Raw genomic sequence first — 886,634 nt, 5'->3', positions numbered from 1 at the left:
AATGTTATATTATAAATTTTGTATATGTTTTATATTCCACAATAAAAACAATTACTGTTTGAATGTTTTCTTTGTGAAACGTGATCTTCAACAGGCACACTTCTATTATTCATGATCACAAACACAAAGAACTTGTGCAGCCCTGATATCAGCCCTAATATATGAGTGTGTTTGCCCAAAGATTGAAACAGCATCAACATGACAGCTGTAAGAAATCTTCTCTCAGCCTTGTTTGGCAGAAGATCCCTGCAACAAAGATTGTAGCTGAAAGATGACGTGTGGAAAGTTTGCTCTTTGGGAGGGTTGAGGCTGTTTTTAGACCTTTGATAGTTTCCAATCCAGTTCTGAAAGACAGAAATAAAAACAACATCATTAAGATCAGATCATGGAGCTGTTTTCTGCCTTGTTTCTATCTTCACATTACAAGACTTTACTACAATAAAGATGCTAACATGTATCTGTAGCAACAACATCATTGAATCTAGAACAACTGGAGCCAAACCAGTGGCTCTGCTGGGATCACTGGTGAGCCAACACTTCCTTGTTGGATGCAGATTTCAGGGCTTCCTTTTGCTCCTCCGTTATAACTGTTCTCTCTTCTCAACAAATGATGACACAAAGGAATCAGCAGTGACAAAGATGATGCTGAAGAGAAGCACACATTTCACACATATAACAGACCAGTCCAGTTACACACACCTCTGCTTGACATTAGGCCTCAAACAAAGACACAAAACACTAACTTGACTCTAAATAGAAGAAACGAGCAGCTTTTTCTGTTCTGTGCTTATTTATATTTGACACACATGCTTCTCTTTGTGCAAACACACATTGCACTATAAGGGTAACCTAGCACACAATGATTGGACAGCACAGTGATGATGCTGGGAGATCCTATACGAAGCAACACAGAAACACTGAGAACAAAACTTTAAACATTGATTATATTGAGATAAGCAGCCGACCCAGTCTAGATAAAGGCGAGCAGCTGGGACCGCTGCTGCACCAAAAACAGGTTTCAGTGTTTCCATGTGTGTGTGTGATGTCTTTACTTATACTGGTCAATAGACTTTAGTCAACACATTATTGAAAGGTGTTACACATGAAATAAAAAACAGTGTTTCATCTTTATTCCTCTGCATTATAACCAATCTGCTCCTTTGTGGCCATTTAAAACAGCCTTAAATAACTGTTGTTATATTTGTTGCAGTTTCTGCTCCTCTTGGACAAACGACTCTTGAAAAGACATTTTTGAATTTCAACTTTTAACTGGATAAATATCGGATATATAAACGTCTGCAACAAACTGATTCCAGCTTCTACCTCATGATAGGAATGTTTTTGTGGCTCAAGATGACCTGATATCTTTCATGATGGATACATTTGACACATGTTTCACATATTATAGACCAAGAAGTTATTCATAGCAGTTTAAATACGGGGAGTCACTTTTGGGCCCAGCAGATAAAACAGAGCCAATATTTCCTTCTTTATTTAAGTGACGTGTGTCACAGATGTGACCTAGTAAAGTGTAGCTGAACATTAGCAACGTTATTAACACTCTCAGCTCGTCCTTGTTCCAGACCTGAAGATCCTCTTCTTTCATTCAGCAGCAGCTTCAGGTCTCTGATGGTCCAGGGCTTGTTGTTGGGAAACAGCCCTGCTGGGATGATGTGTCCTCACAGAAACAGTCAGTGATGCTGTTGATCTCCATCACAGAGCATGTCCCAGTCTGCAGTCTCAGTCCTGCAGGGCCTCGCTGGCTTCCTGACTCCACCCCAGTCAACAACAGGAAGTGTTTGAAGTGCAGGAACAAACTGAGGCTGTGGTCAAACAGGAGTTTTGATCTCCTCGCTCTGACTCTCACTGCGGCCCCCGCTGCTGTGTCAACATGTGTGCCATAACCCATTTGTGCTAAACAATGATGGAAAGTGTTATAAATGACTTGTTGGCCTCTGATCTGTCACAAACAGCTGAAACGTGTCTCTCATGAGTCACATGAAGGTTTTTGACAGAAAGGACAAAAAGTAGCTGCAGTCAGTTTGTGTCATTTTTATATTTATTCATCTGGGAGAAAAATCTGAGGGACATTAAAATGTGTTTTTCAACAGAGACAAGAACATAAATATAACAGAACAGGTAAATGAACATATTTCAAGTAAACAGCTGGACTGATCAGGTCCAAACACACAGTGATAAACTTGTCAAACAGCTGTCATATCTTTATATATAAGCTCTTTATAAATCCTGTTCACTGCAGTCTGTTTACTAATAATGTCAAACTGTTAGAAACACAGAAACATCAGAATCGTCTTTGTTCACATAAACCTGTCTGGGATCCTTTGTTGTTCTTTTGATGCAGAGTTACATTATAAATATAAAGAGTTATTTCAGAGTCTCATCAGTTTTCCTACATGTCTTTATTGAACACATCAGCAGGGCTGAAGCTCTCATGTTAAACACACACTGATCTATGGACACGTTCATGTGTTTCTAACAGAACCAGGCTGTTATCAGCCCTGCACTAACATTATGTCACACACACTGAATGTAACAGTGACAGTTTACATCATCACACAATCAGCTGTGATTGTTTCACTGTCATCAAACTAGTCAACAGGAAGTAGAATCAATAGAAACCAATCATTTACTGACAGCATGTCTGATGGAAATAAGTGCAGATTATGTATGAAGTATAACTGCACACAGTAACTGTATTACAATAAGGACTTAACAGCGCCCTCTGCTGGAGTGTTTCAGTACTGCGTTAACTAGAATACACCACCTCCTCCTCCTCCTCACACCACCTGCTACAGCTCTACTCTTCTATGACTACAGTCATCCACAGCACTGATGTGAGGTCACATGGTTCATATGTAAGGAGCACAGAGACGTCCTAGCAGCTGACCTCAGGTCAGTTTAATGACTGTGAGCAGCAGCTGTGTCATTGTCACTGTGACAGGGAGACACTCTCAGACACAGCGCGCATGTCAGCTTGTTCTCATGCAGGAGGATCAGGAGCTCCATGTTTGTCTTTCTGTTTGAATCATGATGTGTTTGTGCCATCAGAGTCTGTCATGAGTACTCAGGGTTTCACAGCAGCTCTTCTGAATGCTGACGAGGACTCCAACCTCATGTTTCACCTCTCTGAGCTTCTGATGTCTGTGAACACTCGTGTTTCTTCTCTGGGCTCATCTGGACAAAAACACCTTTCTGTGTTTGGCTCCAGCCTCATTCTGACTGACAGGAAGTGTGTTATCCATGAGCTGCACTTCTGTGAGAAAGTTTCCTGCTGTGTTTCCTGTCTGTGGACAAACACGAGTGTTTCAGCTGAGGACTTGGTTCCTTCCACCTGTCCATACAGGACATCACGCTGTCTTTGTTTGATTTCTCTGACTCGTGTATTATGAACTAAATGTATCCTGATACACACAGAGATGGATGAGCAGAGGTCACATGATGAAAGAACAAACATGGAGTCTTTGATTTATTTAGATATTTATTGATGAATGCAAACAAACCCTGACACTGAACCATCGTCCAGCTTTCACAGAACAAACCTGATCACATGACCTGCTGACCCAAACAGTGAAAAGCTCCATGGCAACAACAACAAACAGCCTCACATATGTTAACAGAGGCTGTTAGAAGCACAGAGTCTTTACAGTCTTTCTCCTGTTTGTACACAGATCTCTGCACATCTTCATCACAGTTACTCACAGACGTGCAGAGTGTGTGGATATCAAAGCTAAGTTTCCACCATGTTTGTAGTCTGTACTGGGACTCATGGAGCATCTCTCTATGAGCACTCAGTGCTTTAACCAGTGAGTCCCAGTTTAACCAGCAGCCTTCACACCACACATCACACAGACATGGAAACTTCAAACCCTCAGACTGAAGACACCATCAGAAATAAATAGATTGTGATGAAGATGAAGAACTGGAACAGTTTGCTGTGGTTTCTTCTGTTCCTGTCAGAAATAAGAGTCTGGCAGCACTTTGCTCTCCTTCCACATGTTTAAGGAGGAAGTGAAGAAGAGCGAGTGAGTCGTCTTCCTCTGTGGGCCCAACATCAGGCAGCAGCCACGTATTTTTAAAAACCCAGCACACTGCTTCAGAAACACTGAGTCCAGGTGACCAGAGTCATGTGATCAGTGAGGTCTTCACTCAGGACGTCACAGCTTCAGGACCTGATTCAGAGGTTTATAAGGACGTGGATCATTGGTGCTGATGTTGTGTGAGAGCTGGTGAACCATGGGGAACATAAATAACAACCAGGCCATCAGCAACTCTACCCCCAGCTCTAAAACCTACATAATACACTATACATATAGTTATATAGGTTATAGTATGTTATATATAAACGTAGCTGAAGCAGTTTAATTTGTAGCTTCACGCTGCACTTCATATGTTTGTCCACCAGATGGCAGCACAGAGGCCTGTGTTGGAAAGCTTTGAGTAATGAAGCGTTTTCAATCCAAGCTTCAGAAAGCTTCATGTGGTCATTGTTGGGTTCAATATTGAGGAGGGTTAGAGGAGGTAATCAACTTTCAAAATAACAACACTGATCCGGCCAGGTGGAGTCAAACGATGATTTAATGCACGCGTGGGGGGACCACCGCCGTACGCAGACAGCGCCGATCCCCGACTTACAGAGCATAAGCAGATGCTTTATATACCATCAGGGCTTAAATTTAATACGCCCCTTCAACGTCAATCAGATACAGGTCATACATAGGTTTCAAAACCACAAAGACTTTTAACACAGTTTAAAATAACATTGTCTCCGTCTCCACAGCAGATGCTTCCTGTCAGCCTTCTGACTTTCACTTCTCGTCTGGAACACCAGACCCACACCCTGCAAGAAACTGTTCCTCTTTTTGCAGAGACAATTTTGCAGTTGCAAGCAAACATGACTAACCTCTCACCTATAAATGAGTCTATGTACTGTGTGTGTGTGTGTGTGTGTGTGTGTGTGTGTGTGTGGCTCGACCTCACACGAACTTTGTCTTATGAGAAGAGAGGCCAATTCTCATGTGCATAATAACCTAACTGAAACTATATCTGTAATATGTTGAATAAAGGTTTTAATCAAATGAGTGCCCCTACTTCAAAGCTTAATAAAAAGATATAAATGACTAAAAGATAACAATGAATAACCTGGTTATTCAAATAGCATCCTCCCAACAGCTCCTCAAAGTACCTTTCACAAGCACGCTCTGCAAAAGCCTGCACTTCCTGTCTACTTTGGCACAGAGTGTACTCAGAGTTAGGCCTTTCAGAATCAGCACATACACATTTAAGATTATAACAAGCATTCAAAAGCATTTAAGATCATTGATTTAACTCAACAGTTTAACGTGGTTATAACTGCACCTGTAATAAAGGCTAATTGGGTACCGATATGTTTAAACATCTGAATGCAATATCAATGCTGTAGATTATGTTATTAATGTTAGTACTGCAATGGTAATGATGATGATTATTAACAATAGCAGTAAAATAGTTTCCCTAATCCCCACATCATCAAGGAAGCAACCAGGAAATATCTGCTGTGTGTAAAAACAGCAACACAAGAATCCAGAATGAAGACAAGAAACTCAAAGCTCACACACAAAACAGGTGGAGCTAATTTTGTGACGTGTTTCTGTAAAAACACCACAGAAGTGCATCATCAAAGTTTCCATGTGAGCTGATGATGCTGCTGCAGAGTTTCTGTGAACCTCCTGTGACCCCGCCTCCTCATACAGAGACATCTTATTGCTCTTCAAACTGCATCACGTGGACACATGTGATTGTGTATTGTAGTATTGATCCCAATGCTGGTATTAGTACTGGATCAATAACACTGGATGGATGCGTTCAGCATGAGCTGTGTTACAGACAAACATGGAAACTGACAGGTCTGTGTCATTCACAGTCTGTAACACTTCTAAACAACAGAGGCTGACCCAAGTGCCTCAGAGCCAGGCACGCTCACATCACAGCTCTCTAAATAAGCCAGTTTCAAAATAAGAGCTGAAAGCTGTGTTTGCTTGTGTTAGCTTATTATTGTGGAGACTAACATTCAGTGATCATGTGTTCAGACTCATAATGATTACTCTCAGAAATCCTGATCTTTGTATTTACTGTGTGTTGGATCAATAACTGAGATTCATCGTATCACACAGCTGTGCTGCTGCTGCTGGTGATGTCAGCACATCTGGAACAATACGAGGTATCTGCTACCAGACTGAGCAGGACGTGAGACCTGTGGACTGTTTAAAGCTGTCCCTCCACAGCTCACTCAGACCTGATCCACACCTCAGTGATATTCTCTGACTTCCTCAGTAGAGACAGAAACCATTCAGATCTGGGACGATCAGCTGACTGATGATGTCACACAGACTGTGTTTTTCAGGAACAGTGATTCTGATGTGAGCCTGCTAGCTGACAGCAGACCTGATGAAACCACATGTTCACATCTGTGAGGACAGACTGGACTCTTTGACTGCACCTTGGTTCTCCTCAGAGGTCTGTACAGGAGCATGTCCACCCCCACTGAAGATCTCAGTCACTGTGAAACATAGAAAGCTGCTTGTGTAGCCTCTGCCTCACATGTAGATACAGCTACAGGTTTCTCTGTCAGTCAGACTGAAACAGTGTCCTGATGCTGCATCATTCAGCTCTGTGCCCCAGTCAGCATCACTGTGAGCTACCAGTGTCAGTGTTTCTGCCCTTTTCCTGTAACACTACACTCAGCACAGGCTCAGCTGCTATCCAGTGTTGGACTTTGGCTTCAGCTGCTGTGATAGATCCTCTAACATAGATCAGCTCTGCTACATGTTGTTAGATAAGTGCAGCTGCCTGTCATGTCCTGATGTTTCTCTGGGTCAGCAGCTTCTCCATCAGAGGTTCACATGGAGCTGATCCAGTATCTCCAGTAACTGTGTTCTGTGCCTCACTGGTTCATCCTTCTGTGTGACGTCAGTCAGATGTTGAAGTTAAACTCTGTAATCTTCACTGTGTCACAGAGTTCAGTGAGTCCCGTTATTCACAGTATCAATCAGATCATCAGAGAACAGCTGATCAGCAATCAGTGGTGCCAACAGCACCTCCTGTGGTGAGAGGATGCAATAATGCAATGTAGCATTTTTACACTCAACACTTCCAGTCATGGAAACTGTCTGTTGGATCTGTTTGACGTTGCTTTCTTGTGTTGCTTTCTTGGTTAGAGTTCCTCACAAATGTCCAGATTATTCTTCTAATGAGGCGTCGACCATGTTTTCAGTTCTTTGGAAGAAAACATCGCCCTTTGCCATCCTTACTTTTCTTTGACTTCTTCAAATGCAGCTGAACTCCAGCTGGTATTTTATTGGACTTTGCAGCTGTTTCTGGTCATCAGTTCATTCCTGCAAACCTCTGAACCTGAACAACAATGATGCTGCATTGCTGGCTGATCCCAAAAGGTTGATTCTGTTCATCTGGACGTTTTCAGAAACGTTTGCTCACTGATCAGGTGACTTCTTCAGTCTCAGCTGACTGCAGCTTTACAACCTTACAAACAGCACATTTGCACAATGACTGAAAGCAGCAGCAGCAGCACCTGATATATATGATACTAATATAATACATATACATATATAATCCATACTAATGATGAAGGAACTGAGCTCACAGTCCATTGTTCATTCAGTGAACTACTCAGTTTATTTTGGGCCTCAGAAATGCTCACTCTGTTTGTACATCACTGTCAGCAATAGACTCATTCTGCTGTGTGGACAGGAACACATGTGACATCACTTCCTGTTTGTTTGTGACTGAAGAGGAAGAAGTTTACAAGGAATCATTTAGAAGAGTTTCAAACATCAACTGATTGAATCCATGAATCTGAAAACGTGTTTGTGAGTGAAAGAGACAGACATGTACAGACTGAACTATCTGTTCAACAGTCAGAGTGTTTCTGTAACAGGAGACACTCTTTACACCCCACTCAGCACAGGGACACTGAGGAACCAGAAGACCAGAACTCAAACCCAGGATAAAGAGTTTGAGTGAATGTGGTGTTGAAGGTGTGGAGGTGGATCAGAGAGTCAGAGGAGACTCTGTAGAAGGACAGAGTGCCAGCAGGACAGTCCACATACACTGCTGCTCTGTTAGAGACAGAGGAGGAGGAGGAGGAGGAGGAGGAGATGTATGTTTGTATGTTATTGTGCCTGACAGAATCAGGACCATTATAATCACAGAACAGACTCCAGGACTGATCATTGTATCCAAAGTCACAGTCATAACTGCGTCCTTTCCTTCTGATGCTTCTGTAACTCACTGATATATAAACGTTTCCTCTCCACTCGACCTCCCAGTAACAGCGACCAGTCAGACCATCTCTACACAGCAGCTGATAAAAACCAAATCTGTCTGGATGATCAGGATATGACTGAACCTCCTTCACACGTGTCACCTTCCTGTTGTTGTCAGACAGTTGGAGCCATTTGTTCACTGTGTTTGTGTCGATTGTGAGTTGACAGGAATCTGATGGAGAGAACAAACACAATCCAGCTGCAGTTATTGATCATCATCTGTTCATTGATTGACACTTTGATGATGACTCCTGACATGATGAAGATGGTTGAATGTGTGCTGCTTTGTTTTCATGAATCCCATTAAAAACACACTTACACTTCCTCAGACCTGGTCTCAACCATCGGACTCCAGCAGGCTCCACCCTGAAAGGAGGAGGGGGGTCAGAGCAGCACAGTCAGCATGCACACATGGACATTACATGGCTCTCATACACACACTGTTACACACTGAGCTCAAAGCTCGGCTCCACTGTTTTATTCAAAGAAATCTACATTTATTTATCAGCACATTTAAAAACAGCTTGAGCCAAAGTGCTGCACAGAGTAGAGAGAAAATAGGAAACATACACAGTAATTACTATAAAGACTCGTCAGAATTGAAAGCTACAGAGTACAAATGTGTTTCCAACCGGGTTTTAAAAATGTCGAGTGTTGGTGACGACCTGATGTGAAGGGCGACTGTTCCAGAGTTTGGCTGCAGCGATCGATAAAGCTCACCTCTGTTTTTACGTCTAGTTCTGGTCAGAAGCTACTTATCTGCAGACCTGAGGGCTCGACTTGGATTATTTTGTTAAAGAGAGATAAGATGGAGCCAATCCATTCAGAGATTTAAAGACAAACAACCAGATCTGGAAGTGGATTCTACCACGTACTGGTAACCAGTGGAAAAAGCTGGAAAAAGCTGGTGATGGGTCGTCTAGCACAGACCCACCGCTAAAACCAGACAATTGATGAGGGAGAGAACTGTGACAGCGCCGTTCCTTCACTTGACCTCAGTCGCTCTCGTCTGCTCCCTCGTAACACTGCTCTTTATTGAGGTTACATGAATATGCATAAGTTCATTAACATATGACGTCTTACACAGGTATGAACAAAGAGTACCAGTCTGTGCATAGTGTAGGTGTGTGTGTGTGTGTGTGTGTGTGTGTGTGTGTGTGTTCCAGATGTGACCCTGTGACCCCAAAGCTGGTGCTAAGAGTCCAGTGGTCCCCCTAACAAAGGGCTCTTATACTTAACCAGACACAGAGTAGGTGTCCTCCTACACCAGGGGTCTCAAACTCGCGGCCCGCGGGCCAATTGCGGCCCGCAGGACGATAGTTTTTGGCCCCCACCTTAATATGAAAATTTAATGTTAGTTTGATAATGTATGACACTTTACAGTGTTGTGTGCGGAGCTGAATTAACCCACCAATCAGGGTGGGATCTGGATCTCAGGGGACACCAGCCGGGCTTGATGCAAGCAGGGAAACATTTCTCAATGAGTAAAAGTTACAGCAGCGTTGCCCTGGAGTGTTTCTTTCTTTTCTGTGCCTGGCTGGCTTCCTCCTTTCTATTGGGCAAACGCGGACATTCGCCCCAGCGCGCTGCATTCACAACACTTCAAAAAAAGTTGTTTTTTTGAAGTTGCTGCCCAGCGGGACATTATACGTATATAGATTTATACACACGTCAGTGGGAGTTTTAGTTATTTTTTCACAGAGAGAGATCTCATATTAACTCTCAAAGTGACGCGTAGGCGGCGGGATAAAATAAAAGTAATGAACTCAATGCAGCCCAATTTAGTCTGCAGTCACATAGCGACACCTGTTCATCGGCAAGAACAGTCCCCGGTAACCCGGATGAATTATAGGGTCGCAACCAAAGAGAATAATGCAGCAGTCGAAGCCACGTGGTTAGTGAGATGATTGCTAAAGCAGGGAAGCCATTCACAGAAGGTGAATTTGTCTAAAAGTGCATATTGCAGGCTGCAAATATAGTCTGTCCGGGAACGAAAGGTCAGTTTAGCAACATCAGCCTTTCTGCCAACACCGCAGCAGATCGCATTTCTGACCTGTCAAGTGACATTTATGACCAACTGTGTGAGAAAGCCAAATGTTTCAGTGTATACTCAGTCGCTCTTGATGAGACCACAGACATCACCGACACTGCCCAGCTCCCAATGTATGTCCGTGGTGTTGATGACAGTTTTGAAGTGATGGAGGAGCTGCTCACAGTAATTCCAATGCATGGCCAGACCACTGCTCAGCAGATATTTACAAGCTGTGTGATGCCATTGAGAATGTTGGTTTGCCATGGAAGAGGTTTGTTGGAATAACAACAGATGGAGCGCCATCAATGACAGGGAGGAAAAATGGACTGGTGGCACTTGTTCAAAAAAAACTGGAAGAGGAAGGCGTGGAGGAGGACATTGCTCTGCACTGCATTATCCATCAGCAGGTTCTTGCAGCAAATGCCTGAAGTTTGACAATGTGATGTCTATTGTTGTGAAATGCATCAACCAAATCAGATCCAGGGGCTTAAAGCACCGAAGGTTCTGTGCTTTTTTAGAGGAAATGGAGTCAGAATATGGGGATGTGCTCGACTTCACTGAGGTACGTTGGCTCAGCAGGGGAAATGTATTAAAGAGACTTTTTGAGTTGAGAGCAGAAGTGAAGCCTTCATGGAGAAGGATGGAGTTAGTGTTCCTGTGCTAACTGATCCCAAATGGCTCATGGACTTAGCTTTTCTTGTTGATATAACACATGAGCTTAATGTACTGAACAAGACGTTACAAGGCCAGGGGCAACTTGTCAGTGCTGCCTATGACAACGTGAGAGCATTCTCCACAAAACTTGCGCTCTGGAAAGCTCAGCTCTCTCAGACAAACCTTTGCCATTTCCCAGCATGCAAGGCACTCGTGGATGCAGGCACACCATTCAGTGCTGACAAGTATGTTGATGTCATTTTGAGGCTACAGGAGGAATTTGATCACAGATTTGCTGACTTCAAGACACACAGAGCCACCTTTCAAATTTTTGCGGACCCCTTCTCCTTTGATGTGCAAGATGCCCCTTCTGTGCTTCAAATGGAGCTCATTGAGCTGCAGTGCAGCTCTGAACTCAAAGCAAAGTTCAGGGAGGTGAGTGGAAAAGCAGACAAGCTTGGACAATTTTTGAGAGAATTGAGCCCTAGTTTCCCTCGGCTTTCCCGAATGTTCAAGCGGACCATGTGCCTTTTTGGTAGCTCATACTTGTGGGAAAAGCTCTTCTCCACTTTGAACTTCAATAAGTCCAAGTACAGGTCCAGACTTACGGATGATCATCTTCAAGACATACTGAGGGTCGCAACTGCTTCCTCCCTCAGGCCAAATCTGGCTCGGCTATGCAAGAGGAAATGCTGCCAGGTCTCTAGCAGCAAGGAGTAGGCAAGAGAAGCCATGTTCAGAAGAACAGTTCATTTTCTACAGTGTTCCACTCATGTTCAGAAGAAGGTTATAGAACTGTTAATACAGACATTTCAATCTAAATACAGCAGATACATAAGACTGAAAAAAACACATAAGTTCACTGATTAAAAATATCTTATTATTATTTTATTTATGTATTACAGATTGATTTATTTTCTTATTAATTCTTCATTTGTTTATTTATTTTTCATATTTTGTGTTAAAAAATAAAAATAAAGAGATTTGAGAAGATTGGAATTTTTTAACCATGCCTTTCTTGTGGAAAACCTAATGCGGCCCAGCCTCACCCAGACTCTGCCTGCAGCGGCCCCCAGCTAAATTGAGTTTGAGACCCCTGTCCTACACCATAAATCAGTAAGAGAGGGTACGACCTCTCTCATGGCCCCAAGTGGTGTGTGCATGCCAGAGCACTCTGGAAGGCACACAAAGTCTTTACAGACTATTAAGGATCAAACCTCTATCATTATGCAATCGATTATACAACTCTAAGCATATATGAGTAAATATTTCTAAGCATAAATGACAATCAACAATATAAACCTTACAGATGGTTTTAATAACAGAATTCATTTGTTTCTCAGATGAGAAAGAGCTATCGAGAAACACTCCTAAATCTTTAGTTCTTAACTTTTCCAGTGGGCCAAGGTCAACATTATCTGCTAATGCTAAATAGGATGCCGCTATTAACTAATGCTAATTTGATGTGAATTAGCATTATGCACTAATGCTAACATTGACTTTTTAACAATGTGAGTAGCTAATGCTAACACTCTTTTACCTAGCATTGCAACATCTGAGCTGCTAATGCTAAGTAGACCGCCATTAGCAACTACGTCTAATTTAAGGCAAATACGCATTAGAACCTAATGTTCATATCGTTTTCCTTTGCTTTATAACAATGTGAGCAGCTACTTCTAAATAGCATTAGCTAATAACAGGAGTCTAATTTAATGTAAGTTAGCATTAATTCCTCACATCGTTATAATGCAAATGAGGCTAAGTATGCTGCCATTAGCGACTAATTCTAATTAGGGGTGAATAATTATTACCAGCTAATGCTAATATCGTTTTCTCTTCCCTTTTAACAATGTGAGCAGCTAGTGCTAGATAGGCTGATGCTAGTAGCTAATGCTAAAGCTAAAGCTAATTTGATGTGAATTAGCATTACATTAGTGAGGAGTTAATGCTAAGTAGACTGCCATTAGCAGGTAATGCTAATTTTAGGTGAATAGAAATTGGCAGCTAATGCTAATACCATATTTTCTTGCTTTATAACAATGTGACCAGCTAATGCTAAGTAGGTTGCCGTAACAATGTGAGCAGCTAATGCTAAGAAGGCTGCTGTTATTAGCTAATGCTAATTTGATGCGAGTTTAGCATTATCGGGTAATGCTACCACTTTTCCCTTCCCTTTTAACAGTGTTTGTAGCTAGTGCTAGGTAGGCTGTTGTTAGCAGCTAATGCTAATTTGATGTAAATTAGCATTATATTAGTGAGGAGTTAATACTAAGTAGACTGCCATTAGCGGCTAATGCTAATTTTAGATGAATAGGAATTGGCAGCTAATGCTAATACCATATTTTCTTGCTTCATAACAATGTGACCAGCTAATACTTAGTAGGTTGCCGTTATTAGCTAATACTAATTTGAGGTGAATTAGCATTATCCGCGTATGCTAACAAAGTTTTTTCTTACTTTTTAACAATACGAGTAGCTAATGAGAACACTTTTTTTATTCAATTTTAACTTTTCCCCTGCGATGTGAAGAGTTAATGCTAAATAGGACGCCATTAGTGGCTAATTCTAATTTTAGATGAAAAAGCATTAAAAGCCAATGCTAATACCATATTTTCTTGCTTTATATCAATATCAGTAGCTAATGCTAGGTATGTAGCCATCATTAGCTAATGCTAATTTAGGTGAATTAGCATTAGCCACTAATGCTAACAATGTTTTTGCCAACTCTTTTCCCTTGCATTATAACAATATGAGCAGCTAATGCTAAGAAGGATGCCATTGTTAGGTAATGCTAATTATTATGTGTGTCAGCATTATCCGCTGCTGCTAGCAATGTTTTATGTTACCTTTTAACAATATCAGCAGCTATAGCTAACATTACTTTCATTTCAGTTAAGCCTATTTAGCATTAATTAACTTCATTTAGCATTAAGAAGTTTGTGCTAAATAGGCTACCATTAGTGGCTAATGCTAATTTTAGGTGACTAAGCATTGGCAACTAATGCTTATACCATATTCTCTTGATTTCTAACAATGTGAGCAGCTAATGCCAAGTAGGTTGCCGTTATTAGCTAATGCTAATATATCTAAAAATGCTAACAATGTTTTTTCTTATATTTTAACAATGTGATGTGTGTTACCGTTAATAACTATTACTAACTTGATGTGAATTAGCATTGTATTAGTGAGGAGTTAATGTTAAGTAGATTGCCATTAGTCGCTAATGCTAATTTTAGGTAAATAGAAATTGGCAGCTAATGCTAATACCATATTTTCTTGTCTTATAACAATGTGACCAGCTAATGCTAAGCAGGTGTTGTTATTAGCTAACACTAATTTGAGGTGAATTAGCATTATCCACTTATGCTAACAATGTTTTTTCTTACTTTTTAACAATACGCCATTAGTGGCTAATTCAAATTTTAGATGAAAAAGCATTAACAGCTAATGCTCATACTGTTTGCTTTGTAAGAATGACAGCAGCTAATAATACGAAGTCTACCGTTATTAGCTAATACTAATTTGAGGTGAATTAGCATTATCCGCGTATGCTAACAAAGTTTTTTCTTACTTTTTAACAATACGAGTAGCTAATGAGAACACTTTTTTTATTCAATTTTAACTTTTCCCCTGCGATGTGAAGAGTTAATGCTAAATAGGACGCCATTAGTGGCTAATTCTAATTTTAGATGAAAAAGCATTAAAAGCCAATGCTAATACCATATTTTCTTGCTTTATATCAATATCAGTAGCTAATGCTAGGTATGTAGCCATCATTAGCTAATGCTAATTTAGGTGAATTAGCATTAGCCACTAATGCTAACAATGTTTTTGCCAACTCTTTTCCCTTGCATTATAACAATATGAGCAGCTAATGCTAAGAAGGATGCCATTGTTAGGTAATGCTAATTATTATGTGTGTCAGCATTATCCGCTGCTGCTAGCAATGTTTTATGTTACCTTTTAACAATATCAGCAGCTATAGCTAACATTACTTTCATTTCAGTTAAGCCTATTTAGCATTAATTAACTTCATTTAGCATTAAGAAGTTTGTGCTAAATAGGCTACCATTAGTGGCTAATGCTAATTTTAGGTGACTAAGCATTGGCAACTAATGCTTATACCATATTCTCTTGATTTCTAACAATGTGAGCAGCTAATGCCAAGTAGGTTGCCGTTATTAGCTAATGCTAATATATCTAAAAATGCTAACAATGTTTTTTCTTATATTTTAACAATGTGATGTGTGTTACCGTTAATAACTATTACTAACTTGATGTGAATTAGCATTGTATTAGTGAGGAGTTAATGTTAAGTAGATTGCCATTAGTCGCTAATGCTAATTTTAGGTAAATAGAAATTGGCAGCTAATGCTAATACCATATTTTCTTGTCTTATAACAATGTGACCAGCTAATGCTAAGCAGGTGTTGTTATTAGCTAACACTAATTTGAGGTGAATTAGCATTATCCACTTATGCTAACAATGTTTTTTCTTACTTTTTAACAATACGCCATTAGTGGCTAATTCAAATTTTAGATGAAAAAGCATTAACAGCTAATGCTCATACTGTTTGCTTTGTAAGAATGACAGCAGCTAATAATACGAAGTCTACCGTTATTAACTAATGCTAATTTGATGTGAATTAGCATTATCCGATAATGGTAACTCTTTTCCCCTGCATTACAACGACGTCAGGAGTTAATGCTAAGTAGGCTGCCATTAGGGCTTAACTGTAATTAGGGGTGAATAATTATTAGCAGCTAATGCTAATACCATTTTCTCTTTCCTTATAACAACTTGATCAGCTAATGCTAATTTGATGTAAATTAGCATTATATTAGGGAGCAGTTAATGCTAAGTAGGCTGCCCTTATTAACCCTTTAAAACCGGTAGGAGCGGGCACGCTCTGTTTTGCGTAACTATTTTTAAATCCCGGTAGCTCTGCAACCACGTGAGCTAGCGCAATATTTTTTTTTGCATATGAAACCTGAGGAGTTGTACTTACATCTTATGCTATCAGCTTGTCCTAAGTCACAGTTTCCTTCCACATATAGCTTTGCAAAAACTGCATAAAAAGCGCTTGCAGCAACAAAAACATAATATTCCAGAAACACGCTTTGCCGATCCGATCAGCTGTTTGTAACACTTCCTACATTGGATTAGACGCGCGAACTATCGCATGTCCGCCATGACCTGCCCGAAACCGGAAGTGACGTCATTTTTGCGGAAATGTAGTTTTTTACGGTCCGGGCCTCAATGAGCCTATACTGGTGTTTTTAAAAGTTATGTTTGACTTTATGACTTTCTGTATCGTTTCTGGGATGCTTAGGACTCATATTGCACTGCTGGAAATAGTTTATTTTGATGCATATGCTGCTTTTTTGCAAATTTGCACTATAATATTTATTTTCGTTTTTCCTGCAGTGTATAAAAATTGGTGTATTTCAAAAATAAAACTATGAAGACACTCAAAATAAATTTCCTGTGGTGGGAAACTATTTTGTGCAACTTTTTTGTATTTACAGTTTTGAGGGATAAGCCTCTTAAATTTCTCTAACTAGAAATATATGTTAAAAAAACAAAAACGATTTTCAATTTTTTTGTAGTTTATTGCACTTTTTTGCAATTTATGTAATCACTATGCACTTAATTCCTACATATTATTAAAATCTAGGCTGTAATGGTTGTATTGATGTATAGCAACTTGAAATGCTCCCAAAAATGGCACTACAGCATGTAAAAATATAATATAAGCTCTGGCGGACTTGGTTCTATGGTAGGTCTTAAAGGGTTAACTAATACTACGTTGACGTGAATTAGCATTATGCACTACTGCTAATACTGTTTTCCCTTACTTTTTAACAATGGTCGTGTCCAAATTCATGGGCTGCATCCTCCTGAGGCCGCATTTGTAGACCGATTACGTCACAGCGACGCGCTGAAGGCTGTCCAAATTCGTAGACTCCTCCGAATGCAGCTGACAAATGCGTCCTCCTTTTCCCCAAATTTGAAGGATGGGTCGGGTGTGTCCTTCGTGGCCCACCATATCCCAGAATTCATAGCGCGGCCCAGCCAAACTCCAGTTTCCAACAATGGCGGCAGGTACTAAGTTTTAAAATTACTCATACTAATCCTTCTGGGTCACAAAATAAACTTTTAACATATTTTCAGGCGAGAAAGTAGCTGCGTAAACATCAAATATCTGCACGGTTTATCAAGATATTGCATATTTGCAAAAGTGCTTCGACGTTTTCGGAGACGTCTGTTACCCACCAGCTCGATAGCTAGCCGAGAGCTCGAGGGTCACTGAAGCCGCCGAGAACGGCACAACTCCCGGCATATCATTTTCAGATCACCGCGGACTTTTGTTACTCGGGTTAAACGTAATATATAAGTCACTTAGACAACCTAAAAATGTCATTGTTGGGTTTTTTTCAGTGTTTTGTTTGTTCGCGAGTAAATCGGTTTGGCTGAGATTAAAGTTATTAGATTAGATTAGATAAAATAAAACTTTATTAATCCCCCGGGTGGGTTCCTCCTTGGTTTTTACACAGCTGACTAAACGTCAAACAGAAAACTAATTAAACAGAAGTATGAGACGGTCGAGAATTTACGCCAGTGTCCTGATATATTTTAGATAGCAAGGAGCAGACGGCCGAGTTTATTAAACTCCACCGAGACAGCGATGACGCTAATCAGAAGGCTAGACCGTCAAATTTCCCCAGCCGTTTACTTGCGGCCTATCCGAACTTCCGAGGACCCGGCCCACGTAGAACGCAAAGGCCGGGTCCTCAGGAGGATCCATGAATTTGGACACAACCAATGTGAGTGGCGAATTCTAAGTACGCTGTTGTAAATAGCTAATGCTAATTTAATGTGAGTTAGCATTATCCAATAATGCTAACACTGTTTTCTCTTACTTATTAAAAATGATAGTAGCTAATACTAATACTCTTTTCCGTTGGGTAACAACAAAGTGAGGAGTTAATGTTAAGTAGGCTGCTTTTAGCGGCTTATTCTAATTAGGGGTGAATAATTATTAGCAGCTAAAGCTAATACCGTTTTCTCTTTTCTTAAAACAATATGAGCAGCTAATGCTAATTTGATGTAAATTAGCATTATATTAGTGAGGAGTTAATGCTAAGTAGGCTGCCATGAGTGACTCTTTTCCCTTGCATTATAACGATGTGAAGGGTTTATGCTAAGTAGGCTCCCATTAGCAGCTAAAGCTAATTTGAGGTGAATAAGCATTAGTAGCTAACACTAATACCCTTTTCTCTTGTGTTATAATGATGTGAGACGTTAATATTGTTCTCAAACAACAGAATGAGAATGAAATATTGATTCTAACAGGGCCCATAAACAGCATTATCTTAGCAGCATTAGCTTATCAGAGTTTCCATCATGGTCACACAAATCCTTAGCAGAGCAAAGTGGCCTACTTAGCAATAGCTGCTCAAGTTGTAGAAAGCAAGGGAAAACAGTATTAGCATTAGCTAAATGTGCACTTGAGAACAAATTTATTGTGAATTCAGCCGTGAATGTAGAGTTTGTCATTATTTAAGCTTCCATTTCCAAATGTTAGCTGCTCCTGTCTGCCTCTTTATCACACACAAAGACTGAAATGATTCACAGTTTCATCCTTCTGTCACTATCACTGTGGACATACAGCATGGGAAACATACACATGGCTGACACTTTATTAGGTACACTGGCATCTATCTCAGGTACACCTGTGACCTAAATGTTCCTGCAAACAGACTCCTTGGAGACCCCCTACATAAATATCCATGTACTATCCAGTTAGTGTGTCTGTCCCTGAAAATATTCCTGCATGTGTGATTGTTCATGTCTCATCTGCAGCAAACAAACAGGAAGTGAGTGAAGGACACAGGAAATGTTTCCAGCTCTTCCTCCTATATCAGACATTCTCTCCATACCTGAGAGTGTCCAGTCTCCAGCCTGGTTTCTTCAGTCCAGCCGACAGCAGCTTCAGTCCTGAGTCACCTGGATGATTGTAGCTCAGGTCCAGCTCTCTCAGATGGGAGGGGTTGGAGGTCAGAGCTGAGGCCAGGGAAGTACAGCCTTCCTCTGTGATCAGACAGCCTGACAGACTGCAGACACACAAAACAACAATCCGTCTGTTATCCATCTCTATGGCAGCATAACTAAGGGATGGTTCAGGGTCACCTGATCCAGCTCAGTGTCTGCCATCATCACAATTTTACCTAAAGAAGGTAAGAACAAAGAGTATTGCAAGAACTATAGACCCATTTCCCTTCTTAATAACGATTACAAACTGTACGCCTCGATTATTAGCAAAAGACTTCAAAACTTTGTACCAGATTTGATAGAAGTGGACCAAACCGGATTCATTAAGGGACGTCAGGCACAGGATAATATAAGGAGAGTCCTTCACATTATCGACAATGCAGAAAAGACCAATATCAGTACTGTGTTAATAAGTTTAGATCAAGAAAAGGCATTTGATAGTGTTAGTTGGCTCTTCCTATTTGAAGTATTGAAAAAATTTGGGTTTAAGGACAGTTCAATACAATGTATAAGGACAATTTATAATCAACCTACAGCCAGAATCAAGGTGAATGGTAGCCTGACGGACAGAATTCGGCTACATAGAGGTACAAGACAGGGCTGTGTCTTGTCACCAATTCTTTTTGCTTTATATGCCGAGCCACTAGCGCAAGCAGTGCGGCAGCATCCAAATCTGGAGGGGGTAACTCTTGCCGGACAAAAACATCTTATTGGATTATTTGCTGACGATGTCATTGCTTTCTTACGAGATCCTGACAAGTGCTTTCCAACTTTGATGCAACTATTCCATACCTTTGAACACTTGTCGGGCTACAAAATTAATGTACGCAAAACACAAATTTTATCATTCAGTTATACACCTTCTCAAAAGATTAGAGATGAATATAAATTAAATTGGCACTTGAATACCATGAAATATTTGGGCGTAACCTTGACAAAATCATTATCTGCTATGTTGGACACAAACTACAATCAGGTGGAGGGTAACATAAAAAAAGACCTAGAACGGTGGTCAACAACACCTACAAACTTTTACTCTAGAATTCAAATAATAAAGATGAACGTTCTCCCAAGATTGCTATACATGTTTCAATCACTCCCACTTCCTATACCTCAAAGAAAATTTAAAGTATGGGACAAGATGATCTCAAGGTTTATATGGGATGGGAAGAAGCCCAGAACAAGGCTAACAACATTGCAACTCCCGAAGTGTAAGGGAGGGATGGCTTTGCCTAACCTAAGGGAATACTTTTACGCAGCCCAACTTAGACCTCTTGTTGGTTGGTGTAGACCAGAATATGAGGCACGGTGGAAGGAAGTTGAAATTGAAATTGAAATGAAAGGAAAGGAAATTGAGAAAGAAATTGAGGGAAACAAAATTCAAATTTGTATCTCTGACAAACAATTAATGACCTCTTACAAAAGTAGAATGAATCAAATTGTGAAATTTACATTAGACATATGGCACACAGTAATAGAAAAACATCAGTTAAAAGAACAATTATTTTTGCTGAGATGGTTTAGACATGATAAAAAATTTAAGCCGGGACAATTGGACCAAACATTCAAACGGTGGGAGTTAAAAGGGATTACAGCAGTTTGTACTCTAATGAAAAATGGAAGACTAATGAGTTTCCAACAATTAAAAATAAATACAAATTGGAAAATAGAGATTTTTTTAGATATCTGCAAGTTAGGGACTATTGCGTAAAGCAAATAAAGTCTGACTGGCTTGAAAAATCATTGGGTATTGTTGGAATAGTAAAAAATTGCTATGAACATAAACAATTTAAAGCCATTTCCACTTTCTATAGATCATTAGAAGAAGATAGACAGGACACAACCTTTTACCTTAAAAAGAAATGGGAAGCTGAACTGGCCATAACTATAACAGAGAAGGAATGGGTCAGTATGTGTGAAATACAACACAGCACAACAAATTCGCCGTTGTGGAGGGAATTTTGCTGGAAAAATTTGACACGTTTTTTCATTACACCCAAAATTAAAAGCAAACAGACCTCAAGTCCACAGAAATGTTGGAGACTGTGTGGAGAAACAGAAGCAGATCATTCACATGTATTCTGGAAGTGCATAAAAATTAAAAAGAAGACCTTAAAATGACCATGGATAATATTCTGGGTTATGCACTTCCAAACACCTGCCAAGTGATGTATCTAGGAAACATAAAAGAACAGATACAAAAGGAGGACTATATCTAGTTAAAATAATTCTAGCCGCAAATCAAAAAAGCAATCACAAAGAAGTGGTTACACCCAGACCCTCCCACTCAGCAAGATTGGATTAGTATTGTAGATCTCAGAGATGGAAAAAATAACATTCAATATTAGACTGATGGGATGTAAATACGATAGACAATGGAGGAAGTGGAAAGCATTCCGAGTAAAGTAGAGAGGGTGTCTGTCTCCTGAACTCAAACTGGGAGCTGCTTCCACACCCAGTCCAACATAGCCAGGCTTTCTTTGCTGCTTTGACAAAACCTCAAATCCCAGTCAGAGATGATGAGCATCATCACAGTGATGATCATTTCTCTGTAACCCAGGCTTTCTGCTTCAGGATCTGTGCACGCTCACAGAACAAGGAGACCTTTAAACATCATTTCACTAAATGGATGGACTGAGCTGGGCCTACAGATGAACTGGTGCCAGAGATCATAAAGAACATCAAACAGTCAAATTCAACACTTTTAATGGAAATATGAGATTAATGCTGCAGACAATCATGAACCTGCTGAATTCATGAACATCAAGAATGCAGCGAGTGGTAAAATAAAGATTTGACCTCAGTGTGCTCAGTGTTCCTGTCTATTCCTAACATATTCCTAACATGATAGCTGCACGTTAGAGCTCTAAAACTGGAACTGACACATAAAAATACTGAGAACACAGACTAGCAGCCACTGCATGGCCTCGAGTACCTATGTGGTGCGTTAAAAGAGCATCAGCACAGACATGGTGGGTTCAATAATATAGGACATAACAATTTCTACGGCGAAAATACTATCAATGAATGAGCCATAACATTTTAGCCATGTAAACATGTTATCAGTGGGCTTTCCAACAATTTACATTGATCATTAAAAGATAAAATACGTGAGTCGAGGTCACTACGAGCCATGTGAGGGTCAAACATGGCAGAGAACCTTCCAGCAGCATCGTGGTTTATAATCCGCCTTTGGGTCATCAGTTTAGGAGATGAAGGATCCAAGTAAAATAACAAGTTAAACTAGAAAGCGAAAATTTCAGAAGAAAATTTAAGTGTGCCTATGCCGCTGCAAATCAGTGTCGTTTGCCATTCATCATTCAGATCTGCAGACGCTGTGCACAGAGGTTCATGAGCAGAAGTCCCATTGTACCACGGCAGACCCGACAATGTTTGCATGAACACGCTTTGTAGCATTACTTTATTGACCACTTTTCACCATTGCTGGGTAAGTTACTTTAAAATAGTAACTTAGTTACATTACTAGTTACTTCTATTAAAAGTAACTTAGTTACTTCAAGTTACTCGTTACTTTCAAAGTAACTAGTTACTAGGGAAAATAACTTTGGTTTTACTCAGAATTCTCTTGTTAATGTGTTGCTTCCATAACTTTGCCAGTCTTCTAGCTTGTTTACTTGCCACAAGTGCACTGTGCCACCTACCAATAGAAAGGAAAAGATAATGTGCATATTTCCACGAGAGAAATCCCACGCCTGGACCGTCATTGACCGCTGCCATGATTCTAGCCCAGCGTCATGTGCGCCTTTTACATCCATCCATCCATCCATCTTCATCCGCTTTATCCGGGGCCGGGTCGCGGGGGCAGCAGCCTAAGCAAAGAGGCCCAGACCTCCCTCTCCCCAGCCACCTCCTCCAGCTCATCCGGGGGAACACCAAGGCGTTCCCAGGCCAGCCGAGAGATATAATCTCTCCAGCGTGTCCTGGGTCTGCCCCGGGGCCTCCTCCCGGTGGGACATGCCTGGAACACCTCACCCAGGAGGCGCCCAGGGGGCATCCTTGTCAGATGCCCAAACCACCTCAGCTGGCTCCTTTCAACGTGGAGCAGCAGCGGCTCTACTTTGAGCCCCTCCCGGATGGCCGAACTTCTCACCCTATCTCTAAGGGAGATGCCAGCCACCCTTCGGAGGAAGCTCATTTCCGCCGCTTGTATCCGCGATCTCGTCCTTTCGGTCACTACCCACAGCTCGTGGCCATAGGTGAGGGTAGGGACGTAGATCGACCGGTAAATTGAGAGCTTCGCTTTTACACTCAGCTCCCTCTTCACCACGACGGACCGGTGCAGCGTCTGCATTACTGCAGCTGCAGCCCCAATCCCCTCTGCCCCTCTGCAACCCCAGAGATGAGATCCTGAGGCCACCAAAGCGAAAGCCCTCCGCCACTTGGCTGCGCCTAGAAATCCTGTCCATAAAAATTATGAACAGAACCGGTGACAAAGGGCAGCCCTGGCGGAGCCCATCACCCACCGGGAACGAGTCCGACTTATTGCCGGCAATGCAAACCAAGCTCTTGCAACGGTTGTATAGGGATCGAATGGCCCGTAGCAATGGGCCAGACACCCCATACTCCCGCAACACCTCCCACAGGACACCCCGAGGGACACGGTCGAATGCCTTCTCCAAGTCCACAAAACACATGTAGACTGGTTGGGCAAACTCCCATGCACCCTCAAGTATCCTCGAGAGGATGAAGAGCTGGTCCAGTGTTCCGCGACCAGGACGAAAACCGCATTGTTCCTCCTGCATCAGAGGTTCGACTAGCGGACGAACTCTCCTTTCCAGCACCCTGGCATAGACTTTCCCGGGGAGGCTGAGGAGTGTGATCCCCCTGTAGTTGGAACACACCCTCCGGTCCCCCTTCTTAAAGATGGGGACCACCACCCCGGTCTGCCAATCCACGGGTACTGCCCCTGATCTCCACGCAACATTGCAGAGGCGTGTCAACCAGGACAGCCCTACAACGTCCAGAGCCTTCAGGAACTCGGGGCGGACCTCATCAACACCAGGGGCTCTGCCACCAAGGAGTTGTTTAACTGCCTCAGTGACCTCGCCCCTGGAAATTGGCGGGTCATTCCCCTCATCCCCAGACTCTGCTTCCTCCTCGGAAGACGCGTCAGTGGGATTAAGGAGGTCCTCGAAGTATTCCTTCCACCACCTGACAATTTTCTCAGTCGACGTCAGCAGCGCTCCGCCAGCACTATACACAGTGCAGGTAGAGCACCGCTTTCCCCTCCTGAGACGCCTGACGGTTTGCCAGAACCTCTTCGAGGCAGTCCGAAAGTCTTTTTCCATGGCCTCTCCGAACTCCTCCCACACCCGAGTTTTTGCTTCAGCCACTGCCCGAGCCGCATTCCGCTTGGCCTGTCGATACCTGTCGGCTGCCTCCGGAGTCCCACAGGCTAACCAAGCCCGATAGGACTCCTTCTTCAGCCTGGTGGCTCCCTTCACCTCTGGTGTCCACCATTTGGTTCGGGGATTACCACCACGGCAGGCACCAACCACCTTGCGGCCGCAGCTCAATGCAGCAGCTTCGGCAATGGAGGTGCTGAACATGGTCCATTCGGACTCAATGTCCCCCGCCTCCCTCGGAATGCTGTTGAAGCTCTGCCGGAGGTGTGCGTTGAAGATCTCGCGGACTGGGGCCTCTGCTAGTCGTTCCCAGCACACCCTCACTACGCGTTTAGGTGCACCAGGTCTGTCCAGCGTCCTCCCCCGCCACCTGATCCAACTCACCACCAGGTGGTGATCAGTTGACAGCTCAGCCCCTCTCTTTACCCGAGTGTCCAGAACATATGGTCGCAGGTCTGGTGATACGATTACAAAATCGATCATCGACCTACGGCCTAGAGCGTCCTGGTGCCACGTGCACTTATGGACACTCTTATGTTCGAACAAGGTGTTCGTTATGGCCAAACTGTGATTAGCACAGAAGTCCAATAACAAAGCACCGCTCGGGTTCCGATCAGGGAGGCCGTTCCTCCCAATCACGCCCCTCCAGGTCTCTCTGTCGTTACCCACGTGAGCATTGAAGTCTCCCAGCAGGACAACAGAGTCTCCAGGTGGAGCACCTTCCAGCACCCCCCCCCCAGGGACTCTAAGAAGGCTGGGTATTCCGAACTGCCACTCGGCGCATAAGCGCAGATGACAGTCAGGTCCCGTTCCCCGACCCTAAGGCGCAGGGAACAAACCCTCTCGTCCACCGGGAAAAACCCCAACGTACCGGCAGCAAGCCGAGGGGATATTAGAATACCCACCCCAGCCCGCCGCCTCTCACCAGGGGCAACTCCAGACTGAAACAGAGTCCAGCCCCTCTCCAGGAGACTGGTTCCAGAGCCCAAGCCGTGCGTAGAGGTGAGCTCGACTATATCTAGCCGGTACCTCTCAACCTCACGCACTAACTCAGGCTCCTTCCCCACCAGAGAGGTGACATTCCATGTCCCTATTGCCAGTCTTGGCAGCCGGGGGTCAGTCCGCCAGGGCCTCCGCTCCTGGCCGCCACCCGGCACACAATGCACCCGACCCCTATGGCGCCTCCTGCGGGTGGTGGGCCTGCGGGAGGATGGGCCCATGTCTCCTCTTCGGGCTGTGCCCGGCCGGGCCCCATGGACTAAGGCCCGGCCACCAGACGCTCGCCCTCGGGCACCCTCCCCGGGCCTGGCTCCAGGGCGGGGCCCCGGTAACCCTATCCCGGGCAGGATAAACTGTTCCCTCTGTGTTTTTTTCATAAGGGTCTTTTACATCCAACACAAAAACTGCAGTCGTGGTGCTTTGATTGTACTCAGAACTCAGAAATTCTGCCTTCTGAATAGGAAGATGTAGGTAACACCAGACTGCAGATGAGCTGCATACAGGGCTGGGCTGGGACAAAAAATTGGCCCGGGCGTTTTGACTAGAGACCGGCCCACCATTATAGGAAAAATCATAAAGCCTTTGAATGAAAACAAACACTGTTGTGACAGTGATGTTGACTGTTTTGATGGTATATATGCACCAATCTATCAATCGTTTGTTGTAAGATTCAGATAATTATTTTTTAAAAGTGAGACATTTTAAATGAGAATAAGAAAGAAAAGTATTTCTTTGTGCCCCCCTCTCCCTGTTAATGCCCTACCTGGCCCCCGTGGCAAAACTTTGCTAGATCCGCACCTGCACAGTTACCAGCTGTCAGCTACCTAAAAAAGGATCCTGGGGTTATTTGTCTCTCAGAAACAGTTCATAACTTCAACTCATCCATGTCACCTAAAAGGTAAACCTGTTTCTCCATCACCTGTTCAGCTCTGATGATTCAGTAAGGACATCTCCTGGTTTCATCTTCATGTTTCCCTCTCACCAGATAACCAAACCGACATCATGACCAGCAGCTTTACAGCTGTGGCTCCAGCAAACATCAGCTGATACTAGAAATTAATATTAAATAAATTCTAACAACAGCTGATCAAGCTTAAACGTGCTGCTGTTGTTTAACGCGACATCGGCTGGTTTCTTCTTTCTGGCGCAAAGTGGGCGATAAACAAACAAGAGAGCCGATCAGCTGATCATTGATCAGTTTTCATGATTGAAGTAGAAACGGGAGAGGGAGGGGGGAGAATGAAAGAAGAAGAGTCAGCTGTGCAGCAAAGACACAGAATAACTCCAGCTTTGTGCCTTTTTCAATGTAGCCGAATTACGGGACAAACTGTTCGTTTTCACCTCAATAAGAAATGCGTAATATTTTCTCTGAATACCAGACGGGACGGTTGGCAACTCTAATAACTTATGAACAAAATAAAGTTCAACATCATTAACTTCATAGCACCCACCCAGCTGTATAGAAACTCCGTCATGCTAGCTAGTACGCAGTACGGAAAAAGTCAGCACAACGAAAATAAACTCCACCTAAACTTGGTTTATATCTGACCCAGATAGACTGCAGGTCATAACTTCTTACCTGAAGTTCAGTTCACACTTGGACCGGCGGCCGCCTCGGGTCTCTTTTCCTTCTGCGTCCCCTTTCCCTCATCCACCTGCTGCCTCCACCACTTGCTAATGTTACAGAATCTGTGGAAGGTCCGCGATAGCCACCACACGAAGTAACGAGTAACGACCCTATCTAAATCCCAGTAACGACTAACGCGTTCCTGATTTTGGCATAATAACTAGTTACCGTGCTCGTTACCACAATAATAACGTAGTTACTGTAACGCGTTACTTAATAAAAACTTGGACCAGCCCTTTTTTTCAGCTGTGGCTCCAGCAAACATCAGCTGATACTAGAAATTAAAATCAAAGGAATTCTAACAACAGCTGATCAACCTTAAACGTGCTGCTGTTGTTTAGCGCGATAAACAAACAAGAGAGAAAAGCCGATCATTGATCAGTTTCATGACTGAAGTTTCAACAAGCGAGAGAATGACAGGAGAGGCTGTCATAAAGTTCAACATCAGTAACTTAGCGCGCACACAGCTGTATAGAAACTCCGTCGTGCTACAAATAAACTACACCTAAACTGGTTTATATCTGACCCAAATAGAGTGCAGCTCATAACTTCTTACCTGAAATTCAGTTCACCTCACGCTCCTGCCTTCGGTTTCCCTTATCCACGATTGAGCTCCGCGTCAGCCACCACCGGTCGATCGGCGGCCGCCTCGCCGCCTCGTATGTCTCTTTTCCCGCATGTCCTTTCTGTCAGGGCTAGCTGCCCTTTGTTGGAGCTCCGCGTTAGCCACCACCAAACAACTCAGTTATTTTTCCCACATCGACCAGCATCTGGACAACCACCTTTCACTGTTTATACCGTTACTAAAATTAATAAATGAATTAATAAGTCCAGCTAAGAAACAGTCTCTTGGCGAGCGATCGGGTGGTGAAACGAGTGTCAGCCGCCTCACTGTAAGCCAAGCCCGGGTGCTTTTTAGCGAAGAGACGCTAGCCGCGCTAGCTACTTAGCCGCGCTAGCTACTTAGCCGCGCTAGCAGCAACATCATAAGTTGCTAATATGGGATGTTTTGACAAAACGAGCAGATATTTGACGTTTACACACCTACATTCTCGCCTGAAAATATCTTAAAAGTTTATTTTGTGACCTAGAAACAGTAATAAAAGCAATATATTAAACAAAGTGGTGGCAGCCATTGTTTGAGTCGGTAGAGGCGTGCTATGAATTGTGGGATATGGAGTTTTCCACCAAGCATACACCCTTGCGGTTACATAACTATTCAATGGCACACTTAATAAATGGTTTTTAGAGAACTGACCATCATCTGTGACTCAAATGCAGAAAAGGAGTCCGAGGTCATCAGACTGCATGTGAATCTGTCCTGGTGAACAACAGCGAGTCCTCCACCACGTCCTAAAAGATGTGGAGTTCAGATGACGGAGCAGCCAGTCGGGCAGATTTCATTCAAGTGGACATAATCAATATTCCCTCTAAGCTGTGCGTGTGCGCAATCCGCTGACACGCTCTCTGCACACAGAAAATCTGCATTGCGCACAAAAAGATATCTAACCTGAATTGAAATTAAAATAAATACGTTAATAATTCTGTTTTGCAGTGTTAGTCAGTGACTGGCTGCTCCCGTATGGGATTAGAACGATGTCGCCTTATCCCATAGTCCAGCCAATGATTCACATTCGTGTATATACGCAGCTAATCAACGTGGTTGACAGGCTATGACAGTGTCCTTATGTGCCGACACCGGTGTTTTGGTTGATGTGGAATGAAGCCATGTTAATGACAACGTGATCCAGTGATCCAAGGGACCGCTCAGGGAGTTTGTGTGTTCGCTCAGACACATGAAACATTAGAGGGAACATTGGACATAATCCTTATTTTGCTGCCACGTCTCAGTCAGACACATAAAATCTAGAGACTCTTTGATAAAGAGATCGCTTAGAATAAATGATTTGTTTGTTATGGAGCGAACGTTAAGCAGGGCCAACCGAGTTGATGACGGTCGATCTGCAAAATCAACAGCTGACTGCAGCGGCACTTGAAATAAAAACCAATGCACCCCTGTGGACCTGCTGGGCAGGGCGGCAACTCCAGAGCTGGGAGAAGCAATGATCGATGAGCAGACATAGCTGTTATCAATAAAAACAGTGAACGTTTGACGGACACACCGTGAGAAACTGCTTTTGAGCCACAGAGCCCAGGACCGGCGTAACATATTAACTAAATGTCAGGAGAGGAAGTGGCCGCAGGCACCAGGATTCTCCCCACAGCCAAGATGCTAGCCTCTGGTACCTTCTCAGTTTCACCTGGACATCGGCCCTCGTTCCCCTTTTCCATCTCTTGAGGGTGGAAGTCCTGCGGGTTGTGAAGAGTAGCACACCAGGGGAGGAAGAGTTTTTCTGTTCAGCTGTTACAGTAGCTCTCCACTGAATCTTTGATGTTAAACCCTTTAAGACCTACCATAGAACCAAGTCCGCCAGAGCTTATCTTTAGATAAGCTCACAGAAACGCAAAGAAGGAGATGAAGCATCGCTGAATATGTTTCCAAACCAACTTCATTCTAAACCAAAGACTAGAAAATATGATGAAGCAAATCTTCCCTTTGGCTTCACCTGCACAAGTGCCGAGGTAGGTCTCCCTGCAGATTAGTTTTCCCTGCGTCGGGAGCAGCGCTGGGCTGTTTAAATCACGGACAAACAGGATCCCACATTCTTGATTTTTAGTTCACAAACACTTGTTGTAATGACTAACTACTCCTGACATGTTGGAGATGTTTGCGCTTTATACAGTAAAGTTACAGCAGGATACAAATAACATAAGAACGCCACGATTATTTCCCCCGGTTCAAATCACAGACAAACAGGATCCCACAGCTGTTTATGTTTTTGAACCAATTTCCACAGAGAGGCATTTTTTGAAAATGTATTGATAGCAATATTGATTATTATTACAGAAGAAAAAACAACTACCTGTGACGCCTTTGTAAATGGAGGGACAGTAACTGCGTGTAAAACCTGCAGATACTCAGATTAACAGTATTTTGTCTCTATTTGCCATTCTGCACTTCATATCATGTAAACAACAACGTGGCGCACAGCGTGACGTGAAAAAAGGCACATACCTTTGACGTTGCCAGATGAACTCTGTATTCCTCGTCCGCAAAAAAGGAGTTTTAAAAAATCTCAGTTTTTGGAGATTTGAAACGCTGTTTGGATGAAACAGCTGCGTTTTCAAAAATACCCGTGTAGGTGTGGACGTAGCGTAAAAGAGTTAGTAGTTTATTTTCTTACTACCTGTAATTTATTGCAGGTTACTTGTATTTGCGTAATTGTTTACTAAATGTTTGAAGTGTGAAATAAACCGCAATGGAGCAAAATATGGGAGTGTGTGGTTGGAGGATGTGTTAGTGCGTGTGCATGCTGTTCACACGTGGGGGGGCGTGAACGTTTTTCGTGTAAAACAAAGGGGGGACCAGCATAAAAAAAGTTTGGGAACCACTGCTGTAGTGCCATTTTGGGGAGCAGTTCAAGTTGCTATACATCAATACAACCGTTATAGCCCAAATTTTAATAATATGTATGCATTCAGTCCATAGTAACTACATATACAGCAAAAAGTGCAATAAACTAGAAAAAAATGAAAATTGTTTTGTATTTTTACATATATTTGTAGTTAGAGAAATTTAAGAGGTTTATCCCTCAAAACTGAAGAACTAAAAAAGTTGCACAAAATAGTTTCCAACCACAGGAAATGTAATTTGAGTGTATCCATAGTTGTGTTTTTGAGATACACCAGATTGTATATACTGCATGAAAAACTAAAATAAATATTATAATGCAAATTTGCAAGAAAAACTGCAGTGCATCAAAATAAACTATTTCCAACTGTGTAATTTGAGTTCTAAGCATCCAGAAACTATACAGAAAAGCATCAACTCAAACATGACTTTTGAAAACACCAGTGTAGTGTGTTATAAGGCCTTGAAGGTAAAAAAAACAAACAACTAGAATTTAAGCAAAAATGACGTCACTTCAGGTTTCGGGCAGGTAATGGCGGACATATGATAGTTCGGACTGACATCTATTCCAACGTACGAAGTGCTATGAACAGCTGATCGGATTGGCAAAGTGTGTTTCTGGAATATTACTTTTTTGTTGCTGCAAGTGGTTTTCATGCAACTTTTGCAAAGCTATGTGTGGAAGGAAACGGTGACCTAGGATAAGCTGGATGCATAAGATGTAAGTACAACTCCGGTTTCACATGCTTTCACTAGCTTATGTGGTTGCCGATCTACAGGCATTTAAAAGTAGTTATGCAAAACTGAGCGTTCCCGCTCTGACCGGCCTTAAAGGGTTAACAGTATCTCCCAATCATAATTTAAAGCAGCAGAAATTAAGTCAGAACTCAAAAGAGCAAAAATGACATTACAAAAAATGATTGACGACAGTGAAAAACTACATTGTTGCCTCCAGCGAGCTGCAGCGGCGGAAAAGCCAAACACAGGCGCCATCTTGTTTGACAGAAGATATTAGCACACAGCAGCTACAAGCATAGAATGCACCACTATTGTTCAAATGGAAGAAATAGAAAACACTCAATAAAACCTTCGACAGCTGAAACTAATGTAGACAATCAGGGGAGGAAGTCAAACTGAACTTATGACACCAAGCACAATAACTACCAAAATAATGCAGGAAAAGTAAACTAAGAAACCCTAAAGCAACTAAACAGAGCAGCTAACAATAAACAAGAAGTGTAAACTATAAAAACACAGAAGCTAACATGGCTAACACTAGCATCACTGTATGTAGCCCAACTCTTCTCACAGCAACATACAACTGTCATGGCTAGACGTCTCACTGATTGGCTCATGTTAGCTTGTGAAAATATAAAGTCCCAGCAGTACTAGCTGTTTTATATACTGTTTAAAATAAGCTAAATGTGCTTATAATGTGTAAATAAAGGCTGAAGCAGCTAGCACTGTTAGCATCAGCACCAAGCCCTGTTACATTTGTACACTGTTAGAGCAATGGCTCCAATCTACAGCCTTTAAAATCATGATTAAAATGCTGTGATTGCAGCCATTCCCCAACTCTCTGTGAATGGTTCTCATGGCCATTGATCAGTGGGCTTTGATCAGTGGGCCTTGATCAGTTGTTGTTGATCAGTGGGCCTTGATCAGTTGTTGTTGATCAATGGTCATGAGAATTTGCATAATTATGATTAAGGAACTGAGCTCCCAGCCCATTGTTCCTTCAGTGGGCTGGTTTCAGTCATTATGCAAATGTACTGTTTATAAGATTGAAACCTGCAGTCAGCCGAGATTGAAGAAGTCACCTGGATGATGATGAAACGTTTCTCCCACAAAATGCTACGTCCAGATGAACAGAACCAACTTTTGGAGATTTACTTACCTGGATGATTATTGGTTATTGTTAACTATATTGTCCCTAACGGGAAATTGATTTGCAGTATTTCCGTACAAACAATCAAACAGACAACCAACACATCACATACTCACTCCAAAATAATATAATATAATATAAGCCTGAGAAAACAACCTAGATTTTTCATTAAAAAAGTACAATGTGCAATGGCAACAACAGTAGGTACAAAAGACAATCTATGTCTCTTTGTCTTCACTGCAGGCACTTTATAACGACGACCTGATGGAAGCAGTTGAAAATCATTAAAGAGAGGATGATCTGAGCACAACAGGACAGAGGTCGCCTTCCTCAGCACCTGCCTGTTATAAAAGTCCACAAGCTGGACCTGAGACCTCTTACCAGCCACTTTAACCAGGTTGTTAAGTCTGGTCTTATTATTCAGGGACATATTACCGTACCAAGCAATGATACAGAAAGTTAAAACAGATTCAATGAAACTTTTGTAAAAAAGAGTCATCATTTCAGATGAAACATTGAAACCTCTCAACCTCATTAAAAAGTCTTTGTACAACCTTTTTCACTGTAGCAGCAAGATGTGACTCAAAGGACAGAGTCTTATCAAGAACAACCCCCAAATACTTATAACTGTCCACTAGTTCAATGGCTGCACATTTACCACTGTTAGTGCAGGATGGGGGGATGACTTCCTGAAGTCAATAACCATGTCCTGGTTTTCAAGGTGTTGATCATTAAGAAGGACTGATCACACCACGAAACAAACTCATCCCCAACAGGCCCATGGGAATCCTCTTCACCATGAAGGAGGCTTACAATGACTGTGTCATCTGCATATTTAATGAAATGCCTGTTGGCCTGTGTACTGCGACAGTCATTAGTGTACAAAATATACAGTAGAGGAGAGAGACAACAACCTTGTGGTGAGCCAGCAGAAGAGTTCAGCTGTTTGGAAAAACAACCGTTTACTCTCACACACTGAGATCTGTCAGTTAAAAAGTCTAAAATCCAACCAACAAGATTAAGATCAAGTTTAAACTGGTTAAGAAGTTTATCAACTAAAAGATGTGGCTGGATAGAATTAAAAGCTGAAGAAAAATCAATAAATAAGAGCCGAGCATGAGCTTTGGCGCCATCAAGATGCCGATAAAGGAAGTTCAACAGAGTGACCACTGCATCATCAACACCTCTACGAGGCCTGTATGCAAATTGTAGTGGGTCTATAAACTTCTCTACTTGCTGCAGGATCTCCTTCCTCACAAGGTTTTCAAAGGACTTCATCACTAAGGATTTTAAAGCGACAGGCCTAAAATCATGTAATGATGTAGGTTTTGTGGTCTTAGCAACTGGAGAAATAATTGATTTTTTCCTCTGGAACCTTCTGTTGCTGAAGAGATAAAAGAAAGATGTAATAAAAAATACTGCATAATTGCTCAGCACATGTTCTAAGCACCTGGCCACATATATTATCAGGACCTGGACTTTTGTTACTCTTACTCATTTTAAAAAGATTTCTCACCCTTCTTTCATCAAAGAACAAAGCTGGGGGGCTCTGGTGCTCTCTATTAAGGAATCAAGCGTATTCCTTGAATTATTATTATCATTAAATCTCAAATAAAATCTATTCAGCTCATTGGCTAACTGAGAGTCTGAACTAAAACCAGGGAGACTTATCTTATTACAGTCACTGTAACAGTGGCCAGTCATGTGTTTCATGCCTGCCCAGGCAAACCTTAAGTCATCGCTACCCATCTCCGCCTCTACCTTATCCTTGTATTTTATTTTGGCTTTTTTAATTTCTGATCTGATCTCCTTCCTAATTTCTCTGACTTTCAAGACATTCCCTTCAATAAAAGCTTTTTTCCTTTCATGAATCAGCCTCATAAGAGCTTTTGAAGACCATGGTTTGTTATTAGGGAAAAAATGCACAACCTTTGAAGGAATAATCATGTCTCTGCAAAAGGAGATATAGCTGCAGACAACGTCAGTGAGTTCATTAATGTCTCTACATGATTCTGTAAACACCGACCAGTCTGTACAGTCAAAGCAGCCCTGCAGGGCTAAAGAGGCGTCGTCACTCCAAACCTTTGTGCACTGTTTCCTCACTTTCTCTCTTCTCAGTACAGTCTTGTAAACTGGCAGAAAATGCACCGTGTTGTGATCCGAGGGCGGGGCCAGCCACAGATGTATACACACATTTTATGGAACCGTAACATAGATCCAGAGTCTTATTGAAGCGTGTGGGACAGTTCACATACTGATAAAAACTGCTCGGTGTTTCCTTCAAGTCGCAGCGATTAAAGTCCCCAAGAACAATATCAGGAGACTCAGGAGAGAGAGATTGTAGTGAGTGGATGACGTTAGAGATGGTGTCAGTCGCATTCTTAGGATTCGCTTTAGGATGGATGTAAACGACGATGACGTTGATCTGTGGGAATTCCCTCGGCAGATAAAATGCCCTCAAAGACACAGAGAGGAGCTCAATGTCAGGCAGACACACTTGTCTATGAACGGTCACGTTTTTACACCATTTCTGATTTATATACAAACACACCCCTCCTCCTTGAGATTTCTGGGTAGCTCTGGGGTCTCGATCCAAACGTATGGGAAACCCGAAGCCATTTAGTTCCAGAGAACAATCAGGGTCAGAGTCCTTGAGCCAAGTCTCTGTGAATGCCATTAGACATGTATCCCTGTAGTCACGCAAATGTGCGACATTCAAATGCAGTTCATCCAATTTACTCCTCAGAGACTGCACATTAGCCAGGATTATTGATGGTAAAGAAATACGATTGTATCATATTTACAATCGCTGACATAGGCCTCCCTTCTTACCCCGCTTCCTTGCTTTGACTCTGTTAAAGACAAAAGTGCCCCTGTCGTTACTGGATAATATATAGCTGGGAAACACTGGAGGGTGAGAAGAGTCCAGAGACGGGCCTTTCCACCGAAGATCCAGAAGAAACTCCCGTGAGTAGCAATGACTCCAAACAACCGTCAGGATTGCCAATAAAACCATGTGAAATAAAAAACCCTTACTCTTTGTTAAAAGAAGTTCCACAAAGCACAAGCCGATGCTATAGGATTTCCTCAGGCAAAAAAAATATATATAAAGAAATAAAAGAATGAAATAAAATAAGTTAAAACACTGACAGAGAGAGACAACCTGCTGGTTGCCGCAAGAGCAGTGCCCCTCTTTCTAGTCTAGATTGAGAATGCATCAAGACCACTCACTCACCCTTCCCTCCCGCCTCTCAGCTGCTGAAACTCACAGTTTGTTACCATGGAAGAGTCACTCCTTCATCTGAGATGAAGCCTGATAGTCTGACTGATGCAACATAACATTCAGTCTACACTTTGTTTTTGTGCAAAGATGATAAGTAGACTAAAGGAAAAATATATGAACTCAGTTCCACCACTGTTAAAAAAACAGTGTCTGACTCGCAATTTGCTGCTGCAGTAATGTAAGTAAAATAATCTGAAAGTCACTATTTGACTAAATTATTTAGATGAGAAAATATATATTTAACACATTTGAGGAAATACTAATAAAATAAACAAAATAAATGTCCAATTTAGAAATCTTATTCTTTTCTGCTCTATAAAATAGTTGTTTTTATTTTTCAATCACTCATCGTAGCAGTAGGATTTACATGAAAATAAAAACAAATTAAGTTTGAGTGAAAAAGTACATTTTTGGCACTCTCTGGGCAACTGACTCATTGACTCAAATGACTTAAAAAACCTGGTTCATTTTGGCGAGTGACTCATTTAAACTTGATTCGGTAAAAATATTCAAATTTACCATCACTAATACAAATCCCTTTGGAGAAAACAGCTTTAAAACATGTATTGTTAAATTCCAGATGTTTCTTTGCAAGGAAAACTCAAACACTGAAACAATACCACCAGTAACCTCCTACACATGGAAATGTGGTGTCATTAAAGACATAATAATTTCATTGATACCCAATATCCAGCAAAATATGTAATTTGTACAGTTTGTTCCTAACGAAATCAAATGTATATATTGTGGAAAATTAGCCAAATTTATGTAAAATGGCAAGTACATGAATTTTGTTTAAAAATAAACAAACATATGACTGTGACAAATTTTACACAGTAATTCAGAGTCTAATAATCCACTCAAATATAAATATAAGTTCAGCTAAAAGCTCTATACATAAGTCAATCAATAATATAATTCACATTTTAAATGATCATATGTGTTAAAGTTTGAATCCTGACCTGAGAGTTTCCACTGCACACTGTGAACTCTTTAGTCCACCAGACAGAAGCTTCACTCCTGAATCCTGCAGGTCACAGTTACTCAGGTCCAGCTCTCTCAGACTGGAGGACTGGGCACTAAGGACTGAGCACAGAGCTTCACAGCTTCTCTCTGACAGGTTACAGCCACCTAGTCTGAAAAATAAAAGATAATCTATAATACTTATGTAAAGTTTGTTATTATATTACATGCCATCTTTTTATTTTTGATGAAACCTTAACATACTAAGATACAACATCATGTGGATGAACTTGAATAAAATGGGTTTTTTTTTAATATATCTTTATTTGGACTGGACAGGAAAAAACCATCTGCATAGCAGTATATGAATAACATGGGAACAAAGTTCTCCCAGGTTTTAGATTAAGTCCAGGAGAGCAAATGATAAACAAAGTGATCAGCGGGTGCATATTAACCTCCACTAGCTATTACTAGGAGAGTTGCTCGCATGCTCTGCCGAAGGAGATATATAGAACACATTACATGGAACTATAAACACAAACTGGGGGGTTGCCCATGCTGCAATCATGGTGAACAAATAAGTAAATAAACAAGCAATCATAATAGAAGTAAATGTAAAAAACCAAAGAAACCAAAAAAACAACAACCAAGTAATAGTGAGATCAAGTGAAAAGATTTAGTAGGGATCATGGTTGTGGCATTTTTCAGGATGAGGAAAAAATGTGACTAAGCATCATTGAACTCGGACAGTTTGCATTCATGATCAATATATGATCCCAGCTGTAAGTATCTATGAAAGTTGTATTTTGTCAGGTTGTGATTGTCCCATAAGGTCTCAAATCTGAGCACAATATTTCTATTGGATCTTTTTCCTCTTTAAGTGCACTTAAATGCTAAATGGCCTGTATTTGTATAGCGCTTTTACTAGTCCCGCCTAGGGACCCCAAAGCGCTTTACACACCCAGTCATCCACCCATTCACACACACACATTCACACACTGGTGGAGGCAAACTAGAGTTGTAGCCACAGCTGCCCTGGGGCAGACTGACAGAAGCGAGGCTGCCATATCGCGTCATCGGCCCTTCTGGCCAACACCAGTAGGCAGTAGGTGAAGTGTCTTGCGCAAGGACACAACGACCGAGACTGTCCGAACCGGCAACCTTCCGATTACAAAGCAAACTCCCAACTCTTGAGCCACGATCGCCCCTTAATACACTTAGTGTATTAATTTACTTGGGGCAGTTTTAATAAGTTTTGGTCGAGAGCTCTCTTACTAGGTTGCCCTCCCCACGAGCGCCGGAACTGGAAGCCTTGAATAAAATGTTTAATTGGTTCAGTTTAAAAAACAAATGTCAATTGATCTGACCTCAGAGTATTTAGTTTACAGTTTAAACTTTGTAGTCCAGCAGACAGAAACTTCACTCCTGAATCCTGCACATTTTTGATACTCAGGTCCAGCTCTGTCAGAGTAGAGGACTGAGAGCTGAGCATTGAGGACACAGCTTCACAGTTTTCCGCTAAAAGTTCACAGACGTTGAGTCTGAAAATGAAAACATGAACAAAGACTGATGTTAAAGTGTAATCAGGGTGCAATAACTAATCTTATATTTTAAGAATCCTTGTTGTTTTATGCTGAGCAGATGTGGTACGAAACAACAGTAAATTGATCAAGTTAACCTTTACTGTTTAAATTGCTGGATTTATTTTCTCAGTTAAAAACAAACAAACAAACAAACAAACAAACAAAAGAAAAAGAAGAATACAAATCGGTCAGACCTCAGAATATTCAGTTTGGCTGACAGAAGCTTTACTGCTGAATCATTCAGGCTCTTGGTGCTCAGGTCCAGCTCTCTCAGACTACAGGACTGGGAGTTGACCACTGACAACAAATCTGTACAGCCTCTCTCTGACAGGTTACAGCTGCTCAGCCTGGAAAAAATAACAAGAATAAACAAAACAATAATATTTATTATCAAATAAAATCTCTTTATATGTTGAACCTAAGTAATCAAATGTGTACAAATGAGTACACTACAATGCACAATTAAATAAAAAAAGTTCAAGAATTTAAGTGTAACAGAAGAAAAATATTTCAAATTAAACAATTATTCCAATGTATGTAAATGGAAACCAGTGAAGAGCAGCTTAATTTAGTGACAGTAGTTCAGTGTGTGCTGGCACAGGCCTGTGAGTACTGCAGTATTACAGTTACTACAGTACTGCTGGTCACTTTATTAATTCTAATATGTGTTTTACTGTAAATGTAGTTATAAATAATGTATCACATCCTGGACTTGGTGCAGACTCTCGTTTCATTTTCTGTCTAAAAGCTGCTTTGGCTCATTCCCCTTTAAAGCCCCTCTCTCCCTAAAGGCCAACTTTATTTTGATTGGATGATTTCATAAAGCACGCTGAAGGGCAGTAGCCAGTTATCATGAGCTCCATCTCCTCCACCTTCTGGTTTAGAAATTATAAGAAACTGTAAACCTCATAAAAACTCGTCTTGATGCATGCTCAATCATCCAGGTTAGTAAATCCCAAAAGTTGATTCTGTTCATCTGGACGTAGCGCTTTCAGTGGGAGAAAAGTTTCGTCACTCATCCAGGTGACTTCTTCAGTCTCAGCTGACTGCAGGTTTCCAACCATATAAAAAGAACATTTGCATTATGACTGAAACCAGGCCACTGAAGGAACAATAGGCTGGGAGGTCAGTTCCTTGGTCATTAGGTTTCAGTCATTATGTAGATGTACTTTTTATAAGATTGGGGAAAGCTGCAGTCAGCTGAGCCTGAAGAAGTCACCTTGATGAGTGACAAAACGTTTCTCCCGCTGAGAACGCTACGTCCAGATGAACAGAATCAAACTGTGGGGGCTCATAAAATCATGATTAGAAATCTTCTCAGATGTATTTTTACATTTTAGATCCACAGCAACAAAGTTCACAGCAGGACATCTCTGTTCAGTAATTATTATGCCCATTACCTGCAAACTGTGAGGTACGCAGGTAATGTCAGGTAAACACTAGCTGTCTGAAACTGTTCCTGTTAAATGTGTGTATAAAGGAAATAAGCTGAAATACAGAGACTGGATGGATCTGTGCTTTGACTTTGACACCAAACATTTCTTCCTGTTAAAAGGGAGTTTTTCCTTTCCCACTGTCGCCAAAGTTCTTGCTCATAGGGGGTCATATGATTGTTGGATTTTTCTCTGTATGTACTGTATTACTGTACGATCTACTGTACAATATAAAGTGCATTGAGGCGACTGTTGTTGTGATTTGGCGCTATATAAATAAAATTGATTTGAATTACATCCCATTTCAGGTACCTGGAACCTGAACCTTCTCTGGAAACCTGGGACGCTGGCGGGTTTCTCTTGCTTACCTATCTGCTCATCCTCTTTCTTTCTGCTCGCATGATGATTTCCTGGTTGAGTTTGTAAAGACTTTTGCTCAGGACCTTCTTGCTGTGCGGCAACAGTGCTAACCACCGTCCGCTGTATTTTTTTCAGTCATTAAATCAAACCATGAAAGATCAGCTTGCTTCTCGCGATGAACCTGTCTGTTTTCGATTCCACACCAGGGTCTGCCCACTGGTAAGTTTGGCAATAAGGGTGGAGGATACTCACACAAACAAAAAAAAACCCAGATTGCAACTCCAAGTCTCTGTGCTAGTTAACCAGACCTTTCAGGCTCTTGTTCAATCAGAACCTCATGGAGTCTGAGTTAGCGAGACATTAGCAAGCGTTAAACAACCCTCTATGCGCCCTTAATCCGCCAACTCCCACTAAGTCATTAACTAACCGAGTGTCCCCTGACATAACTCACCGCACAGAGCCTGTCACCCCTGGCAATCACAAGAAAACACTTACCTTTTTTGCTTTTCATGCACCTCACAAACCACTCATACTCGGGTTTCCTAGAATTACATAACCCACACTTAGACTGGTCAGGTCAGAGGGTAATCAGTTAGAGTCTGTTCTGTCGTTCAAATTGCCTTGTTTCCGCCCGTCCACCGGAACCTGTGGAACCATCAACCAACACTGAGACTGTTTTAGATCTCTCCTCTGTGCCCACCAAATGTCATGATCTTCAGGAAGTATTTAGCAAAAGTAAAGCGCTTTCACTGCCACCTCACAGACCACATGACTGCACCATAGAACTACTCTCTGGCTCCACCCGGCCTTCTAGCTGGCTGTATAACCTGTCTAGACCTGAGTGTGCGGCTATGGAAAAGTACATTAAGGAATCCCTCGGTGCAGGCATAATGCAACGATTGTCATCTCAAGTTGGAACTTATTTTTTGTGGGGAAAAAGGATGGCTCTCTCTGGCCATGCATTTACTTCAGGGGCCTCAGTGATATTACCATCAAGAATAAGTACCTATTACCTCATTAGCTCTGCTTTCAGGCCATTTCACAGCGCCACAGGGTTTACAAAACCCCACCTCCTCAACGCTTACCACTTTTTCCAGATCAATCAGGGAGACAAGTGGAACACCGTTTTAAACATGCCATTGGGGACTACGAGTATTTGGTCATGCCGCCTGGGTTAACTAATGCTCCCGCAATGTTTCAAGATTAATTAATGATGTCCTCCGGGACTTCCTTGACAGGTTCGTATTGGTGTATCTGGATGATATTCTCATTTTTCCCAAAACCTGCGAGGAACATCAGTCTCATGTCCATGCTATTTTTCCAACGTTTGCTGGAGAATAAACCTTATGTCAAAGCAGAAAAGGGTGAATTCCATTCCTCATCAATAACTTTTTTCAGTTACATTTTGGCATGGGGGCAGGTGAAGACGGATCTGGCAAAAGTGAAAGCTTTCACAGAGTGACCTACCCCTTGTACCCATTGTAGATCCCAGAAGCATCTCCAATGGGTTTTGGGAATAGCAAATTTTTATAGACGGTTCATTTGCAACTATAGTCAGGTAGCTGCACCACTCAAGTCTCAGCATGCATCTGGTCCCCCAAAGCTGAAACTGCATTCACCAAACTGAAGTATCTGTTCACCACGGCACCTTTTTGGTTCACCCTGATCACAGTTATCATTGTAAAGGTGGACACATCCGAAATTGGAGAAGGGGGAGGTAAATGATGCCAAGTGGAAGAGAATGCTTTGGGGGGGGGGGGGGGGGCTGTCATGCTGCTGTCATGGTCTGTGTGAGCGGCTGTGGTTTCCCACTAGACTCTGGTTTCTGCCTTTGGGTGTAGCCAGGTGTATAAATAAAGCCTTCACGTCTAGTAATATTCAGTTCCTTCACCTTTGTCTGTATTTTGGGTTCACCATGTTGTTCTGGCCACACCAAGATAACAGATTTATATTTGAAAAACAGAGAGACATTGGGGATTGCAATAAAGATGAGACACAAACCAGACCTTAAAATAAGAACATCTGAAAAAGATGTAGGTGCAGTCTGGTAGCTCAAGTATTTCCTTTAAAAAAAACAGAGTTAAACTCCTGGTTGTTGGAGACAAGTGAACAACTTGAGGATAATAAACCTGTCAGAGGGGCTGAAGGATCAGAGCTCATGTTCTTATTGGCTGGATCTGGATTGTGCTTTGATTCGAGTTAAAGACAAAAATATTTCAGAAATGCTGACATGTCCTGCTGGAGTGAAATATTTAAAGTATCATATTTGACTAAGTGACTATTTTTGAAATTTTCTTAAAAAGGCAGTGATCTTTGAACTGAGCACCTCTGATTTTTTTGCCATGATTTTAAGAATGAAGCGATGAGTTCATGTTTACTCACAGAGCTTTGTTGGAGGCTTTGACCACTGGCAGCAGCCTCAGAAGAGCCTCCTCTGAAGCAGAGTATTTCTTCAGGTCAAACACATCCAGATCTTTTTCTGATGACAGTAAGATGAAGACCAGAGCTGACCACTGAGCAGGAGACAGTTCATCTGTGGAGAGACGTCCTGATCTCAGGGACTGTTGGATCTCCTCCACTAGAGAACGATCATTCAGTTCATTCAGACAGTGGATCAGATTGATGCTTTTCTCTGCAGACAGATTCTTACTGAGCTTCTCCTTGATATACTTGACTGTTTCCTGATTGGTGTGTGAGCTACTTCCTGTCTGTGTCAGCAGACCTCGTAGGAGACTCTGATTGGTCTGCAGGGAAAGACCCAGGAGGAAGCGGAGGAACAAGTCCAGGTGTCCATTTGGACTCTGTAAGGCCTTGTCCACAGCACTCTGGTGGAGAGATTGTAGGTTTGGTTTGTTAAATAATTTAGACCACTTGGATGTTGTTTTTTGTTCTTCCAGCAGATTGAGTCCAGAGTTGATGAAGGTCAGATGGACATGAAGAGCAGCCAGAAACTCCTGAACACTCAGATGGATGAAGCAGAACACCTTGTCCTGGTACAGTCCTCTCTCCTCTTTAAAGATCTGTGTGAACACTCCTGAGTACACTGAGGCTGCTCTGATATCGATGCCACACTCTGTCAGGTCTGATTCATAGAAGATCAGGTTTCCTTTCTGCAGCTGATCAAAAGCCAGTTTTCCCAGAGACTCCATCATCTTCCTGCTCTCTGGACTCCAGTGTGGATCTGTCTCAGCTCCTCCATCATACTTGACCTTCTTCACTTTGGCCTGAACCACCAGGAAGTGGATGTACATCTCAGTCAGGGTGTTGGGCAGCTGTCCTCCCTCTCTGGTTTCCAGCACATCCTCCAGAACTGTAGCAGTGATCCAGCAGAAGACTGGGATGTGGCACATGATGTGGAGGCTTCGTGATGTCTTGATGTGGGAGATGATCCTGCTGGCCTGCTCCTCATCTCTGAATCTCTTCCTGAAGTACTCCTCCTTCTGTGGGTCAGTGAACCCTCTGACCTCTGTCACCATGCCAAGACAGTCAGGAGGGATCTGATTGGCTGCTGCAGGTCGTGTGGTTATCCAGAGGCGAGCAGAGGGAAGCAGTTTCCCCCTGATGAGGTTTATCAGCAGCACATCCACTGAGGTGGACTTTCTAGGGTCAGTTAGGATTGTAGTTTTGTGGAAGTCCAGAGGAAGTCGACACTCATCCAGACCATCAAAGATGAACACAACCTGGAAGTCTTCAAAGCTGCAGATTCCTGCTTCTTTGGTTTCAGTAAAGAAGTGATGAACAAGTTCCACCAAGCTGAACTTTTCCTCTTTCAGCACATTCAGCTCTCTGAAAGTGAATGGAAACATGAACTGGATGTCCTGGTTGGCTTTGTCTTCAGCCCAGTCGAGGGTGTATTTCTGTGTTAAGACTGTTTTCCCAATGCCAGCCACTCCCTTTGTCAGCACTGTTCTGATTGGTTCGTCTTTTCCAGGTGAGGCTTTAAAGATGTCTTCTTGTCTGATTGTTGTTTCTGGTCTGTGTGGTTTCCTGGATGCTGTTTCAATCTGTCTGACCTCATGTTCATCATTGACCTCTGCAGTCCCTCCCTCTGTCATGTAGAGCTCTGTGTAGATCTGATTCAGAAGGGTTGGGTTTCCTGCTTTAGCGATCCCCTCAAACACACAGTGGAACTTCTTCTTCAGAGCAGATTTAAGGTTACGATGACAAACAGCAGCTTGAACTTCTGAATGAGAAGAAAAATAAACACTCAATTCCAAAAAGAACTAATCTTTAAAACATGTTGCTCCATCTTCCATCTCTGGAAAATGTTCATTTATCCAAAACTTTAAATCTTTACAGAAATCTTCTTACTGCTCTGCAGACGGTCAGCCAGCTCCTCCAGCTTCATTCTCCTCAGGAAGTGCACTGTGATCTTCACAAATGCCTCTCTGCTGCTGCTTCTCTTACTCTCTAAGCATTCTGTGTAACCTGGACTCAGAATCTTCTGGATCTTCTTCAGCTCGTTCTTCACAAAAGTGATGATGTTGTCCTCCAGCAGCTGGAACAGAATATTTATGAATGAGCCAATCAGACTGAAATCATGGAGCCAAACATCAGATCCATGTTGGACACACTGACAATCCACTGGTCTACAAAGAGCAGCATGGAGATGACTGTGAACAGAACAGATGTAACAGTAGTTGTTGTACATGTACAGACCTTAAATATGGAGTCCAGCTGTGTTTGATGCTGCTGGGCAGACTGACCACTAGGAACCTCTGAGCTCTGCTGCTCCACTCTGTGGAGGAACCATGAAGAATTAGATCAACACAGGATAAAGATCCAGGAGTTTCTGCTCAAATAACTTCATCTGAATCAGGTTTGCCAAGTTTTAAACTCTCAGACTGTGAAAATATGGGTCATTTTTACTAAGTTTATGAACGTCCTTTCAGTGGTGATGTCAGGGATGATTTTGAAGAAGCTCATTAAACTGAACCATCAGCAGATCACTGCTCCAAAACCAGAACATGATCCGAGGTCTCCCTCCACCACCAGAACACCAGCTTTATTAACGTGGTAGATCAGTGTAGTACAGATCAATAACTGATGAGTCATTTGATCAAAATCACCGAGTGCTTCACATCTGAGCCTCTGATGTTTCTGTAGACATTTTGCATATTTAATGAATGTCTGACAGTTTTACATTCATTCTATGAATACAGTGGAAATGTTGTGTTATAGTCTCCATGTTTTTTCCAGCATCATAAATTCTTAAGTTCAGAAAATTAGATTCTTTTTTCACAGCTGAAAAACAACAACATTTATTCTTTATTGAAATCTGCATCGTCCACTCCAAAGGTCACAATCTGAAGGTAACATCTGGTTTGTTCCCTGTGATTAAATCTGAGCATCAGTATGGTGGGATTTATCCACTACATCCACACCACTGTGGTTCAGTGTTGTCCTGATGGAGTCTCATTAACAGCAGCCAGTATGATCCAGGCTTTAGCTGCTGGGTCTCTGTGTGACCTCTCAGACTGTTTAACAGATCAGACACAAAGAGAATCAGAGCAGCTCTGTTCTTTAAAGACAAACATGAACCCACTCAGGTCACACTTTCCCCACAGATATGAGCATCACTGTCCTCAAACAGCAAATGACCAAGTCTAACATTTGGATCTTTTCTCTTTCATTGTTTTCTTTTTAATGAATCTTTGTAACAATCTGAGGATGTTTCAGGTCATATTTATCCAAGAAACACAAACATGTAAAGGAGTCATCACAGCTCTCTGACCTCGTTGGTCCAGGTTCACCACTGAAGTTTGGAACGTCGCCTTTGGACCAGTCACTCCTCACAGACGGACAGCTGGACCCTGCAGACTGTGACCTCTGACCTCTGCAGACACAAACATGATTGAAGCAGCTGTGATCACACAGACTGCAGATAATGCAGCTGTTTCCTGTCAGTAACAGTCCTCTTAGATTAGAGTTCAGCTTTTTACAGGAAAACTGGACAAAACTGAGTTTTGTTACAAACTCATTTTCATTTTCCTCTCAGCTCACAAACACAGTCAGACAATCAACCAGAATCAACACTGATTATAATGTCAGTGTAGAATTATTTCTGTTACTCAGTGGGTTCAGCTCTCTGACCTCGTTGGTCCAGGTTCAGCACTGAAGTCTGGTTGTTGACCTTTGGACCGGTCACTCCTCACAGACGGACAGCTGGACCCTGCAGACTCTGCTCTGTCCTCCTCTTCCTCCATCATCATCTTCAGTCAGTCTGAGAGGTAAACCACAAACACTCAGTGAGTTCACATTAACAGGAGTAACTGAGTTACAGTCGCTGACCTCTGACCTGTCATGTAACCTAGAAACCAGGTCAATATGTCTGTAGGTTCAGTCATCCAGGTCATGTGATCTAAGGAGCTTGGAGAGAAAAGAGACGTCTTTAAGTTTCTGGAAGACGTTTCATCCAAGAAGCTTCTTCAGCTCTAAAACCAAACGGTGGAGAGTCCCAGATATTTAAACCTGAGACAGAAAGAGACGCTCAACATTGATCATGTGATGAGTCACATGATCAATAGTGGGTCAACAATATAACAACAATATAAACACTTATTTCAAGGAGGAAACTGAGAGCCTGTTCACCAGGAGCAAAGACATGTGGAGCACAGACACCTGGAGCACAAACATCTGGAGCACAGACACCTGGAGCAAAGACATGTGGAGCACAGACATCTGGAGCACAGACATCTGGAGCACAGACACCTGGAGCACAGACACCTGGAGCACAGACATCTGGAGCACAGACACCTGGAGCACAAACATCTGGAGTACAGACACCTGGAGCACAGACACCTGGAGCACAGACACCTGGAGCACAGACACCTGGAGCACAGACACCTGGAGCACAGACACCAGGAGCACAGACACCTGGAGCACAGACACCTGGAGCACAGACACCTGGAGCACAGACACCTGGAGCACAGACATCTGGAGCACAGACACCTGGAGCACAGACATCTGGAGCACAGACACCTGGAGCACAGACATCTGGAGCACAGACATCTGGAGCACAGACACCTGGAGCACAGACATCTGGAGCACAGACATCTGGAGCACAGACATCTGGAGCACAGACACCTGGAGCACAGACACCTGGAGCACAGACACCTGGAGCACAGACATCTGGAGCACAGACACCTGGAGCACAGACACCTGGAGCACAGACATCTGGAGCACAGACATCTGGAGCACAGACATCTGGAGCACAGACACCTGGAGCACAGACACCTGGAGCACAGACACCTGGAGCACAGACACCTGGAGCACAGACACCTGGAGCACAGACATCTGGAGCACAGACACCTGGAGGACAAACACCTGGAGCACAGACACCTGGAGCACAGACACCTGGAGCACAGACACCTGGAGCACAGACACCAGGAACACCAACATCTGGAGCACAGACACCTGGGGCACAAACATCTGGAGCACAAACATCTGGAGCAGCATGTCGATGCTGTTGGTTGAGATCCTAAAGACTGAAGTCCAGGCAGCTCCAGCAATGATCCACTGATGTGTTTTTATTCTATGTATGAATGTTTTTATTGACAGAGATGAAGTTTGTGTGTCAGTGATGCAGTGACTGTTGTTGTTACCTGTACAGGCTGGTTAGACTCTATGAAACAGATCATACAGATCTCTGCATGTTAGAAGAGACTATTAAAGGTCATGAATGAGACAAAGGCAGGGAGGCGTCCTTTACAGCTAAACAGCAGACTGAGAGAACAGCCAGCACCTCTACATTTATCACATTATACAGCACATGTATGATACTGACAGGGATGATAAGAATTTAGTGATTCTGATTCCATCATTGATATTACTTATTGATTCTCAGTAGCTCTGCTTTGACAGTCACCACCATCACTGAGCAGCATATCAAAGACATTTGTGCACATTAACTGCATGTTGTGGGTCAAATGTTTGTGCATGTTGGAGGCATTTCCTCTTTGTTGTGATCAGTGTTGGTCATTACTCAAAAAAGTTATTATCACACATATTACACAGAACAATTATTAAAAGTAATGGAGTACGTTACTTCATTACTCCTCATAACATTACTTTCATGTTACTGTGTAAAATGAACAAATGAGCATGTAACAATCTAAAGCTGAGGTACAGCCCCACACACCAACACAGATCCTGATGAGGTCACGTGATCTTTCTCTGAGTGTTTATGAACACAAATCAAAGATGAAACAGCACAAAGACACTTATGGAAGAAATATAGTATCATCAGAATTCAACTATTTTTAGACATTGAATTTATAACACAAAATTTTTATCCTCCAAATTTCCCTGCAAAAATTTCACCTGCAAAAATTCAACTGCAAAAGTGATGAACTTGAATGACCCAAGCCAGAGCAATCAGCACTAGATCGAGTCGAGCGGCTCTCAGCCAATTAAATTACTCTGTTTGATCACATGACACCATTAGCCAATAGTGTCTCCCCTAAAAGAGAGCTGTTTAAAGGTGAGTGATTAAGTTTTTCTCCTAAATAGGGATCATTACAGAACGCCTAGTCCTACTTAAAATCCCATTTATTTTTATTTTATTTTATCATCTACTCAAACTAAGGAAAACGTTTGACTAACTCAAAGACAATTTCCACGCCTCCCCTGCCTGTCTGCAGAGGCAGTTTTGAAAACAAGGCAAACATTAGAAATATTAAAATGGAAATATAGGATTAATATAAAATACAATTAGGGAAAATGTAAGGAACACAATGTAAATGATATTGTAAAGTCATAAAAACAGCATACTCCGATTAAAAGAAACATGTAATTGGGTAGGATGATAATAATAATAATAATAATAATAATAATATTAAAAAAACATGTACAAGATGGGCATGTATACGTGTACCCAGAATTAAACTACTATAAAGTTGTAGCATGCCAGACCATCTTGACTGAATGTCACTGCGCTTTTATGGTAGACGTACTCAAATTGGTATCTAATAAATGATTAATTCTTAGATTTTATCAAATGTTAATTTATAAATTGTTTCTGTCTTTATGTGTTTGTTTCAGATTATGCAAGATGAAATTATTCAGTGAGCAAGACACTTGCTGTAGTCTTTCTAAAGTAAACCTTGTATTCTGATTCATCACAGCAGCAGTTCGGTTGGATGATGTCAGCAACTGCAGCTGAGAGCCGCTCAACTCGATCTGCTGATTGCTTGGGTCATTCAAGTTCATCACTTTTGCAGGTGAATATTTTTGCAGGGAAATTTGGAGGATAAAAATTCAGTGTTATAAATTCAATGTCTAAAAACAGTTGAATTCTGATGATACTATATTTCTTCCATAGACACTTCAAAGTGATTCTACTGTAGAAACATGAACAGGTAGAAACCTGCAGCCTGACTGCTCATCACTTTGTTACCTGTTCAGGTTCAGCAGCAGCAGCTCACTTTATCACGGTGCTGGTCTGGGGTCAGTGTTTACTCAGCTTTAACATTACTCTGGGTTCTTGGCTAGCTTAGCGTTAGCTTAGTGTTAGCTTAGCGTTAGCTTAGTGTTAGCTTAGCGTTAGCTTAGTGTTAGCATGCTGTGTGGCTAGCTTAGCGTCAGAGCTCTGCAGGTGTCTCGTGTGTAAATATTAATCACAGTGACAGTAAAGGAGGTAAAGGGCTGTGACGTCATCACGTACGCTGCGTCCTCTGTGGGCTCTGAGTGAACTCACAAAGTACAAACTACAAGTACACAAACACGAACGTAGCTCAGAGTGGCGGACACACTCGGCCTCGTTGGTCCAGCTGTGAGTCCGTTACCGTGAACTATGGAGCGGCAGATTTGTGCTGAACTAAGCTGCACACAGCTGATGTTAGCCAGGAGAACATTACACACTGACTTTAATGGAGAGACCGGAAATACAAACACACACAGTTTGTTGTGTGAAGAAATCAAACATGAGCTGAACAAACAGTAAAGTTCCTAAAGACAAACTGTTAAAGGAGGAAACAAAGCAAACTTACAGTTTCTTCACACACCAACAACAAGCTCCACTCCACACCTGGACACTAAACACGGACACACAGGTGAGCTGCTTCCTGGAAGGAGGCGGGGCTCCACCTGAAACTCAGCACAGGTGGGAGGGGCTCAGCTCTGTGTGTGCTGATGTGTTAACTTTAAAAATCTGCGTCTGACTGCTCAGACTGAGTCAGAGTAAAGTTCACATGCTGACGTGTGGAGACATGAAACCTTGTTGTAGCTGCAGGTGTGAACACACTGATCCCAGATCAGCTCTGCTGTATTTGTAACATGAACATTTCTGCTGCAAAGCTTCAAATGTTCAGCATGTTTCTCTGTTTCCAGTCTATAGATCCAGTCACACTTTCTACCTTCACCTGTGCAGGAAAGACTGAGAGCAGAGCTGAAACCAAGCGTCCAATCAGTGAGCAGCATCAACACCTGAGCTTCATTCAGACTCTGTTATGTTATCATTGAAGATGTTGTGTGAATGAAATGATGTAAATATCCAAACAACTTCTTGTATGAAGCAGTCACTGATACACTACTGTGTCGCTGACACACACTGTGCGAGGTCACTTCCTGTGTTTGCTCTTAGAAACATGGCTGTACAGTGTTGTATGTGAGCAGCACACAGCCATACGTCAGCACATCTTCTACATTTCCACAGTCAGGCTGTATTAGCAGAACAAAGAAACGCTGTGGATGCTCCTCATTTGAACAAATGTCACTCTGATCCAAAACAAACAGGAAAATGCATCAATACAGAAGATGACAGAGCCAATCAGAAATGTGCATATTACTGCTCAGAGCTGCAGCTTCACTCAACAACTTGTCATATCCAGATTGTTGACACGAGTGATGAAAGGTGTGCTTGTGTTCTCAGAGCTCTGCTTTTTAAACTGGAGCTTGTTCCTTCTTCTGATTGGTCGATCTGTGAGCGACTTCCACAACAATGAAATACAGTCAGACTGAGATCCACCACAACTCACAGCTCATCTTTACTACAATCATGTTTTTCAGTCCCATCAGGAAAAGTTTGGGATCCAATAAGATCCACTTAGAGTGGATGTTTCCACTCAGTGTTCCCACATCTTCCAAAGCCGTGGAATTTCCCGACACTGCCACAGACAATGAAATAATGTTCCTTTATCTTGTGAACACTTTCCACAGTTCTCAGGTATATTTGATTCTATGTATTGATCCCAGTGCTGTCACATAAATCCTCATTAACCATCTGTGCTGGATTCATCTGAGATGTGCATAAATGTAGTGCGAGCACTTTTCCAATCACTTTCTGATGTTTCACTTTCACAATCTTCCTTCTCGTCCCTCGACTGTTCTGATGAGAACAGCGTCAGTGTGTGATCAAACTTTGAGACGATACCTTTACTGAAACCATGTGAGTTTAGTGTTTCTTCCAGAGCAGAAAGGAGGTTTGGAAAGATCACATATTCTGGTTCACAGACATAAAACTTCTGAGCTCAGCAAGTTCTTCATTCAGGATCTGGTTTCTAAACTCCAGGATCATCCAGAGCAGCAGTTTAGTTTGCAGGTTCACTTTATCTCCTGTATATTTAACTTCAGCTGTGCTCTCAGACCGACCGTGGACCCAGCAGAACTGGGTTCAGATCTCTGGGGCCACTTACATCACCTTCATGTCCCGGGTCCATGAGAGCTCTTCAACACCACCTGGTGTTGAACTCTACAGGACCAGTGACTGTAGTACAGAACCATCACTGTGTGAGGACACAAACCAGTATGTTCGATGGTGAGGACCCAGTAAACGATCTAAATACTGCAGATTTAAGATAAGATAAGATGACCTTTATTAGTCCCACAGGTGGGAAATTTGTTCAAAAAGATAAGAAAGAAACTCAGAATGAGCAGAGCTGCTGTAACAGGCTGCCGCACACGCCGCAAGTAAAGAGGCTGATGCTAAATGATGAGGTCACTAAACAGGAAGTACAGAAAGATTTAACTGTGTGTCACATGATGATGTCACAGTCTCTCTGTCTACCCTGTGGGAGGGGCCTAAAGTAGGCATGAGCATTACAGCCATTTCCTCCAGACTGAGAAAACAAAGCTGAAGCAGAGAAACTAGAGACAGAGCAGCAGCAGCCACACAGACAGGAGGCGTCTGCATCAGTGACTCTTTGACATTATGTCCACATCAAAGCAGACACACACTGGGACAACACACAGGAAGATGATGGACGAGGTGGGAGGCGGAGCTAGTCTCCAGTTTCACCAATCACAATCCATCAGGACTGTTCATCAAATGAAACGCTCGCGTCGTAACGAGACGTCGACACGACCAAACGCCATCACAGACACGTCTCTGCTCGCTGTCAGAAGACGAGGACGATGAAACAGGAAGGATTGAACTCTTCTGTGACATCAACGCCAGCAGAGGCTGAAACACATCCTGACCTTGAACATCACAGATCCCCACGGGCACACTCCCATCTCACACATCACATCCTGTAAGAGGAGGAGAGCGCCGGGGTCGTGCTCAGGAGATATGAAGTTCAGTTAGAGCAAAGAGCATAAAGCAGCATGTAAACAAAGTGCACAGGGTTCATTCATGTTTGCAGGGCGCCCATCACTGCGCCGCCACAGCTGGAAGTGTGTGCGAGTGTTCAGTCACCCTGCAGGGATCTGTGATTACTCTCAGAGAAAACCAATCATGATACAGACACTTTTCTTTCTCCCTGCTGGAGGTTGGCTGGACTTCTTTACTGTCCAACAGCTGAGCTGGACAGAAACAATCCCAGGTTTCCCTGACTGAAGGTCACCATGCTCACCTCAGCGTGGGAGGAGTTTCAGGCCTTCAGACAGACGGCTGCAGGTCAGTGCTGCACCGACGTTGTTGGGTCCTGAGTCATGGGGACAGCAAACGACTTGTCAAAGCATCTGCAGGAGAAGAAAGCTGAACTTTATTAAGCAGCAAAAGGACATCAAAGCACTAGATGTGAGTAAAGAGCTGCTCCTCGGCCCCATCATCGTGTGCTCGCTGCAGCTTCTACATCAGGTTCTAGTGGACAACCATGAACCTGAACTCAACACCTGAAACTGTCCAGCAGCTCTTTGTGTCTCCACGTCTCTGCTGGATGGACTCACCCACTGAAGCCAGGACTCAGTGTGGAGCTGGGTGTGGAAAACGTCCTGTATCACCATCACATGACACAGAGGGTCCACAGAGGGTGTCACGGGTAAGCTCACGGTCACTGGGAGGCTGAGTGTGGAGTCAGTGTTGCTGTGGTTTGTGTGTGTGTGGAGATGAAACACACCAGTGTGTCCTGTCACATCTGTTTGACCTCTGTCACAGTGAGCTGACCTCTGCTCCTCCTGCGTCTCTCACTGGACTAACTTTGTTAGCTGGACAACCATCGTGTCCACAAAATGTTTCCTTACAAGGTGAACGACGTTTCATTTAAACTGAATCTTGGATTTTATTGTGAAAAACCTCCTTCAAACATGTCCGAGCGTTACAGAGTCTGTGGATTTTCCCACAGACGTTGCTCCTGTGCTTCCACAGCTGTCACACAGACACATTACCGACTTCATGTCCAACGAAAGCTGCCAGATTTGTACTTTTCCACATCCTTAAATGTGTTTTCAAATTAAAAGCAGCACTTCCTGTTTCCATGGAGGAAATGTAAACCACGTGGGAGCTTTAAACATTAATGTGTTTTCAAATTAAAAGCAGCACTTCCTGTTTCCATGGAGGAAATGTAAACCACGTGGGAGCTTTAAACATTAATGTGTTTTCAAATTAAAAGCAGCACTTCCTGTTTCCATGGAGGAAATGTAAACCACGTGGAAGCTTTAAACATTAATGTGTTTTCAAATTAAAAGCAGCACTTCCTGTTTCCATGGAGGAAATGTAAACCACGTGGGAGCTTTAAACATTAATGTGATGCTGTTGACGTCTCATTTTCAGACAAATAGAAGAAAGGAAGTGTGAGGTCTGAGGTCTGGTCCTTTTAATAAAGATGCATTTCCTCCAGTATAGCCATGAACTCGTGGGGCTGAATGATCACATGTTATCACAGTGATCATGAGGCTCAAAGTAAAAAGTTCAAATAGACTGAAACACTGTAGATAAAGGTCAGAGGTCACGTTGATGCCTTCATGTTTGACCACAGAACGGTCAGTCTGAGTAACAGACTCTGTGATCAGTGATCAGTGCTGTGGGTCCAGGTCAGATGTTGGATCTCTGATTCTTTCACGTCCATGTTAAACAGCTGCTGCGATGAACTGTGACTGTTAGCAGTAATTAAATATGTCTGCACACTGTGAGAGAGCCGTCCTCCATCAGTGAGGCTGACAAACGCTCACACTGGGAACAGGAAGCAGATTTCTGTCTGACTGTCCTGATGGACAAAGGATGAAATCCTCTGTGACACAGTCAGCCTGTTACAGCCCATAATAACAATGAACACTTATTAAAATATGAAAGGATCACGTTAGATAAAACTGTTTTTAATAACATATGTAAACAGATCCAACAACATTGACACAGTTAAGATCAAATCATTAGTTCCAGCTCACATGGACTGGAGTGAGGACACCAGTGACTGAAAGAACCAGTGTTTCCATCAGACTCATGAACATCATCATGTGTTATGTTAGTGTCTCATTCAGCACAGACACATTATTTCTGTTAGGTCCTGTCAGCTGTCAGCACTCTGTACAAGCACGACTGTGAACAACAGACTTCTTTTAAATGTGTCACATAAACATTCAGTGTGGATTTGATCCAGATGTTTCTCCGTATGTAAGTTACTCAGGCATCAAATAGATTTGAAGTCTTTATGATCCTGAGCTGACTTCAAACAAGGAGCTTCTCAGACTAACAGCACGAGCACAAAACTGAAAGGATGAGAAACAAAAGTTTGATTTTAATGCTTCACAGAAAATCTATTTGAATACGCTGGAGACTCATTTAGGTCACTGCTGTTGTTTCACTCAGTGCAGCGTTTCTGAAATGTCTTTGTATTATAGTGAATTTTGAGCTTTGCAGGATACAAAGAAGAAGAAATCAAAGATTACAGCAGGTAGTTGTACAGAGGACGTCAGCTGATGGAGCAGAGGGAGGCCGACTGTGGATGAATGAGGAGGTGAAGGCCTGCAGGCGGGTGGAGACAGAGGAGGTGATGTCACTAATGACTTCAGAGCAGCTTTCTCTTATTAACATAGTTGTTTGGTCACGTTGTGTTGTAATGAGACACGTACAGTTTGTGGACCCGGGGCTTTGTGTGTTTGTGATCAGTCTTGGTGTTGAGGATTTCTCATGTTCAGCTCCAACAAAGTTGGAGCTAAAACTCTTCCTGTAGCCACGTGTGCTTTGCATTCTGCAGCAAAGTTCTACAGATGTGCAAAGATCTGGGCGAGCAATGAGCTGTGACATCAACATGAACTTTCTGTTTCCTCCAAAAGTCCACAGCACTTCCTGTTGTTGCTCAGACGTGACTGAGAACTCTTTGAAATGACTTAGCGTTAGCTGTATGCTAGCTACACTCTGACTTTCAGCTCAACGTCTTTTGCCACCAGGATGTTTCCCTCAAAGATGCTCGTAGGTGGATCTGACTGTGGCCAATCACCACCTGCGCCGCCCTGATCAGATACCCAGCTGGGATAATGAGCTCGCCAAAGGAGAAGACTGAAAGCACTGACACGAGGAAGGAACGAGTCAGAGGACCAGTGAGTGTCAGCAGAACCACTGTTCAGGACGAGACCACAGACATAAGCCACGACTGACCGTGTACTTAGTGAAAACCTCAGACAGCAGAAAGCAGAGAAAGAGGAGGAGCAAGGAGAGCAGCCATGATGGAAGGACAGGTATGTACCAGCAGCAGATAGAGGAAGTGGCTCTGGAGATATTTATAGTCAGTCCTCATGCATGTGCTGTGCATATAGTAAGTGTCTGTCATGAAGCTGTCATGTGTGCATATCTGTGGTCAGTAAAGCTGATTGTGATTAATAGCTACACCACAGAGTGCCCAAAGAGTTGTTGCATTGTTAGCCTTGTTTAGGGAGGGCTGGGGTTTCTTTGGAGCCCCAATTCATTAAAGTTAGTTCAGCACCGAGTGAAAAGAATCCCTGAAGACTCAGCACAGAAAGTGTGGGACACAAGTTTGCTTTGGAGACATGGACTGAGTTAGAAAACTAGCCAACATGATTTATAACGGACAGTCATCATTAATGATGGAGAACTGAAAGGACATGAAGGCTGCGCTGTTACACTTTTTGATAGCTGGAAACTTTAACTGTCATCAGAAAACATCAAATATTCTGGATCCTCTCTGCAGTGTCTCGTCTTTCCTCTGTGACTTCCGTGGATTTTAGCTCAAAAATGTTTTTAAATGGTTTGTCAGCAAACTGACCTCTGACCTCTACAGTACTGACCTGTACAAAGAGCTGTCAGTCTCAGCTCTTCTCTCCCAGCACTGGTGGAGCAGGTGTAGTCGCTGCTGACAGCCATTGTTGGTTTTCTCAGAGACAGGCGGAGGTCTGCAGTGTTGAGAGCATCAGCTCTCATCGATGTGCGCCGCTGTAACGCTGCTTTTGTCCTCTGAGATCACCAGGTATGAAATCCGAGTACTGACAGGGCAGCAGGACAGATCTTTCCCCCTCATTCACTTCCATGAGCACAGCCAAGGCATGCTGGGAAACTGAGGACACACCAACAGATGTAGAAATGACCTGCATGCTGTGGGTTTGTGTCCTCACAGGTGACCAATTAGCTGCAGAAACCCAAGCCAGGTGTGTGAATACTGACACATGGACTCTTCTTTATAATAACTACACAATAGTGAGCATTAGTATGTAGTTTATTAATGGAACCAAACTGTTCCTGTTATAGCTGACTTTCAGGACCTCCAAGTCTGCACTTATGTTTATTATCAGTTGGAGCCCCTCCTCATTCTTCTTCTTCTTTGGTGCAACCCTGTAAATTTTGGGGTACCCCTTTGGCCCCTCCCCTTTGCTACAATTCCCCTGTGGGAGAGGTCGGTGTCATTTCTTTCCCAACACTGTACAACACACATATAATGTATATTTAGCCACCCTGATGTTTCTGATTGTGTTTTTAGGTCAATTATTGTCATCATTGTGTCTTTGCTAGATGCTGTGAATGTGTAGTACGTGTGTGCCACAAATGTGTCACAGGCACAGTCTATGCTAGCATGAATAGATCTTGCTAGCTTGGAAGTTGTGGTGGGTGGAGCTAACCCTCGTCCCTCCTGTTTGCATTTGGTTGTAGGAGCTGGAGCGAGCAAGTTAATGACTTGGAGCTCTTTGTTTCTTTGACCTTTCATTGTCAGACACAACGTAGGAACACGCCGGTTACATTAAGACAGATTTAAAAGATCTGGATCAATAAGTTCAGAACATCATCAGTGACAGCAGTTTTATATGTCTAAAGTATGACACACAGACAGACCAGTTATTTAGGAGCTGTTATGGTTGTAAATTATAGGTTTATTACTCAGAAAATGATTAATGAAGTATTTAGATAATAATGATGTTTCAGATGATTAACATACAGGATAATTCTGGTTCTATAAATGTTATGAAGTTTGATTTCTCTGAGGTTTCATAAATACTCATCTCTGACTGTAATTTCTGGTAACTGAGACACTTACTAGTTGTTATTGTTAGTTAGTGCTTTTGTCTGATCTCAACGAAGGTGACGATTATTCAGACTTTCAGGAGGTTTTAGATGAACCTGAAAGGCCCACAGAACCAAACACGTCTCAGCTGTGATCACAGCAGAAACAGAAAAACACAAAGTGATCAAACACATACCAAAGCCTACACTGCCATCTAGTGACAGAAACTAGTACTGCTAGACAACCAGGCTGCTTTAAAGCAGGTGATATTTAGGTTGAAAAATAAAAAATAAGTTGATAATAAACATTTGACAAAATCTTTTGGCAGCTAACATCTGGAAGTGAGCTGTTCTTTGGTGGTAATTAACAGTTTATTCTTGTTGGTAATTATGTAATGAAGGGTAGCAGTAAAAGTCACACACACACAGAAATGTTCCTCCATGGCTGACAACAACAACTACAGACACGTCTGTGACTGCGATGAACACCTGAGTGTAAGACGAGGACTGAATATGATACAGTAACAGTCAAATATGAATGTGTGTAACAGCATGATTATGTATTATACATATATCAGAAATATGTGACATTTTACAGCATGTCAAATCTATCTGAACATGAAACCAGTGTTAAAACCATTTCAGTCTCAGTCAGTGTTACTGAAACATTCATCTCCAACAGCATCACTGACAGACAGTTGGAGCAGCTACAGTCAAATCATTGATCAGTGTTTTTACAACATTAGCTGCTGTTGCTGCACTAGTGCTGCTGCTCTCTTTCTCTTATTGTAGGTCTTTAGCTAACAACATCAAGTGTCTTCATGTGACTGTTGTCTAATGTTCAAATGTAGATAGCACCACCTGCACCACCCTGTTCCACAGCACAGCCCTCTCATGTAGGCTTGGCTGCAGCACATATTAGCAGCTGCAGTGACATCAGCTTTCTGTGCAGCACTAGACAGGAGATCCCGCTCCATAGTGTCATCACATCTACAGACGGTTACATGTTCTCACCTGGTAATAAGAAGCTCCAAGATTAACAGACTGAAGGAAATACAAATGAAAGTTACAGTAAACTGAAATCTTGGAAACACAACATGAAACAGCGTGGGAAATATGTTCATGTTGCATAAAACATGTGTTGCATTACAGATATTTAGATATTTAAGGTGGGATGGGCTCATCCACCCACTCTCACACCATCATATCACCATCCTGGGTTAGTGTCTTGGTCTCAGCTCACAACATCAGCACAGTCTCGGCTTGGCTGAGGTAGTTGAGTGGTTCTTGTTGTCCCTGACAGCTGCAGGGACAGTGCCATCAGCCATGCAGCAGCACAATGACTGCTCAAAGTCAGTGTGGCTCAGTCTACTGTAAACATTGTCCTAAAGTGGTGGCAAAGTGGCTGCAAGCTGCCTGTACATGCACTCCCAGTACGTGCACCTGCAGATGATATCCACAAAGCTCTGAGTGTCACAGAGTGGGCCTGTGCTCAGGTCACTCTGCCCCATTGAATTCTACTGACAGAGTTTTACAAGTGTGAGGAAAGTTATATATACAAGTTGGTGGCTGATAAGTTCTTGTAGTGACACCTCACCCCCTTGGTTCTTATTGGTTAATAGTAGCTTAGAGCATCTGCACCAATCATAAAAGCACCAAGTTTGGAGCTCGTGGGTCTCTGCAAGTAAGTCCCTGTAATGTTGGCCAAGCCTGATATACTAGAAACATCTGTCATTACCAGCAGATGAAGCTGCCCTTAAAGCAGGATCTCACTTTAAACCTGACTAAAGAATTTGCTATTAGCATACTATGGTTATATGTCTCTCTCTCCTGTCTCTCACCTGTCTGCCTGGGCGGAGCTCAGCTGGGCCCCGCCCTTGGCCCACGCACCTGCCGTGAATCTACCTGATGACCTGGACTCGTCGTGTGATTACTCTGTTTATGCTCACCGCAGTTCTCTTGTGCTCAGGTTCTCGGACTCGTCCGTGACCCCGATCTGTTTCCCTGGTGGCGTGGAGTGGAGTGAGAGTGAGTGAGCTGAAAACAAATACGAGAGGAGCGAGTGAGCAGAGCGTGTGTTGGACTTTGTCCCTTTTCCCCTGGACCATTGCACATCCTGCCCTGTACACGTGGGGGTTTGTAAATAAATGTACGACTGCTGTTCTATGTCTGTGAAGGTTCTCAGTCATCCAGGTCATCGTAGTCAAAGGAGCTTGCAAAGAAAAGCGTCTGGACTTCTTTAAGTTACTTGAAGACGTTTCACCTTCATCCGAGAAGCTTCTTCAGTTCAAAGGTCAAATGGTGGGGAGTCCCAGATATAAACCTGGTGGGAGTTTCCCCCACAGAGGGACAAAAGGACCCCCTGATGATCCTCTAATCGCCTGAGCCAAGGTGTGAAACTGGGTGTGGGTCCCAATCAGCCAGAGTTTCAGGTGAGCTCATTGTGAAACCTGGCCCCACCTTATCATGTGATTTCCTGAGGTCAGATGGCCCAGGGTGTGAGTGGGCGTTAAGGCGTCTGGGGAGGGATCTCAAAACTGGATTATAGATGGCAGAGAGTTGGTGTCGTAAACCACCGCCTCTGTTCAAAGATGGTCGCTCACAGTGGACATAGATGCTTCTTTCACTCCTCTTTCAAACCATCTGTCCTCTCTGTCCAAAATGTGAACACTGGCATCCTCAAAGAGTGACCTTTGACCTTTAGATGCAGATGGACAGCTGAGTCTTGTCCTGTGGAGGTGGCTCTTCTGTGTTGTGCCATGCGCTTGTGAAGTGGCTGTTTGGTCTCTCCGATGTAGAGGTCTGGGCATTCCTCGCTGCTGTCCAGCAAACACCACATTGTTAAGTCTGTGTTTTGGAGTTTTGTCTTTCAGGTGAACCAGTTTGTGTCTGAGTGTGTTGCTGGGTCTGAAGTACACCGGGATGTCATGCTTGGAGAAAACCCTCCTGAGTTTCTCTGATACACCGGCTACATAGGGGATCACAATGTTGTTGCGTCTGTCCTTCTTATCCTCCCTCGCTGGTGTCTGATCTTCTTTTCTGTGCCTCTTTGCTGACTTTATAAACGCCCAGTTAGGATAACTAGGGTGACCATCTCCCTGACTGCTCCTGCTGCCCTCCAACATCTCCAGCTTCAACGGACTTTAGGATTATTTTCCAACTGTTAATTATCCGAGCCATTTCCTGTCATGTTTGATATATTACACTGACATGTTTTTCACCTTATTTAGCCTCATTTTCAAACTTGCGAGATAAATAAAGCATTTCTTATGTTAAGTAATGATTAATTATGACGTCACAAAGGAATCATCCTATTATCACATCCTGATGAGTTTGATCCTGAAGCAGCTTTTATGTCAAACTTGCTGCCTGTTTGACACCCGTCAGAGTCTCTGCAGAGGTTTTAGTTGCAGGCTGACGCTGCGGTGATGTGCTGCCACCTGCTGGCAGCTTCCTGTAACTACACAGTCTGTGTGAACAGCTCCACAGGCGTTCAGTCCCTGTAGTGTCTACTCCACAGTGGGAGCTTGTGCACTCTGTGTGCTGGTGTGAACACTGAGCTGAGAGCATCAGCGACCATAACCATCCATTTCTTAAACACAGAGGTCTCTGCTGTGGTTCCTCTCACTCACCACCAGGTGAGGATTTCCTGTCATTGACACTCACTGGACCCAAACAGGTAATTATAGTGTAAAAAGCTGTTTGTCTACGAGCTTGTCTCTCACACTATCATGTGATTTCCTGAGGTCAGATGGCCCAGGATGTGAGTGGGAAGGGATCTTAGGGGGACACTCCAACAGGGTTAAATCTGGGACTCTTCACCATTTGAAGATTTAAGCCCTAGAATTGAAGAAGCTTCTCAGATGAAGGTGAAACGTCTTCAAGCAGCTTAAAGAAGTCCAGACGCTTTTCTTTCCAAGCTCCTTCGACTACGATGACCTGGATGAACCTTCATGGACATACTGACATAAACTGATCTGTAGAAGAAAATGTAGAAAAATGACTTATATGATAAAACATGTTTATGATAGTTTAAGATATATTTCATACATCACACTGACTCCACTCTGACATCACTGATCAATAATCAAACAGATCAAACTGATTGATCAGCCATCAGAGGAGTGGGATCAATGGAGCTGCTTCTGTTCCTGATGTTTGATCCTGGAGCTGCAGAGGAGACACGACAGCTTCACACAGAAACACAATAAAAGAATAAGTGAAAGCAGAGAGAACCAAGTGAAAGTGAACAAACACCTGTAACTGTGAGCAGCACGACTCTCCATCGATGATGTTTCCCTGGCTCCAGGCCACACAGCTGTCTCTCTCTGTGGGGCGTTTAAGGGTCAGGCTGAACCGTCCGCTTTTCACACGCTCGTCTTTCTTTCACTCGGTCTATGTTGCAATCTGGACTGCAGAAACTGAGCCCTTTGAAAACAATGATGCATTTTAGTCATATGATGCAGTCATGTGACCAATTAAACTGAGTGGGTGGACGGCATTATACAGCAGTTCTTTTGTTTGCTCTCAGTTTTGACAGCCCTGTTAAAGATTAATATCAGTTTATACATGCTGCAGATAGCTCCACATAAAACTTTTCCTCCACATTTGGCAGCGAAGCTTCAAAGAGCCGGAAAGTAAATAAACAGCACATGGAGATGACTTCCTGTGTGAGGCTTCAGTGTTAGTGGAGCCGCTAAAAGTGGTGGATCTAAATCTGCACCTCAAAGTGCGTTTGCATACAAGTAGAAGGGGAGTGAGTGGGTCAGCGCTCAGGGCTCAGACACTAAGTTGGCCTTAAACACACCATTTATTTCCATGGAAACAGACACAACCAGAGTTACAGGTTAAAATCCCCTATACAATAAAAAGAGTCTCAACACGCTAAAAACCAGCCGCAGAAATAACTCTACACTGTCAACACAAAGGCTAAACTAATGTTTCCATAGGCTAAAATTCCCATAATGCCACAGTCCAGCCACACGCGGGCAGATGTTCCTGATCTGAAACAGGAGAGGAATTTCTCTTCCGGGATGGAAACCACGCCGGCCAGAAGAACAAGGGGGAGGGGCTCCTGTCGCAGACCTGTCTCCTCCTGACAGCGCGTCACAGTCCCGCCCCACTCCACACCTGAACACGGCCTCCGTCGTAGCCAGATGCAGGCAGAGGGACACCTGCTGTGGATTGCATCGCCTCCCACTATGCTGGCTTGTGCGCGTTTCTTTTCCTCCTGCTCGCCTTTCGTGCGTCGCCTTCCCATCTCTGCCTCACTATCCCCTTTGACAGGTCAGCCTGGCAGCTGATAGGCCGCCTCGGGGAACGCCCACACCTCCACAGGTGCTACTATTGTGCGCTTAGTCCACAGTGGATTAAAAGAATATTGTGCAACAACACTAACACACAATATCAGGATAAAACCTGATATTTAAATAAACAAACATATAAATATGACAATAAAATGATGGAAGTAAAACCAACACTATGTACCAATGCACAGTCTGATCAAACTGTGTGACATCAGCATGTTTCACACAGCTGTGACATTAAAGATCAAACTAATAATGAATCACTTTGTTTGTGCAGCAGCGTCAGGAAATGTTCAGGAGCTCGTCTCTTCCTTCCAGCTGCTCTGATGGATCAATAAACCTGTGATAATGTTGTAAAGTGAGTTTGTTTCTGCACTGTGTGAACTCGACACACACACTGAGTCAGTTTCTGGAGCATCCAGCACACAGTCTGACTGCAGCTCTGCTGGACCTGAGCGATCCCTCTGATCTTCTTCTTTCTAATCCTGTCCATCCTGCTCACCTCCAACCAAACTCTCAGCATCTTCAGCTCTGCCACCTGCAGCTCCTCCTGTCTGTGTGCCACCGTCTCCATCACAGCAGGTCTCACTGCATCTCCTCCTCTTCACTCTTACTGCTCTCCTCCTGTCATAGATCAATCAGCCCTGACCTCCTCCTCATCTCTCTTTGTTTGTACTTTCTCTTCTCTGCAGACTCTCCTCCTCACTCTCACTGCAGATCATAACTTTGTCTGCAAACATCAGAGTGTTCATCAGCACTGCAAACGATAAAGGGCTCAGAGCCACCTCTTTGTGACCCCCACTGCCTGAGCCTGTGAGTATTTAGAAAGTAGAAGGACAGAAACTCCAGGTGTGGACGAGGCTCGTTGCATCATCCCCAAAAACAGCTGCTGCTGTGATTCCTGCTGAAGTGTCTGAATATCAGGAAATGTTAAAGAAACAATCGTAAAGTTGTGTTTCCAGTTTGTCGTTATTAGAAACATTATCAGCCACAGGCTGAATGGATTAAATGGAGTAAACTGATACTGGTCCCACCATGACCTCTGACCTCTGACCTGCATCTACAGCACTGAGCCCTGACAGTGAGCAGCACTTGTTTCTTCAGCAGGATGTTTCCCTCCCTGCTGCAGACGGTGCAGGTGGAGGTGTTTGTGTCTCCATCTGTGGGTATTTCAGGGTCAGACTGAGGTCTCCAGGTTACAGCAGCTTTCTCTTCATCTTCGTTGGGTCTCTGTAAAACTTGTGTGTCTCAGTTTGTTCCTGATGTGTTCCTGACTCGTTCTTTGGTAACTAGTCTGCAGCGTCCTGTAAAGTGCTGCAGACATGTTGGATGAAGAGCAGAAGAACAGACAGACTGAGCCTCCACAGTCGGCCGTGTCTCACACGCTTCGTTTCTTTGGGCCTCAGCATCAGCAACGTGTCTGCGGAGGATGTAGGTTTGAGTGACCACAACTGCGTCTTTGTTGACCTTCACTTGAGGACATGCCATTGGATAAAAGAGTCGATTTGAAACTTTAGACACAAAACTCAGATCAGAAAATGGGAGAAATTCCAAAGTTTTGTTTGACACAATCAGCTGTTGCGTCTCGAGCTGCCTCACCTATAAATGTGCGCTCTACAGCAGACAGCAACAAAAGTCTGATTTTCTGTAGATAAGATCAAAGAAATCGATGACAAACCCCCCCAGAGCGTTCTTGTTGTGGCAGCTCACTGCTGCTCTACTTTTACACCTGTGACATTTGATGATAATTAGCCGTCTTCAGCTCCCTCAGATATTCTCCCCACAAAGCTTTTTGCCTTGTAAACCGTTTTAACGCTTTTCTTCAGACTGGAGTGTTCCAGCTTTTTCAAACATGCTGTTGTGGAAGCAAAGCTCAGCAAACCCAGCTTAGATCCAACATTATAGATCAGTTTCTCCTTCAGGTCAAAGCTTGTTGAGAAGCCGCTTGCTGCCCACCTCACAGCCTGCTTGAAGAAACACGACATCTATGACCGTTTCCACTCTGGTTTTGGTCAAATGCATCCACTGACACTGCACTACTAACAGGAACCAGTTATACTGTGATGTCAGCAGATGGTGGAAAATACACAGTCCTGGTCTTGTTGGAGCTCTCCTGCTCTGAACATCTGAAGCTCTCCACCACATGACTGAGCACAACTCAGGGAGGAACATTTACTGAAGCTGCTGCAACATTTCCTGTCAGCACATGATTGTGTGACAGTCAAGGAGCCACCAGAGGACACCTGCTAACAGGGCTGGGTATCCTCACTGATTTCTACAATCCATTCACTTTTAATCGCTGAAGTTTGCCTCAGACAGTCAGAAATATTATCATTCATTTCCATAGTTTTATATCTATAAAAAGAAAGCTGACACTGTGAGACTTCATCAGAGGTGTGAGCATCACAGCAGATGTGTCAAAGTAACTGAGGATAAAACAGAAATTGAATCATTGAATCTAGAACAACTGGAGCCAAACCAGTGGCCTCTGCTGGGATCACTGGTGAGCCAACACTTCCTTGTTGGATGCAGATTTCAGGGCTTCCTTTTGCTCCTCCGTTATAACTGTTCTCTCTTCTCAACAAATGATGACACAAAGGAATCAGCAGTGACAAAGATGATGCTGAAGAGAAGCACACATTTCACACATATAACACACCAGTCCAGTTACACACACCTCTGCTTGACATTAGGCCTCAAACAAAGACACAAAACACTAACTTGACTCTAAATAGAAGAAACGAGCAGCTTTTTCTGTTCTGTGCTTATTTATATTTGACACACATGCTTCTCTTTGTGCAAACACACATTGCACTATAAGGGTAACCTAGCACACAATGATTGGACAGCACAGTGATGATGCTGGGAGATCCTATACGAAGCAACACAGAAACACTGAGAACAAAACTTTAAACATTGATTATATTGAGATAAGCAGCCGACCCAGTCTAGATAAAGGCGAGCAGCTGGGACCGCTGCTGCACCAAAAACAGGTTTCAGTGTTTCCATGTGTGTGTGTGATGTCTTTACTTATACTGGTCAATAGACTTTAGTCAACACATTATTGAAAGGTGTTACACATGAAATAAAAACAGTGTTTCATCTTTATTCCTCTGAAGCAGCTGCATTATAACCAATCTGCTCCTTTGTGGCCATTTAAAACAGCCTTAAATAACTGTTGTTATATTTGTTGCAGTTTCTGCTCCTCTTGGACAGACGACTCTTGAAAAGACATTTTTGAATTTCAACTTTTAACTGGATAAATATCGGATATATAAACGTCTGCAACAAACTGATTCCAGCTTCTACCTCATGATAGGAATGTTTTTGTGGCTCAAGATGACCTGATATCTTTCATGATGGAGACATTTGACACGTTTCACATATTATAGACCAACAAGTTATTCATAGCAGTTTAAATACGGGGAGTCACTTTTGGGCCCAGCAGATAAAACAGAGCCAATATTTCCTTCTTTATTTAAGTGACGTGTGTCACAGATGTTACCTAGTAAAGTGTAGCTGAACATTAGTAACGTTATTAACACTCTCAGCTCGTCCTTGTTCCAGACCTGAAGATCCTCTTCTTTCATTCAGCAGCAGCTTCAGGTCTCTGATGGTCCAGGGCTTGTTGTTGGGAAACAGCCCTGCTGGGATGATGGTGTCCTCACAGAAACAGTCAGTGATGCTGTTGATCTCCATCACAGAGCACGTCCCAGTCTGCAGTCTCAGTCCTGCAGGGCCTCGCTGGCTTCCTGACTCCACCCAGTCAACAACAGGAAGTGTTTGAAGTGCAGGAACAAACTGAGGCTGTGGTCAAACAGGAGTTTTTATCTCCTCGCTCTGACTCTCACTGCGGCCCCGCTGCTGTGTCAACATGTGTTTGTGCTAAACAAAGATGGAAAGTGTTATAAATGACTTGTTGGCCTCTGATCTGTCACAAACAGCTGAAACGTGTCTCTCATGAGCCACATGAAGGTTTTTGACAGAAAGGACAAAAAGTAGCTGCAGTCAGTTTGTGTCATTTTTATATTTATTCATCTGGGAGAAAAATCTGAGGGACATTAAAATGTGTTTTTCAACAGAGACAAGAAGATAAATATAACAGAACAGGTAAATGAACATATTTCAAGTAAACAGCTGGACTGATCAGGTCCAAACACACAGTGATAAACTTGTCAAACAGCTGTCATATCTTGATATATAAGCTCTTTATAAATCCTGTTCACTGCAGTCTGTTTACTAATAATGTCAAACTGTTAGAAACGCAGAAACATCAGAATCGTCTTTGTTCACATAAACCTGTCTGGGATCCTTTGTTGTTCTTTTGATGCAGAGTTACATTATAAATATAAAGAGTTATTTCAGAGTCTCATCAGTTTTCCTACATGTCTTTATTGAACACATCAGCAGGGCTGAAGCTCTCATGTCAAACACGCACTGATCTATGGACACGTTCATGTGTTTCTAACAGAACCAGGCTGTTATCAGCCCTGCACTAACATTATGTCACACACACTGAATGTAACAGTGACAGTTTACATCATCACACAATCAGCTGTGATTGTTTCACTGTCATCAAACTAGTCAACAGGAAGTAGAATCAATAGAAACCAATCATTTACTGACAGCATGTCTGATGGAAATAAGTGCAGATTATGTATGAAGTATAACTGCACACAGTAACTGTATTACAATAAGGACTTAACAGCGCCCTCTGCTGGAGTGTTTCAGTACTGCGTTAACTAGAATACACCACCTCCTCCTCCTCCTCACACCACCTGCTACAGCTCTACTCTTCTATGACTACAGCCATCCACAGCACTGATGTGAGGTCACATGGTTCATATGTAAGGAGCACAGAGACGTCCTAGCAGCTGACCTCAGGTCAGTTTAATGACTGTGAGCAGCAGCTGTGTTATTGTCACTGTGACAGGGAGACACTCTCAGACACAGCGCTCATGTCAGCTTGTTCTCATGCAGGAGGATCAGGAGCTCCATGTTTGTCTTTCTGTTTGAATCATGATGTGTTTGTGCCATCAGAGTCTGTCATGAGTACTCAGGGTTTCACAGCAGCTCTTCTGAATGCTGACGAGGACTCCAACCTCATGTTTCACCTCTCTGAGCTTCTGATGTCTGTGAACACTCGTGTTTCTTCTCTGGGCTCATCTGGACAAAAGCACCTTTCTGTGTTTGGCTCCAGCCTCATTCTGACTGACAGGAAGTGTTTTATCCATGAGCTGCACTTCTGTGAGGAAGTTTCCTGCTGTGTTTCCTGTCTGTGGACAAACACGAGTGTTTCAGCTGAGGACTTGGTTCCTTCCACCTGTCCATAAAGGACATCACGCTGTCTTTTCTTTGATTTCTCTGACTCGTGTTTTATGAACTAAATGTATCCTGATACACACAGAGATGGATGAGCAGAGGTCACATGATGAAAGAACAAACATGGAGTCTTTGATTTATTTAGATATTTATTGATGAATGCAAACAAACCCTGACACTGAACCATCGTCCAGCTTTCACAGAACAAACCTGATCACATGACCTGCTGACCCAAACAGTGAAAAGCTCCATGGCAACAACAACAAACAGCCTCACATATGTTAACAGAGGCTGTTAGAAGCACAGAGTCTTTACAGTCTTTCTCCTGTTTGTACACAGATCTCTGCACATCTTCATCACAGTTACTCACAGACGTGCAGAGTGTGTGGATATCAAAGCTAAGTTTCCACCATGTTTGTAGTCTGTACTGGGACTCATGGAGCATCTCTCTATGAGCACTCAGTGCTTTAAACAGTGAGTCCCAGTTTAACCAGCAGCCTTCACACCACACATCACACAGACATGGAAACTTCAAACCCTCAGACTGAAGACACCATCAGAAATAAATAGATTGTGATGAAGATGAAGAACTGGAACAGTTTGCTGTGGTTTCTTCTGTTCCTGTCAGAAATAAGAGTCTGGCAGCACTTTGCTCTCCTTCCACATGTTTAAGGAGGAAGTGAAGAAGAGCGAGTGAGTCGTCTTCCTCTGTGGGCCCAACATCAGGCAGCAGCCACGTATTTTTAAAAACCCAGAACACTGCTTCAGAAACACTGAGTCCAGGTGACCAGAGTCATGTGATCAGTGAGGTCTTCACTCAGGACGTCACAGCTTCAGGACCTGATTCAGAGGTTTATAAGGACGTGGATCATTGGTGCTGATGTTGTGTGAGAGCTGGTGAACCATGGGGAACAGAAATAACAACCAGGCCATCAGCAATTCTACCCCCAGCTCTAAAACCTACATAATACACTATACATATAGTTATATAGGTTATAGTATGTTATATATAAACGTAGCTGAAGCAGTTTCATTTGTAGCTTCACGCTGCACTTCATATGTTTGTCCACCAGATGGCAGCACAGAGGCCTGTGTTGGAAAGCTTTGAGTAATGAAGCGTTTTCAATCCAAGCTTCAGAAAGCTTCATGTGGTCATTGTTGGGTTCAATATTGAGGAGGGTTAGATGAGGTAATCAACTTTCAAAATAACAACACTGATCCGGCCAGGTGGAGTCAAACGATGATTTAATGCACGCGTGGGGGGACCACCGCCGTACGCAGACAGCGCCGATCCCCGACTTACAGAGCATAAGCAGATGCTTTATATACCATCAGGGCTTAAATTTAATACGCCCCTTCAACGTCAATCAGATACAGGTCATACATAGCTTTCAAAACCACAAAGACTTTTAACACAGTTTAAAAATAACATTGTCTCCGTCTCCACAGCAGATGCTTCCTGTCAGCCTTCTGACTTTCACTTCTCGTCTGGAACACCAGACCCACACCCTGCAAGAAACTGTTCCTCTTTTTGCAGAGACAATTTTGCAGTTGCAAGCAAACATGACTAACCTCTCACCTATAAATGAGTCTATCTACTGTGTGTGTGTGTGTGTGTGTGTGTGTGTGTGGCTCGACCTCACACGAACTTTGTCTTATGAGAAGAGAGGCCAATTCTCATGTGCATAATAACCTAACTGAAACTATATCTGTAATATGTTGAATAAATGTTTTAATCAAATGAGTGCCCCTACTTCAAAGCTTAATAAAAAGATATAAATGACTAAAAGATAACAATGAATAACCTGGTTATTCAAATAGCATCCTCCCAACAGCTCCTCAAAGTACCTTTCACAAGCATGCTCTGCAAAAGCCTGCACTTCCTGTCTACTTTGGCACAGAGTGTACTCAGAGTTAGGCCTTTCAGAATCAGCACATACACATTTAAGATTATAACAAGCATTCAAAAGCATTTAAGATCATTGATTTAACTCAACAGTTTAACGTGGTTATAACTGCACCTGTAATAAAGGCTAATTGGGTACCAATATGTTTAAACATCTGAATGCAATATCAATGCTGTAGATTATGTTATTAATGTTAGTACTGCAATGGTAATGATGATGATTATTAACAATAGCAGTAAAATAGTTTCCCTAATCCCCACATCATCAAGGAAGCAACCAGGAAATATCTGCTGTGTGTAAAAACAGCAACACAAGAATCCAGAATGAAGACAAGAAACTCAAAGCTCACACACAAAACAGGTGGAGCTAATTTTGTGACGTGTTTCTGTAAAAACACCACAGAAGTGAATCATCAAAGTTTCCATGTGAGCTGATGATGCTGCTGCAGAGTTTCTGTGAACCTCCTGTGACCCCGCCTCCTCATACAGAGACATCTTATTGCTCTTCAAACTGCATCACGTGGACACATGTGATTGTGTATTGTAGTATTGATCCCAATGCTGGTATTAGTACTGGATCAATAACACTGGATGGATGCGTTCAGCATGGAGCCCCTGAGCTGTGTTACAGACAAACATGAAAACTGACAGGTCTGTGTCATTCACAGTCTGTAACACTTCTAAACAACAGAGGCTGACCCAAGTGCCTCAGAGCCAGGCACGCTCACATCACAGCTCTCTAAATAAGCCAGTTTCAAAATAAGAGCTGAAAGCTGTGTTTGCTTGTGTTAGCTTATTATTGTGGAGACTAACATTCAGTGATCATGTGTTCAGACTCAAAATGATTACTCTCAGAAATCCTGATCTTTGTATTTACTGTGTGTTGGATCAATAACTGAGATTCATCGTATCACACAGCTGTGCTGCTGCTGCTGGTGATGTCAGCACATCTGGAACAATACGAGGTATCTGCTACCAGACTGAGCAGGACGTGAGACCTGTGGACTGTTTAAAGCTGTCCCTCCACAGGTCACTCAGACCTGATCCACACCTCAGTGATATTCTCTGACTTCCTCAGTAGAGACAGAAACCATTCAGATCTGGGACGATCAGCTGACTGATGATGTCACACAGACTGTGTTTTTCAGGAACAGTGATTCTGATGTGAGCCTGCTAGCTGACAGCAGACCTGATGAAACCACATGTTCACATCTGTGAGGACAGACTGGACTCTTTGACTGCACCTTGGTTCTCCTCAGAGGTCTGTACAGGAGCATGTCCACCCCCACTGAAGATCTCAGTCACTGTGAAACATAGAAAGCTGCTTGTGTAGCCTCTGCCTCACATGTAGATACAGCTACAGGTTTCTCTGTCAGTCAGACTGAAACAGTGTCCTGATGCTGCATCATTCAGCTCTGTGCCCCAGTCAGCATCACTGTGAGCTACCAGTGTCAGTGTTTCTGCCCTTTTCCTGTAACACTACACTCAGCACAGGCTCAGCTGCTATCCAGTGTTGGACTTTGGCTTCAGCTGCTGTGATAGATCCTCTAACATAGATCAGCTCTGCTACATGTTGTTAGATAAGTGCAGCTGCCTGTCATGTCCTGATGTTTCTCTGGCTCAGCAGCTTCTCCATCAGAGGTTCACATGGAGCTGATCCAGTATCTCCAGTAACTGTGTTCTGTGCCTCACTGGTTCATCCTTCTGTCTGTGTGACGTCAGTCAGATGTTGAAGTTAAACTCTGTAATCTTCACTGTGTCACAGAGTTCAGTGAGTCCCGTTATTCACAGTATCAATCAGATCATCAGAGAACAGCTGATCAGCAATCAGTGGTGCCAACAGCACCTCCTGTGGTGAGAGGATGCAATAATGCAATGTAGCATTTTTACACTCAACACTTCCAGTCATGGAAACTGTCTGTTGGATCTGTTTGACGTTGCTTTCTTGTGTTGCTTTCTTGGTTAGAGTTCCTCACAAATGTCCAGATTATTCTTCTAATGAGGCGTCGACCATGTTTTCAGTTCTTTGGAAGAAAACATCGCCCTTTGCCATCCTTACTTTTCTTTGACTTCTTCAAATGCAGCTGAACTCCAGCTGGTATTTTATTGGACTTTGCAGCTGTTTCTGGTCATCAGTTCATTCCTGCAAACCTCTGAACCTGAACAACAATGATGCTGCATTGCTGGCTGATCCCAAAAGGTTGATTCTGTTCATCTGGACGTTTTCACAAACGTTTGCTCACTGATCAGGTGACTTCTTCAGTCTCAGCTGACTGCAGCTTTACAACCTTACAAACAGCACATTTGCACAATGACTGAAACCAGCAGCAGCAGCACCTGATATATATGATACTAATATAATACATATACATATATAATCCATACTAATGATGAAGGAACTGAGCTCACAGTCCATTGTTCATTCAGTGAACTACTCAGTTTATTTTGGGCCTCAGAAATGCTCACTCTGTTTGTACATCACTGTCAGCAATAGACTCATTCTGCTGTGTGGACAGGAACACATGTGACATCACTTCCTGTTTGTTTGTGACTGAAGAGGAAGAAGTTTACAAGGAATCATTTAGAAGAGTTTCAAACATCAACTGATTGAATCCATGAATCTGAAAACGTGTTTGTGAGTGAAAGAGACAGACATGTACAGACTGAACTATCTGTTCAACAGTCAGAGTGTTTCTCTAACAGGAGACACTCTTTACACCCCACTCAGCACAGGGACACTGAGGCACCAAGATGATGATAAAATACACCAAACCCAGGATAAAGAGTTTGAGTGAATGTGGTGTTGAAGGTGTGGAGGTGGATCAGAGTGTCAGAGGAGACTCTGTAGAAGGACAGAGTGCCAGCAGGACAGTCCACATACACTGCTGCTCTGTTAGAGACAGAGGAGGAGGAGGAGGAGGAGGAGGAGATGGATGTTCGTCTCTTATTGTGCCTGACATAACGAGGACCATCATCAGAGCAGTACAGACTCCAGGACTGATCATTGTTTCCAAACACACAGTCTCTGTCTCCTTTCCTTCTGATGCTTCTGTAACTCACTGATATAAAAACTTTTCCTCTCCACTCGACCTCCCAGTAACAGCGACCAGTCAGACCATTTCTGCACAGCAGCTGATGATAATCATCAAATATGTCTGGATGATCAGGATATAACAGAACCTCCTCCACAAATGTCACCTTCCTGTTGTTGTCAGACAGTTGGAGGTTTCTGTTCACTGTGTTTGTGTCGATTGTGAGTTGACAGGAATCTGATGGAGAGAACAAACACAATCCAGCTGCAGTTATTGATCCATCATCTGTTCATTGATTGACACTTTGATGATGACTCCTGACATGATGAAGATGGTTGAATGTGTGCTGCTTTGTTTTCATGAATCCCATTAAAAACACACTTACACTTCCTCAGACCTGGTCTCAACCATCGGACTCCAGCAGGCTCCACCCTGAAAGGAGGAGGGGGGTCAGAGCAGCACAGTCAGCATGCACGCATGGACATTACATGGCTCTCATACACACACTGTTACACACTGAGCTCAAAGCTCGGCTCCACTGTTTTATTCAAAGAAATCTACATTTATTTATCAGCACATTTAAAAACAGCTTGAGCCAAAGTGCTGCACAGAGTAGAGAGAAAATAGGAAACATACACAGTAATTACTATAAAGACTCGTCAGAATTGAAAGCTACAGAGTACAAATGTGTTTCCAACCGGGTTTTAAAAATGTCGAGTGTTGGTGACGACCTGATGTGAAGGGCGACTGTTCCAGAGTTTGGCTGCAGCGATCGATAAAGCTCACCTCTGTTTTTACGTCTAGTTCTGGTCAGAAGCTACTTATCTGCAGACCTGAGGGCTCGACTTGGATTATTTTGTTAAAGAGAGATAAGATGGAGCCAATCCATTCAGAGATTTAAAGACAAACAACCAGATCTGGAAGTGGATTCTACCACGTACTGGTAACCAGTGGAAAAAGCTGGAAAAAGCTGGTGATGGGTCGTCTAGCACAGACCCACCGCTGGAACCAGACAATTCATGAGGGAGAGAACTGTGACAGCGCCGTTCCTTCACTTGACCTCAGTCGCTCTCGTCTACTCCCTCGTAACACTGCTCTTTATTGAGGTTACATGAATATGCATAAGTTCATTAACATATGACGTCTTACACAGGTATGAACAAAGAGTACCAGTCTGTGCATAGTGTAGGTGTGTGTGTGTGTGTGTGTGTGTGTGTGTGTGTGTGTGTGTGTGTGTGTGTGTGTGTGTGTGTGTTCCAGATGTGACCCTGTGACCCCAAAGCTGCTGCTAAGAGTCCAGTGGTCCCCCTAACAAAGGGCTCTTATACTTAACCAGACACAGAGTAGGTGTCCTCCTACACCAGGGGTCTCAAACTCGCGGCCCGTGGGTCAATTGCGGCCCGCAGGACGATAGTTTTTGGCCCCCACCTTAATATGAAAATTTAATGTTAGTTTGATAATGTATGACACTTTACAGTGTTGTGTGCGGAGCTGAATTAACCCACCAATCAGGGTGGGATATGGATCTCAGCGGACACCAGCCGGGCTTGATGCAAGCAGGGAAACATTTCTCAATGAGTAAAAGTTACAGCAGCGTTGCCCTGGAGTGTTTCTTTCTTTACTGTGCCTGGCTGGCTTCCTCCTTTCTATTGGGCAAACACAGACATTCGCGCCAGCGCGCTGCGTTTACAACACTTCAAAAAAAGTTGTTTTTTTTAAGTTGCTGCCCAGCGGGACATTATACGTATATAGATTTATACACACGTCAGTGGGAGTTTTAGTTATTTTTTCACAGAGAGAGATCTCATATTAACTCTCAAAGTGATGCGTAGGAAGGTTGCTGAGGTCGATGCAAAATACCAGGGAGACGAGAGAGCGAACCGGGTTTCCAGTCTTAAAACAGATCTACTGAGGCAGCAAGAATTCTTCAAGAAAGCAACCAAAGAGAATAATGCAGCAGTCGAAGCCACGTGGTTAGTGAGATGATTGCTAAAGCAGGGAAGCCATTCACAGAAGGTGAATTTGTCTAAAAGTGCATATTGCAGTATTCAAATATAGTCTGTCCGGGAAAGAAAGGTCAGTTTAGCAACATCAGCCTTTCTGCCAGTTGAGTTGAGAGCAGAAGTGAAGCCTTCATGGAGAAGGATGGAGTTAGTGTTCCTGTGCTAACTGATCCCAAATGGCTCATGGACTTAGCTTTTCTTGTTGATATAACACATGAGCTTAATGTACTGAACAAGACGTTACAAGGCCAGGGGCAACTTGTCAGTGCTGCCTATGACAACGTGAGAGCATTCTCCACAAAACTTGCGCTCTGGAAAGCTCAGCTCTCTCAGACAAACCTTTGCCATTTCCCAGCATGCAAGGCACTCGTGGATGCAGGCACACCATTCAGTGCTGACAAGTATGTTGATGTCATTTTGAGGCTACAGGAGGAATTTGATCACAGATTTGCTGACTTCAAGACACACAGAGCCACCTTTCAAATTTTTGCGGACCCCTTCTCCTTTGATGTGCAAGATGCCCCTTCTGTGCTTCAAATGGAGCTCATTGAGCTGCAGTGCAACTCTGAACTCAAAGCAAAGTTCAGGGAGGTGAGTGGAAAAGCAGACAAGCTTGGACAATTTTTGAGAGAATTGAGCCCTAGTTTCCCTCGGCTTTCCCCAATGTTCAAGCGGACCATGTGCCTTTGTGGTAGCACATACTTGTGCGAAAAGCTCTTCTCCACTTTGAACTTCAATAAGTCCAAGTACAGGTCCAGACTTACAGATGATCATCTTCAAGACATACTGAGGGTCGCAACTGCTTCCTCCCTCAGGCCAAATCTGGCTCGGCTATGCGAGAGGAAACGCTGCCAGGTCTCTAGCAGCAAGGAGTAGGCAAGAGAAGCCATGTTCAGAAGAACAGTTCATTTTCTACAGTGTTCAATTCATGTTCAGAAGAAGGTTATAGAACTGTTAATACAGACATTTCAATCTAAATACAGCAGATATAGAAGACTGAAAAAAACACAAGTTCACTGACTAAAAATAACTTATTATTATTTTATTTATGTATTACAGATTGATTTATTTTCTTATTAATTCTTCATTTGTTTATTTATTTTTCATATTTTGTGTTAAAAAATAAAAATAAAGAGATTTGAGAAGATTGGAATTTTTTAACCATGCCTTTCTTGTGGAAAACCTAATGCGGCCCAGCCTCACCCAGACTCTGCCTGCAGCGGCCCCCAGCTAAATTGAGTTTGAGACCCCTGTCCTACACCATAAATCAGTAAGAGAGGGTACGACCTCTCTCATGGCCCCAAGTGGTGTGTGCATGCCAGAGCACTCTGGAAGGCACACAAAGTCTTTACAGACTACTAAGGATCAAACCTCTATCATCATGCAATCGATTATACAACTCTAAGCATATATGAGTAAATATTTCTAAACATAAATGACAATCAACAATATAAACCTTACAGCTGGTTTTAATAACAGAATTTATTTGTTTCTCAAATGAGAAAGAGCTATTGAGCTACACTCCTAAATCTTTTTTCTTACTTTTTAACAATACGAGTAGCTAATTTGAAAACGTTTTTTTATTCAATTTTAACTTTTCCTCTGCGATGTGAAGAGTTAATGCTAAATAGGACGCCATTAGTGGCTAATTCTAATTTTAGATGAAAAAGCATTAAAAGCTAATGCTAATACCATATTTTCTTGCTTTATATCAATATCAGTAGCTAAGTGACGGTAGGGTAAGCGATTCATGTTGTAACTGACGTCAGACGCCGGAGATTTTGGCGGAAAATTAAAGCAAATGGTAGTTTAGATTTGAACAAATTTCTTTAAGCTTCAGTATTACCAAATACACTTATCAATTGTCTCATAACTAACAATATTTGTCTAAATAATCTCCAACACCCTGGAGAACAACAGGGAGAGTTTAGAGGCTCTCCAAGATTATATTGATCAGTGCTTTCAGGATCTCGTGATGAAGAAGGCCCAGAGTGCAGCTTCCCCGGCCAAATCTGAGACGCCGTCGTCGAAAAGACAACGCCCGGCAGATTCCCCCGGCACAACATCGCCAGCTGGCAAAGATATTGCCGACATACTGGAGTCAATCGACAAGCGATTGTCCAGTTTCGACGCAAGGCTGTCCCTGGTGGAGATTCTTCACCGGGAATTTAAATGCTTGCGAGAATCCCTGGAGTTCAGCCAGCAGCAAGTGGAAACGCTCGCTGCTGAAAATGCCACGCTAAGGGAGTCGGTGAAATCTCTCATAGAAAATGTTACTCAGCTCAATAGAGAAAATAAAAAAATAAAAGAAACGGTTATTGATCTACAAGCTCGTAGCATGCGTGATAATCTAGTATTTTCTGGTATTCCAGAAGCCGCTGGAGAGGACGCGGAGACCACGGTAAAAAGCTTCATCCAAACCCACCTGAAGCTGCCGGAGGACACGGTGAAGAACATCGTTTTCGATAGGGTGCATCGCCTGGGCCCCATTCGGGCTACGGCCGGGAGACCACGTCCTATCGTGGCCAAATTCGGCCACTTCAAACAAAAGCAACATGTGAAAAGCCGCGGCAGGAAATTAAAAGGAACGGACTTCAGCGTGAACGATCAGTTCCCCAAAGAGATCCTGGAACGACGCAGGGTCCTCTTCCCAATTCGACGCGGCTTCATCCAGAAAGGCTCCCGCGCTGTCATCGCTGTGGACCGGCTGTACGTGGACGGACAGCTCCACCGCGACCCCAACATCACTCCGTGGCTGTATTAACTTCAGACCAGATAAGAATCCGCTACACCCTTTCCCTATCCACTCACACTAACTTGCATTAACATCTGTTTAACTTACCGGTATCAAATCGCATCTTAAGTGTGATTTCATAGCAGTATTAACACCGTCACTCTCCGTCAGTGATTTAATTGGAATGTTTACGTTTTCTTTTCACTCTTCTCGTTTTTTTTTTGTTTTGTTTTTTTTTTCTTCTCTCTTTTCCCCCTCTTGTTTTTATGCTGCTCACCCTCGTCCTTGGTTTCTTTCTTTATTTCTTTCACTGCTTCGATCACCTACTTCCACACTCATCCACAAACAACATCATTTATTTCGACACTTACTCACTGCACGATCACGCACAGTCATGCGCTCAACGGCAGCACATTTACATCAGTCAGACAGCGCACACAGACCTACAGGATACACACACTTAAGCCAAGCATACTCATATTAGTAAATATGCAAACACATAGTCAGACTCAGGGAGCATCTCGCCACACATTTTTTCTCTCTCTCCCTCTCCTTATTTATGAACAAGTGATGTATTCTCTCCACCTGTCTAAGCGACACACACAGAGTACACCCCTAGTTATGTACAGACATCTATGGGTGCACTAAGATTCGTTACATGGAATGTAAATGGAGCTGGCTCCAGAGAAAAGAGGTTAAAAATATTTAACCAACTCAAAAAACTACAGGCAGATGTTGTCCTTTTACAAGAGACCCACAGACCTCTTAGAGGTTCGAATGAACTTAAAACACCTGAGTTTCCTAATGTGTTCTCAGCTTGTTATAATTCAAGACAAAGGGGAGTAGCAATTTTAATCCATAAAAAAATTAATTTCACAGTACTCGATACAGTTATAGATCCAGAGGGCAGATTCTTAATCATTAAACTATCTATACTTGATAAAAAGCTATGTATTGTAAGTGTATATGGTCCAAATGTTGATGATCCCTCATTCTTTCACGGTTTTTTCAGTGCACTCTCTGAACACTTAGATGGCACACTTGTGCTTGGAGGCGACCTCAACCTTGGACTGAATGAAGAAAGGGATAGGCTCAATACAGCAGGAACTCAGCGTAATTGGCAGTCCACAAATATAATCAAACAGTATATGAGCGACTTTGGTCTTTGCGATGCATGGCGCTCCCTTCACCCCACCAGTAAGGAATATACTTTTTTTTCACATGTTCATCACTCCTACTCTCGTCTAGATTATTTTTTGGTCAGCAGCTCACTGCTGAGTGACATTTCAGACACTGAGATTCACCCTATAGCTGTCAGCGATCATGCTCCTGTATCTTTAACACTAATGCACAAGAATAATACTATGCCAAGTAAAAACTGGAGATTTAATACATCACTGCTTAAAGATGAAGACTTTATTAAATATTTTAAAAAAGAGTGGACTTCATATTTAGACTTTAATGACACTCCCGGAACATCAGCTTCTGTTTTATGGGAAGCAGGGAAAGCTGTGATGAGAGGTAAAATAATTTCTTTCTCATCACATAAAAAGAAAAAAGAAAACAAAAATATTCAGGAATTGGAAAAAAACATCAAATCACGAGAAGAAGCCTACGCGTCCCACCAAGATCAGGAAACATTGAACAAAATACGCAAAACAAAACTAGAATTAAATGAGATAATTGATAGAAAAACAAAATTCTTAGTACAAAGACTACGCTTACAAAATTATGAACATAGTAATAAATCCGGTCAATTTCTAGCAAACCAGCTAAAAATAAATAAAGAAAAAACAACTATATGTGCTGTTCAAGATTCATCTGGGAACACAATATATGAACCGAAACAAATAAACAACATTTTCAGGGATTTCTATAAAACGTTGTATTCACCACAAATAAACCCATCTAAAAAGGAAATTGATCAATTTTTAGACAACATAACTCTCCCAAAATTATTAGAAGCTCAAGCAATGGCACTGGATTCGCCACTGACATCAGGTGAACTCCAGGAAGCCCTGATAAGTATGTCCAATAATAAGGCTCCAGGTCCAGACGGCTTTCCTGCAGAATTCTACAAAGAATTCTGGACGATTCTAGCACCAGTTTTTTACAGAACGTTGTTAGAAATCAAAGAAAAGGGCAGACTTCCATCAAATATGAATTCTGCAAACATTAATCTCCTGCTAAAACCAGGCAAAGACCCTGTATATCCCTCAAGCTATCGTCCAATATCCCTTATTAATGTAGACCTCAAAATAATCTGCAAAGCTCTCTCGAAGAGACTAGAGAAAATAACCCCCCTCTTAATTCATCCTGACCAAACTGGTTTCATAAAAGGTAGGCACTCATCAACAAATACACGTAGATTACTTAATTTGATAGACTACTCATACAGTAAAAACCTTGAAACTACAATATTTTCCTTAGATGCAGAAAAAGCGTTTGACAGAGTTAACTGGAAATTTCTATTTGCAACTTTACACAAATTTGGTTTTGGATCTTCTTTCATCAACTGGTTAAAAATATTATATAATTCCCCAACAGCTTGTGTCAGAACAAATGACCAGACATCCTCCAGCTTATGTCTCCTGAGGGGCACCAGGCAGGGATGCCCACTCTCCCCTTCACTGTTTGCAATTTTTATCGAACCACTAGCAGCAGCAATTAGACAGAATTCAGCAATTAAGGGCATAAAATGCAAGAACGTGGAACATAAAATCAGCCTTTATGCTGATGATGTGTTACTTTTTCTCCAAAATTCACAAACCAATATCTCTGGGGTGATTGAATTGATAAACTCTTTTGCAAGAATATCAGATTACTCAATTAACTGGTCAAAATCTACAGTCCTTCCTATTAATTGCTGCTTCCATAATTCCTCTTCTACTCCACTGCAATCGGGAAATATAAAATATTTAGGTATTAATATTTCTCCCAAGCTTGCAGATCTAACTAAATTAAACCATACCCCACTTTTAAAGAAAGTAGAAGGTGATCTGGCTAGATGGAAATGTCTACCCATATCACTCATGGGAAGGGTTGCTGCTATAAAAATGATGGTATTACCAAAAATAAATTATTTATTCTCAATGATCCCAACTAAACCGCCGCAAGATTGGTTCAGATCTCTAGATTCATATATGTCCAAATTCCTTTGGAAAAATAAGCCCCCACGTTTAAGCTTAAAAACACTACAAAAGACCAAGGATAAAGGAGGATTAGAACTACCTAACTTTCAGCACTACTTCTTAGCCAACAGGCTTCAGTTTATCTCAGGATGGCTAAAACATACCCTTTTAGATGAACCTTGGCTAGATGTAGAACAAGCACTTTGCAATAATCTAGAGATTTCAGATCTACCATTTATCAGCTCAAACATCCAACGACATGAATGCTTCAAAAGCATCAACATCAGCTCTTCTCTGACAGCATGGTGGGAGTTTCTGAAGTTGACAGAGTCTTCATTAATCCCATGCAAACGTACACCTATCTGGAACAACCCTGACATATTACAAAACAATAATATGATAAACTTTTCAGATTGGAATGGTAAAGGAATCAAATATGTAGAACATATACTAGAAGGAACAGAATTTATTTCATTTGACAGACTAGTTACACAATATGGGATCAACAAGAAAAGATTTTTAGAATATCAACAAATTAAATCCATAATAAAAAAGAAATTTAAACCAGGTCAAGTTGAACTACAAACACCACCAAGTGTGGTTCAATTTTTTACTCTTAAAACCCCCAAATTACTATCCAAAATATACAGAATGCTTTCTAAAATAGATGAATCAATATCACTTCCTATTGCAAAATGGGAAGCAGATTTATCAGTAAACTTAGACCAAAACTTCTGGTCTCAGATTTGCTTAAAAACCTTTCATCTAATCAAAAATCCCAGTCTTCAATTAATTCAATACAAAATACTACATAGAGTGCACTATACAGGTCATCGGATGTTCAAGATGGGCTTTGCATCTACCAACAACTGCTCACACTGCCAAACCAATTCACCGGACAATTATATCCATGCTCTTTGGTTCTGTCCACCAGTTCAGAAGTTTTGGCGCGAGATATGTGAAGACTTATCAAAGTGTCTGAAATGTAACATTCCAACTTCCCCCTTAGTGTGTTTGTTGGGCAGCTTAGATAATGTCACTTCAGAAAAGAATATAGCCCATATGGTTTTCACTGCCCTATGCATAGCCAAGAAAACAGTCCTCATGAACTGGAAAAATAAAAACAATCTTAATTCTAACCAATATAGAAATTATCTATTAGATTACATTAGTCTTGATACAGCCTCTGCCACCACATCAGATCAATCGCTCTGGGCTCCTCTGATCAGCTCCATCACCTAGTGGGGGTGGGGGGTCATATTTTGGTCTCACCTTCACTGTTGTGATTGGTGTGGGGGTAGGGTCAGGCTTAGGGCGTCGGGGGGTTCCTCGGGAGCATCTTCCTTGGGGGGCTCAACCCGGGGTAGCGGTCATGGCCAATTAGGGGCTCTGTTGGCTCTTAGGTGACGGTTTCCTCGTAGCTACGTGCAGCGGGGCTAGGGGAGGGTCTGTGCTGACGGACGGGGGTTACTGACCTGGTAGCCTGGCTGCCCCTGGGTGGGTCCGGGACGGGCGTGAGGTTCTGGGGGCGCTCCGGCTCTGGCCTGGGGCCCTGGCCGGGCCTCGGGGGCCTGGGTCCTGGTTGGTGTGTTGCCGGGGTTGTGGGCCGGTGGGTATATGGGGGCCCACCACTGGCGCGGGGTGCCGCCGGTGCGCCGAGCCACCTGGGGGGCTCTTCAACTGGTGGGGGGGGGGTTGTCGCATCTTGCAGGAGCTTTCCTCTCTCAGGAACTCTCTCTGCAAGAGGGGGAGATACAGGAGAGGTGGAGGAAGATCTCAGCCTGGGCGTCTATTGTCTTATGTAGTCTGGAAGATGAGTGGATGATGGGGTGGGTGCAGTTTTCTCTGTGGTGGGGTTGGGTGGACTGCCCCGGGCTCTGTGGGGCCGGGCGGCGCCGCTGCACTGGGCCCCGGTTCGGATGGGCCTGGGCCCCCCTTCCCTGGCGGGTCGCGGAGTATGGGGGTGCCTACTGGGGTCAGCGGGGGAGCTGGCCCCAGGGAGGGGTCACTTGCCCCTCCCTTCCTTCCCTCCCCATCTCCAGCTGCCTCCCTCTTCCCGCTCCACCACAACCACCCACACATGCAGGGCCTTGGAGTAGGGGTGTGTCACCAGGGTGCAGAGGAGGTAACCCCCCCCTCTGTCCCCTTCTGGCTGCCTCTGCCTCAATTTTATCCCGCAACTTAGACATTCACATTACTCACACTCTCATTACACATACATATAGGATCTTGGGGGTGGGCACGCTACACGGAATCTCAATTACCATCAGGGTGTACACCTCACCCCTGGCGTCGTTGCCCACCTCTCAATTTTAAATACACGTAGACATTGAGGGCTAGCAGGAGGGACTATGCGCTTACCTGCTGCTCTCTGGCAGGTAGCTCCATGCCCTCCTGGGTTTTAAATGCACCTTAGAACACACATACATCAACACTACAATGAGCGGGTGGAGGGAGGTTAGGAGTCTTCTCTCACCCTCGTTCTCTGCGGTCTGCTGGAGCAGGGGGGCTAGGAGGAGGAGTTGGCCGTCCGACTGGGGTCCGGAATGTGGGGCCTCCCTGCTGCTGCGGAGTCGGGGCGGTCTGCTTCTCCCCACCGCAGGGAAAAAGGGTAACACAACCTGGGTCTGGGTGCAGTTCCCCCCTCCAGGGGCAAGGGTACCTAGACCCGGTTTGTAGAGTACGCTTGGGGAGTGTGATTGTGTGTACAGCCTCTCTTTATGTCTGTCTCCACGTTGGTTAAGTGTGAAGTAAGTGCATATGAGAGCATGAGGGTGGGAATGGATGTTTGTATCTGTGTGTGCCTGTATGTCTGTGTCCATATGTCAGGTTGGGTATCAGACGCCACCTCTCTGAGGACAGCTCAGGCCCTCCAAGGTTTGGAGGCCTATCTCCCCCCACCACTTCCCCTGCCGGGGGCGGACTCCCTCAGACATCGGTGCGTTGGTGGTTCTTTGTGTCCGGGGGTGGGCGTCCGGGTGCACACCGGCTCACTCCTTGGCGGCTGCTTATCGGGGCCTGGAGCCTGGGGCTCGCTTGGGCCACTTCGGAGGTGGGGTGCCCCCGGCCTCTCGGCCTGGGGCTCGGTCACTCAGGCACAGCTGGCTGCCGGCGGAGCTCACGGGCACGTCGCTGCAACCCCCCCTGGCTTCTGCTCCGTGGCTGCTGGGTGACCCCTCATCTGGGACTCTCCTCAGCTCTTTCTGGGACAGTGGCACGGCTGCCCCTCTGGATGTCTGGAGTTTTGATCTCCTCCATACCTGCTTCATGCCCTGGAGGACGGGGCAGTGGCCCCCCACACCCTCTAGCAGATCATTACATGAGGGAACCTTTTAAGAAAACAAGCGCGTCCATGCTCACAGGTGTACACACGGGTGATCACACACACAAACTACACCCTTTTTGGCTCCTACCTCAATGCACACTGTGCTGTCAATCTTACGTGCTGCACAATAATGTTTAATATTTAGTATTTACTGTCATATTCCCATATATCATTGTGATGTTGTTTATTGTATTACTCTCGTTTTCTTCTGCTTGTTTTCTTTTTTCTTTCTCAACAGGTGATCCAGGTGATCGATACATGTATTTTTTTTCTTTTCTTTTTTTTTTTGCTTATTCTGTTTTTTGTTTTTTGCCCTTCTCCCCCGTCCCTCTTCTCAACTGTTTTTCTTTCCCTCTTTCTTTCTCCCTTTTCTTTCCCCCAGTCAAGTCTGTCCCGTATTCAGCAAGTGAAAATAAATTAAAGAATAAAAGGTGAATCAAATGGACCATTACGGCAAAGCTGGGATGGTCAATTTGGTAAAGAAAATCCGTTGGGCATCTTTCTTCGCCTTTACACAATAATTCTGATGGCAAAAGAGCCAAACGGGACAGGCAAAAAAAAAAAAAAAAAAAAAAAAAAAAAAAAATATCAGTAGCTAATGCTAGGTATGTAGCCATCATTAGCTAATGCTAATTAAGCCACTAATGCTAACAATGTTTTTGCCAACTCTTTTCCCTTGCATTATAACAATATGACCAGCTAATGCTAAGAAGGCTCCCATTATTAGGTAATGCTAATTATTATGTGTGTCAGCATTATCCGCTGCTGCTAGCAATGTTTTATCTTACCTTTTAACAATATCAGCAGCTATAGCTAACATTACTTTCATTTCACTTAAGCCTATTTAGCATTAATTAACTTCATTTAGCATTAAGAAGTTTATGCTAAATAGGCTACCATTAGTGGCTAATGCTAATTTTAGGTGACTAAGCATTGGCAACTAATGCTTATACCATATTCTGTTGATTTCTAACAATATGAGCAGCTAATGCTAAGTAGGTTGCCGTTATTAGCTAATGCTAATTTATCCGCTAATGCTAACAATGTTTTTTCTTACATTTTAACAATACGCCATTAGTGGCTAATTCTAATTTTAGATGAAAAAGCATTAACAGCTAAGGCTCATACTGTTTGCTTTGTAAGCATGACAGCAGCTAATGATACGAAGTCTACCGTTATTAACTAATGCTAATTTGATGTGAATTAGCATTATCCGATAATGGTAACTCTTTTCCCCTGCATTACAACGACGTCAGGAGTTAATGCTAAGTAAGCTGCCATTAGGGGCTAACTCTAATTAGGGGTGAATAATTATTAGCAGCTAATGCTAATACCGTTTTCTCTTTCCTTATAACAACTTGAGCAGCTAATGCTAATTTGACGTGAATTAGCATTATATTAGGAAGCAGTTAATGCTAAGTAGGCTGCCCTTATTAACTAATACTACGTTGACGTGAATTAGCATTATGCACTACTGCTAATACTGTTTTCCCTTACTTTTTAACAATGCCAAATTCATGGGCTGCATCCTCCTGAGGCCGCATTTGTAGACCGATTACGTCACAGCGACGCGCTGAAGGCTGTACAAATTCGTAGACTCCTCCGAATGCAGCTGACAAATGCGTCCTCCTTTTCCCCAAATTTGAAGGAGGGGTCGGGTGTGTCCTTCGTGGCCCACCATATCCCAGAATTCATAGCGCGGCCCAGCCAAACTCCAGTTTCCAACAATGGCGGCAGCTACTAAGTTTTAGGCGAGAAAGTAGCTGTGTAAACATCAAATATCTGCTCGGTTTATCAAGATATTGCATATTTGCAAAAGTGCTTCGATGTTTTTGGAGACGTCTGTTACCCACCAGCTCGATAGCTAGCCGAGAGCTCGAGGGTCACTGAAGCCGCAGAGAACGGCACAACTCCCGGCACATCATTTTCAGATCACCGCGGACTTTTGTTACTCGGGTTAAACGTAATATATAAGTCACTTAGACAACCTAAAAATGTTATTGTTGGGCTTTTTTCAGTGTTTTCTTTGTTCGCGAGTAAATCGGTTTGGCTGAGATTAAAGTTATTACATTAGATTAGATAAAATAAAACTTTATTAATCCCCCAGGTGGATTCCTCCTTGGTTTTTACACAGCTGACTAAACGTCAAACAGAAAACTAATTAAACAGAAGTGTGAGACGGTCGAGAATTTACGCCAGTGTCCTGTTATATTTTAGATAGCAAGGAGCAGACGGCCGAGTTTATTAAACTCCACTGAGACAGCGGTGACGCTAATCAGAAGGCTAGACCGTCCAATTTTCCCAGCCGTTTACTTCCGGCCTATCCGACCTTCTGAGGACCCGGCCCACGTTGAACGCGAAGGCGTCCTCCTCAGGAGGATCCATGAATTTGGACATGACCAATGTGAGCGGCTAATTCTAAGTACGCTGTTGTAAATAGCTAATACTAATTTAATGTGAGTTAGCATTATCCAATAATGCTAACACTGTTTTCTCTTACTTATTAAAAATGATAGTAGCTAATACTAATACTCTTTTCCGTTGGGTAACAACGAAGTGAGGAGTTAATGCTAAGTAGGCAGCTTTTAGCGGCTAATTCTAATTAGGGGTGAATAATTATTAGCAGCTAATGCTAATACCGTTTTCTCTTTTCTTATAACAATATGAGCAGCTAATGCTAATTTGATGTAAATTAGCATTATATTAGTGAGGAGTTAATGACTAATATAAAGTATAAATATAAATTATAAATTAGCATTATATTAGTGAGGAGTTAATGACTAATATAAATTATAAATATAAATGATAAATTAGCATTATATTAGTGAGGAGTTAATGCTAAGTAGGCTGAACATGAGTGACTCTTTTCCCTTGCATTATAACGATGTGAAGGGTTTATGCTAAGTAGGCTCCCATTATCAGCTAAAGCTAATTTGAGGTGAATAAGCATTAGTAGCTAGCGCTAATACCCTTTTCTCTTGTGTTATAATGATGTGAGACGTTAATATTGTTCTCAAACAACAGAATGAGAATGAAATATTGATTCTAACAGGGCCCATAAACAGCATTAGCTTAGCAGCATTAGCTTATCAGAGTTTCCATCATGGTCACACAAATCGTTAGCAGAGCAAAGTGGCCTACTTAGCAATAGCTGCTCAAGTTGTAGAAAGCAAAGGGAAAACAGTATTAGCATTAGCTAAATGTGCACTTGAGAACAAATCTATTGTGAATTCAGCCGTGAATGTAGAGTTTGTCATTATTTAAGCTTCCATTTCCAAATGTTAGCTGCTCCTGTCTGCCTCTTTATCACACACAAAGACTGAAATGATTCACAGCCTTGTTTCATCCTTCTGTCACTATCACTGTGGACATACAGCATGGGAAACATACACATGGCTGACACTTTATTAGGTACACTGGCATCTATCTCAGGTACACCTGTGACCTAAATGTTCCTGCAAACAGACTCCTTGGAGACCCCTACATAAATATCCATGTACTATCCAGCTAGACTAGTGTGTCTGTCCCTGAAAATATTCCTGCATGTGTGATTGTTCATGTCTCATCTGCAGCAAACAAACAGGAAGTGAGTGAAGGACACAGGAAATGTTTCCAGCTCTTCCTCCTCTATCAGACATTCTCTCCATACCTGAGAGTGTCCAGTCTCCAGCCTGGATCCTTCAGTCCAGCCGACAGCAGCTTCAGTCCTGAATCACCTGGATGATTGTAGCTCAGGTCCAGCTCTCTCAGATGGGAGGGGTTGGAGGTCAGAGCGGAGGCCAGGGAAGTACAGCCTTCCTTTGTGATCAGACAGCCTGACAGACTGCAGACACACAAAACAACAATCCGTCTGTTATCCATCTCTCTGGCAGCATAACTAAGGGATGGTTCAGGGTCACCTGATCCAGCTCTAACTATAAGCTTTATCAAAAAGGAAAGTTTGCAGCTGATCTTCAAAGTAGAGAGGGTGTCTGCCATCATCACAATTTTACCTAAAGAAGGTAAGAACAAAGAGTATTGCAAGAACTATAGACCCATTTCCCTTCTTAATAACGATTACAAACTGTACGCCTCGATTATTAGCAAAAGACTTCAAAACTTTGTACCAGATTTGATAGAAGTGCACCAAACCGGATTCATTAAGGGACGTCAGGCACAGGATAATATAAGGAGAGTCCTTCACATTATCGACAATGCAGAAAAGACCAATATCAGTACTGTGTTAATAAGTTTAGATCAAGAAAAGGCATTTGATAGTGTTAGTTGGCTCTTCCTATTTGAAGTATTGAAAACATTTGGGTTTAAGGACAGTTCAATACAATGTATAAGGACAATTTATAATCAACCTACAGCCAGAATCAAGGTGAATGGTAGCCTGACGGACAGAATTCGGCTACATAGAGGTACAAAACAGGGCTTTGTCTTGTCACCAATTCTTTTTGCTTTATATGCTGAGCCACTAGCGCAAGCAGTGCGGCAGCATCCAAATCTGGAGGGGGTAACTCTTGCCGGACAAAAACATCTTATTGGATTATTTGCTGACGATGTCATTGCTTTCTTACGAGATCCTGACAAGTGCTTTCCAACTTTGATGCAACTATTCCATACCTTCGAACACTTGTCGGGCTACAAAATTAATGTACCCAAAACACAAATTTTATCATTCAGGTATACACCTTCTCAAAAGATTAGAGATGAATATAAATTAAATTGGCACTTGAATACCATGAAATATTTGGGCGTAACCTTGACAAAATCCTTATCTGCTATGTTGGACACAAACTACAATCAGGTGCAGGGTAACATAAAAAAAGACCTAGAACGGTGGTCAACAACACCTACAAACTTTTACTCTAGAATTCAAATAATAAAGATGAATGTTCTCCCAAGATTGCTATACATGTTTCAATCACTCCCACTTCCTATACCTCAAAGAAAATTTAAAGTATGGGACAAGATGATCTCAAGGTTTATATGTGATGGGAAGAAGCCCAGAACAAGGCTAACAACATTGCAACTCCCGAAGTGTAAGGGAGGGATGGCTTTGCCTAACCTAAGGGAATACTTTTACGCAGCCCAACTTAGACCTCTTGTTGGTTGGTGTAGACCAGAATATGAGGCACGGTTGAAGGAAGTTGAAATTGAAATTGAGGGAAACAAAATTCAAGTGTATCTCTGACAAACAATTAATGACCTCTTACAAAAGTAGAATGAATCAAATTGTGAAATTTACATTAGACATATGGCACACAGTAATAGAAAAACATCAGTTAAAAGAACAATTATTTTTGCTGAGATGGTTTAGACATGATAAAAAATTTAAGCCGGGACAATTGGACCAAACATTCAAACGGTGGGAGTTAAAAGGGATTACAGCAGTTTGTACTCTAATGAAAAATGGAAGACTAATGAGTTTCCAACAATTAAAAATAAATACAAATTGGAAAATAGAGATTTTTTTAGATATCTGCAACTTAGGGATTATTGCGTAAAGCAAATAAAGTCTGACTGGCTTGAAAAATCATTGGGTATTGTTGTAATAGTAAAAAATTGCTATGAACATAAACAATTTAAAGCCATTTCCACTTTCTATAGATCATTAGAAGAAGATAGACAGGACACAACCTTTTACCTTAAAAAGAAATGGGAAGCTGAACTGGCCATAACTATAACAGAGAAGGAATGGGTCAGTATGTGTGAAATACAACACAGCACAACGAATTCGCCATTGTGGAGGGAATTTTGCTGGAAAAATTTGACACGTTTTTTTCATTACACCCAAAATTAAAAGCAAACAGACCTCAAGTCCACAGAAATGTTGGAGACTGTGTGGAGAAACAGAAGCAGATCATTCACATGTATTCTGGAAGTGCATAAAAATTAAAAAGAAGACCTTAAAATGACCATGGATAATATTCTGGGTTATGCACTTCCAAACACCTGCCAAGTGATGTATCTAGGAAACATAAAAGAACAGATACAAAAGGAGGACTACATCTAGTTAAAATAATTCTAGCCGCAACCAAAAAAGCAATCACAAAGAAGTGGTTACACCCAGACCCTCCCACTCAGCGAGATTGGATTAGTATTGTAGAGGGTATCTCAGAGATGGAAAAAATAACATTCAATATTAGACTGATGGGATGTAAATACGATAGACAATGGAGGAAGTGGAAAGCATTCCGAGTAAAGTAGAGAGGGTGTCTGTCTCCTGAACTCAAACTGGGAGCTGCTGCCACACCCAGTCCAACATAGCCAGGCTTTCTTTGCTGCTTTGACAAAACCTCAAATCCCACCAGAGATGATGAGCATCATCACAGTGATGATCATTTCTCTGTAACCCAGGCTTTCTGCTTCAGGATCTGTGCACGCTCACAGAACAAGGAGACCTTTAAACATCATTTCACTAAATGGATGGACTGAGCTCAGCCTACAGATGAACTGGTGCCAGAGATCATAAAGAACATCAAACAGTCAAATTCAACACTTTTAATGGAAATATGAGATTATTGCTGCAGACAATCATGAACCTGCTGAATTCATGAACATCAAGAATGCAGCGAGTGGTAAAATAAAGATTTGACCTCAGAGTGCTCAGTGTTCCTGTCTATTCCTAACATATTCCTAACATGATAGCTGCACTTTAGAGCTCTAAAACTGGAACTGACACATAAAAATACTGAGAACACAGACTAGCAGCCACTGCATGGCCTCGAGTACCTACAGTGGGGCAAAAAAGTATTTAGTCAGCCACCGATTGTGCAAGTTCTCCCACTTAAAATGATGACAGAGGTCAGTAATTTGCACCAGAGGTACACTTCAACTGTGAGAGACAGAATGTGAAAAAAAAATCCATGAATTCACATGGTAGGATTTGTAAAGAATTTATTCGTAAATCAGGGTGGAAAATAAGTATTTGGTCACCTCAAACAAGGAAAATCCCTGGCTCTCACAGACCTGTAACGTCTTCTGCAAGAAGCTTTTCTGTCCCCCACTCGTTACCTGTATGAATGGCACCTGTTTGACCTCATCATCTGTATAAAAGACACCTGTCCACAGCCTCAACCAGTCAGACTCCAAACTCCGCCATGGCCAAGACCAAAGAGCTTTCGAAGGACACCAGGAAAAGAATTGTAGACCTGCACCAGACTGGGAAGAGTGAATCTACAATAGGCAAGCAGCTTGGTGTGAAAAAATCAACTGTGGGAGCAATCATCAGAAAATGGAAGACATACAAGACCACTGATAATCTCCCTCGATCTGGGGCTCCACGCAAGATCTCATCCCGTGGGGTCAAAATGATCATGAGAACGGTGAGCAAAGATCCCAGAACCACACGGGGGGACCTGGTGAATGACCTGCAGAGAGCTGGGACCAAAGTAACAAAGGTCACCATCAGTAACACACTACAACGGCAGGGAATCAAATCCCGCAGTGCCAGACGTGTTCCGCTGCTGAAGCCAGTGCATGTCCAGGCCCGTCTGAAGTTTGCCAGAGAGCACATGGATGATACAGCAGAGGATTGTTAGAATGTCATGTGGTCAGATGAAACCAAAGTAGAACTTTTTGGTATAAACTCAACTCGTCGTGTTTGGAGGAAGAAGAATACTGAGTTGCATCCCAAGAACACCATACCTACTGTGAAGCATGGGGGTGGAAACATCATGCTATGGGGCTGTTTTTCTGCCAAGGGGACAGGACGACTGATCCGTGTTAAGGACAGAATGAATGGGGCCAAGTATCGTGAGATTTTGAGCCAAAACCTCCTTCCATCAGTGAGAACTTTGAAGATGAAACGAGGCTGGGTCTTCCAACATGACAATGATCCAAAACACACCGCCCGGGCAACAAAGGAGTGGCTCCGTAAGAAGCATTTGAAAGTCCTGGAGTGGCCTAGCCAGTCTCCAGACCTCAACCCCATAGAAAATCTGTGGCGGGAGTTGAAAGTCCGTGTTGCTCGGCGACAGCCCCAAAACATCACTGCTCTTGAGAAGATCTGCATGGAGGAATGGGCCAAAATACCAGCTACTGTGTGTGCAAACCTGGTAAAGACCTATAGTAAACGTTTGACCTCTGTTATTGCCAACAAAGGTTATGTTACAAAGTATTGAGTTGTATTTTTGTTATTGACCAAATACTTATTTTCCACCCTGATTTACAAATAAATTCTTTACAAATCCTACCATGTGAATTCATGGATTTTTTTTTTCACATTCTTTCTTTCACAGTTGAAGTGTACCTCTGGTGCAAATTACTGACCTCTGTCATCATTTTAAGTGGGGGAACTTGCACAATCGGTGGCTGACTAAATACTTTTTTGCCCCACTGTATGTGGTGCGTTCAAAGAGCATCAGCATAGACATGGTGGGTTCAATAATATAGGACATAACAATTTCTACGGCGAAAATACTATCAATGAATGAGCCATAACATTTTAGCCATGTAAACATGTTATCAGTGGGCTTTCCAACAATTTACATTGATCATTAAAAGATAAAATACGTGAGTCGAGGTCACTACGAGCCATGTGAGGGTCAAACATGGCAGAGAACCTTCCAGCAGCATCTTGGTTTATAATCCGCCTTTGGGTCATCAGTTTAGGAGATGAAGGATCCAAGTAAAATAACAAGTTAAACTAGAAAGCGAAAATTTCAGAAGAAATTTTAAGTGTGCCTATGCCGCTGCAAATCAGTGTCGTTTGCCATTCATCATTCAGCCCCGATCTGCAGACGCTGTGCACAGAGGTTCATGAGCAGAAGTCCCATTGTACCATGGCAGACCCGACAATGTTTGCATGAACACGCTTTGTAGCATTACTTTATTGACCACTTTTCACACATGGTTGCTGTACCCACACAGCTGGCTGTAGCTTTTCATCTCACAGCCCGACACATACAATAAAAACCACCCGAGAGAGCACAGACTTTACGCCTGAGAGGCGTGATTGCAGATGCCGCTCAGGTGGGTCCACCTCCCCTGCAGCGGCACTGCAGACCACGCCCCGCCACACACATCAAACACGTAAAATAAATATTTGTGCACTTTTGCATTCACTTTTTGTTATTTTTACAGAGTGTTCTGAATGATTAACAATGGTCTACAGCCAATCTTGTGTATTATTATACAAACTTTGGTTGTAAGATTCAGATAACTATTTAATAAAAGCTAAATATTTTATATGAGAGTAAGAAAGAAAAGTATTTCTTTGTGCCCCCCTTTCCCTGTTAATGCCCTACCTGGCCCCCTGGCAAAAGCTTTGCTAGATCCGCCCCTGCACAGTTACCAGCTGTCAGCTACTTAGAAAAGGATCCTGGTGTTATTTGTCTCTCAGAAACAGTTCATAACTTCAACTCATTCATGTCACCTAAAAGGTAAACCTGTTTCTCCATCACCAGTTCAGCTCTGATGATTCAGTAACGACATCTCCTGGTTTGGACCAGCCATTTTTTTCAGCTGTGTCTCCAGCAAACATCAGCTGATACTAGAAATTAAAATCAAAGGAATTCTAACAACAGCTGATCAACCTTAAACGTGCTGCTGTTGTTTAGCGCGATAAACAAACAAGAGAGAAAAGCCGATCATTGATCAGTTTCATGACTGAAGTTTCAACAAGCGAGAGAATGACAGGAGAGGCTGTCATAAAGTTCAACATCAGTAACTTAGCACGCACACAGCTGTATAGAAACTCTGTCGTGCTACAAATAAACTACACCTAAACTCGGTTTATATCTGACCCAAATAGAGTGCAGCTCATAACTTCTTACCTGAAATTCAGTTCACCTCACGCTCCTGCCTTCGGTTTCCCTTATCCACGATTGAGCTCCGCGTTAGCCACCACCGGTCGATCGGCGGCCGCCTCGCCGCCTCGTATGTCTCTTTCCCGCATGTCCTTTCTGTCAGGGCTAGCTGCCCTTTGTTGGAGCTCCGCGTTAGCCACCACCAAACAACTCAGTTATTTTTCCCAATTCGACCAGCATCTGGACAACCACCTTTCACTGTTTATACCGTTACTAAAATTAATAAATGAATTAATAAGTCCAGCTAAGAAACAGTCTCTTGGCGAGCGATCGGGTGGTGAAACGAGTGTCAGCCGCCTCACTGTAAGCCAAGCCCGGGTGCTTTTTAGCGAAGAGACGCTAGCCGCGCTAGCTACTTAGCCGCGCTAGCTACTTAGCCGCGCTAGCTACTTAGCCGCGCTAGCTACTTAGCCGCGCTAGCAGCAACATCGTAAGTTGCTAATATGGGATGTTTTGACAAAACGAGCAGATATTTGACGTTTACACACCTACATTCTCGCCTGAAAATATCTTAAAAGTTTATTTTCTGACCTAGAAACAGTAATAAAAGCAATATATTAAACAAAGTGGTGGCCGCCATTGTTTGAGTCGGTAGAGGCGTGCTATGAATTGTGGGATATGGAGTTTTCCACCAAGCATACACCCTTGCGGTTACCGTAACTATTCAATGGCACACTTAATAAATGGTTTTTAGAGAAGTGACCATCATCTGTGACTCAAATGCAGAAAAGGAGTCCGAGGTCATCAGACTGCATGTGAATCTGTCCTGGTGAACAACAGCGAGTCCTCCACCACGTCCTAAAAGACGTGGAGTTCAGATGACGAAGCAGCCAGTCGGGCAGATTTCATTCAAGTGGACATAATCAATATTCCCTCTAAGCTGTGCGTGTGCGCAATCTGCTGACACGCTCTCTGCACACAGAAAATCTGCATTGCGCACAAAAAGATATCTAACCTGAATTGAAATTAAAATAAATACGTTAATAATTCTGTTTTGCAGTGTTAGTCAGTGACTGGCTGCTCCCGTATGGGATTAGAACGATGTCGCCTTATCCCATAGTCCAGCCAATGATTCACATTCGTATATACGCAGCTAATCAACGTGGTTGACAGGCTATGACAGTGTCCTTATGTGCCGACACCGGTGTTTTGGTTGATGTGGAATGAAGCCATGTTAATGACAACGTGATCCAGTGATCCAAGGGACCGCTCAGGGAGTTTGTGTGTTCGCTCAGACACATGAAACATTAGAGGGAACACTGGACATAATCCTTATTTTGCTGCCACGTCTCAGTCAGACACATCAAATCTAGAGACTCTTTAATAAAGAGATCGCTTAGAATAAATGATTTGTTTGTTATGGAGCGAACGTTAAGCAGGGCCAACCGAGTTGATGACGGTTGATCTGCAAAATCAACAGCTGACTGCAGCGGCACTTGAAATAAAAACCAATGCACCCCTGTGGACCTGCTGGGCAGGGCGGCAACTCCAGAACTGGGAGAAGCAATGATCGATGAGCAGACATAGCTGTTATCAATAAAAACAGTGAACGTTTGACGGACACACCGTGAGAAACTGCTTTTGAGCCACAGAGCCCAGGACCGGCGTAACATATTAACTAAATGTCAGGAGAGGAAGTGGCCGCAGGCACCAGGATTCTCCCCACAGCCAAGATGCTAGCCTCTGGTACCTTCTCAGTTTCACCTGGACGTCGGCCCTCGTTCCCCTTTTCTGTCTCTTGAGGGTGGAAGTCCTGCGGGTTGTGAAGAGTAGCACACCAGGGGAGGAAGAGTTTTTCTGTTCAGCTGTTACAGTAGCTCTCCACTGGATCTTTGATGTTAAACCCTTTAAGACCTACCATAGAACCAAGTCCGCCAGAGCTTATCTTTAGATAAGCTCACAGAAACGCAAAGCAGGAGATGAAGCATCGCTGAATATGTTTCCAAACCAACTTCATTCTAAACCAAAGACTAGAAAATATGGTGAAGTAAATCTTCCCTTTGGCTTCACCTGCAAAAGTGCTGAGGTAGGTCTCCCTGCAGGGTTGGTTTTCCCTGCGTTGGGAGCAGCGCTGGGCTCTTCACGGACAAACAGGATCCCACATTCTTGATTTTTAGTTCACAAACACTTGTTGTAATGACTAACTACTCCTGACATGTTGGAGATGTTTGCTCTTTATACAGTAAAGTTACAGCGGGACACAAATAACATCGGGCTGATCCTGCCACAATTTGTTCCCGGGTTCAAATCACAGACAAACAGGATCCCACAGTTGTTTATGTTTTTGAACCAATTTCCACAGAGAGGCAATTTTTGAAAATGTATTGATAGCAATGTTGATTATTATTACAGAAGAAACAACTACCCGTGACGCCTTTGTAAATGGAGGGACAGTAACTGCGTGTAAAACCTGCAGACAGTCAGATTAACAGTATTTTGTCTCTATCTGCCATTCTGCACTTCATCTCATGTAAACAATAACGTGGCGCGTGACGTGAAAAAAGGCGCAACCTTTGACGTTGCCAGATGAACTCTGTATTCCTCGTCTGCAAAAAAGGAGTTTTAAAAAATCTCAGTTTTTGGTGATTTGAAACGCTGTTTGGATGAAAGAGCTGCGTTTTCAAAAATACCTGTGTAGGTGTGGACGTAGCGTCAAAGAGTTAGTAGTTTATTTTCTTACTACCTGTAATTTATTGCAGGTTACTTGTATTTGCGTAATTGTTTACTAAATGTTTGAGCTGTGAAATAAACCGCAATGGAGCAAAATATGGGAGTGTGTGGTTGGAGGATGTGTTAGTGCGTGTGCATGCTGTTCACACGTGGGGGGGCGTGAACGTTTTTCGTGTAAAACAAAGAGGGGACCAGCAAAAAAAAAAGTTTGGGAACCACTGCTGTAGTGCCATTTTGGGGAGCAGTTCAAGTTGCTATACATCAATACAACCGTTATAGCCCAAATTTTAATAATATGTATGCATTCAGTCCATAGTAACTACATATACAGCAAAAAGTGCAATAAACTAGAAAAAATTTAAAATAGTTTTGGTTTGTATTTTTACATATATTTGTAGTTAGAGAAATTTAAGAGGCTTATCCCTCAAAACTGAAGAACCAAAAAAAAGTTGAACAAAATAGTTTCCAACCACAGGAAATGTAATTTGAGTGTATCCATAGTTTTATTTTTGAGATACGCCAGATTGTATATACTGCATGAAAAACTAAAATAAATATTATAATGCGAATTTGCAAGAAAAACTGCAGTGCATCAAAATAAACTATTTCCAACTGTGTAATTTGAGTTCTAAGCATCCAGAAACTATACAGAAAAGCATAAACTCAAACATGACTTTTAAAAACACCAGTGTAGGCTTATAAGGCCTTGAAGGTAAAAAAAACAAACAACTAGAATTTCCGCAAAAATGACGTCACTTCGGGTTTCGGGCAGGTAATGGCGGACATACGATAGTTCTGGCTGACGTCTATTCCAACGTAGGAAGTGCTATGAACAGCTGATCGGATTGGCAAAGCGTGTTTCTGGAATATTACTTTTTTGTTGCTGCAAGTGGTTTTCATGCAACTTTTGCAAAGCTATGTGTGGAAGGAAACGGTGACCTAGGATAAGCTGGATGCATAAGATATAAGTACAACTCCGGTTTCACATGCTTTCACTAGCTTATGTGGTTGCAGATCTACAGGCATTTAAAAATAGTTATGCAAAACTGAGCATTCCCGCTCTGACTGGCCTTAAAGGGTTAACAGTATCTCCCAATCATAATTTAAAGCAGCAGAAATTAATTCAGAACTCAAAAGAACAAAAATGACTTTACAAAAAATGATTGACGACAGTGAAAAACTACATTGTTGCCTCCAGCGAGCTGCAGCGGCGGAAAAGCCAAACACAGGCGCCATCTTGTTTGACAGAAGATCTTAGCACACAGCAGCTACAAGCATAGAGTGCACCACTATTGTCCAAATGGAAGAAATAGAAAACACTCAATAAAACCTTCGACAGCTGAAACTAATGTAGACAATCAGGGGAAGAAGTCAAACTGAACTTATGACACCAAGCACGATAACTACCAAAATAAAGCAGGAAAAGTAAACTAAGAAACCCTAAAGCAACTAAACAGAGCAGCTAACAATAAACAAGAAGTCGAAACTATAAAAACACAGAAGCTAAATGCTAACATGGCTAACACTAGCATCACTGTATGTAGCCCAACTCTTCTCACAGCAACATACAACTGTCATGGCTAGACGTCTCACTGATTGGCTCATGTTAGCTTGTGAAAATATAAAGTCCCAGCAGTACTACCTGTTTTATATACTGTTTAAAATAAGCTAAATGTGCTTATAATGTGTAAATAAAGGCTGAAGCAGCTAGCACTGTTAGCATCAGCACCAAGCCCTGTTACATTTGTACACTGTTAGAGCAATGGCTCCAATCTACAGCCTTTAAAATCATGATTAAAATGCTGTGATTTCAGCCATTCCCCAACTCTCTGTGAATGGTTCCCATGGACATTGATCAGTGGGCTTTGATCAGTGGGCCTTGATCAGTTGTTGTTGATCAATAGTCATGAGAATTTGCATAATTATGATTAAGGAACTGACCTCCCAGCCCATTGTTCCTTCAGTGGGCTGGTTTCAGTCATTATGCAAATGTACTGTTTATAAGATTGAAACCTGCAGTCAGCCGAGATTGAAGAAGTCACTTGGATGAGGATGAAACATTTCTCCCACAAAATGCTACGTCCAGATGAACAGAAGCAACTTTTGGAGATTTACTTACCTGGATGATTATTAGTAATTGGTAACTATATTGATTGGAAATTGATTTGCAGTATTTCCGTACAAACAAACAAACAGACAACCAACACATCACATACACACTCCAAAATAATATAATATAATATAAGCTTGAGAAAACAACCTAGATTTTACATTAAAAAAGTACAATGTGCAATGGCAACAACACTTATAGTTTAGTGTTATTAACCATGATAATAGCACTAGGTACAAAAGACAGTCTATGTCTCTTTGTCTTCACTGCAGGCACTTTATAACGACGACCTGATGGAAGCAGTTGAAAATCATTAAAGAGAGGATGATCTGAGCACAACAGGACAGAGGTCGCCTTCCTCAGCACCTGCCTGTTATAAAAGTCCACAAGCTGGACCTGAGACCTCCCTGAAATCTGACCAGCCACTTTAACCAGGTTGTTAAGTCTGGTCTTATTATTCAGGGACATATTACCATACCAAGCAATGATACAGAAAGTTAAAACAGATTCAATAAAACTTTTATAAAAAAGAGTCATCATTTCAGATGAAACATTGAGACCTCTCAACCTCATTAAAAAGTCTTTGTTGAACCTTTTTCACTGTAGCAGCAAGATGTGACTCAAAGGACAGAGTCTTATCAAGAACAACCCCCAAATACTTATAACTGTCCACCAGTTCAATGGCAGCACATTTACCACTGTTAGTGCAGGATGGGGGGATGACTTCCTGAAGTCAGTTACCATGTCCTTGGTTTCCAGTGTGTTGATCTTTAAGAATGACTTATCACAACACGAAACAAACTCATCCACAACAGGCCCATGGGAATCCTCTTCACCATGAAGGAGGCTTACAATGACTGTGTCATCTGCATATTTAATGAAATGCCTGTTGGCCTGTGTACTGCAACAGTCATTAGTGTACAAAATATACAGTAGAGGAGAGAGACAACAACCTTGTGGTGAGCCAGTAGAAGAGTTCAGCTGTTTGGAAAAACAACCGTTTACTCTCACACACTGAGATCTGTCAGTTAAAAAGTCTAAAATCCAGCCAACACGATTAAGATCAAGTTTAAACTGGTTAAGAAGCTTATCAACTAAAAGATGTGGCTGGATAGAATTAACAGCTGAAGAAAAATCAATAAATAAGAGCCGAGCATGAGCTTTGGCACGATCAAGATGGCGATAAAGGAAGTTCAACAGAGTGACCACTGCATCATCAACACCTCTACGAGGCCTGTATGCAAATTGTAGTGGGTCTATAAACTTCTCTACTTGCTGCAGGATCTCCTTCCTGACAAGTTTTTCAAAGGACTTCATCACTAAGGATGTTAAAGCAACAGGCCTAAAATCATTTAATGATGTAGGTTTTGTGATCTTAGCAACTGGAGAAATAATTGATTTTTTCCTCTGGAACCTTCTGTTGCTGAAGAGATAAAAGAAAGATGTAATAAAAAATACTCATTTTAAAGAGATTTCCCACCCTTCTTTCATCAAAGAACAAAGCTGGGGGGGCTCTGGTGCTCTCTATTAAGAAATCAAGCATATTCCTTGAATTATTATTATCATTAAATCTCAAATAAAATCTATTCAGCTCATTGGCTAACTGAGAGTCTGAGCTAAAACCAGGGAGACTTATCTTATTACAGTCACTGTAACAGTGGCCAGTCATGTGTTTCATGCCTGCCCAGGCAACCCTTAAGTTACAGTGGGGCAAAAAAGTATTTAGTCAGCCACCGATTGTGCAAGTTCCCCCACTTAAAATGATGACAGAGGTCAGTAATTTGCACCAGAGGTACACTTCAACTGTGAGAGACAGAATGTGAAAAAAAAATCCATGAATTCACATGGTAGGATTTGTAAAGAATTTATTCGTAAATCAGGGTGGAAAATAAGTATTTGGTCAATAACAAAAATACAACTCAATACTTTGTAACATAACCTTTGTTGGCAATAACAGAGGTCAAACGTTTACTATAGGTCTTTACCAGGTTTGCACACACAGTAGCTGGTATTTTGGCCCATTCCTCCATGCAGATCTTCTCAAGAGCAGTGATGTTTTGGGGCTGTCGCCGAGCAACACGGATTTTCAACTCCCGCCACAGATTTTCTATGGGGTTGAGGTCTGGAGACTGGCTAGGCCACTCCAGGACTTTCAAATGCTTCTTACGGAGCCACTCCTTTGTTGCCCGGGCGGTGTGTTTTGGATCATTGTCATGTTGGAAGACCCAGCCTCGTTTCATCTTCAAAGTTCTCACTGATGGAAGGAGGTTTTGGCTCAAAATCTCACGATACTTGGCCTCATTCATTCTGTCCTTAACACGGATCAGTCGTCCTGTCCCCTTGGCAGAAAAACAGCCCCATAGCATGATGTTTCCACCCCCATGCTTCACAGTAGGTATGGTGTTCTTGGGATGCAACTCAGTATTCTTCTTCCTCCAAACACGACGAGTTGAGTTTATACCAAAAAGTTCTACTTTGGTTTCATCTGACCACATGACATTCTCCCAATCCTCTGCTGTATCATCCATGTGCTCTCTGGCAAACTTCAGACGGGCCTGGACATGCACTGGCTTCAGCAGCGGAACACGTCTGGCACTGCGGGATTTGATTCCCTGCCGTTGTAGTGTGTTACTGATGGTGACCTTTGTTACTTTGGTCCCAGCTCTCTGCAGGTCATTCACCAGGTCCCCCCGTGTGGTTCTGGGATCTTTGCTCACCGTTCTCATGATCATTTTGACCCCACGGGATGAGATCTTGCGTGGAGCCCCAGATCGAGGGAGATTATCAGTGGTCTTGTATGTCTTCCATTTTCTGATGATTGCTCCCACAGTTGATTTTTTCACACCAAGCTGCTTGCCTATTGTAGATTCACTCTTCCCAGTCTGGTGCAGGTCTACAATTCTTTTCCTGGTGTCCTTCGAAAGCTCTTTGGTCTTGGCCATGGCGGAGTTTGGAGTCTGACTGGTTGAGGCTGTGGACAGGTGTCTTTTATACAGATGATGAGGTCAAACAGGTGCCATTCATACAGGTAACGAGTGGGGGACAGAAAAGCTTCTTACAGAAGACGTTACAGGTCTGTGAGAGCCAGGGATTTTCCTTGTTTGAGGTGACCAAATACTTATTTTCCACCCTGATTTACGAATAAATTCTTTACAAATCCTACCATGTGAATTCATGGATTTTTTTTTCACATTCTGTCTCTCACAGTTGAAGTGTACCTCTGGTGCAAATTACTGACCTCTGTCATCATTTTAAGTGGGGGAACTTGCACAATCGGTGGCTGACTAAATACTTTTTTGCCCCACTGTATTGCTACCCATCTCCGCCTCTACCTTATCCTTGTATTATATTTTGGCTTTTTTAATTTCTAATCTGATCTCCTTCCTAATTTCTCTGACTTTCAAGATATTCCCTTCAATAAAAGTTTTTTTTCCTTTCATGAATCAGCCTCATAAGAGCTTTTGAAGACCATGGTTTGTTATTAGGGAAAACATGCACAACCTTTGAAGGGATAATCATGCCTCTGCAAAATGAGATATAGCTGCAGACAACGTCAGTGAGTTCATTAATGTCTCTACATGATTCTGTAAACACCGACCAGTCTGTACAGTCAAAGCAGCCCTGCTGGGCTAAAGAGGCGTCGTCACTCCAAACCTTTATGTGGTGTTTCCTCACTTTCTCTCTTCTCAGTACAGTCTTGTAAACTGGCAGAAGATGCACCGTGTTGTGATCCGAGGGCGGGGCCAGCCACAGATGTATATGCACCTTTTATGAAACCGTAACATAGATCCAGAGTCTTATTGAAGCATGTGGGACAGTTCACATAATGATAAAAACTGCTCAGTGTTTCCTTCAAGTCGCAGCGATTAAAGTCCCCAAGAACAATATTAGGAGCCTCAGGAGAGAGAGATTGTAGTGAGTTGATGACATTGAAGATGGTGTCAGTCGCATTCTTAGGATTCGCTTTAGGGTGGACGTAAACGACGGTGACGTTGATCTGTGGGAATTCCCTCGGCAGATAAAATGCCCTCAAAGACACAGAGAGGAGCTCAATGTCAGGCAGACACACTTGTCTACGAACGGTCACGTTTTTACACCCTTTCTGATTTATATACAAACACACCCCTCCTCCTTGAGATTTCTGGGTAGCTCCGGGGTCTCGATCCAAATGTATGGGAAACCCGAAGCCATTTAGTTCCAGAGAACAATCAGGGTCACAGTCTTTGAGCCCAGTCTCTGTGAATGCCATTAGACATGTATCCCTGTAGTCACGTAAGTGTGCGACATTCAAATGCAGTTCATCCAATTTACTCCTCAGAGACTGCAAATTAGCCAGGATTATTGATGGTAAAGGAATACGATTGTATCATATTTACAATCACTGACGTAGGCCTCCCTTCTTACCCCGCTTCCTTGATTTGACTCTGTTAAAAACAAAAGTGCCCCTGTCGTTACTGGATAATCCATAGCTGGGAAACACTGGAGGGTGAGAAGAGTCCAGAGACGGGCCTTTCCACCGAAGATCCAGAAGAATGAATGTAATTGTTTGAGAGTAGCAATGACTCCAAACAACCGTCAGGATTGCCAATAAAACCATGCGAAATAAAAAACCCTTACTCTTCGTTAAAAGAAGTTCCACAAAGCACAAGCCGATGCTATAGGATTTCCTCAGGCAAAATATATATATATATATATATATATATATATTAGGGGTGCAACGATACTCGTATCGATATTGAACCGTTCGATACAGTGCTTTCGGTTCGGTATGCATATGTATCGAACAATACAACATTTTTAATTTATTTTATCAACTTTCCTTCTGACGGTGCTGTCTGTGTTGAGCGCTCAGTGGATCTGCGCTCGACAGTGCAGCCTAGGCGGAGTAGTCGAACACAGATTCACTGAGCGCAGGGCAAGCTAGCTAGACAGAAGTTAAGCTCGCTGCAACATGGCAAATTGAACCTCCCCCACCCTCATTCAGATCTGGCGTCTGGAACTATTTTGGTCTTCATGTGACGTATGACCCTGAAGGTAAGCGAGTCATGGACTAAAGTAAAACAGTATGTCAGATGTGCCAAGCAATGCTCAATTACATGAGTGGGAACTAGTGTGTTAGCGCAGTTAGCTCGTTAATGTGTTGACGCTGTCCAGCCCCACACACACGGGGCAATCCGCGGTAGCTCGTTAACGGAGATTTGCCGTGTTGTGGCGTTAACCTCATTTCAGATTAAGGCTGACAGCACTAGTGGGAACACAACGAATATGACTGCACATTTACCCAATAGCATCCTAGTGCAAAGACAAGTGGAAGCAGACAAAAACAACAAGCACGCATACACACTTTACCGAGTCATTTAGACAGCCGTTAGCACATGATTCTCCTTATGGGGACCTGATATGTTTAATATGCTGCTGAGAATATAGCCCAGAAGAAGCGTATAGTATAGCTTTTATTTTGGAAAGAGATATTTCTCTGTAATAAACTCTCTTTTCCAAAGATGAGTGATTCCTCAATCAGATACAGGGCTCGCAAAATCGCTAGCGATTTTTCCAGTCGGGCTGCCCTGCTCTGCTCGTCGGCCTATCGTAGGAAGGAAAAATATATGTCAATGCTTTTGCATTCTTTCGGAAATGTAGCTGGGTAATTACAGTGGGGCAAAAAAGTATTTAGTCAGCCACCGATTGTGCAAGTTCCCCCACTTAAAATGATGACAGAGGTCAGTAATTTGCACCAGAGGTACACTTCAACTGTGAGAGACAGAATGTGAAAAAAAAATCCATGAATTCACATGGTAGGATTTGTAAAGAATTTATTCGTAAATCAGGGTGGAAAATAAGTATTTGGTCACCTCAAACAAGGAAAATCCCTGGCTCTCACAGACCTGTAACGTCTTCTGTAAGAAGCTTTTCTGTCCCCCACTCGTTACCTGTATGAATGGCACCTGTTTGACCTCATCATCTGTATAAAAGACACCTGTCCACAGCCTCAACCAGTCAGACTCCAAACTCCGCCATGGCCAAGACCAAAGAGCTTTCGAAGGACACCAGGAAAAGAATTGTAGACCTGCACCAGACTGGGAAGAGTGAATCTACAATAGGCAAGCAGCTTGGTGTGAAAAAATCAACTGTGGGAGCAATCATCAGAAAATGGAAGACATACAAGACCACTGATAATCTCCCTCGATCTGGGGCTCCACGCAAGATCTCATCCCGTGGGGTCAAAATGATCATGAGAACGGTGAGCAAAGATCCCAGAACCACACGGGGGACCTGGTGAATGACCTGCAGAGAGCTGGGACCAAAGTAACAAAGGTCACCATCAGTAACACACTACAACGGCAGGGAATCAAATCCCGCAGTGCCAGACGTGTTCCGCTGCTGAAGCCAGTGCATGTCCAGGCCCGTCTGAAGTTTGCCAGAGAGCACATGGATGATACAGCAGAGGATTGGGAGAATGTCATGTGGTCAGATGAAACCAAAGTAGAACTTTTTGGTATAAACTCAACTCGTCGTGTTTGAAGGAAGAAGAATACTGAGTTGCATCCCAAGAACACCATACCTACTGTGAAGCATGGGGGTGGAAACATCATGCTATGGGGCTGTTTTTCTGCCAAGGGGACAGGACGACTGATCCGTGTTAAGGACAGAATGAATGGGGCCAAGTATCGTGAGATTTTGAGCCAAAACCTCCTTCCATCAGTGAGAACTTTGAAGATGAAACGAGGCTGGGTCTTCCAACATGACAATGATCCAAAACACACCGCCCGGGCAACAAAGGAGTGGCTCCGTAAGAAGCATTTGAAAGTCCTGGAGTGGCCTAGCCAGTCTCCAGACCTCAACCCCATAGAAAATCTGTGGCGGGAGTTGAAAGTCCGTGTTGCTCGGCAACAGCCCCAAAACATCACTGCTCTTGAGAAGATCTGCATGGAGGAATGGGCCAAAATACCAGCTACTGTGTGTGCAAACCTGGTAAAGACCTATAGTAAACGTTTGACCTCTGTTATTGCCAACAAAGGTTATGTTACAAAGTATTGAGTTGTATTTTTGTTATTGACCAAATACTTATTTTCCACCCTGATTTACGAATAAATTCTTTACAAATCCTACCATGTGAATTCATGGATTTTTTTTCACATTCTGTCTCTCACAGTTGAAGTGTACCTCTGGTGCAAATTACTGACCTCTGTCATCATTTTAAGTGGGGGAACTTGCACAATCGGTGGCTGACTAAATACTTTTTTGCCCCACTGTATGTCATTGGCATCGGTGAGCCACTGTCAATATGTGACATATTGAAATCGCGTTTGAATTTGCGCTTGTTTTTTGCTTTCACTTTGCAATCGCGCGAACTGTGTATAGAGAGCGACAGCACTGATTGGTGAGTGATGATAATTTGCGCACCAATTCCTCTGGCATCGTCTTATCAATCGTTAGCTTACTATGCAAACATGACAAGTGAAATCTCCTGCAGCAAGCTTAAACATGTGAGAGGTTGATCGCGCAGAGAATCGCTGAGCGTTATGTGAGTGCGTGTGTAAAAGCTGCAGGATATATATTTTAGTTCTGCTGAGCCAAATAAGACAGGTCAGGGTGAAGAAGTGACAGCCAAAGAAAAGCTTACCACAAAACGGAAAAGTTATGACAAATCAGACTATAAGGCAAAAAGAAAGTGCAGCTTTATGGTTTCATGGACAAAAGAATTTCTGTGGCTGCAATATGACGAGCTAAATAACCAGGTCTACACATAAGTGGTCCGCAGGTGCGCATTCGCTGTCAAAATAAAAAACGCGCACAAGATAAGAAGTTGCAATGCGTGTTTGCATACATAAGATTTTCAGGAGGAGGACAGACATTTGTTTAGAACTCATAAAGATGTCGAAGAAGCTCCTTTAAGCAATTACTTTGGTGTTCCTCCACCTCCAAAGAAATGTCAGGAGTCTGAACCACAAAAGAAGCGCGTATTCTCGGAAAAGTGGTTGCAGGAGGTGAGCTGGCTTCAAACAAATGATGAACGCACAGAGAGGTGGTGCAGAATGTGCCGTGAAAATTTAATAAATGACAAATTAATAAAAAGGCATGAACATTTTTTTTGTATCGAAAAAATATCGAACCGTGACACCAAAGTATCGAACCGAACCGAACCGTGAATTTTGTGTATCGTTGCACCCCTAATATATATATATATAAATAAAGGAATAAAAGAATGAAATAAAATAAGTTAAAACACTGACAGAGAGAGACAACCTGCTGGTTGCCGCAAGAGCAGCGCCCCTCTTTCTAGTCTAGTCTAGATTGAGAATGCATCAAGACCACTCACTCACCCTTCCCTCCCGCCTCTCAGCTGCTGAAACTCAGTTTGTTACCATGGAAGAGTCACTCCTTCATCTGAGATGAAGCCTGATAGTCTGAATGATGCAACATAACATTCAGTCTACACTTTCGTTTTTGTGCAAAGATGATAAGCAGACTAAAGGAAAAATATATGAACTCAGTTCCACCACTGTTAAAAAAACAGTGTCTGACTCGCAATTTGCTGCTGCAGTAATGTAAGTAAAATAATCTGAAAGTCACTATTTGACTAAATTATTTAGATGAGAAAATATATATTTAACAAATTTGAGGAAATACTAATAAAATAAACAAAATAAATGTCCAATTTAGAAATCTTATTCTTTTTTGCTCTATAAAATAATTGTTTTTATTTTTCAATCACTCATCGTAGCAGTAGGATTTACATGAAAATAAAAACAAATTAGGTTTGAGTAAAAAAGTACATTTTTGGCACTCTCTGGGCAACTGACTCAGTGACTCAAATGACTTAAAAAACCCGATTAATTTTGGTGAGTGACTCATTTAAACTCGATTCGGTAAAAATAATCAAATTTACCATCACTAATACAAATCCCTTTGGAGAAAACAGCTTTAAAACATGTATTGTTAAATTCCAGATGTTTCTTTGCAAGGAAAACTCAAACACTGAAACAATACCACCAGTAACCTCCTACAAATGGAAATGTGGTGTCATTAAAGACATAATAATTTCATTAATACCCAATATCCAGCAAAATATGTAATTTGTATATTTTGTTCCTAACGAAATCAAATGTATATATTGTGGAAGATTAGCCAAATTTATGTAAAATGGCCAGTACATGAATTTAAAAAAATAAAATAAACAAACGTATGACTGTGACAAATTTTACACAGTAATTCAGAGTAATCCACTCAAATATAAATATAAGTTCAGCTAAAAGCTCTATAGATAAGTCAATCAATAATATAATTCACATTTTAAATGATCGTATGTGTTAAAGTTTGAATCCTGACCTGAGAGTTTCCACTGCACATTGTGAACTCTTTAGTCCAGCAGACAGAAGCTTCACTCCTGAGTCCTGCAGGTCACAGTTACTCAGGTCCAGCTCTCTCAGACTGGAGGACTGGGCACTAAGGACTGAGCACAGGGCTTCACAGCTTCTCTCTGACAGGTTACAGCCACCCAGTCTGAAAAATAAAAGATAATCTATAATACTTATGTGAAGTTTGTTATTATATTACATGCCATCTTTTTATTTTTGATGAAACCTTAACATACTACGATACAACATCATATAGATGAACTTGAATAAAATGTTTTTTTTAATTATATCTTTATTTGGATTGGACAAGAAAAAAACATCTGCATAGCAGTATATGAATGACATGGGAACAAAGTCCTTCCAGGTTTTAGATTAAGTCCAGGAGAGCAAATGATAAACAAAGTGATCAGCGGGTGCATATTAACCTCCACTAGCTATTACTAGGAGAGTTGCTCGCATGCTCTCCCGAAGGAGATATGTAGAACACATTACATGGAACTATAAACACAAACTGGGGGGTTGCCCATGCTGCAATCATGGTGAATAAATAAGTAAATAAACAAGCAATAGTAATAGAAGTAAATGTAAAAAAAAAAAACCCAAAAAACAACCAAGTAATAGTGAGATCAAGTGAAGTCAGCCCTCGTGGGGGTAATGAATTGGACCCAATTGTTCCAAATTTGGTAGAATTTGGCTTTTTGATTTCTTAACAGATATGTAAGTTTTTCCATCCTAAATATCTTTAAAATGATCCCAAACCAGTCATCTAGGGTACGCTGGGCTGGGCTTAAACATCTTCTAGTAATTGTTTTTTACTTGCCACCAAGAGTAATTGCGCCAACTTAATCTCACTCCTACGTTCCAGAAAGGGGACCAAACCCATGTATAAAACCTTAAAATCTAAAGGTATTTGAACGTTAAAGACTGCACTTAAGGAGACCTGAACATTTTTTAACTTGGGACAGTCCCAAAAGACATGAAAATGGTTAGCAACAGTCGAGCCGCATTGTCTCCAGCATTGCATATAAGCACCTTTGTATCTCTCCTGATATGGAGTCTTGAAGTACCTAATAATATTCTTCCAGCCATGTTCCTTCCAGCTCATAGAACTGGACGTGGACCACTGGCAGTACCAAACATTTTCCCACTCCCCCACAGAAATAGCGATCCCTGATTCCCTTTCCCATTTATCCTTAGTGTATAAAGTGTTATCCTTGCTGGCACTAGAGAGAGCTTTGTATAGTTTAGAAATAGATTTAGTAGGGGTCATGGTTGTGGCATTTTTCAGGATGAGGAAAAAATGCGACTCAACATCATTGAAGTCGGACAGGTAGCATTCATGATCAATATATGATCTCAGCTGTAAGTATCTATGAAAGTTGTATTTTGTCAGGTTGTGATTGTCCCGTAAGGCCTCAAATCTGAGCACCATATTTCTATGAGTAAGAGAGAGGAATGTTGTAAGGCCATAGGATATCCATGCTTTAAAGTTAGAGTCGTGTCTGTTTGGAATAAAATCCGAGTCGAATGCAAACCACCTGAAAATTTTTAGCATTTTGTGTATCCCACAGATGTTGATTACCTTCTGCCAAACTTGGAGGGTGTCGGTTAACCAGGGGTTCCACAGATTTTCCAGCCGGCACATTAGACCCTTATCTGCCATTACAGCTTGTAGAGGGAATCGGTCCAACAGGTTGGACTCCAGTTCCTTCCACCTAGCCGTGTATGTTTCGTTGCACCAATATAAGAGGGGGGTTATTTGAGCGGCATAATAGTAATTCCTGAGGCAGGGGAGACCCAATCCTCCCTTTTCCTTGGGGAACTGGGGGGCATATTTAATCCTTGGCTTTCGGACCTGCCAGATAAATCTGGAGATCCATTTGTCCCACTCAATAAATTGGTAATCGCTCACTTCTATTGGCAAGTTTCTAAAAAGATAAAGCAGTCTGGGGAGCATGTTCATCTTGATTGCGGTTACCCGGGAGCTGAGACTCATAAAGGGGACCAGATTCCATCTTTGCAAATCAGCTTTTATACTTGCAGATATCGGCTCATAGTTTGCCTGAAAGAGCCCCGAGAGGTCTGCAGTCAGATATATTCCCAGGTATTTAATTTCCTCATTATCCCAATTTACTTTAAATTTCCTATGTAACGCTACAGAGGCTGTATAATTTAAAGTCATCACCTGTGTTTTTGAAATATTGACCTTATAACCAGATAACTTCCCAAAATCACTTAAAGACCTCTCTGGCTCCCCCAGGCAGACCAGTACATCATCGGCGAACATTACCACTTTATGTTCAACTCCTGACAGCGCAACACCCCTAATGTTATGATTTTGTCTAATCGCTTGGCCTAATGTTTCTATGAATAAATCAAAGAGAAGTGGCGAGATTGCACAACCCTGGCTACAGCCACGTTCCAGAATAAAGGGCTTAGACAAATCATCATTTACCTTATTACAGGCTGAGGGTCGAGCATACAGACCTTGGATTACTCTAATAAACTTGTCTTGAAAGCCAAACTTCCCCAGAACCTTATACAGAAATACCCATCTGACAGAGTCGAAGGCTTTCTCAGCGTCCAAGCTTCCTATTATTGATTGAGTTTTGTTCTTTTGTATTTGAGTAGGGATGTGTAATATTCTCCTAATATTGTCAGTTGTTTGTCTATAGTGAATGAAACCAGTCTGATCTAAATCCATGAGGTCAGGTAGCAACTTCTCCAGTCTACGAGCAAGAATAGAAGTAAATAGTTTGTAATCCAAGTTAAGGACACTGATTGGTCGATAGTTTCCACATTATCGTTTATCTTTCCCCTCTTTTGGGATAACTGGAGTAGTTGCCTCCCTCTAGGAGGGTGGGATTTCTCCCTCCTGTAGGATGTAGTTAAATGACTTCAGCAATGTGGGGACTAGATCTGCCCTCAGGGTGCGATACCACTGAGAACTGAACCCGTCCGGCCCAACTGCCTTACCTGGTTTTAATCTGGAAAGAGCTGCAATAATTTCTTCCACTAAAATTGGGATGTGTTAGAAACTCATTTTGAGAGACGGGGAGTGAAGGTAATTCTAGAGAGCTAAGAAAGGCATCTATACAATTCTCCTCCGTAGCATTGGGCTGTGAGTACAGCTCCCTAAAGAAGGTCTCAAAACATTTCTGAATGTCTTCTAATTTTGTTTCCAGAATATTAGTCTTGGGGTCCTTGATTTGGTATATCGTACTTTCCTTTAGTTGTTTGTGTAATTTATGTGCCAGATATTTTGCAGATTTCCCTCCTGTCTCATAGTATTTCTGCCTCAAAAAAATTAAGTTATTTTGGGCCTCCTGGGTGTAAATATCATTAATTTCACCCTGTATTTTCCTGATATCCTTCTTTACAGTAGGATTTGCGGTGTTTATGTCTTCCTGTTCTTTCAACTTTAAATTTACCTGTAGATCTGCTAATTTTTGCCCTTTAATTCTCTTTAAGTGGGAGGCAATAGAAATTAATTTACCTCTCATTACCGCTTTGAGCGTATCCCAAATAATAGTTGGAGATACCTCCCCTGTGTCATTAACATCTAGAAATTCTTTAATGTCTATCTTTAATTTGGAAACTATGGCAGGATCATTAAGGTGCGAGTTAAATTTCCACAGTGTGGTACGTTTTTTCCTAGCCACCTGCAAAGATAGAGAGATAGGACTGTGGTCAGATAGATCTCTTGTTAATATGTCACAGTTCCTGACCCTAAACCTATCAACTTTAAACATGAAAAAGTAGTCCAGCCTTGCATACACTTTAAATGAACCAGAGTAATGAGTGAAATCTCTGGTAGATGCGTAGCAGTCCCTCCATACATCTATTATCCCCATCTCTACCATGAATTGAATTTTCTATTAAGTGCTGTTACCTGGTTGGTCGGGGTGGAGGAGTCTAGTTTAGGGTCAAGTCTAAAGTTAACCCCCCACAGACAACTATCCCCTGAGAATCCACCATTAAATCAAACATATTCCTATAGAATAGCCAATCTCTCCCGGGGGGAGCATAAACATTTAATATTGTGATTTCAGACCCCTCTATCCTTTCTGTTATTCTAACAAATCTGCCTTCCTCGACACAGAGTTCTGAGATATGTTCATAGTTAAGAGTACCAGAGATAAGTGTAGCCACACCCCTCTTGTGTTTGGACTTAACGGAAGAGGAGAATACATATTTAAAACCCTTTCTTTTCAATCTCAAGTGATCTACTTGGTTCATGTGTGTCTCCTGAAGTAATGCAATCTGGGCCTTCTCCTTCCTGAGTTTGGACGGTATCTTATTCATCTTAATCACGTTCAGAACCCCGTTAACATTAAAAGAGATTACTTTCACTGACTCACTTCCCATAAAGATATATTAAATTACCACAGCGCATAAACTCAATAGCACTGTTTTAAGAGGGGGTTGCCTCCCTCTTAAAACAGTAACAAGTGAAAAAAGTCAGGAATGAACTGAAAACATTTGAATATAACTGGAGCTTGAAAGCTCCTAGGCTGGCTTCTGACAGTGGAGCACTTCCACTGACACCCTCACAACTTGAAGGGAAACCCCTTATTACTCCCTGAGTTAGGGGGCCTTCCACTGCGACGGCACTCACAGCACGAGAAGCCCCACCTATTTTAGCACAACAGTAACCATAATTCACCATGTTGTCCATAGCTAATACATAACATTAAATTAGTTCTCTTGATGTCTGTATACTTGCAGCTTCTCTCTATATCCCGCAGCTCCTCGGATCTGACGCGGACGCCGACCCCCAACTCCCCGCCACATCGGGTATCTTTGTAGTTTTTCTCTGGGGGTGGCTGGTGGTGTAATCACCTTTACCGGCAGGCCCCGACTCGCCAGGTCAGCTGTTGCCTCCTCCACCGTGTTGTAGGTTTTCGGTCCTTCTTTGAAAAAAACCTTAAGGCGCGCTGAGTAGAGGGTCTTAAACCGCACATTCTTCTCTTTTAGGACCCTTCGTGCCTCTGCATACTCCTTCCTCAAAGCCATGATCTCAGGAGGGAAATCGTGGTCGAGGTTGATCTTGCTGGAATTCAGCATAAAACCTTTCTTTTGCCAAGCGAGCCTCAGCACTTCTTCTTTAACCGTGAAGCACAGGAATTTTACCAGGATCGATCTGGGTTGGGAGCCGTTTGGAGGGAGTAACGATAACGCTCTGTGTGCTCTCTGAATTTGTAACGGTGTTGATGGTGGGATGGCGAGATTCTCCCAGAGTAGCTTCTCCACAAAGTGGGCCATAGATGGAGCTCCCGGTTCTGCTCCCTCCGGCACCCCGTACAGTCTGAGTGACTCCCTCCTCGAGTAAGCCTCCAGTGATGTTAGTTCTGTTTGAAACTTTTCGTGCATGCTTTCTTCCATTTGCGCAACATCTCTAAAATTAAAAATATCCTGTCTCAGAATGACGCTGAAAAACTAGTTCATGCATTTATTACTTCCAGGCTGGACTATTGTAATTCATTATTATAAGCAGGATGTCCAAAAAACTCACTTAAAAGCCTTCAGCTAATCCAAAATGCTGCAGCAAGAGTACTGACAGGGACTAGAAAGAGAGAGCAGATTTCTCCTGTTTTGGCTTCCCTTCATTGGCTTCCTGTTAAATCCAGAATCCAAAATCCTGCTCCTCACATACAAGGTCTTAAATAATCAGGCCCCATCTTATCTTAATGACCTTGTAGTACCATATCACCCTATTAGAGCACTTCGCTCTCACACTGCAGGCCTACTTGTTGTTCCTAGAGTATTTAAAAGTAGAATGGGAGGCAGAGCCTTCAGTTTTCAGGCCCCTCTTCTGTGGAACCAGCTTCCAGTTTGGATTCAGGAGACAGACACTATCTCTACTTTTAAGATTAGGCTTCAAACTTTCCTTTTTGCTAAAGCATATAGTTAGGGCTGGACCAGGTGACCCTGAATCCTCCCTTAGTTATGCTGCAATAGACGTAGGCTGCCGGGGGATTCCCATGATGCACTGAGTTTTTCCTTTCCAGTCACCTTTCTCACTCACTATGTATTAATAGACCTCTCTGCACTGAATCATATCTGTTATTAACCTCTGTCTCTCTTCCACAGCATGTCTTTATCCTGTCTTCCTTCTCTCACCCCAACCAATCACAGTAGATGGCCCCGCCCCTCCCTGAGCCTGGTTCTGCTGGAGGTTTCTTCCTGAGTTTTTCCTTCCCACTGTCGCCAAAGTGCTTGCTCATAGGGGGTCATATGATTGTTGGGTTTTTCTCTGTATCTATGAAGCGCCTTGAGGTGACATTTGTTGTGATTTGGCGCTATATAAATAAAATTGAATTGCATTGTTAGTATCTCAGACAAAATCTCGTCTGTGTTCTGGAGCTTATCTTCGTGTTCAGCAACCCTGGTTTCCACATCGTTAAGCCGCGCATTGGCTTTATCCAACTCACCCCTTATTTCCAGCAGTTGCGCTTTCGTGTCTTTTCGAAATTCTTTCACCTCTCTCCCAATGCCTCTCAGTTTTTTCAGGAGGTGGGAGAGTGGCCTCGGCTAGCCCCATAGGGGCTAACGTTAGCCTCTTCTGTTAGCTGCACGTTGTCATCTTCCACGTTTTTGAACGTTAACTTCTTAGCTTTTTTGTTCTTTCTGGACGTAATTTAGGCCCCTTTTTCCTCTTTATGTGCACTTAGATAGTATATTAATTTACTTGGGGCAGTTTTAATAAGTTTCAGTCGAGAGCTCTCTTACTAGGTTGCCATCCCCACGAGCGCCGGAACCGGAAGCCTTGAATAAAATGTTTAATTGGTTCATTTTAAAAAAACAAAATGTCAATTGATCTGACCTCAGAGTATTTAGTTTACACTTTAAACTTTGTAGTCCAGCAGACAGAAACGTCACTCCTGAATCTTGCACATTTTTGATACTCAGGTCCAGCTCTGTCAGAGTAGAGGACTGAGAGCTGAGCATTGAGGACACAGCTTCACAGTTTTCCGCTAAAAGTTCACAGATGTTGAGTCTGAAAATGAAAACATGAACAAAGACTGATGTTAAAGTGTAATCAGGGTGCAATAACTAATCTTATATTTTAAGAATCCTTGTTGTTTTATGCTGAGCACATGTGGTACGAAACAACAGTAAATTGATCAAGTTTACCTTTACTGTTTAAATTGCTGGATTTATTTTCTCAGTTAAAAACAAAACAAACAAAAGAAAAAAGAATACAAATCGGTCAGACCTCAGAACATTCAGTTTGGCGTGTGGACTCTCCACTGCAGCAGACAGAAGCTTTACTGCTGAATCATTCAGGGTGTTGGTGCTCAGGTCCAGCTCTCTCAGACTAAAGGACTGGGACCTGACAACTGACAACAAATCTGTACAGCCTTTCTCTGACAGGTTACAGCTGCTCAGCCTGAAAAAATAACAAGAACAACAAAACAATAATATTTATTATCAAATAAAATCTCTTTATATGTTGAACCTAAGTAATCAAATGTGTACAAATGAGTACACTACAAAGCACAATTAAATAAAAAAATGTTCAAGAATTTAAGTGTAACAGAAGAAAAATATTTCAAATTAAACACAATTATTCCAATGTATGTAAATGGAAACCAGTGAAGAGCAGGTTAATTTAGTGACAGTAGTTCAGTGTCTGCTGGCACAGGCCTGTGAGTACTGCAGTATTACAGTTACTACAGTACTGCTGGTCACTTTATTAATTCTAATATGTGTGATTACTGTAAATGTACTTATAAATAATGTATCACATCCTGGACTTGGTGCAGACTCTCGTTTCATTTTCTGTCTAAAAGCTGCTTTGGCTCATTCCCCTTTAAAGCCCCGCTCTCCCTAAGGGCCAACTTTATTTTGAATGGATGATTTCATAAAGCACGGTGATAAAATCATGATTAGAAATCTTCTCAGATGTATTTTTACATTTTAGATCCACAGCAACAAAGTTCACAGCAGGACGTCTCTGTTCAGTAATTATTATGCCCATTACCTGCAAACTGTGAGGTACGCAGGTAATGCCAGGTAAACACTAGCTGTCTGAATCTGTTCCTGTTAAATGTGTGTATAAAGAAAATAAGCTGAAATACAGAGACTGGATGGATCTGTGCTTTGACACCAAACATTTCTTCCTGTTAAAAGGGAGTTTTTCCTTCCCACTGTCGCCAAAGTGCTTGTTCATAGGGGGTCATATGATTGTTGGGTTTTTCTCTGTATCTATTACTGTACGATCTACTGTACAATATAAAGCGCATTGAGGTGACTGTTGTTGTGATTTGGCACTATATAAATAAAATTGAATTGAATTGAATTACATCCCATTTCAGGTACCTGGAACCTTCTCTGGAAACCTGGGACGCTGGCGGGTTTCTCTTGCTTACCTATCTGCTCATCCTCTTTCTTTCTGCTCGCATGATGATTTCCTGATTGAGTTTGTAAAGACTTTTGCTCAGGACCTTCTTGCTGTGCGGCAACAGTGCTAACCACCGTCCGCTGTATTTTTTTCAGTCATTAAATCAAACCATGAAAGATCAGCTTGCTTCTCACGATGAACCTGTATGTTTTCGATTCCACACCAGGGTGTGCCCACTGGTAAGTTCGGGGATAAGGGTGGAGGATACTCACACAAACAAAGAAAACCCAGATTGCAAATCCAAGTCTCTGTGCTAGTTAACCAGGCCTTTCAGGCTCTTGTTCAATCAGAACCTTATGGAGTCTGAGTTAGCGAGACAGTTAAACATCCCACTAAGTCATTAAATAACCGAGTGTCCCCTCACATAACTCACCGCACAGAGCCTGTCACCCCTGGCAATCACAAGAAAACACCTTTTTTGCTTTTCATGCACCTCACAAACCACTCATACCCGGGTTTCCTTGGCTAGAATTACATAACCCACACTTAGACTGGTCAGGTCAGAGGGTGGAACCGTCAACCAACACTGAGACTGTTTTAGCTCTCTCCTCTGTGCCCACCAAATGTCATGATCTTCAGGAAGTATTTAGCAAAAGTAAAGCGTTTTCACTGCCACCTCACAGACCACATGACTGTACCATAGAACTACTCTCTGGCTCCACCCGGCCTTCTAGCTGGCTGTATAACCTGTCTAGACCTGAGTGTGCGGCTATGGAAAAGTACATTAAGGAATCCCTCGGCGCAGGCATAATCCAACAATTGTCATCTCAAGTTGGAACTTCTTTTTAGAGGGGGAAAATGATGGCTCTCTCTGGCCATGCATTTACTTCAGGGGCCTCAGTGATATTACCATCAAGAATAAGTACCTATTACCTCATTAGCTCTGCTTTCAGGCCATTTCACAGCGCCACCTCCGCAACGCTTACCACTTTTTCCAGATCAATCAGGCAGACAAGTGGAAGACCGTTTTAAACATGCCATTGGGGGACTACGAGTATTTGGTCATGCCGCCTGGGTTAACTAATGCTCCCGCAATTTTTCAAGACTAGTTAACGATGTCCTCCGGGACTTCCTTGACAGGTTCATATTGGTGTAAATTAAAAGTGTCAAGTTACTGTGTGTAAATAAAGCCTTCACGTCTAGTAATATTCAGTTCCCTCACCTTTGCCTGTATTTTGGGTTAACCATGTTGTTCTGGCCACACCGAGATAACAGATTTATATTTGAAAAAAGAAAAGAGACATTGGGGATAGGGCTGGACCATATTATACCGTTCAGGATAATACCGGTAGAAAGCTAGGCAACGATAAGAAAATGACATATCGCGATAGAATATGGGTAAAACACACATGCGCAGTGCCGAAAAAGCATGGAGAATGCACGGTAACGGAGAATGTGAATGGGGAAAGTAGATTGTTGAGTGAAAAGGATGAGCCAGAATTGTTTTGTAAAAATGGTGCCGCTTAACTGGTTTGGTGTTTGTCCGTCAGATACACAAAAGAGCACTTTTTTTTGTAGAACATGCAAGCGGGCCGTCGTTATTGCCGTATTTGTCAGACTAAGGTGCTTGTAAATCTGGGAGGAATCTGGGTCCTAAACTCCATCCTTTAAAGTCCCAAAGTCAAACGAACATCACTGAGAGTTTAAAACTGTCTAAATTCTTTCACCTTTAATGAAATGATCAGGATTGCTACTTTACCAGGTGTAACTATTTAGTTTAACGTCCAGGCATCCATGAAAAAAGAATTCATTACATTTAACGGAGTTAGAAGTTAGCAGGAAGTTAGCGGAAGTTAGCTCGCTAGTTTTGCTAGTTACCTAAACATGATGTAGCATGTTCTGACTGAGAGATTTCTGAAAAAATTCAAACGTAAAGCTCTGCTATCACTTCCAACATAAATGGAGACAGGAAAATAAACAGCAGTGACGTTTGTAGGGTTACTGAAGTTGGGCTAGCTGGTATGTAATGATGTGCTACGTGATCGCTAGATACACAGCTGTGTTAGCATAACATAAACAGTGAAGCTGGAGGATGAATGCTAACACTTTTCCACTCGATAAAAGTTAACATGAAGGTTCCTGATGGTTAGAGACAAATGCAATCGCATGGCAGGATGCTGTAAACGGACCAAACTTCAGTCAGGAGAACAACTGAGATAATCCATCCACAATACGAGGTTAGTCATTAATATACTGCAACAACATGGGAATAGAGCCGCTGTGATAGAATACAGCATTAATGAATCAATGGTACAGAAGTGGAGGAAGCAAGAACAATGAATTGAATAAAGTTTGATTTATCTGACTGCTTTGTTTCGCTTAATGTGTCTTATAATCCCGTGCAGCTTATGGTCCAAAAAATACGTATTTGACTTTGATTTTTATTTGGCACACTGCAGTTTAATGTTGCAAAGCACCTCTTTTTAACTTCAGTGGATATTATATATGGTTATGCTCAGGATATGTCAGCCCATTTCAGTGTTGGGAAGGTTACTTTTAAAATGTATTCCATTACAGATTACAGAATACATACCCCAAAATGTATTCTGTAACGTATTCCGTTACGTTACTCAATGAGAGTAACGTATTCTGAATACTTTGGATTACTTAATATATTATCATGCTGTTTACAACTACGTGAATGTACTATTGCTGTGATTTATTACTGTTACTGAAGGTCCGCGGCTCCGAACCGTAGTAAAGGGACCTCTGGCTAATACGGTGGGTTCGTGTCGGGCTCGTAGCCGAAAAATAGCTTTACTTTGTTGTCTGGGTCAACTTTGCTAGCAGAGACAGAGAGAGGCGTTGAAAGGCTGCTCCAACAGAACTTATTGTTTTGGAGGAAAACACGAACACGGTGTACAGTCGAGTCGTAATAGCTTACTTACAACTGGGCTCGTCAGGCACTCTTCTTGGCTGCAGTGGTTATTATTATATTTACATGCTTCCAGCTCCCGTTTTTGCTCGATGACAGCTCGTACTTTTCCTTTTTCTCCCTCGCTCACAGACACATAACGTGTATGGCAGTCCATTCTCCCTGCAGCACGGACTACACTGCCCATGATGCTACATTCTTTAGAGCTATACCTGTAGCATTCTGCCTATTAGCTTAGCACAACAACAACAAAAAGGCCTCTCTCACCCAGGAAACACGCAGAGAGAGAGCGTCACCCTGTAACCATGGCAACCGTAATGCTGCCGCCTGGAACAACAGAACGTAGCTGTCAAACAAAACCCAAACATTCCTGACCCGCGACAATATGAAACAGGAAGGTACCGCCATGTAATCCATTTACTTCAACAAAGTAACTGTATTCTAAATATCACCTTTTTAAACGGTAACTGTAACGGAATACAGTTACTCATATTTTGTATTTGAAATAGGTAATGGCGGTACATGTATTCCGTTACTCCCCCAACACTGGCCCATTTCTACTGGAAATGCCTTTTGGTTAAACTTTCAGCAAGGAATTTGCATTGCACTGTTAAATGTTTATATAGCTTTAATGCCTATAAAAACAGCTACTTGTTTAAGTAAAATGAATGGATCTGGGTTTTTTGCGCTAGTAAAGTTGTGGAGTTGTATTTTGTCTCGCAGAAATTATATCGCCAGTTATATCGTTAATATATATCGTGATATAGATTTTTGGCCATATCGCCCTGCCCTAATTGGGGATTGCAATAAAGGTGAGACACAAACCAGACCTTAAAATAAGAACATCTGAAAAAGATGAAGATGCAGTCTGGTAGCTCAAGTATTTGCTTTAGAAAAAACAGAGCTAAAGTCCTGGTTGTTGGAGACAAGTGAACAACTGTCAGAGGGGCTGAAGCAGGGCTGGACTGGGACAAAAAATCGGCCCGGGCATTTTGACTAGAGACTGGCCCACCAGGTATTATAGAAAAAACAAATGCTGCTGTCACAGTGATATACAGTGTCCTGTTGGTATATATGTATCAATCTAATAAACTACACCATCCTCCCTATTCTGGTATTCTAAACAGTACTTAAACCCAAAGACTGCTTGGTCGAGTTAACCTCCTGAACTATCTACAAAACATGGTGGAAACCTGAAATTAAGACAGAGAAGACTAGAGGTGAGACATGATCATTACTCAATATTAAAAAAAATAAATGACAGATTTATATATATTTTCATAAACTATTCATTTGCCACATCAATAGACAGCATGGCAGGGCAATATATTTTTTTCCAACATGGCAACCTTTGAAAAGTGAAAGGAAACAGAAAGACAGGTGAGAAAGAATAAAACTTAATTGACTTTTTGATGGCATTCTACACACAGTACTGGTACAGAATCTAGAAAATGTGGGAAAATACTGACATCATATACAGTATTTATTATTAACCCTTTAAAGCCGGTCGGAGTGGACACGCTCCATTTTGCGTAACTATTTTTAAATCCCGGTAGCTCTGCAACCACGTGAGCTAGCGCAATAATTTTTTTTGCATATGAAACCGGTGGAGTTGTACTTACATCTTATGCCATCAGCTTGTCCTCGGTCACAGTTTCCTTCCACATATAGCTTTGCAAAAACTGCATAAAAAGCGCTTGCAGCAACAAAAACATAATATTCCACAAACACGCTTTGCCGATCCGATCAGCTGTTTGTAACACTTCCTACGTCCATCAGCGTGAACTATCGCATGTCCGAAACCGAAAGTGACGTCATTTTGCGGAAATGTAGTTTTTTATGTTATGTTAAGTTATGTTTGACTTTATGACTTTCTGTGTTGTTTCTGGGATGCTTAGGACTCATATTGCACTGCTGGAAATAGTTTATTTTGATGCATATGCTGCTTTATTGCAAATTTGCATCATAATATTTATTTTCATTTTTCCTGCAGTATATAAAAAAATGGTGTATGGTGTATGTATGTGAACTATGAAGACACGTAAAATAAATTTCCTGTGGTGGGAAACTATTTTGTGCAACTTTTTTGTATTTACAGTTTTGAGGGATAAGCCTATTAAATTTCTCTAACTAGAAATATATGTTTAAAAAAACAAAAATGATTTTCAATTTTTTTGTAGTTTATTGCACTTTTTTGCAATTTATGTAATTACTATGTACTTAATGCAGACATATTATTAAAATTTAGGCTGTAATGGTTGTATTGATGTATAGCAACTTGAAATGCTCCCAAAAATGGCTCCACAGCATGTAAAAATATAATATAAGCTCTGGCGGACTTGGTTCTATGGTAGGTCTTAAAGGGTTAATTTCTGAAGAAATTAAGATGGGACTCTGAAAAAAATGACTATGTACAATAATGATTTCTATACATTTTACAGCAGATGAAAAGGTTTGGTATAAGACTCGGATAATTATTTATTAAAAGCGAGACATTTTAAATGAGAATAACATAGAAAAGTATTTCTTTGTGCCCCCCTCTCCCTGTTAATCCCCTACCTGGCCCCCTGGCAAAACTTTGCTAGACCCGCCCCTGCACAGTTACCAGCTGTCAGCTACTTAGAAAAGGATCCTGGTGTTATTTGTCTCTCAGAAACAGTTCATAACTTCAACTCATTCATGTCACCTAAAAGGTAAACCTGTTTCTCCATCACCAGTTCAGCTCTGATGATTCAGTAAGGACATCTCCTGGTTTAATCTTCATGTTTCCCTCTCACCACATATCCAAACTGACATCATGACCAGCAGCTTTACAGCTGTGGCTCCAGCAAACATCAGCTGATACTAGAAATTAATATTAAATTCTAACAATAGCTGATCAAGCTTAAACGTGCTGCCGTTGTTTAACCTCCGCTGGTTTCTTCTTTCTGGCGCAAAGTGAGCGATAAACAAACAAGAGAGAAAAGCCGATCAGCTGATCGTTGATCAGTTTCATGATTGAAATAACAACAGGGGAAAGAGGGAGAGAGAATGAGAGAAGAAGAAACAGCTGCAGCATAAAGACGCAGAATAACTCCAGCTTTGTGTCTTTTTCATTCGAAGTTATTGTAACTGACTGTAAAAAGTCAGCATAACAAAATAAACTTCACCTAAACTTGGTTTATATCTGACCCTGATAGACTGCAGGTCACCTGAAGTTCAGTTCCCCTGACACTCGGACCGACACCGGCGGCCGCCTCGGGTCTCTCCTCCTCCTGCCTCACCTTTCCGTCATCCACCTGCCAGCGTGTTGCACCTGCTGGCCTCCACCACTTGCTAATGTTACTCAATCTGTGAAAGTTCCGCAATAGCCACCACGAAAAAGTTGAGTTATTTTTATACATCTGCCAGCATCTGGCCAATACACCACCTTTCAGTGTTTATACCGTTACGAAAAAAAACCCCCATCTGCCCCTAAAAATGAAAAAAATCCTCCAGCTATGGGCTGAAGGATCAGAGCTCACGTTCTTATAGGCTGGATCTGGATTGTGCTTTGATTCGAGTTAAAGACAAAAATATTTCAGAAATGCTGACATGTCCTGCTGGAGTGAAATATTTAAAGTATCATATTTAACTAAGTGACTATTTTTTAATTTTTCTTAAAAGGCAGTGTTCTTTGAACTGAGCACCTCTGATTTATTTCCCATGATTTTAAGAATGAAGCGATGAGTTCATGTTTACTCACAGAGCTTTGTTGGAGGCTTTGACCACTGGCAGCAGCCTCAGAAGAGCCTCCTCTGAAGCAGAGTATTTCTTCAGGTCAAACACATCCAGATCTTTTTCTGATGACAGTAAGATGAAGACCAGAGCTGACCACTGAGCAGGAGACAGTTCATCTGTGGAGAGACTTCCTGATCTCAGGGACTGTTGGATCTCCTCCACTAGAGAACGATCATTCAGTTCATTCAGACAGTGGATCAGATTGATGCTTTTCTCTGCAGAGAGATTCTCACTGAGCTTCTCCTTGATATCCTTGACTGTTTCCTGATTGGTCTGTGAACTACTTCCTGTCTGTGTCAGCAGACCTCGTAGGAGACTCTGATTGGTCTGCAGTGAAAGACCCAGGAGGAAGCGGAGGAACAAGTCCAGGTGTCCATTTGGACTCTGTAAGGCCTTGTTCACAGCAGTCTGATGGAAAGATAGTTTAAACATCTTGGAGGTTGTTTGTTGTTGTTCCAGCAGATTTTTTCCAGAGTTGATGAAGGTCAGATGGACATGAAGAGCAGCCAGAAACTCCTGAACACTCAGATGGATGAAGCAGAACACCTTGTCCTGGTACAGTCCTCTCTCCTCTTTAAAGATCTGTGTGAACACTCCTGAGTACATTGAGGCTGCTCTGATATCGATGCCACACTCTGTCAGGTCTGATTCATAGAAGATCAGGTTTCCTTTCTGCAGCTGATCAAAACCCAGTTTTCCCAGAGACTCCATCATCTTCCTGCTCTCTGGACTCCAGTGTGGATCTGTCTCAGCTCCTCCATCATACTTGACCTTCTTCACTTTGGCCTGAACCACCAGGAAGTGGATGTACATCTCAGTCAGGGTCTTGGGCAGCTGTCCTCCCTCTCTGGTTTCCAGCACATCCTCCAGAACTGTAGCAGTGATCCAGCAGAAGACTGGGATGTGGCACATGATGTGGAGGCTTCGTGATGTCTTGATGTGGGAGATGATCCTGCTGGCCTGCTCCTCATCTATGAATCTCTTCCTGAAGTACTCCTCCTTCTGTGGGTCAGTGAACCCTCTGACCTCTGTCACCATGCCAACAAACCCAGGAGGGATCTGATTGGCTGCTGCAGGTCGTGTGGTTATCCAGAAGCGAGCAGAGGGAAGCAGTTTCCCCCTGATGAGGTTTATCAGCAGCACATCCACTGATGTGGACTTTCTAGGGTCAGTTAGGATTGTAGTTTTGTGGAAGTCCAGAGGAAGTCGACACTCATCCAGACCATCAAAGATGAACACAACCTGGAAGTCTTCAAAGCTGCAGATTCCTGCTTCTTTGGTTTCAGTAAAGAAGTGATGAACAAGTCCCACCAAGCTGAACTTTTCCTCTTTCAGCACATTCAGCTCTCTGAAAGTGAATGGAAACATGAACTGGATGTCCTGGTTGGCTTTGTCTTCAGCCCAGTCCAGGGTGTATTTCTGTGTTAAGACTGTTTTCCCAATGCCAGCCACTCCCTTTGTCAGCACTGTTCTGATTGGTTCATCTCTTCCAGGTGAGGCTTTAAAGATGTCTTCTTGTCTGATTGTTGTTTCTGGTCTGTGTGGTTTCCTGGATGCTGTTTCAATCTGTCTGACCTCATGTTCATCATTGACCTCTGCAGTCCCTCCCTCTGTGATGTAGAGCTCTGTGTAGATCTGATTCAGAGGGGTTGGGTTTCCTGCTTTAGCGATCCCCTCAAACACACACTGGAACTTCTTCTTCAGAGCAGATTTAAGGTTACGGTGACAAACTGCACCTTGAAGTTCTGAATGAGAAGAAAAATAAACACTCAATTCCAAAAAGAACTAATCTTTAAAACATGTTGCTCCATCTTCCATCTCTGGAAAATCTTCATTTATCCAGCAGCTTAAATCTTTAGATAAATCCTCTTACGTCTCTGCAGACGGTCAGCCAGCTCCTCCTGCTTCATTCTCCTCAGGAAGTCCACTGTGATCTTCACAAATGCCTCTCTGCTGCTGCTTCTCTGACTCTCTAAGCATTCTGGGTAATCTGGACTCAGAACCTTCTGGATCTTCTTCAGCTCGTTCTTCACAAAAGTGATGATGTTGTCCTCCAGCAGCTGGAACAGAATATTTATGAATGAGCCAATCAGACTGAAATCATGGAGCCAAACATCAGATCCATGTTGGACACACTGACAATCCACCGGTCTACAAAGAGCAGCATGGAGATGACTGTGAACAGAACAGATGTAACAGTAGTTGTTGTACATGTACAGACCATAAATATGGAGTCCAGCTGTGTTTGATGCTGCTGGGCAGACTGACCACTGGGAACCTCTGAGCTCTGCTGCTCCACTCTGTGGAGGAACCATGAAGGATTAGATCAACACAGGATAAAGATCCAGGAGTTTCTGCTCAAATAACTTCATCTGAATCAAGTCTGTCAAGTTTTAAACTCTCAGATCCTGAAGATATATTTTCTGTTTTCTATGAACTTTCTTTCATCAGTGATGGAAGTGATGATGTTGCAGAAGCTCAGAGGAAACTTTGAGACTTCATCAAACTGATAAATTCACTCACTGGAAGGTAAAACTGTGATGAACCATCAACTAATGTTCTCAGGAGGCCAAAGGTCCCTGAATGTAACTGTGCAGTAGATTCATCGAGTGTTTGAAACCTGACGACTTCCATATGTTTTCATTCTAACACAAGAAGTCCTTTTCTCATTGGTTTGATTTGAGTTTTCATTTGAGTTTTCTGAGTCTCGTATTTGGAGTAGAGTCTAATCAATGATCTGACAGAAGAACATTAATTACTATTTATTATAAATTATTATATATTATTATATATTAGTGCATACTTACCTTTTAGTATATATGTTTGTTACAAAGTTGTATTTACAGGAGAGAAGCTGAGTTAAAGACTGAAGAAAACTATTCAAAGTCTCTTTGAATTGAAGCGTTTAACATTCTTTGTGTTTATTCTGCATTTACTTCATTATATGGTGTAAACGTCTGTAATCCTCATGTAACAATAGGACAGACACACAATCATTTATCTCTTTGTCTCAAACACACACACGTGTATTCAAAGCCTCGATTTGTTCATATTTCATTTGTTGTGTTTTTATCTTCAGCGTTTTCAGTGTTGGTGCATTTACACCAAAAATGTTTCCATTGATGAATCAGATTGATTGAATGTGTTTCACACACATCCATACAAATCCCTCCCTGGTGGTCACATGACTCTATAACATAACAGGAGTCATGTGACAAGAGTTTCATGCTTTAAAATGTCAAAATGGTTGAATGTGGTGGAGTAAAAATGTGAGATATCAACTACTTTTCTTCAATATGAAATGTTTGCAGGGCCTGAAAGGGAGTGGACGCTCTGATCACTTCCTGTTTGCTGAAGTGGGTTTTCAGTTGTTTAAAAACCAAAGGCTTGTTTTAAAAGACAGTTTAAATGGGACTGAGGGAACGACGTGTTTGTACTGCAGTTTATATCCAACAACATCAAGCAGTTTAATCAAAGAGTTCATGTTACTAACAGCTCACCTCTCTGCAGCAGACACAGGCTGGACTTTAAAATTAATGAAGCGATCTTTAGACCGGTCACTCTGTAAGGACACAGAGCTGGGTGGAGGTCCAGGCTGGTTCCTGTGAAAAACCATCATGGACATGTTAACAAGCAGCATCACGTGGCACAAACACTTTGTGTTCCTGTCATCTGCAAGCAACAGGAAGTTAATTAATAAAAGCGGGATGGAGACGTGACTGTGATGGTCCAAATGTGTCTTAAACCAGATGAAATGACAGCTGAGCCTGTGTGTCCTTTGAGACACTGCTCTCCTACAGAGATGCATTTTAGAAACCAGGAAACATCAAATCATTTAAATCAGAGAGTTCATGTTACAAACAGCTCACCTCTCTGCAGCAGACACAGGCTGGGATTTAAAATTAATGGGGTGATGTTTAGACCGGTCACTCTTTAAGGACACAGAGCTGGGTGGAGGTCCAGGTTTGAGTCTCTGATGGATCCTGAAAAAGTTATAAATCTTCAGTAAAATTCTCATCACATATCATATTATTGGTGTTAGCTTACCTTTTCTCAGCTGACTGTCTTTGCTCAAATCTCTTAATGACATCTTTGACTGAGTTACTTTCATAGGACCCAGAGCTGGGTGGAGGTCCAGGCTGGTTCCTGTGAATAATGATGGAGCAGTGATGTGAGTGCTGAGCTGTGACATGGAGAAGAGTCATGGACAGTTAGAGATGGTCATCTCACCTCTGAGCTTTGGTCTGGCTCTCATGTTCCCCACACAGAGTGCTTTTAGAGGGAGGGACTCCCTCCTCTCTGTCCTCACACTGATCCATGCTGCTCAATTCACATCAGCTCACACACACTTTCTACCTTCACCTGCAGAGGAAACACAAATCATTCATGTGCACATCAGCTGAAATCCTCTATAACAAGGCGAACTGAACCTTGTGCTACATTAATATAATAATAAAATAATGTTAGCACTTGGGAATAGAAACTTTGTTACAGTCTAAATTTTAATTCTAATCAATACTCAGCTTGACCATTGTTGTGTACGTCACAAGCAGAGAAACATAAAGGTAAGAAAAGCTGTATTTTGTTGCCTAAATTGTAGAGGGTGACCTTGCCTCTGCACCTAAACAGAAAAATGAGAACAGTCAGACATAAAGTGGAATTCAGCAGGTGGAAGAAGCCTAAGATGTAACCTGACTCTGACCATGAACACTACAGTCACTGTACTGCACTCCAGCACAGTAAATCCACAGCACCGCAACCTGACCTGTAGAGTGTTTGAATAACACAAAGGTCATTTACCTCAGTTTGTTCTGTGGGACATTTCACAATAAAACAAAATCATCAAATACAAATATCTGATTCAACAATGATCAGATAGAAATTACATGTAAAGTCTATTAATGTCTATAAAACTTGTCCTTCACTCTCTTCTAATATGCCTACATGCTTATATAGGGTTAAACCTGTGGTTGCATTGTGCATTTAGTTGCAACTCATAACTTCAGCATCTGTATTAGAAATAACAGACGGCTTTTTTTGTTGTTTCGGCTTTTTTGTTGTTTGGGGTTTTTTGGGGGCTTTTTTTGTTGTTTGGGGTTTTTTGGGGGCTTTTTTTTGGGGGGGGGGCTTTGTTGTGAAAAATATATCTGTAATCACTTTGATTTTTCTTTTGAAGTTTAAAATAGATCAGTGCTAAAATCATGACAATATGAAACACATTTAATGTTTATTAATGGATACAAGACTTAAATGAACATATCACTAGAACCCCGTGTAATAACCTCCACGTTTTACAAAAACCTGCCTATTTATGCAGTTTGTTAACAAACGTTTTATCAACATTAACCTTTATATTGAACTTAAACCTGTCTTCAGTTGGATTTGTGATTATTTTCAAGTTTCAGCATTTTTAAATGATCAGCATCCAAAATCGCATCATCATATTCACTTCTGTTTACGCAGGCATTTTAACATCCACAGAATTTGTAGATCAAGTTTGTTTGTTAAACTCCTGCATGCTTTTGTTTTGTTCCTGGTACTTTTAAAGGTCTTTCTTATTGTCAGTGCTGCACATGTGGATTTCATTCATCGCACTTGTTTTGACTTCTGAGTGTAGAGTCTATAAAAACTAATTTAAAGCTTTTTTCCCTCCAGCTTCTCTGTTATTGTCATCAGTCGGCCACGCTCACACAAATCCACCTAATATGAAGTTAATTAAATAATAAAAGGACTATGAATTATTGACATTTTAGTCCCTGTTGTTTTTAAACCTGTATTACTGCGCTATAAATTAATCATTATACTGTTTTGTTATAAGCTCAGTGATTCCAGCAGCTTCTCTGGGTTATTTCCATCAATTTAGACTCAATTTAGACAGTCAGCTATTACATTTGTTTAGATATTCCACTTTCTGTACTCCAGATTCATCAGTTTCTGTGTTTATCAAAATCTTTAACCAAACTAAAGATATCTGTGAAATGGACGGTATATTCAGTTCATGTAAATATATCTGCATTTACTCCAGGTGACATCACTCCAGTTGTTTTGATGGTGGCTCCTAATATTTAACCTACTCTTTCACAGAAGAGCTGCCTAATCGCTGAGTAACTTTGTTTCTTTTTTGATTCAGGTTTACTTGAGTGCACATGTATTTTGGGTTTAGTCAGTGAAGTAACTTTATGTAATTCAAAGTTCAATTAATTTTTATTTTATTCCAGTTCATCTGTTAATCCCCCCCCTCTCTTTAAATCAGTTTGCTTCTGATTGCTCCTCTGTTACTTCTACAAACAGTATCTGCTGCTTAGGGCCACCACTTCCTCCACGTGTCGCTGCGGAGATTCAGAAAATGAATCTGAACCTGAAAAACAGATTTTCTATGTGTTTTATTGGAAATCTTTGTTTCTTATATTTTCTCCCCTGACATGTAGATCTGTACTGTATTAGAGTTCATAGCGGGAACAAAGATCCCAGCATGATTTCTCTGTTTGGGAAATCTTCCAGTTATTTCCTTGAACCTGGTTAGTGAACTGAGTCAGTGCTAGACTGTATAAATGCTGTTTCACTGGATGCTACCACATAAAACACATTTAGCAGCTCACCATTCTCTAAGGCTACGTTCACTCTGCAGGTCTTGATGCTCAATTCAGATTTTTTGATCAAATCCGATTGTTTTGTCTGCTTGTTCACACTACAAATAAAATGTGACAGCAAACGCGCTCTAGTGTGAACGCTCAAAGCAGCCGCATGCACAAAAGAAGACGCCACACACAACGCGCTCTGTTTAGACCCAGAGCAACAGTATTGTTTGACTGATGGCCCTTAATATAAAGACTTCGGACTTCACGTTTCCCACTTTTGCTTTAAGTTATAAAGTTATTTTGTTATCTACATTTGGCCTAATAATGATCCTTATTGCTGTTTTAGAGGAGCGCTGCTTCAAAGGATAGTTGCAGATTTCTGTCAGAATCTGCAGATTATACAGAACAAATAAAATGTTCACGTTTCTCCAACGTTGTCTCGTGTCAGTGACGTAAAAGACGGATTTAAAGTGACATGACCATCAAACAGCAGCTTTCTAAAACATCAGATATGTATCAGATTCAGGACCACATATGAAAGTGACCCAGATCAGATTTGAAAATATCAGATTTGTGCCGTTCACACTGTCACCATGATGGATTTGGGTCACATAGGGTCAAAAAAGTCAGATTTGATGCGCTTTCGCCTGCAGTGTGAACGTAGCCTAATATGGAGAACACCAGATCTGCAGCAGGGTTTGGATTTTTGTCGTTTTATCTTGATGGCATGTGAACAAGGTTTTTGTTTGATTGTTTGTTTGTTTTAAATCAGCTAACTTGTGGAGAAACTAGAAAGAAAAACTTCTAAAGATCCTCAAACACAGTCCGATCAGAAGAAGTGGGTCCTGAGCATTAAAGTCAGCATTAGCTCTCTGCTCTGTCTTACATCATTTTCATGAAAAGATATTTTAATGATTTTGGTGTTTTCAGCCAAGGAAACCATGTCCATGAACATTTATAGCACCAAAATAGAAAAACTAGTAGCTGCATGCAGCATAGTTTCAGTTTTCAGAACACCTGATCTCAGTGATGCACCAATGGTAACAACACTCATTTAACAGAGCTGTATAAAGGCTAAGAGACATCAGGGGTTTGATTTAGATCATACATTTGATTTATTTTATGTCATGACATAAAATAAATTTGTTTTATGTCAAGTAAATTAAAATATCTCACTTCCTGTTCTGTTCTATCAACTCCATCAGTTTCTGTGATGCCTCAGTGATCAGCCATCAGCAGAAGAATGTTTAACTTCCTCATGTTTAAGTGCGTCACACTATGCCTGTGTTTGAACATTAAACATGTTATTACATGTAACTTTACTGTGCGCTGTTTCTTCTGTTTTTGAATCAAGTCTTCTGTTTTTCATGAATAAACGAGTCCTTGTTAAAGATGTTAAAGGAAAGCATCAGCAGTCAGGAACAGATGGCTTCGAGCCCTCTGCTGACCAGGAGCAGCACAAGGTCTTAGACAGACTCAGACCTGATCTTCTGGACACAACCGTCTGATTCTTGTTAAAAAAGTTCAGATCTTTCTATCTGAACATTTCCCACACAGGTAAGAATTCACAAAGGACCAAACAACTAATTACTTTTGTCCCTTGAACAGTTCATTTGTGTTTAATTTGAAACAGATCAAACACTAGTATCAGGCTTGCGTTCTGCACTTTATATCTTACACATCTTCAGTTATGGAGTGAGAGGTTTAAATGCGTTTGAGGCTGTGAGACTTTGCTCTTACATTAAAGTCATGATTTACTGAGAATTCATCACAACAAACAGAATCGTAACATGCATCAGTTCAACTATTTAACTCATCTAAATGTACCATTAAGTGACTGGATAAATGTATTTAATACAAGAGTAACCTGGTTCGTTGGCAAAGGTTTGTAGCTAAATTCAGGGCAACAAACTTAAATACAATCAAGTGACTCTTCATTCAGACTGAAAATAGTTCAAAAAGGACAAAGTTCAAAGTGTTCAACAAAAAATTGCAAAGACTTCAATGGGATGGCAACACACAGACACAAGAGACACACTGTGACCAACTAACAGTGATTAAAATCTTCAAACACTAAAAGAAGTCAGACTCAGGTCCCTGATTAAAACACAATAAACACAAAACCCTCAGAGTGTGACAGCAGCAATCAATGTGTTCATCACAATAGAAAGACACAGAAAAGCAGAAGAGTCCAAATCTATTTTTAAACTTGTGTATTTTAAACTTGCAAACTCCATATGCAGATATTATCAGCACACACAGCATTTAAAACATGAATCTTATGTCTGATTGACTTTGCAGTGACCCTGAACTAAACTGAGCTGCTTTGTTTTGTGTTTTTTCACTTCAGTAAAACCTGAATGCCAACTTCTTAACAACAAACTGATTTGATCTCTTTGTCCTTGTTTAAAGGGAAACACAATGTTACATGACGATACTGATTAGTGTCAGTTGGGTCTAAAGTTACACACAGAACCATTTAAACTGTTGATCACAGTAACAAATGTTTAAGTGCAGAGTAACTGACTGATAATCAGTGTGGATTCCAATCAATCAATAATCTATAATCATGTGTCTTCAAACACAAGCGATCCAAAGTGTGTCCTGAAATAAGAGCTGAACATCTGGTCCAAACATCACAGAGCAGAAACAAACAAACTGTTAAAGGAGGAAACAACACAAACGTACAGTTTCTTCAAACACCAACAACAAGCTCCACAGCTGGACACCAAACACAGAAACCCAGGTGAGCTGCTTCCTGGAAGGAGGCGGGACTCCACCTGAAGTAGGACAGCAGTCAGATTTTCACATTAAGAGCATGCTATTCTCTAGTTAATTTAAGATTTGGCTCATTCCTTCTCATTGCCACTTCAAGGTACTAACACTTATTTCATGTGGGAAAGCGCCCTTAACCCCTTCAAAGTTTATACGTCACAGTTCTTTAATACGTCGGCTCAACTGTCAACAACGTTGAGTCCAGATGTGTGGACAGCTTTGTGCTTCCTCAAACCTTTGTTCAAGTTCAATACAGTGCTCCCTCATTATAACGCGGTTGTACAAAAGCCAGTTGGCAGAACTGACGAACAGAGCCACATCTGCCGAGTAAATATATCAGTATACAGCTGCCAAATAGCCAATGAGCGGGAAGGCAACCCATCCTCTTCACCAATCAGAAGACACAATTCTACCTCATCGTTACGCTTCGACGCAGAGAGTTCGGTCAGAGCTGCAGGTGGGGAGAGTCAGCAGAGGTGTGCGTCCATGAGACTGTAAGTTTCTGTGTTTTATCCTGTTTGTTCTTTGCTGCGGCCATTATCCTCCTTTGTTTAAATCCTTGGCGCACACTTAGTTTACCGAATGTTACTGTCATTTACTGCGAAGCAGCCTCTGCCAGGCGCTCATTATGGGACCGTCACTAATTTCTCATGTTGGCACTTGTGTAAAGTGCCTAGTTAGGATTTATGTAAATAGTTGTGACGGAGTTACACCGTCCTGGGCCGCAGACAGCTGATCTGGGCGCATACACGCACCACCACCATTAGTTTCTACAATTACTGTGAATGACGTGTTTGTACTGCCATTTATATCCAACAACATCAAGCAGTTAAATCAGAGAGTTCATGTTACTAACAGCTCAGCTCTCTGCAGCAGACAGAGGCTGGACTTTAAAATCAATGAAGATCTTTAGACGCGTCACTCTTTAAGGACACACAGCTGGGTTCAGGTCCAGCAGGTCTCCCATAGATCCTGTTAGAGAAGAAAATGTGTTTTTCATTTGCAGGCACAGAAGCTATTGAAGACTAAGCACACCTTCATTATCCTAAAGAGAAACTGGTTTGCAGGCTAAACATAAGCAGTGTAAGTCTCTGCAATGTAAGAACAGAGATAAACACTGTCATTTACACTGTTCAGGATTATGGTCGTACTGTGAGCAGCTGGAGTTTAAATGTATTGTATTATATGTATGTAAGAATTCCTCTGGGTTATTCAAAGAAAAGGCTGAGGATGAGTTGGTTAGAGCACAGAGTTTAAATACATGGACTGAACCATGTGACCTTTACAGACAGCTGGGACCAGAGTCTAGCTTTGCATGAACAGTTTCTAACTGGAAGCTGTAAAATAACAGATCAAAGACCAGTGAGGGTTTGAACTGTTGAAATAGAGACAGAAATAGAAACAACATTTCCAGCGCACATTAATTTATGCATCACAATCCCAGGATATACAAAAAAAAGCAAAGAGAAATCTCTCTTCCTGTCCAGTTCAGGTTTGGCTTTAATCCGGATCTGCGTCAGCAACATGTATGGCTGGATTATTTTCCTTTAGGGTTAACTTAGATTTTTAAGTTGATCAGTTCTAATATCTTAATGTAACTAGGTGCAGTTCAGATTAATGCAACCCTTTCACTCACTGGACCTACAGAGTGATCATTTAGGAACGTTCAGTGACACCTAAATGAGTTACCGGTCCAATGCCAACAAAGTGATTGGAATTAGTGCTAGAGGCACAAAATCAAGTTTCCATAAAACTCAGAGAGAAACTATTCAAACTGACAATTTGTAATCAGGTCTTGCGATAAGCCCTCAGAGATTATGGTCCTATTAAAATCTTTCTTTCTTAAATGGGAGGTGATCCAGCGTTAACAAAGAGGGTGGAAGCTGTGCTAGGGCTGTCTCGAGACAGTCGAGGATTTTCAATGAGAAGATCTCTAATTGGTATAAAAACCTGGCTTGTCGGCAAAATGACGCAAAATACACTCTCTAGTTTTTACCTATCAGTGCTTCAACAGCAGATTTGGTAAAGAAAACAAGGGAACAAGGTGCTAAATGACAGTATAGAAAAAAAACTTTGACTCAGGTCTAAATAAAAACCCAAACAAATCAGATTTTAGCTACAAGGACTAAAGTTTACGTCATTACTCTCTTATTCTTTTCCCTTGTCCAGCTTTCTCTTGCTTGCTCTCTTCTACTGCTTTTCCCCTCCCACTAGTGAGTGGGACTCTGGTTACAGGATGGATGGGAAGCTTGAAACAGACATGTTGACACTGTGCCAAGCTTCCCAAGCGCAGATGTTTCGAAACACTGAACCACACAGTGTTTTGAACCACACTGCTCAGAAGTTTGGTGTAAAACAACCAGGTGGCCTGACCCTGACTACACAAGGCTTTAGTGCCCCAGTTTCAACAAGTTGCATAGCTGCTGCTTCTCGTCATTGCCGGGCACAAGGATTCCTATTCTTTAATAACCAGACTCTATTGTAATTACTGACATAATGTTTTTGATACTATCACTTCTATTTATTACAGAGAGAAAGTGAGAGACAGAGACTAATGACTGAGAACCATTAACTCATATTAGCAGAGAGAGAGTGGCACACTGAGCTCTATAATAATTAAAATATCTCAATAAAAACGGCGTCTGCTTGTGGACGCACAGGTAAGACTTGCTTGTAAAAAGCTCACCAGTCTGATCACCTGAGTTTATTCCAAATAATCATTGCACTAACAGAGAAATGCTTCTCATCCTTGTTCTAAGCAAAGGTTTTGGGATAACCAGCAGAGCCTCTGCTGGGGACCTCAGATTATAATTAGGTTATGAATATTATGAATGGATTATGAATAATATGTGACAAGATCTGATTCCAGAGCATGATGATGGGTTACAAAAATCTAACCTAGAGAAAATCTAACATGTATATCACCATCTTTAATGTCTTTTGGATAGACCGTGCTGATGTAACTGAGTCTTCTACACGGCATAAAACAAGACTGATTCCAGATCAGGCGGTTGTCAAATGTGAAGTGGGGACGTTTAGAAAATTGGTTCATCTTCAGGGACAAAGCACTCAAGTGTTGAATATGGGTTAGCTGCAATAGGGCAGGAATAATGACAACGGTTTGATCTGTATTTAGCTACAAGATGTTTTGTGCCATCTAGGATTTAATATTATGGATGTGGTCATTCAATGTGCTGAGTTAGGGTCACAAATCATTCATGTGCACATCAGCTGAAATCCTCCTTTCCATCATGTGTGCTGTCCAAATATCAGCTGCTTCTTTCCTGCTTCATCTCAGTGTCAGCTGAGAGAATGACAAACCCACTACGTGTCAACATTTGATGGATGATGACACAGAAATATAAAATGATATTGACCTAAATCTGTCCTGATGATAATGAGAAGCTTTGATGAGTTGTGACTGTCTGAGGTGTTACTAGGATGTAGAAACACTGGAGCTCAGCCCTGAAATCTTTGCTGTTTTCACTTGATAACAGCAGCTGTTTAAAGTTACTGAGTGTGTTTGACAGTAAAGTGAATGTAAATGTGAGACACTGTGTGCTCACAGCTAAAGGCTGCAGTCAGCTGTGTTAGAGCCTCTTTCACACAATGATCCTTTAATAAACACTCAGAGCTCCATGTTGATGAAGCAGTCATGTGTGAGCTTGTGTGCTGACATGTTGACAGTTTGACTTCAGCTTTTACTGAAGAAAATCCACAGAAGGCTGAAAGTGAAGCATCACTTCCTGTTTGAGGAGAGCCGACAGTCTGTTTACACGTCATGTCTGAGTTACAGCTGGAATAAATGATCATTTGCAAAGTCTGCTGCTCTTTCTGTAACCATCTGACCATCAACTAACTCTGTGCTGCTGCTGCTGCTCTCATTCACAAAGTGCTCAATTACATTTTTAACTCGTGTCTTTAAGAGCTCTTAGTGTTAGCTTAGCGTTAGCTTAGTGTTAGCTTAGTGTTAGCTTAGCGTTAGCATGCTGTGTGGCTAGCTTAGCATCAGAGCTCTGCAGGTGTCTCGTGTGTAAATATTAATCACAGTGACAGTAAAGGAGGTAAAGGGCTGTGACGTCATCACGTACGCTGCGTCCTCTGTGGGCTCTGAGTGAACTCACAAAGTACAAACTACAAGTACACAAACACGAACGTGCAGCTGATGTTAGCCAGGAAAACATTACACACTGACTTTAATGGAGAGACCGGAAATACAAACACACACAGTTTGTTGTGTGAAGAAATCAAACATGAGCTGAACAAACAGTAAAGTTCCTAAAGACAAACTGTTAAAGGAGGAAACAAAGCAAACTTACAGCTTCTTCACACACCAACAACAAGCTCCACTCCACACCTGGACACTAAACACGGACACACAGGTGAGCTGCTTCCTGGAAGGAGGCGGGGCTCCACCTGAAACTCAGCACAGGTGGGAGGGGCTCAGCTCTGTGTGTGCTGATGTGTTAACTTTAAAAATATGTCGTCTGACTGCTCAGACTGAGTCAGAGTAAAGTTCACATGCTGACGTGTGGAGACATGAAACCTTGTTGTAGCTGCAGGTGTGAACACACTGATCCCAGATCTACGGTGGCTGGGAAGTGCAAAGCGCAACAAATTAAAAAACTGCAACAAATTAAAAATCCACAACAAATTAAAAATCCGCAACAAATTAAAAATCCGCAACAAATTAAAAATCCGCAACAAATTAAAAAACCGCAACAAATTAAAAATCCACAACAAATTAAAAAACCGCAACAAATTAAAAATCCACAACAAATTAAAAATCCACAACAAATTAAAAAACCACAACAAATTAAAAAACCACAACAAATTAAAAAACCGCAACAAATTAAAAATCCACAACAAATTAAAAAACCGCAACAAATTAAAAATCCACAACAAATTAAAAATCCACAACAAATTAAAAAACCACAACAAATTAAAAAACCACAACAAATTAAAAAACCGCAACAAATTAAAAATCCACAACAAATTAAAAAACCGCAACAAATTAAAAATCCACAACAAATTAAAAATCCACAACAAATTAAAAAACCACAACAAATTAAAAAACCACAACAAATTAAAAAACCGCAACAAATTAAAAATCCACAACAAATTAAAAAACCGCAACAAATTAAAAATCCACAACAAATTAAAAATCCACAACAAATTAAAAAACCACAACAAATTAAAAAACCTAATAGGGCTTTTGGAGACTGATGTCACGAGAGGGGCGTGGCCAGGATTTTTGGTTGAGGCGCCATGTTTCTGGGCCGAACAAAGCGCTAGCGAAAGAGGAGCGAAAGTACACGGATAACACCAGCTGTGGTTCGTACTTGCTGTGCGGTCGGTTGTGAAGTTAGATCGCACGACCGGCAAGGGAATAAGGTTGAAATGGTTTATCTTTTCATTATTTCCCCACCTGGAAGCAACATGAGGTAGCTCATGTATCGGATGTTACCAAAAGAAGGCGTCTAGTCTGGATAGCAGCTGTGAGACGAGCTGATATCTCTTCTTTTCCATCTCCAAATATCTGTTGGTGCTCCAGACATTTTCATTCCGGTAAGTTATAGATATGTTCATATCACTCTTTATCTGGTCTTTTAAGTCACGATCACTGTGGCATCACTGAGTGTTGAAAAACTAAAGTCTTTCATCTGTAATAAAATGATCAGCGTTCTGCTCTACCATGTGTAATAATTGAGTTTATCATCCAGGCATCCATGAAAACGAAATTAGCAGGAAGTTAGCTCGCTAGATTCCATCTAAATACAATATAGCATGTCCTAACTGAGGGGTTTTGGAAACAAATTCAAACGTACAGCTCTGCTATCACTTCCAACATAAATGAAGACAGAAAACTAAACAGCAGTGACGTTTGTAGGGTACTGTGAGTAAAATGCGTTTGATTTTCCCCCGAACATTCAAATTAGTGCAATCATAAATTCATTCACGAGGGACAAATTGCAGGGAGAGCGTGTGGAGGCTCTGGCTATGTTCACACTGCACGCGAAAGCGCATCAAATCGGACTTTTTTGACCGTATGCGACCCATATCCAATCATGGTATGACAGTGTAAAAACAGCACAAATCCGATATTTTCAAATCCGATCTGGGTCACTTTCGTATGTGGTACTGAATCCGATACATATCTGATGTTTTAGAAAGCAACTGCTGATTGAATGGTCATGTCGCATTGAATCCGTCTTTTATGTCACTGACACGAAACATATGCCAATTATCAGCGCTGGAGAAGCGTCCGAGAAGACACTGAGAACACATGAGCGCTTCGTGTCCATCCCGTGTAGATGTTAGTGAAACTGTTGGGAAGACAACATGAACATTTTATTTATACTGTATAATCTGCAGATTCTGACAGAAATCTGCAACTATCCTTTGAAGCACCGCTCCTCTCTAAAACGGCAATAAGGATAATTATTGGGCCATATGTAAATAACAAAATAACTTAAAGCAAAGTCTGAAACAAGTCTTTATATTAAGGGCCATCAGTCAAACAATACTGTTTGGTCTGGGTCTAAACAGAGCGTGTCGCGTGTGACATCAGCTTTTGCATATGCGGGCCACTTTGAGGGTTCACAAAGGAGCGCGTTTGCTGTCACATTTTATTTGTAGTGTGAACAAGCAGACAAAAAATCGGAATTGAGCATTAAGACCTGCAGTGTGAACATAGCCATAGTGAGTTCAGTGCATTGATGTGCCATTGTCCTGAAGGATTTAGTTATTCTCAGTGGTTAAAGAAATTGCAATTATTTATTCATATTTATTAGAAATAATCCTAATTACATATCTTGCTTCCATGTTTGTGTCCTGTGTCACAAAAAATACATTTTTTACTATAATACATTGATTAATGACCTACAGAATCTCCTTATCATATTACGTGTCCATGATTGTCACCTAAAGTCAAACTTTATGCTTTCTCCATCTTGAAAGTGATGACATACTTTAGTTTCATTTTCTGAAGGCAGGTTTCTGAGAGAGAACAGGCAGATTTGGAATATAACATGCAGGGTTCTATAGATGGATACATAAAAAAATGAAAAATTAAATGTATGTGCTAACTTTCTAAACACTTTCCAATCCATTTATCATAAATGTAACAAAGTAGATAAAAACACATTTATGTCGGCCTTGGCTCATTAGAGTCTTTGTCTTTAAATTAACTTTGTGTGTTTCAGGTCCTGCACTCTCAAAGACTGAATGAACCAGCATTACAGCCATGGGTCATTGTGAGCATGACAGGGAAGGTTGAAGCCGCCCACTGCACCTGTATGGCCGGAGTCGTGGAGACCTGCAGCCATGTCGCTGTTCTTCTTTTTAAAGTAGAAGCAACAGTACGGATCTGTGGCACAAGGGCTGTTACAGATAAACCTGCATACTGGGTTTTGCTGGGTAATATGACCAAGATACAGCCAGAGGTTGGCCATAAGATAGACTTCTCCTCTTCAGCTGCCCAAAAACGGCTCTGGATCAAAACATAAACAGACCATCCATATTGAAAGGTAAAAGGAGCCGTCCTCAAAATAGAAAAATCCCACCTGCTACTGTGGAGGAGTTGTCACTGCTATAATGCCATAATGTTTTATCTAGGGGTCTAGATTTATGCCTGTAGTGCACTGCCATGTAAATAATTTGCATTTACTGAATATGTACTGACTGAGTACCACTGTTCAAAAGTTCAATAAAGAAACAAACTAATTTTTGCCTCTTTTTTATTATAGAACATCACATCAGTTACAATGTAGAATCCATGTCATTTATAGTTTATAAAAGACAAAATGTTTACACAAAATCATGACAGCATTTACACGATATCACCCACTATTATACTACTTAATTTACTATCAATTACTTCAATTTATCTTCTGAAAAATTACCGCTATCTATACAGCACAAGACTTAAGAATATTTAACAGGAGCAAGTTTCATTTTTCCCTGGTTTTACTACCACACTGTTCACCAAAACGGCAGCAAACCTTCACCATCTTATCCAGAAGGGTCACCTCTTCACCCTCACATGGAAGAAGTAATCTGATTGGCATGGTGGTTTGTTTGAAGCAGGTCCCTTGTGTAGCGCTGGAACCCAGTCACGATGTTTCATCCATTTCATAGGCTGGTTTGCTGCAATAATGCCAAATAATTAACAAGGCTATAAATAGAACATAGTTCTGCAAAATCACTCATTAGGATGTTTTTTTCTAATTTGCTATGACCTCAGAGTGCATCGAAAAGAAAACTAATAGGCAATCTGGTCTTTAAGTGATGGCGTGACAAATCCTGCTTCCAGGCCTAAAGTAGTCTGCGTTTAATATGGGTTTTGTGTTGTTAACATGTTTAATGTTTTGTATTGTCTTCTATTTAATCTCAAACTCCTAAAAACAGTAAGTGATCACTGTTGGCCTCCCTCTGCTTCTATCACCACTAATCATTTGAAAGCTCAGTTTTTAAAACCTTACGATGTAGCTACAGCCCAGCCCATGCAGCAGTATATGAATGACTAATCCTATTCATCCTTGTGGATGGATTATCTCAGTTCTCCTGGCTGAAGTTTGGTCCGTTTACAGCATCCTGCCATGCGATTCCTGACCACCGAGAATCCTCACGATAACTTTTATCAAGTGGAAAAAGTTAGTGTGTTTATATTATGCTCACATAGCTGTGTCGCTAGCGGTCACGTAGCACATCATTATACACCAGCTAGCCAAACTTCAGTAACCCTACAAACGTCACTGCTGTTTAGTTTTCTGTCTTCATTTATGTTGGAAGTGATAGCAGAGCTGTACGTTTGAATTTGTTTCCAAAACCCCTCAGTCAAGACATGCTATATTGTATTTAGATGGAATCTAGCGAGCTAACTTCCTGCTAATTTCGTTTTCATGGATGCCTGGATGATAAACTCAATTATTACACATGGTAGAGCAGAACGCTGATCATTTTATTACAGATGAAAGACTTTAGTTTTTCAACACTGATGCCACAATGATCGTGTGATTTATGGACCTGCAGCAGAGTTTGAGCCAAGACACGGCTAGTGATGTCAGACTTAAAAGACCAGATAAAGAGTGATATGAACATATCTATAACTTACCGGAATGAAAATGTCTGGAGCACCAACAGATATTTGGAGATGGAAAAGAAGAGATATCAGCTCGTCTCACAGCTGCTATCCAGACTAGACGCCTTCTTTTGGTAACATCCGATACATGAGCTACCTCATGTTGCTTCCAGGTGGGGAAATAATGAAAAGATAAACCATTTCAACCTTATTCCCTTGCCGGTCGTGTGATCTAACTTTACAACCGACCGCACAGCAAGTACGAACCATAGCTGGTGTTATCCGTGTACTTTCGCTCCTCTTTCGCTAGCGTTTTGTTCGGCCCAGAAACATGGCGCCTCAACCAAAAATCCTGGCCACGCCCCTCTCGTGACATCAGTCTCCAAAAGCCCTATTAGGCTAATCGTTGTGTCACTTCCGGTATTTCAGACAATCCCTTTCCGTCAAGGATTTTTAATTTGTTGCGGTTTTTTAATTTGTTGCGGTTTTTTAATTTGTTGTGGATTTTTAATTTGTTGCGGTTTTTTAATTTGTTGTGGATTTTTAATTTGTTGTGGATTTTTAATTTGTTGCGGTTTTTTAATTTGTTGTGGATTTTTAATTTGTTGCGGTTTTTTAATTTGTTGCGGATTTTTAATTTGTTGTGGTTTTTTAATTTGTTGTGGATTTTTAATTTGTTGCCGTTTTTTAATTTGTTGCGGATTTTTAATTTGTTGTGGATTTTTTATTTGTTGCGGATTTTTAATTTGTTGCGCTTTTTTAATTTGTTGCGCTTTTTTAATTTGTTGCGCTTTGCACTTCCCAGCCACCGTACAGATCAGCTCTGCTGTATTTGTAACATGAACATTTCTGCTGCAAAGCTTCAAATGTTCAGCATGTTTCTCTGTTTCCAGTCTATAGATCCAGTCACACTTTCTACCTTCACCTGTGCAGGAAAGACTGAGAGCAGAGCTGAAACCAAGCGTCCAATCAGTGAGCAGCATCAACACCTGAGCTTCATTCAGACTCTGTTATGTTATCATTGAAGATGTTGTGTGAATGAAATGATGTAAATATCCAAACAACTTCTTGTATGAAGCAGTCACTGATACACTACTGTGTCGCTGACACACACTGTGCAAGGTCACTTCCTGTGTTTGCTCTTAGAAACATGGCTGTACAGTGTTGTATGTGAGCAGCACACAGCCATACGTCAGCACATCTTCTACATTTACACAGTCAGGCTGTATTAGCAGAACAAAGAAACGCTGTGGATGCTCCTCATTTGAACAAATGTCACTCTGATCCAAAACAAACAGGAAAATGCATCAATACAGAAGATGACAGAGCCAATCAGAAATGTGCATATTACTGCTCAGAGCTGCAGCTTCACTCAACAACTTGTCATATCCAGATTGTTGACACGAGTGATGAAAGGTGTGCTTGTGTTCTCAGAGCTCTGCTTTTTAAACTGGAGCTTATTCCTTCTTCTGATTGGTCGATCTGTGAGCGACTTCCACAACAATGAAATACAGTCAGACTGAGATCCACCACAACTCACAGCTCATCTTTACTACAATCATGTTTTTCAGTCCCATCAGGAAAAGTTTGGGATCCAATAAGATCCACTTAGAGTGGATGTTTCCACTCAGTGTTCCAACATCTTCCAAAGCCGTGGAATTTCCCGACACTGCCACAGACAATGAAATAATGTTCCTTTATCTTGTGAACACTTTCCACAGTTCTCAGGTATATTTGATTCTATGTATTCATCCCAGTGCTGTCACATAAATCCTCATTAACCATCTGTGCTGGATTCATCTGAGATGTGCATAAATGTATATAAATGATGATGTCACAGTCTCTCTGTCTACCCTGTGGGAGGGGCCTAAAGTAGGCATGAGCATTACAGCCATTTCCTCCAGACTGAGAAAACAAAGCTGAAGCAGAGAAACTAGAGACAGAGCAGCAGCAGCCACACAGACAGGAGGCGTCTGCATCAGTGACTCTTTGACATTATGTCCACATCAAAGCAGACACACACTGGGACAACACACAGGAAGATGATGGACGAGGTGGGAGGCGGAGCTAGTCTCCAGTTTCACCAATCACAATCCATCAGGACTGTTCATCAAATGAAACGCTCGCGTCGTAACGAGACGTCGACACGACCAAACGCCATCACAGACACGTCTCTGCTCGCTGTCAGAAGACGAGGACGATGAAACAGGAAGGATTGAACTCTTCTGTGACATCAACGCCAGCAGAGGCTGAAACACATCCTGACCTTGAACATCACAGATCCCCACGGGCACACTCCCATCTCACACATCACATCCTGTAAGAGGAGGAGAGCGCCGGGGTCGTGCTCAGGAGATATGAAGTTCAGTTAGAGCAAAGAGCATAAAGCAGCATGTAAACAAAGTGCACAGGGTTCATTCATGTTTGCAGGGCGCCCATCACTGCGCCGCCACAGCTGGAAGTGTGTGCGAGTGTTCAGTCACCCTGCAGGGATCTGTGATTACTCTCAGAGAAAACCAATCATGATACAGACACTTTTCTTTCTCCCTGCTGGAGGTTGGCTGGACTTCTTTACTGTCCAACAGCTGAGCTGGACAGAAACAATCCCAGGTTTCCCTGACTGAAGGTCACCATGCTCACCTCAGCGTGGGAGGAGTTTCAGGCCTTCAGACAGACGGCTGCAGGTCAGTGCTGCACTGACGTTGTTGGGTCCTGAGTCATGGGGACAGCAAACGACTTGTCAAAGCATCTGCAGGAGAAGAAAGCTGAACTTTATTAAGCAGCAAAAGGACATCAAAGCACTAGATGTGAGTAAAGAGCTGCTCCTCGGCCCCATCATCGTGTGCTCGCTGCAGCTTCTACATCAGGTTCTAGTGGACAACCATGAACCTGAACTCAACACCTGAAACTGTCCAGCAGCTCTTTGTGTCTCCACGTCTCTGCTGGATGGACTCACCCACTGAAGCCAGGACTCAGTGTGGAGCTGGGTGTGGAAAACGTCCTGTATCACCATCACATGACACAGAGGGTCCACAGAGGGTGTCACGGGTAAGCTCACGGTCACTGGGAGGCTGAGTGTGGAGTCAGTGTTGCTGTGGTTTGTGTGTGTGTGGAGATGAAACACACCAGTGTGTCCTGTCACATCTGTTTGACCTCTGTCACAGTGAGCTGACCTCTGCTCCTCCTGCGTCTCTCACTGGACTAACTTTGTTAGCTGGACAACGATCGTGTCCACAAAATGTTTCCTTACAAGGTGAACGACGTTTCATTTAAACTGAATCTTGGATTTTATTGTGAAAAACCTCCTTCAAACATGTCCGAGCGTTACAGAGTCTGTGGATTTTCCCACAGACGTTGCTCCTGTGCTTCCACAGCTGTCACACAGACACATTACCGACTTCATGTCCAACGAAAGCTGCCAGATTTGTACTTTTCCACATCCTTAAATGTGTTTTCAAATTAAAAGCAGCACTTCCTGTTTCCATGGAGGAAACGTAAACCACGTGGGAGCTTTAAACATTAATGTGTTTTCAAATTAAAAGCAGCACTTCCTGTTTCCATAGAGGAAATGTAAACCACGTGGAAGCTTTAAACATTAATGTGTTTTCAAATTAAAAGCAGCACTTCCTGTTTCCATGGAGGAAATGTAAACCACGTGGGAGCTTTAAACATTAATGTGTTTTCAAATTAAAAGCAGCACTTCCTGTTTCCATGGAGGAAATGTAAACCACGTGGGAGCTTTAAACATGAATGTGTTTTCAAATTAAAAGCAGCACTTCCTGTTTCCATGGAGGAAATGTAAACCACGTGGAAGCTTTAAACATTAATGTGTTTTCAAATTAAAAGCAGCACTTCCTGTTTCCATGGAGGAAATGTAAACCACGTGGGAGCTTTAAACATTAATGTGTTTTCAAATTAAAAGCAGCACTTCCTGTTTCCATGGAGGAAATGTAAACCACGTGGGAGCTTTAAACATTAATGTGATGCTGTTGACGTCTCATTTTCAGACAAATAGAAGAAAGGAAGTGTGAGGTCTGAGGTCTGGTCCTTCTAATAAAGATGCATTTCCTCCAGTATAGCCATGAACTCGTGGGGCTGAATGATCACATGTTATCACAGTGATCATGAGGCTCAAAGTAAAAAGTTCAAATAGACTGAAACACTGTAGATAAAGGTCAGAGGTCACGTTGATGCCTTCATGTTTGACCACAGAACGGTCAGTCTGTGTAACAGACTCTGTGATCAGTGATCAGTGCTGTGGGTCCAGGTCAGATGTTGTATCTCTGATTCTTTCACGTCCATGTTAAACAGCTGCTGCGATGAACTGTGACTGTTAGCAGTAATTAAATATGTCTGCACACTGTGAGAGAGCCGTCCTCCATCAGTGAGGCTGACAAACGCTCACACTGGGAACAGGAAGCAGATTTCTGTCTGACTGTCCTGATGGACAAAGGATGAAATCCTCTGTGACACAGTCAGCCTGTTACAGCCCATAATAACAATGAACACTTATTAAAATATGAAAGGATCACGTTAGATAAAACTGTTTTTAATAACATATGTAAACAGATCCAACAACATTGACACAGTTAAGATCAAATCATTAGTTCCAGCTCACATGGACTGGAGTGAGGACACCAGTGACTGAAAGAACCAGTGTTTCCATCAGACTCATGAACATCATCATGTGTTATGTTAGTGTCTCATTCAGCACAGACACATTATTTCTGTTAGGTCCTGTCAGCTGTCAGCACTCTGTACAAGCACGACTGTGAACAACAGACTTCTTTTGAATGTGTCACATAAACATTCAGTGTGGATTTGATCCAGATGTTTCTCCGTATGTAAGTTACTCAGGCATCAAATAGATTTGAAGTCTTTATGATCCTGAGCTGACTTCAAACAAGGAGCTTCTCAGACTAACAGCACGAGCACAAAACTGAAAGGATGAGAAACAAAAGTTTGATTTTAATGCTTCACAGAAAATCTATTTGAATACGCTGGAGACTCATTTAGGTCACTGCTGTTGTTTCACTCAGTGCAGCGTTTCTGAAATGTCTTTGTATTATAGTGAATTTTGAGCTTTGCAGGATACAAAGAAGAAGAAATCAAAGATTACAGCAGGTAGTTGTACAGAGGACGTCAGCTGATGGAGCAGAGGGAGGCCGACTGTGGATGAATGAGGAGGTGAAGGCCTGCAGGCGGGTGGAGACAGAGGAGGTGATGTCACTAATGACTTCAGAGCAGCTTTCTCCTTATTAACATAGTTGTTTGGTCACGTTGTGTTGTAATGAGACACGTACAGTTTGTGGACCCGGGGCTTTGTGTGTTTGTGATCAGTCTTGGTGTTGAGGATTTCTCATGTTCAGCTCCAACAAAGTTGGAGCTAAAACTCTTCCTGTAGCCACGTGTGCTTTGCATTCTGCAGCAAAGTTCTACAGATGTGCAAAGATCTGGGCGAGCAATGAGCTGTGACATCAACATGAACTTTCTGTTTCCTCCAAAAGTCCACAGCACTTCCTGTTGTTGCTCAGACGTGACTGAGAACTCTTTGAAATGACTTAGCGTTAGCTGTATGCTAGCTACACTCTGACTTTCAGCTCAACGTCTTTTGCCACCAGGATGTTTCCCTCAAAGATGCTGGTAGGTGGATCTGACTGTGGCCAATCACCACCTGCGCCGCCCTGATCAGATACCCAGCTGGGATAATGAGCTCGCCAAAGGAGAAGACTGAAAGCACTGACACGAGGAAGGAACGAGTCAGAGGACCAGTGAGTGTCAGCAGAACCACTGTTCAGGACGAGACCACAGACATCAGCACGACTGACCGTGTACTTAGTGAAAACCTCAGACAGCAGAAAGCAGAGAAAGAGGAGGAGCAAGGAGAGCAGCCATGATGGAAGGACAGGTATGTACCAGCAGCAGATAGAGGAAGTGGCTCTGTAGATATTTATAGTCAGTCCTCATGCATGTGCTGTGCATATAGTAAGTGTCTGTCATGAAGCTGTCATGTGTGCATATCTGTGGTCAGTAAAGCTGATTGTGATTAATAGCTACACCACAGAGTGCCCAAAGAGTTGTTGCATTGTTAGCCTTGTTTAGGGAGGGCTGGGGTTTCTTTGGAGCCCCAATTCATTAAAGTTAGTTCAGCACCGAGTGAAAAGAATCCCTGAAGACTCAGCACAGAAAGTGTGGGACACAAGTTTGCTTTGGAGACATGGACTGAGTTAGAAAACTAGCCAACATGATTTATAACGGACAGTCATCATTAATGATGGAGAACTGAAAGGACATGAAGGCTGCGCTGTTACACTTTTTGATAGCTGGAAACTTTAACTGTCATCAGAAAACATCAAATATTCTGGATCCTCTCTGCAGTGTCTCGTCTTTCCTCTGTGACTTCTGTGGACTTTAGCTCAAAAATGTTTTTAAATGGTTTGTCAGCAAACTGACCTCTGACCTCTGCAGTACTGACCTGTACAAAGAGCTGTCAGTCTCAGCTCTTCTCTCCCAGCACTGGTGGAGCAGGTGTAGTCGCTGCTGACAGCCATTGTTGGTTTTCTCAGAGACAGGCGGAGGTCTGCAGTGTTGAGAGCATCAGCTCTCATCGATGTGCGCCGCTGTAACGCTGCTTTTGTCCTCTGACATCACCAGGTATGAAATCCAAGTACTGACAGGGCAGCAGGACAGATCTTTCCCCCTCATTCACTTCCATGAGCACAGCCAAGGCATGCTGGGAAACTGAGGACACACCAACAGATGTAGAAATGACCTGCATGCTGTGGGTTTGTCTCCTCACAGGTGACCAATTAGCTGCAGAAACCCAAGCCAGGTGTCTGAATACTGACACATGGACTCTTCTTTATAATAACTACACAATAGTGAGCATTAGTATGTAGTTTATTAATGGAACCAAACTGTTCCTGTTATAGCTGACTTTCAGGACCTCCAAGTCTGCACTTATGTTTATTATCAGTTGGAGCCCCTCCTCATTCTTCTTCTTCTTCTTTGGTGCAACCCTGTAAATTTTGGGGTACCCCTTTGGCCCCTCCCCTTTGCTACAATTCCCCTGTGGGAGAGGTCGGTGTCATTTCTTTCCCAACACTGTACAACACACATATAATGTATATTTAGCCACCCTGATGTTTCTGATTGTGTTTTTAGGTCAATTATTGTCATCATTGTGTCTTTGCTAGATGCTGTGAATGTGTAGTACGTGTGTGCCACAAATGTGTTACAGGCACAGTCTATGCTAGCATGAATAGAGCTTGCTAGCTTGGAAGTTGTGGTGGGTGGAGCTAACCCTCGTCCCTCCTGTTTGCATTTGGTTGTAGGAGCTGGAGCGAGCAAGTTAATGACTTGGAGCTCTTTGTTTCTTTGACCTTTCATTGTCAGACACAACGTAGGAACACGCCGGTTACATTAAGACAGATTTAAAAGATCTGGATCAATAAGTTCAGAACATCATCAGTGACAGCAGTTTTATATGTCTAAAGTATGACACACAGACAGACCAGTTATTTAGGAGCTGTTATGGTTGTAAATTATAGGTTTATTACTCAGAAAATGATTAATGAAGTATTTAGATAATAATGATGTTTCAGATGATTAACATACAGGATAATTCTGGTTCTATAAATGTTATGAAGTTTGATTTCTCTGAGGTTTCATAAATACTCATCTCTGACTGTAATTTCTGGTAACTGAGACACTTACTAGTTGTTATTGTTAGTTAGTGCTTTTGTCTGATCTCAACGAAGGTGACGATTATTCAGACTTTCAGGAGTTTTAGATGAAACTGAAAGGCCCACAGAACCAAACACGTCTCAGCTGTGATCACAGCAGAAACAGAAAAACACAAAGTGATCAAACACATACCAAAGCCTACACTGCCATCTAGTGACAGAAACTAGTACTGCTAGACAACCAGGCTGCTTTAAAGCAGGTGATATTTAGGTTGAAAAATCAAAAATAAGTTGATAATAAACATTTGACAAAATCTTTTGGCAGCTAACATCTGGAAGTGAGCTGTTCTTTGGTGGTAATTAACAGTTTATTCTTGTTGGTAATTATGTAATGAAGGGTAGCAGTAAAAGTCACACACACACAGAAATGTTCCTCCATGGCTGACAACAACAACTACAGACACGTCTGTGACTGCGATGAACACCTGAGTGTAAGACGAGGACTGAATATGATACAGTAACAGTCAAATATGAATGTGTGTAACAGCATGATTATGTATTATACATATATCAGAAATATGTGACATTTTACAGCATGTCAAATCTATCTGAGCATGAAACCAGTGTTAAAACCATTTCAGTCTCAGTCAGTGTTACTGAAACATTCATCTCCAACAGCATCACTGACAGACAGTTGGAGCAGCTACAGTCAAATCATTGATCAGTGTTTTTACAACATTAGCTGCTGTTGCTGCACTAGTGCTGCTGCTCTCTTTCTCTTATTGTAGGTCTTTAGCTAACAACATCAAGTGTCTTCATGTGACTGTTGTCTAATGTTCAAATGTAGATAACACCACCTGCACCACCCTGTTCCACAGCACAGCCCTCTCATGTAGGCTTGGCTGCAGCACATATTAGCAGCTGCAGTGACATCAGCTTTCTGTGCAGCACTAGACAGGAGATCCCGCTCCATAGTGTCATCACATCTACAGACGGTTACATGTTCTCACCTGGTAATAAGAAGCTCCAAGATTAACAGACTGAAGGAAATACAAATGAAAGTTACAGTAAACTGAAATCTTGGAAACACAACATGAAACAGCGTGGGAAATATGTTCATGTTGCATAAAACATGTGTTGCATTACAGATATTTCTATATTTAAGGTGGGATGGGCTCATCCACCCACTCTCACACCATCATATCACCATCCTGGGTTAGTGTCTTGGTCTCAGCTCACAACATCAGCACAGTCTCGGCTTGGCTGAGGTAGTTGAGTGGTTCTTGTTGTCCCTGACAGCTGCAGGGACAGTGCCATCAGCCATGCAGCAGCACAATGACTGCTCAAAGTCAGTGTGGCTCAGTCTACTGTAAACATTGTCCTAAAGTGGTGGCAAAGTGGCTGCAAGCTGCCTGTACATGCACTCCCAGTACGTGCACCTGCAGATGATATCCACAAAGCTCTGAGTGTCACAGAGTGGGCCTGTGCTCAGGTCACTCTGCCCCATTGAATTCTACTGACAGAGTTTTACAAGTGTTTTTTTTTTTTTTTCATGTTTCTGATATGGTTGATAGATGATCTCTATTTGTTCACTTCACCATCTACTAGAAACACACTGGAGAAGACATCATTGGCTAATCCTGAAAAGTGTTGTATGGTTCCTTTTCAGCCTCTCTTTAAATGCTTTCATAAGTCTGTCTTTTTTTGTTGTCATGTTACACTGTCCAGCAGCTGAATTCATGTGATCTCACATTAGTATCTGTAGAGCAGCCAATAGAAAAGTTGCCCTCTATGAAAAAAACAAAAATCAAACAAAGCTGTGGTTGGTCAAAGTTCCCTGTCACTGGTTAGATTCTCTAAAAGCTAATCAGAGCTCAGATGGGTACAGTGGACTCCAAATTTACCAAAGAGGCAGTCAAGAGAGCAGGCGTGAAACAGCAGCAGTAGGTTTATTTCTGTGTTCACACTGAAGAAATCAGGAAGAGGAAGCTGGGCGAAGGGGTGAGGTGTAATTGTTCAATCTTTATCAGACACCATGAAGCCTGCATCAGTCACTCTGCTCCTCGGTGAGTCACATACAGAACTTCTGTGGATTTGTTCATTTATGACAATGATTAATAATGATTATTATCTTTATTATTACTGGTGGAATTGCTGCAAAGCATCACATCCCATGATGTACATGTCATATTTTTCTTGTTGTTACCCCCCCCCCCCCCCCCCCCCCGGAGGTTTCTATACTAGAAAGTAAAAACAGGGTTTTGTGAAATCATCAGAAGCATAATAATAAATAAATATGTAGCCCAATAACTATAAACTCCAGAAAGCTACACAACATGGGGTGGCTGCTTAACAAACACAAGTCTAACTTAAGTTTTACACTTTTTTTGGTAGAAAAAATGAAATTGTTGCTTAAATTTACCCAAAATGTCAGAAATCTGCACTGTCATGAACAAAAATTTAGACCTAATTTTTCATGATTTGTTGGGTTAGCCCTCTTAGGTCCCAAATATAACTGTATTTCACCTTCAAATTGTTTAATGATTTTTTTCCTGCCTTGCTTGGTGTCATTCTTTTCAGCTCAACCTCACGTGTCACATTTACAGTTGCTTTTTCTTTAGCTTACTGTAGTAACACAACTGATCTGAAGTCACACAAAAAAAGCAACGGGTGGCAATGAGTGAGTCTGTCTGTGACTCACTCATTGCCACTCTTCCTCCTTCCATCTCCTCATCTGATCTATCGCTGTCCATCTGAGAACAAGGCACAATTTGCTATTGCATGAATCTATTATTTCATTATCACACTTAACAACTCTCACACCTAATAAAGTAATGTTAGAAAATGTTATAGAAGCAAAATGTTGTGTGTATCATTGTTTTTATGCTTGAGTAATCATTTCAAAAATCTATACACATAAAACTTCTGTAAAAGCCCTGTAGCTGAAATGTGTTCCCTAAAACGGTGGACAGAGCTACCCTGACACCCTTACCCAGTGAGCTAGCAGCTATGACCAGCACATGTGTGCAGGTAATAAAAGAACAGGTAATGTTTGTTGCTCTGTTGCACACACAGCATGCTCATTTAGTGTTCAGATTCAGAGCTGATGGAGATCTGAGGGACACTGTGTTGATCATCACAGAGCTGCTTTTTTTTTCTTTGAATAAATAATGAAAATTAATGAAGGAATCACATATATGAAACACAGTGTTCCTGTTGTGTGTCTCTTCTGTGTGGGTAAACAGCCTCTGGCCTCAGTTTATTTCAGGTTCTCTAGTTTTTCAGTTGAGCTGAACTTTACTTCCTGTTCACTTTGTTCCTTCCTTAAACAGTCGACTAATTAAAATTAGAAATGCAGAAAGTTCTCAGTTCTCTTATTTTTTCCTTCCTTACAGCTGAACTCTGAGAGCTGATTAATGCTTGAGTGTGATGAACCTGCACCTTATGATAATATTACTGTATATGAATGAATCTGTCCTCCTGTTGCAGGTGTGGATATGCTGCTGCTGTCTGTGCTCACAGTTTCTGCAGGTGAGTCCATGGAAGATTAAAGATTTAAAAACTATCTCAATTCTTTCATCTGTATTAAAATGATCAGCACTGCTGCTTTACCAGGTGTAACAATTAAGTTTAACATCCAGGCATCCATGAAAACAGAAGTTATTAAATTTAACGGAGTTAGAAGTTAGTAGGAAGTTAGCTCGCTAGTTTCAGCTCTGCTATCACTTCCAACATAATTGAAGACAGAAGTGGCTCATTATCTGATGCCGTCTCCAGACCAGTATTAGACATAACCTGAGTGGTTGATGGCTCCGTGTCAGAGCACTGGCTATGAATTTTGGACGGATCAGGCCTTAACTTAACGAACAAGTTATCAATCGCTCTTTTTGTATTTTCTCATTATCCACAGCTTGTATCGGGCCTAGGCTTCTCCTCTCTCTATCTGCCTGCACCTTCAAACATACACGCACGTAGGCCTGCAGGAATATGTGGACCACAGTCAATCAGAAAGGTCCTGCCCCTGACTATCTCTGATTGGTTTAGACCACGATATGGGCACAATGTGTGTCTGTTGTTGATGACACAGAGACTTTCAGAATTGTGGAGACTTCTGTTTGTTTTTTTTACTCAAACGGTGGGATCTAAGTTTTTTTTTTTATCAAATTGGTCGTACTTCAAAGCCCTGTGTCAAACTCCAGTCCTCAAGGGCTGATATCCTGAAACTTTTACATGCGTCCCCGCTGCCACACACTTGAAAAAAATGAGTAGGTTGTTGACTTTATAGAACTTGACAGCATGTTGAGGTGGCAGTTCAGCCATTTGATTCTTCAGCAGGCAGTCAAGTTTTATACAGTCTTGCTAATGACCTACTCATTTCCCATATGGAAAAGATATATATAAATCTTATAAAGTTTTTATCTGTCTTGTATGAAAGTTGTATGAAAAGCATACAAGAGTGAAAACAGATATAAGATCCCTTGAAAAATTATATAATGAAACTTGTATGTTTTGTATACTTACTAAAGAAATATATGAAAGTAATGAGAAAGTGGCCACTTTCATGAGTAAATCATATATGTTTTTACTATTTCTTTTCCATATGGATTTATTCAGGTGTGAAACAGCTAATGATATGAACAGAGCTAGAATGACCACAACAAGGAGCCAAATGCAAAAAGTCATCGCTTTTTAATTAATTAATGCCAATTAATTACATTTAATTAAAGAGGAATATTTGCCCCAAAATCACAAATGTTTTTTGTTTTTTTTAAATTTAAATAGGTTTTAGTGGGCGAAAGAATAAATAATAGACATGGACACAAATATTGTTTACCCCCGCGCCTTTTTTATTTATGGGGGGAAAAAGCATTTAAACTACATTTCAATTCAAAACAGAGAAAAAAACAATATCCCCAGCCAAAACTGGGCAGTCTTAAAAATAAAGTGCTATTTTAAGTTTTTTAAGTACATTTTCAAAATGGTATTGTCTTTAAATAATAATATAAATTTTCAACATAAAGTGCAGTTTTTCTTCTTAATAAAATAAGGCAGCAACATGAAAGGTTATTTGACCAGCTTCACCTTTAAACTCTGAGTAACATTAGCCAAGATTATTTTTAAAACAGTGTGATCATTTTAGTGCAAAAACGAACAAACCCATTGCACTCACAATATCTCCATGCTTATTTAGTCTCTGTCTCTTTCAGCCAGTTATTTAGACAAACTAGCCTGTTCACATTGTCAGAGCTCAGGGCAGCTCTCGTTTTGTTACTATGTGACCTGCAGGTGAGAACAGTCTCTCACATGGGACAGAAGTGGCAGGACTAATCAGACGGGCCAGGACAGACAGCTGTGGGTGGGTCCCTGCTCGACTGGACCATCACTGCAGCGGTAGTCTGTCTGGCTGCTGGTGGATTTTGCTCTGTACAAACTCAGGGCCCTGTTACACAGGCGTCCTTATCTGAATCACAGAGGAGCTCTTTGTCTTTGCTGGCTCCTTTGTGGTAGCATTGTTACACTGTTCCTGCAGCAGGACCTCAAGGCTGCTCCAAACCTCTTCTCGCTCTTTCCTTGATAGACACTTTAAATCCTTAAAGTGTGGTCGAGCACTGTAGCTATCTGGAGCCACTGATGGTTGAGTGTAGCTACACGTTGGGATGTGCAAAGCTGGTAGAGACATACCCTAAACAACTGGCAGCTGTAATTGCAGCAAAGGTGGTTCTACAAAGTATTGACTCAGGGGGCTAACGCACACCCCACTTTGCAGTTATTTATTTGTAAAAAATGTTTGGAATCATGTCTGATTTTTGTTCCACTTCTCACGTGTTCACCACTTTGTGTTGGTCTTTCACGTGGAATTCCAATAAAATTGATTCATGTTTGTGGCTGTAATGTGACAACATGTGGAAAAGTTCACAATACTTTTGCAAGCCACTGTATTTTGAGTCATCATCGGAACATGAGACGTATGTCTCACCTGCAAGAAGCTCAGTCACAAACCTGCAGTAGACAGTTCAAGAAAGTAATTTTTAATCTACACAATAACTGTCAACTAAAGAGCTTTTTGAAGAAAGAGTAACAATAAGTTAAAACAGTTTTATTTACCTGCATGGCTCAAGGACAGTCGCCAGCTTTTGGATTGTTACCACTTGCTACTGGTGTATTTCCTCCATACTAGTGGGGCTATCTGTAATGCATCTAATTTTGCTTTTTTTTTTTCAGTGTCATAAAGCTGTTGAATATTACTTGAAATAGTCTTTTGGCACAGCAGTTGGAAAGTTGGATCACCTGATGCTAACTTCAGCACATTTTGTCCGATGTTGACTTACTAATTTAGGTCCTGAAGCCAGTCCAGGTTTGGGCTGCCAAACTGGGACTACTAGCGCTAACAGCTCCGGCAGTTTCTGTGCTCGCTGCAAAGTGTTTTGCATTTACATGGTACCGTAACGTTGAAGTGCTTCGGTGGTATGCAAACTCATTTTTGCACAGATTGAACAAAACCACGCTATAATCAAGGCTTCCATTGTTGCTTCCATGTTTAGTGGGTAAAAAAAACAAAACTTCACATTTTAAAAGATGTCTACTACCAGTTTCTGAATGGTACAGAGCTGGATTTCACAATATTACAAAATAAGAAATTTGTAGTGAAAACAAAATGAAGAAAATACTGTTTGCTGTATAGCCTAAAGAGCTTGGAAGCTGCAGCTTTTTTTGCACTGTCCTACTGTATATCCTGTATACTAGTATACAGGATATACAGTAGGATATACAGTAGTGTATTACTGTATACTAGTATTCTTATTGTATATATTGTATGTCTTATTCATCTGTTCCTCTGTCTCTCTTGCTGCATTGAGCATGTGTATGACAAAAGAATTTCTCTCGGGATAAATAAAGTTCTTCTTATCTTATTTTATCTTATATGCTATATACATTTTCATTGAACTCTCATGCTGAATTGAGTAAATATGGCAAACTGTACTGCAAAACTATTTTTTTAAAATAATATTTAACTAAATATTAAATATTTAAATATTTAATATTTAAATAAATAAATATTTAGTCAGAGTTAAATATTTAACTATTTAACTTACTTTTTGAGTTATAATTACAGAACAATTTGGAAACCAAACCATATTGAATTTTGCACTACCTGGACATGGCAGTGTAAATGACCATGGCAGACCCCATCTCATTTGAAAGCTTTCCAGCATCTTTATTAACACACGGTTGCTGAAACAGAACACTCAACGGCTGCAGCTCTCCCACTGCCAGCTGCACACATCACCAAGAACGACAAAAAAAACACACAGGAAAGAACAGCTCTTTATGCCGGCGAGGCATGATTGCAGGTGCTGCGCAGATGCGTCCATCTCGCCTGCAGCAGCATCACAGACCACGACCCGCCACAGGCAGTCTACTGATAATTAGGTTTTTGAAGTCGGGACATGATCCCTAATAGACACCAGTGGAAACAATTAATGGTTCATCTACATGCAACCCTGATACTGAGTGCAATGGTGTGTGTGTGTGTGTGTGTGTGTGTGTCCTCCAGTGTTTCTGAATGTCAGTCCAAACCGTCCTCAGTTCTTCTCAGGAGAGTCTGTGACTCTGACCTGTGAGGGGGTTCACAGCCCTGATGGTTGGACCCTGAAGAGAAGAAATTACATAGAAATAAAGAGCTGTGGTGAAGACTTTGGCCAGTTTGATGGTTCCTCATGCATCATCTCAGATCTGGAAGCGATGTCATCTTCCTGGTGTGAGGACAGATCAGGACAGAAGAGTGACGAGCTCAACATCTATGTATCAGGTACAGAATCTTTGTGATGATTTGGTGTCTTTTTCTGTTGTTTTTGTGGTGATTTGAGACTTTGACCTGCTGCAGGTGCTTTTATTTGCTGCTCATGTTGTTTATAAGTCTGTTACAGAGTTGCTGTACAATCATCCACTAGCTTCATGAGTTTGTGTTTCTGTCTGTCTGTACTTGTTTAGATCACGTGATCCTAGAAATGCCTGCTCTGCCAGTGATGGCAGGAAGTAATGTCACTTTGAGCTGCAGACCTCGTTATGACAGTTACAGAGTCAGGTCCATCGACAGGGAGTCTGACAGGGAGAGCTTCTCTGCAGTCCACACCATCTATAATGTGCAAAGGTCTGATGAAGGCGTCTACAGCTGCAGTGTAATCTACACTGATATGGTGATGGTATCAGGTCATAGCAGGCTGACTGTTGCAGGTATTTAAAGCTAACAGCAACACCTGTTTCTGATTGAGTGACAGCTCATGCTGAAGTAGAGTGTTGACCTTCCAGTATTTAGCACCTCAATGTGACTGAAACACAAACTTGTCCTTATTTCCATGTGTTCTGCTCTTCCTCAGCTCCTCGTCCTGATCCCACATCTCCTTCTCCTCCTCTGTCTGTGTCTATGCTCAGAGTCTTCTGCCATCTGCTGGTTGTATGTCTGTACTGCATCTCCACCATCCTGATGCTGTTGATCTGCTGTAGCAGGAACAGGAACTCAGGTGAAAACTCAGATATGCACTAACACAGACTCTAATCCACCTCCATTATAACATCTTAACTCTGCCTACAGGAGAGGAACCTGCCATATCCATGTATGATGATGTCACTGCTGATGTCACCACTGATGTCACCACTGAGCATGAGTTCTGAACTCAAATCTGAAGGAGCTGCACTGTAACATTTATGCCTAAATATTTCCACATGTAGCATCAAGCTGACTGTTTTCTGTCTTGTCTGCTCATGCCAGTAAAGCTTTGTGTGAATTTGTCTCTGGCTGATTGGAGTTTACTTTTAACTGAAAAGTTTGACCCACAGGTTAGCTTCTCTAATCTGTCATGTGGCCTCTTGTGGCAACTATCTGCAATATTCACAGAGATGGAATGAAGTCAATAAATAATACTGGAGATGAAATTTATTTTAATAACATTGATCTTTCAACCATAGACACAAATTTAGTGTTGACCAACAATTCCCATCAATATTTCCTGTCTGAATTAAAAGGTTTGGCTTACAGGTTGTAACTCCGAAATAACAACACAGGCACGGCTTCTTCAAGACGGGCACTTTGCTGCATTTAAAACTACAAACACAGAACACAAAGGCTTTAAGCGCTTCGGTCTATCATAAGTAACACTTGTGCTTTAACAACAACAAAAAATTACCTCGTGGCCGCCTGCCACTTCGGAGGTCCTAGAACAATAACTTTACACTCCTGCACATTCTAAATTAAAACATAAAATAATTAGAACACCATACATTACAAATTTTCACAATATTACAATACAGTTATAGCAAATGACAAATAACTTGTACAGCTGGTAGACTAACCAGGCCTGTGCAGATAGCTCGCTGAACTCCTTAGCGTGATTATTAAACGTGGGCTCACAGGCTATACTATCACGGCCAAACTTCGCGATAATAGCGGTGTAACAAAACTTGTTCTTTGTGACAAGATAAACATGTCTCCTATACAAGATAAACACACCTTTACAATATTGTCCACAGAAATGTACAAGCAAGAACATTTTAACTGCTGCGACCATGAAGATGGTCTAGAAGCCTGTTATTATTATTATTATTTAAATTTAAGGGAACATCTGATTCCTTCCACAGATTTTTTTAATGACATTAATAGAGATATTTCTTTAGATTTTGTCCCTTAGAAGTAGTTCAAGAATTATTTTAGATTTGAAAGAAGGGTTTTTTTCTTCAGAATTGGGGATTTGAGTGTCTACGTAGGTTCTCAGTCATCCAGGTCATGGTAATCTGAGGAGCTTGGGAAAAGAAGGGACTGGACTTCTTTAGGTTTCTTAAAGAGGTTTCATCAGAGACACTTCTTCATTTCTAAGACCAAATGGTGGAGAGTATTTAAGCCCTGGTGGAATTTCTCCCTTAAGAAGGCTGCCGACCCACTTTTGATCATGTGACTCATCACATGAACTAAGGTCTTCTCTCAGAAATGCAGTCTTACACGACTCTCTTCTCTCCTCCTGTTATCCCCCAAAACCCCATTTCCATAGAGAAAGCTGTGTCAGCTCCCAAACAGACAAAAAACAAACTAAAAACCAACAAAAAAACAACTTAAACATAAAAAATCACAAAGAAAGAGTATCCAGTATCAGTAACAGTATCCACGACAGCACCAAAGAGTGAAACAGTGAAATGTGGATTATTAAACATTAGGTCTCTCTCTTCTAAGTTTCTGTTAGTACAGAAACTTATGACTCTGGGTACTGTAGCTCCCGTGAAAAAGAGAGCTTCATATCAGAAGTACTTGAGTCCCTGGTATAGCTCTCAAACCTTAAAGCAGATAACTTGAAAGCTGGAGATGAAATGGTGTTTCACAAAGATCATCATTTAGCCTGGAGAAATAGGGTTTCTGGGTTGGACTCTATATGAGCAGCTTCCACTCTGGTTTCACTCTTAAACACACTTGTTTGATTTCACTTGTAAAAGTTGAAAAATATTTTAGTGCAAAATTATTTGTTGGTACATCTTTTGAGGGTCAAATATCTTGTTTGATTTGAGGAATGAACTGTTAAGGTGGAAAAAATGAATCAGGTTAAAATACTTTAAATCAGTGCAGATGTATAATGTAATTTAACATGCTGATAATGGTTGTAGTGGGCTTGTAATGTAAATGTGTCTGATTAAATGTGACATTAATGGTGACGCTGCATAAACCTGATAAAACAGTTCTGTTAGTGGGTCTGTGTGATCAGCATCAGTGGGTTAAGGTGAGGCCTTGACTAGCAGAACGTCATGTTGGTGACAACACATGAGCCAACATCAGACTCCGAGCGCTACGATGCTAAAGATCAGAAGATCCAGTGTGACATCATCGTTACCTGGCAACAGAAGCCCTCATCTGACTTTATTGGAGGATATTTACACCAGCAACACTGTTTAGTTTGATATGATGGATTAACAACATGCTGTGATATCCAGTTCATCTGTAATAGATACTGGATCTAATCAGTCAGCAGATATTTGATCACCTTATTTATAACTATACTAGAAACAAACACAACTGTGTTGGTGATTCATGCAAACTTGCATATCAGCCTTTGAAGGTTTTGTAGTATTGAGAACAAAGAGGTTGTGTTAGGGCTGAAAAGCCCGACTTGTTCTCCTCTGCAGGTCATCAAATGCACCACAGAAGTTTGTATTTGCACAGCCTGTATATGTTTGATGGCTTTATTATTCTCCGTTCCTCTGAAGCAGCTGCATTATAACCAATCTGCTCCTTTGTGGCCATTTAAAACAGCCTTAAATAACTGTTGTTATATTTGTTGCAGTTTCTGCTCCTCTTGGACAGACGACTCTTGAAAAGACATTTTTGAATTTCAACTTTTACCTGGATAAATATCGGATATATAAACGTCTGCAACAAACTGATTCCAGCTTCTACCTCATGATAGGAATGTTTTTGTAGCTCAAGATGACCTGATATCTTTCATGATGGACACATTTGACACATGTTTCACATATTATAGACCAACAAGTTATTCATAGCAGTTTAAATACGGGGAGTCACTTTTGGGCCCAGCAGATAAACCAGAGCCAATATTTCCTTCTTTATTTAAGTGACGTGTGTCACAGATGTGACCTAGTAAAGTGTAGCTGAACATTAGTAACGTTATTAACACTCTCAGCTCGTCCTTGTTCCAGACCTGAAGATCCTCTTCTTTCATTCAGCAGCAGCTTCAGGTCTCTGATGGTCCAGGGCTTGTTGTTGGGAAACAGCCCTGCTGGGATGATGGTGTCCTCACAGAAACAGTCAGTGATGCTGTTGATCTCCATCACAGAGCACGTCCCAGTCTGCAGTCTCAGTCCTGCAGGGCCTCGCTGGCTTCCTGACTCCACCCAGTCAACAACAGGAAGTGTTTGAAGTGCAGGAACAAACTGAGGCTGTGGTCAAACAGGAGTTTTTATCTCCTCGCTCTGACTCTCACTGCGGCCCCGCTGCTGTGTCAACATGTGTTTGTGCTAAACAATGATGGAAAGTGTTATAAATGACTTGTTGGCCTCTGATCTGTCACAAACAGCTGAAACGTGTCTCTCATGAGTCACATGAAGGTTTTTGACAGAAAGGACAAAAAGTAGCTGCAGTCAGTTTGTGTCATTTTTATATTTATTCATCTGGGAGAAAAATCTGAGGGACATTAAAATGTGTTTTTCAACAGAGACAAGAACATAAATATAACAGAACAGGTAAATGAAGATATTTCAAGTAAACAGCTGGACTGATCAGGTCCAAACACACAGTGATAAACTTGTCAAACAGCTGTCATATCTTTATATATAAGCTCTTTATAAATCCTGTTCACTGCAGTCTGTTTACTAATAATGTCAAACTGTTAGAAACACAGAAACATCAGAATCGTCTTTGTTCACATAAACCTGTCTGGGATCCTTTGTTGTTCTTTTGATGCAGAGTTACATTATAAATATAAAGAGTTATTTCAGAGTCTCATCAGTTTTCCTACATGTCTTTATTGAACACATCAGCAGGGCTGAAGCTCTCATGTTAAACACACACTGATCTATGGACACGTTCATGTGTTTCTAACAGAAGCAGGCTGTTATCAGCCCTGCACTAACATTATGTCACACACACTGAATGTAACAGTGACAGTTTACATCATCACACAATCAGCTGTGATTGTTTCACTGTCATCAAACTAGTCAACAGGAAGTAGAATCAATAGAAACCAATCATTTACTGACAGCATGTCTGATGGAAATAAGTGCAGATTATGTATGAAGTATAACTGCACACAGTAACTGTATTACAATAAGGACTTAACAGCGCCCTCTGCTGGAGTGTTTCAGTACTGCGTTAACTAGAATACACCACCTCCTCCTCCTCCTCACACCACCTGCTACAGCTCTACTCTTCTATGACTACAGTCATCCACAGCACTGATGTGAGGTCACATGGTTCATATGTAAGGAGCACAGAGACGTCCTAGCAGCTGACCTCAGGTCAGTTTAATGACTGTGAGCAGCAGCTGTGTTATTGTCACTGTGACAGGGAGACACTCTCAGACACAGCGCTCATGTCAGCTTGTTCTCATGCAGGAGGATCAGGAGCTCCATGTTTGTCTTTCTGTTTGAATCATGATGTGTTTGTGCCATCAGAGTCTGTCATGAGTACTCAGGGTTTCACAGCAGCTCTTCTGAATGCTGACGAGGACTCCAACCTCATGTTTCACCTCTCTGAGCTTCTGATGTCTGTGAACACTCGTGTTTCTTCTCTGGGCTCATCTGGACAAAAACACCTTTCTGTGTTTTATATATGGAAAGCTCCTGACCATGCATGGAGGGTTTCACCCCAAGCCTAGCACTCTTAGGCTGTACGCTAAGCGAGAGGAAAGAGGCTGGGGACTGGTGAGTGTCAGCACCACGGTCCAGGATGAGATAACAAACATCCACGAATACATCAGGAACATGGCCCCAACCGACCGCGTGCTCAGTGAATACCTCAGGCAGTAGAAACCCAAGAAAGAGGAGGAAGAGGAGGCACCATCCTGGAAGAACAGGCCCCTGCACGGTATGTACCAGCAGATAGCGGACATCCAGAAATCCTATCAGTAGCTGGACAAAGCTGGACTGAAAGACAGCACAGAGGCACTAATCATGGCAGCACAAGAACAAGCTCTGAGTACAAGATCCATAGAGGCTGGGGTCTATCACACCAGGCACACCCCAGGTGCAGGCTGTGTAAAGATGAGACAATCCAGCACATAACAGCAGGGTGCAAGATGCTAGCAGGCAAGGCATACAAGGAACACCATAACCGACTGTCCTTCACAGCCTCGCCTCTGTCAGTGCGCCCCACGGCAGCTGTGGCTACAATGTAGCTGCCATCACCAGTGTGTGAATGTGTGTGTGAATGGGTGGATAACTGGATGTGTAAAGCGATTTGGGGTCCTTAGGGACTAGTAAAGCGCTATACAAATGCAGGCCATTTACCATTTGTTTTCAGCTGCCATCATGACATTACAATCATACGCAGTACACACAGGAAGTAACTCACAACCAGACACAGCAGGATGGTGCCCAGCAACAGTGAAATTCAGCAATTTCAAGAATCTGTGGACAAATAAAACCCCAACAAAAAACACAGAACACCACAATATGAGTGGGCGGGTCTGGATGGGTCCTGAGATACACTTTTCAAAGGTTTTATGTGTCATCAGTTTAAAAGTATGATGATGTATGATGAGTGAAGCATTTAATGTTTAGATCCAGCTGAAGCTCCACCTTAGCTGAGGCCGAGGGTGTCAAACAGGTGTTTATCCAACTTACGGAGAGCATCAATCAGGAATGAGCTGGCTCTTTCTCCTTTGTTTCGCACCAAATCAATCACATGTCGAGCTCGTTCAGCCCTGGGTTTGATTCTGGCTGCTTCCATTTCCTCCATAGTTATAATTTCTTCTCGGAGCAGCCTGTCCAGCAGCTGGTTCAGAGTCGAATCCGACACCTTTTCCACAAACTGAATCCGAACTGAGAACAGACGCTCTTCTGGTGTGAGGCTCTGGAGCCTGGGCTGATTGTCTCTGCTCTGAACATCTGAGGACCAAGCAAAAAAGAAGAGAGATTTCTTGATAACAGAACAGTCTAAGCTTTGTTGAATCCAGAGAAATCTCTGCAGGTAATCAATCATCACTGAACGTCGCTGATCTTCACTCAATAACAGCATGAATCATGAAACGTGGCTGGAGAAAAATTCAGCAGATACAATTTAATTTAATGTTTACCATGAGAGAGCAGACAGGATCAGAAACGAGTCCATCAGCAGGGTAGCTCACTGACAGAGAGGCTGAGAAGTTTGCACATGTGCAGAGGAGGGAGAAAGGATGATGAAGATGGAGCTGCCAGGCAAGAGGAAAAGAGGCATTCCTCAAAGAAGATTCATGGATAGAGTGAAGGAGGACGTACAGAGAGTTGGTGTGACAAAGGAGGATACTAGGATATGGAGATGAGACAGATGATCTTAAATAGAGTGGCTAAAAGAAGAAGAAGAGAAGAATGAAGGAGAAAATGATAAATCATTTACATATATATCCTGAGAACTGAGGGGAAAAGAATCTTCCGTTTCAACTTTTATATGTGATTTTCAGCCTCTATGGAGCTAAGTGGAAATGGAAAGCCCAGGATGTCCTCTATTTAGGACTAAGTCAAAAGATATAGACAAAAAACAAATGTCCATTACAGAGGACACAAATGAATAGACTGGTTCTCAGGAGAATAGCAGCATATATGTGTATACAGTCAAGCCCATAATCATTCATACCCCTGGAAAATTTTGATTTAAAGTTACTGTTATTCAAGCAGCAAGTTCTCTTTTGACTGGAAATGACAAAGGTGTGTCCGAAAAGATAATAAGACAATGTACAAGAGGTACCATTGTGGGGAAAAAATAGATCTCAGCTTTTATTTACATTTGAGCAAAAAGTGTCATTTCCAAAATTATTCATACCCTCACAAACTTTCACAGTCTGTGGGAAAATCCAAAGTTCTTTACCATTCCAAATGGTCCAAGTTACCCTAATTAATTGAGAACAGCTGTGTTAACAGGTTTCAACGGGTAAAAAAAAAAGGGCAGCTCTCCCCAGGACCTGCCATTGTGCATTGTGGCTGCTCACAAGTCAGGAAATGGTTACAAGGCCATATCTAAATGTTTCTCAGTTCCAGTGGCTACAGTGCAAAGTATTATTAAATAATATAAGATGTTCTGCACTGTGGAAAATCTCAAAAGACATGGTCGAAGCCAAAAATGACAAAGATGAAGACGTCAGGTCTTCTGTGTTATGGTCAGATGAAACGAAAACTGAATTTTTGGCCAAAGTTATGTTTTCTTCATCGGGGGTTAAAAAAAGGAGAAGCCTTCAACCCAAAGAATACCATCCCCACTCTCAAATATGGTGGTGGGAACCTAATGCTTTGGGTGTGCTTTTCAGCCAATGGACCAGGGAACCTAATTACAGCAAACGACACCATGAAAAAAAGAGCAATACGTGAAGATTCTTAACAACAACATCAGGCAGTCTGCAGAGAAACTTGGCCTTGGGCACCAGTGGACATTTCAGCACAACAATGACCCAAAACACACAGCAAAAGAAATGGTGACGAAATGGTTAGCAGACAAAAACATTAACGTTTTGCAGTGGTCCAGCCAGAGTCCTGATTTGAATCCAATTGAGAATCTGTGGAGAGAGCTAAAGATCAGGGTGACGGCAAGGAGGCCATCGAACCTGAAAGAGTTGGAGCTCATTGCTAAAGATGAATGGGCATAAAGACCTGTGGGAAAAGTTCATTTGAAATTATAGGAAGTGTTTGATAGCTATAAAGGCTTTTCTGCTCATATATCTAGGTAGATCGATCTATCTATCTATCACACACTCACTGCTTCTATTTTACTTTTAGCTCAAATTAAATTGTGAGTGGATGAAGACTTTACCTGTCACATAAACTTCGTGCTCCCAGACCTCGTTGTCTGTTTGGTCTCGGATTGTTAGTGTGAATTCTTTCATGTTTATAGGAAGCCGGATCACATATGTTGGGAAGTAGTTTGGTCCAAACTCCACAGGAAATTCAGCTCTCTGAAAACCAGAAGCAGAGACTCAGTACCTTTATCCAAATGAGTTTTATTAGGTAATATAAGAATGACTGTGCTCAGCAATTGCGATTGAGTGAGTATGAGTCATTGGTATGTTTTGTTTTGGGTTTTTTTTTGCTTTTAATTAACTTGTTTCTTTTTTCTTTTCTTTAAGAGTGGATGTCCTGGATTTTAATTTAAAACTTCTTGGGTCCCCCACATATCTGACATCCTCACTAATGCTGGGCTGACACTGTGTGAGTTTTGGCCCTTTTTTAGCCGATTTTTCAGTCATGCGACTGTCTTGGTGATCTGCCGAATTTCGCCTTCATGGTGTGTCGTGCGTCGTTTAGTATACGTGGGGTAACGAGAAGCGATTAACACCTCATGACCAGCTCCCGCGTTAGTTTTCAGTTCAGTTTAGGCAGCCCTTCAGTCTTTCAGTCAGATGTTCTGATTTTCTGTTCATCCTGTCATCACAATAAACGTCATCCACATTCTTTACTGGCACGCAAATCCAGCATTTGGGTCCATTTTTTTCTCAACATCCTAACCACGACTGTCTGATAAAATGACAAGAACCATGCTGCAAAGACATGGACCCAGCGGACCCAGAACTACACGAGCAGCAGCAAGTAGCGCTCTTTCTGGTGAGGGACCTGGGGATTAGACTGTGGCTAATGCCCCAACATGAGTAAGTCTTTGTGAGTTTCTTTATTTCCCAAAATCCCAAATAACAAAGTTTTAATTAGATGTAATGATCATTTGTTCCTGTGAAACCACTTTTAAAAAAAATTGCACACTTTAATAGGAAACATATGCAGGAGCTTCCTTGATTCCCTCCAAAACAAAAAAATATTGGCGTCATCAGCAAATAATACTAGTTTTTAAACTGCAAAAACCTGGAGGTGGTTATAAACATCTGTTTGGTCTTTTTTCCATTTGGAGAACTTACCTTGGGACGGATTGTTTCATCTGTTTGAAAGTGAACAGTGTAAGTCTGCTCTTTGATGAGTTTACAGTTAGAAGCCACTGTGATGTTGTAAGAATCTGGATGCTGTGCTTTCACCTTAAGAAACAGGACAGCATTTTATTTAGAAGTTTCATTCTCAACAGAGTCTGAGACATCAGCTCAATCTCTTATTGCTGACCCCCAGATGTTGCCATCACATGATGAAAATAAAAAACGCTACTTTTTACAATGGCAATACTAAAACAAGAACAAAATATGTGAATGATATAAGCCCGCTATATACACAAAGCTATCTATTGATTCATACACCATAAATATATATACTTTATACATACACAACATTTCATGAGCTTCTCGAAGAAAAAAATACTGAGTACTATACTGAGCTTCTGTTAGCACGAAGGAAAAAGATGAAGATGTATTACTGTCTTTACCTCATGCAGTGGGATGTTGCTTGGCAGGAGAAACACATCAAGGTACTTTTCCAACTCTACTTTTCTGAGGAACAATAAAACTTGGGCCCTAACTGGTGTTGTGTTATTCCAAAACCTCTTTAGGAAATCCCACACAAGGCCCAAGGCAGAAAAGTGGGGAAGTTCCACAATCACATGAGTATCTGTGATCTTCAGCGGCTCAAGAATGTTCATTCCATCATCAGAGAAGTGGATAACAGACAGTGAACTGTCAGAAAGCAGAGCTGTGAAAACAAGACAGTTTTTGTCACTCAAATGTTCTTAATTGTCTTTCTTAATTTCTTATTCTAGGACTTTAGAACTTTCAAGCAAATAAGTGAACAGTAATTGATGGTACTCCATTGTACTAAAAATACAAATGCATTAGTTTTACTTTACAGAATACAGAGAGTTACAAATTCATTTTGTTATCCGTCTAATAATGAAAATCCACTGAGCCCACAGGTGTAGCTCCCAGTTTTACCCTTGCACTATGTTCTATTACGTGTCTTCTCCTTCCCCCTACTGGCCTATGTGCATGTTGCTATAAAGCTTATGTTTCTTGCTCTTGTATTAGAATTTCTTTCATTTATGTGTTGATGTATTCTCTTAGTAACAGCACTTTTATGTCACCTGGTTTACCATGTCTGGTTCACACAGTTGCAAAGACTGTGGGAGCCTGGTTATTGTATCTCAGGAAATGGGGGCATTCACACAGAAAGCCTGGCACCGGGGAGGAATGCACAGGTAGTGAAGTTTTTAACTCTTTCTTTGGGGGAGACAAAAGGAGTAAGCAACAGCTGTGTAATGCCTTTCATTTTGTAGAAGGTATTTAAACCCAGGACTATGCTGGGATTCGGAGAGACTCTGCTGGTCAGTGTCCTGTTATGGCCGCTCTCTCTCACTCAAGCTTGGATTTTATTAATTTTTTTTTATTAAAAGATGCTAGCTACTGCTCATAGTTGTATGCAGACTTTATTAAATGAAAATTTCCATAACACTCTCGTCACTAAGGAGTTTTTGATCTGGACAGAAGAGCTGATCACTAAAAAGCTGCTTCTCTCACCTCAATCATCATACAGCTGCTGCAGAAGTTTCTGTTTATGACTTCTAGTCTGTTCCCAACTAAGAAAACGGAACAGACTGAAGAGAACACAAATTCCACAAGATATTGGGACAGAAGCTTTTTTTTTTCAGATTGTGTAACACACTCTGCAGCCTGCAGGGGGCAGTAATAGCTTCTGGCAGTCGCATACAGTAATTTGCTCACCTTCCGCTGTTTCGCAGTGTGGGAAGTGGAGCTGATGAACTGCATCCTCACAGCCCTTGATGTCAAACAGTGGCCCTGCAGCTGTCTTGCCATTTGATTGGAGGATACTCTGATCCCACTGGATAATCCTGTACAGAAGCTCCGCCTCCTGACTCACATCAAACGCCAGTCCAGTCAGAGAACACTGGAACAGACCTGAACCAGGACACTTAAATCTGTGGGACAAAGAAAAGAAGAGAGAAATAGAAACAGTGAAGTAAAATAAATTCTAGATAGCTGCAGTTTAAAATGTAAAAATACTCTCTCATCCCTGCGGGCGGGCTTTATGCTTTAAGCTCAGGTCCTGTACCAGAGGCTTGGGAGCTTGAGTATCCTGGACTTTTACTGGTCCTAGGACTGCACTCTTCTAGACAGAGATCTTAGATGATGTTCCTGGGACCTGCTGGAGCAACTAGCTGGGGGGTGTTCTCGAGCTCTTCTCCGAGCCCTTGGTACTTCTGTAGTTTTGTGTCTTCACTTGTCCTGATGTTCGTCATTTGGCATCACTACATCTATTTCCGGTTGGTTAGCTATCACCATTTTGTCCGTCTGTATCTGGAAGACCCGTCTGCGAATCACTACCTCATCGTGGTGGAGGGGTTTGTGTGTCCCAGGGATCCCAGGGGCTATGTTGTCTGGGGGCTTTTGCTCCCTGGTAGGGTCTCCCATGGCAAATTGGTCCTGGGTGAGAGACCAGACAAAGAGGGATTCACAAGACCCCTATGAAAAGACCATAAAGGGGACAGTTTACTCTGCCCGGGATAGGGTTATCAGTTACCTCAATGCACGGCTTGGGCTCTGGAACCAGTCTCCTAGAGAGGGGATGGACTCTGTCTCAGTCTGGAGTTGCCCCTGGTGAGAGGAGGTTGGCTGGGGTGGGTATCTTGGTATCCCTTCAGCTTGCTGCCTGTATGTTGGGGTTTCTCCCAGTCGACGAGATGTCTAGTTCCCTGCGCCTCCAGGTTGGGGAACGGGTCTTGACCGTCGTATGTGCTTATGTGCCAAGTGGCGGTTCAGAGTACCCAGCCTTCTTGGAGTCCCTGGGTGGGGTACTGGAGGGTGCTCCACCTGTCCTACTGGGAGACTTCAATGCTCACATGGGCAACGACAGCGAGACCTGGAGGGGCATGATTGAGAGGAATGGCCTCCCGGATCTGAACCCGAGTGGTGCTTTGTTATTGGTTATTTGTGCAAACCGCAGTTTGGCCATAACAAACACCATGTCCGAACATAAGTGTCCATAAGTGCTCATGGCATCAGGACGCTCTAGGCCGCAGGTTGATGATCGATTTTGTAATCATATCATCAGACCTAAGGCTATATGTTCTGGACACTCTATCAACTGATCACCACCTGGTGGTCAGTTGGATCAGCTGGCAGGGGAGGAAGCTGGACAGACCTGGCGTGCCCCAAACATATAGTGAGGGTGTGCGGGGAATGCCTAGCAGAGGCCCCGATATGGGAGATCTTCAACACACACCTCTGCAGAGCTTCAACAGCATTCAGAGGGAGACTGGGGACAGTGAGTCAGAATGGACCATGTTCAGCATCTCCATTGCTGAAGCCGCGGCTCTGAGCTGCGGCCGCGAGGTGGTTGGTGCCTGTCGTGGTGGCAACCCCCGAACCAAATGGTGGACACCAGAGGTGAGGGGAGCCACCAAGCTGTAGGAGTCCTATTGGGATTGGTTAGCCTGTGGGACTTCGGAGGCAGCTGATAAGTACCACCAGGCCAAGCAGAACGCGGCACAGGCAGTGGCTGAAGTAAAAACTCCAGTGTGGGAGGAGTTCGGAGAGGCCATGGAAAAGCACTTTCGGACTGCCTCGAAGAGATTCTCGCAAACCGTCAGTCGATTCAGGAGGGGAAAGTGGTGTGCTACCTTAACCGTGTATAGTGCGGGTGGAGCACTGCTGACTTCGGCTGAGAAAATTGTCAGGCAGTGGAAGAAATACTTTGAGGACCTCTTTAATCCCACTGGCACGTCTGCCGTGCAGGAAACACAGTCTGGGGACAAATGTGATGACCCGCCAATCTCCGGGGACATGGTCACTGATGCAGTTAAACAACTCTTTGGTAGCAGAGCCCTTGGGATGGATGAGGTCTGCCCCGACTTCCTGAAGACTCTTGATGTTGTAGGGTTGTCTTGGTTGACACGCCTCTGCAATGTTGCGTGGAGAACAAGGGCAGTAGCCCTGAATTAGCAGACCAGGGTGTCGCTTCCCGTCTTTAAGAACGGGGACCGTAGAGTGTGTTCCAAATATACGGGAATCACACTCCTAAGCCTCCCTGGGAAGGTGTATGCCAGGGTGCTGGAAAGGAGAGTCCGTCCGTTAGTCGAACCTTTGATACAGGAGGAACAATGCGGTTTTCGTCCTGGTCATGGAACACTTAATCAGCTCTTTATACTCTCAAGGATACTTGAGGGTGCATGGGAGTTTGCTCAACCAGTCTACATGTTTACAGTGGGAAGAACAGTAAAAACAGTAAAAACTGCGTTTTCTAAGGACAGCGCTAGCAAACACTCTCCGCTTGCGAGTGGGAAAAAAAAGAAAAAAGACATTTTCCCTATTGGTGTTAAAGTTTACCATTTCAGCCAATCAAAAAAATTGATATGGCAACATGTGGCACTTGGTTGTTTAGGGACGAGGGGAAGTTTTAGGAGTGACACCCACGACGGAACGCAGGCCTGTGGTGTTCTCCTCTGTCTTATACTGAACACAAACTATTTTTTGGACTGGCACAAATCATTTGTGTGCCTTCTCATTTGATGCAGCACAATTGATTGTTCTGTAAATAGATTGAAATTGTTATATAAAAAACGCCTGAGGCCTTGGCTGCATTTTTAGGCAAATAGTACCATATACCTTTAGTTTGCAAAACTTGTGCATAATTTTTAGAAATGTACAATTTGTATTTGCATTTCAAATTATGAAAATGATTCGTTAATAGTGATGTGCGGATCAATCCTGAAATATCGATTCCTCCAATACCAATCATTTATGTTCTAGAATCGATTCTCACATTAAAATATCGATATTTTAGTAACTGAGGGTAAATTTGTAGTTTATCGTTAACAGGAACACAGTGGAAAGAAACTATAACATCCGGATTGTCTACGTTCAAAGGATGTACTTCCTCTTCCGCCTTTCATAGTCATGTGCAAAATACAGCTGTATAAATGTCTCGCAGCCCCTTGGTGTGCGCACTCACAACAATGGCTGAGCGTAATTGGAGTCGTGCGAACATGCTTCTTATACACACGCAGTTACTGTCCCTCCATTTAGAAAGGCAGAGGCGTCACGGTGTAATTATTTTACATGTAGTTGTTGTTTTCTTGTGTAATAATATTCAACATTTCTATCAATACATTTTTCAAAAAATGCTTCTCTGTGCAAAATGGGTTTAAAAACATAAACAGCTGTGGGATCCTGTTAGTCTGTGATTTAGACAGGGGGAACAAATCGTGGCAGGATCAGCCTGATGTTATTTGTATCCCGCTGTAACTTTACTGTATAAAGAGCTAACATCTCCAACATGTCAGGAGTAGTTAGTCATTACAACAAGTGTTTGTGAACTAAAAATCAAGAATGTGGGATCCTGTTTGTCCGTGATTTAAACAGCCCAGCGATGCTCCCAACGCAGGGAAAACCAATCCTGCAGGGAGACCTACCTCAGCACTTGTGCAGGTGAAGCCAAAGGGAAGATTTCCTTCACCATATTTTCTAGTCTTTGGCTTAGAATGAAGTTGGTTTGGAAACATATTCAGCGATGCTTCATCTTTTGCTTTGCGTTTGTGTAGGCGCCCTGTGCTAGCAGTGTCCAAGCGTTTTTGTTTTTTTTCCCCTTTTCATACCGCGCCCCCCCTAGGGGGTGGGCCCCACACAGTTCTGTATTAATGAAAGATTTGTGCCACTTGTTGTATGAACACGTTGATTCATGCTATTTAAAACCGTAACAATGAGGATCAGCAAGAAACCTTTGAAAGCGTTATGGCCAACTGTGACTAGTCCAACAAAGGGTTAATTCAGTTTGGCACTGCTAAGTATATGCATAGGACCTCTTTTCTGTATGCAGCTGCCTTTAACTGGGCAGCAGAATCATGCAGCTGTTCAGGTGGCTGTAAAACAAATGCCTGCTGTCCTTTAAGTCGCTGTAAAACAGAAGCATACAGCTCTCTGAATGACTGTAACACAAAAGCAGGCAGCTCTTTAAATGACGGTAAAGGAAAGGCAGGCAGCCCTTTAAAGGGCTGTAATGCAGATGTGTACAGCCCTTTCAATGTTTCTATAAGCAAATAAATCTGCTGAAAGGGTACCAGATAGCAGGAGGAGGGGTCACTGATCCTATATAAGAGGAGGGTTGATATGCTCCAGTGCTGTTTCTTTCCTGTCTTTGTGTGTGTTTTCTGATTGTGCTTTAAGGCTTTACACCCTGGGGTTACTTCAGTTTTCATTTGCTTTGCTTTCTATGTGTTATTTCTGCTATAAATGTACTGTTCTACTGTATAACAATGTTATACAAACTATATTCTGAGAATTCTACTGTTTTCCAGAGTATCATTATGAGTGATTCAATTTGAATTGGACCTGAAAAGCTGGACATCCACAGCGTTAGTGGGATAAGGTTATCATATTGGCTTAAAAAATGGCAACCAAAGGTGGTGTGGATCGGTGAAATTATGTCTTGTTCACTCTTGGAATACAGCTTGATGTCATCCATGTAGCTGATGATGATTGCTCTGTTCCATAGTCGGTATCCATAGCCAGTCTTGGCAATGATCTCCTTGAGGGGGTTCAGGCCTATGCAGAACACCAGTGGGAACAGAGCATCTTCTTGGTAGGATCCTGCACTTGATACTGACTTGTGCTATTGGCTTGAAGTTGGCCTCTACTGTTGCACGCCACATCCCTATTGAGTTCCTGATGAAGGCTCTTAGGGTCCTTGTTAATCTTGTATAGTTCTAGACATTCCAGGATCCAGGTGTGGGGCATTGAGTCATAGGCCTTCTTGTAATCAATCCAGGAAGTGCACAGGTTGGTTGGCCTAGTCTTGCAGTCTCAGGTGACTGCTCTGTCTACCAGTAGCTGGTGTTTTGCACCTCTGGTCTTTTTGCCAATCCCTTTCTGTGCCCGGCTCATGTATTAACTAATGAAAAAGCTACATCCAGATGAACAGAATCAACCTTTGGGGTTATACTACACACACTGTACTGATGATCAGGAAGCCACAAGAACAACACTGGTTATCATCTAGCTAAGTTAATCCAGCATTCCCCCGACACATTCACAAGAAAGAGGTTGAGTTGGCAGCACATGACCAATAACAAAGGGTGTTTCATGCATCATATGACTTTGACAAAAACAAACAATATTTCGATGAGTACCGTCTCAACCAGAGATGTTATTAAAATTGTGGAAAAAGTCTGTAAAGAACATAAAAATATAGCAGTAACATACAACACTGCTGTTAAAAAGATGAGATGAATATTGCAGAAGTTTTTTTTAGCTAATTTGTTGATATGACAGAAACAATAAATTAATGCATACATGCATTATCCTTCTAAACAAACATAATAGGTAACATTTATTAAGTTATCATGGGGGAATTTGGACTAATTGCAAAAGTCAATTTAAGATGACTACTAGCTTTTTAAATCTGTTAAAAACATCACAGATTCACAGATTGCTCAGCAGAGAAAGACTAAGGAAGAAACTGTCATGGTCCTGGGTCAGTGACCCAGTGTTTTGAGTTTCTTGTGCCTCTGAGTTTTTTGTATTATGTTCTTAGTTCTCTTTGTTGTCCCAGCTTATTCTTTAGTGTAGTGTCTTTGTTTGGTTTTGTTGTATTCTGTTTAGTTCTCTGAGTATTTAGTAGCTCCCCTCTGTGTCTCTTTGTTGTTGGTGTTGTCTGTGTTTCTTAGTTGCTCTGTCTCCCCTAGTCTACTTTGCGTCTTCCTGTTTTACTTTGAAGGTCTGTGTCTCATGTGAGTGTATCCTACTTTGCTCCCTGTCTCGTCAGTTCTGATTTCCCCCAGCTGTGCTCTCCTTCTGTGTCTCATTCCCCTCGTTACTTCCCAGTGTATTTAAACCCCGTGTTTCTCTGAGTCAGTGTCGCGTCGTCCCTCTTGCTGTGTGGATCTTCCTGTGTCTCCCTTGTGAGTTTAGTTTGACTTTCCAGTTTGAGTTTCCGGTTTAGCTTACGTTGTATGCCTTTCTCCTGCCAGCAAATAAAGCTGAGTTCTTTGTGTTTAAAACCTCGTGCCTGAGTGTCTGCATTTTGGGTCCAACTCCTGCCTCCCGCACAGCGATTCATGACAGAAACATTCTTTATATACAACAATTTTTAATAAACTGTCCTTTATTTGCATTTCATGCTGCTGTATGATTTTTATTATGTGACTCTGGCACTGGCACTGAACCCACATGCCTTTCTTTGGATGCTTATGAGATATTTAAGTGTCAGTGGAGATTTGAACAATTCATGAGAATTCTTGAGAAATGCCTCACAATCAGTGGATCATCAATGGATGGAATCCTGGCGGCTATCCTGCCTGTTGTCTTTAACCATCTTTCATCAGGACTTCAGGATTTGTAGTCCACATGTAGTACAGATGTTCCTGTACACTACCCCATCCCATTGATTGTGAGTCTCAGTGTATGCTGTCCCAATCTCCATCTAAATCCTGCTAGTATGTGCTGGATAATCTCCAGGGCACTTTTAAACAACTTGGGCCCTGTCGGCTATGGTAGACTAGTGCCTCTATGGATTTTGTGCTCAGGGACTGTGGTTTCATGATCAGAGCCCCTGTGATGGCTTTTTTTCCTTTGAGCTTTGATATCAGTGGCATCTCCTGCTTCCAACAGCTCATTATTCCAGCTGGGTATCTGATGACCAGTAGGGCATATCTATTGATGGCTTAGATCTCAGTCCTACCGTTCAGCTGTCTGTAACTGTCTTACTTTCTGGAGGTATTTGGCTGTGGCTGACCTTGCTGCATCTTTATCATAGTTTGTATTAGCCTGTGGTATACGTAAATACTTGTAGCTGCCCTGTAAATCTATATCTATATCTTCAATCTGGATCACCTTTGCTGCCTTTGCATCGATTTGGCCACACATATCCAGTCTGAATGAAAACCTGATGTCCTCACTGAAGATCCAGGAGAGGTGGATCAGTTAGTCAATGTCTCACTCACTCCTAGCATGCAGCTACATATTATCCCTTTACAGGAGGTGGTTATAGTTTTTATTTGATATTTTTCAGTTTTTTAATTTAAGAGATTATGACTTTACTGTCCCAGTTTTCTGCATGCTTGTTGCATTATATTTATTTCCTTTTGTACATTATCCCATTTCCAACCTGCATGTGATATTTTTTGCAATCAGCAGTACGTCTTCATCATCATTATTCTGAATATCATTTCCCAAAGTTTGCAGGATTTTATCCTTTGTCCTCAAGAAGTGAGATAAAGGACAACCTGTAAACCCCCCCCCCTCTCACTTTCCAGTTCTGTAGGTAATTTCATCACATCAATAAGCTGGTTAGTTTTTCACTTTAACACAAAACAGGAGCGGCCATATCTAAATTTTTAACTACAACAGAAGAAAAGTGCGACGACAGGAGGGGGAAGATGTAGTTACCACAGGGACACAAGCAGAGGTCTGATGAGCTTCAGCTGTAACAAACATATACATGCAGACTTAAATGTTTTTACAGGATTACCTGTAGAAGATGTGTGCAGATTCACTGTAGACTTCAGGTGTGAAACTTGACTGAAAACAGCAACATTAGAGGTTTTAGGACAAATACCTGAACATTATTTGGAGAAAAACTTGTGTTGTGCAGGTTGTTAATCACCTGTACAATAAGTAGCAAGAAGGGTAAACAAGTGTCCAAAAATTATATTTTACTATGAATGAGAACAAAACCTGAATGCACTCTGATAACACAAAGCTTTCATGTACATGATGAATGAGTTCATGTGCTGACAGTTTGTTTTACAAGGGTTAAGAAAAAGTACCAATGTACAACGGAGGCTTGTTAAATCTATGCTTGAGAGTTTTCAAATATCTGAAAGCTCACCTTGATCATCTTTGTGTTGTCCTCTGACAAACCAGGCTGCGTGTCTGGTTTTACACTGGAAACACCTAATGAGAAGATTGGCAACAGATGATATGAAGAATTTGGCCTTTTAAACAGTTAAGATCACTTTCCAGAAAAACTATTTGAAGCTACAGGATGTTTGAGTGCTTTCCTCCATATGATGTGTGCTCATAGTTCTGGGGATTGGTCCAAATAATGTGATTCAAATTCTGATTCACTCCCCTTCAAGCTTTTCATGATGTGCATACGAGGGGTGTATATTTTAGTGTTTCAGAGCCAATTTTAAGAGGATTTGTTAGTCTGCTACAACCTGAAAACCCTCTCTGAAACTGGGCACCTCACAAAAAACTCAAAAACAATCATGAAATATTATTTATTATATAATAAATATAAATATAGAAGTGTGTGATAGGGTGGAATGTCAACTCACAGGTGTGATTACATGTTTGCTTGTTTTTTACCAAGCTTCCACTACAATGTAATAATACATTTGACAGTAATGTATTATCACTGTTTAGACCAGGTCCATTTTAAGATCAGATTTTGTTCTTGATTGATGGATGGGAGGACAGTTTGAGTACTCACAGGAAGCTTTAATCATCTTGAACTCATCAACCCTGCAGAAACAAAAAAACAGTATTTTTAAAGTAAATATTTGAGTCTATTCTGACTAAAGGGAACATTAACTGAGTCTGTGTCTGCTGATCCAGTTTATAGGTTAGTCTGCTACCTTGTACATCACACAAAAGTACAAACCTTTCTATCTTAAAAATAACTGAAATTTTATCTGAAGTAAATTATCACATCATTTGTTACTTCATGTTCAGTTTTTTGGATTTAATAAGGTGGCTACCAGGATGAAGGACTTTCAGCCTCACTCGTCATCTGTGTTCTTCTGGCATCCTGAAATGAACAGGAAAAATATTAGCAAGAAATTCCACATAGCTGATTGTTTCTATGACAGAAAGAGACTGCTGATACTCAACTGCATACAGGGACACTGAGGCACCAGGAGAGCAGAGACTAAACCCAGGATAAAGAGTTTGAGTGAATGTGGTGTTGAAGGTGTGGAGGTGGATCAGAGTGTCAGAGGAGACTCTGTAGAAGGACAGAGTGCCAGCAGGACAGTCCACATACACTGCTGCTCTGTTAGAGACAGAGGAGGAGGAGGAGGAGGATGTTTGTCTTTTATTGTGCAGGACATGACGAGGACCATCATCAGAGCAGATCAGACTCCAGGACTGATCATTGTATCCAAACATACAGTCAATGCCTCCTTTCCTTCTGATGCTTCTGTAACTCACTGATATATCAACGTATCCTCTCCACTCGACCTCCCAGTAACAGCGACCAGTCAGACCATTTCTACACAGCAGCTGATAAACATCAAATCTGTCTGGATGATCAGGATATGACTGAACCTCCTCCACATGTGTCACCTTCCTGTTGTTGTCAGACAGTTGGAGGTTTGTGTTCACTGTGTTTGTGTCGATTGTGAGTTGACAGGAATCTGATGGAGAGAACAAACACAATCCAGCTGCAGTTATTGATCCATCATCTGTTCATTGATTGACACTTTGATGATGACTCCTGACATGATGAAGATGGTTGAATGTGTGCTGCTTTGTTTTCATGAATCCCATTAAAAACACACTTACACTTCCTCAGACCTGGTCTCAACCATCGGACTCCAGCAGGCTCCACCCTGAAAGGAGGAGGGGGGTCAGAGCAGCACAGTCAGCATGCACACATGGACATTACATGGCTCTCATACACACACTGTTACACACTGAGCTCAAAGCTCGGCTCCACTGTTTTATTCAAAGAAATCTACATTTATTTATCAGCACATTTAAAAACAGCTTGAGCCAAAGTGCTGCACAGAGTAGAGAGAAAATAGGAAACATACACAGTAATTACTATAAAGACTCGTCAGAATTGAAAGCTACAGAGTACAAATGTGTTTCCAACCGGGTTTTAAAAATGTCGAGTGTTGGTGACGACCTGATGTGAAGGGCGACTGTTCCAGAGTTTGGCTGCAGCGATCGATAAAGCTCACCTCTGTTTTTACGTCTAGTTCTGGTCAGAAGCTACTTATCTGCAGACCTGAGGGCTCGACTTGGATTATTTTGTTAAAGAGAGATAAGATGGAGCCAATCCATTCAGAGATTAAAAGACAAACAACAAGATCTGGAAGTGGATTCTACCACGTACTGGTAACCAGTGGAAAAAGCTGGAAAAAGCTGGTGATGGGTCGTCTAGCACAGACCCACCGCTGGAACCAGACAATTCATGAGGGAGAGAACTGTGACAGCGCCGTTCCTTCACTTGACCTCAGTCGCTCTCGTCTGCTCCCTCGTAACACTGCTCTTTATTGAGGTTACATGAATATGCATAAGTTCATTAACATATGACGTCTTACACAGGTATGAACAAAGAGTACCAGTCTGTGCATAGTGTAGGTGTGTGTGTGTGTGTGTGTGTGTGTGTGTGTGTGTGTGTTCCAGATGTGACCCTGTGACCCCAAAGCTGGTGCTAAGAGTCCAGTGGTCCCCCTAACAAAGGGCTCTTATACTTAACCAGAGGTGGATGCAAAATACCAGGGAGATGAGAGAGTGAACCGGGTTGCCAGTCTTAAAACAGATCTACTGAGGCAGCAAGATTTCTTCAAGAAAGCAACCAAAGAGAATAATGCAGCAGTCGAAGCCACGTGGTTAGTGAGATGATTGCTAAAGCAGGGAAGCCATTCACAGAAGGTGAATTTGTCTAAAAGTGCATATTGCAGGCTGCAAATATAGTCTGTCCGGGAAAGAAAGGTCAGTTTAGCAACATCAGCCTTTCTGCCAACACCGCAGCAGATCGCATTTCTGACCCTTCAAGTGACATTTATGACCAACTGTGTGAGAAAGCCAAATGTTTCAGTGTATACTCAGTCGCTCTTGATGAGACCACAGACATCACCGACACTGCCCAGCTCCCAATGTATGTCCGTGGTGTTGATGACAGTTTTGAAGTGATGGAGGAGCTGCTCACAGTAATTCCAATGCATGGCCAGACCACCGCTCAGCAGATATTTACAAGCTGTGTGATGCCATTGAGAATGTTGGTTTGCCATGGAAGAGGTTTGTTGGAATAACAACAGATGGACGTTACAAGGCCAGGGGCAACTTGTCAGTGCTGCCTATGACAACGTGAGAGCATTCTCCACAAAACTTGCGCTCTGGAAAGCTCAGCTCTCTCAGACAAACCTTTGCCATTTCCCAGCATGCAAGGCACTCGTGGATGCAGGCACACCATTCAGTGCTGACAAGTATGTTGATGTCATTTTGAGGCTACAGGAGGAATTTGATCACAGATTTGCTGACTTCAAGACACACAGAGCCACCTTTCAAATTTTTGCAGACCCCTTCTCCTTTTATGTGCAAGATGCCCCTTCTGTGCTTCAAATGGAGCTCATTGAGCTGCAGTGCAACTCTGAACTCAAAGCAAAGTTCAGGGAGGTGAGTGGAAAAGCAGACAAGCTTGGACAATTTTTGAGAGAATTGAGCCCTAGTTTCCCTCGGCTTTCCCCAATGTTCAAGCGGACCATGTGCCTTTTTGGTAGCACATACTTGTGCGAAAAGCTCTTCTCCACTTTGAACTTCAACAAGTCCAAGTACAGGTCCAGACTTACGGATGATCATCTTCAAGACATACTGAGGGTCGCAACTGCTTCCTCCCTCAGGCCAAATCTGGCTCGGCTATGCGAGAGGAAACGCTGCCAGGTCTCTAGCAGCAAGGAGTAGGCAAGAGAAGCCATGTTCAGAAGAACAGTTCATTTTCTACAGTGTTCCATTCATGTTCAGAAGAAGGTTATAGAACTGTTAATACAGACATTTCAATCTAAATACAGCAGATATAGAAGACTGAAAAAAACACACAAGTTCACTGATTAAAAATATCTTATTATTATTTTATTTATGTATTACAAATTGATTTATTTTCTTATTAATTCTTAATTTGTTTATTTATTTTTCATATTTTGTGTTAAAAAATAAAAATAAAGAGATTTGAGAATATTGGAATCTTTTAACCATGCCTTTCTTCTGGAAAACCTAATGCGGCCAGGCTCACCCAGACACTGCCTACAGCGGCCCCCAGCTAAATTGAGTTTGAGACCCCTGTCCTACACCATAAATCAGTAAGAGAGGGTACGACCTCTCTCATGGCCCCAAGTGGTGTGTGCATGCCAGAGCACTCTGGAAGACACACAGTCTTTACAGACTACTCAGGATCAAACCTCTATCATCATGCAATCGATTATACAACTCTAAGCATATATGAGTAAATATTTCTAAGCATAAATGACAATCAACAATATAAACCTTACAGCTGGTTTTAATAACAGAATTCATTTGTTTCTCAAATGAGAAAGAGCTATCGAGAAACAATCCTAAATCTTTAGTTCTTAACTTTTCCAGTGGGCCAAGGTCGACATTATCTGCTAATGCTAAATAGGCTGCCGTTATTAACTAATGCTAATTTGATGTGAATTAGCATTATGCACTAATGCTAACACTTACTTTTTAACAATGTGAGTAGCTAATGCTAACACTATTTCCCTTAACTTTATAACAATGTGAACGGCTAATGCTAACACTCTTTTTCCTAGCATTACAACAGCTGAGCTGCTAATGCTAAGTAGGCCGCCATTAGCACCTACGTCTAATTTAATGCAAATACGCATTAGAACCTAATGCTCATATCGCTTTCCTTTGCATTAGCTAATAACAGCAGTCTAATTATAATGCAAGTTAGCCTCATTTGCATTATAACGATGTGAGGAGTTAATGCTAAGTATGCTGCCATTAGCGGCTAATTCTAATTCGGGGTGAATAATTATTACCAGCTAATGCTAATATCGTTTTCTCTTCCCTTTTAACAATGTGAGCAGCTAGTGCTAGGTAGGCTGATGCTAGCAGCTAATGCTAAAGCTAAAATAATTTGATGTGAATTAGCATTACATTAGTGAGAAGTTAATGTTAAGTAGGTTGGCGTTATAAGCTAATACTAATTTGAGGTGAATTAGCATTATCCGCTTAACTATGAGTAGCTAATGTAAACACTATTTTTCATTCAATTTTCACTTTTCCCCTGCGATGTGAAGAGTTAATGCTAAATAGGACGCCATTAATGGCCAATTCTAATTTTAAGTGAATAACCATTAGCAGCTAATACTAATACCATATTTTCTAATTTGACGTGAATTAGCATCCTCCGCTAATGCTAACTCTTTTCCCTTGCATTATAACAATGTGAGCAGCTAATGCTAAGAAGGCTGCTGTTATTAGCTAATGCTAATTTGATGCGAGTTTAGCATTATTGGGTAATTAATTAGGCATTAGTGTTAGCATTGGGTAATGCTAACACTTTTCCCTTTCCTTTTAACAATGTTTGCAGCTAGTGCTAGGTAGGCTGATGCTAGCAGCTAATGCCAATTTGATGTGAATTAGCATTATATTAGTGAGTAGTTAATACTAAGTAGACTGCCATTAGTGGCTAATGCTAATTTTAGGTGAATAGGAATTGGCAGCTAATGCTAATACCATATTTTCTTGCTTTATAACAATTTGACCTGCTAATACTTAGTGAGTTGCCGTTATTAGCTAATACTAATCTGAGGTGAATTAACATTATCCCCTTATGCTAACAATGTTTTTTCTTACTTTTTAACAATACGAGTAGCTAATGTGAACACTTTTTTTTTATTCAATTTTAACTTTTCCCCTGCGATGTGAAGAGTTAATGCTAAATAGGATGCCATTAGTGGCTAATTCTAATTTTAGATGAAAAAGCATTAAAAGCTAATGCTAATACGATATTTTCTTGCTTTAAATCAATATCATCAGCTTATGCTAGGTACGTAGCCATCATTACCTAATGCTAATTTAGGTGAATTAGTATTATCCACTAATGCTAACAATGTTTTTGCCACCTCTTTTCTCTTGCATTATGACAATATAAGCAGCTAATGCTAAGAAGGCTGCCATTATTAGGTAATGCTAATTATTATATGTTTTAGCATTATCCGCTGCTGCTAGCAATGTTTTATCTTACCTTTTAACAATATCAGTAGCTAATGCTAAAATTACTTTCATTTCAGTTAAGCCTATTTAGCATTAATTAACTTCATTTAGCATTAAGAAGTTTATGCTAAATAGGCTACCATTAGTGGCTAATGCTAATTTTAGGTTAATAGAAATTGGCAGCTAATGCTAATACCATATTTTCTTGCCTTATAACAATGTGACCAGCTAATGCTAAGCAGGTGCCGTTATTAGCTAATACTAATTTGAGGTGAATTAGCATTATCCGCTTATGCTAACAATGTTTTTTCTTACTTTTTAACAATACGCCATTAGTGGCTAATTCTAATTTTAGATTAAAAAGGATTAACAGCTAATGCTCATACTGTTTGCTTTGTAAGAATGACAGCAGCTAATGATAGAAGTCTACCGTCATTAACTAATGCTAATTTGATGTGAATTAGCATTATCCGATAATGGTAACTCTTTTCCCCTGCATTATAACAATGTCAGGAGTTAATGCTAATTAGGCTGCCATTAGGGGCTAACTCTAATTATGTGTGAATAATTATTAGCAGCTAATGCGAATACCGTTTTCTCTTTCCTTATAACAACTTGAGCAGCTAATGCTAATTTGATGTGAATTAGCATTATATTAGTGAGCGGTTAATGCTAAGTAGGCTGCCATTAGCAGCCAAAGGTAATTTGAGGTGAATAAGCACTAGTAGCTAACGCTAACACCCTTTTCTCTTGTGTTATAATGATGTGACGTTAATGCTAAATAGGCTGCCATAAGTGACTCTTTTCCCTTGCATTATAACGATGTGAAGGGTTTATGCTGAGTAGGCTCCCATTAGCAGCTAAAGCTAGTTTGAGGTGAATAAGCATTAGTGGCTAATGCTAATACCCTTTTCTCTTGTGTTATAATGATGTGAAACGTTAATATTGTTCTCAAACAACAGAATGAGAATGAAATATTGATTGTAACAGGGCCCATAAACAGCATTAGCTTAGCAGCATTAGCTTATCAGAGTTTCCATCATGGTCACACAAATCCTTAGCAGAGCAAAGTGGCCTACTTAGCAATAGCTGCTCAAGTTGTAGAAAGCAAAGGGAAAACAGTATTAGCATTAGCTGCTAAATGTGCACTTGAGAACAAATTTATTGTGAATTCAGCTGTGAATGTAGAGTTTCCAGTAAGCTTCCATTTCCAAATGTTAGCTGCACCTGTCTGGCTCTTTGTCACACACACAGACTGAAATGATTCACAGCCTTGTTTCATCCTTCTGTCAGTGTCACTGACTGTCACTGTGACTGCTGACATACCGCATGGGAAACATACACATGGCTGACACTTTATTAGGTACACAGTGGCCACTATCTCAGGTATAGTACACCTGTGACCTAATAAAGTGTATCTAAAGTTACAAAATGTTGTCTCTGTCCAAATATTTATAGACCTAACTGTAGGTCTACTTTTAATGAAACTCTCAACATGACTTATCACTTATCATTAATGTTCCTGCAAACAGACTCCTTGGAGACCCCCTACATAAATATCCATGTACTATCCAGCTAGACTAGTGTGTCTGTCCCTGAAAATATTCCTACATGTGTGATTGTTCATGTCTCATCTGCAGCAAACAAACAGGAAGTGAGTGAAAGACACAGGAAATGTTTCCAACTCTTCCTCCTCTATCAGACATTCTCTCCATACCTGAGAGTGTCCAGTCTCCAGCCTGGATCCTTCAGTCCAGCCGACAGCAGCTTCATTCCTGAGTCACCTGGATGATTGTAGCTCAGGTCGAGCTCTCTCAGATGGGAGGGGTTGGAGCTCAGAGCTGAGGCCAGAGAAGTACAGCCTTCCTCTGTGATCAGACAACCTGAAAGACTGCAGACACACAAAACAACAATCCGTCTGTTATCCATCTCTATGGCAGCATAACTAAGGGATGGTTCAGGGTCACCTGATCCAGCTCTAACTATAAGCTTTATCAAAAAGGAAAGTTTGAAGCTGATCTTCAAAGTAGAGAGGGTGTCTGTCTCCTGAACTCAAACTGGGAGCTGCTTCCACACCCAGTCCAACATAGCCAGGCTTTCTTTGTGTTTGCTGCTTTGACAAAACCTCAAATCCCAGTCAGAGATGATGAGCATCATCACAGTGATGATCATTTCTCTGTTAACCCAGGTTTTCTGCTTCAGGATCTGTGCACGCTCACAGAACAAGGAGACCTTTAAACATCATTTCACTAAATGGATGGACTGAGCTCAGCCTACAGATGAACTGGATAAATAAAGATTTGACTTCAGTGTGCTCAGTGTTACCGTCTATTCCTAACATGATAGCTGCACTTTAGAGCTCTAAAACTGGAACTGACACATATAGGGCTGGGCGATATGACCCAAAATTCATATCTTGATATTTTTTACCTGGACGGCGATATAAGATATATATCTCGATATATTTTTTCAAAGCCATAAAGTAAGAACAAAAAGAGAGTTCTTAGTCAAAGCTGTGTCCCAGATGTCACACAGGCACTTTTATTAACATAGAGCATAGATGTACATAAAATTTACTCAAAAATAAATTATGAACATTTATTAAATAATAACGCTCCATAAATAAAAGAAAACAATGTTGTTTTTGTGCATAACAAAAAGCTCATAATTGTGCAGTCAAAATGTAAACTAAAAGACGCAGAGCATAGTAACAAAGACAGATTTCACAGCTGCTCTGTTCCCAACGTCTACTGTGTGACTGACAGCCTGGAGTTTGAAATCCTCTTCGTAACCACGTCTCTTAACAGGTGCCATTTATGGTCCTTATACACAGTAGGGTAATATTACGTTGAAGCACAGTACGTATCACTCCGCGAGGCTCCTCGGTAGCCGTAATGCTCTAACAATCCATCAAGCGGTGCAGCTCCGTAGCTTAGCAAAGTCGTACTAAAACATTTTTTGACAGATTGCTGAGCGCCGTGTTCCACATAAAATCGGTTCGCAGCCATCAAGCACAACCAGAATTCATACATAAGGCGCGCTGTCAACTTTTGAGAAAATGAAAGGATTTTACGCTGTGCAGCGCCTCTGGGCTGCATGGCGTTAGCGTGGTTAGCTTGTTAGCGTGGTTAGCTAGCTAACACATTGACGGCGTCCAGCGATGCGCAGTAACTCGTTAACGGAGATTTGCCGTGTCCATCTTGTCGCTTCCTGCAGGTGAAGCGATGGGGGAGGAGGGGGAGTTGTGTTCAGTGAAGGAGGGGCGAGGCCGAGTAACGTTGCGTAAAGACAAAAGTGGACGAAAGAGAGGAGAACTTGCGGCTCCACAAGTATAGTTATAAGGTAACATAGACTATATCGATATAAACGATATTGTCACATCTTATATCTCGTATAAAAATATATCGATATTTTTTAAAAACTCGATATATCGCCCAGCTCTAGACACATATTTAAACTCTACATGTTACTCAGTACATTCAGTTCTGACACTCGACCACAGTCCAACAAAGGAAACATGGAGATCACATCAGTTTGTCACCAAAGTCTAATTATTCCAGAGGGCAGTGTTGATACAACTAAAGTTATTTTTAAGCAAAGTTGAGTTTTTTATTGTCGGAGTACTTCATGTCTGAAGTATCACCTAAATGCATTACACGCTGTTGATGGCAGCAAACAAACCACCCAAACAAACAGAGGTGGGAGGCTTGGGCAGACTACGTTAGATCAGCTTGTGGGAGGAGTCTAGATAAACCAAAGAAAGACAAGCTAACAAACGCCACAGTGAGGTGAGTAGCTACAAACTTCAGGCCAATTCGTGTTGTTGAAGAAGTCGGTCTGAGTAACGTTCTTAGGATCAACAAATGACGGCATGTATGAGCCTCCCTCAAAACGCACCATCACAAGAAGAACACATGAGCTGTAGAAAAAGGAGAGACTACGAAAGCCACGGTGTTACAACATGAACCTGCTGTTGGTCTCTCTGGAGACTACTGGGCGTGGCTGGGTAACCATGGTTACCTGGGAGTTACAGAAACGTGCAGAACATGTGATTCATGTTGTACAACAGTGGGACATTTGAAATAAAGTCAGCACACTCAGCACAGATAGTGCATCAAATATGATGCTGCTGCCAGACGTCTGCCTTTGAACACGTCCCTGCATCGCGCACAACACCAAGGTTGCCATGGCAATCACAGCTAACAGGGACAAAGTGCACAGCTGGAAGCCTGCAGGTATATTTAACATGATGTATTTCTCAGTGTCCTGTCTGTGTGTGAGAGACAAACAGCCTCTGTATGTGTGTGTAAATACAGCATGAATATGTAGAGGACATGTTTGTGGATATAAGTAAATGAATGCTCTGCGTCATTTGAATCTTTGATTCGTGTTTCTGTTGCAGGTCTGTGACTGAACTTCTGGGAGGAGAAACGTTGGTTTCATGCTCTGTGATTCTGTGTTTTGTCATCTCTCTCAGGTGATGGAGAGCTCAGATGATGACCCCGCCTACGTGGTCAAATTCAAGTCTACATTCAGAACAGACCTGGAGACACGCAAGCAAAATGCCAACATTGTATATATGAAAACTGCTGCTGCACTGGAGCCAGATTCAAGGAGCTCAAGTCTTTACCCAGATCTTACTGAACTTACTGAAGGAACAGAGGGTTGTTGGAGAGAAACCTGTGGAAGCAACAACATCCGAGCCACCAGAGAAAAAGTTGGCCCTATTGGTACTTCATCAGAGTGTGATTGTGAACAGGAGGAAGACTCAGCTGAGAACAGTGTGGTGGATACAGAGCAGAGCCCACCATCAGTACAGAGGCCTGTCCATTAGAGTGCTGCTCCAAACATGCAGCACATGTACTTGGCCACAGCTGCAACATCTGTACCTGTGAAAGCTTGTTCTCTGTTGCTGCTCATATTGTACAGAAGAAGAGAGTTTCTTTATCATCAGAAAATGTCAATGAGCTTGTGAGTCTTAGCAGCTGGCTCGGTGCAGAGGAGGAAGAACATGTCAAGTCAGAGGAAGATAAATGCAGTTCATGTTGTCAACTCAACCTGGACTATTGAAAGAGTTTTTCTTTGTCTTGTTTCTGACTGAGATTCTCCAAAGGAAATCCAGCACAAACACACACTTCACACACTCAAAGTCCTGCACAGTAAATGAGCTGATGAGCGTTTGTGCTGCTCCCTGATAACAGAACAATAGTTCTGCTGCTTCCTGTTCTGAAAACACACATTTATAAATGTTCACTTGCTGTTGATCAAAGGTATGTTGGTGGCTCTGGACGCTGAGGGGAACTTTGTAAAAAACTAGATCAAATGTTAACGTCCTGGCAGAGGCAAAGAACTTTGATTTGATATTAGATTAGATTCATGTTTCAGCTCAGACTGACAGAAATATTTGAACTGCTGCTGTGTTAAAGGGAACACTGCTGTTAGAAAGCACCTGATTTGTTTCTGCACACTAAATGTTGCACTTCTCATACTGCAGTACTATTAAAATAAGTACACAGTACACTACTTTTGAACTCATGATTGCATATTGCTGTAACAAAGCCATTAATGTGATTCAAAGTGTTCATGGTTTCCCAGCACAACAAATGATTGCACAAGTGTGACTGATCCACTTTCTAATGTGTGTGTAGCCCACACTGTGTGTCACTGTGTCACCTGCTGAATCTGTGTATCCAGGTTCTATGAGGAGAACAGGATATAGTGACTGAGTCCAGACGCTTAAAGTCTGACTCCATCCTCCATTTAAATAACTCACACCAACAACTGAATAGCTTGGCCTTCGTGTAGCTGACACTTCATTTTAATGTCCTTCTATTCTGGTTCATCTGGTTTCAGTTTCTATAAGCACACAGGTTTCATCAGTGACTCTATGACCTCAGTAATCTTTGCTGGGCCTTAATGCTCTGAACAAAGCTGCACATCACAAGACTAAATAGAAATGAATCAGTCTTTCATTTCTCACTTCTGTTTGACTTCAGCTCTCAATGTCCCACCATAACCCATGGAAAGAATTACTGTCCATCCAGGCTCCTGAACATGAAGCTGCTGAAGGTGGAGTATTGTGAGGGCTGATGGAGATGATGATAAGGAATCCAGGAGCAGTGGGTGGATGGCATCATCAGCATGAAGGATCAGTATGAGAACACATCATCATCCACAAAGAAAACCAGTCTGAGTGTCTGACGCTCTTGTTAGAAAGACGCAGTCCAGCAGTTAGCTTGTCTGCTAGTTAGCTGAGAGCTAACTCACTTGTACATTGAATACCAAACCGTGTAAACCAGGGGTGTCAAACATATGGCCCGTGGGCCAAATCCAGCCCTTGAGATAATTTCATATGTCAAATATTGATGAATTTTCAGGCTTGCTGATAATCAATGTGAGCACGGCTGAGGTTTTATTCTGATGAGCAAACCATGTGGCCAAACACTTTAAGAGACAGACTGGGATCATACCATTATGTGAAAGAAGACATGTCCCATAGACAGCAAGGGTAGTGGTAGAGACCAGGTACACAGAGAAATGGGAGCTGTATTGAAATGCAAGCGTGTCAGGAAAGAGTAAAAAGGCACAATGAGCAGCATCTGGCTGCATTTCAGTGATACTGGAGACCACAAAGCTGAGTGCAAAATTTATATAGGAGATATACAGGAGACGCTGAGAGTAGAACTGATAAAATTAGGAGCTGGCTAAAGTGAGACCCATTTTTATTTCCACCCATTTTCCATTGTGGAGGACAAAAGGTTTCAAACTCGTCCAGGTCTTAAACCTCACGTGTGTTCTTCCTAATAGCAGTAAATGGATAAAAATATAGCTTTAATGAAAACACTGAATAAAAATTGCTGCCTTTAAAAAGACCAAATGTACAGTTTAGTATTCAACACTACATAAAATAAACTATATATAAAGTGTGTCTGAATGGCAGAGATGCAGAAATATGTGCATATAGCACAGAGCCACGACTCAGTGTCTAAATGAGTCTCACAGACCTGAATGTGTTGTTGAAGCCATTTATAATTATAACGTAATTCTTTACTTGTTTGATCTGCTCCTTACCACAAGCGACCAGACGTTGAAGGTTTTGGACTTTTAACAAATAAATAAATAAATATATATATATGTTTTACAACTTTCCTTACTGTTAAAAACCTCGTTATGGCCATTCATGCTATACAAAGTAATTAGACGTGTGTGGTATCTACAGTAATGTCACAATCTCAGCTAAAAGTTCACAAAACCATCTCAACAACCACCAAACAGCTAAAACAGCAGGTGAACAGATTACACAAAAAAGATGTAAACACAAATCCCCCTGATCATCTGTTTTTTAAACATGAAGTGTAGTTTTGGACGTTCATTTACTGCTGGTTCAGTGAATTTTGGTTGGACAGTAATGAAACCTGCAGGCTCAGAATCTGTGAGAAGTATGCTTTCAGCACGCAACAGCATTGTTGTGTTGTGTGCTGTGGATTAAACTCTGCAAACTCATCACTGTTTTACCATCATGTTTCTACTTAGACAATAACAAAGGAAGCAGTTCCTAGGAACTACTTCCTGTCTTGTTAACATAAGAGTATGTTGCCCTTCAAAACATCTCCACTTCTCCTCTTATTAGAGGACTGCCTTATTATTAATCTGCTAATTCTGTCAGTTGATGAAAGAAAAATGCTTGATCTCACCTGAGAGTTTCCAGTGTACAGTGTGGACTGTGACGGCCAGTGGGCTGGCCTTGTGTTTTGCTTTTTCTTTTACCTGTTTCTTGCAGGTAGGTGGAGCTGACCCAATTATTGATGCAGCACACCTGAGAGGCCAGTCCCAGTGTATATAAAAGACACCTTGACTGAACCAGAGAGGCTGGGTTTTGGGCTCTGGCTCTCTCTGTCTGGCACCCGTCATGGAAGTTCAGTGATGGCTGTTATGTCCTTTAAATCGTCTTTAAGTTGCTTTATCTAATTTCATTAAATATGTCTTATAGCCTGGGTGAGCTTTCTAACATTTGATTGAGAGCTAGTCTGTTTGCAGCTGCTTGTCTAGTTGTGTCTTGGCTAGGGCTTGCCTTGTAGGCAATTGTTGAGTTGATTGCTGATCAGTTTGGTTATTGGTGGTGTTTTGATATTCTGGGTTTGCTGTGTACTGTGTTTGGGAGGCTATTTGGTTAGGCAGATTAAGTGGAGGCAGTCATGTTAACACTGTTGTTTACTGGAGCTACTGTTGGTCTGCTGTCTTGTGTGAGCTACAGCATGCGCTGTGTTGAGTATTGAATGTGCATGAGTGAAAATCAGTTCAACTCCCATCAGCTGAATTATTCGGTCATTGAAAAGGAAGCTTTGGCATTAGTCTTGGCCTTGCAGCATTTTAGGGTATATTTAGATTCTGCTCGGCCAATTGAGGTATTTTCTGACCATAACCCCCTCACTTTCTTGAACTCATTGCAGAACCCAAATCAGAGGCTCATGCGGTGGGCCCTCTTTTTGCAGCCTTACAATTTGGATATCCCACACATTAAGGGCAAAGATAATGTCTTGGCAGATGCTTTGTCCCGTGCCCCTTTGTAACCAGCAGCTTCACTCCTCATATACTTTAAAGTATGTCCTCTCCAGTATCGTTTTCCTTCCTCTTAAATTGCTCCTAGGTACCAAGGTTGCTGAGGTTGGAGTTGAGCTGAAGATGACTTTTGAGCATACAAAAGGTGTTGAAAGTGAGGTTGCATGTGTGTGTATATATGTTATGGATTTAATATGTGCATGTTCTTCTAGTTGTAAATTCATAATGTAAATGTGTTTGCCAATTCAGGGTGAGACCCTGTTCTATGGGGGGAAGTGTGACGGCCAGTGGGCTGGCCTTGTGTTTTGCTTTTTCTTTTACCTGTTTCTTGCAGGTAGGTGGAGCTGACCCAATTATTGATGCAGCACACCTGAGAGGCCAGTCCCAGTGTATATAAAAGACACCTTGACTGAACCAGAGAGGCTGGGTTTTGGGCTCTGGCTCTCTCTGTCTGGCACCCGTCATGGAAGTTCAGTGATGGCTGTTATGTCCTTTAAATCGTCTTTAAGTTGCTTTATCTAATTTCATTAAATATGTCTTATAGCCTTTAAAATCCTGTGTGTGGTCTCCCTCTTGATTGTCACTTCCTATGAGCCGGGTTGTGACATGAAGTGTAGTTTTGGATGTTCATTTACTGCTGGTTCAGTGAATTTTGGTTGGACAGTAATGAAACCTGCAGGCTCAGAATCTGTGAGAAGTATGCTTTCAGCACGCAACAGCATTGTTGTGTTGTGTGCTGTGGATTAAACTCTGCAAACTCATCACTGTTTTACCATCATGTTTCTACTTAGACAATAACAAAGGAAGTAGTTCCCAGGAACTACTTCCTGTCTTGTTAACATAAGAGTATGTTGCCCTTCAAAACATCTCCACTTCTCCTCTTATTAGAGGACTGCCTTATTATTAATCTGCTAATTCTGTCAGTTGATGAAAGAAAAATGCTTGATCTCACCTGAGAGTTTCCAGTGTACAGTGTGGACTCTTCAGTCCTTCAGACAGAAGCTTCACTTCTGAATCCTTCAGGTCATTGTTACTCAGGTCCAGCTGTCTCAGACTAGAGGACTGTGAGTTGAGAACTGAGGACAGAGCATCACAGCTTCTCTCTGAGAGGTTACAGCAACTCAGTCTGGAAGAAAACAAACAAACTAATTGATTAAATCAGTCAAAAGAAATATTTGTTAATGCCAGCATGCAATACAATTATTGGTTAACTAAATAGCTTCATTAAAACACTACTCTTCTTCTATATGATCACTTACTCCTTGTAAGCTCCACCTGCTCCACCTTCTGTGTCAGAAGTGTGGGGAATTAGAAATATATTTTGCTGTTATTGTTAATAATAATCATCATTACCATTGCATTAATAATACAATCTGCAGTATTGATATTGTATTCAGATGTTTAAACATATTGGTACCCAATTAGCCTTTATTACAGGTGCAGTTATAACCACTCTAAACTGTTGAGTTGAATCTATGATCTTAAATGCTTTTGAATGCTTGTTATAATCTTAAATGTGTACGTGCTGGCCTTCAGTCTGGTGGAAAAGGTTACAAGTTGAAACTGAGTGCAGTTCATGATGACACAAACACACAGTAGACTTTATCTCATTTATAGGTGAGAGGTTAATCATGTTTGCTTGTAACTCTAAAATTGTCTCTGTAAAAGAGGAATAGTTTCTTGCTGTCTCTGCAAAAACAGGAACAGTTTGGTTTTCCAGACGGGAAGTGAAAGTCAGATGACAGGAAGCATCTGTTGTGGAGATGGAGACAATGTTATTTTTAAACTGTCTTAAGTCATTGTGGTTTGGAAACCTATGTATGAACTGTATCTGAGTGACGTTTAGGGGTGTAGTAAATTTAAGCCCTGAAAGGTATAAAACACCTGCTTATGCTCTGTAAGTTGGGGATCGGCGCTGTCTGCGTACAGCGGGCGATCTTCCCACGCGTGTGCATTAAAATCATCGTTTGACTCCACCCGGCCGGATCAGTGTTATTATTATGGAAGTTTATTACCTCCTCTACCCCTCCTCAATATTGAACCCTAACATTTTGGGAGGCTCGTCCGGTTATTGAGGAGGGAGAGTGAGTTGGAGGTGTAGACAGAGAAATCCGGGGTCCGAGGTGGTCAGACGGGCAGGCACGAGTATCAGTGGTCAAAGTGAGTGGGCATAAGCCGGCTTATCCAAAGGCAAGGCACTACCTGTTGAATGATTTCCAAAGCGTGCCAAATTGGACATGGAAGAATTTAAGTCTACTCACTGAAATTACTGGTGAATGTCTGTTTTGATTTTGGTGAAGGTCTATAAGTAAAAGTGAGTTCGAGTCTCACTAGGATTTAAGGAATTTTATGGGTTCGAGTCCCAAGGAAAAGGAAAACAGTGAAAGTGAGTTCGAGTCTCACGTAGGATTTAGGGAATTTGGTCATTTTATGGGTTCGAGTCCCAAATTGGTCAGACAGGTTGGACCTGCTTCAGTCTTACACTTTTTTGGGTGTGGACTGTTGTTTAAAGTATTATAAATTACTTGAGGACGGTGGTTCGAGTCCACTAGGAGGCGCAGTTCTCGGAGGTGACGCTCCCTCCTGGCCGAGGACGCTCGGCCTTGACCTATCGGCGAATAGGGATAGTACGGTTGGCAACCGGGGAGAACTTGGGAACCTCCAAAATAGCTAGGAGTTCGAGTCTCCTGACCGTTTGGAACGGTATCTGCGCTTTTTTGGCCAGCAGAAGTTGGACTTCGGGCGTGTAACTTTAACTTAAAACTTCGGGGAAGCCTTGGCTGTGAAATGCCAAAAATAGAGCTTCAGGCAAAGTTTGGGTTGGTTGACGCTTTTAAATTGACTTAGGGATTTTAGAGATTAGGCCAGAAACAGTTCGAGTCTGAGACTGGAGAAGTGGTCGCAAAAAACTTATAAGAGTTTATCCGCTGGGCGGTTAGGTTAAATTTTTCGAAATTGTGTAGGTGCTAAAAGGCCTAAAATCTGTGCAGTTGTAATATAAGACGTCGTGTAATATAGAATAAGAGATCTCTGTGTGAAAGGAGGCTGAGTCTGTGCTGGAGCTATTCTTAGACTGTGTGTGTGTGAATGCAAATGAGGAGCGGTGACGCGCACGGAGATTGTTGCTTTTGGTTTAGAGTGTTATTGAGCTTTATAACTATAGTTTGCAAATATTGCTAAATGCCTGTAACTAAGATGCTGGTTTTGCTCATTACAAGAGTATAAATAGAATTTGAATGGATTGCTGTGAATGTGTGATCTGTGACTGAGTTTTTATATATATTGAGTGCATTGTATATGCTTAAGACTAACATATTACTTTCAGTAGTAACCTTTTTCCAGCAATAAATGCTGGTGTGTTTTATTTTTTTTAATTTCTTGTGTGTGCTGTGAGAATTAATAGAGGTTTCAATTGTTTTTTTTGTTTGTTTTTTTTGACTTGCTCTTTCTGATTATGAAAGGCATGTCTAAAAGACTTAGGAAAGCGTATTTTGAGTTATATTCCTCAACTTCTGTCACAGTTTAAGAGTGTGAATGCTGTGAGAAGCAGGTTTTGAGTGATTGGGTGTGATTTATACAAAATAATAAGTAAGAAAAGCACTACGAAAGTGGATAGTAGAGTGAGTGAAAAAGTGGAAGAGAGAGAGAAAAGGCGGTGTGTGTGAGACGATTCCTGATGTCTGAAAGAGCTCTGTGGAGCACGCTGAAGACTGATGTGAATGCTGACAAATGCAAAGAATTTAGTATAGTTAAAAGTGTGTGTGCGTGAAATAAGGGTGCATTGTTTTTAGATCAAGAATTAGTAGAGCCAAAGAGTTTGATTAGGCTGTAAAATAGGAAAGAGGAACAGAAAATATGGCTGCATGTGTGTGACAGGAAATGGTGTGTGTGACAGGAACTGCATGCCCATAAAAGGAACTGACTGTGACAAGTGAGCACCCAGAGAGAGAAACATACGAGTTAAACTCTAGGAAGAATAAGCAAATGGAGGTTTTAAGAAAAGAAATGAAAAGGATATTAATTGTATGCTTTAGCGTGTCAACAAAGAGGTGGACTTCTCTCAACCTGGAATCTTGAGTACAGCGGCAAAAGGATAGATTAACAGAATTGGGAAAACAGGCCAGGTTTTGGCTTTAAATTTTATAGCTTGACCTCTCACTTTGTCCCCATCCTGAGAAGAAGCTTAAAGGACAGTTAATCTCCTGATGAAGACCGACAGAACATCGTGGACTTGAAGAATAAACAGCAGGCAAAAGGCAGTGCAACTGAACCATTAGGACTGACGACAACTGATGACACCAGCAGCATGTAAGAAAGCACGTGATGCAACATGTACTCTGAATTACAGGCTGGGCAGTTGAACAGTGGGCTAAAGAACTGTGGGAAAGCACTGGACACTGATTTTCAGATTGGCCATGCTTGGAGCAATCTTGAAAGAGACGACTGGAAGTATCAACAGAGAAGAAGAAATCACGTGATGAAAACATGTACGGTGAACTGCAGGCTGGTAAGAGCAGGGTGATATCACTGTCTGAAGGCATTGAATATGATATTTTGCCAGGCTGGGACTTGATCTAAAAGGAAAATACTGAAAAGATCAACGGAGAAGAAGCAGAGAAGCAAGCAGTTGACTTGGGACTAAAGTGGCTGGAGATTTCAAGACAACACAGGACATTGTGAAGAGAAGGACGGAGACCAGTGAGAGGTGAAGCCTAGACGAGTTCGACTGCGAGAATATAGGGTATAATTGGGTTGAAATTGAAGCCTGAACTCATGATGGTTTAGAGATGTCCCCCAGATCACAACAAAGAGGTAAACAGAAAATAGAAAACACACATACACAAATTGCTACATGTGAAATTATTTTGGAAAAAATCTGAAGTGAGATAGTTTGAATGCAGAAATCAGTGAAAAGATGCATGAATTAAACCTGATTATAACATACATATGCAATGAAGAAGCAGCTTACACTTCATTAACATGATCATATAACATGAAATGCAATGAAGAAACAGCTTACACTCACTGAACATTAACATGAATACATAAAATGCAATGAAGAACATGCTTACATACATGACATAAGTTGGTATTTCTGACCAGAGAGAGAAAAAACGGGTAGTTTAAGCACTCATGATAATAATGAAAATGTCTCAGTTGTGTTATTTTCAGGGGCAAAGCAGACCTGGATCAATTTTCCACATGCAGCGGTCGGAAGAAAGTTATAGGTTAACATCACTGGACATGTTAAGGCAAGTTTCTGGTTGAATTGTTCACAGCACCTGAGTCCATGAACCTCACAAGCAAGCTCTGACCTATGTCTGAGGACCAGGGATGCTGTTATTTCAGGTGGGAAATCAAAATTTGGGTTAGCAAATTTGGGGAAGAGAAAACTGACTGCTTAAGTGGAGAATTGTGAAGGAGTCTGAAACACTGCAAAAAACAACATATGTAAAATCACATAGACAAACAGAAAATGCATTAACCTTACAAGGATAAGCTCATGAAGATTAATGCATAGACATTGATTAAACCTGGCTAAGAACATAAACATACGCAATGAAAATCAGCTTGCTACTTGTATGAGTGTTAAAATGGTGTGAATGTTTGATAAAATACACTTAGAGCTTGAAGATGAGGAATAACTCAAAGAAGCTATATGACAGAGGGAGTGAGTTATGGAAAAAAGAAAAGAAAAGGGATTAAAGTAGTTTTTATAAGAGTGACTTAGGAGTGCTCTTGTACTGATTGATCAAAGCAAGTGATTAGTATAGAAAGAAAATGAAAGTAATTCAATAATGTGGTAATGTTTAAACATGTATTTCTCTTGTTACGGCAACTTCTGGAGATATGACTCAGTATGCAAATTAGCTGGAGTGAGTGGTGACGGAGAAGCTTCCTGTGTGTGTGTGTGTGTGTGTGAGAGACAAATTTTCGGGAAAGGAAGCATAGCAGACTGTTCAGAAGTGCAGCTTTGGATAGGAAATTTATAGTTTAGTGATGATACGTTGTTGTATTGGGTTTATATCTTATGCAGAATCTAAGTATTTTAAAGTGCATAAAGGGGGAGATTGTTGTGTGTAAATTGTGTGGGTTTAAAGAGGTTTTCGGTGTATTGAGGAGGTGAAATTATGTCAGTTGACCTGGGAGTGTCAGGACTCTGGTGGCAAAACTTTTAAGATTTTTGAAGTTGTTGTAGTGATGGGTTGATTCGGTCAGTTAGGTTTGGGTTGTTTTGTTTTTTATTTTTAATAGAGGGAGTTTTAGTAAACATGGACATGTCTAGAATTGGGCCCATTATTTTTGTAACAGTGCACTTAGAGAAAACCTGTCAGGTGTGTTTTTTTTTTGTTGTTGTTTTGTTTTGTGTTTTGATGAGCTAATAATCAGCTCTCTTTTTCTCATTTTTGTTCTAAGCAGGCCTGCAACAGTGAATAACAGCGCTGACAAATTCTCGGGAGAGCAAATATAAGGTGACCTTTCCAAATTACAACTGGCTGAGGAGAAGGCTACCTGTGGGGACCTAATCAGGTCGTAAGTCCCTGTCTAAAAGGATTGTAGCGATTCAATCCAGTCCAAAAGCATAAAGAACTATTTTCCTAAAACAAAATAAGACAAATGAATGAGCTCATTTTGCTGAGATTGGAGAATCTGATTACTTGCGCGGGAGTCTCCACTATCAGCAAAAACCTGGTGTGAATGCATGTGAGTGAATTTGTGTGACTGGACCAAAGTTGGGATGACTAACTTCTTTCTTTTTTAATTTCTAAGCTTGGGTGAAGCATTTTTAGTTGAGCATTTTTAGTTTGACACATTATATGTGTCAAAAAAGGGGGGAATTTAAGGTTTAATTTGAAATAGGTTTTAGGATCATTTTATGACTTTTGGGGTTTTTTGATAATCTAGATATGGTAAAACTGAAGCAGAAATTGTTATTTTTATGTTAAGGTTAAAGGATTAAAGTGAACTGAATCCTGTTTAGAAGATAAAATGCCGGTGTTTTTAAAAAGCAGTGTACAAAACTTAAAGGGAAACTGTGGGAAGATAAGATATGGGGAAACTAGTGAAGATTGTAGGAGTAGAACATGTTTGATTTCTTTTTGATTTCTAGAAGAAGTGGTTATAATGTTGGCTTACACATACAGATATTACATAGATTTATTTTTAGGATAGAGGAGAGAGCTTATACGTAGAAATGATTTTTACACATTGCATTTTTGTGCTTATTAAAGAGTTGTGGCTCAGTCTATTGAGGGTTAGAAGCTTCACCGAGCGCGACGTCTTGGTTGATATATTGGGGGAGACTTGGAGCATAAAGGGGCGCACATGCTTACAAACACATAGAATCCATAAACCTGAAATTCATTTAGCTTATGACTGAATCTGGCTGAAAGAGGAGAAACTTGTTGATACAATTCGGGCCATTAACAAAAGGGGGCCACTGTAGAAGTTAACTCTAGTTTATAGAGGAGCAAAATGAGATAAAGATGCTATATCAACAACAGGTTATGACACAGGAAATGTGAGTTTTAAAATGAAGTTAGTGTTAACACACAGGAGTTGTTTTTAGGCAGCGTTTAGCTCTGATGAACTTTATGCATGAGTAATTGCTTATATGCTTAAACTTAATTGATTAAAATGGTTGTTTTCTTTTTGATCTTTTAGTAGAATAGGTGCTTATAATGATTTTCTTGTGATCTATTGTGAAAGGTTTAGGTTTAGGGCAGAGTGGAGGCACTTGCAGCAGCGACAGTTGTGTACAGGAGGTTGATGAACATGATAAGTTAGGGAGGCGTAGGAAAAGGTGTTTTGTTCCTTTGCAGGACATCTCAGCGACCACAGGGGGTGAGGATCCTGGAGGCCCGAGACCTGAAGGACCACAAGAGAGGGACCCAGAAAAAACCTAATCTCATGCATGGACTGCTCTTAAGGGGGAGCTGACGTTTATTACTGGACCACTTAGATGACATGATGTTGTTATATGATTGGCAGAGCCAGAAGACTGCTAGAGAGGGTCAGAGCAATGACACAAATAAGTGTGGTGACCCTATTTTTTTTTTAAGGAAAAAGGGTCACCAAGAGAGGGAATGTGGGGAATTAGAAATATATTTTGCTGTTATTGTTAATAATAATCATCATTACCATTGCATTAATAATACAATCTGCAGTATTGATATTGTATTCAGATGTTTAAACATATTGGTACCCAATTAGCCTTTATTACAGGTGCAGTTATAACCACTCTAAACTGTTGAGTTGAATCTATGATCTTAAATGCTTTTGAATGCTTGTTATAATCTTAAATGTGTACGTGCTGGCCTTCAGTCTGGTGGAAAAGGTTACAAGTTGAAACTGAGTGCAGTTCATGATGACACAAACACACAGTAGACTTTATCTCATTGATAGGTGAGAGGTTAATCATGTTTGCTTGTAGCTCTAAAATTGTCTCTGTAAAAGAGGAATAGTTTCTTGCTGTCTCTGCAAAAAGAGGAACAGTTTGGTTTTCCAGACGGGAAGTGAAAGTCAGATGACAGGAAGCATCTGTTGTGGAGATGGAGACAATGTTATTTTTAAACTGTCTTAAGTCATTGTGGTTTGGAAACCTATGTATGAACTGTATCTGAGTGACGTTTAGGGGTGTAGTAAATTTAAGCCCTGAAAGGTATAAAACACCTGCTTATGCTCTGTAAGTTGGGGATCGGCGCTGTCTGCGTACAGCGGGCGATCTTCCCACGCGTGTGCATTAAAATCATCGTTTGACTCCACCCGGCCGGATCAGTGTTATTATTATGGAAGTTTATTACCTCCTCTACCCCTCCTCAATATTGAACCCTAACAGAAGACATGAAAACAAACTGTAAATCTAGTAGAAACATGATTGAAATCTTCTCAGATCCATTTGTACATTTATAGCCTGATCCTGAAATATAGCAGCACGGACATTCACAGCAGCAAAGGGTTCTTGCTGATCTGAGCTGGCTTGGCCCAGGCTTATTGAAGATTAAAAAAAGCGGAATCAGCTTTTCAAAACCCCACAAGGCTGCCCGCTGTGACTGAAACGATGGGACGGGTCGTGACTTCTCAAAATGGGCTCATTGAACGCAGCACGGATAAGATCTTGAAGAAGCTCATGGCGATCTTGAGTTCTCAGACTTTGCTCTTTGAGCGCAAAACTGATAACCTCTCGGAGAAGCTCGTGGCTCTCCAATGGGAGATTGAGAGACGAGTGACGGACTGTTAGATCAGCTGTGAAATTGACATGCAGTTGTTCGCACCAAAGAAAACCACCATCATTTCATGCAGCTAACATACCGGCGCCAGCTGTGGTCTCAAGGCTGGAGCTGAACATAACAAATCTCACCCTGATAAGAGACGGTGTTTAGACTGTTCCTTCCCATCCTAACCAAGGCCACCTGGGTCGGCTGGAAGACTCTTTCCTTCACCTGGCAGGGTGAAGGACACTATCTCAGCTGACCGGCCAGCTACCTAGCCTGACCTGTCTCCCCAATGTGATGTTTGTGTATTGTATGTACGGTTGGCAAGGTCAGTATCCTAATTGCCCCTTGAAAATAAATACAGTGTTCTGAATCTGAATCTGAAAAGATTACAGAAGACGACTCTGTTCAGTAAATATTACGCTCATGCTGTCAAGAAATACCAAAGGTAGGTAAAACTCTGGTTGTTGCAGCCATCCAGTATGACATGCTTTGTACTGTTCTGCTGCAGTTTGTGACACCTGGTTGATGAGTTGTGAAGGATGATGAAACAAACACTTCACTCAATGTTTTTCTTCTAAACTGGATGTAATTTTGGCAGCCAAGAGTTTTTTACAATCTGTCCCAGCTGCAAATAGGAACACAACAAATAACTAACTTTACCCACTTGGATCCTTATCATTCAAGATTGTGAAATGATTCTCTACTCAGAGAATACTGGTGATGTTAGATGAGAGAGATGATTTGGAAGATGATGAAGGGGAAGAGTTTTCACAACTTGAGGCCTTTTGTTTTCACTGTATACGACAGAGAAGACAGGAAGGGAGGGAGAAGTGAGGAGAATAACACACAGGAAATGGTCTTGGGCAGACTCAAACCAGGCCCTGGAGTCACGACTCTAACCTTCAGTACATGGGTCACCTGCTCAGCCAGGTAAGCTACAGCAGTCAGCAGTGTGTGAGTTAATTTGAAGACAATGATGACTATAAGTCAGGTAAAAAAAAAATACTTATCATCAACCAACAAGGGGAAAACGGTGAGCTTGATTGACCAAGCTTTTACCAAGGGTGGTTCCCTCCTCGGTCTTCTTGCCCAAGGAGTGAACCACCCTGCATGGCTATCAATGTGGTGCAACCAAGGCCATCATACAGTACAGGCCATCCAAGCTGATTTTTAACTTTTCGTCCCAGATACCACCTTAAAAATCATCTAGATTAGGATATGTTGGCTGATCTGAATTGTGTTCTAGATCCAATCACAACAAACAGAGAGCTGGTGTGTGTCCCAGGTGAACAGGAAGAATATATACATGCATAATGTCAATAAGGTTTGCTTGCGACTGTGCTGCAGTTTATCATCAAAGACTGACAAACAGGCACCTTGCTGCCAATAAATAGCATCAAGTCTGATTTAGTTTACTTTTTTCTGTTCTTTTTTTTTTAATCAAGATTACATTTTATAGCAACCACAGCAGAGATAACCAGGGAAGATGTGCTTGAGGGGATATAGCTAAAAAAGCTGGTTTCAGACTGAAGATGAACTGAGGTGCTGCACCCAAGTCTGCAGGTTCAGGGAGGGACAAACATCTGCTGCAACCAGATTGGAGTGAGAGGAGAGAGCAGGCCAACAACAACAAAGAAACAACAAACACACTGTGGAAGACCGAAGCAGAGTTTAGTTTAAAGTGGAACTAAGGATGTTTCTCTGGCTGCCATGATTCACTGAGTAATTCAAATGCTTTCTTTAATGCAGGACCCATCCATGCATGTAAAAGAAAGTGTTTCACCAACATTTGTGACTAAAAATAGACCTGCAGTAGAAATGTATCTAGGAGCATGTATGTGAATATAAAGTATCACAACATTAGGCACATGCAGCCTAAGTTTTTAAACAAAGACTGATAACATAACAGCAGCAGTGATGATCAGAGTTTATGGTGAATCCAGCGTCTCGAGTACACCGAGTTCTGGAGGCATCAAAGAGGTTACAGTTGTATTGGAGAAATCCCAAAACTTTAGGATATAAATTCATAAAAAGACAGAAAGCCTGGTGAAATAAATGACTGACACACTTGGATGTTAAAAGTAAAGACATGAGTACAAATGTACTCACAGAGCTTTGTTGGAGGCTTTGACCACTGGCAGCAGCCTCAGAAGAGCCTCCTCTGAAGCAGAGAATTTCTGGAGGTCAAACACATCCAGATCTTCTTCTGAAGACAGTAAGATGAAGACCAGAGCTGACCACTGAGCAGGAGACAGTTTATCTGTGGAGAGACTTCCTGATCTCAGGGACTGTTGGATCTCCTCCATCAGAGAACGATCATTCAGTTCATTCAGACAGTGGATCAGATTGATGCTTTTCTCTGCAGACAGATTCTCACTGAGCTTCTCCTTGATGTACTGGACTGTTTCCTGACTGGTCTGTGAGCTACTTCCTGTCTGTGTCAGCAGACCTCGTAGGAGACTCTGATTGGTCTGCACGGAAAGACCCAGGAGGAAGCGGAGGAACAAGTCCAGGTGTCCATTTGGACTCTCTAAGGCCTTGTTCACAGCACTTTGATGGAAAGATAGTTTAAACATCATGGAGGTTGTTATTTGTTCTTCCAGCAGATTGAGTCCAGAGTTGATGAAGGTCAGATGGACATGAAGAGCAGCCAGAAACTCCTGAACACTCAGATGGATGAAGCAGAACACCTTGTCCTGGTACAGTCCACTTTCCTCTTTAAAGATCTGTGTGAACACTCCTGAGTACACTGAGGCTGCTCTGATATCGATGCCACACTCTGTCAGGTCTGATTCATAGAAGATCAGGTTTCCTTTCTGCAGCTGATCAAAAGCCAGTTTTCCCAGAGACTCCATCATCTTCCTGCTCTCTGGACTCCAGTGTGGATCTGTCTCAGCTCCTCCATCATACTTGACCTTCTTCACTTTGGCCTGAACCACCAGGAAGTGGATGTACATCTCAGTCAGGGTCTTGGGCAGCTGTCCTCCCTCTCTGGTTTCCAGCACATCCTCCAGAACTGTAGCAGTGATCCAGCAGAAGACTGGGATGTGGCACATGATGTGGAGGCTTCGTGATGTCTTGATGTGGGAGATGATCCTGCTGGCCTGCTCCTCATCTCTGAATCTCTTCCTGAAGTATTCCTCCTTCTGTGGGTCAGTGAACCCTCTGACCTCTGTCACCATGGCAACACATTTAGGAGGAATCTGATTGGCTGCTGCAGGTCGTGTGGTTATCCAGAGGCGAGCAGAGGGAAGCAGTTTCCCCCTGATGAGGTTTATCAGCAGCACATCCACTGAGGTGGACTTTCTAGGGTCAGTTAGGATTGTGGTTTTGTGGAAGTCCAGAGGAAGTCGACACTCATCCAGACCATCAAAGATGAACACAACCTGGAAGTCTTCAAAGCTGCAGATTCCTGCTTCTTTGGTTTCAGTAAAGAAGTGATGAACAAGTTCCACCAAGCTGAACTTTTCCTCTTTCAGCACATTCAGCTCTCGGAAAGTGAATGGAAATATGAACTGGATGTGCTGGTTGGCTTTGTCTTCAGCCCAGTCCAGGCTGTATTTCTGTGTTAAGACTGTTTTCCCAATGCCAGCCACTCCCTTTGTCAGCACTGTTCTGATTGGTTCATCTCTTCCAGGTGAGGCTTTAAAGATGTCTTCTTGTCTGATTGTTGTTTCTGGTCTGTGTGGTTTCCTGGATGCTGTTTCAATCTGTCTGACCTCATGTTCATCATTGACCTCTGCAGTCCCTCCCTCTGTGATGTAGAGCTCTGTGTAGATCTGATTCAGAAGGGTTGGGTTTCCTGCTTTAGCGATCCCCTCAAACACACACTGGAACTTCTTCTTCAAGGTGGATTTAATGTTACGCTGACAACGTCCACTGGGAGTTCCTTTAGAAATAAAGAAAAATATATATATTGAATTTAAGTACTTATCAAGGGTACATGACCATTTCTTTCCTGCCCAAATTAAGTGCTTGTGAAGAATCAGGTCAAGTTCTTGCAACATTATGAAATTTTAGTTTTTCCATTAGCTGATATATTTATAGATATCTTCTTACTGCTCAGTAGATGATCAGCCTGCTTATTCAGCTTCATTCTCTTCAGGATGTTTGCTGTGATCTTCACAAATGACTCCTTGCTTGAATTATTATAGTTGAACTTTTTCATTTGTTTTGAATCGAGCTTAGGCTCACACTTTTGATATGACTCTAGAAAAACAAACAAAAACATAATAACAGATCCATCACAGCATTATTAACCTGTTGCATGGTTTGTTTTTTGTGTGTCTGTCTTTTTTTTCAGCATCATGTGTAACTGAAGCCTTTTTTGTATTTATTAATAATTCACCATCACATCATGTCAGATGTTTAAGTTACTTAATGAGAAATTTTATCTAACTACATGGGTGTTAAAGTAATGTTTTTCTGTATATTTTAACAGTTTGTAGGGTTAGGTTTTTTATTTTAGCAAAACATCCTCTGAGGCAAGAATAATACAACCATTTAGCAAAAACAAAAGAAAGAAAGAAAACATGTTTTACATAAATTATATTCATTATAATTACAAATTATATCCCCAAATTACAACAACAAGTGCCACTTGAAGGAACTTTATATTGTTAGATTAAAAAAAACCTATAAAAACAACAAGAAGAACTAAGATTTATAATTATACCAGTATATACAAGTCAGGAGTACTTATGCACTAAGGGTTGACCGGGAATGATAAAGTGGATGATAAATAGGTAAATGTAATCATCAACAGTCAAAAATAAAAACCAAACTAGACAAAAAGTCGGTAGCAGGTAGACAGAAGTTAAAATAAATTAACTAAGATAGGAAGTATAACACAGGGGGATTGCCTAAAGCTTAATGAAGATTACATTTAAATTTAAAATTCAAAACTGAAACTAAAACAATAAACCATCAAAACAAGTACCTAGAAGTGCAAAACCAGAAACACATTGTTTTGGTTTTGATTGAATTGACCGCTGCCTTTGAAACAGTAGCCCACAATATTCTAATATCTTGATTAAATGTCCTAGTGGGCATTAGTGGCACTGAACTTAAATGGTTTAGGTATTATCTGGCAGAGATAACTTTCTCTGTGAACCTTCTTAGTTCTGATTTTTCTGCTGCTTGTCGGACATGTGGCCTACCAGGGGGTTAATTTTAGGACCATCGCTATTTTTTTTCTTCCTTTCTTTACATTTTAAATGGACTGATTGATATATACTGCTTCTCTACTCTCCCAGAACACTCAAAGCAACAAAACAGAGGTGATAATGTTTGAGCCTAGCGGCCCATATGAGTCCTTTTTTGTTGCTTTGGGAAGATACCGATTCACAAGGTCCCGAATCGATTCAATCCACGATTCGATTTAATTCTATTCGATTCAATTCGAAAATGACAGTCAGAAATCAGTACATTTACATATTTTTGTATCTATAAAAGGGAAGCTGACACAACTAAGACTTTATCAAAGGTGTGAGCATCACAACAGATGCCTTTGTGTCAAAGTAGCTGAAGATAAAACACAGAAAAACATGAAGGTGATTTTCCAGGCCTGGGATTTTATATTCTTCAGCACATCAAAAACAAAAGAAAACCATTAATCAACATATGAACATTACCTCTGATGTTACAGCGGTTTTATTAGAGACACGGCTGAGCGTTTTGCATAATTTTAAAAAGTTTAAATTTGTTCAGTATTGAACGGCAGAAATTAGGTTTTCTTTTCGGAAGTATGTAAAAGGAAAAAAAACAGCAGCAGACAGGCTGTAAACAACGGTAGACTTGTGCGTAACAAGCAAGCGAATAATGCAGAAAACAGATTTTTAGACGGGAAACTGTTCTTGAAGTACAGAGAGAGAGAGAAAGCTGTGCATGAAGTGTGATTTTATCGTGGTGGAAGCAAAACAGTAAAAGTCAGAGGGAATTCATGATGATTGATTGATTGATTCATTGGTAATTTATTTCAACATGTGAACAATATACAGGTACATTTAGAAATGAAAATAAGAGAGAAAAAAATACTATACAAAATACATACAAAAAACGTTCTGATTAATTTACATGTTGAAATTGAGTGGGAAGAAGTAAACACTTATTTAATCCCACTCCTTTGCCATAAATTATCAGTTAATATTTAGTCAGCTTCCTTATTGATATAATGATGTTTATGTTGCTGCTGGTTCAGTCAATATTGTTTGGAGAGAGATCAAACTAACAGCTTTAGAATCAGCACACAAAGGGCGTAAACACAAAGCGCGGACCTGCCGACACATCAGAATCAGCGAGCTATCGGCTTTCAGCCCCGACCGTGTCCGTGCCGTCAGGTGAGAAAGGCGACATCTCACTGATTCTGATCCGCGCTGTGTGTTTACGTCTTTGTGCAGAATCCGTGTTCCTGCTCTCATTTACTGTCTTGGCTGTTTGGTGGTTGTTGAAATTTTGAGGTTTCACCTGAGATTCTGGCATTTCGGCCAAAATAAATTTATATTAAAAAATCGATTCAGGATTTTAATGAATCAATTTCACGTTATCCAAGCCAGAATCTATTTTAATCGATAAATCGATTATAAAAACCCACCCCTAATTATTACCGACCTTGGGTTTAATTTGGACAGTGATTTTAAACTGGAAAGTAAATTATAATTGTTGTCTAGTTTTTCAAAGTATAGCGTTTATTATTTTAGGCAACTGACAGCAGTGAAATGTTTTCTTTCAAATTCAACCTTTTTTATTGGTCACACACACAACCATACACACAATACAACATGTGGTTTCTAGGCAGCACTCTGAAACAGTGATCCATACTTTTATTTCATCCCATCTGGACTACTGTAATTGACTTTATGTGGGAGTCAGTCATTACTCTCGCATGCTCAGCTTGTTCAAAACACTGCTGCATGAAGAACCTGTAAAAGAGAGCATGTTACCCCTGTCTTAGCCTCGCTCCACTGGCAGCCTGTATATATTAGAGTTCATTTTAAAATTGTTATGTTTAGTTTTACATTTTTCACAGTCTTGTCCTGCCTTACCTTCTTCACGCCTACACACCTCATCAGTCAGCTGACGAGCTCACTCAGATAGCCTTCTCTATCATTGTTCATAAGTTATGGACTAACTTGCCGTTACATGTTAGAGAACCCCCTTCACTGTCCACTTCAAAAACACATCTTAAAACCCATTTTATTCTTTTTGACCCAGTGAGACTCGGTCTGTTTTAGTTATTTGATCTTTTTTATTGTTTTTTTATATCACATGTATTGTTATTATTTAGTATCAATGTACAGCACTTTGTGTCACCTATGGCTGTTTTAAAGTGTATTATAAATAAAGATAGTATGGTAGGTAACTGCTGTTATACTTATAGGCAACTGTTCATTAACTGGGGCTCAGAGCTTAGTTACACTGCAGAGCTGAGGATACAGAGATACCACATGGAAACAACCTGAGTTCCTATTGGTCAATGCAGGCTTCATGTGTTCATGTGGAATTATTACCTTGTGATAAACAGGATGAAGATGCCTGGGCTGAGGATTTCCCTGTTGGAGTAAAGTGCACCATGAATAAGGAACTGTTTGTTTAACAATGAAGACCTGCATGGCTTCAAAATACTCTAAATATAATCTCCAAAAGTTGATTCTGTTCATCTGGACGTAGTGTTTTCAGTGGGAGAAACGTGTCGTCACTCATCCAGGTGACTTCTTCAGTCTCAGCTGATTGCAGGTTTCAATCTTATAAACAGTACATTTGGATATTGACTGAAACCAGCCCACTGAAGGAACAATGGGCTGTGAGGTCAGTTCCTTCATCGTAATTATGCAAATTCTCATGACCACTGATCAACAACCATTGATCAATGGCCACGGGTCCCATTCACAGAGAGTTGGGGAATGGCTGCAATCACAGCATTGTAAGATGGTGACAGATGTACGAAACGTTTCTCCCACTGAAAACGCTATATCCAGATGAAAAAAAAATCAACTTTTGGAGATTTAGTTACCTGCATGATTGAGCATGCATCAAGATGTCTAAATATAATATTTGTACTCAAACAAATTTAGAAGAGAAAAGACACACAATTGAAAGTTCAGACTTAAACAGCCTCAGTTTTCCATCCATAAACTGTGACAGTGTTGTCCTGATACTGCACTGAGTGTGTCATGTCTTTTTTCTCTGACTGACCTTCATTCATCTTCTTTAAAATCAATTCCACCACCTCCATTACATGGTGAGTAGTGTATGTCTCCACCATAAGATCCACTGTTCCATGACGTCCATCCTTCCTTGCGTTCTCCAGTCGGCTCTTTTTGATGGTTGTGAAATCACCTCCGGGTCCTTTCTCCAGGTACCAGTGGAAAAGTTTCAGCTCCTCTTCTCCCAAATCTTGCAGCCTGTTCAGCAACTGCTCCTCAACAGATTTTTCCATCTTTCAACTGTAAAACATGAGAGAGAACATGAATCTCATCACATGTCCAATGTATTTACTTATTTAGAATATTTTGAGTTTGAGCAGTTTGAGTTCAGGTTTTGTTCTCAGGGCTTTTATTGAGCCATAATGTCTCCTTTTACCTCTTGAGCCCCAGCGCCCCCAGTACAAAGGGGATGAACTGCCGTTTAACCCTCCAACTCTCAGGTCTTTTATGCAAATATGGACACGTATCCACAAAAAGCTCAGAATTCACCCAAAGAATTCACATCAGCTCACACACACTTTCTACCTTCACCTGCAGAGGAAACAAAAATCATTCATGTGCACATCAACTGAAATCCTCTTTTCCATCATGTGTGCTGTCCAAATATCAGCTGCTTCTTTCCTGCTTCATCTCAGTGTCAGCTGAATGCAGTCAGACAGCAGTGTGAGGCAGAGGAAGCTGCCATCAGCTGTTCTACTATCAGTCCACTAGATGTAAACTACTAGAGTAAAGTTTTTAAATAACTCTGTTTCTGTGTCACTAAATAAAGTTTTTAGGGGAAGACATGGATGTGTAAACTTCAAATATCTGCTTTAAAACATATTTTGAAAAAGTATATTTGCTCTGGCAGGAAACATAAAACCAGGTAACCACCCACTACGCAGGAAATATTCATCACAGTGACAGTAAAGGAGGTAAAGGGCTGTGACGTCATCACGTACGCTGCGTCCTCTGTGGGCTCTGAGTGAACTCACAAAGTACAAACTACAAGTACACAAACACGAACGTAGCTCAGAGTGGCGGACACACTCGGCCTCGTTGGTCCAGCTGTGAGTCCGTTACCGTGAACTATGGAGCGGCAGATTTGTGCTGAACTAAGCTGCACACAGCTGATGTTAGCCAGGAAAACATTACACACTGACTTTAATGGAGAGACCGGAAATACAAACACACACAGTTTGTTGTGTGAAGAAATCAAACATGAGCTGAACAAACAGTAAAGTTCCTAAAGACAAACTGTTAAAGAAGGAAACAAAGCAAACTTACAGTTTCTTCACACACCAACAACAAGCTCCACTCCACACCTGGACACTAAACACGGACACACAGGTGAGCTGCTTCCTGGAAGGAGGCGGGACTCCACCTGAAACTCAGCACAGGTGGGAGGGGCTCAGCTCTGTGTGTGCTGATGTGTTAACTTTAAAAAGGAAGGAAACACCCAAAGAGACGTTTGAGGGCAATCTGGAGCATTGGACACTGTGTGCTGCGTTCATGTGCACCTCGGAAACTCCAAACCTCTGGCAGGCTGTGATTTATTTCTGCTGTTTCTCCTCTTTGAAACACAAACATCTGTCATCACTTTGTTGTTCTTCCTGCAGCGTTTAAATATTTCAACACTGAACTGATGTTTGTTCAAAGCTCATTTCAACCTGTTGAAGTCATGAATGAAAGTGCAGACTGAGAGTGGATCACATGATGTTTAAGGTGTGTCATGTGACATGTTCAGTATTGTCACACATGTCTAGATTGTCCCTGATATCATAGCTGCTCAAACACTGATGATTATATTTGAAGAATTATTACTGATGGCAGCAAAGTTTGAATGGGGCTCTCTGTCTGTGCTGATTTGTCGCCCTCTGGAGGTCAAAGCACAAACTGCATGATGTCACTGTAACCACCACAGTGACAGGAAGTGTTTTTATGACTGAAACACTGAAATGATGCTAACGGCTGTCATTAGGCTCACTGACAGCAGTGCTGATGTGTTCATGTCAAACACTGGCTCAGGTCAGACTCCTTCATCCTTCTCCAACGTGAGGCTGCCCTCAGACCCACAGGAGCTCTGACCTTTGACCTCCTGACCCTAACCATTTTTGTCTTGTTGCATCTTTAAATGCAAATCCATCCAAACTGTAGCAAAGCAAAAGAAGCTGGAAGCTGTTCAATGAATGATGTTGTTGAAGGAGCTTGGAAAGAAAAGCGTCTGGACTTCTTTAAGTTGCTTGAAGAGGGACTTGGACGTCTTAGCGCCCACTCACATCATGGGACATTTGATCACAGGAAATCACATGATAGCGTGGGGCTAGATCTCACAATGGGTTCACCCAAAACCTTGACTGATTGTGACCCACACCCGTTTTCACACCTTGGCTCGTGTGATTAGGTAGAGGATCAACAGGGGCTCCATGTCCCTGAATTTAAACTGAATCTAAACACACCGTGCACAATGCCAAGTTAGATAAGGGTTAAAAGAACAAGATAAGAATAAATAAAAAGATAAAATAAGGATAAAAAATAACTTAAAAAATAAAATAAAAAGATAAATAACTGCAAATAAGTACAAATAAGTAACTGAAGACACGTGTGGTCTGCAGATGTCGATGTACATGGATGTACAAAGGAGTTTAATGTGCAAAATGAACTTAGTGTGCAAAGTGAGCTGATGTGCAAACTGCAGTTTGAGGTCGGTCAGCTGTTCAGGAGTCTGATAGCAGTGGGGAAGATGGAGTTGTTGAGTCTGGATGTTCTAGATTTCACACTTCTGAACCTTCGTCTCGAGGGCAGAGGTGTGTCTCTCCTCTGGACTCTGTGATGGTAGCTGCTCTGCAGAGAGGGCAGCGGGGTCCTGATGATCTTCTCCACAGTTGTTATCACTCTATGCAGGCGTTTGCGGTTTGCAGTAGTGCTGCCGTACCATGCAGTGATGCAGCTGGTCAGGGTGCTCTCCACAGTGCAGCTGTAGAACCTGCTGAGGATCTTGGCCAACATACCAAATTTCCTCAGCCTCCTCAGGAAATACAGCAGCTGCTGAGCCTTCTTGACCAGCTGTGTAGTGTTCAGTGTCCAGGTCAGGTCCTCACTGATGTGGACGCCCAGGTACTGCTGCTCACCCTCTCCACTTCACGCTCCCGGCTAAACAGCGGCTGGTGAGGCCTCTTCTTCTTCCTCGTGTCCACTATCGTCTCCTTTGTCTTATCAGTGTTGAGGGTGAGGTTGTTGTCCTCACACCATGACACCAGACCAGCCTCCTCTCTCCTATAAGCCACGTCGTCCTCTCCAGTGATGCGACCGATCACTGCAGTGTCATCCGTGAACTTCAAAATGATGTTGTCTTTGTTGGAGGCGACACAGTCATGGGTGACCAGGGTGTAGAGGATGGGACTGAGGACGCAACCCTGTGGGACGCCAGTGTTTGTCTGCCAGTCAAAAAGTCCTGTAGCCAGTCACAGAGGGTGGAGGGTGCAGGCCGAGTGTAGCCAGTCACAGAGGGTGGAGGTTGCAGGCCGAGTGTAGCCAGTCACAGAGGGTGGAGAGTGCAGGCCGAGTGTAGCCAGTCACAGAGGGTGGAGAGTGCAGGCCGAGTGTAGCCAGTCACAGAAGGTGAGGGATGCACCGATACCGGTATTGGGTATCGTCCTCGATACCACATTTTCTAAAGTACTCGTACTCGTTAAAAGTCCCCCTATACCGGGGACCGATACCACGGTCTGAGACCTGTCTATGTTTGAGCGGCATGTAAGGGGTTAATCACAGGCCCCGAGTGCCCGCCCCCAGGCCCCGGCTGCAGCTCAGAGCTGGGAGAAGAGCAGGCGAGACAAGTCAGCCGTGTGGAACTATTTCAAAGTGAACGAAGACACAAAAACAAAGGCGGACTGCAAATTGTGCTCAGCGAAATTGTCCAGAGGCTCTAAAGGTAGCGCATTTAACACAAGTAATTTAATCAAGCACCAAAATCCCAACACGACAACGAGTACAAAGAGTTTACCCACGCTTATTTACCCACGCTTATTTACCCACGCTTATTTACCCACGCTTATTAGCACAGAGGAGCATAGCTGATGCTTATAGCAGTGGGACGGAAAATAGTTGGGCATTTTAAACACTCTGCCTTAGCCTACTCCCGCCTCGAGGACGTTCAGGGACAGCTCAACCAGCCAATAAAGAGACTGCAGCAGGACGTACAGACGCGCTGGAACAGCACGTATTACATGCTCCAGTCCCTCATTGAGCAAAAGCGAGTGCTGGGCGTGTCCGAGCACGAGCTCCCTGACTCTCTCACCGCTCACCAATGGGCTCTTATGGAGACGACTGTTGCCATCCTCGCCCCCTTTGAGGAACGAACTAAAAAAGTGAGCAGCTACGACGCACTAGCCTCTGATGTCATCCCAGCTGTGACTGTGCTAGTGAGACTTCTAAACAGAGAAACAGACGAGGACCACGGCGTCAAGACAATGAAAGCAACCTTACTGGCAGCTGTCAAGAAGCGCTTCAGTGACGTCGAGACCAACCCACTGTACTTCATCTCCACCATACTGACCCAAGGTAAAGTCTGTGTGCTATAGGTATTCAATGAGTATAGCTACAGTACTAAACGTAAGATTATTTTACATCTGAAATATTATATATTTGTAACTAAAATACACAAATACAAATGTCTGCAATATATATAATATGAAATACATTTCCCTTATTACTACCAGAAAGTCAAATGGCTGGTATTTGTCACAGTGGTTTAGGGGAAACTAAAATCAGTCCTATTTTTCCACATATTAATACATTTATGAATTTTGTGCAGGTATAAAGATCGCTTCTTCTCCAACAACACTGCTCCAGAGGCCAAGCTGCACCTGAAGCAGGAGCTGCAGATGATGTCCAGAGCTGAGGCAGAGGGGAGTCGGGCAGAAGCTGCAGAACCTCCTGCTAAACTGTTCCCCGAGGCCCAGGCCAGCACTAGCAGCAGTCTGGACTGTATTTGATGAAATCGCTAAGGAGCAGCTCCAGGCAGCACAGCCGCTGGTAGCAGGTGCTGCCATTGAGCTCGACACATACCTCAGAGAGGCCCCAAGCCCTCGTGAAGACAGTCCTCTGAAGTACCCACTTCAGAGGACTGTTTGCACACTGAGCATGTGCAAACACAGCAGCCAACATCCTGTCACACTGAGCATGTGCAAACACAGCAACCAACATCCTGTCACACTGAGCATGTGCAAACACAGCAACCAACATCCTGTCACACTGAGCATGTGCAAACACAGCAACCAACATCCTGTCACACTGAGCATGTGCAAACACAGCAACCAACATCCTGTCACACTGAGCATGTGCAAACACAGAAGCCAACATCCTGTCACACTGAGCATGTGCAAACACAGCAGCCAACATCCTGTCACACTGAGCATGTGCAAACACAGCAACCAACATCCTGTCACACTGAGCATGTGCAAACACAGCAACCAACATCCTGTCACACTGAGCATGTGCAAACACAGCAACCAACATCCTGTCACACTGAGCATGTGCAAACACAGCAACCAACATCCTGTCACACTGAGCATGTGCAAACACAGAAGCCAACATCCTGTCACACTGAGCATGTGCAAACACAGCAACCAACATCCTGTCACACTGAGCATGTGCAAACACAGCAGCCAACATCCTGTCACACTGAGCATGTGCAAACACAGCTCTCAGCTTCCATCGCTCACAAGCTCCACCCTCCAGTTAAAAGCCCAGAACAAAGCTTGTGACCAACACAGCGCAGACAGAGGTGATGTCCACGCTCTGTTTCTGGGTGGGAAACTCACCTGTGGGTGTGGCTGTTCCTCCCCTACAATCTCTGATGTCACAGCTGCTAAATTAGACTGAAGCCAGACTCAAACAGAAAACAGCCTCAAAGACTCAGAGAGAGAGCGCTGCTCCATCCCTGGACCCAGATATATGTTCCACCACCACGCTGCAATGCATCCTGGGATAGGGTGGGCCCACCTGTCCTTCAAATCCAGGGAGAAGGAGGACACGTTTGTGGGAGCCTGGGAGTCTGGACGGCCTTCGTGGCCTCGCTGTGATGTCATGAACCTTCAGAGGAAGCAGAGGCTGAATTGAAACACGCCTGCTGACTTCCTGTGTTCTGCTCTGACAGCTGCCATGTGTCACAGTGTGGATAATAAAGCCATCAAACTGCACTCAGCTCCAATAACACCATCAGTGTTTGATGTCCAGAGGATTCATCAGCTTTAACCATGATAGAAGCAGGAAGTTAAGATGAAGATGAACCATGTTGTGACTGAAGGACAAAGCTGAAACATACAGATGTGTACAGATGTGTGGAAAATTAAGCAGCAGCCATGTTTGGAGGCTCACTGAAGTCCTCCCAGCCACCATGTGTCCATGTGAGGGCAGTGGGTCTCAGGAGGTTCATAAAAACAAATGTTGAATGACTTCTTTGCCTCTTGTTGGTAGGTCAGCTCTGCAGCTACAGAGTTGCTTTTTGTGTCTGTGAACCTGAAGCTTGTCCTCTCTTCAAATCTTTGTCCTGCTACAGCGGACGAGCCCAACGGCAAAACTGCTTACCAAAGTTGTACTAAAACATTTTTAACAGATTTCTGCCAAAATCGGTTCGAGGTCAGTGAGCACAACCAGAATTCATACATAAGCCACACTCTCGATATTTGAGAAAATTAAAGGATTTTAAGCCTTATAGTGTGGAAAATACGTTATACAGAAGAAAAGAATATATCGTGATATATATCGTTACCACACATGCTTCAAATGATATGGATTTGAGGCCATATCGCCCAGCCCTAAACAACAGGTTATTAAACACAGCTGTATGAACACCAACACATCAGTTTGATCTACAGATCAGATCATACATCAGGTTTACTTCATGTAAAATAAACGTCTCACTCTATGAGCTCCATCAGTCTGTGTAACTCCTCATTATCATTTCTGAGCAAAGTTTACCTGCACACTTCCTCATGTCTGACAGTGTGTGTGTGTGCCAACATTAACCAGCTTATCATCAGCTCCTTCATGAATAACTCAGACTGACAGAGTAATGAACAGAGCACAGAGTGAAGCCTCTGCTCTGATCCATCAAGCAGGATTCACATAGTAACATGTTTTTCCTTTCAACACTTCATTGTGTTTCACTTGAAACAGATGAAAAAGTGTTCGATTGTGCGCTTCACACAGTCCTGAGTCACAGAGGTTTAAATGTGTTTGATTCTGAGAGGCTTTACTCCTGCATTAACATCAAGTATATGTAGGATTTAAACCGCAGTGAAAACATCCTTAAATATTGATGGTGTGTGTGAGAGTCTGTATTTACTTCTGATTATCTCTGTTTGCAGTGACCCTGAACTGAGCTGGAGCAGCTTCATGTTGTTTTGACGTCACTCAGTAAAACCTGAATGTCGGCTTCTGAAGAACAAACTGGTTTCATCTGTTTCCAGTTAAAGGGACGATCATTGTTCCACCAGTGATGTTGGATCCAAAGTTTCATTCAGATCATTTTAAACTGTTTATCAAAGACAAATGTTTGAGTGCAGAGTTACTGACTGATAACCAGAGTGGATTCAGCCAATCATCAAATCATCTCATTTGTTTTATTTTATGTAAATACAAACGTCTCACTTCCTGATCTGCTCATAAAGTTCCTAAAGACAAACTGTTAAAGGAGGAAACAAAGCAAACTTACAGTTTCTTCACACACCAACAACAAGCTCCACAGCTGCACACTAAACACGGACACACAGGTGATTCCTGGAAGGAGGCGGGGCTTCACCTGAAGCAGGACAGGTGGAGACTTGATAAGAATTTTCCCCTTACAGGGAGGAGGCTGATCTTCAGATGAGTTCCTGTTAAATGTGACGAAACAAAGTTAAAAGTGGACTCAGTCTTGTCTGATTTCACTCTGTTTTTCACTGAGCAGGTTGAAGTTTTATTAATGAAAATCAGCAGAGCTTGGTACTGATGGAAGAACCTCCTCTAATCGCTGTCATTCAGAGTGATCCAACCACTTTTGTATGTGGCACTGAATCCGATACATATCTGATGTTTTAGAAAGCGACTGCTGTTTGAATGGTCGTGTTGCATTAAATCCGTCTTTTAGGTCACTGACACAAGCCAACTATCAGTGCCGGAGAACACATACCTCTGCACCGAGGTAGCAGCCACTGCTCCAAACAAGGCCATTGTTAAAGTACAGCCTCTATTTTTTCTCAGTGTCCTTCTTTCTCTAATTAATTTGTCAAAATACTGTCGGTTACGATGTGCAGAAATCGACAGACTCCTGCAACAACACCTACTAGCTCTGTAGTTGCCATTTTTATTTCTCTAAACAGACTGCATTGTGTGTGACGTTTTCTTTTGCGCATGCGGCCGCTTTGAGGACCGTGAACCGTTCACACTGGAGCACGTTTGTTGTCACATTTTATTTGTAGTGTGAACAAACAGACAAAAAAAATCAGATTTGATCAAAAAATCAGAATTGAGCATTAAGACCTGCAGTGTGAACGTAGGTCAAGCCAGGCCTCTGGTCAAGGACCCAAACTTGAAGGACAAAAACCACCAGCAGGGGCAACTGGGTAACTTTTATCTTATATTATTGAAAGGTCTTTGTATTCCTAGGTAAAGGAGAGAGGCGCAAGCAGGTGGTGTAAAATCTAGGAAAGTATGTTGCTGGTTGGTGAAAAGCTAGTGTGTTTATCCAGAGTGAGGGATTCTGACAGTCACAGTGATTCTGAAGTAAACATTCGTCCTATTGTGAGAGTGGAAGCAGAAGAACAATGAAAAGACAAAAATAACTGTAAGTGAAGGAATATCTTCTGGCTCAACTGAGGGGCTAAACTCTGCATGTGTTTTGATATGCTTGTTTAAAAATCTGCCGTCTGACTGCTCAGACTGAGTCAGAGTAAAGTTCACATGCTGACGTGTGAACACACTGATAACGGCTCAGCTCTGAAACACTGTTTGTGTCACGGTCCAGCAGATCTGCCTGAGAAATCCTCTGCTACATGTGGGTAATGTGTTTCCCCTCTTTTCTCTCTCTCCTCTGTCGCCTGGGCGGAGTTCATTGTGGGCCTCCACCCTTGGCCTACTTACCTGGGAGATGAGTAACACCTGCGCCTCACTAACTGGCCTCTAGTGAAGGGAAGAAGTGAAATTTCTCTTCGCTGGATCATTGCTGGACTGTATCAGTGAAATCCTGGCGAGGACACAACTAATCTAGTGGCCCTTGGTCGTCATTTCCCTGTGTACAGACACCCTGGATCTGCCCTTGTTCTCTACGGAGATTCTGGTGCAAGAGAGTGTGAGAGACTGGTGAGATGCAGAGAGAGAAGAGGCCCCTGCTTGTCCCTGCACCCTTGTATATAGCACTTTATCACTGTCGAACATTTCACCTCATGAATAAACTCTCTGTTCTTCTTCCTTTGAGCAAAACAGTCCTGCGTTTGAGTCCCTCCAGTTGCTGTAACAGTTTGATTTATTTTAAACATGAACATTTCTGCTGCAAAGCTTCAAATGTTCAGCATGTTTCTCTGTTTCCAGTCTATAGATCCAGTCACACTTTCTACCTTCACCTGTGCAGGAAAGACTGAGAGCAGAGCTGAAACCAAGCGTCCAATCAGTGAGCAGCATCAACACCTGAGCTTCATTCAGACTCTGTTATGTTATCATTGAAGATGTTGTGTGAATGAAATGATGTAAATATCCAAACAACTTCTTGTATGAAGCAGTCACTGATACACTACTGTGTCGCTGACACACACTGTGCGAGGTCACTTCCTGTGTTTGCTCTTAGAAACATGGCTGTACAGTGTTGTATGTGAGCAGCACACAGCCATACGTCAGCACATCTTCTACATTTACACAGTCAGGCTGTATTAGCAGAACAAAGAAACGCTGTGGATGCTCCTCATTTGAACAAATGTCACTCTGATCCAAAACAAACAGGAAAATGCATCAATACAGAAGATGACAGAGCCAATCAGAAATGTGCATATTACTGCTCAGAGCTGCAGCTTCACTCAACAACTTGTCATATCCAGATTGTTGACACGAGTGATGAAAGGTGTGCTTGTGTTCTCAGAGCTCTGCTTTTTAAACTGGAGCTTGTTCCTTCTTCTGATTGGTCGATCTGTGAGCGACTTCCACAACAATGAAATACAGTCAGACTGAGATCCACCACAACTCACAGCTCATCTTTACTACAATCATGTTTTTCAGTCCCATCAGGAAAAGTTTGGGATCCAATAAGATCCACTTAGAGTGGATGTTTCCACTCAGTTTTCCCACATCTTCCAAAGCCAACAACAGCTGAGCTGGACAGAAACAATCCCAGGTTTCCCTGACTGAAGGTCACCATGCTCACCTCAGCGTGGGAGGAGTTTCAGGCCTTCAGACAGACGGCTGCAGGTCAGTGCTGCACCGACGTTGTTGGGTCCTGAGTCATGGGGACAGCAAACGACTTGTCAAAGCATCTGCAGGAGAAGAAAGCTGAACTTTATTAAGCAGCAAAAGGACATCAAAGCACTAGATGTGAGTAAAGAGCTGCTCCTCGGCCCCATCATCGTGTGCTCGCTGCAGCTTCTACATCAGGTTCTAGTGGACAACCATGAACCTGAACTCAACACCTGAAACTGTCCAGCAGCTCTTTGTGTCTCCACGTCTCTGCTGGATGGACTCACCCACTGAAGCCAGGACTCAGTGTGGAGCTGGGTGTGGAAAACGTCCTGTATCACCATCACATGACACAGAGGGTCCACAGAGGGTGTCACGGGTAAGCTCACGGTCACTGGGAGGCTGAGTGTGGAGTCAGTGTTGCTGTGGTTTGTGTGTGTGTGGAGATGAAACACACCAGTGTGTCCTGTCACATCTGTTTGACCTCTGTCACAGTGAGCTGACCTCTGCTCCTCCTGCGTCTCTCACTGGACTAACTTTGTTAGCTGGACAACGATCGTGTCCACAAAATGTTTCCTTACAAGGTGAACGACGTTTCATTTAAACTGAATCTCTGCTTTTATTGTGAAAAACCTCCTTCAAACATGTCCGAGCGTTACAGAGTCTGTGGATTTTCCCACAGACGTTGCTCCTGTGCTTCCACAGCTGTCACACAGACACATTACCGACTTCATGTCCAACGAAAGCTGCCAGATTTGTACTTTTCCACATCCTTAAATGTGTTTTCAAATTAAAAGCAGCACTTCCTGTTTCCATGGAGGAAATGTAAACCACGTGGGAGCTTTAAACATTAATGTGTTTTCAAATTAAAAGCAGCACTTCCTGTTTTCATGGAGGAAATGTAAACCACGTGGAAGCTTTAAACATTAATGTGTTTTCAAATTAAAAGCAGCACTTCCTGTTTCCATGGAGGAAATGTAAACCACGTGGGAGCTTTAAACATTAATGTGTTTTCAAATTAAAAGCAGCACTTCCTGTTTCCATGGAGGAAATGTAAACGACGTGGAAGCTTTAAAAATTAATGTGTTTTCAAATTAAAAGCAGCACTTCCTGTTTCCATGGAGGAAATGTAAACCACGTGGGAGCTTTAAACATTAATGTGTTTTCAAATTAAAAGCAGCACTTCCTGTTTCCATGGAGGAAATGTAAACCACGTGGAAGCTTTAAACATTAATGTGTTTTCAAATTAAAAGCAGCACTTCCTGTTTCCATGGAGGAAATGTAAACCACGTGGGAGCTTTAATCATTAATGTGTTTTCAAATTAAAAGCAGCACTTCCTGTTTCCATGGAGGAAATGTAAACCACGTGGGAGCTTTAAACATTAATGTGTTTTCAAATTAAAAGCAGCACTTCCTGTTTCCATGCAGGAAATGTAAACCACGTGGAAGCTTTAAACATTAATGTGTTTTCAAATTAAAAGCAGCACTTCCTGTTTCCATGGAGGAAATGTAAACCACGTGGAAGCTTTAAACATTAATGTGTTTTCAAATTAAAAGCAGCACTTCCTGTTTCCATGGAGGAAATGTAAACCACGTGGGAGCTTTAAACATTAATGTGTTTTCAAATTAAAAGCAGCACTTCCTGTTTCCATGGAGGAAATGTAAACGACGTGGAAGCTTTAAAAATTAATGTGTTTTCAAATTAAAAGCAGCACTTCCTGTTTCCATGGAGGAAATGTAAACCACGTGGAAGCTTTAAACATTAATGTGTTTTCAAATTAAAAGCAGCACTTCCTGTTTCCATGGAGGAAATGTAAACCACGTGGGAGCTTTAAACATTAATGTGTTTTCAAATTAAAAGCAGCACTTCCTGTTTCCATGGAGGAAATGTAAACCACGTGGGAGCTTTAAACATTAATGTGATGCTGTTGACGTCTCATTTTCAGACAAATAGAAGAAAGGAAGTGTGAGGTCTGAGGTCTGGTCCTTCTAATAAAGATGCATTTCCTCCAGTATAGCCATGAACTCGTGGGGCTGAATGATCACATGTTATCACAGTGATCATGAGGCTCAATGTAAAACGTTCAAATAGACTGAAACACTGTAGATAAAGGTCAGAGGTCACGTTGATGCCTTCATGTTTGACCACAGAACGGTCAGTCTGTGTAACAGACTCTGTGATCAGTGATCAGTGCTGTGGGTCCAGGTCAGATGTTGGATCTCTGATTCTTTCACGTCCATGTTAAACAGCTGCTGCGATGAACTGTGACTGTTAGCAGTAATTAAATATGTCTGCACACTGTGAGAGAGCCGTCCTCCATCAGTGAGGCTGACAAACGCTCACACTGGGAACAGGAAGCAGATTTCTGTCTGACTGTCCTGATGGACAAAGGATGAAATCCTCTGTGACACAGTCAGCCTGTTACAGCCCATAATAACAATGAACACTTATTAAAATATGAAAGGATCACGTTAGATAAAACTGTTTTTAATAACATATGTAAACAGATCCAACAACATTGACACAATTAAGATCAAATCATTAGTTCCAGCTCACATGGACTGGAGTGAGGACACCAGTGACTGAAAGAACCAGTGTTTCCATCAGACTCATGAACATCATCATGTGTTATGTTAGTGTCTCATTCAGCACAGACACATTATTTCTGTTAGGTCCTGTCAGCTGTCAGCACTCTGTACAAGCACGACTGTGAACAACAGACTTCTTTTAAATGTGTCACAGAAACATTCAGTGTGGATTTGATCCAGATGTTTCTCCGTATGTAAGTTACTCAGGCATCAAATAGATTTGAAGTCTTTATGATCCTGAGCTGACTTCAAACAAGGAGCTTCTCAGACTAACAGCACGAGCACAAAACTGAAAGGATGAGAAACAAAAGTTTGATTTTAATGCTTCACAGAAAATCTATTTGAATACGCTGGAGACTCATTTAGGTCACTGCTGTTGTTTCACTCAGTGCAGCGTTTCTGAAATGTCTTTGTATTATAGTGAATTTTGAGCTTTGCAGGATACAAAGAAGAAGAAATCAAAGATTACAGCAGGTAGTTGTACAGAGGACGTCAGCTGATGGAGCAGAGGGAGGCCGACTGTGGATGAATGAGGAGGTGAAGGCCTGCAGGCGGGTGGAGACAGAGGAGGTGATGTCACTAATGACTTCAGAGCAGCTTTCTCCTTATTAACATAGTTGTTTGGTCACGTTGTGTTGTAATGAGACACGTACAGTTTGTGGACCCGGGGCTTTGTGTGTTTGTGATCAGTCTTGGTGTTGAGGATTTCTCATGTTCAGCTCCAACAAAGTTGGAGCTAAAACTCTTCCTGTAGCCACGTGTGCTTTGCATTCTGCAGCAAAGTTCTACAGATGTGCAAAGATCTGGGCGAGCAATGAGCTGTGACATCAACATGAACTTTCTGTTTCCTCCAAAAGTCCACAGCACTTCCTGTTGTTGCTCAGACGTGACTGAGAACTCTTTGAAATGACTTAGCGTTAGCTGTATGCTAGCTACACTCTGACTTTCAGCTCAACGTCTTTTGCCACCAGGATGTTTCCCTCAAAGATGCTCGTAGGTGGATCTGACTGTGGCCAATCACCACCTGCGCCGCCCTGATCAGATACCCAGCTGGGATAATGAGCTCGCCAAAGGAGAAGACTGAAAGCACTGACACGAGGAAGGAACGAGTCAGAGGACCAGTGAGTGTCAGCAGAACCACTGTTCAGGACGAGACCACAGACATCAGCCACGACTGACCGTGTACTTAGTGAAAACCTCAGACAGCAGAAAGCAGAGAAAGAGGAGGAGCAAGGAGAGCAGCCATGATGGAAGGACGGGTATGTACCAGCAGCAGATAGAGGAAGTGGCTCTGTAGATATTTATAGTCAGTCCTCATGCATGTGCTGTGCATATAGTAAGTGTCTGTCATGAAGCTGTCATGTGTGCATATCTGTGGTCAGTAAAGCTGATTGTGATTAATAGCTACACCACAGAGTGCCCAAAGAGTTGTTGCATTGTTAGCCTTGTTTAGGGAGGGCTGGGCTTTCTTTGGAGCCCCAATTCATTAAAGTTAGTTCAGCACCGAGTGAAAAGAATCCCTGAAGACTCAGCACAGAAAGTGTGGGACACAAGTTTGCTTTGGAGACATGGACTGAGTTAGAAAACTAGCCAACATGATTTATAACGGACAGTCATCATTAATGATGGAGAACTGAAAGGACATGAAGGCTGCGCTGTTACACTTTTTGATAGCTGGAAACTTTAACTGTCATCAGAAAACATCAAATATTCTGGATCCTCTCTGCAGTGTCTCGTCTTTCCTCTGTGACTTCCGTGGATTTTAGCTCAAAAATGTTTTTAAATGGTTTGTCAGCAAACTGACCTCTGACCTCTACAGTACTGACCTGTACAAAGAGCTGTCAGTCTCAGCTCTTCTCTCCCAGCACTGGTGGAGCAGGTGTAGTCGCTGCTGACAGCCATTGTTGGTTTTCTCAGAGACAGGCGGAGGTCTGCAGTGTTGAGAACATCAGCTCTCATCGATGTGCGCCGCTGTAACGCTGCTTTTGTCCTCTGAGATCACCAGGTATGAAATCCGAGTACTGACAGGGCAGCAGGACAGATCTTTCCCCCTCATTCACTTCCATGAGCACAGCCAAGGCATGCTGGGAAACTGAGGACACACCAACAGATGTAGAAATGACCTGCATGCTGTGGGTTTGTCTCCTCACAGGTGACCAATTAGCTGCAGAAACCCAAGCCAGGTGTGTGAATACTGACACATGGACTCTTCTTTATAATAACTACACAATAGTGAGCATTAGTATGTAGTTTATTAATGGAACCAAACTGTTCCTGTTATAGCTGACTTTCAGGACCTCCAAGTCTGCACTTATGTTTATTATCAGTTGGAGCCCCTCCTCATTCTTCTTCTTCTTCTTTGGTGCAACCCTGTAAATTTTGGGGTACCCCTTTGGCCCCTCCCCTTTGCTACAATTCCCCTGTGGGAGAGGTCGGTGTCATTTCTTTCCCAACACTGTACAACACACATATAATGTATATTTAGCCACCCTGATGTTTCTGATTGTGTTTTTAGGTCAATTATTGTCATCATTGTGTCTTTGCTAGATGCTGTGAATGTGTAGTACGTGTGTGCCACAAATGTGTTACAGGCACAGTCTATGCTAGCATGAATAGATCTTGCTAGCTTGGAAGTTGTGGTGGGTGGAGCTAACCCTCGTCCCTCCTGTTTGCATTTGGTTGTAGGAGCTGGAGCGAGCAAGTTAATGACTTGGAGCTCTTTGTTTCTTTGACCTTTCATTGTCAGACACAACGTAGGAACACGCCGGTTACATTAAGACAGATTTAAAAGATCTGGATCAATAAGTTCAGAACATCATCAGTGACAGCAGTTTTATATGTCTAAAGTATGACACACAGACAGACCAGTTATTTAGGAGCTGTTATGGTTGTAAATTATAGGTTTATTACTCAGAAAATGATTAATGAAGTATTTAGATAATAATGATGTTTCAGATGATTAACATACAGGATAATTCTGGTTCTATAAATGTTATGAAGTTTGATTTCTCTGAGGTTTCATAAATACTCATCTCTGACTGTAATTTCTGGTAACTGAGACACTTACTAGTCGTTATTGTTAGTTAGTGCTTTTGTCTGATCTCAACGAAGGTGACGATTATTCAGACTTTCAGGAGGTTTTAGATGAAACTGAAAGGCCCACAGAACCAAACACGTCTCAGCTGTGATCACAGCAGAAACAGAAAAACACAAAGTGATCAAACACATACCAAAGCCTACACTGCCATCTAGTGACAGAAACTAGTACTGCTAGACAACCAGGCTGCTTTAAAGCAGGTGATATTTAGGTTGAAAAATAAAAAATAAGTTGATAATAAACATTTGACAAAATCTTTTGGCAGCTAACATCTGGAAGTGAGCTGTTCTTTGGTGGTAATTAACAGTTTATTCTTGTTGGTAATTATGTAATGAAGGGTAGCAGTAAAAGTCACACACACACAGAAATGTTCCTCCATGGCTGACAACAACAGCTACAGACACGTCTGTGACTGCGATGAACACCTGAGTGTAAGACGAGGACTGAATATGATACAGTAACAGTCAAATATGAATGTGTGTAACAGCATGATTATGTATTATACATATATCAGAAATATGTGACATTTTACAGCATGTCAAATCTATCTGAACATGAAACCAGTGTTAAAACCATTTCAGTCTCAGTCAGTGTTACTGAAACATTCATCTCCAACAGCATCACTGACAGACAGTTGGAGCAGCTACAGTCAAATCATTGATCAGTGTTTTTAGAACATTAGCTGCTGTTGCTGCACTAGTGCTGCTGCTCTCTTTCTCTTATTGTAGGTCTTTAGCTAACAACATCAAGTGTCTTCATGTGACTGTTGTCTAATGTTCAAATGTAGATAACACCACCTGCACCACCCTGTTCCACAGCACAGCCCTCTCATGTAGGCTTGGCTGCAGCACATATTAGCAGCTGCAGTGACATCAGCTTTCTGTGCAGCACTAGACAGGAGATCCCGCTCCATAGTGTCATCACATCTACAGACGGTTACATGTTCTCACCTGGTAATAAGAAGCTCCAAGATTAACAGACTGAAGGAAATACAAATGAAAGTTACAGTAAACTGAAATCTTGGAAACACAACATGAAACAGCGTGGGAAATATGTTCATGTTGCATAAAACATGTGTTGCATTACAGATATTTCTATATTTAAGGTGGGATGGGCTCATCCACCCACTCTCACACCATCATATCACCATCCTGGGTTAGTGTCTTGGTCTCAGCTCACAACATCAGCACAGTCTCGGCTTGGCTGAGGTAGTTGAGTGGTTCTTGTTGTCCCTGACAGCTGCAGGGACAGTGCCATCAGCCATGCAGCAGCACAATGACTGCTCAAAGTCAGTGTGGCTCAGTCTACTGTAAACATTGTCCTAAAGTGGTGGCAAAGTGGCTGCAAGCTGCCTGTACATGCACTCCCAGTACGTGCACCTGCAGATGATATCCACAAAGCTCTGAGTGTCACAGAGTGGGCCTGTGCTCAGGTCACTCTGCCCCATTGAATTCTACTGACAGAGTTTTACAAGTGTGAGGAAAGTTATATATACAAGTTGGTGGCTGCACAGTAAAAAACAGAGTGTCAATTTTACACTTAGAGAGTTGATTTTAACTCTGTTTCAGATAACATTTGGTCCCACTCAAAATTAGAGTAAAATTTACTCTATGGCCAGTGTTAACTTTTTAGTGTTAATTCTACTCAGTTTAGTGTCAAAATTAACAACAAAATGTGTAAAAATATTTAACACTGAGGGTTATTCACACTGTTTAGAGTAATATGATTTCACTTTATAGAGTTATTTTTAGTCCAAGTTCACTCTAATGTGTAATAATATTTCATTTTCATTATTTTTTCATATTTATCATATGATGCTATATTTCTAAATGGCTGTGATCTATCCTATATTGTGAAAATAACTACAAACATACAGGTTACAGTAACAGCATTTATTAGCATAACAAACTCTTACAAATGACAGTAGCTATGATGCTCACCAGAGAAAGCAATATGGGACCACAAAGAGAGCGCTGTCATTCACTCCATACGACAATTGTACGTCAAAAGGCCTGGGATAATGCAGGCTGTCAACATGAAAGACAACTAAATCTTGCTTTGTCCTGGTCAACTCATAGGCATGGAAATGTTCTTGAAAGGCTACTGTACATAATGGCAAAGTGAGAAGTACCAGTTTCTCGTGTATTATCAGAACTGACTCAATCTGGTAAAACAGGCATTTCAGACACTGCCACAAATAACCAAATGCGGGCGGTAAACAATACCATTCTGTTTAGCCCAGTTCACTTTCATAACTTGAACTCTATTGGGCAGTTGCATTGCTATTGAAATTCCAGAACCTCCTTTTACCATATCTAAAGACACCATTTTTCCTGGACCAATGTCTAACCGACTAAAGGCTGTTGAAGATTGCCAAATGTATGCCATATAATTCTGCTGTTTTTTGGCCAGCGTTTTGGTGATATTTTTGAATGATTTGAGCTGTTTCTTGAAAAAATTGTGCTTACCTTCATAGCGCATGCACCAACTATGAAGTACAGGCCCTATTTTTTGGATGCAGAGAGGATAATGGATAAGAAAATGGTGCTTTGGTAAAAGGTTTTTCTGGGGATACAACATCTTGAACAGTTTGTGGTGTTCCACAATCAAATGTTTTAAATATACACACATACCTTGAGATAACATAGGAGAAAAGACAATATTAACTATCTGTAGTAATAAAAGTAGTAGGCCCCAATGTTGGTCAGTAGAGGTTACCAAATCTCCAAACATGAGGGGAACATTCCTCAGTAAGCACCATGTCTGAATAGCATTCAGTCCCAGATCATTAGACTCTCCACCTAAATTCACAGCCACTGGCCTATTGTTTTTCTCCATGAATCCATAATCAAAACTTTGTATTCTCAAATTCAGTTCTCCCAATGTAAGATGTTGTTCTTTTAAATACAAAAACAATAACTTCAGTTCGTACTGGGCCACTCCTTCCAAAACATCATGCATCACATCAACTGAGAAGTTCTCAGTTGTGTGAAAATATGTCAGTGAATTCAATAAGCATGAACTCTTTACACCAAAAACATAAGGAAGCAATGGATTATTAGACATTTCCTGACAGTGAGCAGTGTGGTTGTCTTTGGTGCGCAACACTATTTTGGGGGAATCTTCAGAGAATTCTGTTTGAAAGTCATCTTTTTCAGCTAAACAAAACCTGCAACAATACCTTGCACTGAAAGACTCCACCAGACCAAACAAGCTATGTAAGCCTAAATTATCACCAGTGACCTGTACCACACTACCACCAACATAACCACCAAACAGTGGAATCTCAATACCATCGCTCTCTAACACTTTAATGTCTCGAACAATAGGAGCAAGAATTTCACTAAAACCATAACGTTTCAGATCTTGTGCATGAAATAAGGCACAAAGGTGTATGTTGGCCAAAAATGAATTCCATTTGGGAGAGAAGTTTCTTAAGGTAAAATATACTGCACCCAACTCGTGAATACCTCGCTTGGAACCAAGAGGATTTGCAACCTCAAAGTCATCATAGAACATTTGGATCTGAACTGTGTGCTTTTCTGTTGAAAAAAGAGTCTTCAATAGAGATCCATCACAAATATCTCTGAGTCTTGAATCACAAGTGTCGGATTTTTTCAACATTTCTCCAACATGCTGACTCTTAAATATTGATTCCAATGTTGATAAAATTGGAACATACATGAATTTATCTTGAACAACTGCCTGATCATATGTTCCAGTCTTTTTATTTCGCCTTGTGTCAAATCTTGAGCCAATTACACATTCAACTGGTTCTACAGTTTCCCACTTGTCTGATAAATATTTTGACCTCTTGTACTCCGAATTAAGAACTGAGAAAGGATTCTCTAACTCATCAAAACATGCTTCAACTTTCTTGCACATTTCTGTTTCTCTTTCATTACTAAATACATGCTTAATGACTGTTTCTTTAGCATGTTGTTGGATATCTTGAACAATCTCTTCCATGGAATTCACTACAGGATTCACTACACTTTGGCCTACACCTGCTGCCTTTAGATCAGAAATAACAGCTGCACAACTATTTACAAGGTCTGCTGAAGATAATTCCCACTCAGCCTCTAAATGTTCAGGCACCACATCATCATTAGCAGCAGTACTTGTGTCCGTAACACTTTGAACTGGTGAAAAATCTAGTTCTGCAGAATCAAATGAACTGCTTACGTGGCATTTGTTCAGGTGCTTTCTAAAGCCAGAAAAACTACTAAAAGAACGTGAGCATCCCACTTGGCCACATTTGAGATATAGTGTCCTGCCAGTACAGAGACCATGAATTACCTTAAGGTGTTTTACAAGGCTGTTTGGTCTACCATGATCACTTTTGCAAAGAAAGCACTTCATTATTTTGATCTCAATGGATACTAACGCACCATTCTTGCTCGCAACTCTGCAACTCTGGGAGTTTCCTTTGTTTCCCCAACATCAATGTTGTAAATGGTTGTTTGCAGAAAAGTGAAAAGGTTGGTCAGGGATGAACTGTAAGACGTATCAAAGACATAATGGGCCTTAAAGAGTTCATCAAGGGCTCCTACTGAACCTGTCACTTTACATGGAAGTGCATGCTTGTCAATCACAATGAAGAAGGTGTGAATGCTGCTTCTTGTGGGTCCCTGAGCAAGAAGGTAGGGCTGACTGCTTCGGGTGATGTTGTCTAGATGCTGCTGTACACTGGTTCCAGCCTACAACAACACATTAAACAGCAGTATTTAGTGACTATCCCATTAGATTAGATCACCTTACTGTACATTACAATGGCGGTGATGGAATATATATTTTAAATAACATACCTTTAGGAATTTGATGAGGTTATCGACAGCTTGAGATGCAGACATCTTTCCTGGTCTCTTTCGCCCTTGTGCAGATGGCGGTAGCAGATGTAGCAGCAGCAAGATAGCAGACATGTCACTGTCCCAGCCTACAGACGAATAAACAAAGAATTACTCCAAAAATACATTCAATAGACAGAATTACCTATATAACCAACAATGGCAGATAAAAACAGTCAGAGTCATACCATTCTCAACTTCAGTAGCTGACTCAGCATTGCACATCAACTCCAAGAGCTCCGAGGTGGGTACAAGTCCATGACTTTCCTTTACAATCTTTGATTTGAGATCGATGGGCCACCTCTCCAAGAATTTGTTGGCAGTGACCTCATCAAACAGGAAATCTTGTTCTATCTATAATGCAAAAACAGAAGATAAGAGAGGTGTAATGAGTGAAACTGCAAGCTGCATGGAATATTTCAGTGATTCAACAAATGAAGATGTCTTACCAGTCCTGGTGTGTCCAGAAACCGCGGGAAGACTGTGAAGACATCTGCTGCATTCTTATCATCGCTGACCATTGAATGCCGATAAATGAAGGTAGCTTTCATCTTTTCACGGATAGTGTCTTCATCAGCAGAGTGTCTCAAAAGCGCAATAGCTGCTTTTACATCCTCATCTGATAACACTGTCTCAGTGGTGAGTGGTCTGGATCGACCACGGCCTGGCCCGCCAACTTAAGAAAAAACTATTTGATTGACTCCTACCTACAAATTAGATCAGAATCATTTAAATCACAAGTGAACTTACTTTTAGGAGATTTGGAAAGTGAGACACTTCTTTCCTCTGCAGCTTTTCTTTGAATGGTCTTCAACCGCCACGCAAGGTATCCTGAAGCGCTCTCTGGATCATAGTAATGTTCCTATGTAATTAAATACAAGCAGAATGTTATCAACATTTCTGAGGGCAACTATGTGTTTAATGTTGCAAGGTCCCCTTTACTTACATATCCATGTTGTGAATATGGGTCTTCCAGATATGGAAACAGAGCAACAATCCCCTGCGCATACATCACTCTTACACTTTTAGGGGGAGATGTCCTAATGTATAAATTCAGTGATGACCGTCACTCAATTGGCATTGAACATCACAATTAAAAATAATACTAAAAATGTTTCTTTATAGACTACATTTATGATTCTTACCCATGTGCTTCTGTCATCTCAGCAGCAAGTATGTTTATCATCTGTCAGAGATTTGGTTTTTGCATACTCTTGTATGATGTGTTCACCACCAGGCTTTGTTGTTAGGATTTTTTCAATCAGCTTAAATAGACATAAAATATGAAGTCAGAAATTTTTTAAACCTTGAGAAAAACTGGAAAATGATTACATAAAAACACTTCACATCAAACATGCAAATTAGGCTAACAATGTTCACTACCCACAGCTTTTGCTTCATAGTTTATATGGCATGGCCTTTTAGGTTGTCTTCCTTCAGTGGTGGCTGCTTCTTCAGGAGGTTCACACATTGTGAAGTTTAGCATGATTGTATCATCAGATGGAGAAGATGATGATGATGATAGAGATACACCTGTGCATTAAGGAACATGACCAAAGCAGAAGCATTAAATTTAACTGTTAATGCTTCAATCTCAACCTTTATATTTAATATAAACATATACGTATGTGAGTGATTACCAAGTTCTTCATTGCTCAGCATGACTCGGAAGGTTACAGGTGACCCCTTCACTATTTCTTCAAACACCTCTGCGTCTACTTCTGTGTCAGACTGGTCAAACACCTTCATATCTAGCTGTCTGCCTTCTGCTATGTTAAATTTTAGGCACACTGAAGTAAGGTAAGAGAAAAGAAATGTTACAGAAATTGTTAAAAAAAAAAAGGCCATGCATTTTCTTATTAAATGGTAGAGTAAGGCTATGTCTTCACAAAATATTGATGAGCTGAAGCTTAAGCATATAGGTAATTCTCATTCATTGTTGAAGTAGAAACAATTATCAACTTAGGTAGTTGAGTAAGAATATAATTAAGCTTATAATTAAGCTGGTATATTGACCAGGTAAACATTGTTATCTTGTTTTATCCTGATATTCTAACCTTCTTTCATGAAAGCATCAAATGTCAGGTCAGACAGCCTAACATACTTCTGCTCCCCACCAAACAAAACACGCAGCAACATATTCTGTTCACAAAACAAAGAGAAAACAATAATAAAGGAAAGAGTTTAAGACTGTGGATGTACTTTAGAGCTTTAGTTTCTATACAAAATAGAAGCAGTTAAAAGTTAATATTACTTAGCAGCTACAGTATGAAGAAATAAGTAACAGATTAACTGCTAATAAAGATCCTTTATCAACCAGTGTTACTGCAAATGGACCAAGTGTGACTAACATCTAATATTGTTTAATAACTTTAGTCTACTTATCAAGTATTGGTCAACTTACTGCAATTCGCTTTATTTCTGTGAACAATTAATGTATATTAACATATCATTAACATTGCTGTCAGTTAATTTATACAAAATAATCTAAATTAATTCTAAATTAGTGTATGCCTTTGGCATTTGCTTAAAAGAATATAAATCAGTAGAGTAAACTTTATTGTAATGTCCCACTTTTTCTGATAGTTTCTTCGAAGCTAATTAGCGATTATTAGCTTACTATTAAACGGTCATTTAGTTGCTAAAACTATCCCATTAGACATGTGACAATAATATTATCTAAGCTGCACTTAGAAGAAATACATAGTTAACATGTTTTAGGTTAATCTTAACTCGGTCCTCGTCGGTGTGTCGCCGAGGTTGTGGGCGGGTGGGTGCACGGGGGCTCAGCCCTGGCGCAGGGGGCCTCTTGTGCATCGGCCTAACCGGGGGGCTCTTGAACTGGCAGGGAGGTTGTTCCATCTTTGCAGGAGTCCACTCTGCAGGTGGGGGAGAGACATAGGAGAGGTGGAGAATAAACTTAACCTGGGTGTCTGTGTCTTGTGTAGTCTGGGAGATGATTGAATGTTGGGGTGGGTACAGTTTCCTCTGCGGTGGGGTGGGCTGCCCCGGGTCCTGTGGGGCTTGGCGGTGCTGCTGCCGTAGGCCCCGGTCTGGATGAGCCTGGGCTCCCTTGCCTTGGTGGATACCAGAGGACGGGGGTGCATATTGGGGTCAGCGGGGGAGCTGGCCCTAGGGAGGGACACCCTCCCCTCCCTTCTTTTCCTCCCCATCCCCGGCTGCCTCCCTCTTCCCGCTCCACCACACCCACCCACACAGGTAGGGCTTTGGGATGCGGGTGTGTCACCAGGGTGCAGGGGAGACATTCCCCCCCCCCCGTCCTCTTCTGGCCACCTGTGCCTCAATTTTATCTCACAACTTAGACATCCACATTACTTACACTCTCATAACACACACACACATATATATATATATAGGGCCTTGAGGGTGGGCACGTTAACGGCATCCAGTAGACGGTCTGTGTATTCAAACCTGCCTCTGGCGCCGGTGCCCACCTCTCAATTTTAAATCCATGTAGACATTGAGGGTTCTCGGGAGGGGCCGTGCTAACACCTGCTGCTCTCTGGCAGCAGCACCTTGCTCTCCCTTGTTTTAAATACACTTTAGAGCAACACGCAGCAACACTACACTTGAGCGGGAGGAGGGAGGTATGGGGTCTTAACACACCCCCGTTCTCTGCTAGCCATCGGGGCGGGGGGGCTGGGAAGAGATGCTGGCTGTCCGATTGGCCTCCCTGCTGCTGCGGAGCCTGGGGCGGTCTGCTTGCCTCCACCCCGGAGGGAAGGGTAACATCTCTTGGGTCTGGGTGCCGTTTCCATCTCTGGGGGTGAGGATACCTGGACCCGGGGTATAGAGTATGTTTGGGGAGTGTGATTGTGTGTACATGTCCATTTACGTTTATTCCTACGTTGGGTGAGTGCTGAGTGTTTGTATATGTGTGCATGAGGGTGGGAATGCATGTCTGTGTCTGTGTGTGCCTGTTTGTCTGTGTCTATATGTCAGGTCGGGTCTTAGACTCCACCTCTCTGGGAACTCCAAGGCCCTCCAAAGTGTGGAGGCCTATCTCCCCTCACCACACTCCCTGCCGGTGACTGATGCCCTCAGGGGTCGGTGCATTGTTGGTTCTTGGTGTCCGGGGCTGGGCGCTCAGGTATGTACCAGCTCACTCCCGGTGACTACTTGGCGGGGCCTGGCGCCTGCTGCTCGGTCAGGCCTCTTCCGGGGCGCGGGGGGCCCTCGGGCCTCCGGCCTCTGTGCCTGCGGCTCGGTTCACTCTGGCACAGCTGGCTGCCCGCGGAGCCGGCGGGCACGCCGGTGCAGCCCCCTCTAGCTTCTGCCCGGTGGCTACTGGGTGACCCCTCATCTGGGGATCCTCAGCCCTTCCCATGAAGGTGGCACGGATGCCCCTCCGGTGGTCCTCCTTGGGCTCTTGCACTCTGGGGCCTCTGGATGTCTGGGGCCTGGATCTCCTCCATGCCTGCTTCATGCCCTGGGGGACGGGGCTATGGCTCTCTACATCCTCTAGCAGACCATTACATGGGAAAACCATTTGAATACAAGCGTGCCGATCCACACAGGTGTTCACTATTCGTAGACTTAAATCACACCTTTCTTGGCTGCTACTTCAAAGCACATTGTGCGCTGTCTGTCCTGCGTGCTGCACAACAACATTCAATATTTAGTATTTACTGCTGTTTACACTTAGCTAGATTAATGCGATGGTGTTGTGTATGGTATGTTGCATTGTTTTGTTTTTTTTGCTTGTTTTCTATTCTTTTTCTCTCAACAGGTGATCCCGGAGATATTTTTTCTCCCCCCCTTTCTCACTGTCCCTCTCCCCTTCTGTTTTTCTTTTCCTTCCTCTTTCTTTCTCCCTTTCCTATCCCTCACTCATGTCTGTCCCGTCTGTAACAACTGAAAATAAAATAAATAATAAAAACAAAGGTCGATCAAATGGACCAATGCCATGATGATCCATTTGGCAAAATAAATCCATTGGGTATCCTTGTTGGTCTTCAGACAACAATTCTGACGGCTAAAGAACCAAATGGGACAGGCGAAAAAAAAAAAAAAAAAAAAAAAAAAAAGGTTAATCTTAACTCAGTGAGAAGATAACGAACATTTGAACTTTTAGCAACGGTTAGCATGTAGCTACTCGACAATATCATTAAACCTGTGGGTAAATGCTGCTAACATGTCCTCACTCGACATCAGTGCAACTATAAAAAGCTATTTAGTTTAAAAATGACTAAACAATGTTACCAGTATGGGAATGTTAACTTAACTTACCTGACTGTGGCAGCTCTTCGGAGAAAATTCCGCGTGCGTCACAGCTCTCAGAGCGCGCGCCTGCGCACTGGTACTAATCAACACTGTGTGGAGTTAAGTCTTCACTCCGTGTCTACAGAACACTGACTTTTAACTCTGACGTTAGAGCTGCTTTACTCCTCACAGAGTTGTAAATACTCTCTCTAGGTTCAAATAGGTTTACACTGAAATATTGACACTCCATTTTTTACTGTGCACCTGTGTAAAATCCGAAATTCCCACGGTGTTGTTCAAAATGTGCTCTGGCACAATCATGAGCATCGCTTGCTACTGAAAACAAGAAGAAAGCCGGTCCTGCTGTGGGCTGAACCATTTGTTAATGGGGGGGGGGGGGGGGGGGGGACGACACTATGCAATATATTCAGTTTTAGCATTTATATTCACTGCTGACTGTAACTACGTTCAAACTGTTAATGCGATCTTATTTTAATAAACAACACTGTCACTCTACACCTGAGCCATAGACCACACCCTCCACCTCAATATACACCACAGTTTTCTCTGCTATGGAAATGAGATCAGGAGGAAATCATTATTATTATTATTGAATAAATGCTCACATTAATGTGGGCTTATTTGTTTCATATTAGAAACATTAGTTGAGTGTTTTTAGTATAAAATGGTGAAAGTCCCTCTTTTTGCTCCTCCCCTCACCTGTGGATGGACGGTGCTGTTACCGTGGTGACAGCTTGGATGTGTTTCAGTCCTGCCTGGTTATCACTGCAGGAATCTTTACTTTCACATTTATTACAGGTAATAACTCTGATTTTTCTGTGTATTATGAACTAAATGTATCCTGATACACACAGAGATGGATGAGCAGAGGTCACATGATGAAAGAACAAACATGGAGTCTTTGATTTATTTAGATATTTATTGATGAATGCAAACAAACCCTGACACTGAACCATCGTCCAGCTTTCACAGAACAAACCTGATCACATGACCTGCTGACCCAAACAGTGAAAAGCTCCATGGCAACAACAACAAACAGCCTCACATATGTTAACAGAGGCTGTTAGAAGCACAGAGTCTTTACAGTCTTTCTCCTGTTTGTACACAGATCTCTGCACATCTTCATCACAGTTACTCACAGACGTGCAGAGTGTGTGGATATCAAAGCTAAGTTTCCACCATGTTTGTAGTCTGTACTGGGACTCATGGAGCATCTCTCTATGAGCACTCAGTGCTTTAAACAGTGAGTCCCAGTTTAACCAGCAGCCTTCACACCACACATCACACAGACATGGAAACTTCAAACCCTCAGACTGAAGACACCATCAGAAATAAATAGATTGTGATGAAGATGAAGAACTGGAACAGTTTGCTGTGGTTTCTTCTGTTCCTGTCAGAAATAAGAGTCTGGCAGCACTTTGCTCTCCTTCCACATGTTTAAGGAGGAAGTGAAGAAGAGCGAGTGAGTCGTCTTCCTCTGTGGGCCCAACATCAGGCAGCAGCCACGTATTTTTAAAAACCTAGCACACTGCTTCAGAAACACTGAGTCCAGGTGACCAGAGTCATGTGATCAGTGAGGTCTTCACTCAGGACGTCACAGCTTCAGGACCTGATTCAGAGGTTTATAAGGACGTGGATCATTGGTGCTGATGTTGTGTGAGAGCTGGTGAACCATGGGGAACATAAATAACAACCAGGCCATCAGCAATTCTACCCCCAGCTCTAAAACCTACATAATACACTATACATATAGTTATATAGGTTATAGTATGTTATATATAAACGTAGCTGAAGCAGTTTCATTTGTAGCTTCACGCTGCACTTCATATGTTTGTCCACCAGATGGCAGCACAGAGGCCTGTGTTGGAAAGCTTTGAGTAATGAAGCGTTTTCAATCCAAGCTTCAGAAAGCTTCATGTGGTCATTGTTGGGTTCAATATTGAGGAGGGGTAGAGGAGGTAATCAACTTTCAAAATAACAACACTGATCCGGCCAGGTGGAGTCAAACGATGATTTAATGCACGCGTGGGGGGACCACCGCCGTACGCAGACAGCGCCGATCCCCGACTTACAGAGCATAAGCAGATGCTTTATATACCATCAGGGCTTAAATTTAATACGCCCCTTCAACGTCAATCAGATACAGGTCATACATAGGTTTCAAAACCACAAAGACTTTTAACACAGTTTAAAATAACATTGTCTCCGTCTCCACAGCAGATGCTTCCTGTCAGCCTTCTGACTTTCACTTCTCGTCTGGAACACCAGACCCACACCCTGCAAGAAACTGTTCCTCTTTTTGCAGAGACAAGTTTGCAGTTGCAAGCAAACATGACTAACCTCTCACCTATAAATGAGTCTATCTACTGTGTGTGTGTGTGTGTGTGTGTGTGTGTGTGTGTGTGTGTGTGTGTGTGTGTGGCTCGACCTCACACGAACTTTGTCTTATGAGAAGAGAGGCCAATTCTCATGTGCATAATAACCTAACTGAAACTATATCTGTAATATGTTGAATAAATGTTTTAATCAAATGAGTGCCCCTACTTCAAAGCTTAATAAAAAGATATAAATGACTAAAAGATAACAATGAATAACCTGGTTATTCAAATAGCATCCTCCCAACAGCTCCTCAAAGTACCTTTCACAAGCACGCTCTGCAAAAGCCTGCACTTCCTGTCTACTTTGGCACAGAGTGTACTCAGAGTTAGGCCTTTCAGAATCAGCACATACACATTTAAGATTATAACAAGCATTCAAAAGCATTTAAGATCATTGATTTAACTCAACAGTTTAACGTGGTTATAACTGCACCTGTAATAAAGGCTAATTGGGTACCAATATGTTTAAACATCTGAATGCAATATCAATGCTGTAGATTATGTTATTAATGTTAGTACTGCAATGGTAATGATGATGATTATTAACAATAGCAGTAAAATAGTTTCCCTAATCCCCACATCATCAAGGAAGCAACCAGGAAATATCTGCTGTGTGTAAAAACAGCAACACAAGAATCCAGAATGAAGACAAGAAACTCAAAGCTCACACACAAAACAGGTGGAGCTAATTTTGTGACGTGTTTCTGTAAAAACACCACAGAAGTGAATCATCAAAGTTTCCATGTGAGCTGATGATGCTGCTGCAGAGTTTCTGTGAACCTCCTGTGACCCCGCCTCCTCATACAGAGACATCTTATTGCTCTTCAAACTGCATCACGTGGACACATGTGATTGTGTATTGTAGTATTGATCCCAATGCTGGTATTAGTACTGGATCAATAACACTGGATGGATGCGTTCAGCATGGAGCCCCTGAGCTGTGTTACAGACAAACATGGAAAACTGACAGGTCTGTGTCATTCACAGTCTGTAACACTTCTAAACAACAGAGGCTGACCCAAGTGCCTCAGAGCCAGGCACGCTCACATCACAGCTCTCTAAATAAGCCAGTTTCAAAATAAGAGCTGAAAGCTGTGTTTGCTTGTGTTAGCTTATTATTGTGGAGACTAACATTCAGTGATCATGTGTTCAGACTCATAATGATTCCTCTCAGAAATCCTGATCTTTGTATTTACTGTGTGTTGGATCAATAACTGAGATTCATCGTATCACACAGCTGTGCTGCTGCTGCTGGTGATGTCAGCACATCTGGAACAATACGAGGTATCTGCTACCAGACTGAGCAGGACGTGAGACCTGTGGACTGTTTAAAGCTGTCCCTCCACAGCTCACTCAGACCTGATCCACACCTCAGTGATATTCTCTGACTTCCTCAGTAGAGACAGAAACCATTCAGATCTGGGACGATCAGCTGACTGATGATGTCACACAGACTGTGTTTTTCAGGAACAGTGATTCTGATGTGAGCCTGCTAGCTGACAGCAGACCTGATGAAACCACATGTTCACATCTGTGAGGACAGACTGGACTCTTTGACTGCACCTTGGTTCTCCTCAGAGGTCTGTACAGGAGCATGTCCACCCCCACTGAAGATCTCAGTCACTGTGAAACATAGAAAGCTGCTTGTGTAGCCTCTGCCTCACATGTAGATACAGCTACAGGTTTCTCTGTCAGTCAGACTGAAACAGTGTCCTGATGCTGCATCATTCAGCTCTGTGCCCCAGTCAGCATCACTGTGAGCTACCAGTGTCAGTGTTTCTGCCCTTTTCCTGTAACACTACACTCAGCACAGGCTCAGCTGCTATCCAGTGTTGGACTTTGGCTTCAGCTGCTGTGATAGATCCTCTAACATAGATCAGCTCTGCTACATGTTGTTAGATAAGTGCAGCTGCCTGTCATGTCCTGATGTTTCTCTGGCTCAGCAGCTTCTCCATCAGAGGTTCACATGGAGCTGATCCAGTATCTCCAGTAACTGTGTTCTGTGCCTCACTGGTTCATCCTTCTGTCTGTGTGACGTCAGTCAGATGTTGAAGTTAAACTCTGTAATCTTCACTGTGTCACAGAGTTCAGTGAGTCCCGTTATTCACAGTATCAATCAGATCATCAGAGAACAGCTGATCAGCAGTCAGTGGTGCCAACAGCACCTCCTGTGGTGAGAGGATGCAATAATGCAATGTAGCATTTTTACACTCAACACTTCCAGTCATGGAAACTGTCTGTTGGATCTGTTTGACGTTGCTTTCTTGTGTTGCTTTCTTGGTTAGAGTTCCTCACAAATGTCCAGATTATTCTTCTAATGAGGCGTCGACCATGTTTTCAGTTCTTTGGAAGAAAACATCGCCCTTTGCCATCCTTACTTTTCTTTGACTTCTTCAAATGCAGCTGAACTCCAGCTGGTATTTTATTGGACTTTGCAGCTGTTTCTGGTCATCAGTTCATTCCTGCAAACCTCTGAACCTGAACAACAATGATGCTGCATTGCTGGCTGATCCCAAAAGGTTGATTCTGTTCATCTGGACGTTTTCACAAACGTTTGCTCACTGATCAGGTGACTTCTTCAGTCTCAGCTGACTGCAGCTTTACAACCTTACAAACAGCACATTTGCACAATGACTGAAACCAGCAGCAGCAGCACCTGATATATATGATACTAATATAATACATATACATATATAATCCATACTAATGATGAAGGAACTGAGCTCACAGTCCATTGTTCATTCAGTGAACTACTCAGTTTATTTTGGGCCTCAGAAATGCTCACTCTGTTTGTACATCACTGTCAGCAATAGACTCATTCTGCTGTGTGGACAGGAACACATGTGACATCACTTCCTGTTTGTTTGTGACTGAAGAGGAAGAAGTTTACAAGGAATCATTTAGAAGAGTTTCAAACATCAACTGATTGAATCCATGAATCTGAAAACGTGTTTGTGAGTGAAAGAGACAGACATGTACAGACTGAACTATCTGTTCAACAGTCAGAGTGTTTCTGTAACAGGAGACACTCTTTACACCCCACTCAGCACAGGGACACTGAGGAACCAGGAGACAAGGAACTGAACCCAAACCCAGGATAAAGAGTTTGAGTGAATGTGGTGTTGAAGGTGTGGAGGTGGATCAGAGTGTCAGAGGAGACTCTGTAGAAGGACAGAGTGCCAGCAGGACAGTCCACATACACTGCTGCTCTGTTAGAGACAGAGGAGGAGGAGGAGGAGATGGATGTGTCTCTCTTATTGTGCCTAACAGAATAACCAAGAAAATAAGAGCAGATCAGACTCCAGGACTGATCATTGTTTCCAAACAAACAGTCTCCTTTCCTTCTGATGCTTCTGTAACTCACTGATATATAAACGTCTCCTCTCCACTCGACCTCCCAGTAACAGCGACCAGTCAGACCATCTCTACACAGCAGCTGTTCATGAACATCAAATCTGTCTGGATGATCAGGATATGACTGAACCTCCCACACACGTGTCACCTTCCTGTTGTTGTCAGACAGTTGGAGCATTGTGTTCACTGTTTTTGTGTCGATTGTGAGTTGACAGGAATCTGATGGAGAGAACAAACACAATCCAGCTGCAGTTATTGATCCATCATCTGTTCATTGATTGACACTTTGATGATGACTCCTGACATGATGAAGATGGTTGAATGTGTGCTGCTTTGTTTTCATGAATCCCATTAAAAACACACTTACACTTCCTCAGACCTGGTCTCAACCATCGGACTCCAGCAGGCTCCACCCTGAAAGGAGGAGGGGGGTCAGAGCAGCACAGTCAGCATGCACACATGGACATTACATGGCTCTCATACACACACTGTTACACACTGAGCTCAAAGCTCGGCTCCACTGTTTTATTCAAAGAAATCTACATTTATTTATCAGCACATTTAAAAACAGGTTGAGCCAAAGTGCTGCACAGAGTAGAGAGAAAATAGGAAACATACACAGTAATTACTATAAAGACTCGTCAGAATTGAAAGCTACAGAGTACAAATGTGTTTCCAACCGGGTTTTAAAAATGTCGAGTGTTGGTGACGACCTGATGTGAAGGGCGACTGTTCCAGAGTTTGGCTGCAGCGATCGATAAAGCTCACCTCTGTTTTTACGTCTAGTTCTGGTCAGAAGCTACTTATCTGCAGACCTGAGGGCTCCACTTGGATTATTTTGTTAAAGAGAGATAAGATGGAGCCAATCCATTCAGAGATTTAAAGACAAACAACCAGACCTGGAAGTGGATTCTACCACGTACTGGTAACCAGTGGAAAAAGCTGGAAAAAGCTGGTGATGGGTCGTCTAGCACAGACCCACCGCTGGAACCAGACAATTCATGAGGGAGAGAACTGTGACAGCGCCGTTCCTTCACTTGACCTCAGTCGCTCTCGTCTGCTCCCTCGTAACACTGCTCTTTATTGAGGTTACATGAATATGCATAAGTTCATTAACATATGACGTCTTACACAGGTATGAACAAAGAGTACCAGTCTGTGCATAGTGTAGGTGTGTGTGTGTGTGTGTGTGTGTGTGTGTGTGTGTGTGTGTGTGTGTGTGTGTGTGTGTTCCAGATGTGACCCTGTGACCCCAAAGCTGGTGCTAAGAGTCCAGTGGTCCCCCTAACAAAGGGCTCTTATACTTAACCAGAGGTGGATGCAAAATACCAGGGAGATGAGAGAGCGAACCGGGTTGCCAGTCTTAAAACAGATCTACTGAGGCAGCAAGATTTCTTCAAGAAAGCAACCAAAGAGAATAATGCAGCAGTCGAAGCCACGTGGTTAGTGAGATGATTGCTAAAGCAGGGAAGCCATTCACAGAAGGTGAATTTGTCTAAAAGTGCATATTGCAGGCTGCAAATATAGTCTGTCCGGGAAAGAAAGGTCAGTTTAGCAACATCAGCCTTTCTGCCAACACCGCAGCAGATCGCATTTCTGACCTGTCAAGTGACATTTATGACCAACTGTGTGAGAAAGCCAAATGTTTCAGTGTATACTCAGTCGCTCTTGATGAGACCACAGACATCACCGACACTGCCCAGCTCCCAATGTATGTCCGTGGTGTTGATGACAGTTTTGAAGTGATGGAGGAGCTGCTCACAGTAATTCCAATGCATGGCCAGACCACCGCTCAGCAGATATTTACAAGCTGTGTGATGCCATTGAGAATGTTGGTTTGCCATGGAAGAGGTTTGTTGGAATAACAACAGATGGAGCGCCATCAATGACAGGGAGGAAAAATGGACTGGTGGCACTTGTTCAAAAAAAACTGGAAGAGGAAGGCGTGGAGGAAGCCATTGCTCTGCACTGCATTATCCATCAGCAGGTCCTTTGCAGCAAATGCCTGAAGTTTGACAATGTGATGTCTATTGTTGTGAAATGCATCAACCAAATCAGATCCAGGGGCTTAAAGCACCGAAGGTTCTGTGCTTTTTTAGAGGAAATGGAGTCAGAATATGGGGATGTGCTCGACTTCACTGAGGTACGTTGGCTCAGCAGGGGAAATGTATTAAAGAGACTTTTTGAGTTGAGAGCAGAAGTGAAGCCTTCATGGAGAAGGATGGAGTTAGTGTTCCTGTGCTAACTGATCCCAAATGGCTCATGGACTTAGCTTTTCTTGTTGATATAACACATGAGCTTAATGTACTGAACAAGACGTTACAAGGCCAGGGGCAACTTGTCAGTGCTGCCTATGACAACGTGAGAGCATTCTCCACAAAACTTGCGCTCTGGAAAGCTCAGCTCTCTCAGACAAACCTTTGCCATTTCCCAGCATGCAAGGCACTCGTGGATGCAGGCACACCATTCAGTGCTGACAAGTATGTTGATGTCATTTTGAGGCTACAGGAGGAATTTGATCACAGATTTGCTGACTTCAAGACACACGGAGCCACCTTTCAAATTTTTGCGGACCCCTTCTCCTTTGATGTGCAAGATGCCCCTTCTGTGCTTCAAATGGAGCTCATTGAGCTGCAGTGCAACTCTGAACTCAAAGCAAAGTTCAGGGAGGTGAGTGGAAAAGCAGACAAGCTTGGACAATTTTTGAGAGAACTGAGCCCTAGTTTCCTCGGCTTTCCCGACTGTTCAAGCGGACCATGTGCCTTTTTGGTAGCACATACTTGTGCAAAAAGCTCTTCTCCACTTTGAACTTCAATAAGTCCAAGTACAGGTCCAGACTTACGGATGATCATCTTCAAGACATACTGAGGGTCGCAACTGCTTCCTCCCTCAGGCCAAATCTGGCTCGGCTATGCGAGAGGAAACGCTGCCAGGTCTCTAGCAGAAAGGAGTAGGCAAGAGAAGCCATGTTCAGAAGAACAGTTCATTTTCTACAGTGTTCCATTCATGTTCAGAAGAAGGTTATAGAAGAGATTAGATTAGATTAGATAAAACTTTATTAATCCCTCGGGTAGGTTCCTCTGGGAAATTTGTTTTTCCAAAAAGCACAGCACCGACAGAAGTTACAGAGTTAGCAGAAGTTACAGAGTTGAACTGTTAATACACACATTTCAATCTAAATACAGCAGATATAGAAGACTGAAAAAAACCCACAAGTTCACTGACTAAAAATATCTTATTATTATTTTATTTATGTATTACAGATTGATTTATTTTCTTATTAATTCTTAATTTATTTATTTTTCATATTTTGTGTTAAAAATAAAAATAAAGAGATTTGAGAAGATTGGAATTTTTTAACCATGCCTTTCTTGTGGAAAACCTAATGCGGCCCAGCCTCACCCAGCCTCTGCCTGCAGCGGCCCCCAGCTAAATTGAGTTTGAGACCCCTGTCCTACACCATAAATCAGTAAGAGAGGGTACGACCTCTCTCATGGCCCCAAGTGGTGTGTGCATGCCAGAGCACTCTGGAAGGCACACAGAGTCTTTATAGACTACTAAGGATCAAACCTCTATCATCATGCAATCGATTATACAACTCTAAGCATATATGAGTAAATATTTCTAAGCATAAATGACAATCAACAATATAAACCTTACAGCTGGTTTTAATAACAGAATTTATTTGTTTCTCAAATGAGAAAGAGCTATCGAGAAACACTCCTAAATCTTTAGTTCTTAACTTTTCCAGTGGGCCAAGGTCGACATTATCTGCTAATGCTAAATAGGATGCCGTTATTAACTAATGCTAATTTGATGTGAATTAGCATTATGCACTAATGCTAACACTTACTTTTTAACAATGTGAGTAGCTAACGCTAACACAATTTTCCTTAACTTTATAACAATGTGAACGGCTAATGCTAACACTCTTTTCCCTAGCATTGCAACATCTGAGCTGCTAATGCTAAGTAGGCCGCCATTAGCACCTACGTCTAATTTAAGGCAAATACGCATTAGAACCTAATGCTCATATCGTTTTCCTTTGCTTTATAACAATGTGAGCAGCTACTGCTAAATAGCATTAGCTAATAACAGCAGTCTAATTTAAATCATGTTAACATCATTTGCATTATAACGATGTGAGGAGTTAATGCTAAGTATGCTGCCATTAGCAGCTAATTCTAATTAGGGGTGAATAATTATTACCAGCTCACCACCAGTTTTCTCTTCCCTTTTAACAATGTTAGTAGCTAGTGCTAGGTAGGCTGATGCTATCAGCTAATGCTAAAGCTAATTTGATGTGAACTAGCATTACATTAGTGAGGAGTTAATGCTAAGTAGATTGCCATTAGCAGGTAATGCTAATTTTAGGTGAATAGGAATTGGCAGCTAATGCTAATACCATATTTTCTAATTTGACGTGAATTAGCATCATCTGTTAATGCTAACTCTTTTCCCTTGCATTATAACAATGTGAGCAGCTAATGCTAAGAAAGCTGCTGTTATAAGCTAATGCTAATTTGATGTGAGTTTAGCATTACTGGGTAATGCTAACACTTTTCTCTTCCCTTTTAACAATGTTTGTAGCTAGTGCTAGGTAGGCTGATGCTAGCAGCTAATGCTAATTTGATGTAAATTAGCATTATATTAGTGAGAAGTTAATACTAAGTAGACTGCCATTAGTGGCTAATGCTAATTTTAGATGAAAAGGAATTGGCAGCTAATGCTAATACCATATTTTCTTGCTTCATAACAATGTGACCAGCTAATACTTAGTAGGTTGCGGTTATTAGCTAATACTAATTTGAGGTGAATTAGCATTATCCGCTTATGCTAACAAAGTTTTTTCTTACTTTTTAACAATACGAGTAGCTAACACGTGAACACTTTTTTTATTCAATTTTAACTTTTCCTCTGCGATGTGAAGAGTTAATGCTAAATAGGACGCCATTAGTGGCTAATTCTAATTTTAGATGAAAAAGCATTAAAAGCTAATGCTAATACCATATTTTCTTGCTTTATATCAATATCAGTAGCTAATGCTAGATATGTAGCCATCATTAGCTAATGCTAATTTAGCCACTAATGCTAACAATGTTTTTGCCAACTCTTTTCCCTTGCATTATAACAATATGACCAGCTAATGCTAAGAAGGCTGCCATTATTAGGTAATGCTAATTATTATGTGTGTCAGCATTATCCTCTGCTGCTAGCAATGTTTTATCTTACCTTTTAACAATATCAGCAGCTATAGCTAACATTACTTTCATTTCACTTAAGCCTATTTAGCATTAATTAACTTCATTTAGCATTAAGAAGTTTATGCTAAATAGGCTACCATTAGGGGCTAATGCTAATTTTAGGTGACTAAGCATTGGCAACTAATGCTTATACCATATTCTCTTGATTTCTAACAATATGAGCAGCTAATGCTAAGTAGGTTGCCGTTATTAGCTAATACTAATTTATCCGCTAATGCTAACTATGTTTTCTCTTACTTATTAAAAATGATAGTAGCTAATACTAATACTCTTTTCCGTTGGGTAACAACGAAGTGAGGAGTTAATGCTAAGTAGGCAGCTTTTAGCGGCTTATTCTAATTAGGGGTGAATAATTATTAGCAGCTAATGCTAATACCGTTTTCTCTTTTCATATAACAATATGAGCAGCTAATGCTAATTTGATGTAAATTAGCATTATATTAGTGAGGAGTTAATGACTAATATAAATTATAAATATAAATTATAAATTAGCATTATATTAGTGAGGAGTTAATGACTAATATAAATTATAAATATAAATTATAAATTAGCATTATATTAGTGAGGAGTTAATGCTAAGTAGGCTGCCATGAGTGACTCTTTTCCCTTGCATTATAACTATGTGAAGGGTTTATGCTAAGTAGGCTCCCATTAGCAGCTAAAGCTAATTTGAGGTGAATAAGCATTAGTAGCTAACGCTAATACCCTTTTCTCTTGTGTTATAATGATGTGACGTTAATGCTAAATAGGCTGCCATGAGTGACTCTTTTCCCTTGCATTATAACAATGTGAAGGGTTTATGCTAAGTAGGCTCCCATTAGCAGCTAAAGCTAATTTGAGGTGAATAAGCACTAGTAGCTAACGCTAATACCCTTTTCTCTTGTGTTATAATGATGTGAGACATTAATATTGTTCTCAAACAACAGAATGAGAATGAAATATTGATTCTAACAGGGCCCATAAACAGCATAATCTTAGCAGCATTAGCTTATCAGAGTTTCCATCATGTTCACACAAATCCTTAGCAGAGCAAAGTGGCCTACTTAGCAATAGCTGCTCAAGTTGTAGAAAGCAAGGGAAAACAGTATTAGCATTAGCTAAATGTGCACTTGAGAACAAATTTATTGTGAATTCAGCCGTGAATGTAGAGTTTGTCATTATTTAAGCTTCCATTTCCAAATGTTAGCTGCTCCTGTCTTCCTCTTTATCACACACACAGACTGAAATGATTCACAGCCTTGTTTCATCCTTCTGTCACTATCACTGTGGACATACAGCATGGGAAACATACACATGGCTGACACTTTATTAGGTACACTGGCATCTATCTCAGGTACACCTGTGACCTAAATGTTCCTGCAACCAGACTCCTTGGAGACCCCCTACATAAATATCCATGTACTATCCAGTTAGTGTGTCTGTCCCTGAAAATATTCCTGCATGTGTGATTGTTCATGTCTCATCTGCAGCAAACAAACAGGAAGTGAGTGAAGGACACAGGAAATGTTTCCACTCTTCCTCCTATATCAGACATTCTCTCCATACCTGAGAGTGTCCAGTCTCCAGCCTGGATCCTTCAGTCCAGCCGACAGCAGCTTCAGTCCTGAGCCGCCTGGATGATTGTAGCTCAGGTCCAGCTCTCTCAGATGGGAGGGGTTGGAGCTCAGAGCGGAGGCCAGAGAAGTACAGCCTTCCTCTGTGATCAGACAGCCTGACAGACTGCAGACACACAAAACAACAATCCGTCTGTTATCCATCTCTATGGCAGCATAACTAAGGGATGGTTCAGGGTCACCTGATCCAGCTCTAACTATAAGATTTATCAAAAAGGAAAGTTTGCAGCTGATCTTCAAGTAGAGAGGGTCTCTGCCATCACAATTTTACCTAAAGAAGGTAAGAACAAAGAGTATTGCAAGAACTATAGACCCATTTCCCTTCTTAATAACGATTACAAACTGTATGCCTCGATTATTAGCAAAAGACTTCAAAACTTTGTACCAGATTTGATAGAAGTGGACCAAACCGGATTCATTAAGGGACGTCAGGCACAGGATAATATAAGGAGAGTCCTTCACATTATCGACAATGCAGAAAAGACCAATATCAGTACTGTGTTAATAAGTTTAGATCAAGAAAAGGCATTTGATAGTGTTAGCTGGCTCTTCCTATTTGAAGTATTGAAAAAAATTTGGGTTTAAGGACAGTTACATACAATGTATAAGGACAATTTATAATCAACCTACAGCCAGAATCAAGGTGAATGGTAGCCTGACGGACAGAATTCGGCTACATAGAGGTACAAGACAGGGCTGTGTCTTGTCACCAATTCTTTTTGCTTTATATGCCGAGCCACTAGCGCAAGTAGTGCGGCAGCATCCAAATCTGGAGGGGGTAACTCTTGCCGGACAAAAACATCTTATTGGATTATTTGCTGACGATGTCATTGCTTTCTTACGAGATCCTGACAAGTGCTTTCCAACTTTGATGCAACTATTCCATACCTTCGAACACTTGTCGGGCTACAAAATTAATGTACCCAAAACACAAATTTTATCATTCAGTTATACACCTTCTCAAAAGATTAGAGATGAATATAAATTAAATTGGCACTTGAATACCATGAAATATTTGGGCGTAACCTTGACAAAATCATTATCTGCTATGTTGGACACAAACTACAATCAGGTGCAGGGTAACATAAAAAAGACCTAGAACGGTGGTCAACAACACCTACAAACTTTTACTCTAGAATTCAAATAATAAAGATGAACGTTCTCCCAAGATTGCTATACATGTTTCAATCACTCCCACTTCCTATACCTCAAAGAAAATTTAAAGTATGGGACAAGATGATCTCAAGGTTTATATGTGATGGGAAGAAGCCCAGAACAAGGCTAACAACATTGCAACTCCCCGAAGTGTAAGGGAGGGATGGCTTTGCCTAACCTAAGGGAATACTTTTACGCAGCCCAACTCAGACCTCTTGTTGGTTGGTGTAGACCAGAATATGAGGCACGGTGGAAGGAAGTTGAAATTGAAATTGAAATGAAAGGAAATTGAGAAAGAAATTGAGGGAAACAAAATTCAAGTGTATCTCTGACAAACAATTAATGACCTCTTACAAAAGTAGAATGAATCAAATTGTGAAATTTACATTAGACATATGGCACACAGTAATAGAACAACATCAGTTAAAAGAACAATTATTTCTGCTGAGATGGTTTAGACATGATAAAAAATTTAAGCCGGGACAATTGGACCAAACATTCAAACGGTGGGAGTTAAAAGGGATTATAGCAGTTTGTACTCTAATGAAAAATGGAAGACTAATGAGTTTCCAACGATTAAAAATAAATACAAATTGGAAAATAGAGATTTTTTTAGATAACTGCAAGTTAGGGATTATTGCGTAAAGCAAATAAAGTCTGACTGGCTTGAAAAATCATTGGGTATTGTTGGAATAGTAAAAAATTGCTATGAACATAAACAATTTAAAGCCATTTCCACTTTCTATAGATCATTAGAAGAAGATAGACAGGACACAACCTTTTACCTTAAAAAGAAATGGGAAGCTGAACTGGCCATAACTATAACAGAAGGAATGGGTCAGTATGTGTGAAATACAACACAGCACAACGAATTCGCCGTTGTGGAGGGAATTTTGCTGGAAAACTTTGACACGTTTTTTTCATTACACCCAAAATTAAAAGCAAACAGACCTCAAGTCCACAGAAATGTTGGAGACTGTGTGGAGAAACAGAAGCAGATCATTCACATGTATTCTGGAAGTGCATAAAAATTAAAAAGAAGACCTTAAAATGACCATGGATAATATTCTGGGTTATGCACTTCCAAACACCTGCCAAGTGATGTATCTAGGAAACATAAAAGAACAGATACAAAAGGAGGACTATATCTAGTTAAAATAATTCTAGCCGCAACCAAAAAAGCAATCACAAAGAAGTGGTTACACCCAGACCCTCCCACTCAGCGAGATTGGATTAGTATTGTAGACCTCAGAGATGGAAAAAATAACATTCAATATTAGACTGATGGGATGTAAATACGATAGACAATGGAGGAAGTGGAAAGCATTCGAGTAAAGTAGAGAGGGTGTCTGTCTCCTGAACTCAAACTGGGAGCTGCTGCCACACCCAGTCCAACATAGCCAGGCTTTCTTTGCTGCTTTGACAAAACCTCAAATCCCAGTCAGAGATGATGAGCATCATCACAGTGATGATCATTTCTCTGTAACCCAGGCTTTCTGCTTCAGGATCTGTGCACGCTCACAGAACAAGGAGACCTTTAAACATCATTTCACTGAATGGATGGACTGAGCTCAGCCTACAGATGAACTGGTGCCAGAGATCATAAAGAACATCAAACAGTCAAATTCAACACTTTTAATGGAAATATGAGATTAATGCTGCAGACAATCATGAACCTGCTGAATTCATGAACATCAAGAATGCAGCGAGTGGTAAAATAAAGATTTGACCTCAGTGTGCTCAGTGTTCCTGTCTATTCCTAACATATTCCTAACATGATAGCTGCACTTTAGAGCTCTAAAACTGGAACTGACACATACAAATACTGAGAACACAGACTAGCAGCCACTGCATGGCCTCGAGTACCTATGTGGTGCGTTCAAAGAGCATCAGCATAGACATGGTGGGTTCAATAATATAGGACATAACAATTTCTACGGTGAAAATACTATCAATGAATGAGCCATAACATTTTAGCCATGTAAACATGTTATCAGTGGGCTTTCCAACAATTTACATTGATCATTAAAAGATAAAATACGTGAGTCGAGGTCACTACGAGCCATGTGAGGGTCAAACATGGCAGAGAACCTTCCAGCAGCATCTTGGTTTATAATCCGCCTTTGGGTCATCAGTTTAGGAGATGAAGGATCCAAGTAAAATAACAAGTTAAACTAGAAAGTGAAAATTTCAGAAGAAATTTTAAGTGTGCCTATGCCGCTGCAAATCAGTGTCGTTTGCCATTCATCATTCAGATCTGCAGACGCTGTGCACAGAGGTTCATGAGCAGAAGTCCCATTGTACCACGGCAGACCCCACAATGTTTGCATGAACACGCTTTGTAGCATTACTTTATTGACCACTTTTCACACATGGTTGCTGTACCCACACAGCCGGCTGTAGCTTTTCATCTCACAGCCCGACACACACCAAAAAAAACAGCCGAGAGAGCACAGACTTTACGCCTGAGAGGCGTGATTGCAGATGCTGCTCAGGTGGGTCCACCTCCCCTGCAGCGGCACTGCAGACCACGCCCCGCCACACACATCAAACACTTAAAATAAATATTTGTGCACTTTTGCATTCACTTTTTGTTATTTTTACACAGTGTTCTGAATGATTAACAATGGTCTACAGCCAATCTTGTGTATTATTATACAAACTTTGGTTGTAAGATTCAGATAACTATTTAATAAAAGCTAAATATTTTATATGAGAGTAAGAAAGAAAAGTATTTCTTTGTGCCCCCCTTTCCCTGTTAATGCCCTACCTGGCCCCCTGGCAAAAGCTTTGCTAGATCCGCCCCTGCACAGTTACCAGCTGTCAGCTACTTAGAAAAGGATCCTGGTGTTATTTGTCTCTCAGAAACAGTTCATAACTTCAACTCATTCATGTCACCTAAAAGGTAAACCTGTTTCTCCATCACCAGTTCAGCTCTGATGATTCAGTAAGGACATCTCCTGGTTTGGACCAGCCCTTTTTTTCAGCTGTGTCTCCAGCAAACATCAGCTGATACTAGAAATTAAAATCAAAGGAATTCTAACAACAGCTGATCAACCTTAAACGTGCTGCTGTTGTTTAGCGCGATAAACAAACAAGAGAGAAAAGCCGATCATTGATCAGTTTCATGACTGAAGTTTCAACAAGCGAGAGAATGACAGGAGAGGCTGTCATAAAGTTCAACATCAGTAACTTAGCGCGCACACAGCTGTATAGAAACTCCGTAGTGCTACAAATAAACTACACCTAAACTCGGTTTATATCTGACCCAAATAGAGTGCAGTTCATAACTTCTTACCTGAAATTCAGTTCACCTCACGCTCCTGCCTTCGGTTTCCCTTATCCACGATTGAGCTCCGCGTCAGCCACCACCGGTCGATCGGCGGCCGCCTCGCCGCCTCGTATGTCTCTTTTCCCGCATGTCCTTTCTGTCAGGGCTAGCTGCCCTTTGTTGGAGCTCCGCGTTAGCCACCAGCAAACAACTCAGTTATTTTTCCCACATCGACCAGCATCTGGACAACCACCTTTCACTGATTATACCGTTACTAAAATTAATAAATGAATTAATAAGTCCAGCTAAGAAACAGTCTCTTGGCGAGCGATCGGGTGGTGAAACGAGTGTCAGCCGCCTCACTGTAAGCCAAGCCCGGGTGCTTTTTAGCGAAGAGACGCTAGCCGCGCTAGCTACTTAGCCGCGCTAGCTACTTAGCCGCGCTAGCTACTTAGCCGCGCTAGCTACTTAGCCGCGCTAGCTACTTAGCCGCGCTAGCTACTTAGCCGCGCTAGCAGCAACATCGTAAGTTGCTAATATGGGATGTTTTGACAAAACGAGCAGATATTTGACGTTTACACACCTACATTCTCGCCTGAAAATATCTTAAAAGTTTATTTTGTGACCTAGAAACAGTAATAAAAGCAATATATTAAACAAAGTGGTGGCCGCCATTGTTTGAGTCGGTAGAGGCGTGCTCTGAATTGTGGGATATGGAGTTTTCCACCAAGCATACACCCTTGCGGTTACCGTAACTATTCAATGGCACACTTAATAAATGGTTTTTAGAGAACTGACCATCATCTGTGACTCAAATGCAGAAAAGGAGTCGAGGTCATCAGACTGCATGTGAATCTGTCCTGGTAAACAACAGCGAGTCCTCCACCACGTCCTAAAAGACGTGGAGTTCAGATGACGGAGCAGCCAGTCGGGCAGATTTCATTCAAGTGGACATAATCAATATTCCCTCTAAGCTGCGCGTGTGCGCAATCCGCTGACACGCTCTCTGCACACAGAAAATCTGCATTGCGCACAACAAGATATCTAACCTGAATTGAAATTAAAATAAATACGTTAATAATTCTGTTTTGCAGTGTTAGTCAGTGACTGGCTGCTCCCGTATGGGATTAGAACGATGTCGCCTTATCCCATAGTCCAGCCAATGATTCACATTCGTATATACGCAGCTAATCAACGTGGTTGACAGGCTATGACAGTGTCCTTATGTGCCGACACCGGTGTTTTGGTTGATGTGGAGTGAAGCCATTTTAATGACAACGTGATCCAGTGATCCAAGGGACCGCTCAGGGAGTTTGTGTGTTCGCTCAGACACATGAAACATTAGAGGGAACATTGGACATAATCCTTATTTTGCTGCCACGTCTCAGTCAGACACATCAAATCTAGAGACTCTTTAATAAAGAGATCGCTTAGAATAAATGATTTGTTCGTTATGGAGCGAACGTTAAGCAGGGCCAACCGAGTTGATGACGGTCGATCTGCAAAATCAACAGCTGACTGCAGCGGCACTTGAAATAAAAACTAATGCACCCCTGTGGACCTGCTGGGCAGGGCGGCAACTCCAGAGCTGGGAGAAGCAATGATCGATGAGCAGACATAGCTGTTATCAATAAAAACAGTGAACGTTTGACGGACACACCGTGAGAAACTGCTTTTGAGCCACAGAGCCCAGGACCGGCGTAACATATTAACTAAATGTCAGGAGAGGAAGTGGCCGCAGGCACCAGGATTCTCCCCACAGCCAAGATGCTAGCCTCTGGTACCTTCTCAGTTTCACCAGGACGTCGGCCCTCGTTCCCCTTTTCCATCTCTTGAGGGTGGAAGTCCTGCGGGTTGTGAAGAGTAGCACACCAGGGGAGGAAGAGTTTTTCTGTTCAGCTGTTACAGTAGCTCTCCACTGAATCTTTGATGTTAAACCCTTTAAGACCTACCATAGAACCAAGTCCGCCAGAGCTTATCTTTAGATAAGCTCACAGAAACGCAAAGAAGGAGATGAAGCATCGCTGAATATGTTTCCAAACCAACTTCATTCTAAACCAAAGACTAGAAAATATGGTGAAGCAAATCTTCCCTTTGGTTTCACCTGCACAAGTGCTGAGGTAGGTCTCCCTGCAGGATTGGTTTCCCCTGCGTCGGGAGCAGCGCTGGGCTCTTCACAGACAAACAGGATCCCACATTCTTGATTTTTAGTTCACAAACACTTGTTGTAATGACTAACTACTCCTGACATGTTGGAGATGTTTGCTCTTTATACAGTAAAGTTACAGTGGGATACAAATAACATCAGGCTGATCCTGCCACGATTTGTTCCCCGGTTCAAATCACAGACAAACAGGATCCCACAGCTGTTTATGTTTTTGAACCAATTTCCACAGAGAGGCATTTTTTGAAAATGTATTGATAGCAATGTTGATTATTATTACAGAAGAAGAAACAACAACTACCCGTGACGCCTTTGTAAATGGAGGGACAGTAACTGCGTGTAAAACCTGCAGATACTCAGATTAACAGTATTTTGTCTCTATCTGCCATTCTGCACTTCATCTCATGTAAACAATAACGTGGCGCACAGCGTGACGTGAAAACAGGCGCAACCTTTGACGTTGCCAGATGAACTCTGTATTCCTCGTCTGCAAAAAAGGAGTTTTAAAAAATCTCAGTTTTTGGTGATTTGAAACGCTGTTTGGATGAAACAGCTGCGTTTTCAAAAATACCCGTGTAGGTGTGGACGTAGCGTAAAAGAGTTAGTAGTTTATTTTTTTACTACCTGTAATTTATTGCAGGTTACTTGTATTTGCGTAATTGTTTACTAAATGTTTGAGGTGTGAAATAAACTGCAATGGAGCAAAATATGGGAGTGTGTGGTTGGAGGATGTGTTAGTGCGTGTGCATGCTGTTCACACGTGGGGGGGGGCGCGAACGTTTTTCGTGTAAAACAAAGGGGGGACCAGCAAAAAAAAAGTTTGGGAACCACTGCTGTAGAGCCATTTTGGGGAGCAGTTCAAGTTGCTATACATCAATACAACCGTTATAGCACAAATTTTAATAATATGTATGCATTCAGTCCATAGTAACTACATATATAGCAAAAAGTGCAATAAACTAGAAAAAAATGAAAATTGTTTTGTATTTTTACATATATTTGTAGTTAGAGAAATTTAAGAGGTTTATCCCTCAAAACTGAAGAACTAAAAAAGTTGCACAAAATAGTTTCCAACCACAGGAAATGTAATTTGAGTGCATCCATAGTTTTATTTTTGAGATACGCCAAATTTTATATACCGCATGAAAAACTAAAATAAATATTATAATGCGAATTTGCAAGAAAAACTGCAGTGCATCAAAATAAACTATTTCCAACTGTGTAATTTGAGTTCTAAGCATCCAGAAACTATACAGAAAAGCATAAACTCAAACATGACTTTTGAAAACACCAGTGTAGGCTTATAAGGCCTTGAAGGTAAAAAAAACCAAACAACTAGAATTTCTGCAAAAATGACGTCACTTCAGGTTTCGGGCAGGTAATGGCGGACATACGATAGTTCGGGCTGACCTCTATTCCAACGTAGGAAGTGCTATGAACAGCTGATCGGATTGGCAAAGTGTGTTTCTGGAATATTACTTTTTTGTTGCTGCAAGTGGTTTTCATGCAACTTTTGCAAAGCTATGTGTGGAAGGAAACGGTGACCTAGGATAAGCTGGATGCATAAGATGTAAGTACAACTCCGGTTTCACATGCTTTCTCTAGCTTATGTGGTTGCAGATCTACAGGCATTTAAAAATAGTTATGCAAAACTGAGCGTTCCCGCTCTGACCGGCCTTAAAGGGTTAACAGTATCTCCCAATCATAATTTAAAGCAGCCGAAAGTCCGAACTCAAAAGAGCAAAAATGACTTTACAAAAAATGATTGACGACAGTGAAAAACTACATTGTTGCCTCCAGCGAGCTGCAGCGGCGGAAAAGCCAAACACAGGCGCCATCTTGTTTGACAGAAGATCTTAGCACACAGCAGCTACAAGCATAGAGTGCACCACTATTGTTCAAATGGAAGAAATAGAAAACACTTAATAAAACCTTCGACAGCTGAAACTAATGTAGACAATCAGGGGAGGAAGTCAAACTGAACTTATGACACCAAGCACGATAACTACCAAAATAATGCAGGAAAAGTAAACTAAAAAACCCTAAAGCAACTAAACAGAGCAGCTAACAATAAACAAGAAGTGTAAACTATAAAAACACAGAAGCTAAATGCTAACATGGCTAACACTAGCATCACTGTATGTAGCCCGACTCTTCTCACAGCAACATACAACTGTCATGGCTAGACGTCTCACTGATTGGCTCATGTTAGCTTGAGAAAATATAAAGTCCCAGCAGTACTAGCTGTTTTATATACTGTTTAAAATAAGCTAAATGTGCTTATAATGTGTAAATAAAGGCTGAAGCAGCTAGCACTGTTAGCATCAGCACCAAGCCCTGTTACATTTTTACACTGTTAGAGCAATGGCTCCAATCTACAGCCTTTAAAATCATGATTAAAATGCTGTGATTGCAGCCATTCCCCAACTCTCTGTGAATGGTTCTCATGGCCATTGATCAGTGGGCTTTGATCAGTTGTTGTTGATCAATGGTCATGAGAATTTGCATAATTATGATTAAGGAACTGACCTCCCAGCCCATTGTTCCTTCAGTGGGCTGGTTTCAGTCATTATGCAAATGTACTGTTTATAAGATTGAAACCTCCAGTCAGCCGAGATTGAAGAAGTCACTTGGATGATGATGAAACGTTTCTCCCACAAAATGCTACGTCCAGATGAACAGAATCAACTTTTGGAGATTTACTTACCTGGATGATTATTGGTTATTGGTAACTATATTGTCCCTAACGGGAAATTGATTTGCAGTATTTCCGTACAAACAAACAAACAGACAACCAACCCATCACATATACACTCCAAAGTAATATAATATAATATAAGCCTGAGAAAACAACCTAGATTTTTCATTAAAAAAGTACAATGTGCAATGGCAACAACACTTATGGTTTAGTGTTATTAACCATGATAATAGCAGTAGGTACAAAAGACAATCTATGTCTCTTTGTCTTCACTGCAGGCACTTTATAACGATGACCTGATGGAAGCAGTTGAAAATCATTAAAGAGAGGATGATCTGAACACAACAGGACAGAGGTCGCCTTCCTCAGCACCTGCCTGTTATAAAAGTCCACAAGCTGGACCTGAGACCTCCCTGAAATCTGACCAGCCACTTTAACCAGGTTGTTAAGTCTGGTCTTATTATTCAGGGACATATTACCGTACCAAGCAATGATACAGAAAGTTAAAACAGATTCAATAAAACTTTTATAAAAAAAAGTCATCATTTCAGATGAAACATTGAAACCTCTCAACCTCCTTAAAAAGTCTTTGTACAAACTTTTTCACTGTAGCAGCAAGATGTGACTCAAAGGACAGAGTTTTATCAAGAACAACCCCCAAATACTTATAACTGTCCACCAGTTCAATGGCAGCACATTTACCACTGTTAGTGCAGGATGGGGGGATGACTTCCTGAAGTCAATAACCATGTCCTGGTTTTCAAGGTGTTGATCATTAAGAAGGACTGATCACACCACGAAACAAACTCATCCACAACAGGCCCATGGGAATCCTCTTCACCATGAAGGAGGCTTACAATGACTGTGTCATCTGCATATTTACTGAAATGCCTGTTGGCCTGTGTACTGCAACAGTCATTAGTGTACAAAATATACAGTAGAGGAGAGAGACAACAACCTTGTGGTGAGCCAGCAGAAGAGTTCAGCTGTTTGGAAAAACAACCGTTTACTCTCACACACTGAGATCTGTCAGTTAAAAAGTCTAAAATCCAACCAACAAGATTAAGATCAAGTTTAAACTGGTTAAGAAGCTTATCAACTAAAAGATGTGGCTGGATAGTATTAAAAGCTGAAGAAAAATCAATAAATAAGAGCCGAGCATGAGCTTTGGCGCCATCAAGATGGCGATAAAGGAAGTTCAACAGAGTGACCACTGCATCATCAACACCTCTACGAGGCCTGTATGCAAATTGTAGTGGGTCTATAAACTTCTCTACTTGCTGCAGGATCTCCTTCCTCACAAGTTTTTCAAAGGACTTCATCACTAAGGATGTTAGAGCGACAGAACTAAAATCATGTAATGATGTAGGTTTTGTGATCTTAGCAACTGGAGAAATAATTGATTTTTTCCTCTGGAACCTTCTGTTGCTGAAGAGATAAAAGTAAAATGTAATAAAAAATACTGCATAATTGCTCAGCACATGTTCTAAGCACCTGGCCACAAATATTATCAGGACCTGGACTTTTATTAGTCTTACTCATTTTAAAAAGATTTCCCACCCTTCTTTCATCAAAGAACAAAGCTGGGGGGCTCTGGTGCTCTCTATTAAGAAATCAAGCGTATTCCTTGAATTATTATTATCATTAAATCTCAAATAAAATCTATTCAGCTCATTGGCTAACTGAGAGTCTGAGCTAAAACCAGGGAGACTTATCTTATTACAGTCACTGTAACAGTGACCAGTCATGTGTTTCATGCCTGCCCAGGCAACCCTTAAGTTATTGCTACCCATCTCCGCCTCTACCTTATCCTTGTATTTTATTTTGGCTTTTTTAATTTCTGATCTGATCTCCTTCCTAATTTCTCTGACTTTCAAGATATTCCCTTCAATAAAAGCTTTTTTTCTTTCATGAATCAGCCTCATAAGAGCTTTTGAAGACCATGGTTTGTTATTAGGGAAAAAATGCACAACCTTTGAAGGGATAATCATGTCTCTGCAAAAGGAGATATAGCTGCAGACAACGTCAGTGAGTTCATTAATGTCAGGATTGCCAATAAAACCATGCGAAATAAAAAACACATCTTCGTTAAAAGAAGTTCCACAAAGCACAAGCCAATGCTATAGGATTTCCTCAGACAAAAAAAAAAAATATATATAAACGAATAAAATAATGAAATAAAATAAGTTAAAACACTGACAGAGAGAGACACCCTGCTGGTCGCTGCAAGAGCAGCGCCCCTCTTTCTAGTCTAGATTGAGAATGCATCAAGAACACTCACTCACCCTTCCCTCCCGCCTCTCAGCTGCTGAAACTCACAGTTTGTTACCATGGAAGAGTCACTCCTTCATCTGAGATGAAGCCTGATAGTCTGACTGATGCAACATAACATTCAGTCTACACTTTCGTTTTTGTGCAAAGATAATAAGCAGACTAAAGGAAAAATATATGAACTCAGTTCCACCACTATTAAAAAAAAAAATTGTGTCTGACTCGCAATCTGCTGCTGCAGTAATGTAAGTAAAATAATCTGAAAGTCACTATTTGACTAAATGATTTAGATGAGAAAATATATATTTAACACATTTGAGGAAATACTAATAAAATAAACAAAATAAATGTCCGATTTAGAAATCTTTTTTTTTTTGCTCTATAAAATAGTTGTTTTTATTTTTCAATCACTCATCGTAGCAGTAGGATTTACATGAAAATAAAAACAAATTAGGTTTGAGTGAAAAAGTACATTTTTGGCACTCTCTGGGCAACTGACTCAGTGACTCAAATGACTTAAAAAACCCGATTAATTTTGGTGAGTGACTCATTTAAACTCGATTCGGTAAAAAGAATCAAATTTACCATCACTAATACAAATCCCTTTGGAGAAAACAGCTTTAAAACATGTATTGTTAAATTCCAGATGTTTCTTTGCAAGGAAAACTCAAACACTGAAACAATACCACCAGTAACCTCCTACACATGGAAATGTGGTGTCACTAAAGACATAATAATTTCATTAATACCCAATATCCAGCAAAATATGTAATTTGTACATTTTGTTCCTAACGAAATCAAATGTATATATTGTGGAAGATTAGCCAAATTTATGTAAAATGGCCAGTACATGAATTTTGTTTAAAAATAAACAAACATATGACTGTGACAAATTTTACACAGTAATTCAGAGTCTAATAATCCACTCAAATATAAAGATAAGTTCAGCTAAAAGCTCTATAGATAAGTCAATCAATAATATAATTCACATTTTAAATGATCATATGTGTTAAAGTTTGAATCCTGACCTGAGAGTTTCCACTGCACATTGTGAACTCTTTAGTCCACCAGACAGAAGCTTCACTCCTGAATCCTGCAGGTCACAGTTACTCAGGTCCAGCTTTCTCAGACTGGAGGACTGGGCACTAAGGACTGAGCACAGGGCTTCACAGCTTCTCTCTGACAGGTTACAGCCACCCAGTCTGAAAAATAAAAGAAAATCTATAATACTTATGTAAAGTTTGTTATTATATTACATGCCATCTTTTTTATTTTTGATGAAACCTTAACATACTATGATACATCATATGGATGAACTTGAATAAAATGTTTTTTTTAATTATATCTTTATTTGGATTGGACAAGAAAAAAACATCTGCATAGCAGTATATGAATGACATGGGAACAAAGTCCTCCCAGGTTTTAGATTAAGTCCAGGAGTGTAAATGATAAACAAAGTGATCAGCGGGTGCATATTAACCTCCACTAGCTATTACTAGGAGAGTTGCTCGCATGCTCTCCCGAAGGAGATATATAAAACCCATTACATGGAACTATAAGCACAACTTGGGGGGGTGGGTGGCATGCTGCAATCATTGTGAACAAATAAGTAAATAAACAAGCCATAGTAATAGAAGTAAAAAAAAACAAAAACAAAAAAACAACAACAACCAAGTAATGGTGAGATCAAGTGAAGTCAGCCCTCGTGGGGGTAATGAATTCGATCCAATTGTTCCAAATTTGGTAGAATTTGGCTTTTTGATTTCTTAACAGATATGTAAGTTTTTCCATCCTAAATATCTTTAAAATGATCCCAAACCAGTCATCTAGGATACGCTGGGCTGGGCTTAAACATCTTCTAGTAATTGTTTTTTTACTTGCCACCAAGAGTAATTGCGCCAACTTAATCTCACTCCTACGTTCCAGAAAGGGGACCAAACCCATGTATAAAACCTTAAAATCTAAAGGTATTTGAACGTTAAAGACTGCACTTAAGGAGACCTGAACACCTATCTGAACGTTTTTTAACTTGGGACAGTCCCAAAAGACATGAAAATGGTTAGCAACAGTTGAGCCGCATTGTCTCCAGCATTACATATAAGCCCCTTTGTATCTCTCCTGATATGGAGTCTTGAAGTACCTAATAATATTCTTCCAGCCATGTTCCTTCCAGCTCATAGAACTGGACGTGGACCACTGGCAGTACCAAACATTTTCCCACTCCCCCACAGAAATAGCAATCCCTGATTCCCTTTCCCATTTATCCTTAGTGTATAAAGTGTTATCCTTGCTGGCACTAGAGAGAGCTTTGTATAGTTTAGAAATAGATTTAGTAGGGGTCATGGTTGTGGCATTTTTCAGGATGAGGAAAAAATGCGACTTAGCATCATGGAAGTTGGCATTCATGATCAATATATGATCTCAGCTGTAAGTATCTATGAAAGTTGTATTTTTTCAGGTTGTGATTGTCCCGTAAGGCCTCAAATCTGAGCACAATATTTCTATGAGTAAGAGAGAGGAATGTTGTAAGGCCACAGGATATCCATGCTTTAAAGTTAGAGTCGTGTCTGTTTGGAATAAAATCCGAGTCGAAAGCAAACCACCTGAAAATTTTTAGCATTTTGTGTATCCCACAGATGTTGATTACCTTCTGCCAAACTTGGAGGGTGTGGGTTAACCAGGGGTTCCACAGATTTTCCAGCCGGCACATTAGACCCTTATCTGCCATTACAGCTTGTAGGAGGAATCGGTCCAACAGGTTGGACTCCAGTTCCTTCCACCTAGCCGTGTGTGTTTCGTTGCACCAATATAAGAGAGTTTGTTTGAGCGGCATAATAGTAATTCCTGAGGCAGGGGAGACCCAATCCTCCATTTTCCTTGGGGAGCTGGAGGGTAGCATATTTAATCCTTGGCTTTCAGCCCTGCCAGATAAATCTGGAGATCCATTTGTCCCACTCAATAAATTGGTAATCGCTCACTTCTATTGGCAAGTTTCTAAAAAGATAAAGCAGTCAGGGGAGCGTGTTCGTCTTGATTGCGGTTACCCGGGAGCTGAGACTCAAGAAGGGGACCAGATTCCATCTGTGCAAATCAGCTTTTATACTTGCAGATATCGGCTCATAGTTTGCCTGAAAGAGCCCCAAAAGGTCTGCAGTCAAATATATTCCCAGGTAATTAATTTTCTCATTATCCCAATTTACTTTAAATTCCCTACGTAAAGCTGCAGAAGCTGTATAATATAAAGTCATCACATGTGTTTTTGAAATATTGACCTTATAACCAGATAACTTCCCCAAATCACTTAAAGTAGACATCAACTCACTAAAAGACCTCTCTGGCTCCCCCAGGCAGACCAGTACATCATCAGCAAACATTACCACTTTATGTTCAACTCCTGACAGCGCAACACCGATAAAGTTATGATTTTGTCTAATCGCTTGGCCTAATGTTTCTATGAATAAATCAAAGAGAAGTAGCAAGATTGCACAACCCTGGCTACAGCCACGTTCCAGAATAAAGGGCTTATACAAATCATCATTTACCTTATTACGGGCTGAGGGTCGAGCATACAGACCTTGGATTACTCTAATAAACTTGTCTTGAAAGCCAAACTTCCCCAGAACCTTATACAGAAATACCCATCTGACAGAGTCGAAGGCTTTCTCAGCGTCCAAGCTTCCTATTATTGATTGAGTTTTGTTCTTTTGTATTTGAGTAGAGATGTGTAATATTCTCCTAAAATTTTCAGTTGTTTGTCTATAGTGAATGAAACCAGTCTGATCTAAATCCATGAGGTCAGGTAGCAACTTCTCCAGTCTACGAGCAAGAATAGAAGTAAATATTTTGTAATCCAAGTTAAGGACACTGGTCGATAGTTTCAACATTATCGTTTATCGTTCCCCTCTTTTGGGATAACTGAAGTAGTTGCCTCCCTCCAGAAGGGTGGGATTTCTCCCTCCTGTAGGATAGTTAAATGACTTCAGCAATGTGGGGACTAGATCTGTCCTCAGGGTGCAATACCACTGAGAACTGAACCTGTAGAAAAGCCTGTGTTAGTGTGAACTACATTACTCAGCAGCCTCTGGGCAGTAATGGGATTCATGGGACGTCTGAGCTAGATGGTCTTCGTTTGTTCCTGGGCTAACGATTGAGGAGAGAGCTGCTGGGAAGGGAAGCAAAAAGCCCATCCTGTATTTCTTGGGGATGGTGTGCGTCACATAAACGTGAGTTAATGTTCCATGCTTAAGATGTTTACCCTGCTACTCATGTGTATTGGTTTTAGCATATGTGCTAGTTAGCAATAGCTATGGCAGCTCAGTTATTTAATTGTTTTTGATTTGTAGTGGAGGAATTTGTTGCCAGTTTTCTTAATCTTTAATCTGTATTCATGTTGTAATGCATACCCTGTTCTTAATCATAGAAACCCCACCATATCACCTCTCCACATCCTCCTACTGTATGCCATACCCCCCTGTACCATCCATCTGACCGCCAATAAACTTCACCTGTGGTAATCTAATCCCTGGATGTCAGCCTCTCCTTCTGACCGAGGATAGCTACTATTGCAGCACCACCCAGCATTAAACTGACGTACACCATTCTGTACAGAACCCGTCCGGCCCAACTGCCTTACCTGGTTTTAATCTGGAAAGAGCTGCATTAATTTCTTCCACTAAAATTGGGATGTGTTAGAAACTCATTTTGAGAGACGGGGAGTGAAGGTAATTCTAGAGAGCTAAGAAAGGCATCAATACAATTCTCCTCCGTAGCATTGGGCTGTGAGTACAGCTCCCTATAGAAGGTCTCAAAACATTTCTGAATGTCTTCTAATTTTGTTTGCAGAATATTAGTCTTGGGGTCCTTGATTTGGTATATCGTACTTTCCTTTAGTTGTTTGCGTAATTTATGTGCCAGATATTTTGCAGATTTCCCTCCTGTCTCATAGTATTTCTGCCTCAAAAAAAGTTATTTTGGGCCTCCTGGGTGTAAATATCATTAATTTCACCCTGTATTTTCCTGATATCCTGCTTTACAGTAGGATTTGTGGTGTTTATGTCTTCCTGTTCTTTCAACTTTAAATTTGCCTGTAGATCTGCTAATTTTTGCCCTTTAATTCTCTTTAAGTTGGAGGCAATAGAAATTAATTTACCTCTCATTACCGCTTTGAGCGTATCCCAAAGAATAGTTGGAGATACCTCCCCTGTGTCATTAACATCTAGAAATTCTTTAATGTCTACCTTTAATTTGGAAACTATGGCAGGATCATTAGGCAGGTGCAAGTTAAATTTCCACAGTGTGGTACGTTTTTTCCTAGCCACCTGCAAAGATAGAGAGATAGGACTGTGGTCAGATAGATCTCTTGTTAATATGTCACAGTCCCTGACCCTAAACCTTTCAACTTTAAACATGAAAAAGTAGTCCAGCCTTGCATACACTTTAAATGAACCAGAGTAATGAGTGAAATCTCTGGTAGATGCGTAGCAATCCCTCCATACATCTATTATCCCCATCTCTACCATGAATTGACTTTTCTAGTAAGTGCTGTTACCTGGTTGGTCGGGGTGGAGGAGTCTAGTTTAGGGTCAAGTCTGAAGGCGACCATTCTCCCCCCAATTTCTCCCTATTTTCCACCCGGACAACAAAACTGAAAACCATTTCCCAGACTGGCCCAGCCAATTCCAGTTTCCAACAATGGCTACTATTACTGCAGCTACTTAGTTTTAATATTACTCTTATTACTCTTTCTGGGTCGCAAAATAAACTTTTAACACATTTTCAGGCGAGAATGTGGCTGTGTAAACGTCAAATAACTTAAACATGTTATTGTTTGGCCTTTTTCAGTGCTTTAGTTGTGTTTTATTTGTTGGTGAGTAAATCATTTTGGCTGAGATTAAAGTTATTAGATTAAATTAGATTAAATAAAACTTTACTAATCCCTCGGGAGGATTCCTCCGGGTTCTCACACAGCTGAATAAACTGCTGTGTGAAAACAGCAGTTTATTCGACCATCTACGCCAGCGTCCGGTTATATTTTAGACAGCAAGGAGCAGATGGCAGGTGACGTAATTCTGAAGGCTAGACCGTCCAATTTCACAGTCGCTCATTTCCGGTCTACCCGGCTTTCGGAGGACCCGGCCCACTTAGACCACAAAGGCCGGATCCTCAGGTGGACGCAACCTCTTAATTTGGACACCCCCGGCCTGTTTCCGGCCGGACAATAATAACGGTGACATTTAACTTATTTTATCCGATAAATAAACACTGTAAGATTCAAGTTTTTTGTATATATATGTACATGTATATCCCCCCAGCCCCTTTGAATGTGTCCCTAATTCTGAGGTCTCAAGGTTGGCAAGTAGGTGCTAGGCTTGTTCCACATCAGTCTAAAATTGTATGTAACCATGAATAATGTGATGCCATGTCCACCAGGAGAGACTGGACAGTATAGATGTAAAACAAATATGCCAGCAGTTCATTTCAGCTAACGAGAGGAGCAGGCATGTGTTTGTTGTGTGGGCATGTAGTCCATGTCTGTTGCTGTAACAGTAGTTCATGTTTAGAATAAAACATCCCAGCTCACTGATCTGATAGAGGGCAGTAGTGCCTAAAATGTTGCATAATGTTGCTGAGAGATCTTTTACTTTGTGGTAATCTTAGATGAGTAGTTTTATGGACAAAACCCACCAGATCATTCAGTGTTCCCTTAGTGCTAATGTGTCAGAGATGTTGGTGTACTATAACTGAAGTAATGTTGTTAAGTCCTTAAAGTCATATTCTTTTATTGTCATGACTGTATTTGAAGCTATTTTTACTTTTGTACGATACCTGATTTATATGGAATATGGCTGAAGTAAACTAAAGCCTAAAGTCATTGGTTTAATAGTAATTTAACATTATATAATTCAGATATAAAACTATGAATTGTAATTTTAAATGGTTTAAAAGCATGTAGAATAGCATATGTAGGCAAGTATATTTCTCCCTTTTTTTTTAAATCAGGAAGCAAAAACAAAAAGGAAAAAATTAGAAACGGGGCAGGGGTTGATGGTTGAACCATCCGTCCCCACTAATGCCACAACCAAATCTACACCCTTGCCCACAAGACTCACTTCCCATAAAGATATATTAAATTACCACAGCGCATAAACTCAATAGCAGCAGGCAACCCCCTCTTAAAACAGTAAAAAGTGAACAAAGTCAGGAATGAACTGAAAACATTTGAACATAACTGGAGCTTGAAAGCTCCTAAGCTGGCTTCTGACAGTGGAGCACTTCCACTGACACCCTCACAACTTGAAGGGAAACCCCTTATTACTCCCTGAGTTAGGGGGCCTTCCACTGCGATGGCACTCACAGCACGAGAAGCCCCACCCATTTTAGCTCGACAGTAACCATAATTCACCATGTTGTCCATAGCTAATACATAACATTAAATTAGTTCTCTTCACGTCTGTATATACTTGCAGCTTCTCTCTATATCCCGCAGCTCCTCGGATCTGACGCGGACGCCGATCACCAACTCCCCGCCACAGCGGGCCTCTTTGTAGTTTTTCTCTGGGGGTTGCCGGTGGTGTAATCACCTTTACCGGCAGGCCCCGACTTGCCAGGTCAGCTGTTGCCTCCTCCACCGTGTTGTAGGTTTTCGCTCCTTCTTCAAAAAAAACCTTAAGGCGCGCTGAGTAGAGGGTCCTAAACCGTACATTCTTCTCTTTTAGGACCTTTTGTGCCTCTGCATACTCCTTCCTCAAAGCCATGATCTCAGGAGGGAAATCGTGGTCGAATTCGAATTCTTGCTGGAATTCATCATAAAACCTTTCTTTTGCCAAGCGAGCCTCAGCACTTTTTCTTTAACCGTGAAGCACAAGAATTTTACCAGGATCGATCTGGGTTGGGAGCCGTCTGGAGGGAGTAACGATAACACTCTGTGTGCTCTCTGAATTTGTAACGGTGTTGATGGTGGGATGGCGAGATTCTCCCGGAGTAGCTTCTCCACAAAGTGGGCCATAGATGGAGCTCCCGGTTCTGCTCCCTCCGGCACCCCGTACAGTCTGAGCGACTCCCTCCTCGAGTAAGCCTCCAGTGATGTTAGTTTTGTTTGAAACTTTTCCTGCATTGTTAGTATCTCAGACAAAATCTCGTCTGTGTTCTGGAGCTTTTCTTTGTGTTCAGCAACCCTGGTTTCCACATCGTTAAGCCGCACATTGGCTTTATCCAACTCACCCCTTATTTCCAGCAGTTGTGCTTTCGTGTCTTTTCGAAATTCTTTCACCTCTTTCCCAATGCCTCTCAGTTTTTTCAGTATCAGCGTCACACTTGCTGGGTCATCCTCATCTTCTGTCCCAGAATCCTCGCGGCTAGGAGTGGGAGAGTGGCCCCGGCTAGCCCCATAGGGGCTAACGTTAGCCCCTTCTGTTAGCTGCACGTTGTCATCTTCCACGTTTTCGAACATTAACTTCTTAGCTCTTTTGTTCTTTCTGGACGTCATTTAGGCCCCTTTTTCCTCTTTATGTGCACTTAGATAGTGTATTGATTAACTTGGGGCAGTTTTAATAAGTTTCGGTCGAGAGCTCTCTTACTAGGTTGCCATCCCCACGAGCGCCGGAACCGGAAGCCTTGAATAAAATGTTAAATTGGTTCATTTTAAAAAACAAAATATCTTGAGGCTGGGCTTGAGGAACGAGGCTGAAGCTCAAAGGCCACAGTGACTGACAGCTGCGAGTAAAGTGACTTGAATCCTTGTTGACTTACAGGCAATCGGACGATTACAGAGAAGGCAGGCAAGCACTACATGTTTCTGTTACTTCATGGTATACTAGTTGTCACCGTTTTAACACTTGGTTCTTATGTTTCTTCTGTAATATTTTGAATTAATGTTCACTGATCCCTAGAAGGTTCGACTTATACTGGGATATACACTTAGTACTTTAAAGTTAAGGTTATATGGAGTTTCTATGTAGCAGGAGTTTGGGCTAGGAGGTTGAAGTTGTTGGGAATATACTGCGGTCACCTTAGTTCAGAAAGGGGACCTAGTGGGTGGGGTGGGGGGAACTATGGCCCCGAGTTATTGTTCCTGTGTTTGTTTGCTTTGGTTGTATGTGGGTTTGTTTGTTTTTTTTTTGTTTTGTTTTGTTTTTTTTTTGTTTTGGGGTTTTTTGTTTTGTTTTCTCTTGTCCCCTCCCATGTACGGTCATCTTGTCATTGTCACCAGATTTCAGTAAAACATATATATGGCTAGTTATAGCACTAACAATAGTACTATTAGATTCTTGTCTTGGAATGTGAAAGACTTGAACGGTCCGGTAAAGAGATCTCGGGTTCTCAGCCACTTAAAACATCTCAGTGCAGATGTAGCTTTTCTCCAGGAGACTCATTTGCGAGTCGAAGATCATAAAAGACTTAAACCTTCATGGATCGGTCATATGTTTCACTCAAACTTTGATATTCGAGCCAGAGGAGTGGCAATTTTAATTAGGAATGAGATACATTTTTCTCTCACTAAATTGATTGCTGACAAAAATGGACGATATCTTATTGTTGTAGGGACCCTCATGAATAACCCAGTGGTTTTAGTGAACGTCTATGCCCCAAACTTTGATAACGCTCTGTTTGCTAATAATCTTTTGAGGATGATTCCTGACTTAAATACACACCTCCTGATATTCGGAGGTGATTTAAACTGCGTTATTGACCCAGCTTTAGACAAATCTGCCACTGGCTCTAAAGCATCATCTGCTATGTCCAGGGCTTTCTCACACTTTATGACCCAAAATGGATACATTGATCCTTGGAGGTTTTTTAATCCCCAAGCCAGAGAATATTCCTTTTTTTCAAATGTTCATTACACATATTCTCGGATCGATTACTTTTTTATACATGGCTCCATGGCTTCTAAGGCTTGCAACTCTGAATATCTCCCGATTGTTATATCTGATCATGCTCCATTAGTCCTGGATATGGCTTTGTCTCCTGGCTATAGACCTCAGCACCCATGGAGGTTGAACTCTCTTCTTTTGTCTGATTCAGCTTTCTGTGACTATATCTCATCTGCAATTGATAACTTCTTAACTACGAATGAGTCTGAGGATATCTCAAATTCTCTGCTATGGAAAACTCTTAAAGCATACCTCAGGGGCCAAATAATTTCCTATTTATCTCACCTATCTAAATCAAAGAAAGCTAAGCAAAATGAACTTTCTGCCAAAATTCAAGCTCTAGACCGGCAACACGCTCAAACTCCCTCACCTGAAATATATAAGCAGCGTCTTAACCTGCAATCGGAGTTCAGTCTCCTGTCGACCCATGATGCAGAGCAATAGTTATTACGGTCCCGTGGCAACTATTATGAACATGGTGATAAAGCCTCTCGTCTGCTAGCCCACCAGCTACGTCACCAATCGGCATCTTGCCAAATTTTGCAAATTAGAAATGAATCGGGAACTTTGACTTCTGATCCAACGGAAATCAACTCAATTTTTAAGTCATTTTATAGTTCTCTGTATACATCAGAGTTCCCCTCTAATTCTATAGATATGAACCAGTTTCTTAACAAACTGGATACCCCTACAATTACAACCTCAACAGCAGCAGAAATTGATGCACCACTCACTTTGGATGAGGTTATATCATCAATCACATCCTTACAGTCTGGAAAGTCCCCTGGTCCCAATGGGTTCCCTGCCGAATTTTATAAAAAATTCCACTTAAAACTGGCCCCTTTGCTGCTGTCGGTTTTTGAGGAGTCACTGAAATGCGGCTCTCTCCCTCAGACACTAAGACAGGCTTCTATCTCATTACTGCATAAAGAGGGAAAGGATCCTACCTGTTGTGGCTCCTATCGACCAATAAGCCTTCTTAATGTAGACTTTAAAATCTTATCCAAACTGCTAGCAACCCGTTTGGAAAGAGTTCTCCCTTCTATTATATCAGACGAACAGACAGGCTTTATTAAAGGAGGACATTCCTTTTTTAATATACGGTCCCTTCTTAATATAATATACTCCAAAAATCATAGCACCGTCCCTGAGGTGGTGATCTCATTGGATGCTGAAAAAGCATTCGATCGAGTGGAATGGGAGTATCTTTTTGCAGTCTTGAGGAAATTTGGTTTTGGTGACAGTTTTATATCTTGGATTCACCTTTTATATACTACGCCACTGGCATCTGTTTGTACTAATAATGTGAATCACGTGGTACAAATCAAGGTTGCCCACTCTCACTTTTACTTTTCACTTTAGCAATAGAGCCTCTTTCTGTGACTCTCAGAACTTCGCCTCTGTTTCAAGGGGTTATTCGTGGTGGTACGGAATATAGGGTTGCTCTGTATGCAGATGACTTATTACTATATGTTACAAATCCAACAATTCATTTATCCTCTGTAATGAAAATACTTCTGAGTTTTGGCTCTTTCTCTGGGTACAAGATTAATATACAAAAAAGTGAATGTTTTCCTATAAACCCAGCTGCAAAAGAGCTTAGACAGACAGATTTTAATTTCCATTTAGCATCTTCAGGTTTTAGATATCTAGGAGTGCATATTACCAGTTCATTTAAAGCTTTGCGAACAGCAAATCTTAACCCTTTGCTGACCTATGTAAGGTTGGCTTTTCAAAGGTGGGCAAATCTTCCTGTATCACTTCTTGGCAGGATTAATATTATAAAAATGAATATTCTACCTAAATTCCTCTATATTTTTCAGTGTATCCCATTGTTTCTACCTAAGTCCTTTTTCAAATCTGTGAATCGAATGATTTCATCATTTATATGGGCAAATAAGACCCCCAGGATTAGTATGACCTCATTACAACAGGGTAAGCTCAGTGGGGGTCTTGCTCTGCCCAACTTGATGTTTTATTATTGGGCAGCCAACATTCAGAAGTATACCTATTGGCTGACTAATCCTCAGGCTTCTTGGTGTTGCCTTGAGGCTCAATCATGTTTCTCTTCCTCACTCCCAGCACTATTATTTTCATCCCTTCCTGTCTCCCTGTTACGATTCACAGACAACCCTGTTCAAATTGGCTCTCTAAAAATATGGTATCAATTCCGGCGTCACTTCAATTCTGTCTCTGCTTCTGCTCTGACCCCAATCTGCAACAACCACCTCTTCCCCCCATCCCTGGTAGACTCCTCTTTCCGTATATGGGCAAGAAAAGGTATCAAATGTTTTTATGACTTCTTCAAAGATAACATTTTTCTCAGCTTTAGTGAACTTTGTTCTTTGTATAATTTGCCCTCGTATCATTTGTTCCGCTACTTTCAAATAAGACACTGTGCATCTTCTATCTTACCAGAGTTTCCAAGTCAACCTCTCAAGCCTTGGTGGGAAGACTTATTCCAGTTGAAGCCTCACAGTAAGGCTCTAATATCACAAATATATACTTTAATTATGGCATCGGGCAATTACTCAACCAAGAAAATTGCCTCGAGTTGGGAACAGGAACTGGGTCTTCAGTTTGTTGAAGGTTACTGGGACAAAGTAATTGACAGAATTCATTCTTCAGCCTCATGTGCAAGACTCTCCCTTATTCAGTTTAAGACGGTATACAGATTACACTTCTCAACATCTAGATTATCTAAAATATACCCCAGCATACCTGACCTGTGCAACAGATGCAACACCTCCCCCTGTGATTTAAGTCATATGTTTTTTGCCTGCGCGTCACTTCAATTATACTGGACTTTTTACTCTGAAGTGCTCTCTCATGTTTTGAGCGTTACTCTCAAACCATGTCCACTAGTTGCCATTTTTGGTGTTTCTGAGGACGCCACCCTAAACCTTAGTCGTAAGCAACTGGATATTATCGCTTTCACTTCACTGCTGGCACGGCGTTGAATTTTGCTGTCCTGGAAAGCTCCTCACTCTCCAGCCTGATCACGTTGGCTGGAAGATGTTATGTTCTTTTTAAAAATGGAGAAAATAAAATTTAGACTCAGAAGAAATGTTAATAAGTTCTCACAGATGTGGCAGCCTTTTATCATTTACTTTAACTCATTGAAAACACTTACAACAGACTAAACTTTTGTACCACAGGGTTCCCTTTTGTTATGGTTTTGGGAGGGAGTTAATTTGTTTTTTTAATTATTAGTTTGTTTGTTTGTTTTTTTGTTGTTTTCTGTGTGTGGGTTGTTGTTTTTTTTGTTTTTCTTCCTTTTTTCCTTTTTCTTTTTTCTGTTTTATTGTTATCATCCTAATCTTAATGGCCTAATTTGTTTTGATATATGTCTTTATATCGGTTGGTACTTGCTTTATTGGGCCTGATATGTCAAATTACATGTGCAAAACTTTATAAATAAAGAGGGAAGAAAAATCTGACCTCAGAGTATTTAGTTTACAGTTTAAACTTTGTAGTCCAGCAGACAGAAACTTCACTCCTGAATCCTGCACATTTTTGATACTCAGGTCCAGCTCTGTCAGAGTAGAGGACTGAGAGCTGAGCATTGAGGACACAGCTTCACAGTTGTCCGCTAAAAGTTCACAGACGTTGAGTCTGAAAATGAAAACATGAACAAAGACTGATGTTAAAGTGTAATCAGGGTGCAATAACTAATCTTATATTTTAAGAATCCTTGTTGTTTTATGCTGAGCAGATGTGGTACGAAACAACAGTAAATTGATCAAGTTTACCTTTACTGTTTAAATTGCTGGATTTATTTTCTCAGTTAAAAACAAAACAAAACAAACAAAAGAAAAAAGAATACAAATCGGTCAGACCTCAGAATATTCAGTTTGGTGTGAGGACTCTCCACTGCAGCAGACAGAAGCTTTACTGCTGAAGCCTTCAGGCTGTTGGTGCTCAGGTCCAGCTCTCTCAGACTACAGGACTGGGAGCTGACAACTGACAACAAATGTTCACAGCCTCTCTCTGACAGGTTACAGCTGCTCAGCCTGAAAAAATAACAACAACAACAAAACAATAATATTTATTATCAAATAAAATCTCTTTATATGTTGAACATAAGTAATCAAATGTGTACAAATGAGTACACTACAATGCACAATTAAATAAAAAAAGTTCAAGAATTTAAGTGTAACAGAAGAAAAATATTTCAAATTAAACACAATTATTCCAATGTATGTAAATGGAAACCAGTGAAGAGCAGCTTAATTTAGTGACAGTAGTTCAGTGTGTGCTGGCACAGGCCTGTGAGTACTCCAGTATTACAGTTACTACAGTACTGCTGGTCACTTTATTAATTCTAATATGTGTATTACTGTAAATGTAGTTATAAATAATGTATCACATCCTGGACTTGGTGCAGACTCTCGTTTCATTTTCTGTCTAAAAGCTGCTTTGGCTCATTCCCCTTTAACGCCCCTCTCTCCCTAAGGGCCAACTTTATTTTGATTGGATGATTTCATAAAGCAAACTGAAGGGCAGTAGCCAGTTATCATGAGCTCCATCTCCTCCACCTTCTGGTTTAGAAATTATAAGAAACTGTAAACCTCATAAAAACTCGTCTTGATGCATGCTCAATCACCCAGGTTAGTAAATCCCAAAAGTTGATTCTGTTCATCTGGACGTAGCGCTTTCAGTGGGAGAAACGTTTCGTCACTCATCCAGGTGACTTCTTCAGTCTCAGCTGACTGCAGGTTTCCAACCCTATAAAAAAGGACATTTGCATAATGACTTAAACCAGCCCACTGAAGGAACAATAGGCTGGGAGGTCAGTTCCTTGACCATTAGGTTTCAGTCATTATGCAGATGTACTTTTTATAAGATTGGGGAAAGCTGCAGTCAGCTGAGCCTGAAGAAGTCACCTTGATGAGTGACAAAACGTTTCTCCCGCTGAGAACGCTACGTCCAGATGAACAGAATCAAACTGTGGGGGCTCATAAAATCATGATTAGAAATCTTCTCAGATGTATTTTTACATTTTAGATCCACAGCTACAAAGTTCACAGCAGGACGTCTCTGTTCAGTAATTATTATGCCCATTACCTGCAAACTGTGAGGTACGCAGGTAATGTCAGGTAAACACTAGCTGTCCGAATCTCTTCCTATTAAATGTGTGTATAAAGAAAATAAGCTGAAATACAGAGACTGGATGGATCTGTGCTTTGACTTTGACACCAAACATTTCTTACTGTTAAAAGGGAGTTTTTCCTTCCCACTGTCGCCAAAGTGCTTGCTCATAGGGGGTCATATGATTGTTGGATTTTTCTCTGTATCTATTACTGTACGATCTACTGTACAATATAAAGTGCATTGAGGCGACTGTTGTTGTGATTTGGCGCTATATAAATAAAATTGAATTGAATTGAATTACATCCCATTTCAGGTACCTGGAACCTGAACCTTCTCTGGAAACCTGGGACGCTGGCGGGTTTCTCTTGCTTACCTATCTGCTCATCCTCTTTCTTTCTGCTCGCATGATGATTCCCTGGTTGAGTTTGTAAAGACTTTTGCTCAGGACCTTCTTGCTGTGCGGCCAGTGCTAACCACTGTCCGCTGTATTTTTTCAGTCATTAAATCAAACCATGAAAGATCAGCTTGCTTCTCGCGATGAACCTGTCTGTTTTCGATTCCACACCAGGGTCTGCCCACTGGTAAGTTCAGGGATAAGGGTGGAGGATACTCACACAAACAAAAAAAAACCCAGATTGCAACTCCAAGTCTCTGTGCTAGTTAACCAGGCCTTTCAGGCTCTTGTTCAATCAGAACCTCATTGAGTCTGAGTTAGCGAGACAGTTAAACATCCCTCTATGCGCCCTTAATCCGCCCATTCCCACTAAGTCATTAAATAACCGAGTGTCCCCTCACATAACTCACCGCATAGAGCCTGTCACCCCTGGCAATCACAAGAAAACACCTTTTTTGCTTTTCATGCACCTCACAAACCACTCATACTCGTGTTTCCTTGGCTAGAATTACATAACCCACACTTAGACTGGTCAGGTCAGAGGGTAATCAGTTAGAGTCTGTTCTGTCATTCAAATTGCCTTGTTTCCGCCCATCCACCGTAACCTGTGGAACCATCAACCAACACTGAGACTGTTTTAGATCTCTCCTCTGTGCCCACCAAATGTCATGATCTTCAGGAAGTATTTAGCAAAAGTAAAGCGCTTTCACTGCCACCTCACAGACCACATGACTGTACCATAGAACTACTCTCTGGCTCCACCCGGCCTTCGAGCTGGCTGCATAACCTGTCTAGACCTGAGTGTGCGGCTATGGAAAAGTACATTAAGAAATCCCTCGGTGCAGGCATAATCCAACGATTGTCATCTCAAGTTGGAACTTCTTTTTTGTGGGGAAAAAGGATGGCTCTCTCTGGCCATGCATTTACTTCAGTGGCCTCAGTGATATTACCATCAAGAATAAGTACCTATTACCTCATTAGCTCTGCTTTCAGGCCATTTCACAGCGCTACAGGGTTTACAAAACCCCACCTCCGCAACGCTTATCACTTTTTCCAGATCAATCAGGCAGACAAGTGGAAGACCGTTTTAAACATGCCATTGGGGGACTATGAGTATTTGGTCATGCCGCCTGGGTTAACTAATGCTCCCGCAATGTTTCAAGATTAGTTAACGATGTCCTCCGGGACTTCCTTGACAGGTTTGTATTGGTGTATCTGGATGATATCCTCATTTTTCCCAAAACCTGCGAGGAACATCAGTCTCATGTCCATGCTATTTTTCCAACATTTGCTGGAGAATAAACCTTATGTCAAAGCAGAAAAGTGTGAATTCCATTCCTCATCAATAACTTTTTTCAGTTACATTTTGGCAAGGGGGCGGTGAAGACAGATCTGGCAAAACTGAAAGCTTTCACAGAGTGGCCTTCCCCTTGTACCCATTGTTGATTCCAGAAGCATCTCCAATGGGTTTTGGGAATAGCAAATTTTTATACACGGTTCATTTGCAACTATAGTCAGGTAGCTGCACCACTCAAGTCTCAACATGCATCTGGTCCCCCAAAGCTGAAACTGCATTCACCAAACTGAAGTATCTGTTCACCACGGCACCTTTTTGGTTCACCCTGATCACAGTAATCATTGTAAAGGTGGACACATCAGAAATTGGAGATGGGGCAGGTAAATGATGCCAAGTGAAAGAGAATGATTTGGGGGGGGGGGGGGGGGGGGGGGGTCATGCTGCTATCATGGTCTGTGTGAGCGGCTGTGGTTTCCCACTAGACTCTGGTTTCTGCCTTTGGGTGAAGCCTGGTCAGCCTGTCCATTGTCCACACCTGACAGTAATCTACTAGGCTGAATATAACATCAGCACTCTCAATAACTCTGCTAACCTCCTAATCCTCGGATCATCTACTCACCCTTGCAGTTCAGTCACGTTTTCCTGGATGCTGATCTTCTTGATTCACTCACAGCCACATTAATGCCTTTCATCTCTTAGACTTACTGGACCACTTTGCCTGGATTCAAAGCTAACAAGTACTCACCCAGACCTCACCACCTGCCTTCCCCAAGTTGCTTTCCAACTGCTGACAAGTAAATGGTAAATGGACTGATTCCTATATAAAGTTTTTCTACTCTCCCGGAGTACTCAAAGCGCTCTATACAACATGCCACATCCACCCAATCACACCCATTCTCACAAACCCTTTATCTGTACTTAGTGCTTTCTAAGTACATTCACACACATTCATACTCTGATGGATGCATCAGAGCAAGTTGGGGTTAGTATCTTGCCCAAGGATACTTGACATGCAGACTGGAGGAGCCAGGGATCGAACCACCAACCTTCCGATCAGTAGGTCAGATCAGACCAGCTTTACCTCCTGAGCTACAGAAACCCCAAGTAAGACATTGAAGATAACCTCGTTCACTTACTGTAACCTCCACCAGTGATCTTTCTGATACTGCTCTTCCTCTGTTACAGTGACTCAGATTACCATCAACCAAGACACATTTCTGGAAACCTACCATAGAGCCCACTTCATGCTCACAGCTTCAAGTACTTGACTTCCGCCATAGTTCACAGTTCATGTTAAAAATTCCAAGTGTCAAGTTCTTGTGTGTAAATAAAGCCTTCACGTCTAGTAATATTCAGTTTGTTAGGTTCATATTGAGGAGGGGTAGAGGAGGTAATCTACTTCCATAATAACAACACTGGTCCGGCCAGGTGGAGTCAAACGATGATTTTAATGACACGCGTGGGAAGACCGCCTGCTGTACGCAGACAGCGCCGATCCCCAACTTACAGAGCATAAGCAGGTGTTTTATACCTTCTGGGCTTAAATTTACTACACCCCTAAACGTCACTCAGATACAGTTCATACATAGGTTTCAAAACCACAATGACTTAGCACAGTTTAAAATAACATTGTCTCCGTCTCCACAGCAGATGCTTCCTGTCATCTGACTTTCACTTCCCGTCTGGAAAACCAAACTGTTCCTCTTTTACAGAGACAATTTTAGAGTTACAAGCAAACATGATTAACCTCTCACCTATCAATGAGATAAAGTCTACTGTGTGTTTGTGTGTGTCATCATGAACTGCACTCAGTTTCAACTTGTAACCTTTTCCACCAGACAGCACATGCACATTTAAGATTATAAAAAGCATTCAAAAGCATTTAAGATTATAGATTCAACTCAACAGTTTAACGTGGTTATAACTGCACCTGTAATAAAGGCTAATTGGGTACCAATATGTTTAAACATCTGAATGCAATATCAATACTGCAGATTGTATTATTAATGCAATGGTAATGATGATGATTATTAACAATAGCAGTAAAATATATTTCTAATCCCCCACAAGTTCCTTCACCTTTGTCTGTATTTTGGGTTCACCATGTTGTTCTGGCCACACCGAGGTAACAGATTTATATTTGAAAAACAGAGAGACATTGGGGATTGCAATAAAGATGAGACACAAACCAGACCTTAAAATAAGAACATCTGAAAAAGATGTAGGTGCAGTCTGGTAGCTCAAGTATTTGCTTTAAAAAAACAGAGTTAAACTCCTGGTTGTTGGAGACAAGTGAACAACTGGAGGATAATAAACCTGTCAGAGGGGCTGAAGGATCAGAGCTCATGTTCTTATAGGCTGGATCTGGATTGTGCTTTGATTAGAGTTAAAGACAAAAATATTTCAGAAATGCTGACATGTCCTGCTGGAGAGAAATATTTAAAGTATCACATTTGACTAAGTGACTATTTTTTAATTTTTCTTAAAAGCCAGTGTTCTTTGAACTGAGCACCTCTGATTTATTTCCCATGAATTTAAGACTGAAGCGATGAGTTCATGTTTACTTACAGAGCTTTGTTGGAGGCTTTGACCACTGGCAGCATTCTCAGAAGAGCCTCCTCTGAAGTAGAGTATTTCTTGAAGTCAAACTCATCCAGATCTTCTTCTGATGACAGTAAGATGAAGGTCAGAGCTGAGCACTGAGCAGGAGACAGTTTACCTGTGGAGAGACTTCCTGAAGTCCTGTGCTGTTGGATCTCCTCCACTAGAGAACGATCATTCAGTTCATTCAGACAGTGGATCAGATTGATGCTTTTCTCTGCAGACAGATTCTCACTGAGCTTCTCCTTGATGTACTGGACTGTTTCCTGATTGGTCTGTGAGCTACTTCCTGTCTTTGTCAGCAGACCTCGTAGGAGATTCTGATTGGTCTGCAGTGAAAGACCCAGGAGGAAGCGGAGGAACAAGTCCAGGTGTCCATTTGGACTCTCTAAGGCCTTGTTCACAGCACTCTGGTGGAGAGACTCTCTTCTAAAAAAACTAGACCACTTGGAGGTTGTTTGTTTGTCTTCCAGCAGATTGAGTCCAGAGTTGATGAAGGTCAGATGGACATGAAGAGCAGCCAGAAACTCCTGAACACTCAGATGGATGAAGCAGAACACCTTGTCCTGGTACAGTCCTCTCTCCTCTTTAAAGATCTGTGTGAACACTCCTGAGTACACTGAGGCTGCTCTGATATCGATGCCACACTCTGTCAGGTCTGATTCATAGAAGATCAGGTTTCCTTTCTGCAGCTGATCAAAAGCCAGTTTTCCCAGAGACTCCATCATCTTCCTGCTCTCTTGACTCCAGTGTGGATCTGTCTCAGCTCCTCCATCATACTTGATCTTCTTCACTTTGGCCTGAACCACCAGGAAGTGGATGTACATCTCAGTCAGGGTCTTGGGCAGCTGTCCTCCCTCTCTGGTTTCCAGCACATCCTCCAGAACTGTAGCAGTGATCCAGCAGAAGACTGGGATGTGGCACATGATGTGGAGGCTTCGTGATGTCTTGATGTGGGAGATGATCCTGCTGGCCTGCTCCTCATCTTTGAATCTCTTCCTGAAGTACTCCTCCTTCTGTGAGTCAGTGAACCCTCTGACCTCTGTCACCATGCCAACACATTTAGGAGGGATCTGATTGGCTGCTTCAGGTCGTGTGGTTATCCAGAGGTGAGCAGAGGGAAGCAGTTTCCCCCTGATGAGGTTTATCAGCAGCACATCCACTGAGGTGGACTTTCTAGGGTCAGTTAGGATTGTAGTTTTGTGGAAGTCCAGAGGAAGTCGACACTCATCCAGACCATCAAAGATGAACACAACCTGGAAGTCTTCAAAGCTGCAGATTCCTGCTTCTTTGGTTTCAGTAAAGAAGTGATGAACAAGTTCCACCAAGCTGAACTTTTCCTCTTTCAGCACATTCAGCTCTCTGAAAGTGAATGGAAACATGAACTGGATGTCCTGGTTGGCTTTGTCTTCAGCCCAGTCCAGGGTGAACTTCTGTGTTAGGACTGTTTTCCCAATGCCAGCCACTCCCTTTGTCAGCACTGTTCTGATTGGTTTATTTCTTCCAGGTGGGAGTTTAAAGATGTCTTCTTGTCTGATTGTAGTTTCTGGTCTGTCTGGTTTCCTGGATGCTGTTTCAATCTGTCTGACCTCATGTTCATCATTGACCTCTGCAGTCCCTCCCTCTGTGATGTAGAGCTCTGTGTAGATCTGATTCAGAAGGGTTGGGTTTCCTGCTTTAGCGATGCCCTCAAACACACACTCAAACTCATCCTTCAGCTTAGACTTGAGTTTAGGTTGACACCTCTGAAGAATCTCTGAATAAAAACAGTAGTTGAGATGATTAGTCTGCTATGGTCCATACATTGCTAACAACTTATATATACGTCTATTTGCATCTTAATAACTTTTGTTTAAGTCTCATTAGATGTTTGTGTAGCATATGTGTTATACTTTTGAATTTCACCAAAACATGCTCTGTTTAGTGAAATATTTAATTTTGTGTTTTAATCTCCTGCCTATGTGATCCGAGTCTGTGTGTGTTTGTGTGTGTTTGTGTGCGCTTCGTAGGCGCGTGCATGTGTGCCCGGGTCACAGCTCCTTTCAGCATGGCCGGAGGTAACTCACTGCCACGTTGCTCTCAGCTAATGAAAGTTTATTAAGACCAGAAGCTGCAATTCGAGTATAGCTGAACTGCCGCATTTTGGTCTGTTGTTAACAGACTCGTTCGGTATAAGTTTTGTAGATGGCAGATTTCACTAATTTAACTTTTTTTAATGAGTTTTAGCCCAAAGATGCAGCTGTAACGTTAACATACCATTTTTTTTAAACAGCATGCACCGTTTTCTTCTGTCAGGAGACTCACAGGCCTTTATTTCTATGTGTTGCAGGTATGGGGATGTGGTTTTTCATTGATTGCCTTTGTGGTACAGTGTTGTATTGCCTGTTGGATGGTGTTTATTATTATGATTATATTTGTGTTTAACGTTTGAATTATAAGCACCAAAAAGTTGGGTCCTGGTTATTAAGTTGAATTTGTTTGTCTGATTGTTCAATTATTTTCGAATAATTTTGTTTTATTGTTCCTATAGGTTGCTTTTGATGATTTTTCTGATATATTATTTATTTTATGCTTTTTGTTGTTTTTTGAGAGCTTAATTGAAAATTTTAAAACAATTCATTGTATGTGATTCATTATATTCTAGTAGAGAAGATAAAGCTGCAGCATTATCACAGCACAGATCCTCCACAGCGTGGCTGGAGGAGAGATTCCATCGCAGACGCACGATATGCACAGATCACATTTATCCATGTAGATAGCATATAATCCACCCACTGTTGTCATCTTCAATGCCCTGTAACAACATGGAGCAGAGCAGCTACCCGAATGCTACTTCAACAGCGGTCGATCATGGAAATATGGTATCTAACCAGATTCTTCCTCTGGATGGCATTACCTTGGCCTCCAGTAACACTGTGAGGAACCTTGGAGTCATTTTTGACCAGGACATGTCCTTCAACGCACATTTTAAACAAATATGTAAGATTGCTTTCTTCCATTTGTGCAACATCTCTAAAGTTAGAAATATCCTGTCTCAGAGTGACGCTGAAAAACTAGTTCATGCATTTATTACTTCCAGGCTGGACGACTGTAATTCATTATTATCAGGATGTCCAGAAAATCCTGCTCCTCACATACAAGGTCTTAAATAATCAGGCCCCATCTTATCTTAATGACCTTGTAGTACCATATCACCCTATTAGAGCACTTCGCTCTCGCTCTGCAGGCCTACTTGTTGTTCCTAGAGTATTTAAAAGTAGAATGGGAGGCAGAGCCTTCAGTTTTCAGGCCCCTCTTCTGTGGAACCAGCTTCCAGTTTGGATTCAGGAGACAGACACTATCTCTACTTTTAAGATTAGGCTTCAAACTTTCCTTTTTGATAAAGCATATAGTTAGGGCTGGACCATGTTGCACTGATTTGGAAAGAGTGAAGGTTTAAATGTTTTATGAAGTCATTGTATAACTTTCCTAAAGCATGATTTGTTTGACTATTTCTGATCAGAGCTCTGATTGGTCAGCTCAGAGTTCATGTGTTTCTGCCTCATCCATGTCTCTTCAGACAGACTGATGAATACTTACCTTCTGATTCTGATGGATGTGATGAGGCTGAGGGAGTTCCTGTTGGAGGAAAGTGCACCTTAAATCATGAGCTTTTTAAAAATGAAAATCAAAACCTGTGTAGATTCAAAATAATGTAAATGTAAATTTGTACTCAAATCAAATCACTTTTATTGTCACATCACATGTACAGGTACACTGGTACAGTACATGCGAGTGAAATTCTTGTGTGCGAGCTTCACAAGCAACAGAGTTGTTCAAAAATACAATAACGTAAAACAAGCAAAATATAAGAATGGCTAAATCTGAAAGTAATAAATATATGTACAATATATAAGAGTATATGCATTACTGGATGTGTATACTCAAAGGTTATTTGAGGAGGAAAGAGAAAACTAAGTTCAATATATACAATAAATTATGAGAATGTTGTGTCTTCCTAACACACTGACTGTTTATTTTTTCTCTGACTGACCTTTTTTCATCTTCTTTGAAATCAACCCCGCCACCTCCATCACATGGTCAGTAGTATATGTTTCCACCATGAGATCCACTGTTCTCGTTCTGCTTGCTTTCTCCAGGCGGCTCTTTTTGATGGGCTTGAAATCACCTCCCTTCTGCAGGTGCCAGTGGAAACGGTCAAGCTCCTCTTCTCCCAAATCATCCAGCATGTCCAGCAGCTGCTCCTTAACAGACGCCTCCATCTTTGACCTGTAAGTCATGAGAGAACATGAATCACAGTCTCACCACACTTTATTTTTTACTTATTTAATATATTTCACAGCAGATTACATGTTTATTCTGGATTATTTAGATTTTACTTATGACTGACTTTTCTGGATGGATTATTCTGTGGTGAGAATAACATCACACACTGAATGGTAAAGAATCAATAATGAATAAAATACAGTAGGGGGCAGTCTTGTGGAGAGCTGGTGTTAAGGCTGAGGAAAGATGAAGCCCCCACTGAACACGGTCTGACAGGGAGTCTCTGATCCAGGAACAATTAGAAAACAACCAGAAAAAATCAACTGAAGTATATGAAAAATATAATATGAAGTCAACACTCAAACTAGTATTTATCAAGATTATACTGGCACCAGTTTGACATGAGGTTTCTAAATCTGCTCTGCAGTCAGGAACATGGTGTCCAGAAGACATTGTCATATAACAGTTCCAATATAATTATCTGATGATGGGATAACTCTGGTCCTTGGAGATATTCTCAGGTTTCTGTTGATCCTAATGAGCTGTTTCTCCTCTATTACAGCAGACAAACATCAGCTGTACTTAAAGGCACTAAGTGCTGCACAGAGGCTGGAGCTGATGCACTCGCTCTACAGAAGCACAGGAGTTTCAAAGTCCAAACTTCTTTCTGCTGGTTTCAGGTGGAAAGTTCTTACTTTCTCACCCTGACTGAACTATTCATCCTCCTCCATCCAGCAACACCTGAGTGGAAGTTCCCACCTACACTGTGTTTGAAGCAAAGCACAAAGGAGATGCCTGCTGGAGCAGCTGGAGTCCTACAGACACAAACACCTCCTACTAGTGATGTTTGATTCGTGAACGAATCGTTCAATACTCGAGAATCACTTTACTGACTCGTGAATCATGATTCACAAGCCCAACTGACTCACTGACTCATCCCTGTTGCTGTTAGCTGTTAAGCAATTTTGATAGGAAATTGCTTAATTTTAGAAATGTTTTTGCTCTTTTTTGCTCTATAAAATAGTTGATTTTTTTAGAATCATTCATCTTAGCAGTGGGATTTACATGAAAAGAGAAACAAATTAAGTTTGAGTGAAAATGTACATTTTTTGCACTCTCTGGTCAACTGACTCAGTGAATCAAATGACTCAAAAAACCCGATTCACTTTGGTGAGTGACTCATTAAAACTCGATTCAGTAAAAAGAATCAAATTTACCATCACTACTCCTACATTCTTTACACCCTGACTGCTGTGTTTGTGGAAACACTCCTACACACACCGCTTCACATATGAACATGTGTGTGAAACAGAGCTGACCTGAAATTAAACATGATTGAGAAGAAACACAAATCATTCATGTGCACATCAACTCAAATCCTCCTTTCCATCATGTGTGCTGTCTGTGGTAATAAGAAAAATAAGAAGTGACAGTTTGTCTCTCTAAGTGTGGTAATGTGGACAGAAAACAAAAGGCAGGTGGACGAGGCAACACAAGGTGTCAAAAGATGTATTCTAAGACACTTCTTCAGCTTCGAATCAGAGAGGAGAAACACACAGTTTTTACTTGCAGCAAGAGCAGTCACAGAACACTCGCACAGAAGTGAGCGCTCCGAGACTCGCGCCCTGCCACTGCCCTGGTCTTTATTTATATACATCGGTGGGTGTGTTTGTTCATTACATTGGGATGTGGTTTCGTATATGTGTGTGTGTGTGGGGGGGGGGCAAAGTGTGACCCCATGAAGACTTCCCTAAACCTGCTGGTCTGGAAGTCCAGCAGTTCATCTAAACAAAAGGCACTTAGAGTAAAACAGATAGAGATACGTTTATCCTATCATAAAACAATAAAAGAAGGTATGCCCCTTTCCCACGCTCCCAGGATGTGGGTGTGGGTGTAAAAGCCAGAGCACTCTGAAGAGGAGTGAACGCACCCCCCTCTTCATGCTACACAGACCTCCTAGGATGAGACATTCTTTCAATATGCCATCAACTATATACTTCTAAACACAAATGATTACAAGCAGTATTCTACCATAAGTAAACTTATATTATTAAAAGATTATACTGACTACTAGGGTACAATTTCCCCTTGACACAAGGATATTGTTTTGATTTTCTGTTGTTGGTTGTTTTTTCCCTAACTGTGAATTTTTGATTTAAAAAGGAGGAGAATTTTAAGAGTTACAGCTCTGTGTTACGTACTCTCTGCCCCAAAAGGTGGAGGTGGCAGAGTTTTATTGGGAGTGGCAAACAGGGACACCATTAGAAATGAGTCTATTAGAGGGACAGCTGAGGTCAAACACACAGACAGTGAGACTGACATATGCTCTTTGAGTTAAGTCTGTGTACAAATAGAAATTGATAACTATTATTTGGTATTATTATATAGGAACATAGCATTTTAGAGTACAAGTAATTATGACTTTTTTACTAATATGATTAAAACCCTTTGAAAATAAATACTACATTCATCTACATTCGTTTTATTAATTTCTAACATGATTCTTCTGTCTCAACATCTCACTTTGCCTTAGACATACCTGATAACTAATATCTAATTATCTGTTAATGTTTTCACTAATTTAATATAATAATTTTATTTGGTCTAATGAAGTCAGCATAAATAAACAATGCAAACACTTGTGTTGTTGTAATTACTTCCTGTTGAAGCAGATTCAATATAACAAACATTTATATTGTTATAACATTTATAACAAAGGATTTTTAAACAGACAGAAGCCAACAGGTTTAATTCAATTCATTACTACATCTATACATCCACCTGCACTGTAATTATAAAGACCTCCAACAGTTGTTGACACTATAACTGCTTATGGTCAAACAGATGTGCAAGTCTGACAGTAGGTGGACCAGCGACCACCCTGCAGTTAGTGAGCAGGAGAGCAGAGGTGATAGTAGGGCTGTGCGATAGGACCAAAGTCTCATATCCCGATATAAGACATCTATCATCCCAATAACGATATAAATCACAGAAATTTAACATTTTCTGTCAATTCTGTGAATCTCGGGGAACTCGAATTGTGTGAAGTGTTTCCAGTGGGGAGTCGTGTACCTGGAATCGAGTGTTTTGACCAATGTATGAAACGATACATTTTTTGACATAAGTATTTGTATTTTCTTCGTGAGTATTTATTACACGGTGTGCTGCGGGGAAAAGCCTGTTCTAACGTTTGAGTCTAAGGTTTATTTTTTAGCACCTGACGGCTCTTTTTTGCTTCTCACCCGTAAACACTCTGCATCCTCTTTCACCGGATTCCGTTTATTTTGAAAAGTCTCAACAGGATCTTGAGCTTTATTGTGAAAGGTTTATGTGCCACACAAACAAGATGACGGCAGAGCCACGCTACCTAATACTATGTGGTACTATGTAGTATGTTGTCTTTCAAGTGTTATACTGTGCTATACTGCCCTTACACTCGTTGTTACCAACAAAAACGCATAAAAACAGGCGCTTGTCCATCCGTAGTGTGGTTATATTAAATATAAGAGAAAGAGAGAACTTTAATAAATTAATATAGCCTCTACAGTGGCTATAATAATTTACCACAACAGTCACTACAGTGATGAAAAAATATTTGTGGCACATTAGTATATGTGAGGGGGCAAACTCCTCAAAATGGGTGGTGACCATGGTGGCCAATAAGAAGTCGGCCACCTTGGATACAACTTTTGTTTTTTCAATAGGAAGAGGGCCATGTGACACATCAACCTTATTGGTAATGTCACAAGAAAAACAATGGCGTGCTTGGTTTCAACGTTTTTTAAAACCCCTAAATTCCTGATCTTCATTCATAGTTGCAGCAGTGTTCATGTGTCATAACAAAGTTTGTTTTAATATAATATTTAATATAATATAATAAGGTCCAACCTTTGCTGCCCAAAAAAGTGCATATGCCGTTCTGAACGGCAAAGTGATTCTTCAATCACTGGTTATTAAGAAGGGTCCCAAGTCCTTCCAGTCACCAACTGGGATTATGCTGACGCCGCAGGGTCCTTTTACAAGTCTGTGAAAGTTAGGGGGTTCCCACCCCTGAACTTATGCACTTCCTAGAAGTCTAACTTCCGTCCTAACTGACATTAATTTGAAACAAAAATCAAAACAGCAGGTTTTAATCGATGTAGGTCCAACCTTATAACCAATAGGGACTTAAGGCCCTCAAAGAAATAACCAATTACCTATTTTACTGTGTTTTCTTAACACACACATTAACTTCTTTTTCTCTTTCACCATGAAATACCATATTTCCTTTAACTCAGTACTGTCATTCTCAAAATGTAATTATTGTTACCCCAAAGATTTACCTTTATTCTCAGAAATTTAGTTTTACCACTACTGAGCCAATTTAATAGTTAAGATCGTCAACTCAGCGAACAGATAATTTAGAATTCATCCAATATGCAAAATTTGTTTTTTTGAACAGGCTTGTGCTTACCTTTAAATCTTTTTAGACCGGTCTTCTGTTCGCCTCATTTTAGATCCAAACTTGGGCCACATTTGTTCTCTCTTTTGCAAAGGAAATGGGGCGGAAATACCAAATATTAAACCCGATTCTTTGATCCCCATGAGAGAACAGAGAAAACCCGACTCAGGACTGGTCAAAACATTTATGATTCTTTATTCAATCATCTTCCGGAAGAGAGAGCCCTGCACAGCCCAAAGCCAGTTGCAGAATCTCTAACATTAGAAGCTAAAAATGTGTCTCATATTGGTGTTATTTTGGTACTTTACACGTCACACATAGTTTTGATAAAAAAAAACTCCTTGTATGTTACTAGTTCCTCTTTTTTTGTGTCTGGTTTCCTGCATTTATTAATATGTTTGTACAGCTCTACACTAACTTCCTGTTTTTCAGTCTGGCTGAGCACTTGGTTTGTGAGTCAAAAATAGCCTTGCTTTACAAGCCTTTATTACTAAAATACATAAAACAATATAATCACAAAATAAGCCCTAAGAATATATATTTATTTCATAACACAGTAAAAGACTGTGTTATGGACAAAAAGACAAAGAGACAAAAACACATACAAAATCCAAAACACGTGCAAAATCCAAAACACGTGCAAAATCCAAAACACATGCAAACTCCAAATCACAACAGAAGTGATCCAGGATGCTAGGGGCAGTGTTGAGCTTTTGTTACCTAGCAACTACAGAAGTACACACAACTACACTTCATAGCTTGGCAGTGGTTTGGATAATTTTGCCGCAGACGGCAGATGCGGAGCGGCCAAAGAGTAAACTTTGAAAATTAAGTACTGAATATTATGTCACTTATTTATGCACAAATGTTTAATAATGAAGAACATTAAAACATTACTGTTGGCCACATGTCGGGAAAGTTATGTGACATCAGCGATGTTTGTACTAACTTGGTTTTAAAGCCTTTACTTCAAAATATACGCCGTTCAATAGTTGACTTTAATCTTACAGAGAATCTGATGATTTCATGGATAATTAAAGTCAGTCATATATCCACAAACACAACAAGCTGAAAGTCAGTGATGCTGCTCGGTTTGCAGTCCTGAATATCACGGCACAAGCAGGATTCACAGCACTGTTAATGTTAGCTCTGTTATATTGCTGCCTCTGTTCGGTGGCGTCGAGCCAAACGGACTTTAACGTGTGTTTGAACGAGCTGACGGTTCACTCGTTAAGCTGAAAGAAAGATGCTTTAATCACAGCAGTCACACATGTGTCCACTGTACCATCTGGGAACTCTTCTTGTTCAGCACTCGTAATAACACAAACACTAAATCCTCCTGTTTGTAGCAGTGTTGTTGGGCTTCATATCTGTACTGAACAGTCATATAAGATTAGCTAGTACAAATAGTACAAATAGTACAAATAGTTAATGTTGTTCATGAGACTAAAGTCAGTGTAAATATGAGATGGCCAATATTATAGTTATTGTGCTAATCATTATAAGTTATTACAGCAGTGAGTTTGAACTCTCAAATCAAATCACTTCTATTGTCACATCACATGTGAGTGAACTCTGTGTCAAATACTGAGCTTCAGTAAAGATACAAGTTGCAGCTGTTTATATGTTATTATATTCATATATTTTCTGTTTTCTATGAACTTTCTTTCATCAGTGATGGAAGTGATGATGTTGCAGAAGCTCAGAGGAAACTTTGAGACTTCATCAAACTGATAAATTCACTCACTGGAAGGTAAAACTGTGATGAACCATCAACTAATGCTCTCAGGAGGCCAAAGGTCCCTGAATGTAACTGTGCAGTAGATTCATCGAGTGTTTGAAACCTGACGACTTCCATATGTTTTCATTCTACACACAAGAAGTCCTTTTCTCATTGGTTTGATTTGAGTTTTCATTTGAGTTTTCTGAGTCTCGTATTTGGAGTCGAGTCTAATCAATGATCTGACAGAAGAACATTAAAAAGGATTTACCAGTGCTGTCAAAATTAACATGTAGGGTTAGGGTTAGGGGCTTCATCTGTTATCATGATTAACATGATAAAAACCTTTAACACGACACATCTGGAGTGCAGAACGACTCAAAATCCCTGAAATGTTTCTATCAACGCACTTCGGGCAGTTTGTCCAAGTAGAGTTACCTTTGCACACGTGCAGATGTGCAGCACATCTGTTAGTGACGGGCAGCTGAACCAATCAGCTCAATATGGAAGATGATAAACGCACACTGACCTCTCGATGGAAAGTTTGAGTATTAAAAAAATAACAAGACGGACCAGCCGACCAACATGAAGGATTCTGCACATTGTGACAGAAGGAATTTTCTTTTCACCGAAGCACTTCCAGCTTAAAATATCACAATAATGCAAAGCACTGATGACACAACTGCCAAGTGGACAAACTGCAGACCTGTTAATATTGTTAATAACATAGTTTTGGTTCCTCGTGTCAAAGACTTGAAGAAGAGTGACAGAGTGTGTTAGACTGCTGCATGATCAGTGCCACCTCCACAGACTTGTGAAGAAAATGATTGTTTGACAGATGGGCTCAGATTCAGGATCAGCTGAGGAGTTTGTGGCTGACAGAATCATGCACGTACAGAGCAGAGCCCATCATTAGCATGCAGGACTGTCCCTGGGGGGGTCGGCTCATTCAGGAGGTTAATCAATGTTTACAGAGTCGTTCAATAAACATGTTAAGTGTGTAAATTTGCCCTTTTCTCTCGAGTCTGTTTGCTCATGAAATGAAATTTGATTAGTTTACATTAAAAATGATATTTAATCGTGATTAATCCAAATTAATCCACAGTAACCCTGTGATGAGTCTGATTAAACATTTTCATTAACAGCAGTAATATAGATTATATATTATTATATGTTAGTGCACACTTACCTTTTAGTATATACGTTTGTTACAAAGTTGTATTTACAGGAGAGAAACTGAGTTAAAGACTGAAGAAAACTATTCAAAGTCTCTTTGAATTGAAGCATTTAACATTCTTTGTGTTTATTCTGCATTTACTTCATTATATGGTGTAAACGTCTGTTACAGGCTTAAACATGAAGTTGAAAAAATGTAACTGCAGCTATTGATCAAGTAATTGTGATTAATCACGATTAATGACAGAAAATTGTGTCATTAATTAGTCATTTTTTAATCTACTGACAGCACTAGTGTTTACTCTTGTGCCTCCAACTGTTTTATGCCCTTTCAACACCTTCATGGTCAAAAGTGTACATGCACAAAATCTACAATAAAATCCTCATGCAGTAATAGGACAGACACACAATCCATTTATCTCTTTGTCTCAAACACACACACGTGTATTCAAAGCCTCGATTTGTTCATATTTCATTTGTGTTTTTATCTTCAGCGTTTTCAGTGTTGGTGCATTTTACACCAAAAATGTTTCCATTGATGAATCAGATTGATTTGAATGTGTTTCACACACATCCATACAAATCACTCCCTGGTGGTCACATGACTCTATAACATAACAGGAGTCATGTGACAAGAGTTTCATGCTGTGGCCTAAAATGTCAAAATGGTTGAATGTGGTGGAGTAAAAATGTGAGATATCAACTACTTTTCTTCAATATGAAATGTTTGCAGGGCCTGACAGGAAGTGGACGGACGCTCTGATCACTTCCTGTTTGCTGAAGTGGGTTTTCAATTGTTTAAAAACCAAAGGCTTGTTTTAAAAGACAGTTTAAATGGGACTGAGGGAACGACGTGTTTGTACTGCAGTTTATATCCAACAACATCAAGCAGTTTAATCAAAGAGTTCATGTTACTAACAGCTCACCTCTCTGCAGCAGACACAGGCTGGACTTTAAAATCAATGGGATGATTTTCAAACCGGTCACTCTGTAAGGACACAGAGGTGGATGGTTTCTGATTGATGCTAAAAGTAAGTGAACATGAAACATGTGTCACATCCAATGTGTCCAATACATTACATAAAAAGTATAAATAAAGTATAAATTGTCAAATAGTAAAAAGCTGATTAAAATTTCAAACATTTTAATACTGACATGAACTTACTTTTCGTCAGATGACTTTTTTCGCCCTAAATTACGAAAGAAACGCTTCACTTGTTTGCTCTTAGAGGACACAGAGCTGGGTGGAGGTCCAGGCTGGTTCCTGTGAATAATGATGGAGCAGTGATGTGAGTGCTGAGCTGTGACATGGAGAAGAGTCATGGACAGTTAGAGATGGTCATCTCACCTCTGAGCTTTGGTCTGGCTCTCATGTTCCCCACACAGAGTGCTTTTAGAGGGAGGGACTCCCTCCTCTCTGTCCTCACACTGATCCATGCTGCTCAATTCACATCAGCTCACACACACTTTCTACCTTCACCTGCAGAGGAAACACAAATCATTCATGTGCACATCAACTGAAATCCTCCTTTCCATCATGTGTGCTGTCCAAATATCAGCTGCTTCTTTCCTGCTTCATCTCAGTGTCAGCTGAATGCAGTCAGACAGCAGTGTGAGGCAGAGGAAGCTGCCATCAGCTGCTCTACTATCAGTCCACTAGATGGAGCCTGAAGCACACACGATGCATTCACTGACACACACTGATTCACTGTGACTGGAAGCTTCAGTCAGTTCAACACGTGTGAACAACATTTTAAACATTTCAGCTGATCCATGATTCAAAGAGGATCAGCAGAGTTAAAGCTTCACACTAATTGTTCCTGCTGAGTTTGCAGAGAACTGCACACACACTGATTTACTGTTTGGGAAACTAGAAAAATGTTCGTCTTGAACTGGCTGCATGATGCAGGGTAGGACCCGAATATAACGGCGAAACATCTTCAAGCAACTTACAGAAGTCCAGATGCTTTTCTTTCCATGCTCCTTAAACTACGATGACCTGGATGACTGAGAACATTCACAGGAAAAATGAAACACACTGAACAAAGAATGCAAGACTTTCACAATAAAACAGCAAACAAAGGAACGCAACACTGACACATGAGCTTTACAGAGGAGTGGAGGAAAGGCAGACGAGAGTGAGCGAGGGAAAGAGGAGACAAGAGTGACATGACAGGCTGAGGAAATATAGAATGGAGCACCAGGCCTCACACAAACACAGACACACACAGAGACACACAGAGACACACAGAGACACACAGAGACACACAGACACACACAGACACACACAGAGACACACAGAGACACACAGACACACACAGAGACACACAGACACACACAGAGACACACAGAGACACACAGACACACACAGACACACACAGAGACACACAGAGACACAGAGGGAATCTAATGATCAAGGAACTAAACAGGAAGTATAAGAAACTCAAAGCAGCATAAATAAGACTGTAAATGAACCAGAACATAAACCATAATACAAAACACAAGAAACCCACAGTTTTGGGTCAAAGGGACCCAGAACCATTAAAGTTCTTTTCTTTGCTCTTCACTGTTTGAGTGCAAACAGACTCCACGTTAAACTATGACAGCAATAACAGATCTGCTGCTGCTGTCAGATCTGTTATTCATTCACTGCTCGCCAGTGTTTCTAATGAGTTTTACTCATCCAGGAGAGTTTAAAGCTTGCACTTACAAGCAATGTTCCCTCTAATTTTTCATGTGTCTGAGCGAACACACAAACTCCCTGAGCGATCCACTGTGAGCAACATTAGACGTGTGCACTGTGGTCACGCCAGCGTCGAATCATCCAAGTTACATGTTTATTAAAATAATCAAATTACTGCATTTCTGTTAGACTACTTTTAATTAGCTGTTTTATCCCACTTACAATGAAAATTTAAAAATAAATCTCATTCATGACCTGTAGGATGTTAACACTATTGGAAGTAAAAATGACTTGAACTCCAATTTTGAAAACACAACTTTCTTTTTTTTTCTTTTTATAAAGCTCTGACTTGTATTATGAGTCTGTGGTCTGGGAGAGAGTTACTGAGTTATGCAAACATAGTTTTTTGCAGCTGTTTACCTAAAATTGCAGCCAAGGCGTTTTTTTAAATAAACATTTTAAACTATTTCCAGAACAATCAGCTGTTCTGCATCAAATCTGATGCCACACAAATTATTTGTGCCACTCCAAAAATAATTTCTGTCACTATGAGATGAAGGAGAACAACAGCCTGATACCTGCAGACCTGACAGCAGCAGATGTGTCACTGCTGTAACACCTGTAACATTCAGCAGTCGCCTCATTGCTCTGACACACAACAACACTATTGACTACACTACACACTAACTACACACTAACTATACACTAACTACACACTGACTACACACTAACTACACACTAACTATACACTAACTACACACTAACTACACACTAACTATACACTAACTACACACTGACTACACACTAACTACACACTAACTATACACTAACTACACACTAACTACACACTAACTATACACTAACTACACACTAACTACACACTAACTACACACTAACTACACACTAACTATACACTAACTACACACTAACTACACACTAACTACACACTAACTACACACTGACTACACACTAACTACACACTAACTATACACTAACTACACACTGACTACACAAGATTTGCTCTAAACATCTCAAATCTCTCACATCCCAAACACGCCGTCACTCCGTTTCTTAACAACTAAATGCCATGTTTTGATTGGTCGACATGGTACATTTTTCGACCAATAGGAAAGGGTGGGGATTTTTGGTGTTGTTTTTGTTCACAGGCTTTCGAGCATTTTCCTTATAAAACGTAGTTTTTACCATTTCTTCCTGCAGTAAATATAAATAACGACAGTATTCAGGAAGAAAAACAAACATTGCAGATATTTTATCATAACTCTGGTTTTACGTGGCCGATCAACACAATTTAAAAACTGGTATAAAGTCCACACTTTGTCCGTCAATTGTTCCGTCTGTCCTGCTCACATCTCCAATGGTTGTACACGATGTCATTAACGTGGCTTCACTCCACATCAGCCGCTTTGCTAAAACACCGGCACATATTTACTTTAATTTCAATTCAGGTTAGATGACTTGATTAGATTCTTTTTGTGTGCGCAACACAGATTTTCTCTGCGCAGAGACCGTGCCAACAGTGCGCAATTGCGCACGTGTGCAGCTTAGAGGGAACATTGCTTACAAGGTGACTACCAATAAAAATGAGTGTGCTTCACTGTCAGAGCTACGGTGATTCAACCAGTAGGTTGAATGACTTGATAATAAAAATATTTGTTTGATGCTTTGCATTGAGGCCCATTGTTGAATTTGCAGGGACACAATAACCTCAGATCAACTGTTCAAACCACTACAGTAGGGAGCCATGTTATGAATAATAAACAAATAATAATACTAATACTAATAATAATAATATTGTTAATTTAAGTAATTGTTTTCGACTGAACATCACATATAATGTAACAAGCAGTAAATTCAGGTTAAGTGCATTATCAGCATTTGGAGGAGCTCCTTATCCTTCTCTTTACTGCTCACCTCTTACAAAGTTTCCACACAGTTTGCTAGCCTCTTTCAGCCTGCTAGCTATGCTAACAAGTCTACTACACACACTTGACTCGGTCACATGGCAGACAGCCGAGATAGCTGCTCTGCTAGCTAAGCTAACTCATGTTAAAGGTCAAAGAAATGAGGTGATGCTGCTGGGAGTTATGTCACAGACTAGCAGAATTTAGTTATTCAGCATAATATTTAATCCTTATTATCTGCTCCTCTCACCTCTGTTTACATTTGAAAAAAAGAACATTTAGCCAACAGTTTATTAGCTTTGGTGAAATTATAAACAGGCATCAGTCACCTATACTGTCCTTTAATGCTAGAGCAGCAGGAACACCAGTTAATCTAAAATCTCCTTTTCTCTCTAAAAAAGTGACAGCAGACTGAGTCAAAGACAGAAACCTTATATAAACACCAAATATTCACTTCCTGATCCAGGATTCAAAGAGGATGTTGAACTTACTCAGCTTCTTCTTCTCATGAACGTCTTCACTCTGCAGCTCTGCTGTCTGGACCAGGTCTGTGTAGAAACAGAGAAAATCCTCTGCTTCTTCTCCGTCAGCAGTCCTCTGTGTCTGCAGACTGCGTCAGATTAAACACTTCACACCAGCAAAGAGTCTGAAGCTCACAGGTCAAAGGTCAGCTGCCACACTGCATATAACAATTCACTTTTGAACAGTAGATAGCCTGTAGGCGTCTCTGCAGTGATAAACAGTTTACACATTAAACACTGAACCATAAAAGAAGCTTAAGCTGCAGCTCACAGGTCAAAGCTCAGCTGCTGCACCCAGTTATGAGTTTAAATAAATCATTAATCATGATCTTTTCCCTCTCAGCACTTTCACTTGGCCTTGGGGTGTTTTGACTGAGCTACACTGTATGTTTCAAATGTTGTAAATAAATTGGGAGTTAGGGCTGGGCAATATGGCCTAAAATCCATATCGCGGTATAATTTGAAGCACGTGCGGTAACGATATATATCGCAATATATTCTTTTCTTCTGTATAATGTATTTTCCACACTATAAGGCTTAAAATCCTTTAATTTTCTCAAAAATCAAGAGTGTGGCTTATGTTTGAATTCTGGTTGTGCTTACTGACCTCGAACCGATTTTGGCGTGCAGAAATCTGTTAAAAAATGTTTTAGTACAAATTTGGTAAGCCGCACTGCTTGATGGATTGTCAGAGCATTACGGCTGCCGTGGTGAGGAGCTTCACGGAGTAATCTGGGTCCAACACTCCATCCGCTTCAGGTCCCAAAGTCAAACGAACACTGAGAGTTAAAAACAGTCTAAATTCTTTCATCTTTAATAAAATCATCAGCGTTGCTGCTATACCAGGTGTAACAATTAAGTTTAACATCCATGAAAACAGAATTTATTAAATTTAACGGAGTTAGAAGTTAACATGAAGTTAGCTCGCTAGTTTCCACCTAAACATTTCATACCATGTTCTGACAGAGATTTATGAAACTAATTCAAACGTACAGCTCTGCTACCACTTCCAACATAAATGAAGACAGAAACTAAACAGCAGTGGCGTTTGTAGGGTTACTGAAGTTGGACTACCTGGTATATAATGATGTGCTACGTGATTGCTAGCGACACAGCTATGTTAGCATAACATTAGTACAGTGAAGCTGGAGGATGAATGCCAACTTTTTTCCACTCGATAAAAGTTAACATGAGGGATTCTGGTGGTCAGGGACAAATGCAATCGCATAGCAGGATGCTGTACACAGGCCAAACTTCAGGCAGGAGAACAACTGAGATTATTCATCCACAATGCGAGGTTAGTTATTAATATACTGCAACAACATGGGAACAGAACAGCTGTGAGAGAATTCAACATTAATGAATCAATGTTACGGAAGTGGAGGAAGCGCAGTTTTTGGCTTTCCCCATATTTCAAAAGTGCTTCATCTCTTTGCTATGACTGTCGCCCGCCATTATTGCAGATGATAATTGTTGTAGCCGCTGCGATGCTTTCGACCAAAAAAGGCGCAGCTTGATGACATCATCAACATGCGCTAACGCAATAGAGCGATATAGTCAGAGGCCCTTTCTCAATTCTAAGTACGCAAGTACGTACTCACATTCTCGGCGAGTACGTATTCGCCGAGACCGCACGGGAGTACGGACTTGCCGAGAATGCGAGCACGGACTCGTGATTTGTACAATTGGAACGCCAGCATGCTTGATGATGTCACAGGTCCGGAGTTTTTACTGCCGTCCCCTCTTAATTTAACTGTGAGTAATATGTTATGAAGCTTAACTTTAATCACAGCCAAACCGGTTTACTCAGGAACAAATAAAACACTGAAATGAACCAAACATTAACATTTAGAAGTGATCTAAGTGACTTATATATCATGTTTAACCTCAGTAGTGAAATCTCTAAACACAATAAAAGACTCACAAGTTCCTGCTCAAAGGTCAGCTGTCTTTAGATCAATCATTAACCTGCAGCAGGTTGTGGCCTGATGTGTTTGTAAGAGTTTCACTTTCAGGAGGAGAAGATTTAAACGAGTCACATAAATGTGAACTACAAAGTCTGTGACACACAATTTATTGCAAACTGCATGAAATCTGACCTGAAGAAATCCAGTCTTCTGCCTGTTGTGGTTGTGACAGCTGCTCATAGGAGAGTTTGTTTGTAGGAGGTGGAGATGTTCTCAGAACGAGTGCGTAATCGTCTCTTTGTGTAGACGCTAAAAGCTGTGATCCAAAACTCTCTGCTCTGAAACTCTTCACTCAGTCCTCACGCTGAGAGTTTAGAGGCTGAACTTCTTGTTCCTCCATAACACTGTTTTCATGAAACAGCAGAAATGAGCTTCTGTTTCTCAGCAGTGCGCACACAGAGAGCCACTCCTCTCTGCTCAGTCTGAACAAATCAAAGTGAAATGTCAGTGAAAACACAGCTGCTGATCAAACTGTGTCAGATTAATGCCTCAATGTTTCACTGTGAGGTTAAAAAATACATAAAAATTATTTAAAGAAGTAGGAGGCAGATTTTCACAATAAGAGCACTTTGTTTTTAATTCAGTTAATGTCAAACTGTCATCAACACCTCTGTGTTGTCTCCGTCTCTGAGCAGATTCAGGCATTACACAAATAATAAAGGCTTTTTATTGCTATTATACTTTTCATTAGTTTCCAGGTTGATGATTATAAACAGAATTATTAAAGTTTTTATCATTTCAGGCTGAAAATCAACATGAATTTGGTTCTAATCAAAGAAGCTCCTTTAATGTGTGTCATTAAAATCCTCACACAGACTTAAAAAGGCCACATTAACATTAAAATAAATGAAAGAAGCTTCAGCTGAGAGCTTCATGCAGTCACCATAAGCAGCTCATAGCAGTCACAGCTCTTTATTACGCAGCTTTGCAGGAATTAAAGTGGCTGAAGTGTTTGTGTGAGAAGCTGCTTTATGGACAGCTGTACACACTTCTTTATTATTTCTTCATAAATCAAACACACAGGTTTGTCTGTAGATGATTTAAAGTGTGTCGTTGTGCAGTTAAAGCTGTTTGTGTGACGCCCTGACCTCCTGTGAATGAAACAGCCAATCAGATCCATCAGAGAGAGAGCAGGAAATCTTGTGTGTTTGTGACAGAACAAGGAAACAGTGATGATGATGAACATAAAGATCCTCTGATGACGTGTTTGTGTTTCCTGTTACAGTAACGCTTGTTCATCTGTTGCTCTCCTACACTTTCCTATAAATAAAGGAGAAAAAGTCCATTTAGTTTCATTTCCTAAAGCTCAGAGTTACACTTCACATTCCTGCTGTCACATCAAAAAGCTTCACTTTGGTCCAACATCTACATGTTAACATGAAACACAGTGAGACTCAGAACATCTGGAACATCTGCACTTTGACCCAAACTGTTATAGCCAGGATATTTTCTACATATTTCTTATGTTGGAACTGTTTGAACTGTAATCATCTGTAAATGGTGTGAGGCACACTGAGGCCACCTACACGGCAGCTGGGGAACAGCAGGGATCTGAAATCATATGAGATGTTAGTGAGTGAGAAGAACAAACGGACTTAAGATGGCTCGAAGTGATCAAAGTTGATCTAAAACAGAATATAAATCCACTGATTCTTTGTAAAGTTCATCTGCTGCTCACATGAATCCATGAAAGATTTATTTCACTGAATGTTTCTTCAAAGCTCATTTCAACCTGTTGAAGTCATGAATGAAAGTGCAGACTGACAGTGGATCACATGATGTTTAAGGTGTGTCATGTGACATGTTCAGTATTGTCACACATGTCTAGATTGTCCCTGATATCATAACTGCTCAAACACTGATGATTATATTTGAAGAATTATTACTGATGGCAGCAAAGTTTGAATGGAGCTCTCTGTCTGTGCTGATTTGTCGCCCTCTGGAGGTCAAAACACAAACTGCATGATGTCACTGTAACCACCACAGTGACAGGAAGTGTTTTTAAATGATGAAATATGTCAGTGATGCTGATAGTGTGTTCATCACAGACGTTCAGGCTTCATGTTGACATGATTCAAAGTGAAAGCAGAGAAACTGGAATGAATCAGGTGTTCTTACCTGGTGTAAATGGCAACACATTAAAGGTGTATAGACAGTAGAGATGTTTTAAAAACCTTTAAGAACAGTTCAGTAGCAGCGCCTCGCTCGTCACTTCTCACGGTAGATGACTTTAAACTATGGCCCGATGTTAGCTACATCCACATTATTAATGACTTGTATTTTCCGAAGGCGTTGTTGGCGAGGAATTGTGTAATTATAAGAGCACCGAGGCGTATAATTACCTGCACAGCAACAACATTGATAAAGTACTGCTCAACAAACAAGACGACTTTATTTTTCTTAAAGCAGCTGTAGAGCCGAGCCAGAGCGCTAATCAAGCTAAACATTTAGCATGGCTAATGCTAAGAGAAAGTGGAGTAGTGGAGACAGTCGGCTGTTCCTGTATCGCCGGATTAGGGAAATCATGTAGTCATGCTGCTGTTCTGTGGAGGGTATTTCACTTATCTGGATATCACAATGTTTAAATGACTGAAACAGAAACACTGGACTGGTCAAAGGCTGACTGGGGAGTCACGCTAATGCCATCTAGCCGAGTATTACATGGAGCACTGTTTACTGTTTACAAGTCAAAGCCACTCGTTAACTTTGTGTGGGCTGTATGCTGCACAATCACAGGTTAAATACACCACTTTATTTGAAGACATATGTAGCACTGCCTCAGTCCTGGATGTTTCCACAGACTCCTCTGTGTACCTAAATAAAAGGTCAAAGGTCAGCAGCTCATGTAGTTGGGACAATTCTTCATTTACAAACAACAGTCGCACAAACTACACAATTATTTTCCTCCAATTAGGACTTTTCACTTGCAGAAATGGTCCTGTGTGATTTCCAGGCTGTGATATAAAAACTAGTTCCTGATGGCAGCGATTCACTCAGTAAACATGTGTTTCCTTCACCAACCTCACACACAGATCCAATAAGATCAGGAAGTGGGCAGTATAGTACAATATGTGTTATTTTGTACTGTACTGCCCAAACTAAAGATCTGCTGAAGTGTTGGAAATGATTCAGATGTTTATTTTGGACGATACAGGAGAAGATCAGACATGAAAGTGGAGATAACACAGAAGACCTGCAGCAAAGGGTCAGAGGTCAGACTGGGCCACTGGATTCAACAATGAGCCAATGATCATCAAGTAGTGACTAAAGCAGAGCCCTGACGTTCTGACATTTATCACACAGTTAGAACAAATGTCTGCTGATGACTTCATCTCATGAAATGACTGATAGATGTCAATTCATTGATCAGCTGAGCTGCTGCTGCTGATCTTCATCGTGCACAGAAACATTCAGCTTGTTTCAATCAGTAAATAACTCCCACTACTCTCAGTTTGAACTGTTCCCACTCAAAATGCTGTGAGAACAATGATCATTGTAGAACTTCACAAACATCACGTGTTGTTTTCCACATGTAAGATCAGCAAACATACAGAAACGTCCTGTTGCCACACACGGCCTCTAAAATCTCTTCCACGGTTTCTGTCTGAAGTCCACTCTCTGTGTCGGATCCACAGGAAACAACAAGATCTTATTAACATGGTTTTCAATGTGTCTCCTTACAAAAAGTCCAACCAATGAACAAATGTGTATATTTGTGGAGGCCGAACAAAAGCATGACACATTTCTCTGTTTCTATAAACTGGAGTCAAACACAAATATGAAGAGTTTCATTGACAGACTCCAAAATGCCCCCACAGTGAATCAAAGGGAAATCCTACAGTGTGGCCAGAGAATCTTAATGGCTCCAACATCAACACATCCACAATGTTGGATCCAGTTCTACCTCACAGAGTTACTAAGACACACCCTCTGCCAGCATCACAACAGCTCCACCTGCTTCACCTGCCTCCTCAGCAAGGAGTCAATCAAACACAGCTAGTTGAGTCATTTCTCTGTGAGTCTAAAGTGAATCTAGTATTTGAAAGTCCACTTCCTGTATTTGTTGTTGAAGACTTCTTCAGCTTCTTCTCAAGGACATCAGCTGCTTGTTTGGCAGCAGAGGCAGTTAAGAAGCTTCCTGAAAAACACTGAACAGTGAGTTCACTGTGGCATATGACAAATTCAGCTTTCTATGTGCAAATGTGTCTGTGTCAACCTTTCAAATGCTGTTGAATCCAAAACATCAGCGGCTCCTTGGCTGCTCACTTCATGCACTTCTGTCTTTGTGACAGTCCAATGACATCACAGCTGTTTCCACCCCCAGTGTCTCAGGACTGGACACCTTTAAACATGTCGAGGATCAAACAGCCGTCCAGCTAAACACACATGAAACTATCAAAGCTGACAATCATTCCAATAACATCTAATGGTTCATATATATAGACACAGCACTACAAGGAAATGCTCTCAGCATCTGGCTGTGGGAACAAATGAGTCCCTGTTTGTGTTCAGATTGTGTGCATGTTTTAGACGTGTGTCACATGTAGAAACACAAAAATCCCACAATGACACAAAGATTGGTTTGACACAACTGTGCAGCTGTAAGTTGTTTCTAATGATTCATTGAAGCTCTTCTAACATTCTGGAGACGATCAGTACATGAATCTGTTCAACACGACAACAATTTGACTTCAATGTGAACGTTTGCCATTAAATAACCTTCTTCATCCAGCTGACAGCATCCTTCATCCTATGATATTAACAGTTCCTCCTGTTGATGACAAACCTCTGACATGATCTGCTTGAGGAGCTTTTTCATGTGAAGCTCTCTGAGCTCAGGGCTAAGCTGCTGTGTTTCATCTTTAAGAGCTGCTGCCTCCTCGCCGGACTTTTTCTTCTTCTCCTAATGACACCATTTCTGCTTCATATCTTTCACTGGGCCTAAAACAGATGAAGAGTAGATCTACTGCTGTTCACTGTTTGTGTCAATATGGAGAAATATGAACAGACAAACACAGCACACACTGTAAAAACTGTGATTTGGGTTAATTAGTATCTAAAAGGAAAGTAATACTCAGTAAAAACATGTATGTGTTGTTTTAATTAAATCTAAGCAAAATTAAACATTTTTGAGATGTTCAGTTATTTAAATTTACACAATTTTGTTTGGGGTAAATTAAGCAATAGTTTGTTGAGCAGATTTAACAAAAATGTATGAGTACCGTGAAAAATGAAGAAATCTAATAGATTTAACTGATGAAAGCATTTTCATTTCAATCATTCTACACTTCCGCCTGTAGTCCGTTGTGCCACGTGCAGGACACACACGCTTCAGCAGTGGATGATCTCCATTTTGTCCGAGGTAAGATGATCTTCATTTGTACGAATATACGACACGTTTTAAACAGTAACGTGTAGCAGTTTAGAGTAAAAGTTCTAAACAGTCTGATACGTCAAAATTAGATTAATAATGACCGCTGTAATGACAGTATCGTATTTTTACACAAAATGGCACGAAGTGGACTGCTAGCATAAGGTCACTTTCCAAGCCTTCAGCTGTGTTACTTCAGAGCTTTGACTAACCACGTTTACCATATTAAAAATATATCAATGATGTATTTCGATGGGCTGCAGCCTCCCTCATTTACTTTTAACATTTTATGAAAAAGTTTTGCACTCAGCAGTGATGTAGTTAAAATCATTTGTGCAGGATTTTGTCAGTCACAGTTTTTCAAAGCTTTTGTCTCCACGCAGTTTTTCAGTTGTGGTAATGAAGCTAAAGTGGCTCAGTCCAGCAAAATAACTGGTTTTCATTTTCATGCTGTCGGAGCCCCGTGACTTTAGTGCAGGCACAGCTCACATAGAGGGATGATGCAAGTTTCCAGTTAAACTTGGTCGTGTATCAGTGAGACCCACGCTCAGTCACGATGTTTCTGTAGAACGATCTTCAAGACAAAGGTACACTCAGGAAGTAATATAGTAATACGTGTTTAATCTGACATAAGTCTTTCATCATTTCTATGTTTAACACCCGATGGTGTTTGGATACAGAGATGACCTTGTGTAGATTAAAAGGACATCTTTTCAAATATGGGAAGATATATACAGTATATAAATACACAAATAGTGTTATTTCATGTCATGATCTGTCACCAGATCGGTACAGAAAATAGAGTCTATTCCCTTTTTAATCTAATAAAGAGTTTCATTGTTTTATATGTGAACCTCACCTTTAAAATTTTTAGTATTAATTCAAATTTGTCTTTAACAATTTGTGTGTGTAAAATATTTACTTTGGAGAGTGCGATTGTTATTAATGTTGTGTTCTTTTCAGTTGTTGGAAGATCCCTCAACTTAAATTCAGCTGATCAGTATGTAGACTATGCATTTTGAATAGGTTGTGATGGATGATTGTATTAAATTAAACTACTAGTTTTGAAATTGAAGCAGCAGAAAATGACCAAGTTGACCCTACTTAATCTAACGTAACTCTGCCCTTTTACATTTTATTCTAGGTTGAACGAGATAGAGCTCCATGTAATCACTGATGACCAAATGGAGAAGTTGGTTCTTCCATCAGGATCCCACCAACAGTAGAGGAGCTGCAAAGTGTTGTGAAGGATACCTTTGGGATTTCAAACGACTTCAGTCTTCAGTATTTTAAACCACAATTTCAGGACTACTGTGAAGGTTGTTGGCATCACCCTGGTCATCCTGCCAGTTTTCGGCAGCCCCTCTGATCAACTGTCAACTGACTATGACTCATCATCCAATCCAGTTGTGTCCAATGCAGACTGTGCTGCAACCACATCTTCTCAGGACACCATTATTCTCAAAAGGCAGAATTTCACAGAACGTTGTGAGCCGAAGCTCTTCCGCAGTCTGCATATGAAACTGAAATGTACCTGGAAAGAGCCACCGAGGAGAATAAAAAGAGTGGAAATCTTCTGCCCACCTCCAAAGTAAAGACTGACATTCTCGAGAAGTTGGCTGAAACTGTATTTTCAATTATGGCCTATTCTTCCTATTATTTTGGGGCGAGCACTAGTGAAGAATTTCAGTGCATACAATCTAAATTAATCAGAAAAATGTTATATTATAAATTTTGTAAATGTTTTATATTCCACAATAAAAACAATTACTGTTTGAATGTTGTCTTTGTGAAATTGATTCATTTTACTCAGAAAAGAAGTTAATTTGATTTTCTCTTACTATTCAGTCATTAATTATAAAGTTTATTCGGAAAATTAGTGAATCCAATTTGAGTTTTAATTAAAAACAAAAAGTTTTAATTTTTTTGTAATGGATATTTTAGTCATTTTTACGGAGCCCCGCAGGGGACATGAGAGAAAAAAAAATTAAGACGGACTTTTGCGAGATCTCGCAAAACTTTTGTGAGATCTCGCAAAACTAACTCGGGAACTCGCAAAACTTTTGCGAGATCTCGCAAAACAAACTCGGGATCTGGCAAAACTTTTGCGAGATCTCGCAAAACAAACTCGGGATCTGGCAAAACTTTTGCGAGATCTCGCAAAACTAACTCGAAAAAAAAAAAAAAACTCGGGAAAAAAAAAAACCTCGAAAAAAAAAAAAAAAAAAAACTCGGGATCTCGCAAAAGTCCATACCATACACCTCCAAATCAGCACTGAAACTTTAGAAACAACCACAGCGATGGAGGACACACACCCATTTGAGCGATTCATAGATTTTTACTTTGAGCTTGGACTAAACTATAAAGACATTAAAACTGTGCTTTGCAGTAGACACAGTTTTCATATAAGCGAAAGACATCTGAAGAGAGTTCTTAGCGCAAGGGGACACACTCGCCACAAAGCGTACTCTGACCTGGCCGTCTTGGTTGAATTTATAGACAACCAATTGCAGTACTCTGGGCAGCTTCACGGATACCGATGGATGTACGCTAAATGCAGGGAACATGGACTACACGTGAGGAAAGAGGATGTGCGCTTGGTTTTGAAGGAGCTGGATCCCCGAGGCGTCGCACTGAGGCAAGCAAGACGTTTCAGGCGAAGGAACTATTTTTCAAAAGGGCCGAATTTCATCTGGCACATGGACTCCTACGACAAACTGAAGCCATATGGCATCTGTATCAATGGTAGTATTGACGGTTTCTCTAGAAAACTAATCTGGCTTAATGCGTACACAACAAATAGTAATCCGAAAGTGATCGGGGGGTATTACATAGAAGCGGTGCAGCGTTTAAAGGGCAGCCCTAGAGTTGTGAGGGGCGATCTTGGAACTGAAAATGGCCATGTTAGAGGCTTTCAGCGTTTCCTTGTGCCCGTGGCTCCTAACGACACCCTTGAGAGTTACTTGGAGGGAGCAAGTACCGCCAATCAAAGGATTGAATACTGGTGGCGTTTTCTTCGCAGCCAGTGTCTGGAGTTCTGGTTATCCTTATTTGCAGACATCAGAGACAACGGGTACTTTGATGGTGGGTTTCTGGACAAAAACCTCCTTCAGTTTTGTTGCATGGGACTCATCCAGGTGAGTTAATAACATATGTTTTGTTGCGTGTATGGATGCATGCGTGTGTGAGTGAGAGATAAAAGAAACTGAGGAAGTGATAGAGAGGTAATACACGAAGTACTGTGAGAGATGAGACCTGTGCCAGGTTTAGGAAATGGAGAGACTTGCAGGAAGAAAGAGACAAGACAGGAAGAAGCGGTTGAGAGGAGCAGGGAGTAAATGAAATAAAAAATTGTGTAAATACTATAATTTAGTATTTAGCAAAAGTTTTGCGAGATCCCGAGTTAGTTTTGCGAGATCTCGCAAAAGTCCGTCTTAATTTTTTTTTCTCCCATGTCCCCTGCGGGGCTCCGTACATTTTTACTTAACCTTTGCCAGATCGTTAGAAAATTCAAAGTAATTTATCTCAGAGATTCATTTCAAATGAACTAATTTTTTGTTACAATCAGCAATTTTAACCTTCAATTTGAGATTTTGTCCCTAAATTCAACACATATTTACAAGAGAATGTTAATAATATATATTATTGTTTTTTGTTGAAATTTAATTAACATTTTATCTAAATTTCAAATAAATCACTTGAAATTAAAATCTACTTAAGTAAATTAAGTGTCACGTTGTTGCCATGGGTTTTTTAAGTAACCTCTAGTCACAGTTTTTACAGCACATACAGAGAAATGTAGACAGGATGTGCAGCCAGTGCAGTAAATGGTCTAAATATCAGCTCTTTAGAAAATGATCCTGATGAACATGAAACTAACATCCAATGAGAAACACAGCTTCCTTGTTTCATGTCCAATAACAATCAATGAAGAGCTAATAAAGAGCTATTCTATTGTAAAATGCTGAGATGATTATTAGACAGAACCCAGCGGCTCACCAAAAGCCTGCATTGAAAATCTATATGAAAGTAATCTATGCTCATATATGGCAAAATCCTTTAACTGTCACTGTGTTTTTCATCTGTGCTCTTGTTGGTTGGACAAGTTTGTAAATGACAAAGAGCTCAGTGGACTTTGCATCCATCAAATCCTGTTAGATGTTTGGATTGTTTTTCCTTCACAGCTTTGTGATGAAGGCTAAAGAACAGAGATATGAACTATTGCCAATATGAATCCTGATGGCATGACGTGGGCATAGACTCACCAAAGCAACACTCAGCTCACCTCATTCCAGGCGCTTGTCTGCTGGAGACCATGAGCCTTGTTAGTCACACATTAGCACCGTGGTAGGAAACAGCCTCCATCATTTCATTAGATCTGAATTTGGACTGTTTCCCTCTGGATGAGAACCAAGTCTGTCAAATCTATTGATCCAACACAAACTATCAAACACATTGGCTCACAGTCAGATTGGCTTTGTATGGATGGTGTAACAGGGGGCTGGGAAAGGATGCTGAAAGCTGAATATAATACAGAACAATAACAGGACATATAATCATGTAGCAAACATGATCTTCAACAGGCACACTTCTATTATTCATGATCACAAACACAAAGAACTTGTGCAGCCCTGATATCAGCCCTAATATATGAGTGTGTTTGCCCAAAGATTGAAACAGCATCAACATGACAGCTGTAAGAAATCTTCTCTCAGCCTTGTTTGGCAGAAGATCCCTGCAACAAAGATTGTAGCTGAAAGATGACGTGTGTAAAGTTTGCTCTTTGGGAGGGTTGAGGCTGTTTTTAGACCTTTGATAGTTTCCAATCCAGTTCAGAAAGACAGAAATAAAAACAACATCATTAAGATCAGATCATGGAGCTGTTTCCTGCCTTGTTTCTATCTTCACATTAGGCCTCAAACAAAGACACAAAACACTAACTTGACTCTAAATAGAAGAAACGAGCAGCTTTTTCTGTTCTGTGCTTATTTATATTTGACACACATGCTTCTCTTTGTGCAAACACACATTGCACTATAAGGGTAACCTAGCACACAATGATTGGACAGCACAGTGATGATGCTGGGAGATCCTATACGAAGCAACACAGAAACACTGAGAACAAAACTTTAAACATTGATTATATTGAGATAAGCAGCCGACCCAGTCTAGATAAAGGGGAGCAGCTGGGACCGCTGCTGCACCAAAAACAGGTTTCAGTGTTTCCATGTGTGTGTGTGATGTCTTTACTTATACTGGTCAATAGACTTTAGTCAACACATTACTGAAAGGTGTTACACATGAAATACAAACAGTGTTTCATCTTTATTCCTCTGAAGCAGCTGCATTATAACCAATCTGCTCCTTTGTGGCCATTTAAAACAGCCTTAAATAACTGTTGTTATATTTGTTGCAGTTTCTGCTCCTCTTGGACAGACGACTCTTGAAAAGACATTTTTGAATTTCAACTTTTAACTGGATAAATATCGGATATATAAACGTCTGCAACAAACTGATTCCAGCTTCTACCTCATGATAGGAATGTTTTTGTGGCTCAAGATGACCTGATATCTTTCATGATGGAGACATTTGACACATGTTTCACATATTATAGACCAACAAGTTATTCATAGCAGTTTAAATACGGGGAGTCACTTTTGGGCCCAGCAGATAAAACAGAGCCAATATTTCCTTCTTTATTTAAGTGACGTGTGTCACAGATGTGACCTAGTAAAGTGTAGCTGAACATTAGTAACGTTATTAACACTCTCAGCTCGTCCTTGTTCCAGACCTGAAGATCCTCTTCTTTCATTCAGCAGCAGCTTCAGGTCTCTGATGGTCCAGGGCTTGTTGTTGGGAAACAGCCCTGCTGGGATGATGGTGTCCTCACAGAAACAGTCAGTGATGCTGTTGATCTCCATCACAGAGCACGTCCCAGTCTGCAGTCTCAGTCCTGCAGGGCCTCGCTGGCTTCCTGACTCCACCCAGTCAACAACAGGAAGTGTTTGAAGTGCAGGAACAAACTGAGGCTGTGGTCAAACAGGAGTTTTTATCTCCTCGCTCTGACTCTCACTGCGGCCCCGCTGCTGTGTCAACATGTGTTTGTGCTAAACAATGATGGAAAGTGTTATAAATGACTTGTTGGCCTCTGATCTGTCACAAACAGCTGAAACGTGTCTCTCATGAGTCACATGAAGGTTTTTGACAGAAAGGACAAAAAGTAGCTGCAGTCAGTTTGTGTCATTTTTATATTTATTCATCTGGGAGAAAAATCTGAGGGACATTAAAATGTGTTTTTCAACAGAGACAAGAACATAAATATAACAGAACAGGTAAATGAAGATATTTCAAGTAAACAGCTGGACTGATCAGGTCCAAACACACAGTGATAAACTTGTCAAACAGCTGTCATATCTTTATATATAAGCTCTTTATAAATCCTGTTCACTGCAGTCTGTTTACTAATAATGTCAAACTGTTAGAAACACAGAAACATCAGAATCGTCTTTGTTCACATAAACCTGTCTGGGATCCTTTGTTGTTCTTTTGATGCAGAGTTACATTATGAATATAAAGAGTTATTTCAGAGTCTCATCAGTTTTCCTACATGTCTTTATTGAACACATCAGCAGGGCTGAAGCTCTCATGTTAAACACACACTGATCTATGGACACGTTCATGTGTTTCTAACAGAACCAGGCTGTTATCAGCCCTGCACTAACATTATGTCACACACACTGAATGTAACAGTGACAGTTTACATCATCACACAATCTGCTGTGATTGTTTCACTGTCATCAAACTAGTCAACAGGAAGTAGAATCAATAGAAACCAATCATTTACTGACAGCATGTCTGATGGAAATAAGTGCAGATTATGTATGAAGTATAACTGCACACAGTAACTGTATTACAATAAGGACTTAACAGCGCCCTCTGCTGGAGTGTTTCAGTACTGCGTTAACTAGAATACACCACCTCCTCCTCCTCCTCACACCACCTGCTACAGCTCTACTCTTCTATGACTACAGTCATCCACAGCACTGATGTGAGGTCACATGGTTCATATGTAAGGAGCACAGAGACGTCCTAGCAGCTGACCTCAGGTCAGTTTAATGACTGTGAGCAGCAGCTGTGTTATTGTCACTGTGACAGGGAGACACTCTCAGACACAGCGCTCATGTCAGCTTGTTCTCATGCAGGAGGATCAGGAGCTCCATGTTTGTCTTTCTGTTTGAATCATGATGTGTTTGTGCCATCAGAGTCTGTCATGAGTACTCAGGGTTTCACAGCAGCTCTTCTGAATGCTGACGAGGACTCCAACCTCATGTTTCACCTCTCTGAGCTTCTGATGTCTGTGAACACTCGTGTTTCTTCTCTGGGCTCATCTGGACAAAAACACCTTTCTGTGTTTGGCTCCAGCCTCATTCTGACTGACAGGAAGTGTGTTATCCATGAGCTGCACTTCTGTGAGGAAGTTTCCTGCTGTGTTTCCTGTCTGTGGACAAACACGAGTGTTTCAGCTGAGGACTTGGTTCCTTCCACCTGTCCATACAGGACATCACGCTGTCTTTTCTTTTATTTCTCTGACTCGTGTATTATGAACTAAATGTATCCTGATACACACAGAGATGGATGAGCAGAGGTCACATGATGAAAGAACAAACATGGAGTCTTTGATTTATTTAGATATTTATTGATGAATGTAAACAAACCCTGACACTGAACCATCGTCAAGCTTTCACAGAACAAACCTGATCACATGACCTGCTGACCCAAACAGTGAAAAGCTCCATGGCAACAACAACAAACAGCCTCACATATGTTAACAGAGGCTGTTAGAAGCACAGAGTCTTTACAGTCTTTCTCCTGTTTGTACACAGATCTCTGCACATCTTCATCACAGTTACTCACAGACGTGCAGAGTGTGTGGATATCAAAGCTAAGTTTCCACCATGTTTGTAGTCTGTACTGGGACTCATGGAGCATCTCTCTATGAGCACTCAGTGCTTTAAACAGTGAGTCCCAGTTTAACCAGCAGCCTTCACACCACACATCACACAGACATGGAAACTTCAAACCCTCAGACTGAAGACACCATCAGAAATAAATAGATTGTGATGAAGATGAAGAACTGGAACAGTTTGCTGTGGTTTCTTCTGTTCCTGTCAGAAATAAGAGTCTGGCAGCACTTTGCTCTCCTTCCACATGTTTAAGGAGGAAGTGAAGAAGAGCGAGTGAGTCGTCTTCCTCTGTGGGCCCAACATCAGGCAGCAGCCACGTATTTTTAAAAACCCAGCACACTGCTTCAGAAACACTGAGTCCAGGTGACCAGAGTCATGTGATCAGTGAGGTCTTCACTCAGGACGTCACAGCTTCAGGACCTGATTCAGAGGTTTATAAGGACGTGGATCATTGGTGCTGATGTTGTGTGAGAGCTGGTGAACCATGGGGAACATAAATAACAACCAGGCCATCAGCAATTCTACCCCCAGCTCTAAAACCTACATAATACACTATACATATAGTTATATAGGTTATAGTATGTTATATATAAACGTAGCTGAAGCAGTTTAATTTGTAGCTTCACGCTGCACTTCATATGTTTGTCCACCAGATGGCAGCACAGAGGCCTGTGTTGGAAAGCTTTGAGTAATGAAGCGTTTTCAATCCAAGCTTCAGAAAGCTTCATGTGGTCATTGTTGGGTTCAATATTGAGGAGGGTTAGAGGAGGTAATCAACTTTCAAAATAACAACACTGATCCAGGTGGAGTCAAACGATGATTTAATGCACGCGTGGGGGGACCACCGCCGTACGCAGACAGCGCCGATCCCCGACTTACAGAGCATAAGCAGATGCTTTATATACCATCAGGGCTTAAATTTAATACGCCCCTTCAACGTCAATCAGATACAGGTCATACATAGGTTTCAAAACCACAAAGACTTTTAACACAGTTTAAAATAACATTGTCTCCGTCTCCACAGCAGATGCTTCCTGTCAGCCTTCTGACTTTCACTTCTCGTCTGGAACACCAGACCCACACCCTGCAAGAAACTGTTCCTCTTTTTGCAGAGACAATTTTGCAGTTGCAAGCAAACATGACTAACCTCTCACCTATAAATGAGTCTATCTACTGTGTGTGTGTGTGTGTGTGTGTGTGTGTCTGTGTGTGTGTGTGTGTGTGTGTGTGTGTGGCTCGACCTCACACGAACTTTGTCTTATGAGAAGAGAGGCCAATTCTCATGTGCATAATAACCTAACTGAAACTATATCTGTAATATGTTGAATAAATGTTTTAATCAAATGAGTGCCCCTACTTCAAAGCTTAATAAAAAGATATAAATGACTAAAAGATAACAATGAATAACCTGGTTATTCAAATAGCATCCTCCCAACAGCTCCTCAAAGTACCTTTCACAAGCATGCTCTGCAAAAGCCTGCACTTCCTGTCTACTTTGGCACAGAGTGTACTCAGAGTTAGGCCTTTCAGAATCAGCACATACACATTTAAGATTATAACAAGCATTCAAAAGCATTTAAGATCATTGATTTAACTCAACAGTTTAACGTGGTTATAACTGCACCTGTAATAAAGGCTAATTGGGTACCAATATGTTTAAACATCTGAATGCAATATCAATGCTGTAGATTATGTTATTAATGTTAGTACTGCAATGGTAATGATGATGATTATTAACAATAGCAGTAAAATAGTTTCCCTAATCCCCACATCATCAAGGAAGCAACCAGGAAATATCTGCTGTGTGTAAAAACAGCAACACAAGAATCCAGAATGAAGACAAGAAACTCAAAGCTCACACACAAAACAGGTGGAGCTAATTTTGTGACGTGTTTCTGTAAAAACACCACAGAAGTGAATCATCAAAGTTTCCATGTGAGCTGATGATGCTGCTGCAGAGTTTCTGTGAACCTCCTGTGACCCCGCCTCCTCATACAGAGACATCTTATTGCTCTTCAAACTGCATCACGTGGACACATGTGATTGTGTATTGTAGTATTGATCCCAATGCTGGTATTAGTACTGGATCAATAACACTGGATGGATGCGTTCAGCATGGAGCCCCTGAGCTGTGTTACAGACAAACATGAAAACTGACAGGTCTGTGTCATTCACAGTCTGTAACACTTCTAAACAACAGAGGCTGACCCAAGTGCCTCAGAGCCAGGCACGCTCACATCACAGCTCTCTAAATAAGCCAGTTTCAAAATAAGAGCTGAAAGCTGTGTTTGGTTGTGTTAGCTTATTATTGTGGAGACTAACATTCAGTGATCATGTGTTCAGACTCATAATGATTACTCTCAGAAATCCTGATCTTTGTATTTACTGTGTGTTGGATCAATAACTGAGATTCATCGTATCACACAGCTGTGCTGCTGCTGCTGCTGATGTCAGCACATCTGGAACAATACGAGGTATCTGCTACCAGACTGAGCAGGACGTGAGACCTGTGGACTGTTTAAAGCTGTCCCTCCACAGGTCACTCAGACCTGATCCACACCTCAGTGATATTCTCTGACTTCCTCAGTAGAGACAGAAACCATTCAGATCTGGGACGATCAGCTGACTGATGATGTCACACAGACTGTGTTTTTCAGGAACAGTGATTCTGATGTGAGCCTGCTAGCTGACAGCAGACCTGATGAAACCACATGTTCACATCTGTGAGGACAGACTGGACTCTTTGACTGCACCTTGGTTCTCCTCAGAGGTCTGTACAGGAGCATGTCCACCCCCACTGAAGATCTCAGTCACTGTGAAACATAGAAAGCTGCTTGTGTAGCCTCTGCCTCACATGTAGATACAGCTACAGGTTTCTCTGTCAGTCAGACTGAAACAGTGTCCTGATGCTGCATCATTCAGCTCTGTGCCCCAGTCAGCATCACTGTGAGCTACCAGTGTCAGTGTTTCTGCCCTTTTCCTGTAACACTACACTCAGCACAGGCTCAGCTGCTATCCAGTGTTGGACTTTGGCTTCAGCTGCTGTGATAGATCCTCTAACATAGATCAGCTCTGCTACATGTTGTTAGATAAGTGCAGCTGCCTGTCATGTCCTGATGTTTCTCTGGCTCAGCAGCTTCTCCATCAGAGGTTCACATGGAGCTGATCCAGTATCTCCAGTAACTGTGTTCTGTGCCTCACTGGTTCATCCTTCTGTCTGTGTGACGTCAGTCAGATGTTGAAGTTAAACTCTGTAATCTTCACTGTGTCACAGAGTTCAGTGAGTCCCGTTATTCACAGTATCAATCAGATCATCAGAGAACAGCTGATCAGCAATCAGTGGTGCCAACAGCACCTCCTGTGGTGAGAGGATGCAATAATGCAATGTAGCATTTTTACACTCAACACTTCCAGTCATGGAAACTGTCTGTTGGATCTGTTTGACGTTGCTTTCTTGTGTTGCTTTCTTGGTTAGAGTTCCTCACAAATGTCCAGATTATTCTTCTAATGAGGCGTCGACCATGTTTTCAGTTCTTTGGAAGAAAACATCGCCCTTTGCCATCCTTACTTTTCTTTGACTTCTTCAAATGCAGCTGAACTCCAGCTGGTATTTTATTGGACTTTGCAGCTGTTTCTGGTCATCAGTTCATTCCTGCAAACCTCTGAACCTGAACAACAATGATGCTGCATTGCTGGCTGATCCCAAAAGGTTGATTCTGTTCATCTGGACGTTTTCACAAACGTTTGCTCACTGATCAGGTGACTTCTTCAGTCTCAGCTGACTGCAGCTTTACAACCTTACAAACAGCACATTTGCACAATGACTGAAACCAGCAGCAGCAGCACCTGATATATATGATACTAATATAATACATATACATATATAATCCATACTAATGATGAAGGAACTGAGCTCACAGTCCATTGTTCATTCAGTGAACTACTCAGTTTATTTTGGGCCTCAGAAATGCTCACTCTGTTTGTACATCACTGTCAGCAATAGACTCATTCTGCTGTGTGGACAGGAACACATGTGACATCACTTCCTGTTTGTTTGTGACTGAAAAGGAAGAAGTTTACAAGGAATCATTTAGAAGAGTTTCAAACATCAACTGATTGAATCCATGAATCTGAAAACGTGTTTGTGAGTGAAAGAGACAGACATGTACAGACTGAACTATCTGTTCAACAGTCAGAGTGTTTCTGTAACAGGAGACACTCTTTACACCCCACTCAGCACAGGGACACTGAGGAACCACGACGATGATAAAATACAACAAACCCAGGATAAAGAGTTTGAGTGAATGTGGTGTTGAAGGTGTGGAGGTGGATCAGAGTGTCAGAGGAGACTCTGTAGAAGGACAGAGTGCCAGCAGGACAGTCCACATACACTGCTGTTCTGTTAGAGACAGAGGAGGAGGAGGAGGAGGAGGAGGAGATGAATGTGTCTCTGTTATTGTGCCAGACAGACTCAGGACCATTATAATCGCAGCTCAGACTCCAGGACTGATCATTGTATCCAAACACACTGCCTCCTTTCCTTCTGATGCTTCTGTAACTCACTGATATAAAAACGTCTTCTCTCCACTCGACCTCCCAGTAACAGCGACCAGTCAGACCATCTCTACACAGCAGCTGAGGATGAACATCAAATCTGTCTGGATGATCAGGATATGACTGAACCTCCTCCACACGTGTCACCTTCCTGTTGTTGTCAGACAGTTGGAGGTTTGTGTTCACTGTGTTTGTGTCGATTGTGAGTTGACAGGAATCTGATGGAGAGAACAAACACAATCCAGCTGCAGTTATTGATCCATCATCTGTTCATTGATTGACACTTTGATGATGACTCCTGACATGATGAAGATGGTTGAATGTGTGCTGCTTTGATTTCATGAATCCCATTAAAAACACACTTACACTTCCTCAGACCTGGTGTCAACCATCGGACTCCAGCAGGCTCCACCCTGAAAGGAGGAGGGGGGTCAGAGCAGCACAGTCAGCATGCACACATGGACATTACATGGCTGTCATACACACACTGTTACACACTGAGCTCAAAGCTCGGCTCCACTGTTTTATTCAAAGAAATCTACATTTATTTATCAGCACATTTAAAAACAGCTTAAACCAAAGTGCTGCACAGAGTAGAGATAAAATAGGAAACATACACAGTAATTACTATAAAGACTCGTCAGAATTGAAAGCTACAGAGTACAAATGTGTTTCCAACCGGGTTTTAAAAATGTCGAGTGTTGGTGACGACCTGATGTGAAGGGCGACTGTTCCAGAGTTTGGCTGCAGCGATCGATAAAGCTCACCTCTGTTTTTACGTCTAGTTCTGGTCAGAAGCTACTTATCTGCAGACCTGAGGGCTCGACTTGGATTATTTTGTTAAAGAGAGATAAGATGGAGCCAATCCATTCAGAGATTTAAAGACAACAACAAGATCTGGAAGTGGATTCTACCATGTACTGGTAACCAGTGGTAAAGCTGGAAAAAGCTGGTGATGGGTCGTCTAGCACAGACCCACCGCTGGAACCAGACAATTCATGAGGGAGAGAACTGTGACAGCGCCGTTCCTTCACTTGACCTCAGTCGCTCTCGTCTGCTCCCTCGTAACACTGCTCTTTATTGAGGTTACATGAATATGCATAAGTTCATTAACATATGACGTCTTACACAGGTATGAACAAAGAGTACCAGTCTGTGCATAGTGTAGGTATGTGTGTGTGTGTGTGTGTGTGTGTGTGTGTGTGTGTGTGTGTTCCAGATGTGACCCTGTGACCCCAAAGCTGGTGCTAAGAGTCCAGTGGTCCCCCTAACAAAGGGCTCTTATACTTAACCAGACACAGAGTAGGTGTCCTCCTACACCAGGGGTCTCAAACTCGCGGCCAGTGGGCCAATTGCGGTCCGCAGGACGATAGTTTTTGGCCCCCACCTTAATATGAAAATTTAATGTTAGTTTGATAATGTATGACACTTTACAGTGTTGTGTGCGGAGCTGAATTAACCCACCAATCAGGGTGGGATATGGATCTCAGGGGACACCAGCCGGGCTTGATGCAAGCAGGGAAACATTTCTCAATGAGTAAAAGTTACAGCAGCGTTGCCCTGGAGTGTTTCTTTCTTTTCTGTGCCTGGCTGGCTTCCTCCTTTCTATTGGGCAAACGGGGACATTCGCCCCAGCGCGCTGCGTTCACAACACTTCAAAAAAAAGTTGTTTTTTTTAAGTTGCTGCCCAGCGGGACATTATACGTATATAGATTTATACACACGTCAGTGGGAGTTTTAGTTATTTTTTCACAGAGAGAGATCTCATATTAACTCTCAAAGTGATGCGTAGGCGGCGGGATAAAAGAAAAGTAATGAACTCAATGCAGCCCAATTTAGTCTGCAGTCACATAGCGACACCTGTTCATCGGCAATAACAGTCCCCGGTAACCCGGACTTATTATAGGGTCGCACCGTAATTTGTGGGTCGATGTTTATTATTTGCATCACTCCGTTTGCATTGCAGCATACATGAACATTACATATATTTCAATATAATGTAAAAGCAGTCAAAACAACTAACATCAGAAACAGGTGATGTTATTTGTTATATGTCACGGTGTCATTTCCACTTCTTTCTCCTGTAACAACAGCCCGGCGCCGTGAGAAGTCGCCGTTTTTGCGCTCGCTATCCCTGCACTTTCTACCATCTGCAAACGCCACGGTGTTTGTGTCGTCATGAAAGACATGAACATCGAGCGTAAAAACAAAGGAGACTGCTACCGGCTTTTGATCTGCCGATCGCCGTGCTACGGTTGTGCTACGGTTGCAAGAAAAAGAAGCAGAAATGACGTTCTCTACGCGTTGAGACGTTCCCCGTCCGTCGGCTAAACGCTTGATTGAAACTTCAATGCGACAGTGACACCAAGTAGAATTATAAATGTTACACAGCCCCAAACATGTCTTTTTCAAAGCCTGTGGTGAAGAGAAAGGTTGGTGATGAGCACCGACAATTCCAGGAAAAGTGGGAAATGCAATATTTCTTTGTTGAGCACAGGGGCACCCCGACCTGTCTTATTTGCACAGAGAAAGTTGCGCTGCACAAGGAATACAATTTGAAACGTCATTACACAACTAGACATGCTGAGGTGGATGCAAAATACCAGGGAGATGAGAGAGCGAACCGGGTTGCCAGTCTTAAAACAGATCTACTGAGGCAGCAAGATTTCTTCAAGAAAGCAACCAAAGAGAATAATGCAGCAGTCGAAGCCACGTGGTTAGTGAGATGATTGCTAAAGCAGGGAAGCCATTCACAGAAGGTGAATTTGTCTAAAAGTGCATATTGCAGGCTGCAAATATAGTCTGTCCGGGAAAGAAAGGTCAGTTTAGCAACATCAGCCTTTCTGCCAACACCGCAGCAGATCACATTTCTGACCTGTCAAGTGACATTTATGACCAACTGTGTGAGAAAGCCAAATGTTTCAGTGTATACTCAGTCGCTCTTGATGAGACCACAGACATCACCGACACTGCCCAGCTCCCAATGTATGTCCGTGGTGTTGATGACAGTTTTGAAGTGATGGAGGAGCTGCTCACAGTAATTCCAATGCATGGCCACACCACCGCTCAGCAGATATTTACAAGCTGTGTGATGCCATTGAGAATGTTGGTTTGCCATGGAAGAGGTTTGTTGGAATAACAACAGATGGAGCGCCATCAATGACAGGGAGGAAAAATGGACAGGTGGCACTTGTTCAAAAAAAAACTGGAAGAGGAAGGCGTGGAGGAGGCCATTGCTCTGCACTGCATTATCCATCAGCAGGTCCTTTGCAGCAAATGCCTGAAGTTTGACAATGTGATGTCTATTGTTGTGAAATGCATCAACCAAATCAGATCCAGGGGCTTAAAGCACCGAAGGTTCTGTGCTTTTTTAGAGGAAATGGAGTCAGAATATGGGGATGTGCTCGACTTCACTGAGGTACGTTGGCTCAGCAGGGGAAATGTTAAAGAGACTTTTTGAGTTGAGAGCAGAAGTGAAGCCTTCATGGAGAAGGATGGAGTTAGTGTTCCTGTGCTAACTGATCCCAAATGGCTCATGGACTTAGCTTTTCTTGTTGATATAACACATGAGCTTAATGTACTGAACAAGACGTTACAAGGCCAGGGGCAACTTGTCAGTGCTGCCTATGACAACGTGAGAGCATTCTCCACAAAACTTGCGCTCTGGAAAGCTCAGCTCTCTCAGACAAACCTTTGCCATTTCCCAGCATGCAAGGCACTCGTGGATGCAGGCACACCATTCAGTGCTGACAAGTATGTTGATGTCATTTTGAGGCTACAGGAGGAATTTGATCACAGATTTGCTGACTTCAAGACACACAGAGCCACCTTTCAAATTTGTGCGGACCCCTTCTCCTTTGATGTGCAAGATGCCCCTTCTGTGCTTCAAATGGAGCTCATTGAGCTGCAGTGCAACTCTGAACTCAAAGCAAAGTTCAGGGAGGTGAGTGGAAAAGCAGACAAGCTTGGACAATTTTTGAGAGAATTGAGCCCTAGTTTCCCTCGGCTTTCCTGAATGTTCAAGCGGACCATGTGCCTTTTTGGTAGCACATACTTGTGCCAAAAGCTCTTCTCCACTTTGAACTTCAATAAGTCCAAGTACAGGTCCAGACTTACGGATGATCATCTTCAAGACATACTGAGGGTCGCAACTGCTTCCTCCCTCAGGCCAAATCTGGCTCGGCTATGCGAGAGGAAACGCTGCCAGGTCTCTAGCAGCAAGGAGTAGGCAAGAGAAGCCATGTTCAGAAGAACAGTTCATTTTCTACAGTGTTCCATTCATGTTCAGAAGAAGGTTATAGAACTGTTAATACAGACATTTCAATCTAAATACAGCAGATATAGAAGACTGAAAAAAACACATAAGTTCACTGATTAAAAATATCTTATTATTTTATTTATGTATTACAGATTGATTTATTTTCTTATTAATTCTTAATTTGTTTATTTATTTTTCATATTTTGTGTTAAAAAATAAAAATAAAGAGATTTGAGAAGATTGGAATTTTTTAACCATGCATTTCTTGTGGAAAACCTAATGCGGCCCAGCCTCACCCAGACTCTGCCTGCAGCGGCCCCAGCTAAATTGAGTTTGAGACCCCTGTCCTACACCATAAATCAGTAAGAGAGGGTACGACCTCTCTCATGGCACCAAGTGGTGTGTGCATGCCAGAGCACTCTGGAAGGCACACAGAGTCTTTACAGACTACTCAGGATCAAACCTCTATCATCATGCAATCGATTATACAACTCTAAGCATATATGAGTAAATATTTCTAAACATAAATGACAATCAACAATATAAACCTTACAGCTGGTTTTAATAACAGAATTCATTTGTTTCTCAAATGAGAAAGAGCTATCGAGCTACACTCCTAAATCTTTAGTTCTTAACTTTTCCAGTGGGCCAAGGTCGACATTATCTGCTAATGCTAAATAGGATGCCGTTATTAACTAATGCTAATTTGATGTGAATTAGCATTATGCACTAATGCTAACACTTACTTTTTAACAATGTGAGTAGCTAACGCTAACACAATTTTCCTTAACTTTATAACAATGTGAACGGCTAATGCTAACACTCTTTTCCCTAGCATTACAACATCTGAGCTGCTAATGCTAAGTAGGCCGCCATTAGCACCTACGTCTAATTTAAGGCAAATACGCATTAGAACCTAATGCTCATATCGTTTTCCTTTGCTTTATAACAATGTGAGCAGCTACTGCTAAATAGCATTAGCTAATAACAGCAGTCTAATTTAAATCAAGTTAGCCTCATTTGCATTATAACGATGTGAGGAGTTAATGCTAAGTATGCTGCCATTAGCAGCTAATTCTAATTAGGGGTGAATAATTATTACCAGCTAACCACCAGTTTTCTCTTCCCTTTTAACAATGTTAGTAGCTAGTGCTAGGTAGGCTGATGCTATCAGCTAATGCTAAAGCTAATTTGATGTGAACTAGCATTACATTAGTGAGGAGTTAATGCTAAGTAGATTGCCATTAGCAGGTAATGCTAATTTTAGGTGAATAGGAATTGGCAGCTAATGCTAATACCATATTTTCTAATTTGACGTGAATTAGCATCATCTGTTAATGCTAACTCTTTTCCCTTGCATTATAACAATGTGAGCAGCTAATGCTAAGAAGGCTGCTGTTATAAGCTAATGCTAATTTGATGCGAGTTTAGCATTATCGGGTAATGCTAACACTTTTCCCTTCCCTTTTAAGAATGTTTGTAGCTAGTGCTAGGTAGGCTGATGCTAGCAGCTAATGCTAATTTGATGTAAATTAGCATTATATTAGTGAGGAGTTAATACTAAGTAGACTGCCATTAGTGGCTAATGCTAATTTTAGATGAAAAGGAATTGGCAGCTAATGCTAATACCATATTTTCTTGCTTCATAACAATGTGACCAGCTAATACTTAGTAGGTTGCCGTTATTAGCTAATACTAATTTGAGGTGAATTAGCATTATCCGCTTATGCTAACAAAGTTTTTTTTTACTTTTTAACAATACGAGTAGCTAATGTGAACACTTTTTTTATTCAATTTTAACTTTTCCTCTGCGATGTGAAGAGTTAATGCTAAATAAGACGCCATTAGTAGCTAATTCTTATTTTAGATGAAAAAGCATTAAAAGCTAATGCTAATACCATATTTTCTTGCTTTATATCAATATCAGTAGCCAATGCTAGATATGTAGCCATCATTAGCTAATGCTAATTTAGCCACTAATGCTAACAATGTTTTTGCCAACTGTTTTCCCTTGCATTATAACAATATGACCAGCTAATGCTAAGAAGGCTGCCATTATTAGGTAATGCTAATTATTATATGTGTCAGCATTATCCGCTGCTGCTAGCAATGTTTTATCTTACCTTTTAACAATATCAGCAGCTATAGCTAACATTGCTTTCATTTCACTTAAGACTATTTAGCATTAATTAACTTAATTTAGCATTAAGAAGTTTATGCTAAATAGGCTACCATTAGTGGCTAATGCTAATTTTAGGTGACTAAGCATTGGCAACTAATGCATATACCATATTCTCTTGATTTCTAACAATATGAGCAGCTAATGCTAAGTAGGTTGCCGTTATTAGCTAATGCTAATTTATCCGCTAATGCTAACTATATTTTCTCTTACTTATTAAAAATGATAGTAGCTAATACTAATACTCTTTTCCGTTGGGTAACAACGAAGTGAGGAGTTAATGCTAAGTAGGCAGCTTTTAGCGGCTTATTCTAATTAGGGGTGAATAATTATTAGCAGCTAATGCTAATACCGTTTTCTCTTTTCTTATAACAATATGAGCAGCTAATGCTAATTTGATGTAAATTAGCATTATATTAGTAAGGAGTTAATGCTAAGTAGGCTGCCATGAGTGACTCTTTTCCCTTGCATTATAACGATGTGAAGGGTTTATGCTAAGTAGGCTCCCATTAGCAGCTAAAGCTAATTTGAGGTGAATAAGCATTAGTAGCTAACGCTAATACCCTTTTCTCTTGTGTTATAATGATGTGAGACGTTAATATTGTTCTCAAACAACAGAATGAGAATGAAATATTGATTCTAACAGGGCCCATAAACAGCATTATCTGAGCAGCATTAGCTTATCAGAGTTTCCATCATGGTCACACAAATCCTTAGCAGAGCAAAGTGGCCTACTTAGCAATAGCTGCTCAAGTTGTAGAAAGCAAGGGAAAACAGTATTAGCATTAGCTAAATGTGCACTTGAGAACAAATTTATTGTGAATTCAGCCGTGAATGTAGAGTTTGTCATTATTTAAGCTTCCATTTCCAAATGTTAGCTGCTCCTGTCTGCCTCTTTATCACACACACAGACTGAAATGATTCACAGCCTTGTTTCATCCTTCTGTCACTATCACTGTGGACATACAGCATGGGACACATACACATGGCTGACACTTTATTAGGTACACTGGCATCTATCTCAGGTACACCTGTGACATAAATGTTCCTGCAAACAGACTCCTTGGAGACCCCCTACATAAATATCCATGTACTATCCAGTTAGTGTGTCTGTCCCTGAAAATATTCCTGCATGTGTGATTGTTCATGTCTCATCTGCAGCAAACAAACAGGAAGTGAGTGAAGGACACAGGAAATGTTTCCAGCTCTTCCTCCTCTATCAGACATTCTCTCCATACCTGAGAGTGTCCAGTCTCCAGCCTGGATCCTTCAGTCCAGCCGACAGCAGTTTCAGTCCTGAGCCACCTGGATGATTGTAGCTCAGGTCCAGCTCTCTCAGATGGGAGGGGTTGGAGGTCAGAGCTGAGGCCAGGGAAGTACAGCCTTCCTCTGTGATCAGACAGCCTGACAGACTGCAGACACACAAAACAACAATCCGTCTGTTATCCATCTCTATGGCAGCATAACTAAGGGATGGTTCAGGGTCACCTGATCCAGCTCGAACTATAAGCTTTATCAAAAAGGAAAGTTTGCAGCTGATCTTCAAAGTAGAGAGGGTGTCTGCCATCATCACAATTTTACCTAAAGAAGGTAAGAACAAAGATTATTGCAATAACTATAGACCCATTTCCCTTCTTAATAACGATTACAAACTGTACGCCTCGATTATTAGCAAAAGACTTCAAAACTTTGTACCAGATTTGATAGAAGTGGACCAAACCGGATTCATTAAGGGACGTCAGGCACAGGATAATATAAGGAGAGTCCTTCACATTATCGACAATGCAGAAAAGACCAATATCAGTACTGTGTTAATAAGTTTAGATCAAGAAAAGGCATTTGATAGTGTTAGTTGGCTCTTCCTATTTGAAGTATTGAAAAAAATTTGGGTTTAAGGACAGTTCAATACAATGTATAAGGACAATTTATAATCAACCTACAGCCAGAATCAAGGTGAATAGTAGCCTGACGGACAGAATTCGGCTACATAGAGGTACAAAACAGGGCTTTGTCTTGTCACCAATTCTTTTTGCTTTATATGCCGAGCCACTAGCACAAGCAGTGCGGCAGCATCCAAATCTGGAGGGGGTAACTCTTGCCGGACAAAAACATCTTATTGGATTATTTGCTGACGATGTCATTGCTTTCTTACGAGATCCTGACAAGTGCTTTCCAACTTTGATGCAACTATTCCATACCTTCGAACACTTGTCGGGCTACAAAATTAATGTACGCAAAACACAAATTTTATCATTCAGGTATACACCTTCTCAAAAGATTAGAGATGAATATAAATTAAATTGGCACTTGAATACCATGAAATATTTGGGCGTAACCTTGACAAAATCATTATCTGCTATGTTGGACACAAACTACAATCAGGTGGAGGGTAACATAAAAAAGACCTAGAACGGTGGTCAACAACACCTACAAACTTTTACTCTAGAATTCAAATAATAAAGATGAACGTTCTCCCAAGATTGCTATACATGTTTCAATCACTCCCACTTCCTATACCTCAAAGAAAATTTAAAGTATGGGACAAGATGACCTCAAGGTTTATATGGGATGGGAAGAAGCCCAGAACAAGGCTAACAACATTGCAACTCCCGAAGTGTAAGGGAGGGATGGCTTTGCCTAACCTAAGGGAATACTTTTACGCAGCCCAACTTAGACCTCTTGTTGGTTGGTGTAGACCAGAATATGAGGCACGGTTGAAGGAAGTTGAAATTGAAATTGAAATTGAGAAAGAAACTGAGGGAAACAAAATTCAAGTGTATCTCTGACAAACAATTAATGACCTCTTACAAAAGTAGAATGAATCAAATTGTGAAATTTACATTAGACATATGGCACACAGTAATAGAAAAACATCAGTTAAAAGAACAATTATTTTTGCTGAGATGGTTTAGACATGATAAAAAATTTAAGCCAGGACAATTGGACCAAACATTCAAACGGTGGGAGTTAAAAGGGATTACAGCAGTTTGTACTCTAATGAAAAATGGAAGACTAATGAGTTTCCAACAATTAAAAATAAATACAAATTGGAAAATAGAGATTTTTTTAGATATCTGCAAGTTAGGGATTATTGCGTAAAGCAAATAAAGTCTGACTGGCTTGAAAAATCATTGGGTATTGTTGGAATAGTAAAAAATTGCTATGAACATAAACAATTTAAAGCCATTTCCACTTTCTATAGATTATTAGAAGAAGATAGACAGGACACAACCTTTTACCTTAAAAAGAAATGGGAAGCTGAACTGGCCATAACTATAACAGAGAAGGAATGGGTCAGTATGTGTGAAATACAACACAGCACAACGAATTCGCCGTTGTGGAGGGTATTTTGCTGGAAAAATTTGACACGTTTTTTTCATTACACCCAAAATTAAAAGCAAACAGACCTCAAGTCCACAGAAATGTTGGAGACTGTGTGGAGAAACAGAAGCAGATCATTCACATGTATTCTGGATGTAGCTGACGCTGAAATGTTTGTGTGGGTTGCCATGACAACACCAAAGCGCGTCTGAGATCGTTATTGTTTTCTATTTGTTTTCTTTATTTGCTTCTCATGCTTGTGTACATTTGCAGTAGGAAAAGATAATCTATGAATCCAGTGATACATCTTTCTTATAAGAAATGTTTCTGTTAAAAAATTATTGTGAAGTAGTCACTTCCTGTGAGTCGCGGGAACCGGAAGTTGTGCGCGGGAGAGACAAGACAGAACGGTAACACGGCGGACTTTTTTTGGAATGTACAACTTTTCTACTGCTGGATTTTCAAGGCGTACACGGTAAAAATCATTATGCTGTTATTTGTTTAATACTTGTGCACTTTGTGAAACGAAATAAGTGGCTGAGATGAATATTATATGTGCTACTGATATTATTTTACTTGTTTCTAGTTTTCACGGTGCTCCATGATTGTGAGAGGAATAAAAGAATTGTGGACATCAGTACGAAGCGTGGATTCTTTCGACCAGAGTAGAAACAGTGAAAACGTGGCCCAATCCATCTGGAGGCTTCGGTGTACAAAGCTCTTCTCATTCTGCAGCAAGCTACAGGTCTCGGTTTGCAACGCGCTTCTCCTCCTGCAGCAAGCTACAGGCTTCGGTGTGCAAAGCTCTTCTCATCCTGCAGCAAGCTACAGGTATCGGTTGCTTCTCATCCTGCAGCGAGCTACAGGCTTCAGTGGACACGTTGCTTTGCATTTTGTAACAACCAATCGGGAGCTGCAGATTCAGCGGACACTCCAAGAAGCGGTTTCAGGCTAAAGCGTGAGTCCTCAGGCTATATTGCGCAGTTATTATACCTCATGAGTTGATGGATAGAACATGAGCTACAAATTTGCTATAATGGACAAGAAATTAATAGTGTTCAAATTTCAGACTGTGTAAAAAAAAAAAAAAAAAAAAAAAAAAAAGGGACAATCTGTGAAAGTTCTGGAAATTGTTGTTTTCTTACCTATTGTTTGCAAGCTTCATGAAGGCTGAAATTGAAGATTTATTTGCTGTCATACGTAAGAATCTAAGTGCCTTTGTGTTAATTTTAATAATTCTCCGCCTATTACATCCATTCCATTCTTGTAATTACCTTAGATATCTTGTCCTCTTCATAAGATACCCCCTTTAAAGTCTGAAAATGTCTAAAGATGGTCATAGTCACCCTGATGTTATGTCAGAAGTACAAGATGCAGTTGATTTGGAAGAGGAAAAAAGTGTAGTGTCCGAGAAATCTGAGACAAAAACAAGAAAATCCTCTCGTGAAAGGCGATTAACGCCAAAGATGCAGGAACTGAAAGATCAAGAGTTAACTCAAAAGGAGAAGAGGTTCAAAGCAACATATGAGAAATGGAAAAGCAACGTAAGAGACATTCGCACAAGGTTAAAGCAAGTATGCTCTGAGAGTGACATGTATGATATGATGGATGAGGCTGAGAAGCTAGAGTCTGAATTAAAGGAACAGTATGACAGAATTCGACTCCAAACCTCACCAAGTCAAGAAATTCGAAGAAAGATCGATGCATGCTCAGCCGTGACGGCCGACTTGCTGCAGCTGATGAGAGTGCGTCTGACTGAAGACGAAGGTGAGTTTGACACGGTGGCAGAAAGATCAAGGCTACGCATGCTACTTGATAATGAATACGCTAGGTCCATATATGGATCCACAGCCTCCAGAGTTACTGCACCCAGCTGTCACAATTCTAACCATCTCTCAGAGTCACCTAGCATTTCAGCTATGAGGGCGGAAGTGGCTGCTCAGCTGGCTGCAAAGAGAGCCGAAATTGATATGGAAGCTGCCATCGAAGCTCAACGTCAGCAGTTGAGAAAACTTGAAAATCAGAGGGACATTGATGTAATTCAGGCAAAGCTAAATGTCTACACTGAAGAAGAGGGAAGGGATGGGACACGCAGTCCTCCATTCAGCAAAGTGAGTGATGCTCACCCCTTCGCTCACCACATCCCAGATCAAGAACGGCAGGTTGTGCAAAACGAGACATCATTGGTCCAATCGCTACAAGAGTCATTAGCTCTCACTCGCTTGCCAACTCCAGAACCTTCTGTATTCTCGGGCGATCCTCTGAAGTTTACAGAATGGAGCATAAGCTTCAAAGCCCTCATAGAGAGACGATGCTCTGACCCTGCAGACAGGCTATTCTACCTGCAAAAGTACATAGCAGGTGAGGCAAAATCCTCTCTTGAAGGCAGCTTCTACAGAAAAGATGAAGAAGCCTATCAACAAGCATGGGATAGGTTAAATGCTAGATATGGCCATTCCTTTGTAGTGCAGCGGGCTTTCAGAGAGAAGCTAAATGGGTGGCCGAAGATTGGTGGAAAGGAATATCTCAAGTTAAGAGAGTTCAGTGATTTCCTCCAAACATGTAGTAATGCCATGCCTCACATAAAGGGCTTACAGGTTCTTAACGACTGTGAGGAGAATCAGAAAATACTAGTCAAGCTTCCTGATTGGGTGACATCTAGATGGAACCGTTATGTCACAGAGCAGCTAGATCGGGGCAACGACTATCCAAGCTTTCAAGAGTTTGCTTCCTTTATCTCTAAGGAGTCACGCATAGCATGCAATCCAGTGTCATCCTTACATGCCTTAAGGCACTCTGCAGAGGCACCACCAAGAGAGATGAAGCGTTCAAAAGCAAACACGTTTGCCACAAATGTGAAACCCCCAATCCCATCAAGCTCCACCGCCAAATCTGACCCTGGTGAAATCAAGTTGGGAGATGCAGGGAAACCAAAGAAATGGACCACACCAACACAAAATTCCAATAATGGCCAGTGTATTTGCTGTAGTGAGAACCATTCCATACATAAATGCAAGAGGCTTATGGACATGTCTGTAGAGGATAAGAAAAAATGCATACTTGAAAATAAGTTGTGTTTTGCATGTCTAAGAAAGGGTCACAATTCTAAAGACTGTAGGAACAGGGCCATGTGTGGCATATGCAGAAAGAGTCACCCAACACCATTGCATGAAGATCGTTCTACAGCAGCATCAACACAAGGCGCAGTTGAAGAAAGTACGTCGTCATTATCATGTTGTGTGAGTGGAGGTGAAGGTGGGAGTACGTCGATGATAGTCCCAGTGTGGATCTCAACACTTAGTGCTCCGGACACTGAAACCCTAGTGTATGCACTATTGGACACTCAAAGCAGTCACACATTTGTTGATCAGGAGGTGTGCGAAAAGCTACAAGCAACAATGGAACCAGTGAAACTTAAACTTTCCACCATGATGGGGAGAGACTCAGTCGTGAAGAGTCAAAGAGTATGCGAGCTCAAAGTTAGAGGATTTTCCTCTAATGTTTCCATCAGTTTGCCTCCTGCCTACACAAGGGACTTCATTCCTCTTGACCGCACACATATTCCCACTTGCCAGACAGCCAACAAATGGAAACATCTTGTAAGCATGGCCCAGGAGATACCCCCGTTGATGGACTGTGGTGTTGGATTGTTGATTGGATACGACTGCTCCAGAGCATTAATTCCAAGAAGGGTCATCACTGGGGGCGACTATGAGCCTTATGCTATTGAGACGGACCTTGGTTGGAGTATTGTGGGAAGCGCACCACAGTGTGTGCAGGCTAAAGATGTGACTGGTTTTTGCCATCGAGTGTCTGTCAGAGAGGTGCCACCCATAACACCATTTGCTGTCATCAAGGCCCTGGAGTCCAATTTTGCAGACACAAAACCTGGTGACAGAAGCATATCTCAAGAAGATATTTCCTTCCTGCAGATCTTGAAAGACAGAATCCAACAAAATAAGGATGGTCACCTGGAGATGCCTCTCCCTTTCAAAGCACGTCCGCATCTCCCAGACAACAAAAGGCTGGCGTTAGTACGGCTGAAGCATCTAAAGAGGAAGCTGGACAGAGATCCCAAATTCAAAATAGACTACGTGAGATTTATGGAAGGTGTCTTCAAGGATGGAGATGCAGAGAAAGTGGAAAACCAAGCAGAGCTGGGGAAAGTCTGGTATATCCCACATCAAGGAGTTTACCACCCCAGAAAACCAGGCAAAATCAGAGTGGTTTTCGACTGCTCTGCAAGGTATGAAGGCACCTCCTTAAACGACCATCTGCTAACAGGACCTGACCTCACAAATAGCCTAACAGCCGTGCTGTGCCGCTTCCGTAAACATCCCATCGCAGTCATGTGTGATGTGGAGAAAATGTTCCACAGGTTTCATGTGAACGAGGATGATAGAGACTACCTGCGGTTTCTCTGGTGGGAAAATGGAGACACAAACTCTGAACCCAGAGAGTACCGCATGAAGGTTCACCTGTTTGGAGCATCATCCTCCCCTGGCTGCGCCAATTATGGCATGAAACACCTTGCCAGCCAATGTGAGAAAGAGTACCCCTCCGCAGCTAGCTTCATCCAGAAGCATTTCTATGTCGACGATGGTCTCATAAGTGTAGAGTCGGTGGGTAAGGCAATTGAACTGGTCAAAGAAGCCCAAGCCGTGTGTGCCAAAGGAAAGCTGCACCTTCACAAATTTCTCTCCAATAGCCGAGAGGTCCTTGACTCTGTCGATGTTGCAGAGCGTGCTACGGAGGTAAAGAATGTTGATCTTAATCACGATGATTTACCAGTTCAAAGAGTGCTAGGTATAAGGTGGAACATTGAAAATGATAGCTTCTCCTTCAAGGTGTCACTTGAGGAGAAACCAGCAACGCGTCGAGGGATTCTCTCAATTGTGGCCTCCTTGTATGACCCTTTGGGGTTTCTTGCCCCAGTCATTCTTGAAGGGAAAAGAGTGCTGCAAGAGATGTGTCAGAGAGGCACAGGGTGGGATGAGCCACTACCCAAAGGCTTGAAGTTAAGGTGGGAGACTTGGATGAAGGATTTGGAGAACCTGGAAAGAATTGAAATTCAAAGATGCTTCATACCTGACAGCCTTGGTGAGATTCAGAGAGCCGAGCTTCATCATTTCTCCGATGCAAGCAGTCAAGGGTACGGCCAGTGCTCTTACATCAGAGTGGTAAGCAGAGAAAGGGTATTCTGCTCCTTGGTCATGGGCAAGGCGAGGGTTGCACCAACCAAAATAGTTACCATACCGAGACTTGAGTTAACTGCAGCAGTAACCTCGGCAACTGTGAGCAGCATGTTAAGGGAGGAGCTAGAGCTCAAGATTGATGACGAATATTTTTGGACAGACTCAAAGGTCGTGCTTGGTTACATCAGTAATGAAGCAAGAAGGTTCCATGTGTTCGTGGCAAACCGCGTGCAGAGAATTCGAGAAACCACCGATGCACGGAAATGGTATTATGTTGACACAGGAGAAAACCCTGCTGATCATGCCTCGAGAGGCCTCAAAGTAGCTGACCTCATCAAGTCAAATTGGTTCTCTGGTCCCAGCTTTCTATGGGAAAGAGAGATAGCCGCAAAACAGGCTACTTCAGATTTGCTGGTGGGGGACCCAGAGGTGAGGACTACTCGGGTGTTGAAGGTTGATGTAGCAAGGCAGTTTGACATCCAGAAGCATCTGCTGCGGTTCTCAAGATGGACTACAGCTGTCAACGTCATTGCTCGTATCCAGCGGCTGGCAAAGAGGATCAGGACCGCTGAGCCTTTAAACGTGGAAGAGAGAAAGCAAGCTGCACAGACTCTCGTCAAGCTTGCACAACAAGATGCTTTTCAAGAGGAGTTAAACACACTCAGCCAGAAACTAGGAAGACTGCCTTGCAACCACCAACTCTTTCAGCTTGACCTATTTCTCCAAGATGGCATAATGAGAGTAGGAGGAAGACTGAGGAAGGCATCTGTGCCTCTCGAGTTAAGACACCCAGTGATCCTTCCTAAAGATGGTGCTGTTACAAACCTCATCATTGCACACCATCATACCAAGATACAACACCAAGGCAGAGGACAAACCCTCAATGCACTGAGAGCCAATGGTTACTGGATCGCTGGTGGAAGTAAGGCTGTAGCCCAATACATCAGGCAGTGCGTACAGTGCAGGAGAGCCCGCGCGCCACCAGAGGAGCAACGGATGGCAGATCTACCTAGTGACCGTGTTGATCCCACACCACCATTCACTTATTGTGGTATGGACTGCTTTGGTCCTTTTCACACCAAACAAGGTCGCAAAGACCAAAAACGGTACGGCCTCCTCTTTACATGTTTTTGCTCAAGGGCAGTGCATATAGAGATGTTGGAGGATTTGACGACTGACGCGTTCATCAACGCTTTGCGCTGCTTCATTGCCCTTCGTGGAGCTGTTAGGCACATTAGGTCTGATCAGGGAACTAACTTTATGGGGGCAAGAAACGAGATGGCAAAGGCTCTGAAAGAACTTGATAAGGAAAGAGTGACTGCATACCTAGCAGAAAATCAGTGCGACTTCCAGATGAATACGCCCCACTCTAGTCATGCTGGAGGCGCATGGGAGCGTCAAATCCGGACAGTGAGAAGCGTACTGGGCACAGTCCTTGCCTGCAGTGTGGGAAGGTTGGATGATGCTTCATTAAGGACATTCCTTTATGAAGCCATGTGCATCGTGAATAACCGCCCTCTCACTGTTGATAACATCAATGACCCCAAAAGCTTGGAGCCACTCACACCGAACCACTTGATCACCATGAAATCCTCAATCCCACTTCCACCTCCAGGTAAATTTGTCAAGGAGGACCTGTATGCTAAGAAACGGTGGAGAAGGGTCCAGTATCTGACTGAGCAATTTTGGCACAGATGGAGAAAGGAATACCTGGCCAATATTGCTCTGAGACAGCGATGGCATACACCAAGACGTAATGTGGAGGTGGGTGACATCGTGATTCTCAAAGAGGAAGATGTTCCTCGCAATGAATGGAAACTCGCTAGGGTTGTGGAAGCACATGAGGATGATGATGGACTTGTACGGAAGGTGACAATCCAGACTGGTGATCGGAAGTTAGGAAAGGGAGGCGAACGCCTCGTCCAACCCTCCATCATTCAGAGACCCATTCAGAAATTAGTGGTCCTGTTGAAAAACAGCTAAAATTGGGAAAATGCCATTCATTGATTAGATTTCCCTTCTAAAATAGAAGTTGTCATTATGCTGTACTTCATGCACATGTTATGGAGATGTAAATTCTACTGTTCATATTGTTGAATTCATTTGTTGAGAAAAGAATATTGTTTATGTCAATGCAAGAGTGTTTTAAAACAACAACATGGTTCTTGGGAATTACCATTGATTTAATGAGCAATGCCAGTGTATTTACGTTCACAGTTGTAATAATCAAAGGTAATTGGTGGGAGTGTAGCTGACGCTGAAATGTTTGTGTGGGTTGCCATGACAACACCAAAGCGCGTCTGAGATCGTTATTGTTTTCTATTTGTTTTCTTTATTTGCTTCTCATGCTTGTGTACATTTGCAGTAGGAAAAGATAATCTATGAATCCAGTGATACATCTTTCTTATAAGAAATGTTTCTGTTAAAAAATTATTGTGAAGTAGTCACTTCCTGTGAGTCGCGGGAACCGGAAGTTGTGCGCGGGAGAGACAAGACAGAACGGTAACACGGCGGACTTTTTTTGGAATGTACAACTTTTCTACTGCTGGATTTTCAAGGCGTACACGGTAAAAATCATTATGCTGTTATTTGTTTAATACTTGTGCACTTTGTGAAACGAAATAAGTGGCTGAGATGAATATTATATGTGCTATTGATATTATTTTACTTGTTTCTAGTTTTCACGGTGCTCCATGATTGTGAGAGGAATAAAAGAATTGTGGACATCAGTACGAAGCGTGGATTCTTTCGACCAGAGTAGAAACACTGGAAGTGCATAAAAATTAAAAAGAAGACCTTAAAATGACCATGGATAATATTCTGGGTTATGCACTTCCAAACACCTGCCAAGTGATGTATCTAGGAAACATAAAAGAACAGATAATAAAGGAGGACTATAGCTAGTTAAAATAATTCTAGCTGCAACCAAAAAAGCAATCACAAAGAAGTGGTTACACCCAGACCCTCCCACTCAGCGAGATTGGATTAGTATTGTAGATCTCAGAGATGGAAAAAATAACATTCAATATTAGACTGATGGGATGTAAATACGATAGACAATGGAGGAAGTGGAAAGCATTCCGAGTAAAGTAGAGAGGGTGTCTGTCTCCTGAACTCAAACTGGGAGCTGCTGCCACACCCAGTCCAACATAGCCAGGCTTTCTTTGCTGCTTTGACAAAACCTCAAATCCCAGTCAGAGATGATGAGCATCATCACAGTGATGATCATTTCTCTGTAACCCAGGCTTTCTGCTTCAGGATCTGTGCACGCTCACAGAACAAGGAGACCTTTAAACATCATTTCACTAAATGGATGGACTGAGCTCAGCCTACAGAAGAACTGGTGCCAGAGATCATAAAGAACATCAAACAGTCAAATTCAACACTTTTAATGGAAATATGAGATTAATGCTGCAGACAATCATGAACCTGCTGAATTCATGAACATCAAGAATGCAGCGAGTGGTAAAATAAAGATTTGACCTCAGTGTGCTCAGTGTTCCTGTCTATTCCTAACATATTCCTAACATGATAGCTGCACTTTAGAGCTCTAAAACTGGAACTGACACATAAAAATACTGAGAACACAGACTAGCAGCCACTGCATGGCCTCGAGTACCTATGTGGTGCGTTCAAAGAGCATCAGCACAGACATGGTGGGTTCAATAATATAGGACATAACAATTTCTACGGCGAAAATACTATCAATGAATGAGCCATAACATTTTAGCCATGTAAACATGTTATCAGTGGGCTTTCCAACAATTTACATTGATCATTAAAAGATAAAATACGTGAGTCGAGGTCACTACGAGCCATGTGAGGGTCAAACATGGCAGAGAACCTTCCAGCAGCATCGTGGTTTATAATCCGCCTTTGGGTCATCAGTTTAGGAGATGAAGGATCCAAGTAAAATAACAAGTTAAACTAGAAAGCGAAAATTTCAGAAGAAATTTTAAGTGTGCCTATGCCGCTGCAAATCAGTGTCGTTTGCCATTCATCATTCAGATCTGCAGACGCTGTGCACAGAGGTTCATGAGCAGAAGTCCCATTGTACCACGGCAGACCCGACAATGTTTGCATGAACACGCTTTGTAGAATTACTTTATTGACCACTTTTCACACATGGTTGCTGTACCCACACAGCTGGCTGTAGCTTTTCATCTCACAGCCCGACACACACCAAAAACAACACCCGAGAGAGCACAGACTTTACGCCTGAGAGGTGTGATTGCAGATGCCGCTCAGGTGGGTCCACCTCCCCTGCAGCGGCACTGCAGACCACGCCCCGCCACACACATCAAACATGTAAAATAAATATTTGTGCACTTTTGCATTCACTTTTTGTTATTTTTACACAGTGTTCTGAATGATTAACAATGGTCTACAGCCAATCTTGTGTATTATTATACAAACTTTGGTTGTAAGATTCAGATAACTATTTAATTAAAGCTAAATATTTTATATGAGAGTAAGAAAGAAAAGTATTTCTTTGTGCCCCCCTTTCCCTGTTAATGCCCTACCTGGCCCCCTGGCAAAAGCTTTGCTAGATCCGCCCCTGCACAGTTACCAGCTGTCAGCTACTTAGAAAAGGATCCTGGTGTTATTTGTCTCTCAGAAACAGTTCATAACTTCAACTCATTCATGTCACCTAAAAGGTAAACCTGTTTCTCCATCACCAGTTCAGCTCTGATGATTCAGTAAGGACATCTCCTGGTTTGGACCAGCCCTTTTTTTCAGCTGTGGCTCCAGCAAACATCAGCTGATACTAGAAATTAAAATCAAAGGAATTCTAACAACAGCTGATCAACCTTAAACGTGCTGCTGTTGTTTAGCGCGATAAACAAACAAGAGAGAAAAGCCGATCATTGATCAGTTTCATGACTGAAGTTTCAACAAGCGAGAGAAAGACAGGAGAGGCTGTCATAAAGTTCAACATCAGTAAGATTTCATTCAAGTGGACATAATCAATATTCCCTCTGTCACGTAAAGGAATGTTATTTTTCTGTCACTATGTTATCATTCACATGCACAATCATTATTTCATCATTACTTCATTAGTCTATCACCTATCATTATCATTATTCAGTTATCATCCTTATTATCATGTATCATTTATCACAGTCTAGATGCAATGCTTCATTATGCATAGCACCAGCATAGTGGTAAGTTCACGGTAAGTCAGATGAGGACACTCAACTTTTGGTGGCCTGGTCCAACAATCTTACACAACAGCACACTCGTCTTACACAGTTGTTATGTTCCAAAACTATATATGGGAAACATCTGGTTTCGAGTCCGGGAAGGGTTGTTGTTGTTCTGATAAGATCATGTCCAGGAATTGTTCTGACGTCATAAAGGCTATAAAGCTTTCTGTTTTGGGGATGAGCGAAGAGGCTGGCTCCCACACTCTGTAATACGTGTGTGTTTAATAAATCACTTTTTGGACACTCCCTGGGACTCTGTCTGCGCTTACTTTTCCTTCCAAATCAAAAGAACCTTTACACCTCTAAGCTGTGCGTGTGCGCAATCTGCTGACACGCTCTCTGCACACAGAAAATCTGCATTGCGCACAAAAAGATATCTAACCTGAATTGAAATTAAAATAAATACGTTAATAATTCTGTTTTGCAGTGTTAGTCAGTGACTGGCTGCTCCCGTATGGGATTAGAACGATGTCGCCTTATCCCATAGTCCAGCCAATGATTCACATTCGTATATACGCAGCTAATCAACGTGGTTGACAGGCTATGACAGCGTCCTTATGTGCCGACACCGGTGTAGATAAGCTCACAGAAACGCAAAGAAGGAGATGAAGCATCGCTGAATATGTTTCCAAACCAACTTCATTCTAAGCCAAAGACTAGAAAATATGGTGAAGCAAATCTTCCCTTTGGCTTCACCTGCACAAGTGCTGAGGTAGGTCTCCCTGCAGGATTGGTTTTCCCTTCGTCAGGAGCAGCGCTGGGCTCTTCACGGACAAACAGGATCCCACATTCTTGATTTTTAGTTCACAAACACTTGTTGTAATGACTAACTACTCCTGACATGTTGGAGATGTTTGCTCTTTATACAGTAAAGTTACAGCAGGATACAAATAACATCAGACTGATCCTGCCACGATTTGTTCCCCGGTTCAAATCACAGACAAACAGGATCCCACAGTTGTTGATGTTTTTGAACCAATTTCCACAGAGAGGCATTTTTTGAAAATGTATTGATAGCAATGTTGATTATTATTACAGAAGAAGAAACAACAACTACCCGTGACGCCTTTGTAAATGGAGGGACAGTAACTGCGTGTAAAACCTGCAGATACTCAGATTAACAGTATTTTGTCTCTATCTGCCATGTAAACAATAACGTGGCGCACAGCGTGACGTGAAAACAGGCGCAACCTTTGACGTTGCCAGATGAACTCTGTATTCCTCGTCTGCAAAAAAGGAGTTTTAAAAAATCTCAGTTTTTGGTGATTTGAAACGCTGTTTGGATGAAACAGCTGCGTTTTCAAAAATACCCGTGTAGGTGTGGACGTAGCGTAAAAGAGTTAGTAGTTTATTTTCTTACTACCTGTAATTTATTGCAGGTTACTTGTATTTGCGTAATTGTTTACTAAATGTTTGAGGTGTGAAATAAACCGCAATGGAGCAAAATATGGGAGTGTGTTGTTGGAGGATGTGTTAGTGCGTGTGCATGCTGTTCACACGTGGGGGGACGCGAACGTTTTTCGTGTAAAACAAAGGGGGGACCAGCAAAAAAAAAGTTTGGGAACCAAGGCTGTAGTGCCATTTTGGGGAGCAGTTCAAGTTGCTATACATCAATACAACCGTTATAGCCCAAATTTTAATAATATGGATGCATTCAGTCCATAGTAACTACATATACAGCAAAAAAGTACAATAAACTAGAAAAAATTTAAAATAGTTTTGTTTTGTATTTTTACATATATTTGTAGTTAGAGAAATTTAAGAGGTTTATCCCTCAAAACTGAAGAACTAAAAAAGTTGAACAAAATAGTTTCCAACCCCAGGAAATGTAATTTGAGTGTATCCATAGTTTTATTTTTGAGATACACCAAATTTTATATACTGCATGAAAAACTAAAATAAATATTATAATTCAAATTTGCAAGAAAAACTGCAGTGCATCAAAATAAACTATTACCAACTGTGTAATTAGAGTTCTAAGCATCCCAGAAACTATACAGAAAAGCATAAACTCAAACATGACTTTTGAAAACACCAGTGTAGGCTTATAAGGCCTTGAAGGTAAAAAAACAAACTAGAATTTCTGCAAAAATGACGTCACTTCAGGTTTCGGGCAGGTAATGGCGGACATACGATAGTTCGGGCTGACATCTATTCCAACGTACGAAGTGCTATGAACAGCTGATTGGATTGGCAAAGCGTGTTTCTGGAATATTACTTTTTTGTTGCTGCAAGTGCTTTTCATGCAACTTTTGCAAAGCTATGTGTGGAAGGAAACGGTGACCTAGGATAAGCTGGATGCATAAGATGTAAGTACAACTCCGGTTTCACATGCAAAAATAAACATTATTGCACTAGCTTATGTGGTTGCAGATCTACAGACATTTAAAAATAGTTACGCAAAACTGAGCGTTCCCGCTCTGACCGGCCTTAAAGGGTTAACAGTATCTCCCAATCATAATTTAAAGCAGCAGAAATTAAGTCAGAACTCAAAAGAGCAAAAATGACTTTACAAAAAATGATTGACGACAGTGAAAAACTACATTGTTGTCTCCAGCGAGCTGCAGCGGCGGAAAAGCCAAACACAGGCGCCATCTTGTTTGACAGAAGATCTTAGCACACAGCAGCTACAAGCATAGAGTGCACCACTATTGTTCAAATGGAAGAAAAAGAAAACACTCAATAAAACCTTCGACAGCTGAAACTAATGTAGACAATCAGGGGAGGAAGTCAAACTGAACTTATGACACCAAGCACGATAACTACCAAAATAATGCAGGAAAAGTAAACTAAGAAACCCTCAAGCAACTAAACAGAGCAGCTAACAATAAACAAGAAGTGTAAACTATAAAAACACAGAAGCTACCATGCTAACATGGCTAACACTAGCATCACTGTATGTAGCCCAACTCTTCTCACAGCAACATACAACTGTCATGGCTAGACGTCTCACTGATTGGCTCATGTTAGCTTGTGAAAATATAAAGTCCCAGCAGTACTAGCTGTTTTATATACTGTTTAAAATAAGCTAATGTGCTTATAATGTGTAAATAAAGGCTGAAGCAGCTAGCACTGTTAGCATCAGCACCAAGCCCTGTTACATTTGTACACTGTTAGAGCAATGGCTCCAATTTACAGCCTTTAAAATCATGATTAAAATGCTGTGATTGCAGCCATTCCCCAACTCTCTGTGAATGGTTCTCATGGACATTGATCAGTGGGCTTTGATCAGTGGGCTTTGATCAGTTGTTGTTGATCAATGGTCATGAGAATTTGCATAATTATGATTAAGGAACTGAGCTCCCAGCCCATTGTTCCTTCAGTGGGCTGGTTTCAGTCATTATGCAAATGTACTGTTTATAAGATTGAAACCTGCAGTCAGCCGAGATTGAAGAAGTCACCTGATGATGATGAAACGTTTCTCCCACAAAATGCTACGTCCAGATGAACAGAACCAACTTTTGGAGATTTACTTACCTGGATGATTATTGGTTATTGGTAACTTTATTGTCCCTAACGGGAAACTTATTTGCAGTATTTCCGTACAAACAAACAAACAGACAACCAACACTTCACATACACACTCCAAAATAATATAATATAATATAATATAAGCCTGAGAAAACAACCTAGATTTTTCATTAAAAAAGTACAATGTGGAATGGCAACAACACTTATGGTTTAGTGTTATTAACCATGATAATAGCAGTAGGTACAAAAGACAATCTATGTCTCTTTGTCTTCACTGCAGGCACTTTATAACGACAACCTGATGGAAGCAGTTGAATATCATTAAAGAGAGGATGATCTGAGCACAACAGGACAGAGGTCGCCTTCCTGAGCACCTGCCTGTTATAAAAGTCCACAAGCTGGACCTGAGACCTCCCTGAAATCTGACCAGCCACTTTAACCAGGTTGTTAAGTCTGGTCTTATTATTCAGGGACATATTACCGTACCAAGCAATGATACAGAAGGTTAAAAAAGATTCAATAAAACTTTTATAAAAAAGAGTCATCATTTCAGATGAAACATTAAAACCTCTCAACCTCCTTAAAAAGTCTTTGTTGAACCTTTTTCACTGTAGCAGCAAGATGTGACTCAAAGGACAGAGTCTTATCAAGAACAACCCCCAAATACTTATAACTGTTCACCAGTTCAATGGCTGCACATTTACCACTGTTAGTGCAGGATGGGGGGATGTCTTCCTGAAGTCAATAACCATGTCCTTGGTTTCCAGTGTGTTGATCTTTAAGAAGAACTGATCACACCACGAAACAAACTCATCCACAACAGGCCCATGGGAATCCTCTTCACCATGAAGGAGGCTTACAATGACTGTGTCATCTGCATATTTAATGAAATGCCTGTTGGCCTGTGTGCTGCAACAGTCATTAGTGTACAAAATATACAGTAGAGGAGAGAGACAACAACCTTGTGGTGAGCCAGTAGAAGAGTTCAGCTGTTTGGAAAAACAACCGTTTACTCTCACACACTGAGATCTGTCAGTTAAAAAGTCTAAAATCCAACCAACAAGATTAAGATCAAGTTTAAACTGGTTAAGAAGTTTATCAACTAAAAGATGTGGCTGGATAGAATTAAAAGCTGAAGAAAAATCAATAAATAAGAGCCGAGCATGAGCTTTGGCGCCATCAAGATGGTGATAAAGGAAGTTCAACAGAGTGACCACTGCATCATCAACACCTCTACGAGGCCTGTATGCAAATTGTAGTGGGTCTATAAACTTCTCTACTTGCTGCAGGATCTCCTTCCTCACAAGTTTTTCAAAGGACTTCATCACTAAGGATGTTAAAGCGACAGAACTAAAATCATTTAATGATGTAGGTTTTGTGATCTTAGCAACTGGAGAAATAATTGATTTTTTCCTCTGGAACCTTCTGTTGCTGAAGAGATAAAAGAAAGATGTAATAAAAAATACGGCATAATTGCTCAGCACATGTTCTAAGCACCTGGCCACAAATATTATCAGGACCTGGACTTTTATTAGTCTTACTCATTTTAAAAAGATTTCCCACCCTTCTTTCATCAAAGAACAAAGCTGGGGGGCTCTGGTGCTCTCTATTAAGGAATCAAGCGTATTCCTTGAATTATTATTATCATTAAATCTCAAATAAAATCTATTCAGCTCATTGGCTAACTGAGAGTCTGAGCTAAAACCAGGGAGACTTATCTTATTACAGTCACTGTAACAGTGGCCAGTCATGTGTTTCATGCCTGCCCAGGCCACCCTTAAGTTATTGCTACCCATCTCCGCCTCTACCTTATCCTTGTATTTTACTTTGGCTTTTTCAATTTCTGATCTGATCTCCTTCCTAATTTCTCTAACTTTCAAGATATTCCCTTCAATAAAAGCTTTTTTCCTTTCATGAATCAGCCTCATAAGAGCTTTTGAAGACCATGGTTTGTTATTAGGGAAAAAATGCACAACCTTTGAAGGGATAATCATGCCTCTGCAAAAGGAGATATAGCTGCAGACAACGTCAGTGAGTTCATTAATGTCTCTACATGATTCTGTAAACACCGACCAGTCTGTACAGTCAAAGCAGCCCTGCAGGGCTAAAGAGGCGTCTTCACTCCAAACCTTTATGTGGTGTTTCCTCACTTTCTTTCTTCTCAGCACAGTCTTGTAAACTGGCAGAAGATGCACCGTGTTGTGATCCGAGGATCCGAGGGCGGGGCCAGCCACAGATGTATATGCACCTTTTATGGAACCGTAACATAGATCCAGAGTCTTATTGAAGCGTGTGGGACAGTTCACATACTGATAAAAACTGCTCAGTGTTTTCTTCAAGTCGCAGCGATTAAAGTCCCCAAGAACAATATTAGGAGCCTCAGGAGAGAGAGATTGTAGTGAGTGGATGACGTTGGAGATGGTGTCAGTCGCATTCTTAGGATTCGCTTTAGGGTGGACGTAAACGACGGTGACGAGGGAATTCCCTCGGCAGATAAAACGGCCTCAAAGACACAGAGAGGAGCTCAATGTCAGGCAGACACACTTGTTTATGAGCGGCAACGTTTTGACACCATTTCTGATTTATATACAAACACACCCCTCCTCCTTGAGATTTCTGGGTAGCTCCGGGGTCTCGATCCAAACGTATGGGAAACCCGAAGCCATTTAGTTCCAGAGAACAATCAGGGTCACAGTCTTTGAGCCAAGTCTCTGTGAATGCCATTAGACATTTATCTCTGTAGTCACGTAAGTGTGCGACATTCAAATGCAGTTCATCCAATTTACTCCTCAGAGACTGCAAATTAGCCAGGATTATTGATGGTAAAGGAATATGATTGTATTGTATTTGCTTCCGCAATCGCTGACGTAGGCCTCCCTTCTTACCCCGCTTCCTTGCTTTGACTCTGTTAAAAACAAAAGTGCCCCTGTCGTTACTGGATAATCCATAGCTGGGAAACACTGGAGGGTGAGAAGAGTCCAGAGACGGGCCTTTCCACCGAAGATCCAGAAGAAACTCCCATGAGTATGTAATTGTTTGAGAGTAGCAATGACTCCAAACAACCGTCAGGATTGCCAATAAAACCATGTGAAATAAAAAACCCATTTTCATTAAAAGAAGTTCCACAAAGGACCCTAACCCTAAGCCGATGCTGTAGGATTTCCTCAGGCAAAAAAATATATATATATAAAGGTAGGGAGATAGAAACAATATAAATTTGGCCAACGATATCGCAATAGTGCATGTTGATGATGTCATTAAGCTCCGCCTGTTTTGGTCGAAAGCATCGCAGCGGCTACAACCATTATCATCTGCAAATTATGGCGGCGACAGTCATAGCAAAGAGATGAAGCACTTTTGAAATATGGGGAGAGCCAAAAAATGTGCTTCCTCCACTTCCGTAACATTGATTCATTAATGTTGAATTCTCTCACAGCTGCTCTGTTCCCATGTTGTTGCAGTATACTAATTAATTATATTATTATATTAATAACTAACCTCGTATTGTGGATGAATAATCTCAGTTGTTCTCCTGACTGAAGTTAGCATCCTGCTATGCAATTGCATTTGTCCCTAAAAACATTTTTTAACAGATTTCTGCCAAAATCGGTTTGAGGTCAGTAAGCACAACCAGAATTCATACATACATAAGGCACACTTTCGATTTTTGAGAAAATTAAAGTGTTGATGTTAAGTGTGCCTTATAGTGTGGAAAATACGTTATACAGAAGAAAAGAATATATCGTGATATATATCGTTACCGCACATGCTTCAAATTATATCGCGATATGAATTTTAGGCCATATCGCCCAGCCCTATATAAAGGAATAAAAGAATGAAATAAAATAAGTTAAAACACTGACAGAGAGAGACAACCTGCTGGTCGCCGCAAGAGCAGCGCCCCTCTTTCTAGTCTAGATTGAGAATGCATCAAGACCACTCACTCACCCTTCCCTCCTGCCTCTCAGCTGCTGAAACTCACAGTTTGTTACCATGGAAGAGTCACTCCTTCATCTGAGATGAAGCCTGATAGTCTGACTGATGCAACATAACATTCAGTCTACACTTTGTTTTTGTGCAAAGATGATAAGCAGACTAAAGGAAAAATATGAAATATATGAACTCAGTTCCACCACTATTAAAAAAAAAAAACAGTGTCTGACTCGCAATCTGCTGCTGCAGTAATGTAAGTAAAATAATCTGAAAGTCACTATTTGACTAAATGATTTAGATGAGAAAATATATATTTAACACATTTGAGGAAATACTAATAAAATAAACAAAATAAATGTCCGATTTAGAAATCTTATTCTTTTTTGCTCTATAAAATAGTTGTTTTTATTTTTCAATCACTCATCGTAGCAGTAGGATTTACATGAAAATAAAACCAAATTAAGTTTGAGTGAAAAAGTACATTTTTGACACTCTCTGGGCAACGGACTCAGTGACTCAAAAACACAATTCGTTTTGGTGAGTGACTCATTTAAACTCGATTCGGTGCAAATAATCAAATTTACCATCACTAATAGAAATCCCTTTGGAGAAAACAGCTTTAAAACATGTATTGTTAAATTCCAGATGTTTCTTTGCAAGGAAAACTCAAACACTGAAACAATACCACCAGTAACCTCCTACACTTGGAAATGTGGTGTCATTAAAGACATAATAATTTCATTAATACCCAAAATCCAGCGAAATATGTAATTTGTACAGTTTGTTCCTAATGAAATCAAATGTATATATTGTGGAAGATTAGCCAAATTTATGTAAAATGGCCAGTACATGAATTTTGTTTAAAAATAAACAAACATATGACTGTGACAAATTTTACACAGTAATTCAGAGTCTAATAATCCACTCAAATATAAATATAAGTTCAGCTAAAAGCTCTATAGATAAGTCAATCAATAATATAATTCACATTTTAAATGATCATATGTGTTAACGTTTGAATCCTGACCTGAGAGTTTCCACTGCACATTGTGAACTCTTTAGTCCACCAGACAGAAGCTTCACTCCTGAATCCTGCAGGTCACAGTTACTCAGGTCCAGCTCTCTCAGACTGGAGGACTGGGCACTAAGGACTGAGCACAGGGCTTCACAGCTTCTCTCTGACAGGTTACAGCCACCCAGTCTGAAAAATAAAAGATAATCTATAATACTTATGTAAAGTTTGTTATTATATTACATGCCATCTTTTTTATTTTTGATGAAACCTTAACATACTAAGATACAACATCATATGGATGAACTTGAATAAAATGTTTTTTTTCAATTATATCTTTATTTGGATTGGACAAGAAATAACCATCTGCATAGCAGTATATGAATAACATGGGACCAAAGTCCTTCCAGGTTTTAGATTAAGTCCAGGAGAGCAAATGATAAACAAAGTGATCAGCGGGTGCATATTAACCTCCACTAGCTATTACTAGGAGAGTTGCTCGCATGCTCTCCCGAAGGAGATATATAGAACACATTACATGGAACTATAAACTAGAGATGGACCGATCCGATATTACGTATCGGTATCGGTCCGATACTGACCCAAATTACTGGATCGGATATCGGCGAGAAATAAAAAATGTAATCCGATCCATTAAATATCAAAAAAGCACCTCACAAAACTTGCTACACGGCGTAACCGTAGCACGTAGCAGCAGTGTGCATCACGTGATAGAGCGGCTGTGTGTATTTGTAGCCTTGCTAGCAAACCAGCATTTCATCTCCAAGGACGTTTTCCCAGAGAGAAGTAAAGCAAGTGTGTAAGTTCATCTCTGAATGTCTGTAAAGCATTCCCACGTTAAGCTTAACAACCATACCTGGAGCGACTGCCTCTCTCTCTCTCTCTCTCTCTCTCCTGCTGCTTCAATCATGAAGCAGCTTAATGATCAGCTGATCGGCTTTTCTGTCGCGAGTCCGTCTCTCTTCTTAGTTTTTGGCCCACTTCTCACCAGAAAGAGGAAACCAGCGGCTGAACAACAGCAGCACGTTTAAGCTTGATAAGCTGTTGTTAGAATTTATTTAATATTATTTCTACACCAGGATCTTTTTCTACGTAGCTGACGTAACTGTGCAGGGGCGGATCTAGCAAAGTTTAGCCAGGGGGGCCGATAGGGCATGAACAGCGAAAAGGGGGCACAAAGACATACTTTTCTTTCTTATTCTCATTTAAAATGTCTAGTTTTTAATAAATAATTATCTGACTCTTACACCCAAAGTTTTAATCTTGTGTAAAATATATAGAAGTCCATTACTGTATATAGTAACTGTTAAGTCTAATATACCCTAGTAAGCTATAGTACTTTTTCCTTTGGGTAGATACCATCTGTGCAGTCTGCAATTCTGTTGAAGAAAGATGTTGAATCTATTTAATTATTCTTGAAAAATAATTTATTTTTGTGCATTTTCCCCCTGCATCAAATTAAATTTGATTACATCGATTAAGCATCATGAGGTGGAGGGTGGTTTGTTTGTTTTTTGCTGGGAGTTTGCAACCCTATTAGTTAGGTTGCTTAATATTTCTTCTAAGTACTCTTTAAAATACCAGAATAGGGAGGATGGAGCAGGTTTAACTTTATTAGATTGATCAGTGTTGCTGAACTATGAAATATTTTGGACGCAGTGTATTTTTTACATACAGGTATAACAGAATAGCTTTAGTGTTGTTATTTATTTAAACTTGAGTATAAACTTATACAAAATGCAGCAAGATATTAAAAAAACGTTTTGTTGATTAAAAAACACACTATATCGGATTCATATCGGTATCGGCAGATATCCAAATTTATGATATCGGTATCGGTATCGGACATAAAAAAGTGGTATCGTGCCATCTCTACTATAAACACAACCTGGGGGGGGGGGGGGAGGGGGTGCCCATGCTGCAATCATGGTGAACAAATACGTAAATAAACAAGCAATAGTAATAGAAGTAAATGGAAAAAAAAACAAAAAAACAACAACAACCAACTAATAGTGAGATCAAGTGAATTCAGCCCTCGTGGGGGTAATGAATTGGATCTAATTGTTCCAAATTTGGTAGAATTTGGTTTTATGATTTCTTAACAGATATGTAAGTTTTTCCATCCTAAACATCTCTAAAATGATCCCAAACCAGTCATCTAGGGTAGGCTGGGCTGGGCTTAACCATCTTCTAGTAATTGTTTTTTTACTGGCCACCAAGAGTAATTGCGCCAACTTAATCTCACTCCTACGTTCCAGAAAGGGGACCAAACCCATGTATAAAACCTTAAAATCTAAAGGTATTTAAACGTTAAAGACTGCACTTAAGGAGACCTGAACACCTATCTGAACGTTTTTTAACTTGGGACAGTCCCAAAAGACATGAAAATGGTTAGCAACAGTCGAGCCGCATTGTCACCACCATTACATATAAGCCCCTTTGTATCTCTCCTGATATGGAGTCTTGAAGTACCTAATAATATTCTTCCAGCCATGTTCCTTCCAGCTCATAGAACTGGACGTGGACCACTGGCAGTACCAAACATTTTCCCACTTCCCCACAGAAATAGCAATCCCTGATTCCCTTTCCCATTTATCCTTAGTGTATAAAGTGTTATCCTTGCTGGCACTAGAGAGAGCTTAGTATAGTTTAGAAATAGATTTAGTAGGGATCATGGTTGTGGCATTTTTTAGGATGAGGAAAAAATGCGACTCAACATCATTGAAGTCGGACAGTTTGCATTCATGATCAATATATGATCTCAGCTGTAAGTATCTATGAAAGTTGTATTTTTTCAGGTTGTGATTGTCCCGTAAGGCCTCAAATCTGAGCACCATATTTCTATGAGTGAGAGAGAGGAATGTTGTAAGGCCACAGGATATCCATGCTTTAAAGTTAGAGTTGTGTCTGTTTGGAATAAAATCCGAGTCGAAAGCAACCCACCTGAAAATTTTTAGCATTTTGTGTATCCCACAGATGTTGATTACCTTCTGCCAAACTTGGAGGGTGTGGGTTAACCAGGGGTTCCCCAGCTTTTCCAGCTGGCACATTAGACCCTTATCTGCCATTACAGCTTGTAGGAGGAATCGGTCCAACAGGTTGGACTCCAGTTCCTTCCACCTAGCCGTGTATGTTTCGTTACACCCATATAAGAGGGGGTTATTTGAGCGGCATAATAGTAATTCCTGAGGCAGGGGAGACCCAATCCTCCCTTTTCCTTGGGGAGCTGTAGGGTAGCATATTTAATCCTTGGCTTTCAGCCCTGCCAGATAAATCTGGAGATCCATTTGTCCCACTCAATAAATTGGTAATCGCTCACTTCTATTGGCAAGTTTCTAAAAAGATGAAGCAGTCTGGGAGCGTGTTCATCTTGATTGCGGTTACCCGGGAGCTGAGACTCAGAAAGGGGACCAGATTCCATCTGTGCAAATCAGCTTTTATACTTGCAGATATCGGCTCGTAGTTTGCCTGAAAGAGCCCCAAGAGGTCCGCAGTCAGATATATTCCCAGGTACTTAATTTTCTCATTATCCCAATTTACTTTAAATTCCCTACATAAAGCTGCAGAAGCTGTATAATTTAAAGTCATCACCTGTGTTTTTGAAATATTGACCTTATAACCAGATAACTTCCCCAAATCACTTAAAGTAGACATCAACTCACTAAAAGACCTCTCTGGCTCCCCCAGGCAGACCAGTACATCATCGGCAAACATTACCACTTTATGTTCAACTCCTGACAGTGCAACACCGATAAAGTTATGATTTTGTCTAATCGCTTGGCCTAATGTTTCTATGAATAAATCAAAGAGAAGTGGTTTGATTGCACAACCCTGCCTACAGCCACGTTCCAGAGCAAAGGGCTTGGAGAGATCACCATTCACCTTAATACGGGCTGAGGGTCGAGCATACAGACCTTGGATTACTCTAATGAACTTGTCTTGAAAGCCAAACTTCCCCAGAACCTTATACAGAAATACCCATCTGACGGAGTCGAAGGCTTTCTCAGCATCCAAGCTTCCTATTATTGATTGAGTTTTGCTCTTTTGTATTTGAGTAGAGATGTGTAATATTCTCCTAATATTGTCAGTTGTTTGTCTATAGTGAATGAAACCAGTCTGATCTAAATTGATGAGGTCAGGTAGCAACTTCTCCAGTCTACGAGCAAGAATAGAAGTAAATAGTTTGTAATCCAAGTTAAGGACACTGATTGGTCGATAGTTTCCACATTCTCGTTTATCTTTCCCCTCTTTTGGGATAATTGAAATAGTTGCCTCCCTCGAGGAGGGTGGGATTTCTCCGTCCTGTAGGATATAGTTAAATGACTTCAGCAATGTGGGGACTAGATCTGCCCTCAGGGTGCGATACCACTGAGAACTGAACCCGGCCGGCCCAACTGCCTTACCTGGTTTTAATCTGGAAAGAGCTGCATTAATTTCTTCCACTAAAATGGGATGTGTTAGAAACTCATTTTGAGAGACGGGGAGTGAAGGTAATTCTAGAGAGCTAAGAAAGGCATCAATACAATTCTTCTCCGTAGCATTGGGCTGTGAGCAATGTTCCCTCTAATTTTTCACGTGTCTGAGCGAACACACAAACTCCTTGAGCGATTCCTTGGACCACTGTGAGCGACATCAGACGTGTGCACTGTGGTCACGCCAGCATCAAATCCATCCAAGTTACACGTTTATTAAAATAAAATCAAATTACAGCATTTACATTTATGTTAGACTACCTTTAATTAACTACTTAAGCCCACTTACAATGAAAATGTAAAAAAAATCTAGTCATTGACATGTTGTGACATGACATGACTATTGGAAGTAAAAACAACTTGAACTCCAATTTCGAAAACACAACTTTCTTTCTTTTTATAAAGCTCTGACTTGTATTATGAGTCTGTGGTGTGGGAGAGAGTCCTGTCTGCAATATATATATATATATATATATATATATATATATATAGCAGACAGGATTGGTCATATATAATGACCAATGTTGGGCAATTAATTATATAGTTACTTCTTCAAAAAAGTAACTGAGTTTAGCAAACAACAAAGTTTTTTGCAGCTATTTTTTTAAATGCAGCCAAGGAATTTTTTTAAATAAACAATTCAAACTATTTACAGAACAATCAGCTGTTCTGCATCAAATCTGATGCCACACAAATTATTTGTGCCACTCCAAAAAATAATTTCTGTCCACTATGAGATAAAGGAGAACAACAGCCTGATACCTGCAGGCCTGACAACAGCAGATGTATCACTGCTGTAACACCTGTAACATTCAGCAGTCGCCTCATTGTTCTGACACACACAACAACACTATTGACTACACTACACACTAACTACACAAGATTTGCGCTAAATGTCTCAAATCTCTCTCATCTCAAAACACCGCCGTCACTTCTAAAAATTCCCCTCGTTTCTTAACAACTAGATGCCAAGTTGCCATATCATTTTTGGACAAATAGGAAAGGGGCAGCGGGGGATAGGGGGCGGGGTTGTTTTTGCTCACAGGCGGAGAGTGCTTTCGAGCTTTTTTCCTTATAAAACACCGTTTCTACCGTTTCTTCCTGCAGTAAATATAAACAATGACAGTATTCAGGAAGAAAAACAAACATTGCAGATATTTTATCATAACTCTGGTTTTACGATCAACACAATTTAAAAACTTGTATAAAGTCCACACTTTCCCCGTCAGTGTTCCGTCTGTCCTGCTCACATCTCCAATGTTTGTACATGTTGTCATTAACGTGGCTTCACTCCACATCAGCCACGCCACTTTGCCAGCTAAAACACCGGTGTCGGCACATAAGGACGCTGTCATAGCCTGTCAACGACGTTGATTGGCTGCGTATATACAAATGTGAATCGCATCATTGGCTGGACTATGGGATAAGATGGCATCGTTGTAATCCCATACGGGAGCAGCCAGTCACTTACTGACTATCACTGCAAAACAGAATTGTTAACGTATTTATTTTAATTTCAATTCAGGTTAGATTTTTTTTTTGTGCGCAACGCAGATTTTCTGTGCGCAGAGACTGTTTTTCTAACAAATCTGCCTTCCTCGTCACAGAGTTCTTAGATATGTTCATAGTTAAGTGTACCAGAGATAAGTGTAGCCACACCCCTCTTGTGTTTGGACTTAACGGAAGAGGAGAATACATATTTAAAACCCTTTCTTTTTAATCTCAAGTGATCTACTTGGTTCATGTGTGTCTCCTGAAGTAGTGCAATCTGGGCCTTCTCCTTCCTTAGTTTGGACAGTATCTTATTCATCTTAATCACATTCAGAACCCCGTTAACATTAAAAGAGATTACTTTCACTGACTCACTTCCCATAAAGATATATTAAGTTACCACAGAGCATAAACTCAATAGCAGCAGGCAACCCCCTCTTAAAACAGTAACAAGTGAAAAAAGTTAGGAATGAACTGAAAACATTTGAACATAACTGGAGCTTGAAAGCTCCTAAGCTGGCTTCTGACAGTGGAGCACTTCCACTGACACCCTCACAACTTGAAGGGAAACCCCTTATTACTCCCTGAGTTAGGGGGCCTTCCACTGCGACGGCACTCACAGCACGAGAAGCCCCACCCATTTTAGCTCGACAGTAACCATAATTCAGGTTTTCGCGAGGTTTTCGCTACTTCTTCGAAAAAAAACCTTAAGGCGCGCTGAGTAGAGGGTCCTAAACCGTACATTCTTCTCTTTTAGGACCTTTTGTGCCTCTGCATACTCCTTCCTCAAAGCCATGATCTCAGGAGGGAAATCGTGGTCGAGGTTGATCTTGCTGGAATTCAGCTTAAAACCTTTCTTTTGCCAAGCGAGCCTCAGCACTTCTTCTTTAACCGTGAAGCACAGGAATTTTACCAGGATCGATCTGGGTTGGGAGCCGTCTGGAGGGAGTAACGATAACGCTCTGTCTGCTCTCTGAATTTGTAACGGTGTTGATGGTGGGATGGCGAGATCCTCCCAGAGTAGCTTCTCCACAAAGTGGGCCATAGATGGAGCTCCCGATTCTGCTCCCTACAGTCTGAGTGACTCCCTCCTCGAGGAAGCCTCCAGTGATGTTAGTTTTGTTTGAAACTTTTCCTGCATTGTTAGTATCTCAGACAAAATCTCGTCTGTGTTCTGGAGCTTATCTTTGTGTTCAGCAACCCTGGTTTCCACATCGTTAAGCCGCACATTGGCTTTATCCAACTCACCCCTTATTTCCAGCAGTTGCGCTTTCGTGTCTTTTTGAAATTCTTTCACCTCTTTCCCAACGCCTCTCAGTTCTTACAGTATCAGCGTCAAACTTGCTGGGTCATCCTCATCTTCTGTCCCAGAATCCTCGCGGCTAAGAGTGGGAGAGTGGCCTCGGCTAGCCCCATAGGAGCTAACGTTAGCCCCTTCTGTTAGCTGCACATTGTCATCTTCCACGTTTTCGAACGTTAACTTCTTAGCTCTTTTGTTCTTTCTGGACGTCATTTAGGCCCCTTTTTCCTTTTTATGTGCACTTAGATAGTGTATTAATTTACTTGGGGCAGTTTTAATAAGTTTCGGTCGAGAGCTCTCTTACTAGGTTGCCATCCCCACGAGCGCCGGAACTGGAAGCCTTGAATAAAATGTTTAATTGGTTCATTTTAAAAAACAAAATGTCAATTGATCTGACCTCAGAGTATTCAGTTTACAGTTTAAACTTTGTAGTCCAGCAGACAGAAACTTCACTCCTGAATCCTGCACATTTTTGATACTCAGGTCCAGCTCTGTCAGAGTAGAGGACTGAGAGCTGAGCATTGAGGACACAGCTTCACAGTTTTCCGCTAAAAGTTCACAGACGTTGAGTCTGAAAATGAAAACATGAACAAAGACTGATGTTAAAGTGTAACCAGGGTGCAATAACTAATCTTATATTTTAAGAATCCTTGTTGTTTTATGCTGAGCAGATGTGGTACGAAACAACAGTAAATTGATCAAGTTAACCTTTACTGTTTAAATTGCTGGATTTATTTTCTCAGTTAAAAACAAAACAAAACAAACAAAAGAAAAAAGAATACAAATCGGTCAGACCTCAGAACATTCAGTTTGGCGTGAGGACTCTCCACTGCAGCAGACAGAAGCTTTACTGCTGAATCATTCAGTCTGTTGGTGCTCAGGTCCAGCTCTCTCAGACTACAGGACTGGGAGCTGACCACTGACAACAAATCTGTACAGCCTTCCTCTGACAGGTTACAGCTGCTCAGCCTGAAAAAATAACAAGAACAACAAAACAATAATATTTATTATCAAATAAAATCTCTTTATATGTTGAACCTAAGTAATCAAATGTGTACAAACGAGTACACTACAATGCACAATTAAATAAAAAAATGTTCAAGAATTTAAGTGTAACAGAAGAAAAATATTTCAAATTAAACACAATTATTCCAGTGTATGTAAATGGAAACCAGTGAAGAGCAGGTCAATTTAGTGACAGTAGTTCAGTGTCTGCTGGCACAGGCCTGTGAGTACTGCAGTATTACAGTTACTACAGTACTGCTGGTCACTTTATTAATTCTAATATGTGTGATTACTGTAAATGTACTTATAAATAATGTATCACATCCTGGACTTGGTGCAGACTCTCGTTTCATTTTCTGTCTAAAAGCTGCTTTGGCTCATTCCCCTTTAAAGACCCTCTCTCCCTAAGGGCCAACTTTATTTTGATTGGATGATTTCATAAAGCAAACTGAAGGGCAGTAGCCAGTTATCATGAGCTCCATCTCCTCCACCTTCTGGTTTAGAAATTATAAGAAACTGTAAACCTCATAAAAACTTGTCTTGATGCATGCTCAATCATCCAGGTTAGTAAATCCAAAAAGTTGATTCTGTTCATCTGGACGTTGCGCTTTCAGTGGGAGAAACATTTCGTCACTCATCCAGGTGACTTCTTCAGTCTCAGCTGACTGCAGGTTTCCAACCCTATAAAAAGAACATTTGCATAATGACTGAAACCAGCCCACTGAAGGAACAATAGGCTGGGAGGTCAGTTCCTTGGTCATTAGGTTTCAGTCATTATGCAAATGTACTTTTTATAAGATTGGGGAAACCAAAAAGTTGAGTTATTTTTATACATCTGCCAGCATCTGGCCAATACGCCACCTTTCAGTGTTTATACCGTTACGAAAAAAAACCCCATCTGCCCCTAAAAATGAAAAAAATCCTCCAGCTATGGGCTGAAGGATCAGAGCTCACGTTCTTATTGGCTTGATTTGGATTGTGCTTTGATTCAAGTTAAAGACAAAAATATTTCAGAAATGCTGACATGTCCTGCTGGAGAGAAATATTTAAAGTATCATATTTGACTAAGTGACTATTTTTTAATTTTTCTTAAAAGGCAGTGTTCTTTGAACTGAGCACCTCTGATTTATTTCCCATGATTTTAAGAATGAAGCGATGAGTTCATGTTTACTTACAGAGCTTTGTTGGAGGCTTTGACCACTGGCAGCAGCCTCAGAAGAGCCTCCTCTGAAGCAGAGTATTTCTTCAGGTCAAACACATCCAGATCTTTTTCTGATGACAGTAAGATGAAGATCAGAGCTGACCACTGAGCAGGAGACAGTTTATCTGTGGAGAGACTTCCTGATCTCAGGGACTGTTGGATCTCCTCCACTAGAGAACGATCATTCAGTTCATTCAGACAGTGGATCAGATTGATGCTTTTCTCTGCAGACAGATTCTCACTGAGCTTCCACTTGATGTACTGGACTGTTTCCCTATTGGTCTGTGAGCTACTTCCTGTCTGTGTCAGCAGACCTCGTAGGAGACTCTGATTGGTCTGAAGGGAAAGACCCAGGAGGAAGCGGAGGAACAAGTCCAGCACATCCACTGAGGTGGACTTTCTAGGGTCAGTTAGGATTGTAGTTTTGTGGAAGTCCAGAGGAAGTCGACACTCATCCAGACCATCAAAGATGAACACAACCTGGAAGTCTTCAAAGCTGCAGATTCCTGCTTCTTTGATTTCAGTAAAGAAGTGATGAACAAGTCCCACCAAGCTGAACTTTTCCTCTTTCAGCACATTCAGCTCTCTGAAAGTGAATGGAAACATGAACTGGATGTCCTGGTTGGCTTTGTCTTCAGCCCAGTCCAGGCTGTATTTCTGTGTTAAGACTGTTTTCCCAATGCCAGCCACTCCCTTTGTCAGCACTGTTCTGATTGGTTCATCTCTTCCAGGTGAGGCTTTAAAGATGTCTTCTTGTCTGATTGTTGTTTCTGGTCTCTCTGGTTTCTTGGATGCTGTTTCAATCTGTCTGACCTCATGTTCATCATTGACCTCTGCAGTCCCTCCCTCTGTGATGTAGAGCTCTGTGTAGATCTGATTCAGAAGGGTTGGGTTTCCTGCTTTAGCGATGCCCTCAAACACACACTGGAACTTCTTCTTCAGAGCAGATTTAAGGTTACGATAACAAACTGCAGCTGGAAGTTCTGAATAATAATAATAAAAATACAACTTCAACAATCATATTTTACAAAATGCTGATGACAATTTCTGACCCACTGAGAAATGACCGAACACACTGGTGTCACAAGTGTCTCATTTATCCAGCAGCTTAAACCTTTAGATAAATCCTCTTACGTCTCTGCAGACGGTCAGCCAGCTCCTCCTGCTTCATTCTCCTCAGGAAGTCCACAGTGATCTTCACAAATGCCTCTCTGCTGCTCCTCTGCTCATCATCCTCCCTCTGAAACTCCAAGCACTGGGGCTTATTTGGATTCAGAGCCTTCTGGATCTTCTTCAGCTCGTTCTTCACAAAAGTGATGATGTTGTCCTCCAGCAGCTGGAACAGAATACTTTATGAATGAGCCACCACTCTGAACTTCAGTCTCCACAACATCAAGAAGGTCCTGAGGAAATTTGAACGCTGGTTTGAGGGCGGAGTCAAGGAGGCCATTTATGTGAAAAGGGAAAGACCATCTCTGAATGGAGGAGGGGCCTAAGGGTACATCTGTCACCATCTTTAACAACACTTTAACAAACAACATGAGATTTTAACAGTAATGTAAAAATCCTGTGATTCATTGTTATTAAGCACAAACACATCTATGGACCCGTTTCCATTAGTAGCTGCTCAGATCGACTCACAACAGGTCGCCACGACTGGACTGGATCCACTGGTTTCCATTACAGTTGAGGACCACCTAATGTGGTCGTCTCAGTACAGTCGAGTGTCGACTCACATCATTAGTAAGTGTTAATGCTCCCAATTTCCATCATATTTGTCATTTATTGCTCAAAGTTATTGTAGAAACAGTTATTCAGCTTCATTCTCACTGATCTCAACTACAAACTGTTTCACTTTGGTTTTTGTTTAAAGCCTCGATGTTTAAAATGTTTCCCTGTGATCAATGTTCCCTCTAATGTTTCATGTGTCTGAACACACAAACTCCCTGAGCGTCCCTTGGACCACTGTGAGCGACAGCAGACGTGTGCACTGTGGTCACGCCAGCATCGAATCATCCAAGTTACATGTTCATTAAAGTAATCAAATTACAGCATTTATGTTAGACTACTTTTAATTAACTGCTTTAGCCCACTTACAATGAAAATGAAAAACAATCTTGTTCATGACCTGTGTAGTATGTTAACACTATTGGAAGTAAAAATAACTTGAACTCCAATTTTGAAAACACAACTTTATTTTTTTTTTTTTATTTATTATTAAGCTCTGACTTGAGAGTCTGTAACTCTGGATGCAAAATACAGTAAATAATGACCAGTGCTGGGCAATTAATTATATAGTTACTTCTTCAAAAAGGTAAAACAAAGTAAATGGCCTGCATTTGTAAAGCGCTTTACTCTACATTCAGTCATTCACACATACATTCACACACTGGTGATGGCAGCTACATTGTAGCCACAGCTGCCCTGGGGCGCACTGACAGAGGCGAGGCTGCCGGACACTGGCGCCACCGGGCCCTCTGACCACCACCAGTAATCAAACATTGGGTTAGTATCGTGCCCAAGGATATTTGGCATGCAGCGAGGATCGAACCACCGACCTTCTGTTTAGTGGCTGACCTGCTCTGCCACCTGAGCTACAGCCACCCCAGTTTTTTGCAGCTGTTTACCTAAAAATGCAGCCAAGGCGTTTTTTTAAACAAACATTTCAAACTATTTACAGAACAATCAGCTGTTCTGCATCAAATCTGATGCCACACAAATTATTTGTGCCACTCCAAAAATAATTTCTGTCACTATGAGATGAAGGAGAACAACAGCCTGATACCTGCAGGCCTGACAACAGCAGATGTATCACTGCTGTAACACCTGTAACATTCAGCAGTCGCCTCATTGTTCTGACACACAACAAAACTATTGACTACACTACACACTAACTACACACTGACTACACACAGACTACACACTAACTACACACTAACTACACACTGACTACACACTGACTACACACTAACTACACACTAACTACACACTGACTACACACTAACTACACACTGACTACACACAGACTACACACTAACTACACACTAACTACACACTAACTACACACAGACTACACACTAACTACACACTAACTACACACTGACTACACACTAACTACACACTAACTACACACTAACTACACACTGACTACACACTAACTACACACTAACTACACACTAACTACACAAGATTTGTGCTAAACGTCGCAAATCTCTCACATCTTAAACACGCCATCACTCCTAAAACTTCCCCCTCCCTAAACAACTAAATGCCATGTTGCCATATCATGTTTTGATTGGTCGACATGGTACTTTTTTCCACCAATAGGACAGGGCGGGGTTGTTTTTGTTTTTGCTCACAGGCTTTCGAGCGTTTTCCTTATAAAACGCTGTTTTTACTGTTTCTTCCTGCAGTAAATATAAACAACGACAGTATTCAGGAAGAAAAACAAACATTGCAGATATTTTATCATAACTCTGGTTTTACGGCCGATCAACACAATTTAAAAACTGGTATAAAGTCCACACTTTTCCCGTCAGTTGTTCCGTCTGTCCTGCTCACATCTCCAATGGTTGTACACGTTGTCATTAATGTGGCTTCACATCAGCCGCTTTGCTAAAACACCGGTGTTGCACATAAGGACGCTGTCATAGCCTGTCAACCACGTTGATTAGCTGCGTTTATACGAATGTGAATCACATCATTGGCTGGAGCAGCCAGTCACTGACTAACACTGGAAAACAGAATTGTTAACGTATTTACTTTAATTTCAATTCAGGTGGATTTTGTTTGTGTGCAATGCAGATTTTCTGTGCACAGAGACGTGCCAGCAGTGCACAATTGCACACGTGCAGTTTAGAGGGAACATTGCCTGTGATCACATTTGCACCGTCTGATTTCAAAGTTTGTTTCTTTTGGACATTTAGTCCACAGAGTCCTTGGTGTTCTGAAAGGGACCTATAAATAAATGTATTATTAATAATAATAAAGTAGTTGTTGTACATGTACAGACCATAAATATGGAGTCCAGCTGTGTTTGATGCTGCTGGGCAGACTGACCACTGGGAACCTCTGAGCTCTGCTGCTCCACTCTGTGGAGGAACCGTGGACACACACACACACACACACACACACACACACACACACACACACACACACACACACACACACACACACAGACACACGAGGCCACTTTGATGATTGAAATGTGAATTTAGCCTCTAAAAGCTGTGTTCAGTCACTTTTGCTGCTTCCCTTGTTGCATCTGTATTTGTAGTTTCTCTGTCAGAGATCAAAATGATCAATAATACAAATGATCCTCCAGAGTCCTTCCACTGTTATCCTGATCACTGACACTTCTTTGTTGTGTTTTAAACTCTGTAAAAACACAAAGATCATAATTCCCTGAATGACTTCAGTGTTTTTCTAACTGAACTTTGTTTCAAAGGCAGTTTCTCAGTAAATGTACTTGTGTGTACTTGTGAAACGTCATCATTCACAGATCAAGTACGTTTCAACTCAAAGTACGTATAAAGCCAAGTGTGTAAGTTCATCTCTGAATGTTTGTGATTCCTATGTTAAGTTTAACAACGATATATGAAGCTGGGACGTCTGTGCGCTGCTGAGTCTGTTTGTTTGTTCATTCCAACCATCAAACTGTTCACCTGCAGCACAGTTTGTTTGTTTTTCAAAGTAAAACTGTGAAACACTTTTTTCATACTTGTTTTTTTCATACAACAGCTCACACTGACATCATCCTGATAAAAGATGAGTGCAGGAAAACCGTGTTTGCATTTATTTGCACTGCTTTCCATGTGTGAATGAGGCGAGTATCAAAGTGCTCAGAGGAGAAAAGCTCCATATAAGAACCATTACTCCCAGTATTATTCCAAACTGGTCCAGCCTATAAAGATGAACTCTGTGTGAACAGCTGACCTGTGTCATGTGACCAAGAACACAAACATGATCTACTGTCAGATCAGGACACGTCACAGTTACTGTGTTACTGTTTAACAGCACACTGCAACATTCACACGTTCATCTAACAAACTGGATCATTAACAGCTGCATTTTCACACGTTTCACTTTGATTCACTACAGATTCAGCAGACAGAAAGAAGTTGATGAGGAAACAACAGTTCAGTTCATTTCTGTCCTGGTTGATGAAGATGGCAGCACTGCTGAGGAGCAGGAAGTGGGGATCAGACTGAGTGAAGAGTTTCAGGACAGAGAGTTTGAGAACATCTCCTCTTCCTAAAAATAATCTCTGAGTATCTGCTGTGTTTGTGGAAACACTCCAACACACAGCGCTGCACATATGAACATGTGTGTGAAACAGAGCTGACATTAAACATGATGGAGGATTTATTCACAAACACACAACATTTACACACACATTACCTCTCTGCAGGACGACACACGCCTGATTTAAAGTCAATACCAGCATGTTTAGACCGGTCACTCTGTAAGGACACAGAGCTGGGTGGAGGTCCAGGCTGGTTCCTGTGAATAATGATGGAGCAGTGATGTGAGTGCTGAGCTGTGACATGGAGAAGAGTCATGGACAGTTAGAGATGGTCATCTCACCTCTGAGCTTTGGTCTGGCTCTCATGTTCCCCACACAGAGTGCTTTTAGAGGGAGGGGCTCCCTCCTCTCTGTCCTCACACTGATCCATGCTGCTCAATTCACATCAGCTCACACACACTTTCTACCTTCACCTGCAGAGGAAACACAAATCATTCATGTGCACATCAACTGAAATCCTCTATAACAAGGCGAACTGAACCTTGTGCTACATTAATATAATAATAAAATAATGTTAGCACATGGGAATAGAAACTTTGTTACAGTCTAAATTTGAATTCTAATCAATACTCAGCTTGACCATTGTTGTGTACGTCACAAGCAGAGAAACATAAAGGTAAGAAAAGCTGTATTTTGTTGCCTAAATTGTAGAGGGTGACCTTGCCTCTGCACCTAAACAGAAAAATGAGAACAGTCAGACATAAAGTGGAATTCAGCAGGTGGAAGAAGCCTAAGATGTAACCTGACTCTGACCATGAACACTACAGTCACTGTACTGCACTCCAGCACAGTAAATCCACAGCACCGCAACCTGACCTGTAGAGTGTTTGAATAACACAAAGGTCATTTACCTCAGTTTGTTCTGTGGGACATTTCACAATAAAACAAAATCATCAAATACAAATATCTGATTCAACAATGATCAGATAGAAATTACATGTAAAGTCTGTTAAAGTCTATAAAACTTGTCCTTCACTCTCTTCTAATATGCCTACATGCTTATATAGGGTTAAACCTGTGGTTGCATTGTGCATTTAGTTGCATTGTAGTTGGGGGGGGGGGGGGGGGGGGGCTTTGTTGGGAAAAATATATCTGTAATCACTTTGATTTTTCTTTTGAAGTTTAAAATAGATCAGTGCTAAAATCATGACAATATGAAACAAATTTAATGTTTATTAATGGATACAAGACTTAAATGAACATATCACTAGAACCCCGTGTAATAACCTCCACGTTTTACAAAAACCTGCCTATTTATGCAGTTTTTTAACAAACGTTTTATCAACATTAACCTTTATATTGAACTTAAACCTGTCTTCAGTTGGATTTGTGATGATTTTCAAGTTTCAGCATTTTTAAATGATCAGCATCCAAAATCGCATCATCATATTCACTTCTGTTTACGCAGGCATTTTAACATCCACAGAAATTGTAGATCAAGTTTGTTTGTTAAACTCCTGCATGCTTTTGTTTTGTTCCTGGTACTTTTAAAGGTCTTTCTTATTGTCAGTGCTGCACATGTGGATTTCATTCATCGCACTTGTTTTGACTTCTGAGTGTAGAGTCTATAAAAACTAATTTAAAGCTTTTTTCCCTCCAGCTTCTCTGTTATTGTCATCAGTCGGCCACGCTCACACAAATCCACCTAATATGAAGTTAATTAAATAATAAAAGGACTATGAATTATTGACATTTTAGTCCCTGTTGTTTTTAAACCTGTATTACTGCGCTATAAATGAATCATTATACTGTTTTGTTATAAGCTCAGTGATTCCAGCAGCTTCTCTGGGTTATTTCCATCAATTTAGACTCAATTTAGACAGTCAGCTATTACATTTGTTTAGATATTCCACTTTCTGTACTCCAGATTCATCAATTTCTGTGTTTATCAAAATCTTTAACCAAACTAAAGATATCTGTGAAATGGACGGTATATTCAGTTCATGTAAATATATCTGCATTTACTCCAGGTGACATCACTCCAGTTGTTTTGATGGTGGCTCCTAATATTTAACCTACTCTTTCACAGAAGAGCTGCCTAATCGCTGAGTAACTTTGTTTCTTTTTTGATTCAGGTTTACTTGAGTGCACATGTATTTTAGTTTAGTCAGTGAAGTAACTTTATGTAATTCAAAGTTCAATTAATTTTTATTTTATTCCAGTTCATCTGTTAATCCCCCCCCCCCCCTCTCTTTAAATCAGTTTGCTTCTGATTGCTCCTCTGTTACTTCTACAAACAGTATCTGCTGCTTAGGGCCACCACTTCCTCCACGTGTCGCTGCGGAGATTCAGAAAATGAATCTGAACCTGAAAAACAGATTTTCTATGTGTTTTATTGGAAATCTTTGTTTCTTATATTTTCTCCCCTGACATGTAGATCTGTACTGTATTAGAGTTCATAGCGGGAACAAAGATCCCAGCATGATTTCTCTGTTTGGGAAATCTTCCAGTTATTTCCTTGAACCTGGTTAGTGAACTGAGTCAGTGCTAGACTGTATAAATGCTGTTTCACTGGATGCTACCACATAAAACACATTTAGCAGCTCACCATTCTCTAAGGCTACGTTCACTCTGCAGGTCTTGATGCTCAATTCAGATTTTTTGATCAAATCTGATTGTTTTGTCTGCTCGTTCACACTACAAATAAAATGTGACAGCAAACGCGCTCTAGTGTGACGCTCAAAGCAGCCGCACAAAAGAAGACGTCACACACAACGCGCTCTGTTTAGACCCAGAGCAACAGTATTGTTTGACTGATGGTCGTTAATATAAAGACTTGTTTCGGACTTTATGTTTCCCACTATTTGCTTTAAGTTATAAAGTTATTTTCATAATAATGTAAATAAGCTAATAATGATCCTTATTGCTGTTTTAGAGGAGCGCTGCTTCAAAGGATAGTTGCAGATTTCTGTCAGAATCTGCAGATTATACAGAACAAATAAAATGTTCACGTTTCTCCAACGTTGTCTTCCCAACAGTTTCACTGGATGGTCAGGAAGCGTTCACGATGTCTTCTCCAGCGCTGATAATCGGCGTCTGTCTCGTGTCAGTGACGTAAAAGACGGATTTAAAGTGACATGACCATCAAACAGCAGCTTTCTAAAACATCAGATATGTATCAGATTCAGCACCACATATGAAAGTGACCCAGATCGGATTTGAAAATATCAGATTTGTGCCGTTCACACTGTCACCATGATGGATTTGGGTCACAGAGGGTCAAAAAAGTCGGATTTGATGCGCTTTCGCCTGCAGTGTGAACGTAGCCTAATATGGAGAACACCAGATCTGCAGCAGGGTTTGGATTTTTGTCGTTTTATCTTGATGGCATGTGAACAAGGTTTTTGTTTGATTGTTTGTTTTAAATCAGCTAACTTGTGGAGAAACTAGAAAGAAAAACTTGTAAAGATCCTCAAACACTGTCCGATCAGAAGAAGTGGGTCCTGAGCATTAAAGTCAGCATTAGCTCTCTGCTCTGTCTTACATCATTTTCATGAAAAGATATTTTAATGATGTTTGGTGTTTTCAGCCAAGGAAACCATGTCCATGAACATTTATAGCACCAAAATAGAAAAACTAGCAGCTGCATGCAGCATAGTTTCAGTTTTCACAACACCTGATCTCAGTGATGCACCAATGGTAACAACACTCATTTAACAGAGCTGTATAAAGGCTAAGAGACATCAGGGGTTTGATTTAGATCATACATTTGATTTATTTTATGTCATGACATAAAATAAATTTGTTTTATGTCAAGTAAATTAAAATATCTCACTTCCTGTTCTGTTCTATCAACTCCATCAGTTTCTGTGATGCCTCAGTGATCAGCCATCAACAGAAGAATGTTTAACTTCCTCATGTTTAAGTGCGTCACACTATGCCTGTGTTTGAACATTAAACATGTTATTACATGTAACTTTACTGTGCGCTGTTTCTTCTGTTTTTGAATCAAGTCTTCTGTTTTTCATGAATAAACGAGTCCTTGTTAAAGATGTTAAAGGAAAGCATCAGCAGTCAGGAACAGATGGCTTCGAGCCCTCTGCTGACCAGGAGCAGCACAAGGTCTTAGACAGACTCAGACCTCAGAGTAACTGACTGATAATCAGTGTGGATTCCAATCAATCAATAATTTATAATCATGTGTCTTCAAACACAAGCGATCCAAAGTGTGTCCTGAAATAAGAGCTGAACATCTGGTCCAAACATCACAGAGCAGAAACAAACAAACTGTTAAAGGAGGAAACAACACAAACGTACAGTTTCTTCAAACACCAACAACAAGCTCCACAGCTGGACACCAAACACAGAAACCCAGGTGAGCTGCTTCCTGGAAGGAGGCGGGACTCCACCTGAAGTAGGACAGGAGTCAGATTTTCACATTAAGAGCATGCTATTCTCTAGTTAATTTCAGATTTGGCTCATTCCTTCTCATTGCCATTTCAAGGTACTAACACTTATTTCATGTGGGAAAGCGCCCTTAACCCCTTCAAAGTTTATACGTCACAGTGCTTTGAGCCCTCTGCTGACCAGGAGCACCACAAGGTCTTTCCCCTTTCAGGGTCTGCACGCTTGAAGTACGCGCACTACGCGTACTACGTACGGTGCGTACTATAAGTACGAGAAGTGCGGAAGTGAGAGGATTGTGAAATGGGACGGTATATGCTTCGTCGCGCTGTTCAGGTTGCCTAGCAACCATGATACTAACCGCGAGACACGTTACATACAGCTTTGTGTGACATAAATGAAGGAGAAAATTGTTTTGTTGGTCATTCATCCATCTTCATCCCTGCGGATGAAGATGGATGGATGGATGGAAAAAGTAATACTAAACTAAACTCACAGAGAAACACACAAAGAATAACACAGCCTTTAGAAACAAGGATGAACACAACAGACAGAAGCAAACAGAGGGCTTCAATACACAACACAATGATGAAGGAACAGAAAACACACAGGTGTTGTGGAAGTTTTCCACTTAAATAAAGCCTGCAGACGAGCGGTGAGCGGTAGCTAACATTCTTTAATTCATGCACACACAAAGAACAGACAACCAAGCTTGTGGAGCCCCCATGGCCGCGGGACCGACGGTCAGCAGAGTCTCACTGAGCCTAGCATGGCTCTCAGCTAAATACCTTCTCCAGGAACAAAGGCAGTACACAGCTGTTTCACACCTTAAGGTTCACACTCCCTTGCTACTTCCCAGAGTCCTCAAGAGACAAAAGACTGGTCCTCTGGAGTTCCTGTTTTCCCCCCAACATCCTGACTACACCCCCTACCATTTGTCTTAAGTATGAGTGTCAGACATGTTAATACAATAACATAATGCGATTAAATACCTAGGTAAAAGAAATTCCTCTACACAGGGAACACAGCTGAGGCCAATTAGACACAACGAGACCAGGGAAACAAGATGAAACACACTGAACGAGAATGCAAGACTTTCACAATAAAACAGGAAACAAAGAAACACAATACTGACAAGTGAGCTTGACAGGGGAGTGGAGGAAAGGTAAACAAGAGGGAGCGAGGGAACATAAGAAAGAGGAGTGAAAGAGAGACATGACGGGCTGGGGGAACAGAATGGAACACAAGGACTCACACAAACACACATTAACACAGACACACACAGAGATACACAGAGGGCATCTAATAATCAAGGAACTAAACAGGAAATATAAGAAACACAAAACAGCATAACTAAGACTGTAAATGAACCAGAACATAAACCATAATACAAAACACAGAAACCCACAGTGTTGGGTCAAAGGGACCCAGAACCATCGCAGTACTTTTCTTTGCTCTTCACTGTTTGAGTGCAGACAGACTCCACATTAAACTATGACAGCATCGTCCCTGCTGCTGCTGTCAGACCTTTTATTCACTCACTGCTCGCCAGTGTTTCTAATGAGTTTTACTCATCCATGAGAGTTTAAAGCTTGCACTTACAAGCAATGTTCCCTCTAATGTTTCATGTGTCTGAGCGAACACACAAACTCCCTGAGCGATCCACTGTAAGCGACATTAGACGTGTGCACTGTGGTCACGCCAGCGTCGAATCCATCCAAGTTACATGTTTATTAAAATAATCAAATTACAGCATTTATGTTAGACTACTTTTAATTAACTGTTTTATCCCACTTACAATGAAAATTGAAAAAAAATCTTGTTCATGACCTGTGTAGTATGTTAACACTATTGGAAGTAAAAATAACTTGAACTCCAATTTTAAAAACACAACTTTCTTTTTTTTCTATTTTTATAAAGCTCTGACTTGTATTATGAGTCTGTGGTCTGGGAGAGAGTCTGTAACTCTGTCTGCAAAATACATTAAATAATGACCAATGTTGGGCAATTAATTATATAGTTACTTCTTCAAAAAAGTAACTGAGTTATGCAAACAAAGTTTTTTGCAGCTGTTTACCTAAAAATGCAGCCAAGGCGTTTTTAAATAAACATTTCAAACTATTTCCAGAACAATCAGCTGTTCTGCATCAAATCTGATGCCACACAAATTATTTGTGCCACTCCAAAAATAATTTCTGTCCACTATGAGATGAAGGAGAACAACAGCCTGATACCTGCAGGCCTGACAGCAGCAGATGTATCACTGCTGTAACACCTGTAACACTCAGCAGTCGCCTCATTGTTCTGACACACAACAACACTATTGACTACACTACACACTAACTACACACTAACTACACACTAACTACACAAGATTTGCTCTAAACGTCTCAAATCTCTCACATCTCAAAACACGCCGTCACTCCGTTTCTTAACAACTAAATGCCATGTTTTGATTGGTCGACATGGTACATTTTTCGACCAATAGGAAAGGGTGGGGTTTAATTTTGTTTTTGCTCACAGGCTTTTGAGCGTTATCCTTATAAAACGCCGTTTTTACTGTTTCTTCCTGCAGTAAATATAAACAACGACCGTATTCAGGAAGAAAACCAAACATTGCAGATATTTTATCATAACTCTGGTTTTACGTGGCCGATCAACACAATTTAAAAACTGGTATAAAGTCCACATTTTTCCCGTCAGTTGTTCCGTCTGTCCTGCTCACATCTCCCATGGTTGTACACGTTGTCATTAACGTGGCTTCACTCCACATCAGCCGCTTTGCTAAAACACACATATTTACTTTAATTTCAATTCAGGTTAGAATTCTTTTTGTGTGCGCAACACAGATTTTCTCTGTGCAGAGACCGTGCCAACAGTGCGCAATTGTGCACGTGCGCAGCTTAGAGGGAACATTGCTTACAGGGTGACTACCAATAAAAATGAGTGTGCTTCACTGTCAGAGCTACGGTGATTCAACCAGTAGGTCGAATGACTTGATAATAAAAATATTTGTTTGATGCTTTGCATTGAGGCGCATTGTTGAATTTACAGGGACACAATAACCACAGATCAATTGTTCAAACCACTACAGTAGGGAGCCATGTTGTGAATAATAAACAAATAATAATACTAATACTACTACTAATAATATTGTTAATTTAAGTAATTGTTGAACATCACATATAATGTAACAAGCAGTAAATTCAGGTTAAGTGCATTATCAGCATTTGGAGGAGCTCCTTATCCTTCTTTTTACTGCTCACCTCTGACAAAGTTCACACAGTTTGCTAGCCTCTTTCAGCCTGCTAGCTATGCTAACAAGTCTACTACACACACTTGACTCGGTCACATGACAGACAGCAGAGATAGCTGCTCTGCTAGCTAAGCTAACTCATGTTAAAGGTCAAAGAAATGAGGCGATGCTGCTGGGAGTTATGTCACAGACTAGCAGAATTTAGTTATTCAGCATAATATTTAATCCTTATTATCTGCTCCTCTCACCTCTGTTTACATCTGAAAACAAGAAAATTTAGCCAACAGTTTATTAGCTTTGGTGAAATTATAAACAGGTATCAGCGCGGCCACCTATACTGTCCTTTAATGCTGGAGCAGCAGGAACACCAATTAATCTAAAATCTCCTTTTCTCTCTAAAAAAGTGACAGCAGACTGAGTCAAAGACACAAACCTTATATAAACACCAAATATTCACTTCCTGATCCAGGATTCAAAGAGGACGTTGAACTTACTCAGCTTCTTCTTCTCATGAACGTCTTCACTCTGCAGCTCTGCTGTCTGGACCAGGTCTGTGTAGAAACAGAGAAAATCCTCTGCTTCTTCGCCATCAGCAGTCGTCTGTGTCTGCAGACTGCGTCAGATTAAACACTTCACACCAGCAAAGAGGCTGAAGCTCACAGGTCAAAGGTCAGCTGCCACACTGTATATAACAATTCACTTTTGAACAGTAGATAGCCTGTAGGCGTCTCTGCAGTGATAAACAGTTTACACATTAAACACTGAACCATAAAAGAAGCTTAAGCTGCAGCTCACAGGTCAAAGCTCAGCTGCTGCACCCAGTTATGAGTTTAAATAAATCATTAATCATGATCTTTTCCCTCTCAGCACTTTCACTTGGCCTTGGGGTGTTTGACTGAGCTACACTGTATGTTTCAAATGTTGTAAATAAATTGGGAGTTAGGGCTGGGCAATATGGCCTAAAATCTATATCGCGGTATAATTTGAAGCACGTGCGGTAACGATATATATCGCAATATATTCTTTTTCTTCTGTATAACGTATTTTCCACACTATAAGGCTTAAAATCCTTTAATTTTCTCAAAAATCAAGAGTGTGCCTTATGTATGAATTCTGGTTGTGCTTACTGACCTCGAACTGATTTGGGCAGAAATCTGTTAAAAAATGTTTTAGTAGAACTAGTAAGCTACGAAGCCGCACTGCTTGATGGATCCTCAGAGCATTACGGCTGCCGTAGTGAGGAGCTTCGCGGAGTAATCTGGGTCCAAAACTCCGTCCGCTTCAGGTCCCAAAGTCAAACGAACACTGAGAGTTAAAAACGGTCTAAATTCTTTCATCTTTAATTAAATCATCAGCGTTGCTGCTTTACCAGGTGTAACAATTAAGTTTAACATCCATGAAAACAGAATTTATTAAATTTAATGGAGTTAGAAGTTAGCAGGAAGTTAGCTCGCTAGTTTACACCTAAACATGACATACCATGTTCTGACTGAGAGATTTTTGAAACTAATTAAAACGTACAGCTCTGCTACCACTTCCAACATAAATGAAGACAAAAACTAAACAGCAGTGGCGTTCGCAGGGTTACTGAAGTTGGACTACCTGGTATATAATGTTGTGCTACGTGATTGCTAGCGACACAGCTATGTTAGCATAACATTAGCACAGTGAAGCTGGAGGATGAACGCCAACTTTTTTCCCACTCGATAAAAGTTAACGTGAGGGATTCTGGTGGTCAGGGACAAATGCAATCGCATAGCAGGATGCTATACACGGGCCAAACTTCAGTCAGGAGAACAACTGAGATTATTCATCCACAATACGAGGTTAATCATTAATATATTGCAAAAACATGGGAACAGAGCAGCTGTGAGAGAATTCAACATTAATGAATCAATGTTACGGAAGTGGAGGAAGCGCAGTTTTTGGCTTTCCCCGTATTTCAAAAGTGCTTCATCTCTTTGCTGTGACTGTCGCCCGCCATAATTGCAGATGATAATTGTTGTAGCCGCTGCGATGCTTTCGACCAAAAAAGGCGCAGCTTGATGACATCATCAACATGCGCTAACGCGATAGAGCGATATAGTCAAAGGCCGTTTCTCAATTCTAAGTACGCAAGTACGTACTCGCGTTCTCGGCAAAACCGGACTTGCCGAGACCGCACGGGAGTACGGACTTGCCGAGAATGCGAGCACGGACTCACGATTTGTACAATTGGAACGCCAGCATACTTGATGATGTCACAGGTCCGGAGTTTTTACTGCCGTCCCCTCTTAATTTAACTGTGAGTAATATGTTATGAAGCTTAACTTTAATCACAGCCAAACCGGTTTACTCAGGAACAAATAAAACACTGAAATAAACCAAACATTAACATTTAGAAGTGATCTAAGTGACTTATATATCATGTTTAACCTCAGTAGTGAAATCTCTATTAATAAAAATAGTGTACATGTACATACGTGTACATACCTGTTCACGTATGTTCTCCGCTGTTCTCGCCGGTTCTCATAACAAAAGTTTCTGTTCCGACTCTTAGGAGGTGGAGATGTTCTCAGATCAAGTGTGTAATCGTCTCTTTGTGTAGACGCTAAAGGCTGTGAGCCAAAACTCTCTGCTCTGAAACTCTTCACTCAGTCCTCACGCTGAGAGGTTAGAGGCTGAACTTCTTGTTCCTCCATAACACTGTTTTTAATGAAACAGCAGAAATGAGCTTCTGTTTCTCAGCAGTGCGCACACAGAGAGCCACTCCTCTCTGCTCAGCCTGAACAAATCAAAGTGAAACATCAGTGAAAACACAGCTGCTGATCAAACTGTGTCAGATTAATGTCTCAATGTTTCACTGTGAGGTTAAAAAATACATAAAAATGATTTAAAGAAGTAGGAGGCAGATTTTCACAATAAGAGCACTTTGTTTTTAATTCAGTTAATGTCAAACTGTCATCAGCACCTCTGTGTTGTCTCCGTCTCTGAGCAGATTCAGGCATTACTCAAATAATAAAGGCTTTTTATTACTATTATACTTTTCATTAGTCTCCAGGTTGATGATTATAAACAGAATTATTAAAGTTTTTATCATTTCAGGCTGAAAATCAACATGAATTTGGTTCTAATCAAAGAAGCTCCTTTAATGTGTGTCATTAAAATCCTCACACAGACTTAAAATGGCGACATTAACATTAAAATAAATGAAGCTTCAGCTGAGAGCTTCATGCAGTCATCATAAGCAGCTCATAGCAGTCACAGCTCTTCATTACGCAGCTTTGCAGAAATTAAAGTGGCTGAAGTGTTTGTGTGAGAAGCTGCTTTATGGACAGCTGTACACACTTCTTTATTATTTCTTCATAAATCAAACACACAGGTTTGTCTGTAGATGATTTAAAGTGTGTCGTTGTGCAGTTAAAGCTGTTCGTGTGATGCCCTGACCTCCTGTGAATGAAACAGCCAATCAGATCAATCAGAGAGAGAGCAGGAAGTGTTGTGTGTTTGTGACAGAACAAGGAAACAGTGATGATGATGAACATAAAGATCCTCTGATGACGTGTTTGTGTTTCCTGTTACAGTAACGCTTGTTCATCTGTTGCTCTCCTACACTTTCCTATAAATAAAGGAGAAAAAGTCCGTTTAGTTTCATTTCCTAAAGCTCAGAGTTACACTTCACATTCCTGCTGTCACATCAACAAGCTTCACTTTGGTCCAACATCTACATGTTAACATGAAACACAGAGAGACTCAGAACATCTGGAACATCTGCACTTTGACCCAAACTGTTATAACCAGAATATTTTCTACATATTTCTTATGTTGGACCTGTTTGAACTGTAAACGACCTGTAATCATCTGTAAATGGTGTGAGGCACACTGAGGCCACCTACAGGGCAGCTGGGGAACAGCAGGGATCTGAAATCATATGAGATGTTAGTGAGTGAGAAGAACAAACGGACTTAAGATGGCTCGAAGTGATCAAAGTTGATCTAAAACAGAAGATAAATCCAGTGATTCTTTGTAAAGTTCATCTGCTGCTCACATGAATCCATGAAAGATTTATTTCACTGAATGTTTCTTCAAAGCTCATTTCAACCTGTTGAAGTCATGAATGAAAGTGCAGACTGAGAGTGGATCACATGATGTTTAAGGTGTGTCATGTGACATGTTCAGTATTGTCACACATGTCTAGATTGTCCCTGATATCATAACTGCTCAAACACTGATGATTATATTTGAAGAATTATTACTGATGGCAGCAAAGTTTGAATGGAGCTCTCTGTCTGTGCTGATTTGTCGCCCTCTGGAGGTCAAAGCACAAACTGCATGATGTCACTGTAACCACCACAGTGACAGGAAGTGTTTTTAAATGATGAAATATGTCAGTGATGCTGATAGTGTGTTCATCACAGACGTTCAGGCTTCATGTTGTCATGAATCAAAGTGAAAGCAGAGAAACTGGAATGAATCAGGTGTTTTTACCTGGTGTAAATGGCAACACATTAAAGGTGTATAGACAGTAGAGATGTTTTAAAAATCTTTAAGAACAGTTCAGTAGCATCACCTCGCTCATCACTTCTCACGGTAGATGACTTTAAACTATGGCCTGATGTTAGCTACATTCACATTATTAATGACTTGTATTTTCCGAAGGCGTTGTTGGCGAGGAATTGTGTAATTATAAGAGCACCGAGGCGTATAATTACCTGCACAGCAACAACATTGATAAAGTACTGCTCAACAAACAAGACGACTTTATTTTTCTTAAAGCAGCTGTAGAGCCGAGCCAGAGCGCTAATCAAGCTAAACACTTAGCATGGCTAATGCTAAGAGAAAGTGGAGTAGTGGAGACAGTCGGCTGTTCCTGTATCGCCGGATTAGGGAGATCATGTAGTCATGCTGCTGTTCTGTGGAGGGTATTTCACTTATCTGGATATCACAATGTTTAAATGACTGAAACAGAAACACTGGACTGGTCAAAGGCTGACTGGGGAGTCACGTTACTGCCATCTAGCCGAGTATTACATGGAGCACTGTTTACTGTTTACATTTCAAAGCCACTCGTTAACTTTGTGTGGGCTGTATGCTGCACAATCACAGGTTAAATACACCACTTCATTTGAAGACATCTGTAGCACTGCCTCAGTTCTGTTTCCACAGACTTCCCTGTGTACCTAAAGAAAAGGTCAAAGGTCAGCAGCACATGTAGTTGGGACAATTCTTCATTTACAAACAACAGTCGCACAAACTACACAATTATTTTCCTCCAATTAGGACTTTTCACTTGCAGAAATGGTCCTGTGTGATTTCTAGGCTGTGATATAAAAACTAGTTCCTGATGGCAGCAATTCACTCAGTAAACATGTGTTTCCTTCACCAACCTCACACACAGATCCAATAAGATCAGGAAGTGGGCAGTATAGTACAATATGTGTTATTTTGTACTGTACTGCCCAAACTAAAGATCTGCTGAAGTGTTGGAAATGATTCAGATGTTTATTTTGGACGATACAGCAGAAGATCAGACATGAAAGTGGAGATAACACAGAAGACCTGCAGCAAAGGGTCAGAGGTCAGACTGGGCCACTGGATTCAACAATGAGCCAATGATCATCAAGTAGTGACTAAAGCAGAGCCCTGACGTTCTGACATTTATCACACAGTTAGAACAAATGTCTGCTGATGACTTCATCTCATGAAATGACTGATAGATGTCAATTCATTGATCAGCTGAGCTGCTGCTGCTGATCTTCATCGTGCACAGAAACATTCAGCTTGTTTCAATCAGTAAATAACTCCCACTACTCTCAGTTTGAACTGTTCCCACTCAAAATGCTGTGAGAGCAATGATCATTGTAGAACTTCACAAACATCACGTGTTGTTTTCCACATGTAAGATCAGCAAACATACAGAAACTTCCTGTTGCCACACACGGCCTCTAAAATCTCTTCCACGGTTTCTGTCTGAAGTCCACTCTCTGTGTCGGATCCACAGGAAACAACAACATCTTATTAACATGGTTTTCAATGTGTCTCCTTACAAAAAGTCCAACCAATGAACAAATGTGTATATTTGTGGAGGCCGAACAAAAGCATGACACATTTCTCTGTTTCTATAAACTGGTGTCAAACACAAATATGAAGAGTTTCATTGACAGACTCCAAAATGCCCCCGCAGTGAATCAAAGGGAAATCCTACAGTGTGGCCAGAGAAGCTTAATGGCTCCAACATCAACACATCCACAATGTTGGATCCAGTTCTACCTCACAGAGTTACTAAGACACACCCTCTGCCAGCATTACAACAGCTCCACCTGCTTCACCTGCCTCCTCAGCAAGGAGTCAATCAAACACAGCTAGTTGAGTCATTTCTCTGTGAGTCTAAAGTGAATCTAGTATTTGAAAGTCCACTTCCTGTATTTGTTGTTGAAGACTTCTTCAGCTTCTTCTCAAGGACATCAGCTGCTTGTTTGGCAGCAGAGGCAGTTAGGAAGCTTCCTGAAAAACACTGAACAGTGAGTTCACTGTGGCATATGACAAATTCAACTTTCTATGTGCAAATGTGTCTGTGTCAACCTTTCAAATGCTGTTGAATCCAAAACATCAGCAGCTCCTTGGCTGCTCACTTCATGCACTTCTGTCTTTGTGACAGTCCAATGACATCACAGCTGTTTCCACCCCCAGTGTCTCAGGACTGGACACCTTTAAACATGTCGAGGATCAAACAGCCGTCCAGCTAAACACACATGAAACTATCAAAGCTGACAATCATTCCAATAACATCTAATGGTTCATATATATAGACACAGCACTACAAGGAAATGGCTCTCAGCATCTGGCTGTGGTAACAAATGAGTCCCTGTTTGTGTTCAGATTGTGTGCATGTTTTAGACGTGTGTCACATGTAGAAACACAACAATCCCACAATGACACAAAGATTGGTTTGACACAACTGTGCAGCTGTAAGTTGTTTCTAATGATTCATTGAAGCTCTTCTAACATTCTGGAGACGATCAGTACATGAATCTGTTCAACACGACAACAATTTGACTTCATTGTGAACGTTTGCCATTAAATAACCTTCTTCATCCAGCTGACAGCATCCTTCATCCTATGATATTAACAGTTCCTCCTGTTAATGACAAACCTCTGACATGATCTACTTGAGGAGCTTTTTCATGTGAAGCTCTCTGAGCTCAGGGCTAAGCTGCTGTGTTTCATCTTTAAGAGCTGCTGCCTCCTCGCCGGACTTGTTCTTCTTCTCCTAATGACACCATTTCTGCTTCATATCTTTCACTGGGCCTAAAACAGATGAAGAGTAGATCTACTGCTGTTCACTGTTTGTGTCAATATGGAGAAATATGAACAGACAAACACAGCACATACAGAGAAATGTAGACAGGATGTGCAGCCAGTCCAGTAAATGGTCTAAATATCAGCTCTTTAGAAAATGATCCTGATGAACATGAAACTAACATCCAATGAGAAACACAGCTTCCTTGTTTCATGTCCAATAACAATAAATGCAGAGCTAATAAAGAGCTATTCTATTGTAAAATGCTGAGATGATTATTAGACAGAACCCAGCGGCTCACCAAAAGCCTGCATTGAAAATCTATATGAAAGTTATCTATGCTCATATATGACAAAATCCTTTAACTGTCACTGTGTTTTTCATCTGTGCTCTTGTTGGTTGGACAAGTTTGTAAATGACAAAGAGCTCAGTGGACTTTGCATCCATCAAATCCTGTTAGATGTTTGGATTGTTTTTCCTTCACAGCTTTGTGATGAAGGCTAAAGAACAGAGATAGGAACTATTGCCAATATGAATCCTGATGGCATGACGTGGGCACAGACCCACCAAAGCAACACTCAGCTCACCTCATTCCAGGCGCTTGTCTGCTGGAGACCATGAGCCTTGTTAGTCACACATTAGCACCGTGGTAGGAAACAGCCTCCATCATTTCATTAGATCTGAATTTGGACTGTTTCCCTCTGGATGAGAACCAAGTCTGTCAAATCTATTGATCCAACACAAACTATCAAACACATCGGCTCACAGTCAGATTGGCTTTGTATGGATGGTGTAACAGGGGGCTGGGAAAGGATGCTGAAAGCTGAATATAATACAGAACAATAACAGGACATATAATAATGTAGCAAACATGATCTTCAACAGGCACACTTCTATTCTTCATGATCACAAACACAAAGAACTTGTGCAGCCCTGATATCAGCCCTAATATATGAGTGTGTTTGCCCAAAGATTGAAACAGCATCAACATGACAGCTGTAAGAAATCTTCTCTCAGCCTTGTTTGGCAGAAGATCCCTGCAACAAAGATTGTAGCTGAAAGATGACGTGTGTAAAGTTTGCTCTTTGGGAGGGTTGAGGCTGTTTTTAGACCTTTGATAGTTTCCAATCCAGTTCTGAAAGACAGAAATAAAAACAACATCATTAAGATCAGATCATGGAGCTGTTTTCTGCCTTGTTTCTATCTTCACATTACAAGACTTTACTACAATAAAGATGCTAACATGTATCTGTAGCAACAACATCATTGAATCTAGAACAACTGGAGCCAAACCAGTGGCCTCTGCTGGGATCACTGGTGAGCCAACACTTCCTTGTTGGATGCAGATTTCAGGGCTTCCTTTTGCTCCTCCGTTATAACTGTTCTCTCTTCTCAACAAATGATGACACAAAGGAATCAGCAGTGACAAAGATGATGCTGAAGAGAAGCACACATTTCACACATATAACAGACCAGTCCAGTTACACACACCTCTGCTTGACATTAGGCCTCAAACAAAGACACAAAACACTAACTTGACTCTAAATAGAAGAAACGAGCAGCTTTTTCTGTTCTGTGCTTATTTATATTTGACACACATGCTTCTCTTTGTGCAAACACACATTGCACTATAAGGGTAACCTAGCACACAATGATTGGACAGCACAGTGATGATGCTGGGAGATCCTATACGAAGCAACACAGAAACACTGAGAACAAAACTTTAAACATTGATTATATTGAGATAAGCAGCCGACCCAGTCTAGATAAAGGGGAGCAGCTGGGACCGCTGCTGCACCAAAAACAGGTTTCAGTGTTTCCATGTGTGTGTGTGATGTCTTTACTTATACTGGTCAATAGACTTTAGTCAACACATTATTGAAAGGTGTTACACATGAAATAAAAACAGTGTTTCATCTTTATTCCTCTGAAGCAGCTGCATTATAACCAATCTGCTCCTTTGTGGCCATTTAAAACAGCCTTAAATAACTGTTGTTATATTTGTTGCAGTTTCTGCTCCTCTTGGACAGACGACTCTTGAAAAGACATTTTTGAAGAAAAATCTGAGGGACATTAAAATGTGTTTTTCAACAGAGACAAGAACATAAATATAACAGAACAGGTAAATGAACATATTTCAAGTAAACAGCTGGACTGATCAGGTCCAAACACACAGTGATAAACTTGTCAAACAGCTGTCATATCTTTATATATGAGCTCTTTATAAATGCTGTTCACTGCAGTCTGTTTACTAATAATGTCAAACTGTTAGAAACACAGAAACATCAGAATCGTCTTTGTTCACATAAACCTGTCTGGGATCCTTTGTTGTTCTTTTGATGCAGAGTTACATTATAAATATAAAGAGTTATTTCAGAGTCTCATCAGTTTTCCTACATGTCTTTATTGAACACATCAGCAGGGCTGAAGCTCTCATGTTAAACACCTACTGATCTATGGACACGTTCATGTGTTTCTAACAGAACCAGGCTGTTATCAGCCCTGCACTAACATTATGTCACACACACTGAATGTAACAGTGACAGTTTACATCATCACACAATCAGCTGTGATTGTTTCACTGTCATCAAACTAGTCAATAGGAAGTAGAATCAATAGAAACCAATCAGTTACTGTATGAAGTATAACTGCACACAGTAACTGTATTACAATAAGGACTTAACAGCGCCCTCTGCTGGAGTGTTTCAGTACTGCGTTAACTAGAATACACCACCTCCTCCTCCTCCTCACACCACCTGCTACAGCTCTACTCTTCTATGACTACAGTCATCCACAGCACTGATGTGAGGTCACATGGTTCATATGTAAGGAGCACAGAGACGTCCTAGCAGCTGACCTCAGGTCAGTTTAATGACTGTGAGCAGCAGCTGTGTTATTGTCACTGTGACAGGGAGACACTCTCAGACACAGCGCTCATGTCAGCTTGTTCTCATGCAGGAGGATCAGGAGCTCCATGTTTGTCTTTCTGTTTGAATCATGATGTGTTTGTGCCATCAGAGTCTGTCATGAGTACTCAGGGTTTCACAGCAGCTCTTCTGAATGCTGACGAGGACTCCAACCTCATGTTTCACCTCTCTGAGCTTCTGATGTCTGTGAACACTCGTGTTTCTTCTCTGGGCTCATCTGGACAAAAACACCTTTCTGTGTTTGGCTCCAGCCTCATTCTGACTGACAGGAAGTGTGTTATCCATGAGCTGCACTTCTGTGAGAAAGTTTCCTGCTGTGTTTCCTGTCTGTGGACAAACACGAGTGTTTCAGCTGAGGACTTGGTTCCTTCCACCTGTCCATACAGGACATCACGCTGTCTTTTCTCTTTAAATGCAGCTCCAGGTCCTTCCACGTGCTGCTCTGTATTTGTGCAGTTTGTAGTGTGTCCTGGGAAACGTAGCACACATGGTGTTCTTCTGCTGTTTTCTCCTTTCACTGAGTGTGAAACACTGACGCTGTGCTGTTGTTCACAGAGGGGAGCTGATTCTAGCTGCAGCTGGACTCTGTCATCTAACTGAATGTGTTGGTGCTGATCACGGGGCTCTGAGGGGGGAGCAGCAGGAGGACTCTGGATACTGACGTCAGTGTATCTGTGGAAGCTCACACAGCGTGTCTCTGTCATTCAATATTGTGCTATATATTGTATCTATGCAAAGATGAACAGACTGTGTATTCACTGGTCTCTGTGCTGCTGACTGCTTTGCTGCAGCTCTGATGTCATCATCACTCCCTCCTCCACCCTCAGCAGTCCCAGCATGCTGCTGTGGTGCACCCCACCCTCACTCTACACCTGAGCCATAGATCACACCCTCCACCTCAATATACACCACAGTTTTCTCTGCTATGGAAATGAGATCAGGAGGAAATCATTATGATTATTATTGAATAAATGCTCACATTAATGTGGGCTTATTTGTTTCATATTAGAAACATTAGTTGAGTGTTTTTAGTATAAAATGGTGAAAGTCCCTCTTTTTGCTCCTCCCCTCACCTGTGGATGGACGGTGCTGTTACCGTGGTGACAGCTTGGATGTGTTTCAGTCCTGCCTGGTTATCACTGCAGGAATCTTTACTTTCACATTTATTACAGGTAATAACTCTGATTTTTCTGTGTATTATGAACTAAATGTATCCTGATACACACAGAGATGGATGAGCAGAGGTCACATGATGAAAGAAAAAACATGGAGTCTTTGATTTATTTAGATATTTATTGATGAATGCAAACAAACCCTGACACTGAACCATCGTCCAGCTTTCACAGAACAAACCTGATCACATGACCTGCTGACCCAAACAGTGAAAAGCTCCATGGCAACAACAACAAACAGCCTCACATATGTTAACAGAGGCTGTTAGAAGCACAGAGTCTTTACAGTCTTTCTCCTGTTTGTACACAGATCTCTGCACATCTTCATCACAGTTACTCACAGACGTGCAGAGTGTGTGGATATCAAAGCTAAGTTTCCACCATGTTTGTAGTCTGTACTGGGACTCATGGAGCATCTCTCTATGAGCACTCAGTGCTTTAAACAGTGAGTCCCAGTTTAACAACACAAGAATCCAGAATGAAGACAAGAAACTCAAAGCTCACACACAAAACAGGTGGAGCTAATTTTGTGACGTGTTTCTGTAAAAACACCACAGAAGTGAATCATCAAAGTTTCCATGTGAGCTGATGATGCTGCTGCAGAGTTTCTGTGAACCTCCTGTGACCCCGCCTCCTCATACAGACACATCTTATTGCTCTTCAAACTGCATCACGTGGACACATGTGATTGTGTATTGTAGTATTGATCCCAATGCTGGTATTAGTACTGGATCAATAACACTGGATGGATGCGTTCAGCATGGAGCCCCTGAGCTGTGTTACAGACAAACATGAAAACTGACAGGTCTGTGTCATTCACAGTCTGTAACACTTCTAAACAACAGAGGCTGACCCAAGTGCCTCAGAGCCAGGCACGCTCACATCACAGCTCTCTAAATAAGCCAGTTTCAAAATAAGAGCTGAAAGCTGTGTTTGCTTGTGTTAGCTTATTATTGTGGAGACTAACATTCAGTGATCATGTGTTCAGACTCATAATGATTACTCTCAGAAATCCTGATCTTTGTATTTACTGTGTGTTGGATCAATAACTGAGATTCATCGTATCACACAGCTGTGCTGCTGCTGCTGGTGATGTCAGCACATCTGGAACAATACGAGGTATCTGCTACCAGACTGAGCAGGACGTGAGACCTGTGGACTGTTTAAAGCTGTCCCTCCACAGCTCACTCAGACCTGATCCACACCTCAGTGATATTCTCTGACTTCCTCAGTAGAGACAGAAACCATTCAGATCTGGGACGATCAGCTGACTGATGATGTCACACAGACTGTGTTTTTCAGGAACAGTGATTCTGATGTGAGCCTGCTAGCTGACAGCAGACCTGATGAAACCACATGTTCACATCTGTGAGGACAGACTGGACTCTTTGACTGCACCTTGGTTCTCCTCAGAGGTCTGTACAGGAGCATGTCCACCCCCACTGAAGATCTCAGTCACTGTGAAACATAGAAAGCTGCTTGTGTAGCCTCTGCCTCACATGTAGATACAGCTACAGGTTTCTCTGTCAGTCAGACTGAAACAGTGTCCTGATGCTGCATCATTCAGCTCTGTGCCCCAGTCAGCATCACTGTGAGCTACCAGTGTCAGTGTTTCTGCCCTTTTCCTGTAACACTACACTCAGCACAGACTCAGCTGCTATCCAGTGTTGGACTTTGGCTTCAGCTGCTGTGAAAGATCCTCTAACATAGATTAGCTCTGCTACATGTTGTTAGATAAGTGCAGCTGCCTGTCATGTCCTGATGTTTCTCTGGCTCAGCAGCTTCTCCATCAGAGGTTCACATGGAGCTGATCCAGTATCTCCAGTAACTGTGTTCTGTGCCTCACTGGTTCATCCTTCTGTCTGTGTGACGTCAGTCGGATGTTGAAGTTCAACTCTGTAATCTTCACTGTGTCACAGAGTTCAGTGAGTCCCGTTATTCACAGTATCAATCAGATCATCAGAGAACAGCTGATCAGCAATCAGTGGTGCCAACAGCACCTCCTGTGGTGAGAGGATGCAATAATGCAATGTAGCATTTTTACACTCAACACTTCCAGTCATGGAAACTGTCTGTTGGATCTGTTTGACGTTGCTTTCTTGTGTTGCTTTCTTGGTTAGAGTTCCTCACAAATGTCCAGATCATTCTTCTAATGAGGCGTCGACCATGTTTTCAGTTCTTTGGAAGAAAACATCGCCCTTTGCCATCCTTACTTTTCTTTGACTTCTTCAAATGCAGCTGAACTCCAGCTGGTATTTTATTGGACTTTGCAGCTGTTTCTGGTCATCAGTTCATTCCTGCAAACCTCTGAACCTGAACAACAATGATGCTGCATTGCTGGCTGATCCCAAAAGGTTGATTCTGTTCATCTGGACGTTTTCAGAAAAGTTTGCTCACTGATCAGGTGACTTCTTCAGTCTCAGCTGACTGCAGCTTTACAACCTTACAAACAGCACATTTGCACAATGACTGAAACCAGCAGCACCTGATATATATGATACTAATATAATACATATACATATATAATCCATACTAATAATGAAGGAACTGAGCTCGCAGTCCATTGTTCATTCAGTGAACTACTCAGTTTATTTTGGGCCTCAGAAATGCTCACTCTGTTTGTACATCACTGTCAGCAATAGACTCATTCTGCTGTGTGGACAGGAACACATGTGACATCACTTCCTGTTTGTTTGTGACTGAAGAGGAAGAAGTTTACAAGGAATCATTTAGAAGAGTTTCAAACATCAACTGATTGAATCCATGAATCTGAAAACGTGTTTGTGAGTGAAAGAGACAGACATGTACATACTGAACTATCTGTTCAACAGTCAGAGTGTTTCTGTAACAGGAGACACTCTTTACACCCCACTCAGCACAGGGACACTGAGCAACCAGGAGACCAGAGTCTAAACCCAAACCCAGGATAAAGAGTTTGAGTGAATGTGGTGTTGAAGGTGTGGAGGTGGATCAGAGTGTCAGAGGAGACTCTGTAGAAGGACAGAGTGCCAGCAGGACAGTCCACATACACTGCTGCTCTGTTAGAGACAGAGGAGGAGGAGGAGGAGGAGGAAGAGGAGGAGGAGATGGATGTTGATCTGTTATTGTGCCAGACAGTAAAATCATCGTAGTCTTCATCACATTCCAGACTCCAGGACTGATCATTGCATCCAAACACACAGTCATCACTGCCTCCTTTCCTTCTGATGCTTCTGTAACTCACTGATATATAAACGCCTCCTCTCCACTCAACCTCCCAGTAACAGCGACCAGTCAGACCATTTCTACACATCAGCTGAAGATAACCATCAAATCTTTCTGGATGATCAGGATATGACTGAACCTCCTCCACATGTGTCACCTTCCTGTTGTTGTCAGACAGTTGGAGCTTTGTGTTCACTGTGTTTGTGTTGATTGTGAGTTGACAGGAATCTGATGGAGAGAACAAACACAATCCAGCTGCAGTTATTGATCCATCATCTGTTCATTGATTGACACTTTGATGATGACTCCTGACATGATGAAGATGGTTGAATGTGTGCTGCTTTGTTTTCATGAATCCCATTAAAAACACACTTACACTTCCTCAGACCTGGTCTCAACCATCGGACTCCAGCAGGCTCCACCCTGAAAGGAGGAGGGGGTCAGAGCAGCACAGTCAGCACGCACACATGGACATTACATGGCTCTCATACACACACTGTTACACACTGAGCTCAAAGCTCGGCTCCACTGTTTTATTCAAAGAAATCTACATTTATTTATCAGCACATTTAAAAACAGGTTGAGCCAAAGTGCTGCACAGAGTAGAGAGAAAATAGGAAACATACACAGTAATTACTATAAAGACTCGTCAGAATTGAAAGCTACAGAGTACAAATGTGTTTCCAACCGGGTTTTAAAAATGTCGAGTGTTGGTGACGACCTGATGTGAAGGGCGACTGTTCCAGAGTTTGGCTGCAGCGATCGATAAAGCTCACCTCTGTTTTTACGTCTAGTTCTGGTCAGAAGCTACTTATCTGCAGACCTGAGGGCTCGACTTGGATTATTTTGTTAAAGAGAGATAAGATGGAGCCAATCCATTCAGAGATTTAAAGACAAACAACAAGATCTGGAAGTGGATTCTACCACGTACTGGTAACCAGTGGAAAAAGCTGGAACAAGCTGGTGATGGGTCGTCTAGCACAGACCCACCGCTGGAACCAGACAATTGATGAGGGAGAGAACTGTGACAGCGCCGTTCCTTCACTTGACCTCAGTCGCTCTCGTCTGCTCCCTCGTAACACTGCTCTTTATTGAGGTTACATTAATATGCATAAGTTCATTAACATATGACGTCTTACACAGGTATGAACAAAGAGTACCAGTCTGTGCATAGTGTAGGTGTGTGTGTGTGTGTGTGTGTGTGTGTGTTCCAGATGTGACCCTGTGACCCCAAAGCTGGTGCTAAGAGTCCAGTGGTCCCCCTAACAAAGGCTCTTATACTTAACCAGACACAGAGTAGGTGTCCTCCTACACCAGGGGTCTCAAACTCAAACGCGGACATTCGCCCCAGCGTGCTGCGTTCACAACACTTCAAAAAAAGTTGTTTTTTTAAGTTGCTGCCCAGGAGGACATTATACGTTTATAGATTTATACACACATCTGTGGGATTTTTAGTTATTTTTTCACAGAGAGAGATCTCATATTAACTCTCAAAGTGATGCGTAGGCGGCGGGATAAAAGAAAAGTAATGAACTCAATGCAGCCCAATTTAGTCTGCAGTCACATAGCGACACCTGTTCATCGACAATAACAGTCCCCGGTAACCTGGACTAATTATAGGGTCGCACCGTAATATGTGGGTCGATGTTTTTTATTTGCATCACTCCGTCTGCATTGCAGCATACATGAACATTACATATATTTCAATATAATGTAAAAGCAGTCAAAACAACTAACATCAGAAACAGGTGATGTTATTTGTTATATGTCACGGTGTCATTTGCGCTTCTTTCTCCTGTAACAACAGCCCGGCGCCGTGAGCAGTTGCCTTTTTTGCGCTCGCCATCCCTGTGCTTTCTACCATCTGCAAACGCCACGGTGTTCGTGTCATCACAAAAGACATGAACATCGAGCGTAAAAACAAAGGAGACTGCTACCGGCTTTTTATCTGCCGATCGCCGTGCTACGGTTGCAAGAAAAAGAAGCAGAAATGACGTTCTCTACGCGTTGAGACGTTCCCCGTCCGTCGGCTAAACGCTTGATTGAAACTACAATGCGACAGTGACACCAAGTAGAATTATATATGTTACATAGCCCTAAACATGTCTTTTTCAAAGCCTGCGGTGAAGAGAAAGGTTGGTGATGAGCACTGACAATTTCAGGAAAAGTGGGAAATGCAATATTTCTTTGCTGAGCACAGGGGCACCCCGACCTGTCTTATTAGCACAGAGAAAGTTGCGGTGCACAAGGAATACAATTTGAAACGTCATTACACAACCAGACATGCTGAGGTGGATGCAAAATACCAGGGAGATGAGAGAGCGAACCGGGTTGCCAGTCTTAAAACAGATCTACTGAGGCAGCAAGATTTCTTCAAGAAAGCAACCAAAGAGAATAATGCAGCAGTCGAAGCCACGTGGTTAGTGAGATGATTGCTAAAGCAGGGAAGCCATTCACAGAAGGTGAATTTCTCTAAAAGTGCATATTGCAGGCTGCAAATATTGTCTGTCCGGGAAAGAAAGGTCAGTTTAGCAACATCAGCCTTTCTGCCAACACCGCAGCAGATCGCATTTCTGACCTGTCAAGTGACATTTATGACCAACTGTGTGAGAAAGCCAAATGTTTCAGTGTATACTCAGTCGCTCTTGATGAGACCACAGACATCACCGACACTGCCCAGCTCCCAATGTATGTCCGTGGTGTTGATGACAGTTTTGAAGTGATGGAGGAGCTGCTCACAGTAATTCCAATGCATGGCCAGACCACCGCTCAGCAGATATTTACAAGCTGTGTGATGCCATTGAGAATGTTGGTTTGCCATGGAAGAGGTTTGTTGGAATAACAACAGATGGAGCGCCATCAATGACAGGGAGGAAAAATGGACTGGTGGCACTTGTTCAAAAAAAACTGGAAGAGGAAGGCGTGGAGGAGGCCATTGCTCTGCACTGCATTATCCATCAGCAGGTCTTTTGCAGCAAATGCCTGAAGTTTGATAATGTGATGTCTATTGTTGTGAAATGCATCAACCAAATCAGATCCAGGGGCTTAAAGCACCGAAGGTTCTGTGCTTTTTTTTAGAGGAAATGGAGTCAGAATATGGGGATGTGCTCGACTTCACTGAGGTACGTTGGCTCAGCAGGGGAAATGTATTAAAGAGACTTTTTGAGTTGAGAACAGAAGTGAAGCCTTCATGGAGAAGGATGGAGTTAGTGTTCCTGTGCTAACTGATCCCAAATGGCTCATGGACTTAGCTTTTCTTGTTGATATAACACATGAGCTTAATGTACTGAACAAGACGTTTCAAGGCCAGGGGCAACTTGTCAGTGCTGCCTATGACAACGTGAGAGCATTCTCCACAAAACTTGCGCTCTGGAAAGCTCAGCTCTCTCAGACAAACCTTTGCCATTTCCCAGCATGCAAGGCACTCGTGGATGCAGGCACACCATTCAGTGCTGACAAGTATGTTGATGTCATTTTGAGGCTACAGGAGGAATTTGATCACAGATTTGCTGACTTCAAGACACACAGAGCCACCTTTTAAATTTTTGCAGACCCCTTCTCCTTTGATGTGCAAGATGCCCCTTCTGTGCTTCAAATGGAGCTCATTGAGCTGCAGTGCAACTCTGAACTCAAAGCAAAGTTCAGGGAGGTGAGTGGAAAAGCAGACAAGCTTGGACAATTTTTGAGAGAATTGAGCCCTAGTTTCCCTCGGCTTTCCCCAATGTTCAAGCGGACCATGTGCCTTTTTGGTAGCACATACTTGTGCGAAAAGCTCTTCTCCACTTTGAACTTCAATAAGTCCAAGTACAGGTCCAGACTTACGGATGATCATCTTCAAGACATACTGAGGGTCGCAACTGCTTCCTCCCTCAGGCCAAATCTGGCTCGGCTATGCGAGAGGAAATGCTGCCAGGTCTCTAGCAGCAAGGAGTAGGCAAGAGAAGCCATGTTCAGAAGAACAGTTCATTTTCTACAGTGTTCCATTCATGTTCAGAAGAAGGTTATAGAACTGTTAATACAGACATTTCAATCTAAATACAGCAGATATAGAAGACTGAAAAAAACACATAAGTTCACTGACTAAAAATATCTTATTATTATTTTATTAATGTATTACAGATTGATTTATTTTCTTATTAATTCTTAATTTGTTTATTTATTTTTCATATTTTGTGTTAAAAAAAATAAAAATAAAGAGATTCGAGAAGACTGGACTTTTTTAACCATGCCTTTCTTGTGGAAAACCTAATGCGGCCCAGCCTCACCCAGACTCTGCCTGCAGCGGCCCCCAGCTAAATTGAGTTTGAGACCCCTGCTCTACACCATAAATCAGTAAGAGAAGGTACGACCTCTCTCATGGCCCCAAGTGGTGTGTGCATGCCAGAGCACTCTGGAAGGCACACAAAGTCTTTACAGACTACTAAGGATCAAACCTCTATCATCATGCAATCGATTATACAACTCTAAGCATATATGAGTAAATATTTCTAAGCATAAATGCCAATCAACAATATAAACCTTACAGCTGGTTTTAATAACAGAATTCATTTGTTTCTCAAATGAGAATGAACTATCGAGAAACACTCCCAAATCTTTAGTTCTTAACTTTTCCAGTGGGCCAAGGTCAACATTATCTGCTAATGCTAAATAGGCTGCCGTTATTAACTAATGCTAATTTGATGTGAATTAGCATTATGTACTAATGCTAACACTTACTTTTTAACAATATGAGTAGCTAATGTGAACACTTTTTTTTATTCAATTTTAACTTTTCCCCTGCGATGTGAAGAGTTAATGCTAAATAGGATGCCATTAGTGGCTAATTCTAATTTTAGATGAAAAGGCATTAAAAGCTAATGCTAATACCATATTTTCTTGCTTTAAATCAATATCAGTAGCTAATGCTAGGTACGTAGCCATCATTAGCTAATGCTAACTTAGGTGAATTAGCATTAACCACTAATGCTAACAATGTTTTTGCCAACTCTTTTCCCTTGCATTATGACAATATAAGCAGCTAATTCTAAGAAGGCTGCCATTCTTAGGTAATAAGATAAGATAAGATAAGATAAGATAAGATAAAACTTTATTAATCCCTCGGGTGGGTTCCTCTGGGAAATTTGGTTTCCAAAAAAGCACAGCACCGACAGAAGTTACAGAGTTACAGAATATTATATATATATATATATATATATATATATATATATATATAAATACAAAGACATATATAGATAAAAATGTACAAAGGGGATAAATAGAATAAATAGGAATAAAAATAAAAATAAAATAAAAATACAAGTGAATGGCACATTTCAAGTATGGAGTCTATTGCACTGTTGACTATTAACAAAAAGTATTGCACAAAAGGTAATTGCACAGTGAAGTGAAGAGGCACGACAGCTTGGTTGTTCCCCCCTCCTTTGTCCTCCTGTTTCCCCTCCCTCTCCCCACAGCCCGAGGTACTTGTACTTGTTGACCACCTCCACCTCCTGCCCCTCTATCTGAACCGGCAGTTGACCTGCTCTGGACCTCCCAAAGTCCACAACCAGTTCCTTAGTCTTTGAGGTGTTGAGTTGCAGGTGGTTTGTGTGACTCCATGCGACAAAGTTCCTCACCAGACTTCTGTACTCCTCTTCCTGATTATCCCAGATACACCCCATGATGGCTGTGTCGTCTGCAAACTTCTGAATGTGGCATAATTCAGAGTTCTAGCAGAAGTCAGAGGTGTACAGGGTGAAGAGAAGAGGGGACAGCACTGTTCCCTGTGGTGCTCCTGTGCTGCTGACCACAGTGTCAGACGTGATGTCCTTCAGCCTGACGTACTGTGGCCTGTTGGTGAGGTAGTCGGAGATCCAAGCCACCAGGCAGGGGTCCACCTCCATCCTGTTCAGTTTGTAGCGTCTCCCCAAGTTCAGCAGCACACGCCTTTAGCATCCTAGGACACACCTTGTCTGGACCTGCTGCCTTTCTGGGACGAAGCTTCCTCAGTTGTCTCCTGACCTGATCCACTGTGACACTGGGAGATGATTGGAAGAAGGGGGGGGAAGATGTCCTGCTGCTGAGAGAGGGATTGGAGGAAGGGGGTGTCATCATAGTGTCAGGAAGGGGGGGAAGCGAGGGAGGTAGGAGAGTGGGGAGAGGGCTCTGTAGTAAAGGTGAGGGTGAGGGTGTGGGGGTTGTGGGCTGGTCAAACCTATTGAAGAAGTTGTTGAGTTCGTTTGCCTTCTCCACAGTCCCCCCCACTGTGCTCTTCTTGGTGTTGTGGCCTGTGATGGTTTTCACACCATTCCAGACCTCCCTCACATTGTTCCTCTCCAACTTCTGCTCCACCTTCCTCCTGTAGGTGTCCTTTGCTTCCCTCAGGCAGCGTTTCACCTCCCGCTGTGCCGCTTTCATCTCCTCCTTCACTTTGCTCCTGAAAGCCTTCTTCTTCATGTCGAGGACAGCTTTGACTTCCTGTGTTACCCACGATTTGTTATTAGGGTAACACCGTACCGTCTTAGCAGGGGCGACCGTGTCCACACAAAAGTTGAGGTAGTCTGTAAGACAGTGTGTCGCCCCCTCTATGGTCTCACCATGTGGGCTCAGAAGCACATCCCAGTCTGTGGTGTCATAACAGTCTCTCAGAGCATCCTCCTTTTCTGGGGTCCATCTCCTGATGGAGCGTGTTGTGACAGGCTGCCTTTGGACGAGGGGTGTTTACTGTGGCTGTAGGTAAACCAGGTTGTGATCTGACTTCCCTAGTGGGGGGAGGGGGGTGGCTCTGTATGCATCTCTCACATTAGCATACAGCTAATGCTAATGCTAATTATTTTGTGTGTTAGCATTATTCGCTGCTGCTAGCAATGTTTTATCTTACCTTTTAACAATATCAGCAGCTAATGCTAACATTACTTTCATTTCAGTTAAGCCTATTTAACATTAATTAACTTCATTTAGCATTAAGAAGCTTATGCTAAATAGGCTACCATTAGTGGCTAATGCTAATTTTAGGTGAATAAGCATTGGCAACTAATGCTAATACCATATTCTCTTGATTTCTAACAATGTGAGCAGCTAATGCTAAGTTGCCGTTATTAGCTAATGCTAATTTATCCGCTAATGCTAACACTGTTTTTTCTTACATTTTAACAATGTAAGCAGAGTCGCAGTCTTACACGCCTCTCTGCAGCTTCTCTCCTCCTGCTACCCCCCCCCCCCCCCCCAAAAAAAAACCCCATCTCCATAGAGACTGTGTCAGCTTCCAAACAGACAAAAAACAAACTAAAAACCAGCAACAAGCAACTTAAACATAAACATTTACAAAGAAAGAACAATACAGTATCCACATCTGAACCAAAGAGTAAAACAGTGAAATGTGGATTATTAAATATTAGGTCTCTCTCCTCCAAGTCTCTGTTAGTACATGACTTAATAATTGATCAACAAATTGATTTACTCTGCCTTACAGAAACCTGGTTGCAGCAGGATGATTATGTTAGTTTAAATGAATCAACACCCCCGAGTCATTCTAACTACCAGAAATCTTGAATCACAGGCCGAGGGGGCGGTGTGGCAGCAATTTTTCACACCAGTCTATTAATTAATGAAAGACCAAGACAGACTCTTAATTCATTTGAAAGCCTGATGCTTAGCCTTGTCCCCCCCCCAGCTGTGAAACTCAGAAACGAGTCTTACTTGTTATCATCTATCGTCCACCTGGACCTTACACAGAGTTTCTGTCTGATTTCTCAGACTTTATATCTGATTTAGTTCTGAGCTAAGATAAAATAATTATTGTGGGTGACTTTAACATCCATGTAGATGCTAAAAATGACAGCCTCAACATGGCATTTAATCTGTTATTAGACTCAATTGGTTTCTCTCAAAATGTAAAAGAACCCACCCACCACTTTAATCACACTCTAGATCTTGTTTTAACATATGGCATAGAAATATGAACATTTAACAGTGTTTCCTGAAAACCCTCTCCTGTCTGATCATTTCCTGATAACATTTACATTTACAATAATTGATTACACAGCAGTGGAGAGCAGACTTTATCAAAGTAGATGTCTTTCTGAAAGCGCTGTAACTAAATTTAAGAATATAATCCAGCCACTGTTATCATCGTCAATGCCCTGTACCAACACAGATCAGAGCAGCTATCTGAACGCTACCCCAATAGAGGTCGATTATCTTGTTAATAATTTCACCTCCTCACTACGTACGACTCTGGATACTGTAGCTCCAGTGAAAATAAAGGCCATAAATCAGAAGTACCTGACTCCGTGGTATGATTCTCAAACACGGGGCCTAAAGCAGATGACTCGTAATCTGGAGAGGAAATGGCGTCTCACAAATTTAGAGGATCATCATTTAGCCTGGAGAAATAGTTTGTTGCTTTATAAGAAAGCCCTCCACAAAGCCAGAACATCTTACTATCCATCACTGATTGAAGAAAATAAGAACAACCCCAGGTTTCTCTTCAGCACTGTAGCCAGGCTGACAAAAAGTCAGAGCTCTATCGAGCCAACCATCCCTTTAACGTTAACTAGTAATGACTTCATGAACTTCTTCACAAATAAAATTTTTATCATTAGATAAAATATTACCAATTATCATCCCACAGATGTAATATTATCTACAGCTACTCTTAGTACCATTGATGTTAAGTTAGACTCTTTTTCTCCAATTGATCTTTCTGAGTTAACTTTAATAATTACTTCCTCCAAATCATCAACGTGTTTTTTAGACCCCATTCCTACAAAACTGCTCAAAGAAGTACTGCCATTAATTAATGCTTCAATCTTAAATATGATCAACCTATCTCTAATAATCGGCTATGTACTACAGGCCGTCAAGCTGGCTGTAGTTAAACCTTTACTCAAAAAGCCATCTCTAGACCCAGCAGTCTTAGCTAATTATAGGCCAATCTCCAACCTTCCTTTCATATCAAAAATCCTTGAAAGAATAGTTGTAAAACAGCTAACAGATCATCTGCAGAGGAATGGTTTATTTGAAGAGTTTCAGTCAGGTTTCAGAGTTCATCACAGCACAGAAACAGCTTTAGTGAAGGTTACAAATGATCTTCTTATGGCCTCTGACAGTGGACTCATCTCTGTGCTTGTCCTTCTTGACCTTAGTGCACCATTCGATACTGTTGACCATAATATTCTATTAGAGCGACTAGAATATGCTGTAGGTGTTACAGGTACTGCACTGCAGTTGTTTGTATCATATCTATCTAATAGACTCCAATTCGTGCATGTAAATGGAGAGTCCTCTTCACACACTGAGGTTAATTATGGAGTTCCACAGGGTTCAGTGCTAGGACCAATTCTGTTTACATTATACATGCTTCCCTTAGGCAGCATCATTAGAAGACATAGCATACATTTACACTGCTATGCAGATGACACCCAGCTCTATCTGTCCATGAAGCCAGATAACACACACCAATTAGTTAAACTGCAGGAATGTCTTAAAGACATAAAGACCTGAATTAAGAACTTTCTGCTTCTTAATTCAGATAAAACTGAGGTTATTGTACTCGGCCCTGAAAAGCTTAGAAATATGGTATCTAACCAGATTCTTACTCTGGATGGCATTACTTTGGCCTCCAGTAACACTGTGAGGAACCTTGGAGTCATTTTTGACCAGGATATGTCCTTCAACGCACATATTAAACAAATATGTAAGACTGCTTTCTTCCATTTGCGCAACATCTCTAAAATTAGAAATATCCTGTCTCAGAGTGACGCTGAAAAACTAGTTAATGCATTTATTACTTCCAGGCTGGACTACTGCAATTCATTATTATCAGGATGTCCAAAAAAAAAGCCTTCAGCTAATCCAAAATGCTGCAGCAAGAGTCCTGACAGGGACTAGAAAGAGAGAGCATATTTCTCCTGTTTTGGCTTCCCTTCATTGGCTTCCTGTTAAATCCAGAATTGAATTCAAAATCCTGCTCCTCACATACAAGGTCTTAAATAATCAATTCAATTCAATTCAATTCAATTCAATTTATTTATATAGCGCCAAATCACAACAAATGTCGCCTCAAGGCGCTTCATAGATACAGAGAAATCAGGCCCCATCTTATCTTAATGACCTTGTAGTACCGTATCACCCTATTAGGGCACTTCGCTCTTGCTCTGCAGGCCTACTTGTTGTTCCTAGAGTATTTAAAAGTAGAATGGGAGGGAGAGCCTTCAGTTTTCAGGCCCCTCTTCTGTGGAACCAGCTTCCAGTTTGGATTCGGGAGACAGACACTATCTCTACTTTTAAGATTAGGCTTAAAACTTTCCTTTTTGCTAAAGCATATAGTTAGGCCTGGACCAGGTGACCCTGAATCCTCCCTTAGTTATGCTGCAATAGACGTAGGCTGCCGAGGGATTCCCATGATGCATTGCGTTTTTCCTTTCCAGTCACTTTTCTCACTCAATATGTTTTAATAGACTTCTCTGCATTGAATCATATCTGTTATTAACCTCTGTCTCTCTTCCACAGCATGTCTTTTATCCTGTCTTCCTTCTCTCACCCCAACCGGTCGCAGCAGATGGCCGCCCCTCGCTGAGCCTGGCTCTGCCGGAGGTTTCTTCCTGTTAAAAGTTTTTCCTTCCCACTGTCGCCAAAGCGCTTGCTCATAGGGGGGTCATATGATTGTTGGGTTTTTCTCTGTATCTATGAAGCGCCTTGAGGCGACTTTTGTTGTGATTTGGCGCTATATAAATAAAATTGAATTGAATTGAATTGAACAATGTGATGTGTGTTACCGTTAATAACTATTGCTAATTTGATGTGAATTAGCATTGTATGAGTGAGGAGTAATGTTAAGTAGATTACCATTAGTCGCTAATGCTAATTTTAAGTAAATAGAAATTGGCAGCTAATGCTAATAGCATATTTTCTTGCCTTATAACAATGTGAGCAGCTAATGCTAAGCATGTACCGTTATTAGCTAATACTAATTCGAGGTGAATTAGCATTATCCGATAATGGTAACTCTTTTCCCCTGCATTATAACAATGTCAGGAGTTAATGCTAAGTAGGCTGCCATTAGGGGCTAACTCTAATTAGAGGTGAATAATTATTAGCAGCTAATGCTAATACCGTTTTCTCTTTGCTTATAACAACTTGAGCAGCTAATGCTAATTTGATGCGAATTAGCATTATATTAGTGAGCAGTTAATGCTAAGTAGGCTGCCCTTATTAACTAATACTACGTTGACGTGAATTAGGATTATGCGCTACTGCTAATACTGTTTTCCCTTACTTTTTAACAATGTGAGCGGCTAATTCTAAGTACGCTGTTGTAAATAGCTAATGCTAATTTAATATGAGTTAGCATTATCCAATGATGCTAACACTGTTTTCTTTTACTTATTAAAAATGATAGTAGCTAATACTAATACTCTTTTCCATTGGGTAACAACGGAGTGGGGAGTTAATGCTAAGTAGGCTGCTTTTAGCAGCTTATTCTAATTAGGGGTGAATAATTATTAGCAGGTAATGCTAATACCGTTTTTTCTTTCCTTATAACAATGTGAGCAGCTAATGCTAATTTGATGTAAATTAGCATTATATTAGTGAGGAGTTAATGCTAAGCAGGCTGCCATTAGCAGCTAAAGGTAATTTGAGGTGAATAAGCTCTAGTAGCTAATGCTAATACCCTTTTCTCTTGTGTTATAATAATGTGAAACTTTAATATTGTTCTCAAACAACAGAATGAGAATGAAATATTGATTCTAACAGGGCCCATTAACAGCATTAGCTTAGCAGCATTAGCTTATCAGAGTTTCCATCATGGTCACACAAATCCTTAGCAGAGCAAAGTGGCCTACTTAGCAATAGCTGCTCAAGTTGTAGAAAGCAAAGGGAAAACAGTATTAGCATTAGCTGCTAAATGTGCATTTGAGAACAAATCTATTGTGAATTCAGCCGTGAATGTTTCCAGAAAGCTTCCATTTCCAAATGTTAGCTGCTCCTGTCTGGCTCTTTGTCACACACACAGACTGAAATGATTCATAGCCTTGTTTCATCCTTCTGTCAGTGTCACTGACTGTCACTGTGACTGTGGACATAGAGCATGGGAAACATACACATGGCTGACACTTTATTAGGTACACAGTGGCCACTGTCTCAGGTATAGTACACCTGTGACCTAATAAAGTGTATCTAAAGTTACAAAATGTTGTCTCTGTCCAAATATTTATGGACCTAACTGTAGGTCCATAAACTTTTAATGAAACTCTCAACATGACTTATCAGTTATCATTAATGTTCCTGCACACAGACACCTTGGAGACCCCCTACATAAATATCCATGTACTATCCAGCTAGACTAGTGTGTCTGTCCCTGAAAATATTCCTGCATGTGTGATTGTTCTTGTGTCATCTGCAGGAAACAAACAGGAAGTGAGTGAAAGACACAGGAAATGTTTCCAGCTCTTCCTCCTCTATCAGACATTCTCTCCATACCTGAGAGTGTCCAGTCTCCAGCCTGGATCCTTCAGTCCAGCCGACAGCAGCTTAATTCCTGAGTCACCTGAATGATTGTAGCTCAGGTCCAGCTCTCTCAGATGGGAGGGGTTGGAGCTCAGAGCTGAGGCCAGAGAAGTGCAGCCCTCCTCTGTGATCAGACAGCCTGACAGACTGCAGACACACAAAAAAAAAATCAGTCTGTTATCCATAACTAAGGGATGGTTCAGGGTCAACCGGAGTGCTAAAGAGTGAATTGGACACACCAGTGTAATCCCTGATATCTCCACTACATTTAATCGTCCTTCAGCCTGTGGCTGTAGTTAGCTGGTCTGCTAGTTAGCCGGTGTGCTAGTTAGCCGGTGTGCTATTTAGCCGCTTTGCTAATTAGCCGGTTCGCTAGTCACCTCGTGTGCTAGTTAGCTGTTATGCAAGTTAGCCGGTTCGCTAGTCGGCTGGTGTCCTACTTAGCTAGTGTGCTAGTTAGCCGGTTCGCTAGTCAGCTGGTCTGCTACTTAGCTGGTTTCCTAGATAGCCGGTGTGCTAGTTAGCTGGTGTGCTAATTAGCTGGTGTGCTTGTTAGCTGGGAGCTAACTCACTAGAACATTTGATGCTAAACTGTCTAAACTGTGTGAGCAGCTTTCATGGCTGCTCTGTATTACTCTCTAGCCTCTCTTTAACTCAGTCCTCTCAGTTTTTTCCTCCTTACAAACTAGAAAATCTTGTTTTTCAGCTTCTCCACACCTGAGCTGTGGCTGAGCTACCAGCATGCAGGCCCGGTGTGTCTCACTCAACAGTTACACTCGTCACGCAGACTAACAACACTCCACATGTTCACCACTAGGAGGTGCTAAAAGACCACATACAGTGAGATTATCACTAAATGTCTGCTGTGTCTGACGGTGACTTGGGTTTTTACTAACTGGCTACATGAGCAGGATTAACTGCAGTGCTCTCTTTGTAAAAGAGACTTAGCAGCAGATCAGAACCAAACAGAAATATTTCTACTTTTTCTGCAGCACCAGCTGAATTCATGGAGCCTAAACTCCAGTGACAATGAGACACATACAGTGTGACTGCTGTGACTTTACAGCTCGGCCTCATTCACTGACATTAGTCAGATATGACTGAATCTATATCACACTTAAGGCTTTCTGTAAATGAAAGAATCAGTGAAAACGAGGCACTTCAGTCAATTTTAAACACACACTCTGAATATGACCCAGATCCAGACCAGGTTATAGGTTCAGCATCAGTAACCACGGTGATGTAGCCAGGTAAACACTTATGCATTTATGCTGACAATCACTCCAGTTAACCCAGCATGCATGTTTTTGGACTGCAGGAGGAAGCAGAGAACCTGAAGACAACCTACACAGGCCACACTATCACCCTTATTTACAGAATTATAATTTAATTGGGTGATAGAGTAAAGAAAATAAATATTTTAATAAAAAAATATTCATAAATGAACTTTTATTCAAGTAAGTAGAATATATTTATATAGCACATAATCTCGTTTGTATAGAAATGTCTTCAGCTGCTTTTTAAAAGAGTCAGTGGAGTCTAGACAGCGAAAAGACAACAGCAGGGAGTTCCACAGCCTCAGTGCCTGAAAAGCTTGATCCCCACGTGTGTTGAACCGAGTCCGTGGGACCAACAGTGACCTCTGACCTAAAGACCTAAGTGCTCGGGATGAAGCATGAGGTTTCAACAGGTCAGAGATGCACTGAGGAGCTTCACCATGTACAGCTCTAAAAGTTATGACTAAAATGTTAAAATGAACCCTAAATTTTAGTGGCAACCAATGAAGAGAAGCCAAAACTGGAGTAATGTGTGACCTCTTGTTTGTGCCAGTTGAAAGTCTCGCCGCAGCATTCTGTACACTGTGAAGCTCCAGAGCTGATTTGTTGAGACAAGTAAAAAGACCATTACAATAATCCAAGTGAGAAGAGATAAAAGCATGAAGAATCATCTCAAGTTCTGCCTTTGACACCAGTCTGAGTTTAGAAATGTTTCTTAGATGATAAAAACAGCTTTGAACCAGTTGTTTAGAGAGTTTCTCAAGCAACATTGAACTGTCGAAAATAACACATACGTTTCTGAGACTCGATTTAATGGAAGGACCTAAAAACTGATCTGCTGCCTAATTTCTGAAGACATGTGATTAGGAGCAATGATCAAAGTTTCTGTTTTATCCGTATTAAACTGGAGAACGTTGAAGTTTAACCATTATTTGATTCCTGACAGACAATTATTTAAACAAGAAAATGTATCAAACTGAGAATCTTTGAAAGAACAGTATTTGAATGTCTGAATGTCATCAGCGTAGAGATGATAAGAAATATTATTGTAATATCTGATAATTTGGCCTAGAGCAGGGGTGGGGAACTCCAGGCCTCGAGGGCCGGTGTCCTGCAGGTTTTAGGTCTAACCCTGGGTCAGCACACCTGAATCACATGATTAGTTCATTACCAGGCCTCAGGAGAACTTCAGGACGTGTTGAGGAGGAATTTAGCCATTTAAATCAGATGTGATGGATCAAGGAAACATCTAAAAACTGCAGGACACCGGCCCTCGAGGCCTGGAGATTGTCACCTGTGGCCTAGAGGACGTATATAAAGCAAAAAGAGAATCGGACCTAAACCAGATCCTTAAGGTACCCCGGAAGGCAGAACTGATGTTTCAGACAACACATGATTCATACAGACAGTCAAAGATCTCTCAGATAGATACGACTGAAACCATTTTTAAGCAACACCAGTAATCCTGAACAAGTCCTTCAGCCTATATATTATGATGCTGTGATCAACAGTATCAAAAGCAGGTGAGGTGAGATCCAACTCGGTGCACTCTCCAGAGTCTGCTGCCATCAGAATGTCACCACACACTTTAAGTTAAGCCAATTCAGTGGAGGACAGTTTACCGAAACCAGACTGGAAAATGTCCAGAACATTGTTTTTCTCCAGAAAGTCGTTAAGTTGTTCTGCAACTGTTTTTTCCAAGGGCGTTCAAATATTCATTACAATCAGATTTAGCATAGACTGGTACACGAGGAATATCAGGAGAGACAATTTTAATAATTGTATCAAACAATACTTTTTTGAAGCTATTAGATTTGAAAAATATTCAGTTCCAGCTTTTTTATCATGTCGTTAAGTGAGGATATTGATTCCTTGAGATCTACTCGATGAACCTCAAGCTTGGAAGCCTTCCGTAAACGTTCTAACTTGACACAATATCTCCTGAAATTGAGTATTTTCATTTATCCAGGGATAGAAATTTGAAGAAGATGGTTTGGGATCAGTGTTGGGCAAGTGACTTTGAACAAGTAATTATAGTTACTAGTTACTTCTTAGTAACTAGTAACTATACTACTAACTATAGTTAACTCTACGTAGTTACTTAGAGTTAGAATATTGTAAGGCAGTTACTAAAAGTAATTAATTACTTGAAAAGTAACTATTGCTTTACTTTAAAAAAAAATGTTCAACCCTCTGGGGTTCAGGGTATAATTGGTCATTTTTAACTACTTTTGATTTGACCTCTATATTTCACCTTCACGAAACTATTGAGGAAAAAAACGCCGCGTATATATTGTTTAGCATGACTCTGGTTTTACTTGGCCTATCAACACAATTTTAAAACTGATATATGTCACCTGTTGCTTTGTCATCTTGAAGTGGTCATGTGATTGGCTTACCACGACTACTTTATTCTTCCTCAGTCAAACAGCAGCACTCGTGCGATTGTTTTGCCCCCTTAGCTCCAGGTGTTGTGCCAAAAAGTGATCGTCTGCCAGAAAGTGATAGCCGTCGGCGGGAGTGCATACAGCTGCTTAAAGCTGTAGCGCCCAGATTACTTACAGCTACTTCCGTGCAGCTGATATAAGATGCGGTAAGTTGAACACAGCTTCAAGCGTCTGTTTGTTGAAAAATAGTAACGCGACCGCACCGAATCCGTTTTAGGATTTTGATTTCCATCACACTTCCACTGGATGCCCAGCTGCTCTCCTGTTATGTGATTATCATCAACAAAGAACTGGAGGATAAGACCGTGGTTCAGGGGGTTGGGAACCTCATCTTGTAACCAGAAGCTTGTCGGTACGATCCCCAGCTCTGTCTGTCTTGGTCGTTGTGTCCTTGGAACACAAGACACTTCACCTACTGGTGTTGCCTACTGGTATTGGACAGTGGGGCCGATGATGCTCAGTCTGTCCCAAGGAGGCTGTGGCTACAGTCATCCCTTTACTCAAGAAGAAGTGAAATAAATATATTTATTATGTTACGAGTCTAATATTCTTTAAATCAAACTGTAATGAATGAATGAAGCAAGAAGATATGGTGGTTCCAAGTGTTGTAGAAGAAAAGATAAACATCTCATTTTGAGAAGTACTGTAAGCACTGTGAATAAAAAACAAACAGCAAACCAATCAGTAGTCGCCAATTACTTTTGAAAGTAATTCAGAGTCCAATTATCCACTCAAATGTAAATAAAAGTTCACTTGACAGCTGTATAAAGGTTACCTGTTTATACAACAATATAAGGCACATTTCAAATGATCATCTGTGGAAAAGTTTGAATCCTGACCTGAGAGTTTCCACTGCACACTGTGAACTCTTTAATCCAGCAGACAGAAGCTTCACTCCTGAATCCTGCAGGTCAGAGTTACTCAGGTCCAGCTTTCTCAGACTGGAGGACTGGGAACTGAGGACTGAGGACAGAGCGTCACAGCTTCTCTCTGACAGGTTACAGCCACTCAGTCTGAAAAATAAAAGAGAGTCTGAACATGAACATACTAAGAAACAACATCATATGTATGAACTTTAATTAATAATTCTAAAAACAAAATGTTTTCTGATCTGACCTCAGAGTATTCAGTTTACAGTTTAAACGTTGTAGTCCAGCAGACAGAAGCTTCACTCCTGAATCCTGCAGCTTTCTGATACTCAGGTCCAGCTCTGTCAGACTAGAGGACTGTGAGCTGAGAACTGAGGACAGAGTTTCACAGTTTTCCTCTGAGAGTTCACAGATGTTAAGTCTGAAGACAAAAACATGAATAAAGATTGTTGTTAAAGTGTAATCAAGGTGCAATAGCTTATTGTCTTGTGCTGAGCAGGTTAGTATAAGTTCACTTTAACTTAGAAATGAATAAAAATGCTATGAAACAAGGATAACTGGATAAAGTTTACCTTTACTGTTTAAATTATTGATTATTTTTGTTAGGTGATATTAACAAAAACAAACATCAACCATATAAGCAAACAGAACTAAACAGAATATAAATTGATCTGACCTCAGAATATTCAGTTTGGCGTGTGGACTCTCCACTGCAGCAGACAGAAGCCTTACTGCTGAAGCCTTCAGGCTGTTGGTACTCAGGTCCAGTTCTCTCAGACTACAGGACTGGGAGCTGACCACTGACAATAAAACTTTACAACCTTTTTCTGACAGGTTACAGCTGCTCAGTCTGAGAGAGAAAGGAAAAAACAAAACAAAAAACAATATATGTGATCAAATGAAATTTGTTTATATGTTAAACCTTTTTAAAAAAAAAAAAAAAAACCTATGAAACTATGAGTGCTACCAGTCCAGTGCCCACTATTGGTACCTTGATGGTACCTTGCTCAGGGGTACCTCAGGGTGGCTGTTCAGTGGATTCGACCCCTGACCTTATGATAATGTGGCGACCACTCTACCTACTGAGCTAATAATTCTGTATACACTATCATACAATATTAACAAAAACTATTATTTTAGAAAATTTTAATAATTCAGTAATTGTTATGCTAATTAACTGTTAGTAACAATGGATTTTAAACACTAGCTGTATAAAACTCTTCCTGTTAAAGGTGTGTATAAAGGAGATGAGCTGAAATGCAGACTTCATGGAGAATGTTTGCTGTCAGGAAATATCAAAGACAAAGCAGAGATTCATCCAGTCTCTTCCACTAAGCCCACAGAGGGACAGACAGCCATTCTCACACACACACACCTTCATGAAGTTTAGATCACCAGGTAATCTAACTGCATGTCTGTGGACAGTGGGAGAAAACTGTGTTTCCTGAAAACCCTCTCCGTGTTTCCTGAAAACCCTCTCCTGTCTGATCATTTCTTGATAACATTTACATTTACAATAATTGATTACGCAGCAGTGGAGAGTGGACTTTATCAAAGTAGATGTCTTTCTGAAAGCGCTGTAACTAAGTTTAAGAATATAATCCAGCCACTGTTATCATCGTCAATGCCCTGTACCAACACAGAGCAGAGCAGCTATCTGAACGCTACCCCAACAGAGGTCGATTATCTTGTTAATAATTTCACCTCCTCACTACGTACGACTCTGGATACTGTAGCTCCAGTGAAAACTAAGGTCTCTAATCAGAAGTACATGACCTCGTGGTATAATTCTCAAACACGTACCCTCAAGCAGACGACTCGTAATCTGGAGAGGAAATGGCGTGTCACAAATTTAGAGGATCATCATTTAGCCTGGAGAAATAGTTTGTTGCTTTATAAGAAAGCCCTCCGCAAAGCCAGAACAGCTTACTATTCGTCACTGATTGAAGAAAATAAGAACAACCCCAGGTTTCTCTTCAGCACTGTAGCCAGGCTGACAAAAAGCCAGAGCTCTTTTGAGCCAACCATCCCTTTAACGTTAACTAGTGATGACTTCATGAACTTCTTCACAAATAAAATTTTTATCATTAGAGAAAAAATTACCAATAATCATCCCACAGATGTAATATTATCTACAGCTACTTGTAGTTCCATTGATGTTAAGTTAGACTCTTTTTTTCCAATCGATCTTTCTGAGTTAACGTCAATAATTACTTCCTCCAAACCATCAACGTGTCTTTTAGACCCCATTCCTACAAAACTGCTCAAAGAAGTTCTGCCATTGATTAATTCTTCGATCTTATATATGATCAACCTATCTCTAATAATTGGCTATGTACCACAGGCCTTCAAGGTGGCTGCAGTTAAACCTTTACTCAAAAAGCCATCTCTAGACCCAGCAGTCTTAGCTAATTATAGGCCAATCTCCAACCTTCCTTTCATATCAAAAATCCTTGAAAGAGTAGTTGTCAAACAGCTAACAGATCATCTGCAGAGGAATGGTTTATTTGAAGAGTTTCAGTCAGGTTTCAGAGCTCATCACAGCACAGAAACAGCTTTAGTGAAGGTTAAAAATGATCTTCTTATGGCCTCTGACAGTGGACTCATCTCTGTGCTTGTCCTTCTTGACCTTAGTGCAGCATTCGATACTGTTGACCATAATATTCTATTAGAGCGATTAGAACATGCTGTAGGTATTACAGGTATTGCACTGCAGTGGTTTGTATCATATCTATCTAATAGACTCCAATTTGTGCATGTAAATGGAGAGTCCTCTTCACACACTGAGGTTAATTATGGAGTTCCACAGGGTTCAGTGCTAGGACCAATTCTGTTTACATTATACATGCTTCCCCTAGGCAGCATCATTAGAAGACATAGCATACATTTTCACTGCTATGCAGATGACACCCAGCTCTATCTGTCCATGAAGCCAGATAACACACACCAATTAGTTAAACTGCAGGAATGTCTTAAAGACATAAAGACTTGGATGGCCACTAACTTTCTGCTTCTCAACTCAGATAAAACTGAGGTCATTGTACTCGGCGCTGAAAAGATTAGAAATTTGGTATCTAACCAGATTCTTACTCTGGATGGCATTACCTTGGCCTCCAGTAACACTGTGAGGAACCTTGGAGTCATTTTTGACCAGGATATGTCCTTCAACGCACATATTAAACAAATATGTAAGACTGCGTTCTTCCATTTGCGCAACATCTCTAAAATTAGAAATATCCTGTCTCAGAGTGACGCTGAACAACTAGTTCATGCATTTATTACTTCCAGGCTGGACTACTGCAATTCATTATTATCAGGATGTCCAAAAAACTCACTGAAAAGCCTTCAGTTAATCCAAAATGCTGCAGCAAGAGTACTGACAGGGACTAGAAAGAGAGAGCATATTTCTCCTGTTTTGGCTTCCCTTCATTGGCTTCCTGTTAAATCCAGAATTGAATTCAAAATCCTGCTCCTCACATACAAGGTCTTAAATAATCAGGCCCCATCTTATCTTAATGACCTTGTAGTACCATATCACCCTATTAGAGCACTTCGCTCTCGCTCTGCAGGCCTACTTGTTGTTCCTAGAGTATTTAAAAGTAGAATGGGAGGGAGAGCCTTCAGTTTTCAGGCCCCTCTTCTGTGGAACCAGCTTCCAGTTTGGATTCGGGAGACAGACACTATCTCTACTTTTAAGATTAGGCTTAAAACTTCCCTTTTTGCTAAAGCATATAGTTAGGGCTGGACCAGGTGACCCTGAATCCTCCCTTAGTTATGCTGCAATAGATGTAGGCTGCCGGGGGATTCCCATGATGCATTGAGTTTTTCCTTTCCAGTCACCTTTCTCACTCACTATGTATTAACAGACCTCTCTGTATTGAATCGTATCTGTTATTAATCTCTGTCTCTCTTCCACAGCATGTCTTTATCCTGTCTTCCTTCTCTCACCCCAACCAGTCGCAGCAGATGGCCGCCCCTCCCTGAGCCTGGTTCTGCCGGAGGTTTCTTCCTGTTAAAAGGGAGTTTTTCCTTCCCACTGTCGCCAAAGCGCTTGCTCATAGGGGGTCATATGATGAAACAAACTGCTGGAGTTAGAGACGTGAACAAGCTGATGATAATAAACCTGTCAGAGGGGCTGAAGGATCAGAGCTCATGTTCTTATTGGCTGGGCCTGGAATGTACTTTGATAAGAGTTACAGACAAAAATGTGTCAGAAATACTGACACGGCCTGCTGGACTGAAAAAATATTTACTGAGTGACTGATCATCATTTAATTCACTATTTTTATGTTTTTTAAGTGTTCTTTGAACTCAGCATTTCTGATTTTTTTCCCGTGGTTTTAAGATTTTCATCAATTATAAGATTTTAAGCAATGAATTCATGTTTACTTACAGAGCTTTGTTGGAGGCTTTGACCACTGGCAGCATTCTCAGAAGAGCCTCTTCTGAAGCAGAGTATTTCTTAAAGTCAAACTCATCCAGAACTTCTTCTGATGACAGTAAGATGAAGACCAGAGCTGACCACTGAGCAGGAGACAGTTTATCTGTGGAGAGACTTCCTGATCTCAGGGACTGTTGGATCTCCTCCACTAGAGAACGATCATTCAGTTCATTCAGACAGTGGATCAGATTGATGCTTTTCTCTGCAGACAGATTCTCACTGAGCTTCTTCTTGATGTACTGGACTGTTTTCTGATTGGTCTGTAAGTTACTTCCTGTCTGTGTCAGCAGAACTCGTAGGAGACTCTGATTGGTCTGCAGTGAAAGACCCAGGAGGAAGCGAAGGAACAAGTCCAGGTGTCCATTTGGACTCTGTAAGGCCTTGTTCACAGCACTCTGGTGAAAAGATTCTTTTTGGTTTAAAAAGCAAAAACTCTTGGAGGTTATTTGTTTCTGTTCAAGCAGATTGAGTCCAGAGTTGATGAAGGTCAGATGGACATGAAGAGCAGCCAGAAACTCCTGAACACTCAGATGGATGAAGCAGAACACCTTATTCTGGTACAGTCCTCTCTCCTCTTTAAAGATCTGTGTGAACACTCCTGAGTACACTGAGGCTTCTCTGATATCGATGCCACACTCTGTCAGGTCTGATTCATAGAATATCAGGTTTCCTTTCTGCAGCTGATCAAAAGCCAGTTTTCCCAGAGACTCAATCATCTTCCTGCTCTCTGGACTCCAGTGTGGATCTGTCTCAGCTCCTCCATCATACTTGACCTTCTTCACTTTGGCCTGAACCACCAGGAAGTGGATGTACATCTCAGTCAGGGTCTTGGGCAGCTCTCCTCCCTCTCTGGTTTCCAGCACATCCTCCAGAACTGTAGCAGTGATCCAGCAGAAGACTGGGATGTGACACATGATGTGGAGGCTTCGTGATGTTTTGATGTGGGAGATGATCCTGCTGGCCAGCTCCTCATCTCTGAATCTCTTCCTGAAGTACTCCTCCTTCTGTGGGTCAGTGAACCCTCTGACCTCTGTAACCATGCCAACACACTCAGGAGGGATCTGATTGGCTGCTGCAGGTCGTGTGGTTATCCAGAGGTGAGCAGAGGGAAGCAGTTTCCCCCTCATGAGGTTTATCAGCAGCACATCCACTGAGGTGGACTTTCTAGGGTCAGTTAGGATTGTAGTTTTGTGGAAGTCCAGAGGAAGTCGACACTCATCCAGACCATCAAAGATGAACACAACCTGGAAGTCTTCAAAGCTGCAGATTCCTGCTTCTTTGGTTTCAGTAAAGAAGTGATGAACAAGTCCCACCAAGCTGAACTTTTCCTCTTTCAGCACATTCAGCTCTCTGAAAGTGAATGGAAATATGAACTGGATGTCCTGGTTGGCGTTGTCTTCAGCCCAGTCCAGGGTGTATTTCTGTGTTAAGACTGTTTTCCCAATGCCAGCCACTCCCTTTGTCAGCACTGTTCTGATTGGTTCGTCTCTTCCAGGTGAGGCTTTAAAGATGTCTTCTTGTCTGATTGTTGTTTCTGGTCTGTCTGGTTTCCTGGATGCTGTTTCAATCTGTCTGACCTCATGTTCATCATTGACCTCTGCAGTCCCTCCCTCTGTGATGTAGAGCTCTGTGTAGATCTGATTCAGAAGGGTTGGGTTTCCTGCTTTAGCGATCCCCTCAAACACACACTGGAACTTCTTCTGCAGAGCAGATTTAAGGTTACGGTGACAAACTGCAGCTTGAAGTTCTGAATAAGAAGAAAAATAAACACTCAATTCCAAAAAGAACTAATCTTTAAAACATGTTGCTCCATTTTCCATCTCTGGAAAATGTTCATTTATCCAAAACTTTAAATCTTTACAGAAATCCTCTTACTGCTCTGCAGACGGTCAGCCAGCACCACCTGCTTAATTCTCCTCAGGAAGTCCACTGTGATCTTCACAAATTCCTCTCTGCTGCAGCTTCTTTGACTCTCTAAGCATTCTGGGTAACCTGGACTTAGAACCTTCTGGATCTTCTTCAGCTCGTTCTTCACAAAAGTGATGATGTTGTCCTCCAGCAGCTGGAACAGAATATTTATGAATGAGACAATCAGACTGAAATCATGGAGCCAAACATCAGATCCATGTCGGACACACTGACAATCCACTGGTCTACAAAGAGCAGCATGGAGATGACTGTGAACAGAACAGATGTAACAGTAGTTGTTGTACATGTACAGACCATAAATATGGAGTCCAACTGTGTTTGATGCTGCTGGGCAGACTGACCACTGGGAACCTCTGAGCTCTGCTGGTCCACTCTGTGGAGGAACCATGAAGGATTAGTTCAACACAGGATAAAGATCCAGGAGTTTCTGCTCAAATAACTTCATCTGAATCAACTTTGTCAAGTTTTAAACTCTCAGATTGTGAAAATAAGTTCATGGATGTCCTTTCAGTGGTGATGTCAGGGGTGATTTTGAAGAAGCTCATTAAACTGAACCATCAGCACATCACTGCTCCAAAACCAGGTCATGATCCGAGGTCTCCCTCCACCACCAGAACACCAGCTTTACTAACGTGGTAGATCAGTGTAGTACAGATCAATAACTGATGAGTCATTTGATCAAAATCACAGAGTGCTTCACATCTGACCCTCTGATGTTTCTGTAGACATTTTGCATATTTAATGAATGTCTGACAGTTTTACATTCATTCTATGAATACAGTGGAAATGTTGTCTTATAGTCTCCATGTTTTTTTCAGCATCATAAATTCTTAACTTCAGAAAATTAGATTCTCTTTTCACAGCTGAAAAAACAACAACATTTATTCTCTATTGAAATCTGCATCGTCCACTCCAAAGGTCACAATGTGAAGGTAACATCTGGTTGTGTTCCCTGTGATTAAATGTGAGCATCAGTATGGTGGGATTTATCCACTACATCCACACCACTGTGGTTCAGTGTTGTCCTGATGGAGTCTCATCAACAGCAGCCAGTATGATCCAGGCTTTAGCTGCTGGGTCTCTTTATGACCTCTCAGACTGTTTAACAGATCAGACACAAAGAGAATCAGAACAGCTCTGTTCTTTAAAGACAAACATGAACCCACTCAGGTCACACTTTCCCCACAGATATGAGCATCACTGTCCTCAAACAGCAAATGACCAAGTCTAACATTTGGATCTTTTCTCTTTCATTGTTTTCTTTTTAATGAATCTTTGTAACAATCTGAGGATGTTTCAGGTCATATTTATCCAGGAAACACAAACATGTAAAGGAGTCATCACAGCTCTCTGACCTCGTTGGTCCAGGTTCACCACTGAAGACTGGAGGGTGATCTTTGGACCCGTCACTCCTCACAGACGGACAGCTGGACCCTGCAGACTGTGACCTCTGACCTCTGCAGACACAAACATGATTGAAGCAGCTGTGATCACACAGACTGCAGATAATGCAGCTGTTTCCTGTCAGTAACAGTCCTCTTAGATTAGAGTTCAGCTTTTTACAGGAAAACTGGACAAAACTGATTTTTGTTACAAACTCATTTTCATTTCCTCTCAGCTCACAAACACAGTCAGAAAATCAACCAGAATCAACACTGATTATAATGTCAGTGTAGAATTATTTCTGTAACTCAGTGTGTTCAGCTGTCTGACCTCGTTGGTCCAGGTTCAGCACTGAAGTCTGGATTATGATCTTTGGACCGGTCACTCCTCACAGACGGACAGCTGGACCCTGCAGACTCTGCTCTGTCCTCCTCTTTCTCCATCATCATCTTCAGTCAATCTGAGAGGTAAACCACAAACACTCAGTGAGTTCACATTAACAGGAGCAACTGAGTTACAGTCGCTGACCTCTGACCTGTCATGTGACCTAGAAACCAGGTCAATATGTCTGTAGGTTCAGTCATCCAGGTCATGTGATCTAAGGAGCTTGGAGAGAAACACCTGGAGCACAGACATGTGGAGCACAGACATGTGGAGCACAGACATCTGGAGCACAGACACCTGGAGCACAAACACCTGGAGCACAAACCCCTGGAGCACAGACACCTGGAGCACAAACATCTGGAGCACAAACACCTGGAGCACAAACACCAGGAGCACAGACACCTGGAGCACAAACATCTGGAGCACAAACACCAGGAGCACAGACACCTGGAGCACAGATACGTGGAGCACAAACACCAGGAGCACAAACACCTGGAGCACAGACACGTGGAGCACAAACACCTGGAGCACAAACATCTGGAGCACAAACACCTGGAGCACAGACACGTGGAGCACAGACATCTGGAGCACAAACATCTGGAGCACAGACACCTGGAGCACAGACATCTGGAGCACAGACATCTGGAGCACAAACATCTGGAGCAGCATGTCGATGCTGTTGGCTGAGATCCTGAAGACTGAAGTCCAGGCAGCTCCAGCAATGATCCACTGATGTGTTTTTATTCCATGTATGAATGTTTTTATTGACAGAGATGACGTTTGTGTGTCAGTGATGCAGTGACTGTTGTTGTTACCTGTACAGGCTGGTTAGACTCTATGAAACAGATCGTACAGATCTCTGCATGTTAGAAGAGACTATTAAAGGTCATGAATGAGACAAAGGCAGGGAGGCGTCCTTTACAGCTAAACAGCAGAGTGAGAGAACAGCCAGCACCTCTACATTTATCACATTATACAGCACATGTATGATACTGACAGGGATGATAAGAATTTAGTGATTCTGATTCCATCACTGATATTACTTATTGATTCTCAGTAGCTCTGCTTTGACAGTCACCACCATCACTGAGCAGCATATCAAAGACATTTGTGCACATTAACTGCATGTTGTGGGTCAAATGTTTGTGCATGTTGGAGGCATTTCCTCTTTGTTGTGATCAGTGTTGGTCATTACTCAAAAAAGTCATTATTACACATATTACACAGAACACTTATTAAAAGTAATGGAGTACGTTACTTCATTACTCCTCATAACATTACTTTGATGTTACTGTGTAAAATGAACAAATGAGCATGTAACAATCTAAAGCTGAGGTACAGCCCCACACACCAACACAGATCCTGATGAGGTCACGTGATGTTTCTCTGAGTGTTTATGAACACAAATCAAAGATGAAACAACACAAAGACACTTCAAAGTGATTCTACTGTAGAAACATGAACAGGTAGAAACCTGCAGCCTGACTGCTCATCACTTTGTTACCTGTTCAAGTTCAGCAGCAGCAGCTCACTTTATCACGGTGCTGGTCTGGGGTCAGTGTTTACTCAGCTTTAACGTCACTCTGGGTTCTTGGCTAGCTTAGTGTTAGCTTAGTGTTAGCTTAGTGTTAGCTTAGTGTTAGCATGCTGTGTGGCTAGCTTAGCGTCAGAGCTCTGCAGGTGTCTCGTGTGTAAATATTAATCACAGTGACAGTAAAGGAGGTAAAGGGCTGTGATGTCATCACGTACGCTGCGTCCTCTGTGGGCTCTGAGTGAACTCACAAAGTACAAACTACAAGTACACAAACACGAACCTCAGAGTGGCGGACACACTCGGCCTCGTTGGTCCAGCTGTGAGTCCGTTACCGTGAACTATGGAGCGGCTGATTTGTGCTGAACTAAGCTGCACACAGCTGATGTTAGCCAGGAAAACATTACACACTGACTTTAATGGAGAGACCGGAAATACAAACACACACAGTTTGTTGTGTGAAGAAATCAAACATGAGCTGAACAAACAGTAAAGTTCCTAAAGACAAACTGTTAAAGGAGGAAACAAAGCAAACTTACAGTTTCTTCACACACCAACAACAAGCTCCACTCCACACCTGGACACTAAACACGGATACACAGGTGAGCTGCTTCCTGGAAGGAGGCGGGGCTCCACCTGAAACTCAGCACAGGTGGGAGGGGCTCAGCTCTGTGTGTGCTGATGTGTTAACTTTAAAAATCTGCGTCTGACTGCTCAGACTGAGTCAGAGTAAAGTTCACATGCTGACGTGTGGAGACATGAAACCTTGTTGTAGCTGCAGGTGTGAACACACTGATCCCAGATCAGCTCTGCTGTATTTGTAACATGAACATTTCTGCTGCAAAGCTTCAAATGTTCAGCATGTTTCTCTGTTTCCAGTCTATAGATCCAGTCACACTTTCTACCTTCACCTGTGCAGTAAAGACTGAGAGCAGAGCGGAAACCAACCGTCCAATCAGTGAACAGCATCAACACCTGAGCTTCATTCAGACTCTGTTATTGAAGATGTTGTTGGTACAAAGTTCATCTGATGCTCACATGAATCCATGAAAGATTTATTTCACTGAATGTTTCTTCAAAGCTCATTTCAACCTGTTGAAGTCATGAATGAAAGTGCAGACTGAGAGTGGATCACATGATGTTTAAGGTGTGTCATGTGACATGTTCAGTATTGTCACACATGTCTAGATTGTCCCTGATATCATAGCTGCTCAAACACTGATGATTATATTTGAAGAATTATTACTGATGGCAGCAAAGTTTGAATGGAGCTCTCTGTCTGTGCTGATTTGTCGCCCTCTGGAGGTCAAAGCACAAACTGCATGATGTCACTGTAACCACCACAGTGACAGGAAGTGTTTTTATGACTGAAACACTGAAATGATGCTAACGGCTGTCGTTAGGCTCACTGACAGCAGTGCTGATGTGTTCATGTCAAACACTGGCTCAGGTCAGACTCCTTCATCCTTCTCCAGCGTGAGGCCGCCCTCAGACCCACAGGAGCTCTGACCTTTGACCTCCTGACCCTAACCATTTTAGTCTTGTTGCATCTTTAAATGCAAATCCATCCAAACTGTAGCCGAGCAAAAGAAGCTGGAAGTTGTTCTAAGAATGATGTTGTCAAAGGAGCTTGGAAAGAAAAGCGTCTGGACTTCTTTAAGTTGCTTGAAGAGGGACATGGACGCCTTAACGCCCACTCACATCCTGGGACAGTGTGCAAAGTGACCTGATGTGCAAACTGCAGTTTGAGGTCGGTCAGCTGTTCAGGAGTCTGATAGCAGTGGGGAAGATGAAGTTGTTGAGTCTGGATGTTCTAGATTTCACACTTCTGAACCTTCGTCTCGAGGGCAGAGGTGTGTCTCTCCTCTGGACTCTGTGATGGTAGCTGCTCTGCAGAGAGGGCAGCGGGGTCCTGATGATCTTCTCCACAGTTGTTATCACTCTCTGCAGGCGTTTGCGGTTTGCAGTAGTGCTGCCGTACCATGCAGTGATGCAGCTGGTCAGGGTGCTCTCCACAGTGCAGCTGTAGAACCTGCTGAGGATCGTGGCCAACATACCAAATTTCCTCAGCCTCCTCAGGAAATACAGCAGCTGCTGAGCCTTCTTGACCAGCTGTGTGGTGTTCAGTGTCCAGGTCAGGTCCTCACTGATGTGGACGCCCAGGTACTGCTGCTCACCCTCTCCACTTCACACTCCCGGGTAAACAGCAGTTGGTGAGGCCTCTTCTTCTTCCTCGTGTCCACTATCATCTCCTTTGTCTTATCAGTGTTGAGGGTGAGGTTGTTGTCCTCACACCGTGACACCAGACCAGCCTCCTCTCTCCTATATGCCACGTCGTCCTCTCCAGTGATGCGACCGATCACTGCAGTGTCATCAGTCACAGAGGGTGGAGGGTGCAGGCCGAGTGTAGCCAGTCACAGAGGGTGGAGGGTGCAGGTTGAGTGTAGCCAGTCACAGAGGGTGGAGGGTGCAGGTCGAGTGTTGCCAGCTTGTGAGTGAGTTTGTGTGGGATCACAGTATTGAAAGCCGAGCTGTAATCAACCAAAAGTACCCTGATGTATGAGTCTTTGTTTTCCAGGTGGGAGAGGTAGTAGTGAAGGGCAGTTTTCCCACAAAACAGCACAACCAAGGACTCAGAAGCACAACATAAAATACAACAAGTTAAAATGCTGGGTCACAAAGACCCGTGACAGACTCACCTTTAACTGCCCAAGACTGCGTCTGAATCTTTGGACCAACTTCAGGGATGAACTCAGTGATGTCAGTAAGACAGAAAAGGTTTTCAAATCAAGCTCACTGGGTGTGTTGCCGAGTATATAGTTAGTGTAGGTGTTGTTTTGTGTGTCAGTTCTACTACTAAGTGTCACAGTTGCTACAAAAAAGCCACCAAGTAATAATAATTTACCTTCAAATCGTTCCTCCAACTCATTTAGTCGCCATTCAAGCAGTTTGTTTCTTACAAAATCATCCAAGAAATGAACCTGAAAGATAAACTGTAATATTTAACCAGACTAGATCTTTGTAATACATTTCTGTGTCATGTTCCTGTTCCACACAGGTGCATACTGTGGAAATCTCTGTGGCCATGTAGTGGTGAGGTTGCTACCCAGTGTGGTAATGGGGTTTAAATAGAGCGGCTATTGGACGAATGTCACCAGTGTCACCAATTTTCTAAAGAAATATATTTCAGAAGGTGCTGTTGACATGAAAATCTCACCAGATGTGGCAACAACCCATCAAATCCACACATGCAAAGTAATCAAACCACACGTTTCCATAGATTATGTGTAATAAAGAGAAATAAGACGGGGGAAAAGTCTTGAACACACTTGCTGCAGTTTGTTTAACACTTTGTACAAAAGCCTTTGTGTATGATGACAGCATCAAGATGCCTCCTGTGTGGACAAATTAGTCGTATGCATGTAATCTGTGCGCTGTGGGCGTGGCTCTACACAAACGAGGTGGTCAGCAAGCACAGGATAAAGCAGGGCCATGAAACTCTCTAGTGCAGCAGATGTTTAATAAGACTCAGCTTTAGGCTTCTTTTTCCACCTGGCAGCAAAGTAACAGCTTCACTAATGTGAACAGTCACAATGTTAAACGTTTCTATATTTTCATATATTTTTATACGTCATCTGTTGATGCTGCAGAATAAAGTCTGTTAACAGAGTCCAGGATGTGTAGAGCAGGTCCAGCTCTCCCTTTACTGTGTCCACTTTCATCAGCCCCTGTGAAGTGACACAGAGTGCATGTGTGTCTGTCAGCTGTTGTTTATTGTGAAGAAGACAGATGGAACAAATGAACACACACTTTTAGAGAAATCTGAAAAAGAAACACGTGCTTGGGCTCCTTCTGTGCTCGTCTTTATTAATGCTGATCTTTCTTTCATGTTTGTTCTTTGGCACAAGCTTCAGTCTTTTCTCCCAGGGCTCCTTCACACTTATAAATACACCTACATTCATTTATACACAAACATCATGAAACAAAGGGGCGGCTTTGTAAAAGAGGACATAAGATCCTCTCTGAACAGCACATTAATATCAAACACAGGACTAAACAGGATATACTAAGTCTGTGGTGTTTTCATTATGACTTGCTAAGTATTTTTCCAGTGGTTTGAAATGTGACTCAAGTCTGATTCTTCTACTGTGTGTGAACTCTAAGCAGCTGCATTAAACACCTGCTTTTCAAACGACGCTCAATTCTGTGACTCTGTGAATGTAAACTTTTGTCACCTGCATAAATAACAATACTTGATCTAGTAAGGACTGCAGTGCTCCTATGATCCCAGCTTATAGATGGAGGCTAGCATAAGAGGCTCACCAGCTAAAGCAGCACACCTGGGTCTCCCAGCCTATTAAAAGCAGCCCTTTGCTTCACCTGCTTCACTAAACATGATTATTATTATTTAAGCAGAGTGGTGTGATTTATGTAGGCATTGCTGTGTGACAGGAGGACTTTTCTTGCACACCCACTGTTCTGGATAGGCGTAGCTTTGGGTCACGTGGTGTCGGTAATAGTAATAGTGATTGCTATATCACCTGTTCACGTCCCGAGGGAATTTTTGTGAATGAGTGGGTGATGGGAGAAGTCGACTTTTGCTGACCGCTCAAGCTTAGAATGTTTATTTTGATCACTGTTTTTCTGGATTTTAAGGATTTGATAACAAATAAAGAAGTTTTTAATCTGGAACTTTGACTTACGTTTTGAACAGCAGGCGCGTCAACATTATTCCCCTATTCAGCTGCTCGGCCACTCAAAGGCTTGACAGTCGCCAATACCCACCAAATGAGGGCGCACATGCTTCCACGCCCACTGGTGACTGCACACATCCTTTCAAGGAAGCATTTCATTCATCCCTAACAAATGGAACAAAACACTGTGCAGCGTGTTCAGGTTTGAACGTGGCCCTGGCCTCTCTCTGCATCCACCTGCATCGGCCTTCTTGTGTGTTGTACCTCCAACAACCCAACAGCACATCCACTCCCTGCTGAACTGCTTGGTAAAGTTTGAATCAATTCTACTTTCTTTGTAGGTACATTTCATCTGTGAACTCCTGAACTCCTTTACAGCAAAGGCTGCAACTCATTGGTGGTTATGTCACCATGAGAAGATTTTATTATTTCCAGAATCTTTTAGGATCATTCAGATGTTTAGTAGTTTTTGAAGGACAGGATTCTGATTTGGCCTTTTTAATGAAGGAGGCTGAACGATTTCCGAGCTGCCACAAATCAGCCAATCTGCTCCAGATTTAGTTTCTCTGGCCTGAGCAGCATCCCTGTTTTTAAGGAGACTGCATAGCTGAGGAGAAAACCAAGGATTGTTTCTGCATTTCACTCTAAATCTGAGCATGGGGGCATGCTTATTTATCATTTTGATAAAAGTGTCATAAAAATAATTCCATGCCAGCTCACCATTGGTGATCAGGTAGATTCTGTTCCAGTTATAGTCCCATAAATCATGAAGCTTGCTGACAGAAAAGCTTCAAATCTCCTTTGAAAGCTATTTGTGGTCTTGATTGTGGGAGCTTCAGTTGTCTGACTCCAGCTGCCACACAGTGGTCACTGATATCATTTGCAAAAACCCCAGTGTGACAATATTTATCAGTGAAACAGAAATCAGGAAGTGACGACTTTTCTTTGAACATTTGCTAAGGCTAAGCTGTGCTTTCTACCACAGTTGGGAAAAGAGGAAAGAGAGTATATTATCCTTAATGTATTAGGAAAAAAGAAATCTGATACCAAACTGATATAACCACAATAGTCACATATCAAGTAACCAGAGTACAGCTGTGCAGGACTTTTATTGTGAAAAGTAGGAAGAGGAAACAGTTTTCATGAGCAAGCTTTTCTGACATGTGTATTCAGTGGTTGAGAGGAGGCGGCAGACAGCAGGACAGTCAAAAACTCCGACCACACTGGTACTGGGAATCCCACAGTGCTCGTCCTTTAATAAACACTCCTCACCAACAAGGCCCAGCTGAACGGCTGCTGTCTTATCATACATGAAGCGAGCAGCGTTCATACAACAGAGGGCAGGGGCGCATGCTTGTGACACCACTAAACATGAAGTTGTCTTAAAGAGACACCACACTATTGCGACTGTTACACATGGAAACTTATAAGCATAACTTCTCTCCAACAAACGTGGAATAACAGGAAGATCCTTTATAAACACAATTTCTTCTTCTTTATATGGAGGAATTAACTGGAAACAAACTTGGCTGCATGAAGGACAATTTAAAGGAGTTTCTTATAAAATACTACAGAACTTTAAAATTTAGAGACGAAGCCAAGAAGACACTGCAGAGGTTTCAGCCTGATGTGAACTGTTCTGCTTCTTTCTGTGAGTTACGCACTGAAACTATTTATCATCTATTTGATCAGAATATAAACATCAGATTCAGAGTTATTTCTAACAGCAGTCTGTTTCATTATTGATCCAACAGCACAGATTTATCACTGATCTGTTAAACCTGATCACTTAACCCTTTCACACACAGTGGTCACTACAGTTACAGCTATTCAAAGGCTTGTATTTGTGTCAGTGTTGATGGTATACTTGCACATAAACCACTACACTGGACACTGATGTGTCCCTCCATACCCTGTCAAAACCTGTTGTCCACCTAACTGGACATGTAAAAAAACTCTTTGAAAAGTTCACGTTTAAATGAAGTTCAAAAATCTTTTTTCATGCCTAAAGATGAATAAAAACACTTAAGAAAAAAATCCTGATTGAGGTTGTCATAATTCATGCGTGAAAGGGTCAAAACTAGAAAATAGACGTGACAGACATGAGTGAGGGATAGGAAAGGGAGAAAGAAAGATGAAGGAAAAGAAAAACAGAAGGGAAGAGGGACAGTGAGAAAGGAAACTTAAAAAGAGAAAGAAGAGAAAAAAAATCTCCTGGATCACCTGTTGAGAGAAAAAGAAGAGAAAACAAGCAAAAAAAACAAACCAACATACTAAACACAACACCATCACGTTAATCTAGCTAAGTGTAAACAGCAGTAAATACTAAATATTGAATGTTGTTGTGTAGCAAGCAGGACCAACAGCGCACAATGTGCTTGGAAATAGCAGCCAATAGAGGTGTAGTTTATGTCTATGAACAGTGAACACCCGTGTGCACACCTGTGTGGATCAGCGCGCTTGTATTCAAAAGGTTTCCCCATGTAATGGTCTGCTAGAGGATGTAGAGAGCCATAGCCCAGCCCCCCAGCGCATGAAGCAGGCATGGAGGAGATCCAGCCTCCATGCCTGCTTCTGTCTGTCCCGTCTGTAACAACTGAAAATAAAATAAATAATAACAACAAAGGTCGATCAAATGGACCAATACGGCAAGGCCGTGATGATCTATTTGGCAAAGTAAATCCGTTGGGTCTCCTTGTTGGTCTTCAGACAACAATTCTGACGGCCAAAGAACCAAATGGGACAGGCAAAAAACAAACAAAAAAAACAAAAAACTAGAAAATAAACGATCACGTTTTGAGTTGAAAACAGTGACAACAGATACAAAATCACATAGTTCATAATAAAAATGACTCCTGTGAATCTTCTAAATCCAGTGGATGATGTTCAGGTTGTGTTTGTGCTGATTACAGAACCATCTGATGTGATGACTGCAGTGTAGAAGAGCAGCATATACTGTCACACAGCCCTGATAGCAACATGACTCTGGACCAGATCTGTAGACCAGGTCTGGACTGGAGTCCACCTGTGCAGTGGAACAGATCAGGATGGGATCTGTTTGTTGTTGTCACCTCTAAACAGCTTTGACGTTCAGTTTTAGACAGTTAAAATCATTATTTGCGCCTAAGAAAGATCCAGTGTTTCTGGTCTAAATGTGTCATATAAATGCATAAACCACAGGATTTACCACTAAGAGCTCCTGTCTGGCCAGAATGCCGTTAGCCCCCTGTGTGGCTGTTATAGCGTGGACAGGGTGAAGGCCAGATCAGTGAAAGATAGAAGAAAGCAGAGGAATAGAAGAAAGAAAAGGGACAGAAAAGAAGGGTGGTGGGGGAAAAGTCGAGGGTGAAGCAGATGTACACAATGGGTCTCCACCTGCTGCCACAGATGGAGCTCCCACAGCCAGGGGAAGGAGTACTAGCGGTCAAGAAGCAGCAGCTAGCCAACCACTGCAGAGGCCGGCCACTTCAGAGAAAGCCAAAGACGGGACCCTGGACCCCAAGAACCACCCGACACCTGGGGGAACCCCGACCGCGCAACTAAGAGGAACAAGCCATCCCCGGAAAACAACCCTCATAGGAGCAGGCCAGCAAGTCTCGCACCAGTTGTGACATCACATCCTGTGTCGTGCGACACAGTCGTTGTGGTGCGTTGGTCAGTATCGCTTAATGTTTGTAACTTGATCCATTGTGCCGTGGTGATTTCAATCATGCTTGTTTTTCCACCATTTTAATGATAATCCTGCACCGAAGCTCAGAGACACACGAATACACAGAGTGAGATGTTGAAGCAGTTTGAAAACTTGAATTTGTAGAAAGACCTTTGCAAAAAACACCCTCAACAAAGTCGTGGCTTCCAGTTTTGGCTTCTCCTTATCAGCTCGTGTGACGTGATCCTGTCTGAATGGTCTAATTTAGGAGAATAGTGCAGCGCCTTCTCCCGCCTTAACGACAGTTAGAAACGACTGCATCTGTGTGCTGACCAGATGAGTTAAATGACCATTGTGGCGGGTATGATGGTGCCAGGAGTGGTTCCAGGGGTTGTGCCACAGGGGCACTGGTCCCAGCTGAAATTTGATTGGCCCCCTGAAGTGCCCCTGTCCTGTCACTCATCTGTCCTTTGCGGGAGTGCTCATCAGATTCAAATCCAAGTCCCAACACTAGTGGTGCTAATGAGAAAAATAGGAATTTCCAGTGTGAAATCTTACAGAAGAAGAAGATTTGAACATCCTGCAATGAAAGCTTTTCAACCGACAACTGGTTAGAGTCTACACTTTGAGAAGTTTGTTGGTATGTCATAAATCTGTATTTACCCACAGCTGTCATGTAGCTTAAGTCTGACAAACATTAAATGAGCCCCAGTGCTCCCGGTATCGGTGCAGAGATCCCGTTTAATCGACTGTAACACGAGCTTTGTAATATAAGTCCTGGCGTGTGGTACCTAAAAAAAACCTAAATCTCAGCTAAAAGCTCCTTTAAACCATTTCTGCAACCTCCAAATACAGCAAAAACAACAAACAGTTAGGAGCCGTTACGTCATTTCACAACAAACACAACGCAGCCTCGTTAGTGCAAAACTGCGGCTAGCAAAACATCGTTTAAAAGCTGAGATCTCACAGATACCAAAACTGCCAGTTTCATCACGCTCCGACCAAAATTCATCAAACCAGCTGAAAAAGCAGACCACAAATATGCACAGCGTTCAATAAAATATAACGTAAAATTTGCTCCTTCCAACGTGTAAACATCCAGTCGGGACTCCAGAACTTTCCCTTCCTCACTCGATCTCCCACAATGCCTCAGAGCCGTTTCCCGTCGAAAATCACAAATTTTGCCTGACTACAGACATTTGATTGGACCAGGGTGAGTGTTGTAAATTTATGGTTACGTGTATTTTTTGCTCTGCAACTTCTGATTGGTGGACCTGACGTAAAAACAGTGATGTTAACTTGATTCTCTTGGCTAAAATTATTTTAAAAAGAGGGTCAATCATGCAAATCTGGCAATAGAAGCCAAAGTTACAGCCCCTCAGATTTTAAAGAGAAAAGGCACGTTTCCAACACTCGGTTATGCAAAGGGAAACAGGCCCAAAGTGCCTGAGTGTGTGGGTAATTCTTCAAATAATACTCAAAAGCAAACATTTTTAAGCATGTAAATAAAATTAAATCATTTCTGCTCTTCAATACCTAAGAAATTAAAACTGGCAGATGGTACCAAAATGTGAAACGCCTGGCTATCTGTGCATTTAGTGCTGTAAGTTTTCACTGTTTACCTTCAGAAGCATAAATCTTTGCACAGATAACGTTCATATGTGGATTCCTGGTTTTCTGGAGTTAATTGTGACCCAAAGCGTATTTTTAAAGTGGTTCCAGGCAATAAAGTCTAAAAATAAATACATCTACTTCCTTTTTCTGTGTTCCAGCCTCGGTGACTCTGACACAGTGCTGTAATATTTACACCTCTGATGAAAACAGAGTTTGTAGTTGCAAAGAAATACTCGACTCATTTTGGGCATTTACGAGCAGCAACCTCAGAAAGCCCCTGGGTGCTTCACTGGTTAAGAGGCAAAGCAAACATCAGTTAACAGTAATGTTAATTAAGGCCCAAAGTTAAGACCCCTCAGAGTTCATCCTGATGTGTGGGCTTTGGCCACAGCTACTTTCCCCTGTAGAACAGGCTGCTTACAGCACCCCCTGGTGGTGTTAAAGTGGAGTAGAGCCATGAGTGAGAGATGATCTCTTTCCTTTGGCTCTGCTGTTTGTCCTCATATGATCCTTCTTCCTGGCAACAGTGGGATGCATAAATTGGTTGTCATGGTCACTGCAGTGTCCTCTCCTGCTCAGCCAGAACATTGAGACCTCTGATTTCTTGGGGACGGGAATGATGATGAAGGATGTGGGGACCACCAACTGCTTCAGGAAGAGGTTGAAGATGTTGGTCAGCACATGCTCTAAAACATGACCTGGAACGCCCCCAACACATCTGGAGAGCCCTGAACTCCGAGAAAGCACCAAGTGTGTAAATCCGTGACTCCATAATCACAGACTGGGCTCTCTTTAAAAGCTAGAGAGGAAATTCTCACTCACTGGGACACCGATCTGCACCACGGAGCGGTCCCATCAAAACATTATCTCAGGACACCACGAGCAACACACTGGAGAGGGGAATCATAGCCAGAGACTCAACTTTGTCTCTGTTTTCTTTATACGATTGTAGGGTCTTTACCTTATAAAGGAACAAAAACAGAAAGTAAAGATGCGGGAACAACAATCCTGGGAGACTGCCAACAAGCTGACTGTTTTCCGAAATCACACCCTGCACCGCACTTACGGTGTGTTTACACCGAGAGTGTATGAGCGAAGCAAACAGAGTCTGAGAGAAAACACAAAGTGAACAAGAATTACAAAACACAACTATCCCTGCAACAAAGATTGTAGCTGAAAGATGACGTGTGTAAAGTTTGCTCTTTGGGAGGGTTGAGGCTGTTTTTAGACCTTTGATAGTTTCCAATCCAGTTCTGAAAGACAGAAATAAAAACAACATCATTAAGATCAGATCATGGAGCTGTTTCCTGCCTTGTTTCTATCTTCACATTACAAGACTTTACTACAATAAAGATGCTAACATGTATCTGTAGCAACAACATCATTGAATCTAGAACAACTGGAGCCAAACCAGTGGCCTCTGCTGGGATCACTGGTGAGCCAACACTTCCTTGTTGGATGCAGATTTCAGGGCTTCCTTTTGCTCCTCCGTTATAACTGTTCTCTCTTCTCAACAAATGATGACACAAAGGAATCAGCAGTGACAAAGATGATGCTGAAGAGAAGCACACATTTCACACATATAACAGACCAGTCCAGTTACACACACCTCTGCTTGACATTAGGCCTCAAACAAAGACACAAAACACTAACTTGACTCTAAATAGAAGAAACGAGCAGCTTTTTCTGTTCTGTGCTTATTTATATTTGACACACATGCTTCTCTTTGTGCAAACACACATTGCACTATAAGGGTAACCTAGCACACAATGATTGGACAGCACAGTGATGATGCTGGGAGATCCTATACGAAGCAACACAGAAACACTGAGAACAAAACTTTAAACATTGATTATATTGAGATAAGCAGCCGACCCAGTCTAGATAAAGGCGAGCAGCTGGGACCGCTGCTGCACCAAAAACAGGTTTCAGTGTTTCCATGTGTGTGTGTGATGTCTTTACTTATACTGGTCAATAGACTTTAGTCAACACATCATTGAAAGGTGTTACACATGAAATAAAAACAGTGTTTCATCTTTATTCCTCTGAAGCAGCTGCATTATAACCAATCTGCTCCTTTGTGGCCATTTAAAACAGCCTTAAATAACTGTTGTTATATTTGTTGCAGTTTCTGCTCCTCTTGGACAGACGACTCTTGAAAAGACATTTTTGAATTTCAACTTTTAACTGGATAAATATCGGATATATAAACGTCTGCAACAAACTGATTCCAGCTTCTACCTCATGATAGGAATGTTTTTGTGGCTCAAGATGACCTGATATCTTTCATGATGGAGACATTTGACACATGTTTCACATATTATAGACCAACAAGTTATTCATAGCAGTTTAAATACGGGGAGTCACTTTTGGGCCCAGCAGATAAAACAGAGACAATATTTCCTTCTTTATTTAAGTGACGTGTGTCACAGATGTGACCTAGTAAAGTGTAACTGAACATTAGTAACGTTATTAACACTCTCAGCTCGTCCTTGTTCCAGACCTGAAGATCCTCTTCTTTCATTCAGCAGCAGCTTCAGGTCTCTGATGGTCCAGGGCTTGTTGTTGGGAAACAGCCCTCCTGGGATGATGGTGTCCTCACAGAAACAGTCAGTTTTGATTCACATTGACTGCTTCTCTTACCTTCAACCAACATCATTATTATACTTACTCATGGGCAAAAAAAAATAAAAAATTCCTCTTGTGAAAACAATTGGCGAAAGGCTCAACTTATTATTGATAGTCGAGATATTCGTCGAATCGCCCAACCGTTTTGCAGTGATCTCAAATACAAAACAATTTCTTCATCAGTAATATTTTATCTTTTGGTTGGTCTCTCTTTTTTTTTTTTTTTTTCTTCAGAGGATGCATCCCAGGGTTATACACAGTTTACCCAAAGCAAATACATTGGATCATGGTGATGATGGCAAAGACACAGCCCCTCCTCCTCTCAAACAAACCATCCTTAGCACTCCAGCCATCACCCAGAGGAGAGTAAATTCCTTGGTATTTGACTTCATAGTCAATGAAGTGCAGCCCTTTTCTACCATTGAGAACGCCCCATTCCGTAAGATGTTTGAAGGACTAAGTGGGGGCAGGAGTCCTGTTTGCAAAAAAACATTGATGACTCACATTGAGAAAACCTTTCCAAAAAATGAACGAAGCAATAACTGAAATTCTTCTACATACTCAAAATGTGTGCATAACAGCAGATATCTGGACTGCGCATCACAGAAGTTTCATTGGCATTACATGTCACTGGATCGAGTCAGACACATTGGATCACAAGTCTGCTGCACTGGCATGTGAGAGGATAAGAGGCCAACGCACTTATTATGGTATTGTCGCCAAAATAAGTCAGGTTTTTGCTGAATTCCAAATCCAAGGCAAGGTTAGTGCTATAGTCACAGACAATGGGAGCAATTTTGTACAAGCTTTCAATGAATATGGAGATTCAGAAACAGAAGATGATCTGGAAGACACAGATGATGTACAATTTCATGATGTCACTACAGTACTTGAGGAGGAGCAAGAACACGAGGAGGTGAACTTCTTTTTGTCACCACACCATCGATGTGCTGCGCGCACACTAAATCTCATTGCCACGACTGACCTTGATAAAGCTGATTCACAGCAGGGTGTTTCCAGAAAATTATATAGGAGTGCAAAGGCAAAATGTGCAGCCATCTGGAATAAGGCTCATCGCTCATCAGGTGCTTCTGATGTAATTAAAGAAATTGCCCAAATGAGATGTGTTGTACCTTCAGTGACTAGGTGGAGCTCAGAGTACCATGCAATCGAGAAGCTAATGAATCTACCTGAAAGTCAGCTCAATGAAATCTGTGAACAACTGAAGGTGCCAAAACTGCATCCTCAAGAGACAGTGTTTCTCAAAGAGTATGCAGCCACTCTGAAACCACTTGCCAACATCAGTCAAAATCAGTCAACCTGCTCCAGGGGGAAAAGAACTGCTATTTCGGATATGTGATTCCCACCCTTCTCAGTCTGAAAGCCAAGTTATCTGAAAAGTTGACAAAAGTGCAATCTTCAACTCACATCCTCTTAGCGATCATCAAAGCAATTGACACTCGATTTGCAGCTGTATTAGCCTCCCATGAAGCAAGGATGGCAGCATCCACCATTCCAAAATTTCGACTCTGGTGGCTTGCTGATGATGAGAGAGAATCCATGAGAAGAACAATGGTCCAAGAGGCCCGTCTCCTCAACACAGAACCTTCTAATGACATTAGCACCACTGGACATGCCTAAGTGGGAAATGAGCCAGAAGATGATGATGACAACAGCTTCTTCAGTTTTCAGAGGACACAGGTGACCTGTTCTACAGCAGAGGATGAGGTACAGAGGTATCTTCAAGATTCAGATAAGACATTGACCTCATTAAAGGGATATCCATTGATCAGAGCCTTCTTCTTAAAACACAATACAACTCTGCCGTCAAGTGCTCCTGTCGAGCGTCTCTTTAGCCACGGACTTGTTTTCACCCCACACCGTAACCGCATGACAGACAAACACTTTGAACAGGTGCTCTTGCTGCGTTACAACCGCCTTTACTGGACTGTAGACTAGGCGAAACAGATGTAGGTAGTCTGCTGAAACTATCTTGGTATTGTTCACAGATAGGGCTTGCAACCTAAGTATTTTGTAGTCTTTAGTATTTGTTTTGGGCATGCATTCAAAAAGCAGCACCTCATATGAACATACAAACTCACTATTGTTGCAGTCTGAAATATTGAAAATTGATGATCTAGTGAAATTCCAAACAGCACAAATTCTATTCAAAGCAAAAAATAAAGAACTGCCAGGTAATATTCAGAGTATGTTTTTTTTTTGAAAGAAGGAAGTTATAATTTAAGGGGTTTTTGTAACTTCAAAACAATGAAGGTACGTACTACAAGGAAAGGCTTTTGTGTTTCTGTTCATGGAGTGAAACTATGGAACAGTCTGAATATGGAATTAAAGCAATGTCCAAACATAAAACTGTTCAAAAAGAGTTATAAAAATATGATCGTCTCGAACTATAAAGAAAAGGAAAATATTTAAATTAAGTGAATGTCTCTATTTAAAAAACAAAACAAAACAAAACAAAAAAACTCATGATGTGATATTATAGTATATCAGAAATCTGTTCACTATTTTTATTACAAATTATATCAGTAAGGAAGCTGACTAAATATTAACTGATAATTTATGGCAAAAGGGTGGGATTCAATAAGTATTTACTTCTTCCCTTTCAACATGTAAATTAATCAGAACGTTTTTTTTGTATGTAATTTGTATAGTATTTTTTTCTCTTTCTTATTTTCTTTTCTAAATGTACTTGTATATTGTTCACATGTTGAAATAAATTACCAAATTACCAAATATGTTTTCTGCAATTGTTAGACAATTATTTGATTTTTGTGGCCAATTAAGGTTCAACCAAGCAGTTCAGCACTGACACCTTGGACAGTTCTTTGTTGCATGCCTTTGTTAAATGGCCATAAGGTAATGTTGCTGAGTTGCATTAAAACATATATTGTCTTGTTTTAAAAATTATATCTAGGGGTAAGGTTTAAAATGTAATTTCTCATTGTTACATTGAGTTTGAATATCTGAGTTATATTAAAAAAAATCTTTTGTAATTTAAAATTATTGGTGGAAGAATAATATTGACAGTAAATGCCAAAATAATATATATATATATATATATATATATAAATAATCTTTTTTTGCCCTAATAAGGAAACAGTCATTGTTTGCTGATATTTTTTCTCCTTGTGCAAGGCTACTTTTTGTTTTAACTAAGTGATGTTGGTGACCATAACAGTAAATACTTTTCAATGGCAGATTTATGTTTGTCTAATACTCTTCCACTTGTCAGCTTTATAAATAAAAAAAATGTTAAGGAAAGACTGTGCTTTTTTATTATCTTTAAGAAGACAAAACAGCTTATACAAACATACCCAAGTCTTTGCTCCTCTACATTACATATATTATCTTAAGTTGGGCTTAACAGTTAATTGGTAACAAAAAACAAACAAGGATTTGCAGGATGTGATAGCAACATTCATGTAGTTGTAAAAAGCATAACAATATATTAAGTAATCCAAAGTATTCAGAATACGTTACTCACATCGAGTAACTTAACGGAATACGTTACAAAATATATTTTGGGGCATGTATTACGTATTCTGTACTGGAATACATTTTAAAAGAAACCTTCCCAACAGTGGCCATAGACCACACCCTCCACCTCAATATACACCACAGTTTTCTCTGCTATGGAAATGAGATCAGGAGGAAATCATGATTATTATTATTGAATAAATGCTCACATTAATGTGGGCTTATTTGTTTCATATTAGAAACATTAGTTGAGTGTTTTTAGTATAAAATGGTGAAAGTCTCTCTTTTTGCTCCTCCCCTCACCTGTGGATGGACGGTGCTGTTACCGTGGTGACAGCTTGGATGTGTTTCAGTCCTGCCTGGTTATCACTGCAGGAATCTTTACTTTCACATTTATTACAGGTAATAACTCTGATTTTTCTGTGTATTATGAACTAAATGTATCCTGATACACACAGAGATGGATGAGCAGAGGTCACATGATGAAAGAACAAACATGGAGTCTTTGATTTATTTAGATATTTATTGATGAATGCAAACAAACCCTGACACTGAACCATCGTCCAGCTTTCACAGAACAAACCTGATCACATGACCTGCTGACCCAAACAGTGAAAAGCTCCATGGCAACAACAACAAACAGCCTCACATATGTTAACAGAGGCTGTTAGAAGCACAGAGTCTTTACAGTCTTTCTCCTGTTTGTACACAGATCTCTGCACATCTTCATCACAGTTACTCACAGACGTGCAGAGTGTGTGGATATCAAAGCTAAGTTTCCACCATGTTTGTAGTCTGTACTGGGACTCATGGAGCATCTCTCTATGAGCACTCAGTGCTTTAAACAGTGAGTCCCAGTTTAACCAGCAGCCTTCACACCACACATCACACAGACATGGAAACTTCAAACCCTCAGACTGAAGACACCATCAGAAATAAATAGATTGTGATGAAGATGAAGAACTGGAACAGTTTGCTGTGGTTTCTTCTGTTCCTGTCAGAAATAAGAGTCTGGCAGCACTTTGCTCTCCTTCCACATGTTTAAGGAGGAAGTGAAGAAGAGCGAGTGAGTCGTCTTCCTCTGTGGGCCCAACATCAGGCAGCAGCCACGTATTTTTAAAAACCCAGCACACTGCTTCAGAAACACTGAGTCCAGGTGACCAGAGTCATGTGATCAGTGAGGTCTTCACTCAGGACGTCACAGCTTCAGGACCTGATTCAGAGGTTTATAAGGGTGTGGATCATTGATGCAGATGTTGTGTGAGAGCTGGTGAAGCATGGGGAACATAAATAACAACCAGGCCATCAGCAATTCTACCCCCAGCTCTAAAACCTACATAATACACTATACATATAGTTATATAGGTTATAGTATGTTATATATAAACGTAGCTGAAGCAGTTTAATTTGTAGCTTCACGCTGCACTTCATATGTTTGTCCACCAGATGGCAGCACAGAGGCCTGTGTTGGAAAGCTTTGAGTAATGAAGCGTTTTCAATCCAAGCTTCAGAAAGCTTCATGTGGTCATCAAGGAAGCAACCAGGAAATATCTGCTGTGTGTAAAAACAGCAACACAAGAATCCAGAATGAAGACAAGAAACTCAAAGCTCACACACAAAACAGGTGGAGCTAATTTTGTGACGTGTTTCTGTAAAAACACCACAGAAGTGAATCATCAAAGTTTCCATGTGAGCTGATGATGCTGCTGCAGAGTTTCTGTGAACCTCCTGTGACCCCGCCTCCTCATACAGAGACATCTTATTGCTCTTCAAACTGCATCACGTGGACACATGTGATTGTGTATTGTAGTATTGATCCCAATGCCAGTGGGACTCCAGTAACTGTGTTCTGTGCCTCACTGGTTCATCCTTCTGTCTGTGTGACGTCAGTCAGATGTTGAAGTTAAACTCTGTAATCTTCACTGTGTCACAGAGTTCAGTGAGTCCCGTTATTCACAGTATCAATCAGATCATCAGAGAACAGCTGATCAGCAATCAGTGGTGCCAACAGCACCTCCTGTGGTGAGAGGATGCAATAATGCAATGTAGCATTTTTACACTCAACACTTCCAGTCATGGAAACTGTCTGTTGGATCTGTTTGAACGTTGCTTTCTTGTGTTGCTTTCTTGGTTAGAGTTCCTCACAAATGTCCAGATTATTCTTCTAATGAGGCGTCGACCATGTTTTCAGTTCTTTGGAAGAAAACATCGCCCTTTGCCATCCTTAACTTTTCTTTGACTTCTTCAAATGCAGCTGAACTCCAGCTGGTATTTTATTGGACTTTGCAGCTGTTTCTGGTCATCAGTTCATTCCTGCAAACCTCTGAACCTGAACAACAATGATGCTGCATTGCTGGCTGATCCCAAAAGGTTGATTCTGTTCATCTGGACGTTTTCACAAACGTTTGCTCACTGATCAGGTGACTTCTTCAGTCTCAGCTGACTGCAGCTTTACAACCTTACAAAACAGCACATTTGCACAATGACTGAAACCAGCAGCAGCAGCACCTGATATATATGATACTAATATATACATATACATATATAATCCATACTAATGATGAAGGAACTGAGCTCACAGTCCATTGTTCATTCAGTGAACTACTCAGTTTATTTTGGGCCTCAGAAATGCTCACTCTGTTTGTACATCACTGTCAGCAATAGACTCATTCTGCTGTGTGGACAGGAACACATGTGACATCACTTCCTGTTTGTTTGTGACTGAAGAGGAAGAAGTTTACAAGGAATCATTTAGAAGAGTTTCAAACATCAACTGATTGAATCCATGAATCTGAAAACGTGTTTGTGAGTGAAAGAGACAGACATGTACAGACTGAACTATCTGTTCAACAGTCAGAGTGTTTCTGTAACAGGAGACACTCTTTACACCCCACTCAGCACAGGGACACTGAGGAACCACGAGACCAGAGTCTAAACCCAGGATAAAGAGTTTGAGTGAATGTGGTGTTGAAGGTGTGGAGGTGGATCAGAGTGTCAGAGGAGACTCTGTAGAAGGACAGAGTGCCAGCAGGACAGTCCACATACACTGCTGCTCTGTTAGAGACAGAGGAGGAGGAGGAGGAGGAGGAGATGGATGTGCAGTTGTTATTGTGCCTGACATAACGAGGACCATTATAATAGCAGCTCAGACTCCAGGACTGATCATTGTATCCAAACACACAGTCATCACTGCCTCCTTTCCTTCTGATGCTTCTGTAACTCACTGATATATAAACTCTTCCTCTCCACTCGACCTCCCAGTAACAGCGACCAGTCAGACCATCTCTACACAGCAGCTGATGAACATCAAATCTGTCTGGATGATCAGGATATGACTGAACCTCCTCCACATGCGTCACCTTCCTGTTGTTGTCAGACAGTTGGAGGTTTGTGTTCACTGTGTTTGTGTCGATTGTGAGTTGACAGGAATCTGATGGAGAGAACAAACACAATCCAGCTGCAGTTATTGATCCATCATCTGTTCATTGATTGACACTTTGATGATGACTCCTGACATGATGAAGATGGTTGAATGTGTGCTGCTTTGTTTTCATGAATCCCATTAAAAACACACTTACACTTCCTCAGACCTGGTCTCAACCATCGGACTCCAGCAGGCTCCACCCTGAAAGGAGGAGGGGGGTCAGAGCAGCACAGTCAGCATGCACACATGGACATTACATGGCTCTCATACACACACTGTTACACACTGAGCTCAAAGCTCGGCTCCACTGTTTTATTCAAAGAAATCTACATTTATTTATCAGCACATTTAAAAACAGCTTGAGCCAAAGTGCTGCACAGAGTAGAGAGAAAATAGGAAACATACACAGTAATTACTATAAAGACTCGTCAGGATTGAAAGCTACAGAGTACAAATGTGTTTCCAACCGGGTTTTAAAAATGTCGAGTGTTGGTGACGACCTGATGTGAAGGGCGACTGTTCCAGAGTTTGGCTGCAGCGATCGATAAAGCTCACCTCTGTTTTTACGTCTAGTTCTGGTCAGAAGCTACTTATCTGCAGACCTGAGGGCTCGACTTGGATTATTTTGTTAAAGAGAGATAAGATGGAGCCAATCCATTCAGAGATTTAAAGACAAACAACAAGATCTGGAAGTGGATTCTACCACGTACTGGTAACCAGTGGAAAAAGCTGGAAAAAGCTGGTGATGGGTCGTCTAGCACAGACCCACCGCTGGAACCAGACAATTCATGAGGGAGAGAACTGTGACAGCGCCGTTCCTTCACTTGACCTCAGTCGCTCTCGTCTGCTCCCTCGTAACACTGCTCTTTATTGAGGTTACAAGAATATGCAGAAGTTCATTAACATATGACGTCTTACACAGGTATGAACAAAGAGTACCAGTCTGTGCATAGTGTAGGTATGTGTGTGTGTGTGTGTGTGTGTTCCAGATGTGACCCTGTGACCCCAAAGCTGGTGCTAAGAGTCCAGTGGTCCCCCTAACAAAGGGCTCTTATACTTAACCAGACACAGAGTAGGTGTCCTCCTACACCAGGAGTCTCAAACTTGCGGCTCGCAGGACGATAGTGTTTGGCCCCCACCTTAATCTGAAAATTTAATGTTAGTTTGATAATGTATGACACTTTACAGTGTTGTGTGCGGAGCTGAATTAACCCACCAATCAGGGTGGGATATGGATCTCAGGGGACACCAGCCGGGCTTGATGCAAGCAGGGAAACATTTCTCAAAGAGTAAAAGTTACAGCAGCGTTGCCCTGGAGTGTTTCTTTCTTTTCTGTGCCTGGCTGGCTTCCTCCTTTCTATTGGGCAAACGCGGACACCAAGTAGAATTATAAATGTTACATAGCCCCAAACATGTCTTTTTCAAAGCCTGCGGTGAAGAGAAAGGTTGGTGATGAGCACCGACAATTTCAGGAAAAGTGGGAAATGCAATATTTCTTTGTTGAGCACAGGGGCACCCCGACCTGTCTTATTTGCACAGAGAAAGTTGCGCTGCACAAGGAATACAATTTGAAACGTCATTACACAACTAGACATGCTGAGGTGGATGCAAAACACCAGGGAGATGAGAGAGCGAACCGGGTTGCCAGTCTTAAAACAGATCTACTGAGGCAGCAAGATTTCTTCAAGAAAGCAACCAAAGAGAATAATGCAGCAGTCGAAGCCACGTGGTTAGTGAGATGATTGCTAAAGCAGGGAAGCCATTCACAGAAGGTGAATTTCTCTAAAAGTGCATATTGCAGGCTGCAAATATTGTCTGTCCGGGAAAGAAAGGTCAGTTTAGCAACATCAGCCTTTCTGCCAACACCGCAGCAGATCGCATTTCTGACCTGTCAAGTGACATTATGACCAACTGTGTGAGAAAGCCAAATGTTTCAGTGTATACTCAGTCGCTCTTGATGAGACCACAGACATCACCGACACTGCCCAGCTCCCAATGTATGTCCGTGGTGTTGATGACAGTTTTGAAGTGATGGAGGAGCTGCTCACAGTAATTCCAATGCATGGCCAGACCACGGCTCAGCAGATATTTACAAGCTGTGTGATGCCATTGAGAATATTGGTTTGCCATGGAAGAGGTTTGTTGGAATAACAACAGATGGAGCGCCATCAATGACAGGGAGGAAAAATGGACTGGTGGCACTTGTTCAAAAAAAACTGGAAGAGGAAGGCGTGGAGGAGGCCGTTGCTCTGCACTGCATTATCCATCAGCAGGTCCTTTGCAGCAAATGCCTGAAGTTTGACAATGTGATGTCTATTGTTGTGAAATGCATCAACCAAATCAGATCCAGGGGCTTAAAGCACCGAAGGTTCTGTGCTTTTTTAGAGGAAATGGAGTCAGAATATGGGGATGTGCTCGACTTCACTGAGGTACGTTGGCTCAGCAGGGGAAATGTATTAAAGAGACTTTTTGAGTTGAGAGCAGAAGTGAAGCCTTCATGGAGAAGGATGGAGTTAGTGTTCCTGTGCTAACTGATCCCAAATGGCTCATGGACTTAGCTTTTCTTGTTGATATAACACATGAGCTTAATGTACTGAACAAGACGTTACAAGGCCAGGGGCAACTTGTCAGTGCTGCCTATGACAACGTGAGAGCATTCTCCACAAAACTTGCGCTCTGGAAAGCTCAGCTCTCTCAGACAAACCTTTGCCATTTCCCAGCATGCAAGGCACTCGTGGATGCAGGCACACCATTCAGTGCTGACAAGTATGTTTATGTCATTTTGAGGCTACAGGAGGAATTTGATCACAGATTTGTTGACTTCAAGACACACAGAGCCACCTTTCAAATTTTTGCGGACCCCTTCTCCTTTGATGTGCAAGATGCCCCTTCTGTGCTTCAAATGGAGCTCATTGAGCTGCAGTGCAACTCTGAACTCAAAGCAAAGTTCAGGGAGGTGAGTGGAAAAGCAGACAAGCTTGGACAATTTTTGAGAGAATTGAGCCCTAGTTTCCCTCGGCTTTCCCGAATGTTCAAGCGGACCATGTGCCTTTTTGGTAGCACATACTTGTGCGAAAAGCTCTTCTCCACTTTGAGAATACTTATTTTCCACCCTGATTTACGAATAAATTCTTTACAAATCCTACCATGTGAATTCATGGATTTTTTTTTCACATTCTGTCTCTCACAGTTGAAGTGTACCTCTGGTGCAAATTACTGACCTCTGTCATCATTTTAAGTGGGGGAACTTGCACAATCGGTGGCTGACTAAATACTTTTTTGCCCCACTGTAATTCACTCAGGTTTTGTCTGTCGGGTCACGTTTACTTCGCTGTTTTATTTACAACTGAGCAAATCGGTTTGGCTGAGGTTAAAGTTACGTTTCAGAACTGCACAGTTTTACAGACGTTTAATGGTTCACTGGCACATGTGTTAGACTGAACCATTCGCTTTTCTTTATCTGGTGTGTTTTGGATTTAACAGTGAAGTTTGAGATTAAACTGACTTTTAAAATGTTTTTATACAAAGAGGAAAGAGAAGGCGCATTTCCACCGAGAGGAGCAGAGTTTCCAACTACATGTTCATAATGCAGACTGCAACCTGGACAGAAATATTATATCATCTGTTTTTTAATAGTTATTCAACTGTATTCTAAGCACCAGCGATCTGTTAGATTTTTTTGAGTTTACTTAACTAAAAATAAATGAGGTTAACATATAATTTGTGTGATTTTTTTTCTCTCTCTCTTTTTATTCATTTATTTATTTTTTTGCTTTTTCGGTCATGTTATGTTTAACTGTCAAAGGTTTGTTACAAACTATGAAACACATGGTGCAGACTTCTGGATGTTAGAAGAAAACTAATACTGCTAATAAGGCAGGAAGGTGTCCTTTAAAACTAAACATGTTAGCAGGACTTTAGTATTTATATCATAGTTTATGAAATAGCACGTGTATTTCCATAATAGCTACTGATTTCAGTGTAGTGGTGAACAGTCACACAGCTCACGTGGGTGTTATCTGTGATACTCCTTAACTATAATTTATCCAGGTTAACTTCAGTTAACTCTGAGCGGCTGGATCGACGGAGGTCAGACAACAATTTTACATGTATGATCTTAAAACAGGACACAGCCATTATCCGTCCTGGCCTCATATCAAATATGAACGCAGACTGAGTCTATGTTTGATGTTTGCTTTATATCTAATCTTCCTCTCAAACATTTAAACAGTCTGCAGCTGAGGGAACACAAACTCAAATTGTCGGAACAGGTTTGCTCGTTTCTTGCGTTCATTTGGTGATTTATTAAATGTATAACTGTTATTCTAATCTGCTGCTGAGTCTCTTACGCTGATGAAAATGCAGAAAACACAGATCACACCTGTTCAACCAATCGCTTTCATTCCACTTTGATCTGTGACAAACTGACGGTTCATCTCTGTTACAGTGTTGCGTTAGACTGCTATATTTTTGTGTTCTTTATGCTGTAGATTTTCACGTCTCTGGAATAGTTGGCAGTATTAAGGATGCTTTTCTGTAAAATCATATTGATATGACCCGTGAATTATTCGTAGATGACCGTTAGATTAGTCAGCTGGGAAACTCTGGGTTAACTGAAGATATCGTGGATATGCTGATCTTGCTCCGTGGTGTACAGGTCCGTTTACCCTCATGATTAATATTCACAATAAAAATATTAGCCGAACATCATGAAGTCTGTATGTGTGTCATAGTTTCGAACAACCTTTGTACAGTTAAAGCCAGCAGTTACTACATGACGGAAACACCAACGTTATCTCTTTTATGCGTTTATACACAGGTCACGCTGATGACTGAACAAAAACCCAAAGATCAGCTGTTAATCAAATTTATTTGCTCTCTCTCCTCCTTAAACATGTTTTTAATGTTAGTTATAATTCAGAATTGGCGACTGAAACACGTAGGACACATAAGAACATCAGGAAATAAATCCCCGATAAATATAACCTCAGTAAAATAAGTCCGTGTCAGCGGGGTTATTACAGCTGTGTACCGGGGCCTGCGCTTTGTCGGTGGTATTAACAGCTCGATTGCTTGCGAGGCGAGCGGGTCTAAACACGCTTTGCCGCGAGACTGGGCAGACATCTCCGAAATCATCGAAGCACTTTTGCAAAGAGGCTGTATCTTGAGAAACCGACCAGACACATGAAGATTAAACCACTACATTCTCGGCTAAAAAAAATATTAAAACTGTATTTGGTGACACACAAACAGGGTTTTTCAAAGTTCAGTTCTGTTAGTTTCCACATGCTGGTTGTTGTGTGTGCTAAAAACAATGGCCACCAGGCCAAAGCAATGGTTTTGAGTCGATCAGCGTTAACCCCGCCCCCTGAGTTTGATGGGTGAGGTTGACAGATAAAATTATTTCATGATGAGAGCCAGGCGCCAGGACTGCCAAAATGAAATAAATAAATATATCATTAAATAATTAATTAAATGTGTCAATAATTAATTAAAATGTGAAATACATAAATAATTAATTAAATGTGTCAATAAATAATTAATTAAATGTGTCAATAATTAATTAAAATGTGAAATACATAAATAATTAATTAAATGTGTCAATAATTAATTAATTACATGTGTCAATAATTAATTAAAATGTGAAATACATAAATAATTAATTAAATGTGTCAATAATTAATTAATTACATGTGTCATAACTATTTAATTAATTAATTATTTCCATACACAAACTCCCTGAGCGTCCCTTGGACCACTGTGAGCAACAGCAGACGTGTGCACTGTGGTCACGCCAGCATCGAATCATCCAAGTTACATGTTTATTAAAGTAATCAAATTACAGCATTTATGTTAGACTACTTTTAATTAACTACTTTAGCCCACTTACAATGAAAATGTAAAACAACCTTGTTCATGACCTGTGTAGCATGTTAACACTATTGGAAGTAAAAATAACTTGAACTCCAATTTTGAAAGTAAATGGTAAACGGCCTGCATTTGTATAGAGCTTTACTCAGTCCCTAAGGACCCCAAAGCGCTTTACACTACATTCAGTCATTCACACACACATTCGTGATGGCAGCTACATTGTAGCCACAGCTGCCCTGGGGCGCACTGACAGAGGCGAGGCTGCCGGACACTGGCGCCACTGGGCCCTCTGACCACCACCAGTAGGCAAACATTGGGTTAGTATCTTGCCCAAGGATATTTGGCATGCAGCAAGGAGGCAGCCTGGGATCGAACCACCGACCTTCTGTTTAGTGGCTGACCTGCTCTGTCACCTGAGCTACAGCCGCCCCAGTTTTTTGCAGCTGTTCACCTAAAAATGCAGCCAAGGCGTTTTTAAATAAACATTTCAAACTATTTACAGAACAATCAGCTGTTCTGCATCAAATCTGATGCCACACAAATTATTTGTGCAACTCCAAAAAATATTTTCTGTCCACTATGAGATGAAGGAGAACAACAGCCTGATACCTGCAGGCCTGACAGCAGCAGATGTATCACTGCTGTAACACCTGTAACACTCAGCAGTCGCCTCATTGTTCTGACACACACAACAAAACTATTGACTACACTACACACTAACTACACACTAACTACACACTAACTACACAAGAGTTCCGCTAAACGTCGCAAATCTCTCACATCTCAAACACGCCGTCACTCCTAAAACTTCCTCCTTCCTAAACAACTAAATGCCATGTTGCCATATCATTTTTTGATTGGTCGACATGGTGCATTTTTCCACCAATAGGAAAGGTTGGGTTGGTTTGGTTTCATCTTTGCTCACAGGCGGAGAGCGCTTTTGAGCGTTGTCCTTATAAAACGCAGTTTTATAAGACATGGTACATTTTTCGACCATTAGGAAAGGGTGGGGATTTTTGGTGTTGTTTTTGCTCACAGGCTTTCGAGCGTTTTCCTTATAAAACGCCGTTTGTACCGTTTCTTCCTGCAGTAAATATAAACAACGACAGTATTCAGGAAGAAAAACAAACATTGCAGATATTTTTATCATAACTCTGGTTTTACGTGGTCGATCAACACAATTTAAAAACTGGTATAAAGTCCAAACTTTTCCCGTCAGTTGTTCGTCTTTCCTGCTCACATCTCCAATGGTTGTACACGTTGTCATTAACTTCACTCCACATCAGCCGCTTTGCTCACTAAAACACCGGTGTCGCACATAAGGACGCTGTCATAGCCTGTCAACCACGTTGATTAGCTGCGTATATACGAATGTGAATCACATCATTGGCTGGACTATGGGATAAGGTGGCATCGTTGTAATCCCATACGGGAGCAGCCAGTCACTGACTAACACTGCAAAACAGAATTGTTAACGTATTTACTTTAATTTCAATTCAGGTGGATTTTGTTTTGTGTGCAATGCAGATTTTCTGTGCACAGAGACGTGGCAGCAGTGCACAATTGCACACGCGCAGCTTAGAGGGAACATTGCCTGTGATCACATTTGCACCGTCTGATTTCAAAGTTTGTTTCTTTTGGACATTTAGTCCACAGAGTCCTTGGTGTTCTGAAAGGGACCTATAAATAAATGTATTATTAATAATAATAAAGTAGTTGTTGTACATGTACAGACCATAAATATGGAGTCCAGCTGTGTTTGATGCTGCTGGGCAGACTGACCACTGGGAACCTCTGAGCTCTGCTGCTCCACTCTGTGGAGGAACCATGGACACACACACACACACACACACACACACACACACACACACACACACACACACACACACACACTTTGATGATTGAAATGTGAATTTAGCCTCTAAAAGCTGTGTTCAGTCACTTTTGCTGCTTCCCTTGTTGCATCTGTATTTGTAGTTTCTCTGTCAGAGATCAAAATGATCAATAATACAAATGATCCTCCAGAGTCCTTCCACTGTTATCCTGATCACTGACACTTCTTTGTTGTGTTTTAAACTCTGTAAAAACACAAAGATCATAATTCCCTGAATGACTTCAGTGTTTTTCTAACTGAACTTTGTTTCAAAGGCAGTTTCTCAGTAAATGTACTTGTGTGTACTTGTGAAACGTCATCATTCACAGATCAAGTACGTTTCAACTCAAAGTACGTATAAAGCCAAGTGTGTAAGTTCATCTCTGAATGTTTGTGATTCCTACGTTAAGTTTAACAACGATATATGAAGCTGGGACGTCTGTGCGCTGCTGAGTCTGTTTGTTTGTTCATTCCAACCATCAAACTGTTCACCTGCAGCACAGTTTGTTTGTTTTTCAAAGTAAAACTGTGAAACACTTTTTTCATACTTGTTTTTTTCATACAACAGCTCACACTGACATCATCCTGATAAAAGATGAGTGCAGGAAAACCGTGTTTGCATTTATTTGCACTGCTTTCCATGTGTGAATGAGGCGAGTATCAAAGTGCTCAGAGGAGAAAAGCTCCATATAAGAACCATTACTCCCAGTATTATTCCAAACTGGTCCAGCCTATCAAGATGAACTCTGTGTGAACAGCTGACCTGTGTCATGTGACCAAGAACACAAACATGATCTACTGTCAGATCAGGACACGTCACAGTTACTGTGTTACTGTTTAACAGCACACTGCAACATTCACACGTTCATCTAACAAACTGGATCATTAACAGCTGCATTTTCACACGTTTCACTTTGATTCACTACAGATTCAGCAGACAGAAAGAAGTTGATGAGGAAACAACAGTTCAGTTCATTTCTGTCCTGGTTGATGAAGATGGCAGCACTGCTGAGGAGCAGGAAGTGGGGATCAGACTGAGTGAAGAGTTTCAGGACAGAGAGTTTGAGAACATCTCCTCTTCCTAAAAATAATCTCTGAGTATCTGCTGTGTTTGTGGAAACACTCCAACACACAGCGCTGCACATATGAACATGTGTGTGAAACAGAGCTGACATTAAACATGATGGAGGATTTATTCACAAACACACAACAACATTTACACACACATTACCTCTCTGCAGGACGACACACGCCTGATTTAAAGTCAATATCAGCATCTTTAGACCGGTCACTCTGTAAGGACACAGAGCTGGGTGGAGGTCCAGGTTTGAGTCTCTGATGGATCCTGAAAAAGTTATAACTCTTCAGTAAAATTCTCATCACATATCAGCTGATATTATTGGTGTTAGCTTACCTTTTCTCAGCTGACTGTCTTTGCTCAAATCTCTTAATGACATCTTTGACTGAGTTACTTTCATAGGACACAGAGCTGGGTGGAGGTCCAGGCTGGTTCCTGTGAATAATGATGGAGCAGTGATGTGAGTGCTGAGCTGTGACATGGAGAAGAGTCATGGACAGTTAGAGATGGTCATCTCACCTCTGAGCTTCGGTCTGGCTCTCATGTTCCCCACACAGAGTGCTTTTAGAGGGAGGGACTCCCTCCTCTCTGTCCTCACACTGATCCATGCTGCTCAATTCACATCAGCTCTTACTTCTACAAACAGTATCTGCTGCTTAGGGCCACCACTTCCTCCACGTGTCGCTGCGGAGATTCAGAAAATGAATCTGAACCTGAAAAACAGATTTTCTATGTGTTTTATTGGAAATCTTTGTTTCTTATATTTTCTCCCCTGACATGTAGATCTGTACTGTATTAGAGTTCATAGCGGGAACAAAGATCCCAGCATGATTTCTCTGTTTGGGAAATCTTCCAGTTATTTCCTTGAACCTGGTTAGTGAACTGAGTCAGTGCTAGACTGTATAAATGCTGTTTCACTGGATGCTACCACATAAAACACATTTAGCAGCTCACCATTCTCTAAGGCTACGTTCACTCTGCAGGTCTTGATGCTCAATTCAGATTTTTTGATCAAATCTGATTGTTTTGTCTGCTCGTTCACACTACAAATAAAATGTGACAGCAAACGCGCTCTAGTGTGAACGCTCAAAGCGGCCGCATGCGCAAAAGAAGACGTCACACACAACGCGCTCTGTTTAGACCCAGAGCAACAGTATTGTTTGACTGATGGCCTTAATATAAAGACTTCAGACTTTACGTTTCCCAATTTTGCTTTAAGTTATTTTGTTATTTACATAATAATGTAAATAACCTAATAATGATCCTTATTGCTGTTTTAGAGGAGCGCTGCTTCAAAGGATAGTTGCAGATTTCTGTCAGAATCTGCAGATTATACAGAACAAATAAAATGTTCACGTTTCTCCAACGTTGTCTTCCCAACAGTTTCACTGGATGGTCAGGAAGCGTTCACGATGTCTTCTCCAGCGCTGTTAATTGGCGTCTGTCTCGTGTCAGTGACGTAAAAGACGGATTTAATGCGACATGACCATCAAGCAGCAGCTTTCAAAAACATCAGATATGTATCGGATTTAAGACCACATACGAAAGTGACCCAGATCGGCTTTGAAAATATCAGATTTGTGCCGTTCACACTGTCACCATGATGGGATTTGGGTCACATAGGGTCAAAAAAGTCAGATTTGATGCGCTTTCGCCTGCAGTGTGAACGTAGCCTAATATGGAGAACACCAGATCTGCAGCAGGGTTTGGATTTTTGTTGTTTTATCTTGATGGCATGTGAACAAGGTTTTTGTTTGATTGTTTGTTTGTTTTAAATCAGCTAACTTGTGGAGAAACTAGAAAGAAAAACTTGTAAAGATCCTCAAACACAGTCCGATCAGAAGAAGTGGGTCCTGAGCATTAAAGTCAGCATTAGCTCTCTGCTCTGTCTTACATCATTTTCATGAAAAGATATTTTAATGATTTTGGTGTTTTCAGCCAAGGAAACCATGTCCATGAAAACTTATAGCACCAAAATAGAAAAACTAGTAGCTGCATGCAGCATAGTTTCAGTTTTCAGAACACCTGATCTCAGTGATGCACCAATGGTAACAACACTCATTTAACAGAGCTGTATAAAGGCTAAGAGACATCAGGGGTTTGATTTAGATCATACATTTGATTTATTTTATGTCATGACATAAAATAAATTTGTTTTATGTCAAGTAAATTAAAATATCTCACTTCCTGTTCTGTTCTATCAACTCCATCAGTTTCTGTGATGCCTCAGTGATCAGCCATCAACAGAAGAATGTTTAACTTCCTCATGTTTAAGTGCGTCACACTATGCCTGTGTTTGAACATTAAACATGTTATTACATGTAACTTTACTGTGCGCTGTTTCTTCTGTTTTTGAATCAAGTCTTCTGTTTTTCATGAATAAACGAGTCCTTGTTAAAGATGTTAAAGGAAAGCATCAGCAGTCAGGAACAGATGGCTTCGAGCCCTCTGCTGACCAGGAGCAGCACAAGGTCTTAGACAGACTCAGACCTGATCTTCTGGACACAACCGTCTGATTCTTGTTAAAAAAGTTCAGATCTTTCTATCTGAACATTTCCCACACAAGTAAGAATTCACAAAGGACCAAACAACTAATTACTTTTGTCCCTTGAACAGTTCATTTGTGTTTAATTTGAAACAGATCAAACACTAGTATCAGGCTTGCGTTCTGCACTTCATATCTTACACATCTTCAGTTATGGAGTGAGAGGTTTAAATGCGTTTGAGGCTGTGAGACTTTGCTCTTACATTAAAGTCATGATTTACTAAGAATTCATCACAACAAACAGAATCGTAACATGCATCAGTTCAACTATTTAACTCATCTAAATGTACCATTAAGTGACTGGATAAATGTATTTAATACAAGAGTAACCTGGTTCGTTGGCAAAGGTTTGTAGCTAAATTCAGGGCAACAAACTTAAATACAATCAAGTGACTCTTCATTCAGACTGAAAATAGTTCAAAAAGGACAAAGTTCAAAGTGTTCAACAAAAAATTGCAAAGACTTCAATGGGATGGCAACACACAGACACAAGAGACACACTGTGACCAACTAACAGTGATTAAAATCTTCAAACACTAAAAGAAGTCAGACTCAGGTCCCTGATTAAAACACAATAAACACAAAACCCTCAGAGTGTGACAGCAGCAATCAATGTGTTCATCACAATAGAAAGACACAGAAAAGCAGAAGAGTCCAAATATATTTTTAAACTTGTGTATTTTAAACTTGCAAACTCCATATGCAGATATTATCAGCACACACAGCATTTAAAACATGAATCTTATGTCTGATTGACTTTGCAGTGACCCTGAACTAAACTGAGCTGCTTTGTTTTGTGTTTTTTCACTTCAGTAAAACCTGAATGCCAACTTCTTAACAACAAACTGATTTGATCTCTTTGTCCTTGTTTAAAGGGAAAAACAATGTTACATGACGATACTGATTAGTGTCAGTTGGGTCTAAAGTTACACACAGAACCATTTAAACTGTTGATCACAGTAACAAATGTTTAAGTGCAGAGTAACTGACTGATAATCAGTGTGGATTCCAATCAATCAATAATCTATAATCATGTGTCTTCAAACACAAGCGATCCAAAGTGTGTCCTGAAATAAGAGCTGAACATCTGGTCCAAACATCACAGAGCAGAAACAAACAAACTGTTAAAGGAGGAAACAACACAAACGTACAGTTTCTTCAAACACCAACAACAAGCTCCACAGCTGGACACCAAACACAGAAACCCAGGTGAGCTGCTTCCTGGAAGGAGGCGGGACTCCACCTGAAGTAGGGGAGGAGTCAGATTTTCACAATAAGAGCATGCTATTCTCTAGTTAATTTAAGATTTGGCTCATTCCTTCTCATTGCCACTTCAAGGTACTAACACTTATTTCATGTGGGAAAGCGCCCTTAACCCCTTCAAAGTTTATACGTCACAGTTCTTTAATACGTCGGCTCAACTGTCAACAACGTTGAGTCCAGATGTGTGGACGGCTTTCGTGCTTCCTCAAACCTTTGTTCAAGTTCAATACAGTGCTCCCTCATTATAACGCGGTTGTACAAAAGGCAGTTGGCAGAACTGACGAACAGAGCCACATCTGCCGAGTAAATATATCAGCATACAGCTGCCAAATAGCCAATGAGCGGGAAGGCAACCCATCCTCTTCACCAATCAGAAGACACAATTCTACCTCATCATTACGCTTCGACGCAGAGAGTTCGGTCAGAGCTGCAGGTGGGGAGAGTCAGCAGAGGTGTGCGTCCATGAGACTGTAAGTTTCTGTGTTTTATCCTGTTTGTTCTTTGCTGCGGCCATTATCCTCCTTTGTTTAAATCCTTGGCGCACACTTAGTTTACCGAATGTTACTGTCATTTACTGCGAAGCAGCCTCTGCCAGGCGCTCATTATGGGACCGTCACTAATTTCTCATGTTGGCACTTGTGTAAAGTGCCTAGTTAGGATTTATGTAAATAGTTGTGACGGAGTTACACCGTCCTGGGCCGCAGACAGCTGATCTGGGCGCATACACGCACCACCACCATTAGTTTCTACAATTACTGTGAATGACGTGTTTGTACTGCCATTTATATCCAACAACATCAAGCAGTTAAATCAGAGAGTTCATGTTACTAACAGCTCAGCTCTCTGCAGCAGACAGAGGCTGGACTTTAAAATCAATGAAGATCTTTAGACGCGTCACTCTTTAAGGACACACAGCTGGGTTCAGGTCCAGCAGGTCTCCCATAGATCCTGTTAGAGAAGAAAAATGTGTTTTTCATTTGCAGGCACAGAAGCTATTGAAGACTAAGCACACCTTCATTATCCTAAAGGTTTTGGGATAACCAGCAGAGCCTCTGCTGGGGACCTCAGATTATAATTAGGTTATGAATATTATGAATGGATTATGAATAATATGTGACAAGATCTGATTCCAGAGCATGATGATGGGTTACAAAAATCTAACCTAGAGAAAATCTAACATGTATATCACCATCTTTAATGTCTTTTGGATAGACCGTGCTGATGTAACTGAGTCTTCTACACGGCATAAAACAAGACTGATTCAGGATCAGGCGGTTGTCAAAAGTGAAGTGAGGACGTTTAGAAAATTGGTTCATCTTCAGGGACAAAGCACTCAGAAGTGTTGAATATGGGTTAGCTGCAATAGGGCAGGAATAATGACAACGGTTTGATCTGTATTTAGCTACAAGATGTTTTGTGCCATCTAGGATTTAATATTATGGATGTGGTCATTCAATGTGCTGAGTTAGGGTCACAAATCATTCATGTGCACATCAACTGAAATCCTCCTTTCATCATGTGTGCTGTCCAAATATCAGCTGCTTCTTTCCTGCTTCATCTCAGTGTCAGCTGAGAGAATGACAAACCCACTACGTGTCAACATTTGATGGATGATGACACAGAAATTAAAATGATATTGACCTAAATCTGTCCTGATGATGATGAGAAGCTCTGATGAGTTGTGACTGTCTGAGGTGTTACTAGGATGTAGAAACACTGGAGCTCAGCCCTGAAATCTTTGCTGTTTTCACTTGATAACAGCAGCTGTTTAAAGTTACTGAGTGTGTTTGACAGTAAAGTGAATGTAAATGTGAGACACTGTGTGCTCACAGCTAAAGGCTGCAGTCAGCTGTGTTAGAGCCTCTTTCACACAATGATCCTTTAATAAACACTCAGAGCTCCATGTTGATGAAGCAGTCATGTGTGAGCTTGTGTGCTGACATGTTGACAGTTTGACTTCAGCTTTTACTGAAGAAAATCCACAGAAGGCTGAAAGTGAAGCATCACTTCCTGTTTGAGGAGAGCCAACAGTCTGTTTACACGTCATGTCTGAGTTACAGCTGGAATAAATGATCATTTGCAAAGTCTGCTGCTCTTTCTGTAACCATCTGACCATCAACTAACTCTGTGCTGCTGCTGCTCTCATTCACAAAGTGCTCAATTACATTTTTAACTCGTGTAAGAGCTCTTAGTGTTAGCTTAGTGTTAGCTTAGCGTTAGCTTAGCGTTAGCTTAGCGTTAGCATGCTGTGTGGCTAGCTTAGCGTCAGAGCTCTGCAGGTGTCTCGTGTGTAAATATTAATCACAGTGACAGTAAAGGAGGTAAAGGGCTGTGACGTCATCACGTACGCTGCGTCCTCTGTGGGCTCTGAGTGAACTCACAAAGTACAAACTACAAGTACACAAACACGAACGTAGCTCAGAGTGGCGGACACACTCGGCCTCGTTGGTCCAGCTGTGAGTCCGTTACCGTGAACTATGGAGCGGCAGATTTGTGCTGAACTAAGCTGCACACAGCTGATGTTAGCCAGGAAAACATTACACACTGACTTTAATGGAGAGACCGGAAATACAAACACACACAGTTTGTTGTGTGAAGAAATCAAACATGAGCTGAACAAACAGTAAAGTTCCTAAAGACAAACTGTTAAAGGAGGAAACAAAGCAAACTTACAGTTTTCTTCACACACCAACAACAAGCTCCACTCCACACCTGGACCACTAAACACGGACACACAGGTGAGCTGCTTCCTGGAAGGAGGCGGGGCCTCCACCTGAACTCAGCACAGGTGGGAGGGGCTCAGCTCTGTGTGTGCTGATGTGTTAACTTTAAAAATCTGCGTCTGACTGCTCAGACTGAGTCAGAGTAAAGTTCACATGCTGACGTGTGGAGACATGAAACCTTGTTGTAGCTGCAGGTGTGAACACACTGATCCCAGATCAGCTCTGCTGTATTTGTAACATGAACATTTCTGCTGCAAAGCTTCAAATGTTCAGCATGTTTCTCTGTTTCCAGTCTATAGATCCAGTCACACTTTCTACCTTCACCTGTGCAGGAAAGACTGAGAGCAGAGCTGAAACCAAGCGTCCAATCAGGGAGCAGCATCAACACCTGAGCTTCATTCAGACTCTGTTATGTTATCATTGAAGATGTTGTGTGAATGAAATGATGTAAATATCCAAACAACTTCTTGTATGAAGCAGTCACTGATACACTACTGTGTCGCTGACACACACTGTGCGAGGTCACTTCCTGTGTTTGCTCTTAGAAACATGGCTGTACAGTGTTGTATGTGAGCAGCACACAGCCATACGTCAGCACATCTTCTACATTTACACAGTCAGGCTGTATTAGCAGAACAAAGAAACGCTGTGGATGCTCCTCATTTGAACAAATGTCACTCTGATCCAAAACAAACAGGAAAATGCATCAATACAGAAGATGACAGAGCCAATCAGAAATGTGCATATTACTGCTCAGAGCTGCAGCTTCACTCAACAACTTGTCATATCCAGATTGTTGACACGAGTGATGAAAGGTGTGCTTGTGTTCTCAGAGCTCTGCTTTTTTAAACTGGAGCTTATTCCTTCTTCTGATTGGTCGATCTGTGAGCGACTTCCACAACAATGAAATACAGTCAGACTGAGATCCACCACAACTCACAGCTCATCTTTACTACAATCATGTTTTTCAGTCCCATCAGGAAAAGTTTGGGATCCAATAAGATCCACTTAGAGTGGATGTTTCCACTCAGTGTTCCCACATCTTCCAAAGCCAACAACAGCTGAGCTGGACAGAAACAATCCCAGGTTTCCCTGACTGAAGGTCACCATGCTCACCTCAGCGTGGGAGGAGTTTCAGGCCTTCAGACAGACGGCTGCAGGTCAGTGCTGCACCGACGTTGTTGGGTCCTGAGTCATGGGGACAGCAAACGACTTGTCAAAGCATCTGCAGGAGAAGAAAGCTGAACTTTATTAAGCAGCAAAAGGACATCAAAGCACTAGATGTGAGTAAAGAGCTGCTCCTCGGCCCCATCATCGTGTGCTCGCTGCAGCTTCTACATCAGGTTCTAGTGGACAACCATGAACCTGAACTCAACACCTGAAAACTGTCCAGCAGCTCTTTGTGTCTCCACGTCTCTGCTGGATGGACTCACCCACTGAAGCCAGGACTCAGTGTGGAGCTGGGTGTGGAAAACGTCCTGTATCACCATCACATGACACAGAGGGTCCACAGAGGGTGTCACGGGTAAGCTCACGGTCACTGGGAGGCTGAGTGTGGAGTCAGTGTTGCTGTGGTTTGTGTGTGTGTGGAGATGAAACACACCAGTGTGTCCTGTCACATCTGTTTGACCTCTGTCACAGTGAGCTGACCTCTGCTCCTCCTGCGTCTCTCACTGGACTAACTTTGTTAGCTGGACAACGATCGTGTCCACAAAATGTTTCCTTACAAGGTGAACGACGTTTCATTTAAACTGAATCTTGGATTTTATTGTGAAAAACCTCCTTCAAACATGTCCGAGCGTTACAGAGTCTGTGGATTTTCCCACAGACGTTGCTCCTGTGCTTCCACAGCTGTCACACAGACACATTACCGACTTCATGTCCAACGAAAGCTGCCAGATTTGTACTTTTCCACATCCTTAAATGTGTTTTCAAATTAAAAGCAGCACTTCCTGTTTCCATGGAGGAAATGTAAACCACGTGGAAGCTTTAAACATTAATGTGTTTTCAAATTAAAAGCAACTTCCTGTTTCCATGGAGGAAATGTAAACCACGTGGGAGCTTTAAACATTAATGTGTTTTCAAATTAAAAGCAGCACTTCCTGTTTCCATGGAGGAAATGTAAACCACGTGGAAGCTTTAAACATTAATGTGTTTTCAAATTAAAAGCAGCACTTCCTGTTTCCATGGAGGAAATGTAAACCACGTGGAAGCTTTAAACATTAATGTGTTTTCAAATTAAAAGCAGCACTTCCTGTTTCCATGGAGGAAATGTAAACCACGTGGGAGCTTTAAACATTAATGTGTTTTCAAATTAAAAGCAGCACTTCCTGTTTCCATGGAGGAAATGTAAACCACGTGGGAGCTTTAAACATTAATGTGTTTTCAAATTAAAAGCAGCACTTCCTGTTTCCATGGAGGAAATGTAAACCACGTGGAAGCTTTAAACATTAATGTGTTTTCAAATTAAAAGCAGCACTTCCTTTTTCCATGGAGGAAATGTAAACCACGTGGGAGCTTTAAACATTAATGTGTTTTCAAATTAAAAGCAGCACTTCCTGTTTCCATGGAGGAAATGTAAACCACGTGGAAGCTTTAAACATTAATGTGTTTTCAAATTAAAAGCAGCACTTCCTGTTTCCATGGAGGAAATGTAAACCACGTGGGAGCTTTAAACATTAATGTGTTTTCAAATTAAAAGCAGCACTTCCTGTTTCCATGGAGGAAATGTAAACCACGTGGGAGCTTTAAACATTAATGTGTTTTCAAATTAAAAGCAGCACTTCCTGTTTCCATGGAGGAAATGTAAACCACGTGGGAGCTTTAAACATTAATGTGTTTTCAAATTAAAAGCAGCACTTCCTGTTTCCATGGAGGAAATGTAAACCACGTGGAAGCTTTAAACATTAATGTGATGCTGCTGACGTCTCATTTTCAGACAAATAGAAGAAAGGAAGTGTGAGGTCTGAGGTCTGGTCCTTCTAATAAAGATGCATTTCCTCCAGTATAGCCATGAACTCGTGGGGCTGAATGATCACATGTTATCACAGTGATCATGAGGCTCAAAGTAAAAAGTTCAAATAGACTGAAACACTGTAGATAAAGGTCAGAGGTCACGTTGATGCCTTCATGTTTGACCACAGAACGGTCAGTCTGTGTAACAGACTCTGTGATCAGTGATCAGTGCTGTGGGTCCAGGTCAGATGTTGGATCTCTGATTCTTTCACGTCCATGTTAAACAGCTGCTGCGATGAACTGTGACTGTTAGCAGTAATTAAATATGTCTGCACACTGTGAGAGAGCCGTCCTCCATCAGTGAGGCTGACAAACGCTCACACTGGGAACAGGAAGCAGATTTCTGTCTGACTGTCCTGATGGACAAAGGATGAAATCCTCTGTGACACAGTCAGCCTGTTACAGCCCATAATAACAATGAACACTTATTAAAATATGAAAGGATCACGTTAGATAAAACTGTTTTTAATAACATATGTAAACAGATCCAACAACATTGACACAATTAAGATCAAATCATTAGTTCCAGCTCACATGGACTGGAGTGAGGACACCAGTGAGTGAAAGAACCAGTGTTTCCATCAGACTCATGAACATCATCATGTGTTATGTTAGTGTCTCATTCAGCACAGACACATTATTTCTGTTAGGTCCTGTCAGCTGTCAGCACTCTGTACAAGCACGACTGTGAACAACAGACTTCTTTTAAATGTGTCACATAAACATTCAGTGTGGATTTGATCCAGATGTTTCTCCGTATGTAAGTTACTCAGGCATCAAATAGATTTGAAGTCTTTATGATCCTGAGCTGACTTCAAACAAGGAGCTTCTCAGACTAACAGCACGAGCACAAAACTGAAAGGATGAGAAACAAAAGTTTGATTTTAATGCTTCACAGAAAATCTATTTGAATACGCTGGAGACTCATTTAGGTCACTGCTGTTGTTTCACTCAGTGCAGCGTTTCTGAAATGTCTTTGTATTATAGTGAATTTTGAGCTTTGCAGGATACAAAGAAGAAGAAATCAAAGATTACAGCAGGTAGTTGTACAGAGGACGTCAGCTGATGGAGCAGAGGGAGGCCGACTGTGGATGAATGAGGAGGTGAAGGCCTGCAGGCGGGTGGAGACAGAGGAGGTGATGTCACTAATGACTTCAGAGCAGCTTTCTCCTTATTAACATAGTTGTTTGGTCACGTTGTGTTGTAATGAGACACGTACAGTTTGTGGACCCGGGGCTTTGTGTGTTTGTGATCAGTCTTGGTGTTGAGGATTTCTCATGTTCAGCTCCAACAAAGTTGGAGCTAAAACTCTTCCTGTAGCCACGTGTGCTTTGCATTCTGCAGCAAAGTTCTACAGATGTGCAAAGATCTGGGCGAGCAATGAGCTGTGACATCAACATGAACTTTCTGTTTCCTCCAAAAGTCCACAGCACTTCCTGTTGTTGCTCAGACGTGACTGAGAACTCTTTGAAATGACTTAGCGTTAGCTGTATGCTAGCTACACTCTGACTTTCAGCTCAACGTCTTTTGCCACCAGGATGTTTCCCTCAAAGATGCTCGTAGGTGGATCTGACTGTGGCCAATCACCACCTGCGCCGCCCTGATCAGATACCCAGCTGGGATAATGAGCTCGCCAAAGGAGAAGACTGAAAGCACTGACACGAGGAAGGAACGAGTCAGAGGACCAGTGAGTGTCAGCAGAACCACTGTTCAGGATGAGACCACAGACATCAGCCACGACTGACCGTGTACTTAGTGAAAACCTCAGACAGCAGAAAGCAGAGAAAGAGGAGGAGCAAGGAGAGCAGCCATGATGGAAGGACGGGTATGTACCAGCAGCAGATAGAGGAAGTGGCTCTGTAGATATTTATAGTCAGTCCTCATGCATGTGCTGTGCATATAGTAAGTGTCTGTCATGAAGCTGTCATGTGTGCATATCTGTGGTCAGTAAAGCTGATTGTGATTAATAGCTACACCACAGAGTGCCCAAAGAGTTGTTGCATTGTTAGCCTTGTTTAGGGAGGGCTGGGGTTTCTTTGGAGCCCCAATTCATTAAAGTTAGTTCAGCACCGAGTGAAAAGAATCCCTGAAGACTCAGCACAGAAAGTGTGGGACACAAGTTTGCTTTGGAGACATGGACTGAGTTAGAAAACTAGCCAACATGATTTATAACGGACAGTCATCATTAATGATGGAGAACTGAAAGGACATGAAGGCTGCGCTGTTACACTTTTTGATAGCTGGAAACTTTAACTGTCATCAGAAAACATCAAATATTCTGGATCCTCTCTGCAGTGTCTCGTCTTTCCTCTGTGACTTCCGTGGATTTTAGCTCAAAAATGTTTTTAAATGGTTTGTCAGCAAACTGACCTCTGACCTCTACAGTACTGACCTGTACAAAGAGCTGTCAGTCTCAGCTCTTCTCTCCCAGCACTGGTGGAGCAGGTGTAGTCGCTGCTGACAGCCATTGTTGGTTTTCTCAGAGACAGGCGGAGGTCTGCAGTGTTGAGAGCATCAGCTCTCATCGATGTGCGCCGCTGTAACGCTGCTTTTGTCCTCTGAGATCACCAGGTATGAAATCCGAGTACTGACAGGGCAGCAGGACAGATCTTTCCCCCTCATTCACTTCCATGAGCACAGCCAAGGCATGCTGGGAAACTGAGGACACACCAACAGATGTAGAAATGACCTGCATGCTGTGGGTTTGTGTCCTCACAGGTGACCAATTAGCTGCAGAAACCCAAGCCAGGTGTGTGAATACTGACACATGGACTCTTCTTTATAATAACTACACAATAGTGGGCATTAGTATGTAGTTTATTAATGGAACCAAACTGTTCCTGTTATAGCTGACTTTCAGGACCTCCAAGTCTGCACTTATGTTTATTATCAGTTGGAGCCCCTCCTCATTCTTCTTCTTCTTCTTTGGTGCAACCCTGTAAATTTTGGGGTACCCCTTTGGCCCCTCCCCTTTGCTACAATTCCCCTGTGGGAGAGGTCGGTGTCATTTCTTTCCCAACACTGTACAACACACATATAATGTATATTTAGCCACCCTGATGTTTCTGATTGTGTTTTTAGGTCAATTATTGTCATCATTGTGTCTTTGCTAGATGCTGTGAATGTGTAGTACGTGTGTGCCACAAATGTGTTACAGGCACAGTCTATGCTAGCATGAATAGATCTTGCTAGCTTGGAAGTTGTGGTGGGTGGAGCTAACCCTCGTCCCTCCTGTTTGCATTTGGTTGTAGGAGCTGGAGCGAGCAAGTTAATGACTTGGAGCTCTTTGTTTCTTTGACCTTTCATTGTCAGACACAACGTAGGAACACGCCGGTTACATTAAGACAGATTTAAAAGATCTGGATCAATAAGTTCAGAACATCATCAGTGACAGCAGTTTTATATGTCTAAAGTATGACACACAGACAGACCAGTTATTTAGGAGCTGTTATGGTTGTAAATTATAGGTTTATTACTCAGAAAATGATTAATGAAGTATTTAGATAATAATGATGTTTCAGATGATTAACATACAGGATAATTCTGGTTCTATAAATGTTATGAAGTTTGATTTCTCTGAGGTTTCATAAATACTCATCTCTGACTGTAATTTCTGGTAACTGAGGCACTTACTAGTTGTTATTGTTAGTTAGTGCTTTTGTCTGATCTCAACGAAGGTGACGATTATTCAGACTTTCAGGAGGTTTTAGATGAAACTGAAAGGCCCACAGAACCAAACACGTCTCAGCTGTGATCACAGCAGAAACAGAAAAACACAAAGTGATCAAACACATACCAAAGCCTACACTGCCATCTAGTGACAGAAACTAGTACTGCTAGACAACCAGGCTGCTTTAAAGCAGGTGATATTTAGGTTGAAAAATAAAAAATAAGTTGATAATAAACATTTGACAAAATCTTTTGGCAGCTAACATCTGGAAGTGAGCTGTTCTTTGGTGGTAATTAACAGTTTATTCTTGTTGGTAATTATGTAATGAAGGGTAGCAGTAAAAGTCACACACACACAGAAATGTTCCTCCATGGCTGACAACAACAACTACAGACACGTCTGTGACTGCGATGAACACCTGAGTGTAAGACGAGGACTGAATATGATACAGTAACAGTCAAATATGAATGTGTGTAACAGCATGATTATGTATTATACATATATCAGAAATATGTGACATTTTACAGCATGTCAAATCTATCTGAACATGAAACCAGTGTTAAAACCATTTCAGTCTCAGTCAGTGTTACTGAAACATTCATCTCCAACAGCATCACTGACAGACAGTTGGAGCAGCTACAGTCAAATCATTGATCAGTGTTTTTAGAACATTAGCTGCTGTTGCTGCACTAGTGCTGCTGCTCTCTTTCTCTTATTGTAGGTCTTTAGCTAACAACATCAAGTGTCTTCATGTGACTGTTGTCTAATGTTCAAATGTAGATAACACCACCTGCACCACCCTGTTCCACAGCACAGCCCTCTCATGTAGGCTTGGCTGCAGCACATATTAGCAGCTGCAGTGACATCAGCTTTCTGTGCAGCACTAGACAGGAGATCCCGCTCCATAGTGTCATCACATCTACAGACGGTTACATGTTCTCACCTGGTAATAAGAAGCTCCAAGATTAACAGACTGAAGGAAATACAAATGAAAGTTACAGTAAACTGAAATCTTGGAAACACAACATGAAACAGCGTGGGAAATATGTTCATGTTGCATAAAACATGTGTTGCATTACAGATATTTATATATTTAAGGTGGGATGGGCTCATCCACCCACTCTCACACCATCATATCACCATCCTGGGTTAGTGTCTTGGTCTCAGCTCACAACATCAGCACAGTCTGGGCTTGGCTGAGGTAGTTGAGTGGTTCTTGTTGTCCCTGACAGCTGCAGGGACAGTGCCATCAGCCATGCAGCAGCACAATGACTGCTCAAAGTCAGTGTGGCTCAGTCTACTGTAAACATTGTCCTAAAGTGGTGGCAAAGTGGCTGCAAGCTGCCTGTACATGCACTCCCAGTACGTGCACCTGCAGATGATATCCACAAAGCTCTGAGTGTCACAGAGTGGGCCTGTGCTCAGGTCACTCTGCCCCATTGAATTCTACTGACAGAGTTTTACAAGTGTGAGGAAAGTTATATATACAAGTTGGTGGCTGATAAGTTCTTGTAGTGACACCTCACCCCGTGGTTCTTATTGGTTAATAGTAGCTTAGAGCATCTGCACCAATCATAAAAGCACCAAGTTTGGAGCTCGTGGGTCTCTGCAAGTAAGTCCCTGTAATGTTGGCCAAGCCTGATATACTAGAAACATCTGTCATTACCAGCAGATGAAGCTGCCCTTAAAGCAGGATCTCACTTTAAACCTGACTAAAGAATTTGCTATTAGCATACTATGGTTATATGTCTCTCTCTCCTGTCTCTCACCTGTCTGCCTGGGCGGAGCTCAGCTGGGCTCCGCCCTTGGCCCACGCACCTGCCGTGAATCTACCTGATGACCTGGACTCGTCGTGTGATTACTCTGTTTATGCTCACCGCAGTTCTCTTGTGCTCAGGTTCTCGGACTCGTCCGTGACCCCGATCTGTTTCCCTGGTGGCGTGGAGTGGAGTGAGAGTGAGTGTGCTGAAAACAAATACGAGAGGAGCGAGTGAGCAGAGCGTGTGTTGGACTTTGTCCCTTTTCCCCTGGACCATTGCACATCCTGCCCTGTACACGTGGGGTTTGTAAATAAATGTACGACTGCTGTTCTATGTCTGTGAAGGTTCTCAGTCATCCAGGTCATCGTAGTCAAAGGAGCTGCAAAGAAAAGCGTCTGGACTTCTTTAAGTTACTTGAAGACGTTTCACCTTCATCCGAGAAGCTTCTTCAGTTCAAAGGTCAAATGGTGGAGAGTCCCAGATTTAAACCTAGTGGGAGTTTCCCCCCACAGAGGGACAAAGGACCCCCTGATGATCCTCTAATCGCCTGAGCCAAGGTGTAAACTGGGTGTGGGTCACAATCAGCCAGAGTTTCAGGTGAGCTCATTGTGAAACCTGGCCCCACCTTATCATGTGATTTCCTGAGGTCAGATGACCCAGGATGTGAGTGGGCGTTACGGCGTCTGGAGAGGGAACTCAAAACTGGATTATAGATGGCAGAGAGTTGGTGTTGTAAACCACCGCCTCTGTTCAAAGATGGTCGCTCACAGTGGACATAGATGCTTCTTTCACTCCTCTTTCAAACCATCTGTCCTCTCTGTCCAAAATGTGAACACTGGCATCCTCAAAGAGTGACCTTTGACCTTTAGATGCAGATGGACAGCTGAGTCTTGTCCTGTGGAGGTGGCTCTTCTGTGTTGTGCGCTTGTGAAGTGGCTGTTTGGTCTCTCCGATGTAGAGGTCTGGGCATTCCTCGCTGCTGTACAGCAAACACCACATTGTTAAGTTTGTGTTTTGGAGTTTTGTCTTTCAGGTGAACCAGTTTGTGTCTGAGTGTGTTGCTGGGTCTGAAGTACACCGGGATGTCATGCTTGGAGAAAACCCTCCTGAGTAGTGTCTACTCCACAGTGGGAGCTTGTGCACTCTGTGTGCTGGTGTGAACACTGAGCTGAGAGCATCAGCGACCATAACCATCCATTTCTTAAACACAGAGGTCTCTGCTGTGGTTCCTCTCACTCACCACCAGGTGAGGATTTCCTGTCATTGACACTCACTGGACCCAAACAGGTAATTATAGTGTAAAAAGCTGTTTGTCTACGAGCTTGTCTCTCACCCTATCATGTGATTTCCTGAGGTCAGATGGCCCAGGATGTGAGTGGGAAGGGATCTTAGGGGGACACTCCAACAGGGTTAAATCTGGGACTCTTCACCATTTGAAGATTTAAGCCCTAGAATTGAAGAAGCTTCTCAGATGAAGGTGAAACGTCTTCAAGCAGCTTAAAGAAGTCCAGACGCTTTTCTTTCCAAGCTCCTTCGACTACGATGACCTGGATGAACCTTCATGGACATACTGACATAAACTGATCTGTAGAAGAAAATGTAGAAAAATGACTTATATGATAAAACATGTTTATGATAGTTTAAGATATATTTCATACATCACACTGACTCATTCATCAACAACATCAACAACATCATTAAGATCAGATCATGGAGCTGTTTCCTGCCTTGTTTCTATCTTCACATTACAAGACTTTACTACAATAAAGATGCTAACATGTATCTGTAGCAACAACATCATTGAATCTAGAACAACTGGAGCCAAACCAGTGGCCTCTGCTGGGATCACTGGTGAGCCAACACTTCCTTGTTGGATGCAGATTTCAGGGCTTCCTTTTGCTCCTCCGTTATAACTGTTCTCTCTTCTCAACACATGATGACACAAAGGAATCAGCAGTGACAAAGATGATGCTGAAGAGAAGCACACATTTCACACATATAACAGACCAGTCCAGTTACACACACCTCTGCTTGACATTAGGCCTCAAACAAAGACACAAAACACAAACTTGACTCTAAATAGAAGAAACGAGCAGCTTTTTCTGTTCTGTGCTTATTTATATTTGACACACATGCTTCTCTTTGTGCAAACACACATTGCACTATAAGGGTAACCTAGCACACAATGATGGGACAGCACAGTGATGATGCTGGGAGATCCTATACGAAGCAACACAGAAACACTGAGAACAAAACTTTAAACATTGATTATATTGAGATAAGCAGCCGACCCAGTCTAGATAAAGGCGAGCAGCTGGGACCGCTGCTGCACCAAAAACAGGTTTCAGTGTTTCCATGTGTGTGTGTGATGTCTTTACTTATACTGGTCAATAGACTTTAGTCAACACATTATTGATAGGTGTTACACATGAAATAAAAACAGTGTTTCATCTTTATTCCTCTGAAGCAGCTGCATTATAACCAATCTGCCCCTTTGTGGCCATTTAAAACAGCCTTAAATAACTGTTGTTATATTTGTTGCAGTTTCTGCTCCTCTTGGACAGACGACTCTTGAAAAGACATTTTTGAATTTCAACTTTTAACTGGATAAATATCGGATATATAAACGTCTGCAACAAACTGATTCCAGCTTCTACCTCATGATAGGAATGTTTTTGTGGCTCAAGATGACCTGATATCTTTCATGATGGAGACATTTGACACATGTTTCACATATTATAGACCAACAAGTTATTCATAGCAGTTTAAATACGGGGAGTCACTTTTGGGCCCAGCAGATAAAACAGAGCCAATATTTCCTTCTTTATTTAAGTGACGTGTGTCACAGATGTGACCTAGTAAAGTGTAGCTGAACATTAGTAACGTTATTAACACTCTCAGCTCGTCCTTGTTCCAGACCTGAAGATCCTCTTCTTTCATTCAGCACCAGCTTCAGGTCTCTGATGGTCCAGGGCTTGTTGTTGGGAAACAGCCCTGCTGGGATGATGGTGTCCTCACAGAAACAGTCAGTGATGCTGTTGATCTCCATCACAGAGCACGTCCCAGTCTGCAGTCTCAGTCCTGCAGGGCCTCGCTGGCTTCCTGACTCCACCCAGTCAACAACAGGAAGTGTTTGAACTGCAGGAACAAACTGAGGCTGTGGTCAAACAGGAGTTTTGATCTCCTCGCTCTGACTCTCACTGCGGCCCCGCTGCTGTGTCAACATGTGTTTGTGCTAAACAATGATGGAAAGTGTTATAAATGACTTGTTGGCCTCTGATCTGTCACAAACAGCTGAAACGTGTCTCTCATGAGTCACATGAAGGTTTTTGACAGAAAGGACAAAAAGTAGCTGCAGTCAGTTTGTGTCATTTTTATATTTATTCATCTGGGAGAAAAATCTGAGGGACATTAAAATGTGTTTTTCAACAGAGACAAGAACATAAATATAACAGAACAGGTAAATGAACATATTTCAAGTAAACAGCTGATCAGGTCCAAACACAGAGTGATAAACTTGTCAAACAGCTGTCATATCTTTATATATAAGCTCTTTATAAATCCTGTTCACTGCAGTCTGTTTACTAATAATGTCAAACTGTTAGAAACACAGAAACATCAGAATCGTCTTTGTTCACATAAACCTGTCTGGGATCCTTTGTTGTTCTTTTGATGCAGAGTTACATTATAAATATAAAGAGTTATTTCAGAGTCTCATCAGTTTTCCTACATGTCTTTATTGAACACATCAGCAGGGCTGAAGCTCTCATGTTAAACACACACTGATCTATGGACACGTTCATGTGTTTCTAACAGAACCAGGCTGTTATCAGCCCTGCACTAACATTATGTCACACACACTGAATGTAACAGTGACAGTTTACATCATCATACAATCAGCTGTGATTGTTTCACTGTCATCAAACTAGTCAACAGGAAGTAGAATCAATAGAAACCAATCATTTACTGACAGCATGTCTGATGTCGGACATGTCTCAGCCTCCACCACTCTCAGCACTGGAGCCCCCCAGGGGTGTGTTCTGAGCCCCCTGCTGTACTCCTTGTACACATATGACTGTGTGGCCACTACCAGCTCCACCACCATCATCAAGTTTGCTGACGACACCGTCGTGGTGGGCCTGATCTCTGACAACAACGACCTGAAGGAGATTAGGAATCTGGAGAACTGGTGCCAGAGGAACAACCTCCTTCTAAACGTCAGTAAGACAAAGGAGTTGATAGTGGACTTCAGCACTAAGCAGGAGAGGAACTACCAGACCCCCGTCATCAACGAGTGCCCAGTGGAGAGAGTGGACAGCTTCAAATACCTCGGAGTTCACATCACGCAGGACCTGTCATGGTCCTGTCACATCAACACCATGGTGAAAAAGGCCTGTCAGCGTCTCTACCACCTCAGACGCTTGAGAGACTTCCGACTGCCCCCCAAGGTGCTCAGGAACTTTTACTCCTGCACCATAGAGAGCATCCTGACGGGAAACATCTCAACCTGGTCCGGGAACAGCACCATGCAGGACAGACGAGCTCTACAGAGGGTTGTGCGATCAGCCTAGCGCACCATCCGCTCCGAGCTCCCTGACCTGCACTCAATCTACAGCAGGCGGTGCTGGACCAAGGCCAGGAAGATCGTGAAGGACCTCAGCCATCCCAACAACGGACTGTTCTCTCTGCTGAGGTCAGGAAAGCGATTCCGCTCCCTGAAGACCAACACAGAGAGACTGAGGAGGAGCTTCTTCCCGCAGGCGATACGGTCTCTCAATCACACCACCACACAGTACTGACCCACACATATAGTTCTTACACACACACTGGACACTCTGGACATTGTTCTCACTTTATCACTTTAAGCATATTTGCACTGCACAAGACACTAAATAATGTGGATTGCACAACACTGGACATTATATTCCTCATTTCCAGTTAATACTTGTACAGCTGCTGTTATTGTGTATATATATATTTATATTTATATTTCTTCATATATTTCTATACTGTGTATTTTGCTGTACAGTTATTTTATTTTCAACTTTAATTTATATATTTTATCTTATTCTTCCCAGTTAAATTTACCCTTCATTCTAATTTGTGTTGTACAGTTATCTCATTCTTAACTTAATTTTTATATTTTTATTTTATTTTTATTCATTCCTGGTTAAATTTACCCTTTTTTATTTTCATATTTATTTCCTATCTTATTCATAGCCTTTTTTTTTTTTTTTCCTTAAGGTCAGGAGCAGTTGTCCAAGCATTTCACTGCATATCGTACCGTGTATGACTGTGTATGTGACAAATAAAAATTTGAATTTGAATTTGATGGAAATAAGTGCAGATTATGTATGAAGTATAACTGCACACAGTAACTGTATTACAATAAGGACTTAACAGCACCCTCTGCTGGAGTTACCATGGTGACAGCTTGGATGTGTTTCAGTCCTGCCTGGTTATCACTGCAGGAATCTTTACTTTCACATTTATTACAGGTAATAACTCTGATTTTTCTGTGTATTATGAACTAAATGTATCCTGATACACACAGAGATGGATGAGCAGAGGTCACATGATGAAAGAACAAACATGGAGTCTTTGATTTATTTAGATATTTATTGATGAATGCAAACAAACCCTGACACTGAACCATCGTCCAGCTTTCACAGAACAAACCTGATCACATGACCTGCTGACCCAAACAGTGAAAAGCTCCATGGCAACAACAACAAACAGCCTCACATATGTTAACAGAGGCTGTTAGAAGCACAGAGTCTTTACAGTCTTTCTCCTGTTTGTACACAGATCTCTGCACATCTTCATCACAGTTACTCACAGACGTGCAGAGTGTGTGGATATCAAAGCTAAGTTTCCACCATGTTTGTAGTCTGTACTGGGACTCATGGAGCATCTCTCTATGAGCACTCAGTGCTTTAAACAGTGAGTCCCAGTTTAACCAGCAGCCTTCACACCACACATCACACAGACATGGAAACTTCAAACCCTCAGACTGAAGACACCATCAGAAATAAATAGATTATGTGTATATGTTGAATAAATGTTTTAATCAAATGAGTGCCCCTACTTCAAAGCTTAATAAAAAGATAGAAATGACTAAAAGATAACAATGAATAACCTGGTTATTCAAATAGCATCCTCCCAACAGCTCCTCAAAGTACCTTTCACAAGCACGCTCTGCAAAAGCCTGCACTTCCTGTCTACTTTGGCACAGAGTGTACTCAGAGTTAGGCCTTTCAGAATCAGCACATACACATTTAAGATTATAACAAGCATTCAAAAGCATTTAAGATCATTGATTTAACTCAACAGTTTAACGTGGTTATAACTGCACCTGTAATAAAGGCTAATTGGGTACCAATATGTTTAAACATCTGAATGCAATATCAATGCTGTAGATTATGTTATAAATGTTAGTACTGCAATGGTAATGATGATGATTATTAACAATAGCAGTAAAATAGTTTCCCTAATCCCCACATCATCAAGGAAGCAACCAGGAAATATCTGCTGTGTGTAAAAACAGCAACACAAGAATCCAGAATGAAGACAAGAAACTCAAAGCTCACACACAAAACAGGTGGAGCTAATTTTGTGACGTGTTTCTGTAAAAACACCACAGAAGTGAATCATCAAAGTTTCCATGTGAGCTGATGATGCTGCTGCAGAGTTTCTGTGAACCTCCTGTGACCCCGCCTCCTCATACAGAGACATCTTATTGCTCTTCAAACTGCATCACGTGGACACATGTGATTGTGTATTGTAGTATTGATCCCAATGCTGGTATTAGTACTGGATCAATAACACTGGATGGATGCGTTCAGCATGGAGCCCCTGAGCTGTGTTACAGACAAACATGAAAACTGACAGGTCTGTGTCATTCACAGTCTGTAACACTTCTAAACAACAGAGGCTGACCCAAGTGCCTCAGAGCCAGGCACGCTCACATCACAGCTCTCTAAATAAGCCAGTTTCAAAATAAGAGCTGAAAGCTGTGTTTGCTTGTGTTAGCTTATTATTGTGGAGACTAACATTCAGTGATCATGTGTTCAGACTCATAATGATTACTCTCAGAAATCCTGATCTTTGTATTTACTGTGTGTTGGATCAATAACTGAGATTCATCGTATCACACAGCTGTGCTGCTGCCGCTGGTGATGTCAGCACATCTGGAACAATACGAGGTATCTGCTACCAGACTGAGCAGGACGTGAGACCTGTGGACTGTTTAAAGCTGTCCCTCCACAGCTCACTCAGACCTGATCCACACCTCAGTGATATTCTCTGACTTCCTCAGTAGAGACAGAAACCATTCAGATCTGGGACGATCAGCTGACTGATGATGTCACACAGACTGTGTTTTTCAGGAACAGTGATTCTGATGTGAGCCTGCTAGCTGACAGCAGACCTGATGAAACCACATGTTCACATCTGTGAGGACAGACTGGACTCTTTGACTGCACCTTGGTTCTCCTCAGAGGTCTGTACAGGAGCATGTCCACCCCCACTGAAGATCTCAGTCACTGTGAAACATAGAAAGCTGCTTGTGTAGCCTCTGCCTCACATGTAGATACAGCTACAGGTTTCTCTGTCAGTCAGACTGAAACAGTGTCCTGATGCTGCATCATTCAGCTCTGTGCCCCAGTCAGCATCACTGTGAGCTACCAGTGTCAGTGTTTCTGCCCTTTTCCTGTAACACTACACTCAGCACAGGCTCAGCTGCTATCCAGTGTTGGACTTTGGCTTCAGCTGCTGTGATAGATCCTCTAACATAGATCAGCTCTGCTACATGTTGTTAGATAAGTGCAGCTGCCTGTCATGTCCTGATGTTTCTCTGGCTCAGCAGCTTCTCCATCAGAGGTTCACATGGAGCTGATCCAGTATCTCCAGTAACTGTGTTCTGTGCCTCACTGGTTCATCCTTCTGTCTGTGTGACGTCAGTCAGATGTTGAAGTTAAACTCTGTAATCTTCACTGTGTCACAGAGTTCAGTGAGTCCCGTTATTCACAGTATCAATCAGATCATCAGAGAACAGCTGATCAGCAATCAGTGGTGCCAACAGCACCTCCTGTGGTGAGAGGATGCAATAATGCAATGTAGCATTTTTACACTCAACACTTCCAGTCATGAAACTGTCTGTTGGATCTGTTTGACGTTGCTTTCTTGTGTTGCTTTCTTGTGTTGCTTTCTTGGTTAGAGTTCCTCACAAATGTCCAGATTATTCTTCTAATGAGGCGTCGACCATGTTTTCAGTTCTTTGGAAGAAAACATCGCCCTTTGCCATCCTTACTTTTCTTTGACTTCTTCAAATGGAGCTGAACTCCAGCTGGTATTTTAATTCAATTCACTTCAATTTTATTTATATAGCGCCAAATCACAACAAAAGTCGCCTCAAGGCGCTTCATAGATACAGAGAAAAACCCAACAATCATATGACCCCTATGAGCAGCACTTTGGTGACAGTGGGAAGGAAAAACTCCCTTTTAACAGGAAGAAACCTCCGGCAGAACCAGGCTCAGGGAGGGGCGGCCATCTGCTGCGACCGGTTGGGGTGAGAGAAGGAAGACAGGATAAAAGACATGCTGTGGAAGAGAGACAGAGATTAATAACAGATACGATTCAATGCAGAGAGGTTTGTTAACACATAGTGAGTGAGAAAGGTGACTGGAAAGGAAAAACTCAATGCATCATGGGAATCCCCCGGCAGCCTACATCTATTGCAGCATAACTAAGGGAGGATTCAGGGTCACCTGGTCCAGCCATAACTATATGCTTTAGCAAAAAGGAAAGTTTGAAGCCTAATCTTAAAAGTAGAGATAGTGTCTGTCTCCCGAATCCAAACTGGAAGCTGGTTCCACAGAAGAGGGGCCTGAAAACTGAAGGCTCTGCCTCCCGTTCTACTTTTAAATACTCTAGGAACAACAAGTAGGCCTGCAGAGCGGGAGCGAAGTGCTCTAATAGGGTAATATGGTACTACAAGGTCATTAAGATAAGATGGGGCCTGATTATTTAAGACCTTGTATGTGAGGAGCAGGATTTTGAATTCAATTCTGGATTTAACAGGAAGCCAATGAAGGGAAGCCAAAACAGGAGAAATCTGCTCTCTCTTTCTAGTCCCTGTCAGTACTCTTGCTGCAGCATTTTGGATTAACTGAAGGCTTTTCAGTGAGTTTTTTGGACATCCTGATAATAATGAATTGCAGTAGTCCAGCCTGGAAGTAATAAATGCATGAACTAGTTTTTCAGCGTCACTCTGAGACAGGATATTTCTAATTTTAGAGATGTTGCGCAAATGGAAGAACGTAGTCTTACATATTTGTTTAATATGTGCGTTGAAGGACATATCCTGGTCAAAAATGACTCCAAGGTTCCTCACAGTGTTACTGGAGGCCAAGGTAATGCCATCCAGAGTAAGAATCTGCTTAGATACCATATTTCTAAGCTTTTCAGCGCAGAGTACAATGACCTCAGTTTGATCTGAGTTAAGAAGCAGAAAGTTAGTGGCCATCCAAGTCTTTATGTCTTTAAGACATTCCTGCAGTTTAACTAATTGGTGTGTGTTATCTGGCTTCATGGACAGATAGAGCTGGGTGTCATCTGCATAGCAGTGAAAATGTATGCTATGTCTTCTAATGATGCTGCCTAGGGGAAGCATGTATAATGTAAACAGAATTGGTCCTAGCACTGAACCCTGTGGAACTCCATAATTAACCTCAGTGTGTGAAGAAGACTCTCCATTTACATGCACAAATTGGAGTCTATTAGATAGATATGATACAAACCACTGCAGTGCAATACCTGTAATACCTACAGCATGTTCTAATCGCTCTAATAGGATATTATGGTCAACAGTATCGAATGCTGCACTAAGGTCAAGAAGGACAAGCACAGAGATGAGTCCACTGTCAGAGGCCATAAGAAGATCATTTGTAACCTTCACTAAAGCTGTTTCTGTGCTGTGATGAACTCTGAAACCTGACTGAAACTCTTCAAATAAACCATTCCTCTGCAGATGATCTGTTAGCTGTTTGACAACTACTCTTTCAAGGATTTTTGATATGAAAGGAAGGTTGGAGATTGGCCTATAATTAGCTAAGACTGCTGGGTCTAGAGATGGCTTTTTGAGTAAAGGTTTAACTGCAGCCACCTTGAAGGCCTGTGGTACATAGCTGATTATTAGAGATAGGTTGATCATATATAAGATCGAAGAATTAATCAATGGCAGGACTTCTTTGAGCAGTTTTGTAGGAATGGGGTCTAAAAGACACGTTGATGGTTTGGAGGAAGTAATTATTGAAGTTAACTCAGAAAGATCAATTGGAGAAAAAGAGTCTAACTTAACATCAATGGAACTAAGAGTAGCTGTAGATGATATTACATCTGTGGGATGATTATTGGTAATTTTTCCTCTAATGATAAAAATTTTATTTGTGAAGAAGTTCATGAAGTCATCACTAGTTAACGTTAAAGGGATGGTTGGCTCAAAAGAGCTCTGACTTTTTGTCAGCCTGGCTACAGTGCTGAAGAGAAACCTGGGGTTGTTCTTATTTTCTTCAATCAGTGATGAGTAGTAAGCTGTTCTGGCTTTGCGGAGGGCTTTCTTATAAAGCAACAAACTATTTCTCCAGGCTAAATGATGATCCTCTAAATTTGTGACACGCCATTTCCTCTCCAGATTACGAGTCATCTGCTTTAGGGTACGTGTTTGAGAATTATACCACGGGGTCAGGTACTTCTGATTAGAGACCTTAGTTTTCACTGGAGCTACAGTATCCAGAGTGTCGTACGTAGTGAGGAGGTGAAATTATTAACAAGATAATCGACCTCTGTTGGGTTAGCGTTCAGATAGCTGCTCTGCTCTGTGTTGGTACAGGGCATTGAAGATAATGAAAAAAGTGGCTGGATTATATTCTTAAACTTAGTTACAGCGCTTTCAGAAAGACATCTACTTTGATAAAGTCCACTCTCCACTGCTGTGTAATCAATTATTGTAAATGTAAATGTTATCAGGAAATGATCAGACAGGAGAGGGTTTTCAGGAAACACTGTTAAATGTTCAGTTTCTATGCCATATGTTAAAACAAGATCTAGAGTGTGATTAAAGTGGTGGGTGGGTTCTTTTACATTTTGAGAGAAGCCAATTGAGTCTAACAACAGATTAAATGCCATGTTGAGGCTGTCATTTTTAGCATCAACATGGATGTTAAAATCACCCACAATAATTATTTTATCTGAGCTCAGAACTAAATTAGATATAAAGTCTGAGAAATCAGACAGAAACTCTGTGTAAGGCCCAGGTGGACGATAGATGATAACAAGTAAGACTGGTTTCTGAGTTTCACAGCTGGGGTGGACAATGCTAAGCATCAGGCTTTCAAATGAATTAAAAGTCTGTCTTGGTCTTTCATTAATTAATAGACTGGTGTGAAAAATTGCTGCCACACCGCCCCCTCGACCTGTGCTTCGAGATTTCTGGTAGTTAGAATGACTCGGGGGTGCTGATTCATTTAAACTAACATAATCATCCTGCTGCAACCAGGTTTCTGTAAGGCAGAGTAAATCAATTTGTTGATCAATTATTAAGTCATGTACTAACAGAGACTTGGAGGAGAGAGACCTAATATTTAATAATCCACATTTCACTGTTTTACTCTTTGGTTCAGATGTGGATACTGTATTGTTCTTTCTTTGTAAATATTTAAGTTGTTTGTTGCTGGTTTTTAGTTTGTTTTTTGTCTTTTTGGAAGCTGACACAGTCTCTATGGAGACGGGTTTTTGGGGGGGTAGCAGGAGGAGGGAAGCTGCAGAGAGGCGTGTAAGACTGCAACTCTGCTTCCTGGTCCCAACTCTGGATAGTCATGTTTTGAGGGGTTTAATAAATTTGTCGATATTTCTAGAAATGAGAGCTGCTCCATCCAAAGTAGGATGGATGCCATCTCTCCTAACAAGACCAGGTTTCCTCCAGAAGGTTTGCCAATTATCTATGAAGCCCACATCATTTCTGGGACACCACTCAGACAGCCAGCAATTTAAGGAGAACATGCGGCTAAACATGTCACTCCTGGTCTGATTGGGGAGGGGACCAGAGAAAACTACAGAGTCCGACATTGTTTTGGCAAAGTTGCACACCGATTCAATATTGATTTTAGTGACCTCCGATTGGAGTAACCGGGTGTCATTACCGCCGACGTGAATTATGATTTTATTGAATTTACATTTACCCTTAGCCAGCAGTTTTAAATTTCCTTCAATGTTTATTGGACTTTGCAGCTGTTTCTGGTCATCAGTTCATTCCTGCAAACCTCTGAACCTGAACAACAATGATGCTGCATTGCTGGCTGATCCCAAAAGGTTGATTCTGTTCATCTGGACGTTTTCAGAAACGTTTGCTCACTGATCAGGTGACTTCTTCAGTCTCAGCTGACTGCAGCTTTACAACCTTACAAACAGCACATTTGCACAATGACTGAAACCAGCAGCAGCAGCACCTGATATATATGATACTAATATAAAACATATACATATATAATCCATACTAATGATGAAGGAACTGAGCTCACAGTCCATTGTTCATTCAGTGAACTACTCAGTTTATTTTGGGCCTCAGAAATGCTCACTCTGTTTGTACATCACTGTCAGCAATAGACTCATTCTGCTGTGTGGCAGGAACACATGTGACATCACTTCCTGTTTGTTTGTGACTGAAGAGGAAGAAGTTTACAAGGAATCATTTAGAAGAGTTTCAAACATCAACTGATTGAATCCATGAATCTGAAAACGTGTTTGTGAGTGAAAGAGACAGACATGTACAGACTGAACTATCTGTTCAACAGTCAGAGTGTTTCTGTAACAGGAGACACTCTTTACACCCCACTCAGCACAGGGACACTGAGGCACCACGAGAACTGAACCCAAACCCAGGATAAAGAGTTTGAGTGAATGTGGTGTTGAAGGTGTGGAGGTGGATCAGAGTGTCAGAGGAGACTCTGTAGAAGGACAGAGTGCCAGCAGGACAGTCCACATACACTGCTGCTCTGTTAGAGACAGAGGAGGAGGAGGAGGAGGAGGAGATGGATGTTGATCTGCTATTGTGCCAGACAAACTGAGGACCATCATTAGAGAAGTACAGACTCCAGGACTGATCATTGTTTCCAAACACACAGTCATCACTGTCTCCTTTCCTTCTGATGCTTCTGTAACTCACTGATATATCAATGTTTCCTCTCCACTCGACCTCCCAGTAACAGCGACCAGTCAGACCATTTCTACACAGCAGCTGAGGATAATCATCAAATCTGTCTGGATGATCAGGATATGACTGAACCTCCCACACATGTGTCACCTTCCTGTTGTTGTCAGACAGTTGGAGCTTTGTGTTCACTGTGTTTGTGTCGATTGTGAGTTGACAGGAATCTGATGGAGAGAACAAACACAATCCAGCTGCAGTTATTGATCCATCATCTGTTCATTGATTGACACTTTGATGATGACTCCTGACATGATGAAGATGGTTGAATGTGTGCTGCTTTGTTTTCATGAATCCCATTAAAAACACACTTACACTTCCTCAGACCTGGTGTCAACCATCGGACTCCAGCAGGCTCCACCCTGAAAGGAGGAGGGGGGTCAGAGCAGCACAGTCAGCATGCACACATGGACATTACATGGCTCTCATACACACACTGTTACACACTGAGCTCAAAGCTCGGCTCCACTGTTTTATTCAAAGAAATCTACATTTATTTATCAGCACATTTAAAAACAGGTTGAGCCAACGTGCTGCACAGAGTAGAGAGAAAATAGGAAACATACACAGTAATTACTATAAAGACTCGTCAGAATTGAAAGCTACAGAGTACAAATGTGTTTCCAACCGGGTTTTAAAAATGTCGAGTGTTGGTGACGACCTGATGTGAAGGGCGACTGTTCCAGAGTTTGGCTGCAGCGATCGATAAAGCTCACCTCTGTTTTTACGTCTAGTTCTGGTCAGAAGCTACTTATCTGCAGACCTGAGGGCTCGACTTGGATTATTTTGTTAAAGAGAGATAAGATGGAGCCAATCCATTCAGAGATTTAAAGACAAACAACCAGATCTGGAAGTGGATTCTACCACGTACTGGTAACCAGTGGAAAAAGCTGGGAAAAGCTGGTGATGGGTCGTCTAGCACAGACCCACCGCTGGAACCAGACAATTCATGAGGGAGAGAACTGTGACAGCGCCGTTCCTTCACTTGACCTCAGTCACTCTCGTCTGCTCCCTCGTAACACTGCTCTTTATTGAGGTTACATGAATATGCATAAGTTCATTAACATATGACGTCTTACACAGGTATGAACAAAGAGTACCAGTCTGTGCATAGTGTAGGTATGTGTGTGTGTGTGTGTGTGTGTGTGTGTGTGTGTGTGTGTGTGTGTGTGTGTGTGTGTTCCAGATGTGACCCTGTGACCCCAAAGCTGGTGCTAAGAGTCCAGTGGTCCCCCTAACAAAGGGCTCTTATACTTAACCAGACACAGAGTAGGTGTCCTCCTACACCAGGGGTCTCAAACTCGCGGCCCGTGGGCCAATTGCGGCCTGCAGGACGATAGTTTTTGGCCCCCACCTTAATATGAAAATGTAATGTTCGTTTGATAATGTATGACACTTTACAGTGTTGTGTGCGGAGCTGAATTAACCCACCAATCAGGGTGGGATATGGATCTCAGGGGACACGAGCCGGGCTTGATGCAAGCAGGGAAACATTTCTCAATGAGTAAAAGTTACAGCAGCGTTGCCCTGGAGTGTTTCTTTCTTTTCTGTGCCTGGCTGGCTTCCTCCTTTCTATTGGGCAAACGCGGACATTCGCCCCAGCGCGCTGCGTTCACGACACTTCAAAAAAAGTTGGTTTTTTTGCTGCCCAGCAGGACATTATACGTATATAGATTTATACACACGTCAGTGGGATTTTTAGTTATTTTTTCACAGAGAGAGATCTCATATTAACTCTCAAAGTGATGCGTAGGCGGCGGGATAAAAGAAAAGTAATGAACTCAATGCAGCCCAATTTAGTCTGCAGTCACATAGCGACACCTGTTCATCGGCAATAACAGTCCCCGGTAACCCGGACTAATTATAGGGTCGCACCGTAATTTGTGGGTCGATGTTTTTTATTTGCATCACTCCGTTTGCATTGCAGCATACATGAACATTACATATATTTCAATAGAATGTAGAAGCAGTCAAAACAACTAACATCAGAAACAGGTGATGTTATTTGTTATATGTCACAGTGTCATTTCCGCTTCTTTCTCCTGTAACAACAGCCCGGCGCCGTGAGCAGTCGCCTTTTTTGCGATCGCTATCCCTGCACTTTCTACCATCTGCAAACGCCACGGTGTTCGTGTCATCATGAAAAACATGAACATCGAGCGTAAAAACAAAGGAGACTGCTACCGGCTTTTTATCTGCCGATCGCCATGCTACGGTTGCAAGAAAAAGAAGCAGAAATGACGTTCTCTACGCGTTGAGACGTTCCCCGTCCGTCGGCTAAACGCTTGATTGAAACTTCAATGCGACAGTGACACCAAGTAGAATTATAAATGTTACATAGCCCCAAACATGTCTTTTTCAAAGCCTGCGGTGAAGAGAAAGGTTGGTGATGAGCACCGACAATTTCAGGAAAAGTGGGAAATGCAATATTTCTTTGTTGAGCACAGGGGCACCCCGACCTGTCTTATTTGCACAGAGAAAGTTGCGCTGAACAAGAAATACAATTTGAAACGTCATTACACAACTAGACATGCTGAGGTGGATGCAAATTACCAGGGAGATGAGAGAGCGAACCGGGTTGCCAGTCTTAAAACAGATCTACTGAGGCAGCAAGATTTCTTCAAGAAAGCAACCAAAGAGAATAATGCAGCAGTCGAAGCCACGTGGTTAGTGAGATGATTGCTAAAGCAGGGAAGCCATTCACAGAAGGTGAATTTGTCTAAAAGTGCATATTGCAGGCTGCAAATATAGTCTGTCCGGGAAAGAAAGGTCAGTTTAGCAACATCAGCCTTTCTGCCAACACCGTAGCAGATCGCATTTCTGACATGTCAAGTGACATTTATGACCAACTGTGTGAGAAAGCCATAGTGTAGGTATGTGTGTGTGTGTGTGTGTGTTCCAGATGTGACCCTGTGAAGACTAAGACTAAGCAATAACAGTCAACGCTCGCTATCCCTGTACTTTCTACCATCTGCAAACGCCACGGTGTTCGTGTCATCATGAAAGACATGAACATCGAGCGTAAAAACAAAGGAGACTGCTACCGACTTTTTATCTGCCGATCGCCGTGCTACGGTTGCAAGAAAAAGAAGCAGAAATGACGTTCTCTAGGCGTTGAGACGTTCCCCGTCCGTCGGCTAAACGCTTGATTGAAACTTCAATGCGACAGTGACACCAAGTAGAATTATAAATGTTACATAGCCCCAAACATGTCTTTTTCAAAGCCTGCGGTGAAGAGAAAGGTTGGTGATGAGCACCAATGATGCATCAACGAACAATGATGAGCAGGTCCTTTGCAGCAAATGCCTGAAGTTTGACAATGTGATGTCTATTGTTGTGAAATGCATCAACCAAATCAGATCCAGGGGATTAAAGCACCGAAGGTTCTGTGCTTTTTTAGAGGAAATGGAGTCAGAATATGGGGATGTGCTCGACTTCACTGAGGTACGTTGGCTCAGCAGGGGAAATGTATTAAAGAGATTTTTTGAGTTGAGAACAGAAGTGAAGCCTTCATGGAGAAGGATGGAGTTAGTGTTCCTGTGCTTCAAATGGAGCTCATTGAGCTGCAGTGCAACTCTGAACTCAAAGCAAAGTTCAGGGAGGTGAGTGGAAAAGCAGACAAGCTTGGACAATTTTTGGTTTTTGGTAGCACATACTTGTGCGAAAAGCTCTTCTCCACTTTGAACTTCAATAAGTCCAAGTACAGGTCCAGACTTACGGATGATCCTCTTCAAGACATACTGAGGGTCGCAACTGCTTCCTCCCTCAGGCCAAATCTGGCTCGGCTATGCGAGAGGAAACGCTGCCAGGTCTCTAGCAGCAAGGAGTAGGCAAGAGAAGCCATGTTCAGAAGAACAGTTCATTTTCTACAGTGTTCCATTCATGTTCAGAAGAAGGTTATAGAACTGTTAATACAGACATTTCAATCTAAATACAGCAGATATAGAAGACTTAAAAAACACACAAGTTCACTGACTAAAAATATCTTATTATTATTTTATTTATGTATTACAGATTGATTTATTTTCTTATTAATTCTTAATTTGTTTATTTATTTTTCATATTTTGTGTTAAAAAAAAATTATAAAGAGATTTGAGAAGATTGGAATTTTTTAACCATGCCTTTCTTGTGGAAAACCTAATGCGGCCCAGCCTCACCCAGACTCTGCCTGCAGCGGCCCCCAGCTAAATTGAGTTTGAGACCCCTGATCTAAGATAAGATAAGAGATAAGATAAAACTTTATTAATCCCACGGGTGGGTTCCTCTGGGAAATTCCTATATCTATCCCTCCTCTTGTGTTAGCTTTCTGTTATCATCTCTTATGTTAACGGGTCGGTTTTGACCCGTGAATTAAATCAGTTATAAAATACACTAAAAACAATAAGTGATCATCCAATTTGTTTCTCATCTCTTGGTTATCTTGTTAGGCTTCCTTATCCATGAAAATGTTGGTTTTAATACTTTTGGTGTGGGCCTGTGGGTCTTTTTTTGTCACTATACCCCTTGATTTCGATTAAAAAAAAATTGTAAAATTAACTTCAAGATAATCATATTAATAAATAAAAGGTTTTTGTGTTACCTGACTATTACTGAGGGGTATAGGACACATCTCTTAAATAAATCTGTTTTATTGATTTTTTTTCATTTTAAGATTAATTACTAAAATGACATCTATGGTGTTACGGGTCAATTTTGACCCATAGATATTTACATCAAGAAAAGACAAAAAAAAATTGTTGTTTTTTAGTAGTAGACCTTTAATATAAACTGAAAAAGAGAAAAAGTCCACTCCTCCTTTCTTTTGGTTATAGTCGTGGGTAATTGTGGGCTTTTTATCACTTCCCAATGATACAGCTACATCTTTGTGAAGTTTCCTTTGTGAAGTTCTTGTCCGAGGTCATATCTGGTAAAAAATAAAATAAAATATTACAGCTGATATTGTGATCCTGCAGTCCAGTGGTCATATCGAGGACCACACATTTTCATTGTTTCTTCTCAGCGGTGCCACTCACAGCTTTGACTGTGAAAATCTGTACATTCTAGCCATAGTTGGTTTTTGCATGACAGGCTTCCCAGTTTTTTCTGCCGTATTTCCCTGGCTTACTGGGTATGTATTGCCGGTAGGGGCATTTTCCTCGAAAAGTGGACAAGACGTTCATCCACTGTCACCTCTGGCCCTGGGATGAACATCAGGGGAAGAAGCTGCACCCATCTCTCCCAGACATCCCTGATGGGAGCAAGCTTGTCAGACCTCGGTCTGGTCTCTCTGTTTTCAAATCTGAGGACTCCTGAATCAAAATGATATCAAATGTGTGAAGTGACATCGTTGCCCAGAAAATGATCAGATGTGTCTGTGTCTTCTGGATGATAGTCCACATTGTCTTCCTCCTAGAAACCTGCCCATCTGAATCGCTATGCTGCTCTGTGTCCTCTCCTTCATTTTCACCAAAAATATGATGCAGAACTTGGCTCACTGCGAATCTTCTTCTCATTTTTGTATGCTGCAAATTGTAAATGTGCACTCTGGAAGTCAAATGGCCACTCAAATGTCTTGACATGTCCCGTCTTTATTTTGTTTTGTTTTTGTGCAGGTATACTGCAAAAAACATGCAAAATAAGAATCCCCTAAAGCTCATATGATTAGGAGAGGAGCTTGCTGTCAATGTTTTAGCTGACAGTGCACTTATGATTTCAGTTTTGGCTTTAATTATTGCTTTATACTCATAATATTATACCTGGGTCGAAACTGACCCTAACAAAACAAAGGTCATAATTTCAACTAGGGCATTTTATAATTTAGTGAAAATATTTTTTTTTGTTTTATTTTGTAGAAATAGAGGTTCCTGACAAAGTCAAAAAGCCTTGATACAATAAACAAATGTTTGTGATTTGTTTTATGCATTTGAAATTTAAAATGGGTCGGTGCCGACCCTAACACGAGAGGAAGGCTATTCTAATCTATCTATATCTACAGTATATATCAAATATATTCTGTATTCAAATCTATTGAGTGATGTTTGAAAGTCTTTCCAGGTGAGTTTGAGACCCCTGTCCTACACCATAAATCAGTAAGAGAGGGTACGAACTCTCTCATGGCCCCCAGTGGTGTGTGCATGCCAGAGCACTCTAGAAGGCACACAGAGTCTTTACAGACTACTAAGGATCAAACCTCTATCATTATGTAATCGATTATACAACTCTAAGCATATATGAGTAAATATTTCTAAGCATAAATGACAATCAACAATATAAACCTTACAGCTGGTTTTAATAACAGAATTCATTTGTTTCTCAAATGAGAAAGAGCTATCGAGCTACACTCCTAAATCTTTAGTTCTTAACTTTTCCAGTGGGCCAAGGTCAACATTATCTGCTAATGCTAAATAGGCTGCCGTTATTAACTAATGCTAATTTGATGTGAATTAGCATTATGCACTAATGTTAACACTTACTTTTTAACAATGTGAGTAGCTAATGCTAAATAGCATTAGCTAATAACAGCAGTCTAATTTAATGCAAGTTAGCATCATTTGCATTATAACGATGTGAGGAGTTAATGCTAAGTATGCTGCCATTAGCAGCTAATTCTTATTAGGGGTGAATAATTATTACCAGCTAATGCTAATATCGTTTTCTCTTGCCAATTGGTGGCACTGTCACTTGGTGTTCGCTTGCTCTGTGGTAGAGTATCACTTCCTGTTCCTGCTCAAACACAGTGGTGTTTCTGAGTAGCTTATTTGCTTAGCAATTTAATTAACAACTTTTAAATACATTCTTTTTTCATAGTATAATCTTCACGTGCTTCATCCGAAGCACACTTTCTGTGTACTCACTACCTAATTTATAGCCAAAGTATTCACTCACTGTCTCTGTACATTTCGCTAGCTTAGCTTAGCTCGTAGCCGACTCGTTAGCACCATGGCTACTTCAGCTGTCCCTCCTGCACTTTCTTGCTCATTGTGTCAGACGTTTAGTTACTCCTCGGCCTCCTTTAGCAGTAATGATATCTGTAACAAATGTAGCATATTTGCAGCTCTGGAGGCCAGGATTACTGAATTGGAGACTCGGCTTCGCACCCTTCATTCACCCTTAGCTAGCCAGGCCCCTGTAGCTGGTGCAGCCGAAGATAGCGTAGGCCCCGCTAGTTGTTCCCCGGCAGATCCCAAGCAGCTGTGGAAAGAGGGCGGCTGGGTGACGGTGAGGAGGAAGCATAGTCCTAAACAGAAGCCCCAGGTACACCACCAACCCGTTCATGTGTCTAACCGTTTTTCCCCACTCGGCGACACACCCGCCGGGGGTCAAATTCTGGTAATTGGTGATTTTTTTCTCAGACATGTGAAGCTAGAGACACCGGCAACCATAGTCAATTGTCTTCCAGGGGCCAGAGCAGGCGACATTGAAGGAAATTTAAAACTGCTGGCTAAGGGTAAACATAAATTCAGTAAAATCATAATTCACGTCGGCAGTAATGACACCCGGTTACGCCAATCGGAGGTCACTATAATCAATATTGAATCGGTGTGCAACTTTGAAGCAGATGACTCGTAATCTGGAGAGAAAATGGCTTCAATAATTACTTCCTCCAAACCATCAACGTGTCTTTTAGACCCCATTCCTACAAAACTGCTCTAAGAAGTCCTGCCATTAATTAATTCTTCGATCTTAAATATGATCAACCTATCTCTAATAATCGGCTATGTACCACAGGCCTTCAAGCTGGCTGTAGTTAAACCTTTACTCAAAAAGCCATCTCTAGACCCAGCAGTCTTAGCTAATTATAGGCCAATCTCCAACATTCCTTTCATATCAAAAATCCTTGAAAGAGTAGTTGTCAAACAGCTAACAGATCATCTGCAGAGGAATGGTTTATTTGAAGAGTTTCAGTCAGGTTTCAGAGTTCATCACAGCACAGAAACAGCTTTAGTGAAGGTTACAAATGATCTTCTTATGGCCTCTGACAGTGGACTCATCTCTGTGCTTGTCCTGCTAGACCTCAATGCAGCGTTCGATACTGTTGACCATAATATCCTATTAGAGCGATTAGAACATGCTGTAGGTATTACAGGTATTGCACTGCAGTGGTTTGTATCATATCTATCTAATAGACTCCAGTTTGTGCATGTAAATGGAGAGTCCTCTTCACACACTGAGGTTAATTATGGAGTTCCACAGGGTTCAGTGCTAGGACCAATTCTGTTTACATTATACATGCTTCCCCTAGGCAGCATCATTAGAAGACATAGCATACATTTACACTGCTATGCAGATGACACCCAGCTCTATCTGTCCATGAAGCCAGATAACACACACCAATTAGTTAAACAGCAGGAATGTCTTAAAGAAATAAAGACCTGGATGGTCGCTAACTTTCTGCTTCTTAATTCAGATAAAACTGAGGTCATTGTACTCGGCGCTGAAAAGCTTAGAAATATGGTATCTAACCAGATTCTTACTCTGGATGGCATTACCTTGGCCTCCAGTAACGCTGTGAGGAACCATGGAGTCATTTTTGACCAGGATATGTCCTTCAACGCACATATTAAACAAATATGTAAGACTGCGTTCTTCCATTTGCGCAACATCTCTAAAATTAAAAATATCCTGTCTCAGAGTGACGCTGAAAAACTAGTTCATGCATTTATTACTTCCAGGCTGGACTACTGCAATTCATTATTATCAAGATGTCCAAAAAACTCACTGAAAAGCCTTCAGCTAATCCAAAATGCTGCAGCAAGAGTACTGACAGGGACTAGAAAGAGAGAGCAGATTTCTCCTGTTTTGGCTTCCCTTCACTGGCTTCCTGTTAAATCCAGAATTGAATTCAAAATCCTGCTCCTCACATACAAGGTCTTAAATAATCAGGCCCCATCTTATCTTAATGACCTTGTAGTACCATATCACCCTATTAGAGCACTTCGCTCCCGCTCTGCAGGCCTACTTGTTGTTCCTAGAGTATTTAAAAGTAGAATGGGAGGGAGAGCCTTCAGTTTTCAGGCCCCTCTTCTGTGGAACCAGCTTCCAGTTTGGATTCGGGAGACAGACACTATCTCTACTTTTAAGATTAGGCTAAAAACTTTCCTTTTTGCTAAAGCATATAGTTATGGCTGGACCAGGTGACCCTGAATCCTCCCTTAGTTATGCTGCAATAGATGTAGGCTGCCGGGTGATTCCCATGATGCATTGAGTTTTTCCTTTCCAGTCACCTTTCTCACTCACTATGTATTAACAGACCTCTCTGCATTGAATCATATCTGTTATTAACCTCTGTCTCTCTTCCACAGCATGTCTTTTATCCTGTCTTCCTTCTCTCACCCCAACCGGTCGCAGCAGATGGCCGCCCCTCCCTGAGCCTGGTTCTGCCGGAGGTTTCTTCCTGTTAAAAGGGAGTTTTTCCTTCCCACTGTCGCCAAAGTGCTTGCTCATAGGGGGTCATATGATTGTTGGGCTTTTCTCTGTATCTATGAAGCGCCTTGAGGCGACTTTTGTTGTGATTTGGCGCTATATAAATAAAATTGAATTGAATTGAATTGAATCTTCCCTTTTAACAATGTGAGCAGCTAGTGCTAGGTAGGCTGATGCTAGCAGCTAATGCTAAAGCTAATCTGATGTGAATTAGCATAACATTAGTGAGGAGTTAATGCAAAAGCAGGTAATGCTAATTTTAGGTGAATAGGAATTGGCAGCTAATGCTAATACCATATTTTCTTGCTTTATAACAATAGCTGTGTCCCAAAACGTCGGCTGCATCCTTCGGAGGACCCGGCCTCCGCAGTCTACGTGGGCCGGGTCCTTCAAAGACCGAGAAGGCCGGAAGTGCGAGGCTGTGAAATGGGACGGTCTAGCCTTCAGATTTGCATCACCGCTGTCTCGGTGGAGTTTAATAAACTCGGCCGTCTGCTCCTTGCTATCTAAAATATAACAGGACACTGGCGAAAATTCTCAACCGTCTCACACTTCTGTTTAATCAGTTTTCTGTTTAACGTTTACTCAGCTGTGTGAAAATCCCGAAGGAACCCACCCGATGGATTAATAAAGTTTTATTTAATCTAATAATCTAATAACTTTGATCTCAGCCAAACCGATTTACTCCAGAACAAATAAAACACAGAAAAAAGGCAAACAATTACATTTTTAAGTTATCCGAGTGACTTATATCATGTTTATCCTGAGTAGCGAAAGAGCGGGGGTCTGAAAACGATGAAGCCGGGAGTTCGCTGCTCTCGCCGGCTGGAGTGACCATTGAACCCCCCGGTATGCTATTGAGCTGGTGGGTAACAGACGTCTCCGAAAACATTGGCACACTTTTGCTAATATGCGATGTCTTGATAAACCGAGCAGATATTTGTAATTTACACAGCTACTTTCTCGCCTTAAAATATGTTAAAAGTTTATTTTGTGGCCCAGAAAGATTAATAAGAGTAATTTTAAAACTTAGTAGCTGCCGCCATTGTTGGCAGCTGAAATTTGGCTGGGACGCGCTATGAATTCTGGGATATGGTGGGCCACGAAGGACACACCCGACCCATTCTTCAAATTAGGGGAAAAGGAGTACGCATTTGTCGGCTGCATTCGGAGGAGTCTATGAATTTGGACATTCGAGCTAATGCTAAGTAGGTTGCCGTTATTAGCTAATACTAATTTGAGGTGAATTAGCATTATCTGCTTATGCTAACAATGCTTTCTCGTACTTTTTAACAATATGAGTAGCTAATGTGAACACTATTTTTAATTCAATTTTAACTTTTCCCCTGCGATGTGAAGAGTTAATGCTAAATAGGACGCCATTAATGGCCAATTCTAATTTTAGGTGAATAACCATTAGCAGCTAATGCTAATTCCATATTTTCTAATTTGACGTGAGTTAGCATCATCCGTTAATGCTAACTCTTTTCCCTTGCATTGTAACAATGTGAGCAGCTAATGCTACGAAGGCTTATTATTAGCTAATGCTAATTTGATGCGAGTTTAGCATTATCGGGTAATGCTAACACATTTCCCTTCCCTTTTAACAATGTTTGCAGCTAGCGCTAGGTAGGCTGATGCTAGCAGCTAATGCTAATTTGATGTAAATTAACATTATATTAGTGAGGAGTTAATACTAAGTAGACTGTCATTAGTGGCTAATGCTAATTTTATGTGAATAGGAATTGGCAGCTAATGCTAATACCATATTTTCTTGGTTTATAACAATGTGACCAGCTAATACTAAGTAGGTTGCCGTTATTAGCTAATACTAATTTGATGTGAATTAGCATTATCTGCTTAGGCTAACAATGTTTTTTTTTTCTTTTTAACAATACGCCATTAGTGGATAATTCTAATTTTAGATGAAAAAGCATTAACAGCTAATGCTAATTAGCTGTTAATGTTAAGTCTCTTCCCTTTTCTCTTCCCTTCCCTTTTCTCTTCCCTTTTAACAATGTGAGCAGCTAGCCTACCTAGGTAGGCAGCTAGCCTACCTAGCACTAGCTGCCTACCTAGCAGCTAGTGCTAGGTAGGCTGCCGTTATTAGCTAATACTAATTTGAGGTGAATTAGAATTATCCAATAATGCTAACACTGTTTTCTCTTACTTATTAAAAATGATAGTAGCTAATACTAATACTCTTTTCCGTTGGGTAAGAACGAAGTGAGGAGTTAATGCTAAGTAGGCTACTTTTAGCGGCTTATTCTAATTAGGGGTGAATAATTATTAGCAGCTAATGCTAATAACATTTTCTCTTTCCTTATAACAATATTAGCAGCTAATGCTAATTTGATGTAAATTAGCATTATATTAGTGAGGAGTTAATGCTAAGTAGGCTGCCATTAGCAGCTAAAGGTAATTCGAGGTGAATAAGCACTAGTAGCTAATGCTAATACCCTTATCTCTTGTGTTATAATGATGTGACGTTAATGCTAAATAGGCTGCCATGAGTGACTCTTTTTCCTTGCATTATAATGATGTGAAGGGTTTATGCTAACTAGGCTCCCAAAAGCAGCTAAAGCTAATTTGAGGTGAATAAGCATTAGTAGCTAACGCTAATACCCTTTTCTCTTGTGTAATAATGATGTGAGACGTTAATATTGTTCTCAAACAACAGAATGAGAATGAAATATGGATTCTAAAAGGGCCCTTAAACAGCATTAGCTTTGCAGCATTAGCTTATCAGAGTTTCCATCATGGTCACACAAATCCTTAGCAGAGCAAAGTGGCCTACTTAGCAATAGCTGCTCAAGTTGTAGAAAGCAAGGGAAAACAGTATTAGCATTAGCTGCTAAATGTGCACTTGAGAACAAATTATTGTGAATTCTGGTGTGAATGTAGAGTTTGTCATTATTTAAGGTTCCATTTCCAAATGTTAGCTGCTCCTGTCTGCCTCTTTGTCACACACACAGACTGAAATGATTCACAGCCTTGTTTCATCCTTCTGTCAGTGTCACTGAGACTGTGGACATACAGCATGGGAAACATACACATGGCTGACACTTTATTAGGTACACAGTGCCCACTATCTCAGGTACACCTGTGACCTAATAAAGTCTAAAGTTACAAAATGTTTTCTCTGTCCAAATATTTATGAACCTAACTGTAGGTCTACTTTTAATGAAACTCTCAACATGACTTATCAGTTATAATTAATGTTCCTGCAAACAGACTCCTTGGAGACCCCTACATAAATATCCATGTACTATCCAGCTAGACTAGTGTGTCTGTCCCTGAAAATATTCCTGCATGTGTGATTGTTCATGTCTCATCTGCAGGAAAGAAAAAGGAAGTGAGTGAAGGACACAGGAAATGTTTCCATCTCTTTCTCCTCTATCAGACATTCTCTCCATACCTGAGAGTGTCCAGTCTCCAGCCTGGATCCTTCAGTCCAGCTGACAGCAGCTTAATTCCTGAGTCACCCGGATGATTGTAGCTCAGGTCCAGCTCTCTCAGATGGGAGGGGTTGGAGCTCAGAGCTGAGGCCAGAGAAGTACAGCCTTCCTCTGTGATCAGACAGCCTGACAGACTGCAGACACACAAAACAACAATCTATCTGTCAACAATCGTTTTCTCTTTGTCACAATAACATCTATCCATTTACATCCATTCAATGTAACTTTAATTAAAAGTGACAATTCCCAACAGACAACAACAGTCATCTGAAGCTGTTTAACAGTGTAAGGTAACAGCCTCCAATATTAGAGAGAAAGCCCCAACCATCAGACAATTGTGGAGATACAGAAATTCTTTTATTGCTGACATATAATCTGCATCATTATAACTGCATTAATAACATTCTTTACAGCATTATTCCATCTAATAATATTTCTCACAGTATTGATATTGCATTAAAGTTGTCTATTGAAGATGTTCATTTGAGGATCCTTCCATTATGTTAACTTTTATTACAAGTACGGTCAGAAGTATTTCATACACATTGCATATTTGTGCTTATTTCGAGTTGATGTTTGGTTCATTAAGGGTCTTAAGCTTCACTGGTGTGACTGTCCAGGTGATACATGCTGAGGGAAACTAGAACAGGATGATTGCATGCATGCTTACAATACATATAACACATATAATCTAGGAATGTGTCCGGCCTGAGGCTTTAACTCATTTGATGTCTTACTATATTTTACTCTACTTGGCAACAGATGACCAAAATATATAATTAGCCCCAGAGGTCCTGAGGGCTCGAAGTTTATTACCTCGTATGGAAGATGTTATAGAAAAGAGAAGTTCTATGTCTGCTTATAGCTATTAAAGATGTACAAGATGTACCATTAACTGTGACTAATGTCTGGAACCTAATAATTGATGCCATGGGGGGGGGGGGGGGGGGGGGGCGTGTACCCCACTGCTTTATAAGTATCCACAACATGTATTTTGGTCAGAAGACATAGGCTGATGTTTTCTCCTGTGTGTTAATAAACTCATCGTTTGATTGCACTTCTCTGGGGCCTCCGTGGTTTGTCTCACTGCTCTACATTGATCAATTTCGCGACACAATCCACTGTGAGCAGCACTTGGTGATGGTGGGAAGAAGAACTCCCTTTGACACAAAGATCCTCCCAGTGAAAACAGGCTCCAGGAGGAGCATCTACCATGACTGGTTGCAGGGTGAGGGGAAAGAGAAGAGATGAGCTCAGAGAGACAAGAACAAAACACAAACTAAGGAGAGAGAAGACACAAGACATGCAGTAGTGACATATAAAAGCATCAGGAGTGAAAAGAGGGGAGTGGAGAAGAAAGCAGAGCATCATGGGAAGTCCACCAACAGCCTGAGCCTATAGCAGCATAACTAAGGGATGGTTCACCTGATCCAGCTCGAACTATAAGCTTTATCAAAAAGGAAAGTTTGCAGCTGATCTTCAAAGTAGAGAGTGTGTCTGTCTCCTGAACTCAAACTGGGAGCTGCTTCCACACCAAGTCCAACATAGCCAGGCTGAGTCGTTAGATTAGTCCAACGTAAAGTCAGAAAGTCATTACTTATGTCACATTTTAGTGCAAATGTAGAAAAACTGTCCAAAAGTTATTTCTAAATCTGATATTAAACAGTTTAAATGGTGAAAAAAGCTGTAAAGAAAACAGAGTCAATAAAAGCCTCTTTAGAGGGTCACCAGTTTAAAACTCAGACATTTAAACTGGTGATTCTCCTTCTCCATTTCCTCTCTAGACTTCCTGTTCCTAGGAGGGATTGGATTGGCTGAACGTCCTTTTAGCCTTTCTTTAGTTCTTTGTGTGCTAATCAAAGAGGAAAACACACGAGTCATGTGACGTGACATAAGGAGCGCTCTGATTGGTTGGGACTGACAAACTATGGTGCTGTTTGCAAGCTTCGCTTTGCAGAGGCAAGAAAATCTCTTAGATAGGGATGAGACGCTCCACAGTGACGTTTCCACACTTTGGAGCTTCTAAAGTGCAGATGTTTGGAAACGCTGCTCGGACGTGTGGTTCAAACACTCAGATCACGTGACCTCAGCTGCCACAGGTGGCATACCTGCTGCTTCCATGTTAGCATGTTAGCTTCAACAGGTGGTCAGTGTGAGAGCAGAAGATGATATCAGTGACATCCAAACAAGGAAGGAAGAGACTGTTGAAGGCAGCAAGCTGTGACTGCTGTGAACAGTGTTCTCACACTATTTTCTCCCTGTGTCAACATACATGAGGCTGCTTCAGCTGCAACACACCACAAACACCTTTATACAACTAAATATACTGAGAGCACACTGCTGTGGTTGCTGTGGTAACCATTCATATATCCAGATGTTTGGGGCCGAGTCTACTTCCTCATCCTTGGTTAAACCCTCAAAGTTTGATGTGTTTTTTTGTGATTTGGTTTTATTTGTCGGGGACTCAAACCCAGGACCCAACCTGCTCCAACAACAGTCAGAAGGATTTTATTAAGTCTCATTTTCTGTTCATTAGGAAAACATCAATAATGAAGAGCACATGTTTATAGAGGCACATTCAGACCAATGACAACAGTCCATTCACACTGACCTCCACCTTTTTAAATGTGAGTAAACACATCATGGTTCTGGTGCTGATGTGGTATCTGGGACAGGTGATGATTTTGAACTCAGTCTGAGGTTTGATTACATTGAACCTGCACTGCTTTCTCCTGTTTATGACACATTTTTACCCAAAGTCTCAGCTGGATAACAAAGAACGAGGAAAAACACATTTGTTTGTTTATTAATTGTTTATTAATTGTTAACAAATGTGGTGAGAGTGTTGTAATAGTTACAGACAGAACTATGATTTATTTATTTAAATGCATTCAAGGACATTTTTTTACTCATGTTATGTCTCTTCCATGATGTTATTTTTCTCTCCTACAACGTACGTTACAATTACATTAGTATGACCATTTATCCAAATTAGGCGATGACATCATTAAGCGACTTCCAGCGACTTTTAGGACAGCCAATAGCAATTTTCCTTACTGAGGAGTTGGCAACACTAGGAGCAGTGGGTGGATGGCAGCATCATCATGAAGGATCAGTGTGAGAATACATCATCATCCACAAAGAAAACCAGTCTGAGTGTCTGACACTCCTGTTAGAAAGACGCAGTTGCAGCTTGTGGGTGCAGTTAGCTGCTCTGCTAGTTAGCTGCTCTGCTAGTTAGCTGCTCTGCTAGTTAGCTGGGAGCTAACTCACTCGAACATTTGATGCTAAACTGTCTAAACTGTGTGAGCAGCATTCATTGCTGCTCTGTGTTACTCTCCAGCCTCTCTTTAACTTAGTCCTCTCAGTTTTTTTCCTCCTTACAAACTAGAAAACCTTCTTTTTCAGCTTCTCCTCCACACCCGAGCTGTGGCTAAGGTACTACCAGCACGCAGGCTCGGTGTGTCCAAATTCATGGGCTGCATCCTCCTGAGGACACATTTGGAGACCGATAACGTCACAGTGACGCACCGAAGGCTGTCCAAATTACTCCGAATGCAGCCGACAAATGCGTCCTCCTTTTCCCCGAATTTGAAGGATGGGTCGGGTGTGTCCTTCGTGGCCCACCATATCCCAGAATTCATAGTGCGGCCCAGCCAAACTCCAGTTCCCGGTAATGGCGACCGCTACTAAGTTTTAAAATTACTCTTATTAATCTTCCTTGGTCACAAAATAAACTTTTAACATATTTTCAGGCGAGAATGTGACTTCAAATATTTGCTCGGTTTATCAAGATATCGCATATTTGCAAAAGTGCTTTGACGTTTTCGGAGACGTCTGTTACCCACCAGCTCGATAGCGAGTCGAGAGCTCGAGGGTCACTGAAGCCGCAGAGAACGGCACAACTCTCGGCACATCATTTTCAGATCACCGCGGACTTTCGCTACTCAGGTTAAAAGTAATATTAGTAACATATGACTGAAACTATATCTCACTTAAAGCTTTCTGTAAATGAAAGAATCAGTGAAAATGAGGCACTTCAGCTGATTTTAAACAAAAACTCTGAACATAACCTGATCCAGACCAGGTTATTGGTTCAGCATCAGTAACCACGGTGATGTAGCCAGGTAGAAACAGAGCTAGACAGAGACAGACAAACATTTATGCTCACAATCACACATCTCCAGTTAACCTTGCATGCATGTTTTTGGACTGTGGGAGGAAGCAGAGAACCTGAAGACAACCCACACAGGCCACACTATCACTCTTATTTACAGAATTATAATCTAATTAGATGATAAAGTAATCAATTATTTGGCATTTTAATGAAAATACATTTTAGCAATAGTTTATAAGTCAACAATTATAGTTAAAAAAAAAGTGACAAATCAAACAGTTAATAAAACCTTCTATAGCTGAAACTAATGTAGACAATGCCAGGGGAGGAAGTAAAAGTAAAAACCAGAGACGATAACTACCAAAATAAAACAGGAAGTGAATAACATTCAAGCTCACTTTAAGCTCAACAGTCAAATTCTGTTTTGTATTAATCTATTGTTTTGAATTTTTATTTACATTTTATGTTTAAGTGAGGCAATGAATCATATCACTATGACCAAATATATATTTGATCTTTTCAGTCAGAAAAGATGAAATAGAGAATCAATTGATCATATTTTTATTACTAAATGTTTCTGAAAATCAAATTCTGATATCTGAACAAACAGCTCTGTAAAAACCTTCAGAATACAGGAATCGAACTAGAAGGTTCGGTGGATGAAGCACTGCTAAAATAAAGATTTTGGACTCAGAGGAGCAGATGGGACATTTCATTGCAAATGAAAGACAGAAAGTGAACAAATGTCACTAAAAACCCCAGACACTAATTTCTACATTAAGACTTTTTTAAAAATAGATTTACTGTTTATGCAGTAATACAAATCAGGTTTAACGTGATCATCAATGAAAAATTTTAAATCCTGACCTGAGAGTTTCCATTTTACAGTGTGGACTCTTCAGTCCTTCAGACAGAAGCTTCACTCCTGAATCCTGCAGGTCAGAGTTACTCAGGTCCAGCTGTCTCAGACTAGAGGACTGGGAGCTGAGAGCTGAGGACAGAGCTTCATAGCCTCTCTCTGAGAGCTTACAGTGACTCAGTCTGAAAAATGACAGATAAACATTAAACAAACACTGTTGTTAAGTTGCAATGAGGGTGCACTAAAGAGTTTTTAGATTTAGCAATAAATCCTGTTTTTTTACTGAGAGTCAACAAATGGATGACGCTGACATTTGTTAACTGACAATGGTCAATCAATTCTGGTATTCTATTGCAAATGCCAATTGGGCTCCATGTGCCGGGCAGTACATTAGCACCAAACTAGCTGACATATTGATCAATAACTCTCTGCTCATTAAATTATCATAAAACTATTACAGAAGTTTAACTGACTTTTTTCCCATTTAGTGGATTCTTATTGGTTAATTCTGTCATAATTCTTCATTTTAGGCTTTATTTAAAGTTTTAGTCCTTACTTTAAGTCCCAGTCTATATTTCTGACTTTCTACAATCCTACAGCTCTTCTCACATCTGAGATCTTCCAGTTAAAGGCTGTTACTGGTCCCACTAACTCATTTATTCAGACTCTAGTATTCAGAGTGGCCTTTAACTAGTTTTAGGCTGTATGATGTTCAGTGTTTGCTGTTTAATGTTTTTATCTTCTGTATTTTTACTGCCTGTTTCTATTGTAAAACACTTTGTGGTTTTTGACCTGTGAAAGCTGCTGTATAAATAAATTTTACTTACAGGATGATTCTGGATATGACTTTGATAAAAGCTGACACCCAGATATGTTTAAGACACTCTGACATTTACTGCTGCTATCAAACATTTACTATAATATACTGTATTTAGCGCTGATGATCATTCAAATAAATATGTTTAAGTTTTTAAGGGTCCATCACACATTACACTGTTTATGTTATAAATAAAAGCCTGATCACATGTTTACTTACAGAGCTTTGTTGGAGGCTTTGACCACTGGCAGCAGCCTCAGAAGAGCCTCCTCTGAAGCAGAGCATTTCTTCAGGTCAAACACATCCAGATCTTCTTCTGATGACAGTAAGATGAAGACCAGAGCCGACCACTGAGCAGGAGACAGTTCATCTGTGGAGAGACTTCCTGATCTCAGGGACTGTTGGATCTCCTCCACTAGAGAACGATCATTCAGTTCATTCAGACAGTGAAACAGATTGATGCTTTTCTCTGCAGACAGATTCTCACTGAGCTTCTCCTTGATATACTGGACTGTTTCCTGATCGGTCTGTGAGCTACTTCCTGTCTGTGTCAGCAGACCTCGTAGGAGAGTCTGATTGGTCTGCAGGGAAAGACCCAGGAGGAAGCGGAGGAACAAGTCCAGGTGTCCATTTGGACTCTGTAGTGCCTTGTTCACAGCATTCTGGTAGAAGTGTTTCTCTGCAGATTGAACTTCTTTCTGTAATTCTTTTTTTCCAAACAATTTAAACGACTTGGATGTTGTTTTTTGTTCTTCCAGCAGATTGAGTCCAGAGTTGATGAAGGTCAGATGGACATGAAGAGCAGCCAGAAACTCCTGAACACTCAGATGGATGAAGCAGAACACCTTGTCCTGGTACAGTCCTTTCTCCTCTTTAAAGATCTGTGTGAACACTCCTGAGTACACTGAGGCTGCTCTGATATCGATGCCACACTGTTTCAGGTCTGATTCATAGAAGATCAGGTTTCCTTTCAGCAGCTGAACAAAAGCCAGCTTTCCCAGAGACTTCATCATCTTCCTGCTCTCTTGACTCCAGTGTGGATCTGTCTCAGCTCCTCCATCATACTTGACCTTCTTCACTTTGGCCTGAACCACCAGGAAGTGGATGTACATCTCAGTCAGGGTCTTGGGCAGCTCTCCTCCCTCTCTGGTTTCCAGCACATCCTCCAGAACTGTAGCAGTGATCCAGCAGAAGACAGGGATGTGGCACATGATGTGGAGGCTTCGTGATGTCTTGATGTGGGAGATGATCCTGCTGGCCTGGTTCTTATCTCTGAACCTCTTCCTGAAGTACTCCTCCTTCTGTGGGTCAGTGAACCCTCTGACCTCTGTCACCATGCCAACACAGTCAGGAGGGATCTGATTGGCTGCTGCAGGTCGTGTGGTTATCCAGAGGCGAGCAGAGGGAAGCAGTTTCCCCCTGATGAGGTTTATCAGCAGCACATCCACTGAGGTGGACTTTCTAGGGTCAGTCAGGATTGTAGTTTTGTGGAAGTCCAGAGGAAGTCGACACTCATCCAGACCATCAAAGATGAACACAACCTGGAAGTCTTCAAAGCTGCAGATTCCTGCTTCTTTGGTTTCAGTAAAGAAGTGATGAACAAGTCCCACCAAGCTGAACTTTTCCTTTTTCAGCGCATTCAGCTCTCTGAAAGTGAATGGAAACATGAACTGGAAGTCCTGGTTGGCTTTGTCTTCAGCCCAGTCCAGGCTGTATTTCTGTGTTAAGACTGTTTTCCCAATGCCAGCCACTCCCTTTGTCAGCACTGTTCTGATTGGTTCGTCTCTTCCAGGTGAGGCTTTAAAGATGTCTTCTTGTCTGATTGTTGTTTCTGGTCTGTCTGGTTTCCTGGATGCTGTTTCAATCTGTCTGACCTCATGTTCATCATTGACCTCTGCAGTCCCTCCCTCTGTGATGTAGAGCTCTGTGTAGATCTGATTCAGAAGGGTTGGGTTTCCTGCTTTAGCGATCCCCTCAAACACACACTGGAACTTCTTCTTCAGAGCAGATTTAAGTTTACGATGACAAACAGCAGCTGGAAGTTCTGAATAATAATAATAAAAATACAACTTTAACAATCACATTTTACAAAATGCTACTCACAATTTCTGATCCACCGAACACACTGGTGTCACAAGTCTCTCATTTATCCAGCAGCTTAAATCTTTACAGAAATCCTCTTACTGCTCTGCAGACGGTCAGCCAGCTCCTCCTCCTTCATTTTCCTCAGGAAGTCCACTGTGATCTTCACAAATGCCTCTCTGCTATTTCTCCTCTGCTCATCATCCTCCCTCTGAAACTCCAAGCACTGCGGCTTATTTGGATTCAGAACCTTCTGGATCTTCTTCAGCTCGTTCTTCACAAAAGTGATGATGTTGTCCTCCAGCAGCTGGAACAGAATACTTTATGAATGACCCACCACTCTGAACTTCAGTGTCCACAACATCCACTTCCGAACGATCAAGGGGCATATCATCTACGAACTCTTTACCAATTATAAGTTTGACTTTATCTTATTAACTGAGACATTCTCCACAACTCCATGATCCCAAAGCATGGATTCTGGTCATATGAATGCAGTGATTTAAGTGGGAGAAACATTTCACTGGTGTTCAGAGCTGAACTACCAACAGGTTGAGAATCGAAGCCAGAAACTTGGAGATGTTACAGGTGACTCATACAGACAACTGGTCTTAAAGGTAGATGTTAAGATATTACGTATCGGTCCGATACTGACCTAAATGACTGGATCGGATATCGGAGAGGAATAAAAAATGTAATCCGATCCATTAAATATCAAAAAAGCACCTCACAAAACTTGCGACACGGCGTAACTCGGCTCATAACCGTAACACGTAGGAGCAGTGTGCATCACGTGATAGAGTGGCTGTGTGTGTTTGTAGCCTCGCTACCAAACCGGCATTTCATCTCTGAGGAAGTTTTCCCAGAGAGAAGTGAAGCAAGTGTGTAAGTTCATCTCTGAATGTTTGTAAAGCATTCCCGCGTTAAGCTTAACAACCTATATATGGAGTGACTGCCTCTCCCTCTCTCTCTCTCCTGCTGCTACTTCAATCATGAAACTGATCAATGATCAGCTGATCGGCTTTTCTGTCGTGACTCCGTCTCTCTTCTTTGTTTTTGGCCCACTTTGCACCAGAAAGAGGAAACCAGCGGCTGAACAACAGCAGCACGTTTAAGCGTGATCAGCTGTTGTTAGAATTTATTTAATATTACTTTCTACACCAGGATCTTTTTCTACAGCTGACGTAACTGTGCAGGGGCGGATCTAGCAAAGTTTAGCCAGGGGGGCTGATAGGGCGTTAACAGGGAAAAGGGGGCACAAAGACATACTTTTCTTTCTTATTCTCATTTAAAATGTCGAGTTTTTAATAAATAATTATCTGAATCTTACACCCAAAGTTTTAATCTTATGTAAAATATATAGAAGTCCATTACTGTATATAGTAACTGTTAAGTCCAATATACCCTAGTAAGCTGTACTACTTTTTTCTTTGGGAAGATACCATCTGTGCAGTCTGCAGTTCTGTTGAAGATGTTGAATCTATTTAATTATTCTTGAATAATAATTTAATTCTGTGCATTTTTTTTCACACTGCATCAAATTAAAGTTGATTACGCCGATTAAGCATCATGAGGTGGAGGGTGGTTCCCTATTTTTTTTTTTTGCTGGGAGTTTGCAACCCTATTAGTTAGGTTGCTTAATATTTCTGCTAAATACTATTTGAAATACCAGAATAGGGAGGATGGAGCAGGTTTAAGTTTATTAGATTGATCAGTGTTGCTGAACTATGAAATATTTTGGGTACAGTGTATTTTTTACATACAGGTATAACAGAATAGCTTTAGTGTTGTTGTCTATTTAAACTTGAGTATGAACTTATACAAAATGCAGCAAGATATTAAAAAACAGTTTTATTGATTAAAAAACACATTATATGGGATTCATATCGGTATCAGCAGATATCCAAATTAATGATATCGGTATCGGACATAAAAAAGTGGTATCGTGCCATCTCTACATAAAGGTACACTCTGTTTACACATACAGATCAGTATTTAAGGTTTGACTCTCATCATCCACTCCCACATAGTAAAATTGGTATGGTCCGGATTTGGCCTACACAGTGTGCTTACACGTGGCCCACATACTGCAAAGAATGACGGCCCTTTGTTGGCCCATATCTGGTTTGCCAATTGTGGCCCACACATGGGCCAGCACAAGGCCAGTTGCAGACACACTGGTGGTGCTTTGCTGGCCCATGTGTGGATTACCTCTGGCAAACCTGGTCTGGGCCACCAAAGGGCCGTCATTCTTTGTGGTATGTGGGCCATGGGTAAGTTGTGTGCCGCCACGGGCCAGTTGCAGACACACTGCTGGTCCTGTGCTGGCCCAGAACAGTGTCAGCCTAATGTGTACCTTAATTAAGCCATGTAATAACAACATGTGCATAATAGTGCAAAAGTAACATGACGAAACTCTGTTCGGACAGTGAATGGACTGATTCTTATATTACTCAAAGTGCTCTACACAACATGCCACATTCACCCAACCACACACTTTCTCTTAATTGAGTGCTTCCTAACTACATTCATACACATTCACACTCACGACATGCAGACTGGAGGAGCCAGGGATCGAACCACTAACCTTCTGATCAATAGGAGACCTGCTCTACCGCCTGAGCTACAGCCACCCACTGGCAAAGATGAGTAAAACCTCACTAGGTTTTGGATAAAGTGTACACTCACAAACCTGTCAACCCTGCATTTGAAACATTAGCTACCATAGCAGTATAGTATTGCAACATGGCATTTGGTTCTTCCAACTAAAATAGGAAAATAGGAACATAAATAGTGGCATCATTGCCAGACCTGGCCCGCATCTGGTTGACATACACTCTGCCATGACACCAGTCAGTCAGAAGTGCCAGCTTGATGCCGGATCCCAGCCAGACCTGTTTTCTATGTGCCTGGGCCACATACACAAAACCACAATCGGGCCAGAAATGGCATGCTATCGCATAAACAGTGGCACTAGACCTGGGGCACATCTGGTTGACATACGTCTTATCATGCCAGAAGTCAGCCAGCAGTGCCGGCTTGATAGCAGATCTGGACCAGACCTGCTTGCTATGTGGGCTGGAGCACAAACTGGGTGTCATCAGGACGCTACAACACAGAACAAACACCATCCCCACAGACACAGCAGCCAAGGGAAGCAGAAGAACATCACATCAAGAAGGTCTGAGTAAATGTGAACGCTGGTTTGAGGGCAGAGTCAAGGAGGCCATTTATGTGAAAAGAGAAAGACCATCTCTGAATGGAGGAGGGGCCTAAGGGTACAACTGTCACCAGCTTACAATGCTGTGATTACAGCCATTCCCCAACTCTCTGTGAACTGGACTCATGGGCATTGATCAGTGGTTGTTGATCAATGGTCCTGACAATATGCGTACCAATGATCAAGGAACTGAGCTCACAGCCCATTGCTCCTTCAGTGCGCTGGTTTCAGTCATTATACAAATGTCCTGTTCATAAGATTGAAACCTGCAATCAGCTGAGACTGAAGAAGTCACCTGATGATGATGAAACGTTTCTCCCACTGAAAACATCCAGATGAACAGAATCAACTTTTTTGGGATTTACGTACCTGGATGATTGAGCATCAAGACACAACTCTGTGACTTTTCTCAGATGAATAAATCCTCTCCTCCAGCTTTGTTTACATCTACCAGCCCTGTGGCGCTGCCCAGGGACAATGATCTATGTGAGAGGGGGAAAGTCATACAGGTGTCTGCTCCTGCCTTCAGTTATTTTTATCTACTGTGTGTCAACTGGCTGAACCTACTGCAACTATCTACTGTCTCCCAAAACTCAACAATGACTTAGTGATCTATCCAATCTCTGACCAAAGACATCCTGCTGCAGGATGTTAACATAGCAGCACACTGATGATCCCTCTCACTGTGAACAACAAACTTGGATCTGATTTGCTGCTCTGCTTTACACGTGAACTTTGACTGCTGTCACTGATGGGTTTAGATTTTATTATTGTCATTTGTATTAGGAAATATTTAACCATATATGCTTAGAGATGTATAATCAATTGTGTAGTGATAGGATGTGTGATCTTTAGCAGGCTGCAAAGGCTTGGTGCGCATTCCAGAGTGTTCTGGAATCCACACCTACATCCTGGGAGCATGGGAAGGTGAGGAAGAGGTCGTACATTGTTTTATTGTTTTATGGTAGGATTAACGTAGTTATATCTGTTTTAGGCTAAGTGCCTTTTGTTTAGATGAACTGGTGGACTTTCCAGACCAGTAGGTTTAGGGAAGTCATTTATGGGGTCACACTCTGACCGCACACACACACACACACACACAGTATTCTTTGTTCACATGTTTACCTATGTAAGATGTTATATGTTAATGAACCTATGCATATTCATGTAACCACAATAAAAGGAGTGCTATGGGGAACCTGGCTGAGAGTCTGATGGAGGTCAAGTGGTGGAACGACGCTTGGCTCCAGGCAGGTCTCCCTCATGCATGAGTAACACAAAGAACTTTGGTGCCTTGTGTCTTGCTTTTTGCTGTGTAGCAAATTGTCCTTAACGTTCCAGCGGATAGGTTTATGCTACGAACCTATCAGTCACCAACTTGAGAGGCTCTACAGAAAAACTGGACTTGTCCATAAAAATAATAAACTACATTATAAGGACAGCATTGCTCAATCAACTCTAATTACTATGGCCATGTTATCTCTTCTAATTAAGGTACAGACACTCAAACTTGCTGCTTTCAGTGAGAAGTCAAATGTCTGAATATGAGCTGGAAGCTGCTGAGAGTCCTCCCTCCTTCCCATGGGGTTTACTTTCTCTACTACTTTCACTATAAACACGCCCCTTTCATGCACCTGCAGCGGGCCACCAGCAGATGGAGCTGTCTTAAACAAATCCACTTGGATAGTTAGCTGTAGATGATTTTCTCAGTATGATTGTAGGATTTTGAGTTATTCTTTAGATTTATTTAAACTCTTATATTGTGCACAAGTGTTGAGCGACCCATAATTTCTCTGTACTTTTCATAAGAGCAGCCAGACTTTCAGCTAGTTTTTCTTTTGCTCTGCAGGCTTTATGAAGGTGTGTCAAAGTTGTTCTTTGGACATTGGCTGCTTTTTAAATCATTTTCAGTCCTCGTACATTCGAACATTCTTCAAGCTAAATCCAAGTATGTTAGACCAGAGTAAACTTGATAGATATGTGTGTGTGTAACTCTTAGAAGCTGATTGGCTGCTTTTTATGGGGGCTGGGTCTTTGGAAAGTGAGCAAACCACAGTTTTAGTAACACACCCTGAACTGCACACTTTAACAAACAACATGAGATTTTAACAGTAATGTAAAAATGTAAAAATGCTGTGATTCATTATTATTAAGCACAAACATCTATGGCCCCGTTTCCATTAGTAGCTGCTCAGATCGACTCACCACAGGTCGCCACGACTGGACTGGATCCACTGGTTTCCATTACAGTTGAGGACCAACTAATGTGGTCGTCTCAATATAGCCGAGTGTCAACTCACATCATTAGTAAGTGTTAATGCTCCTAATTTCCATCATATTTGTCATTTATTGCTCAAAGTTATTGTAGAAACAGTTATTCAGCTTCATTCTCACTGATCTCAACTACAAACTTTTTCACTTTGGTTTCTGTTTAAAGCCTCGATGTTTAAAACGTTTCCCTGTGATCAATGTTCCCTCTAATGTTTCATGTGTCTGAACACACAAACTCCCTGAGCGTCCCTTGGACCACTGTGAGCAACAGCAGACGTGAGCACTGTGGTCACGCCAGCATCGAATCATCCAAGTTACATGTTTATTAAAGTAATCAAATTACAGCATTTATGTTAGACTACTTTTAATTAACTGCTTTAGCCCACTTACAATGAAAATTAAAAACAATCTTGTTCATGACCTGTGTAGTTTGTTAACACTATTGGAAGTAAAAATAACTTGAACTCCAATTTTGAAAACACAACTTTATTTTTTTTTTTATTTATTATTAAGCTCTGACTTGTATTATGAGTCTGTGGTCTGGGAGAGAGTCTGTAACTCTGGATGCAAAATACAGTAAATAATGACCAGTGCTGGACAATTAATTATATAGTTACTTCTTCAAAAAGGTAAAACAAAGTTTTTTGCAGCTGTTTACCTAAAAATGCAGCCAAGGCGTTTTTAAATAAACATTTCAAACTATTTACAGAACAATCAGCTGTTCTGCATCAAATCTGATGCCACACAAATTATTTGTGCCACTCCAAAAATAATTTCTGTCCACTATGAGATGAAGGAGAACAACAGCCTGATACCTGCAGGCCTGACAGCAGCAGATGTGTCACTGCTGTAACACCTGTAACATTCAGCAGTCGCCTCATTGTTCTGACACACACAACAAAACTACTGACTACACTACACACTAACTACACACTAACTACACACTAACTACACACTAACTACACACTGACTACAACTGTGTCTTAACAACTAAATGCCCTGTTTTGATTGGTCGACATGGTACTTTTTTCTACCAATAGGAATGGGTGGGGGGTGTTTTGGTTTCATCTTTGCTCCCAGGTTTTCGATCGTTTTCCTTATAAAATAATTATATTATAATATAATATAATTATATATATATATATATATATATATATATATATATATAATTATATTATATTATAATTATCTTATAAAACGCCATTTTTACCGTTTCTTCCTGCAGTAAATATAAACAACGACAGTATTCAGGAAGAAAACCAAACAACCAAACCAACTCCAAGGGTACACGTTGTGATAAACATGGCTCACTCCACATCAGCCACGTCGCTTTGTTAGCTAAAACACCGGTGTCGGCAGACAGAGATCGTGCTAGCAGTGCAAATTGGGATTGCAATTGCGCACACGTGCAGCTTAGAGGGAACGTTGTCTGTGATCACATTTGCACCGTCTGATTTCAAAGTTTGTTTGTTTTGGACATTTAGTCCACAGAGTCCTTGGTGTTCTGAAAGGGACCTATAAATAAATGTATTATTAATAATAATAAAGTAGTTGTTGTACATGTACAGACCATAAATATAGAGTCCAGCTGTGTTTGATGCTGCTGGGCAGACTGACCACTGGGAACCTCTGAGCTCTGCTGGTCCACTCTGTGGAGGAACCATGGACACACACACACACACACACACACACACACACACACACACACACACACACACACACACACACACACACGAGGCCACTTTGATGACTGAAATGTGAATTTAGCCTCTAAAAGCTGTGTTCAGTCACTTTTGCTGCTTCCCTTGTTGCATCTGTATTTGTAGTTTCTCTGTCAGAGATCAAAATGATCAATAATACAAATGATCCTCCAGAGTCCTTCCACTGTTATCCTGATCACTGACACTTCTTTGTTGTGTTTTAAACTCTGTAAAAACACAAAGATCATAATTCCCTGAATGACTTCAGTGTTTTTCTAACTGAACTTTGTTTCAAAGGCAGTTTCTCAGTAAATGTACTTGTGTGTACTTGTGAAACGTCATCATTCACAGATCAAGTACGTTTCAACTCAAAGTACGTATAAAGCCAAGTGTGTAAGTTCATCTCTGAATGATTGTGATTCCTACGTTAAGTTTAACAACGATATATGAAGCTGGGACGTCTGTGCGCTGCTGAGTCTGTTTGTTTGTTCATTCCAACCATCAAACTGTTCACCTGCAGCACAGTTTGTTTGTTTTTCAAAGTAAAACTGTGAAACACTTTTTTCATACTTGTTTTTTTCATACAACAGCTCACACTGACATCATCCTGATAAAAGATGAGTGCAGGAAAACCGTGTTTGCATTTATTTGCACTGCTTTCCATGTGTGAATGAGGCGAGTATCAAAGTGCTCAGAGGAGAAAAGCTCCATATAAGAACCATTACTCCCAGTATTATTCCAAACTGGTCCAGCCTATAAAGATGAACTCTGTGTGAACAGCTGACCTGTGTCATGTGACCAAGAACACAAACATGATCTACTGTCAGATCAGGACACGTCACAGTTACTGTGTTACTGTTTAACAGCACACTGCAACATTCACACGTTCATCTAACAAACTGGATCATTAACAGCTGCATGTTCACACGTTTCACTTTGATTCACTACAGATTCAGCAGACAGAAAGAAGTTGATGAGGAAACAACAGTTCAGTTCATTTCTGTCCTGGTTGATGAAGATGGCAGCACTGCTGAGGAGCAGGAAGTGGGGATCAGACTGAGTGAAGAGTTTCAGGACAGAGAGTTTGAGAACATCTCCTCTTCCTAAAAATAATCTCTGAGTATCTGCTGTGTTTGTGGAAACACTCCAACACACAGCGCTGCACATATGAACATGTGTGTGAAACAGAGCTGACATTAAACATGATGGAGGATTTATTCACAAACACACAACAACATTTACACACACATTACCTCTCTGCAGGACAACACACGCCTGATTTAAACTCAATAACAGCATGTTTAGACGCGTCACTCTGTAAGGACACAGAGCTGGGTGGAGGTCCAGGCTGGTTCCTGTGAATAATGATGGAGCAGTGATGTGAGTGCTGAGCTGTGACATGGAGAAGAGTCATGGACAGTTAGAGATGGTCATCTCACCTCTGAGCTTTGGTCTGGCTCTCATGTTCCCCACACAGAGTGCTTTTAGAGGGAGGGACTCCCTCCTCTCTGTCCTCACACTGATCCATGCTGCTCAATTCACATCAGCTCACACACACTTTCTACCTTCACCTGCAGAGGAAACACAAATCATTCATGTGCACATCAACTGAAATCCTCTATAACAAGGCGAACTGAACCTTGTGCTACATTAATATAATAATAAAATAATGTTAGCACATGGGAATAGAAACTTTGTTACAGTCTAAATTTTAATTCTAATCAATACTCAGCTTGACCATTGTTGTGTACGTCACAAGCAGAGAAACATAAAGGTAAGAAAAGCTGTATTTTGTTGCCTAAATTGTAGAGGGTGACCTTGCCTCTGCACCTAAACAGAAAAATGAGAACAGTCAGACATAAAGTGGAATTCAGCAGGTGGAAGAACCCTAAGATGTAACCTGACTCTGACCATGAACACTACAGTCACTGTACTGCACTCCAGCACAGTAAATCCACAGCACCGCAACCTGACCTGTAGAGTGTTTGAATAACACAAAGGTCATTTACCTCAGTTTGTTCTGTGGGACATTTCACAATAAAACAAAATCATCAAATACAAATATCTGATTCAACAATGATCAGATAGAAATTACATGTAAAGTCTATTAAAGTCTATAAAACTTGTCCTTCACTCTCTTCTAATATGCCTACATGCTTATATAGGGTTAAACCTGTGGTTGCATTGTGCATTTAGTTGCAACTCATAACTTCAGCATCTGTATTAGAAATAACAGACGGCTTTTTTTGTTGTTTGGGCTTTTTTGGGGGCTTTTTTTTGGGGGGGGGGGGGGTTGTTGGGAAAAATATATCTGTAATCACTTTGATTTTTCTTTTGAAGTTTAAAATAGATCAGTGCTAAAATCATGACAATATGAAACAAATTTAATGTTTATTAATGGATACAAGACTTAAATGAACATATCACTAGAACCCCGTGTAATAACCTCCACGTTTTACAAAAACCTGCCTATTTATGCAGTTTTTTAACAAAAGTTTTATCAACATTAACCTTTATATTGAACTTAAACCTGTCTTCAGTTGGATTTGTGATTATTTTCAAGTTTCAGCATTTTTAAATGATCAGCATCCAAAATCGCATCATCATATTCACTTCTGTTTACGCAGGCATTTTAACATCCACAGAATTTGTAGATCAAGTTTGTTTGTTAAACTCCTGCATGCTTTTGTTTTGTTCCTGGTACTTTTAAAGGTCTTTCTTATTGTCAGTGCTGCACATGTGGATTTCATTCATCGCACTTGTTTTGACTTCTGAGTGTAGAGTCTATAAAAACTAATTTAAAGCTTTTTTTCCCTCCAGCTTCTCTGTTATTGTCATCAGTCGGCCACGCTCACACAAATCCACCTAATATGAAGTTAATTAAATAATAAAAGGACTATGAATTATTGACATTTTAGTCCCTGTTGTTTTTAAACCTGTATTACTGCGCTATAAATGAATCATTATACTGTTTTGTTATAAGCTCAGTGATTCCAGCAGCTTCTCTGGGTTATTTCCATCAATTTAGACTCAATTTAGACAGTCAGCTATTACATTTGTTTAGATATTCCACTTTCTGTACTCCAGATTCATCAATTTCTGTGTTTATCAAAATCTTTAACCAAACTAAAGATATCTGTGAAATGGACGGTATATTCAGTTCATGTAAATATATCTGCATTTACTCCAGGTGACATCACTCCAGTTGTTTTGATGGTGGCTCCTAATATTTAACCTACTCTTTCACAGAAGAGCTGCCTAATCGCTGAGTAACTTTGTTTCTTTTTTGATTCAGGTTGAGCAGATGAGCATGAGCAGCACTACGGTGCATTCACGGGACATGGGAAACTCACTGCTCTACAAAAAGTAACATTTAAAATAAAATACCATAGCAATAAAATAACCAGAGATTACACTCTCCCTCTCTAAACAGCATGAGTCTCTTCATGCATCGTTGACCAACGTGGACGTGGTGGAGTAACAGTTTTGGAGAATGCAACAGCTGAGGTTTGAGAAAAGGAGCTAATAGCCAAGGTCAGTGACAGTAAAGGAGGTAAAGGGCTGTGACGTCATCACGTACGCTGCGTCCTCTGTGGGCTCTGAGTGAACTCACAAAGTACAAACTACAAGTACACAAACACGAACGTAGCTCAGAGTGGCGGACACACTCGGCCTCGTTGGTCCAGCTGTGAGTCCGTTACCATGAACTATGGAGCGGCAGATTTGTGCTGAACTAAGCTGCACACAGCTGATGTTAGCCAGGAAAACATTACACACTGACTTTAATGGAGAGACCGGAAATACAAACACACACAGTTTGTTGTGTGAAGAAATCAAACATGAGCTGAACAAACAGTAAAGTTCCTAAAGACAAACTGTTAAAGGAGGAAACAAAGCAAACTTACAGTTTCTTCACACACCAACAACAAGCTCCACTCCACACCTGGACACTAAACACGGACACACAGGTGAGCTGCTTTCTGGAAGGAGGCGGGGCTCCACCTGAAACTCAGCACAGGTGGGAGGGGCTCAGCTCTGTGTGTGCTGATGTGTTAACTTTAAAAATATGCGTCTGACTGCTCAGACTGAGTCAGAGTAAAGTTCACATGCTGACGTGTGGAGACATGAAACCTTGTTGTAGCTGCAGGTGTGAACACACTGATCCCAGATCAGCTCTGCTGTATTTGTAACATGAACATTTCTGCTGCAAAGCTTCAAATGTTCAGCATGTTTCTCTGTTTCCAGTCTATAGATCCAGTCACACTTTCTACCTTCACCTGTGCAGGAAAGACTGAGAGCAGAGCTGAAACCAAGCGTCCAATCAGTGAGCAGCATCAACACCTGAGCTTCATTCAGACTCTGTTATGTTATCATTGAAGATGTTGTGTGAATGAAATGATGTAAATATCCAAACAACTTCTTGTATGAAGCAGTCACTGATACACTACTGTGTCGCTGACACACACTGTGCGAGGTCACTTCCTGTGTTTGCTCTTAGAAACATGGCTGTACAGTGTTGTATGTGAGCAGCACACAGCCATACGTCAGCACATCTTCTACATTTACACAGTCAGGCTGTATTAGCAGAACAAAGAAACGCTGTGGATGCTCCTCATTTGAACAAATGTCACTCTGATCCAAAACAAACAGGAAAATGCATCAATACAGAAGATGACAGAGCCAATCAGAAATGTGCATATTACTGCTCAGAGCTGCAGCTTCACTCAACAACTTGTCATATCCAGATTGTTGACACGAGTGATGAAAGGTGTGCTTGTGTTCTCAGAGCTCTGCTTTTTAAACTGGAGCTTATTCCTTCTTCTGATTGGTCGATCTGTGAGCGACTTCCACAACAATGAAATACAGTCAGACTGAGATCCACCACAACTCACAGCTCATCTTTACTACAATCATGTTTTTCAGTCCCATCAGGAAAAGTTTGGGATCCAATAAGATCCACTTAGAGTGGATGTTTCCACTCAGCGTTCCCACATCTTCCAAAGCCGTGGAATTTCCCGACACTGCCACAGACAATGAAATAATGTTCCTTTATCTTGTGAACACTTTCCACAGTTCTCAGGTATATTTGATTCTATGTATTCATCCCAGTGCTGTCACATAAATCCTCATTAACCATCTGTGCTGGATTCATCTGAGATGTGCATAAATGTAGTGCGAGCACTTTTCCAATCACTTTCTGATGTTTCACTTTCACAATCTTCCTTCTCGTCCCTCGACTGTTCTGATGAGAACAGCGTCAGTGTGTGATCAAACTTTGAGACGATACCTTTACTGAAACCATGTGAGTTTAGTGTTTCTTCCAGAGCAGAAAGGAGGTTTGGAAAGATTACATATTCTGGTTCACAGACATAAAACTTCTGAGCTCAGCAAGTTCTTCATTCAGGATCTGGTTTCTAAACTCCAGGATCATCCAGAGCAGCAGTTTAGTTTGCAGGTTCACTTTATCTCCTGTATATTTAACTTCAGCTGTGCTCTCAGACCGACCGTGGACCCAGCAGAACTGGGTTCAGATCTCTGGGGCCACTTACATCACCTTCATGTCCCGGGTCCATGAGAGCTCTTCAACACCACCTGGTGTTGAACTCTACAGGACCAGTGACTGTAGTACAGAACCATCACTGTGTGAGGACACAAACCAGTATGTTTGATGGTGAGGACCCAGTAAACGATCTAAATACTGCAGATTTAAGATAAGATAAGATGACCTTTATTAGTCCCACAGGTGGGAAATTTGTTCAAAAAGATAAGAAAGAAACTCAGAATGAGCAGAGCTGCTGTAACAGGCTGCCGCACACGCCGCAAGTAAAGAGGCTGATGCTAAATGATGAGGTCACTAAACAGGAAGTACAGAAAGATTTAACTGTGTGTCACATGATGATGTCACAGTCTCTCTGTCTACCCTGTGGGAGGGGCCTAAAGTAGGCATGAGCATTACAGCCATTTCCTCCAGACTGAGAAAACAAAGCTGAAGCAGAGAAACTAGAGACAGAGCAGCAGCAGCCACACAGACAGGAGGCGTCTGCATCAGTGACTCTTTGACATTATGTCCACATCAAAGCAGACACACACTGGGACAACACACAGGAAGATGATGGACGAGGTGGGAGGCGGAGCTAGTCTCCAGTTTCACCAATCACAATCCATCAGGACCGTTCATCAAATGAAACGCTCGCGTCGTAACGAGACGTCGACACGACCAAACGCCATCACAGACACGTCTCTGCTCGCTGTCAGAAGACGAGGACGATGAAACAGGAAGGATTGAACTCTTCTGTGACATCAACGCCAGCAGAGGCTGAAACACATCCTGACCTTGAACATCACAGATCCCCACGGGCACACTCCCATCTCACACATCACATCCTGTAAGAGGAGGAGAGCGCCGGGGTCGTGCTCAGGAGATATGAAGTTCAGTTAGAGCAAAGAGCATAAAGCAGCATGTAAACAAAGTGCACAGGGTTCATTCATGTTTGCAGGGCGCCCATCACTGCGCCGCCACAGCTGGAAGTATGTGCGAGTGTTCAGTCACCCTGCAGGGATCTGTGATTACTCTCAGAGAAAACCAATCATGATACAGACACTTTTCTTTCTCCCTGCTGGAGGTTGGCTGGACTTCTTTACTGTCCAACAGCTGAGCTGGAAGAAACAATCCCAGGTTTCCCTGACTGAAGGTCACCATGCTCACCTCAGCGTGGGAGGAGTTTCAGGCCTTCAGACAGACGGCTGCAGGTCAGTGCTGCACCGACGTTGTTGGGTCCTGAGTCATGGGGACAGCAAACGACTTGTCAAAGCATCTGCAGGAGAAGAAAGCTGAACTTTATTAAGCAGCAAAAGGACATCAAAGCACTAGATGTGAGTAAAGAGCTGCTCCTCGGCCCCATCATCGTGTGCTCGCTGCAGCTTCTACATCAGGTTCTAGTGGACAACCATGAACCTGAACTCAACACCTGAAACTGTCCAGCAGCTCTTTGTGTCTCCACGTCTCTGCTGGATGGACTCACCCACTGAAGCCAGGACTCAGTGTGGAGCTGGGTGTGGAAAACGTCCTGTATCACCATCACATGACACAGAGGGTCCACAGAGGGTGTCACGGGTAAGCTCACGGTCACTGGGAGGCTGAGTGTGGAGTCAGTGTTGCTGTGGTTTGTGTGTGTGTGGAGATGAAACACACCAGTGTGTCCTGTCACATCTGTTTGACCTCTGTCACAGTGAGCTGACCTCTGCTCCTCCTGCGTCTCTCACTGGACTAACTTTGTTAGCTGGACAACGATCGTGTCCACAAAATGTTTCCTTACAAGGTGAACGACGTTTCATTTAAACTGAATCTTGGATTTTATTGTGAAAAACCTCCTTCAAACATGTCCGAGCGTTACAGAGTCTGTGGATTTTCCCACAGACATTGCTCCTGTGCTTCCACAGCTGTCACACAGACACATTACCGACTTCATGTCCAACGAAAGCTGCCAGATTTGTACTTTTCCACATCCTTAAATGTGTTTTCAAATTAAAAGCAGCACTTCCTGTTTCCATGGAGGAAATGTAAACCACGTGGGAGCTTTAAACATTAATGTGTTTTCAAATTAAAAGCAGCACTTCCTGTTTCCATAGAGGAAATGTAAACCACGAGGAAGCTTTAAACATTAATGTGTTTTCAAATTAAAAGCAGCACTTCCTGTTTCCATGGAGGAAATGTAAACCACGTGGGAGCTTTAAACATTAATGTGTTTTCAAATTAAAAGCAGAACTTCCTGTTTCCATGGAGGAAATGTAAACCACTTGGGAGCTTTAAACATTAATGTGTTTTCAAATTAAAGGCAGCACTTCCTGTTTCCATGGAGGAAATGTAAACCACATGGGAGCTTTAAACATTAATGTGTTTTCAAATTAAAAGCAGCACTTCCTGTTTCCATGGAGGAAATGTAAACCACGTGGAAGCTTTAAACATTAATGTGTTTTCAAATTAAAAGCAGCACTTCCTGTTTCCATGGAGGAAATGTAAACCAAGTGGAAGCTTTAAACATTAATGTGTTTTCAAATTAAAAGCAGCACTTCCTGTTTCCATGGAGGAAATGTAAACGACGTGGAAGCTTTAAACATTAATGTGTTTTCAAATTAAAAGCAGCACTTCCTGTTTCCATGGAGGAAATGTAAACCACGTGGGAGCTTTAAACATTAATGTGTTTTCAAATTAAAAGCAGCACTTCCTGTTTCCATGGAGGAAATGTAAACCACGTGGAAGCTTTAAACATTAATGTGTTTTCAAATTAAAAGCAGCACTTCCTGTTTCCATGGAGGAAATGTAAACCAAGTGGAAGCTTTAAACATTAATGTGTTTTCAAATTAAAAGCAGCACTTCCTGTTTCCATGGAGGAAATGTAAACCACGTGGAAGCTTTAAACATTAATGTGTTTTCAAATTAAAAGCAGCACTTCCTGTTTCCATGGAGGAAATGTAAACCACGTGGGAGCTTTAAACATTAATGTGTTTTCAAATTAAAAGCAGCACTTCCTGTTTCCATGGAGGAAATGTAAACCACGTGGGAGCTTTAAACATTAATGTGTTTTCAAATTAAAAGCAGCACTTCCTGTTTCCATGGAGGAAATGTAAACCACGTGGGAGCTTTAAACATTAATGTGTTTTCAAATTAAAAGCAGCACTTCCTGTTTCCATGGAGGAAATGTAAACCACGTGGGAGCTTTAAACATTAATGTGATGCTGTTGACGTCTCATTTTCAGACAAATAGAAGAAAGGAAGTGTGAGGTCTGAGGTCTGGTCCTTCTAATAAAGATGCATTTCCTCCAGTATAGCCATGAACTCGTGGGGCTGAATGATCACATGTTATCACAGTGATCATGAGGCTCAATGTAAAACGTTCAAATAGACTGAAACACTGTAGATAAAGGTCAGAGGTCACGTTGATGCCTTCATGTTTGACCACAGAACGGTCAGTCTGTGTAACAGACTCTGTGATCAGTGATCAGTGCTGTGGGTCCAGGTCAGATGTTGGATCTCTGATTCTTTCACGTCCATGTTAAACAGCTGCTGCGATGAACTGTGACTGTTAGCAGTAATTAAATATGTCTGCACACTGTGAGAGAGCCGTCCTCCATCAGTGAGGCTGACAAACGCTCACACTGGGAACAGGAAGCAGATTTCTGTCTGACTGTCCTGATGGACAAAGGATGAAATCCTCTGTGACACAGTCAGCCTGTTACAGCCCATAATAACAATGAACACTTATTAAAATATGAAAGGATCACGTTAGATAAAACTGTTTTTAATAACATATGTAAACAGATCCAACAACATTGACACAATTAAGATCAAATCATTAGTTCCAGCTCACATGGACTGGAGTGAGGACACCAGTGACTGAAAGAACCAGTGTTTCCATCAGACTCATGAACATCATCATGTGTTATGTTAGTGTCTCATTCAGCACAGACACATTATTTCTGTTAGGTCCTGTCAGCTGTCAGCACTCTGTACAAGCACGACTGTGAACAACAGACTTCTTTTAAATGTGTCACATAAACATTCAGTGTGGATTTGATCCAGATGTTTCTCCGTATGTAAGTTACTCAGGCATCAAATAGATTTGAAGTCTTTATGATCCTGAGCTGACTTCAAACAAGGAGCTTCTCAGACTAACAGCACAAGCACAAAACTGAAAGGATGAGAAACAAAAGTTTGATTTTAATGCTTCACAGAAAATCTATTTGAATACGCTGGAGACTCATTTAGGTCACTGCTGTTGTTTCACTCAGTGCAGCGTTTCTGAAATGTCTTTGTATTATAGTGAAGTTTGAGCTTTGCAGGATACAAAGAAGAAGAAATCAAAGATTACAGCAGGTAGTTGTACAGAGGACGTCAGCTGATGGAGCAGAGGGAGGCAGACTGTGGATGAATGAGGAGGTGAAGGCCTGCAGGCGGGTGGAGACAGAGGAGGTGATGTCACTAATGACTTCAGAGCAGCTTTCTCCTTATTAACATAGTTGTTTGGTCACGTTGTGTTGTAATGAGACACGTACAGTTTGTGGACCCGGGGCTTTGTGTGTTTGTGATCAGTCTTGGTGTTGAGGATTTCTCATGTTCAGCTCCAACAAAGTTGGAGCTAAAACTCTTCCTGTAGCCACGTGTGCTTTGCATTCTGCAGCAAAGTTCTACAGATGTGCAAAGATCTGGGCGAGCAATGAGCTGTGACATCAACATGAACTTTCTGTTTCCTCCAAAAGTCCACAGCACTTCCTGTTGTTGCTCAGACGTGACTGAGAACTCTTTGAAATGACTTAGCGTTAGCTGTATGCTGGTGTAACCCTGGAGAGTTACTAAGGGTTTTAGTGTGTTATGAGTGATGTTAGTATTTTGAGTTCACTGTTACGTTTTATTAAGTTAAATTATTTTGTTGAGAATTAATAAAATAGAAGATGTCTATAATGTCCTGATGGTCCTTGAAGTATACAGGGGGAAGTACCGCCTCCTGCCGTTCACTGTGTAGCAGCTACGATATCAGGAAAGAGGGAGAAAAGTCCATTTTTTCCAAGTGGAAAGCTGGTTGTTTTTATTCAGTCGGATTGTACGGTGGAAATAAACTATCTGGAAATTGTTGTGAACCAGAAAGGAGTTTGTTACTGCTCGGATTCTTCTGGGTGAGTTAATTTGTTGTGAACAAGAATATTGTGAGTTTAAGCCACTAACGATGACATGCTAGCGGCTATCGCGGCTATTGCTATTAGCATGTGGCTGTACATGTGTGATTGTAAGGATTAAACAGTATGTTAAGGTGTGTTCACACCGAACGCGATGGACGCGAACAAAAACGCCCCAAACGCCCCTAATTTGACGCGTGCACATTCGCGCCTCAACGCGTGTCCAAGAAAAATCCATCGCGCTTCAAAATATGATATTTTGACGCGCGTGAACCGGAAATGTGGGAGGGATGTGGGAGGAAGTTGTGCCAGACCGGTATCTTTGCAAGATGGCAGCTGTCGAGTTAGCGCTTGAAGAGAGAGTCTCCCTTCTCTATGTACTGTGGAGAGCAGAGCAGCGGCGTAAAAGACGCCCTCGCCGTACCTGGGTCCATCAGGTCCTCCAGAGGCGTGAGCAGTTTGGTGAGTTTCACCATTTGCTCCAGGAGCTGCGCCTGGATGACGGCCGATTTCAGCGATATCACCGTCTTTCACTCGGCCAGTTTGAGGACCTGCTTCCCCGGGTCGGTCCCAGAATCGCCCGCCTAGACACCAACTACAGGCGCTCAATCCCACCTGCAGAGCGCCTGTCCATCTGCCTGAGGTTAGTAAAAGTATTTAATATGGTAGTCCTTTATTGATACCTGTGCTAATATATGCTAAACTATCCATTTATACACTGCTAACGTGGATGTGCTATGCTAACAGTGAATGCTCTCTGTGTTTACTGAAAGCAAACTGTGGTACGGAGACGACTGTTTATAATATTTCTAGTGATACTCAGAAGGTCTCATCAAGTCCCGATTTAATTCGATTTATGCTGTTATCAGTGTTTGCAATGATAGCATGGCTGTGGTGTCATATCAATGTATGCGCTCGGTGTTTGCTGATATCAAACTGTAGCATTAGGACCACTGAGTTAATCTTTGTAGTGATACTCACTCCTTATGTTTTGTAATTTTGTAATTTCAATAATGTATTTTGTAACTGCAGTACACATAATACTCATTTTAAACAATTTTGTCCAGGTTCCTTGCCACCGGGGACTCCTTCAGGACCATTGCGTTCAGTTTTCGAGTTGGTGTGTCCACTGTGAGCCAGATCATCCCCCAGGTAGCGACGGCCATCTGGGACTGTCTAGTGGACGATTTCATGGCTGTGCCTTCAACTGAAGACTGGCGGTCCATCGCAGAGGGATTCCAGGAACGCTGGAACTTCCCTCTCTGCTGTGGAGCTCTGGATGGGAAGCACGTCCAGACGAAGGCACCCCCCAACTCAGGATCCATGTTCCACAACTACAAGGGAACTTTTTCCATTGTTCTCCTTGCGGTTGTGGATGCAGAGCATCGCTTCCGCGTCATTGATGTTGGGGGGTACGGGAGGACCAGCGATGGTGGTATTCTGGCCAACTCCACCTTTGGTCAGGCTCTTCGGGCTGGGACTCTCCATCTGCCTCCTGACCAGCCTCTACCCGGTGGAGAACACCGTGGAGCCCAGCCCCATGTCTTTGTGGCTGATGAAGCGTTCCCGCTGCGGCGAGAGCTCATGAGGCCTTTCCCTGGACGCCTCCTCCCTTTAGAGAAGAGGGTCTTTAACTATCGCCTTTCCAGGGCCAGGATGATAGTGGAGGGTGCCTTCGGTATCCTCTCCTCACAGTGGAGGTTGTATCGGCGCTCCATGGAGCTCCGTCCTGAAATTGCGGAGAAGTGTGTGAAGGCGACGTGTGTTCTCCACAATTTTCTGCGCTGTGTGGACGAGAGAGGGGCACCTGCTGTGAGGGGTGTGGCACCTGCTGTGGTGGAGCCGTTGCAAGGCCTGGGTCGTATGGCAGCAAACAACTCCTCCAGAGAGGCTGTCCTGGTGAGGGAGAAATTCATGGCCCACTTCTCGGCGGAGGGAGCTGTGTCTTGGCAACCAAAGGAGTAGCCTGTTTGAAGTCCGAGTGACTTCCCCACAACGGCTCTTTTAAGAGCCACCCACAAAGCTCTAAAGAGTGTTCCTGTCCTTTTAATTTTTTCTTAATAAATGGAGCTCTACTCCAAAATAAACTAACCTCTTTTTACTCTCTTAAGTAACTTGTCTTCACTATGTTCCTGTATACAGTGTGGTGCAAAAGTTTCAGCGATATCACCGTCTTTCACTGGGCCAGTTTGAGGACCTGCTTCCCCGGGTCGGTCCCAGAATCGCCTGCCTAGACACCAATTACAGGCGCTCAATCCCACCTGCAGAGCGCCTGTTCATCTGCCTGAGGTTAGTAAAAGTATTTAATACGGTAGTCCTTTATTGATACCTGTGCTAATACATGCTAAACTATCCATTTATACACTGCTAACATGGATGTGCTATGCTAACAGTGAATGCTCTCTGTGTTTACTGAAAGCAAACTGTGGTACGGAGACGACTGTTTATAATATTTCTAGTGATACTCAGAAGGTCTCATCAAGTCCTGATTTAATTCGATTTATGCTGTTATCAGTGTTTGAATGATAGCATGGCTGTGGTGTCATATCAATGTATGCGCTCGGTGTTTGCTGATATCAAACTGTAGCATTAGGACCACTGAGTTAACCTTTGTAGTGATACTCACTCCTTTTTATTTAGACGGAGCGGAGAAGTGTGTGAAGGCAACTTGTGTTCTCCACAATTTTCTGCGCTGTGTGGACGAGAGAGGGGCACCTGCTGTGGTGGAGCCGTTGCAAGGCCTGGGTCGTATGGCAGCAAACAACTCCTCCAGAGAGGCTGTCCTGGTGAGGGAGAAATTCATGGCTCACTTCTCGGCGGAGGGAGTTGTGTCTTGGCAACCAAAGGAGTAGCCTGTTTGAAGTCCGAGTGACTTCCCCACAACGGCCACCCACAAACCTCTAAAGAGTGTTCCTGTCTTTTTAAATTTTTCTTAATAAATGGAGCTCTACAAGTTTGGGAAACCTTATTAATAGTCATTATTTTCCTGTATGAATCACTGTTACAATGAAAAATGTCACTTACATATATCATATAGGAGACACACACATTGATATACACTAAATATTTATTTCATTTCTCTTTTTTTGTGTCGCCAATTTATGCACCTGCTTGATTTAAACAGTTATTGCACACTTTCTGTAAACTGCATTTCACTTCTCAAATATCACTGTGTGTGTCTCCTATATGATATTTAACTGACTATTTTTATTGTGACAACCAATGATTTGTACAAGAAAATAATTACTTTTCACAATGTTGCCCAAACTTTTGCATCCCACTGTATTAGTATGTTTTGTCATTAGTATATGAAATAAATTCTACTTGTGTCAAGTCGGGTGCCAATATTTGCTGTGTAGTAGAACAGAGACATTTTGTCATTATAAATGTTTATTTGAAAAAATATAAATTCATTAACAAAAACATTTATCATAAATATATGAAATTTAACTATTTACAGAGAGACAGGAATAAAAAGGACCCAGCTTGGAGTGGAAGAGCCTCAGGGAGAAGGAGGAGAAAAATAAGAACATTGTTTCTGCCCTGGAGAGCTGCTGCCTCATCAGAAAACTACTGATCATTAGGGTCCAATGTTTCCAAATTTAACACAGCTGTGCTGTTTTCAAAAGCTAATTTATAAATTTGAAATTTCACGAATTCTCGTGTCTGAGGCGGCATGCTCTCCAGAGCAGGAACAAGGCCGAGGAGGAAATGTTCAGTTGGAGACGGGCGTGGCCTCTTTAGGGACTCCAGGATGGCCAGCTCCACCGCCGATGGACCGTCCTGGGACCCGTCCCTCGCCCGCCTTCGAGCTGTCCTCCTCTGTGGGCCTGTAAAACACAGCACAAAACAACACAAAGTAATGAGAAGGCTGCTACTAGATTTTCATTTTCAAAATTGAAAAAAAAAACCAGGATATAAACAGATTGGTTGTAGATATTTAGTAAAGGTGATCACAAGGGAATTCAAGCAAGTAAAAAGCTGTCAGTGCTTGATGTTCATACCTGTGGGTGCAGCAGCAGGAGTGGAGGGACCAGGGACTGGAGAGCCAGGAGAAGAGACAGCTGAGGACTCTGCTGCATGATTACTTGACTCTATGAAGACAATATTAAATGTTAATATTATTATTAATGTTAATATAGGTTGAAGACAATAGTCATAGAGAATATTATATTATTATATACTTATATACTTATTATTATATACAGTGGTCTCTCATTTATTGCAGCACATGAACAGTAGTCACAGTTCTCACAAGTTGATTCTCAAAGTGAAAACCTTTGTCGATTTTAAAACGTAAAAGTATTATGCCGCGCTTTTTCTCCGTCTGCGGCGCCACTTTTGTGCGCCTTTTTTGCTCCCGGTGCAGGTGTCTATTTCCGAATGAGGGTCATAGTTATGAGTGTTTTTGTGCTGTTTTTTTCTATTGGACGTGATGGTTATCAAAACCAAACATGATAAGTTTGGCAAGCGCAGGAGACACAACACGGAGGAGATTTGTCATTTGGGCTGCAGAATGCAATGCGCATTGTTGAAAGCTGTACGGTGCAATAAAAAAAATCAGCGAAAAGGCGAGGCAGTGACGGATGAACAGCGGGACTACTGAATACTGTTTATTAATAAACAAAATATGTTCCTGTAGGACAACACGCATAAATTAACTGCCTACATTAACTCAATGTAAACATACCTTCTGACTGACACTCCCCTGCTGCCTCTTCGGGCTGTCCCTGGTCCTCGGGGGAGAAGTTCTCCACGGTCCGCACCATATTGCCGCTTGTCTCCCGCGGGGTGAGGAAGGGGTCCAGAAACCCCATGACCGCGAAGAACTTCCATCTTCTCCCCGATCCTGCTGCAGACCCACTCCTCTTCTCCTTCTCTGCCTTCTTCTCCTTATTATATGTGTCCCTGAGGCTCTTCCACTTTCTCCTGCAGATGTCCTCTGAATAAACGCATTATCTTGTTAGCGGAAAGGTATTTGTACATCAGTGGGAAAATAGCGGGACAGTAGGCGGGCTTGCTAGCTTTTGCGCGGGTTCATCGGGTCAGTCTGAAAATTAAAAAGAAGGAATGAACTTACCAGGTTGCCCGATCTCCTCACTTATGTGTCTCCAAGCTAGGTCCTTTTTATTCCTGTCTCGGTAAAAGTAGTAGCTAGCATCGTACAGCTCCGGGTGATTAGCCACGGCACTGATTAGCTTTTCCTCCATACTGAATGAAGAATGAAGGGCTTTGGCTGGATCTGCCCCTTTGACCTAGGTCAGAGCCACGTCACCAGGCCCCTGATTGGTTGTCGCGGCGCGATTTGACGCTGGAGTTCAGATTTTTCCAACTCGAGCGGTAGACGCGAAACACGCGTATGCACAAAATGCAACACAAAAACTCACGCGCATGGTTTTATTCGCGAGTCAAACGCGCCAGACGCGCTACACTGACGTGCGTTTCACGCGTTTTGGCGTTTTCGCGACGCAAATCTGCTTCCGAATTTTCGCGGGACCCGCAATCGCGCGTCATCGCGCTTTTCCATTGACTTTACATGTAAACCTGACGCTCTATTCGCGTCCATCGCGTTCGGTGTGAACACACCGTAAGACTGTGGATGTACTTTAGAGCTTTAGTTTCTATACAAAATAGAAGCAGTTAAAAGTTAATATTACTTAGCAGCTACAGTATGAAGAAATAAGTAACAGATTAACTGCTAATAAAGATCCTTTATCAACCAGTGTTACTGCAAATGGACCAAGTGTGACTAACATCTAATATTGTTTAATAACTTTAGTCTACTTATCAAGTATTGGTCAACTTACTGCAATTCGCTTTATTTCTGTGAACAATTAATGTATATTAACATATCATTAACATTGCTGTCAGTTAATTTATACAAAATAATCTAAATTAATTCTAAATTAGTGTATGCCTTTGGCATTTGCTTAAAAGAATATAAATCAGTAGAGTAAACTTTATTGTAATGTCCCACTTTTTCTGATAGTTTCTTCGAAGCTAATTAGCGATTATTAGCTTACTATTAAACGGTCATTTAGTTGCTAAAACTATCCCATTAGACATGTGACAATAATATTATCTAAGCTGCACTTAGAAGAAATACATAGTTAACATGTTTTAGGTTAATCTTAACTCAGTGAGAAGATAACGAACATTTGAACTTTTAGCAACGGTTAGCATGTAGCTACTCGACAACATCATTAAACCTGTGGGTAAATGCTGCTAACATGTCCTCACTCGACATCAGTGCAACTATAAAAAGCTATTTAGTTTAAAAATGACTAAACAATGTTACCAGTATGGGAATGTTAACTTAACTTACCTGACTGTGGCAGCTCTTCGGAGAAAATTCCGCGTGCGTCACAGCTCTCAGAGCGCGCGCCTGCGGACTGGTACTAATCAACACTGTGTGGAGTTAAGTCTTCACTCCGTGTCTACAGAACACTGACTTTTAACTCTGACGTTAGAGCTGCTTTACTCCTCACAGAGTTGTAAATACTCTCTCTAGGTTAAAATAGGTTTACACTGAAATATTGACACTCCATTTTTTACTGTGCACCTGTGTAAAATCCGAAATTCCCATGGTGTTGTTCAAAATGTGCTCTGGCACAGTCATGAGCATCGCTTGCTACTGAAAACAAGAAGAAAGCCGGTCCTGCTGTGGGCTGAACCATTTGTTAATGGGGGGGGGGGGGGGGGGGGGGGGACACTATGCAATATATTCAGTTTTAGCATTTATATTCACTGCTGACTGTAACTACGTTCAAACTGTTAATGCGATCTTATTTTAATAAACAACACCCTCACTCTACACCTGAGCCATAGACCACACCCTCCACCTCAATATACACCACAGTTTTCTCTGCTATGGAAATGAGATCAGGAGGAAATCATTATTATTATTATTGAATAAATGCTCACATTAATGTGGGCTTATTTGTTTCATATTAGAAACATTAGTTGAGTGTTTTTAGTATAAAATGGTGAAAGTCCCTCTTTTTGCTCCTCCCCTCACCTGTGGATGGACGGTGCTGTTACCGTGGTGACAGCTTGGATGTGTTTCAGTCCTGCCTGGTTATCACTGCAGGAATCCTTACTTTCACATTTATTACAGGTAATAACTCTGATTTTTCTGTGTATTATGAACTAAATGTATCCTGATACACACAGAGATGGATGAGCAGAGGTCACATGATGAAAGAACAAACATGGAGTCTTTGATTTATTTAGATATTTATTGATGAATGCAAACAAACCCTGACACTGAACCATCGTCCAGCTTTCACAGAACAAACCTGATCACATGACCTGCTGACGCAAACACTGAAAAGCTCCATGGCAACAACAACAAACAGCCTCACATATGTTAACAGAGGCTGTTAGAAGCACAGAGTATTTACAGTCTTTCTCCTGTTTGTACACAGATCTCTGCACATCTTCATCACAGTTACTCACAGACGTGCAGAGTGTGTGGATATCAAAGCTAAGTTTCCACCATGTTTGTAGTCTGTACTGGGACTCATGGAGCATCTCTCTATGAGCACTCAGTGCTTTAAACAGTGAGTCCCAGTTTAACCAGCAGCCTTCACACCACACATCACACAGACATGGAAACTTCAAACCCTCAGACTGAAGACACCATCAGAAATAAATAGATTGTGATGAAGATGAAGAACTGGAACAGTTTGCTGTGGTTTCTTCTGTTCCTGTCAGAAATAAGAGTCTGGCAGCACTTTGCTCTCCTTCCACATGTTTAAGGAGGAAGTGAAGAAGAGCGAGTGAGTCGTCTTCCTCTGTGGGCCCAACATCAGGCAGCAGCCACGTATTTTTAAAAACCCAGCACACTGCTTCAGAAACACTGAGTCCAGGTGACCAGAGTCATGTGATCAGTGAGGTCTTCACTCAGGACGTCACAGCTTCAGGACCTGATTCAGAGGTTTATAAGGACGTGGATCATTGGTGCTGATGTTGTGTGAGAGCTGGTGAACCATGGGGAACATAAATAACAACCAGGCCATCAGCAATTCTACCCCCAGCTCTAAAACCTACATAATACACTATACATATAGTTATATAGGTTATAGTATGTTATATATAAACGTAGCTGAAGCATTTTAATCTGTAGCTTCACGCTGCACTTCATATGTTTGTCCACCAGATGGCAGCACAGAGGCCTGTGTTGGAAAGCTTTGAGTAATGAAGCGTTTTCAATCCAAGCTTCAGAAAGCTTCATGTGGTCATTGTTGGGTTCAATATTGAGGAGGGTTAGAGGAGGTAATCAACTTTCAAAATAACAACACTGATCCGGCCAGGTGGAGTCAAACGATGATTTAATGCACGCGTGGGGGGACCACCGCCGTACGCAGACAGCGCCGATCCCCGACTTACAGAGCATAAGCAGATGCTTTATATACCATCAGGGCTTAAATTTAATACGCCCCTTCAACGTCACTCAGATACAGGTCATACATAGGTTTCAAAACCACAAAGACTTTTAACACAGTTTAAAAATAACATTGTCTCCGTCTCCACAGCAGATGCTTCCTGTCAGCCTTCTGACTTTCACTTCTCGTCTGGAACACCAGACCCACACCCTGCAAGAAACTGTTCCTCTTTTTGCAGAGACTATTTTGCAGTTGCAAGCAAACATGACTAACCTCTCACCTATAAATGAGTCTATCTACTGTGTGTGTGTGTGTGTGTGTGTGTGTGTGTGTGTGTGTGTGTGTGTGTGTGTGTGTGGCTCGACCTCACACGAACTTTGTCTTATGAGAAGAGAGGCCAATTCTCATGTGCATAATAACCTAACTGAAACTATATCTGTAATATGTTGAATAAATGTTTTAATCAAATGAGTGCCCCTACTTCAAAGCTTAATAAAAAGATATAAATGACTAAAAGATAACAATGAATAACCTGATTATTCAAATAGCATCCTCCCAACAGCTCCTCAAAGTACCTTTCACAAGCATGCTCTGCAAAAGCCTGCACTTCCTGTCTACTTTGGCACAGAGTGTACTCAGAGTTAGGCCTTTCAGAATCAGCACATACACATTTAAGATTATAATAAGCATTCAAAAGCATTTAAGATCATTGATTTAACTCAACAGTTTAACGTGGTTATAACTGCACCTGTAATAAAGGCTAATTGGGCACAAATATGTTTAAACATCTGAATGCAATATCAATACTGTAGATTATGTTATTAATGTTAGTACTGCAATGGTAATGATGATGATTATTAACAATAGCAGTAAAATAGTTTCCCTAATCCCCACATCATCAAGGAAGCAACCAGGAAATATCTGCTGTGTGTAAAAACAGCAACACAAGAATCCAGAATGAAGACAAGAAACTCAAAGCTCACACACAAAACAGGTGGAGCTAATTTTGTGACGTGTTTCTGTAAAAACACCACAGAAGTGAATCATCAAAGTTTCCATGTGAGCTGATGATGCTGCTGCAGAGTTTCTGTGAACCTCCTGTGACCCCGCCTCCTCATACAGAGACATCTTATTGCTCTTCAAACTGCATCACGTGGACACATGTGATTGTGTATTGTAGTATTGATCCCAATGCTGGTATTAGTACTGGATCAATAACACTGGATGGATGCGTTCAGCATGGAGCCCCTGAGCTGTGTTACAGACAAACATGAAAACTGACAGGTCTGTGTCATTCACAGTCTGTAACACTTCTAAACAACAGAGGCTGACCCAAGTGCCTCAGAGCCAGGCACGCTCACATCACAGCTCTCTAAATAAGCCAGTTTCAAAATAAGAGCTGAAAGCTGTGTTTGCTTGTGTTAGCTTATTATTGTGGAGACTAACATTCAGTGATCATGTGTTCAGACTCATAATGATTACTCTCAGAAATCCTGATCTTTGTATTTACTGTGTGTTGGATCAATAACTGAGATTCATTGTATCACACAGCTGTGCTGCTGCTGCTGGTGATGTCAGCACATCTGGAACAATACGAGGTATCTGCTACCAGACTGAGCAGGACGTGAGACCTGTGGACTGCTTAAAGCTGTCCCTCCACAGGTCACTCAGACCTGATCCACACCTCAGTGATATTCTCTGACTTCCTCAGTAGAGACAGAAACCATTCAGATCTGGGACGATCAGCTGACTGATGATGTCACACAGACTGTGTTTTTCAGGAACAGTGATTCTGATGTGAGCCTGCTAGCTGACAGCAGACCTGATGAAACCACATGTTCACATCTGTGAGGACAGACTGGACTCTTTGACTGCACCTTGGTTCTCCTCAGAGGTCTGTACAGGAGCATGTCCACCCCCACTGAAGATCTCAGTCACTGTGAAACATAGAAAGCTGCTTGTGTAGCCTCTGCCTCACATGTAGATACAGCTACAGGTTTCTCTGTCAGTCAGACTGAAACAGTGTCCTGATGCTGCATCATTCAGCTCTGTGCCCCAGTCAGCATCACTGTGAGCTACCAGTGTCAGTGTTTCTGCCCTTTTCCTGTAACACCACACTCAGCACAGGCTCAGCTGCTATCCAGTGTTGGACTTTGGCTTCAGCTGCTGTGATAGATCCTCTAACATAGATCAGCTCTGCTACATGTTGTTAGATAAGTGCAGCTGCCTGTCATGTCCTGATGTTTCTCTGGCTCAGCAGCTTCTCCATCAGAGGTTCACATGGAGCTGATCCAGTATCTCCAGTAACTGTGTTCTGTGCCTCACTGGTTCATCCTTCTGTCTGTGTGACGTCAGTCAGATGTTGAAGTTAAACTCTGTAATCTTCACTGTGTCACAGAGTTCAGTGAGTCCCGTTATTCACAGTATCAATCAGATCATCAGAGAACAGCTGATCAGCAATCAGTGGTGCCAACAGCACCTCCTGTGGTGAGAGGATGCAATAATGCAATGTAGCATTTTTACACTCAACACTTCCAGTCATGAAACTGTCTGTTGGATCTGTTTGACGTTGCTTTCTTGTGTTGCTTTCTTGGTTAGAGTTCCTCACAAATGTCCAGATTATTCTTCTAATGAGGCGTCGACCATGTTTTCAGTTCTTTGGAAGAAAACATCGCCCTTTGCCATCCTTACTTTTCTTTGACTTCTTCAAATGCAGCTGAACTCCAGCTGGTATTTTATTGGACTTTGCAGCTGTTTCTGGTCATCAGTTCATTCCTGCAAACCTCTGAACCTGAACAACAATGATGCTGCATTGCTGGCTGATCCCAAAAGGTTGATTCTGTTCATCTGGACGTTTTCACAAACGTTTGCTCACTGATCAGGTGACTTCTTCAGTCTCAGCTGACTGCAGCTTTACAACCTTACAAACAGCACATTTGCACAATGACTGAAACCAGCAGCAGCAGCACCTGATATATATGATACTAATATAATACATATACATATATAATCCATACTAATGATGAAGGAACTGAGCTCACAGTCCATTGTTCATTCAGTGAACTACTCAGTTTATTTTGGGCCTCAGAAATGCTCACTCTGTTTGTACATCACTGTCAGCAATAGACTCATTCTGCTGTGTCGACAGGAACACATGTGACATCACTTCCTGTTTGTTTGTGACTGAAGAGGAAGAAGTTTACAAGGAATCATTTAGAAGAGTTTCAAACATCAACTGATTGAATCCATGAATCTGAAAACGTGTTTGTGAGTGAAAGAGACAGACATGTACAGACTGAACTATCTGTTCAACAGTCAGAGTGTTTCTGTAACAGGAGACACTCTTTACACCCCACTCAGCACAGGGACACTGAGGCACTATACCAGAACTTAAACCCAGGATAAAGAGTTTGAGTGAATGTGGTGTTGAAGGTGTGGAGGTGGATCAGAGTGTCAGAGGAGACTCTGTAGAAGGACAGAGTGCCAGCAGGACAGTCCACATACACTGCTGCTCTGTTAGAGACAGAGGAGGAGGAGGAGGAGGAGGAGATGGATGTTTCTCTGTTATTGTGGATGGCAAGGTAACCTTTATAATCACAGTACAGATTCCAGGACTTATCATTCTTTCCAAACAAACAGTCATCACTGACTCCTTTCCTTCTGATGCTTCTGTAACTCACTGATATAAAAACGACTCCTCTCCACTCGACCTCCCAGTAACAGCGACCAGTCAGACCATCTCTACACAGCAGCTGAGGATAAAATTCAAATCTGTCTGGATGATCAGGATATGACTGAACCTCCTCCTCATTTGTCACCTTCCTGTTGTTGTCAGACAGTTGGAGCTTTGTGTTCACTGTGTTTGTGTCGATTGTGAGTTGACAGGAATCTGATGGAGAGAACAAACACAATCCAGCTGCAGTTATTGATCCATCATCTGTTCATTGATTGACACTTTGATGATGACTCCTGACATGATGAAGATGGTTGAATGTGTGCTGCTTTGTTTTCATGAATCCCATTAAAAACACACTTACACTTCCTCAGACCTGGTGTCAACCATCGGACTCCAGCAGGCTCCACCCTGAAAGGAGGATGGGGGTCAGAGCAGCACAGTCAGCATGCACACATGGACATTACATGGCTCTCATACACACACTGTTACACACTGAGCTCAAAGCTCGGCTCCACTGTTTTATTCAAAGAAATCTACATTTATTTATCAGCACATTTAAAAACAGGTTGAGCCAAAGTGCTGCACAGAGTAGAGATAAAATAGGAAACATACACAGTAATTACTATAAAGACTCGTCAGAATTGAAAGCTACAGAGTACAAATGTGTTTCCAACCGGGTTTTAAAAATGTCGAGTGTTGGTGACGACCTGATGTGAAGGGCGACTGTTCCAGAGTTTGGCTGCAGCGATCGATAAAGCTCACCTCTGTTTTTACGTCTAGTTCTGGTCAGAAGCTACTTATCTGCAGACCTGAGGGCTCGACTTGGATTATTTTGTTAAAGAGAAATAAGATGGAGCCAATCCATTCAGAGATTTAAAGACAAACAACAAGATCTGGAAGTGAATTCTACGACGTACTGGTAACCAGTGGAAAAAGCTGGAAAAAGCTGGTGATGGGTCGTCTAGCACAGACCCACCGCTGGAACCAGACAATTCATGAGGGAGAGAACTGTGACAGCGCCGTTCCTTCACTTGACCTCAGTCGCTCTCGTCTGCTCCCTCGTAACACTGCTCTTTATTGAGGTTACATGAATATGCATAAGTTCATTAACATATGACGTCTTACACAGGTATGAACAAAGAATACCAGTCTGTGCATAGTGTAGGTATGTGTGTGTGTGTGTGTGTGTGTGTGTGTGTGTGTGTTCCAGATGTGACTCTGTGACCCCAGAGCTGGTGCTAAGAGTCCAGTGGTCCCCCTAACAAAGGGCTCTTATACTTAACCAGACACAGAGTAGGTGTCCTCCTACACCATAAATCAGTAAGAGAAGGTACGACCTCTCATGACCTTAAGGTGTGTGTGCATGCCAGAGCACTCTCGAAGGCACACAGAGTCTTCACAGACTACTAAGGATCAAACCTCTATCATTATGCAATCGATTATAAAACTCATATGAGTAAATATTTCTAAGCAAACCTTACAGCTGGTTTGCTAAGGAAGAGAAACTGCGGTATCGAGTCCGTGGTGCAGTTAGAAAATTTGTGAGGTCGTTGTTCAGAATAAGCAGAGAAAGAAGTGTCTCGCAGAATGTTTGAATGGGACTGCGAGAAGCATGAAGTGTGTGTGAGCCAGCCTCGAGGGGCGGGTTCACAGGCGGAACGAACGAGGAGTAAAATGTGTGTGTGTGTCTTTGAGAGAGAACGAAAAGGTGGGGGCCGAGTGACCAGGCTCTGCATATGTGTGTGAATTCCTGGATGACAAATAGGGAGAAAAAGTAGATTAGTTGATTTTCTGTGAAATAATAATAGTCAAGAAATCCTAGTGACCAAATATTTACTGAAAATAAATAAAGTAAAACCAAAAATAAAACCGTGGATTAGTGTTAAAGTAATGATAAATAAAGTGATAAAATTAACAGTGACATTTAAAGGTGATCAAGTACTCAAGGATGAATGGAGGATTTGATTGCTGACTGTATGAGAGCTGTTGGGGTGAAGGGAAAATGAGGTTGGAGGAGTGAGTTAACAGGTTAATGTGTGGGTGTAAAACAAAGGGGTAAAAAAAAAGGAAAAAGAAGAAAGAGAAAGAAAATGATGAAAACAAAGAAAATAAAAAGTGTGGAAGTGTGAGTGAGAAATTGTCTCCAACTGGGGGTAGCAGTGATGCTACAGGTCACCTTCTTCCCCTGCTGGGTACAACAAAGAAAACATGATTTGGAGTGTTGTGGATAAAATAATTAATAACAACATCAAGAAGATTTTTTGCGTGTACTGTTAAGAGCAAATAAAAATTCACATTTGGGGTTTAAAGTCAGTAGAGTTCAAAACAAAATAAGTAGAGATGTGTTGCTTTAGGAGTGAGTAAAACATATGCAGTCACAGTGAATAATGAAAGTCTCTCAGTCTGTCGATTACAGGTGGGGAACGGACCTGGATCAATTCTCCATGGGCAGCAGTCGGAAGAAAATTATAGGTTAAAATCATTAGAAAAAATAGAAACACCCAGCCAGAATTTTTGGCTGAATTGTTTTGCGGAATCTCATCCTGAACAAGCAAGCTCCAAGAAAGCTAGTCTCTCCCTGAAGACACCGAGTGCAGTTCCGGAAGCACGAGTATGAACATCAACAGTGGACAGCAGTCCAAGAGACAATACCAGAGTTATGAGCAGAGAGGTCCAGCAGCGCTGTGGGCAAACGGCATCAGAAAGAGAAGATCCACCATCTAGATTGGATGGATGGAGATGCGTTTCCAGCAAGCTGCAACTTCACTGTGTGTGAAGGACCTTTAAGAAGACTGTCTGAGCTTGACATTTGCCATGTTTGGAGCGAGATGGCAATGAGAGAGACAGTGGGACAAAGAGATACACGGGACAAAGCTGAAGAGAACTGACTGCCATTGGACGGAAAAGTGGGAGAGAAGAACGGAGAGGAAAGGAGCAGAAGAGGACAGAGGCTGCTGTTTTAGTTTCGGGAATCAAATTGGGTTAAGGAATCCAGGGAGACAAGCGACTACCTTGAAGTGGAGGATTGACAGTGTCCAGACCACCACAAATAGGGGAGGAAGACAAGCACTGAAGTATGCAAGAGTGCTGTTAGAAAAAATGGAAAGGTGACACCACACATGCACATGATATGCACTAGAGATAACACCAAATCATACATAAAGTGTAACACATTAAAAGAGGGCATTTGCAGAAGGGGTTAACAACACACTGCGTGGTTGCCGATGGTAACCTGCAAACATTTGGGGTTTAGCTGTGCCTGACTATGACAGAGTTTTTCATTTAAATGTTTCTGAAACAAAATTTGGAGTGAACGGAGTTTTGTTTCAGAAAAAAGGGGGAAGGTACATAAAAGGATACATAGAAATAGAAAATGTATTAACCTTACTAACACAAACACACACACACATGTAATGAAGCTCATTAGGATCAAACACAATTTTAAGTAGGTAATACTGTTACCATCATCCTGTCTGGTTTATTGAGTGGGTTGAGAAGTGATACATAGACGACTGAATTAGTATTATTTTGGGGAACATGATAGCAGGGGTGAACAGAATCCTGCAGCCAGAGTTTAAATGAGTGAAACTAGCAGATTTTTTTGTTTTTGTTTTGTTTTGTTTTTGTTTCTGAAGTATGGGGAAAGTTGTACCATGGCACCAAGTATTAGATTTTGTGTTTTCTCACCTATAAGACAAAGAATATTCTGTGACAAGTCCTAAGACCGGGCTTCTGTATTTTTATTTACTTTGGTTTTACAGTTTTATCTTTTATTTTTCATTTTATTTTTATTTTTTTTAACAGTGCACTGATTTCTGTTTGTGAATTTCTTTTCTTTAAGCAGATCTGCACGACGGGAATTAAAAGCGCTACACGTCGTCAAGAAAATTGTTGCAAGTGAGTTTCTCCACATTAAAATGGGCTCTGGAGAAAGTCACTTATTTGGAACAATTAGAAAGTAAGTCCCTGACTAAAAAGGATTCTGCGAGGTAATCTGGTATGAAGTTCTTCTTTTTTGAAATGACGTCATTTTGCTGAGGGTGGAAATCAAATGCGGCGATGGTTTCCACTATCAGCAAAGAAAGAAAGAATGGATGAATGAATGGAAATAAAAACAAACTGACTGACTGACTGACAAAAGCTGACAAGACTTGACCACGACTCAAGGTTAACCTCCACCTAGACAGGACAAAAGGGTGGATGAATTTGTGTTTTCTTTTACAGGAGCAGAAAGATGACAGCAACATCCGAGGTTGCGTGAATTTTGGCCTACCGATTTAACTTTTAAATGCCACCTTCTGTGTCTGTGCATCTACCAGGGGTGTTATTCACTACCTTGTGTTGCTCATAGAGATTACTGTGAGAAAGTGTGTATACATCTGCGCAGCGCTAACATTTGCATTTTTCTCTACAGCATTACAGTTCTTGATGTGGTTTGATCATGTGATTTATAACAGGACAAGTAGTTAATGTTTTTCTACTACAGGATTTCTGGGCTTATGTGTGAAGAAACTGTGTTTATAGGTTATGAGTTGGTGATACTATTACACTGTGTTCTTGGGAGAATGTTGAATATTACAGGGAAGTGAATATAATAATAATAATAATAATAATAATACATTTTATTTGAGGGCGCCTTTCAGAAACCCAAGGTCACCTTACAAAAAACACAATTAATAAAAGGAAGAATAGTCATAAAATACATAAAATAAGTTAAAATTACAAAACAGAGCGTGACAACAGATACAAATCAGCATTAAAGTGAATAAACCAGTCTAAACAGGTGTGTTTTGAGCTGTGTCTTAAATACGGAAAGGGTGTCAATATTTCTTAGTGCAGGAGGAAGAGAGTTCCAGAGCCGGGGAGCAGAGCAACTGAAAGCTCTGCTCCCCATAGTGATAAGGCGTGAGGGCGGAACGGTAAGATGAGTAGCAGATGATGATCTGAGAGGGCGGGAAACAGTGGCGATATGGAGCAGGTCACACAAATATGCAGGAGCAGATTTATGGATACATTTGAACGTGAGAAGTAAGATTTTAAAGTTTATCCTGGCTTCTATGGGCAACCAGTGAAGCTGCTGGAGAACTGGGGTGATATGAGCACTTAACGGAGTACGGGTTATGATCCGAGCTGCAGAATTTTGAAGAAGTTGAAGTTTATGAAGGGACTTTTTAGGGAGACCAAATAGGAGGGAATTACAGTAATCAATACGGGATGTGATAAGACTATGGACAAGGATGGCAGCAGCATGGGGAGTAAGGAAGGGGCGTAGTCGGTTAATACTACGTAAGTGGAAGTAAGCAGACCGGGTTACGTAATTAATGTGAGACTGGAATGAGAGAGTATTATCAAGTATGACACCCAAACTCTTAACCTGAGGGGAGGGAAGGGTGGGAGAATTTTCAATGTTAATGGAAAAACTGTGGGATTTGGTTAGAATAGATGGTGTGCCAACAAGTAAAACTTCAGTTTTATTACTGTTAAGTTTGAGGAAATTGGAGGAGAACCAGGATCTAATCTCAATAAGACAGTCTGAGAGGGAGGTAGGTGGGAGGGATGAATTGGGTTTAGAAGAAAGGTAGAGCTGGGTGTCATCGGCATAACAGTGAAAATTTATATGATATTTTCGGAATATATAACCAAGAGGAAGCATATAAATAATGAATAAAAGAGGCCCCAATACTGAACCCTGGGGCACACCAGCAGAAACAGGATAGAGAGTTGAAGAATGGGATTTAAGTTGGATAAACTGAGTGCGGTCTGAGAGATAGGAGGTAAACCAGGCAAGAGGGGTGTGACTAATACCAATGGAAGCTAACCGGTTCAGGAGAATATTGTGAGAAATGGTATCAAACGCCGCACTAAGATCAAGAAGGATGAGGATGGATAGGAGACCAGAATCAGCTGCCATCAAAAGGTCATTGGTAATTCTTAGCAGAGCAGTTTCTGTGCTATGATTGGGGCGGAAACCAGATTGAAATTGTTCATAGAGATTATGGTCATTGAGATGTGAATGAAGCTGGGCGGCGACAACTTTTTCAAGAATTTTTGAAATAAAGGGGAGATTTGATATAGGGCGAAGATGATCAAAGTTATTGGGGTCTGCACCAGGCTTTTTGAGAGTTGGGATAACAGAAGCCTTTTTTAGTGCTTCAGGGACAATTCCAGTGTTCAGGGAGGAATGAATAATATTGGTTATGAGAGGTGCTAACGAGGGAAGACAGGCTTTAACTAACACAGTGGGGAGAGGGTCAAGTTGACAGGTGGATGACTTAGATTTTTTAATGAGATTAGATACATCAGTTATGGAGGGAAGAGTAAAGCTTGAAAATAACTGACAGGAAGACAGTGGGGGAACCAGGAAGTCTACTTCAGAGTCAGAAGCTCCTAAAGAGTTAAGTTGACGGTGAATGTCTGAGATTTTAGAAGTGAAAAAAGAGATAAGAGAGTTGCAAAAATCAACAGAATACATATGAGAGGGGAATGTGTCTGGAGGTTTTGTAATTTTACTGAATAATGAATAGAGGGACCTGGAGTTACCTTCATTAGAACTAATTAAACCAGAGTAATAAGCAGACTTGGCTGAGGCAATGCAGTCCTTATAGAACAAAACATGATTGTTGTGCATTTCTTTATGTACAGTAAGTCCGGTTTTCTTGAATAGACGTTCGAGTTGGCGTCCTTTAGCTTTAAGGTGACGCAGGTCGGAGGTAAACCATGGAGCTGAACGGGAAAATGAGACAGTTCGATGTTTAAGGGGAGCAAATATGTTAAGAAGGCTATGAAGGTTGACATTATAATGACAAACGAGTTCATGAGGGGTTGAGGAGCTGTTGATAGATGGAAGGTCATGGACGGCAGATGAAAAAACAGCTGGGTTGATATTACTAATTTTCCTAAAAGTGATATTACGAGAGATACAGGTTTTGGAAGCGGTTATGTTTGCATCAAAAGAAATAAACATATGATCAGACTGGGGAAACAATGTGGCTTTACAATGGGTGGGGGTAATGCCAGAGCAACAGACCAAATCCAGGATATGACCTTTGGAATGGGTAGGAAATTTTATGTATTGTAGAAGCCAAAAACTTTCCAGGCAGGAGGTAAATTCTCTGGAAAGAGGGATTTTATTATTGTCCATATGAATATTGAAGTCACCAGCAATGATCAGATTTGGAGAAAGTACAGAAAAATGAGTGAGAAGAGCAGAAAATTCATTTAAAAACTCCTTGTTTGGCTTAGGTGGCCGATAAACAGTACATATGATGGTGGGGGTAGATCCAGGGAGCTGTAGTGCAGTGTATTCAAATGAATGGGAGGGAGGGGCAGAGACAGGGAGCACTTTCCAGTGCCTCCGGTGAATTATCGCGAGACCTCCGCCCCTCCCCGAGATGCGAGGTTGACAGGTGTAAACAAAGTCAGATGGAGTAGGGTCGTTGAGAGAAACAAAGTCATTAGGCTGTTGCCATGTTTCAGTCAAACAAAGAAAGTCCAACTTACGATCACAGAGGAGATCATGTACGAGATGTCCCTTACCAGTGAGAGAGCGGATGTTTAATAAACCAAACTTGATGCTGGAGTTACCATGCCGGACAGTAGGCTTAGTTGATCTAGCCAGGTGGGCCAGCACACTGTGGTCGACAGTCCGGTCAGTCTTGCAGGGAGGACGACGAGTTTTTGACCAGATGGAAAATATTGAGTTAGTGTCATTGATGTTGAACGTCCGCCGAAGCCCTCGGTGGATATACCTGCGGCGGGGCTGGAAGGCGATGTCCAGGTAGAAGTATAGAGCCACAGGTGGAGAGACAGCCAGGCAAAAACGGAGCCGCAAAAGATCCGTAGCAGAATACTGGAGAAGAGCTGTCGCCGGGTGATAAATGATGGATAAAAAAACCCAGGTGAGCACGAGCCACACCAACACCCTGGGGATCCGCATCTTAATCAGGGCCGAGCACTGAACAGGACCGAACAACCAGCTGACAGCTGCAGCGCAAGCAATAGAAGCCCGCAAATATTGCGAAAACAAGTCAAAACAGGGTCGCGCCTTAGATACTTGATTTAAATTGTCGTCAGCAACTTAAAAAATATAGTAAAAATAGTAATCGTAGATAATAAAAATAACCGGTGAGCAGCGGCAGCCAAACGCGCCAGCGTTCACTCGACCATGTTTTCGAGACACATCCTGTGTTGAAAACAGTGTTACTCTTCTTACAGGAGGCTTAACTTTATGGTCTTTTTATAGCACCTCTAGAATGTGGATGGCCGACGCCTGACCACCGGGGTGGTCAATGTGTGTTGCCACTGTTTGTTTTGCTTTTGTTAAGAGTGCATGTGGAGGATTCGGTAGGAAGCAGACAAGTGACATGAGAAAACAAATAAGAGATGCAGTTTTTATGGAATAGTTTTATATGGGGCTCACTAGCTGGCCACTATTGAGCTCATAGTGATAACACAAGTGGGGTGACATGGCTTAAGGAAAGTCACTGATTAAATTGTGGAATAAATTGGGGTGATTCATGATTTGGGACAAATTATGGTAATAATAGTGATTTAATGATTGGAGAAAACCTGCACATGATACTTGTCCTTTATGCCGAATACTGTATCACTCTCATGATCTATAGTTGGTGGTAAATAAGAAGTTTGATTTAACAGATTTGTCTTCCAGGATACAGGCTCCAGGTGGAGCTGGGAGTTAAACAGGCTTAACATGTAACTGCTGACTAATGTTTTTACACAAGGTTACAGGTTGGCGAGAGATTGTTTTAGAGAGAATGTGCAACATTCTTGTACATGTCTCCGTGGGGAGTTGACAAACGGCAGAAGCCATGTGCAAGAGGAGGGTCATTTTTAATTTGTAGGTGTCGTGAGGTGCCATGACGAAAAGTGAGTGAGGAAGAGCGCCTACAGGATGGAAGCGGAGGAATGGATAGAGGCTTGAGGAGGATCAGCGATCATGTTAAGGAACAGCAGACATAGCACAGAGAGCTGTGCTACTGAGCTTCCAGGATATTGAGAGGAGACTTCCCACAGCAAAGTTTTAAATAAAATTAGAGATTCATCGTTGACATTGAGGAAGACAACTAAGGTGTACGACGTGCTCTGCCTTAAATCTTCAGCAGCGTTGGAACATCCCCAAATAACACGGGTGCAAAAAAGAAGTAGAGGCAGAATAAACCCTCTCACCCGTGCAACGACTAACCAGTAGTCTACCTGGGAGGTCGAACTAAGAAGAGGAGGATCGTAGAGCATCACTTCACTCAAAGAAGAGGTGGCTGAGTGGCCTGAGGAGTAAGACAAATAAGAGGGGTGTTGGCCTTTTTCAAAGGCCAAAGAGGAGGAGTGTGGAGATTAGGAAATTATTTTACTGTTACTATTCATAACCATTATCATTACTATTGCATTACTTATCATTTATCATTATTATTTCATCAGAGCATTTATTGAAGCCGTTGATGTTACATTAAAGTCTGTATTTCAGCTGTTAGCTTAATTACATAATAATCTTTCATTGCAGGTGCAACTGTAATCATGTTACACACATTGCATTTTTGTGCTAATTAAAGAGTTGAAGCTCGGTCAAGTTAATTAATGGTCTGAAGCTTCAGGCAGCGCGACGTCTGGCCGATCAATTGAGAAAGTTAAGGTGACCCAAGCTATGACAGAATTGCATACATGCTTACAATACACCACATATTATATAGAAACAGAATAAGGCCTGTGCGCACTCAGCAGCCTGCTGCATTGGAGTTTGCCTGGTAACAGATGACTCAGAGTAGGTCATGCACTGAGGTCAAGACACATAGGCTGCCTGTACACATACACAGTATAAAGAATTGTTTTGCTTGTAAACGGCATGCTCATGTTCTGTTCTGAAGTGCAGTAAGTGAAATAACAGGAAGCATCTGGCGGTGGCAGAGGAACAGAGGAAGGAACTGTTCTTTTTTGAATGTGTCCAAGCTTGGAATTACTGGAACTGATGCATGTTAGTTATCTGCTTTGACGCATGATGCTCGTCATCAACTATGTTATATATATGACTGCTCGTTTATTGTTCTGGGGAGATCAAGGCTGATGTTTTGCAGAGCTCATCTTTCCCACACACGTGTGTAAATAAAATCATTGTTTTGACGCACAATGGACCTCCAGTCGTTTGTCTCTTACCTCAAATACGAATCAGGACAGGGTGAATAATTATCACCAGCTAATACTAATATCGTTTTCTCTTCCCTTTTAACAATGTAAACAGCTAGTGCTAGGTAGGCTGATGCTAGCAGCTAATGCTAATTTGACGTGAAATAGCATTACATTAGTGAGGAGTTAATGCTAAATAGACTGCCATTAGTGGCTAATGCTAATTTTAGGTGAATAGGAATTGGCATCTAATGCTAATACCATATTTTCTTGCTTTATAACAATGTGACCAGCTAATGCTAAATAAGGTTACCGTTATTACCTAATACTAATTTGAGGTGAATTAGCATTATCCGTTAATGCCAACAATATTTTTTCTTACTTTTTAACAAGTAGTTAGGTAATGTGAACACTTTTTTTAATTCAATTTTAACTTTTCCCCTGCGATGTGAAGAGTTAATGCTAAATAGGACGCCATTAGTGGCTAATTCTAATTTTAGATGAAAAAGCATTAGCAGCTAATGCTCATATTGTTTTCCTTTGCTTTGTAAGAATGACAGCAGCTAATGATACGAAGTCTACCATCATTAACTATTGCTAATTTGATGTGAATTAGCATTATCCGATAATGGTAACCCTTTTCCCCTGCATTATAACGATGTCAGGAGTTAATGCTAAGTAGGCTGCCATTAGGTGCTAACTCTAATTAGGTGAATAATTATTAGCAGCTAATGCTAATATTGTTTTCCTTTCCCTTTTAACAATGTGAGCAGCTAATGCTACTTTGATGTGAATTAGCATTATATTAGTGAGCAGTTAATGCTAAGTAGGTTGCCATTATTAACTAATGTTACTTTGACGTGAATTAGCATTATGTGCTAATGCTAATACTGTTTTCCCTTACTTTTTAACTATGTGAGCGGCTAATTCTAAGTACGCTGTTATAAATAGCTAATGCTAATTTAGTGTGAATAAGCATTATTCAATAATACTAACACTGTTTTCTCTTACTTATTAAAAATGATAGTAGCTAATACTAATACTCTTTTCCATTGGGTAACAACGATGTGAGGAGTTAATGCTAAGTAGGCTGCTTTTAGCGGCTTATTCTAATTAGGGGTGAATAATTATTAGTAGCTAATGCTAATACCGTTTTGTCTTTTCTTATAACAATATGAGCAGCTAATGCTAATTTGATGTAAATTAGCATTATATTAGTGAGGAGTTAATGCTAAGTAGGCTACCATTAGCAGCTAAAGCTAATTTGAGGTGAATAAGCATTAGTAGATAACGCTAATACCCTTTTCTCTTGTGTTATAATGATGTGAGACGTTAATGCTAAATAGGCTTCCATGAGTGTCTCCTTTCCCTTGCATTATAAAGATGTGAAGAGTTTATGCTAAGTAAGCTGCCATTAGTAGCTAATGCTAATAGTGTTTTCCCTTGCTTTATACAACTTGAGCAGCTATTGCTAAGTAGGCCACTTTGCTCTGCTAAGGATTTGTGTGACCATGATGGAAACTCTGCTGCTAAGTTAATGCTGTTTATGGGCCCTGTTAGAATCAATGGTCGTGTCCAAATTCATGGGCTGCTTCCTCCTGAGGCCGCATTTGTAGACCAATTACGTCACAGCGACGCGCCGAAGGCTGTCCAAATTTGTAGACTCCTCCGAATGCAGCCGACAAATGTGTCCTCCTTTTTCCCGAATTTGAAGGATGGGTCGGGTGTGTCCTTCGTGGCCTACCATATCCCAGAATTGAAAGCGCGGCCCAGCCAAACTCCAGTTTCCAATAATGGCGGCCGCTACTAAGTTTTAAAATTACTCTTACTAATCTTTCTGGGTCACAAAATAAACTTTTAACATATTTTCAGGCGAGAAAGTAGCTGTGTAAACCTCAAATATCTGCTCGGTTTATCAAGACATCGCATATTTGCAAAAGTGCTTCGACGTTTTCGGAGCATCTGCTACCCACCAGCTCGAAGGCAAGCCGGGAGCTCGAGGGTCACTGAAGCCGCCGAGAACGGCATAACTCCCGGCTCAACTCCCGGCACATCATTTTCAGATCACCGCGGAGTTTCGCTACTTAGGTTAAACGTAATATATAAGTCACTTAGACAACCTAAAAATGTTATTGTTGGGCTTTTTTCAGTTTTTTGTTTGTTCCTCAGTAAATCGGTTTGGCTGAGATTAAAGTTATTAGATTAGATAAAATAAAACTTTATTAATCCTCCAGGAGGGTTCCTCTGGGATTTTCACACAGCTGAATAAACGTCAAACAGAAAACTGATTAAACAGAAGTGTGAGACGGTCGAGAATTTACCCCAGTGTCCTGTTATATTTTAGATAGCAAGGAGCAGACGGCTGAGTTTATTAAACTCCACCGAGACAGCGGTGACGCAAATGTGAAGGCTATACCGTCCAATTTTCCCAGCCGTTTACTTCCGGCCTACCCGACCTTCTGAGGACCCTGCCCACGTAGACCACGAAGGCCGGGTCCTCAGGAGGATGCAGCCCATGAATTTGGACACGGCAAATATTTCATTCTCATTCTGTTGTTTGAGAACAATAACAGAAAAATATGCACTTGAGAACAAATTTATTGTGAATTCAGCTGTGAATGTAGAGTTTGTCATTATTTAAGCTTCCATCTCCAAATGCTAGCTGACACTTTATTAGGTACACTGGCATCCATCTAAGGTACACCTGTGACCTAGATGTTCCTGCAAACAGACTCCTTGGAGACCCCTACATACAGTGGGGCAAAAAAGTATTTAGTCAGCCACCGATTGTGCAAGTTCCCCCACTTAAAATGATGACAGAGGTCAGTAATTTGCACCAGAGGTACACTTCAACTGTGAGAGACAGAATGTGAAAAAAAAATCCATGAATTCACATGGTAGGATTTTTAAAGAATTTATTCATAAATCAGGGTGGAAAATAAGTATTTGGTCACCTCAAACAAGGAAAATCCCTGGCTCTCACAGACCTGTAACGTCTTCTGTAAGAAGCTTTTCTGTCCCCCACTCGTTACCTGTATGAATGGCACCTGTTTGACCTCATCATCTGTATAAAAGACACCTGTCCACAGCCTCAACCAGTCAGACTCCAAACTCCGCCATGGCCAAGACCAAAGAGCTTTCGAAGGACACCAGGAAAAGAATTGTAGACCTGCACCAGACTGGGAAGAGTGAATCTACAATAGGCAAGCAGCTTGGTGTGAAAAAATCAACTGTGGGAGCAATCATCAGAAAATGGAAGACATACAAGACCACTGATAATCTCCCTCAATCTGGGGCTCCACGCAAGATCTCATCCCGTGGGGTCAAAATGATCATGAGAACGGTGAGCAAAGATCCCAGAACCACACGGGGGGACCTGGTGAATGACCTGCAGAGAGCTGGGACCAAAGTAACAAAGGTCACCATCAGTAACACACTACAACGGCAGGGAATCAAATCCCGCAGTGCCAGACGTGTTCCGCTGCTGAAGCCAGTGCATGTCCAGGCCCGTCTGAAGTTTGCCAGAGAGCACATGGATGATACAGCAGAGGATTGGGAGAATGTCATGTGGTCAGATGAAACCAAAGTAGAACTTTTTGGTATAAACTCAACTCGTCATGTTTGGAGGAAGAAGAATACTGAGTTGCATCCCAAGAACACCATACCTACTGTGAAGCATGGGGGTGGAAACATCATGCTATGGGGCTGTTTTTCTTCCAAGGGGACAGGACGACTGATCCATGTTAAGGACAGAATGAATGGGGCCAAGTATCGTGAGATTTTGAGCCAAAACCTCCTTCCATCAGTGAGAACTTTGAAGATGAAACGAGGCTGGGTCTTCCAACATGACAATGATCCAAAACACACCGCCCGGGCAACAAAGGAGTGGCTCCGTAAGAAGCATTTGAAAGTCCTGGAGTGGCCTAGCCAGTCTCCAGACCTCAACCCCATAGAAAATCTGTGGCGGGAGTTGAAAGTCCGTGTTGCTCGGCGACAGCCCCAAAACATCACTGCTCTTGAGAAGATCTGCATGGAGGAATGGGCCAAAATACCAGCTACTGTGTGTGCAAACCTGGTAAAGACCTATAGTAAACGTTTGACCTCTGTTATTGGCAACAAAGGTTATGTTACAAAGTATTGAGTTGTATTTTTGTTATTGACCAAATACTTATTTTCCACCCTGATTTACGAATAAATTCTTTAAAAATCCTACCATGTGAATTCATGGATTTTTTTTTCACATTCTGTCTCTCACAGTTGAAGTGTACCTCTGGTGCAAATTACTGACCTCTGTCATCATTTTAAGTGGGGGAACTTGCACAATCGGTGGCTGACTAAATACTTTTTTGCCCCACTGTAAATATCCATGTACTATCCAGCTAGACTAGTGTGTCTGTCCCTGAAAATATTCCTGCATGTGTGATTGTTCATGTGTCATCCGCAGGAAACAAACAGGAATTGAGTGAAAGACACAGGAAGTGTTACCAGCTCTTCCTCCTCTATCAGACATTCTTCATACCTGAGAGTGTCCAGCCTCCAGCCTGGTTCCTTCAGTCCAGCCGACAGCAGCTTCATTCCTGAGTCACCTGGATGATTGTAACTCAGGTCCAGCTCTCTCAGATGGGAGGGGTTGGAGCTCAGAGCTGAGGCCAGAGAAGTACAGCCTTCCTCTATGATCAGACAGCCTGACAGACTGCAGACAAACAAAACAACAATCTATCTGTCAACAACCGTTTTCTCTTTGTCACAATAACATCTATCCATTTACATCCATTCAATGTAACTTTATTTATAAGTGACAATACCCAACAGACAACAACTGAAGCTGTTTAACCGTGTAAGGTAACAGCCTCCAATATTAGAGAGAAAGCCTGAAACATCAGACAATCCACTGTGAGCAGCACTTGGTGATGGTGGGAAGGAAGAACTCCATTTGACACAAAGATCCTCCCAGTGAAAACAGGCTCCAGGAGGAGCATCTACCGTGACTGGTTGCAGGGTGAGGGGAAAGAAAAGAGATGAGCTCAGAGAGGCAAGAAAAAAACACAAACTAAGGAGAGAGAAGACAAAAGTTAAGGACATATAGACAGTAGTGACATATAAAAGCATCAGGAGTGAAAAGGGGGGAGAAGAAAGCAGAGCATCATTGGAAGTCCACCAACAGCCTGAGCCTATAGCAGCATAACTAAGGGATGGTTCAGGGTCACCTGATAAAGCTCGAACTATAAGCTTTATCAAAAAGGAAAGTTTGAAGCTGATCTTCAAAGTAGACATAGCCAGGCTATCTTTGCTGCTTTGACAAAACCTCAAATCCCAGTCAGAGATGATGAGCATCATCACAGTGATGATCATTTCTCTGTTAACCCAGGCTTTCTGCTTCAGGATCTGTTCACGCTCACAGAACAAGGAGACCTTTAAACATCATTTCACTAAATGGATGGACTGAGCTCAGCCTACAGATGAACTGGATAAATAAAGATTTGATGTCAGTGTGCTCAGTGTTACTGTCTATTCCTAACATATTCCTAACATGATAGCTGCACTTTAGAGCTCTAAAACTGGAACTGACACATATTTAAACTCTACATGTTACTCAGTACATTCAGTTCTGACGCTCGCCAACAGTCCAAAAAAGGAAACATGGAGATCACATCAGTTTTTCACCAAAGTCTAATTATTAGGGCAAGTTAACCTGTTATTATCTCGTTAACTCATTAATTGATTAACGTCAGCAATTATTTTAATCACAGTTTTTAAAATCATGATTATTGTGAAAGTGCTCACTGGCTCTGAATATAAAAGCCATGGGTAACAGGAGGGATGTTGATCAGTGCTGGCTTGAAATGGGCGTCATTATGCGTCTCAGCTAATGGGAGCATTGAGGGTGGGCCTAATACTAGTGGCAGGACAGAAAGAAAGGGGCGGGGACAGAAACATGGAGACAGGTACAGATCTTTGACATGTTCATTTTAAACTGTTCCAGGAGGCAGTGTTGATACAACTAAAGTTATCTGGAAGCAAAGTTGAGTTTTTTATCACCGGAGTACTTCATGTCTGAAGTATCAATTAAATTCATTACACGCTGTTGATGGCAGCAAACAAACCACCCAAACAAACAGAGGTGGGAGGCTTGGGCAGACTACGTAGATTCAGCTGGTGGGAGGAGTCTAGATAAACCAAAGAAAGACAAGCTAACAAACGCCACAGTGAAGTGAGTAGCTACAAACTGCAGGCTGATTAGTGTTGTTGAAGAATTTGGTCTGAGGAACGTTCTTATGATCAATAAATTACGGCATGTATGAGCCTCAAGACGCACCATCACAAGAAGAATACAGTGGGACATTTGAAATAAAGTCAGCACACTCAGTACAGATAGTGCATCAAATATGATGCTGCTGCCAGACGTCTGCCTTTGAACACGTCCCTGCATCGCGCACAACACCAAGGTCGCCATGGCAATCACAGCTAACAAGGACAAAGTGCACAGCTGGAAGCCTGCAGGTATATTTAACATGATGTATTTCTCAGTGTCCTGTCTGTGTGTGAGAGACAAACAGCCTCTGTATGTGTGTGTAAATACAGCATGAATATTTAGAGGACATGTTTGAGGATATAAGTAAATGAATGCTCTGCGTCATTTGAATCTTTGATTCTTGTTTCTGTTGCAGGTCTGTGACTGAACCTCTGGGAGGAGAAACGTTGGTTTCATGCTCTATGATTCTGTGTTTTGTCATCTCTCTCAGGTGATGGAGAGCTCAGATGATGACCCCGCCTACGTGTTCAAATTCAAGTCTACATTCAGAACAGACCTGGAGACACGCAAGCAAAATGCCAACATTGTATATGTGAAAACTGCTGCTGCACTGGAGCCAGATTCAAGGAGCTCAAGTGTTTACCCAGATCTTACTGAACTTACTGAAGGAACAGAGGGTTGTTGGAGGGAAACCTGTGGAAGCAACAACATCTGAGCCACCAGAGAAAAGGTTGGCCCTGTTGGTGCTTCATCAGAGTGTGATTGTGAACAGGAGGAAGACTCAGCTGAGAACAGTGTGGTGGATACAGAGCAGAGCCCACCATCAGTACAGAGGCCTGTCCATTAGAGTGCTGCTCCAAACATGCAGCACATGTAATTGGCCACAGCTGCAACATCTGTATCTGTGAAAGCTCCAGCAGCTTAAAGTCTGACTCCATCCTCCATTTAAATAACTCACACCAACAACTGAATAGCTTTGCCTTTGTGTAGCTGACGCTTCATTTTAATGTCCTTCTATTCTGGTTCATCTGGTTTCAGTTTCTATAAGCACACAGGTTTCATCAGGGACTCTATGACCTCAGTAATCTTTGCTGGGCCTTAATGCTCTGAACAAAGCTGCACATCACAAGACTAAATAGAAATGAATCAGTCTTTCATTTCTCACTGCTGTTTGACTTCAGCTCTCAATGTCCCACCATAACCCATGGAAAGAATTACTGTCCATCCAGGCTCCTGAACATGAAGCTGATGAAGGTGGAGTATTGTGAGGGCTGATGGAGATGATGATGAGGAATCCAGGAGCAGTGGGTGGATGGCAGCATCAGCATGAAGGATCAGTGTGAGAACACATCATCATCCACAAAGAAAACCAGTCTGAGTGTCTGACGCTCTTGTTAGAAAGACGCAGTCCCAGCAGTTAGCTTGTCTGCTAGTTAGCTGAGAGCTAACTCACTTGTACATTGAATACCAAACCGTGTAAACCAGGGGTGTCAAACATATGGCCCGTGGGCCAAATCCAGCCCTTGAGATAATTTCATATGTCAAATATTGATGAATTTTCAAGTATGCTGATGATCAATGTGAGCACGGCTGAAGTTTTATTCTGATGAGCAAACCATGTGGCCAAAAACTTTAAGAGACAGACTGGGATCATACCATTATGTGAAAGAAGACGGAAATGTCCCATAGACAGCAAGGGTAGTGGTAGAGACCAGGTACACAGAGAAATGGGAGCTGTATTGAAATGCAAGCGTGTCAGGAAAGAGTTAAAAGTCAAAATGAGCAGCATCTGGCTGCATTTCAGTGATATTGGAGACCACAAAGCTGAGTGCAAAATTTATATTGGAGATATTTAGGAGACGCTGAGAGTAGAACTGATAAAATTAGGAGCTGGCTAAAGTGAGACCCTTTTTTATTTCCACCCATTTTCCATTTTGGAGGACAAAAGGTTTCAAACTTGTCCAGGTCTTAAACCTCACGTGTGTTCTTCCTAATAACAGTAAATGGATAAAAATAAGGCTTTAATGAAAACACTGAATAAAAATTGCTGCCTTTAAAAAGACTAAATGTACAGTTCAGTATTGAATACTACATAAAAAAAACTATATATAAAGTGTGTCTGAATGGCAGAGATGCAGAAATATGTGCATATAGCACAGATCCACGGTTCAGTGTCTGAATGAGTCTCACAGACCTGAATGTGCTGTTGAAGCCATTTATAATTATAACGTAATTCTTAACTCGTTTGATCTGCTCCTTTCCACAAGCGACCAGACGTAGAAGGTTTTGGACTTTTAACAATATTATCTTAAGTTTTACAACTTTTCTTACTGTTAAAAACCTCGTTATGGCCATTCATGCTATACAAAGTAATTAGACATGTGTGGTATCTACAGAAATGTCAGAATCTCATCTAAAAGTTCACAAAACCATCTCAACAACCACCAAACAGCTAAAACAGCAGGTGAACAGATTACACCAAAAAGACGTAAACACAAATCCCCCTGATCATCTGTTTTTTAAACATGAAGTGTAGTTTTGGACGTTCATTTACTGCTGGTTCAGTGAATTTTGGTTGGATAGTGATAGTGAAACCTGCAGTCTCAGAATCTGTGAGAAGTCTGCTTTCAGCACGCAACAGCATTGTTGTGTTGTGTGCTGTGGATTCACGTCTGCAAACTCATCACTGTTTTACCATCATGTTTTTACTTAGACAATAACAAAGGAAGCAGTTCCCAGGAACTACTTCCTGTCTTGTTAACATAAGAGTATGTTGCCCTTCAAAACACCTCCACTTCTCCTCTTATTAGAGGACTGCCTTATTATTAATCTGCTAATTCTGTCAGTTGAAGAAGAAAAATGCTTGATCTCACCTGAGAGTTTCCAGTGTACAGTGTGGACTCTTCAGTCCTTCAGACAGAAGCTTCACGCCTGAATCCTTCAGGTTATTGTTACTCAGGTCCAGCTGTCTCAGATTAGAGGTCTGAGAGCTGAGACCTGAGGCCAGAGCTTCACAGCTTCTCTCTGACAGGTCACAGTGACTCAGTCTGAAAAATAACAGATAAACAATTACAAAAATAAAACACTTCTGTTGAAGTGTAATGAGATACTATTATATTTAGCAATATTTAATCTTGTTTTTGTCAGGAAACTGAGCACTTATGCAGACCAACATGTGGAGAGAATCAGAGGAGAAGAAGTGAAGACAGAACAGCAGTAAAACAACACTGAATTGTTCAGTGTGCTTTTGATATTAACAAAATGTGTCAAATTTCTTTATTTTGTCTTTGTTTTAGTAGAATTGATGATTATCACTTAGATAGCAATCACAGGCCAGGTCTAAATTGCTCTTTGGTAACAGTTACACCCAGAAATATTTCAGAAACGTGGACAATTTGTGCTGCAATGTATTCAGTATTGAACAAACTGAGTACCAATGATCACTTAAAAGTTTTGAGATTTTATTTGAGTTGTTCCCACCTGATTTGTGTTAACTAGAATAAACATTTAAAAACTAAAGCTATGATCACATATTTACTTACAGAGCTTTGTTGGAGGCTTTGACCACTGGCAATAGCCTCAGAAGAGCCTTTTTAAAGGCTCATGTTCTCACTTAGATCATTTATTTCTGCTTACATTTCTTTCTGGGAAAAATGGGGATTACTTTGAAAACAGGAACTATTTTCCCCAAAAATCAGCCCTGGATTAGTAAATCACTCAAACATGTTCTCAGACAGAAGAAGCTGTCTTGTTATGAGGGAGAGAAGAAAAAGATCGAGGCACAGAAACTTGTTGAAAGAGAGATAAAGCAGCGAAAATCAGGTCTAAAAGTAAAGCAGAGCATAGGTTGAATAAAGGACACTCAAGGCTGGCTTGGAAAGGAATGAAGTCCATGGTGGGGATGCAGAGCAAGGACCAAAGATGAATGTGATGCTGAATCAGCAGAAGATTTGGTCTCATTTGATTCCAGCTTTGATATCATTGATTTCAATGAAGAGCTTTGTGATTGTAGCAAAGGGCTGGTAGCTCTGAGAGTGACACTGATGAGGTGTCTGTGAAGGTTCGCTGTCAACCTGTTAGAAAAAAAAGGCATCTGGACTTCTTTAAGTTTCTTGAAGACTTTTCACCTTTCACCTCTTCTCCAAGAAGCTTGTTTATTTCTAGGGTCAAATGGTGAGAGTCCCAGATTTAAGCCCTGTAGGAGAGTCCGCCAACGGGGTCACGAACCAAATGATTTTACAATTATTCGTTAACTAAATAGCTTCATTAAAACACAACTCTTCTTCTATATCAGCACTTACTCCTTGTAAGCTCCATCTGCTCCACCTTCTGAGTCAGAAGACATGAAAACAAACTGTAAATCTAGTAGAAACATGATTGGAAATCTTCTCAGATCCATTTGTACATTTAGAGCCTGATACTGAAATATAGCAGCACGGACATTCACAGCAGCAAAGGGTTCTTGCTGATCTGAGCTGGCTTGGCCCTGGCTTATTGAATATTAAAGAAAGCGGAATCAGCTGTTCAAAACCCCACAAGGCTGCCCGCTGTGACTGAAACAATGGGACGGGTCGTGACTTCACAAAATGGGCTCATTGAACGCAGCACCGATAAGATCTTGAAGAAGCTCATGGCGGTCGTGAGTTCTCAGACTTTGCTTTTTGAGCGCAAAACTGATAACTTCTCGGAGAAGCTAGTGGCTCTGCAACGGGAGATTGAGAGACGAGTGACGGACTGTTAGATCAGCTTTGAAATTGACATGCAGTTGTTCGCACCAAAGAAAACCACCATCATTTCATGCGGCTAACATACCAGCGCCAGCTGTGGTCTCAAGGCTGGAGCTGAACATAACAAATCTTACCCTGATAAAAGACTGTGTTTAGACTGTTCCTTCCCATCCTAAGGGTCGAGGGGACCAGCGCTAATGCTGTAGACCCGGATGCGCTGTCTACACTGGCTGTCTCTCAACTTTTACCCATCCCTGTTGCTTGTCATGTGTTTCTATGGCGCATTAAGCGTTTTCATGTGTTCTGCACTAAGGTCATTTTTTTTCTGTTCTCAAACTGATCTCCCTGTTGGTAGAGTTCTTTTTTCTCCTCATCTTTCCTGATGTTGTGCATTTTCCGCTGTTCGGTTCCGGGTCGCTGCTCTAGCGGCTGACCGGCCAGCTACCTAGCCCGACCTGTCTCGCCAATGTGATGTTTGTGTATTGTATGTATGGTTGGCAAGGTCAGTATCCTAATTGCCCCTTGAAAATAAATACAGTGTTCTGAATCTGAATCTGAAAAGATTAGAGAAGACGACTTCGTTCAGTAAATATTACGCTCATGCTGTCTGTCTCCTGAACTCAAACTGGGAGCTGCTTCCACACCCAGTCCAACATAGCCAGGCTTTCTTTGCTGCTTTGACAAAACCTCAAATCCCAGTCAGAGATGATGAGCATCATCACAGTGATGATCATTTCTTTGTTAACCCAGGCTTTCTGCTTCAGGATCTGTGCACGCTCAGAGAACAAGGAGACCTTTAAACATTATTTCACTAAATTGATGGACTGAGCTCAGTCTACAGATGAACTGGATAAATAAAGATTTGATGTCAGTGTGCTCAGTGTTACTGTCTATTCCTAACATATTCCTAACATGATAGCTGCACTTTAGATGTCAAATATTGATGAATTTTCAAGTATGCTGATAATCAATGTGAGCACGGCTGAGGTTTATTCTGATGAGCAAACCATTTTGCCAAAAACTTTAAGAGACAGACTGGGATCATACCATTATGTGAAAGAAGACGGAAATGTCCCATAGACAGCAAGGGTAGTGGTAGAGAACAGGTACACAGAGAAATGGGAGCTGTATTGAAATGCAAGCGTGTCAGGATAGAGTGAAAAGGCACAATGAGCAGCATCTGGCTGCATTTCTGTCATGATCCTGGGTCCTTTTGACCCAGCATTTTGTGTTTTCTATTAGTGATTTTGGTTCTGTTCCTCCTGTTTAGTGTATTCTGTTCTGCCATCTATTCCTGTGTTAAGTCCACGTTTCCTAGTCTGTCTTTGCGTGTGTGTTTCCTGTTTTATTGTGAAGGTCTGCGTCTTATGTAAGTGTTTTCAGTTTGCCTCCCTAGTCTCGTCACATTTATTACTCCCAGCTGTGTCCCCCACCTGTGTGTAATCTCCCTGTGTTCTCTGAGTGTTTTTAAGTCGTGTCTTCTGTCATAGTCGTTGCTGGTTCGTCTGTGTTGTTTCCCCTCGGTCTCCCTGCGTCTCTCCATCCGTCTCTCTGTGTGTTTTTCCCCGGACTTCCCTGCTTCCACGTTTCTGGTTTGTTTTGTTAGTTTGCACAGTTTAGGCTTTCTGTTACAGCTTCACCCGCGCCATTGCGGTTGTATTTTCCTTTTGTAAATAAATATTCATGTGCACCTGAGCTGCCGCTTCTGGGTCATAAATAACTACCACACGGCTTGCCCCGGCAGACCGTGACAATTTCAGTGATATTGGAGACCACAAAGCTGAGTGCAAAATTTATATTGGAGATATTTAGGAGACGCTGAGAGTAGAACTGATAAAATTAGGAGCTGGCTAATGTGAGACCCTTTTTTATTTCCACCCATTTTCCATTTTGGAGGACAAAAGGTTTCAAACTTGTCCAGGTCTTAAACCTCACGTATGTTCTTCCTAATAGCAGTAAATGGATAAAAATAAGGCTTTAATGAAAACACTGAATAAAAATTGCTGCCTTTAAAAAGACTAAATGTACAGTTCAGTATTGAATACTACATAAAAAAAACTATATATAAAGTGTGTCTGAATGGCAGAGATGCAGAAATATGTGCATGTAGCACAGAGCCACGGCTCAGTGTCTGAATGAGTCTCACAGACCTGAATGTGCTGTTGAAGCCATTTATAATTATAACGTAATTCTTTACTCGTTTGACCTGCTCCTTTCCACAAGCGACCAGACGTAGATGGTTTTAGACTTTTTACTATATTTTCTTAAGTTTTACAACTGTTCTTACTGTTAAAAACCTCGTTATGGCCATTCATGCTATACAAAGTAATTAGACGTGTGGTATTTTCAGAAATTTCAGAATCTCAGCTAAAAGTTCACAAAACCATCTCAACAACCACCAAACAGCTAAAAAAGCAGGTGAACAGATTACACAAAAAAGATGTAAACACAAATCCCCCTGATCATCTGTTTTTTTTAAACATGAAGCGTAGTTTTGGACGTTCATTTGCTGCTGGTTCAGTGAATTTTGGTTGGATAGTGATGAAACCTGCAGTCTCAGAATCTGTGAGAAGTCTGCTTTCAGCACGCAACAGCATTGTTGTGTTGTGTGCTGTGGATTCACATCTGCAAACTCATCACTGTTTTACCATAATGTTTTTACTTAGACAATAACAAAGGAAGCAGTTCCCAGGAACTACTTCCTGTCTTGTTAACATAAGAGTATGTTGCCCTTCAAAACAACTCCACTTCTCTTATTAGAGGACTGCCTTATTATTAATCTGCTAATTCTGTCAGTTGAAGAAGAAAAATGCTTGATCTCACCTGAGAGTTTCCAGTGTACAGTGTGGACTCTTCAGTCCTTCAGAGAGAAGCTTCACGCCTGAATCCTTCAGGTTAATGTTACTCAGGTCCAGCTGTCTCAGATTAGAGGTCTGAGAGCTGAGACCTGAGGCCAGAGCTTCACAGCTTCTCTCTGACAGGTCACAGTGACTCAGTCTGAAAAATAACAGATAAACAATTACAAAAATAAAACACTTTTGTTGAAGTGTAATGAGATACTATTATATTTAGCAATATTTAATCTTGTTTTTGTCAGGAAACTGAGCACTTATGCAGACCAACATGTGGAGAGAAACAGAGGAGAACAAGTGAAGACAGAACAGCAATAAAACAACACTGTATTGTTCAGTGTGCTTTTGATATTAACAAAATGTGTCAAATTTCTTTATTTTGTCTTTGTTTTAATAGAATTAATGATTATAACTTAGATAACAACCACAGGCCAGGTCTAAATTGCACTTTGGTAAAAGTTACACCCAGAAATATTTCAGAATTGTGCACAATTTGTGCTCCAATGTATTCAGTATTGAACAAACTGAGAACCGATGACCACTTAATATTTTTCATATTTTATTTGAGTTGTTCCACCTGATCTGTGTTAACTAGAATAAACATTTAAAAACTAAAGCTATGATCACATATGTACTTACAGAGCTTTGTTGGAGGCTTTGACCACTGGCAGCAGCCTCAAAAGAGCCTTTTTAAAGGCTTATGTTCTCATTTAGATCATCTATTTCTACTTACATTTCTTTCTGGGAAAAAAAGGGGATTACTTTGAAAACAGGAACTATTTTCCCCAAAAATCAGCCCTGGATTAGTAAATCACTCAAACATCTTCTCAGTCAGAAGAAGCTGTTTTGTTTTGAGGGAGAGAAGAAAAAGATCGAGGCACAGAAACTTGTTGAAAGAGAGATAAAGCAGCTAAAATCAGGTCTAAAAGTAAAGCAGAGCATAAGTTGAATAAAGGACACTCAAGGCTGGCTTGGAAAGGAATGAAGTCCATGGTGGGGATGCAGAACAAGGACCAAAGATGAATGTGATGCTGAATCAGCAGAAGACTTGGACTCATTTAATTCCAGCTTTGATATCATTGATTTCAATGAAGAGCTTTGTGATTGTAGCAAAGGGCTGGTAGCTCTGAGAGTGACACTGATGAGGTGTCTGTGAAGGTTCGCAGTCATCTAAAGAGCTTAGAAAAACAGGCATCTGGACTTCTTTAAGCTTCTTGAAGATGTTTCACCTCTCATCCAAGAAGCTTCTTTATTTCTAGGGTCAAATGGTGGAGAGTCCCAGATTTAAGCCCTGCGGGAGAGTCCGCCAAGCGAGTCATGAATCCTCTACCTAATCACACGAGCCAAGGTGTGAAAATGGGTGTAGGTCACAATCAGCCAAGGTTGCGGAGAGCTCATTGTGAAACCTAGCCCCACCCTATCATGTGATTTCTTGACGTTAGCCTGTGTACAAAAAGACTTCAGCCATATGAGAGTGAGTGTGAGTGAATGACAGCACACACAGGACACTCTGATCTCTGAATGTGTGTGACTCAGTGAAAAAGAGGATTGTACTGGATATACAGTGACTGACAAACAGAGTTTAAAGAGAAAGGTGTTTGGATTTAAATGGATTTTGCTAAAGTGAACGTGCTAATGAAATCTGAACTGACTGAAATGTGAAGTGAAGATAATTCAGATGTAAAAGAGATAGAGGGGGTGATAATAAGGCGGGGCTGAAGATCAAACACCTGATTGGTTGAGTAGATATCAGATCGACAGTTTCACAGTTTTCCCTGTGGATTATAACTTTAAAAAGATGTGACATTCATCAAGGAATCCTGATCTCCGGATTATTTCCATGAACACTGAGCTGGAACACATCTACAGTGCTGAAAGTGCCGATCTCACCACCAACCTCTCTGTGCACATTCAGTTTTTAACCCTTTGTGAGACACTAAAGGTGTAAATCTGAGTATTATTCTAAATTAGTGCGAACCTCTAATAGGTTGCTTTGGCCTTTCCAAATAATATCTTCCCTTGGAGTCTGCGGTCCAGGCTCCTAAAACCATCCTAGTTTAACAAGCACTACGATCTAGAGGAGAGCTGCACTAACAGGTGTGACTGATGAGATCTGACCTGCAAGGATACTCATGTTTATGTGTATCAGGAAAAGCAGGGAAGACCTGGACATCAACTCTGTCAGGCTGCCTGAGTCCGTTCACCCACATCAGCTCAGAACTCTGCATTATCTACTGAGTCAGACTCAGAGGATCAGGGATCAGAAGTTCTACAAAGAGTAGAACCAGACTTCCTGTATAGAGGTCTGTGGGCTTTCTGATCCACAGTGTCAGCACAACTTTTACATCATATTCATCTCAGCACAACTAAAACATGTGACTGACCTCAGAGTTTCAAATCGACATCGTGGATTCTCAAGAAGAACACACAGCTGCTTCACTCCTGAGTCCTGCAGGTTGTTGCAGACTATATTCAGGTCCAACACTCTGGGATACGAGGGGTTGGACTTCAGTGCTGCTGCCAGATAATAACAGCTGATCTCTGACAAACCACAGTCGATCAATCTGTATAAAGAATGAAAGATGTAAGTTTATTAGACAAAGTGTGATCTTGAAATCATTCAGTGTTTCATCATCTGTTCAGAGCGGAAGAAGGTTCAGAATGTAGAAGTTTAGAAAATGGAAACTCCAAACAGCTGAAGCCGACAGGAAGCAGCTTCAAACAAACACAACAAGAGAAAAAACTCTGAATGTTTCACATTAAAGTCGTACATTTATCATAAAAACAGTAAAAAGTCCTGTTTTCCTTCCAGGAACCACAAGGCTTCACTTTTAAAGGTGAAGTGTGAAAGAAATGGACATATTTGAAGTCCAAAACTTTTTTCCAGTCACATTATTAAAGCAGACAAACTACAAGCTCATTTTCATTCCAACAAGTCGTCTTCTGACCCTTTATTGTTATTATTATTCAATATTTATGGAGGATGTTTTTAAATTAGGCTCAATTATGTGACAGACATTTCACCCCATGTCAGTTTGGCCTCATCCTGGGCCGGATTATCCAGCACACACTCTGACCACAGGCCCAGGGGCCACACACAGCTGGGCTCCATCCAAGAGACAGGAAACAAACCAACACAATAATAAAAAGCACCATGTGATCTTCTTACATCTTCAAGACAAACATAGTAAAAACATGGGCATATTTGTTTCCTGATAAAATGATGTGACAGGTAGAACAGAGTAAAGTGGTGGTGTTACAGCCTTTCTCCCCTCTGCTGCCGAGGCTGTTAGTCTCTCCCAAACTCAGCTACAGGACTTCCAAATGAATGAAAGCAGCAGAAGTGTCATCATATCTGTTATTAACCTCTGTCTCTCTTACACAGCATGTCTTTTATCCTGTCTTCCTTCTCTCACCCCAACCGGTCGCAGCAGATGTCCGCCCCTCCCTGAGCCTGGTTCTGCCGGAGGTTTCTTCCTGTTAAAAGGGAGTTTTTCCTTCCCACTGTCGCCAAAGTGCTTGCTCATAGGGGGTCATATGATTGTTGGGCTTTTCTCTGTATCTATGAAGCGCCTTGAGGCGACATTTGTTGTGATTTGGCACTATATAAATAAAATTGAATTGAATTGAATTGAAGTGGCTTAACAAATGAAAGAGGAAGAGGAGAAGAAGAGGAGAGGGAGGCCACCCTGACCATCACTCCAGCTGAAAACATCACACTTCCATTAAAGTTGGTGAGAAAATGTTGAGCAGAATGAGCTGCTGGCTAATCTGGAGGCTGTAGCAGCAGCTCACAGTCACAGTGGATTTCCACTCATGACAAAGCTCTGGCTGCTTCATTTCTCATTTCATATCAGAGACTTTAATGCTTCAGTCAAGCTGTACTGTAATGCTTCCTTTCCATATTCAGCCCAATGTGCTCTGTATTGTTTTATGCAGGTCATCTAAGCAGGAATGAGCAGCTCATTTCAATATAAAAGGTTGGAACTGTAAAGAAAACAAACAGAGCTCAAAAACTGAAACTGATTTCATTTTTTCAGCTGGAACATTTTAGTTCTTCCTTTTTCATTACATACATAATTATATTTACAGTAAGTCTTATCATTCCCCTTTTCCCTGCCAGTCACCGCCAATGTTCCCTCTAATGTTTCATGTGTCTGAGCGAACACACTCCCTGAGCATCCCTTGGACCACTGTGAGCAACAGCAGACATGTGCACTGTGGTCACGCCAGCATCCAATCCATCCAAGTTACATGGTTTATTAAAGTAATCAAATTACAAAATTTATGTTAGACTACTTTTAATTAACTGCTTTAGCCCACTTACAATGAAAATTAAAAAAAAAAAAAAATCTTGTTCATGACCTCTGTAGTATGTTAACACTATTGGAAGGAAAAATAAGTTCAACTCCAATTTTGAAAACACAACTTTCTATTTTTATAAAGCTCTGACTTGTATTATGAGTCTGAGGTCTGGGAGAGAGTCTGTAACTCTGTCTGCGAAATACAAGCTATAATGACCAATGTTGGGCAATTAATTATATAGCTACTTCTTCAAAAAAGTTACTGAGTTTTACAAACACCAAAGTTTGTTGCAATAAATACTGAATAGTGGTTTTCTTCCTGAATAGTATCGTTGTTGTAAACAACGATACTATTCAGGAAGAAAACCAAACATTGCAGATATTTTTATCATAACTCTGGTTTTACTTGGCCGATCAACACAATTTAAAAACTGGTATAAAGTTCACACTTTTTCCATCAATTATTCCATGTGTCCTGCTCACATCTCTAATGGTTGTACATGTTGTCATTAACGTGCCTTCACTCCACATCAGCCGCTTTGCTCGCTAAAACACCGGCGTTGGCACATAAGGACGCTGTCATAGCCTGTCAGCGAAGTTGATTAGCTGCGTATATACGAATGTGAATCGCGTGATTGGCTGGACTATGGGATAAGGTGGCATTGTTCTAATCCCATACGGGAGCAGCCTGTCACTGACTGACTAACACTGCAAAACAGAATTGTTAAAGTTTAAATTTTAATTTCAATTGAGATTTGATTTTTTTTTTTGTGCGCAACACAGATATTCTGTGCACAGAGACCGTGCCAGCAGTGCGCACTTGCACGTGCGCAGCTTAGAGGTAACATTGGGCACCACCACAGTTCACTTCAACAAAACTTTACTTCAGATTTGTTTTCATGTTTTGATCCAGTGATGAGAGCCGTTTCCCCCATGTCCAGTCCTTGTACCAAGCTAGGCTAAACATGTCCAGTGCCTGTCTCTGTGCAGCTTTTAATCTGATGTTAATAAGGTAGAAATGGAGGAAGAAGAAGATGACTTCATGCAGCTACCAACCCAAATGGTGAGGTGGTGGTTAGTTATTACTGTTGTTTATCATCCCCTACATTATCCTACATTCAAATATATTCTCCAGCTACAATAGTGTTTGTGTTCCTAAAAGAATTTCATGAATGTGTTATTGTTCATGTCGCATCTGTATGAAACAAAGAGGAAGTGAGGTTTATCCTTCATGATCACAAACTGTTCCAGCATGTAAACCTGAGATCTGTGTGGAGCAGCTGACCTGTACACTGTGCTCAACACAAACATTATTTACCATCAGTTACTGTGTGACTGAACAACGTGGGTGTATGAAACATCACTTTTAGTTTTAATAGCACATGGCAACATTCAGACGTGAATCTATACAGTAACAATTTGATTTGTTACAGTGAGGAGACTGTTGAAGGGAACGATGAGGGGAAACTGTAACAGCAGCAACAGAATCCAGGAGAAAAAGCTGAGGTCTGGGTTCCTCTATGCTACACACAGCCTCCTGCTCCTGTGCTTTAGTAAACACATAAATATCTCCAAATACACTTACTTCAGACTCATTACAAGTTTACTTCAGCTTTAAATTATTCACAACATCAGCACACATGAGTAAACAAAGCAACTCACACAGCTACTGTTTAAGTTTAGTCATCTTTAATACCAATATACCTCATATTTATGAATCTCACAGCTCACCTGCCAATTCTATAAAGCTTGGTTGTTTATACAATAATTTCATGTAATGATATGTTTGGATCCTGACCTGAGAGTTTCCAGTGTACAATGTGGACTATGCAGTGCAGCAGACAGAAGCTTCACTTCTGAATCCCGCAGGTCGTTGTTACTCAGGTCCAGCTCTTTCAGAGTAGAGGACTGGGAGTTGAGAACTGAGGACAGAGCATCACAGCTTCTCTCTGAGAGGTTACAGCCACTCAGTCTGGAATAAAACAAACAAACAAATTAATTAAATCAGTCAAATGAAACAGTTTTAATGGCAGCATGCAATACAATAATTGAGTAACTAAATAGTTTCAATAAAACACAACTCTTCTTCTATATCAGCACTTACTCCTTGTAAGCTCCACCTGCTGAGTCAGAAGACATGAAAACAAACTGTAAATCTAGAAGAAACATGATTGGAAATCTTCTTAGATCCATTTGTACATTTAGAGCCTGATACTGAAATATAGCAGCATGGACATTCACAGCAGCAAAGGGTTCTTGCTGATCTGAGCTGGCTTGGCCCTGGCTTATTGAAGATTAAAGAACGCGGAATCAGCTGTTCAAAATCCCACAAGGCTGCCCGCTGTGACTGAAACGATGGGACGGGTCGTGACTTCTCAAAATGGGCTCATTGAACGCAGCACGGATAAGATCTTGAAGAAGCTCATGGCGGTCGTGAGTTCTTCGACTTTGCTCTTTGAGCGCAAAACTGATAACCTCTTGGAGAAGCTCGTGGCTCTCCAACAGGACATTGAGAGACGAGTGACGGACTGTTAGATCAGCTGTGAAATTGACATGCAGTTGTTCGCACCAAAGAATACCACCATCATTTCATGCGGCCAACATACTGGCACCAGCTGTGGTTTCAAGGCTGAAGCTGAACATAACAAATCTCGCCCTGATAATAGACGGTGTTTAGACTGTTCCTTCCCATCCTAAGCATGCTTATCCCCTCCCAGACGGTGGGTTGAGGGGACCAGCGCATATGCTGCAGGCCCGGATGCGCTGTCTACACCGGCTATCTCTCACCTTTTACCCATCCCTGTTGCTTGTCATGATTTTCTATGGCGTATTAAGACTTTTCATGTGTTCTGCGCTAAGGTCATTTTTTTTCTGTTCTCAAACTGATCTCCCTGTTGGAGCTCAGTCTGGGGGGAGTTCTTTTTTCTCCTCATCTTTGCAGATGTTGTGCATTTTCTGCTGTTTGGTTCCGGGTCGTTGCTCTAGCGGCTGACCGGCCAGCTACCTAGCCCGACCTGTCTCCCCAATGTGATGTTTGTGTATTGTATGTACGGTTGGCAAGGTCAGTATCCTAATTGCCCCTTGAAAATAAATACATTGTTCTGAATCTGAATCTGAAAAGATTACAGAAGACGACTCTGTTCAGTAAATATTACGCTCATGCTGTCAAGAAATAACAAAAGTAGATAAAACTCTGGTTGTTGCAGCCATCCAGTATGACATGCTTTGTACTGTCCTGCTGCAGTTTGTGACACCTGGTTGATGAGTTGTGAAGGATGATGAAACAAACACTTCACTCAATGTTTTTCTTCTACACTGGATGTAATTTTGGCAGCTGAGAGTTTTTCACAATCTATCCCAGCTGCAAATAGGAACACAACAAATTACTAACTTTACCCACTTGGACCCTTATCATTCAAGATTGTGAAAAGATTCTCTACTCAGAGAATACTGGTGATTTTAGATGAGAGAGATGATTTGGAAGATGATGAAGGAGAAGAGTTTTCAGAACTTGAGGCTTTTTGTCTTCACTGTATAGGACAGAGAAGACAGGAAGGGAGGGAGAAGTGAGGAGAATGACAAACAGGAAATGGTCTTGGGCAGACTCAAACCAGGCCCTGGAGTCACGACTCTAAATTTCAGTATATGGGTCACCTGCTCAGCCAGATAAGCTACAGCAGTCAGCAGTGTGTGAGTTAATTTAAAGACAATGATGACTATAAGTCAGGTAAAAAAAAATAATATCATCAACCAACAAGGGGAAAACAGTGAGCTTGAATGACCAAGCTTTGACAAAGGGTGGCTCACTCCTCGGTCTTCTTGCCAAAGGAGTGAACCACCCTGCATGGCCATCAATGTAGTGCAACCAAGGCCATCATATAGTAGAGTAGAATAGAATAGAATAGAATAGCCTTTATTGTCATTGTACAAAGTACAACGAAATTGGAGTGCCACTCCCTTGGTGCAAAAAGCAAAATAAATATAAATGTAAAATATAAAAAGTACAATATGACAACTGTAGTGCTCAGACAATAAATAAGTACAATATATACAGGATAGCAGCATAATATAATGATAGTATGAATAGCAGCATAGTATAGAGACAATGGCAAGTATGGTTAAACAGGTTTGATTGTTTTGTGCTTATTTACTATGGTGATAGCTCTGGGCAAGAAGCTATCCCTGAATCTGTTTGTCCTGGTTTTATGTGACCTGTACCGTCGGCCTGACGGTAATAGTTCAAACAGTTGATTACTGGGGTGAGAGTAGTCCTTAATGATATTGCCAGCTCTGCTGAGGTATCGGGAGTTCGCAATGGCCTCCAGGCTGGGCAGAGGGCAGCCAGTGATCTTCTGGGCTGTGTACAGTACAGTACACAGTACAGTACAGCTAGTACAGGCCATTCGAGCTGATTTTTAACTTTTCCTCCCAGATACCACATTAAATATTTGTTGGCTGATCTGAATTGTGTTCTAAATCCAGTCAAAACAAACAGAGAGCTGTTGTGTGTCCAAGGTGAACAGGAAGAATATATACATGCATAAAGTCAGAAGGTTTGATTTAGACTGCAGTTTATCATCAAAGACTAACAAACAGGCACCATGCTGCCAATAAATGGCATCAAGTCTGACTTGAGGTTTTTCTTTTTTTTTTTTTTTTTTTAATCAAGATTAAATTTTATAGCAACCACAGCAGAGATAACCAGGGAAGGTGTGCTTTAGGGGATATAGCTAAAATAGCTGGTTTCAGACTGAAGATGAACTGAGGTGCTGCACCCAAGTCTGCAGGTTCAGGGAGGGACAAACATCTGCTGCAACCAGATTGGAGAGAGAAGAGAGAGCAGGCCAACAACAACAAAGAAACAACAAACACTCTGTGGAAGGCCGAAGCAGAGTTTAGTTTAAAGTGGAACTAATGATGTTTCTCTGGCTGCCATGATTCACTGAGTAATTCAAATGCTTTCTTTAATGCAGGACCCACCATGCATGTAAAAGCAAGTGTTTCACCAATATTTGTGACTAAAAATAGACCTGCAGTAGAAATGTATCTAGGAGCATGCATGTGAATATAAAGTATCACAACATTAGGCACATGCATCCTAAGTTTTTAAACAAAGACTGATAACATAACAGCAGCAGTGATGATCAGAGTTTATGGTGAATTCAGTGTCTCGAGTACACCGAGTTCTGGAGGCATCAAAGAGGTTACAGTTGTATTGGAGAAATCCCAAAACTTTAGGATACAAATTCATACAAAGACAGAAATCCTGGTGAAATAAATTACTGACACAGTTGGATGTTAAAAGTAAAGACATGAGTACAAATGTACTCACAGAGCTTTGTTGGAAGCTTTGACCACTGGCAGCAGCCTCAGAAGAGCCTCCTCTGAAGCAGAGTATTTCTTCAGGTCAAACACATCCAGATCTTTTTCTGATGACAGTAAGATGAAGACCAGAGCTGACCACTGAGCAGGAGACAGTTTATCTGTGGAGAGACGTCCTGATCTCAGGGACTGTTGGATCTCCTCCACTAGAGAACGATCATTCAGTTCATTCAGACAGTGGAACAGATTGATGCTTTTCTCTGCAGACAGATTCTCACTGAGCTTCTCCTTGATGTACCGGACTGTTTTCTTATTGGTCTGTGACCTACTTCCTGTTTGTGCCAGCAGACCTCGTAGGAAAGTCTGATTGGTTTGCAGTGAAAGACCCAGGAGGAAGCGGAGGAACAAGTCCAGGTGTCCATTTGGACTCTCTAAGGCCTTGTTCACAGCACTCTGGTAGAGAGATTGAACTTTTAGTTTGTTAAATAATTTAGATTTCTTGGAGGTTGTTTGTTGTTGTTCCATCAGATTGAGTCCAGAGTTGATGAAGGTCAGATGGACATGAAGAGCAGCCAGAAACTCCTGAACACTCAGATGGATGAAGCAGAAAACCTTTTCCTGGTAGAGTCCGCTCTCCTCTTTAAAGATCTGTGTGAACACTCCTGAGTACACTGAGGCTGCTCTGATATCAATGCCACACTCTGTCAGGTCTGATTCATAGAAGATGAGGTTTCCTTTCTGCAGCTGATCAAAAGCCAGTTTTCCCAGAGACTCAATCATCTTCGTGCTCTCTGGACTCCAGTGTGGATCTGTCTCAGCTCCTCCATCATACTTGACCTTCTTCACTTTGGCCTGAACCACCAGGAAGTGGATGTACATCTCAGTCAGGGTATTGGGCAGCTCTCCTCCCTCTCTGGTTTCCAGCACATCCTCCAGAACTGTAGCAGTGATCCAGCAGAAGACTGGGATGTGGCACATGATGTGGAGGCTTCGTGATGTCTTGATGTGGGAGATGATCCTGCTGGCCTGCTCCTCATCTCTGAATCTCTTCCTGAAGTACTCCTCCTTCTGTGGGTCAGTGAACCCTCTGACCTCTGTCACCATGCCAACACAGTCCGGAGGGATCTGATTGGCTGCTGCAGGTCGTGTGGTTATCCAGAGGCGAGCAAAGGGAAGCAGTTTCCCCCTGATGAGGTTTATCAGCAGCACATCAACTGAGGTAGACTTTCTAGGGTCAGTTAGGATTGTAGTTTTGTGGAAGTCCAGAGGAAGTCGACACTCATCCAGACCATCAAAGATGAACACAACCTGGAAGTCTTCAAAGCTGCAGATTCCTGCTTCTTTGGTTTCTGTAAAGAAGCGATGAACAAGTTCCACCAAGCTGAACTTTTCCTCTTTCAGCACATTCAGCTCTCTGAAAGTGAATGGAAATATGAACTGGATGTCCTGGTTGGCTTTGTCTTCAGCCCAGTCCAGGGTGTATTTCTGTGTTAAGACTGTTTTCCCAATGCCAGCCACTCCCTTTGTCAGCACTGTTCTGATTGGTTCATCTCTTCCAGGTGAGGCTTTAAAGATGTCTTCTTGTCTGATTGTTATTTCTGGTCTGTCTGGTTTCCTGGATGCTGTTTCAATCTGTCTGACCTCATGTTCATCATTGACCTCTGCAGTCCCTCCCTCTGTGATGTAGAGCTCTGTGTAGATCTGATTCAGGAGTGTCGGGTTTCCTGCTTTAGCGATCCCCTCAAACACACACTCGAACTTCTTCTTCAGGGTGAATTTAAGGTAACGGGGACAAACTGCAGCTTGAAGTTCTGAATGAGAAGAAAAATAAACACTCAATTCCAAAAAGAACTAATCTTTAAAACATGTTGCTCCATCTTCCATCTCTGGAAAACGTTCATTTATCCAAAAGTTTAAATTTTTAGATAATTCCTCTTACTGCTCTGCAGACGGTCAGCCAGCTCCTCCTGCTTCATTCTCCTCAGGAAGTCCACTGTGATCTTCACAAATGCCTCTCTGCTGCTGCTCCTATGACTCTCTAAGCATTCTGTGTAATCTGGACTCAGAACCTTCTGGATCTTCTTCAGCTCGTTCTTCACAAAAGTGATGATGTTGTCCTCCAGCAGCTGGAACAGAATATTTATGAATGAGCCAATCAGACTGAAATCATGGAGCCAAACATCAGATCCATGTTGGACACACTGACAATCCACTGGTCTACAAAGAGCAGTATGGAGATGACTGTGAACAGATCAGATGTAACAGTAGTTGTTGTACATGTACAGACCATAAATATGGAGTCCAGCTGTGTTTGATGCTGCTGGGCAGACTGACCACTGGGAACCTCTGAGCTCTGCTGGTTCACTCTGTGGAGGAACCATGATGGATTAGATCAACACTGGATAAAGATCCAAGAGTTTCTGCTCAAATAACTTCATCTGAATCAACTTTGTCAAGTTTTAAACTCTCAGATTGTGAAAATATGGGCCATTTTTACTAAGTTTATGGACGTCCTTTCAGTGGTGATGTCAGGGATGATTTTGAAGAACCTCATTAAACTGACCCATCAGCAGATCACTGCTCCAAAACCAGAACATGATCCGAGGTCTCCCTCAACCACCAGAACACCAGCTTTACTAACGTGATAGATCGGTGTAGTACAGATCAATAACTGATGAGTCATTTGATCAAAATCACTGAGTGCTTCACATCTGACCCTCTGATGTTTCTGTAGACATTTTGCATATTTAATGAATGTCTGACAGTTTTACATTCATTCTATGAATACAGAGGAAATGTTGTGTTATAGTCTCCATGTTTTTTCCAGCATCATAAATTCTTAAGTTCAGAAAATTAGATTCTTTTTTCACAGCTGAAAAACAACAACATTTATTCTCTATTGAAATCTGCATCCTCCACTCCAAAGGTCACAATCTGAAGGTAACATCTGGTTTTGTTCCCTGTGATTAAATCTGAGCATCAGTATGGTGGGATTTATCCACTACATCCACACCACTGTCGTTCAGTGTTGTCCTGATGGAGTCTAGTTAACAGCAGCCAGTATAATCCAGGCTTTAGCTGCTGGGTCTCTTTGTGACCTCTCAGACTGTTTAACAGATCAGACACAAAGAGAATCAGAGCAGCTCTGTTCTTTAAAGACAAACATGAACCCACTCAGGTCACACATTCCCCACAGATATGAGCATCACTGTCCTCAAACAGCAAATGACCAAGTCTAACATTTGGATCTTTTCTCTTTCATTGTTTTCTTTTTAATGAATCTTTGTAACAATCTGAGGATGTTTCAGGTCATATTTATCCAGGAAACACAAACATGTAAAGGAGTCATCACAGCTCTTTGACCTTGTGGGTCCAGGTTCAGCACTGAAGCCTGGATTATAATCTTTGGACCGGTCACTCCTCACAGACGGACAGCTGGACCCTGCAGACTGTGACTTCTGACCTCTGCAGACACAAACATGATTGAAACAGCTGTGATGACACAGACTGCAGATAATGCAGCTGTTTCCTGTCAGTAACAGTCCTCTTAGGTTAGAGTTCAGCTTTTTACAGGAAAACTGGACAAAACTGATTTTTGTTACAAACTCATTTTCATTTCCTCTCAGCTCACAAACACAGTCAGAAAATCAACCAGAATCAACACTGATTATAATGTCAGTGCAGAATTATTTCTGTTACTCAGTGAGTTCAGCTCTCTGACCTCGTTGGTCCAGGTTCAGCACTGAAGTCTGGATTTCGAGTTTTGGACCGGTCACTCCTCACAGACAGACAGCTGGACACTGCAGACTCTGCTCTGTCCTCCTCTTCCTCCATCATCATCTTCAGTCAGTCTGAGAGGTAAACCACAAACACTCAGTGAGTTCACATTAACAGGAGTAAATGAGTTACAGTCGCTGACCTCTGACCTGTCATGTGACCTAGAAACCAGGTCAATATGTCTCTAGGTTCAGTCATCCAGGTCATGTGATCTAAGGAGCTCGGAGAGAAAAGAGACGTCTTTAAGTTTCTGGAAGACGTTTCATCCGAGAAGCTTCTTCAGCTCTAAAGCCAAAGGGTGGAGAGTCCCAGATATTTAAACCTGAGATGGAAAGAGAGGCTCACCATTGATCATGTGATGAGTCACATGATCAATAGTGGGTCAACAATATAACAACAATATAAACACTTATTTCAAGGAGGAATCTGAGACATCTGGAGCACAGACATCTGGAGCATAGACACTTTTGTGCACATTAACTGCATGTTGTGGGTCAAATGTTTGCGCATGTTGGAGGCATTTCCTCTTTGTTGTGATCAGTGTTGGTCATTACTCAAAAAAGTTATTATTACACATATTACACAAAACACTTTAATTAAAAGTAATGGAGTACATTACTTCATTACTCCTCATAACACTACTTTCATGTTACTGTGTAAAATGAACAAATGAGCATGTAACAATATAAAGCTGAGGTACAGCCCCACACACCAACACAGATCCTGATGAGGTCACGTGATGTTTCTCTGAGTGTTTATGAACACAAATCAAAGATGAAACCAGCACAAAGACACTTCAAAGTGATTCTGCTGTAGAAACATGAACAGGTAGAAACCTGCAGCCTGACTGCTCATCACTTTGTTACCTGTTCAAGTTCAGCAGCTGCAGCTCAATTTATCACGGTGCTGGTCTGGGGTCAGCGCTTACTCAGCTTTAACGTCACTCTGGGTTCTTGGCTAGCTTAGCGTTAGCTTAGTGTTAGCATGCTGTGTGGCTAGCTTAGCGTCAGAGCTCTGCAGGTGTCTCGTGTGTAAATATTAATCACAGTGACAGTAAAGGAGGTAAAGGGCTGTGATGTCATCACGTACGCTGCGTCCTCTGTGGGCTCTGAGTGAACTCACAAAGTACAAAATACAAGTACACAAACACGAACGTAGCTCAGAGTGGCGGACACACTCGGCCTCGTTGGTCCAGCTGTGAGTCCGTTACCGTGAACTATGGAGCGGCAGATTTGTGCTGAACTAAGCTGCACACAGCTGATGTTAGCCAGGAAAACATTACACACTGACTTTAATGGAAGGACCGGAAATACAAACACACACAGTTTGTTTTGTGAAGAACTCAAACATGAGCTGAACAAACAGTAAAGTTCCTAAAGACAAACTGTTAAAGGAGGAAACAAAGCAAACTTACAGTTTCTTCACACACCAACAACAAGCTCCACTCCACACCTGGGCACTAAACACGGACACACAGGTGAGCTGCTTCCTGGAAGGAGGCGGGACTCCACCTGAAACTCAGCACAGGTGGGAGGGGCTCAGCTCTGTGTGTGCTGATGTGTTAACTTTAAAAATATGCCGTCTGACTGCTCAGACTGAGTCAGAGTAAAGTTCACATGCTGACGTGTGGAGACATGAAACCTTGTTGTAGCTGCAGGTGTGAACACACTGATCCCAGATCAGCTCTGCTGTATTTGTAACATGAACATTTCTGCTGCAAAGCTTCAAATGTTCAGCATGTTTCTCTGTTTCCAGTCTATAGATCCAGTCACACTTTCTACCTTCAGCTGTGCAGTAAAGACTGAGAGCAGAGCTGAAACCAACCGTCCAATCAGGGAGCAGCATCAACACCTGAGCTTCATTCAGACTCTGTTATTGAAGATGTTGTTGGTACAAAGTTCATCTGCTGCTCACATGAATCCATGAAAGATTTATTTCACTGAATGTTTCTTCAAAGCTCATTTCAACCTGTTGAAGTCATGAATGAAAGTGCAGACTGAGAGTGGATCACATGATGTTTAAGGTGTGTCATGTGACATGTTCAGTATTGTCACACATGTCTAGATTGTCCCTGATATCATAGCTGCTCAAACACTGATGATTATATTTGAAGAATTATTACTGATGGCAGCAAAGTTTGAATGGAGCTCTCTGTCTGTGCTGATTTGTCGCCCTCTGGAGGTCAAAGCACAAACTGCATGATGTCACTGTAACCACCACAGTGACAGGAAGTGTTTTTATGACTGAAACACTGAAATGATGCTAACGGCTTGTAGAAATGTTTAGCTTATTTTAGAGTTTAGAAATGTGTTAACATAGAATCTAGAATTATTGTAGAGACACTGACACTGCCCTCAATGTAATAAAGGCCTGATGGTGTCCTGAATTTAGGAGCAGAGTATAGGAGACCCTCCCCAGTTGAACTGTGAAAGTAAAACAGAGTGGAGTTAATCCTGAGAGGAAATTCCCCAGAGAATGTTTGGGTGGGGGTCTCAACATTTGACCTGGATAACTGTGGTCTGGAAGGGAAATGGTTTTTTTATGACCTCTAGGGAGTCATCTACACCCACAGTGTTTTAACTGTCACGCACACTCACTTACGCGCACACACATACACACAGGTATGCGTACACAGTCACACACGAGCACTCACATAGACACAGACACAGAGTTTGCAGCACACCGTAGGGGGGTTTTATGATGGGGATACCTCTATAAAGCTGGCTGTAACTAACAAAGGGGTGAAGATTTTGCAGAGGGACACACCGGCCTCGTCTTCCCTTCTAGAAGTGCATGCTTAAATGAAGATGAATAAAGATGAATAAAAGTTTTGTGAAAATGACTACTGAGTTCCGGTGCCGTCTCTGGAAGTTTCGACGAATAAAAGAACAGGGGTAAAACTGATTTCGCAACAGTTTTGGTGCCGAAACCCTGGATTCGCTCGAGGCCCAGAGAGGATGAATTGGCAGAGCTGAGATCGTGAAACGAGGCGAACAGAGAGCTAGCTCACATGATTAAAAGGTAAGCACGACCTGTTTATTTTCGAACTGTGCATATTGTTTAAAGCCTAAATTATCTGTTCGCTAAGTTGAACTTATCGCAGTGTAAATTCACTCAGTAGAAAAAAAGGCGGCTAGCGTCCGTCTCAGTGCGTTAAAGCAAGAGACTTTTGTAAGAACTCCAAGTTGATGTTTAGCGTACTGTGAGCGACTAAAGCAAGAGACTTTTCTAAGAACTCCAAGTTGATGTTTAGCGCCCCGTAAGAACATCTTAGTGCGTTAAAGCAGGAGACGTTTGTTACGGATTAGTAGAATCGGTGTTTCTTCCGTCTTAGTTATTAGGAAAAAAAGTGGCGGTGTGTGATCCGTCCTCCGTGCGTTAAAGCAGGAAACGTGTGTTACTATTAGTTAGAAAGCGGGGTTTAAGGCCTCGTCGCCAGCTGAGAGCTGTGTGTGTCACGGGTTTGGTTACCCCACCTAGTCTCGGACGCGGCGCTAGGACCTGTGAGGGCAGGAGATCCAGGGTGGTGACCTGGGGATTCGTGGCTCCTTAAATAACTAAGTCAGGGAGAGGTCCCTGTCACAGTCTGAAGTATGCATAAAAGCAGGATCGGTTGCTTTCGCCGGTTAGATTCCGAGCTGAGTTGAACCAGTGCCTGATGCAGAAGGAGGACGGTGTAGTGTGTGTGAAAGCGCCGTTAGAGTCGGCGTCTCGTCTGAAGTACGGGAGTCAATTAAAGTAACAAAAAGAATTTGTGTCTAAAAGTGTGTGTTTGTGGTGTGTAGAAATTGCGGCAGGAGGCCGTGTCGCGAATTGTTGCAAACTGTGAAGTCAATTGGGGGGTTTGATTTGGTTTTATTTTTTATGGGGAAGAGAAACTGCGGTATCCAATCCGTGGCGCAGTTTGAATAATTCGTGAGGCAAATGTGGCGCGATCTGAAGATCGTGAGCCTAATTGTCCTAGTTAGGTTGAGGTGTATAAGAGCGGATGGCACCCGCTCTTTGTTCTGATTAGGGCGTTGTCCTGAATCAGCAGAAGTGTCTCGCAGAAAGTTTGAATGAAGTGTGTGTGAGCCAGCCTCGAGGGGCGGGTTCACAGGTGGAACGAACGAGGAGTAAAATGTGCGTGTGTGTGAGAGAGAAAGAAAGGTGGGGGCGAGTGACCAGCCTGTGAGTGTGTGTGTGTGAATTCTTTGATGACAAATAGGGAGACAAAGTAGATTAGTTGATTTTCTGTGAAATAATAATAGTCAAGAAATTATAGTGATCAAATAGGAGAAAATGAACTAAAGTAAATAAAGCAAATTAAAAAGTGGATTAGCGTTAAAGTAATGATAAATAAATTGATAAAATTAACAGTGACATTTAAAGGTGACCAAGTATTCAAGGATGCAGGCACGTGCAGAGGGGGGGGCTAGAGGGGCTTGAGCACCCGCCCCTTTCCTGATGGGTGCCCAAAGTGCCCTTTTGTTGAGGCAACTTTTTAAAAAAAAAATATTTTTTTTATGTGTGTGTGCGTGCGGAGTCCTGTCTGTGCCCCTCAACAATAATATTTAACTACTAATCACAGTTTTGATAAATAAAAGGATCTGGCTTGCATCAGTCACATGATCACATTTAACCAATCATCGCTCTTGACGGCAGAACGCGCTGGTTACGAGCCGGGAACGAGCTCACAAAGAGCACGCGCATTTTTTGCGGTCCGGAGCTGCAGGAGAAACACAAATTAACTCAGAGACACAGACTGATGCGACAAAACCAGTAAGTAGGTGTACAGCGTACACTGTAGTGTATAGCACACAGGAGTATTAGCTTATTACGTATACGTTGGTAAGCTGTCTTGTGGCAACTGACGCACTGAAACAAACGAGCGTGCTGTGTGTGCAACAGCGTGACAAACATTACCTGTCCTTTTATTAACTGCACAAGTAGCGCTGGTCATAGCTGCTGGCTACCTGTGTAAGGCTGTCGTGTGTCTGTAGCTCTGTCACCGTTTTAGGGAACATATTTAGTTTTAAAGTAAGTTTCCAGGCTTTTCCTGCCTTTCTGGTGGGATTATATTTCACTAAAAAACGATCTAATGTGCATGTCCACATAATTATGCATTATTATAATATTTTAAAAAACACACGCTGTATTTCAAAGAACATACATTAAGAAGCAGATTATATTAGATTTATATTTTAAATTTTAAAAAAAATTGGATTTTACAGCAGTAAAATTATTGTATCTCTACAGTTTAAAAATGTAATAAGCTTTGCCCCTGCAGAGAGTGGATAGTGAAACAAATGGAATCATCATAAATACATTATTTCATATTTATTACTTCCCCCTCCTCATTGCTTTATTATTGTAGCTCTAGTAATAAATAATAATGTAAGGATTCTGGATTAGCACCGTGATGCCCATAGTATATACAGTATTCTGAAGAAGGTTTAAAACGTCACTGTGTGTGCGTGCATGTGTCTGTTTTATGTATATGGATTTTTTTTAATTATTACTCATGATATAACATTGTCCAGACATGGCTGGTAAGGACATGAGGAGGAAACAGTAGGAGCTGTGTGAGGCTACGAAAGGCAGTGCTATAACATTTTTCTGTCATCATTTTATTATAGATTAAGTGCAAGAGTTGTTAGGTGTGGATAATTAGCTTATAGTGTATTGCAATAGCAAGTTGTGCCTTGTTCTCAGATAGACAGCAAGTGGAGAGTGATATATGAAATGATGGGATGGAAGGAAGAAGAGAAGCAAAGAGTGATTCACAGGCAGAGCCTAAATTATTTCTCACAGTTTTTGTGTCCTTATGGTTCCAAGTGCTGTCACCAATCTTTGCATTTTGTTATTATCTCATGACACTTGTTTAATCAGCTACCATCTCTCCTATGGACTTTTTAATGTCTACAGTCTCAGATCAACACAGCCCTTCCCATATTAGATTCTTGATGAATATGTGTTGTTGTTATTCAGCCTGGTTCAATGTGCCCCTTTTTAACTTTGAGCACCCGCCCCTTTAAACCTCTCTGCACGGCCCTGCAAGGATGAATGGAGAATTTGATTGCTGACTGTATGAGAGCTGTTGGGGTGAAAGGAAAATGAGGTTGGAGGAGTGAGTTAACAGGTTAATGTGTGGGTGTAAAGCAATGGGGTAAAAAAAAAAAAGAGAGAGAGAGAAAGAAAAGGATGAAAACAAAGAAAATAAAAAGTGTGGAAGTGTGAGTGGGAAATTGTCTCCAACTGGGGGAAGCAGTGACACTACAGGTCACCTTCTTCCCCTGCTGGACACAAAAGAAAACATAATTTGGAGTGTTGTGGATGAAAAGAATTAATAACAACATCAAGAAGATTTTTTGTGTTTGCGGTTAAGATCAAATAAAAATTTCATTTTTGGGGTTTAAAGTCAGTAGAGTTCAAAACAAAATGAGTAGAGATGTGTTGCTTTAGGAGTGATGAAAACATCTGCAGTCACAGTGAATAATGAAAGTCTCTCAGTCTTTTGATTACAGGTGGGGAACGGACCTGGATCAATTCTCCACGGGCAGCAGTCGGAAGAAAATTATAGGTTAAAATCATTAGTAAAATAAAATAGAAACACCCAGCCAGAATTTTTGGCTGAATTGTTTTGCAGCTTCCAGTCCTCATCCTGAACAAGCAAGCTCCAAGGAAGCTAATCTCTCCCTGAAGACACAGAGTGCAGTTCCAGAAGCACGAGCATGAACATCAACAGTGGACAGCAGTCCAAGAGACAATACCGGAGTTCTGAGCAGAGAGGTCCAGCAGCGCTGTGGGCAAACGACATCAGAAAGAGAAGATCCACCATCTAGATTGGATGGATGGAGATGCGTTTCCAGCAAGCTGCAACCTCACTGTGTGTGAAGGACTTTTCAGAAGACTGTCTGAGTTTGACATTTGCCATGTTTGGAGCGAGATGGCAATGAAAGAGACAGTGGGACAAAGAGATACACGGGACAAAGCTGAAAAGAACTGACTGCTATTGGACAGAAAAGTGGGAGAGAAGAACGGAGAGAAAGGAGCAGAAGAGGACTGAGGCTGCTGTTTTAGTGTGGGGAATCAAATTGGGTTAAGGAATCCAGGGGGGACAAACGACTGCCTGGAAGTGGAGGATTGACACAGTGTCCAGACTGCCACAAAAGGGGGAGGAAGACAAGCACTGAGGTATGCAAGAGTGCTGTTAGAAAAAATGGAAAGGTGACACCACACATGCACATGATATGCACTAGAGATAACACAAAATCATACATAAAGTGGCACACATCAAAAGAGGGTATTTTTAAAAGGGGTTAACAATACACAGCGTGGTTGCCGATGGTAACCTGCAAGCATTTGGGGTTTAGCTGTGCCTGACTATGTCAGAGTTTTTCATTTAGATGTTTCTGAAACAAAATTTGGAGTGAACGAAGTTTTGTTTCAGAAAAAAAGGGGACGGTACATAAAAGGATACATAGAAATAGAAAATGTATTAACCCGACTGACACACACACACACACACGTAATGAAGCTCATTAGGATCAAACACAATTTTAAGTAGACAATACCATCATCCTGTCTGGTTTATTGAGTGGGTTGAGAAGTGATACATAGACGACTGAATTAGTATTATTTTGGGGAAGATGATAGCAGGGGTGAACAGAATCCTGCAGCCTGAGTTTAAATGAGTGAAACTACCAGATTTTTTGTTTTGTTTTTTTTTGTTTTTGTTTCTGAAGTATGGGGAAAGTTGTACCATGGCACCAAGTTTTAGATTTGGTGTTTTCTCACCTATAACAGAGAATATTCTGTGACAAGTCCTAAGACCGGGCTTCTGTATTTTTTATTTACTTTTGTTTTTCAGTTTTGTCTGTTATTTTTCATTTTATTTTTATTTTTTGAACAGTGCACTGATTTCTGTTTGTGAATTTCTTTTCTTTAAGCAGATCTGCACGTCGGGAATTAAAAGCGCTACACGTCGTCGAGAAAATTGTTGCAAGTGAGTTTCTCCACATTAAAATGGGCTCTGGAGAAAGCCACTTATTTGGGACAATTAGAAAATGAGAGTCCCTGCCTAAAAAGGATTCAGCGAGGTAATCCGACCTAAAGTTCTTCGTTTTCTTTTTGCAATGACGTTGTTTTGCTGAGGGTGGAAATTAAATGTGGCGATAGTTTCCACTATCAGCAAAGAAAGAAAGAATGGATGAATGACTGGATGAATGAATGAATGGAAATAAAAACAAACTGACTGACTGGTAAAAGCTGACAAGACTTGACCACGACTCAAAGTTGACCTCCACCTAGACAGGACAAAAGGGTGGATGAATTTATGTGTTTCTTTTTACAGGAGCAGAAAGATGACAGCAACATCTGAGGTTGCATACCGATTTAACTTTTAAATGCCACTTTCTGTGTTTGTGAATCTACCAGGGGTGTGTTATCCATGGGCTTGTGTTGCTCACAGAAGTTACTGTGAGAAAGTGTGTACAGACCTGCGCAGCGCTAACATTTACATTCTCTTTTCTACAGCATTACAGTTCTTCATGTGATTTGATGATGTGATTTATAACAGAACAATTGGTTGATGTTTGTTTCTCTACTACAGGATTGGTGATGCTGTTACACTGTGTTGTTGGGAAAATGTTGAAGGTTACTTTGACGATGTGAATAACGTGAGAAATTTCCTGTGTTGAAACCAGTGTCATTCCTTTTACAGCAGGCTTAATTTTATGGCCTTTTACGGCACCTCTGGAACCTATCGACCTGCGCCTGACCACCAGGATTGTCTATGTGTGCTCCTAATGTTTGTTTTTCTTTAAGAGTGCATGTAGAAGGATTCAGCAGAAAACAGACAAGTGACATGAGGAAACAAATAAGAGATGCAGTGTTTATGGAATAGTTGAATATGAGCTCATTAGCTGGCCACTACTGAGCTCATAGTGATAAAATGGGTGGAGTGACATTGCTTAAGGGAAGTCACAGATTAAATTGTGGAATAAATTGGGATGATTCATGATTTGGGACAAATTATGGTAATAATAGTGATTTAATGATTGGAGAAAACCTGCACATGATACTTGTCTTTTATGCTGAATACTTTATCACTCTTATGATCTACAGTTGGTTGCAAATGTGAAGTTTGATTCAACAGATTTGTCTTCCAGGATACAGGCTCCAGGTGGAGCTGGGAGTTAAATAAGCTGAACATGTAACTGCTGATTAATGTTTTTACACAGGGTTACAGGTTGGAGTATGGCTGCTCCAAGTGGGAAACCCTGGAGATTGTTTTAGAGAGAATGTGCAACATTCTTGTACATGTCTCATTGGGGAGTTGACACATGGTGGAAGCCATGTGGGGAGAGGAGTGTTATTTTTAATTTGTAGATGTCGTGAGGTGCCATGACGAGAAGGAATGGCTGAGAGGATCGTCCGCAAGATGGGAGCTGAGGCCAGGAGAGAGGCTTCAGGAGGATCAGAGATCATCTTCAGCACAGCAGAGATCACACAGAGAGCTGTGCTACTGAGCTTCCAGGAGATCAAGAGGAGACTTCCCACAGCAAGATTTTAAATAAAATGAGAGATTCATCGTTGACATTGAGGAAGACAACTAAGGTGTACGACGTGCTCTGCCTTAAATCTTCAGCAGCGTTGGACGTGACAACTCGAGGGATGGAGAGAGCGTGCCAAGCTCCAAAAGTGACAGCGCAGAGGAAATCCAGCGATGGAATTGTGTTTCTGTGTGAAGCACAAATACTAGGAGACTGGGAAATAGTTGACACCACTTTTCCCAAGGATGAAGATCACCTAAAGTGTGTCACTTTGCCATGCAGATTTGATGCTCTGCAGAGAAGCCTTCTGTGAGGGAGAGATGTAAACAGACGAGCCTTTCATCTACATTTAATTCATGTCAACTTCTTTAGGCTGGTTGAGGTGGAATTGGAGAGAAAACGGTAGTGTTAGGTGTGACTGTTGTAATTGTAACTGTGATTTTTCTTATAAGTGAATTGCCCAGAGACAGACCTGAATCCATTCCAGCGATACCACCATCACAGGCCACGGTGAAGCGAACCAAACGTAGTGAAACAGGTAAAATCAGATGAGTGTTTTGATTATTATGGCGGTATAGAGTTGGACTACGTTAAAGGGTCCACAATCTCGTATACATTTGATCTTTGTGCTGTCATTAAATGTAAGGGCTTGCTGAACAGTTGAGTCCAACATCTTTAATGGCAGTACAAAATCGGATGGCGTTAGATATGTTGTTGGGAGAAAAAGGGGGCGTCTGCGCGATGTTTGGGGATATGTATTGTACTTTTATTTCAAATAACACAGTCCCCGACTGCTCTGTGACCCGAGTTCTGGAAGGCCTAAAAGACGTTGTCCACCACAATGTATGAGCATTCAGGATCGGATAACCTGCTGGAAGCGTGGATGACCTCTGTCTTTGGGCAATGGAAAGGTTTCATTAGGTCAATTATGGTTTCTTTGTTTGTTTTTATTGCAGTATCAGTGACATGTGGGTGTTGTTGTGTGCCTTGTATCAGAGCCTTGTTCGTAAGACTCATCATGATGCCACTATTGGAAAATGGGGAGTCACAGTATGAAAACATTATAGTGAAAGATTTAGTGTAGTTTTATCTGCCTTAGGGCAGATAAAAAGGGGGACTTGTAGAAATGTTTAGCTTATTTTAGAGTTTAGAAATGTGTTAACATAGAATCTAGAATTATTGTAGAGACATTGACACTGCCCTCAATGTAATAAAGGCCTGATGGTGTCCTGAATTTAGGAGCAGAGTATAGGAGACCCTCCCCAGTTGAACTGTGAAAGTAAAACAGAGTGGAGTTAATCCTGAGAGGAAATTCCCCAGAGAATGTTTGGGTGGGGGTCTCAACATTTGACCTGGATAACTGTGGTCTGGAAGGGAAATGGTTTTTTTATGACCTCTAGGGAGTCACCTACACCCACAGTGTTTTAACTGTCACGCACACTCACTTACGTGCACACACATACACACAGGTATGCGTACACAGTCACACACGAGCACTCACATAGACACAGAGTTTGCAGCACACCGTAGGGGGGTTTTATGATGGGGACACCTCTATAAAGCTGGCTGTAACTAACAAAGGGGTGAAGATTTTGCAGAGGGACACACCGGCCTCGTCTTCCCTTCTAGAAGTGCATGCTTAAATGAAGATGAATAAAGATGAATAAAAGTTTTGTGAAAATGACTACTGAGTTCCGGTGCCGTCTCTGGAAGTTTCGACGAATAAAAGAACAGGGGTAAAACTGATTTTGCAACAGGCTGTCGTTAGGCTCACTGACAGCAGTGCTGATGTGTTCATGTCAAACACTGGCTCAGGTCAGACTCCTTCATCCTTCTCCAGCGTGAGGCCGCCCTCAGACCCACAAGAGCTCTGACCTTTGACCTCCTGACCCTAACCATTTTAATCTTGTTGCATCTTTAAATGCAAATCCATCCAAACTGTAGCCGAGCAAAAGAAGCTGGAAGTTGTTCTATGAATGATGTTGTCGAAGGAGCTTGGAAAGAAAAGCGTCTGGACTTCTTTAAGTTGCTTGAAGAGGGACTTGGACGTCTTAACGACCACTCACATCCTGGGCCATTTGATCACAGGAAATCACATGATAGCGTGGGGCTAGATCTCACAATGGGTTCACCCAAAACCTTGGCTGACTGCGACCCATACCCGTTTTCACACCGTGGCTCATGTGATTAGGTAGAGGATCAACAGGGGCTCCATGTCCCTGAATTTAAACAGAATTTAAACACACCATGCACGATGCCAAGTTAGATAAGGTTTAAAAGAACAAGATACGAAGGAGAAAATGAGGATAAAAAATAACTTAAAAAATAAAATAAAAAGATAAATAACTGCAAATAAGTACAAATAAGTAACTGCAGACACGTGTGGTCTGCAGATGTCGATGTACATGGATGTACAAAGGAGTTTAAGCAAAATGAACTTAGTGTGCAAAGTGACCTGATGTGGAAACTGCAGTTTGAGGTCGGTCAGCTGTTCAGGAGTCTGATAGCAGTGGGGAAGATGGAGTTGTTGAGTCTGGATGTTCTAGATTTCACACTTCTGAACCTTCATCTCGAGGGCAGATGTGTCTCTCCTCTGGACTCTGTGATGGCAGCTGCTCTGCAGAGAGGCCAGCGGGATCCTGATGATCTTCTCCACAGTTGTTATCACTCTCTGCAGGCGTTTGCGGTTTGCAGTAGTGTTGCTGTACCATGCAGTGATGCAGCTGGTCAGGGTGCTCTCCGCAGTGCAGCTGCAGAACCTGCTGAGGATCTTGGCCAACATACCAAATTTCCTCAGCCTCCTCAGGAAATACAGCAGCTGCTGAGCCTTCTTGACCAGCTGTGTGGTGTTCAGTGTCCAGGTGAGTTCCTCACTGATGTGGATGCCCAGTTTGTGGATCAGTCTTGGTGTTGAGAATTTCTCATGTTCAGCTCCAACAAAGTTGAAAGTTTCTCCTTGGCGCCTCTGTCAGGCGGCTCTGTCAGCTACACTGACAGAGGCGAGGCTGCCAAACACTGGCGCCACCGGGCCCTCTGACCACCACCAGTAGGCAAACACGGGATTAGTATCTTGCCCAAGGATATTTGGCATGCAGCCAGGAGGCAGCCTGGGATCGAACCACCAACCTTCTGATTTGTGGCTGACCTGCTCTGCCACCTGAGCTACAGCCACCCCAGAAAAACAATGTAAAGAACAAAACATTTGGCCCATAAACACGGTCAGGAGTCACAGTCGAGTGTGAGCTGCATGTATACAAAGAAATAAGAAGAAAACAGCAGTTAGAATGAGCATTGTACATGCTGTTGGAGTAATACTTGGCCCCTCTATGAATATTGTGGCCTCTTGATGGCCCGACACTCAGAAACATAGATCCACCACTTTCTTTTCTACTGCACTGAGGTCTAGCAGGACAAGCACAGAGATCAGTCCACTGTCACCACCACTTGTCTTTTCCAAACCATTAGTCCTGTTATTGCGCCTGTTGATGTGGGAAGAGGGAAGGCTGATCAACGCTGTAGCAAACCACCCGGAGCTGTACGACACCAGCTGCTTTCTGTACCGAGACAGGAATATAAAGGACGAGCTTGGAGGAAGATATGTGAAGAGATTGGGCAACCTGGTGTTGAGACAACACCGGTCTCTGCGATTCTTTTGGTCCTGGTAGAGATCACTCTGAGATGTTTCCATGTTTTACACAATCCTTTTATTACCCATTATTCTTACAGATGCATCTGGAGATCAGCACACTGCATTCTTATGCAGTCCTATGCTAAAGGCTGATCTAAAGAACTCCACACAACAGTTACAGTTATAACTTCTGGTTTCCTCCCCCCTACAGTAAAAACCCCCACAATGGAAATACACTAGTACAGTGGCCAAGGGTGCTGACACCCTGACCCCCATCTCCTTTTATGGTAGTGCCCGTTTGCCCTTTGTCTGGTCCTCACCCTCAGTAACTCTTGCTACTGTCCTGGGGGTGGGGGTTGATTGTCCTTCTGCCCTGCACCTCAGTTCTTTGTTCCCATCCCAGGCCTATTTTGTATCCTTACAGCCATTACCACAATATTATTATGTTGCAAGCAATCACAACTATATTCTCTTTAACTTTGATGTACATTAAGGAATCTATTCTCAACACTGGTAAGTTCATTCATTTCTCTTTTGAAAGTTTTCACTGACCCGGGGAAGCTGCACAAAAGCTAGCAAGCCACCGCTATTTTCCCACTGATGTACAAATACCGTTCTGCTTTTATGCATGTTGTCATATAGGAATTTATTGTTTATTAATAAAAAGCACACAGTGTTCATCCGTCACTGCTTCACTTTTTCGCAGATTTTTTGTTCCTGTCAGAAATAAGAGTCTGGCAGCACTTTGCTCTCCTTCCACATGTTTAAGGAGGAAGTGAAGAAGAGCGAGTGAGTCGTCTTCCTCTGTGGGCCCAACATCAGGCAGCAGCCACGTATTTTTAAAAACCCAGCACACTGCTTCAGAAACACTGAGTCCAGGTGACCAGAGTCATGTGATCAGTGAGGTCTTCACTCAGGACGTCACAGCTTCAGGACCTGATTCAGAGGTTTATAAGGACGTGGATCATTGGTGCTGATGTTGTGTGAGAGCTGGTGAACCATGGGGAACATAAATAACAACCAGGCCATCAGCAATTCTACCCCCAGCTCTAAAACCTACATAATACACTATACATATAGTTATATAGGTTATAGTATGTTATATATAAACGTAGCTGAAGCAGGTTAATTTGTAGCTTCACGCTGCACTTCATATGTTTGTCCACCAGATGGCAGCACAGAGGCCTGTGTTGGAAAGCTTTGAGTAATGAAGCGTTTTCAATCCAAGCTTCAGAAAGCTTCATGTGGTCATCAAGGAAGCAACCAGGAAATATCTGCTGTGTGTAAAAACAACAACACAAGAATCCAGAATGAAGACAAGAAACTCAAAGCTCACACACAAAACAGGTGGAGCTAATTTTGTGACGTGTTTCTGTAAAAACACCACAGAAGTGAATCATCAAAGTTTCCATGTGAGCTGATGATGCTGCTCCAGAGTTTCTGTGAACCTCCTGTGACCCCGCCTCCTCATACAGAGACATCTTATTGCTCTTCAAACTGCATCACGTGGACACATGTGATTGTGTATTGTAGTATTGATCCCAATGCTGGTATTAGTACTGGATCAATAACACTGGATGGATGCGTTCAGCATGGAGCCCCTGAGCTGTGTTACAGACAAACATGGAAACTGACAGGTCTGTGTCATTCACAGTCTGTAACACTTCTAAACAACAGAGGCTGACCCAAGTGCCTCAGAGCCAGGCACGCTCACATCACAGCTCTCTAAATAAGCCAGTTTCAAAATAAGAGCTGAAAGCTGTGTTTGCTTGTGTTAGCTTATTATTGTGGAGACTAACATTCAGTGATCATGTGTTCAGACTCATAATGATTACTCTCAGAAATCCTGATCTTTGTATTTACTGTGTGTTGGATCAATAACTGAGATTCATCGTATCACACAGCTGTGCTGCTGCTGCTGGTGATGTCAGCACATCTGGAACAATACGAGGTATCTGCTACCAGACTGAGCAGGACGTGAGACCTGTGGACTGTTTAAAGCTGTCCCTCCACAGCTCACTCAGACCTGATCCACACCTCAGTGATATTCTCTGACTTCCTCAGTAGAGACAGAAACCATTCAGATCTGGGACGATCAGCTGACTGATGATGTCACACAGACTGTGTTTTTCAGGAACAGTGATTCTGATGTGAGCCTGCTAGCTGACAGCAGACCTGATGAAACCACATGTTCACATCTGTGAGGACAGACTGGACTCTTTGACTGCACCTTGGTTCTCCTCAGAGGTCTGTACAGGAGCATGTCCACCCCCACTGAAGATCTCAGTCACTGTGAAACATAGAAAGCTGCTTGTGTAGCCTCTGCCTCACATGTAGATACAGCTACAGGTTTCTCTGTCAGTCAGACTGAAACAGTGTCCTGATGCTGCATCATTCAGCTCTGTGCCCCAGTCAGCATCACTGTGAGCTACCAGTGTCAGTGTTTCTGCCCTTTTCCTGTAACACTACACTCAGCACAGGCTCAGCTGCTATCCAGTGTTGGACTTTGGCTTCAGCTGCTGTGATAGATCCTCTAACATAGATCAGCTCTGCTACATGTTGTTAGATAAGTGCAGCTGCCTGTCATGTCCTGATGTTTCTCTGGCTCAGCAGCTTCTCCATCAGAGGTTCACATGGAGCTGATCCAGTATCTCCAGTAACTGTGTTCTGTGCCTCACTGGTTCATCCTTCTGTCTGTGTGACGTCAGTCAGATGTTGAAGTTAAACTCTGTAATCTTCACTGTGTCACAGAGTTCAGTGAGTCCCGTTATTCACAGTATCAATCAGATCATCAGAGAACAGCTGATCAGCAATCAGTGGTGCCAACAGCACCTCCTGTGGTGAGAGGATGCAATAATGCAATGTAGCATTTTTACACTCAACACTTCCAGTCATGGAAACTGTCTGTTGGATCTGTTTGACGTTGCTTTCTTGTGTTGCTTTCTTGGTTAGAGTTCCTCACAAATGTCCAGATTATTCTTCTAATGAGGCGTCGACCATGTTTTCAGTTCTTTGGAAGAAAACGTCGCCCTTTGCCATCCTTACTTTTCTTTGACTTCTTCAAATGCAGCTGAACTCCAGCTGGTATTTTATTGGACTTTGCAGCTGTTTCTGGTCATCAGTTCATTCCTGCAAACCTCTGAACCTGAACAACAATGATGCTGCATTGCTGGCTGATCCCAAAAGGTTGATTCTGTTCATCTGGACGTTTTCAGAAACGTTTGCTCACTGATCAGGTGACTTCTTCAGTCTCAGCTGACTGCAGCTTTACAACCTTACAAACAGCACATTTGCACAATGACTGAAACCAGCAGCAGCAGCACCTGATATATATGATACTAATATAATACATATACATATATAATCCATACTAATGATGAAGGAACTGAGCTCACAGTCCATTGTTCATTCAGTGAACTACTCAGTTTATTTTGGGCCTCAGAAATGCTCACTCTGTTTGTACATCACTGTCAGCAATAGACTCATTCTGCTGTGTGGACAGGAACACATGTGACATCACTTCCTGTTTGTTTGTGACTGAAGAGGAAGAAGTTTACAAGGAATCATTTAGAAGAGTTTCAAACATCAACTGATTGAATCCATGAATCTGAAAACGTGTTGGTGAGTGAAAGAGACAGACATGTACAGACTGAACTATCTGTTCAACAGTCAGAGTGTTTCTGTAACAGGAGACACTCTTTACACCCCACTCAGCACAGGGACACTGAGGCACCAGCATAGACGAGTCCAACTCTAAACCCAGGATAAAGAGTTTGAGTGAATGTGGTGTTGAAGGTGTGGAGGTGGATCAGAGTGTCAGAGGAGACTCTGTAGAAGGACAGAGTGCCAGCAGGACAGTCCACATACACTGCTGCTCTGTTAGAGACAGAGGAGGAGGAGGAGGAGGAGATGGATGTTACTCTGTTATTGTGCCTGACAGAATAACCATATGACTCAGAGCAGTCCAGAGTCCAGGACTGATCATTGTATCCAAACACACAGTCATCACTGCGTCCTTTCCTTCTGATGGTTCTGTAACTCACTGATATAAAAACGTTATATGTCCACTCGACCTCCCAGTAACAGCGACCAGTCAGACCATTTCTACACAGCAGCTGATAAACATCAAATCTGTCTGGATGATCAGGATATGACTGAACCTCCTCCACACGTGTCACCTTCCTGTTGTTGTCAGACAGTTGGAGGTTTGTGTTCACTGTGTTTGTGTCGATTGTGAGTTGACAGGAATCTGATGGAGAGAACAAACACAATCCAGCTGCAGTTAATGATCCATCATCTGTTCATTGATTGACACTTTGATGATGACTCCTGACATGATGAAGATGGTTGAATGTGTGCTGCTTTGTTTTCATGAATCCCATTAAAAACACACTTACACTTCCTCAGACCTGGTGTCAACCATCGGACTCCAGCAGGCTCCACCCTGAAAGGAGGAGGGGGGTCAGAGCAGCACAGTCAGCATGCACACATGGACATTACATGGCTCTCATACACACACTGTTACACACTGAGCTCAAAGCTCGGCTCCACTGTTTTATTCAAAGAAATCTACATTTATTTATCAGCACATTTAAAAACAGCTTGAGCCAAAGTGCTGCACAGAGTAGAGAGAAAATAGGAAACATACACAGTAATTACTATAAAGACTCGTCAGAATTGAAAGCTACAGAGTACAAATGTGTTTCCAACCGGGTTTTAAAAATGTCGAGTGTTGGTGATGACCTGATGTGAAGGGCGACTGTTCCAGAGTTTGGCTGCAGCCATCGATAAAGCTCACCTCTGTTTTTACGTCTAGTTCTGCTCAGAAGCTACTTATCTGCAGACCTGAGGGCTCGACTTGGATTATTTTGTTAAAGAGAGATAAGATGGAGCCAATCCATTCAGAGATTTAAAGACAAACAACCAGATCTGGAAGTGGATTCTACCACGTACTGGTAACCAGTGGAAAAAGCTGGTGATGGGTCGTCTAGCACAGACCCACCACTGGAACCAGACAATTCATGAGGGAGAGAACTGTGACAGCGCCGTTCCTTCACTTGACCTCAGTCGCTCTCGTCTGCTCCCTCGTAACACTGCTCTTTATTGAGGTTACATGAATATGCATAAGTTCATTAACATATGATGTCTTACACAGGTATGAACAAAGAGTACCAGTCTGTGCATAGTGTAGGTGTGTGTGTGTGTGTGTGTCTGTGTTCCAGATGTGACCCTGTGACCCCAAAGCTGGTGCTAAGAGTCCAGTGGTCCCCCTAACAAAGGGCTCTTATACTTAACCAGAGGTGGATGCAAAATACCAGGGAGATGAGAGAGCGAACCGGGTTGCCAGTCTTAAAACAGATCTACAGAGGCAGCAAGATTTCTTCAAGAAAGCAACCAAAGAGAATAATGCAGCAGTCGAAGCCACGTGGTTAGTGAGATGATTGCTAAAGCAGGGAAGCCATTCACAGAAGGTGAATTTGTCTAAAAGTGCATATTGCAGGCTGCAAATATAGTCTGTCCAGGAAAGAAAGGTCAGTTTAGCAACATCAGCCTTTCTGCCAACACCGCAGCAGATCGCATTTCTGACCTGTCAATTGACATTTATGACCAACTGTGTGAGAAAGCCAAATGTTTCAGTGTATACTCAGTCGCTCTTGATGAGACCACAGACATCACCGACACTGCCCAGCTCCCAATGTATGTCCGTGGTGTTGATGACAGTTTTGAAGTGATGGAGGAGCTGCTCACAGTAATTCCAATGCATGGCCAGACCACCGCTCAGCAGATATTTACAAGCTGTGTGATGCCATTGAGAATGTTGGTTTGCCATGGAAGAGGTTTGTTGGAATAACAACAGATGGAGCGCCATCAATGACAGGGAGGAAAAATGGACTGGTGGCACGTGTTCAAAAAAACTGGAAGAGGAAGGCGTGGAGGAGGCCATTGCTCTGCACTGCATTATCCATCAGCAGGTCCTTTGCAGCAAATGCCTGAAGTTTGACAATGTGATGTCTATTGTTGTGAAATGCATCAACCAAATCAGATCCAGGGGCTTAAAGCACCGAAGGTTCTGTGCTTTTTTAGAGGAAATGGAGTCAGAATATGGGGATGTGCTCGACTTCACTGAGGTACGTTGGCTCAGCAGGGGAAATGTATTAAAGAGACTTTTTGAGTTGAGAGCAGAAGTGAAGCCTTCATGGAGAAGGATGGAGTTAGTGTTCCTGTGCTAACTGATCCCAAATGGCTCATGGACTTAGCTTTTCTTGTTGATATAACACATGAGCTTAATGTACTGAACAAGACGTTACAAGGCCAGGGGCAACTTGTCAGTGCTGCCTATGACAACGTGAGAGCATTCTCCACAAAACTTGCGCTCTGGAAAGCTCAGCTCTCTCAGACAAACCTTTGCCATTTCCCAGCATGCAAGGCACTCGTGGATGCAGGCACACCATTCAGTGCTGACAAGTATGTTGATGTCATTTTGAGGCTACAGGAGGAATTTGATCACAGATTTGCTGACTTCAAGACACACAGAGCCACCTTTCAAATTTTTGCGGACCCCTTCTCCTTTGATGTGCTTCAAATGGAGCTCATTGAGCTGCAGTGCAACTCTGAACTCAAAGCAAAGTTCAGGGAGGTGAGTGGAAAAGCAGACAAGCTTGGACAATTTTTGAGAGAATTGAGCCCTAGTTTCCCTCGGCTTTCCCGAATGTTCAAGCGGACCATGTGCCTTTTTGGTAGCACATACTTGTGCGAAAAGCTCTTCTCCACTTTGAACTTCAATAAGTCCAAGTACAGGTCCAGACTTACAGATGATCATCTTCAAGACATACTGAGGGTCGCAACTGCTTCCTCCCTCAGGCCAAATCTGGCTCGGCTATGCGAGAGGAAACGCTGCCAGGTCTCTAGCAGCAAGGAGTAGGCAAGAGAAGCCATGTTCAGAAGAACAGTGTTCCATTCATGTTCAGAAGAAGGTTATAGAACTGTTAAAACAGACATTTCAATCTAAATACAGCAGATATAGAAGACTGAAAAAAACACATAAGTTCACTGACTAAAAATATCTTATTATTATTTTATTTATGTATTACAGATTGATTTATTTTCTTATTAATTCTTAATTTGTTTCTTTATTTTTCATATTTTGTGTTAAAAAATAAAAATAAAGAGATTTGAGAAGATTGGAATTTGTTGACAATGCCTTTCTTGTGGAAAACCTAATGCGGCGCAGCCTCACCCAGACTCTGCCTGCAGCGGCCCCCAGCTAAATTGAGTTTGAGACCCCTGTCCTACACCATAAATCAGTAAGAGAGGGTACGACCTCTCTCATGGCCCCAAGTGGTGTGTGCATGCCAGAGCACTCTGGAAGGCACACACAATCTTTACAGACTACCAAGGATCAAACCTCTATCATCATGCAATCGATTATACAACTTTAAACATATATGAGTAAATATTTCTAAGCATAAATGACATTTAACAATATAAACCTTACAGCTGGTTTTAATAACAGAATTTATTTGTTTCTCAAATGAGAAAGAGCTATCGAGAAACACTCCTAAATCTTTAGTTCTTAACTTTTCCAGTGGGCCAAGGTCAACATTATCTGCTAATGCTAAAAAGGCTGCCGTTAGTAACTAATGCTACTTTGATGTGAATTAGGATTATGCACTAATGCTAACACTTACTTTTTAACAATGTGAGTAGCTGATGCTAACACTATTTCCCTTAACTTTATAACAGTGTGAACGGCGAATGCTAACACTCTTTTTCCTAGCATTACAACATCTGAGCTGCTAATGCTAAGTAGGCCGCCATTAGCACCTACGTCTAATTTAAGGCAAATACGCATTAGAACCTAATGCTCATATCATTTTCCTTTGCTTTATAACAATGTGAGCAGCTACTTCTAAATAGCATTAGCTAATAACAGCAGTCTAATTTAATGCAAGTTAGCCTCATTTGCATTATAACAATGTGAGGAGTTAATGCTAAGTATGCTGCCATTAGCAACTAATTCTAATTAGGAGTGAATAATTATTACCAGCTAATGCTAATATCATTTTCTCTTCCCTTTTAACAATGTGAGCAGCTAGTGCTAGGTAGGCTGATGCTAGCAGCTAATGCTAAAGGTAAAGATAATTTGATGTGAATTAGCATTACATTAGTGAGGGGTTAATGCTAAGTAGACTGCCATTAGCAGGTAATGCTAATTTTAGGTGAATAGGAATTGGCAGCTAATGCTAATACCATATTTTCTTACTTTATAACAATGTGACCAGCTAATGCTAAGTAGGTTGCCGTTATAACTAATACTAATTTGAGGTGAATTAGCATTATCTGCTTATGCTAACATTGTTTTTTCTTACTTTTTAACAATACGAGTAGCTAATGTGAACACGTTTTTTATTCAATTTTAACTTTGCCCCTGCGATGTGAAGAGCTAATGCTAAATAGGACGCCATTAATGGCTAATTCTAATTTTAGATGAAAATGCATTAAAAGCTAATGCTAATACCATATTTTCTTGTTTTAAATCAATATCAGTAGCTAATGCTAGGTACGTAGCCATCATTAGCTAATGCTAATTTAGGTGAATTAGCATTATCCACTAATGCTAACAATGTTTTTGCCAACTCTTTTCCCTTGCATTATAACAATATAAGCAGCTAATGCTAAGAAGGCTGCCATTATTAGGTAATGCTAATTATTATGTGTGTTAGCATTATCCGCTGCTGCTAGCAATGTTTTATCTTACCTTTTAACAATATCAGCAGCTAATGCTAACATTACTTTCATTTCAGTTAAGCCTATTTAGCATTAATTATCTTCATTTAGCATTAAGAAGTTTATGCTAAATAGGCTACCATTAGTGGCTAATGCTAATTTTAGGTGAATAAGCATTGGCAACTAATGCTAATACCATATTCTCTTGATTTCTAACAATGTGAGCAGCTAATGCTAAGTAGGTTGCCGTTATTAGCTAATGCTATTTTATCCGCTAATGCTAACAATGTTTTTTCTTACATTTTAACAATTTGATGTGTGTTACTGATAATAACTATTTGATGCGAGTTAGCATTACCCGATAATGCTAACACTTTTCCCTTCCCTTTTAATAATGCGAGCAGCCAGTGCTTAGTAGGCTGATGTTTGCAGCTAATGCTAATTTGCTGTGAATTAGCATTGTATTAGTGAGGAGGCAATGTTGAGTAGATTGCCATTTGTCGCTAATGCTAATTTTAGGTAAATAGAAATTTTCTTGCCTTATAACAATGTGACCAGCTAATGCTAAGTAGGTGCCGTTATTAGCCAATACTAATTTGAGGTAAATTAGCATTATCCGCTTATGCTAACAATGTTTTTTCTTACTTTTTAACAATACGCCATTAGTGGCTAATTCTAATTTTAGATGAAAGAGGATTAACAGCTAATGCTCATACTGTTTGCTTTATAAGAATGACAGCAGCTAATGATACGAAGTCTACCGTTATTAACTAATGCTAATTTGATGTGAATTAGCATTATCCGATAATGGTAACTCTTTTCCCCTGCATTATAACAATGTCAGGTGTTAATGCTAAGTAGGCTGCCATTAGGGGCTAACTCTAATTAGGGGTGAATAATTATTAGCAGCTAATGCTAATACCATTTTCTCTTTCCTTATAACAACTTGAGCAGCTAATGCTAATTTGATGTGAATTAGCATTATATTAGTGAGCAGTTAATGCTAAGTAGACTGCCCTTATTAACTAATACTACGTTGACGTGAATTTGCATTATGCGCTACTGCTAATACTGCTAACACCATTGTCTCTTACTTATTAAAAATGATAGTAGCTAATACTAATACTCTTTTCCGTTGGGTAACAACGAAGTGAGGAGTTAATGCTAAGTAGGCTGCTTTTAGCGGCTTATTCTAATTAGGGGTGAATAATTATTAGCAGCTAATGCTAATACCCTTTTCTCTTTCCTTATAACAATATGAGCAGCTAATGCTAATTTGATGTAAATTAGCATTATATTAGTGAGGAGTTAATGCTAAGTAGGCTGCCATTAGCAGCTAAAGGTAATTCGAGGTGAATAAGCACTAGTAGCTAATGCTAATACCCTTTTCTCTTGTGTTATAATGATGTGACGTTAATGCTAAATAGGCTACCATAAGTGACTCTTTTCCCTTGCATTATAATGATGTGAAGGCTTTATTCTAAGTTGGCTCCCATTAGCAGCTAAAGCTAATTTGAGGTGAATAAGCATTAGTAGCTAACCCTAATACCCTTTTCTCTTGTGTTATAATGATGTGAAACGTTAATATTGTTCTCAAACAACAGAATGAGAATGAAATATTGATTCTAACAGAGCCCATAAACAGCATTAGCTTAGCAGCATTAGATTATCAGATTTTCCATCATGGTCACACAAACCCTTAGCAGAGCAAAGTGGCCTACTTAGCAATAGCTGCTCAAGTTGTAGAAAGCAAAGGGAAAACAGTATTAGCATTAGCTGCTAAATGTGCACTTAAGAACAAATCTATTGTGAATTCAGCCGTGAATGAAGAGTTTCCAATAAGCTTCCATTTCCAAATGTTAGCTGCTCCTGTCTGGCTCTTTGTCACACACACAGACTGAAATGATTCACAGCCTTGTTTCATCCTTCTGTCAGTGTCACTGACTGTCACTGTGACTGTGGACATACAGCATGGGAAACATACACAGGTGTAACCCACATACAATCAGTGTTGCCAACTCCTCAGTAAGGAAAATCGCTATTGGTTGTCCTAAAAGTCGCCAGAAGTCGCTAAATGACGTCATCGCCAAATTTGCATAATTGGTCATGCTAATGTAATTGTAACCTATGCTGCTGGAGAGAGAAATAACATCGTGGACGAGACATAAAGTGAGCAAAAAACGTCCTAAATGCATTTAGAATTTATTTAGAACTACAAATTAAATTTCTTTTAGCAATTATTGTTTTTTGTAATGTCTTTCACGTATTTTTTAGCGTGAAAGGGGGTCTGAAAACTCGCTAAATATAGCGACAAAGTCGCTAAGTTGGCAACACTGCATACAATGAGGGTACCACTTTAAGGACTGATATGAGGAGAGATGGACATCCTGCTCAACCAATTAAAATGCACAGGTCCCAGTATGCTTTGACCAATGGGAGAGCAGCCTGCCGCTGTATGTCCCACCCACATGCTCTGTGTTTGCTGCTATGTGTGGAGGTAGTCACATGCTGGCAGGAGAAAAGAGAGACTGAAGCTTTTGAGCTGGAAAAAGTATTAGATATAAGTTGCAACCAACTGTGCTGCACATAAGTTCACTGGTTGTCAGCTACCTTTCATGTTAAAAGTAGCAACAGTGAGTAAACAGGCAAATGTTGAAGTTTCCTGGTGACTTTAGAAAGTACCGCGTGGAGCTAAACTGTTAGCCTTTGTTAGCTCTGGTTGCTATCAACTGGCTGAAAGTTCATCTCAATCTGCTTCCAGAAGTAAGGTAACACTTGAAGCGCAACTTATGTTTATTTTCCTTCACGTCGTATTACGGTTATTAAAGAGAAATACAACTTGTCCTGTTACGTTAATTAGAGCCCCGCATTTTCCAACCGAGAGACACCATGCCATTGTCTTTGGCCGTGATGCACTGAGATCGGTGAGCACATGTTGTATGTCTCAGTTAGTTCACGTCTGTTTCACATTTTATTGTTGAGGAACTGAATTAATCTCAATTGTTTGATTAATAATTGTCGCATGTTTGACATATATGCATATGCACTGACTTTACTTGGTTTAATGCATAGTTTGTGTAAGAGAAATGTTTTATTTTTGCAAATTTGAGTATTTTTATTGCAAATTGATGTTGAATGTGACTTCAACAAGATCCTGAATTGTGAATTATAGCTAGAACAGCATAATTAATATTTGAATTGCTCTTCTGACCCTGTCTGTTGACAGGTCAGGTTTTTTTTGTATGCTGAATTGTTCCTGAGGTGGATTCCTCCAGTGAAATAGATGGCGAGCCTTCCCACCTGGACTTAGAGAGACTGAGATTCGCTTCTTTTCCACTTGATGATATGCTGCACCTTGCGGTGTGGTAGGACTGTATCACTCACACTTTCACGCACAGCTGGTTATACATAAGACTACTGACTGGCATTCTCTCACCCCTATTTTCTTTCACACCCTGGGAATTTTTTGGACTTTACCCCTTGGACATTTTTTATTTGGGACTTTAAATAATGAGCTGTTGTGTAGAACATTCTCCACATGTGAAAAGAGTGTGAGATTTTCATTTGAATGTACATTGGATTTGTGTAATCTGTTTCTATAAGAGTTAAGGAGTCAGGTTACTAGCACCCGAACATTGAAACCCGAACATTGAAACCCAAAAGTAACACTTGACCAAGTCATTGCTTTAGTAGTTTGTGTGTTTTACTTTTCTTTTAAATTTTGTAAGTTTCCTTTCTACCATTGTAAAGTGTCTTTAACCTGTGCTTGTCAACCTTATGGTTTATTTCACTAAAGTTGGCTGGTTCTTTTGAGTTACATTCTTGTCTCTGTGTCTCATTTAAACACACCCCTGTGCTCCTATAGTCGAGCCTATTGGCCCATTGATATATTCTTTTCAACAATTCCCCTTACTGTGTTACACATGGCTGACACTTTATTAGGTACACAGTGGCCACTATCTCAGGTACACCTGTGACCTAATAAAGTGTATCTTAAGTTACAAAATGTTGTCTCTGTCCAAATATTTATGGACCTAACTGTAGGTCTACTTTTAATGAAACTCTCAACATGACTTATCACTTATCATTAATGTTCCTGCAAACAGACTCCTTGGAGACCCCTACATAAATATCCATGTACTATCCAGCTAGACTAGTGTGTCTGTCCCTGAAAATATTCCTGCATGTGTGATTGTTCATGTGTCATCTGCAGGAAACAAACAGGAAGTGAGTGACAGACACAGGAAATGTTTCCAGCTCTTCCTCCTCTATCAGACATTCTCTCCATACCTGAGAGTGTCCAGTCTCCAACCTGGATCCTTCAGTCCAGCCGACAGCAGCTTCATTCCTAAGTTACCTGGATGATTGTAGCTCAGGTCCAGCTCTCTCAGATGGGAGGGGTTGGAGCTCAGAGCTGAGGCCAGAGAAGTACAGCCTTCCTCTGTGATTAGACAGCCTGACAGGCTGCAGACACACAAAACAACAATCCGTCTGTTATCCATCTCTATGGCAGCATAACTAAGGGGTGGTTCAGGGTCACCTGATCCAGCTCTAACTATAAGCTTTATCAAAAAGGAAAGTTTGAAGCTGATCTTCAAAGTAGAGAGGGTGTCTGTCTCCTGAACTCAAGCTGGGAGATGCTTCCACACCCAGTCCAACATAGCCAGGCTTTCTTTGTCTTTGCTGCTTTGACAAAACCTCAAATCCCAGTCAGAGATGATGAGCATCATCACAGTGATGATCATTTCTCTGTAACCCAGGCTTTCTGCTTCAGGATCTGTGCACGCTCACAGAACAAGGAGACCTTTAAACATCATTTCACTAAATGGATGGACTGAGCTCAGCCTACAGATGAACTGGTGCCAGAGATCATAAAGAACATCAAACAGTCAAATTCAACACTTTTAATGGAAATATGAGATTAATGCTGCAGACAATCATGAACCTGCTGAATTCATGAACATCAACAATGCAGCGAGTGGTAAAATAAAGATTTGACCTCAGTGTGCTCAGTGTTCCTGTCTATTCCTAACATATTCCTAACATGATAGCTGCACTTTAGAGCTCTAAAACTGGAACTGACACATATTAAACTCTACATGTTACTCAGTACATTCAGTTCTGACACTCGCCCACAGTCCAACAAAGGAAACATGGAGATCACATCAGTTTGTCACCAAAGTCTAATTATTCCAGAGGGCAGTGTTGATACAACTAAATTATTTTTAAGCAAAGTTGAGTTTTTTATTGTCGGAGTACTTCATGTCTGAAGTATCACTTAAATGCATTACACGCTGTTGATGGCAGCAAACAAACCACCCAAACAAACAGTTTGGGAGGCTGGGAGGCTTGGGCAGACTACGCAGGATCAGCTTGTGGGAGGAGTCTAGATAAACCAAAGAAAGACAAGCTAACAAACGCCACAGTGAAGTGAGTAGCTACAAACTGCAGGCTGATTAGTATTGTTGAAGAAGTCGGTCTGAGGAACGTTCTTAGGATTAACAAATGACGGCATGTACAAGCCTCCCTCAAGACACACCATCACAAGAAGAATACATGAGCTGTAGAAAAAGGAAAGACTACGAAAGCCACAGTGTTACAACATGAACCTGCTGTTGGTCTCTCTGGAGACTACTGGGCGTGGCTGGGTAAGTTACAGTACATGATATTAATGAAGAGTGGGAGCTGCGTTCTATAGCAAACAATTTGTTATGAGGTAATCAGCTGATCTTAGTTTAACCGGAAGCCCTTCACAATAATTGCAAAGTCTTTATTTTGTCCAACTACCATCAGTTCGTCTGTACTGATGGTAACTTACAGTCACACTAATGTCGTTTAGTTTGTATAGTTTATGTAGTAGAAGTATACTACAGTACCCTGATCACTGATAAGATAGATTTATGTAGATATACACCTTTGTGTTTAACATTACTGCATTATAGTACTGTGATCTTTGTCCTTATATATGGTTATGTTAGCTACACTTATGTATGTACATATATGTACATACATATAACTGGATATGTAACTTATCTATTCATCTTATTTGTCATGTATTTGTATTGTGTACTTCCTTTTTCTAAGAAACTACACACGTGATCACAGCCACAAGAATCAATCAGTGAAAGAATAAAGTGCCTCAATCCGAACCTTAAGCTCCTTATTCCACACGCTGGGATCATTTGGCCTTCAGTGGTGTTCTGGCTGACACACCGGAGTGACCGGAGTGCTAAAGAGTGAATCGGACACACCAGTGTCATCCCTGATATCTCCACTACATTTAATCGTGCTTCAGCTTGTGGCTGCCGTTAGCTGGACTGCTAGTTAGCTGGTGTGCTAGTTAGCCAGTGTGCTATTTAGCCAGTGTGCTAGATAGCCGGTTCGCTAGTCAGCTGGTGTGCTGACCAGCGAACCAGTAGGTTACAAGATGAGCTTGTCTGTTTGATGAGCCAGCTCTCTCTGCTTTGGTCGTTTTGTCCTTGGGCAAGACACTTCACCTACCGCTTACTGGTGATGACCAGAGGGGCCGATGGCGCAATATGGCAGCCTCGCTTCTGTCAGTCTGTCCCAGGGCAGCTGTGGCTACAACTGTAGCTGCCTCCACCAGTGTGTGAGAGTGAATGAATAGTGGAATTGGGACTTTGAGGGTCTCGAAAAGCACTATTTAAATTCAATCCATTATTATTATTAAGAGCATCTTTAGGCCTGACTGTGCTCATTCTTCCTCCAATCTCTCCTTACCTAAGATAACAACTACATCAGTATTAGCTCAATAACAATTTCTGCAATACAATGGTGGAAATTCATTTTTAAACCGTGTAAAACGATAAAACCTAAAGTCTGAGTATTATTCTTTGTGCAAACAGCTCTTGCAGGTTCCCCCGGACTTAATAATTAAATAATGATATAATAAAATAACCTTTCCTTTAAGCAGCTGTTCAGGCTACTAACTCATCCCAGAAATAACAAGTGACACCATTAATAGTGGAGCTACCTTTAACAGGTGAAACTGATTTGACCTATAACACAGGAACTCCCAGAGAGCAGCCATTTGGCTTTTCTACGTTTAAAACCCACCAACCAGCCAAATGGCTGGTAATCTTTTAGCTAATATCCTGGACTGAACTGTGAACTGCTGCTTTTGTTATGTAAATAAGGTGGTGCTGAGGCCGTTAGGGTTAGGGGTTAGGGGTTAGCCTAACCCTAGGGTTAGGGTTAGCCTAACCCTAACCCACAAGGAAACTTGTGTTTCTGTTTGCCATCTTAGGGAGAAATCAACACACATGGGTGTATTTCCTTTGTTGCTGAGATTTATTGATAAAAACAGTACAAAAAAAACAACAAACAAAAAAGGTGTGGAGGGTTGTGTCCAAAGCAACTGTTCTTTTCTTGCCTTCTTCCCAGCCATATGAGAGTGAGCCAACTCTCTTGCAAATGTACCTCCCTTGCCAAGATATGGGAAGACATTGCAAATGTACTTGGATTTTAGGTCGCAAGCCACCCAAAACTTGATCCCAAACTTGTCAGGTTTACTTGCTATATACTGCAGGGTTAGGGTTATACTGTGGGTTTCACAGGTTTGCTGAGCAGCAGCCTAGTAAACCCCGCAAGAGGACAATTTCATTGACCTCAACAGGAAAGGAAGTTCACAGCTTTTAGCAGCTCCCCACCCCCACACACTAACAAAGAGGCAGTTGGCAGTTAGCCACCCAAAACTTGATCCCAAACTTGTCAGGTTTACTTGCTATATACTGCAGGGTTAGGGTTATACTGTGGGTTTCACAGGTTTGCTGAGCAGCAGCCTAGTAGAACCCCGCAAGAGGACAATTTCATTGACCTCAACAGGAAAGGAAGTTCACAGCTTTTAGCAGCTCCCCACCCCCACACACTAACAAAGAGGCAGTTGGCAGTTAGCCACCCAAAACTTGATCCCAAACTTGTCAGGTTTACTTGCTATATACTGCAGGGTTAGGGTTATACTGTGGGTTTCACAGGTTTGCTGAGCAGCAGCCTAGTAGACCCCGCAAGAGGACAATTTCATTGACCTCAACAGGAAAGGAAGTTCACAGCTTTTAGCAGCTCCCCACCCCCACACACTAACAAAGAGGCAGTTGGTAGTTAGAAATCAGCAATCATTCACACACCCCCACTCCCCCACTCCTCAAGTAACAACCTAATTTACATATGAATTGATGCTAAAAGACTAGCCAATTTAGCTTCCACTTGGCTGACGTGGGCCTTAGAAAAGCCTGGACTTCCAGTGATAAGGCTACTGCAGTTACTTCTTATCAGGGTTAGTGAGGAAGACATCTGGATGAGGTAGTAGTAGTAGGTAGTTAGTACCGGGCGAGTCCCCTCTTCCACATCGGCACCAGAACCCTGTATTATCTACAGGGTAAGACGGCCTGTTTTATCAAACTATGGCCATTACTACTGTGATCATTTGCAGCCCACTGTGCCGCTCTCTCTGCTGGGATGAACCACTGGAGCTCACCCAGTCATCCCTTTCTTTCTCTCAAGAAGAAGTGAAATAAATATATTTATTATGTTACGAGTCTAATATTCTTTAAATCAAACTGTAATGAATAAATCAAGCAAGAAGATTTGGTGGCTCCAAGTGTTGTAGAAGAAAAGATAAACATCTCATTTTGAGAAATAAGCCTTTAAAATTAAGTAAGTACTGTGAATAAAAAACAAACAGCGAACCAATCAGTAGTCGCCAATATCCTCCTAATTTCATTCACAAAGAAATCAAATATATATATTATTGGCCCAAAGGAGACTAAATCTTTAAATTAGGCAGTACATGAAGTATTTTTTTTTAATAAACAAAGACATGACTATAACAACTTTTAGTAATTCAGAGTCCAATTATCCACTCAAATGTGAATAAAAGTTCACTTGACAGCTGTATAAAAGTTACCTGTTTATACAATAAAATAAATCACATTTCAAATGATTATCTGTGTAAAAGTTTGAATCCTGACCTGAGAGTTTCCACTGCACACTGTGAACTCTTTAGTCCAGCAGACAGAAGCTTCACTCCTGAATCCAGCAGGTCAGAGTTACTCAGGTCCAGCTCTCTCAGACTGGAGGACTGGGAGCTGAGGACTGAGGACAGAGCTTCACAGCTTCTCTCTGACAGGTTACAGCCACTCAGTCTGAAAAATAAAAGACAGTCTATACAACAAATACTCATGTAGAGTTTGTTAATACATTTCACAACATTAAATCTTGACTTTCTATTTTCAAAGGAAACATAAATATACTAAGAAACACATCATATGGATAAACTTTAATTAATAATTCTAAAAACAAAATGTTTTCTGATCTGACCTCAGAGTATTCAGTTTACATTTTAAACGTTGTAGTCCAACAGACAGAATCACTCCTGAATCCTGCAGTTTTCTGATACTCAGGTCCAGCTCTGTCAGATTAGAGGACTGCGAGCTGAGAACTGAGGACAGAGCTTCACAGTTTTCCTCTGAGAGTTCACAGATTTTAAGTCTGAAGATAAAAACATGAATAAAGATTGTTGTTAAAGTGTAATCAGGGTGCAATAGCTTATTGTCTTGTGCTGAGCAGGTTAGTAAAACTTCACTTGAACTTGGAAATGAATAAAAATGCTATGAAACAAGGATAACTGGATAAAGACATAAACAGAAACAAACATCAAACACATAAACAAACAGAACTAAACAGAATACAAATTGATCTGACCTCAGAACATTCAGTTTGGCGTGTGGACTCTCCACTGCAGAAGACAGAAGCTTTACTGCTGAAGCCTTCAGGCTGTTGGTACTCAGGTCTAGCTCTCTCAGACTACAGGACTGGGAGCTGACCACTGACAACAAATTTTCACAGCCTTCTCTGAGACGTTACAGCTGCTCAGTCTGAGAGAGAAAAGGAAAAAACAAAGACAAAAAACAAACAAACAATATATGTGATAAAATTAAATTTGTTTATATGTTGAACCTTTTTTTAAAATTTATTTTAAACCTATGAGACTATGAGTGCTACCAATCCAGTGCACATGATTGGTACCTCGATCACAGGGAGATTACACACAGGTGGGAGACACAGCTGGGAGTCATTAACGAGACGAGGTAAAACTGAACACACTCACATGAGACGCAGACCTTCACAATAAAACAGGAACAAGAAACCATCACACTAAGACGCAGACTCGACATTGAGAGACAGACAGAAAATGACACATGGAACTAGACTATACTAAGCAGACACAACCGAAGAACAAATCCTAAACACAAATAAACAGAAACATGAACTCTAATAATAAACATCATAATCGTCCATCATCAACACAACAAGAAGACAAGAAAACAATCTGTGATGGAAAATTAAACCAAAACATTATAAACTCAAAATACTGGGTAGAAACTGACCCAGAACCGTGACAGTGATGGTCACCTTGCTCAGGGTACCACAAGGTAACTATTTGGTGGATTCGACCCCTGACCTTATGATCATGGGGCGACCACTCTACCTACTGAGCTAATAATTCTGTGTACACTATCATACAATACTAACTAAAACAATTATATTTAGAAAATTTTACTAATTCAATAATCATTATGCTCATTACCTGTGTATTGTGAGGAACACTGGATTTTAAACACTAGCTGTATAAAACTCTTCATGTTAAAGGTGCGTATAAAAGAGATGAGCTGAAATGCAGACTTCATGGAGAATGTTTGCTGTCAGGATATATCAAAGACAAAGCAGAGATCCATCCAGTCTCTTCCACTAAGCCCACAGATGTACAGACAACCACTCTCACTCACACCTGCATGAAGTTTAGATCACCAGGTAAGCTAACTGCATGTCTGTGGACAGTGGGAGGAAACTGTAGAGGACCCAGAGTGAACCCACTGTAATTATGTGGGAACACTGGTTATGGAAGCCTTACAGTTACACATATGGTTACTGACAAGAAACATGACCTTAGAGGCAATTTCAGTAATGAAAACCGAAGATCTCCCTCCATACGGGATGAAAACATGACAGCACAGCAGAGATTTATATTTAAAAAGGGAGAGCGTGCACTGAAAGTGAGATACAAACTTGAACTTAAATTATGAACATCAGAAAAAGATGTAGGTGAAGTCTGGCAGGTGAAGTTTGTGCTTTAGAATAAACAACCAAACTCCTGGAGTTGGAGACAAGTGAACAAGCTGAGGATAATAAACCTTCAGAGGGGCTGAAGCATCAGAGCTCATGTTCTTATAGGCTGGGTCTGGATTGTCCTTTGATAAGAGTTACAGAACAAAGTGTGTTTTAGAAATGCTGGAGTGAAACATTAAAACTACCATATATTTACTGAGTGACTGATGATCATTTAATTCACTATTTAAAAAAAAATGTTACAGTGCTCTTTGAACTCAGCATTTCTGATTTATTTCCCATGATTTTAACAATGAAGCGATGACAACATGTTTACTTACAGAGCTTTGTTGGAGGCTTTGACCACTGGCAGCATTCTCAGAAGAGCCTCCTCTGAAGTAGAGTATTTCTTGAAGTCAAACTCATCCAGATCTTCTTCTGATGACAGTAAGATGAAGGTCAGAGCTGAGCACTGAGCAGGAGACAGTTTACCTGTGGAGAGACTTCCTGAAGTCCTGTGCTGTTGGATCTCCTCCACTAGAGAACGATCATTCAGTTCATTCAGACAGTGGATCAGATTGATGCTTTTCTCTGCAGACAGATTCTCACTGAGCTTCTTCTTGATGTGCTGGACTGTTTCCTGATTGGTCTGTGAGCTACTTCCTGTCTGTGTCAGCAGACCTCGTAAGAGAGTCTGAGTGGTCTGCAGTGAAAGACCCAGGAGGAAGCGGAGGAACAAGTCCAGGTGTCCATTTGGACTCTGTAAGGCCTTGTTCACAGCACTCTGATGGAAAGATGGTTTAAACATCATGGAGGTTGTTTGTTGTTCTTCCAGCAGATTGATTCCAGAGTTGATGAAGGTCAGATGGACATGAAGAGCAGCCAGAAACTCCTGAACACTCAGATGGATGAAGCAGAACACCTTGTCCTGGTACAGTCCTCTCTCCTCTTTAAAGATCTGTGTGAACACTCCTGAGTACACTGAGGCTGCTCTGATATCGATGCCACACTCTGTCAGGTCTGATTCATAGAAGATCAGGTTTCCTTTCTGCAGCTGATCAAAAGCCAGTTTTCCCAGAGACTCCATCATCTTCCTGCTCTCTGGACTCCAGTGTGGATCTGTCTCAGCTCCTCCATCATACTTGACCTTCTTCACTTTGGCCTGAACCACCAGGAAGTGGATGTACATCTCAGTCAGGGTCTTGGGCAGCTGTCCTCCCTCGCTGGTTTTCAGGACATCCTCCAGAACTGTAGCAGTGATCCAGCAGAAGACTGGGATGTGGCACATGATGTGGAGGCTTCGTGATGTCTTGATGTGGGAGATGATCCTGCTGGCCTGCTCCTCATCTCTGAATCTCTTCCTGAAGTACTCCTCCTTCTGTGGGTCAGTGAACCCTCTGACCTCTGTCACCATGTCAACAAACCCAGGAGGGATCTGATTGGCTGCTGCAGGTCGTGTGGTTATCCAGAGGTGAGCAGTGGGAAGCAGTTTCCCCTTGATGAGGTTTATCAGCAGCACATCCACTGAGGTGGACTTTCTAGGGTCAGTTAGGATTGTAGTTTTGTGGAAGTCCAGAGGAAGTCGACACTCATCCAGACCATCAAAGATGAACACAACCTGGAAGTCTTCAAAGCTGCAGATTCCTGCTTCTTTGGTTTCAGTAAAGAAGTGATGAACAAGTTCCACCAAGCTGAACTTTTCCTCTTTCAGCACATTCAGCTCTCTGAAAGTGAATGGAAACATGAACTGGATGTCCTGGTTGGCTTTGTCTTCAGCCCAGTCCAGGCTGTATTTCTGTGTTAAGACTGTTTTCCCAATGCCAGCCACTCCCTTTGTCAGCACTGTTCTGATTGGTTCATCTCTTCCAGGTGAGGCTTTAAAGATGTCTTCTTGTCTGATTGTTGTTTCTGGTCTGTGTGGTTTCCTGGATGCTGTTTCAATCTGTCTGACCTCATGTTCATCATTGACCTCTGCAGTCCCTCCCTCTGTGATGTAGAGCTCTGTGTAGATCTGATTCAGAAGGGTTGGGTTTCCTGCTTTAGCGATGCCCTCAAACACACACTGGAACTTCTTCTTCAGGGTGGATTTAAGGTTACGGTGACAAACAGCAGCTGGAAGTTCTGAATAATAATAATAAAAATACAACTTTAAAAATCCTACTTTTCAAAATGCTGATGACAATTTCTGACCCACTGAGAAATGACTGAACACACTGGTGTCACAAGTGTCTCATTTATCCAGCAGCTTAAATCTTTAGATAAATCCTCTTACGTCTCTGCAGACGGTCAGCCAGCTCCTCCTGCTTCATTCTCCTCAGGAAGTCCACTGTGATCTTCACAAATGCCTCTCTGCTGCTCCTCTGCTCATCATCCTCCCTCTGAAACTCCAAGCACTGGGGCTTATTTGGATTCAGAGCCTTCTGGATCTTCTTCAGCTCGTTCTTCACAAAAGTGATGATGTTGTCCTCCAGCAGCTGGAACAGAATACTTTATGAATGAACCACCACTCTGAACTTCAGTCTACACAACATCAAGAAGGTCCTGAGGAAATGTGAACGCTGGTTTGAGGGCGGAATCAAGGAGGCCATTTATGTGAAAAGGGAAAGACCATCTCTGAATGGAGGAGGGGCCTAAGGGTACATCTGTCACCATCTTTAACAACACTTTAACAAACAACATGAGATTTTAACAGTAATGTAAAAATGCTGTGATTCATTGTTATTAAGCACAAACTCATCTATGGCTCCGTTTCCATTAGTAGCTGCTCAGATCGACTCACAACAGGTCGCCACGACTGGACTGGATCCACTGGTTTCCATTACAGTTGAGGACCACCTAATGTGGTCGTCTCAATATAGCCGAGTGTCAACTCACATCATTAGTAAGTGTTAATGCTCCTAATTTCCATCATATTTGTCATTTATTGCTCAAAGTTATTGTAGAAACAGTTATTCAGCTTCATTCTCACTGATCTCAACTACAAACTGTTTCACTTTGGTTTCTGTTTAAAGCCTCGATGTTTAAAACATTTCCCTGTGATCAATGTTCCCTCTAATGTTTCATGTGTCTGAACACACAAACTCCCTGAGCGTCCCTTGGACCACTGTGAGCAACTGCAGACGTGTGCACTGTGGTCACGCCAGCATCGAATCCATCCAAGTTACATGTTTATTAAAGTAATCAAATTACAGCATTTATGTTAGATTACTTTTAATTAACTGCTTTAGCCCACTAACAATGAAAATTTAAAACAATCTTGTTCATGACTTGTGTAGCATGTTAACACTATTGGAAGTAAAAATAACTTGAACTCCAATTTTGAAAACACAACTTTATTTTTTTTTTATTTATTATTAAGCTCTGACTTGTATTATGAGTCTGTGGTCTGGGAGAGAGTCTGTAACTCTGGATGCAAAATACAGTAAATAATGACCAGTGCTGGACAATTAATTATGTAGTTACTTCTTCAAAAAGGTAAAACAAAGTAAATGGCCTGCATTTGTATAGCGCTTTACTCAGTCCCTAAGGACCCCAAAGTGCTTTACACTACATTCAGTCATTCACCCATTCACACACACTGGTGATGGCAGCTACATTGTAGCCACAGCTTCTCTGGCGCACTGACAGAGGCGAGGCTGCCGGACACTGGCGCCACCGGGCCCTCTGACCACCACCAGTAGGCAAACATGGGGTTAGTATCATGCCCAAGGATATGTGGCATGCAGCCAAGAGGCAGCCTGGGATCGAACCACCGACCTTCTGTTTAGTGGCTGACCTGCTCTGCCACCTGAGCTACAGCCACCCCAGTTTGTGCAGCTGTTTACCTAAAAATGCAGCCAAGGCGTTTTTTTTAAATAAACATTTCAAACTATTTACAGAACAATCAGCTGTTCTGCATCAAATCTGATGCCACACAAATTATTTGTGCCACTCCAAAAATAATTTCTGTCCACTATGAGATGAAGGAGAACAACAGTCTGATACCTGCAGGCCTGACAGCAGCAGATGTATCACTGCTGTAACACCTGTAACACTCAGCAGTCGCCTCATTGTTCTGACACACAACAACACTATTGACCACACTACACACTAACTACACACTAACTACACACTGACTACACAAGATTTGTGCTAAACTTCTCAAATCTCTCACATCTCAAACACGCCATCACTCCTAAAACTTCCCCCGTCCTAAACAACTAAATGCCATGTTGCCATATCATGTTTTGATTGGTCGACATGGTACATTTTTCCACCAATAGGAAAGGCTGGGGGGTGTTTTGGTTTCATCTTTGCTCACAGGCGGAGAGTGCTTTCCTTATAAAACACAGTTTTTACCGTTTCTTCCTGCAGTAAATATAAACAACGACAGTATTCAGGAAGAAAAACAAACATTGCAGATATTTTTATCATAACTCTGGTTTTACGTGGCCGATCAACACAATTTAAAAACTGGTATAAAGTCCACACTTTTCCCGTCAGTTGTTCCGTCTGTCCTGCTCACATGTCCAATGGTTGTACACGTTGTCATTAACGTGGCTTCACTCCACATCAGCCGCTTTGCTAAAACACCGGTGTCGCACATAAGGACGCTGTCAGAGCCTGTCAACCACATTGATTAGCTGCGTATATACGAATGTGAATCACATCATTGGCTGGACTATGGGATGAGGTGGCATCGTTGTAATCCCATACGGGAGCAGCCAGTCACTGACTAACACTGCAAAACAGAATTATTAACGTATTTACTTTAATTTCAATTCAGGTGGATTTTTTTTGTGTGCAATGCAGATTTTCTGTGCACAGAGACGTGCCAGCAGTGCACAATTGCACACGTGCAGCTTAGAGGGAACATTGCCTGTGATCACATTTGCACCGTCTGATTTCAAAGTTTGTTTTCTTTTGGACATTTAGTCCACAGAGTCCTTGGTGTTCTGAAAGGGACCTATAAATAAATGTATTATTAATAATAATAAAAGTAGTTGTTGTACATGTACAGACCATAAATATGGAGTCCAGCTGTGTTTGATGCTGCTGGGCAGACTGACCACTGGGAACCTCTGAGCTCTGCTGCTCCACTCTGTGGAGGAACCATGGACACACACACACACACACACACACACACACACACACACACACACACACACACACACTTTGATGATTGAAATGTGAATTTAGCCTCTAAAAGCTGTGTTCAGTCACTTTTGCTGCTTCCCTTGTTGCATCTGTATTTGTAGTTTCTCTGTCAGAGATCAAAATGATCAATAATACAAATGATCCTCCAGAGTCCTTCCACTGTTATCCTGATCACTGACACTTCTTTGTTGTGTTTTAAACTCTGTAAAAACACAAAGATCATAATTCCCTGAATGACTTCAGTGTTTTTCTAACTGAACTTTGTTTCAAAGGCAGTTTCTCAGTAAATGTACTTGTGTGTACTTGTGAAACGTCATCATTCACAGATCAAGTACGTTTCAACTCAAAGTACGTATAAAGCCAAGTGTGTAAGTTCATCTCTGAATGTTTGTGATTCCTACGTTAAGTTTAACAACGATATATGAAGCTGGGACGTCTGTGCGCTGCTGAGTCTGTCTGTTTGTTCATTCCAACCATCAAACTGTTCACCTGCAGCACAGTTTGTTTGTTTTTCAAAGTAAAACTGTGAAACACTTTTTTCATACTTGTTTTTTTCATACAACAGCTCACACTGACATCATCCTGATAAAAGATGAGTGCAGGAAAACCGTGTTTGCATTTATTTGCACTGCTTTCCATGTGTGAATGAGGCGAGTATCAAAGTGCTCAGAGGAGAAAAGCTCCATATAAGAACCATTACTCCCAGTATTATTCCAAACTGGTCCAGCCCATTGACTGTAGAAAACATGGACGACGCGACCCCGCCTCCTACCATTGTGCAAAAATGAAGCCAAAATACCCGCTTGTGGAGGCTGCCATCTTGCAAATTTGGAGCCAGAGTCTGCGCAGTAGTGACTTGAGGTGGAGCGACTGTGTAACGCTCCCGCCCACACACCCGCTGGACGTAGGCTGCTCGAGTTTTTTTGCTGGTTTACCACGACTGACGACTCGTTTAATTAAGGTAAATACAACCATGTCACTGTTATAAAAAAGACACACAGCTCATCATCTTATAGTTCTAAAATCACTCTGTTGTTAATTCGTTAGCTAGATTAGCCGCTAGCATACGCACTGTGTTGGAGGCTTGTTGCTAGCTAGTTAGCGATGCTACACACCTGCTACTCTTAATAGTCTTCAACACTTATGTTTTTTTTTATCCATTTTTAGACAGCGACGAGATCAGCTGCACACTCTACAGAGGCCCAGAGTTACTGTTAATATCAAAAATATAATGCTGTCCTTTGAGATTTTAACATAAGACTGTGAGTGTAATGGATCTAAAACTGTTTAAATCTCTACAGCCTGGTATCATGGAGACTTTAAAAACATCAGCAGAACGTTTCAGTAGTGTAGTCTAATTTGTTCTTTTCATTTAATAATAGAGTCCATATTATATCAACAGCTACATTCACCCTGGAGAGAAACTAGTGAGGGAGACCATCAGGACCAAGCTGGGTTTCCTGGGTCCAGAGGTTTGGACAAACTTCTTCCCTTTCTTTCATCACAGCTGTCCTGTGCCAGAAGTTCTGTTGACCCGCTGTAAGAGGCATCATTTAAGAAACACCAGGAAGACTGAAGCTCATGGCAGTGATCAAGAAGGACTCGTGATCTTCACCAGCAGCTCCCCCACAGGGAAATCTTCAGCACTCCTCCGTAGGCCCGCCCCAGGAGATGGATAAACCCAGCATTTCATCAACACTGTGATGAGACCTTTGCTTTGTGTAATGTTATAAATACTCAGATACTCCCCAGAGGCTCCAGACTTTTACATAAAGATATTATATTCAGTCCTGTAGAAAGTTATATATTTAAAAATGTGTGATCCTCTCTGGTTACTCTGGTATGAATAACTCTGAATCACTTCATGGTAAATAACACACTGTTAAAAAAAAAAAAAAAAAAAAAAAAAAAAAAAAAAAATCAGTGAAAAAATTCCAGATGACAAGTTTGTAGTTCAACATACAAGTGACGACCTTTGACCTTCATCAGGTTTTATTTAATTGTGTTAATTGTGTGGTACTCTAACCTTTGTACTATTTCCATCAGTTCATTTTGCAGTTAACATGTGAACATGTTGGATGATCTGTCTGCTGTCACTCGATGGGGCTGAGGTCTGAATCTGAGGGCAGCTCCTGTAATCACAAAGACAACAGAACCATTAAACTCAGATATAAATTTTATCCCTCAATATTGAAATAAAGCTGATTCTTCTGTCCTCACACACTCAGGATCTGAAGTTCTTCTCTTACATTTTTTCAGTATTACAGTACACTACAGTACTTTAATCCATAGTTCCTGATTAATGAGGAGTTACTGAAGTACAAGCTTTTAAAAAATAAATTGTTACTGTCTTTACAGATGTGGCAAGAGACTGAAAACATGCTGTTGTTTGCACATATTTAATATTCAGCTCTGCACAGGAGCTGCAGCAGGGTGCAGCCTGTTGTATTTACAGTATAATACTTGTAATAAAAGTACAGTAACAGTAATTAGTGACTGAGCAGCCCGGAGCGTTTCTCTTGATTTCTTTAGTAAATTCATTCACCTGCACAGATTAGCTAAACAAACCCTGACATCTTAGCTAGCTAGGTCTCAGGAGCTAGCTAAGGACGGTAGTTACGGAGTAGCTTACAAACACGTTTAACTTACCGAAAAAGTGCAGCGGGGCCTCGGGTCCTTCTGTCGGGTAGTCCAGTTTACTGAAGAACACCTCAGGCTGTCAGGTTAAAACACTCGGTCGTGTTTTCGTAGCGTAAACGCTGGCCCTCCTCTCAGAGCCTACGCTCTATCTGCTATTCGCGAACAGAGATACGCAAGTTTCTCCGTGACTGTCAGTCAAAGCTGCTATGATGACGTTTCACCCCAATTTAACATCACCGCGGTAGGAATTAGAATCAAACTTATGGGAAAGGAGACCTCTTGAACATCAATCAGCGTGATGAGAACTATTGAAAACAAAAGAAAGAATCTTTGGAAAAAAATTATCTAAGGAGAATTAATTTATTTTAGTCTGACCCCAGTCCCATCCGCTAACATGGAGGAGGCGGGGCTTATAACCTATACTGCAGCCAGACACCAGGGGGCGATAGAGACGTTTTGGCTTCATTTTTGGGGACCTGTCGCGTCGTCCATGTTTTCTACAGTCAATGGTCCAGCCTATAAAGATGAACTCTGTGTGAACAGCTGACCTGTGTCATGTGACCAAGAACACAAACATGATCTACTGTCAGATCAGGACACGTCACAGTTACTGTGTTACTGTTTAACAGCACACTGCAACATTCACACGTTCATCTAACAAACTGGATCATTAACAGCTGCATTTTCACACGTTTCACTTTGATTCACTACAGATTCAGCAGACAGAAAGAAGTTGATGAGGAAACAACAGTTCAGTTCATTTCTGTCCTGGTTGATGAAGATGGCAGCACTGCTGAGGAGCAGGAAGTGGGGATCAGACTGAGTGAAGAGTTTCAGGACAGAGAGTTTGAGAACATCTCCTCTTCCTAAAAATAATCTCTGAGTATCTGCTGTGTTTGTGGAAACACTCCAACACACAGCGCTGCACATATGAACATGTGTGTGAAACAGAGCTGACATTAAACATGATGGAGGATTTATTCACAAACACACAACAACATTTACACACACATTACCTCTCTGCAGGACGACACACGCCTGATTTAAAGTTAATACCATCACCTTTAGACGCGTCACTCTGTAAGGACACAGAGCTGGGTGGAGGTCCAGGCTGGTTCCTGTGAATAATGATGGAGCAGTGATGTGAGTGCTGAGCTGTGACATGGAGAAGAGTCATGGACAGTTAGAGATGGTCATCTCACCTCTGAGCTTTGGTCTGGCTCTCATGTTCCCCACACAGAGTGCTTTTAGAGGGAGGGACTCCCTCCTCTCTGTCCTCACACTGATCCATGCTGCTCAATTCACATCAGCTCACACACACTTTCTACCTTCACCTGCAGAGGAAACACAAATCATTCATGTGCACATCAACTGAAATCCTCTATAACAAGGCGAACTGAACCTTGTGCTACATTAATATAATAATAAAATAATGTTAGCACATGGGAATAGAAACTTTGTTACAGTCTAAATTTTAATTCTAATCAATACTCAGCTTGACCATTGTTGTGTACGTCACAAGCAGAGAAACATAAAGGTAAGAAAAGCTGTATTTTGTTGCCTAAATTGTAGAGGGTGACCTTGCCTCTGCACCTAAACAGAAAAATGAGAACAGTCAGACATAAAGTGGAATTCAGCAGGTGGAAGAAGCCTAAGATGTAACCTGACTCTGACCATGAACACTACAGTCACTGTACTGCACTCCAGCACAGTAAATCCACAGCACCGCAACCTGACCTGTAGAGTGTTTGAATAACACAAAGGTAATTTACCTCAGTTTGTTCTGTGGGACATTTCACAATAAAACAAAATCATCAAATACAAATATCTGATTCAACAACGATCAGATAGAAATTACATGTAAAGTCTATTAAAGTCTATAAAACTTGTCCTTCACTCTCTTCTAATATGCCTACATGCTTATATAGGGTTAAACCTGTGGTTGCATTGTGCATTTAGTTGCAACTCATAACTTCAGCATCTGTATTAGAAATAACAGACGGCTTTTTTTGTTGTTTGGGCTTTTTGGGGGGGGGGGCTTTGTTGGGAAAAATATATCTGTAATCACTTTGATTTTTCTTTTGAAGTTTAAAATAGATCAGTGCTAAAATCATGACAATATGAAACAAATTTAATGTTTATTAATGGATACAAGACTTAAATGAACATATCACTAGAACCCCGTGTAATAACCTCCACGTTTTACAAAAACCTGCCTATTTATGCAGTTTTTTAACAAAAGTTTTATCAACATTAACCTTTATATTGAACTTAAACCTGTCTTCAGTTGGATTTGTGATTATTTTCAAGTTTCAGCATTTTTAAATGATCAGCATCCAAAATCGCATCATCATATTCACTTCTGTTTACGCAGGCATTTTAACATCCACAGAATTTGTAGATCAAGTTTGTTTGTTAAACTCCTGCATGCTTTTGTTTTGTTCCTGGTACTTTTAAAGGTCTTTCTTATTGTCAGTGCTGCACATGTGGATTTCATTCATCGCACTTGTTTTGACTTCTGAGTGTAGAGTCTATAAAAACTAATTTAAAGCTTTTTTCCCTCCAGCTTCTCTGTTATTGTCATCAGTCGGCCACGCTCACACAAATCCACCTAATATGAAGTTAATTAAATAATAAAAGGACTATGAATTATTGACATTTTAGTCCCTGTTGTTTTTAAACCTGTATTACTGCGCTATAAATGAATCATTATACTGTTTTGTTATAAGCTCAGTGATTCCAGCAGCTTCTCTGGGTTATTTCCATCAATTTAGACTCAATTTAGACAGTCAGCTATTACATTTGTTTAGATATTCCACTTTCTGTACTCCAGATTCATCAGTTTCTGTGTTTATCAAAATCTTTAACCAAACTAAAGATATCTGTGAAATGGACGGTATATTCAGTTCATGTAAATATATCTGCATTTACTCCAGGTGACATCACTCCAGTTGTTTTGATGGTGGCTCCTAATATTTAACCTACTCTTTCACAGAAGAGCTGCCTAATCGCTGAGTAACTTTGTTTCTTTTTTGATTCAGGTTTACTTGAGTGCACATGTATTTTGGGTTTAGTCAGTGAAGTAACTTTATGTAATTCAAAGTTCAATTAATTTTTATTTTATTCCAGTTCATCTGTTAATCCCCCCCCCCCCTTTAAATCAGTTTGCTTCTGATTGCTCCTCTGTTACTTCTACAAACAGTATCTGCTGCTTAGGGCCACCACTTCCTCCACGTGTCGCTGCGGAGATTCAGAAAATGAATCTGAACCTGAAAAACAGATTTTCTATGTGTTTTATTGGAAATCTTTGTTTCTTATATTTTCTCCCCTGACATGTAGATCTGTACTGTATTAGAGTTCATAGCGGGAACAAAGATCCCAGCATGATTTCTCTGTTTGGGAAATCTTCCAGTTATTTCCTTGAACCTGGTTAGTGAACTGAGTCAGTGCTAGACTGTATAAATGCTGTTTCACTGGATGCTACCACATAAAACACATTTAGCAGCTCACCATTCTCTAAGGCTACGTTCACTCTGCAGGTCTTGATGCTCAATTCAGATTTTTTGATCAAATCTGATTGTTTTGTCTGCTCGTTCACACTACAAATAAAATGTGACAGCAAACGCGCTCTAGTGTGAACGCTCAAAGCAGCCGCATGCGCAAAAGAAGACGTCACACACAACGCGCTCTGTTTAGACCCAGACCAACAGTATTGTTTGACTGATGGACCTTAATATAAAGACTTCAGACTTTACGTTTCCCACTTTTAGCTTTAAGTTATAAAGTTATTTTGTTATTTACATTTGGCCTAATAATGATCCTTATTGCTGTTTTAGAGGAGCGCTGCTTCAAAGGATAGTTGCAGATTTCTGTCAGAATCTGCAGATTATACAGAACAAATAAAATGTTCACGTTTCTCCAACGTTGTCTTCCCAACAGTTTCACTGGATGGTCAGGAAGCGTTCACGATGTCTTCTCCAGCGCTGATAATTGGAGTCTGTCTCGTGTCAGTGACGTAAAAGACGGATTTAAAGTGACGTGACCATCAAACAGCAGCTTTCTGAAACATCAGATATGTATCAGATTCAGGTCCACATACCAAAGTGACCCAGATCGGATTTGAAAATATCAGATTTGTGCCGTTCACACTGTCACCATGATGGATTTGGGTCACAGAGGGTCAAAAAAGTCAGATTTGATGCGCTTTCGCCTGCAGTGTGAACGTAGCCTAATATGGAGAACACCAGATCTGCAGCAGGGTTTGGATTTTTGTCGTTTTATCTTGATGGCATGTGAACAAGGTTTTTGTTTGATTGTTTGTTTTAAATCAGCTAACTTGTGGAGAAACTAGAAGGAAAAACTTCTAAAGATCCTCAAACACAGTCCGATCAGAAGAAGTGGGTCCTGAGCATTAAAGTCAGCATTAGCTCTCTGCTCTGTCTTACATCATTTTCATGAAAAGATATTTTAATGATTTTGGTGTTTTCAGCCAAGGAAACCATGTCCATGAACATTTATAGCACCAAAATAGAAAAACTAGTAGCTGCATGCAGCATAGTTTCAGTTTTCAGAACACCTGATCTCAGTGATGCACCAATGGTAACAACACTCATTTAACAGAGCTGTATAAAGGCTAAGAGACATCAGGGGTTTGATTTAGATCATACATTTGATTTATTTTATGTCATGACATAAAATAAATTTGTTTTATGTCAAGAAAATTAAAATATCTCACTTCCTGTTCTGTTCTATCAACTCCATCAGTTTCTGTGATGCCTCAGTGATCAGCCATCAACAGAAGAATGTTTAACTTCCTCATGTTTAAGTGCGTCACACTATGCCTGTGTTTGAACATTAAACATGTTATTACATGTAACTTTACTGTGCGCTGTTTCTTCTGTTTTTGAATCAAGTCTCCTGTTTTTCATGAATAAACGAGTCCTTGTTAAAGATGTTAAAGGAAAGCATCAGCAGTCAGGAACAGATGGCTTCGAGCCCTCTGCTGACCAGGAGCAGCACAAGGTCTTAGACAGACTCAGACCTGATCTTCTGGACACAACCGTCTGATTCTTGTTAAAAAAGTTCAGATCTTTCTATCTGAACATTTCCCACACAGGTAAGAATTCACAAAGGACCAAACAACTAATTACTTTTGTCCCTTGAACAGTTCATTTGTGTTTAATTTGAAACAGATCAAACACTAGTATCAGGCTTGCGTTCTGCACTTTATATCTTACACATCTTCAGTTATGGAGTGAGAGGTTTAAATGTGTTTGAGGCTGTGAGACTTTGCTCTTACATTAAAGTCATGATTTACTGAGAATTCATCACAACAAACAGAATCGTAACATGCATCAGTTCAACTATTTAACTCATCTAAATGTACCATTAAGTGACTGGATAAATGTATTTAATACAAGAGTAACCTGGTTCGTTGGCAAAGGTTTGTAGCTAAATTCAGGGCAACAAACTTAAATACAATCAAGTGACTCTTCATTCAGACTGAAAATAGTTCAAAAAGGACAAAGTTCAAAGTGTTCAACAAAAAATTGCAAAGACTTCAATGGGATGGCAACACACAGACACAAGAGACACACTGTGACCAACTAACAGTGATTAAAATCTTCAAACACTAAAAGAAGTCAGACTCAGGTCCCTGATTAAAACACAATAAACACAAAACCCTCAGAGTGTGGTCTGAAAAAAGAAGAAACCCAGGTGAGCTGCTTCCTGGAAGGAGGCGGGGCTCCACCTGAAGTAGGACAGGAGTCAGATTTTCACATTAAGAGCATGCTATTCTCTAGTTAATTTAAGATTTGGCTCATTCCTTCTCATTGCCATTTCAAGGTACTAACACTTATTTCATGTGGGAAAGCGCCCTTAACCCCTTCAAAGTTTATACGTCACAGTTCTTTAATACGTCGGCTCAACTGTCAACAACGTTGAGTCCAGATGTGTGGACAGCTTTGTGCTTCCTCAAACCTTTGTTCAAGTTCAATACAGTGCTCCCTCATTATAACACGGTTGTACAAAAGGCAGTTGGCAGAACTGACGAACAGAGCCACATCTGCAGAGTAAATATATCAGTATACAGCTGCCAAATAGCCAATGAGCGGGAAGGCAACCCATCCTCTTCACCAATCAGAAGACACAATTCTACCTCATCATTACGCTTCGACGCAGAGAGTTCGGTCAGAGCTGCAGGTGGGGAGAGTCAGCAGAGGTGTGCGTCCATGAGACTGTAAGTTTCTGTGTTTTATCCTGTTTGTTCTTTGCTGCGGCCATTATCCTCCTTTGTTGAAATCCTTGGCGCACACTTAGTTTACCGAATGTTACTGTCATTTACTGCGAAGCAGCCTCTGCCAGGCGCTCATTATGGGACCGTCACTAATTTCTCATGTTGGCACTTGTGTAAAGTGCCTAGTTAGGATTTATGTAAATAGTTGTGACGGAGTTACACCGTCCTGGGCCGCAGACAGCTGATCTGGGCGCATACACGCACCACCACCATTAGTTTCTACAATTACTGTGAATGACGTGTTTGTACTGCCATTTATATCCAACAACATCAAGCAGTTAAATCAGAGAGTTCATGTTACTAACAGCTCAGCTCTCTGCAGCAGACAGAGGCTGGACTTTAAAATCAATGAAGATCTTTAGACGCGTCACTCTTTAAGGACACACAGCTGGGTTCAGGTCCAGCAGGTCTCCCATAGATCCTGTTAGAGAAGAAAATGTGTTTTTCATTTGCAGGCACAGAAGCTATTGAAGACTAAGCACACCTTCATTATCCTAAAGAGAAACTGGTTTGCAGGCTAAACATAAGCAGTGCAAGTCTTTGCAATGTAAGAACAGAGATAAACACTGTCATTTACACTGTTCAGGATTATGGTCGTACTGTGAGCAGCTGGAGTTTAAATGTATTATATGTAAGTAAGAATTCCTCTGGGTTATTCAAAGAAAAGGCTGAGGATGAGTTGGTTAGAGCACAGAGTTTAAATACATGGACTGAACCATGTGACCTTTACAGACAGCTGGGACCAGAGTCTAGCTTTGCATGAACAGTTTCTAACTGGAAGCTGTAAAATAACAGATCAAAGACCAGTGAGAGTTTGAACTGTTGAAATAGAGACAGAAATAGAAACAAAATTTCCAGTGCACATTAATTTATGCATCACAATCCCAGGATATACAAAAAAAGCAAAGAGAAATCTCTCTTCCTGTCCAGTTCAGGTTTGGCTTTAATCTGGATCTGCGTCAGCAACATGTATGGCTGGATTATTTTCCTTTAGGGTTAACTTAGATTTTTAAGTTAATCAGTTCTAAGTTATCCACTCAGTTCTAATATCTTAATGTAACTAGGTGCAGTTCAGATTAATGCACCCCTTTCACTCACTGGACCTACAGAGTGATCATTTAGGAACGTTCAGTGACACCTAAATGAGTTACCGGTCCAATGCCAACAAAGTGATTGGAATTAGTGCTAGAGGCACAAGATCAAGTTTCCATAAAACTCAGAGAGAAACTATTCAAACTGACCAATTTGTAATCAGGTCTTGCGATAAGCCCTCAGAGATTATGGTCCTATTAAAATCTTTCTTTCTTAAATGGGAGGTGATCCAGCGTTAACAAAGAGGGTGGAAGCTGTGCTAGGGCTGTCTCGAGACAGTCGAGGATTTTCAATGCGAAGATCTCTAATTGGTATAAAAACCTTGCTTGTTGGCAAAATGACGCAAAATACACTCTCTAGTTTTTACCTATCAGTGCTTCAACAGCAGATTTGGTAAAGAAAACAAGGGAACAAGGTGCTAAATGATAGTATAGAAAAAAAAACTTTGACTCAGGTCTAAATAAAAACCCAAACAAATCAGATTTTAGCTACAAGGACTAAAGTTTACGTCATTACTCTCTCTTACTCTTTTCCCTTGTCCAGCTTTCTCTTGCTTGCTCTCTTCTGCTGCTTTTCCCCTCCCACTAGTGAGTGGGACTCTGGTTACAGGATGGATGGGAAGCTTGAAACAGACATGTTGACACTGTGCCAAGCTTCCCAAGCGCAGATGTTTCGAAACACTGAACCACACCAGCGTTTTGAACCACACTGCTCAGAAGTTTGGTGTAAAACAACCAGGTGGCCTGACGCTGACTACACAAGGTTTTAGTGCCCCAGTCTCAACAAGTTGCATAGCTGCTGCTTCTCGTCATTGCCGGGCACAAGGATTCCTATTTTTTAATAACCAGACTCTATTGTAATTACTGAAATAATGTTGTTTTTTTTTTGATACCTCCTCCGTGAATCGCTACCTTATCGTGGTGGAGGGGTTTGTGTGTCCCAGGGATCCCAGGGGCTATGTTGTCTGGGGGCTTTTGCCCCCTGGTAGGGTCTCCCATGGCAAATTGGTCCTGGGTGAGGGACCAGACAAAGAGCGATTCAGAAGACCCCTATGAAAAAAACACCGAGGGAACAGTTTACCCTGCCCGGGATAGGGTTACCGGGGCCCCGCCCTGGAGCCAGGCCCGGGGAGGGTGCCCGAGGGCGAGCGTCTGGTGGCCGGGCCTTAGTCCATGGGGCCCGGCCGGGCACAGCCCGAAGAGGAGACATGGGCCCATCCTCCCGCAGGCCCACCACCCGCAGGAGGCGCCATAGGGGTCGGGTGCATTGTGTGCCGGGTGGCAGCCAGGAGCGGAGGCCCTGGCGGACTGACCCCCGGCTGCCAAGACTGGCAATAGGGACATGGAATGTCACCTCTCTGGTGGGGAAGGAGCCTGAGTTAGTGCGTGAGGTTGAGAGGTACCGGCTAGATATAGTCGGGCTCACCTCTACGCACGGCTTGGGCTCTGGAACCAGTCTCCTGGAGAGGGGCTGGACTCTGTCTCAGTCTGGAGTTGCCCCTGGTGAGAGGCGGCGGGCTGGGGTGGGTATTCTAATATCCCCTCGGCTAGCTGCCGGTACGTTGGGGTTTTTCCCGGTGGACGAGAGGGTTTGTTCCCTGCGCCTTAGGGTCGGGGAACGGGTCCTGACTGTCATCTGCGCTTATGCGCCGAGTGGCAGTTCGGAGTACCCAGCCTTCTTAGAGTCCCTGGGGGGGGTGCTGGAAGGTGCTCCGCCTGGAAACTCTGTTGTCCTGCTGGGAGACTTCAACGCTCACGTGGGTAACGACAGCGAGACCTGGAGGGGCGTGATTGGGAGGAACGGCCTCCCTGATCTGAACCCGAGCGGTGCTTTGTTATTGGACTTCTGTGCTAATCACAGTTTGGCCATAACGAACACCTTGTTCGAACATAAGAGTGTCCATAAGTGCATGTGGCACCAGGACGCTCTAGGCCGTAGGTCGATGATCGATTTTGTAATCGTATCACCAGACCTGCGACCATATGTTCTGGACACTCGGGTAAAGAGAGGGGCTGAGCTGTCAACTGATCACCACCTGGTGGTGAGTTGGATCAGGTGGCGGGGGAGGACGCTGGACAGACCTGGTGCACCTAAACGCGTAGTGAGGGTGTGCTGGGAACGACTAGCAGAGGCCCCAGTCCGTGAGATCTTCAACGCACACCTCCGGCAGAGCTTCAACAGCATTCCGAGGGAGGCGGGGGACATCGAGTCCGAATGGACCATGTTCAGCACCTCCATTGCCGAAGCTGCTGCATTGAGCTGCGGCCGCAAGGTGGTTGGTGCCTGCCGTGGTGGTAATCCCCGAACCAAATGGTGGACACCAGAGGTGAAGGGAGCCACCAGGCTGAAGAAGGAGTCCTATCGGGCTTGGTTAGCCTGTGGGACTCCGGAGGCAGCTGACAGGTATCGACAGGCCAAGCGGAATGCGGCTCGGGCAGTGGCTGAAGCAAAAACTCGGGTGTGGGAGGAGTTCGGAGAGGCCATGGAAAAAGACTTTCGGACTGCCTCGAAGAGGTTCTGGCAAACCGTCAGGCATCTCAGGAGGGGAAAGCGGTGCTCTACCTGCACTGTGTATAGTGCTGGCGGAGTGCTGCTGACGTCGACTGAGAAAATCGTCAGGCGGTGGAAGGAATACTTCGAGGACCTCCTTAATCCCACTGACGCGTCTTCCAAGGAGGAAGCAGAGTCTGGGGATGAGGGGAATGACCCGCCAATTTCTGGGGGCGAGGTCACTGAGGCAGTTAAACAACTCCTTGGTGGCAGAGCCCCTGGTGTTGATGAGGTCCGCCCCGAGTTCCTGAAGGCTCTGGACGTTGTAGGGCTGTCCTGGCTGACACGCCTCTGCAATGTTGCGTGGAGATCAGGGGCAGTACCCGTGGATTGGCAGACCGGGGTGGTGGTCCCCATCTTTAAGAAGGGGGACCGGAGGGTGTGTTCCAACTACAGGGGGATCACACTTCTCAGCCTCCCCGGGAAAGTCTATGCCAGGGTGCTGGAAAGGAGAGTTCGTCCGCTAGTCGAATCTCTGATGCAGGAGGAACAATGCGGTTTTCGTCCTGGTCGCGGAACACTGGACCAGCTCTTTATCCTCTCGAGGATACTTGAGGGTGCATGGGAGTTTGCCCAACCAGTCTACATGTGTTTTGTGGACTTGGAGAAGGCATTCGACCGTGTCCCTCGGGGTGTCCTGTGGGAGGTGCTGCGGGAGTATGGGGTGTCTGGCCCATTGCTACGGGCCATTCGATCCCTATACAACCGTTGCAAGAGCTTGGTTCGCATTGCCGGCAATAAGTCGGACTTGTTCCCGGTGGGTGATGGGCTCCGCCAGGGCTGCCCTTTGTCACCGGTTCTGTTCATAATTTTTATGGACAGGATTTCTAGGCGCAGCCAAGTGGCGGAGGGCTTTCGCTTTGGTGGCCTCAGGATCTCATCTCTGATCTTTGCGGATGATGTGGTTCTGTTGGCTTCATCGGGTGAGGGCCTCCAGCTCGCACTGGAGCGGTTCGCAGCCGAGTGTGAAGCAGCGGGAATGAGGATCAGCACCTCCAAATCTGAGACCATGGTTCTCAGCCGGAAAAGGGTGGAGTGCCCACTTCGGGTCGGGGATGAGGTCCTGCCCCAAGTGGAGGAGTTCAAGTATCTCGGGGTCTTGTTCGCGAGTGATGGGAGAAGGGAGCCGGAGATCGACAGACAGATTGGGGCTGCAGCTGCAGTAATGCAGACGCTGCACCGGTCCGTCGTGGTGAAGAGGGAGCTGAGTGTAAAAGCGAGGCTCTCAATTTACCGGTCGATCTACGTCCCTACCCTCACCTATGGCCACGAGCTGTGGGTAGTGACCGAAAGGACGAGATCGCGGATACAAGCGGCGGAAATGAGCTTCCTCCGAAGGGTGGCTGGCATCTCCCTTAGAGATAGGGTGAGAGGTTCGGCCATCCGGGAGGGGCTCAGAGTAGAGCCGCTGCTGCTCCACATCGAAAGGAGCCAGCTGAGGTGGTTTGGGCATCTGGTAAGGATGCCCCCTGGGCGCCTCCTGGGTGAGGTGTTCCAGGCATGTCCCACCGGGAGGAGGCCCCGGGGCAGACCCAGGGCACGCTGGAGAGATTATATCTCTCGGCTGGCCTGGGAACGCCTTGGTGTTCCCCCGGATGAGCTGGAGGAGGTGGCTGGGGAGAGGGAGGTCTGGGCCTCTTTGCTTAGGCTGCTGCCCCCGCGACCCGGCCCCGGATAAAGCGGCTGAAGATGGATGGATGGATGGATGTTTTTGATACTATCACTTCTATTTATTACAGAGAGAAAGTGAGAGACAGAGACTAATGACTGAGAACATTAACTCATATTAGCAGAGAGAGAGTGGCACACTGAGCTCTATAATAATTAAAATATCTCAATAAAAGCGGCGTCTGCTTGTGGACGCACAAGTAAGACTTGCTGGTAAAAAGCTCACCAATCTGATCACCTGAGTTTATTCCAAATAATCGTTGCACTAACAGAGAAATGCTTATCATCCTTGTTCTAAGCAAAGGTTTTGGGATAACCAGCAGAGCCTCTGCTGGGGACCTCAGATTATAATTAGGTTATGAATATTATGAATGGATTATGAATAATATGTGACAAGATCTGATTCCAGAGCATGATGATGGGTTACAAAAATCTAACCTAGAGAAAATCTAACATGTATATCACCATCTTTAATGTCTTTTGGATAGACTGTGCTGATGTAACTGAGTCTTCTACACGGCATAAAACAAGACTGATTCAGGATCAGGCGGTTGTCAAAAGTGAAGTGAGGACATTTAGAAAATTGGTTCATCTTCAGGGACAAAGCACTCAGAAGTGTTGAATATGGGTTAGCTGCAATAGGGCAGGAATAATGACAACGGTTTGATCTGTATTTAGCTACAAGATGTTTTGTGCCATCTAGGATTTAATATTATGGATGTGGTCATTCAATGTGTTGAGTTAGGGTCACAAATCATTCATGTGCACATCAACTGAAATCCTCCTTTCATCATGTGTGCTGTCCAAATATCAGCTGCTTCTTTCCTGCTTCATCTCAGTGTCAGCTGAGAGAATGACAAACCCACTACGTGTCAACATTTGATGGATGATGACACAGAAATTAAAATGATATTGACCTAAATCTGTCCTGATGATGATGAGAAGCTTTGATGAGTTGTGACTGTCTGAGGTGTTACTAGGATGTAGAAACACTGGAGCTCAGCCCTGAAATCTTTGCTGTTTTCACTTGATAACAGCAGCTGTTTAAAGTTACTGAGTGTGTTTGACAGTAAAGTGAATGTAAATGTGAGACACTGTGTGCTCACAGCTAAAGGCTGCAGTCAGCTGTGTTAGAGCCTCTTTCACACAATGATCCTTTAATAAACACTCAGAGCTCCATGTTGATGAAGCAGTCATGTGTGAGCTTGTGTGCTGACATGTTGACAGTTTGACTTCAGCTTTTACTGAAGAAAATCCACAGAAGGCTGAAAGTGAAGCATCACTTCCTGTTTGAGGAGAGCCAACAGTCTGTTTACACGTCATGTCTGAGTTACAGCTGGAATAAATGATCATTTGCAAAGTCTGCTGCTCTTTCTGTAACCATCTGACCATCAACTAACTCTGTGCTGCTGCTGCTCTCATTCACAAAGTGCTCAATTACATTTTTAACTCGTGTAAGAGCTCTTAGTGTTAGCTTAGTGTTAGCTTAGCGTTAGCTTAGTGTTAGCATGCTGTGTGGCTAGCTTAGCGTCAGAGCTCTGCAGGTGTCTCTGTGTAAATATTAATCACAGTGACAGTAAAGGAGGTAAAGGGCTGTGACGTCATCACGTACGCTGCGTCCTCTGTGGGCTCTGAGTGAACTCACAAAGTACAAACTACAAGTACACAAACACGAACGTAGCTCAGAGTGGCGGACACACTCGGCCTCGTTGGTCCAGCTGTGAGTCCGTTACCGTGAACTATGGAGCGGCAGATTTGTGCTGAACTAAGCTGCACACAGCTGATGTTAGCCAGGAAAACATTACACACTGACTTTAATGGAGAGACCGGAAATACAAACACACACAGTTTGTTGTGTGAAGAAATCAAACATGAGCTGAACAAACAGTAAAGTTCCTAAAGACAAACTGTTAAAGGAGGAAACAAAGCAAACTTACAGTTTCTTCACACACCAACAACAAGCTCCACTCCACACCTGGACACTAAACACGGACACACAGGTGAGCCGCTTCCTGGAAGGAGGCGGGGCTCCACCTGAAACTCAGCACAGGTGGGAGGGGCTCAGCTCTGTGTGCTGATGTGTTAACTTTAAAAATCTGCGTCTGACTGCTCAGACTGAGTCAGAGTAAAGTTCACATGCTGACGTGTGGAGACATGAAACCTTGTTGTAGCTGCAGGTGTGAACACACTGATCCCAGATCAGCTCTGCTGTATTTGTAACATGAACATTTCTGCTGCAAAGCTTCAAATGTTCAGCATGTTTCTCTGTTTCCAGTCTATAGATCCAGTCACACTTTCTACCTTCACCTGTGCAGGAAAGACTGAGAGCAGAGCTGAAACCAAGCGTCCAATCAGTGAGCAGCATCAACACCTGAGCTTCATTCAGACTCTGTTATGTTATCATTGAAGATGTTGTGTGAATGAAATGATGTAAATATCCAAACAACTTCTTGTATGAAGCAGTCACTGATACACTACTGTGTCGCTGACACACACTGTGCGAGGTCACTTCCTGTGTTTGCTCTTAGAAACATGGCTGTACAGTGTTGTATGTGAGCAGCACACAGCCATACGTCAGCACATCTTCTACATTTACACAGTCAGGCTGTATTAGCAGAACAAAGAAACGCTGTGGATGCTCCTCATTTGAACAAATGTCACTCTGATCCAAAACAAACAGGAAAATGCATCAATACAGAAGATGACAGAGCCAATCAGAAATGTGCATATTACTGCTCAGAGCTGCAGCTTCACTCAACAACTTGTCATATCCAGATTGTTGACACGAGTGATGAAAGGTGTGCTTGTGTTCTCAGAGCTCTGCTTTTTAAACTGGAGCTTATTCCTTCTTCTGATTGGTCGATCTGTGAGCGACTTCCACAACAATGAAATACAGTCAGACTGAGATCCACCACAACTCACAGCTCATCTTTACTACAATCATGTTTTTCAGTCCCATCAGGAAAAGTTTGGGATCCAATAAGATCCACTTAGAGTGGATGTTTCCACTCAGTGTTCCCACATCTTCCAAAGCCGTGGAATTTCCCGACACTGCCACAGACAATGAAATAATGTTCCTTTATCTTGTGAACACTTTCAGCTGACTTCAAACAAGGAGCTTCTCAGACTAACAGCACGAGCACAAAACTGAAAGGATGACAAACAAAAGTTTGATTTTAATGCTTCACAGAAAATCTATTTGAATACGCTGGAGACTCATTTAGGTCACTGCTGTTGTTTCACTCAGTGCAGCGTTTCTGAAATGTCTTTGTATTATAGTGAATTTTGAGCTTTGCAGGATACAAAGAAGAAGAAATCAAAGATTACAGCAGGTAGTTGTACAGAGGACGTCAGCTGATGGAGCAGAGGGAGGCAGACTGTGGATGAATGATCCTCGACATGTTTAAAGGTGTCCAGTCCTGAGACACTGGGGGTGGAAACAGCTGTGATGTCATTGGACTGTCACAAAGACAGAAGTGCATGAAGTGAGCAGCCAAGGAGCCGCTGATGTTTTGGATTCAACAGCATTTGAAAGGTTGACACAGACACATTTGCACATAGAAAGCTGAATTTGTCATATGCCACAGTGAACTCACTGTTCAGTGTTTTTCAGGAAGCTTCTTAACTGCCTCTGCTGCCAAACAAGCAGCTGATGTCCTTGAGAAGAAGCTGAAGAAGTCTTCAACAACAAATACAGGAAGTGGACTTTCAAATACTAGATTCACTTTAGACTCACAGAGAAATGACTCAACTAGCTGTGTTTGATTGACTCCTTTGACTATATGAAAGGTCAGTGTGTGTCTGTACACAGACTGTTGTGTTGGACTATTATTCAGTTGTCTGCTGAATGTTTTCAAATGTCTGCATGTCAGTGTAGATGAGGCTGGGGGTCATGGGAGGCCACCACATTAGTCTCTTCAACATCATGACATCATCATAAATGCTGCTGGACTGTCTGATGGGCTGACGGTGAAAAAGGCGTCGGGAAGGAAACAGAAGACATTTCAGAGGCTGCAGGCAGATTTCTTTGATTTGGGGCCTTTTTCAGCTTTATTGGACAGAGCAGTGAAGATAAGTGACAGCAAAGCAGAGGGAGAGAGAAAGGGGGCGTGGTCAGAATCAAAGCCAGGCCAGCTGCTCTCCACCTCGTGGCACATGGTCACCTGCTCATCCTAGTGAGCTCCACCAGCAGCCCTTTCACACAGTTTACACTGTCAAACACTGTGTGTGGACCTCAGCTAACAATAGGCTACATTTAAGTCTGGACTACATGCTTTTATATTGAGGAGATTTTTCACTGTTTTTATTCCATCAGCAGCTCAACATCATGAGCAGCTTTGACATAAAGACATCAAACTCAAGCTGACTTTAAACTACTTTTAATACAGGGGCTCAAAAACAACTAACATCTTTATTATATATCAGGACAGAAAGTCATTTCATCTCAAATGAAAACAGCTTTATTTGGAATAATCAGCACTATCAACTGGTTTGGGATCTCCACCAGTTTCATGTCTTTACAGCTTCTCCAACAAAGTTCCTGTAAAATCAGCATTTTTGTCTTTATTGGTTTGATAGTGATTGATTATTCAGTCCCAATCTGCTGTCATCTAAAGAACAAAATGATGTTTCTATGAGTCAAAAAGCTCCAGATGTTGTTCACAAAGAAAACAAAGATTAGGAACTTAAACACAAAGTGTTTGGAGCCAAAATGTTCCCAAGCTGCTCTTTTTGAAATGGCAGAGGTACAGTGGTGTCTAACAATTAGGGATGATGATGATGATGTGCCATGATGGCACCGGTTCTGACATAAACGGTAGTAACCAGACCGAAAAGCAGCGCACATTTCGGTGGTTTTTTTTCCTGAGCTGTGATACACTTTAGATTCTAGCCAATCATTTTACGTTTCCAAGGATAGTAGGCGGGTCCAAGTACGTACGTTCTTTTAGAGCAGAGCTACAGATTAAAAATGCCCAAGGCGAAGCGGTCAAAGTCTGGCTGTACTTCACAGCAAAAGATGCAAACTCAGCAGCTGCAACAAGTGCTTTAACCTCTTAAGCCCCAAGCCTACCTGATCTCCTGCTTTTTGCCCCCGTATCAGAGGGCGTTGGGGCTTAAGAGGTTAAGCTGATACTGTGATACTGTCAAAGGAGGTAACACCTCAAATCCGATGAAACACCTGGCGACGCATAGCATTTTTTTTAAAGCCAGGTGTCCTCAAAGAGTGACCTTTGACCTTTAGATGCAGATGGACAGCTGAGTCTTGTCCTGTGGAGGTGGCTCTTCTGTGTTGTGCGCTTGTGAAGTGGCTGTTTGGTCTCTCCGATGTAGAGGTCTGGGCATTCCTCGCTGCTGTACAGCAAACACCACATTGTTAAGTCTGTGTTTTGGAGTTTTGTCTTTCAGGTGAACCAGTTTGTGTCTGAGTGTGTTGCTGGGTCTGAAGTACACCGGGATGTCGTGCTCGGAGAAAACCCTCCTGAGTTTCTCTGATACACCGGCTACATAGGGGATGACAGTGTTGTTGCGTCTGTCCTTCTTATCCTCCCTCGCTGGTGTCTGATCTTCTTTTCTGGGCCTCTTTGCTGACTTTATAAACGCCCAGTTAGGATAACTAGGGTGACCATCTCCCTGACTGCTCCTGCTGCCCTCCAACATCTCCAGCTTCAACGGACTTTAGGATTATTTTCCAACTGTTAATTATCCGAGCCATTTCCTGTCATGTTTGATATATTACACTGACATGTTTTTCAGTTTATTTAGCCTCATTTTCAAACTTGTGAGATAAATAAAGCATTTCTTATGTTAAGTAATGATTAATTATGACGTCACAAAGGAATAATCCTATTATCACATCCTGATGAGTTTGATCCTGAAGCAGCTTTTATGTCAAACTTGCTGCCTGTTTGACACCCGTCAGAGTCTCTGCAGAGGTTTTAGTTGCAGGCTGACGCTGCGGTGATGTGCTGCCACCTGCTGGCAGCTTCCTGTAACTACACAGTCTGTGTGAACAGCTCCACAGGCGTTCAGTCCCTGTAGTGTCTACTCCACAGTGGGAGCTTGTGCACTCTGTGTGCTGGTGTGAACACTGAGCTGAGAGCATCAGCGACCATAACCATCCATTTCTTAAACACAGAGGTCTCTGCTGTGGTTCCTCTCACTCACCACCAGGTGAGGATTTCCTGTCATTGACACTCACTGGAGCCAAACAGGTAATTATAGTGTAAAAAGCTGTTTGTCTACGAGCTTGTCTCTCACACTATCATGTGATTTCCTGAGGTCAGATGGCCCAGGATGTGAGTGGGAAGGGATCTTAGACACTCCAACAGGGTTAAATCTGGGACTCTTCACCATTTGAAGATTTAAGCCCTAGAATTGAAGAAGCTTTTCAGATGAAGGTGAAACGTCTTCAAGCAGCTTAAAGAAGTCCAGACGCTTTTCTTTCCAAGCTCCTTCGACTACGATGACCTGGATGAACCTTCATGGACATACTGACATAAACTGATCTGTAGAAGAAAATGTAGAAAAATGACTTATATGATAAAACATGTTTATGATAGTTTAAGATATATTTCACACATCACACTGACTCCACTCTGACATCACTGATCAATAATCAAACAGATCAAACTGATTGATCAGCCATCAGAGGAGTGGGATCAATGGAGCTGCTTCTGTTCCTGATGTTTGATCCTGGACCTGCAGAGGAGACACGACAGCTTCACACAGAAACACAATAAAAGAATAAGTGAAAGCAGAGAGAACCAAGTGAAAGTGAACAAACACCTGTAACTGTGAGCAGCACGACTCTCCATCCATGATGTTTCCCTGGCTCCAGGCCACACAGCTGTCTCTCTCTGTGGGGCGTTTAAGGGTCAGGCTGAACCGTCCGCTTTTCACACGCTCGTCTTTCTTTCACTCGGTCTATGTTGCAATCTGGACTGCAGAAACTGAGCCCTTTGAAAACAATGATGCATTTTAGTCATATGATGCAGTCATGTGACCAATTAAACTGAGTGGGTGGACGGCATTATACAGCAGTTCTTTTGTTTGCTCTCAGTTTTGACAGCCCTGTTAAAGATTAATATCAGTTTATACATGCTGCAGATAGCTCCACATAAAACTTTTCCTCCACATTTGGCAGCGAAGCTTCAAAGAGCCGGAAAGTAAATAAACAGCACATGGAGATGACTTCCTGTGTGAGGCTTCAGTGTTAGTGGAGCCGCTAAAAGTGGTGGATCTAAATCTGCACCTCAAAGTGCGTTTGCATACAAGTAGAAGGGGAGTGAGTGGGTCAGCGCTCAGGGCTCAGACACTCAGTTGGCCTTAAACACACCATTTATTTCCATGGAAACAGACACAACCAGAGTTACAGGTTAAAATCCCCTATACAATAAAAAGAGTGTCAACACGCTAAAAACCAGCCGCAGAAATAACTCTACACTGTCAACACAAAGGCTAAACTAATGTTTCCATAGGCTAAAATTCCCATAATGCCACAGTCCAGCCACACGCGGGCAGATGTTCCTGATCTGAAACAGGAGAGGAATTTCTCTTCCGGGATGGAAACCACGCCGGAACAAGGGGGCGGGGCTCCTGTCGCAGACCTGTCTCCTCCTGACAGCGCGTCACAGTCCCGCCCCACTCCACACCTGAACACGGCCTCCGTCGTAGCCAGATGCAGGCAGAGGGACACCTGCTGTGGATTGCATCGCCTCCCACTATGCTGGCTTGTGCGCGTTTCTTTTCCTCCTGCTCGCCTTTCGTGCGTCGCCTTCCCATCTCTGCCTCACTATCCCCTTTAACAGGTCAGCCTGGCAGCTGATAGGCCGCCTCGGGGAACGCCCCCACCTCCACAGGTGCTACTATTGTGCGCTTAGTCCACAGTGGATTAAAAGAATATTGTGCAACAACACTAACACACAATATCAGGATAAAACCTGATATTTAAATAAACAAACATATAAATATGACAATAAAATGATGGAAGTAAAAGCAACACTATGTACCAATGCACAGTCTGATCAAACTGTGTGACATCAGCATGTTTCACACAGCTGTGACATTAAAGATCAAACTAATAATGAATCACTTTGTTTGTGCAGCAGCGTCAGGAAATGTTCAGGAGCTCGTCTCTTCCTTCCAGCTGCTCTGATGGATCAATAAACCTGTGATAATGTTGTAAAGTGAGTTTGTTTCTGCACTGTGTGAACTCGACACACACACTGAGTCAGTTTCTGGAGCATCCAGCACACAGTCTGACTGCAGCTCTGCTGGACCTGAGCGATCCCTCTGATCTTCTTCTTTCTAATCCTGTCCATCCTGCTCACCTCCAACCAAACTCTCAGCATCTTCAGCTCTGCCACCTGCAGCTCCTCCTGTCTGTGTGCCACCGTCTCCATCACAGCAGGTCTCACTGCATCTCCTCCTCTTCACTCTTACTGCTCTCCTCCTGTCATAGATCAATCAGCCCTGACCTCCTCCTCATCTCTCCTTGTTTGTACTTTCTCTTCTCTGCAGACTCTCCTCCTCACTCTCACTGCAGATCATAACTTTGTCTGCAAACATCAGAGTGTTCATCAGCACTGCAAACGATAAAGGGCTCAGAGCCACCTCTTTGTGACCCCCACTGCCTGAGCCTGTGAGTATTTAGAAAGTAGAAGGACAGAAACTCCAGGTGTGGACGAGGCTCGTTGCATCATCCCCAAAAACAGCTGCTGCTGTGATTCCTGCTGAAGTGTCTGAATATCAGGAAATGTTAAAGAAACAATCGTAAAGTTGTGTTTCCAGTTTGTCGTTATTAGAAACATTATCAGCCACAGGCTGAATGGATTCAATGGAGTAAACTGATACTGGTCCCACCATGACCTCTGACCTCTGACCTGCATCTACAGCACTGAGCCCTGACAGTGAGCAGCACTTGTTTCTTCAGCAGGATGTTTCCCTCCCTGCTGCAGACGGTGCAGGTGGAGGTGTTTGTGTCTCCATCTGTGGGTATTTCAGGGTCAGACTGAGGTCTCCAGGTTACAGCAGCTTTCTCTTCATCTTCGTTGGGTCTCTGTAAAACTTGTGTGTCTCAGTTTGTTCCTGATGTGTTCCTGACTCGTTCTTTGGTAACTAGTCTGCAGCGTCCTGTAAAGTGCTGCAGACATGTTGGATGAAGAGCAGAAGAACAGACAGACTGAGCCTCCACAGTCGGCCGTGTCTCACACGCTTCGTTTCTTTGGGCCTCAGCATCAGCAACGTGTCTGCGGAGGATGTAGGTTTGAGTGACCACAACTGCGTCTTTGTTGACCTTCACTTGAGGACATGCCATTGGATAAAAGAGTCGATTTTAAACTTTAGACACAAAACTCAGATCAGAAAATGGGAGAAATTCCACAGTTTTGTTGGACACAATCAGCTGTTGCGTCTCGAGCTGCCTCACCTATAAATGTGCGCTCTACAGCAGACAGCAACAAAAGTCTGATTTTCTGTAGATAAGATCAAAGAAATCGATGACAACCCCCCCAGAGCGTTCTTGTTGTGGCAGCTCACTGCTGCTCTACTTTTACACCTGTGACATTTGATGATAATTAGCCGTCTTCAGCTCCCTCAGATATTCTCCCCACAAAGCTTTTTGCCTTGTAAACCGTTTTAACGCTTTTCTTCAGACTGGAGTGTTCCAGCTTTTTCAAACATGCTGTTGTGGAAGCAAAGCTCAGCAAACCCAGCTTAGATCCAACATTATAGATCAGTTTCAGGTCAAAGCTTGTTGAGAAGCCGCTTGCTGCCCACCTCACAGCCTGCTTGAAGAAACACGACATCTATGACCGTTTCCACTCTGGTTTTGGTCAAATGCATCCACTGACACTGCACTACTAACAGGAACCAGTTATACTGTGATGTCAGCAGATGGTGGAAAATACACAGTCCTGGTCTTGTTGGAGCTCTCCTGCTCTGAACATCTGAAGCTCTCCACCACATGACTGAGCACAACTCAGGGAGGAACATTTACTGAAGCTGCTGCAACATTTCCTGTCAGCACATGATTGTGTGACAGTCAAGGAGCCACCAGAGGACACCTGCTAACAGGGCTGGGTATCCTCACTGATTTCTACAATCCATTCACTTTTAATCGCTGAAGTTTGCCTCAGACAGTCAGAAATATTATCATTCATTTCCATATTTTTATATCTATAAAAAGAAAGCTGACACTGTGAGACTTCATCAGAGGTGTGAGCATCACAGCAGATGTGTCAAAGTAACTGAGGATAAAACAGAAAAACATGAAGCAGATTTTCCTGGCCTGGCTTTTTATAGCAGATGACCTTGAAAATATTCTGCAGTAGAACAAAAACACAAGTGAACATGACCTGATGAAGTGAAGCAGAGCAAAGTTACAGAGGTTTGATTACAGACACAGCTGAGAGTTTTGCAGTTTTGCATCATTTTACAAAGTTTGTTCAGTTTGAACAGCAGAAATGAGACTAAGTAAAAAACAACAACAAACCCAGCGGCCGACAGCGCTGTCAACAACGGTAGACTGGTGGGTAATAACAAGCCAATAATGCAGAAAACAGAGATTTTTAGATGGAAACTGATTCTGATGCGTCTTTGTGCAGAATCCATGTTCCTGCTCTCAGTTACTGTTTTAGCTGTTTGATGGTTGTTGAAACTGTGGCAGCTTTAACCTGAGATTCAGGCGTTTCAGGTAAAATACATTTATATTTAAAAATCGATTCAGGATTTTAATGGATCAATGTGACGTTATCCAAGCTAGAATCAATTTAATCACTAATCAAAACCCACCCCTACCTGCTAACCATCGGCATTATGGGTAGTGTAGTAGGAGACACTCACCTGACTTAAAGTAGTGCCGGAAATGAAACAAAAGACCTCCAGAGACGATGAGTACAAGAACCAGGAGAACCATGAGAATCAGCAGAACCAGGAGAGCCAGGAGAACCCGGAGAACCCGGAGAACCAGGAGAACCAGGAGAACCAGGAGATTCAGGAGAGCCAGGAGAGCCAGGAGAGCCAGGAGAACCCGGAGAATCAGGAGAACCAGCAGAATCAGGAGATTCTCTCCTGGTCATGGTCTGCATCTGCACCTCAATCCTTCCATATCCCTCATGTCACAGTCCCTGCAATTTAAAAATGAAAACGTCCCCTGAAAACCCTCTTTTGCCCTCTGTCAGCTGAGCACAATCAAATTGTGCATTGTCTCTTAAAAATTCCCAGGGCTTCTCCCCTGGAGTAGTTTCACTCCAGGCCCTGTCGTAAGAAAAAACATTAGCCAGTGGTGTGTCCTGCTGTAAATCATGTGATTAGATCCCACGATTAACCCTCTGCTGTGGAAAAAGTGATGTAGATGTTAGCGCAGCGCATCTGTATGAGCACTTTCTCACAGTGACCTCTGCACTGTAAACAATACAAGGTCATGAATAACACACTGCTGGTAAATTCACAGACACAGAAAGTGGCATTTAAAAGGTTAAATCAGCACGGCCCAAAAGCTCATGCAACCTGCTGCTGTCACCTTTCTGCTCCTGTAAAAAGAAACATACATACATCCACCCTTTTGTCAGGTCAAGGTGAGGTGCAATCTTGCATACTGGTGTCAACTTAGTCAAAGCTTTTGTCAGTCCAGTCAGTCCCCATTTTTTATTTGCTGACAGTAGAACCTCTCGTGACGCAATAAGTTTCTACTGCCAGCAATGACGTCATTTCAAAAAGGAAAAAAAGAATTTAGACTGGATTACCTCGCTGAGTCCTTTTGACAGGGACTTGTTTTCTGATTGTCCCAAATAAGTGGCTTTCTCCTGAGTCCATTTTAATTTTGGAGAAGCTCACTTGCGATTGTTCAACATGTTGTGTAGCGCTTTCGATCCCGATCTTGCCGGCCTGCTTGAAAAAGAGAAAATTGCCAAACAAAACATCTCAGTGCACTGCTAAAAATAAAAATATGAAGGCCTCTTGTTAGAACTTGTCTAAGCGTACTCTCTTAGAATGATAGATCAAAACAGGTTCAAAGTGGTACCAAAGGAAAATGCACAAAGATGCAAAAAGATCTTACATTTCCACGTGCGTGTGAGTTTGCCATATCCATGGAACTCGCTTCGAAAAATACGATGGAGTTCTCAGGATGCCAGGACCCTCACCACGTAAATGCCTTAACAAATGCTCCAAATTTTTTCAACAAAGGATGGAAAGGACAGAACAGGCAAGAGGCCAATAACAAAGCAAAGAACTGGAAGGGACCTAAAAAAGAAGGAGTGAAGCAACCATGTTATCGTTGTGGTGGAAAGCATTCAGCACGTGAGTGCAAATTTAAGAGTGAAAAGTGTCATGTTTGTGCAAAAACAGGACACATTGCACGTGCTTGCAGGAATAAAAAATTCAATCAGCAAACTCAGTATTTGGAAACTGAGGATGAATGCTCAAGTAGGAATGATGAAGCTGAACTTTTTGGAGTTTATTCAATGTACTCCATCACCTCCAGTGAGAAGGGATACACAGTGGATGTTGTGCTTGGGAACAAGAACACCACCATGTTGCTGGATACAGGATCAGCAGTGTCGGTGGTATCAGACAAGTATTATCAGATGCATCTCACTCATTTCCCTATAAAACCAGCCAGTGGGCTAAAGCTCAAGTCCTACTCAGGCCAACACATTGCTGTGTGTGGATATATTATGTTACCAGTACAGTATGGGACTCAAAACATCACCCTACCACTGATCATTGTTCAGGGAGACAGACCAGCTCTGATTGGACAAAACTGGTTAAAGAAACTACTGCTGAACTGGAAACAGATTTTCACAGTACACAAGGTACTGGTGCAGAAAGAAGCAAAGCCAGGAGTACTAGAAGTGATTCAGCGCCATCAGGCAGTGTTTTCGGATGACCAAGGCTGCATAAAGGGATTTAAAGCTAGAATCCACACTAAACCAAACACTACACCAATTTTCTGTAAAGCTCGCCCAGTTCCTTAAGCACTAAAAGAAGCTGTGGAAAAGGAGCTGGACAGATTGGAAAAGGTGAAGGTTATTTCAAAGGTTGAGAAAAGTGAGTGGGCATCCCCTATTGTTACTGTGCCAAAAGCAGACAAAACAATTAGGATATGTGGGGACTACAAAGTCAGTGTAAACCAGTGTGTTGAAGAGGAAAGATACCCACTTCCTAAAACGGAAGATTTGTTTGCTACTTTAGCTGGAGGAACATCCCTCAGCAAACTTGACCTTTCTCATGCCTATCAGCAGCTACAGTTAGATGAAGAATCAGAGAAGTATCTGGTCATCAACACACACAAAGGTCTCTATAAGTACAATCGCCTCAGCTATGGTGTTTCCAGTGCTCCAGCTTTTTTCCAGTCTGTGATGGATCAAATCCTTCAGGGGATGGAGCATGTGACCTGCTTTTTGGATGACATTCTCATCACTGCTTCATCTGAAAGGGATCATTTGAAAAGGTTGGAGGAAGTACTCACACGTCTGGAGAAGCATGGTGTCAGAGTGAAGCTTTCCAAGTGCCATTTTCTTCAGAGCAGTGTGGAGTACCTGGGACATCGTATTGACAGGGATGGTCTGCATCCTTTAGAGGAAAAGGTAGCAGCCATAGCAAATGCACCAGAACCAACAAACGTCACTGAACTGAAGTCCTTTCTTGGTCTTCTAAATTACTACAGTCGATTTTTGGAAAATCCATCCACCATTCTTCAGCCTTTGCATAACCTGTTGAGAAAAGATGCTAAATGGATTTGGACCATGGAATGTGCAAAAGCATTCAGGGATGCAAAAAGTCTACTGTTGCAGAGCAAAGTGTTGGTGCACTACAGCACAAATCTGCCATTGAAGTTAGTCTGCGATGCATCACCTTATGGATTGGGCGCAGTCATCTCTCATGTCATGGAAAATGGAGAGGAAAGGCCTGTGGCTTTCGCATCAAGAACATTAACTGAAGCTGAGCGAAAGTATGCCCAGATAGAAAAAGAGGCCCTTGCCATAATTTTTGGAGTAAAGAAATTCCATAAATATCTGTATGGAAGGAAATTCACCCTCATAACAGATCATAAGCCACTGCTGGCTATACTAGGGCCAAAGTCAGCTGTCCCAACACTCGCTGCACTAAGAATGCAACGCTGGGCTCTTATTCTAATGGCATACAACTATGACATTGAATATAGAAGATCAGCTGAACATGCCAATGCAGATGCATTGTCACGTCTACCTCAGAATACGCCAGACAACATCGCAGAGGAGGGAAGTATCTTCTATTTCTCACATGTAGAAGAGCTACCAATAGTAGCTAAAGACATTGAGAGAGCAACCATGAAGGATCCAATCCTCAGCAAGGTCTGGAGCTACACCATGAATGGGTGGCCGAGTTATATGCAAGACGAATCACTTAAGCCTTACTTTACACGCAGACACGAGCTGTCAGCAGAACAAGGATGTGTTCTTTGGGGACAACGGGTCATCATTCCACCAGTTTACCAACAGAAAGTGCTGGAAGACCTGCATCATGAACATCCAGGTATCTGTCATATGAAAGCACTCGCTCGCAGTTACCTGTGGTGGCCAGGCTGTGATGGTGATATACAAGAACTGGTTCAAAGCTGCTCAGTCTGTCAGGCTGTACAGAAGTCACCACCCGTTGCACCACTCCATCCATGGAAGTGGCCTGAGAGAGTTTGGCAACGGATTCACATTGATTTCGCTGAAAAAGGCAAGCAGTACTTTTTAGTTGTCATTGACAGTCATTCAAAATGGTTGGAAGTGTTCCCTATGCCATCCATTACCTCACACAACACCATTGAGGTTTTGAGAGGGTTATTTGCTTCATATGGACTTCCAGAAGAGCTTGTTTAAGACAATGGACCTCAACTTGTGTCAAAGGAATTCAATCAGTTTCTGGAGTTAAATGGGATCAGACACACGGCTGTTCCTGCCTATCATCCTGCATCAAACGGGGCAGAGGAGAGGTCAGTACAAATCCTGAAACGATCCCTGATGAGAAATGTGCTGGAAGCAGATGGTAAGGCCACATTGCCACTCAGTCATCGTTTGGCAAACTTCCTTATCATGTATCGCAGTACACCGCACACTGTGATGGGTCGTACACCAGCAGAGTTGTTCCTGAAACGTCAGATCCAGACTCGCTTCAGCCTGCTGAAACCTGAACTAAGCAGACACATTGAACAGAAACAGTCTGAGCAGAAGCGACACCATGATTACAAAACCCAACCTGTTCGTGTTTTTTCGGAGGGAGACACTGTGCGTATCCAAAACTTCGGGGGGGGGGGGGGGGGGGGGGGACAAAATGGACTCAGGGAACAGTTCTGAAGAAAATGGGAAGTGTTACTTACCTGATACAAGAGGGACAGAGAACACGCACAATACATGTGGACCACCTGTTACCATGGAGACAGACTGTGGATGTCAGGGTTCCTGGGACATCGACCCATTGCTTTCAGTTTTGTTCATGTTCAGTTTATTTTGCCACTGCCTGTTTCACTTCCTGTTTGTTCCCCGTGTCAGCTTGTGTCATTAGTCAGATTATGTTCAGCCCTGTACTCACCTGTTTCCAATCATTGTCATCATTCAACCTGTGTATTTAAGTTCCTCGGTTTCACCAGTTCTTTGTCGTGTCATTGATGATACGTTGTCGTTTGTTCAGTCAGCCAGCCATTCAGTCAGCCAGTCAGTCCTTCATTCATTCAGTCAGTCATCCAGCCAGCCATTTCCTACCTCTGTTCTGTTTGCTCACGCCATCACAATAAACACCTACCTGTGAGTCCTGCGTTTGGGTTCCTTCTTCCTCGCCTCCACACTGACAGTGGAGAAACCCCCAGTTATATTTTCACTGGTTTCAGAGGGACGACCAGAAGTGATTATGGACGGTGTTGTTCCAGACATACCACCAAGTCCACCTGGGATTTTAACATCACACCCGTTACCTCCTGAACCACCTAAACAGACAACCGATGAACCAGCAGTATCCACCCCAGAAACCACCCAAAGCCCATCTGTGGAACGCAGATACCCAGAGAGATGCAGAGTTCCCCCAAAGAGACTGAATCTTTGAAAATGTAGAGTTATGTTTTAGTTATTTTACATGCCAGTTATTTTAGAAGTGAACAGTTTAATGATAAAAGTAATTCATGCTGTTCATTGTTCGTAAAGGCCACAGAATATTTATTTTGGTGGGGGCAGTGAAATACATTCTTTAAAGGGTTGCTTATTTAGATTACAAATCTAAAAGGGGAGGAATGTAATAGAGTGAACTGTTGCCCCCCAGTGGTAAAATACAGAAGTGCCTGTTACAGGGCTAGTTCTTGGTTGACCAATATATAACAACAAAAAGGGTAGTTTGTGCACCGCTAAGAAAACAACAAGTTAGTGTGTGATGTCCTGCTGTTCAATAAAGCACCTATCCACGTCCTTCTGTCCTGATCTTTTCAAAGAGCCTAATCCAGAATATCACAACCGACATATGCAAAACTGGGGTGGCAAGGGATCATTTTAGGGTCGCACTTGCCACCCCATGCCACCCTTCTAGATCCGCCCCTGATGGGCATAGACCCTCCAAAGCAACACTCAGCTCACCTCATTCCAGGCGCTTGTCTGCTGGAGACCATGAGCCTTGTTAGTCACACATTAGCACCGTGGTAGGAAACAGCCTCCATCATTTCATTAGATCTGAATTTGGACTGTTTCCCTCTGGATGAACCAAGTCTGTCAAATCTATTGATCCAACACAAACTATCAAACACATTGGCTCACAGTCAGATTGGCTTTGTATGGATGGTGTAACAGGGGGCTGGGAAAGGATGCTGAAAGCTGAATATAATACAGAACAATAACAGGACATATAATAATGTAACAAACATGATCTTCAACAGGCACACTTCTATTATTCATGATCACAAACACAAAGAACTTGTGCAGCCCTGATATGAGCCCTAATATATGAGTGTGTTTGCCCAAAGATTGAAACAGCATCAACATGACAGCTGTAAGAAATCTTCTCTCAGCCTTGTTTGGCAGAAGATCCCTGCAACAAAGATTGTAGCTGAAAGATGACGTGTGTAAAGTTTGCTCTTTGGGAGGGTTGAGGCTGTTTTTAGACCTTTGATAGTTTCCAATCCAGTTCTGAAAGACAGAAATAAAAACAACATCATTAAGATCAGATCATGGAGCTGTTTCCTGCCTTGTTTCTATCTTCACATTACAAGACTTTACTACAATAAAGATGCTAACATGTATCTGTAGCAACAACATCATTGAATCTATAGCAACTGGAGCCAAACCAGTGGCCTCTGCTGGGATCACTGGTGAGCCAACACTTCCTTGTTGGATGCAGATTTCAGGGCTTCCTTTTGCTCCTCCGTTATAACTGTTCTCTCTTCTCAACAAATGATGACACAAAGGAATCAGCAGTGACAAAGATGATGCTGAAGAGAAGCACACATTTCACACATATAACAGACCAGTCCAGTTACACACACCTCTGCTTGACATTAGGCCTCAAACAAAGACGCAAAACACTAACTTGACTCTAAATAGAAGAAACGAGCAGCTTTTTCTGTTCTGTGCTTATTTATATTTGACACACATGCTTCTCTTTGTGCAAACACACATTGCACTATAAGGGTAACCTAGCACACAATGATTGGACAGCACAGTGATAATGCTGGGAGATCCTATACGAAGCAACACAGAAACACTGAGAACAAAACTTTAAACATTGATTATATTGAGATAAGCAGCCGACCCAGTCTAGATAAAGGCGAGCAGCTGGGACCGCTGCTGGACCAAAAACAGGTTTCAGTGTTTCCATGTGTGTGTGTGTGATGTCTTTACTTATACTGGTCAATAGACTTTAGTCAACACATTATTGAAAGGTGTTACACATGAAATAAAAACAGTGTTTCATCTTTATTCCTCTGAAGCAGCTGCATTATAACCAATCTGCTCCTTTGTGGCCATTTAAAACAGCCTTAAATAACTGTTGTTATATTTGTTGCAGTTTCTGCTCCTCTTGGACAGACGACTCTTGAACAGACATTTTTGAATTTCAACTTTTAACTGGATAAATATCGGATATATAAACGTCTGCAACAAACTGATTCCAGCTTCTACCTCACGATAGGAATGTTTTTGTGGCTCAAGATGACCTGATATCTTTCATGATGGAGACATTTGACACATGTTTCACATATTATAGACCAACAAGTTATTCATAGCAGTTTAAATACGGGGAGTCACTTTTGGGCCCAGCAGGTAAAACAGAGCCAATATTTCCTTCTTTATTTAAGTGACGTGTGTCACAGATGTGACCTAGTAAAGTGTAGTTGAACATTAGTAACGTTATTAACACTCTCAGCTCGTCCTTGTTCCAGACCTGAAGATCCTCTTCTTTCATTCAGCAGCAGCTTCAGGTCTCTGATGGTCCAGGGCTTGTTGTTGGGAAACAGCCCTGCTGGGATGATGGTGTCCTCACAGAAACAGTCAGTGATGCTGTTGATCTCCATCACAGAGCACGTCCCAGTCTGCAGTCTCAGTCCTGCAGGGCCTCGCTGGCTTCCTGACTCCACCCAGTCAACAACAGGAAGTGTTTGAAGTGCAGGAACAAACTGAGGCTGTGGTCAAACAGGAGTTTTTATCTCCTCGCTCTGACTCTCACTGCGGCCCCGCTGCTGTGTCAACATGTGTTTGTGCTAAACAATGATGGAAAGTGTTATAAATGACTTGCTGGCCTCTGATCTGTCACAAACAGCTGAAACGTGTCTCTCATGAGTCACATGAAGGTTTTTGACAGAAAGGACAAAAAGTAGCTGCAGTCAGTTTGTGTCATTTTTATATTTATTCATCTGGGAGAAAAATCTGAGGGACATTAAAATGTGTTTTTCAACAGAGACAAGAACATAAATATAACAGAACAGGTAAATGAACATATTTCAAGTAAACAGCTGGACTGATCAGGTCCAAACACACAGTGATAAACTTGTCAAACAGCTGTCATATCTTTATATATAAGCTCTTTATAAATCCTGTTCACTGCAGTCTGTTTACTAATAATGTCAAACTGTTAGAAACACAGAAACATCAGAATCGTCTTTGTTCACATAAACCTGTCTGGGATCCTTTGTTGTTCTTTTGATGCAGAGTTACATTATAAATATAAAGAGTTATTTCAGAGTCTCATCAGTTTTCCTACATGTCTTTATTGAACACATCAGCAGGGCTGAAGCTCTCATGTTAAACACACACTGATCTATGGACACGTTCATGTGTTTCTAACAGAACCAGGCTGTTATCAGCCCTGCACTAACATTATGTCACACACACTGAATGTAACAGTGACAGTTTACATCATCACACAATCAGCTGTGATTGTTTCACTGTCATCAAACTAGTCAACAGGAAGTAGAATCAATAGAAACCAATCATTTACTGACAGCATGTCTGATGGAAATAAGTGCAGATTATGTATGAAGTATAACTGCACACAGTAACTGTGTTACAATAAGGACTTAACAGCGCCCTCTGCTGGAGTGTTTCAGTACTGCGTTAACTAGAATACACCACCTGCTACAGCTCTACTCTTCTATGACTACAGTCATCCACAGCACTGATGTGAGGTCACATGGTTCATATGTAAGGAGCACAGAGACGTCCTAGCAGCTGACCTCAGGTCAGTTTAATGACTGTGAGCAGCAGCTGTGTTATTGTCACTGTGACAGGGAGACACTCTCAGACACAGCGCTCATGTCAGCTTGTTCTCATGCAGGAGGATCAGGAGCTCCATGTTTGTCTTTCTGTTTGAATCATGATGTGTTTGTGCCATCAGAGTCTGTCATGAGTACTCAGGGTTTCACAGCAGCTCTTCTGAATGCTGACGAGGACTCCAACCTCATGTTTCACCTCTCTGAGCTTCTGATGTCTGTGAACACTCGTGTTTCTTCTCTGGGCTCATCTGGACAAAAACACCTTTCTGTGTTTTATATATGGAAAGCTCCTGACCATGCATGGAGGGTTTCACCCCAAGCCCAGCACTCTTAGGCTGTACGCTAAGCGAGAGGAAAGAGGCTGGGGACTGGTGAGTGTCAGCACCACGGTCCAGGATGAGACAACAAACATCCACGAATACATCAGGAACATGGCCCCAACCAACCGCGTGCTCAGTGAATACCTCAGGCAGTAGAAACTCAAGAAAGAGGAGGAAGAGGAGGCACCATCCTGGAAGAACAGGCCACTGCACGGTATGTACCAGCAGATAGCGGACATCCAGAAATCCTAACAGTAGCTGGACAAAGCTGGACTGAAAGACAGCACAGAGGCACTAATCATGGCAGCACAAGAACAAGCTCTGAGTACAAGATCCATAGAGGCTGGGGTCCATCACACCAGGCACACCCCAGGTGCAGGCTGTGTAAAGATGAGACAATCCAGCACATAACAGCAGGGTGCAAGATGCTAGCAGGCAAGGCATACATGGAACACCATAACCGACTCTCCTTCACAGCCTCGCCTCTGTCAGTGCGCCCCACGGCAGCTGTGGCTACAATGTAGCTGCCATCACCAGTGTGTGAATGTGTGTGAATGGGTGGATAACTGGATGTGTAAAGCAGTTTGGTGTCCTTAGGGACTAGTAAAGCGCTTTACAAATGCAGGCCATTCACCATTTGTTTTCAGCTGCCATCATGACATTACAATCATACGCAGTACACACAGGAAGTAACTCACAACCAGACACAGCAGGATGGTGCCCAGCAACAGTGAAATTCAGCAATTTCAAGAATCTGTGGACAAATAAAACCCCAACAAAAAACACAGAACACCACAATATGAAGTGGGCGGGTCTGGATGGGTCCTGAGATACACTTTTCAAAGGTTTTATGTGTCATCAGTTTAAAAGTATGATGATGTATGATGAGTGAAGCATTTAATGTTTAGATCCAGCTGAAGCTCCACCTTAGCTGAGGCCGAGGGTGTCAAACAGGTGTTTATCCAACTTACGGAGAGCATCAATCAGGAATGAGCTGGCTCTTTCTCCTTTGTTTCGCACCAAATCAATCACATCTCGAGCTCGTTCAGCCCTGGGTTTGATTCTGGCTGCTTCCATTTCCTCCATAGTTATAATTTCTTCTCGGAGCAGCCTGTCCAGCAGCTGGTTCAGAGTCGAATCCGACACCTTTTCCACAAACTGAATCCGAACTGAGAACAGACGCTCTTCTGGTGTGAGGCTCTGGAGCCTCGGCTGATTGTCTCTGCTCTGAACATCTGAGGACCAAGCAAAAAAGAAGAGAGATTCTTGATAACAGAACAATCTAAGCTTTGTTGAATCCAGAGAAATCTCTGCAGGTAATCAATCATCACTGAACGTCGCTGATCTTCACTCAATAACAGCATGAATCATGAAACGTGGCTGGAGACAAATTCAGCAGATACAATTTAATTTAATGTTTATCATGAGAGAGCAGACAAGATCAGAAACAAGTCCATCAGCAGGGTAGCTCGCTGACAGAGAGGCTGAGAAGTTTGCACATGTGCAGAGGAGGGAGAAAGGATGATGAAGATGGAGCTGCCAGGCAAGAGGAAAAGAGGCATACCTCAAAGAAGATTCATGGATACAGTGAAGGAGGACGTACAGAGAGTTGGTGTGACAAAGGAGGATACTAGGATATGGAGATGAGACAGATGATCTTAAATTGAGTGGCTAAAAGAAGAAGAAGAGAAGAATGAAGGAGAAAATGATAAATCATTTACATATATATCCTGAGAACTGAGGGAAAAAGAATCTTCCGTTTCAACTTTTATATGTGATTTTCAGCCTCTATGGAGCTAAGTGGAAATGGAAAGCCCAGGATGTCCTCTATTTAGGACTAAGTCAAAAGATATAGACAAAAAACAAATGTCCATTACAGAGGACACAAATGAATAGACTGGTTCTCAGGAGAATAGCATCATATATGTGTATACAGTCAAGCCCATAATCATTCATACCCCTGGAAAATTTTGATTTAAAGTTACTGTTATTCAAGCAGCAAGTTCTCTTTTGACTGGAAATGACAAAGGTGTGTCCGAAAAGATAATAAGACAATGTACAAGAGGAACCATTGTGGGGAAAAAAATAGTTCTCAGCTTTTATTTACATTTGAGCAAAAAGTGTCATTTCCAAAATGATTCATACCCTCACAAACTTTCACAGTCTCTGGGAAAATCCAAAGTTCTTTACCATTCCAAATGGTCCAAGTTACCCTAATTAATTGAGAACAGCTGTGTTAACAGGTTTCAACAGGTAAAAAAAAAAAGGGCAGCTCTCCCCAGGACCTGCCATTGTGCATTGTGGCTGCTCACAAGTCAGGAAATGGTTACAAGGCCATATCTAAATGTTTCTCAGTTCCAGTGGCTACAGTGCAAAGTATTATTAAATAATATAAGATGTTCTGCACTGTGGAAAATCTCAAAAGACATGGTCGAAGCCAAAAATGACAAAGACGTCAGGTCTTCTGTGTTATGGTCAGATGAAACGAAAACTGAATTTTTGGCCAAAATTATGTTTTCTTCATCTGGGGTTAAAAAAAGGAGAAGCCTTCAACCCAAAGAATACCATCCCCACTCTCAAATATGGTGGTGGGAACCTAATGCTTTGGGTGTGCTTTTCAGCCAATGGACCAGGGAACCTAATTACAGCAAACGACACCATGAAAAAAAAGAGCAATACATGAAGATTCTTAACAACAACATCAGGCAGTCTGCAGAGAAACTTGGCCTTGGGCACCAGTGGACATTTCAGCACAACAATGACCCAAAACACACAGCAAAAGAAATGGTGACGAAATGGTTAGCAGACAAAAACATTAACGTTTTGCAGTGGTCCAGCCAGAGTCCTGATTTGAATCCAATTGAGAATCTGTGGAGAGAGCTAAAGATCAGGGTGACGGCAAGGAGGCCGTCGAACCTGAAAGAGTTGGAGCTCATTGCTAAAGATGAATGGGCATAAAGACCTGTGGAGAAAAGTTCATTTGAAATTATAGGAAGTGTTTGATTGCTATAAAGGCTTTTCTGCTCATATATCTAGGTAGATCTATCTATCTATCACACACACTCACTGCTTCTATTTTACTTTTAGCTCAAATTAAATTGCGAGTGGATGAAGACTTTACCTGTCACATAAACTTCGTGCTCCCAGACCTCTTTGTCTGTTTGGTCTCGGATTGTTAGTGTGAATTCTTTCATGTTTATAGGAAGCCGGATCACATATGTTGGGAAGTAGTTTGGTCCAAACTCCACAGGAAATTCAGCTCTCTGAAAACCAGAAGCAGAGACTCAGTACCTTTATCCAAATGAGTTTTATTAGGTAATATAAGAATGACTGTGCTCAGCAATTGTGATTGAGTGAGTATGAGTCATTGGTATGTTTTGTTTTGGTTTTTTTTGCTTTTAATGAACTTGTTTCTTTTTTCTTTTCTTTAAGAGTGGATGTCCTGGATTTTAATTTAAAACTTCTTGGGTCCCCCCACATATCTGACATCCTCACTAATGCTGGGCTGACACTGTGTGAGTTTTGGCCCATTTTTAGCCGATTTTTCAGTCATGCGACTGTCTTGGTGATCTGCCCGAATTTCGCCTTCATGGTGTGTCGTGCGTCGTGTAGTATACGTGGGGTAACGAGAAGCGATTAACACCTCATGACCAGCTCCCGCATTAGTTTTCAGTTCAGTTTAGGCAGCCCTTCAGTCTTTCAGTCAGATGTTCTGATTTTCTGTTCATCCTGTCATCACAATAAACATCATCCACATTCTTTACTGGCACGCAAATCCAGCATTCGGGTCCATTTTTTTCTCGACATCCTAACCACGACTGTCTGACAAAATGACAAGAACCATGCTGCAAAGACATGGACCCAGCGGACCCAGAACTACACGAGCAGCAGTAAGTAGCGCTCTTTCTGGTGAGGGACCTGGGGATTAGACTGTGGCTAATGCCCCAACATGAGTAAGTCTTTGTGAGTTTCTTTATTTCCCAAAATCCCAAATAACAAAGTTTTAATTAGATGTAATGATCATTTGTTCCTGTGAAACCACTTTTAACAAAAATTGCACACTTTAATAGGAAACATATGCAGGAGCTTCCTTGATTCCCTCCAAAACAAAAAAAATATTGGCGTCATCAGCAAATAATACTAGTTTTTAAACTGCAAAAACTTGGAGGTGGTTATAAAGATCTGTTTGGTCTTTTTTCCATTTGGAGAACTTACCTTGGGTTGGATTGTTTCATCTGTTTGAAAGTGAACAGTGTAAGTCTGCTCTTTGATGAGTTTGCAGTTAGAAGCCACTGTGATGTTGTAAGAACCTGGATGCTGTGCTTTCACCTTAAGAAACAGGACAGCATTTTATTTAGAAGTTTCATTCTCAACAGAGTCTGAGACATCAGCTCAATCTCTTATTGCTGACCCACAGATGTTGCCATCACATGATGAAAATAAAAAACGCTACTTTTTACAATGGCAATACTAAAACAAGAACAAAATATGTGAATGATATAAGCCTGATATATACACAAAGCTATCTATTGATTCATACACATCCATAAATATATATACTTTATACATACACAACATTTCATGAGCTTCTCGAAGAAAAAATTACTGAGTACTATACTGAGCTTCTGTTAGCACTAAGGAAAAAGATGAAGATGTATTACTGTCTTTACCTCGGGCAGTGGGATGTTGCTTGGCAGGAGAAACACATCAAGGTACTTTTCCAACTCTACTTTTCTGAGGAACAATAAAACTTGGGCCCTAACTGGTGTTGTGTTATTCCAAAACCTCTTTAGGAAATCCCACACAAGGCCCAAGGCAGAAAAGTGGGGAAGTTCCACAATCACATGAGTATCTGTGATCTTCAGCGGCTCAAGAATGTTCATTCCATCATCAGAGAAGTGGATAACAGACAGTGAACTGTCAGAAAGCAGAGCTGTGAAAACCAAGACAGTTTTTGTCACTCAAATGTTCTTAATTGTCTTTCTTAATTTCTTATTCTAGGACTTTAGAACTTTCAAGCAAATAAGTGAACAGTAATTGATGGTACTCCATTGTACTAAAAATACAAATGCATTAGTTTTACTTTACAGAATATAGAGAGTTACAATTTATTTTGTTATCCATCTAATAATGAAAATCCACTGAGCCCACAGGTGTAGCTCCCAGTTTTACCCTTGCACTATGTTCTATTACGTGTCTTCTCCTTCCCCCTACTGGCCTATGTGCATGTTGCTATATAGCTTATGTTTTTTGCTCTTGTATTAGAGAGCAAAAAACATCATACATCATACATCATACAGCTGCTGCAGAAGTTTCTGTTTATGACTTCTAGTCTGTTCCCAACTAAGAAAACGGAACAGTCTGAAGAGAACACAAATTCCACAAGATATTGGGACAGAAGCTTTTTTTTTTTCAGATTGTGTAACACACTCTGCAGTCTGCAGGGGGCAGTAATAGCTTCTGGCAGTCGCATACAGTAATTTGCTCACCTTCCGCTGTTTCGCAGTGTGGGAAGTGGAGCTGATGAACTGCATCCTCACAGCCCTTGATGTCAAACAGTGGCCCTGCAGCTGTCTTGCCATTTGATTGGAGGATACTCTGATCCCACTGGATAATCCTGTACAGAAGCTCCGCCTCCTGACTCACATCAAACGCCAGTCCAGTCAGAGAACACTGGAACAGACCTGAACCAGGACACTTAAATCTGTGGGACAAAGAAAAGAAGAGAGAAATAGAAACAGTGAAGTAAAATAAAGTCTAGATAGCTGCAGTTTAAAATATAAAAATACTCTCTCATCCCTGCGGGTGGGCTTTATGCTTTAAGCTCAGGTCCTGTACCAGAGGCTTGGGAGCTTGAGTATCCTGGACTTTTACTGGTCCTAGGACTGCACTCTTCTAGACAGAGATCTTAGATGATGTTCCTGGGACCTGCCGGAGCAACTAGCTGGGGGGTGTTCTCGAGCTCTTCTCCGAGCCCTTGGTACTTCTGTAGTTTTGTGTCTTCACTCTTCCTGATGTTCGTCATTTGGCATCACAACATCTATTTCCGGTTGGTTAGCCATCACCATTTTGTCCGTCTGTATCTGGAAGACCCGTCCGCGAATCACTACCTCATCGTGGTGGAGGGGTTTGTGTGTCCCAGGGATCCCAGGGGCTATGTTGTCTGGGAGCTTTTGCCCCCTGGTAGGGTCTCCCATGGCAAATTGGTCCTATGAAAAGACCATAAAGGGGACAGTTTACTCTGCCCGGGATAGGGTTATCAGGTACCTCAATGCACGGCTTGGGCTCTGGAACCAGTCTCCTAGAGAGGGGATGGACTCTGTCTCAGTCTGGAGTTGCCCCTGTTGAGAGGAGGTTGGCTGGGGTGGGTATCTTGGTATCCCTTCAGCTTGCTGCCTGTATGTTGGGGTTTCTCCCAGTCGACGAGATGTTTAGTTCCCTGCGCCTCCAGGTTGGGGAACGGGTCTTGACCGTTGTATGTGCTTATGTGCCAAGTGGCGGTTCAGAGTACCCAGCCTTCTTGGAGTCCCTGGGTGGGGTACTGGAGGGTGCTCCACCTGTCCTACTGGGAGACTTCAATGCTCACATGGACAACGACAGCGAGACCTGGAGGGGCATGATTGGGAGGAATGGCCTCCCGGATCTGAACCCGAGTGGTGCTTTGTTATTGGTTATTTGTGCAAACCGCAGTTTGGCCATAACAAACACCATGTCCGAACATAAGTGTCCATAAGTGCTCATGGCACCAGGACGCTCTAGGCCGCAGGTTGATGATCGATTTTGTAATCATATCATCAGACCTAAGGGCTATATGTCCTGGACACTCTGTCAAGTGATCACCACCTGGTGGTCAGTTGGATCAGCTGGCAGGGGAGGAAGCTGGACAGACCTGGCGCACCTCAAACATATAGTGAGGGTGTGCGGGGAATGCCTAGCAGAGGCCCCGATATGGGAGATCTTCAACACACACCTCTGCAGAGCTTCAACAGCATTCAGAGGGAGACTGGGGACAGTGAGTCAGAATGGACCATGTTCAGCATCTCCATTGCTGAAGCCGCGGCTCTGAGCTGCGGCCGCGAGGTGGTTGGTGCCTGTCGTGGTGGCAACCCCCGAACCAAATGGTGGACACCAGAGGTGAGGGGAGCCACCAAGCTGTAGGAGTCCTATTGGGATTGGTTAGCCTGTGGGACTTTGGAGGCAGCTGATAAGTACCACCAGGCCAAGCGGAACGCGGCACAGGCAGTGGCTGAAGTAAAAACTCCAGTGTGGGAGGAGTTCGGAGAGGCCATGAAAAGCACTTTCGGACTGCCTCGAAGAGATTCTCGCAAACCGTCAGTCTATTCAGGAGGGGAAAGTGGTGTGCTACCTTAACCGTGTATAGTGCGGGTGGAGCACTGCTGACTTCGGCTGAGAAAATTGTCAGGCAGTGGAAGAAATACTTTGAGGACCTTGTTAATCCCACTGGCACGTCTGCCGTGCAGGAAACACAGTCTGGGGACAAATGGGATGACCCGCCAATCTCCGGGGACATGGTCACTGATGCAGTTAAACAACTCTTTGGTGGCAGAGCCCTTGGGATGGATGAGGTCTGCCCCGACTTCCTGAAGACTCTTGATGTTGTAGGGCTGTCTTGGTTGACACGCCTCTGCAATGTTGCGTGGAGAACAAGGGCAGTAGCCCTGGATTAGCAGACCAGGGTGTCGGTTTCCATCTTTAAGAACGGGGACCGTAGAGTGTGTTCCAAATATACGGGAATCACACTCCTAAGCCTCCCTGGGAAGGTGTATGCCAGGGTGCTGGAAAGGAGAGTCCGTCCGTTAGTCGAACCTTTGATACAGGAGGAACAATGCGGTTTTCGTCCTGGTCATGGAACACTTAATCAGCTCTTTATACTCTCAAGGATACTTGAGGGTGCATGGGAGTTTACTCAACCAGTCTACATGTTTACAGTGGGAAGAACAGTAAAAACAGTAAAAACTGTGTTTTCTAAGGACAGCGCTAGCAAACACTCTCCGCTTGCGAGTGGGAAAAAAAAGAAAAAAGACCTTTTCCCTATTGGTGTTAAAGTTTACCATTTCAGCCAATCAACAAAATTGATATGGCAACATGTGGCACTTGGTTGTTTAGGGACGAGGGGAAGTTTTAGGAGTGACACCCACGACGGAACGCAGGCCTGTGGTGTTCTCCTCTGTCTTATACTGAACACAAACTATTTTTTGGACTGGCACAAATCATTTGTGTGCCTTCTCATTTGATGCAGCACAATTGATTGTTCTGTAAATAGATTTAAATTGGTATATAAAAAACGCCTGAGGCCTTGGCTGCATTTTTAGGCAAATAGTACCATATACCTTTAGTTGTTTGCAAAACTTGTGCATAATTTTTAGAAATGTACAATTTGTATTTGCATTTCAAATTATGAAAATGATTCGTTAATAGTGATGTGCGGATCGATCCTGAAATATCGATTCCTCCGATACCAATCATTTATGTTCTAGAATCGATTCTCACATTAAAATATCGATATTTCAGTAATTTAGGGTAAATTTGTAGTTTATCATTAACAGGAACACAGTGGAAAGAAACTATAACATCCGGATTGTCTACGTTTAAAGGAAGTACTTCCTCTTCCGCCTTTCATAGTCATGTGCAAAATACAGCTGTATAAATGTCTCGCAACCCCTTGGTGTGCGCACTCACAACAATGGCTGAGCGTAATTGGAGTCGTGCGAACATGCTTCTTATACACACGCAGTTACTGTCCCTCCATTTAGAAAGGCAGAGGCGTCACGGTGTAATTATTTTACATGTAGTTGTTGTTTCTTCTTCTGTAATAATATTCAACATTTCTATCAATACATTTTTCAAAAAATGCCTCTCTGTGCAAAATGGGTTTAAAAACATAAACAGCTGTGGGATCCTGTTAGTCCGTGATTTAGACAGGGGGAACAAATCGTGGCAGGATCAGCGTGATGTTATTTGTGTCCCGCTGTAACTTTACTGTATAAAGAGCTAACATCTCAAAAATGTCAGGAGTAGTTAGTCATTACAACAAGTGTTTGTGAACTAAAAATCAAGAATGTGGGATCCTGTTTGTCTGTGATGTGGAGAGCCCAGCGCTTGCTTCTGACGAAGGGAAAACCAATCCTGCAGGGAGACCTACCTCGGCACTTGTGCAGGTGAAGCCAAAGGGAAGATTTGCTTCACTATATTTTCTAGTATTTGGCTTAGAATGAAGTTGGTTTGGAAACATATTCAGAGATGCTTCATCCCCTGCTTTGCGTTTGTGTAGGCGCCCTGTGCTAGCAGTGTCCAAGCGTTTGTTTGTTTTTTTTTCCCCTTTTCATACCGCGCCCCCTTGAAGGGAGTGGGCCCCACACAGTTCTGTATTAATGAAAGATTTGTGCCACTTGTTGTATGAACACGTTGATTAATGCTATTTAAAACTGTAACAATGAGGATCAGCAAGAAACCTTTGAAAGCGTTATGGCCAACTGTGACTAGTCCAACAAAGGGTTAATTCAGTTTGGCACTGCTAAGTATATGCATAGGACCTCTTTTCTGTATGCAGCTGCCTTTAACTGGGCAGCAGAATCATGCAGCTGTTCGGGTGGCTGTAAAACAAATGCCTGCGGTCCTTTAAGTCGCTGTAAAACAGAAGCATACAGCTCTCTGAATGACTGTAACACAAAAGCAGGCAGCTCTTTAAATGACGGTAAAGGAAAGGCAGGCAGCCCTTTAAAGGGCTGTAATGCAGATGTGTACAGCCCTTTCAATGTTTCTATAAGCAAATAAATCTGCTGAAAGGGTACCAGATAGCAGGAGGAGGGGTCACTGATCCTATATAAGAGGAGGGTTGATATGCTCCAGTGCTGTTTCTTTCCTGTCTTTGTGTGTGTTTTCTGATTGTGCTTTAAGGCTTTACACCCTGGGGTTACTTCAGTTTTCATTTGCTTTGCTTTCTATGTGTTATTTCTGCTATAAATGTACTGTTCTACTGTATAACAATGTTATACAAACTATGTTCTGAGAATTCTACTGTTTTCCAGAGTATCATTATGAGTGATTCAATTTGGACCTGAAAAGCTGGACCTCCACAGCGTTAGTGGGATAAGGTTATCATATTGGCTTAAAAAATGGCAACCAAAGGTGGTGTGGATCGGTGAAATGATGTCTTGTTCACTCTTGGAATACAGCTTGATGTCATCCATGTAGCTGATGATGATTGCTCTGTTCCATAGTCGGTATCCATAGCCAGTCTTGGCAATGATCTCCTTGAGGGGGTTCAGGCCTATGCAGAACACCAGTGGGAACAGAGCATCTTCTTGGTAGGATCCTGCACTTGATACTGACTTGTGCTATTGGCTTGAAGTTGGCCTCTACTGTTGCACGCCACATCCCTATTGAGTTCCTGATGAAGGCTCTTAGGGTCCTTGTTAATCTTGTATAGTTCTAGACATTCCAGGATCCAGCTGTGGGGCATTGAGTCATAGGCCTTCTTGTAATCAATCCAGGAAGTACACAGGTTGGTTGGCCTAGTCTTGCAGTCTCAGGTGACTGCTCTGTGTACCAGTAGCTGGTGTTTTGCACCTCTGGTCTTTTTGCCAATCCCTTTCTGTGCCCGGCTCATGTATTAACTAATGAAAAAGCTACATCCAGATGAACAGAATCAACCTTTGGGGTTATACTACACACACTGTACTGATGATCAGGAAGCCACAAGAACAACACTGGTTATCATCTAGCTAAGTTAATCCAGCATTCCCCCGACACATTCACAAGAAAGAGGTTGAGTTGGCAGCACATGACCAATAACAAAGGGTGTTTCATGCATCATATGACTTTGACAAAAACAAACAATATTCGATGAGTACCGTCTCAACCAGAGATGTTATTAAAATTGTGAAGAAGTCTGTAAAGAACATAAAAATATAGCAGTAACATACAACACTGCTGTTAAAAAGATGAGATGAATATTGCAGAAGTTTTTTTTTTAGCTAATTTGTTGATATGACAGAAACAATAAATCAATGCATACATTATCCTTCTAAACAAACATAAAAGGTAACATTTATTAAGTTATCATGGGGGAATTTGGACTAATTGCAAAAGTCAATTTAAGATGACTACTAGCTTTTTAAATCTGTTAAAAACATCACAGATTCACAGATTGCTCAGCAGAGAAAGACTAAGGAAGAAACATTCTTATATACAACAATTTTTAATAAACTGTCCTTTATTTGCATTTCATGCTGCTGTATGATTTTTATCATGTGACTCTGGCACTGAACCCACATGCCTTTCTTTGGATGCTTATGAGATATTTAAGTGTCAGTGGGGATTTGAACAATTCATGAGAATTCTTGAGAAATGCCTTACAATCAGACAATGGATGGAAACCTGGCGGCTATCCTGCCTGTTGTCTTTAACCATCTTTCATCAGGACTTCAGGATTTGTAGTCCACATGTAGTACAGATGTTCCTGTACACTACCCCATCCCATTGATTGTGAGTCTCAGTGTATGCTGTCCCAATCTCCATCTAAATCCTGCTAGTATGTGCTGGATAATCTCCAGGGCACTTTTAAACAACTTGGGCCCTGTCAGCTATGGTAGACTAGTGCCTCTATGGATTTTGTGCTCAGGGACTGTGGTTCCATGATCAGAGCCCCTGTGATGGCTTTTTTGCCTTTGAGCTTTGATATCAGTGGCATCTCCTGCTTCCAACAGCTCATTATTCCAGCTGGGTATCTGATGACCAGTAGGGCATATCTATTGATGGCTTAGATCTCAGTCCTACCGTTCAGCTGTCTGTAACCGTCTTACTTTCTGGAGGTATTTGGCTGTGGCTGACCTTGCTGCATCTTTATCATAGTTTGTATTAGCCTGTGGTATACGTAAATACTTGTAGCTGCCCTGTAAATCTATATCTATATCTTCAATCTGGATCACCTTTGCTGCCTTTGCATCGATTTGGCCACACATATCCAGTCTGAATGAAAACCTGATGTCCTCACTGTAGATCCAGGAGAGGTGGACCAGTTAGTCAATGTCTCACTCACTCCTAGCTTGCAGCTACATATTATCCCTTTACAGGAGGTGGTTATAGTTTTTATTTGATATTTTTCAGTTTTTTAATTTAAGAGATTATGACTTTACTGTCCCAGTTTTCTGCATGCTTGTTGCATTATGTTTATTTCCTTTTGTACATTATCCCATTTCCAACCTGCATGTGATATTTTTTGCAATCAGCAGTACGTCTTCATCATCATTATTCTGAATATCATTTCCCAAAGTTTGCAGGTTTTTATCCTTTATCCTCAAGAAGTGAGATAAAGGACAACCTGTGATTCCCCCCCCCCCCCCCCCCCCCCAAAAAAAAAAAAAAAATCCTCTCTCACTTTCCAGTTCTGTAGGTAATTTCATCACATCAATAAGCCGGTTAGCCTCCCACACTTTAACACAAAACATGAGCGGCCACATCTAAATTTTTAACGACGACAGGAGGGGGAAGATGTAGTTACCACAGGGACACAAGCAGGGGTCTGATGAGCTTCAGCTGTAACAAACATAAACATGCAGACTTAAATGTTTTTACAGGATTACCTGTAGAAGATGTGTGCAGATTCACTGTAGACTTCAGGTGTGAAACTTGACTGAAAACAGCAACATTAGAGGTTTTAGGACAAATACCTGAACATTATTTGGAGAAAAACTTGTGTTGTGCAGGTTGTTAATCACCTGTACAATAAGTAGCAGAAGGGTAAACAACTGTCCTAAAATTATATTTTACTATGAATGAGAACAAACCTGAATGCACTCTGATAACACAAAGCTTTCATGTACAGTGATGAATGAGTTCATGTGCTGACAGTTTGTTCTACAAGGGTTAAGAAAAAGTACCAATGCTTGTTAAATCTATGCTTGAGAGTCTTCAAATATCTGAAAGCTCACCTTGATCATCTTTGTGTTGTCCTCTGACAAACCAGGCTGCGTGTCTGGTTTTACACTGGAAACACCTAATGAAAAGATTGGCAACAGGTGATATGAAGAATTTGGCCTTTTAAACAGTTAAGATCACTTTCCAGAAAAACTATTTGAAGCTACAGGATGTTTGAGTGCTTTCCTCCATATGATGTGTGCTCATAGTTCTGGGGATTGGTCCAAATAATGTGATTCAAATTCTGATTCACTCCCCTTCAAGCTTTTCATGATGTGCATACGAGGGGTGTATATTTTAGTGTTTCAGAGCCAATTTTAAGAGGATTTGTTAGTGTGCTACAACCTGAAAACCCTCTCTGATACTAGGCACCTCACAAAAAACCCAAAAACAATCATGATAGATAAATAGATAAATAAATATTATATTATTTATTATATAATAAATCTAAATATAGAAGTGTGTGATAGGGTGGAAAGTCAACTCACAGGTGTGATTACATGTTTGTTTGTTTTTTACCAAGCTTCCACTACAATGTAATAATACATTTGACAGTAATGTATTATCACTGTTTAGACCAGGTCCATTTTAAGATCAGATTTTGTTCTTGATTGATGGATGGGAGGACAGTTTGAGTACTTACAGGACGTTTTAATCATCTTGAACTCATCAACCCTGCAAAAACAAAAAACAGTATTTTTAAAGTAAATATTTAAGTCTATTCTGACTAAAGGGAACATTAATTGAGTCTGTGTCTGCTGATCCAGTTTATAGGGTAGTCTGCTACCTTGTACATCACACAAAAGTACAAACCTTTCTATCTCAAAAATAACTGAAATTTTATCTGAAGTAAATTATCACATCATTTGTTACTTCATGTTCAGTTTTTTTGGATTTAATAAGGTGGCTACCGGGATGAAGGACTTTCAGCCTCACTCGTCATCTGTGTTCTTCTGGCATCCTGAAATGAACAGGAAAAATATTAGCAAGAAATTCCACACAGCTGATGTGTTTCTATGACAGAAAGAGACTGCTGATACTCAACTGCATACAGGGACACTGAGGAACCAGGAGAGCAGAACATAAACCCAGGATAAAGAGTTTGAGTGAATGTGGTGTTGAGGGTGTGGAGGTGGATCAGAGTGTCAGAGGAGACTCTGTAGAAGGACAGAGTGCCAGCAGGACAGTCCACATACACTGCTGCTCTGTTAGAGACAGAGGAGGAGGAGGAGGAGGAGATGCGTGTTTGTCTGTTATTGTGCCAGACAGAATCAGGACCATCATCAGAGCAGAACAGACTCCAGGACTGATCATTGTGTCCAAACCAACAGTCAATGCCTCCTTTCCTTCTGATGCTTCTGTAACTCACTGATATAGAAACGTATCCTCTCCACTCGACCTCCCAGTAACAGCGACCAGTCAGACCATTTCTACACAGCAGCTGAGGATCAACATCAAATCTGTCTGGATGATCAGGATATGACTGAACCTCCTTCACATGTGTCACCTTCCTGTTGTTGTCAGACAGTTGGAGCTTTGTGTTCACTGTGTTTGTGTCGATTGTGAGTTGACAGGAATCTGATGGAGAGAACAAACACAATCCAGCTGCAGTTATTGATCCATCATCTGTTCATTGATTGACACTTTGATGATGACTCCTGACATGATGAAGATGGTTGAATGTGTGCTGCTTTGTTTTCATGAATCCCATTAAAAACACACTTACACTTCCTCAGACCTGGTCTCAACCATCGGACTCCAGCAGGCTCCACCCTGAAAGGAGGAGGGGGGTCAGAGCAGCACAGTCAGCATGCACACATGGACATTACATGGCTCTCATACACACACTGTTACACACTGAGCTCAAAGCTCGGCTCCACTGTTTTATTCAAAGAAATCTACATTTATTTATCAGCACATTTAAAAACAGGTTGAGCCAAAGTGCTGCACAGAGTAGAGAGAAAATAGGAAACATACACAGTAATTACTATAAAGACTCGTCAGAATTGAAAGCTACAGAGTACAAATGTGTTTCCAACCGGGTTTTAAAAATGTCGAGTGTTGGTGACGACCTGATGTGAAGGGCGACTGTTCCAGAGTTTGGCTGCAGCGATCGATAAAGCTCACCTCTGATTTTACGTCTAGTTCTGGTCAGAAGCTACTTATCTGCAGACCTGAGGGCTCGACTTGGATTATTTTGTTAAAGAGAGATAAGATGGAGCCAATCCATTCAGAGATTTAAAGACAAACAACCAGATCTGGAAGTGGATTCTACCACGTACTGGTAACCAGTGGAAAAAGCTGGAAAAAGCTGGTGATGGGTCGTCTAGCACAGACCCACCGCTGGAACCAGACAATTCATGAGGGAGAGAACTGTGACAGCGCCGTTCCTTCACTTGACCTCAGTCGCTCTCGTCTGATCCCTCGTAACACTGCTCTTTATTGAGGTTACATGAATATGCATAAGTTCATTAACATATGACGTCTTACACAGGTATGAACAAAGAGTACCAGTCTGTGCATAGTGTAGGTATGTGTGTGTGTGTGTGTGTGTGTGTGTGTGTGTGTGTGTGTGTGTGTGTGTGTGTGTGTGTGTGTGTGTGTGTGTTCCAGATGTGACCCTGTGACCCCAAAGCTGGTGCTAAGAGTCCAGTGGTCCCCCTAACAAAGGGCTCTTATACTTAACCAGAGGTGGATGCAAAATACCAGGGAGATGAGAGAGCGAACCGGGTTGCCAGTCTTAAAACAGATCTACTGAGGCAGCAAGATTTCTTCAAGAAAGCAACCAAAGAGAATAATGCAGCAGTCGAAGCCACGTGGTTAGTGAGATGATTGCTAAAGCAGGGAAGCCATTCACAGAAGGTGAATTTGTCTAAAAGTGCATATTGCAGGCTGCAAATATAGTCTGTCCGGGAAAGAAAGGTCAGTTTAGCAACATCAGCCTTTCTGCCAGTTGAGTTGAGAGCAGAAGTGAAGCCTTCATGGAGAAGGATGGAGTTAGTGTTCCTGTGCTAACTGATCCCAAATGGCTCATGGACTTAGCTTTTCTTGTTGATATAACACATGAGCTTAATGTACTGAACAAGACGTTTCAAGGCCAGGGGCAACTTGTCAGTGCTGCCTATGACAACGTGAGAGCATTCTCCACAAAACTTGCGCTCTGGAAAGCTCAGCTCTCTCAGACAAACCTTTGCCATTTCCCAGCATGCAAGGCACTCGTGGATGCAGGCACACCATTCAGTGCTGACAAGTATGTTGATGTCATTTTGAGGCTACAGGAGGAATTTGATCACAGATTTGCTGACTTCAAGACACACAGAGCCACCTTTCAAATTTTTGTGGACCCCTTCTCCTTTGATGTGCAAGATGCCCCTTCTGTGCTTCAAATGGAGCTCATTGAGCTGCAGTGCAACTCTGAACTCAAAGCAAAGTTCAGGGAGGTGAGTGGAAAAGCAGACAAGCTTGGACAATTTTTGAGAGAATTGAGCCCTAGTTTCCCTTGGCTTTCCCGAATGTTCAAGCGGACCATGTGCCTTTTTGGTAGCACATACTTGTGCGAAAAGCTCTTCTCCACTTTGAACTTCAATAAGTCCAAGTACAGGTCCAGACTTACGGATGATCATCTTCAAGACATACTGAGGGTCGCAACTGCTTCCTCCCTCAGGCCAAATCTGGCTCGGCTATGCGAGAGGAAACGCTGCCAGGTCTCTAGCAGCAAGGAGTAGGCAAGAGAAGCCATGTTCAGAAGAACAGTTCATTTTCTACAGTGTTCCATTCATGTTCAGAAGAAGGTTATAGAACTGTTAATACAGACATTTCAATCTAAATACAGCAGATATAGAAGACTGAAAAAAACACACAAGTTCACTGACTAAAAATATCTTATTATTATTATTTTATTTATGTATTACAGATTGATTTATTTTCTTATTAATTTTTAATTTGTTTATTTATTTTTCATATTTTGTGTTAAAAAATAAAAATAAAGAGATTTGAGAAGATTGGAATTTTTTAACCATGCCTTTCTTGTGGAAAACCTAATGCGGCCCAGCCTCACCCAGACTCTGCCTGCAGCGGCCCCCAGCTAAATTGAGTTTGAGACCCCTGTCCTACACCATAAATCAGTAAGAGAGGGTACGACCTCTCTCATGGCCCCAAGTGGTGTGTGCATGCCAGAGCACTCTGGCATGCACACAGAGTCTTTACAGACTACTAAGGATCAAACCTCTATCATTATGCAATCGATTATACAACGCTAAGCATATATGAGTAAATATTTCTAAGCATAAATGACAATCAACAATATAAACCTTACAGCTGGTTTTAATAACAGAATTCATTTGTTTCTCAAATGAGAATGAGCTATCGAGAAACTCTCCTAAATCTTTAGTTCTTAACTTTTCCAGTGGGCCAAGGTCAACATTATTTGCTAATGCTAAATAGGATGCCGTTATTAACTAATGCTAATTTGATGTGAATTAGCATTATGCACTAATGCTAACATTTAATTTTTAACAATGTGAGTAGCTAATGCTAACACTCTTTTACCTAGCATTGCAACATCTGAGCTGCTAATGCTAAGTAGGCCGCCATTAGCACCTACGTCTAATTTAAGGCAAATACGCATTAGAACCTAATGCTCATATCGTTTTCCTTTGCTTTATAACAATGTGAGCAGCTACTTCTAAATAGACTCCTGTTATTAGCTAATGCTAATTTAATGCAAGTTAGCCTCATTTGCATTATAACGATGTGAGGAATTAATGCTAAGTATGCTGCCATTAGCGACTAATTCTAATTAGGGGTGAATAATTATTACCAGCTAATGCTAATATCGTTTTCTCTTCCTTTTTAACAATGTGAGCAGCTAGTGCTAGGTAGGCTGATGCTAGCAGCTAATGCTAAAGCTAAAGCTAATTTGATGTGAATTAGCATTACATTAGTGAGGAGTTAATGCTAAGTAGACTGCCATTAGCAGGTAATGCTAATTTTAGGTGAATAGAAATTGGCAGCTAATGCTAATACCATATTTTCTTGCTTTATAAAAATGTGACCAGCTAATGCTAAGTAGGTTGCCGTAACAATGTGAGCAGCTAATGCTAAGAAGGCTGCTGTTATTAGCTAATGCTAATTTGATGCGAGTTTAGCATTATCGGGTAATGCTACCACTTTTCCCTTCCCTTTTAACAATGTTTGTAGCTAGTGCTAGGTAGGCTGATGCTAGCAGCTAATGCTAATTTGATGTAAATTAGCATTATATTAGTGAGGAGTTAATACTAAGTAGACTGTCATTAATTCAATTCAATTCAATTCAATTCAATTTTATTTATATAGCGCCAAATCACAACAAATGTCGCCTCAAGGCGCTTCATAGATACAGAGAAAAGCCCAACAATCATATGACCCCCTATGAGCAAGCACTTTGGCGACAGTGGGAAGGAAAAACTCCCTTTTAACAGGAAGAAACCTCCGGCAGAACCAGGCTCAGGGAGGGGCGGCCATCTGCTGCGACCGGTTGGGGTGAGAGAAGGAAGACAGGATAAAGACATGCTGTGGAAGAGAGACAGAGATTAATAACAGATACGATTCAATACAAAGAGGTCTGTTAATACATAGTGAGTGAGAAAGGTGACTGGAAAGGAAAAACTCAATGCATCATGGGAATCCCCCGGCAGCCTACATCTATTGCAGCATAACTAAGGGAGGATTCAGGGTCACCTGGTCCAGCCCTAACTATATGCTTTAGCAAAAAGGAAAGTTTTAAGCCTAATCTTAAAAGTAGAGATAGTGTCTGTCTTAACACATCTAAAATTAGCATTAGTGGCTAATGCTAATTTTAGATGAATAGGAATTGGAAGCTAATGCTAATACCATATTTTCTTGCTTCATAACAATGTGACCAGCTAATACTTAGTAGGTTGCCATTATTAGCTAATACTAATTTGAGGTGAATTAGCATTATCCGCGTATGCTAACAAAGGTTTTTCTTACTTTTTAACAATACGAGTAGCTAATGAGAACACTTTTTTTATTCAATTTTAACTTTTCCCCTGCGATGTGAAGAGTTAATGCTAAATAGGACGCCATTAGTGGCTAATTCTAATTTTAGATGAAAAAGCATTAAAAGCTAATGCTAATACCATATTTTCTTGCTTTATATCAATATCAGTAGCTAATGCTAGGTATGTAGCCATCATTAGCTAATGCTAATTTAGGTGAATTAGCATTAGCCACTAATGCTAACAATGTTTTTGCCAACTCTTTTCCCTTGCATTATAATAATATGAGCAGCTAATGCTAAGAAGGATGCAATTGTTAGTTAATGCTAATTATTATGTGTGTTAGCATTATCCGCTGCTGCTAGCAATGTTTTATGTTACCTTTTAACAATATCAGCAGCTATAGCTAACATTACTTTCATTTCAGTTAAGCCTATTTAGCATTAATTAACTTCATTTAGCATTAAGAAGTTTATGCTAAATAGGCTACCATTAGTGGCTAATGCTAATTTTAGGTGACTAAGCATTGGCAACTAATGCTTATACCATATTCTCTTGATTTCTAACAATGTGAGCAGCTAATGCCAAGTAGGTTGGCGGATATATTAGCTAATGCTAATATATCCGCTAATGCTAACAATGTTTTTTCTTACATTTTAACAATGTGATGTGTGTTACCGTTAATAACTATTACTAACTTGATGTGAATTAGCATTGTATTAGTGAGGAGTTAATGTTAAGTAGATTGCCATTAGTCGCTAAGGCTAATTTTAGGTAAATAGAAATTGGCAGCTAATGCTAATAGAGATTGAAAATGTGACGTCATTCAAGGGTAAAACCGCAAAGAATTCTGGGAACTCGTGGCAAGAGGTACTAGCGCATGCAGGCTTTTAATTGAAATCAGTTACACAGCGATAAAAAGAAACACAAAAAACTGTCAAGAAGCTGTTGTATTATTAACTGCAACAGCCGGTCGCATGACAGCCACGGGAAGCCGACGGGTAAAGAGATCATTTTTTTTTATCGGATTACGTCGTTGAAGAGAAATTGTTCGAGCCATGTTTCTGAAGTAAAAAGAGGCGACGGATGGCCTGGATTGCAGCCATTCAAAGACCAAATATAACGTCCCAGAACATCCAGCTCACAGGTTAGTCTGCTCCAAGCATTTCCACAAAGGTCAGTGTTTTGTAGTAGTTAATACGTCATTTTTTTATAACATAATTGGTGATATAGGTTACAAGCAAGTCTGGCGCTGAACAGAAATTGTGGCGCTATGCTCCTGTGTTTATTGTGCATAAATAGTGAATTGTCCTGACACAATATTGCGTTTCGCTACATTTATTACCATGGTACATTAACAAAAACATATACTTTTATTCACAGGATAAAACAGGTTTTTTTGTATCACTAATTGCCCAGTACGATTACAGCATACAATATTATTGTCACTGCTACATTTCTGTGATGAACCAGAAATTATTTCCACTACTAATTAATTACCGTTGAGCTCAAAGGTCCTATTAATAAACGGTTAACGAATGTGTATTTATGAAGACGATTTGTGAGGCTGGTAAACTGATGATACGTACGATGGTCTTTCGTTCTACACGGTGCATTTCAAGGTCCTGTACCCATCCGTCGGTAAACTGTACCGGGGCTTGTTGCAGTGACCTGAAGTTACTAAACTTCACGAGTGTATGCACTCACTCCAAGAACGTATAATTATAAATATGATCGTGGTGAAAGTTGGGCAGCACGCTAACGTATTTTGTCCACTCTGTGCTCGTAAGGGTCTAAACCTTTCACTCCTTTGATTTTTTCCTCGTATCTTTTCTTTGACTTTTCATCAAGTCTGTCTTTGTACGGTCCGGCATTGTTCTCCTTCGTTTTGTACATAACTTTTTTGGGGGGCAAAGAAAAAGCAAGAAGGTATTGGAACCGGAGAATGAACGTTTTGCGGTGCTGCAAATGCTTGCATTTGATGCGGTACTTGGATTTTTTGCCACGAGTTACTGGCATGCAATGCGCGAAAGTCACGTGGTCTGTCAATCTCTATACCATATTTTCTTGCCTTATAACAATGTGACCAGCTAATGCTAAGCAGGTGTCGTTATTAGCTAACACTAATTTGAGGTGAATTAGCATTATCCACTTATGCTAACAATGTTTTTTCTTACTTTTTAACAATACGCCATTAGTGGCTAATTCAAATTTTAGATGAAAAAGCATTAACAGCTAATGCTCCTACTGTTTGCTTTGTAAGAATGACAGCAGCTACTGATACGAAGTCTACCGTTATTAACTAATGCTAAATTGATGTGAATTAGCATTATCCGATAATAGTAAATCTTTTCCCCTGCATTACAACGACGTCAGGAGTTAATGCTAAGTAGGCTGCCATTAGGGCTTAACTGTAATTAGGGGTGAATAATTATTAGCAGCTAATGCTAATACCGTTTTCTCTTTCCTTATAACAACTTGATCAGCTAATGCTAATTTGATGTAAATTAGCATTATATTAGGGAGCAGTTAATGCTAAGTAGGCTGCCCTTATTAACCCTTTAAAACCGGTAGGAGCGGGCACGCTCTGTTTTGCGCAACTATTTTTAAATCCCGGTAGCTCTGCAACCACGTGAGCTAGCGCAATATTTTTTTTTGCATATGAAACCTGAGGAGTTGTACTTACATCTTATGCCATCAGCTTGTCCTAAGTCACAGTTTCCTTCCACATATAACTTTGCAAAAACTGCATAAAAAGCGCTTGCAGCAACAAAAACATAATATTCCAGAAACACGCTTTGCCGATCCGATCAGCTGTTTGTAACACTTCCTACATTGGATTAGACGGCAGCGCGAACTATCGCATGTCCGCCATGACCTGCCCGAAACCGAAAGTGACGTCATTTTCGCGGAAATGTAGTTTTTTACGGTCCGGGCCTCAATGAGCCTATACTGGTGTTTTTAAAAGTTATGTTTGACTTTATGACTTCCTGTATCGTTTCTGGGATGCTTAGGACTCATATTGCACTGCTGGAAATAGTTTATTTTGATGCATATGCTGCTTTTTTGCAAATTTGCACTATAATATTTATTTTCGTTTTTCCTGCAGTATATAAAAATTGGTGTATTTCAAAAATAAAACTATGAAGGCACTCAAAATAAATTTCCTGTGGTGGGAAACTATTTTGTGCAACTTTTTTGTATTTACAGTTTTGAGGGATAAGCCTCTTAAATTTCTCTAACTAGAAATATATGTTAAAAAAACAAAAACGATTTTCAATTTTTTTGTAGTTTATTGAACTTTTTTGCAATTTATGTAATCACTATGCACTTAATTCCTACATATTATTAAAATCTAGGCTGTAATGGTTGTATTGATGTATAGCAACTTGAAATGCTCCCAAAAATGGCACTACAGCATGTAAAAATATAATATAAGCTCTGGCGGACTTGGTTCTATGGTAGGTCTTAAAGGGTTAACTAATACTACGTTGACGTGAATTAGCATTATGCACTACTGCTAATACTGTTTTCCCTTACTTTTTAACAATGGTCGTGTCCAAATTCATGGGCTGCATCCTCCTGAGGCCGCATTTGTAGACCGATTACGTCACAGCGACGCGCTGAAGGCTGTCCAAATTCGTAGACTCCTCCGAATGCAGCTGACAAATGCGTCCTCCTTTTCCCCAAATTTGAAGGATGGGTCGGGTGTGTCCTTCGTGGCCCACCATATCCCAGAATTCATAGCGCGGCCCAGCCAAACTCCAGTTTCCAACAATGGCGGGAGCTACTAAGTTTTAATATTACTCATACTAATCCTTCTGGGTCACAAAATAAACTTTTAACATATTTTCAGGCGAGAAAGTAGCTGTGTAAACATCAAATATCTGCTCGGTTTATCAAGATATTGCATATTTGCAAAAGTGCTTCGACGTTTTCGGAGACGTCTGTTACCCACCAGCTCGATAGCTAGCCGAGAGCTCGAGGGTCACTGAAGCCGCCGAGAACGGCACAACTCCCGGCACATCATTTTCAGATCACCGCGGACTTTTGTTACTCGGGTTAAACGTAATATATAAGTCACTTAGACAACCTAAAAATGTTATTGTTGGGCTTTTTTCAGTGTTTTGTTTGTTCGCGAGTAAATCGGTTTGGCTGAGATTAAAGTTATTAGATTAGATTAGATAAAATAAAACTTTATTAATCCCCCGGGTGGGTTCCTCCTTGGTTTTAACACAGCTGACTAAACGTCAAACAGAAAACTAATTAAACAGAAGTATGAGACGGTCGAGAATTTACGCCAGTGTCCTGTTATATTTTAGATAGCAAGGAGCAGACGGCCGAGTTTATTAAACTCCACCGAGACAGCGGTGACGCTAATCAGAAGGCTAGACCGTCCAATTTTCCCAGCCGTTTACTTGCGGCCTATCCGACCTTCTGAGGACCCGGCCCACGTCGAACGCAAAGGCGTCCTCCTCAGGAGGATCCATGAATTTGGACACAACCAATGTGAGTGGCTAATTCTAAGTACGCTGTTGTAAATAGCTAATGCTAATTTAATGTGAGTTAGCATTATCCAATAATGCTAACACTGTTTTCTCTTACTTATTAAAAATGATAGTAGCTAATACTAATACTCTTTTCCGTTGGGTAACAACGAAGTGAGGAGTTAATGCTAAGTAGGCTGCTTTTAGTGGCTTATTCTAATTAGGGGTGAATAATTATTAGCAACTAAAGCTAATACCGTTTTCTCTTTTCTTATAACAATATGAGCAGCTAATGCTAATTTGATGTAAATTAGCATTATATTAGTGAGGAGTTAATGACTAATATAAATTATAAATATAAGTTATAAATTAGCATTATATTAGTGAGGAGTTAATGCTAAGTAGGCTGCCATGAGTGACTCTTTTCCCTTGCATTATAACGATGTGAAGGGTTTATGCTAAGTAGGCTCCCATTAGCAGCTAAAGCTAATTTGAGGTGAATAAGCATTAGTAGCTAACGCTAATACCCTTTTCTCTTGTGTTATAATGATGTGAGACGTTAATATTGTTCTCAAACAACAGAATGAGAATGAAATATTGATTCTAACAGGGCCCATAAACAGCATTATCTTAGCAGCATTAGCTTATCAGAGTTTCCATCATGGTCACACAAATCCTTAGCAGAGCAAAGTGGCCTACTTAGCAATAGCTGCTCAAGTTGTAGAAAGCAAGGGAAAACAGTATTAGCATTAGCTGCTAAATGTGCACTTAAGAACAAATTTATTGTGAATTCAGCCGTGAATGTAGAGTTTGTCATTATTTAAGCTTCCATTTCCAAATGTTAGCTGCTCCTGTCTGCCTCTTTATCACACACAAAGACTGAAATGATTCACAGTTTCATCCTTCTGTCACTATCACTGTGGACATACAGCATGGGAAACATACACATGGCTGACACTTTATTAGGTACACTGGCATCTATCTCAGGTACACCTGTGACCTAAATGTTCCTGCAAACAGACTCCTTGGAGACCCCCTACATAAATATCCATGTACTATCCAGCTAGTGTGTCTGTCCCTGAAAATATTCCTGCATGTGTGATTGTTCATGTCTCATCTGCAGCAAACAAACAGGAAGTGAGTGAAGGACACAGGAAATGTTTCCAGCTCTTCCTCCTCTATCAGACATTCTCTCCATACCTGAGAGTGTCCAGTCTCCAGCCTGGATCCTTCAGTCCAGCCGACAGCAGTTTCAGTCCTGAGCCGCCTGGATGATTGTAGCTCAGGTCCAGCTCTCTCAGATGGGAGGGGTTGGAGCTCAGAGCGGAGGCCAGGGAAGTACAGCCTTCCTCTGTGATCAGACAGCCTGACAGACTGCAGACACACAAAACAACAATCCGTCTGTTATCCATCTCTATGGCAGCATAACTAAGGGATGGTTCAGGGTCACCTGATCCAGCTCTAACTATAAGCTTTATCCAAAAGGAAAGTTTGCAGCTGATCTTCAAAGTAGAGAGGGTGTCTGCCATCACAATTTTACCTAAAGAAGGTAAGAACAAAGAGTATTGCAATAACTATAGACCCATTTCCCTTCTTAATAACGATTACAAACTGTACGCCTCGATTATTAGCAAAAGACTTCAAAACTTTGTACCAGATTTGATAGAAGTGGACCAAACCGGATTCATTAAGGGACGTCAGGCACAGGATAATATAAGGAGAGTCCTTCACATTATCGACAATGCAGAAAAGACCAATATCAGTACTGTGTTAATAAGTTTAGATCAAGAAAAGGCATTTGATAGTGTTAGTTGGCTCTACCTATTTGAAGTATTGAAAAAAATTGGGTTTAAGGACAGTTCAATACAATGTATAAGGACAATTTATAATCAACCTACAGCCAGAATCAAGGTGAATGGTAGCCTGACGGACAGAATTCGGCTACATAGAGGCACAAAACAGGGCTTTGTCTTGTCACCAATTCTTTTTGCTTTATATGCCGAGCCACTAGTGCAAGCAGTGTGGCAGCATCCAAATCTGGAGGGGGTAACTCTTACCGGACAAAAACATCTTATTGGATTATTTGCTGACGATGTCATTGCTTTCTTACGAGATCCTGACAAGTGCTTTCCAACTTTGATGCAACTATTCCATACCTTCGAACACTTGTCAGGCTACAAAATTAATGTACCCAAAACACAAATTTTATCATTCAGTTATACACCTTCTCAAAAGATTAGAGATGAATATAAATTAAATTGGCACTTGAATACCATGAAATATTTGGGCGTAACCTTGACCTTAGAATTCAAATAATAAAGATGAACGTTCTCCCAAGATTGCTATACATGTTTCAATCACTCCCACTTCCTATACCTCAAAGAAAATTTAAAGTATGGGACAAGATGATCTCAAGGTTTATATAGGATGGGAAGAAGCCCAGAACAAGGCAAACAACATTGCAACTCCCGAAGTGTAAGGGAGGGATGGCTTTGCCTAACCTAAGGGAATACTTTTACGCAGCCCAACTTAGACCTCTTGTTGGTTGGTGTAGACCAGAATATGAGGCACGGTGGAAGGAAGTTGAAATTGAAATTGAAATGAAAGGAAGTTGAAATTGAAACTGAGGGAAACAAAATTCAAGTGTATCTCTGACAAACAATTAATGACCTCTTACAAAAGTAGAATGAATCAAATTGTGAAATTTACATTAGACATATGGCACACAGTAATAGAAAAACATCAGTTAAAAGAACAATTATTTTTGCTGAGATGGTTTAGACATGATAAAAAATTTAAGCCGGGACAATTGGACCAAACATTCAAACGGTGGGAGTTAAAAGGGATTACAGCAGTTTGTACTCTAATGAAAAATGGAAGACTAATGAGTTTCCAACAATTAAAAATAAAGACAAATTGGAAAATAGAGATTTTTTTAGATATCTGCAAGTTAGGGATTATTGCGTAAAGCAAATAAAGTCTGACTGGCTTGAAAAATCATTGGGTATTGTTGGAATAGTAAAAAATTGCTATGAACATAAACAATTTAAAGCCATTTCCACTTTCTATAGATCATTAGAAGAAGATAGACAGGACACAACCTTTTACCTTAAAAAGAAATGGGAAGCTGAACTGGCCATAACTATAACAGAGAAGGAATGGGTCAGTATGTGTGAAATACAACACAGCACAACGAATTCGCCGTTGTGGAGGGAATTTTGCTGGAAAAATTTGACACGTTTTTTTCATTACACCCAAAATTAAAAGCAAACAGACCTCAAGTCCACAGAAATGTTGGAGACTGTGGAGAAACAGAAGCAGATCATTCACATGTATTCTGGAAGTGCATAAAAATTAAAAAGAAGACCTTAAAAAGACCATGGATAATATTCTGGGTTATGCACTTCCAAACACCTGCCAAGTGATGTATCTAGGAAACATAAAAGAACAGATACAAAAGGAGGACTATATCTAGTTAAAATAATTCTAGCCGCAACCAAAGAAGCAATCACAAAGAAGTGGTTACACCCAGACCCTCCCACTCAGCGAGATTGGATTAGTATTGTAGATCTCAGAGATGGAAAAAATAACATTCAATATTAGACTGATGGGATGTAAATACGATAGACAATGGAGGAAGTGGAAAGCATTCCGAGTAAAGTAGAGAGGGTGTCTGTCTCCTGAAATCAAACTGGGAGCTGCTGCCACACCCAGTCCAACATAGCCAGGCTTTCTTTGCTGCTTTGACAAAACCTCAAATCCCAGTCAGAGATGATGAGCATCATCACAGTGATGATCATTTCTCTGTAACCCAGGCTTTCTGCTTCAGGATCTGTGCACGCTCACAGAACAAGGAGACCTTTAAACATCATTTCACTAAATGGATGGACTGAGCTCAGCCTACAGATGAACTGGTGCCAGAGATCATAAAGAACATCAAACAGTCAAATTCAACACTTTTAATGGAAATATGAGATTAATGCTGCAGACAATCATGAACCTGCTGAATTCATGAACATCAAGAATGCAGCGAGTGGTAAAATAAAGATTTGACCTCAGTGTGCTCAGTGTTCCTGTCTATTCCTAACATATTCCTAACATGATAGCTGCACTTTAGAGCTCTAAAACTGGAACTGACACATAAAAATACTGAGAACACAGACTAGCAGCCACTGCATGGCCTCGAGTACCTATGTGGTGCGTTCAAAGAGCATCAGCACAGACATGGTGGGTTCAATAATATAGGACATAACAATTTCTACGGTGAAAATACTATCAATGAATGAGCCATAACATTTTAGCCATGTAAACATGTTATCAGTGGGCTTTCCAACAATTTACATTGATCATTAAAAGATAAAATACGTGAGTCGAGGTCACTACGAGCCATGTGAGGGTCAAACATGGCAGAGAACCTTCCAGCAGCATCTTGGTTTATAATCCGCCTTTGGGTCATCAGTTTAGGAGATGAAGGATCCAAGTAAAATAACAAGTTAAACTAGAAAGCGAAAATTTCAGAAGAAATTTTAAGTGTGCCTATGCCGCTGCAAATCAGTGTCGTTTGCCATTCATCATTCAGATCTGCAGACGCTGTGCACAGAGGTTCATGAGCAGAAGTCCCATTGTACCACGGCAGACCCCACAATGTTTGCATGAACACGCTTTGTAGCATTACTTTATTGACCACTTTTCACACATGGTTGCTGTACCCACACAGCCGGCTGTAGCTTTTCATCTCACAGCCCGACACACACCAAAAAACAGAGCACAGACTTTACGCCTGAGAGGCGTGATTGCAGATGCCGCTCAGGTGGCTCCACCTCCCCTGCAGCGGCACTGCAGACCACGCCCCGCCACACATCAAACACGTAAAATAAATATTTGTGCACTTTTGCATTCACTTTTTGTTATTTTTACACAGAGTTCTGAATGATTAACAATGGTCTACAGCCAATCTTGTGTATTATTATACAAACTTTGGTTGTAAGATTCAGATAACTATTTAATAAAAGCTAAATATTTTATATGAGAGTAAGAAAGAAAAGTATATCTTTGTGCCCCCCTTTCCCTGTTAATGCCCTACCTGCCCCCTGGCAAAAGCTTTGCTAGATCCGCCCCTGCACAGTTACCAGCTGTCAGCTACTTAGAAAAGGATCCTGGTGTTATTTGTCTCTCAGAAACAGTTCATAACTTCAACTCATTCATGTCACCTAAAAGGTAAACCTGTTTCTCCATCACCAGTTCAGCTCTGATGATTCAGTAAGGACATCTCCTGGTTTGGACCAGCCCTTTTTTTCAGCTGTGTCTCCAGCAAACATCAGCTGATACTAGAAATTAAAATCAAAGGAATTCTAACAACAGCTGATCAACCTTAAACGTGCTGCTGTTGTTTAGCGCGATAAACAAACAAGAGAGAAAAGCCGATCATTGATCAGTTTCATGACTGAAGTTTCAACAAGCGAGAGAATGACAGGAGAGGCTGTCATAAAGTTCAACATCAGTAACTTAGCGCGCACACAGCTGTATAGAAACTCCGTCGTGCTACAAATAAACTACACCTAAACTCGGTTTATATCTGACCCAAATAGAGTGCAGCTCATAACTTCTTACCTGAAATTCAGTTCACCTCACGCTCCTGCCTTCGGTTTCCCTTATCCACGATTGAGCTCTACGTTAGCCACCACCGGTCGATCGGCGGCCGCCTCGCCGCCTCTTATGTCTCTTTTCCCGCATGTCCTTTCTGTCAGGGCTAGCTGCCCTTTGTTGGAGCTCCGCGTTAGCCACCACCAAACAACTCAGTTATTTTTCCCACATCGACCAGCATCTGGACAACCACCTTTCACTGTTTATACCGTTACTAAAATTAATAAATGAATTAATAAGTCCAGCTGAGAAAGAGTCTCTTGGCGAGCGATCGGGTGGTGAAACGAGTGTCAGCCGCCTCACTGTAAGCCAAGCCCGGGTGCTTTTTAGCGAATAGACGCTAGCCGCGCTAGCTACTTAGCCGCGCTAGCAGCAACATCGTAAGTTGCTAATATGGGATGTTTTGACAAAACGAGCAGATATTTGACGTTTACACACCTACATTCTCGCCTGAAAATATCTTAAAAGTTTATTTTGTGACCTAGAAACAGTAATAAAAGCAATATATTAAACAAAGTGGTGGCCGCCATTGTTTGAGTCGGTAGAGGCGTGCTATGAATTGTGGGATATGGAGTTTTCCACCAAGCATACACCCTTGCGGTTACCGTAACTATTCAATGGCACACTTAATAAATGGATTTTAGAGAACTGACCATCATCTGTGACTCAAATGCAGAAAAGGAGTCCGAGGTCATCAGACTGCATGTGAATCTGTCCTGGTAAACAACAGCGAGTCCTCCACCACGTCCTAAAAGACGTGGAGTTCAGATGACGGAGCAGCCAGTCGGGCAGATTTCATTCAAGTGGACATAATCAATATTCCCTCTAAGCTGTGCGTGTGCGCAATCCGCTGACACGCTCTCTGCACACAGAAAATCTGCATTGCGCACAAAAAGATATCTAACCTGAATTGAAATTAAAATAAATACGTTAATAATTCTGTTTTGCAGTGTTAGTCAGTGACTGGCTGCTCCCGTATGGGATTAGAACGATGTCGCCTTATCCCATAGTCCAGCCAATGATTCACATTCGTATACACGCAGCTAATCAACGTGGTTGACAGGCTATGACAGTGTCCTTATGTGCGACACCGGTGTTTTGGTTGATGTGGAATGAAGCCATGTTAATGACAATGTGATCCAGTGATCCAAGGGACCGCTCAGGGAGTTTGTGTGTTCGCTCAGACACATGAAACATTAGAGGGAACATTGGACATAATCCTTATTTTGCTGCCACGTCTCAGTCAGACACATCAAATCTAGAGACTCTTTGCTAAAGAGATCGCTTAGAATAAATGATTTGTTCGTTATGGAGTGAATGTTAAGCAGGGCCAACCGAGTTGATGACGGTCGATCTGCAAAATCAACAGCTGACTGCAGCGGCACTTGAAATAAAAACCAATGCACCCCTGTGGACCTGCTGGGCAGGGCGGCGACTCCAGAGCTGGGAGAAGCAATGATCGATGAGCAGACATAGCTGTTATCAATAAAAACAGTGAACGTTTGACGGACACACCGTGAGAAACTGCTTTTGAGCCACAGAGCCCAGGACCGGCGTAACATATTAACTAAATGTCAGGAGAGGAAGTGGCCGCAGGCACCAGGATTCTCCCCACAGCCAAGATGCTAGCCTCTGGTACCTTCTCAGTTTCACCTGGACGTCGGCCCTCGTTCCCCTTTTCCATCTCTTGAGGGTGGAAGTCCTGCGGGTTGTGAAGAGTAGCACACCAGAGGAGGAAGAGTTTTTCTGTTCAGCTGTTACAGTAGCTCTCCACTGAATCTTTGATGTTAAACCCTTTAAGACCTACCATAGAACCAAGTCCGCCAGAGCTTATCTTTAGATAAGCTCACAGAAACGCAAAGAAGGAGATGAAGCATCGCTGAATATGTTTCCAAACCAACTTCATTCTAAACCAAAGACTAGAAAATATGGTGAAGCAAATCTTCCCTTTGGTTTCACCTGCACAAGTGCCGAGGTAGGTCTCCCTGCAGGATTGGTTTTCCCTGCGTTGGGAGCAGCGCTGGACTGTTTAAATCACAGACAAACAGGATCCCACCTTCTTGATTTTTAGTTCACAAACACTTGTTGTAATGACTAACTACTCCTGACATGTTGGAGATGTTTGCTCTTTATACAGTAAAGTTACAGTGAGATACAAATAACATCAGACTGATCCTGCCACGATTTGTTCCCCGGTTCAAATCACAGACAAACAGGATCCCACAGCTGTTTATGTTTTTGAACCAATTTCCACAGAGAGGCATTTTTTGAAAATGTATTGATAGCAATGTTGAATATTATTACAGAAGAAGAAACAACAACTACCCGTGACGCCTTTGTAAATGGAGGGACAGTAACTGCGTGTAAAACCTGCAGATACTCAGATTAACAGTATTTTGTCTCTATCTGCCATTCTGCACTTCATCTCATGTAAACAATAACGTGGTCACAGCGTGACGTGAAAACAGGCGCAACATTTGACGTTGCCAGATGAACTCTGTATTCCTCGTCTGCAAAAAAGGAGTTTTAAAAAATCTCAGTTTTTGGTGATTTGAAACGCTGTTTGGATGAAACAGCTGCGTTTTCAAAAATACCCGTGTAGGTGTGGACGTAGCGTAAAAGAGTTAGTAGTTTATTTTCTTACTACCTGTAATTTATTGCAGGTTACTTGTATTTGCGTAATTGTTTACTAAATGTTTGAGGTGTGAAATAAACCGCAATGGAGCAAAATATGGGAGTGTGTGGTTGGAGGATGTGTTAGTGCGTGTGCGTGCTGTTCACACGTGGGGGGGCGTGAACGTTTTTCGTGTAAAACAAAGGGGGGCCCAGCAAAAAAAAAGTTTGGGAACCACTGCTGTAGTGCCATTTTGGGGAGCAGTTCAAGTTGCTATACATCAATACAACCGTTATAGCCCAAATTTTAATAATATGTATGCATTCAGTCCATAGTAACTACATATACAGCAAAAAAGTACAATAAACTAGAAAAAATTTAAAATAGTTTTGTTTTGTATTTTTACATATATTTGTAGTTAGAGAAATTTAAGAGGTTTATCCCTCAAAACTGAAGAACCAAAAAAAAGTTGCACAAAATAGTTTCCAACCCCAGCAAATGTAATTTGAGTGTATCCATAGTTTTATTTTTAAGATACACCAAATTTTATATACTGCATGAAAAACTAAAATAAATATTATAATGCAAATTTGCAAGAAAAACTGCAGTGCATCAAAATAAACTATTTCCAACTGTGTAATTTGAGTTCTAAGCATCCCAGAAACTATACAGAAAAGCATAAACTCAAACATGACTTTTGAAAACACCAGTGTAGGCTTATAAGGCCTTGAAGGTAAAAAAAACAAACAACTAGAATTTCTGCAAAAATGACGTCACTTCAGGTTTCGGGCAGGTAATGGTGGACATACGATAGTTCGGGCTGACGCCTATTCCAACGTAGGAAGTGCTATGAACAGCTGATCGGATTGGCAAAGTGTGTTTCTGGAATATTACTTTTTTGTTGCTGCAAGTGCTTTTCATGCAACTTTTGCAAAGCTATGTGTGGAAGGAAACGGTGACCTAGGATAAGCTGGATGCATAAGATGTAAGTACAACTCCGGTTTCACATGCTTTCACTAGCTTATGTGGTTGCAGATCTACAGGCATTTAAAAATAGTTACGCAAAACTGAGCGTTCCCGCTCTGACCGGCCTTAAAGGGTTAACAGTATCTCCCAATCATAATTTAAAGCAGCCGAAAGTCAGAACTCAAAAGAGCAAAAATGACTTTACAAAAATGATTGACGACAGTGAAAAACTACATTGTTGCCTCCAGCGAGCTGTAGCGGCGGAAAAGCCAAACACAGGCGCCATCTTGTTTGACAGAAGATCTTAGCACACAGCAGCTACAAGCATAGAGTGCACCACTATTGTTCAAATGGAAGAAAAAGAAAACACTCAATAAAACCTTCGACAGCTGAAACTAATGTAGACAATGTCAGGGGAGGAAGTCAAACTGAACTTATGACACCAAGCACGATAACGACCAAAATAAAGCAGGAAAAGTAAACTAAGACACCCTAAAGCAACTAAACAGAGCAGCTAACAATAAACAAGAAGTGTAAACTATAAAAACACAGAAGCTACCATGCTAACATGGCTAACACTAGCATCACTGTATGTAGCCCGACTCTTCTCACAGCAACATACAACTGTCATGGCTAGACGTCTCACTGATTGGCTCATGTTAGCTTGTGAAAATATAAAGTCCCAGCAGTACTAGCTGTTTTATATACTGTTTAAAATAAGCTAAATGTGCTTATAATGTGTTAATAAAGGCTGAAGCAGCTAGCACTGTTAGCATCAGCACCAAGCCCTGTTACATTTGTACACTGTTAGAGCAATGGCTCCAATCTACAGCCTTTAACATAATGATTAAAATGCTGTGATTGCAGCCATTCCCCAACTCTCTGTGAATGGTTCTCATGGCCATTGATCAGTGGGCTTTGATCAGTGGGCCTTGATCAGTAGTTGTTGATCAATGGTCATGAGAATTTGCATAATTATGATTAAGGAACTGACCTCATGGACCTGAGACCTCCCTGAAATCTGACCAGCCACTTTAACCAGGTTGTTAAGTCTGGTCTTATTATTCAGGGACATATTACCGTACCAAGCAATGATACAGAAAGTTAAAACAGATTCAATAAAACTTTTATAAAAAAGAGTCATCATTTCAGATGAAACATTGAAACCTCTCAACCTCCTTAAAAAGTCTTTGTACAACCTTTTTCACTGTAGCAGCAAGATGTGACTCAAAGGACAGAGTCTTATCAAGAACAACCCCCAAATACTTATAACTGTCCACCAGTTCAATGGCTGCACATTTACCACTGTTAGTGCAGGATGGGGGGATGTCTTCCTGAAGTCAATAACCATGTCCTGGTTTTCAAGGTGTTGATCATTAAGAAGGACTGATCACACCACGAAACAAACTCATCCACAACAGGCCCATGGGAATCCTCTTCACCATGAAGGAGGCTTACAATGACTGTGTCATCTGCATATTTAATGAAATGCCTGTTGGCCTGTGTGCTGCGACAGTCATTAGTGTACAAAATATACAGTAGAGGAGAGAGACAACAACCTTGTGGTGAGCCAGCAGAAGAGTTCAGCTGTTTGGAAAAACAACCGTTTACTCTCACACACTGAGATCTGTCAGTTAAAAAGTCTAAAATCCAACCAACAAGATTAAGATCAAGTTTAAACTGGTTAAGAAGCTTATCAACTAAAAGATGTGGTTGGATAGAATTAAAAGCTGAAGAATAATCAATAAATAAGAGCCGAGCATGAGCTTTGGCGCCATCAAGATGGCGATAAAGGAAGTTCAACAGAGTGACCACTGCATCATCAACACCTCTACGAGGCCTGTATGCAAATTGTAGTGGGTCTATAAACTTCTCTACTTGCTGCAGGATCTCCTTCCTCACAAGTTTTTCAAAGGACTTCATCACTAAGGATGTTAAAGCGACAGAACTAAAATCATTTAATGATGTAGGTTTTGTGGTCTTAGCAACTGGAGAAATAATTGATTTTTTCCTCTGGAACCTTCTGTTGCTGAAGAGATAAAAGAAAGATGTAATAAAAAATACTGCATAATTGCTCAGCACATGTTCTAAGCACCTGGCCACAAATATTATCAGGACCTGGACTTTTATTAGTCTTACTCATTTTAAAATGATTTCCCACCCTTCTTTCATTAAAGAACAAAGCTGGGGGGCTCTGGTGCTCTCTATTAAGAAATCAAGCGTATTCCTTGAATTATTATTATCATTAAATCTCAAATCAAATCTATTCAGCTCATTGGCTAACTGAGAGTCTGAGCTAAAACCAGGGAGACTTATCTTATTACAGTCACTGTAACAGTGGCCAGTCATGTGTTTCATGCCTGCCCAGGCAACCCTTAAGTTATTGCTACCCATCTCCGCCTCTACCTTATCCTTGTATTTTATTTTGGCTTTTTTAATTTCTGATCTGATCTCCTTCCTAATTTCTCTGACTTTCAAGATATTCTCTTCAATAAAAGCTTTTTTCCTTTCATGAATCAGCCTCATAAGAGCTTTTGAAGACCATGGTTTGTTATTAGGTAAAGAATGCACAACCTTTGAAGGAATAATCATGTCTCTGCAACAGGAGATATAGCTGCAGACAACGTCAGTGAGTTCATTAATGTCTCTACATGATTCTATAAACACCGACCAGTCTGTACAGTCAAAGCAGCCCTGCAGGGCTAAAGAGGCGTCATCACTCCAAACCTTTATGCGGTGTTTCCTCACTTTCTCTCTTCTCAGTACAGTCTTGTAAACTGGCAGAAGATGCACCGTGTTGTGATCTGAGGATCCGAGGGCGGGGCCAGCCACAGATGTATACGCACCTTTTATGGAACCGTAACATAGATCCAGAGTCTTATTGAAGCGTGTGGGACAGTTCACATACTGATAAAAACTGCTCAGTGTTTTCTTCAAGTCGCAGCGATTAAAGTCAACAAGAACAATATTAGGAGCCTTAGGAGAGAGAGATTGTAGTGAGTGGATGACGTTAGAGATGGTGTCAGTCGCATTCTTAGGATTCGCTTTAGGGTGGACGTAAACGACGATGACGTTGATCTGTGGGAATTCCCTCGGCAGATAAAACGGCCTCAAAGACACAGAGAGGAGCTCAATGTCAGGCAGACACACTTGTTTATGAACGGTCACGTTTTTACACCATTTCTGATTTATATACAAACACACCCCTCCTCCTTGAGATTTCTGGGTAGCTCCGGGGTCTCGATCCAAACGTATGGGAAACCCGAAGCCATTTAGTTCCAGAGAACAATCAGGGTCAGAGTCCTTGAGCCAAGTCTCTGTGAATGCCATTAGACATGTATCCCTGTAGTCACGTAAGTGTGCGACATTCAAATGCAGTTCATCCAATTTACTCCTCAGAGACTGCAAATTAGCCAGGATTATTGATGGTAAAGGAATACTATTGTATCATATTTACAATCGCTGACGTAGGCCTCCCTTCTTACCCTGCTTCCTTGCTTTGACTCTGTTAAAAACAAAAGTGCCCCTGTCGTTACTGGATAATCCATAGCTGGGAAACACTGGAGGGTGAGAAGAGCCCAGAGACGGGCCTTTCCACCGAAGATCCAGAAGAAACTCCCGTGAGTATGTAATTGTTTGAGAGTAGCAATGACTCCAAACAACCGTCAGGATTGCCAATAAAACCATGCGAAATAAAAAACCCTTACTCTTCGTTAAAAGAAGTTCCACAAAGCACAAGCCGATGCTATAGGATTTCCTCAGGCAAAAAAAAAATATATATTTAAAGGAATAAAAGAATGAAATAAAATAAGTTAAAACACTGACAGAGAGAGACAACCTGCTGGTCGCTGCAAGAGCAGCGCCCCTCTTTCTAGTCTAGATTGAGAATGCATCAAGACCACTCACTCACTCTTCCCTCCCGCCTCTCAGCTGCTGAAACTCACAGTTTGTTACCATGGAAGAGTCACTCCTTCATCTGAGATGAAGCCTGATAGTCTGACTGATGCAACATAACATTCAGTCTACACTTTGTTTTTGTGCAAAGATGATAAGCAGACTAAAGGAAAAATATATGAACTCAGTTCCACCACTGTTAAAAAAAACAGTGTCTGACTCGCAATTTGCTGCTGCAGTAATGTAAGTAAAATAATCTGAAAGTCACTATTTGACTAAATTATTTAGATGAGAAAATATATATTTAACACATTTGAGGAAATACTAATAAAATAAACAAAATAAATGTCCAATTTAGAAATCTTATTCTTTTTTGCTCTATAAAATAGTTGTTTTTATTTTTCAATCACTCATCGTAGCAGTGGGATTTACATGAAAATAAAAACAAGTTAAGTTTGAGTGAAAAAGTACATTTTTGGCACTCTCTGGGCAACTGACTCAGTGACTCAAATGACTTAAAAAACCTGATTCATTTTGGTGAGTGACTCATTTAAACTCGATTCAGTATAAAGAATCAAATTTACCATCACTAATACAAATCCCTTTGGAGAAAACAGCTTTAAAACATGTATTGTTAAATTCCAGATGTTTCTTTGCAAAGAAAACTCAAACACTGAAACAATACCACCAGTAACCTCCTACAAATGGAAATGTGGTGTCATTAAAGACATAATAATTTCATTAATACCCAATATCCAGCAAAATATGTAATTTGTACATTTTGTTCCTAACGAAATCAAATGTATATATTGTGGAAGATTAGCCAAATTTATGTAAAATGGCCAGTACATGAATTTTGTTTAAAAATAAACAAACATATGACTGTGACAAATTTTACACAGTAATTCAGAGTCTAATAATCCACTCAAATATAAATATAAGTTGAGCTAAAAGCTCTATAGATAAGTCAATCAATAATATAATTCACATTTTAAATGATCATATGTGTTAAAGTTTGAATCCTGACCTGAGAGTTTCCACTGCACATTGTGAACTCTTTAGTCCACCAGACAGAAGCTTCACTCCTGAATCCTGCAGGTCACAGTTACTCAGGTCCAGCTCTCTCAGACTGGAGGACTGGGCACTAAGGACTGAGCACAGGGCTTCACAGCTTCTCTCTGACAGGTTACAGCCACCCAGTCTGAAAAATAAAAGATAATCTATAATACTTATGTAAAGTTTGTTATTATATTACATGCCATCTTTTTTATTTTTGATGAAACCTTAACATACTATGATACAACATCATATGGATGAACTTGAATAAAATGTTTTTTTTTAATTATATCTTTATTTGGATTGGACAAGAAAAAAAACATCTGCATAGCAGTATATGAATGACATGGGAACAAAGTCCTCCCAGGTTTTAGATTAAGTCCAGGAGAGAAAATGATAAACAAAGTGATCAGCGGGTGCATATTAACCTCCACTAGCTATTACTAGGAGAGTTGCTCGCATGCTCTCCCGAAGGAGATATATAGAACACATTACAGGGAACTATAAGCACAACTTTGGGGGGGGGGGGGGGGGGGGGGGGGGTGGCGGCATGCAAAAAAAAAGTTTGGGAACCACTGCTGTAGTGCCATTTTGGGGAGCAGTTCAAGTTGCTATACATCAATACAACCGTTATAGCCCAAATTTTAATAATATGTATGCATTCAGTCCATAGTAACTACATATACAGCAAAAAAGTACAATAAACTAGAAAAAATTTAAAATAGTTTTGTTTTGTATTTTTACATATATGTGTAGTTAGAGAAATTTAAGAGGTTTATCCCTCAAAACTGAAGAACCAAAAAAAAGTTGAACAAAATAGTTTCCAACCTCAGCAAATGTAATTTGAGTGTATCCATAGTTTTATTTTTAAGATACACCAAATTTTATATACTGCATGAAAAACTAAAATAAATATTATAATGCGAATTTGCAAGAAAAACTGCAGTGCATCAAAATAAACTATTTCCAACTGTGTAATTTGAGTTCTAAGCATCCCAGAAACTATACAGAAAAGCATAAACTCAAACATGACTTTTGAAAACACCAGTGTAGGCTTATAAGGCCTTGAAGGTAAAAAAAAACAACAACAAACAACTAGAATTTCTTCAAAAATGACGTCACTTCAGGTTTCGGGCAGGTAATGGTGGACATACGATAGTTCAGGCTGACGTCTATTCCAACGTAGGAAGTGCTATGAACAGCTGATCGGATTGGCAAAGTGTGTTTCTGGAATATTACTTTTTTGTTGCTGCAAGTGCTTTTCATGCAACTTTTGCAAAGCTATGTGTGGAAGGAAACGGTGACCTAGGATAAGCTGGATGCATAAGATGTAAGTACAACTCCGGTTTCACATGCTTTCACTAGCTTATGTGGTTGCAGATCTACAGGCATTTAAAAATAGTTACGCAAAACTGAGCGTTCCCACTCTGACCGGCCTTAAAGGGTTAACAGTATCTCCCAATCATAATTTAAAGCAGCAGAAATGAAGTCAGAACTCAAAAGAGCAAAAATGACTTTACAAAAAATGATTGACGACAGTGAAAAACTACATTGTTGCCTCCAGCGAGCTGTAGCGGCGGAAAAGCCAAACACAGGCGCCATCTTGTTTGACAGAAGATCTTAGCACACAGCAGCTACAAGCATAGAGTGCACCACTATTGTTCAAATGGAAGAAAAAGAAAACACTCAATAAAACCTTCGACAGCTGAAACTAATGTAGACAATGTCAGGGGAGGAAGTCAAACTGAACTTATGACACCAAGCACGATAACGACCAAAATAAAGCAGGAAAAGTAAACTAAGACACCCTAAAGCAACTAAACAGAGCAGCTAACAATAAACAAGAAGTGTAAACTATAAAAACACAGAAGCTAAATGCTAACATGGCTAACACTAGCATCACTGTATGTAGCCCGACTCTTCTCACAGCAACATACAACTGTCATGGCTAGACATCTCACTGATTGGCTCATGTTAGCTTGTGAAAATATAAAGTCCCAGCAGTACTAGCTGTTTTATATACTGTTTAAAATAAGCTAAATGTGCTTATAATGTGTTAATAAAGGCTGAAGCAGCTAGCACTGTTAGCATCAGCACCAAGCCCTGTTACATTTGTACACTGTTAGAGCAATGGCTCCAATCTACAGCCTTTAACATAATGATTAAAATGCTGTGATTGCAGCCATTCCCCAAATCTCTGTGAATGGTTCTCATGGCCATTGATCAGTGGGCTTTGATCAGTGGGCCTTGATCAGTAGTTGTTGATCAATGGTCATGAGAATTTGCATAATTATGATTAAGGAACTGACCTCATGGACCTGAGACCTCCCTGAAATCTGACCAGCCACTTTAACCAGGTTGTTAAGTCTGGTCTTATTATTCAGGGACATATTACCGTACCAAGCAATGATACAGAAAGTTAAAACAGATTCAATAAATTTTTTATAAAAAAGAGTCATCATTTCAGATGAAACATTAAAACCTCTCAACCTCCTTAAAAAGTCTTTGTACAACCTTTTTCACTGTAGCAGCAAGATGTGACTCAAAGGACAGAGTCTTATCAAGAACAACCCCCAAATACTTATAACTGTCCACCAGTTCAATGGCTGCACATTTACCACTGTTAGTGCAGGATGGGGGGATGTCTTCCTGAAGTCAATAACCATGTCCTGGTTTTCAAGGTGTTGATCATTAAGGAGGACTGATCACACCACGAAACAAACTCATCCACAACAGGCCCATGGGAATCCTCTTCACCATGAAGGAGGCTTACAATGACTGTGTCATCTGCATATTTAATGAAATGCCTGTTGGCCTGTGTACTGCGACAATCATTAGTGTACAAAATATACAGTAGAGGAGAGAGACAACAACCTTGTGGTGAGCCAGCAGAAGAGTTCAGCTGTTTGGAAAAACAGCCGTTTACTCTCACACACTGAGATCTGTCAGTTAAAAAGTCTAAAATCCAACCAACAAGATTAAGATCAAGTTTAAACTGGTTAAGAAGTTTATCAACTAAAAGATGTGGTTGGATAGAATTAAAAGCTGAAGAATAATCAATAAATAAGAGCCGAGCATGAGCTTTGGCGCCATCAAGATGGCGATAAAGGAAGTTCAACAGAGTGACCACTGCATCATCAACACCTCTACGAGGCCTGTATGCAAATTGTAGTGGGTCTATAAGCTTCTCTACTTGCTGCAGGATCTCCTTCCTCACAAGTTTTTCAAAGGACTTCATCACTAAGGATGTTAAAGCGACAGAACTAAAATCATTTAATGATGTAGGTTTTGTGGTCTTAGCAACTGGAGAAATAATTGATTTTTTCCTCTGGAACCTTCTGTTGCTGAAGAGATAAAAGAAAGATGTAATAAAAAATATTGCATAATTGCTCAGCACATGTTCTAAGCACTTGGCCACAAATATTATCAGGACCTGGACTTTTATTAGTCTTACTCATTTTAAAAAGATTTCCCACCCTTCTTTCATCAAAGAACAAAGCTGGGGGGCTCTGGTGCTCTCTATTAAGGAATCAAGCGTATTCCTTGAATTATTATTATCATTAAATCTCAAATCAAATCTATTCAGCTCATTGGCTAACTGAGAGTCTGAGCTAAAACCAGGGAGACTTATCTTATTACAGTCACTGTAACAGTGGCCAGTCATGTGTTTCATGCCTGCCCAGGCAACCCTTAAGTTATTGCTACCCATCTCCGCCTCTACCTTATCCTTGTATTTTATTTTGGCTTTTTTAATTTCTGATCTGATCTCCTTCCTAATTTCTCTGACTTTCAAGATATTCCCTTCAATAAAAGCTTTTTTCCTTTCATGAATCAGCCTCATAAGAGCTTTTGAAGACCATGGTTTGTTATTAGGGAAAAAATGCACAACCTTTGAAGGGATAATCATGTCTCTGCAAAAGGAGATATAGCTGCAGACAACATCAGTGAGTTCATTAATGTCTCTACATGATTCTATAAACACCGACCAGTCTGTACAGTCAAAGCAGCCCTGCAGGGCTAAAGAGGCGTCGTCACTCCAAACCTTTATGCGGTGTTTCCTCACTTTCTCTCTTCTCAGTGCAGTCTTGTAAACTGGCAGAAGATGCACCGTGTTGTGATCCGAGGATCCGAGGGCGGGGCCAGCCACAGATGTATACACACCTTTTATGGAACCGTAACACAGATCCAGAGTCTTATTGAAGCGTGTGGGACAGTTCACATACTGATAAAAACTGCTCAGTGTTTTCTTTAAGTCGCAGCGATTAAAGTCCCCAAGAACAATATTAGGAGCCTCAGGAGAGAGAGATTGTAGTGAGTGGATGACGTTGGAGATGGTGTCAGTCGCATTCTTAGGATTCGCTTTAGGGTGGACGTAAACGACGGTGACGTTGATCTGTGGGAATTCCCTCGGCAGATAAAATGCCCTCAAAGACACAGAGAGGAGCTCAATGTCAGGCAGACACACTTGTTTATGAACGGTCACGTTTTTACACCATTTCTGATTTATATACAAACACACCCCTCCTCCTTGAGATTTCTGGGTAGCTCCGGGGTCTCGATCCAAACGTATGGGAAACCCGAAGCCATTTAGCTCCAGAGAACAATCAGGGTCAGAGTCCTTGAGCCAAGTCTCTGTGAATGCCATTAGACATGTATCCCTGTAGTCACGTAAGTGTGCGACATTCAAATGCAGTTCATCCAATTTACTCCTCAGAGACTGCAAATTAGCCAGGATTATTGATGGTAAAGGAATACTATTGCATCGTATTTGCTTCTGCAATCGCTGACGTAGGCCTCCCTTCTTACCCCGCTTCCTTGCTTTGACTCTGTTAAAAACAAAAGTGCCCCTGTGGTTACTGGATAATCCATAGCTGGGAAACACTGGAGGGTGAGAAGAGTCCAGAGACGGGCCTTTCCACCGAAGATCCAGAAGAAACTCCCGTGAGTATGTAATTGTTTGAGAGTAGCAATGACTCCAAACAACCGTCAGGATTGCCAATAAAACCATGCGAAATAAAAAACCCTTACTCTTCGTTAAAAGAAGTTCCACAAAGCACAAGCCGATGCTATAGGATTTCCTCAGGCAAAAAAAATATATTTAAAGGAATAAAAGAATGAAATAAAATAAGTTAAAACACTGACAGAGAGAGACAACCTGCTGGTCGCTGCAAGAGCAGCGCCCCTCTTTCTAGTCTAGATTGAGAATGCATCAAGACCACTCACTCACTCTTCCCTCCCGCCTCTCAGCTGCTGAAACTCACAGTTTGTTACCATGGAAGAGTCACTCCTTCATCTGAGATGAAGCCTGATAGTCTGACTGATGCAACATAACATTTAGTCTACACTTTCGTTTTTGTGCAAAGATAATAAGCAGACTAAAGGAAAAATATATGAACTCAGTTCCACCACTGTTAAAAAAACAGTGTCTGACTCGCAATCTGCTGCTGCAGTAATGTAAGTAAAATAATCTGAAAGTCACTATTTGACTAAATTATTTAGATGAGAAAATATATATTTAACACATTTGAGGAAATACTAATAAAATAAACAAAATAAATGTTCAATTTAGAAATCTTATTCTTTTTTGCTCTATAAAATAGTTGTTTTTATTTTTCAATCACTCATCGTAGCAGTGGGATTTACATGAAAATAAAAACAAGTTAAGTTTGAGTGAAAAAGTACATTTTTGGCACTCTCTGGGCAACTGACTCAGTGACTCAAATGACTTAAAAAACCTGATTCATTTTGGTGAGTGACTCATTTAAACTCGATTCAGTATAAAGAATCAAATTTACCATCACTAATACAAATCCCTTTGGAGAAAACAGCTTTAAAACATGTATTGTTAAATTCCAGATGTTTCTTTGCAAAGAAAACTCAAACACTGAAACAATACCACCAGTAACCTCCTACAAATGGAAATGTGGTGTCATTAAAGACATAATAATTTCATTAATACCCAATATCCAGCAAAATATGTAATTTGTACATTTTGTTCCTAACGAAATCAAATGTATATATTGTGGAAGATTAGCCAAATTTATGTAAAATGGCCAGTACATGAATTTTGTTTAAAAATAAACAAACATATGACTGTGACAAATTTTACACAGTAATTCAGAGTCTAATAATCCACTCAAATATAAATATAAGTTCACCTAAAAGCTCTATAGATAAGTCAATCAATAATATAATTCACATTTTAAATGATCATATGTGTTAAAGTTTGAATCCTGACCTGAGAGTTTCCACTGCACACTGTGAACTCTTTAGTCCACCAGACAGAAGCTTCACTCCTGAATCCTGCAGGTCACAGTTACTCAGGTCCAGCTCTGTCAGACTGGAGGACTGGGCACTAAGGACTGAGCACAGGGCTTCACAGCTTCTCTCTGACAGGTTACAGCCACCCAGTCTGAAAAATAAAAGATAATCTATAATACTTATGTAAAGTTTGTTATTATATTACATGCCATCTTTTTTATTTTTGATGAAACCTTAACATACTATGATACAACATCATATAGATGAACTTGAATAAAATGTTTTTTTTTAATTATATCTTTATTTGGATTGGACAAGAAAAAAACATCTGCATAGCAGTATATGAATGACATGGGAACAAAGTCCTCCCAGGTTTTAGATTAAGTCCAGGAGTGTAAATGATAAACAAAGTGATCAGCGGGTGCATATTAACCTCCACTAGCTATTACTAGGAGAGTTGCTCGCATGCTCTCCCGAAGGAGATATATAGAACACATTACAGGGAACTATAAGCACAACTTTGGGGGGGGGGGGGGGGGGGGGGGTGGCGGCATGCTGCAATCATGGTGAACAAATAAGTAAATAAACAAGCTATAGTAATAGAAGTAAAAAAAAAACAAAAACAAAAAAAACAACAACAACCAAGTAATGGTGAGATCAAGTGAAGTCAGCCCTTGTGAGGGTAATGAATTGGATCCAATTGTTCCAAATTTGGTAGAATTTGGCTTTTTGATTTCTTAACAGATATGTAAGTTTTTCCATCCTAAATATCTTTAAAATGATCCCAAACCAGTCATCTAGGATACGCTGGGCTGGGCTTAAACATCTTCTAGTAATTGTTTTTTTACTTGCCACCAAGAGTAATTGCGCCAACTTAATCTCACTCCTACGTTCCAGAAAGGGGACCAAACCCATGTATAAAACCTTAAAATCTAAAGGTATTTGAACGTTAAAGACTGCACTTAAGGAGACCTGAACACCTATCTGAACGTTTTTTAACTTGGGACAGTCCCAAAAGACATGAAAATGGTTAGCAACAGTTGAGCCGCATTGTCACCAGCATTACATATAAGCCCCTTTGTATCTCTCCTGATATGGAGTCTTGAAGTACCTAATAATATTCTTCCAGCCATGTTCCTTCCAGCTCATAGAACTGGACGTGGACCACTGGCATTACCAAACATTTTCCCACTCCCCCACAGAAATAGCAATCCCTGATTCCCTTTCCCATTTATCCTTAGTGTATAAAGTATTATCCTTGCTGGCACTAGAGAGAGCTTTGTATAGTTTAGAAATAGATTTAGTAGGGGTCATGGTTGTGGCATTTTTCAGGATGAGGAAAAAATGCGAGTTAGCATCATGGAAGTTGGCATTCATGATCAATATATGATCTCAGCTGTAAGTATCTATGAAAGTTGTATTTTGTCAGGTTGTGATTGTCCCGTAAGGCCTCAAATCTGAGCACCATATTTCTATGAGTAAGAGAGAGGAATGTTGTAAGGCCACAGGATATCCATGCTTTAAAGTTAGAGTCGTGTCTGTTTGGAATAAAATCCGAGTCGAAAGCAAGCCACCTGAAAATTTTTAGCATTTTGTGTATCCCACAGATGTTGATTACCTTCTGCCAAACTTGGAGGGTGTGGGTTAACCAGGGGTTCCACAGATTTTCCAGCCGGCACATTAGACCCTTATCTGCCATTACAGCTTGTAGAGGGAATCGGTCCAACAGGTTGGACTCCAGTTCCTTCCACCTAGCCATGTATGTTTCGTTGCACCAATATAAGAGGGGGGTTATTTGAGCGGCATAATAGTAATTCCTGAGGCAGGGGAGACCCAATCCTCCCTTTTCCTTGGGGAGCTGGAGGGTAGCATATTTAATCCTTGGCTTTCAGCCCTGCCAGATAAATCTTCTATTGGCAAGTTTCTAAAAAGATAAAGCAGTCAGGGGAGCGTGTTCGTCTTGATTGTGGTTACCCGGGAGCTGAGACTCAAGAAGGGGACCAGATTCCATCTGTGCAAATCAGCTTTTATACTTGCAGATATCGGCTCATAGTTTGCCTGAAAGAGCCCCAAAAGGTCTGCAGTCAAATATATTCCCAGGTAATTAATTTTCTCATTATCCCAATTTACTTTAAATTTCCTAAGTAAAGCTGCAGAAGCTGTATAATATAAAGTCATCACCTGTGTTTTTGAAATATTGACCTTATAACCAGATAACTTCCCCAAATCACTTAAAGTAGACATCAACTCACTAAAAGACCTCTCTGGCTCCCCCAGCCAGACCAATACATCATCGGCAAACATTACCACTTTATGTTCAACTCCTGACAGCGCAACACCGATAAAGTTATGATTTTGTCTAATCGCTTGGCCTAATGTTTCTATGAATAAATCAAAGAGAAGTGGCGAGATTGCACAACCCTGGCTACAGCCACGTTCCAGAATAAAGGGCTTAGACAAATCATCATTTACCTTATTACGGGCTGAGGGTCGAGCATGCAGACCTTGGATTACTCTAATAAACTTGTCTTGAAAGCCAAACTTCCCCAGAACCTTATACAGAAATACCCATCTGACAGAGTCGAAGGCTTTCTCAGCGTCCAAGCTTCCTATTATTGATTGAGTTTTGTTCTTTTTTATTTGAGTAGAGATGTGTAATATTCTCCTAATATTGTCAGTTGTTTGTCTATAGTGAATGAAACCAGTCTGATCTAAATCGATGAGGTCAGGTAGAAACTTCTCCAGTCTACGAGCAAGAATAGAAGTAAATAGTTTGTAATCCAAGTTAAGGACACTGATTGGTCGATAGTTTCCACAATATCGTTTATCGTTCCCCTCTTTTGGGATAACTGAAGTAGTTGCCTCCCTCCAGGAGGGTGGGATTTCTCCCTCCTGTAGGATAGTTAAATGACTTCAGCAATGTGGGGACTAGATCTGCCCTCAGGGTGCGATACCACTGAGAACTGAACCTGTAGAAAAGCCTGTGTTAGTGTGAACTACATTACCCAGCAGCCTCTGGGCAGTAATGGGATTCATGGGACGTCTGAGCTAGATGGTCTTCGTTTGTTCCTGGGCTAACGATTGAGGAGAGAGCTGCTGGGAAGGGAAGCAAATAGCCCATCCTGTATTTCTTGGGGATGGTGTGCGTCACATAAACGTGAGTTAATGTTCCATGCTTAAGATGTTTTCCCTGCTACTCGTGTGTATTGGTTTTAGTTACCTTTAGCATATGTGCTAGTTAGCGATAGCTATGGCAGCTCAGTTATTTAATTGTTTTTGATTTGTAGTGGAGGAATTTGTTGCCAGTTTTCTTAATCTTTAATCTGTATTCATGTTGTAATGCATACCCTGTTCTTAATCATAGAAACCACACCATATCACCTCTCCACATCCTCCTACTGTATGCCATACCCCCCTGTACCATCCATCTGACCGCCAATAAACTTCACCTGTGGTAATCTAATCCCTGGATGTCAGCCTCTCCTTCTGACCGAGGATAGCTACTATTGCAGCACCACCCAGCATTAAACTGACGTACACCATTCTGTACAGAACCCGTCCGGCCCAACTGCCTTACCTGGTTTTAATCTGGAAAGAGCTGCATTAATTTCTCCCACTAAAATTGGGATGTGTTAGAAACTCATTTTGAGAGACGGGGAGTGAAGGTAATTCTAGAGAGCTAAGAAAGGCATCTATACAATTCTCCTCCGTAGCATTGGGCTGTGAGTACAGCTCCCTAAAGAAGGTCTCAAAACATTTCTGAATGTCTTCTAATTTTGTTTCCAGAATATTAGTCTTGGGGTCCTTGATTTGGTATATCGTACTTTCCTTTAGTTGTTTGCGTAATTTATGTGCCAGATATTTTGCAGATTTCCCTCCTGTCTCATAGTATTTCTGCCTCAAAAAAATTAAGTTATTTTGGGCCTCCTGGGTGTAAATATCATTAATTTCACCCTGTATTTTCCTGATATCCTGCTTTACAGTAGGATTTGTGGTGTTTATGTCTTCCTGTTCTTTCAACTTTAAATTTGCCTGTAGATCTGCTAATTTTTGCCCTTTAATTCTCTTTAAGTGGGAGGCAATAGAAATTAATTTACCTCTCATTACCGCTTTGAGCGTATCCCAAAGAATAGTTGGAGATACCTCCCCTGTGTCATTAACATCTAGAAATTCTTTAATGTCTACCTTTAATTTGGAAACTATGGCAGGATCATTAAGGTGCGAGTTAAATTTCCACAGTGTGGTACGTTTTTTCCTAGCCACCTGCAAAGATAGAGAGATAGGACTGAGGTCAGATAGATCTCTTGTTAATATGTCACAGTCCCTGACCCTAAACCTTTCAACTTTAAACATGAAAAAGTATTCCAGCCTTGCATACACTTTAAATGAACCAGAGTAATGAGTGAAATCTCTGGTAGATGCGTAGCAATCCCTCCATACATCTATTATCCCCATCTCTACCATGAATTGACTTTTCTAGTAAGTGCTGTTACCTGGTTGGTCGGGGTGGAGGAGTCTAGTTTAGGGTCAAGTCTGAAGGCGACCATTCTCCCCCCAATTTCTCCCTATTTTCCACCCGGACAACAAAACTGAAAACCATTTCCCAGACTGGCCCAGCCAATTCCAGTTTCCAACAATGGCTACTATTACTGCAGCTACTTAGTTTTAATATTACTCTTATTACTCTTTCTGGGTCGCAAAATAAACTTTTAACACATTTTCAGGCGAGAATGTAGCTGTGTAAACGTCAAATAACTTAAACATGTTATTGTTTGGCCTTTTTCAGTGCTTTAGTTGTGTTTTATTTGTTGGTGAGTAAATCATTTTGGCTGAGATTAAAGTTATTAGATTAAATTAGATTAAATAAAACTTTACTAATCCCTCGGGGGATTCCTCTGGGGTTCTCACATAGCTGAATAAACTGCTGTGTGAAAACAGCAGTTTATTCGACCATCTACGCCAGCGTCCGGTTATATTTTAGACAGCAAGGAGCAGATGGCAGGTGACGTAATTCTGAAGGCTAGACCGTCCTTTCACAGTCGCTCATTTCCGGTCTACCCGGCTTTCGGAGGACCCGGCCCACTTAGACCACAAAGGTCGGATCCTCAGGTGGACGCAACCTCTTAATTTGGACACCCCCGGCCTGTTTCCGGCCGGACAATAATAACGGTGACATTTAACTTATTTTATCCGATAAATAAACACTGTAAGATTCAAGTTTTTTGTATATATATATATGTACATGTATATCCCCCCAGCCCCTTTGAATGTCTCCCTAATTCTGAGGTCTCAAGGTTGGCAAGTAGGTGCTAGGCTTGTTCCACATCAGTCTAAAATTGTATGTAACCATGAATAATGTGATGCCATGTCCACCAGGAGAGACTGGACAGTATAGATGTAAAACAAATATGCCAGCAGTTCATTTCAGCTAACGAGAGGAGCAGGCATGTGTTTGTTGTGTGGGCATGTAGTCCATGTCTGTTGCTGTAACAGTAGTTCATGTTTAGAATAAAACATCCCAGCTCACTGATCCGATAGAGGGCAGTAGTGCCTAAAATGTTGCATAATGTTGCTGAGAGATCTTTTACTTTGTGGTAATCTTAGATGAGTAGTTTTATGGACAAAACCCACCAGATCATTCAGTGTTCCCTTAGTGCTAATGTGTCAGAGATGTTGGTGTACTATAACTGAAGTAATGTTGTTAAGTCCTTAAAGTCATATTCTTTTATTGTCATGACTGTATTTGAAGCTATTTTTACTTTTGTATGATACCTGATTTATATGGAATATGAATGAAGTAAACTAAAGCCTAAAGTCATTGGTTTAATAGTAATTTAACATTATATAATTCACATATAAAACTATGAATTGTAATTTTAAACGGTTTAAAAGCATGTAGAATAGCATATGTAGGCAAGTATATTTCGCCCTTTTTTTTTTAAAATCAGGAAGCAAAAACAAAAAGGAAAAAATTAGAAACGGGGCAGGGGTTGATGGCTGAACCATCCATCCCCACCAATGCCACAACCAAATCTACACCCTTGCCCACAAGACTCACTTCCCATAAAGATATATTAAATTACCACAGCGCATAAACTCAATAGCAGCAGGCAACCCCCTCTTAAAACAGTAACAAGTGAAAAAAGTTAGGAATGAACTGAAAACATTTGAATATAACTGGAGCTTGAAAGCTCCTAAGCTGGCTTCTGACAGAGGAGCACTTCCACTGACACCCTCACAACTTGAAAGGAAACCCCTTATTACTCCCTGAGTTAGGGGGCCTTCCACTGCGACGGCACTCACAGCACGAGAAGCCCCACCTATTTTAGCTCGACAGTAACCATAATTCACCATGTTGTCCATAGCTAATACATAACATTAAATTAGTTCTCTTCACGTCTGTATATACTTGCAGCTTCTCTCTATATCCCACAGCTCCTCGGATCTGACGCGGACGCCGATCACCAACTCCCCGCCACAGCGGGCCTCTTTGTAGTTTTTCTCTGGGGGTTGCCGGTGGTGTAATCACCTTTACCAGCAGGCCCCGACTTGCCAGGTCAGCTGTTGCCTCCTCCACTGTGTTGTAGGTTTTCGCTCCTTCTTCGAAAAAAACCTTAAGGCGCGCTGAGTAGAGGGTCCTAAACCGTACATTCTTCTCTTTTAGGACCTTTCGTGCCTCTGCATACTCCTTCCTCAAAGCCATGATCTCAGGAGGGAAATCGTGGTCGAGGTTGATCTTGCTGGAATTCAGCATAAAACCTTTCTTTTGCCAAGCGAGCCTCAGCACTTTTTCTTTAACCGTGAAGCACAAGAATTTTACCAGGATCGATCTGGGTTGGGAGCCGTCTGGAGGGAGTAACGATAACACTCTGTGTGCTCTCTGAATTTGTAACGGTGTTGATGGTGGGATGGCGAGATTCTCCCGGAGTAGCTTCTCCACAAAGTGGGCCATAGATGGAGCTCCCGGTTCTGCTCCCTCCGGCACCCCGTACAGTCTGAGCGACTCCCTCCTCGAGTAAGCCTCCAGTGATGTTAGTTTTGTTTGAAACTTTTCCTGCATTGTTAGTATCTCAGACAAAATCTCGTCTGTGTTCTGGAGCTTATCTTTGTGTTCAGCAACCCTGGTTTCCACATCGTTAAGCCGCGCATTGGCTTTATCCAACTCACCCCTTATTTCCAGCAGTTGCGCTTTCGTGTCTTTTCGAAATTCTTTTACCTCTTTCCCAATGCCTCTCAGTTCTTTCAGTATCAGCGTCACACTTGCTGGGTCATCCTCATCTTCTGTCCCAGAATCCTCGCGGCTAGGAGTGGGAGAGTGGCCCCGGCTAGCCCCATAGGGGCTAACGTTAGCCCCTTCTGTTAGCTGCACATTGTCATCTTCCACGTTGTTGAACGTTAACTTCTTAGCTCTTTTGTTCTTTCTGGACGTCATTTAGGCCCCTTTTTCCTCTTTATGTGCACTTTGATAGTGTATTGATTTACTTGGGGCAGTTTTAATAAGTTTCGGTCGAGAGCTCTCTTACTAGGTTGCCATCCCCACGAGCGCCGGAACCGGAAGCCTTGAATAAAATGTTTAATTTGTTCATTTTAAAAAACAAAATATCTTGAGGCTTGGCTTGAGGAACGAGGCTGAAGCTCAAAGGCCACAGTGACTGACAGCTGCGAGTAAAGTGACTTGAATCCTTGTTGACTTACAGGCAATCGGACGATTACAGAGAAGGCAGGCAAGCACTACATGTTTCTGTTACTTCATGGTATACTAGTTGTCACCGTTTTAACACTTGGTTCTTATGTTTCTTCTGTAATATTTTGAATTAATGTTCACTGATCCCTAGAAGGTTCGACTTATACTGGGATATACACTTAGTACTTTAAAGTTAAGGTAATATGGAGTTTCTATGTAGCAGGAGTTTGGGCTAGGAGGTTGAAGTTGTTGGGAATATACTGCGGTCACCTTAGTTCAGAAAGGGGACCTAGTGGGTGGGGTGGGGTGGGGGGAACTATGGCCCCGAGTTATTGTTCCTGTGTTTGTTTGCTTTGGTTGTATGTGGGGTTTTTTGTTTTGTTTTGTTTTGTTTTGTTTTGGGGTTTTTTGTTTTGTTTTCTCTTGTACCCTCCCATGTACGGTCATCTTGTCATTGTCACCAGATTTCAGTAAAACATATATATGGCTAGTTATAGCACTAACAATAGTACTATTAGATTCTCGTCTTGGAATGTGAAAGGCTTGAACGGTCCGGTAAAGAGATCTCGGGTTCTCAGCCACTTAAAACATCTCAGTGCAGATGTAGCTTTTCTCCAGGAGACTCATTTGCGAGTCAAAGATCATAAAAGACTTAAACCTTCATGGATCGGTCATATGTTTCACTCAAACTTTGATATTCGAGCCAGAGGAGTGGCAATTTTAATTAGGAATGAGATACATTTTTCTCTCACTAAATTGATTGCTGACAAAAATGGACGATATCTAATTGTTGTAGGGACCCTCATGAATAACCCAGTGGTTTTAGTGAACGTCTATGCCCCAAACTTTGATAACGCTCTGTTTGCTAATAATCTTTTGAGGATGATTCCTGACTTAAATACACACCTCCTGATATTCGGAGGTGATTTAAACTGCGTTATTGACCCAGCTTTAGACAAATCTGCCACTGGCTCTAAAGCATCATCTGCTACGTCCAGGGCTTTCTCACACTTTATGACCCAAAATGGATACATTGATCCTTGGAGGTTTTTTAATCCCCAAGCCAGAGAATATTCCTTTTTTTCAAATGTTCATCACACATATTCTAGGATCGATTACTTTTTTATAAATGGCTCCATGGCTTCTAAGGTTTGCAACTCTGAATATATCCCGATTGTTATATCTGATCATGCTCCATTAGTCCTGGATATGGCTTTGTCTCCTGGCTTATAGACCTCAGCACCCACGGAGGTTGAACTCTCTTTTGTCTGATTCAGTTTTCTGTGACTATATATCATCTGCAATTGATAACTTCTTAACTACGAATGACTCTGAGGATATCTCAAATTCTCTGCTATGGAAAACTCTTAAAGCATACCTCAGGGGCCAAATAATTTCCTATTTATCTCACCTATCTAAATCAAAGAAAGCTAAGCAAAATGAACTTTCTGCCAAAATTCAAGCTCTAGACCGGCAACACGCTCAAACTCCCTCACCTGAAATATATAAGCAGCGTCTTAACCTGCAATCGGAGTTCAGTCTCCTGTCGAGCCATGATGCAGAGCAATTGTTATTACGGTCCCGTGGCAACTATTATGAACATGGTGATAAAGCCTCTCGTCTGCTAGCCCACCAGCTACGTCACCAATCGGCATCTTGCCAAATTTTGCAAATTAGAAATGAATCGGGGACTTTGACTTCTGATCCAACGGAAATCAACTCAATTTTTAAGTCATTTTATAGTTCTCTGTATACATCAGAGTTCCCCTCTAATTCTATAGATATGAACCAGTTTCTTAACAAATTGGATACCCCTACAATTACAACCTCAACAGCAGCAGAAATTGATGCACCACTCACTTTGGATGAGGTTATATCATCAATCACATCCTTACAGTCTGGAAAGTCCCCTGGTCCCGATGGATTCCCTGCCGAATTTTATAAAAAATTCCACTTAAAACTGGCCCCTTTGCTGCTGTCGGTCTTTGAGGAGTCACTGAAATGCGGCTCTCTCCCTCAGACACTAAGACAGGCTTCTATCTCATTACTGCATAAAGAGGGAAAGGATCCTACCTGTTGTGGCTCCTATCGACCAATAAGCCTTCTTAATGTAGACTTTAAAATCTTATCCAAACTGCTAGCAACCCGTTTGGAAAGAGTTCTCCCTTCTATTATATCAGACGAACAGACAGGCTTTATTAAAAGAAGACATTCCTTTTTTAATATACGGTCCCTTCTTAATATAATATACTCCAAAAATCATAGCACCGTCCCTGAGGTGGTGATCTCATTGGATGCTGAAAAAGCATTCGATCGAGTGGAATGGGAGTATCTTTTCGCAGTCTTGAGGAAATTTGGTTTTGGTGACAGTTTTATATCTTGGATTCACCTTTTATATTCTACGCCACTGGCATCTGTTTGTACTAATAATGTGAATCACGTGGTACAAATCAAGGTTGCCCACTCTCACTTTTACTTTTTACTTTAGCAATAGAGCCTCTTTCTGTGACTCTCAGAACCTTGCCTCTGTTTCAAGGGGTTATTCGTGGTGGTACGGAATATAGGATTGCTCTGTATGCAGATGACTTATTACTATATGTTACAAATCCAACAATTCATTTATCCTCTGTCATGAAAATACTTCTGAGTTTTGGCTCTTTCTCTGGGTACAAGATTAATATACAAAAAAGTGAATGTTTTCCTATAAACCCAGCTGAAAAAGAGCTTAGACAGACAGATTTTAATTTCCATTTAGCTTCTTCAGGTTTTAGATATCTAGGAGTGCATATTACCAGTTCATTTAAAGCTTTGCGAACAGCAAATCTTAACCCTTTGCTGACCTATGTAAGGTTGGCTTTTCAAAGGTGGGCAAATCTTCCTGTATCACTTCTTGGCAGGATTAATATTATAAAAATGAATATTCTACCTAAATTCCTCTATATTTTTCAGTGTATACCATTGTTTCTACCTAAGTCCTTTTTCAAATCTGTGAATCGAATGATTTCATCATTTATATGGGCAAATAAGACCCCCAGGATTAGTATGACCTCATTACAACAGGGTAAGCTCAGTGGGGGTCTTGTTCTGCCCAACTTGATGTTTTATTATTGGGCAGCCAACATTCAGAAGTATACCTATTGGCTGACTGATCCTCAGGCTTCTTGGTGTTGCTTTGAGGCTCAATCATGTTTCTCTTCCTCACTCCCAGCACTATTATTTTCATCCCTTCCTGTCTCCCTGTTACGATTCACAGACAACCCTCTTCTAATTGGCTCTCTAAAAATATGGTATCAATTCCGGCGTCACTTCAATTCTGTCTCTGCTTCTGCTCTGACCCCAATCTGCAACAAACACCTCTTCCCCCCATCCCTGGTAGACTCCTCTTTCCGTATATGGGCAAGAAAAGGAATCAAATGTTTTTATGACTTCTTCAAAGATAACATTTTTCTCAGCTTTAGTGAACTTTGTTCTTTGTATAATTTTCCCTCGTATCATTTGTTCCGCTACTTTCAAATAAGACACTGTGTATCTTCTATCTTGCCAGAGTTTCCAAGTCAACCTCTCAAGCCTTGGTGGGAAGACTTATTCCAGTTGAAGCCTCACAGTAAGGCTCTAATATCACAAATATATACTTTAATTATGGCATCGGGCAATTACTCAACCAAGAAAATTGCCTCGATTTGGGAACAGGAACTGGGTCTACAGTTTGTTGAAGGTTACTGGGACAAAGTAATTGACAGAATTCATTCTTCAGCCTCATGTGCAAGACTCTCCCTTATTCAGTTTAAGACGGTATACAGATTACACTTCTCAACATCTAGATTATCTAAAATATACCCCAGCATTCCTGACCTGTGCAACAGATGCAACACCTCCCCCTGTGATTTAAGTCATATGTTTTTTGCCTGCGCGTCACTTCAATTATACTGGACTTTTTACTCTGAAGTGCTCTCTCATGTTTTGAGCGTTACTCTCAAACCATGTCCACGAGTTGCCATTTTTGGTGTTTCTGAGGACGCCACCCTAAACCTTAGTCGTAAGCAACTGGATATTATCGCTTTCACTTCACGGCTGGCACGACGTTGAATTTTGCTGTCCTGGAAAGCTCCTCACCCTCCAGCCTGATCACGTTGGCTGGAAGATGTTATGTTCTTTTTAAAAATGGAGAAAATAAAATTTAGACTCAGAAGAAATGTTAATAAGTTCTCACAGATGTGGCAGCCTTTTATCATTTACTTTAACTCATTGAAAACACTTACAACAGACTAAACTTTTGTACCACAGGGTTCCCTTTTGTTATGGTTTTGGGAGGGAGTTAATTTGTTTTTTTAATTTTTATTTTGTTTGTTTGTTTTTTTGTTGTTTTCTGTGTGTGGGTTGTTGTTTTTTTTGTTTTTCTTCCTTTTTTCCTTTTTTTTCCTCTCTCTTTTTTCTGTTTTATTGTTATCATCCTAATCTTAATGGACTAATTTGTTTTGATATATGTCTTTATATCGGTTGGTACTTGCTTTATTGGGCCTGATATGTCAAATTACATGTGCAAAACTTTATAAATAAAGAGGGAAAAAAAATCTGACCTCAGAGTATTTAGTTTACAGTTTAAACTTTGTAGTCCAGCAGACAGAAACTTCACTCCTGAATCCTGCACATTTTTGATACTCAGGTCCAGCTCTGTCAGAGTAGAGGACTGAGAGCTGAGCATTGAGGACACAGCTTCACAGTTTTTCGCTGAAAGTTCACAGACGTTGAGTCTGAAAATGAAAACATGAACAAAGACTGATGTTAAAGTGTAATCAGGGTGCAATAACTAATCTTATATTTTAAGAATCCTTGTTGTTTTATGCTGAGCAGATGTGGTACGAAACAACAGTAAATTGATCAAGTTTACCTTTACTGTTTAAATTGCTGGATTTATTTTCTCAGTTAAAAACAAAACAAAACAAACAAAAGAAAAAAGAATACAAATCGGTCAGACCTCAGAACATTCAGTTTGGCGTGAGGACTCTCCACTGCAGCAGACAGAAGCTTTACTGCTGAAACATTCAGGCTCTTGGTGCTCAGGTCCAGCTCTCTCAGACTACAGGACTGGGAGCTGACCACTGACAACAAATCTGTACAGACGTCCTCTGACAGGTTACAGCTGCTCAGCCTGAAAAAATAACAAGAACAACAAAACAATAATATTTATTATCAAATAAAATCCCTTTATATGTTGAACCTTAGTAATCAAATGTGTACAAATGAGTACACTACAATGCACAATTAAATAAAAAAAGTTCAAGAATTTAAGTGTAACAGAAGAAAAATATTTCAAATTAAACACAATTATTCCAATGTATGTAAATGGAAACCAGTGAAGAGCAGATTAATTTAGTGACAGTAGTTCAGTGTCTGCTGGCACAGGCCTGTGAGTACTGCAGTATTACAGTTACTACAGTACTGCTGGTCACTTTATTAATTCTAATATGTGTATTACTGTAAATGTACTTATAAATAATGTATCACATCCTGGACTTGGTGCAGACTCTCGTTTCATTTTCTGTCTAAAAGCTGCTTTGGCTCATTCCCCTTTAAAGCCCCGCCCTCCCTAAAGGCCAACTTTATTTTGATTGGATGATTTCATAAAGCAAACTGAAGGGCAGTAGCCAGTTATCATGAGCTCCATCTCCTCCACCTTCTGGTTTAGAAATTATAAGAAACTGTAAACCTCATAAAAACTCGTCTTGATGCATGCTCAATCACCCAGGTTAGTAAATCCTAAAAGTTGATTCTGTTCATCTGGACGTAGCGCTTTCAGTGGGAGAAACGTTTCGTCACTCATCCAGGTGACTTCTTCAGTCTCAGCTGACTGCAGGTTTCCAACCCTATAAAAAAGGACATTTGCATAATGACTTAAACCAGCCCACTGAAGGAACAATAGGCTGGGAGGTCAGTTCCTTGACCATTAGGTTTCAGTCATTATGCAGATGTACTTTTTATAAGATTGGGGAAAGCTGCAGTTAGCTGAGCCTGAAGAAGTCACCTTGATGAGTGACAAAACGTTTCTCCCGCTGAGAGCGCTACGTCCAGATGAACAGAATCAAACTGTGGGGCCTCATAAAATCATGATTAGAAATCTTCTCAGATGTATTTTTACATTTTAGATCCACAGCAACAAGGTTCACAGCAGGACGTCTCTGTTCAGTAATTATTATGCCCATTACCTGCAAACTGTGAGGTACGCAGGTAATGTCAGGTAAACACTAGCTGTCTGAAACTGTTCCTGTTAAATGTGTGTATAAAGGAAATAAGCTGGAATACAGAGACTGGATGGATCTGTGCTTTGACTTTGACACCAAACATTTCTTCCTGTTAAAAGGGAGTTTTTCCTTCCCACTGTCGCCAAAGTGCTTGCTCATAGGGGGTCATATGATTGTTGGATTTTTCACTGTATCTATTACTGTACGATCTACTGTACAATATAAAGCGCATTGAGGCGACTGTTGTTGTGATTTGGCGCTATATAAATAAAATTGGATTGAATTACATCCCATTTCAGGTACCTGGAACCTGAACCTTCTCTGGAAACCTGGGACGCTGGCGGGTTTCTCTTGCTTACCTATCTGCTCATCCTCTTTCTTTCTGCTCGCATGATGATTTCCTGGTTGAGTTTGTAAAGACTTTTGCTCAGGACCTTCTTGCTGTGCGGCAACAGTGCTAACCACCGTCCGCTGTATTTTTTCAGTCATTAAATCAAACCATGAAAGATCAGCTTGCTCCTCGCGATGAACCTGTCTGTTTTTGATTCCACACCAGGGTCTGCCCACTGGTAAGTTCGGGGATAAGGGTGGAGGATACTCACACAAACAAAAACAAAAAAAACCCAGATTGCAACTCCAATTCTCTGTGCTAGTTAACCAGGCCTTTCAGGCTCTTGTTCAATCAGAACCTCATGGAGTCTGAGTTAGCGAGACAGTTAAACATCCCTCTATGCGCCCTTAATCCGCCCATTCCCACTAAGTCATTAAATAACCGAGTGTCCCCTCACATAACTCACCGCACAGAGCCTGTCACCCCTGGCAATCACAAGAAAACACCTTTTTTGCTTGGGGGGGGGGGGTGTCATGCTGCTGTCATGGTCTGTGTGAGCGGCTGTGGTTTCCCACTAGACTCTGGTTTCTGCCTTTGGGTGAAGCCTGGTCAGCCTGTCCATTGTCCACACCTGACAGTAATCTACTAGGCTGAATATAACATCAGCACTCTCAACAACTCTGCTAACCTCCTAATCCTCGGATCATCTACTCACCCTTGCAGTTCAGTCACGTTTTCCTGGATGCTGGTCTTCTTGATTCACTCACAGCCACATTAATGCCTTTCGTCTCTTAGACTTACTGGACCACTTTGCCTGGATTCAAAGCTAACAAGTACTCACCCAGACCTCACCACCTGCCTTCCCCAAGTTGCTTTTCAACTACTGACAAGTAAATGGTAAATGGACTGATTCTTATATAGTAAGTAAAGTAAGTAAAGTAAAACTTTATTTATATAGCACCTTTCAAGATAAAAATCACAAAGTGCTTCACAGAAGCTAAAACCTAAAAATAAAAATCAACCAAAAGCAAGTTCAAAAAGATGAGTCTTTAGCTGTTTTTTAAAAGCGACCACTGAGTCCACAGATCTCAGGCTCGAAGGGAGAGAGTTCCACAGTCTGGGGGCCACAGTTCCAAAAGCTCTGTCGCCTTTTGTTTTCAGCCTTGTGTGTTGAACAGCAAGCAAGCCCTGGTCACAAGACCTCAGGGACCTGCTGGGAATGTATACATGTAGAAGTTCACTTATATATATTGGTGCTTGTCCATGAAGAGCCCTGAAAGTCAAGGTCAAAACCTTAAACTGGATTCTGAATTTAACGGGGAGCCAGTGCAGCTGAATCAGCAGGGGTGTGACATGGGAAAATTTGGAGGACTTGGTCAGAAGCTTTGCAGCAGCGTTCTGAACGACTTGCAGACGCTCCAAAGAGGCTTTACACAAACAAGTAAACAAAGAGTTACAATAGTCCAGACGGGATGAAACAAATGCATGAATAACAATTTCTAGTTCGGAGCGCGATACAATGGGACTCAGCTTAGCAATGTTTCTCAAGTGATAAAAACAGGAGCGAACCAAAGATTTTACATGGGCATCCAAAGTTAGAGCTGAGTCAATACTAACACCAAGGTTCCTAATAGACGGTTTTGCAAATGTAGCAAGTGGACCCAAATTTTCCATAACACTAGGTATAACATTTTTAGGAGCACAAACAAGAACTTCAGTCTTCTCCTCATTCAGTTGAAGAAAGTTTCCAGCCATCCAACATCTAATGGAGTCTATGCACTTATGCAAAATCTGTAGCTTGGAAACCTCATGGGGCTTAAAGGAGATATATAACTGAATATCATCTGCATAGCAGTGATACGAAATGTCCTCAAAAGTGCTCAATAATTGTTGAAGAGGAAGTAAATACAATAAGAATAATAAAGGCCCCAGAACTGAACCCTGTGGCACACCACAAGCAAGAAAAGTAGAAGAGGAACTGTACTTAGAGGTAGCCACAGAAAAGGATCGTTCATGCAAATAGGATTCAAACCAGTCCAAAGCAGCCCCTGATATACCCACCCAGTGTCTCAGCCTATCTAGCAGAATATGATGGTCCACAGTATCAAAGGCGGAGGTCAGGTCCAACATCAACAGAACGGAGCATTCTCCTGCATCATATCTCATCAAAATGTCGTTGGAGACTCTAAGAAGTGCAGTTTCAGTAGAGTGAGCTCTACGAAAGCCAGATTGGAATTTATCCAGAATGCTGTGTTCATCTAGAACAGCTATAAGCTGCTTAGCCACAACCTTTTCTAAAATCTTAGAAATGAACGGTAATTTTGAAATCGGTCTGTAGCTACTAAGAAGAGAAGCATCAAGCTTAGGTTTTTTTAACAGTGGGTGAATGACAGCATTCTTACAATAAACAGGGACCTGACCAGAAACCAGTGAGGTATTGATAATTGTAAGCACACAAGGACCAACAGACAGAAAGACATTTTTAAACAAAGATCCAGGTAAAATATCAAGAGAGCAGGAGGATGCTTTCATTGAATTAACTAACTTGACCAGCTCAGGTAAGGACACAGGTAGAAATCTTTCTAAGATTGAAGGCCTAGCTTGAGTTGGAGCAGACAAAAGAGACATGGAAGGAGAGATATTGTTCCTCACATTACTGACTTTTTCAACGAAGAAGGAGAGAAATTTTTCACAATCTTCATTTGATGTAATTGGAACAGCATGTGGAGCAGGAGCAACAATATCATTAATGGTGTCGAATAGCACCTTAGGGTTTCCTCTGCTCTTGGACACCAAGTCTGAAAAATAGGCCGCCCTCGCATCTCGAACTGAAGTGTTAAAAGAGACTAAAAGGTCCTTTAAATGAAGAAGATGGACATGCAAAAGCGTTTTCCTCCATAAACGCTCAACCTTACGGCAGCAACGCTTTAAGGAGCGAATGCTGTCATTTATCCAGGGAGATGACTTAGAAACCGGAGCAAGTCTAGTTTTGACAGGACAAACATTGTCTAAAATACAAAGACAATGATTATTAAAAAGATTTGTTAGAAAATGAACATCATTATAGGGAGATAGAACTAAATTAAAAGCCTCGGAAAATTTAACAGCAGTAGAGGAAGTTAAGATGCGAGAGCTAACCAAATGTCGAATAGGAGAGAGGGATAAATGAAAAGACAGATTAAAAAGAATACAGTGATGATCCGAAATAAAAATATCCTCAGTACAAATAGAATCAATGTTTAAACCTAAAGTAAAAACAAGGTCTAGTGTGTGTCCTTTGGTGTGTGTGGGACCAGACACATGCTGAGTAAAATGAAAAGAGTCCATGACGCTAAGGAAACCTCTGGCAAAGAGGTCAGAGTCATCATCAACATGTATATTAAAATCCCCGACTATAACCAGTCTGGACAGCTTCAAAGTCGAGGATAAAAAGTCACTGAACTCCTTTAAAAACATACTGTTTAGGCCAGGCGGACGATACACTACAGCACAGTAAAATGGATCTTTATGTCCAATTCTAACTAGTTGTAGTTCAAAGGATGAAAAATGCCCGACCAACACTGCGCGACAGTGAAACCGGCTTCGAAACACCGCAGCGACACCTCCTCCTCGACCCGACGTCCGAGGCTGGCTGATGAATGAGAACCCACTCGGACAGAGTTCGATGAAGGATGAAAAGTCGCCATCACGCTGCCAGGTTTCGGTTAGAAATAAGAAGTCCAATTTCTTGGAAAGAATAAAATCGTTCAGCAGGAACGTTTTATTAGTCATTGATCGAGCGTTAAAAAGCGCCACTCTCAGCGAAGTAGAAGACGCATTATTAACAGAAGCGGCCCGATTTAGGGGACGAAGAAGCAGAGAGTTTGATCCGCGACATTCATAGGTTCCACTCACCGCGGGGATGGGAGACCAAACAACAGGAGAGTCTGGATGAACACTCCTGAGGTAGCGCCGTCTCATAGATCCAGGTATAGTTAATCCCCGCTTCCAGAACAGTCTGAGTTTTACCTGGACACCTGCTCTTTTTCCTCTCCTCCTCCGTGACTTGCGCGGACGCAGAAAGGCGCCACTGATGACACCTAACGAAAATCCAGACACCGGTGTCGGCAGCGGATGATGGAAAATACCGCAGGAGGATAAGGCATCTTGACTTATCATAGAGGATCGGATGGATAATAGCGTCAGGCGATCATAGACAAGGGCAGCCAACACATTAGTGACAAAAAGCGAAAGCAAAAAGGCCGAAAAAAACAGCACAGAGAAACCACGACCGGCAGCGGCGAAGCCAAACACAGGCGCCATCTTACCGGAAGTGTCCGGTAAGAAATAAAATAGCATTTTTCTACTTTCCCGGAGTACTCAAAGCGCTCTATACAACATGCCACATCCACCCAATCACAAACACTTTATCTGTACTTAGTGCTTTCTAAGTACATTCACACACATTCAAGTTGGGGTTAGTATCTTGCCCAAGGATACTTGACATGCAGACTGGAGGAGCCAGGGATCGAACCACCAACCTTCCGATCAGTAGGTCAGATCAGACCAGCTTTACCTCCTGAGCTACAGAAACCCCAAGTAAGACATTGAAGATAACCTCGTTCACTTACTGTAACCTCCACCAGTGATCTTTCTGATGCTGCTCTACCTCTGTTACAGTGACTCAGATTACCATCAACCAAGACACATTTCCGGAAACCTACCATAGAGCCCACTTCATGCTCACAGCTTCAAGTACTTGACTTCCGCCATAGTTCACAGTTCATGTTAAAAATTCCAAGTGTCAAGTTCCTGTGTGTAAATAAAGCCTTCACGTCTAGTAATATTCAGTTCCTTCACCTTTGTCTGTATTTTGGGTTCACCGTGTTGTTCTGGCCACACCGAGGTAACAGATTTATATTTGAAAAACAGAGAGACATTGGGGATTGCAATAAAGATGAGACACAAACCAGACCTTAAAATAAGAACATCTGAAAAAGATGTAGGTGCAGTCTGGTAGCTCAAGTATTTGCTTTAAAAGAACAGAGTTAAACTCCTGGTTGTTGGAGACAAGTGAAAAACTGGAGGATAATAAACCTGTCAGAGGGGCTGAAGGATCAGAGCTCATGTTCTTATAGGCTGGATCTGGATTGTACTTTGATTAGAGTTAAAGACAAAAATATTTCAGAAATGCTGACATGTCCTGCTGGAGAGAAATATTTAAAGTATCATATTTGACTAAGTGACTATTTTTTAATTTTTCTTAAAAGCCAGTGTTCTTTGAAATGAGCACCTCTGATTTATTTCCCATGATTTTAAGAATGAAGCGATGAGTTCATGTTTACTTACAGAGCTTTGTTGGAGGCTTTGACCACTGGCAGCAGCCTCAGAAGAGCCTCCTCTGAAGCAGAGTATTTCTTCAGGTCAAACACATCCAGATCTTTTTCTGATGACAGTAAGACGTAGACCAGAGCTGACCACTGAGCAGGAGACAGTTTATCTGTGGAGAGACTTCCTGATCTCAGGAACTGTTGGATCTCCTCCACTAGAGAACGATCATTCAGTTCATTCAGACAGTGGAACAGATTGATGCTTTTCTCTGCAGACAGATTCTTACTGAGCTTCTTCTTGATGTACTGGACTGTTTCCTGATTGGTCTGTGAGCTACTTCCTGTCTGTGTCAGCAGACCTCGTAGGAGACTCTGATTGGTCTGCAGGGAAAGACCCAGGAGGAAGCGGAGGAACAAGTCCAGGTGTCCATTTGGACTCTGTAAGGCCTTGTTCACAGCACTCTGGTAGAAGTGTTTCTCTGCAGATTCTCCTGTTTCAGATTTCTTGGAGGTTGTTTGTTCTTCCAGCAGATTGAGTCCAGAGTTGATGAAGGTCAGATGGACATGAAGAGCAGCCAGAAACTCCTGAACACTCAGATGGATGAAGCAGAACACCTTGTCCTGGTACAGTCCTCTCTCCTCTTTAAAGATCTGTGTGAACACTCCTGAGTACACTGAGGCTGCTCTGATATCGATGCCACACTCTGTCAGGTCTGATTCATAGAAGATCAGGTTTCCTTTCTGCAGCTGATCAAAAGCCAGTTTTCCCAGAGAGTCAATCATCTTACTGCTCTCTTGGCACCAGTGTGAATCTGTTGCACGTCCTCCATCATACTTGACCTTCTTCACTTTGGCCTGAACCACCAGGAAGTGGATGTACATCTCAGTCAGGGTCTTGGGGAGCTCTCCTCCCTCTCTGGTTTCCAGCACATCCTCCAGAACTGTAGCAGTGATCCAGCAGAAGACTGGGATGTGGCACATGATGTGGAGGCTTCGTGATGTCTTGATGTGGGAGATGATCCTGCTGGCCTGCTCCTCATCTCTGAAACGGTTCGTGAAGTACTCCTCCTTCTGTGGGTCAGTGAACCCTCTGACCTCTGTCACCCTGTGAACACAGTCAGGAGGGATCTGGTCTGCTGCTGCAGGTCGTGTGGTTATCCAGAGGCGAGCAGAGGGAAGCAGGTTCCCCCTGATCAGGCTTGTGAGAAGTACATCAACTGTGGTGGGCATCGTAACATCAGTCACACTCTTAGTGTTGTTGAAGTCCAGAGGACCTCGACACTCATCAAGACCATCAAAGATGAACACAACCTGGAAGTCTTCAAAGCTGCAGATTCCTGCTTCTTTGGTTTCAGTAAAGAAGTGATGAACAAGTCCCACCAAGCTGAACTTTTCCTCTTTCAGCACATTCAGCTCTCTGAAAGTGAATGGAAATATGAACTGGATGTCCTGGTTGGCTTTGTCTTCAGCCCAGTCCAGGGTGTATTTCTGAGTTAAGACTGTTTTCCCAATGCCAGCCACTCCCTTTGTCAGCACTGTTCTGATTGGTTCATCTCTTCCAGGTGTGTCTTTAAAGATGTCTTCTTGTCTGATTGTAGTTTCTGGTCTGTGTGGTTTCCTGGATGCTGTTTCAATCTGTCTGACCTCATGTTCATCATTGACCTCTGCAGTCCCTCCCTCTGTGATGTAGAGCTCTGTGTAGATCTGATTCAGAAGGGTTGGGTTTCCTGCTTTAGCGATGCCCTCAAACACACACTGGAACTTCTTCTTCAAGAAAGACTTTAGTTTAGGCTGACACTTCTGAAGATCATCTGAATCGAAAAAAGAAGGAAAAATACAAATATGGTTTGAAGGAGCTATCTGACGTACTTTGCCCTTTGTTGAGCCTATCATACGTTTTAGTTTTTAATATACTTATTCTACCAGAAATTCATTCAAAAAAGGGGCTACAGGAATTCCTAAATGTAATTCCTGAAAACAGCCACATTAAATGTTTTGAACCTACACATCTGCATTGCTTTGCAGCTTTTCATATGTCCTGATGCCAACATGTGCAGGCTAAACAGGTTTCTGCTTTCTGTGCCTCTTCTCCAAACTTTGTTACCAAAAATAACAACATTGAAGTATCATAATGTACCCCACTGCTATGTTATTTAACAAAGCATCTGAGAGGGATTCAGTAATTCACATTTAATTCTTGTCGTAAATTACAATGGCGAAAGATAATGTAAACCCTTTCTGGCCACACAAAATATGTGCCTTCTCGTTTGGCTCTTGGCGAAGGCAGTCGCACTTTTCTCCTCTCCTCCTTACCCTTATCTTCCCTGCTTAGCATCTTGTGTCCTTGTTTTGTCTCGTGTGTATTTCACTTCCCTGGAACACTCTCTCACAGTCTGTGTCTAAAACCTAAAAGAGAATTATGGATTTGATCAACTGGTCTCTGAATGCTATTGACACCCTTTTCTCAACGAGAAGTCTGGGCTCGGGAGAGCCCGAGTGCCCTGGAGGGACTTTCCCTGCCGGATACACGATGGACGGGTGGGAGACATGGAGGATCGTGAGCCTGGCGGGACTGTCGATCGAGGACGCTGAAGATATCTACCTATTCGGAACCATGATAACAGGGTTCTCTTGCTGATCGGAGCTGGCTTGGCCCTGGCTTATCGGAGAATTAAGAGAGCGGAACTCCCACAAGGCTGCCCGCTGGGATTGAAACGATGGGACGAGGTGCGGCTTCTCAGAAAGGGCTCACTGATTGCAGCATGATTAAGAGCTTGGAGGCGCTAAGGGCTGCAGTGAAGGCTCAGAATAACACCTCTGAGCGTATATTGGATTACATCAGGGAAGAATCCACTCGGAACAACACCTCAGGGCGGAAGCTGGATTACATCGCGGATCAGTTGGCTGCGGTCGTGAAGTCTCAGAATCTGCTCGGTGAGCAAAAGACTGAAAAGACCACAGAATTGAAGGTAAATAACATCATGGAGAAACTCGCAGCTATCCAACGGGAGATTAAGAGACCAGTGTCGGTGTCGGAGTGTTAAAAACAGCTTGAAATTCTCATGAGTTGTTTGCAAAAGAAAAATCACCATTATAATGCGGCTACCCCTTCGGCGCCAGTTGTTGGCTCAAGGCCGGAGCTGAACAAAAACTCCCTGATAACGACTGTGTTGAGTCTGTTCCTTCCCATTCCATGCAAGGCCACCTGGGTTGGCTGGTAGACTGTTTACTTAGCCTGATAGGGCGGAGGACACTGTCTCAGCTGAACTATGGACACGCACACACATACATTTACACTGATAAGCACTCACTCATCCTCCCTCCCCTTCCAATGCCTTTGATGCTTGTTGCATCCTGGGAACACGAGGTGGGTCTGGGCCCGCGCTGGAGAGTCGTGGCAGGATGGCTGCTGTGTTGCCTGGGATTACTCCTTATCCCCTACCCAACCCTGTTGCTGGTCACGTGCTCTATAATGTTGTACTGTGGACATTGATGTGCTTTCTGCGCAGAGGAGATTTTTTGTTTCCTGTTCTCATGCTGCCCTCCTATAGCCCAGCATGAGTAGAGGTCTCTTTTTTTTCCCCTTGTACTTTCCCATTGTAGTGTCCATTTCAGTGTTTTTTCTATAATGCAACGTTCTCTGACTTGTATCCTCATGTGATGTCTCTTTTGTGTGTGTATGGTCGCAGGGCGGGTTCATTCCACTGCAGGGCAACCTGCCACTGCAGGTAGCGAATAAATTTGAACTTGAACTTGATTATATAAAAATGTGGCATTTTTTTCATTAAACATTTAAGTCAAATGACTGATGCTTTTCTTTTTTAAGGCAATCAGTTTGCATGTTTTTTAAAAGTAAAGAACACTTGTGTTTAATTAAATACAGCTCACATTAGATCTAAGTAGTTTCACAGGTTTATGATGATCATCAAAATTCCTCCACGTACTTTAGAAAATATTTTTGCAGGCATTTAACAAATCCAAACATTCATCATAGAATGATGTACTTGCCCTCTCCTTTTTCTTACAATGAATTCTGAGGTTCCACTTTCACATCTCAACAAACTGCAAGGTGACCATTTTTATTCATGGTCTATGATGCATGACCTCACCTTGTTGAGCAGATGTATCAGAGTTTAAATGCAGCTGAGAGAAAAGAGAAGGATCTTTGATCTGAAGATGTTTGATTGTTTTCTTGCATGCTTTGTCTCCTTTTTTCCTCACTGTGTCGATGAAGCTGCGTGCCTTGTCTGCTCTGACTGGGTTCCCCTCCAGTATCCATTCTTTCTCCAATTCATTTATGACAGTGTCACATACGAGGGCCTCAAGGAGCTGTGTGAGGATTTCTGTTGTTACCCTCCAGACAAAGGCTGACCGCACCCTGGCAAGCTCCTCCTCTACAGGAAGAAGAAAGAGACATAAACATGCTTCTCAGTCAAAATCATGTGAAAAATACAGTGGAACCCCGACTTACGAATACCCCATGTCACGAAATATTCAAGTTACGAAGGCACTGAACAGCAATATTTCTGCCCGTGGTACGGCAAAATGCCCGTGTAACAAAATCCGCTGGCTCTGATTGGCTGAGCCTACAATGCCCACAATGCCTTCCGAATCATGTGACAACCCCTTAGCTTCTGTACTTGCGCTTCGCTGTTCCACTTGAACGACGTATTGTTGTTCTAATTAGCAATTAGCCTATAGCCTATCGTTCAGCATCGCCTCACTTAAAAGGCGCGATGGCTGCTTCGACTTACGAAAGACCCTCGGGAACGGATTAATTTTGTAAGTCGGGGTTCCGCTGTATTCTAACTTTGTTGAATTAACACTTCATCATCTCATCAACAAATACTGAATTTTAGGGTGTGTGGGGTTAAAATGATGCCAGCTTAAAATGAAACTGAAGAAAAAATTGAAACTGAAAAATAATATTGTAACCGATACACAGATGATCTGTATTGCTATGCAGCTGTTCTATATTGCTATACAGACGGGCAGGTATACAGGTATACTCAAAAGTGTTAAATGTTTTGGTGTTAGTGGTCTTCTTGCAAAAGTAGAGTTAATTTTACTCTAAGTAGAGTCACATTCTTTTAATGTAACTCTGAGGTGTAAAATGATAGTAGTTAAAATCGAGTGTTAAAAATTAGTGTTTCTATGTCAAATCTGGAGGTGTTACATTGGAAACATTAACTCTTGACCTCTTAACTCCTAGAGGGGCTATGACACCAATAGAGTAAATTCACAGACTCCGCCCCCAGCACGGCTCCAATCGAAGCTGAAGTGAAGCCGTTTCAGAACATGTTGCTCTACATATTTGAGTTGTTTGCCATGCTTGGTAAGTCATTTTTTCAAAGATTGCTTCAATTATTATTATTAGCTTTTACTTCTGTGGCTCTTTGGAGTTGAGACAAAGCTGTGTGAAAGGCATTAGCCATGTTGCTCGCTGATAGCATAATATTCTGTTTTAGCTAGCTGAAAGGTATTAGCCATGTTGCTCAGTGATAGCATAATATTCTGTTTTAGCTAGCTGAAAGGTATTAGCCATGTTGCTCAGTGATAGCATAATATTCTGTTTTAGCTAGCTGAAAGGTATTAGCCATGTTGCTCGCTGATAGCATAATATTCTGTTTTAGCTAGCTGAAAGGTATTGTTTTCGGGCAAATACCACACCCTTGAAAAATAGCTTACATGTGAATTTTCAGTCAAATTTTTGGTCAAATACACCTAAAACAATGTCTAGAATGTGAAATGTTGGTATAATGGTGCTACTTGAAGCCTGAAAATGATCTCCCATAAAAAAACGAGCAAACAGCAGTAGCAGACGTCCTGACTGGGTTCTACGTTAGCATTTAGATCCCTCCAGAGTTTTGTGCACACGGTTTAGGTAAAAATGAAAAAGGTTGAGGTTTTACATTTACTTCAGTATTACCTGTTGCCTGCGTCCTTGTCTTTTGGGAAAATACTTTACACAACTAATGGCTCAAAAAGGATTCCTTTATTTTACTGTGCTGCAATTGATTTGTGCCATTAATTAGTGTCAACTAATTTTTATTCAATCTCCACATAGGATATGCTTGTGAAGATGGAATATGGGGGAGAGCAGAAGTGCGTTGAAGTTCCACAAAGTGATGAATGAAGGACATGCATATTGTATTGAAGAAATAAGTGATGAGAATGCTGTTATTTGCATTTACCAGCTCACCTATGTCAGACCTTTTGATAAACAAAATTCTAATGAAAGTGAGAACATGTACACTGTTACATCTTTCAGAAAATGTTTTGAAATTGTGGTGCACAGTTCAGAATAAATGTTTTTCAAAAACCATTGTGTCTTTTTAGTAAATGTTTATTTCCATAAGAAATTTCTAGAAGTTCAGAACAGTAAAATTCCAGATTTTTAGAATTAACCCTTTAAAGCCGTTCAGAGCGGGCACGCTCTGTTTTGTGTAACTATTTTTAAATCCCGGTAGCTCTGCAACCACGTGAGCTAGCGCAATAATTTTTTTTGCATATGAAACCGGAGGAGTTGTACTTACATCTTATGCCATCAGCTTGTGCTCGGTCACAGTTTCCTTCCACATAAAGCTTTGCAAAAACTGCATAAAAAGCGCTTGCAGCAACAAAAACATAATATTCCAGAAACACGCTTTGCTGATCCGATCAGCTGTTCATAACACTTCCTACGTCGGATTAGACGTCAGCGCGAACTATCGCATGTCCGCCATGACCTGGCCGAAACCGGAAGTGACGTCATTTTCGCGGAAATGTAGTTTTTTACCGTCCAGGCCTCAATGAGCCTATACTGGTGTTTTTAAAAGTTATGTTTGACTTTATGACTTTCTGTGTGGTTTCTGGGATGCTTAGGACTCATATTGCACTGCTGGAAATAGTTTATTTTGATGCATATGCTGCTTTTTTGCAAATTTGCATTATAATATTTATTTTCGTTTTTCCTGCAGTATATAAAAATTGGTGTATTTCAAAAATAAAACTATGAAGACACTCAAAATAAATTTCCTGTGGTGGGAAACTATTTTGTGCAACTTTTTTGTATTTACAGTTTTGAGGGATAAGCCTCTTAAATTTCTCTAACTAGAAATATATGTTAAAAAAAAAAAAAACGATTTTCAATTTTTTTGTAGTTTATTGCACTTTTTTGCAATTTATGTAATCACTATGCACTTAATTCATACATATTATTAAAATCTAGGCTGTAATGGTTGTATTGATGTATAGCAACTTGAAATGCTCCCAAAAATGGCACTACAGCATGTAAAAATATAAAGTAAGCTCTGGCGGACTTGGTTCTATGGTAGGTCTTAAAGGGTTAATTAGAAGATAACTCTTACGTAGTTAAACTAAAATACTCTTTGAGAGTTAATATATAAACTCTTAACACCTAGTTAGCATTAGTAAGTGTTAAATGATCAACTCCAGACTCCTGATTTGGTGTTTGTCACTAAATCAGAGTTAACGTACCAACTCTCCAAAAAGAGTTAAATTAACACTCTCTGGTGTGGACCCATATAGACACTTTAATAGTGTTGAAATCAAATCTGACAGTGTTAATTTGGACATGCTGGATTTGCTGTGTATGAACAAATATACATATATAAAGATGAAGCACTGTGAGGTAAACAGATCTACAGAGTGCTATGAAAATATCTACAGTAGTGGAAGCGTAGCTCTCTAACAGTGTACACACTATAACAGAGACTACACCATGTCAGTGTCCTAAAACTACAGCAGTAACCAACGTGGTGAATGTTGATAATGAAAGGATCATGGTCACTGGGAGGAGGAGTGTAGAAGGGTTCAGTGAGTGTGGATGGAAAGGCTCAGCAGAGGACTGAGTTCAGTAGGGTGACAGCTGTGGGGAACAAGCTGTTCCTAAACCTGCTGGTTTTAGTCTGAAGGCTCCTGTAGCACCTTCTGGAGGGGAGGAGCTGGAGGAGTTTATTGGCAGGATGAGAAGAGTCCCTGAGAATGATGCGCGCTCAGCGTAGAAATCTCTTCCTGTGGACATCCTCAATGGCAGGAAGTAGAGTCCCTGTGATGTGTTGGGCGGTTTTCACCACACGCTGCATTGCCTTGCGGTCAGCAACAGAGCAGTTCCCACACCAGACTGTGACACAGTTGGTCAGGATGCTCTCTATCACACAGTGGTAGAAGTTACCCAGTATGTCATTAGACAGGTGATTCTTCTTCAGGGTCCTCAACAAAAAGAGGCGCTGATGGGCCTTCTTGACCAGGCTGTAGGTGTTAGTTGACCAGGACAGATTCTCAGAGTTGTGGATTGCCAAGAACTTGCAGCTAGAGACCCGTCCAACAGCTGTGCCGTTTATGTAGATGGGGACATGGGGGTCTCTCTTCTCTCTACTGAAGACCACAATGAGCTCTTTGGTTTTGCTGGTATTCAGGAGCAGATTATTGTCAGCACCACACAGCTAGGTGCTTTACTCTTCCCTGTAGCAGACTCATCATTGTCACTGATGAGACAGTCATCGTGGTGTCATCTGCAGACTTGATGATGGAGTTGGATCCATACTAAGGTCTGCAGTCATAGAGGAACGGCCTCAGCACACAGCCCTGTGAAGTGCCAGTGTGAGTGTGACAGTGGTAGAGCTTAAGCAGGGCGATATGGCCAAAAATATTTATCACGATATATATTTGAAAATTTGCGACAACGATATAACTGACGATATAATTTCTGCGAGACAAAATACAACTCCCCAACTTTACTAGCGCAAAAAAAACCCCCATCCATTTATTTTCACTTAAAACAAGCAGCTGTTTTTTTATGTGCATTAAAGCTATATAAACATTTAACAGTGCAAATGCAAATTCCTTGCTGAAAGTTTAACCAAAGGGCATCTCCAGTAGAAATGGGCTGATATATCCTGAGCATAACCATGTATAATATCCACTGAAAGAGGTGCTTTGCTACATTAAACTGCAGTGTGCCAAATAAAAAAGTCAAATATTTATTTTTTGGACCATAAGGTGCACGGGATTATAAGGCAACAAAACAGTCAGATAAATCAAACTTTATTCAACTCATTCTTCTTTCTTCCTCCACTTCTGTACCATTGATTCATTAATGTTGAATTCTCTCGCAGCTGCTCTATTCCCATGTTGTTGCAGTATATGAATGACTAACCTCATATTGTGGATGGATTATCTCAGTTGTTCTCCTGACTGAAGTTTGGTCCGTTTACAGCATCCTGCCATGCGATTACATTTGTCTCTAACCATCAGAAACCTTCACGTTAACTTTTATCGAGTGGAAAAGTGTTAGCGTTCATCCTCCAGCTTCACTGTTTATGTTATGCTAACATAGCTGTGCCGCTAGCGATCACGTAGCACATCATTATATACCACCTAGCCCAACTTCAGCAACCCTACAAACGTCACTGTGGTGTAGCTTCCTGTCTTCATTCATGTTGGAAGTGATAGCAGAGCTGTACGTTTGATTTTTTTTTTAAATCTCTCAGTCAGAACATGCTATAGCATGCTTAGGTAACTAGCGAAACTAGTGAGCTAACTTCCTGCTAACTTCTAACTCCGTTAAATGTAATGAATTTTGTTTTCGTGGATGCCTGGATGTTAAACGTCATAGTTACACCTGGTAAAGCAGCAATGCTGATCGTTTTATTACAGATGGAAGAATTTAGACAGTTTTTAACTCTCAGTGATGTTCGTTTGACTTAAAGGACGGAGTTTAGGACCCAGATTACGCCCAGATTTCCGTTGTTGTTGCCAAGCATTGTACCGGTATTACCATGAACGGTATAATATGGCCCAGCCCTAGTAGAGCTGTTATGGCCTGACCTTACATGCTGAGGTCTGTTGGTCAGAAAGTCCATGAGCCATGATCCAGGTACAGATGGAGTTGTTGAGTACAAGATCCACAAGTTTGGTGATCAGCTTGGAGCGAAGAACTGTACTGAATACTGAGCTGAAGTCAACTAACAGCATTTTTGCACAAGTATTCTTGTTGTCCAGGTGTGAGAGTACACAGTGAAGAGCTGTGGATACAGCATCCTCTGTACTCCATTGTTTTGATTGACAAATTGGTGAGGATCCAGTGTGGGGGCAAGCATGTCTTGAGATGCATGTCCTGTAATGCATCAGGGCCAGCAGCTTTTTGAACTTTGCTTTGTGTAATGTTATAAATAGTTGGGTAATCCTCAGAGTCTCTGGACTTTTACATAAAGATATTATATTCAGTTTATTCCTGTAGAAAGTTCCATCCATCCATTCGCTTCCGCTTATCCTTTTCAGGGTCGCGGGGGGCGCTGGAGTCTATCCCAGCTGTCATAGGGCGAGAGGCGGGGTACACCCTGGACAGGTCGCCAGTCTGTCGCAGGGCCAACACACAGGGACAGACAACCATTCACACTCACATTCATACCTAGTGACAATTTGGATTATCCAATTAACCTATCCCCACAAGCTGCATGTCTTTGGACGGTGGGAGGAAGCCGGAGTACCCGGAGAGAACCCACGCAAACACGGGGAGAACATGCAAACTCCACACAGAAAGACCCCGGCCTGATGTTGGAATTGAACTCAGGACCTTCTTGCTGTGCGGCAACAGTGCTAACCACCGTGCCACCGTGCTGCCTCCTGTAGAAAGTTATATACTTAAAAATATATTATCCTCTCTGGTTACTCTGGTATAAATGACTCTGAATCACTTTATTGTAAATAACACACTATCTGCAAAAAACTGTGAAAGAATTCCAGATCACAAGTCTGTAGTTCGACATACAAGTGACGACCTTTGACCTTCATCAGTTTTTATTTAATTGTGTCAGAGAAACTCAAACGTGCTCTTCATGCAGCTGAGTACATCAAGTGTTTAAAACGGAAGCTGTGCAGGTCTGAGATCAGCAGCTTTGTGAAACACCAAGCTGACGTCCTGTTAATGCTGATATATTGTGACACAGTTACATTTCAATTCAATTTAATTATATAGCGCCAAATCACAACAACAGTCGCCTGAAGGTGCTTTATATTGTACAGTAGATCGTACAATAATAGATACAGAGAAAACCCAACATTCATATGATACATTGGTGATTGATGCTTTTGTCTTTGTTTTTATCAATAAAACAGCTGCAGCTTTCACTACAGCACATGTGGTGCTTTAACCTTTGTACTGTTTTCATCAGTTCATTCTGCAGTTAACATGTGAACATGTTGGATGATCTGTCTGCTGTCACTGGGTGGTGCTGAGGTCTGAATCTGAGGACAGCTCCTGTAATCACAAAGACAACAGAACCATCACAAACTGAAATATGAAGTTTATCTCAAATCTGAAATAGAGCTGATCCTTCTGTCCTCACACACCCAGGATCTGAAGTTCTTCTCTTACATTTCTTTAGTTCTTCAGCTCTGCTGACATACGAGCTGTTTATTTTTTAAAGCCGTAAATACCAACAGATTTTCCAATATAATGTTAACCTTTGAGTTGTTGGTGCTTTGTGAATGTGAATCTCCATACATGAGCAGATGGAGCAGGTTTCAGTGGTGGTTCAGTCTGCTGCTGCACCGTGGTCACCAACATACGGAGGTATCCTAACAAATATTAATGCTTTTAATTAATGCTTTTTTCCCTCTCAAAGGATGTAAGCTGTACTGCACATGTAACTTTGTGAACAATACCTCAATAAGAATGATTCAGACTGTTTTATTTAACCTGAATATTTGAAACAAACTTAGTAAAAACAATACACAGAGTCAGTGCTAAAAATGTAATCAGTGGAAAAATGAAACACACATTTTAACTTAAGCTGCCAAGCAGAAGTATTTGGTTTGAGTACATAAATATTAGGCTTTGCTATTTAATCTGTAATTAATGATTAATGAGGGGTTACTAAAGTGCAAGCCTTTTTTAAAATATGTGTTAATATCCTTACAGATGTGGCAAAAGAGTGAAAACATGCTGCTGTTTGCACATATTTAATAATCAGCTCTGCACAGGAGCTGCAGCAGAGTCCAGCCTGTTGCTCTTACAGTGTAATACTCATAATAAAAGTACAGTAACTGTGGTTAGTCAGTGACTGAGCAGCCCGGAGCGTTTCTGTTAATTTCGTTCACCTGCACGGGTTAGCTAAACACACTTTACAAAACAAGTTTTCCCGACAGCCGAGTGCTCATCTTAGCTAGCTAGCTAAGGATGTTAGCTACAGATTAGCTTACAAACACCTTTCACTTACCAAAAATATTGTGGCGGCTCTCAGGTCCTTCTGTCAGGCAGATACTGAAGAACACCTGAGTCTGTCAGTTTGAAACAGTCGGTAAACGCTGGACCTCCTCTCAGCGTCCCCGCTCTATGTGCCGTTCAGAGATACGCAAGTTTCTTCATGACTGCGGCTGCTGCAGATATTAGGTCGTCCATGATTTCTACAGTCACTGGTCAGCAATATAATGTGCGCAAACATATGTGGCTCATATATGTGGCTCCGCCCCTCAAGCGCGCCCTCAGATGTCTAAACAGTGCCAGCTAATTGAAGCTGAAAAAATAACTGTACGTAGAAAAAAAACGATGTAAGTGTGAAAACATGGCAGTGAGTGAGTTTTTTCTTTAAATTTCTATAATTATGTTTTTTCACTATCATTTTTTTTTCACTTTCAATACATTTGTTTCAGTTTCAATATTTTTTCAGTTTCGTTTTAAGGTGGCATCGTTTTAACCTCATATGTGGGTTCGAAGTCCAAAAAAGTCCAGTTGTTTCTCTGCCAAACTCCTTAGACTGGAAGTTCTCATGTTATAAAAATGTCCCAAAGAAAGATTAAGGCAAAGATTAGGACAGGTTACAACTCGTGAATTTTATGTACTTATCACAGTTACAAAAAAGAATCTGCCTGAAGTCTATACATCCATACGTCTCATCATACAAAGCACTGATCTCCTACCTGCTGATGGAGCTGCTTTGACTGGCTGTTCTTCAGGTTCTTCCATCATCTTTCTATAAAAACACGAGAAGATGATTTTACCAAAACAAACAGTGAACACAGTCTGGGTGTCACATCATATGAATTTGTGTCATGGTTTAGTGTACGGGCCACACACACTAAAACTGATCTGTGTGAAAGAACATCGATGACATGTCAATGCAGTGATAACCTCATGATATTTGGGGAATAGAGGTTTTTACTTTTTCAGATATTTGTTCAGTATAATGATTAAATAATCTGACAATACAAACCTAAAACACTTTGTTCCCTGTCTGCGACTTTGTGCGAAGTTTTAAACTTAAAATACTTCCCCACATATGTGACTGTGGTCTCTGGGGCCATTATCCTGAAACACTGGGGCTCAGCCCTGAAAGCTTTGCTATCTTCACTTGATAACAGCAGCTGTTTAAAGTTCTTATGAATGTAAATGTGAGACACTGTGTGCTCACAGCTAAAGGCTGCAGTCAGCTGTGTTAGAGCGTCCAATGATCCTTTAATAAACACTCAGAGCTCCATGTTAAGGAAGTTAATTAATAAAAGTGGGATGGAGACGTGACTGTGATGGTCCAGATGTGTCTTAAACCAGATGAAATGACAGCTGAGCCTGTGTGTCCTTTGAGACACTGCTCTCCAACAGAGATGCATTTTACAAACCAGGAAACATCAAATCATTTAAATCAGAGAGTTCATGTTACTAACAGCTCACCTCTCTGCAGCAGACTGTGATTTAAATTTGATGTAGCGCTCTTCAGACCCGTCACTCTGTAAGGACACAGAGCTGAGTGGAGGTCCAGGTTTGAGTCTCTGATGGATCCTGAAAAAGTTATAAATCTTCAGTAAAATTCTCATCACATTTCAGCTGATATTATTGGTGTTAGCTTACCTTTTCTCAGCTGACTGTCTTTGCTCAAATCTCTTAATGACATCTTTGACTGAGTTACTTTCAGAGGACACAGAGCTGGGTGGAGGTCCAGGCTGGTTCCTGTGAATAATGATGGAGCAGTGATGTGAGTGCTGAGCTGTGACATGGAGAAGAGTCATGGACAGTTAGAGATGGTCATCTCACCTCTGAGCTTTGGTCTGGCTCTCATGTTCCCCACACAGAGTGCTTTTAGAGGGAGGGGCTCCCTCCTGTTTGCTCTTACTGCCACCCATGCTGCTGAATTCAGCTCACACACACTTTCTACCTTCACCTGCAGAGGAAACACAAATCATTCATGTGCACATCAACTGAAATCCTCCTTTCCATCATGTGTGCTGTCCAAATATCAGCTGCTTCTTTCCTGCTTCATCTCAGTGTCAGCTGAATGCAGTCAGACAGCAGTGTGAGGCAGAGGAAGCTGCCATCAGCTGCTCTACTATCAGTCCACTAGATGGAGCCTGAAGCACACACGATGCATTCACTGACACACACTGATTCACTGTGACTGGAAGCTTCAGTCAGTTCAACACGTGTGAACAACATTTTAAACATTTCAGCTGATCCATGATTCAAAGAGGATCAGCAGAGTTAAAGCTTCACACTAATTCTTCCTGCTGAGTTTGCAGAGAACTGCACACACACTGATTCACTGCTAATGAGAAGCTTCTTCCATCCAGTAATTCATCATCCATCAGCTCTGCTGCTGCTCTCAGTCCTGGACTCTGATCACAAACTAAAAGCAGCTTTTTAACTCGTGTCTGTAAGAACTCTTAGTGTTAGCTTAGTGTTAGCTTAGCGTTAGCTTAGTGTTAGCTTAGCGTTAGCATGCTGTGTGGCTAGCTTAGCGTCAGAGCTCTGCAGGTGTGTCGTGTGTAAATATTAATCACAGTGACAGTAAAGGAGGTAAAGGGCTGTGACGTCATCACGTACGCTGCGTCCTCTGTGGGCTCTGAGTGAACTCACAAAGTACAAACTACAAGTACACAAACACGAACGTAGCTCAGAGTGGCGGACACACTCGGCCTCGTTGGTCCAGCTGTGAGTCCGTTACCGTGAACTATGGAGCGGCAGATTTGTGCTGAACTAAGCTGCACACAGCTGATGTTAGCCAGGAAAACATTACACACTGACTTTAATGGAGAGACCGGAAATACAAACACACACAGTTTGTTGTGTGAAGAAATCAAACATGAGCTGAACAAACAGTAAAGTTCCTAAAGACAAACTGTTAAAGGAGGAAACAAAGCAAACTTACAGTTTCTTCACACACCAACAACAAGCTCCACTCCACACCTGGACACTAAACACGGACACACAGGTGAGCTGCTTCCTGGAAGGAGGCGGGGCTCCACCTGAAACTCAGCACAGGTGGGAGGGGCTCAGCTCTGTGTGTGCTGATGTGTTAACTTTAAAAATCTGCGTCTGACTGCTCAGACTGAGTCAGAGTAAAGTTCACATGCTGACGTGTGGAGACATGAAACCTTGTTGTAGCTGCAGGTGTGAACACACTGATCCCAGATCAGCTCTGCTGTATTTGTAACATGAACATTTCTGCTGCAAAGCTTCAAATGTTCAGCATGTTTCTCTGTTTCCAGTCTATAGATCCAGTCACACTTTCTACCTTCACCTGTGCAGGAAAGACTGAGAGCAGAGCTGAAACCAAGCGTCCAATCAGGGAGCAGCATCAACACCTGAGCTTCATTCAGACTCTGTTATTGAAGATGTTGTTGGTACAAAGTTCATCTGCTGCTCACATGAATCCATGAAAGATTTATTTCACTGAATGTTTCTTCAAAGCTCATTTCAACCTGTTGAAGTCATGAATGAAAGTGCAGACTGAGAGTGGATCACATGATGTTTAAGGTGTGTCATGTGACATGTTCAGTATTGTCACACATGTCTAGATTGTCCCTGATATCATAGCTGCTCAAACACTGATGATTATATTTGAAGAATTATTACTGATGGCAGCAAAGTTTGAATGGAGCTCTCTGTCTGTGCTGATTTGTCGCCCTCTGGAGGTCAAAGCACAAACTGCATGATGTCACTGTAACCACCACAGTGACAGGAAGTGTTTTTATGACTGAAACACGGAAATGATGCTAACGGCTGTCGTTAGGCTCACTGACAGCAGTGCTGATGTGTTGACAGGACTGTACAAAGACTCAGAGTCTGACTCACACCTGAACAATGAGGCTGTGCAGCATCGTCCTGTCACACCTGCCCTGCAGCTAAACCACTCGTTTCAGTTTGAGTTTCTGTCTCCACCCACAGGAATGCATTGATACACTGTTGATAACGACACGAGAGCAGACGTGTTACAGAAAGCAGAAAAATAACCTAAACACCTAAATAACATAAAACAGAATATTTATTAATATGTTTAATTGATCTTTAAAAACTTTTCTGCTCCTCAAATCTTTTGTTCAAGTTCAATCTGAGAAGCTTGGAAAGAAAAGCGTCTTCTATAAGTTTCTCAAAGAAGTCCACGATCTGTAGGCTCATGAAAGTTCATTTTGTTGTTTTTTGAGCAGAAACACCAGAGTGTAGAGCAGGAAAACGATCCCAGCAGGACGTCTCTGTTGGGGAAATATCCCAGTTATTCCCCTGAGCCTGGTTAGTGAACTGAATCAGAGCTTTTCATCGATCCTACAGGTGCTAACATACAAACACGATCAGCAGCTTCTCTCATATGGAGAACACACTTTAACATCTGCAGCAAATCCTGTGTTTTATGTTGATGTGACCAACATCTTGTGTTGAGTCTTTGAAGATGAGGAACACAGACAGTGGATACAGCAGGACTGTTTATTCAGGGCTTTAATACGACTGAACTGATGCTTCACATCCTGTTTAGAGACGATCGACCAACACAGGCTCAGTCCTCACTCATCACACGGACTTCAGTCACACTGGGATCAACAGAGGAGACTGTTCACCATCACAGTTCAGCAACAATAATCAGAGCTTTTCTCTGCCTGTCTTGGTGAGGATCACATGTTCTGACACACAAAATATCTTCTGCTTTAACTCGTCTCTCTTTTTTAGTTTGGTTGTTGTGTTTTTTACTCTTTGTTCCTGTCAGTGTCAAATATGAGAGCAAACTGTTCTCCAGCTTCACTGTGCTAATGTTATGCTAACATAGCTGTGTCGCTAACAATCACGTAGCACAACATTATATACCAGCTAGCCCAACTTCAGTAACCCTGCAAACGTCACTGCTGTTTAGTTTCTGTCTTCATTTATGTTGAAGTGACAGCAGAGCTGTACGTTTGAATTAGTTTCAAAAATCTCAGTCAGAACATGGTATGAAATGTTTAGGTGGAAACTAGCGAGCTAACTTCCTGTTAACTTCTAACTCCGTTAAATTTAATAAATTCTGTTTTCATGGATGTTAAACTTAATTGTTACACCTGGTAAAGCAGCAACGCTGATGATTTAATTAAAGATGAAAGAATTTAGACCGTTTTTAACTCTCAGTGTTCGTTTGACTTTGGGACCTGAAGCTGACGGAGTTTAGGACCCAGATTACTCCATGAAGCTCCTCCCTACGGCAGCCGTAATGCTCCGACAATCCATCAAGCAGTGCAGCTTACCAAAGTTGTACTAAAACATTTTTAACAGATTTCTGCAGCCAAAATCTGTTCGAGGTCAGTAAGCACAACCAGAATTCATACATAAGGCACACTCTGGATTTTTGAGGAAATTAAAGGATTTTAAGCCTTATATTGTGGAAAATACGTTATACAGAAGAAAAGAATATATCGTGATATATATCGTTACCGCACGTGCTTCAAATGATATGGATTTGAGGCCTTATCGCCCAGCCCTAAACAACAGGTTATTAAACACAGCTGTATGAACACTAACACATCAGTTTGATCTACAGATCAGATCATACATCAGGTTTACTTCATGTAAACCAGAGTGGATTCAGCCAATGATCAAATCATCTCATTTGTTTTATTTTATGTAAATACAAACGTCTCACTTCCTGATCTGCTCATAAAGTTCCTAAAGACAAACTGTTAAAGGAGGAAACAAAGCAAACTTACAGTTTCTTCACACACCAACAACAAGCTCCACAGCTGCACACTAAACACGGACACACAGGTGATTCCTGGAAGGAGGCGGGGCTTCACCTGAAGCAGGACAGGTGGAGACTTGATAAGAATTTTCCCCTTACAGGGAGGAGGCTGATCTTCAGATGAGTTCCTGTTAAATGTGACGAAACAAAGTTAAAAGTGGACTCAGTCTTGTCTGATTTCACTCTGTTTTTCACTGAGCAGGTTGAAGTTTTATTAATGAAAATCAGCAGAGCTTGGTACTGATGGAAGAACCTCCTCTAATCGCTGTCATTCAGAGTGATCCAACCTGTTTGTGAATGCAGCTCACTGACTCTCTACAGCTGTTCGTTTTTTTAATGTTTGTCAACATCTACAAAGATTTTAGTTTTATATTATAATCATGTAAAAACTATTCTCATCGAGAAAAAGCAAAGATTGAATGTCACAGCTCAAAGTCTGACTTTTCCTACTAAAATAAAACGTGTGAGTGACGTGTCAGTAGAATTGAGCCAACTGGTTGTCTTCATTTTCAGTCCTGATGAGCTCAAATGTTTAAGATCATCAGTTTAAAAAAGCATAAGGCCGTGGATCCTTAAGGTTTTTATGGTTTGAGTTTACAGTGAGAGGTGTTTATAATGATGTTGGCTGTTTTCCAGTTGAACAATCTTCCAGGGAAGTTTAAACTAGAAAAACGAGTCACTGCCTGCAGCAGAGCTTCAGTTGGCAGCATTCCTGACCTTTGTGGAGCAGCAACAACATGTTGTTAACAGAGCTGTATAAAGACTGACTCACCTCACCAGGCTCTCTTTCATTCACATCATACACAACATTTACTTCATTACAAGCTGTGTTGGTCAAGTTACTTGAAATAAGTACTCAGTTACTAATTACTGATTACTTCTCCAAGGAAGTAATCCCATGTCTTTACTGATTACTTATTTTCAAAAGTAATTGGTTACTTTACTCTTTAAAAAACATGACTTGAATACGTAATAAAGTAGAAAGTAGACGTTTCAGCCCGAGACGAGATTTTTTCTGCATAATCCATCATATAGAAATGAATCAAATTAAAAAGCCTTTCTTTTAATCGTTTTATTGTTTTTAATCTTTTTATTTTATGCAGAAAGAAAAGAAGAAAAAGAACTTTGTGCGGAGAACAAGTGAAAAAGTTGAACTTGTAGCTGAAAAGGGGTCAAGGAGCTGAAATGTTTACTGAAAAGAGCTGAAAAACAGAAAATTGTGCTGAAAAAAGGTGAAAAAGCTGAAAACTCTGCTAAAACAGCAGTCGAGGCTGATATTTTTCAGCTACTCATCTCACTGAGTCACTGGTTCTCACATAACTGAAAAAAGGTGAAAAAGCTAAAAATTCTGATTAAAAACAGCAGAAGAGGCTGAGATTTGTGCTGATAAGAGGTGAAAACACTGAACTCTGTGGTGAAAAGAGGCAGAACAACCTGGTTCTGCTCAATTTCAGTCCACCAATCGGAGGTACTGCTTCTGTCTGCTTCATCAGGCTGTGTACTTGTATGTATTTCTGCCATGGAGTGTTAACAAGAATCTGAGGTCCATATTAGAAAAGCTGCTAAAATCATAAAACTGCAGAATTGTAATAAATGATCAATATGAATTACTGGTCTGTGATAGTGTATTAATTTGTAGGGAAAAAACATGTTGAACAAGGTGGAATTGAACCCAGGGAGCACATGTGGATACGCTAGCATCCATTCACAGGCTAACACAGCTAAGAAATCATTACCAGCTCCTACAAGCACATTTCCAACAGAACATCGTATCCTGACTGGTTTGATAACTCAGACACCGGACTGTGAACCACAATTCACTTTGCAAATAAACCAGATTCACCAGGATCTTCTTCACAGAATAAACTCTGTGGTTCAACACGTTACTGGACAGAAACTTTGACAACAGCTTTGTGCATCTACAAAACAAAATCAGTGCTCAAACCTGGTTTCATGGAGCTAAATAAACACAGGCTCTATATACAGAGAAACTCACCCTGCTCCATGCAGACAGATGAGCATGAGCAGCACTACGGTGCATTCACGGGACATGGGGAAACTCACTGCTCTACAAAAAGTAACATTTCAAATAAAATACCATAGCAATAAAATAACCAGAGATTACACTCTCCCTCTCTGAACAGCAGGAGTCTCTTCATGCATCGTTGACCAACGTGGACGTGGTGGAGTAACAGTTTTGGAGAATGCAACAGCTGAGGTTTGAGAAAAGGAGCTAATAGCCAAGGTCAGTGACAGTAAAGGAGGTAAAGGGCTGTGACGTCATCACGTACGCTGCGTCCTCTGTGGGCAAACAAAGTTAAAAGTGGACTCAGTCTTGTCTGATTTCACTCTGTTTTTCACTGAGCAGGTTGAAGTTTTATTAATGAAAATCAGCAGAGCTTGGTACTGATGGAAGAACCTCCTCTAATCGCTGTCATTCAGAGTGATCCAACCTGTTTGTGAATGCAGCTCACAGACTCTCTACATTTCCACACGACTTCACAGACTGATGGTGTTTTTCCTTCAAACAAACTTTACTGAGAACACTCAGTGACACTCATGGACGCTCCAACAGAGTGAAGATGGTGATCAGGATGAAGAAAACTTTAGAGAGCTCTCAGAGCTCTGAGTGAGAGACTCTCTCCCTCTGTTACATATGGAACAGAGGGAGAGAGAGAGTCGGTGTGATGGACAACATCAGGTCCAAACATCACAGAAACAAACAAACTGTTAAAGGAGGAAACAAAGCAAACTTACAGTTTCTTCACACACCAACAACAAGCTCCACTGTCCCACTCTGATCCTGTCTCCTCCTCTTTTATTCTTGCTCTGAGCTCTTTTTGGGTGTGTGTTTCTGTCTCCGCCAATAGGAATGCATTGATACACTGTTGATAACGACACGAGAGCAGACGTGTTACAGAAAACAGAAAAATAACCTAATGTGGCGGGGCGTGGCCTGCGGTTCCGTGCAGAGGAGGCGGGCGCACCTGTACGGCATCCGCAATCACGCCCCGCCGACTTAAATATTGTACGGGGTCCTGTGGTGGTCGTTGTTGTTGTTATGTTGAGCTGGCAGCGGGAGAGCTGCAGCTCTATGAACATTGTGAACAGCAACCGTGAGGGAGTAATAAATCGCTGTCATTCAAAGTGATCCAACCACTTTTGTATGTGGCACTGAATCTGATACATATCTGATGTTTTAGAAAGCGACTGCTGTTTGAATGGTCGTGTTGCATTAAATCCGTCTTTTAGGTCACTGACACAAGCCAATTATCAGTGCCGGAGAACACATACCTCTGCACCGAGGTAGCAGCCACTGCTCCAAACAAGGCCATTGTTAAAGCACAGCCTCTATTTTTTCTCAGTGTCCTTCTTTCTCTAATTAATTTGTCAAAATACTGTCGGTTACGATGTGCAGAAATCGATAGACTCCTGCAACAACACCTACTAGCTCTGTAGTTGCCATTTTTATTTCTGTAAACAGACTGCATTGTGTGTGACGTTTTCTTTTGCGCATGCGGCCGCTTTGAGGACCGTGAACCGTTCACACTAGAGCACGTTTGTTGTCACATTTTATTTGTAGTGTGAACAAACAGACAAAAAAAATCAGATTTGATCAAAAAATCAGAATTGAGCATAAACACCTGCAGTGTGAACGTAGGTCAAGCCAGGCCTCTGGTCAAGGACCCAAACTTGAAGGACAAAAACCACCAGCAGGGGCAACTGGGTAACTTTTATCTTATATTATTGAAAGGTCTTTGTATTCCTAGGTAAAGGAGAGAGGCGCAAGCAGGTGGTGTAAAATCTAGGGAAGTATTTTGCTGGTTGGTGAAAAGCTAGTGTGTTTATCCAGAGTGAGGGATTCTGACAGTCACAGTGATTCTGAAGTAAACATTCGTCCTATTGTGAGAGTGGAAGCAGAAGAACAATGAAAAGACAAAAATAACTGTAAGTGAATATCAAACAGGACAGCAGTCAGGTGAAGAACAGCTGCCACTCCTTAAACACACCAGCCTGATGAAGCTAAACATCACCAGCTGTTTGGGGGAAACTAAATCTACGGATTAAAAATACAAAGTGTAAAGTGAACACAAACTCTCAGATTATGGCAGCAACAATCAAAGTGATCATCACAGCACAACGACATGGAAACACTGAAAACTCCAAATGTATTTCTTAAATATGGACTCGGGTCACAGCCTCCATATTAAGACACTCAGGCTGAAGGATCAACACACTAACCCAGGGGTGGGCAATCCCAGTCCACGAGGGCCGGTGTCCTGCAGGTTTTAGATCTCACCTTGGGTCAACACACCTGAATCACATGATTAGTTCGTTACCAGGCCTCTGGAGAACTTCAGGACATGTTGAGGAGCTAATTTAGCCTTTAAATCAGCTGTGTTGGTTCAAGGACACGTCTAAAACCTGCAGGACACCGGCCCTCGTGGACTGAGATCGCCCACCCCTGGACTAATCCACCAGGCAGGAAGTATCATTGGTCAAAATTTGGGGGGGTTGAATTCAGTGAGGGTCAGAGGTCACTGAACAAACTGCTCTCAATGATAGACAATCTGTCACACCTGCTCTACTCCACAATCCTGAGGCAGCAGAGCTCCTTCTCCCTCAGACTGATCCAACCATAAAGAAGCTTCATTAATTCTTTTCTCTCCATAAAGCTGTAAAATAACTGTTGTTCTGTGGCAGGTGAACACACCTGTCAGCCACAATATCACAAACACACTTTGTATTAAACCTTCATGCAGCTGTTTTGTAAATATTATTTAATAAGGCAATTTGCACTTCTCTCATGTACAATGACGGTCTTACCTTTACTCTGATTACTTCCTGTTCTCTTTGTTTTGTCCCTGATGTATGTAAAAATCTATATTTCCATCTCACTGACTTTGCTTACAGGAACACTAAACGGAGCTTTTCAATTCTTTTTGTTTCTTTCCACATGACTTCATTCAAACCTGAATGTTGACTTCTTTGGTTCAGTGATTTTATCTGTTCTATTGTTCTGTTAGTGATGATTGATTACTGATCAGTGTCTCCTACAGGTTATTCTGATGTTATCACAATAACAGAAATGTTTCAGTCCAGATGAACTGATAAATGGAATCTGCTTTAAATTCTAAAGAGTATGTTAGTTTTCAGGTTTCACTCAGAGCTGATGAACCAACAGATTACTGTCTTTGTGCTGAACTGAAAACAGATTGAAGATAAGAGCTTGATGCCAAAGCTTGTCTGCATTCTGATGTCTCGTGTGATGTGGACTGAAGAAAAGCTGCCAGTAGGTCCGACATCGTGTCAGGAAGTGATCCACACTTGAAGTCAGCTCTCTCTGTGGAACAGCAAAGTAGGAAACAACAGCAGGTGTCCATAAAGCATCAAAGTCAAACTAAAGTCTATTTAGTTCAATTCAATCTGATTTATATGGCACCAAATTACAAGAGTCACAAAAAAACTCCCTTTAACAGGAAGAAACTTCCAGCAGAGCCAGGCTCAGGGAGGGGCACTGACCTATTGATTGTGAGGGGAGGGAGACAGAAACTTAGAATAACTAATGGTTAAATGGTGAGAGGTATGTCAACACATAGATAGTAGAAAGTGAGTGAAGAAGAAGAAGTGTTCAATGGGGTGGTGTGGCTGTGGTTAAGTAGGAAGCTCATCTATTAGATGGAACATTTGTGGTTTAATATGAGAATGCTCCAGTCTGCATGTTAAATATCCTGTCGCAAGATAACCTCAAGTTTCTGTCACGCATCAGTCAGAGCATGAATCTGTGTGAATGTTCGATGGAGCACCAGTAGAAAAAGTGAATGAAGAAAGGTTTATAAAGAGCTTTGAATGCTTCAGGAAAGTGCTGTTTAAGAAATAGTCCCTTTGCAGTTTACCCCATGAGCCTCGGATTATTACAGCATACTTAAGGTAGTTTCAGGGTCGATTCATTTGATTTCTCACATCAGATTAAACTGTTTGCTGACCTTTATTGGTAAGTTTATTTTCCAAGTATCAAAAACACCGGTGTTAAAGTTTCTCCTGAAATAAGTAAAGACAAATTGAGAAGTCAGGACTCCACCTGAAGCAGGACAGGTGAGAGGGGCTCAGCTCTGTGTGTGCTGATGTGTTAACTTTAAAAATCTGCGTCTGACTGCTCAGACTGAGTCAGAGTAAAGTTCACATGCTGACGTGTGGAGACATGAAACCTTGTTGTAGCTGCAGGTGTGAACACACTGATCCCAGATCAGCTCTGCTGTATTTGTAACATGAACATTTCTGCTGCAAAGCTTCAAATGTTCAGCATGTTTCTCTGTTTCCAGTCTATAGATCCAGTCACACTTTCTACCTTCACCTGTGCAGGAAAGACTGAGAGCAGAGCTGAAACCAACCGTCCAATCAGTGAGCAGCATCAACACCTGAGCTTCATTCAGACTCTGTTATTGAAGATGTTGTTGGTACAAAGTTCATCTGCTGCTCACATGAATCCATGAAAGATTTATTTCACTGAATGTTTCTTCAAAGCTCATTTCAACCTGTTGAAGTCATGAATGAAAGTGCAGACTGAGAGTGGATCACATGATGTTTAAGGTGTGTCATGTGACATGTTCAGTATTGTCACACATGTCTAGATTGTCCCTGATATCATAGCTGCTCAAACACTGATGGTTATATTTGAAGAATTATTACTGATGGCAGCAAAGTTTGAATGGAGCTCTCTGTCTGTGCTGATTTGTCGCCCTCTGGAGGTCAAAGCACAAACTGCATGATGTCACTGTAACCACCACAGTGACAGGAAGTGTTTTTATGACTGAAACACTGAAATGATGCTAACGGCTGTCGTTAGGCTCACTGACAGCAGTGCTGATGTGTTCATGTCAAACACTGGCTCAGGTCAGACTCCTTCATCCTTCTCCAACGTGAGGCCGCCCTCAGACCCACAGGAGCTCTGACCTTTGACCTCCTGACCCTAACCATTTTAGTCTTGTTACATCTTTAAATGCAAATCCATCCAAACTGTATATTTTTAATTAATTAACAATAAAGCTCAACGCTACACCAGCTTCTAGCTTTGATTGACACAAAACTTAAAAATCAGCCTAATTCTGAGGACTCGCTGCATGACACTCACGTCTTTGTCATTGTTGATTCTTAGCTCACAAACAGTTCTTATAAGGACTAACTAGTGCTGACAGTTTAGCTCTTCATAAAGTTACAGGAGGATAAAATAAACATGAGATCGTTGAAATAATCCTGTCTGATAACACGTGAGAACAATAAACGCTGTAACACAAACTGAACAGTAACGACACTCATCTCTCACGTCTGCACTAAACTAAAACGTCACTACTTCCACGTCTAGTTGGTTTTAATGGAGGCGGAGTCTCCCTGCCCAGTGCGCACTCAGGATAATTAACATGTCACAACACAGGAAGTGAGCGCATGGAAATCAGAAAGTGTCAGGTTGCCTAGCAACCATGACACTAGGTCTTGAAACGCACTGAGGGAAATGAAGTGAAAGATGTTCGTTCTAACTGACAGGTTTCACTGACACTCAGAGACCTGCAACTACATGAAAACATCACTGTAACACTCAAAACTGCAGTCATATGAAATCATAAGTGAAGGACTGTGATGATGTTGTGTTGTGGAGTGTCTGCTGAGTCCAACCTCTAAGAATTATGAGTCTGGACTTTAATGATGGAACAAAATTCAGACATCAAAGTTTCTCACATTACACAATCAGATGAACAGACATGAAGGGATGTTTGTGGCTTTATGCACAGAGTCAGAGTCAGAGGTGTTCCTCATGATGTTTGGTGATGGAAACAGTCTCATCGACGTTTCATCACCAAACTAGAGAAACTAGTAGCTGCATGCAGCAGAGTTTAGCACAGCTGATCTCTGTGACGCATCAACAGGAACAACATGTTGTTAAACAGGACTGTACAAAGACTCAGAGTCTGACTCACACCTGAACAATGAGGCTGTGCAGCATCGTCCTGTCACACCTGCCCTGCAGCTAAACCACTCGTATCAGTTTGAGTTTCTGTCTCCACCCACAGGAATGCATCGATGCACACTTCCTCATGTCTGACAGTGTCACAGTGTGTGTGTGCCAACATTAACCAGCTTATCATCAGCTCCTTCATGAATAACTCAGACTGACAGAGTGATGAACAGAGCACAGAGTGAAGCCTCTGCTCTGATCATCAAGCAGGATTCACATAGTAACATGTTTTTCCTTTCAACACTTCATTGTGTTTCACTTGAAACAGATTAAAAAGTGTTCGATTGTGCGCTTCACACAGTCCTGAGTCACAGAGGTTTAAATGTGTTTGATTCTGAGAGGCTTTACTCCTGCATTAACATCAAGTATATGTAGGATTTAAACCGCAGTGAAAACATCCTTAAATATTGATGGTGTGTGTGAGAGTCTGTATTTACTTCTGATTATCTCTGTTTGCAGTGACCCTGAACTGAGCTGGAGCAGCTTCATGTTGTTTTGACGTCACTCAGTAAAACCTGAATGTCGGCTTCTGAAGAACAAACTGGTTTCATCTGTTTCCAGTTAAAGGGACGATCATTGTTCCACCAGTGATGTTGGATCCAAAGTTTCATTCAGATCATTTTAAACTGTTTATCAAAGACAAATGTTTGAGTGCAGAGTTACTGACTGATAACCAGAGTGGATTCAGCCAATCATCAAATCATCTCATTTCTTTTATTTTATGTAAATACAAACGTCTCACTTCCTGATCTGCTCATAAAGTTCCTAAAGACAAACTGTTAAAGGAGGAAACAAAGCAAACTTACAGTTTCTTCACACACCAACAACAAGCTCCACAGCTGCACACTAAACACGGACACACAGGTGATTCCTGGAAGGAGGCGGGGCTTCACCTGAAGCAGGACAGGTGGAGACTTGATAAGAATTTTCCCCTTACAGGGAGGAGGCTGATCTTCAGATGAGTTCCTGTTAAATGTGACGAAACAAAGTTAAAAGTGGACTCAGTCTTGTCTGATTTCACTCTGTTTTTCACTGAGCAGGTTGAAGTTTTATTAATGAAAATCAGCAGAGCTTGGTACTGATGGAAGAACCTCCTCTAATCGCTGTCATTCAGAGTCATCCAAGCTGTTTGTGAATGCAGCTCACAGACTCTCTACATTTCCACACGACTTAACAGACTGATGGTGTTTTTCCTTCAAACAAACTTTACTGAGAACACTCAGTGACACTCATGGACGCTCCAACAGAGTGAAGATGGTGATCAGGATGAAGAAAACTTAAGAGAGCTCTCAGAGCTGCTGAGCTACTCACAGTGGAGACTCAAAGTCAGGACTTTAACCTTTTTAAGCATCTGTATTAAAGCAGATGTGCAGATCTAATATTAAACAGTGCTGTCATATACAGGCTCACCTCCAGGAATAAACATGCAGACACATAAACTTGTGCTGAAAAAAGGTGAAAAAGCTGAAAACTCTGCTAAAACAGCAGTCGAGGCTGATATTTTTCAGCTACTCATCTCACTGAGTCACTGGTTCTCACATAACTGAAAAAAGGTGAAAAAGCTGAAAATTCTGATTAAAAACAGCAGAAGAGGCTGAGATTTGTGCTGATAAGAGGTGAAAACACTGAACTCTGTGGTGAAAAGAGGCAGAACAACCTGGTTCTGCTCAATTTCAGTCCACCAATCGGAGGTACTGCTTCTGTCTGCTTCATCAGGCTGTGTACTTGTAAGTATTTCTGCCATGGAGTGTTAACAAGAATCTGAGGTCCATATTAGAAAAGCTGCTAAAATCATAAAACTGCAGAATTGTAATAAATTATCAATATGAATTACTGGTCTGTGATAGTGTATTAATTTGTAGGGAAAAAAACATGTTGAACAAGGTGGAATTGAACCCAGGGAGCACATGTGGCTACGCTAGCATCCATTCACAGGCTAACACAGCTAAGAAATCATTAGCAGCTCCTACGAGCACATTTCCAACAAAACATCGTATCCTGACTGGTTTGATAACTCAGACACCGGACTGTGAACCACAATTCACTTTGCAAATAAACCAGATTCACCAGGATCTTCTTCACAGAATAAACTCTGTGGTTCAACACGTTACTGGACAGAAACTTTGACAACAGCTTTGTGCATCTACAAAACAAAATCAGTGCTCAAAACCTCGTTTCATGGAGCTAAATAAACACAGGCTCTATATACAGAGAAACTCACCCTGCTCCATGCAGACAGATGAGCATGAGCAGCACTACGGTGCATTCACGGGACATGGGGAAACTCACTGCTCTACAAAAAGTAACATTTCAAATAAAACACCATAGCAATAAAATAACCAGAGATAACACTCTCCCTCTCTAAACAGCATGAGTCTCTTCATGCATCGTTGACCAACGTGGACGTGGTGGAGTAACAGTTTTGGAGAATGCAACAGCTGAGGTTTGAGAAAAGGAGCTAATAGCCAAGGTCAGTGACAGTAAAGGAGGTAAAGGGCTGTGACGTCATCACGTACGCTGCGTCCTCTGTGGGCTCTGAGTGAACTCACAAAGTACAAACTACAAGTACACAAACACGAACGTAGCTCAGAGTGGCGGACACACTCGGCCTCGTTGGTCCAGCTGTGAGTCCGTTACCGTGAACTATGGAGCGGCAGATTTGTGCTGAACTAAGCTGCACACAGCTGATGTTAGCCAGGAAAACATTACACACTGACTTTAATGGAGAGACCGGAAATACAAACACACACAGTTTGTTGTGTGAAGAAATCAAACATGAGCTGAACAAACAGTAAAGTTCCTGAAGACAAACTGTTAAAGGAGGAAACAAAGCAAACTTACAGTTTCTTCACACACCAACAACAAGCTCCACTCCACACCTGGACACTAAACACGGACACACAGGTGAGCTGCTTCCTGGAAGGAGGCGGGGCTCCACCTGAAACTCAGCACAGGTGGGAGGGGCTCAGCTCTGTGTGTGCTGATGTGTTAACTTTAAAAATCTGCGTCTGACTGCTCAGACTGAGTCAGAGTAAAGTTCACATGCTGACGTGTGGAGACATGAAACCTTGTTGTAGCTGCAGGTGTGAACACACTGATCCCAGATCAGCTCTGCTGTATTTGTAACATGAACATTTCTGCTGCAAAGCTTCAAATGTTCAGCATGTTTCTCTGTTTCCAGTCTATAGATCCAGTCACACTTTCTACCTTCACCTGTGCAGGAAAGACTGAGAGCAGAGCTGAAACCAAGCGTCCAATCAGTGAGCAGCATCAACACCTGAGCTTCATTCAGACTCTGTTATGTTATCATTGAAGATGTTGTGTGAATGAAATGATGTAAATATCCAAACAACTTCTTGTATGAAGCAGTCACTGATACACTACTGTGTCGCTGACACACACTGTGCGAGGTCACTTCCTGTGTTTGCTCTTAGAAACATGGCTGTACAGTGTTGTATGTGAGCAGCACACAGCCATACGTCAGCACATCTTCTACATTTACACAGTCAGGCTGTATTAGCAGAACAAAGAAACGCTGTGGATGCTCCTCATTTGAACAAATGTCACTCTGATCCAAAACAAACAGGAAAATGCATCAATACAGAAGATGACAGAGCCAATCAGAAATGTGCATATTACTGCTCAGAGCTGCAGCTTCACTCAACAACTTGTCATATCCAGATTGTTGACACGAGTGATGAAAGGTGTGCTTGTGTTCTCAGAGCTCTGCTTTTTAAACTGGAGCTTATTCCTTCTTCTGATTGGTCGATCTGTGAGCGACTTCCACAACAATGAAATACAGTCAGACTGAGATCCACCACAACTCACAGCTCATCTTTACTACAATCATGTTTTTCAGTCCCATCAGGAAAAGTTTGGGATCCAATAAGATCCACTTAGAGTGGATGTTTCCACTCAGTGTTCCCACATCTTCCAAAGCCAACAACAGCTGAGCTGGACAGAAACAATCCCAGGTTTCCCTGACTGAAGGTCACCATGCTCACCTCAGCGTGGGAGGAGTTTCAGGCCTTCAGACAGACGGCTGCAGGTCAGTGCTGCACCGACGTTGTTGGGTCCTGAGTCATGGGGACAGCAAACGACTTGTCAAAGCATCTGCAGGAGAAGAAAGCTGAACTTTATTAAGCAGCAAAAGGACATCAAAGCACTAGATGTGAGTAAAGAGCTGCTCCTCGGCCCCATCATCGTGTGCTCGCTGCAGCTTCTACATCAGGTTCTAGTGGACAACCATGAACCTGAACTCAACACCTGAAACTGTCCAGCAGCTCTTTGTGTCTCCACGTCTCTGCTGGATGGACTCACCCACTGAAGCCAGGACTCAGTGTGGAGCTGGGTGTGGAAAACGTCCTGAATCACCATCACATGACACAGAGGGTCCACAGAGGGTGTCACGGGTAAGCTCACGGTCACTGGGAGGCTGAGTGTGGAGTCAGTGTTGCTGTGGTTTGTGTGTGTGTGGAGATGAAACACACCAGTGTGTCCTGTCACATCTGTTTGACCTCTGTCACAGTGAGCTGACCTCTGCTCCTCCTGCGTCTCTCACTGGACTAACTTTGTTAGCTGGACAACGATCGTGTCCACAAAATGTTTCCTTACAAGGTGAACGACGTTTCATTTAAACTGAATCTTGGATTTTATTGTGAAAAACCTCCTTCAAACATGTCCGAGCATTACAGAGTCTGTGGATTTTCCCACAGACGTTGCTCCTGTGCTTCCACAGCTGTCACACAGACACATTACCGACTTCATGTCCAACGAAAGCTGCCAGATTTGTACTTTTCCACATCCTTAAAAGTGTTTTCAAATTAAAAGCAGCATTTCCTGTTTCCATGGAGGAAATGTAAACCATGTGGGAGCTTTAAACATTAATGTGTTTTCAAATTAAAAGCAGCACTTCCTGTTTCCATGGCGGAAATGTAAACCACGTGGGAGCTTTAAACATTAATGTGTTTTCAAATTAAAAGCAGCACTTCCTGTTTCCATGGAGGAAATGTAAACCACGTGGGAGCTTTAAACATTAATGTGTTTTCAAATTAAAAGCAGCACTTCCTGTTTCCATGGAGGAAATGTAAACCACGTGGGAGCTTTAAACATTAATGTGTTTTCAAATTAAAAGCAGCACTTCCGGTTTCCATGGAGGAAATGTAAACCACGTGGAAGCTTTAAACATTAATGTGTTTTCAAATTAAAAGCAGCACTTCCTGTTTCCATGGAGGAAATGTAAACCACGTGGGAGCTTTAAACATTAATGTGTTTTCAAATTAAAAGCAGCACTTCCTGTTTCCATGGAGGAAATGTAAACCACGTGGAAGCTTTAAACATTAATGTGTTTTCAAATTAAAAGCAGCACTTCCTGTTTCCATGGAGGAAATGTAAACCACGTGGGAGCTTTAAACATTAATGTGTTTTCAAATTAAAAGCAGCACTTCCTGTTTCCATGGAGGAAATGTAAACCACGTGGGAGCTTTAAACATTAATGTGTTTTCAAATTAAAAGCAGCACTTCCTGTTTCCATGGAGGAAATGTAAACCACGTGGGAGCTTTAAACATTAATGTGTTTTCAAATTAAAAGCAGCACTTCCTGTTTCCATGGAGGAAATGTAAACCACGTGGGAGCTTTAAACATTAATGTGATGCTGTTGACGTCTCATTTTCAGACAAATAGAAGAAAGGAAGTGTGAGGTCTGAGGTCTGGTCCTTCTAATAAAGATGCATTTCCTCCAGTATAGCCATGAACTCGTGGGGCTGAATGATCACATGTTATCACAGTGATCATGAGGCTCAAAGTAAAAAGTTCAAATAGACTGAAACACTGTAGATAAAGGTCAGAGGTCACGTTGATGCCTTCATGTTTGACCACAGAACGGTCAGTCTGTGTAACAGACTCTGTGATCAGTGATCAGTGCTGTGGGTCCAGGTCAGATGTTGGATCTCTGATTCTTTCACGTCCATGTTAAACAGCTGCTGCGATGAACTGTGACTGTTAGCAGTAATTAAATATGTCTGCACACTGTGAGAGAGCCGTCCTCCATCAGTGAGGCTGACAAACGCTCACACTGGGAACAGGAAGCAGATTTCTGTCTGACTGTCCTGATGGACAAAGGATGAAATCCTCTGTGACACAGTCAGCCTGTTACAGCCCATAATAACAATGAACACTTATTAAAATATGAAAGGATCACGTTAGATAAAACTGTTTTTAATAACATATGTAAACAGATCCAACAACATTGACACAATTAAGATCAAATCATTAGTTCCAGCTCACATGGACTGGAGTGAGGACACCAGTGACTGAAAGAACCAGTGTTTCCATCAGACTCATGAACATCATCATGTGTTATGTTAGTGTCTCATTCAGCACAGACACATTATTTCTGTTAGGTCCTGTCAGCTGTCAGCACTCTGTACAAGCACGACTGTGAACAACAGACTTCTTTTAAATGTGTCACATAAACATTCAGTGTGGATTTGATCCAGATGTTTCTCCGTATGTAAGTTACTCAGGCATCAAATAGATTTGAAGTCTTTATGATCCTGAGCTGACTTCAAACAAGGAGCTTCTCAGACTAACAGCACGAGCACAAAACTGAAAGGATGAGAAACAAAAGTTTGATTTTAATGCTTCACAGAAAATCTATTTGAATACGCTGGAGACTCATTTAGGTCACTGCTGTTGTTTCACTCAGTGCAGCGTTTCTGAAATGTCTTTGTATTATAGTGAATTTTGAGCTTTGCAGGATACAAAGAAGAAGAAATCAAAGATTACAGCAGGTAGTTGTACAGAGGACGTCAGCTGATGGAGCAGAGGGAGGCCGACTGTGGATGAATGAGGAGGTGAAGGCCTGCAGGCGGGTGGAGACAGAGGAGGTGATGTCACTAATGACTTCAGAGCAGCTTTCTCCTTATTAACATAGTTGTTTGGTCACGTTGTGTTGTAATGAGACACGTACAGTTTGTGGACCCGGGGCTTTGTGTGTTTGTGATCAGTCTTGGTGTTGAGGATTTCTCATGTTCAGCTCCAACAAAGTTGGAGCTAAAACTCTTCCTGTAGCCACGTGTGCTTTGCATTCTGCAGCAAAGTTCTACAGATGTGCAAAGATCTGGGCGAGCAATGAGCTGTGACATCAACATGAACTTTCTGTTTCCTCCAAAAGTCCACAGCACTTCCTGTTGTTGCTCAGACGTGACTGAGAACTCTTTGAAATGACTTAGCGTTAGCTGTATGCTAGCTACACTCTGACTTTCAGCTCAACGTCTTTTGCCACCAGGATGTTTCCCTCAAAGATGCTCGTAGGTGGATCTGACTGTGGCCAATCACCACCTGCGCCGCCCTGATCAGATACCCAGCTGGGATAATGAGCTCGCCAAAGGAGAAGACTGAAAGCACTGACACGAGGAAGGAACGAGTCAGAGGACCAGTGAGTGTCAGCAGAACCACTGTTCAGGACGAGACCACAGACATCAGCCACGACTGACCGTGTACTTAGTGAAAACCTCAGACAGCAGAAAGCAGAGAAAGAGGAGGAGCAAGGAGAGCAGCCATGATGGAAGGACGGGTATGTACCAGCAGCAGATAGAGGAAGTGGCTCTGTAGATATTTATAGTCAGTCCTCATGCATGTGCTGTGCATATAGTAAGTGTCTGTCATGAAGCTGTCATGTGTGCATATCTGTGGTCAGTAAAGCTGATTGTGATTAATAGCTACACCACAGAGTGCCCAAAGAGTTGTTGCATTGTTAGCCTTGTTTAGGGAGGGCTGGGGTTTCTTTGGAGCCCCAATTCATTAAAGTTAGTTCAGCACCGAGTGAAAAGAATCCCTGAAGACTCAGCACAGAAAGTGTGGGACACAAGTTTGCTTTGGAGACATGGACTGAGTTAGAAAACTAGCCAACATGATTTATAACGGACAGTCATCATTAATGATGGAGAACTGAAAGGACATGAAGGCTGCGCTGTTACACTTTTTGATAGCTGGAAACTTTAACTGTCATCAGAAAACATCAAATATTCTGGATCCTCTCTGCAGTGTCTCGTCTTTCCTCTGTGACTTCCGTGGATTTTAGCTCAAAAATGTTTTTAAATGGTTTGTCAGCAAACTGACCTCTGACCTCTACAGTACTGACCTGTACAAAGAGCTGTCAGTCTCAGCTCTTCTCTCCCAGCACTGGTGGAGCAGGTGTAGTCGCTGCTGACAGCCATTGTTGGTTTTCTCAGAGACAGGCGGAGGTCTGCAGTGTTGAGAGCATCAGCTCTCATCGATGTGCGCCGCTGTAACGCTGCTTTTGTCCTCTGAGATCACCAGGTATGAAATCCGAGTACTGACAGGGCAGCAGGACAGATCTTTCCCCCTCATTCACTTCCATGAGCACAGCCAAGGCATGCTGGGAAACTGAGGACACACCAACAGATGTAGAAATGACCTGCATGCTGTGGGTTTGTCTCCTCACAGGTGACCAATTAGCTGCAGAAACCCAAGCCAGGTGTGTGAATACTGACACATGGACTCTTCTTTATAATAACTACACAATAGTGAGCATTAGTATGTAGTTTATTAATGGAACCAAACTGTTCCTGTTATAGCTGACTTTCAGGACCTCCAAGTCTGCACTTATGTTTATTATCAGTTGGAGCCCCTCCTCATTCTTCTTCTTCTTCTTTGGTGCAACCCTGTAAATTTTGGGGTACCCCTTTGGCCCCTCCCCTTTGCTACAATTCCCCTGTGGGAGAGGTCGGTGTCATTTCTTTCCCAACACTGTACAACACACATATAATGTATATTTAGCCACCCTGATGTTTCTGATTGTGTTTTTAGGTCAATTATTGTCATCATTGTGTCTTTGCTAGATGCTGTGAATGTGTAGTACGTGTGTGCCACAAATGTGTTACAGGCACAGTCTATGCTAGCATTCAATTCAATTTTATTTATATAGCGCCAAATCACAACAAAAGTCGCCTCAAGGCGCTTCATAGATACAGAGAAAAACCCAACAATCATATGACCCCCTATGAGCAAGCACTTTGGCGACAGTGGGAAGGAAAAACTCCCTTTTAACAGGAAGAAACCTCCAGCAGAACCAGGCTCAGGGAGGGGCGGGGCCATCTGCTGTGATTGGTTGGGGTGAGAGAAGGAAGACAGGATAAAGACATGCTGTGGAAGAGAGACAGAGATTAATAACAGATATGATTCAATGCAGAGAGGTCTGTTAACACATAGTGAGTGAGAAAGGTGACTGGAAAGGAAAAACTCCATGCATCATGGGAATCCCCGGCAGCCTACATCTATTGCAGCATAACTAAGGGAGGATTCAGGGTCAGCATGAATAGATCATTTTTGCTAGCTTGGAAGTTGTGGTGGGTGGAGCTAACCCTCGTCCCTCCTGTTTGCATTTGGTTGTAGGAGCTGGAGCGAGCAAGTTAATGACTTGGAGGTCTTTGTTTCTTTGACCTTTCATTGTCAGACACAACGTAGGAACACGCCGGTTACATTAAGACAGATTTAAAAGATCTGGATCAATAAGTTCAGAACATCATCAGTGACAGCAGTTTTATATGTCTAAAGTATGACTCACAGACAGACCAGTTATTTAGGAGCTGTTATGGTTGTAAATTATAGGTTTATTACTCAGAAAATGATTAATGAAGTATTTAGATAATAATGATGTTTCAGATGATTAACATACAGGATAATTCTGGTTCTATAAATGTTATGAAGTTTGATTTCTCTGAGGTTTCATAAATACTCATCTCTGACTGTAATTTCTGGTAACTGAGACACTTACTAGTTGTTATTGTTAGTTAGTGCTTTTGTCTGATCTCAACGAAGGTGACGATTATTCAGACTTTCAGGAGGTTTTAGATGAAACTGAAAGGCCCACAGAACCAAACACGTCTCAGCTGTGATCACAGCAGAAACAGAAAAACACAAAGTGATCAAACACATACCAAAGCCTACACTGCCATCTAGTGACAGAAACTAGTACTGCTAGACAACCAGGCTGCTTTAAAGCAGGTGATATTTAGGTTGAAAAATAAAAAATAAGTTGATAATAAACATTTGACAAAATCTTTTGGCAGCTAACATCTGGAAGTGAGCTGTTCTTTGGTGGTAATTAACAGTTTATTCTTGTTGGTAATTATGTAATGAAGGGTAGCAGTAAAAGTCACACACACACAGAAATGTTCCTCCATGGCTGACAACAACAACTACAGACACGTCTGTGACTGCGATGAACACCTGAGTGTAAGACGAGGACTGAATATGATACAGTAACAGTCAAATATGAATGTGTGTAACAGCATGATTATGTATTATACATATATCAGAAATATGTGACATTTTACAGCATGTCAAATCTATCTGAACATGAAACCAGTGTTAAAACCATTTCAGTCTCAGTCAGTGTTACTGAAACATTCATCTCCAACAGCATCACTGACAGACAGTTGGAGCAGCTACAGTCAAATCATTGATCAGTGTTTTTACAACATTAGCTGCTGTTGCTGCACTAGTGCTGCTGCTCTCTTTCTCTTATTGTAGGTCTTTAGCTAACAACATCAAGTGTCTTCATGTGACTGTTGTCTAATGTTCAAATGTAGATAACACCACCTGCACCACCCTGTTCCACAGCACAGCCCTCTCATGTAGGCTTGGCTGCAGCACATATTAGCAGCTGCAGTGACATCAGCTTTCTGTGCAGCACTAGACAGGAGATCCCGCTCCATAGTGTCATCACATCTACAGACGGTTACATGTTCTCACCTGGTAATAAGAAGCTCCAAGATTAACAGACTGAAGGAAATACAAATGAAAGTTACAGTAAACTGAAATCTTGGAAACACAACATGAAACAGCGTGGGAAATATGTTCATGTTGCATAAAACATGTGTTGCATTACAGATATTTCTATATTTAAGGTGGGATGGGCTCATCCACCCACTCTCACACCATCATATCACCATCCTGGGTTAGTGTCTTGGTCTCAGCTCACAACATCAGCACAGTCTCGGCTTGGCTGAGGTAGTTGAGTGGTTCTTGTTGTCCCTGACAGCTGCAGGGACAGTGCCATCAGCCATGCAGCAGCACAATGACTGCTCAAAGTCAGTGTGGCTCAGTCTACTGTAAACATTGTCCTAAAGTGGTGGCAAAGTGGCTGCAAGCTGCCTGTACATGCACTCCCAGTACGTGCAGCTGCAGATGATATCCACAAAGCTCTGAGTGTCACAGAGTGGGCCTGTGCTCAGGTCACTCTGCCCCATTGAATTCTACTGACAGAGTTTTACAAGTGTGAGGAAAGTTATATATACAAGTTGGTGGCTGATAAGTTCTTGTAGTGACACCTCACCCCGTGGTTCTTATTGGTTAATAGTAGCTTAGAGCATCTGCACCAATCATAAAAGCACCAAGTTTGGAGCTCGTGGGTCTCTGCAAGTAAGTCCCTGTAATGTTGGCCAAGCCTGATATACTAGAAACATCTGTCATTACCAGCAGATGAAGCTGCCCTTAAAGCAGGATCTCACTTTAAACCTGACTAAAGAATTTGCTATTAGCATACTATGGTTATATGTCTCTCTCTCCTGTCTCTTACCTGTCTGCCTGGGCGGAGCTCAGCTGGGCTCCGCCCTTGGCCCACGCACCTGCCGTGAATCTACCTGATGACCTGGACTCGTCGTGTGATTACTCTGTTTATGCCCACCGCAGTTCTCTTGTGCTCAGGTTCTCGGACTCGTCCGTGACCCCGATCTGTTTCCCTGGTGGCGTGGAGTGGAGTGAGAGTGAGTGAGCTGAAAACAAATACGAGAGGAGCGAGTGAGCAGAGCGTGTGTTGGACTTTGTCCCTTTTCCCCTGGACCATTGCACATCCTGCCCTGTACACGTGGGGTTTGTAAATAAATGGACGACTGCTGTTCTATGTCTGTGAAGCTTCTCAGTCATCCAGGTCATCGTAGTCAAAGGAGCTGCAAAGAAAAGCGTCTGGACTTCTTTAAGTTACTTGAAGACGTTTCACCTTCATCCGAGAAGCTTCTTCAGTTCTAAGGTCAAATGGTGGAGAGTCCCAGATATAAACCTAGTGGGAGTTTCACCCCACAGAGGGACAAAGGACCCCTGATGATCCTCTAATCGCCTGAGCCAAGGTGTGGAACTGGGTGTGGGTCCCAATCAGCCAGAGTTTCAGGTGAGCTCATTGTGAAACCTGGCCCCACCTTATCATGTGATTTCCTGAGGTCAGATGGCCCAGGATGTGAGTGGGCGTTAAGGCGTCTGGGGAGGGAACTCAAAACTGGATTATAGATGGCAGAGAGTTGGTGTCGTAAACCACCGCCTCTGTTCAAAGATGGTCGCTCACAGTGGACATAGATGCTTCTTTCACTCCTCTTTCAAACCATCTGTCCTCTCTGTCCAACATGTGAACATTGGCATCCTCAAAGAGTGACCTTTGACCTTTAGATGCAGATGGACAGCTGAGTCTTGTCCTGTGGAGGTGGCTCTTCTGTGTTGTGCGCTTGTGAAGTGGCTGTTTGGTCTCTCCGATGTAGAGGTCTGGGCATTCCTCGCTGCTGTACAGCAAACACCACATTGTTAAGTCTGTGTTTTGGAGTTTTGTCTTTCGGGTGAACCAGTTTTTGTCTGAGTGTGTTGCTGGGTCTGAAGTACACCGGGATGTCGTGCTTGGAGAAAACCCTCCTGAGTTTCTCTGATACACCGGCTACATAGGGGATGACAATGTTGTTGCGTCTGTCCTTCTTATCCTCCCTCGCTGGTGTCTGATCTTCTTTTCTGGGCCTCTTTGCTGACTTTATAAACGCCCAGTTAGGATAACTAGGGTGACCATCTCCCTGACTGCTCCTGCTGCCCTCCAACATCTCCAGCTTCAACGGACTTTAGGATTATTTTCCAACTGTTAATTATCCGAGCCATTTCCTGTCATGTTTGATATATTACACTGACATGTTTGTCACCTTATTTAGCCTCATTTTCAAACTTGCGAGATAAATAAAGCATTTCTTATGTTAAGTAATGATTAATTATGACGTCACAAAGGAATCATCCTATTATCACATCCTGATGAGTTTGATCCTGAAGCAGCTTTTATGTCAAACTTGCTGCCTGTTTGACACCCGTCAGAGTCTCTGCAGAGGTTTTAGTTGCAGGCTGACGCTGCGGTGATGTGCTGCCACCTGCTGGCAGCTTCCTGTAACTACACAGTCTGTGTGAACAGCTCCACAGGCGTTCAGTCCCTGTAGTGTCTACTCCACAGTGGGAGCTTGTGCACTCTGTGTGCTGGTGTGAACACTGAGCTGAGAGCATCAGCGACCATAACCATCCATTTCTTAAACACAGAGGTCTCTGCTGTGGTTCCTCTCACTCACCACCAGGTGAGGATTTCCTGTCATTGACACTCACTGGACCCAAACAGGTAATTATAGTGTAAAAAGCTGTTTGTCTACGAGCTTGTCTCTCACACTATCATGTGATTTCCTGAGGTCAGATGGCCCAGGATGTGAGTGGGAAGGGATCTTAGGGGGACACTCCAACAGGGTTAAATCTGGGACTCTTCACCATTTGAAGATTTAAGCCCTAGAATTGAAGAAGCTTCTCAGATGAAGGTGAAACGTCTTCAAGCAGCTTAAAGAAGTCCAGACGCTTTTCTTTCCAAGCTCCTTCGACTACGATGACCTGGATGAACCTTCATGGACATACTGACATAAACTGATCTGTAGAAGAAAATGTAGAAAAATGACTTATATGATAAAACATGTTTATGATAGTTTAAGATATATTTCATACATCACACTGACTCCACTCTGACATCACTGATCAATAATCAAACAGATCAAACTGATTGATCAGCCATCAGAGGAGTGGGATCAATGGAGCTGCTTCTGTTCCTGATGTTTGATCCTGGACCTGCAGAGGAGACACGACAGCTTCACACAGAAACACAATAAAAGAATAAGTGAAAGCAGAGAGAACCAAGTGAAAGTGAACAAACACCTGTAACTGTGAGCAGCACGACTCTCCATCCATGATGTTTCCCTGGCTCCAGGCCACACAGCTGTCTCTCTCTGTGGGGCGTTTAAGGGTCAGGCTGAACCGTCCGCTTTTCACACGCTCGTCTTTCTTTCACTCGGTCTATGTTGCAATCTGGACTGCACAAACTGAGCCCTTTGAAAACAATGATGCATTTTAGTCATATGATGCAGTCATGTGACCAATTAAACTGAGTGGGTGGACGGCATTATACAGCAGTTCTTTTGTTTGCTCTCAGTTTTGACAGCCCTGTTAAAGATTAATATCAGTTTATACATGCTGCAGATAGCTCCACATAAAACTTTTCCTCCACATTTGGCAGCGAAGCTTCAAAGAGCCGGAAAGTAAATAAACAGCACATGGAGATGACTTCCTGTGTGAGGCTTCAGTGTTAGTGGAGCCGCTAAAAGTGGTGGATCTAAATCTGCACCTCAAAGTGCGTTTGCATACAAGTAGAAGGGGAGTGAGTGGGTCAGCGCTCAGGGCTCAGACACTAAGTTGGCCTTAAACACACCATTTATTTCCATGGAAACAGACACAACCAGAGTTACAGGTTAAAATCCCCTATACAATAAAAAGAGTGTCAACACGCTAAAAACCAGCCGCAGAAATAACTCTACACTGTCAACACAAAGGCTAAACTAATGTTTCCATAGGCTAAAATTCCCATAATGCCACAGTCCAGCCACACGCGGGCAGATGTTCCTGATCTGAAACAGGAGAGGAATTTCTCTTCCGGGATGGAAACCACGCCGGAACAAGGGGGCGGGGCTCCTGTCGCAGACCTGTCTCCTCCTGACAGCGCGTCACAGTCCCGCCCCACTCCACACCTGAACACGGCCTCCGTCGTAGCCAGATGCAGGCAGAGGGACACCTGCTGTGGATTGCATCGCCTCCCACTATGCTGGCTTGTGCGCGTTTCTTTTCCTCCTGCTCGCCTTTCGTGCGTCGCCTTCCCATCTCTGCCTCACTATCCCCTTTAACAGGTCAGCCTGGCAGCTGATAGGCCGCCTCGGGGAACGCCCCCACCTCCACAGGTGCTACTATTGTGCGCTTAGTCCACTAAAACACACAATATCAGGATAAAAGCTGATATTTAAATAAACAAACATATAAATATGACAATAAAATGATGGAAGTAAAACCAACACTATGTACCAATGCACAGTCTGATCAAACTGTGTGACATCAGCATGTTTCACACAGCTGTGACATTAAAGATCAAACTAATAATGAATCACTTTGTTTGTGCAGCAGCGTCAGGAAATGTTCAGGAGCTCGTCTCTTCCTTCCAGCTGCTCTGATGGATCAATAAACCTGTGATAATGTTGTAAAGTGAGTTTGTTTCTGCACTGTGTGAACTCGACACACACACTGAGTCAGTTTCTGGAGCATCCAGCACACAGTCTGACTGCAGCTCTGCTGGACCTGAGCGATCCCTCTGATCTTCTTCTTTCTAATCCTGTCCATCCTGCTCACCTCCAACCAAACTCTCAGCATCTTCAGCTCTGCCACCTGCAGCTCCTCCTGTCTGTGTGCCACCGTCTCCATCACAGCAGGTCTCACTGCATCTCCTCCTCTTCACTCTTACTGCTCTCCTCCTGTCATAGATCAATCAGCCCTGACCTCCTCCTCATCTTTCCTTGTTTGTACTTTCTCTTCTCTGCAGACTCTCCTCCTCACTCTCACTGCAGATCATAACTTTGTCTGCAAACATCAGAGTGTTCATCAGCACTGCAAACGATAAAGGGCTCAGAGCCACCTCTTTGTGACCCCCACTGCCTGAGCCTGTGAGTATTTAGAAAGTAGAAGGACAGAAACTCCAGGTGTGGACGAGGCTCGTTGCATCATCCCCAAAAACAGCTGCTGCTGTGATTCCTGCTGAAGTGTCTGAATATCAGGAAATGTTAAAGAAACAATCGTAAAGTTGTGTTTCCAGCTTGTCGTTATTAGAAACATTATCAGCCACAGGCTGAATGGATTAAATGGAGTAAACTGATACTGGTCCCACCATGACCTCTGACCTCTGACCTGCATCTACAGCACTGAGCCCTGACAGTGAGCAGCACTTGTTTCTTCAGCAGGATGTTTCCCTCCCTGCTGCAGACGGTGCAGGTGGAGGTGTTTGTGTCTCCATCTGTGGGTATTTCAGGGTCAGACTGAGGTCTCCAGGTTACAGCAGCTTTCTCTTCATCTTCGTTGGGTCTCTGTAAAACTTGTGTGTCTCAGTTTGTTCCTGATGTGTTCCTGACTCGTTCTTTGGTAACTAGTCTGCAGCGTCCTGTAAAGTGCTGCAGACATGTTGGATGAAGAGCAGAAGAACAGACAGACTGAGCCTCCACAGTCGGCCGTGTCTCACACGCTTCGTTTCTTTGGGCCTCAGCATCAGCAACGTGTCTGCGGAGGATGTAGGTTTGAGTGACCACAACTGCGTCTTTGTTGACCTTCACTTGAGGACATGCCATTGGATAAAAGAGTCGATTTGAAACTTTAGACACAAAACTCAGATCAGAAAATGGGAGAAATTCCAAAGTTTTGTTTGACACAATCAGCTGTTGCGTCTCGAGCTGCCTCACCTATAAATGTGCGCTCTACAGCAGACAGCAACAAAAGTCTGATTTTCTGTAGATAAGATCAAAGAAATCGATGACAAACCCCCCCAGAGCGTTCTTGTTGTGGCAGCTCACTGCTGCTCTACTTTTACACCTGTGACATTTGATGATAATTAGCCGTCTTCAGCTCCCTCAGATATTCTCCCCACAAAGCTTTTTGCCTTGTAAACCGTTTTAACGCTTTTCTTCAGACTGGAGTGTTCCAGCTTTTTCAAACATGCTGTTGTGGAAGCAAAGCTCAGCAAACCCAGCTTAGATCCAACATTATAGATCAGTTTCTCCTTCAGGTCAAAGCTTGTTGAGAAGCCGCTTGCTGCCCACCTCACAGCCTGCTTGAAGAAACACGACATCTATGACCGTTTCCACTCTGGTTTTGGTCAAATGCATCCACTGACACTGCACTACTAACAGGAACCAGTTATACTGTGATGTCAGCAGATGGTGGAAAATACACAGTCCTGGTCTTGTTGGAGCTCTCCTGCTCTGAACATCTGAAGCTCTCCACCACATGACTGAGCACAACTCAGGGAGGAACATTTACTGAAGCTGCTGCAACATTTCCTGTCAGCACATGATTGTGTGACAGTCAAGGAGCCACCAGAGGACACCTGCTAACAGGGCTGGGTATCCTCACTGATTTCTACAATCCATTCACTTTTAATCGCTGAAGTTTGCCTCAGACAGTCAGAAATATTATCATTCATTTCCATATTTTTATATCTATAAAAAGAAAGCTGACACTGTGAGACTTCATCAGAGGTGTGAGCATCACAGCAGATGTGTCAAAGTAACTGAGGATAAAACAGAAAAACATGAAGCAGATTTTCCTGGCCTGGCTTTTTATAGCAGATGACCTTAAAAATATTCTGCAGTAGAACAAAAACACAAGTGAACATGACCTGATGAAGTGAAGCAGAGCAAAGTTACAGAGCTTTGATTACAGACACAGCTGAGAGTTTTGCAGTTTTGCATCATTTTACAAAGTTTGTTCAGTTTGAACAGCAGAAATGAGACTAAGTCAAAAACAACAACAAACCCAGCGGCCGACAGCGCTGTCAACAACGGTAGACTGGTGGGTAATAACAAGCCAATAATGCAGAAAACAGAGATTTTTAGATGGAAACTGATTCTGATCTTGACAGTCCTGCTGTAAATCATGTGATTAGATCCCACGATTAACCCTCTGCTGTGGAAAAAGTGATGTAGACGTTAGCGCAGCGCATCTGTATGAACACTTTCTCACAGTGACCTCTGCACTGTAAACAATACAAGGTCATGAATAACACACTGCTGGTAAATCCACAAAGACACAGAAAGTGGTGATTAAAAGGTTAAATCAGCACGGCCCAAAAGCTCATGCAACCTGCTGCTGTCACCTTTCTGCTCCTGTAAAAAGAAACATACATACATCCACCCTTTTGTCAGGTCAAGGTGGAGGTGCAATCTTGCATACTGGTGTCAACTTAGTCAAAGCTTTTGTCAGTCCAGTCAGTCCCCATTTTTATTTGCTGACAGTAGAACCTCTCGTGACGCAATAAGTTTCTACTGCCAGCAATGACGTCATTTCAAAAAGGAAAAAAAGAATTTAGACTGGATTACCTCGCTGAATCCTTTTGACAGGGACTTGTTTTCTGATTGTCCCAAATAAGTGGCTTTCTCCTGAGCCCATTTTAATTTTGGAGAAGCTCACTTGCGATTGTTCAACATGTTGTGTAGCGCTTTCGATTCCGATCTTGCAGCCTGCTTGAAAAAGAGAAAATTGCCAAACAAAACATCTCAGAGCACTGCTAAAAATAAAAATATGAAGGCCTCTTGTTAGAACTTGTCTAAGCGTACTCTCTTAGAATGATAGATCAAAACTGGTTCAAAGTGGTACCAAAGGAAAATGCATCAGTAAATCCCCAAAACTTTCATCCACCAGTCACACCTCACACAACAGCAATATTCTATCAGATAATGAGTTTTGTTTTCCAAATGTGTGTCATGATAAGACCTCCCCCACACATCAGAAACAAGAAACTCAATAATCTATTAGTCTCCACTCATCTGACCCCCCTGCATCATTCTGTTCACCCCTGCAATGATTCAATCATCCTTCCCCAAAAATAACACTAGTTCACTCGTCTGTGTATCACTTCTTAACCTACTAAGTGAACCGGACAAGATGATGGTAACAGAAACGCTTAAAAATACTGTTTGATCTTCATGAGCTTCATTGCATGTGTGTTTGTGTTAGTAGGATTAATGCATTTTTCTGTTTGGGTAATTTTTGTGTACCTCTCCTCTTTGCGGTGCTCCAGACTGTAATAGAGTGAATTGTTGCCCCCCAGTGGTAAAATACAGAAGTGCCTGTTACAGGGCTAGTTCTTGGTTGACCAATACATAACAACAAAAAGGGTAGTTTGTGCACCGCTAAGAAAACAACAAGTTAGTGTGTGATGTCCTGCTGTTCAATAAAGCACCTATCCACGTCCTTCTGTCCTGATCTTTTCATATTTGGAGCGGTTGGAGCAATGGATGTTGGCAAATGATGTTTCCGATGAGAAGAAAGTGTGCACGTTTCTCTCTGTGATCGGAGCAGATACATACAGGCTGCTAAAGAATCTTGTGTCTCCGAGGGTACCGAGTACCATGGGATATGCAGCGCTGACTGCAGCGTTAAGTGCACATCATAAGCCAACTCCAGTGGTGATAGCTGAGCGTTTTTCAGAAACGTAACCAGAAAGAAGGGGAGGCAGTTTCAGACTATGTTGTCGCCCTGAGGCAGTTGTCAGCCACATGTGATTTTGGACAATATTTGGCCCTGAGGGATCGTTTTGTTAGTGGGCTGCGTTCTGATGCTGTGCAGAGCAAGCTACTATCAGAAAAAGATCTTACATTTCCACGTGCGTGTGAGATTGCCATATCCATGGAACTCGCTTCAAAAAATACGATGGAGTTCTCAGGACGCCAGGACCCTCACCACGTAAATGCCTTAACAAATGCTCCAAATTTTTTCAACAAAGGATGGAAAGGACAGAACAGGCAAGAGGGCAATAACAAAGCAAAGAACTGGAAGGGACCTAAAAAAGAAGGAGTGAAGCAACCATGTTATCGTTGTGGTGGAAAGCATTCAGCACGTGAGTGCAAATTTAAGAGTTAAAAGTGTCATGTTTGTGCAAAAATAGGACACATTGCATGTGCTTGCAGGAATAAAAAATTCAATCAGCAAACTCAGTATTTGGAAACTGAGGATGAATGCTCAAGTAGGAATGATGAAGCTGAACTTTTTGGAGTTTATTCAATGTACTCCATCACCTCCAGTGAGAAGGGATACACAGTGGATGTTGTGCTTGGGAACAAGAACACCACCATGCTGCTGGATACAGGATCAGCAGTGTCAGTGGTATCAGACAAGTATTATCAGTTGCATCTCACTCATTTCCCTATAAAACCAGCCAGTGGGTTAAGCTCAGGATCCAACACAAACTATCAAACACATTGGCTCACAGTCAGATTGGCTTTGTATGGATGGTGTAACAGGGGGCTGGGAAAGGATGCTGAAAGCTGAATATAATACAGAACAATAACAGGACATATAATAATGTAGCAAACATGATCTTCAACAGGCACACTTCTATTATTCATGATCACAAACACAAAGAACTTGTGCAGCCCTGATATCAGCCCTAATATATGAGTGTGTTTGCCCAAAGATTGAAACAGCATCAACATGACAGCTGTAAGAAATCTTCTCTCAGCCTTGTTTGGCAGAAGATCCCTGCAACAAAGATTGTAGCTGAAAGATGACGTGTGTAAAGTTTGCTCTTTGGGAGGGTTGAGGCTGTTTTTAGACCTTTGATAGTTTCCAATCCAGTTCTGAAAGACAGAAATAAAAACAACATCATTAAGATCAGATCATGGAGCTGTTTTCTGCCTTGTTTCTATCTTCACATTACAAGACTTTACTACAATAAAGATGCTAACATGTATCTGTAGCAACAACATCATTGAATCTAGAACAACTGGAGCCAAACCAGTGGCCTCTGCTGGGATCACTGGTGAGCCAACACTTCCTTGTTGGATGCAGATTTCAGGGCTTCCTTTTGCTCCTCCGTTATAACTGTTCTCTCTTCTCAACAAATGATGACACAAAGGAATCAGCAGTGACAAAGATGATGCTGAAGAGAAGCACACATTTCACACATATAACACACCAGTCCAGTTACACACACCTCTGCTTGACATTAGGCCTCAAACAAAGACACAAAACACTAACTTGACTCTAAATAGAAGAAACGAGCAGCTTTTTCTGTTCTGTGCTTATTTATATTTGACACACATGCTTCTCTTTGTGCAAACACACATTGCACTATAAGGGTAACCTAGCACACAATGATTGGACAGCACAGTGATGATGCTGGGAGATCCTATACGAAGCAACACAGAAACACTGAGAACAAAACTTTAAACATTGATTATATTGAGATAAGCAGCCGACCCAGTCTAGATAAAGGCGAGCAGCTGGGACCGCTGCTGCACCAAAAACAGGTTTCAGTGTTTCCATGTGTTTGTGTGTGTGTGTGATGTCTTTACTTATACTGGTCAATAGACTTTAGTCAACACATTACTGAAAGGTGTTACACATGAAATAAAAACAGTGTTTCATCTTTATTCCTCTGAAGCAGCTGCATTATAACCAATCTGCTCCTTTGTGGCCATTTAAAACAGCCTTAAATAACTGTTGTTATATTTGTTGCAGTTTCTGCTCCTCTTGGACAGACGACTCTTGAAAAGACATTTTTGAATTTCAACTTTTAACTGGATAAATATCGGATATATAAACGTCTGCAACAAACTGATTCCAGCTTCTACCTCATGATAGGAATGTTTTTGTGGCTCAAGATGACCTGATATCTTTCATGATGGAGACATTTGACACATGTTTCACATATTATAGACCAACAAGTTATTCATAGCAGTTTAAATACGGGGAGTCACTTTTGGGCCCAGCAGATAAAACAGAGCCAATATTTCCTTCTTTATTTAAGTGACGTGTGTCACAGATGTGACCTAGTAAAGTGTAGCTGAACATTAGTAACGTTATTAACACTCTCAGCTCGTCCTTGTTCCAGACCTGAAGATCCTCTTCTTTCATTCAGCAGCAGCTTCAGGTCTCTGATGGTCCAGGGCTTGTTGTTGGGAAACAGCCCTGCTGGGATGATGGTGTCCTCACAGAAACAGTCAGTGATGCTGTTGATCTCCATCACAGAGCACGTCCCAGTCTGCAGTCTCAGTCCTGCAGGGCCTCGCTGGCTTCCTGACTCCACCCAGTCAACAACAGGAAGTGTTTGAAGTGCAGGAACAAACTGAGGCTGTGGTCAAACAGGAGTTTTGATCTCCTCGCTCTGACTCTCACTGCGGCCCCGCTGCTGTGTCAACATGTGTTTGTGCTAAACAATGATGGAAAGTGTTATAAATGACTTGTTGGCCTCTGATCTGTCACAAACAGCTGAAACGTGTCTCTCATGAGTCACATGAAGGTTTTTGACAGAAAGGACAAAAAGTAGCTGCAGTCAGTTTGTGTCATTTTTATATTTATTCATCTGGGAGAAAAATCTGAGGGACATTAAAATGTGTTTTTCAACAGAGACAAGAACATAAATATAACAGAACAGGTAAATGAAGATATTTCAAGTAAACAGCTGGACTGATCAGGTCCAAACACACAGTGATAAACTTGTCAAACAGCTGTCATATCTTTATATATAAGCTCTTTATAAATCCTGTTCACTGCAGTCTGTTTACTAATAATGTCAAACTGTTAGAAACACAGAAACATCAGAATCGTCTTTGTTCACATAAACCTGTCTGGGATCCTTTGTTGTTCTTTTGATGCAGAGTTACATTATAAATATAAAGAGTTATTTCAGAGTCTCATCAGTTTTCCTACATGTCTTTATTGAACACATCAGCAGGGCTGAAGCTCTCATGTTAAACACACACTGATCTATGGACACGTTCATGTGTTTCTAACAGAACCAGGCTGTTATCAGCCCTGCACTAACATTATGTCACACACACTGAATGTAACAGTGACAGTTTACATCATCACACAATCAGCTGTGATTGTTTCACTGTCATCAAACTAGTCAACAGGAAGTAGAATCAATAGAAACCAATCATTTACTGACAGCATGTCTGATGGAAATAAGTGCAGATTATGTATGAAGTATAACTGCACACAGTAACTGTATTACAATAAGGACTTAACAGCGCCCTCTGCTGGAGTCTTTCAGTACTGTGTGGTGCACCCCACCCTCACTCTACACCTGAGCCATAGACCACACCCTCCACCTCAATATACACCACAGTTTTCTCTGCTATGGAAATGAGATCAGGAGGAAATCATGATTATTATTATTGAATAAATGCTCACATTAATGTGGGCTTATTTGTTTCATATTAGAAACATTAGTTGAGTGTTTTTAGTATAAAATGGTGAAAGTCCCTCTTTTTGCTCCTCCCCTCACCTGTGGATGGACGGTGCTGTTACCGTGGTGACAGCTTGGATGTGTTTCAGTCCTGCCTGGTTATCACTGCAGGAATCTTTACTTTCACATTTATTACAGGTAATAACTCTGATTTTTCTGTGTATTATGAACTAAATGTATCCTGATACACACAGAGATGGATGAGCAGAGGTCACATGATGAAAGAACAAACATGGAGTCTTTGATTTATTTAGATATTTATTGATGAATGCAAACAAACCCTGACACTGAACCATCGTCCAGCTTTCACAGAACAAACCTGATCACATGACCTGCTGACCCAAACAGTGAAAAGCTCCATGGCAACAACAACAAACAGCCTCACATATGTTAACAGAGGCTGTTAGAAGCACAGAGTCTTTACAGTCTTTCTCCTGTTTGTACACAGATCTCTGCACATCTTCATCACAGTTACTCACAGACGTGCAGAGTGTGTGGATATCAAAGCTAAGTTTCCACCATGTTTGTAGTCTGTACTGGGACTCATGGAGCATCTCTCTATGAGCACTCAGTGCTTTAAACAGTGAGTCCCAGTTTAACCAGCAGCCTTCACACCACACATCACACAGACATGGAAACTTCAAACCCTCAGACTGAAGACACCATCAGAAATAAATAGATTGTGATGAAGATGAAGAACTGGAACAGTTTGCTGTGGTTTCTTCTGCTCCTGTCAGAAATAAGAGTCTGGCAGCACTTTGCTCTCCTTCCACATGTTTAAGGAGGAAGTGAAGAAGAGCGAGTGAGTCGTCTTCCTCTGTGGGCCCAACATCAGGCAGCAGCCACGTATTTTTAAAAACCCAGCACACTGCTTCAGAAACACTGAGTCCAGGTGACCAGAGTCATGTGATCAGTGAGGTCTTCACTCAGGACGTCACAGCTTCAGGACCTGATTCAGAGGTTTATAAGGACGTGGATCATTGGTGCTGATGTTGTGTGAGAGCTGGTGAACCATGGGGAACATAAATAACAACCAGGCCATCAGCAGTTCTACCCCCAGCTCTAAAACCTACATAATACACTATACATATAGTTATATAGGTTATAGTATGTTATATATAAACGTAGCTGAAGCAGTTTAATTTGTAGCTTCACGCTGCACTTCATATGTTTGTCCACCAGATGGCAGCACAGAGGCCTGTGTTGGAAAGCTTTGAGTAATGAAGCGTTTTCAATCCAAGCTTCAGAAAGCTTCATGTGGTCATCAAGGAAGCAACCAGGAAATATCTGCTGTGTGTAAAAACAGCAACACAAGAATCCAGGATGAAGACAAGAAACTCAAAGCTCACACACAAAACAGGTGGAGCTAATTTTGTGACGTGTTTCTGTAAAAACACCACAGAAGTGAATCATCAAAGTTTCCATGTGAGCTGATGATGCTGCTGCAGAGTTTCTGTGAACCTCCTGTGACCCCGCCTCCTCATACAGAGACATCTTATTGCTCTTCAAACTGCATCACGTGGACACATGTGATTGTGTATTGTAGTATTGATCCCAATGCTGGTATCAGTACTGGATCAATAACACTGGATGGATGCGTTCAGCATGGAGCCCCTGAGCTGTGTTACAGACAAACATGAAAACTGACAGGTCTGTGTCATTCACAGTCTGTAACACTTCTAAACAACAGAGGCTGACCCAAGTGCCTCAGAGCCAGGCACGCTCACATCACAGCTCTCTAAATAAGCCAGTTTCAAAATAAGAGCTGAAAGCTGTGTTTGGTTGTGTTAGCTTATTATTGTGGAGACTAACATTCAGTGATCATGTGTTCAGACTCATAATGATTCCTCTCAGAAATCCTGATCTTTGTATTTACTGTGTGTTGGATCAATAACTGAGATTCATCGTATCACACAGCTGTGCTGCTGCTGCTGGTGATGTCAGCACATCTGGAACAATACGAGGTATCTGCTACCAGACTGAGCAGGACGTGAGACCTGTGGACTGTTTAAAGCTGTCCCTCCACAGCTCACTCAGACCTGATCCACACCTCAGTGATATTCTCTGACTTCCTCAGTAGAGACAGAAACCATTCAGATCTGGGACGATCAGCTGACTGATGATGTCACACAGACTGTGTTTTTCAGGAACAGTGATTCTGATGTGAGCCTGCTAGCTGACAGCAGACCTGATGAAACCACATGTTCACATCTGTGAGGACAGACTGGACTCTTTGACTGCACCTTGGTTCTCCTCAGAGGTCTGTACAGGAGCATGTCCACCCCCACTGAAGATCTCAGTCACTGTGAAACATAGAAAGCTGCTTGTGTAGCCTCTGCCTCACATGTAGATACAGCTACAGGTTTCTCTGTCAGTCAGACTGAAACAGTGTCCTGATGCTGCATCATTCAGCTCTGTGCCCCAGTCAGCATCACTGTGAGCTACCAGTGTCAGTGTTTCTGCCCTTTTCCTGTAACACTACACTCAGCACAGGCTCAGCTGCTATCCAGTGTTGGACTTTGGCTTCAGCTGCTGTGATAGATCCTCTAACATAGATCAGCTCTGCTACATGTTGTTAGATAAGTGCAGCTGCCTGTCATGTCCTGATGTTTCTCTGGCTCAGCAGCTTCTCCATCAGAGGTTCACATGGAGCTGATCCAGTATCTCCAGTAACTGTGTTCTGTGCCCCACTGGTTCATCCTTCTGTCTGTGTGACGTCAGTCAGATGTTGAAGTTAAACTCTGTAATCTTCACTGTGTCACAGAGTTCAGTGAGTCCCGTTATTCACAGTATCAATCAGATCATCAGAGAACAGCTGATCAGCAATCAGTGGTGCCAACAGCACCTCCTGTGGTGAGAGGATGCAATAATGCAATGTAGCATTTTTACACTCAACACTTCCAGTCATGGAAACTGTCTGTTGGATCTGTTTGACGTTGCTTTCTTGGTTAGAGTTCCTCACAAATGTCCAGATTATTCTTCTAATGAGGCGTCGACCATGTTTTCAGTTCTTTGGAAGAAAACATCGCCCTTTGCCATCCTTACTTTTCTTTGACTTCTTCAAATGCAGCTGAACTCCAGCTGGTATTTTATTGGACTTTGCAGCTGTTTCTGGTCATCAGTTCATTCCTGCAAACCTCTGAACCTGAACAACAATGATGCTGCATTGCTGGCTGATCCCAAAAGGTTGATTCTGTTCATCTGGACGTTTTCAGAAACGTTTGCTCACTGATCAGGTGACTTCTTCAGTCTCAGCTGACTGCAGCTTTACAACCTTACAAACAGCACATTTGCACAATGACTGAAACCAGCAGCAGCAGCACCTGATATATATGATACTAATATAATACATATACATATATAATCCATACTAATGATGAAGGAACTGAGCTCACAGTCCATTGTTCATTCAGTGAACTACTCAGTTTATTTTGGGTCTCAGAAATGCTCACTCTGTTTGTACATCACTGTCAGCAATAGACTAATTCTGCTGTGTGGACAGGAACACATGTGACATCACTTCCTGTTTGTTTGTGACTGAAGAGGAAGAAGTTTACAAGGAATCATTTAGAAGAGTTTCAAACATCAACTGATTGAATCCATGAATCTGAAAACGTGTTTGTGAGTGAAAGAGACAGACATGTACAGACTGAACTATCTGTTCAACAGTCAGAGTGTTTCTGTAACAGGAGACACTCTTTACACCCCACTCAGCACAGGGACACTGAGGCACCAGGAGACCAGAACATAAACCCAGGATAAAGAGTTTGAGTGAATGTGGTGTTGAAGGTGTGGAGGTGGATCAGAGTGTCAGAGGAGACTCTGTAGAAGGACAGAGTGCCAGCAGGACAGTCCACATACACTGCTGCTCTGTTAGAGACAGAGGAGGAGGAGGAGGAGGAGGAGGAGGAGATGGATGTTTCTCTGTTATTGTGCCTGACAGACTGAGGACCATCATCAGAGCAGCTCAGACTCCAGGACTGATCATTGTATCCAAACCAACAGTCACCACTGCCTCCTTTCCTTCTGATGCTTCTGTAACTCACTGATATAAAAACTCTTCCTCTCCACTCGACCTCCCAGTAACAGCGACCAGTCAGACCATTTATACACAGCAGCTGAGGAAATAAACCATCAAATCTTTCTGGATGATCAGGATATGACTGAACCTCCTCGCACACATATGTCACCTTCCTGTTGTTGTCAGACAGTTGGAGGTTTGTGTTCACTGTGTTTGTGTCGATTGTGAGTTGACAGGAATCTGATGGAGAGAACAAACACAATCCAGCTGCAGTTATTGATCCATCATCTGTTCATTGATTGACACTTTGATGATGACTCCTGACATGATGAAGATGGTTGAATGTGTGCTGCTTTGTTTTCATGAATCCCATTAAAAACACACTTACACTTCCTCAGACCTGGTGTCAACCATCGGACTCCAGCAGGCTCCACCCTGAAAGGAGGAGGGGGGTCAGAGCAGCACAGTCAGCATGCACACATGGACATTACATGGCTCTCATACACACACTGTTACACACTGAGCTCAAAGCTCGGCTCCACTGTTTTATTCAAAGAAATCTACATTTATTTATCAGCACATTTAAAAACAGGTTGAGTCAAAGTGCTGCACAGAGTAGAGAGAAAATAGGAAACATACACAGTAATTACTATAAAGACTCATCAGAATTGAAAGCTACAGAGTACAAATGTGTTTCCAACCCGGTTTTAAAAATGTCGAGTGTTGGTGATGACCTGATGTGAAGGGCGACTGTTCCAGAGTTTGGCTGCAGCGATCGATAAAGCTCACCTCTGTTTTTACGTCTAGTTCTGGTCAGAAGCTACTTATCTGCAGACCTGAGGGCTCGACTTGGATTATTTTGTTAAAGAGAGATAAGATGGAGCCAATCACTCAGAGATTTAAAGACAAACAACAAGATCTGGAAGTGGATTCTACCACGTACTGGTAACCAGTGGAAAAAGCTGGAAAAAGCTGGTGATGGGTCGTCTAGCACAGACCCACCGCTGGAACCAGACAATTCATGAGGGAGAGAACTGTGACAGCGCCGTTCCTTCACTTGACCTCAGTCGCTCTCGTCTGCTCCCTCGTAACACTGCTCTTTATTGAGGTTACATGAATATGCATAAGTTCATTAACATATGACGTCTTACACAGGTATGAACAAAGAGTACCAGTCTGTGCATAGTGTAGGTATGTGTGTGTGTGTGTGTGTGTGTGTGTTCCAGATGTCACCCTGTGACCCCAAAGCTGGTGCTAAGAGTCCAGTGGTCCCCCTAACAAAGGGTTCTTATACTTAAGCAGACAAAGAGTAGGTGTCCTCCTACACCAGGGGTCTCAAACTCACGGCCCGCGGGCCAATTGCGGCCCACAGGACGTTCGTTTTTGGCCCCCACCTTAATATGAAAATTTAATGTTAGTTTGATAATGTATGACACTTTACAGTGTTGTGTGCGGAGCTGAATTAACCCACCAATCAGGGTTGGATATGGATCTCAGGGGACACCAGCCGGGCTTGATGCAAGCAGGGAAACATTTCTCAATGAGTAAAAGTTACAGCAGCGTTGCCCTGGAGTGTTTCTTTCTTTTCTGTGCCTGGCTGGCTTCCTCCTTTCTATTGGGCAAACGCGGACACCAAGTAGAATTATAAATGTTACATGGCCCCAAACATGTCTTTTTCAAAACCTGCGGTGAAGAGAAAGGTTGGTGATGAGCACCGACAATTTCATGAAAAGTGGGAAATGCACTATTCCTTTGTTGAGCACAGGGGCACCCCGACCTGTCTTATTTGCACAGAAAAAGTTGCGGTGCACAAGGAATACAATTTGAAACGTCATTACACAACTAGACATGCTGAGGTGGATGCAAAATACCAGGGAGACGAGAGAGCGAACCGGGTTGCCAGTCTTAAAACAGATCTACTGAGGCAGCAAGATTTCTTCAAGAAAGCAACCAAAGACAATAATGCAGCAGTCGAAGCCACGTGGTTAGTGAGATGATTGCTAAAGCAGGGAAGCCATTCACAGAAGGTGAATTTGTCTAAAAGTGCATATTGCAGGCTGCAAATATAGTCTGTCCGGGAAAGAAAGGTCAGTTTAGCAACATCAGCCTTTCTGCCAACACCGCAGCAGATCACATTTCTGACCTGTCAAGTGACATTTATGACCAACTGTGTGAGAAAGCCAAATGTTTCAGTGTATACTCAGTTGCTCTTGATGAGGCCACAGACATCACCGACACTGCCCAGCTCCCAATGTATGTCCGTGGTGTTGATGACAGTTTTGAAGTGATGGAGGAGCTGCTCACAGTAATTCCAATGCATGGCCAGACCACCGCTCAGCAGATATTTACAAGCTGTGTGATGCCATTGAGAATGTTGGTTTGCCATGGAAGAGGTTTGTTGGAATAACAACAGATGGAGCGCCATCAATGACAGGGAGGAAAAATGGACTGGTGGCACTTGTTCAAAAAAACTGGAAGAGGAAGGCGTGGAGGAGGCCATTGCTCTGCACTGCATTATCCATCAGCAGGTCCTTTGCAGCAAATGCCTGAAGTTTGACAATGTGATGTCTATTGTTGTGAAATGCATCAACCAAATCAGATCCAGGGGCTTAAAGCACCGAAGGTTCTGTGCTTTTTTAGAGGAAATGGAGTCAGAATATGGGGATGTGCTCGACTTCACTGAGGTACGTTGGCTCAGCAGGGGAAATGTATTAAAGAGACTTTTTGAGTTGAGAGCAGAAGTGAAGCCTTCATGGAGAAGGATGGAGTTAGTGTTCCTGTGCTAACTGATCCCAAATGGCTCATGGACTTAGCTTTTCTTGTTGATATAACACATGAGCTTAATGTACTGAACAAGACGTTACAAGGCATGGGGCAACTTGTCAGTGCTGCCTATGACAACGTGAGAGCATTCTCCACAAAACTTGCGCTCTGGAAAGCTCAGCTCTCTCAGACAAACCTTTGCCATTTCCCAGCATGCAAGGCACTCGTGGATGCAGGCACACCATTCAGTGCTGACAAGTATGTTGATGTCATTTTGAGGCTACAGGAGGAATTTGATCACAGATTTGCTGACTTCAAGACACACAGAGCCACCTTTCAAATTTTTGCGGACCCCTTCTCCTTTGATGTGCAAGATGCCCCTTCTGTGCTTCAAATGGAGCTCATTGAGCTGCAGTGCAACTCTGAACTCAGGCAAAGTTCAGGGAGTTGAGTGGAAAAGTAGACAAGCTTGGACAATTTTTGAGAGAATTGAGCCCTAGTTTCCCTCGGCTTTCCCGAATGTTCAAGCGGACCATGTGCCTTTTTGGTAGCACATACTTGTGCGAAAAGCTCTTCTCCACTTTGAACTTCAATAAGTCCAAGTACAGGTCCAGACTTACGGATGATCATCTTCAAGACATACTGAGGGTTGCAACTGCTTCCTCCCTCAGGCCAAATCTGGCTCGGCTATGCGAGAGGAAACGCTGCCAGGTCTCTAGCAGCAAGGAGTAGGCAAGAGAAGCCATGTTCAGAAGAACAGTTCATTTTCTACAGTGTTCCATTCATGTTCAGAAGAAGGTTATAGAACTGTTAATACAGACATTTCAATCTAAATACAGCAGATATAGAAGACTGAAAAAAACACATAAGTTCACTGACTAAAAATATCTTATTATTATTTTATTTATGTATTACAGATTGATTTATTTTCTTATTAATTCTTCATTTGTTCATTTATTTTTCATATTTTGTGTTAAAAAAATAAAAATAAAGAGATTTGAGAAGATTGGAATTTTTTAACCATGCCTTTCTTGTGGAAAACCTAATGCTGCCCAGCCTCACCCAGACTCTGCCTGCAGCGGCCCCCAGCTAAATTGAGTTTGAGACCCCTGTCCTACACCATAAATCAGTAAGAGAGGGTACGACCTCTCTCATGGCCCCAAGTGGTGTGTGCATGCCAGAGCACTCTGGAAGGCACACAAAGTCTTTATAGACTACTAAGGATCAAACCTCTATCATCATGCAATTGATTATAAAACTCTAAGCATATATGAGTAAATATTTCTAAACATAAATGACAATCAACAATATAAACCTTACAGCTGGTTTCAATAACAGAATTTATTTGTTTCTCAAATGAGAAAGAGCTATCGAGAAACACTCCTAAATCTTTAGTTCTTAACTTTTCCAGTGGGCCAAGGTCAACATTATCTGCTAATGCTAAATAGGATGCCGTTATTAACTAATGCTAATTTGATGTGAATTAGCATTGTGCACTAATGCTAACACTTACTTTTTAACAATGTGAGTAGCTAATGCTAACACTCTTTTTCCTAGCATTACTTAATGCTAAGTAGGCCACCATTAGCACCTACGTCTAATTTAAGGCAAATACGCATTAGAACCTAATGCTCATATCGTTTTCCTTTGCTTTATAACTATGTGAGCAGCTACTTCTAAATAGCATTAGCTAATAACAGCAGTCTAATTTAATGTAAGTTAGCCTCATTTGCATTATAACGATGTGAGGAGTTAATGCTAAGTATGCTGCCATTAGCGGCTAATTCTAATTAGGGGTGAATAGTTATTACCAGCTAACAATGTGAGCAGCTAGTGCTAGGTAGGCTGATGCTAGCAGCTAATGCTAAATCTAATGCTAATTTGATGTGAATTAGCATTATATTAGTGAGGAGTTAATACTAAGTAGACCATGATGGAAACTCTGATAAGCTAATGCTGCTAAGCTAATGCTGTTTATGGGCCCCTGTTAGAATCAATATTTTATTCTCATTCTTTTGTTTGAGAACAATAACAGAAAAATGTGCACTTGAGAACAAATTTATTGTGAATTCAGCTGTGAATGTAGAGTTTGTCATTATTTAAGCTTCCATTTCCAAATGTTAGCTGACAGTTTATTAGGTACACTGACATCTATCTCAGGTACACCAGTGACCTAAATGTTCCTGCAAACAGACTCCTTGGAGACCCCTACATAAATATCCATGTACTATCTAGCTAGACTAGTGTGTCTGTCCCTGAAAATATTCCTGCATGTGTGATTGTTCATGTCTCATCTGCAGCAAACAAACAGGAAGTGAGTGAAGGACACACTAAATGTTTCCAGTTCTTCCTCCTCTATCAGACATTCTTCATACCTGAGAGTGTCCAGTCTCCAGCCTGGATCCTTCAGTCCAGCCGACATCAGCTTCATTCCTGAGTCACCTGGATGATTATAGCTCAGGTCCAGCTCTCTCAGATGGGAGGGGTTTGAGCTCAGAGCTGAGTCCAGAGAAGTACAGCCTTCCTCTGTGATCAGACAGCCTGACAGACTGCAGACACACAAAACAACAATCTATCTGTCAACAATCATTTTCTCTTTGCCACAATAACATCTATCCATTTACATCCATTCGATGTAACTTTATTTATAAGTGACAATACCCAACAGACAACAACAGTCATCTGAAGCTGTTTAACAGTGTAAGGTAACAGCCTTCAATATTAGAGAGAAAGCCCCAAACATCAGACAATCCACTGTGAGCAGCACTTGGTGATGGTGGGAAGAAGAACTCCCTTTGACACAAAGATCCTCCCAGTGAAAACAGGCTCCAGGAGGAGCATCTACCATGACTGGTTGCAGGGTGAGTGGAAAGAGAAGAGATGAGCTCAGAGACAAGAACCAAACACAAACTAAGGAGACAGAAGACAAAAGTTAAGGACATGCAGTAGTGACATATGAAAGCATCAGGAGTGAAGAGAGGAGAGAAGAAAGCAGAGCATCATGGGAAGTCCACCAATAGCTTGAGCCTATAGCAGCATAACCAAGGGATGGTTCAGGGTCACCTGATCCAGCTCGAACTATAAGCTTTATCAAAAAGGAAAGTTTGAAGCTGATCTTCAAAGTAGAGAGGGTGTCTGTCTCCTGAACTCAAACTGGGAGCTGCTTCCACACCCAGTCCAACATAGCCAGGCTTTCTTTGCTGCTTTGACAAAACCTCAAATCCCAGTCAGAGATGATGAGCATCATCACAGCGATGATCATTTCTCTGTTAACCCAGGCTTTCTGCTTCAGGATCTGTGCACACTCACAGAACAAGGAGACCTTTAAACATCATTTCACTAAATGGATGGACTGAGCTCAGGCTACAGATGAACTGGTGCCAGAGATCATAAAGAACATCAAACAGTCAAATTCAACACTTTTAATGGAAATATGAGATTAATGCTGCAGACAATCATGAACTTGCTGAATTCATGAACATCAAGAATGCAGCGAGTGGTAAAATAAAGATTTGACCTCAGTGTGCTCAGTGTTACTGTCTATTCCTAACATATTCCTAACATGATAGCTGCACTTTAGAGCTCTAAAACTGGAACTGACACATATTTAAACTCTACATGTTACTCAGTACATTCAGTTCTGACACTCGCCCACAGTCCAACAAAGGAAACATGGAGTTCACATCAGTTAGTCACCAAAGTCTAATTATTAGAGCAACTTAACCTGTTATTATCTCGTTAACTCGTTAATTGATTAACGTCAGCAATTATTTTAATCACAGTTTTTAAAATCATGATTATTGTGAAAGTGCTCACTGGCTCTGAATATAAAAGCCATGGGTCACAGGAGGGATGTTGATCAGTGCTGGTTTGAAATGGGCATCATTATGCGCCTCAACCAATGAGAGCATTGAGGGTGGGCCTAATACTACCGCAGTGCTCACATGACCCAGGACAGAAAGAAAGGGGCGGGGACAGAAACATGGAGACAGGTACAGATTTTTGACGTGTTCATTTTAAACTGTTCCAGCAGGCAGTGTTGATACAACTAAAGTTATCTGGAAGCAAAGTTGAGTTTATTATCACCGGAGTGCTTCATGTCTGAAGTATCACTTAAATGCATTACACGCTGTTGATGGCAGCAAACAAACCATCCAAACAAATAGAGGTGGGAGGCTTGGGCAGACTACGTAGATTCAGCTTGTGGGAGGAGTCTAGATAAACCAAAGAAAGACAAACTAACATACGCCACAGTGAAGTGAGTAGCTACAAACTTCAGGCCGATTAGTGTTGTTGAAGAAGTCGGTCTGAGGAACGTTCTTAGTTTGGAGACTACTGGACGTAGCTGGGTAACCATGGTTACCTGGGAGTTACAGAAACGTGCAGAACATGTGATTCATGTTGCACAGCAGTGGGACATTTGAAATAAAGTCAGCACACTCAGTACAGATAGTGCATCAAATATGATGCTGCTGCCAGACGTCTGCCTTTGAACACGTCCCTGCATCGCGCACAACACCAAGGTTGCCATGGCAATCACAGCTAACAGGGACAAAGTGCACAGCTGGAAGCCTGCAGGTATATTTAACATGATGTATTTCTCAGTGTCCTGTCTGTGTGTGAGAGACAAACAGCCTCTGTATGTGTGTGTAAATACAGCATGAATATGTAGAGGACATGTTTGTGGATATAAGTAAATGAATGCTCTGCGTCATTTGAATTTGTCATTTCATCTGTTTCTGCACACCGAATGTTGCACTTCTCATACTGCAGTACTATTAAAATAAGTACACAATACACTACTTTTGAACTCATGATTGAATGTTGCTGTAACAAAGCCATTAATGTGATTCAAAGTGTTAATGGTTGCCCAGCACAACAAATGATTGCACAAGTGTGACTGATCCACTTTCTAATGTGTGTGTAGCCCACACTGTGTGTCACTGTGTCACAGGTGAGTCTGTGTATCCAGGTTCTATGAGGAGAACAGGATATAGTGACTGAGTCCAGCAGCTTAAAGTCTGACTCCATCCTCCATTTAAATAACTCACACTAACAACTGAACAGCTTTGCTTTTGTGTAGCTGACACTTCATTTTAATGTCCTTCTATTCTGGTTCATCTGGTTTCAGTTTCTATAAGCACACAGGTTTCATCAGGGACTCTATGACCTCAGTAATCTTTGCTGTGCCTTAATGCTCTGAACAAAGCTGCACATCACAAGACTAAATAGAAATGAATCAGTCTTTCATTTCTCACTGCTGTTTGACTTCAGCTCTCAATGTCCCACCATAACCCATGGAAAGAATTACTGTCCATCCAGGCTCCTGAACATGAAGCTGATGAAGGTGGAGTATTGTGAGGGCTGATGGAGATGATGATGAGGAATCCAGGAGCAGTGGGTGGATGGCAGCATTAGCATGAAGGATCAGTGTAAGAACACATCATCATCCACAAAGAAAACCAGTCTGAGTGTCTGACGCTCTTGTTAGAAAGACGCAGTCCCAGTAGTTAGCTTGTCTGCTAGTTAGCTGAGAGCTAACTCACTTGTACATTGAATACCAAACTGTGTAAACCAGGGGTGTCAAACATATGGCCCGTGAGCCAACTCCAGCCCTTGAGATAATTTCATATGTCAAATATTGATGAATTTTCAGGCTTGCTGATAATCAATGTGAGCACGGCTTAGATTTTATTCTGATGAGCAAACCATTTGGCCAAACACTTTAAGAGATAGACTGGGATCATACCATTATGTGAAAGAAGACGGAAATGTCCCATAGACAGCAAGGGTAGTGTTAGAGACCAGGTACACAGAGAAATGGGAGCTGTATTGAAATGCAAGCGTGTCAGGAAAGAGTGAAAAGGCACAATGAGCAGCATCTGGCTGCATTTCAGTGATATTGGAGACCACAAAGCTGAGTGCAAAATTTATATAGGAGATATACAGGAGATGCTGACAGTAGAAATGATAAAATTAGGAGCTGGCTAAAGTGAGACCCATTTTTTTTCCCACCCATTTTCCATTGTGGAGGACAAAAGGTTTCAAAGTTGTCCAGGTCTTAAACCTCACGTGTGTTCTTCCTAATAGCAGTAAATGGAGAAAAATAAGGCTTTTATGAAAACACTGAATAAAACTTGCTGCCTTTAAAAAGACTAAATGTACAGTTCAGTATTGAATACTACATAAAATAAACTATATAAAGTGTGTCTGAATGGCAGAGATGCAGAAATATGTGCATATAGCACAGAGCCACGGCTCAGTGTCTGAATGAGTCTCACAGGCCTGAATGTGTTGTTGAAGCCATTTATAATTATAACGTCATTCTTTACTCGTTTGATCTGCACCTTACCACAAGCGACCAGACATAGAAGGTTTTTGACTTTTAACTATATTTTCTGAAGTTTTACAACTTTTCTTACTGTTAAAAACCTCGTTATGGCCATTCATGCTATACAAAGTAATTAGACATGTGTGGTATCTACAGAAATGTCAGAATCTCAGCTAAAATTCACAAAACCATCTCAACAACCACCAAACAGCTAAAACAGCAGGTGAACAGATTACACTAAAAAGATGTAAACACAAATCCCCTGATCATCTGTTTTTTAAACATGAAGTGTAGTTTTGAATGTTAATTTAGTGCTGGTTCAGCGAATTTTGGTTGGACAGTGATGAAACCTGCAGTCTCAGAATCTGTGAGAAGTCTGCTTTCAGCACGCAACAACATTGTTGTGTTGTGTGCAGTGGATTCACGTCTGCAAACTCATCACTGTTTTACCATCATGTTTCTACTTAGACAATAACAAAGGAAGCAGTTCCCAGGAACTACTTCCTGTCTTGTTAACATAAGTGGCGCTGTCACTTGGTGTTCGCTCGCTCTGTGGTATAGTATCGCTTCCTGTTCCTGCTCAAACACAGTGGTGTTCTGAGTAGCTTATTTGCTTAGCAGTTTAATTAACACCTTTTAAATACATTCTTTTTTCACAGTATAATCTTCACGTGCTTCATCCGAAGCACACTTTCTGTGTACTCACTACCTAATTTATAGCCAAAGTATTCACTCACTGTCTCTGTACTGTTTCGCTAGCTTAGCTCGTAGCCGACTCGTTAGCACCATGGCTACTTCACCTGTCCCTCCTGCACTTTCTTGCTCATTGTGTCAGATGTTTAGTTACTCCTCGGCCTCCTTTAGCAGTAATGATATCTGTAACAAATGTAGCATATTTGCAGCTCTGGAGGCCAGGATTACTGAATTGGAGACTCGGCTCCGCACCCTTCATTCACCCTTAGCTAGCCAGGCCCCTGTAGCTGGTGCAGCCGAAGATAGCATAGGCCCCGCTAGCTGTTCCCCGGCAGATCCCAAGCAGCTGCGGAAAGAGGGCGGCTGGGTAATGGTGAGGAGGAAGCATAGTCCTAAACAGAAGCCCCAGGTACACCACCAACCCGTTCAGTTGTCTAACCGTTTTTCCCCACTCGGTGACACACCCGCTGGGGGTCAAACTCTGGTAATTGGTGATTCTGTTCTCAGACCTGTGAAGCTAGAGACACCGGCAACCATAGTCAATTGTCTTCCAGGGGCCAGAGCAGGCGACATTGAAGGAAATTTAAAACTGCTGGCTAAGGGTAAACGTAAATTCAGTAAAATCATAATTCACGTCGGCAGTAATGACACCCGGTTACGCCAATCGGAGGTCACTAAAATCAATATTGAATCGGTGTGCAACTTTGCCAAAACAATGTCGGACTCTGTAGTTTTCTCTGGTCCCCTCCCCAATCAGACCAGGAGTGACATGTTTAGCCGCATGTTCTCCTTAAATTGCTGGCTGTCTGAGTGGTGTCCCAGAAACGATGTGGGTTTCATAGATAATTGGCAAACCTTCTGGAGGAAACCTGGTCTTGTTAGGAGAGATGGCATCCATCCCACTTTGGATGGAGCACCTCTCATTTCTAGAAATATGGACAAATTTATTAAACCCCTCAAAATATGACTATCCAGAGTTGGGACCAGGAAGCAGAGTTGCAGTCTTACACGCCTCTCTGCAGCTTCTCTCCTCCTGCTACCCCCCCCCCAAAAACCCATCTCCATAGAGACTGTGTCAGCTTCCAAAAAGACAAAAAACAAACTAAAAACCAGCAACAAACAACTTAAACATTTACAAAGAAAGAACAATACAGTATCCACATCTGAACCAAAGAGTAAAACAGTAAAATGTGGATTATTAAATATTAGGTCTCTCTCCTCCAAGTCTCTGTTAGTACATGACTTAATAATTGATCAACAAATTGATTTACTCTGCCTTACAGAAACCTGGTTGCAGCAGGATGATTATGTTAGTTTAAATGAATCAACACCCCCGAGTCATTCTAACTACCAGAAATCTCAAAGCACAGGTCGAGGGGGTGGTGTGGCAGCAATTTTTCACACCAGTCTATTAACTAATGAAAGACCAAGACAGACTTTTAATTAATTTGAAAGCCTGATGCTTAACATTGTCCACCCCAGCTGTGAAACTCAGAAACCAGTCTTACTTGTTATCATCTATCGTCCACCTGGGCCTTACACAGAGTTTCTGTCTGATTTCTCAGACTTTATATCTAATTTAGTTCTGAGCTCAGATAAAATAATTATTGTGGGTGATTTTAACATCCATGTAGATACTAAAAATGACAGCCTCAACATGGCATTTAATCTGTTGTTAGACTCAATTGGTTTCTCTCAAAATGTAAAAGAACCCACCCACCACTTTAATCACACTCTAGATCTTGTTTTAACATATGGCATAGAAACTGAACATTTAACAGTGTTTCCTGAAAACCCTCTCCTGTCTGATCATTTCTTGATAACATTTACATTTACAATAATTGATTACGCAGCAGTGGAGAGTGGACTTTATCAAAGCAGATGTCTTTCTGAAAGCGCTGTAACTAAGTTTAAGAATATAATCCAGCCACTGTTATCATCGTCAATGCCCTGTACCAACACAGAGCAGAGCAGCTATCTGAACGCTACCCCAACAGAGGTCGATTATCTTGTTAATAATTTCACCTCCTCACTACGTACGACTCTGGATACTGTAGCTCCAGTGAAAACTAAGGTCTCTAATCAGAAGTACCTGACCCCGTGGTATAATTCTCAAACACGTACCCTAAAGCAGATGACTCGTAATCTGGAGAGGAAATGGCGTGTCACAAATTTAGAGGATCATCATTTAGCCTGGAGAAATAGTTTGTTGCTTTATAAGAAAGCCCTCCGCAAAGCCAGAACAGCTTACTACTCATCACTGATTGAAGAAAATAAGAACAACCCCAGGTTTCTCTTCAGCACTGTAGCCAGGCTGACAAAAAGTCAGAGCTCTTTTGAGCCAAACATCCCTTTAACGTTAACTAGTGATGACTTCATGAACTTCTTCACAAATAAAATTTTTATCATTAGAGAAAAAATTACCAATAATCATCCCACAGATGTAATATTATCTACAGCTACTCTTAGTACCATTGATGTTAAGTTAGAAAGATCGATTGGAGAAAAAGAGTCTGAGTTAACTTCAATAATTACTTCCTCCAAACCATCAACGTGTCTTTTAGACCCCATTCCTACAAAACTGCTCAAAGAAGTCCTGCCATTGATTAATTCTTCGATCTTATATATGATCAACCTATCTTAAATAATCGGCTATGTACCACAGGCCTTCAAGGTGGCTGCAGTTAAACCTTTACTCAAAAAGCCATCTCTAGACCCAGCAGTCTTAGCTAATTATAGGCCAATCTCCAACCTTCCTTTCATATCAAAAATCCTTGAAAGAGTAGTTGTCAAACAGCTAACAGATCATCTGCAGAGGAATGGTTTATTTGAAGAGTTTCAGTCAGGTTTCAGAGCTCATCACAGCACAGAAACAGCTTTAGTGAAGGTTACAAATGATACTGTTGACCATAATATCCTATTAGAGCGATTAGAACATGCTGTAGGTATTACAGGTATTGCACTGCAGTGGTTTGTATCATATCTATCTAATAGACTCCAATTTGTGCATGTAAATGGAGAGTCCTCTTCACACACTGAGGTTAATTATGGAGTTCCACAGGGTTCAGTGCTAGGACCAATTCTGTTTACATTATACATGCTTCTCCTAGGCAGCATCATTAGAAGACATAGCATACATTTTCACTGCTATGCAGATGACACCCAGCTCTATCTGTCCATGAAGCCAGATAACACACACCAATTAGTTAAACTGCAGGAATGTCTTAAAGACATAAAGACTTGGATGGCCACTAACTTTCTGCTTCTTAACTCAGATAAAACTGAGGTCATTGTACTCGGCACTTAAAAGCTTAGAAATATGGTATCTAACCAGATTCTTACTCTGGATGGCATTACCTTGGCCTCCAGTAACACTGTGAGGAACCTTGGAGTCATTTTTGACCAGGATATGTCCTTCAACGCACATATTAAACAAATATGTAAGACTGCGTTCTTCCATTTGCGCAACATCTCTAAAATTAGAAATATCCTGTCTCAGAGTGACGCTGAAAAATTAGTTCATGCATTTATTACTTCCAGGCTGGACTACTGCAATTCATTATTATCAGGATGTCCAAAAAACTCACTGAAAAGCCTTCAGCTAATCCAAAATGCTGCAGCAAGAGTACTGACAGGGACTAGGAAGAGAGAGCATATTTTTCCTGTATTAGTTTCTCTTCATTGGCTTCCTGTTAAATCCAGAATTGAATTCAAAATCCTGCTCCTCACATACAAGGGCTTAAATAATCAGGCCCCATCTTATCTTAATGACCTTGTAGTACCATATCACCCTATTAGAGCACTTCGCTCGCGCTCTGCAGGCCTACTTGTTGTTCCTAGAGTATTTAAAAGTAGAATGGGAGGGAGAGCCTTCAGTTTTCAGGCCCCTCTTCTGTGGAACCAGCTTCCAGTTTGGATTCGGGAGACAGACACTATCTCTACTTTTAAGATTAGGCTTAAAACTTTCCTTTTTGCTAAAGCATATAGTTAGGGCTGGACCAGGTGACCCTGAATCCTCCCTTAGTTATGCTGCAATAGATGTAGGCTGCCGGGGGATTCCCATGATGCATTGAGTTTTTCCTTTCCAGTCACCTTTCTCACTCACTATGTGTTAACAGACCTCTCTGTATTGAATCGTATCTGTTATTAATCTCTGTCTCTCTTCCACAGCATGTCTTTTATCCTGTCTTCCTTCTCTCACCCCAACCGGTCGCAGCAGATGGCCGCCCCTCCCTGAGCCTGGTTCTGCCGGAGGTTTCTTCCTGTTAAAAGGGAGTTTTTCCTTCCCACTGTCGCCAAAGTGCTTGCTCATAGGGGGTCATATGATTGTTGGGTTTTTCTCTGTATCTATGAAGCGCCTTGAGGCGACTTTTGTTGTGGTTTGACGCTATATAAATAAAATTGAATTGAATTGAATTGAATAAGAGTATGTTGCCCTTCAAAACACCTCCACTTCTCCTCTTATTAGAGGACTGCCTTATTATTAATCTGCTAATTCTGTCAGTTGATGAAAGAAAAATGCTTGATCTCACCTGAGAGTTTCCAGTGTACATTGTGGAATCTTCAGTCCTTCAGACAGAAGCTTCACGCCTGAATCCTTCAGGTTAATGTTACTCAGGTCCAGCTGTCTCAGATTAGAGGTCTGAGAGCTGAGACCTAAGGCCAGAGCTTCACATCTTCTCTCTGACAGGTCACAGTGACTCAGTCTGAAAAATAACAGATAAACAATTACAAAAATAAAACACTTATGTTGAAGTGTAATGAGATACTATTATATTTAGCAATATTTAATCTTGTTTTGTCACGAAACTGCGCACTTATGCAGAGCAACATGTGAAGAGAATCAGAGGAGAAGAAGTGAAGAGAGAACCGCAGTAAAACAACACTGAATCGTTCAGTGTGCTTTTGATATCAACAAAATGTGTCAAATTTCTTTATTTTGTATTTGTTTTAGTGGAATTGATGATTATCACTTAGATAACAGGCCAGATCTAAATTGCACTTTGGTAACAGTTACACCCAGAAATATTTCAGAAATGTGGACAATTTGTGCTCCAATGTATTCAGTATTGAACAAACTGAGTACCGATGACCACTTAATATTTTTGATATTTTATTTGAGTTGTTCCCACCTGATCTGTGTTAACTAGAATAAACATTTAAAAACTAAAGCTATGATCACATATTTACTTACAGAGCTTTGTTGGAGGCTTTGACCACTGGCAGCAGCCTCAGAAGAGCCTTTTTAAAGGCTCATGTTCACACTTAGATTAATTATTTCTACTTACATTTCTTTCTGGGAAAATGGGGATTACTTTGAAAACAGGAAGTATTTTCCCCAATAAGCAGCCCTGGATTAGTAAATCACTCCAACATGTTCTCAGTCAGAAGAAGCTGTCTTGTTATGAGGGAGAGAAGAAAAAGATCGAGGCACAGAAACTTGTTGAAAGAGAGATAAAGCAGCTAAAATCAGGTCTAAAAGTAAAGCAGAGCATGAGTTGAATAAAGGACACTCAAGGCTGGCTTGGAAAGGAATGAAGTCCATGGTGGGGATGCAAAACAAGGAGCAAAGATGAATGTGATGCTGAATCAGCAGAAGTCTTGGACTCATTTGATTCCATCTTTGATATCATTGATTTCAATGAAGAGCTTTGTGATTGTAGCAAAGGGCTGGTAGCTCTGAGAGTGACACTGATGAGGTGTCTGTGAAGGTTCGCAGTCATCTAAAGAGCTTAGAAAAAAGGCATCTGGACACCTTTAAGTTTCTTTAAGACGTTTCACCTTTCACCTCTCATCCAAGAACCTTCTTTATTTCTAGGGTCAAATGGTGGAGAGTCCCAGATTAGCCTTTGTACAAACAGACTGACTGTTATTTATTGATGAGAACATAATCAGTAAATATAAAGATGTTTGAGTTTGGCTTTGATGAATCAGAATAAAAGTAATAAAATGATGATTTTAGAGACAGGCCTAACTCAGGCCAGCTGACAGCCTGTGTATAAACAGACTTCAGCCATATGAGAGTGAGTGGGAGTGAATGAGAGCACACACAGGACACTCTGATCTCTGAATGTGTGTGACTCAGTGAAAAAGAGGATTGTACTGGATATACTGTGACTGAAAAACAGAGTTTTTCCATGGACACTGAGCTGGAACACATCTACAGTGCTGGAAGTGCCCATCTCACCACCAACCTCTCTGTGCACATTCACTTTTTAACCCTTTGTAAGACACTAAAGGTGTAAATCTGAGTATTTATCTAAGTTAGTGCAAACACCTCTAATAGGTTGCTTTAGCCTTTCCAAGTCATAACTTCCCTTAGATCTGCGGTCCAGTCTCCTAAAATCATCCTAGTTTAACAAGCACTACAATCTAGAGGAGAGCTGCACTAACAGGTGTGACTGATAAGATCTGACCTGCAAGGATACTCATGTTTATGTATATCAGGATAAGCAGGGAAGACATGGACATCAACTCTGTCAGGCTGCCTGAGTCCTCTCACCCACATCAGCTCAGAACTCTGCATTATCTACAGAGTCAGACTCAGAGGATCAGGGATCAGAAGTTGTACAAAGAGTAGAACCAGACTTCCTGTATAGAGGTCTGCGGGCCTACTGATCCACAGTGTCAGGACAACTTTCATGTCATAGTCATCTCAGCACAACTAAAACATGGTGACTGACCTCAGAGTTTCAAATCGACATCGTGGATTCTCCAGAAGATCACACAGATGCTTCACTCCTGAATCCTGCAGGTTGTTGCAGTCTACACTCAGGTCCAGCACTCTGGGATACGAGGGGTTGGACTTCAGCGCTGCTGCCAGATAATCACAGCTGATCTTTGACAAATCGCAGTCCTTCAATCTGAATAAAAAAATGAAAGATGTAAGTTTATTAGATCATCTGTTCAGAGCTGAAGAAGGTTCAGAATGTAGAAATTTAGAAAATGGAAACTCCAAACAGCTGAAGCCAACAGGAAGCAGCTTCAAACAAACAAGACAAAAAATGAATTTTTCACATTGAAGTTGTACATTTACCATAAAGTTGTCAAGTTTTGCCGTGTGAAATAAAAAAAACTGAACAGGAATCCTCAGAGTTGAACCTTCTGCACAGAGGTTCAGGTTCCTCTTCAGGTCCCAAAGTGCAGAACAACAAGGTTTCAAACAGCTTTGTTCCAGCAGCCACAGAAATGCAGAGAAAATTCTTTGGATATCTTGGTTGTGTTGTATGATGCTGTGTTTGCATATCTGGTGTCTGTGTTGCTTTGTGAGGATGGATCATCTACTGCAGCTCAAGATAAACAGAGCTGGACCTGAACCTGGTAGCTTCACTTAGAAGACACTTGTGACGGGAACGTGTGAGAAGTTTTGTGCAGACAAGTGTTGATTTTGAGTCTGGGATGAGCTCTCCACAGTCTTTGTGGAGATCCACATTCTGCATACTCTCTGTGAGAAGCTGGAGACATTTCTCCTCCAAACCCACTGAGCAGCTGCTCGTGGTGGTATTAGCATCATGTGTGCTTGTTAGCATGAAGCCTCGGTGACACTCTGCTGTGGACACGGTCACAGCTGGACGCGTAATGGACGAGTCGTCCTTCCTGTTAAACTTCTTTGAGGTGAACTTGAAGCTGCTGCTTGGGGCGCATGCACAGCTGGTTATTGTACTGGAAATGTTCTGCAGACGAGTCCACGCGCTGACAACAAAGCTCAGCGTGGACGACGCTGTGCACGCTCCAATGCTGATTGGTTGGAAAGTGGGCGGGAACAGGAAGAGAGCGACAGCAGCGTTCAGCACAAACATGGAGGATCAAAGAAGAAGAACATGAGAAGCTCAGATGGAGGCTGCAGTGGACACTTTTCATTGTTTTAACACTCGCTTTCACTTCAGCTTCAGCAACAGCAGCACAAGCAGAACAGCCCACGGACTGCGTGGCCATGACGGCGCCCCCTGGTGACTTTAAACCACTACAACATGTAGACGGCCGTCTGCTGCTCATTTCTTTGCCACCATCACAGGAGCTCTTTATCCTGTTCTACACTCTCATTGGTTTTTTGTGTGCTTGTTTTTTTCAACAGTAGTCATTGTGATTGTTCAAAGAAGACAATCAGCTGTGACTAAATGTAGCTCTTACAGCAGTGATGGGAACAACTACTGAAGCTAATCCAGTATCAAAGCTCAGGAATCAGCAGCTCCCACCTCGTTTTCTTTGAACAACCATTTTTAGCTGCTGTGTTTTTGTGTTTCTGCAGACCTCAGACATCCTGCTGCTCTGGAGAACTGAAGCTCTAAAGAGTTCAGCCTTTATCTCCAAGAAACAAAGCTGATCATGAAGACCCAGCAGGTCAGCTGATCTGTGGACAGCACCAGCATCTTTAAGTAAGTGTGAAAGGTAAGCAGTCTTTGGAAGTCTTTACTGTCTGATAGTCTCAGAGCAGGATTTGGATCATTATTTGGCTTTTCTTCTATTATTATGTTTAGTTTCTGCTTCACAGATATTCTCTGAGATGTTCTCTGAAATGTTTCCCACTGTTGGACAAACTTTCACAGTTTCTTCATAAAGGAGATCTCCTGTGGAGTCCATCTGTGATAATATGTTAAACACTGAATTATGATTCATATCTGAATGTACTGACTGTTATTTATTGATGAGAACATAATCAGTAAATATAAAGATGTTTGAGTTTGGCTTTGATGAATCAGAATAAAAGTAATAAAATGATGATTTTAGAGACAGGCCTAACTCAGGCCAGCTGACAGCCTGTGTACAAACAGACTTCAGCCATATGAGAGTGAGTGGGAGTGAATGAGAGCACACACAGGACACTCTGATCTCTGAATGTGTGTGACTCAGTGAAAAAGAGGATTGTACTGGATATACTGTGACTGAAAAACAGACTTTAAAGAGAAAGGTGTTTGGATTAAAATGGATTATGCTAAAGTGAACGTGCTAATGAATTCTGAACTGACTGAAATGTGAAGTGAAGATAATTCAGATGTGAAAGAGAGAGAGAAAGTGATAATAAGGTGGGGCTGGATATCAAACACCTGATCTGTTGACTAGATATCAGATCGACAGTTTCACAGTTTTCCCTGTGGATTATAACTTTAAGAAAATGTGACATTCATCAAGGAATCCTGCTCTCCAGATTATTTCCATGAACACTGAGCTGGAACACATCTACAGTGCTGGAAGTGCCCATCTCACCACCAACCTCTCTGTGCACATTCACTTTTTAACCCTTTGTAAGACACTAAATGTGTAAATCTGAGTATTTATCTATGTTAATGCGAACACCTCTAATAGGTTGCTTTGGCCTTTCCAAGTAATATCTTCCCTTGGATTCTGCGGTCCAGGCTCCTAAAATCATCCTAGTTTAACAAGCACTACAATTTAGAGGAGAGCTGCACTAACAGGTTTGACTGATAAGATCTGACCTGCAAGGATACTCATGTTTATGTGCATCAGGACAAGCAGGGAAGACATGGACATCAACTCTGTCAGGCTGCCTGAGTCTTCTCACCCACATCAGCTCAGAACTCTGCATTATCTACTGAGTCAGACTCAGAGGATCAGGGATCAGAAGTTCTACAAAGAGTAGAACCAGACTTCCTGTATAGAGGTCTGCGGGCCTACTGATCCACAGTGTCAGCACAACTTTCACATCATATTCATCTCAGCACAACTAAAACATGTGACTGACCTCAGAGTTTCAAATCGACATCGTGGATTCTCCAGAAGAACACACAGATGCTTCACTCCTGAATCCTGCAGGTTGTTGTAGGTTCCACTCAGGTCCAGCACTCTGGGATACGAGGGGTTGGACTTCAGCGCTGCTGCCAGATAATCACAGCTGATCTTTGACAAACCACAGTCCTTCAATCTGTATAAAGAATGAAAGATGTAAGTTGATTAGACAAAGTGTGTGCTTGAAATCATTCAGTGTTTCATCATCTGTTCAGAGCTGAAGAAGGTTCAGAATGTAGAAGTTTAGAAAATGGAAACTCCAATCAGCTGAAGCCAACAGGAAGCAGCTTCAAACAAACAAGAGAAAAAACTCTGAATGTTTCCCATTAAAGTTGTACATTTATCATAAAAACATGAAAAAGGTATGTTTTTCCTTCCAGGAACCACAAGACTTCACTGTTAAAGGTGAAGTGTGAAAGAAATGGACATATTTGAAGTCCAACACCTTTTTCCAGTCACATTATTAAAGCAGACAAACTACAAGCTCATTTTCATTCCAACAAGTCATCTTCTGACCCTTTATTATTATTGTTATTATTCAATATTTATGGAGGATGTTTTTAAATTAGGCTCAATTATGTGACAGACATTTCATCCCATGTCAATTTGGCCTCATCCTGGGCCGGATTATCCAGCAACCACTCTGACCACAGGCCCAGGGGCCACGCACAGCTGGGCTCCATCCAAGAGACAGGAAACAAACCAACACAATAATAAAAAGCACCATGTGATCTTCTTACAGTTTAGCCCTTCAAGACAAACATAGTAAAAACATGAGCATATTTGTTTCCTGATAAAATGATGTGACAGGTAGAACAGAGTAAAGTGGTGGTGTTACAGCCTTTCTCCCCTCTGCTGCCGAGGCTGTTAGTCTCTCCCAAACTCAGCTACAGGACTTCCACATGAATTAAAGCAACAGAAGTGGCTTTACAAATGAAAGAGGAAGAGGAGAAGGAGGCCACCCTGACCATCACTCCAGCTGAAAAAAATCACACTTCCATTAAAGTTGGTGAGAAAATGTTGAGCAGGATGAGCTGCTGGCTAATCTGGAGGCTGTAGCAGCAGCTCACAGTCAGAGTGGATTTCCACTCATGAAAAAGCTCTGGCTGCTTCATTTCTCATTTCATATCAGAGACTTTAAGGCTTCACTGAAGCTGTGCTGTGATGCTTCCTTTCCATATTCAGCCCAATGTGCTCGGTATTGTTTTATGCAGGTCATCTAAACAGGAATGAGCAGCTCATTTCAATATAAAAGGTTGGAACTGTAAAGAAAACAAACAGAGCTCATAAACTGAAACGGATTTCATTTTTTTAGCTGGAACATTTTAGTTCTTCCTTTTTCAATACATACATAATTATATTTACAGTAAGTTTTATCATCCCCCTTTTCCCTGCCAGTCACCGCCAATGTTCCCTCTAATGTTTCACGTGTCAGAGCGAACACACAAACTCCCTGTGACAAAGTGGGTGAGAAGACCATTTGTCCATATTCTTAGTTAACATTCTTGTTTTGAGTTAACCATATTTCACATGTAATCTGCAATAGGCAAACATCTACTATCCCGGGTTTGTTTATGTTTTGCACTTTTACAGATTATATAATATAACATCTTGGTTTAAATCAATCCCTACAAGTTTGTTAAGTTAACATGTTATTTATTTCAACTGTTAATTTGCATTGTTTAGAACTTACCTTACCTACCCGTCTTCCAGAAACAAAAGGAGGAAATGTAGTTTTACTTCCTGCTTTATAGCTTCTGGGTTCATCTGAGGTCACAGGAAGAGACCAAGTGCAGAAGGGGAAGAACTCTTATAATTTAATAAAGTTGATTTTAGAGGGTTGATGAAGAAGTAGATTTATTGTTATAATGTGTATTGATTACACCAGAGTTCATGTTGCCAGTAAAGAGGAGTAGTAGAGACTTGAATATAGTCATGTTCATCGTATCTACCTACTGATTGGAATAGTCCAGAGGAGAAATTGTTTGATTAAGTGGACTATTTAAGCAGAAGAACTCAGGTGTTTCAAGAAAGGTTTTGGGTCAGTGTAGCTGTGTGCAGTTTGACCTTAATTTCCGTTGATTTAAGTTCAGTTATGTTTATTTGAACTGAGTTAATTATAGAGTTGAGTTTCTTATTTGTTTCTTTGTAAATATTGTTTCGGTCACAAAATGGTGAATAAATCACTTGCTACACTGGACAGCATCAGTCTCCTGCACTTCTTTGACCGCATAAGTCGAGTCCTACCACATTTGGTGGCAGCAGTGGGATTCCAGGCCAATTAAGGAGTGGAGAAGATGTCTACCCGAGCAAAGAGGGGACTTGTTCCAGAATGTGAAGCAGATGATTTACAAGATGGCAGTGACCAACAAGGGGCAATAAGTGGCCATATTGCTGGACAAGAGAATGTGGCTGAATTGTCCAAACTTTTGCAAACTCTGATGCAACAGCAGGCTGAACGTGACTCTAAACTGGAGCAAGAGCACAAGCGCCAGGAGGATAGATGGAGGCAAATCCGGCATCAGTTTGCCCAGCTTCAACAGCAGGTGCAGCATGGCAATCTAGAGCATCAGTTACTTGAAGTACAAGCATCAACATCGGCTTCTTCGAGGGCACCTACTCCAGAACCACCTGTCAGCACACAAGAATCAAATAGGCTTGACTTGGAACTGGTACATCAACGCAGTGAGGCACAGCTTTCAACATTGGTGAGACATTCAGGCTGGAAGGGGCCAAAAATGCAACCTTACAATGAAGGTGAGGACATTGAACATTATTTAATCACCTTTGAAAGAATTGCTCATGCTTGCCAGTGGCCGCGAGATGAGTGGGCTCTTCACCTAGCACCACTGCTAGCTGGTAAAGCACGTTCCGCCTATGTAGCCATGGATATTGATGACACTATGGATTATGCAAAAGTAAAGTATGCTGTCTTGCAGAAGTATGAAATAAGTGTTGACACCTATCGAATGAGGTTTCGTTCTAGTACCTTTGGAGCAGAGGAAACACCAAGGGAGCTGCAGGTCCGCCTAAAGGAGTTGTACATCAAGTGGATGAATCCTGAAACAAAGACAAAGGATCAAATCGGAGACGCCATCATCATGGAACAGTTTCTCAAGGTTCTGAATCCTGATCTTCGGACGTGGGTTAAGGAACGTAACCCAAAGACTTCCAAGGAAGCAGCAGAACTGGCTGAAGCTTTCTTAGCAGCTCGTCGACCATCAAAAGTTTTCACACCAGTTAAGTCAAATTCCAACATGCCATTGAACATGTTAGGTGGTGGCCCTGACTTGAAAGTTAAGCACACAAGACAGAACTGGTATAACTCAGATCCTGCCAGATCTGAGACAAAAAATAGAACCAATAAAGCATGTCATTTGTGTGGTCAAATAGGTCATCTTAAAGCTCAATGTATAAAAAAAGATGTCTGTTAGTAAAAATTACATGTGTTCTGCTAGACAAACTAAAGTCAGTGAGAATCACAAAAATGAAATTGAATGTCAGCAACGTGAGCCATCAATTGGGGTATTTGTTGAAGACAAACCCTGTGTAGCTCTGTTAGATTCAGGAAGTAATCGCTCTCTGGTTAGACAAGACAGTCTTCCTAGGGATGTGATCTTTTCAGGAGCAACAGTGGATGTGTGCTGTATTCATGGTGATAAGGTATCATACCCAGTTGCTGAAGTTGCAATTGAAGTAGAAGGCCAGTGTTACACTCTTTCAGTGGGAGTGCTGCAAACTTTGCCTTATCAAGTGGTGTTGGGCCGTGATCTCCCAATACTCACAGAGCTAATAGCCAAGCATTCCTGTCAGACTGAAACCATTGAAAGTTTGTTAGCAGTCACAAGGTCAAAAGCTAATGAGCAACAGGTTAATGCTTTGGGTTGGGATGACTTGCTTTTCGCAAATGAGGATGCACCATTGGACAAGTCTAGCACTCATTCTAAACCAAAAAAGAGCAAGAGACAGAGAAGACATGAAAAGGTGAAGGGAACAAGAATAGCTGAACACATTTTAGATCCTTTAAAGACTGAGTCTCTCCCCAGCGCTAGTCAGGTTGCTAGGCTTCAAAAAGAGGATCTAACACTTAAACCATTGTTCTCTAAATGTGTTCCAGAGTCAACTACAGTTGAGGGAAGGCAGGAAGTATTTGTGGTTAAGGGAGATTTGTTGCTTCGTCGTAGCAAGATTGGTGACCAGTTGGTGATCCCCCAGAGTTTGAGATCTACCATTTTGAAAATGAGTCATTCCATTCCCTGGGCAGGACATTTGGGACAATCTAAAACATTTTCTAGAATGATTCCCAGATTTTACTGGCCCCAACAGTTCAGTGATACGGTACAATACTGTAAAGCTTGCCCACAGTGCCAGTTAACAGCTCCAGGCAGGAAAGCAGATAGAGCGCCGCTTATCAGTATGCCCATCATTGATACACCCTTTTCACGCATTGCCATGGACATTGTTGGCCCACTAGAACAGAGTAAAGCAGGTCATAAGTACATACTTGTAGTTTGTGACTATGCCACAAAATATCCTGAAGCCTTCCCCCTGAAGAAAATAAAGGCTCGTCAGATTGTTAACTGCCTGATTCAGTTGTTTTCCAGAGTAGGTATCCCAAAAGAAATCATCACAGATCAGGGGACCAATTTCACTTCTAAGATGCTCAAAGAAGTATACAGTTTGGTAGGGATCCAGGGTGTCAAGACCAGTCCCTATCACCCACAGACCGATGGCCTTGTGGAGCGATTTAACAAGACCTTAAAATCAATGCTCAGGAAATTTGTGAATGAAACAGGGTCAGATTGGGACCAATGGCTCCCATTTTTGTTATTTGCCTACCGAGAGGTTCCACAAAGTTCTACTGGGTTTTCACCATTCCAGCTACTTTATGAGCATCCTGTCAGAGGTCCAATGGATGTTCTGAAAGAAGCTTGGGAGGGTTCGATGTCAGAGCAGAGGTTTAGTGAACTCTCATATGTCCTCAAAATGAGAGACAAGCTCGAACATTTCCAAGAGCTTGCTAATAACAATCTGGCCCATGCGCAACAGCAGCAGAAACAAAGATATGATAAAGTGTCAAGAAGAAGAGTCTTCCGTGAGGGACAGAAAGTTCTTCTACTGTTGCCAACTTCTGAGAGCAGTCTTCTTGCAAAGTGGCAGGGGCCATATGAAATCACAAAGAAGACAGGCCCAGTCACATATGAGCTTCATTTACCAGACCGTCGAAAGAATCATCAAGTGTTCCACGTCAATCTTTTGAAAGAGTGGACTGCCCAGCCACAGGACTCAACATCCATGTGGGCATGTACAGTTGTGGATGAGGAAGAGCCTCAGGAGCAGTACTTCCCTTCTTCAGCTGTCAAAACTGTGTTTCCAGACTTAGACCATTTGCCTTTGGAAAGACGTCAGGAGGTGCAATCACTTATGACTAAAGAACTCTTCAGTCTAAAGCCAGGTCGTACACACCTCATTGAACACAAAATCACTTTGCATTCAATTAGAGATACCACTTGCCGTATCCCAGCTAAGCTATTGCCTGAGTTGAAAAGTGAGCTGGAGGAGATGCTGGCTGCAGGAATCATTGAGCCATCACACAGTGAGTGGTGTAGCCCTGTTGTGCTTGTACCAAAGAAAGATGATCCTAAGCTTAGATTTTGTGTAAACTTTTCTAAGTTAAATTCTGTGTCTGCTTTTGATCCTTATCCAATGCCGAGGGTTGATGAACTAATTGATCGTTTGGGAAATGCTAAATTTCTGACTACCCTTGACCTCTGTAAAGGTTATTGGCAGGTTCCCTTGACAGACTCATCTAAGGACTTAACAACATTCAGAGTGCCAAGTGGACTGTTTAGATTCACAGTGATGCCCTTTGGTTTGCATGGAGCACCAGCTACATTCCAAAGGTTGGTGGATCGAGTGTTGAAGGGTGCAGAACAGTATGCAGCTGCATACATTGATGACATTGTTGTTTATAGTGGTACATGGGAAGATCATCTGAAACATGTTGCTGATGTGTTTCGACGTATCACCAATGCTGGACTTGTCATAAATGCCAAGAAATGTCACATCGCCAAGCCTGAGGTGCAGTACCTGGGTTATGTAATAGGGGGTGGAGGCATTCGCCCTCAGGTTGGAAAAGTGGATGCAGTTTCTGCAGCACTCTTGCCAAACACAAAGAAAAGGTTGAGATCATTTTTGGGATTAGTAGGTTGGTACCGTCGACTAATTCCAAATTTTTCATCAAGAGCAGCTTTATTGACTGACATGACAAGAAAATCTAGTCCTACAAAGGTCAGGTGGACGAAAGATGCTGAGAATGCATTTAATGATTTGAAAGACTGTTTGTGTCAAAAACCTGTTTTGCAGTGTCCAGATTTTAACCTTCCCTTCACAGTACAAACAGATGCCTCTGAGGTGGGTCTGGGAGCTGTTTTACTGCAAGGAGAGGAAGGGCAGCAGTTGCCTGTTCAGTACATCAGTCGAAAACTTTTTCCAAGGGAAGTGAGGTATTCGACCATTGAAAAGGAGGCATTGGCAATTAAATGGGCTCTAGACACCTTACGATATTATCTTGTTGGGAAAGAGTTTGTTCTTGAGACTGATCATCGTGCTTTGCAATGGATTCATAATATGAAAGACACTAATGCCAGGATAACAAGATGGTATTTATCTCTCCAGCCTTTTCGTTTCCAGGTCCAGTATAGACCCGGACATAAGAATGTCATTGCTGATTTCCTGTCCCGTGACTCAGAGGAGTAACGGTCTTAAGGGGGGGGGGGAGTGTGACAAAGTGGGTGAGAAGACCATTTGTCCATATTCTTAGTTAACATTCTTGTTTTGAGTTAACCATATTTCACATGTAATCTGCAATAGGCAAACATCTACTATCCCGGGTTTGTTTATGTTTTGCACTTTTACAGATTATATAATATAACATCTTGGTTTAAATCAATCCCTACAAGTTTGTTAAGTTAACATGTTATTTATTTCAACTGTTAATTTGCATTGTTTAGAACTTACCTTACCTACCCGTCTTCCAGAAACAAAAGGAGGAAATGTAGTTTTACTTCCTGCTTTATAGCTTCTGGGTTCATCTGAGGTCACAGGAAGAGACCAAGTGCAGAAGGGGAAGAACTCTTATAATTTAATAAAGTTGATTTTAGAGGGTTGATGAAGAAGTAGATTTATTGTTATAATGTGTATTGATTACACCAGAGTTCATGTTGCCAGTAAAGAGGAGTAGTAGAGACTTGAATATAGTCATGTTCATCGTATCTACCTACTGATTGGAATAGTCCAGAGGAGAAATTGTTTGATTAAGTGGACTATTTAAGCAGAAGGACTCAGGTGTTTCAGGAAAAGGTTTTGGGTCAGTGTAGCTGTGTGCAGTTTGACCTTAATTTCCGTTGATTTAAGTTCAGTTATGTTTATTTGAACTGAGTTAATTATAGAGTTGAGTTTCTTATTTGTTTCTTTGTAAATATTGTTTCGGTCACAAAATGGTGAATAAATCACTTGCTACACTGGACAGCATCAGTCTCCTGCACTTCTTTGACCGCATAAGTCGAGTCCTACCACACTCCCTGAGTGTCCCTTGGACCACTGTGAGCAACAGCAGATGTGTGCACTGTGGTCACGCCAGCATTGAATCCATCCAAGTTACATGTTTATTAAAATGATCAAATTACAGCATTTATGTTAGACTACTTTTAATTAACTGCTTTAGCCAACGTACAATGAAAATTAAAAAAGAAATCTTGTTCATGACCTGTAGTATGTTAAAACTATTGGAAGTAAAAATAACTTGAACTCCAATTTTGAAAACTCAACTTTCTTTCTTCTTTTTTTAAAATGAAGCTCTGACTTGTATTATGAGTCTATGGTCTGGGAGAGAGTCTGTAACTCTCTGTCTGCAAAATACAGTAAATAATGACCAATGTTGGGCAATTAATTATATAGTTACTTCTTCAAAAAAGTTACTGAGTTTTGCAAACAACAAAGTTTGTTGCAATAAATACTGAATACTATTGTTGTTATAAACAACAATACTATTCAGGAAGAAAACCAAATATTGCAGATATTTTTATCATAACTCTGGTTTTACGTGGCCGATCACCACAATTTAAAAACTGGTATAAAGTCCACACTTTGTCCGTCAATTGTTCCGTCTGTCCTGCTCACATCGCCAATGGTTGTACAAGTTGTCATTAACGTGGCTTCACTCCACATCAGCCGCTTTGCTTGCTAAAACACCGGTGTCGGCACATAAGGACGCTGTCATAGCCTGTCAGCGACGTTGATTAGCTGCGTATATACGAATGTGAATCGCATCATTGGCTGGACTATGGGATAAGTTGGCATTGTTCTAATTCCATACGGGAGCAGCCAGTCACTGACTGACTAACACTGCAAAACAGAATTGTTATAGTTTTAATTTTAATTTCAATTGAGATTTGATTTTTTCTTTGTGCGCAACACAGATTTTCTGTGCGCAGAGACCGTGCCAGCAGCGTGCAATTCCGCACGTGCGCAGCTTAGAGGGAACATTGGGCACCAACACAGTTCACTTCACAAAACTTTACTTCAGATTTGTTTTCATGTTGTGATCCAGTGATGAGAGCCGTTTCCTCCATGTCCAGTCCTTGTACTAAGCTAGGCTAAACATGTCCAGTGCCTGTCTCTGTGCAGCTTTTAATCTGATGTTAATAAGGTAGAAATGGAGGAAGAAGAAAATGACTTCATCAATCAACATGCAGCTACCAACCCAAATGGTGAGGTGGTGGTTAGTTATTACTGTTGTTTATGATCCCCTACATTATCCTACATTCAAATATATTCTCCAGCTACAATAGTGTTTGTGTTCCTAAAAGGATTTCATGAATGTGTTATTGTTCATGTCACATCTGTATGAAACAGAGGAAGTGAGGTTTATCCTTCATGATCACAAACTGTTCCAGCATGTAAACCTGAGATCTGTGTGGAGCAGCTGACCTGTACGATGTGCTCAACACAAACATTAATTACCATCAGTTACTGTGTGACTGAACCACATGGGTGTATGAGACATCGCTTTAAGTTTTAATAGCACATGGCAACATTCAGACGTGAATCCATACAGTAACAGTTTGATTTGTTACAGTGAGGAGACTGTTGAAGAGAACGATGAGGGGAAACTGTAACAGCAGCAACAGAAAACCAGGAGACAAAGCTGAGGTCTGGGTTCCTCTATGCTACACACAGCCTCCTGCTCCTGGACTTTAGTAAACACATAAATATCTCGAAGTACACTTACTTCAGAAACTCTATTAAACTCATTACAAGTTTACTTCAGCTTTAAATTACTCACAACATCAGCATACATGAGTAAGTCACAAAGTGTCTCACACAGCTACTGTTCAAGTTTAGTCATCTTTAATACAAATATACCTCAGTATTATGAATTTTACGGCTACCTGCTCATTAAACTGAACAATAATTCTGTTTTACCATTAAAATAAAATATGTGACTGTAAAAAATCTTCAGACAGTAATAAAGAAACTCATAAGCAATCCAAAGATAAAGAAAAGTTCACCTGCCAATTCTATAAAGCTTGGTTGTTTATACAATAATATCATTTAATGATCAGCTTGGATCCTGACCTGAAAGTTTCCAGTGTACAATGTGGACTCTGCAGTGCAGCAGACAGAAGCTTCACGCCTGAATCCTGCAGGTCATTGTTACTCAGGTCCAGCTCTTTCAGATTAGAGGACTGGGAGTTGAGAACTGAGGACAGAGCATCACAGCTTCTCTCTGAGAGGTTACAGCCACTAAGTCTGGAAGAAAACAAACAAACTAATTAAATCAGTCAAATGAAACATTTTTTAATGCTAGCATGCAATACAATTATTGGTTAACTAAATAGCTTCATTAAAACACAACTCTTCTTCTATATCAGCACTTACTCCTTGTAAGCTCCACCTGATCCAACTTTTGAGTCAGAAGACATGAAAACAAACTGTAAATCTAGTAGAAACATGATTGGAAATCTTCTCAGATCCATTTGTACATTTAGAGCCTGATACTGAAATATAGCAGCATGGACATTCACAGCAGCAAAGGGTTTTTTGCTGATCTGAGCTGGCTTGGCCCTGGCTTATTGAAAATTAAAGAAAGCGGAATCAGCTGTTCAAAACCCCACAAGGCTGTCCGCTGTGACTGAAACAATGGGACAGGTCGTGAATTCTTAAAATGGGTTCATTGAACGCAGCACGGATAAGATCTTGAAGAAGCTCATGGTGGTCGTGAGTTTTCAGACTTTGCTCTTTGAGCACAAAACTGATAACCTCTCAGAGAAGCTCGTGGCTCTCTAACGGGAGATTGAGAGATGAGTGAGGGATTGTTAGATCAGCTGTGAAATTGACATGCAGTTGTTCGCACCAAAGAAAACCACCATCATTTCATGCGGCTAACATACCAGCTGCGGTCTCAAGGCTGGAGTTGAACATAACAAATCTCACCCTGATAACAGACGGTGTTTAGACTGTTCCTTCCCATCCTAAGCATGCTTATCCCCTCCCGGTGCAGACGGTGGGTGGAGGGGACCAGCGCAAATGCTGCAGGCCCGGATGCGCTGTCTACACTGGCTGTCTCTCACCTTTTACCCATCCCTGTTGCTTGTCATGTGTTTCTATGGCGCATTAAGAGTTTTCATGTGTTCTGCGCTAAGGTCATTTGTTTTCTGTTCTCAAACTGATCTCCCTGTTGGAGCTCAGTCTGGGGGGAGTTCTTTTTTCTCCTCATCTTTCCTGATGTTGTGCATTTTCCGCTGTTCGGTTCCAGGTCGCTGCTCTAGCGGCTGATCGGCCAGCTACCTAGCCTGACCTGTCTCCCCAATGTGATGTTTGTGTATTGTATGTACGGTTGGCAAGGTCAGTATCCTAATTGCCCCTTGAAAATAAATACAGTGTTCTGAATCTGAATCTGAAAAGATTACAGAAGATGACTCTGTTCAGTAAATATTACACTCATGCTGTCAAGAAATCCAGCATGACAAAAACTCTGGTTGTTGCAGCCATCCGGTATGACATGCTTTGTAATGTTCTGCTGCAGTTTGTGACATGTAGTGTAAAGCGCTTTGGGGTCCTTAAGGACTAGAAAAGCGCTATACAAATGCAGGCCATTTACCATTTACCTTTGTTGATGAGTTGTGAAGGATGATGAACCAAACACTTGACTCAATGTTTTTCTTCTAAACTGGATGTAATTTTGGCAGCCAAGAATTTTTCACAATCTATCCCAGCTGCAAATAGGAACACAACAAATAAATAACTTTACCCACTTGGATCCTTATCATTCAAGATTATGAAAAGATTCTCTACTCTGAGAATATTGGTGATTTTAGATGAGAGAGATGATTTGGAAGATGATGAAGGGGAAGAGTTTTCAGAACTTGAGGCCTTTTGTCTTCTCTGTATAGGACAGAGAAGACAGGAAGGGAGGGAGAAGTGAGGAGAATAACACACAGGAAATGGTCTTGGGCAGACTCAAACCAGGCCCTGGAGTCACGACTCTAACCTTCAGTACATGGGTCACCTGCTCAGCCAGGTAAGGTACAGCAGTCAGCAGTGTGTGAGTTAATTTGAAGACAATGATGACTATAAGTCAGGTAAAACAAAATACTTATCATCAACCAACAAGGGGAAAACAGTGAGCTTGAATGACCAAGCTTTGACCAAGGGTGGCTCACTCCTTGGTCTTCTTGCCCAAGGAGTCAACCACACTGCATGGCTATCAATGTGGTGCAACGAAGGCCATCATACAGTACAGGCCATCCAAGCTGATTTTTAACTTTTCGTCCCAGATACCACCTTAAATATCATCTAGATTAGGATATGTTGGCTGATCTGAATTGTGTTCTAGATCCAATCACAACAAACAGAGAGCTGTTGTGTGTCCAAGGTGAACAGGAAGAATATATACATGCATAAAGTCAGAAGGTTTGCTTTAGACTCTGCTGCAGTTTATCATCAAAGACAAACAGGCACCATGCTGCCAATAAATGGCATCAAGTCTGACTTGAGGTTTTTCTTTTTTTTTTTTAAATCAAGATTACATTTTATAGCAACCACAGCAGATATAACCAGGGAAGGTGTGCTTGAGGGGATATAGCTAAAACAGCTGGTTTCAGACTGAAGATGAACTGAGGTGCTGCACCCAAATCTGCAGGTACAGGGAGGGACAAACATCTGCAGCCTAAGCTCACATGCAGCCTAAGTGTTTAAACAAAGACTGATAACATAACAGCAGCAGTGATGATCACAGTTTATGGTGAATCCAGCGCCTCGAGTACACCGAGTTTTGGAGGCATCAAAGAGTTTACAGTTGTATTGGAGAAATCCCAAAACTTTAGGATACAAATTCATACAAAGACAGAAAGCCTGGTGAAATAAATTACTGACACAGTTGGATGTTAAAAGTAAAGACATGAGTACAAATGTACTTACAGAGCTTTGTTGGAGGCTTTGACCACTGGCAGCAGCCTCAGAAGAGCCTCCTCTGAAGCAGAGTATTTCTTCAGGTCAAACACATCCAGATCTTTTTCTGATGACAGTAAGATGAAGACCAGAGCTGACCACTGAGCAGGAGACAGTTCATCTGTGGAGAGACTTCCTGATCTCAGGGACTGTTGGATCTTCCTCACTAGAGAACGATCATTAAGTTCATTCAGACAGTGGAACAGATTGATGCTTTTCTCTGCAGACAGATTCTCACTAAGTTTCTCCTTGATATACTGGACTGTTTCCTGATTGGTCTGTGAGCTACTTCCTGTCTGTGTCAGCAGACCTCGTAGGAGAGTCTGATTGGTCTGCAGTGAAAGACCCAGGAGGAAGCGGAGGAACAAGTCCAGGTGTCCATTTGGACTCTGTAAGGTCTTGTTCACAGCACTGTGGTAGAAGTGTTTCTCTGCAGATTCTCTTGTTTCAGACTTCTTGGGGGTTGTTTGTTGTTGTTCCAGCAGATTGAGTCCAGAGTTGATGAAGGTCAGATGGACATGAAGAGCAGCCAGAAACTCCTGAACACTCAGATGGATGAAGCAGAACACCTTGTCCTGGTACAGTCCTCTCTCCTCTTTAAAGATCTGTGTGAACACTCCTGAGTACACTAAGGCTGTGCTGATATCGATGCCACACTCTGTCAGGTCTGATTCATAGAAGATCAGGTTTCCTTTCTGCAGCTGATCAAAAGCCAGTTTTCCCAGAGACTCCATCATCTTCCTGCTCTCTGGACTCCAGTGTGGATCTGTCTCAGCTCCTCCATCATACTTGACCTTCTTCACTTTGGCCTGAACCACCAGGAAGTGGATGTACATCTTAGTCAGGGTCTTGGGCAGCTGTCCTCCCTCTCTGGTTTTCATCACATCCTCCAGAACTGTAGCAGTGATCCAGCAGAAGACTGGGATGTGGCACATAATGTGGAGGCTTCGTGATGTCTTGATGTGGGAGATGATCCTGCTGGCCTGCTCCTCATCTCTGAATCTCTTCCTGAAGTACTCCTCCTTCTGTGGGTCAGTGAACCCTCTGACCTCTGTCACCATGCCAACACAGACAGGAGGGATCTGATTGGCTGCTGCAGGTCGTGTGGTTATCCAGAGGCGAGCAGAGGGAAGCAGTTTCCCCCTGATGAGGTTTATCAGCAGCACATGCACTGAGGTGGACTTTCTAGGGTCAGTTAGGATTGTAGTTTTGTGGAAGTCCAGAGGAAGTCGACACTCATCCAGACCATCAAAGATGAACACAACCTGGAAGTCTTCAAAGCTGCAGATTCCTGCTTCTTTGGTTTCTGTAAAGAAGTGATGAACAAGTCCCACCAAGCTGAACTTTTCCTCTTTCAGCACATTCAGCTCTCTGAAAGTGAATGGAAATATGAACTGGATGTCCTGGTTGGCTTTGCCTTCAGCCCAGTCCAGGCTGTATTTCTGTGTTAAGACTGTTTTCCCAATGCCAGCCACTCCCTTTGTCAGCACTGTTCTGATTAGTTCATCTCTTCCAGGTGGGAGTTTAAAGATGTCTTCTTGTCTGATTGTTGTTTCTGGTCTGTTTGGTTTCCTGGATGCTGTTTCAATCTGTCTGACCTCATGTTCATCATTGACCTCTGCAGTCCCTCCCTCTGTGATGTAGAGCTCTGTGTAGATCTGATTCAGGAGGGTTGGGCTTCCTGCTTTAGCGATCCCCTCAAACACACACTCGAACTTCTTCTTCAGAGCAGATTTAAGGTTACGGGGACAAACTGCAGCTTGAAGTTCTGAATGAGAAGAAAAATAAACACTCAATTCCAAAAAGAACTAATCTTTAAAACATGTTGCTCCATCTTCCATCTCTGGAAAATGTTCATTTATTCATAAATTCATAAATCCTCTTACTGCTCTGCAGACGGTCAGCCAGCTCCTCCTGCTTCATTCTCCTCAGGAAGTCCACTGTAATATTCACAAATGCCTCTCTGCTGCTGCTCCTCTGACTCTCTACGCATTCTGGGTAATCTAGACTCAGAACCTTCTGGATCTTCTTCAGCTCCTTCTTCACAAAAGTGATGATGTTGTCCTCCAGCAGCTGGAACAGAATACTTTCTGAATGAGCCAATCAGACTGAAATCATGGAGCCAAACATCAGATCCATGTTGGACACACTGACAATCCACTGGTCTACAAAGAGCAGCATGGAGATGACTGTGAACAGAATAGATGTAACAGTAGTTGTTGTACATGTACAGACCATAAATATAAAGTCCAGCTGTGTTTGATGCTGCTGGGCAGACTGACCACTGGGAACCTCTGAGCTCTGCCTGTCCACTCTGTGGAGGAACCATGAAGGATTAGATCCACACAGGATAAAGATCCAGGAGTTTCTGCTCAAATAACTTCATCTGAATCAAGTTTGTCAAGTTTTAGACTCTCAGATTCTGAAGATATATTTTCTGTTTTCTTTGAACTTTCTTTCATCAGTGATGGAAGTGATGATGTTGCAGAAGCTCAGAGGAAACTTTGAGACTTCATCAAACTGATAAATTCACTCACTGGAAGGTAAAACTGTGATGAACCATCAACTAATGCTCTCAGGAGGCCAAAGGTCCCTGAATGTAACTGTGCAGTAGATTCATCGAGTGTTTGAAACCTGACGACTTCCATATGTTTTCATTCTACACACAAGAAGTCCTTTTCTCATTGGTTTGATTTGAGTTTTGAGTTTTCTGAGTCTCGTATTTGGAGTCGAGTCTAATCAATGATCTGACAGAAGAACATTAAAAAGGATTTACCAGTGCTGTCAAAATTATGTAGTGTTAGGGTTAGGGGGTTCATCTGTTATCATGATTAACATGAAAAAAATCTTTAACACGACACATCTGGAGTGCAGAACGACTCAAAATCCCTGAAATGTTTCTATCAACGCACTTCGAGCAGTTTGTCCAAGTAGAGTTACCTTTGCACACGTGCAGATGTGCAGCACATCTGTTAGTGACGGGCAGCTGAACCAATCAGCTCAATATGGAAGATGATAAACACACACTGTCCTCTCGATGGAAAGTTTGAGTATTAAAAAAAATAACAAGACGGACCAGCCGACCAACATGAAGGATTCTGCACATTGTGACAGAAGGAATTTTCTTTTCACCGAAACACTTCCAGCTTAAAATATCACAATAATGCAAAGCACTGATGACACAACTGCCAAGTGGACAAACTGCAGACCTGTTAATATTGTTAATAACATAGTTTTGGTTCCTCGTGTCAAAGACTTGAAGAAGAGTGACAGACTGTGTTAGACTGCTGCATGATCAATGCCACCTCCACAGACTTGTGAAGAAAATGATTGTTTTACAGATGGGCTCAGATTCAGGATCAGCTGAGGAGTTATGACTAATTAATGACAGAAAATTGTGTCATTAATTAGTCATTTTTTAATCTACTGACAGCACTAGTGTTTACTCTTGTGCCTCCAACTGTTTTACGACCTTTCAACACCTTCGTGGTCAAAAGTGTACACGCACAAAATCTACAATAAAATCCTCATGCAGCAATAGGACAGACACACAATCCATTTATCTCTTTGTCTCAAACACACACATGTGTATTCAAAGCCTCGATTTGTTCATATTTCATCTGTTGTGTTTTTATCTTCAGCGTTTTCAGCGTTGGTGCATTTTACACCAAACATGTTTCCATTGATGAATCAGATTGATTTGAATGTGTTTCACACACATCCATACAAATCACTCCCTGGTGGTCACATGACTCTATAACATAACAGGAGTCATGTGACAAGAGTTTGATGCTGTGGCCTAAAATGTCAAAATGGTTGAATGTGGTGGAGTAAAAATGTGAGATGTCAAATACTTTTCTTCAATATGAAATGTTTGCAGGGCCTGACAGGAAGTGGACGGACGCTCTGATCACTTCCTGTTTGCTGAAGTGGGTTTTCAGTTGTTTAAAAACCAAAGGCTTGTTTTAAAAGACAGTTTAAATGGGACTGAGGGAATGACGTGTTTGTACTGCAGTTTATATCCAACAACATCAAGCAGTTTAATCAAAGAGTTCATGTTACTAACAGCTCACCTCTCTGCAGCAGACACAGGCTGGACTTTAAAATTAATGAAGTCCTCTTTAGACCAGTCACTCTTTAAGGACACACAGCTGGCTTCAGGTTCATGTTTACGTTTAGTTCCTTGTTTCTTCCTGTGAATAATGATGGAGCAGTGATGTGAGTGCTGAGCTGTGACATGGAGAAGAGTCATGGACAGTTAGAGATGGTCATCTCACCTCTGAGCTTTGGTCTGGCTCTCATGTTCCCCACACAGAGTGCTTTTAGAGGGAGGGACTCCCTCCTCTCTGTCCTCACACTGATCCATGCTGCTCAATTCACATCAGCTCACACACACTTTCTACCTTCACCTGCAGAGGAAACACAAATCATTCATGTGCACATCAGCTGAAATCCTCCTTTCATCATGTGTGCTGTCCAAATATCAGCTGCTTCTTTCCTGCTTCATCTCAGTGTCAGCTGAATGCAGTCAGACAGCAGTGTGAGGCAGAGGAAGCTGCCATCAGCTGCTCTACTATCAGTCCACTAGATGGAGCCTGAAGCACACACGATGCGTTCACTGACACACACTGATTCACTGTGACTGGAAGCTTCAGTCAGTTCAACACGTGTGAACAACATTTTAAACATTTCAGCTGATCCATGATTCAAAGAGGATCAGCAGAGTTAAAGCTTCACACGAATTATTCCTGCTGAGTTTGCAGAGAACTGCACACACACTGATTTACTGCTAATGAGAAGCTTCTTCCATCCAGTAATTCATCATCCATCAGCTCTGCTGCTGCTCTCAGTCCTGGACTCTGATCACAAACTAAAAGCAGCTTTTTAACTCGTGTCTGTAAGAACTCTTAGTGTTAGCTTAGTGTTAGCTTAGTGTTAGCATGCTGTCTGACTAGCTTAGCGTCAGAGCTCTGCAGGTGTCTCGTGTGTAAATATTAATCACAGTGACGGTAAAGGAGGTAAAGGGCTGTGACGTCATCACGTACGCTGCGTCCTCTGTGGGCTCTGAGTGAACTCACAAAGTACAAACTACAAGTACACAAACACGAACGTAGCTCAGAGTGGCGGACACACTCGGCCTCGTTGGTCCAGCTGTGAGTCCGTTACCGTGAACTATGGAGCGGCAGATTTGTGCTGAACTAAGCTGCACACAGCTGATGTTAGCCAGGAAAACATTACACACTGACTTTAATGGAGAGACCGGAAATACAAACACACACAGTTTGTTGTGTGAAGAAATCAAACATGAGCTGAACAAACAGTAAAGTTCCTAAAGACAAACTGTTAAAGGAGGAAACAAAGCAAACTTACAGTTTCTTCACACACCAACAACAAGCTCCACTCCACGAAGTTCAGGAAGTGAAAGTAAACTTTGAGCAGGAAGGAAACACCCAAAGAGACGTTTGAGGACAATCTGGAGCATTGGACACTGTGTGCTGAGTTCATGTGCACCTCGGAAACTCCAAACCTCTGGCAGGCTGTGATTTATTTCTGCTGTTTCTCCTCTTTGAAACACAAACATCCGTCATCACTTTGTTGTTCTTCCTGCAGCGTTTAAATATTTCAACACTGAACTGATGTTTGTTCAAAGCTCATTTCAACCTGTTGAAGTCATGAATGAAAGTGCAGACTGAGAGTGGATCACATGATGTTTAAGGTGTGTCATGTGACATGTTCAGTATTGTCACACATGTCTAGATTGTCCCTGATATCATAACTGCTCAAACACTGATGATTATATTTGAAGAATTATTACTGATGGCAGCAACGTTTGAATGGAGCTCTCTGTCTGTGCTGATTTGTCGCCCTCTGGAGGTCAAAGCACAAACTGCATGATGTCACTGTAACCACCACAGTGACAGGAAGTGTTTTTATGACTGAAACACTGAAATGATGCTAACGGCTGTCGTTAGGCTCACTGACAGCAGTGCTGATGTGTTCATGTCAAACACTGGCTCAGGTCAGACTCCTTCATCCTTCTCCAACGTGAGGCCGCCCTCAGACCCACAGGAGCTCTGACCTTTGACCTCCTGACCCTAACCATTTTAGTCTTGTTGCATCTTTAAATGCAAATCCATCCAAACTTTAGCCGAGCAAAAGAAGCTGGAAGTTGTTCTATGAATGATGTTCATCCCAGAGTTTCTGTTTCCAGCTCAGACGTGTTAAACGCTGCTGCTGTGCTACATTTGTCATTTCCTGCTTTCACTTCCATCCGTCAAAGTGCTGAACTCATCTGATCACTTTAATGCAGTAAAACAGGAGCTGTAAGTCTGACATTTATTTACTGTCATTACAAACAGACACAGCTGGATTAGCATCCAGACAAAGGGCATGAAAAAATGAACTGTTTGCACACTGAGCATGTGCAAACACAGCAGCCACCATCCTGTCACACTGAGCATGTGCAAACACAGCAGCCACCATCCTGTCACACTGAGCATGTGCAAACACAGCAGCCACCATCCTGTCACACTGAGCATGTGCAAACACAGCAGCCAACATCCTGTCACACTGAGCATGTGCAAACACAGCAGCCAACATCCTGTCACACTGAGCATGTGCAAACACAGCAGCCACCATCCTGTCACACTGAGCATGTGCAAACACAGCAGCCACCATCCTGTCACACTGAGCATGTGCAAACACAGCAGCCACCATCCTGTCACACTGAGCATGTGCAAACACAGCAGCCACCATCCTGTCACACTGAGCATGTGCAAACACAGCAGCCAACATCCTGTCACACTGAGCATGTGCAAACACAGCGGCCAACATCCTGTCACACTGAGCATGTGCAAACACAGCAGCCAACAACCTGTCACACTGAGCATGTGCAAACACAGCGGCCAACATCCTGTCACACTGAGCATGTGCAAACACAGCAGCCACCATCCTGTCACACTGAGCATGTGCAAACACAGCGGCCAACATCCTGTCACACTGAGCATGTGCAAACACAGCAGCCAACATCCTGTCACACTGAGCATGTGCAAACACAGCTCTCAGCTTCCATCGCTCACAAGCTCCACCCTCCAGTTAAAAGCCCAGAACAAAGCTTGTGACCAACACAGCGCAGACAGAGGTGATGTCCACGCTCTGTTTCTGGGTGGGAAACTCACCTGTGGGCGTGGCTGTTCCTCCCCTACAATCTCTGATGTCACAGCTGCTAAATTAGACTGAAGCCAGACTCAAACAGAAACAGCCTCAAAGACTCCGAGAGAGAGCGCTGCTCCATCTCTGGACCCAGATATATGTTCCACCACCACGCTGCAATGCATCCTGGGATAGGGTGGGCCCACCTGTCCTTCAAATCCAGGGAGAAGGAGGACACGTTTGTGGGAGTCTGGACGGCCTTCGTGGCCTCGCTGTGATGTCATGAACCTTCAGAGGAAGCAGAGGCTGAATTGAAACACACCTGCTGACTTCCTGTGTTCTGCTCTGACAGCTGCCATGTGTCACAGTGTGGATAATAAAGCCATCAAACTGCACTCAGCTCCAATAACACCATCAGTGTTTGATGTCCAGAGGATTCATCAGCTTTAACCATGATAGAAGCAGGAAGTTAAGATCAAGATGAACCATGTTGTGACTGAAGGACAAAGCTGAAACATACAGATGTGTACAGATGTGTGGAAAATTAAGCAGCAGCCATGTTTGGAGGCTCACTGAAGTCCTCCCAGCCACCATGTGTCCATGTGAGGGCAGTGGGTCTCAGGAGGTTCATAAAAACAAATGTTAAATGACTTCTTTGCCTCTTGTTGGTAGGTCAGCTCTGCAGCTACAGAGTTGCTTTTTGTGTCTGTGAACCTGAAGCTTGTCCTCTCTTCAAATCTTTGTCCTGCTACAGCGGACGAGCCCAACGGCAAAACAGCTTACCAAAGTTGTACTAAAACATTTTTAACAGATTTCTGCCAAAATCGGTTCGAGGTCAGTAAGCACAACCAGAATTCATACATAAGGCACACTCTCGATTTTTGAGAAAATTAAAGGATTTTAAGCCTTATAGTGTGGAAAATACGTTATACAGAAGAAAAGAATATATCGTGATATATATCGTTACTGCACATGCTTCAAATGATATGGATTTGAGGCCTTATCGCCCAGCCCTAAACAACAGGTTATTAAACACAGCTGTATGAACACTAACACATCAGTTTGATCTACAGATCAGATCATACATCAGGTTTACTTCATGTAAAATAAACGTCTCACTCTATGAGCTCCATCAGTCTGTGTAACTCCTCATTATCATTTCTGAGCAAAGTTTACCTGCACACTTCCTCATGTCTGACAGTGTCACAGTGTGTGTGTGTGCCAACCAGAGATGGGCAGTAACGCGTTACTTGTAACGAGTAAAGTAAGGGATTACTATTGCAAAAACGGTAATTAGATTACCGTTACTTTCCCGTAGGAACGCTGCGTTACTGCGTTACTAAAACCGTGATTTTCTTGCGAGAATGTCTCATGACAGTGACGTAAGCGAGTGTGATGTTCGTGACAACAGCTGTAGGCAGATCAACAATGGATCATATATCGAGTGCAGAGAGAGTATGAGCGTGCAGCGTTTAAAGCGTGGAAGTACTGACCTTACTTTGAGTTTGATCCCATAAAAAGTGACAAAAACATTAGTGTCCGTTGTGTGTGGGAAGAAAACTTCTTTTTACAGCAAACCCCCCCCCCCCCCTAAACTTCCAAGCAAGCACCGAGTAGCTACGACGTAATGGGAAACTCATAGAGAAACTGCGGTATCCTTCCACTGACCGCTGCGGCACACCTGCACCAGGATAAACCTCCGCCTACTCTACTCCTGCTTTACAGGTGAAAATAGAGCAAAAGGGCCGCTAGTCTTTGACTTTATTTATTTTCTGCTGTGTTTTACTTGCATCTGAAAGAGTGAGTGTAAACACAAAAAAATAATTAAAAAAAAAATATATATATATATATATATATATATATATATATATATATATATATATATAATGTGCTGGAAAGTGCAGAAAAAAGGTTTAAATGTTAAACTAATTTCTTCCAGTCAGATAATGCTGCATATAATTAAAAGTTTGCTTCATGCATAAAGTTAAAAGATTAAAACTAATAAAACAAGTTTTAAAAAGAAACTTTTCCATTTGATTACATTTTGTATGATGATTATGTAGAAAAAGTAGAATTGGGCTGAAAGATCTATCGCTTTATCACCCATTCAGGTTGTAAATCATGTTTTTAAAAAGTAACTAAGTAACTAAGTAACTAAGTAATTAATTACTTTTGAAAATAAGTAATCAGTAAAGTAACGGGATTACTTTTTTGGGGAAGTAATCAGTAATTAATTACTGATTACTTTTTTTAAGTAACTTGACCAACACTGGTGCCAACATTAACCAGCTTATCATCAGCTCCTTCATGAATAACTCAGACTGACAGAGTAATGAACAGAGCACAGAGTGAAGCCTCTGCTCTGATCATCAAGCAGGATTCACATAGTAACATGTTTTTCCTTTGAACACTTCATTGCGTTTCACTTGAAACAGATGAAAAAGTGTTCGATTGTGCGCTTCACAAAGTCCTGAGTCACAGAGGTTTAAATGTGTTTGATTCTGAGAGGCTTTACTCCTGCATTAACATCAAGTATATGTAGGATTTAAACCGCAGTGAAAACATCCTTAAATATTGATGGTGTGTGTGAGAGTCTGTATTTACTTCTGATTATCTCTGTTTGCAGTGACCCTGAACTGAGCTGGAGCAGCTTCATGTTGTTTTGACGTCACTCAGTAAAACCTGAATGTCGGCTTCTGAAGAACAAACTGGTTTCATCTGTTTCCAGTTAAAGGGACGATCATTGTTCCACCAGTGATGTTGGAGCCAAAGTTTCATTCAGATCATTTTAAACTGTTTATCAAAGACAAATGTTTGAGTGCAGAGTTACTGACTGATAACCAGAGTGGATTCAGCCAATCATCAAATCATCTCATTTGTTTTATTTTATGTAAATACAAACGTCTCACTTCCTGATCTGCTCATAAAGTTCCTAAAGACAAACTGTTAAAGGAGGAAACAAAGCAAACTTACAGCTTCTTCACACACCAACAACAAGCTCCACAGCTGCACACTAAACACGGACACACAGGTGATTCCTGGAAGGAGGCGGGGCTTCACCTGAAGCAGGACAGGTGGAGACTTGATAAGAATTTTCCCCTTACAGGGAGGAGGCTGATCTTCAGATGAGTTCCTGTTAAATGTGACGAAACAAAGTTAAAAGTGGACTCAGTCTTGTCTGATTTCACTCTGTTTTTCACTGATCAGGTTGAAGTTTTATTAATGAAAATCAGCAGAGCTTGGTACTGATGGAAGAACCTCCTCTAATCGCTGTCATTCAGAGTGATCCAACCTGTTTGTGAATGCAGCTCACAGACTCTCTACATTTCCACACGACTTCACAGACTGATGGTGTTTTTCCTTCAAACAAACTTTACTGAGAACACTCAGTGACACTCATGGACGCTCCAACAGAGTGAAGATGGTGATCAGGATGAAGAAAACTTTAGAGAGCTCTCAGAGCTGCTCAGTGAGAGACTCTCTCTCCCTCTGTTACATATGGAACAGAGGGAGAGAGAGTCGGTGTGATGGACAACATCAGGTCCAAACATCACAGAAACAAACAAACTGTTAAAGGAGGAAACAAAGCAAACTTACAGTTTCTTCACACACCAACAACCAGCTCCACTGTCCCACTCTGATCCTGTCTCCTCCTCTTTTATTCTTGCTCTGAGCTCTTTTTGGGTGTGTGTTTCTGTCTCCGCCAATAGGAATGCATTGATACACTGTTGATAACGACACGAGAGCAGACGTGTTACAGAAAACAGAAAAATAACCTAATGTGGCGGGGCGTGGCCTGCGGTGCCGTGCAGAGGAGGCGGGCGCACCTGTACGGCATCCGCAATCACGCCCCGCCGACTTAAATATTGTACGGGGTCCTGTGGTGGTCGTTGTTGTTGTTATGTTGAGCTGGCAGCGGGAGAGCTGCAGCTCTATGAACATTGTGAACAGCAACCGTGAGGGAGTAATAAATCGCTGTCATTCAAAGTGATCCAACCACTTTTGTATGTGGCACTGAATCCGATACATATCTGATGTTTTAGAAAGCGACTGCTGTTTGAATGGTCGTGTTGCATTAAATCCGTCTTTTAGGTCACTGACACAAGCCAATTATCAGTGCCGGAGAACACATACCTCTGCACCGAGGTAGCAGCCACTGCTCCAAACAAGGCCATTGTTAAAGCACAGCCTCTATTTTTTCTCAGTGTCCTTCTTTCTCTAATTAATTTGTCAAAATACTGTCGGTTACGATGTGCAGAAATCGATAGACTCCTGCAACAACACCTACTAGCTCTGTATTTGCCATTTTTATTTCTGTAAACAGACTGCATTGTGTGTGACGTTTTCTTTTGCGCATGCGGCCGCTTTGAGGACCGTGAACCGTTCACACTGGAGCACGTTTGTTGTCACATTTTATTTGTAGTGTGAACAACCAGACAAAAAAAATCAGATTTGATCAAAAAATCAGAATTGAGCATTAAGACCTGCAGTGTGAACGTAGGTCAAGCCAGGCCTCTGGTCAAGGACCCAAACTTGAAGGACAAAAACCACCAGCAGGGGCAACTGGGTAACTTTTATCTTATATTATTGAAAGGTCTTTGTATTCCTAGGTAAAGGAGAGAGGCACAAGCAGGTGGTGTAAAATCTAGGAAAGTATTTTGCTGGTTGGTGAAAAGCTAGTGTGTTTATCCAGAGTGAGGGATTCTGACAGTCACAGTGATTCTGAAGTAAACATTCGTCCTATTGTGAGAGTGGAAGCAGAAGAACAATGAAAAGACAAAAATAACTGTAAGTGAACATCAAACAGGACAGCAGTCAGGTGAAGAACAGCTGCCACTCCTTAAACACACCAGCCTGATGAAGCTAAACATCACCAGCTGTTTGGGGGAAACTAAATCTACGGATTAAAAATACAAAGTGTAAAGTGAACACAAACTCTCAGATTATGGCAGCAACAATCAAAGTGATCATCACAGCACAACGACATGGAAACACTGAAAACTCCAAATGTATTTCTTAAATATGGACTCGGGTCACAGCCTCCATATTAAGACACTCAGGCTGAAGGATCAACAGACTAACCCAGGGGTGGGCAATCCCAGTCCACGAGGGCCGGTGTCCTGCAGGTTTTAGATCTCACCTTGGGTCAGCACACCTGAATCACATGATTAGTTCGTTACCAGGCCTCTGGAGAACTTCAGGACATGTTGAGGAGCTAATTTAGCCTTTAAATCAGCTGTGTTGGTTCAAGGACACGTCTAAAACCTGCAGGACACCAGCCCTCGTGGACTGGGATTGGGGACCCCTGCTTTAAATGGACTGACCAACTTGTTACCTGGGATGGTTTTAGAGGTCTGGACACTGTGTGAATCAATCGAAGCATTATCAGCTGAAATGCAACAAATCTCTGCTACACTTGATGTAACTGAACTCTGGCCTTGAGCACCAGTCCAACACAGCGCTTTACTAAACACTTTAAGGCTCATGTAGCCCCATTCTTTCAGATTGCACAGCTGCCTCCTGGTTTTTGTCACATATTGGTGTTTTGTTGCCCACAGATGTGCATCGTAGTATAGTTTTGGATTTGGACTCAGATACTAACAGACAGAAACAAAGAGAAACTGTCTTCTCTGAAGATGGTCTGCCTGGACTCGTGATGACACCAGAAGGTGAAGCACACACGATGCATTCACTGACACACTTTGAGTTTGAGAGAACTGCACACAGATTCACTGTTTTGGAAACTAGAAAAACGTTGTTGTCATGAACTGGCTGTGTATGCAGGCAGGATAGGACCCAAATGCAGACTCATAGGTAGGACGTTAACAGCTTTATTTGCTGAATGGAAAAAGTAATACTAAACTAAACTCACAGAGAAACACACAAAGAATAACACAGCCTTTAGAAACAAGGATGAACACAACAGACAGAAGCAAACAGAGAGCTTCAATACACAATGATGAGGGAACAGAAAACACACAGGGAACACAGCTGAGGCCAATTAGACACAACGAGACCAGGGAAACAAGATGAAACACACTGAACGAGAATGCAAGACTTTCACAATAAAACAGGAAACAAAGAAACACAATACTGACAAGTGAGCTTGACAGGGGAGTGGAGGAAAGGCAAACGAGAGGGAGCGAGGGAGCACAAGAAAGAGGAGACAAGAGAGACACGACGGGCTGGGGAAACAGAATGGAACAGAAGGACTCACACAAACACACATTAACACAAACACACATTAACACAAACACACATTAACACAGACACACACACAGATACACAGAGGGCATCTAATAATCAAGGAACTAAACAGGACATATAAGAAACACAAAACAGCATAACTAAGACTGTAAATGAACCAGAACATAAACCATAATACAAAATATCACCAACACACAGAAACCCACAGTGTTGGGTCAAAAGGACCCAGAACCATCACAGTTCTTTTCTTTGCTCTTCACTGTTTGAGTGCAGACAGACTCCACATTAAACTATGACAGCATCGTCCCTGCTGCTGCTGTCAGACCTGTTATTCACTCACTGCTCGCCAGTGTTTCTAATGAGTTTTACTCATCCATGAGAGTTTAAAGCTTGCACTTACAAGCAATGTTTCCTCTAATTTTTCACGTGTCTGAGCGAACACACAAACTCCCTGAGCGATCCACTGTGAGCGACAGCAGACGTGTGCACTGTGGTCACGACAGCGTCGAATCCATCCAAGTTACATGTTTATTAAAATAATCAATTTACAGCATTTACATTTATGTTAGACTACTTTTAATTAACTGATTTAGCCCACTTACAAGAAAATTTAAAAAAGAAATCTTGTTCATGACCTGTGTAGCATGTCAACACTATTTTAAGGAAAACTAACTTGAACTCCAATTTTGAAAACACAACTTTCTTTTTTTTTTTATAAAGCTCTGACTTGTATTATGAGTCTGTGGTCTGGGAGAGAGTCTGTAACTCTGTCTGCAAAATACAGTAAATAATGACCAATGTTGGGCAATTAATTATATAGTTACTTCTTCAAAAAAGTAACTAAGTTATGCAAACAACAAAGGTTTTTGCAGCTGTTTACCTAAAAATGCAGCTAAGGCGTTTTTAAATAAACATTTCAAACTATTTACAGAACAATCAGCTGTTCTGCATCAAATTTGATGCCACACAAATTATTTGTGTCACTCCAAAAAATAATTTCTGTCCACTATGAGATGAAGGAGAACAACAGCCTGATACCTGCAGGCCTGACAGCAGCAGATGTATCACTGCTGTAACACCTGTAACACTCAGCAGTCGCCTCATTGTTCTGACACACACAACACTATTGACTACACTACACACTAACTACACACTAACTACACACTAACTACACAAGATTTGCTCTAAACGTCTCAAATCTCTCACATCTCAAAACACCGCTGTTACTCCGTTTCTTAACAACTAAATGACATGTTTTGATTGGTCGACATGGTACATTTTTCGACCAATAGGAAAGGGTGGGGATTTTTGGTGTTGTTTTTGCTCACAGGCTTTTGAGCGTTTTCCTTATAAAACGTCGTTTTTACCGTTTCTTCCTGCAGTAAATATAAACAACGACAGTATTCAGGAAGAAAACCAAACATTGCAGATATTTTATCATAACTCTGGTTTTACGTGGCCGATCAACACAATTTAAAAACTGGTATAAAGTCCACACTTTGTCCGTCAGTTGTTCCGTCTGTCCTGCTCACATCTCCAATGGTTGTACACGTTGTCATTAACGTGGCTTCACTCCACATCAGCCGCTTTGCTAAAACACCGGCACATATTTACTTTAATTTCAATTCAGGTTAGAATTCTTTTTGTGTGCAACACAGATTTTCTCTGCGCAGAGACCGCGCTAACAGTGCGCAATTGTGGGAACATTGCTTACAAGGTGACTATCAATAAAATGAGTGTGCTTCACTGTCAGGGCTGCAATGATTCAACCAGTAGGTCGAATGACTTGATAATAAAAATATTTGTTTGATGCTTTGCATTGAGGTGCATTGTTGAATTTGCAGGGACACAATAACCACAGATCAACTGTTCAAACCACTACAGTAGGGAGCCATGTTTGAATAATAAACTAATAATAATACTAATACTACTAATAATAATAATGTTAATTTAAGTAATTGTTTTTGACTGAACATCACATATAATGTAAGAAGCAGTAAATTCAGGTTAAGTGCATTATCAGCATTTGGAGGAGCTCCTTATCCTTCTCTTTACTGCTCACCTCTGACAAAGTGTTCACACAGTTTGCTAGCCTCTTTCAGCCTGCTAGCTATGCTAACAAGTCTACTACACACACTTGACTCGGTCACATGACAGACAGCAGAGATAGCTGCTCTGCTAGCTAAGCTAACTCATGTTAAAGGTCAAAGAAATGAGGCGATGCTGCTGGGAGTTATGTCACAGACTAGCAGAATTTAGTTATTCAGCATAATATTTAATCCTTATTATCTGCTCCTCTCACCTCTGTTTACATCTGAAAACAAGAAAATTTAGCCAACAGTTTATTAGCTTTGGTGAAATTATAAACAGGTATCAGCGCGGTCACCTATACTGTCCTTTAATGCTAGAGCAGCAGGAACACCAGTTAATCTAAAATCTCCTTTTCTCTCTAAAAAAGTGACAGCAGACTGAGTCAAAGACAGAAACCTTATTTAAACACCAAATATTCACTTCCTGATCCAGGATTCAAAGAGGACGTTGAACTTACTCAGCTTCTTCTTCTCATGAACGTCTTCACTCTGCAGCTCTCTGCTGTCTGGACCAGATCTGTGTAGAAACAGAGAAAATCCTCTGCTTCTTCTCCGTCAGCAGTCGTCTGTGTCTGCAGACTGCGTCAGATTAAACACTTCACACCAGCAAAGAGTCTGAAGCTCACAGGTCAAAGGTCAGCTGCTGCACCTTTTGTGATATTAATTTGATCAATAATTAACCTGCAGCAGGTTTCTGCTCCAACTCCAACACACAGAAAACAACCCTGAGAACAAATCAGATGATGTGTGGGTGTGTCTGCAGGCTTCAATAGATGAGCATTAAACACTCAGCAAAGAGGCTGAAGCTCACAGGTCAAAGGTCAGCTGCCACACTGCATATAACAATTCACTTTTGAACAGTAGATAGCCTGTAGGCGTCTCTGCAGTGATAAACAGTTTACACATTAAACACTGAACCATAAAAGAAGCTTAAGCTGCAGCTCACAGTTCAAAGCTCAGCTGCTGCACCCAGTTATGAGTTTAAATAAATCATTAATCATGATCTTTTCCCTCTCAGCACTTTAACTTGGCCTTGGGGTGTTTGGACTGAGCTACACTGTATGTTTCAAATGTTGTTAGGGCTGGGCAATATGGCCTAAAATCCATATCGCGTTATAATTTAAAGCACGTGCGGTAACGATATATATCATGATATATTCTTTTCTTCTGTATAACGTATTTTCCACACTATAAGGCTTAAAATCCTTTAATTTTCTCAAAAATCAAGAGTGTGGCTTATGTATGATTTCTAGATGTACTTACTGACCTTGAACCGATTTGGGCAGAAATCTGTTAAAAAATCTTTTAGTACAACTTTGGTAAGCTGCATTGCTTGATGGATTGTCAGAGTATTACGGCTGCCGTGGTGAGGAGCTTCACGGAGTAATCTGGGTCCAAAACTCCGTCAGCTTCAGGTCCCAAAGTCAAACGAACACTGAGAGTTAAAAACGGTCTAAATTCTTTCATCTTTAATAAAATCATCAGCGTTGCTGCTTTATCGGGTGTAACAATTAAGTTTAACATCCATGAAAACAGAATTTATTAAATTTAACGGAGTTAGAAGTTAACAGGAAGTTAGCTTGCTAGTCTCCACCTAAACATTTCATAGCATGTTCTGACTGAGAGATTTCTGAAACTAATTCAAACGTACAGCTCTGCTGTCACTTCAACATAAATGAAGACAGAAAACTAAACAGCAGTCGCGTTTGCAGGGTTACTGAAGTTGGACTACCTGGTATATAATGTTGTGCTATGTGATTGCTAGCGACACAACTATGTTAGCATAACATTAGCACAGTGAAGCTGGAGGATGAACGCCAACTTTTTTTTCCACTCGATAAAAGTTAACGTGAGGGATTCTGGTGGTCAGGGACAAATGCAATCGCATAGCAGGATGCTGTACACGGGCCAAACTTCAGTCAGGAGAACAACTGAGATTATTCATCCACAATGCGAGGTGAGTTATTAATATGCTGCAACAACATGGGAATAGAGCAGGTGCGAGAGAATTTAACATTAATGAATCAATGTTACGGAAGTGGAGGAAGCGCAGTTTTTGGCTTTCCCCGTATTTCAAAAGTGCTTCATCTCTTTGCTATGACTGTCGCCCGCCATAATTGCAGATGATAATTATTGTAGCCGCTGCGACGCTTTTGACCAAAAAAGGCCCATGTTGATGACATCATCAACATGCGCAAACGCGATAGATAGTTAGATAGATACGCTGTGTCCCATTTCAGGGTCTGCACACTTGAAGTACGCATTTTAAGTGTGGTTACGTCACCGCCACGCGACGATGGCTGTCCCAATTCGAAGTGTACTTGAAATGCATACTCCAAATGCGCCGTCGATTTCCCCAAATATCAAGCGTGGTCCGGTGCACGCTTCGTGGTCCCATATATCCCACAATTCATAGCGCGGCGGTGGGTGTGGATAATTTTGCCGCAAAATACGGCAGAAGGGAGCGGCCGAAAAGTGAACTGTCAAAAGTAAGTACTGAATATGACATCACTTATTCATGTGCGAATGTTTAATAACGAAGAACATTAAAACATTGCTGTTGGCCACATGTCGGCAAAGTTATGTGACACTAGTGGTGTTTGTACTTTCAGCATTAACTTGGTTTTAAAGCCTCTACTTCTAAATATACATATAGTCGATCTTAATCTTACAGAGAATCTGATGATTTTATGGATAATTAAAGTTAGTCATATATCCACAAACACAACAAGCTGAAAGTCAGTGATATATATATATATATATATATATATATATATATATATATATATATATATATATATATATATATATATATATCATAATAATCTGACAATACTATAATATTGGCCATATTATATTTACATTACCATAGTGAGATGACTTTAGTCTCATGAACAACATTAACTAATTGTTATTTACTAGCTAATCTTAAATGACTGTTCAGTACAGAAATGAAGCCCAACAATCATGTTTTACGGTCCTGTGGTCTCAGCTTCAGATACTCAACTAATCAAAGTGATGTCATGACAAAAATGATTGACCAACAAAACATTTTTCTCCTTCATTTCTGTCAAACAAAGCTGTATGTAACGTGTCTTGCGGTTAGTATCATGGTTGCTAGGCAACCTGAACAGCGCGACGAAGCATGTACCGTCCCATTTCACAAGCCTCTCACTTCCGCACTTCTCGTACTTATAGTACGCACCGTACGTAGTACCCGTAGTGCGCGTACTTCAAGCGTGCAGACCCTGAAATGGGACACAGCCATAGTTACACTTCACATTCCTGCAGTCACATCAAAAAGCTTCACTTTGGTCCAACATCTACATGTTAACATGAAACACAGAGAGACTCAGAACATCTGGAACATCTGCACTTTGACCCAAACTGTTATAGCCAGGATATTTTCTACATATTTCTTATGTTGGACCTGTTTAAACTGTAAACGACCTGTAATCATCTGTAAATGGTGTGAGGCACACTGAGGCCACCTACAGGGCAGCTGGAGAACAGCAGGGATCTGAAATCATATGAGATGTTAGTGAGTGAGAAGAACAAACGGATTTAAGATGGCTCGAAGTGATCAAAGTTGATCTAAAACAGAAGATAAATCCATTGATTCTTTGTAAAGTTCATCTGCTGCTCACATGAATCCATAAAAGATTTATTTCACTGAATGTTTCTTCAAAGCTCATTTCAACCTGTTGAAGTCATGAATGAAAGTGCAGACTGAGAGTGGATCACATGATGTTTAAGGTGTGTCATGTGACATGTTCAGTATTGTCACACATGTCTAGATTGTCCCTGATATCATAACTGCTCAAACACTGATGATTATATTTGAAGAATTATTACTGATGGCAGCAAAGTTTGAATGGAGCTCTCTGTCTGTGCTGATTTGTCGCCCTCTGGAGGTCAAAGCACAAACTGCATGATGTCACTGTAACCACCACAGTGACAGGAAGTGTTTTTAAATGATGAAATATGTCAGTGATGCTGATAGTGTGTTCATCACAGATGTTCAGGCTTCATGGTGACATAATTCAAAGTGAAAGCAGAGAAACTGGAATGAATCAGGTGTTTGTGCTGATTATTCCAAATAAAGCTGTTTTCCATTTGAGATGAAATGACTTTCTGTCCTGATATATAATAAAGATGTTAGTTGTTTTTGAGCCCCTGTATTAAAAGTAGATCCAGTTTAAAGTCAGCTTGAGTTTGATGTCTTTATGTCAAAGCTGCTCATGATGTTGAGCTGCTGATGGAATAAAAACAGTGAAAAATCTCCTCAATATAAAAGCATGTAGTCCAGACTTAAATGTAGCCTATTGTTAGCTGAGGTCCACACACAGTGTTTGACAGTGTAAACTGTGTGAAAGGGCTGCTGGTGGAGCTCACTAGGATGAGCAGGTGACCATGTGCCACGAGGTGGAGAGCAGCTGGCCTGGTTTGATTCTGACCACGCCCCCTTTCTCTTTCCGTCTGCTTTGCTGTCACTTATCTTCACTGCTCTGTCCAATAAAGCTGAAAAAGGCCCCAAATCAAAGAAATCTGCCTGCAGCCTCTGAAATGTCTTCTGTTTCCTTCCCGACGGCTTTTTCACCGTCAGCCCATCAGACAGTCCAGCAGCATTTATGATGATGTCATGATGTTGAAGAGACTGCTATGGTGGCCTCCCATGACCCCCAGCCTCATCTACACTGAGATGCAGACATTTGAAAACATTCAGCAGACAACTGAATAATAGTCCAACACAACAGTCTGTGTACAGACACACACTGACCTTTCATATAGTCAAAGGAGTCAATCAAACACAGCTAGTTGAGTCATTTCTCTGTGAGTCTAAAGTGAATCTAGTATTTGAAAGTCCACTTCCTGTATTTGTTGTTGGAGACTTCTTCAGCTTCTTCTCAAGGACATCAGCTGCTTGTTTGGCAGCAGAGGCAGTTAAGAAGCTTCCTGAAAAACACTGAACAGTGAGTTCACTGTGGCATATGACAAATTCAGCTTTCTATGTGCAAATGTGTCTGTGTCAACCTTTCAAATGCTGTTGAATCCAAAACATCAGCGGCTCCTTGGCTGCTCACTTCATGCACTTCTGTCTTTGTGACAGTCCAATGACATCACAGCTGCTTCCACCCCCAGTGTCTCAGGACTGGACACCTTTAAACATGTCGAGGATCAAACAGCCGTCCAGCTAAACACACATGAAACTATCAAAGCTGACAATCATTCCAATAACATCTAATGGTTCATATATATAGACACAGCACTACAAGGAAATGGCTCTCAGCATCTGGCTGTGGTAACAAATGAGTCCCTGTTTGTGTTCAGATTGTGTGCATGTTTTAGACGAGTGTCACATGTAGAAACACAACAATCCCACAATGACACAAAGATTGGTTTGACACAACTGTGCAGCTGTAAGTTGTTTCTAATGATTCATTGAAGCTCTTCTAACATTCTGGAGACGATCAGTACATGAATCTGTTCAACACGACAACAATTTGACTTCAATGTGAACGTTTGCCATTAAATAACCTTCTTCATCCAGCTGACAGCATCCTTCATCCTATGATATTAACAGTTCCTCCTGTTGATGACAAACCTCTGACATGATCTGCTTGAGGAGCTTTTTCATGTGAAGCTCTCTGAGCTCAGGGCTAAGCTGCTGTGTTTCATCTTTAAGAGCTGCTGCCTCCTCGCCGGACTTGTTCTTCTTCTCCTAATGACACCATTTCTGCTTCATATCTTTCACTGGGCCTAAAACAGATGAAGAGTAGATCTGCTGCTGTTCACTGTTTGTGTCAATATGGAGAAATATGAACAGACAAACACAGCACACACTGTAAAAACTGTGATTTGGGTTCATTAGTATCTAATAGGAAAGTAATACTCAGTAAAAACATGTATGTGTTGTTTTAATTAAATCTAAGCAAAATTAAACATTTTTGAGATGTTCAGTTATTTAAATTTACACAATTTTGTTTGGGGTAAATTAAGCAATAGTTTGTTGAGCAGATTTAACAAAAATGTATGAGTACCGTGAAAAATGAAGAAATCTAATAGATTTAACTGATGAAAGCATTTTCATTTCAATCATTCTACACTTCCGCCTGTAGTCCGTTGTGCCACGTGCAGGACACACACGCTTCAGCAGTGGATGATCTCCATTTTGTCCGAGGTAAGATTATCTTCATTTGTACGAATATACGGCACGTTTTAAACAGTAACGTGTAGCAGTTTAGAGTAAAAGTTCTAAACAGTCTGATACGTCAAAATTAGATTAATAATGACCGCTGTAATGACAGTATCGTATTTTTACACAAAATGGCATGAAGTGGACTGCTAGCATAAGGTCACTTTCCAAGCCTTCAGCTGTGTTACTTCAGAGCTTTGACTAACCACGTTTACCATATTAAAAAAATATATCAATGATGTATTTCGATGGGCTGTAGCCTCCCTCATTTACTTTTAACATTTTATGAAAAAGTTTTGCACTCAGCAGTGATGTAGTTAAAATCATTTGTGCAGGATTTTGTCAGTCACAGTTTTTCAAAGCTTTTGTCTCCACGCAGTTTTTCAGTTGTGGTAATGAAGCTAAAGTGGCTCAGTCCAGCAAAATAACTGGTTTTCATTTTCATGCTGTCGGAGCCCCGTGACTTTAGTGCAGGCACAGCTCACATAGAGGGATGATGCAAGTTTCCAGTTAAACTTGGTCGTGTATCAGTGAGACCCACGCTCAGTCACGATGTTTCTGTAGAACGATCTTCAAGACAAAGGTACACTCAGGAAGTAATATAGTAATACGTGTTTAATCTGACATAAGTCTTTCATCATTTCTATGTTTAACACCCGATGGTGTTTGGATACAGAGATGACCTTGTGTAGATTAAAAGGACATCTTTTCAAATATGGGAAGATATATACAGTATATAAATACACAAATAGTGTTATTTCATGTCATGATCTGTCACCATATCGGTACAGAAAATAGAGTCTATCCCCTTTTTAATCTAATAAAGAGTTTCATTGTTTTATATGTGAACCTCACCTTTAAAAATTTAAGTATTAATTCAAATTTGTCTTTAACAATTTGTGTGTGTTTTTACTTTGGAGAGTGCGATTGTTATTAATGTTGTGTTCTTTTCAGTTGTTGGAAGATCCCTCAACTTAAAGTCAGCTGATCAGTATGCAGACTATGCATTTTGAATAGGTTGTGATGGATGATTGTATTAAATTAAACTACTAGTTTTGAAATTGAAGCAGCAGAAAATGACCAAGTTGACCCTACTTAATCTAACGTAACTCTGCCCTTTTACATTTTATTCTAGGTTGAACGAGATAGAGCTCCATGTAATCACTGATGACCAAATGGAGAAGTTGGTTCTTCCATCAGGATCCCACCAACAGTAGAGGAGCTGCAAAGTGTTGTGAAGGATACCTTTGGGATTTCAAACGACTTCAGTCTTCAGTATTTTAAACCAAAATTTCAGGACTACTGTGAAGGTTGTTGGCATCACCCTGGTCATCCTGCCAGTTTTCGGCAGCCCCTCTGATCAACTGTCAACTGACTATGACTCATCATCCAATCCAGTTGTGTCCAATGCAGACTCTGCTGCAACCACATCTTCTCAGGACACCATTATTCTCAAAAGGCAGAAGTTCACAGAAGGTTGTGAGCCGAAGCTGTTCCCCACAGTCTGCATATGAAACTGAAATGTACCTGGAAAGAGCCACCGAGGAGTATAGAAAGAGTGGAAATCTTCTGCCCACCTCCAAAGTAAAGACTGACATTCTCGAGAAGTTGGCTGAAACTGTATTTTCAATTATGGCCTATTCTTCCTATTATTTTGGGGCGAGCACTAGTGAAGAATTTCAGTGCATACAATCTAAATTAATCAGAACAATGTTATATTATAAATTTTGTATATGTTTTATATTCCACAATAAAAACAATTACTGTTTGAATGTTGTCTTTGTGAAATTGATTCATTTTACTCAGAAAAGAAGTTAATTTGATTTTCTCTTACTATTCAGTCATTAATTATAAAGTTTAATTGGAAAATTAGTGAATCCAATTTGAATTTTAATTAGAAACAAAAAGTTTTAATTTTTTTGTAATGGATATTTTCGTCATTTTTTACTAAATTTTACATAAATCACTTGAAATTAAAATCTACTCAAGTAAATTAAGTGTCACTTTGTTGCCATGGGTTTTTTAAGTAACCTCTAGTCACAGTTTTTACAGCACATACAGAGAAATGTAGACAGGATGTGCAGCCAGTGCAGTAAATGGTCTAACTATCAGCTCTTTAGAAAATGATCCTGATGAACATGAAACTAACATCCAATGAGAAACACAGCTTCCTTGTTTCATGTCCAATAACAATCAATGAAGAGCTAATAAAGAGCTATTCTATTGTAAAATGCTGAGATGATTATTAGACAGAACCCAGCGGCTCACCAAAAGCCTGCATTGAAAATCTATATGAAAGTAATCTATGCTCATATATGGCAAAATCCTTTAACTGTCACTTTGTTTTTCATCTGTGCTCTTGTTGGTTGGACAAGTTTGTAAATGACTAAGAGCTCAGTGGACTTTGCATCCATCAAATCCTGTTAGATGTTTGGATTGTTTTTCCTTCACAGCTTTGTGATGAAGGCTAAAGAACAGAGATATGAACTATTGCCAATATGAATCCTGATGCATGACGTGGGCATAGACCCACCAAAGCAACACTCAGCTCACCTCATTCCAGGCGCTTGTCAGCTGGAGACCATGAGCCTTGTTAGTCACACATTAGCACCGTGCTAGGAAACAGCCTCCATCATTTCATTAGATCTGAATTTGGACTGTTTCCCTCTGGATGAGAACCAAGTCTGTCAAATCTATTGATCCAACACAAACTATCAAACACATTGGCTCACAGTCAGATTGGCTTTGTATGGATGGTGTAACAGGGGGCTGGGAAAGGATGCTGAAAGCTGAATATAATACAGAACAATAACAGGACATATGATAATGTAGCAAACATGATCTTCAACAGGCACACTTCTATTATTCATGATCACAAACACAAAGAACTTGTGCAGCCCTGATATCAGCCCTAATATATGAGTGTGTTTGCCCAAAGATTGAAACAGCATCAACATGACAGCTGTAAGAAATCTTCTCTCAGCCTTGTTTGGCAGAAGATCCCTGCAACAAAGATTGTAGCTGAAAGATGACGTGTGTAAAGTTTGCTCTTTGGGAGGGTTGAGGCTGTTTTTAGACCTTTGATAGTTTCCAATCCAGTTCTGAAAGACAGAAATAAAAACAACATCATTAAGATCAGATCATGGAGCTGTTTTCTGCCTTGTTTCTATCTTCACATTACAAGACTTTACTACAATAAAGATGCTAACATGTATCTGTAGCAACAACATCATTGAATCTATAACAACTGGAGCCAAACCAGTGGCCTCTGCTGGGATCACTGGTGAGCCAACACTTCCTTGTTGGATGCAGATTTCAGGGCTTCCTTTTGCTCCTCCGTTATAACTGTTCTCTCTTCTCAACAAATGATGACACAAAGGAATCAGCAGTGACAAAGATGATGCTGAAGAGAAGCACACATTTCACACATATAACAGACCAGTCCAGTTACACACACCTCTGCTTGACATTAGGCCTCAAACAAAGACACAGAACACTAACTTGACTCTAAATAGAAGAAACGAGCAGCTTTTTCTGTTCTGTGCTTATTTATATTTGACACACATGCTTCTCTTTGTGCAAACACACATTGCACTATAAGGGTAACCTAGCACACAATGATTGGACAGCACAGTGATGATGCTGGGAGATCCTATACGAAGCAACACAGAAACACTGAGAACAAAACTTTAAACATTGATTATATTGAGATAAGCAGCCGACCCAGTCTAGATAAAGGCGAGCAGCTGGGACCGCTGCTGCACCAAAAACAGGTTTCAGTGTTTCCATTTTTTTGTGTGTGTGTGATGTCTTTACTTATACTGGTCAATAGACTTTAGTCAACACATTATTGAAAGGTGTTACACACGAAATAAAAACCAGTGTTTCATCTTTATTCCTCTGAAGCAGCTGCATTATAACCAATCTGCTCCTTTGTGGCCATTTAAAACAGCCTTAAATAACTGTTGTTATATTTGTTGCAGTTTCTGCTCCTCTTGGACAGACGACTCTTGAAAAGACATTTTTGAATTTCAACTTTTAACTGGATAAATATCGGATATATAAACGTCTGCAACAAACTGATTCCAGCTTCTACCTCATGATAGGAATGTTTTTGTGGCTCAAGATGACCTGATATCTTTCATGATGGAGACATTTGACACATGTTTCACATATTATAGACCAACAAGTTATTCATAGCAGTTTAAATACGGGGAGTCACTTTTGGGCCCAGCAGATAAAACAGAGCCAATATTTCCTTCTTTATTTAAGTGACGTGTGTCACAGATGTGACCTAGTAAAGTGTAGCTGAACATTAGTAACGTTATTAACACTCTCAGCTCGTCCTTGTTCCAGACCTGAAGATCCTCTTCTTTCATTCAGCAGCAGCTTCAGGTCTCTGATGGTCCAGGGCTTGTTGTTGGGAAACAGCCCTGCTGGGATGATGGTGTCCTCACAGAAACAGTCAGTGATGCTGTTGATCTCCATCACAGAGCACGTCCCAGTCTGCAGTCTCAGTCCTGCAGGGCCTCGCTGGCTTCCTGACTCCACCCAGTCAACAACAGGAAGTGTTTGAAGTGCAGGAACAAACTGAGGCTGTGGTCAAACAGGAGTTTTGATCTCCTCGCTCTGACTCTCACTGCGGCCCCGCTGCTGTGTCAACATGTGTTTGTGCTAAACAATGATGGAAAGTGTTATAAATGACTTGTTGGCCTCTGATCTGTCACAAACAGCTGAAACGTGTCTCTCATGAGTCACATGAAGGTTTTTGACAGAAAGGACAAAAAGTAGCTGCAGTCAGTTCGTGTCATTTTTATATTTATTCATCTGGGAGAAAAATCTGAGGGACATTAAAATGTGTTTTTCAACAGAGACAAGAACATAAATATAACAGAACAGGTAAATGAACATATTTCAAGTAAACAACTGGACTGATCAGGTCCAAACACACAGTGATAAACTTGTCAAACAGCTGTCATATCTTTATATATAAGCTCTTTATAAATCCTGTTCACTGCAGTCTGTTTACTAATAATGTCAAACTGTTAGAAACACAGAAACATCAGAATCGTCTTTGTTCACATAAACCTGTCTGGGATCCTTTGTTGTTCTTTTGATGCAGAGTTACATTATAAATATAAAGAGTTATTTCAGAGTCTCATCAGTTTTCCTACATGTCTTTATTGAACACATCAGCAGGGCTGAAGCTCTCATGTTAAACACACACTGATCTATGGACACGTTCATGTGTTTCTAACAGAACCAGGCTGTTATCAGCCCTGCACTAACATTATGTCACACACACTGAATGTAACAGTGACAGTTTACATCATCACACAATCAGCTGTGATTGTTTCACTGTCATCAAACTAGTCAACAGGAAGAAGAATCAATAGAAACCAATCATTTACTGACAGCATGTCTGATGGAAATAAGTGCAGATTATGTATGAAGTATAACTGCACACAGTAACTGTATTACAATAAGGACTTAACAGCGCCCTCTGCTGGAGTGTTTCAGTACTGCGTTAACTAGAATACACCACCTCCTCCTCCTCACACCACCTGCTACAGCTCTACTCTTCTATGACTACAGTCATCCACAGCACTGATGTGAGGTCACATGGTTCATATGTAAGGAGCACAGAGACGTCCTAGCAGCTGACCTCAGGTCAGTTTAATGACTGTGAGCAGCAGCTGTGTTATTGTCACTGTGACAGGGAGACACTCTCAGACACAGCGCTCATGTCAGCTTGTTCTCATGCAGGAGGATCAGGAGCTCCATGTTTGTCTTTCTGTTTGAATCATGATGTGTTTGTGCCATCAGAGTCTGTCATGAGTACTCAGGGTTTCACAGCAGCTCTTCTGAATGCTGACGAGGACTCCAACCTCATGTTTCACCTCTCTGAGCTTCTGATGTCTGTGAACACTCGTGTTTCTTCTCTGGGCTCATCTGGACAAAAACACCTTTCTGTGTTTTATATATGGAAAGCTCCTGACCATGCATGGAGGGTTTCACCCCAAGCCTAGCACTCTTAGGCTGTACGCTAAGCGAGAGGAAAGAGGCTGGGGACTGGTGAGTGTCAGCACCACGGTCCAGGATGAGATAACAAACATCCACGAATACATCAGGAACATGGCCCCAACCGACCGCGTGCTCAGTGAATACCTCAGGCAGTAGAAACCCAAGAAAGAGGAGGAAGAGGAGGCACCATCCTGGAAGAACAGGCCCCTGCACGGTATGTACCAGCAGATAGCGGACATCCAGAAATCCTATCAGTAGCTGGACAAAGCTGGACTGAAAGACAGCACAGAGGCACTAATCATGGCAGCACAAGAACAAGCTCTGAGTACAAGATCCATAGAGGCTGGGGTCTATCACACCAGGCACACCCCAGGTGCAGGCTGTGTAAAGATGAGACAATCCAGCACATAACAGCAGGGTGCAAGATGCTAGCAGGCAAGGCATACAAGGAACACCATAACCGACTGTCCTTCACAGCCTCGCCTCTGTCAGTGCACCCCACGGCAGCTGTGGCTACAATGTAGCTGCCATCACCAGTGTGTGAATGTGTGTGTGAATGGGTGGATAACTGGATGTGTAAAGCGATTTGGGGTCCTTAGGGACTAGTAAAGCGCTATACAAATGCAGGCCATTTACCATTTGTTTTCAGCTGCCATCATGACATTACAATCATACGCAGTACACACAGGAAGTAACTCACAACCAGACACAGCAGGATGGTGCCCAGCAACAGTGAAATTCAGCAATTTCAAGAATCTGTGGACAAATAAAACCCCAACAAAAAACACAGAACACCACAATATGAAGTGGGCGGGTCTGGATGGTCCTGAGATACAAAGGTTTTATGTGTCATCAGTTTAAAAGTATGATGATGTATGATGAGTGAAGCATTTAATGTTTAGATCCAGCTGAAGCTCCACCTTAGCTGAGGCCGAGGGTGTCAAACAGGTGTTTATCCAACTTACGGAGAGCATCAATCAGGAATGAGCTGGCTCTTTCTCCTTTGTTTCGCACCAAATCAATCACATGTCGAGCTCGTTCAGCCCTGGGTTTGATTCTGGCTGCTTCCATTTCCTCCATAGTTATAATTTCTTCTCGGAGCAGCCTGTCCAGCAGCTGGTTCAGAGTCGAATCCGACACCTTTTCCACAAACTGAATCCGAACTGAGAACAGACGCTCTTCTGGTGTGAGGCTCTGGAGCCTGGGCTGATTGTCTCTGCTCTGAACATCTGAGGACCAAGCAAAAAAGAAGAGAGATTTCTTGATAACAGAACAGTCTAAGCTTTGTTGAATCCAGAGAAATCTCTGCAGGTAATCAATCATCACTGAACGTCGCTGAACTTCAGACACTCAATAACAGCATGAATCATGAAACGTGGCTGGAGACAAATTCAGCAGATACAATTTAATTTAATGTTTATCATGAGAGAGCAGACAGGATCAGAAACGAGTCCATCAGCAGGGTAGCTCGCTGACAGAGAAGCTGAGAAGTTTGCACATGTGCAGAGGAGGGAGAAAGGATGATGAAGATGGAGCTGCCAGGCAAGAGGAAAAGAGGCATACCTCAAAGAAGATTCATGGATACAGTGAAGGAGGACGTACAGAGAGTTGGTGTGACAAAGGAGGATACTAGGATATGGAGATGAGACAGATGATCTTAAATAGAGTGGCTAAAAGAAGAAGAAGAGAAGAATGAAGGAGAAAATGATAAATCATTTACATATATATCCTGAGAACTGAGGGGAAAAGAATCTTCCGTTTCAACTTTTATATGTGATTTTCAGCCTCTATGGAGCTAAGTGGAAATGGAAAGCCCAGGATGTCCTCTATTTAGGACTAAGTCAAAAGATATAGACAAAAAACAAATGTCCATTACAGAGGACACAAATGAATAGACTGGTTCTCAGGAGAATAGCAGCATATATGTGTATACAGTCAAGCCCATAATCATTCATACCCCTGGAAAATTTTGATTTAAAGTTACTGTTATTCAAGCAGCAAGTTCTCTTTTGACTGGAAATGACAAAGGTGTGTCCGAAAAGATAATAAGACAATGTACAAGAGGTACCATTGTGGGGAAAAAAATAGTTCTCAGCTTTTATTTACATTTGAGCAAAAAGTGTCATTTCCAAAATTATTCATACCCTCACAAACTTTCACAGTCTCTGGGAAAATCCAAAGTTCTTTACCATTCCAAATGGTCCAAGTTACCCTAATTAATTGAGAACAGCTGTGTTAACAGGTTTCAACGGGTAAGAAAAAAAGGGCAGCTCTCCCCAGGACCTGCCATTGTGCATTGTGGCTGCTCACAAGTCAGGAAATGGTTACAAGGCCATATCTAAATGTTTCTCAGTTCCAGTGGCTACAGTGCAAAGTATTATTAAATAATATAAGATGTTCTGCACTGTGGAAAATCTCAAAAGACATGGTCGAAGCCAAAAATGAGAAAGACGAAGATGTCAGGTCTTCTGTGTTATGGTCAGATGAAACGAAAACTGAATTTTTGGCCAAAGTTATGTTTTCTTCATCTGGGGTTAAAAAAAGGAGAAGCCTTCAACCCAAAGAATACCATCCCCACTCTCAAATATGGTGGTGGGAACCTAATGCTTTGGGTGTGCTTTTCAGCCAATGGACCAGGGAACCTAATTACAGCAAACGACACCATGAAAAAAAGAGCAATACATGAAGATTCTTAACAACAACATCAGGCAGTCTGCAGAGAAACTTGGCCTTGGGCACCAGTGGACATTTCAGCACAACAATGACCCAAAACACACAGCAAAAGAAATGGTGACGAAATGGTTAGCAGACAAAAACATTAACGTTTTGCAGTGGTCCAGCCAGAGTCCTGATTTGAATCCAATTGAGAATCTGTGGAGAGAGCTAAAGATCAGGGTGACGGCAAGGAGGCCATCGAACCTGAAAGAGTTGGAGCTCATTGCTAAAGATGAATGGGCATAAAGACCTGTGGAGAAAAGTTCATTTGAAATTATAGGAAGTGTTTGATTGCTATAAAGGCTTTTCTGCTCATATACCTAGGTAGATCGATCTATCTATCACACACACTCACTGCTTCTATTTTACTTTTAGCTCAAATTAAATTGTGAGTGGATGAAGACTTTACCTGTCACATAAACTTCGTGCTCCCAGACCTCGTTGTCTGTTTGGTCTCGGATTGTTAGTGTGAATTCTTTCATGTTTATAGGAAGCCGGATCACATATGTTGGGAAGTAGTTTGGTCCAAACTCCACAGGACATTCAGCTCTCTGAAAACCAGAAGCAGAGACTCAGTACCTTTATCCAAATGAGTTTTATTAGGTAATATAAGAATGACTGTGCTCAGCAATTGTGATTGAGTGAGTATGAGTCATTGGTATGTTTTGTTTTGGGTTTTTTTGCTTTTAATTAACTTGTTTCTTTTTTCTTTTCTTTAAGAGTGGATGTCCTGGATTTTAATTTAAAACTTCTTGGGTCCCCCCACATATCTGACATCCTCACTAATGCTGGGCTGACACTGTGTGAGTTTTGGCCCATTTTTAGCCGATTTTTCAGTCATGCGACTGTCTTGGTGATCTGCCCGAATTTCGCCTTCATGGTGTGTCGTGCGTCGTGTAGTATACGTGGGGTAACGAGAAGCGATTAACACCTCATGACCAGCTCCCGCGTTATTTTTCAGTTCAGTTTAGGCAGCCCTTCAGTCTTTCAGTCAGATGTTCTGATTTTCTGTTCATCCTGTCATCACAATAAACATCATCCACATTCTTTACTGGCACGCAAATCCAGCATTTGGGTCCATTTTCTTCTCGACATCCTAACCACGACTGTCTGACAAGATGACAAGAACCATGCTGCAAAGACATGGACCCAGCGGACCCAGAACTACACGAGCAGCAGCAAGTAGCGCTCTTTCTGGTGAGGGACCTGGGGATTAGACTGTGGCTAATGCCCCAACATGAGTAAGTCTTTGTGAGTTTCTTTATTTCCCAAAATCCCAAATAACAAAGTTTTAATTAGATGTAATGATCATTTGTTCCTGTGAAACAGCTTTTAAAAAAAATTGCACACTTTAATAGGAAACATATGCAGGAGCTTCCTTGATTCCCTCCAAAACAAAAAAATATTGGCGTCATCAGCAAATAATACTAGTTTTTAAACTGCAAAAACCTGGAGGTGGTTATAAACATCTGTTTGGTCTTTTTTCCATTTGGAGAACTTACCTTGGGTCGGATTGTTTCATCTGTTTGAAAGTGAACAGTGTAAGTCTGCTCTTTGATGAGTTTACAGTTAGAAGCCACTGTGATGTTGTAAGAATCTGGATGCTGTGCTTTCACCTTAAGAAACAGGACAGCATTTTATTTAGAAGTTTCATTCTCAACAGAGTCTGAGACATCAGCTCAATCTCTTATTGCTGACCCACAGATGTTGCCATCACACGATGAAAATAAAAAACGCTACTTTTTACAATGGCAACACTAAAACAAGAACAAAATATGTGAATGATATAAGCCTGATATATACACAAAGCTATCTATTGATTCATACACATCCATAAATATATATACTTTATACATACACAACATTTCATGAGCTTCTCGAAGAAAAAAATACTGAGTACTATACTGAGCTTCTGTTAGCACTAAGGAAAAAGATGAAGATGTATTACTGTCTTTACCTGAGTACTATACTGAGCTTCTGTTAGCACGAAGGAAAAAGATGAAGATGTATTACTGTCTTTACCTCATGCAGTGGGATGTTGCTTGGCAGGAGAAACACATCAAGGTACTTTTCCAACTCTACTTTTCTGAGGAACAATAAAACTTGGGCCCTAACTGGTGTTGTGTTATTCCAAAACCTCTTTAGGAAATCCCACACAAGGCCCAAGGCAGAAAAGTGGGGAAGTTCCACAATCACATGAGTATCTGTGATCTTCAGCGGCTCAAGAATGTTCATTCCATCATCAGAGAAGTGGATAACAGACAGTGAACTGTCAGAAAGCAGAGCTGTGAAAACCAAGACAGTTTTTGTCACTCAAATGTTCTTAATTGTCTTTCTTAATTTCTTATTCTAGGACTTTAGAACTTTCAAGCCAATAAGTGAACAGTAATTGATGGTACTCCATTGTACTAAAAATACAAATGCATTAGTTTTACTTTACAGAATACAGAGAGTTACAATTCATTTTGTTATCCGTCTAATAATGAAAATCCACTGAGCCCACAGGTGTAGCTCCCAGTTTTACCCTTGTACTATGTTCTATTACGTGTCTTCTCCTTCCCCCTACTGGCCTATGTGCATGTTGCTATATAGCTTATGTTTTTTGCTCTTGTATTAGAATTTCTTTCATTTATGTGTTGATGTATTCTCTTAGTAACAGCACTTTTATGTCACCTGGTTTACCATGTCTGGTTCACACAGTTGCAAAGACTGTGGGAGCCTGGTTATTGCATCTCGGGAAATGGGGGCATTCACACAGAAAGCCTGGCACCGGGGAGGAATGCACAGGTAGTGAAGTTTTTAACTCTTTCTTTGGGGGAGACAAAAGGAGTAAGCAACAGCTGTGTAATGCCTTTCATTTTGTAGAAGGTATTTAAACCCAGGACTATGCTGGGATTCGGAGAGACTCTGCTGGTCAGTGTCCTGTTATGGCCGCTCTCTCTCACTCAAGCTTGGATTTTATAAAAAATTTTTTTATTAAAAGATGCTAGCTACTGCTCATAGTTGTATGCAGACTTTATTAAATGAAAATTTCCATAACACTCTCGTCACTAAGGAGTTTTTGATCTGGAAAGAAGAGCTGATCACTAAAAAGCTGCTTCTCTCACCTCAATCATCATACAGCTGCTGCAGAAGTTTCTGTTTATGACTTCTAGTCTGTTCCCAACTAAGAAAACGGAACAGTCTGAAGAGAACACAGATTCCACAAGATATTGGGACAGAAGCTTTTTTTTTTCAGATTGTGTAACACACTCTGCAGCCTGCAGGGGGCAGTAATAGCTTCTGGCAGTCGCATACAGTAATTTGCTCACCTTCCGCTGTTTCGCAGTGTGGGAAGTGGAGCTGATGAACTGCATCCTCACAGCCCTTGATGTCAAACAGTGGCCCTGCAGCTGTCTTTCCATTTGATTGGAGGATACTCTGATCCCACTGGATAATCCTGTACAGAAGCTCCGCCTCCTGACTCACATCAAACGCCAGTCCAGTCAGAGAACACTGGAACAGACCTGAACCGGGACACTTAAATCTGTTGGACAAAGAAAAGAAGAGAGAAATAGAAACAGTGAAGTAAAATAAAGTCTAGATAGCTGCAGTTTAAAATATAAAAATACTCTCTCATCCCTGCGGGCGGGCTTTATGCTTTAAGCTCAGGTCCTGTACCAGAGGCTTGGGAGCTTGAGTATCCTGGACTTTTACTGGTCCTAGGACTGCACTCTTCTAGACAGAGATCTTAGATGATGTTCCTGGGACCTGCTGGAGCAACTAGCTGGGGGGTGTTCTCGAGCTCTTCTCCAAGCTCTTGGTACTTCTGTAGTTTTGTGTCTTCACTCTTCCTGATGTTCGTCATTTGGCATCACTACATCTATGTCCGGTTGGTTAGCCATCACCATTTTGTCCGTCTGTATCTGGAAGACCCGTCTGCGAATCACTACCTCATCGTGGTGGAGGGGTTTGTGTGTCCCAGGGATCCCAGGGGCTATGTTGTCTGGGGGCTTTTGCTCCCTGGTAGGGTCTCCCATGGCAAATTGGTCCTGGGTGAGAGACCAGACAAAGAGGGATTCAGAAGACCCCTATGAAAAGACCATAAAGGGGACAGTTTACTCTGCCCGGGATAGGGTTATCAGTTAACCCTATCCCGGGCAATGCACGGCTTGGGCTCTGGAACCAGTCTCCTAGAGAGGGGATGGACTCTGTCTCAGTCTGGAGTTGCCCCTGGTGAGAGGAGGTTGGCTGGGATGGGTATCTTGGTATCCCTTCAGCTTGCTGCCTGTATGTTGGGGTTTCTCCCAGTCGACGAGATGTTTAGTTCCCTGCGCCTCCAGGTTGGGGAACGGGTCTTGACCGTCGTATGTGCTTATGTGCCAAGTGGCGGTTCAGAGTACCCAGCCTTCTTGGAGTCCCTGGGTGGGGTACTGGAGGGTGCTCCACCTGTCCTACTGGGAGACTTCAATGCTCACATGGGCAACGACAGCGAGACCTGGAGGGGCATGATTGAGAGGAATGGCCTCCCGGATCTGAACCCGAGTGGTGCTTTGTTTTTGGTTATCTGTGCAAACCGCAGTTTGGCCATAACAAACACCATGTCCGAACATAAGTGTCCATAAGTGCTCATGGCACCAGGACGCTCTAGGCCGCAGGTTGATGATCGATTTTGTAATCATATCATCAGACCTAAGGGCTATATGTTCTGGACACTCTGTCAAGTGATCACCACCTGCTGGTGAGTTGGATCAGCTGGCAGGGGAGGAAGCTGGACAGACCTGGCGCGCCCCAAACATATAGTGAAGGTGTGCGGGGAATGCCTAGCAGAGGCCCCGATATGGGAGATCTTCAACACACACCTCTGCAGAGCTTCAACAGCATTCAGAGGGAGACTGGGGACAGTGAGTCAGAATGGACCATGTTCAGCATCTCCATTGCTGAAGCCGCGGCTCTGAGCTGCGGCCGCGAGGTGGTTGGTGCCTGTCGTGGTGGCAACCCCCGAACCAAATGGTGGACACCAGAGGTGAGGGGAGCCACCAAGCTGTAGGAGTCCTATTGGGATTGGTTAGCCTGTGGGACTTCGGAGGCAGCTGATAAGTACCACCAGGCCAAGCGGAATGCGGCACAGGCAGTGGCTGAAGTAAAAACTCCAGTGTGGGAGGAGTTCGGAGAGGCCCTGGAAAAGCACTTTCGGACTGCCTCGAAGAGATTCTCGCAAACCGTCAGTCAATTCAGGAGGGGAAAGTGGTGTGCTACCTTAGCCGTGTATAGTGCGGGTGGAGCACTGCTGACTTCGGCTGAGAAAATTGTCAGGCAGTGGAAGAAATACTTTGAGGACCTCTTTAATCCCACTGGCACGTCTGCCGTGCAGGAAACACAGTCTGGGGACAAATGGGATGACCCGCCAATCTCCGGGGACATGGTCACTGATGCAGTTAAACAACTCTTTGGTGGCAGAGCCCTTGGGATGGATGAGGTCTGCCCCGACTTCCTGAAGACTCTTGATGTTGTAGGGCTGTCTTGGTTGACACGCCTCTGCAATGTTGCGTGGAGAACAGGGGCAGTAGCCCTGGATTAGCAGACCAGGGTGTCGGTTCCCGTCTTTAAGAACGGGGACCGTAGAATGTGTTCCAAATATACGGGAATCACACTCCTAACCCTCCCTGGGAAGGTGTATGCCAGGGTGCTGGAAAGGAGAGTCCGTCCGTTAGTCGAACCTTTGATACAGGAGGAACAATGCGGTTTTCGTCCTGGTCATGGAACATTTAATCAGCTCTTTATACTCTCAAGGATACTTGAGGGTGCATGGGAGTTTGCTCAACCAGTCTACATGTTTACAGTGGGAAGAACAGTAAAAACAATAAAAACTGCGTTTTCTAAGGACAGCGATAGCAAACACTCTCCACTTGCGAGTGGAAAAAAAAAGAAAAAAGACCTTCTCCCTATTGGTGTTAAAGTTTACCATTTCAGCCAATCAAAAAAATTGATATGGCAACATGTGGCACTTGGTTGTTTAGGGAGAAGGGGAAGTTTTAGGAGTGACACCCATGACGGAATGCGGGCCTGTGGTGTTCTCCTCTGTCTTATACTGAACACAAACTATTTTTTGGACTGGCACAAATCCTTTGTGTGCCTTCTCATTTGATGCAGCACAATTGATTGTTCTGTAAATAGATTTAAATCGATATATAAAAAACGCCTGAGGCCTTGGCTACATTTTTAGGCAAATAGTACCATATACCTTTAGTTGTTTGCAAAACTTGTGCATAATTTTTAGAAATGTACAATTTGTATTTGCATTTCAAATTATGAAAATGATTCGTTAATAGTGATGTGTGGATCGATCCTGAAATATCGATTCCTCCGATACCAATCATTTATGTTCTAGAATCGATTCTCACATTAAAATATCGATATTTTAGTAATTTAGGGTAAATTTGTAGTTTATCATTAACAGGAACACAGTGGAAAGAAACTATAACATCCGGATTGTCTACGTTCAAAGGATGTACTTCCTCTTCCGCCTTTCATAGTCATGTGCAAAATACAGCTGTATAAATGTCTCGCAGCCCCTTGGTGTGCGCACTCACAACAATGGCTGAGCGTAATTGGAGTTGTGCGAACATGCTTCTTATACACACGCAGTTACTGTCCCTCCATTTAGAAAGGCAGAGGCGTCACGGTGTAAATATTTTACATGTAGTTGTTGTTTTCTTGTGTAATAATATTCAACATTTCTATCAATACATTTTTCAAAAAATGCTTTTCTGTGCAAAATGGGTTTAAAAACATAAACAGCTGTGGGATCCTGTTAGTCCGTGATTTAGACAGGGGGAACAAATCGTGGCAGGATCAGCGTGATGTTATTTGTATCCCGCTGTAACTTTACTGTATAAAGAGCTAACATCTCCAACATGTCAGGAGTAGTTAGTCATTACAACAAGTGTTTGTGAACTAAAAATCAAGAATGTGGGATCCTGTTTGTCTGTGATGTGGAGAGCCCAGAGCTTGCTTCTGACGAAGGGAAAACCAACCCTGCAGGGAGACCTACCTCAGCACTTGTGCAGGTGAAGCCAAAGGGAAGATTTGCTTCACTATATTTTCTAGTCTTTGGCTTAGAATGAAGTTGGTTTAGAAACATATTCAGCAATGCTTCATCTCCTGCTTTGCGTTTGTGTAGGCGCCCTGTGCTAGCAGTGTCCAAGCATTTTTGGTTTTTTTTCCCCTTTTCATACCGCGCCCCCCCAGGGGGTGGGCCCCACACAGTTCTGTATTAATGAAAGATTTGTGCCACTTGTTGTATGAACACGTTGATTAATGCTATTTAAAACCGTAACAATGAGGATCAGCAAGAAACCTTTGAAAGCGTTATGGCCAACTGTGACTAGTCCAACAAAGGGTTAATTCAGTTTGGCACTGTAAGTATATGCATAGGACCTCTTTTCTGTATGCAGCTGCCTTTAACTGGGCAGCAGAATCATGCAGCTGTTCGGGTGGCTGTAAAACAAATGCCTGCGGTCCTTTAAGTCGCTGCAGAACAGAAGCATACAGCTCTCTGAATGACTGTAACACAAAAGCAGGCAGCTCTTTAAATGACGGTAAAGGAAAGGCAGGCAGCCCTTTAAAGGGCTGTAATGCAGATGTGTACAGCCCTTTCAATGTTTCTATAAGCAAATAAATCTGGCCTTTGCAGGGCATGTACCTGGGATTCTGGTTATCGCCACAAACGCCAGAAGGCGAAGATGGTGCACAGTGCAGAGTCGAATCAAAGAAAAAACAAATGATGAAAGGGTACCAGATAGCAGGAGGAGGGGTCACTGATCCTATATAAGAGGAGGGTTGATATGCTCCAGTGCTGTTTCTTTCCTGTCTTTGTGTGTGTTTTCGGTTTGTGCTTTAAGGCTTTACACCCTGGGGTTACTTCAGTTTTCATTTGCTTTGCTTTCTTTGTGTTATTTCTGCTATAAATGTACTGTTCTACTGTATAACAATGTTATACAAACTATGTTCTGAGAATTCTACTGTTTTCCAGAGTATCATTATGAGTGATTCAATCTGAATCTCAATCAGGCCTATGCAGAACACCAGTGGGAACAGAGCATCTTCTTGGTAGGATCCTGCACTTGATACTGACTTGTGCTATGGGGTTGAAGTTGGCCTCTACTGTTGCACGCCACATCCCTATTGGGTTCCTGATGAAGGCTCTTAGGGTCCTTGTTAATCTTGTATAGTTCTAGACATTCCAGGATCCAGGTGTGGGGCATTGAGTCATAGGCCTTCTTGTAATAATCCAGGAAGTGCACAGGTTGGTTGGCCTAGTCTTGCAGTCTCAGGTGACTGCTCTGTCTACCAGTAGCTGGTGTTTTGCACCTCTGGTCTTTTTGCCAATCCCTTTCTGTGCCCGGCTCATGTATTAACTAATGAAAAAGCTACATCCAGATGAACAGAATCAACCTTTGGGGTTATACTACACACACTATACTGATGATCAGGAAGCCACAAGAACAACACTGGTTATCATCTAGCTAAGTTAATCCAGCATTCCCCCGACACATTCACAAGAAAGAGGTTGAGTTGGCAGCACATGACCAATAACAAAGGGTGTTTCATGCATCATATGACTTTGACAAAAACAAACAATATTTCGATGAGTACCGTCTCAACCAGAGATGTTGTTAAAATTGTGAAGAAGTCTGTAAAGAACATAAAAATATAGCAGTAACACAACACTGCTGTTAAAAAGATGAGATGAATATTGCAGAAGTTTTTTAGCTAATTTGTTGATATGACAGAAACAATAAATTAATGCATACATGCATTATCCCTCTAAACAAACATAAAAGGTAACATTTATTAAGTTATCATGAGGGAATTTGGACTAATTGCAAAAGTCAATTTAAGATGACTACTAGCTTTTTAAATGTTAAAAACATCACAGATTCACAGATTGCTCAGCAGAGAAAGACTAAGGAAGAAACATTCTTATATACAACAATTTTTAATAAACTGTCCTTTATTTGCATTTCATGCTGCTGTATGATTTTTATCATGTGACTCTGGCACTGAACCCACATGCCTTTCTTTGGATGCTTATGAGATATTTAAGTGTCAGTGGGGATTTGAACAATTCATGAGAATTCTTGAGAAATGCCTCACAATCAGACAATGGATGGAATCCTGGCGGCTATCCTGCCTGTTGTCTTTAACCATCTTTCATCAGGACTTCAGGATTTGTAGTCCACATGTAGTACAGATGTTCCTGTACACTACCCCATCCCATTGATTGTGAGTCTCAGTGTATGCTGTCCCAATCTCCATCTAAATCCTGCTAGTATGTGCTGGATAATCTCCAGGGCACTTTTAAACAACTTGGGCCCTGTCGGCTATGGTAGACTAGTGCCTCTATGGATTTTGTGCTCAGGGACTGTGGTTCCATGATCAGAGCCCCTGTGATGGCTTTTTTGCCTTTGAGTTTTGATATCAGTGGCATCTCCTGCTTCCAACAGCTCATTATTCCAGCTGGGTATCTGATGACCAGTAGGGCATATCTATTGATGGCTTAGATCTCAGTCCTACCGTTCAGCTGTCTGTAACTGTCTTACTTTCTGGAGGTATTTGGCTGTGGCTGACCTTGCTGCATCTTTATCATAGTTTGTATTAGCCTGTGGTATACGTAAATACTTGTAGCTGTCCTGTAAATCTATATCTATATCTTCAATCTGGATCACCTTTGCTGCCTTTGCATCGATTTGGCCACACATATCCAGTCTGAATGAAAACCTGATGTCCTCACTGTAGATCCAGGAGAGGTGGATCAGTTAGTCAATGTCTCACTCACTCCTAGCTTGCAGCTACATATTATCCCTTTACAGGAGGTGGTTATTATTTTTATTTGATATTTTTCAGTTTTTTAATTTAAGAGATTACGACTTTACTGTCCCAGTTTTCTGCATGTTTGTTGCATTATATTTATTTCCTTTTGTACATTATCCCATTTCCAACCTGCATGTGATATTTTTTGCAATCAGCAGTACGTCTTCATCATCATTATTCTGAATATCATTTCCCAAAGTTTGCAGGATTTTATCCTTTATCCTCAAGAAGTGAGACAACCTGTAATCCCCCCCAGTTCTGTAGGTAATTTCATCACATCAATAAGCTGGTTAGCCTCCCACACTTTAACACAAAACATGAGCGGCCACATCTAAATTTTTAACTACAACAGAAGAAATGTGCGACGACAGGAGGGGGAAGATGTAGTTACCACAGGGACACAAGCAGGGGTCTGATGAGCTTCAGCTGTAACAAACATATACATGCAGACTTAAATGTTTTTACAGGATTACCTGTAGAAGATGTGTGCAGATTCACTGTAGACTTCAGGTGTGAAACTTGACTGAAAACAGCAACATTAGAGGTTTTAGGACAAATACCTGAACATTATTTGGAGAAAAACTTGTGTTGTGCAGGTTGTTAATCACCTGTACAATAAGTAGCAAGAAGGGTAAACAACTGTCCAAAAATTATATTTTACTATGAATGAGAACAAAACCTGAATGCACTCTGATAACACAAAGCTTTCATGTACATGATGAATGAGTTCATGTGCTGACAGTTTGTTCTACAAGGGTTAAGAAAAAGTACCAATGTACAACGGAGGCTTGTTAAATCTATGCTTGAGAGTTTTCAAATATCTGAAAGCTCACCTTGATCCTCTTTGTGTTGTCCTCTGACAAACCAGGCTGCGTGTCTGGTTTTACACTGGAAACACCTAATGAAAAGATTGGCAACAGATGATATGAAGAATTTGGCCTTTTAAACAGTTAAGATCACTTTCCAGAAAAACTATTTGAAGCTACAGGATGTTTGAGTGCTTTCCTCCATATGATGTGTGCTCATAGTTCTGGGGATTGGTCCAAATAATGTGATTCAAATTCTGATTCACTCCCCTTCAAGCTTTTCATGATGTGCATACGAGGGGTGTATATTTTAGTGTTTCAGAACCAATTTTAAGAGGATTTGTTAGTCTGCTACAACCTGAAAACCCTCTCTGAAACTGGGCACCTCACAAAAAACCCAAAACAATCATGATAGATAAATAGATAAATAATATTATTTATTATATAATAAATATAAATATAGAAGTGTGTGATAGGGTGGAATGTCAACTCACAGGTGTGATTACATGTTTGTTTGTTTTTTACCAAGCTTCCACTACAATGTAATAATACATTTGACAGTAATGTATTATCACTGTTTAGACCAGGTCCATTTTAAGATCAGATTTTGTTCTTGATTGATGGATGGGAGGACAGTTTGAGTACTTACAGGAAGCTTTAATCATCTTGAACTCATCAACCCTGCAGAAACAAAAAACAGTATTTTCAAAGTAAATATTTAAGTCTATTCTGACTAAAGGGAACATTAATTGAGTCTGTGTCTGCTGATCCAGTTTATAGGTTAGTCTGCTACCTTGTACATCACACAAAAGTACAAACCTTTCTATCTTAAAAATAACTGAAATTTTATCTGAAGTAAATTATCACATCATTTGTTACTTCATGTTCAGTTTTTTTGGATTTAATAAGGTGGCTACCGGGATGAAGGACTTTCAGCCTCACTCGTCATCTGTGTTCTTCTGGCATCCTGAAATGAACAGGAAAATATTAGCAAGAAATTCCACACAGCTGATGTGTTTCTATGACAGAAAGAGACTGCTGATACTCAACTGCATACAGGGACACTGAGGAACCAGGAGACCAGAACATAAACCCAGCATAAAGAGTTTGAGTGAATGTGGTGTTGAAGGTGTGGAGGTGGATCAGAGTGTCAGAGGAGACTCTGTAGAAGGACAGAGTGCCAGCAGGACAGTCCACATACACTGCTGCTCTGTGAGAGACAGAGGAGGAGGAGGAGGAGGAGGAGATGGATGTTTGTCTGTAATTGTGCCAGACACAAACAGGACCATCATCAGAGCAGATCAGACTCCAGGACTGATCATTGTATCCAAACACACAGTCATAGCTGCGTCCTTTCCTTCTGATGCTTCTGTAACTCACTGATATATAAACGTCTCCTCTCCACTCGACCTCCCAGTAACAGCGACCAGTCAGACCATTTCTACACAGCAGCTGTTCCCAAACATCAAATCTGTCTGGATGATCAGGATATGACTGAACCTCCTCCACATGTGTCACCTTCCTGTTGTTGTCAGACAGTTGGAGCTTTGTGTTCACTGTGTTTGTGTCGATTGTGAGTTGACAGGAATCTGATGGAGAGAACAAACACAATCCAGCTGCAGTTATTGATCCATCATCTGTTCATTGATTGACACTTTGATGATGACTCCTGACATGATGAAGATGGTTGAATGTGTGCTGCTTTGTTTTCATGAATCCCATTAAAAACACACTTACACTTCCTCAGACCTGGTCTCAACCATCGGACTCCAGCAGGCTCCACCCTGAAAGGAGGAGGGGGGTCAGAGCAGCACAGTCAGCATGCACACATGGACATTACATGGCTCTCATACACACACTGTTACACACTGAGCTCAAAGCTCGGCTCCACTGTTTTATTCAAAGAAATCTACATTTATTTATCAGCACATTTAAAAACAGCTTGAGCCAAAGTGCTGCACAGAGTAGAGAGAAAATAGGAAACATACACAGTAATGACTATAAAGACTCGTCAGAATTGAAAGCTACAGAGTACAAATGTGTTTCCAACCGGGTTTTAAAAATGTCGAGTGTTGGTGACGACCTGATGTGAAGGGCGACTGTTCCAGAGTTTGGCTGCAGCGATCGATAAAACTCACCTCTGTTTTTACGTCTAGTTCTGGTCAGAAGCTACTTATCTGCAGACCTGAGGGCTCGACTTGGATTATTTTGTTAAAGAGAGATAAGATGGAGCCAATCCATTCAGAGATTTAAAGACAACCAGATCTGGAAGTGGATTCTACCACGTACTGGTAACCAGTGGAAACAGCTGGAAAAAGCTGGTGATGGGTCGTCTAGCACAGACCCACCGCTGGAACCAGACAATTCATGAGGGAGAGAACTGTGACAGCGCCGTTCCTTCACTTGACCTCAGTCGCTCTCGTCTGCTCCCTCGTAACACTGCTCTTTATTGAGGTTACATGAATATGCATAAGTTCATTAACATATGACGTCTTACACAGGTATGAACAAAGAGTACCAGTCTGTGCATAGTGTAGGTGTGTGTGGGTGTGTGTGTGTGTGTGTGTGTGTGTGTGTGTGTTCCAGATGTGACCCTGTGACCCCAAAGCTGGTGCTAAGAGTCCAGTGGTCCCCCTAACAAAGGGCTCTTATACTTAACCAGACACAGAGTAGGTGTCCTCCTACACCAGGGTTCTCAACCTCGTGGCCCGCGGGCCAATTGCGGCCCGCAGGAGGATAGTTTTTGGCCCCCACCTTAATATGAAAATTTAATGTTAGTTTGATAATGTATGACACTTTACAGTGTTGTGTGCGGAGCTGAATTAACCCACCAATCAGGTGGGATATGGATCTCAGGGGACACCAGCCGGGCTTGATGCAAGCAGGGAAACATTTCTCAATGAGTAAAAGTTACAGCAGCGTTGCCCTGGAGTGTTTCTTTCTTTTCTGTGTCTGGCTGGCTTCCTCCTTTCTATTGGGCAAACGCGGACATTCGCCCCAGCGCGCTGCGTTCACAACACTTCAAAAAAAGTTGTTTTTTTTAAGTTGCTGCCCAGCGGGACATTATACGTATATAGATTTATACACACGTCAGTGGGATTTTTAGTTATTTTTTCACAGAGAGAGATCTCATATTAACTCTCAAAGTGATGCGTAGGAAAGTTGCCAGTCTTAAAACAGATCTACTGAGGCAGCAAGATTTCTTCAAGAAAGCAACCAAAGAGAATAATGCAGCAGTCGAAGCCACGTGGTTAGTGAGATGATTGCTAAAGCAGGGAAGCCATTCACAGAAGGTGAATTTGTCTAAAAGTGCATATTGCAGGCTGCAAATATAGTCTGTCCGGGAAAGAAAGGTCAGTTTAGCAACATCAGCCTTTCTGCCAGTTGAGTTGAGAGCAGAAGTGAAGCCTTCATGGAGAAGGATGGAGTTAGTGTTCCTGTGCTAACTGATCCCAAATGGCTCATGGACTTAGCTTTTCTTGTTGATATAACACATGAGCTTAATGTACTGAACAAGATGTTACAAGGCCAGGGGCAACTTGTCAGTGCTGCCTATGACAACGTGAGAGCATTCTCCACAAAACTTGTGCTCTGGAAAGCTCAGCTCTCTCAGACAAACCTATGCCATTTCCCAGCATGCAAGGCACTCGTGGATGCAGGCACACCATTCAGTGCTGACAAGTATGTTGATGTCATTTTGAGGCTACAGGAGGAATTTGATCACAGATTTGCTGACTTCAAGACACACAGAGCCACCTTTCAAATTTTTGCGGACCCCTTCTCCTTTGATGTGCAAGATGCCCCTTCTGTGCTTCAAATGGAGCTCATTGAGCTGCAGTGCAACTCTGAACTCAAAGCAAAGTTCAGGGAGGTGAGTGGAAAAGCAGACAAGCTTGGACAATTTTTGAGAGAATTGAGCCCTAGTTTCCCTCGGCTTTCCCGAATGTTCAAGCGGACCATGTGCCTTTTTGGTAGCACATACTTGTGCGAAAAGCTCTTCTCCACTTTGAACTTCAATAAGTCCAAGTACAGGTCCAGACTTACGGATGATCATCTTCAAGACATACTGAGGGTCGCAACTGCTTCCTCCCTCAGGCCAAATCTGGCTCGGCTATGCGAGAGGAAACGCTGCCAAGTCTCTAGCAGCAAGGAGCAGGCAAGAGAAGCCATGTTCAGAAGAACAGTTCATTTTCTACAGTGTTCCATTCATGTTCAGAAGAAGGTTATAGAACTGTTAATACAGACATTTAAATCTAAATACAGCAGATATAGAAGACTGAAAAAAACACATAAGTTCACTGACTAAAAATATCTTATTATTATTTTATTTATGTATTACAAATGGATTTATTTTCTTATTAATTCTTAATTTGTTTATTTATTTTTCATATTTTGTGTTAAAAAATAAAAATAAAGAGATTTGAGAAGATTGGAATTTTTTAGCCATGCCTTTCTTGTGGAAAACCTAATGCGGCCCAGCCTCACCCAGACTCTGCCTGCAGCGGCCCCCAGCTAAATTGAGTTTGAGACCCCTGTCCTACACCATAAATCAGTAAGAGAGGGTACGACCTCTCTCATGGCCCCAAGTGGTGTGTGCATGCCAGAGCACTCTGGAAGGCACACAGAGTCTTTACAGACTACTAAGGATCAAACCTCTATCATCATGCAATCGATTATAAAACTAAGCATATATGAGTAAATATTTCTAAACATAAATGACAATCAACAATATAAACCTTACAGCTGGTTTTAATAACAGAATTCATTTGTTTCTCAAATGAGAAAGAGCTATCGAGAAACACTCCTAAATCTTTAGTTCTTAACTTTTCCAGTGGGCCAAGGTCCACATTATCTGCTAATGCTAAATAGGATGCCGTTATTAACTAATGCTAATTTGATGTGAATTAGCGTTATGCACTAATGCTAACACTTACTTTTTAAAAATGTGAGTAGCTAACGCTAACACAATTTTCCTTAACTTTATAACAATGTGAACGGCTAATGCTAACACTCTTTTCCCTAGCATTACAACATCTGAGCTGCTAATGCTAAGTAGGCCGCCATTAGCACCTACGTCTAATTTAAGGCAAATACGCATTAGAACCTAATGCTCATATCGTTTTCCTTTGCTTTATAACAATGTGAGCAGCTACTGCTAAATAGCATTAGCTAATAACAGCAGTCTAATTTAAATCAAGTTAGCCTAATTTGCATTATAACGATGTGAGGAGTTAATGCTAAGTATGCAGCCATTAGCAGCTAATTCTAATTAGGGGTGAATAATTATTACCAGCTAACCACCAGTTTTCTCTTCCCTTTTAACAATGTTTGTAGCTAGTGCTAGGTAGGCTGATGCTATCAGCTAATGCTAAAGATAATTTGATGTAAACTAGCATTACATTAGTGAGGAGTTTATGCTAAGTAGATTGCCATTAGCAGGTAATGCTAATTTTAGGTGAATAGGAATTGGCAGCTAATGCTAATACCATATTTTCTTGCTTTATAACAATGTGACCAGCTAATGCTAAGTAGGTTGCTGTTATTAGCTAATACTAATTTGAGGTGAATTAGCATTATCCACTTATGCTAACAATGTTTTTCGTACTTTTTAACAATATGAGTAGCTAATGTGAACACTATTTTTCATTCAATTTTAACTTTTCCCCTGCGATGTGAAGAGTTAATGATAAATAGGACGCCATTAATGGCCAATTCTAATTTTAGGTGAATAACCATTAGCAGCTAATGCTAATACCATATTTTCTAATTTGACGTGAATTAGCATCATCTGTTAATGCTAACTCTTTTCCCTTGCATTATAACAATGTGAGCAGCTAATGCTAAGAAGGCTGCTGTTATAAGCTAATGCTAATTTGATGCGAGTTTAGCATTATCGGGTAATGCTAACACTTTTCCCTTCCCTTTTAACAATGTTTGTAGATAGTGCTAGGTAGGCTGATGCTAGCAGCTAATGCTAATTTGATGTAAATTAGCATTATATTAGTGAGGAGTTAATACTAAGTAGACTGCCATTAGTGGCTAATGCTAATTTTAGATGAAAAGGAATTGGCAGCTAATGCTAATACCATATTTTCTTGCTTCATAACAATGTGACCAGCTAATACTTAGTAGGTTGCCGTTATTAGCTAATACTAATTTGAGGTGAATTAGCATTATCCGCTTATGCTAACAAAGTTTTTTCTTACTTTTTAACAATACGAGTAGCTAATGTGAACACTTTTTTTATTCAATTTTAACTTTTCCTCTGCGATGTGAAGAGTTAATGCTAAATAGGACGCCATTAGTGGCTAATTCTAATTTTAGATGAAAAAGCATTAAAAGCTAATGCTAATACCATATTTTCTTGCTTTATATCAATATCAGTAGCTAATGCTAGATATGTAGCCATCATTAGCTAATGCTAATTTAGCCACTAATGCTAACAATGTTTTTGCCAACTCTTTTCCCTTGCATTATAACAATATGACCAGTAATGCTAAGAAGGCTGCCATTATTAGGTAATGCTAATTATTATGTGTGTCAGCATTATCCGCTGCTGCTAGCAATGTTTTATCTTACCTTTTAACAATATCAGCAGCTATAGCTAACATTACTTTCATTTCACTTAAGCCTATTTAGCATTAATTAACTTCATTTAGCATTAAGAAGTTTATGCTAAATAGGCTACCATTAGTGGCTAATGCTAATTTTAGGTGACTAAGCATTGGCAACTAATGCTTATACCATATTCTCTTGATTTCTAACAATATGAGCAGCGAATGCTAAGTAGGTTGCCGTTATTAGCTAATGCTAATTTATCCGCTAATGCTAACTATGTTTTCTCTTACTTATTAAAAATGATAGTAGCTAAAACTAATACTCTTTTCCGTTGGGTAACAACGAAGTGAGGAGTTAATGCTAAGTAGGCAGCTTTTAGCGGCTTATTCTAATTAGGGGTGAATAATTATTAGCAGCTAATGCTAATACCGTTTTCTGTTTTCTTATAACAATATGAGCAGCTAATGCTAATTTGATGTAAATTAGCATTATATTAGTGAGGAGTTAATGACTAATATAAATTATAAATATAAATTATAAATTAGCATTATATTAGTGAGGAGTTAATGCTAAGTAGGCTGCCATGAGTGACTCTTTTCCCTTGCATTATAACGATGTGAAGGGTTTATGCTAAGTAGGCTCCCATTAGCAGCTAAAGCTAATTTGAGGTGAATAAGCATTAGTAGCTAACGCTAATACCCTTTTCTCTTGTGTTATAATGATGTGACTTTAATACTAAATAGGCTGCCATGAGTGACTCTTTTCCCTTGCATTATAACGATGTGAAGGGTTTATGCTAAGTAGGCTCCCATTAGCAGCTAAAGCTAATTTGAGGTGAATAAGCATTAGTAGCTAACGCTAGTAACCTTTTCTCTTGTGTTATAATGATGTGACGTTAATGCTAAATAGGCTGCCATGAGTGACTCTTTTCCCTTGCATTATAACAATGTGAAGGGTTTATGCTAAGTAGGCTCCCATTAGCAGCTAAAGCTAATTTGAGGTGAATAAGCATTAGTAGCTAACGCTGATACCCTTTTCTCTTGTGTTATAATGATGTGAGACGTTAATATTGTTCTCAAACAACAGAATGAGAATGAAATATTGATTCTAACAGGGCCCATAAACAGCATTATCTGAGCAGCATTAGCTTATCAGAGTTTCCATCATGGTCACACAAATCCTTAGCAGAGCAAAGTGGCCTACTTAGCAATAGCTGCTCAAGTTGTAGAAAGCAAGGGAAAACAGTATTAGCATTAGCTAAATGTGCACTTGAGAACAAATTTATTGTGAATTCAGCAGTGAATGTAGAGTTTGTCATTATTTAAGATTCTATTTCCGAATGTTAGCTGCTCCTGTCTGCCTCTTTATCACACACAAAGACTGAAATGATTCACAGCCTTGTTTCATCCTTCTGTCACTATCACTGTGGACATACAGCATGGGAAACATACACATGGCTGACACTTTATTAGGTACACTGGCATCTATCTCAGGTACACCTGTGACCTAAATGTTCCTGCAAACAGACTCCTTGGAGACCCCCTACATAAATATCCATGTACTATCCAGCTAGACTAGTGTGTCTGTCCCTGAAAATATTCCTGCATGTGTGATTGTTCATGTCTCATCTGCAGCAAACAAACAGGAAGTGAGTGAAGGACACAGGAAATGTTTCCAGCTCTTCCTCCTCTATCAGACATTCTCTCCATACCTGAGAGTGTCCAGTCTCCAGCCTGGATCCTTCAGTCCAGCCAACAGCAGCTTCAGTCCTGAGCCACCTGGATGATTGTAGCTCAGGTCCAGCTCTCTCAGATGGGAGGGGTTGGAGGTCACAGCTGAGGCCAGGGAAGTACAGCCTTCCTCTGTGATCAGACAGCCTGACAGACTGCAGACACACAAAACAACAATCCGTCTGTTATCCATCTCTATGGCAGCATAACTAAGGGATGGTTCAGGGTCACCTGATCCAGCTCTAACTATAAGATTTCTCAAAAAGGAAAGTTTGCAGCTGATCTTCAAAGTAGAGAGGGTGTCTGCCATCACAATTTTACCTAAAGAAGGTAAGAACAAAGAGTATTGCAATAACTATAGACCCATTTCCCTTCTTAATAACGATTACAAACTGTACGCCTCGATTATTAGCAAAAGACTTCAAAACTTTGTACCAGATTTGATAGAAGTGCACCAAACCGGATTCATTAAGGGACGTCAGGCACAGGATAATATAAGGAGAGTCCTTCACATTATCAACAATGCAGAAAAGACCAATATCAGTACTGTGTTAATAAGTTTAGATCAAGAAAAGGCATTTGATAGTGTTAGTTGGCTCTTCCTATTTGAAGTATTGAAAAAATTTGGGTTTAAGGAAAGTTCAATACAATGTATAAGGACAATTTATAATCAACCTACAGCCAGAATCAAGGTGAATGGTAGCCTGACGGACAGAATTCGGCTACATAGAGGTACAAAACAGGGCTTTGTCTTGTCACCAATTCTTTTTGCTTTATATGCCGAGCCACTAGCGCAAGCAGTGCGGCAGCATCCAAATCTGGAGGGGGTAACTCTTGCCGGACAAAAACGTCTTATTGGATTATTTGCTGACGATGTCATTGCTTTCTTACGAGATCCTGACAAGTGCTTTCCAACTTTGATGCAACTATTCCATACCTTCGAACACTTGTCGGGCTACAAAATTAATGTACCCAAAACACAAATTTTATCATTCAGGTATACACCTTCTCAAAAGATTAGAGATGAATATAAATTAAATTGGCACTTGAATACTATGAAATATTTGGGCGTAACCTTGACAAAATCATTATCTGCTATGTTGGACACAAACTACAATCAGGTGGAGGGTAACATAAAAAAAGACCTAGAACGGTGGTCAACAACACCTACAAACTTTTACTCTAGAATTCAAATAATAAAGATGAACGTTCTCCCAAGATTGCTATACATGTTTCAATCACTCCCACTTCCTATACCTCAAAGAAAATTTAAAGTATGGGACAAGATGATCTCAAGGTTTATATGGGATGGGAAGAAGCCCAGAACAAGGCTAACAACACTGCAACTCCCGAAGTGTAAGGGAGGGATGGCTTTGCCTAACCTAAGGGAATACTTTTACGCAGCCCAACTTAGACCTCTTGTTGGTTGGTGTAGACCAGAATATGAGGCACGGTGGAAGGAAGTTGAAATTGAAATTGAAATTGAAATGAAAGGAAATTGAGAAAGAAATTGAGGGAAACAAAATTCAAGTGTATCTCTGACAAACAATTAATGACCTCTTACAAAAGTAGAATGAATCAAATTGTGAAATTTACATTAGACATATGGCACACAGTAATAGAAAAACTCAGTTAAAAGAACAATTATTTTTGCTGAGATGGTTTAGACATGATAAAAAATTTAAGCCGGGACAATTGGACCAAACATTCAAACGGTGGGAGTTAAAAGGGATTACAGCAGTTTGTACTCTAATGAAAAATGGAAGACTAATGAGTTTCCAACAATTAAAAATAAATACAAATTGGAAAATAGAGATTCTTTTAGATATCTGCAACTTAGGGATTATTGCGTAAAGCAAATAAAGTCTGACTGGCTTGAAAAATCATTGGGTATTGTTGGAATAGTAAAAAATTGGTATGAACATAAACAATTTAAAGCCATTTCCACTTTCTATAGATCATTAGAAGAAGATAGACAGGACACAACCTTTTACCTTAAAAAGAAATGGGAAGCTGAACTGGCCATAACTATAACAGAGAAGGAATGGGTCAGTATGTGTGAAATACAACACAGCACAACGAATTCGCCGTTGTGGAGGGAATTTTGCTGGAAAAATTTGACACGTTTTTCATTACACCCAAAATTAAAAGCAGACAGACCTCAAGTCCACAGAAATGTTGGAGACTGTGGAGAAACAGAAGCAGATCATTCACATGTATTCTGGAAGTGCATAAAAATTAAAAAGAAGACCTTAAAATGACCATGGATAATATTCTGGGTTATGCACTTTCAAACACCTGCCAAGTGATGTATCTAGGAAACATAAAAGAACAGATACAAAAGGAGGACTATATCTAGTTAAAATAATTCTAGCCGCAACCAAAAAAGCAATCACAAAGAAGTGGTTACACCCAGACCCTCCCACTCAGCGAGATTGGATTAGTATTGTAGATCTCAGAGATGGAAAAAATAACATTCAATATTAGACTGATGGGATGTAAATACGATAGACAATGGAGGAAGTGGAAAGCATTCCGAGTAAAGTAGAGAGGGTGTCTGTCTCCTGAACTCAAACTGGGAGCTGCTGCCACACCCAGTCCAACATAGCCAGGCTTTCTTTGCTGCTTTGACAAAACCTCAAATCCCACCAGAGATGATGAGCATCATCACAGTGATGATCATTTCTCTGTAACCCAGGCTTTCTGCTTCAGGATCTGTGCACGCTCACAGAACAAGGAGACCTTTAAACATCATTTCACTAAATGGATGGACTGAGCTCAGCCTACAGATGAACTGGTGCCAGAGATCATAAAGAACATCAAACAGTCAAATTCAACACTTTTAATGGAAATATGAGATTAATGCTGCAGACAATCATGAACCTGCTGAATTCATGAACATCAAGAATGCAGCGAGTGGTAAAATAAAGATTTGACCTCAGTGTGCTCAGTGTTCCTGTCTATTCCTAACATATTCCTAACATGATAGCTGCACTTTAGAGCTCTAAAACTGGAACTGACACATAAAAATACTGAGAACACAGACTAGCAGCCACTGCATGGCCTCGAGTACCTATGTGGTGCGTTCAAAGAGCATCAGCATAGACATGGTGGGTTCAATAATATAGGACATAACAATTTCTACGGCGAAAATACTATCAATGAATGAGCCATAACATTTTAGCCATGTAAACATGTTATCAGTGGGCTTTCCAACAATTTACATTGATCATTAAAAGATAAAATACGTGAGTCGAGGTCACTACGAGCCATGTGAGGGTCAAACATGGCAGAGAACCTTCCAGCAGCATCTTGGTTTATAATCCGCCTTTGGGTCATCAGTTTAGGAGATGAAGGATCCAAGTAAAATAACAAGTTAAACTAGAAAGCGAAAATTTCAGAAGAAATTTTAAGTGTGCCTATGCCGCTGCAAATCAGTGTCGTTTGCCATTCATCATTCAGATCTGCAGACGCTGTGCACAGAGGTTCATGAGCAGAAGTCCCATTGTACCACGGCAGACCCCACAATGTTTGCATGAACACGCTTTGTAGCATTACTTTATTGACCACTTTTCACACATGGTTGCTGTACCCACACAGCCGGCTGTAGCTTTTCATCTCACAGCCCGACACACACCAAAAAAAACAGCAGAGAGAGCACAGACTTTACGCCTGAGAGGCGTGATTGCAGATGCCGCTCAGGTGGGTCCACCTCCCCTGCAGCGGCACTGCAGACCACGCCCCGCCACACACATCAAACACGTAAAATAAATATTTGTGCACTTTTGCATTCACTTTTTGTTATTTTTACAGTGTTCTGAATGATTAACAATGGTCTACAGCCAATCTTGTGTATTATTATACAAACTTTGGTTGTAAGATTCAGATAACTATTTAATAAAAGCTAAATATTTTATATGAGAGTAAGAAAGAAAAGTATTTCTTTGTGCCCCCCTTTCCCTGTTAATGCCCTACCTGGCCCCCTGGCAAAAGCTTTGCTAGATCCGCCCCTGCACAGTTACCAGCTGTCAGCTACTTAGAAAAGGATCCTGGTGTTATTTGTCTCTCAGAAACAGTTCATAACTTCAACTCATTCATGTCACCTAAAAGGTAAACCTGTTTCTCCATCACCAGTTCAGCTCTGATGATTCAGTAAGGACATCTCCTGGTTTGGACCAGCCCTTTTTTTCAGCTGTGTCTCCAGCAAACATCAGCTGATACTAGAAATTAAAATCAAAGGAATTCTAACAACAGCTGATCAACCTTAAACGTGCTGCTATTGTTTAGTGCGATAAACAAACAAGAGAGAAAAGCCGATCATTGATCAGTTTCATGACTGAAGTTTCAACAAGCGAGAGAATGACAGGAGAGGCTGTCATAAAGTTCAACATCAGTAACTTAGCGCACACAGCTGTATAGAAACTCCGTAGTGCTACAAATAAACTACACCTAAACTCGGTTTATATCTGACCCAAATAGAGTGCAGCTCATAACTTCTTACCTGAAATTCAGTTCACCTCACGCTCCTGCCTTCGGTTTCCCTTATCCACGATTGAGCTCCGCGTTAGCCACCACCGGTCGATCGGCGGCCGCCTCGCCGCCTCGTATGTCTCTTTTCCCGCATGTCCTTTCTGTCAGGGCTAGCTGCCCTTTGTTGGAGCTCCGCGTTAGCCACCACCAAACAACTCAGTTATTTTTCCCACATCGACCAGCATCTGGACAACCACCTTTCACTGTTTATACCGTTACTAAAATTAATAAATGAATTATTGGCCCATATAAACGAAAAATAAGTCCAGCTAAGAAACAGTATCTTGGCGAGCGATCGGGTGGTGAAACGAGTGTCAGCCACCTCACTGTAAGCCAAGCCCGGGTGCTTTTTAGCGAAGAGACGCTAGCCGCGCTAGCTACTTAGCCGCGCTAGCAGCAACATCGTAAGTTGCTAATATGGGATGTTTTGACAAAACGAGCAGATATTTGACGTTTACACACCTACATTCTCGCCTGAAAATATCTTAAAAGTTTATTTTGTGACCTAGAAACAGCAATAAAAGCAATATATTAAACGAAGTGGTGGCCGCCATTGTTTGAGTCGGTAGAGGCGTGCTATGAATTGTGGGATATGGAGTTTTCCACCAAGCATACACCCTTGCGGTTACCGTAACTATTCAATGGCACACTTAATAAATGGTTTTTAGAGAACTGACCATCATCTGTGACTCAAATGCAGAAAAGGAGCCCGAGGTCATCAGACTGCATGTGAATCTGTCCTGGTAAACAACAGCGAGTCCTCCACCACGTCCTAAAAGACGTGGAGTTCAGATGACGGAGCAGCCAGTCGGGCAGATTTCATTCAAGTGGACATAATCAATATTCCCTCTAGGCTGTGCGTGTGCGCAATCCACTGACACGCTCTCTGCACACAGAAAATCTGCATTGCGCACAAAAAGATATCTAACCTGAATTGAAATGAAAATAAATACGTTAATAATTCTGTTTTGCAGTGTTAGTCAGTGACTGGCTGCTCCCGTATGGGATTAGAACGATGTCGCCTTATCCCATAGTCCAGCCAATGATTCACATTCGTATATACGCAGCTAATCAACGTGGTTGACAGGCTATGACAGTGTCCTTATGTGCCGACACCGGTGTTTTGGTTGATGTGGAATGAAGCCATGTTAATGACAACGTGATCCAGTGATCCAAGGGACCGCTCAGGGAGTTTGTGTGTTCGCTCAGACACATGAAACATTAGAGGGAACATTGGACATAATCCTTATTTTGCTGCCACGTCTCAGTCAGACACATCAAATCTAGAGACTCTTTAATAAAGAGATCGCTTAGAATAAATGATTTGTTTGTTATGGAGCGAACGTTAAGCAGGGCCAACCGAGTTGATGACGGTCGATCTGCAAAATCAACAGCTGACTGCAGCGGCACTTGAAATAAAAACCAATGCACCCCTGTGGACCTGCTGGGCAGGGCGGCAACTCCAGAGCTGGGAGAAGCAATGATCGATGAGCAGACATAGCTGTTATCAATAAAAACAGTGAACGTTTGACGGACACACCGTGAGAAACTGCTTTTGAGCCACAGAGCCCAGGACCGGCGTAACATATTAACTAAATGTCAGGAGAGGAAGTGGCCGCAGGCACCAGGATTCTCCCCACAGCCAAGATGCTAGCCTCTGGTACCTTCTCAGTTTCACCTGGACGTCGGCCCTCGTTCCCCTTTTCCATCTCTTGAGGGTGGAAGTCCTGCGGGTTGTGAAGAGTAGCACACCAGGGGAGGAAGAGTTTTTCTGTTCAGCTGTTACAGTAGCTCTCCACTGAATCTTTGATGTTAAACCCTTTAAGACCTACCATAGAACCAAGTCCGCCAGAGCTTATCTTTAGATAAGCTCACAGAAACGCAAAGAAGGAGATGAAGCATCGCTGAATATGTTTCCAAACCAACTTCATTCTAAGCCAAAGACTAGAAAATATGATGAAGCAAATCTTCCCTTTGGCTTCACCTGCACAAGTGCTGAGGTAGGTCTCCCTGCAGGATTGGTTTTCCCTGCGTTGGGAGCAGCGCTGGGCTGTTTAAATCACGGACAAACAGGATCCCACATTCTTGATTTTTAGTTCACAAACACTTGTTGTAATGACTAACTACTCCTGACATGTTGGAGATGTTTGCTCTTTATACAGTAAAGTTACAGCAGGATACAAATAACATCAGGCTGATCCTGCCACGATTTGTTCCCCGGTTCAAATCACAGACAAACAGGATCCCACAGTTGTTTATGTTTTTGAACCAATTTCCACAGAGAGGCATTTTTTGAAAATGTATTGATAGCAATGTTGATTATTATTACAGAAGAAGAAACAACAACTACCCGTGACGCCTTTGTAAATGGAGGGACAGTAACTGCGTGTAAAACCTGCAGATACTCAGATTAACAGTATTTTGTCTCTATCTGCCATTCTGCACTTCATCTCATGTAAACAATAACGTGGCGCACAGCGTGACGTGAAAACAGGCGCAACCTTTGACGTTGCCAGATGAACTCTGTATTCCTCGTCTGCAAAAAAGGAGTTTTAAAAAATCTCAGTTTTTGGTGATTTGAAACGCTGTTTGGATGAAACAGCTGCGTTTTCAAAAATACCCGTGTAGGTGTGGACGTAGCGTAAAAGAGTTAGTAGTTTATTTTCTTACTACCTGTAATTTATTGCAGGTTACTTGTATTTGCGTAATTGTTTACTAAATGTTTGAGGTGTGAAATAAACCGCAATGGAGCAAAATATGGGAGTGTGTGGTTGGAGGATGTGTTAGTGCGTGTGCGTGCTGTTCACACGTGGGGGGGCGCGAACGTTTTTCGTGTAAAACAAAGGGGGGACCAGCAAAAAAAGTTTGGGAACCACTGCTGTAGTGCCATTTTGGGGAGCAGTTCAAGTTGCTATACATCAATACAACCGTTATAGCCCAAATTTTAATAATATGTATGCATTCAGTCCATAGTAACTACATATACAGCAAAAAAGTGCAATAAACTAGAAAAAAATTAAAATAGTTTTGTTTTGTATTTTTACATATATTTGTAGTTAGAGAAATTTAAGAGGTTTATCCCTCAAAACTGAAGAACCAAAAAAAAGTTGAACAAAAAAGTTTCCAACCACAGGAAATGTAATTTGAGTGTATCCATAGTTGTATTTTTGAGATACACCAGATTGTATATACTGCATGAAAAACTACAATAAATATTATAATGCGAATTTGCAAGAAAAACTGCAGTGCATCAAAATAAACTATTTCCAACTGTGTAATTTGAGTTCTAAGCCTCCAGAAACTATACAGAAAAGCATAAACTCAAACATGACTTTTGAAAACACCAGTGTAGGCTTATAAGGCCTTGAAGGTAAAAAAACAAACAACTAGAATTTACGCAGAAATGACGTCACTTCAGGTTTCGGGCAGGTAATGGCGGACATACGATAGTTCGGGCTGACGTCTATTCCAACGTACGAAGTGCTATGAACAGCTGATCGGATTGGCAAAGCGTGTTTCTGGAATATTACTTTTTTGTTGCTGCAAGTGGTTTTCATGCAACTTTTGCAAAGCTATGTGTGGAAGGAAACGGTGACCTAGGATAAGCTGGATGCATAAGATGTAAGTACAACTCCGGTTTCACATGCTTTCACTAGCTTATGTGGTTGCAGATCTACAGGCATTTAAAAATAGTTACGCAAAACTGAGCGTTCCCACTCTGACCGGCCTTAGAGGGTTAACAGTATCTCCCAATCATAATTTAAAGCAGCAGAAATGAAGTCAGAACTCAAAAGAGCAAAAATGACTTTACAAAAAATGATTGACGACAGTGAAAAACTACATTGTTGCCTCCAGCGAGCTGCAGCGGCGGAAAAGCCAAACACAGGCGCCATCTTGTTTGACAGAAGATCTTAGCACACAGCAGCTACAAGCATAGAGTGCACCACTATTGTTCAAATGGAAGAAAAAGAAAACACTCAATAAAACCTTCGACAGCTGAAACTAATGTAGACACTGTCAGGGGAGGAAGTCAAACTGAACTTATGACACCAAGCACGATAACTACCAAAATAAAGCAGGAAAAGTAAACTAAGACACCCTAAAGCAACTAAACAGAGCAGCTAACAATAAACAAGAAGTGTAAACTATAAAAACACAGAAGCTAACATGCTAACATGGCTAACACTAGCATCACTGTATGTAGCCCGACTCTTCTCACAGCAACATACAACTGTCATGGCTAGACGTCTCACTGATTGGCTCATGTTAGCTTGTGAAAATATAAAGTCCCAGCAGTACTAGCTGTTTTATATACTGTTTAAAATAAGCTAAATGTGCTTATAATGTGTTAATAAAGGCTGAAGCAGCTAGCACTGTTAGCATCAGCACCAAGCCCTGTTACATTTGTACACTGTTAGAGCAATGGCTCCAATCTACAGCCTTTAAAATCATGATTAAAATGCTGTGATTGCAGCCATTCCCCAACTCTCTGTGAATGGTTATCATGGCCATTGATCAGTGGGCTTTGATCAGTGGGCCTTGATCAATGGTCATGAGAATTTGCATAATTATGATTAAGGAACTGAGCTCCCAGCCCATTGTTCCTTCAGTGGGCTGGTTTCAGTCATTATGCAAATGTACTGTTTATAAGATTGAAACCTGCAGTCAGCCGAGATTGAAGAAGTCACCTGGATGATGATGAAACGTTTCTCCCACAAAATGCTACGTCCAGATGAACAGAACCAACTTTTGGAGATTTACTTACCTGGATGATTATTGGTTATTGGTAACTTTATTGTCCCTAACGGGAAACTTATTTGCAGTATGTCCGTACAAACAAACAAACAGACAACCAACACTTCACATACACACTCCAAAATAATATAAGCCTGAGAAAACAACCTAGATTTTTCATTAAAAAAGTACAATGTGCAATGGACACAACACTTATGGTTTAGTGTTATTAACCATGATAATAGCAGTAGGTACAAAAGACAGTCTATGTCTCTTTGTCTTCACTGCAGGCACTTTATAACGACGACCTGATGGAAGCAGTTGAATATCATTAAAGAGAGGATGATCTGAACACAACAGGACAGAGGTTGCCTTCCTCAGCACCTGCCTGTTATAAAAGTCCACAAGCTGGACCTGAGACCTCCCTGAAATCTGACCAGCCACTTTAACCAGGTTGTTAAGTCTGGTCTTATTATTCAGGGACATATTACCGTACCAAGCAATGATACAGAAAGTTAAAACAGATTCAATAAAACTTTTGTAAAAAAGAGTCATCATTTCAGATGAAACATTGAAACCTCTCAACCTCCTTAAAAAGTCTTTGTACAACCTTTTTCACTGTAGCAGCAAGATGTGACTCAAAGGACAGAGTCTTATCAAGAACAACCCCCAAATACTTATAACTGTCCACCAGTTCAATGGCAGCACATTTACCACTGTTAGTGCAGGATGGGGGGATGTCTTCCTGAAGTCAATAACCATGTCCTGGTTTTCAAGGTGTTGATCATTAAGAAGGACTGATCACACCACGAAACAAACTCATCCACAACAGGCCCATGGGAATCCTCTTCACCATGAAGGAGGCTTACAATGACTGTGTCATCTGCATATTTAATGAAATGCCTGTTGGCCTGTGTGCTGCAACAGTCATTAGTGTACAAAATATACAGTAGAGGAGAGAGACAACAACCTTGTGGTGAGCCAGCAGAAGAGTTCAGCTGTTTGGAAAAACAGCCGTTTACTCTCACACACTGAGATCTGTCAGTTAAAAAGTCTAAAATCCAACCAACAAGATTAAGATCAAGTTTAAACTGGTTAAGAAGCTTATCAACTAAAAGATGTGGCTGGATAGAATTAACAGCTGAAGAAAAATCAATAAATAAGAGCCGAGCATGAGCTTTGGCGCCATCAAGATGGTGATAAAGGAAGTTCAACAGAGTGACCACTGCATCATCAACACCTCTACGAGGCCTGTGTGCAAATTGTAGTGGGTCTATAAACTTCTCTACTTGCTGCAGGATCTCCTTCCTCACAAGTTTTTCAAAGGACTTCATCACTAAGGATGTTAGAGCGACAGAACTAAAATCATTTAATGATGTAGGTTTTGTGATCTTAGCAACTGGAGAAATAATTGATTTTTTCCTCTGGAACCTTCTGTTGCTGAAGAGATAAAAGAAAGATGTAATAAAAAATATCGCATAATTGCTCAGCACATGTTCTAAGCACCTGGCCACAAATATTATCAGGACCTGGACTTTTATTAGTCTTACTCATTTTAAAGAGATTTCCCACCCTTCTTTCATCAAAGAACAAAGCTGGGGGGCCTCTGGTGCTCTCTATTAAGAAATCAAGCGTATTCCTTGAATTATTATTATCATTAAATCTCAAATAAAATCTATTCAGCTCATTGGCTAACTGAGAGTCTAAACTAAAACCAGGGGGACTTATCTTATTACAGTCACTGTAACAGTGGCCAGTCATGTGTTTCATGCCTGCCCAGGCAACCCTTAAGTTATTGCTACCCATCTCCGCCTCTACCTTATCCTTTCATTTTATTTTGGCTTTTTTAATTTCTGATCTGATCTCCTTCCTAATTTCTCTGACTTTCAAGATATTCCCTTCAATAAAAGCTTTTTTCCTTTCATGAATCAGCCTCATAAGAGCTGTTGAAGGTTAGGTATATTTATTAGGTAAAGAATGCACAACCTTTGAAGGGATAATCATGTCTCTGCAAAAGGAGATATAGCTGCAGACAACGTCAGTGAGTTCAATAATGTCTCTACATGATTCTGTAAACACCGACCAGTCTGTACAGTCAAAGCAGCCCTGCAGGGCTAAAGAGGCGACGTCACTCCAAACCTTTATGCGGTGTTTCCTCACTTTCTCTCTTCTCAGTACAGTCTTGTAAACTGGCAGAAGATGCACCATGTTGTGATCCGAGGATCCGAGGGCGGGGCAAGCCACAGATGTATACGCACCTTTTATGGAACCGTAACATAGATCCAGAGTCTTATTGAAGCGTGTGGGACAGTTCACATACTGATAAAAACTTCTCAGTGTTTTCTTCAAGTCGCAGCGATTAAAGTCCCCAAGAACAATATTAGGAGCCTCAGGAGAGAGAGATTGTAGTGAGTTGATGACGTTGGAGATGGTGTCAGTCTCATTCTTAGGATTCGCTTTAGGGTGGACGTAAACGACGGTGACGTTGATCTGTGGGAATTCCCTCGGCAGATAAAACGGCCTCAAAGACACAGAGAGGAGCTCAATGTCAGGCAGACACACTTGTTTATGAACGGTCACGTTTTTACACCATTTCTGATTTATATACAAACACACCCCTCCTCCTTGAGATTTCTGGGTTGCTCCGGGGTCTCGATCCAAATGTATGGGAAACCCGAAGCCATTTAGTTCCAAAGAACAATCAGGGTCAGAGTCCTTGAGCCAAGTCTCTGTGAATGCCATTAGACATGTATCCCTGTAGTCACGCAAATGTGCGACATTCAAATGCAGTTCATCCAATTTACTCCTCAGAGACTGCACATTAGCCAGGATTATTGATGGTAAAGGAATACGATTGTATCATATTTACAATCGCTGACATAGGCCTCCCTTCTTACCCTGCTTCCTTGCTTTGACTCTGTTAAAGACAAAAGTGCCCCTGTCGTTACTGGATAATCCATAGCTGGGAAACACTGGAGGGTGAGAAGAGTCCAGAGACGGGCCTTTCCACCGAAGATCCAGAAGAAACTCCCGTGAGTATGTAATTGTTTGAGAGTAGCAATGACTCCAAACAACCGTCAGGATTGCCAATAAAACTATGCGAAATAAAAAACCCTTACTCTTCATTAAAAGAAGTTCCACAAAGCACAAGCCGTTGCTATAGGATTTCCTCAGGCAAAAAATATATATATATAAAGAAATAAAAGAATGAAATAAAATGAGTTAAAACACTGACAGAGAGAGACAACCTGCTGGTTGCCGAAAGAGCAGCGCCCCTCTTTCTAGTCTAGATTGAGAATGCATCAAGACCACTCACTCACCCTTCCCTCCCGCCTCTCAGCTGCTGAAACTCACAGTTTGTTACCATGGAAGAGTCACTCCTTCATCTGAGATGAAGCCTGATAGTCTGACTGATGCAACATAACATTCAGTCTACACTTTGTTTTTGTGCAAAGATGATAAGCAGACTAAAGGAAAAATATGAAATATATGAACTCAGTTCCACCACTATTAAAAAAAAAACTGTGTCTGACTCGCAATCTGATGCTGCAGTAATGTAAGTAAAATAATCTGAAAGTCACTATTTGACTAAATTATTTAGATGAGAAAATATATATTTAACACATTTGAGGAAATAGTAATAAAATAAACAAAATAAATGTCCAATTTAGAAATCTTATTCTTTTTTGCTCTATAAAATAGTTGTTTTTATTTTTCAATCACTCATCGTAGCAGTAGGATTTACATGAAAATAAAAACAAATTAGTTTTGAGTGAAAAAGTACATTTTTGGCACTCTCTGGGCAACTGACTCAGTGACTCAAATGACTTAAAAAACGCAATTAATTTTGGTGAGTGACTCATTTAAACTCGATTCGGTAAAAAGAATCAAATTTACCATCACTAATACAAATCCCTTTAGAGAAAACAGCTTTAAAACATGTATTGTTAAATTCCAGATGTTTCTTTGCCTGGAAAACTCAAACACTGAAACAATACCACCAGTAACCTCCTACATATGGAAATGTGGTGTCATTAAAGACATAATAATTTCATTAATACCCAATATCCAGCAAAATATGTAATTGTACATTTTGTTCCTAATGAAATCAAATGTATATATTGTGGAAGATTAGCCAAATTTATGTAAAATGGCCAGTACATGAATTTTGTTTAAAAATAAACAAACATATGACTGTGACAAATTTTACGCAGTAATTCAGAGTCTAATAATCCACTCAAATATAAATATAAGTTCAGCTAAAAGCTCTATAGATAAGTCAATCAATAATATAATTCACATTTTAAATTATCATATGTGTTAACGTTTGAATTCTGACCTGAGAGTTTCCACTGCACACTGTGAACTCTTTAGTCCAGCAGACAGAAGCTTCACTCCTGAATCCTGCAGGTCACAGTTACTCAGGTCCAGCTCTCTCAGACTGGAGGACTGGGCACTAAGGACTGAGCACAGAGCTTCACAGCTTCTCTCTGACAGGTTACAGCCACCCAGTCTGAAAAATAAAAGAAAATCTATAATACTTATGTAAAGTTTGTTATTATATTACATGCCATCTTTTTTATTTTTGATGAAACCTTAACATACTAAGATGGAACATCATGTGGATGAACTTGAATAAAATGTTTTTTTTAAATATATCTTTATTTGGACTGGACAAGAAAAAACCATCTGCATAGCAGTATATGAATAACATGGGAACAAAGTCCTCCCAGGTTTTAGATTAAGTCCAGGAGAGCAAATGATAAACAAAGTGATCAGCGGGTGCATATTAACCTCCACTAGCTATTACTAGGAGAGTTGCTCGCATGCTCTCCCGAAGGAGATATTTAGAACACATTACATGGAACTATAAACACAAACTGGGGGGTTGCCTATGCTGCAATCATGGTGAACAAATAAGTAAATAAACAAGCAATCGTAATAGAAGTAAACGTAAAAAACCAAAGAAACCAAAAAAACAACCAAGTAATAGTGAGATCAAGTGAAAAGATTTAGTAGGGATCATGGTTGTGGCATTTTTCAGGATGAGGAGAAAATTTGACTCAGCATCATTGAACTCGGACAGTTTGCATTCATGATCAATATATGATCCCAGCTGTAAGTATCTATGAAAGTTGTATTTTGTCAGGTTGTGATTGTCCCGTAAGGTCTCAAATCTGAGCACAATATTTCTATTGGATCTTTTTCCTCTTTATGTGCACTTAAATGGTAAATGGCCTGTATTTTTTATAGCGCTTTTACTAGTCCCGCCTAGGGACCCCAAAGCGCTTTACACACCCAGTCATCCACCCATTCACACACTCACATTCACACACTGGTGGAGGCAAACTAGAGTTGTAGCCACAGCTGGGGATGACTGACAGAAGTGAGGCTGCCATATCACGTCATCGGCCCTTCTGGCCAACACCAGTAGGCAGTAGGTGAAGTGTCTTGCCAAAGGACACAACGACCGAGACTGTCCGAACCGGCAACCTTCTGATTACAAAGCAAACTCCCAACTCTTGAGCCACGATCGCCCCTTAATACACTTGGTGTATTAATTTACTTGGGGCAGTTTTAATAAGTTTTGGTCGAGAGCTCTCTTACTAGGTTGCCATCCCCACGAGCGCCGGAACTGGAAGCCTTGAATAAAATGTTTAATTGGTTCAGTTTAAAAAACAAATGTCAATTGATCTGACCTCAGAGTATTTAGTTTACAGTTTAAACTTTGTAGTCCAGCAGACAGAAACTTCACTCCTGAATCCTGCACATTTTTGATACTCAGGTCCAGCTCTGTCAGAGTAGAGGACTGAGAGCTGAGCATTGAGGACACAGCTTCACAGTTTTCCGCTAAAAGTTCACAGGCGTTGAGTCTGAAAATGAAAACATGAACAAAGACTGATGTTAAAGTGTAATCAGGGTGCAATAACTAATCTTAAATTTTAAGAATCCTTGTTGTTTTATGCTGAGCAGATGTGGTACGAAACAACAGTAAATTGATCAAGTTAACCTTAACTGTTTAAATTGCTGGATTTATTTTCTCAGTTAAAAACAAACAAACAAAAGAAAAAGAAGAATACAAATCGGTCAGACCTCAGAATATTCAGTTTGGCTGACAGAAGCTTTACTGCTGAAACATTCAGGCTCTTGGTGCTCAGGTCCAGCTCTCTCAGACTACAGGACTGGGAGCTGACGACTGACAGCAAACGTTCACAGCCTCTCTCTGACAGGAAACAGCTGCTCAGCCTGAAAAAAATAACAAGAATAAACAAAACAATAATATTTATTATCAAATAAAATCTCTTTATATGTTGAACCTAAGTAATCAAATGTGTACAAATGAGTACACTACAATGCACAATTAAATAAAAAAATGTTCAAGAATTTAAGTGTAACAGAAGAAAAATATTTCAAATTAAACACAATTATTCCAATGTATGTAAATGGAAACCAGTGAAGAGCAGGTTAATTTAGTGACAGTAGTTCAGTGTCTGCTGGCACAAGCCTGTGAGTACTGCAGTATTACAGTTACTACAGTACTGCTGGTCACTTTATTAATTCTAATATGTGTGATTACTGTAAATGTACTTATAAATAATGTATCACATCCTGGACTTGGTGCAGACTCTCGTTTCATTTTCTGTCTAAAAGCTGCTTTGGCTCATTCCCCTTTAAAGCCCCGCTCTCCCTAAGGGCCAACTTTATTTTGATTGGATGATTTCATAAAGCACGCTGAAGGGCAGTAGCCAGTTATCATGAGCTCCATCTCCTCCACCTTCTGGTTTAGAAATCATAAGAAACTGTAAACCTCATAAAAACTCGTCTTGATGCATGCTCAATCACCCAGGTTAGTAAATCCCAAAAGTTGATTCTGTTCATCTGGACGTAGCGCTTTCAGTGGGAGAAACGTTTCGTCACTCATCCAGGTGACTTCTTCAGTCTCAGCTGACTGCAGGTTTCCAACCCTATAAAAAGGACATTTGCATAATGACTGAAACCAGCCCACTGAAGGAACAATAGGCTGGGAGGTCAGTTCCTTGACCATTAGGTTTCAGTCATTATGCAGATGTACTTTTTATAAGATTGGGGAAAGCTGCAGTCAGCTGAGACTGAAGAAGTCACCTTGATGAGTGACAAAACGTTTCTCCCGCTGAGAACGCTACGTCCAGATGAACAGAATCAAACTGTGGGGGCTCATAAAATCATGATTAGAAATCTTCTCAGATGTATTTTTACATTTTAGATCCACAGCAACAAAGTTCACAGCAGGACGTCTCTGTTCAGTAATTATTATGCCCATTACCTGCAAACTGTGAGGTACGCAGGTAATGTCAGGTAAACACTAGCTGTCTGAAACTGTTCCTGTTAAATGTGTGTATAAAGAAAATAAGCTGAAATACAGAGACTGGATGGATCTGTGCTTTGACTTTGAGACCAAACATTTCTTCCTGATAAAAGGGAGTTTTTCCTTCCGACTGTCGCCAAAGTTCTTGCTCATAGGGGGTCATATGATTGTTGAGTTTTTCTCTGTATCTATTACTGTACGATCTACTGTACAATATAAAGTGCCTTGAGGCGACTGTTGTTGTGATTTGGCGCTATATAAATAAAACTGAATTGAATTGAATTACATCCCATTTCAGGTACCTGGAACCTGAACCTTCTCTGGAAACCTGGGACGCTGGCGGGTTTCTCTTGCTTACCTATCTGCTCATCCTCTTTCTTTCTGCTCGCATGATGATTTCCTGGTTGAGTTTGTAAAGACTTTTGCTCAGGACCTTCTTGCTGTGCGGCAACAGTGCTAACCACCGTCCGCTGTATTTTTTTCAGTCATTAAATCAAACCATGAAAGATCAGCTTGCTTCTCGTGATGAACCTGTCTGTTTTCGATTCCACACCGGGGTCTGCCCACTGGTAAGTTCGGGGATAAGGGTGGAGGATACTCACACAAACAAAAAAAAACCCAGATTGCAACTCCAAGTCTCTGTGCTAGTTAACCAGACCTTTCAGGCTCTTGTTCAATCAGAACCTCATGGAGTCTGAGTTAGCGAGACAGTTAAACATTCCTCTATGCGCCCTTAATCCGCCCATTCCCACTAAGTCATTAAATAACCGAGTGTCCCCTCACATAACTCACCGCACAGAGCCTGTCACCCCTGGCAATCACAAGAAAACACTTACCTTTTTTGCTTTTCATGCACCTCACAAACCACTCATACTCAGGTTTCCTTGGCTAGAATTACATAACCCACACTTAGACTGGTCAGGTCAACCTGTCTAGACCTCAGTGTGCGGCTATGGAAAAGTACATTAAGGAATCCCTCGGTGCAGGCATAATCCAACGATTGTCATCTCTCTGGCCATGCATTTACTTCAGGGGCCTCAGTGATATTACCATCAAGAATAAGTACCTATTACCTCATTAGCTCTGCTTTCAGGCCATTTCACAGCGCCACAGGGTTTACAAAACCCCACCTCCGCAACGCTTACCACTTTTTCCAGATCAATCAGGGAGACAAGTGGAAGACCGTTTTAAACATGCCATTGGGGGACTACGAGTATTTGGTCATGCCGCCTGGGTTAACTAATGCTCCCGCAATGTTTCAACATTAGTTAACGATGTCCTCCGGGACTTCCTTGACAGGTTTGTATTGGTGTATCTGGATGATATCCTCATTTTTCCCAAAACCTGCGAGGAACATCAGTCCCATGTCCATGCTATTTTTCCAACGTTTGCTGGAGAATAAACCTTATGTCAAAGCAGAAAAGTGTGAATTCCACTCCTCATCAATAACTTTTTTCGGTTACATTTTGGCACGGTGGCAGGTGAAGACGGATCTGGCAAAAGTGAAAGCTTTCACAGAGTGGCCTTCCCCTTTTACCCATTGTAGATTCCAGAAGCATCTCCAATGGGTTTTGGGAATAGCACATTTTTATAGACTGTTCATTTGCAACTATAGTCAGGTAGCTGCACCACTCAAGTCTCAGCATGCATCTGGTCCTCCAAAGCTGAAACTGCATTCACCAAATTGAACTATCTGTTCACCACGGCACCTTTTTGGTTCACCCTGATCACAGTTATCATTGTAAAGGTGGACACATCAGAAATTGGAGAAGGGGCAGGTAAATGATGCCAAGTGAAAGAGAATGCTTTGGGGGTGGGGGGGTGTCATGCTGCTGTCATGGTCTGTGTGAGCAGCTGTGGTTTCCCACTAGACTCTGGTTTCTGCCTTTGGGTGAAGCCTGGTCAGCCTGTCCATTGTCCACACCTGACAGTAATCTACTAGGCTGAATATAACATCAGCACTCTCAACAACTCTGCTAACCTCCTAATCCTCGGATCATCTACTCACCCTTGCAATTCAGTCACGTTTTCCTGGATGCTGGTCTTCTTGATTCACTCACAGCCACATTAATGCCTTTCGTCTCTTAGACTTACTGGACCACTTTGCCTGGATTCAAAGCTAACAAGTACTCACCCAGACCTCACCACCTGCCTTCCCCAAGTTGCTTTCCAATTGCTGACAAGTAAATGGTAAATGGACTGATTCTTATATAGTGTTTTTCTACTTTCCCGGAGTACTCAAAGCGCTCTATACAACATGCCACATCCACCCAATCACACCCATTCTCACAAACACTTTATCTGAACTTAGTGCTTTCTAAGTACATTCACACACATTCATACTCTGATGGATGCATTGGAGAGCAATTTGGGGTTAGTATCTTGCCCCCTCCAGTCTGCCTTGACATGCAGACTGGAGGAGCCAGGGATCGAACCACCAACCTTCCGATCAGTATGTCAGATCAGACCAGCTTTACCTTTCTTGAGCTACAGAAACCCCAAGTAAGACATTGAAGATAACCTCGTTCACTTACTGTAACCTTCACCGGGGTGGCTGTAGCTCAGGTGGTAGAGCAGGTCATCTACTGATCGGAAGGCTGGTGGTTCGATTCCTGGCTTCCCCTAGTCTGCATGCCAAATATCCTTGGGCAAGATACTAACCCCATACTCCGATGCATCCATCGGAGTATGAATGTGTGTGAATGTTAGCTATAAAGCACTTAGAAAGATGTGCTTGTGCGAATGGGTCTGAATGGGTGAATGCACAAGTTGTGTAAAGCGCTTTGAGTGCTCAGATGAGTAGAAAAGCGCTATATAAGAACCAGTCCATTTACCATTTACCATTTACCAGTGATCATTCTGATGCTGCTCTTCCTCTGTTAGAGTGACTCAGATTACCATCAACCAAGACCCATTTCCAGAAACCTACCATAGGGCCCACTTCATGCTCACAGCTTCAAGTACTTGACTTCCGCCATAGTTCACAGTTCATGTTAAAAATTCCAAGTGTCAAGTTCCTGTGTGTAAATAAAGCCTTCACGTCTAGTAATATTCAGTTCCTTCACCTTTGTCTGTATTTTGGGTTCACCGTGTTGTTCTGGCCACACCGAGGTAACAGATTTATATTTGAAAAACAGAGAGACATTGGGGATTGCAATAAAGATGAGACACAAACCAGACCTTAAAATAAGAACATCTGAAAAAGATGTAGGTGCAGTCTGGTAGCTCAAGTATTTGCTTTAAAAAAACTCCTGGTTGTTGGAGACAAGTGAACAACTTGAGGATAATAAACCTGTCAGAGGGGCTGAAGGATCAGAGCTCATGTTCTTATAGGCTGGATCTGGATTGTGCTTTGATTTGAGTTAAAGACAAAAATATTTCAGAAATGCTGACATGTCCTGCTGGAGAGAAATATTTAAAGTATCATATTTGACTAAGTGACTATTTTTTATTTTTTATTAAAAGGCGGTGATCTTTGAACTGAGCACCTCTGATTTATTTCCCATGATTTTAAGAATGAAGCGATGAGTTCATGTTTACTTACACAGCTTTGTTGGAGGCTTTGACCACTGGCAGCAGCCTCAGAAGAGCCTGCTCTGAAGCAGAGTATTTCTTCAGGTCAAACTCATCCAGATCTTTTTCTGATGACAGTAAGATGAAGACCAGAGCTGACCACTGAGCAGGAGACAGTTCATCTGTGGATAGTCTTCCTGATCTCAGGGACTGTTGGATCTCCTCCACTAGAGAACGATCATTCAGTTCATTCAGACAGTGGAACAGATTGATGCTTTTCTCTGCAGACAGATCCTTACTGAGCTTCTCCTTGATATACTGGACTGTTTTCTGATTGGTCTGTGACCTACTTCCTGTCTGTGTCAGCAGACCTCGTAGGAGAGTCTGATTGGTCTGCAGGGAAAGACCCAGGAGGAAGCGGAGGAACAAGTCCAGGTGTCCATTTGGACTCTGTAAGGCCTTGTCCACAGCACTCTGGTAGAAGTGTTTCTCTGCAGATTCTCCTGTGTCAGACTTCTTTGGGGTTGTTTGTTCTTCCAGCAGATTGAGTCCAGAGTTGATGAAGGTCAGATGGACATGAAGAGCAGCCAGAAACTCCTGAACACTCAGATGGATGAAGCAGAACACCATGTCCTGGTACAGTCCTCTCTCCTCTTTAAAGATCTGTGTGAACACTCCTGAGTACACTGAGGCTGCTCTGATATCGATGCCACACTCTGTCAGGTCTGATTCATAGAAGATCAGGTTTCCTTTCTGCAGCTGATCAAAAGCCAGTTTTCCCAGAGACTCAATCATCTTCCTGCTCTCTGGACTCCAGTGTGGATCTGTCTCAGCTGCTCCATCATACTTGACCTTCTTCACTTTGGCCTGAACCACCAGGAAGTGGATGTACATCTCAGTCAGGGTCTTGGGCAGCTGTCCTCTCTCTCTGGTTTCCAGCACATCCTCCAGAACTGTAGCAGTGATCCAGCAGAAGACTGGGATGTGGCACATGATGTGGAGGCTTCGAGCTTTCTTGATGTGGGAGATGATCCTGCTGGACTGCTCCTCATCTATGAATTTCTTCCTGAAGTACTCCTCCTTCTGTGGGTCAGTGAACCCTCTGACCTCTGTCACCATGTCGACACAGACAGGAGGGATCTGATTGGCTGCTGCAGGTCGTGTGGTTATCCAGAGGTGAGCAGAGGGAAGCAGTTTCCCCCTGATGAGGTTTGTCAGCAGCACATCCACTGAGGTGGACTTTCTAGGGTCAGTTAGGATTGTAGTTTTGTGGAAGTCCAGAGGAAGTCGACACTCATCCAGACCATCAAAGATGAACACAACCTGGAAGTCTTCAAAGCTGCAGATTCCTGCTTCTTTGGTTTCAGTAAAGAAGTGATGAACAAGTCCCACCAAGCTGAACTTTTCCTCTTTCAGCACATTCAGCTCTCTGAAAGTGAATGGAAATATGAACTGGATGTCCTGGTTGGCTTTGTCTTCAGCCCAGTCCAGGCTGTATTTCTGTGTTAAGACTGTTTTCCCAATGCCAGCCACTCCCTTTGTCAGCACTGTTCTGATTGGTTTATCTCTTCCAGGTGTGTCTTTAAAGATGTCTTCTTGTCTGATTGTTGTTTCTGGTCTGTCTGGTTTCCTGGATGCTGTTTCAATCCGTCTGACCTCATGTTCATTATTGACCTCTGCAGTCCCTCCCTCTGTGATGTAGAGCTCTGTGTAGATCTGATTCAGAAGGGTTTGGTTTCCTGCTTTAGCGATCCCCTCAAACACACACTGGAACTTCTTCTTCAAGAAAGACTTTAGTTTAGGCTGACACTTCTGAAGAGCATCTGAATCAAAAAAAGGAAAAAAGAAGGAAAAATACAAATCTGGTCTGAAGGAGCTATGTGATGTACTAAACAAGTTAAACAGGTTTCTGCTTTCTGTGCCTCTTCTCCAAACTTTGTTACCAAAAATAACAACATTGAAGTGTCATAATGTTCCCCACTGCTATGTTATTTAAAGAAGCATCTGAGAGAGATTCAGTAATTCACATTTAATTCTTGTCATAAATTACAATGGCGAAAGATTATGTAAACCCTTTCTGTCCACAATTTACTTTATAATATGTAAATGTGGGATTTTTTTCATTAAACATTTAAGTCAAATGACCGATGCTTAAACAGTGTCCTCTTGTTAGAGAAACACTCTGACTTTTCTTTTTTAAGGCAATCAGTTTGCAAGTAAAGAACACTTGTGTTTAATTAAATACAGCTCACATTAGATCTAAGTAGTTTCACGGGTTTATGATGATCATCAAAATTCCTCCATGTACTTTAGAAAATACATTTGCAGGCATTTAACAAATCCAAACATTCGTCGTAGAATGACGTTCTTGCCCTCTCCTTTTTCTTACAATGAATTCTGAGGTTTCACTTTCACATCTCAACAAACTGCAAGGTGACCATTTTTATTCATGGTATATGATACATGACCTCACCTTGTTGAGCAGATGGATCAGAGTAAAAACACAGCTGAGTGGAAAGGTATCTGTCTTTGGTCTCAAGATGTTTGATTGTTATCTTGCATGCTTTGTCTCCTTTTTTCCTCACTGTGTCGATGAAGCTGCGTGCCTTGTCTGCTCTGAGTGTTTTCCCCTCCAGTATCGATTCTTCCTCCAACTTATTTAAGACACCATCACTTACAAGGGCCTCAAGGAGCAGTTTAAGGATTTCTATTGTTACCCTCCAGACAAAGGCTGACCGCACCCTGGCAAGCTCCTCCTCTACAGGAAGAAGAAAGAGACATAAACATGCTTCTCAGTCAAAATCATGTGAAAAATACAGTGGAACCCCGACTTACGAATACCCCATTTAACAAAAAATTCAAGTTACGAAGGCACTGCACGGCAATATTTCTGCCCGTGGTACGGCAAAATGCCCGTGTAACGAAATCCGCTGGCTCTGATTGGCTTAGCCTACAATGCCCACAAGGCCTTCCGAATCATGTGACAACCCCTTGGCTTCCGTACTCGTGCTTCGCTGTTCCACTTGAACGGCGTATTGTTGTTCTAGTTAGCAATTAGCCTAAAGCCTATCATTCAGCATCACCTCACTCAAAAGGTGCAATGGCTGCTTCGACTTAAGAAAATTTTCGACTTATGAAAGACCCTCGGGAACGGATTAATTTCGTAAGTCGGGGTTCCGCTGTATTCTAACTTTGTTGAATTAACACTTCAACATCTCATCTACAAATACTGAATTTTAGGGTGTGTGGGGTTAAAATGATGCCAGCTTAAAATGAAACTGAAGAAAAAATTGAAACTGAAAAATAATATTGTAACCGATACACAGATGATCTGTATAGCATACAGCTGTTCTTGTCACAAACAAGGATGCAGTGGACTCAAGAGCAGACTCAATTGCTCGAACTATGTACAATTTATTGAAAGGAAAAGGAACTTAAACAAGACTGGGTCTAACAGAAATTATTCACAGGAACTGAGGGAGGCCCGAGGGCGGCGAAACGAACACAAGGAGAACACGGGCGGGAACTTCTGCAAACACAGGAGAAAGGTTTTACTGAATGGGAAACAATTAAAGGGCAGAGGGAGTGGTACTAGTGGAGAGTCTTGTGTTTACTTGAAAACACCGGCTATTAGGCGGGGAAGGGGTTGCCGTGGGAGCGTCCCAGGGATGGTTGAGAGTGTGAGGAAGCTGGTTGAGGTTCCAACCAGTTCTGCTGATGAATCTGGAGAGCACAGGAGACGGAGAACACATTAACCCACGATCCAGGCACACAGAGTCCAAGCACAGAGGAGGCCAAGTTTACCACCGGTTGTAGCAGGACGAACTGGCGAGGAGCGGCAGGCAGCGCTCTAGCCCTCTAGATGGAGGCCCGGAAATTGGAAGCAGGTGATGAGCTGGCCAACTCCACCCCAGGAGATGGACAACAGGAACCTGGACCACACCCGACCAGACACTCCCACGGCATATGACAGTTCTATATTGCTATACAGACGGGCAGACGTGGGTCGAGTATCCAAAAATTGTAGTAAAAGTAAAAGTGAAAAGTAGTCGTCAAAAAAGTTACTCAAGTAGGAGTAAAAAAGTACTTGGCGAAAAGACTACTCAAGTAGCAAGTAACTGTTTGAAATGTCCGATTTATTTTATAAATAAATGCTATCAGACAAACAAAAATAAATAAATACATATACAAATTTTAGTATTTTCAACAGGAATATATGTAAAAAAACTCAACAAAATAAGGCACAACAATTCTAATTTCCAGATTTCAGTTTTTCACAACATAAAGCTTTTTTCAACAATACCTACAGTAAATAATATAAATATATAAACAGTGCAAACAATTTCCAGGGACAAGATATGCTGTAAGCTTTATATTCATTTTTGCTCCAAATGGCATAGCAGCCTCAGAGAAAACATTAGAACGAGGCATCTTCAACATATGTTCATACAAGGCAGCTCAGTGTACCATAAATTGTATGGGTGTGAATCTATTTCTTTATATTTAGCAAAATGTGCCCTTTCTTCACTCAGTGAGGTGATGGTTAAGCTTCAGCAGCAGTTTGCTCTCAAGGTTCTTTCTGTGAAGCTGTAACTTTTTAGCAGTGAACAGGAGTCCTGCATGAGTCCTTCACAAGCTCCAGATGCAGGAAGAGCTGTATTGACTTTCATCGAGAGCTTCTTGATGTGAGGAACGCCATGCAATAGATCGACACCTCCAATGAATGGAAATGAAAGGTACCTCTCCAGCTCCCCTGCTTCTGGCTTTCCTGACCCCATGGATCCATCATCTTTGGTTGATGGTTCAGTTAGGCTGCTGTTTATGCTGACCTCATCCAGCTCTGTGTCTAGGTGATGTCTGATGAAGTTGAGACCTGTGGAAAGATGTAAGGTTTTCAAAAGGTCTGGTCATTATAGTGCTGTATACACTGCCAAGCTGCGTGTTAGGTTTTGTATTGTTGATTGTCATTTATGCTTAGAAATATCTACTTATATATGCTTAGAGTTTTATAATTAGTTGTAGATTGGTAGAGGTTTGATCCTTGATAGTCTGCAAACTTTGTGTGCATTCCAGAGCACATCCTGGGAGCATGGGTGAAGGCATACCTTCTCTTATTGTTTTATGGTAGGATAAACGTGGCTATATCTGTTTTAGGCTAAGTTACCAAACTTATCTCACTACAACGTAGCGCCGAAAATATGACTTGCGGCTCGAGCTCGACACAGCGTCTGTAACATAAGACTGACATCCAGCTAACCACAGCGAAAAAGATATTTAGAGAAAACTTACCGTTTCCTCAGGTTACACAAGCTGAGTTGTTTCACACTGAAAAGTTGTTGTTTTGGCTCTCACTGAAGAAACCGACACTGAAGACATAGCTGTTCTTTTGTGGTGCTTTTAAGCAAAACATCCTTTGTATGTGAGGAAAATGCTGTTCATCCTCTTCAGCTCTAGCGTAGACGACTGGCTCTGCCATTCTTTCCGTGTGTCGCTACTTTGATACGCTCTGCCCGCCACAGTTTCAAACTGGTCATGTGACTGCATGGCCACATCTGATTGGTAAAAAAGTTACCGGAAACTCCACCGGTGGCATGTTATCTAATGTGTTAAACTAATTATTTTTTTTAAAGTAACGAGTAGAATTTTGAAAATGTAGCAGAGTAAAAGTACTGTTTCTTCTTCACAAATGTACTCAAGTAAAAGTAAAAAGTATCGTGCAAAAAGGGTACTTTAAAAGTCCTTTTTTTTCCAAAATCTTACTCAAGTAAATGTAACGGAGTAAATGTAACTCGTTACTACCCACCTCTGCAGACGGGCAGGTATACAGGTATACTATGAACAAATATACATATATAAGCACTGTGAGGTAAACAGATCTACAGAGTGCTATGAAAATATCTACAGTAGTGGAAGCGTAGCTCTCTAACAGTGTACACACTATGACAGAGACTACACCATGTCAGTGTCCTAAAACTACAGCAGTAACCAACGTGGTGAATGTTGATAATGAAAGGATCATGGTCACTGGGAGGAGGAGTGTAGAAGGGTTAGGTGAGTGTGGATGGAAAGGCTCAGCGGGGACTGAGTTCAGTAGGGTAACAACTGTGGGGAAGAAGCTCTTCCTAAACCTGCTGGTTTTAGTCTGAAGGCTCCTGTAGCGCCTCCTGGAGGGGAGGAGGAGCTGGAAGAGTTTATTGGCAGTATGAGAGGAGTCCCTGAGAATGATGCGTGCTCGGCATAGACATCTCTTCTTGTGGACATCCTCAATGCCAGGAAGTGGAGTCCCTGTGATGTCTTGGGCGGTTTTCACCACACGCTGCAGTGCCTTGCGGTCAGCAACAGAGCAGTTCCCATACCAGACTGTGACACAGTTGGTCAGGATGCTCTCTATCACACAGTGGTAGAAGTTAACCAGTATGTCATTAGACAGGTGATTCTTCTTCAGGGTCCTCAACAAAAAGAGGCGCTGATGGGCCTTCTTGACCAGGCTGGAGGTGTTAGTTGACCAGGACAGATTCTCAGAGTTGTGGATTGCCAAGAACTTGAAGCTAGAGACCCGTCCAAGGATGGAGTTGGATCCATACTAGGGCTGCCACAAATGATTATTCTGATAGTCGACTAGTCACCGATTATTTTTACGATTAGTCGACTAATCAGATCATCATCCATTGGATGTAAAACTACAGCTTATTGCACCAGCAGCATCTGCTCTTATATAACTATCATTAGCTTACAGCTTGAAGTGTTTAAGGTCTGTGCTAACTAAAACTAAAGACAAGATGATAGTTTATTAAATTTAAATGAAATTTGCAGATTGTTTTGGTGAATTTTAATAAACTCCTTGCTATCTAAAATATAACAGGACCCTGGAATATTCTCCAGCATCTCACAATTCTGATAATCAGCTGTCTGCTTGACGTTTATTCAGCTGTGTAAAAACTATAATCTCAGCAAATCCGATTTACTCAGGAACAAATAAAATACTGAAAAAAGCCAAACAATAACATTTTTAAGTTATCTAAGTGACTTATATATATTTAACCTGAGTAGCGAAAGACGCCGACGGGAGTCCGCTGCTCTCGCCGGCTGGAGTGACCATTGAACCCCCCCGGCTAACTATCGAGCTAGTGGGTAACAGACGTGTCCGAAAACGTCGGAGCGCTTTTGAAAATATGTGGTGTCTTGATAAACTGAGCAGATATTTGAGGTTTACACAGCTACATTCTCGCCTGAAAATATGTTAAACGTTTATTTTGAGACCCAAAAAGAATAATAAGAGTAATATTAAAACTAACTAGCTGCCACCATTGTTGACACCTGTTCTGGGCCACGCTATGAATTCTGGGACACAACTTCTTCTTCTTCGGGGTTTAACGGCAGCTGGCATCCTTGTACATGCAGTGCTGCCATCTTCTGTCTCAGTCCGTTATTACACTCTTAAATTCTGCTACTTATTCCTGTGTCTTTTGTGATCTTACAAAGCTTCAAACAACGCGTCAACTATTAAATTAGTCGTCGACGATTTTGATAGTCGAAGTAATCGTGACTAGTCGACTAATCGTGGCAGCCCTAATCCATACTAAGGTCTGCAGTCATAGAGGAACAGGCTCAGCACACAGCCCTGTGGAGTGCCAGCGTGAGTGTGACAGTGGTAGAGCTGTTATGGCCTGGCCTAACAAGCTGAGGTCTGTTGGTCAGAAAGTCCATAATCCAGTTATAGATGGAGTTGTTGAGTCCAAGATCCACACGTTTGGTGATCAGCTTGGAGGGAAGAACTGTACTGAATGCTGAGCCGAAGTCAACTAACAGCATTTTTGCATAAGTATTCTTGTTGTCCAGGTGTGAGAGTACACAGTGAAGAGCTGTGGATACAGCATCCTCTGTACTTCATTGTTTTTATTGACAAATTGGTGAGGATCCAGTGTGGGGGCAAGCATGTCTTGAGGTGCATGTCCTGTAATGCATCAGGGCCAGCAGCTTTTTGAGCTTTGTGTGATGGAGAACTTTGCTTTGTGTGATGTCATAAATAGTTGGATAATCCTCAGAGTCTCTGGACTTTTACTTAGAGATATTATATTCAGTCATCATTCAGTCATTCAATCATCCAGGAAAATAAATCTCCAAAAGTTGATTCTGTTCATCTGGACGTAGCATTTTCTGGGAGAAACGTTTCGTCACTCATCCAAGTGACTTCTTCAGTCTCAGCTGACTGCAGGTTAGACCATCTCTGAATCGAGGAGGGGGCCTAAGGGTACATCTTTCACCATCTTACAATGCTGTGATTGCAGCCATTCCCTAACTCCCTGTGAATGGTACTCATGGCCATTGATCAGTGGGTTTTGGTCAGTGGTTGTTGATCAATGGTCATGAGAATTTGCATAATTGTGATTAAGGAACTGACCTCAAAGCCCATTGTTCCTTCAGTGGGCTGGTTTCAGTCATTATGCAAATGTACTGTTTATAAGATTGGGGAAACCTGCAGTCAGCTGAGACTGAAGAAGTCACTTGGATGAGTAACGAAACGTTTCTCCCAGAAAACGCTACGTCCAGATGAACAGAATCAACTTTTGGAGAACAACTATTAATGCTTTTAATTAATGCTTTTTTCCCTCTCAAAGGATGTAAGCTGTACTGCACATGTAACTTTGTGAACAATACCTCAATAAGAATGATTCACACTGTTTTATTTAACCTGAATATTTGAAACAAACTTAGTAAAAACAATACACAGAGTCAGAGCTTAAAATGTAATCCGTGGAAAAACTAAACACACATTTTAACTTAACCTCTTAAGCCCCAAGCCTACCTGATCTACTGCTTTTTGCCCCCGTATCAGGGGGCGTTGGGGCTTAAGAGGTTGGCTGCCAAGCAGAAGTATTTGGTTTGAGTACATAAATATTAGCCTTGGCTATTTAATCTTTAATTAATGATTAATGAGGGGTTACTAAAGTGCAAGCCTTTTTTAAAATATGTGTTAATATCCTTACAGATGTGGCAAAAGAGTGAAAACATGCTGCTGTTTGCACATATTTAATAATCAGCTCTGCACAGGAGCTGCAGCAGAGTCCAGCCTGTTGCTCTTACAGTGTAATACTCATAATAAAAGTACAGTAACTGTGGTTAGTTACTGACTGAGCAGCCCGGTGCGTTTCTGTTAATTTCATTCACCTGCACGGGTTAGCTAAACAAACTTTACGAAATAAGTTTTCCCGACAGCCGAGTGCTCATCTTAGCTAGCTAGCTAAGGATGTTAGCTACAGATTAGCTTACAAACACCTTTCACTTACCAAAAATATTGTGGCGGCTCTCAGGTCCTTCTTTCAGGGAGATACTGAAGAACACCTGAGTCTGTCAGTTTGAAACAGTCGGTAAACGCTGGACCTCCTCTCAGCGTCCCCGCTCTATGTGCCGTTCAGAGATACGCAAGTTTCTTCATGACTGCAGCTGCTGCAGATATTAGGTCGTCCATGATTTCTACAGTCACTGGTCAGCAATATAATGTGCGCAAACATATGTGGCTCATATATGTGGCTCTGAAGCCCCGCCCCTCAAGCGCACCCTCAGATGCCTAAACAGTGCCAGCTAATTGAAGCTGAAAAAACAACTGTACGTGGAAAAAAACGATGTAAGTGTGAAAACATGGCTGTGAGCGAGTTTTTTCTTTAAATTTCTATATTTATGTTTTTTCACTATCAATTTTTTTCACTTTCAATACATTTGTTTCAGTTTCAATATTTTTTCAGTTTCATTTTAAGGTGGCATCGTTTTAACCTCATATGTGGGTTCGAAGTACAAAAAAGTCCAGCTGTTTCTCTGCCAAACTCCTCAGACTGGAAGTTCTCATGTTATAAAAAAGTCCCAAAGAAAGATTAAGGCAAAGATTAGGACAGGTTACAGCTTGCAAATTTTATGTACTTATCACAGTGACAAAAAGAATCTGCCTGAAGTCTATACATCCATACGTCTCATCATACAAAGCACTGATCTCCTACCTGCTGATGGAGCTGCTTTGACTGGCTGTTCTTTAGGTTCTTCCATCATCTTTCTATAAAAACACGAGGAGATGATTTTACCAAAAGAAACAGTGAACACAGTCTGGGTGTCACATCATATGAATTTGTGTCATGGTTTAGTGTACGGGCCACACACACTAAAACTGATCTGTGTGAAAGAACACATCGATGACATGTCAATGCAGTGATAACCTCATGATATTTGGGGAATAGAGGTTTTTACTTTTTCAGATATTTGTTCAGTATAATGATTAAATAATCTGACAACACAAACCTAAAATACTTTGTTCCCTGTCTGCGACTTTGTGCGTCTCTGCTGTTAGTGCTTAAAGGAAGTTTTAAACTTAAAATACTTCCACACATATCTGACTGTGGTCTCTGGGGCCATTATCCTGAAACACTGGGGCTCAGCCCTGAAAGCTTTGCTATCTTCACTTGATAACAGCAGCTGTTTAAAGTTCTTTTGAATGTAAATGTGAGACACTGTGTGCTCACAGCTAAAGGCTGCAGTCAGCTGTGTTAGAGCGTCCAATGATCCTTTAATAAACACTCAGAGCTCCATGTTAAGGAAGTTAAATAATAAAAGCGGGGTGGAGACGTGACTGGGATGGTCCAAATGTGTCTTAAACCAGATGAAATGACAGCTGAGCCTGTGTGTCCTTTGAGACACTGCTCTCCTACAGAGATGCATTTTAGAAACCAGGAAACATCAAATCATTTAAATCAGAGAGTTCATGTTACTAACAGCTCACCTCTCTGCAGCAGACACAGGCTGGGATTTAAATTCAATGTAGCGCTCTTCAGACCCATCACTCCTTAAGGACACAGAGCTGGGTCGAGGTCCAGGTTTCAGTCTCTGATGGATCCTGAAAAAGTTATAAATCTTCAGTAAAATTCTCATCACATATCAGCTGATATTATTGGTGTTAGCTTACTTTTTCTCAGCTGACTGTCTTTGCTCAAATCTCTTAATAACATCTTTGATTGAGTTACTTTCATAGGACCCAGAGCTGGGTGGAGGTCCAGGTGGGTTCCTGTGAATAATGATGGAGCAGTGATGTGAGTGCTGAGCTGTGACATGGAGAAGAGTCATGGACAGTTAGAGATGGTCATCTCACCTCTGAGCTTTGGTCTGGCTCTCATGTTCCCCACACAGAGTGCTTTTAGAGGGAGGGACTCCCTCCTCTCTGTCCTTACACTGATCCATGCTGCTCAATTCACATCAGCTCACACACACTTTCTACCTTCACCTGCAGAGGAAACACAAATCATTCATGTGCACATCAACTGAAATCCTCCTTTCCATCATGTGTGCTGTCCAAATATCAGCTGCTTCTTTCCTGCTTCATCTCAGTGTCAGCTGAATGCAGTCAGACAGCAGTGTGAGGCAGAGGAAGCTGCCATCAGCTGCTCTACTATCAGTCCACTAGATGGAGCCTGAAGCACACACGATGCATTCACTGACACACACCGATTCACTGTGACTGGAAGCTTCAGTCAGTCCAACACGTGTGAACAACATTTTAAACATTTCAGTTGATCCATGATTCAAAGAGGATCAGCAGAGTTAAAGCTTCACACTAATTATTCCTGCTGAGTTTGTAGAGAACTGCACACACACTGATTCACTGCTAATGAGAAGTTTCCTCCATCCAGTAATTCATCATCCATCAGCTCTACTGCTGCTCTCAGTCCTGGACTCTGATCACAAACTAAAAGCAGCTTTTTAACTCTTTTAACTCGTGTCTGTAAGAGCTCTTAGCGTTAGCTTAGCGTTAGCTTAGTGTTAGCATGCTGTGTGGCTAGCTTAGCGTCAGAGCTCTGCAGGTGTCTCGTGTGTAAATATTAATCACCGTGACAGTAAAGGAGGTAAAGGGCTGTGACGTCATCACGTACGCTGCGTCCTCTGTGGGCTCTGAGTGAACTCACAAAGTACAAACTACAAGTACACAAACACGAACGTGGCTCAGAGTGGCGGACACACTCGGCCTCGTTGGTCCAGCTGTGAGTCCGTTACCGTGAACTATGGAGCGGCAGATTTGTGCTGAACTAAGCTGCACACAGCTGATGTTAGCCAGGAGAACATTACACACTGACTTTAATGGAAAGACCGGAAATACAAACACACACAGTTTGTTGTGTGAAGAAATCAAACATGAGCTGAACAAACAGTAAAGTTCCTAAAGACAAACTGTTAAAGGAGGAAACAAAGCAAACTTACAGTTTCTTCACACACCAACAACAAGCTCCACAGCTGCACACTAAACACGGACACGCAGGTGATTCCTGGAAGGAGGCGGGGCTTCACCTGAAGCAGGACAGGTGGAGACTTGATAAGAATTTTCCCCTTACAGGGAGGAGGCTGATCTTCAGATGAGTTCCTGTTAAATGTGACGAAACAAAGTTAAAAGTGGACTCAGTCTTGTCTGATTTCACTCTGTTTTTCACTGAGCAGGTTGAAGTTTTATTAATGAAAATCAGCAGAGCTTGGTACTGATGGAAGAACCTCCTCTAATCGCTGTCATTCAAAGTGATCCAACCTGTTTGTGAATGCAGCTCACAGACTCTCTACATTTCCACACGACTTAACAGACTGATGGTGTTTTTCCTTCAAACAAACTTTACTGAGAACACTCAGTGACACTCATGGACGCTCCAACAGAGTGAAGATGGTGATCAGGATGAAGAAAACTTTAGAGAGTTCTCAGAGCTGCTGAGCTACTCACAGTGGAGACTCAAAGTCAGGATTTTAACCTTTTTAAGCATCTGTACTAAAGCAGATGTGCAGATCTAATATTAAACAGTGCTGTCATATACAGGCTCACCTCCAGGAATAAACATGCAGACACATAAACTTGTGTTCATGCAGACATTAAATAGGAACATACAAAATTATTTGATCAACACTTACAGTTCAGATCAGGCAGAGTGGAGCTGTTTATAAAGACCAGTCAAATCTAAGATAAGATCATGAGAGGTGGAAACAAAATCCCCAAATGACTTGTTTGTATTTTAATGTCACAATAACTCGTGTGTTGCTCACCTAAAGTATAGAAAATGAAAAAATCAATTGAGTTTAATGTCATCAAATGAATGTTGCTCATTTTCACTGCAGAGAGATAAAAAGGTTTAGTATCTACGTGTTAGCTGATGTTTGTTTGCTTACAGCTGTTCGTTTTTTTAATGTTTGTCAACATCTACAAAGATTTTAGTTTTATATTATAATCATGTAAAACACTATTCTCACCGAGAAAAAGCAAAGATTGAATGTCACAGCTCAAAGTCTGACTTTTCCTACTAAAATAAAATGTGTGAGTGACGTGTCAGTAGAATTGAGCCAACTGGTTGTCTTCATTTTCAGTCCTGATGAGCTCAAATGTTTAAGATCATCAGTTTAAAAAAGCATAAGGCCGTGGATCCTTAAGGTTTTTATGGTTTGAGTTTACAGTGAGAGGTGTTTATAATGATGTTGGCTGTTTTCCAGTTGAACAATCTTCCAGGGAAGTTTAAACTAGAAAAACTAGTCACTGCCTGCAGCAGAGCTTCAGTTGGCAGCATTCCTGATCTTTGTGGAGCAGCAACAACATGTTGTTAACAGAGCTGTATAAAGACTGACTCACCTCACCAGGCTCTCTTTCATTCACATCATACACAACATTTACTTCATTACAAGCTGTGTTGGTCAAGTTACTTGAAATAAGTACTCAGTTACTAATTACTGATTACTTCTCCAAGGAAGTAATCCCATGTCTTCACTGATTACTTATTTTCAAAAGTAATTGGTTACTTTACTCTTTAAAAAACATGACTTGAATACGTAATAAAGTAGAAAGTAGACGTTTCAGCCCGAGACTGATTTTTTCTGCATAATCCATCATATAGAAATGAATCAAATTAAAAAGCCTTTCTTTTAATTGTTTTATTGTTATTAATCTTTTTATTTTATGCATCAAGAAAAATTAAATTATATTATAACTGTTTTTGACTTGATGAAATGTGTTTAACATTTAAACCTATTTCCTGTATATTCCAGCATATGAAATAAAATAATGTTTTGTGTTTCCACTCTGGAGTGGGGCGGGTGGAGGTCTGCCCACAGCGGTCATGTCAGTGGGAGGATCCGGGGGTTTCTCTGTCAATGTCACGTTCCCATGGCAGCATGCTTGCTCAGATTTGAAGTGTTATGGTCCTGGGTCGGTGACCCAGTGTTTTTGAGTTTTGTACTTTTGGTTTCTTCTCATGGTTCCTTAGTTTTTTAGTGTTTCTTGAGTTCTAGTTTTAGGGTTTGTTATGTGGCTTCCTTCTGCATTTCCTGTTTTATTGTGAAGGTCTGTGTCTTATGCCAGAGTGTTCACTTTGTGTTTCCCCTGTCTCGTCTCGTCAATCAAAATCGGCTGTGCCTCCCTCCTGTGTGTAGTTTCCCCTCTGTGTGTTTCTAGTGTGTGTTGTCTCATGTTTGTCTCTGGTTTGTCTGTGTTGTCTCCTTCACGTCTCCCTGCATATCTTTCTAAGGATTTCAGGTTTGAGGTTAGTTTTGTTTAGTGATGGGTAGATGAGGCCTCGTGAAGCGTTTCAGCACATTCCCCAAACTGTATCAATACTGTGTCGACACAGTGTTGCTGTTTTGCTCCATACTGACACCTGTTGGACTTTAAATATCATTGCAGGCAACTTACTTGAGACTCAACAGACACCTAGTCATACTTGTTTACACTGTAAGGTACAGTGGAACCCCGACTTACCAAATTAATTCGTTCCCGGGGGTCTTTCGTAAGTCGAACATTTTCGTAAGTCGAAGCAGTAGTTAGTAAGTAACAATTAGCTCTTTTTGGTCATGAGACTAAAGTCATCTCACTGTGGTAATGTAAATATAATATGGCCAATATTATAGTATTGTCAGATTATTATGATATAAAAAAAAAAAAACACCCAGCACGCCCCTGCGGGCGGTTTATCCTTCAAGCTCGGGTCCTCTACCAGAGGCCTGGGAGCTTGAGGGTCCTGCGCAGTCCGGGATCTGCTGGAGCCACTCGCTTAGCTTGGGAGTCACCGCAGCTAGTGCACCGATTACCACGGGGACCACCGATACCTTCACCCTCCACATCCTCTCGAGCTCTTCTCTGAGCCCTTGGTATTTCTCCAGCTTCTCGTGTTCCTTCTTCCTGATATTGCTGTCATTCGGAACCGCTACATCGATCACTACGGCCGTCTTCTTCTGTTTGTCTACTACCACTATGTCCGGTTGGTTAGCCACCACCATTTTGTCTGTATCTGGAAGGCCCACAGGATCTTAGCTCGGTCATTCTCCATCACCCTTGGGGGCATTTCCCATTTTGACCTCGGGACTTCCAGGTTATACTCGGCACAGATGTTCCTGTACACTATGCCGGCCACTTGGTTATGGCGTTCCATGTATGCCTTGCCTGCTAGCATCTTGCACCCTGCTGTTATGTGCTGGATTGTCTCTGGGGCATCTTTACACAGCCTGCACCTGGGGTCTTGCCTGGTGTGATAGACCCCAGCCTCTATGGATCTTGTACTCAGAGCTTGTTCTTGTGCTGCCATGATTAGTGCCTCTGTGCTATCTTTCAGTCCAGCTTTGTCCAGCCACTGGTAGGATTTCTGGATATCAGCCACCTCCTCTATCTGCCGGTGGTACATACCGTGCAGGGGCCTGTCCTTCCATGATGGTTCCTCGTCTCCCTCCTCTTTCTTGGGTTTCTGCTGCCTGAGGTATTCACTGAGCACGCTGTCAGTTGGGGCCATCTTCGTGATGTATTCTTGGATGTTCGTTGTCTCATCCTGGACTGTGGTGCTGACACTCACCAGTCCCCGACCCCCTTCCTTCCACTTATATATATATATATATATATATATATATATATATATATATATATATATATATATATATATATATATATGTGTGTGTGTGTGTGTGTGTGTGTGTTTGTGTATATGTATATATATATATATATGTATGTATATATATATATATGTATGTAGAGGCTGAGAGTACAAACATCACTAATGTCACATAACTTTGCCAACATGTGGCCAACAGCAATGTTTTAATGTTCTTCGTTATTAAACATTCGCACATAAATAAGTGACGTCATATTCAGTACTTACTTTTGACAATTCACTCTTCGGCAGCTCCCTTCTGCCGTATTTTGCTGCAAAATTATCCACACCCACCGCCGCGCAATGAATTGTGGGATATATGGGACCACGAAGCGTGCACCGGACCACGCTTGATATTTGGGGAAATTGACGGCGCATTTGGAGTATGCATTTGAAGTACACTTTGGATTGGGACAGCCGTCGTCGCGTGGCGGTGACGTAATCACACTTAAAATGCGTACTTCAAGCATGCAGACCCTGAATTGGGACACAGCCTGTGTGTATTTAAGTCGTGTCCTCTCTTATTGTAGTTGCTGGTCCGTCTGTGTATCCACCATGTTTCATTCGTGTGTTCTCCCTGCTGTCAACGGTCGTCGGCCTCTGCCCGCTCTCATTCATGGTCGTGTTCAGTAGTTTAGTTGTCCCAGTATAGATAGTTTATCTTTGTTTGCCTTTTTCTCACTGTGCTTGGTTTTCAATAAATCACATTCACACCTTTACGACTGCCTGCTATTGGATCCTCCTTCATTATCTCCACACGGCTCACTCCACTCGCCGTGACACCCACAATAATTATTTTATCTGAGCTGAGCATTACATCAGCTAAAAAGTCTGAGTAATCAGAGAGAAACTCTGTGTTTGGCCCAGGTGGACGATAAATGATAACAAGTAAGACTGGTTTCTGAGTTTTACAGAAACCAGGAGTGGCATGTTTACCCGCATGTTCTCCTTAAATTGCTGGCTGTCTGAGTGGTGTCCCAGAAATGATGTGGGCTTCATAGATAATTGGCAAACCTTCTGGAGGAAACCTGGTCTTGTTAGGAGAGATGGCGTCCATCCCACTTTGGATGGAGCAGCTCTCATTTCTAGAAATATGGACACATTTATTAAACCCCCCAAAATATGACTATCCAGAGTTGGGACCAGGAAGCAAAGTTGCAGTCTTACACGCCTCTCTGCAGCTTCTCTCCTCCTGCTACCCCCCCAAAAATCCATCTCCATAGAGTCTGTGTCAGCTCCCAAACAGACAAAAAACAAACTAAAAACCAACAACAAACAACTTAAACATAAACAATTACAAAGAAAGAACAATACAGTATCCACATCTGAACCAAAGAGTAAAACAGTGAAATGTGGATTATTAAATATTAGGTCTCTCTCCTCCAAGTCTCTGTTAGTACATGACTTAATAATTGATCAACAAATTGATTTACTCTGCCTTACAGAAACCTGGTTGCAGCAGGATGATTATGTTAGTTTAAATGAATCAACACCCCCGAGTCATTCTAACTACCAGAAATCTCGAAGCACAGGCCGAGGGGATGGTGTGGCAGCAATTTTTCACACCAGTCTATTAATTAATGAAAGACCCAGACAGACTTTTAATTCATTTGAAAGCCTGATGCTTAGCCTCGTCCACCCCGGCTGTAAAACTCAGAAACCAGTCTTACTTGTTATCATCTATCATCCACCTGGGCCTTACACAGAGTTTCTCTCTGATTTCTCAGACTTTTTATCTGATTTAGTTCTCAGCTCAGATAAAATAATTATTGTGGGTGATTTTAACATCCATGTAGATGCTAAAAATGACAGCCTCAACATGGCATTTAATCTGTTATTAGACTCAATTGGCTTCTCTCAAAATGTAAAAGAACCCACCCACCACTTTAATCACACTCTAGATCTTGTTTTAACATATGGCATAGAAACTGAACATTTAACAGTGTTTCCTGAAAACCCTCTCCTGTCTGATCATTTCCTGATAACATTTACATTTACAATAATTGATTACACAGCAGTGGAGAGTAGACCTTATCACAGTAGATGTCTTTCTGAAAGTGCTGTAACTAAGTTTAAGAATATAATCCACCCACTGTTATCATCTTCAATGCCCTGTACCAACATAGAGCAGAGCAGCTATCTGAACGCTACTCCAACAGAGGTCGATCATCTTGTTAATAATTTTACCTCCTCACTACGTACGACTCTGGATACTGTAGCTCCTGTGAAAACTAAGGCCTCAAATCACAAGTACTTGACTCCGTGGTATAATTCTCAAACACGTAGCCTAAAGCAGACGACTCGTAATCTGGAGAGGAAATGGCGTGTCACAAATTTAGAGGATCATCATTTAGCCTGTAGAAATAGTTTGCTGCTTTATAAGAAAGCCCTCCGCAAATCCAGAACATCTTACTATTCATCACTGATTGAAGAAAATAAGAACAACCCCAGGTTTCTCTTCAGCTCTGTAGCCAGGCTGACAAACAGTCAGAGCTCTGTTGAGCCAACCATCCCTTTAACGTTAACTGTTAATGACTTCATGAACTTCTTCACAATAACATTTTTATCATTAAAGAAAAAATTACCAATAATCATCCCACAGATGTAATATTATCTACAGCTACTCTTAGTACCATTGATGATAAGTTAGACTCTTTTTCTCCAATTGATCTTTCTGAGTTAACTTCAATAATTACTTCCTCCAAACCATCAACGTGTCTTTTAGACCCCATTCCTACAAAACTGCTCAAAGAAGTCCTGCCATTAATTAATGCTTCAATCTTAAATATGATCAACCTATTAGAGCAGGGCGATATGACCAAAAATATTTATCACGATATACATTTGAAAATTTGCGATAATGATATAACTGACGATATAATTGACACTAGACAAAATACTTTATAACTCCACAACTTTATTAGTGCAAAAAAAACCCCATCAATGTATTTTCACTTAAACAAGCAGCTGTTTTTTATGTGCATTAAAGTAATATACAAATTTAACAGTGCAAATGGAAATTCCTCACTGACAGTTTAACCAAAAGACATTTCCAGTGGAAACTGGCCGACATATCCTCAGCATAACCGTGTATAATATCCACAAAACTTAAAAAGAGGTTCTACACACACAATACGTATGTTGAAGCACAGTACGTATCATTCCATCAAGCGGTGCGGCTTCGTAGCTTAGCAAAGTCGTACTGAAACATTTGACAGATTTTCGAGCGCCATGTACATAAAATCGTTTTGAGTTCAGTAAACACAACCAGAGTTCATACATAAGGCACACGGGATTATAAGGGGCTCTGTCGATTTTCAGAAAAATCAAAGGATTGATTTTAAGTGTGCCGTATTTTCCAAAACACAGTAATAACGACGGCCCGCTAACATGCTCTACCAAAAATGCTTTGTTGTGTATCTGACGGAGGAAAGCTAAACCAGTTCCACACCACTGAAGTTGCAGCATTTTTACAAACCACTTCTGGTTCATCTGTTTTTTATTCAACGATCCACTTTCGCCCTTCTCATTCTGTGTCGCCTCCATGCTTTTTCTGCCATGTGCGTATGAAAACAAAGGCACTGCGCATGTGCGTTTTACCCATATTCTATCGCCATATTTCATTTTCTTATCGTTGCCCAACATTATACCGGTATTACCGTGAACAGTATGATATGGCCCAACCCTACCTCACTTATCATCAGACCAGCAAACAGGGAGAAAAGCTAAGCTGGCAGCCAGCAGCTCCTTAAACATCACCTTTGAACATGCTTGACAGCTTGCTCCTTGTATAGCTATTTAGTCAGACAGGCAAAGCCAGCATGAACTAGTACGAACAATTACAGCAACAAATGCCGGATCATTGTTCAGGCGTGTGCATGACTGAGGTTTCATAACAGTTTTTAACAACAGTTATGAAGAAACACATCACCAGAAACTAAATGGCTGATCAGATTACTATGTGATGCATCATGATGGTGGTGGGAATATTCAAGTCTGTGGGTGTTTTAATCTTCTCAATCTAAACACTTGCACTGAACTGACTCCACCCTACACAAGAAGAAGTAGCACTGTAATCTTGAGAGACATGATCCACTCTCTGGTTTCAGTTTTTTGATGGTTTGGTAGGATTTTAAATGCAGAACATGTATTTATGTAGTAGTATTTGTTACATTTGTTACATTTATTGCACATTAAAAAAGGCACCTGTAACATTCTGTCCAACTTTAAGCAAAACACATATTTCTAAAATAACTTAAAATATAATAATGAAACAATACTGCCCCCTGTTGCTTGAAATATGGGATTTTATTTGATAGCACTTCTTACAGAAAGAGACAACAAACCAAAGATAAAACCCCTCGAAAAACAAAAGCAAGAAAAATTAGAAGACATTGTCAGAAAAATCGATTTTTAAAATAATATAATAAGAAAGATTCTTCTTCTTACACTTGTGACACTGGACTATATCTACACACTATATCTTGTTGATACATGTTGGTCATGTATAGAGTAAGACAACAGTCATGATCATTCCATGAAAGATTTGACTTTTTGTTTTGTTCACATATTTTTTCACTTTGCTGTTTTGCCAAACAAAAAGTTTTGAGACATGTCACAGTCACAAGGTTTGGTTCTATGTCTGCATCATTTACAGTTACAAAGTTATTTATCAAACTGCACAGATTGAGAAATCCATTAATGATAGTTTATAGTCTAACAAAAGGGGAGAAAACCTCAACAGAAAGCGAGATAACACCATCACCCTCTGGTATATAAGCCTGCCGTTTAGCTCGTAAAACAAAGACCCAGAACTTCAACTCTCTAAATGTGATATTTGCAGCACATTTTATGTTTCTTTGATCATTTTTAAGTATAGTGGATCCAATCCCTTGGTGTAATGCTGGTGTTTGGGCATCTGAAGAATCTGGATGCAAAGTTGAAGGTTCTTGCTGAATTTCTGGTTAGGAAAAAAAAATCAACTCCGATCAGTACTTGCTTCGTACAAAAAGATAGCAAATTTCTTTTTTGTGGGTGTGTCTTGATTACTCACAGCATCCATAAAGCCTGTTTACACGAGCAATGTCATTGGCACTCATTTGGAAAGCATTTCCAAAATTAAGATTAGGATTGGACCTGGCAACAATCGTTGGCTGCCCATTCTTGGAGAAGTCGAATCTAAAAGAACAAACAACAGCACACAAACACACATACGCGGTTATATTAGGAAAACAGAGGAGAAAATGGGCCCATAAAGTATTTAACATTAAAAATCCATTCCCCACTGAGTGTGTGCATGTTTTTGTTAGTCTGGATTAGATTTTCTTGCAGAAAATGCAAAACATGTAAGGGAATATAAAACCTTACAAAGTCCATCTCACACAGCAACTCACCTGCCATAGTGCATGACAGAGTTGAAATCATAGGGAGTCCGCAAATTGTTGGTCTGCACTTTCACAAAGTTGTGCTCTTGTCCTAAACAGAAATTTCCAGAAAATATTACATGTTTTTATATGCTTCCACTTCAAAATCTGTCTTCAGTCTCAGCTCTTTGAAGATGGATACATCGAAATGCTAGCTAATCTCTCCTGTGGTCATTTGTTTGATAGTCTTGGGACTAAAGAAATACAAACAAAATCTTCTATGCAGTGCTCGCTTGCAGTGTTTTATGTGCTGAGTTTGGAAAAGCACACATTACTTGTAATATGTACACTGCTGTGAAACAGGAGGATGTCCCATTGTGTACTAAGTTAACTGTAACCAACATTTTGGGTAGTTCAGCTGACCTGGGATGATGTTCCTGGTAAGGATCCTCACATGCCGATCTCTGTCAGAGCGGACCTGCTCGTGGTGGAAGCCCAGAGCATGAAGAACCTCATGTTGCACCGTCGACTGAAACAAGCAACCATTTCTCCGTAGGGAGATTTCCTGTCTTCCTCTCTGACGGCCCAGGTATGAATAACACCTGGTGTACACAATGACATCACTTAAAAAATAGATGGACTGTTCTATAGCCTAGCACTGTGCATCCTCCTCCTTCAGCTAGTCATGCTAAGGCTAAAGTACCAAAAAAAGCAATGACAGTAATCATGTGAACGACTTTGACACTGTGGCTCTGTAGACACTGCTCGAACCACACTTAAGCTTTTGTACTTTAATATCTTAAATAATATTTTAAAATAAAAAACACACATATCCATTATCAACTAAAGTAAATAAACAGATAGCGGTCAAATCAATCTCAGAAGATTTTTAAACATTTGTCGTCCCTTAATCATCTAATAACCCACCAGATTCATCTTCTCGCCTTGCAAGGTGCCAGTCTCTAGTTTTGGAACTAGTGGACCAAATAGTATGTGAAATAATTAAGAGCAGATGAATAAAATGCTCTTCACACTCCTATGCAACAGTATAAATTTCATCTAGTAGCAAACAAAAATAAAACTGGACATTTTAGAGTACAAGGTCAATGCAGAATGGTCCTTCAAGAACCTGTTTTGATGACACATACAGAATATTTGTAATGCAATCATTTTCAGAATTGCATTTTTGAAGGGTTTTGAGGGTGTGGGTGTATCAGTCCTGTCCTGCCATATAACTACAAGTACAGTCTAAGTACAGCAAATGCATTCTCACCCTTGTCCAGAGAAGAAGTGAAGGAAATCTGTCTGGTTTGTACGCCAGACAAACCGGACGCAGGTGGAAGCGTGGAAGGTGACTAGGGCATTGATGATGATGTTGCGCTCTTGGTTGCCTGCAGATTCAAATATGAGTCTGATGAGGAGCTTCTTCAGTATTCAGGAACTTCAATATGTTTCAGCCATTTCAACTTGGCAGCATAAACAGTATTTAGAATCTGTGCTGCTTCGAGGATCTCTGAGTTCCCATCGGAATGACAGGGCCGCCAAAATCTATCTATCTATCTATTTATCTATCTGTCTGTCTATCTTTCTGTCTGTCTATCTATCTTGAAATAGAAAAATTGAGAAAGTGACATTAAATGAAAACATAATTTGAAAATTGTGTGCATCTGTGTATGATATCAATTCAGCATACTTATACAAATATGACTTTTCAGTTTAAATGCTTTTTAGTTAATCCGACAATAAAACAGCATAGTTAACAAAGCAGTATTTTTGGAAACCACTTGAAATATATATTATATATATTTATATAATAATGTCTTTTATTGAACTATTTTTATCCATCTCTCCTTTTCATAAAGTCTGTGTTTAATGGTTAAAGTTTGTACTGCTTACTGTATTCAGTGCCAATGGAGACAGGTACATAGACATAGCGTCCAGTTTTAGGCCACTTGCAGCCAATGGCTGTGCATGGAACAGCATTCCTGGTAGTAGTGGGTACAATGTCACCATGAACCAACACTTTTGCTGCAGAACAACAAACAGAGAGTGGTTAAATGCTCGATACTTAGGCTGCCATTTGCTCAGTTATGTCAAAACAAACAACTTTATTGATCGCACAATTACAATGTTTGATAATAACACAAATAAAACAGCTGACTAAGACAAGCCAGTAAATGACCAAAAGGTTGATTGATCATTGTGTCTGTTGGGAGTCTATTGTATGTTAACATGTCAGTTCTCAGGGATCTTTCATTTTCATCCAGAATTTATATGTTAACAAAAAAGAGTTTTATTTTGTAAATCTTCACTTACTTGAGTTAGCATTGACTTTTTCAATGATCGCTGAGGCGCCCAGAGACTCATCTGTGGATACAAGAGGAAACCAGCAGATTAACTTTAAGCTCTTATATTAAAAACACCTCAATATGTTGGAAGTATTTCATCACTGAACGCACCAGTTATATTTCTAATGACAGCAGCCCTCTGCAATAAAAAACAAGACATTTTCAACTTACTCTTAATCACATTTGAAATCACACTGACAAATGTTATTGTTGGCAAACAAAAACTATTATGTGAAAATACTTCAACTGTGTCACGCTTAAACGCTCATAACAAGCAGCCATGCCTGTTAAGCAGACATGGTTAGAATTACATGACTTTCACAGAACAGCCGGCAGTGTTGAACAACATTTAATGCCTTTGCTGGAAGAGTCAAGCTTACCAGACAAACAGCTGTCATTGACAGGCAGATGGAGAAGAAAAAGGCTGGAGTCATGATGTTGGTCCTCTGCAGTTAACCTACAGTCAAAATCTGAACAGCACTGTTTAAAAAAGAACTTCAATGAATGTAACTGCTGGAATAGAAAGGCAAATAAGTGGGATATGGGCAACCCAACAGCTGATTCTGTTCATCTGGATGTTAACTTTTCTCCCAATGAAAATGCTGAACAGACAACATCCACATAAAGGGAATCAGATATCTGGGATTTCCCTACGTAGAGGATTCAGCATGCAGGGAGATGATATGAGGAGGCTTACCTGTTGTACCAGGTGTTTGCTGGATGAAGCAAGTGTTCGGCTGCTCCATCTTTATAGAGAGCTCACACAGGGTGTGGCTGAGGTTTCAGGGCTGTCTTTTTAGTTATCAATCCATTAGTTTCTTTTTGCTGATGTCGAAACACTAAAGCAGCAACAAATTTCCAGGAAGGAAACTTCAATCAAGGACATTGCAAACATTTTTTGAGGCTGACGTAAACATTCAGAGCATTAAATAATTGCAATTAAAAGTTGCAAAGCCCAAAGAAATGCTGATGGAAATTAAATTTCAATCAGACTGGAATGAAATTCTTTTAACAACATAATTACCTTTGGGCAAAATAGTCAATAACTACAACATTTTATTTCCTCACATGTACTCAATTTGCACCTTTGCCTCAGTTTGTAAAACATTTCATTTCTAGCTTATAAAATAGAGTTCTTCCTTCCGAAATTCAGTCAAGCATCACATTAAGGAAATACTCACATGAAATGCAAACACTGAATATGTGGTCTGAATGAACAAAGATATGAAGTAAGGCGCTAGAGAAGGAAAACCAAACAATTCATCAGACCTTCTGGGATAAATGTGCCATAAATTAATTAAAATCATTTTAAAATCCTGTAACATTAGACAAATGGCAAACTATGAGTGATTTATTGTGGGTTGCTGCGATGTCTTATATAATAGTTAGAGTTTAATATTTTGTGTAGATCGAGGTATTAAAAATAGCTTTTTGGCTATTTTTAATACCTCGGCTCCTGAGTAAGGAGAACTGTCTCTATCAATTCTCAGTAAGCAAGACACACATGAAAGAAGATTATGTATGAATAGATGAGAAATTTCAAGTGACAAAAGACTCAGTGCTACGTGAGACAAAGGGCTGGGATGGAAACCAAGAAAGAGGTTTTTAAGATTAGTTCTTGTAAATGCAGCTTCCTTGTGTGCAACCTGAAAAAGGCTGTGCTTAAAACAATTTCATAAAAGATATAAATCAATAAATGGAGAAACAGTGTTTAAATGTTCATTTTATCTATTAAAAAACTATTTATTTCTCTGTATCACTTTGGTTAATGGACTAATTTTTATATAACACTTTTCTACTCTCCTGGAGTACTCAAAGCGCTGTATACAACATGCCACATTCACCCACTCACACAAGAACTTCTAAACTCAAGTGTAAACAAATAACATTCACACACATTTACACTCCGATGAACGCATCGTATGGCGACTTGGGGTTTGTGTTTGGCCCAACAATATTTGCACTGCAGTTTATCCTTGGGAAACCAAGGTTCGAACCACCGACCTTCCAATCAGTAGCTGATCTGCTCTACCACCTGAGATACAGCTTCCCTTGTAACCACAATTGATCCACTTAGAAGATTCTTTTCATGTGGAAACAGAGGTTTTTTGGAATTCCTGCTAGTGTCTGGGAAAGGAAAGAAGGAAAGGGACACGTTACTGTACCTGCTCCTCTTACTGGTTCATCAACATGAACTTTCAGTATGGGAAGTGTGATCTAAATAGGAGTGTTTACTGGAAACTTTTGGGCAGCACCATAGTCACGCTGGCTTTGAGATAGGGACTTAAAGAACTCATCAGATCTTTCAGCACAGTTTGACTTATGAATGTGCCATAACTGTATGTGTGCAGGTTTTATTCTATGGATGCCTGACCTGACACGTCAAGGGTTTGAAGTGCTGTGAGGCCACACCTTGTGTGCTTCCTTGCACACAAGGAAGCTGCATTTACAAGAACTAATCTTAAAAACCTGCTTCCTGGTTTCCATCCCAGCCCTTTGTCTCACGTAGCACTGAGTCTTTTGTCACTTGAAATTTCTCATCTATTCATACATAATCTTCTTTCATGTGTGTCTTGCTTACTGAGAATTGATAGAGACAGTTCTCCTTACTCAGGAGCCGAGGTATTAAAAATAGCCAAAAAGCAGTAATGACACCCGGTTACACCAATCGGAGGTCACTAAAGTCAATATTGAATCGGTGTGCAACTTTGCCAAAACAATGTGGGACTCTGTAGTTTTCTCTGGTCCCCTCCCCAATCAGACGTGTGTCAGGTGTTTAGTTACTCCTCGGCCTCCTTTAGCAGTAATGATATCTGTAACAAATGTAGCATATTTGCAGCTCTGGAGGCCAGGATTACTGAATTGGAGACTCGGCTGCGCACCCTTTATTCACCCATAGCTAGCCAGGCCCCTGTAGCTGGGGAAAGAGGGCGGCTGGGTGACGGTGAGGAGGAAGCATAGTCCTAAACAGAAGCCCCAGGTACACCACCAACCCGTTCATGTGTCTAACCGTTTTTCCCCACTCGGCGACATGCCTGCCGGGGGTCAAACTCTGGTAACTGGTGATTCTGTTCTAAGACATGTGAAGCTAGAGACACCGGCAACCATAGTCAATTGTCTTCCAGGGGCCAGAGCAGGCGACATTGAAGGAAATTTAAAACTGCTGGCTAAGGGTAAACGTAAATTCAGTAAAATCATAATTCACGTCGGCAGTAATGACACCCGGTTACGCCAATCGGATGTCACTAAAATCAATATTGAATCAGTGTGCAACTTTGCAAAACAATGTGGGACTCTGCAGTTTTCTCTGGTCCCCTCCCCAATCAGACAGGTGAGGGAGTGACATGTTTAGCCGCATGTTCTCCTTAAATTGCTGGCTGTCTGAGTGGTGTCCCAGAAACGATGTGGGCTTCATAGATAATTGGCAAACCTTCTGGAGGAAACCTGGTCTTGTTAGGAGAGACGGCATCCATCCCACTTTGGATGGAGCAGCTCTCATTTCTAGAAATATGGACAAATTTATTAAACCCCGCAAAATATGACTATCCAGAGTTGGGACCAGGAAGCAGAGTTGCAATCTTACACGCCTCTCTGCAGCATCTCTCCTCCTGCTACGCCCCCAAAAACCCATCTCCATAGAGACTGAGTCAGCTCCCAAACAGACAAAAAACAAACTAAAAACCAGCAACAAACAACTTAAACATAAAAAATCACAAAGAAAAAACAATACAGTATCCACATCTGAACCAAACAGTAAAACAGTGAAATGTGGATTATTAAATATTAGGTCTCTCTCCTCCAAGTCTCTGTTAGTACATGACTTAATAATTGATCAACAAATCGATTTATTCTGCCTTACAGAAACCTGGTTGCAGCAGGATGATTATGTTAGTTTAAATGAATCAACACCCCCGAGTCATTCTAACTACCAGAAATCTCGAAGCACAGGTCGAGGTGGAGGTGTGGCAGCAATTTTTCACACCAGCCTATTAATCAACCAAAGACCCAGACAGACTTTTAATTCATTTGAAAGCCTGATGCTTAACATTGTCCACCCCAGCTGTAAACTCAGAAACCAGTCTTACTTGTTATCATCTATCGTCCACCTGGGCCTTACACAGAGTTTCTCTCTGATTTCTCAGACTTTTTGTCTGATTTAGTTCTCAGCTCAGATAAAATAATTATTGTGGGTGGTTTTAACATCCATGTAGATGCTAAAAATGACAGCCTCAACATGGCATTTAATCTGTTATTAGACTCAATTGGTTTCTCTCAAAATGTCAAACAACCCACCCACCACTTTAATCACACTCTAGATCTTGTTTTAACATATGGCATAGAAATTGAACATTTAACAGTGTTTCCTGAAAACCCTCTCCTGTCTGATCATTTCCTGATAACATTTACATTTACAATAATTGATTACACAGCAGTGGAGAGTAGACTTTATCACAGTAGATGTCTTTCTGAAAGTGCTGTAACTAAGTTTAAGAATATAATCCACCCACTGTTATCATCTTCAATGCCCTGTACCAACTTAGAGCAGAGCAGCTATCTGAACGCTACTTCAACAGAGGTTGATCATCTTGTTAATAATTTTACCTCCTCACTACGTACGACTCTGGATACTGTAGCTCCTGTGAAAACTAAGGTCTCTAATCAGAAGTACCTGACTCTGTGGTATAATTCTCAAACACGTAGCCTAAAGCAGATGACTCGTAAGCTGGAGAGGAAATGGCGTGTCACAAATTTAGAGGATCATCATTTAGCCTGGAGAAATAGTTTGTTGCTTTATAAGAAAGCCCTCCACAAAGCCAGAACATCTTACTATTCATCACTGATTGAAGAAAATAAGAACAACCCCAGGTTTCTCTTCAGCACTGTAGCCAGGCTGACAAACAGAAAGAGCTCTGTTGAGCCAACCATCCCTTTAACGTTAACTAGTAATGACTTCATGAACTTCTTCACAAATAAAATTTTAATCATTAGAAAAATTACCAATAATCATCCCACAGATGTAATATTATCTACAGCTACTCTTAGTACCATTGAAATTCATTTACTCTTTTTCTCCAATTGATCTTTCTGAGTTAACTTCAATAATTACTTCCTCCAAACCACCAACGTGTCTTTTACACCCCATTCCTACAAAACTGCTCAAAGAAGTCCTGCCATTAATTAATTCTTCAATCTTAAATAAATAAATAAATAAATAAATTTTTATTTATATAGCACCTTTCAAGACAAAATCACAAAGTGCTGCACATAAGATTACAAGTCATAAAAAGATTTTAAAAGAGAAAAAAAACAGGTAAAAATTAGATTCAGATTTTATTTGTCACATACAGGTTGCCCCGCAGTGAAATGAGACACCCCCCCCGACCTTACACACATAACACAGACATTACATGGGGGTTACAAGTCGGAGATCGGCAGTTGTGGAAAAAAACACTGAAATGTACACACAATGGGAAGGTACAAGAGGAAAAAAAGAGACCCCTACTCATGCTGTGCTTCCATGGTAGGACAGCACGAGAACAGGAAACAAAAAAAAAACTCCTCTGCACAAAAAAAGCACATGAATGTTCACAGCACAACATTATGAAGACATAACAAGCCACAGGGTGGGAGTAGGGGGATGGAGTAATCCCAGGCAACACAGCAGACTAACATACAGCCACCTTCTGCTAACATACAGCCACCTTCTCGTTTGGCTCTCAGCGGAGGCGGTCGCACTTTTCTCCTCTCCTCCTTACCCTTATCTTCCCTGCTTAGCCTCTCTGTCCTTGTCTGTCTCATGTGCATTACTTTTTCCCTGGAACAGTCTCTCACTGTCGTTCTCTAAAACCTAAAAGAGAATTATGGACTTGATCAACTGGTCTCTGAATGCTATTGACACCCTCTTCTCAACGAGAAGTCTGGGCTCGGGAGAGCCCGAGTGCCCCGGAGGGACTTTCCCTGCCGGATACACGATGGACGGGTGGCAGAAATGGAGGCTCGTGTGCCTGGCGGGACTGTCGATCGAGGACGCTGAAGATATTTACCTATTCGGAACCATGATAACGGGGTTCTTGCTGATCGGAGCTGGCATGGCCCTGACTTATCGGAGAAATAAGAGAGCGGAACAGGCTGTTCAAACCCCCCCAAAGCTGCCCGCTGGAATCGAAGCGACGGGACGAGTCGCGACCTCTCACAACGAACGCAGCATGGTTAACACCTTGGAGACGCTTATGGCTGATGTGAAGGCTCAAAACAACACCATTGAGCGTATGGTGGGATACATCAGAGAGGGCCCTGCTCAAAATGAGAACCTTGAGCGAAAGTTGGATCACATCACAGAACGGATCACAGCAGTTGTGAGGTCTCAGAATAAAAAGAATGATAACACCACGGATCAGAAGTTTGATACCATCATGGGGAGGCTCGCGGCTCTCCAACGGGAGATAGAGAGACCAGTATCAGAGTGTTAAAGATCAGCTTTGAAAATTCTCAATAAATCAACAAATTCGGGATCAAATGCAGACACCACCACGGCGCCAGCTGCACAGGCCCAAGGCTGAAGCCGGACAAACACTCCCTGATAACGACTGTGATTTGACTATTCTCCCCATCCCATGCAAGGCCACCTGGATTGGCTGGAGGACTGTTTACTTAGCCTGATAGGGCGAAGGACACTGTCTCAGCTGAACTATGGACACGCACACACACACACTTACACTGATAAGCACTCACTCATCTCCCCTTCCCTTTCCAACGCCTTCGATGCTTGTTACCTCCTGGGAACACGAAAATTAAGCAAAAGCAGTTTTAAAAAGGTGAGTTTTGAGTTGTTTTTTAAAAACAGCTACTGAGTCCACAGTTCTTAATGTTTGGGGGAGAGAGTGCCACAGTCTCTGGGTCACAGTGGCAAAAGCTCTGTCACCCTTAGTCCTCCTCTTAGTATTTTTATAGCAAGTAAGCCCTGATGAGATGACCTCAAAGACCTGCTGGGGACATCGAGCTGTAGCAGATCAAAGATGTAGGCTGGTGCCAGTCCGTGCACAGCTCTGTAGGTCAAGACCAGGATCTTAAAATCGACTCTAAATTTAACAGGAAGCCAGTGTAACTGAGATAACAATGGTGTCACATGTGAGTACTTGGAGGATTTTGTCAAAAGCCTCGCTGCAGCGTTTTGCACAACCTGCAGACGATCCAGAGAACCTTTGCTTAGACACATAAACAGCGAATTACAATAATCCAAGCGTGACGAAAAAAATGCATGTATAGCAATCTCCAGTTCAGAGCGAGATAACATCGGGCTTAGCTTAGCCACATAACAGTGATAAGAAATGTCCTCAAAAGAGCCCATTATATGCTGGAGGGGGAGAAGATATATTAAAAACATTAAAGGCCCCAAAACTGACCCTTGAGGGACACCGTAAGTAAGGGAGGTAGAGGATGACCTAAAATCGGAGACTGCCACAGAAAAGGATCGGTGATGGAGATAAGAGGAGAACCACTCTAATGCAGTTCCAGATACACCAACCCAATTTTTCAGCCTTTCAATGAGGATGTGATGGTCAACTGTGTCAAAGGCTGATGTGAGGTCCAACATGAGTAGAACAGAGCATTTTCCTGCATCATTATTTATCAAGATATCACTTGAGACCCTAAGAAGAGCCGTCTCCGTGGAGTGAAATTGACGAAAACCGGACTGAAACTTATCGTAAATGCCATGTTTATCTAGAGCTGCCATAAGCTGCTTAGCCACAACCTTTTCTAGAAGCTTAGCAATTAATGGTAATTTAGAGATAGGTCTGTACCTGCTCCAAAGAGAGGGGTCTAGCTGAGGTTTTTTTAAAAGTGGGAGAATAGCAGCATTTTTAAAATAAACTGGAACTATACCAGACGCCAGTGAAGAGTTGATTAAAGTGAGCACACATGGGCCAATAGACTGGAAGACATTTTTGAATAATGATGCAGGTACAATGTCAAGTGAACAGGAGGATGCTTTTACTAAAATCACTAATTTCACCAGCTCAGATAGTGAAACAGGAGAGAAAGTATCCAAGATAACGGGCTGAGATGGGGTAGAGATCGAGATAACAGGTGCTGAATGTGAAAAATTAATTCTCACGTTATGAATTTTTGCAAGCAGAAAAGAGAGAATTTTTTCACAATATGATCAACCTATCTCTAATAATCAGCTATGTACCACAGGCCTTCAAGCTGGCTGTAGTTAAACCTTTACTCAAAAAGCATCTCTAGACCCAGCAGTCTTAGCTAATTATAGGCCAATCTCCAACCTTCCTTTATATTAAACATCCTTGAAAGAGTAGTTGTCAAACAGCTAACAGATCATCTGCAGAGGAATGTTTTATTTGAAGAGTTTCAGTCTGGTTTCAGAGCTCATCACAGCACAGAAACAGCTTTAGTGAAGGTTACAAATGATCTTCTTATGGCCTCTGACAGTGGACTCATCTCTGTGCTTGTCCTACTAGACCTCAGTGCAGCGTTCGATACTGTCGACCATAATATCCTATTAGAGCGATTAGAACATGCTGTAGGTATTACAGGTACTGTGCTGCAGTGGTTTGCAGTTTGTACATGTAAATGGAGAGTCCTCTTCACACACTAAGGTTAATTATGGAGTTCCACAGGGTTCAGTGCTAGGACCAATTCTGTTTACATTATACATGCTTCCCTTAGGCAGCATCATTAGAAGACATAGCATACATTTACACTGCTATGCAGATGACACCCAGCTCTATCTGTCCATGAAGCCAGATAACACACACCAATGAGTTAAACTGCACGAATGTCTTAAAGACATAAAGACCTGGATGGCCGCTAACTTTCTGCTTCTTAATTCAGATCAAACTGAGGTTATTGTACTCGGCCCTGAAAATCTTAGAAATATGAACACACTGTCACTGCCCAATCCGTACCGGAAACCCGATCCGTACCACGCATGTGTGAAAGGCTTCTACTTCCGGTCGAAGCATTTTACGATAGTTACGAGTCAGAGTATCTGTTAAGATGTTAAGAATAACAAGTATATCTTAAAATGTTTGCAATAATGAAGCATTTCAGTATAATGTAGACAAAAACTAAAAATAAAACGAAAGTTACGGATCAGGACTCTCCGATCTTTACTGCGCATGTGCAAAGTCGGACCGTACAAATCGGGTCTACCCAATCCGAACCGCGTATGTGCAGATGTTTTCTTCTTCTTCTGTTCGTTTAATGGCAGTTTACTCCCCAGTGTACGAGGATACCGCCACCTGCTGATCGAGCAAATGAACCCTATTATAAACTGAATTTTCGTCATTTCAAATGCGTGTTAAATTTGATTTAGTGATAGTCGAGTGTGTTTATGCTTGTCTGTGAGGAGAAGATTGTTGGAATAGTGATGATGATGTCCGCTATCACTGTCAATTGTCAGTAAACACTTAACCTGGCTGATGAATCTTCATGTGACACATTGCTAAGTCAATATTATTAAGTCTGTAATTAGGCGCCATTCTTCTTATTTTACGGCGCTGTTGTTCAATCGGGGAACGCTCTCTGTTGAGGAGAAAACCATGAATTTGTTTGTAAACGGATTATCCATTGTTTAAATGTCCCGGTAGTCGAAAAGGAGGCAGAGCTGTTGAGAAATGCTAGGAGCTAACTGGGCGCTAACCGTATCATTCAAATATATTGAATGTCGCAATGTTGGCAAAGACAGGAAGTGACGTAAGATTTGCGCATGCGGGGTACCGATCGGGTTTCCAGTACGGATCGGGTAGCGACACGCACACCTTCCAGGTGTCAGGCTTGACCAGCATCAATGGTGTCCAGTGAAGCAGGAATGGTCGTGAGCCAAAGGCGGCTTTGCAGGTGGCTGGGCAGGTGTCCTGGTCCCTGGTGTAGGTGAGGCCACTCTGGCCAGCACACTGACCTCAAGCTTCGCAGGACTCCCACATGCCTCGTCCTCCATCTGCAGCTTGGTCAGAATAGTCTGGACTTCCGCCACTTCCATGATTTCAGGGACCGCCAGTGGGGGTTGCGGTGGTACCAGCCAGGACCAGATCCAAGCTGCCAGATTCTCCTCCTCCATATGATGCTTGGTCATATGCCTGCTCCTGTTGTGTGCCCACGAGTTTGGCCACCATTCGGGCCAGCACCTTCCCTGGCTGATCCAGGCTCGGGTCTTCCGTGCCACCCCACTCCTGTAGCTGTAGATAATGTTAAATCTGTGACATGATTATGAGTAATTCTTTCTCTAATGATTAAAATTTTATTCGTGAAGAAGTTCATGAAGTCATTACTAGTTAACGTTAAAGGGATGGTTGGCTCAACAGAGCTCTGACTGTTTGTCAGCCTGGCTACAGTGCTGAAGAGAAACCTGGGGTTGTTCTTATTTTCTTCAATCAGTGACGAATAGTAAGATGTTCTGGCTTTGCGGAGGGCTTTCTTATAAAGCAACAAACTATTTCTCCAGGCTAAATGATGATCCTCTAAATTTGTGACACGCCATTTCCTCTCCAGCTTACGAGTCATCTGCTTTAGGCTACGCGTTTGAGAATTATACCACGGAGTCAGGTACTTCTGATCTGAGGCCCTTTTTTTCTATAAGGCAGAGTAAATCGATTTGTTGATCTATCATTAAGTCATGAGCTAACAGAGATTGGAGGAGAGAGACCTAATATTCAATAATCCACATTTCACTGTTTTACTCTTTGGTTCAGATGTGGAAACTATTATTCTTTCTTTGTGATTTTTTATGTTTAAATCATTTTTTTGCTCGTTTTTAGTTTGTTTTTTTGTTGTATAAAGTGGTTGAGTTCCCAGAAGAGTAGAAAAACGCTATATAAGAACCAGTCCATTTACCATTTACCATTAAACAAGACATGAATGCCATTCCACCAACTTGCTAGCATTCTCTTATTAGTAGGTTAATGAAAGGGACTCGCACACTGAGGCCTTCTCTTAGCCTGTTGATTCCTCCTGGGATTTTCCCACAGGTTATAAGGGGCTCTCAGAGGTGCCTTTTGAAACCTTAGTGTATTGACTTAAAGACTCTGTCACTCAAAACTGAGTGAGCTGCATTGGAAGCATGGAAGTGTCCGCTTTTGAGCCACAGCCATTTGCTGATGAGAGCCAGTGTTGGCTTAATTCACTTTGTCCTGTTGGAGCATTACACATGTATCTAGGCAGGACTAAGGTGTTTAGGAAAGCAACCAGCTCTTTGTGTCCTGGGCTCGCTCTCATAGAGGGAAGCCTCTGTCACACTAGCAGAGAGCACTAGAACTGAGAGCAGATATAACACCCCAACACAAAACAGATTGGCATCTCTAACAATGGCTATGACATGAGTCGGACATGGCATGTAATGAAGGAACCATAGTGAAGGTGGGTCACAAAGCAACTTGGAGAACCAAAGCTCTGGCAATATGTTTTTAGACTGCGGCTGAACATTGTTCCAAGATTTATCACTGCTCATTCTTTTTGTTCCCCAAGTGTCCTCGATGTCTAAACCTTTGTTGTTGTTTTTTTTTTTTTTTTTTTTTTTTTTTTTTTTTTCCGCCTGTCCCATTTGGTTCTTTAGCCGTCAGAATTGTTGTCTGAAGACCAACAAGGATACCCAATGGATTTATTTTGCCAAATGGATCATCATGGCATTGCCGTATTGGTCCATTTGATCGACCTTTGTTTTTATTATTTATTTTATTTTCAGTTGTTACAGACGGGACAGACATGAGTGAGGGATAGGAAAGGGAGAAAGAAAGAGGAAGGAAAAGAAAAACAGAAGGGGAGAGGGACAGTGAGAAAGGGGGGAAGAAAAAATATCTCCGGGATCACCTGTTGAGAGAAAAAGAATAGAAAACAAGCAAAAAAAACAAAACAATGCAACATACTATACACAACACCATCGCATTAATCTAGCTAAGTGTAAACAGCAGTAAATACTAAATATTGAATGTTGTTGTGCAGCACGCAGGACAGACAGCGCACAATGTGCTTTGAAGTAGCAGCCAAGAAAGGTGTGATTTAAGTCTACGAACAGTGAACACCCATGTGCACACCTGTGTGGATCAGCGCGCTTGTATTCAAATGGTTTCCCCATGTAATGGTCTGCTAGAGGATGTAGAGAGCCATAGCCCTGTCCCCCAGGGCATGAAGCAGGCATGGAGGAGATCCAGGCCCCAGACATCCAGAGGCCCCAGAGTGCAAGAGCCCAAGGAGGACCACCGGAGGGGCATCCGTGCCACCTTCATGGGAAGGGCTGAGGATCCCCAGATGAGGGGTCACCCAGTAGCCACCGGGCAGAAGCTAGAGGGGGCTGCACCGGCGTGCCCGCCGGCTCCGCCGGCAGCCAGCTGTGCCAGAGTGAACCGAGCCGCAGGCACAGAGGCCGGAGGCCCGAGGGCCCCCCGCGCCCCGGAAGAGGCCTGACCGAGCAGCAGGCGCCAGGCCCCGCCAAGTAGCCACCGGGAGTGAGCTGGCACATGACCTGAGCGCCCAGCCCTGGACACCAAGAACCAACAATGCACCGACCCCTGAGGGCATCAGTCACCGGCAGGGAGTGTGGTGAGGGGAGATAGGCCTCCACACTTTGGAGGGCCTTGGAGTTCCCAGAGAGGTGGAGTCTAAGACCCGACCTGACATATAGACACAGACAAACAGGTACACACAGACACAGACATGCATTCCCACCCTCATGCACACATATACAAACACTCAGCACTCACCCAACGTAGGAATAAACGTAAATGGACATGTACACACAATCAAACTCCCCAAACATACTCTATACCCCGGGTCCAGGTATCCTCACCCCCAGAGATGGAAACGGCACCCAGACCCAAGAGATGTTACCCTTCCCTCCGGGGTGGAGGCAAGCAGACCGCCCCAGGCTCCGCAGCAGCAGGGAGGCCAATCGGACAGCCAGCATCTCTTCCCAGCCCCCCCGCCCCGATGGCTAGCAGAGAACGGGGGTGTGTTAAGACCCCATACCTCCCTCCTCCCGCTCAAGTGTAGTGTTGCTGCGTGTTGCTCTAAAGTGTATTTAAAACAAGGGAGAGCATGGTGCTGCTGCCAGAGAGCAGCAGGTGTTAGCACGGCCCCTCCCGAGAACCCTCAATGTCTACATGGATTTAAAATTGAGAGGTGGGCACCGGCGCCAGAGGTAGGTTTGAATACACAGACCGTCTACTGGACGCCGTTAACGTGCCCACCCTCAAGGCCCTATATATATATATATATGTGTGTGTGTTATGAGAGTGTAAGTAATGTGGATGTCTAAGTTGTGAGATAAAATTGAGGCACAGGTGGCCAGAAGAGGACAGAGGGGGGGGGAATGTCTCCCCTGCACCCTGGTGACACACCCGCACCCCAAAGCCCTACCTGTGTGGGTGGGTGTGGTGGAGCGGGAAGAGGGAGGCAGCCGGGGATGGGGAGGAAAAGAAGGGAGGGGAGGGTGTCCCTCCCTAGGGCCAGCTCCCCCGCTGACCCCAATATGCACCCCCGTCCTCTGGTATCCACCAAGGCAAGGGAGCCCAGGCCCATCCAGACCGGGGTCTACGGCAGCAGCACCGCCAAGCCCCACAGGACCTGGGGCAGCCCACCCCACCCCACCGCAGAGGAAACTGTACCCACCCCAACATTCAATCATCTCCCAGACTACACAAGACACAGACACCCAGGTTAAGTTTATTCTCCACCTCTCCTATGTCTCTCCCCCACCTGCAGAGTGGACTCCTGCAAAGATGGAACAACCTCCCTGCCAGTTCAAGAGCCCCCCGGTTAGGCCGATGCACAAGAGGCCCCCTGCGCCAGGGCTGAGCCCCCGTGCACCCACCCGCCCACAACCTTGGCGACACACCGACGAGGACCGAAGCCCCCAAGGCCCAGCCAGAGCCCCAGCACGGAGGCGAAGCACCCCCGAACCCCAAACCCCCACGCCCGCCCCGGATCCACTCAGGGGCAGCCAGGCCACCAGGCCAGTAACCTACGTCCGCCAGGACAGACCATCCTCCAGCCCCGCTGCACGCGGCCACGAGGAGAACAACCTCTGAGAGCGACCAGAGCCACTAACCAGGCTAAACCTTTGTTATGGTTAAACCATCAGGCCAGATGAAACCATACCTCTCACTAGAGCAGGGCCAAAAATATTTAGCACGATATACATTTGAAAATTTGCGATAACGATATAACTGACCATATAATTGACACAAGACAAAATACTTTACAACTCCACAACTTTATTAGTGCAAAAAACATATCAATGTATTTTCACTTAAACAAGCAGCTGTTTTTTATGTGCATTAAAGTTATATAAAAATGTAACAGTGCAAATGCAAATTCCTCGCTGACAGTTTAACCAAAAGGCATTTCCAGTGGAAACTGGCCGACATATCCTCAGCATAACCATGTATAATATCCACAAAACTTAAAAAGAGGTTATACACACACAATACGGTAACATTATGTTGAAGCATAGTACGTATCACTCCGCGAGGCTCCGCCTACGATAGCCGTAATGCTCCGACAATCCATCCATCAAGGCTTCGTACCTTAGCAAAGTCGTACTGAAACATTTGACAGATTTTCGAGCGCCGTGTACATAAAATCGTTTCGAGGTCAGTAAACACAACCAGAGTTCATACATAAGGCACACGGGATTATAAGGGGCTCTGTCGATTTTCAGAAAAATCAAAGGATTGATTTTAAGTGCGCCGTATTTTCCAAACAACACGGTAATAACGACGGCCCGCTAGCATGCTCTACCAAAAATAGTGCTTTGTTGTGTATCTGATGGACGAAAGCTAAACCAGTTCCACACCACTGAAGCTGCAGCATTTTTACAAACCAGTTCTGGTTCATCTGTTTCATTCAATGATCCACTTTCGCCCTTCTCATTCTGCGTCGCCGCCATGCTTTTTCTGCCATGTGTGTATGTAAACAAAGACACTGCGCATGCACGTTTTACCCATATTCTATCGCCATATTTCATTTTCTTATCGTTGCCCAACATTATACCGGTATTACCGTGAACAGTATGATACCCAACCCTACCTCACTTATCATCAGACCAGCAAACAGGGAGAAAAGGTAAGCTGGCAGCCAGCAGCTCCTTAAACATCACCTTTGAACATGCTTGACAGCTTGCTCCTTGTATAGCTATTTAGTCAGACAGGCAAAGCCAGCATGAACTAGTACAAACAATTACAGCAACAAATGCCGGATCATTGTTCAGGCGTGTGCATGACTGAGGTTTCATAACAGTTGAATGAATATTCAAGTCTGTGGGTGTTTTAATCTTCTCAATCTAAACACTTGCACTGAACTGACTCCACCCTACACAAGAAGAAGTAGCACTCTAATCTTGAGAGACATGATCCACTCTCTGGTTTCAGGTTTTTGATGGTTTGGTAGGATTTTAAATGCAGAACATGTATTTATGTAGTAGTATTTGTGAATTTGTTACATTTATTGCACATTAAAAAAGGCACCTGTAACATTCTGTCCAACTTTAAGCAAAACACATATTTCTAAAATAACTTAAAATATAATAATGAAACAATACTGCCCCTTGTTGCTTGAAATATGGAATTTTATTTGATAGCACTTCTTACAGAAAGAGACAACAAACCAAAGATAAAACCCCTCGAAAAACAAAAGCAAGAGAAATTAGAAGACATTGTCAGAAAAATCGATTTTTAAAATATCAGAAGAAAGATTCTTCTTCTTACACTTGTGACACTGGACTATATCTACACACTATATCTTGTTGATACATGTTGGTCATGTATAGAGTAAGACAACAGTCATGATCATTCCATGAAAGATTTGACTTTTTGTTTTGTTCACATATTTTTTCACTTCGCTGTTTTGCCAAACAAAACGTTTTGAGACATGTCACAGTCACAAGGTTTGGTTCTATGTCTGCATCATTTACAGTTACAAAGTTAATTATCAAACTGCACAGATTGAGAAATCCATTAATGATAGTTTATAGTCTAACAAAAGGGGAGAAAACCTCAACAGAAAGCGAGATAACACCATCATCCTCTGGTATATAAGCCTGCCGTTTAGCTCGTAAAACAAAGACCCAGAACTTCAACTCTCTAAATGTGATATTTGCAGCACATTTTATATTTCTTTGATCATTTTTAAGTATAGTGGATCCAATCCCTTGGTGTAATGCTGGTGTTTGGGCATCTGAAGAATCTGGATGCAAAGTTGAAGGTTCTTGCTGAATTTCTGGTTAGGAAAAAAAATCAACTCCGATCAGTACTTGCTTCGTACAAAAAGATAGCAAATGTCTTTTTTGTGGGTGTGTCTTAATTACTCACAGCATCCATAAAGCCTGTTTACACGAGCAATGTCATTGGCACTCATTTGGAAAGCATTTCCAAAATTAAGATTAGGATTGGACCTGGCAACAATCGTTGGCTGCCCATTCTTGGAGAAGTCGAATCTAAAAGAACAAACAACAGCACACAAACACACATACGCGGTTATATTAGGAAAACAGAGGAGAAAATAGGCCCATAAAGTATTTAACATTAAAAATCCATTCCCCACTGAGTGTGTGCATGTTTTTGTTAGTCTGGATTACATTTTCTTGCAGAAAATGCAAAACATGTAAGGGAATATAAAACCTTACAAAGTCCATCTCACACAGCAGCTCACCTGCCATAGTGCATGACAGAGTTGAAGTCATAGGGAGTCCGCAAATTGTTGGTCTGCACTTTCACAAAGTTGTGCTCTTGTCCTAAACAGAAATTTCCAGAAAATATTACATGTTTTTATATGCTTCCACTTCAAATCCGTCTTCAGTCTCAGCTCTTTGAAGATGTATACATCGAAATGCTAGCTAATCTCTCCTGTGGTCATTTGTTTGATAGTCTTGGGACTAAAGAAATACAAACAAAATCTTCTATGCAGTGCTCGCTTGCAGTGTTTTATGTGCTGAGTTTGGAAAAGCACACATTACTTGTAATATGTACACTGCTGTGAAACAGGAGGATGTCCCATTGTGTACTAAGTTAACTGTAACCAACGTTTTGGGTAGTTCAGCTGACCTGGGATGATGTTCCCGGTAAGGATCCTCACATGCTGATCTCTGTCAGAGCGGACCTGCTCGTGGTGGAAGCCCAGAGCATGAAGAACCTCATGTTGCACCGTCGACTGAAACAAGCAACCATTTCTCCGTAGGGAGATTTCCTGTCTTCCTCTCTGACGGCCCAGGTATGAATAACACCTGATATACACAATGACATCACTTAAAAAATAGATGGACTGTTCTATAGCCTAGCACTGTGCATCCTCCTCCTTCAGCTAGTCATGCTAAGGCTAAAGTACCAAAAAAAGCAATGACAGTAATCATGTGACCGACTTTGACACTGTGGCTCTGTAGACACTGCTCGAACCACACTTAAGCTTTTGTACTTTAATATCTTAAATAATATTTTAAAATAAAAAACACACATATCCATTATCAACTAAAGTAAATAAACAGATAGCGGTCAAATCAATCTCAGAAGATTTTTAAACATCTGTCGTCCCTTAATCATCTAATAACCCACCAGATTCATCTACTCGCCTTAGAAGGTGCCAGTCTCTAGTTTTGGAACTAGTGGACCAAATAGTATGTGAAATAATTAAGAGCAGATGAATATAATGCTCTTTACACTCCTATGCAACAGTATAAATTTCATCTAGTAGCAAACAAAAATAAAACTGGACATTTTACAGTACAAGGTCAATGCAGAATGGTCCTTCAAGAACCTGTTTTGATGACACATACAGAATATTTGTAATGCAATCATTTTCAGAATTGCATTTTTGAAGGGTTTTGAGGGTGTGGGTGTATCAGTCCTGTCCTGCCATATAAATACAAGTACAGTCTAAGTACAGCAAGTGCATTCTCACCCTTGTCCAGAGAAGAAGTGAAGGAAATCTGTCTGGCTTGTACGCCAGACAAACCGGACGCAGGTGGAAGCATGGAAGGTGACTAGGGCATTGATGATGACGTTGCGCTCTTGGTTGCCTGCAGATTCAAATATGAGTCTGATGAGGAGCTTCTTCAGTATTCAGGATCTTCAATATGTTTCAGCCATTTCAACTTGGCAGCATAAACAGTATTTAGAATCTGTGCTGCTTCGAGGATCTCTGAGTTCCCATCGGAATGACAGGGCCGCCAAGATCTATCTATCTATCTATCTATCTATCTATCTATCTATCTATCTATCTATCTGTCTGTCTGTCTGTCTGTCTGTCTGTCTGTCTGTCCACATATATGAGAGAGAAAAATTGAGAAAGTGACATTAAATGAAAACATAATTTGAAAATTGTGTGCATCTGTGTATGATATCAATTCAGCATACTTATACAAATATGACTTTTCAGTTTAAATGCTTTTTAGTTAATCCGACATTAAAACAGCATAGTTAACAAAGCAGTATTTTTGGAAACCACTTGAAATATATATTATATATATTTATATAATAATGGGTTTTATTGAACTATTTTTATCCATCTCTCCTTTTCATAAAGTCTGTGTTTAATGGTTAAAGTTTGTACTGCTTACTGTATTCAGTGCCAATGAAGACAGGTACATAGACATAGCGTCCAGTTTTAGGCCACTTGCAGCCAATGGCTGTGCATGGAACAGCATTCCTGGTAGTAGTGGGTACAATGTCACCATGAACCAACACTTTTGCTGCAGAACAACAAACAGAGAGTGGTTAAATGCTCGATACTTAGGCTGCCATTTGCTCAGTTATGTCAAAACAAACAACTTTATTGATCGCACAATTACAATGTTTGATAATAACACAAATAAAACAGCTGACTAAGACAAGCCAGTAAATGACCAAAAGGTTGATTGATCATTGTGTCTGTTGGGAGTCTATTGTATGTTAACATGTCAGTTCTCAGGGATCTTTCATTTTCATCCAGAATTTATATGTTAACAAAAAGAGTTTTATTTTGTAAATCTTCACTTACTTGAGTTAGCATTGACTTTTTCAATGATCGCTGAGGCGCCCAGAGACTCATCTGTGGATACAAGAGGAAACCAGCAGATTAACTTTAAGCTCTTATATTAAAAACACCTCAATATATTGGAAGTATTTCATCACTGAACGCACCAGTTATATTTCTAATGACAGCAGCCCTCTGCAATAAAAAAGAAGACATTTTCAACTTACTCTTAATCACATTTGAAATCACACTGACAAATGTTATTGTTGGCAAACAAAAACTATTACGTGAAAATACTTCAACTGTGTCACGCTTAAACGCTCATAACAAGCAGCCATGCCTGTTAAGCAGACGGTTAGAATTACATGACTTTCACAGAAAAGCCGGCAGTGTTGAACAACATTTAATGCCTTTGCTGGAAGAGTCAAGCTTACCAGACAAACGGCTGTCATTGACAGGCAGACGGAGAAGAAAAAGGCTGGAGTCATGATGTTGGTCCTCTGCAGTTAACCTACAGTCAAAATCTGAACAGCACTGTTTAAAAAAGAACTTCAATGAATGTAACTGCTGGAATAGAAAGGCAAATAAGTGGGATACGGGCAACCCAACAGCTGATTCTGTTCATCTGGATGTTAACTTTTCTCCCAATGAAAATGCTGAACAGACAACATCCAAATAAAGAGAATCAGATATCTGGGATTTCCCTACATAGAGGATTCAGCATGCAGGGAGATGATATGAGGAGGCTTACCTGTTGTACCAGGTGTTTGCTGGATGCAGCAGGTGTTCGGCTGCTCCATCTTTATAGATAGTTCACACAGGGTGTGGCTGAGGTTTCAGGGCTGTCTTTTTAGTTATCAATCCATTAGTTTCTTTTTGCTGATGTCGAAACACTAAAGCAGCAACAAATTTCCAGGAAGGAAACTTCAATCAAGGACATTGCAAACATTTTTTGAGGCTGACGTAAACATTCAGAGCATTAAATAATTGCAATTAAAAGTTGCAAAGCCCAAAGAAATGCTGATGGAAATTAAATTTCAATCAGACTGGAATGAAATTCTTTTAACAACATAATTACCTTTGGGCAAAATAGTCAATAACAAGAACATTTTACAACAACATGGACTAATTTTTATATTTTTATATAACACTTTTCTACTCTCCTGGAGTATTCAAAGCGCTGTATACAATATGCCACATTCACCCACTCACACAAGCACTTGTAAACTCAAGTGTAAACAAATAACATTCACACTGGACCAGGTTTCCTCCAGAAGGTTTGCCAATTATCTATGAAGCCCACATCGTTTCTGGGACACCACTCAGACAGCCAGCAATTTAAGGAGAACATGCGGCTAAACATGTCACTCCTGGTCTGATTGGGGAGGGGACCAGAGAAAACTACAGAGTCCCACATTGTTTTGGCAAAGTTGC

The 886,634-nt window shown here is 41.6% G+C and overlaps 20 protein-coding genes and 11 long non-coding RNA genes across 72 annotated transcripts; 9 read left to right on the top strand and 22 right to left on the bottom strand.

Annotated features, from left to right (window-relative positions):
• Nucleotides 1–3,486: 3,486 nt before the first annotated feature.
• LOC146490533 (protein NLRC3-like) lies at nt 3,487–137,119 on the bottom strand. 7 transcript variants are annotated; one of them, XM_085153068.1, is made up of 13 exons: nt 94,587–95,631; nt 94,181–94,552; nt 46,149–46,278; nt 45,790–45,891; nt 44,715–44,793; nt 44,367–44,553; nt 42,438–44,238; nt 38,457–38,609; nt 38,047–38,220; nt 36,679–36,852; nt 18,970–19,143; nt 8,659–8,705; nt 3,487–8,511 (listed from the first exon to the last, which is right to left on the bottom strand). In XM_085153068.1, exons 3-13 carry the CDS (start codon nt 46,265–46,267, stop codon nt 7,973–7,975), a joined length of 3,549 nt encoding a protein of 1,182 aa, XP_085009194.1. In that variant the 5' UTR covers nt 46,268–46,278; nt 94,181–94,552; nt 94,587–95,631; the 3' UTR covers nt 3,487–7,972. The 7 variants fall into 7 exon arrangements, with proteins under 7 accessions (XP_085009194.1, XP_085009195.1, XP_085009196.1 ...); XM_085153069.1 differs by lacking the exons at nt 94,181–94,552; nt 94,587–95,631 and adding exons at nt 46,354–46,424; nt 50,045–50,159; XM_085153070.1 differs by lacking the exons at nt 94,181–94,552; nt 94,587–95,631 and adding an exon at nt 137,066–137,119.
• Nucleotides 46,431–50,049, bottom strand: LOC146490537 (uncharacterized). The gene is made up of 2 exons (XM_085153095.1): nt 49,435–50,049; nt 46,431–49,351 (listed from the first exon to the last, which is right to left on the bottom strand). Exon 2 carries the CDS (start codon nt 47,511–47,513, stop codon nt 46,614–46,616), a length of 900 nt encoding a protein of 299 aa, XP_085009221.1. The 5' UTR covers nt 47,514–49,351; nt 49,435–50,049; the 3' UTR covers nt 46,431–46,613.
• Nucleotides 51,818–57,528, top strand: LOC146490536 (uncharacterized). The gene is made up of 2 exons (XR_014872707.1): nt 51,818–55,198; nt 55,599–57,528. It is a non-coding gene; the product is annotated as an uncharacterized LOC146490536 (long non-coding RNA).
• Nucleotides 68,417–127,739, bottom strand: LOC146490535 (protein NLRC3-like). 5 transcript variants are annotated; one of them, XM_085153054.1, is made up of 13 exons: nt 127,624–127,739; nt 127,441–127,539; nt 127,263–127,376; nt 126,894–126,995; nt 125,615–125,693; nt 125,267–125,453; nt 123,359–125,138; nt 115,572–115,745; nt 115,179–115,352; nt 108,324–108,497; nt 88,066–88,239; nt 73,609–73,655; nt 68,417–73,460 (listed from the first exon to the last, which is right to left on the bottom strand). In XM_085153054.1, the coding sequence occupies exons 1-13, from the start codon at nt 127,710–127,712 to the stop codon at nt 72,916–72,918; spliced, it is 3,738 nt and encodes a 1,245-aa protein (XP_085009180.1). In that variant the 5' UTR covers nt 127,713–127,739; the 3' UTR covers nt 68,417–72,915. The 5 variants fall into 5 exon arrangements, with proteins under 5 accessions (XP_085009180.1, XP_085009181.1, XP_085009183.1 ...); XM_085153055.1 differs by lacking the exon at nt 126,894–126,995; XM_085153057.1 differs by lacking the exons at nt 126,894–126,995; nt 127,263–127,376.
• Nucleotides 126,904–127,758, top strand: LOC146490534 (uncharacterized). Its single transcript, XR_014872715.1, has 2 exons — nt 126,904–126,981; nt 127,526–127,758. It is a non-coding gene; the product is annotated as an uncharacterized LOC146490534 (long non-coding RNA).
• On the bottom strand, nt 127,623–231,529 carry LOC146490527 (uncharacterized). 2 transcript variants are annotated; one of them, XM_085153094.1, is made up of 12 exons: nt 231,349–231,529; nt 231,107–231,226; nt 230,908–231,001; nt 230,712–230,823; nt 230,411–230,637; nt 230,150–230,315; nt 229,923–230,050; nt 219,400–229,814; nt 216,724–216,883; nt 210,291–210,387; nt 132,660–132,751; nt 127,623–127,755 (listed from the first exon to the last, which is right to left on the bottom strand). In XM_085153094.1, the coding sequence occupies exons 2-8, from the start codon at nt 231,145–231,147 to the stop codon at nt 229,497–229,499; spliced, it is 1,086 nt and encodes a 361-aa protein (XP_085009220.1). In that variant the 5' UTR covers nt 231,148–231,226; nt 231,349–231,529; the 3' UTR covers nt 127,623–127,755; nt 132,660–132,751; nt 210,291–210,387; nt 216,724–216,883; nt 219,400–229,496. The 2 variants fall into 2 exon arrangements, with proteins under 2 accessions (XP_085009220.1, XP_085009219.1); XM_085153093.1 differs by lacking the exon at nt 231,349–231,529 and having other exon boundaries at nt 231,107–231,132.
• LOC146490532 (uncharacterized) lies at nt 137,955–140,488 on the top strand. Its single transcript, XR_014872709.1, has 2 exons — nt 137,955–138,314; nt 139,952–140,488. It is a non-coding gene; the product is annotated as an uncharacterized LOC146490532 (long non-coding RNA).
• LOC146490531 (Fc receptor-like B) lies at nt 151,146–158,304 on the top strand. Its single transcript, XM_085153099.1, has 6 exons — nt 151,146–151,579; nt 153,003–153,044; nt 157,069–157,323; nt 157,506–157,748; nt 157,892–158,035; nt 158,107–158,304. The coding sequence occupies exons 1-6, from the start codon at nt 151,549–151,551 to the stop codon at nt 158,184–158,186; spliced, it is 795 nt and encodes a 264-aa protein (XP_085009225.1). The 5' UTR covers nt 151,146–151,548; the 3' UTR covers nt 158,187–158,304.
• On the bottom strand, nt 161,626–184,868 carry LOC146490530 (uncharacterized). The gene is made up of 12 exons (XM_085153092.1): nt 184,761–184,868; nt 178,637–178,683; nt 177,965–178,488; nt 177,832–177,881; nt 177,564–177,595; nt 176,958–177,022; nt 176,598–176,647; nt 168,839–169,053; nt 167,551–167,813; nt 167,099–167,212; nt 166,006–166,147; nt 161,626–164,114 (listed from the first exon to the last, which is right to left on the bottom strand). The coding sequence occupies exons 1-12, from the start codon at nt 184,814–184,816 to the stop codon at nt 163,807–163,809; spliced, it is 1,866 nt and encodes a 621-aa protein (XP_085009218.1). The 5' UTR covers nt 184,817–184,868; the 3' UTR covers nt 161,626–163,806.
• Nucleotides 191,878–210,387, bottom strand: LOC146490528 (NLR family CARD domain-containing protein 3-like). The gene is made up of 7 exons (XM_085153091.1): nt 210,291–210,387; nt 209,401–209,555; nt 209,014–209,264; nt 208,329–208,370; nt 204,880–205,029; nt 202,930–204,709; nt 191,878–192,728 (listed from the first exon to the last, which is right to left on the bottom strand). Exons 3-7 carry the CDS (start codon nt 209,255–209,257, stop codon nt 192,551–192,553), a joined length of 2,394 nt encoding a protein of 797 aa, XP_085009217.1. The 5' UTR covers nt 209,258–209,264; nt 209,401–209,555; nt 210,291–210,387; the 3' UTR covers nt 191,878–192,550.
• Nucleotides 192,898–199,658, top strand: LOC146490529 (uncharacterized). The gene is made up of 2 exons (XR_014872716.1): nt 192,898–196,414; nt 198,023–199,658. It is a non-coding gene; the product is annotated as an uncharacterized LOC146490529 (long non-coding RNA).
• A 65-nt stretch (nt 231,530–231,594) lies between the features above and the next one.
• Nucleotides 231,595–238,033, top strand: LOC146490526 (uncharacterized). Its single transcript, XR_014872705.1, has 2 exons — nt 231,595–232,682; nt 235,011–238,033. It is a non-coding gene; the product is annotated as an uncharacterized LOC146490526 (long non-coding RNA).
• Nucleotides 237,203–408,107, bottom strand: LOC146490521 (protein NLRC3-like). Of its 7 annotated transcripts, none has more exons than XM_085153059.1 (12): nt 291,583–292,072; nt 291,400–291,498; nt 291,161–291,259; nt 282,665–282,900; nt 282,211–282,249; nt 278,599–280,387; nt 273,085–273,258; nt 272,687–272,860; nt 260,402–260,575; nt 247,747–247,920; nt 241,305–241,351; nt 237,203–241,156 (listed from the first exon to the last, which is right to left on the bottom strand). In XM_085153059.1, exons 1-12 carry the CDS (start codon nt 291,669–291,671, stop codon nt 240,627–240,629), a joined length of 3,624 nt encoding a protein of 1,207 aa, XP_085009185.1. In that variant the 5' UTR covers nt 291,672–292,072; the 3' UTR covers nt 237,203–240,626. The 7 variants fall into 7 exon arrangements, 6 of the variants coding, with proteins under 6 accessions (XP_085009185.1, XP_085009187.1, XP_085009186.1 ...); XM_085153061.1 differs by having other exon boundaries at nt 291,161–291,238; nt 291,475–291,498; XM_085153060.1 differs by lacking the exon at nt 282,211–282,249.
• LOC146490525 (uncharacterized) lies at nt 283,733–291,154 on the bottom strand. Its single transcript, XR_014872711.1, has 2 exons — nt 290,868–291,154; nt 283,733–289,445 (listed from the first exon to the last, which is right to left on the bottom strand). It is a non-coding gene; the product is annotated as an uncharacterized LOC146490525 (long non-coding RNA).
• On the top strand, nt 304,667–306,002 carry LOC146490524 (uncharacterized). The gene has a single exon (XM_085153096.1). The coding sequence runs from the start codon at nt 305,000–305,002 to the stop codon at nt 305,843–305,845; it is 846 nt and encodes a 281-aa protein (XP_085009222.1). The 5' UTR covers nt 304,667–304,999; the 3' UTR covers nt 305,846–306,002.
• LOC146490519 (uncharacterized) lies at nt 311,468–496,009 on the bottom strand. 5 transcript variants are annotated; one of them, XM_085152978.1, is made up of 16 exons: nt 495,925–496,009; nt 436,369–436,562; nt 436,186–436,284; nt 436,003–436,116; nt 404,517–404,595; nt 404,169–404,355; nt 402,246–404,040; nt 398,529–398,702; nt 398,100–398,273; nt 397,823–397,996; nt 351,873–352,046; nt 351,475–351,648; nt 343,809–343,982; nt 322,893–323,066; nt 315,584–315,630; nt 311,468–315,435 (listed from the first exon to the last, which is right to left on the bottom strand). In XM_085152978.1, exons 2-16 carry the CDS (start codon nt 436,455–436,457, stop codon nt 314,897–314,899), a joined length of 4,167 nt encoding a protein of 1,388 aa, XP_085009104.1. In that variant the 5' UTR covers nt 436,458–436,562; nt 495,925–496,009; the 3' UTR covers nt 311,468–314,896. The 5 variants fall into 5 exon arrangements, with proteins under 5 accessions (XP_085009104.1, XP_085009106.1, XP_085009107.1 ...); XM_085152982.1 differs by lacking the exons at nt 311,468–315,435; nt 315,584–315,630; nt 322,893–323,066; ... (5 more) ...; nt 436,369–436,562; nt 495,925–496,009 and adding exons at nt 377,475–380,998; nt 381,147–381,193; nt 393,233–393,406; ... (2 more) ...; nt 406,141–406,211; nt 408,060–408,146; XM_085152980.1 differs by lacking the exons at nt 343,809–343,982; nt 351,475–351,648; nt 351,873–352,046; nt 495,925–496,009 and having other exon boundaries at nt 436,369–437,292.
• On the top strand, nt 325,127–332,899 carry LOC146490523 (uncharacterized). Of its 3 annotated transcripts, none has more exons than XR_014872699.1 (2): nt 325,127–332,737; nt 332,849–332,899. XR_014872699.1 is itself a non-coding variant. In XM_085152976.1 (2 exons), exon 2 carries the CDS (start codon nt 326,298–326,300, stop codon nt 332,151–332,153), a length of 5,856 nt encoding a protein of 1,951 aa, XP_085009102.1. In that variant the 5' UTR covers nt 325,127–325,450; nt 325,562–326,297; the 3' UTR covers nt 332,154–332,899. The 3 variants fall into 3 exon arrangements, 2 of the variants coding, with proteins under 2 accessions (XP_085009102.1, XP_085009103.1); XM_085152976.1 differs by having other exon boundaries at nt 325,127–325,450; nt 325,562–332,899; XM_085152977.1 differs by having other exon boundaries at nt 325,127–325,720; nt 325,807–332,899.
• Nucleotides 386,223–387,947, bottom strand: LOC146490522 (uncharacterized). The gene has a single exon (XM_085153101.1). The coding sequence runs from the start codon at nt 387,203–387,205 to the stop codon at nt 386,564–386,566; it is 642 nt and encodes a 213-aa protein (XP_085009227.1). The 5' UTR covers nt 387,206–387,947; the 3' UTR covers nt 386,223–386,563.
• Nucleotides 423,914–430,116, bottom strand: LOC146490520 (uncharacterized). Its single transcript, XR_014872710.1, has 2 exons — nt 427,182–430,116; nt 423,914–427,033 (listed from the first exon to the last, which is right to left on the bottom strand). It is a non-coding gene; the product is annotated as an uncharacterized LOC146490520 (long non-coding RNA).
• On the bottom strand, nt 474,524–715,960 carry LOC146490513 (protein NLRC3-like). Of its 13 annotated transcripts, XM_085153041.1 has the most exons (14): nt 714,770–715,960; nt 705,921–706,080; nt 594,116–594,247; nt 593,930–594,031; nt 590,139–590,217; nt 587,410–587,611; nt 548,356–550,156; nt 544,822–544,995; nt 541,104–541,283; nt 538,691–538,864; nt 534,014–534,187; nt 529,407–529,580; nt 515,115–515,161; nt 511,007–514,966 (listed from the first exon to the last, which is right to left on the bottom strand). In XM_085153041.1, exons 3-14 carry the CDS (start codon nt 594,202–594,204, stop codon nt 514,434–514,436), a joined length of 3,729 nt encoding a protein of 1,242 aa, XP_085009167.1. In that variant the 5' UTR covers nt 594,205–594,247; nt 705,921–706,080; nt 714,770–715,960; the 3' UTR covers nt 511,007–514,433. The 13 variants fall into 13 exon arrangements, with proteins under 13 accessions (XP_085009174.1, XP_085009176.1, XP_085009179.1 ...); XM_085153044.1 differs by lacking the exons at nt 548,356–550,156; nt 705,921–706,080; nt 714,770–715,960 and adding exons at nt 585,479–587,258; nt 606,459–606,573; XM_085153040.1 differs by lacking the exons at nt 705,921–706,080; nt 714,770–715,960 and adding an exon at nt 606,459–606,573.
• Nucleotides 506,063–507,900, bottom strand: LOC146490518 (uncharacterized). Its single transcript, XM_085153100.1, has 4 exons — nt 507,771–507,900; nt 507,381–507,632; nt 506,695–506,784; nt 506,063–506,520 (listed from the first exon to the last, which is right to left on the bottom strand). Exons 1-4 carry the CDS (start codon nt 507,898–507,900, stop codon nt 506,261–506,263), a joined length of 732 nt encoding a protein of 243 aa, XP_085009226.1. The 3' UTR covers nt 506,063–506,260.
• On the top strand, nt 572,927–577,568 carry LOC146490517 (uncharacterized). Its single transcript, XR_014872712.1, has 2 exons — nt 572,927–576,937; nt 577,240–577,568. It is a non-coding gene; the product is annotated as an uncharacterized LOC146490517 (long non-coding RNA).
• On the bottom strand, nt 621,817–675,846 carry LOC146490516 (uncharacterized). The gene is made up of 14 exons (XM_085153113.1): nt 674,828–675,846; nt 668,392–668,565; nt 649,181–649,354; nt 639,221–639,267; nt 638,540–639,072; nt 638,406–638,455; nt 638,138–638,169; nt 637,509–637,573; nt 637,161–637,210; nt 630,045–630,259; nt 629,226–629,488; nt 628,771–628,884; nt 627,677–627,818; nt 621,817–625,790 (listed from the first exon to the last, which is right to left on the bottom strand). Exons 1-14 carry the CDS (start codon nt 675,844–675,846, stop codon nt 625,483–625,485), a joined length of 3,186 nt encoding a protein of 1,061 aa, XP_085009239.1. The 3' UTR covers nt 621,817–625,482.
• On the bottom strand, nt 680,596–701,702 carry LOC146490515 (protein NLRC3-like). 2 transcript variants are annotated; one of them, XM_085153089.1, is made up of 6 exons: nt 701,650–701,702; nt 700,902–700,954; nt 692,087–692,371; nt 687,997–689,788; nt 681,074–681,247; nt 680,596–680,849 (listed from the first exon to the last, which is right to left on the bottom strand). In XM_085153089.1, exons 2-6 carry the CDS (start codon nt 700,948–700,950, stop codon nt 680,630–680,632), a joined length of 2,520 nt encoding a protein of 839 aa, XP_085009215.1. In that variant the 5' UTR covers nt 700,951–700,954; nt 701,650–701,702; the 3' UTR covers nt 680,596–680,629. The 2 variants fall into 2 exon arrangements, with proteins under 2 accessions (XP_085009215.1, XP_085009216.1); XM_085153090.1 differs by lacking the exons at nt 680,596–680,849; nt 681,074–681,247 and having other exon boundaries at nt 686,999–689,788; nt 701,650–701,696.
• Nucleotides 701,646–703,979, bottom strand: LOC146490514 (uncharacterized). Its single transcript, XR_014872703.1, has 3 exons — nt 702,010–703,979; nt 701,827–701,925; nt 701,646–701,757 (listed from the first exon to the last, which is right to left on the bottom strand). It is a non-coding gene; the product is annotated as an uncharacterized LOC146490514 (long non-coding RNA).
• Nucleotides 715,961–736,184: 20,224 nt separating the features above from the next.
• LOC146490510 (NACHT, LRR and PYD domains-containing protein 3-like) lies at nt 736,185–854,123 on the bottom strand. Of its 3 annotated transcripts, XM_085153087.1 has the most exons (13): nt 783,289–783,893; nt 777,441–777,572; nt 777,237–777,356; nt 775,399–775,477; nt 775,050–775,236; nt 773,134–774,931; nt 770,290–770,463; nt 760,607–760,786; nt 757,590–757,769; nt 755,439–755,612; nt 746,258–746,431; nt 741,508–741,554; nt 736,185–741,359 (listed from the first exon to the last, which is right to left on the bottom strand). In XM_085153087.1, exons 2-13 carry the CDS (start codon nt 777,527–777,529, stop codon nt 740,809–740,811), a joined length of 3,753 nt encoding a protein of 1,250 aa, XP_085009213.1. In that variant the 5' UTR covers nt 777,530–777,572; nt 783,289–783,893; the 3' UTR covers nt 736,185–740,808. The 3 variants fall into 3 exon arrangements, with proteins under 3 accessions (XP_085009213.1, XP_085009212.1, XP_085009211.1); XM_085153085.1 differs by lacking the exons at nt 736,185–741,359; nt 741,508–741,554; nt 746,258–746,431; ... (8 more) ...; nt 777,441–777,572; nt 783,289–783,893 and adding exons at nt 818,106–822,651; nt 836,100–836,273; nt 837,460–837,633; ... (5 more) ...; nt 853,567–853,665; nt 853,750–854,122; XM_085153086.1 differs by lacking the exons at nt 736,185–741,359; nt 741,508–741,554; nt 746,258–746,431; ... (2 more) ...; nt 777,441–777,572; nt 783,289–783,893 and adding exons at nt 853,384–853,497; nt 853,567–853,665; nt 853,750–854,123 and having other exon boundaries at nt 750,902–755,612.
• On the bottom strand, nt 792,323–796,687 carry LOC146490512 (uncharacterized). Its single transcript, XR_014872713.1, has 2 exons — nt 793,647–796,687; nt 792,323–793,568 (listed from the first exon to the last, which is right to left on the bottom strand). It is a non-coding gene; the product is annotated as an uncharacterized LOC146490512 (long non-coding RNA).
• On the bottom strand, nt 798,070–816,018 carry LOC146490511 (uncharacterized; the record flags this gene model as incomplete). Its single annotated transcript, XM_085153112.1, has 11 exons — nt 798,070–802,061; nt 803,957–804,098; nt 805,050–805,163; nt 805,570–805,832; nt 806,859–807,073; nt 813,876–813,925; nt 814,236–814,300; nt 814,858–814,889; nt 815,126–815,175; nt 815,259–815,797; nt 815,946–816,018. Coding segments are annotated over 11 exons (1,851 nt in total), but the record flags the coding sequence as incomplete, so codon positions are not given.
• An 8,853-nt stretch (nt 854,124–862,976) lies between the features above and the next one.
• On the bottom strand, nt 862,977–867,045 carry LOC146490509 (high choriolytic enzyme 1-like). 2 transcript variants are annotated; one of them, XM_085153110.1, is made up of 9 exons: nt 866,624–867,035; nt 866,355–866,382; nt 866,212–866,262; nt 865,792–865,923; nt 865,169–865,286; nt 864,319–864,497; nt 863,926–864,007; nt 863,586–863,710; nt 862,977–863,492 (listed from the first exon to the last, which is right to left on the bottom strand). In XM_085153110.1, coding segments are annotated over exons 1-9 (771 nt in total). In that variant the 5' UTR covers nt 866,678–867,035; the 3' UTR covers nt 862,977–863,490. The 2 variants fall into 2 exon arrangements, with proteins under 2 accessions (XP_085009236.1, XP_085009235.1); XM_085153109.1 differs by lacking the exon at nt 862,977–863,492 and having other exon boundaries at nt 863,578–863,710; nt 866,624–867,045.
• A 13,525-nt stretch (nt 867,046–880,570) lies between these two features.
• On the bottom strand, nt 880,571–881,279 carry LOC146490508 (uncharacterized). The gene is made up of 2 exons (XR_014872697.1): nt 881,193–881,279; nt 880,571–881,113 (listed from the first exon to the last, which is right to left on the bottom strand). It is a non-coding gene; the product is annotated as an uncharacterized LOC146490508 (long non-coding RNA).
• A 1,068-nt stretch (nt 881,280–882,347) lies between these two features.
• On the bottom strand, nt 882,348–885,996 carry LOC146490507 (high choriolytic enzyme 1-like). 3 transcript variants are annotated; one of them, XM_085153108.1, is made up of 9 exons: nt 885,635–885,897; nt 885,368–885,395; nt 885,225–885,275; nt 884,806–884,937; nt 884,148–884,265; nt 883,298–883,476; nt 882,906–882,987; nt 882,566–882,690; nt 882,348–882,473 (listed from the first exon to the last, which is right to left on the bottom strand). In XM_085153108.1, coding segments are annotated over exons 1-9 (771 nt in total). In that variant the 5' UTR covers nt 885,689–885,897; the 3' UTR covers nt 882,348–882,471. The 3 variants fall into 3 exon arrangements, with proteins under 3 accessions (XP_085009234.1, XP_085009233.1, XP_085009232.1); XM_085153107.1 differs by lacking the exon at nt 882,348–882,473 and adding an exon at nt 885,952–885,996 and having other exon boundaries at nt 882,558–882,690; nt 885,635–885,734; XM_085153106.1 differs by lacking the exon at nt 882,348–882,473 and having other exon boundaries at nt 882,558–882,690; nt 885,635–885,902.
• Nucleotides 885,997–886,634: the final 638 nt, after the last annotated feature.

This window comes from Neolamprologus multifasciatus, unplaced genomic scaffold (assembly GCF_963576455.1).
Source record: "Neolamprologus multifasciatus unplaced genomic scaffold, fNeoMul1.2 chr03_unloc_1, whole genome shotgun sequence".
Lineage (NCBI taxonomy): Eukaryota > Metazoa > Chordata > Actinopteri > Cichliformes > Cichlidae > Neolamprologus > Neolamprologus multifasciatus.
This window is presented reverse-complemented; position numbering and strand designations above follow the sequence as displayed.

Coding starts and splice junctions, on each gene's coding strand:
- LOC146490537 (XM_085153095.1), bottom strand. CDS start 47,513: ATGCTGCTCCAGATGTTTGTGCTCCAGATGTTTGTGCCCCAGGTGTCT.
- LOC146490533 (XM_085153070.1), bottom strand. CDS start 46,267: ATGATGATGGAGGAAGAGGAGGACAGAGCAGAGTCTGCAGGGTCCAGC. Junction 44,794..45,789: donor GGTGAACCTGGACCAACGAG/GTCAGAGAGCTG, acceptor GTTCCTCCACAG/AGTGGAGCAGCAGAGCTCAG. Junction 19,144..36,678: donor TGTGCAGTGGAAACTCTCAG/GTCAGGATTCAA, acceptor GTGTGTCTGCAG/TCTGTCAGGCTGTCTGATCA.
- LOC146490527 (XM_085153094.1), bottom strand. CDS start 231,147: ATGATAAACATACTTGCTGCTGAGATGACAGAAGCACATGG. Junction 230,638..230,711: donor ACTTTCCAAATCTCCTAAAA/GTAAGTTCACTT, acceptor TTTTTTCTTAAG/TTGGCGGGCCAGGCCGTGGT. Junction 229,815..229,922: donor ACCTCATCAAATTCCTAAAG/GTATGTTATTTA, acceptor GTGTTGTTGTAG/GCTGGAACCAGTGTACAGCA.
- LOC146490535 (XM_085153054.1), bottom strand. CDS start 127,712: ATGGATCAGTGTGAGGACAGAGAGGAGGGAGTCCCTCCCTCTAAAAGC. Junction 127,540..127,623: donor AGCCAGACCAAAGCTCAGAG/GTGAGATGACCA, acceptor CATTATTCACAG/GAACCAGCCTGGACCTCCAC. Junction 115,746..123,358: donor AAAGCCTCCAACAAAGCTCT/GTGAGTAAACAT, acceptor TTATTTTTTCAG/GCTGAGCAGCTGTAACCTGT.
- LOC146490510 (XM_085153087.1), bottom strand. CDS start 777,529: ATGGATCAGTGTGAGGACAGAGAGGAGGGAGTCCCTCCCTCTAAAAGC. Junction 777,357..777,440: donor AGCCAGACCAAAGCTCAGAG/GTGAGATGACCA, acceptor CATTATTCACAG/GAAGAAACAAGGAACTAAAC. Junction 755,613..757,589: donor TGTCGATTTGAAACTCTGAG/GTCAGTCACCAT, acceptor GTTATTTTTCAG/ACTGAGTCACTGTGACCTGT.
- LOC146490516 (XM_085153113.1), bottom strand. CDS start 675,846: ATGACGTCCAGAAAGAACAAAAGAGCTAAGAAGTTAACGTTCAACAAC. Junction 637,574..638,137: donor CAAGATGATTAAAACGTCCT/GTAAGTACTCAA, acceptor TCTTTTCATTAG/GTGTTTCCAGTGTAAAACCA. Junction 630,260..637,160: donor TCTGCACACATCTTCTACAG/GTAATCCTGTAA, acceptor TTTGTCCCACAG/ATTTAAGTGTCCTGGTTCAG.
- LOC146490518 (XM_085153100.1), bottom strand. CDS start 507,900: ATGGAGGAAAAGCTAATCAGTGCCGTGGCTAATCACCCGGAGCTGTAC. Junction 507,633..507,770: donor TGAGGAGATCGGGCAACCTG/GTAAGTTCATTC, acceptor GCGTTTATTCAG/AGGACATCTGCAGGAGAAAG. Junction 506,785..507,380: donor AGGGGAGTGTCAGTCAGAAG/GTATGTTTACAT, acceptor TTGTCTTCATAG/AGTCAAGTAATCATGCAGCA.
- LOC146490528 (XM_085153091.1), bottom strand. CDS start 209,257: ATGGAAAAATCTGTTGAGGAGCAGTTGCTGAACAGGCTGCAAGATTTG. Junction 204,710..204,879: donor GGCTGATCATCTACTGAGCA/GTAAGAAGATAT, acceptor TTATTTCTAAAG/GAACTCCCAGTGGACGTTGT. Junction 192,729..202,929: donor AAAGCCTCCAACAAAGCTCT/GTGAGTACATTT, acceptor GTTTTCTTCCAG/ACTGAGTTGCTGTAACCTCT.
- LOC146490521 (XM_085153059.1), bottom strand. CDS start 291,671: ATGGATCAGTGTGAGGACAGAGAGGAGGGAGTCCCTCCCTCTAAAAGC. Junction 260,576..272,686: donor TGTAAACTAAATACTCTGAG/GTCAGATTTTTC, acceptor TTTATTTTTCAG/ACTGGGTGGCTGTAACCTGT. Junction 241,352..247,746: donor TGGAGACTGGACACTCTCAG/GTATGGAGAGAA, acceptor TCCTCCTTTCAG/GGTGGAGCCTGCTGGAGTCC.
- LOC146490507 (XM_085153107.1), bottom strand. CDS start 885,688: ATGACTCCAGCCTTTTTCTTCTCCGTCTGCCTGTCAATGACAGCCGTT. Junction 885,276..885,367: donor TGTCATTAGAAATATAACTG/GTGCGTTCAGTG, acceptor TTGTATCCACAG/ATGAGTCTCTGGGCGCCTCA. Junction 882,691..882,905: donor TCTGTCATGCACTATGGCAG/GTGAGCTGCTGT, acceptor TTGTTCTTTTAG/ATTCGACTTCTCCAAGAATG.
- LOC146490509 (XM_085153109.1), bottom strand. CDS start 866,677: ATGACTCCAGCCTTTTTCTTCTCCATCTGCCTGTCAATGACAGCTGTT. Junction 866,263..866,354: donor TGTCATTAGAAATATAACTG/GTGCGTTCAGTG, acceptor TTGTATCCACAG/ATGAGTCTCTGGGCGCCTCA. Junction 865,287..865,791: donor CTCCATTGGCACTGAATACA/GTAAGCAGTACA, acceptor TTGAATCTGCAG/GCAACCAAGAGCGCAACATC.
- LOC146490519 (XM_085152978.1), bottom strand. CDS start 436,457: ATGGATCAGTGTGAGGACAGAGAGGAGGGAGTCCCTCCCTCTAAAAGC. Junction 404,356..404,516: donor AGTTGGACTCCATATTTATG/GTCTGTACATGT, acceptor ATTCTGTTCCAG/CTGCTGGAGGACAACATCAT. Junction 351,649..351,872: donor GCCAAACTGAATGTTCTGAG/GTCTGACCGATT, acceptor TTTCATTTTCAG/ACTCAACGTCTGTGAACTTT.
- LOC146490513 (XM_085153039.1), bottom strand. CDS start 552,185: ATGATGATGGAGGAAGAGGAGGACAGAGCAGAGTCTGCAGTGTCCAGC. Junction 551,811..552,066: donor GCTGAACCTGGACCAACGAG/GTCAGAGAGCTG, acceptor TTGTGTCTGCAG/AGGTCAGAAGTCACAGTCTG. Junction 541,284..544,821: donor TGTACACTGGAAACTCTCAG/GTCAGGATCCAA, acceptor TTCTTTATACAG/ATTGATCGACTGTGGTTTGT.
- LOC146490530 (XM_085153092.1), bottom strand. CDS start 184,816: ATGAAGCTGCTGTCGGCTGGACTGAAGGATCCAGGCTGGAGACTGGAC. Junction 178,489..178,636: donor GAGACCAGGTCTGAGGAAGT/GTAAGTGTGTTT, acceptor TCTCTCCATCAG/ATTCCTGTCAACTCACAATC. Junction 164,115..166,005: donor GCACGAAGTTTATGTGACAG/GTAAAGTCTTCA, acceptor CTTGGTCCTCAG/ATGTTCAGAGCAGAGACAAT.
- LOC146490522 (XM_085153101.1), bottom strand. CDS start 387,205: ATGAAGAAGAAGGCTTTCAGGAGCAAAGTGAAGGAGGAGATGAAAGCG.
- LOC146490515 (XM_085153089.1), bottom strand. CDS start 700,950: ATGATGGAAGAACCTGAAGAACAGCCAGTCAAAGCAGCTCCATCAGCA. Junction 689,789..692,086: donor TGATACATCTGCTCAACAAG/GTGAGGTCATGC, acceptor TTTTCGATTCAG/ATGATCTTCAGAAGTGTCAG. Junction 680,850..681,073: donor GCCAAACTGAATGTTCTGAG/GTCTGACCGATT, acceptor TTTCATTTTCAG/ACTCAACGTCTGTGAACTTT.
- LOC146490523 (XM_085152976.1), top strand. CDS start 326,298: ATGTCTAAAGATGGTCATAGTCACCCTGATGTTATGTCAGAAGTACAA.
- LOC146490524 (XM_085153096.1), top strand. CDS start 305,000: ATGGAGGACACACACCCATTTGAGCGATTCATAGATTTTTACTTTGAG.
- LOC146490531 (XM_085153099.1), top strand. CDS start 151,549: ATGAAGCCTGCATCAGTCACTCTGCTCCTCG. Junction 151,580..153,002: donor ATCAGTCACTCTGCTCCTCG/GTGAGTCACATA, acceptor CTCCTGTTGCAG/GTGTGGATATGCTGCTGCTG. Junction 153,045..157,068: donor TGTGCTCACAGTTTCTGCAG/GTGAGTCCATGG, acceptor TGTGTCCTCCAG/TGTTTCTGAATGTCAGTCCA.